Source organism: Mchenga conophoros, linkage group LG3, assembly GCF_057382185.1.
Source record: "Mchenga conophoros isolate Kocher_MC1m ecotype Shallow Benthic linkage group LG3, M_conophoros_male_GT1.1, whole genome shotgun sequence".
In the NCBI taxonomy this organism is placed as follows: Eukaryota; Metazoa; Chordata; class Actinopteri; order Cichliformes; family Cichlidae; genus Mchenga; species Mchenga conophoros.
In genome coordinates this window covers 37,669,776-38,738,283 of record NC_140528.1, presented here as the reverse complement: position 1 = coordinate 38,738,283, position 1,068,508 = coordinate 37,669,776, and the positions used below count along the sequence as shown (strand labels likewise).

Genomic DNA, 1,068,508 nt, shown 5'->3' with positions numbered 1-1,068,508 from the left:
TTTGCCACCTAATTCATTATTTCCAAAGATATGCACGTGGCACAGTAACAGTATCTTTAGCAGTAGCTTGGGACCTGACGGTAAATGTTTACTTTGTCTCTCTGAGATTTACTGATAGAAAACTTTGCAGAGAGAACAACACAGTATGAACAGTCTTCTCACAGGTACTGATAAAGAAACAAATATAGAGTTTCTCTTAATTTTGCTTCAGTTTGTTTTCTTTAATCTTGAGCTTCACATGTTAAGTTTACAGATGGTGAGCTTAAGTTGCCAGAATGTAATGTTCCTACAAAAATACAGGCTAAGTGTGTACCCGTGTTAGTGATTTAACTGAGGCAGCTCAACAAAGCCAGTTCTTCTTTGTATTAATTGACTTGACAAAACCAACAAACCCAGGTGAGAGATAAAGGGTATCACAACAGTGGTTTTCTCTTATTTTGATCTAATACAGGGGACATTAAAGTCACTTTAGCAAAATGTATTTTAATAGTTGAACGTTATTGGCAATAGCTGTTACGGCCCTGGCCGTCTAGAGTTTTTTTTCTGTGCTATGTCTTTAAGTATCTACAGGTCCTTCCTGATAGGAGAGCTGGCGGTGGGTTATTGGTCCCCTCATCATGTGGCTGTTTTTAAAACATCCCTCACCAGCAGTTGTTGGCGACAGCAGGTGACAGCAGCAGCAGACCCATCCTTGGCCTCCAAACTTTGTGACATTCGTGTGTGTGATCCTTAAGACCTACAGAGCTTTGGACATAGTATGTAGACACATTTTCACTTGTAAATAGTAAACTGTAAATAAGCACTGAAGCAGAAGAGGAGAGCTGCCTTAATATTCTCCTGTTTATTTCAGTTAGGGAGTTAAGTGTAGCATGTGTCCTTTGTTTGGTTTATGTTTCACATAGGGTTTAGACAGCACCTCCTTTCCTGACTTAGCTTGTTTTGTTGTTGCTTTTTTTGGGAGGGGGGGGGGGGGGGCGTGTTATTTCGGGCTTTGTTCATCCCAGAGTAAAGTTTTTCAGTGTAGACACAAATGAACCACCGCTCACTTCAAAGATTGGCTTCTGACTATGGTTTTTGGAACCAGGGTGGGGTCACTTCCTTTCCAACCCTTATGTTATGTTTCTGTACCCCTAGACTGGGGCGTAACAATAACCTACAAATATGACTGATTGGTTCTCTTATTTGAGCCCTGTGAGCTGAAAGTCACCATATTTTCATCAATCAACAAAATGCAGTGAATGAACAAAAGATAAATCAATAAGTGGTGTAAACACCTTTTGCCTTCAAAACAGCATCAATTCTTCTAGGTGCACTTGCACACAGTTTTTGAAGGTAGGTTGTTCCTACCAGCTTCCTCACATCCTTCTCTCTCTTCATGTAAACCCAGACACACTCGATGATGTTCAGGGTTCTGTGGTGGGCTGTACTATCACTTCCAGTACTTCTTGTTCTTCTCTACACTGAAGATAGTTCTTAATGACTGACTGTATGCTTGGGGTCATTCTCCTGCTGCAGGATAATTCAAATTCACTGAATCATCATTTGAATAGAGACAAATACATTCTTACTGCTCAGTTGCAGCTGCGGGTGACACGGGAAATTTTTACCTGCAGAAAAAATTGTTGCTGCAAGAAGAACAGAGTGTAATCAGTGTTTATTAGTGGTGTCCTTTGGTGTACTGCAGTGCTTAGGATGACGTTTTACTTCAGTGCAGTTCAGTGATGGATGGAGGGAATTTTATTGTAGTCACAGAGATCCATAACAGGGAGCAGGAAAAGAGTTCCACTGGATCACAATAATAAAGTCTAAGAGAACAAGATGTATTTAATTTTATCCAATCCAAACCATCTTTATTTATAAAGCACTTTAAAATACCCAGCACAGGACCAAAGTGCTATACAGTAAATCAGAATCAGAAAGGGTTTTATTGCCAAATGTTGAGCAGGTTTACAACATTAGGAAATTGCTGCGGTGCTTAGTGCAAACATACTGTCATAAATAACGCTTAAATAGACATGAGAAAAAAAACAAGAATAAGAATTAAAAGTGCTAAGTAGATAGATATATACACGAGTGCAGGTGGTGATCAGTGCCAAACATGGAATGATGCAGTGAACACAGCGTAGGGTCATGTGTTAGTGGCGGGGACAGTCATGTGGTTATTGTTCATGTGTCCAACAGCAGAGGGGAAGAAACTGTTCTTATGGCGAGAGGTTCTGGTGCGAATGGACCGGAGCCTCCTGCCTGAGGGGAGCAGGTCAAACAGACTGTGTCCAGGGTGAGAAGGGTCAGCTGTGATCCGAGCTGCACGCCGCAATGTCCTGGAGGTGTACAGGTCCTGCAGAGATGGGAGTCTGCAGCCAATTACCTTCTCAGCAGAGCGCACAACACGCTGCAGTCTCTGTTTGTCCCTGATAGTGGCTCCAGCGTACCACACGGTGATGGAGGAGGTGAGGATGGACTCGATGATTGCAGTGTAGAATTGCATCATCGTCCGTGTTGGCAGGTTGAATTTCTTCAGCTGCCTCAGGAAGTACATCCTCTGCTGGGCTTTCTTAATGACGGAGGTGATGGTGGGCTCCCACTTCAGGTCCTGGGTGATGGTGGTACCTAGGAAGCGGAATGAGTCCACAGAGGTGATGAGGGTGTCAGTCAGGATGATGGGGGGGAGTGGGGCTGTGTGCTCCACTGTCTTCTGGGCATTCAGCACCAGGTTGTTGTGGCTGCACCAGGACACCAGACGTTCAACCTCCATCCTGTAGGCAGACTCATCCCCGTCCGAGATGAGTCCAATAGCGGTGGTGTCATCTGCAAACTTGATTAGCTTGACAGACTGGTGGGTGGAGGTGCAGCAGTTGGTGTATAGGGAGAAGAGCAGAGGAGAAAGAACACAGCCCTGAGGGGAGCTGGTGCTGATGGTCCGGGAGTCCGAGACATTCTTTCCCAGCCTCACATGCTGCTTCCTGTCCGTCAGGAAGTCAGTGATCCACCGGCAGATGGGATCAGGCACATTCATCTGGGAAAGCTTGCCTTGGAGATGGTCTGGAAGGATGGTGTTGAAGGCAGAACTGAAGTCCACAAACAGGATCCTGGCGTAGGTTCCTGGGGAGTCCAGATGCTCCAGGATGAAGTGTAGGGCCATGTTGATGGCGTCATCTACAGACCTGTTGGCTCTGTATGCAAACTGCAGGGGGTCCAGGAGGGGGGCCGTGAGGGTCTTGAGATAGGAGAGAACCGGGCGCTCTAATGACTTCATGACCACAGATGTCAGAGCCACGGGTCTGTAGTCATTTAGTCCAGTGATCCTAGGTTTCTTGGGCACAGGGATTATGGTAGAGGACTGAAGCAGGCAGGCACATGACATGCCTGCAGTGAGGAGTTGAAAATGCCAGAAAACACTGGGGCCAGCTCGTTTACACAGTGTCTGAGGGTGGCAGGAGACACACCGTCTGGGCCGGGAGCTTTTCGAGCATTCAGACTCTTAAACTGCTTCCTCACATCTGCTTCATGAATATGAAGAGTTGTGGTGGGAGGAGGTGGTGTGAAATCCTCCTTTGTGTGGGGTGAGGAGGGGGGTGTTGTAGGTGAAGTGTTTGATGGTGGTGATGGGGGAGAGGTGGGGGAATGTGTCCAAAGTGTCTCTATTGTTGGGGCCGTTGGAGGCGTGAAAGCTGCCTGATGGCTCGTCAAAACGGCAGTAAAAGTCGTTAAGGGTGTTGGCAAATAGGTTAAGAACGATAGAATAAAACAAAACAGTAAAAAAATAAAACACATAATACATCAAAATTAAAACAGCATAGAATAAAAAAAACACAGAAGAGGTCTGTCTTATCTCAAAAGGCATGTTGTTCCACAGTTTTGGAGCTGCTACAGAAAAAGCGTTTACGCTCAGTCCCGGGTACATTCAGGAACAGCTGATCAGCTGACCTGAGAAAGGCGGGTATATACGGCTGTAGCAGCTCAGAGAAATAAGATTGGACTAGGCCATGGAGGGCTTTAAAAGCAAATAAAATAATTTAAAAGGAATCCTAAAAAGAAATGGGCAGCAGGTGAAGTGAAGCTAAAATAGGGGAAATGTGCTCAAACTTTCAAGCTGCAGGATATTGGACGCTCTGTAGATGTTTGAAGCACTGACCCCTATATAAAGTGCATTACAGTAATCCAACCGAGTGCTAACAAAGGCGTTGATTACTGTGTCAACGTGCCTTTGTGAAAGAATTGGCTTTATTTTAGCTCGCTGCCTGAGCTGAAAGAAGCTTGATTTTACCACTGCTTTGATCTAATTGTCAAGTTTCAGATCACAGGCCACTTTGACCAGCAGGTTTGTGACAGTTGGCTTAACATACTGGGCCAAGGTATCTAAATATACATTTGGTGTCTCAGTGGGGCTGCCAAAAACCATCACCTCAGTCTTTTTGTCACTGAATTTCAAAAGGTTAAGAGACATCAAAGCCTTAATGTCATCAAGACACTAAAGTAATGGCTATGAAATAATTGCCTTTTTTCTGTAGAGTGAAATGCAATGCTGTGTTTTTCTCAGTATAGATCCAAGAGAGAGCAGATACAAAGAAAAGAGGAGGGGGCCTAGAACTGAGCTCTTTGGGACACCACACAAGAGAGGAGTGGAGGACGAAACATGGTCAGAGGCTGTGTCCCAATTCAGGGTCTGCACGCTTGAAGTACGCGCACTACGCGCACTACGCGCACTACACGCTCTACGCGCACTACGTGTACTACGTACGACGCGTACTATAAGTACGAGAATATATATATATATATTGAATATTACTTAAACTCTCTTAAATTAACTTCCAATAAAAAAAGGTTTATCATTGATTGAAATTCATTCAGAAATGTTTAACGAATGAGCTGTCACAACTTTCAAGTACAAAGTTGTTATGAAGTCTGTCACATCCCCCCCCTTTTTTTTTCTTTTTTCTTTTTTTATCCTTTATTTATTTATCCTTCTTATTTCATTGTACTGTATATTGTTACTCTTATTTGCCTTGTATGTCTACTGTACAAACCAGAGGTGTGGACTCGAGTCACATGACTTGGACTCGAGTCAGACTCGAGTCATTAATTTTATGACTTTAGACTTGACTTGAAAAAATGTTGTAAGACTTGTGACTTGACTTGGACTTTTACACCAATGACTTGGGACTTGAATTGGACTTGAACCGGTTTACTTGAAAAGACTTGATATTTTACCCCAAATATAAAATTTAACATGCATATTATATAGAGATTGAAAATGTGACGTCATTCACTGGTAGAACCGCAAAGGATTCTGGGAACTCGTGGCAAGCGGTACTAGCGCACGCAGGCTTTCAATTAAAATCAGTCACACAGCGATAAAAAGAAACACAAAAATGTCAAGAAGCTGTTGTATTATTAACTGCAATAGCCGGTCGCATGACAGCCACGGGAAGCCGACGGGTAAAGAGATCGGTTGTTATCGGATTACGTCGTTGAAGAGAAATTGTTCGAGCCATGTTTCCGAAGTAACAAAGACGCGACGGATGGTCTGGATTGCAGCCATTCAAAGACCAAATATAACGTCCCAGAACTCTCCAGCTCACAGGTTAGTCTGCTCCAAGCATTTACACGAAGGTCAGTGTTTTTTAGTACTTAATACGTCATTTTCATAACATAATTAGTGATATAGGTTACAAGCAAGTCTGGCGCTGAACAGAAATTGTCGCGCTATGCTCCTTTGTTTATTGTGCATAAATAGTGAATTGTCCTGACACAATATTGCGTTTCGCTTCTGTTATTATGGTACATTGACAAAAACATATACTTTTATTCACAGGATAAAACAGGTTTTTTGTATCACTAATTGCCCAGTACGATTATGTATTTATGACGACGATTTGTGAGACTGGTAAACTTATGATACGTACGATGGTCTTTCGTTCTACACGGTGCATTTCAAGGTCCTGCACCCATCCGGCGGTAAACTGTACCTGGGCTTGTTGCAGTGACCGGAAGTTACTAAACTTCATGAGTGTATGCACTCACTCCAAGAACCGTATGATTATAAATATGCATATAAATATGCTAAGATGAGATAGCTGACTTCATCTAACTAGCAAATGTTGTCCAGGCTACGTTGGTGATGCAGTTTTTTTTAATGTGTATGATATTTTTGTCATGCGATTTTAAAGCTGGTCCTACAACCGCATCCAAGAATAACATGCAGCTTATCTCAGAACTGTCGGTGAAAATTATTCTTGGAGCTAGGTTTAATTGAGCTGCATTTTAAAGAGGTGCAATTTCACAATTTGTGTATATTTTCTAAGTTCACTATTTTGTCATGTGTTGAGAAAAACACAGATTTTAAAATTACATGGTCTAATATTTACATTTAGCATAACTGCAACATTATTTTTTCTTTTTTTTTTTTTAAAGACTCGAAAGGACTTGAAATTCAAAGTTTCAGACTTGTGACTTGACTCGGACTTTTACACCAGTGACTTGAGACTCGACTCTGACTTGCCTGACATTACTTGAGACTTGACTTGAGACTTGAGGATAAAGACTTGAGACTTACTTGAGACTTGCAAAACAATGACTTGGTCCCACCTCTGGTACAAACTGAACTGGAATGTCTGACTGTTCGCTTTATGATTTCCATAAAGTTTCGAAAAAAAACAAAAACCTCTTCGGCCGCTCCCTTCTGCCGTATTTTGCGGCAAAATTCTCCACACCCACCGCCGCGCTATGAATTGTGGGATATATGGGACCACGAAGCGTACAACGGACCACGCATGATATTTGGGGAAATCGATTGTGCATTTGTAGTATGCATTTGAAGTACACTTCGAATTGGGACAGCCGTCGTCGCATGGCGGTGAGGTAACCGCACTTAAAATGCGTACTTCAAGTGTGCAGCCCCTGAATTGGGACACAGCCCCTGAATTGGGACACAGCCACTCACCCCCTCCTTCCTGGCTCACAGCTTTTTCTTCTTCTTGGTTGGCAACCAATGTTAAGGCGCATTACCGCCCCCTGGCTCACAGCTCAGTGGACATTTAGATGAGAAAATATGTATTTGACACATTCAAGAAAAAAAAATAAAAATAAAAATAAACAAAATAAATGTTTATATTTTGGTAGGAACTTGCTTTATTTTAAAAATGTTTTTGCTCATTTTTGCTCTATAAAATAGTTTATTTCTTTTAGAATCACTCATCTTAGCAGTAGGATTTACATGAAAAGAGAAACAAATTAAATTTGAGTGAAAATATACATTTTTGCAATGTCTGGTCAACTGACTCAGTGAATCAAATTACTCAAATTCGATTCGCTTTGGTGAGTGACTCATTCAATCTCGATTCAGTAAAAAGAATCTAATTTACCATCACTGGAATGGAAAGGACTGGAAAGGCGCTACTTTTGAATAACTCTCTCACGTGGTTACGTTGTGCAGCTGAGTCACGTGACAGCACAGCAACAAATCACAGCAGAGCCGGGGAAAGGGGGCGGAGCAAAGTGTCTGTGCAGGAGAGGAGTCGAGCAGAGAGAGCTGCTTTTTCATGAAACGGGAGTAAAGTAGTGAACTTACAGTAACATATACCACTACCAAAGTTTGGATCGATATCTGCATCGATCTGCACACCCTTGTCTCCTGGATCGTAGCTGAGATCAGCGTGAACCACGTGGGTCTCTGCTCACTGATCTGTTTCCTGTTTCTCTCGGTTTGTGGGCTCATCTAAAGGTAAGCACCGAGCTAACTTTAATGTGGGTTCCGTTTATGTTGAGTTTAGCTCTGTTGAGGATAATAGATTGCTTGGTATACACTGGAGTTAGACAGACTGTAGAATTTGTGATTGCTTGCTACATTATGAAATGGTGGTTGCTAGGGGGTAAGAATATATATAGAAAATTAGTCTTGGTATATGAACAAAAGGATGGGCTGCAGGGCAGGAGAACAGTCTACCCCCACCCCTAGGACAGGAAGCCACAGGTACAAGCATGGGGGAGGGCAACCCCAGGGTGAATAATAGAGATTAACAGACCACGTGACGTTCGCGTAGAGCTGGGCGATATAAGATTTTTTCATATCATGACATGTTTTTTTCATTTCAGGCGAAAACGATATCTAAGATAAGATAAGATAGAACTTTATTAATCCCTCGGGTGGGTTCCTCTGGGAAATTCGATTTCCAAAAAAGCACAGCACCGACAGAAGTTACAGAGTTATACACACACACATATATATAAATACAGAGACAATATAAATAAAATATACGAAGGGGATAAATAGAATAAATAGGAATAAAAATAAAAATACAAGTGAATTGCACATTTCAAGTATTGAGTCTATTGCACCGTTGACTATTTACAAAAGTATTGCACAAAAGGTATTGCACAGTGAGGTGAAGAGGCACTACAGCTTAGTTGTTCCCTCCTTTGTCCTCCTGTTTCCCCTCCCTCTCCCCTCCAGAGAGGAGTTAAACAGTCTGATGGCGTGTGGGACAAAGGAGTTTTTAAGTCTGTTAGTTCTTGTCTTTGGGAGAAGCAACCTGTCACTGAACAGACTCTTCTGGTTGTTAATGGCCGTGTGCAGAGGATGCCTGGCATTGTCCATAATGTCCATCAGTTTCTTTAATGTCCTTTTCTCTGCCACTGTCACCAGAGTGTCCAGCTTCATGCCGACCACAGAGCTAGCCCTCCTGATCAGTTTCTCCAGCCTGGATGAGTCCTATCTATCACGATATAAGCCAAATAACTATATTTGTAAGATTTAAATGTGCCGTTGCTCACAAGTAAAATTTGAAATAATCAGCAGCTTGTTTTTATTTATATATTTATTTCCCATAAGTTCATCCATTAAACGGACGCGAATGGATGGATGAAGTTCAACAGGGTAGATGTACTTAAGGAACATGAGACTTTTTCAGATAAATAAAGGCAAATATTGCAAACTACACAAAAGGCAGCCGCTAAAGCGTTTAAGTTTCAAAATAGAACAAACGAAACAGACTACTAAATTGTCAATTCCACTTAGAAACAAAATATTAATTCTAAAAATAAGTCTTAGTTTGTTTTACAGAAGAACAGACAAAACTGACTAACTTTTGTCAATATCAAATAAACTGAGAACTAAAAGGAAATTCTCAATCTCTCCTTGTTGTATAGCTTAGCTTTTCAAACAGTTTTAACAGTTACTTTAGTCTGACAAAAGCTGAATGACGAATTAGCGCTTCCAGTCAGAGACTGAGGCTACGTCCACACGTACACGGGTATTTTTGAAAACGGAGATTTTTCCATTTTCGTTTTAAAAAATAATCCCGTCCACTCATAAAGGCAGAAATGAAGGAAAACGCTGCTATGAACATGCCAAAGCAGCAGGTGGAGCTAGATTCCTAACCGTGCAGAAATGTTGGCCAATCAGATATCTAGAAGCCTCGGTGGGAAAAAGTAAACAAAGCTGGGGCATAGAAGCAGAACCGAGTCGTATGTGTGGAGGGACAGTAACTGTGTGTATATGTAAGCATTTAAACACTGCAGAGAGTAGAATTAACAGTAACAGTATTGTAGAAATTCATTTCACTGAAACAATAACGTGGCGCACAGTGTGACGCATGCACCAGTTTATTGTATTTCCAGACTTGCTTCCGGCACAATTTACAGTGCACGCTACTCTGTTTTTTGTCAGACTTGAAATAGCCGAAATACCTTCACACTACGGAACTTCTATGGCTCTTCCGTTTGGCAATCTCTCCGGCATTGGAACCATCATCTGTTTTCTCTTCGGTAACCTTCGGTCACGCTCGGTTGATTTTTCTAGTTGGCACACTCATTTCCTCCATTACCCGGGCGTTAATGTTGCATGCTGCTTCCCAAACAAATACAAATGTACGGCTTGGCACTTGTGCTGTACGTAACAAGTCATGCGACGTGACGCTGCGGCTGTGATTGGTTCGGCTCAGCGCTACTTAATTTGGATTGGCTGACCTCTTTTTTTTTTTTTTTTTAAGAGGACAAGAGCGGCGAGGTCTATCGCGATAGTTTAATTTCTCTATCGAGTAAAAGTTATATCGCGATACATATCGTTATCGTTCTATCGCCCAGCTCTTCTTTCCCGCATTGCATGCCGGGAACTCATGGCAAAACATTCCAAGTACCGCATCAAATGCAAGCATTTGTAGCACCGCAAAACGTTCATTCTCCGGTTCCAATAAATTCTTTCTTTTTCTTTGCCCCCCAAAAAAGGTATGTACAAAACGAAGGAGAACAATGTGACCTGAAGTTAATAAACTTCATGAGTGCATACACTCATGAAGTTTAGTAACTTAAGGCCACTGCAACATGCCCAGGTACGGTTTACCGACGGATGGTTACAGGACCTTGAAATGCACCGGACTGAGGCAATTTTCCCTCAGGATGACCAGGCATCGCGTGCTGGTGATTTAGCAAAACTCACCTGAGGAATCCTGCTTGACAACGCCACATTCTTATAGAAAATTTCAAAATTAGCTGCAACACACCTTGTGAGCTGGATTTGAAGTGGGTTTAATAAACACTTTACAATTTGAATGGAAACATGCCAGCCAACACAAGGATCATCTCGGAAATTCGGCCACCACCCTTATATCTTATATACACCATCACAGACACTCTCAAACAAAGAACATTCCACAGCACATCATGCATACCTAAAGGTTCAGTCCAGCTCATCCATGACCTTCTCCCACACTAAGAAACGTTATGACCACCCGTCACCTCCCTTAGAGCAGGATGTCTGGAGCTCTTCCAGTCTACGATGGGTCCACTGTGAGGGTGCAATAACATGGGCCCACTGGTGATAACATTCTATATGCATGCATACAACTGGTGAACACTAAAGTGAGGAAATAATATTACTATTACTAATGTGATATGATTTATAGGAAAGGAAATGTGCCACTGCAACATGCATAACAGCGCTGGTAAATACACACAGAAATTAACAACTACAAGATTAAGTCTGCATGGCCCACAAGCTCATGCGACCCTAGGATGTTGCTGTCATCTTCCTGCTCCTGGAAAAACATACATACATCTACCCTTTCCTTGTCTGCTTGGAATAGGTGCAATCTGCATATCAGTGTCAAGTCAGTGAACCATTTGTCCCCATTATCAGTCCAGTCAGTCCCCATTGCGATGTGGAGAAGCTCACTTTACGATCATTTTTCCAGCAACACTATTGTATAGCACTTTTAGTTCCAATCATGCAGGCCTGCTTAACGGACAGCAGACTCTCAAACAAAACTCTCAGTGTACTCCTCAAACATGAAAAGAAAAAAAGTAAAGAAAATACTACAAAATATAAAAATATGAAAGTCTAGTTTTAGGACTTGCCAAAGCATACTCATCTCCTTAAACTGATAAATCAAACCAAAACGTCTTGACAGGTTCCACTTGGTAAAAGAAAAATGTAGCTGCCAAATAAATCCCCAAAACATTCATCCACCAGCCACACACATTTCACACAACCCTAATGTCCTATTAGATAATAAGTTTATTCCCATGCAACCAGGTGTATGTCATGGTAAAGCATCCCTCACACATTTGAATTTGAATGTATTTATTTAAAAGGGACAGTGCAGTTTGACATAGTCCAAGTACAAAACATGAAACTGATGTAACGGACATAAGTTTATAGCTATTGCAAATTTTCAACAATTGTCCCTTGTTGGGCTTACAATCAAAATAAATACATTTTACCATAAAACATACATTTTCATAAAGCCAAAATACATCGTAAATACAACTACAATTAATAGACAATAAATAAAAATAAAATCATTAGTAAAATGACTACATCTCTGATTTCCCTCTAACCAAACTTTAACCTTCAATAGAAAGGATCTGATGTCTGTAATCAATTTGATTTTGGTTGGAAGTGGGCTCCACAGATTGCAAGCCTCTATGGAAAATGCCGTCTGACCAAATTTAGATCTGCGATATGATATCTTACAGTTTCCGTTCAATTTAAGAAAACACTGTTTCATCTTGTTCTCTCTATAAACTTCACAAGATGCTTGGTTGAACTTTCCCTCCTCTGAGGTAAACTTTTATTAAACTCTTAATAAACAGTCATGAGTCTCTGCTTCTCACCTTCCGGTGTTACACTCTCAAGACTCCGGGCGGAACACACAGGTAAATGCAATTCCGCTTGCTACATCCCTTTTCTTTTACAAAGACAATGAACTATTCATAAGTCTCTCTTTTTGTTTTACTGCATGCAGTTCCTCTACAGCCTGTCCCGCTATTGTTTTGTTGTATTCTCTTGAAATCTCCATTGCTCTACAAATATCTAGACATCTGTCTAATGTGAGGTTCTCTTCTCTGAGCAACCTTTCCCTCCAACTGGAGCTGTTCGTGCCACAGACGATCCTGTCTCTGATCAGTGAGTCTTTTAATTGTCCAAAGTTGCAGGTGCAATCAATATTTTCTCCTGGAGCCTGATTGCATGCAAAAAATCTGTATCTCTCGACAGTCTCATTAACTTTGGGATTATAGTGTTCATCAATTTTTCTCATCAGCTCACTTACTGTTACCCTTGCCTCAGCTGCCACCATGTTTCATCTTGTTCTCTCTAAACTTGCTCGGTTGAACTTTCCCTCCTCCGAGGTAAACTTTTATTAAACTCTTAATAAACAGTCATGAGTCTCTGCTTCTCACCTTCGGGTGTTACACTCTCAAGACTCCGGGCGGAACACACAGGTAAATGCAATTCCCCTTGCTACAAACACAAATGATTAAAACTCCTAAAACTAAGTAGATTATGTTTCTCTAAAATGTGACAATGATGCCAGGGCTGCACCATTTTGCATAAAATGAGAATCACAATTTTTTTGCTTAGAATTGAGATCACGATTCTCTCACGATTTTCTTTTCCAATATAAATATTTATTGCACTTACTCCGTAATTTCTTTGTGCCTGGGGGAGTTTGACGGGTATGGGGAAGTGCTGTATAAGGTTCCCGTTATTGATGTTTGGGTGGTTGACGGGGACTGATTTTCTCCTGTCACTTTCTTGGCCTTTACAGCTTCGTCATATTGCACTTTATGGTGACGTTTAAGGTGGTTATACAAATTCGTAGTGTTAGCTTGCGGTGCTGCTACTATGGCAAAACACAGCTTGCAAATGATATCTTTTTGACTCTCATCTTCTTTGAAACCAAAAACCTTCCACATGGAGGAACGAGAACCTTTTCTTGGAATTAATGTTACAGTGGGGTTGTCATTCTCACCACCATCAGAGCTTTTCCTCTGCACTCATTGTGGTTTCTCCCCTCCGGCAGTTTCTCTCACGTGCTCTTCGTTGTTTTTTCCCTTTCCAGCTGGCTTCTGTATCACGTGGTATAAGGCTCTGCCCTTGTCATGAAGAGTGAGCGCTTGTTTTCATGCAGATTATGTCCCGGAGCAAAACGCGGTACAATCGTCATCTTTTTTTTTTCTTTTCTTACATCATTGTCATTTGGAAATGAGATGGCACATAAGTATGAATTGAGATCGCGATTTTCTAACATTTAATTGTGCAGCCCTAAATGATGCCATCGGACAGATTTGACATAGGACACAGACCTTCAAAATAAAACAGGAAACATGAGACACAGACATGACAATACAAACTTGATAACATAAGACACTCGGCATGAAACACAAAGGGTGAGGAAACTTAAATACAGGGGAAGAAAATAAAAGGTAAATCTAATAACCAAATGAACTTCGCTGACCTAAAGAACTTAAACATAGAACTCAAAACACTGGTTCAAAAGACTCAGGAACGTGACAAATGCATAAATAACTGAGCTGCTGAAGCAGGTATATAGTGCTGAATTAACTCAAAACAATTCAGATTAGCCTTGACCGTCTTAGCAATCTTCTTTAGATGCTTGTCCAATTTAAGACGTAAATCAAAAATTATTCCTAAAAACTTCTCATCTTACTAAGTGAGTTGAACAAGATGATAAAATCAGAAACACAGGCTTAAAATACCATCTGGTATTCATTGCATTGCATGTGTGTGTATGTGTTAGTAGGATTAAAACACTCTGTGCTTATTAGGGCTGCCACGATTACGTTGACTAGTCACGATTACGTCGACTATCAAAAGCGTCGACGACTGATTTAATAGTCGACGCATCGTTTGAAGCTTTGTAAGATCACAAAAGACGCAGGAATAAGTAGTAGGATTTAAGAGTGTAATAACGGACTGAAACAGAAGATGGCAGCACTGCATGCACAAGGATGCTAGCTGCCGTTAAACCCCGAAGAAGAAGTAGCTCTGTCCCAGAATTCATAGCGCAGCCCAGGTCAGTTTTCAACAATGGTGGCAGCTAGTTGTAATATTACTCTTATTATTCTTTCTGTGTCACAAAATAAACGTTTAACATATTTTCAGAATGTAACTGTATAAACCTCAAATATCTGCTCAGTTTATCAAGACACCACATATTTTCAAAAGTGCTCCGACGTTTTCGGAGACGTCTGTTGCCCACTAGCTCGATAGCTAGCCGGGGTTCAAGGCTCACTAGAGCCCATGAGAGCACCGGACTCCCGGCAAATCGTTGTCAAACCCACCGCTGTCTTTCACTACTCAGGGGCCCGTTCTTCGTACCTCGCTAAGTAGGTTAGCTGGATTTGATTGTTGACGATTTCGCGTGATCTTGGATCGTTCGGTTCCCCGAAGCTCATCCGGGACTTGCTGTCATAGCAACAGAGCCGTAAGCGTAAACCTGCTCGGGAGCAGGTTTACTTTATGTAAACAGGATTAGATCGCGGCCACGCAGGTATGTCCGCTTCATTTATACGAAAGCAACAGCGATATTCCACCACAGTTTCACCATAAATAAATAACATCAATGTAACTAAAGACAATGCAGCACCTGATCCATTTATTGATTTCACACAGATACATACAGGACATTTCCTAAAAAAGGGAAATGTACTATTAACATTCTATTACATGTATGTGATTATTACAGATGTAATTCATATTTCAGAGTAGCAATTGCAAATTACTTTGTGTAATCAAGATGAGAGACCACGGCTATAAAAGCGAAGGTGGATTTGGGAAGCCTGTCGCAGTCCTGTCCGTATACGCGAGCCACCCATTGCGGAAGGTGCAAGATTGATAAGGAGAGTTTTCAGAATTCAGCGTATATTGCGGGACAGACAGGATCCTTTAGCTCAGCGCGACAGTGTGCTCATAGAGAGATATCGATTTTCCCGTGAGGATATTATTTACTTAACCAACTTGTTGACGAGGGGGTGCAGGACCACCACCTGTCTTTTTTTTGCTCTGCCCTTTTCTTGGTTGCTGTTATAAACAAACAGATTATTCCAGGGTCTCTTTCCAAGAGACGAAAAGCAATATAAGTGATAAATATTACCATTCTGTAGAATATTCTTATATTTCACTTTTACTTGTTCCCATGTTCTAGTGGGTCCTGTTGTGGCTCTAATGTGAAAGGGGATATAATATAACATATTATAATATAATGTAATATAATATTGGATAATATAGTGTAATATAATAAATCTACCCTACCGCCTACTGGTGTTGGCCAGAGGGGCCGATGGCGCGATATGGCAGCCTGGCTTCTGTCAGTCTGCCCCAGGGCAGCTGTGGCTACAACTGTAGCTGCCTCCACCAGTGTGTGAATGTGAGAGTGACTGAATAGTGGCATTGTAAAGCGCTTTGGGTGCCTTGAAAAGCGCTATATCAATCCACTCCATTATTATTGTTATTATTAAATTACTTACGAGTTTAATTTGTCAGCAACTTTCTGCCAGCCCTCTCTCCTTGCTTTTGCAGCCTTTGCAGTGTTCCCTTGCGTTCTGATTAAACTCTGAAACTCCTGAAATCCCTCACTCAAGAGTTCTTGCTCTGCTGCTGAAAAATACCGAGCCGAGCGCGCTCCGTCGACATTTTCCCCGACCAATCAGAGGGTTGCCGATCAATGTTTCCACTATCGATGCGTAGCCCCTTTTACGACACCCAGTGATGTCACATTACTGCGTCCAGCTGTACTAATCGTCAACAGCAGGTGTGTTCGGGGAACCGGATTAGCGAGCTCACGGTTAGCGTGATGGTTTGGTCTTGGATGTGTCATTTGATCTTGGATGTAGTGAGCGACGTACGAAGAACGGGCCCCAGGTTAAACATATATAAGTCACTTAGATAACTTACAAATGTTATTGTTTGGCTTTTTTTTTAGTATTTTATTTGTTCCTGAGTAAATCGGTTTGGCTGAGATTAAAGTTATAGTTTTTACACAGCTGAATAAACGTCAAGCAGACAACTGATTATCAGAAGCATGAGATGCTCGAGAATATACTCTGGTGTCCCGTTATATTTTAGATAGCAAGGAGTTTATTAAACTTCACCGAAACAATCTGCAAATTTCATTAAAATGTAATAAACTATCATCTTGTCTTTATTTTTAGTTAGCACATACTTTAAACACTTAAAGCTGTAAGCTAATGATAGTTATATAAGAGCAGATGCATGCTGGTGCAATAAGCTGTATGTTTTACGTCCAATGGATGCATGATCTGATTAGTCGACTAATCGCAAAAATAATCGGTGACTAGTCGACTATCAAAATAATCATTTGTGGCAGCCCTAGTGCTTATGTATGTCGTTTTAATTACTGTCGCCTTTTTCTGAAACAAATCTGTTTACTACACCTTCTTGTTTCAGAAACACCTAAAGAGGAAAGTCTCTATTGTAGTCAGGCACAGCTAAATTCTGCTTGTGAGTTAACCTAGCAAACCACACCGTGTGTTGTTAACACCTTAAACATGTACCTCCTCATGCCACTTCCTCTATGATTTTTGACACCCCTATATGGTGTCACGGCGGGGTGCGCCGATGTGTGTGGAAACAGGACCCAAAAGCAGATGATGACGAGGAATTGTAATGATTAACAGAAAAGTGAACCTTTATTGCGATGACGGCAGGGAATGAACCAAGAGACCAAAACAAACAGGCAAAACACTAAGAAACAAAACACTATAAGGTACTAAGACCAAAAACTATAACTATAACTGAGGAGGAAATAAACAGGCTAAGACTATGACTAACGTGGAAATAACAGACGAAAACTAGACCTATGACTGAGGTGAGGTAAACAGACGAACCGACAATGGCATGAAGAAAACAAAAGGCTTAAATACAGACATGAGGTGATCAGGGGAAGTGGGGACACATGGGGGAACAGCTGACTGACATAAACCTAATGACAGGACCAGGAGAGGAAAGCTAAATACAATGAACAAAGAACACATGACACTGTCAGAATAAAACAGGAAACACTAAAACTAGACATGACAATACAAACTTAACAAACCTAATGCGTGATGAATAATACAAGAACCCAAAACATAGAAAATCAGAGGAACAATAAACAATAACAGCCCAAACTAAAGACAGATAGGAAAAGACACAAAACTAATCACATAACCAAATGAGACAAATACAAACATAAACTCAGAGCGCTGGGTCAGAGACCCAGCCTGTGACATATGGAGGACAACAAGAGCCACGCACATCAAAATAAAGAATTCTGTGCTTAAATAATGAATTGTAGAATAAATTCTCCATTTGTAAAATAATTCCACATTAACATAGTGAGTTTCGAAATGTTTTTTAAAGTCCTCATTACCATCCTAGGGGAGCTAGGATGGTAATGAGGTGCTTGAAATGTTGTAGGTGGCTGAGTTTATACTGCTACCATTAAGACTGATCAGGACTCCGTCTTGTGGATCTATGGAAGTCCATATATACAGGGTGTAGCATCCCCTGGGTAAAGGTGGTGATGTGCAGGGGGGGTCAGTGGTTTTTCCCTTTCAAGTTCTTGTAGGCAACTGATGACTTTCTTTTTGTAGTTGCTTCTGGGGTTTCACCTTGAAGCTTCATAGGTATTGTTGTCACTGAGGAGTTTAGTCATGTTTATTTGCTCTGCTTCTTTTTGTCAGGGATAAAATACAAATATATACTTTTTGTGTCCCAGCTGAGTAACAGGAGGAGAAGAGTCTGGTGGTGCAGCAGAGGAACAATTTCAGCCATTTGGACTCAGCTCAGCCACTACAGAGGAAACAATGACTTCAACACAAAAGGTAAGAAAAACATCACAGTTACACTGTTATTGAAACTGCGTGCACAGCTGGTTGGTTTTTAAAAACCTGTTAACAGCAGCTTTATCTTTTCCATCCTGGGCTCCTCCATATATACAGAATCTACATTCACAACCAAAAACCACAGAAGTTACAAGAAAATACAAAGATCATATTTTCTCTACACACATTGAAACAACAATATCATCAGTTGAACTCAAATTTTTTTCTGAAGTAAAAGAGTTTCTTTGATGATCAATATTTCTTCAATAATGTCATTTTCATTACAACTCTCATTGTAGCACATCATTGTAATGTGATACTATCACCAGAAGGTGGTGGTAACACACCTACAATGTGTTTTTTGACATGTCTGATTCCACCAATGGAGGGAGTTTCAGTTTGTTCCACGACTGCATTTCACTCACTGCCTCTGTTTGTATCTCTGTCACTGCAGGACCAACATGGAGCAAGAAGTCAGCGCTCTCAGGAGGCCGACAAACCTCACAGAAGAAAAGGAAAGAAAACCTACAGCTGTGATGAGTGTGGGAAGGATTTTACCCGGGCTGGACACTTAAAAAGACACCAACTCATCCACAGTGGAGTTAAACCTCACAGCTGTGACTTGTGTGGAAAGTCTTTTACCCTGGCTGGATATTTAAAAACACACCAACTCATCCACACTGGAGTTAAACCTTACAGCTGTGACTTGTGTGGAAAGTCTTTTACCTTGGCTGGACACTTAAAAAAACACCAACTCATCCACACTGGAGTTAAACCTTACAGCTGTGACTTGTGTGGAAAGTCTTTTACCTTGGCTGGACACTTAAAAAAACACCAACTCATCCACACTGGAGTTAAACCTTACAGCTGTGACTTGTGTGGGAAGGATTTTACCTGGGCTCTAAGCCTAAAAAAACACCAACTCATCCACAGTGGAGTTAAACCTTACAGCTGTGACTTGTGTGGAAAGTCTTTTACCCAGGCTGGAGACTTAAAAAGACACCAACTCATCCACACTGGAGTTAAACCTTACAGCTGTGAGTTGTGTGGGAAGGATTTTACCTGGGCTCAAAGCCTAAAAAAACACCAACTCAACCACAGTGGAGTTAAACCTCACAGCTGTGACTTGTGTGGAAAGTCTTTTACCCTGGCTGGATATTTAAAAACACACCAACTCATCCACACTGGAGTTAAACCTTACAGCTGTGACTTGTGTGGGAAGGATTTTACCTGGGCTCAAAGCCTAAAAAAACACCAACTCATCCACAGTGGAGTTAAACCTTACAGCTGTGACTTGTGTGGAGAGTCTTTTACCCACGCTGGAAGCTTAAAAACACACAAACTCATCCACAGTGGATTTAAACCTTACAGCTGTGAGTTGTGTGGAAAGTCTTTTACCCACGCTGGAAGCTTAAAAATCCACCAAATCATCCACAGTGGAGTTAAATCTTACAGCTGTGAGTTGTGTGGAAAGTCTTTTACCAAGGCTGGGGGCTTAAAAACTCACCAACTCATCCACAGTGGAGTTAAAGCGTACATCTGTGACTTGTGTGGAAAGTCTTTTACCCTGGCTCAAAACCTAAAAATACACCAAATCATCCACAGTGGAGTTAAAGCGTACAGCTGTGACTTGTGTGGAAAGTCTTTTACCCACGCTGGAAGCTTAAAAACACACAAAGTCATCCACAGTGGAGTTAAAGCGTACAACTGTGACCTGTGTGGAAAGTCTTTTACCCTGGCTCAAAACCTAAAAAGACACCAAATCATCCACAGTGGAGTTAAAGCGTACAACTGTGACCTGTGTGGAAAGTCTTTTACCCACGCTGGAAGCTTAAAAACACACAAACTCATCCACAGTGGATTTAAACCTTACAGCTGTGAGTTGTGTGGAAAGTCTTTTACCCAGGCTGGGGGCTTAAAAACTCACCAACTCATCCACAGTGGAGTTAAAGCATACATCTGTGACTTGTGTGGAAAGTCTTTTACCCTGGCTCAAAACCTAAAAACACACCAAATCATCCACAGTGGAGTTAAAGCGTACAGCTGTGACTTGTGTGGAAAGTCTTTTACCCTGGCTGATAACCTAAAAAAACACCAAGTCATCCACAGTGGAGTTAAACCTTACAGCTGTGACTTGTGTGGAAAGTCTTTTACCCACGCTGTAAACTTAAAAACACACCAACTCATCCACAGTGGAGTTAAACCTTACAGCTGTGAGTTGTGTGGAAAGCGTTTTACCCAGGCTGGGGGCTTAAAACGACACCACGTCATCCACAGTGGAGTTAAACCTTACAGCTGTGACTTGTGTGGAAAGTCTTTTACCCACGCTATAAACTTAAAAACACACCAACTCATCCACAGTGGAGTTAAACCTTACAGCTGTGAGTTGTGTGGAAAGTCTTTTACCCAGGCTGGGGGCTTAAAACGACACCACGTCATCCACAGTGGAGTTAAACCTTACAGCTGTGACTTGTGTGGAAAGTCTTTTACCCACGCTATAAACTTAAAAACACACCAACTCATCCACAGTGGAGTTAAACCTTACAGCTGTGACTTGTGTGGAAAGTCTTTTAAATCTCCACATCAGCTGAAAAAACACCAACAGATCCACACCAGAAAGTAACTCTACAAGTGCAGTTACTGTGAGGATGTCTTTAATTTTTTATCTTGTAATTTTAACCTGATTGTTTGGAACAAATATGATCAGTAAACTTATGGAGGAATTCCTCGACTTACAATGTCTTTGTTTAGAAGTGGAGCGAAGCACATGGATCCATTTCTCAACCCTGTCGTCACTGTGGTGGTGGGAAAGCATTTTTCTGTGATCTTTTTAGAAAGACTTCCAATCATCAACCACAACCACATAAAACCACATCAACATAGCCACACTGGAGACAAAATGAACTACTGCAAAGAATGCGGGAGAGGCTTCCACACACCAAGCACATTAAAAATACATGAACTCTTCCACAGTGGGGTCAAAAAGCACATCTGTGACCAGTGTGGGTCATCCTTCACCACTGAACATGAGCTCAATGAAAAAGCATAAGGGAATCCACACAGGAGAGACACCACACAAGTGCAGACACTGTGACAAAAGCTTCTCACAATCAGGTCATCGTAACAAACATGAACGTACACACATGGAAGTGAAATTCAGCTGTGACCAGTGTGACAAGAGCTTCAGGAATCTCAGTTCATACTCCGAACACAAACGATCCCACGCTGTAAATAAACTGTTTCACTGTTACCAATGTGCAAAAACCTTCACTTCATTATCTGCTCTGTGCAAACATCAGCCTGATCATGCAGGACTGAAATCACTGGATCACAATGAATCTGAAGAGAGAGAAAGATCCTCTTCTGGTTTCAGGCTCAGACTTAAAAACCTTGAGATCAGGCTCCACAGAGTTCAGATGGAATCTCCTGTAAAGAGTGTCAGCTGATGTCACACTTGGATCTGATGAGGTAGCTCTGATTTCTGGAGCTACAGTGAATAATCCTGAATGCTACATTTAGGAAGCTGCATGTATAGATATGCATATCAAGTTTATTATTTTTCCTTTGAGGGATTTTAATTCTCTAAAATGTTATCCCTGTTACATTTTATTCTTTGTTTATTAGGACACAGTAGTGTTTAGTAGTTGTATTCATTTTATGTGTTACCTAAGTTAAATTTCAATCCTTCCTTCATATTTAATCTTTTGCTGAGGTAAAATCTTCTCTTAAATCATTTTCTCCCAAAACTACAAATGTTTTCACAGCAGTTGCTCTTAAAACCTCCAAAATGAACTAAATCTGTCCACCAGCTTTGAAACAACCCCTGCTGTGACTTTATGTCCAGAAAAAAAGAAACTCAAGCTGAACTAGTTTTGGGCTGTACTTCCATGTAATGCCAGTTTGTACCAGAAGATGAAGCAGTGAGTCAGTGTAACCTTTATTCAATTAGGCAAAGACCACATTCATATTCACAGTGGCAGCAAAGAAATGTTGAAAGTTAAAAACAGCAGCACACATCAGGACCATTGTAAAGATCACAGGTGACTACTTTTACTTAATTCAAATTCCTTCAAATTTTGGCTCCTCCTTTCACTTTAGTGTATTTACTGTATCCTTGAAGTCCACATGTTGTTTTTTAATGACTTCATTTTGATCCACATGTTCTGCAGCTGTTTTCCTGTTGATTTGACGTTTGTATTATGAAATCTTGATAATGTTAAAGCATTAGTTATATTTGATGAACTCTGTGTAAAGTTTGTCTTATTAAACAGTTTGTTGTGAAAATGAAGAAATGGTCTCAGAACAAGTAGTTTGAGCCATGATTTCAGATTCAAACTAATTTAACTGTTTTCAGTGGTACATGTGGAGGTTTATCAGAGGAGGCGACTTGGCTGTTCTCCACTCACACAGAACAGGGTTCTTGCAGCTCATTAAAAACTAGAGATGGCACGATACCACTTTTTTATGTCCGATACCGATATCATAAATTTGGATATCTGCCGATACCGATATGAATCCGATATAGTGTTTTTTAATCAACAAAACTGTTTTTTAAAATATCTTGCTGCATTTTGCAAGTCTGCAAGTTCATACTCAAGTTTAAAACAACAACTACACTAAAGCTATTCTGTTATACCTGTATACAAAAAAAATATTTCTTAGTTCAGCAATACTGATCAATCTAATAAACTTAAACCTACACCATCCTCCCTACTCTGGTATTTTAAAGAGTACTTAGCGTAAATATTAAGCAACCTACAGTGGGGCAAAAAAGTATTTAGTCAGCCACCGATTGTGCAAGTTCCCCCACTTAAAATGATGACAGAGGTCAGTAATTTGCACCAGAGGTACACTTCAACTGTGAGAGACAGAATGTGAAAAAAAAATCCATGAATCCACATGGTAGGATTTGTAAAGAATTTATTCGTAAATTAGGGTGGAAAATAAGTATTTGGTCACCTCAAACAAGGAAAATCTCTGGCTCTCACAGACCTGTAACGTCTTCTGTAAGAAGCTTTTCTGTCCCCCACTCGTTACCTGTATGAATGGCACCTGTTTGAACTCATCATCTGTATAAAAGACACCTGTCCACAGCCTCAAACAGTCAGACTCCAAACTCCGCCATGGCCAAGACCAAAGAGCTTTCGAAGGACACCAGGAAAAGTATTGTAGACCTGCACCAGACTGGGAAGAGTGAATCTACAATAGGCAAGCAGCTTGGTGTGAAAAAATCAACTGTGGGAGCAATCATCAGAAAATGGAAGACATACAAGACCACTGATAATCTCCCTCGATCTGGGGCTCCACGCAAGATCTCATCCCGTGGGGTCAAAATGATCATGAGAACGGTGAGCAAAGATCCCAGAACCACACGGGGGGACCTGGTGAATGACCTGCAGAGAGCTGGGACCAAAGTAACAAAGGTCACCATCAGTAACACACTACAACGGCAGGGAATCAAATCCCGCAGTGCCAGACGTGTTCCGCTGCTGAAGCCAGTGCATGTCCAGGCCCGTCTGAAGTTTGCCAGAGAGCACATGGATGATACAGCAGAGGATTGGGAGAATGTCATGTGGTCAGATGAAACCAAAGTAGAACTTTTTGGTATAAACTCAACTCGTCGTGTTTGGAGGAAGAAGAATACTGAGTTGCATCCCAAGAACACCATACCTACTGTGAAGCATGGGGGTGGAAACATCATGCTATGGGGCTGTTTTTCTGCCAAGGGGACAGGACGACTGATCCGTGTTAAGGACAGAATGAATGGGGCCATGTATGGTGAGATTTTGAGCCAAAACCTCCTTCCATCAGTGAGAACTTTGAAGATGAAACGAGGCTGGGTCTTCCAACATGACAATGATCCAAAACACACCGCCCGGGCAACAAAGGAGTGGCTCCGTAAGAAGCATTTGAAAGTCCTGGAGTGGCCTAGCCAGTCTCCAGACCTCAACCCCATAGAAAATCTGTGGCGGGAGTTGAAAGTCCGTGTTGCTCGGCGACAGCCCCAAAACATCACTGCTCTCGAGAAGATCTGCATGGAGGAATGGGCCAAAATACCAGCTACTGTGTGTGCAAACCTGGTAAAGACCTATAGTAAACGTTTGACCTCTGTTATTGCCAACAAAGGTTATGTTACAAAGTATTGAGTTGTATTTTTGTTATTGACCAAATACTTATTTTCCACCCTGATTTACGAATAAATTCTTTACAAATCCTACCATGTGGATTCATGGATTTTTTTTTCACATTCTGTCTCTCACAGTTGAAGTGTACCTCTGGTGCAAATTACTGACCTCTGTCATCATTTTAGGTGGGGGAACTTGCACAATCGGTGGCTGACTAAATACTTTTTTGCCCCACTATAAGTAATAGGGTTCCAACTCCCAGCAACAACAAAAATAAATAAATAAAAAATAGGGAACCACCCCTCACGCGCCACCTCATGATGCTTAATCGACGTAATCAACCTTAATTTGATGCAGTGTGAAAAAAAATGCACAGAAATCAATTATTTTTCAAGAAATATTAAATAGATTCAACATCTTTCTTCAACAAAATTGCAGACTGCACAGATGGTACCTTCCCAAAGTAAAAAGTACTATAGCTTACTAGGGTATATATATTAGACTTAATAGTTACTATATACAGTAATTGACTTCTATTCATTTTACATCAAATTAAAACTTTGGGTGTAAGATTTGGATAATTATTTATTAAAAGCTCGACATTTTAAATGAGAATAAGAAAGAAAAGTCTGTCTTTGTGCCCCCTTTTCCCTGTTCATGCCCTATCGGCCCCCCTAGCTAAACTTTGCTAGATCCGCCCCTGCACAGTTACAGCCGTCAGCTACGTAGAAAAAGATCCTGGTGTAGAAAGTAATATTAAATAAATTCTAACAACAGCTTATCAAGCTTAAACGTGCTGCTGTTGTTCAGCCGCTGGTTTCCTCTTTCTGGTGCAAAGTGGGCCAAAAACAAACAAGAGAGACAGACTCGCGACAGAAAAGCCGATCAGCTGATCAGTTTCACGATTGAAGTAGCAGCCGGAGAGCAAGAGGCAGTCGCTTGTTAAGCTTAACGTGGGAATGCTTTACAAACATTCAGAGATGGACTTACACACTTGCTTTACTTCTCTCGGGATAACTTTGTCGGAGATGAAATGCCAGGTTGCTAGCGAAGCTCCACATGCTATCCAGACCACCGACAGGTCCCGCATGCCACAGCCGCTCTATCACGTGATGCATACTGCTCCGACGTGCTAACGTTCTGATGTGAGTTACGGCGTGTTGCAAGTTTTGTGAGGTGCTTTCGTGATATTTAATGGATCGGATTACATTTTTTAAAATTTTCTCCGATATCCGATCCAGTAATTTAGGTCAGTATCGGACCGATACCGATACGTAATATCGGATCGGTCCATCTCTATTAAAAACTCTAAAATGATCTTCAAGGACTAAAATATTTGATTTTTCTCAAAAACGTGCTGTGGGCATGACGCTTTTAGAGCGTGTGTTTAAGATGCATTGTGATTAACATCTCACACATTCCAATAAAGCAGATGTTCCTGCATTGCAACAGCGCTTTGCAGATGTGTTCCCCCCCTGCCCGTGTGCACGACTCTCATGGAGCACCACTTTGAAACACAGCTGATTGGCAGATTCCCTTGTCTGCAGAGTCCAAAGACAAAAACGGCCTCCTCCACTCTGTGTGGTTCGTACCAATTCGTCACACTTCCGTTTGGCTTGTTGGAAGCCCCGGCCAGTTTTCAGCACTTCCTGTAGCGATAGCTGCGTCTTCACACTGCATATGCTGTTTCTTACCTGGATGATGTCATCATTCATAGTGATACCTCAGTGGAGCATGTGCAGTGGTTGGTCACGGTCCTGGATTCCCTGAGGCAGGCAGTGCTGATGGCAAACCCGAACAAGTGTGTGGTTGGAGGGAGGTACAGAATTTTTTGGTACAATTTTGAGACCCCATTTGGAGGCTGATTACACCACAGCGACGTGATGAAGGCTGTCCCAATTCCAAATGCGGCCGGAAATGCGCACTTCATTTCCCCGGACTTGAAGGAGTCAGGTGTATCATTCGTGGACTACAGGAGGAATGCTGACCCACATCCACCCATCCACATTAAGGGGACGGCTGTGGAGCGTGTGAGCAGCTTCAAGTTCCTGGGAGTCCACATCTCCGAGGATCTCACCTGGACGACCAACTGCTCCAAGCTGGTCAAGAAGGCTCACAGGCGCCTCGTCTTCTTGAGGACTCTGAGGAAGAACCACCTGTCCTCAGACATCCTGGTGAACTTCTATCGCTGCACCATCGAGAGCATCCTGACCAACTGTATAACAGTCTGGTATGGGAACTGCTCTGCCTCAGACCGGAAGGCGTTGCAGAGGGTCGTGAAAACTGCCCAGCGCATCGCCGGAGCACCACTTCCTGCCATAAAAGACATCTACAGGAAGCGGTGTCTGAAAAGGGCTGGGAAAATCATCAAAGACCCCAGTCACCCATCACATGGACTCTTCACCCTCCTGCCCTCTGGGAGGCGCTACAGGAGCCTCCGGACTAAGACCACCAGGTACCGGAACAGCTTCTTCCCCACAGCTGTCAGACTCCTGAACTCTGCCTCCTGACATCTGACCCACGTTAACACATGGACTGAACATACACACACACAATGGACAACTGTACCCTCAAACACACAATAATAACATGGAGTGAACCACTACTCACAACCACTAGCACTTTATATAGCCTCTGTAGGAATTATATCTCACTTATCTTAACTGCACTACTGTATAGCTCTGTGTAAATAATCATTGTGTACATTCGATAATTTTTAACCCTACAACTGTTTGCAGCTTGCATAGTTCCCATTTCTGTATAGCTGTATATCTCAGATTTCTGTAAAGTTGTTTATTTCATATTCTGTATAGTTTTTCATATTTATATCCTGTTCATAGCCTGTACATAGCTTGTACTCACTACAGCCTGTACATACTTATAGTTATAGAATATTTACAACATACTTCATACCGTGTACATTATAACATACCATAATAGACCCATTTCTGTAATATACTCACATATCTATAAAGTTGAATTCTATTCTATTCATTCGTGGCGCAACATATCCCAGAATTCATAGCGCAGCCTTTACTGTGGCTAATAAAAAAAAGGCAGATGGCAGAAGCGTGGTGGCTGAAGAGTAAACTTTTGAGTATTGAATTTTTCAACCTCATCAGTTAACGCTGTCCATGCAGATATTATAGATTTGTAAATGATTAGCTAACAATCTTGTCAACACAAAGTTCTTTATTGACAGGCAGTGGGGAGAGGGGACACCTGGGCAGTGTATTTACTGCATATAATGTGTTATCAACCTTTTCATCTTTTCTCATTACCCACAGCTACCTCCACTTCTGTTGGGCTTAGGCTACTCACTAGGGCTGGGTATCATCACTGATTTCTATAATTGATTTGATTAAATTCAATTTTGACTCAGTAAGTGTTTCAAAGTAACTGAGGATAAAACACAAAACAACAGCAAGCTAATCATTTTTCAATTTGGCATAATTTAAAAAAAAAGTATTAAGCAGAAAAAATATAGCTTTCTTTAGGCCGGAGAGGAACAAAAGCTGCAGCTCAGAATCGGTGAGATGTTGACTTTCTGCTCCGACGGCGTGTCCACGTTCATGTCGTCGGGTGAGAAACACGACATGTCACTGATGCATCGGGTCCGTGCTTTGTGTTCATGTCTTTGTGTGGAATCTGTTCACCTGCTCTCATTTATTGTTTGTTTGGTGGTCATTGTAATAGTTTTGTGAGCGCCTGGCGTTTCTGGCAAAATACATAGAATAAATGACTGAATGAATAAATGGAGCTGCTGCAGAAAAAGCACGATCTCCTCTAAGTTTATGCTCAGTCCTGGGTACATTCAGGAACAGCTGATCAGCTGATCTGAGAGACGTGGGCGCTTCATAGATACAGAGAAAAACCCAACAATCATATGACCCCCTATGAGCAAGCACTTTGGCGACAGTGGGAAGGAAAAACTCCTTTTTGACAGGAAGAAACCTCCGGCAGAACCAGGCTCAGGGAGGGGCGGGGCCATCTGCTGCGACCGGTTGGGGTGAGAGAAGGAAGGCAGGATAAAAGACATGCTGTGGAAGAGAGACAGAGGTTAACAGATATGATTCAATGCAGAGAGGTCTATTAACACATAGTGAGTGAGAAAGGTGACTGGAAAGGAAAAACTCATCATCATGGGAATCCCCGGCAGCCTACATCTATTGAAGCATAACTAAGGGAGGATTCAGGGTCACCTGGTCCAGCCCTAACTATATGCTTTAGCAAAAAGGAAAGTTTTAAGCCTAATCTTAAAAGTAGAGATAGTGTCTGTCTCCCAAATCCAAACTGGAAGCTGGTTCCACAGAAGAGAGGCCTGAACACTGAAGGCTCTGCCTCCCACCAGTGTGTGAATGTGTGTGTGAATGGGTGGATGACTGGATATGTAAAGTGCTTTGGGGTCCTTAGGGACTAGTAAAGCGCTATATAAATACAGGCCATTTGCCATTTACCATTCTACTTTTAAATACTCTAGGAAAAACAAGTAGTTCTGCAGAGCGAGAGCGAAGTGCTCTAATAGGGTGATATGGTACTACAAGGTCATTAAGATAAGATGGGGCCTGATTATTTAAGACCTTGTATGTGAGGAGCAGGATTTTGAATTCAATTCTGGATTTAACAGGAAGGCAATGAAGGGAAGCCAAAACAGAAGAAATCTCTCTCTTTCTAGTCCCTGTCAGGACTCTTGCTGCAGCATTTTGGATTAGTTGAAGACTTTTCAGTGAGTTTTTTGGACATCCTTATAATAATGAATTCTAGTAGTCCAGCCTGGAAGTAATAAATGCATGAACTAGTTTTTCAGCATCACTCTGAGACAGGATATTTCTAATTTTAGAGATGTTGCGCAAATGGAAGAAAGCAGTCTTACATATTTGTTTAATATGTGCGTTGAAGGACATGTCCTGGTCAAAAGTTACTCCAAGGTTCATCACAATGTTACTGGAGGCCAAGGTAATGCCATCCAGCGTAAGAATCTGTGTTGTGGCCATTTTTGTTGAATGCTTTTGGAAAGTGATTGGTTTATTAGTTTATGGACCCTCCCATTAATTAAGAGATTAAGAGCACCCGGGATGGGTGTGGTAAAGAGGTTTTTGTTTTGTTTGCCAAATGTCAGATGGGAGGACGGGAGGGTTAAAAAATGATTTTTTGACCACTTTTGAATTGTTAAAGAAAGTTAAGTTAACTTTCGTTTAAGTTTTAAGAAGTTATTTGGCTGATTTCTGTTTGTATTTTTTTTTTCCTGAAATAAACGGCATATGATTTTTAAACAATGAGTCAGAAGTGTGTTCCAAAACAAACCTCCCGTTGCCACCCACGGCCTTTCCTTGGATTTTTTTTGTTTGGAAAGTAAAAGGCCGCGACATTTAAGTCAAAAAATCATTTTGACTCGCTTGGATGTCAACTTGGAAGATGGGAAAACTTGCATGAATTGGACTTGGAAGATTGGATCTTCGCAGAATGGACTGAAAAAATGACGCAAAGTTCGTGAGTAAATGCGAAACTTTGTTTGGATCAACCGAGATGCTGAGCTGCAACATGAAACATTTGTATTAAACAATTATCTTTTGGACCTTGTGAAACGAATTTTCTGGTTAAAATGGAGGAACAAGAAAGAGAGCTTTTTAATTTAATTAAAAAACGCAGAGCGAAGCTTGGCGTTCTGACAAGAAAACGAAATGACATTAATGCTCTCATTGATGCTGGAGAATCAAAAGCCTCCATAGATGAACACATGAGAACATTTAATGATTATTTGGGAGAGTTTATGGACTCACCGACTTCAGTTCAAAAATTGCTGAACGATGACGAAAAAGAAACAGATCACAGCGATTGGTATGAACCTAAGCTGATCAGTTTTAAAGACTTTCTGCATGAAATCGACACTTGGTTAACTGCAGACCCTGATCCACAAAAGGATGAAGTTGCAGCCTCTAATGTTGAATCAAAGGTAGCATCTCATGACAGTGACATTGCGCCGCATGATAGTGTCTCACAAGTAGCGCAAGAAGCGAGCGACATGATTTCTGAACGAGTTGCTAAACCTGGCAGCAAGGGCTCTAGTAAAGCGCCCAGTAATGTTACTGCAGCCTTAAGTTTAAGGAGTAAAAGCTCACGTGCGGCTTCAATTGCGCTGATGGAAGCTGAAGTGGAAAGAGCCGCTTTAAAAGCGGAGGTGGACGCACTGCAAGAAAAACATGCACTCGAACTGGAAGAAGTTCAATTAAAAGCAAGAAAAGAAGCATTGGCTCTAAGAACTAAGTTGATTAAGGCTGATGCAAAAAGGCAAATTCTCACCTCTGCTCAGGATCGGCAGAGCCTTGCATCCAGGGCTGAGGTTGAATCAGAAGGCGGGATTACAGCGCCTTCTGGAACATCTACAGAGTTCATACCTGCTGCTACAGCTCGAAAGGCTCCAAGACCAAAGAAAACCCCTTTAGTTCATTCTCCTTTGCCAATGCCCCTAGAGACACATGCGCCTGCTGGGGTCAAACCAGAAGGGGAGAGCCCAAAGCCAATCTCTTCACAGGTTGATGTTCACAGCAGTGCCCTAATAGAGATTATGACAAAGCAAAATGAAATTACTCAGATGCTTGTAAACCAACAGAGGTTGTCACTGCTTCCAGCTATAGACATTCCTGTTTTTGGTGGTGATCCTTTGCGTTTTAGATCCTTTCTTAAGGCTTTTGAACAAGGAATAGAGACTAAAACTGATAATATGCAGGATAGGCTTTATTATTTAGAACAGTTTACTACAGGACAGCCCAGAATTTTAGTGAGAAGTTGTATGCACATGAGTCCACAGACAGCTTATGTTGAGGCAAAAAGGCAGCTTGAGTGGAACTTTGGTAACAGAGCAAAGATAACGTCTGCATTTATAGACAAGGCTCTTAACTGGTCAGTTTTAAAGTCTGACGATGCTTCAGCATTACGTGCTTACACATTCTTTCTAAGAAGCTGCTTCAACACAATGGATGAAGCTGGGTTTCTTGATGAGCTGGAAAATTCAACCAATATGAGGATTCTTGTTTCAAAGTTGCCTTTTAGACTTCGTGATAAATGGCGACTAATAATCGTTGATATAACAGAAAAGTGCGATCGTGGAGCAGGGTTTAAAGATCTTCTTGATTTTCTTGAAAAGCAAACAAGAGCTGCATTAGATCCTGTTTTTGGAGAGAGTCAAAACACAAAAGAAAAGATAGCTTCAAAACCATCAAAGACACCGCTTAAAACTAAAAGCAGTAGCTTTGCTACTTCTGTAGCTGTAGTTTCAGAACAGATCAATGACAAACTCAAACCGGAACGGATTCAGATAAGCCATGAAGATAAAGGGTTAGATCAAACTCGGTGCTTGTTTTGTGACCAAACTCATTTTTTGGACGTATGTGACTTATTCAAACTAAAGGCCAACAAAGAAAAGGTGACATTCCTTAAGAGTAAAGGTTTATGCTTTGGTTGCTTACAGAGAGGCCACATGAGTAAAGCTTGTCCACATCGTTTGACGTGCCACACCTGTAACAAAAATCACCCTACTGTTCTCCACATAGACTCAAATGAACGGCAGTGGCAAGCAGCTAAAGCTGAATGTAAGGAATCATCAGTCTCAAATGCTCTTGTTTCTTTGAACTTTGGTAGCTATACTGGGGCCGGGGCTAATGAATGTGCCTTGTCAGTTGTTCCAGTAAAAGTGAAGTTGGAAAATGGGACGAAGGTTGTGGAGACGTACGCCTTTCTTGATCCCGGCAGCTCTGCAACGTTTTGCACTGAGGCGTTGATGATGCAGTTAAATGCATCTGGAAAAAAAGTGGAAATCATGTTAAAGACTATGGGTCAGGAAAGGCCAGTGAGTAGCTATAAACTTTTTGGTATGGAAGTAGCTGCTTTGAAACAGAATGAGTATTTGAGGTTGCCTGATGTGTACACTCAAAAGTTTATTCCTGTCACTAAAGAAAATATCCCTAAAGAAGAAAACTTAAGAAAATGGCCTTACTTAAAGGAGGTTGAGTTGACACCAATAAATGCTGGCATTGGGCTGCTTATTGGTGTGAATTCTCCCAAAGCGCTGGAACCTTGGAGAATCATTAACAGTGAGGGTAATGGACCCTATGCTGTGCTAACTCGTCTCGGTTGGGTTGTCAATGGGCCACTCAGTCAGGGTAGTGAAAGGGATGAGCATGATGCTAGTTTTGTCCAGGTAAACCGCATTTCTATAAGTAGTTTAGAGGAAATGCTGGTTAAGCAGTATAATCAAGATTTTGTGGAGAACCAGTGTAATGAGCGTGCAGAAATGTCTGTAGAAGATAAACAGTTCATGAACATAATGTCAGAGTCAGCTGTACTTAAGGATGGCCATTATTACTTGAAATTACCCTTTCGTAAACCTGAAGTAAGAATGCCAAACAACAAGCAGGTGGCTCAGCAGAGGGCGCAATATCTGCTAAAACGGTTTCAGAAGGATCAGTTATTCTTTGAAGAATACAAAGAATTCATGCACAATGTTAGTATGGAGGGACATTCAGAAATCATACCACAAGAACAGTTGAAGAATGAGGAAGGAAAGGTGTGGTATATACCTCATCATGGGGTCTACCACCCCCGCAAGAAAACACTGCGTGTTGTGTATGATTGTGCTTCAACATTTTCTGGAACATCACTGAACAAAGAGCTATTACAAGGCCCAGATCTGACTAGCACTTTATTAGGTGTGCTGATTCGCTTTCGGCAGGGTCCAATAGCACTTATGACAGACATTAAAGGGATGTTTCATCAGGTCAGAGTAGCTGAGGAACACGTAAACTTTTTACGTTTTCTCTGGTGGCCCGATGGTGACATCACAAAACAGCTGGTGGAACATAGAATGCTGGTCCACATTTTTGGTGCAGTATCCTCCCCCAGCTGTGCCACCTATGCACTACTAAAGACTGCTGATGACAACCAACATCTGTACCCAGAGGAGGTTATACATACAATCAGGCATAGTTTTTATGTAGATGACTGTCTTAAATCTGCTCAGTCTGTTGAGCAGGCCATCTCACTTTATCAGCAGCTTACTGAGGTGTGTGCCAAGGGGGGATTTAAGCTCAATAAGTGGGTATGTAGTGATCGCTCTGTCCTCTGTCAGATCCCGGAGGAAAATAGAGCCACAGGTGTAAAGATGCTGGACCTTAGTCGGGATCAGCTACCCACAGAAAGAGCTCTCGGTGTGCAATGGGATATTGAACGTGATGTTTTCACATTCAGTATTGTGAACAAGAACAAACCACTTACAAGACGTGGTATTCTGTCCAATGTCAGCTCCATTTATGACCCTTTGGGTTTCTTAGCTCCAGTCATTCTGCCTGCAAAACAAATTCTGCAACATCTATGTAAACTGAGGTTTGGCTGGGATGAGACAATACCAGCAGAAATGGCAAAAACCTGGCAAAAATGGGTTGAGGATTTAGTTCTTCTTAACAAGTTTAGTATTGGTAGATGTGTCACACCCAAAGGATTTGGGGAGATAGAAAGTGCACAGCTGCATCACTTTTGCGATGCCAGTGAAACTGGATATGGTGCCGTATCATATCTTAGGCTATCTAATGGCAAGCAGGAAGTGTGTGTTTCCTTTATTATTGGTAAAGCAAGGGTGGCGCCGTTAAAACAAGTCACCATCCCACGTCTTGAGCTGGCTGCTGCAGTTTTAGCTGTGCGCTTAGACAAAATGCTATCAGTTGAACTTAATCTTAATCTGAGTGAGTCAGTCTTTTGGTCTGACAGCACAACTGTGCTACAGTACATTGCAAACACAACCATACGGTTCAAAACGTATGTAGCTAATAGAGTTTCCACCATTCATGCTTTGACAAAAGTTGAGCAGTGGAGGTACATCAGTTCAAAGCTGAATCCAGCCGATGCAGCCACAAGAGGAATGACAGTTGGCTGTTTCCTGAAATCGTCCACCTGGATCAGTGGTCCAGAATTTCTCAGTAAACCTGTTGGTCACTGGCCTGTAGGCATGAATTGTGTATCTGTCCATTTGGAAGCTGACCCAGAAATAAAAGGGGAGGGCCTGATGTGTGCAGCTGTGCTGAAAGAAGATGTGTGTCCCACTACTAAGCTGCTGTTGTACTTCTCCAGCTGGACAAAATTAAAAAGGTGTGTGGCATGGATCCTGAAAGTAAAAGAAAAACTTAAACTGCAAACAAGGAAAAGACAGAAGTTGCTGGGCACGCACTGTGGAAGTCAAATATGTGTTAAGCAAGAGGATAAATGGAACACTCTGCTCAAAACTGAGGATTTGTCCAAGGCTGAGGAAGCTATAGTGAGCTTTGTGCAGAGAAAACATTTTGCTGATGAAATGACTGCCCTAAACTCTGGCACTGTAAGTAAGTCAAGTCATCTGTATAAGCTTGATCCTGTAGTTGCTAATGGTGTCTTGAGAGTGGGTGGAAGACTGAGCAAAGCGGATTTACCTGAGGAAACAAAACATCCTGCAATTTTGCCAAAAGAAAGCAATGTTTCAAAGCTTATTCTTCAGTATATCCACGAAAAGATTGGTCACAGAGGAAGAAATCACATGCTTTCAACCCTTCGCCGTCAATACTGGATCCCTCATGCTAATTCAGCAGCTAGAAAAATAATCAAAGATTGTATAGTGTGTCAAAGACGACGGCAAAAGCCAGGTGAGCAGAAAATGTCTGATCTTCCTATTAACAGAATCTCAGCTGATCTTCCACCATTTACTTATGTTGGTGTTGATTATTTTGGACCAATAGAAGTAAAGAGAGGCAGGAGTCTTGTTAAGAGCCAAATCAAAAATAAAACTATGAAGACACTCATAGTCTTCATAGACAACTCTGTCGTTCAGCCACTAATTGGTGCTGCTCGGGTCAAAGTTGGGGCTGTATCAAGACACGAGGACTAAACCCCAATTCAACCAGACCCAGAACTGGGGGCCTGTTCTTCGTACCGCGCTAAGCGAGTTAGCTGGATTAGATTGTTGACGATTTCGCGTGATCCTGGATCGTTCGGTTCCCTGAAGCCCATCCGGGACTTGCTGTCATAGCAACAGAGCCGTAAGCGTAAACCTGCTGGGGAGCAGGTTTACTTTATGTAAACAGGATTAGATCGCGGCCACGCAGGTATGCCCGCGTCATTTATACGAAAGCAACAGCGATATTCCACCACTGTTTCACCATAAATAAATAACATCACTGTAACTAAAGATAATGCAGCACCTGATCCATTTATTGATGTCACACAGATACATACAGGTCATTTCCTAAAAAAGGGAAATGTACTATTAACATTCTATTACATGTATGTGATTATTACAGATGTAATTCATATTTCAGAGTAGTAATTGCAAATTACTTCGTGTAATCAAGATGAGAGACCACGGCTATAAAAGCGAAGGTGGATTTGGGAAGCCTGTCGCAGCCATGTCCTGTCCGTATACGCGAGCCACCCATTGCGGAAGGTGCAAGATTGATAAGGAGAGTCCTCAGAATTCAGCGTATATTGCGGGATAGACAGGATCCTTTAGCTCAGCGCGACAGTGTGCTCATAGAGAGATATCGATATTCCCGTGAGGGTATTATTTACTTAACCAACTTGTTGACGAGGGGGTGCAGGACCACCACCTGTCTTTATTTGCTCTGCCCTTTTCTTGGTTGCTGTTATGAACAAACAAACAGATTATTTCAGGGTCTCTTTCCAAGAGACGAAAAGCAATATAAGTGATAAATATTACCATTCCGTAGGATATTCTTATATTTCACTTTTACTTGTTCCCATGTTCTAGTGGGTCCTGTCGTGGCTCTAATGTGAAAGGGGATATAATATAACATATTATAATATAATATAATGTAATATAATATTGGATAATATAGTGTGATATGATAAATCTACCCTACCGCCTACTGGTGTTGGCCAGAGGGGCCGATGGCGCGATATGGCAGCCTCGCTTCTGTCAGTCTGCCCCAGGGCAGCTGTGGCTACACCTGTAGCTGCTTCCACCAGTGTGTGAATGTGAGAGTGAATGAATAGTGGCATTGTCATGCGCTTTGGGTGCCTTGGAAAGCGCTATATAAACCCAATCCATTATTATTATTATTATCATTACATTACCTACGAGTTTGATTAGTCAGCAACTTTCTGCCAGCCCTCTCTCCTTGCTTTTGCAGCCTTTGCAGTGTTCTCTTGCGTTTTAATTAAACTCTGAAACTCCTGAAATCCCTCACTCAAGAGTTCTTGCTCTGCTGCCGGAAAATACCGAGCGCGCCCCTTCGACATTTTCGCCGACCAATCAGCGGGTTGCCGATCACTGTTTCTGCTATCGATGCGTAGCCCCTTTTACGGCACCCAGTGATCGCACATTACTTCATCCAGCTGTACTAATCGTCAACAGCAGGTGTGTTCGGGGAACCGGATTAGCGCGCTCACGGTTAGCGCGATGGTTTGGCCTTGGATGTTTCATTTGATCTTGGATGTAGTGAGCGACGTACGAAGCACAGGGCCCTGATCTGGAATTAAAACTGGACTGCAACAGTTTAAAATCAGGACTACTTAGGATTTAACCAAGACAGAACCAGAATCAGAACTAGATGATAGTAGCACTAAAAATCATCATAGACCTGCACTGCACCTTTTTTTTAATTCTACCAAAGTCCACTATTTAGATTGAGAAAAGTTTATATAATTATTTAGCCTTGTTGTGCAGAACGTAATAAATATAGAATTTGAAAAATAACAAACCTAAAAAGAAACACTAGGTATGAGATACATGAGTACCTATGATACGGTGATACTTTTGGTAAACAACCATGTGAGTACCATGTGTGTCTCACCTGCTCTTGTTCATCTCTCTCCCTCTCTGTTTCTCTCTCTCTCTCGCTGTTCCTCTCTCTCCCTCTTTGTTCTGACAATCAAGCCAAACACCAACATCATCAAATATACAGTTGAAACCAGATATTTACATACTCTTCAGATAGGAGAGGAGAGATGCATCAGTGCAAACTGTTTCATCCTTTAAACCTAAACTCTGTGAACAGTTGACTGTTCGATGTGCTAAAGAACAGAAAACATTATTTCCCATCAGACCATGAGCAACATTCAGGCATGTAACACAGTAACACTTTTATTTTTTACATATTCAGCAGAAAGAGTTAGCTGTGTGCACTATAAAAAATTAAGAAGTGTAATTAATTTCTGCTTGGTTTCACATAAACTGTATTATTAAGGAAAAATAAGTGGGGCTCACCTCAAAATAATCAGTATAAGATCTGACTGGAGAGTTTTAGGCCAGAGCCAAACTTTTGGAACTGAAATAACAACTTTGAGCGGATCGGAGACTTGTTTTGATAACATCTCCCCCTAAAACAATAAACTGTCCTCACTATCACAACCACAGCAGGAACAAGACAGGATTCTGTGGTAGATTTTTTGCAATTTGTAGTAAATTGTGCACCACAGACTTTGTAATTTACATTTGTGTCACTCATTTAAATCTTCTTCTCCTGAAAATGAAACTCTTACAAACACATATGTCATAACTTCAGTCACAAACTGACACTGAGTCTCTTCAGTAAATCCAGCAGCTTTTTAACATCAAAAGATGTCTTTGAGCTGCTGCAGATCAGAGGCGGAGCCAGACATTTGAAACACCCGGGGCTTAGCCCAAAAGGATAGTATGCATGTGGGATTTTTTTTTCCCTTGGGGGGGGGGGTAGAAATGACTGAAAGATTAATTGGCTCTGTTTTGAGTTTTGTTCAAAAAAGAATGACTTCATATAGGGAAAAATATATTTCACATGAGCAGAACACCTTAAACTAGTTTTTTAATTAAGCAGCAAGGCAGAACAAAATCAGGGCTGTATCAAGACACGAGGACTAAACCCCAATTCAACCAGACCAAGAACTGATCCAGAATTAAAACAGGACTACAACAGTTCAAAATCAGGACTACTTGGGACTTAACCAAGACAGAACCAGAATCAGAACTAGATGATAGTAGCACTAAAAATCATCATAGACCTGCACTACATTTATTTTTTAATTTTACCAAAGTACAATATTTAGATTGAGAAAAGTTTATATAATTATTTAGCCTTGTTGTGCAAACAAGCCTGCATAACTTAATAAATATAGAATTTGAAAAATAACAAACCTAAAAAGAAACACTAGGTATGAGATACATGAGTACCTATGATACGGTGATACTTTTGGTAAACAACCATTTGACTAACATGTGTGTCTCACCTGCTCTTGTTCATCTCTGTTCTGTCCTCATTCTCCATCTCCCTCTCTGTTCCTCTCTCTCTCTTTGTGCTGACAATCATCAAATATACAGATATTTACAAACTCTTCAGATAAAAACACAAACACTTTTTAATTGTAACATCAAATCAGACCAAATGTTTATTTTTTTTAGATTGATAAATATAAAAAACATATTTGTTAACTTTAAGAGTAAAGAGAGAAATCGTCTGTATTTCTTAATTGCAAATGGCACCAAATTGTATTCAAAATTGAGCCACACTTATGGAGCTCCATAGTTCTTTTCCTGGTGTTTTGGTTGACATCTCTTGATTTTCCCATGTCACAGAAACAGGCTCTGTGTTTTGCCTTATATGCATCCACAGCTGTGCCACCTGTTTACTCACATGGACTCTACTAACCTATCAGAAGCTTCTTCAGCTCAGAATGGAATCGTCTGGAGTTTTCTTATTAATTAACAATAAACTTAGTGTACATGTACTCCTAAATTTGATGAAAGTGATAAAAAACAGAAAGCTCTGTCTCTCTTTATTGTGACATTTAACTAATTCAAAAGATATTTCAATATTTATCTAAAACAAAAGTTTACTCTAAATTGATGTTGTGCAGTAAAAATGTTTTATGTTTTCTCCCTAAAGTGTAAATATCTGGTTACAAATGTGAATATCCTGCTGTGTACTGAAATTCCTCTTGTTTTGCATACAAATATACTGAACAACATACAAAGCATAATATATAAAATAACATTTACCTGAGTTTTTCTTTGAAAGAACCCTCTAATGTCCATTCTTATATTTCAGTACATAACTGAAACCGATTTAGTCGGGGAGGGTAAGAACTGAAAATATGAAATAAACACACGTAAGCTAAGAATCTCTAAAAAAAATAGCATTTGTTCGGCTTTTCATTTCGCCATTTGTTGATTCACTTGAAGAGCGAGTAACGTAATATTGGTCAAGTGATCAGTTTGATATCAATCTTTCGTGATGCACCGTCATATTTACATTATTTGTACGGTACGAATGATTTGCTTTGGTACCTGGTCAAACTTAAGCTCTCCTTAGTATGGCTGGCTCCGTCTCTCCAACAGCGCACTGACGGGCAGCAGCTGCCCCGCCCCCTCGCTCAGTCGCTTAGTGCCTGAGCTTGGATCATACCAATATCAGGGGGGGATTCACGCACAGTCGTAAATTCCCACAGTGTGCACTATGTGCTTCGAATATTGTGTGTACTTTTTGTTTTATACAGTTGTCAGCCAGGCATCTAACTATGAAAAAATTGCACTCCAAAATACCCCGGGCTTCTGACAAAACAACCCGGGCTTAAGCCCAGTAAGCCACCCCCACGCTCCGCCCCTGCTGCAGATGTTAGTAAATCTGACCCTAAAGGTTCATTCTTCTTTAAAATTCAAACTTTGTAATGAAAGGATATTTTTAACAGGCTGTTCTCGTTTATATGACCTCCATAAAACAACAGGGTTAGAACACATTGTGACGAAGTAAAAGTTTGTTTTGTAGTCCATCTTCTGCACAATGTAGTTTCAACAGGCGGACATCCGGTGTCACATTGTTACAGAGAGACGAGTGTAAGGCTGTTCCAATTCTCAGAACCGCTCCTCTCTTTCCCTGAGTACTTAGCAATTCTCCTTCCCAAGATGACGTTTTCTTCGAGGCCAAGGAAAAGAGTTTAGATATGCCCTAATTTTGAAATAACACCTCACGTGGTTACGTTGTTCAGCTGAGTCACGTGACCGCACAGCAACAAATCACAGCAGAGCCGGAAAAGGAGGCGGAGCAAAGTGTGTGTGCAGGAGAGGAGTCGAGCAGAGAGAGCTGCTTTTTCATGAAACGGGAGTAAAGTAGTAAACTTACAGGAACATATACCACTGCCAACGTTGGGATTAATTTCTGCATCGATCTGCACACCCTTGTCTCCTGGATCGTAGCTCAGATCAGCGTGAACCACGTGGGTCTCTGCTCCCTGATTTGTTTAGAAAGACTTCCAGCTTCATCACGGAGTTTCTCTCGGTTTGTGGGCTCATAAAAGGTAAACACCGAGCTAACTTTAATGTGGGTTCAGTTTATGCTGTTGATAATAATAGATTGCTTGGTATACATTGGAGTTAGGCAGACTGTAGAGTTTGTGATTGCTTGCAACATTATAATATGGCGGTTTTTAGGGGATAAGAATACATATAGAAAAATATTCTTTAAATGTGAACAAAAGGATGGGGTGCAGGGCAGGAGAACAACCAAACCCCAGGACATGAATCCACGGGTACAAGCGTGGGGGAGGGAAACCAGCCTTTAGAATAGGACTTCATAGGACCGTCTCTGTCTTGTTTCTTTATGTTGTTGTGGGTTCTTAAGAATGACACCATTACTTGAAGATAAGGTATTTTATCGAACTGTGGTTCACATGTAAACAAAGCTTCGCCATCACAGTCTACCCCGAGGTAACTCCCTCTGCTCTCTAGCTCCCCCTACAGTCTAGGAGTGTTAACAACATAGGCAAGGCAAGTTTATTTGTATAGCACAATTCAACAACAAGGTGATTCAAAGTGCTTTACAGAGACATTAGAAACAAGAACAAATAAAAAGCATGATTTAAAATTGATTAAAACAAGCAAATAAACTAACTAACTAATTAACAAACAAACAAACAACAGTATATAAAATCAAAACAGATAAAATCAGAACAGTAGATAAAATCAGTAGTTAAATGTAAGTTTTGAAATTTAAGCTTAAAGTGTGGATTTGGTGCTTTATTCAAATGCAGCTGAGAACAGGTGAGTCTTCAACCTGGATTTAAATAAACTGAGTGTTTCAGCTGATCTGAGGCTTTCTGGGAGTTTGTTCCAGATATAAGGAGCATAAAAGCTGAATGCAGCTTCTCCGTGTCTGGTTCTGACTCTGGGAACTGATAAAAGACCGGATCCAGATGACCTGAGGGATCTGGATGGTTCATACTGGGTCAGGAGGTCATTGATGTATTTTGGTCCTAAACCATTCAGAGCTTTATAGGCCAGCATCAGAACTTTAAAGTCTATCCTCTGACGGACAGGCAGCCAGTGTAAGGACCTCAGAGCTGGACTGATGTGGTCCACTTTTTTGGTCTTAGTGAGGACTCGAGCAGCAGAGTTCTGAATGAGCTGTAGTTGTCTGACTGATTTTTTAGGTAGACCTGTAAAGATGCTGTTACAGTAATCAAGCCTACTAAAGATGAATGCATGGACTAGTTTTTCCAGGTCCTGTTGAGACATCAGATCTTTTATCCTTGATATATTCTTGAGGTGATAGTAAGCTGACTTTGTTATTGTCTTAATGTGTTTTTCTAAGTTTAGGTCTGCATCCATCACTACACCCAAATTTCTCGCCTGGTTTGTGGTTTTTAGATGTATAGATTGAAGTTCTCTGGTGACCTGTAATCGTTTTTCTTTGGCGCCAAAGACTATTACCTCAGTTTTGTTTTTGTTTAGCTGGAGAAAATTGTGGCACAACCAGTCATTGATTTCCTCAATGCATTTACCAAGAGCCTGTACAGGGCCTCGGTCTCCTGGTGACATTGTGATATATATTTGTGTGTCATCTGCATAGCTGTGATAGTTTATTTTGTTGTTGTTTATAATCTGTGCCAGTGGGAGCATGTAGATGTTAAACAGAAGGGGTCCCAAGATGGAACCTTGGGGAACTCCACATGTGATACTTGTCTGCTCAGATGTGAAGTTACCTATTGATACAAAGTATTTCCTGTTTTCTACGTATGTTTTGATCCAGTTTAGTACAGTTCCTGAAAGACCTGTCCAGTTCTCCAGTCGTTTGAGTAATATGTTGTGGTCAACTGTATCAAATGCTGCACTGAGATCCAGTAAAACTAGGACTGACATTTTTCCACTGTCTGTATTCAGACATACAGTGGGGCAAAAAAGTATTTAGTCAGCCACCGATTGTGCAAGTTCCCCCACCTAAAATGATGACAGAGGTCAGTAATTTGCACCAGAGGTACACTTCAACTGTGAGAGACAGAATGTGAAAAAAAAATCCATGAATCCACATGGTAGGATTTGTAAAGAATTTATTCGTAAATCAGGGTGGAAAATAAGTATTTGGTCAATAACAAAAATACAACTCAATACTTTGTAACATAACCTTTGTTGGCAATAACAGAGGTCAAACGTTTACTATAGGTCTTTACCAGGTTTGCACACACAGTAGCTGGTATTTTGGCCCATTCCTCCATGCAGATCTTCTCGAGAGCAGTGATGTTTTGGGGCTGTCGCCGAGCAACACGGACTTTCAACTCCCGCCACAGATTTTCTATGGGGTTGAGGTCTGGAGACCGGCTAGGCCACTCCAGGACTTTCAAATGCTTCTTACGGAGCCACTCCTTTGTTGCCCGGGCGGTGTGTTTTGGATCATTGTCATGTTGGAAGACCCAGCCTCGTTTCATCTTCAAAGTTCTCACTGATGGAAGGAGGTTTTGGCTCAAAATCTCACGATACATGGCCCCATTCATTCTGTCCTTAACACGGATCAGTCGTCCTGTCCCCTTGGCAGAAAAACAGCCCCATAGCATGATGTTTCCACCCCCATGCTTCACAGTAGGTATGGTGTTCTTGGGATGCAACTCAGTATTCTTCTTCCTCCAAACACGACGAGCTGAGTTTATACCAAAAAGTTCTACTTTGGTTTCATCTGACCACATGACATTCTCCCAATCCTCTGCTGTATCATCCATGTGCTCTCTGGCAAACTTCAGACGGGCCTGGACATGCACTGGCTTCAGCAGCGGAACACGTCTGGCACTGCGGGATTTGATTCCCTGCCGTTGTAGTGTGTTACTGATGGTGACCTTTGTTACTTTGGTCCCAGCTCTCTGCAGGTCATTCACCAGGTCCCCCCGTGTGGTTCTGGGATCTTTGCTCACCGTTCTCATGATCATTTTGACCCCACGGGATGAGATCTTGCGTGGAGCCCCAGATCGAGGGAGATTATCAGTGGTCTTGTATAGGGTTGCAAAGGGGCGGAAAATTTCCGGTAAATTTCCGAAAAGTTTCCGGTAAATTTCCATGGTAAGTTAAGCTTGGGAATTTTGGAAATATTCCATATTGGAAACTGTCCATGGAAATAATGGGAATTATGGAAATTAATGGGAATTTAGGAGAACTAACTGGGAATATATTATTTCCAAGCATAAATATAAACAGAAATCATAAGAAAACCTCCATGCAAAATGTTTTCAACAGATATTTCAACAGATTTATTTGTAAGTACAGTAGAATAGAACACGTTTCAATAACTTGTTTCATGGATGAATAAAAACAGAAATGTTGAGTTCAATATTACCATCCCCTAACCCCGCTCATTCAAAAATGCCCCCTGTCCAAAAATCTCCACAAAGTCCCATTCAAAAGGTTAAATGAAAAATGCCACTTATCCTCCAAAACGTCCCATTAAACATGCAAATCTTCCTTCAAGCAATCCTCTTTTCTCATTTTTGCTCAGTCAATAGACTCTTCCTGGACCTCATCATCATCCAACAACATGTCCACTTCCTCAGCATCCAACTCTGAGTCTTCGTCTTCAGTGTCACTTTCCAGCCTTGTTGAGGATGGCTCTGTGTCAGGCTCAAAGAGCCGTAGGTTTGCCCGAATGCCGACCAGCTTTTCCACTCTCACATTTGTGAGCCTGTTGCGAACCTTTGTGTGGGTGTTCCCAAACAGTGACCAGTTGCGCTCGGAGGCGGCTGATGATGGTGGGATTTGGAGGAGGATGGAGGCTACAGGTGCAAGGGCCTCAGATTCACATAGTCCCTTCCACCAGGTGGCTGCAGATATGTGCTGGCATGACTGCCATATTCCATCCCCTTTCCAAAGGCCTTGCTTTGTTCGATACTTTGCCAAACTGCCTAGAACTTTGCCTTTATCGAGACCCAGGTGGTCAGACATGGCTGTAATGACCGCATAGGCACCGTTGATCTCTTCCCCAGAAAGTATGCCCTTGTCATATTTGGGGTCCAGCATGTATGCTGCTGCATGCACTGGCTTCATGCAGAACTCCCTCCGCTGTTCCAATGACTTGACCACAGCCGTTTCCTCTGCTTTCAGTAGTAGGGAAGTGGGCAGAATTGTCTGGATTTCTTCTTTGAGTTCTGCAAAAAGGCACTGGACATCTGACAAGATGGCACCATCCCCCTCTATCTTCGCTATTGCTGCTGCAATAGGTTTGAGGATTTTCTGACTGCTAGATACTCTTTCCCAGAACACATCATCCAAGATGACCTTCTTGATGTCACTGTCGATGTCTACAGACTGGGATATGGCCATCTCTTGCAGAGACTCCTTTCCCTCCAGAAGGCTGTCAAACATGATAACAACACCACCCCATCGCGTTATGCTGGGAAGCTTCAGTGTAGTACTCTTGTTCTTTTCCTTTTGCTTTGACAGAAATGTAGCGGAAGTTACTTGTTTGCCTTTAACATATTTCAGAACTTGCTTCACTCTCTTATTCAGAGTGTCCATTGTTTTTAGTGCCATTATGTCTTTTAGGAGAAGATTTAGTGTATGGGCTGCACAGCCAATAGTAGTTATATGAGGGTAGGTCTCCTCCACATGTGCCCAGGCAACCTTCATGTTGGCTGCATTGTCAGTGACCAGTGCAAAAACCTTATCTGGTCCAAGGTCATTGATGATCACTTTTAGCTCATCTGCAATGTATTGGCCTGTGTGTCTGTTTTCCTTTGTGTCTACACTCTTGTAGAACACAGGCTGAGGAGTGGTGATTATGTAGTTAATAATTCCTTGTCCCCTGATATTGGACCATCCATCAGAGATGACTGAAATACAGTCAGCTTGGTCAATGGTCTGTTTCACCTTTGCTTGAACTCGACTGAACTCTTCATCCAGTAGATGAGTAGACAATGCATGTCTGGTTGGGGGAATGTATGCTGGTCGGAGAACATTCAAAAATCTCTTCCAGTACACATTGGATGTCAGCATCAGGGGTGAGCCAGTTGCATAGATTGCACGAGCGAAACACTCATCTGTGTTTTTCTGGCTAGTGTCATCCATAAAATCAAAGAATCCTCTGATGCCAGAGGGACCAGGAGCTGATGAGTGGGTATCTGACTCTGATACAGCTGAAACAGATTCATTTTCCCCTTGAGTGGAACTCCTGGCTGCTGCATGTGTTGGGCCTTGAGGAATTTTTTTGCACTTTGCAATGTGCTGCTGCATTTTTGTGGCATTCTTCACGTACGTCTTATTACAATACTTACACATATATACAGATTTCCCTTGTACATTAGCTGGTGTAAAATGTCTCCACACATCAGATAGCGCACGTGGCATTTTTCTGTAAAATAAAACAAGAGCTTGTAAAAATGCTAATGCAATGCAAGAGATCGTAATAATACAATTGCAATATGATAATAAACAGATATAAATAGTAAGGCTAGCTAAACAACTGGAATGATCTTCAAAACAAAACAGCCAAATGAGGAAGCTAGCATCTTCTTTATGTTATACTAGCTATGGCTTATTTAGCATCTAACAGATGCTAGCATTTTATTTAGCATCTAACAGATGCTAGCATTTTATTTAGCATCTAACAGATGCTAGCATTTTATTTAGCATCTTACAGATGCTAGCATTTTATTTAGCATCTTATCAGATTGCTATCTACCAGATTAATACATTTTATGTGATATTCACAATTTAAACATTTAATGAATATATTTTCCCATAATATCATCAAAACTTACCTCACTTGTTAAGTCCACAGGCTCAAATGTGTGCCTTCAATACTCTTTGTCCTTCAGGCTCAAAAGTGTGGTCCATGTGTACATGTGATGGAGGCATGCACAGTGCCAGTAGGTGGTCTCAATAGCCATGCAGCAAGCTTGTGCTCTGTACATGTGATTAAGGAATGGCATGGATATTCAAGTGTATTTGAATTGCATTTGTTTGTTTTTGTCAATATTATGCTAAAATATACTTTGCTCAACTATATTTAAGTTCCCTAAAAAGAGCCAACCTTCAATTTTGAAAATTCCCACTTTATTCCCATAAATTCCCGTTTATTCCCATAAATTCCCGTTAATTCCCATTTATTCCCATGGAAAGATTCCATCTTTGAAAATTCCGGGAATTTTGCAACCCTAGTCTTGTATGTCTTCCATTTTCTGATGATTGCTCCCACAGTTGATTTTTTCACACCAAGCTGCTTGCCTATTGTAGATTCACTCTTCCCAGTCTGGTGCAGGTCTACAATATTTTTCCTGGTGTCCTTCGAAAGCTCTTTGGTCTTGGCCATGGCGGAGTTTGGAGTCTGACTGTTTGAGGCTGTGGACAGGTGTCTTTTATACAGATGATGAGTTCAAACAGGTGCCATTCATACAGGTAACGAGTGGGGGACAGAAAAGCTTCTTACAGAAGACGTTACAGGTCTGTGAGAGCCAGAGATTTTCCTTGTTTGAGGTGACCAAATACTTATTTTCCACCCTGATTTACGAATAAATTTTTTACAAATCCTACCATGTGGATTCATGGATTTTTTTTTCACATTCTGTCTCTCACAGTTGAAGTGTACCTCTGGTGCAAATTACTGACCTCTGTCATCATTTTAAGTGGGGGAACTTGCACAATCGGTGGCTGACTAAATACTTTTTTGCCCCACTGTATGTCATTAAACACTTTGGTCAGAGCGGTTTCAGTGCTGTGGTTCTGTCTAAAACCTGACTGGAAGGCATCGTAGCAATTATTCTGTTTTAAGAAGTAACTGAGCTGTTGAGAAACTGCTTTTTCAATGATCTTACTTAAAAACGGGAGATTTGAGATCGGCCTGTAGTTGTTCATTTGTGTCTTGTCAAGATTGTCCTTTTTCAGTATAGGTTTGATTACAGCAGTTTTTAGTGATTCTGGAAACACACCTGATAATAAAGAAAAGTTGACGATCTGTAACAGGTCTGACTCTAAAGTCTTTGAGACCTTTTTGAAAAAACTTGTTGGCAGGACATCTAAACAGCAGGAGGAGGAGTTCAGTTTACCTAAGATGTCCTCCAGGTCTTTGCTGTTAATAGGTTGAAACTGTTTCATGGTGTTTAAACAGTTTTTTGGTGGACACAGTACATATCCTGGATCTGCTGTTGATGTACCAATTGCTTGTCTAATTTTTTGGATTTTTTCAGTGAAGAATTTGGCAAAGTCATTGCAGGCCATGGTCGAATGAAGTTCAGCTGCCACTGACACAGGGGGGTTTGTTAGCCTGTCAACTGTAGAAAATAAGACCCGAGCATTATGGCTGTTTTTAGTGATGATGTCAGAGAAGTAGGACCTCCTTGCATTCCTCAGTTGTAAATTATAATTGTGAAGTTTCTCTTTATAAATGTCATAATGAACCTGGAGGTTTGTTTTTCTCCATCTGCGCTCAGCTTTCCTACACTCTCTTTTTTCTTTTTTCACCAGTGTGGAGTTTCTCCATGGAGACTTTTTCCTTCCAGAGATAACCTTCACCTTAATGGGAGCAATAGTGTCCATTACATTTAACATGTTAGCATTGAAGCTATTGACGAGCTCATTGACTGACCCTCTGGGCAGGTCAGGTGTTAATGGGAAGACCTGGTTAAAAATTGCACTACTGTGTTCAGTTATACACCGTTTTGTGATCACTGTTGTTGATATATTTGTGTGGGCTGAGATTTTACTTTCAAAGAAAACACAGTAATGATCAGACAGGCCCACATCAGACACAGTAACCTTTGAAATGCTCAGGCCTTTGGAGATCAGTAGGTCAAGAGTGTGTCCTCTATTATGTGTGGCCTCTGTTACATGCTGAGTCAGCCCAAAGTTGCCCAGAGTGTTACTCAGGTCTTTAGTCCCTTTGTCCTGAGGGTTGTCCACATGAATGTTAAAATCCCCAGCAATAATTACACAGTCAAAATCAACACAGATCACAGACAGCAGTTCACTGAGGTCATTAAAAAAGTCTGTGCAGTATTTGGAAGGCCTGTAAACATTAAGAAACACAACTTTGGATGGGGCCTTCAGCTGTAAAGCCACATATTCAAAAGACTGAAAACTTCCAGGAGATAGCTGCTTACATTGAAATGATTCATTAAATAAGACAGCAACCCCTCCTCCTCTCCTGCTCGCCCTGACCTCACTGATAAAACTGTAGTTAGGAGGGGTCGTCTCGATGAGAACAGCTCCACTGTTACTTTGGTCCAACCAAGTTTCAGTTAAAAACATAAAATCAAGGCTGTGCTCAGTGATTAAATCATTAATTAAAAATGTTTTCCCAGCTAGAGATCTAATGTTTAATAAAGCCAACTTAAGTGTTTTAGAGGTATTACTTGTCCCCTCGTGTTTGGGAGCAATCTGTGGCACACAAGGTATGTTTACTATGTTTAAAGATCTTTTAGAGTGCAGCTCTCTGTGTTTTGACCAGGCCACATGTCTCCTGTCACCTAAAAGTACAGAAATTTTAAAACCTTCTAGTAAACAGGGTCCCAGCTTCTCCTGGGAAAAGTCATCACTGCCATAATCCTCACAGCCCGGACCCTTCACACATCACGCATCAGACTGCGGAGACAGGGCTCTCGTTACACTGGGTGTACACAGATGCAGTGCTACAGGCATACTTTGCTATAAACAGACTGTAATCCTGTTCAACAACTTGTGGCACGATTGCTCTTGCAGTTGTGTTTGACCTGACATGTGGCTCTTTTTCCAGGGCTCAGTGTGGAGGGTTGTGTCCGTGCCACTGTGGCACTGGGGTGTGTCACAAGTGGGTATATATATGATACAATCGTGCCACTGTGCGATGTGTTCACTGCAACAGATATACATGTGGTAAATGCAGACTACAGACACCTTGGCAGTGCCAGGATTGCTGATTGAAGTGATTGCAGAGAAGCAGTCTCCTCATCTGCAGTGTGAACAAATTCAAATTGTGAGCAATGGGAAGGTCAAACAAAATCACAAATGCATGCATAGATACTAATTATAATTCCAGTATCTCCTCCTTTGAATGTTGAAATGTACTCACTCACTCACTTTTTATTATTATTTGTAAAAATGTGTACAAATGGTTGGTTTTTTGTTCTGTTTTTATCAATAAATCTCAGCAACAAAGGACATACACCCACGTGTGTTGATTTCTCCCTAAGACGGCAAACTGAAACACTCCAAGTTTGTGACTTTTGGAGATTTATTTCCCTGGATGATTGAGAATGCATCAAGATGAAACACAAAAGGGAAGTTCACAGCTTTTAGCAGCTCCCCCACCCCCTCAATCACTCACCCCCACTCCCCTCCCTCCAGAATTCCTAGGTAACAGCCTAATTAACATATGAATGACTAGCCAATTTAGCTTCCACTTCGCTGAAGCCAAAAGCCTACCAGTCATTTGACAACTCTCTGGGTCTTATAGGTAGAAAATGTCAAATGACAGGTCTCGGAGGTGCAAGTGATATGCATCCACAGCTGTGCCACCAATTTACTCACATGGACTCTACTAACCTATCAGAAGCTTCTTCAGCTCAGAATGGAATCGTCTGCAGTTTTCTTATTAATTAACAATAAACTTAGTGTATATGTACTCCTAAATATGATGAAAGTGATAAAAAATAGACAGCTCTGTCTCTCTTTATTCTGACATTTAATTAATTCAAAATATATTTCAATACTTATTTATCCAAAACAAAACAAGTTTACTCTAAATTGATGTTGTACAGTAAAAAAAATGTTCTTCTGTTTTCCACAAAGTGTATGTAAATATCTGGTTTAAACTGTGAATATACTGCTGTGTATTGAAGTTCCTCTTGTTTTGCATAGATATACTGAACAACATACAAAGCATAATATATAAAATAACATCTACCAGAGTTTTTTCTTTGAAAGAAGCCCCTTATATCCATTCTTATATTTCAGTACATAACTGAAACCGATTTATTTAGCCGTGGAGGGTAACAACTGAAAAAATGAAATAAACACACATGTAAGCTAAGACTCTCTAAAGAAACAGCATTGTTGTTGATCGGCTTTTCATTTCGCCATTTGTTGATTCACTTGAAGAGCAAGTAACGTAATATGGGTCAAGCGATCAGTTTGATATCAATCTTTTGTGATACACCGTCATATTTACATTATTTGTACAGTACGAATGATTTGCTTTGGTACCTGGTTGAACTTTAGTTCTCCTCTGTCTGGTTGGCTGCGTTTCTCCATCAGCTCACTCACATCACAGGCTGCAGCTCCCCCCATGCGTGTCAGTGTCTGAGCTCAGATCATACCAATATTAGGAGGATTTATGCACAGTCGTAAATTCCCACAGTGTGGGCTATGTGCTTCGAATATTGTGTGACATAAATAAATAATAAAGCTAAAGACATAAATAAAGCTAAAATACAAAGGTTTGGACACCGTTTTGCATGTTTCCCTACTGTAGGGGTCTCTGCAAGCATACAGGGCTCTGAGAGGGTACAAGATGACAACTTTGGAATTCTACTAGAAACAGTTGATCATATTTGTTTGTTAAAGCTGAATTCAGGGCAAACTACGCTAAATTAGCATTTTTAGCTAACAGCTACAATAAGCATAAAAGTTACTGTATGGCTATCATTTGTTAACATGACGCTTGTTCCTATACATGTAATTCATTTATTACTAACCTGAGAGTTTATCCGCTGGTCATTCGACATGACGAATGACTTCTGAAGTCTTAATTCAGCTCAAGACGCTGTAGATTCCCATCGGTAACACTTTCGGTCCGCTAGTAAAACGTAGTTCTATTAATCTGCACTTGACTACTCTTGAACCGGAACCGGATGTAAATCCCAAAAAACTGAATTTTGGAACTGAAATTGAATTGTAGAACTGAAACTGAATGGTGAGAAGTGAATCTGAAATTAATCGAGAGCTGAATTTTTAAAGGATAAAATGCGGTTTCAAAGCCAATTAATTCGTTTTCAAAATATAAAATTAAATTTCAATTTAGTGATGATCATTTTCAATCCAATAAATTGAATTTCAAATTAGGATAATTCATATTCAGTTTTTAAAAGCATTTATTCAAGTTACAATTCAGATTCAATCTGAGCAATTCAAATTCAAATTTAACTTATTCATATTCAGTTTCTGATGGCACAGATTTCTGCCCATAGAGGCTTCATTCAAGAAACACCAGGAAGACCGAAGCTCATGGCATTGATCAAGCGGAACTCATCATCTTCACCAGCAGCTCCCTCACTGGGAAATCTTCAGCACTCCTCATCTTCATGAACACTGTGATGGAGACTTTTGGTTTGTGTAACGTCATAAATACTCGGATACTCTCCAGAGTCTCCGGACATTTACATAAAGATATTATATTCAGTCCTGTAGAAAGTTGTATATTTAAAAATATGTTATCCTCTCTGGTTACTCTGGTATAAATAACTCTGAATCACTTTATGGTAAATAACACATTATCGGCAAAAAAAACGGAAAGAATTCCAGATGACAAGTTTATAGTGACGACCTTTGACCTCCATCAGGTTTTATTTAATTGTGTCAGAGAAACTCAAATGTGCTCTTCATGCAGCTGAGTACATCAAGTGTTTAAAATGGAAGCTGTGCAGGTCTGAGATCAGCAGCTCTCTGAAACACCAAACACGGCTATGTTAATGCGGATATATAGTGACACAGTTACATGGGTAGGGATGGGTATCGTTTAGGTTTTATCCGATACCGGTGCCAAATCGGTACTTTTGAAACGGTGCCGGTGATCGAACCGGTGCTTAAAGAATGGAGAACACAAACTTTGTCCAAAAACCCCTCATGTTCAGCTGTTTTTTGTAAAAAGATAACAATGTTAGCCTTTTCTGCAGCTATGGGGCATATATGGTATCACTCTTGGCTGGAAGCAGTGCTTAAACAATGGAAAACAAACACACAAACCTTGTCCAAAAACCTCTCATGTTTAACAGTTTCCCTCTTTTTCTTTGGTCATTTTAGCCTTTTTGTCCAGGGTGAAGGGAGTATCTGCCATCAAACAAGAAGACAGCCGCATGTAGCTATGATGATGTTTGCTAGTTCACCTTACATGCATTAATGTAATAACGTGGTTAGCCTACTCAACGTAAATTACACTCGAACAACATTAAGCGACTCACGCAGAGAAGAACGGCTTCTGCTGCCATCATCATCCTCATCATTTCTGCTACACTGGCAGGGCTAGGGGCCAGGACTCTATTTTTCGGGTTTTTGGGGGATGTTGCTCCGGGTCCGATAACTGGCAACCCACCCAACGTGCACGGTGTGAGGTCTCGCAGCAAGCTATCAAATACGGCGCATTTCTCGGCTTTTAAAAAAAACGCTATGCGTCGCCAGGTGCTTCATCGGATTCGAGGTGTTACCTCCTTTGACAGTATCACAGTATCAGCTTAAAGCACTTGTTGCTGCTGAGTTTGCATATTTTGCTGTGAAGTACAGCCAGACTTTTGACCGCTTCGCCTTGGACATTTTTAATCTGTAGCTCTGCTCTAACTGAACGTACGTACCTGGCCCCGCCTACTATCCTGGGAAACGTAAAATGATTGGCTAGAAGTGTATCACAGCTCAGGAAAAAAAAGCACCGAAATAAAGCACCGAAATGTGCGCTGCTTTTCGGTCTGGTTACTACCGTTTATGTCAGAACCGGTGCCATCATGGCACCGGACACCGGTACCCATCCCTATACATGGGTGATTAATCCTTTTGACTTTTTGTCTTTGACTTTATCAACAAAACAGCTGCAGCTTTCACTGACAGCACATGTGGTACTTTAACCTTTGTACTGTTTTCATCAGTTAATTTTGCAGTTAACATGTGAACATGTTGGATGATCTGTCTGCTGTCATTGACTGGTGCTGAGGTCTGAACCTGAGGGCAGCTCCTGTAATCACAAAGAGAACAGAACCATCACAAACTGAATTATAAAGTTTATCTCTTAAATCTGAAATAAAGCTGATCCTTCTCTCCTCACACGCTCAGGATCTGAAGTTCTTCTCTTACATTTTTTCAGTTCTACAGTTTAATCCATAGTTACAGATTAATGAGGAGTTACTGAGGTACAAGCTTAAAAAAATAAATAAATAAAATTGGTGTTACTGTCTTTACACATGTGGAGACTGAAAACATACTGTTGTTTGCACATATTTAATAATCAGCTCTGCGCAGGAGCTGAATCAGAGTGCAGCCTGTTGCTTTTACAGTATAACACTTGTAATGAAAGTACAGTAACGATAATTAGTGACAGAGCAGCCCGGGACGGCAAATTTGCTCAAACTATATAAAAGGTAGTCCCACTCCACCCGGTCGAATGGCCTTCTCAGCATCAAGTGACAGTAGGGCTTCAGGTGTAATCCTTTGAGGGAAGGTCATGAATTATGCTTAAGATGCGTCTAATGTTGAAGAAAGAGTGTCTGCCCTTGATAAAGCCGGTTTGGTCTGTGGAGATGATTGTTAGTAACACGACCTCTAAGCGCTGTGATAAAATCTTTGCAAGAATTTTTGCATTGGTGTTTAGCAGTGAAATCGGCCAGTATGAGCTACATTGGAGAGGGTCTTTGTTCTTTTTAAGAATGAGTGAAAAAAACCCAGGCAGCACGGTGGCACAGTGGTTAGCACTGTTGCCTCACAGCAAGAAGGTCCTGAGTTCAATTCCACCATCAGGCCGGGGTCTTTCTGTGTGGAGTTTGCATGTTCTCCCCGTGTTTGCGTGGGTTCTCTCCGGGTACTCCGGCTTCCTCCCACCGTCCAAAGACATGCAGCTTGTGGGGATAGGTTAATTGGATAATCCAAATTGCCACTAGGTGTGAATGTGAATGTGAGTGTGAATGGTTGTCTGTCCCTGTGTGTTAGCCCTGGCGACCTGTCCAGGGTGTACCCCGCCTTTCGCCCTATGACAGCTGGGATAGGCTCCAGCGCCCCCCGCGACCCTGAAAAGGATAAGCGGAAGCGAATGGATGGATGAAAAAAACCCTTCTCTCATAGTTGGAGGGAGAGTGCCAGATGAATAGGACTCCAAAAAGACTGACAGCAGAAGTGGTGCAAGTTCGTTAGAAAATGTCATCAAAAATCCATCTGGTCCAGGGGACTTGCCACTAGGGCTGCCACAAACGATTATTTTGATAGTCGACTAGTCACCGATTATTTATGCGATTAGTCGACTAATCAGATCATCATCCACTGGACGTAAAACTACAGCTTATTGCACCAGCAGCATCTGCTCTTATATAACTATCATTAGCTTACAGCTTTAAGCTTTTAAGGTGCTAACTAAAAATGAAGACAAGATGATAGTTTATTCAATTTTAATGAAATTTGCAGATTGTTTTGGTAAAGTTTAATAAAATCCTTGCTATCTAAAATATAACAGGACACCGGAGTATATTCTCCAGCATCTCACACTTCTGATAATCAGCTGTCTGCTTGACGTTTATTCAGCTGTGTAAAAACTATAACTTTAATCTCAGACAAACCGATTTACTCAGGAACAAATAAAATACTAAAAAAAAAAAAAAGCCAAACAACAACATTTTTAATTTATCTAAGTGACTCATATATATTTAACCTGAGTCGCGAAAGACGGCGGTGGGTTTGAAAACAATTTGCCGGGAGTCCGGTGTTCTCACGGCGCTAGTGACCTAGCCCCCGGCTAGCTATCGAGCTAGTGGGTAACAGACGTCTCCGAAAACGTCGGAGCGCTTTTGAAAATATGTGGTGTCCTGATAAACTGAGCAGATATTTGAGGTTTACACAGCTACATTCTCGCCTGAAAATATGTTAAACGTTTATTTTGTGACCCAGAAAGAATAATAAGAGTAATATTAAAACTAACTAGCTACCGCCATTGTTGGAAACTAAGCTGGGCCGCGCTATGAATTCTGGGACACAGCTGCTTCTTCTTCTTCGGGGTTTAACGGCAGCTGGCATCCTTGTACATGCAGTGCTGCCATCTTCTGTTTCAGTCCGTTATTACACTCTTAAATCCTGCTACTTATTCCTGCGTCTTTTGCGATCTTACAAAGCTTCAAACGACACGTCGACTATTAAGTCAGTCGTCGACGATTTTGATAGTCGACGTAATCGTGACTAGTCGACAAATCGTGGCAGCCCTACTTGCCACTTTGCATTCCACCAATCGCCATCATAACCTCCTGGATAGAGAGGTCCCTTTCGAGTTCAGTAACCAGTTTCGGGTCAACTGTGGTTATACTGAGGTAACTAAGGAAACTGTCCATAGCAGACTCATCTTGGCGTGATTCTGCGGTATATAAATAAGAGTAAAATTGATGGAAGCAGGAGTTGATTTCTGCGTGGTCTGTATGCTTTAGGCCCTGTTCATCAGCTATTTCAGAGATGAACTGTTTGGATGACTTTTGACGTATTTGATGTGCTAAGACACTGCCAATTCCCTCCTCATAGAAAGTACGTCTAGACTTTAGGATAGGTTGCTCCACTTGCTGTATTGAAATAAGATCAAATTTCATTTTGAGGGTCTGACGTTCTTTAAGGGTGCTTTCCGATGGTGAGTGACTGTAGTTTATATCTAACCACAAAATATCATATAATAGCTGTTTCAAGTGCTCAGTGTCAGCTTTTTTTCTTGCTACTGAAAATGAGATAATTTGACCCCGAAGATAGGCTTTCAGTGACTCCCATATGACTGAAATAGACATCCCAGGGGTCTGGTTTTGTTCAAGAAAGTCTCTAATCTCAGATTTTCTAAAATTCATGAATGCTTCATTAGAGAGTAAAAGAGGATTAAAACTCCAGGGGCAGTATATGCGATTGGCACCAGGGATGTGCATTCTCATCACTAGGGGAGCATGGTCTGAAATAACAATAGATTGATAATTGCAAGTTTCAACCAGTGGAAGAGCACGTTTATCAATAAAAGAAAAAAATCTATCCGAGAGAATGTTTTGTGGACAGGAGAGTAGTAGCAGTATGCCCTTGATGAAAGGTTATGAAAACGCCAAAAGGCAACAACGCCGTGGGATTGGAAAAAGCATGTAATAATTTCTGTGGGTTTTGATTTAGGAGTATCCTTATTAGACCATCGGTCTAGGCTAGAAAGCACAGCTAAGATGAGATTGTATGTTATCATATCTGCAATTTCTGAGAGTAAATTGACAAAGAAGTTTTCATCATCCCAGTTTGGAGCATAAATGCTGGCTAAAATTAGTCTGAGTCCATAAAGTTGGCCAGCAACAATAATATAACGGCCCACGGGATCAAATAAAATGCTTGATACAGCAAAAGGGATGCTTTTACCAATAAGGATATCCAATCCTCTTCAGAGTTAAAGTTGGAATGGAATGTGTGGCCAACCCAACCATTCTTCAGTCTATGTTGGTCTGCTCTCATGTTCCTTAAGTACATCTACCCTGTTGAACTTCATCCATCCATTCACGTCCGCTTAATGGATGAACTTATTATGGGAAATAAATATTTAAATAAAAACAAGCTGCTGATTATTTCACATTTTACTTGTGAGCAACGGCACATTTAAATCTTACAAATATAGTTATTTGGCTTATATCGTGATAGATATCGTTATCGCCTGGAATGAAAAAAAATATCGTGATATGAAAAAATCTTATATCGCCCAGCTCTACTGTGCACCAAACCCTGTGTCTTGCGAAGCCTCATCATCTGCGACTGGCTAGAAACAATTCAGTCAGGAGGGGAACTTCACCCGGCAGTTTCACTTGGTAAGATGCCGTTTTTCACGTACACCATTGCCTTCTCTGGATCCAGAAACTCCTTACTCTCGCCCCTAAAAGATATACACAGTCTCTCTGGAAACATTATTCCGTAGCGGACATCTTGACGCCCTCGAAGCAGATTCCTCACGTCCTTAAAAGCAGAGCAAGCTTTGGCAATGCTCGCGGTGTAATCAGGAAAGATGGCCACAGGGTTCCCCTTGTGTTGCACCGCTCCCGGGCCTGCCGTAGCACATTGACGCAGTCTTGGTAGTAATGGAGTTTGGCGATGATAACTCGAGGTTTCCCGTTAGATCTTCTGGGAGCAAGGTCTCTATGTGAGCGGTCCACCAGGATTTCTTCATCCAGTTACAGAACATCTTTCAATAGACTAGAAACTGAGCTGGTCGAGCTGGAACCAGCATCCTCCGCAACACCCACAATATGAATATTGCACCTCCGCATTCTTGACTCCATATCTCCATTCTTTTCTTTTAAGCAAACCAGCTCAGTCTGTAATCCTGCAGCCGTCTCTTGGAGGCTGACAACCTTCTCCGACCATAATGATAAACCCTCTTTCAGGTCGCTAGTAGCGGACTTGACGTTGTTAATTTCTGAGCGGACTGCTGCTGTGTTGTTAGCAATCTCCGTCTTAACTTCTCTTAATTTGTACTTGAGGTAGTCGAAATCCTCTGCAAGCGGACTTGTCAGTACTTACCTGATAATCGTGGAGATATCATCTTTAAGAGAGGACAGGATGTCCGATTTCAGACCTTCATACTCCATTGCGTTTCCTGACTGCGAGCTAGGCGACAAGCTAGGCGACGAGCTCCCACTTGCTTAAGTATAAGTATGCTGGCCCCTCGGGTTTAGATGCCCTTCCGGTTGTAACCACTGGTCCGTTTTTCCCCGTCGGTCACAGGTGTTAGGGGGAGTGATAGTTCGTTTAAATTATCCTTTAAAAGGGGCTTGGAATTGTTAAAATATAAGCTAGACAGGCGTGAGCCCAGTTCAACATGCCTAACTCCATTGTCGGCTCAGTAGTGCCCCCGAAGTCGGAGTACTTCAACACCTCCTGAATGAAGTCTTCGGCTGCTCTCCTCGGTGTCTGTTCACAGTTTATTGTGATCACGTTGAGAGAAGGTTGAGAGGGTGTTTGGAAAAAAACACCTACTAATCATTAGCTCGGCATGCTGGGAGAAGTTGATGGTTTGCTCGCTTGTTCAATTATTTCCATCTTACTTTGACTGCAGATGTAACCAGACATATTCCAGCAGGATTTGTAAAAAGCGTTTTAACAGACACACAAAGCTGGAAAAGTCTTCATAGTCTTTTTTCTTTAGGTCACGAGCAGTTGTCTAAGCATTTCACTGCATATCGTACTGTGTATGACTGTGTATGTGACAAATAAAATTTGAATTTGATTTGAATTTGGTGAACCTCTCGGCTTGTGATTGGGAGCGTATGCTTCCGTCTACGATGACATTTGTACGTGCTGCTGAACCCTTTAAGGTTTAAGATTTAGGGCAGTGCTGCTGTCTGTTCACCTTGTTGACTCTTGAAACCGACGCCTTTGCTCTCGAACTGCATTTGTCTTTTGGGAGACATTGATTGTCCTCGAAGCTTGTTCTTTAGTGTAAGATATACATGGGGATGAAGCTGAATAATATTCAACCAAAACACAGGCTCGGTGTGGTTCCAATTATGTTAATCTATCATTTTGCTCTGGCTGCTATGCCATGGTGGACATTGATCCAGTTCCGTAGTAACCTGTAATAACAGACTGAGACACTTATAATATCATTTTCATCACTGCTCAATAACACTTTCCCTCTCTTATTCTTCTATCCATATTTTAACACATCTCTTTCCATCACTTCTTACAGACACACACAAACACACTTCTCTTTACTGCATTCCTCAGTTTCTACACACTTCATACTCCATGTTTTCTGTTCCATATTTCTGAAAGAGGAAAAAAAAAATCATGCAATCAAAACCTGGATCCCGGCCGTACTGCTGAGCTCAGTGCTATAGTAAAGTGAGAAAGTGATATTTCTATAACTAATGTGATATGATTAAATATGTGATTAATACATGAGAAGAAAAATCTGCCTCCACAACACCTACAGGCCAGTAGACACTCTTTCATTGATGAGGATGTACACATCCTGGACAGGGAGGAACGCAAGTTTGAGCGTGGCGTCAAGGAGGCCATCTACATGAGAAGGGAAAGACCATCTCTGAATCGCGGAGGGGGACTAAGGGGACATCTTTTGCCATCTTACAATGCTGTGATTGCAGCCATTCCCCAACTCTCTGTGAATGGTACTCATGGCCATTGATCAGTGGTCTTTGATCCGTGGTCATGAGAATTTACATAATTATGATGAAGGAACTGACCTACCAGCCCATTGTTCCTTCAGTGGTTCTAGTTACTGTTTATAAGATTGGGGAAACCTGCAGTCAGCTGAGACTGAAGAAGTCACTTGGATGAGTGACGAAACGTTTCTCCCACTGAAAACGCTACGTCCAGATGAACAGAATCAACTTTTTGAGATTTACTTACCTGAATGATTGAGCATGCATCGAGAAGAATTTAGAATGGATTACCTTGCTGAATCCTTTTAGACAAGGGACTTAGGACTTACTATCTAATTGTGTCCCACATAGATGATGTTCTCCAGTGCCCACTGTAATGTGGAGAAGCTCACTTTACGATTTTTTGATCAGTAACAAGACAGAACCAGACGTGGAAGCTGCGGGATGCTGGACGGGCTCAGCTGAACCTCTAGCTGTCATGGCAGGATGCTGGATGGGCTCGGCTGAACATCCAGCTGGCGTGGCAGGGCGAGCAGGTGCGAAAACCTCTGGCTGAGGCATGGCAGGTGACGGCATGGCAACCACAGACGGCAGGGCGGGCTCTCCAGAGCACTCAGCAGGAACTGATGGCGGAGCGGGAGCTGTGAAGTGCTGGGGTGGTTCGCCTGAACCCCCAGCAGACACTAGAAGAGTCTACACAAACTGCTCAATGACCCCCATGGAAGCAGCAACAGGCTCTTCGGGAGGTCCAGAGCAAAGTTAGTCCTCCAAATCAGCCTCTGGATAACCTGGCCTGGGTCTCAGTCCCACAGGGGCTTTGCTGAGCCTCATGGCTAGCATCTCCAGTGAAAACAGTCTTGAAGCCTGACTTCTTAGAAGCATGGGTCGTGGCATGATCAATACACAGAGATGCTAGATAATTGTGCAAAGGGATAAGATGTTCTGTGGAAGACTTGGGCAGTAACTTGTCAGTCTTAGTCCTTTCATGAACATGAACAGTCTCTTCATAACCGGGCCAATGAACTGGCAAATCTGTATTGATTTTAGCTTCCTCCTTAGAAAAAACACGCGGCACACAGTCACCCACCTCATGCTGCTGTAAGCCGCGGTGATGACGTGGACACCGCCTCCTCCTGGAAGCCACGGTTGTGGAAGTTGGCGCTGTCATGGCTGAGGCGAATGTGGTGCTAGAAGCACTGAAAATATGTTAAAAGTTTATTTTGTGACCCAGAAAGATTAGTATGAGTAATTTTAAAACTGGAGTTTGGCTGGGCCGCGCTATGAATTCTGGGATATGGTAGTAATTTGGACAGCCTTCGGCACGTCGCTGTGACGTAATCGGTCTACAAATGCGGCCTCAGGAGGATGCAGCCCATGAATTTGGACATGTCCAGAGTATAATCGCAGCCTTTGCGGTTAGAAAATTGCACTTGATCATGTCGCGATATTATCGCAAATGCGATATATCGTTCAGCCCTACTAGACGGCCAACACGTTAACGAGCTAACTGCGCTAACACACCAGTTCCCACCCATGTAATTGAGCATTGCATGGCACATCCAACATACTGTTTTACTTTAGTCCATGACTCGCTTAGCTTCAGGGTCATACGTCACATGAAAACCAAAATAATTCCAAACGCCAGATCTGAATGAGGTTGGGGGAGGTGCCCTGCGCTCTTCCTTCTGTCTATGCTGTCTGTCTTGAGCGCTCAGTGGATCTGTGCTCGACAGTGCAGCCTAGGCGGAGTAGTCGAACGCAGATTCACTGAGCGCTCCACACAGACAGCATCGTCAGAAGGAAAGTTGATAAAATAAATTACAAATGTTGTATTGTTCGATACATATGCGTACCGAACCGAAAGCACTGTATGGAACGGTTCAATATCGATACGAATATCGTTGCACCCCTAATATATATACTTTTTGTGTCCCAGCTGAGTAACAGGAAGAGAAGAGTCTGGTGGTGCAGCAGAGGAACAATTTCAGCCATTTGGACTCAGCTCAGCCACTACAGAGGAAACAATGACTCCAACACAAATGGTGAGAAGAACATCACAGTTACACTGTTATTGAAACTGTGTGTACAGCTGGTCGGTTTTTAAAAGCCTGTTATCTTTATCTTTTCCATCCTGGGCTCCTCCATATGTACAGAATCTACATTCACAACCAAAAACCACAGAAGTTGCAAGAAAATACAAAGATCTTATTTTCTCTACACACATTGAAACAACAATATCATCAGTTGAACTAAAAAAAATTTTCTGAAGTAAAAGAGATTCTTTGATGATCAATATTTCTTCAATAGTGTCAGTTTGTACAACTCTCATTGTAGCACATCATTGTAATGTGATACTATCACCAGAAGGTGGTGGTAACACACCAACAATGTGGTTTTTTTTGACATGTCTGATTCCACCAATTTCAGTTTGTTCCATGATTGAATTTTACTCACTGCCTGTGTTTGTATCTCTGTCACTGCAGGACCAACATGGAGCAAGAAGTCAGCGCTCTCAGGAGGCCGACAAACCTCACAGAAGAAAGGGGGAGAAAACCTACAGCTGTGATGAGTGTGGGAAGGAGTTTACCCTGGCTGGACACTTAAAACGACACCAAATCATCCACAGTGGAGTTAAAGCGTACAGTTGTGACTTGTGTGGAAAGTCTTTTACCCTGGCTCAAACCTTAAAAACACACCAACTCACGCACAGTGGAGTTAAACCTTACAGCTGTGAGTTTTGTGGAAAGTCGTTTACCCTGGCTCAAACCTTAAAAACACACCAACTCACTCACAGTGGAGTTAAACCTTACAGCTGTGAGTTTTGTGGAAAGTCTTTTACCCTTGCTGGAAACTTAAAAACTCACCAACTCATCCACAGTGGATTTAAAGCGTACAACTGTGACTTGTGTGGAAAGTCTTTCACCAAGGCTGGAGACTTAAAAAGACATCAAACCATTCACACTGGAGTTAAACCTTACAGCTGTGGGTTGTGTGGAAAGTCTTTTACCCTGGCTAAAACCTTAAAAACACACCAACTCATCCACAATGGAGTTAAACCTTACAGCTGTGAGTTTTGTGGAAAGTCTTTTACCCTGGCTAAAACCTTAAAAACACACCAACTCATCCACAGTGGAGTTAAACCTTACAGCTGTGAGTTTTGTGGAAAGTCTTTTACCCGGGCTGATAGCCTAAAAACACACCAAGTCATCCACAGTGCAGTTAAAGCACACAGCTGTGAGTCATGTGGTAAGGCTTTTGCTCAAAATAGCAGTTTACAGAGGCATCTAGTTACCCACTCTGGAATTAAGGCGTACAATTGTGACTTGTGTGGAAAGTCTTTTACCCTGGCTGGAGACTTAAAAAAACACCAACTCATCCACAGTGGAGTTAAACCTTACAGCTGTTACTTGTGTGGAAAGTCTTTTACCCTGGCTGGACACTTAAAAACTCACCAACTCATCCACAGTGGAGTTAAAGCGTACAGTTGTGACTTGTGTGGAAAGTCTTTTACCCTGGCTCATAGCCTAAAAACACACCAAGTCATCCACAGTGGAGTTAAACCTTACAGCTGTGAGTTGTGTGGAAAGTCTTTTACCCAGGCTGGAGACTTAAAAAGACACCAAATCATCCACAGTGGATTTAAACCTTATAGCTGTGACTTGTGTGGAAAGTCTTTTACCCAGGCTGGAGACTTAAAAAGACACCAAATCATTCACAGTGGAGTTAAACCTTACAGCTGTGAGTTTTGTGGAAAGTCTTTTACCAAGGCTGGAAACTTAAAAAGACACCAAATCATTCACAGTGGAGTTAAACCTTACAGCTGTGAGTTGTGTGGAAAGTCTTTTACCCAGACTCAAAGCCTAAAAACACACCAACTCATCCACAGTGGAGTTAAACCTTACAGCTGCGAGTTATGTGGAAAGTCTTTTACCCAGGCTGGAGACTTAAAAAGACACCAAATCATCCACAGTGGAGTTAAACCTTACAGCTGTGACTTGTGTGGAAAGTCTTTCACCCAGGCAGGAGACTTAAAAAGACACCAAATCATTCACAGTGGAGTTAAACCTTACAGCTGTGAGTTGTGTGGAAAGTCTTTTACCAAGGCTGGAGACTTAAAAAGACACCACACCATTCACAGTGGAGTTAAAACTTACAGCTGTGACTTGTGTGGAAAGTCTTTTACCCAGGCTCAAACCTTAAAAACACACAAACTCATCCACAGTGGAGTTAAACCTTACAGCTGTGAGTTTTGTGGAAAGTCTTTTACCCTGGCTGGAGGCCTAAAAAAACACCAACTAATCCACAGTGGATTTAAAGCACACAGTTTTGAGTTGTGTGGTAAGGCTTTTGCTCAAAATGGCGACTTACAGAGGCATCTAGTTACCCACTCTGGAATTAAGGCGTACAGCTGCGACTTTTGTGGAAAAAGTTTCAGTGACAAACAGTACCGAAATAATCACCTACGGATTCACACTGGAAATGATGTTTCCTGCTGTGATCAGTGTGGGAAACTGTTTGCAACCGATGCACAATTACGACGACACATGTTTAGCCACACTGAGGAGAGACCTTATAAATGTGACCTGTGTGAGAAGACTTTTAAAGCTCCACATCAGCTGAAAAAACACCAACAGATCCACACAAGAAAGTAACTCTACAAGTGCAGTTACTGTGAGGTATGTATTTAGTTTTTTATTGTTAAGTCTAATTGTTGAATGTTGCCATTGTGTTTCTTAAATTTGTATAGTCTTAGTTTAAGCAGTAGGATCAAAGCCATTCCTTTGATCCTGACCACCTCTCCAGCCACTCTGTGCTGGGGGAGGTTTTATTGTAGATACATCCTAACTTGAAGATCTGTTTGATGTTTGGTAGAGCTTCCTACCCTTTGTATGGTTTCACTGTGTTATCTTTGGTAAACCATACATTGGGTGTGGGGGAAGACTACCCTCTTTATGACCAAGGATGTTGTTCCTGCTTTTAGGTTTTATGACCCTTTGATCAACACACACACACACACACACACACACACATTCTCACATAACACACACACACACACTCAGTGTATACATTTACATACAGTGCCTTGTCTTTGTAACCAAAGGGGGGTTGCAAGGGGAGGTGTTTTGTAAACTATTGTTTGAAGTTTGTCAATAAAAGGCAGCGAGAGGAGGCCACCATTTTGGGGTTCTTTGTCGTGCTGGACACAGACGAGGCCTCCCTTTTGCAAGTAATGGATCGATCGACTGTCTTGTTTTCTTCATGATGAATAAGTCTCTAGAATTAGCGGGGTTTGTGGAAACACAGACCCAACATTTATTTGGTCCTTCGGAGCCGGAGCCTAACACATTGCATCCACCGAGGAGAGGGAGAGGACGCCACCGCAACGTCTGGGATGATTGACGTAAAGCCCTGGTGTTTTTGGCTTGCCACCAGGCCGGGAAGTTTGCGCCTGACCTCCCCTCGGGATGGATGACGATTGACGGGATCCAGAGACTCTTCCCATGAACGTAAACAAACAGTGAGTACAGAAGGCCTTAGAGAGCGTCTCTATAACCGCGTGAATGAATGTGGGATCCTAGAAACGCGTCACCGTGATTCTGCGTGAAACGTTTGAGTCCCGGGGAGCGCTGGTCACGAGAGCGCACGTGGACCCAAAACAATAGAGAGCGGCTACGGGCTGTGCGTTAAACGTGAGTCCGGGAGCGCGCTAGCCGCGTGAGAGAGACGCAGGCTTCTCCGCCATTTGGGGCGTAGAGAGTTCTCCGCCATTGGGGGCGTGGAGAGAACCTAGGTTCAGAGTCCGGAATCTCCGCCATTTGGGGCGTTGGAGAGTGTCCGAAGGTTGAATTCTCCGCCATATGGGGCGTTTGAGAGTTTTCAACAGAGAGCGCTAGCTGTGCGTGCAGACGCAAGCGATAGGCCTATGTTGTGTGTGTGCGGGCCAGACGTGGTCTGCGTGAGTGTGGCTGATTGTTGTCTTGTAATGGAGAATAAAATGTGTAAGTCTGCCTTAGAAGGAGATGTAAAATTTATGCAGAAAGTTTTACCAGGCAGCACGCAGTATGTAGGTTGTTGGTATAAGAAATGTGGATTTGAAGGGACATTAGTGGAAGTTAAGTGTAAAATGCTGGTAGAAAGAATATCTGTAAGTGTAGCAGGTAAAACAGGTAAAGCGAAGCAGAGGAAGGAATTGCAGTTAGCAGTTGCTAAGTTGTGGCTGGAGCAGGCTCAGAAGAGGAGAGAAGCACAGAATGTTAAAAGAGCAATATTGCAAGAAGTAGTTGTGAAATCTGAGGATGAAACAGCTCAATCCACTGCAACTACTCTAGAACAACACCGTAGAAAAGCATTAGGAAGAGCAAGAATGTTAGCAGAAAGTAGAGTCAGAGAAGAGCGTGAGAGAGCAGAGGCAGAAGTGGAGGAGAGATTAAAGGCATATTAGGAGCAGCATTGAGTCCAAGACAGACTTGGCAGGGTAGGAAACAGAAAGTAAAGTTAATGAACACAAACGTTACAACTACATATCCATCCCTGACACAACACAAAAAAAAAACAAAACATATGGTGTTTCTGTAACAGAGTGTGAAGATGAAGAAAGTTTTTCTCCTGATCAATTCCGCGAGTGTGAGAGTGTCTGACGTCATGGTGTGTGTGAAAGGTATCCAGCTGGGGCAGACGTGATTCTGCAGGTCACCTGCCCAGTGGACAAAAAGAAATAAAATAGTTGTGTGGATGAATGATAGCATGATGAGTGTTTGGTGTTTCTCAGTCTGAAACAGCTGTAATGCTATTTTCTGTTTTGGAGAAAAGTACAGTTAAAGAAAAAAAAAACAGAGAGAGATGTGTGTTGTTTTAAGCAGTGATGAGAATAATGAAAGTGTGATGAGAGAAGAACACAAAAACATACTGAAAATGCATTAACTATACTAACCCTACATGCATTTACACATAAATGATACTCATGAAGACCAGACAGCATCTTAAGCATGAGATTCTGTTTGTCATCTTGTCCAAGTCACTAGTAAGATGAAAGTGATACATAGACTAGTGGACTGAATATTATAGGAGGACAGATGGTTGCATCATAGAGGAGGAAACAGAATGCTGATGAGAGGTCTTAAATGAGTGAGTTGAGTGAGCTGATTGTGAGTTTCTGGTGTGTGAAGAAGTTTTACCATGGCACACATTTAGTTACATGAGAACTAAAACTGATTATGTGCTAAGACAACAGGGTTATGCTGTATGTTGTGTGTATGGCTGATTGGATGAATGTTTGAGATTAAACTGGCTGTTTGATTTGTCTTTTATTACTAAAGTTGAACCTGCCAATTGGGTTGTTACGATTTATCCCCCTGGCATGAAGAACACGTGTCATGATTTAAACAAGGCCTTTCTTTCCATTATTTTCTTTGATTTCTTTTATTTTCTTTCTTTTATTTTGTTACTTTCATGGTGCACTGAAAGTTTTGTTAGATGATCTCTGAGCAGATCTGCACGATTAGAATCGAAGCGTCGTCGAGAAAACTGTTGCAAAGTGAGCTTCCCCAAAATTAAAATGGGCTCTTATTTGGGACAATCAGGAAACAAGTTCCTGTCCAAAAGGATTCAACGAGGAAATCCAGTCTAAATTATTTTTCTTTTTGAAATGACGTTGTTTTGCTGAGCGTGGAAACGGATGCGACGATAATTTCCACAATTAGCAAAAGAAGGAATCACTGAGTGAATGAGTAAGAATTTTAAAATAAATGGGGAACTGACTGACTGACTTAACACCATTGTGTGAAGTCAACCCCCACTTGACAAAGGTGTGGATGTATCTCTGTGTGTGTCTCTGTTACAGGAGCAGAAAGATGATAGCAACATCTGAGGTTGCGTGATGGTTTAACCTTTTAAATGCCATTTTTATGTTTGTGAATCTATCAGAGGTGTGTTATTCATGGGCTTGTGGTACTCACAGAAGTTACTGTGAGAAAGTGTGTACACACCTGCGCAGCGCTAACATTTGCATTTTTTCTTACAGCATTGCAGTTTTTCATGTGATTTGATGATGTGGTTTTTAGCAGAACAACTGGTGGATGTTTGTTTCTTTATTTCAGGTTTTGTTTTCTTTAAGAGGGCATGTAGCATTCAGCAGAAGTGGACAAGTGACATGAGTAAAACAAATAAGAGATTACGATATTTATGGAATAGTTTATTATGGGCTCATTTGCTGGCCACTTCTGGACCCATAATAATATATGAGTGGAGTGACTTTGCTTAAGGGAAGTCACCGATTACATTAATGTTAACTGAGCACATGGGATGATCCATGTTTGAGGCGAATTATGGTAACAATAGTGATTTAATGATTTGAGAAAACCTGCACATGACACTTGTCTTGCTGATGCTGAATGCTTGTTACCCTTGTGATATACTTGTTTATAAGTGTGAAGTTTGATTTTACTTCCAGATCTTGTTTTCCAGGCCATGATGGTGAGTATGCAGGCTCCTGGTGGAGCCAGTTTTTAAGACAGGGATCCAGGTTTGGTGAGTTGACGCATGAGAAGTGTCCATGCGTCAAGAGGTGGGGTCCAGAAGTAACATTAAACAATGTTTTCTATTATTGTTGCAGTGATTTGTGTGATTAGCTGTTTATTTACAAGTATTAAACCTATGCAAGTGGTGCATCCATGTTCAGATGAGGCTTTGATGGCCTATAAGTGAAGTTCACTGATTACAATGTGGAATAACATTGAGATGTTAAATAATTTGGAATAAATTATGGGAAAACGTAGGAGTTTAATGAGTTTAGAATAAACCTGCAATGATACTTGTCTCTGTGATGCTGAATACTTTATTACTCTTATGATCTACAGTTGGTTGCGAATGTGAAGTTGTTTTAAATTTAAGACTTTGTCTTCTGTGATACAGGAGCTGGGAGTTAAACAAGCTGAACATTTAAGTGCTGATTAATGTTCTTACACAGGGTTACAGCTTGGAGTGAAGCTGCTCCAAGGGACAAACCCTGGAGATTGTTTTAGGGAGACTGTGCAACACTCTTGTACATGTCTCATTGGGGAGTTGACACATGGCGAAAGCCGTGTGGCGAGAGGAGTGTCATTTTTTCAATTTGTAGATGTCGTGAGATGCCATGATGAGAAGGAGTGACTGAGAGGATCGCCCACAAAATGGAACCTGAGGGAGCGTGCCAAGCTCCAAAAAGTGACAGCGCAGAGGAGGTCCAGCGATGGACTTGCGGTTCTGTGAACAGCACAAATGCAAGGTGACTGTAAAATAACTAACAGCACTTTTTCCACAAGTGAAGCCAGTAACTTACTATCCTAAAAGATTAGCTCTAGTTGCTCGTGCTTTACCTCCATGCGTGAGATCAGTATGTGCAGCAGCTTAAGCTGTACAATGTTTCAATAGTTTATTTCACCTTTTGACACTGTTAGTTCCACACGAGGTAGATGTTTACTATTGCAGACTAAACTTACATTTCTGTCACCTACAAGACACTTGTCTTTAATGTTACTGTTACTCTCACAACCACACATATTACCATAAAGTGGTGCAGAATTCTGAATCTGTCCAACCCTTTTTGCCAACGGAGGAGGGCACTTCTCATGAGTGTAGAGAGCGCGAGGAGAAGGAGTGTAAGCCGAGGGATGACTTAACGGATGTGCCGCTAAGTGAGGGAAAGGTTTGGTTTGTTGATGATTTGAGTTTTACAACAGCAGAGGGACAGACTAGAACACGTTTTACTGTAGCAGACAGTGAGAGAGAGTTATCTATGTAGGACAACTAGCATGTTTCATATTTGCTTGAGCAGCAGAGATGCTAGCTTTAACGGAAGCGTGTAAAGCTGTAGAGAGACAATATACACTGATAGGCAGTATACATTTGCTACTGTACATTTCTTTGTAGTGCAGTGAGTGAGACAAGGTGTGACAACCTCTACAGGGAAACCTGCAGAACACACCAAACTCTTGCAAATTCTGCTGGATGCAGCGTTATTAACCAGTGGAATTGCCGTTTGTAAATGTGCAGCACACATGTGAGGGAAAGATCCGGTTGCATTAGGGAAAGTTTTTGCAGATAAGATCGCAAAAGAGGCAGCTTTAGTTAAACATGGTGTTAACCTTTTATCAGTACAGCATTAGCAGACGTGCAGGCCCACTCACCTACTGCAGGACAATAGTTGTGACTTACAGAGGGAGCAAGCTTGCAGGATGATTTTTTTATCTGTGGGATAAACCAGTACTGCCTAATAATTTGTATAAGACTGCTGCTATTTTGAGCCATTGGCTATACCATGTCTCAAACAGGAGGGAGATGAGCAGTCGTTATACTCACTCTAGGATTATTAAATACTTTTAAAAAAAAACTTTTTTGCAGAGAGAACTAATGGAACAGTAAAGTTAGGATTTAGGAAGACAGGCAGGACATGGTTAGACTGTATAGAATAAGTACACGAGGATTACTCCAACAGAGAATGGTCTGACTCTTTGAGATTACACATGTTAGAGGATTTAGAGTTAGAGTTAGAGTTCCAGTCTTCTGTAGTGATGATAGAAAAGCAGAAGAGAGAGCATATTAGCAGATTAGATGCTTGAAAATGTTTAAAAGTAAAGTAGTCATGAGAACAAATGATCTGCCAGATGATTCTGTTTCTCCGCAGGAGCAGAGCCTGAAGTCTGGAGATTGGATGATGATAAGGCCATGGAGAGGAAGTGCTGGTCCAGTCCATGGTGGGAAGGTCCATATCGGATGCTGCTGACGACGACCACAGCAGTGAAGATTGCCGGAAGGAACACTTGGATATATCAAGCGCACTGCAAGAAGGTGACACACATCCAGGCCAGCTCGGAGTAAGTGGCAGGAAGACCGGGAACAAAGGGGGGGGAAAGCCTCCAGGGCCCCTCGTCTCAATCCGGTGAAGAAACCAACTGAGCCACAGGTACTCATCAGAATGGCTGGGAATGTGCTGTGCATCTTCTTGTGCCTGTGGACCCTGAGTGGGATGACAGGGAACGCACTGGAACAGAGCAAACCACACCAAGTACCCGCATGGGTTTTCAACAACTACTGGTGGCAGTTTAAGAACACAACCGCTCACATAAACAACGAGACCAATGGTTATGCTTGTGATGCCACTGGCTACACATTCTTCTGGACTGTGGCCCTGTAGCATCACTGAGAGCGAGACAGTTTGTTTGGTTGCTTTAGCAACACATCCAGGAACACTGCCAACTTTTCAACTGCTCTGAACCTGAATGGAAGGTTGATTCACCAGTAGCTGGGAAGGTGAACTGCTCTGGTGAGACAGACCTGCTCGTCTGACTCAAAGAATATGACTTGTTGCAGGACATTATACAGTTAAACGAACTGGAAACAGGCCAATTGCCTATGTGTACGAAGGACAATGGATTAGCCCAAGTTGGAGATTAACCATGGAACATGGCAACATCACCTATTCTTTTGTCTTTTGCAAGAAGGATGTAAACAGAAGCCTTTTGTCTACATTTACATCATGAACACTTGAGGTTTTGAGCCAAGAAGATCAAAACACCTTGATCCAATTTCCTTTACAAAGCTTTTTCTGTGGTGACAACAGGACAGGAGAAGAGTTGTAAATGCAGATAATTCACAAGTTGACTCTAACCCCCACAGGATGCCTACAGTGAGAAGATTTGGGGGGTTGATAGGAGTCAATAAAGAAGGGTGTTGACTTGCTGCAGCTTTGAAGTTAGCTGAGAGCCACATGGACAAACATTAAAGTCAACTGATGCGTTTAAATACCTATGTCTATATACAGTTGGATTGTAGTGACATATGATTTTTGAGAATGATGATTCTTCTTGTTTGACCTTTGACATTCAGTTGTGTACTTGAAGAAATACATAATGAATTGCACGACAGGAGTAGATCCGCCACAAGACTGGATAGCTTGGTTACCGTCTGGTCCTTGGTGGCATCTTCTTTTGAAAATATTAATTCCTGTTTTTGAACTGTTGATACTGATTTGCTTATGTATAGGATGTAGTTTACTGTGCATGAATGAAATCTACACTGACACTGTCAAACAAAGGGTGCATAAGTTGAAATTTAAGTATACAATGACAAAAAGGAGGGAAATGTTAAGTCTAATTGTTGAATGTTGCCATTGTGTTTCTTAAATTTGTATAGTCTTAGTTTAAGCAGTAGGATCAAAGCCATTCCTTTGATCCTGACCACCTCTCCAGCCACTCTGTGCTGGGGGAGGTTTTATTGTAGATACATCCTAACTTGAAGATCTGTTTGATGTTTGGTAGAGCTTCCTACCCTTTGTATGGTTTCACTGTGTTATCTTTGGTAAACCATACATTGGGTGTGGGGGAAGACTACCCTCTTTATGACCAAGGATGTTGTTCCTGCTTTTAGGTTTTATGACCCTTTGATCAACACACACACACACACACACACACACACACACATTCTCACATAACACACACACACACACTCAGTGTATACATTTACATACAGTGCCTTGTCTTTGTAACCAAAGGGGGGTTGCAAGGGGAGGTGTTTTGTAAACTATTGTTTGAAGTTTGTCAATAAAAGGCAGCGAGAGGAGGCCACCATTTTGGGGTTCTTTGTCGTGCTGGACACAGACGAGGCCTCCCTTTTGCAAGTAATGGATCGATCGACTGTCTTGTTTTCTTCATGATGAATAAGTCTCTAGAATTAGCGGGGTTTGTGGAAACACAGACCCAACATTTATCTTGTAATTTTAACCTGATTGTTTGGAACAAGTCTGATCAGTAAACTTATGGAGTTATACTGAATGAACTGTTTTGAAAAATGAAGACTCATTTTCACTCAGTAAGCTGAGTGTTGTAATTAGAGCTGGGCGATAGAACGATAACGATATGTATCGCGATATAACTTTTACTCGATAGAGAAATTAAGCTATCGCGATAGACCTCGCCGCTCTCGTCCTCTTAAAAAAAAAAAAAAAAAAGGTCAGCCAATCTAAATTAAGTAGCGCAGAGCCAAACCAATCACAGCCGCAGCGTCACCTCGCGTGACTTGTTACGTACAGCACAAGTGCCAAGCCGCACGTGGGTTTGTTTGGGAAGCAGCCAGCGGAGGAAATGAGTGTGCCGACTAGAAAAATCAACCGAGCGTGACCGAAGAGAAAACAGATGATGGTTCCAATGCCGGAGAGATTGTCGAACGGAAGAGCCATAGAAGTTCCGTAGTGTGAAGGTATTTCGGCTATTTCAAGTCTGACAAAAAACAGAGTAGCATGCACTGTAAATTGTGCCGAAAGCAAGTCTGGAAATACAATAAACTGGTGCATGCGTCACACTGTGCGCCACGTTATTGTTTCGGTGAAATGAATTTCTACAAGACTGTTTCTGTTAATTGTACTCTCTGCAGTGTTTAAATGCTTACATATATACACACAGTTACTGTCAGTCCACACATACGACTCGGTTCTGCTTCTATGCCCCAGCTTTGTTTACTTTTTCCCACCGAGGCTTCTAGACTTCTGATTGGCCAACATTTCTGCACGGTTAGGAATCTAGCGCCACCTGCTGCTTTGGCATGTTCATAGCAGCGTTTTCCTTCATTTCTGCCTTTATGTGTGGACGGGATTATTTTTTAAAACGGAAACGGAAAATCTCCGTTTTCAAAAATACCCGTGTACGTGTGGACGTAGCCTCAGTCTCTGACTGGAAGCGCTAATTCGTCATTCGGCTTTTGTCAGACTAAAGTAACTGTTAAAACTGTTTGAAAAGCTCAGCTATACAACAAGGAGAGATTGAGAATTTCCTTTTAGTTCTCAGTTTATTTGATATTGACAAAAGTTAATTAGTTTTGTCTGTTCTTCTGTAAAACAAACTAAGATTTATTTTTAGAATTAATATTTTGTTTCTAAGTGGAATTGACAATTTAGTAGTCTGTTTCGTTTGTTCTGTTTTGAAACTTAAACGCTTTAGCGGCTGCCTTTTGTGTAGTTTGCAATATTTGCCTTTATTTATCTGAAAAAGTCTCATGTTCCTTAAGTACATCTACCCTGTTGAACTTATTATGGGAAATAAATATTTAAATAAAAACAAGCTGCTGATTATTTCACATTTTACTTGTGAGCAACAGCACATTTAAATCTTACAAATATAGTTATTTGGCTTATATCGTGATAGATATCGTTATCGCCTGAAATGAAAAAAACATATCGTGATATGAAAAAATCTCATATCGCCCAGCTCTAGTTGTAATGTAATATTAGATTATTCTGTTATTATATGTTACCTTATATATGTAATCAAAGTAGTTGAATTAGAATACTGCTGTAGATCACATTATACCCTTTAATATAGAGTGTGTGAGCTGTATGTAGTTTAGTTCTCATTATACTTTTGAGTTAACAGAACATATTCACATATTAGTTCATTAGATAAATGTGCATCACTCTGTATCCTTGATCTGCTGGGAATGTGTTACACTGTTTTCTTGACATGCTTAATTGTTGAATCATGAAGAGAAGGTTGTAAGCAGGAGACTCTGTGTCTAAAGACAGGGGAGATAGACAGACCACATTCCACACCCCCACCTTACAGAAAGCAGAGAAACAACTGCCGAGGTCATAACTTAGGCGCTGTAACAGAGAAAAAATGTGATGTTTTGGCTTTTACGACTAGCTGGGGGCCACTAGAGACTATAAAAAGCTGAGCAACCCGTCACCATTTTGAGACATGTGCCTGACCCTCTGGTAGCATCTCTCCCGTCCGGACGTTGTAATGCTCTGACTGTTGAATTGTATGGAAATAAATGATTGTTGATTGAGCATTTATACACCGAGTATTGTCCCTCCTTCAGCCCAAAGATTCAAAGAATTGGGAGAATTCAACAGTAAACATTAAAATATAATTGGACGTTGGCAGAGATGCTCTTTATTTCAGGCAACGTTCAGGATAAAATTGTTGAAGGAATTCCCCGACTTACAACGTCTTTGTTTAGAAGTGGAGCGACGCACATGGATCCATTTCTCAACCCTGTCGTCACTGTGGTGGTGGGAAAGAGTTTCTCTGTGATCTTTGTGGAAAAACTTCCAATCATCAACGGGACCTAAATCCACATCAACGTAGCCACACTGGAGACAAAGTGAACTACTGCAAAGAATGTGGGAGAGGCTTCCACACACCAAGTACATTAAAAATACATGAACTCTTCCACAGTGTGGTCAAAAAGCACATCTGTGACCAGTGTGGGTCATCCTTCACCACTGGAAATAAGTTCAATGAAAAAGCATAAGGGAATCCACACGGGAGAGACACCATACAAGTGCAGACACTGTGACAAAAGCTGGTCACAATCAGGTCATAGTAGAGCTGGGCGATAGAACGATAACAATATGTATCGCGATATAACTTTTACTCGATAGAGAAATTAAACTATCGCGATAGACCTCGCCGCTCTTGTCCTCTTAAAAAAAAAAAAAAAAAAGGTCAGCCAATCCAAATTAAGTAGCGCAGAGCCGAACCAATCACAGCCGCAGCGTCACGTCGCGTGACTTGTTACGTACAGCACAAGTGCCGAGCCAAGCGGGTAATGGAGGAAATGAGTGTGCCAACTAGAAAAATCAACCGAGCGTGACCGAAGGTTACCGAAGAGAAAACAGATGATGGTTCCAATGCCGGAGAGATTGTCGAACGGAAGAGCCATAGAAGTTCCGTAGTATGAAGGTATTTCGGCTATTTCAAGTCTGACAAAAAACAGAGTAGCGTGCACTGTAAATTGTGCCGAAAGCAAGTCTGGAAATACAATAAACTGGTGCATGCGTCACACTGTGCGCCACGTTATTGTTTCGGTGAAATGAATTTCTACCAAATTTGTGTAAAGTTGCAAATAGAAATTTCCAGTTAACTCTGTCAAATGCTTTTTCTGCGTCTAAAGAGAATATTGTAGTTTCTAGGTTTTTACTGTATGAGTAGTCTATCAAATTAAGTAATCTACGTGTATTTGTTGATGAGTGCCTACCTTTTATGAAACCAGTTTGGTCAGGATGAATTAAGAGGGGGGTTATTTTCTCCAGTCTCTTTGAGAGAGCTTTGCAGATTATTTTAAGGTCTACATTTATAAGGGATATTGGACGATAGCTTGAGGGATATACAGGGTCTTTGCCTGGTTTTAGCAGGAGATTAATGTTTGCAGAATTCATATTTGATGGAAGTCTGCCCTTTTCTTTAATTTCCAACAACGTTCTGTAGAAAACTGGTGCTAGAATCGACCAGAATTCTTTGTAGAATTCTGCAGGAAAGCCATCTGGACCTGGAGCCTTATTATTGTGCATACTTATCAGGGCTTCCTGGAGTTCACCTGGTGTCAGTGGTGAATCCAGTGCCATTGCTTGAGTGTCCAATAATTTTGGAAGAGTTATGTTGTCCAAAAACTGATCAATTTCTTTTTTAGATGGGTTTATTTGTGGTGAATACAACGTTTTATAGAAATCCCTGAAAATGTTGTTTTGGATCCTCTTTCATAAACTGGTTAAAAATATTATATAATTCCCCAACAGCTTGTGTTAGAACAAATGACCAGACATCCTCCAGCTTCTGTCTCTTGAGGGGCACCAGGCAGGGATGCCCACTCTCCCCTTCACTATTTGCAATTTTTATTGAACCACTAGCAGCAGCAATTAGACAGAATTCAGTAATTAAGGGCATAAAATGCAAGAACGTGGAACATAAAATCAGCCTTTATGCGGATGATGTGTTACTCTTTCTCCAAAATTCACAAACCAATATCTCTGGGGTGATTGAATTGATAAACTCTTTTGCAAGAATATCAGATTACTCAATTAACTGGTCAAAATCTACAGTCCTACCGATTAATTGCTCCTTCCATAATTCCTCTTCTACACCACTGCAATCGGGAAATATAAAATATTTAGGTATAAATGTTTCTCCCAAGCTTGCAGATCTAACTAAATTAAACCATATCCCACTTTTAAAGAAGGTAGAAGATGATCTGGCTAGATGGAAATGTCTACCCATATCACTCATGGGAAGGGTTGCCGCTATAAAAATGATGGTCTTACCAAAAATAAATTATTTATTCTCAATGATCCCAACTAAACCGCCACAAGATTGGTTCAGATCTCTAGATTCATGTATGTCCAAATTCCTTTGGAAAAATAAACCCCCACGTATAAGCTTAAAAACACTACAAAAGACCAAGGATAAAGGAGGACTAGAACTGCCTAACTTTCAGCACTACTTCTTAGCCAACAGTCTTCAGTTTATCTCAGGATGGCTAAAACACACCCTCTTAGATGAACCTTGGCTAGATGTAGAACAAGCACTCTGCAATAATCTAGAGATCTCAGACCTACCATTTATCAGCTCAAACATCCAACGACATGAATGCTTTAAAAGCATCAACATCAGCTCTTCTCTGACAGCATGGTGGGAGTTTCTAAAATTGACGGCGTCTTCATTAATCCCATGCAAACGTACACCTGTCTGGAACAACCCTGACATATTACAAAACAATAATATGATAAACTTTTCAGATTGGAGTGATAAAGGAATCAAATATTTAGAACATATACTAGAAGGAACAGAATTTATTTCATTTGACGGACTAGTTACACAATATGGGATCAACAAGAAAAGATTTTTAGAATATCAACAAATTAAATCCATAGTAAAAAAGAAATTTAAACCGGGTCAAGTTGAACTACAAACACCACCAAGTGTGGTTCAATTTCTTACTCTTAAACCCCCCAAATTACTATCCAAAATATACAGAATGCTTTCTAAAGCAGATGAATCAATATCACTTCCTATTGCAAAATGGGAAGCGGATTTATCAGTTAACTTAGACCTAAACTTCTGGTCTCAGATTTGCTTAAAAACCTTTCATCTAATTAGAAATCCCAGTCTTCAATTAATTCAATACAAAATATTACATAGAGTGCACTATACAGGTCATCGGATGTTCAAGATGGGCTTTACGTCTACCAACAACTGCTCACACTGCCAAACCAATTCACCGGACAATTATATCCACGCTCTTTGGTTCTGTCCACCAGTTCAGAAGTTTTGGCGCGAGATATGTGAAGACTTATCGAAGTGTCTGAAATGTAACATTCCAACTTCCCCCTTAGTGTGTTTGTTGGGCAGCTTAGATAATGTCACTTCAGAAAAGAATATCGCCCATATGGTTTTCACTGCCCTATGCATAGCCAAGAAAACAGTCCTCATGAACTGGAAAAATAAAAATAATCTTAATTCTAACCAATATAGAAATTATCTATTAGATTACATTAGTCTTGATACAGCCTCTGCCACCACATCAGATCAATTGCTCTGGGCTCCTTTGATCAGCTCCATCACCTAGTGGGGGTGGGGGGTCATAGTTTGGTCCCGCCTTCACTGTTGTGATTGGTGTGGGGGTAGGGACAGGCTTAGGGCGTTGGGGGGTTCCCCGGAGGCATCTTCCTTGGGGGGCTCAACCCGGGGTAGCAGTCATGTCCGGTTGGGGGCTCTGTTGGCTCTCCGGTGACTGTTTCCTCGCGGCTGCGTGCAGCGGGGCTAGGGGAGGGTCTGTGCTGACGGACGTGGGTTACTGACCTGGTAGCCTGGCTGCCCCTGGGTGGGTCCGGGATGGGCGTGAGGTTCTGGGGGCGCTCCGTCTCTGGGCTGGGACCCGGACCGGGCCTCGGGGGCTTGGGTCCTGGTTGGTGTGTTGCCGGGGTTGTGGGCGGGTGGGTGAATGGGGGCCCAGCCCTGGAGCAGGGTGCCGCCGGTGCGTCGAGCCACCTGGGGGGCTCTTCAACTGGTGGGGGAGATTGTCACATCTTGCAGGAGCTTTCCTCTCCTCAGGAGCTGCCTCTGCAGGAGGGGGAGATACAGGAGAGGTGGAGGAAGATCTCAGCCTGGGTGTTTATTGTCTTATGTAGTCTGGAAGATGAGTGGATGGTGGGGTGGGTGCAGTTTTCTCTGTGGTGGGGTTGGGTGGACTGTCCCGGGCTCTGTGGGGCCGGGCGGCGCTGCTGCACTGGGCCCGGTCTGGATGGGCCTGGGCCCCCTTTCCCTGGCGGGTCGCGGAGTATGGGGGTGCCTACTGGGGTCAGCGGGGGAGCTGGCCCCAGGGAGGGGTCACTTGCCCCTCCCTTCCTTCCCTCCCCATCTCCAGCTGCCTCCCTCTTCCCGCTCCACCACAACCACCCACACATGCAGGGCCTTGGAGTAGGGGTATGTCACCAGGGTGCAGAGGAGGCTACCCCCCCCTCTGTTCCCTTCTGGCTGCCTCTGCCTCAATTTTATCCCACAACTTAGACATTCACATTACTCACACTCTCATTACACATACATATAGGATCTTGGGGGTGGGCACGATACACGGAGTCCAAAGTACCATCAGGGTGTACACCCCACCCCTGGCATCGTTGCCCACCTCTCAATTTTAAATACACGTAGACATTGAGGGCTAGCAGGAGGGACCATGCGCTTACCTGCTGCTCTCTGGCAGGTAGCTCCAAGCCCTCCTGGGTTTTAAATGCACCTTAGAACACACATGCATCAACATTACAATGAGCGGGTGGAGGGAGGTTCGGAGTCTTCTCTCACCCCCGTTCTCTGCGACCTGCTGGAGCAGGGGGGCTAGGACTAGGAGGAGGAGTTGGCCGTCCGACTGCGGTCTGGAGTGTGGAGCCTTCCTGCTGCTGCGGAGTCGGGGCGGTCTGCCTCTCCCCACCGCAGGGAAAAGGGAAACACCACCTGGGTCTGGGTGCAGTTCCCCCCTCCAGGGGCGGGGGCACCTAGACCCGGTTTGTAGAGTACGCTTGGGGAGTGTGATCATGTGTACAACGTCTCTTTATGTCTGTCTCCACGTTGGTTGAGTGTGGAGTAAGTGCATATGAGAGCATGAGGGTGGGAATGGATGTTTGTATCTGTGTGTGCCTGTATGTCTGTGTCTATATGTCAGGTTGGGTGTCAGGCGCCACCTCTCTGGGGACATCTCAGGCCCTCCAAGGTTTGGAGGCCTATCTCCCCCTACCACCACTTCCCCTGCCAGTGGCGGACCCCCTCAGACATCGGTGCGTTGGTGGTTCTTTGTGTCCGGGGATGGGCGTCCGGGTACACACCGGCTCACTCCTTGGCGGCCGCTTATCGGGGCCTGGAGCCTGGGGCTCGCTCGGGCCACTTCGGAGGTGGGGTGCCCCCGGCCTCTCGGCCTGGGGCTCGGTCACTCAGGCGCAGCTGGCTGCCGGCGGAGCTCACGGGCGCGTCACTGCAACTCCCCCTGGCTTCTGCTCCGCGGCTGCTGAGTGAGCCCTCATCTGGGACTCTCCTCAGCTCTTTCCGGGACAGTGGCGCAGCTGCCCCTCTGTTGGTCTTCCTTGGTCTCTTGTGTTCTGGGGGCCTCTGGATGTCTGGAGTTTTGATCTCCTCCACACCTGCTTCACGCCCTGGAGAACGGGGCTGTGGCCCCCCCACACCCTCTAGCAGATTATTACATGAAGGAACCTTTTAAAAAACAAAAAACAAGTGCGTCCATGCTCACAGGTATACACACGGGTGATCACACCCACAAACTACACCCTTTTTGGCTCCTACCTCAAAGCACACTGTGTTCTGTTGATCTTATGTGCTGCACAATAATGTTTAACATTTAGTATTTACTGTCATATTCCCATATATCATTGTGATGTTGTTTATTCTATTACTCTTGTTCTCTTCTGCTTGCTTTCTTTTTTCTTTCTCAGCAGGTGATCCAGGTGATTGATATATGCATTTTTTTTTCTCTGCCCGTTCTGTTGGTTTTTGTCTTTTGCCCTTCTCCCCCGTCCCTCTTCTCAGCTGTTTCTCTTTCCCTCTTTCTTTCTCCCCTTCTTTCCCCCAGTCAAGTCTGTCCCGTATTCAGCAAGTGAAAATAAAATAAACAATAAAAGGTGAATCAAATGGACCATTACGGCAAGGCTGGGATGGTCAGTTTGGTAAAGTAAATCCGTTGGGCATCTTTCTTTGCCTTTAGACAACAATTCTGATGGCAAAAGAGCCAAACGGGACAGGCCAAAAAAAAAAAAAAGAAGAAAAAAAAGAAATGAATTTCTACAATACTGTTAATTCTACTCTCTGCAGTGTTTAATTGCTTGCACACAGTTACTGTCCGTCCACACATACGACTCGGTTCTGCTTCTATGCCCCAGCTTTGTTTACTTTTTCCCACCGAGGCTTCTAGACTTCTGATTGGCCAACATTTCTGCACGGTTAGGAATCTAGCTCCACCTGCTGCTTTGACATGTTCATAGCAGCGTTTTCCTTCATTTCTGCCTTTATGAGTGGATGGGATTATTCTTTAAACCGAAAACGGAAAATCTCAGTTTTCAAAAATACCCGTGTACGTGTGGACGTAGCCTCAGTCTCTGACTTGAAGCACTAATTCGTCATTCGGCTTTTGTCATACTAAAGTAACTGTTAAAACTGTTTGAAAAGCTAAGCTATACAACAAGGAGAGATTGAGAATTTCCTTTTAGTTCTCAGTTTATTTGATATTGACAAAAGTTAGTCAGCTTTGTCTGTTCTTCTGTAAAACAAACTATTTTTAGAATTAATATTTTGTTTCTAAGTGGAATTGACAGTTTAGTAGTCTGTTTTGTTTGTTCTATTTTGAAACTTAAACGCTTTAGCGGCTGCCTTTTGTGTAGTTTGCAATATTTGCCTTTATTTATCTGAAAAAGTCTCATGTTCCTTAAGTACATCTACCCTGTTGAACTTATTATGGGAAATAAATATTTAAATAAAAACAAGCTGCTGATTATTTCACATTTTACTTGTGAGCAACGGCACATTTAAATCTTACAAATATAGTTATTTGGCTTATATCGTGATAGATATCGTTATCGCCTGAAATGAAAAAAACATATCGTGATATGAAAAAATCTTATATCGCCCAGCTCTAGGTGATAGTAACAAACTTGAACGTACACACATGGAAGTGAACTTCAGCTGTGACCAGTGTGACAAGAGCTTCAGGAATCTCAGTTCATACTCCAAACACAAACGATCCCAAGCTGTAAATAAACTGTTTCACTGTTACCAATGTGCAAAGACATTCACTTCATTATCTGCTCTGTGCAAACATCAGTCTGATCATGCAGGACTGAAATCACTGGATGTTAATAGGAAAATTGTGCTTACTAGTCAGTATAATCTTTCAATGATATAAGTTTGCATATGGTAGAATGCTGCATGTAATCATTTTTGTGTAGAAGTATATAGTTGGTGGCATATTGAAAGAATGTCTCATCCTAGGAGGTCTGTAACATTCTAGGGTGTTCACCCCCACCTCCTAGGAGCACGAGAGAGGTCGTACCTTGTCTTATTGTTTTACGGTAGGATTAACGTTGCTATGTCAGTTTTAATTTAAGTGCTTTTTTACATATAGATGAACTGTTGGATTTTCCAGACCAGCAGGTTAAGGGAAGTAGTTTATGGGGCCACACTCTGACGACCACACACACACACACACACACACACACACACACACACACACACACACACACCTCCACATTCCAATGTAAGGAACAAACGCTCCCTGAAGTATAAATAAAGACCAGGGCAGTTTCTCAGTGCGAGCCTCAGTGCTGGAAGCTGCCCTTGCTAGCAAGAAGTTCTGTGTGTTTCTCTTCTCTGAGTCTTTACTGAAGAAGTGTTTTAGAGTATATTTCTTAACACTGGATCACAATGAATCTGAAGAGAGAGAAAGATCCTCTTCTGGTTTCAGGCTCAGACTTAAAAACCTTGAGATCAGGCTCCACAGAGTTCAGATGGAATCTCCTGTAAAGAGTGTCAGCTGATGTCACACTTGGATCTGATGAGGTACTCTGATTTCTGGACCTGCAGTGAATAATCCTGAATGTTACATTTAGGAAGCTGCATGTATCAAGTTTATATCAAGTTTATTATTTTTCCTTTTAGAGATTTTAATTCTCTAAAATGTTATCCCTGTTACATTATAGTCTTTGTTTCCTTAGGACACAGTAGTGTTTAGTAGTTGTATTCATTTTATGTGTTACCTAAGTTAAATTTCAATCCTTCATTCATATTTAATCTTTTGCTGAGGTAAAATCTTCTCTTAAATCATTTTCTCCCAAAGCTGCAAATATTTTCACAGCAGTTGCTCTTAAAACTTCCAAAATGAACTAAACCTGTCCACCAGCTTTGAAACAACACCTACTATGACTTTATGTCCAGAAAAAAGAAACTCAAGCTAACCTGGTTTTGGGCTGTACTTCCATGTAATGCCAGTTTGTACCAAAAGATGAAGCAGTGAGTCAGTGTAACATTTATTTAATTAGGCAAAGACCACATTCATATTCACAGTGGCAGCAAAGAATTGTTGAAAGTTAAAAACAGCAGCACACATCAGGGCCATTTTAAAGATCACAGGTGACTACTTTTACTGGCAGCCACTCTCAGAAAAATTTGGGTTCTTAAATGGTTCTTCTGATGTCTCTATGGTTCTTTAAAGAACCATCATACGTCAAAGAACCTTTTTATTTTGAAGATGGTTCTTTAGCTATTACAAATGGTTCTTTAAAGAACAAAAGGTTCTTCATCCTTAGCTATCTGAGTTTGTTGGTGTAAAATGGCATAAATAATATTCACTTTAATGAGGGAGTGAATTAAACTGTGTGTTTTGTTTGTGTGCAGGGGGGGGGGGGGGAGGGGCAGATGGTGGGATACTGAATATTCAAATTAAAGTTAGAAACACTTGCTTAAAAATATTCTGGTGGCAGGGGTGGGGGCCAAAGCCTAAAGACCCCCAACACCCACCCTGCAAACCCACTGATCACAAATAATGTGGTAACAGAATATAGAATTTATTATTAAGCCGTTTATGAATATGGTGAATTTATAAATTAGCAATTCATTCGGGGGATATTAGACAGATTCAGATACTGAATATATATATATATATACATATATATATATATATATATATATATATATATATATACATATATATATATATATATATATACACACATTCTGGGAAGAAAGGATTCTGGGAAGTAGCTAGCCGGTCGTCACGGCAAAGCTACGAGAGCGTCTCTCAGCATGGGCCCGAAAAAAGTTCTGTCAGCCAAGGAAGGAGACGATATTAAGAAGTCGCTGGAGTTTATGACAGAGGAGATTTCTACTGTCAAACTGCAGCAGAAAGCCATCCTGGACCTGGTCGAGGAAGTTAAGGCTCTCCGCATCCAGAACGCCGAGAAGGATCGGCGGCTGGCGTACCTGGAGAACAGAGTGGCGGATTTGGAGCAGTACACCCGGATGAACGATGTTATCATCACGGGGCTTCGCATCAAACCCCGGTCATACGCCCGGGCGGTCGCCACTGATAATGTAGGAGGGCCAGGAGAGGAAGATGCCAACTCCACGGAGCATCAAGTGGTTACCTTTCTACGGTCCAAAGGTGTGGAAGTGGATTATAACAACATTGAGGCTTGCCACCCTCTACCCCGAAAAAATGACAGTAACAAACCAGCCATCATTGTGAGATTTGCAAACAGAAAACAGAAAACAGCACTGTTAAAACAAGGAAGGAAACTGAAAGGATCCGATGTCTTCATGAACGAACATCTGATAAAAAGAAATGCGGACATTGCCAGGAAAGCACGTTACTTGAAGAAACAGGGAAAAATTCAAAATACATGGACCACCAACTGCAAAGTATTCATTAAACTCAATGGAACACCGGAACAAGCCAAAGTGTTGGTCATCAGAAATATGGAAGAGCTGGACAAATACTGAGGTCAACTTACTCTGGAGGTATGAATACACATGTGACGTGACACACAACACAACACATGGCACAGTCCAAAAGAGCTTCATCTGCATCCGGCAACAATATCAACATGACTCATTGGAATTCTCTTTATGATAATCTGGAACTGAGAACATTTCGATACACAGACCATAATGTTCTAGACTTAGAAAAGGATATAGACCCGGAAAATAATTTCTTCTACAACATCAGCTGTAACTGCTGCTACTTCACTGATGAACAGTTTAAGCACACCATCAACACGGAAAATAAATGATCAATAATCCATTTTAATAGCAGAAGTCTGTATGCCAACTTCAACAATATAAAGGAATATCTAAATGAGTTGACAAATCCATTTGGAATTATTGCCATTTCTGAAACATGGATCAATGCGGAGAAAGGAATGGACTTTGGACTGGAGGGATATGAAGTGAATTTTGTAAATAGAAGGAACAAGAGTGGAGGGGGAGTAGCTGTGTATGTGGATAAAAACCTAAACTACAAGGTGGTAGAAAGTATGACAACTGTAATTGATAATTTACTAGAATGTATAACAATTGAAATTTATAAGGAAAAAGAAAAAAATGTAATAATTAGCTGTATATATAGAACACCTGGCTCTAGTATTCAAGTATTTAATGACTTCATAGAGGAAATATTCTCTAAAACAAATCAAAAAGTTATGTTTATCTGTGGTGATTTTAATATTGACCTGTTGAATCCAAAAAAGCATAAAATGACCGACGAATTCCTAAACACTATGTACAGTTTGAGTTTACATCCTAAAATAACCAGGCCTAGCAGAATTACACCACATTGTGCCACCTTACTTGACAATATTTTCACTAACAATATGGAAAACAACATTGTGAGCGGAATATTAATTAATGACATCAGTGATCACCTACCAGTTTTTGCAGTTTATGACACTAATTATAAGAAAAATCAGCATGAAGAACAACTGAGATACAGACGGGACAAGGTGTACAAAGAAGCTGATATTGATATTGCATATGGAATATTTTTAAGAATATTCATGGAGTTGTACGATAAAAACTGTCCAACAATAAAATACAACAGAAAGCACAAATATTCAGATAGACCATGGCTCACTAAGGGTTTACAAAATGCATGTAAAAAGAAAAATACACTCTATAGGGAATACCTAAAACAAAGAACAAAAGAAGCTGAAAATAAATATAAAAAATACAAAAATAAGTTGACCAATATTATACGTGTATGTAGAAAGGAGTATTATCGTAAAATATTGAACAACAATAAACATAATATGAAAGGAATATGGGATGTTTTAAACGGTATCATTAAAAATAATTCTGGACAACAAAGTTATCCACAATACTTTATCGATAATGGCAATATTATGGAAAACACTGCTGATAAGGTCAACAGCTTTAATCATTATTTTGTAAATATTGGACCAAAACTGGCAGAACAAATTCCTGAGTCACTGCCATCAGTAGAATGTAGTGAAAACCTGATTGATAGGAACCCTAACTCAATGTTCCTCACATCAGTGGAGGAAAAAGAAATAATTGACATTGTACACATGTGTAAATATAAAACATCCACTGATTGTAATGATATTGACATGAAAATCGTCAAGAAGGTGATTGAAGGAATTGTAGGACCTCTAACATATATTTGCAACTTATCATTTCAGACGGGAAAAGTGCCAAACAAAATGAAAATAGCTAAAGTTGTGCCGCTGTATAAAACCGGGGATAGACGCCACTTCACAAATTACAGGCCTGTTTCTTTACTACCACAATTCTCCAAAATCCTAGAAAACCTGTTTAATAAACGATTAGACAAATTCTTAGATAAATATAAATTACTCTCTGACAGTCAATATGGATTCAGATCAAAAAGATCAACATCTCTGGCATTAATCGAATCAATTGAGGAGATTACAAATGCTATAGATCAGAAACAGTATGCAGCTGGAGTATTTCTGGATCTCAAGAAAGCATTCGACACAATCAATCATGACATATTAATTAATAAACTGGAACGGTATGGGATTAGGGGGGTTGTACTGCAATGGGTGAAAAATTATTTAAGTGACCGGAAACAATTTGTGAAGCTGGGTGTCCATTCCTCATCATGCTTGGACATTGCTTGTGGTGTTCCACAAGGCTCTGTACTGGGTCCAAAATTATTTATTATTTATATAAATGATATTTGTAAGGCATCTGATATATTAAAATTAGTATTATTTGCAGATGACACAAATATTTTCTGTTCTGGGGGGAATCTAAAGGAGCTGCTGGATACAATTACTTCAGAAATGTGCAAAATTAAAAAATGGTTTAACAGGAACAAACTATCGCTAAATCTAAGTAAAACTAAAATTATCTTATTTGGGAATTCCCTTAGAAATGCACAAGTGCAGATTCATGTAGATGGTGTGGAAATTGAAAGAGTACTTGAACATAAGTTTCTTGGTGTGATTATAGATGATAAATTAAACTGGAAGTCTCATATAAATCATATACATAACAAAATTTCAAGAAGTGTCTCAATCTTGAGTAAAGTAAAACACATTCTGGACCACAAATCACTCCACATTCTCTATTGTTCCCTGATTGCACCGTATTTGAATTACTGTGCAGAGGTTTGGGGCAATACTTACAAATGTTCGCTATCATCAATCTTTATATTACAAAAAAGGGCCATAAGGATAATCCATAAAACTGGTTACAGAGATCATACAAATCCACTATTCTTAAAATCAAAAATTCTAAAATTCACAGATCTGGTTCATTTTCTCACAGCACAAATTATATATAAAGCAATAAATAACCTGCTTCCTGACAATATTCTAAAAATGTTTTCTAAAAGGGAACGGGGATACAATTTGAGGGGGGAATTAAATTTAAAACATCCTCGTATCCGTACAACATTAAAAAGTTTTTGCATCTCTGTGTGTGGAGTGAAGCTGTGGAACAGACTAAGTAAAGATATGAAGCAATGTCCAAGCATGGCGCAGTTTAAAAAGCGGTTTAAGGATATGGTTTTTACAGGGTACAGGGAAAAGGTAGAGATTTGATAGGGTGTTCTTGTCTAATATTTTCATGGGTGTGCGCATGCACGGGTTTGTTGGTATGGGTATATATGTATGTGTATATGTGTATATATATGTGTATATATATATATATGTATATGTATATATATATATATATATATATATATGTATATATATATATATGTATATGTATATATATATGTATATGTATATATATATGTATATGTATATATATATGTATATGTATATATATGTATATATGTATATATGTGTATATATGTATATATGTATATATATATATATATATATATATATATATATATATATATTAAATATATATAAAATTGTAGGTTGTGTATCCTTCAGGTGTTAATGGGGTTATTGAAAATGTGTATATGTGCGTATGTGTGTATATACGTAGGTATGGATAGATAGAAACATATATGTGTATATATTTTAAAAAAAAATTACACATAACATATAATGTAATTACAAGGAGGTATTTCTGTAGTCTATTGATACTAGATAGTGGAAAAGGGGTGGGATTAAATAAGCTTATGCTTCTTCCTGCTCCTTTTTGAACATGGACGTTATTTGGAGTTGTGGTTGCTCGTTTTCCTTTTGTTTGCTTTGTTCATTTGTCTCTTTTAATTCTATTTTTTTTTTATACTTTTTCAACATGTTCAAAATAAAGATTCAATCAATCAATCAATCAATACTTTGGTGTCACGGTTCGATATTTTTTCGATACAAAAAAATGTTCATGCCTTTTTAATTTGTCATTTATTAAAAGTATAAATATATATTTTAACTCAAAAGTACAGTTTTTAAATTTAACCCTAACCCTTGTGCGCGTTTTTTATTTTGACAGCGAATGCGCACCTGCGGACCACTTATGTGCAGCCCTGGTTATTTAGCTCGTCATATTGCAGCCACAGAAATTATTTTGTCCATGAAACCATAAAGCTGCACTTTCTTTTTGCCTTATAGTCTGATTTGTCATAACTTCTCCGTTTTGTGGTAAGCTTTTCTTTGGCTGTCACTTCTTCACCCTGACCTGTCTTAATTGGCTCAGCAGAACTAAAATATATATCATGCTGCTTTTACACACGCACTCACATAAGCTCAGCGATTCTCTGCGCGATCAACCTCTCACATGTTTAAGCTTGCTGCGGGAGATTTCACTTGTCATGTTTCCATAGTAAGCTAACGATTAATAAGACGATGTCAGAGGAATTGGTGCACAAATTATCATCACTCACAGATCAGTGCTGTCGCTCTCTATACACAGTTGCACGATTATAAAGTGAAAGCAAAAAAACAAGCGCAAATTCAAACGCGATTTCAATATGTCACATATTGACAGTGGCTCACCGATGCCAATGACATAATTACCCAGCTACATTTCTGAAAGAATGCAAAAGCATTGACATATATTTTTCCTTCCTACAATAGCCCGACGGGCAGGGTAGCCCGTCTGAAAAAAATCGCTAGCCCCAGGACGTCGGGCTAGCGATATTGCGAGCCCTGTATCTGATTGAGGAATCACTCATCTTTGGGGAAGAGAGTTTATTACAGAGAAATGTCTCTTTCCAAAATAAAAGCTATACTATCCGCTTCTTCTGGGCTATATTCTCAGCAGCATAAGGAGAATCATGTGCTAACAGCTGTCTAAATGACTCGGCTAAAGTTAGTAGCATGCTTGTTGTTTTTGTCTTTGCACTAGGATGATGTCGGCGTAAATGTGCAGTCATATTCGTTGTGTTCCCACTAGTGCTTTCAGGTTAATCTCGTTGAAATGACCTTAATGCCACAACACGGCAAATCTCCATTAACGAGCTACCGCCGATCGCCCCGTGCATGGGGCTAGACGGCCAACACGTTAACGAGCTAACTGCGCTAACACACTAGTTCCCACCCATGTAATTGAGCATTGCATGGCACATCCAACATACTGTTTTACTTTAGTCCATGACTCGCTTACCTTCAGGGTCATACGTCACATGAAAACCAAAATAATTCCAAACACCACATCTGAATGAAGGTGGGGGAGGTCCATGTTACAAGGAGAGCTTAACTTCTGTCTCGCTAGCTTTCCCAGCGCTCTTCCTTCTGATGATGCTGTCTGTGTTGAGCGCTCAGTGGATCTGCGCTCGACAGTGCAGCCTAGGCGGAGTAGTCGAACGCCGATTCACTGAGCGCTCAACACAGACAGCATCGTCAGAAGGAAAGTTGATCAAATAAATTACAAATGTTGTATTGTTCGATACATATGCGTACCGAACCGAAAGCACTGTATCGAACGGTTCAATATCGATACGAATATCGTTGCACCCCTAATATAAATGTATATATATATACATATATATATATGACAAATTATGCTCCAGTCATTTGATGTTACCAAGATAATGTCCGTTTTTATTATAGTTAAAAAAAAATTATGTACATTTCATTTATTGAACATCATATATTAGGCAAAAAAAGAGGTCATTATACTAACAAGACCAGATAATCCAAAGCATAAAATATTCAATATTTATCTGAAGAAGGCTTAAAAGTTAGAATAAACGGTGGTACAGTGGTTAGCGCTGCTGCCTCACAGCTAGAAAGACTCTGTTCAATTCCCGGGGTCAACATGGTGCCTTTTTGTGTGGAGTTTGCATGTTCTCCCTGTTTCTTTGTGGGTTTCCACCCACAATCCAAACATACATATCTGAATGACGACCCTGCCATGGACTGGCAACCTGTCCAGGGTCTACCCCGCCTAAAAAAAACAGCTGGGATAGGCTCCAGCACTCCTCCGATCCTTATGATGATAAAGCGGCTTGGAAAATGAATGAACAAAAAATAAATAAATAAGTTTTTGATGTCACAGAATAAAACAATGTAATGGCATTTTGTTTTGTTTTAATAGATCATGGCTCAGCAGTGGACTGTTGGAGAAGTATCTCTTTGGCTTGGGGAAAATGAATTGGCAGATTATCAACAGGTCTTTGTAGGTGAGCATTTCTATGGATGTGCTATATCAGTGTCCACGGTGCTCCACAAGAAAACCAACATATGAAAAACTGCTGAAACATCAACAGATATACCATGAAAGTGAATGTGGATTCTTCATTGTCTGCGGACTAGAAGACTGTCCCAGAAAGTTTTTGTCTGTGAAATCTTTGAAAAATCACATAAGGAAGAAACATAAATATCAGAAACAAGGATTAGAGTCTGCCCCAGACTGTGACCCTGTCATCCAGGAAACTGTTGAATTTCCCCAATCATCTGAACGAACTCTGAGTGAACTTGTAGAGAACTTTACGGAGACTGTGAGAAAACAACTGGCATTGTTTTCCTTGAATCTCCAAGAGAAAAGTATTGTAAATAGAAAAGTTCAAACATTTGTTATTAGTGAAGTAGAGTCAATTTTCAAGTATTTTATTGAAAACTATAGGGAGATATTTTCTAAATGTTTGCAGACTCTTAATTTTGATATATCAAGTTTTCATTATATTGATGACAATAGTTTGGTAGAACATTGCTTCACTGCAGTCAGCAACACATATCAACTAGACAGATACTGTGTTGAGAAATTAAACTTGATTGAACCTGTTGAATGTATCCTGGGGATAGATCCTTTTACTGGGAAACAGGACACTTTTCAGTATATTCCACTTCTAAAAGTCTTAGAATTAATATGTAATGATCCTAACATTTTAAGAAAATTTTTTAGGCCAGAGTCCCGTGCTCCTGAAACCTTAACAGATTTTAGTGATGGGAAAATTTACAAAGAAAGTGATTTTTTTTAACACAGACAACCCACATTTGAGAATTCAGTTGTACAGTGATGAATTTGAAGTTGCTAATCCATTAGGATCAAAGAAACGTCTACATAAAGTGTCTGCATTTTATTTTACTTTGGGAAATATTCCACCAAACGACAGATCTGTTTTAAGACATATTCATCTGTTGATACTTGTCAAACATAGATTGGTGAAAACATATGGATTTGAGAAAATATTAGAACCATTAATTTGTGACCTACAGGTTTTGCAAGAACGTGGATTACGATTAAAATTTGAAGACAGACAGTACTGCATCAAAGGTGGTCTGGCCACAATATCTGCAGACAACCTAACCTCTCACACACTTGCAGGTTTTAGCTGCTCATTCAGTAATGGTAGAATATGCAGGTTTTGTATGTGTCATTACAAGGACCTGTCTAGGATCATTAGTGAGGGAGATTGTGTTCTTAGAACAAAGACTGTTCATGCATACCATCTGCAATGTGTTGAAGATGACCCCCACTGTAGGTCAGTGTATGGTGTAACTGGCCCATGTGCCTTCAACAAGCTGTCATATTTTGATACCACAAATGCATTCCCACCTGATGTAATGCATGATTTTCTTGAGGGGGTCATTCCTCTTGTTTTGAAGTCTGTTTTAAAAGCCTTGCACAAGGACAAAACCGTTACTATCCAAGAGGTGAATGACAGCATAAGGACTTTTAGTTTTGGACAGAATGACTGCACCTCCAAACCTGCTCTAATATCTGAGAAGGTAGCACTGGATGGAAATATCTCTGGAACTGCTGTTGAGAAATGGACATTATTTAGGACTCTGCCTTTCCTCATAGGCTCCAGGATTGAAAAGGGTAACAAGTTTTGGCAGCTTTATCTTTTGGTTCGAGAAATAGGAGAGATTATTCTTGGTCCAACCATCAGCACTGACTGGATTAGTAATCTACATGAACTGATCACTTACTTTTTGACAGATTTCAAGAATCTGTTTCCTGGTGTGTTTACACCCAAGCTGCATTTTCTGCTACATTATCCTCGGCTCATCCTTGATTATGGGTCACTCCGCTCTCATTGGTGCATGAGGTTTGAAGCCAGACATCAATATTTCAAGACAGTAGCAAGAATCACCAATAACTATATTAATATTTGTCAGACTTTGGCAAAGAGGAATCAGCTTCGTCAATGCTGGGAGTAGCAGCCTGAACGGATCATCAGGAGCGATCATACACAAGCAGCCGTTAATAACTTATCACTTCAAGAACTTCCAGTGAACTTGCAGATTTGTTTGCAAAACTTGGAGACAGCCGTTACTGTGGATGAGAAACTCTGGACAAGTAAATGCATCATTTTAAACTCTGTAAAATATGCAGTTGGAGATTTCTTCATTTTGGAACTTGTGCATGCAGAGCAAATTCCACTGTTTGTGAAAATAGTCCTGATTGTGTATATCAGGGCCAACTGGTTTCTTGTTGGAAGACTTTTCACAACACTGGAGTTTATAAGACACCTTCAATCATACCACATCAGAGAGACTGATGATCTGTTGATATTCAAGCCTGGGGATGAGGTAGACTTTCATGCTTTGGACGCATACAGATGTGATGGTCAAGACTTCATTACACTGATCCACCGACCTTTTAAGGCAGTCCATACCAAAGTCAGATAAGATACATCCTAAACCATGACTTTTTAGTTAGTTGTCAACCACTGTTAAAATGATTTTAACCACTTTTTGGCTATTCCACAGGTCTGTCATCATCTATAGTCACTAATGAACTCATAGCTGTTTTTTTAAGTAATGTTTTATTATATTTTTATTCTTTATCTTCGACATGCTCATTTCTGTTTTGATCGTGTCTTATTGTTTTTCTGTGCCACAGACAATGAAATCGATGGATCGACACTTCTGCAGATGACTGAAAGAATGAGTGAGCGTCTTTTTCCAAAAGTGAAAGACCAAGTGAAATTTTTGTCTGCTGTAGAGAAGCTGAAAGAGTGAGTCTTAAGTTGACTGGTTGATTCACTGAATTGTACATTCATACAATCCAGTGTTTCCCCTCCCCTAGGTTTATGGTGTTGGAGGGTGGGGGGCAAGGGGTTGACGCAAGCCCTGTTCTGTTTCTCCAGCGTTGATGTGCATCACACACCCATTTACTTTCAAATTGAAATGTCACAGCCACTCTTACTCTCTGTTATGATTCTGTTTCTGTAGTTCAGCAGCTGTTATTGTACGTTTTAAATATGCGGATATTCCTGATGCAGGACACAAGGACACGCATATTCATGTCTTGTAACAAACTCTAAACATACTTCTTACTTCTTCTTGCAGTGGAAGGCAACACAAAGAAAAGCATACTGTGTCAGCACTCCAACTTATGTTTAACTGCAAAGTGCAGTTTCCTCCAGCTGTGATCACTGTGTTGACCAATAAAGATGCAGCACTAAAGTCACCCACCAAGAACAGACTCAAAAACATGCTTATTCAAGCACTGTTTGACCACTTGAGTAATGAGACAATGTAAGTCTATATATAATTAAGATTTGATTCATTTAAAATACAGTATGTACATCAGAATTTAAGTTCATCATTCAAAATTTGCAGGTATCCCTCTCATGTGCAGTATGTAGAGCGTCTGAGGACTGTCCTTCTGAGTTTTCCATTATTGAAGGAGAGTTATGGCTCTGGATATGTAAGTATTCCTGAAAAGCAAACATTGATACAATTGTCCAACAAATTGTCTTTGAATTGCCCAATTATTGGCTAACGAGTGTAACATGCTAACATTTTCATTGTTACATATTCAGAGGTTATCTGTTCCCTTGTGGCCACTACAATACAAGTATTAGTATTGTGATTTTTGAGGCAGATCTCATGCAGTATGGTCAAACAATAAATAAAATATCAATTGCTCTTTTAAATTAATTGTTTCATTTCTCTGTGGATTCTCAAGTGAATGGTGTGAAATTCAGCATTATATTAGCTCTGTTTGCCTTTGTATCAGGATAGTGTAGTTTTTGTATTTAAAAAATTAAATTTGAAAATAGGGCAGGGATAGCTCAGTAGGTAGTGTGGTTATCCCATGATCGGAAGATCGGGGGTTTGAATCAACTGAACGGCTACCCTGAGGTACCCTTGAGCAAGGTACCGTCCCTACACACTGCTCCCCAGGCGCCTGATTAGTGGCTGCCCACTGCTTCACTGAGTGAATGGGTTAAATGCAAAGAGAGAAATTTCCCTGTGGGGATCAATAAAGTATACATTATTATTAAAAGGTAGAGGTATTAACATATAGACGGAAAGATCATGACGAGTATGCTTGTAGGACATAATGCCATTAATACTTTATCTACCTTTTATAGTGTATTTAGCCAATCTAAAGTGCTCCAAACCTTTATATCATGTGTTTGATCAACTCCTAAGAGTTAAAGAAGAGATCTGTAAATAGGACAATCGCTTGTCGATTGACTCCAGGATGTCTGCGATGTCTTTGCCGGCAGGCGATGTTGTACCGGGGGAGTCTGCCGGGCGACATCTCTTCGATGACGGCGTCTCAATTTTGGCCGGGGAGGATGCACTCTGGGCCTTATTCATTACTAAATCTTGAAAACAGCGGTCGATGTAATCTTGGAGAGCGTCTAAACTCTCCCCGTTGTCCTCCAGGGTGTTAGAGATGATAGAACAGATGTTGTTAGTTATATGACAATTGATTAGTATATTTGGTAATACTGAAGCTTGAAAAACCTTTGTTAAACTCTATGCTACCATTTGCTTTTTTTTTTTTCTATTCCGCCAAATCTCCGGCGTCTGACGTCACCTACAACATGGGTCGCTTACCTACTCGTCACTTCCGTCACTTACCGTCTCACCGTCTTCTCTAATGATAATTGATGCGTGAAATAATGATTGTTCTGGTTTGCTATATAATGGTATATATTATGGTACAAAGCTAATATGTATATGTTTATCCTTTATTTTAGCTTCTTGAAGAGGCTTCCATGTTACTTAAAACTGATGTGGACAAAAAAGTAATCCGAGGATTCAGTAAGTTGGCAGCGAAGCTTGTGTCAATAGCCCCAAACAGCAACCTTAAAAGCCTCTGCTTAAAATCTGTTGATGAGAGCCAGACAGACACTGAAAGAAAAGGTGAGGGCACTTGGCAATAATGAGCAAAAACATTTTTAACTCCTATCTCAGATACCACTTTTTAAGGTTTCACATACAGCACATTAGTAAACACAGTGTCCCTTACAACAGCGGTCCCCAACCACCGCGCCTCGGACTGGTACCGGTCCATGAGTCGTTTGGTACCGGGCCGCGAGAGTTGAGGCTCAGGTGTGAAATGTATCGTTTTTCAGGGTTTTTATCGGTTTTCAGCGTTATTTTGTTATCATTTTTATCGTTTACTCGGTTTTCCTGGGTCTTTTCACGTGTGTTATGAATGAATTTTCTCTTTTTCGGCACCGGTACTAGTTTTATTTTGTTGTATTTATCCGCGACACCTTAAAGGCCGGTCCATGAAAATATTGTCGGGCATAAACCAGTCTGTGGCGCAAAAAAGGTTGGGGACCGCTGCTTTACAATATCCACAGACTGACATTTCTCCTGTCTCGTCTCTGCAATGATGTACTTTAAGATTTAACTGATATACCCTCGATGCTATATGTATCTCTATGAAGATTTTCAGTCATTCACACAATGTTTATCTCAAAAAATGTTCAGTGGCAGCTAGACTTGCTCTGCAAGTTCTTTAGGACTCAAATTATTTAAAGCTAGCAACTTACAGAACTGAACAACATTTTGGGGGTTTTGTATAAATGCTTAACATTTACACTGAATTATACTGAAAAGTTAATTAGGTATACATTTACTGCACTAATGCTTATGTTCTGCAAGACATTCAACGCCTGATAAAGGCACTCATATGGCCTTTACTGCTTTGTATTAACAAAATTGGCCAGAAAATATTTACATATTTCTCTTTATTTTTCAGGTCAGATGGTAAACACAGCTGTTCTTCTCCTGCCATCTATTTTCAAAGAAAATGCCTCTCATCTCTTCGTCATAAATAAGGTAAATTTATATATTTTTTGGTATGGTGAGAGGAGGGGGGGGGGGGGGTCTTGAACAAATCCAGTATTTTACAGGAGTTTTATACTTTCATTGGGACAGCTGTTGTTTATACTTATTTAAACTATACTCCTCATTTCAAGAATTTAATTTCTGTTTCAGGATCCACACAGCCCGATACCTACAATCGTACTCAGCAGCAGTGACGGCAAGCCCTTGAGTGATTCAACTGAGGTCAATGTCCAGATGGATGGACAAAAAATGATTCTGGACAGTGGGGAAATGGACATTTCATTGGCGATGGGTATTGTCTTCTCCCTGTACCATGTTTACAATGTTGCCTATCCAAGTGAACTAAAAAAGACATTTTGCTTTTTGGAGGCATTTGTTCTCAACTTGGGAACTCTGACTACACCTGTACCAGTAGCTGTGCAAAGAGTGACAAATGCATTAAATATCTCCTAGATTGCCAGCATAGTGCAGGTGAGAGACTGAAATTGTCCCAGTGTGGACTAACAAAGGACCATGAGTCCCACGTTAAACTTAACTTACATAACTTAAGGCTGCAGTTCATTGATAATTTAAATATAAAGATTGTTCTTGAAATAGTTTTACTGAAAATGCAAACATGCTGATGAAAATGTGTTGTTTAATTGTCTGTTATGAAAGTATTGCTATTTCTAATGTAAAAATTGTTGTTTTATCTATAGTATAATATTTATATGTATTTATAGTAAAGATATTTAATTATTACTGTTTAAATGACTTATATGCTATTATTAGTAGTGGTGTTGTGCTTAGCATTAAAATGCCTTTTTGTCTTTTTCTGTAATACAAAGTGCCAATAAACCATTAATATATGTCTATGCTGTGCTCGTATTTATTTTACCCTACTCAAATTCAATTTATTATACATTTTATTTTGAAATATTTAAAATGGTTCTTTAAAGAACCACTCAAAAAAGGTTCTTAAAAATGGTTCTTTAAAGAACCTTTATTTTTCTGAGTGTAAAGGTTCCTTCTTCTTTAAAATTCAAACTTTGTAATGAAAGGATATTTTTAACAGGCTGTTCTCGTTTATATGACCTCCATAAAACAACAGGGTTAGAACACATTGTGACGAAGTAAGATGTTTGTTTTGTAGTACATCTTCTGCACAATGTAGTTTCAACGGGCGGACATCCGGTGTCACATCGCTCCTCTCTTTCCCTGAGTCCTTAGCAAATCTCCTTCCCACGATGACATTTTCATCGAGGCCAAGGAAAAGAGTTTAGGAAAAGGAGATAGGCGCTACTTTTGAAATAACACCCCACGTGGTTACTTTGAGACGCTGAGTCACGTGACCTCGCAGCAACAAATCACAGCCGAGCCGGAAAAGGGGGCGGAGCAAAGTGTCTGTGCAGGAGAGGAGTCGAGCAGAGAGAGCTGCTTTTTTATGAAACGGGAGTAAAGTAGTGAACTTACAGGAACATATACCACTACCAACCTTTGGATCGATATCTGCATCAATCTGCACACCCTTGTCTCCTGAATTGTAGCTGAGATCAGCGTGAACCACGTGGGTCTCTGCTCCCTCATCTGTTTCCTGTTTGGAAAGACTTCCAGCGGGGCGGCCTGCCTCTCCCCACTGCAGGGAAAAGGGTAACACCACCTGGGTCTGGGTGCAGTTCCCCCCTCCAGGGGCGGGGGTACCTAGACCCGGTTCGTAGAGTACGCTTGGGGAGTGTGATCGTGTGTACAGCGTCTCTTTATGTCTGTCTCCACTTCGGTTGAGTGTGGAGTAAGTGCATATGAGAGCATGAGGGTGGGAATGGATGTTTGTATCTGTGTGTGCCTGTATGTCTGTGTCTATATGTCAGGTTGGGTATCAGACGCCACCTCTCTGGGGACATCTCAGGCCGTCCAAGGTTTGGAGGCCTATCTCCCACCACCACCACTTCCCCTGCCAGTGGCGGACTCCCTCAGACATCGGTGCGGCTGCCCCTCTGTTGGTCTTCCTTGGTCTCTTGTGTTCTGGGGACCTCTGGATGTCTGGAGTTTTGATCTCCTCCATACCTGCTTCATGCCCTGGAGGACGGGGCTGTGGCCCCCCCACACCCTCTAGCAGATCATTACATGAAGGAACCTTTTAAAAAAAAACAAGCGCGTCCATGCTCACAGGTGTACACACGGGTGATCACACCCACAAACTACACCCTTTTTGGCTCCTACCTCAAAGCACACTGTGTTCTGTTGATCTTATGTGCTGCACAATAATGTTTAATATTTAGTATTTACTGTCATATTCCCATATATCATTGTGATGTTGTTTATTCTATTACTCTTGTTCTCTTCTGCTTGTTTTCTTTTTTCTTTCTCTACAGGTGATCCAGGTGATCAATATATGCATTTTTTTACTTTTTTTTAATTTATTTTTTTCTGCTCATTCTATTGGTTTTTGTTTTTTGCCCTTCTCCCCGTCCCTCTTCTCAGCTGTTTCTCTTTCCCTCTTTCTTTCTCCCCTTCTTTCCCGCAGTGAAGTCTATCCCGTATTCAGCAAGTGAAAATAAAATAAACAATAAAAGGTGAATCAAATGGACCATTACGGCAAGGCTGGGATGGTCAATTTGGTAAAGTAAAATTTTGGTAAAGTAAAATTTGGTAAAATTTTGGTAAAATCCGTTGGGCATCTTTCTTTGCCTTTAGACAATAATTCTGATGCAAAAGAGCCAAACGGGACAGGCAAAAAAAAAAAAAAAGGAAAGACTTCCAGCTTCATCACGGAGTTTCTCTCGGTTTGTGGGATCATCTAAAGGTAAGCACCGAGCTAACTTTAATGTGGGTTCCGTTTATGTTGAGTTTATCTCTGTTGAGGATAATAGATTGCTTGGGATACACTGGAGTTAGACAGACTGTAGAGTTTGTGACTGCTTGCAACAATATGAAATGGCGGTTGCTAGGGGGTAAGAATACATATAGAAAAATAGTCTTGGAATATGAACAAAAGGATGGAGTGCAGGCAGGGCTCTAGAGAACAGCCAACCCCCACCCCTAGGACAGGAAGCCACAGGTACAAGCCTGGGGGAGGGAAATCAGCCTTTAGAATAGGACTTCATAGGATAATCTCCAGATGCATCTGTATTTTATTTTCTTCCAGCGCAAATAAGGACGTCTGATTTTGGAAGTAAAAGTCTCTGCCTGATTGCTACCATCAAAAAGAATCCGTGAAGGTGCCATACTTCTTCTTCTTCTTCTTCTTTTAACACTGTTTAGTCTTAATGTTTATTACGTATTATATACAAATGCAATAAGCAGCAGGTGCTATAGGCATCTGGAAGCAACTGTATATACAATTCTAACATGTGATTAACTATTAGTTACTCAGTGTCACTCTTTCTATGCAAAACTAAGCAACTGAAAATAATCAATACTCCCTTAAAAGTGCACATGTGTAATTTATATAATTACATCACCACATCTGATTAGAGTAACATTAAGCAGTTTTATATTACACAGAACAACGAGAACAGAGCTCTACAATTAATAACATCTAATATCAGCTAGTCTGACAATGAGCTGAACATCACTAATCATTACCGGTGCCTTTTTTGAGTCTCTCTGCTTTCCTCTCAATTTCTGTACATTATTTAAAACTCTTAATAAAGTGACCTTTTCTCTATATTGGCAATGTACATCTCTGTTTAGAGCTGTTCGCACTAAAGTAAAAAGCACCATCACTTCATGCGAATCCGCATGAAGTGACATGGTGCAATGCACCGATGTCTGAGGGCGTCTGCCACTAGTAGGGGGAGTGGTTGGGGAGATAGGCCTCCATACCTTGGAGTCCGTGTAGCGTGCCCACCCCCAAGATCCTATATGTATGTGTTATGAGAGTGTGAGTAATGTGAATGTGTAAGTTGTGAGATAAAATTGAGGCACAGGAAGCCAGAAGGAGACAGATGGGGGGGATGCCTCCCCTGCACCCTGGGGACATATCTTTACCCCAAGGCCCTGCATGTGTGGGTGATTGTGGTGGAGCGGGAAGAGGGAGGCAGCTGGAGATGGGGAGGGAAGGAAGCTCCCCCACTGACCCCAGTAGGCACTCCATTCTCTGCAACCCACCAGGGAAAGGGGGCCCAGGCCCATCCGGACTAGGGCCCAGTACAGCAGCGCCGCCTGACCCCACAGAGCCCGGGACAGCCCACCCGACCTCACCACAGAGAAAACTCCACCCACCCCGTCCTCCTCTCATCTTCCAGACTACACGAGACAATAGCCCAGACTGAGATCTTCCTCCATCTCTCCTGTATCTCCCCCTCCTGCAGAGTGAGTTCCTGAAGAGAGGAGAGCTCCTGCAAGATGTAACCTCCCCCACCAGTCGAAGAGCCCCCCAGGTGGCTCGACGCACCGGCAGCACCCTGCGCCAGGGCTGGGCCCCCATACACCCATCCGCCCACAACCCGCAACACACCAACCAGGACCCAAGCCCCCGAGCCACAGCCAGGGCCACAGCCCGGCGACGGAGCACCCCCACAACCCCATGCCCATCCCGGACCCACCCCGGGGCAGCAAGGCTACCAGGTCAGTAACCCACGTCCGTCAGCACAGACCCTCCCCTAGCCCCGCTGCACGCAGCCACGAGGAAACCGTCACCGAAGAACCATGACCGCTACCCCGGGTTTAGCCCTCCAAGGAAGATGCTCCTGGTGAACCACCCGACGCCCTAAGCCTGTCCCTACCCCACACCAACCACAACAGCATAGGTGGGACCAAACTATGATCCCCCACCCCCGCTAGGTGATGGAGCTGATCAAAGGAGCCCAGAGCAATTGATGTGATGTGGTGGCAGAGGCTGTATCAAGACAAATGTAATCTAATAGATAATTTCTATATTGGTTAGAATTAAGATTATTTTTATTTTTCCAGTTCATGAGGACTGTTTTCTTGGCGATGCATAGGGCAGTGAAAACCATATGGGCTATATTCTTATCTGTAGTGACATTATCTAAGTCAAGTTGTCAAGCTCTAAAAAGTACTGAAATAGTTCAGCTGGTGCCATTTTGCAAAGGCAGAGAATTCAGAAACACATCATCTCTAAAAATGAGGTTCATACATTCTATATATTCAAGTTTCATTCTATATATTCAAAAGATCATTCTATATATTCAAGTTTCATTCTATAAATTCAAAAGATCATTCTATATATTCAAGTTTCATTCTATATATTCAAAAGATCATTCTATATATTCAAGTTTCATTCTATAAATTCAAAAGATCATTCTATATAGTCAGACTTTGGTTGGAATATATATATATAATATTTTCCTAAAGGGCATAATATAATATACCAATATAATATATCCATAATATACATATATATACATATATATACATATATACACACACACAGTGGCTTGCAAAAGTATTCGGCCCCCTTGAACTTTTCCACATTTTGTGTCATTACAGCCACAAACATGAATTAATTTTATTGGAATTCCACGAGAAAGACCAACACAAAGTGGTGCACACATGAGAAGTGGAACGGAAATCATACATGATTCCAAACATTTTTTACAAATAAATAACTTGTTCCTGTAGATCTTCACATACAGTGGGGCAAAAAAAGTATTTAGTCAGCCACCGATTGTGCAAGTTCCCCCACTTAAAATGATGACAGAGGTCAGTAATTTGCACCAGAGGTACACTTCAACTGTGAGAGACAGAATGTGAAAAAAAATCCATGAATTCACATGGTAGGATTTGTAAAGAATTTATTCATAAATTAGGGTGGAAAATAAGTATTTGGTCACCTCAAACAAGGAAAATCTCTGGCTCTCACAGACCTGTAACGTCTCCTGTAAGAAGCTTTTCTGTCCCCCACTCGTTACCTGTATGAATGGCACCTGTTTGAACTCATCATCTGTATAAAAGACACCTGTCCACAGCCTCAAACAGTCAGACTCCAAACTCCGCCATGGCCAAGACCACAGAGCTTTCAAAGGACACCAGGAAAAGTATTGTAGACCTGCACCAGACTGGGAAGAGTGAATCTACAATAGGCAAGCAGCTTGGTGTGAAAAAAATCAACTGTGGGAGCAATCATCAGAAAATGGAAGACATACAAGACCACTGATAATCTCCCTGGATCTGGGGCTCCACGCAAGATCTCATCCCGTGGGGTCAAAATGATCATGAGAACGGTGAGCAAAGATCCCAGAACCACACGGGGGGACCTGGTGAATGACCTGCAGAGAGCTGGGACCAAAGTAACAAAGGTCACCATCAGTAACACACTACAATGGCAGGGAATCAAATCCCGCAGTGCCAGACGTGTTCCGCTGCTGAAGCCAGTGCATGTCCAGGCCCGTCTGAAGTTTGCCAGAGAGCACATGGATGATACAGCAGAGGATTGGGAGAATGTCATGTGGTCAGATGAAACCAAAGTAGAACTTTTTGGTATAAACTCAACTCGTCGTGTTTGGAGGAAGAAGAATACTGAGTTGCATCCCAAGAACACCATACCTACAGTGAAGCATGGGGGTGGAAACATCATGCTATGGGGCTGTTTTTCTGCCAAGGGGACAGGACGACTGATCTGTGTTAAGGACAGAATGAATGGGGCCATGTATCGTGAGATTGTGAGCCAAAACCTCCTTCCATCAGTGAGAACTTTGAAGATGAAACGAGGCTGGGTCTTCCAACATGACAATGATCCAAAACACACCGCCCGGGCAACAAAGGAGTGGCTCCGTAAGAAGCATTTGAAAGTCCTGGAGTGGCCTAGCCAGTCTCCAGACCTCAACCCCATAGAAAATCTGTGGCGGGAGTTGAAAGTCCGTGTTGCTCGGCAACAGCCCCAAAACATCACTGCTCTCGAGAAGATCTGCATGGAGGAATGGGCCAAAATATCAGCTACTGTGTGTGCAAACCTGGAGACCTGCAGACCTATAGTAAACGTTTGACCTCTGTTATTGCCAACAAAGGTTATGTTACAAAGTATTGAGTTGTATTTTTGTTATTGACCAAATACTTATTTTCCACCCTGATTTACGAATAAATTCTTTACAAATCCTACCATGTGGATTCATGGATTTTTTTTTTTCACATTCTGTCTCTCACAGTTGAAGTGTACCTCTGGTGCAAATTACTGACCTCTGTCATCATTTTAGGTGGGGGAACTTGCACAATCGGTGGCTGACTAAATACTTTTTTGCCCCACTGTATATATTATGTGTCTGACAACTCTTTGAAAAAAAAAGCTGCCTGTCAGCACACCAGACTGGCCTAACTTTAAGCCATAGCAAAAGCTAATACAAGTGCAGATTTAATACAGGCTATCTGGGACTGTGTTTAACACTAGAATTACTGAGCATTTTTTCCTGGTGCAAGTCCCTACTACTAGATTTATTAGCCCTGCGCAAATTTGCGTAAATCCCCTGAACCTAAGACTTCCTAGAATTACTGACTTTTTTTTATTTTCTGGTGGAAGTCCCGAGGTGTTAATCACCCCTGCTGAAATTTTCACAGCTCATCAGCTCGATTCTCCTCCTGTTTTTGTTGTGCAAACCACCCATTATCTTTGAGGCCTGGAACATTTGCATTTGTTCACTCAGAGTAGTCAGCTCCAAGGCAAGAGAAAAATCTGTGTTACAACCCTACAATGGAGCTGAAGGCCTCTCAGCAGGGTGCTAGGAGGTGTTAGGTTCAGGGAATTTATGCAAATTTGCGCAGGGTTAGTAAATGTACTAGTAGGGACTTGCACCAGGAAAAAAAGGGGTCAGTAATTCTATTGTTAAATGCTATGAATCTGTATGTGCGTCACCTGTGTCTGAGAATTTCAGCCAGTTTAATTTAATGGAGGGAGAAATATATAGAGAGAGGTCTCACCACGGTTGAGTGTCGGGGTGCTGTTGATATCTCCTGCCACGAAAGAAGATTCTGTCTGCTTCCGAACCATGTCGTTCCACATCCTGCGGATCTGACTCTGGAAGAGGAAACATGGTGCAGTGAGTGGCAGTAAACACACGACAAGTTAAATATAGAAACCCGGCGGGTAGACTTTGTAACTCAGTGGGGCAGCTGTAATAAAAACTGTGGAGCTCGCTCTAATCTGCAAAGAATAGGCAAACACGCCAGACAAAGAGAATGAGGCATCAAGTAAAGAGAAACACAGCTTTGTCATGTTATCGTGACGGGGGCTTGAGATTTGTAAGACATGACTGTAGTAGCCGATGGAATTGTTGTTTGGAAGTGTTATTACATTTTGAAACAGCTTGTTTGCCGATTGTGAGCAATAATTGCCATTGTTTGAGTATGTGTCTGTGTAGCTGCGCATATGCCGGCATTTACAGTATTTTCCAATGACGGGTATGATGCCTGTGTCTATATATACACCATGTGGACTACAAATGATATCTTTATAACATAATCTTACATAAGAGACCTTTTAAAACGGGAGAAAATGTAGCTACAGAGGGAGAAACCATGCCTAATTTTGAAAAGATTTGCTTTGTTTTTACATCATTTTTTAGTTTAAAAAAAGACAGATAACATTTCTCATTTTGTTCCACTAAAACAGTCGTGTTGCTGCACAAGCTGTTTTTATTCATCATTTGTTCTTAGAAAAACACCATTTTAAAACTCAGTGGTGTTTTCCACTGATGATATGTTTGCGAGTGTTTATGTGTGGGTCTGTGCTGCCTGCACCTGTCTGTGGGCTGCTGCATGGCGAGCTTGGCTGCCAGTGTAGTAGTGGTTGTTGGCACGAAGGCCCGAGTTCTTCAACGAACCGTGGGAGCTGTTGGTAGAGGTGCGGCTGCAGCAATAGGAGTGACGCAGAAATTTACTGTACTCCTTATGGACCTGTAAAGAAAATAACACCACCGGCACAGTGGGCAGGTTTGAGAGTCACTTATAAACACAAACACTTTTGTTTCTATAGGCTAAACTGAATGTGGAGCAACAGAGCCTTTTATCGCACAGCCACAGCGAAATGAAACAAAATCCAATATTTCTGAGCACGTCTACTGAATTTCAATTAGACTGGCACATCCACCCATTTGTTCATCTACACAACATTTCAGCTGCTTAGTCGTAATTAATTCAATTTATATAAAGTGTGTTTAAGATGTAGTTTGGAATTGTTACCTTCTTCTGCAGGGCACAGTGGAAGATAAAGATGAACATGCCCTGGAAGGCGTTGAAGGTGCTGAAAAGGTAGGCCACGATGACTCTATTCTCGTTAATGAAGAGGAGGCCAAAGGCCCATGTCAAGCCAAGTAGGAAGAGCAGAGTGATGGGCCCTAGTGCCCAGGACCTGATCGAAGCGGAGAACGAGGCATTCACTAACACTGAGTTGATGCACAGATAAACTAAGACAATTTGAAATTTCTTTTTTCTTCAAAAATAAAAATGTGTGAGTCTCACTGAATAATTTAAACTCACTTAATATTGTCCGGTGGCTGGAGTCAGGTTTACTGTAAGTGCCAAAGAGTTGCGTATCATCTTGTGCAAAGTGATCATGAGGAAAATCAGGTTGAGCTAAGGAAAGACGATAGGAAGAAATAAAAAAATGCGCCGTGAGCACTCTAGTCCAAAATTACTGATTTCATATTGTTAATAACATCGCAAAATTGCATGCTGGTGAAATACTTCTGACTGCGGGATATCGAAATATGGAGGCTAATACCATAATAACAAATGAAACAGGTCCAATGAAGCTCCAGATGAAGTAGTTATCCACTCACAGCCAGCATCTTGAGTGACACAGAGGACACAAGTGAGTTATGCACAACTAAACCAACAAACAACTGTACACTCACACTGAGCTCATGCACATGAATACACACACTATTTCTCTGTCTCAGCGGATGATCTTATGAAGGCTAATCATCAGGCTTTGTTCAGAGAACCCAGTCTGTGGGGAGGCGCAAGAGCCCTTCACACGGCACTGCATATTACATTTCCATCTGGGGGAATAGCACAATCCTACTTCTCAATCTGCAGGTGCAAAAGGCCTGTACTCACACATACGCTTTCTTGGTCCTATAGCTCCTGTAGTCTATGGCTGCAGACATGCCCACCACCAGTGTGAGTACTCACTCTCAAAGACCTCCACCAGCATGAGATAGAGCTGCACACCCTCCAGACACATCCAGGAGAAGGCAGCCAAGAAGAAGAAATGCAGAAGGCCAGCAAAGATTGGACAGGCGATCTGAGGGTGGCAGCCATGTAGAGAGCAGAGAGAGGGAAAGGAGAAGGAGGAGGAGAGAGAAAATATGAAGTTAGAGGAGGAGATACAGTTAAGATTAAGGTATATAACTGAATGAACACCACAAGAGGATAGAACAAAGTTGCTATCTGGAAGTACTGCTGGACACTGACAAGGGAAAAATGAATAGCTGCCCCCTGGGTTACAGGCTCCGTGCATGTTATTGAGTGGTGATTCATTACTCAGTGCAGTAAATGTTTTATAGAGTAGCATAATGAAACAGGGCCTCAATTTCAGCTTCAAAGTCATTCAATAAAAAAGCTGAAAAAGTCGCCTGTGTTGTGCATAATGACATTTTCAAACCGGAATCTGTAAAAAGTAACTAGATCTTGTCATTCAGTATCATTACAGAAATGGACACAAACACTAAGCTTTGATGCCTCAGCTGGAAATCTACATGTTAAATCACACCATAACTTATAGTGTACCAGGAAACCCTTCTAAACTCTACACCATAACTTTAAAGGTCATCAGAGTCAATCAGAGAGGTTTCTTGTTACATCATAAATTATAATCACTATATTTCTTTAGTTACAACTTTAGCTTAGTGTACTGATAAGCGATTTGTATACTGACACAGAACAAGAGGAATCGAGATGATGATTTTCCTTTGCTATTGTTTTCATGCAGTTGGACTTCTTTGTTGGGGGCACGATGCAGTCTCATGACAGCAGAGGAATAACTGCCTCATGATAGTGCTTGTTAAACTCAGCTGCACAGTAAGGTGGTTACTGGTTTGAACACCTATTATGAGGAGATTGTTTGCTCTCTACCTACCTGCAGTCCTCCAAGTACTCCAGCTTTCCTCCACAATCCAAACACACGCTTGTTTGGTAAACTGGTGAGCCTAAATTGAACGTGCATGTGAGACAGATTTCCTTTAATCGCTCACTGGAACAATGAGGTAAAAGATAAACGAAGAATCACTCAAGTAAAATCATAAATGCTTTTAAAAAGTCAAATCTAAAAGCTTTACATTGCTGTAGCCTGTGGGAGGATCAGAGGCTCTGCAAAATGTGACATTTGACCCCTGTGTCTCATTCTGTCTTAAATGTTTCATTCATGGTCTTAAGTCCCAGGAAACAGAATAAAAAAATCACTCTAAAACGCTGCCGATCCTGCACAGTGTATGTTTGCAGAACAACTGGACATGTTTGTGGACACCGAACATTATTCAGTGTGATGGGCTGTTTCAGAGTCAGCGTTCCAGTGCAGCAGTGATGCAAGGTGTTGACTGATCGAGCACAACAGTTCAGTAACTTTTGTAATCAAAGCTTATCTCATCATGTGATTGTGTGACAGGATTTAGAGAGACGTGCTCACACGAAGAGCCGCACTGAATCTGTTCTTGTTCTTTACAGTTTGTCTCAGAGAGATTAAAAAGCTCATTTTACCTTCCAGGCCGTCACCCCCAAGTTTATGTCAGTCACATGATTTTTCACTGCTCACCTCACATTTAACAGATTTGACTTGTCCATGGTCATTTGTCAACATTTCCAATTGGTTCTACAGTTATATTCATATTAAATAAAATGATTTACTACCACACAGAGACAGTTTTGGTAGTTCGGGGCCTTTACCTTCTAAGACCTGAACTCTTCCACACCATGCATTTTTAATGTCTCTTTGATATTTGGGCATATTGGGGCCTGATGAATGCAAAAACAAAGAATTACCAGATTTTTTTTTTACCTTATTTTTGTTTTTTGTTTTTAAATAAGAGACACATATGAGGATATTCGTTTAAAACGTTGATAGAACAGTAGCAGTATAATGTCCTCGTAAGTGGATATCAGGCCCTTGTAGAGCAAAATCGAGTACTTTGGTCTAAATAACCCAAAATGTGATGTCCACATATGTGGACGCCAGGTCCTAGGAGGTTAAAAGTTCCACACAGTCACAACCACAGTGATACTTGTTACGCCCCCAGTCTAGGCGGGTAGGGACGCACATAAGGTTGGAGGAGAGAGAGACAAATCCCCGCCCTGGTTCCCAAGCCAAACATCCAAACCAGTTGTGAGTAAAAAGGTGTTTTTATTTAAGGAAAAGAAGCATAGCTCCAGGGTGAGCCCAGGCCAAAATAATAAACAAAACCAACTAAGTCCCACCAGAGAAAACTAACTAAACCCTAGGAAAGAAAAACAGAACAAACAAATGACAGAGCTATCCCTCGCTCCCTACCCGGAAAACAGGAGAAAACGATTCCAAAAGAAAAGGCAGCTCACCCCTTCCGCTTCAACCCAAGAGTGCCTAAGCGCTCAACTAATTCACTAGGAGCGGCTTTCACAATTTCACACTCTCACAAATACACAAGATAAGCACGGGCTGGGAACACCAGGGTCAGGGCCGCGACGGCTGTCCGGCTACTCACTCGTTCCACTCTCTCTCTCCCCCCTCGGAGCTGTCAGAGCGGCCTTTTGAAGGTAGTCAACCGCTCCATGGTCCAATCAGTCGCTCACGACTCCTCATTAGGGGAGGGACCTGGAAAAGTCTTAAGCACAGTACAGAAAACACAGACAGAAAACAGGCCACACATGGCCACAGCAATACTGCTTAAAATAATCCAATAATTAAAAACAAAGAAATGTCCATATCTTCACTCCTCAAAGGTTGTAAGATGATTCCACCTTTTTCTTCCTCTGCATGAACTGAAATCAGGTGATTGTAGCTCACGCTGCACAGGAGACAAAGGCATGTTTGGTGGTTTGTAATGGGAAACATTATTGCAGTGTGATCACTGAGTTTAGCGTTTTATTACTGCATTACAGACCAATACAAGTAAAAACAACACATCACATTCAACAACATCAGTAGCTGCTGTCTAGAATGTTAACTCCAGTTATTATCTATGCTTCCTGTATTCATTTAGCCTTGTTGCCTCTTTGCTCCTATTTGTCCTTTTTTCTTTCAGCTAAGACCTGATGTAAGAGGATCCATTGTGCCTGGTTCTGTTACACATCTCTAAAAACAAAACTCTGGGTGACACCAGGGCCCTATTTCAGGAAGCCGGTTTAGTGCAAACTCTGAGTAAGTATACCCTGAGTTAACGAAAACTCTGGGTTTTCGGTTTCACAAAGCGAGTTCAGCTGAAGCCTGAGTGAGTCACTATGACGACACACTCCGTGAAGCTAACCTGCCCCCTAGCAGGTTTACTTCAACTAACCCTGACTGTCCCCGCCCCTTTGTCGGAAACCTGACAGTAGGAAGTGTCAGACATGGCGTGTCCCTTCCTTGAAGAGCCATTAGATGTTGAAGCCCAAATTCTCTGCAGAGCTCACCGCCGGGAGAGAGTGATCAGAGCGCGTTTGGACATTTTATCATTTCCTGATGATTTTCTGTGCGAACGTTACCGTTTCTCAGCACAATCTATAAGTTATTTGGATAACATCCTCAGGCCATATATTACGCATGTGACACATCGCGGACATCCTCTCAGTTCATTACATATTATTTGTATTGCACTTCGGTTTTTTGCAAACGGGAGCTTTCTGTATAATATTGGTGACGCTGAGCACGTTTCCAAGGCTACCGTCTGTCGGGCAGTCAGGAATGTTACAGTTGCACTGAAACGTCTCCTGTACTCGTTTGTGGTGTTCCCCGGTCATAGACCCACAAGATTTATCAAAGAGGGATTCCACAAAATTGCAGGTATCAGGATGAACAAAACTTAATTTATGATGTGGTGATACTTGGACTACTACTTAAATTGTACATTTATTTTCAGGGTTCCCAGGCGTGATTGGCTGTATAGATGGCACTCACATTCCAATCATTGCTCCTTCAGTAAATGAAGGAGACTATGTGAACAGGAAGTCTTTCCACAGCATTAATGTACAGGTACATAGTTCCCTGTAGCATTTCAAACTAACAAATTATTTCATTATAGTAATGGATGCTAATTTGTGTTCTCTGCACTGTGAAGATCATATGTGATGCTGCCAACATTATCACAAATGTGGAAGCCAAGTGGCCAGGCTCTGTCCATGACTCACAAATATTCCGTGAATGTACACTGAGCACAAAATTTGGACATGGTGAGTTGAGAATACTTTAAAATATATAAAGACCAATTGCTTCAGGGACATTTGAACTGAAGTGTACCCTTCTGTCTTAGGAGAGTTCACTGGCTACTTGCTTGGTGATAGGGGGTATCCATGTTTACCCTATTTGCTTACCCCTTACCCTGACCCTGAACCGGGCCCACAGCAGCGATATAATCTGGCTAATTGCAGGACAAGAGCCAGAATTGAAATGACTATCGGAATGCTTAAGGCCCGGTTCCAGTGCCTGCAAAGACTCAGGGTCACCCCAGAAAGGGCATGTGACATTATTGTGGCATGTGTGATTCTTCACAACATTGCCACAATTAGAGGAGAACACTGTCCTTCTGAACCAAACAGCAGTGATCCAAACCATGAACATCCTGACCCTCCCACGGACATACAAGATGGAAGAGCAGTCAGAGACACCATATGTCACAATCATTTCTTTTGACCCATCACCTCAACATGTTGAAAGAAGAATAAACAGATTTTTTGTTCAACTGGCTTTATTGGTCGCCTGTGTTTCCTGTACACAAAGTATTAAAAGATGTAAACCTCATAAAGTGTCTCTGTTGCTTCCTCCTCTGTAACAGCTGTCAATGTTTCTTCATTATTTTCCTGTAGTAAAGAAATAAACAACATTGCTGTTCTACTGTAACCTCATATAATCTGTGGAGTATTACTCACAACTGCATGTTGGTCTGGCTCAACAGGAGGCTGCACCAGATGCTGTACACCACCACCATCAACTGATAGAATATGAGGTTTATACAGGTCACTTATAACTTACAAGGGACCAAATGGCAATTAACAAACATACCAGTCACCTTACACTTCATTGTCATTATGCTCTCAAAGACAACCAAGACTGAGGGAAGGCAAAATCAGTAGGAAAATAACTTCACTACAAAATAATCCATTATGGTAAAGAGTTTATCAAATGAATGAGTAGCACTGCGAAGGTGACTGTGAAGAAAGGATGTATGCACATCATGTATTATTTTGAATTTACCTCTTATGTAGGCACTTGTGTCTTGCGGGGTTATTGACTCAGAGGATGTCCCCGCAGAGATGCCTTCGGCCACAGGGCGCCCACTGTTTTGGCTGAGGGCCAACTGCTCAGCCTCTGTGAGTGGTGGTGGTGGAGGACCCCCACCTGTTTTTCGGGCCTCCGCTTTTTTTCTGTTGGCTATAACGGGCCACATTTGAGCATACAGAGTAAGCAAATATGTACTTGTAATGTGCTCAGATAATTTCAATAAGTGCTTACAGAAAGGAAATTAATGTAGCCTCTAACTGCAATTGATTTACATGGGACAAACAGACCAAGCACTATGGCTCATAATACAATTACACCTTACCTGTTTGGACTATATTTTTATATTTCATTTTTACTTGCTGCCAGGCACGTTTGGGGCCTGTTGGGTTGCACCTGCGCTCACATCACATCACAAAATAAAATGTATAAAATAACAAATAAAATAACATATGATAAAATAACGTGTTAAATGGGTGGAAATCCCTAGATCAATGTTTATATTAACACTCACGCATTGACTCTGTCGGCTATGTTTTGCCATGCATGCTCCCTGTCTTTTGCAGCTGTGGCTAACTTTACTTTTTTCCGCGGAATTTGCATGTTATCGGCATATGCTGCCATCAGAATTTCGGCCTCAAGCGCTGTAAAATACATTGACCGCGCCTTCTTTCCCTCCGTCTCCATGGTGACTCGCTTAATCTGTGCTCCGCTTATCAGGGCTTTATGTATCCTCGTCCGCGCGCTTCACTTGGGGTTAAAGCAACTCCGCGTTGACTGAACTAATTGTTATCAGCCTTTCTGAAACCGAATATTCCGAGTTGGACAGTTCGGGGTTACTCAACCCTGAGTATCGTTTTTCACTATGAGTTTTCTAAACCGGCTTCCTGAAACAGGGCCCAGATCTGCACACTGGAGCAGAGCTGGCCTGGGAGATAAATATGTGCTTTTGTACCAGGGTGGACAGTTTGTTCCAGATCACCAGCATCCATCTTTTAAGAACCGGGTGGATCTGCAGGACAGACAGATGAAGGATGGAGACGCGTCTTTGATTCTAAGAAATGTGTCGATTGCTGATATTGGAACATACGAGTGTCGTGTTTACGTGACAGAAAGACACTCATGGGAGATCATAAGTAACAACACCCTTACTGTTGTTGTTTCTCCAGGTGAGTGAGTAGAGTTGAGTGTGTGTGTGTGATCAGAGGTGAAGCTGCTTCCTGGTTGTCGATGTTTGTTTGTTGTATGGATGAGCTGGTGGATGTCAGAGGTAGACAGATGTTTCTCCAGCTGTTGTCTTTGTGGCTGGTAGTCTAGAGTTGTAGAGCAGCATTGTTTGGTTAGAGCAGAAACAAAGACATTTATGAATCCGTCTCTTCTTCCCTTGCTCTCTAACTCGTCTGTACACGTGTGGGGAAACTCAATGTTAAAGCCTACAGCTGGAGGGGGGGGGGAGGGGTGAAGCTGGTGGTTGTGAGTCTGTGAAAGTGAATCCTGCTGGTGCCCTGAGATCTGTGTTATGTCTCAGCACAGGGAAAAGAATCACAACTCACAATAATTTCTAATATGAGCTTCAGTGCATTTTCTTAGATTACTGCGTGAGCATCTGACCTGCTGCTCTTTGTTGAATTGGTCAACTGAATTTAAGTTGTTAGTTGTAGCCAGATGTGTAACTGCACAACTGTCAGAGGCAGATGAAACAATGGTCTCATTTGATGTTACATCTCTCTTCACTTGCATCCCAGTTACTGCATTCAAGGTAGTTCGTAAGAAATTACAGGATGACCCCAACCCTAGCAACAGGACCACTCTCAGCACCAACCAAATGTGTTTGCTTTTGGAACTGTGTCTTCATTCCACCTATTTTACAGTACTACAAGCAGAAACATTGGTGTTGTTACATCTGCGCTCACAGGCCTTGCTGGTTCGGAGACTTATCACCGTTAACAAAGAACGACAAAGAGAGATCAATTGGTTTTTCACTTGCAAGGGAAGACCGCTGGACCAGGGTCCTGGAGGCTCCTCACCTGAGAAGCAAATGGTAAATGGCCTGTATTTGTAAACCGCTTTACTTAGTCCTTAACGACCCAAAATTGGTTTACACTACATTAATTAACCCATTCACACAATGGTGATGGCAGCTACATTGTAGCCACAGCTGCCCTGGGGCACACTGACAGAGGCGAGGCTGTCGGACACTGGCGCCACCAGGCCCTGTGACCACCACCAGTAGGTAACGGGTGAAGTGTCTTGCCCAAGGAAACAACGACCGAAACTGTCCAACCGGGGCTTAAACCGGCAACCTTCCGATTATAGACGAACTGCCAACTCGTGAGCCACGATCACCCATTGCAAACTCCAACTTCAGCCCCTGCTTGCAGTCCTTTTATTGAAATGACACAACCTCCCATTGAAAAACCCCTATGGTGTCATAAAAGTTAAAAACAGTGTATGTGTGTGTGCATGCATGTGCGAGCACGTGTGTGTGTATGTGTGTGTTTGTGTGTATGTGTGTGTGTGGCTTCCTGGTGATCACAAAAGGGTCACCTCCCCTCACCCCTGTATATGGCTTCTTCTTTAACAGTCCACCATATAGAGATTGACAGACCACGTGACTTTCGTGCATTGCATTGTGGGTACAAGTGGCAACAAAATCAAAACACTGCATGAAGCACTAGCATTTCCAGCACTGCTAATCATTAATTCTGCGTTTTGAATCCCTACTTGCATTTTATTTGCCCAAAAAACAGTTATGTACAAAACGATGGAGAACTCGGCACGTCCGTACAAAGACAGAGTTAATGAAAAGGCAAAATAAAGTACGAGGAAAAAATCAAAGGACTTAAAGGGTTAGACCCATACGAACATACAGAGTAGGTCTGTGAAGGTTCTCAGTCATCCAGGTCATCGTAGTCTAAGGAGCTTGCAAAGAAAAGCGTCTGGACTTCTTTAACTTGCTTGAAGACGTTTCACCTCTCATCCGAGAAGCTTCTTCAGTTCTAAGGTCAAATGGTGGAGATTCCCACATTTAAGCCCTGTGGGAGTGTCCCCCTGAGAGGGACAAAAGTACCCCCTAATGAAACTCTACCTAATCACATGAGCCAAGGTGTGAAAACGGGTGTGGGTCACAATCAGCCAGGGTTTCGGGTGAACTCATTGTGAAACCTGGCCCCACCCTATCATGTGATTTCCTGAGGTCACATGGCCTAGGGTGTGAAAGGCAGCAACAAGTTTAATATTCAGAAACCTAAAGTATGTATCAGCAGCAGAACGGAGCTAAAAATAAATGTTTGTTTCAGTTCTATGAAGCTTTGAGTATTTTGGATCAGTAGCACCGCTGTGTTTGTTGCATCATATTGCTGTAATTGTTTATATGCTTTATATATTCTGAGGTAAGTTGATCTACAGTGTTACATCATATTCTATAAGGATGTTATGTGTTTGTATACTTTCTGCCCAGTTTGACCCATTTAGCAGAAGTCCGCCTGATTAAGGCTCTGATATCTATTCTGTATGACTTAAAGCAGTTATGACATGGTGTGATTTTCTCACCCAATAAAGGAATATTCAATATATCAGTCTACTCTTCATTTTATCAGAAACAGTTATCACAGCTCGTACATTTTGTTTTTACACGTATATCTAATCTTTGAGCCAAATGTAATGTTATGCCAACATACTGAAAGAACAATATTTGTCTCTTATATATAATACATCTATATATACACTGTCAAAGATACTTGTCTTTCAGTGAAGATTCAATGTGATAGGAAATATAAATGACTGCAACTTGAATCTTTGACACAGAGTTCAAGCTCACTGCTGTAATATATCATAATAATCTGACAATAACTATAATGTTGGCCATATTACATTTACATTACCAGAGTGAGATGATTTTATTCTCATGAACAACATTAGCTAATTGTTATTTACTAACTAATCTTGACATGACTGTTCAGTACAGAAAAGAAGCCCAAATACCATGTTTTACAGTCCCGTGGTCTCAGCCTCAGATACTCAACTAATCAAAGTGATGTCATAACAAAAATTAATGACCAAAAAACATTTTTTTCTCCTTCATTTCTGTCAAACAGTGTTGTATGAAACGTATCATGAGTGCTAGGCAACCTGAGCAGCGCGCCGAAGGCTAGACCGTCCCATTTCAAAACCCAACCCAGACAATTTTTTTAAAATTTGTTGAAATGTATTTGATGTTTATTGTATTTTATGTTTTTAGTAGTGATTTTAAAAGATTAGCCAAGACAAGCCAGGTGTGCAGCAAACACAGCTGTCTGCTGGAGGTATGTTAACTTAATATATTTGACATTTAAAAAAGCACTAAAAGAAAGACAGCCTGTACCTCGAACCTCTGATGTAGAGGTTTAAAACAACTGTTTGTGTAGCAGACAATTAAAACTTCTCAGGCTCTTCACCTACTCACACAAACATTGTTCACAGCCGCTCGTCAGTGGAAATAAAGAGCACCTGCTGCTACTTCCTCTTTTATACCCTCCATTGGGTCCCCTGGGTCCTAAAGCCTTCCCCATTACATTTCTTTGTAATTGTTTATGTTTAAGTTGTTTATTGCTGGTTTTTAGTTTGTTTTTTGTCTGTTAGGGAGCTGACACAATCTCAATGGAGATGGGTTTTTTTGGGGGATAGCAGAAGGAGAGAAGCTGCAGAGAGGCATGTAAGACTGCAACTCTGCTTCCTGGTCCCCACTCTGGATAGTCATATTTTGGGGGCTTTAATAAATTTGTCCATATTTCTAGAAATGAGAGCTGTTCCATCCAAAGTGGGATGGATGCCATCTCTCCTAACAAGACCAGGTTTCCTCCAGAAGGTTTGCCAATTATCTATGAAGCCCACATCGTTTCTGGGACACCACTCAGACAGCCAGCAATTTAAGGAGAACATGCGGCTAAACATGTCACTCCTGGTCTGATTGGGGAGGGGACCAGAGAAAACTACAGAGTCCGACATTGTTTTAGCAAAGTTGCACACCGATTCAATATTGATTTTAGTGACCTCCGATTGGCGTAACCGGGTGTCATTACTGCCAACGTGAATTATGATTTTACTGAATTTACGTTTACCCTTAGCCAGCAGTTTTAAATTTCCCTCAATGTTGGCTGCTCTGGCCCCTGGAAGACAATTGACTATGATTGCCCATTGTCTCTAGTTTCACATGTCTGAGAACAGAATCACCAATTACCAGAGTTTGACCGCCGGCGGGTGTGTCGCCGAGTGGGGAAAAACAGTTAGACACATGAACAGGTTGGTGGTGTACCTGGGGCTTCTGTTTAGGACTATGCTTCCTCCTCACCATCACCCAGCCGCCCTGTTTCCCCAGCTGCTTGGGGTCTGCCGGGGAAAAGCTAGCGGGGCCTATGCTATCTTTGGCTGCACCAGCTACAGGGGCCTGGCTAGCTACGGATGAATGAAGGGTCCGAAGCCGAGTCTCCAATTCAGTAATCCTGGCCTCCAGAGCTGCAAATATGCTACATTTGTTACGGATACCATTACTACTAAAGGAGGCCGAGGAGTAGCTAAACATCTGACACAATGAGCAGGAAAGTGCAGGAGGGACAGGTGAAGTAGCCATGGTGCTAACGAGTCGGCTACGAGCTAAGCTAAGCTAAGCTAGCGAGACAGTACAGAGACAGTGGGTGAATACTTTGGCTATAAATTAGTTAGTGAGTACACAGAAAGTGTGCTTCGGATGAAGCACGTGAAGATTATACTATGAAAAAATAAAAGTAAAAAAATAAAATAAATAAATAAATAAATAAAATTAAAAAAAGAAAAGTAAAAGTATCTGCTAAGCAGATAAGCTACTCAGAAACACCACTGTGTTTGAGCAGAAACAGGAAGTGATACTCTACCACAGAGCGAGTGAACACCAAGTGACAGCGCCACCAAGAGTCAGGAAGGAAGCAAGTCGATATAGATGTACAGATACCACTGTCAAAGGAAAAGTATAGTTTGGACAGAAAGTAAGAACTTCTGGTTATTATCAGTAGAATACGAACAGGCCACTGCTTTTTAAATGGTAGTCTTTATGGGTTGTGTGGTGGTGCAATGCTATGGAGACGGTTGAGCATGTGCTTCTTAGTTGTAGGAAGTATGCAAGGTTCTCTATAATAAAAACGATTATTAAAACGATTTTATTTACTAAACACCTCTGGCTGTTCTCCTTTCATTCTGTTCTGGACCCATTTGTTACCAGTCCCCACACACACCCCTAGATCTTCATCGTAGGGACATAACAACCACTATTATGTCTCTGTTCAGCACTTTCAACGACACTTGATGTCCTTTAAATGTGCTATATAAGTAAAGATGACTTGACTTTACTTGAAAACAATTTACGGATCACATTAACTTGGTGGGCCGACACATCAAATTCAGCTGGGAGGATATGAGAATAGTGGCAGGTTAGCCTTCTAAGACTGTGAGTAATGGAGGACATCTAAAAGCTCATGTGTACCATAAATCTACTGTAAGCGCAGAGTAAATGTTGTTATCCAAGCTCAACATTTGTCAAAACTGGGAAGGCACCTAAAGAAAGCTCCAGGAGAGAAGGACAACTGCTGACTAAAACCTGTAGCGAAAACCTGTAGTGATCCCAAACGTGTCAAGAGTATCAGAACAGTTGACACGCATTTTTTTCCAAACAACGGGTCTCTGTGGCTTTTAAACCCCAAATCACGCTACATAAAAAATTTGTCTTCTGACACAAACAGAGTAACATAGTGTACGTATGCTGTTAAGTGCCAGGATGATTGCCCGGATTTATACATCGGGGAAACCAAGCAACCTCTGGCAAAGCAGATGCCACAACACACAAGAGCTACCTCATCAGGCCAGGACTCTGCAGTCTATTTACACCTACAGGCCAGTGGACACTCTTTCAATGATGAGGATGTACACATCCTGGACAGGGAGGAACGCTGGTTTGAGCAGGAAGTCAAGGAGGCCATTTATGTGAAAAGGGAAAGACCATCTCTGAATCGAGGAGGGGGACTAAGGGTACATCTTTCACCATCTTACAATACTGTGATTGTAGCCATCCCCCAACTCTCTGTGAATGATACTCATGGTCATTTATCAGTGGTTTTTGTCTTGGCAATGTCCTTAATTAATGATCAAGGAATTGACCTCACAGCCTATTGTTCATTCAGTGGGCTAGATTCAGTTATTGTGTAAATGTTCTCTTTATAAGGTTGGGGAAACCTGCAGTCACTTGGTTGAGTGATGAAATGTTTCTCCTACTGAAAAATTTACATCCAGATGAACAGAATCAATCTTTTGGGACCTTACATGCATTGTTTATATTTGCAGTTTATCAGATTCCACTAAGGAGTCATTATCTTTAAATCTAAGCTCTATTTTTCCTTTCCTCTCCTTTCTTTCTTATCTTTCTCTATTGCTGAGAGAAGTTAGCTCTCTTTCTTTTTACTCCCTATGAAATACAGCAGCTGGGCCTTTAGCTAGCAACACACTGTGAGACAAACTGCACACAAACAGTGTTTGCTGATGTTTGTTGAGCTGATAGAAACTTTTCATTTTGAATTACCTGCTACTTAAAATAACCTCACTGCCTTCATGATTCCTTATTTTCTGTAGTGCTAGCAAGATGCTGAACATACAGAAAGTGGTGCATGGTTTCCGGCCCACATTAATCTCACAGTATGAACTATAGACAAAGACAAAGTAACCAGTCTGTCTGAAAATGTAAAGAAGTAGAAAGTACACATATTTGTTAAAAAATGTAGTGACTCAAAGTAAAACGTACTCAAAAATTTATTACCTCCTTGTTTTGACAGGTAACATGAAAGTTCAATAACAATGAAAATAGCATCTGAACCAATCACATGGCTGGAATAGAGTTAGAGTCACATCAGGTTGGACTGAAGCTGAGTGTAGGAGGAGCAGCCGAAAGCTGCACATGTGCAGATGCTGCTGCAGTCACACACACCAGTGTGACAGGAGCGTGAGAGATATTAAAGAGAAAGAGACAACAGAACATGTTCAATCACTTGAAAACATTTAAATAGATGCTGGATGTTCAGAGGTTCATTAAATCCAACATGACTAAATACTCAAATGTCAAAGGAAATAAACAAAAATATTTAAAGTCAGTCATTCTGATCATAATTGTACTTTGACCTTTAACCTCTCTGCTCTGTGTTGTTTCTCTTTCAGACAGGAAAATCATCCCAGCTGAGTCTGTACAGAAGAGCGTCACTCTGACATGTCGAGCTCCAAACAACAACATCACATCTGTACACTGGAGCAGAGCTGACCTGGGAGATAAATATGTTCTTGTGTACCACGATGGTCAGTTTGATCCAGAGTACCAGCATCCATCTTTTAAGAACCGGGTGGATCTGCAGGACAGACAGATGAAGGATGGAGACCTGTCTTTGATTCTGAAGGATGTGACGAATAATGACACTGGAACATACGAGTGTCGTGTCTTAATGGAAGAAACAGACTCGTGGAAGTCCATCAGCATCACCTACCTTCGTGTTGGTACTTCATGTGAGTGAGTAGAGCTGAGTGTGTGTGTGATCAGAGGTGAAGCTGCTTCCTGGTTGTTGTTGAGGTTTGTTTGTTGTATGACCAGTGTTTGGAAGGTTACTTTTAAAATGTATTTCACTACAGATTACAGAATACATGCTCCAAAATGTATTTTGTAATGTATTCCGTAACGTTACTCAGAGTAGCGTGTTCTGAATACTTTAGATTACTTAATATATCATTACGCTTTTTACAACTACACTTGATGTACTATTGCTGTGTGATTTATGACGTTCACAGAAGGTTACTCGCCATACCAATACCAACTAGATTTAAATCTTAATACAAAATATGTAACAGCTGGAGGGGGAGGGGTGAAGCTGGTGGTTGTGAGTCTGTGAAAGTGAATCCTGCCGGTGCCATAGCTGGTGAAAACGTACTGAGTGCAGACACAAAACGTCCATCAGCTTCAAAGTGTGTCAGAAAAATGTCCACATGAGAGAGAGAGGTCCCATTTTTGTTGTTGTGCACAAATCATTTTTGTAACTTTTTTGATGTTATACGGCATGAAGGGGTGAGAGTGTGGATCCAAATTCAGTATACAGAGACTGTAGAATAATAATAAAATCAAGCTTTTCATTTGGGATGCACAACAATACAAACAAAGCACCAACATGACATCTGACCCTGAATAACCTCTCACAGGCATGTTAAATTGTATTTTCTAGTTTTATGATTGTTTTTCTATTTTTTGTGTCAGCCATTTTCAATAACAAGATGTTGGCTGCTATTTTGGTCAGGTCACATGTTTCCTGTTCTTGAATGAAAAAGCACACAAAAATCCACCTATATGAACATTTTCTTACTTTATAAATAATAGAACGTATTTTTAATAACCTGATCTATTTAACTAAAAGAGGAAATGGATTCTGTTCTGTTCTTCACTCATCACTTACCTGACAGCTGATACCTGTTTCTCACCTGCAGGTCCATCAGGAGGACATCCTGCCTGGATAGTTCTGTTAGTTGTTTTGGTTATTATTCTTGTGCTTCTTATTGCTTGTTGTATATACATAAAAAACAACTAAAAAACAAAGAAGCTATTATCATTCCTGCTGCTGTTTGAATGAGTCATTGTTATCGATAAAGAAGACAGACGATCAAAGAGAGAAAGAAAGTGATGATGTTGAGCTTCATCTTCAATCTCCACAACTAAACTGTGAGTTAGATGATGTGAGGACATAGATGAACTCTCCTGAACATCCAGCAGACTGCTATAGAGGTCAAACGTCTCTGAGTATCATCATGTTCACCATTAAAGCTTCTGCTGTGACCGTGTTTAAAGTTGTTGTTCTTGTTACTGTGGCCTTTTGGAGTGAGGCCCCCACCTATATTAATGAAGTGCTCCACTCCTGATTTTGATTTTGTACCAAAGTAAGAGGGTTTCTGCCTTAAAAACCGAACTTTACCTCCAAAATTTTGGAAGACGTTGCTACTCAACTTTGGCGTTTTCACCCTGTTGCCTTCTTTAACCCTTAGATTACCCCACGGGTTGTTTTTCTTCAAAATCTTTAAAATGCAAAGTTGTAATATATTCATATTCCAGGTATTCCTCATAAAATATGTTTGTAACATGAGGCCATTTCTATTTTTATTTATTTTTTCATTAATTTAAAAAAAATACAGGTTTTGTATCACTGCCCCACTCTTCCACAAGTGGGGTCAGAAATGACCCCATGCAGTTCCTATTGAGTCTTCTATGAAACTTTCATTCTTAGCAACTCTGACTGACCCACTTACACTTCTGATAGATCAAGAATTAATTTTTCCACAGTAACGTACATGATTTATAGTCAGGGCTGCACATAAGTGGACTGCAGGTGCACATTCACTGTCAAAATAAAAGTATTCCCGGAAATTCAGAGAATACGCGCCTCTTTTTTGCAGTGGAGGAACACCAAAGTAATTGCTTACAGAGCTTGCTTCTTCGACATCTTTAAGAGTTCTGAACAAATGTCTGTCCTCCTCCAGAACGTCTAATGTACGCAAACGAGCGTTCCAACTTCTTATCTGGTACGCGTCTTTTATTTTTATTGTGCACCTGCAGACCATTTATGTGCAGCCCTGTTTATAGTTTCCTGTGCATTTCAAACATTGTCCTTTATGATATATATATTTTTTTACATTTAAAGTAACATGGCTGCTATGAGGCCAGCTAGGATCCCTGTGGACCTTGCCCTACAAATGATCCAGGATGGATGGGATGAAGAGCCCATCCGTCCTGGATCATTTGTAGGGCAATACAAATGATAGAATATAATTCTAATAAAACAGAAGAGGTGCTGACATGCACAAACATGGAGGCACAAAGAGTAGCCACAGCCAGGGGAAAAGAGTGGAAAAATATAATCAAACATAAGCTCCTGGCCTTCATTTGATTGACCATTCTTGCAGGAACTGAGAAGAACTGGGATGTACCAGTCGGTGTGTTTTTGGGGAGTCCTCTGCATAACGCATTGTTAAAGGCCACTATGTCAATTCAAAGATTTAAAGATATTGACCGTTTCTTGCACTTTGATGACAAGAGGACCAGAGCCTACCGACTGAAAACAAACCACATGGCAGCTTTCTGCTACATATGGGGCCTGTTCCTGGTCAACTACAGGCAGAAATTCATCCTCAGTGATTGTGTTACAGCGGATGAACAACTTGTGCCTTTCAGAAGGAAAACCCACCTTCTGCAGTATATACTGAGCAAGCATACAAAAGTGATACAAGTGATACAAAACTGCAATTTCTTAAAATTAATGAAAAAATAAATAAAAATGAAACGGGCCTCATGTCACAATCATGTTTTATGAGGAATACCTCAAATATGAAAATATTACAACTCTTCGTTTTAAAGATTTTGAAGAATAACAACCGAGTTTATAGCAAAATGCATTGTTTCTATTTGCGGTCATTTTTTACCCCACTCGTGGAAGAGTGTAGGTACTGGTAGGTTGTGCATCCAAGGGTTAAACACTGGGTTTGTTTTTGTTTTTTTTTGCTTGGTTCATGTGTCCACTGTGCCTTTATAAACACTTTAAAAAAGATTTTTTTATATATATAAATATTTTTAATAAAAAAATATTTTTTAAAGACAATTATATTATCATTATGTAAGTGTTAATAAAGAGTTACATATATACCTGTTGAATACTCTCTTTTACAGACAAAACTGTTTCTGAAATGCCTTTAAGCAACTTAATAGACGTCTTGATTGTTTTTGTTTTCAGCTGAAAGCTGTTTAGGAATCATTTCAGTAAAAATCTATTCTGTCTTTCAAGTTTTGTTATCTTTGACATTTTTTATAGGTTCAACCAAAGAATGGAGAATGTGTTTTTGTGACAGGGTGCTAGCATCAGAGTGTCTGAAGATGCTTCATCCTTTGAGTCAGAAATGATTTTTTGCTTGAAAGAGTCATTATTAGTCCTACATAAACAAAATAGTCTGTGAGCTACAAAGACTGAAAATGAGTGAAAAAGCAGCCAGTGTCCAAAGAGAAGCTTCAGAAAGCTGCTCCTGTTTCTTAAGATTTCATATGTGAAAAAAGTCTTTGTTTCCATTCTAAGGAGACAAAGAAGTTAGGGGTGGTTCAAGTCTTTTGCACAGTACTCTGTGGTCAAACTGTCTGCAAAACAAAAACTTCCAAATCATCACATCTGTCTATCAGTCACCACAACAGCTAGAAAAAGAAAATCCCCTAAATTTGCCTAAAGACCTTAATTAAGGTTCCAGCCATCCGCAGATAAACATCATATAAATAAAACATTCCAGCAGCATTTCCCTTCCTCAGAACTGATACTTACACTAAGTGTTCCAGGAAACTCCTGCCTTTGTAGATTGGATTATTTTTTGTTTTTTAATTCTTTATTCATATTTTGCTTTCTGTTATTTCTTAGTGTTTATGGGTCTTTATTTTCTTATTCCTGATGCACATTCCTGGTATTTTATGCCTTTAGTTGCTCCTAAGTTCTTTAAGTTTCTATGTTTCTTTGGGGTTCATGACTTAATTTAGATTTTTTTTTCTCCATCTCCTTTATATCGTGTCAGATAAAGTCTGTCAGCAGGAGTTCAACACTTTCTCTCTGATTCTTAACAGTCAGAACAGGAGGACTGTTTTTGTAAATGTGGCTGAAAGTAGCGAGAAGGAAATTCCAAACCACAAACTCACAGACATTGAGGATTGTTCACACATGGCTCTGAGGTCTGTGTGGAACACATTTTAAGGCTTTTATGAACACACACATGTTTATTCAGGTTTGCTTAATGAAGTTTAGACAATAATGATCACACTGATGATCTGACAGTTTCCTTCTGGTCCCTCCTCTGAGGTCAGAGCCTAAAGATGTTTAAATCAAGTCAAGTCAACTTTATTTGTCAATTCTGCCACATGTACAGGACATACAGAGAATAGAAATTTCGTTACTCTCAAACCCTAGTGATTAAAAAATGCAAATAAAATAATTAAAAAGTAAAAATTTAAATAAATACAATACAATTTTACGTATAACAAAAAAAAAAAAGCTATGCATTATACAACATTCAAGTAAGGAGGCATAGTAGTGCAAATAGGCAAATAGTGCAAATGGAGATTTAGTAGTATGCGGTAAGAGATAGTGTAACAACAAAGTCTTATGAGGTAATGGCAGTCCAATGCTCCACAAAGTGACTGGTAACTGGTGCAGGCCAGTGAGTGAGTCAGAGTGTGTGTGTGTGTGTGTGTGTGTGTGTGTGTGTGTGTGTGTGTGTGTGTGTGTGTGTGTGTGTGTGTGTGTGACAGAGTTCAGTGAGACTGTGGAGGAGAAGAGGGGAGAGGGGGCAGAATCGGGAGGGAGTTAAGCTTCCTGACAGCCTGATGGATGAAGCTGACACTCAGACACTCTGAAGGTCTTTGAGTGTGGAGAGAGTAAAACATGTGACATCAATGTCTCAAAGTCACAATAATAATAAGAATGTTTCATCTTTATCAAAGTCACATCACATGTTACAAAGTGCTGTCCCACTGCTGTGTGCACCATACGAACATGTGACACCATCTCAGTGTTTAAGTGTTAGAGTGAACTCCTCATCCTCTCCTTCAGTCTGGACCAGGAAGTGATGTCAGCACAGATCAGAGTTTTTCCTCTTTAACAGAATGTTGTAGGTGAAACATTTAGAGGACACCAGTCAGCTGCTCTGTGATTCTACAGCCTGTGATTCCAGTTTTTACAGATTCAAGAAGATCTGAGGCCGACTCAATGATCTGCTGTGAGAACACACTCACATGTGACAGAAACCCTCAGAGAAACAAAGTAACATTTTAGTGTTTTGTAATAAAGTAACACACTGATCACAGCTTCACTTCACAGTGAACGAGCAGGAGAGCAACCTCAGACAGCAGCACGTCTGTATACAGGAAGTGTGGAGTGGACCGTACCACCGTGGGGCCATAAATATTTAAATTACATACATAACATACATTTACATTTACATACATAACATACATACATCTTTATTTTGTGTAAATGAAGTCTCTTTCTGCTTCAATCCCGAGTCTGCGCGTGCGTCTGTTCTGTCAGCCTGGACAAAAAAGGAATTTCACAAAAAACAAAATAAACTCTTAATAAAAACCTAATTTTTGAATTCCAAATCTGTTATAAGGGACCTCTCCTGTGTGTGGCGACATGAGTGGAGTTTTGGAGCGAGTGCGGCTGAAGAGGAGTGAGTGTGCGTGGAGGAGCTGTGGCGGTGACTGAGCTGAAGTGGATTGTCTGTGTGGATTATCACTTCTCCCTGCAGCCCCTCCCAACTCACTGTACATATATAGCACTGAGGTGTTCCATATTGTAAATAAACTGTCTTCGTTTGTGTGCAAAGAACTCTATCTGCACTTGAGTCCATCCAGTAGCCATGACAAACAAAGTATTTGTACTTTGTTACCTCCTACCTTCCCAGTTTTGACAAAAAAAAGTCAGATCATCAGTTTTTCATTGTAACCCTCACAGCTCGTCTGACTGTGAGTCCCAGCAGCTCTCAGTTCCTTCAAGGAAACTTCGTGTCTCTGAGCTGTGAGGAGGACGACAGCTCTGCTGGATGGACTCTGAAGAGAAACGCAAGCAAACCAAACATCACCCAATGTGGAGATGGGTGGGGAAAACCAGCTGGTTCTTCCTGTAATATCAGCTACACCCACACATGGCACAGTGGAGTTTACTGGTGTGAGTCCAGAGAGAGTCCCATCAGTAACATGGTTAACCACAGTCACTGGTAAGCTGAGTGTGTGGACTGTTGTTGTGATTTGACGCTGTATAAACAAAATTGAATTGAATATTTTATTTACTGTTCCTCAGCCTGTGAAGCATTGATGGTGTCTCTCAGTATTTAAGGTGGAGTTGGGCTAAGAAAAAACCCCACAAAGCTGAAGGTTTTTATTGTCTGATAAACTACAAAGTCATGAACATGTGACTCAGACTGGATTAACTTCTGGATCACATCTTCTGAACCAGCTCAGAGCTCCTGAAAAAAACAAAAAGCTGAGGAGAGACCCGGATGGGATTCGCCCACAACAACATGCCCGCAGGCTCCTCTGGGCGATAGCTAAGCCAAAACAGACTGAGGCTACATCTACATCTTCCGGATAAATTTGAAAAGTGTTTTCGTCTGAAAACGCTCCACGTCCACACTATTGTTTTCAGTCATTCTGAGTTTTTCGTTCACATTGAAACGACTAATCACCCTGTGTCATTTCTGTCTGCCGTTTATTTATTTTTCGGCTCCTTAAAACATCACGGCAAAATGTTGAGGAAAAACAAGATTTTTAAATGAAACACTTTTATGAAAAATAAAAGGCGTTTCTGTTGAGCTAGCATTTCAGCAAAAAACGTTATAAAATTAAAAAAAAAAACAGAATAGCCGAAAGATTAACCGTAACAATAGTCACTTCTTAAATTCGTAGTATTCACAGACTGCAGTGTAATTGTTCCAAACTTAAACACTCACCTGATTGTTCGCGCCAGCAGTGTTGTTGGAAGACGACGCCATCGTTCACTGAGGGACAAGTTAACAGAGCCCCCACCCGATACAATGCGCGCTACTTTGAGAGCATGGGAAATGACCACTTCTCATGTAGTGGCTGGGAAAACGTCTCATAATTGATCAGTTACGGCATAATTTGTACACATTACTGCTTGAAAGCGCTTTAGTAACTGAGTTTTAGCAGTTATGCATGACATGTTTTCTAAACATTATCAAATAATACAGTGCAGGAGGTGTTTGATAAATTATGTTCATTCCCAGGTTTCCTGAAGGCAACATGAAAAATGGACCATCTTGAGCCTGCAGCGGTCTGCTGTCACTCATGATTCCCCGCCCCTCTCTGTGTAGCCACGCCCACCAGGCCAAAACAGGGCCAAAAGTCTGTAACTGAAAAATAGAGATCTGAAAGTGAAAAAAAAAAATTGAAGCTGAGAGAAAAATCCGAACCTGAAGAATTTTTTTTTGTACATTAATTTAAAAGATCTGAATCTGAAAAAATGTAATCTGAGACTGAATACATTTTTTTTTTAAAAATAATAATAATGAAAAAAAGATTACTGAAAATTTTTAAATAAAGTTTACTCACAGCGGCATGTCTAGAAAAGTTTTGTTGGGGGGGCCAGGTAGGGGCACAGATTTGGAGAAGGGTGGCAGATAAAACAATTCTACCAACCGTTAACCATAATTCAATAACCCTGTAAATCTAATAATGCGCTTTTAACTCTTATTAGAATGAGATTTTAACCACTACGGTGCAAAGTTTTTAGATACTGCGTTGATAAAGTACAAGAGATACAATCAGTCAGTGTTTATTCAGCATTCAAGGACATCAATATTTGCATAGTATTTTTACTGACATGTAGTGCACATATGTTTTGGGCAAAAACATTTTTGAATATTAAAATATGAACATTTTTAACATACAATTGGCAAATTAGCCAATGCCAATGCAAAACCAATGCCTGTTAAAAAAAAGAAGAAGATAATCTTCTCACAAACTGGTGTTTGATTTTGAAACAGGAAAAAAGTGGGGAAACAAATGAAAAGACTAACATTTGAATAAAACCTGAAAGCAAGTAAATAGTTTATATGCTGCCTTACTTTGGTAATATTGAGAACAACACTGGCTGATGATGAAATGCAGTCAGCTGGCATGGTGACACTGCCAGTATTAAGCTGCAGGGCTGGACTGGGACAAAAAATTGGGCATTTTCACTACAGATTGGCCCACCAGGTATTAAAGCCATAAAGCCTTTGAATGAAAACAAATGCTGTTGTGACAGTGATGTACAGTCTTTTTGGTATATGTATGATTTCTATACATTTTACGTCAGATAAAAACTTTCTTCGCAAGATTCAGATAATTATTTAATAAAAGCTAGACATTTTAAATGAGAATAAAAAAGAAAAGTATTTCTTTGTGCCCCCTCTCCCTGTTAATGCCCTACCTGGCCCCCTGGCAACACTTTGCTAGACCCGCCCCTGCACAGTTACCAGCTGTCAGCTACATAAAAAAAGGATCCTGGTGTTATTTATCTCTCAGAAACAGTTCATAACTTCCCTTCAACTCATTCCTGTCACCTAAAAGGTAAACCTGTTTCTCCATCACAGCTCTGATGATTCAGTAAGGACATCTCCTGGTTTCATCTTCATGTTTCCCTCTCATCAGATAACCAAACCGACATCATGACCAGCAGCTTTACAGCTGTGGCTCCAGCAAACATCAGCTGATACTAGAAATTAGTATTAAATAAATTCTAACAACAGCTGATCAAGCTTAAACGTGCTGCTGTTGTTTAGCGCGACATCTGCTGGTTTCCTGTTTCTGGTGCAAAGTGGGCGATAAACAAACAAGAGAGACGATCAGCTGATCATTGATCAGTTTCATGATTGAAGTAGCAACAGGAGAGGGAGGGGAGATAAAAGAAGAGGTAACTGTAAATACAGAATAACTCCAGCTTTCTGTCTTTTTCCATCCTAGCTGAAGTCCGGGACAAACTGCGTCTCTTCTCAGCTCAATACGAAACCTGTAATATTTTCTCTGAATGAGGGACCATTCCATTTTTTAAGGAGCTGTTGGCAACTCTACTAACTAACCTTATGAATAAAATAAAGTTCACTATCAGTAACATCATAGCAACCGAACAGCTGTATAAACTCGTCATGCTAGCTCACGCAGTATGAGTTATTGCAACTGACTGTAAAAAAGTCAGCACAACGAAAATAAACTCCACCTAAACTTGGTTTATATCTGACCCAGATAGACTGCAGGTCATAACTTCTTACCTGAAGTTCAGTTCACCTGACACTCGGACCAGCGGCCGCCTCGGGGCTCTCCTCCTGCCTCACCTTCCCTCATCCACCTGTTGCCTCTGTAGATACTTTATTGATCCCCATGGGGAAATTACTTGTTTTTCTCTGCATTTGACCCATTCACTCAGTGAAGCAGTGGGCAGCCACTAAGCAGGCGCCCGGGGAGCAGTGTGTAGGGACGGTACCTTGCTCAGGGGTACCTCAGGGTTGCCTCTGTGGAAGCCCCGCCATAGCCACCACCAAACAACTGAGTTATTTTTACACATCGGCCAGCATCTGGTCAATCCACCACCTCTCATTGTTCATGCAGTTACAAAAAATAAAAATAAAAAATAAGTCATCAGCCCACCGTGCAAATGTCCGATGGCTAGTCCAGCTATGTTAACTTGTTAATCTTTCACCGAAAAAATGTTTTCTGCGGTGCCGTCTTTTGTGCTTGGCTCTCCTACCTTTGCTAACATGCCGGTGCTGCATTCACTTACCCTCGGATGTCTGAGCTTCACTATGAAACCATAATCGTACATTTGATATTTCATTACATTTTATTGTTTTAGCTTCAGGGTGGCACCTGGGGTGGCCAGTCTGGTTGGGGGGGTGGCCTGTGCCCCCCCAGGCCACCCCGCTGGACACGCCATTGTATTATTCAGAGAAATTATAGATAAAAGAACCATTGGGTTTTCAGTTAATACAAATATTCAAAATGTTTGATTTTATTTTAAATCCAACTCTTTCTTTTTCAAAGTTCACTCTAAAAATGTGACTTTTGCTTTCAGTTTACATATTTTCCATTTCAATTTTTTCTTTTAACTACACAAACATTATGGCCCCGATTTAACTCCATAAGAACACCACTTGTCCATATTCTTAGTTAACATTCTTGTTTTGATTTAACCATGTTTCACATGTAATCTGCAATAGGCAAACATCTACTATCCCAGGTTTGTTTATGTTTTGCACTTTTACAGACTACATAATATAACATCTTGGTTTAAATCAATTCCTACAAGTGTTTTAAGCAGTGATGGCCCGCTTGTGTCGAGGCTTGCTTCGTTTGGCAAAAGTCACGTGACCAGTGACGTCCGAAGCTTCATTACGCACCTAACTGCTTCGGTACCTGATTCAAACGGATATAAGGAAGTGAATCATCCACGGGATTCGTGGAGTGTGTTGATGGTGACAGAGAGCGAAGAGGTGATCATTCCACTGACAGATATGGAGCCAGCGAGGAAAAGAGGACGTTCTGGCGTGTGGAAATATTTTGAGTTGATTTTGCTCAATTCATTTTATCTGCCGAAGTGAAAAACTTGAAATGTCCAAAATCATGTTTTCATAATGGAAATATCATTACAGCATATGACTTTAGGAACACTTCCATGTGAATTAAAGCTGATGAAGACTACAAAAATGTATTTGACACTATACGTACATTACATTGCTACAGTTTAGAAAATCATTTTGTTTATTGTTTTTAGGTGATAGTCTGCAGGACCCAGGAATACCTGCATATCTACCAACTTGCAGTGTAGTTCCTGCACTCCACAGCCTCTTCTGTTCCATGCAAGTGGATTTTCTCCAGGGCAGGAGAAACGATTTCTAAGAAAAGAAACAGACTCAGCCAGCACACAGTAACACTAATCCTCTTTTTAACTGTAAATAACAAAAGGGCTACCTGACATAGATCATGTTTTTACTTTGCAAGTTCTTGATTAGAGGTGGGTTTTGATTATCGCCTTTCTGATTACAATCCATGCTAAATTGAATAAAGTGATATTGATTCATTAAAATCCCGTGTCGATTTGTAAATTAACGTTATTATGCCTGAAACGCCAGCATATCAGGTTAAACCTCACAACATGTCGTCAAACACCAAACAGCTAAAACAGTAACTGGGAGCAGGTTTACGGATTCTGCATACAAACGTGAACACAGAGCGCGGACCCGACGCGTCAGAATCAGATTTTGGTGTGTCGTCGGGTCTGCGCTGTGTTTGCCTCTTTTTTTGTTGCTGGCTTCTGCAGCTGCAGGTTTCATAACTCTCTGTTTACATCTCTAATTAAGTCTCACATGTGTCAGCTTTCTTTTAATAGATACGAAATTATGGATATATACTGTTAAATGATCAGACTTGTAATATTTCTGACTGAGGCAAAACTTTCCAGATTCCAATCAAATTGAATCGGATCCTGTATCGAATCAAAATGATTCTACAAATCAGTGACGATGCAGCCGTACTCAGCTTCCTAAGCATTTTCCCTTTCCAGTTCACAATCAATCCCACTCCAAGGTCAAAAATATGTATAGGACAATTGGCCTCATCTAATATTTTGTATGAACCTGTCCAGCTGTCCAGTGATTAAATGACAAGTAGATGGAGGCAGGACTCCACAGCAGGGGCATACTCCATAATGTGCTGTGCGTTATCATATGTATAATGTATATATTGCTCACTTATTGTATTTACCAACATCAACGAGTTATGAGCAAAGAAAGGCCACACCATAGTGCATGTTTAAATAGGGATTGAAAGTTTATTGATCAAAATGTATTACGCAAATACGCATTACATTTTTTCAGCCCCCCAATCGAGTAAACAAAACCAATTACATGTTCAAAGCAACGGAACGGTGGCCCAATATCGGAGAGAACTCCACTCTTGAGTGAGCAGTGATGATTGAGCAGTCCGTTTTATTTTGCAGATTCAAGCTGCTCTTCAAAATATTCGCCACCAGATGTCACCGGAGAGGACTGTGTTGAAAAGCTTCGAGTAATGAACCATTTTTCAATACAAGCTTCAGTGCTTCGGAAAGCTTCATTTGGCCATCACTAGTTTTAAGTTACCTTTGTTCTTTATTTCAACTGTTAATTTGTATGGTTTAGAACTTAGCTTACCTACCTCTCTTCCAGAAACAAAAGGAGGAAATGCAGTTTTACTTCCTGCTTTATAGCTTCTGGGTTCATCTGAGTGCAGAAAGGGAAGAACTCTTGTAATTTAATAGTTTATTTTAGAGGGTTTATGAAGAAATAGATTTATTGTTGTAATATGTATTGATTACACCACAGAGATTATGTTGCCAGTAAAGAGTAGTAGTAGTAGTTGTATCTGACCTACCTACTGAATGGAATAGTCCAGAGGAGAAATTGTTTTCAAGGGCGTCGAACTCCAGGCCTCGAGGGCCGGTGTCCTGAGGGTTTTAGATGTGTCCTTGATCCATCACAGCTGATTCAAATGGCTAAATGACCTCCTCAACATGTCCTGTAGTTCTCCAGAGGCCTGGTAATGAACTAATCATTTGATTCAGGTGTGCTGACCCAGGGTGAGATCTAAAACCTGCAGGACACTGGCCCTCGAGGTCTGGAGTTCAACATCTGTGGGTTAAGTGGACTATTTAAGCAGAAGAACCCAGGTGTTTGAGAACAAAGGTTCAGGTCAGTGTAGCTGTGTGCAGTTTGACCTTAATTTCTGTTGATTTAAGTTCAGTTATGTTCATTTGAACTGAGTTAATTATAGAGTTGAGTTTTTTTATTTGTTTCTTTGTAAATATTGTTTGGGTCACAAAATGGTGAATAAATCACTTGCTACACTGGACACCATCAGTCTCCTGCACTTCTTTGACCGCTTAAGTCAAGTCTTTCCACAAGACATTCAGCAAGAAAATTACAAAGCAGAAAGCAAGCAAAGCAAAACCCCAGGGTGTACAGCCTTAAGCAAAGACAGCAGAACAACACAGAGAACAACAGCAGAGGGGAAAAAGTGCTGGGGTGTCCTCTGGTCCCCTAAAATACAGGGACCAGTATCCCCGCCCCCTGCTGCTGAGTAACTTTTCCACCCGTCCAAACACAGCTGCAGGGATCAGGTAGCGGCCAAGGTCTTGGCCAAAGGCCAGTCAGGACTCTGGCTACCCCTTGCTCTGCCTTATCACAATAGGTCATGACACGGTAAATGTGTCAGATTTATGACACAGTATCAGATTTATCTGTTCAGGAAAGCGGTGCAGGAGTCAGGTGAAACGTTGGACAACTATCACACCAGGCTTCTAGCCAAAAACTGTGAGTTTGCAGAAATCAAAACACAAATTATCCAAAGCTGTACATCATCACAGCTGCGTAGAAAAGCACTCAGAGAACCTGATTTAACGTTGGATGATCTATTAAATCATGGGCGTGCATGTGAGTTGTCTGAATTGCAAGCTATGGAAGCTGACAAGACAGCTGCAGTTAATAAAGTACAGCACAAAACAGGACGTGACACCATGGCTATAAACAAATGGACACCCTCATGGCAGCCGAATAACCGCTGTCGAAACTGTGGAGGCAGATATCTTCATGAGCAAGGCTGCCCAGCCAAAGACAAAATCTGCTTTGGATTTTGGAAAAACAAGACAAACCAGTTAGGTGTTCCTTCTTTGTCATTAAAGGAGGAGGTTTCAATATTTTGAGTTTTGAAACCTCAAAAGCCTTGGGACTCCTCCATATTGTCACTGCGGTCTCTTCTCAGTCTCAACGTTCTGTTGCAGACAAGCTAGTAGAACAACACCCAGAACTTTTCCAGGGAATTAGAAAACTCAAAGATTTACAAGTGAAACTGCACATAAACACAGATGTAAAATCAACCTGTCAATGACACAGACGTGTTCCTTTTCATTTACGTCAAAAAGTGGAGGACGAACTTCAGAAATTAGAAGCTGATTACATTATTGAAAAGGTTACGGGACCAACACCGTGGGTTTCACCCACTGCCAAAACCAAAGAATCCGGATGACGTACGGATATGTGTGGACATGAGACAAGCAAACACTGCAATCGAACAAGAACGACACGTCACGCCCACGATTGATGATGTAATCCATGAGCTGAATGGATCTACGGTGTTCTCAAAACTTGATCTCAGGGCAGGATACCACCAACTTGAATTACACCCTGACAGCCGCTACATTACGACGTTCACTACTCATCTGGGACTTCGGCGCTATAAAAGACTGAGCTTTGGAGTCTCTTCTGCAGCTGAAGTGTTCCAAAATGCTATTTATCACACGCTGCAAGGACTGAACGGAGTCAAAAATCTCAGTGATGACATTATAGTCTTTGGCAGGTACCAGGCTGATCATGACAGCAATCTTACAGCTCTCTTTAAGCAACTATCAGAGTCAGGTCTTACTCTGAATCGAGAGAAGTGTGAATTTAATAAAACGAAATTTGAGTTTTTTGGTTTCATCTTCTCTGCAGGTGGTGTTTCAGCAGATCCTAAAAAGGTTGCAGCAGTTCAACACGCTCCCAACCCCAAAACACCTGCTGACATCAGAAGTCTCCTTGGCATGGCCAATTACTGCTCAAGGTTCATCAGAGACTTCTCATCGATCTCTGAGCCACTGTGCAGGCTCACACACAAGGACACCCCTTGGACATGGGGTCAAGACCAAGAAACTGCGTTGCAGGCACTCAAGGTCAGTCTCACAAGCGACACGACGATGTACTTCTATCCCAGCAGACAGACTGAACTGATAGTTGATGTTAGTCCAGTAGGACTGGGCGCCATTCTCTGTCAAAAAGATGAAAAGGGGATGAAGCACATTATTGCATATGCAAGCAGAGCACTGAGTGATGTGGAAACGAGATACTCGCAGACTGAGAAAGAAGCACTCGCCATTGTGTGGAGTTGTGAACATTTCTATTTGTATGTTTATGGACATCCATTCACACTGGTGACCGATCACAAGGCACTCAAAATCATCTGGAATAACCCAAGACCAAAACCACCTGCCAGAATAGAAAGATGGGGACTGAGACTTCAGCCATATAATTTCAGAGTGGAATACAGAAAAGGTGCTGATAATCCAGCTGACTTTATGTCACGTCATCCAGTGCCAACACAGGAGAATGAAAGTGCTCGTCCATGTAAGGTTGCAGAAGAGTATGTCAATTTCTTCTCTTATCACTCCACCCCAAAAGCCATGACACTTCGCGAGATAAAAACAGAGACTCTGAAAGACCAGGTTCTGCAGAAAGTCATCGGTCACATCAGGAACAACACGTGGCATCTAACAGATAAATCCCAGCATGCTGACATTTTGAAATCATTCAAACATGTTCAAAGTGAACTAACAGTAGCCGACTCATCTGACTTCATACTCAGAGGCACGAGGATAGTCATTCCAACTGTCCTACAAGAAAGAGCAATACAACTGGCACACGAAGGGCACCAGGGTATCGTCAAGACCAAAGCGCTGCTACGTACCAAAGTATGGTTTCCAGAGATCGATCAGAAAGCAGAATCTGCAGTTCAAAACTGTCTGCCATGCCAAGCTAGCACACCTGTCACACACACTGACCCTCTGCAGATGTCACCATTACCCGAAACGCCCTGGCACAGTGTCAGTGCAGACTTTTATGTAGTGATGGGACGTTCTGTATCGAGGCTTCGGAGCGTGTGTCGAGTAATGGAGGGGGCGGAGGAGCTGAAAATGATGACGTCCGAAGCCTCGCTGCCCGGCTGTACCACGTGACTGGTTCATGAAGCGGTTCGAATTTTTTCCGCGAGCTATGACAGCGATATAAACCCCTCAGACTTCATTCAAAATGTGGGTGTTTGATGGAGAGTTGCGGTTAGTGAGAGTTTGGAGACAGTTTGGAGGTTTATGAGAGTGAAGAGAGAAAGTCAGGAGAGAATGGAGCCAGCTAAGAAGAGGAGGATGTCCTCCCCTGTGTGGGAACATTTTGAGCTTATATCTCCCAACAAGGTATGTGAATTTCCACAGAAGATGTATTTTCATAATACTGATGGTGCAATAAAACCTATGTTAGGCTGTCTGTACTTTTGTACAAGGTGAGGTGTTTGCTATGTGCCAGGGAGCTGGGATATAACAACAACACCTCATCCATGCTTAGGCACTACAGAGCTTTGCATGAGAATAAGGGGGACACCGATTGTGGAGCAAGACCAGGTGAGCCATCAAATGCAATGATAATATAGCATGCTGTAATGTTACTAAATGATATAACAATATTATACAGCTGTTATAATTTACGTGTGTGATATTTATATTTGTGCTTTGTTTTTATTGTCTTTCCATACTGCCAGCATAAATATACACAGTATACTGCCATCACTACAATATAGATATTTTACACACTCCTTTTGTTGTTGACATTTACAGGCTGTGTGCAAAATGCCACACTCTTCAAATTCATGCCAGCTATTATTTTTACGTCCAGTAGGTGTCCTGCTAGAGCAAATGAAGCTTCATGAAGCTTCATTTGCTCTAGCAAATGCTTCATTTGCACAACAAAAGGCCACCCTGGAATGTGCAGTTTTGTCTCACAGCAAAATGCCACAGATGCCACAAGCAATGAGGGAGCATGCAATTGGCATGCTGACAGCAGGAATGTCAACCAGATCTGTCGCCCGTGCAGGGCAGATGGCAGCTGAGAATGTCCCAGTTCTTGCATGGCCAGCATACTCACCGGACATGTCACCCATTGAGCATGTTCGGGATGTGCTTGACCGGCGTATACGACAGCGTGTACCAGTTCCCATGAATATCCAACAACCTCGCACAGCCATTGAAGTGGAGTGGACCAACATTCCACAGGCCACAATTGACAATCTGATGGACTCCATGCGACGATGTGTTGCACTGCATGAGGCAAATGGTGGTCACACCAGATACTGACCGGTTCTGGGTCCCCAGACCCCCAATAGCGCAAAAATCTGCACATTCCAGGGTGGCCTTTTGTTGTGGGCAGTCTGAGGTACACCTGTGCACTACTCATGATGTCAGATCAGCATCCTGATGTGGCACACCTGTGAGGTGGGATGGATTATCTCAATATAGCAGATGTGCCCACTACCACACATTTGGACTGATTTGTGACCACTGTTTGGGAGGGATGGTTATATTGTGTATCTGGAATGAATTTTAGGTCTCTACGTCCATCCCATGGGGAATGGGAGCAGTAACAAAGGTGTTGCGTTTATATTTTTGTTGAGTGTATGTGTGCACGCCATATAAACATTGGAAGGTGTGATGGAAAAATGAATACATTTAATAAAGAAACGATATTGAACAATAAATAGAATATTTTAAAGTAGTGACTGTAAATTAAACTAAAGTGAATCAACGGGTGGTGAGGTGTGGAGCTTACCATGTGTGGCATGCCATCACACCCAGTCATTGACAAAGTGTTCTCCATGTTTGGAATCCCAAGGACAGTAAAAACTGACAATGGTCCTCCTTTTAACAGTGAGGCTTCCTCACAGTTTGCAGACTACCTAGGATTTCATCATCACAAAATCACACCTTGTTGGCCTCAGGCGAATGCCATTGCTGAGAGATTTATGAGAACCCTAGGCAAAGCACTGAGAGATGCCTAGACGCAAGGCACACCATGGAAACAGCAACTAAACATCTTTGTTCTTGAGTACGGATCTACACCTCATAGCACAACAGCGAGCTCACCAGCTGAAATACTGTTTCAACACCAGCTATACACCAAGCTCCCTTTCGTTAACACCACTCCACGGAAGTGTTCAGATGCTGAAGTGAGAGCAAGGGATGATAGTGCAAAGATCAAGATGAAGGTGATCGCAGATGCAACTTGTCACACCAGACCACACTCACTAAGTCTGGGTGACACAGTGCTGCATCGCCAACCCAAGCACAACAAATTATCCACACCATACAATGCAAAACCCTACAAAGTGACTAAGGTTAAGGGTTCTGAAATTACAGCTACAAGGGATGGACACTCGATTGTCAGGAATGCCTCATTCTTCAAGAAAATCAGACATGGTCTTGAAGCTGCCCCACCTGGACGGCATGTCGACCCCGCCTTAACAGACAAGCCCAGATACCCCGTCAGATCAAACAGACGCGTACCTATGCATCTGTCTGATTACATCAGATCTAAGACTTGAATATCTGAGTGACCAGTTAAAGGTTATGCTGCGTGTAACATGTTTGTTGTTCCTGAATCTAACACTGTAACCAGTATTATAGTGTTGAATGTTGATAGTGTTTAGTCAGAGATCTGCGCAAATGCAGTGCTGTTTAAGTGATGTTTAGGTGTGGAGAAACTCAAGTAATAAGAATGTTCAGTAATTTTATTAGGTGTCGTTGTCATAGGTTCAGATTAATAATTCACCTCGCTGAATACCTCAGTTTGTTAAAAGAAAAAAAAAGGTGGTGATTGTGATGTTTACAGAACTTTTATTTTGAAAGGTCAAATGTAAGGCGGAAGGAGGATATAAAAAAAAGGAGACAACAGAAAACGGTAGATGAACAAGTTAGTGCTGCAGACTGTGTTGCCGCTGCAAGCCTGAGAATTAAAGAATGGAACTGAGAAATACGGAAGGTCATCATTAATGTTTGAGGCATGCAAACATTACAGTACTCAATTACTCTACGTTACCGTGTTTTACTTACACTTTTCAGTTGTAGCTGCTGACAATAAATAATATTGTTTGAATAATTAATGATTTTAGTACAAGATACTGGTCAGTATAGATACCTATTTCTCAAATATTTTAATTCAATTTTAAATAAAAATATTAAGTATATTTAAAGAAGGTATTCTGTGAACCACATATACTGAATTTTTTGTCTGAGATAAATGTAAATAAATACCTTAATATAACACAAAAACATACGTTAATATTTTAGATATTTATTTCAACTTATCAAATTCAATAATTACTAAAATGATATTCATAGTTTTTATCATGCTTATCTAACTTATATTTATAGTGATATCTACTAAGCCTCTGAATTACTTTTTAGAGTACCAGCAATAAAGCTGAGTTTTTTCTGTTCATTTTTGCCTCCACGAGTCTGCATTTGGGGTCCTTTCTACCAGCTGCATACAGCAAACATGACGAAAGAACATGACCATAACGTGACACAGACTCTCCCTCCTCGGAGTACAACGCTGTTGTTGCTGTTGTTTCTCTGCTGTGTCTTTCCCCCCTTCTTTTCTTCTGTCCTTCCATTTTTCAACTTTCTCCCCAACGTCTCTTTCTTTCTTCTTTTTCTGCTTCGTCCCCCCCGGTTATGCCCATTGTGATTGTATTGACTCAAAATAAAAAATCCTAACACACACACACATTACACTTCTTTGTCTCTGTCACAGCTGGATTAAAGTCCACACAGACTCATGCAGCCTGATGTCTCCTTTACACGCACACTGGACCAATATGAAAAGAGTTGTTTGGCTTTAAACATATAAACCAGCTGAATTTTATTCGCCTTTATCACAAAGACAAACTGTTTAAATCCAAGTTAAGCCTCACCTGCCGAAACAAACAGAGACACAGACAAGCATCAAAGTGCAGCAGGGTGACAGTTACAGCAGACATTTCCGTGTGCTGTAGTTCTGCTGATCTGGCTCTTAGTTTCTTCTAAATGCCTCAGTCTTGTTGGTTTTGTGAAGTGTGGTTCACAGCACAGCGATCACGTGATCATGGAGTGCCGACAGATGGCCCACCTGCTGCTTGTGCAGGCAGGTGAACCGCGAGGATTCCCACCTGAATTAATCTTTTACTATCAAGGCTCCTATGACTCATTGGTCAGAGGGAGAGAGATCGGCACGCTGCAGACTAAATTCATTCAAGTTCAAGTTTTCCCAACATAAAACGTCCATGTCCTTAAGCACGAAAACAAAAACAGGCTGAAGAAGTAATAACTCTGATCTCATTTTTTTTTATACTTTTGACATAAAATATTGTTAGTTGGTCTGTTTGACTCCATCCACACCCCTGACCCGCACGCAGGCAGAAGCTGAAGGCCGTGGACTCAGGCTGATGTCCTCCACAGCAGAACAGAGAGTTTCTTCATCCTCTGAACCATTGCATGTCTGCTCCTGGTTTATGATATAAATTGGGTTATTTCTGCTTCATAAAAAAACTAACTTACAGAAAGTGCAGTTAAATGTATATCATCAGTTTCTGTGTGAAAGCAGCACAGCCCTTAAGCCTCACAGGCTGAGTGTGAAGACTTCTCCCACCTTGGAACTGAGCCAGATGAGCTTTCTTATGAAAACCTGACAACTTTCCAGGTAACTTGTAAGGAATTTAGCATTCGGGAGTTATTAGTTGATTTGATCTGACAGGACTCTTTAAAGCATTCCTGACTCACGCTGTTGCACATCCAGTCGAAATGTCACAGTCGTCTTGAGTGGGTGTAATGTGCTCCGGGCTGTTCGAATACAATACAGACATACCCACAGATAGCCTTACATATAATTACATTTCAGATCCTGACTTGAGCTTTCTACATAAGCCAGAGACTTCCTTGGAAATCCTAAGTGTGACATTTACCATAAGAATGTTTCCATGATCGAGCCAATAACGTATTCTTGACAGAACATTGTATTCACGTATTTTATATTGTAGGATTTACATGTGAATTGAGGGTGAAATTGAATTAATTGAAAGTGGTGTCAGTGGAAAATTTTGATTTCATTTCTTTTTTCTTTTTGTAAAAACGACAACCATAAAGGGCAGCACGGTGGCACGGTGGTTAGCACTGTTGCCGCACAGCAAGAAGGTCCTGACTTCAATTCCACCATCAGGCCGGGGTCTTTCTGTGTGGAGTTTGCATGTTCTCCCCGTGTTTGTGTGGGTTCCCTCCGGGTACTCCGGCTTCCTCCCACCATCCAAAGACATGCAGCTTGTGGGGATAGGTTAATTGGATAATCCAAATTGCCACTAGGTGTGAATGAGTGTGAATGGTTGTCTGTCCTTGTGTGTTGGCCCTGCGACAGACTGGCGAACTGTCCAGGGTGTACCCTGCCTCTCGCCCTATGACAGCTGGGATAGGCTCCAGCGCCCCCCGCGACCCTGAAAAGGATAAGCAGAAGGGAATGGATGGATGGACAACCATAAAGAGGTTAAATCAGTGTACTTCTTTTATTTGTATAAAATGAACTTCTTGCTTTTAACTTGAAGTGTTTTGACCTCTTGTGAGAAAACCATGGCTGGCACACTTTGTGTAAAACAGCAAACCAGCATCAGAGCATAGACATGTATTCTGCGAATCAAGAGAAAACTTTCAAATGAAAATCTTTTCTTACTGAAGTATAAACTGACCTTGCCACTGAGTTCTCATTTTCCTGACATTTAAATTTTTTAATGTTTTGCTGTTTGTTATTAAAGTTGATGCCATGGCAGGCAAGGAGGACATATTTGTCTTTACAGTTACATGTAACTTTTTTTTCTTCCTTTCATTTCATAATGCATAAACAATTATCCGTTTTCCACCTCAGAGACAAAACTTACAGACATCTTCATGTTTTCCTAGCCATGAAGGTGAGGAAAGTGTTTTCTTGTTTACTTCATTTAGTCTTAAAGCTGGTCCCTCTTAAAGAAATCTGACTTTTTACCTGCAAAAAAGCAGCAGGGTGAGTACACACAGTGGTGAATAAAAACGTGTGTTTTGTAGTTTGTCTTCTGCACTCTAGTTCCAACATGGTGTCACACTGTTACGGTGGTGGTATTCTGAGAGCACCGCTCTTCTCTTTTCCTGAGTCCTTATGAATTCTACAAGCCACCTTTGACCTCAATTAAAATGTCACTGAGCTCAAGAAAAGGTTAGGAAAACTGAATTATTGAAGTTTATGGAAAAATTAATTTCGTAGGGCACTAAAAGAACACTAAAATGATCAATTTAATGTTTCTTGTCAAAATGTAAACATAAGTCTTTCTAAAATTCCTGAATAAACTAGATAGATTAAATAGAGATTAAAACATGTGCTGCATTCCTCTGACTTTTTGGCCCTTTGTTTACTGATTTTCCTAGAAGTGCTATGAATTTTGGGTAATTCTCTTGGACAACATCAACAGAAATGCACGCCAACAGAAAATGTGCATAAACAGCTCAATGAGTCTGTCATTGGGCAGTTAAGATGTGACAGCAGGACGACCCTGATCAGAGGCTGAGGGTGATCATGTCTCTCTAAGTCAGAGTTCAAACCTGTTTATTTCTGCTTCACATCTGCACTCCTCAAACTCCACCATCTTTCCTGCTAAAGGAGTGAAACTGCTGACCTGATCATCCAGTGTTTAGTTACATGGAGATTCCAACAGATTCCAAGAGAAAAGTGTTGGATTCTAAAGACTTAGTGTTGTTTACACCTGTTTTATAGCTGCAGGTGTTTACCTCACACTGCACACCTGTTCATTATAGATTGTTTGTGTAATGATCCCAGATCAGATACGAGTTGCATCAACTGTGTCTAAAAGGTCAACAGAGCACTTTGTCTTTATCTACACATGTATATACTTCATGTACCATGGTCTGCCTGAAGTATTTATGTCATGAATCACAGTCATTGTGTAAGATTCTGGATCAGAAATAAACTGATAGATGTGTTTCAAGTTGTGGCCTCACCAGAGCCATTACAAAACATATACCAAACAACATATTATATCCTCCCCGTTACCTGTATACAGGAGTGTCAGTCAAGGAAGCTGCACAGGACTGGAAACCTGAGACGAGGGAACACTAAGCAGACGTGTTCCGTTTGCTTTCATTCAATATATTGAATTAAATCTATCCCAAAAAAGTCAATGTGAATTGTTACCTCAGATTTATTGGGTAAATTCTATAGATTACTTCTCTACAGTGTACTTAGACCTTCAGTTATGTTTTCTTTTCTCATTATTCATCACAATTTAACATTTAAAAAGTTTTAACAGATCTAATTTCATTTTCTTCTTCTCTATTATAAAAAATGTGTACGTATTTAAGAATGTTACCTGTGTGAGAGGCAGTGTGAGTAAAGATCCAACAGGTGGCAGCAGAGAAGTTAACTCATCCTCCACCAAAACAATGTTTCCACATATTTTTTTATGTGTAATGTGTTTACCTATGTGGTATAAGTACTTATAGACTGTAGTATAGTACTGTAGAACTAATATTTTTATAAAAGACAAATATTACCAGTGTTCTAAGTATATTTATGACTTTGGTTGTACCTGCATTAACTCAGTCCTTTTTGGCCACTTAAAAATATCTTTATGGTTACATTTATGTCATTTCTATGCCGTTGGGCAGATCACTCTTTAAAAATGCAGTTTTGATGCCAATAAGACTTTTTTAAAAACTATATAAGTAAAGGAATCCGAGCTTTAGGCGGGGACGCTCTATACTGACTGCTCGACATCGGCGGACAGATGGACTGTAATTGAACAACAACAATTGAACCCGTGTGTATGTTCACATCTTCAGTTTGTTTATGTTACTTTACAGTAAACATATCAATTTAAAGTCTATTTAGTTTAGATTTCACGTATTTCCAAATATCAAGGAATGTATCGAATTTTTCCTTTGATGGTTTATGATATAAGTTCTCTTAGGCAACTTCAGCAGAAATGCAGACTCACAGAAAGCTCGCTTAAACGGTTCGACAACACCGGCCGAGTGTGAACACATCCCTCACCCTGGAACTGAGCCAGAAGAGCTTTCTCATGAAAAATGAACAACCTTCCAGGTAGATTTCTTTTGGTTATGGCATTTATGCAATAATTTAGCCCCACCCATCACATTAAAAGCGTGTTTCAGGAAGATGTTCCCAATCATGTCTTTTTCATTTAGTAATCATTTTATTGTTGAAGCAATTGTTTAACATTTAAAAAATTAAAACTTCACTCCATCTTCTTTTTCTTTTGTTTTTAGCTTGTTGTTTATGACGTTCTTTTGTTAATTTTCCCATATAAAATCAAGCAAAGTGTATCTGACATTACAGACATCTGTTTATCCTTTGTCTCTGCTTATTTCTGCCTCACCTTATCTCGCCATGGTGGGATTCACCTTTCTGCCTGCATCCAAGTGGTGCCATGTAAGAAAACTTCACCCACATGATGCAAACAATATTCAGCCATTACCAAATTTCCCCTTGTGGGACAATTAAATGATTATTCTATTCTTCTATTCTATTGTATTGTGTTCTATTCTATTCTAAGTAATAATAATGATAATCTGTGACAGCTCAGAGTCTTTGAAAGGTAATAAACAGATTCACTCAGATTCATTTTCAGCCATGAAACTAAGGAGAAGTGCTCTGCTTACATTATGAGATATGAAACCTGAGCGCCATCAGTAAGTCAGTTAGTGAGTAAAGTTTATTTATAAAGAGCTTTTCACAGACAAGTGGTTCAAAAGCGCTGTACAACAAATAAAAGGAAATAGGTAAAAAGCCATAAAAATAAAAAAGGCAAGTTCAGACACAATTAAACCTGTCAATATTTTTAAATGTTGTCAAACAAAAATGATTTTAGTCTTCTTTTTTGTGAAAAAGATAATTTATCTACACCAGTAAAACTATAATACTTTCGGCTTGGAGAGCCTGAAATAATGATTTTTAAAGCATTTGTTCTCTGCCATAATGTTTGTGAGACGGAGGAAAAAAAATGTGCTTAACGGAAAACTTTGACCAATCTCCATGTGCACTCTTAACTGAGCATCACAGCCTTTATATAAAGCGCTGATGACTCTTAAAAGTAATGAATGGTCTAACGAATGGTCTATTAACGCTAAAGCTTTTATCTATTGTATATTCGTTAATATCAGTATTGTCCAAAACCAAATGACTGTTATTAAATATCTTTCTGCAATAAATCCAGATTATTCCTCTTTAATATAACTGAGTCCTAATTTTAATGTTTTAGTAAAAACAGGTGCAAATATTTTGGCGTCATTATTTAAAGACGCTCCAGTTTTTTTTTAATTTATGCGTCTTTGGTTCACAGCTATTGGAGGACTCCGGTCCAGCCCACCAACCGTCTCTCTGATTCATAAGTGTGGATTTACAGACCTGTTCTCTCACTCAGGGACTTTCAGCTTCATCTGAACCTCAAAGTTCATCTCATTTAGTCTCGTCTGGAGCTCAGATTCTGAGTTTAATACAGAAACACAGAAATGTCTGCTGGAACTTCATCACTCTGCTCCACTTTGCTATTTTTCAGCATCTTCATGTTTGTCTCTGCAGGTGAGATTGAACTAAATTGATTTGCTCTCTGAGATGACAAGAAGTACAGGAGGATTATTTTCATCTGGATTCAGTTTGTCTGTGTGTGTGAAGGAGACACGAGGCTGGGTGGACACTTAACATCTGTAATCCAGCTGTGACAGACACAAAGAAGTGTAATGTGTGTGTCAGTGTGATGTGTTGTAGTGTCAGGAGTCAGGATGCAGCTACAAAGCTTCTTGTTCAGTGTATACAAACAGCTGTAGCTCCATAAAGGCAGCATGCAGAGACTCACAGTGTTAGGATGCCTGGGTCGTTGACCCAGGGTTTTTGAGTTTATTATATTATTTATACTTTCTAGTTTTTGGTTTCTTTGAGTTCTGTCTTATGGCTTATGTCTCTGTCTTCTTTAGTTGCTCTGTCTCCCCTATCACCTGCATCCCCTTGTCTAGTTCGCGTATATATGTATCTTAAGTTCCTATATCCCCGTGTCCAGTCAGTGTTTGTGTCTGCCCTGTTCCCACGTCTCTGTTCCCTTTGTAGTGCCTGCATGTGAGTCTGTGTCTTTGTTCAGTCTGTGTTATGTGTTTCCTGTTTTACTTTGAAGGTCTCTGTCTTATCTCAGTGTGTTCAGGTTACGCTTATTTGGTCTCGTCAGTTCTGATTTGTCCCAGCTGTGTTTCCCTCCTGTTACTCATTCCCTGATTGCTCCCTCTGTGTATTTAAGCCCTGTGTTTCTCTGTGTCCGTGTCGCGATCTACTGTTTATTTTGCTGTGTGTTTTGTCAATCCGCTGGTGTTAGTTTGTTTTTTTTGAGTTTTTCCAGTTATGTTATGTTTGCGTTCAGCATTAAAGCTGTTTTGGTTTAAGTTCTGTCTCCGGAGTCTGCACCTTGGGTCCTATTCCTGCCTGCACACAGCCACACCTAACACACAGTGTCTTATAATGAGAGGCTGCTTTCTCTCACATATTATGTTCACTTATTATCAGCACATGTTGTTGTTCTGTGGGAGCTAACATCTTGTAGTTTCTGACACTTTGCATGTTTAGCATGAGGCTAAAATTCCACCTCAGTGGGTCACTGGTGACCTGAGCTGTGTACTAGGAAGCCATGTCAACATCCAGTGTGTGTCTGAATTCATTTACACTGACAATCATGATAATCAGTCAGGATGTTGATAAAATTGTGATTGATCATCTATGAACAACATTAGAAATATAACAGTGAAATTAATATGAGGTCAGCAATTACAGTGAGTGTGTCCTCTTTAGGATCAGATATTAATACTTATAGATAAATCCACCTGTTGTAAATGTGTTTGCTGCTAACTGAAGATAAAAATAGAAAATCACAGATTAAAGGTGCATCTAAAATTCTATATTATTTACTATTTATCACTGATACTCGTTAGGGAAACAAATACATTAGATGCTGTTAACAACAAATAAAATTCATCACATACACAATCTTAAGGAGAACAACATGCAGTGAAATTCTTCCGTCCCAGACTTGGCCACGCCATCTCAGGGATTGATTTAGCATAGGGGGTCTAAACAGGACCCTTACTGGATATCGCCCCATGTGGGACTTGGACTTGTGACTTCTGCTCCAGAGGTGTACAGTCTTACAACTACACTTTCCAGCCATCGTGCAGTAAACCAGGACCTCCTACTGTTCACGTACAGACTTGTGATGCTATTTTCAGTCACATGTTTCATTCCTTATCATCTCCAGTCTGTAACTATGTTACCATAACAAGTTACCATGGCAAGTTGAGTGTGTGCGTGTGAAAGGGGTTGTGTTGGCAGCATAAGTTACCATGGCAATGCACTGCCATAAGTAGCGAACCACCTTCCTAGTTAAGAAAATCCTGTTAACCCTGAATTTACCTGAATAAACTCACACGATGCTTCATAGTACAGACCCCTGGAGTGTGTTAAGACGTTAATGTTAATTTCATCCAAAATGACTAAAATCTCAAATTTCATAGGAAATAAACACCATATTTAAAGTAAATAATTGTGATCATAATTGTACGTTGACCTTTAACCTCTCTGCTCTGTGTTGTTTCCTCTTTCAGGCCAGAAGAACATCACAGCTGAGTCTGGACAGGACGTCACTCTGACATGTCAAGCTCCAAACAACAACAACATAGTGGTAAAGTGGAGCAGAGCTGACTTGGAGCCAAAATATGTCCTTTCATACTGGAATGGTCACTTTGATCCAGCCAACCAGCATCCATCTTTTAAGAACCGGGTGGATCTGCGAGACAGACAGATGAAGGATGGAGACGTGTCTCTGATTCTGAAGAATGTGAACACTGCTGACACTGGAACATACGAGTGCCGTGTTAAAATAGCAGAAACGAATTCATGGAAATACATCACCATCAATCTGAGTGTTTCTCCAGGTGAGTGAGTAGAGTTGAGTGTGTGTATGAAAGGGGTTGTTCTGGCAACGCGTGACCAGTCACAAACGGGCAATTCATGATCAAAGGACTTTTCTTCCACAGGAAATGATCCCTATGAGTGACACCTACTCCAGAGATGTTACCACATGGTGGAGATGAGTGCACTTCATTTTTGACTCCTTTATTGAGAAACAGAGACTCTGTTCTGGGTATGTCTTGCAGTCTGGTTGATCTGTGGCACAACAACGGATTAGGGATGATCGACGACTGGGTCAAAAACACCCTGGACATATTTTATTGTTAGTTTGCCTTCCAAAGAAACAACATTAACTTATTTACAACATAACCATGTGATGCTGTTTTTGGTATAAAAAACAAACAAAAAACAAAACAAACAACAACAGGAAAAAAAACCTTTTAGTTATTTTACAACTTTTTTCTGCTGATGAAACATGCACTTCTTTTAGTGTCATTTTCACTGCTTTCATCAAATTTGGAGCATTAAAGTAGACTTCAACAGTTTTATAACCACTAGATAACTGTGAAATAATCACAGGTTCTCTTCAGTATTTTTAACAATTTTGTGCTTGACAACAATTGAACCTGTGCATATGTTCACAGCTTCACTTTTTTTATGTTACTTTACAGCAAACATATTAATTTGCAGTCTATTTTTTATATTTCATGTTTTTCCAAATATCAAGGAATGTATCTACTTTTTGCTGTGACGATATAAATTCTCTTAGGCAACTCAAGCACAAATGCAGACTCACAGAAAGTTTGCTTATTAAACAAAATTTCTGGTTCAACAACAGCTTTCTGGTGAAAAATGAAAAACTTTCCAGGTAGATCTGAAATTTCATCATCCCATTTATTAATTCTCTGCTCTGTGTTGTTTTCCTTTTTCAGTAATAAAAAGCATTCCAGTTAAGTCTGGACAGAACATCACTCTGCCGTGTCGAGCTCCAAACAACAACACAGGTGTAATGTGGAGCAGAGCTGACCTAAAGACAGAAAATGTCTTTTTGTACCAGGACGGTCACTTTGTTCCAGACAACCAGCATCCATCTTTTAAGAACCGGGTGGATCTGCAAGACAGACAGATGAAGGATGGAGACGTGTCTCTGATTCTGAAGAATGTGAACACTGCTGACACTGGAACATACAAGTGTCGTATCCTTATGGAAGAAACACGCTCATGGAAGTCCATCAGCAGCATCCACCTTCATGTTGATCCTCCAGGTGAGTGAGTAGAGTTGAGTGTGTGTGTGATCAGAGGTGAAGCTGCTTCATGGTTGTTAATGTTTGTTTGTTGTATGTATGAGCTGGTGGATGTCAGAGGTAGACAAATGTTTATTTACTGACTGTTATTTTAGTGCGTGTGTAAAGCTGTGTAAATTGCAACACTTTATTCACATTTTAAACGTATTTTAGCTTTTTGTTGTTGTTTTTTTTCCTTAATGTTCTGCACTGGTAGATAAATGGATTTTTCACTCGTCATCTCACACTTGTTTCTCACCTGCAGGTCAATCAGGAGGACAGGGTGGATCTATTGGACTGATAATTGGTTTGGTAGTTGCTGCTGTGGTTGTTTCTTGTTGTTGTTATTTATGTTGCTGCAGAAAAACAAGTTAGGACTCATAGCAGCTTCCCAGTCAAATCTGAAGATTATCTTCAGAACAGAGCACAACCGCGAGTCAGATGATCTAAACAGACAAAATCTAAGGTCATACTTTTGTTTTCTTTGCCTATGTGAAAGAGATTGAGATCATTTTATGGGTAATGTGATACAGTTTATTCAAACAGAGTAGAGTCTGATTCTCCTTCAACCTTGGTCAGATTAGTCTCAGTATGTGAGACTAGCTAAGATAAGATAAGATAAGATAAGATAAGATAAGATAAGATAAGATAAGATAAGATAAGATAAGATAAGATAACCTTTATTAGTCCCACACGTGGGAAATTTGTTGCTGGGGAGGAATGTAAGACAGATGAAGGTGTGAAAGCCTTTGGCAAATCTCCAGGCGTGATCTGACATAAGAGAAATGATTTACATATGCTTTGATTCATAAACACAGCATCATAACTTAGCGTTTTTATTTGGACTATAATTCACACTTAAATCTTTTAATCTGCTCATTCATTTTATGTATGAATTCTGCTTGTGCTTACTGACCTCGAACCAATTTAATGTGGTACACGGTGCTTTGGTAAGCTACAAAGCCGAATTCATTTCTGTGCGAAATCCCAGAAATAAATGTTGTAATAAATGATGTAAACCCAAGCCCATTATCTATTCATGTTTTGAATCCTGGGTTGTGTGAAATCCCAGAAATAAACAAAGTGAATCTGTGAACTAAGGTGTAGGTCTATTAGTTTATGTTGTGGTGATCCTCAGGTTGGGGGATGGGTGTTGATACTGGAGTGCAAAATTAAAACCAATGGAAGATGGACAAGAAAGGTTCAAAGTCATCAGGTGCTCAGTTCAGAAAAAAGAGAAAAGAAGAGGAGGAGAAACAAGCAAAAGATGCAGGTAAGCAGATGTGTGATTGGATAATGGCAGGTCATCCTGAAACAATCAGAATCAGAATACGTAATTAATCCCTAAGGAAATTATGTGCGTTACAGTTGCTCCAAAAATATGTTACAGATTTTAATTAGATTAATTAGATTTAGATTTTAATATTAATTAGACATTGTCAATTTGTGATTTGTCCTGTTCTCATTGTATGATGAATTATGATGGCTGTTTGGTAGCCGTTTGCATACAATACATACTCTCTCTTCATATATGTGTGTGTGTGTTTCATAAAACAACATTTTAATGTTAATGGCCAATCCTTAATATGTTTTATGTCTGTGTGTCTGTTTGACAAATATCATAGTGAATAAATTAAGTCACAGTTTTAACAGCAGTTAGTGGGAAGACTTATAAGTGTTAGCTGTATGTTGTTTGGTTTCAAATCTGGAGTCAGGCTTGCTGAGACCACAAGAACCGATCACACCGCTCGAGCACCAAACACGCTTGGACCGCCACTGCACATACTTATCTCACAGTTTTGTTTCGTTTGGTGCGCCTTATAATCCGCTCTGGATTATTGGCCTTGTAGTCCAAAAAATACAGTATATGTTATTTTGCTAATAGTTGAGAATGCTTAATTTGAATCAGCATACAATCAGGCATAAATCTCATCGGAATAATAAATGGGAGGTGATAGGTTTGTAGCATAAACCTATTCGCTGGAATGTTCAGGACAATTTACTACACAGCAAAAGCAAAACACAAGTAGGCAAAGTTCTTCGTGTTACTCATGTATGAGGGAGACCTGCCTGGAGCCAAGTGTCGTTCCACCACTTGACCTCCGTCAGACTCTCAGCCAGGTTCCCCATAGCACTCCTGTTATTGTGGTTACATGAATATGCATAGGTTCATCAAAGAATACATTGTCTGTGTGTGTGTGTGTGTGTGTGTGTGTGTGTGTGTGTGTGTGTGTGTGTGTGTGTGTGTGTGTTTTTGTGTGTGTGTGTGTGTGGGTCAGAGTGTGACCCCATAAAGACTTCCCTAAACCTGCTGGTCTGGAAGTCCAGCAGTTCATTTACAGTTTTTCTCGATTGGTTTGGCACATTTCCTGAAACCGAGATGACATTCTCAAAATAACATGGACAAATCTCCAAACCACCTTGCAATTGTTCACAACAGAATGTCATTTTTCATTGGTTTAATCAAATTGCAAATGCTTTAGTACATGTCTCAAGTGACTCTGTGCTTCTTTTCAAATGATTATGTACAAGTAGCTACAGTTAGCACAATGAGCCCACATTTAGCACATTTTCCAAATAAATAGATCTTGCCGATCTAAACTGATTAGTTGATTTTTCAGTGAAATGGTTACTCACTCCAAAACATATCAGCATGGTTTCATTGTGTAAGTCATCATATGCACAATTGTCTGTTCAACTGTCAAAATTAGTCAAAGATATAATACCATGAAAGAATATCTTGGAACATTTGATAAAGTTATGACAGTACTTGACAATCAATCAGGTGAAATTAGAACTAACGAAGGAGCAGTTTCCCACATCTCAGATGACCAATCAAACAGGTTGTTCAGATACCTGACAGGTGTTGTCTATGAATATGACTGCTGCCAAAAGTATATAGACAGAGCTTTGCAGTGTGAACATGGAAGCACCTCGCCAAGTACAACAGCAACTTCCTGCTCGAGGAAGAGGAGGAAGAAGAAGAGGAAGAGGAGGAGTGAGAATGCGTGGAGGAATAGGGGGAAGAGGCCGAGGAGCACGGAGGCACCATGATGTCCCAGATGAAATCCAGGCCACCCTTATTGACCACGTTATAAACCATCGCCTCACAATGGCAGAGGCAGGTCGCCGAGTGCAGCCTAATGTGCCTCGGTCTACAGTCTCCTCCATCATCCAAACCTTTCGCAGGGAAAACAGGTACAGAACTATGCTATTGAACTATTCAGTGTTGGTGTGTGTAGGCCTAGAATACTGTAATATCTTCATGTGATGTTATATGATACTATAAAAATGACAAAGACAAAAAAATGGAGAAAATACTGTGAATAGTATTCCAGTCACTGTGCAGTGCATCACACTTCCAGTACCATAAGACAGCAGTACAATTACATTGGTAACTCATTTTGTAACAAATTTACAGTGTTGACCTTTGACTTGTATGTCTAGGATTGGACGACAGCCTCAAGTGGGTGGCAGAAGAAAACTTCTAAATGAACAACAAGAACGAGAAATATGCAACATGGTCATTGCAAATAATGCCATCACACTGAGACAGATTCGTAATGCAATCCTGCTAGACAATGTAATGTTCCAAAATATAAACTCTATCAGCATCTCCACAATAGACCGGGTATTGAAGAAACATCAGATGACCATGAAGCAGATTTACAGGGTACCATTTGAGAGAAACTCTGACAGAGTGAAAGGGCTGCGGTACCAGTATGTGCATGTAAGTCAACTACTGGTTGTCTATCATTGTAACACTATTACAGTAAGACATGGTTACCACTGTTTTTTTGTTTTGCGTTATCCTTTTCACCTTCAGAATCCAGCTTTGTGTGACTAGAGCATTTTGCCTAGAAATTGTCTTCAGTTTTCCACTCCCTGTTTTTACAGTACTTTAGATCCTCCCTGCAGTATCTGTCTCTACTTGACTGATTAGATTTATTTCTATTCTATTGTAGAGAATAATGGCATTAGAAGGCAACGAAACCCCTCACATCCTATTGTTCGTTGATGAAGCTGGCTTCAACCTGGCCAAAGGTCGAAGGCGTGGCCGTAACATCATTGGCCACTGAGCCACTGTGGATGTCCCAGGCCAGCGAGGAGCAAATATAACAATGTGTGCCGCTATATCAGAAAGAGGTGTGGCCACACACATTCCCAGTTTAGGGCCCTACAATACACAAAAGCTCCTCAATTTTTTGGACCACCTTTATACTGATCTGATCCCAGAAAATGAGAGAGGTGAAGAAGGACCTCAGCCACCACATTATGTCATTGTGTGGGATAATGTGAACTTCCACCGCGGCCCACGCATCAGAACCTGGTTCACCACCCATCCCCGGATGCTAATGGAGTTTCTTCCACCTTACTCTCCTTTCCTAAATCCAATTGAGGAGTTTTTTTCAGCTTGGAGGTGAAGGGTGTATGAGCATCAGGCTCAAGACCAGAGGGCCCTGCTGCATGCAATGGATGCTGCATGTGAGGACATCACAGGGGATCAATGTAGGGGATGGTTGAGACATTCACGCCGTTTCTTCCCTCGCTGCATCGCAAGAGAAAATATCCGTTGCGATGTGGATGAGAATTTATGGCCTGACAGAGAGCAGCGCGTCGATGGCCAGGAGGATGAGGATGGTGGCCAGGAAAGAGAGGGTGACAATGGCGACCACTGAAAATATTACTGTACTATAGTTCTGAAAGTTTATTTACAGTATGGTAGGCTAGAGTTTTTTTTGTTTTTTGTTTGTGTTTATAACTGTTCACATTTACAGAATCCTGTATATGTTTTCTTTTCACAGTATGTTCTCTAATGTTAACATTTCTTTGTACGAATAAAAATGTTCACAGTTTCCTTGAGTATGAGTGGTTTATTGGAGGCTGATTTTACTGTCAAATCTTTTAGTTTTATTCATAGTGGTATTCTGTTGCTAGACCTGTGCCTCAGTGACAAAACGTCTAAGCATTTTGACTTGCAGTGCTTAAACAATGCCAAAGGTATAATGCATTTTGGGGGCATTGACTATTTATATGAGAAGGATATTTAATTTTGACACATGGATAAACTCTTTTGGGAGAGATATGAGCTTTTGCAGGGGATCCATGGTGTTGTGCTAAACCATCCAGGTTATTTTGACAAAAGCACTAAATGAATGCACATGTGCCAAGGCAATTGAGAAGGATCTGTGCTATTTTGACTGTACTGACCTTTTATATGGGAAAGGAATCTGATTTTGAAGCATGGACGAAGAGTTTGGGGAAAGATATTTGATTTTGCTAGTGAGCTATAATGTTGGGCAGAACTGTAAGATTGTTTGGCCAAATGACCTTGTGGTTTTGAGAATGTCATCTCGGTTTCAAGAAATGAGCCAAACCAATCGAGTAAAACTGTAATAAAATATCATTAAAATCAATGCAGCACGGTGGCACGGTGGTTAGCACTGTTGCCGCACAGCAAGAAGGTCCTGAGTTCAATTCCACCATCAGGCCGGGGTCTTTCTGTGTGGAGTTTGCATGTTCTCCCCATGTTTGCGTGGGTTCCCTCCGGGTACTCCGGCTTCCTCCCACCGTCCAAAGACATGCAGCTTGTGGGGATAGGTTGATTGGATAATCCAAATTGCCACTAGGTGTGAATGTGTGAATGAGTGCGAATGGTTGTCTGTCCCTCTGTGTTAGCCCTGCGACAGACTGGCGACCTGTCCAGGGTGTACCCCGCCTCTTGCCCTATGACAGCTGGGATAGGCTCCAGCCCCCCCGCGACCTGGAAAAGGATAAGCGGAAGCGAATGGATGGATGAATATCATTGATTATTTAATACTTTAATTTTAAATAAAAACACTGTCTTAAAATCTGTTTTTCAAAACAAGTTATTAATCTATTAATAAATACTTCAAATCGATAATGTCATGGTCCAGCTGATTCAGTAAGCTTTTGTTTTGATTTTGCTCCTGCTCTCTGTCCCCTCACTGCCCGGGCAGAGGTCATTGCATGCTCTCCGCCTTTGGCCCAAGCACCTGGCAGTAATCACACACCTGAGGCTCATTACCTGGCGGTCTACCACCCACTACTTAAGATGGTGGCTCAGTGTGTCTTGTTACACATTAGTGTAATCCAGATTTAGTAAATCGCTTCTGTTTCTAGTGACTTCCTAGTGATAATTCTCCCATTTGCCTGTATGTAGATTTCCCTGAACCTGTTCCTGAGTGTCCTGGATTACCGAGCGTCCCCATGTGTTTTGCAGTGTAACCAGTACAGAAGTGAAGCAAGTGAGCAAGGCAGCGCATCGAGGAGGAAGTGTGGAGTGTGTGTTATACCCCCTGGAATCCCGGCCCCCCCACACGTTGTATATAGTTCAGCTGGTGCGTTGTGTAAATGAAGTCTCTTTCTGCTTCAATCCCGAGTCTGCACGTGCGTCTGTTCAGTCAGCCCGGACAAAAAAGGAATTTCACAAAAAACAAAATAAACTCTTAATAAAAACCTAATTTTTGAATTCCAAATCTGTTATAAGGGACCTCTCCTGTGTGTGGCGACATGAGTGGAGTTTTGGAGCGAGTGCGGCTGAAGAGGAGTGAGTGTGCGTGGAGGAGCTGTGGCGGTGACTGAGCTGAAGTGGATTGTCTGTGTGGATTACCACTTCTCCCTGGAGCCCTGGAGCCCCTCCCAACTCACTGTACATATATAGCACTGAGGTGTTCCATATTGTAAATAAACAGTCTTTGTTTGTGTGCAAAGAACTCTATCTTGAGTCCATCCAGTCGCCATGACAAACAAAGTATTTGTACTTTGTTACCTCCTACCTTCCCAGTTTTGACAAAAAAAGTCAGTTTTTCATTTTAACCCTCACAGCTCGTCTGACTGTGAGTCCCAGCAGCTCTCAGTTCCTTCAAGGAAACTTCGTGTCTCTGAGCTGTGAGGAGGACGACAGCTCTGCTGGATGGACTCTGAAGAGAAACGCAAGCAAACCAAACATCACCCAGTGTGGAGATGGGTGGGGAAAACCAGCTGGTTCTTCCTGTAATATCAGCTACACCCACACATGGCATAGTGGAGTTTACTGGTGTGAGTCCAGAGAGAGTCCCATCAGTAACATGGTTAACCTGACAGTCACTGGTAAGCTGAGTGTGTGGACTGTTGTTGTGATTTGACGCTGTATAAACAAAATTGAATTGAATATTTTATTTACTGTTCCTCAGCCTGTGAAGCATTGATGGTGTCTCTCAGTATTTAAGGTGGAGTTGGGCTAAGAAAAAAAACCACAAAGCTGAAGGTTTTTATTGTCTGATAAACTACAAAGTCATGAACATGTGACTCAGACTGGATTAACTTCTGGATCACATCTTCTGAACCAGCTCAGAGCTCCTGAAAAAAACAAAAAGCTGAGGAGAGACCCGGATGGGATTCGCCCACAACAACATGCCCGCAGGCTCCTCTGGGCGATAGCTAAGCCAAAACAGACTGAGGCTACATCTACATCTTCCGGATAAATTTGAAAAGTGTTTTCGTCTGAAAACGCTCCACGTCCACACTATTGTTTTCAGTCATTCTGAGTTTTTCGTTCACATTGAAACAACTAATCACCCTGTGTCATTTCTGTCTGCCGTTTATTTATTTTTCGGCTCCTTAAAACGTCACGGCAAAATGTTGAGGAAAAACAAGATTTTTAAATGAATTGACAATGAGGTGGAGTTCTTGCTGCGATTAACACAAAAGTACAAAATTGCAAAAGTGAGTTAGAATTAAAGATTTTGAAGGAAAGCTATCTGGAGCGTGTACAAATTGATATTATCTTTGATAGGGCTGTCAAAATTGAGAGCAAACAAAATTGCTGTTTAATTCCCTCTGCCAACTTAGTTTAATTGTTCACATGACTGCATCATATGACTAACATGCGTCATAGTTTCCAAAAGTCTCCGCTTTCGCTGTCCACTTCAAATCGCTCAGTTTTCCTTGACCAAAAACGTCTTCTCGATGTGGACACATCTCCAAAACGGAGAGAAAAAGATGACTTTTACCTCTCTGCGTTGTATTGTATGTAATGCTATTATATCAGCCCTAATATTTACTATAGGGAGCTATGCTGCTGTGGTTTATGACCTGATCCACATCAAAGAGTTTATGTTGATCAGAACAGTTTCAAGAAAACTTTCCCCCACCATTTGTGTGCTCTTTTTCCTGGATTACTTATTACTATTTACGAAATGTGCAGGCTAAGAAGAGATCGAAAAGAGGCTTTAGGGCCAGCATCCAGGTACACATTAGATGAGCCTCTAGATTGGAGATTCCCCAACTGGTCTGGAGTTTTTGCTGCCAGTTAACCTTCTGGATTTGGTTGGAAATGCGTACTCACAGCCACTGAAGCCTGGATCCTTCTTGTCTGATTCTCTGGATTCTGTCAATTACCTCTCTACTGCTGTGCCCTTGCAGCTTGCATTGCAAAACCAGTGGCTGGTCCTGCTGGTGTTTGCTGTTAGTTCCACTTCCACAAGCTGATGTGGAACCTCTTGAACACCCACTCCATCGCCAACAAATCCTTCTCCCTGAATGAGATTTCCACAGGAAAAAAGTTGGATTTTCTGTTTCTCTCTGAAACGTGGCAGAGGGATGGTGAGGTTATTAACCTAAACGAACTGCGCCCTACTGGCTGCTCCTACTTGGGCGCCCCCTGTTTCAGTCACCGTGGTGGAGGACTTGCTGTCGTCTTTAAGGACAGTTACACATGCAAGTATAGGTATCCAAACAATCAAGGTTGGCTCTATGAACATGTTTTATTGTGTTTTCAATTATCACCCTCCTGCTCCTGCCACTGTGTTCTTAGAGGATTTTATGGACTTCATTTATCAAGCTGGAGAAAGTTTTGATTCTTGGGGATTTTAACATTCATATTGATGATGCCTCTAAACTAAACTCTGCAGCTGAACTTTTATCTATATCTGATTCTTTTAACTTTGTCCAACATTTCTCTGGTCCAATCCATCTAAAAGGCCATACCTTGGACCTTGCCTTTTCCTTGGACTTCAACATTGGCAACGTGTTTGTTGAGGACATACATTTGAGTGATCATAATTGTATCTTCTTTTTTTTTAACTCAATTTTAGCTCTAAACAAACATCTGTGAAGTTAAAAACTCATAGACACATAAAAACAGAGACTATGCTGAGACCATCTCCATCATGTTTGACAGTTCTCTACTTTCCACTGAAAATTATGTAAATACTTTTATCCATTCCTTTAATAGAGAATGCTCATCCATTTTGGATCAAGTGGCAAAACAAAACAAGCTCTACCTCACAAGAGAAGATTAATGGATACAGTGGAAAATATTAGATCACCATATTTTTTTCTAGACTCATATCATAAAACAAGAGAAATCCCAAGATTCTTTTTGAAAAAATCAGTTCTATTATGTCCCCCAGATGTGGTACATTTAAATGTGCACTCTAAAGTCTTTGTGTTCTTTTGCAGCATTTTTCTATTTCCCAGTGGTTTCTTTAGTTGCAGCACATTTGACCCCCAGGCGGTGAATACTTATTGTATAACTATTATACAGTAGTGTATAGCATGAGGTTTTGTCCATAAATGTGACTGTTGTAGATGTATGTCTGCAGAAGCTTTAAGTCGTCTGTCATGAAGGACACAGACCAGCAGCTTGTACTACGAATCGGGATTTCAGCTTATCCAGGTGACTTCAGGGTTAACTCCGGGCTTTCTGTACCACAAAGTTCATTTACATCTACTGGAGTAAATTAAATTCACACAACTGTACAGAGCTGTTTCTATCGCCTCGCTCTTTTATCAGCAGCAGCTGTGTTACCGTCATTCTGTGTTATGTGTGTAACCTCTTCAGGTTTTACTACATCGTGGTTTGTTCCTCCTTTGTAAAATTTGCCACTCTGCTGTGCAATGAGCAATGTGATTGGCCAAATCCTGCCAACAAAACCTCATCTATTATTTTTTCTACTTTGTTACATCCTGTGAGACTGGGAGTGTGTGGGCGTGGTGTCCCTCTCCTTTCTTGCCCCTCCCCCTTGTCTCGCTCTGCCCCTGGCTTCTGCCTTATGACACAGTTGCTGCTCATCTTACCCAAATCAGCTCTTTTCCACTCTAAAACTAGGATGGTGATGTTACTGTGTCGAACTGTCAGAGTGACGTCCTGTCCAGACTTAGCTGTAATGGTTTTCATGTCTGAAAGATGAAACAACACAGAGCAGAGAGGTTAAAGGTCAAAGTACAATTACACTTAAAAAGATGCTCTGGAAAAACATGGAAAAAAAGCAATGAAAAATTCTTGGAAAAGAGTTTAACACAGCTAATCATATGAACAGCAGGAAAAATACATACAGACATGTGACAAAGTGGGTGAGAACACCACTTGTCCATATTCATAGTTAACATTCTTGTTTTGGTTTAACCATGTTTCACATGTAATCTGCAATAGGCAAACATCTACAATCCCGGGCTTGTTTATGTTTTGCACTTTTAAAATTCAAATTCAAATTTTTATTTGTCACGTACACAGTCATACACAGTACGATATGCAGTGAAATGCTTAGACAACTGCTCGTGACCTAAAGAGGGGGGGAAAAAAAGGGGGCTATGAATAAGATAGGAAATAATAGTGATGTGACGTTCTGTATCGAGGCTTCGAAGCGTGTGTCGAGTAATGGAGGGGGCGTTTCCGCGATGCGCGTATCGAGGCTTGCTTCATTTATGGGAGGAGCTGAAAATGATGACGTCCGAAGCCTCGCTGCCCGGCTGTACCACGTGACTGGTTCAGGAAGCAGTTCGAACTTTGCCGCGAGCTATGACAACGATATAAACCCCTCAGACTTCATTCAAAAGGTGGGTGTTTGATGGAGAGTTGCGGTTAGTGAGAGTTAGAGACAGTTTGGAGGTTTAGGAGAGTGAGTAGAGAAAGTCAGGAGAGAATGGAGCCAGATAAGAAGAGGAGGATGTCCTCCCCTGTGTTGGAACATTTTGATCTTATTCCTCCCAACAAGGTATGTAAATTTCTACAGAAGATGTATTTTCATAATACTGATGGTGCAATAAAACCTATGTTAAGCTGTCTGTACTTTTGTACAAGGTGAAGTGTTTGCTATGTGCCAGGGAGCTGGGATATAACAACAACACCTCATCCATGCTTAGGCACTACAGAGCTATGCATGAGAATAAGGAGAACACCGATTGTGGAGCAAGACCAGGTGAGCCATCAAATGCCATGATAATATAGCATGCTGTAATGTTACTAAATGATATAACAATATTATACAGCTGTTATAAGTTACGTGTGTGATATTTATATTTGTGCTTTGTCTTTATTGTCTTTCCTCAGGAGAACAATCTCAAATAGATGAAGACCTGGTTAGCATGGTGATTGAGGACTCCCAGCCATTTAGCATTGTGGAGGACAAAGGATTCAAAAGATTTGTTAAATCATTAAATCCTAGCTACGTTCTCCCCACTAAAGGTCATAAAAGCAGTGAAAATTTAGTTTTTACTGAATAAAATGTGAACAGGCAGGACTGAGGCTCAAAGCCTCAGTGTGTAGCTGTCCATACCTCAACGTTACAAAAGCACAACTACTGTCCACACCCCAACCACACCTCACCTCACAGTAAATGATCGTTTCCATTTTAAGCATTTCCAAATAATCATTTTCCATACTGCCAGTATAAATATACACAGTATACTGCCATCACTACAATATACATGTTTTACACACTCCTTTTGTTGTTGACATTTACAGGCTGTGTGCAAAAGGCCACACTCTTCAAATTCATGCCAACTATTATTTTTACATCCAGTAGGTGTCCTACTAGAGCAAATGAAGCTTCAAGAAGCTTTGCACTGGAGTGAACCAATTGGATGAAAAGCTTCAGTGCTTCATGAAGCTTCATCTGCCCATCACTAGAAATGACACACAGGGGGACTTAAATACTGGTTTAGCTAAACCAAATGACACACACGGGGGGAAACAAGATGGCTGCCATATAACCAACTAATACAAAACATTTAAACAAACATGAAACACCCCCCAGGCAATGAAGCATGTGGTGCAATCCAATTAGGCTGTCAGTAGTACTTCAGGTCTCCCAGCCCTTTGCCACACCTTTTGCCAGACAGGAGGAGACACCAACCCCCAGGTAACTCAAACAAAGAAAGATGTATTAATATAACATAAAACAGAACTTTGACCTTGCAAGGTTAATATTAGTGATGGGCAGATGAAGCCTCATGAAGCACTGAAGCTTTTCATCCAATTGGTTCACCCCAACGCGAAGCTTCTTGAAGCTTCATTTGCTCTAGCAGGACACCTACTGGACGTAAAAATATTAGTTGGCATGAATTTGAAGAGTGTGGCATTTTGCACACAGCCTGTAAATGTCAACAACAAAAGGAGTGTGTAAAACATGTATATTGTAGTGATGGCAGTATACTGTGTATATTTATGCTGGCAGTATGGGAAATGATCATTTGGAAACGCCTAAAATGGAAATGATCATATACTGTCAGGTGAGGTGTGGACAGTGGTTGTGCTTTTGTAACATTGAGGCAAGGACAGTGATTAGTGTTTAGGGGACACATCATTGGTTTTTATTTAAAAACAACAGTTTCTCCACTGTGGCAGGTCGTAGACGATTTCTTTTTTTTCCAAACTGTCTCTAACTCTCACTAACTGCAACTCTCCATCAAACGCCCACATTTTGAATGGGGTCTGAGGGGTTTATATCGCTGTCATAGCTCGCGGCAAAGTTCGAACCGCTTCCTGAACCAGTCACGTGGTACAGCCGGGCAGCGAGGCTTTGGACGTCATCATTTTCAGCTCCTCCCATAAATGAAGCAAGCCTCGATACGCGCTTCGCGGAAACGCCCCCTCCATTACTCGACACAAGCTTCGAAGCCTCGATACAGAACGTCACATCACTAGTTAATATGTGTGCACACCATATAAACATTGGAAGGTGTGATGGAAAAATGAATACATTTAATAAAGAAACGATATTGAACAATAAATAGAATATTTTAAAGTAGTGACTGTAAATTAAACTAAAGTGAATCAACGGGTGGTGAGGTGTGGAGCTTACCATGTGTGGCATGCCATCACACCCAGTCATTGACAAAGTGTTCTCCATGTTTGGAATCCCAAGGACAGTAAAAACTGACAATGGTCCTCCTTTTAACAGTGAGGCTTTCTCACAGTTTGCAGACTACCTAGGATTTCATCATCGCAAAATCACACCTTGTTGGCCTCAATGCCATTGCTGAGAGATTTATGAGAACCCTAGGCAAAGCACTGAGAGATGCTGAGAAGCAAGGCACACCATGGAAACAGCAACTAAACATCTTTGTTCTTGAGTACGGATCTACACCTCATAGCACAACAGCGAGCTCACCAGCTGAAATACTGTTTCAACACCAGCTATACACCAAGCTCCCTTTCGTTAACACCACTCCACGGAAGTGTTCAGATGCTGAAGTGAGAGCAAGGGATGATAGTGCAAAGATCAAGATGAAGGTGATCGCAGATGCAACTTGTCACACCAGACCACACTCACTAAGTCTGGGTGACACAGTGCTGCATCGCCAACCCAAGCACAACAAATTATCCACACCATACAATGCAAAACCCTACAAAGTGACTAAGGTTAAGGGTTCTGAAATTACAGCTACAAGGGATGGACACTCGATTGTCAGGAATGCCTCATTCTTCAAGAAAATCAGACATGGTCTTGAAGCTGCCCCACCTGGACGGCATGTCGACCCCGCCTTAACAGACAAGCCCAGATACCCCGTCAGATCAAACAGACGCGTACCTATGCATCTGTCTGATTACATCAGATCTAAGACTTGAATATCTGAGTGACCAGTTAAAGGTTATGCTGCGTGTAACATGTTTGTTGTTCCTGAATCTAACACTGTAACCAGTATTATAGTGTTGAATGTTGATAGTGTTTAGTCAGAGATCTGCGCAAATGCAGTGCTGTTTAAGTGATGTTTAGGTGTGGAGAAACTCAAGTAATAAGAACGTTCAGTAATTTTATTTGGTGAAAAAAGGAGACAACAGAAAACGGTAGATGAACAAGTTAGTGCTGCAGACTGTGTTGCCGCTGCAAGCCTGAGAATTAAAGAATGGAACTGAGAAATAGGTGTCATCATTGATGTTTGAGGCATGCAAACATTACAGTACTCAATTACTCTATGTTACCGTGTTTTACTTACACTTTTCAGTTGTAGCTGCTGACAATAAATAATATTGTTTGAATAATTTATGATTTTAGTACAAGATACTGGTCAGTATAGATACATATTTCTCAAAAATATTAAAATATTAAGTATATTTAAAGAAGGTATTCTGTGAACCACATACTGAATTTTTTGTCTGAGATAAATGTAATTAAATACCTTAATATAACACAAAAACATACGTTAATATTTTAGATATTTATTTCAACTTATCAAATTCAATAATTACTAAAATGATATTCATAGTTTTTATCATGCTTATCTAACTTATATTTATAGTGATATCTACTAAGCCTCTGAATTACTTTTTAGAGTGTAGCTACCAGCAATAAAGCTGAGTTTTTTCTGTTCATTTTTGCCTCCACGAGTCTGCATTTGGGGTCCTTTCTACCAGCTGCATACAGCAAACATGACGAAAGAACATGACCATAACGTGACACAGACTCTCCCTCCTCGGAGTACAACGCCATTGTTGTTGTTGTTTCTCTGCTGTGTCTTTCCCCCCCTTCTTTTCTTCTGTCCTTCCATTTTTCAACTTAGGAAGTAATAACTCTGATCTCATTTTTTTTATACTTTTGACATAAAATATTGTTAGTTGGTCTGTTTGACTCCATCCACACTCTGACCCGCACGCAGGCAGAAGCTGAAGGCCGTGGACTCAGGCTGATGTCCTCCACAGCAGAACAGAGAGTTTCTTCATCCTCTGAACCATTGCATGTCTGCTCCTGGTTTATGATATAAATTGGGTTAATTCTGCTTCATAAAAAAACAAACTTACAGAAAGTGCAGTTAAATGTATATCATCAGTTTCTGTGTGAAAGCAGCACAGCCCTTAAGCCTCACAGGCTGAGTGTGAAGACTTCTCCCACCTTGGAACTGAGCCAGATGAGCTTTCTTATGAAAACCTGACAACTTTCCAGGTAACTTGTAAGGAATTTAGCATTCGGGAGTTATTAGTTCGCAGCCATTGGAGGACTCTGGTCAAGCCCACCAACCGTCTCTCTCTCTCTGACTGTTAAGTGTGGAGTTACAGACCTGCTCTCTCATTCGGGAACTTTCAGCTTCATCTGAAATTCAAAGCTCATCTCATATAGTCTCGTCTGAAGCTCCAATTTGATTTAATACAGAAGCACAGACATGTCTGCTGGACCTGGATCACTCTACTCCACCTTGCTGTTTTTCAGCATCCTTGTGTTTGTCTCTGCAGGTGAGATTTACTGTTAGAAACTGAAGATGAATGAAGAGTATCAGCCTGTTTACATGTTAATAATATTTCTATAAGAGTTATCTTCAGATTGATTCAGTTTGTCTGTGTGGACTGAACATCTGGGGCTGTGATCCAGATGTGACAGAGACAAAGGAGTATGTGTGTGTCCAGGGGTGCTGTCAGGGATTTCTTTCTATCACTCTGGGCCTCATCACTTTAATATTACATGGATCCAGGTTTATTCAGATGTGGATCAATGTTCTGCTTCAAGAAATAGATTTTTTTTTATTTCATGCAAGATTGCTACTGCTTCTACATATTTATTTAAAATATTAGTATTAGCAAGTTACAAAATCCTTTGGACATGCATTTTCAAACAGAGTATATTCTGTCTGTCCTGAGACTGAGTGGATCTCAAATTTCAATGTGCTTTAGCTCAATAAAAGCTCTCCTCATGTTTAGCATGAGGCTAAAATTCCCCCTCAGTGGGTCACTGGTGACCTGCTGGATGTTCAGAGGTTCATTAAATCCAACATGACTAAAAACTCAAATGTCAAAGGAAATAAACAAAATATTTAAAGTCAATCATTCTGATCATAATTGTACTTTGACCTTTAACCTCTCTGCTCTTTATGATTGCTTCTTTCAGATCAAAAGACTGTCTTAGCTGTGCCTGGACAGGACGTCCCTCTGACATGTCAAGCTCCAGATAACAAACCTGTTACAGGTGTAAAGTGGAGCAGAGAAGACATCAGAGATAAAAATGTCTTTTTGTACCACAAGGAGCGTTTTGATACCACCAATCAGCATCCATTTTTTAAGAACCGTGTGGATCTGAAGGACAGACAGATGAAGAATGGAGACGTGTCTTTGATTCTGAAGAATGTGATAGATGCTTGTAATGGAAAATACGAGTGTCACGTCTTCATCGAAAAAACACACTCATGGAAATCCATTAGAACCATCAGACTGGGTGTTGTTCCTCCAGGTGAGTGAGTTGAGTTGAGTGTGTGTGTGATCAGAGGTGAGGCTGCTTCCTGGTTGTTGATGTTTGTTTGTTGTATGGATGAGCTGGTGGATGTCAGAGGGAGACAGATGTTTCTCCAGCTGTTGTCTTTGTGGCTGGTAGTCTAGAGTTTTAATTCAATTGAATTGAATTCAATTTTCTTTATATAGCACCAAATCACAACAACAGTCGCCTCATGGCCCTTTATATTGTACAGTAGACCGTACAATAATAGATACAGAGAAAAACCCAACAATCATATGACCCCCTATGAGCAAGCACTTTGGCGACAGTGGGAAGGAAAAACTCCCTTTTAACAGGAAGAAACCTCCGGCAGAACCAGGCTCAGTGAGGAGCAGATAGCCGCCCCTCCCTGGGCTCTAACCTTACCTAGCAACATTGTTTAGGTAAGGTTAGAGTAGAAACTAATTATTACAAATGTCACTAATGTCAGAGATGAGTATAAAACATCTCTGCAGTTCCAGTCAGATCATGTTTCCTGCTTTTTAAGCGAACAAGAACAGAAAAATTCACCAGCATTCAAACTGCCACACGTTATTCCTACTTTTAACTTTTTCTGTTACACCTGTTTCTCTCCTGCAGGAAAACTGGGGAAAATTATCGGCGGGGTAGTTGGTTTGGTAGTTGCTATTGCGGTTGCTGGTTGTGGTTATCTGATGTGCAAAAAAGATAAAACACAAGAAACCCCGAATCCAGAGTAACCTCTTGCAGGCCAGCAGCAGACTGAAATGGCTCAGAGCTCCTGACAGCTCGACTCCAAGTCTCCTGCTGCTGCTCCATAATCCTGCGTTGATGCCAACCATGGAGAAAGACACGCTGATCATCATCTTTAGACTTCAGACCAACAGTGTGCGTCTGTGCTGTCTGTCAGTGACTCTGAGCCTGAGTCTGTCAATACACAAATCTTTACTTTAATTACCGTAATTAAACTGTAACAGCTGATCTCTACATGAGGACGTTTGTATGGTTCAAAAATTTAAAAAAAAACACACTCATAAGATCATGTTTATTTGTAACACAGTTTGACTTTATGTCAGATATCTCTCTGGTGTGAACCGTGAAGCATGTTTCTCATTTATCAGTTTCTGGCAGGTAATTCAAATAATGTAAAGTTCTTTATCATCGTCTCTGTTAATAAAGATCTCACGGAGGAGGGGTTTGTTTATATATCAACCAGGGCTGGTGTAATAATTTTACTGTGCGGGAGCGGTTGTGTCTTTCTGACATCGAGCTCCTTTCAGTATCTGTCAGGCCTTTTTACTTACCGAGGGAGTTCCCTCAAATCTTTGTCACTGTTGTTTACATTCATCCTAAGGCTGACGTTAAAGTTGCTGCCGATGCCATTTTTAAAGTGGTACACAATCTGCAGACTCTCTCACCGGATGCTCCTAATTTTATTCTCGGTGATTTTAACAATTGTAATCTTAAGAAATCACTGAACAATTTCTTTCAATATGTCACTTGTCCTACAAGGAATAACAAAACGCTGGATTTGTGTTATGGACCAATTAAGGGGGCATACAAGTCTGTGGCCAGACCTGCGCTAGGTTCTTCGGATCACAATGTTATTCACCTCCTCCCTGCTTACAGATCTGTGATTAGGAGGGAGAAGGCCTGTGTGAAGCGGACTAATGTCTGGACAAAAGACAGTTGTGTTGCCCTTCAGGGGTGTTTTGATTGCACTGACTGGTCCTTGTTTCAAGAGAGCACTTCTGATTTGGATGAACTCACCGATGTGGTGTGTAGCTACATCTCTTTTTGCAAAGACTCTGTGGTTCCAGTCAGAGAATTTAAGACTTTCCCTAATAACAAACCGTGGCTCTCTAAAGATATTAAGGATCAGATTCTTAAAAGGAAAATTGCTTTTAACGAGGGAGACGTTCCCACTGTGAGAATATTGAGGAAGGAGGTGAGGGCTGCAATAAAGATTGCCAAGATGAGGTATAGAAATAAGATTGAGGCAGAACTCAGTAGTAACAACCTCAAAAGAGCTTGGCTTGGTATGAAAACAATGGCAGGGTTACAGACGAAAGGTAAAAGCAGCATTACCCTAGAAGGGTTTACCTCTGACAAACATCTGGCAGACGATCTTAACAGTTTTTACCTTCGTTTTGAGAACTATGACTGCTCTAGGCAGACCAGCACACTGAGGGAAAGGACTATCACTCCCCCTTCTATGACTCTGTGGTGGCTTCTGCTATCTTTTATGGTGTGGTCTGCTGGGGCGGCAGCATCTCTGCTGGGGACAGGAAGAGACTGAACAGGGTGATCCGAAGGGCCAGCTCTGTTCTAGGATGCCCTCTGGACCCAGTGGAGGTGGTGAGTGACAGGAGAATGGCGGCTAAGCTGTCATCCCTGTTGGACAACGTCTCCCACCCCATGCAGCAGACTGTGACAGCACTGAGCAGCTCCTTCAGTGGGAGACTGCGGCACCCACGGTGTGGGATGGAGAGATTTCGCAGGTCTTTCCTCCCCACTGCTGTCAGACTCCATAATAAAGACTTTAACTGATCAAGCACACACATCCACACATGTGAAATAACACTAAGTGCAATAATCTTTTCTGGCATCGTTGTATTTTTACTCAGTTGTATATAGCATTCGTATTCTATTTTTATCTTATTGTATATTTTTATTCTATTTTATTCTACTGTATATAGTATATTATTTTATTCTATTCTGTACAGCTGTGTACTGTATTTATTCTTATTGTATTCTAATTTTTGCGTCATAACTTTTGCACTGTCCACTTCCTGCTGTGACAAAACAAATTTCCCACGTGTGGGACTAATAAAGGTTATCTTATCTTATCTTATCTATTTGTATTGATGAGACAGGGGTAGCTAATCTTTTCAGACACACCAAAAGCAAGAGTCCTGGACCTGATAACATCTGTGGACAGGTACTGAGAACTTGTGCTGATCAGCTGAGTGGGATTTTTCACTATATCTTCTCACTTTCTTTAGAGCTACAGACAGTACCTAAGATTTGGAAACATGCGATCATTGTTCCTGTTGCTAAGGGCAGTTCTCCTAAGGCACTGAATGATGTTAGGCCTGTGGCTCTGACTTCTTTAGTGATGAAGACATTTGAGAAGATAATTAAGAAGGAGATTTTAATGCAGGTTGAACACCATCTTGACCCCTTCCAGTTTGCTTATAGAGCAGGGAGAGGTGTGGAGGACGCTGCTGTCACACTCCTGCATGTCTTGTATAAGCATCTTGAGGCCCCCCACACCCATGCAAGATTATTATTTGCTGACTTTTCATCGGCATTTAATACAATTCAACCCCTCTTACTTGCTGACAGGCTTTACAATCATTTCAAGCTTGACACTAGTCTGGTCGGCTGGGTGACAGACTTTCTGACTAATAGGTCACAATGTGTGAGGGTGAATCATGTCTTTTCTGATGTGCTCTCCTCCTCTACTGGATCACCCCAGGGTTGCTGCCTCTCCCCCCTTCTGTTCATTCTGTACACAAATGAGTGTCGCAGCAATTTCACAAACAGACACATCCTGAAGTTTGCTGACAACACAGTGATCGTCAGTCTTCTAGTGGGGGACGAGTCAGGCCATGGACAGGTTGTAGATGATTTTGTGAATTGGTGTGATGAGTCCTTCCTCTCACTTAATGTGTCAAAAACTAAAGACATGATTATTGATTTTAGGAAGTCCTCTTATAGCTCATCACCCACTATCATTAAAACTGCCGATATTGGGATCGTTGAGAGTTATAAATATCTAGGTGTGGTACTTGACCATAAACTGTGTTTTGAATCTCATGCTGATGCCACTACTAAAGAAGTTCAACAAAGACTGTTCTTTTTAAGGAAAATGAGATCTTTTAATGTCTCATCTGAGATGTTGTCTTTGTTTTATAGAAGTTTTATCGAATCTGTGATGTCTTTTTGTATCGCTGCCTGGTTTGGTAACCTGACGGTGAAGAATAAGAATCGGTTGGGACTTCTGGTAAAAACCGCTAGCAAAATTTCAGGGCACTGGCAAGATGGACTTTTGGCCATTTACAATAGAAACGTGCTTAGAAAGGCTCATTCTATTATTAATTGTGTGAACCATCCACTTCACAGTGAGTTTGAGTTGTTGCCTTCCGGCCGCCGTTTTAGAGTACCTCCGAGGAGGACTAAAAGACTCCAGGTCTCTTTTATCCATACTGCGTCTTGTCTCCTTAATGGCAAATAATTGTCCTTGAATTTTCTATCATTATTATTGTTATTATTGTTTTATAGTATTGTCCTGTTGTTCTTATCCTCCTGCTGCTAAACTAATTTCCCCTTGTGGGACAATAAAGAAAAATTGAATTGAATTGAGTTCAATTCCACCATCAGGCCGGGGTCTTTCTGTATGGAGTTTGCATGTTCTCCCCGTGTTGGCGTGGGTTCTCTCCGGGTACTCCGGCTTCCTCCCACCGTCCAAAGACATGCAGCTTGTGGGGATAGGTTAATTGGATAATCCAAATTGCCACTAGGTGTGAATGTGTGAATGAGTGTGAATGGTTGTCTGTCCTTGTGTGTTAGCCCTGCGACAGACTGGCGAACTGTCCAGGGTGTACCCTGCCTCTCGCCCTATGACAGCTGGGATAGGCTCCAGCGCCCCCCGCGACCCTGAAAAGGATAAGCGGAAGCAAATGGATGGATGGAAAACCATAAAGAGGTTAAATCAGTGTTTGTGTTAAATCAGATTGTTTGTGTAATGATCCTAGATCAGATAAGAGTTGCATCAACTGTGTCTAAAAGGTCAAGAGAGCATTTTGTCTTTATCTACACATGTATATACTTGATCTACCATGGTGTGCCTGAAGTATTTATGTCATGAATCCCAGTCATTGTGTAAGATTCTGGATCAGAAATAAACTGATAGATGTGTTTCAAGTTGTGGCCTCACCAGAGCCATTACAAAACATATACCAAACAACATATTATATCCTCCCCGGAGGGGCATGAAGACCATCACTGGATTCAGGCCAACCAACAGCAGGGGAGCTGAGGGAGGTGAGAATAGAGCCAATGAGTTGAATCTGTTTTTCAATAGATTCGACACCACAGTGTCTGCTCCCACCCCCACAACCTCACCTGTAGTCAGCCTGGAATCCAGAGCCACACCACTGTGCCAGCCTCTCTCTTCACATGTTGCCTCCTGTGAGATTCCTGACACCCCTCCCCCACCCATCACCTTCACTCAATACCAGGTTGAGATGCAAATGAGGAGACTTCACTCAGGCAAGTCTGCTGGACCAGACGGAGTGAGTCCCCTTGTCCTCAAGACCTGTGCCCCCCAGCTGTGTGGAGTCTTTCATAAACTGTTTATGCTGAGTCTGAGTCTGCAGAGGGTTCCGGTGATGTGGAAGACATCATGCCTCGTCCCTGTACCAAAGACACCACGTCCCAGTGGCCCCCAGGATTACAGGCCCGTGGCACTGACCTCCCACATCATGAAGACCCTGGAAAGGCTCATCCTGGACCAGCTGCGACCCATTGTAAGACCACATCTGGATCCCCTTCAGTTCGCTTATCAGCCTCGTCTCGGAACTGAGGACGCCATCATCTACCTGCTCAATCGTGTCTACACCCATCTGGACCAGCCGGCGAGCACTGTGAGGGTCATGTTTTTTGACTTTTCCAGTGCTTTCAACACCATCAGGCCGACCCTCCTGGGTGATAAGTTAGCAGCGATGCAGGTGGATGCTTCTCTGGTGTCCTGGATTACCTGACAGGAAGACCACAATATGTACGTCTCCCACAGTGTGTGTCTGACAAGGTGATCAGCAACACAGGGGCACCACAGGGGACTGTCCTCTCCCCCTTCCTCTTCACCCTCTACACCACAGACTTCAGCCACTGCACAGAGACCTGCCATCTTCAGAAGTTTTCTGATGACTCTGCGGTGGTTGGATGCATCAGCAGGGATGATGAGACAGAGTACCGGGCTGTGGTCGACTCCTTTGTCACGTGGTGTGAGCAGAATCATCTGCAGCTCAACGTGGCAAAGACCAAGGAACTGATCGTGGACTTCAGGAAGACCAGGAAACACTTGACCCCTGTTTCAATCCAGGGGGTCAGTGTTGACACCCTCAAGGTGGTGTCGGAGAGGCGGATGCTGTCCAAGATAAAGACTATGTTGGATAACACCTCCCACCCACTCCATGACATGCTGGTCAGTCACAGGAGCACGTTCAGTGAGAGACTGAGATTACCGAAAAGCACCACTGAACGACACAGGAAATCATTCCTGCCTGTGGCCATCTCCCTGTACAACGCATCCACTTAACACACTGTTTGCTACAACTACACATGTTTCTTTTCTTTTCTTTTCCAACTATTTATTTATGAGTGACGTATGTATGTGTATATATGTATATATTGTACTATTCTTAGTTAGTGTATTGTCTGTCTTGTCTTAATGTTGGTTTAAAATGGAGCACTGTAACAAAAAATAATTTCCCCCAGGGATTAATAAAGTATTCTGATTCTGATTCTGATTACCTGTATACAGGAGTGTTAGTCAAGGAAGCTGCACAGGACTGGAAACCTGAGACGAGGGAACACTAAGCAGACGTGTTCCGTTTGCTTTCATTCAATATATTGAATTAAATCTATCCCAAAAAAGTCAATGTGAATTGTTACCTCAGATTTATTGGGTAAATTCTATAGATTAATTCTCTACAGTGTACTTAGACCTTCAGTTATGTTTTCTTTTCTCATTATTCATCACAATTTAACATTTAAAAAGTTTTAACAGATCTAATTTTATTTTCTTCTTCTCTATTATAAAAAATGTGTATGTATTTAAGAATGTTACCTGTGTGAGAGGCAGTGTGAGTAAAGATCCAACAGGTGGCAGCAGAGAAGTTAACTCATCCTCCACCAAAACAATGTTTCCACATGTTTTTTTATGTGTAATGTGTTTACCTATGTGGTATAAGTACTTACAGACTGTAGTATAGTACTGTAGAACTAATATTTTTATAAAAGACAAATATTACCAGTGTTCTAAGTATATTTATGACTTTAGTTGTACCTGCATTAACTCAGTCCTTTTTGGCCACTTAAAAATGTCTTTATGGTTACATTTATGTCATTTCTATGCCGTTGGGCAGATCACTCTTTAAAAATGCAGTTTTGATGCCAATAAGACTTTTTAAAAAAATATATAAGTAAAGGAATCCGAGCTTTAGGCGGGGACGCTCTATACTTGTAAATGCTGTTAAAATGTTCTGTGTGGATTTCATGATGTAGATGACTGATTTATAATAAGTTACATAATTTCATGAATATATATAGTTCGTGTTTAAATGTCTTTTTTGAAATGTACATGTGTAAGGTGTAAGAGTGTCTCGTGAGAATACCCTTAACGAGAGCACACGAGACTTTTCATGGACTGCGAGGGAGCAGATGTCTCTCATGAAGCGATTTTAAGCTAAAGGTTTACTAAAAGAAAGGGCAATACAAGGACTTAAGGACCTCTTTTCAGGACAAGCAGCCAACGAGGTATTTGTCATTTGAGAAATGTTTTATTTGTGTTTGGACTTAATATGTGTACTGTAAAGTTGCTAATTGGTTTGTACTGTTCGCTCGTGACCAGTTCTCACGGCGTAATGGCGTATCGGCGTACTGGTGATGGTGAAGCTGAGGAGAGAAGGCCCAAGTAATAAACACCCGTTTCAAAGAACCGACCTGTGTCTGTGTTGTTGTGAAGAGAGCTACAGTGAGAACTCGCCTGCTCAACACGGGTAGGAGAGGACAGGATCGCCGCGGATGACGAAACGACGCGGATCCGGTGCATCACGTCAGATAAGCAGAGTGCATAACGCATATCTGCACAGCATTAACAAGCAACGGTGGTTAGACTGAGTTAAAGCGCTAATTTTCACGTTTAAAATCAGGAGAAGCTCTACCACAAAGTGAAGTTAAGGTGGTGTGAGAAGTGGTTAAATGTGGAAATTGCAACTAAGGGACTCATCTGTTAATCTTGCTTGCTTAATGTAGAGATTAATCCAATATGTTTGCATTTATAGTTGTTGTACATCACAAGGTTTATAGAACAAACAAGTAAATATTTAACAAGCTCACAGGTTATGAGTAATTTTGAGTTATACAAAATTTGCTGAGTTTTAAAGGGCACCTTACAGTGGGGCAAAAAAGTATTTAGTCAGCCACCGATTGTGCAAGTTCCCCCACTTAAAATGATGACAGAGGTCAGTAATTTGCACCAGAGGTACACTTATTTCATTTTATTTCATTTTTAACCTTAATTTATATTTTATTCCTTCCTAGTTAAATTGACCCTTTTTAATTTTTCATATTTATTTCCTATCTTATTCATAGCCTTTTCCTTTTTTGTTTTCTTTAGGTCACGAGCAGTTGTCCAAGCATTTCACTACATATCGTACTGTGTATGACTGTGTATGTGACAAATAAAAATTTGAATTTGAATTTGAATTTCAACTGTGAGAGACAGAATGTGAAAAAAAAATCCATGAATTCACATGGTAGGATTTGTAAAGAATTTATTCGTAAATTAGGGTGGAAAATAAGTATTTGGTCACCTCAAACATGGAAAATCTCTGGCTTTCACAGACCTGTAACGTCTTCTGTAAGACGCTTTTCTGTCCCCCACTCGTTACCTGTATGAATGGCACCTGTTTGAACTCATCATCTGTATAAAAGACACCTGTCCACAGCCTCAAACAGTCAGACTCCAAACTCCGCCATGGCCAAGACCAAAGAGCTTTCGAAGGACACCAGGAAAAGTATTGTAGACCTGCACCAGACTGGGAAGAGTGAATCTACAATAGGCAAGCAGCTTGGTGTGAAAAAATCAACTGTGGGAGCAATCATCAGAAAATGGAAGACATACAAGACCACTGATAATCTCCCACGATCTGGGGCTCCACACAAGATCTCATCCCGTGGGGTCAAAATGATCATGAGAACGGTGAGCAAAGATCCCAGAACCACATGGGGGGACCTGGTGAATGACCTGCAGAGAGCTGGGACCAAAGTAACAAAGGTCACCATCAGTAACACACTACAACGGCAGGGAATCAAATCCCGCAGTGCCAGACGTGTTCCGCTGCTGAAGCCAGTGCATGTCCAGGCCCGTCTGAAGTTTGCCAGAGAGCACATGGATGATAAAGCAGAGGATTGGGAGAATGTCATGTGGTCAGATGAAACCAAAGTAGAACTTTTTGGTATAAACTCAACTCGTCGTGTTTGGAGGAAGAAGAATACTGAGTTGCATCCCAAGAACACCATACCTACTGTGAAGCATGGGGGTGGAAACATCATGCTATGGGGCTGTTTTTCTGCCAAGGGGACAGGACGACTGATCCGTGTTAAGTACAGAATGAATGGGGCCATGTATCGTGAGATTTTGAGCCAAAACCTCCTTCCATCAGTGAGAACTTTGAAGATGAAACGAGGCTGGGTCTTCCAACATGACAATGATCCAAAACACACCGCCGAGGCAACAAAGGAGTGGCTCCGTAAGAAGCATTTTTAAAGTCCTGGAGTGGCCTAGCCAGTCTCCAGACCTCAACCCCATAGAAAATCTGTGGCGGGAGTTGAAAGTCTGTGTTGCTCGGCGACAGCCCCAAAACATCACTGCTCTCGAGAAGATCTGCATGGAGGAATGGGCCAAATTACCAGCTACTGTGTGTGCAAACCTGGTAAAGACCTGTAGTAAACGTTTGACCTCTGTTATTGCCAACAAAGGTTATGTTACAAAGTATTGAGTTGTATTTTTGTTATTGACCAAATACTTATTTTCCACCCTGATTTACGAATAAATTCTTTACAAATCCTACCATGTGAATTCATGGATTTTTTTTTCACATTCTGTCTCTCACAGTTGAAGTGTACCTCTGGTGCAAATTACTGACCTCTGTCATCATTTTAGGTGGGGGAACTTGCACAATCGGTGGCTGACTAAATACTTTTTTGCCCCACTGTATGTGAATTTTAAAGGGGTACTATGCTGATGTGAAAACTTGAAAACCTTTAGTAATGTAAATGATAAGGATTTAAGGTATTTCTAAGTACATTTACACTGTTATTGTATATTTGTGATAGGGTAATTTTTGTTGTTCTTGTCTGTTTGAAACTTAAGTTCAGTATTGAAGTCAACAGTGTGTTGGAAGACTCATACATACATTTATCAACCTTACTGGCTATTCAAATTAAGTTTATTGCAACTTTCACTGACACATAGTCCAGAAGAAATCTAGTTGAAGTTTAATAGCTGCACAATCACACAGCTATAATCTCAACATGTCTAACATAAGCAGAGAGACCTGCCATAAAGATGCTGAACAATCCGCTCAAGCTAAAGCTACTGGCACTGAATCTGCAGCAGAACTAGAGGGGCTTCGAAGAAGTGAGAGGGCGCGTACCCTAACAGAAAGGGGAAGAGCATACCAAGATGAGAGACTGAAACACATTCAACGCAAATACAAAATCATCTATGAGAAGTGGAGGTGTCATGCACGAATAGGCAAAGAGTTATTAAGTGGTGATGCTTCTAAGGATGAGTTAACTGAGCTTATTGAGAACATCAAAAGCACCTGTTCTGATGTAAAGGTAGTTTATGAGGAGCTGCGTCAAGCGCAAACCCCTGAACCAGACCTGCGGCGCAGGGTTGATACATGCATGTCATTCTCAGAATTTATTATTCAAAGAGCAGAGAGACAGCTTAAAGGTCATGAAGCAGATAAAGATGAAGAGTCTTGGCCTGATGCTGGATCTGTTCTAGGCTCAACAGGTTCTGTTTCTAGACCACTGTCTCGTCAAGGATGTAGTTCTACCCACTCTAGCAGCCACTCTGTCAAAAGATGCCCCCGCATCCTCAGGACCTTCTATCACTGTGCCATTGAGAGCATCCTCACTGGATGCATCACCACCTGGTATGGCAACAGCACCGCCTACAACTGCAAAGCTCTCCAGCGAGTAGTGCGGTGCTCTGAACGGATAATTGGAGGTGAGCTTCCCTCCCTCCAAGACATCTACAGGAAGCGCTGCCTGAGGAAAGCGGGGAGGATCATCAAGGACTCCAGTCACCCCAGCCATAAACAGACTACTTCCATCAGGAAGGAGGTTCTGCAGCATCCGGTCCCGTACCAGCAGACTGAGAGACAGCTTTTTCCATCAGGCCATCAGACTGCTGAACACTTCATAGACACCTCAGCTTCACTACGGGAACTGCAACACTATGCACTCCACACTGTATATAAATGCCACTTGTTTTGCACATATTCAACTCTGTATATTTTTATATATTTATTTATTATTATTATTATTATTATTTTTTTACCATTTAATTTGTAAAAATGTGTATACACACACACACACACACACACACACACACACACGTAGGATAATATTTAGTATACACATCCAGAAATGCATACACTATTATATATTGTACATATATTTATTAGTTTCACAGCAAGCATCTTCACGATCCTACTGGTCCGGAACCCCTCACTCCCAACCACATTCTAACCATGAAATCATCTGTAATTCTGCCACCCCCTGGACAATTCTGCAAAGAAGACCTCTATCTGCACAAAAGGTGGAGAAGAGTGCAGGTTTTGGCCAATGAATTTTGGCAACGATGGAAACGAGAATACCTGCTAAACCTCCAACAACGACAGAAATGGCAGAAGCTGTCACGAAACTTGCAAGCAGATGACATTGTAATATTAAAGGATGACAGTGCACCAAGGGTTGTGGAAGCCCTGCCCAGCGCAGATGGCAAGGTACGAAAGCTAAAGCTTCTGCTCAGTGACACTACCTTTGATAAGGGAAAACCAATCACTAAATCAGTTTACCTTGAGAGGCCTGTTCACAAAGTAGTTACATTACTTGAGGCCACCTAAAACACACGTAAAGCTAAATGACCTAAACTTTAATGTACACTCACACATCACTTCCTTATAATTTTCATTGAGGAAAATCTCTCATTTTAAGTCAATGAGTGATTTTGGTGGGAGTGTAAATGCTGTTAAAATGTTCTGTGTGGATTTCATGATGTAGATGACTGATTTATAATAAGTTACATAATTTCATGAATATATATAGTTCGTGTTTAAATGTCTTTTTTGAAATGTACATGTGTAAGGTGTAAGAGCTAGTGTCTCGTGAGAATACCCTTAACGAGAGCACACGAGACTTTTCATGGACTGCGAGGGAGCAGATGTCTCTCATGAAGCGATTTTAAGCTAAAGGTTTACTAAAAGAAAGGGCAATACAAGGACTTAAGGACCTCTTTTCAGGACAAGCAGCCAACGAGGTATTTGTCATTTGAGAAATGTTTTATTTGTGTTTGGACTTAATATGTGTACTGTAAAGTTGCTAATTGGTTTGTACTGTTCGCTCGTGACCAGTTCTCACGGCGTATTGGCGTAATGGCGTATCGGCGTACTGGTGATGGTGAAGCTGAGGAGAGAAGGCCCAAGTAATAAACGCCCGTTTCAAAGAACCAACCTGTGTCTGTGTTGTCATGAAGAGAGCTAGAATACTGACTGCTCGACATCGGCGGACAGATGGACTGTAATTGAACAACAACAATTGAACCCGTGTGTATGTTCACATCTTCAGTTTGTTTATGTTACTTTACAGTAAACATATCAATTTACAGTCTATTTAGTTTAGATTTCACGTATTTCCAAATATCAATGAATATATCGAATTTTTCCTTTGATGGTTTATGATATAAGTTCTCTTAGGCAACTTCAGCAGAAAGGGTTAGGGTTTTTTAATTGATTTAAAGATTTAAATTGATGAAATCCCAGTCTGCAATTAATACAATACAAAATACTGCATAGAGTGCACTATACAGGTCATCGGATGTTCAAGATGGGCTTTACATCTTCCAACAACTGCTCACACTGTCAAGACAATACACCAGACAATTACATCCACGACCTTTGGTTCTGTCCACCAGTGCAGAAGTTTTGGAGCGGGATATGTGAAGACTTATCAAAGTGTCTGAAATGTAAAATTCCAACCTCCCCTTTAGTGTACTTGTTGGGCAAATTGGATGAGGTCACTACAGAAACTGATACAGTCCACATGGTTTTTACTATCCTTTGCATTGCCAATCTCCAACTGAGTAACGGAGGGCAAAACGGCTGGACACTGAGCCTGCTGAAGTGAAGTTGGGACACAAGTCCCAGGCAACACACCCTCTGCCAAGCTGGAGCTCATCTCATACTGTCGAGAGAGAGCATCAGCATTCCTATTACTGCGGCCTGAGCGATACTTGATCTCAAAATTGAATGCCGCCAGCTGGGAGGCCCACCTCTGCTCGGTGGCACCCAGCTTAGCTGAAGAGAGGTAACTAAGTGGATTGTTATCGGTGTAAACCACACACTTCTGCCCCAGCAGGTACTCCCGGAACTTCTCGGCCATGGCCCACTTGAGCGCAAGAAACTTCAGCTTCATGGAGCTGTAATTGTCCATATTGCGCTCATGTGGCCGAAGACCTCGACTAGCATAAGCCACTGGCCTAACAACACCTTCTACATCTTGGGAGAGAACTGCACCCAAACCACTGTGGCTGGCGTCAATCTCCAAGATAAATGGGCGGGTAAAGTCAGCATATGCTAGCACAGGTGCAGATACAAGCTTTGCTTTCAGGGCCTCAAAGCTCTCCTCACACCGAGGGGTCCAAATAGCACTCAAACTCTGTCCCGAGCCCTTCTTTGTATTTGTGCCAGCCGATTTAACCACCACTTGATGCAGGGGAGCCGCCAACGCAGCAAACCCCTCCACAAAGCGCCGGTAATAGCTGGCGAAACCCAAAAAGGATCGCAACTCTGACACGGAACGAGGACACTGCCATTTGGCTACTGACACCCTCACAGGAGATTACATGGCCCAAGTAGTTAACCTTCTGCTGGAAAAAGGCACACTTTTCTAACTTAGCCTTGAGCCCCTGTTGCTGCAGCCTTGCCATCACCATCTCTAGCCGTTGCAGGTGCTGAGAGACAGACAAGTAGAACACAATGATGTCGTCTAGGTACAGCAGTAATGACTGGCACTGCTGATCCCCGAACATCCTCTGCATTGGGCGCTGGAAGGTACCAGGAGCATTGTACAGCCCGAATGGCATACGATTCCACTCGAACAGGCCAAACGGCGTGCAAAAAGCGGTCTTGGGCTTATCCTGCTCAGAAACTGGCACCTGGTTGTACCCGCTGGCCAGGTCGATGGTAGAAAATCAGCATGCGCCAGCTAGGGCATCCAGACTTTCCTCGATGCGAGGTAAGGGGAAGGCGTCCTTCCTTGTTTTGCTATTCAGCAAACGATAGTCAACGCACAGACGGAGGCTTCCATCCTTCTTGTGGACCAACACGATGGGAGAGCCATAAGATGGTAAATGGTAAATGGCCTGGATTTATATAGCGCTTTACTAGTCCCTAAGGACCCCAAAGCGCTTTACATATCCAGTCATCCACCCATTCACACACACATTCACACACTGGTGATGGCAAGCTACATTATAGCCACAGCCACCCTGGGGCGCACTGACATAAGGACTGCTACTTTCCCTAATTACCTGGGCCTCCAGTAGCTGGTTGATATGGGCCCTGACAGCCTCATAATCATTAAGAGGAATTCGCCTGTACCTCTGCCGAACAGGTGCGTCATCGAGCAGCGGTATGTCGTGCGAAATGAGGTTTGTGCAGCCCAAGTCTCCCTCATAAGTGGAGAAAACAGAGCAGTACTTCTGCAAAAGTAACCGTACCTCATGTTGCTCTGCCTCAGCGAGAGCAGACAGGTCAATCGTATCCACCATCTCTTGAGCAGGACTGCTGGTTGTATGGGAGGAAACGGTAACGGGAAAAGAGTGTTCCTCGCTAACACCGGCAGGGAGGCTAACAACAGTAGCTTTGCTTATCACTCCCAAACGGGTCCACGGGTGGAGAACAGGGATGTAGGCAACGCCCTTATCCACCTGGACCAAACAAGGAGAGGCCAGCAACCCAACTGGCAACCCGGACTCAGAAGGCTCAAAAAGCACAGCCTGACCTGACAACTGCTGAAAACAGGTAGTGGCCACAAGTTGCATGACACCACCAGGTATCCGCGCGGCCCGCGGGCCCTGTACCTTAACGGTACCGACAGGGTCCTCTGGGGCTTGGGCTGCAGACTGGTGACACTGATGTAAGGCCTCCAAAACTGGTCTCGGTGCCTGTGACACAGAAGGAGAATTAAACAAGGAGCCACCGAAAGCCCCAAACAGTTCTTGATAACAGCGGCGGATTACGTTCATTCCTAAGATGCTAGGGACAGAGGGCGTAGCCCCAGGAGGGTCCTTCACTATAAGGATTCCACAAAAGGGAATTTCCTTGCCACACAGGAGTACGCTGAGCTCCAAATAGCCAATGTAAGGGATGGCCATTGGCAGCCCGAAGCTGTAGCCAATGGCATGACTGAAGGCGTTCTTGTCCCCAAGGGTCAAAATGTGCCAAAAAGAAACTTTCTGTGATGGTGGAAACCATGGACCCAGTATCCAACAAACAAGGGACAGTTACCCCACTAATCAGCACATCCATCTTTGGACACGATTAAATTAGCCTGCCAATCCTATCTTTCTGTGAGCCAGTGAACTCCCCACCTGAACTGTGACTCTGGAGCTCAGAGGACGCTAGTTTTCCGACTGGGTAGCGGGAAGATGATTGCCAACTGCGGCATAAGGAGGGCCTGAATCAGAACCTGCTCTAGGGCGGCGTGAAGCCCACTCCCCAGTGCACTCCCTAGCAAAGTGTCCTGGCTGCTGACACCGGCGTCAAATCACCGAGCCAGCCCGTGAAGGCCGAACACTTCTTCGGGGGTTCTGTAAAGAAACCACTGTCTCAGTGAGCTGATTTAACTGCTCTTTTTGGCGCTTTAGGAGTTCCTTTAGCTCACGCCACTCGGACTCGGGTGTACCAACAGGAGCGAACCTAGGGCTAGTGTGCACTCCACACTGGAAACCATATGCCGATGGTTGAGAATAGCCACGGTCGCAAACACCGCCTGAAAATCCTTCTCTTTCCCATCTAATTGCTTCCCCGCGCACCTCTAACAAGGTGGCAGTAGGCACACGGCGAACGTATTGTTTAAGCTCTCTGCAGAGAGCACTATCAACAACATGTTCTACAAATTGGTCTTGGAGCAACACCTCTGCGTTACGCATACCATCAGGTGCACTTTGTTTTACTTGCTCCATCAGAGCCATTAGCGCTAAGGAAAACTCCTGCAAAGTCTCTCCCTCCCGCTGTCTCCTCGAAAAGAAAGCCTGCTGCAGAGTGACATAGGACTGTGCATTGCCATACAGTTCCTTTAAAATGGTCAACACCCGAGCAGGATCCCCTCGCTCTAAATTAGGGCGAAATTTGATCTCCTCCCTTGCTTCTCCCTCTAAATGGTCAAAAATAAAGAAAGCTTGATCAGCAACAGACAGGTGCCGGGCACGCATGCATGCTTGAACCTCTTCGACCCATTCAGCTATATTGATGCCCGTTCTACCATTGAACATGGGACATTTACGGTCCCTAATCACCACCACCAGACGCTCTGTAACGGCGGCCTGGCTACCAACATTTGGTATGCAACCAGCTGGTACGAAAGAGGACGACGCGGCCCCACCACCAGACTCGAGCACAGCGCCCCCATCCTGGCGCAATTGCTCATTATCTGCCCTTAACTGCGCTACCAAGTCTCTAAGTTGATGCAATTCTTCCTCCATAATAAATTTTGACCCAAAAAAAAGAAAATTAAATCAGCAAGGTGCTAAAATCCTACTACACTTCCTTCTACCTGGATACTGCTGTCTTGTCTATAATCACACTCTAAAACAAATAGAGCCTTCAAACAGGTGAACTAGGATCTTTGCAAAAAAAAAAAATAAAACAATTTACAAGACCAAACATCTACCTCAAATGTGCACTCTGTCGACAACGCCAAGTATGTGACCAAGTGGTCGGCGGGGTTATGAACAAAATAATAAACTTGACAACGCCACCTAGGGGAATTGCACCTCAGGAAATATATTTAAGAAAAATAGATAAAAGGAATAAAAGGAGTCCGCACAGATTCAAGGATGCACACTGAGGCAGGTTGGCTTCTGATATTAAAAAAGTTTTATTTATAGAAAAATTAAATAAAATATTAAAAATCAAGATGTAGCGTGATTGTTGACAGTGTCCTACAGTAAAAATGAAACAATCGTGGAACTTGGACTTACCAGCAGCCGTGGAACCAAAAGAAAATCACACAAAAAGAATCACTGCAGCCCACCCAGTGCTGTACAAAAGAAAGTGTGAAAACGACCCACCACCTGAGGTCCCAGGGCCACTGGCTCGTCCTCCGTTCACTGAAATAAAACACAGAAAAATATGTTAAAAGAATAAAAGGACACTGAGCGTCAGGCTTGCTACAGATCATAAAAAAACTAAAACACACTTTAATAACTTTAATAAAAGAAATCACACACGCACACACAGGAAAGGCTTATACCCCACGGGTCAAACTACCACTTGTGCTGGTAATAATTATTCTCAGGCGTAGGCCGCTCTGGCTCCCCACCGGCTGAGACCGGCAACCCAGGTGATTTAGAGTCCCAGCACGACACTCGGGCAGAGAGTCACTTCAGCCCGATCACAGAAGCATGGGTACGAGCAACAGTCCAAAATAAAATAGAAGAACACCAGGCGAACCAAAAAAAAAAGGGTAAGCCTACTTAATAAAAACAAGATAAGACAAGACAGCAGCTAGGCAGGCGTCTCGACTCTTTGCTTAAAAATCAGGCAGTTGGTCCCTGAGAAGGTGCGGCAGCAATCAAACCCTACAAACAAAAAAGGCAAAGATAACCTTAATCGTCTCTAATTTACAAATACTAGCAGCTATAATATAAGCGGGCTTACCCCAAGACTGGAGGCGCTATACTGTACGGTGAACGCAACTCACACAACTCACGCGTCTCTCCACCACAGCTGGAGTAACGAAAGAGAAACAGCCGCGCTATAGCGGGCCGCAGAATTATGACTACCAGTTACTGACTTTTGAGAGAAAGAGGTTGAAAGGAGGCCTACCTGTAGCAGTCACATAATCCGATTGTATCGGTAAATTAACCAATAGGCCAGCATTTACTGCTGTATCGCACCAGAAGCTCGGGAGGAATGATCCAACAAAAAAACCGGCTTCCCTTTATACAGGTAAACACCACCCTGTAATCAATATGCAGGTGGGTTCCTAATTAACCCAATCACATGATACAAGGAGCGAGTGCAGCGGAAAGAGAGCGAGGGTGGTAGAGCGAGCGAGAGAGAGAGAAAAAGAAGGGCGAGTAGCCCATCCGGCTACATCATGAACTGGAAAAATAAAAATAATCTTAACTCTAGCCAATACAGAAACCATCTAATAGATCACATTAGTCTCGAGACAGCCTCTACCGCCACATTACATCAATCCCTCTGGGCTACTTTGATCGGCTCCATCACCTAGCGGGGGTGGGGGGTCGATGTTTGGTCCCGCCTTCGCCATTGTGGTTGATGTGGAGGTAGGGACAGGCTTAGGTCGTCTGGAGAATCCCTAGGGACGTAATCACTGGATGGCTTAACCCAGGGGTTGTGGTCATAACCTGGTTAGTGACTCTGGTTGCTCTTGCGGCTGTGTGCAGCAGGGCTGGGGGAGGGTCTGTGCTGGCGGACATAGGTTACTGGCCTTGTAGTCTGGCTTCCCCTGAGTGGATCCGGGGCAGGCGTGGGGGCTTGGGGTTCGGGGGTGCTTCGCCTCCGTGCTAGGGCTCTGGCTGGGCCTTGGGGGCTTAGGTCCTTGTTGGTGCATCGCTGAGGTTGTGGGCCGGTGGGTGCACAGGGGCACAGCAGGGGGCCTCCTGCGCATCGGCCTAACTAGGGGGCTCTTCAACTGACAGGGAGTTTGTTCCATCCTTGCAGGAGTCCACTCTGCAGTTGGGGGAGAGTCACAGGAGAGGTGGAGAATAAACTTAAGCTGGGTGTCTGCTGTCTTGTGCAGTCTGGGAGATGACTGAATGTTAGGGTGGGTACAGTTTCCTCTGCGGTGGGGTGGGGTGGGCTGCCCCGGGTCCTGTTGCCGTAGGATAAGCCTGGGCTCCCTTGCCTTGGTGTTGCCGAAGGAGGGGGGTTGCCTACTGGGGTCAGTGGGGGAGCTGGCCCCAGGGAGGGGTATCTTGCTCCTCCCATCTTTTCTTCCCCATCCCCGGCTGCCTCCCTCTTCCTGCACCATCACACCCACCCACACAAGTAGGACTTGGGGTGCGGGTGTGTCACCAGTAGGGATGGGTACCGGTATCCGGTGCCATGATGGCACCGGTTCTGACATAAACGGTAGTAACCAGACCGAAAAGCAGCGCACATTTCGGTGCTTTATTTTGGTGCTTTTTTTTCCTGAGCTGTGATACACTTCTAGCCAATCATTTTACGTTTCCGAGGATAGTAGGCAGGTCCAGGTACGTACGTTCTTTTAGAGCAGAGCTATAGATTAAAAATGACCAAGGCGAAGCTGTCGAAGTCTGGCTGTACTTCACAGCAAAATATGCAAACTCTGCAGCCTGCAACAAGTGCTTTAAGGTGATACTGTGATACTGTGCAAAGGAGCTAACACCTCAAATCTGATGAAACACCTGGCGACATATAGCGTTTTTTTTAAAAGCCGAAAAATCCGCAGCATTTGATAGCTTGCTGCGAGACCTCACACCGAGCACATCTACTGTGGGTGTGGTGCCTGTTATCGGACCCGGAGTTAGCAACATCCCCCAAAAACCCGAAGAGGAGAGTCCTGGCCCCTAGCCCTGCCAGTGTAGCAGAAATGATGAGAATGATGACGGCAGCAGCAGCCGTTCTTCTCTGCGTGAGTAGCTTCATGTTGTTCGTGTGTAATTTACGTTGAGTAGGCTAACCACGTTATTACATTAATGCACGTAAGGTGAACTAGCAAACATCATCATAGCTACATGCAGCTGTCTTCTTGTTTGATGGCAGATACTCCCTTCACCCTGGCCAAAAAGACTAAAATGACCAAAGAAAAAGTGGAAAACAGCTAAACATGAGAGGTTTTTGGACAAAGTTTGTGTTTTTTCCATTGATTAAGCACTGCTTCCAGCCAAGAGTGATACCATATATGCCCCATAGCTGCAGAAAAGGCTAACATTGTTATCTTTTTACAAAAAACCAGCTGAACATGAGAGGTTTTTGGACCAATTTTTTGTTCTCCATTCTTTAAGCACCGGTTCGATCACCGGCACCGTTTCAAAAGTACCGGTTTGGCACCGATATCGGATAAAACCTAAACGATACCCATCCCTAGTCACCAGGGTGCAGGGGAGGCACCTGAACTCCCAGGCCTTCCAAAGGCCTATCTCCCCTCACCACACTCCCTGCCGGTAACTGGTGCCCTCAGAGGTCGGTGCGTTGGTGGTTCTTGGTGTTCGGGGCTGGGCGCTCAGGTATGTACCAGCTCACTCCCGGTGACTACCTGGCGGGGCCTGGTGCCTGTTGCTCGGTCAGGCCTCTTCCGGGGCAAAGGGGGCCCTCAGGCCTCCGGCTCAGTTCACTCTGGCACAGCTGGCTGCCAGCAGAGCGGGCGGGCACACCACTGCAGCCCCCTCTGGCTTCTGTTCCGTGGCTACTGGGTGACCCCTCATATGGGGCTCTCCTCAGTTCATCCCAGGCGGGTGACACAGATGCCCCTCTGGTGGTCCTCCTTGGGCTCTCGCACTCTGGATGTCTGGAGCCTGGATCTCCTCCATGCCTGCTTCATGCCCTGGGGCACAGGGCTGTGGCTCTCTACATCCTCTAGCAGACCGTTACATGCGGAAATCTTTTGAATACAAGCGCGCTGATCCACACAGGTATGCACACGGATGTTCACTGTTCGTAGACATAAATTACACCTTTCTTGGCTGCTACTTCAAAGCACATTGTGCGCTGTCTGTCCTGCGTGTTGCACAAGAACACAAGAACATTGAATATTTAGTATTTACTGCTGTTTACACTTAGTTAGATTAGCAAGTGGTGGAGGCCAGCAGGTGGATGAAGGAAAAGGGACACAGAAGGAAAAGAGACCCAAGGCGGCCGCCGGTCCAAGTGTGAACTGAACTTCAGGTAAGAAGTTATGACCTACAGTCTCTCTGGGTCAGATATGCTGTCGGGGAGGAGACTGCGGAGTCTCCAGGCCAGGACCAGCAGGCTGAAGGACAGCTTCATCCATCAGGCTGTCAGGAAGCTTAACTCCCTCCCGATTCTGCCCCCTCTCCCCTCTCTCCTCCACGGTCTCACTGAACTCTGTCACACACACACACACACACACACACACACACACACACACACACACACACACACACACACACACACACACACACTCTCTGACTCACTCACTGGCCTGCACCAGTTACCAGTCATTTTGTGGAGCATTGGACTGCCATTACCTCATAAGACTTTGTTGTTACACTATCTCATACCGTACATTACTAAATCTCCATTTGCACTATTTGCCTATTTGCACTACTCTGCCTGGTTTGCACTCAATGTCATTTACCCTTATATTGTATATTGTATAGCTTTCTTGTTATATGTAAAATTGTATTATATTTATTTAATTTTTTTACTTTAAAATATTTTACTTGCATTTTTAATCACTCTTATATTTAAATGTTCATTTTCTATTTTATCTAGGGATTGAGAGTAACGAAGTTTCTATTCTCTGTATGTCCTGTACATGTGGCAGAATTGACAATAAAGTTGACTTTGACTTTGACTTTGAAATCAAGTTTAGGTGGAGTTTATTTTCGTTATTCTGACTTTTTCCGTACTGCGTGCTAGCTAGCATGACGGAGTTTCTATACAGCTGGGTGGGTGCTATGAAGTTAATGATGTTGAACTTTATTTTGTTCATAAGTTAGTAGAGTTGCCAACCGGGACGGTTGGCAACTCTACTAACTTACGTCTGGTATTCAGAGAAAATATTACGCGTTTCTTATTGAGGTGAAAAGGAACAGAGTTTGTCCCGTAATTCAGCTACAATGAAAAAGACACAAAGCTGAAGTTATTCTGTGTCTTTGCTGCACAGCTGCCTCTTCTTCTTTCATTCTCCCCCCCTCCCTCTCCCGTTTCTACTTCAATCATGAAAACTGATCAATAATCAGCTGATCGGCTTTTCTCTCTTGTTTGTTTATCGCTCACTTTGCGCCGAAAGAGGAAACCAGCGGATGTCGCGCTAAACAACAGCAGCACGTTTAAGCTTGATCAGCTGTTGTTAGAATTTATTTAATATTAATTTCTAGTATCAGCTGATGTTTGCTGGAGCCACAGCTGTAAAGCTGCTGGTCATGATATGGTTTGGTTATCTGGTGAGAGGGAAACATGAAGATGAAACCAGGAGATGTCCTTACTGAATCATCAGAGCTGAACAGGTGATGGCGAAACAGGTTTCCCTTTTAGGTGACATGAATGAGTTGAAGGGAAGTCATGAACTATTTCTGAGAGACAGATAACACCAGGATCCTTTTTTAGGTAGCTGACAGCTGGTAACGGTGCAGGGGCGGATCTAGCAAAGTGTTGCCAGGGGCCATGTAGGGCATTAAAAGGGAGAGGGGGGCACAAAGAAATACTTTTCTTTCTTATTCTCATTTAAAATGTCTAGCTTTTAAAAAATAATTATCTGAATCTTACAACAAACCATTGATAGATTGATGCATATATACCATCAAAACAGTGTACATCACTGTCACAACAGTGTTTATTTTCATTGAAAGGCTTTATGATTTTTCCTATAATGGTGGGCCGGTCTCTAGTCAAAATGCCCGGGCCAATTTTCTGTCCCAGTCCAGCCCTGTATGCAGCTCATCTGCAGTCTGGTGTTACCTACATCTTCCTATTCGAAAGGCAGAACTTCCAAGTTCTGAGTACAATAGAAAGCACCACGACTGCAGTTTTTGTGTTGGATGTAAAAGGCACACATGACGCTGTGACGTAGGCTAGAATCATGGCAGCAGTCAATGACGGTCCAGGCGTGGGATTTCTCTTGTGGAAATATGCATATTATCTTTTCCTGTCTATTGGTAGGTGGCACAGTGCACTTGTGGAAAGTAAGCAAGCTAGAAGACTGGCAAAGTTATGGAAGCAACACATTAACAAGAGAATTCTGAGTAAAACCAAAGTTACTTTCCCTAGTAGCTAGTTACTTTGAAAGTAACGAGTAACTTGAAGTAACTGAGTTACTTTTGAGAGAAGTAACTAGTAATGTAACTAAGTTACTATTTTAAAGTAACTTACCCAACACTGGCTGTACCAGGGTGGCTGTAGCTCAAGTGGCAGAGCAGGTCAGCCACTAATCAGTTGGTGGTTCGATCCCAGGCTGCATCCTGGCTGCATGCCAAATATCCTTGGGCAAGATACTAACCCCATGTTTGCCTACTGGTGGTGGTCAGAGGGCCCGGTGGCGCCTGTTTCCGGCAGCCTCGCCTCTGTCAGTGCGCCCCAGGGCAGCTGTGGCTACAATGTAGCTTGCTATCGCCAGTGTGTGAATGTGTGTGTGAATGGGTGAATGACTGAATGTAGTGTAAAGCGCTTTGGGGTCCTATGGACTAGAAAAGCGCTATACAAATGCAGGCCATTTACCAAATCAAATCAAATCACTTTTATTGTCACATCACATGTGCAGGTACACTGGTACAGCACATGTGAGTGAAATTCTTGTGTGCGAGCTTCACAAGCAACAGAGGTGTGCAAAATACAATAATGTAAACAGCAAAATACAAGAATGGCTACATCTGAAACTAATAAATATATGTACAATATATAATAGTATATGCATTTCTGGATGTGTATACTAAATATTTTCCTGTGTGTGTGTGTGTGTCTGTACACATATTTTACAAATTAAATAGAGTAAACAATAATAAATATATAAAATATACAGAGTTGAGACATGTGCAAAACAGTGGCATTACTGTACGGTATGTAGTGAATTGTTCACTTGAATTGTTCAAGTTCACTGCTGTAATAACTAATAATGATTAATATAATAACTATAATATTGGCCATATCATATTTACACTGACTTTAGTCTCATGAACAACATAATTTTTATTTACTAGCTAATCTTAAAATGACTGTTCAATACAGAAATGAAGCCCAACAATCATGTTTTACAGTCATGTGGTCTCAGCCTCAGATACTTATTAAATCACACAAAGCTCGTGTAGAAACAAACGAACATTTCTCTCAAACAAAGCTGTGTGAAACGTTTCCAGCGGTTATTATCATGGTTGCTAGGCAACCTGGGCAGCGCGACGGAGCTCGACCGGCATTTCACAAGCCTCGCACTTCCGGCCTTAGCGGTCTTTGAGTACACGGCCCTTGTGGACCGTTAAGCAGAGGCGGAGCCAGACATTTGAAACACCCGGGGCTTAGCCCAAAAGGGTATGTGGGATTTTTTTTTTCCCTTGGGGGGGGGGGGTAGAAATGACTGAAAGATTAATAGGCTCTGTTTTGAGTTTTGTTCAAAAAAGAATGACTTCATATAGCGAAAAATATATATCTCATATGCAGAACACCTTAAACTAGTTTTTTAATTGAGCAGCAAGGCAGAACAAAGTCGGAGTTGTATCAAGACACGAGGACTAAACCCCAATTCAACCAGACCCAGAACTGATCCGGAATTAAAACTGGACTACAACAGTTCAAAATCAGGACTACTTGGGACTTAACCAAGACAGAACCAGAATCAGAACTAGATGATAGTAGCACTAAAAATCATCATAGACTTGCACTACATTTATTTTCTAATTTTACCAAAGTACAATATTTAGATTGAGAAAAGTTTATATAATTATTTAGCCTTGTTGTGCAAACAAGCCTGCATAACTTAATAAATATAGAATTTGAAAAATAACAAACCTAAAAAGAAACACTAGGTACGAGATACATGAGGACCTGTGATACGGTGATACTTCTGATAAACAACCATTTGACTAACATGTGAGTCTCACCTGCTCTTGTTCATCTCTGTTCTGTCCTCATTCTCCTCTCTGTTCCTCTCTCTCGCTCTTTGTGCTGACAATCATCAAATATACAGACATTTACAAACTATTCAGATAAAAACACAAACACTTTTTTAATTGTAACATCAAATCAGACTAAATGTTTATTTTTTTTAGATTGATAAATATAAAAAACATGTTTGTTAACTTTAAGAGTAAAGAGAGAAACTATCTGTATTTCTTAATTGCAAATGGCACAAAATTGTATTCAAATCTGAGCCACCCTTATGGAGCTCCACAATTCTTTTTCTGGTGTTTTGGTTGACATCTCTTGATTTTCCCATGTCAAAGAAACAGGCTCTGTGTTTTGCCTTATATGCATCCACAGGTGTGCCACCAATTTACTCACATGGACTCTACTAACCTATCAGAAGCTTCTTCAGCTCAGAATGGAATCGTCTGGAGTTTTCTTATTAATTAACAATAAACTTAGTGTACATGTACTCCTAAATTTGATGAAAGTGATAAAAAACAGAAAGCTCTGTCTCTCTTTATTCTGACATTAACTAATTCAAAATATATTTCAATATTTATCTAAAACAAAAGTTTACTCTAAATTGATGTTGTGCAGTAAAAATGTTTTATGTTTTCTCCCTAAAGTGTAAATATCTGGTTACAAATGTGAATATCCTGCTGTGTACTGAAATCCCTCTTGTTTTGCATAGAAATATACTGAACAACATACAAAGCATAATATATAAAATAACATTTACCTGAGTTTTTTCTTTGAAAGAACCCTCGAATGTCCATTCTTATGTTTCAGTACATAACTGAAACCGATTTAGTCGGGGAGGGTAAGAACTGAAAATATGAAATAAACAGATGTAAGCTAAGACTCTCTAAAAAAATAGCATTTGTTCGGCTTTTCATTTCGCCATTTGTTGATTCACTTGAAGAGCAAGTAACGTAATATTGGTCAAGTGATCAGTTTGATATCAATCTTTCGTGATGCACCGTCATATTTACATTATTTGTACGGTACGAATGATTTGCTTTGGTACCTGGTCAAACTTAAGCTCTCCTTAGTATGGCTGGCTCCGTCTCTCCAACAGCGCACTGACGGGCAGCAGCTGCCCCGCCCCCTCGCTCAGTCGCTTAGTGCCTGAGCTTGGATCATACCAATATCAGGGGGGGATTCACGCACAGTCGTAAATTCCCACAGTGTGCACTATGTGCTTCGAATATTGTGTGTACTTTTTGTTTTATACAGTTGTCAGCCAGGCATCTAACTATGAAAAAATTACACTCCAAAAGACCCCGGGCTTCTGACAAAACAATCCGGGCTTAAGCTCAGTAAGCCACCCCCACGCTCCGCCCCTGGTTTGAAACTGAAAAATGGTTTGAAACCGAAAAAAAATGGATTGAAACCGAAAAAAAAAAATTGTAAGCGAAAACAAAAAAATTACAATTTCAATTAATTGTTTTTCACTATCAATTTTTTTTCGGTTTCAATACAAGATTTTTCAGTACATTTATTTCAGTTACAATATTTTTTTTCGGTTTCAATATTTTTTTTCGGTTCAAGGTGGCATCGTTCTGATTCCATATTGTCCTCCCCACGATGACGTTTTCATCGAGGCCAAGGAAAAGAGTTTAGGAAAAGGAGATTGGCGCTACTTTTGAAATAACACTCCACTGGGTTACGTTGTGCAGCTGAGTCACGTGACCGCACAGCAACAAATCACAGCGCAGTCAGATAAAGGGGGCGGAGCAAAGTGTGTGCAGGAGAGGAGTCGAGCAGAGAGAGCTGCTTTTCAATGAAACGGTTGTAAAGTAGTAAACTTACAGGAACATATGCCACTACCAACGTTTGGATCGATATCTGCATCGATCTGCACACCCTTGTCTCCTGGATCGTAGCTGAGATCAGCGTGAACCACGTGGGTCTCTGCTCCCTGATCTGTTTCCTGTGTTTGGAAAGAGTTCCAGCTTCATCACGGAGTTTCTCTCGGTTTGTGGGCTCGTCTAAAGGTAAGCATCGAGCTAACTTTAATGTGGGTTCAGTTTATGCTGAGTTTAGCTCTGTTGAGAATAATAGATTGCTTGGTAGACATTGGAGTTAGACTGTAGAGTTTGTGATTGCTTGCAACATCATAATATGGCGGTTGCTGGGGGAAAGAATACATAAAGAAAAATAGTCTTGGAATATGAACAAAAGGATGGGGTGCAGGGCAGGAGAACAACCAGCCCCCACCCCCAGGACATGAAGCCACAGGTACAAGCGTGGGGGAGCGCAACTCCAGGGTGAGAGTAGTGGAAGCTTGCTGAGAAGGAGGCCAAAGGGCTTTGGAGCGTGATGTCACAGGGGTGGGCGTGGAAAGGATTTTGGCCTGACGCGCCATTTTCTGGGGCAAAGCTCAAGTATGGGCTCAAAATGTGATCATAAATATTTTGTACTTGTAAATCAGGATTTGTATGTGTATGTGTTTACGACTGTGCGTAAATCCTAATATTGGTATGATCTGAGCTCAGGCACTAAGCAGGACGGGGCAGCTACTGCCTGCGAGTTAGTGAATGGTAAATGGCCTGTATTTAGAGAAACTGTTTTTGTTCATCTGTTTATTTTTTTATGAGCTTTGTTTGATTTGTTGAGTATCTGAGGCTGAGACCGTAAAAACATGATTGTTGGCCTGTATTTATATAGCGCTTTACTAGTCCCTAAGGACCCCAAAGCGCTTGTAGCCACAGCCACCCTGGGGCGCACTGACAGAGGCGAGGCTGCCGACATTGGCCCTCTGACCACCACCAGTAGGCAACGGGTGAAGTGTCTTGCCCAAGGACACAATGACCGAGACTTTCCAAGCCGGGGCTCGAACCGGCAACCTTCCGATTACAAGGCGAACTCCCAACTCTTGAGCCACGATCGCCCCGCAGTGACGATGTGATGGGATTTCCAGCTCTTTCAGCTCGGCTCACTAAAAAGAGCCGGCTCTTTCGGCTCCAAACCTGCTCTTCAGGTTGTTTTGTTGCTTTAATTAATTTATTATTAACAATAATATAAAATTATGCACAAAAGGAATTACTAATGTAAAAAAAGTGGTTTTATTTATATATGTTTATATATAAATATATGCGGTGGCCCCTAGAGACAAAACACGTACAAACTCCAAAACACATTTCTAGCGTTAACTGAACTTTCAAAACAGCTGCCTAGATCACTTAAATTACACAATTGAAAGCATGTGTGTATTGTTTGTGTATTTATACACAAGCACTCATATATATTCAAATAATTTAAAAAAAAGTTCATTTACCTGTTACTACCACACACCAAATCCGGTCGTTGGTACTTGCTGGCTTGTGTAGCCACTAGGTAACAAAAGCTCAACACTGCGCCCGAGCATCCTGGAGCACTTCTGTTGTGTTTTGTACGTGTTTTGGAGTTTTTACATGCTTTGTCTCTAGGGGCCACTGTAAATATACTTTTATTTATTCACTCCACACAAAATGTAATAAATAAATAATATAATACAAAAGCCAACTATTTACATTTCAACTTTTAACTATTTAAATTTTCAGCTTTTTTCCTTTTAAACAAATTTAAAGTGAAACAACACAAAACACTGCAAACCACAACACAATTAAATATAAATTAAAATATGAAAACAAAAAGAACATGCATACTCTCTGCCATTTGGGCCTGCATGAATAAACTTTCTGAATTCTTTATCATCCGCAACTGAATATAGTTTTGGATGATTACTATACCTTTCTAATGTGACGTTGATGTCCCTGGCTGTTTCCCTCCGGCTCTGTTCCTGTGTTACTGCCAGTGTAACTACTGCCCCTCCCCCCTCTTTCCAGCGCAAAGCACAAGGCTCGCGTGCGGAGTGACGCGGAAAAAAGTGCGAGAGAGAGAGAGAGAAAAAAACCGGCTCCCAGTAAGGAGCCGGCTCGCGTCATTCACTCCAAAGAGCCGGCTCTAAGAGCCGTTTCGTTCGCGACCGACACATCACTACTGCAAGTGCGCTGTTGGAGAAACAGAGCTAGGCAGACAGAGGAGAACTGAAGATTGACCAGGTACTAGAGCAGGGCGATATGGCCAAAAATATTTATCACGATATATATTTGAAAATTTGCGATAACAATATAACCCACGATATAATTGATGCGAGACAAAATACAACTCCACAACATTACTAGCGCAAAAAGACAACCTTTAAATATAATATATAAAAATATAATAATAACTTTTTAGGTATATGTACAAGTAGCGGTAATTACAGGTACGAAACATGTACTGTGCTTCATAAATGAGTAACAAATGTAGTACATAACGATAACCTACAGCACACCAGAAAAATAGATTCAGACTACCTTTTAGGCTCAGGTGCAGTGACACGGCTTTAACAAGAAGAAAAGTCAGTCATTCACCACCATCTTCCTGCGCACTAAAACCACCAAAGTCCTCTTCTCCAGTGTCGGATACGAACAGGCTCAGAATGGCTACGTCATCCACTCTCAGCTTCTTTCCTTCATTGTCACTTACAAAACCAAAGAAATCCTCGTTGTCAGTGTCGGAATCGAACACCCTCAGAAGGGTCGTGGCAGTGTCCTCCTCTCCATCATGCAGCAGTCCAGCCCTTCGACATCCGTTGGTGATCATGGATGTTTTCACACTTTTCCACACTGTCAGATTCCAACGGTGGAGTTGAGCATACAGTGGGGCAAAAAAGTATTTATTCAGCCACCGATTGTGCAAGTTCCCCAACCTAAAATGATGACAGAGGTCAGTAATTTGCACCAGAGGTACACTTCAACTGTGAGAGACAGAATGTGAAAAAAAAAAATCCATGAATTCACATGGTAGGATTTGTAAAGAATTTATTCGTAAATCAGGGTGGAAAATAAGTATTTGGTCAATAACAAAAATACAACTCAATACTTTGTAACATAACCTTTGTTGGCAATAACAGAGGTCAAACGTTTACTATAGGTCTTTAGTGGGCAGGGATAGCTCAGTAGGTAGAGTGGTGGCCCCATGATCGGAAGGTCGGGGGTTCGATTCCCGTGAACAGCTACCCTGAGGTACCCCTGAGCAAGGTACCGTTCCTACACACTGCTCCCCGGGTGCCCAGTGGCTGCCCACTGCTTCAGTGAGTGAATGGGTTAAATGCAGAGAGGGATTTTCCCCACGGGGACCAATAAAGTACACTTTCTTCTTCTTCTTCTACCAGGTTTGCACACACAGTAGCTGGTATTTTGGCCCATTCCTCCATGCAGATCTTCTCGAGAGCAGTGATGTTTTGGGGCTGTCGCCGAGCAACACGGACTTTCAACTCCCGCCACAGATTTTCTATGGGGTTTAGGTCTGGAGACTGGCTAGGCCACTCCAGGACTTTCAAATGCTTCTTACGGAGCCACTCCTTTGTTGCCCGGGCGGTGTGTTTTGGATCATTGTCATGTTGGAAGACTCAGCCTCGTTTCATCTTCAAAGTTCTCACTGATGGAAGGAGGTTTTGGCTCAAAATCTCACGATACATGGCCCCATTCATTCTGTCCTTAACACGGATCAGCCGTCCTGTCCCCTTGGCAGAAAAACAGCCCCATAGCATGATGTTTCCACCCCCATGCTTCACAGTAGGTATGGTGTTCTTGGGATGCAACTCAGTATTCTTCTTCCTCCAAACACGACGAGTTGAGTTTATACCAAAAAGTTCTACTTTGGTTTCATCTGACCACATGACATTCTCCCAATCCTCTGCTGTATCATCCATGTGCTCTCTGGCAAACTTCAGACAGGCCTGGACATGCACTGGCTTCAGCAGCGGAACACGTCTGGCACTGCGGGATTTGATTCCCTGCCGTTGTAGTGACCTTTGTTACTTTGGTCCCAGCTCTCTGCAGGTCATTCACCAGGTCCCCCCATGTGGTTCTGGGATCTTTGCTCACCGTTCTCATGATCATTTTGACCCCACGGGATGAGATCTTGTGTGGAGCCCCAGATCGTGGGAGATTATCAGTGGTCTTGTATGTCTTCCATTTTCTGATGATTGCTCCCACAGTTGATTTTTTCACACCAAGCTGCTTGCCTATTGTAGATTCACTCTTCCCAGTCTGGTGCAGGTCTACAATACTTTTCCTGGTGTCCTTCGAAAGCTCTTTGGTCTTGGCCATGGCGGAGTTTGGAGTCTGACTGTTTGAGGCTGTGGACAGGTGTCTTTTATACAGATGATGAGTTCAAACAGGTGCCATTCATACAGGTAACGAGTGGGGGACAGAAAAGCGTCTTACAGAAGACGTTACAGGTCTGTGAAAGCCAGAGATTTTCCATGTTTGAGGTGACCAAATACTTATTTTCCACCCTAATTTACGAATAAATTCTTTACAAATCCTACCATGTGAATTCATGGATTTTTTTTTCACATTCTGTCTCTCACAGTTGAAATTCAAATTCAAATTCAAATTTTTATTTGTCACATACACAGTCATACACAGTACGATATGTAGTGAAATGCTTGGACAACTGCTCGTGACCTAAAGAAAACAAAAAAGGAAAAGGCTATGAATAAGATAGGAAATAAATATGAAAAATTAAAAAGGGTAAATTTAACTAGGAAGGAATAAAATATAAATTAAGGTTAAAAATGAAATAAAATGAAATAAGTGTACCTCTGGTGCAAATTACTGACCTCTGTCATCATTTTAAGTGGGGGAACTTGCACAATCGGTGGCTGACTAAATACTTTTTTGCCCCACTGTAAGGTGCCCTTTAAAACTCAGCAAATTTTGTATAACTCAAAATTACTCATAACCTGTGAGCTTGTTAAATATTTACTTGTTTGTTCTATAAACCTTGTGATGTACAACAACTATAAATGCAAACATATTGGATTAATCTCTACATTAAGCAAGCAAGATTAACAGATGAGTCCCTTAGTTGCAATTTCCACATTTAACCACTTCTCACACCACCTTAACTTCACTTTGTGGTAGAGCTTCTCCTGATTTTAAACGTGAAAATTAGCGCTTTAACTCAGTCTAACCACCGTTGCTTGTTAATGCTGTGCAGATATGCGTTATGCACTCTGCTTATCTGACGTGATGCACCGGATCCGCGTCGTTTCGTCATCCGCGGCGATCCTGTCCTCTCCTACCCGTGTTGAGCAGGCGAGTTCTCACTGTAGCTCTCTTCACAACAACACAGACACAGGTCGGTTCTTTGAAACGGGTGTTTATTACTTGGGCCTTCTCTCCTCAGCTTCACCATCACCAGTACGCCGATACGCCATTACGCCGTGAGAACTGGTCACGAGCGAACAGTACAAACCAATTAGCAACTTTACAGTACACATATTAAGTCCAAACACAAATAAAACATTTCTCAAATGACAAATACCTCGTTGGCTGCTTGTCCTGAAAAGAGGTCCTTAAGTCCTTGTATTGCCCTTTCTTTTAGTAAACCTTTAGCTTAAAATCGCTTCATGAGAGACATCTGCTCCCTCGCAGTCCATGAAAAGTCTCGTGTGCTCTCGTTAAGGGTATTCTCACGAGACACTCTTACACCTTACACATGTACATTTCAAAAAAGACATTTAAACACGAACTATATATATTCATGAAATTATGTAACTTATTATAAATCAGTCATCTACATCATGAAATCCACACAGAACATTTTAACAGCATTTACAAGTATAGAGCGTCCCCGCCTAAAGCTCGGATTCCTTTACTTATATATTTTTTTAAAAAGTCTTATTGGCATCAAAACTGCATTTTTAAAGAGTGATCTGCCCAACGGCATAGAAATGACATAAATGTAACCATAAAGACATTTTTAAGTGGCCAAAAAGGACTGAGTTAATGCAGGTACAACTAAAGTCATAAATATACTTAGAACACTGGTAATATTTGTCTTTTATAAAAATATTAGTTCTACAGTACTATACTACAGTCTGTAAGTACTTATACCACATAGGTAAACACATTACACATAAAAAAACATGTGGAAACATTGTTTTGGTGGAGGATGAGTTAACTTCTCTGCTGCCACCTGTTGGATCTTTACTCACACTGCCTCTCACACAGGTAACATTCTTAAATACATACACATTTTTTATAATAGAGAAGAAGAAAATAAAATTAGATCTGTTAAAACTTTTTAAATGTTAAATTGTGATGAATAATGAGAAAAGAAAACATAACTGAAGGTCTAAGTACACTGTAGAGAATTAATCTATAGAATTTACCCAATAAATCTGAGGTAACAATTCACATTGACTTTTTTGGGATAGATTTAATTCAATATATTGAATGAAAGCAAACGGAACACGTCTGCTTAGTGTTCCCTCGTCTCAGGTTTCCAGTCCTGTGCAGCTTCCTTGACTAACACTCCTGTATACAGGTAATCAGAATCAGAATCAGAATACTTTATTAATCCCTGGGGGAAATTATTTTTTGTTACAGTGCTCCATTTTAAACCAACATTAAGACAAGACAGACAATACACTAACTAAGAATAGTACAATATATACATATATACACATACATACGTCACTCATAAATAAATAGTTGGAAAAGAAAAGAAAAGAAACATGTGTAGTTGTAGCAAACAGTGTGTTAAGTGGATGCGTTGTACAGGGAGATGGCCACAGGCAGGAATGATTTCCTGTGTCGTTCAGTGGTGCTTTTCGGTAATCTCAGTCTCTCACTGAACGTGCTCCTGTGACTGACCAGCATGTCATGGAGTGGGTGGGAGGTGTTATCCAACATAGTCTTTATCTTGGACAGCATCCGCCTCTCCGACACCACCTTGAGGGTGTCAACACTGACCCCCTGGATTGAAACAGGGGTCAAGTGTTTCCTGGTCTTCCTGAAGTCCACGATCAGTTCCTTGGTCTTTGCCACGTTGAGCTGCAGATGATTCTGCTCACACCACGTGACAAAGGAGTCGACCACAGCCCGGTACTCTGTCTCATCATCCCTGCTGATGCATCCAACCACCGCAGAGTCATCAGAAAACTTCTGAAGATGGCAGGTCTCTGTGCAGTGGCTGAAGTCTGTGGTGTAGAGGGTGAAGAGGAAGGGGGAGAGGACAGTCCCCTGTGGTGCCCCTGTGTTGCTGATCACCTTGTCAGACACACACTGTGGGAGACGTACATATTGTGGTCTTCCTGTCAGGTAATCCAGGACACCAGAGAAGCTCTTTGGTCTTGGCCATGGCGGAGTTTGGAGTCTGACTGTTTGAGGCTGTGGACAGGTGTCTTTTATACAGATGATGAGTTCAAACAGGTGCCATTCATACAGGTAACGAGTGGGGGACAGAAAAGCGTCTTACAGAAGACGTTACAGGTCTGTGAGAGCCAGAGATTTTCCTTGTTTGAGGTGACCAAATACTTATTTTCCACCCTGATTTACGAATAAATTCTTTACAAATCCTACCATGTGAATTCATGGATTTATTTTTCACATTCTGTCTCACACAGTTGAAGTGTACCTCTGGTGCAAATTACTGACCTCTGCCATCATTTTAAATGGGGGAACTTGCACAATCGGTGGCTGACTACCGTATTTTCACGACCATAAGACGCACTGTGCTAAAAGGCGCAGTCTCAGTTATGTGTGCCATTACTGTATTTAACACACACATAAGGCGCACTGGATCATAGGGCGCATACAAGTACTGTATGCGTATTTAAAAATAAAGCGGGAGCAAACCTGAGTTCGGTACCTTACTCACATTTTTATTACCAGTAATCGTCATCATCAACAACACACAAGCATACAAGTGTGCGTATTTAAAAATAAAGCAGGAGCAAAACAAAGTTTGGTACTCACATTTTTATCATCAATCAAACCCATCGAAGTCCTCATCCTCTGTGTCTGAATTGAACAGCTGCGCTAAATCTCCATCAAACATGCCAGGTTTACTTTCCGTGCCGTGCGGCTCCTCGGAAATGATGCCGGCTTTTGCGAAAGCTCGAACAACAGTGCCAGCAGCCATCTTAGCCCAAGCATCTACAATCCATTGGCAAATTGTGGCGTAACTCGCCCGGCGCTGCCTTCCACTCTTGGTGAAACTGTGGTCTCCATCAGTCATCCATCGCTGGATGTGTTTGTCGCCGATGTGTTTGCTGCAGTAGGAGCGGACGATGGCCAGCTTTTCCTTATAATCCGGTGGAAGTTGCTGCGCTACCGTAGTCCTGGTCCAGATGGAAAAATGGCACCGTTTCATAAAAAGTGAAAGTGAAACTGCTTTTAGCCGAATGGTGACCGTCGAAAAGCTTCTCCCGCTCGTTCTTTGCTCGATGATCGCCTTATGTCCGCGGAAACTCAGCTGCGTATTCTTGACCTGTCGGAGCTTGTTTTCCAGCTTCCTCCACTTGCGACCCATCGATTCATTAATCTTAAATTCTCTCGCCGCTGCTCGATTTCCATGTTCCTCCGCGTAGCTGATGGCCTTCAGTTTAAACTGTGCTTCATAAGCGTGTCTCTTTGCCATTTTCAGGGTTGTTAAAACAACGGTGTCCTGCATAACGCACATGCCTGTTCTTTTATACAGGTATGTGCAATAAAGTCAACGCACACACTTCACCCTTTAGCGTTCTCATGGTGTTCTCTACTACGTCCTCCTTACAACACAAAGGGCGCACTGCGCTATAGGGCGCGCCGTACTTTTTGAAGAAAATCTAAGACTTTTAAGTGCGCCTTATGGTCGTGAAAATACGGTAAATACTTTTTTGCCCCACTGTATTTGTGTACATGACAGCATTGCTGTCCAGCATTGTGTTTATCAAAACTCTTTTTACAAATCCTGCTGTGTGTGTGTGTCCCCCAGGTGATTAACAGGAGGAGAAGAGTCTGGTGGTGCAACGGAGGAACAATTTCATCCATTTGGACTCAGCTCAGCCACTACAGAGGAAACAATCAATGACTTCAACACAAAAGGTGAGAAAAATATCACAGTTACAATTAGGGATGCACCGATACTGGTATTGGGTATCGGGGCCGATACTGTAAAATGTGTGTGTACTCATACTTGTAAAAGTTAAGCGATACCATGAACCGATAATAATATAGCCCGGATGGGAATTTGGGAGTAGATACTCATAATTCCCATGGACTTAAACGCCACGGTAACATAAGGTGTTCACAGTTGATGTTATGTGATGTAACTGTACCCAGAATGTAATTTGCCCTGTAATATGTCACAAGGTAAATACAGGTAATTAGAGCAATCAAACTGTTATGTTAATCATAAAGTATTATTTTATGGTATGTAACTCTGAATGGAGTTTAAATATTGTTCAGAGTTCTAATTTTCTGGAGGCCCGTGAAGGTAGCATAAAACGGGACCTGTGTATCTGTTGCAATGGAGGAGGAGAAGAGAACGGCATAGAGAGATGCACGAGGTTAGCTGAACCAAAGTGAGAGACTGGGCTAGTTTTACTGAGGTTAACTAGCACAAAAGAGTGTGTGACTAGAAAGCTAACCGTGTGAGAGCTTCGCAACAGAGTGTGGGTGAAGTGACTTTTTGTTTCAACGGTCGCACCACCGTGGAGTGGATTTAGTGTGGGACTGGTGAACGGTGACCTACCGAGCAACGGAACTGTAAGTCAGACTTTTGTGCTCTTACTGGGGAGAAGAGGATTTTTCTCCATCATCTGGCGTGAGCAGAAACAGGCCTGCAACAAGTGTGAATGTGAGTGTGTGTGAGGCCCATGTGTGAATATTGTGTGTTTAGTGGATTTATATAACGTGTTTTGGAGTGTATATTAGTGAGTCACTTACCAAAAGGTGATAACATAAGTTGGGTTGTGTAATATAATTTGAAAGGGAATTATTTCATTTATACAGTACAGTGTATTTCATTTGGTTAAGGAATTGGAATATTATTTGAGTTTAAAAAGGGATGCGTTGTGATGTGTTCAGTAAACGTTTCGTTTGTGTTAAAGAGTTGTCTGGGGTCGTTTCTTTACTACTGGTTAAGTTTAACTTGTGTGTGGTTGAAGTATCGGTTTTTGTACTCAATATCTGCAAGTACTCAGATCCAAGTATCGGTATCGTATCGGTTTGGAAAAATGGGTATCGTTGCATCCCTAGTTACAATATTGCTCCAACTGTGTGCACAGCTGGTGTGTTTTTAAAAACATGTTAACAGCAGCTTTATCTTTTGCATCCTGGGCTCCTCCATATATACAGAATCTACATTCACAACCGAAAACCACAGAAGTTACAAGAAAATACAAAGATCATATTTTATAAGCACACCTTGAAACAACAATATCATCAGTTGAACTTGAAATTTCTTATGCGTAAAGGATTTTCTCTGCTGATCAATATTTCTTCAATAATGTCATTTTCATTACAACTCTCATTGTAGCATATCATTGTAATGTGATACTGTCACCAGAAGGTGGTGGAAACACACCAACAATGTGTTTGTTGACATGTTTGATTCCACTAATGGAGGGAGTTTCAGTTTGTTCCACGACTGCATTTCACTCACTGCCTCTGTTTGTATCTCTGTCACTGCAGGACCAACATGGAGCGAGAAGTCAGCGCTCTCAGGAGGCCGACAAACCTCACAGAAGAAAAGGAGAGAAAACCTACAGCTGTGATGAGTGTGGGAAGTATTTTACCCAGGCTGGAGACTTAAAAAGACACCAACTCATCCACAGTGGAGTTAAACCTTACAGCTGTTACTTGTGTGGAAAGTCTTTTACCGGGGGTGGAAACTTAAAAAGACACCAACTCATCCACACTGGAGTTAAACCTTACAGCTGTGACTTCTGTGGAAAGTCTTTTACCCAGGCTGGAGACTTAAAAAGACACCAAGTCATCCACAGTGGAGTTAAACCTTACAGCTGTGACTCGTGTGGAAAGTCTTTTACCCTGGCTGGACACTTGAAAAAACACCAACTCATCCACAGTGGAGTTAAACCTTACAGCTGTGACTTCTGTGGAAAGTCTTTTACCCAGGCTGTAAGCTTAAAAAGACACCAACTCATCCACAGTGGAGTTAACCCGTACAGCTGTGACTTGTGTGGAAAGTCTTTTACCGGGGGTGGAAACTTAAAAAGACACCAACTCATCCACAGTGGATTTAAACCTTACAGCTGTGAGTTGTGTGGAAAGTCTTTTACCCAGGCTGTAAACTTAAAAACACACCAACTCATCCACAGTGGAGTTAAAGCGTACAGCTGTGACTTGTGTGGAAAGTCTTTTACCGACGGTGGAAACTTAAAAAGACACCAACTCATCCACAGTGGATTTAAACCTTACAACTGTGAGTTGTGTGGAAAGTCTTTTACCCAGGCTGGAAGCTTAAAAAAACACCAACTCATCCACAGTGGATTTAAAGGACACAACTGTGAGTTGTGTGGTAAGGCTTTTGCTCTAAATAGCGACTTACACAGGCATCTAGTTACCCACTCTGGAATTAAGGCGTAGAGCTGCGACTTTTGTGGAAAAAGTTTCAGTGACAAACAGTACCAGAATATTCACCTACGGATTCACACTGGAATTGATGTTTCCTGCTGTGATCAGTGTGGGAAACTGTTTGCAACAGATGCACAGTTACAACAACACACTGAGGAGAGACCTTATAAATGTGACCTGTGTGAGAAGACTTTTAAAGCTCCAAATCAGCTGAAAAGCCACCAACAGATCCACACCAGAAAGTAACTCTAGAAGTGCAGTTACTGTGAGGATGTATTGATTTTTTATCTTGTAATTTTAACCTGATTGTTTGGAACAAATATGATCAGTAAACTTATGGAGTTATACTGAATGAACTGTTTGGAAAAATGACGACTTATTTTCACTCAGTAAGCTGAGTGTTGTAATGTAAACAGTAAAATGTAATTGGACGTTGGCAGAGATGCTCTTTGTTTCAGGCGACGTTCAGGATAAAAACATTGAAGGTATTCCCTGATTTACAATGTCTTTGTTTAGGAGTGGAGCAAAGAACATGGGAAAGCGTTTCTCTTTGACCTTTGTGGAAAAACCTCCAATCACGAACGGGACCTAAAAGCACATCAACGTGTGCCAAAATGAACTACTGCAAAGAATGTGGGAGAGGCTTCCACACACCAAATACTATAAAAATACATGACCTCTTCCACAGTGTGGTCAAAAAGCACATCTGTGACCAGTGTGGGTCATCCTTCACCACTGCAGGAGGGACACCATACAAGTGCAGACACTGTGACAAAAGCTTCTCACAATCAGGTCATAGTAACAAACATGAACGTACACACATGGAAGTGAACTTCAGCTGTGACCAGTGTGACAAGAGCTTCAGGAATCTCAGTTCATACTCCGAACACAAACGATTTCACACTGTAAATAAACTGTTTCACTGTTACCAATGTGCAAAAACCTTCACTTCATTATCTGCTCTGTGCAAACACCAGCCTGATCATGCAGGACTGAAATCACTGGATCACAATGAATCTGAAGAGAGAGAAAGATCCTCTTCTGGTTTCAGGGTCAGACTTAAAAACCTTGAGATCAGGCTCCACAGAGTTCAGATGGAATCTCCTGTAAAGAGTGTCAGCTGATGCCACACTTGGATCTGATGAGGTAGCTCTGATTTCTGGAGCTGCAGTGAATAATTCTGAATGTTACATTTAGGAAGCTGCATGTATAGATATGCATATGCCATTTCAATCCTTCATTCATATTTAATCTTTTGCTGAGGTAAAATCTTCTCTTAAATCATTTTCTCCCAAACTACAAATATTTTCACAGCAGTTTCTCTTAAAACCTCACAAATGAACTAAATCTGTACACCAGCTTTGAAAAAACACCTGCCGTGACTTTATGTCCAGAAAAAAAAGAAACTCAAGCTGAACTGGTTTTGGGCTGTACTTCCATGTAATACCAGTTTGTACCAGAAGATGAACCAGTGAGGCTGTGTAACCTTTATTCAATTAAGCAAAGAACACAATCTTATTCACAGTGGCAGCAAAGAAATGTTGAAAGTTAAAAACAGCAGCACACATCAGAACCATTTTAAAGATCACAGGTGACTACTTTTACTTACCGTATTTCCTGGACTACAAAGCGCACCTGAATATTAGCTGCACAAGCTAAAATCAGGGGAAAATCCTGTTTTGTACATACATTAGCCGCACCTGACTAAAAGCCGCAGGTGTTTCAATGTTGACTTATCATATGTAAGAGAATATGCACAAAGGGAATTGTCAGGAACGGCTTTAACAAGAAGAAAAGTCAGTCATTCACCACCATCTTCCTGCGCACTAAAACCACCAAAGTCCTCTTCTCCAGTGTCGGAAACGAACAGGCTCAGGATGGCTTCATCATCCACTCTCAGCTCCTTTCCTTCGTTGTCACTTTCAAAACTAAACAAATCCTCGTTGTCAGTGTCGGTGTCGAACACCCTCAGAAGGGCCGTGGTGTCCTCCTCTCCATCATGCAGCAGTCCAGCCCTTCGAAATCCGTTGGTGATCATGGATGTTTTCACACTTTTCCACGCTGTCAGATTCCACCGGTGGAGTTGAGCATAACTTGCTTTTCGCAAGTTTATTGCCGCACATCACCCACGACTCCCGCTGAACGTGTAGCGCTACTTTGAAGTTTGTTTTTCACGCTACTTGTACGGCACTATGTTGCCTGGCGGATGGACATGTGACCAACATACCACTCTTGAACCTGATACTGTGTGTCTGATCACATGCCCTTCCGCCAGGCAACTTAGTGCCCGTACAACAGCGGAACAAACAAAACAAATCGTCTTACGATATGACAAAAATCATGGATAATCCATAGAAAAGCCGCACCTGACTAAAAGCCGCAGGGTTCAAAGCTTGTGCAAAAAGTAGCGGCTTATAGCCCGACAATAACAGTAATTCTAATTCTGTTAAACCTCTATTTTTTGCTCCTCCTTTCACTTTAGTGTATTTAGTCCTTGAAGTCCACATATTGTTTTTTTTAATGAATTTTGATCCACATGTTCTGCAGCTGTTTTCTTGTTGATTTGAAGTTTGTATTATGAAATCCTGATACTGTTAAAGTGTTAGTTATATTTGATTAAGTCTGTGTAGAGTTTATCTTATTAAACAGTTTGGTGTGGAAAAATAAAGAAATGGTCTCAGAACAAGTAGTTTGACCCATTATTTCCGATTCAAACTAATTTAACTGTTTTCAGTGGTACATGTGGAGGTTTATCACAGGAGGCGACTTGGCTGTTCTCAACTCACACTGAAGAAGGATCCTGCAGCTCATTAAAAACTCTAAAAATGATCTTGAAGGAAAATATGTTTGATTTTTCTTAAAAACATGCTGTTGGCATGAAGCTTTGAGACAGTGTTTTTAAGAGTCATTGTAGTTAACATCTCACACATTCCAATAAAGCAGATGTTCCTGCATTGCAACAGCGGTTTGCAGTTGCAATGCAGGATCGTGCTGCTGCTCGTCTACAGGACTCTCATGGAGCACCACTTTGAAACTTTGTAACTCTCTCTGCAAAATACAATATATAAAGACCAATGCTGGGCAATTAATTATATAGTTACTTCTTCAAAAAAGTTACTGAGTATTGCAAACAACAAAGATTTTTGCAGCTGTTTACCTAAAAATGCTGCTAAGGGATTTTTTTTAAACAAACATTTCAAACTATTTACAGAACAATCAGGTGTTCTGCATCAAATCTGATGCCACACAAATTATTTGTGCCTCTCCAAAAAATAATTTCTGTCCACTATGAGATAAAGGAGAACATCAAAAGCCTGATACCTGCAGGCCTGACAACAGGAGATGTATCACTCCTGTAACATTTAGCAGCCGCCTCATTGTTCTGACACACACAACAAAACTATTGACTACACTACACACTAACTATACAAGATTTGCGCTAAACGTTGCAAATCTCTCACATCTCAAAACACTGCCGTCACTCCTAAATTTTCCTCTTCTTAACAACTTCCGTTTCTTAACAACCAAATGCCATGTTTTGATTGGTCGGCATGGTACATTTTTTGACCAATGGGAAAGGGTGGGGTGTTTTGGTTTTGTCTTTGCTCACAGGCGGAGAGTGCTTTATAACGTTTTCTTTATAAAATGCAGTTTTTACCATTTCTTCCCCCAGTAAATATAAACAACAATATTCTGGAAGAAAACCAAACATTGGATTTTTTTTTAATCACAACTCTGTTTTTTATGTGGCCTATCAACACAATTTGAAAACTGGTATAAAGTCCACTCTTTTTACGTCACTTGTTCCATCTGTCCTGCTCACATCTCCAATGGTTGTACACGTTGTCATTAACGTGGCTTCATTCCACATTAGTCACACCACTTTGCTCGCTAAAACACCGGTTTCACTTAAAAAAAAAAAAAAAAAACACCGGTTTCGGCACATAAGGACGCTGTCATAGCCTGTCAACGACGTTGATTAGCTGCGCATATACGAATTTCAGTCACGTGATTGGCTGGACTATGGGATGAGGTGCCATTGTTCTAATCCCATACTGGAGCAGCCAGTCACTTACTGACTAACACTGCAAAACAGAATTGTTAACGTATTTACTCTAATTTTATTATTTACTAGAATTTTATTTTATGTGCAACACGGATTTTTTCTGCACAGAGACCGTGCCAGCAGTGCGCAATTGAGCACACGCGCAGTTTAGAGGGAACATTGGTGATGATTATCAGAAAGTGAACAAGGTCTCATGGTTTGATGCTTGTCCAATGCCTGAGTTGACCTGGACTGGTTAAGCACTGCTTGTCTTATTTTATGATGCTGGATTTAACCAACGCTTACTGGCAGATTCCCTTGTCTGCAGAGTCCAAAGACAAAAACGGCCTTCTCCACTCTGTATGGTTCGTACCAATTCGTCACACTTCCGTTTGGCTTATTTGAAGCCTCTGCCATTTTTTAGCACCTCATGGAGCGGTAGCTGCTTCCTCAAATTGCATATGCTGTTTTCTACCTGGATGATGTTGTTGTGGTACCCCTGTGAGGTACCACACAGTTAAACGGTTAAAGGAAACCTCAGAAGAATGGCAGCTAATTCCCTTTTTGCAGCATGCAGCCAACGAGGTATTTATTGATTTATCGTTGATGAGAGATTTTTTAGTTTTGTGATTATGCTTAGTTGTAGCTTCATTTAAAGGAAGAAGAGCTTGTGAATTGGAACCAACACAGGAAGAGAGATTGAAGCCATATGTGTAGAGGAATGCGGTGACATACGATACCATACCTCCTGTTTTAACAGACAAGCTGGCTCTCTCTCTCTCTCTCCCCCTCCTTTTATGGGAATGTCTGAATTTCTATACATACAAAGTTACCTCCTTTTTCAGCAGATAAGCGAAAGGTTTTCTCCTTCTAAGGAAAAATTATCAGTTCCATACATGCCACTCCTACTGCTGTGGAAACTTGCTTTAAGTGTAAATAAAGGATGTTCTGAATGCCCTGGGCGGTTTTTCTGTGTCACATCGGTTGAGCAGTGACCGCCCGTGCGCATGTAAAAAATAGATATCTGAGTTGTAAGTTTCTTTGCCTTCCAACAACTTTCTCCTCACAATCGTGTTTGTTGTACAGTGTTATTTTTAGTGCTGTGTCTTACGCCGAGTTTTATTTTGTTAATGCTGTATAGTTTTCACGGTAGCTTTGGAGAGAAGTCTTCAAATAAACCAGTGACAGAAAACCACTTGCGTCTGCCTGTGCTTCCAGGGAATTATACTCATGATGATGATGATGTTTGCTAGTTCACATTACATGCATTAATGTAATAACATGGATAGCGTACTCAACGTGAATTACACACGAACAACATTAAGCTACTCACGCAGAGAAGAACGGCTGCTGCTGCCATCTTCGTCCGTCATCATTTCTGCTACACTGGCAGGGCTAGGGGCCAGGACTCTACTCTTCGTGTTTTTGGGGGATGTTGCTAATTCCGGGTCCGATAACAGGCACCAAACCTGCAGTAGATGTACACGGTGTGAGGTCTCAGCAAGCTATCAAATACGGCGCATTTCTCGGCTTTTAAAAAAACGCTATGCGTCACCAGGCGTTTCATCAGATTTGAGGTGTTACCTCCTTTGACAGTATTGCAGTATCTGATTAAAGCACTTGTAGCAGGCTGCTGAGTTTGCATCTTTTGCTGTGAAGTACAGCCAGACTTTTGACCACTTCGCCTTGGGCATTTTTAATCTGTAGCTCTGATCTAAAAGAAGGTACGTACCTGGACCCGCCTACTATCCTCGGAAACATAAAATGATTGGCTAGAATCTAAAGTGTATCACAGGTCAGGAAAAAAAAGCACCGAAATAAAGCACCGAAATGTGCGCTGCTTTTCTGTCTGGTTACTACCGTTTATGTCAGAAACGGTGCCATGATGGCACCGGATACCGGTATCCATCCCTAGTCATATATTTACTGTTTTGCTGCTTTTAATGGAGACCAGGGGTTCCATTATCTGGTTGGTATTGTTAGTGATTAATTGTTGGATTGGGAATTTAAAATAGTGTAATAAAGAAAAAACACTTGAGTTCTTATGGAGTCTTTTATTGGGTTTATGTGACATACAACTAAAATGACAGCTTTAAAAGGTGAAGAGACAGTGGGACTGGCCATCCTACCTGTGTCAGAGAAGAGCCAAGGTTAAAGCTGTTTACAGTTAATCATTTGTGAGTAACCTAAATAAGGTACTCACCTGTCCTGGTTGCTTCTTGCAGGATGTGGAGCATAAGAGTGAAAGCAGCTTAATCACCTGTTTAAGGGCTCTTGGAGCAGACCAGTGTGCCAGGTTAGGGAGTATGGATAAAGAGGGTTTTAATTTATATAGTAATGGGTGAAGCTTATGTTATTGGTTTGTTTATAGTACGTGTTGGAAATATGAATATGTTTGTGATGTGCTTTAATGTTATTGCATGTTTGTGTGTGTGGAGGGTTATGTTTTCATTTTGATTAGTTAACCCCCATACTTGGGCTATTCCGGAAGAGTACAAAAGTGGTAAATGGCCTGCATTTATATAGCGCTTTTCTAGTCCATAGGACCCCAAAGCGCTTTACACTACATTCAGTCATTCACCCATTCACACACACAGGCGATGGCAAGCTACATTGTAGCCACAGCTGCCCTGGGGCGCACTGACAGAGGCGAGGCTGCCGGACACAGGCGCCACCAGGCCCTCTGACCACCACCAGTAGGCAAACATGGAGTTAGTATCTTGCCCAAGGATATTTGGCATGCAGCCAGGAGGCAGCCTGGGATCGAACCACCAACCTTCTGATTACTGGCTGACCTGCTCTGCCACCTGAGCTACAGCCACCCCAAAAGGAAGCCATTTTGTTTAGTTATAGTTAGTGTTCTTGTGCTCCTATCATGTTCCTTCATTAATAAAGTGCCAATCCATGGATGTCTTTTACTCCAGTCTTGCGTCATACTATTGGACAGAACCTATGACCGCCGGCCAAAACTGACACTGTTATTGAACTGTTTAGCCAGTAAGACCCTGTAGAAGACAATGTGATGTGTTTATTGATATGAGTAAGGAAAGTAACTGTTATGAAAGAAGATGTTAATTAGAGAAAATGAACCAGTAAAGAGAGTATATTTCACTGAGGATGTGAAATAAGTAAATGTAATTGATGTGAATGAGGAACCTGCTGAATTATATATTGAAAGCTCATGGTAGTGTTTATATAGCATTTGTTTGTGTAAAATATATCAGACTCAGACACAATCTGGAGGAATACAGAGACACATGGTGTCTTCCTTACTCCGCTCTTCACCTGCTTTTACAGGTAACATATTTGTCATCATGGTCTTCATCCTTGGGACCCGTAACAAATCTTGGGGGCTCGTCCAGGATTGTCGACACTTTGCAGTTGAGACTGATCCAAAAATGACATCTGGGACAGGACGGGAGCTGATGCGAGCTGAAAGTTGGAGCCGAGACTGATCCATGGTTGCTAAGACGGTGGGTCCAGCGGGCCTGGGTCAGCAAGAGGTCGACGCAGAGAAGGCTTCCCTGATGCAGAGATAGTTTGTGGAGTGCTCAGGATATTAAGGCCTGGAACTTTTAAAGATATGTTAATCAATAAAGACTATTTGACTGTACTTGAACTGAAGGGGTTTCTCCATGCCCACCTGAGAGAGAAAAATAGTACAGAACTCTTTCAAGAATTAATGTGTGCCAGAAAAGATGAAAGTGAGACACCACAGCAGTTTCTCTACCGGGTGACAGGGTTGAAGCAGTGGGTCCTCTTCATATGGGACCCAACCTAACCTTAACAGTAGCAAACCAAGTCTCCCCTTGCCAGTCACATCAGAAGTAGTTAACCAGCAGCAGGGTGAGGCACTCGCTACATCTGGTGTTATGGCACCCCACACTAAATGTGGGGCAGTTGCTAAGCTAATCAGTAAGAAAGCTCTCATACATTGCAATTTGAATGGCTTAGCAGTGAAAGCAGTACTTGACACATGTGCTCAAGTTTGCATCATAAGTAAACATTGGAAAGACTGATACTTGCCTGACTTAGTCATGCAACCTCTATCTGAAATCATCAAGGAAATTGATGAGTTGAAAGTTTGCGCAGTCAACGGGGAAACCATATCATTTGATTGCTGGGTACCCATCATGATCAACTTACCGGGGAGTGAAGACCCCAGCCTCTCCGTCAGTATTCCGGTCCTCGTCAGTACCTTGCCTGTGGACAAACCATTGATCGGTTTCAATGTCTTGGAACAGATCGTTGAGGAGCAACTAGAGCAGTTGATACCTACTCTTGTTACCTTGCTGTGTAATGCCATCTGTCTTCCCCCTGAGAATGGTGAGGTGGTCAGAAGCTTCATTCAGACAGTAGAGCCAAACATTACACAAGGGTACTTGAGAACAGTTGAAAGGGATGTGATTATCCCTCCTGAACAGGTCACCTGGTTAATGTGCCCCGTTCCATCAACCATGAATCCGCTTGATTGTTTAGTGCTGTTTGAGGATGATGAGGGCAACCAGGCCCTAAAGCGGTTCTATGTCTTGACGGGGTTAGTTGAAATACAGAATCCAGCTAACCCATACATCACCATTGCTCTAAGTAATGACACCAAACATGATATGACCTTGACAAGCAAGATGGCCCTGGGCACCTTACAGCCAGTTGAACGTATTGTGGAAGTTGAGGCCTCAAGCGAGTGCCCACCTGCAATAACAGTTCGCAAGATAATGGTGGAGTCAGCTGGACCTCTCCCAATGTCGTGGTATCCGCCAGTGAATCTTGATCATTTGGAAGAGGAACAAAAAGAGATTGTCCAGAGAATGTTGTTTGATGAGTGCAGGGTCTTTGAGTGGGATGGGAACAATATTGGTTGTAATTCTGATCTGAAAATGGTGATAAACCTAAAGGATGACATACCAGTGAAGAGAGCATATACCTCCTTTGCGTGGTCTTGTAGACGGGGATACAACGTCCTCCCACGGATTCCTATCCTATTCCTGTCTAAAAAGCCCATCTGTGTCTCCTAAAGGATGACATACCAGTGCAGAGAGCATATACCTCCTTTGTGCGGTCTTGTAGATGGGGATACAACTTCCTCCCATGGATTCCTATCCTATTCCTGTCTAAACGGCCCATCTGTGTCTCCTAAAGGATGACATACCAGTGCAGAGAGCATATACCTCCTTTGTGTGGTCTTGTAGATGGGGATACAACTTCCTCCCACGGATTCCTATCCTATTCCTGTCTAAACCGCCCATCTGTGTCTCTGTTCCTGTCCGTGATGTGGCCTCCCATGATTTACGCACCGTCTGTGTGGGCCTGGATCCTTGTGTCATCGATTCACAGAGAGTTGGGGAATGGCTTTCAACTCTCTGTGAATGGTACTCATGGCCATTGATCAGTGTGCTTTGGTCAGTGGGCTTTGGTCAGTGGTTGTTCTCAATGGTCATGAGAATTTGTATATTAATGATCAAGGAACTGACCTCCCAGATCATTGTTACTTCAGTGGGCTGGTTTCAGTCATTATGCAAATGTACTGTTTATAAGATTGGGGAATCCTGCAGTCAACTGAGACTGAAGAAGTCACATGGATGAGTGACAAAATGTTTCTCCCACTGAAAACGTTACATCCAGATGAACAGAATCAGCTTTTGGAGATTTACTTAACTGCTTGATTGAGCATGTATTAAGACACTTTAAAATTTAGTTTTTACTATTACTATTACTAGGATATTACCAGGAGAAGCTCACAAAGCTTTCTGCTATACTTCAGTTTCTCATTAAAATAAATAAATAAAACTTTCAGATCTTGGTACATCACAAAAACAGACATAAAAAAGGCCATTCATTTGGTTTACATGTAAATATTTATTTAGCCGCAGCTATTTTATTTATCTGGAGATGCCCGGGGAAGAGGTTCATCACGTTGTGGGAAAGTGGCTTTGTGGTTTCCCCTTGGGTATTACACATTTCTTAATTAACTCCACCTCCTCCCTCCAATCAAGGCTGCTCACCGGCCCGGACAGCTGGTAAATTCACAGCCTGGTACGCCGGTCCCGTCGTCTACACCACCATTACCATCTGTTCAATCGTCTGCAGCTGCAATGACGCCGGAGGGACCCGCTCTGCCCGAGCAGGAAGTCAGCACAACGGAGGGTCCTGCATGTCGATGTACGGCACAGCGTCCAGCATGCAGGGTACTGTCAGGGACCTGGGCTCAAGCAAACCTGGTTCCCTGTGCACTTATTGAATTGAATTGAATGAATGCTTTATTGGCCATATGCAGGTTTCCCCACAGAGGAATAGGACCCCCCCCCCCCTCCCCCCGACTTACACACACAACAAAGACATCACATGGGAATACAGTCGGAGATCGGCAGCGTTACAGAGAAAACACTGAAAAAATTACACAACAATGGGAAAAGTACAAGAGGAAAAAAAGAGACCTCTTCTCATGCTGGGCACCTATGGGAGGACAGCATGAGAACAGGAATAAAAAAAAAACCTCCTCTGCACAGAGATCACATTAATGTCCACATCACAACATTAGAGCACGTGACAAGCCACAGGGGTTGGATAGAGGGGTGGGGGGTAACACAGCAGTCGTCCTACACAGCGCTACCATTTCAGCACGGCACACAGACCCGCCGTCTTCCCCCACAGGAAACAAGCATCGAAGGCGTTTGGAAAGGGAGGGGGATGAGTGCGTGCTTATCAGTGTAAGTGTATGTGTGTGCGTGTCCAGAGTCCAGCTGAGACAGTGTCCTTCGCTCTATCAGGCTAAGTAAACAGTCTGCCAGCCAACCCAGGTGGCCTTGCATGGGATGGGAAGAATAGTCATCGCACAGTCGTTATCAGGGAGCTGTTAGGATGGGCTCCAGCCTTGGGCCTGAGCAGCTGGCGCCGTGGTGTTGTTACGGCTGTGGCCATAAGAACACTGTGTGGGCTGTTTGTTCTGTGTCTCTTTACTGTGTTTAAGACTCTTTACAGGTCCCTCCCCTAATGAAGAGTAGTGAGCAGCTGATTGGACCATGGAACAGGTGACCACATTCAAAAAGTCGCTCTGACAGCTCCAGGGGAAGAGAGAGAGAGAGTGTGGAACGAGCGAGTAGCCTGACAGCCGTCGCATTCCTGACCCTGGTTTTCCCAGCCTGTGCTTATCTTGTGTATTTGTGGGAGTGTGAATTGTGAAAGCCGCTCCTAGTGCATTAGTTGAGAGCTTAGGCACTCGTGGGCTGAAGCGGAAGGGGTGAGCTGCCTTTTCTTTTGGAATCGTTTTCTCCTGTTTTTCTTGGTCAGGGAGCGAGGGATAGCTCTGTCATTTGTTTGTTCTTTTTCTTTCCTAGGGTTTAGTTAGTCTTTTCTGGTGGGACTTAGTTGGTTTTGTTTATTATTTTGGCCTTGGCTCACCCTGGAGCTATGCTTCTTGTCCTTAAATAAAATCACCTTTCTTTACTCACAACTGGTTTGGATGTTTGGCTTGGGAAACAGGGCGGGGATTTGTCTCTCTCTCCTCCAACCTTATGTCTGTCCCTACACGCCTAGACTAGGGGCGTAACATAAATGGGGGCTTGTCCCTTTTCGTTCGTGTGATTGGTTCGTTTCCTTTTTGCGTTTGTGGTGGGGGGAAACGTTGTGCGCGAGTTTTGCGGCTCTGGAGTGCGCGGATGCGGTTGGGTGTCTGCGGAGTTGTGTTTTCCTTTTTTGCTTTGCTCGTGATGTCGTTTGACATGGATGATTTTGCACAACATCCCTCCATTGAAAAGTTGGAGCGGTGCACAAAAGCAGATTTGTTGGTAGTGGCTAATTTATTCAGGGTGGATGTTCCGTTGAATGCTAAGAAGGCGGATATTAAACAATGTTTGGTGGAGAGACTGGTGGACAGGGGAGTGTTTGGGGGGCAGAAAACCTCGCCAAGTGGGTCTGGGAGTTTGGAGACGGCAGTGGGGGCGGAAGCTGCTGGGGCCGTCCCGAAGCCTTCCAAGGGGCGGATGCCGTCGGGGGCGGAAGCTCCTGTCGCCGTTCAGTCTCCTGAATTTGACCCGGCTGGCCAGGTTGGGGCGGGTTTGGTGACGGAGGATCTCAGGCTTGCCCTTCGCTTGAAGGAGGTGGAGCTGGCGGCTAAGGCTAAGGAAGTCGAGCTCATGCATCTCCGCATTCGAGCTATGGAGCTTGATCGTTCTCGAGCGAGTGACGCTGCTCCCGTTCCTGTAAGTACACTCCCCGACACTCCAACCATAGACCAGTTTAACGCTAGCAAACAGATTGTTTTGGTACCTCCTTTTAGGGAAGGAGAGGTTGACTCATATTTCACTGCTTTTGAGCGCATCGCAACCACTTTAAAATGGCCAAAGGACGTCTGGAGTCTGTTGCTGCAATGCAAATTAATAGGAAGAGCGCAGGAGGTCATTGCGAGTCTTTCTATTGCTGACAGCTTGGATTATGAGGTTGTCAAATCCACTATTTTGCGGGCTTATGAACTAGTCCCGGAGGCCGTGCCTGTCGCAAGTTTGATAGTCAGACGTTTGTGGAATTTGCACGTGAGAAAACTGTCTTATTTGACAAGTGGTTGGCTGCCAGTCATGCGGAGGACTTTACTCAGCTAAAGGAGTTGATCCTGCTGGAAGAGTTCAAGACATGTCTCCCTGAAAACATTGTGGTGTATCTTAATGAGCAGAAGGTGGGGTTAACATCTAAAGCCGCGGTCCTTGCCGACGAGTTTGTGTTAACTCATCGTGCTGCACTTTCGACAGAGCGCCGTGAGTACACTTCCTCAACTCGTCCTGTCAGAAGTTATAGGGTTTCCCCTAAGCGCCAGACACGTTCTGCTGCTATTCCTATGTCAGATCGCAAATGTTTTTATTGTCATGAAATCGGGCACCTCGTTGCTGCTTGCCCATCACTACAGCGCAGGGAGCAGGCCAACACGGTGAGGAAGCCGAAAAGTGTGGGTTTCGTTCGTTCTATGTCAGCTTCCACTTCACCTAGCAATGGAGTGGGAAGTGAAGGCTTTGATGAGAGCTACCGCCCTTTTGTGTCGGAGGGGTTTGTTTCGTTGAATGAAAAAGAGTTGAATATTGTTGATTTCTCCTTTATGCGAGCAGCTCCGAATTTAGCACTCTGACACTGGTCTCTCGATCTCGCGTTGGAGAGCCGCGAGCCTCCCCATGATGGTATCAAACTTCTGTTCCGTGGTGTTGTCATTCTTTTGATTCTGAGACCCCACGACTGCAGCGATCCGTTCTGCGATGTGATCCAACTTTCGTTCAAGGGTGTCATTGTGAGCAGGCCCCTCTCTGATGTATCCCATCATACGCTCAATGGTGTTAGTTTGAGTCTTCACAGCAGCTGTAAGCATCTCCAAGGTGTTAACCATGCTGCGTTCGGTGTGAGAGGTCGCGCCTCGTCCCATCGCTTCAATTCCAGCGGTCAGCCTTGGTGGGGTTTGAACAGCTTTCACAGGGCGGAAACTGTAAAGAGAGTGACTGTGGTGGTACAGGCCAGGTACATGGAGCGACACAGAGACAAGGATCTGGAATTAATTGCAGGTACATTGGGAAAAGTGATAGAAAAGATCAAAAATGGATCAGGAAATTGAATTTCTAAAATGTTAATATTTGTCAGAGCAAAATCAAAAAATTCATCTAAGTGCTGCTCATATCTACCTGTAGCTGGAGGAGAGGTGACATTCACTGGCCCTGAAAGAGTGTCCTGTTTTGAGTCAGGTATCTCTGCTGCACCATCCACTGTGTTAAATAAACTATGGCCTGCTTCAAATCATATCAAAAGAACAACAATTATTACAAAACAAATGTCCCCTGACAAACAAAAAAGTGTTGATGAGGAGGATTTTTTTTGTCTAGGCTTTAAACCACATGTCTGTTCTTCTGAGCACTAATATACACACAAGAAATAGGCTTTTATCAAAACACTAAATCAAACACTGCTAACAGTGGGAATAAAGGAATTATTTTAGTACATTAACAATATGCCTATCGCTCTGTGCCCCGGGCAGCTTTGGGACATTCTGATCATTGCATGGTCCATCTTATTCCAGTTTATAGGCAAAAACTCAAACGTGCCAAGCCTGTAGTCAAAACTGTGAAGAAGTGGACTAACGCAGCAAAGCAGGAACACCACCACCCTCTCCAATCCAGACTCAACGACCTCCACCACACCTCTCACCCCCCTTTCCTCCTCCCTGAAACTCAGAATACACACTCAGGATGTGAGCCGACTATTCCAGAAACAGAAGCCCAGGAAAGCCCCCGGACCAGACGGCGTCTCACCCTCCTGCCTCAAAACCTGTGCTGAACAGCTGGCTCCCATCTTTACTCGCATCTTCAACAGATCCCTGGAGCTGTGTGAAGTTCCCTCCTGCTTCAAACGCTCCACCATCATCCCTGTTCCCAAGAAACCCACCATCACAGGACTGAATGACTACAGACCTGTCGTCTTGACGTCTGTGGTCATGAAATCCTTCGAACGACTGGTGTTAGCCCATCTGAAAGACATTACAGGCCACCAGCTGGACCCTCTGCAGTTTGCCTACCGGGCAAACAGGTCGGTGGATGATGCAGTGAACATGGGGCTGCATTACATCCTGCAACACCTTGACCGTCTGGGAACTTATGCCAGGGTCCTGTTTGTGGACTTTAGTTCGGCTTTTAACACCATTGTGCCTGAACTTCTTTCCTCCAAACTCTCCCAGCTCAGCGTGTCACCAGCTACCTGTCAGTGGATCACCAGCTTCCTGACAGACAGAAAGCAACAAGTGAGGCTGGGGGAGATCACCTCTGAAACCTGGTCCCTCAGTATTGGTGCCCCTCAAGGATGTGTGCTCTCAACACTACTGTTCTCCCTCTACACTAACGACTGCACCTCCAAGAACTCGGCTGTCAAACTCCTAAAGTTTGCAGATGACACCACTGTCATTGGCCTCATTCAAGATGGTGATGAGTCTGCAGTTGAGCGGCTGGTACTCTGGTGCAGTCAGCACAATCTGGAGCTGAACACTCTTAAGACTGTAGAGATGACAGTGGACTTCAGGAGACATCCCTCAACTCTGCTTCCCCTCACCATATCAGACAGCCCTGTGTCAACTGTGAAGACCTTCAAGTTCCTGGGTACAACCATCTCCCAGGACCTGAAGTGGGAGACCAACATCAACTCCATCCTCAAAAAGACCCAGCAGAGGATGTACTTCCTGAGACAACTGGGGAAGTACAGTCTTCCACAGGAGCTGCTGATCCAGTTCTACACTGTGGTCATTGAGTCTGTCCTGTACTCCTCCTTCACAGTCTGGTATGGAGCAGCCACTAAACAGGACAGGAGCAGACTGCAGCGGACTGTACGGGCAGCAGAAAGGATCATCAGCGCCCCCCTGCCCTCCATCCAGGATCTGTACCTCTCAAGAACCAGGAAACGGGCAGGGAAAATCATCACAGACTCCTCACACCCTGCACACAGACTTTTTGATCTGCTGCCCTCTGGCAGACAGTACAGAAGCCTGCAGACCAGGACCACCCGACACAGGAACAGTTTCTTTCCCCTCGCCATCTCCCTTCTTAACAGTTGACCTGTCACACTGCTCCCACTGCCAGACTGCAGCTGCACCTTATGTACATTTTGTAGTATTCATTCCACCTCATTCATTTCTGTATTTTATGTATATAAGTTTAGATTCGTTATTTATAGTTGGTTTACACAGCTTTGTGTATGTATGTGTAATGTGTATATATAGACGTGTGTGTGTGTGTGTGTGTGTGTGTGTGTGTGTGTGTGTGTGTGTGTGTGTGTGTGTGTGTGTGTGTGTGTGTGTGTGTGTGTGTGTGAGATTTACATTGCTGTGCTTGAGAGCCACCATCTACCGGAACCAAATTCACTGTATGTGTCTGCACATATACTTGGCCAATAAACACGATTATGATTCTGATATAACTTTATCATTAAATTGCATTAAACTGTTTATCACAGCTACTGGCATCAGATTAACATTTTTATTGCATGTGCAGCCATAATCATTGTATACACACATTTGCATATTGTGCTTAGTGATGGGGAGATGAAGCTTCATGAAGCACTGAAGCGTTTCATCCAATTGGTTCATCCCAGCGCAAAGCTTCTTAAAGCTTCATTTGCTCTAGTAGGACATCTACTGGACATAAAAATATTAGTTGGCATGAATTTGAAGAGTGTGGCCTTTTGCACACAGCCTGTAAATGTCAACAACAAAAGGAGTGTGTAAAACATGTATATTGTAGTGATGGCAGTACACTGTATATTTATACTGGCAGTATGGAAAATGATTATTTGGAAATGCTTAAAATGGAAATGAACATTTACTGTGAGGTGAGGTGTGGTTGGGGTGTGGACAGTAGTTGTGCTTTTGTAACGTTGAGGTATGGACAGCTACACACTGAGGCTTTGAGCCTCAGTCCTGCCTGTTCACATTTTATTCAGTAAAAACTAAATTTTCACTGCTTTTATAACCTTTATTGGGGAGAACGTAGCTAGGATTTAATGATTTAACAAATCTTTTGAATCCTTTGTCCTCCACAATGCTAAATGGCTGGGAGTCCTCAATCACCATGCTAACCAGGTCTTCATCTATTTGAGATTGTTCTCCTGAGGAAAGACAATAAAGATAAAGCACAAATATAAATATCACACACGTAACTTATAATAGCTGTATAATATTGTTATATCATTTAGTAACATTACTGCATGCTATATTATCATGGCATTTGATGGCTCACCTGGTCTTGCTCCACAATCGGTGTTTTCCTTATTCTCATGCAAAGCTCTGTAGTGCCTAAGCATGGATGAGGTGTTGTTGTTATATCCCAGCTCCCTGGCACATAGCAAACACTTCACCTTGTACAAAAGTACAGACAGCTTAACATAGGTTTTATTGCACCATCAGTATTATGAAAATACATCTTCTGTAGAAATTTACATACCTTGTTGGGAGGAATAAGATCAAAATGTTCCCACACAGGGGAGGACATCCTCCTCTTCTTAGCTGGCTCCATTCTCTCCAGACTTTCTCTCCTCACTCTCATGAACCTCCAAACTGTCTCCAAACTCTCACTAACCGCAACTCTCCATCAAACACCTACATTTTGAATGAAGTCTGAGGGGTTTATATCGCTGTCATATCTCGCGGCAAAGTTCGAACCACTTCATGAACCAGTCACGTGGTACAGCCGGGCAGCGAGGCTTTGGACGTCATCATTTTCAGCTCCTCCCATAAATGAAGCAAGCCTCGATACGCGCATCGCAGAAACGCCCCCTCCATTACTCGACACAAGCTTCGAAGCCTCGATACAGAACGTCACATCAGTAGTTGTGCTCATAAGAGTTGATTCTCAGTCTATTGAAGGTTTCAAGCTCTGTGAAGCGCGATGTCTTCACAATCTATTGTGTAAGGTGATTTGGAGCAATGGAAGGTTAAAACAGCATTCACGCTTACAATTGAGTTGAATTGAGTTGTTTGGAGAAGATCTATGCTGATGAGTTGAATTGTACATCTTCCCACACGTGTACTCAATAAATCATCATTTGACTGAACTCTTCTGGGCCAGTGTTGGTTTGTTCCTTGCCTCAATATTTCGAATCGGGACACTACCAATACAGATCATTCACAGCTAGGCTAAAATAGAAGGATCTCAGTGATTGTGAAAACAGAGCTATTTAGGAGCAATAAGGCAGCGCAGCTAAAAGAGCCGAAGATCTCAAACACACTGAACACTCCTCACTCACTTGGAGAACCAACTTTCAGATTGATGAGCTTCAAAGGTTTTCCAGCTCTCTTGATGACATGACACTCGTATGTTCCAGCATCATCTTGTCTCACATTCTTCACTTCAAAATCAAAGACACGTCTCCATCAGCTATCTGTCTGTCCTTCAGATCCACCTGGTTCTCAAAAGATGGATGCTGGTAATCTGGAACAAGTCATCCATGCTGATATAAAAGGACAAGTTCTTCATCTTCCAGGTCAGTTCTGCTCCACTCTACAACTATGACGATGTGAGCTTGAGCTTGACATGTCAGAGTGACGTCCTGTCCAGACTCAGCTGTGATGATTTTGTGATCTGAAAAAGAGGAAACAACACCGCGCAGCGAGGTTAAAGGTCAAAGTAACACTGTTCACTCCTACAGCAGTCAATCAGAGTGATGATCAGACAGCACTAAACTGTACTTACACACAGAGAATTTTCAATAAACTTATCACAAAATTAATGTGTGCAGGCTCATGTTGCCTGCACACACACAGACAAACGGAATGAATATGAAATAATCCTACTCAATTTCTTTGTCTTTATCTATCATTGAAATGGCATTTATCTCCTAACAGGTAAAACTCACCTGCAGAGGTAAACATGCAGAGGCTGAATAACAACAAAGCTGAGCAGAGTGATGCAGTCACAGCAGACATTTCCTCTACCACAGATGGTCTTAGTTTGTTCTAAATGTCTGTATTTTCAGTGAATAACAGAACGTGAGTTTAAACCTGATTGCATCAGATTAAATTTAACGTTTACATAAAATTCAGTTTCCATAGAAATGATTCCAGGTTCAGATACTAATGCTGGATAATAATCACTAAGGCTTTTGAAATCTGTGAGCGAACTGGGTCCTCAGCAGTTCTGTGTGATTAGTAAGTATGTGTCTCTCAGCTTTCTACTCCAACTGGTCCTGTAATGATTTTTGCTGCGTGCGCATGTGTGTGTGTGTTTGTCTGAAACCATTTTTTCCCCTCTCTCTGTTCTTGTTTTTGCATGATCTGTTTGGTTGATAAGTGATTTCAAAGTTTCATGTGAGAGATAAAATAGCTGCGGTTAAATTAAGCTGTCTAAAACTGTCAAGGTTCAGCCCAGAGAGAAGAGCAGTTTTATTTTAAACAAGTTCCTCACACCAAGGGGTTTCAGAGGGGAATATTTCTGAAGCTGACACTGGACTCAGCGCCCACAGAGAGAGGGGAGAAAATAATTAGGCTACATTCACACTGCAGGTCTTAATGCTTAATTCCGATTTTTTGATCAAATCTGATTTTTTTGTCTGCTTGTTCACACTATAAATAAAATGCGACAGCAAACGCGCTCTAGTGTGAACCCTCAAAGCGGCCCACATGCGCAAAAGAAGACGTCACACACAACACACTCTGTTTAGACCCAGAGCAAACAATATTTCGTCTTGATGCATTCTCAATCATCCAGCAAAGTAAATCTCCAAAAGTTGAATCTGTTCATCTGGACGTAGCGTTTTGTGGGAGAAACGTTTCGTCACTCATCCAAGTGACTTCTTCAGTCTCAGCTGACTGCAGGTTTCCCCAAATCTTATAAACAGTACATTTGCATAATGACTGAAACCAGCCCACTGAATCAACAATGGGCTGGGAAGTCAGTTCCTTGATCATAAATATGCAAAGCTCTCATGACCATTGATCAACAACCACTAACCAAAACCCACTGATCGAAGACCACCATCATTTCCATCAGTAATGGGGAACATCTAAAAGCTGACGTGGACCGTAAACCTACGCATACGGATCAGTATCTAAGGTTTGACTCTCATCATCCACTGGAGCACAAACTGGATGTCATCAGGATCAGGACGCTACAATACAGAGCGAAAACCATCCCCACTGACACAGCGGCCAGGGATGCAGAAGAACAGCACATCAAGAAGGCCCTGAGCCTTCTTGATGTGCTGTTGGCTATCCGATTGGCCTCCCTGCTGCTGCAGAGCCTGGGACGGTCTGCTTGCCTCCACCCCGGGGGGAAGGGTAACATCTCTTGGGTCTGGGTTCTGTTTCCCCCTCTGGGGGCGAGGGTACCTGGACCCGGGGTGTAGAGTATGTTTGGGGAGTGTGATTGTGTGTACATGTCCATTTATGTCAGTCCTTACGTTGGGTGAGTGCTGAGTGTTTGTATATGTGTGCATGAGGGTGGGAACGCATGTTTGTGTCTGTGTGTGCCTGTTTGTCTGTGTCTATATGTCAGGTCGGGTCTTAGACTCCACCTCTCTGGGAACTCCCAGGCCTATGGGCAGAAATCTGTGCCATCAGAAACTGAATTTGAATAAGTTAAATTTGAATTTGAATTGCTCAGATTGAATCTGAATTGTAACTTGAATAAATGCTTTTGAAAACTGAATTTGAATTAGTCTAATTTGAAATTGAATTTATGGTTTGAAAATGAATTGATTTGCTTTGAAACTGCATTTTATCCTTTAAAAATTCAGCTCTCGAATAATTTCAGATTCACTTCTCACCATTCAGTTTCAGTTCTACAATTCAATTTCAGTTCCAAAATTCAGTTTTTTGGAACTTACATCCGGTTCCGGTTCAAGCGCAGATTAATAGAACTACGTTTTACTGGCGGACCGAGAGTGTTACTGACGGGAATCTACAGCGTCTTGAGCTGAATTAAGACTTCAGAAGTCATTCGTCATGTCGAATGACCAGCGGATAAACTCTCAGGTTGGTAATAAATGTATTACATGTATAAGAACAAGCGTCATGTTAACAAATGATAGCCGTAAGGTAACTTTTATGCTTATTGTAGCTGTTAGCTAAAAACGCTAATTTAGCGTAGTTTGCCCTGAATTCAGCTTTGACAAACAAATATGATCAACTGTTTCTAGTAGAATTCCAAAGTTGTCATCTTGGACCCTCTCAGAGTACCCCCTCTGTATGCTTGCAGAGACCCCTACAGTAGGGAAACATGCAAAACGGTGTCCAAACCTTTGTATTTTAGCTTTACGTCTTACACAGCATCCCAACTCTTTAGCTGACTTAATAACTTTAGCTAAAGTGAATAGTTAGTCTAATTCATTAGTGCAGCATTACTGGATCGTCTCTGTTTGAAGTGATATAATATGATATACAACTATCACTGTGTTTAACTACCATAATAATTCTTAGGGTACTGAGTGCATGCTTAATTAGATTATATATATTTTTTAAACACACTGCTCCATTAATATGTTTGACAGGCTGAAGTTGTCGGGTCACCTCCTAAATCTACCATCTTTTACAGGTGTTTTGTACCAGAAATGGAGTGTCCACTGAAGACTGAAGATACTGAATCTCCACGCCTTGCCATCGATCCCTCTTGTGCCTTCATCTAGACAAGAGACATTAACTTAACCACTCTCATATGCTCTGTACCTACATTACCTTCCCTGACAGTCGTAGCTTGGCTCATCTGAGGGTGAAATTATAAGAATGTGTTATTTTGCAAAGTGCTCTCTAGGGTTCCTAAATAAAATATGGCATTGAGGTCATCTCTTTTGAATTAATCCCTTCTTCTGAAATATAAGAACCTCTCCTGGTTTTAATGGCACTTTCGATTTCCTTACTTTCTGTTCCACTTCCAAACCCAAATAGATGCTGACAAGCCGACACAGTAACATGGAAGAGGGAAAGACGCTGGAAAGGACTACTACAAATAAACCTAATGCCTAACAATGAAAAGTGTAAAATAAGAACAATAATGATAATAAAGATAAAAGATGAAGTAACAAGTTTTTAGTTTTTTTGTTTATTCCAAATGATCATCCAGATGTCTGTGACATGTGATGACAAACACCATAATGGAAGGCCTTAGTCATCACATGCTTAAACTCATCATATATTTTTTGCATATGCTGAACAGGCAGTCAGACATGCTGTAACTGTGGGGTAGAAAACTGCAGGAACACCATACGGCAGGGGTCTCAAACTCCAGTCCTCGAGGGCATGGAAAAGTTGCATGGCACTTTGACCCTTGAGGACTGGAGTTTGAGACCCCTGTCATATGGAATATGACAGGTGTGGTTGAACTGCATGAAGACTGAAGTTTCTCTTCTCTTCTGGCAGGACAGGAATGTGGCCTTGTCCTGTGAGCCACTGTAAGGATGTACTTAGAGTAGAACTGGACTGTCACCGGCCTCAGGCTCTTCACCCTTTTCAAAGACAAAGCAGTCATTTAGATAAAATATTAGATATTGTTTACCTGTAAATGCACAAAGTAAATTTAGAAATGTTATTATTGTCAAGAGTGAATAAGCACTGATAGTGTAATCTACAGCTGTGGCCAAACGTTTAGAGAATGAGAAGTGTTGTTTGCTTATTTACAAAGTTTGCTGTTTCAGTGATAGTTGTATATCATATTATATCACTTCAAACAGAGGTGATCCAGTAATGCTGCACTAATGAATTAGACTAACTATTCACTTTAGCTAAAGTTATTAAGTCAGCTAAAGAGTTGGGATGCTGTGTAAGACATAAATAAACCTTTTGCATGTTTCCCTACTGTAGGGGTCTCTGCAAGCATACAGAGGGGGTACTCTGAGAGGGTCCAAGATGACAACTTTGGAATTCTACTAGAAACAGTCGATCATATTTGTTTGTCAAAGCTGAATTCAGGGCAAACTACGCTAAATTAGCGTTTTTAGCTAACAGCTACAATAAGCATAAAAGTTACCTTACGGCTATTATTTCAATTCAATTCAATTCAATTTTATTTATATAGCGCCAAATCACAACAAAAGTCGCCTCAAGGCGCTTCATAGATACAGAGAAAAACCCAACAATCATATGACCCCCTATGAGCAAGCACTTTGGCGACAGTGGGAAGGAAAAACTCCCTTTTAACAGGAAGAAACCTCTGGCAGAACCAGGCTCAGGGAGGGGCGGCCATCTGCTGCGACCGGTTGGGGTGAGAGAAGGAAGACAGGATAAAGACATGCTGTGGAAGAGAGACAGAGGTTAATAACAGATATGATTCAATGCAGAGAGGTCTATTAATACATAGTGAGTGAGAAAGGTGACTGGAAAGGAAAAACTCAATGCATCATGGGAATCCCCCGGCAGCCTACATCTATTACAGCATAACTAAGGGAGGATTCAGGGTCACCTGGTCCAGCCCTAACTATATGCTTTAGAAAAAAGGAAAGTTTTAAGCCTAATCTTAAAAGTAGAGATAGTGTCTGTCTCCCGAATCCAAACTGGAAGCTGGTTCCACAGAAGAGGGGCCTGAAAACTGAAGGCTCTCCCTCCCATTCTACTTTTAAATACTCTAGGAACAACAAGTAGGCCTGCAGAGCGAGAGCGGAGCGCTCTAATAGGGTGATATGGTACTACAAGGTCATTAAGATAAGATGGGGCCTGATTATTTAAGACCTTGTATGTGAGGAGCAGGATTTTGAATTCAATTCTGGATTTAACAGGAAGCCAATGAAGGGAAGCCAAAACAGGAGAAATATGCTCTCTCTTTCTAGTCCCTGTCAGGACTCTTGCTGCAGCATTTTGGATTAGCTGAAGGCTTTTCAGTGAGTTTTTTGGACATCCTGATAATAATGAATTACAGTAGTCCAGCCTGGAAGTAATAAATGCATGAACTAGTTTTTCAGCGTCACTCTGAGACAGGATATTTCTAATTTTAGAGATGTTGCGCAAATGGAAGAAAGCAGTCTTACATATTTGTTTAATATGTGCGTTGAAGGACATGTCCTGGTCAAAAATGACTCCAAGGTTCCTCACCGCGTTACTGGAGGCCAAGGTAATGCCATCCAGAGTAAGAATCTGATTAGATACCATATTTCTAAGATTTTCAGGGCCGAGTACAATAACCTCAGTTTTACCTGAATTAAGAAGCAGAAAGTTAGCGGCCATCCAGGTCTTTATGTCTTTAAGACATTCCTGCAGTTTAACTAATTGGTGTGTGTTATCTGGCTTCATGGACAGATAGAGCTGGGTGTCATCTGCATAGCAGTGAAAATGTATGCTATGTCTTCTAATGATACTGCCTAAGGGAAGCATGTATAATGTAAACAGAATTGGTCCTAGCACTGAACCCTGTGGAACTCCATAATTAACCTCAGTGTGTGAAGAGGACTCTCCATTTACATGCACGAATTGGAGTCTATTAGATAGATATGATACAAACCACTGCAGCGCAGTACTTGTAATACCTACAGCATGTTCTAATCGCTCTAATAGGATATTATGATCAACAGTATCGAACGCTGCACTGAGGTCTAGCAGGACAAGCACAGAGATGAGTCCAATGTCAGAGGCCATAAGAAGATCATTTGTAACCTTCACTAAAGCTGTTTCTGTGCTGTGCTGAGCTCTGAAACCTGACTGAAACTCTTCAAATAAACCATTCCTCTGCAGATGATCTGTTAGCTGTTTGACAACTACTCTTTCAAGGATTTTTGATATGAAAGGAAGGTTGGAGATTGGCCTATAATTAGCTAAGACTGCTGGGTCTAGAGATGGCTTTTTGAGTAAAGGTTTAACTACAGCCAGCTTGAAGGCCTGTGGTACATAGCCGATTATTAGAGATAGGTTGATCATATTTAAGATCGAAGAATTAATTAATGGCAGGACTTCTTTGAGCAGTTTTGTAGGAATGGGGTCTAAAAGACACGTTGATGGTTTGGAGGAAGTAATTATTGAAGTTAACTCAGAAAGATCAATTGGAGAAAAAGAGTCTAACTTAATATCAATGGTACTAAGAGTAACTGTAGATAATATTACATCTGTGGGATGATTATTGGTAATTTTTTCTCTAATGATAAAAATTTTATTTGTGAAGAAGTTCATGAAGTCATTACTAGTTAACGTTAAAGGGATGGTTGGCTCAAAAGAGCTCTGACTTTTTGTCAGCCTGGCTACAGTGCTGAAGAGAAACCTAGGGTTGTTCTTATTTTCTTCAATCAGTGATGAATAGTAAGATGTTCTGGCTTTGCGGAGGGCTTTCTTATAAAGCAGCAAACTATTTCTCCAGGCTAAATGATGATCCTCTAGATTTGTGACACGCCATTTCCTCTCCAAATTACGAGTCATCTGCTTTAGGGTACGTGTTTCAGAATTATACCACGGAGTCAGGTACTTCTGATTTGAGGCCTTAGTTTTCACAGGCGCTACAGTATCCAGAGTCGTATGTAGTGAGGAGGTGAAATTATTAACAAGATAATCGACCTCTGTTGGGGTAGCGTTCAGATAGCTGCTTTGCTCTGTGTTGGTACAGGGCATTGGAGATGATAACAGTGGGTGGATTATATTCTTAAACTTAGTTACAGTGCTTTCAGAAAGACATCTACTTTGATAAAGTCTACTCTTCACCGCTGTGTAATCAATTATTGTAAAAGTAAATGTTATCAGGAAATGATCAGACAGGAGAGGGTTTTCAGGAAACACTGTTAAATGTTCAGGTTCGATGCCATATGTTAAAACAAGATCTAGAGTGTGATTAAAGTGGTGGGTGGGTTCTTTTACATTTTGAGAGAAACCAATTGAGTCTAATAACAGATTAAATGCCATGTTGAGGCTGTCATTTTTAGCATCTACATGGATGTTAAAATCACCCACAATAATTATTTTATCTGAGCTCAGAACTAAATTAGATATAAAGTCTGAGAAATCAGACAGAAACTCTGTGTAAGGCCCAGGTGGACAATAGATGATAACAAGTAAGACTGGTTTCTGAGTTTCACAGCTGGGGTGGACAATGTTAAGCATCAGGCTTTCAAATGAATTAAAAGTCTGTCTTGGTCTTTCATTAATTAATAGGCTGGTGTGAAAAATTGCTGCCACACCGCCCCCTCGGCCTGTGCTTCGAGATTTCTGGTAGTTAGAATGGCTCGGGGGTGTTGATTCATTTAAACTAACATAATCATCCTGCTGCAACCAGGTTTCTGTAAGGCAGAGTAAATCAATTTGTTGATCAATTATTAAGTCATGTACTAACAGAGACTTGGAGGAGAGAGACCTAATATTTAATAATCCACATTTCACTGTTTTACTCTTTGGTTCAGATGTGGATACTGTATTGTTCTTTCTTTGTAATTGTTTATGTTTAAGTTGTTTGTTGCTGGTTTTTAGTTTGTTTTTTGTCTTTTTGGAAGCTGACACAGTCTCTATGGAGATGGGTTTTTGGGGGGGTAGCAGGAGGAGAGAAGCTGAAGAGAAGCGTGTAAGACTGCAACTCTGCTTCCTGGTCCCAACTCTGGATAGTCATATTTTGGGGGGTTTAATAAATTTGTCCATATTTCTAGAAATGAGAGCTGCTCCATCCAAAGTGGGATGGATGCCGTCTCTCCTAACAAGACCAGGTTTCCTCCAGAAGGTTTGCCAATTATCTATGAAGCCCACATCGTTTCTGGGACACCACTCAGACAGCCAGCAATTTAAGGAGAACATGCGGCTAAACATGTCACTCCTGGTCTGATTGGGGAGGGGACCAGAGAAAACTACAGAGTCCGACATTGTTTTGGCAAAGTTGCACACCGATTCAATATTGATTTTAGTGACCTCCGATTGGCGTAACCGGGTGTCATTACTGCCGACGTGAATTATGATTTTACTGAATTTACGTTAACCCTTAGCCAGCAGTTTTAAATTTCCTTCAATGTCGCCTGCTCTGGCCCCTGGAAGACAATTGACTATGGTTGCCGGTGTCTCTAGCTTCACATGTCTGAGAACAGAATCGCCAATTACCAGAGTTTGACCCCCGGCGGGTGTGTCGCCGAGTGGGGAAAAACGGTTAGACACATGAACGGGTTGGTGGTGTACCTGGGGCTTCTGTTTAGGACTATGATTCCTCCTCACCGTGACCCAGCCTCCCTGATTCCCCAGCTGCTTGGGACCTGCCGGGGAACAGCTAGCGGGGCCTACGCTATTTTCGGCTGCACCAGCTACAGGGGCCTGGCTAGCTATGGGTGAATGAAGGGTGCGAAGCCGAGTCTCCAATTCAGTAATCCTGGCCCCAGCGCTGCAAATATGCTACATTTGTTACAGATATCATTACTGCTAAAGGAGGCCGAGGAGTAACTAAACATCTGACACAATGAGCAAGAAAGTGCAGGAGGGACAGGTGAAGTAGCCATGGTGCTAATGAGTCGGCTATGAGCTAAGCTAGGCTAGCGAGACAGTACAGAGACAGTGAGTGAATACTTTGGCTATAAATTAGGTAGTGAGTACACAGAAAGTGTGCTTCGGATGAAGCACGTGAAGATTATACTATGAAAGAAGAATGTATTTAAAAGTTGTTAATTAAATCGCTAAGCAAATAAGCTACTCAGAAACACCACTGTGTTTGAGCAGGAACAGGAGGTGATACTCTACCACAGAGCGAGCGAACACCAAGTGACAGCGCCACCAAGAGTGTTGTTAGTGTTGTTAACATGACGCTTGTTCTTATACATGTAATACATTTATTACCAACCTGAGAGTTTATCCGCTGGTCATTCGACATGACGAATGACTTCTGAAGTCTTAATTCAGCTCAAGACGCTGTAGATTCCCGTCAGTAACACTCTCGGTCCGCCAGTAAAACGTAGTTCTATTAATCTGCGCTTGAACCGGAACCGGATGTAAGTTCCAAAAAACTGAATTTTGGAACTGAAATTGAATTGTAGAACTGAAACTGAATGGTGAGAAGTGAATCTGAAATTATTCGAGAGCTGAATTTTTAAAGGATAAAATGCAGTTTCGAAGCAAGTCAATTCATTTTCAAACCATAAATTCAATTTCAAATTAGACTAATTCAAATTCAGTTTTCAAAAGCATTTATTCAAGTTACAATTCAGATTCAATCTGAGCAATTCAAATTCAAATTTAACTTATTCAAATTCAGTTTCTGATGGCACAGATTTCTGCCCATACAGGCCCTCCAAGGCCTATCTCCCCTCACCACACTCCCTGCCGGTGACTGATGCTCTCAGGGGTCGGTGCATTGCTGGCGCCTGTTGCTCGGTCAGGCCTCCTCTGGGGTGTGGGGGGCCCTCTGGGCCTCCGGCCTCTGGGCCTGCGGCTCAGTTCACTCTGGCACAGCTGGCTGCCGGCAGGGCCGGCGGGCACGCCGGTGCAGCCCCCTCTAGCTTCTGCTCAGTGGCTACTGGGTGACGCCTCGTCTGGGGATCCTACGCCCTTCCCATGAGGGTGGCACGGATGCTCCTCCGGTGGTCCTCCTTGGGCTCTCGTGCTCTGGGGCCTCTGGATGTCTGGGGCCTGGATCTCCTCCATGCCTGCTTCATGCCCTGGGGGACGGGGCTACATGCTCTTGCAGACGATTACATGTGGAAACCATTTGAATACAAGCGCGCTGATCCACACAGGTATGCACACGGATGTTCACTGCTCGTAGACTTAAATTACACCTTTCTTGGCTGCTACTTCAAAGCACATTGTGCGCTGTCTGTCCTGCGTGCTGCACAACAACACTGAATATTTAGTATTTACTGCTGTTTACACTTAGCTAGATTAATGCGATGGTGTTGTGTTTAGTATGTTTGCTTTGGGTTTTTTTTGCTTGTTTTCTATTCTTTCTCTCTCAACAGGTGATCCAGGAGATTTTATTTTATTTATTTATTTTTTTCCCCTTTCTCACTGTCCCTCTCCCCTTCTGTTTTTCTTTTCCTTCCTCTTTCTCTCTCCCTTTCCTATCCCTCACTCATGTCTGTCCCATCTGTAACAACTGAAAATAAAATAAAATAAATAATTAAAAACAAAGGTCGATCAAATGGACCAACACAGCAATGCCACAATGATCCATTTGGCAAAGTAAATCCATTGGGTATCCTTGTTGGTCTTCAGACAACAATTCTGATGGCTAAAGAACCAAATGGGACAGGCAAAAAAAAGAAAAAAAAAAAAAAAGAATTTTCCCTTTCCAGTTCACAATCAATCCCACCCCTAGGTCAAAAAATATGTATAGGACAATTGGCGTAATCTAATATTTTGTATGAACCTGTCCAGCTGTCCATTTAGTTGAATGTAGGATTAACTCATAAGTCTTGCTGAAGTACCTTGTATTCTGATTCATCGCAACAGCAGCAGTTTGGTTGGATGATGTTAGCAACTGTCAGCAACTGCTGACCGAATAATTTCATCCTGCATAATCTGAAACAAACACATAAAGACAGAAACAATTTATGAATTAACGTTCGATAAAATCTAAGAATGTATCATTTATTAGATAACAATATGAATATGTCTAACAAAAAACTTTGTGGAGCAAAGTTACATTCAATCAAGATGGTCTGGCATGCTACAACTTTATAGTTGTTAAATTCTGGGTATACATACCCAACTTGTACACGTTTATTATTATTATTATTATTATTATTATTATTATTATTATTATTATTATTATCCTACCCAATTACATGTTTCTTTTAATCAGAGTATGCTGTTTTAATGACTTTACAATATCATTTACATTGCGTTCCTTACATTTTCCCAAATTGTATGTTATATTAATCCTATATTTCCGTTTTAATATTTCTAATGTTTGCCTTGTTTTCTTCACTGTCTGGTCTGCCTCTGTCTCACCTGTATGGATGCATTTACACCGAAATGTCCCCAACAAAGGATGTTTTAATTCGCCACTATTCCAGTGAAACACGAGTCTCCCATCTTCCTGCTACCGGTCTGGAGTTTTTGTTCACCAAAGCACACACCAACTTCATACTGATGGACAGATCACCGCCCTTTTGCCGCCTTGTCTGACCGTGTTTTCTGGCTTTGGTTCACTTCACCTCACTCTTCCCCATTCTTGTCATTAAATCAGGCTGTTCTGCAACCATGGCAGCCAATTAACTCTATGGCTTTATTCATGGTGTATTTTACCCCTTCACCAAAGGCCGTTCTCGTTTCCAACATTATATTTGCAGTGTTCGTCTATCTATCAATATCTGCGGAGTATTTTTTTAACGAGTATCCTATTTTCTAAAGCACAGCATGTAAATGGTAGCTCGGTTAGCAGGATGCTAGCATGTAGCGCTTAGTGAGACACGCCTCAGACGAGTTGAGCAAAGACCCCGTCTGTGTACTTTATACGTGAGCAACGGATTTAAATAAAGTTAAGGTTTCAAAAGACAAACTTGAAGATGAAAAACAATATACTTACCGGAGAGCCGCCAGGGTTTGCCGCTGCCATCTTGGCGCTCCTAAATTCAAAACTGCCTCTGCAGTCAGGCATGGGAGGCGTGGAAATTGTCATTGAGTTAGTCAAACGTTTTCCTTAGTTCGAGTAGATGATAAAATAAAATAAAAATAACTGGGATTTTAAATAGGACTAGGCGTTCTGTAATGATCTCTATTTAGGAGAAAAACTTAATCACTCGCCTTTAAACAGCTCTCTTTTAGGAAACACACTGCTGGCTAACGGTGTCATGTGATCAAACAGCGTAATTTAATTGGCTGAGAGCCACTCGACTCGATCTGGTGCTGATTGCTCTGGCTTGGGTCATTAAAGTTCATCACTTTTGCAGTTGAATTTTTGCAGATGAATTTTTTTCAGGTGAATTTTTGCAGGTGAATTTTTTTCAGGTGAATTTTTTGCAGGTGAATATTTTTGCAGGGAAATTTGGAGGATAAAAATTCAGTGTCTGATTCTGATGATACTATATTTCTTCCATACATTTGCAGTTTGGACGCACAGGTGTGAACATCTCCCACAGCAGGGGGAGGACTATCCTCCGCCCGTAATGCTGCAAATAATGGTCGGCAAAGTCATGTGACATTAGTGATGTTTGTACTAACTTGATTTAAAAGTCTTTACTTTAAAATATATGCTGTTCAGTAGTCGACCTTAATCTTACAGAGAATGTGATCATTTTATTGATAATTAAAGTCAGTCATATATCCACAAACACAACAAGATGAAAGTCAGTGATGCTGCTCGGTTTTCAGTCCTGAATATCACGGCACAAGCAGGATTCACTGCACTGTTAATGTTAGCTGTGTTATATTGCTGTCTCTGTTCGGTGGTGTCGAGCCAAATGGACTTTAACGTGTGTTTGAACGAGCTGACGGTTCACTCGTTAAGCTGAAAGAAAGATGCTTTAATCACAGCAGTCACACATGTGTCCACTGTATCATCTGGAAACTCTTCTTGTTTTGTAATAACACAAACTAAATCCTCCTTCTTTTGTGCTGTTTTGCAGCAGTGTGTACACCTGAGACTGTCACCTGTCTGTCCTGCACTCTCTCTCTGTTTCTTTCTCTCTGATTGTGGAATAAAAGTATGAACATGTGTTTATAAGTTACACTTGTGTTTGAATCCTGCAGCTTATCACACATTTGATTTCCATGTGTGACGACTGCAAGTGTCCAGAGTGAGGACAGACTGATGGACCCACTGCTGCACATCATCTGTGAGGCTTTGCACCCCTGATGATCCACCAGGACAAACTCAACAGTGTGAGGAAGAGGAGGAAGAGCCAGCAGCAGCTGACAGATGGAGAGAATAGACAGACTGTTTCCTGTTTGTGAAGGACTGCTAGATAAGTTTAAAATAATTAATTGTCTGTCCTGAATCAGTCTTATTAGGTAATGTTCAAATAATTTGATCATTCCAGTGTTTTCAGTGTGGGAGAAAGTACTTAGGGCCTTCAGGTTACACACTATGAAAGGCAGCAACAAGTTTAATGTTCAGAAACCTAAAGTATATATCAGCAGCAGAATGGAGCTAAAAATAAATGTTTGTTTCAGTTATATGAAGCTTTGAGTATTTTGGATCAGTAGCACTGCTGTGTTTGTTGTATCATATTGCTGTGATTGTTTATATGCTTTAAATATTCTGAGGTAAGTTGATCTATAATGTTACATCATATTCTATAAGGATGTTATGTGTTTGTAGACTTTCTGCCCAGTTTGACCCATTTAGTAGAAGTCAGCCTGTTTAAGGCTCTGATATCTATTCTGTATGACTTGTAACTGTCCCTGAGACAGTTAAAATAAAGTTGGTTATTTCATGTTTCTGTGATAAATTCATGCTTAATTTAGTTCATTTATTTATAAGATAAGATGATAAAAGTTTAACATTAATTAAAAAACATGTCTAAAATATGTGATTACAAAATATGGGTTTGTTAAATATGTAAAGTGCTGTAAAGTTTGTTTGAGGTGAAGTTTGTAATTGTCACATGACCAGAGTTTGGTTGAGAGCACAACCATGGCATTGTGGAGCTAGCATGGATACATGGCCACTGATGCATCTACAGCCTCAGCGTTAATGTTATTCTGCATGTGGTCCAAGAGGCGCAAACGGTATGGTTTCATGTATATTGTTTGTATAATGTTGCATACGTGTTCTACAGTGGTAATGAGAGGACATTTTTGTGATATCCATTATTGTGCATTTTCTCTGTTCTGCTTGCACAAGACTGTTTATGGACACTGATATGAGAGACTGATAAGCTCAAAACATTTATGTTGTAAACTTTGTGTTTCTTCAGTTTTCACGGTGTCTGAAGACAATAAGAGTGAGAGAGAGAGAGAAATAAATTTCCGAAGACATCAGTATGATGCGTGGCCATTCTTTGTTGGACCCCTGTAGTTACATGACTTAAAGCAGTTATGACATGGTCTGATTTTCTCACCCAATAAAGGAATATTTAATATATCAGTCTACTCTTCATTCTATCAGAAACAGTTATCACAGCTCGTACATTTTCATTTTGCACATATATGTAAGCATTGAGCCAAATTTAGTAATGCCAACAAATTAAATGAACAATATTTGTCTCTTACATATGATACATCTATACGTATTTATACACTGTAAAAGATTCTTGTCTTTGAGTGAAGATTTATGGTGATGGGAAATATAAATAACTGAAACTTGAATCTTTACTGAAGCTCAGTGTTTGACACAGAGTTCACTCACATGTGCTGTACCAGTGTACCTGGGGTGGCTGTAGCTCAGGTGGCAGAGCAGGTCAGCCACTAATCAGAAGGTCGGTGGTTCGATCCCAGGCTGCACCCTGGCTGCATGCCAAATATCCTTGGGCAAGATACTAACCCCTACTGGTGGTGGTCAGAGGGCCCGGTGGCGCCTGTGTCCGGCAGCCTCGCCTCTGTCAGTGCGCCCCAGGGCAGCTGTGGCTACAATGTAGCTTGCTATCGCCAGTGTGTGAATGTGTGTGTGAATGGGTGAATGACTGAATGTAGTGTAAAGCGCTTTGGGGTCCTATGGACTAGAAAAGCGCTATACAAATGCAGGCCATTTACCTGCACATGTGACAATAAAAGTGAATTGTTCAAGTTCACTGCTGTAATAACTAATAATGATTAATATAATAACTATAATATTGGCCATATTATATTTACACTGACTTTAGTCTCATGAACAACATAATTGTTATTTACTAGCTAATCTTAAAATGACTGTTCAGTACAGAAATGAAGCCCAACAATCATGTTTTACAGTCATGTGGTCTCAGCCTCAGATACTTATTAAATCACACAAAGCTCGTGTAGAAACAAACGAACAAATGAACAAAATATGTTCTCCTTCATTTCTCTCAAACAAAACTGTATGAAACGTTTCCAGCGGTTAGTATCATGGTTGCTAGGCAACCTGGGCAGCGCGACGGAGATCGACCGGTATTTCACAAGCCTCGCACTTCCGGCCTTAGCGGTCTTTGAGTACGCGGCCCTTGTGGACCGTTAAGGCTGCGTACTTTAGGGCTGCCGAACCTGAATAGCTAGGTTTCATTTGACGTAGACGTGACGTCGACGTAAAGCGCGAAATTTGACTGGCGGTCGGAAGTGAAAAAGATAAGTGCAAAATCACAGACAGACAGTACGCAAAATGCCTATGTCCTGTTGTGTTTACGGATGCTCCAGTAGGTCGACCAGAGAAACTGATAAACGGTATTTTAGGGTACCAAAAATAGCCCAACGAAGAGGAGAAAAATGGAAAATTCTAACCGAAAAACGTAGGAAAAAATGGATTTTAAATTTACGCTTACAGTCGGGAGGAGCAGAGTCTGCCAATGCCCGTGTCTGCAGCGACCACTTCGTCAGAGGTAATGTTATGTTTGCAAACGAACTTATTAGCATTAGGTTGTCGTTAAATTCTCGTTTACTTAGTGCTTTTAAGTTAGTAGTCTAATATTGACTTGATTGGGACTATCCGGTTGTTCAGTCAGACGTCACGGATGACGTTGCAGGTATTTCCGGGTCTAAGTGCTCCTCAAGAAACAACGACGGCGGAGCCAGTGACTTTGTTCACGATTACCTCCTTCTTTAGCGAAGTACCAATTAGGGTTAAAAAGGGTCTTAATTCCTTCAACTCTAGTAAAGTGGTCAGTGTAACCGTTCTCCCAGGCGGAATTATAAAGGGAAGTGTCCAGGCATCCATGAAAAAGAAGATTTACAATGTTGAGGTGAGCTAGGAGTAAGCTAGCTAGCCGACGATTAAACATGAGATATTCTGTATTCTGATGTATTTCATAAAGCACACACACGTACAGCAATGCTATAACAGTGGAAGTAAACGAAGATGAAAATCTACATAACATGGAGGTTTTGGAGAGTTAGTAATGTTAGCCTAGTACCAGTTATATTAGCCTAGTTAACCTAGTACCAGTACACAGAGCAGCGCTGCAAGTGTTTGTTAGAATGTTTAGGGTAAGCATTAACTTTCTTTCAATGTAGGTGCATGTTGAGGGTCAGTCAGTCAGGTTCAGCTCCTGTGAGTGCCCGATTGGCAATGATAAGTGCCATCATATGGCGGCATTGTTGATTTGGGTGGAGAAGAATGTGTCTCGCACTGACGTGGAATGTGTGTGGAAGAGGGTAAAATCATGCAAAGCAGAAGAAATTACTGCCAAGAGAGTGTCTGTGATGACACCCTCAACAACACAAGGTCAGTTATTTATTTAAAATTTGTCCTTTGAATTAATTATAATAATTATTTTCTTAACTTTTTAAAAAGCATTATGTTTTATATGCTAAAATTATTATTTATACAGATTACTAAAAGTTTTTTTTTTTCAGCTGGAATCGAAAGACCTGTCTCCCAGGAGGACAAGGAATGGGCAGTGGCATCCCTATCGAAATTGCAACGTTTTACTGGGATGGGTTGGATTTTGAGTCCTGAATGCTCTCAGGTACTTTGATATTTACTTTAACATGTGGTATAAATTGTACATGTATGTAAACTCTTGTAAACTACATACAGCAGACTGTTTGCTTCCACTGTCCCCACTTTATTTTTTACATGTATTTTATATACTCTGTACCTGACTTTGTCTATTCTGTGGTCAAAATTTCTTGGTTCCATTAAAACCTTTAAAATCCTTTTGCTTTAAATCTAGGCTAAACCAGCCAAGACATTTGATGAAGTGCTGAGGAACCTGGGATTTCCCCAAGCAGAAGACAAGGCTCGTTATCTCTTGGCATCACTGGCTGTGTCTGACGAAGAGAAGAAACAGATTGAGGAAGCAACAGTTGGGCAAACGAAGAATGCATTGTGGTAAGAAAGTGCTTTGAAATTTATTCTGTTAAGTGTTAAGTAGGAAATTTTAGTTAACTGTGTCTCTTAATTTGTGTTTCTTTATAAAAGGTCAGCATATCGCAAGAAGAGAATCACAGCCAGCAACTTCGGTTTGGTCCTGAGTGCAGTCCAGCGGCGCTCATACCCCCCTTCCTTATTTAAGACTCTGCTTGGACAGTACAACCTGACAGAAGGATCTAAAGTAAGTTGTTAGTAAAACGGGTCTGTGCATCTAAGAATTCCTTTATGACTAAGTTGTATTTTCATCCCCAAAGGCATGTGATTGGGGGATCCTTCATGAGCCAAAGGCCAAGCAGTTGTACACTGACTGTACTGGTGCAGCTATCAAGGAGAGGGGACTGTTTTTATCTAACAGTGGCCTGCTTGGTGGTTCTCCAGATGGGACTGTCTCTAATGAGTGCATCATTGAGGTGAAATGCCCATGGTCAGCCAGAGCCAAAACTGTATTGGAGGCTGCAGAAAGTAAGGACTTTTTCCTACAGCTGGATGAGGCAAGTGGTTCCCTGGTATTAAAAAAGAATCACAACTACTGGCATCAGATCCAGGGCAACCTCTATCTCACAGGGGCGAAAAGCTGTCACTTTATTGTTTGGACTCCATGTGACTTTTTCATCTTGCATGTGGATAGAGAACAAACTTGGGCTGTTAACATTGAAGCGTTGGAAACGTTCTACCGGGAAGTTTTTTTACCCCATATTTTATCGCAGCTTTGAATTCATATCAGCATGAGTAATTTATCAGTCCAAATGTTTATAGTTAATTTTAAAACTATTTGGAAATTGTACATTTTTTGTCATTGTAACTTTGTAAATATATTCAGATAAATTCTTAAATTATATTAATTTTTGATTTGAAAAAATAAAATGTTTTGGACAAACTGTTCCTGAAAATAAAGAGTAACACATGTATCTGGTATTCTTCATTTTAATTGAAAATGCATAGCAAGAAAACTAGGCAGTAATCAGGAAGCTGGAATGGAATGAAAAATGTAACAAGCCATTGATAAAAACAGAGTAAAACATTATACGAATCACAAATGAGACCATTCTCAATTTGAAACTATGCAACTAAGTTGTTTTTATGTTGTAACATCCTGAGTATACACACAAAACAATCCAGAACACTTAGGAGTTATAAATAATAAAAGTAAACTTGTTCAACAGTTGTATTTTCTGGTCCACAAGTAGTTAGAAAATGACACAATGTACTTTTACCTCTTAACTCTCACAGGTATAATTTATTCAATTTCACGGAGAATAGGTGTTTGTAAATTTGTAAGACACACACATGCTTTCAAGATCTTATTAATATTTTTTTTTAACTGATGTGGGATGTGATGCAAAATTGAGAAAAGTTTCAGTCTTTGAATGGAACGCTCTACATGTATTCTTGCACAGGAAATCTTCCTGTTGTTGTTCACTTCCTCCTGTGTGAATTGTCCGTTGGTGAGGAAGGACGGAATGTTCAGTGAGACCCCTTCTGGTAGGATGTCCCGAATTGTGAAGCCCTTATCTGCAATGACCATGTCACCTGGTTGTAGATGTTGCAGTACTCCACAGTCAGCTGTTATGGCCTTATCTGAGGCACTTCCACCGTACAAGTTGCTTACAAAGGTTATTACACCATTAGGAGCCACACCAATTAGAGCCTTTAGTGTGGTCCGTCCTTTGTACTGGCTGTACAAATGACTTTGTGTGTCAAGTCTCTCTGTGTTACAAACAGAAACTTCCGTGCAGTCAAGCACAATCCTGCAGTTAGGAAATGGTTGGAAGCAATCTGGCAGCGATGTTTGATTCTTGGCTCTCGAGGGAATGTTGTTTTCCAGCATGCCAACATACAAAATGTCATACAGTGCACTAACAATTGTTGTAAAAATATTAGTTACTGTGCCTCTGCTGCAGTTAAACCTTATTGAAAGGTCTTCATGACCAAAATTAAGTTTGAGCTTGATCAGGGTTAGAAATAACTGGTCAAGTAGGGGCATCATTTGGACAGTCCAATCAGAATGATATTTAAGATCAAATCTGGAAAGAAGCGCTTCTAAAAACAGGACAGAAGCAGCATCGGGCAATCCAGTATAGTACTGGACCCTTTCAGGATTGTCAGATATTTGACTGAATGAGAAAGTCTGCTTCTGCTTCTCTACTTGTTTTTTAAGTTTTTCATTCTCTATTCTTAGCATGTCATTCTGAATCTCTAGCACCAGAAGACTTTGGGAAGAACTTGTGGAACTTGCAGTATCTGTCTGTGTAGCTGCATTGTTGGAATGATGTGGCTCATCTGATATTTCACTCTGATTTTCACCAATAGCTGGGACCTGCTCTTTTTTCTTCTTTTTTCTAACAGGGTTGTGGTCATCTGGGAACTGAAAAGACTTCCCGTCGTTCCATGCAAATCTTGTTGGCCCCGCAGCTTTTCCTTGAGGGAAGTGCCAACTGCAGACTCTTGAGTTGCAGTTTGGGGTGAAGTTTTCACGTCTGTGGAAGTGTTTAAAAAGACAGAGAGAAATTTCAGATCATACGCTAGCCCTCCATTAGTTATGATTAATACAAAAAAAAAAATAGAGATAAATAATAGAGAGAAGCTTCTTTCATCCAGATGAGAGAAGCTTCAAGAAACTTAAAACTTAAAGAAGTCCAGATGCTTTTCTTACACATCGTTGTACTAATTTGCTTTTAAGCTTACCAGAAAGATAAGTACTGGCAATAGAGCTGGGCGATATGGACCAAAATTCATATCTCGATATTTTTTAGCTGGATGGCGATATAAGATATATATCTCGATATTTTTTTAATCCCATAAAGTAAGAACAAAAAGAGAGTTCTTGGTCAAAGGTACTTGTCCCAGATGTCACACATGTAACTTTTATTAAGATACAACTGTAGATGTACACGAAAAAATTGTCAAAAATAAATTGTCATTGGCTGTGCTGTGCTGTGCTGGAAGAAGCTTGCCAGTGATCTCTTTTTTTTAGCTGTGTGTCCTACTGCTGCTTCTTCTTGGTCTGCAGACTCAGGCACGGCTGGATCAGTCAGCTCAGACAAACACGTACCCTGATAGCTGAGCAGAGACTCTGCCTCCAAGATGAGTTTATGTTTTAGTGCATTAATCTTCTCACTAGGGATGTATTTCGCCCTGAACCGTGGATCCACAAAAGAAGCCATGTCCAACAGGTCACTGGTGGATGGATCTGCATATTTATTGTTGAGGTAATCCACAATGCGGGTCTTGATGGATTTACACAGCTCACTATCCTCCTCTCCAGGTGCCAGGAGACTAGTGTTAAACAGGTGTAGCACAGGTCTGACATAGGACAGGGTCACATACTTCTCTCCTGAAAGTGCATCAGTGAAGTCCTGACAGGGTTTGAGAGCTTTCTGAACTGCTTCCAGGACCTCTATGTCCTGCCAAGTAGGGACTAGAGGTCTGGTTTTCATGTCGACAGAGAGGACTTTAGAAAGTGCTCTTTCCTGCTCCAGAACTCTCTCTATCATGAGAAGCCTTGATCCCCAGCGAGTTGTTGCCTCTGTGAGTAGCTGGTGACTTGGAAGACCCAGCTGTATTTGCACTTCAGCCAGCTCTCTTCTCTTCCTCCAGCTGTAGGAGAAGCTGCTGACGACTTTCTTACACAGAGAAGAAGCCCGGGTAATGCGGGCATCATCCATAGCATGTCCTGTGACACACAAAATACAAACTTTTAAAATCACTTTAATTGTTATGTTAAGATGCAAATCACTCAAAGGCAAATTAACATCCATCTCAGTTGTATAGAATGTGATGCATAAGACTTAACAATATTTGCAAAATGTGTCGTGTATTGTATAACCTAGAAATGGTTCTAGTTAAACTATCTTGGTAAAATCACCAGATCACCAAATGATTAGAACATGTTTTTTTTCGGTTTTTTTACACCTTTTAATCTCACTATGTATTTAAAAATGTATCCCTGTCTTGTCTCAGCTGTGGTCCTCATTTAGTGTCACAACTCAATCTAATACAAAGACAAATACACCCCAATACGTTTATTGGATTTAATAGGGATAGTTTATTTATTTGTTCAACTAACTTTCGATTTCTAAGTGATAGATGTATATGCTGGCTATGACTTATAAAAATATTTGTCTTGTGGTCCATAGGCATGTTTAGCTCTACAAGAGACTCTATACACTTTTCATTTATTAGCGTTTTTTTTTCCAAATCAAAAAATTCAGTATTGCACTTACCAATGGCCAGATGAAGCCTGTGACCAAAACACTGGATCCTCGACCACTTGTTCAGTTGAACCGCCTTGACAATATTAGCCCCGTTGTCAGTTGTTATAGCAACCAGTCCCGTCGGGTTGAGCTTCCAGGTTTTGAGCACATCCTGCAGGGCTTCAGCTATATGCTCTCCGGTGTGGTCTTGAGGAAAGTAGCTGGTCTGGAGACAGGCAGTTTTCAGTTCCCAGTCTTCCATGAAATGTATAGTCACACTCATATATGGCTCGCATGTCCTGCTGGACCACATGTCGGTTGTCAGTGCGAAGTGAGACACTTTGGTGAGCTGGGCAGCGAGACTCTGTCTAACATCAGTATACATTTTTGGCAGTGCTTCTCTGGTGAAGTATTTCCGGCTAGGTAACTGGTATCTTCGGTCAAGAGTTTTTAGCAGCTGTATAAAGCCCTCTTGTTCCACAGTTGAGATGGGGACCATGTCTTTAGCAATATGATAGGCCACTGCTTTAGTAATTTCCCCCCACTTCTCACTTTTTGTATCATATGGCACATGAGTGTTGTAAGGTGATCTGTTTCACGGCAGGAACCTCGGAAGACTTTGCGGTCTGGGCTACAGCACGCAATTTCACACACTCTTCATACTGCACTTTATGCCGCAGTTGTAAATGGTGGTAAAGATTAGTGGTGCTCGAACCTTTCGTTGCGACGCTTTTTCGACATTCTCTACAGAATACATTATTCTGCTGCTCATCTGACACTTTGAACCCGAACCATCTCCAAATAATTGAGCCATTGGTTTTCTTTTTTCCGACGAGCTCCTCTTCGCTAGCTCCTGTGTCCATCTTGTTGCCAACTGGAGGTTTAGCGATGGGGGAGGGGGTTTGTGTTCAGTGAGGGTGAGAGGCGGGGCAAACAAACCCAGACGAGAGAGAGGCAAAATAGCGGCTCCACAAGTGTAATTATAACGCAACATAGACTATATCGATATAAACGATATTGTCACAGCTTATGTCTTGTATAAAAATATATCGATATTTTTTAAAAAATCGATATATCGCCCAGCACTAACTGGCAACCTTTGCTAGCTATTTGTTGGTTAGGTCTTTATTTTGGTAATTAACTGGCACATAGGCTGGGGATTGTAATGTATTTTCTTACATAGACATCGCTTTTTGGACGTAATTTTTATTCCTCTGAGCGTCGAAAGCTAACTAAGTTTCATATATATAGCGAAGTGACCCTTAGCTCTCAATCTTTGCTTGGAGAAATAAAAATGACTTCAAAAATGCAACAACGTCTTTGTATTAAAAAAAACACAATAAAATCCATTGTCTATATAAGTACAATTACTGGTAAAAGCCAGTTTGTCTTTTAGTAGCGGGTTTTAATTGTTCATCACTAGCTATATTAGCTAACTAAAGTAAGAGCCCACTAGCTCTTATCTTACAAATTTATTCATTCACTTACGAGTTGTAACATACCTTATCAACTTCAGCCACTTCCTCTTCTCTCTCTTTTCACAAGGAAACCGGTAAAATGACAGATTAGACTGTTGTTTTGAGCCAGATTGGTTAAAACAACCAGGAACACAGCACTGTGTCATATTGAACACAGGAGCGTTTAGACCCGGAAGTAGGATTCGTCGGATTCGTCGCGTCATCACTGAACAACCGGATAGGCTGCCCAAGTGCTTTGGATGACGAAGAGTCGGAGGACTGGGCTCCGACGGTCAATCTCGGCTACGAACGAAAACCCAGATCGGAATCAGTTCTCAAACGAGAGAAAAGAATGAAGCTTAAGGCAGAACAGCATCGATGTGCAGAGGCGATTTTGGATATGCAACAGACGGCTGAGAGCCCGAGACACCCTTCAGAGGTGTCTCGTTAGACCGCTGAGAATGGTTTACCTTGAAACAAACAACTGTCACTCTAACGAAGTCCTAAGGATGTGGCATGTTTGTTGACGTTAAAGCCGCTACCGCTAACTGTTAGCGTGTTTAAGATAAAGCAATATAAGAACAAACACTCACCCTTGCAAACACCAAACTGTATCCATCACGGAGACGTTTTGTTCCAAGGTTGTGGACCCACCCGCTGACAAAAAAATTGTACGCCTCCAGACTCTTGAAAGCTTTCATTTGCTGCCTAGTGTAGTAAGAAGTCTGGAGGACCAAGTAGTTGGTGATATCCACAGCCTCGATAGTAGGCAAATCCTTTACTTCTGTGGTGTATTCGGACATTTTCAAAGAATACGGATCACGTCCGATATATTTTTTTAACTGTCTGTTTATATCTCTCCCGAGAAACAGGGTCTAAAGTTGCACAATAGCTGCTCTCCTGACTCTCCACAGTGTCCTCCATGTTTACTTCCGCCCTCCACTCAAAAATCGCGCTGCCTCCGCACGTCATCAGAACCACGTGACCGCAACCCAACTATTGGGATACAGCCTAAAGCTGTTCCAATTCTCAGCACCGGTCCTCTCTTTCCCTGAGTCCTTAGCAAATCTCCTTCCCACGATGACGTTTCCATCGAGGGCAAGAAAAAGAGTTAAGGAAAAGGAGATAGGCGCTACTTTTGAAATAACACCCCACATGGCTACGTTGGTCTGCTTAGCCACGTGACCGCACAGCAACAAATCACAGCAGAGCCGGAAAAGGAGGCGGAGCAAAGTGTGTGTGCAGTCGAGCAGAGAGAGCTGCTTTTTCATGAAACGGGAGTAAAGTAGTAAACTTACAGGAACATATACCACTGCCAACGTTGGGATTAATTTCTGCATCGATCTGCACACTAGTGATGGGCAGATGAAGCCCCATGAAGCACTGGAGCTTTTCATCCAATTGGTTCACCCCAACGCGAAGCTTCATGAAGCTTCATTTGCTCTAGCAGGACACCTACTGGACGTAAAAATAATAGCTGGCATGAATTTGAAGAGTGTGGCATTTTGCACACAGCCTGTAAATGTCAACAACAAAAGGAGTGTGTAAAACATGTATATTGTAGTGATGGCAGTATACTGTGTATATTTATGCTGGCAGTATGGAAAATGATTATTTGCGGCAAAGTTCGAACCGCTTCATGAACCAGTCACGTGGTACAGCCGGGCAGCGAGGCTTCGGACGTCATTATTTTCAGCTCCTCCCATAAATGAAGCAAGCCTCGATACGCGCTTCGCGGAAACGCCCCCTCCATTACTCGACACACGCTCCGAAGCCTCGATACAGAACGTCCCATCACTACTGCACACCCTTGTGTCCTGGATCGTAGCCGAGATCAGCGTGAACCACGTGGGTCTCTGCTCCCTGATCTGTTTCTTAAGACTTCCAGCTTCATCACGGAGTTTCTCTCGGTTTGTGGGCTCATATAAAGGTAAGCACCGAGCCAACTTTAATGTGGGTTCAGTTTATGTTGTTGCTGTTAAGAATAATAGATTGCTTGGTATACACTGGAGTTAGACAGTCTGTAGAGCAGAGGCGGAGCCAGACATTTGAAACACCCGGGGCTTAGCCCTAAAGGGTAGTATGCATGTGGGATTTTTTTATTTTATTTATTTATTTATTTATTTATTTATTTATTTATTTATTTATTTTTTTGGGGGGGGGGGGGGGTAGAAATGACTGAAAGATTAATAGGCTCTGTTTTGAGTTTTGTTCAGAAAAGAATGACTTCATATAGCGAAAAATATATATCTCATATGCAGAACACCTTAAACTAGTTTTTTAATTGAGCAGCAAGGCAGAACAAAGTCGGAGTTGTATCAAGACACGAGGACTAAACCCCAATTCAACCAGACCCAGAACTGATCCGGAATTAAAACTGGACTACAACAGTTCAAAATCAGGACTATATAGGATTTAACCAAGACAGAACAAGAATCAGAACTAGATGATAGTAGCACTAAAAAATCATCATAGACCTGCACTACACTTGTTTTTTTAATTCTACCAAAGTCCACTATTTAGATTGAGAAAAGTTTATATAATTATTTAGCCTTGTTGTGCAAACAAGCCTGCATAACTTAATAAATGTAGAATTTGAAAAATAGCAAACCTAAAAAGAAACACTAGGTACGAGATACATGAGTACCTATGATACGGTGATACTTTTGGTAAACAACCATTTGACTAACATGTGTGTCTCACCTGCTCTTGTTCATCTCTGTTCTGTCCTCATTCTCCTCTCTGTTCCTCTCTCTCTCTCTTTGTGCTGACAATCATCAAATATACAGTTGAAACCAGATATTTACAAACTCTTCAGATCAAAACAAACACTTTTTTAATTGTAACATCAAATCAGACTAAATGTTTATTTTTTTAGATTGATAAATAAAAAAACATATTTGTTAACTTTAAGAGGAAAGAGAGAAATTGTCTGTATTTCTTAATTGCAAATGGCACCAAATTGTATTCAAAATTGAGCCACACTTATGGAGCTCCACAGTTCTTTTTCTGGTTTGGTTGACATCTGTTGATTTTACCCATTTCCACCAATTTACTCACATGGACTCTACTAACCTATCAGAAGCTTCTTCAGCTCAGAATGGAATCGTCTGGAGTTTTCTTATTAATTAACAATAAACTTAGTGTATATGTACTCCTAAATTTGATCAAAGTGATAAAAAATAGACAGCTGTCTCTCTTTATTCTGACATTTAACTAATTCAAAATATATTTCAATATTTATCTAAAACAAAAGTTTAATCTAAATTGATGTTGTACAGTAAAAATGTTTTATGTTTTCTCCCTAAAGTGTATGTAAATATCTGGTTACAAATGTGAATATCCTGCTGTGTACTGAAATCCCTCTTGTTTTGCATAGAAATATACTGAACAACATACAAAACATAACATATAAAATAACAAATAACACAGAGGGAGCAATCAGGGAATGGGTAACAGGAGGGAAACACAGCTGGGACAAATCAGAACTGACGAGACCAAAGAAGCGTAAACTGAACACACTGAGAAAAGACAGAGACCTTCAAAGTAAAACAGGAAACACATAACACAGACACAGGCTCATAAGCAGGCACTACAAAGGGAACAGAGACGTGGGAACAGGGCACACACAAACACTGACTGAACACGGGGATATAGGAACTTAAGATACACATAGACACGAACTAGACAAGGGGATGCAGGTGATAGGGGAGACAGAGCAACTAAAGAAGACAGAGACATAAGCCATAAGACAGAACTCAAAGAAACCAAAAACTAGAAAGTATAAATAATATCATAAACTCCAAAAACCCTGGGTCGACGACCCAGGCATCCTAACAGTACCCACCCCCCCCCCCCCCCCCCCCCCTTAAGGGCTGGCTTCCAGACAGCCCAAACCAAAACATCAAAAACAAAAAAAAAACAACCCAACCAGGGTGGGCGGCGGGGGAAACAGGACGGAGGGCTCGAAACAAACCAAACAAGGAGCCAGAAACAACAAAACAAAACAAAAAAGTGCAAACAGAAGAAAACACAGAAACAAAGTCCAAAACAACAGTATAAATAATATCATAAACTCCAAAAACCCTGGGTCGACGACCCAGGCATCCTAACAAGTAAAGCTGTGGGTTGTGGGAATGAACCATAATGTTTTATCTAGGGGTCTAGATTTATGCCTGTAGTGCACTGCCATGTAAATAATTTGCATTTACTGAATATATACTGACTGAGTCCCACTGTTCAAAAGTTGAATAAAGAAACAAACTAATTTTTGCCTCTTTTTTTTAATTTTATTGAAACCACCTTATAGAACATCACATCAGTTACAATGTAGAATCCATGTCATTTATCAGAATCAGAATACTTTATTCATCCCGAGGGAAATTAGGGGTTACAGCAGGCAGCACGCTAATGGCGCATGCGCACTCACAAAGGAACCTTCTGACCAACTTTACACAAACATCACATTGGGCAGACATGTCAGAAGGTAGGCTGATAGGAAAAAACAACGAAAATACACTACATGAGGTAAGAGGAGGAGAAAAAAAACTCCACTCAGACTGAGCTCCTAGTGGGAGAACAGTTTGAGAACAGAAAAAACACCTCAGCACAAAAGCACATGACTATCAATACACCATAGAAACACGAGACAAGCAACAGGGGCGGGTAAAGGGTAAGAGAGAGCCGGTGTAGACAGCGCATCCGGTCCTGCAGCATCTGTGCTGGTCCAGTTGACTGCTATCTTCCCCGGTAGGGCACAAGCATCGAAGGCGTTGGAAAGGGAGGGGGGATGAGTGAGTGCTTATCAGTGTAAGTGTGTGTGTGTGCGTGTCCATAGTTTAGCTGAGACAGTGTCCTTCGGCCTATCAGGCTAAGTAAATAGTCTTCCAGCCAATCCAGGTGTCCTTGCATGGGATGGGAAGAATAGCCGTAACACAGTCGTTATCAGGGAGTGATTGTTCGGCTCCAGCCTCCGGCCTGCAGCTGGTGCCGTTATGGGGGTCCGCAATCTCAATGTTGATTTTGTAAATTTCAATGCGAGCAGCCCAGGAGAATTTTTGGCTGCCCTAACACTCCGACACTGGCCTCTCGATCTCCCGTTGGAGAGCCACGATCCTCCCCATGATGATATCAAACTTCTGTTCCATGGTGTTGCCATTCTTTTGATTCTGAGACCTCACAGCTGCAGTGATCTGTTCCGTGATGTCGTCCAACTGTCGCTCAAGGGTCTCATTTTGAGCAGGCCTCTCTCTGATGTTTCCCCCCATACGCTTGAGCCTTCACAGCAGCTGTAAGCATCTCCAAGGTGTTGACCATATTACGTTCGTTGTGAGAGGTCGCGCCTCATCTCATCTCTTCAATTCCAGCGGGCAGCCTTAGGGGGGTTTGAACAGCCGGTTCCGCTCTCTTATTTCTCCGATAAACCAGGGCCAAGCCAACTCCGATCAGCACGAACCCTGTTATCATGGTTCCGAATAGATAGATATCTTCAGCGTCCTCGATCGACAGTCCCGCCAGACACATGACTCTCCAGTTCTGCCACCCGTCCATCGTGTATCCGGCAGGGAAAGTCCCTCCAGGGCACTCGGGCTCTCCCGAGCCCAGACTTCTCGTTGAGAAAAGGGTGTCAATAGCATTCAGAGACCAGTTAATCAAATCCATAATTCTCTTTTAGGTTTTAGAGAATGACCGTGTGAGTCTATTCCAGGGAAAGTAATGCACACGAAACAGACAAGGACATAGAGGCTAAGCAGGGAAGATAAGGGTGAGGAGGAGAGGAGAAAAGTGCGACCGCCTTCGCTGAGAGCCAAAGAAGAAAAATGATTTTATAGTTTACAAATGACAAAATGTTTACACAAAATCACGAGTGTTTACATGATATCACTCACTACTAACATTACTTTATTTACTGTATCTTTTGAAAAAATACAGCAATTTTAACAGCACAAGACTTAAGAGTATTTAACAGGAGCAGGTTTCATTTTTCCCTGGTTTTATTATCACACTGTTCACCAAAACGCAGCAAACCTTCACCATCTTATCCAGAAGGGTCACCTCTTCACCCTCACAAGGAAGAAGTAATCTGATTGGCATGGTGGTATGTTTGAAGCAGGTCCCTTGTGTAGCACTGGAACCCAGTCACGATGTGATTCATCCATTTAATAGGCTGGTTTGCTGCAATAATGCCAAATAATTAGCAACTCTATAAATAGAAGGTAGTTCTGCAAAATCACTCAGTAGAATGTTTGTTGTCATTTGCTATGAGCTCAGAGCGCATAGAAAATAAAACTAATAGGCTATAAAGATTGATATGAACATATTTAGAACTTACCGGAATGAAAATGTCTGGAGCACCAACAGATATTTGGAGATGGAATAGAACTGCACGTCAGCTCGTCTCACAGCTGCTCTCCAGGCTAGACGCCTTTGTTTGGTAACATCGATACACGAGCTGCCTCGTGTTGCTTCCAGGTTGGGAAAGAATGAAAAGATAAACCATTTTCAAGCTTATTTTCTTGCTGGTCGTGCGATCGAACATTGCAGCCGACCACACAGCAAATACGAACCATGGCTGTTGTCTGTGCCTTCGCTCCCTTTTCACTTGCGCTAGACCCCCAAAATGGCGGATCGGGCCAAAATCCTTTCCACGCCCACCCCCGTGACATCACGCTCCAAAGCCCTATTCCATTACAGAATACAGAATACATGCCCCAAAATGTATTCTGTAACGTATTCCGTTACGTTACTCAATGACATTAACGTATTCTGAATACTTTGGATTACTTAATATATTATCATGCTTTTTACAACAACGTGAATGTACTATTGCTGGGTGATTCATTACTATTACTGAAGGTCCGCGACTCCGAACTGTAGTAAAGGGACCTCTGACTAATACGGCGGGGTCCCTGTCGGCTCGTAGCCGAAAAATAGCTTTACTTTGTTGTGTGGGTCAACTTTTCTTGCGAGAGACAGAGAGAGGCGTTGAAAGACTGCTCCAACAGAACTTATTGTTTTCGGAGGAAAACACGAACACGGTGTACAGTCGAGTCTTAATAGCTTACTTACAACTGGGCTCGTCAGGCACTCTTCTTGGCTGAAGTGGTTATTATTATATTTACATGCTTCCAGCTCCCATTTTTCCTCGATGACAGCTCGTACTTTTCCACTCCCCCTTTTCTCCCTCCTCGCGCTCACAGACCCATAATGTGTATGGCAGTCCATTCTCCCTGCAACACGGACTACACTGCCCATGATGCTACATTCTTTAGAGCTATGCTTGTAGCATTCTGCCTGTTAGCTTAGCACAACAACAACAACAACGAAAAGGCGCTCTCTCACCCAGGAAACACACAGTCGCAGAGAGCAAGAGAGCGTCGCCCTGTAACCATGGCAACCGTAACGCTGCCGCCTGGAACAACAGAACGTAGCTGTCAAACAAAACCCAAACAGTCCTGACCCGCGACAAAATGAAACAGGAAAGTACCGCAGTGTAATCCATTTATTTCAACAAAGTAACTGTATTCTGAATACCACCTTTATAAACGGTAACTGTAACGGAATACAGTTACTCATATTTTGTATTTTAAATACGTAACGGCGGTACATGTATTCCGTTACTCCCCAACACTAAAGGAAGAGGAGCTCGTGAACTGGAACCACCACAGCAAAAGAGAGTGACGCCATATGTGCAGAAGAATGCAGTGACATATGATGTTCCTTCTTCCTGATATTGCTGTCATTCGGAACCGCTACGTTGATCACTACGGCCGTCTTCTTCTGTTTGTCTACCACCACTATGTCCGGTTGGTTAGCCACCACCATTTTGTCCGTCTGTATCTGGAAGTCCCACAGGATCTTAGCTCGGTCATTCTCCACCACCCTTGGGGGTATCTCCCATTTTGACCTCGGGACTTCCAGGTTATACTCGGCACAGATGTTCCTGTACACTATGCCGGCCACCTGGTTATGGCGTTCCATGTATGCCTTGCCTGCTAGCATCTTGCACCCTGCTGTTATGTGCTGGATTGTCTCTGGGGCATCTTTACACAGCCTGCACCTGGGGTCTTGCCTGGTGTGATAGACCCCAGCCTCTATGGATCTGCACATATATATATATATATATATATATATATATATATATATATATATGCTCCCAGGCCTCTGGTAGAGGACCCAAGCTTGAAGGATAAACCGCCCGCAGGGGCGTGCTGGGTGTTATTATTTATATATGTATATATATATATAGACATATATATGTATATGTATATAGACATGTATATATGTATATGTACATGACAGCATTGCTGTCCAGCATTGTGTTTATCAAAACTCTTTTTACAAATCCTGCTGCGTGTGTGTCCCCCAGGTGATTAACAGGAGGAGAAGAGTCTGGTGGTGCAACGGAGGAACAATTTCATCCATTTGGACTCAGCTCAGCCACTACAGAGGAAACAATCAATGACTTCAACACAAAAGGTGAGAAAAATATCACAGTTACAATTAGGGATGCACCGATACCGTTGCTGGTATCGGGTATTGGGGCCGATACTGTAAAATGTGTGTGTACTCATATTCGTAAAAGTTAAGCGATACCATGAACCGATAATAATGTAGCCCGGATGGGAATTTGGGAGTAGATACTCATAATTCCTATGGACTTAAACGCCACGGTAACATAAGGTGTTCACAGTTGATGTTTTGTGATGTAACTGTACCCAGAATGTAATTTGCCCTGTAATATGTCACAAGGTAAATACAGGTAATTAGAGCAATCAAACTGTTATGTTAATCATAAAGTATTATTTTATGGTATGTAACTCTGAATGGAGTTTAAATATTGTTCAGAGTTCTAATTTCTTGTAACAGAAGTTACAAGAAAATACAAAGATCATATTTTATAAGCACACATTGAAACAACAATATCATCAGTTGAACTTGAAATTTCTTATGCGTAAAAGATTTTCTCTGCTGATCAATATTTCTTCAATAATGTCATTTTCATTACAACTCTCATTGTAGCACATCATTGTAATGTGATACTGCCACCAGAAGGTGGTGGAAACACACCAACAATGTGTTTGTTGACATGTTTGATTCCACCAATGAAGGGAGTTTCAGTTTGTTCCACGACTGCATTTCACTCACTGCCTCTGTTTGTATCTCTGTCACTGCAGGACCAACATGGAGCGAGAAGTCAGCGCTCTCAGGAGGCCGACAAACCTCACAGAAGAAAGGGAGAGAAAAGCTACAGCTGTGATGAGTGTGGAAAGTCTTTTACCCGGGCTGGACACTTAAAAACACACCAACTCATCCACAGTGGAGTTAAACCTCACAGCTGTGACTTGTGTGGAAAGTCTTTTACCCGGGCTGGACACTTAAAAAGACACCAACTCATCCACAGTGGAGTTAAACCTCACAGCTGTGACTTGTGTGGAAAGTCTTTTACCCAGGCTGGATATTTAAAAACACACCAACTCATCCACACTGGAGTTAAACCTTACAGCTGTGACTTGTGTGGAAAGTCTTTTACCCAGGCTGGACACTTAAAAAAACACCAACTCATCCACAGTGGAGTTAAACCTCACAGCTGTGACTTGTGTGGAAAGTCTTTTATCCTGGCTGGAAGCCTAAAAACACACCAACTCATCCACAGTGGAGTTAAACCTTACAGCTGTGACTTGTGTGGAAAGTCTTTTATCCTGGCTGGAAGCCTAAAAACACACCAACTCATCCACAGTGGAGTTAAACCTTACAGCTGTGACTTGTGTGGAAAGTCTTTTACCCTGGCTGGAAGCCTAAAAACACACCAACTCATCCACAGTGGAGTTAAACCTTACAGCTGTGAGTTGTGTGGAAAGTCTTTTACCCTGGCTGGACACCTAAAAACACACCAACTCATCCACAGTGGAGTTAAACCTTACAGCTGTGAGTTGTGTGGAAAGTCTTTTGCCTGGGCTGGAGACTTAAAAAGACATCAACTCATCCACAGTGGATTTAAACCTTACAGCTGTGACTTGTGTGGAAAGTCTTTTACCCTGGCTGGAAGCCTAAAAACACACCAACTCATCCACAGTGGAGTTAAACCTTACAGCTGCGACTTGTGTGGAAAGTCTTTTACCGAAGCTGGAAGCTTGAAAAAACACCAACTCATCCACAGTGGAGTTAAACCTTACAGCTGTGACTTGTGTGGAAAGTCTTTTACCGAGGCTGGAGACTTGAAAAAACACCAACTCATCCACAGTGGAGTTAAACCTTACAGCTGTGACTTCTGTGGAAAGTCTTTTACCCTGGCTGGGAACTTGAAAAAACACCAACTCATCCACAGTGGAGTTAAACCTTACAGCTGTGACTTGTGTGGAAAGTCTTTTACCCAGGCTGGACACTTGAAAAAACACCAACTCATCCACAGTGGAGTTAAACCTTACAGCTGTGACTTGTGTGGAAAGTCTTTTACCCTGGCTGGAAGCTTGAAAAAACACCAACTCATCCACAGTGGATTTAAACCTTACAGCTGTGACTTGTGTGGAAAGTCTTTTACCCAGGCTGGACACTTGAAAAAACACCAACTCATCCACAGTGGATTTAAACCTTACAGTTGTGACTTGTGTGGAAAGTCTTTTACCGAGGCTGGACACTTGAAAAAACACCAACTCATCCACAGTGGAGTTAAACCTTACAGCTGTGACTTGTGTGGAAAGTCTTTTACCCAGGCTGGACACTTGAAAAAACACCAACTCATCCACAGTGGAGTTAAACCTTACAGCTGTGACTTGTGTGGAAAGTCTTTTACCCAGGCTGGACACTTGAAAAAACACCAACTCATCCACAGTGGATTTAAACCTTACAGCTGTGACTTGTGTGGTAAGTCTTTTACCCAGGCTGGAACCTTAAAAAAACACCAACTCATCCACAGTGGACTTAAAGCACACAACTGTGAGTTGTGTGGTAAGGCTTTTGCTCTAAATAGCGACTTACACAGGCATCTAGTTACCCACTCTGGAATTAAGGCGTAGAGCTGCGACTTGTGTGGAAAAAGTTTCAGTGACAAACGGTACCGAAATATTCACCTACGGATTCAGACTGGAATTGATGTTTCCTGCTGTGATCAGTGTGGGAAACTGTTTACAACAGATGCACAGTTACAACAACACACTGAGGAGAGACCTTATAAATGTGACCTGTGTGAGAAGACTTTTAAAGCTCCAAATCAGCTGAAAAAACACCAACAGATCCACTCCAGAAAGTAACTCTAGAAGTGCAGTTACTGTGAGGATGTATTGATTTTTTATCTTGTAATTTTAACCTGATTGTTTGGAAAAAGTCTGATCAGTAAACTTATGGAGTTATACTGAATGAACTGTTTGGAAAAATGAAGAAGTAACCTGAGTTTTATAGTGTAAACAGTAAAATGTAATTGGACGTTGGCAGAGATGCTTTTTATTTCAGGCGACGTTCAGGATAAAAACGTTGAAGGAATTCTCTGATTTACAATGTCTTTGTTTAGGAGTGGAGCGAAGCACACTGATCCATTTCTCAACCCTGTCGTCACTGTGGTGGTGGGAAAGCGTTTCTCTTTAACCTTTGTGGAAAAACCTCCAATCACGAACGGGACCTAAAACCACATCAACGTAGACACACTGGAGACAAAATGAACTACTGCAAAGAATGTGGGAGAGGCTTCCACACACCAAGTACATTAAAAATATGTCTGTGAAGGTTCTCAGTCATCCAGGTCATCGTAGTCAAAGGAGCTTGCAAAGAAAAGCGCCTGGACTTCTTTAAGTTGCTTGAAGACGTTTCACCTCTTATCCGAGAAGCTTCTTCAGTTCTAAGGTCAAATGGTGGAGAGTCCCAGATAAAAACCTAGTGGGAGTAACCCCCCACAGAGGGACAAAAGGACCCCCTGATGATCCTCTAATCGCCTGAGCCAAGGTGTGAAATTGGGTGTGGGACCCAATCAGCCAGAGTTTCGGGTGTGTTCATTGTGAAACCTGGCCCCACCTTGTCATGCGAATTCCTGAGGTCAGATGGCCCAGGATGTGAGTGGGCGTTAAGGCGTCTGGGAAGGGATCTCAAAACTGGATTATAGATGGCAGAGAGTTGGTGTCGTAAACCCCCGACTCTATTCAAAGATGGTCGCTCACAGTGGACATAGATGGCTTCTTTCACTCCTCTTTCAAACCATCTGTCCTCTCTGTCCAAAATGTGAACATTGGCATCCTCGAAAGAGTGTCCTTTATCCTTAAGATGCAGATGGACTGCTGAGTCTTGTCCTGCTACACAGGACAAGACTAACAAGACCACAAGACTAACAATGAACACACCCGAAACTCTGGCTGATTGGGTCCCACACCCAATTTCACACCTTGGCTCAGGTGATTAGAGGATCATCAGGGGGTCCGTTTGTCCCTCTGTGGGGGTCACTCCCACTAGGTTTTTATCTGGGACTCTCCACCATTTGACCTTAGAACTGAAGAAGCTTCTCGGATGAGAGGTGAAACGTCTTCAAGCAACTTAAAGAAGTCCTGACGCTTTTCTTTGCAAGCTCCTTTGACTACATTAAAAATACATGACCTCTTCAAAAAGCACATCTGTGACCAGTGTGGGTCATCCTTCACCACTGCAGGAGGGACACCATACAAGTGCAGACACTGTGACAAAAGCTTCTCACAATCAGGTCATCGTAACAAACATGAACGTACACACATGGAAGTGAACTTCAGCTGTGACCAGTGTGACAAGAGCTTCAGGAATCTCAGTTCATACTCCGAACACAAACGATCCCACGCTGTAAATAAACTGTTTCACTGTTACCAATGTGCAAAAACCTTCACTTCATTATCTGCTCTGTGCAAACATCAGCCTGATCATGCAGGACTGAAATCACTGGATCACAATGAATCTGAAGAGAGAGAAAGATCCTCTTCTGGTTTCAGGGTCAGACTTAAAAACCTTGAGATCAGGCTCCACAGAGTTCAGATGGAATCTCCTGTAAAGAGTGTCAGCTGATGCCACACTTGGATCTGATGAGGTAGCTCTGATTTCTGGAGCTGCAGTGAATAATTCTGAATGTTACATTTAGGAAGCTGCATGTATAGATATGCATAGATATGCATATCAAGTTTTTTTTTCCTTTGGGGGATTTTAATTCTCTAAAATTATCTCTGTTACATTTTAATCTTTGTTCCCTTAGGACACAGTAGTGTTTAGTAGTTGTACTTGTTACTGTATTATTAAAGTTATAGGAATGTCTTTTTTACCAAACCAATAATGTATCAGAATTGCAGATATGGATATATATTTCAATTTCTTTTATTTGAACTTTCTTAGTGTTTCCAAAATTAACTTAATGTGGGGTAATGTATTCATTTAATGTGTTACCTCTGTTAAATTTCAATCCTTCATTCATATTTAACCTTTTGCTGTTGTAAAATCTTCTCTTAAATCCTTTTCTCCCAAAACTACAAATATTTTCACAGCAGTTGCTCTTAAAACCTCCAAAATGAACTAAATCTGTCCACCAGCTTTGAAACAACACCTGCTGTGACTTTATGTCCAGAAAAAAAGAAACTCAAGCTGAACTGGTTTTGGGCTGTACTTCCATGTAATGCCAGTTTGTACCAGAAGATGGAGCAGTGAGTCAGTGTAACCTTTATTCAATTAGGCAAAGAACACAATCTTATTCACAGTGGCAGCAAAGAAATGTTGAAAGTTAAAAACAGCAGCACACATCAGAACCATTTTAAAGATCACAGGTGACTACTTTTACGTAATTCAAATTCTGTTAAACCTCTATTTTTTTGCTCCTCCTTTCACTTTAGTGTATTTAGTCATTGAAGTCCACATGTTGTTTTTTAATGAATTTTGATCCACATGTTCTGCAGCTGTTTTCTTGTTGATTTGAAGTTTGTATTATGAAATCCTGATAATGTTAAAGTGTTAGTTATATTTGATGAAGTCTGTGTAGAGTTTATCTTATTATCTTATTAAACAGTTTGGTGTGAAAAATAAAGAAATGGTCTCAGAACAAGTAGTTTGACCCATTATTTCTGATTCAAACTAATTTAACTGTTTTCAGTGGTACATGTGGAGGTTTATCACAGGAGGCGACTTGGCTGTTCTCCACTCACACTGAAGAAGGATCCTGCAGCTCATTAAAAACTCTAAAATGATCTTGAAAGAACATATGTTTGATTTTTCTTAAAAACATGCTGTTGGCATGAAGCTTTGAGACAGTGTTTTTAAGAGTCATTGTGGTTAACATCTCACACATTCCAATAAAGCAGATGTTCCTGCATTGCAACAGCGGTTTGCAGTTGCAATGCAGGATTGTGCTGCTGCTCGTCTACAGGACTCTCATGGAGCACCACTTTGAAACTTTGTAACTCTCTCTGCAAAATACAATATATAAAGACCAATGCTGGGCAATTAATTATATAGTTACTTCTTCAAAAAAGTTACTGAGTATTGCAAACAACAAAGATTTTTGCAGCTGTTTACCTAAAAATGCTGCTAAGGGATTTTTTTTAAACAAACATTTCAAACTATTTACAGAACAATCAGGTGTTCTGCATCAAATCTGATGCCACACAAATTATTTGTGCCTCTCCAAAAAATAATTTCTGTCCACTATGAGATAAAGGAGAACATCAAAAGCCTGATACCTGCAGGCCTGACAACAGGAGATGTATCACTCCTGTAACATTTAGCAGCCGCCTCATTGTTCTGACACACACAACAAAACTATTGACTACACTACACACTAACTATACAAGATTTGCGCTAAACGTTGCAAATCTCTCACATCTCAAAACACTGCCGTCACTCCTAAATTTTCCTCTTCTTAACAACTTCCGTTTCTTAACAACCAAATGCCATGTTTTGATTGGTCGGCATGGTACATTTTTTGACCAATGGGAAAGGGTGGGGTGTTTTGGTTTTGTCTTTGCTCACAGGCGGAGAGTGCTTTATAACGTTTTCTTTATAAAATGACGTTTTTACCATTTCTTCCCCCAGTAAATGTAAACAACAATATTCTGGAAGAAAACCAAACACTGGATTTTTTTTTAATCACAACTCTGTTTTTTATGTGGCCTATCAACACAATTTGAAACCTGGTATAAAGTCCACTCTTTTTACGTCACTTGTTCCATCTGTCCTGCTCACATCTCCAATGGTTGTACACGTTGTCATTAACGTGGCTTCACTCCACATTAGCCACGCCACTTTGCTAGCTAAAACACCGGTTTCGGCACATAAGGACGCTGTCATAGCCTGTCAACGACGTTGATTAGCTGCGCATATACGAATTTGAATCACGTGATTGGCTGGACTATGGGATGAGGTGCCATTGTTCTAATCCCATACTGGAGCAGCCAGTCACTTACTGACTAACACTGCAAAACAGAATTGTTAACGTATTCACTTCAATTTCAATTCCGGTTAGAATTTTATTTTATGTGCAACACGGATTTTTTCTGCACAGAGACCGTGCCAGCAGTGCGCAATTGAGCACACGTGCAGTTTAGAGGGAACATTGGTGATGATTATCAGAAAGTGAACAAGGTCTCATGGTTTGATGCTTGTCCAATGCCTGAGTTGACCTGGACTGGTTAAGCACTGCTTGTCTTATTTTATGATGCTGGATTTAACCAACGCTTACTGGCAGATTCCCTTATCTGCAGAGTCCAAAGACAAAAACGGCCTTCTCCACTCTGTATGGTTCGTACCAATTCGTCACACTTCCGTTTGGCTTATTTGAAGCCTCGGCCATTTTTCAGCACCTCATGGAGCGGTACCTGCTTCCTCAAATTGCATATGCTGTTTTCTACCTGGATGATGTTGTTGTGGTACCCCTGTGAGGTACCACACAGTTAAACGGTTAAAGGAAACCTCAGAAGAACGGCAGCTAATTCCCTTTTTGCAGCATGCAGCCAACGAGGTACTGTATTTATTGATTTATCGTTGATGAGAGATTTTTTAGTTTTGTGATTATGCTTAGTTGTAGCTTCATTTAAAGGAAGAAGAGCTTGTGAATTGGAACCAACACAGGAAGAGAGATTGAAGCCATATGTGTAGAGGAATGCGGTGACATACGATACCATACCTCCTGTTTTAACAGACAAGCTGGCTCTCTCTCTCTCTCTCTCTCTCTCTCTCTCTCTCCTTTTATGGGAATGTCTGAATTTCTATACATACAAAGTTACCTCCTTTTTCAGCAGATAAGCGAAAGGTTTTCTCCTTCTAAGGAAAAATTATCAGTTCCATACATGCCACTCCTACTGCTGTGGAAACTTGCTTTAAGTATACATGTAAATAAAGGATGTTCTGAATGCCCTGGGCGGTTTTTCTGTGTCACATCGGTTGAGCAGTGACCGCCCATGCGCATGTAAAAAATAGATATCTGAGTTGTAGGTTTCTTTGCCTTCCAACAACTTTCTCCTCACAATCGTGTTTGTTGTACAGTGTTATCTTTAGTGCTGTGTCTTACGCCGAGTTTTATTTTGTTAATGCTGTATAGTTTTCACGGTAGCTTTGGAGAGCAGTCTTCAAATAAACCAGTGACAGAAAACCACTTGCGTCTGCCTGTGCTTCGAGGGAATTATACTCATGTAGCTATGATGATGTTTGCTAGTTCACCTTACATGCATTAATGTAATAACATGGATAGCGTACTCAACGTGAATTACACATGAACAACATTAAGCTACTCACGCAGAGAAGAACGGCTGCTGCTGCCATCTTCGTCCGTCATCATTTCTGCTACACTGGCAGGGCTAGGGGCCAGGACTCTACTCTTCGTGTTTTGGGGGGATGTTGCTAATTCCGGGTCCGATAACAGGCACCACACCTGCAGTAGATGTACACGGTGTGAGGTCTCAGCAAGCTATCAAATACGGCGCATTTCTCGGCTTTTAAAAAAACGCTATGCGTCACCAGGCGTTTCATCAGATTTGAGGTGTTACCTCCTTTGACAGTATTGCAGTATCTGATTAAAGCACTTGTAGCAGGCTGCTGAGTTTGCATCTTTTGCTGTGAAGTACAGCCAGACTTTTGACCGCTTCGCCTTGGGCATTTTTAATCTGTAGCTCTGATCTAAAAGAAGGTACGTACCTGGACCCGCCTACTATCCTCGGAAACGTAAAATGATTGGCTAGAATCTAAAGTGTATCACAGCTCAGGAAAAAAAAAGCACTGAAATAAAGCATCGAAATGTGCGCTGCTTTTCTGTCTGGTTACTACCGTTTATGTCAGAACCGGTGACGGTTTTGCTGTTTTTAATGGAGACCAGGGGTTCCATTATCTGGTTGGTATTGTTAGTGATTAATTGTTGGATTGGGAATTTAAAATAGTGTAATAAAGAAAAAACACTTTAGTTCTTATGGAGTCTTTTATTGGGTTTATGTGACATACAACTAAAATGACAGCTTGTAAAGGTGAAGAGACAGTGGGACTGGCCATCCTACCTGTGTCAGAGAAGAGCCAAGATTAAAGCTGTTTACAGTTAATCATTTGTGAGTAACCTAAATAAGGTACTCACCTGTCCTGGTTGCTTCTTGCAGGATGTGGAGCATAAGAGTGAAAGCAGCTTAATCACCTGTTTAAGGGCTCTTGGAGTAGACCAGTGTGCCAGGTTAGGGAGTATGGATAAAGAGGGTTTTAATTTATATAGTAATGGGTGAAGCTCATGTTATTGGTTTGTTTATAGTACGTGTTGGAAATATGTATATGTTTGTGATGTGCTTTAATGTAATTGCATGTTTGTGTGTGTGGAGGGTTATGTTTTCATTTTGATTAGTTAACCCCCATACTTGGGCTATTCCGGAAGAGTATAAAAAGTGGTAAATGGCCTGCATTTGTATAGCGCTTTTCTAGTCCATAGGACCCCAAAGCGCTTTACACTACATTCAGTCATTCACCCATTCACACACACATTCACACACTGGCGATGGCAAGCTACATTGTAGCCACAGCTGCCCTGGGGCGCACTGACAGAGGCGAGGCTGCCAGACACAGGTGCCACCGGGCCCTCTGACCACCACCAGTAGGCAAACATGGGGTTAGTATCTTGCCCAAGGATATTTGGCATGCAGCCTGGGATCGAACCACCAACCTTCTGATTACTGGCTGACCTGCTCTGCCACCTGAGCTACAGCCACCCCAAAAGGAAGCCATTTTGTTTAGTTATAGTTAGTGTTCTTGTGCTCCTATCATGTTCCTTCATTAATAAAGTGCCAATCCATGGATGTCTTTTACTCCAGTCTTGCGTCATATTATTGGACAGAACCTATGACCGCTGGCCAAAACTGACACTGTTATTGAACTGTTTAGCCAGTAAGACACTGTAGAAGACAATGTGATGTGTTTATTGATATGAGTAAGGAAAGTAACTGTTATGAAAGAAGATGTTAATTAGAGAAAATGAACCAGTAAAGAGAGTATATTTCACTGAGGATGTGAAATAAGTAAATGTAATTGATGTGAATGAGGAACCTGCTGAATTATATATTGAAAGCTCATGGTAGTGTTTATATAGCATTTGTTTGTGTGAAATAAATCAGACTCAGACACAATCTGGAGGAATACAGAGACACATGCTGTCTTCCTTACTCTGCTCTTCACCTGCTTTTACAGGTAACATATTTGTCATCATGGTCTTCATCCTTGGGACCCGTAACAAATCTTGGGGGCTCGTCCAGGATTGTTGACACCTTGCAGTTGAGACTGATCCAAAAATGACATCTGGGACCAGGACGGGAGCTGATGCGAGCTGAAAGTTGGAGCCGAGACTGATCCATGGTTGCTAAGACGGTGGGTCCAGCGGGCCTGGGTCAGCAAGAGGTCGACGCAGAGAAGGCTTCCCTGATGCAGAGATAGTTCGTGGAGTGCTCAGGATATTAAGGCCTGGAACTTTTAAAGATATGTTAATCAATAAAGACGATTTGACTGTACTTGAACTGAAGGGGTTTCTCCATGCCCACCTGAGAGAGAAAAATAGTACAGAACTCTTTCAAGAATTAATGTGTGCCAGAAAAGATGAAAGTGAGATACCACAGCAGTTTCTCTACCGGGTGACAGGGTTGAAGCAGTGGGTCCTCTTCATATGGGACCCAACCTAACCTTAACAGTAGCAAACCAAGTCTCCCCTCGCCAGTCACATCAGAAGTAGTTAACCAGCAGCAGGGTGAGGCACTCGCTACATCTGGTGTTATGGCACCCCACACTAAACGTGGGGCAGTTGCTAAGCTAATCAGTAAGAAAGCTCTCATACATTGCAATTTGAATGGCTTAGTAGTGAAAGCAGTACTTGACACATGAGCTCAAGTTTGCATCATAAGTAAACATTGGAAAGACTGATACTTGCCTGACTTAGTCATGCAACCTCTATCTGAAATCATCAAGGAAATTGATGAGTTGAAAGTTTGCGCAGTCAACGGGGAAACCATATCATTTGATGGCTGGGTACCCATCATGATCAACTTACCGGGGAGTGAAGACCCAAGCCTCTCCGTCAGTATTCCGGTCCTCGTCAGTACCTTGCCTGTGGACAAACCATTGATCGGTTTCAATGTCTTGGAACAGATCATTGAGGAGCAACTAGAGCAGTTGATACCTACTCTTGTTACCTTGCTGTGTAATGCCATCTGTCTTCCCCCTGAGAATGGTGAGGTGGTCTGAAGCTTCATTCAGACAGTAGAGCCAAACATTACACAAGGGTACTTGAGAACAGTTGAAAGGGATGTGATTATCCCTCCTGAACAGGTCACCTGGTTAAAGTGCCCCGTTCCATCAACCATGAATCCACTTGATTGTTTAGTGCTGTTTGAGGATGATTTGGGCAACCAGGCCCTAAAGCGGTTCTATGTCTTGACGGGGTTAGTTGAAATACAGAATCCAGCTAACCCATACATCACCATTGCTCTAAGTCAGGGTGCCCAATCCCGGTCCTCGAGAGCTACCGCCCTGCAGCTTTTAGATGCATCCTTGTTCCCACACACCTGAATCAAATGAATGGCTTGTTATCAGGCCTTTGCCAAACATGATGGCATGCTGAAGAGATCAAACCATTTGATTCAGGTGTGTGGGAACAAGGATGCATCTAAAAGCTGCAGGACGGTAGCTCTCGAGGACCGGGATTGGGCACCCCTGCTCTAAGTAATGACACCAAACATGATATGACCTTGACAAGCAAGATGGCCCTGGGCACCTTACAGCCAGTTGAACGTATTGTGGAGGTTGAGGCCTCAAACGAGTGCCCACCTGCAATAACAGTTCGCAAGATAATGGTGGAGTCAGCCGGACCTCTCCCAATGTCGTGGTATCCGCCAGTGAATCTTGATCATTTGGAAGAGGAACAAAAAGAGATTGTCCAGAGAATGTTGTTTGATGAGTGCAGGGTCTTTGAGTGGGATGGGACCAATATTGGTTGTAATCCTGATCTGAAAATGGTGATAAACCTAAAGGATGACATACCAGTGCAGAGAGCATATACCTCCTTTGTGCGATCTTGTAGATGTGGATACAACTTCCTCCCATGGATTCCTATCGTATTCCTGTCTAAACGGCCCATCTGTGTCTCCTAAAGGATGACATACCAGTGCAGAGAGCATATACCTCCTTTGCGTGGTCTTGTAGATGGGGATACTACTTCCTCCCACAGATTCCTATTCTATTCCTGTCTAAACGGTCCATCTGTGTCTCTGTTCCTGTCCGTGATGTGGCCTCCCATGATTTACGCACCGTCTGTGTGGGCCTGGATCCTTGTGTCATCGATTCACAGAGAGTTGGGGAATGTCTTTCAACTCTCTGTGAATGGTACTCATGGCCATTGATCAGTGTGCTTTGGTCAGTGGTTGTTCTAAATGGTCATGAGAATTTGTATATTAATGATCAAGGAACTGACCTCCCAGATCATTGTTACTTCAGTGGGCTGGTTTCAGTCATTATGCAAATGTACTGTTTAATAAATAAATACTGTTTAAATAAATAAACAAAACTTTCAGATCTTGGTACATCACAAAAACAGACATAAAAAAGGCCATTCATTTGGTTTACATGTAAATATTTATTTAGCCGCAGCTATTGTATTTATCTGGAGATGCCCGGGGAAGAGGTTCATCACGTTGTGGGAAAGTGGCTTTGTGGTTTCCCCTTGGGTATTACACATTTCTTAATTAATTCCACCTCCTCCCTCCAATCAAGGCTGCTCACCGGCCCAGACAGCCGGTAAATTCACAGCCTGGTACGCCGGTCCCGTTGTCTACACCACCATTACCATCTGTTCAATTGTCTGCAGCTGCAATGACGCCGGAGGGACCTGCTCTGCCCGAGCAGGAAGTCAGCAAAACGGAGGGTCCTGCATGTCGATGTACGGCACAGCGTCCAGCATGCAGGGTACTGTCAGGGACCTGGGCTCGAGCAAACCTGGTTCCCTGTGCACTTATTGAATTGAATGAATGCTTTATTGGCCATATGCAGGTTGCCCCGCAGAGGAATAGGACCCCCCCCCCCCCCCCCCCCGACTTACACACACAACAAAGACATCACATGGGAATACAGTCGGAGATCGGCAGCGTTACAGAGAAAACACTGAAAAAATTACACAACAATGGGAAAAGTACAAGAGTAAAAAAAGAGACCTCTTCTCACGCTGGGCACCTATGGGAGGACAGCATGAGAACAGGAATAAAAAACTCCTCTGCACAGAGAGCACATTAATGTCCACATCACAACATTAGAGCACGTGACAAGCCACAGGGGTTGGATAGAGGGGTGGGGGGTAATCCGAAGGAACACAGCAGTCGTCCTACACAGCGCTACCATTTCAGCGTGGCACGCAGACCCGCCGTCTTCCCCCACAGGAAACAAGCATCGAAGGCGTTTGGAAAGGGAGGGGGATGAGTGCGTGCTTATCAGTGTAAGTGTATGTGTGTGCGTGTCCAGAGTCCAGCTGAGACAGTGTCCTTCGCTCTATCAGGCTAAGTAAACAGTCTGCCAGCCAACCCAGGTGGCCTTGCATGGGATGGGAAGAATAGTCATCACACAGTCGTTATCAGGGAGCTGTTTTGGTGGGCTCCAGCCTTGGGCCTGAGCAGCTGGCGCCGTGGTGTCCATATGTTGAATATTGTTGATTTCTCCTTTATGCGAGCAGCTCCGAATTTAGCACTCTGACACTGGTCTCTCGATCTCCCGTTGGAGAGCCGCGAGCCTCCCCATGATGGTATCAAACTTCTGTTCCGTGGTGTTGTCATTCTTTTGATTCTGAGACCCCACGACTGCAGCGATCCATTCTGCGATGTGATCCAACTTTCACTCAAGGGTGTCATTGTGAGCAGGCCCCTCTCTGATGTATCCCATCATATGCTCAATGGTGTTAGTTTGAGTCTTCACAGCAGCTGTAAGCATCTCCAAGGTGTTGACCATGTTGCGTTCGGTGTGAGAGGTCGCGCCTTGTCCCATCGCTTCAATTCCAGCGGTCAGTCTTGGGGGGGTTTGAACAGCTGGTTCCGCTCTCTTATTTCTCCGATAAGTCAGGGCCAAGCAAGCTGTTATCATGGTTCCGAATAGGTAGATATCTTCAGCGTCCTCGTTCGACAGTCCCGCCAGGCACAAGATCCTCCAGGTCTGCCACCCATCCATCGTGTATTCGGCAGGGAAAGTCCCTCCAGGGCACTCGGGCTCTCCCGAGCCCAGACTTCTCGTTGAGAAAAGGGTGTCAATAGCATTCAGACACCAGTTGATCAAATCCATAATTCTCTTTTAGGTTTTAGAGAACGACAGTGAGAGACTGTTCGAGGGAAAAGTAATTCACACGAGACAAGACAAGGACACAAGAGGCTAAGCAGGGAAGATAAGGGGAAGGAGGAGAGGAGAAAAAGTGCGACCACCTTCACAGAGAGCCAAGAGAAGCTGTTATATTCACTTATATGTGTGAATTCGCAGCTGGAATAGGGGTTAAAGGTATCATCAGACTTGGGAAGTTGCTGCTTTCTACAAACAGGAAGTGAAATAGCACAACCAACAACTGTAATACTTGTATTAACAACAATAATAACAAAACAAACTACTACGACAATCAGTCAGACATATCCCTCCAACAGATCCATCCATTTGGTTCCTCCTGGCTGACCTGAAGGTAAGAAACATATGTAGGGTGTCAGCTGTCAAGTAGGTGATGAGTGAAGTAAATAAGTAACTAAAACTTATTAATATAGCACTTTTTTAGACAAGAATCTATTACAAAGTGCTTAACTTATTATTAAAAATACAGCACATAGAAACAACATAATACACAATAACATCATCAAAAATATTTTTATAGTTGATCAGAAATTTACTGTAACTGTTTTGTCTGGGAGTGTTATCTACTGAAACTGAATTGTAACTGAATCTTGGCTCCATCCAAACATCCCCAATGCCTAGGTGGATTTACCAAGCTGGACATTATACCATCAGGATCACACCAAATACTCCTGTAAGGAAAGGTGCGACCAGAGCAGAAAGCAACCAGGGTGTCCATATCATTGTTGGGGACTTTAATAAGGCATGTGTGAAAATTGTACTCCCCAAATTCCACCAATATGTTACATGTCCTACCAGAGGGGTAAGGACACTGAACCATGTGAAGATATCAAGCAGGCCTACAGACTGACACCCCTCCATGACCTAGGACAATCTGACAGAATCTCTCTGCTCCTTCCCTGCCTACATCTCCCTCAGGAAAAAAAAAGCCCCTCCAAGCACCCTGGTCATGGCTACAGACCTATAGCCGTCACAGGAAAAGATACGTGAGGATGGTCTTCGTGGACTACATCTCAGCGTTCAACACCATAATCCCAGACATTTTTACCACCAAACTGGACCACCTTAAACCTGATCCTGATTTAAATATTTCCTCATCAACTGGCCCCAAACAGTCCATGAGTCCAGCAGCCACATCTCTGTCAATCTCACCTGGGCCCACAACACCAACATGCTGGTAAAGAAGGCCCAGCAGCAACTGCATTTCCTCCTTGTCCTGAGAAAGAATAACCCAGACCGGAAGCTGCTGCGAGTCTTTTACTGTGCTTCAGTGGAGAGCGTACTCTCCTACTGCCTGGGTATTAGGTACGCAGGGGCCACAACTGAGAACAGAAAGGCTGCACAGAGGGTAATTAACCCCACAAAAGAAAAACATTGGCTGCCCTCTGCCACCCATGGAGGCCATTGCCATGTCCTCCATTCTCAGGAAAACCACTGTCATCATGGGTGACCCCTTGCACCCCACCCACCACCTGTGTGACCCGTGCCCTCTGGTCGGTACCTAAGGTCAGTCACTTTCCACACCTCCAGAGTCCGAAACATCTTCTTCTGATTCGGACTCTCAACAAGTACTGTCCCTGCTGGTGACTTCTTGTGACAATTGGATAAACCTAGAATCTCAGCTCACAATGACTTGATGTCATCTTCTGTAGGCCTTCATTTTAATGTAACTAATCACATGCAAAGATAGGGTCTAGGACTATGATCACAACATTGTGTGAAAGAAAGACGGAGGGCGGAAACTGTGAAGACAGCGACTGTGGTGGTACAGGCCAGGTACACGGAGCGACACAGAGACAAGGATCTGGAATTAATTGCAGGTACATTGGGAAAAGTGATAGAAAAGATCACAAATGGATCAGGAAATTGAATTTCTAAAATGTTAATATTTGTCAGAGCAAAATCAAAAAATTCATCTAAGTGCTGCTCATATCTACCTGTAGCTGGAGGAGAGGTGACATTCACTGGCCCTGAAAGAGTGTCCTGTTTTGAGTCAGGTATCTCTGCTGCACCATCCACTGTGTTAAATAAACTATGGCCTGCTGCAAATCATATCAAAAGAACAGCAATTATCCATCCATCCATCCATTCGCTTCCGCTTATCCTTTTCAGGGTCGCGGGGAGCGCTGGAGCCTATCCCAGCTGTCATAGGGCGAAAGGCGGGGTACAACCTGGACAGGTCGCCAGCCTGTCGCAGGGCTAACACACAGGGACAGACAACCATTCACGCTCACTGGCACATTCACACCTAGTGGTAATTTGAATTATCGAATTAACCTATCCCCACAATGTGGGGACAATGTGGGGATAGGTTAGCAATTGTGGTTGTGGGGATAGAACAGCAATTATTACAAAACAAATGTCCCCTGACAAACAAAAAAGTGTTGATGAGGGGGATTTTTTTTTGTCTAGGCTTTAAACCACATGTCTGTTCTTCTGAGCACTAATATACACACAAGAAATAGACTTTTATGAAAACACTAAATCAAACACTGCTAACAGTGGGAATAAAGGAATTATTTTAGTACATTAATAATATAACTTTGTCATTAAATTGCATTAAACTGTTTATCACAGCTACTGGCATCAGATTAACATTTTTATTGCATGTGCAGCCATAATCATTGTATACACACATTTGCATGTTGTGCCTAGTGATGGGCAGATGAAGCTTCATTTGCTCTAGTAGGACATCTACTGGACGTAAAAATATTAGTTGGCATGAATTTGAAGAGTGTGGCCTTTTGCACACAGCCTGTAAATGTCAACAACAAAAGGAGTGTGTAAAACATCTATATTGTAGTGATGGCAGTATACTGTGTATATTTATACTGGCAGTATGGAAAATGATTATTTGGAAATGCTTAAAATGGAAATGATCATTTACTGTGAGGTGAGGTGTGGTTGGGGTGTGGACAGTAGTTGTGCTTTTGTAACGTTGAGGTATGGACAGCTACACACTGAGGCTTTGAGCCTCAGTCCTGCCTGTTCACATTTTATTCTGTAAAAACTAAATTTTCACTGCTTTTATAACCTTTAGTGGGGAGAACGTAGCTAGGATTTAATGATTTAACAAATCTTTTGAATCCTTTGTCCTCCACAATGCTAAATGGCTGGGAGTCCTCAATCACCATGCTAACCAGGTCTTCATCTATTTGAGATTGTTCTCCTGAGGAAAGACAATAAAGATAAAGCACAAATATAAATATCAAACACGTAAATTATAACAGCTGTATAATATTGTTATATCATTTAGTAACATTGCTGCATGCTATATTATCATGGCATTTGATGGCTCACCTGGTCTTGCTCCACAATCGGTGTTCTCCTTATTCTCATGCAAAGCTCTGTAGTGCCTAAGCATGGATGAGGTGTTGTTGTTATATCCCAGCTCCCTGGCACATAGCAAACACTTCACCTTGTACAAAAGTACAGACAGCTTAACATAAATTGTATTGCACCATCAGTATTATGAAAATACATCTTCTGTAGAAATTTACATACCTTGTTGGGAGGAATAAGATCAAAATGTTCCCACACAGGGGAGGACATCCTCCTCTTCTTAGCTGGCTCCATTCTCTCCAGACTGTCTCTCCTCACTCTCATAAACCTCCAAACGGTCTCCAAACTCTCACTAACTGCAACTCTCCATCAAACACCTACATTTTGAATGAAGTCTGAGGGGTTTATATCGCTGTCATATCTCACGGCAAAGTTCGAACCACTTCATGAACCAGTCACGTGGTACAGCCGGGCAGCGAGGCTTTGGACGTCATCATTTTCAGCCCCTCCCATAAATGAAGCAAGCCTCGATACGCGCATCACGGAAACGCCCCCTCCATTACTCGACACAAGCTTCAAAGCCTCGATACAGAACGTCACATCAGTAGTTGTGCTCATAAGAGTTGATTCTCAGTCTATTGAAGGTTTCAAGCTTTGTGAAGCGCGATGTCTTCACAATCTATTGTGTAAGGTGATTTGGAGCAATGGAAGGTTAAAACAGCATTCACGCTTACAGACAAATATGATTTAAATGTAGACCTTTGTAAGCAAAGGCCTTGAATTCATTTAGCTTCTACCTGCAGTTGAGCTTGCCTAGTAAAAAGTGACAGAAGAAGAGTGAAGAAAGTGTAAAGTCCCCAGGGGCTATTCGGAGAATGAATTTAATTACCATGTATGGAAGAAAGTACTGGAAAGAGTAACATCTCTGTCTATTTTAGCTATTTTTAAGTGATGTGTGACACACGCTAGGCACAGATACACCCACACACAGGTCGTTATCATCAGATGCACGTTTATTGTGAGTGTCCACAGAATTACAGCAGAACACCGTTTGACAGCGGTCGGTTTCCCCAGCTTCCTTTCCCTCCGCTCCTCTCCGCCTCACTATATAAAGGGAAGGAAAACCACCATCAGTCCAAACCGCCATCAGCTGTTCTTACCAGCACCGCCCCGTTGAGCCCACTGCACAACTCCTCCCCTGCAGCCGCGCGCCGGACCACACCTCCGCCACATGATGATTTACTGTAACTTACCGTATTTTCACGACCATAAGACGCACTGTGCTAAAAGGCGCAGTCTCAGTTATGTGTGCCATTACTGTATTTAACACACACATAAGGCGCACTGGATCATAGGGCGCATACAAGTACCGTATGCGTATTTAAAAAATAAAGCGGGAGCAAACCTGAGTTCGGTACCTCACTCACATTTTTATTACCAGTAATCGTCATCATCAACAACACACAAGCATACAAGTGTGCGTATTTAAAAATAAAGCAGGAGCAAAACAAAGTTTGGTACTCACATTTTTATCATCAATCAAACCCATCGAAGTCCTCATCCTCTGTGTCTGAATTGAACAGCTGCGCTAAATCTCCATCAAACATGCCAGGTTCACTTTCTTCACTGTCAGAGTCACTTTCCGTGCCGTGCGGCTCCTCGGAAATGATGCCGGCTTTTGCGAAAGCTCGAACAACAGTGCCAGCAGCCATGTTAGCACAAACATCTACAATCCATTGGCAAATTGTGGCGTAACTCGCCCGGCGCTGCCTTCCACTCTTGGTGAAACTGTGGTCTCCATCGGTCATCCATCGCTGGATGTGTTTGTCGCCGATGTGTTTGCTGCAGTAGGAGCGGAAGATGGCCAGCTTTTCCTTATAATCCGGTGGAAGTTGCTGCGCTACCGTAGTCCTGGTCCGGATGGAAAAATGGCACCGTTTCATAAAAAGTGAAAGTGAAACTGCTTTTAGCCAAATGGTGACCGTCGAAACGCTTCTCCCGCTCGTTCTTTGCTCGATGATCGCCTTATGTCCGCGGAAACTCAGCTGCGTCTTCTTGACCTGTCGGAGCTTGTTTTCCAGCTTCCTCCACTTGCGAACCATCGATTCATTATTCTTAAATTCTCTCGCCGCTGCTCGATTTCCATGTTCCTCCGCGTAGCTGATGGCCTTCAGTTTAAACTGTGCTTCGTAAGCGTGTCTCTTTGCCATTTTCAGGGTTGTTAAAACAACGATGTCCTGCATAACGCACATACCTGTTCTTTTATACAGGTATGTGCAATAAAGTCAACGCACACACTTCACCCTTTAGCGTTCTCATGGTGTTCTCTACTACGTCCTCCTTACAACACACAGGGCGCACTGCGCTATAGGACGCGCCGTACTTTTTGAAGAAAATCTAAGACTTTTAAGTGCGCCTTATGGTTGTGAAAATACGGTAAGCATAATTATGTACATTGCAGATGCAGAAGGGGCTGAACCCTGAGATGAATAAAACTATTCTGAATTGAGTTGTTTGGAGAAGATCTATGCTGATGAGTTGCATTGTACATCTTCCCACACATGTACTCAATAAATCATCATTTGACTGAACTCTTCTGGGCCAGTGTTGGTTTGTTCCTTGCCTCAATATTTCGAATCGGGACACTACCAATACAGATCATTCACAGCTAGGCTAAAATAGAAGGATCTCAGTGATTGTGAAAACAGAGCTATTTAGGAGCAATAAGGCAGCGCAGCTAAAAGAGCCGAAGATCTCAAACACACTGAACACTCCTCACTCACTTAGAGAACCAACTTTCAGACTGATGACGCTGATGAGCTTCAAAGGTTTTCCAGCTCTCTTGATGACATGACACTCGTATGTTCCAGCATCATCTTGTCTCACATTCTTCAGAATCAAAGACACGTCTCCATCAGCTATCTGTCTGTCCTTCAGATCCACCTGGTTCTCAAAAGATGGATGCTGGTAATCTGGAACAAGTCATCCATGCTGATATAAAAGGACAAGTTCTTCATCTTCCAGGTCAGTTCTGCTCCACTCTACAACTATGACGATGTGAGCTTGAGCTTGACATGTCAGAGTGACGTCCTGTCCAGACTCAGCTGTGATGATTTTGTGATCTGAAAAAGAGGAAACAACACAGCGCAGCGAGGTTAAAGGTCAAAGTAACACTGTTCACTTCTACAGCAGTCAATCAGAGTGATAATCAGACAGCACTAAACTGTACTTACACACAGAGAATTTTCAATAATATCACTTATCACAAAATTAATGTGTGCAGGCTCATGTTGCCTGCACACACACAGACCAACAGAATGAATATGAAATAATCCTACTCAATTTCTTTGTCTTTATCTATCATTGAAATGGCATTTATCTCCTGACAGGTAAAACTCACCTGCAGAGGTAAACATGCAGAGGCTGAATAACAACAAAGCTGAGCAGAGTGATGCAGTCACAGCAGACATTTCCTCTACCACAGATGGTCTTAGTTTGTTCTAAATGTCTGTATTTTCAGTGAATAACAGAACGTGAGTTTAAACCTGATTGCATCAGATTAAATTTAACGTTTACATAAAATTCAGTTTCCATAGAAATGATTCCAGGTTCAGATACTAATGCTGGATAATAATCACTAAGGCTTTTGAAATCTGTGAGCGAACTGGGTCCTCAGCAGTTCTGTGTGATTAGTAAGTATGTGTCTCTCAGCTTTCTAGTCCAACTGGTCCTGTAATGATTTTTGCTGCGTGCGCATGTGTGTGTGTGTGTTTGTCTGAAACCATTTTTTTTCCCTCTCTCTGTTCTTGTTTTTGCATGATCTGTTTGGTTGATAAGTGATTTCAAAGTTTCATGTGAGAGATAAAATAGCTGCGGTTAAATTAAGCTGTCTAAAACTGTCAAGGTTCAGCCCAGAGAGAAGAGCAGTTTTATTTTAAACAAGTTCCTCACACCAAGGGGTTTCAGAGGGGAATATTTCTGAAGCTGACACTGGACTCAGCGCCCACAGAGAGAGGGGAGAAAATAATTAGGCTACGTTCACACTGCAGGTCTTAATGCTTAATTCCGATTTTTTGATCAAATCTGATTTTTTTGTCTGCTTGTTCACACTATAAATAAAATGCGACAGCAAACGCGCTCTAGTGTGAACCCTCAAAGCGGCCCGCATGCGCAAAAGAAGACGTCACACACAATCAAGGCTGGACTGGGACAAAAAATTGGCCCGGGCATTTTGACTAGAGACCGGCCCACCAGGATAAAGATTGAAAATTTGACGTCATTCAGGGTTAAACCGCAAAGGATTCTGGGAACTTGTGGCAAGAGGTACTAGCGCACGCAGGCTTTCAATTGAACTCAGTTACACAGCAATAAAAAGAAACACAAAAAATGGCAAGAAGCTGTTGTATTATTAACTTCAATAGTCGGTCGCATGACAGCCACGGGAAGCCGACGGGTAGAGAGATCGTTTTTTTTATCGGATTACATCGTTGAAGAGACATTTTTAAGCCATGTTTCCGAAGTAAGAGCCGACGGATGGTCTGGATATACCAAATATAACGTCCCAGAACACTCCAGCTCACATGTTAGTCTGCTCCAAGCATTCCCACAAAGGTCAGAGTTTTGTTGTAGTTAATGCGTCATTTTTCTTAACATAATTGGTGATATAGGTTACAAGCAAGTCTGGCGCTGAACAGAAATTGTGGCGCTATGCTCCTTTGTTTATTGTGCATAAATAGTGAATTTTCCTGACACAATATTACGTTTCGCTTCTGTTATTACCATGGTAAATTGACAAAAACATGTACTTTTATTCACAGGAGAAAACAGTTGTTTTGTATCACTAATTGTCCAGTGCGATTACAACATACAATATTATTGTCACTGCTACATTTCTGTAATGCTACCAGAAATTATTTCCACTACTAATTAATTACCGTTGAGCTCAAAGGTTATATTAATAAACGGTTAACGAATGTGTATTTATGACGACGATTTGTGAGACTGGTAAACTTACCTTTGTTCGTACGATGGTCTTTCGTTCTACACGGTGCATTTCAAGGTCCTGCACCCATCCGTCGGTAAACTGTACCTGGGCTTGTTGCAGTGACCTGACGTTACTAAACTTCATGAGTGTATGCACTCACTCCAAGAACCGTGTAATTATAAATCTGAGCGTGGTGAAAGTTGGGCAGCACGCTAATGTCTTTTGTCCCTCTGTGTGCTCGTAAGGGTCTGACACTTTCACTCCTTTGATTTTTTCCTCGTATCTTTTCTTTGTCTTTTCGTCGAGTCTGTCTTTGTACGGACCGGCATTGTTCTCCTTTTGTTTTGTACATTCCTTTTTTGTGCGGCAAAGAAAAAACAAGAAGGTATTGGAACCGGAGAATGAACATTTTGCGGCGCTGCAAACGCTTGCATTTGATGCGGTACTTGGATTGTTTTGCCACGAGTTCCTGGCATGCAATGCGCGAAAATCACGTGATTGCTAAACAAGGGGGAGGGTGCATCCGGCCTCCTCGGCTGTAATTGGTCCAGCCAAGAGTCGATCATGACCAATTGACCAATCCAACACCTTTCATTATCTATACCCTTCCTAAAAAAAAAAAAAAAAATCCATCGGCCCATAAAAACAAAATATCGCCAGCGGCCAGCAAATGCCCGGTATGCCCGATGGCCAATCCAGCTATGCACTCAATGCACTCTGTTTAGACCCAGACCAAACAATATTCCGTCTTGATGCATTCTCAATCATCCAGCAAAGTAAATCTCCAAAAGTTGAATCTGTTCATCTGGACGTAGCGTTTTGTGGGTTTTCTATAATGTTACATCATATTCTATAAGGATGTTATGTGTTTGTAGACTTTCTGCCCAGTTTGACCCATTTAGCAGAAGTCAGCATGTTTAAGGCTCTGATATCTATTCTGTATGACTTAAAGCAGTTATGACATGGTCTGATTTCCTCATCCAATAAAGGAATATTTAATATATCAGTCTACTCTTCATTCTATCAGAAACAGTTATCACAGCTCGTACATTTTCATTTTGCACATATATGTAAGCATTGAGCCAAATTTAGTAATGCCAACAAATTAAATGAACATTATTTGTCTCTTACATATAATACATCTATACGTATTTATACACTGTAAAAGATTCTTGTCTTTGAGTGAAGATTTATGGTGATGGGAAATATAAATAACTGAAACTTGAATCTTTACTGAAGCTCAGTGTTTGACACAGAGTTCACTCACATGTGCTGTACTATGGAAGAAATATAGTATCATCAGAATTCAAGTATTTTTAGACATTGAATTTATGACACTGAAATTTTATCCTCCAAATTTCCCTGCAAAAATATTCACCTGCAAAAATTCACCTGCAAAAAATTCACCTGCAAAAATTCACCTGCAAAAAATTCACCTGCAAAAATTCGCCTGCAAAAATTCAACTGCAAAAGTGATGAACTTTAATGACCCAAGCCAGAGCAATCAGCACCAGATCGAGTCGAGTGGCTCTCAGCCAATTAAATTACGCTGTTTGATCACATGACACCGTTAGCCAGCAGTGTGTCTCCTAAAAGAGAGCTGTTTAAAGGTGAGTGATTAAGTTTTTCTCCTAAATAGAGATCATTACAGAATGCCTAGTCCTACTTAAAATCCCATTTATTTATTTTTGTATTTTTTTATCATCTACTCGAACTAAGGAAAACGTTTGACTAACTCAAAGACAATTTCCACGCCTCCCCTGCCTGTCTGCAGAGGCAGTTTTGAATTTAGGAGCAGCAAGATGGCAGCGGCAAACCCTGGCGATTCTCCGGTAAGTATATTGTTATTTATCTTCAAGTTTGTCTTTTGAAACGTTAATGTTATTTAAATCCGTTGCTCACGTATAAAGTACACAGACGGGGTCTTTGCTCAACTCGTCTGAGGCGTGTCTCACTAAGCGCTACATGCTAGCATCCTGCTAACCGAGCTACCATTTACATGCTGTGCTTTAGAAAATAGGATACTCGTTAAAAAAATACTCCGCAGATATTGATAGATAGACGAACACTGCAAATATAATGTTGGAAACGAGAACGGCCTTTGGTGAAGGGGTAAAATACACCATGAATAAAGCCATATAGTGAATTGGCTGCCATGGTTGCAGAACAGCCTGATTTAATGACAAGAATGGGGAAGAGTGAGGTGAAGTGAACCAAAGCCACAAAACACAGTCAGAAGAGGCGGCAAAAGGGCAGTGATCTGTCCGTCAGTATGAAGTTGGTGTGTGCTTTGGTGAACAAAAACTCCAGACCGGTAGCAGGAAGATGGGAGACTCGTGTTTCACTGGAATAGTGGTGAATTAAAACATCCTTTGTTGGGGACATTTCGGTGTAAATGCATCCATACAGGTGAGACAGAGGCAGACCAGACAGTGAAGAAAACAAGGCAAACATTAGAAATATTAAAACGGAAATATAGGATTAATATAACATACAATTTGGGAAAATGTAAGGAACGCAATGTAAATGATATTGTAAAGTCATTAAAACAGCATACTCTGATTAAAAGAAACATGTAATTGGGTAGGATAATAATGTTAAAAAAAACATGTACAAGATGGGTATGTATACTTGTAGCCAGAATTTAACAACTATAAAGTTGTAGCATGTCAGTACCTTACCCCATCCATTATATCCACACTTTCAGAAAAGGATATGGTCAATATCTTTACAAATACTATCTAAACTTAAACGGGATATTCCCTCTGCTTCTTCTGCTTCTCGTATACACCCTCAGGGTTTGTGATCAGCCAGCGGCTGATATGATCATTAATCCTGTAAAATAATATTCTTTCGGTTTATGAATCTGTTTGCATGGATTTCTTAATCCGTTTCCACTGTTAGCAGAAGTTGTGCATGCAGTTTTGGTGTGCTGCTCTCCAAGACTACAAGCTGTGTTAAAGTTGGAAGTAACTGGCCGATGTTCCACTGTTGAAGATCAGCTGTGCCCATTTGTTGCACATTGTGGGTATGGAGAAGTTGAGGCCCTTGCAGGCTACCCACAATTTCCCCAAACTGAGCGATTATACATCTTGCTTCCATATTTGTATCTTGTGTCACTAAAAATACATTTTATTTTAGTTTTATACATTGATTAATGACCTGCAGAATCTCCTTATCATATAAGGTGATTCATAATTGTCACTTTATGCTTTCTCCATTTTGAAAGTGATTACATCCTTGCATTACATACTTTAGGTTCATTTTCTGCAGGCAGGTTTCTGACAGAACAGGCAGATTTACACTATAACCTGCAGCAATGGACACATAAAGAAATGAAAAATTACATGTATGTGCTAACTTTCTAAACACTGTTACATTTATGATTAAGTAGATAAAACATTTATGTCAGCCTTGGCTCATAGTTCATTTAAAGACAAGAACTTTGTGTGTGTTTCAGGTCCTGCACTCTCAAAGACTGAATGAACCTGCATTGCAGCCATGGGTCACTGTGAGCATCACAGGGAAGGTTGAAGCCGCCCGCTGCAGCTGTAAGGCCGGAGTCACGGAGACCTGCACCCACGTCACTGCTCTTCTGTTTAATGTAGAAGCAACAGTGTTGATCCGTGGCACAAGGACTGTTACAGATGAACCTGCATACTGGGTTTTGCTGGGTAATATGAACAAGATACAGCCAGAGGTTGGCCATAAGATGGACTTCTCCTCTTCAGCTGCCCAAAAAAAGGCTCTCAATCAAAACATAAACAGACCATCTGTAGTGACAGGTAAAAGGAGCCATCCTCAAAACAGAAAAATCCCACCTGCTACTGTGGAGGAGTTGTCACTGCTATAATGCCATCATGTTTTATCTAGGGGTCTAGATTTATGCCTATAGTGTACTGCCGTGTAAATAATTTGCATTTACTGAATGAGTATCGCTGTTCAAAAATTAAATAAAGAAACAAACTAATTTTTGCCTTTTTTTTTTTATTAAAACCACTTCATAGAACATCACATCAGTTACAGTGTAGAATCCATGTCACTGGAGCATTTTGATTCAATAAACAGTAAAAAGGTGAGCTGTGAAGACCAAGGACAAGTGCAGTTCACAGGTTTTCTATCCAAGGAATCCCAGAAGATTGCATGGTGTCATTGCCCAGCAGTTGTTCGCAGGACATATGGACTCAACCGCAACAATCCCTCACACTGAGCAGCATGAAGTGACAGTGCAGAGGAAAAACTCCAGCAGAACCAGAACCCGGTTCAGTACCAGCAGCCATCTGGGTTTGGAGGAGAGAGACAGAGACACAGAACTACCAAAAGTATAATTTTTTATGTGATTGACTGTTGTTGTAATTCAAGCCCTGAGTGTAGAGCAGGTAAGATATAAAGTTGCATCCTAAATTCCATGCTCATGCAGAGTGTTTAGTTTATGACTTTTTCACCTGATCATTTCTTGATGAACAGATGGTCTTTTAACAGTGGAACATCGGCCAGTTACTTCCAACTTTAACGCAGCTTGTAGTCTTGGAGAGCAGCACACCAAAACTGCATGCACAACTTCTGCTAACAGTGGAAACGGATTAAGAAATCCATGCAAACAGATTCATAAACCGAAAGAATATTATTTTACAGGATTAATGATCATATCAGCCGCTGGCTGATCACAAACCCTGAGGGTGTATACGAGAAGCAGAAGAAGCAGAGGGAATATCCCGTTTAAGTTTAGATAGTATTTGTAAAGATATTGACCATATCCTTTTCTGAAAGTGTGGATATAATGGATGGGGTAAGGTACTGACATGCTACAACTTTATAGTTGTTAAATTCTGGCTACAAGTATACATACCCATCTTGTACATGTTTTTTTTAACATTATTATCCTACCCAATTACATGTTTCTTTTAATCAGAGTATGCTGTTTTAATGACTTTACAATATCATTTACATTGCGTTCCTTACATTTTCCCAAATTGTATGTTATATTAATCCTATATTTCCGTTTTAATATTTCTAATGTTTGCCTTGTTTTCTTCACTGTCTGGTCTGCCTCTGTCTCACCTGTATGGATGCATTTACACCGAAATGTCCCCAACAAAGGATGTTTTAATTCACCACTATTCCAGTGAAACACGAGTCTCCCATCTTCCTGCTACCGGTCTGGAGTTTTTGTTCACCAAAGCACACACCAACTTCATACTGACGGACAGATCACTGCCCTTTTGCCGCCTCTTCTGACTGTGTTTTGTGGCTTTGGTTCACTTCACCTCACTCTTCCCCATTCTTGTCATTAAATCAGGCTGTTCTGCAACCATGGCAGCCAATTCACTATATGGCTTTATTCATGGTGTATTTTACCCCTTCACCAAAGGCCGTTCTCGTTTCCAACATTATATTTGCAGTGTTCGTCTATCTATCAATATCTGCGGAGTATTTTTTTAACGAGTATCCTATTTTCTAAAGCACAGCATGTAAATGGTAGCTCGGTTAGCAGGATGCTAGCATGTAGCGCTTAGTGAGACACGCCTCAGACGAGTTGAGCAAAGACCCCGTCTGTGTACTTTATACGTGAGCAACGGATTTAAATAACATTAACGTTTCAAAAGACAAACTTGAAGATAAATAACAATATACTTACCGGAGAATCGCCAGGGTTTGCCGCTGCCATCTTGCTGCTCCTAAATTCAAAACTGCCTCTGCAGACAGGCAGGGGAGGCGTGGAAATTGTCTTTGAGTTAGTCAAACGTTTTCCTTAGTTCGAGTAGATGATAAAAAAAATAATAAAAATAAATGGGATTTTAAATAGGACTAGGCGTTCTGTAATGATCTCTATTTAGGAGAAAAACTTAATCACTCACCTTTAAACAGCTCTCTTTTAGGAGACACACTGCTGGCTAACGGTGTCATGTGATCAAACAGCGTAATTTAATTGGCTGAGAGCCACTCGACTCGATCTGGTGCTGATTGCTCTGGCTTGGGTCATTAAAGTTCATCACTTTTGCAGTTGAATTTTTGCAGGCGAATTTTTGCAGGTGAATTTTTTTCAGGTGAATTTTTGCAGATGAATTTTTTGCAGGTGAATTTTTTTCAGGTGAATTTTTGCAGGTGAATTTTTGCAGGTGAATATTTTTGCAGGGAAATTTGGAGGATAAAAAATCAGTGTCATAAATTCAATGTCTAAAAATACTTGAATTCTGATGATACTATATTTCTTCCATACTGTACCAGTGTACCTGCACATGTGATGTGACAATAAAAGTGAATTGTTTACGTGAATTGTTCAAGTTCACTGCTGTAATAACTAATAATGATTAATATAATAACTATAATATTGGCCATATTATATTTACACTGACTTTAGTCTCATGAACAACATAATTGTTATTTACTAGCTGATCTTAAAATGACTGTTCAGTACAGAAATGAAGCCCAACAATCATGTTTTACAGTCATGTGGTCTCAGCCTCAGATACTTATTAAATCACACAAAGCTCGTGTAGAAACAAACGAACAAATGAACAAAATATGTTCTCCTTCATTTCTCTCAAACAAAGCTGTATGAAACGTTTCCAGCGGTTAGTATCATGGTTGCTAGGCAACCTGGGCAGCGCGACGGAGATCGACCGGTATTTCACAAGCCTCGCACTTCCGGCCTTAGCGGTCTTTGAGTACGCGGCCCTTGTGGACCGTTAAGGCTGCGTACTTTAGGGCTGCAGAACCTGAATTGGGATACAGCCTAAGGCTGTTCCAATTCTCAGCACCGGTCCTCTCTTTCCCTGAGTCCTTAGCAAATCTCCTTCCCACGATGACGTTTCCAACGAGGGCAAGAAAAAGAGTTTAGGAAAAGGAGATAGGCGCTACTTTTGAAATAACACCCCACATGGTTACGTTGGTCTGCTTAGTCACGTGACCGCACAGCAACAAATCACAGCAGAGCCGGAAAAGGAGGCGGAGCAAAGTGTGTGTGCAGGAGAGGAGTCGAGCAGAGAGCTGCTTTTTCATGAAACGGGAGTAAAGTAGTAAACTTACAGGAACATATACCACTGCCAACGTTGGGATTAATTTCTGCATCGATCTGCACACCCTTGTGTCCTGGATCGTAGCCGAGATCAGCGTGAACCACGTGGGTCTCTGCTCTCTGATCTGTTTCTTAAGACTTCCAGCTTCATCACGGAGTTTCTCTCGGTTTGTGGGCTCATCTAAAGGTAATCACCGAGCCAACTTTAATGTGGGTTCAGTTTATGTTGTTGCTGTTAAGAATAATAGATTGCTTGGTATACACTGGAGTTAGACAGACTGTAGAGTTTGTGATTGTCTGCAACATTATAATCTGGCGGTTGCTATGGGGTAAGAATACATACAGAAAAATAGTCTTTGAATATGAACAAAGGGTGCAGGGCAGGAGAAGAGCCAACCCCCAGGACAGGAAGCCACGGGTACAAGCGTGGGGGAGGGCTGTCACTACCGAGAAGGGTCTGGCTGCAGCCACTGTGGAGCTCCACAGTAACCGGAAACACGTGACCTCCACAATAACCGGAAACACGTAACTTCGGTTAAATCGACTTTGACATCGAAAACTAAATTGCGTTTTTGTCACTATTGATGCTGCTGAGAAATAAAAATGGTTTTAAGTGGGGGGTTTTAACACTCTGGGTTTGTTCAAAAAAATTCACCATCCCCTAAATTGTTCGTGGCCAAAAGTGACACTTGCTGTTTCGCTGATTTATTTATTTTTTTACAGTACATCGCGTTGTGCGTTCTGATTGCTGTAGACCATTGTCAATCAATCTAGTCCAGTGTCTCCTGTACAGGAGCGGTCCCTAATAGGCCCACGGACCGGTCCCGGTCCGTGAGTCTTTTGGTACCGTTCCGCGAGAGTTGATCCTCCGGTGTGAAATGTATGGTTGTAGTTGTGTGTCTTATTTTGAAAGAACTATTTACGCGTTACCATAGCGACCAGATAGCGTTAAGAAGCAGAGAGGAGGATGTCACTGTCATTGTTATTGGCGCACAGCTCAAGTCACGTTTATTATTACATTTACAAAATACCACAGTTTCTTTTTTTTATTCTTTTGTTGTATTTATCCGCGACACCTTAAAGGTCGTTCCCTGAAAATATTGTCTGACATTAAAGTGGTCTGTGGCGCAAAAAGGTTGGGGACTCCTGCTGTACAGTACAGAATGCGTTTAGCTTGTCGAATTTACATAAATCTTTGATGCTAGCAGTGTAACTCTGAAGTGCTGTACTGTATGTTTGGAAGTTTTCTCCCAAACAAACACAACAATGCCGACGAAACGTTTTGCACCCTCAAATGCACCTTTAGGTTTCATTCCATAATACTGGACTTATGTTTCTACGAAGGTTTGAACTCTAAGAGTGTTTAAACAAAAGAGAAAAGTGTGAAAATGTTCATGCCTGTCTGAGAAAAGTGTATAAAGCATGTAGTGAGGGGTTTTACAGTCTTAACATCTGTAATAATTGTAAAAAATAAAGTTGGCTACTTCATGGATTTCACCTACCGCGGGTTATTTTTAGAACGTAACACCAGCGATAAACGAGGGACTGCTGTATTATTAATAGTAGAGTCTGGGACATCTAATTGATTAACATCAACATTGATTATTATGCACTATTATTTTTGTTCAAGGAGAGCCAAAAATATAAAACTCTCTCAGCTTGTTTGTTGCCAAAAATGGCCACTTTTTGTGTATGTTCACAAAATGCTATAAAATGTTTCTTAAAACATTTATCTACTTTTACCGACGTGACTCTTTAAAATAGCACCAGTCCTTTTCATCAAAATCAAAATTGTATCTAAATTTTTTACTCTTTATAGCCAATTAGGTTATATATTACCATTAACTTTTCAGATAAAACGGTGATAAAGTCCTAATGTTTTCATGAAACTTCCTTTTATTCCCCATCTGAGCATCGGGGAAAAGGCTGTCTTGCAATTGTTGAGGTCACTAGTGTGTGCCCCATTTCTTCCAGGATCACTCTCTTTATAGGTTTTAGTGGACTCATAGTACTGCGAAGTGGTTTCATGGTACAAAGGGATTGTATTCCAAGATCTGGGAGACTGTAGAAATGAGCAGTGATGCCTTTCCTACCATCTTTCCAGAAAAATAAGTGATCTGTAAGCTGTTAGGCTTACTTACAGCAGCAGCACTTTCTGCACCTGCATAAACTCCAGGACACATTTACTAACGATGTTTGTTGCTGTATGTGCTGCAGCTTTGAATTTTTTAATAATATATATTTTGTTAATATTTTGGCTATGGTGTCTTGTTATGAAATGTAAAAGAGTAAAAGTGTTGTTAGCAGGTGCGTCAAAGCTAAGTTTGACTGGGAAACTTAAAGCTCAATAGGCTGCATCAACAGAAATTCACTGCAGCCTATGTAATATTTCATGCGTCATAATTTATTCTACTCTATCTTGCAAATACATATTTGTGTGGCAATGTCATGCACAACACACACAACTATTAGATCCTTAAGATCAAACCCGTGTCATTGTTTTGGTCCACTGCAGTGCAGGGCCCTGTTTCAGGAAGCCGGTTTAGTGGAAAAACTGAGTAAGTATACCCTGAGTTAACGAAAACTCTGGGTTTTCGGTTTCACAAAGCGAGTTCAGCTGAAGCCTGAATGAGTCACTATGACGACACACGCCGTGAAGCTAACCTGCCCCCTAGCAGGTTTACTTCAACTAACCCTGACTGTCTCCGCCCCTTTGTCGGAAACCTGACAGTAGGAAGTGTCAGACATGGCGTGTCCCTTCCTTGAAGAGCCAGTAGATCATGAAGCCCAAATCCTCCGCAGAGCTCTCCGCCGGGAGAGAGTGATTAGAGCGCGTTTGGACATTTTATCATTTCCTGATGATTTTCTGTGCGAACGTTACCGTTTCTCAGCACAATCTATAAGTTATTTGAATAACATCCTCAGGCCATATATTACGCATGTGACACATCGCGGACATTCTCTCAGTTCTGTACATATTATTTGTATTGCACTTCGGTTTTTTGCAAACGGGAGCTTTCTGTATAATATTGGTGACGCTGAGCACGTTTCCAAGGCTACCGTCTGTCGGGCAGTCAGGAATGTTAGAGTTGCACTGAAACGTCTCCTGCACTCATCTGTGGTGTTCCCCGGTCACAGACCCACAAGATTCATCAAAGAGGGATTCCACAAAATTGCAGGTATCAGGATGACCAAAACTTAATTTATGATGTGGTGATATTTGAACTACTACTTAAATTTTACATTTATTTTTACGGTTCCCAGGCGTGATTGGCTGTACAGATGGCACTCACATTCCAATCATTGCTCCTTTAGTAAATGAAGGAGACTATGTGAACAGGAAGTCTTTCCACAGCATTAATGTACAGGTACATAGTTCCCTGTAGCATTTCAAACTAACAAATTATTTCATCATGGTGATGGATGCTAATTTGTGTTCTCTGCACTGTGAAGATCATATGTGATGCTGCCAACATTATCACAAATGTGGAAGCCAAGTGGCCAGGCTCTGTTCATGACTCACAAATATTCCGTGAATGTACACTGAGCACAAAATTTGGACATGGTGAGTTGAGAATACTTTAAAATATATAAAGACCAATTGCTTCAGGGACATTTGAACTGAAGTGTACCCTTCTGTCTTAGGAGAGTTCACTGGCTACTTGCTTGGTGATAGGGGGTATCCATGTTTACCCTATTTGCTTACCCCTTACCCTGACCCTGAACCGGGCCCACAGCAGCGATATAATCTGGCTAATTGCAGGACAAGAGCCAGAATTGAAATGACTATCGGAATGCTTAAGGCCCGGTTCCAGTGCCTGCAAAGACTCAGGGTCACCCCAGAAAGGGCATGTGACATTATTGTTGCATGTGTGATTCTTCACAACATTGCCACAATTAGAGGAGAACACTGTCCTTCTGAACCAAACATCAGCAGTGATCCAAACCATGAACATCCTGACCCTCCCACGGACATACAAGATGGAAGCGCAGTCAGAGACACCATATGTCACAATCATTTCTTTTGACCCATCACCTCAACATGTTGAAAGACGGAAAAACAGATTTTTTGTTCAACTGGCTTTATTGGTCGCCTGTGTTTCCTGTACACAAAGTATTAAAAGATGTAAACCTCATAAAGTGTCTCTGTTGCTTCCTCCTCTGTAACAGCTGTCAATGTTTCTTCATTATTTTCCTGTAGTAAGGAAATTAACAACATTGCTGTTCTACTGTAAACTCATATAATCTGTGGAGTATTACTCACAACTGCATGTTGGTCTGGCTCAACAGGAGGCTGCACCAGATGCAGTACACCACCACCATCAACTGATAGAATATGAGGTTTATACAGGTCACTTATAACTTACAAGGGACCAAATGGCAATTAACAAACATACCAATCACCTTACACTTCATTGTCATTATGCTCTCAAAGACAACCAAGACTGAGGGAAGGCAAAATCAGTAGGAAAATAACTTCACTACAAAATAATTCATTATGGTAAAGAGTTTATCAAATGAATGAGCAGCACTGCAAAGGTGACTGTGAAGAAAGGATGTATGCACATCATGTATTATTTTGAATTTACCTCTTATGTAGGCACTTGTGTCTTGCGGGGTTATTGACTCAGAGGATGTCCCCGCAGAGATGCCTTCGGCCACAGGGCGCCCACTGTTTTGGCTGAGGGCCAACTGCTCAGCCTCTGTGAGTGGTGGTGGTGGAGGACCCCCACCTGTTTTTCGGGCCTCCGCTTTTTTTCTGTTGGCTATAACGGGCCACATTTGAGCATACAGAGTAAGCAAATGTGTACTTGTAATGTGCTCAGATAATTTCAAAAAGTGCTTACAGAAAGAAAATTAATGTAGCCTCTAACTGCAATTGATTTACGTGGGACAAACAGACCAAGCACTATGGCTCATAATACAATTACACCTTACCTGTTTGGACTATATTTTTATATTTCATTTTTACTTGCTGCCAGGCACGTTTGGGGCCTGTTGGGTTGCACCTGCGCTCACATCACGTCACAAAATAAAATGTATAAAATAACAAATAAAATAACATATGATAAAATAACGTGTTAAATGGGTGGAAATCCCTAGATCAATGTTTATATTAACACTCACGCATTGACTCTGTCGGCTATGTTTTGCCATGCATGCTCCCTTTCTTTTGCAGCTGTGGCTGTGTTACTTTTTTCCGCGGAATTTGCATGTTATCGGCATATGCTGCCATCAGAATTTCGGCCTCAAGCGCTGTGAAATACATTGACCGCGCCTTCTTTCCCTCCGTCTCCATGGTGACTCGCTTAATCTGTGCTCCGCTTATCAGGGCTTTATGTATCCTCGTCCGCGCGCTTCACTTGGGGTTAAAGCAACTCCGCGTTGATTGAACTACTTGTTATCAGCCTTTCTGAAACCGAATATTCCGAGTTGGACAGTTCGGGGTTACTCAACCCTGAGTATCGTTTTTCACTCTGAGTTTTCTAAACCGGCTTCCTGAAATAGGGCCCAGTAGTCAAAAAAAAGAATAAGTGAAGTGTCCACAATTGGCCAGGATAGAGCCCAGTGTTAATGTTTAAAATGTATAAAAATATTATTGATTACAATTCTTACTGTTAATATCAACAATAAGCTTTTTATTTTGAAATTACAACTTCAAAAAAAATGCTGTTACATTTAATGCTGTTACACTGTAATCCTTTATTATAAGTATGGACACAGAATAAAGTGAACAACATTTTGAAATAAGTTTAATTTGAATTTTGTACTACGTAAAAAACAAAACAAAAAAACAACAACATATTAAACAAACAAACAAACACAGCCAGTGCCTTCATTTGTCCATTACATGTCATAGCACTGACCCTTAGCCCCTGCTCATCAGCACATGCTTTCAAAAAGAGCTCCATGTCCTCTGCAAACTGAAAAACAACGAGGAACAAGTCCCTTGCTCCAGTGTCTTCTTCCTCTGACATGTCTCTTAAGACCCTCTGCTGGTCCCCTTGATTTAAGGACAGATATTTTGGCATTGTTACATGTCCACGGAAAAGTGCCTTATTTTGGACAACCCACTGCACAGCAGGACACAGATCTTCAACAACTGCTGGCTCCTGTGTCAGGCAAATGGGGATGAAAACAGTTATTTCTCTGTTGCAGAACAGTTTTTTAACAGTTGTAGGAGCCATAATTGAATGTATTGAATTTTGATGATCACTGGGTTTTTATTTGTTTGGTTGTTATGGGAGTCACGTGGGTGCTAGCGGTGACATAAATGGGCGTTGTCAGTCTGTCATTCATGGGTTTTGATTTTGACAGAGAGGAGGGCTCGGTAGCCGTAGTTTTTGTTGACCGCTGCACTACATGTTTCGCTTCGTTTATTAGAGCCTGTGATGTTGTAAGAGTCTGAATCAGGAGCTGATGATATTACTCTGTAAACTCTTAAAGCACTTTAATAAACAAGCAAACAATTCCATCTCTCGCATTATTGCGTAAAGTTGACAGCGCGTCAGGCAAATAGGCAGGCTCCAGCCCCGGCCTGTAGCGACTGTGGAAGTCGCTACAACAGTTATTCAAATGTCACTAACCATGTAATTACACTACTGTTTAAAGTGAATACTGACCTGACTGACTTCCTGGAACTTGCGCTTTTTCAGTCTGAAAATTGGCACGTGTTGTCCTTCAAGCACAGCTTTGGCTTCCTCTCTCCAGTGTGCAAATAGCTTGCCAGAGCTACGAAGAGTAAGGCCACAGTGAGGGCATGTCATTTTCATGGACTTTCCATCAGCTGCAGTTTTATTGAACACAGAGGGTGGAGCATATGAATGTTCTAACAAAGACTCAGAAAATGGTTCAGATACCGAAGACAAAACCTTGGGGGGGGGAGACGGGGCTCCTCGAAGAGTACTGCCGGAGGAATATGGGTCTCCTCGGAGAGTTCAGCGGGGAGCAGTCCTGATAATGGTGGCTGACTTGGCATTGAAGAATGCTGACAAGACAATATATGCCTTGCCATATCCCCACGCCGTATGATTGTAATCTTACAGACAGGGCGGTGAAAGTGTCCTGTTGTCCTGCAAGCCAGCCTGCACCGGCATATCATTTTATCTGTAAGAGAAAAAACAAACAAACAAACAAACAAACAGATGTAATTTAAATGTAGTTGTATAGAATGCAATCAATTTGTCTAACAATCAGATTGTACATGTTAACAAAAACATCCAAGCCAACCTCAATAATGAAAGCAAAATGGTATGGATCACAAAAGTTATGTCAAGAAAAGTGGTGAAAAGTAAATAAAAATATATTTTATAAAAACACTATTTTTGTTGCAGATGAATGCACTGAACTGTACAATATCAACAGCAACTTTTATGTCAACAAAGATACTGCAGAAGTGCTTAAAAAAAGTGCATATTTATAACTATAAAGTATATTTAATACAAACATACCTTTGAAAGGCAAAGCATTTTTTTATATGCACACTTAGATGCTCCTCAATCTTTGCCCTGACAGTAGGGCTGAAAGTGGGGCACAGAGGGCAGTGAAAGAGTCCTCTGCAACACGTGTTGCATTCCTGCAATTCTGGCTTTAAGCCCGAATTCCGGATTGATATGTGCATCTAAAACAGAGAGAGAAACAGATAAACACCATATATACATTTAAGTTAAGGTTTTAGCAGAAATAAGAATTTACAGTTGGCATGTAATAGATTTGGGAAGAAAATTCTTGAAAAAAACCCACAAATATTTTACAAGACACTTTAATTTGTGAGACATGTTTCTATTGACATATAACAGTCAATTGAACAGGGGCTAACTAAAATCTGGGCAATAAAAAAGCTGTACAGAAAAGAATGACGAATAGAAGTATTGATAAATATATAAATCTGTTTGTGATGAAATTTACAGTGTTGACGCTAACAGTTTAGATACCTCTGTTTAAAAAGCACTGACTCGACTTTTTAGTCAAGTCGAAGTAAGAAGTACAGGGTCTAAAGTATAATTTATGTACAAAATATTGAAGTAATCTTGCGTCCAAAGCACGCGTGCGGGGGGCTGATTTACAAATGTACGCATTACAAAGTACAGATACGCGTGCTAAAATGTGAGAAGTAGAAGTATAAAGAAGTATACAGTAGGCACAAAAAAGTACAGCAGTAAAGTAAAGATACCAGAAAATTCTACTTAAGTACAGTATTGAAGTATTCGTTATTTTGCATCTCTGACGCCAACAATAAATCATACTCTAATGCAAAATGTGTTTTTTGCTTCTTCTCGCCCACAGAAGCCGTTAATCCAGCTCTCTTACTTAAACCAGGCCCAGGAAAAAGCATATCTGTGTGTTTCTCTGCCATGGAGCACGATGAAAAAACATTAAAATAAGGAGGAATGTTTTTGTAACGCAAAAAAAGTGTTTCATAAAGACTTAACCAACCTTTGCGATCAACTTGCATGACTTCCACGGTATCCATGCGTGTTTACGGCTAGTGTGGAGGTCACGTGTTTCCGGTTAGTGTGGAGGTCACGTGTATCCGGTTACTGTGGAGCTCCACAGTGGCTGCAGCCAGGTGCTCTTGTCACTACCCGATCCGTACCGGAAACCCGATCGGTACCCCGCATGTGCGAAAGGTGTCTACTTCCGGTTGAAGCATTTTACGATAGTTACAGGTCAGAGTATCTGTTAAGATGTTAAAAATAACAAGTATCTCTTAACATGTTTCCGATAATGAAACATTTAATATAATGTAGACAAAAATAAAAAAATTAAAAGATAGTGACAGATCGGGACTCCCGATCCTTACTGCGCATGTGCAAAGTCAGACCGTACAAATCGGGTCTACCCGATCCGTACCGCGCATGTGCAGGGGTTTTCTTCTTCTTCTGTTCGTTTAATGGCAGTGTACTCCCCAGTGTACGAGGACACCGCCACCTGCTGACTGAGCGAATGAACCCTATTGTAAACTGAATTAGCGTCATTACAAACGTGTGTTAAATTTGATTTAGTGATAATCGAGTGTGTTTATGCTTGTCGGTGTGGAGAGGATTGTTGGAAAAGTGATGATAATGTCCGCTATCACTGTCAATTGCCAGTAAACACTTCATCTGGCTGCTGAATCTTCACGTGACATATTATAAAGTCTGTATTATTAACTCTGTCATTAGGCACCATTCTTCTTATTTTACGGCGCTGTTGTTCAATCGGGGAACGCTTTCTGTTGAGGAGAAAAGCAAAAATTTGTTGCGGATACGGATTATTCATTGTTTAAATGTCCTGGTAGTCGAAAAGGAGGCAGAGCTGCTGAGAAATGCTAGGAGCTAACTGGGCGCTAACCATATCATTCAAACATATTGAATGTCGCAATGTTGGCAAAGAGAGGAAGTGACGTAAGATTTGCGCATGCGGGGTACCGATCGGGTTTCCGGTACGGATCGGGTAGTGACAAGGGCAATCAGCCTGTAGAATAGGACTTCATAGGGCTTTGGAGTTGACGTCACGCCACAAAGCATTGTGGGAGCGCAGCGTCGTTTTCGGGGTCTACGAATCAAAACAAACACACTGTGTTGGAACGACGACTACAAGAAAGATGCTTAAAAGCAGCTCAAAAGAGAATGGACTGTATAGAGACCGATTGCGTCCAGAGGCGAAGTGGCGGTACTTGCAGAAAATAGCGTGCATTGGAAATGTGGACCCGTATGAAATACGGCCGTGGAGTAGAAACCCTGAAGACCAACCGCTACTGACGTAGCCTGACATATTTTCGGACCTTGTCTGTGGAATCAGCGCGTACAAGTCGTCATTCAAACAAAGGTAAGTCAGCTCGAGTACTGCGAGTGAAACGCGTTTGATTTCCCTGCAAACATTCACATTAGTGCAGCATAAATTCATTCATGAGGGGAAATTACAGTGAGAACATGTGGAGGCTGTTAGATGGATAACATAGTGAGTTCAGTGCATTGATGTGACATTGTCCTGAAGGATTGTTATTCTTTATGGTTAAAGAAATTGCACTATTCATATTTATTATAAATAATCCTAATTACACATCTTGCTTCCATGTTTGTATCCTGTGTCACTAAAAATACATTTTATTTTAGTTTTATACATTGATCAATGACCTGCAGAATCTCCTTATCATATTAAGTGATTCATAATTGTCACTTTATGCTTTCTCCATCTCTAAAGTGATGACATCCTTGCATTACATACTTTAGGTTCATTTTCTGCAGGCAGGTTTCTGACAGAGAACAGGCAGATTTACACTATAACATGCAGCGTTCTATAGATGGACACATAAAGAAATGAAAAATTACATGTATGTGCTAACTTTCTAAACACTTTGTTACATTTATGATAAAGTAGATAAAACACATTTGTGTCGGCCTTGGCTCATAGTTCTTGTCTTTAAATGAACTTTGTCTGTGTGTGTTTCAGGTCCTGCACTCTCAAAGACTGAATGAACCAGCATCGCAGCCATGGGTCACTGTGAGCATCACAGGGAAGGTTGAAGTCGCCCACTGCAGCTGTATGGCCGGAGTCGCAGAGACCTGCACCCATGTCGCTGCTCTTTTGTTTAATGTAGAAGCAACAATGTTGATCTGTGGCATAAGGACTGTTACAGATGAACCTGCATCTTCAGCTGCCCAAAAAAAGGCTCTTGTTCAAAACATAAACAGAACATCTGTATTGAAAGGTAAAAGGAGCCGTCCTCAAAAAAGAAAAATCCCACCTGCTACTTTGGAGGAGTTGTCACCGCTATTGGATACTGTGCTGGTACACAGTAAAGCTGTGGGTTGTGGGAATGACCCATAATGTTTTATCTAGGGGTCTAGATTTATGCCTGTAGTGCACTGCCGTGTAAATAATTTGCATTTACTGAATATATACTGACTGAGTCCCACTGTTCAAAAGTTGAATAAAGAAACAAACTAATTTTTGCCTCTTTTTTAAATTTTATTGAAACCACCTTATAGAACATCACATCAGTTACAGTGTAGAATCCATGGCATTTATCAGAATCAGAATACTTTATTCATCCTGAGGGAAATTAGGGGTTACAGCAGGCAGCACGCCAATGGCGCATGCGCACTCACAAAGGAACCTTCTGACCAACTTTACACAAGCATCACATTGGGCAGACATGTCAGAAGGTAGGCTGATAGGAAAAAACAACGAAAATACACTATATGAGGTAAGAGGAGGAGAAAAAAAACTCCACTCAGACTGAGCTCCTAGTGGGAGAACAGTTTGATAACAGAAAAAACACCTCAGCACAAAAGCACATGACTATCAATACACCATAGAAACACAAGACAAGCAACAGGGGCGGGTAAAGGGTAAGAGAGAGCCGGTGTAGACAGCGCATCCGGTCCTGCAGCATGTCTGTGCTGGTCCAGTTGACTGCTATCTTCCCCGGTAGGGCACAAGCATCGAAGGCGTTGGAAAGGGAGGGGGGATGAGTGAGTGCTTATCAGTGTAAGTGTGTGTGTGTGCGTGTCCATAGTTTAGCTGAGACAGTGTCCTTCGGCCTATCAGGCTAAGTAAACAGTCCTCCAGCCAATCCAGGTGTCCTTGCATGGGACGGGAAGAATAGCCGTAACACAGTCGTTATCAGGGAGTGATTGTTCGGCTCCAGCCTTGGGCCTGCAGCTGGCGCCGTTATGGGGGTCCGCAATCTCAATGTTGATTTTGTAAATTTCCATGCGAGCAGCCCAGGAGAATTTTTGGCTGCCCTAACACTCCGACACTGGCCTCTCGAGCTCCCGTTGGAGAGCCACGATCCTCCCCATGATGGTATCAAACTTCTTTTTTTTTTTTTTTTTTTTTTTTTTTTTTTGGTATCAAACTTCTGTTCCGTGGAGTTGTCATTCTTTTGATTCTGAGACCTCAAAGCTGCAGTGATCCATTCCGTGATGTCGTCCAGCTGTCGCTCAAGGGTCTCATTTTGAGCAGGCCTCTCTCTGATGTATTCCCCCATACGCTCAATGTTGTTGCTTTGAGCCTTCACAGCAGCTGTAAGCATCTCCAAGGTGTTGACCATATTACGTTCGTTGTGAGAGGTCGCGCCTCGTCTCATCTCTTCAATTCCAGCGGGCAGCCTTGGGGGGGTTTGAACAGCCGGTTCCGCTCTCTTATTTCTCCGATAAACCAGGGCCAAGCCAACTCCGATCAGCACGAACCCTGCTATCATGGTTCCGAATAGATAGATATCTTCAGCGTCCTCGATCGACAGTCCCGCCAGACACATGACTCTCCAGTTCTGCCACCCGTCCATCGTGTATCCGGCAGGGAAAGTCCCTCCAGGGCACTCGGGCTCTCCCGAGCCCAGACTTCTCGTTGAGAAAAGGGTGTCAATAGCATTCAGAGACCAGTTAATCAAATCCATAATTCTCTTTTAGGTTTTAGAGAACGACCGTGTGAGTCTATTCCAGGGAAAGTAATGCACACGAAACAGACAAGGACATAGAGGCTAAGCAGGGAAGATAAGGGTGAGGAGGAGAGGAGAAAAGTGCGACCGCCTTAGCTGAGAGCCAAAGAAGAAAAATGATTTTATAGTTTACAAATGACAAAATGTTTACACAAAATCATGAGTGTTTACATGATATCATTCACTACAAACATTACTTTATTTACTGTATCTTTTGAAAAAATACAGCAATTTTAACAGCACAAGACTTAAGAATATTTAACAGGAGCAGGTTTCATTTTTCCCTCGTTTTATTATCACACTGTTCACCAAACGCAGCAAACCTTCACCATCTTATCCTGAAGGGCCACCTCTTCACCCTCACATGGAAGAAGTAATCTGATTGGCATGGTGGTATGTTTGAAGCAGGTCCCTTGTGTAGCACTGGAACCCAGTCACGATGTGATTCATCCATTTAATAGGCTGGTTTGCTGCAATAATGCCAAATAATTAGCAACTCTATAAATAGAAGGTAGTTCTGCAAAATCACTCAGTAGGATGTTTGTTCTAATTTGCTATGAGCTCAGAGCGCATCGAAAATAAAACTAATAGGCTATAAAGATTGATATGAACATATTTAGAACTTACCGGAATGAAAATGTCTGGAGCACCAACAGATATTTGGAGATGGAATAGAACTGCACGTCAGCTCGTCTCACAGCTGCTCTCCAGGCTGGACGCCTTTGTTTGGTAACATCGATACACGAGCTGCCTCGTGTTGCTTCCAGGTTGGGAAAGAATGGCGCTGGCCAGTTGCCGTGTTTTATAACATGATTGACATGGCAGCACTGAATGCACATGTGCCGTATCAAGCATGCACCAGGATAAAGGAAAGACTAAATACTTTTTTGCCCCACTGTATTTGTGTACATGACAGCATTGCTGTCCAGCATTGTGTTTATCAAAACTCTTTTTACAAATCCTGCTGTGTGTGTGTCCCCCAGGTGATTAACAGGAGGAGAAGAGTCTGGTGGTGCAACGGAGGAACAATTTCATCCATTTGGACTCAGCTCAGCCACTACAGAGGAAACAATCAATGACTTCAACACAAAAGGTGAGAAAAATATCACAGTTACAATTAGGGATGCACCGATACCGATACTGGTATCGGGTATCGGGGCCGATACTGTGAAATGTGTGTGTACTCATACTTGTAAAAGTTAAGCGATACCATGAACCGATAATAATGTAGCCCGGATGGGAATTTGGGAGTAGACACTCATAATTCCCATGGACTTAAACGCCACGGTAACATAAGGTGTTCACAGTTGATGTTTTGTGATGTAACTGTACCCAGAATGTAATTTGCCCTGTAATATGTCACAAGGTAAATACAGGTAATTAGAGCAATCAAACTGTTATGTTAATCATAAAGTATTATTTTATGGTATGTAACTCTGAATGGAGTTTAAATATTGTTCAGAGTTCTAATTTCTTGTAACAGAAGTTACAAGAAAATACAAAGATCATATTTTATAAGCACACATTGAAACAACAATATCATCAGTTGAACTTGAAATTTCTTATGCGTAAAAGATTTTCTCTGCTGATCAATATTTCTTCAATAATGTCATTTTCATTACAACTCTCATTGTAGCACATCATTGTAATGTGATACTGCCACCAGAAGGTGGTGGAAACACACCAACAATGTGTTTGTTGACATGTTTGATTCAACCAATGGAGGGAGTTTCAGTTTGTTCCACGACTGCATTTCACTCACTGCCTCTGTTTGTATCTCTGTCACTGCAGGACCAACATGGAGCAAGAAGTCAGCGCTCTCAGGAGGCCGACAAACCTCACAGAAGAAAAGGAAAGAAAACCTACAGCTGTGATGAGGGTGGAAAGTCTTTTACCCAGGCTGGACACCTAAAAACACACCAAGTCATCCACAGTGGAGTTAAACCTTACAGCTGTGACTTGTGTGGAAAGTCTTTTACCCTGGCTGGAAGCCTAAAAACACACCAACTCATCCACAGTGGAGTTAAACCTTACAGCTGTGACTTGTGTGGAAAGTCTTTTACCCAGGCTGGAACCTTAAAAAAACACCAACTCATCCACAGTGGAGTTAAACCTTACAGCTGTGACTTGTGTGGAAAGTCTTTTACCCAGGCTGGACACTTGAAAAAACACCAACTCATCCACAGTGGATTTAAACCTTACAGCTGTGACTTGTGTGGAAAGTCTTTTACCCAGGCTGGACGCTTGAAAAAACACCAACTCATCCACAGTGGAGTTAAACCTTACAGCTGTGACTTGTGTGGAAAGTCTTTTACCCAGGCTGGACACCTAAAAACACACCAAGTCATCCACAGTGGAGTTAAACCTTACAGCTGTGACTTGTGTGGAAAGTCTTTTACCGTGGCTGGAAGCCTAAAAACACACCAACTCATCCACAGTGGAGTTAAACCTTACAGCTGTGACTTGTGTGGAAAGTCTTTTACCCTGGCTGGAGACTTGAAAAAACACCAACTCATCCACAGTGGAGTTAAACCTTACAGCTGTGACTTGTGTGGAAAGTCTTTTACCCTGGCTGGAGACTTGAAAAAACACCAACTCATCCACAGTGGAGTTAAACCTTACAGCTGTGACTTGTGTGGAAAGTCTTTTACCCAGGCTGGAGACTTGAAAAAACACCAACTCATCCACAGTGGATTTAAACCTTACAGCTGTGACTTGTGTGGAAAGTCTTTTACCCAGGCTGGAGACTTGAAAAAACACCAACTCATCCACAGTGGATTTAAACCTTACAGCTGTGACTTGTGTGGAAAGTCTTTTACCGTGGCTGGACACTTGAAAAAACACCAACTCATCCACAGTGGAGTTCAACCTTACAGCTGTAACTTGTGTGGAAAGTCTTTTACCCAGGCTGGAACCTTAAAAAAACACCAACTCATCCACAGTGGATTTAAACCTTACAGCTGTGACTTGTGTGGAAAGTCTTTTACCCAGTCTGGAACCTTAAAAAAACACCAACTCATCCACAGTGGAGTTAAACCTTACAGCTGTAACTTGTGTGGAAAGTCTTTTACCGTGGCTGGAGACTTGAAAAAACACCAACTCATCCACAGTGGAGTTCAACCTTACAGCTGTAACTTGTGTGGAAAGTCTTTTACCCAGGCTGGAACCTTAAAAAAACACCAACTCATCCACAGTGGATTTAAACCTTACAGCTGTGACTTGTGTGGAAAGTCTTTTACCCAGTCTGGAGACTTGAAAAAACACCAACTCATCCACAGTGGAGTTAAACCTTACAGCTGTGACTTGTGTGGAAAGTCTTTTACCCAGGCTGGACACTTGAAAAAACACCAACTCATCCACAGTGGAGTTAAACCTTACAGCTGTGACTTGTGTGGAAAGTCTTTTACCCTGGATGGACACTTGAAAAAACACCAACTCATCCACAGTGGAGTTAAACCTTACAGCTGTGACTTGTGTGGAAAGTCTTTTACCCAGGCTGGAGACTTGAAAAAACACCAACTCATCCACAGTGGATTTAAACCTTACAGCTGTGACTTGTGTGGAAAGTCTTTTACCCAGGCTGGACACTTGAAAAAACACCAACTCATCCACAGTGGATTTAAACCTTACAGCTGTGACTTGTGTGGAAAGTCTTTTACCCAGGCTGGACACTTGAAAAAACACCAACTCATCCACAGTGGAGTTAAACCTTACAGCTGTGACTTGTGTGGAAAGTCTTTTACCCAGGCTGGAACCTTAAAAAAACACCAACTCATCCACAGTGGACTTAAAGCACACAACTGTGAGTTGTGTGGTAAGGCTTTTGCTCTAAATAGCGACTTACACAGGCATCTAGTTACCCACTCTGGAATTAAGGCGTAGAGCTGCGACTTTTGTGGAAAAAGTTTCAGTGACAAACGGTACCGAAATATTCACCTACGGATTCACACTGGAAATGATGTTTCCTGCTGTGATCAGTGTGGGAAACTGTTTGCAACAGATGCACAGTTACAACAACACACTGAGGAGAGACCTTATAAATGTGACCTGTGTGAGAAGACTTTTAAAGCTCCAAATCAGCTGAAAAAACACCAACAGATCCACTCCAGAAAGTAACTCTACAAGTGCAGTTACTGTGAGGATGTATTGATTTTTTATCTTGTAATTTTAACCTGATTGTTTGGAAAAAGTCTGATCAGTAAACTTATGGAGTTATACTGAATGAACTGTTTGGAAAAATGAAGAAGTAACCTGAGTTTTATAGTGTAAACAGTAAAATGTAATTGGACGTTGGCAGAGATGCTTTTTATTTCAGGCGACGTTCAGGATAAAAACGTTGAAGGAATTCCCTGATTTACAATGTCTTTGTTTAGGAGTGGAGCAAAGAACATGGATCCATTTCTCAACCCTGTCGTCACTGTGGTGGTGGGCAAGCGTTTCTCTTTAACCTTTGTGGAAAAACCTCCAATCACGAACGGGACCTAAAACCACATCAACGTAGCCACACTGGAGACAAAATGAACTACTGCAAAGAATGTGGGAGAGGCTTCCACACACCAAGTACATTAAAAAACATGAACTCTTCCACAGTGTGGTCAAAAAGCACATCTGTGACCAGTGTGGGTCATCCTTCACCACTGCAGGAGGGACACCATACAAGTGCAGACACTGTGACAAAAGCTTCTCACAATCAGGTCATCGTAACAAACATGAACGTACACACATGGAAGTGAACTTCAGCTGTGACCAGTGTGACAAGAGCTTCAGGAATCTCAGTGCATACTCCGAACACAAACGATCCCACGCTGTAAATAAACTGTTTCACTGTTACCAATGTGCAAAAACCTTCACTTCATTATCTGCTCTGTGCAAACATCAGCCTGATCATGCAAGACTGAAATCACTGGATCACAATGAATCTGAAGAGAGAGAAAGATCCTCTTCTGGTTTCAGGGTCAGACTTAAAAACCTTGAGATCAGGCTCCACAGAGTTCAGATGGAATCTCCTGTAAAGAGTGTCAGCTGATGCCACACTTGGATCTGATGAGGTAGCTCTGATTTCTGGACCTGCAGTGAATAATCCTGAATGTTACATTTAGGAAGCTGCATGTCTAGATATGCATATCAAGTTAATTTTTTTCCTTTGAGGGATTTTAATTCTCTAAAATTATCCCTGTTACATTTTAATCTTTGTTCCCTTAGGACACAGTAGTGTTTAGTAGTTGTACTTGTTACTGTATTATTAAAGTTATAGGAATGTCTTTTTTACCAAACCAATAATGTATCAGAATTGCAGATATGGATATATATTTCAATTTCTTTCATTTGAACTTTCTTAGTGTTTCCAAAATTAACTTTTTTTTAATGTATTCATTTAATGTGTTACCTCTGTTAAATTTCAACCCTTCATTCATATTTAACCTTTTGCTGTTGTAAAATCTTCTCTTAAATCATTTTCTCCCAAAACTACAAATATTTTCACAGCAGTTGCTCTTAAAACCTCCAAAATGAACTAAATCTGTCCACCAGCTTTGAAAAAACACCTGCTGTGACTTTATGTCCAGAAAAAAAGAAACTCAAGCTGAACTGGTTTTGGGCTGTACTTCCATGTAATGCCAGTTTGTACCAGAAGATGGAGCAGTGAGTCAGTGTAACCTTTATTCAATTAGGCAAAGAACACAATCTTATTCACAGTGGCAGCAAAGAAATGTTGAAAGTTAAAGTGTTAGTTATATTTGAAACTCAAGCTGAACTGGTTTCCACATGTTCTGCAGCTGTTTTCTTGTTGATTTGAAGTTTGTATTATGAAATCCTGATAATGTTAAAGTGTTAGTTATATTTGATGAAGTCTGTGTAGAGTTTATCTTATTAAACAGTTTGGTGTGAAAAATAAAGAAATGGTCTCAGAACAAGTAGTTTGACCCATTATTTCCGATTCAAACTAATTTAACTGTTTTCAGTGGTACATGTGGAGGTTTATCACAGGAGGCGACTTGGCTGTTCTCCACTCACACTGAAGAAGGATCCTGCAGCTCATTAAAAACTCTAAAATGATCTTGAAAGAACATATGTTTGATTTTTCTTAAAAACATGCTGTTGGCATGAAGCTTTGAGACAGTGTTTTTAAGAGTCATTGTGGTTAACATCTCACACATTCCAATAAAGCAGATGTTCCTGCATTGCAACAGCGGTTTGCAGTTGCAATGCAGGATTGTGCTGCTGCTCGTCTACAGGACTCTCATGGAGCACCACTTTGAAACTTTGTAACTCTCTCTGCAAAATACAATATATAAAGACCAATGCTGGGCAATTAATTATATAGTTACTTCTTCAAAAAAGTTACTGAGTATTGCAAACAACAAAGATTTTTGCAGCTGTTTACCTAAAAATGCTGCTATGGGATTTTTTTTAAACAAACATTTCAAACTATTTACAGAACAATCAGGTGTTCTGCATCAAATCTGATGCCACACAAATTATTTGTGCCTCTCCAAAAAATAATTTCTGTCCACTATGAGATAAAGGAGAACATCAAAAGCCTGATACCTGCAGGCCTGACAACAGGAGATGTATCACTCCTGTAACATTTAGCAGCCGCCTCATTGTTCTGACACACACAACAAAACTATTGACTACACTACACACTAACTATACAAGATTTGCGCTAAACGTTGCAAATCTCTCACATCTCAAAACACTGCCGTCACTCCTAAATTTTCCTCTTCTTAACAACTTCCGTTTCTTAACAACCAAATGCCATGTTTTGATTGGTCGGCATGGTACATTTTTTGACCAATGGGAAAGGGTGGGGTGTTTTGGTTTTGTCTTTGCTCACAGGCGGAGAGTGCTTTATAACGTTTTCTTTATAAAATGACATTTTTACCATTTCTTCCCCCAGTAAATGTAAACAACAATATTCTGGAAGAAAACCAAACACTGGATTTTTTTTTAATCACAACTCTGTTTTTTATGTGGCCTATCAACACAATTTGAAACCTGGTATAAAGTCCACTCTTTTTACGTCACTTGTTCCATCTGTCCTGCTCACATCTCCAATGGTTGTACACGTTGTCATTAACGTGGCTTCACTCCACATTAGCCACGCCACTTTGCTAGCTAAAACACCGGTTTCGGCACATAAGGACGCTGTCATAGCCTGTCAACGACGTTGATTAGCTGCGCATATACGAATTTGAATCACGTGATTGGCTGGACTATGGGATGAGGTGCCATTGTTCTAATCCCATACTGGAGCAGCCAGTCACTTACTGACTAACACTGAAAAACAGAATTGTTAACGTATTCACTTTAATTTCAATTCCGGTTAGAATTTTATTTTATGTGCAACACGGATTTTTTCTGCACAGAGACCGTGCCAGCAGTGCGCAATTGAGCACACGCGCAGTTTAGAGGGAACATTGGTGATGATTATCAGAAAGTGAACAAGGTCTCATGGTTTGATGCTTGTCCAATGCCTGAGTTGACCTGGACTGGTTAAGCACTGCTTGTCTTATTTTATGATGCTGGATTTAACCAACGCTTACTGGCAGATTCCCTTATCTGCAGAGTCCAAAGACAAAAACGGCCTTCTCCACGCTGTATGGTTCGTACCAATTCGTCACACTTCCGTTTGGCTTATTTGAAGCCTCGGCCATTTTTCAGCACCTCATGGAGCGGTACCTGCTTCCTCAAATTGCATATGCTGTTTTCTACCTGGATGATGTTGTTGTGGTACCCCTGTGAGGTACCACACAGTTAAACGGTTAAAGGAAACCTCAGAAGAACGGCAGCTAATTCCCTTTTTGCAGCATGCAGCCAACGAGGTATTTATTGATTTATCGTTGATGAGAGATTTTTTAGTTTTGTGATGATGCTTAGTTGTAGCTTCATTTAAAGGAAGGAGAGCTTGTGAATTGGAACCAACACAGGAAGAGAGATTGAAGCCATATGTGTAGAGGAATGCGGTGACATACGATACCATACCTCCTGTTTTAACAGACAAGCTGGCTCTCTCTCTCTCTCTCTCTCTCTCTCCTTTTATGGGAAAGTCTGAATTTCTATACATACAAAGGTACCTCCTTTTTCAGCAGATAAGCGAAAGGTTTTCTCCTTCTAAGGAAAAATTATCAGTTCCATACATGCCACTCCTACTGCTGTGGAAACTTGCTTTAAGTATAAATAAAGGATGTTCTGAATGCCCTGGGCGGTTTTTCTGTGTCACATCGGTTGAGCAGTGACCGCCCATGCGCATGTAAAAAAATAGATATCTAAGTTGTAAGTTTCTTTGCCTTCTAACAATTTTCTCCTCACAATCGTGTTTGTTGTACAGTGTTATTTTTAGTGCTGTGTCTTACGCCGAGTTTTATTTTGTTAATGCTGTATAGTTTTCACGGTAGCTTTGGAGAGAAGTCTTCAAATAAACCAGTGACAGAAAACCACTTGCGTCTGCCTGTGCTTCCAGGGAATTATACTCATGTAGCTATGATGATGTTTGCTAGTTCACCTTACATGCATTAATGTAATAACATGGTTAGCGTACTCAACGTGAATTACACACGAACAACATTAAGCTACTCACGCAGAGAAGAACGGCTGCTGCCATCTTCGTCCGTCATCATTTCTGCTACACTGGCAGGGCTAGGGGCCAGGACTCTACTCTTCGTGTTTTTGGGGGATGTTGCTAATTCCAGGTCCGATAACAGGCACGGTTAAGATAATTTTTGATATATTTTTTGTCAATAAGATAATTTATTGACAAAAAATATATCAAGAGATAAAAGATAAAACAGTCCAGTGTCCCACTTAAGAATTGTATAAAAACACACAGTCCCAAGGCCAGAGCCAGCTATGCCACACAGCCAAGTTGCACCCCACATGTTGCCTTTAACAGGGTTAGAAGTTGTCCTTGGAGACCCACCACCCTGCAAGCATATAGTCAGTGGTCACTCAAGCCTCTGCAACCCTGCTGCCTTTAGGCTGTGGCATATAATAGGCCCTGGCCTGCACAGAGAGACAAAACGACACACCTAATATAAAATTCATAGGGCAAAACCCGTCCATCCCAAACATATCTGATTTCATCACATTACATACCTGCACAGAGAGACAAAACAACACAGCAGTGTTTGTAGTGTGGGCTATAAGAAGACCGGTGTATCAGTGCAATCAAGTACACCTGCCTCTAATTAGTCCAACCCCATTCCAGCCATTGGCTCACCAAAAATGTGACACACACAAAACCACTCCCAACCCAGTGCAACTTCACACAATAATATGGAGCTGAATTAACACAGGCACATTAGTCTACCATGTTACAAGCTGCATGCTATTAAAAGCCAACATATGCAGACTTCTGCCTTGTTCGGATGGCAGCATTTTTTTTCTTTTTCTTTTGTGTCCTGACACGTTTATGTTTTTTGCTTTTGTTTGATTATTTTGTTGGTTTTGGAAACGAATTTAAACGAACTTGTGACAATACTTGAGAATCACAGTGACACATAGTGATTAGGCATATGATTGAAAAATGCCTAGGTTTAGAGCTGTGAGCTATGAGCTGTGAGCAATGCAAAGTTAAATATATATATTTGTATAAATGGGAAACAACCCTAACTTGAAAGTTTGAAATGTGTGAGATCCATGCATTGTTTGAAGAACTAGAAATTATCTAAAACTGCCTTAAGTGAAATTGTAGAGTTGCATCTATTCTCCCAAACAAAAAAACAAAAAACAAAAAAAGGGAGAAGCATTCTGTAACTTAAAAATAAGGCTGACTGTTGACAACAGACTAAAACACTAATTCGCAGGTGGCTATCAGGAACAGAGAGGCGAGCAAAGTCACAAACACCAAGGCCGCAGACAGCCACGCAGAAACAGCAGATAACATAGAGACAACGCCTGCTAGAACCGTGGAGAGGAAGGTCACTTCACACGAGATTGTTGCGCATGTGAAATACACAAAGATAAACAAATAACCATTTATATAGACAGCCAGTATGTTTTCTCTGCTGTGCATCATTTTGCAAAAAATCTGGAAAACCAGAGGAATGATTACACCAACTGGCAAACCAGCATGCCAACCTCTTACAACGCCTACTGACTCTTTCATTACTACAGGCAACAATTTTGCTGACAGAGCAGCAAAATAGGCGGCACAACAGGCAAACATCACATTGATGGCAGTAAACACACATCAGATTCCACTGGATGTGTTGAAAAATGAACAAAAAGCAGCAAGCACAGCAGAGCAGGCAAAATGGCTAAAACACGGTGCAGTTCTGACAAACGACTTAATGATGTGTTGTGGCAAGCCAGTGTTGCCAAAAAATTCCTCCACAAAATGGCGGCATTAGTGACTCATGGCTGTACGCATTTGTCAACGGGGGGACTGACCAGTATTGGCAACTCTCATTTCTACACTGTAAATTTTGAAACTTCAGCAAAACAATTTGTCAGAACGTGCATGACGTGTCAAAAATATAATGCTCAAGGTAACCTGCGACCAAGGAGAGGCCGTTTTCCAACTCCGCCTCATCCTTTTCACACAATTCATATGGATTTTATTGAACTAAGCGAATGTCAAGGGTCAAAATACGCCCTAGTGGTTATAGACGTGTTCTCAAAGTGGCCGGAAATCTATCCAGTGAAAAAGGCAGATGCAATTTCAGTAGCAAAGTGCCTGTGCAATCACTTCATACCCACATATGGCATTCCAGCTTTGATACGATCAGACAACGGCACTCATTTTGTAAATGATGTCATCACTAAGGTCTCTGAAGCACTCGGTTTCAGCATAAAACACCACTGTGCTTATCACCCTCAGAGCGCAGGCCTTGTAGAGAGAACTAACGGCACTATAAAACAAAGGCTCAGGAAATGTATGGCAGAAACAGGAAGGCCGTGGCCTGAATGTTTGGGTTTAGTGAAGATGTGGATGCGCTTAACACAAGGCTCCCATAAACTAACTCCATTTGAAATCATTCATGGCAGGCCGTTTCCACTGCCTATTACCAGTCAACCAATAGACAAAGCAATCAGAGAAAACACATTAGCAGAATGGATGTCTAAGCTGTTAGAAAACAAAGAGATCATTGTACATAATCAACAACCTGATGATGTTTCTCCAGTGTCTTGCAGACTAAAGCCCGGTGACTGGGTTCTGATCAAGGTGCTCCAAAGGAAAAACTGGAGCACACCCAGGTGGGAGGGGCCATACCAAGTCCTCCTCACTACACCGACCGCTTGCAAAATTGCGGAACGACCATCCTGGGTCCATCAGAGTCACTGCAGGCGAGTCAGTGAAGCCATCTAAACACAGCTGACGGCAGGCTTGCCTACTTGTTGTGATCTCGCCCGGTGGAGGGGTCAGCTTTCCTGGCCGGGGGGTCTACTCGCGACAGGAGGGTGTGTTCCGTCGTCATGAGGTGGTGGCTCTTATCAACTGCAGCGGCCCTGACCATGGCCGGGCTCCTCACCTTTGCTTCCGTGAGGGACAACAAGTCACGTTATATGGAGAAAAGGCAGACACTGTATGACAAAGGAAAGTACACCAAGTTTCCCCATGGCTATGCCACTAATTTCTGGTGGCAGTTTATGAACACTACAGCTTACTTGAATAATAAAACTGACTGCTATGCAAATACATATACACTTTCTGCCCACCAAGGAACGAGAGGAAGTGTATGGACTGTTCACTCAACGAAACCTGTGCCAGTAACGCGACACTGATGAGCCTCAACTGTCGCTCCAACTACAGCTACCGAATGCCACTACAAACAAAGACTCAGTACCAGACAGGATGTGCACGGACGGCACCCAGCAGCAGAGGAACCAGAGTTTTGGCTGACTGGTACTTCCTATGTGGCAACAAGGCTTATCTGTCACTCCCTGAAGGTTGGGGAGGTCTGTGCGCCCTGGTGGAATTATCAGATCACGTTTTCTTCATGCAAAGTGTTGCACATCATCCAAGCAGCCGGCAGAGACGTGAAGTGGACATCGCCTCCCCCAATTCTTTCGGCATTACTGTGGACACTGGAGTGCCGGGAGAGTTTCGCATCTGGGGAGGTGGAGTGAAATTCTTACAGAGCTTGATCCCCGGCATTGGAGTTGCCGAGGTGCGGGATCATGTGGAAATCAACCGATATGCTCTGCTACGACACATCAACTTGACTAAGACCCTGGGAACCGCCTTAGCAGGAGAACAGCAGGCCATCAGAACGATGGTGCTGCAGAACAGACTGACACTAGACCTGCTAACAGCATCACAAGGAGGAGTTTGCAAGCTGATCGGGGAAACATGTTGCACTTTTATCCCTGATGGATACGAAACTGGAGGAGACATTTATGAAGCTTTGCAGAATTTGACCGCTCTGCAAAAATATGTCACTGACCACACACCTGGAGCAGCTACAGCACAAAGCTGGCTGGACTGGCTGTTCAGCGGTTCATGGCTGGCTGCTGTAGCAAAGCCATTTTTCCTTCTAGGTCTCATCATGATAGCACTGCTCATATTAGTGTTGTGTGTGTTGCCATGCCTAAGAGTAATGATTTCACAGATGATAACAACTACAATGACTGCTTATGTTGCCGTGCCTGAAGAAGAACAACATCCCGTTGCAATTCTGTTAGAGGAGAACTTGTACTAGCTGCTAATAAATGACGTGGTGATTAAAAATGACTTGTCAAGTGATCATGCACTGATTAAAACATTAGTAGGTTATGCAAGTTTTCATGCTTTTATTTTTTTTGAAGTCTTGAGTTTTAAACATAAAGTTTTTCATTTTAAATATAGTTTTCATCCTTTTATTTTTTGAAGTTCTCATCCTTTTATTTTTTGAAGTCTTCATTTTAAATATGAAGTTTTCATTATTTTACATATAAAGTTTTCAATTTAAGGTTTGCATCATTTTAAATATAAGGTTTTCATCCTTGTATTTTTTGAAGTTTTCATTTTACATATTAGGTTTTCATCATTTTTAAATATAAAGTTTTCATTTTACTTTTCATCCTTTTATTTTTTGTAAGTTTTCGTTTTAAAATATAAGGTTTTCATCCTTTTATTTTTTGTAGTTTTAGTTTTATTATTTTTTCTTGTTTATTCCACTTGTTATTTCATTTACTATGATTTTCATTTACTATGTTTTTCTTTTTATTATTTTCTTTTGTTTTATTCTTTAGACCAAATGACTGCCATTTCTGCTATGCTGACATTTTGAAAATTTTGAAAATTTAAAAATTGCCTAAGATACTTAATAAATAACCTTCATAGACAATTGTTGTATACATTTAAAATAAGTTAAAACAGGAGGGAATGTTACAGGAAAAATGATTCTATGTTTCTTTACCTTCTTTTAAATGTACAAAGATGCCTTTTGTCTGCCCTTTGCCTATGGTTAGATTAGTTTAGAATGATCTTTTTAGACTTTCCCAGCAAAGACATCTTGTTTCTGGGACATATTGTTTTAGATTGTTTTATCTCTCACAGCCTTCTCCCAGCTCTCTGCTGACGAGACTAGCGCCACATATGGAGTTGTTTATTTTATTTGTTTTGTATTTTCTTATCCTGTTCTCACTGTCTTTCCTATAAAAATTACCAAGCCACTGTGCATGGTGTGAGTTGTCCTTAGCAGCTCACCCGTGTACACGTTTGATAAAGAAAGTAACTTTGTCTCATTGTGTCTTTATTTCTCCTGGGTCTTTTACAGAGTTTTCCCCCAACAGGGACCCAACCTAACCTTAACAGTAGCAAACCAAGTCTCCCCTCGCCAGTCACATCAGAAGTAGTTAACCAGCAGCAGGGTGAGGCACTCGCTACGTCTGGTGTTATGGCACCCCACACTAAACGTGGGGCAGTTGCTAAGCTAATCAGTAATAAAGCTCTCATACATTGCAATTTGAATGGCTTAGCAGTGAAAGCAGTACTTGACACATGTGCTCAAGTTTGCATCATAAGTAAACATTGGAAAGACTGATACTTGCCTGACTTAGTCATGCAACCTCTGTCTGAAATCATCAAGGAAATTGATGAGTTGAAAGTTTGCGCAGTCAACGAGGAAACCATATCATTTGATGGCTGGGTACCCATCATGATCTACTTATCGGGGGGTGAAGACCCCAGCCTCTCCGTCAGTATTCCGGTCCTCGTCAGTACCTTGCCTGTGGACAAACCATTGATCGGTTTCAATGTCTTGGAACAGATCGTTGAGGAGCAACTAGAGCAGTTGATACCTGCTCTTGTTACCTTGCTGTGTAATGCCATCTGTCTTCCCCCTGAGAATGGTGAGGTGGTCTGAAGCTTCATTCAGACAGTAGAGCCAAACATTACACAAGGGTACTTGAGAACAGTTGAAAGGGATGTGATTATCCCTCCTGAACAGGTCACCTGGTTAATGTGCCCCGTTCCATCAACCATGAATCCACTTGATTGTTCAGTGCTGTTTGAGGATGATGAGGGCAACCAGGCCCTAAAGCGGTTCTATGTCTTGACGGGGTTAGTTGAAATACAGAATCCAGCTAACCCATACATCACCATTGCTCTAAGTAATGACACCAAACATGATATCACCTTGACAAGCAAGATGGCCCTGGGCACCTTACAGCCAGTTGAACGTATTGTGGAGGTTGAGGCCTCAAACGAGTGCCCACCTGCAATAACAGTTCGCAAGATAATGGTGGAGTCAGCTGGACCTCTCCCAATGTCGTGGTATCCGCCAGTGAATCTTGATCATTTGGAAGAGGAACAAAAAGAGATTGTCCAGAGAATGTTGTTTGATGAGTGCAGCGTCTTTGAGTGGGATGGGAACAATATTGATTGTAATCCTGATCTGAAAATGGTGATAAACCTAAAGGTTGACATACCAGTGCAGAGAGCATATACCTCCTTTGCGCTGTCTTGTAGACGGGGATACAACTTCCTCCCACGGATTCCTATCCTATTCCTGTCTAAACGGCCCATCTGTGTCTCCTAAAGGATGACATACCAGTGCAGAGAGCATATACCTCCTTTGCGTGGTCTTGTAGATGGGGATACAACTTCCTCCCACGGATTCCTATTCCTGTCTAAACGGCCCATCTGTGTCTCTGTTCCTGTCCGTGATGTGGCCTCCCATGATTTACGCACTGTCTGTGTGGGCCTTGTGTCATCAATTCACAGAGAGTTGGGGAATGTCTTTCAACTCTCTGTGAATGGTACTCATGGCCATTGATCAGTGTGCTTTGGTCAGTGGTTGTTCTCAATGGTCATGAGAATTTGTATATTAATGATCAATGAACTGACCTCCCAGATCATTGTTACTTCAGTGGGCTGGTTTCAGTCATTATGCAAATGTACTGTTTATAAGATTGGGGAAACCTGCAGTCAACTGAGACTGAAGAATTCACATGGATGAGTGACAAAACGTTTCTCCCACTGAAAACGTTACGTCCAGATGAACAGAATCAGCTTTTGGAGATTTACTTAACTGCTTGATTGAGCATGTATTAAGACACTTTAAAATTTAGTTTTTACTATTACTATTACTAGGATATTACCAGAAGAAGCTCACAAAGCTTTCTGCTATACTTCAGTTTCTGTTGATGAGGAGGATTTTTTTTTGTCTAGGCTTTAAACCACATGTCTGTTCTTCTGAGCACTAATATACACACAAGAAATAGGCTTTTATGAAAACACTAAATCAAACACTGCTAACAGTGGGAATAAAGGAATTATTTTACTGCATTTATAATATAACTTTATCAATAAATTGCATTAAACTGTTTATCACAGCTACTGGCATCAGATTAACATTTTTATTGCATGTGCAGCCATAATCATTGTATACACACATTTGCATGTTGTACTTAGTGATCGGCAGATGAAGCTTCATGAAGCACTGAAGCGTTTCATCCAATTGGTTCATCCCAGCGCAAAGCTTCTTAAAGCTTCATTTGCTCTAGTAAGACATCTACTGGACATAAAAATATTAGTTGGCATGAATTTGAAGAGTGTGGCCTTTTGCACACAGCCTGTAAATGTCAACAACAAAAGGAGTGTGTAAAACATGTATATTGTAGTGATGGCTGTATACTGTGTATATTTATGCTGGCAGTATGGAAAATGATTATTTGGAAATGCTTAAAATGGAAATGATCATTTACTGTGAGGTGAGGTGTGGTTGGGGTGTGGACAGCGGTTGTGCTTTTGTAACGTTGAGGTATGGACAGCTACACACTGAGGCTTTGAGCCTCAGTCCTACCTGTTCACATTTTATTCTGTAAAAACTAAATTTTCACTGCTTTTATAACCTTTAGTGGGGAGAACGTAGCTAGGATTTAATGATTTAACAAATCTTTTGAATCCTTTGTCCTCCACAATGCTAAATGGCTGGGAGTCCTCAATCACCATGCTAACCAGGTCTTCATCTATTTGAGATTGTTCTCCTGAGGAAAGACAATAAAGATAAAGCACAAATATAAATATCAAACACGTAAATTATAACAGCTGTATAATATTGTTATATCATTTAGTAACATTACTGCATGCTATATTATCATGGCATTTGATGGCTCACCTGGTCTTGCTCCACAATCGGTGTTCCCCTTATTCTCATGCAAAGCTCTGTAGTGCCTAAGCATGGATGAGGTGTTGTTGTTATATCCCAGCTCCCTGGCACATAGCAAACACTTCACTTTGTACAAAAGTAAAGCCGCTTAACATAAATTGTATTGCACCATCAGTATTATGAAAATACATCTTCTGTAGAAATTTACATACCTTGTTGGGAGGAATAAGATCAAAATGTTCCCACACAGGGGAGGACATCCTCCTCTTCTTAGCTGGCTCCATTCTCTCCAGACTTTCTCTCCTCACTCTCATAAACCTCCAAACTGTCTCCAAACTCTCACTAACTGCAACTCTCCATCAAACACCTACATTTTGAATGAAGTCTGAGGGGTTTATATCGCTGTCATATCTCACGGCAAAGTTCGAACCACTTCATGAACCAGTCACGTGGTACAGCCGGGCAGCGAGGCTTCGGACGTCATCATTTTCAGCTCCTCCCATAAATGAAGCAAGCCTCGATACGCGCATCGCGGAAACGCCCCCTCCATTACTCGACACAAGCTTCGAAGCCTCGATACAGAACGTCACATCAGTAGTTGTGCTCATAAGAGTTGATTCTCAGTCTATTGAAGGTTTCAAGCTTTGTGAAGCGCGATGTCTTCACAATCTATTGTGTAAGGTGATTTGGAGCAATGGAAGGTTAAAACAGCATTCACGCTTACAGACAAATATGATTTAAATGTAGACCTTTGTAAGCAAAGGCCTTGAATTCATTTAGCTTCTACCTGCAGTTGAGCTTGCCTAGTAAAAAGTGACAGAAGAAGAGTGAAGAAAGTGTAAAGTCCCCAGGGGCTATTCGGAGAATGAATTTAATTACCATGTATGGAAGAAAGTACTGGAAAGAGTAACATCTCTGTCTATTTTAGCTATTTTTAAGTGATGTGTGACACACGCTAGGCACAGATACACCCACACACAGGTCATTATCATCATGATCGTTGAGCCCACTGCACCACTCCTCCCCTGCAGCCACGCGCCGGACCACACCTCCGCCACATGATGATTTACTGTAACTTAAGCATAATTATGTACATTTGTGACGCAGAAGGGGCTGAACCCTGAGATGAATAAAACTATTCTGAATTGAGTTGTTTGGAGAAGATCTATGCTGATGAGTTGCAGTGTACATCTTCCCACACATGTACTCATTAAATCATCATTTGACTGAACTCTTCTGGGCCAGTGTTGGTTTGTTCTTTGCCTCAATATTTCGAATCGGGACACTACCAATACAGATCATTCACAGCTAGGCTAAAATAGAAGGATCTCAGTGATTGTGAAAACAGAGCTATTTAGGAGCAATAAGGCAGCGCAGCTAAAAGAGCCGAAGATCTCAAACACACTGAACACTCCTCACTCACTTGGAGAACCAACTTTCAGATTGATGACGCTGATGAGCTTCAAAGGTTTTCCAGCTCTCTTGATGACATGACACTCGTATGTTCCAGCATCATCTTGTCTCACATTCTTCACTTCAGAATCAAAGACACGTCTCCATCAGCTATCTGTCTGTCCTTCAGATCCACCTGGTTCTCAAAAGATGGATGCTGGTAATCTGGAACAAGTCATCCATGCTGATATAAAAGGACAAGTTCTTCATCTTCCAGGTCAGTTCTGCTCCACTCTACAACTATGACGATGTGAACTTGAGCTTGACATGTCAGAGTGACGTCCTGTCCAGACTCAGCTGTGATGATTTTGTGATCTGAAAAACAGGAAACAACACAGCGCAGCGAGATTAAAGATCAAAGTAACACTGTTCACTCCTACAGCAGTCAATCAGAGTGATGATCAGACAGCACTAAACTGTACTTACACACAGAGAATTTTCAATAAACTTATCACAAAATTAATGTGTGCAGGCTCATGTTGCCTGCACACACACAGACAAACAGAATGAATATGAAATAATCCTACTCAATTTCTTTGTCTTTATCTATCATTGAAATGGCATTTATCTCCAGGGCCCTGTTTCAGGAAGCCGGTTTAGTGGAAAAACTGAGTAAGTATACCCTGAGTTAACGAAAACTCTGGGTTGTCGGTTTCACAAAGCGAGTTCAGATGAAGCCTCAGTGAGTCACTATGATGACACACTCCGTGAAGCTAACCTGCCCCCTAGCAGGTTTACTACAACTAACCCTGACTTTCTCCGCCCCTTTGTCGGAAACCTGACAGTAGGAAGAGTCGGACATGGCGTGCCTCTTCCTTGAAGAGCCAGTAGATCGTGAAGCCCAAATTCTCCGCAGAGCTCTCCGCCGGGAGAGAGTGATCAGAGCGCGTTTGGACATTTTATCATTTCCTGATGATTTCCTGTGCGAACGTTACCGTTTCTCAGCACAATCTATAAGTTATTTGGATAACATCCTCAGGCCATATATTACGCATGTGACACATCGCGGACATTCTCTCAGTTCATTACATATTATATGTATTGCACTTCGGTTTTTTGCAAACGGGAGCTTTCTGTATAATATTGGTGACGCTGAGCACGTTTCCAAGGCTACCGTCTGTCGGGCAGTCAGGAATGTTACAGTTGCACTGAAACGTCTCCTGCACTCATCTGTGGTGTTCCCCGGTCATAGACCCACAAGATTCATCAAAGAGGGATTCCACAAAATTGCAGGTAGCAGGATGAACGAAACTTAATTTATGATGTGGTGATACTTGGACTACTACTCAAATTTTACATTTATTTTCAGGGTTCCCAGGCGTGATTGGCTGTACAGATGGCACTCACATCCCAATCATTGCTCCTTCAGTAAATGAAGGAGACTATGTGAACAGGAAGTCTTTCCACAGCATTAATGTACAGGTACATAGTTCCCTGTAGCATTTCAAACTAACAAATTATTTCATTATAGTAATGGATGCTAATTTGTGTTCTCTGCACTGTGAAGATCATATATGATGCTGCCAACATTATCACAAATGTGGAAGCCAAGTGGCCAGGCTCTGTCCATGACTCACAAATATTCCGTGAATGTACACTGAGCACAAAATTTGGACATGGTGAGTTGAGAATACTTTAAAATATATAAAGACCAATTGCTTCAGGGACATTTGAACTGAAGTGTATCCTTCTGTCTTAGGAGAGTTCACTGGCTACTTGCTTGGTGATAGGGGGTATCCATGTTTACCCTATTCGCTTACCCCTTACCCTGACCCTGAACCGGGCCCACAGCAGCGATATAATCTGGCTAATTGCAGGACAAGAGCCAGAATTGAAATGACTATCGGAATGCTTATATGGAACGCCAGGACTGCCATAATGAATTAATTAAATACACCATTAAATAATTAATTAAATGTGGCAATAATTAATTAAAATTGGAATTAATTAATTAAATAAATAGTTATGACACATGTAATTAATTAATTATTGACACATTTAATTAATTATTTATGTATTTCACATTTTAATTAATTATTGACACATTTAATTAATTAATTATTGACACATTTAATTAATTATTTATGTATTTCACATTTTAATTAATTATTGACACATTTCATTAATTATTGACACATTTCATTAATTATTTAATGATATATTTATTTATTTCATTTTGGCAGTCCTGACGCCTGGTTCTCATCATGAAATAATTTTATCTGTCAGCCTCACCCATCAAACTCAGGGGGTGGGGTTAACGCTGATCGAGTCAAAACCATTGCTTTGGCCTGGTGGCCATTGTTTCTAGCACACAACAACCGGCATGTGGAAGCTAACAGAACTGAGCTTTGAAAAACCCTGTTTGTGTGTTACCAAATACCGTTTTAATATTTTTTTAGCCGAGAATGTAGTGGTTTAATCTTCATGTGTCTGGTCGGTTTGTCAAGATACAGCCTCTTTGCAAAAGTGTTTCGATGATTTCGGAGATGTCTGCCCAGTCTCACGGCAAAGCGTGGGATAGACCCGCTCGCCTCGCAAGCAATCCCACCGACAAAGCGCAGGCCCCGGTACACAGCTGTAGTAACCCCCGCTGACTTCTTTTACTGAGGTTATATTTATCGATGTTTTATTTCCTGATGTTCTTATGTGTCCTACGTGTTTCAGTCGCCAATTCTGAATTATAACTAACATTAAAAACATGTTTAAGGAGGAGAGAGAGCAAATAAATCTGTTTAACATCTGATCTTTGGGTTTTTGTTCAGTAATCAGCGTGACCTGTGTATAAACACATAAAAGAGATAACGTTGGTGTTTCCGTCATGTAGTAACTGCTGGCTTTAACTGTACAAAGGTTGTTCGACACTATGAAACACATACAGACTTCATGATGTTCGGCTAATATTTTTATTGTGAATATTAATCATGCTGACCTCGCTCTGTACACCACGCAGCGAGGTCAGCATGTCCACGATATCCTCAGCTCCATGAGTTAACACAAAGTTTCCCAGCTGACTATCTAACTGCCAACTATTCCAGAGACGTGAAAATATACAGCATAAAGAAAAGTGTAAGAGACTCAGCAGCAGATTAGAATAACAGTTATACATTTAATAAATCACCAAATGAATCCAAGAAACGAGCAAACCTGTTCCGACAATTTGAATTTGTATTCCCTCAGCTGCAGACTCGCTGCTGTTTAAATGTTTGAAAAGGAAGATTAGATATAAAAAACGTCAAACATAGACTCAGTCTGCCTTCATATTTGATATGAGGCCAGCACGTATAGTGGCCTCAGCAGGCTATTACTGAAATACACGTGCTATATCATAAACTATGATATAAACAGGGAGGTCCTATTAACATGTTTAGTTTTAAAGGACACCTTCCTGCCTTTAGTCTCATTCATGAGCAGTATTAGTTTTCTTCTAACATCCAGAAGTCTGCACAATGTGTTTCATAGTTTGTAACAAGCCTTTGACAGGTAAACATAACATGACCGAAAAAGCAAAAAAAAAGCAAAAAAAAAGAGAGAGTGTGTTGACATAAGAAGAGAAAATTCTCTCAATTATGGAGACAGACAAATGGTTCATTTATGTTTGATGTGTGTTTATTCCTCCCTAAATATCGTCGGTGAAGTTCGCCATGCATGTCAGATTTTCCTGCGCATTTTTATACCTCTGCCAACAGAGAGAGAAAAAAAATCACATTCTAACAGACAGCTGGTGCTTAGAATACAGTTGAATAACTATTAAAAAACAGATGATATTTAGATGATAGTTCAGTCTAACACGTGCCAGTGAACCATTAAACGTCTGTGAAACTATGCAGTTATGAAACGTAACTTTAACCTCAGCCAAACCGATTTGCTCAGTTGTAAATAAAACAGCGAAGTAAACGTGACCCGACAGACAGAACCTGAGTGAATGAAGTCCAGCGTTTAACCACTGAGAGCTAAAACTCAGCTGAGGTTTGAAAGCTGTGTGCCGGTGATTGGACATCAGCCGCTGATAAAGCTGTTCGCCTATAAAGTGCTCTGTAAGGAAACGAGCTCCAGCAGCTCTGCGCTCGGGGAAAACACTATATTTACTTATCTTGTGCAGAAAAATGCGCTGACATTGCGTTATATCGAGCACCGGCTGCCGAGTTAAACTGTGACTATCACCAGGTAACTAGGCGTGTTTCTTGAATTAGCAGCAGGTGTTAAACAGCTGACAGATGAGGAGGAGGATGCATGCAGGTAAACTGAGGGTCTGTTGAGCTGATCGCTGGTTTCGTGAGAAAAATGTCAGCTCGTTCTTTATGTTACAGAAGCACAGAGACACAAGACCAGGCGGAAAGAGACGATCGTTCGGTGAAAATGAGAATCTGCAAATGCAACATGTGGAACACGGAGAGTGGAATATGTAAACAAACCGGTTAACGTAACCCCCTCGGTGCACTCTGCATGCTAACTGTTAGCAGAGCTAGTGAAATCTCTGAAAACATCTGAGCACTTTTGCAAACATGTTCTATGTTGACAACCTGACCAGACATACGTCGCGACATTCGCGGCTAAAACACTGTTAAAAGTGTAGCTGGTGACAGAAAAACGGGGTATTTTAAAACTACACCACCACCATTGCTGCTTGTGATTTGATCTGCATTCTGGGATAACTGGCTGCCCCAAGTCTACACAAGCAATCGATTTTCTAGGATCGACCTGTTTTGACTTACTTTGCACGGCAACCAATCAAATGTTAGAGAAGCTGCATGGGCAGCGTTAACCCCGCCCCCTGAGTTTGATGGGTGAGGCTGACAGATAAAATTATTTCATGACGAGAGCCAGGCGTCAGGACTGCCAAAATGAAATAAATAAATATATCATTAAATAATTAATTAAATGTGTCAATAATTAATGAAATGTGTCAATAATTAATTAAAATGTGAAATACATAAATAATTAATTAAATGTGTCAATAATTAATTAATTAAATGTGTCAATAATTAATTAAAATGTGAAATACATAAATAATTAATTAAATGTGTCAATAATTAATTAATTACATGTGTCATAACTATTTATTTAATTAATTAATTCCAATTTTAATTAATTATTGACACATTTAATTAATTATTTAATGGTGTATTTAATTAATTCATTATGGCAGTCCTGGCGTTCCATATGCTTAAGGCCGGGTTCCAGTGCCTGCAAAGACTCAGGGTCACCCCAGAAAGGGCATGTGACATTATTGTGGCATGTGTGATTCTTCACAACATTGCCACAATTAGAGGAGAACACTGTCCTTCTGAACCAAACATCAGCAGTGATCCAAACCATGAACATCCTGACCCTCCCACGGACATACAAGATGGAAGCGCAGTCAGAGACACCATATGTCACAATCATTTCTTTTGACCCATCACCTCAACATGTTGAAAGAAGAATAAACAGATTTTTTGTTCAACTGGCTTTATTGGTCGCCTGTATTTCCTGTACACAAAGTATTAAAAGATGTAAACCTCATAAAGTGTCTCTGTTGCTTCCTCCTCTGTAACAGCTGTCAATGTTTCTTCATTATTTTCCTGTAGTAAAGAAATAAACAACATTGCTGTTCTACTGTACACTCATATAATCTGTGGAGTATTACTCACAACTGCATGTTGGTCTGGCTCAACAGGAGGCTGCACCAGATGCAGTACACCACCACCATCAACTGATAGAATATGAGGTTTATACAGGTCACTTATAACTTACAAGGGACCAAATGGCAATTAACAAACATACCAATCACCTTACACTTCATTGTCATTATGCTCTCAAAGACAACCAAGACTGAGGGAAGGCAAAATCAGTAGGAAAATAACTTCACTACAAAATAATCCATTATGGTAAAGAGTTTATCAAATGAATGAGTAGCACTGCAAAGGTGACTGTGAAGAAAGGATGTATGCACATCATGTATTATTTTGAATTTACCTCTTATGTAGGCACTTGTGTCTTGCGGGGTTATTGACTCAGAGGATGTCCCCGCAGAGATGCCTTCGGCCACAGGGCGCCCACTGTTTTGGCTGAGGGCCAACTGCTCAGCCTCTGTGAGTGGTGGTGGTGGAGGACCCCCACCTTTTTTTCTGTTGGCTATAACGGGCCACATTTGAGCATACAGAGTAAGCAAATATGTACTTGTAATGTGCTCAGATAATTTCAATAAGTGCTTACAGAAAGAAAATTAATGTAGCCTCTAACTGCAATTGATTTACATGGGACAAACAGACCAAGCACTATGGCTCATAATACAATTACACCTTACCTGTTTGGACTATATTTTTATATTTCATTTTTACTTGCTGCCAGGCACGTTTGGGGCCTGTTGGGTTGCACCTGCGCTCACATCACATCACAAAATAAAATGTATAAAATAACAAATAAAATAACATATGATAAAATAACGTGTTAAATGGGTGGAAATCCCTAGATCAATGTTTATATTAACACTCACGCATTGACTCTGTCGGCTATGTTTTGCCATGCATGCTCCCTTTCTTTTGCAGCTGTGGCTGTGTTACTTTTTTCCGCGTAATTTGCATGTTATCGGCATATGCTGTCATCAGAATTTCGGCCTCAAGCGCTGTGAAATACATTGACCGCGCCTTCTTTCCCTCCGTCTCCATGGTGACTCGCTTAATCTGTGCTCCGCTTATCAGGGCTTTATGTATCCTGTCCGCGCGCTTCACTTGGGGTTAAAGCAACTCCGCGTTGACTGAACTAATTGCTATCAGCCTTTCTGAAACCGAATATTCCGGGTTGGACAGTTCGGGGTTACTCAACCCTGCGTATCGTTTTTCACTCTGAGTTTTCCAAACCGGCTTCCTGAAACAGGGCCCTGACAGGTAAAACTCACCTGCAGAGGTAAACATGCAGAGGCTGAATAACAACAAAGCTGAGCAGAGTGATGCAGTCACAGCAGACATTTCCTCTACCACAGATGGTCTTAGTTTGTTCTAAATGTCTGTATTTTCAGTGAATAACAGAACGTGAGTTTAAACCTGATTGCATCAGATTAAATTTAACGTTTACATAAAATTCAGTTTCCATAGAAATGATTCCAGGTTCAGATACTAATGCTGGATAATAATCACTAAGGCTTTTGAAATCTGTGAGCGAACTGGGTCCTCAGCAGTTCTGTGTGATTAGTAAGTATGTGTCTCTCAGCTTTCTAGTCCAACTGGTCCTGTAATGATTTTTGCTGCGTGCGCATGTGTGTGTGTGTTTGTCTGAAACCATTTTTTTTCCCTCTCTCTGTTCTTGTTTTTGCATGATCTGTTTGGTTGAGAAGTGATTTCAAAGTTTCATGTGAGAGATAAAATAGCTGCGGTTAAATTAAGCTGTCTAAAACTGTCAAGGTTCAGCCCAGAGAGAAGAGCAGTTTTATTTTAAACAAGTTCCTCACACCAAGGGGTTTCAGAGGGGAATATTTCTGAAGCTGACACTGGACTCAGCGCCCACAGAGAGAGGGGAGAAAATAATTAGGCTATGTTCACACTGCAGGTCTTAATGCTTAATTCCGATTTTTTGATCAAATCTGATTTTTTTGTCTGCTTGTTCACACTATAAATAAAATGCGACAGCAAACGCGCTCTAGTGTGAACCCTCAAAGCGGCCCGCATGCGCAAAAGAAGACGTCACACACAACACACTCTGTTTAGACCCAGAGCAAACAATATTTCGTCTTGATGCATTCTCAATCATCCAGCAAAGTAAATCTCCAAAAGTTGAATCTGTTCATCTGGACGTAGCGTTTTGTGGGAGAAACGTTTCGTCACTCATCCAGGTGACTTCTTCAGTCTCAGCTGACTGCAGGTTTCCCCAAATCTTATAAACAGTACATTTGCATAATGACTGAAACCAGCCCACTGAATCAACAATGGGCTGGGAAGTCAGTTCCTTGATCATAATTATGCAAAGCTCTCATGACCATTGATCAACAACCAGAATCAGAATCAGAATCAGAAACTTTATTGTCATTGTCATGAGAACAACCACTAACCAAAACCCACTGATTGAAGACCACCATCATTTCCATCAGTAATGGGGAACATCTAAAAGCTGGCGTGTACCGTAAACCTACGCATATGGATCAGTATCTAAGGTTTGACTCTCATCATCCACTGGAGCACAAACTGGATGTCATCAGGATCAGGACGCTACAATACAGAGCGAAAACCATCCCCACATCAAGAAGGCCCTGAGCCTTCTTGATGTGCTGTTGGCTATCCGATTGGCCTCCCTGCTGCTGCGGAGCCTGGGACGGTCTGCTTGCCTCCACCCCGGGGGGAAGGGTAACATCTCTTGGGTCTGGGTTCTGTTTCCCCCTCTGGGGGCGAGGGTACCTGGACCCGGGGTGTAGAGTATGTTTGGGGAGTGTGATTGTGTGTACATGTCCATTTATGTCAGTCCTTACGTTGGGTGAGTGCTGAGTGTTTGTATATGTGTGCATGAGGGTGGGAACGCATGTTTGTGTCTGTGTGTGCCTGTTTGTCTGTGTCTATATGTCAGGTCGGGTCTTAGACTCCACCTCTCTGGGAACTCCCAGGCCCTCCAAGGCCTGTTGCTCGGTCAGGCCTCCTCCGGGGTGTGGGGGGCCCTCTGGGCCTCCGGCCTCTGGGCCTGCGGCTCAGTTCACTCTGGCGCAGCTGGCTGCCGGCAGAGCCGGCGGGCACGCCGGTGCAGCCCCCTCTAGCTTCTGCTCGGTGGCTACTGGGTGACGCCTCGTCTGGGGATCCTACGCCCTTCCCATGAGGGTGGCACGGATGCTCCTCCGGTGGTCCTCCTTGGGCTCTCGTGCTCTGGGGCCTCTGGATGTCTGGGGCCTGGATCTCCTCCATGCCTGCTTCATGCCCTGGGGGACGGGGCTATGGCTCGCTACATGCTCTTGCAGACCATTACATGTGGAAACCATTTGAATACAAACGCGCTGATCCACACAGGTGTGCACACGGATGTTCACTGCTCGTAGACTTAAATTACACCTTTCTTGGCTGCTACTTCAAAGCACATTGTGCGCTGTCTGTCCTGCGTGCTGCACAACAACACTGAATATTTAGTATTTACTGCTGTTTACACTTAGCTAGATTAATGCGATGGTGTTGTGTTTAGTATGTTGCTTTGGTTTTTTTTGCTTGTTTTCTATTCTTTCTCTCTCAACAGGTGATCCAGGAGATTTTATTTTATTTATTTATTTTTCCCCTTTCTCACTGTCCCTCTCCCCTTCTGTTTTTCTTTTCCTTCCTCTTTCTTTCTCCCCTTTCCTATCCCTCACTCATGTCTGTCCCATCTGTAACAACTGAAAATAAAATAAAATAAATAATTAAAAACAAAGGTCGATCAAATGGACCAATATGGCAATGCCACGATGATCCATTTGGCAAAGTAAATCCATTGGGTATCCTTGTTGGTCTTCAGACAACAATTCTGATGGCTAAAGAACCAAATGGGACAGGCAAAAAAAAAAAGAAAAAAAAATCAATCCCACCCCTAGGTCAAAAAATATGTATAGGACAATTGGCCTAATCTAATATTTTGTATGAACCTGTCCAGCTGTCCATTAAATAAATAAAATTAAGGTTTCAAAAGACAAACTTGAAGATGAAAAACAATATACTCACCGGAGAGCCGCCAGGGTTTGCCGCTGCCATCTTGGCGCTCCTAAATTCAAAACTGCCTCTGCAGACAGGCATGGGAGGCGTGGAAATTGTCATTGAGTTAGTCAAACGTTTTCCTTAGTTCGAGTAGATGATAAAATAAAATAAAAATAACTGGGATTTTAAATAGGACTAGGCGTTCTGTAATGATCTCTATTTAGGAGAAAAACTTAATCACTCGCCTTTAAACAGCTCTTTTTAGGAAACACACTGCTGGCTAACGGTGTCATGTGATCAAACAGCGTAATTTAATTGGCTGAGAGCCACTCGACTCGATCTGGTGCTGATTGCTCTGGCTTGGGTCATTAAAGTTCATCACTTTTGCAGTTGAATTTTTGCAGGTGAATTTTTGCAGGTGAATATTTTTGCAGGGAAATTTGGAGGATAAAAAATCAGTGTCATAAATTCAATGTCTAAAAATACTTGAATTCTGATGATACTATATTTCTTCCATACATTTGCAGTTTGGACGCACAGGTGTGAACATCTCCCACAGCAGGGGGAGGACTATCCTCCGCCCGTAATGCTGTAAATAATGGTCGGCAAAGTTATGTGATATTAGTGATGTTTGTACTAACTTGGTTTAAAAGTCTTTACTTTAAAATATATGCTGTTCAGTAGTCGACCTTAATCTTACAGAGAATGTGATCATTTTATTGATAATTAAAGTCAGTCATATATCCACAAACACAACAAGATGAAAGTCAGTGATGCTGCTCGGTTTGCAGTCCTGAATATCACGGCACAAGCAGGATTCACTGCACTGTTAATGTTAGCTGTGTTATATTGCTGTCTCTGTTCGGTGGTGTCGAGCCAAACGGACTTTAACGTGTGTTTGAACGAGCTGACGGTTCACTCGTTAAGCTGAAAGAAAGATGCTTTAATCACAGCAGTCACACATGTGTCCACTGTATCATCTGGAAACTCTTCTTGTTTTGTAATAACACAAACTAAATCCTCCTTCTTTTGTGCTGTTTTGTAGCAGTGTGTACACCTGAGACTGCCACCCGTCTGTCTGTCCTGCACTCTCTCTCTGTTTCTTTCTCTCTGATTGTGGAATAAAAGTATGAACATGTGTTTATAAGTTACACTTGTGTTTGAATCCTGCAGCTTATCACACATTTGATTTCCATGTGTGATGACTGCAAGTGTCCAGAGTGAGGACAGACTGAGGGACCCACTGCTGCACATCATCTGTGAGGCTTTGCACCCCTGATGATCCACCAGGACAAACTCGACAGTGTGAGGAAGAGGAGGAAGAGCCAGGAGCAGCTGACAGATGGAGAGAATAGACAGACTGTTTCCTGTTTGTGAAGGACTGCTAGATAAGTTTAAAATAATTAATTTTCTGTCCTGAATCAGTCTTATTAGGTAATGTTCAAATAATTTGATCATTCCAGTGTTTTCAGTGTGGGAGAAAGTACTTAGGGCCTTCAGGTTACACACTATGAAAGGCAGCAACAAGTTTAATGTTCAGAAACCTAAAGTATATATCAGCAGCAGAATGGAGCTAAAAATAAATGTTTGTTTCAGTTATATGAAGCTTTGAGTATTTTGGATCAGTAGCACTGCTGTGTTTGTTGTATCATATTGCTGTGATTGTTTATATGCTTTAAATATTCTGAGGTAAGTTGATCTATAATGTTACATCATATTCTATAAGGATGTTATGTGTTTGTAGACTTTCTGCCCAGTTTGACCCATTTAGTAGAAGTCAGCCTGTTTAAGGCTCTGATATCTATTCTGTATGACTTGTAACTGTCCCTGAGACAGTTAAAATAAAGTTGGTTATTTCATGTTTCTGTGATAAATTCATGCTTAATTTAGTTCATTTATTTATAAGATAAGATGATAAAAGTTTAACATTAATTAAAAAACATGTCTAAAATATGTGATTACAAAATATGGGTTTGTTAAATATGTAAAGTGCTGTAAAGTTTGTTTGAGGTGAAGTTTGTAATTGTCACATGACCAGAGTTTGGTTGAGAGCACAACCATGGCATTGTGGAGCTAGCATGGATACATGGCCACTGATGCATCTACAGCCTCAGCGTTAATGTTATTCTGCATGTGGTCCAAGAGGCGCAAACGGTATGGTTTCATGTATATTGTTTGTATAATGTTGCATACGTGTTCTACAGTGGTAATGAGAGGACATTTTTGTGATATCCATTATTGTGCATTTTCTCTGTTCTGCTTGCACAAGACTGTTTATGGACACTGATATGAGAGACTGATAAGCTCAAAACATTTATGTTGTAAACTTTGTGTTTCTTCAGTTTTCACGGTGTCTGAAGACAATAAGAGTGAGAGAGAGAGAGAAATAAATTTCCGAAGACATCAGTATGATGCGTGGCCATTCTTTGTTGGACCCCTGTAGTTACATGACTTAAAGCAGTTATGACATGGTCTGATTTTCTCACCCAATAAAGGAATATTTCATATATCAGTCTACTCTTCATTTTATCAGAAACAGTTATCACAGCTCGTACATTTTCATTTTGCACATATATGTAAGCATTGAGCCAAATTTAGTAATGCCAACAAATTAAATGAACAATATTTGTCTCTTACATATGATACATCTATACGTATTTATACACTGTAAAAGATTCTTGTCTTTGAGTGAAGATTTATGGTGATGGGAAATATAAATAACTGAAACTTGAATCTTTACTGAAGCTCAGTGTTTGACACAGAGTTCACTCACATGTGCTGTACCAGTGTAGCTCAGGTGGCAGAGCAGGTCAGCCACTAATCAGAAGGTCGGTGGTTCGATCCCAGGCTGCACCCTGGCTGCATGCCAAATATCCTTGGGCAAGATACTAACCCCTACTGGTGGTGGTCAGAGGGCCCGGTGGCGCCTGTGTCCGGCAGCCTCGCCTCTGTCAGTGCGCCCCAGGGCAGCTGTGGCTACAATGTAGCTTGCTATCGCCAGTGTGTGAATGTGTGTGTGAATGGGTGAATGACTGAATGTAGTGTAAAGCGCTTTGGGGTCCTATGGACTAGAAAAGCGCTATACAAATGCAGGCCATTTACCTGCACATGTGACAATAAAAGTGAATTGTTCAAGTTCACTGCTGTAATAACTAATAATGATTAATATAATAACTATAATATTGGCCATATTATATTTACACTGACTTTAGTCTCATGAACAACATAATTGTTATTTACTAGCTAATCTTAAAATGACTGTTCAGTACAGAAATGAAGCCCAACAATCATGTTTTACAGTCATGTGGTCTCAGCCTCAGATACTTATTAAATTTAAAGCTCGTGTAGAAACAAACGAACAAATGAACAAAATATGTTCTCCTTCATTTCTCTCAAACAAAGCTGTATGAAACGTTTCCAGCGGTTAGTATCATGGTTGCTAGGCAACCTGGGCAGCGCGACGGAGATCGACCGGTATTTCACAAGCCTCGCACTTCCGGCCTTAGCGGTCTTTGAGTACGCGGCCCTTGTGGACCGTTAAGGCTGCGTACTTTAGGGCTGCCGAACCTGAATAGCTAGGTTTCATTTGACGTAGACGTGACGTCGACGTAAAGCGCGAAATTTGACTGGCGGTCGGAAGTGAAAAAGATAAGCGCAAAATCACAGACAGACAGTACGCAAAATGCCTATGTCCTGTTGTGTTTACGGATGCTCCAGTAGGTCGACCAGAGAAACTGATAAACGGTATTTTAGGGTACCAAAAATAGCCCAACGAAGAGGAGAAAAATGGAAAATTCTAACCGAAAAACGTAGGAAAAATGGATTTTAAATTTACGTTTACAGTCGGGAGGAGCAGAGTCTGCCAATGCCCGTGTCTGCAGCGACCACTTCGTCAGAGGTAATGTTATGTTTGCAAACGAACTTATTAGCATTAGGTTGTCGTTAAATTCTCGTTTACTTAGTGCTTTTAAGTTAGTAGTCTAATATTGACTTGATTGGGACTATAGGCTGCCCAAGTGCTTTGGATGACGAAGAGTCGGAGGACTGGGCTCCGACGGTCAATCTCGGCTACGAACGAAAACCCAGATCGGAATCAGTTCTCAAACGAGAGAAAAGAATGAAGCTTAAGGCAGAACAGCATCGATGTGCAGAGGCGATTTTGGATATGCAACAGACGGCTGAGAGCCCGAGACACCCTTCAGAGGTGTCTCGTTAGACCGCTGAGAATGGTTTACCTTGAAACAAACAACTGTCACTCTAACGAAGTCCTAAGGATGTGGCATGTTTGTTGACGTTAAAGCCGCTACCGCTAACTGTTAGCGTGTTTAAGATAAAGCAATATAAGAACAAACACTCACCCTTGCAAACACCAAACTGTATCCATCACGGAGACGTTTTGTTCCAAGGTTGTGGACCCACCCGCTGACAAAAAAATTGTACGCCTCCAGACTCTTGAAAGCTTTCATTTGCTGCCTAGTGTAGTAAGAAGTCTGGAGGACCAAGTAGTTGGTGATATCCACAGCCTCGATAGTAGGCAAATCCTTTACTTCTGTGGTGTATTCGGACATTTTCAAAGAATACGGATCACGTCCGATATATTTTTTTAACTATCTGTTTATATCTCTCCCGAGAAACGGGGTCTAAAGTTGCACAATAGCTGCTCTCCTGACTCTCCACAGTGTCCTCCATGTTTACTTCCGCCCTCCACTCAAAAATCGCGCTGCCTCCGCACGTCATCAGAACCACGTGACCGCAACCCAACAAGTGGGATACAGCCTAAAGCTGTTCCAATTCTCAGCACCGGTCCTCTCTTTCCCTGAGTCCTTAGCAAATCTCCTTCCCACGATGACGTTTCCATCGAGGGCAAGAAAAAGAGTTAAGGAAAAGGAGATAGGCGCTACTTTTGAAATAACACCCCACATGGCTACGTTGGTCTGCTTAGTCACGTGACCGCACAGCAACAAATCACAGCAGAGCCGGAAAAGGAGGCGGAGCAAAGTGTGTGTGCAGGAGAGGAGTCGAGCAGAGAGAGCTGCTTTTTCATGAAACGGGAGTAAAGTAGTAAACTTACAGGAACATATACCACTACCAACGTTGGGATTAATTTCTGCATCGATCTGCACACCCTTGTCTCCTGGATCGTAGCCGAGATCAGCGTGAACCACGTGGGTCTCTGCTCCCTGATCTGTTTCTTAAGACTTCCAGCTTCATCACGGAGTTTCTCTCGGTTTGTGGGCTCATATAAAGGTAAGCACCGAGCCAACTTTAATGTGGGTTCAGTTTATGTTGTTGCTGTTAAGAATAATAGATTGCTTGGTATACACTGGAGTTAGACAGTCTGTAGAGCAGAGGCGGAGCCAGACATTTGAAACACCCGGGGCTTAGCCCTAAAGGGTAGTATGCATGTGGGATTTTTTTTATTTATTTATTTATTTATTTTTTTTGGGGGGGGGGGGGGGGGGGGGGTAGAAATGACTGAAAGATTAATAGGCTCTGTTTTGAGTTTTGTTCAGAAAAGAATGACTTCATATAGCGAAAAATATATATCTCATATGCAGAACACCTTAAACTAGTTTTTTAATTGAGCAGCAAGGCAGAACAAAGTCGGAGTTGTATCAAGACACGAGGACTAAACCCCAATTCAACCAGACCCAGAACTGATCCGGAATTAAAACTGGACTACAACAGTTCAAAATCAGGACTATATAGGATTTAACCAAGACAGAACAAGAATCAGAACTAGATGATAGTAGCACTAAAAAATCATCATAGACCTGCACTACACTTGTTTTTTTAATTCTACCAAAGTCCACTATTTAGATTGAGAAAAGTTTATATAATTATTTAGCCTTATTGTGCAAACAAGCCTGCATAACTTAATAAATGTAGAATTTGAAAAATAGCAAACCTAAAAAGAAACACTAGGTACGAGATACATGAGTACCTATGATACGGTGATAGTTTTGGTAAACAACCATTTGACTAACATGTGTGTCTCACCTGCTCTTGTTCATCTCTGTTCTGTCCTCATTCTCCTCTCTGTTCCTCTCTCTCTCTCTTTGTGCTGACAATCATCAAATATACAGTTGAAACCAGATATTTACAAACTCTTCAGATCAAAACAAACACTTTTTTAATTGTAACATCAAATCAGACTAAATGTTTATTTTTTTAGACTGATAAATAAAAAAACATATTTGTTAACTTTAAGAGGAAAGAGAGAAATTGTCTGTATTTCTTAATTGCAAATGGCACCAAATTGTATTCAAAATTGAGCCACACTTATGGAGCTCCACAGTTCTTTTTCTGGTTTGGTTGACATCTGTTGATTTTACCCATTTCCACCAATTTACTCACATGGACTCTACTAACCTATCAGAAGCTTCTTCAGCTCAGAATGGAATCATCTGGAGTTTTCTTATTAATTAACAATAAACTTAGTGTATATGTACTCCTAAATTTGATCAAAGTGATAAAAAATAGACAGCTGTCTCTCTTTATTCTGACATTTAACTAATTCAAAATATATTTCAATATTTATCTAAAACAAAAGTTTAATCTAAATTGATGTTGTACAGTAAAAATGTTTTATGTTTTCTCCCTAAAGTGTATGTAAATATCTGGTTACAAATGTGAATATCCTGCTGTGTACTGAAATCCCTCTTGTTTTGCATAGAAATATACTGAACAACATACAAAACATAACATATAAAATAACATTTACCTGAGTTTTTTCTTTGAAAGATCCCTCTATTTTCCATTCTTATATTTCAGTACATAACTGAAACCGATTTAGTCGGGGAGGGTAAGAACTGAAAATATGAAATAAACACACATAAGCTAAGACTCTCTAAAAAAAATAGCATTTGTTCGACTTTTCATTTCGCCGTTTGTTGATTCACTTGAACAGCAAGTAACGTAATATTGGTCAAGTGATCAGTTTGATATCAATCTTTCGTGATGCACCGTCATATTTACATTATTTGGTCATATTTGGTTATCTTGGTTATCTTGGTCATATTACCCAGCAAAACCCAGTATGCAGGTTCATCTGTAACAGTCCTTGTGCCACAGATCAACACTGCTGCTTCTACATTAAACAGAAGAGCAGCGACATGGCTGCAGGTCTCTGCGACTCCGGCCATACAGGTGCAGTGGGCGACTTCAACCTTCCCTGTGATGCTCACAGTGACCCATGGCTGCGATGCTGGTTCATTCAGTCTTTGAGAGTGCAGTACCTGAAACACACACAGACAAAGTTCATTTAAAGACAAGAACTAATGAGCCAAGGCCGACGTAAATGTGTTTAATCTACTTTATCATAAATGTAACAAAGTGTTTAGAAAGTTAGCAAAAACATGTAATTTTTCATTTCTTTATGTGTCCATCTATAGAACGCTGCATGTTATAGTGTAAATCTGTTCTCTGTCAGAAACCTGCCTGCAGAAAATGAACCTAAAGTATGTAATGCAAGGATGTCATCACTTTAGAGATGGAGAAAGCATAAAGTGACAATTATGAATCACTTAATATGATAAGGAGATTCTGCAGGTCATTAATCAATGTATAAAACTAAAATAAAATGTATTTTTAGTGACACAGAATACAAACATGGAAGCAAGATGTGTAATTAGGATTATTTATAATAAATATGAATAGTGCAATTTCTTTAACCATAAAGAATAACAATCCTTCAGGACAATGTCACATCAATGCACTGAACTCGCTATGTTATCCATCTAACAGCCTCCACATGTTCTCACTGTAATTTCCTCTCATGAATGAATTTATGCTGCACTAATCTGAATGTTTGCAGGTAGGGCTGCTCAATTAATCGAATTTTAATCACGATTACGATCTGGGCTTTCAACGATCATTAAAAATGACTGAGCCGATTATTAGCCCCTCCCTCATTTATCCGCGACACCTTAAAGGCCGGTCCGTGAAAATATTGTCGGGCATAAACCGGTCCGTGGCGCAAAAAAGGTTGGAGACCGCTGATTAAGAGGTCCCGAGGGAAGCTCGGAAAGCTAAGCAGAAGTTATTTGGAGAGGAGAGTGACTGCCGTTGGTTGAAAAGAGAGGTAAAAAAAACTTCAGTGGTGTTGCACACTATTTTATATTATTTTTTAAAGTCATTATTCAATACATGGTTATTGTTAACCCTTTAAAGCCGGTCAGAGCAGCACACTCTGTTTTGTGTAACTATTTTTAAATCCCTGTAGAACCTGAACCGTGTAAGCTAGCGCAATAATTTGTTTTGCATATGAAACTTACATCTTATGCCATCAGCTTGTCCTCGGTCACGGTTTCCTTCCACATAAATTGCATAAAAAGCGCTTGCAGGAACAAAAACATAATATTCCAGAAACACGCTTTGCCGATCCGATCAGCTGTTCGTAACACTTGGCACATTGAAACAGACGTCACCGCTAACTATCACATGTCCGCCATTTCCTGCCCGAAACCGGAAGTGATGTCATTTTCGCGGAAAATGTAGTTTTTTTACTTGTAGGCCTTAAAAGCCTATACTGGTCATGTTTGACTTTTCTGAATAGTTTCTGGGATGCTTAGAACTCGAATTGCACTGCTGGAAATAGTTTATTTTGATGCACCTGCTGTTTTCTTTGCAAATTTGCATCATAGGATTGTTTTTGTTTTTCCTGCAGTATATAAAAATTGCTGTATCTCCAAAATAAAACTATGAAGACACATAGACGCGAACTAGACAAGGGGATGCAGGTGATAGGGGAGACAGAGCAACTAAAGAAGACAGAGACATAAGCCATAAGACAGAACTCAAAGAAACCAAAAACTAGAAAGTATAAATAATATCACAAACTCCAAAAACCCTGGGTCGACGACCCAGGCATCCTAACAGTACCCCCCCCCCCCCCCCCCTTAAGGGCTGGCTTCCAGACAGCCCTAACCAAAACATCAAAAAAAACAAAAAAACAAAAACAACCCAACCAGGGTGGGCGGCGGGGGAAACAGGACGGAGGGCTCGAAACAAACCAAACAAGGAGCCAGAAACAACAAAACAAAACAAAAAAGTGCAAACACTGGAGCCCGGAAAGCAACAGAACAAAACACAGAAACAAAGTCCAAAACAACAGCACCAAGGCCCAGGCAAAGTCCAAAAGCAAACAAACAAAAGAGCCCACGAAAGGCGCAGAGGCCCAGGCAATAGTCTCAAAAAAGTTCAGGGGGGCCGGCCCGGAGGCTGAGAGCACGATAGTCCAATCCCGGGCAGTTCAGGGGGGCGGCCCGGAGGCTGATGGTCCAAGAGCCCAGAAAACAGTTCAGGAGGCCGGCCAGGCAGAAGGCACCGATGGCGACGGAGCAGATCAGGAGGCCGGCCGGGCGGGAAGCAGCGACGGCGACCGAGCAGGTCAGGAGGCCGGCCGGGCGGGAGGCACTGGTGGCGGAGTAGTTCAGGGGGCCGTCCATGATGGCGGCGTAGTTCAGAGGGCTGTCCATGACGGCAACGACGTCCAGTCATCGGCCGGACAGAACGTGCAGGATGTGCAGGCCGGACAGGATGTGCAGGCCGGACAGGACGTGCAGGCCGGACAGGATGTGCAGGACGTGCAGGACGAGCAGGATGAGCAGGACGTGCAGGCCGTGCAGGATGAGCAGGCCGGACAGGATGTGCAGGCCGGGCAGGACGGGCAGGACGAGCAGGCCGGGCAGGACGAGCAGGCCGTGCGGGACGTGCAGGAACAGACAGATTGGAGACCTCAGGGGCAGACAAAGCTGAACCCTCGGAGACTGGACCAGGCGGAGCTGCAGAGGCCGAAGCCGGACCAGGCGAAGCACAGGCTGAGGCCGAAGCTGGACCAGGCGGAGGCGAAACAAGAACAGAGGCTGAGGCTGAAGCCGGACCAGGCGAAGCTGCAGAAGCTGGGGCCGGACCAGGCGGAGCTGCAGAGGCTGGGGCCGGACCAGGCAGAGCTGCAGAGGCTGGGGCCGGACCAGGCAGAGCTGCAGAGGCTGGGGCCGGACCAGGCGGAGCTGCAGAGGCTGGGGCCGAAGCTGGACCAGGCATAGCCGAGGCAGAGGCTAATGGCGGCTGGACGGGCTCCTCGGGCCCTCCAGCTGACGTGGCAGAAGGCTGAACGGGCTCCTCGGGCCCTCCAGCTGACGAGGCGTGAGGCTGAACGGACTCCTCGGGCCCTCCAGCAGGAAGAGACGGCTGAAGCGGCTCCTCGGGCCCTCCAGCAGGAAGAGACGGCTGAAGCGGCTCCTCGGGCCCTCCAGCAGGAAGAGACGGCTGAAGCGATTCCTCGGACCCTGCAGCGGAGACAGGTGGCTGAAGCGGTTCCTCGGACCCTCCAGCGGAGACAGGTGGCTGAAGGAGTTCCTCGGACCCTCCAGCGGAGACAGGTGGCTGAAGCGGTTCCTCAGACCCCCCAGCGGAGACAGGTGGCTGAAGCGGTTCCTCGGACCCTCCAGTAGAGACAGGTGGCTGAACGGACCCCTCGGACCCTCCAGCGGAGACAGGAAGCTGAACGGATGACCGAGGAGAGGAGCGACGGTGGCGTCGCTTCCTTTTAGACGAGGGAACAGGAACCGGTGGAGAAACGGAGACCTCCTCCTCATCCTCCGACCACACAGCCGCCAGGAAAAAGGCAGGCGAACGGACAGGCGAACAAGGTCCCAGCTGGCGTGAGGAAGGGGAGGAAACCTGCAGTGGCGATGAAGCAGAGTGTGCGTTGTCCTGCGGCAGCGGTGGGGAAGACGTAGTGAGGGAGAGAGCAAGCTCACTAGTCTGTGGTGGCCAGTGCGATCCTCTATGCTGTTGCATGCTGGGGGAGCAGGCTGAGGGTCGCAGATGCCAACAGACTTAATAAACTGATCCGTAAGGCCAGCAATGTTGTGGGGATGGAGTTGGACTCCCTCAAGGTGGTGTCAGAGAGGCGGATGCTGTCCAAGATAAAGACAATGTTGGATAACACCTCCCACCCACTCCATGACATGTTGGTCAGTCACAGGAGCTCGTTCAGTGAGAGACTGAGATTACCGAAAAGCACCACTGAACGACACAGGAAATCATTCCTGCCTGTGGCCATCTCCCTGTACAACGCATCCACTTAACACACTGTTTGCTGCTACAACTACACATGTTTCTTTTCCAAATATTTATTTATAAGTGACTTATGTATGTATGTATGTATATATATGTATATATTGTACTATTCTTAGTTAGCGTATTGTCTGTCTTGTCTTAATGTTGGTTTAAAATGGAGCACTGTAACAAAAAATAATTTCCCCCAGGGATCAATAAAGTATTCTGATTCTGATTCTGATAGCCCTGACCTGCTCTCTCCAGGCAGTTCTGGTGTTCCCCAACTCAGTGTCCTTAGCGAACTGGCTAAGCTGGGGATTATGCCGAATGATGGCCTCCACCGCGCTCAGCCCCACTGCCATGGTCCTTAAATCCGGGGACTGGGCGATGCGGTCGAGCAGCCTCACCATCCGCTCCATCTCACCGTAGAACTCAGAAGAAAAAGAGTCTGCAGGGTCCATGTTCTGGTCGCGATCTTCTGTTAGGTGAGGCTGTGTGCAGGCAGGAATAGGACCCAAGGTGCAGACTCCGGAGACAGAACTTAAACCAAAACAGCTTTAATGCTGAACACAAACATAACATAACTGGAAAAACTCAAAAATAAACTAACACCGGCAGATTGACAAAACACACAGCAAAGTAAACGGTAGATCGCGACACAGACACAGAGAAACACTTGGCTAAAATACACAGAGGGAGCAATCAGGGAATGGGTAACAGGAGGGAAACAGCTGGGACAAATCAGAACTGCCGAGACCAAAGAAGCGTAAACTGAACACACTGAGAAAAGACAGAGACCTTCAAAGTAAAACAGGAAACACATAACACAGACACAGGCTCATAAGCAGGCACTACAAAGGGAACAGAGACGTGGGAACAGGGCACACACAAACACTGACTGAACACGGGGATATAGGAACTTAAGATACACATAGACGCGAACTAGACAAGGGGATGCAGGTGATAGGGGAGACAGAGCAACTAAAGAAGACAGTCTCTGTCTTCTTTAGTTGCTCTAAGCCATAAGACAGAACTCAAAGAAACCAAAAACTAGAAAGTATAAATAATATCATAAACTCCAAAAACTCCAAAAACCCTGGGTCGACGACCCAGGCATCCTAACAGTACCCCCCCCCCCCCCCTTAAGGGCTGGCTTCCAGACAGCCCAAACCAAAACATCAAAAACAAAAAAACAACAAAAACAACCCAACCAGGGTGGGCGGCGGGGGAAACAGGACGGAGGGCTCGAAACAAACCAAACAAGGAGCCAGAAACAACAAAACAAAACAAAAAAGTGCAAACAGAACAAAACACAGAAACAAAGTCCAAAACAACAGTATAAATAATATCATAAACTCCAAAAACCCTGGGTCGACGACCCAGGCATCCTAACAAGTAAAGCTGTGGGTTGTGGGAATGAACCATAATGTTTTATCTAGGGGTCTAGATTTATGCCTGTAGTGCACTGCCATGTAAATAATTTGCATTTACTGAATATATACTGACTGAGTCCCACTGTTCAAAAGTTGAATAAAGAAACAAACTAATTTTTGCCTCTTTTTTTTAATTTTATTGAAACCACCTTATAGAACATCACATCAGTTACAATGTAGAATCCATGTCATTTATCAGAATCAGAATCAGAATACTTTATTCATCCCGAGGGAAATTAGGGGTTACAGCAGGCAGCACGCTAATGGCGCATGCGCACTCACAAAGGAACCTTCTGACCAACTTTACACAAACATCACATTGGGCAGACATGTCAGAAGGTAGGCTGATAGGAAAAAACAACGAAAATACACTACATGAGGTAAGAGGAGGAGAAAAAAAACTCCACTCAGACTGAGCTCCTAGTGGGAGAACAGTTTGAGAACAGAAAAAACACCTCAGCACAAAAGCACATGACTATCAATACACCATAGAAACACGAGACAAGCAACAGGGGCGGGTAAAGGGTAAGAGAGAGCCGGTGTAGACAGCGCATCCGGTCCTGCAGCATCTGTGCTGGTCCAGTTGACTGCTATCTTCCCCGGTAGGGCACAAGCATCGAAGGCGTTGGAAAGGGAGGGGGGATGAGTGAGTGCTTATCAGTGTAAGTGTGTGTGTGTGCGTGTCCATAGTTTAGCTGAGACAGTGTCCTTCGGCCTATCAGGCTAAGTAAATAGTCTTCCAGCCAATCCAGGTGTCCTTGCATGGGATGGGAAGAATAGCCGTAACACAGTCGTTATCAGGGAGTGATTGTTCGGCTCCAGCCTCTGGCCTGCAGCTGGTGCCGTTATGGGGGTCCGCAATCTCAATGTTGATTTTGTAAATTTCCATGCGAGCAGCCCAGGAGAATTTTTGGCTGCCCTAACACTCCGACACTGGCCTCTCGATCTCCCGTTGGAGAGCCACGATCCTCCCCATGATGATATCAAACTTCTGTTCCATGGTGTTGCCATTCTTTTGATTCTGAGACCTCAAAGCTGCAGTGATCTGTTCCGTGATGTCGTCCAACTGTCGCTCAAGGGTCTCATTTTGAGCAGGCCTCTCTCTGATGTTTCCCCCCATACGCTTGAGCCTTCACAGCAGCTGTAAGCATCTCCAAGGTGTTGACCATATTACGTTCGTTGTGAGAGGTCGCGCCTCATCTCATCTCTTCAATTCCAGCGGGCAGCCTTAGGGGGGTTTGAACAGCCGGTTCCGCTCTCTTATTTCTCCGATAAACCAGGGCCAAGCCAACTCCGATCAGCACGAACCCTGTTATCATGGTTCCGAATAGATAGATATCTTCAGCGTCCTCGATCGACAGTCCCGCCAGACACATGACTCTCCAGTTCTGCCACCCGTCCATCGTGTATCCGGCAGGGAAAGTCCCTCCAGGGCACTCGGGCTCTCCCGAGCCCAGACTTCTCGTTGAGAAAAGGGTGTCAATAGCATTCAGAGACCAGTTAATCAAATCCATAATTCTCTTTTAGGTTTTAGAGAATGACCGTGTGAGTCTATTCCAGGGAAAGTAATGTACACGAAACAGACAAGGACATAGAGGCTAAGCAGGGAAGATAAGGGTGAGGAGGAGAGGAGAAAAGTGCGACCGCCTTCGCTGTGAGCCAAAGAAGAAAAATGATTTTATAGTTTACAAATGACAAAATGTTTACACAAAATCACGAGTGTTTACATGATATCACTCACTACTAACATTACTTTATTTACTGTATCTTTTGAAAAAATACAGCAATTTTAACAGCACAAGACTTAAGAGTATTTAACAGGAGCAGGTTTCATTTTTCCCTGGTTTTATTATCACACTGTTCACCAAAACGCAGCAAACCTTCACCATCTTATCCAGAAGGGTCACCTCTTCACCCTCACAAGGAAGAAGTAATCTGATTGGCATGGTGGTATGTTTGAAGCAGGTCCCTTGTGTAGCACTGGAACCCAGTCACGATGTGATTCATCCATTTAATAGGCTGGTTTGCTGCAATAATGCCAAATAATTAGCAACTCTATAAATAGAAGGTAGTTCTGCAAAATCACTCAGTAGAATGTTTGTTGTCATTTGCTATGAGCTCAGAGCGCATAGAAAATAAAACTAATAGGCTATAAAGATTGATATGAACATATTTAGAACTTACCGGAATGAAAATGTCTGGAGCACCAACAGATATTTGGAGATGGAATAGAACTGCACGTCAGCTCGTCTCACAGCTGCTCTCCAGGCTAGACGCCTTTGTTTGGTAACATCGATACATGAGCTGCCTCGTGTTGCTTCCAGGTTGGGAAAGAATGAAAAGATAAACCATTTTCAAGCTTATTTTCTTGCTGGTCGTGCGATCGAACATTGCAGCCGACCACACAGCAAATACGAACCATGGCTGTTGTCTGTGCCTTCGCTCCCTTTTCACTTGCGCTAGACCCCCAAAATGGCGGATCGGGCCAAAATCCTTTCCACGCCCACCCCCGTGACATCACGCTCCAAAGCCCTATTCCATTACAGAATACATGCCCCAAAATGTATTCTGTAACGTATTCCGTTACGTTACTCAATGACATTAACGTATTCTGAATACTTTGGATTACTTAATATATTATCATGCTTTTTACAACAACGTGAATGTACTATTGCTGGGTGATTCATTACTATTACTGAAGGTCCGCGACTCCGAACTGTAGTAAAGGGACCTCTGACTAATACGGCGGGGTCCCTGTCGGCTCGTAGCCGAAAAATAGCTTTACTTTGTTGTGTGGGTCAACTTTTCTTGCGAGAGACAGAGAGAGGCGTTGAAAGACTGCTCCAACAGAACTTATTGTTTTCGGAGGAAAACACGAACACGGTGTACAGTCGAGTCTTAATAGCTTACTTACAACTGGGCTCGTCAGGCACTCTTCTTGGCTGAAGTGGTTATTATTGTATTTACATGCTTCCAGCTCCCATTTTTCCTCGATGACAGCTCGTACTTTTCCACTCCCCCTTTTCTCCCTCCTCGCGCTCACAGACCCATAATGTGTATGGCAGTCCATTCTCCCTGCAACACGGACTACACTGCCCATGATGCTACATTCTTTAGAGCTATGCTTGTAGCATTCTGCCTGTTAGCTTAGCACAACAACAACAACAACGAAAAGGCGCTCTCTCACCCAGGAAACACACAGTCGCAGAGAGCAAGAGAGCGTCGCCCTGTAACCATGGCAACCGTAATGCTGCCGCCTGGAACAACAGAACGTAGCTGTCAAACAAAACCCAAACAGTCCTGACCCGCGACAAAATGAAACAGGAAAGTACCGCAGTGTAATCCATTTATTTCAACAAAGTAACTGTATTCTGAATACCACCTTTATAAACGGTAACTGTAACGGAATACAGTTACTCATATTTTGTATTTTAAGTACGTAACGGCGGTACATGTATTCCGTTACTCCCCAACACTAAAGGAAGAGGAGCTCGTGAACTGGAACCACCACAGCAAAAGAGAGTGAAGCCATATGTGCAGAAGAATGCAGTGACATATGATGTTCCTTCTTCCTGATATTGCTGTCATTCGGAACCGCTACGTTGATCACTACGGCCGTCTTCTTCTGTTTGTCTACCACCACTATGTCCGGTTGGTTAGCCACCACCATTTTGTCCGTCTGTATCTGGAAGTCCCACAGGATCTTAGCTCGGTCATTCTCCACCACCCTTGGGGGCATCTCCCATTTTGACCTCGGGACTTCCAGGTTATACTCGGCACAGATGTTCCTGTACACTATGCCGGCCACCTGGTTATGGCGTTCCATGTATGCCTTGCCTGCTAGCATCTTGCACCCTGCTGTTATGTGCTGGATTGTCTCTGGGGCATCTTTACACAGCCTGCACCTGGGGTCTTGCCTGGTGTGATAGACCCCAGCCTCTATGGATCTGCACATATATATATATATATATATATATATATATATATATATATATATATATATATATATATATATATATATATATATATATGCTCCCAGGCCTCTGGTAGAGGACCCAAGCTTGAAGGATAAACCGCCCGCAGGGGCGTGCTGGGTGTTATTATTTATATATGTATATATATATATAGACATATATATGTATATAGACATGTATATATGTATATGTACATGACAGCATTGCTGTCCAGCATTGTGTTTATCAAAACTCTTTTTACAAATCCTGCTGCGTGTGTGTCCCCCAGGTGATTAACAGGAGGAGAAGAGTCTGGTGGTGCAACGGAGGGACAATTTCATCCATTTGGACTCAGCTCAGCCACTACAGAGGAAACAATCAATGACTTCAACACAAAAGGTGAGAAAAATATCACAGTTACAATTAGGGATGCACCGATACCGTTGCTGGTATCGGGTATTGGGGCCGATACTGTAAAATGTGTGTGTACTCATATTCGTAAAAGTTAAGCGATACCATGAACCGATAATAATGTAGCCCGGATGGGAATTTGGGAGTAGATACTCATAATTCCCATGGACTTAAACGCCACGGTAACATAAGGTGTTCACAGTTGATGTTTTGTGATGTAACTGTACCCAGAATGTACTTTGCCCTGTAATATGTCACAAGGTAAATACAGGTAATTAGAGCAATCAAACTGTTATGTTAATCATAAAGTATTATTTTATGGTATGTAACTCTGAATGGAGTTTAAATATTGTTCAGAGTTCTAATTTCTTGTAACAGAAGTTACAAGAAAATACAAAGATCATATTTTATAAGCACACATTGAAACAACAATATCATCAGTTGAACTTGAAATTTCTTATGCGTAAAAGATTTTCTCTGCTGATCAATATTTCTTCAATAATGTCATTTTCATTACAACTCTCATTGTAGCACATCATTGTAATGTGATACTGCCACCAGAAGGTGGTGGAAACACACCAACAATGTGTTTGTTGACATGTTTGATTCCACCAATGAAGGGAGTTTCAGTTTGTTCCACGACTGCATTTCACTCACTGCCTCTGTTTGTATCTCTGTCACTGCAGGACCAACATGGAGCGAGAAGTCAGCGCTCTCAGGAGGCCGAGAAACCTCACAGAAGAAAGGGAGAGAAAACCTACAGCTGTGATGAGTGTGGAAAGTCTTTTACCCTGGCTGGGAACTTGAAAAAACACCAACTCATCCACAGTGGAGTTAAACCTTACAGCTGTGACTTGTGTGGAAAGTCTTTTACCCAGGCTGGACACTTGAAAAAACACCAACTCATCCACAGTGGAGTTCAACCTTACAGCTGTGACTTGTGTGGAAAGTCTTTTACCGAGGCTGGAAGCTTGAAAAAACACCAACTCATCCACAGTGGATTTAAACCTTACAGCTGTGACTTGTGTGGAAAGTCTTTTACCCAGGCTGGACACTTGAAAAAACACCAACTCATCCACAGTGGATTTAAACCTTACAGTTGTGACTTGTGTGGAAAGTCTTTTACCGAGGCTGGACACTTGAAAAAACACCAACTCATCCACAGTGGAGTTAAACCTTACAGCTGTGACTTGTGTGGAAAGTCTTTTACCCAGGCTGGACACTTGAAAAAACACCAACTCATCCACAGTGGAGTTAAACTTTACAGCTGTGACTTGTGTGGAAAGTCTTTTACCCAGGCTGGAACCTTAAAAAAACACCAACTCATCCACAGTGGACTTAAAGCACACAACTGTGAGTTGTGTGGTAAGGCTTTTGCTCTAAATAGCGACTTACACAGGCATCTAGTTACCCACTCTGGAATTAAGGCGTAGAGCTGCGACTTTTGTGGAAAAAGTTTCAGTGACAAACGGTACCGAAATATTCACCTACGGATTCAGACTGGAATTGATGTTTCCTGCTGTGATCAGTGTGGGAAACTGTTTACAACAGATGCACAGTTACAACAACACACTGAGGAGAGACCTTATAAATGTTACCTGTGTGAGAAGACTTTTAAAGCTCCAAATCAGCTGAAAAAACACCAACAGATCCACTCCAGAAAGTAACTCTAGAAGTGCAGTTACTGTGAGGATGTATTGATTTTTTTATCTTGTAATTTTAACCTGATTGTTTGGAAAAAGTCTGATCAGTAAACTTATGGAGTTATACTGAATGAACTGTTTGGAAAAATGAAGAAGTAACCTGAGTTTTATAGTGTAAACAGTAAAATGTAATTGGACGTTGGCAGAGATGCTTTTTATTTCAGGCGACGTTCAGGATAAAAACGTTGAAGGAATTCCCTGACTTACAATGTCTTTGTTTAGGAGTGGAGCAAAGCACACTGATCCATTTCTCAACCCTGTCGTCACTGTGGTGGTGGGCAAGCGTTTCTCTTTAACCTTTGTGGAAAAACCTCCAATCACGAACGGGACCTAAAACCACATCAACGTAGCCACACTGGAGACAAAATGAACTACTGCAAAGAATGTGGGAGAGGCTTCCACACACCAAGTACATTAAAAAACATGAACTCTTCCACAGTGTGGTCAAAAAGCACATCTGTGACCAGTGTGGGTCATCCTTCACCACTGCAGGAGGGACACCATACAAGTGCAGACACTGTGACAAAAGCTTCTCACAATCAGGTCATCGTAACAAACATGAACGTACACACATGGAAGTGAACTTCAGCTGTGACCAGTGTGACAAGAGTTTCAGGAATCTCAGTTCATACTCCGAACACAAACGATCCCACGCTGTAAATAAACTGTTTCACTGTTACCAATGTGCAAAAACCTTCACTTCATTATCTGCTCTGTGCAAACATCAGCCTGATCATGCAGGACTGAAATCACTGGATCACAATGAATCTGAAGAGAGAGAAAGATCCTCTTCTGGTTTCAGGGTCAGACTTAAAAACCTTGAGATCAGGCTCCACAGAGTTCAGATGGAATCTCCTGTAAAGAGTGTCAGCTGATGCTACACTTGGATCTGATGAGGTAGCTCTGATTTCTGGAGCTGCAGTGAATAATTCTGAATGTTACATTTAGGAAGCTGCATGTATAGATATGCATAGATATGCATATCAAGTTTTTTTTTCCTTTGGGGGATTTTAATTCTCTAAAATTATCTCTGTTACATTTTAATCTTTGTTCCCTTAGGACACAGTAGTGTTTAGTAGTTGTACTTGTTACTGTATTATTAAAGTTTTAGGAATGTCTTTTTTACCAAACCAATAATGTATCAGAATTGCAGATATGGATATATATTTCAATTTCTTTTATTTGAACTTTCTTAGTGTTTCCAAAATTAACTTAATGTGGGGTAATGTATTCATTTAATGTGTTACCTCTGTTAAATTTCAATCCTTCATTCATATTTAACCTTTTGCTGTTGTAAAATCTTCTCTTAAATCCTTTTCTCCCAAAACTACAAATATTTTCACAGCAGTTGCTCTTAAAACCTCCAAAATGAACTAAATCTGTCCACCAGCTTTGAAACAACACCTGCTGTGACTTTATGTCCAGAAAAAACGAAACTCAAGCTGAACTGGTTTTGGGCTGTACTTCCATGTAATGCCAGTTAGTACCAGAAGATGGAGCAGTGAGTCAGTGTAACCTTTATTCAATTAGGCAAAGAGCACAATCTTATTCACAGTGGCAGCAAAGAAATGTTGAAAGTTAAAAACAGCAGCACACATCAGAACCATTTTAAAGATCACAGGTGACTACTTTTACGTAATTCAAATTCTGTTAAACCTCTATTTTTTTGCTCCTCCTTTCACTTTAGTGTATTTAGTCATTGAAGTCCACATGTTGTTTTTTTATGAATTTTGATCCACATGTTCTGCAGCTGTTTTCTTGTTGATTTGAAGTTTGTATTATGAAATCCTGATAATGTTAAAGTGTTAGTTATATTTGATGAAGTCTGTGTAGAGTTTATCTTATTATCTTATTAAACAGTTTGGTGTGAAAAATAAAGAAATGGTCTCAGAACAAGTAGTTTGACCCATTATTTCTGATTCAAACTAATTTAACTGTTTTCAGTGGTACATGTGGAGGTTTATCACAGGAGGCGACTTGGCTGTTCTCCACTCACACTGAAGAAGGATCCTGCAGCTCATTAAAAACTCTAAAATGATCTTGAAAGAACATATGTTTGATTTTTCTTAAAAACATGCTGTTGGCATGAAGCTTTGAGACAGTGTTTTTAAGAGTCATTGTGGTTAACATCTCACACATTCCAATAAAGCAGATGTTCCTGCATTGCAACAGCGGTTTGCAGTTGCAATGCAGGATTGTGCTGCTGCTCGTCTACAGGACTCTCATGGAGCACCACTTTGAAACTTTGTAACTCTCTCTGCAAAATACAATATATAAAGACCAATGCTGGGCAATTAATTATATAGTTACTTCTTCAAAAAAGTTACTGAGTATTGCAAACAACAAAGATTTTTGCAGCTGTTTACCTAAAAATGCTGCTAAGGGATTTTTTTTAAACATTTCAAACTATTTACAGAACAATCAGGTGTTCTGCATCAAATCTGATGCCACACAAATTATTTGTGCCTCTCCAAAAAATAATTTCTGTCCACTATGAGATAAAGGAGAACATCAAAAGCCTGATACCTGCAGGCCTGACAACAGGAGATGTATCACTCCTGTAACATTTAGCAGCCGCCTCATTGTTCTGACACACACAACAAAACTATTGACTACACTACACACTAACTATACAAGATTTGCGCTAAACGTTGCAAATCTCTCACATCTCAAAACACTGCCGTCACTCCTAAATTTTCCTCTTCTTAACAACTTCCGTTTCTTAACAACCAAATGCCATGTTTTGATTGGTCGGCATGGTACATTTTTTGACCAATGGGAAAGGGTGGGGTGTTTTGGTTTTGTCTTTGCTCACAGGCGGAGAGTGCTTTATAACGTTTTCTTTATAAAATGACGTTTTTACCATTTCTTCCCCCAGTAAATGTAAACAACAATATTCTGGAAGAAAACCAAACACTGGATTTTTTTTTAATCACAACTCTGTTTTTTATGTGGCCTATCAACACAATTTGAAACCTGGTATAATGTCCACTCTTTTTACGTCACTTGTTCCATCTGTCCTGCTCACATCTCCAATGGTTGTACACGTTGTCATTAACGTGGCTTCACTCCACATTAGCCACGCCACTTTGCTAGCTAAAACACCGGTTTCGGCACATAAGGACGCTGTCATAGCCTGTCAACGACGTTGATTAGCTGCGCATATACGAATTTGAATCACGTGATTGGCTGGACTATGGGATGAGGTGCCATTGTTCTAATCCCATACTGGAGCAGCCAGTCACTTACTGACTAACACTGCAAAACAGAATTGTTAACGTATTCACTTTAATTTCAATTCCGGTTAGAATTTTACTTTATGTGCAACACGGATTTTTTCTGCACAGAGACCGTGCCAGCAGTGCGCAATTGAGCACACGCGCAGTTTAGAGGGAACATTGGTGATGATTATCAGAAAGTGAACAAGGTCTCATGGTTTGATGCTTGTCCAATGCCTGAGTTGACCTGGACTGGTTAAGCACTGCTTGTCTTATTTTATGATGCTGGATTTAACCAACGCTTACTGGCAGATTCCCTTATCTGCAGAGTCCAAAGACAAAAACGGCCTTCTCCACTCTGTATGGTTCGTACCAATTCGTCACACTTCCGTTTGGCTTATTTGAAGCCATTTTTCAGCACCTCATGGAGCGGTACCTGCTTCCTCAAATTGCATATGCTGTTTTCTACCTGGATGATGTTGTTGTGGTACCCCTGTGAGGTACCACACAGTTAAACGGTTAAAGGAAACCTCAGAAGAACGGCAGCTAATTCCCTTTTTGCAGCATGCAGCCAACGAGGTATTTATTGATTTATCGTTGATGAGAGATTTTTTAGTTTTGTGATTATGCTTAGTTGTAGCTTCATTTAAAGGAAGAAGAGCTTGTGAATTGGAACCAACACAGGAAGAGAGATTGAAGCCATATGTGTAGAGGAATGCGGTGACATACGATACCATACCTCCTGTTTTAACAGACAAGCTGGCTCTCTCTCTCTCTCTCTCTCTCTCTCTCTCTCTCCTTTTATGGGAATGTCTGAATTTCTATACATACAAAGGTACCTCCTTTTTCAGCAGATAAGCGAAAGGTTTTCTCCTTCTAAGGAAAAATTATCAGTTCCATACATGCCACTCCTACTGCTGTGGAAACTTGATTTAAGTATACATGTAAATAAAGGATGTTCTGAATGCCCTGGGCGGTTTTTCTGTGTCACATCGGTTGAGCAGTGACCGCCCATGCGCATGTAAAAAATAGATATCTGAGTTGTAAGTTTCTTTGCCTTCCAACAACTTTCTCCTCACAATCGTGTTTGTTGTACAGTGTTATCTTTAGTGCTGTGTCTTACGCCGAGTTTTATTTTGTTAATGCTGTATAGTTTTCACGGTAGCTTTGGAGAGAAGTCTTCAAATAAACCAGTGACAGAAAACCACTTGCGTCTGCCTGTGCTTCCAGGGAATTATACTCATGTAGCTATGATGATGTTTGCTAGTTCACCTTACATGCATTAATGTAATAACATGGATAGCGTACTCAACGTGAATTACACATGAACAACATTAAGCTACTCACGCAGAGAAGAACGGCTGCTGCTGCCATCTTCGTCCGTCATCATTTCTGCTACACTGGCAGGGCTAGGGGCCAGGACTCTACTCTTCGTGTTTTGGGGGGATGTTGCTAATTCCGGGTCCGATAACAGGCACCACACCTGCAGTAGATGTACACGGTGTGAGGTCTCAGCAAGCTATCAAATACGGCGCATTTCTCGGCTTTAAAAAAAACGCTATGCGTCACCAGGCGTTTCATCAGATTTGAGGTGTTACCTCCTTTGACAGTATTGCAGTATCTGATTAAAGCACTTGTAGCAGGCTGCTGAGTTTGCATCTTTTGCTGTGAAGTACAGCCAGACTTTTGACCGCTTCGCCTTGGGCATTTTTAATCTGTAGCTCTGATCTAAAAGAAGGTACGTACCTGGACCCGCCTACTATCCTCGGAAACATAAAATGATTGGCTAGAATCTAAAGTGAATCACAGCTCAGGAAAAAAAAGCACTGAAATAAAGCACCGAAATGTGCGCTGCTTTTCTGTCTGGTTACTGTCAGAACCGGTGACGGTTTTGCTGTTTTTAATGGAGACCAGGGGTTCCATTATCTGGTTGGTATTGTTAGTGATTAATTGTTGGATTGGGAATTTAAAATAGTGTAATAAAGAAAAAACACTTTAGTTCTTATGGAGTCTTTTATTGGGTTTATGTGACATACAACTAAAATGACAGCTTGTAAAGGTGAAGAGACAGTGGGACTGGCCATCCTACCTGTGTCAGAGAAGAGCCAAGGTTAAAGCTGTTTACAGTTAATCATTTGTGAGTAACCTAAATAAGGTACTCACCTGTCCTGGTTGCTTCTTGCAGGATGTGGAGCATAAGAGTGAAAGCAGCTTAATCACCTGTTTAAGGGCTCTTGGAGTAGACCAGTGTGCCAGGTTAGGGAGTATGGATAAAGAGGGTTTTAATTTATATAGTAATGGGTGAAGCTCATGTTATTGGTTTGTTTATAGTACGTGTTGGAAATATGTATATGTTTGTGATGTGCTTTAATGTAATTGCATGTTTGTGTGTGTGGAGGGTTATGTTTTCATTTTGATTAGTTAACCCCCATACTTGGGCTATTCCGGAAGAGTATAAAAGTGGTAAATGGCCTGCATTTGTATAGCGCTTTTCTAGTCCATAGGACCCCAAAGCGCTTTACACTACATTCAGTCATTCACCCATTCACACACACATTCACACACTGGCGATGGCAAGCTACATTGTAGCCACAGCTGCCCTGGGGCGCACTGACAGAGGCGAGGCTGCCAGACACAGGCACCACCGGGCCCTCTGACCACCACCAGTAGGCAAACATGGGGTTAGTATCTTGCCCAAGGATATTTGGCATGCAGCCTGGGATCGAACCACCAACCTTCTGATTACTGGCTGACCTGCTCTGCCACCTGAGCTACAGCCACCCCAAAAGGAAGCCATTTTGTTTAGTTATAGTTAGTGTTCTTGTGCTCCTATTATGTTCCTTCATTAATAAAGTGCCAATCCATGGATGTCTTTTACTCCAGTCTTGCGTCATATTATTGGACAGAACCTATGACCGCTGGCCAAAACTGACACTGTTATTGAACTGTTTAGCCAGTAAGACACTGTAGAAGACAATGTGATGTGTTTATTGATATGAGTAAGGAAAGTAACTGTTATGAAAGAAGATGTTAATTAGAGAAAATGAACCAGTAAAGAGAGTATATTTCACTGAGGATGTGAAATAAGTAAATGTAATTGATGTGAATGAGGAACCTGCTGAATTATATATTGAAAGCTCATGGTAGTGTTTATATAGCATTTGTTTGTGTGAAATAAATCAGACTCAGACACAATCTGGAGGAATACAGAGACACATGCTGTCTTCCTTACTCTGCTCTTCACCTGCTTTTACAGGTAACATATTTGTCATCATGGTCTTCATCCTTGGGACCCGTAACAAATCTTGGGGGCTCGTCCAGGATTGTCGACACCTTGCAGTTGAGACTGATCCAAAAATGACATCTGGGACCAGGACGGGAGCTGATGCGAGCTGAAAGTTGGAGCCGAGACTGATCCATGGTTGCTAAGACGGTGGGTCCAGCGGGCCTGGGTCAGCAAGAGGTCGACGCAGAGAAGGCTTCCCTGATGCAGAGATAGTTCGTGGAGTGCTCAGGATATTAAGGCCTGGAACTTTTAAAGATATGTTAATCAATAAAGACGATTTGACTGTACTTGAACTGAAGGGGTTTCTCCATGCCCACCTGAGAGAGAAAAATAGTACAGAACTCTTTCAAGAATTAATGTGTGCCAGAAAAGATGAAAGTGAGACACCACAGCAGTTTCTCTACCGGGTGACAGGGTTGAAGCAGTGGGTCCTCTTCATATGGGACCCAACCTAACCTTAACAGTAGCAAACCAAGTCTCCCCTCGCCAGTCACATCAGAAGTAGTTAACCAGCAGCAGGGTGAGGCACTCGCTACATCTGGTGTTATGGCACCCCACACTAAACGTGGGGCAGTTGCTAAGCTAATCAGTAAGAAAGCTCTCATACATTGCAATTTGAATGGCTTAGTAGTGAAAGCAGTACTTGACACATGAGCTCAAGTTTGCATCATAAGTAAACATTGGAAAGACTGATACTTGCCTGACTTAGTCATGCAACCTCTATCTGAAATCATCAAGGAAATTGATGAGTTGAAAGTTTGCGCAGTCAACGGGGAAACCATATCATTTGATGGCTGGGTACCCATCATGATCAACTTACCGGGGAGTGAAGACCCCAGCCTCTCCGTCAGTATTCCGGTCCTCGTCAGTACCTTGCCTGTGGACAAACCATTGATCGGTTTCAATGTCTTGGAACAGATCATTGAGGAGCAACTAGAGCAGTTGATACCTACTCTTGTTACCTTGCTGTGTAATGCCATCTGTCTTCCCCCTGAGAATGGTGAGGTGGTCTGAAGCTTCATTCAGACAGTAGAGCCAAACATTACACAAGGGTACTTGAGAACAGTTGAAAGGGATGTGATTATCCCTCCTGAACAGGTCACCTGGTTAAAGTGCCCCGTTCCATCAACCATGAATCCACTTGATTGTTTAGTGCTGTTTGAGGATGATTTGGGCAACCAGGCCCTAAAGCGGTTCTATGTCTTGACGGGGTTAGTTGAAATACAGAATCCAGCTAACCCATACATCACCATTGCTCTAAGTCAGGGTGCCCAATCCCGGTCCTCGAGAGCTACCGCCCTGCAGCTTTTAGATGCATCCTTGTTCCCACACACCTGAATCAAATGAATGGCTTGTTATCAGGCCTTTGCCAAACATGATGGCATGCTGAAGAGATCAAACCATTTGATTCAGGTGTGTGGGAACAAGGATGCATCTAAAAGCTGCAGGACGGTAGCTCTCGAGGACCGGGATTGGGCACCCCTGCTCTAAGTAATGACACCAAACATGATATGACCTTGACAAGCAAGATGGCCCTGGGCACCTTACAGCCAGTTGAACGTATTGTGGAGGTTGAGGCCTCAAACGAGTGCCCACCTGCAATAACAGTTCGCAAGATAATGGTGGAGTCAGCCGGACCTCTCCCAATGTCGTGGTATCCGCCAGTGAATCTTGATCATTTGGAAGAGGAACAAAAAGAGATTGTCCAGAGAATGTTGTTTGATGAGTGCAGGGTCTTTGAGTGGGATGGGACCAATATTGGTTGTAATCCTGATCTGAAAATGGTGATAAACCTAAAGGATGACATACCAGTGCAGAGAGCATATACCTCCTTTGTGCGGTCTTGTAGATGTGGATACAACTTCCTCCCATGGATTCCTATCGTATTCCTGTCTAAACGGCCCATCTGTGTCTCCTAAAGGATGACATACCAGTGCAGAGAGCATATACCTCCTTTGCGTGGTCTTGTAGATGGGGATACTACTTCCTCCCACAGATTCCTATTCTATTCCTGTCTAAACGGTCCATCTGTGTCTCTGTTCCTGTCCGTGATGTGGCCTCCCATGATTTACGCACCGTCTGTGTGGGCCTGGATCCTTGTGTCATCGATTCACAGAGAGTTGGGGAATGTCTTTCAACTCTCTGTGAATTGTACTCATGGCCATTGATCAGTGTGCTTTGGTCAGTGGTTGTTCTAAATGGTCATGAGAATTTGTATATTAATGATCAAGGAACTGACCTCCCAGATCATTGTTACTTCAGTGGGCTGGTTTCAGTCATTATGCAAATGTACTGTTTAATAAATAAATACTGTTTAAATAAATAAATAAAACTTTCAGATCTTGGTACATCACAAAAACAGACATAAAAAAGGCCATTCATTTGGTTTACATGTAAATATTTATTTAGCCGCAGCTATTTTATTTATCTGGAGATGCCCGGGGAAGAGGTTCATCACGTTGTGGGAAAGTGGCTTTGTGGTTTCCCCTTGGGTATTACACATTTCTTAATTAATTCCACCTCCTCCCTCCAATCAAGGCTGCTCACCGGCCCAGACAGCCGGTAAATTCACAGCCTGGTACGCCGGTCCCGTTGTCTACACCACCATTACCATCTGTTCAATTGTCTGCAGCTGCAATGACGCCGGAGGGACCTGCTCTGCCCGAGCAGGAAGTCAGCACAACGGAGGGTCCTGCATGTCGATGTACGGCACAGCGTCCAGCATGCAGGGTACTGTCAGGGACCTGGGCTCGAGCAAACCTGGTTCCCTGTGCACTTATTGAATTGAATGAATGCTTTATTGGCCATATGCAGGTTGCCCCGCAGAGGAATAGGACCCCCCCCCCCCGACTTACACACACAACAAAGACATCACATGGGAATACAGTCGGAGATCGGCAGCGTTACAGAGAAAACACTGAAAAAATTACACAACAATGGGAAAAGTACAAGAGGAAAAAAAGAGACCTCTTCTCACGCTGGGCACCTATGGGAGGACAGCATGAGAACAGGAATAAAAAAACTCCTCTGCACAGAGAGCACATTAATGTCCACATCACAACATTAGAGCACGTGACAAGCCACAGGGGTTGGATAGAGGGGTGGGGGGTAATCCGAAGGAACACAGCAGTCGTCCTACACAGCGCTACCATTTCAGCGTGGCACGCAGACCCGCCGTCTTCCCCCACAGGAAACAAGCATCGAAGGCGTTTGGAAAGGGAGGGGGATGAGTGCGTGCTTATCAGTGTAAGTGTATGTGTGTGCGTGTCCAGAGTCCAGCTGAGACAGTGTCCTTCGCTCTATCAGGCTAAGTAAACAGTCTGCCAGCCAACCCAGGTGGCCTTGCATGGGATGGGAAGAATAGTCATCACACAGTCGTTATCAGGGAGCTGTTTTGGTGGGCTCCAGCCTTGGGCCTGAGCAGCTGGCGCCGTGGTGTCCATATGTTGAATATTGTTGATTTCTCCTTTATGCGAGCAGCTCCGAATTTAGCACTCTGACACTGGTCTCTCGATCTCCCGTTGGAGAGCCGCGAGCCTCCCCATGATGGTATCAAACTTCTGTTCCGTGGTGTTGTCATTCTTTTGATTCTGAGACCCCACGACTGCAGCGATCCATTCTGCGATGTGATCCAACTTTCACTCAAGGGTGTCATTGTGAGCAGGCCCCTCTCTGATGTATCCCATCATATGCTCAATGGTGTTAGTTTGAGTCTTCACAGCAGCTGTAAGCATCTCCAAGGTGTTGACCATGTTGCGTTCGGTGTGAGAGGTCGCGCCTTGTCCCATCGCTTCAATTCCAGCGGTCAGTCTTGGGGGGGTTTGAACAGCTGGTTCCGCTCTCTTATTTCTCCGATAAGTCAGGGCCAAGCAAGCTGTTATCATGGTTCCGAATAGGTAGATATCTTCAGCGTCCTCGTTCGACAGTCCCGCCAGGCACAAGATCCTCCAGGTCTGCCACCCATCCATCGTGTATTCGGCAGGGAAAGTCCCTCCAGGGCACTCGGGCTCTCCCGAGCCCAGACTTCTCGTTGAGAAAAGGGTGTCAATAGCATTCAGACACCAGTTGATCAAATCCATAATTCTCTTTTAGGTTTTAGAGAACGACAGTGAGAGACTGTTCGAGGGAAAAGTAATTCACACGAGACAAGACAAGGACACAAGAGGCTAAGCAGGGAAGATAAGGGGAAGGAGGAGAGGAGAAAAAGTGCGACCACCTTCACAGAGAGCCAAGAGAAGCTGTTATATTCACTTATATGTGTGAATTCGCAGCTGGAATAGGGGTTAAAGGTATCATCAGACTTGGGAAGTTGCTGCTTTCTACAAACAGGAAGTGAAATAGCACAACCAACAACTGTAATACTTGTATTAACAACAATAATAACAAAACAAACTACTACGACAATCAGTCAGACATATCCCTCCAACAGATCCATCCATTTGGTTCCTCCTGGCTGACCTGAAGGTAAGAAAGATATGTAGGGTGTCAGCTGTCAAGTAGGTGATGAGTGAAGTAAATAAGTAACTAAAACTTATTAATATAGCACTTTTTTTAGACAAGAATCTATTACAAAGTGCTTAACTTATTATTAAAAATACAGCACATAGAAACAACATAATACACAATAACATCATCAAAAATATTTTTATAGTTGATCAGAAATTTACTGTAACTGTTTTGTCTGGGAGTGTTATCTACTGAAACTGAATTGTAACTGAATCTTGGCTCCATCCAAACATCCCCAATGCCTAGGTGGATTTACCAAGCTGGACATTATACCATCAGGATCACACCAAATACTCCTGTAAGGAAAGGTGCGACCAGAGCAGAAAGCAACCAGGGTGTCCATATCATTGTTGGGGACTTTAATAAGGCATGTGTGAAAATTGTACTCCCCAAATTCCACCAATATGTTACATGTCCTACCAGAGGGGTAAGGACACTGAACCATGTGAAGATATCAAGCAGGCCTACAGACTGACACCCCTCCATGACCTAGGACAATCTGACAGAATCTCTCTGCTCCTTCCCTGCCTACATCTCCCTCAGGAAAAAAAAAGCCCCTCCAAGCACCCTGGTCATGGCTACAGACCTATAGCCGTCACAGGAAAAGATACGTGAGGATGGTCTTCGTGGACTACATCTCAGCGTTCAACACCATAATCCCAGACATTTTTACCACCAAACTGGACCACCTTAAACCTGATCCTGATTTAAATATTTCCTCATCAACTGGCCCCAAACAGTCCATGAGTCCAGCAGCCACATCTCTGTCAATCTCACCTGGGCCCACAACACCAACATGCTGGTAAAGAAGGCCCAGCAGCAACTGCATTTCCTCCTTGTCCTGAGAAAGAATAACCCAGACCGGAAGCTGCTGCGAGTCTTTTACTGTGCTTCAGTGGAGAGCGTACTCTCCTACTGCCTGGGTATTAGGTACGCAGGGGCCACAACTGAGAACAGAAAGGCTGCACAGAGGGTAATTAACCCCACAAAAGAAAAACATTGGCTGCCCTCTGCCACCCATGGAGGCCATTGCCATGTCCTCCATTCTCAGGAAAACCACTGTCATCATGGGTGACCCCTTGCACCCCACCCACCACCCGTGTGACCCGTGCCCTCTGGTCGGTACCTAAGGTCAGTCACTTTCCACACCTCCAGAGTCCGAAACATCTTCTTCGGATTCGGACTCTCAACAAGTACTGTCCCTGAGGTGACTTCTTGTGACAATTGGATAAACCTAGAATCTCAGCTCACAATGACTTTATGTCATATTCTGTAGGCCTTCATTTTAATGTAGCTAATCACATGCAAAGATAGGGTCTAGGACTATGATCACAACATTGTGTGAAAGAAAGACGGAGGGCGGAAACTGTGAAGACAGCGACTGTGGTGGTACAGGCCAGGTACACGGAGCGACACAGAGACAAGGATCTGGAATTAATTGCAGGTACATTGGGAAAAGTGATAGAAAAGATCACAAATGGATCAGGAAATTGAATTTCTAAAATGTTAATATTTGTCAGAGCAAAATCAAAAAATTCATCTAAGTGCTGCTCATATCTACCTGTAGCTGGAGGAGAGGTGACATTCACTGGCCCTGAAAGAGTGTCCTGTTTTGAGTCAGGTATCTCTGCTGCACCATCCACTGTGTTAAATAAACTATGGCCTGCTGCAAATCATATCAAAAGAACAGCAATTATCCATCCATCCATCCATTCGCTTCCGCTTATCCTTTTCAGGGTCGCGGGGGGCGCTGGAGCCTATCCCAGCTGTCATAGGGCGAAAGGCGGGGTACAACCTGGACAGGTCGCCAGCCTGTCACAGGGCTAACACACAGGGACAGACAACCATTCACGCTCACTGGCACATTCACACCTAGTGGTAATTTGAATTATCGAATTAACCTATCCCCACAATGTGGGGATAGGTTAATTCGGGGGATGTGGGGATAGGTTAATTAACCTATCCCCACATTGTGGGGATAGGTTAGCAATTGTGGTTGTGGGGATAGAACAGCAATTATTACAAAACAAATGTCCCCTGACAAACAAAAAAGTGTTGATGAGGGGGATTTTTTTTTGTCTAGGCTTTAAACCACATGTCTGTTCTTCTGAGCACTAATATACACACAAGAAATAGACTTTTATGAAAACACTAAATCAAACACTGCTAACAGTGGGAATAAAGGAATTATTTTAGTACATTAATAATATAACTTTGTCATTAAATTGCATTAAACTGTTTATCACAGCTACTGGCATCAGATTAACATTTTTATTGCATGTGCAGCCATAATCATTGTATACACACATTTGCATGTTGTGCCTAGTGATGGGCAGATGAAGCTTCATTTGCTCTAGTAGGACATCTACTGGACGTAAAAATATTAGTTGGCATGAATTTGAAGAGTGTGGCCTTTTGCACACAGCCTGTAAATGTCAACAACAAAAGGAGTGTGTAAAACATCTATATTGTAGTGATGGCAGTATACTGTGTATATTTATACTGGCAGTATGGAAAATGATTATTTGGAAATGCTTAAAATGGAAATGATCATTTACTGTGAGGTGAGGTGTGGTTGGGGTGTGGACAGTAGTTGTGCTTTTGTAACGTTGAGGTATGGACAGCTACACACTGAGGCTTTGAGCCTCAGTCCTGCCTGTTCACATTTTATTCTGTAAAAACTAAATTTTCACTGCTTTTATAACCTTTAGTGGGGAGAACGTAGCTAGGATTTAATGATTTAACAAATCTTTTGAATCCTTTGTCCTCCACAATGCTAAATGGCTGGGAGTCCTCAATCACCATGCTAACCAGGTCTTCATCTATTTGAGATTGTTCTCCTGAGGAAAGACAATAAAGATAAAGCACAAATATAAATATCAAACACGTAAATTATAACAGCTGTATAATATTGTTATATCATTTAGTAACATTACAGCATGCTATATTATCATGGCATTTGATGGCTCACCTGGTCTTGCTCCACAATCGGTGTTCCCCTTATTGTCATGCAAAGCTCTGTAGTGCCTAAGCATGGATGAGGTGTTGTTGTTATATCCCAGCTCCCTGGCACATAGCAAACACTTCACCTTGTACAAAAGTACAGACAGCTTAACATAAATTGTATTGCACCATCAGTATTATGAAAATACATCTTCTGTAGAAATTTACATACCTTGTTGGGAGGAATAAGATCAAAATGTTCCCACACAGGGGAGGACATCCTCCTCTTCTTAGCTGGCTCCATTCTCTCCAGACTGTCTCTCCTCACTCTCATAAACCTCCAAACGGTCTCCAAACTCTCACTAACTGCAACTCTCCATCAAACACCTACATTTTGAATGAAGTCTGAGGGGTTTATATCGCTGTCATATCTCACGGCAAAGTTCGAACCACTTCATGAACCAGTCACGTGGTACAGCCGGGCAGCGAGGCTTTGGACGTCATCATTTTCAGCTCCTCCCATAAATGAAGCAAGCCTCGATACGCGCATCACGGAAACGCCCCCTCCATTACTCGACACAAGCTTCAAAGCCTCGATACAGAACGTCACATCAGTAGTTGTGCTCATAAGAGTTGATTCTCAGTCTATTGAAGGTTTCAAGCTTTGTGAAGCGCGATGTCTTCACAATCTATTGTGTAAGGTGATTTGGAGCAATGGAAGGTTAAAACAGCATTCACGCTTACAGACAAATATGATTTAAATGTAGACCTTTGTAAGCAAAGGCCTTGAATTCATTTAGCTTCTACCTGCAGTTGAGCTTGCCTAGTAAAAAGTGACAGAAGAAGAGTGAAGAAAGTGTAAAGTCCCCAGGGGCTATTCGGAGAATGAATTTAATTACCATGTATGGAAGAAAGTACTGGAAAGAGTAACATCTCTGTCTATTTTAGCTATTTTTAAGTGATGTGTGACACACGCTAGGCACAGATACACCCACACACAGGTCGTTATCATCAGATGCACGTTTATTGTGAGTGTCCACAGAATTACAGCAGAACACCGTTTGACAGCGGTCGGTTTCCCCAGCTTCCTTTCCCTCCGCTCCTCTCCGCCTCACTATATAAAGGGAAGGAAAACCACCATCAGTCCAAACCGCCATCAGCTGTTCTTACCAGCACCGCCCCGTTGAGCCCACTGCACCACTCCTCCCCTGCAGCCGCGCGCCGGACCACACCTCCGCCACATGATGATTTACTGTAACTTACCGTATTTTCACGACCATAAGACGCACTGTGCTAAAAGGCGCAGTCTCAGTTATGTGTGCCATTACTGTATTTAACACACACATAAGGCGCACTGGATCATAGGGCGCATACAAGTACCGTATGCGTATTTAAAAAATAAAGCGGGAGCAAACCTGAGTTCGGTACCTCACTCACATTTTTATTACCAGTAATCGTCATCATCAACAACACACAAGCATACAAGTGTGCGTATTTAAAAATAAAGCAGGAGCAAAACAAAGTTTGGTACTCACATTTTTATCATCAATCAAACCCATCGAAGTCCTCATCCTCTGTGTCTGAATTGAACAGCTGCGCTAAATCTCCATCAAACATGCCAGGTTCACTTTCTTCACTGTCAGAGTCACTTTCCGTGCCGTGCGGCTCCTCGGAAATGATGCCGGCTTTTGCGAAAGCTCGAACAACAGTGCCAGCAGCCACGTTAGCACAAGCATCTACAATCCATTGGCAAATTGTGGCGTAACTCGCCCGGCGCTGCCTTCCACTCTTGGTGAAACTGTGGTCTCCATCGGTCATCCATCGCTGGATGTGTTTGTCGCCGATGTGTTTGCTGCAGTAGGAGCGGAAGATGGCCAGCTTTTCCTTATAATCCGGTGGAAGTTGCTGCGCTACCGTAGTCCTGGTCCGGATGGAAAAATGGCACCGTTTCATAAAAAGTGAAAGTGAAACTGCTTTTAGCCAAATGGTGACCGTCGAAACGCTTCTCCCGCTCGTTCTTTGCTCGATGATCGCCTTATGTCAGCTGCGTCTTCTTGACCTGTCGGAGCTTGTTTTCCAGCTTCCTCCACTTGCGAACCATCGATTCATTATTCTTAAATTCTCTCGCCGCTGCTCGATTTCCATGTTCCTCCGCGTAGCTGATGGCCTTCAGTTTAAACTGTGCTTCGTAAGCGTGTCTCTTTGCCATTTTCAGGGTTGTTAAAACAACGATGTCCTGCATAACGCACATACCTGTTCTTTTATACAGGTATGTGCAATAAAGTCAACGCACACACTTCACCCTTTAGCGTTCTCATGGTGTTCTCTACTACGTCCTCCTTACAACACACAGGGCGCACTGCGCTATAGGGCGCGCCGTACTTTTTGAAGAAAATCTAAGACTTTTAAGTGCGCCTTATGGTTGTGAAAATACGGTAAGCATAATTATGTACATTGCAGATGCAGAAGGGGCTGAACCCTGAGATGAATAAAACTATTCTGAATTGAGTTGTTTGGAGAAGATCTATGCTGATGAGTTGCAGTGTACATCTTCCCACACGTGTATTCAATAAATCATCATTTGACTGAACTCTTCTGGGCCAGTGTTGGTTTGTTCCTTGTGTGACCAAGTGGTCGGCGGGGTTATGAACAAAATAAATAAACTTGACAACGCCACCTAGGGGAATTACACCCCCAGGAAATATATTTAAGAAAAATAAATAAAAGGAATAAAAGAAGACCGCACAGATTCAAGGATGCACACTGAGGCAGGTTGGCTTCCAATATTAAAACAGTTTTATTTATAGAAATAAATAAAATATTATAAATAATATTTTATAAATAAAATATTAAAAGTCAAGATGTAGCGTCATTATTGACAGTGTCCTACAGTAAAAATAAACAATCGTGGAACTTGGACTTACCAGCAGCCGTGGAACCAAAAGAAAATCACACCAAAAGAATCACTGCAGACCACCCAGTGCTGTACAAAAGAAAGTGTGAAAACGACCCACCACCTGAGGTCCCAGGGCCACTGGCTCGTCCTCCTTCACTGAAATAAAACACAGAAAAGTATGTTAAAAGAATAAAAGGACACTGAGCGTCAGGCTCGCTACAAATCATAAAAAGACTAAAACACACTTTAATAACTTTAATAAAAGAAATCACACACACGCCCACACACACAGAGGAAAGGCTTATTCCCCACGGGTCAAACTACCACTCGTGCTGGTAATAATTATTCTCAGGCGTAGGCCGGTCTGGCTCCCCACCGGCTGAGACCGGCCACCCAGGCGATTTAGAGTCCCAGCACGACACTCGGGCAGAGAATCACTTCAGCCCGATCATAGAAGTGTGGGTACGAGCAACAGTCCAGGGTAAAATAGAACACCAGGCGAACCCAAAAAAAAGGTAAGCCTACTTAATAAAAACAAGATAAGACAAAACGAGACAAGACAGCAGACTCCACCAAGGAGGAGTTCACAACAGCAACTGAGAAGGCAGTCCACTCTTCCAATTTAGGTTGGACAATTTACCATGGAGAGGTGAGTACAGCAGTGAACCCTGAAACAGATAAATGTAACCTTAAACTCTTATAGCTATGAATGCTAATAAAAGTAGTTCTAACAGCTTACCCCAGGACCGGAGGCACTATACTCTCATTGGTGGAGATACCACGAACACCTCTCTCCGCAATGGCAGAATTAAACAGACTGCTGCGCTACAACAGGCCGGAAAAGGATATTAACACCAATTCCAGTATTCGGAGGGAATCCAAGGTTAAGCGAGAGCATACCTGTAGCTGTCGTATAATCGGCTCTTGCTGATCAGTCCGTCGCAGTACGCCAGCATTTACTGCTGTATCGTACCAGAAGCTCGGGAGGAATTAATCCAACAAGACATCGGCTTAGCTTTATACAGGCTAGCGCCACCCTGCAATCAATGTGCAGGTGGGTTCCCAATTAACCCGATCACCTGATACAAGGAGCGAGTGCAGTGGAAAGAGAGCGAGGGTGGTAGAGCGAGCGAGAGAGAGAGAGAATGAGAGAAGAAAAACAACGGAAGGCGAGTAGCCCATCTGGCTACACTTGCCTCAATATTTCGAATCGGGACACTACCAATACAGATCATTCACAGCTAGGCTAAAATAGAAGGATCTCAGTGATTGTGAAAACAGAGCTATTTAGGAGCAATAAGGCAGCGCAGCTAAAAGAGCCGAAGATCTCAAACACACTGAACACTCCTCACTCACTTAGAGAACCAACTTTCAGACTGATGACGCTGATGAGCTTCAAAGGTTTTCCAGCTCTCTTGATGACATGACACTCGTATGTTCCAGCATCATCTTGTCTCACATTCTTCAGAATCAAAGACACGTCTCCATCAGCTATCTGTCTGTCCTTCAGATCCACCTGGTTCTCAAAAGATGGATGCTGGTAATCTGGAACAAGTCATCCATGCTGATATAAAAGGACAAGTTCTTCATCTTCCAGTTCTGTTCTTCAGTTCTGCTCCACTCTACAACTATGACGATGTGAACTTGAGCTTGACATGTCAGAGTGACGTCCTGTCCAGACTCAGCTGTGATGATTTCGTGATCTGAAAGAGAGGAAACAACACAGCGCAGCGAGGTTAAAGGTCAAAGTAACACTGTTCACTTCTACAGCAGTCAATCAGAGTGATGATCAGACAGCACTAAACTGTACTTACACACAGAGAATTTTCAATAATATCACTTATCACAAAATTAATGTGTGCAGGCTCATGTTGCCTGCGCAAAAGAAGACGTCACACACAATCAAGGCTGGACTGGGACAAAAAATTGGCCCGGGCATTTTGACTAGAGACCGGCCCACCAGGATAAAGATTGAAAATTTGACGTCATTCAGTGTTAAACCGCAAAGGATTCTGGGAACTTGTGGCAAGAGGTACTAGCGCACGCAGGCTTTCAATTGAACTCAGTTACACAGCAATAAAAAGAAACACAAAAAATGGCAAGAAGCTGTTGTATTATTAACTTCAATAGTCGGTCGCATGACAGCCACGGCAAGCCGACGGGTAGAGAGATCGTTTTTTTTATCGGATTACATCGTTGAAGAGACATTTTTAAGCCATGTTTCCGAAGTAAGAGCCGACGGATGGTCTGGATATACCAAATATAACGTCCCAGAACACTCCAGCTCACATGTTAGTCTGCTCCAAGCATTCCCACAAAGGTCAGAGTTTTGTTGTAGTTAATGCATCATTTTTCTTAACATAATTGGTGATATAGGTTACAAGCAAGTCTGGCGCTGAACAGAAATTGTGGCGCTATGCTCCTTTGTTTATTGTGCATAAATAGTGAATTTTCCTGACACAATATTGCGTTTCGTTTCTGTTATTACCATGGTACATTGACAAAAACATATACTTTTATTCACAGGAGAAAACAGTTGTTTTGTATCACTAATTGTCCAGTGCGATTACAACATACAATATTATTGTCACTGCTACATTTCTGTAATGCTACCAGAAATTATTTCCACTACTAATTAATTACCGTTGAGCTCAAAGGTTATATTAATAAACGGTTAACGAATGTGTATTTATGACGACGATTTGTGAGACTGGTAAACTTACCTTTGTTCGTACGATGGTCTTTCGTTCTACACGGTGCATTTCAAGGTCCTGCACCCATCCGTCGGTAAACTGTACCTGGGCTTGTTGCAGTGACCTGAAGTTACTAAACTTCATGAGTGTATGCACTCACTCCAAGAACCGTGTAATTATAAATCTGAGCGTGGTGAAAGTTGGGCAGCACGCTAATGTCTTTTGTCCCTCTGTGTGCTCGTAAGGGTCTGACACTTTCACTCCTTTGATTTTTTCCTCGTATCTTTTCTTTGTCTTTTCGTCGAGTCTGTCTTTGTACGGACCGGCATTGTTCTCCTTTTGTTTTGTACATTCCTTTTTTGTGCGGCAAAGAAAAAACAAGAAGGTATTGGAACCGGAGAATGAACATTTTGCGGCGCTGCAAACGCTTGCATTTGATGCGGTACTTGGATTGTTTTGCCACGAGTTCCTGGCATGCAATGCGCGAAAATCACGTGATTGCTAAACAAGGGGGAGGGTGCATCCGGCCTCCTCGGCTGTAATTGGTCCAGCCAAGAGTCGATCATGACCAATTGACCAATCCAACACCTTTCATTATCTATACCCTTCCTAAAAAAAAAAAAAATCCATCGGCCCATAAAAACAAAATATCGCCAGCGGCCAGCAAATGCCCGGTATGCCCGATGGCCAATCCAGCTATGCACTCAATGCACTCTGTTTAGACCCAGACCAAACAATATTTCGTCTTGATGCATTCTCAATCATCCAGCAAAGTAAATCTCCGAAAGTTGAATCTGTTCATCTGGACGTAGCGTTTTGTGGGTTTTCTATAATGTTACATCATATTCTATAAGGATGTTATGTGTTTGTAGACTTTCTGCCCAGTTTGACCCATTTAGCAGAAGTCAGCATGTTTAAGGCTCTGATATCTATTCTGTATGACTTAAAGCAGTTATGACATGGTCTGATTTCCTCATCCAATAAAGGAATATTTAATATATCAGTCTACTCTTCATTCTATCAGAAACAGTTATCACAGCTCGTACATTTTCATTTTGCACATATATGTAAGCATTGAGCCAAATTTAGTAATGCCAACAAATTAAATGAACATTATTTGTCTCGTACATATAATACATCTATACATATTTATACACTGTAAAAGATTCTTGTCTTTGAGTGAAGATTTATGGTGATGGGAAATATAAATAACTGAAACTTGAATCTTTACTGAAGCTCAGTGTTTGACACAGAGTTCACTCACATGTGCTGTACTATGGAAGAAATATAGTATCATCAGAATTCAAGTATTTTTAGACATTGAATTTATGACACTGAATTTGTATCCTCCAAATTTCCCTGCAAAAATATTCACCTGCAAAAATTCACCTGCAAAAAATTCACCTGCAAAAATTCACCTGAAAAAAATTCACCTGCAAAAATTCGCCTGCAAAAATTCAACTGCAAAAGTGATGAACTTTAATGACCCAAGCCAGAGCAATCAGCACCAGATCGAGTCGAGTGGCTCTCAGCCAATTAAATTACGCTGTTTGATCACATGACACCGTTAGCCAGCAGTGTGTCTCCTAAAAGAGAGCTGTTTAAAGGTGAGTGATTAAGTTTTTCTCCTAAATAGAGATCATTACAGAATGCCTAGTCCTACTTAAAATCCCATTTATTTATTTTTTTATTTTTTTATCATCTACTCGAACTAAGGAAAACGTTTGACTAACTCAAAGACAATTTCCACGCCTCCCCTGCCTGTCTGCAGAGGCAGTTTTGAATTTAGGAGCAGCAAGATGGAAGCGGCAAACCCTGGCGATTCTCCGGTAAGTATATTGTTATTTATCTTCAAGTTTGTCTTTTGAAACGTTAATGTTATTTAAATCCGTTGCTCACGTATAAAGTACACAGACGGGGTCTTTGCTCAACTCGTCTGAGGCGTGTCTCACTAAGCGCTACATGCTGGCATCCTGCTAACCGAGCTACCATTTACATGCTGTGCTTTAGAAAATAGGATACTCGTTAAAAAAATACTCCGCAGATATTGATAGATAGACGAACACTGCAAATATAATGTTGGAAACGAGAACGGCCTTTGGTGAAGGGGTAAAATACACCATGAATAAAGCCATATAGTGAATTGGCTGTCATGGTTGCAGAACAGCCTGATTTAATGACAAGAATGGGGAAGAGTGAGGTGAAGTGAACCAAAGCCACAAAACACAGTCAGAAGAGGCGGCAAAAGGGCAGTGATCTGTCCGTCAGTATGAAGTTGGTGTGTGCTTTGGTGAACAAAAACTCCAGACCGGTAGCAGGAAGATGGGAGACTCGTGTTTCACTGGAATAGTGGTGAATTAAAACATCCTTTGTTGGGGACATTTCGGTGTAAATGCATCCATACAGGTGAGACAGAGGCAGACCAGACAGTGAAGAAAACAAGGCAAACATTAGAAATATTAAAACGGAAATATAGGATTAATATAACATACAATTTGGGAAAATGTAAGGAACGCAATGTAAATGATATTGTAAAGTCATTAAAACAGCATACTCTGATTAAAAGAAACATGTAATTGGGTAGGATAATAATGTTAAAAAAACATGTACAAGATGGGTATGTATACTTGTAGCCAGAATTTAACAACTATAAAGTTGTAGCATGTCAGTACCTTACCCCATCCATTATATCCACACTTTCAGAAAAGGATATGGTCAATATCTTTACAAATACTATCTAAACTTAAATGGGATATTCCCTCTGCTTCTTCTGCTTCTCGTATACACCCTCAGGGTTTGTGATCAGCCAGCGGCTGATATGATCATTAATCCTGTAAAATAATATTCTTTCGGTTTATGAATCTGTTTGCATGGATTTCTTAATCCGTTTCCACTGTTAGCAGAAGTTGTGCATGCAGTTTTGGTGTGCTGCTCTCCAAGACTACAAGCTGTGTTAAAGTTGGAAGTAACTGGCCGATGTTCCACTGTTGAAGATCAGCTGTGCCCATTTGTTGCACATTGTGGGTATGGAGAAGTTGAGGCCCTTGCAGGCTACCCACAATTTCCCCAAACTGAGCGATTATACATCTTGCTTCCATATTTGTATCTTGTGTCACTAAAAATACATTTTATTTTAGTTTTATACATTGATTAATGACCTGCAGAATCTCCTTATCATATAAGGTGATTCATAATTGTCACTTTATGCTTTCTCCATTTTGAAAGTGATTACATCCTTGCATTACATACTTTAGGTTCATTTTCTGCAGGCAGGTTTCTGACAGAACAGGCAGATTTACACTATAACCTGCAGCAATGGACACATAAAGAAATGAAAAATTACATGTATGTGCTAACTTTCTAAACACTGTTACATTTATGATTAAGTAGATAAAACATTTATGTCAGCCTTGGCTCATAGTTCATTTAAAGACAAGAACTTTGTGTGTGTTTCAGGTCCTGCACTCTCAAAGACTGAATGAACCTGCATTGCAGCCATGGGTCACTGTGAGCATCACAGGGAAGGTTGAAGCCGCCCGCTGCAGCTGTAAGGCCGGAGTCACGGAGACCTGCACCCACGTCACTGCTCTTCTGTTTAATGTAGAAGCAACAGTGTTGATCCGTGGCACAAGGACTGTTACAGATGAACCTGCATACTGGGTTTTGCTGGGTAATATGACCAAGATACAGCCAGAGGTTGGCCATAAGATGGACTTCTCCTCTTCAGCTGCCCAAAAAAAGGCTCTCAATCAAAACATAAACAGACCATCTGTAGTGACAGGTAAAAGGAGCCGTCCTCAAAACAGAAAAATCCCACCTGCTACTGTGGAGGAGTTGTCACTGCTATAATGCCATCATGTTTTATCTAGGGGTCTAGATTTATGCCTATAGTGTACTGCCGTGTAAATAATTTGCATTTACTGAATGAGTATCGCTGTTCAAAAATTAAATAAAGAAACAAACTAATTTTTGCCTTTTTTTTTTTATTAAAACCACTTCATAGAACATCACATCAGTTACAGTGTAGAATCCATGTCACTGGAGCATTTTGATTCAATAAACAGTAAAAAGGTGAGCTGTGAAGACCAAGGACAAGTGCAGTTCACAGGTTTTCTATCCAAGGAATCCCAGAAGATTGCATGGTGTCATTGCCCAGCAGTTGTTCGCAGGACATATGGACTCAACCGCAACAATCCCTCACACTGAGCAGCATGAAGTGACAGTGCAGAGGAAAAACTCCAGCAGAACCAGAACCCGGTTCAGTACCAGCAGCCATCTGGGTTTGGAGGAGAGAGACAGAGACACAGAACTACCAAAAGTATAATTTTTTATGTGATTGACTGCTGTTGTAATTCAAGCCCTGAGTGTAGAGCAGGTAAGATATAAAGTTGCATCCTAAATTCCATGCTCATGCAGAGTGTTTAGTTTATGACTTTTTCACCTGGTCATTTCTTGATGAACAGATGGTCTTTTAACAGTGGAACATCGGCCAGTTACTTCCAACTTTAACGCAGCTTGTAGTCTTGGAGAGCAGCACACCAAAACTGCATGCACAACTTCTGCTAACAGTGGAAACGGATTAAGAAATCCATGCAAACAGATTCATAAACCGAAAGAATATTTTACAGGATTAATGATCATATCAGCCGCTGGCTGATCACAAACCCTGAGGGTGTATACGAGAAGCAGAAGAAGCAGAGGGAATATCCAGTTTAAGTTTAGATAGTATTTGTAAAGATATTGACCATATCCTTTTCTGAAAGTGTGGATATAATGGATGGGGTAAGGTACTGACATGCTACAACTTTATAGTTGTTAAATTCTGGCTACAAGTATACATACCCATCTTGTACATGTTTTTTTTAACATTATTATCCTACCCAATTACATGTTTCTTTTAATCAGAGTATGCTGTTTTAATGACTTTACAATATCATTTACATTGCGTTCCTTACATTTTCCCAAATTGTATGTTATATTAATCCTATATTTCCGTTTTAATATTTCTAATGTTTGCCTTGTTTTCTTCACTGTCTGGTCTGCCTCTGTCTCACCTGTATGGATGCATTTACACCGAAATGTCCCCAACAAAGGATGTTTTAATTCACCACTATTCCAGTGAAACACGAGTCTCCCATCTTCCTGCTACCGGTCTGGAGTTTTTGTTCACCAAAGCACACACCAACTTCATACTGACGGACAGATCACTGCCCTTTTGCCGCCTCTTCTGACTGTGTTTTGTGGCTTTGGTTCACTTCACCTCACTCTTCCCCATTCTTGTCATTAAATCAGGCTGTTCTGCAACCATGGCAGCCAATTCACTATATGGCTTTATTCATGGTGTATTTTACCCCTTCACCAAAGGCCGTTCTCGTTTCCAACATTATATTTGCAGTGTTCGTCTATCTATCAATATCTGCGGAGTATTTTTTTTAACGAGTATCCTATTTTCTAAAGCACAGCATGTAAATGGTAGCTCGGTTAGCAGGATGCTAGCATGTAGCGCTTAGTGAGACACGCCTCAGACGAGTTGAGCAAAGACCCCGTCTGTGTACTTTATACGTGAGCAACGGATTTAAATAACATTAACGTTTCAAAAGACAAACTTGAAGATAAATAACAATATACTTACCGGAGAATCGCCAGGGTTTGCCGCTTCCATCTTGCTGCTCCTAAATTCAAAACTGCCTCTGCAGACAGGCAGGGGAGGCGTGGAAATTGTCTTTGAGTTAGTCAAACGTTTTCCTTAGTTCGAGTAGATGATAAAAAAAATAATAAAAATAAATGGGATTTTAAATAGGACTAGGCGTTCTGTAATGATCTCTATTTAGGAGAAAAACTTAATCACTCACCTTTAAACAGCTCTCTTTTAGGAGACACACTGCTGGCTAACGGTGTCATGTGATCAAACAGCGTAATTTAATTGGCTGAGAGCCACTCGACTCGATCTGGTGCTGATTGCTCTGGCTTGGGTCATTAAAGTTCATCACTTTTGCAGTTGAATTTTTGCAGGCGAATTTTTGCAGGTGAATTTTTTTCAGGTGAATTTTTGCAGATGAATTTTTTGCAGGTGAATTTTTTTCAGGTGAATTTTTGCAGGTGAATTTTTGCAGGTGAATATTTTTGCAGGGAAATTTGGAGGATAAAAAATCAGTGTCATAAATTCAATGTCTAAAAATACTTGAATTCTGATGATACTATATTTCTTCCATACTGTACCAGTGTACCTGCACATGTGATGTGACAATAAAAGTGAATTGTTTACGTGAATTGTTCAAGTTCACTGCTGTAATAACTAATAATGATTAATATAATAACTATAATATTGGCCATATTATATTTACACTGACTTTAGTCTCATGAACAACATAATTGTTATTTACTAGCTAATCTTAAAATGACTGTTCAGTACAGAAATGAAGCCCAACAATCATGTTTTACAGTCATGTGGTCTCAGCCTCAGATACTTATTAAATCACACAAAGCTCGTGTAGAAACAAACGAACAAATGAACAAAATATGTTCTCCTTCATTTCTCTCAAACAAAGCTGTATGAAACGTTTCCAGCGGTTAGTATCATGGTTGCTAGGCAACCTGGGCAGCGCGACGGAGATCGACCGGCATTTCACAAGCCTCGCACTTCCGGCCTTAGCGGTCTTTGAGTACGAGGCCCTTGTGGACCGTTAAGGCTGCGTACTTTAGGGCTGCAGAACCTGAATTGGGATACAGCCTAAGGCTGTTCCAATTCTCAGCACCGGTCCTCTCTTTCCCTGAGTCCTTAGCAAATCTCCTTCCCACGATGACGTTTCCAACGAGGGCAAGAAAAAGAGTTTAGGAAAAGGAGATAGGCGCTACATTTGAAATAACACCCCACATGGTTACGTTGGTCTGCTTAGTCACGTGACCGCACAGCAACAAATCACAGCAGAGCCGGAAAAGGAGGCGGAGCAAAGTGTGTGTGCAGGAGAGGAGTCGAGCAGAGAGAGCTGCTTTTTCATGAAACGGGAGTAAAGTAGTAAACTTACAGGAACATATACCACTGCCAACGTTGGGATTAATTTCTGCATCGATCTGCACACCCTTGTGTCCTGGATCGTAGCCGAGATCAGCGTGAACCACGTGGGTCTCTGCTCCCTGATCTGTTTCTTAAGACTTTCAGCTTCATCACGGAGTTTCTCTCGGTTTGTGGGCTCATATAAAGGTAATCACCGAGCCAACTTTAATGTGGGTTCAGTTTATGTTGTTGCTGTTAAGAATAATAGATTGCTTGGTATACACTGGAGTTAGACAGACTGTAGAGTTTGTGATTGTCTGCAACATTATAATCTGGCGGTTGCTATGGGGTAAGAATACATACAGAAAAATAGTCTTTGAATATGAACAAAGGGTGCAGGGCAGGAGAAGAGCCAACCCTCAGGACAGGAAGCCACAGGTACAAGCGTGGGGGAGGGCTGTCACTACCGAGAAGGGTCTGGCTGCAGCCACTGTGGAGCTCCACAGTAACCGGAAACACGTGACCTCCACAGTAACCGGAAACACGTGACCTCCACAATAACCGGAAACACGTAACTTCGGTTAAATCGACTTTGACATCGAAAACTAAATTGCGTTTTTGTCACTATTGATGCTGCCGAGAAATAAAAATGTTTTTAAGTGGGGGGTTTTAACACTCTGGGTTTGTTCAAAAAAATTCACCATCCCCTAAATTGTTCGTGGCCAAAAGTGACACTTGCTGTTTCGCTGATTTATTTATTTTTTTACAGTACATCGCGTTGTGCGTTCTGATTGCTGTAGATCATTGTCAATCAATCTAGTCCAGTGTCTCCTGTACAGGAGCGGTCCCTAATAGGCCCACGGACCGGTCCCGGTCCGTGAGTCTTTTGGTACCGTTCCGCGAGAGTTGATCCTCCGGTGTGAAATGTATGGTTGTAGTTGTGTGTCTTATTTTGAAAGAACTATTTACGCGTTACCATAGCGACCAGATAGCGTTAAGAAGCAGAGAGGAGGATGTCACTGTCATTGTTATTGGCGCACAGCTCAAGTCACGTTTATTATTACATTTACAAAATACCACAGTTTCTTTTTTTTATTCTTTTGTTGTATTTATCCGCGACACCTTAAAGGTCGTTCCCTGAAAATATTGTCTGACATTAAAGTGGTCTGTGGCGCAAAAAGGTTGGGGACTCCTGCTGTACAGTACAGAATGCGTTTAGCTTGTCGAATTTACATAAATCTTTGATGCTAGCAGTGTAACTCTGAAGTGCTGTACTGTATGTTTGGAAGTTTTCTCCCAAACAAACACAACAATGCCGACGAAACGTTTTGCACCCTCAAATGCACCTTTAGGTTTCATTCCATAATACTGGACTTATGTTTCTACGAAGGTTTGAACTCTAAGAGTGTTTAAACAAAAGAGAAAAGTGTGACAATGTTCATGCCTGTCTGAGAAAAGTGTATAAAGCATGTAGTGAGGGGTTTTACAGTCTTAACATCTGTAATAATTGTAAAAAATAAAGTTGGCTACTTCATGGATTTCACCTACCGCGGGTTATTTTTAGAACGTAACACCAGCGATAAACGAGGGACTGCTGTATTATTAATAGTAGAGTCTGGGACATCTAATTGATTAACATCAACATTGATTATTATGCACTATTATTTTTGTTCAAGGAGAGCCAAAAATATAAAACTCTCTCAGCTTGTTTGTTGCCAAAAATGGCCACTTTTTGTGTATGTTCACAAAATGCTATAAAATGTTTCTTAAAACATTTATCTACTTTTACCGACGTGACTCTTTAAAATAGCACCAGTCCTTTTCATCAAAATCAAAATTGTATCTAAATTTTTTACTCTTTATAGCCAATTAGGTTATATATTACCATTAACTTTTCAGATAAAACGGTGATAAAGTCCTAATGTTTTCATGAAACTTCCTTTTATTCCCCATCTGAGCATCGGGGAAAAGGCTGTCTTGCAATTGTTGAGGTCACTAGTGTGTGCCCCATTTCTTCCAGGATCACTCTCTTTATAGGTTTTAGTGGACTCATAGTACTGCGAAGTGGTTTCATGGTACAAAGGGATTGTATTCCAAGATCTGGGAGACTGTAGAAATGAGCAGTGATGCCTTTCCTACCATCTTTCCAGAAAAATAAGTGATCTGTAAGCTGTTAGGCTTACTTACAGCAGCAGCACTTTCTGCACCTGCATAAACTCCAGGACACATTTACTAACGATGTTTGTTGCTGTATGTGCTGCAGCTTTGAATTTTTTAATAATATATATTTTGTTAATATTTTGGCTATGGTGTCTTGTTATGAAATGTAAAAGAGTAAAAGTGTTGTTAGCAGGTGCGTCAAAGCTAAGTTTGACTGGGAAACTTAAAGCTCAATAGGCTGCATCAACAGAAATTCACTGCAGCCTATGTAATATTTCATGCGTCATAATTTATTCTACTCTATCTTGCAAATACATATTTGTGTGGCAATGTCATGCACAACACACACAACTATTAGATCCTTAAGATCAAACCCGTGTCATTGTTTTGGTCCACTGCAGTGCAGGGCCCTGTTTCAGGAAGCCGGTTTAGTGGAAAAACTGAGTAAGTATACCCTGAGTTAACGAAAACTCTGGGTTTTCGGTTTCACAAAGCGAGTTCAGCTGAAGCCTGAGTGAGTCACTATGACGACACACGCCGTGAAGCTAACCTGCCCCCTAGCAGGTTTACTTCAACTAACCCTGACTGTCTCCGCCCCTTTGTCGGAAACCTGACAGTAGGAAGTGTCGGACATGGCGTGTCCCTTCCTTGAAGAGCCAGTAGATCATGAAGCCCAAATCCTCCGCAGAGCTCTCCGCCGGGAGAGAGTGATTAGAGCGCGTTTGGACATTTTATCATTTCCTGATGATTTTCTGTGCGAACGTTACCGTTTCTCAGCACAATCTATAAGTTATTTGAATAACATCCTCAGGCCATATATTACGCATGTGACACATCGCGGACATCCTCTCAGTTCTGTACATATTATTTGTATTGCACTTCGGTTTTTTGCAAACGGGAGCTTTCTGTATAATATTGGTGACGCTGAGCACGTTTCCAAGGCTACCGTCTGTCGGGCAGTCAGGAATGTTACAGTTGCACTGAAACGTCTCCTGCACTCATCTGTGGTGTTACCCGGTCATAGACCCACAAGATTCATCAAAGAGGGATTCCACAAAATTGCAGGTATCAGGATGACCAAAACTTAATTTATGATGTGGTGATATTTGAACTACTACTTAAATTGTACATTTATTTTCACGGTTCCCAGGCGTGATTGGCTGTACAGATGGCACTCACATTCCAATCATTGCTCCTTTAGTAAATGAAGGAGACTATGTGAACAGGAAGTCTTTCCACAGCATTAATGTACAGGTACATAGTTCCCTGTAGCATTTCAAACTAACAAATTATTTCATCATGGTGATGGATGCTAATTTGTGTTCTCTGCACTGTGAAGATCATATGTGATGCTGCCAACATTATCACAAATGTGGAAGCCAAGTGGCCAGGCTCTGTTCATGACTCACAAATATTCCGTGAATGTACACTGAGCACAAAATTTGGACATGGTGAGTTGAGAATACTTTAAAATATATAAAGACCAATTGCTTCAGGGACATTTGAACTGAAGTGTATCCTTCTGTCTTAGGAGAGTTCACTGGCTACTTGCTTGGTGATAGGGGGTATCCATGTTTACCCTATTTGCTTACCCCTTACCCTGACCCTGAACCGGGCCCACAGCAGCGATATAATCTGGCTAATTGCAGGACAAGAGCCAGAATTGAAATGACTATCGGAATGCTTAAGGCCCGGTTCCAGTGCCTGCAAAGACTCAGGGTCACCCCAGAAAGGGCATGTGACATTATTGTTGCATGTGTGATTCTTCACAACATTGCCACAATTAGAGGAGAACACTGTCCTTCTGAACCAAACATCAGCAGTGATCCAAACCATGAACATCCTGACCCTCCCACGGACATACAAGATGGAAGCGCAGTCAGAGACACCATATGTCACAATCATTTCTTTTGACCCATCACCTCAACATGTTGAAAGACGGAAAAACAGATTTTTTGTTCAACTGGCTTTATTGGTCGCCTGTGTTTCCTGTACACAAAGTATTAAAAGATGTAAACCTCATAAAGTGTCTCTGTTGCTTCCTCCTCTGTAACAGCTGTCAATGTTTCTTCATTATTTTCCTGTAGTAAGGAAATTAACAACATTGCTGTTCTACTGTAAACTCATATAATCTGTGGAGTATTACTCACAACTGCATGTTGGTCTGGCTCAACAGGAGGCTGCACCAGATGCAGTACACCACCACCATCAACTGATAGAATATGAGGTTTATACAGGTCACTTATAACTTACAAGGGACCAAATGGCAATTAACAAACATACCAATCACCTTACACTTCATTGTCATTATGCTCTCAAAGACAACCAAGACTGAGGGAAGGCAAAATCAGTAGGAAAATAACTTCACTACAAAATAATTCATTATGGTAAAGAGTTTATCAAATGAATGAGCAGCACTGCAAAGGTGACTGTGAAGAAAGGATGTATGCACATCATGTATTATTTTGAATTTACCTCTTATGTAGGCACTTGTGTCTTGCGGGGTTATTGACTCAGAGGATGTCCCCGCAGAGATGCCTTCGGCCACAGGGCGCCCACTGTTTTGGCTGAGGGCCAACTGCTCAGCCTCTGTGAGTGGTGGTGGTGGAGGACCCCCACCTGTTTTTCGGGCCTCCGCTTTTTTTCTGTTGGCTATAACGGGCCACATTTGAGCATACAGAGTAAGCAAATGTGTACTTGTAATGTGCTCAGATAATTTCAAAAAGTGCTTACAGAAAGAAAATTAATGTAGCCTCTAACTGCAATTGATTTACAGACCAAGCACTATGGCTCATAATACAATTACACCTTACCTGTTTGGACTATATTTTTATATTTCATTTTTACTTGCTGCCAGGCACGTTTGGGGCCTGTTGGGTTGCACCTGCGCTCACATCACGTCACAAAATAAAATGTATAAAATAACAAATAAAATAACATATGATAAAATAACGTGTTAAATGGGTGGAAATCCCTAGATCAATGTTTATATTAACACTCACGCATTGACTCTGTCGGCTATGTTTTGCCATGCATGCTCCCTTTCTTTTGCAGCTGTGGCTGTGTTACTTTTTTCCGCGGAATTTGCATGTTATCGGCATATGCTGCCATCAGAATTTCGGCCTCAAGCGCTGTGAAATACATTGACCGCGCCTTCTTTCCCTCCGTCTCCATGGTGACTCGCTTAATCTGTGCTCCGCTTATCAGGGCTTTATGTATCCTCATCCGCGCGCTTCACTTGGGGTTAAAGCAACTCCGCGTTGATTGAACTACTTGTTATCAGCCTTTCTGAAACCGAATATTCCGAGTTGGACAGTTCGGGGTTACTCAACCCTGCGTATCTTTTTTCACTCTGAGTTTTCTAAACCGGCTTCCTGAAATAGGGCCCAGTAGTCAAAAAAAAGAATAAGTGAAGTGTCCACAATTGGCCAGGATAGAGCCCAGTGTTAATGTTTAAAATGTATAAAAATATTATTGATTACAATTCTTTACTGTTAATATCAACAATAAGCTTTTTATTTTGAAATTACAACTTCAAAAAAAATGCTGTTACATTTAATGCTGTTACACTGTAATCCTTTATTATAAGTATGGACACAGAATAAAGTGAACAACATTTTGAAATAAGTTTAATTTGAATTTTGTACTACGTAAAAAACAAAACAAAAAAGCAACAACATATTAAACAAACAAACAAACACAGCCAGTGCCTTCATTTGTCCATTACATGTCATAGCACTGACCCTTAGCCCCTGCTCATCAGCACATGCTTTCAAAAAGAGCTCCATGTCCTCTGCAAACTGAAAAACAACGAGGAACAAGTCCCTTGCTCCAGTGTCTTCTTCCTCTGACATGTCTCTTAAGACCCTCTGCTGGTCCCCTTGATTTAAGGACAGATATTTTGGCATTGTTACATGTCCACGGAAAAGTGCCTTATTTTGGACAACCCACTGCACAGCAGGACACAGATCTTCAACAACTGCTGGCTCCTGTGTCAGGCAAATGGGGATGAAAACAGTTATTTCTCTGTTGCAGAACAGTTTTTTAACAGTTGTAGGAGCCATAATTGAATGTATTGAATTTTGATGATCACTGGGTTTTTATTTGTTTGGTTGTTATGGGAGTCACGTGGGTGCTAGCGGTGACATAAATGGGCGTTGTCAGTCTGTCATTCATGGGTTTTGATTTTGACAGAGAGGAGGGCTTGGTAGCCGTAATTTTTGTTGACCGCTGCACTACATGTTTCGCTTCGTTTATTAGAGCCTGTGACGTTGTAAGAGTCTGAATCAGGAGCTGATGATATTACTCTGTAAACTCTCAAAGTACTTTAATAAACAAGCAAACAATTCCATCTCTCGCATTATTGCGTAAAGTTGACAGCGCGTCAGGCAAATAGGCAGGCTCCAGCCCCGGCCTGTAGCGACTGTGGAAGTCGCTACAACAGTTATTCAAATGTCACTAACCATGTAATTACACTACTGTTTAAAGTGAATACTGACCTGACTGACTTCCTGGAACTTGCGCTTTTTCAGTCTGAAAATTGGCACGTGTTGTCCTTCAAGCACAGCTTTGGCTTCCTCTCTCCAGTGTGCAAATAGCTTGCCAGAGCTACGAAGAGTAAGGCCACAGTGAGGGCATGTCATTTTCATGGACTTTCCATCAGCTGCAGTTTTATTGAACACAGAGGGTGGAGCATATGAATGTTCTAACAAAGACTCAGAAAATGGTTCAGATACCGAAGACAAAACCTTGGGGGGGGGGGGGGGAGACGGGGCTCCTCGAAGAGTACTGCCGGAGGAATATGGGTCTCCTCGGAGAGTTCAGCGGGGAGCAGTCCTGATAATGGTGGCTGACTTGGCACTGAAGAATGCTGACAAGACAATATATGCCTTGCCATATCCCCACGCCGTATGATTGTAATCTTACAGACAGGGCGGTGAAAGTGTCCTGTTGTCCTGCAAGCCAGCCTGCACCGGCATATCATTTTATCTGTAAGAGAAAAAACAAACAAACAAACAGATGTAATTTAAATGTAGTTGTATAGAATGCAATCAATTTGTCTAACAATCAGATTGTACATGTTAACAAAAACATCCAAGCCAACCTCAATAATGAAAGCAAAATGGTATGGATCACAAAAGTTATGTCAAGAAAAGTGGTGAAAAGTAAATAAAAATATATTTTATAAAAACACTATTTTGGTTGCAGATGAATGCACTGAACTGTACAATATCAACAGCAACTTTTATGTCAACAAAGATACTGCAGAAGTGCTTAAAAAAAGTGCATATTTATAACTATAAAGTATATTTAATACAAACATACCTTTGAAAGGCAAAGCATTTTTTTATATGCACACTTAGATGCTCCTCAATCTTTGCCCTGACAGTAGGGCTGAAAGTGGGGCACAGAGGGCAGTGAAAGAGTCCTCTGCAACACGTGTTGCATTCCTGCAATTCTGGCTTTAAGCCCGAATTCCGGATTGATATGTGCATCTAAAACAGAGAGAGAAACAGATAAACACCATATACACATTTAAGTTAAGGTTTTAGCAGAAATAACAATTTACAGTTGGCATGTAATAGATTTGGGAAGAAAATTCTTGAAAAAAACCCACAAATATTTTACAAGACACTTTAATTTGTGAGACATGTTTCTATTGACATATAACAGTCAATTGAACAGGGGCTAACTAAAATCTGGGCAATAAAAAAGCTGTACAGAAAAGAATGACGAATAGAAGTATTGATAAATATATAAATCTGTTTGTGATGAAATTTACAGTGTTGACGCTAACAGTTTAGATACCTCTGTTTAAAAAGCACTGACTCGACTTTTTAGTCAAGTCGAAGTAAGAAGTACAGGGTCTAAAATATAATTTATGTACAAAATATTGAAGTAATCTTGCGTCCAAAGCACGCGTGCGGGGGGCTGATTTACAAATGTACGCATTACAAAGTACAGATACGCGTGCTAAAATGTGAGAAGTAGAAGTATAAAGAAGTATACAGTAGGCACAAAAAAGTACAGCAGTAAAGTAAAGATACCAGAAAATTCTACTTAAGTACAGTATTGAAGTATTCGTTATTTTGCATCTCTGACGCCAACAATAAATCATACTCTAATGCAAAATGTGTTTTTTGCTTCTTCTCGCCCACAGAAGCCGTTAATCCAGCTCTCTTACTTAAACCAGGCCCAGGAAAAAGCATATCTGTGTGTTTCTCTGCCATGGAGCACGATGAAAAAACATTAAAATAAGGAGGAATGTTTTTGTAACGCAAAAAAAGTGTTTCATAAAGACTTAACCAACCTTTGCGATCAACTTGCATGACTTCCACGGTATCCATGCGTGTTTACGGCTAGTGTGGAGGTCACGTGTTTCCGGTTAGTGTGGAGGTCACGTGTATCCGGTTACTGTGGAGCTCCACAGTGGCTGCAGCCAGGTGCTCTTGTCACTACCCGATCCGTACCGGAAACCCGATCGGTACCCCGCATGTGCGAAAGGTGTCTACTTCCGGTTGAAGCATTTTACGATAGTTACAGGTCAGAGTATCTGTTAAGATGTTAAAAATAACAAGTATCTCTTAACATGTTTCCGATAATGAAACATTTAATATAATGTAGACAAAAATAAAAAAATTAAAAGATAGTGACAGATCGGGTCTACCCGATCCGTACCGCACATGTGCAGGGGTTTTCTTCTTCTTCTGTTCGTTTAATGGCAGTGTACTCCCCAGTGTACGAGGACACCGCCACCTGCTGACTGAGCGAATGAACCCTATTGTAAACTGAATTAGCGTCATTACAAACGTGTGTTAAATTTGATTTAGTGATAATCGAGTGTGTTTATGCTTGTCGGTGTGGAGAGGATTGTTGGAAAAGTGATGATAATGTCCGCTATCACTGTCAATTGCCAGTAAACACTTCATCTGGCTGCTGAATCTTCGCGTGACATATTATAAAGTCTGTATTATTAACTCTGTCATTAGGCACCATTCTTCTTATTTTACGGCGCTGTTGTTCAATCGGGGAACGCTTTCTGTTGAGGAGAAAAGCAAAAATTTGTTGCGGATACGGATTATTCATTGTTTAAATGTCCTGGTAGTCAAAAAGGAGGCAGAGCTGCTGAGAAATGCTAGGAGCTAACTGGGCGCTAACCATATCATTCAAACATATTGAATGTCGCAATGTTGGCAAAGAGAGGAAGTGACGTAAGATTTGCGCATGCGGGGTACCGATCGGGTTTCCGGTACGGATCGGGTAGTGACAAGGGCAATCAGCCTGTAGAATAGGACTTCATAGGGCTTTGGAGTTGACGTCACGCCACAAAGCATTGTGGGAGCGCAGCGTCGTTTTCGGGGTCTACGAATCAAAACAAACACACTGTGTTGGAACGACGACTACAAGAAAGATGCTTAAAAGCAGCTCAAAAGAGAATGGACTGTATAGAGACCGATTGCGTCCAGAGGCGAAGTGGCGGTACTTGCAGAAAATAGCGTGCATTGGAAATGTGGACCCGTATGAAATACGGCCGTGGAGTAGAAACCCTGAAGACCAACCGCTACTGACGTAGCCTGACATATTTTCGGACCTTGTCTGTGGAATCAGCGCGTACAAGTCGTCATTCAAACAAAGGTAAGTCAGCTCGAGTACTGCGAGTGAAACGCGTTTGATTTCCCTGCAAACATTCACATTAGTGCAGCATAAATTCATTCATGAGGGGAAATTACAGTGAGAACATGTGGAGGCTGTTAGATGGATAACATAGTGAGTTCAGTGCATTGATGTGACATTGTCCTGAAGGATTGTTATTCTTTATGGTTAAAGAAATTGCACTATTCATATTTATTATAAATAATCCTAATTACACATCTTGCTTCCATGTTTGTATCCTGTGTCACTAAAAATACATTTTATTTTAGTTTTATACTTTGATCAATGACCTGCAGAATCTCCTTATCATATTAAGTGATTCATAATTGTCACTTTATGCTTTCTCCATCTCTAAAGTGATGACATCCTTGCATTACATACTTTAGGTTCATTTTCTGCTGGCAGGTTTCTGACAGAGAACAGGCAGATTTACACTATAACATGCAGCGTTCTATAGATGGACACATAAAGAAATGAAAAATCACATGTTTGTGCTAACTTTCTAAACACTTTGTTACATTTATGATAAAGTAGATTAAACACATTTACGTCGGCCTTGGCTCATTAGTTCTTGTCTTTAAATGAACTTTGTCTGTGTGTGTTTCAGGTCCTGCACTCTCAAAGACTGAATGAACCAGCATCGCAGCCATGGGTCACTGTGAGCATCACAGGGAAGGTTGAAGTCGCCCACTGCACCTGTATGGCCGGAGTCGCAGAGACCTGCAGCGATGTCGCTGCTCTTCTGTTTAATGTAGAAGCAACAGTGTTGATCTACAGCACAATGACTGTTACAGATTAACCTGCATACTGGGTTTTGCTGGGTAATATGACCAAGATACAGCCAGAGGTTGGCCATAAGATAGACTTCTCCTCTTCAGCTGCCCAAAAAAAGGCTCTTGATCAAAACATAAACAGAACATCTGTAGTGACAGGTAAAAGGAGCCGTCCTCAAAACAGAAAAATCCCACCTGCTACTGTGGAGGAGTTGTCACTGCTATTGGATACTTTGCTGGAACACAGTAAAGCTGTGGGTTGTGGGAATGACCCATAATGTTTTATCTAGGGGTCTAGATTTATGCCTGTAGTGCACTGCCGTGTAAATAATTTGCATTTACTGAATATATACTGACTGAGTCCCACTGTTCAAAAGTTGAATAAAGAAACAAACTAATTTTTGCCTCTTTTTTTTATTTTATTGAAACCACCTTATAGAACATCACATCAGTTACAGTGTAGAATCCATGGCATTTATCAGAATCAGAATACTTTATTCATCCTGAGGGAAATTAGGGGTTACAGCAGGCAGCACGCTAATGGCGCATGCGCACTCACAAAGGAACCTTCTGACCAACTTTACACAAACATCACATTGGGCAGACATGTCAGAAAGGTAGGCTGATAGGAAAAAACAACGAAAATACACTACATGAGGTAAGAGGAGGAGAAAAAAAACTCCACTCAGACTGAGCTCCTAGTGGGAGAACAGTTTGAGAACAGAAAAAACACCTCAGCACAAAAGCACATGACTATCAATACACCATAGAAACACGAGACAAGCAACAGGGGCGGGTAAAGGGTAAGAGAGAGCCGGTGTAGACAGCGCATCCGGTCCTGCAGCATCTGTGCTGGTCCAGTTGACTGCTATCTTCCCCGGTAGGGCACAAGCATCGAAGGCGTTGGAAAGGGAGGGGGGATGAGTGAGTGCTTATCAGTGTAAGTGTGTGTGTGTGCGTGTCCATAGTTTAGCTGAGACAGTGTCCTTCGGCCTATCAGGCTAAGTAAATAGTCTTCCAGCCAATCCAGGTGTCCTTGCATGGGATGGGAAGAATAGCCGTAACACAGTCGTTATCAGGGAGTGATTGTTCGGCTCCAGCCTTGGGCCTGCAGGTGGCGCCGTTATGGGGGTCCGCAATCTCAATGTTGATTTTGTAAATTTCCATGCGAGCAGCCCAGGAGAATTTTTGGCTGCCCTAACACTCCGACACTGGCCTCTCGATCTCCCGTTGGAGAACCACGATCCTCCCCATGATGGTATCAAACTTCTGTTCCATGGTGTTGCCATTCTTTTGATTCTGAGACCTCAAAGCTGCAGTGATCCGTTCCGTGATGTCGTCCAACTGTCGCTCAAGGGTCTCATTTTGAGCAGGCCTCTCTCTGATGTATCCCCCCATACGCTCAATGTTGTTGCTTTGAGCCTTCACAGCAGCTGTAAGCATCTCCAAGGTGTTGACCATATTATGTTCGTTGTGAGAGGTTGCGCCTCATCTCATCTCTTCAATTCCAGCGGGCAGCCTTAGGGGGGTTTGAACAGCCGGTTCCGCTCTGTTATTTCTCCGATAAACCAGGGCCAAGCCAACTCCGATCAGCACGAACCCTGTTATCATGGTTCCGAATAGATAGATATCTTCAGCGTCCTCGATCGACAGTCCCGCCAGACACATGACTCTCCAGTTCTGCCACCCGTCCATCGTATATCCGGCAGGGAAAGTCCCTCCAGGGCACTCGGGCTCTCCCGAGCCCAGACTTCTCGTTGAGAAAAGGGTGTCAATAGCATTCAGAGACCAGTTAATCAAATCCATAATTCTCTTTTAGGTTTTAGAGAACGACCGTGTGAGTCTATTCCAGGGAAAGTAATGCACACGAAACAGACAAGGACATAGAGGCTAAGCAGGGAAGATAAGGGTGAGGAGGAGAGGAGAAAAGTGCGACCGCCTTCGCTGAGAGCCAAAGAAGAAAAATGATTTTATAGTTTACAAATGACAAAATGTTTACACAAAATCACGTGTTTACATGATATCACTCACTACTAACATTACTTTATTTACTGTATCTTTTGAAAAAATACAGCAATTTTAACAGCACAAGACTTAAGAGTATTTAACAGGAGCAGGTTTCATTTTTCCCTGGTTTTATTATCACACTGTTCACCAAAACGCAGCAAACCTTCACCATCTTATTCAGAAGGGTCACCTCTTCACCCTCACATGGAAGAAGTAATCTGATTGGCATGGTGGTATGTTTGAAGCAGGTCCCTTGTGTAGCACTGGAACCCAGTCACGATGTGATTCATCCATTTAATAGGCTGGTTTGCTGCAATAATGCCAAATAATTAGCAACTCTATAAATAGAAGGTAGTTCTGCAAAATCACTCAGTAGAATGTTTGTTGTAATTTGCTATGAGCTCAGAGCGCATAGAACAGGGGTGCTCAATACGTCGATCGCGATCGACCAGTCGATCGCAAAGGTAGTATTGGTAGATCGCATGGCATTAAAAAAATAGATGCCAGCCTATCATCCATCCTGTCACTTGATTGATACAGGGAAGCCAGTCAGATGACATCGGATTTTTTTCTGACGCTTAGGTCGCTGCGCATGTGCGCGAAGTGTAGTAAAACTGACAAGCTAGTCAGCGAGTTAACTCCAATTTTTAGCTCTCGGTTTTTTCTAAACCTAAGAAAGGGTTAAAAATGAGTGAGGGAGCTGGACCAAGTAAGAAGACAAAAACGTATCACTTTCATACGGAATGGGAGGAAGACTTTTTTTTCACGATGTCATTTTCGAAGTGCGTTTGCCTCATCTGCCAGGCTGCCATCGCAATGCCAAAGAAGGGAAATGTGGAGCGGCATTTTCGAACTGTTCACGGAAAATACGACACTACATTCCCGCCGAAAAGCGAGCTAAGAAAGAAAAAGGTGAAGGAACTAAAATCCCAGTTGTCCGGACAGCAGTCATTTTTCACACAACAAACTTCAAAAGCGAAAGCCGCCACCGAAGCATCGTTCCGGGTGAGTCACATCATCGTTAAAAACAAGAAGTCTTTTCAAGATGGAGAGATGGTAAAAGAGGCATTCGTTGAAGCAGCTGACTCATTGTTCCGAGACTTTAAAAATAAGGCAGAAATAACATCTTCGATCAAAGCTCTCCAGCTGTGAAGAAGTACAGTTACACGGCGCTGTGAAGCCATGGCGGAGGATTTAACCCAGCAACTTTGGAAGGACATCGGAGATTGCCAGTGTTTCTCACTGCAGTTGGACGAATCTACGGACGTGAGTGACACAGTTGCAACGAAGATCGCCTGTTCTATTCGCGCCAGATCTCTTCAAAGACGGTTATTTCGTGCACATCTGGAGAAGGCTGACTGCGACCACTCTGAGTTGTTGCTACACACTGACGTGAGGTGGCTTAGTCGAGGGAAATTCCTGCAAAGATTTCGAGAGCTCTGTCCGGAGATTAAGGAGTTTTTCCGTGTAGCTGGACAAGCAGAATACATGCAACTTAATGACGGTCAGTGGCTGTTAGACTTGGCATTTTTAACCGATCTGACAAACATGTTGAATGACCTTAATCTACAGCTGCAAGGAAAAGACAAAACAGTGATCAACATGATCAGCTCAGTTAATGCTTTCAAACGAAAGATGCAACATCTCTCTTTAAAGCTGCAGCGCCATGATTTGATAAACTTTCAAAACCTGGCGTCAGAGCTGGAGATGCAGGGGATGGCCTGTTTGCAACTTGACAGTGCACGCTACACAGAGCAGATTGACAATTGTCTGTCAGAGTTTGACAAACGCTTTCAAGACTTTTCTTTCAAGCCAGTCGCTACCTTCATGTGCTATCCTTTTCGGGAAGATGCTGATGTCGATTCACTCGCATCAAAAATTGCAAAACTATTTCACCTGAACTCTTCTGGAGTGGAAGATGAGATTTTGACACTACAAGCCGACATTGAGCTGAAGTCCAGAGATCATGGACAGTTCTGGAACTTACTCACAGAAGTAAAGTACCCCAACATGAGGAAATGTGCTGCCTCTTTGACTGCATTATTCAGCTCCACTTATTTATGTGAGTCATCATTTTCCCACATGAACATCATTAAGTCCAAGTACCGTTCCACCATGACTGATGAACATTTGGAAGTGTGTTTGAGGCTGGCCGTCAGCAGCTACTGTCCGGACTATGCATCCCTGGCTGATTCAATTCAGTGCAAGTCATCAGAGTAAACTCAGGTAATGACAAAAAATTTACATTGTTAATTGTGTTGTGAAATATTGGATATTGCGGTTATGCATGTATATACATTGTAGATATAAAGAATCCTCAATATATTTATAAATAAGTATATGTTTTGGATTTTTGTAGTGGGTAGATCATGTTGACTTGGTCATTTTATAAGTAGCTCACATGCGGAAAAAGTGTGAGCACCCCTGGCATAGAAAATAAAACTAATAGGCTATAAAGATTATATGAACATATTTAGAACTTACCGGAATGAAAATGTCTGGAGCACCAACAGATATTTGGAGATGGAATAGAACTGCACGTCAGCTCGTCTCACAGCTGCTCTCCAGGCTAGACACCTTCATTTGGTAACATCGATACACGAGCTGCCTCGTGTTGCTTCCAGGTTGGGAAAGAATGAAAAGATAAACCATTTTCAAGCTTATTCTCTTGCCGGTTGTGTGATCGAACATTGCAGCCGACCACACAGCAAATACGAACCATGGCTGTTGTGTGTGACTTCGCTCCCTTTTCACTTGCGCTAGACTCCAAAATGGCGGATCGGGCCAAAATCCTTTCCACGCCCACCCACATGACATCACGCTCCAAAGCCCTATAGGATGATCTCCAGATGCACCTGTATTTTATTTTCTTCCAGCGCAAATACAGACGTCCGATTCTTCACCTGGAAGTAAAAGTCTCCAAAAGGTCGCTACCATAAAAATCTGTGAAATCAGGGAAGTGTGTTCACAGTTTACAGAGTGAGAGACTGTTTGCAGAAAAACACCAACTAATCATTAGCTCAGCATGCTGAGAGAAGCTGAGCGCTCGCTTGCTTGTTCAATTATTTCCATCTCGCTTTGACTGCAGCTGTAACCTGACGTATTCCAGCAGGATTTGTAAAAAGAGTTTTGATATATATATTATTTATAGATATAGATCACAGCCAATCACAGCCGCAGCGTCACGTCCCGTGACTTGTTACGTACAGCACAAGTGCCAAGCCAACATGTGTATTTGTTTGGGAAGCAGCCAGCCACCGTACCGCTCGCTCGGGTAATGGAGAAAATGAGTGTGCCGACTAGAAAAATCAACCGAGCGTGACCGAAGAGAAAACAGATGATGGTTCCAATGCCGGAGAGATTGTCGAATGGAAGAGCCATAGAAGTTCTGTAGTGTGAAGGTATTTCGGCTATTTCAAGTCTGACAAAAACAGAGTAGCGTGCACTGTAAATTGTGCCGAAAGCAAGTCTGGAAATACAATAAACTGGTGCATGCTCAGGCTACGTCCACACGTACCCGGGTATTTTTGAAAACGCAGATTTTTCTATGCGTTTGCACCTTTCGTCCACACGTAAACGGCGTTTTTGGTCACTGAAAACAAAGATTTTTGAAAACTCCATTTTTGCATTTACGTGTGGACTAGAAAAACGGAGAAAACGCAGCGTCAAAGGTGTGCGCATTTTTTGACGTCACACTGTGCGCCACGTTATTGTTCTGGTGAAATGAATTTCTACAATACTGTTAATTGTACTCTCTGCAGTGTTTAAATGCTTACATATACACACAGTTACCGTCCCTCCACACATACGACTCGGTTCTGCTTCTATGCCCCAGCTTTGTTTACTTTTTCCCACCGAGGCTTCTAGACTTCTGATTGGCCAACATTTCTGCACGGTTAGGAATCTAGCTCCACCTGCTGCTTTGGCATGTTCATAGCAGCGTTTTCCTTCATTTCTGCCTTTATGTGTGGACGGGATTATTTTTTAAAACGAAAACGGAAAATCTCAGTTTTCTTTTTTTTTTTTTTTTTTTTTTTCTTAAGTGACATCAGAAACAGCAGCATGTGACATCACGTGATGGCGGAGCTTCAGTTCATCCTTTGTCATCTTTTTTTTATTTTTTATTTATTTTTTTATAGGACAGGGGGAAAGAATGAAAGAAAGAGGGGGAGAGAAAGAAAGAAAACCAAAGGGGAGAAGAGATGGTGAGAAGGGGGGGAAGAGAGAAAAAAAAACAAACAACAAAAAAAACTCCTGGGTCACCTGTATGGAGAAAAACAAACAAACAGAGGAGACAGCAAACAACAAAGAGCAACATAATAATAGAAAAAAAAGGCACCATCACAATAAACTAGCTAGTCATAGATATCAATAGTTACTAAATAATAGACGATATTGTTCAGCATGCAAGATAGACAGCGCACAGTGTGCTTTGAGGCAGCAGCCAAGAAAGCTTTAGTCCGCGTCTGTGAATACCCATGTGTACACCTGTGTGCATACCTGTGTGGATCAGCATGCTTGCATTCCAAAGGTTTCTCCATGTAATGATCTGCTAGGGAGTGTGGGGAGCCACAGCCCTGTCCTTTATGGGATCAAGCGGGTATGGAGGCGATCAAAACTCCAGACATCCAGAGGCCCCCAGAACACAAGAGACCAAGGAAGACCCACAGAGGGGCCGCTGCGCCACTGTCCCAGTAAGAGCTAAGGAGAGTCCCAGATGAGGGCTCATTCAGCAGCCGCGGAGCAGAAGCCAGGGGGAGTTGCAGTGATGCGCCCGTGGGCTCCGCCGGCAGCCAGCTGTGCCTGAGTGACCGAGCCCCAGGCCGAGAGGCCGGGGGCACCCCACCTCCGAAATGGCCCGAGCGAGCCCCAAGGAGTGAGCCGGTGTGTACCCGGACGCCCACCCCCAGATACAAAGAACCACCAACGCACCGACACCTGAGGGAGTCCGCCACCGGCAGGGGAAGTGGTGGTGGGTGGAGATAGGCCTCCAAACCTTGGAAGGCCCGAGATGTCCCCAGAGAGGTGGCGTCTGATACCCAACCTGACATATAAATACAAACATACAGGCACACACAGACACAAACATCCATTCCCACCCTCATGCTCTCATGTGCACTTCACACTCAACCGACGTGGAGACAAATATAAAGAGACACTGTATACGCGATCACACTCCCCAAGCGTACTCTACAAACCGGGTCTAGGTACCCCTGCCCCTGGAGGGGGGAACTGCACCCAGACCCAGGTGGTGTTACCCTTTTCCCTGCGATGTGAAAGGGGCAGACCGCCCCGACTCCGCAGCAGCAAGGAGGCCCCACACCCCAGACCGCAGCCGGACGGCCAACTCCTCCTAGCCCCCCCCGCTCCAGCAGGCCGCAGAGAACGGGGGTGAGAGAAGACTCCAAACCTCCCTCCACCCGCTCATAGTAGTGTTGACGCATGTGTGTTCTAAGGTGCAATTAAAACCCAGGAGGGCATAGAGCTACCTGCCAGAGAGCAGCAGGTAAGTGCATAGTCCCTCCTGTTAGCCCTCAATGTCTACATGTATTTAATTTAAAATTGAGAGGTGGGCAACGATGCCAGGGGTGAGGTGTACACCCTGATGGTAACTTGGACTCCGTGTATTGTGCCCACCCCCAAGATCCTATATGTATGTGTAATGAGGGTGTGAGTAATGTGAATGTCTAAGTTGTGGGATAAAATTGAGGCAGAGGCAGCCAGAAGGGGACAGGGGGGGGGGGGGGGGGTAGCCTCCTCTGCATCCTGGTGACATACCCCTACTCCAGGGCCCTGCATGTGTGGGTGGTTGTGGTGGAGCGGGAGGAGGGAGGCAGCTGGAGATGGGGAGGGAAGGAAGGGAGGGGCAGTGACCCCTCCCTGGGGCCAGCTCCCCCGCTGACCCCAGTAGGCACTCCCACACTCCGCGACCCGCCAGGGAAAAGGGGGCCCAGGCCCATCCAGACCGGGGCCCAGTGCAGCAGCGCCCCCCGGCCCCACAGAGCCCGGGACAGTCCACCCAACCCCACCACAGAGAAAACTGCACCCACCCCACCATCCACTCATCATCCAGACTACATGAGACAATAGACGCCCAGGCTGAGATCTTCCTCCACCTCTCCTGTATCTCCCCCTCCTGCAGAGAGTTCCTGAGGGGAGGAAAGCTCCTGCAAGGTGTAACAATCTCCCCCACCGGTTGAAGAGCCCCACAGGCGACTCGACACACCGGCGGCACCCTGCGCCAGGGATGGGCTCCCATGCACCCATCCGCCCACAACCCCGGCAACACACAAACCAGGACCCAAGGCCCCGAGGCCCAGCCAGGGCCCCGGCCCAGAGATGGAGCGCCCCCAGACCCTCACGCCCATCCCGGACCCACCCAGGGGCAGACAGGCTACCAGGTCAGTAACCCACGTCCATCATCACAGACCCTCCCCTAGCCCCGCTGCACGCAGCCACGAGGAAATGGTCAGAAAAGAGCCCCCAACCGGACATGACCGCTACCCCGGGTTGAGCCCCCCAAGGAAGATGCCTCCGGGGAACCCCCCGACGCCCTAAGTCTGTCCCTGCCCCCACACCAATCACAACATTGAAGGCGGGACCAAACTATGACCCCCCCACCCCCACTAGGTGATGGAGCCGATCAAAGGAGCCAGAGCAATTGATCTGATGTGGTGGCCGAGGCTGTATCAAAACTAATGTAATCTAATAGATAATTTCTATATTGGTTAGAATTAAGATTGTTTTTATTTTTCCAGTTCATGAGGACAGTTTTCTTGGCTATGCATAGGGCAGTGAAAACCATATGGGCTATATTGTTTTCTGAAGTGACATTATCTAAGCTGCCCAACAAACACACTAAGGGGGAAGTTGGAATGTTACATTTCAGACACTTTGATAAGTCTTCACATATCTCGTGCCAAAACTTCTGCACTGGTGGACAGAACCAAAGAGCGTGAATGTAATTGTCTGGTGTATTGTTTTGACAGTGTGAGCAGTTGTTGGAAGATGTAAAGCCCATCTTGAACATCCGATGACCTGTATAGTGTACTCTATGTAGTATTTTGTATTGTATTAATTGCAGACTGGGATTTTTAATCAATTTAAAAGTTTTTAAGCATACCTGAGACCAGAAGTTTTGGTCTAAACTGACTAATAAATCTGCTTCCCACTTTGCAATAGGAAGGGATATTGATTCATCTAATTTAGAAAGTGTTCTATATATTTTAGATAATAATTTGGGGGATTTAAGAGTAAGGAAATGTGCCACACTTGGTGGTGTTTGTAATTCAACTTCACTGAGGTTAAATTTCTTTTTTATAATGGATTTAATTTGTTGATATTCTAAAAAAATTTTCTTGTTGATCCCATATTGTGCAACTAGTCTGTCAAATGGGATCAATTCTGTTCCCTCCAATATATGTTCTAAGTATTTAATTCCTTTACAACTCCATTCTGGGAAGTTAATCATATTATTGTTTTGTAATATGTCAGGGTTATACCAGATAGGAGTACGTTTGCATGGGATTAGTGAAGACTCCGATATTTTTAGAAACTCCCACCATGCTGTCAGAGAGGAGCTGATGTTGATACTTTTAAAGCATTCATGTCTTTTGATGTTTGAGCTAATAAATGGTAGGTCTGAAATCTCTAGATCCTTGCATAGTGCCTGTTCAACATCTAGCCAGGGCTCATCTAGGAAGGTATGTTTTGACCATTCTGAGATGAACTGAAGCCTGTTGGCTAAGAAGTATTGGTGAAAATTAGGCAGATCTAATCCTCCTCTATCCTTGGTTCTTTGTAGCGTTTTTAAGCTGATACGCGGGGGTTTATCTTTCCAAAGGAATTTGGAAATATATGAATCCAGAGATCTGAACCAATCTTGTGATGGTTTGTTAGGGATCATCAAAAATAAGTAATTTATTTTTGGCAAGATCATCATTTTTATAGTGGCGACCCTTCCTATGAGTGATATGGGTAAAGATTTCCATCTAGTCAGATCGCCTTCTACTTTCTTTAGAAGTGGGATGTGATTTAATTTAGTTAAGTCTGAAAGCTTAGGAGAAACATTAATACCTAAATATTTAATATTTCCTGATTGCAGTGGGGCAGAGGAAGAATTATGGAAGGAGCAGTTAATGGGGAGAACTGTAGATTTTGGCCAGTTAATTGAATAATCTGAAACTCTTGAAAACCAGTTTATTAGAGTAATGACCTCAGAGAGGTTGGTTTGTGTGTTTTGCAGAAAAAGCAACACATCATCCGCATAGAGACTGATTTTATGTTCTATGTTCTTACATTTTATGCCCTTAATTGTTGTAGCCTGTCTAAATGCTGCTCCTAGAGGTTCGATAAAAATTGCAAAAAGTGAAGGGGAGAGTGGGCATCCCTGCCTGGTGCCCCTCAGGAGACAGAAGCTGGAGGATGTCTGGTCATTTGTTCTGATACGAGCTGTTGGGGAATTGTATAATATTCTTATCCAGTTTATAAAAGAGTTTCCGAAACCAAATTTGTGTAAAGTTGCGAATAAAAATTTCCAGTTAACTCTGTCAAATGCTTTTTCTGCATCTAGAGATAATATTATGGTTTCAATGTTTTTATTGTATGAGTAGTCTATTAAATTAAGTAATCTACGAGTGTTTGTTGAGGAGTGCCGACCTTTTATGAAACCAGTTTGGTCAGGGTGAATTAAGAGGGGGGTTATTTTCTCTAATCTCTTTGAGAGAGCTTTGCAGATTATTTTAAGGTCTACATTTAAAAGAGAAATTGGACGATAGCTTGAGGGAAATAAAGGGTCTTTGCCTGGTTTTAGCAGGAGACTAATGTTGGCAGAGTTCATATTTGGTGGTAGTCTGCCATTTTCCTCGATTTCCTGCAACATTCCGTGGAATACTGGTGCCAGAATTGTCCAGAATTCTTTGTAGAATTCTGCAGGGAAGCCGTCTGGACCTGGAGCCTTATTATTGGGCATACTTATCAGGGCTTCCTGGAATTCACTTGGTGTCAGTGGCGAATCCAGTTCCATTGCTTGACTGTCTAGTAATTTTGGGAGATTTACATTGTCAAGAAACCGATCAATTTCATTTTTAGATGGGTTTATTTGTGGTAAGTATAAAGTTTCATAGAAATCCCCAAAAATGTTGTTTATTCTTCCAGGGTCATATATTGTGTTCCCCGATAAATCTTTAGCAGCACATATAGTTGTTTTTTCTTTATTTATTTTTAACTGGTTAGCTAGAAATCGACCTGATTTGTTACTGTGTTCAAAATTCTGCAAGCGAAGTCTTTGTATAAGGAATTGTGTTTTTTTATTAATAGTTTCATTTAATTCTAGTTTTGTCTTCCATATTTTGTTCAATGTTTCCTGATCTTGGTTGCACGCGTAGGCTTCTTCTAGTGATTTGATGGTTTTTTCTAATTCCTGAATGTTTTTGTTTTCTTCTTTCTTTTTGTGTGATGAGAAAGAAATTATTTTACCTCTCATCACAGCTTTTCCTGCTTCCCATAGAACAGACGCAGATATTCCGGGGGTGTCATTAAAGTCTAAGTATGAAGTCCATTCCTTTTTAAAATATTTAATAAAGTCTTCATCTTTAAGCAGTGATGTATTAAATCTCCAGTTTAGAAATTATTTTACCTCTCATCACAGCTTTTCCTGCTTCCCATAGAACAGACGCAGATATTCCGGGGGTGTCATTAAAGTCTAAGTATGAAGTCCATTCCTTTTTAAAATATTTAATAAAGTCTTCATCTTTAAGCAGTGATGTATTAAATCTCCAGTTTTTACTTGGCGTAGTATTATTCTTGTGCATTAGTTTTAAAGATACAGGAGCATGATCACTGATAGCTATAGGATGAATCTCAGTGTCTGAAATGTCACTCAGCAGTGAGCTGCTGACCAAAAAATAATCCAGACGAGAGTAAGAGTGATGAACATGCGAGAAAAAAGTATATTCCTTACTGTTGGGGTGAAGGGAGCGCCATGCATCGCGAAGGCCAAAGTCGCTCATATACTGTTTGATTATATTTGTGGATTGCCAATTGCGCTGAGTTCCTGTTGTGTTGAGCCTATCCATTTCTTCATTTAGTCCAAGGTTGAGGTCACCGCCAAGAATGAGTGCGCAATCGAGGTGTTCATAGAGTGCACTAAAAAATCCGTGGAAGAATGAGGGTTCATCAACATTTGGACCATATATACTTACAATACATAGTTTTTTGTTCAATATTGATAGTTTAATAATTAGAAATCTACCCTCTGGATCTATAACTGTATCGAGTACTGTAAAATTAACATTTTTATGTATTAAAATTGCTACTCCCCGTTGTCTAGAATTATAACAGGCTGCAAACACGTTAGGAAACTCAGGTGTTTTAAGTTCGTTTAAACCTGTGACAGGTCTGTGAGTTTCTTGTAATAAAACAACATCTGCCTGTAGTTTTTTAAGCTGGTTAAATATCTTTAACCTCTTTCCTCTGGTGCCAGCTCCATTTACATTCCATGTGTTACGACTGTGACCGTAATTGTGTGTGGATTTGAGTGTCCAGGTGCTCCTCCAGGATTGGTGCATCCAGGGTGGATGGCTCACACTGATTGGCTGAGGACTGGGAGGCAGCGGATAAGAAGAGACCGCCAGGGACTGCCCAGTCATTCATCCTCGGCCCAACCCAGCCGGCAGACCGGTCACTGTGTCAAAGTCTTATGTAATGTAAGAGCATGTAAGGGTGGACCGCCTTTTTGGTTGATCAGTTTTCTCCTGTTTTTGTTAGGTAGGGAGGAAAGTGATTGTCGTTTTGTTTAGTTCCTTTGAGTAGGTAAGTTTCGTTTATTCCTGAGATAGGCTACTTTTGTTTGTTGTTTTGGCCTTGGGTTCACCCTGAAGTTATGATATGCTCCCTTCCTTTGTTTAACTGCACTTATTGTAAATAAATCACTGTCACTAAAAATTAAGTGTGTGACGTGCTGCTTGGGGTTGGACGGGGATGGATCACCCTTTATGTTGTGGTCTGGCCGCGCCTAGACGGGCCATAACATAATTGGGGGCTCGTCCGGGAATGCCTCAGAATGCCCATAATTGTGTGTGTATGTCTAATGATGTACGCTGGGTGTTTCGTTTAGATAGGTGGAGAGAGTGTGGAAACATCCCTTGTTTGCAAATAGAAAGAGAGGGAGAGGGAAAAAAAGTGTGGTGAGAGGCTCCATAAGTCTGACTATGTGTGAATATTCACTAATATGAACAAGCGTGGCTTGCTTATGTGTCCTGCAAGTCTGTGCGTGCTGTGAGGCTGTTGTGAATGTGCTGCCGTTGAGCGGATGTGTTTGCGTGATCGTGGTGTGAAAATATGGAGAAATAGAGGGTGTTTGTTTGTAGGTGAGTGGGGAAGTAGGTGATCACAGCAGTGAAAGACAAGAAAAAGAAAGAAACCACATGAACTGTGAGCAACAACAAAAAAAAAGAAACGAAACGGAAACATTCCAATTAAAGTAATGACGGAGGGTGACGGTGTTATATCTGCTATGATATCATATTGATATTACTAGGTTAAACAAATGTTAAAGGAAAAAGTGTGAGTGAATAAGAAAAGAGTGTAGCGGTTTCTTATCTGGAGTGCAGTCAGTATAACCACGGTGTGGTGCCGGGGTCGCGGTACAGCTGTCCGTCCACGTAGAGCCGGTCCACAGCGATGACAGCACGGGAGCCTTTCTGGATAAAGCTACGTCGAACTGGGAACAGGACCTTGCGTCGTTCCAGGATCTCTTTGGGGAACTGGTCGTTCACGCTGAAGTCCGTTCCTTTCAGCTCTCTGCCGCGACTCTTCACCTGTTCCTTTTGCTTGAATTGCCCGAATTTGGCCACGATAGGCCCGTGGTCTCCCAGTCCGCGACCGAACGCCCCCCAAGCAATGTACTCTATCGAAGTCGATGTTCTTTACGGTGTCCTCCGGCAGCTTCAGGTGGATTTTGATGAAGCTTTTCACCGTTGCCTCCGCGTCCTCTCCGGTAGATTCTGGAATACCAGAAAACACAAGATTATCTCTCATGCTACGGGCTTGTAGATCGATAACGGACTCTTTTATTTTTTTATTTTCAATGTTTAGCTGGGTCACGTTATCGGTGAGAGATTTGACTGACTCCCGTAGCGTGGCATTTTCAGCGGCAAGCGTTTCCACCTGCTGCTGGCTGAATTCCAGGGATTCTCTCAGAGATTTAAATTCCCGGTGTAAAATCTCCACCAGGGCCAGCCTCGCATCGAAACTGGACAATCGCTTGTCGATTGACTCCAGGATGTCTGCGATGTCTTTGCCGGCAGGCGATGTTGTACCGGGGGATTCTGCCGGGCGACATCTCTTCGATGACGGCGTCTCAATTTTGGTCGGGGAGAATGTACTCTGGGCCTTCCTCATTACTAAATCTTGAAAACAGCGGTCGATGTAATCTTGGAGAGCGTCTAAACTCTCCCCGTTGTCCTCCAGGGTGTTAGAGATGACAGAACAGATGTTGTTAGTTATATGACAATCGATTAGTATATTTGGTAATATTGAAGCTTGAAAAACCTTTGTTAAAGTCTAAGCTACCATTTGCTTTTGCTTTTTTTTAAATTCCGCCAACTCTCCGGCGTCTGACGTCACCTACAACATGGGTCGCTTACCTTACTCGTCACTTCCGTCACTTACCTCCTCTCCCTCGTTTTTTTTGAAAATCTCAGTTTTCAAAAACACCCGTGTACGTGTTGACGTAGCCTCAGTCTCTGACTGGAAGCGCTAATTCGTCATTCGGCTTTTGTCAGACTAAAGTAACTGTTAAAACTGTTTGAAAAGCTAAGCTATACAACAAGGAGAGATTGAGAATTTCCTTTTAGCTCTCAGTTTATTTGATATTGACAAAAGTTAGTCAATTTTGTCTGTTCTTCTGTAAAACAAACTAAGATTTATTTTTAGAATTAATATTTTGTTTCTAAGTGGAATTGACAGTTTAGTAGTCTGTTTCGTTTGTTCTATTTTGAAACTTAAACGCTTTAGCGGCTGCCTTTTGTGTAGTTTGCAATATTTGCCTTTATTTATCTGAGAAAGTCTCATGTTCCTTAAGTACATCTACCCTGTTGAACTTATTATGGGAAATAAATATTTAAATCAAAACAAGCTGCTGATTATTTCACATTTTACTTGTGAGCAAAGGCACATTTAAAACACTTAAACCCCCGGAGAGCAGCCATTTGGCTTTTCTACCTTTAAAACCCGGAGAGCAGCCAAATGGCTTTTAGCTAGGCTTTAGCTTCAGCCAAGTGGAAGCTAAATTGGCTAGTCATCCATATGTATATTAGGTTGTTACCTGGGAATTCTGGAGGGAGGGGAGTGGGGGTGTGTGAATGAGGGGGTGGGGGAGCTGCTAAAAGCTGTGAACTTCCTTTTGTGTTTCATCGTCCTTTGTTGCTGAGATTTATTGATAAAAACAGTACAAAAAACCAACCATTTGTACACATATTTACAAATAATAATAAAAAGTGAGTGAGTACATTTCAACATTTTCAGCAATCACTCACAATCTTGGCACTGCCATGGTATCTGTAGTCTGCATTTACCACATGTGTATCTGTTGCAGTGAACACATCGCACAGTGGCATGATTGTTCTTGCATTTGTGTTTGACCTGACATATGACTCTTTTTCCAGGGCTAGGTGTGGAGGGTTGTGTCCAAAGCAACTGTTCTTTTCTTGCCTTCTTCGCAGCTACATGAGAGTGAGCCAACTCTCTTGCAAGCTCCACCAGGAAGTCCACCCGTCTTTCCTTCATCCCGGTGCATGCTTGATACAGCACATGTGCATTCAGTGCTGCCATGTCAATCATGTTATAAAACACGGCAACTGGCAACAACCTAATATACATATGGATGACTAGCCAATTTAGCTTCCACTTGGCTGAAGCTAAAGCCTAGCTAAAAGCCATTTGGCTGCTCTCCGGGTTTTAAAGGTAGAAAGGTAGAAGCCTGGGACTCCAATTAAATCTTACAAATATAGTTATTTGGCTTATATCGTGATATATATCCATATTGCCTAAAATGAAAAAAACATATCGTGATATGAAAAAATCTCATATCGCCCAGCTCTAACTTCAACTGTGAGAGAAAGAATGTGAAAAAAAAAATCCATGAATTCACATGGTAGGATTTGTAAAGAATTTATTCGTAAATCAGGGTGGATAAGTATTTGGTCAATAACAAAACTACAACTCAATACTTTGTAACATAACCTTTGTTGGCAATAACAGAGGTCAAACGTTTACTATAGGTCTTTACCAGGTTTGCACACACAGTAGCTGGTATTTTGGCCCATTCCTCCATGCAGATCTTCTCGAGAGCAGTGATGTTTTGGGGCTGTCGCCGAGCAACACGGACTTTCAACTCCCGCCACAGATTTTCTATGGGGTTGAGGTCTGGAGACTGGCTAGGCCACTCCAGGACTTTCAAATGCTTCTGACGGAGCCACTCCTTTGTTGCCCGGGCGGTGTGTTTTGGATCATTGTCATGTTGGAAGACCCAGCCTTGTTTCATCTTCAAAGTTCTCACTGATGGAAGGAGGTTTTGGCTCAAAATCTCACTATACATGGCCCCATTCATTCTGTCCTTAACACGGATCAGTCGTCCTGTCCCCTTGGCAGAAAAACAGCCCCATAGCATGATGTTTCCACCCCCATGCTTCACAGTAGGTATGGTGTTCTTGGGATGCAACTCAGTATTCTTCGTCCTCCAAACACGACGAGTTGAGTTTATACCAAAAAGTTCTACTTTGGTTTCATCTGACCACATGACATTCTCCCAATCCTCTGCTGTATCATCCATGTGCTCTCTGGCAAACTTCAGACAGGCCTGGACATGCACTGGCTTCAGCAGCGGAACACGTCTGGCACTGCGGGATTTGATTCCCTGCCGTTGTAGTGTGTTACTGATGGTGACCTTTGTTACTTTGGTCCCAGCTCTCTGCAGGTCATTCACCAGGTCCCCCCATGTGGTTCTGGAATCTTTGCTCACCGTTCTCATGATCATTTTGACCCCACGGGATGAGATCTTGCGTCGAGCCCCAGATCGTGGGAGATTATCAGTGGTCTTGTATGTCTTCCATTTTCTGATGATTGCTCCCACAGTTGATTTTTTCACACCAAGCTGCTTGCCTATTGTAGATTCACTCTTCCCAGTCTGGTGCAGGTCTACAATACTTTTTCTGGTGTCCTTCGAAAGCTCTTTGGTCTTGGCCATGGCGGAGTTTGGAGTCTGACTGTTTGAGGCTGTGGACAGGTGTCTTTTATACAGATGATGAGTTCAAACAGGTGCCATTCATACAGGTAACGAGTGGGGGACAGAAAAGCGTCTTACAGAAGACGTTACAGGTCTGTGAGAGCCAGAGATTTTCCATGTTTGAGGTGACCAAATACTTATTTTCCACCCTGATTTACAAATAAATTCTTTACAAATCCTACCATGTGAATTCATGGATTTATTTTTCACATTCTGTCTCTCACAGTTGAAGTGTACCTCTGGTGAAAATTACTGACCTCTGCCATCATTTTAAGTGGGGGAACTTGCACAATCGGTGGCTGACTAAATACTTTTTTGCCCCACTGTATTTGTGTACATGACAGCATTGCTGTCCAGCATTGTGTTTATCAAAACTCTTTTTACAAATCCTGCTGTGTGTGTGTCCCCCAGGTGATTAACAGGAGGAGAAGAGTCTGGTGGTGCAACGGAGGAACAATTTCATCCATTTGGACTCAGCTCAGCCACTACAGAGGAAACAATCAATGACTTCAACACAAAAGGTGAGAAAAATATCACAGTTACAATTAGGGATGCACCGATACCGATACTGGTATCGGGTATCGGGCCGATACTGTAAAATGTGTGTGTACTCATACTCGTAAAAGTTAAGCGATACCATGAACCGATAATAATGTAGCCCGGATGGGAATTTGGGAGTAGATACTCATAATTCCCATGGACTTAAACGCCACGGTAACATAAGGTGTTCACAGTTGATGTTATGTGATGTAACTGTACCCAGAATGTAATTTGCCCTGTAATATGTCACAAGGTAAATACAGGTAATTAGAGCAATCAAACATTTATGTTAATCATAAAGTATTATTTTATGGTATGTAACTCAGAATGGAGTTTAAATATTGTTCAGAGTTCTAATTTCTTGTAACAGAAGTTACAAGAAAATACAAAGATCATATTTTATAAGCACACATTGAAACAACAATATCATCAGTTGAACTTGAAATTTCTTATGCGTAAAAGATTTTCTCTGCTGATCAATATTTCTTCAATAATGTCATTTTCATTACAACTCTCATTGTAGCACATCATTGTAATGTGATACTGCCACCAGAAGGTGGTGGAAACACACCAACAATGTGTTTGTTGACATGTTTGATTCAACCAATGGAGGGAGTTTCAGTTTGTTCCACGACTGCATTTCACTCATTGCCTCTGTTTGTATCTCTGTCACTGCAGGACCAACATGGAGCGAAAAGTCAGCGCTCTCAGGAGGCCGACAAACCTCACAGAAGAAAAGGAGAGAAAACCTACAGCTGTGATGAGTGTGGAAAGTCTTTTACCTGGGCTGGATACTTAAAAAGACACCAAGTCATCCACAGTGGAGTTAAACCTTACAGCTGTGACTTGTGTGGAAAGTCTTTTACCCAGGCTGGACACCTAAAAACACACCAAGTCATCCACAGTGGAGTTAAACCTTACAGCTGTGACTTGTGTGGAAAGTCTTTTACCCTGGGTGGAAGCCTAAAAACACACCAACTCATCCACAGTGGAGTTAAACCTTACAGCTGTGACTTGTGTGGAAAGTCTTTTACCCTGGCTGGAAGCCTAAAAACACACCAACTCATCCACAGTGGATTTAAACCTTACAGCTGTGACTTGTGTGGAAAGTCTTTTACCCTGGCTGGAAACCTAAAAACACACCAACTCATCCACAGTGGAGTTAAACCTTACAGCTGTGACTTGTGTGGAAAGTCTTTTACCGAGGCTGGAAGCTTGAAAAAACACCAACTCATCCACAGTGGAGTTAAACCTTACAGCTGTGACTTGTGTGGAAAGTCTTTTACCGAGGCTGGAGACTTGAAAAAACACCAAGTCATCCACAGTGGAGTTAAACCTTACAGCTGTGACTTGTGTGGAAAGTCTTTTACCCAGGCTGGAGACTTGAAAAAACACCAACTCATCCACAGTGGAGTTAAACCTTACAGCTGTGACTTGTGTGGAAAGTCTTTTACCCAGGCTGGACACTTGAAAAAACACCAACTCATCCACAGTGGAGTTAAACCTTACAGCTGTGACTTGTGTGGAAAGTCTTTTACCCAGGCTGGAACCTTAAAAAGACACCAACTCATCCACAGTGGATTTAAACCTTACAGCTGTGACTTGTGTGGAAAGTCTTTTACCCTGGCTGGACACTTGAAAAAACACCAACTCATCCACAGTGGATTTAAACCTTACAGCTGTGACTTGTGTGGAAAGTCTTTTACCCAGGCTGGACACTTGAAAAAACACCAACTCATCCACAGTGGAGTTAAACCTTACAGCTGTGAGTTGTGTGGAAAGTCTTTTACCCAGGCTGGACACTTGAAAAAACACCAACTCATCCACAGTGGAGTTAAACCTTACAGCTGTGAGTTGTGTGGAAAGTCTTTTACCCAGTCTGGAACCTTAAAAAAACACCAAGTCATCCACAGTGGAGTTAAACCTTACAGCTGTGACTTGTGTGGAAAGTCTTTTACCCAGGCTGGAACCTTAAAAAAACACCAACTCATCCACAGTGGACTTAAAGCACACAACTGTGAGTTGTGTGGTAAGGCTTTTGCTCTAAATAGCGACTTACACAGGCATCTAGTTTCCCACTCTGGAATTAAGGCGTAGAGCTGCGTTTTTTTTGGAAAAAGTTTCAGTGACAAACGGTATCGAAATATTCACCTACGGATTCACACTGGAATTGATGTTTCCTGCTGTGATCAGTGTGGGAAACTGTTTGCAACAGATGCACAGTTACAACAACACATTGAGGAGAGACCTTATAAATGTGACCTGTGTGAGAAGACTTTTAAAGCTCCAAATCAGCTGAAAAAACACCAACAGATCCACTCCAGAAAGTAACTCTAGAAGTGCAGTTACTGTGAGGATGTATTGATTTTTTTATCTTGTAATTTTAACCTGATTGTTTGGAAAAAGTCTGATCAGTAAACTTATGGAGTTATACTGAATGAACTGTTTGGAAAAATGAAGAAGTAACCTGAGTTTTATAGTGTAAACAGTAAAATGTAATTGGACGTTGGCAGAGATGCTTTTTATTTCAGGCGACGTTCAGCATAAAAACGTTGAAGGAATTCCCTGACATACAATGTCTTTGTTTAGGAGTGGAGCGAAGCACACTGATCCATTTCTCAACCCTGTCGTCACTGTGGTGGTGGGAAAGCGTTTCTCTTTAACCTTTGTGGAAAAACCTCCAATCACGAACGGGACCTAAAACCACATCAACGTAGCCACACTGGAGACAAAATGAACTACTGCAAAGAATGTGGGAGAGGCTTCCACACACCAAGTACATTAAAAATACATGACCTCTTCCACAGTGTGGTCAAAAAGCACATCTGTGACCAGTGTGGGTCATCCTTCACCACTGCAGGAGGGACACCATACAAGTGCAGACACTGTGACAACAGCTTCTCACAATCAGGTCATCGTAACAAACATGAACGTACACACATGGAAGTGAACTTCAGCTGTGACCAGTGTGACAAGAGCTTCAGGAATCTCAGTTCATACTCCGAACACAAACGATCCCACACTGTAAATAAACTGTTTCACTGTTACCAACATCAGCCTGATCATGCAGGACTGAAATCACTGGATCACAATGAATCTGAAGAGAGAGAAAGATCCTCTTCTGGTTTCAGGGTCAGACTTAAAAACCTTGAGATCAGGCTCCACAGAGTTCAGATGGAATCTCCTGTAAAGAGTGTCAGCTGATGCCACACTTGGATCTGATGAGGTAGCTCTGATTTCTGGAGCTGCAGTGAATAATCCTGAATGTTACATTTAGGAAGCTGCATATCTAGATATGCATATCAAGTTCCTTTTTTTTTCCTTTGAGGGATTTTAATTCTCTAAAATGTTATCTCTGTTACATTTTAATCTTTGTTCCCTTAGGACACAGTAGTGTTTAGTAGTTGTACTTGTTACTGTATTATTAAAGTTATAGGAATGTCTTTTTTACCAAACTAATAATGTATCAGAATTGCAGATATGGATATATATTTCAATTTCTTTCATTTGAACTTTCTTAGTGTTTCCAAAATTAACTTTTTTTTAATGTATTCATTTAATGTGTTACCTCTGTTAAATTTCAATTCTTCATTCATATTTAACCTTTTGCTGTTGTAAAATCTTCTCTTAAATCATTTTCTCCCAAAACTACAAATATTTTCACAGCAGTTGCTCTTAAAACCTCCAAAATGAACTAAATCTGTCCACCAGCTTTGAAACAACACCTGCTGTGACTTTATGTCCAGAAAAAAAGAAACTCAAGCTGAACTGGTTTCCACATGTTCTGCAGCTGTTTTCTTGTTGATTTGAAGTTTGTATTATGAAATCCTGTTAATGTTAAAGTGTTAGTTATATTTGATGAAGTCTGTGTAGAGTTTATCTTATTAAACAGTTTGGTGTGAAAAATAAAGAAATGGTCTCAGAACAAGTAGTTTGACCCATTATTTTCGATTCAAACTAATTTAACTGTTTTCAGTGGTACATGTGGAGGTTTATCACAGGAGGCGACTTGGCTGTTCTCCACTCACACTGAAGAAGGATCCTGCAGCTCATTAAAAACTCTAAAATTATCTTGAAAGAAAATATGTTTGATTTTTCTTAAAAACATGCTGTTGGCATGAAGCTTTGAGACAGTGTTTTTAAGAGTCATTGTGGTTAACATCTCACACATTCCAATAAAGCAGATGTTCCTGCATTGCAACAGCGGTTTGCAGTTGCAATGCAGGATCGTGCTGCTGCTCGTCTACAGGACTCTCATGGAGCACCACTTTGAAACTTTGTAACTCTCTCTGCAAAATACAATATATAAAGACCAATGCTGGGCAATTAATTATATAGTTACTTCTTCAAAAAAGTTACTGAGTATTGCAAACAACAAAGATTTTTGCAGCTGTTTACCTAAAAATGCTGCTAAGGGATTTTTTTTAAACAAACATTTCAAACTATTTACAGAACAATCAGGTGTTCTGCATCAAATCTGATGCCACACAAATTATTTGTGCCTCTCCAAAAAATAATTTCTGTCCACTATGAGATAAAGGAGAACATCAAAAGCCTGATACCTGCAGGCCTGACAACAGGAGATGTATCACTCCTGTAACATTTAGCAGCCGCCTCATTGTTCTGACACACACAACAAAACTATTGACTACACTACACACTAACTATACAAGATTTGCGCTAAACGTTGCAAATCTCTCACATCTCAAAACACTGCCGTCACTCCTAAATTTTCCTCTTCTTAACAACTTCCGTTTCTTAACAACCAAATGCCATGTTTTGATTGGTCGGCATGGTACATTTTTTGACCAATGGGAAAGGGTGGGGTGTTTTGGTTTTGTCTTTGCTCACAGGCGGAGAGTGCTTTATAACGTTTTCTTTATAAAATGACGTTTTTACCATTTCTTCCCCCTGTTCTGTAAAATCTCAGCCCACACAAATATATCAACAACAGTGATCACAAAACGGCGTATAACTGAACACAGTAGTGCAATTTTTAACCAGGTCTTCCCATTAACACCTGACCTGCCCAGAGGGTCAGTCAATGAGCTCGTCAATAGCTTCAATGCTAACATGTTAAATGTAATGGACACTATTGCTCCCATTAAGGTGAAGGTTATCTCTGGAAGGAAAAAGTTTCCATGGAGAAACTCCACACTGGTGAAAAAAGAAAAAAGAGAGTGTAGGAAAGCTGAGCGCAGATGGAGAAAAACAAACCTCCAGGTTCATTATGACATTTATAAAGAGAAACTTCACAATTATAATTTACAACTGAGGAATGCAAGGAGGTCCTACTTCTCTGACATCATCCCTAAAAACAGCCATAATGCTCGGGTCTTATTTTCTACAGTTGACAGGCTAACAAACCCTCCTGTGTCAGTGGCAGCTGAACTTCATTCGACCATGGCCTGCAATGACTTTGCCAAATTCTTCACTGAAAAAATCCAAAAAATTAGACAAGCAATTGGTACATCAACAGCAGATCCAGGATATGTACTGTGTCCACCAAAAAACTGTTTAAACACCATGAAACAGTTTCAACCTATTAACAGCAAAGACCTGGAGGACATCTTAGGTAAACTGAACTCCTCCTCCTGCTGTTTAGATGTCCTGCCAACAAGTTTTTTCAAAAAGGTCTCAAAGACTTTAGAGTCAGACCTGTTACAGATCGTCAACTTTTCTTTATTATCAGGTGTGTTTCCAGAATCACTAAAAACTGCTGTAATCAAACCTATACTGAAAAAGGACAATCTTGACAAGACACAAATGAACAACTACAGGCCGATCTCAAATCTCCCGTTTTTAAGTAAGATCATTGAAAAAGCAGTTTCTCAACAGCTCAGTTACTTCTTAAAACAGAATAATTGCTACGATGCCTTCCAGTCAGGTTTTAGACAGAACCACAGCACTGAAACCGCTCTGACCAAAGTGTTTAATGACATATGTCTGAATACAGACAGTGGAAAAATGTCAGTCCTAGTTTTACTGGATCTCAGTGCAGCATTTGATACAGTTGACCACAACATATTACTCAAACGACTGGAGAACTGGCCAGGTCTTTCAGGAACTGTACTAAACTGGTTCAAAACATACGTAGAAAACAGGAAATACTTTGTATCAATAGGTAACTTCACATCTGAGCAGACAAGTATCACATGTGGAGTTCCCCAAGGTTCCATCTTGGGACCCCTTCTGTTTAACATCTACATGCTCCCACTGGCACAGATTATAAACAACAACAAAATAAACTATCACAGCTATGCAGATGACACACAAATATATATCACAATGTCACCAGGAGACCGAGGCCCTGTACAGGCTCTTGGTAAATGCATTGAGGAAATCAATGACTGGTTGTGCCACAATTTTCTCCAGCTAAACAAAAACAAAACTGAGGTAATAGTCTTTGGCGCCAAAGAAAAACGATTACAGGTCACCAGAGAACTTCAATCTATACATCTAAAAACCACAAACCAGGCGAGAAATTTGGGTGTAGTGATGGATGCAGACCTAAACTTAGAAAAACACATTAAGACAATAACAAAGTCAGCTTACTATCACCTCAAGAATATATCAAGGATAAAAGATCTGATGTCTCAACAGGACCTGGAAAAACTAGTCCATGCATTCATCTTTAGTAGGCTTGATTACTGTAACAGCATCTTTACAGGTCTACCTAAATAATCAGTCAGACAACTACAGCTCATTCAGAACTCTGCTGCTCGAGTCCTCACTAAGACCAAAAAAGTGGACCACATCAGTCCAGCTCTGAGGTCCTTACACTGGCTGCCTGTCCGTCAGAGGATAGACTTTAAAGTTCTGATGCTGGCCTATAAAGCTCTGAATGGTTTAGGACCAAAATACATCAATGACCTCCTGACCCAGTATGAACCATCCAGATCCCTCAGGTCATCTGGATCCGGTCTTTTATCAGTTCCCAGAGTCAGAACCAGACACGGAGAAGCTGCATTCAGCTTTTATGCTCCTTATATCTGGAACAAACTCCCAGAAAGCCTCAGATCAGCTGAAACACTCACTTTATTTAAATCCAGGTTGAAGACTCACCTGTTCTCAGCTGCATTTGAATAAAGCACCAAATCCACACTTTAAGCTTAAATTTCAAAACTTACATTTAACTACTGATTTTATCTACTGTTCTGATTTTATCTGTTTTGATTTTATATACTGTTTTGTTTGTTTGTTTGTTTGTTTGTTTGTTTGTTTGTTTGTTAATTAGTTAGTTAGTTTATTTGCTTGTTTTAATCAATTTTAAATCATGCTTTTTATTTGTTCTTGTTTCTAATGTCTCTGTAAAGCACTTTGAATCACCTTGTTGTTGAATTGTGCTATACAAATAAACTTGCCTTGCCTTGCCTTGCCTTGCCCCAGTAAATATAAACAACAATATTCTGGAAGAAAACCAAACATTGGATTTTTTTTTAATCACAACTCTGTTTTTTATGTGGCCTATCAACACAATTTGAAAACTGGTATAAAGTCCACTCTTTTTACGTCACTTGTTCCATCTGTCCTGCTCACATCTCCAATGGTTGTACACGTTGTCATTAACGTGGCTTCACTCCACATTAGTCACACCACTTTGCTCGCTAAAACACCGGTTTCGGCACATAAGGACGCTGTCATAGCCTGTCAACGACGTTGATTAGCTGCGCATATACGAATTTGAATCACGTGATTGGCTGGCCTATGGGATGAGGTGCCATTGTTCTAATCCCATACTGGAGCAGCCAGTCACTTACTGACTAACACTGCAAAACAGAATTGTTAACGTATTTACTTTAATTTTATTATTTACTAGAATTTTATTTTATGTGCAACACGGATTTTTTCTGCACAGAGTGCCAGCAGTGCGCAATTGAGCACACACGCAGTTTAGAGGGAACATTGGTGATGATTATCAGAAAGTGAACAAGGTCTCATGGTTTGATGCTTGTCCAATGCCTGAGTTGACCTGGACTGGTTAAGCACTGCTTGTCTTATTTTATGATGCTGGATTTAACCAACGCTTACTGGCAGATTCCCTTGTCTGCAGAGTCCAAAGACAAAAATGGCCTTCTCCACTCTGTATGGTTCGTACCAATTCGTCACACTTCCATTTGGCTTATTTGAAGCCTCTGCCATTTTTTAGCACCTCATGGAGCGGTAGCTGCTTCCTCAAATTGCATATGCTGTTTTCTACCTGGATGATGTTGTTGTGGTACCCCTGTGAGGTACCACACAGTTAAACGGTTAAAGGAAACCTCAGAAGAATGGCAGCTAATTCCCTTTTTGCAGCATGCAGCCAACGAGGTATTTATTGATTTATCGTTGATGAGAGATTTTTTAGTTTTGTGATTATGCTTAGTTGTAGCTTCATTTAAAGGAAGAAGAGCTTGTGAATTGGAACCAACACAGGAAGAGAGATTGAAGCCATATGTGTAGAGGAATGCGGTGACATACGATACCATACCTCCTGTTTTAACAGACAAGCTGGCTCTCTCTCTCTCTCTCCCCCTCCTTTTATGGGAATGTCTGAATTTCTATACATACAAAGTTACCTCCTTTTTCAGCAGATAAGCGAAAGGTTTTCTCCTTCTAAGGAAAAATTATCAGTTCCATACATGCCACTCCTACTGCTGTGGAAACTTGCTTTAAGTATAAATAAAGGATGTTCTGAATGCCCTGGGCGGTTTTTCTGTGTCACATCGGTTGAACAGTGACCGCCCGTGCGCATGTAAAAAATAGATATCTGAGTTGTAAGTTTCTTTGCCTTCCAACAACTTTCTCCTCACAATCGTGTTTGTTGTACAGTGTTATCTTTAGTGCTGTGTCTTACGCCGAGTTTTATTTTGTTAATGCTGTATAGTTTTCACGGTAGCTTTGGAGAGAAGTCTTCAAATAAACCAGTGACAGAAAACCACTTGCATCTGCCTGTGCTTCGAGGGAATTATACTCATGATGATGATGATGTTTGCTAGTTCACCTTACATGCATTAATGTAATAACATGGATAGCGTACTCAACGTGAATTACACACGAACAACATTAAGCTACTCACGCAGAGAAGAACGGCTGCTGCTGCCATCTTCGTCCATCATCATTTCTGCTACACTGGCAGGGCTAGGGGCCAGGACTCTACTCTTCGTGTTTTTGGGGGATGTTGCTAATTCCGGGTCCGATAACAGGCACCAAACCTGCAGTAGATGTACACGGTGTGAGGTCTCAGCAAGCTATCAAATACGGCGCATTTCTCGGCTTTAAAAAAAACGCTATGCGTCACCAGGCGTTTCATCAGATTTGAGGTGTTACCTCCTTTGACAGTATTGCAGTATCTGATTAAAGCACTTGTAGCAGGCTGCTGAGTTTGCATCTTTTGCTGTGAAGTACAGCCAGACTTTTGACCACTTCGCCTTGGGCATTTTTAATCTGTAGCTCTGATCTAAAAGAACGTACGTACCTGGACCCGCCTACTATCCTCGGAAACATAAAATGATTGGTTAGAATCTAAAGTGTATCACAGGTCAGGAAAAAAAAGCACCGAAATAAAGCACCGAAATGTGCGCTGCTTTTCTGTCTGGTTACTACCGTTTATGTCAGAACCGGTGCCATCATGCCACCGGATACCGGTATCCATCCCTAGTCATATATTTACTGTTTTGCTGCTTTTAATGGAGACCAGGGGTTCTATTATCTGGTTGGTATTGTTAGTGATTAATTGTTGGATTGGGAATTTAAAATAGTGTAATAAAGAAAAAACACTTTAGTTCTTATGGAGTCTTTTATTGGGTTTATGTGACATACAACTAAAATGACAGCTTGTAAAGGTGAAGAGACAGTGGGACTGGCCATCCTACCTGTGTAAGAGAAGAGCCAAGGTTAAAGCTGTTTACAGTTAATCATTTGTGAGTAACCTAAATAAGGTACTCACCTGTCCTGGTTGCTTCTTGCAGGATGTGGAGCATAAGAGTGAAAGCAGCTTAATCACCTGTTTAAGGGCTCTTGGAGCAGACCAGTGTGCCAGGTTAGGGAGTATGGATAAAGAGGGTTTTAATTTATATAGTAATGGGTGAAGCTTATGTTATTGGTTTGTTTATAGTACGTGTTGGAAATATGAATATGTTTGTGATGTGCTTTAATGTTATTGCATGTTTGTGTGTGTGGAGGGTTATGTTTTCATTTTGATTAGTTAACCCCCATACTTGGGCTATTCCGGAAGAGTACAAAAGTGGTAAATGGCCTGCATTTGTATAGCGCTTTTCTAGTCCATAGGACCCCAAAGCGCTTTACACTACATTCAGTCATTCACCCATTCACACACACATTCACACACTGGCGATGGCAAGCTACATTGTAGCCACAGCTGCCCTGGGGCGCACTGACAGAGGCGAGGCTGCCGGACACAGGCGCCACCGGGCCCTCTGACCACCACCAGTAGGCAAACATGGAGTTAGTATCTTGCCCAAGGATATTTGGCTGATGCGAGCTGAAAGTTGGAGCCGAGACTGATCCATGGTTGCTAAGACGGTGGGTCCAGCGGGCCTGGGTCAGCAAGAGGTCGACGCAGAGAAGGCTTCCCTGATGCAGAGATAGTTCGTGGAGTGCTCAGGATATTAAGGCCTGGAACTTTTAAAGATATGTTAATCAATAAAGACGATTTGACTGTACTTGAACTGAAGGGGTTTCTCCATGCCCACCTGAGAGAGAAAAATAGTACAGAACTCTTTCAAGAATTAATGTGTGCCAGAAAAGATGAAAGTGAGACACCACAGCAGTTTCTCTACCGGGTGACAGGGTTGAAGCAGTGGGTCCTCTTCATATGGGACCCAACCTAACCTTAACAGTAGCAAACCAAGTCTCCCCTTGCCAGTCACATCAGAAGTAGTTAACCAGCAGCAGGGTGAGGCACTCGCTACGTCTGGTGTTATGGCACCCCACACTAAATGTGGGGCAGTTGCTAAGCTAATCAGTAAGAAAGCTCTCATACATTGCAATTTGAATGGCTTAGCAGTGAAAGCAGTACTTGACACATGTGCTCAAGTTTGCATCATAAGTAAACATTGGAAAGACTGATACTTGCCTGACTTAGTCATGCAACCTCTATCTGAAATCATCAAGGAAATTGATGAGTTGAAAGTTTGCGCAGTCAACGGGGAAACCATATCATTTGATGGCTGGGTACCCATCATGATCAACTTACCGGGGAGTGAAGACCCCAGCCTCTCCGTCAGTATTCCGGTCCTCGTCAGTACCTTGCCTGTGGACAAACCATTGATCGGTTTCAATGTCTTGGAACAGATCGTTGAGGAGCAACTAGAGCAGTTGATACCTACTCTTGTTACCTTGCTGTGTAATGCCATCTGTCTTCCCCCTGAGAATGGTGAGGTGGTCAGAAGCTTCATTCAGACAGTAGAGCCAAACATTACACAAGGGTACTTGAGAACAGTTGAAAGGGATGTGATTATCCCTCCTGAACAGGTCACCTGGTTAAAGTGCCCCGTTCCATCAACCATGAATCCGCTTGATTGTTTAGTGCTGTTTGAGGATGATGAGGGCAACCAGGCCCTAAAGCGGTTCTATGTCTTGACGGGGTTAGTTGAAATACAGAATCCAGCTAACCCATACATCACCATTGCTCTAAGTAATGACACCAAACATGATATGACCTTGACAAGCAAGATGGCCCTGGGCACCTTACAGCCAGTTGAACGTATTGTGGAAGTTGAGGCCTCAAGCGAGTGCCCACCTGCAATAACAGTTCGCAAGATAATGGTGGAGTCAGCTGGACCTGTCCCAATGTCGTGGTATCCGCCAGTGAATCTTGATCATTTGGAAGAGGAACAAAAAGAGATTGTCCAGAGAATGTTGTTTGATGAGTGCAGGGTCTTTGAGTGGGATGGGAACAATATTGGTTGTAATTCTGATCTGAAAATGGTGATAAACCTAAAGGATGACATACCAGTGCAGAGAGCATATACCTCCTTTGCGTGGTCTTGTAGACGGGGATACAACGTCCTCCCACGGATTCCTATCCTATTCCTGTCTAAAAAGCCCATCTGTGTCTCCTAAAGGATGACATACCAGTGCAGAGAGCATATACCTCCTTTGTGCGGTCTTGTAGATGGGGATACAACTTCCTCCCATGGATTCCTATCCTATTCCTGTCTAAACGGCCCATCTGTGTCTCCTAAAGGATGACATACCAGTGCAGAGAGCATATACCTCCTTTGTGTGGTCTTGTAGATGGGGATACAACTTCCTCCCACAGATTCCTATCCTATTCCTGTCTAAACCGCCCATCTGTGTCTCTGTTCCTGTCCGTGATGTGGCCTCCCATGATTTACGCACCGTCTGTGTGGGCCTGGATCCTTGTGTCATCGATTCACAGAGAGTTGGGGAATGGCTTTCAACTCTCTGTGAATGGTACTCATGGCCATTGATCAGTGTGCTTTGGTCAGTGGGCTTTGGTCAGTGGTTGTTCTCAATGGTCATGAGAATTTGTATATTAATGATCAAGGAACTGACCTCCCAGATCATTGTTACTTCAGTGGGCTGGTTTCAGTCATTATGCAAATGTACTGTTTATAAGATTGGGGAATCCTGCAGTCAACTGAGACTGAAGAAGTCACATGGATGAGTGACAAAATGTTTCTCCCACTGAAAACGTTACATCCAGATGAACAGAATCAGCTTTTGGAGATTTACTTAACTGCTTGATTGAGCATGTATTAAGACACTTTAAAATTTAGTTTTTACTATTACTATTACTAGGATATTACCAGGAGAAGCTCACAAATTTTTCTGCTATACTTCAGTTTCTCATTAAAATAAATAAATAAAACTTTCAGATCTTGGTACATCACAAAAACAGACATAAAAAAGGCCATTCATTTGGTTTACATGTAAATATTTATTTAGCCGCAGCTATTTTATTTATCTGGAGATGCCCGGGGAAGAGGTTCATCACGTTGTGGGACTTGGCCAATAAACACGATTCTGATATAACTTTATCATTAAATTGCATTAAACTGTTTATCACAGCTACTGGCATCAGATTAACATTTTTATTGCATGTGCAGCCATAATCATTGTATACACACATTTGCATATTGTGCTTAGTGATGGGCAGATGAAGCTTCATGAAGCACTGAAGCGTTTCATCCAATTGGTTCATCCCAGCGCAAAGCTTCTTAAAGCTTCATTTGCTCTAGTAGGACATCTACTGGACATAAAAATATTAGTTGGCATGAATTTGAAGAGTGTGGCCTTTTGCACACAGCCTGTAAATGTCAAGAACAAAAGGAGTGTGTAAAACATCTATATTGTAGTGATGGCAGTACACTGTGTATATTTATACTGGCAGTATGGAAAATGATTATTTGGAAATGCTTAAAATGGAAATGATCATTTACTGTGAGGTGAGGTGTGGTTGGGGTGTGGACAGTAGTTGTGCTTTTGTAACGTTGAGGTATGGACAGCTACACACTGAGGCTTTGAGCCTCAGTCCTGCCTGTTCACATTTTATTCTGTAAAAACTAAATTTTCGCTGCTTTTATGACCTTTTTAGTGGGGAGAACGTAGCTAGGATTTAATGATTTAACAAATCTTTTGAATCCTTTGTCCTCCACAATGCTAAATGGCTGGGAGTCCTCAATCACCATGCTAACCAGGTCTTCATCTATTTGAGATTGTTCTCCTGAGGAAAGACAATAAAGATAAAGCACAAATATAAATATCACACACGTAACTTATAACAGCTGTATAATATTGTTATATCATTTAGTAACATTACTGCATGCTATATTATCATGGCATTTGATGGCTCACCTGGTCTTGCTCCACAATCGGTGTTCTCCTTATTCTCATGCAAAGCTCTGTAGTGCCTAAGCATGGATGAGGTGTTGTTGTTATATCCCAGCTCCCTGGCACATAGCAAACACTTCACCTTGTACAAAAGTAAAGCCGCTTAACATAAATTGTATTGCACCATCAGTATTATGAAAATACATCTTCTGTAGAAATTTACATACCTTGTTGGGAGGAATAAGATCAAAATGTTCCCACACAGGGGAGGACATCCTCCTCTTCTTAGCTGGCTCCATTCTCTCCAGACTTTCTCTCCTCACTCTCATGAACCTCCAAACTGTCTCCAAACTCTCACTAACCGCAACTCTCCATCAAACACCCACATTTTGAATGAAGTCTGAGGGGTTTATATCGCTGTCATATCTCGCGGCAAAGTTCGAACCGCTTCATGAACCAGTCACGTGGTACAGCCGGGCAGCGAGGCTTCGGACGTCATCATTTTCAGCTCCTCCCATAAGTGAAGCAAGCCTCGATACGCGCATCGCGGAAACGCCCCCTCCATTACTCGACACAAGCTTCGAAGCCTCGATACAGAACGTCACATCAGTAGTTGTGCTCATAAGAGTTGATTCTCAGTCTATTGAAGGTTTCAAGCTTTGTGAAGCGCGATGTCTTCACAATCTATTGTGTAAGGTGATTTGGAGCAATGGAAGGTTAAAACAGCATTCACGCTTACAGACAAATATGATTTAAATGTAGACCTTTGTAAGCAAAGGCCTTGAATTCATTTAGCTTCTACCTGCAGTTGAGCTTGCCTAGTAAAAAGTGACAGAAGAAGAGTGAAGAAAGTGTAAAGTCCCCAGGGGCTATTCGGAGAATGAATTTAATTTCCATGTATGGAAGAAAGTACTGGAAAGAGTAACATCTCTGTCTATTTTAGCTATTTTTAAGTGATGTGTGACACACGCTAGGCACAGATACACCCACACACAGGTCGTTATCATCATGATCGTTGAGCCCACTGCACCACTCCTCCCCTGCAGCCACGCGCCGGACCACACCTCCGCCACATGATGATTTACTGTAACTTAAGCATAATTATGTACATTTGTGACGCAGGAGGGGCTGAACCCTGAGATGAATAAAACTATTCTGAATTGAGTTGTTTGGAGAAGATCTATGCTGATGAGTTGCAGTGTACATCTTCCCACACATGTACTCATTAAATCATCATTTGACTGAACTCTTCTGGGCCAGTGTTGGTTTGTTCTTTGCCTCAATATTTCGAATCGGGACACTACCAATACAGATCATTCACAGCTGGGCTAAAATAGAAGGATCTCAGTGATTGTGGAAACAGAGCTATTTAGGAGCAATAAGGCAGCGCAGCTAAAAGAGCCGAAGATCTCAAACACACTGAACACTCCTCACTCACTTGGAGAACCAACTTTCAGATTGATGAGCTTCAAAGGTTTTCCAGCTCTCTTGATGACATGACACTCGTATGTTCCAGCATCATCTTGTCTCACATTCTTCACTTCAGAATCAAAGACACATCTCCATCAGCTATCTGTCTGTCCTTCAGATCCACCTGGTTCTCAAAAGATGGATGCTGGTAATCTGGAACAAGTCATCCATGCTGATATAAAAGGACAAGTTCTTCATCTTCCAGGTCAGTTCTGCTCCACTCTACAACTATGACGATGTGGGCTTGAGCTTGACATGTCAGAGTGACGTCCTGTCCAGACTCAGCTGTGATGATTTTGTGATCTGAAAAAGAGGAAACAACACAGCGCAGCGAGGTTAAAGGTCAAAGTAACACTGTTCACTTCTACAGCAGTCAATCAGAGTGATGATCAGACAGCACTAAACTGTACTTACACACAGAGAATTTTCAATAAACTTATCACAAAATTAATGTGTGCAGGCTCATGTTGCCTGCACACACACAGACCAACAGAATGAATATGAAATAATCCTACTCAATTTCTTTGTCTTTATCTATCATTGAAATGGCATTTATCTCCTGACAGGTAAAACTCACCTGCAGAGGTAAACATGCAGAGGCTGAATAACAACAAAGCTGAGCAGAGTGATGCAGTCACAGCAGACATTTCCTCTAGCACAGATGGTCTTAGTTTGTTCTAAATGTCTGTATTTTCAGTGAATAACAGAACGTGAGTTTAAACCTGATTGCATCAGATTAAATTTAACGTTTACATAAAATTCAGTTTCCATAGAAATGATTCCAGGTTCAGATACTAATGCTGGATAATAATCACTAAGGCTTTTGAAATCTGTGAGTGAACTGGGTCCTCAGCAGTTCTGTGTGATTAGTAAGTATGTGTCTCTCAGCTTTCTAGTCCAACTGGTCCTGTAATGATTTTTGCTGCGTGCGCATGTGTGTGTGTGTGTTTGTCTGAAACCATTTTTTTTCCTCTCTCTGTTCTTGTTTTTGCATGATCTGTTTGGTTGATAAGTGATTTCAAAGTTTCATGTGAGAGATAAAATAGCTGCGGTTAAATTAAGCTGTCTAAAACTGTCAAGGTTCAGCCCAGAGAGAAGAGCAGTTTTATTTTAAACAAGTTCCTCACACCAAGGGGTTTCAGAGGGGAATATTTCTGAAGCTGACACTGGACTCAGCGCCCACAGAGAGAGGGGAGAAAATAATTAGGCTACGTTCACACTGCAGGTCTTAATGCTTAATTCCGGTTTTTTGATCAAATCTGATTTTTTTGTCTGCTTGTTCACACTATAAATAAAATGCAACAGCAAACGCGCTCTAGTGTGAACCCTCAAAGCGGCCCGCATGCGCAAAAGAAGACGTCACACACAATCAAGGCTGGACTGGGACAAAAAATTGGCCCGGGCATTTTGACTATAGACCGGCCTACCAGGATAAAGATTGAAAATTTGACGTCATTCAGGGTTAAACCGCAAATGATTCTGGGAACTTGTGGCAAGAGGTACTAGCACACGCAGGCTTTCAATTGAACTCAGTTACACAGCGATAAAAAGAAACACAAAAAATGGCAAGAAGCTGTTGTATTATTAACTTCAATAGTCGGTCGCATGACAGCCACGGGAAGCCGACGGGTAGAGAGATCGTTTTTTTTATCGGATTACATCGTTGAAGAGACATTTTTAAGCCATGTTTCCGAAGTAAGAGCCGACGGATGGTCTGGATATACCAAATATAACGTCCCCGAACACTCCAGCTCACATGTTAGTCTGCTCCAAGCATTCCCACAAAGGTCAGAGTTTTGTTGTAGTTAATGCGTCATTTTTCTTAACATAACTGGTGATATAGGTTACAAGCAAGTCTGGCGCTGAACAGAAATTGTGGCGCTATGCTCCTTTGTTTATTGTGCATAAATAGTGAATTTTCCTGACACAATATTACGTTTCGCTTCTGTTATTACCATGGTACATTGACAAAAACATATACTTTTATTCACAGGAGAAAACAGTTGTTTTGTATCACTAATTGTCCAGTGCGATTACAACATACCAACCCGTTCTCACTCCCGACGCGTAAAATAATGACGATTTGTCACGTCCCTTAACTTCTCATGCTGACGCCTAAGGTACCCTTCCACGTTTTTATGTGACGCTGTGGGTTGTCAATTCATTCCAATATGAACCCGCTCACGGCGATCAGAGACGCTTCGAGCAGAGGCGCCAGCCATCCATTTACTCCAATAATAACCCCGTCACGGCGAAACATGACGCTGTGAAGCACAATCTAACTGGAGAACCGGGGACCCTCTCCGCCAACGGGTTTTTCTCCCTTATTTAATGCTTTCTTGTAATGACATCGTTAACATTTCTCAACAAAAACACGTGAAAGTATCACTGATAATTCAACAATAAAATCGCTTCATGTTGTGGCCATCACACAGTGTTTTCCAAACTGATTCACGATCTGAAAGTGCGCAGATTTAACGTACATAATCCTTTGTTAGGTTTATTATTTTTATTTCACACGTAAAACACATTTATAGATTCATTCACCACTCCTGTTAGTTTTGGATGTCGCTCAGCTCCAACCAATCAGACCAATTTACGCAGACGCACTAATCCCGTAACTGCACACTACCCATAATCCTCAACCGCCGTCGCTATGGAAATGAAGATAACAACAGCTTGGTGCTACCCGTTATTCCTTTATTTACTCTAAAATAATAACCAGCGATAATACGAAATTAAACTGGCCCAGTGTTTAATTATGTAATTAAAAATTGCAAATTTTAATATTTTATTTTTTACAAATTGCAATATTTATCTACAGCGCGCCTTTAGCGACACGTCAACAGATCTTAAGCAAGGCGATTGGATGGTTTTTACTGCAATGCATCTTGGGAGTCGTAGTAAATGTATCTTTCAACTCACGGTCCTGCATCGAAGTTTTCGACTGGACACGAGGCAGATCCTAGCTAAGTAAGTTGTGATAAACTGTGGGTAATTTGCATGTTCACTGAAATATTAATTTCAGTGATACTTTTTTTTTTTTTTTTTTCCTTTTTAAGTCACTTAAAAATTTCAGTGATATTAAACTGATATTAAACTTGAAATGTTTTCACAGAGCAGTCTGTGTACCAAGAGAACTACTTCTGCAAAAGTTTATTTAATTTTTTTTGTGATCTATTCTCATGTGTAAGACACTTGCTTGGCCACCCAGCTAATGTTAGTACTGCTCTATTTTAGCAATGTATATTTTCTGTAATCAATTCAGGTTTTTTTTAACCCTATTCACGTAATTAACTCAATATTAACGACTTTAATCTCGTAATTGATTTTTTTTCTAAATATGGTGTAATACTGCCTCGTAATATAAGTTATTTCTTTGGTCATAAATTATTTTTGTAATCGTTTCACCAAAACAGACCTGAAATAATCCCTACATGTTCCATTTTCATTTGCAGAAATGACAAAGCCAAAAACCAAACCATGCCCTTCCTGTCAGGCCCCAAACACCTGCAACAGGAAGACATGCAGTGGATGCCTGGGCAGCCTGAACCTAAAGGAGGGATTGAAAAAAAAACAAGAACAGTTTAAAAACAGTAACTGGGCTGCCTCTGTTAAAAAAAACAGAAATGCGAGCAGGGTGGTTAATTCAGCCCAGTTGTCAGTAAGTTTAAAAGTTCTGATCTAATAAGTGGTTGGTCTGGTAGACAATTCTTTATTAATCACAGTTGTCAATGTTTTCTTGTATATCATGAAGTAAGAAACTAACAAGACATGTATATACACATAAAATATTAATTTATAAAAGAGCATAAATAAAAAAGTTATTCACATCAGAATAACATCATCACACTAAAGACATCCAACTAGAAAAAACTTGTTAAAACTATTTTTATTTAAGCTACTTCTGATTTTTAATTTAATCGGCTATTAACTGAGAGACAAAACATTTCAAGATGGATTTTATCATACATTTACAGGTTTGGTCACCATAAATACTTTTTAACTATCGACAACAATAAAACAACAAAGATGTGAAACTTAAAGGTTTGTTATACATCAATTTGCTTACATGAAAGACTGGCTGCATGTTTTTCTTTGTTGTTCTTGCAGGTTTCAAAGCTACATGCCCTGGGCTACCAACCAATTCTGTTTCTTGGACAGTTTGACCGTAAGGGCCGTATAGTAGGGGACGTGATCACTCAGATCGAACCAGCGGAAGGTGCTGCACGTGACATCCTCATGAAGATGAGGAAGCTTTATGAACACCTTCTGAGAAGTAAGATATGCTTTGTCCATTATCTGTAACCAGGTGTCCTTATCAGGTAGCCTATCCTAGCTGTCTTTGGGTGATACTCATGGTACACCCTAGATAAGAAGGCAGATCATCACGGGGTACATAGAGACAAACAAGATGGTGAGGATGAGGATAGTTAACAGTCACCAGCTATTCTATTCTACTCTACTCTATTCTGTTCTATTCTATTATTCAGCCAAGGTTCAGACCAGTAACCTTCTTGCTGTGAGGTGACAGCTGCCCTACATGTCCTGTTGCTAACATGAAAATAGTGTTATATCTGCCTTATTACCTCCCCATGTGTCGGTCACATCACCAAAGCTAGCCATACTGAACCTCTGGTGTTACCCACCTGAACAATTTTGTATGTGTGTGTGTGTATAGTATGGTCTTTCACACTCATGTATATACAAATGTAATTTTAAAAATCTTCACAAAAACCAGACCTGATAATTCTCTTCGAGACTTTCTAGTATAACAAATGTTATAATGTTACCAATATGAACACCAAGATTCTTAAATAACTTATATACTTCTTAAGAGGTTACCTGATTACCTCCCTGAGGTAGTTAGCATCACCATTGTACAAAACTCCTAAGTCACAGTACTAGCTTGAAGTGTCAAATGTTATTCACTACAAAGTCAGGAAAGTAGTGTCATCAGAGGAAAAAGTCATTAGCTCTCTGGATTTATAGTCACACTCATTAATTTATTAATGTACAATGTAGAAAAGCACTACAGATGTCACACTACCCTAGAGGGCACTTGTACTGAATGATTTGGGTCAGTGAGTGTGTGAGATGACTTATTTGATGCCAATATTTACCAGTTGTATCTTTAGTAAAAACTTAACTGAAAACATGCAAATCACTACTTATTATGTGTTTATGTGTACTGTACATTTTTTCAACCCATTTTAATGAATGTTTAATATTTAAAATTTTTCAGAATTACAAGCTTCACCTCCTGCTAAAAGTTCTACACCAGCAGCTGGACCATCCTCTGCTGACAGTGTCGATGCTAGACCAGTCCCAGACCCAGAGGCTCTAAACCAGGAATTTATTCTTCATTTAGAGCCTGTACCAACATCTTCCCTCTGTCAGCCTCCTGCATCCTCCTCTTCATCTCTGCTTCCTCCTGCATCCTCCTCTTCATCTCTGCTTCCTCCTGCATCCTCCTCTCCATCTCTGCTTCCTCCTGCATCCTCCTCTCCATCTCTGCTTCCTCCTGCATCCTCCTCTCCATCTCTGCTTCCTCCTGCATCCTCCTCTCCATCTCTGCTTCCTCCTGCATATTCCTCTCCGTCTCGGCTTCCTCCTGCATCCTCCTCTTCATCTCTGCTTCCTCCTGCATCCTCCTCTTCATCTCTGCTTCCTCCTGCATATTCCTCTCTGTCTCTGCTTCCTCCTGCATCCTCCTCTTCATCTCTGCTTCCTCCTGCATCCTCCTCTCCATCTCTGCTTCCTCCTGCATCCTCCTCTCCATCTCTGCTTCCTCCTGCATCCTCCTTTTCATCTCTGCTTCCTCCTGCACATTCCTCTCTGTCTCTGCTTCCTCCTGCATCCTCCTCTTCATCTCTGCTTCCTCCTGCATCCTCCTCTTCATCTCTGCTTTCTCCTGCATCCTCCTCTCCATCTCCACATCCTGCATCTCCCTCAATTTCTACGGTGTACACCTCGGATGTCCCAAACACAAAAATGACAAGGAAAGGTTAGACGTTATGGTATTGTAAATGTACGAAACACACGACAGGTTTGTTAAGTTTGTTAAGATTTCTTTTTCTTAATTTTTGCATTTTTTCCAGTTTTACAGAACTCATGTAAATATTTCATTTGTTATTTTTCAGAATGCCGAAAACACCGCACACAGAAGATTTTCAAATATGAAGAGATAGTAGACAGGAGAGTTGTAAATGTAAGTAATTTAGCCTGCTGTTGTGCAGATTTGTTTGCATCTTTGGACTTCCCGGATTTGAACTGTGCCTGACTGAATATCCATAAGCTTTTGTTTTTGATGAATCTACACTAATTCAGCCACTGAGTCAGGATTTCACTCCAAATAGGACATTAAATAAGAACAGACCACCTGATACGACCTGGTCGTGCTGCCTTCCTGATGTTTACGTTCTTTAAAGTCCTCCTGACATCATGCTCAGAAGGAGTGATTGATGTGGAGGTGCTCCTTCCCATTCAGTAACATCTGCTTCAGTTAGTTTTGCTTGTGAGCCACAATGTAAGCAGTGTTGCTTTGCTGACATGCACTCGATGCTGGCAGTACAAGCATTGTAGTGGTTCTTATGTTTTTGTAAACTAATTGTATAATATATTGAGCCATTCAATAGTACACAAATGTTTATAAGCTCCTTTTTGTATGCAACTTGCATGTCTTTCTTAATTAATTGTTTGTTTATATCATGTTTTTCAGGAAAAAGAAGAAGTTAAAGTCAAGTGGAAGCCTTGCTCAACATGGTATGTAGTAACAACTTTGTTGGACGGGAACAGACATTCATATTGTTGATAAATAGTTATCAACTCAATTTGAATTCATGTATTTGGACTAAAGTAAATTGTCTTCTTCTGTGAGGAGCTTGATAGCTGTCCACCTCCAAAGTCCATTATGAGTTTTGGAGGTGGACATGGTCAACACTTTTAAGAGTAGGCATAAGACTTTACTTATTTATAGAGCTTATAGTTAGGGCTGGTTCAGCTCAGCCCTTAGTTATGCTGTAATAGGACCAGACTGCTGGGGGTTAGTGTCCCCCCCCTCTTTCTCTGTCTCTTTCAGGGTTATGCAGGCTCAGTATTGGTTGAAGATGCAGTCACGTCTCCTTTTACTGAAAACTCTCCCCCTCTTCCTCATCACCATCTGTAAACATACATGTCTCAGTAATGCAGTTCATGCATGTTACTAACTAAACTTCTTCCCTGGAGTTTCTGTGCTCTCTCATCCAGCAGGTTCCAATGGATCGTGGCTGCTGCTGTGGTCCTGCTTGACATCTACTACATATATTAATACTCTCTGACTTGATTTGATTAATTTATATTACAATGAAGGCGTATAAAGCATGACATGAATATAGAAGATATTTCATCCTAAAAAATTGTCATATGTCACAACCTAAATTGTCCTATTTTGTGTGTGGTTGTCGTTGTTGTTTGTTATGTTTTTCTCCTGACAGTGGCAAAGTGTGGGATGACACATGGGAACCTGCGCAGTTTTACACACAGTAAACCAGGCACCACAGGTCGCAGAGATCACACAGTTCACAGCTTGTAGTTCAGCATAAAAGTTCAAAATAAAATATTTACTATACATTTCAACCAGTGTCAGTCTCTGTTTCACTCTCTAATTGTGGCTTAAGTACCTAACACATACATGAATCTGATCGATCAATAATATCTTCCCTGCACTCGACATCTCATAGTTTTACAGCAAATGCTGATTTTCAAAACATTCTAGAGGAAAACCGAGATAAAATAATCTGAACAGTAACAGTGATTGTGGATGATGATGGAGGCTTCAATGGATTATTCTGTTTCAATCAATAGGTTCCTATCTATGACAATAATTTGATAAGTTTAACAGGTTGGTTTAGGCCTGGCAAAAAAGCAAATATTCACAAACTTTTGTTTTTGAAGAATGTCTATCTTTTTTGGGATGAAGCTATCTGGCAAAACGAGACAACCCTTTTAACCTCATCTTTATGTCTATCATGTGGCTATGATACTGGATTTTGGTTTGATGCATATGCAGGTTACAGCTGGGGAATGGCAGTATGTTGTGGATTGATTTGGCATGTTCAACCACTGTTACACCAAACTCTCTCACTTATAACATGATAAAGGCCTCTTACTCAGTGTCATGGATTTTCTATACTTTTGGGGACACAGGGCCAAAGTCTGAGGCAATAAGTCAGATCAAAGAAGGCAATGATTCTAAAATGGGAGTTTACTTATGTCATTATATATATCCAGGAATATGTGCCTGAGGATAGTTGTCATGAAATCAATATTAAATCAAAGTATTCCTTAATTACCACAGCTGACACGAGTTCTCCATAGCTGCCTGCTGTCTCAGGATCTGTCTCCAAAAAGGACCAGGGAGCGCTAACATGTTATGTTCTAAACTGATGAAGAAAATGCACATTAAACATAGTATAAACTTACTGAGTGAAGTAATGTCAAGAGGATTCCTTTAGCTCCTATTGGGTTGGTTCCTTGATCAATGCAATACAGAATCATTAATCTGGTTTTATGTAATGTCCTCAAAACATGTCAAAATGAGGCTCACTAGTCTGTGTGGCCTCCACATGCCTGTATGACCTCCCTACAACACCTGGGCATGCTCCTGATGAAGTGGCAGATGCTCTCCTGATGGATCTCCTCCCAGACTCCAGGACTAAAGCATCTGCCCACTCCTGGACATTTTGTGGTGCAGTTGGTGGATGGAGCGAGACATGATGTCCCAGATGTCCTCAATTGGATTCAGGTCTGGGGAATGGGCGGGCCAGTCCACAGCATCAATGCCTTCGTCTTGCAGGAACTGCTGACACACTCCAGCGACATGAGGTCTAGGATTGTCTTGCATTAGGAGGAACCCGGGGCCAACCGCACCAGCATATGGTCTCACAAGGGGTCTGAGGATCTCATCTCAGTACCTAATGGCAGTCAGGCTACCTCTGCCGAACACATGGAGGGCTGTGCAGCTCCCCAAAGAAATGCCACCCCACACCAAAACTGACCCACTGCCAAACTCATGCTGGAGGATGTTGCAGGAAGCAGAAGGTTCTCCACGGCATCTCCAGACTGTCACAAGTGCTCAGTGTGAACCTGCTTTCATCTGTGAGGAGGACAGGGCTCCAGTGGCAAAGTTGCCAATCTTTGTGTTGTCTGGCAAATGCCAAACATCTGGCACGGTGTTGGGCTGTAAGCACAACCCCACCTGTGGACGTCGGGCCCTCATACCACCCTCATGGAGTCCATTTCTGACCGTTTGAGCAGACGTGCACATTTGTGGCCTGCTGGAGGTCATTTTGCACAGCTCTGGCCTTTCTTTCCTACCCCACAGTACCTTCCCTTACCATTTGTTTCCTACTCTTTTACTTCTTCTTTGATGACGGTTGTCTTTCTAGATAAGCAATTTCATTTGCTCTGGGGTGAGTCAATGGCTCGGGTGCATTCTGGGACTGTCAGTTCACCAGTGTGCTGGCATGCTTCTTAACAAACACATCACTACAGCAAACATCTCAATTGTACTTGTTGATTTCTTCGACAAAACACTGAACAAAAAATTTACTTGTGAGTGTGCTGCCTGGTGCTTTTAAATTTTGTGATAATTTGAGCAGTCCAGAAAGCATCCCATGAATTAAATTATGTTATAAGAATTATGTTATATCTGAACATGTACACTAGTCATTAAATTAGATGGGAAATAATGATTCAGGGTAAACAACTGCACCAAGGAAATTCCATTTTACTTCTCAAAATGTAAAATGTCTGTTGAAAAATCACATTGAACAGAGATGTGATTAACTTTTTATTTTACCAAACATAACATCAATGATGACACAATCAGTCTTCATCAGAAGTGCTCAAATCACTCTCAGTGGCATCGTCTGGAATGTCCTCCTCCGAGTCCATTTCCAGGAGTGGTTGGTGGCTGAGGATTCTCTTGTACACGTCCTTTACTTTGAGCATTTCAGCTTTCAGTTCACTTTGTTTTTTTAAAACCAGGCTACAGAGTCCCTTCTGTGCATCCTCCGACATGCCAACAAAGGAGGCTGTAAAAAGAACAAAACAAATAAATATGAGAAAAGTAAAAAAAAACAAAAACAAAAAAAAAACCTCACCTCATAAACACAAGGAATTAGGATGCTGTAATTAAACATTTTTTTAAAAGGGGGAAGGCAGTGTTAGCTAGCAATCTAGATATAGGTAAAAGATCCAGTAAGACTTTAGCATCTGCTCTTATTTTCAATCGATTCATCAAAAAATTAATAAATAAATAAAGTGCTTACAGTCTGAGGAGATTGTCCCCAACACCACAGAACGCATTCGCAACACTGTCCAGTGATGCCGCATCTCCCTGCAAAGGATCATCTCCTCCTCTCTCAGGCGCCTCACAGCCATCACCTTCTCAAAGACCTTTCTCTTTGTCCGGAGGTCAGCAGCAGCTACAGTTTAACAACATCAGATGGGAAAACATAGCAGCATATTATGATTCAAGAACAAAACATTCAACTACTGCTCAGATACTGGGAGTTTGTTTAAAAAGGATATTTATAAATCAAGAGCTTACGTTCACTTGTGCTCTGCCAGGGCCAAACGTCGGTCTGCACGAGGGCATCACTGGATACGATTTGCTTTGTTGGTTCAGCGAGCTTGTTGTAGTCGTCAACAGCAGCCGCCAAGCGTTTCTTCTCAACTAAGATGACCTTGCGAATTCTGTGTCGCCTCTTGTTGCTATCTGTAAATAATCATAAAAAATTCACACCTTCACATGATGTATATTATGTGAAGGAAGGAAGTACATCCTCAGCCCAGCAGAGGATGTACTTCCTGAGGCAGCTGAAGAAATTCAACCTGCCAACACGGACGATGATGCAGTTCTACACTGCAATCATCGAGCCATCCTCACCTCCTCCATCACCGTGTGGTACGCTGGAGCCACTATCAGGGACAAACAGAGACTGCAGCGTGTTGTGCGCTCTGCTGAGAAGGTGATTGGCTGCAGACTCCCATCTTTGCAGGACCTGTACACCTCCAGGACATTGCGGCGTGCAGCTCGGATCTCAGCTGACCCTTCTCACCCTGGACACAGTCTGTTTGACCTGCTCCCCTCAGGCAGGAGGCTCCGGTCCATTCGCACCAGAACCTCTCGCCATAAGAACAGTTTCTTCCCCTCTGCTGTCGGACTCATGAACAATAACCATATGACTGTTCCCACCACTAACACATGACCCTACGCTGTGTCACTGCATCATTCCATGTTTGGCACTGATCACCACCTGCACTCATGTATATATCTTTCTACGCAGCACTTTTAATTCTTATTCTCATGTATATATCTCATGTATATCTCATGCATATATCCTTCTACGGAGCACTCTTAATTCTTATCTCATGTATATATCTCATGTATATCTCATGCACATATCTTTCTACGTAGCACTTTTAATTCTTATTCCTACTTTTATTTTTTCATGTCCATTTAATTGCAATTTATGACAGTATGTTTGCACTGAAGCACCGCAGCAATTTCCTAATGTTGTAAACCTGCTCAACATTTGGCAATAAACCCCTTTCTGATTCTGATTCTGATATAGTTACATTTTAATCTACACTCATCAATTTGTTTGCTAGAACAAATCACATCCAGCTTAAACAAACCTGGATCTGATTTTATTCTGTTTACAAAGTAGCTGCACAAGCTGTACAAACTAAGTATCAAACGGTCCGTTTCAAAGAAACTGTGACACCATTTTGTCTGTAAAGACTGTGTTCGCACTCTGATGATGACGACAAGCTCCTCTATTCGTGCCTGCAACGCTCCAAGGCTGCCATCAGTTTGATCACTTTCTAAGTGAGAGGAATATTAATCAGAATACAGGATGAGTAACAGTCACCAAACTACAGTGGACTCTGTGATCACTGACTTGATGACATTCATTATAAGACATCTGGAGCCTTCATGTGCTGCTATCTCATGATAATCATGAGATAACAAGTATGTTGGTGTTCAGGTTTATAAAACCAACTAGTACGATATCATTTCAACCCAGGTTCTATCCAATTTGATGAAACGCAACAACTCTGCCATAAATTTGCTTTTACAAGGCTTATTTTTCATTGTTTGTTGACACTGTCAGAAAGATCTTAACTCTAAGTTCTTTAATGAGGCCATGGTGGGTCCTGTTGTTATATACGAGTGCATTATATTAAGACTCACCTTCAGCCCATTTCTGCACATCGGCCACCCATTGCTGCAGCGTGTCGTCATCCACACCCAGCTCATTTCTGGTCGCATTCAGGCTCTCCACTTGTTCTCTAAGGATCCTTATGATCTAAGAATGCATTCATAAATGTCATTCATGTTGACATTAAAAGAGTACTGGTGTTTCCCCCCCATTACCACACACATTAAAATGGGTGTTGAAAAAAATGACCTTTAGATATCGCTGGCTCAAAGTGCGGCCCAGATGTTCCACTTTCCTTTTGTTCCACCCCAAAGCCAGGAGGGTCAGCATGTCTGTTCGCCCTGCATTTCAGTTAGTATACAAATAAGAATTAATGAGCAGGAGACTGAGTGGAATCTCAGACATGGACACATACCTGCTTTAGACATGTACTTCGTTGTGATGGCCGCCCTAGACAGGAAACTGTTTACTTGTTCCACCTCTTCTCCAACTGTTGAACCGGCCCCATCCTGAAATGCACCTCCCCATTTGATCTATAGAAAGGAGGTCACAATACATGACTGCTGAATTCATTCAACCTTATAACAAAATGTCTCAAACTAATCCAAAACTACAAGCTGCAGTATACCTCGCATTTCCAAGTGTGAGCCTTTGCATGCATGACGGAGAGAAAAGGACGCATTGACAAGAGGTTCCTCAGCTCAGGGCACTGCTGAGCCACCTTGGTTAAATAGGGGAAATATTTACAGGCCACATCGGAGCAAAGGAACGTAATATGTCCTGGGACGCTAGCTGCCAACTTCCTCTGGAGAAAAAGGGGGTAAGCAAAGATCTCCCCTCGAAACATGTTCAATGCAGCTAAGAGGACTCCGTGGCGACAAACAGCTATTTCCATGCCCTCCTCATCCAACTTCCCAGTGGACTTTTTGGACGACTCCTTTGCTGCAGTCCAAGATGAAGATCCGCACAACCCTTTCCCCGGGACCTATACACTCAAAGATTTTAACATAAAAGACATGGCATGATTAAGCCCTATCACGGACAAACTTTTTAAAACAAATGCATAACAATTAGCTGAATTAGCCTTAAGTCACACGAGACCTCATATCTCCCCAGGACAGCACTGATAACACAAAATAAAAATCATGTTGTTTTTTTTAAATACACATGGTGACAAAATTAAGTAAACATTAAGATAAAGTAAAGTAAATAGTATTACGACAACACCAAGAGAAAAATAAAAAAAATATCGACCCATCCATATATGTCTACACACACACACACACACACACACACACACACACATGCACACACACGTATGTGTATATGGTTACGGCATTAACATCATTTTAACAAGATTAACGCATATGTGTATCTTACATGATTTGTGTGTCTCTGGATGTATTTCACAAACTCAGCAACTTCCTCATCTTTTTCAATGAAGACACCTTCAAAGTTCCCCTGCTCTGAAGTGCTGAACGAACACAGTGACAGTTGTTTGAAAAGAAACATTAAAATACATTTTTGTACAAATCCATATTTGATTTATGTCCACAATGCATAACGTACCTTGCATTTGATTGAAAGCGATAAAGCTTGCGGTTTCCATCAACTGAGACGGCGAGCATGTCTGGAGTGCAGGCAGGGCAGCTAAAGCATGGCTCCTTGCACATCCTGTCCACCTCAAACTTTACAGCACTCCACTCCAAGAAACTTTTACTGAAGGCATCAGCTGATATTCGACCATTCTTTTACATAGAGGACATACAACAGAATATTCAAGGACAGTCATCATAAACATTGATTTGCACAATTTCCTTAAACTTAGCAAATTTAGAAACCCACCCTTCCAAAATGGGCTGTTCGTTCATCCAGCATTTTGACAAATGCCTTAAGTGACATCCCTGGTGCAGCCTTCTTAATGTCATAGAAAGACTGAAAGACATCCATTGAAAACAGGGTGCAGAAATTTAAGGTGCCAGGCCAATATCCACTACCCAGGATGTCCTTAACTGAGGGGGACCACATTAGGCCACAGCTGGTGCAGCTCACCACTGGTAGTGTAAGGTTATAACGGCCTTTAGAAAGGATAAGGATAAATTCAGTCATGGCTCAAAGCATTCATTTTTTTCATGTTGTTTTCAAATCGGTCTGGTAAATCCAAATGACCTTTGACAGGTGCCCACATATACTGCGGGCCGAGGGTAATTCAAACCAAGATAGCAATGCACAATTTGCAATAAAACCTCCAAACACATCTATTGTGTATGTAGTGTGTGACAAAAGGGCAACTTACCATTTATGGTTACAAGAGCCACAATTGCACCGGGTGAAACCTCAACGTTACCTGCTGGGCAGTCACACACATGGTCTGGCCTTTGCACAGGCAACAGCCGAACTAACATTAAAACACACAATATATATAAAAAGAATTAGAAATTAACTGATACACAATAAATATACAATAACAGCACCCACTCATAGTACATAGCAAGAAATGCATAAGACTTAAAAACCGTACCTATTGGCTTGTGAAACTCTGATGAAGGCTGCAAAAACCCTCCTGTTACTGCCTCTCTGTTGTGCAGGACAAAGCGTGTGTGAACTGCAATATCACAGTCAGCACAAAGGAATGGAAGAGGCAGGCAGTCCAGACACCTCACAACTACTTGTTTGCCACACTGACACACACGGTGTGACTGTGGATCCAGAGTAGCTAACATATTGTCTATAAGACAAGGCCTGGCCTCTTTCCACTTTTGCAAGGACACCATATTTCTGATCGCCCAGTGAGTAGCAGCTGACTCACACGACGTCTCACAAGTCATGGCTGCGTCCTCTTCTCCATCCTCCAACAACTGAAGGAGCTCCTGACGAAGCACCTCAGTTCCATACACTATACAGAAAAAAATATAAAGAAAGGAAGAAACTCTTCCACAAAGTGAAAAACACTCTAGGCAGTATGTTTCTTAGGACTCCACAAAAGCCCTGCCTAACTCAACTATAACAACAAATATAAAAGTAAACAGAAATCACAATATATACAAGAAGGTAAAGTACCTTTTGTTGGGTTGACACTGGCAACATAACTAGGTTCTTCACGTGGACATTGATGCTGCTCTCTGGACACTGAGGGGGGGGGGGGGGGATGAAGAATATTTACTTACTGAAATTCTTTGGTGAAAACAAGTTGTGAGATAAAATCAATGGTTGCGTGAACACTGACCACGTGGCATGCAACTAGTACTTCGACTGGTTGATGGTCTTTGAGGAATAAAATCTCCCTGTCTGTCACGTTTTTTCCAGCGCACTGGTCTTGGCTGAGGTTCACTCCGTGCATCATTCTACGCAATTAACAAGGAAAAAAGGGAACACCTAAAATACAGTCTATGATTAAAGCAAAGATTATCAAACATCTTAAGTTAACCAACTTAATTTGACATAAACTTTAAAAATAAATTCAAATAACATAACGTTTACTCCGTACAAAATATTAGACAAGCGTGTTCCCTCTTTAACAACTGTTTCCACTAAAAATGTTACCTGCATATCTTGAAGGAGTTCGTCAGCAGCCTGAAGCTCTTCCTCCAGCTCGGGATCCTCTGAATCACTCATTTTCAAGCTAAAGAGGAAAGAGATTTTTGCAGAACTCAGTGACATAAACACATAACTAACGCAACTCAAATGATTTTCAGTCTTGGCGCTCCAGTTAACGTTAGCAATTAACGTTAGCATCATCAGTTTGTAAAGAGCTAGCAGAACTCTTAGCGCAAAAACTGCTTTACGCACCATGTGAGGGTATTTTGCAGCACACAAGTCCTTTAAAGGGACACCACACCATAACGGCTGTTACAGTACCCTTCCACGTTTTTATGTGATGCTGTGGGTTGTCAATTCATTCCAATATGAACCCGCTCACGGCGATCAGAGACGCTTCGAGCAGAGGCGCCAGCCATCCATTTACTCCAATAATAACCCCGTCACGGCGAAACATGACGCTGTGAAGCACAATCTAACTGGAGAACCGAGGACCCTCTCCGCCAACGGGTTTTTCTCCCTTATTTAATGCTTTCTTGTAATGACATCGTTAACATTTCTCAACAAAAACACGTGAAAGTATCACTGATAATTCAACAATAAAATCGCTTCATGTTGTGGCCATCACACAGTGTTTTCCAAACTGATTCACGATCTGAAAGTGCGCAGATTTAACGTACATAATCCTTTGTTAGGTTTATTATTTTCATTTCACACGTAAAACACATTTATAGATTCATTCACCACTCCTGTTAGTTTTGGATGTCGCTCAGCTCCAACCAATCAGACGCAACCTGTGTAAGCAAATGTTACAGGCATGGTCCTTTAAGGGTGAAGCCTGATGGGAAATGTATGCGGGTGTGTGTAGCGGAACTGCCTGTCGGGTGTGTGAGGGTGAGCGGAGAAGGAAAAGAAGAGTAACGGTTAACTACAGAAGAGACGAAGAGAAAGTTAATAAAAGGAATATAATAACTCCCTCGGCAGCCAAAGTTGTATCGGCGATGCCCGCTGTGAGTAAACTGTTTCAGCCCACTGTACGCGGTGTTCGTGCCTTGGAGGAGAAATAAAGGTTCAGTAAAGCAGTTTCCTACGCCTCCCTCGATCTTCTTGCTAGCGGAGTTGACCTGTATAGTAAGCTGTTGCCGGCTGCGAGTCAAGTAACTGCCAGAGGTTTCCTTACTACGGTTCGGGGCCGCGGATCTGGCGCGGTAACACTGGGGGCTCGTCCGGGATAAAACTCCGCAAAGCGCCGAGAGAGAGGGAGCGAACTTTCTTTTTCTCTTTTCCCTCGGACGACAGAGAAAATGGCGGCTCCGAGAGATGCTGAAGGGGATGGCATGGGAATGTACTTCAGTAAGAGCAGCAACCCATTTTTGCCAGAAACCCCAGAGAGTGGCACAGCTAATGTGGACCGTGCCACTTATGTAAACAATAGAATCCACAGCAGCAACCCCTTCATCACGGACATAGAGTTAACGCCAGCGGCGAGCATAGCAGCAGTCTATACGACGGAGTTTGAGGCTGCATGGCATCTCACCCCGCCACCTTCAGCTCACACCAACCCTTTCTTAACACCAATAGCGAAGCAGAATGCAGTGTGCAGTGAGTTTAAGCAGTTGCAGTGCTCAGACTGCGGAGGCCCTGGTAACACTGCATCTACACCGCTCACAGTGGGACAGCATGGCTCGCATGATCACCCACCTCGGATTGTTACATCTCGGCCATGCAGCCAGCCATTCACCGCCATGAACTGTACCTGCAGTGTCCCTAGAAAAACGCCGTTTACTGAGCCAGCGAAGCTACACATTATGCCGGGTATACCCCAACCTGCGCAGTACAGCTATGAAATGCCAGCTCAGGGCTATTTTTCCCCAACAACTCGCATGGCAATACCAGCACCAGATGGGGGGTGTGGGCTTTGCAAGCATGACCAGGGTCACAGTTCAAAACAAGCCATGCCAGGGCCACGCGGCTGTTTTCCTGGTGTAGTGCAAGACGGGGGTTTTGCAGATTGTAGTGCTGATGGACAGACGAGGGGCAAGGAGAAAATTCCCACATTACAACCAGACCATTTCGATGGGTCAGGGTCATGGAAAGACTTTCTCTATCAGTTCGAGACCTGTGCAAAGGCCAACTGCTGGACGGAGAACACCATGGCTGTCCAACTGAGATTCAGCCTGAGGGGCGCAGCTGGAGCCATAATCCACAAAAACCCCAAATCTGCTCGCTGGAGTTACCAGAGGATTGTGGAGGAGGTGGAGGCTGCCTATGGGCCATGTTCAGAGCATGCAGCAGCCATTGGCATTGAGCTACGGCAGAGAATCCGGAAACCAGGTGAGGCCCTGCACACCCTCAGAGATGATATATACGAGAAGGTTTCCATTGTGTATGCCAACCGCTCCGAGCTGCAGCAGGACTGCATTGCTGTAGAGATCTTCACTAATGCTTTGGCAGATGCTGAAATGGTCCAGAAATTGTTGGAAGAACAACCACGCACCCTGGCAAGAGCCTATGAAATCGCCCACAGGTTCGAGACAACGAAAAGGGCCGCCAGGGCAGTCACACAGCTTATGCAGCCAGGGCCACGAGTCTCTACAGCACAGGGGACCCGAACAGCTGCATTACGGGAGAGTGTTCATATGCTAAGTTATGAACCACCGGAGAGGGCCCAAAGACCTATCCAGCGTGGGCGCCAAAGCTGGAGCACATCTAACAGGTCAAGCAGGAAGGAGGCTGTTTGCCATAACTGCTCCGGCATAGGACATCTACAGAGGAACTGCCCCTCTCCTCGCTCACCTGCCCAAAAGCCTGTAAAAGCTGCTAGAGGCCCAGCCCCTGACCCAGGCACAGTGTTCCACAACGGAGGCCAAGATGTGATGTGTGTCCAGATAGCAATACAGGGACGGGAAATACGGGCCTTGCTGGATTCTGGTGCACGGCGGAATGTGCTGCCCCTCCACTATTTTAACACCATCCCCGCAGAGTCAAGACCTCAGGTGCAGGCATCCATTGCTCAGACTCTACAAGGCATTGGTCCAGAGGGATTGGCCGTTCTGGGCGAGGTCATCCTGCCTGTACAGGTGGGGAGCGGTGTTGAAAATGTAGACTTTCTTTTGGCCGACATGGCTGAAGGCACTGAAGTTATTCTGGGGCACCCTTTCCTGCAACAATCGTGCGCTTGCTTAGACTACGGCCGCCAAGAGATAACCCTGTTTAATGAAAAGATACCATGTTCTGGCGTGGGCCCTCGACCCCAGGTGCTTGTTGTTAGGGTGGCACGCACTACGGTTTTGGAACCAGGCTGCGAGTATGTGGTCCCCGGGTTTTCCAGCTCCCACTGTGCCGCCCATAGAGACATGATGCTAAGCCCTACAAAGGGCTTTGTGGAGAAGCACCAAGTACTGGTAGCTCACGCAGTTGTGCAACCTAGTAAACCCTCTAGCATCCCAATCAGAGTCTTTAACCCTGGGGCCGCAGCTGTCACCTTAAAGCGTGGTGCCGTGGCAGGGGTTCTTCAGCCCGTGCAGGTCCTGGAGGGATCGGGGGGTCGCCCACCAAGGGTCCTGGCAGCCCTCGAACTTAATGGTACTCCCCCTGCTTCTGTACCAAGCCATTTGCAGGCCCTTTACGCCGAGAGCAGCCCCGGTTTGACTCACGTTGCCCGCTACGATCTGGCAGGCCTGCTGAGGTCCTACAGTGATGTCTTCTCCACTGGCCCGAATGACCTTGGTCGCACTGGTGTTGTCCAGCATGACATCCTGACCACGCCAGGGCCACCAGTTAAGCACCCGCCGCGCAGGATGGCAGGGGACAAACAAATAGCGGCCGACCAGCAAGTACAGCAGAGCTTGGAGGCTGGGCTAGCTCAACCTAGCAATAGTGGCTGGGCTGCTCCAATTGTGATGGTGAAGAAGAAGGACCAGAGTCCCAGACTATGCGTGGACTATAGACCACTAAATGAGCGAACCCTTAAAGACGCTTATCCCCTGCCACGCATCCAGGACACCCTTGACACGCTTTCTACTGCCAAGTACTTCAGTACACTAGACCTGACTTCAGGGTACTGGCAGGTAGAGATGACCCCCAGAGCCCGAAAAGCAGCTGCATTTTGTACCCGTAAGGGATTGTTCGAGTGGAATGTGATGCCGTTTGGACTGTGCAACGCACCGGCCACATTCCAAAGGCTTATGGACAGAGTCCTGGCTGGGCTGCAGTGGGAGACATGCCTAGTGTACCTAGATGACATCATTGTCCTGGGCCAGGATAGCACCCAGATGCTGGAGCGGCTCGAGCAAGTGTTCATCAGATTGCGTGGAGCCAACCTAAAACTGAAGCCATCTAAATGCTGCCTGTTTCGGGAGCAGGTGGCCTATCTGGGCCATATCATCTCTGCTGGAGGTATTTCCACGGACCCCCAGAAAGTCCAGCAGGTGACGGACTGGCCTGCACCGCGGACCGTCACAGAAGTGCGTCAGTTTGTTGGCTTAGCCTCATACTACCGCCGGTTCGTGGAGGACTTTGCCACAGTGGCTAAACCCCTCCACGAACTCACTAAGAAGTATGCCCGTTTTAACTGGACTGCCGACTGCCAGGGAGCATTCCAGGAATTAAAAAGACGGCTTACGGCAGCCCCTGTCCTGGGTTACCCACTGGACCAGGGTGACTTCTTCCTCGACACTGATGCCAGCAATTGTGGGATTGGAGCGATTCTCTCCCAAGTGCAAGGGGGCGAAGAGCGGGTCTTGGCCTATGGGAGCAGGCGGCTGTCGGCTACCGAACAAAACTATTGTACGACCAGGCGAGAGCTTCTGGCGGTTGTGGCGTTCACTTCCCACTTCAGACAGTACCTGCTGGGTAGGCCGTTCACTGTCCGGACTGACCATAGCAGCCTCCGCTGGCTGACCAGGCTGAGGGAGCCCGAGGGCCAGCTGGCCCGCTGGTTGGAGAAGCTGGCAGAGTATAACTTCCAGGTGCTGCACCGACCTGGGAAAAACCACCAGAATGCGGATGCACTTTCCAGGAGACCCTGCCGCGCTTCATGCCCGTGCACACTCCCAGAGCCCACCATCAACAGCGACCGGTTCGAGCATAAAGGTGTGCAGTGTAACTTAGAGGACTGTGGTACCAGCATGACCCCCCCAGGGCAGCCCCCAGTGGGGGTAGTGGGGCCTGATGGTACCGATGGGAAAAGCCGGGTAGCAGAACCAGAGTGTGCACCCGTAGCAGCAGTGGACTGTTGTTCCAGTAGTAGCCACGACACCTGCCCAAATATCCACCGGGTGGATGAGTCCCATCACACTAGCTTGTTCAGTGGCTGGACCCCAGAACAGCTCTTGGCTAGCCAGAAGAACGATGTGGATATAGGCCCAGTTTGGGAATGGAAGGAAAAAGGGGAAGGTCGGCCCGTCTGGGCCGATGTAGCGGCATGCAGCCCCGCAACCAAAGCCTACTGGGCGCAGTGGAAGAGACTGTACCTAAAAGATGGAGTGCTGGTGAGGAAATTCCACTGTACAGAAAGTAATGTGTTTTTCCCCCAAATCCTTCTGCCTCACGCCTATCATCACTCCGTAATGCAGCAGATGCACGATGGCCCAGTGGGTGGCCACTTTGGGGCAGAAAGGACCCTGGCACGCTTGAAGAATAGGTACTACTGGTACAACATGAAAGATGATGTGACCCTGTGGTGCCGCACTTGCACCAGTTGTGCGGAAAGGGCGCGGCCCCCAAAAACCCCCCAGGCAGCGATGGGCACGGTACGTGTTGGCGCCCCCATGGAGAGGATTGCAGTCGATCTGATGGGACCGTTGAACGAAACAGAAAGGCATAACCGATTCATATTGGTGGTACAAGACTACTTCAGCAAGTGGGTGGAGGCTTATCCAGTCCCCGATGCACAAGCGCCCACGGTGGCAGGAAAGGTTGTTGCGGAGTGGGTATGTAGATATGGAGCCCCACAGTCTCTGCATAGCGACCAGGGCACCAACTTTGAGTCGGCTGTGTTCCAGGGGATGTGTGAACTGTTCGGAATCAAAAAGACACGCACCACGCCCTTTCATCCACAGTCCGATGGCCAGGTAGAGCGTTTTAATGCTACCCTGCAGAAGGCCTTAGCCACCACCGCGGAGCGCTGCCACTGGGACTGGGATATAATGATTCCCTATGCTGTCATGGCTTATCGGGCAACTAAGCACAGTTCCACAGGATTGACCCCAAACATGATGCTTCTGGGCCGAGAGATAACCGAGCCTATTGACCTGGTCGCGGGTCTGCCGGCCGACGACACCCCCAACTGCACTACACCACAGTATGTGGTGCAACTCAGGGAAAGGCTGGAGCTTTCCCACCAACTGGCACGGGAGGCTCTCGGGAAATCTGTTGAGCGCGCTAAGAAACAGTACGATAAGAATATCTGCCAAGTTCAGTATCCAGTCGGCGCTGCAGTGTGGCATCTGATCAAAGGGACCAAGAGAGTGCGGCACAAGGTTCGCAAGTTTCTGCCTTCCTATGAGGGCCCCTACTTCGTAGTGGGCCTGTTGGATGATTTAGTCTACTGCATTAAAAAGGGGCCCCGAGCAAAGGCTAAAGTGGTTCATCACGACAGACTCAAGCCTTATCACTCAAGAACGCCGCTGGACAACAGCTGGGTCTTCCAAGACTCCGACCAGGCAGCACCCACCGAGGTGCCTCCTCCAGCGCTCGACGAAAGCGATTCTGACATTGATTTCGGCCCCTTCGACTTGTGGGAGACCCCAGCTGGGGCAGATCAACCAGATACTGGTGCTTCCCTGAGAGCTGGCTCTCCGCCACCCACTCAAGGAGATGGTAGTGGGTTGCCAGCCAGCCCTGTTCAGCCTTACGTGGATGGGGCTGAAGGACCAGAACAGCACCCTTCCTTCAGGTCCACACCCCGTTCCAGACCACAGCGTGTGCGGCGGGCGCCGGACATGTTTGGTGACTGGGTCAGTCACTAGGCTAGTATGTCCTAACTGAGTCGGGGTGTAGGCGGATCGCTGCCCTGCTCAGTAGTTAAAAAAAAAAAAAAAAAAATTGTTCATGTTACATATGTTAAGTGATATGACTGTTGTAAATTGAGTTGTTACAGGGGGCTATTCTTACGTGTACTGTTGGGCTTGTTTGTCTTGCTGTTTCCTGGCAACATGGCTGTCGACGGGCTGCAAGTTATTGTTTGAACTGTTTATACTAATGAGGTAAAGCTGGATATAGGGGTAAACGTTCAGCTGTAGTGCCTTAATGTCTTTCTTTATGAATACTGTCTATGTGAAGGGCGGGATATGGACATTGACTTACACCCTCCTCAAAGTGAACCCTGTACATCCTATGTTTTCTTGTGCTTAAAATATGGACAGTTGTCTACTTCAAGATTGTTCCATCCTAAGGATCGCCATTTTTGGACTGGGGGCACGAATGCTGTATGTTTCCTTGTTAATGGGGGGTTCATGTGCTGGAATGATGTTAAGGGTTTAATTATCATCCAGAGTGGGGGTAGTGTTACAGGCATGGTCCTTTAAGGGTGAAGCCTGATGGGAAATGTATGCGGGTGTGTGTAGCGGAACTGCCTGTCGGGTGTGTGAGGGTGAGCGGAGAAGGAAAAGAAGAGTAACGGTTAACTACAGAAGAGACGAAGAGAAAGTAAATAAAAGGAATATAATAACTCCCTCGGCAGCCAAAGTTGTATCGGCGATGCCCGCTGTGAGTAAACTGTTTCAGCCCACTGTACGCGGTGTTCGTGCCTTGGAGGAGAAATAAAGGTTCAGTAAAGCAGTTTCCTACGCCTCCCTCGATCTTCTTGCTAGCGGAGTTGACCTGTATAGTAAGCTGTTGCCGGCTGCGAGTCAAGTAACTGCCAGAGGTTTCCTTACTACGGTTCGGGGCCGCGGATCTGGCGCGGTAACACAAAGGATGATGGGAGAACGGAGAGACCCATTTATAAGAATAAGAAAATGAGGCGGAACTGATTGATTCTAATGCAGGTATGTAAAAAATACATATATTTAAAGTAATACCTTGATGTGTGTTTCAAAGTTTGTTTTTTCATAAAAGCTTCAAACAAACAGAGGTGACTGAGCTCGGAAACGGTGTAATGTATTTAAAAATGGCCACAGCTACCGTCAGCATGCTTGCGACTTGTAACGACTTGTAACGACTACACGTGGCTACTGCAGCATTAGCCATTTAATCCAACGATGATGGATTAAATCTATTACAAACGTTAGTGTTAAGACACCCAAATCGAGGGTTGATGGTGTCATCAGTGTGTGCCACTGCTCTCACTCTCTCTCTCTCGCTCTGGGATTATGAGGACACGTGCCTTCACGCTCGTGCTTAACGAGGGACGGACTTATGTTTTCTTTTCCAGACCCTTTTTTTGTTTTGTTTGCAACGCTTGGGTTGTATGAACGCTGGGCATTTTGTTGTTGAGCCGCAGCCGTTCAGCCGGGCTTTTATATGGTTGCTGAAGAATGCGTATTAAAGAACCACCGTGGATTACTGATACCAGTGTGGGTGTGTATCCTTCCGCCTAGCCTGCTAGGTGTTTTGCCGCCTCTTCTCAACCACACAACACAACCCAACGTTACAGTACCTTAGGCGTCAGCATGAGAAGTTAAGGGACGTGACAAATCGTCATTATTTTACGCGTCGGGAGTGAGAACGGGTTGTATTGTCACTGCTACATTTCTGTAATGCTACCAGAGATTATTTCCACTAATTAATTACCGTTGAGCTCAAAGGTTATATTAATAAACGGTTAACGAATGTGTATTTATGACGACGATTTGTGAGACTGGTAAACTTACCTTTGTTCGTACGATGGTCTTTCGTTCTACACGGTGCATTTCAAGGTCCTGCACCCATCCGTCGGTAAACTGTACCTGGGCTTGTTACAGTGACCTGAAGTTACTAAACTTCATGAGTGTATGCACTCACTCCAAGAACCGTATAATTATAAATCTGAGCGTGGTGAAAGTTGGGCAGCACGCTAATGTCTTTTGTCCCTCTGTGTGCTCGTAAGGGTCTGACACTTTCACTCCTTTGATTTTTTTCCTCGTATCTTTTCTTTGTCTTTTCGTCGAGTCTGTCTTTGTACGGACCGGCATTGTTCTCCTTTTGTTTTGTACATTCCTTTTTTGTGCGGCAAAGAAAAAAAAAAGAAGGTATTGGAACCGGAGAATGAACATTTTGCGGCGCTGCAAACGCTTGCATTTGATGCGGTACTTGGATTGTTTTGCCACGAGTTCCCGGCATGCAATGCGCGAAAATCACGTGATTGCTAAACAAGGGGGAGGGTGCATCCGGCCTCCTCGGCTGTAATTGGTCCAGCCCAGAGTCGATCATGACCAATTGGCCAATCCAACACCTTTCATTATCTATACCCTTCCTAAAAATAAAAAAAATCCATCGGCCCATAAAGACAAAAAATCGCCAGCGGCCCACCGGGCAAATGCCCGGTATGTCCGATGGCCAATCCAGCTATGCACACAATGCACTCTGTTTAGACCCAGACCAAACAATATTTCGTCTTGATGCATTCTCAATCATCCAGCAAAGTAAATCTCCAAAAGTTGAATCTGTTCATCTGGACGTAGCGTTTTGTGGGTTTTCTATAATGTTACATCATATTCTATAAGGATGTTATGTGTTTGTAGACTTTCTGCCCAGTTTGACCCATTTAGCAGAAGTCAGCATGTTTAAGGCTCTGATATCTATTCTGTATGACTTAAAGCATTTATGACATGGTCTGATTTTCTCACCCAATAAAGGAATATTTCATATATCAGTCTACTCTTCATTTTATCAGAAACAGTTATCACAGCTCGTACATTTTCATTTTGCACATATATGTAAGCATTGAGCCAAATTTAGTAATGCCAACAAATTAAATGAACAATATTTGTCTCTTACATATGATACATCTATACGTATTTATACACTGTAAAAGATTCTTGTCTTTGAGTGAAGATTTATGGTGATGGGAAATATAAATAACTGAAACTTGAATCTTTACTGAAGCTCAGTGTTTGACACAGAGTTCACTCACATGTGCTGTACCAGTGTACCTGCACATGTGATGTGACAATAAAAGTGAATTGTTCACGTGAATTGTTCAAGTTCACTGCTGTAATAACTAATAATGATTAATATAATAACTATAATATTATATATATATGGCCATATCATATTTACACTGACTTTAGTCTCATAAACAACATTAGCTAATTGTTATTTACTAGCTAATCTTAAAATGACTGTTCAGTACAGAAATGAAGCCCAACAATCATGTTTTACAGTCATGTGGTCTCAGCCTCAGATACTTATTAAATCACACAAAGCTCGTGTAGAAACAAACGAACAAATGAACAAAATATGTTCTCCTTCATTTCTCTCAAACAAAGCTGTATGAAACGTTTACAGCGGTTAGTATCATGGTTGCTAGGCAACCTGGGCAGCGAGACGGAGCTCGACCGGCATTTCACAAGCCTCGCACTTCCGGCCTTAGCGGTCTTTGAGTACGCGGCCCTTTTGGACCGTTAAGGCTGCGTACTTTAGGGCTGCAGAACCTGAATTGGGATACAGCCTAAAGCTGTTCCAATTCTCAGCATCGCTCCTCTCTTTCCCTGAGTCCTTAGCAAATCTCCTTCCCACGATGACGTTTCCATCGAGGGCAAGAAAAATAGCTTAGGAAAAGGAGATAGGCGCTACTTTTGAAATAACACCCCACATGGTTACGTTGGTCTGCTTAGTCACGTGACCGCACAGCAACAAATCACAGCAGAGCCGGAAAAGGAGGCGGAGCAAAGTGTGTGTGCAGGAGAGGAGTCGAGCAGAGAGAGCTGCTTTTTCATGAAACGGGAGTAAAGTAGTGAACTTACAGGAACATATACCACTGCCAACGTTGGGATTAATTTCTGCATCGATCTGCACACCCTTGTGTCCTGGATCGTAGCCGAGATCAGCGTGAACCACGTGGGTCTCTGCTCCCTGATCTGTTTCTTAAGACTTTCAGCTTCATCACGGAGTTTCTCTCGGTTTGTGGGCTCATATAAAGGTAAGCACCGAGCTAACTTTAATGTGGGTTCAGTTTATGTTGTTGCTGTTAAGAATAATAGATTGCTTGGTATACACTGGAGTTAGACTGTAGAGTTTGTGATTGTCTGCAACATTATAATCTGGCGCTTGCTATGGGGTAAGAATACATACAGAAAAATAGTCTTTGAATATGAACAAAGGGCGCAGGGCAGGAGAAGAGCCATCCCTCAGGACAGGAAGCCACGGGTACAAGCGTGGGGGAGGGCAATCAGCCTTTAGGACTTCATAGGGCTTTGGAGTTGACGTCACGCCACAAAGCATTGTGGGAGCGCAGCGTCGTTTTCGGGGTCTACGAATCAAAACAAACACACTGTGTTGGAACGACGACTACAAGAAAGATGCTTAAAAGCAGCTTAAAAGAGAATGAACTGTATAGAGACCGATTGCGTCCAGAGGCGAAGCGGCGGTACTTGCAGAAAATAGCGTGCATTGGAAATGTGGACCCGTATGAAATACGGCCGTGGAGTAGAAACCCTGAAGACCAACCGCTACTGACGTAGCCTGACATATTTTCGGACCTTGTCTGTGGAGTCAGCGCGTACAAGTCGTCATTCAAACAAAGGTAAGTCAGCTCGAGTACTGCGAGTGAAATGCGTTTGATTTCCCTGCAAACATTCAGATTAGTGCAGCATAAATTCATTCATGAGGGGAAATTACAGTGAGAACATGTGGAGGCTGTTAGATGGATAACATAGTGAGTTCAGTGCATTGATGTGACATTGTCCTGAAGGATTGTTATTCTTTATGGTTAAAGAAATTGCACTATTCATATTTATTATAAATAATCCTAATTATACATCTTGCTTCCATGTTTGTATCCTGTGTCACTAAAAATACATTTTATTTTAGTTTTATACTTTGATCAATGACCTGCAGAATCTCCTTATCATATTAAGTGATTCATAATTGTCACTTTATGCTTTCTCCATCTCTAAAGTGATGACATCCTTGCATTACATACTTTAGGTTCATTTTCTGCAGGCAGGTTTCTGACAGAGAACAGGCAGATTTACACTATAACATGCAGCGTTCTATAGATGGACACATAAAGAAATGAAAAATCACATGTTTGTGCTAACTTTCTAAACACTTTGTTACATTTATGATAAAGTAGATTAAACACATTTACGTCGGCCTTGGCTCATTAGTTCTTGTCTTTAAATGAACTTTGTCTGTGTGTGTTTCAGGTCCTGCACTCTTAAAGACTGAATTGCAGCATCGCAGCCATGGGTCACTGTGAGCATCACAGGGAAGGTTGAAGCCGCCCACTGCAGCTGTATGGCCGGAGTCGCAGAGACCTGCAGCCATGTCGCTGCTCTTCTGTTTAATGTAGAAGCAGCAGTGTTGATCTGTGGCACAAGGACTGTTACAGATGAACCTGCATACTGGGTTTTGCTGGGTAATATGACCAAGATACAGCCAGAGGTTGGCCATAAGATGGACTTCTCCTCTTCAGCTGCCCAAAAAAAGGCTCTTGATCAAAACATAAACAGACCATCTGTAGTGACAGGTAAAAGGAGCCGTCCTCAAAGCAGAAAAATCCCACCTGCTACTGTGGAGGAGTTGTCACTGCTATTGGATACTTTGCTGGAACACAGTAAAGCTGTGGGTTGTGGGAATGACCCATCATGTTTTATCTAGGGGTCTAGATTTATGCCTGTAGTGCACTGCCGTGTAAATAATTTGCATTTACTGAATATATACTGACTGAGTCCCACTGTTCAAAAGTTGAATAAAGAAACAAACTAATTTTTGCCTCTTTTTTAATTTTATTAAAACCACTTTATAGAACATCACATCAGTTACAATGTAGAATCCATGTCCTTTATAGTTTACAAATGACAAAATGTTTACACAAAATCATGAGTGTTTACATGATATCATTCACTACTAACATTAGTTTATTTACTGTATCTTTTGAAAAAATACAGCAAATTTAACAGCACAAGACTTAAGAGTATTTAACAGGAGCGGGTTTTATTCTTCCCTGGTTTTATTATCACACTGTTCACCAAACGCAGCAAACCTTCACCATCTTATCCAGGAGGGTCACCTCTTCACCCTCACATGGAAGAAGTAATCTGATTGGCATGGTGGTATGTTGGAAGCAGGTCCCTTGAGTAGTGCTGGAACTCAGTCATGATGTTTCATCCATTTCATCGGCTGGTTTGCTGCAATAATGCCAAATAATTAGCAACTCTATAAATAGAAGGTAGTTCTGCAAAATCACTCAGTAGGATGTTTGTTCTAATTTGCTATGAGCTCAGAGCGCATAGAAAATAAAACTAATAGGCTATAAAGAGTGATATGAACATATTGCCTACTGGTGTTGGCCAGAGGGGCCGATGGCACGATATGGCAGCCTCGCTTCTGTCAGTCTGCCCCAGGGCAGCTGTGGCTACAACTGTAGCTGGCTACAACTGTAGCTGCCTCCACCAGTGTATGAATGTGAGAGTGAATGAATAGTGGTATTGTAAAGCGCTTTGGGTGCCTAGAAAAGCGCTATATAAATCCAATCCATTATTATTATTATTAGAACTTACCGGAATGAAAATGTCTGGAGCACCAACAGATATTTGGAGATGGAAGAGAACGTCAGCTCGTCTCACAGCTGCTCTCCAGGCTAGACGCCTGAGTTTTTTGCTAACATCGATACACGAGCTGCCTCGTGTTGCTTCCAGGTTGGGAAAGAATGAAAAGATAAACCATTTTCAAGCTTATTCTCTTGCCGGTTGTGTGATCGAACATTGCAGCTGACCACACAGCAAATACGAACCATGGCTGTTGTGTGTGACTTCGCTCCCTTTTCACTTGCGCTAGACTCCCAAAATGGCGGATCGGGCCAAAATCCTTTCCACGCCCACCCCCGTGACATCACGCTCCAAAGCCCAATAGAGATTGAAAATGTGACGTCACTCAGGGGTAAAACCGCAACGAATTCTGGGAACTCGTGGCAAGAGGTACTAGCGCATGCAGGCTTTCAATTGAAATCAGTTATACAGTGTTAGATTATAATATTATTTTATGCCATGTTATACCCCTAATTAAAGATTGTGAATTATTATGTAGTTTTAGTTTGCATCATTCTCCTGAATTAGAAGAAGCTGACAACTATTCCATTAGTTAAACTGATTTGCATTACATTAAACTGCTGACTTGTTGTGAATGAATGATATTGTTTTATGATGCAGTATACTGCTGAGTTATAAGAAATACTGTTTGCAGAAAGTCATTGCCTTATTATATATTAAATTATAAAAAGAAACAAAAAATGGCAAGAAGCTGTTGTACAGTATTTGTGTACATGACAGCATTGCTGTCCAGCATTGTGTTTATCAAAACTCTTTTTACAAATCCTGCTGTGCGTGTGTCCCCCAGGTGATTAACAGGAGGAGAAGAGTCTGGTGGTGCAACGGAGGAACAATTTCATCCATTTGGACTCAGCTCAGCCACTACAGAGGAAACAATCAATGACTTCAACACAAAAGGTGAGAAAAATATCACAGTTACAATTAGGGATGCACCGATACTGGTATCGGGGCCGATACTGTAAAATGTGTGTGTACTCATACTTGTAAAAGTTAAGCGATACCATGAACCGATAATAATGTAGCCCGGATGGGAATTTGGGAGTAGATACTCATAATTCCCATGGACTTAAACGCCACGGTAACATAAGGTGTTCACAGTTGATGTTATGTGATGTAACTGTACCCAGAATGTAATTTGCCCTGTAATATGTCACAAGGTAAATACAGGTAATTAGAGCAATCAAACTGTTATGTTAATCATAAAGTATTATTTTATGGTATGTAACTCTGAATGGAGTTTAAATATTGTTCAGAGTTCTAATTTTCTGGAGGCCCGTGAAGGTATCATAAAACGGGACCTGTGTATCTGTTGCAATGGAGGAGGAGAAGAGAACGGCATAGAGAGATGCATGAGGTTAGCTGAACCAAAGTGAGAGACTGGGCTAGTTTTACTGAGGTTAACTAGCACAAAAGAGTGTGTGACTAGAAAGCTAACCGTGTGAGAGCTTCGCAACAGAGTGTGGGTGAAGTGACTTTTTGTTTCAACGGTCGCACCACCGTGGAGTGGATTTAGTGTGGGACTGGTGAACGGTGACCTACCGAGCAACGGAACTGTAAGTCAGACTTTTGTGCTCTTACTGGGGAGAAGAGGATTTTTCTCCATCATCTGGCGTGAGCAGCAAACAGGCCTGCAACAAGTGTGAATGTGAGTGTGTGTGGGGCCCATGTGTGAATATTGTGTGTTTAGTGGATTTATATAACGTGTTTTGGAGTGTATATTAGTGAGTCACTTACCAAAAGGTGATAACATAAGTTGGGTTGTGTAATATAATTTGAAAGGGAATTATTTCATTTATACAGTACAGTGTATTTCATTTGGTTAAGGAATTGGAATATTATTTGAGTTTAAAAAAGGGAAGTGTTGTGATGTGTTCAGTAAACGTTTCGTTTGTGTTAAAGAGTTGTCTGGGGTCGTTTCTTTACTACTGGTTAAGTTTAACTTGTGTGTGGTAGAAGTATCGGTTTTTGTACTCAATATCTGCAAGTACTCAGATCCAAGTATCGGTATCGTATCGGTTTGGAAAAATGGGTGTCGTTGCATCCCTAGTTACAATATTACTGAAAGCTGGTGTGTTTTTAAAAACATGATAACAGCAGGTTTATCTTTTGCATCCTGGGCTCATCCATATATATGTCATCCAGGGAAGGACGGACGTTGTTTTGCTGTGCTGTATTTTAATGTGAAGTGTACATATTTATTTTTTATATTGCATGCATTGGTTATATTTTTGTGCAGTGTTTTATTTAGTTTGCATGTTTTAGTTGCCGGCAAATTGTCCTGGAGAGACTCCGCCTTTTCCCCCGTTTTTACTAATTGGACACACCTGAGAGAAAAGAAAAGGTAATTTACAGAGTGCTCAAGGACACATAAGAGGTTTGGAGCCGGTGTTCAACGAAAATGTAACACGGAGAATGCGAGACAGACAGAGGAAAGACACAGACGATCAGAGGGGAGAGCGAGAGACGATCAGAGAGTAGAGATGATCAGATGGAGCAGACGACCAGCGACTGGGAAGAGAGATTACCAGCGACTGGAAAGGGGAAACGATCAGAGGAAAAAAAGGCAGATGACCAGCGACTAGGGACGCGTAGCGGCAGTCTGGTGGCAATAACGACAAGAGCCAGCTCATGCACTGCGGGAGAACAGAAGCAGTGAGACCGCGGTGCCGATTGCAGTTTGAGGAAGCGGCGGGCGGAGTTGAGAGCTCTGCCCACCCGGGTAAGTCTTTGACTTATCCTTTTTATAAAGTAAACTGCCAAAGGAATAGTGACTGCCGCTCCCTCCCTTTCTTCAGTGCACCAGGACGTGGAATGCGGGGAGGAAGGCGAGGACTCTGCTGGGTTTCCCTCTTTTAATACTACGCTGGACCTCTTAGTTTTCTGTGACTTTTAGGCCGTGGTGGATTCCACTGGACTTTTAATGTTGTGTGTTATTGATTTTTATTGTGTCTTCCCTTGGCCAAGGTTGTTTTAATTCATTTTATATTTTTAACTATTTAAACATAATAAATTATATTTTTAATTCTACAGTTTTGTTTCGTGTGCTTTTCCCTCGGCGGCTCCATTGCTCTGCCTGTTTTGAGGAAGGTTTCCTTCCTTTAAAAAACACAAATCACCTGTGGAAAGAAGATAAGAGAAAGATAAAACTCAGCCTTTCCGCACCGGTGTCACATATACAGAATCTACATTCGAATCAGAAATCACAGAAGTCACAAGAAAATACAAAGATCATATTTTATAAGCACACATTGAAACAACAATATCATCAGTTGAACTTGAAATTTCTTATGCGTAAAAGATTTTCTCTGCTGATCAATATTTCTTCAATAATGTCATTTTCATTACAACTCTCATTGTAGCACATCATTGTAATGTCATACTGCCACCAGAAGGTGGTGGAAACACACCAACAATGTGTTTGTTGACATGTTTGATTCCACCAATGGAGGGAGTTTCAGTTTGTTCCACGACTGCATTTCACTCACTGCCGCTGTTTGTATCTCTGTCACTGCAGGACCAACATGGAGTGAGAAGTCAGCGCTCTCAGGAGGCCGACAAACCTCACAGAAGAAAAGGAGAGAAAACCTACAGCTGTGATGAGTGTGGGAAGTATTTTACCCGGGCTGGAGACTTAAAAACTCACCAACTCTTCCACAGTGGAGTTAAAGCGTACAGCTGTGACTTGTGTGGAAAGTATTTTACCCGGGCTGGATACTTAAAAACTCACCAACTCTTCCACAGTGGAGTTAAAGCGTACAGCTGTGACTTGTGTGGAAAGTCTTTTACCCGGGCTGGAGACTTAAAAAGACACCAAGTCATCCACAGTGGAGTTAAACCTTACAGCTGTGACTTGTGTGGAAAGTCTTTTACCCAGGCTGGAAACTTAAAAACACACCAACTCATCCACAGTGGAGTTAAAGCGTATAGCTGTGACTTGTGTGGAAAGTCTTTTACCGAGGCTGGAAGCTTGAAAACACACCAACTCATCCACAGTGGAGTTAAAGCGTACAGCTGTGACTTGTGTGGAAAGTCTTTTACCGGGGGTGGAAGCTTAAAAACACACCAACTCATCCACAGTGGATTTAAACCTTACAGCTGTGAGTTGTGTGGAAAGTTTTTTACCCAGGCTGGAAACTTAAAAAGACACCAACTCCTCCACAGTGGAGTTAAAGCGTACAGCTGTGACTTGTGTGGAAAGTCTTTTACCGAGGGTGGAAACTTAAAAATGCACCAACTCATCCACAGTGGATTTAAACCTTACAGCTGTGAGTTGTGTGGAAAGTCTTTTACCCAGTCTGGAACCTTAAAAAAACACCAACTGATCCACAGTTGATTTAAAGCACACAACTGTGAGTTGTGTGGTAAGGCTCTGGAATTAACGTGTACAGCTGCGACTTTTGTGGAAAAAGGTTCAGAGACAAACAGTACCGAAATATTCACTTACGGATTCACACTGGAATTGATGTTTCCTGCTGTGATCAGTGTGGGAAACTGTTTACAACAGATGCACAGTTACAACAACACATTGAGGAGAGACCTTATAAATGACCTGTGTGAGAAGACTTTTAAAGCTCCAAATCAGCTGAAAAAACACCAACAGATCCACTCCAGAAAGTAACTCTAGACGTGCAGTTACTGTGAGGATGTATTGATTTTTTATCTTGTAATTTTAACCTGATTGTTTGGAAAAATGAAGAAGTAACCCGAGTTTTATAGTTTAAACTGTAAAATTCAATTGGACGTTGGCAGAGATGCTTTTTATTTCAGGCGACGTTCAGGATAAAATTGTTGAAGGAATTCCCTGACATACAATGTCTTTGTTTAGGAGTGGAGCAAAGCACACTGATCCATTTCTCAACCCTGTCGTCACTGTGGTGGTGGGCAAGCGTTTCTCTTTAACCTTTGTGGAAAAACCTCCAATCACGAATGGGACCTAAAACCACATCAACGTAGCCACCCTGGAGACAAAATGAACTACTGCAAAGAATGTGGGAGGGGCTTCCACACACCAAGTACATTAAAACTACATGACCTCTTCCACAGTGGGGTCAAAAAGCACATCTGTGACCAGTGTGGGTCATCCTTCACCACTGCAGGAGCGACACCATACAAGTGCAGACACTGTGACAAAAGCTTCTCACAATCAGGTCATCGTAACAAACATGAACGTACACACATGGAAGTGAACTTCAGCTGTGACCAGTGTGACAAGAGTTTCAGGAATCTCAGTTCATACTCCGAACACAAACGATCCCACGCTGTAAATAAACTGTTTCACTGTTACCAATGTGCAAAAACCTTCACTTCATTATCTGCTCTGTGCAAACATCAGCCTGATCATGCAGGACTGAAATCACTGGATCACAATGAATCTGAAGAGAGAGAAAGATCCTCTTCTGGTTTCAGGGTCAGACTTAAAAACCTTGAGATCAGGCTCCACAGAGTTCAGATGGAATCTCCTGTAAAGAGTGTCAGCTGATGCCACACTAGGATCTGATGAGTAGTGATGGGCAGATGATGCCTCATGAAGCACTGAAGCTTTTCATCCAATTGGTTCACCCCAACGCGAAGCTTCTTGAAGCTTCATTTGCTCTAGCAGGACACCTACTGGACGTAAAAATATTAGTTGGCATGAATTTGAAGCGTGTGGCCTTTTGCACACAGCCTGTAACTGTCAACAACAAATGGAGTGTGTAAAACATCTATATTGTAGTGATGGCAGTATACTGTGTATAGTTATGCTGGCAGTATGGAAAATGATTATTTGCGGCAAAGTTCGAACCGCTTCCTGAACCAGTCATGTGGTACAGCCGGGCAGCGAGGCTTCGGACGTCATCATTTTCAGCTCCTCCCATAAATGAAGCAAGCCTCGATACGCGCTTCGCGGAAACGCCCCCTCCATTACTCGACACACGCTTCGAAACCTCGATACAGAACGTCACATCACTACTGATGAGGTAGCTCTGATTTCTGGACCTGCAGTGAATAATTCTGAATGTTACATTTAGGAAGCTGCATGTATAGATATGCATATCAAGTTTATTTTTTTTCCTTTTAGGGGTTTTAATTCTCTAAAATGTTATCCTTGTTACATTTTATTCTTTGTTTCCTTAGGATACAGTAGTGTTTAGTAGTTGTATTCATTTTATGTGTTAGCTAAGTTAAATTTCAATCCTTCATTCATATTTAATCTTTTGCTGTTGTAAAATCTTCTCTTAAATCATTTTCTCCCCAAACTGCAAATGTTTTCAAAGCAGTTGCTCTTAAAACCTCCAAAATGAACTAAATCTGTCCACCAGCTTTGAAACAACACCTGCTGTGACTTTATGTCCAGAAAAAAGAAACTCAAGCTAAACTGGTTTTGGGCTGTACTTCCATGTAATGCCAGTTTGTACCAGAAGATGGAGCAGTGAGTCAGTGTAACCTTTATTCAATTAGGCAAAGACCACATTCGTATTCACAGTGGCAGCAAAGAAATGTTGAAAGTTATAAACAGCAGCACACATCAGGACCATTTTAAAGATCACAGGTGACTACTTTTACTTAATTCAAATTCCTTCAAATTTTGGCTTCTCCTTTCACTTTAGTGTATTTACTGTATCTTTGAAGTCCACATGTTGTTTTTTTAATGAATTCATTTTGATCCACATGTTCTGCAGCTCTTTCCCTGTTGATTTGAAGTTTGTATTATGAAATCCTGATAATATTAAAGTGTTAGTTATATTTGATGAACTCTGTGTAAAATTTGTCTTATTAAACAGTTTGTTGTGAAAATGAAGAAATGGTCTCAGAACAAGTAGTTTGAGCCATGATTTCAGATTCAAACTAATTTAACTGTTTTCAGTGGTACATGTGGAGGTGTTACAGGAAAAATGATTCTATGTTTCTTTACCTTCTTTTAAATGTACAAAGATGCCTTTTGTCTGCCCTCTGCCTATGGTTAGATTAGTTTAGAATTATCTTTTTAGACTTTCCCAGCAAACACATCTTGTTTCTGGGACATATTGTTTTAGATTGTTTTATCTTCCCTAGCTCTCTGCTGACGAGACTAGCACCATATATGGAGTTGTTTTATTTTATCTGTTTATTATTTGTTATCCTGTTCTTACTGTCTCTGTGCTCTGTGCCTATAAAAATTACCAAGCCACTGTGCATGGTGTGAGTTGTTCTTAGCAGCTCACCCGTGTACACGTTTGATAAAGAAAGTAACTTTGTCTCATTGTGTCTTTATTTCTCCTGGGTTTTTTACAGAGTTTTCCCCCAACATTTCTTGGTCCTTCGGAGCCGGAGCGCCTCCATCGTGTCCCATCTCCGTGACCAGTCCACGTTGCTCGCCTGTCGACAGCTCACATACTAGGTGTGTGATAAAAGACCAAGAGCGTTAAATTCGAGTCTTGGCCAACGTTCTTAGAAAGCGACCTACGGTGGTGGGGCCCGATCGAGGTGGACCAGACCCGGCGACACTGACCAGGTAGATACAGACACACTGACACAATCTTGCGTAAAAGCGCATTTTGAATTCAGGGAATTTAAAATAGCGGAAGTAGCTTGTCGACTGGTAGCGTAGCTCGTCGACTGGAAGCTTTGGAAGCTCGTCGACTGGTAGCTTTGGAGCTCTGGGTAGCTCCCCCAGCTGGGTCTAGACTGGGTCTAGGGAGTAAGTAGCTCTGGGAGCTCCCCTTATTATAAGGGTTCCGGTCGCGCGCGTCGAAGCTGTGAATGTGTGTGTGTGTATTGTTTTAATTAATGGAGCAAGCTGAATTTTCACGGTCCAATAAGAGACTGAGCTGCTCCTACTGTGTTTTTCTTTTACTGCTATTCACTGACGTGCTGGTGAGTTGAGAGAACGGTCGAGTTCCGTCTCGTAAAGTTCACACCGCTTTTGGAAATAGTCCGAAAGTAGAAGGGCGTGTGAGCAACCACTCTCGTCTCTAATACCAGCGAAGGTGATAGCAGCTGTATCGTGTATATATTACTTAAACAAAAATAAGTAAATACATAAATAAGATGGGTAATCAAGCAAGTGAACTTAAAACTCATTCCTGCTGACGAGCAGTGGTGAGAAAAGAAAAGTCCAGACGCCGGACAAAAACAGTGTCTGTAAACTGAGAGATTTAAGAAAACAAAATATAAACAGTCAGAAGACCAGAACTCAACTGCCAGTTTAGTAAAACCAGAAGACGAGACACTGTGCAGTTCCCACAATCCTTTTAGTAAACCATCACTCATTCCTGCAGCCGCATCTGCAGCACCACCCATATCAGGAAGAACTTAATAATCCCTTATTAAGTGAAAACTAGAGATCACAGTAGTTTGAAGTAGTTTAAAAGGGTTGAAAACAGACCCCACTGAGTAGATATAAATATAAAAAGTACGAAATAAAGATGAACAAAGGGAAAGTTACAGTAGAAATTATCTTTAGAGTATTTGAAATTAATAATAGCAAGGATAACAACCTGTAAAGTGATATTAACAATGAAACACAGTTGGCATGATGACCATGCCCAGCATGTATAAAATGAATATAAAGCAAATAATTCACACGAAAATATTTTAATAAAATAAATAAAGTATATTAAGGCTGTGTCACTGTTCAGCCAAGGACAGTGTGTGAAAAGGTAACTGTCTCCACCTTGGGAAAAGGATGATTCTGCAGGTCATCTGAAGCCCTTGATGGATACAAAATAAAATATAAATAATATATTATAATAGAACTGCCTGGTCCGCCATGCAACAGAGAGAACAAATGTGACCGCAGATTGGATGAATTCTAAATTATCTGTTTGCTGAATAAGATGATCCTAACTAACAAATTGGCTCAGTAGTAGTATAGTGGTACACGCTGATAAAATATTATAATATGCTATTGCTGTCATATAAGACAAAGAGGATAATATTAACAATGACATAATATTAATATGAAGAGGCACCTTAATCGGTTATGATGTGAGGTGGATAATTGTTAAGCAGTAGTCTGCATCAAGCTTAAGGTTTGCTGAAACTCAGTGTAATGACATGTGAGATGAAGACAATATGGAGAATAACTAAACTAATGAAGTGCATAGAGGCACTTGACCAGCTTGAAACCTATCATCCTAGAATGACACATTGCTGAGATATAGAGCACACCTATAATAACAACCAATAAGCAAAACCCTGTAGACAACAGCTAAAACTACAGGATTGAGAAGCTGAATTAAATATGTAGACACTGCTAAGCTGATGAGCATGTTACACATTTTCTTTTCTTTTTTGTTTCTTTAAGAGCAGAAGCTGCTGTAACACACCCAAAGAAAGACTCTAGGTCTGACCAACCGTCTCAGTCGTGGGCAAAAAGATGTCAGTCAATAAAATTCTAAAAGATAATTTATTGATGAAAAATATACCAAGAGATAAAAGATAAAACAGTCCAGTGTCCCACTTAAGAATTGTATAAAAACACACAGTCCCAAGGCCAGAGCCAGCTATGCCACACGGCCAAGTTGCACCCCACATGTTGCCTTTAACAGGGTTAGAAGTTGTCCTTGGGGACCCACCACCCTGCAAGCATATAGTCAGTGGTCACTCAAGCCTCTGCAACCCTGCTGCCTTTAGGCTGTGGCATATAATAGGCCCTGGCCTGCACAGAGAGACAAAACGACACACCTAATATAAAATTCATAGGGCAAAACCCGTCCATCCCAAACATATCTGATTTCATCACATTACATACCTGCACAGAGAGACAAAACAACACAGCAGTGTTTGTAGTGTGGGCTATAAGTAGACCGGTGTATCAGTGCAATCAAGTACACCTGCCTCTAATTAGTCCAACCTCATTCCAGCCATTGGCTCACCAAAAATGTGACACACACAAAACCACTCCCAACCCAGTGCAACTTCACACAATAATATGGAGCTGAATTAACACAGGCACATTAGTCTACCATGTTACAAGCTGCATGCTATTACAAGCCAACATATGCAGACTTCTGCCTTGTTCGGGTGGCAGCATTTTTCTTTTTTTCTTTTGTGTCCTGACACGTTTTATGTTTTTTGTTTTTGTTTGATTATTTTGTTGGTTTTGGAAACGAATTTAAACGAACTTGTGACAATACTTGAGAATCACAGTGACACATAGTGATTAGGCATATGATTGAAAAATGCCTAGGTTTAGAGCTGTGAGCTATGCAAAGTTAAATATATATATATATATATATATATATATATATATATATATATATATATATGTATAAATGGGAAACAACCCTAACTTGAAAGTTTGAAATGTGTGAGATCCATGCATTGTTTGAAGAACTAGAAATTATCTAAAACTGCCTTAAGTGAAAATGTAGTGTTGCATCTTTTCTCCCAAACCAAGACGAACAAAAAAGAAGAAGCTTTCTGTAACTTCAAAATAAGGCTGACTGTTGACAATAGACTAAAACACTAATCCACAGGTGGCTATCAGGAACAGAGAGGCGAGCAAAGTCACAAACACCAAGGCTGCAGACAGCCACGCAGAAACAGCAGATAACATAGAGACAACGCCTGCTAGAACCGTGGAGAGGAAGGTCACTTCCCACGAGATTGTAGGAGTAGAGGACAAATTAGTTGTAAAGTCAGCTTCAGGCCACACAACTGTACAACAATTAACTGCCCTTTTAGAACTAGTACACACAGCAAGTGGCCGCAGGTGCTTTATTAAATGCATATATGACCCGTTGTGTCCAGTAAATTTGCTAGGTAGAGACGCTCTGACAAAACTTAAGATAGCAGTCATGCCATTCTTTTCTGGTATTACACCTGAGTGCCAGAAACCGACCGAGTATCACAACATTCTGAGATTTAAACAAACTCCAGGCCCAGATCCACCTTATGATCAGCAAGTGTGGAAGCTAGGAGAACAGCATTTGACCTTACAGCACAGGCCGAAATTGTGTAGGTTACGCAGTAACCACAGATAGTAAAATAATAGAAGCAAAACCACTTTCTTCTTCATGTCCTGCACAGAGCGCTGAGCTGATAGCTGTGATACGCGAAAGCTAAATACACAAAGACAAACTAATAAACATACATACAGACAGCCAGTATGTTTTCTCTGCTGTGCATCATTTTGCAAAAAATTTGGCATAACAGAGGAATGATTACACCAACTGACAAACCAGCATGCCAACCTCTTACAACGCCTACTGACTCTTTCATTACTACAGGCAACAATTTTGCTGACAGAGCAGCAAAATAGGCGGCACAACAGGCAAACATCACATTGATGGCAGTGAACACACATCAGATTCCACTGGATGTGTTGAAAAATGAACAAAAAGCAGCAAGCACAGCAGAGCAGGCAAAATGGCTAACACACGGTGCAGTTCTGACAAACGACTTAATGATGTGTTATGGCAAGCCAGTGCTGCCAAAATCGCTCCACAAAATGGCGGCATTAGTGACTCATGGCTGTACGCATTTGTCAACGGGGGGACTGACCAGTATTGTCAACTCTCTTTTCTACACTGTAAATTCTACACTGTAAATTTTGAAACCTCAGCAAAACAATTTGTCAGAACATGCATGACGTGTCAAAAATATAATGCTCAGGGAAACCTGAGACCACACAATCCATATGCATGTAAATGGAGAGTCCTCTTCACACACTGAGGTTAATTATGGAGTTCCACAGGGTTCAGTGCTAGGACCAATTCTGTTTACATTATACATGCTTCCCTTAGGCAGCATCATTAGAAGACATAGCATACATTTTCACTGCTATGCAGATGACACCCAGCTCTATCTGTCCATGAAGCCAGATAACACACACCAATTAGTTAAACTGCAGGAATGTCTTAAAGACATAAAGACCTGGATGGCCGCTAACTTTCTGCTTCTTAATTCAGATAAAACTGAGGTTATTGTACTCGGCCCTGAAAATCTTAGAAATATGGTATCTAATCAGATTCTTACTCTGGATAGCATTACCTTGGCCTCCAGTAACGCGGTGAGGAACCTTGGAGTCATTTTTGACCAGGATATGTCCTTCAACGCACATATTAAACAAATATGTAAGACTGCTTTCTTCCATTTGCGCAACATCTCTAAAATTAGAAATATCCTGTCTCAGAGTGACGCTGAAAAACTAGTTCATGCATTTATTACTTCCAGGCTGGACTACTGTAATTCATTATTATCAGGATGTCCAAAAAACTCACTGAAAAGCCTTCAGCTAATCCAAAATGCTGCAGCAAGAGTCCTGACAGGGACTAGAAAGAGAGAGCATATTTCTCCTGTTTTGGCTTCCCTTCATTGGCTTCCTGTTAAATCCAGAATTGAATTCAAAATCCTGCTCCTCACATACAAGGTCTTAAATAATCAGGCCCCATCTTATCTTAATGACCTTGTAGTACCATATCACCCTATTAGAGCGCTCCGCTCTCGCTCTGCAGGCCTACTTGTTGTTCCTAGAGTATTTAAAAGTAGAATGGGAGGGAGAGCCTTCAGTTTTCAGGCCCCTCTTCTGTGGAACCAGCTTCCAGTTTGGATTCGGGAGACAGACACTATCTCTACTTTTAAGATTAGGCTTAAAACTTTCCTTTTTTCTAAAGCATATAGTTAGGGCTGGACCAGGTGACCCTGAATCCTCCCTTTGTTATGCTGCAATAGATGTAGGCTGCCGGGGGATTCCCATGATGCATTGAGTTTTTCCTTTCCAGTCACCTTTCTCACTCACTATGTATTAATAGACCTCTCTGCATTGAATCATATCTGTTATTAACCTCTGTCTCTCTTCCACAGCATGTCTTTATCCTGTCTTCCTTCTCTCACCCCAACCGGTCGCAGCAGATGGCCGCCCCTCCCTGAGCCTGGTTCTGCCGGAGGTTTCTTCCTGTTAAAAGGGAGTTTTTCCTTCCCACTGTTGCCAAAGTGCTTGCTCATAGGGGGTCATATGATTGTTGGGTTTTTCTCTGTATCTATGAAGCGCCTTGAGGCGACTTTTGTTGTGATTTGGCGCTATATAAATAAAATTGAATTGAATTGAATTGAATTGAATATGGACTTTATTGAGCTAAATGAATGCCAAGGGTAAAAATACACCCTAGTGGTTATAGATGTATTCTCAAAGTGGCCAGAAATCTACCCAGTGAAAAAGGCAGATACAATTTCAGTAGCAAAATGTATGTCTAAGTTGTAGGAAAATAAAGAGATGATTGTAAATGACGAAGAATGTAATGATGTCTATCAAGTGTCTTGCAGATCACAGCCCGGTGACTGGGTTCTGATCAAGGTGCTCCAAAGGAAAAACTGGAGCACACCCAGGTGGGAGGGGCCATACCAAGTCCTCCTCACTACACCGACCGCTTGCAAAATTGCGGAACGACCATCCTGGATCCATCAGAGTCACTGCAGGCGAGTCAGTGAAGCCATCTAAACACAGCTGACGGCAGGCTTGCCCACTTGTTGTGATCTCGCCCGGTGGAGGGGTCAGCTTTCCTGGCCGGGGGGTCTACTCGCGACAGGAGGGTGTGTCCCGTCGTCATGAGGTGGTGGCTCTTAACAACTGCAGCGGCCCTGACCATGGCCGGGCTCCTCATCTTTGCTTCCGTGAGGGACAATAAGTCACGCTATATGAAGAAAAGGCAGACACTGTATGACAAAGGAAAGTACACCAAGTTTCCCCATGGCTATGCCACTAATTTCTGGTGGCAGTTTATGAACACTACAGCTTACTTGAATAATAAAACTGACTGCTATGCAAATACATATACACTTTCTGCCCACCAAGGAACGAGAGGAAGTGTATGGACTGTTCACTCAACGAAACCTGTGCCAGTAACGCGACACTGATGAGCCTCAACTGTCGCTCCAACTACAGCTACCGAATGATACTACAAACAAAGACTCATTACCAGACAGGATGTGCACGGACGGCACCAAGCAGTAAAGGAACCAGAGTTTCGCATCTGAGGAGGAGTGAAATTCTTACAGAGCTTGATCCCCGGCATTGGAGTTGCCGAGGTGCGGGATCACGTGGAAATCAACCGATATGCTCTGCTACGACACATCAACTTAACTAAGGCCCTGGGAACGGCCTTAGCAGGAGAACAGCAGGCCATCAGAACGATGGTGCTGCAGAACAGACTGACACTAGACCTGCTAACAGCATCACAAGGAGGAGTTTGCAAGCTGATCGGGGAAACATGTTGCACTTTTATCCCTGATGGATACGAAACTGGAGGAGACATTTATGAAGCTTTGCAGAATTTGACCGCTCTGCAAAAATATGTCACTGACCACACACCTGGAGCAGCTACAGCACAAGGCTGGCTAGACTGGCTGTTCAGCGGTTCATGGCTGGCTGCTGTAGCAAAGCCATTTTTCCTTCTAGGTCTCATCATGATAGCACTGCTCATATTAGTGTTGTGTGTGTTGCCATGTCTAAGAGTAATGATTTCACAGATGATAACAACTACAATGACTGCTTATGTTGCCGTGCCTCAAGAAGACCAGCATCCCGTTGCAATTCTGTTAGAGGAGAACTTGTAATAACTGCTAATGAATGACGTGGTGATTAAAAATGACTTGTCAAGTGATCACGCACTGATTAAAACATTAGTAGGTTATGCAGGTTTTCATCCTTTTATTTTTTGAAGTTTTCATTTTAAATATGAAGTTTTCATCATTTTTCATATAAAGTTTTCAATTTAAGGTTTGCATCATTTTAAATATAAGGTTTTCATCCTTGTATTTTTTGAAGTTCTCATTTTACATATTAGGTTTTCATCATTTTTAAATACAAAGTTTTCATTTTAGTTTTCATCCTTTTATTTTTTGTAGTTTTCGTTTTAAAATATAAGGTTTTTATCTTTTATTTTTTGTAGTTTTATTATTTTTTCTTGTTTATTCCACTTGTTATTTCATTTACTATGATTTTCATTTACTATGTTTTTCTTTTTATTATTTTCTTTTGTTTTATTCTTTAGACCAGATGACTTCCATTTCTGCTATGCTGACATTTTGAAAATTAAAAAATTGCTTAAGATACTTAATAAATAACCTTCACAGACAATTGTTGTATACATTTAAAATAAGTTAAAACAGGAGGGAATGTTACAGGAAAAATGATTCTATGTTTCTTTACCTTCTTTTAAATGTACAAAGATGCCTTTTGTCTGCCCTCTGCCTATGGTTAGATTAGTTTAGAATTATCTTTTTAGACTTTCCCAGCAAACACATCTTGTTTCTGGGACATATTGTTTTAGATTGTTTTATCTTCCCTAGCTCTCTGCTGACGAGACTAGCACCATATATGGAGTTGTTTTATTTTATCTGTTTATTATTTGTTATCCTGTTCTCACTGTCTCTGTGCTCTGTGCCTATAAAAATTACCAAGCCACTGTGCATGGTGTGAGTTGTTCTTAGCAGCTCACCCGTGTACACGTTTGATAAAGAAAGTAACTTTGTCTCATTGTGTCTTTATTTCTCCTGGGTTTTTTACAGAGTTTTCCCCCAACAGGAGGTTTATCAGAGGAGGCGACTTGGCTGTTCTCCACTCACACAGAACAGGGTTCCTGTAGTTCATTAAAAACTCTGAAATGATCTTCAAGGACCAAAATATTTGATTTTTCTCAAAAACCTGCTGTGGGCATGACGTTTTTAGAGAGTGTGCATTGTGATTAACATCTCACACATTCCAATAAAGCAGATGTTCCTGCATTGCAACAGCGCTTTGCAGATGTGTTCTCCCCCCTACCCGTGTGCACGACTCTCATGGAGCACCACTTTGAAACGCAGCTGATTGGCAGATTCCCTTGTCTGCAGAGTCCAAAGACAAAAACCGCCTCCTCCACTCTGTGTGGTTCGTACCAATTCGTCACACTTCCGTTTGGCTTGTTTGAAGCCCCGCCATTTTTCAGAACCTCCTGTAGTGATAGCTGAGTCCTCACACTGCATATGCTGTTTCCTACCTGGATGATGTTGTCATTCATAGTGATACCTCAGTGGAGCATGTGCAGTGGTTGGTCACAGTCCCGGATTCCCTGAGGCAGGCAGGGCTGATGGCAAAACCGAAGAAGTGTGTGGTTGGATGGAGGGAGGTACAGAGTTTTTGGTACAATTTTGAGACCCCATTTGGAGGCTGATTACACCACAGCGACGTGATGAAGGCTGTCCCAATTCCAAATGCGGCCGGAAATGCGCACTTCATTTCCCCGGACTTGAAGGATGAGTCAGGTGTATCATTTGTGGCACAACATATCCCAGAATTCATAGCGCAGCCTTTACTGTGGCTAATTTTTTTTTTTTTTAAAAATAAGAAAACGGCAGATGGCAGAAGAGTAAACTTTTAAATGTAAGTATTGAATTTTCAGACCTCATCAGTTAACGCTGTCCATGCAGATATTATAGATTTGTAAATGATTACCTAACAATCTTGTCAACACAAAGTTCTTTATTGACAGGCAGTGGGGAGAGGGGACACTTGGGCAGTGCATTTACTGCATATAATGTGTTATCAGCCTTTTCATCTTTTCTCATTACCCACAGCTGCATCCACTTCTGTTGGGCTTAGGCTACTCACTAGGGCTGGGTATCATCACTGATTTCTATAATTGATTTGATTAAATTCAATTTTGACTCAGTAACTGTTTCAAAGTAACTGAGGATAAAACACAGACAAACAGCAAGCTAAGCGCTTTTAAATTTGGCATAATTTAAAAAAAAATGTATTAAACAGCAAAAATGAAGCTTTCTTTTTGCCGGAGAGGAACAAAAGCTGCAGCTCAGAATCAGTGAGATGTTGACTTTCTGCCCCGACGGCGTGTCTGTCAAGTTTCAGTGCTTCGTTTAAACTGTATGATACTTATGTATTTAATTTTATATGTGATAGAAGTGACAGATTTATAAAGCGAGGCAAATTATTGTGATGTCACAATTGCAGGATGATCTACTAACAGTGTGTTTTATATCTCTCTAAGAAGAAGCCACTTCAGTTCAGTAAAAATCAGCTTTCTGCTGAGAGCAGCACCAATTAGTGGCTCAACAATACAGAGTAAGCTCGTGATTCATGCAAGTGTTTCTCACTATCACAACCACAGCAAGAACAAGACAGGATTCTGTGGTAGATTTTGTGCAATTTTGTACGTTACATTTGTGTCACTCGTTTAAATCTTCTTCTCCTGGAAGTAAAACTCTTACAAACACATATGTCATAACTTCAGTCACAAACTGACACTAAGTCTCTTCAGTAAATCCAGCAGCTTTTTAACATCAAAAGATGTCTTTGAGCTGCTGCAGATGTTAGTAAATCTGACCCTAAATGTTCCTTCTTCTTTAAAATTCAAACTTTGTAATGAAAGGATATTTTGAAAAGGCTGTTCTCGTTTATATGACCTCCATAAAACAACAGGGTTAGAACACATTGTGACGAAGTAAGATGTTTGTTTTGTAGTCCATCTTCTGCACAATGTAGTTTCAACAGGCGGACATCCGGTGTTCTGACAAACCATCCTACTTTGGCAAACCGTCCTACCAGTAGGATAATTTTACGCTGCCATATGACAAACTGCCCTACTTTGGCAAAATGTCCTACTGTATGTAATTTATGCACATTTCTGCTGCCAAACAATAATTCCAGCACAAATTTAAGTAGGTATGACGGTTTGCCACTTAACTTTGCCCATCAGAGTATGTTTGTAGCTGATATTCATAAAGCCAGTTCGGTTTGACACTTCTTTTTACCCATTAAAGTGTGCTTGTAGGTCACATTCACAAAGGTAGCATGTTTTGGCACGTAATTCTTCCCATCAGAATTATGCTTCTAGTTTATAATAACAACAGTAGCATGGTTTGGCACTTGTTTGTAGAAGCAGTCTGCATGCCAAGGTGCTTAAGTTATACAGCTGTCACCAATGAAGTGATTGGAACACCTGACTATATAAACTTTGACAATGAACTCACTCCATTATAGTTACAGTATATATTTACAGATACATATATTTCACATTTATAGATCCAACAGAACACAGGGAGAAAGAACTGAAAAAGAAACAGTGTACAAATTATGTACATTTGTTGCACAGGTACTTGACCAGGCTGCTCTCATATTGAACACATCCAAAATGTGACCATCTGGAACAAAACTCGCACTGCACCTGAAGAGGGAGAGGGGGGGGGGGGTGTAAGTGTGTTAACCAACATTATGAATTTGATGAGAAAATAATTACTACAGTGGCTTGCAAAAGTTTCGGCCCCCGTGAACTTTTCCACATTTTGTCAGATTGCATTCACAAACATGAATCAATTTTATTGGAATTCCACGTGAAAGACCAATGTCTCTACCAGTCTCTAGCTGGTAGAGACAGACCCTAAAAGACTGGCAGCTGTAATTGCAGATAAAGGTGGTTCTACAAAGTATTGACTCAGGGGGCTGAATAATTACGCACACCCCACTTTTCAGTTATTCATTTGTAAAAATTGTTTGGAATCATGTATGATTGTTGTTCCACTTCTCACGTGTACACCACTTTGTATTGGTCTTTCACGTGGAATTCCAATTAAAATTGATTTGTGTTTGTGGCTGTAATGTGACAAAATGTGGAAAAGTTCAAGGGGGCCGAATACTATTGCAAGCCACTGTATATTGCATTTGTGGTTTATTTGTTTTACCATTTAAATCATACTGGACTCAGGATCGGCTTCCAGCATGGAACAAACCACACAGTAGTCATCAGCATTACCTAGAAACACACTGACATTAAACCTAACAGTTTTAAACAAAACTGAAAGTGCTATTGCAATACAAAAGCACATGACTCAACTTACTTTGATGTTCTAGCAGTTCGCAAGCAATTTCAGTGCGGTGCAGCCCAATGGCTTCTGGAGTGGACAGCACCCTAGTAACCTCTCCACTCAGAAGGTAGTGTTTGGCAAACTGTAAAATATGTTACAGTAATTGCAATTGATTAACTTAATTCTAGTTAAATACGTTAAATACAATTGCTTATTAAATACCTTCAACACTAAAACTCCACAACTGCTGGAGTCCATCTGCTTGTTATGTGGCAGAGTCTCCATTTTCCAATCCACTCAGGACTCTTCCTTTCCTTTCATCTTCAGAAAATTCCTAATAAAAACAAAACAAGTTTTTAAAATGTAGCCAGCATTTTGCTCTAAATAAAAAGAAAAAAAAAACCCACAAACCAAACAACCTAAAACAGATAATTAATGAATGATGAATACCTCCAGTTACGCATAACTTTCCTTTCATAACAACCTTCATTTCCAAGAGGGTCTAACAGCAGTACAGATTGTGAGGAGATTTTGACTACCTAAAATAAAAATGAGCTACAAGCATAGTTTGATGGGTAAACGGGGCATAATATTTACCTGAATACACTGCAACGGTTGCACAGCAGTCAGTGGTTTCCCCAACTTTTTGACACTGGTCACATTCCTGAATCTTTAAGGTAAAAATATTTATGGAGTTCACGTAAATGTTCAACATTCTCATTTGTAAAAAACAAAAACACTTAATGACATATTCTCTAACGAACAAACTATTTAGCAACAATAGTTTGTGTGTGTGTCTTCAAATCTCTGCCAGGCCTACAGGTTATTACTGTAATATCACTAATTAACCATATTTATATATTTTGCAAGTGTACAGTTTCTCTTTTAACTGATATCAAAAAATTTGCTTATTTTAAACGCTATTTAACAACAGTACAAACAGTTAATACATAACCATGTTTTATGGTCAACTGTCATACCAAACCAGTAAAATCTGGAACACACTGCATTTAGCGTTTTGTGTGTGCCAGTGTGTCCTCCAATTGGAGATGAATGAAACTCATGAAATATCTTCCTGGCATCATCCATGGTTTTTACTACTCTTCTGGTTCCAACAAAGAGTTCTCCATCTGCAGTAAAACAATATATATTTAGAAATTAATTTAACCACATATGAGTTGTTAGTATTAACAATAAATTACTGACCCTTTTGTTTGAATTTTGAGGCATATCTTCTGAGGTTTTGCCTCTGAGCCTTGTCATATCCTGAAGGGTAGAAGCCCGCAGAAATGAACGCGTAAATCTCTTCCCACTTCTTCTCCATATCTACGAATGTCAGTAAACATTTTCTTATGAGCTTCAATATGTGCAGTTGACAATGCAAATAATTTAACTTATTAAACAACGAGATTACCGAAACAGCCTTAAAACACCGAAGCTGCGGACTCAAAAGTGTTGTGCAAATACCACGCGTCCAGTAACTTGACAGCGGACTTCACCGAATCTGCAAATTCGACAGTTTTGTGCAGAAAGCAGATAGCGACTTCACTTTAATATTGACAAACAATCACAAAGGCTTAAAAAATCAAGTATCAACGTCTATAAAAAGTACTAATACTTACTACTTACCTATTCTCCTGCAAATATGACAATTGAGTAGCGTGAAATCACAGCCGGATGCGCTTAGCTTCCCTTTTTGTGTTGTGCGCATGCGCGTACATGCTCAGGAACAACGGGTAGGACGGTTTACGGGGTAGGAGAAATTCCCAGAACACCGGTGTCACATTGTTACAGAGTGTAAGGCTGTTCCAATTCTCAGCATCGCTCCTCTCTTTCCCTGAGTCCTTATCAAATCTCCTTCCCACGATGACGTTTTCATCGAGGCCAAGGAAAAGTTTAGGAAAAGGAGATAGGCGCTACTTTTGAAATAACACCCCACGTGGTTACCTTGTGAAGCTCGGTCACGTGACCGCGCAGCAACAAATCACAGCAGAGCCGGAAAAGGAGGCGGAGCAAAGTGTCTGTGCAGGAGAGGAGAGTCGAACAGAGAGAGCTGCTTTTTCATGAAACGGGAGTAAAGTAGTGAACTTACAGGAACATATACCACTACCAACGTTTGGATCGATGTCTGCATCGATCTGCACACCCTTGTCTCCTGGATCGTAGCTGAGATCAGCGTGAACCACGTGGGTCTCTGCTCCCTGATCTGTTTCCTGTGTTTGGAAAGAATTCCAGCTTCATCACGGAGTTTCTCTCGGTTTGTGGGCTCATCTAAAGGTAAGCACCGAGCTAACTTTAATGTGGGTTCAGTTTATGTTGAGTTTAGCTCTGTTGAGAATAATAGATTGTTTGGTATACACTGGAGTTAAACAGACTGTAGAGTTTGTGATTGCTTGCAACATTATGAAATGGCGGTTGCTAGGGAGTAAGAATACATATAGAAAAATAGTCTTGGAGTATGAACAAAAGGATGGGCTGCAGGCAGGGCTCTAGAGTGCGACCAAATTGGTCGCTAATGCGACCAAATTTTTCAATGGTGCGACTAAAAAAAATCTTTGGTCGCACTACAACAACAAAAAAAAATCTCCGCAACTCTCCGTGTGGTCAACAACAGACACACGTTATGCCCCTATCGTGGACTAAACCAATCAGAGATAGTCAGGGGCGGGACCTCTCTGATTGGTCGTGGTCCAGTTGAAAGTGCAGGTGAAGAGAGGGAGGTGAGTAGTTTGAATAAAGCGATATCGAATCATTAAATCCTGAATTGACTTTTAAATATAACGTTGTTTTGCCAGAAACGCCAGATTCTCAGATTAAACTATTTCAACATCCACCAAACATTAAGTGAGAGCAGGTACACGGATTCCACACAAAGACGTAAACACACACCCGACGCATCATCAATCAGTTTTGTCTCTTCGATCAAAGGAGCTTGCAAAGAAAAGCGTCTGGACTCCTATAAGTTGCTTGAAGACGTCTCACCTCTCATCCGAGAAGCTTCTTCAGTTCTTTGTCTTTCTCGCCTTTCTCACCTGACACGGCAGACGGACTGTCGGAGCTCAGTGATTCTGCTGCGTCGGGTCAGCTCTGTGTTTACGTCTCCAACCAAAATTGACCGAGGCAGCAGCAAAAGAAGCAGCAAACTAACTTCACATTTGATAAATGTCATCATGAATTCCCTCTGACATTTGCTGTTTTGCTTCCACCACGATAAAAATCACACTTCATGCACAGCTCTCTCTCTCTCTCTCTCTGTCAAGGGCATAGATTTGGCATGGACGGAAGGGACATGTCCCCACCAATATCCAGCGATTATTGAATTGTCCCCACCAATAATTTGATCTCTTTGAGTAAAGAAAAACAAACCTGATAGGAAAAAAAAAAAAAAAAAGATCTGTCATTGTCTCATTCACCCAGCGGTGCAGAAAAAGTTAAATTATGCTCTCTACTGGAGTGTAACAGGTATTACAATTAAATAACATGAGATATGCATTAAATTATTGTCTTGACAACTTTGGACCAGTATCAGAAAGTTCCAGGTAAGACCAGAGATGGGCAGTAACGCGTTACAATTAGCGTCCATCGTGCATGGGAAGAAAACTTCTTTTTACAGTGAAAAAAACCCCTAAACTTCCAAGCAAGCACCGAGTGCGCAACGACGTAATGGGAAATTCACAGAGAAACTCGCGGATTCTTCAACTGACCGCAGCACACCTGCACCAGGGTAAACCGCCGCCTACCGCAGTCCTGCTTTACAGGTGAAAATAGAGTAACAGGACCGCTGAGTTTTTGACTTTATTTATTTTCTGCTGTGTTTTACGTGCATCTATTTGAAAGAGTGAGTGTAAACACAAAAAATATTTTATTTTATGTGCTGGAATGTGCAGAAAATAGGTTTAAATGTTAAACTAATTTATTCAAGTCAGAGAATGTTGCATATAATTAAATCTTTGCTTGATGCATGAAGTTAAAAGATTAAAACTGATAAAACAAGTTAAAAAAAAAGAGACTTTTCCATTTGATTACATTTTGTATGAAGGATTATGTAGAAAAAGTAGAATTGGGCTGAAAGATCTATCGCTTTATCACCTCTTCAGGTTGTAAATCGTGTTTTTAAAAAGTAACTAAGTAATTAATTACTTTTGAAAATAAGTAATCAGTAAAGTAACGGGATTACTTTTTGGGGGAAGTAATCAGTAATTAGTTACTGATTACTTTTTTCAAGTAACTTGACCAACACTGGGTAAAACTATGGAGCCTTGAAAGGATCAGCAGAGAAGGAACCACTCAATGATAGATAAGATGTGATTTGAATAGAAACTGTATTGAAAGTTGTAAAGTTTACAAACCCTGCCTGTCTAAAGCCGGCATCCTACAGTGCACAAACGCACATTAAAGGGCTTAAAAATAAAATCAAAACCAACATCCTCTTCAAGGAAATTCTCCAAAGAGTTTCAATTAAAGAGCTTCTGCTCCTGTTGCTCAGTGCACTTCTCTTTGGAAAGAGAAATTAGAGTTCCTTGTGTGTGTGTGTGTGTGTGTGTGTGTGTGTGTGTGTGTGTGTGTGTGTGTGTGTGTGTGTGTGTGTGTGTGTGTGTGTGTGTGTGTGTGTTTCTGTCCATTGGTTATAACGCTACCCGGGTAGATGTTTAAAGTGTTAGTCTTATCTGTGTCAAGAAATGTAGTAATAGTCCTGAGGTTCGCGGAAGATGGATCCCACGGCTGGCCACACCGCACCCGGGTCCGTCAACAGTCACTCTCTTGGGATTGGCTCGCCACTTAACCCACAGGGTTCAGATCTCGAATGATCCTGTCCTGGTCAAAAACCAATCTATGCACACAGTTCAGAGTGCATACATTACTATTTTATCTATGCTTCTTCCATCACTCATCTTTTAGCCAAGTATTGCTCAAGTATAACAAATTATTTTAGTTATACAGCGTCTCAACCATCATGAAATAACTTGAGTTACATCACACAAGGTCTTAGTGCAACAGAAAATATACCTTATATTTACCATTTTTAAGAATAAATAAACTTGTAAGACTCTCCCATATTTATCCTTTTAACAGCTCGCTTTTAACTGTTCTTCTTTTTAAGATATTTCAACTTGAATTATTTCTCAGAAAAATATATCAACTTCTTTAAACATTAATACGTTCAACAGAGTAATGAGATCCCTCACATTTTATAATCACATTTTATGAACTTTTTGCATCTTTATCAAATGAGTTAACTTTTAAGTCAACAAAACTAAAAGCTGTGCATTTAAGCACTACATGACGATATTACTGCTTCTCCAACATTTTGGAAAGCTAACTAAATCAACTGAATCACAGTAATGTTAGAACACACAGAAATACACAGAAATCACTAAGCAGTAGCTTAATACTAGCGGTTAGCTGGGCACATTTTAATATATTCTTTAGCACTTAAAATTAAACATCTGTACATCAGTGATGTTACAGTACTTTAAACATAAATATCACAACTCCGATTGGTTGTTTTTAAACAGGAAATATATTAACAGCAGTCAACTACATGTCTTCATGGCGCTTACATTCATGTAGCATCCCTATCTAGTGGTGAGATAGCTCGCCCGGCTGACGCAGCTTCCCACGACCGTATTTCACAGATTTCAGATCCTAATAAATAGCCATCTGTTAACAGCTAGTATGTGAAGATAAATTGCGAATTTAACTTTTATTTCAGCTTTTCTTACCAGGATCTTCCAGCTAATTTGGCAGTTGCCTCTTGAGTAATGGCTTCCACAATAGGAAATGTTGACTAACAGAAAGTCATCTCAAGGCATACTCGCCTCCTAGCGGCGGGGAGGGAAAATTACACCTCCAACCTTATGCAGCAGCACAATCCACAAATCTGATGTGGGTTACAGGAGTCCTACCTCATGTGACAAATATGGCCAATGCGATTGGCTGTGCCTTTCAGGGAGCTTTGTTTAGTTTTAGCAGCGGCAAGCCTGCGCTGCGAGGACCTGCAAAAAGGACAGGACGGCAGCAACAAGGAAGAACCTGGATATACACTCAACAAAAATATAAACGCAACACCTTTGTTACTGCTCCCATTCCCCATGGGATGGACGTAGAGACCTAAAATTCATTCCAGATACACAATATAACCATCCCTCCCAAACAGTGGTCACAAATCAGTCCAAATGTGTGGTAGTGGGCACATCTGCTATATTGAGATAATCCATCCCACCTCACAGGTGTGCCACATCAGGATGCTGATCTGACATCATGAGTAGTGCACACCTCAGACTGCCCACAACAAAAGGCCACCCTGGAATGTGCAGTTTTGTCTCACAGCAAAATGCCACAGATGCCACAAGCAATGAGGGAGCGTGCAATTGGCATGCTGACAGCAGGAATGTCAACCAGATCTGTCGCCCGTGCATTGAATGTTCATTTCTCAACCATAAGCCGTCTCCACAGGCGTTTCAGAGAATATGGCAGCACATCCAACCGGCCTCACAACCGCAGACCTCGTGTAACCACACCAGCCCAGGACCTCCACATCCAGCAGGTTCACCTCCAAGATCGTCTGAGACCAGCCACCCAGACAGCTGCTGGAACAATTGGTTTGCACAACCAAACAATTTCTGCACAAACTGTCAGAAACCGTCTCAGGGACGCTCAACTGCATGCCCGTCGTCCTCATCTGGGTCTTGACCTGACTCCAGCTCGTCGCCGTAATAGACTTGTGTGGGCAAATGCTCACATTCGATGGCGTCTGGCACGTTGGAGAGGTGTGCACTTCACGGATGAATCATGGTTCACATTGTTCAGGGCAGATGGCAGCTGAGAATGTCCCAGTTCTTGCATGGCCAGCATACTCACCGGACATGTCACCCATTGAGCATGTTCGGGATGTGCTTGACCGGCGTATACGACAGCGTGTACCAGTTCCCACGAATATCCAACAACCTCGCACAGCCATTGAAGTGGAGTGGACCAACATTCCACAGGCCACAATTGACAATCTGATAGACTCCATGCGATGATGTGTTGCACTGCATGAGGCAAATGGTGGTCACACCAGATACTGGCCGGTTCTGGGTCCCCAGACCCCCAATAGCTCAAAAAACTGCACATTCCAGGGTGGCCTTTTGTTGTGGGCAGTCTGAGGTACACCTGTGCACTACAATTGTTCCAGCAGCTGTCTGGGTGGCTGGTCTCAGACGATCTTGGAGGTGAACCTGCTGGATGTGGAGGTCCTGGGCTGGTGTGGTTACACGAGGTCTGCGGTTGTGAGGCCGGTTGGATGTGCTGCCATATTCTCTGAAACGCCTGTGGAGACGGCTTATGGTTGAGAAATGAACATTCAATGCACGGGCGACAGATCTGGTTGACATTCCTGCTGTCAGCATGCCAATTGCACGCTCCCTCATTGCTTGTGGCATCTGTGGCATTTTGCTGTGAGACAAAACTGCACATTCCAGGGTGGCCTTTTGTTGTGGGCAGTCTGAGGCACACCTGTGCACTACTCATGATGTCAGATCAGCATCCTGATGTGGCACACCTGTGAGGTGGGATGGATTATCTCAATATAGCAGATGTGCCCACTACCACACATTTGGACTGATTTGTGACCACTGTTTGGGAGTGATGGTTATATTGTGTATCTGGAATGAATTTTAGGTCTCTACGTCCATCCCATGGGGAATGGGAGCAGTAACAAAGGTGTTGCGTTTATATTTTTGTTGAGTGTAAGAAAGTATTTTTCAAAGAAACCTGTAAGTCACTTAAAGCCAAGTTCACTCATAAAATGTGTCTGTCATAATAACTTTACCGGCTATGCTAGGCTTTGGCCAGCATCAGTCTAAAATTGTATGTAACCACGAATAACGTGTTTTGGAAACTAACTGCACAACAGGCAGCACTATTAGTTCTCTCAGTCTCAGAGCAGCATTTCTAATTTTGATTGAAACTGTCAGAGAAAACGGCAGCTTCGAGCAAGCCAGGATATTAGTTTACTTAGGCTGTTAAAATTGTATGTCTAACGTTAAAATGTTGGTGACACAATAATTTCATCCTATGGCACTGACATATTCATACGGTTAATTTTTGAGACAAATATCTTGAGGTAGTCATGATTTTGCAACTATTCCACCTTGTAGTGCAGTTTGCACAAATTGTTTTAAAAATGCACTCACCCTGCAAACATTACTGATGAGTCACGATCTGCACAAATTGACAGAAACACTGAAGCAGCTACCCGTTTTATTCTTATTGTCATGTATGTCCTAATTGTCAGGTAACAGTGCAGCTCTGCCATGCTGTAGCTCGGACAGAGGTGAAGAGGCCAGGTCACGGGTGACTGAGTGATGATTTGGTGCTATAGATTAACTAGTATTTATCATCATAACAATTGTTAGGCTGCTGATGTAAATTGATTCATTAGTGTATATTTGACAAATAATCTGAATTGACAGGTCTCACTTTTTATATGGCACGAATCAATGTGTTATTTTATCAGGTGGCACGGCGGGGGAAAAGTCACTCGGGTCAGAACATGGGGTGCCACCATCATCCCCTGCCCCGGCGTCTGCCGGAGCGAGCGGTCGGTACGGTGAGAGCCCTTTCCCGGTGCAACACCACCATGCGCCCCGGGCCCGGCATGCGGATACGGTACACCACGTCTGTTAGCTGCTCCACGACCTCCGCCGGCCCTTGCCAGTGACTGCAGAGTTTGGGGGACACTCCTCTCTTGCGAACCAGGCAATACACCCAAACCTTGTCGCCAGGCATGAAAACCCCCCCTCGGCACTTGGTGTCGTAGGCTCTTTTCTGTCGTACTCCGGCGCTGGCCTGGGCCTGGCGGGTGTAGTCATGAACCATCTGCAGCCGCTCCCTCAGCCTCCTGTAGTAGTCCATCTCTGGCCCACCATCAATCTCCAGCTCGGGGGGGGGGGCGAACACCAGATCCACAGGCGTCCGGAGCTCCCGTCCAAACATCAGAGCGGCAGGTGTGCACTGGCTGGACTCCTGCACCGCAATCCGATACGACCAAAGGACCAGGGGCAGATGTCGGTTACAATCTCGCTGGTGAGAATGGCGAGCTGGGTGGCCAGCGTGCGGTTGAAGCGCTCAACCAAGCCATCGCTTTGTGGGTGGAGCGGTGTGGTTCTCGTCTTCTCCACCCCCAGTTGCCAGCAGATCTCCCCGAAGACCTTCAATTCGAAGTTACGCCCCTGGTCACTGTGGAGCTCAGCTGGGACCCCAAAACGGGTGAACATCTCCTCCACCATCTTCTCGGCCGTCGTCGTTGAGCTCTGGTCCAGCACCGCGTAGGCCTCTGGTCACTTCGTGAAATAGTCCATAGCTACCAACACATACCGGTTCCCTGACTCGGTGACGGGGAAAGGCCCTAGGACTTCCACTCCCACTCTTTCCATTGGGGCCCCCACCAGGTACTGCTGAAGGGGGCAGTGGAGCGTTGAGTTGGGCCCTTCTGTGCCGTGCAGGTGTCACAGCAGTGCACATGAAGTTCCACATCCCATTGACAGCCAGGCCAGTAGAACCGTCCCCTGAGGCTGCGGAGAGTTTTGGCGTTCCCATAGTGTCCTGCCCCCACCGAGCCGTGGACCAGCTCAAGCACCTGCGACCGCAGCGACCGAGGCACCAACAGCTGCAGGACATCTCTGCCCTGACCGGGGGCCCGCCATCTCCGGTACAGGACGCTGTCGTGCGTCTCCAGATTGTTGTGCTGGGAGTAGTAGGCCTTCACCTCGGGCTCCTGTCCCGACACCCCTGTCCAGGCGGGGCATTGCGCCGCCTCGAGCCAGGCCCCCACCTGAACCAACGTCGCGTCGGCCTCCTGCTCCCGCTTCAGCTGCTGCGTTGTCAATGGGAGCCACCCCCCTCCGCCGGCTGTGGCCTGAGCAGTAGCCACCCCCAGCACCTCCTGGGCCCGCTCCTCCTGTCGCAGGCAGTAGCGGCACTCCACGGCTACGCAGGGCCGTCTGGAGAGGGCATCAGTGTTGCCATGCTGTCGACCTGCCCGATGCTGGATCTCGAAGTCATAGCCCTGAAGGACCTCCAGCCAGCAGGCCACCTGCCCTTCTGGGTGTTTGAAGTTCAGGAGCCAAGTCAGAGATGCATGGTCAGTGCGCAGGAGGAACCGGCAGCCGTGCAGATATGGCTGGAAGTGCTGCACCGCTAGCACTACGGCCAGCAGCTCCCACCGGGTCACGCCGTAGTTCCTCTTGTCTCGCCCCAAGGCACGACTGAAGTACGCCACCACCCGTTCTCCAGCCTCGTCCTGCTGGGAAAGGACCACCCTGACTCCTACACTGCTAGCGTCAGTGTCCACAATGAAAGGTTGCCGGGTGTCGGGGTAGGCCAGGACTGGGGTTCTGGTGAGGGCCTCCTTCAGCTGTGCAAAAGCCGCAGCACAGGCCTCCTCCCAGCCAAACAGCTGTCCCTTGTCAGTCAGACGGTGGAGGGGGTTGGCCATCGTCGCGAACCCCTTGATGAACCGACGTTAGTAGGAGGATATGCCCAGGAAGCTCCGCAGTTCTTTGACGTTCGAGGGAGTCGGCCAGTCCCGGACCGCAGCCACTTTTGCGGGGCCAGTGGCAACACCTCGAGCGCTGATCACATGGCCCAAGAACGTGGTCTCTCTCGCCAACAGCCGGCATTTCGCGGGGTTGAGCTGCAGCCCAGCTCGTCGGATGGCACTCAAGACCTCGCTCAGGTGAGACAATCCAATGTCCAATGGTGAATGCAGTCTTAGGCCTTGCGTCGGGGGCTAGCTCCACCTGCCAGTAACCGCTGCGTAGGTCGAGGGAGCTGAACCAACTGGAGCCGGTAACATAATCTAGGGCCTCGTCGATCCGCAGCAGCGGGTACGAGTCCTTCTTGGTGACTGCATTGAGACGGCGAAAGTCCACGCAGAACCTCGGGCTGCCATCCTTCTTACCCACCAGAACCACGGGTGCCGCCCATGGGCTATTGGATGGCTTGATCACCCCAGCCGCAGCCATCTCACGGATCTTCTCTTCTGCTACCTGCCATTTTGAGAGGGGCAGCCGGTGTGGGCGCAGACGGATGGGCTGAGCAGAGCCGGTGTCGATGGTGTGCTGGACCAGACTCGTCTGCCTACAGACTTTGTCACTGGTGGCAAAGATGTCCACATTCTTGTCCAGGAGGCACCTCAACCGCTGGCGCTGGTCAACGTTGAGGCCTACGCTGCTGCGCTGCCAAAGGTCATCAACAGCCTCGATGGTCTCGGTCGAAGGAGGTTTGTCAGGCTGAGAGGCTGAGGCGAGTGGAGATGACCCACAGCCACCGGCATCCGAAATCTGCTGAGCGGCAGCTGCCCGATGCCTGTCTCGTCTGGTCCCCGCTCCCTGCTTTTGGCCGCGCTGGAGAGCAAAAGTCTCTGCGCCAAGAGTGATAGCCAGCTTCGCGGTGTCAACGCAGGCCCCCCAGCGGCTCAGCAGATCCAGGCCAATGATGCACTGGTCTTGAATGTTGGCGAGCCAGAAGTCGTGCACCAGCTCTAGATCCTTCACTCGGATCCGCAACGGTTTCTTCCCCCGCATAACAGTTTTCTCCCCCGTCACTGTCATCAGCTGGGTGTCTGTGGGCAACCAACCCTTCACCAGTGGCCCGGATGTTTCAGGGAGCACGCCAGGTCGTATCAGGGAAATGGTAGACCCCGTGTCCACCAGGGCCTGGCATAGCTGGTCCTCAACACAGCAGCTCAGGTAGAGTCCCTTGAGGTGCCACCACTGTGCATCGTCCTTGGAGGGGAACAGGAAGCTGGACCGGTGGTCCCCTCGCTACACCGCTCCCTCCTCATTTCCCTGAGGCTGCATAGTTCTGGTCTTCGGGGCTGGTGCTGGGCAGTCACGCGCCACGTGGCCAGACTCATTGCACCGGTAGCAGCGGTCGGTCGGTCGACGAGGACGCCTCCGGGGCACCGAGGGTTGCAGCTGGGACATCTCGGCGACACCCCCCCCCCCCCCTCCCCGTCGCAGTCTGCGGCTCTGATTTGGGGGTAGTTTGGTGGGGCGGCGCCTGCTGGTTAGGTCGCGAGGTGAGCTTCGGCTCGGCCCTTTCAGCCTCAAGGAGCGCCTCACGGAGGGTCTGAGGCATGGCCAGGCGGACGTGTTGGCGTAGTCGCTCTGGGAAAAGTCCTTGCAGAAAAGCATGCAGGCTAAGCTCCTCACAGGCTGCCGCTGGAAACTCCGGGTAGCCACGACGAGCATACAGCAACACGTCTGCTGCAAAGGTGCCCAGGCTCTCCCCCGATCGACGGCTCCGGTTGGTTAGCTGCTCTCTGCTCTGATCAGTGGAGTGCCGCTGCCCGAATCGCCTTTCGAGTGCACGTTGAGGGCCTGGAGCTCATGCTGCTCTGCCGGGGCTAGGTCAAGGAGTATCTGCAGTGCATCTCCCTCTAATGCTAGCACTAGGTGTGTAGCAGTCTCCTCTTCACTCCAGCCACTATGTCTGGCAGCCAGCCGCACTTGTGAGAGGTAGGGCTCTAGCGGGGTTAGCCCGTTGTATTTCGGTACCTTAACTGGTGTGGTAGGCATGACTGCTCGCGGTTGGGGGCTCGGCGTGTAGGTCGACAGGTCGCGGTGCGCTCGCGCCATCGGGACCCGTCGGGGGACTGACATGGCCATTATATTAATCCTCCCACTGAGGGAAAGGGATAATAAGTTCTAGCAGGTGATGTCCTTTTTCAGACTCTTCAACATTGGCAGGTAGTTTATTTTATAAAGATCTTTGTAACAGCCGGAGATCCAGATTTCGAGGAATTTAAACTTTTTATTATTTATTTTGAATGGTATTAGATTAAATGGGATATTTTTTGCAGCTGCATTGATTGGGATGAATTCACTTTTCTGACGATTTATTTTGTAGGCAGACATTGAACCGAATCTTTGTAGAGTGCTTAGTAGTTTCGAGGTGTTTAGGGTGGGGTCAGTTATAAAAAGCAATATATCGTCTGCGTAAAGAGAAACTTTGTATTCTTGGCCTCCTTTAACGACTCCTGTGATACTGGTTCTTGCCGTATGGCATTGTTAATGCTGTATGAAACAGAAATGAAGGAGAAAATGTTTTGTTCATCTGTTTTTATATAAGCTTTGTTTGATTTGTTGAGTATCTGAGGCTGAGACCACGGGACTGTAAAAACATGATTGCCAGGCTTCATTTCTGTACTGAACAGTCATTTTAAGATTAGCTAGTAAATAACCATTAGCTAATGTTTTTCATGAGACTAAAGTCATCTCACTTTGGTAATGTAAATATAATATGGGAAATATTAAAGTTATTTTTATATTAATCATTATTAGTTATTACAGCAGTGAACTTGAACTTTGTCAAATACTGAGCTTCAGTAAAGATTCAAGTTGCATTTATTTATATTTCCTATCACCTTAAATCGTCACTCAAAGACAATTATCTTTGACAGTGTATATATAGATGTATTATATATAAGATATAAATATTGTTATTTCATTTTGTTGGCATTACTAAATTAGTCTCAATTCTTATACATATGTGTAACAAGAAAATGTCAGAGCTGTGATAACTGTTTCTGATAGAATGAAGAGTAGACTGATATATTAAATATTCCTTTATTGGGTGAGAAAATCAGACCATGTCATAACTGCTTTAAGTCATACAGAATAGATATCAGAGCCTTAAACAGGCTGACTTCTGCTAAATGGGTCAAACTGGGCAAAAAGTATACAAACACATAACATCATTATAGAATATGATGTAACACTATAGATCAACTTACCTCAGAATATATAAAGCATATAAACAATTACAGCAATGCGATGCAACAAACGCAGCAGTACTACTAATCCACAATATTCAAAGCTTCATATAACTGAAACAAACATGGGCACTTATTTTCAGGTCAATTCTGCTGCTGATACATACTTTAGGTTTCTGAATATTCTAAACATCACACACACTCCTTTGTGCCTTTTGCTTTGCCCTGTCCAGATGTTTACCATAAAGGACAGTGACTATATTAGAACTTATAGGTAAATGAATACCACAAACATAAACTAACTTCAATGTTAGTGCTTTCAAAGTCTGGGGTAAAACCCAGATGTGGCCATGTAGAGCCAACATATATCAAACACTTCTGAGCTAAATTTTTACAACAGACTGATAGATCTTTCCTCTATATCTATGCAGTGTACTGTACTCTTTACTATTGTAGGGCAATAGACCCATTTAAACAGTGTAAACCCTCTCAAAGGAATTTACAATCATCTTTACTTTGCCCACATCAGTGATTGGGGAAACCAAAACAATCACATTAAACACTGGAAGAACTACCTCATTCTTTAGGTGCTTCAGGCATATTTGAGGCCAATCAAAAATCCCTCAATGAAATGTGACGAACCCAAAATCTTACCTATACCTCCTCCCTCACAGAGAGAATTATTATGACCTTGTTTTCTGCTTGATCGTCACCTAAGGATTTACATCCCTGATAAGGAGGAGTCCCACTGTGTGTTCAATGTCTCCCATTACAATGGCCTCACTGTGTTAACATTCCACATGCATGCAAACTGGTGACAGGAGTGCTCTTACTATAGTAAAGTGAGAAAGTGATATTACTTTAACTAATGTGATATGATTAAATATGTGATTAATACATGAGAAGAAAAATCTGCCTCCACAACACCTACAGGCCAGTGGACACTCTTTCACTGATGAGGATGTACACATCCTGGACAGGGAGGAACGCCGGTTTGCGTGTGGAGTCGAGGAGGCCATCTACATGAGAAGGGAAAGACCATCTCTGAATCGAGCAGGGGGCCTAAGGGGACATCTTTCGCCATCTTACAATGCTGTGATTGCAGCCATTCTCCAACTCTCTGTGAATGGTACTCATGGCCATTGATCAGTGGTCATGAGAATTTACATAATTATGATGAAGGAACTGACCTACCAGCCCATTGTTCCTTCAGTGGTTCTAGTTACTGTTTACAAGATTGGGGAAACCTGCAGTCAGCTGAGACTGAAGAAGTCACTTGGATGAGTGACGAAACGTTTCTCCCACTGAAAACACTACGTCCTGATGAACAGAATCAACTTTTCGAGATTTACTTACCTGGATGATTGAGCATGCATCAAGAAGAATTTCGAATGGATTACCTTGCTGAATCCTTTTAGATAAGGGACTTAGGACTTACTATCTAATCGTGTCCCACATAGGTGATGTTCTCCAGTGCCCATTGTAATGCGGAGAAGCTCACTTTACGATTGTTGTATAGTTAGTTCCAATCATGCAAAAATAAAAAATGTAATCCGATCCATTAAATATCACGAAATCACCTCACAAAACTTGCAACACGCCGTAACTCACCTCAGAACGTTAGCACGTCGAGCAGTATGCATCACGTGATAGAGCAGCTGTGGCATGCGGGACCTGTCCTGGTCTGGATAGCCTGTGGAGCTTCACTAGCAACCCGGCATTTCATCTCCGACAAAGTTATCCCAGAGAGAAGTAAAGCAAGTGTGTAAGTCCATCTCTGAATGTTTGTAAAGCATTCCCACGTTAAGCTTAACAAGCGACTGCCTCTCGCTCTCCGGCTGCTACTTCAATCGTGAAACTGATCAATGATCAGCTGATCGGCTTTTCTGTCGCGAGTCCGTCTCTCTTGTTTGTTTTTGGCCCACTTTGCACCAGAAAGAGGAAACCAGCGGCTGAACAACAGCAGCACGTTTAAGCTTGATAAGCTGTTGTTAGAATTTATTTAATATTACTTTCTACACCAGGATCTTTTTCTACGTAGCTGACGGCTGGTAACTGTGCAGGGGCGGATCTAGCAAAGTCTAGCCAGGGGGTCCGATAGGGCATGAACAGGGAAAAGGGGGCACAAAGACATACTTTTCTTTCTTATTCTCATTTAAAATGTCGAGCTTTTAATAAATAATTATCTGACACCCAAAGTTTTAATTTGATGTAAAAGGAATAGAAGTCAATTACTGTATATAGTGACTATTAAGTCTAATATGTATACCCTAGTAAGCTATAGTACTTTTTACTTTGGGAAGGTACCATCTGTGCAGTCTGCAATTTTGTTGAAGAAAGATGTTGAATCTATTTAATATTTCTTGAAAAATAATTGATTTCTGTGCATTTTTTTTCACACTGCATCAAATTAAGGTTGATTACGTCGATTAAGCATCATGAGGTGGCACGTGAGGGGTGGTTCCCTATTTTTTATTTATTTATTTTTGTTGTTGCTGGGAGTTGGAACCCTATTAGTTAGGTTGCTTAATATTTACGCTAAGTACTCTTTAAAATACCAGAATAGGGAGGATGGTGTAGGTTTAAGTTTATTAGATTGATCAGTATTGCTGAACTATGAAATTTTTTTTTGTATACAGGTATAACAGAATAGCTTTAGTGTAGTTGTTGTTTTAAACTTGAGTATGAACTTGCAGAGTTGCAAAATGCAGCAAGATATTTTAAAAAACAGTTTTGTTGATTAAAAAACACTATATCGGATTCATATCGGTATCGGCAGATATCCAAATTTATGGTATCGGTATCGGACATAAAAAAGTGGTATCGTGCCATCTCTAATAAGTTTATTCCCATGTAACCAGGTGTATGTCATGGTAAAGCATCCCTCACACATTTGAATTTGAATGTATTTATTTAAAAGGCACAGTGCAGTTTGACATAGTCCAAGTACAAAACATGAAACTGATGTAACGGACATAAGTTTATAGCTATTGCAAATTTTCAACAATTGTCACTTGTTGGGCTTACAATCAAAATAAATACATTTTACCATAAAACATACATTTTCATAAAGCCAAAATACATCGTAAATACAACTACAATTAATAGACAATAAATAAAAATAATAACATTAGTTAAAATGAAAACATCTCTGATTTCCCTTTAACCAAACTTTAACCTTCAATGGAAAGGATCTGATGTCTGTAATCAATTTGATTTTGGTTGGAAGTGGGTTACACAGATTACAAGCCTTTATGGAAAATGCCGACTGACCAAATTTAGATCTGCGATATGATATCTTGCAGTTTCCGTTCACCATGCTTCTAGTAATACAATTACTATCTTGTCTCTGGATGTATCTATTAAGACACTCTGGGGCCATCCTATATATACCTTTAAAGACTAATTTAAGAAAACACAAATGATTAAAACTCTTAAAACTAAGTAAATTATATTTCTCTAAAATGTGACAATGATGCCAGGGCTGCACGATTTTGCATAATATGAGAATCACGATTTTTTTTGCTTAGAATTGAGATCACGATTCTCTCATGATTTTCTTTTCCAATATAAATATTTATTGCACTTATTAACTGCACATCAACTTTGTAACAGTTGAGACTGAACATAAAAACAATGTCTCAATTGTCTACTCTTACTAACAAAACCTTAAAATACTTTTAAGAATAACATTTTGAACAGTATTCTTTCCGTGTGTAAGCTGATGAGAGAGGTACGTATTAGGTGTTTTCTTAAAATGTAAACCACAACTATTACCAAAATATAACACTTAGTTTGGCTGGACCATAAGTCTGTCATTGCCGTGAAATGTTGTACTGCTTGTAATTCGATCTCCACACTTGCCCGACACTGCGTGTATAGAGCAGGTAGTGCAACATTTGAAAAATAGTTGCAGGACGGAACTGTGTAGTGTTTGGGTGTTGATCATTTTCCTAAATCCCTCGTTTTGCACAGTGTTGATGGGAGCCATATCTTTAGCCAGGTGATAACTGATTCATTGCGGGTCATAGAGGAGATTTGTTTAAGAACCTGGCTTCTGAAGCTTGCTTCTGTATCACGTGGTATAAGGCTCTGCCCTTGTCATTTGTTTTTTTTTTGTTGGTTTTTTTTGCCTGTCCCATTTGGTTCTTTAGAATTGTTCTTGAGAATTTAGAATTGCCGTCAGAATTGTTGTCTGAAGACCAACAAGGATACCCAATGGATTTATTTTGCCAAATGGATCATCGTGGCATTGCCGTATTGGTCCATTTGATCGACCTTTGTTTTTATTATTTATTTTATTTTATTTTCAGTTGTTACAGACGGGACAGACATGAGTGAGGGATAGGAAAGGGAGAAAGAAAGAGGAAGGAAAAGAAAAACAGAAGGGGAGAGGGACAGTGAGAAAGGGGAAAAAATAATAATAAAATCTCCTGGATCACCTGTTGAGAGAGAAAGAATAGAAAACAAGCAAAAAAAAACCCCAAATCAACATACTAAACACAACACCATCGCATTAATCTAGCTAAGTGTAAACAGCAGTAAATACTAAATATTCAATGTTGTTGTGCAGCACGCAGGTCAGACAGCGCACAATGTGCTTTAAAGTAGCAGCCAAGAAAGGTGTAATTTAAGTCTACGAACAGTGAACACCCGTGTGCACACCTGTGTGGATCAGCGTGCTTGTATTCAAATGGTTTCCACATGTAATGGTCTGCAAGAGGATGTAGAGACCCATAGCCCTGTCCCCCAGGGCATGAAGCAGGCATGGAGGAGATCCAGGCCCCAGACATCCACAGGCCCCAGAGTGTGAGAGCCCAAGGAGGACCACCGGAGGGACATCCGTGCCACCCTCATGGGAAGGGCTGAGGATCCCCAGACGAGGCGTCACCCAGTAGCCACCGAGCAGAAGCTAGAGGGGGCAGCACCGGCGTGCCCGCCAGCTCTGCCGGCAGCCAGGTATGCCAGAGTGAACCAAGCTGCAGGCCCAGAGGCCGGAGGCCTGAGAGTCCCCTGCACCCCTGAGGAGGCCTGACCGAGCAACAGGCACCAGGCCCCGCCAAGTAGCCACCGGGAGTGAGCTGGTACATACCTGAGCGCCCAGCCCTGGACACCAAGAAGCACCAATGCACCGACCCCTGAGGGCATCGGTCACGGCAGGGAGTGTGGTGAGGGGAGATAGGCCTTGGAGGGCCTGGGAGTTCCCAGAGAGGTGGAGTCTAAGACCCGACCTGACATATTGACATATAGACACAGACAAACAGGCACACACAGACACAAACATGCATTCCCACCCTCATGCACACATATACAAACACTCAGCACTCACCCAATGTCAGGATTGACATAAATGGACATGTACACATAATCCCACTCCCCAAACATACTCTATACCCCGGGTCCAGGTACCCTCGCCCCCAGAGGGGGAAACAGAACCCAGACCCAAGAGATGTTACCCTTCCCCCGAGGGTGGAGGCAAGCAGACCGTCCCAGGCTCCGCAGCAGCAGGGAGGCCAATCGGACCTTCTATATCCCACGATTCATTGTGGGTCATAGAGGAGATTTGTTTGAGAACCTGGCTTCTGAAGCTTGCTTCTGTATCACGTGGTATAAGGCTCTTCCTTTGTCATTTGTTGAGCAGGAAGAGTGAGCGTTTGTTTTCATTCAGATTATGTCCCGGATCAAAATGCGGTACAATCGTCATCTTTTTTTTACCTTTTTTCTTTTTTTTCTTAAATCGTTGTCATTTGGATATGAGATCACACATAAGTATGAATTGAGATTGCGATTTTCTAGCATTTAATTGTGCAGCCCTAAATGATGCCATCGAACAGATTTGACATACCACACAGACGTTCAAAATGAAACAGGAGACATGAGACGCAGACATGACAATACAAACTTGATAACATAAGACACGCAGCATGAAACACAAAGGGTGAGGGAAACTTAAATACAGGGGAAGAAAATAAAAGAGAAATCTATACTCAACAAAAATATAAACGCAACACCTTTGTTACTGCTCCCATTCCCCATGGGATGGACGTAGAGACCTAAAATTCATTCCAGATACACAATATAACCATCCCTCCCAAACAGTGGTCACAAATCAGTCCAAATGTGTGGTAGTGGGCACATCTGCTATATTGAGATAATCCATCCCACCTCACAGGTGTGCCACATCAGGATGCTGATCTGACATCATGAGTAGTGCACAGGTGTACCTCAGACTGCCCACAACAAAAGGCCACCCTGGAATGTGCAGTTTTTTGCGCTATTGGGGGTCTGGGGACCCAGAACCGGTCAGTATCTGGTGTGACCACCATTTGCCTCATGCAGTGCAACACATCGTCTTCGCATGGAGTTTATCAGATTGTCAATTGTGGCCTGTGGAATGTTGGTCCACTCCACTTCAATGGTTGTGCGAGGTTGTTGGATATTCGTGGGAACTGGTACACGCTGTCGTATACGCCGGTCAAGCACATCCCGAACATGCTCAATGGGTGACATGTCCGGTGAGTATGCTGGCCATGCAAGAACTGGGACATTCTCAGCTGCCATCTGCCCTGAACAATGTGAACCATGATTCATCCGTGAAGCGCACACCTCTCCAACGTGCCAGACGCCATCGAATGTGAGCATTTGCCCACACAAGTCTGTTACGGCGACGAGCTGGAGTCAGGTCAAGACCCAGATGAGGACGACGGGCATGCAGTTGAGCGTCCCTGAGACGGTTTCTGACAGTTTGTGCAGAAATTGTTTGGTTGTGCAAACCAATTGTTCCAGCAGCTGTCTGGGTGGCTGGTCTCAGACGATCTTGGAGGTGAACCTGCTGGATGTGGAGGTCCTGGGCTGGTGTGGTTACACGAGGTCTGCGGTTGTGAGGCCGGTTGGATGTGCTGCCATATTCTCTGAAACGCCTGTGGAGACGGCTTATGGTTGAGAAATGAACATTCAATGCACGGGCGACAGATCTGGTTGACATTCCTGCTGTCAGCATGCCAATTGCACGCTCCCTCATTGCTTGTGGCATCTGTGGCATTTTGCTGTGAGACAAAACTGCACATTCCAGGGTGGCCTTTTGTTGTGGGCAGTCTGAGGCACACCTGTGCACTACTCATGATGTCAGATCAGCATCCTGATGTGGCACACCTGTGAGGTGGGATGGATTATCTCAATATAGCAGATGTGCCCACTACCACACATTTGGACTGATTTGTGACCACTGTTTGGGAGTGATGGTTATATTGTGTATCTGGAATGAATTTTAGGTCTCTACGTCCATCCCATGGGGAATGGGAGCAGTAACAAAGGTGTTGCGTTTATATTTTTGTTGAGTGTAATAACTAATTGAACTTCACTGACCTAAAGAACTTAAACATAAACCATTGTAATTTAGCGCCCAGCTATCTTTCTGAACTACTCCATTCATACAATCCCAACACAGCACTTAGATCATCAATCACAGGCTCCTAGCACAACCTAGGACTCGAATGAAGTCGAGAGGTGACCGGGCCTTTGCATCCGTGGCACCTAGACTCTGGAATAACCTCCCCGTTCATATTCATACTGCCGAGTCTATCCAGTCTTTTAAATCACGTCTTAAAACTTATTTTTTTACTTTGGCTTTTGATTCTGTTTAGTTGGCTGGTCTAGCTTGTTGTGTTGTTACCTATTGTTTGTTGTCCTCTTCTATTGTTTGTTTTAACTGTCTCGTGCTTTTACTGACTGTGAAGCACTATGGTCAACACTGTTGTTTTAATATGTGCTATATAAATAAATTTTGATTTGATTTGATAAACATCAAAAATGAACTAGAACTAAAAACAATGGCTCAAAAGACCCAGGAACGTGACAAATGCATAAATAACTGAGCTGCTAAAGTAGGTATATACAGGGAGTGCAGAATTATTAGGCAAATGAGTATTTTGTCCACATCATCCTCTTCATGCATGTTGTCTTACTCCAAGCTGTATAGGCTCGAAAGCCTACTACCAATTAAGCATATTAGGTGATGTGCATCTCTGTAATGAGAAGGGGTGTGGTCTAATGACATCAACACTCTATATCAGGTGTGCATAATTATTAGGCAACTACCTTTCCTTTGGCAAAATGGGTCAAAAGAAGGACTTGACAGGCTCAGAAAAGTCAAAAATAGTGAGATATCTTGCAGAGGGATTCAGCAGTCTCAAAATTGCAAAGCTTCTGAAGCGTGATCATCGAACAATCAAGCGTTTCATTCAAAATAGTCAACAGGGTCGCAAGAAGCGTGTGGAAAAACCAAGGCGCAAAATAACTGCCCATGAACTGAGAAAAGTCAAGCGTGCAGCTGCCAAGATGCCACTTGCCACCAGTTTGGCCATATTTCAGAGCTGCAACATCACTGGAGTGCCCAAAAGCACAAGGTGTGCAATACTCAGAGACATGGCCAAGGTAAGAAAGGCTGAAAGACGACCACCACTGAACAAGTAACACAAGCTAGGGCTGCTCAATTAATCGAATTTTAATCACGATTACGATCTGGAATTTCAACGATCATTAAAAATGACTGAGCCGATTATTAGCCCCTCCCTCATTTATCCGCGACACCTTAAAGGCCGGTCCGTGAAAATATTGTCGGGCATAAACCGTCCGTGGCGCAAAAAAGGTTGGAGACCGCTGATTAAGAGGACCCGAGGGAAGCTCGGAAAGCTAAGCAGAAGTTATTTGGAGAGGAGAGTGACTGCTGTTGGTTGAAAAGAGAGGTAAAAAAAACTTCAGTGGTGTTGCACACTATTTTATATTATTTTTTAAAGTCATTGTTAACCCTTTAAAGCCGGTCAGAGCAGCACGCTCCGTGTTGTGTAACTATTTTTAAATCCCTGTAGAACCGGAACCGTGTAAGCTAGCGCAATAATTTGTTTTGCATATGAAACCGGAGGAGTCTGATGCCATCAGCTTGTCCTCGGTCACGGTTTCCTTCCACATATAGCTTTGCAAAAACTGCATAAAAAGCGCTTGCAGGAACAAAAACATAATACTCCAGAAACAGGCTTTGCCGATCCATCAGCTGTTCGTAACACTTCCCACAGTGAAATGATGCACCTGCTGTTTTCTTTGCAAATTTGCATCATAGGATTGTTTTTTGTTTTTCCTGCAGTATATAAAAACTGTATCTCCAAAATAAAACTATGAAGACACTCAAAATAAATTTCCTCTTGTTGTAAACTATTTTTTGCAACTTTATTGTATTTAAAGTTTTGAGGGATAAACCTCTTAAATTTCTCCAAGTAGAAATATATGTAAACAAAACAAAAGCGATTTTCAATATTTTTTGTAGTTTATTGCACTTTTTTGCAATGTATGTAATTACTATGGACTTAATGCATACATATTATTAAAATATGGGCTATAACAGTTGTATTGATGTATAGCAACTTGAAATGCTCCCACAAATGGCACTACAGCATGTAAAAAAAATAATATAAGCTCTGGTGGACTTGGTTCTATAGTACCCGTTGCCTACTGGTGGTGGTCAGAGGGCCCGGTGGCGCCAGTGTCAGGCAGCCTCGCCTCTGTCAGTGCGCCCCAGGGTGGCTGTGGCTACAATGTAGCTTGCCATCACCAGTGTGTGAATGTGTGTGTGTGAATGGGTGGATGACTGGATATGTAAAGCGCTTTGGGGTCCTTAGGGACTAGTAAAGCGCTATATAAATACAGGCCATTTACCATTTACCATTTAGGTCTTAAAGGGTTAAATAAATATCGTCAAATAATCGTGATCTCAATTTCAGTGAAAATAATCGTGATTATCATTTTTGCCATAATCGAGCAGCCCTAACACAAGCTGAAACGTCAAGACTGGGCCAAGAAATATCTCAAGACTGATTTTTCTAAGGTTTTATGGACTGATGAAATGAGAGTGAGTCTTGATGGGCCAGATGGATGGGCCCGTGGCTGGATTGGTAAAGGGCAGAGAGATCCAGTCCGACTCAGACGCCAGCAAGGTGGAGGTGGAGTACTGGTTTGGGCTGGTATCATCAAAGATGAGCTTGTGGGGCCTTTTCGGGTTGAGAATGGTGTCAAGCTCAACTCCCAGTCCTACTGCCAGTTTCTGGAAGACACCTTCTTCAAGCAGTGGTACAGGAAGAAGTCTGCATCCTTCAAGAAAAAACATGATTTTCATGCAGGACAATGCTCCATCACACGCGTCCAAGTACTCCACAGCGTGGCTGGCAAGAAAGGGTATAAAAGAAGAAAAACTAATGACATGGCCTTCTTGTTCACCTGATCTGAACCCCATTGAGAACCTGTGGTCCATCATCAAATGTGAGATTTACAAGGAGGGAAAACAGTACACCTCTCTGAACAGTGTCTGGGAGGCTGTGGTTGCTGCTGCACGCAATGTTTTTTTTTTTTTTTTTTTTTTTAATAAATAGGACAGGGGGAATGAATGAGAGAAAGAGGGGGAGAGAAAGAAAGAAAACCAAAGGGGAGAAGAGACGGTGAGAAGGGGGGGGAAGAGAGAGAAAAAAAAAAAAAAGAACTCCTGGGTCACCTGTATGGAGAAAAAAACAAACAAACAAAAAAAAACAAACAGAGGAGACAGCAAACAACAAAGAGCAACATAATAATAGAGAAAACAAAGCACCATCACAATAAACTAGCTAGCCATAGATATCAATATTTACTAAATAATAAACGATATTGTGCAGCACGCAAGATAGACAGCGCACAGTGTGCTTTGAGGTAGCAGCCAAGAAAGCTTTAGTCCGCGTCTGTGAATACCCATGTGTGCATACCTGTGTGGATCAGCATGCTTGCATTCCAAAGGTTTCTCCATGTAATGATCTGCTAGGGAGTGTGGGGGGGCCACAGCCCCGTCCTCCAGGGTGTGAAGCGGGTATGGAGGAGATCAAAACTCCAGACATCCAGAGGCCCCCAGAACACAAGAGACCATGGAAGACCAACACGCAATGCACGCAATGTTGATGGTGAACAGATCAAAACACTGACAGAATCCATGGATGGCAGGCTTTTGAGTGTCCTTGCAAAGAAAGGTGGCTATATTGGTCGCTGATTTGTTTTTGTTTTGTTTTTGAATGTCAGAAATTTATATTTGTGAATGTGGAGATATTATATTGGTTTCACTGGTAAAAATAAATAATTGAAATGGGTATATATTTGTTTTTTGTTAAGTTGCCTAATAATTATGCACAGTAATAGTCACCTGCACACACACATATCCCCCTAAAATAGCTAAAACTGAAAACAAACTAAAAACTACTTCCAAAAACATTCAGCTTTGATATTAATGAGTTTTTTGGGTTCATTGAGAACATGGTTGTTGTTCAATAATAAAATTATTCCTCAAAAATACAACTTGCCTAATAATTCTGCACTCCCTGTAGTTCTGACTTAACACAAAACAATTCAGATTCGCCTTGACCGTCTTAGCAATCTTCTTTACATGCTTGTCCAATTTAAGACGTAAATCAAAAATTATTTCTAAAAACTCAAAATATTTGGCCTTCTTCGTTCCTTACCTGGATTTTAAACTCATCATTTATCTGATCATCAGGAACAAGAAACTAAGAATCTGTTAGTCTCACTCATTTAAACCCTCTGCTGCATTCTGTTCACCCCTGCTATCATTCAATCATCTTTCCTAATATAATATTAGTCCACTAGTTCATATATCATGGTGGCACGGTGGTTAGCACTGTTGCCGCACAGCAAGAAGGTCCTGAGTTCAATTCCAACATCAGGCCGGGGTCTTTCTGTGTGGAGTTTGCATGTTCTCCCCGTGTTTGCGTGGGTTCCCTCCGGGTACTCCGGCTTCCTCCCACCGTCCAAAGACATGCAGTTTGTGGGGATAGGTTAATTGGAAAATCCAAATTGTCACTAGGTGTGAATGTGCGAATGAATGTGAGTGCGAATGGTTGTCTGTCCCTTTGTGTTGGCCCTGCGACAGACTGGCGACCTGTCCAGGGTGTACCCCGCCTCTCGCCCTATGACAGCTGGGATAGGCTCCAGTGCCCCCCGCGACCCTGAAAAGGATAAGCGGCAGCAAATGGATGGATGGATGGATGGATGGATAGTTCATATATCGCTTCTCATCTTAGTAAGTGAACCGAACAAGATGATAAAATCAGAAACACAGGTTTAAAATACCATCTGGTATTCATGAGCTTCATTGCATGTGTGTGTATGTGTTAGTGGGATTAAAATATTCTGTGCTTATGTATGTCGTTTTAATTACTTTCCCCTTTTTCTGAAACAAATCTGTTTACTACACCTTCTTGTTTCAGAAACATCTAAAGAAGAAAGTCTCTATTGTAGTCAGGCACAGCTAAATTCTGCTTGTGAGTTAACCTAGCCAACCACACTGTGTGTGATTGTAAATGTACCCCCTCGTGATGTGTGCCACTTCATCTATGTCCTCTATTTGTACCACCATATGGAGAACCACAATAGCCACACACACATCGAAATACAGAATTCTTAGATGCTTAGATGATAAATTGTAGAATAAATTCTCCATTTGTAAAATAAATTTAGAATTCCACATTAACAAAGTGAGTTTCAAAATGTTTTGAAATTACCATCCTAGGGGAGCTAGGATGGTAATGAGGTGCTTGAAATGTTGTAGGTGGCTGAGTTTATACTGCTACCAATGAGACTGATCGGGACTCCGTCTTTGTGGATCTATGGAAGTCCATATATACAGGGTGTAGCATCCCCTGGGTAAAGGTGGTGATATGCAGGGGGTCAGGGGTTTTTCCCTTTCAAGTTCTTGTAGGCAACTGATGACTTTCTTTTTGTAGTTGCTTCTGGGGTTTCACCTTGAAGCTTAATAGGTATTGTTGTCACTGAGGAGTTTAGTCATGTTTATTTGCTCTGCTTCTTTTTGTCAGGGATAAAATACAAATATATACTTTTTGTGTCCCAGCTGAGTAACAGGAGGAGAAGAGTCTGGTGGTGCAGCAGAGGAACAATTTCAGCCATTTGGACTCAGCTCAGCCACTACAGAGGAAACAATGACTTCAACACAAAAGGTGAGAAAAACATCACAATTACACTGTTATTGAAACTGTGTGCACAGCTGGTCTGTTTTTAAAAACCTGTTAACAACAGATTTATCTTTTCCATCCTGGGCTCCTCCATATATACAGGGAGTGCAGAATTATTAGGCAAATGAGTATTTTGTCCACATCAACCTCTTCATGCATGTTGTCTTACTCCAAGCTGTACAGGCTCGAAAGCCTACTACCAATTAAGCATATCAGGTGATGTGCATCACTGTAATGAGAAGGGGTGTGGTCTAATGACATCAACACCCTATATCAGGTGTGCATAGTTATTAGGCAACGTCCTTTCCTTTGGCAAAATGGGTCAAAAGGAGGACTTGACAGGCTCAGAAAAGTCAAAAATAGTGAGATATCTTGCAGAGGGATGCAGCAGTCTCAAAATTGCAAAGCTTCTGAAGCGTGATCATCGAACAATCAAGCGTTTCATTCAAAATAGTCAACAGGGTCGCAAGAAGCGTGTGGAAAAACCAAGGCGCAAAATAACTGCCCATGAACTGAGAAAAGTCAAGCGTGCAGCTGCCAAGATGCCACTTGCCACCAGTTTGGCCATATTTCAGAGCTGCAACATCACTGGAGTGCCCAAAAGCACAAGGTGTGCAATACTCAGAGACATGGCCAAGGTAAGAAAGGCTGAAAGACGACCACCACTGAACAAGTCACAATACAAAAATACAACTTGCCTAATAATTCTGCACTCCCTGTACAGAATCTACTGCTGTTAACAGCAGCTTTATCTTTTCCATCCTGGACTCCTCAATATATACAGAATCTACATTCACAACCAAAAACCACAGAAGTTACAAGAAAATACAAAGATCATATTTTCTCTACACACATTGAAACAATAATATCATCACTTTAATTTTTTCTGAAGTAAAAGAGTTTCTCTGCTGATTGATATTTTTTCAATAATGTCATTTTCATTACAACTCTCATTGTAGCACATCATTGTAATGTGATACTATTACCAGAAGGCGGTGGAAACACACCAACAATGTGTTTGTTGACATGTTTGATTCCACCAATGGAGGGAGTTACAGTTTGTTCCACGACTGCATTTCACTCACTGCCTGTGTTTGTATCTGTCACTGCAGGACCAACATGGAGCGAGAAGTCAGCGCTCTCAGGAGGCCGACAAACCTCACAGAAGAAAAGGAGAGAAAACCTACAGCTGTGATGAGTGTGGGAAGGATTTTACCCTGGCTGGAAGCCTAAAAACACACCAAGTCATCCACAGTGGAGTTAAAGCATACAGCTGTGAGTTGTGTGGAAAGTCTTTTACCCAGGCTGGAGTCTTAAAAAGACACCAAATCATCCACAGTGGAGTTAAAATTTACACCTGTGACTTGTGTGGAAAGTCTTTTACCCATGCTCAAAGCCTAAAAACACACCAACTCATTCACAGTGGAGTTAAACCTTACAGCTGTGATGAGTGTGGAAAGTCTTTTACCCAGGCTGGAGTCTTAAAAAGACACCAACTCATCCACAGTGGAGTTAAACCTTACAGCTGTGATGAGTGTGGAAAGTCTTTTACCCAGGCTGGAAACTTAAAAACTCACCAACTCATCCACAGTGGAGTTAAAGCGTACAGATGTAACTTGTGTGGAAAGTCTTTTACCCTGGCTGGGGACTTAAAAACACACAAACTCTTTCACAGTGGAGTTAAACCTTACAGCTGTGAGTTGTGTGGAAAGTCTTTTACCCAGGCTGGAACCTTAAAAACACACAAACTCATCCACAGTGGAGTTAAATCTTACAGCTGTGAGTTGTGTGGAAAATCTTTTACCCAGGCTGGAAGCTTAAAAACACACCAAGTCATCCACGGTGGAGTTAAAGCGTACAACTGTCACTTGTGTGGAAAGTCTTTTAAATATCCTCATCAGCTGAAAAAACACCAACAGATCCACACCAGAAAGTAACTCTACAAGTGCAGTTACTGTGAGGATGTATTTACCTTTTTATCCTGTATTTTTAACCTGATTGTTTGGAATAAATATGATCAGTAAACTTATGGAGTTATACTGAATGAACTGTTTGGAAAAATGAAGACTCATCACTGTGGTGGTGGGAAAGAGTTTCTCTGTGATCTTTGTGGAGACAAAATGAACTACTGCAAAGAATGTGGGAGAGGCTTCCACACACCAAGTACATTAAAAATACATGAACTGTTCCACAGTGGGGTCAAAAAGCACATCTGTGACCAGTGTGGGTCATCCTTCACCACTGGACATGAGCTCAATGACAAAGCATAAGGGAATCCACACAGGAGAGACACCATACAAGTGCAGACACTGTGACAAAAGCTTCTCACAATCAGGTCATCGTAACAAACATGAACGTACACACATGGAAGTGAACTTCAGCTGTGACCAGTGTGACAAGAGCTTCAGGAATCTCAGTTCATACTCCGAACACAAACGATCCCACGCTGTAAATAAACTGTTTCACTGTTACCTGTTAAGTCTAATTGTTGAATGTTGCCATTGTGTTTCTTAAATTTGTACAGTCTTAGTTTAAGCAGTAGGATCAAAGCCATCTCTTTGATCCTGACCACCTCTCCAGCCACTCTGTGCCGGGGAGGTTTTATTGTAGATACATCCTATCTGAAAGATCTGTTTCTTTTGATGAAAGCTTCCTGGGGTTTATGACCCTTTGGTCAGCAGGAGGACACACACACACACACACACACACACTCACATTCTCACATAACACACACACACACACACACACACACACACACACACACACACACACACACACACACACACACACACATTCTCACATAACACACACACACACACACACTCAGTGTATACATTTACATACAGTGCCTTGTCTTTGTAACCAAAGGGGGGTTGCAAGGGGAGGTGTTTTGTAAACTATTGTTTGAAGTTTGTCAATAAAAGGCAGCGAGAGGAGGCCACCATTTGGGGTTCATTGTCATGCTGGACACAGATGAGGGCTTCCCTTGCGCAAGAAATCAATCGAACATTGTTGCCTTGCTTTTCTTTCATGGGAATAAGTTCTGGATACAGCGGGGTCTGAGTTTAGACCCAACATTACCAATGTGGAAAAACCTTCACTTCATTATCTGCTCCGTGCAAACATCAGCCTGATCATGCAGGACTGAAATCACTGGATCACAATGAATCTGAAGAGAGAGAAAGATCCTCTTCTGGTTTCAGGCTCAGACTTACAAACCTTGAGATCAGGCTCCACAGAGTTCAGATGGAATCTCCTGTAAAGAGTGTCAGCTGATGCCAAACTTGGATCTGATGAGGTAGCTCTGATTTCTGGACCTGCAGTGAATAATCCTGAATGTTACATTTAGGAAGCTGCATGTATAGATATGCATATCAAGTTTATTATTTTTCCTTTGAGGGATTTAATTCTCTAAAATGTTATCCCTGTTACATTTTAGTCCTTGTTTCCTTAGGACACAGTAGTGTTTAGTAGTTGTATTCATTTTATGTGTTACCTAAGTTAAATTTCAATCCTTCCTTCATATTTAATCTTTTGCTGTTGTAAAATCTTCTCTTAAATCATTTTCTCCCCAAACTGCAAATGTTTTCAAAGCAGTTGCTCTTAAAACCTCCAAAAATGAACTAAATCTGTCCACCAGCTTTGAAACAACACCTGCTGTGACTTTATGTCCAGAAAAAAAGAAACTCAAGCTGAACTGGTTTTGGGCTGTACTTCCATGTAATGCCAGTTTGTACCAGAAGATGGAGCAGTGAGTCAGTGTAACCTTTATTCAATTAGGCAAAGAACACAATCTTATTCACAGTGGCAGCAAAGAAATGTTGAAAGTTAAAAACAGCAGCACACATCAGGACCAATTTAAAGATCACAGGTGACTACTTTTACTTAATTCAAATTCCTTCAAATTTTGGCTCCTCCTTTCACTTTAGTGTATTTACTGTATCCTTGAAGTCCACATGTTGTTTTTTAATGAATTCATTTTGATCCACATGTTCTGCAGCTGTTTCCCTGTTGATTTGATGTTTGTATTATGAAATCTTGATAATATTAAAGTGTTAGTTATATTTGATGAACTCTGTGTAAAGTTTGTCTTATTAAACAGTTTGTTGTGAAAATGAAGAAATGGTCTCAGAACAACTAGTTTGAGCCATGATTTCAGATTCAAACTAATTTAACTGTTTTCAGTGGTACATGTGGAGGTTTATCAGAGGAGGCGACTTGGCTGTTCTCCACTCACACAGAACAGGGTTCCTGCAGCTCATTAAAAACTCTAAAATGATCTTCAAGGACTAAAATATTTGATTTTTCTCAAAAACCTGCTGTGGGCATGACGCTTTTAGAGTGTGTGTTTAAGATGCATTGTGATTAACATCTCACACATTCCAATAAAGCAGATGTTCCTGCATTGCAACAGCGCTTTGCAGATGTGTTCTCCCCCTTGCCCGTGTGCACGACTCTCATGGAGCACCACTTTGAAACGCAGCTGATTGGCAGATTCCCTTGTCTGCAGAGTCCAAAGACAAAAACGGCCTCCTCCACTCTGTGTGGTTCGTACCAATTCGTCACACTTCCGTTTGGCTTGTTGGAAGCCCCGGCCAGTTTTCAGCACTTCCTGTAGCGATAGCTGCGTCCTCACACTGCATATGCTGTTTCTTACCTGGATGATGTCATCATTCATAGTGATACCTCAGTGGAGCATGTGCAGTGGTTGGTCACGGTCCTGGATTCCCTGAGGCAGGCAGTGCTGATGGCAAACCCGAAGAAGTGTGTGGTTAGAGGGAGGTACAGAGTTTTTTGGTACAATTTTGAGACCCCATTTGTAGGCTGATTACACCACAGCGATGTGATGAAGGCTGTCCCAATTCCAAATGCGGCCGGAAATGCGCACTTCATTTCCCCGGACTTGAAGGAGTCAGGTGTATCATTCGTGGACTACAGGAGGAATGCTGACCCACATCCACCCATCCACATTAAGGGGATGGCTGTGGAGCGTGTGAGCAGCTTCAAGTTCCTGGGAGTCCACATCTCCGAGGATCTCACCTGGACGACCAACTGCTCCAAGCTGGTCAAGAAGGCTCACCAGCGCCTCTTCTTCTTGAGGACTCTGAGGAAGAACCACCTGTCCTCAGACATCCTGGTGAACTTCTATCGCTGCACCATCGAGAGCATCCTGACCAACTGTATAACAGTCTGGTATGGGAACTGCTCTGCCTCAGACCGGAAGGCGTTGCAGAGGGTCGTGAAAACTGCCCAGCGCATCGCCGGAGCACCACTTCCTGCCATAAAAGACATCTACAGGAAGCGGTGTCTGAAAAGGGCTGGGAAAATCATCAAAGACCCCAGTCACCCATCACATGGACTCTTCACCCTCCTGCCCTCTGGGAGGCGCTACAGGAGCCTCCGGACTAAGACCACCAGGTACCGGAACAGCTTCTTCCCCACAGCTGTCAGACTCCTGAACTCTGCCTCCTGACATCTGACCCACGTTAACACATGGACTGAACATACACACACACAATGGACAACTGTACCCTCAAACACACAATAATAACATGGAGTGAACCACTACTCACAACCACTAGCACTTTATATAGCCTCTGTAGAAATTATATCTCACTTATCTTAACTGCACTACTGTATAGCTCTGTGTAAATAATCATTCTGTACATTCGATAATTTTTAACCCTACAACTGTTTGCAGCTTGCATAGTTCCCATTTCTGTATAGCTGTATATCTCAGATTTCTGTAAAGTTGTTTATTTCATATTCTGTATAGTTTTTCATATTTATATCCTGTTCATAGCCTGTACATAGCTTGTACTCACTACAGCCTGTACATACTTAGTTATAGAATATTCACAACATACTTCATACCGTGTACATTATAACATACCATAATAGACCCATTTCTGTAATATACTCACATATCTATAAAGTTGAATTCTATTCATTCGTGGCGCAACATATCCCAGAATTCATAGCGCAGCCTTTACTGTGGCTAATAAAAAAAAGGCAGATGGCAGAAGCGTGGTGGCTGAAGAGTAAACTTTCGAGTATTGAATTTTTCAACCTCATCAGTTAATGCTGTCCATGCAGATATTATAGATTTGTAAATGATTAGCTAACAATCTTGTCAACACAAAGTTCTTTATTGACAGGCAGTGGGGAGAGGGGACACCTGGGCAGTGTATTTACTGCATATAATGTGTTATCAACCTTTTCATCTTTTCTCATTACCCACAGCTGCCTCCACTTCTGTTGGGCTTAGGCTACTCACTAGGGCTGGGTATCATCACTGATTTCTATAATTGATTTGATTAAATTCAATTTTGACTCAGTAAGTGTTTCAAAGTAACTGAGGATAAAACACAAAACAACAGCAAGCTAATCATTTTTCAATTTGGCATAATTTTAAAAAAAAAAGTATTAAGCAGAAAAAATATAGCTTTCTTTAGGCCGGAGAGGAACAAAAGCTGCAGCTCAGAATCAGTTAGATGTTGACTTTCTGCCCCGACGGCGTGTCCGTGTTCATGTCGCCGGGTGAGAAACACGACATGTCACTGATGCATTGGGTCCGCGCTTTGTGTTCATGTCTTTGTGTGGAATCTGTTCACTTGCTCTCATTTATTGTTTGTTTGGTGGTCATTGTAATAGTTTTGTGAGTGCCTGGCGTTTCTGGCAAAATACATAGAATAAATGACTGAATGAATAAATGGAGCTGCTGCAGAAAAAGCACGATCTCCTCTAAGTTTATGCTCAGTCCTGGGTACATTCAGGAACAGCTGATCAGCTGATCTGAGAGACGTGGGCGCTTCATAGATACAGAGAAAAACCCAACAATCATATGACCCCCTATGAGCAAGCACTTTGGCGACAGTGGGAAGGAAAAACTCCTTTTCGACAGGAAGAAACCTCCGGCAGAACCAGGCTCAGGGAGGGGCGGGGCCATCTGCTGCGACCGGTTGGGGTGAGAGAAGGAAGGCAGGATAAAAGACATGCTGTGGAAGAGAGACAGAGGTTAACAGATATGATTCAATGCAGAGAGGTCTATTAACAAATAGTGAGTGAGAAAGGTGACTGGAAAGGAAAAACTCATCATCATGGGAATCCCCGGCAGCGTACATCTATTGAAGCATAACTAAGGGAGGATTCAGGGTCACCTGGTCCAGCCCTAACTATATGCTTTAGCAAAAAGGAAAGTTTTAAGCCTAATCTTAAAAGTAGAGATAGTGTCTGTCTCCCAAATCCAAACTGGAAGCTGGTTCCACAGAAGAGAGGCCTGAACACTGAAGGCTCTGCCTCCCACCAGTGTGTGAATGTGTGTGTGAATGGGTGGATGACTGGATATGTAAAGTGCTTTGGGGTCCTTAGGGACTAGTAAAGCGCTATATAAATACAGGCCATTTACCATTTACCATTCTACTTTTAAATACTCTAGGAAAAACAAGTAGTTCTGCAGAGCGAGAGCGAAGTGCTCTAATAGGGTGATATGGTACTACAAGGTCATTAAGATAAGATGGGGCCTGATTATTTAAGACCTTGTATGTGAGGAGCAGGATTTTGAATTCAATTCTGGATTTAACAGGAAGGCAATGAAGGGAAGCCAAAACAGAAGAAATCTCTCTCTTTCTAGTCCCTGTCAGGACTCTTGCTGCAGCATTTTGGATTAGTTGAAGGCTTTTCAGTGAGTTTTTTGGACATCCTTATAATAATGAATTCTAGTAGTCCAGCCTGGAAGTAATAAATGCATGAACTAGTTTTTCAGCATCACTCTGAGACAGGATATTTCTAATTTTAGAGATGTTGCGCAAATGGAAGAAAGCAGTCTTACATATTTGTTTAATATGTGCGTTGAAGGACATGTCCTGGTCAAAAGTGACTCCAAGGTTCATCACAATGTTACTGGAGGCCAAGGTAATGCCATCCAGCGTAAGAATCTGTGTTGTGGCCATTTTTGTTGAATGCTTTTGGAAAGTGATTGGTTTATTAGTTTATGGACCCTCCCATTAATTAAGAGATTAAGAGCACCCGGGATGGGTGTGGTAAAGAGGTTTTTGTTTTGTTTGCCAAATGTCAGATGGGAGGACGGGAGAGTTAAAAAATGATTTTTTGACCACTTTTGAATTGTTAAAGAAAATTAAGTTAACTTTCGTTTAAGTTTTAAGAAGTTATTTGGCTGATTTCTGTTTGTATTTTTTTTTCCTGAAATAAACGGCATATGATTTTTAAACAATGAGTCAGAAGTGCGTTCCAAAACAAACCTCCCGTTGCTGAGCTGCAACATGAAACATTTGTATTAAACAATTATCTTTTGGACCTTGTGAAACGAATTTTCTGGTTAAAATGGAGGAACAAGAAAGAGAGCTTTTTAATTTAATTAAAAAACGCAGAGCGAAGCTTGGCGTTCTGACAAGAAAACGAAATGACATTAATGCTCTCATTGATGCTGGAGAATCAAAAGCCTCCATAGATGAACACATGAGAACATTTAATGATTATTTGGGAGAGTTTATGGACTCACAGACTTCAGTTCAAAAATTGCTGAATGATGATGAAAAAGAAACAGATCACAGCGATTGGTATGAACCTAAGCTGATCAGTTTTAAAGACTTTCTGCATGAAATCGACACTTGGTGAACTGCAGACCCTGATCCACAAAAGGATGAAGTTGCAGCCTCTAATGTTGAATCAAAGGTAGCATCTCATGACAGTGACATTGCGCCGCATGATAGTGTCTCACAAGTAGCGCAAGAAGCGAGCGACATGATTTCTGAACGAGTTGCTAAACCTGGCAGCAAGGGCTCTAGTAAAGCGCCCAGTAATGTTACTGCAGCCTTAAGTTTAAGGAGTAAAAGCTCGCGTGCGGCTTCAATTGCGCTGATGGAAGCTGAAGTGGAAAGAGCTGCTTTAAAAGCGGAGGTGGACGCACTGCAAGAAAAACATGCACTCGAACTGGAAGAAGTTCAATTAAAAGCAAGAAAAGAAGCATTGGCTCTAAGAACTAAGTTGATTAAGGCTGATGCAAAAAGGCAAATTCTCACCTCTGCTCAGGATCGGCAGAGCCTTGCATCCAGGGCTGAGGTTGAATCAGAAGGCGGGATTACAGCGCCTTCTGGAACATCTACAGAGTTCATACCTGCTGCTACAGCTCGAAAGGCTCCAAGACCAAAGAAAACCCCTTTAGTTCATTCTCCTTTGCCAATGCCCCTAGAGACACATGTGCCTGCTGGGGTCAAACCAGAAGGGGAGAGCCCAAGGCCAATCTCTTCACAGGTTGATGTTCACAGCAGTGCCCTAATAGAGATTATGACAAAGCAAAATGAAATTACTCAGATGCTTGTAAACCAACAGAGGTTGTCACTGCTTCCAGCTATAGACATTCCTGTTTTTGGTGGTGATCCTTTGCGTTTTAGATCCTTTCTTAAGGCTTTTGAACAAGAAATAGAGACTAAAACTGATAATATGCAGGATAGGCTTTATTATTTAGAACAGTTTACTACAGGACAGCCCAGAATTTTAGTGAGAAGTTGTATGCACATGAGTCCACAGACAGCTTATGTTGAGGCAAAAAGGCAGCTTGAGTGGAACTTTGGTAACAGAGCAAAGATAACGTCTGCATTTATAGACAAGGCTCTTAACTGGTCAGTTTTAAAGTCTGATGATGCTTCAGCATTACGTGCTTACACATTCTTTCTAAGAAGCTGCTTCAACACAATGGATGAAGCTGGGTTTCTTGATGAGCTGGAAAATTCAACCAATATGAGGATTCTTGTTTCAAAGTTGCCTTTTAGACTTCGTGATAAATGGCGACTAATAATCGTTGATATAACAGAAAAGTGCGATCGCAGAGCAGGGTTTAAAGATCTTCTTGATTTTCTTGAAAAGCAAACAAGAGCTGCATTAGATCCTGTTTTTGGAGAGAGTCAAAACACAAAAGAAAAGATAGCTTCAAAACCATCAAAGACACCGCTTAAAACTAAAAGCAGTAGCTTTGCTACTTCTGTAGCTGTAGTTTCAGAACAGATCAATGACAAACTCAAACCGGAACGGATTCAGATAAGCCATGAAGATAAAGGGTTAGATCAAACTCGGTGCTTGTTTTGTGACCAAACTCATTTTTTGGACGTATGTGACTTATTCAAACTAAAGGCCAACAAAGAAAAGGTGACATTCCTTAAGAGTAAAGGTTTATGCTTTGGTTGCTTACAGAGAGGCCACATGAGTAAAGCTTGTCCACATCGTTTGACGTGCCACACCTGTAACAAAAATCACCCTACTGTTCTCCACATAGACTCAAATGAACGGCAGTGGCAAGCAGCTAAAGCTGAATTTAAGGAATCATCAGTCTCAAATGCTCTTGTTTCTTTGAACTTTGGTAGCTATACTGGGGCCGGGGCTAATGAATGTGCCTTGTCAGTTGTTCCAGTAAAAGTGAAGTTGGAAAATGGGACGAAGGTTGCGGAGACGTACGCCTTTCTTGATCCCGGCAGCTCTGCAACGTTTTGCACTGAGGCGTTGATGATGCAGTTAAATGCATCTGGAAAAAAAGTGGAAATCATGTTAAAGACTATGGGTCAGGAAAGGCCAGTGAGTAGCTATAAACTTTTTGGTATGGAAGTAGCTGCTTTGAAACAGAATGAGTATTTGAGGTTGCCTGATGTGTACACTCAAAAGTTTATTCCTGTCACTAAAGAAAATATCCCTAAAGAAGAAAACTTAAGAAAATGGCCTTACTTAAAGGAGGTTGAGTTGACACCGATAAATGCTGGCATTGGGCTGCTTATTGGTGTGAATTCTCCCAAAGCGCTGGAACCTTGGAGAATCATTAACAGTGAGGGTAATGGACCCTATGCTGTGCTAACTCGTCTCGGTTGGGTTGTCAATGGGCCACTCAGTCAGGGTAGTGAACGGGATGAGCATGATGCTAGTTTTGTCCAGGTAAACCGCATTTCTATAAGTAGTTTAGAGGAAATGCTGGTTAAGCAGTATAATCAAGATTTTGTGGAGAACCAGTGTAATGAGCGTGCAGAAATGTCTGTAGAAGATAAACAGTTCATGAACATAATGTCAGAGTCAGCTGTACTTAAGGATGGCCATTATTACTTGAAATTACCCTTTCGTAAACCTGAAGTAAGAATGCCAAACAACAAGCAGGTGGCTCAGCAGAGGGCGCAATATCTGCTAAAACGGTTTCAGAAGGATCAGTTATTCTTTGAAGAATACAAAGAATTCATGCACAATGTTAGTATGGAGGGACATTCAGAAATCATACCACAAGAACAGTTGAAGAATGAGGAAGGAAAGGTGTGGTATATACCTCATCATGGGGTCTACCACCCCCGCAAGAAAACACTGCGTGTTGTGTATGATTGTGCTTCAACATTTTCTGGAACATCACTGAACAAAGAGCTATTACAAGGCCCAGATCTGACTAGCACTTTATTAGGTGTGCTGATTCGCTTTCGGCAGGGTCCAATAGCACTTATGACAGACATTAAAGGGATGTTTCATCAGGTCAGAGTAGCTGAGGAACACGTAAACTTTTTACGTTTTCTCTGGTGGCCCGATGGTGACATCACAAAACAGCTGGTGGAACATAGAATGCTGGTCCACATTTTTGGTGCAGTATCCTCCCCCAGCTGTGCCACCTATGCACTACTAAAGACTGCTGATGACAACCAACATCTGTACCCAGAGGAGGTTATACATACAATCAGGCATAGTTTTTATGTAGATGACTGTCTTAAATCTGCTCAGTCTGTTGAGCAGGCCATCTCACTTTATCAGCAGCTTACTGAGGTGTGTGCCAAGGGGGGATTTAAGCTCAATAAGTGGGTATGTAGTGATCGCTCTGTCCTCTGTCAGATCCCGGAGGAAAATAGAGCCACAGGTGTAAAGATGCTGGACCTTAGTCGGGATCAGCTACCCACAGAAAGAGCTCTCGGTGTGCAATGGGATATTGAACGTGATGTTTTCACATTCAGTATTGTGAACAAGAACAAACCACTTACAAGACGTGGTATTCTGTCCAATGTCAGCTCCATTTATGACCCTTTGGGTTTCTTAGCTCCAGTCATTCTGCCTGCAAAACAAATTCTGCAACATCTATGTAAACTGAGGTTTGGCTGGGATGAGACAATACCAGCAGAAATGGCACAAACCTGGCAAAAATGGGTTGAGGATTTAGTTCTTCTTAACAAGTTTAGTATTGGTAGATGTGTCACACCCAAAGGATTTGGGGAGATAGAAAGTGCACAGCTGCATCACTTTTGCGATGCCAGTGAAACTGGATATGGTGCCGTATCATATCTTAGGCTATCTAATGGCAAGCAGGAAGTGTGTGTTTCCTTTATTATTGGTAAAGCAAGGGTGGCGCCGTTAAAACAAGTCACCATCCCACGTCTTGAGCTGGCTGCTGCAGTTTTAGCTGTGCGCTTAGACAAAATGCTATCAGTTGAACTTAATCTTAATCTGAGTGAGTCAGTCTTTTGGTCTGACAGCACAACTGTGCTACAGTACATTGCAAACACAACCATACGGTTCAAAACGTATGTAGCTAATAGAGTTTCCACCATTCATGCTTTGACAAAAGTTGAGCAGTGGAGGTACATCAGTTCAAAGCTGAATCCAGCCGATGCAGCCACAAGAGGAATGACAGTTGGCTGTTTCCTGAAATCGTCCACCTGGATCAGTGGTCCAGAATTTCTCAGTAAACCTGTTGGTCACTGGCCTGTAGGCATGAATTGTGTATCTGTCCATTTGGAAGCTGACCCAGAAATAAAAGGGGAGGGCCTGATGTGTGCAGCTGTGCTGAAAGAAGATGTGTGTCCCACTACTAAGCTGCTGTTGTACTTCTCCAGCTGGACAAAATTAAAAAGGTGTGTGGCATGGATCCTGAAAGTAAAAGAAAGACTTAAACTGCAAACAAGGAAAAGACAGAAGTTGCTGGGCACGCACTGTGGAAGTCAAATATGTGTTAAGCAAGAGGATAAATGGAACACTCTGCTCAAAACTGAGGATTTGTCCAAGGCTGAGGAAGCTATAGTGAGCTTTGTGCAGAGAAAACATTTTGCTGATGAAATGACTGCCCTAAACTCTGGCACTGTAAGTAAGTCAAGTCATCTGTATAAGCTTGATCCTGTAGTTGCTAATGGTGTCTTGAGAGTGGGTGGAAGACTGAGCAAAGCGGATTTACCTGAGGAAACAAGACATCCTGCAATTTTGCCAAAAGAAAACAATGTTTCAAAGCTTATTCTTCAGCATATTCACGAAAAGATTGGTCACAGAGGAAGAAATCACATGCTTTCAACCCTTCGCCGTCAATACTGGATCCCTCATGCTAATTCAGCAGCTAGAAAAATAATCAGAGATTGCATAGTGTGTCAAAGACGACGGCAAAAGCCAGGTGAGCAGAAAATGTCTGATCTTCCTATTGACAGAATCTCAGCTGATCTTCCACCATTTACTTATGTTGGTGTTGATTATTTTGGACCAATAGAAGTAAAGAGAGGCAGGAGTCTTGTTAAGAGATATGGAGTTCTCTTCACATGCCTAACCTGTCGTGCAGTCCACCTTGAGGTGGCACATTCTCTTGATACAGGCTCCTGCATTAATGCCATCAGGAGATTCATCTGCCGCAGAGGACAGGTCAAAGAAATCCGGTCAGACAATGGAACCAACTTTGTCAGCTCAAATCGTGAGTTAAAACAAGCTATGTTAGAGCTAAACCAAAGTAAAATCCAAAAAGGTTTAGCACAGGATGGCATAAAGTGGACCTTTAACCCGCCCTATGGGGCCCATCATGGTGGCGTATGGGAGCGCTTGGTGCAAGAAATAAAGAGAATATTATACTCTATCACAAACCAGCAAGTACTAGATGATGAAACCTTGCATACAGTTTTTTGTGAAGTGGAGGCTATACTGAATGACCGCCCAATCACACCTTCTTCTGACGATCCCAATGATGTAGAAGCTCTTACTCCAAATCACTTGCTCCAGTTAAAAGGCAAACCTGTGCTGCCACCAGGTTTATTTAAAAAAGAGGATCTGTATCTGCGAAGACGATGGAAACAAGCCCAGTATATTGCGGATCTATTCTGGAAAAGGTGGGTGAAAGAATACCTTCCTATGTTGCAGGAACGACAGAAATGGAACAAGATTCATAGGAACTTTTGCATTGGTGATGTTGTGCTTGTTGTTGATGGAGCTGCACCAAGAAATTCTTGGCCCATTGGCCGCATCACTGAAACCATGGCCGATGCACACGGAGTAGTTCGCCGTGTTAGAGTTAAGACACGAACAAATGAGCTGGAGAGGCCAATCAACAAAATATGTCTCCTGGTGGAGGCCATCTAGAGGAAACAATGAATGTTTGCCTCCAACTGAGCCAAGTTCTGGAACCTCTGGCTCTACATTTACACTGACACTCACTTTGCCCTACACTCCATTATACAACATACACCTTTTTTGAATACACACAAAGCAAACACATGAACATCAGAGACTTGAAATCATAGAACATTGACCTTTCCTTTTGTTTGTTTTTTAAGAAGACCTATACGGATGGACTGCTGAAGAAAATTGTTGGTATTGCATTTGGTGATGGCCACTTAGAAAGAATTAATTCATGTTACACAGGAATTAGGGGCCGGAATGTTGTGGCCATTTTTGTTGAATGCTTTTGGAAAGTGATTGGTTTATTAGTTTATGGACCCTCCCATTAATTAAGAGATTAAGAGCACCCGGGATGGGTGTGGTAAAGAGGTTTTTGTTTTGTTTGCCAAATGTCAGATGGGAGGACGGGAGGGTTAAAAAATGATTTTTTGACCACTTTTGAATTGTTAAAGAAAATTAAGTTAACCTTCGTTTAAGTTTTAAGAAGTTATTTGGCTGATTTCTGTTTGTATTTTTTTTTTCCTGAAATAAACGGCATATGATTTTTAAACAATGAGTCAGAAGTGCGTTCCAAAACAAACCTCCCGTTGCCACCCACGGCCTTTCCTTGGATTTTTTTTGTTTGGAAAGTAAAAGGCCGCGACAATCTGGTTAGATACCATATTTCTAAGATTTTCAGGGCTGAGTACAATAACCTCAGTTTTATCTGAATTAAGAAGCAGAAAATTAGCGGCCATCCAGGTCTTTATGTCTTTAAGACATTCCTGCAGTTTAACTAATTGGTATGTGTTATCTGGCTTCATAGATAGACAGAGCTGGGTGTCATCTGCATACCAGTGAAAATGTATAGAATAGAATAATCCTTTAATTGTCCCACAAGGGGAAATTTGATATGCTATGTCTTCTAATGAAACTGCCTAAGGGAAGCATGTATAATGTAAACAGAATTGGTCCTAGCACTGAACTCTGTGGAACACCATAATTAACCTCAGTGTGTGAAGAGGACTCTCCATTTACATGTACAAATTGGAGTCTATTAGATAGATATGATACAAACCACTGCAGCGCAGTACCTGTAATACCTACAGCATGTTCTAATCGCTCTGATAGGATATTATGGTCAACAGTATCGAACGCTGCACTGAGGTCTAGCAGGACAAGCACAGAGATGAGTCCACTGTCAGAGGCTATAAGAAGATCATTTGTAACCTTCACTAAAGCTGTTTCTGTGCTGTGATGAGCTCTGAAACCTGACTGAAACTCTTCAAATAAACCATTCCTCACCAGATGATCTGTTAGCTGTTTGACAACTACTCTTTCAAGGATTTTTGATATGAAAGGAAGGTTGGAGATTGGCCTATAATTAGCTAAGATTGCTGGGTCTAGAGATGGCTTTTTGAGTAAAGGTTTAACTACAGCCAGCTTGAAGGCCTGTGGTACATAGCTGATTATTAGAGATAGGTTGATCATATTTAAGATCGAATAATTAATTTACCAGCTGGAGAACCAAAGGTCCAACTGTAGGTAACACCTCCTATAAGAGTCGAGGAGGGACAGCATCATTTGGAGACCCTGCAGGCTTAAAACGATCAACAGTTTCCTTTAACCGTTTAAAGCCGGTCGGAGCGGGCACGCTCCGTTTTGCATAACTATTTTTAAATCTCGGTAGCACTGGAACCATGAAAGCTAGCGCAATAATTTTTTTTTGCATATGAAACCGGAGGAGTTGTACTTACATCTTATGCCATCAGCTTGTCCTCGGTCACAGTTTCCTTCCACATAAAGCTTTGCAAAAATTGCATAAAAAGCACTTGCAGCAACAAAAACATAATATTCCAGAAACAGGCTTTGCCGATCCGATCAGCTTTTCGTAACACTTCCTACGTCCATCAGCGCGAACTATCACATATGCGCCATGACCTGCCCAAAACCGGAAGTGACGTCATTTTCACAGAAATTTAGTTCTTTACCATCAGGGCCTTGTAAGCCTATACTGGTGTTTTTAAAAGTTATGTTTGACTTTATGACTTTCTGTGTCGTTTCTGGGATGCTTAGGATACATATTGCACTGCTGGAAATAGTTTATTTTGATGCATATGCTATTTATTTTTGCAAATTTGCATTATAATACTTATTTTCGGTTTTTTGGGGTTTTTTTTTGCAGTATATAAAAATTGGTGAATATCAAAAATAAAACTATGAAGACACTCATAGTCTTCATAGACAACTCTGTCATTCAGCCACTAATTGGTGCTGCTCGGGTCAAAGTTGGGGCTGTATCAAGACACGAGGACTAAACCCCAATTCAACCAGACCCAGAACTGATCTGGAATTAAAACTGGACTGCAACAGTTTAAAATCAGGACTACTTAGGATTTAACCAAGACAGAACCAGAATCAGAACTAGATGATAGTAGCACTAAAAATCATCATAGACCTGCACTGCACCTTTTTTTTAATTCTACCAAAGTCCACTATTTAGATTGAGAAAAGTTTATATAATTATTTAGCCTTGTTGTGCAAACAAGCCTGCAGAACGTAATAAATATAGAATTTGAAAAATAACAAACCTAAAAAGAAACACTAGGTATGAGATACATGAGTACCTATGATACGGTGATACTTTTGGTAAACAACCATGTGATTACCATGTGTGTCTCACCTGCTCTTGTTCATCTCTCTCCCTCTCTGTTCCTCTCTCTCCCTCTTTGTTCTGACAATCAAGCCAAACACCAACATCATCAAATATACAGTTGAAACCAGATATTTACATACTCTTCAGATAGGAGAGGAGAGATGCATCAGTACAAACTGTTTCATCCTTTAAACCTAAACTCTGTGAACAGTTGACTGTTCGATGTGCTAAAGAACAGAAAACATTATTTCCCATCAGACCATGAGCAACATTCAGGCATGTAACACAGTAACACTTTTATTTTTTACATATTCAGTAGAAAGAGTTAGCTGTGTGCACTATAAAAAATTAAGAAGCGTAATTCATTTCTGCTTGGTTTCACATAAACTGTATTATTAAGGAACAATAAGTGGGGCTCACCTCAAAACAATCAGTATAAGATCTGACTGGAGAGTTTTAGGCCAGAGCCAAACTGTTGGAACTGAAATAACAACTTTGAGCGGATCAGAGACTTGTTTTGATAACATCTCCCCCTAAAACAATAAACTGTCCTCACTATCACAACCACAGCAGGAACAAGACAGGATTCTGTGGTAGATTTTGTGCAATTTGTAGTAAATTGTGCACCACAGACTTTGTAATTTACATTTGTGTCACTCATTTAAATCTTCTTCTCCTGAAAGTGAAACTCTTACAAACACATTTGTCATAACTTCAGTCACAAACTGACACTGAGTCTCTTCAGTAAATCCAGCAGCTTTTTAACATCAAAAGATGTCTTTGAGCTGCTGCAGATGTTAGTAAATCTGACCCTAAAGGTTCCTTCTTCTTTAAAATTCAAACTTTGTAATGAAAGGATATTTTTAACAGGCTGTTCTCGTTTATATGACCTCCATAAAACAACAGGGTTAAAACACATTGTGACGAAGTAAGAGTTTGTTTTGTAGTCCATCTTCTGCACAATGTAGTTTCAACGGGCGGACATCCGGTGTCACATCGCTCCTCTCTTTCCCTGAGTCCTTAGCAAATCTCCTTCCCACGATTTTCATCGAGGCCAAGGAAAAGAATTTAGGAAAAGGAGATAGGCGCTACTTTTGAAATAACACCCCACGTGGTTACCTTGTGACGCTGAGTCACGTGACCTCGCAGCAACAAATCACAGCAGAGCCGGAAAAGGGGGCGGAGCAAAGTGTCTGTGCAGGAGAGGAGTCGAGCAGAGAGAGCTGCTTTTTTATGAAACGGGAGTAAAGTAGTGAACTTACAGAAACATATACCACTACCAATGTTTGGATCGATGTCTGCATCGATCTGCACACCCTTGTGTCCTGGATTGTAGCTGTAATCAACGGGAACCACGTGGGTCTCTGCTCCCTGATCTGTTTCCTGTGTTTGGAAAGAGTTCCAGCTTCATCACGGAGTTTCTCTCGGTTTGTGGGCTCATCTAAAGGTAAGCACCGAGCTAACTTTAATGCGGGTTCAGTTTATGTTGAGTTTAGCTCTTTTCAGAATAATAGATTGCTTGGGATACACTGGAGTTAGACACACTGTAGAGTTTGTGATTGCTTGCAACATTATGAAATGGCGGTTGCTAGGGGGTAAGAATACATATAGAAAAATAGTCTTGGAGTATGAACAAAAGGATGGAGTGCAGGGCAGGAGAACAGCCAACCCCAGGACAGGAAGCCACAGTTACAAGCCTGGGGGAGGGAAATCAGCCGTTAGAATAGGATTTCATAGGATAATCTCCAGATGCATCTGTATTTTATTGTCTTCCAGCGCAAATAAAGACGTCTGATAAAATAAAGACACTGTTTAGTCTTAATGTTTATTACGTATTATACACAAATGCAATAAGCAGCAGGTGCTATAGGCATCTGGAAGCACCTGTATATACAATTCTAACATGTGATTACTAGGACTCCCAGGCTTCTACCGTTCTACCTTTAAAAGCTAAGCTTTAGCTTCAGCCAAGTGGAAGCTAAATTGGCTAGTCATTCATATCGTTAGCTTCATAGCATAATTGCCTAAGTCATTTGACTAAGTCAATGACTTAGGCACTTATGCTATGAAGCTAACGATATGTAAATTAGGTTGTTACCTAGGAATTCTGGAGGGAGGGGAGTGGGTGTGTGTGAATGAGGGGGTGGGGGAGCTGCTAAAAGCTGTGAACTTCCTTTTGTGTTTCATCTTGAAGCATTCTCAATCATCAAGAATGGACTATTCAACATGCACAACAAACGGAGCATGTTCATTGGTTCATGGACCTCCCTGAACTAATGGCATTTATTGCAATTGTCATCTTGCGGGGGGTTTACAGGGTTCCATCTGTAAATGACTGCTGGTCAGCAAACCTGGGAAACACACAGATAATTGGAACTATGGCACGAAGCCGCTTCCAAGATATGATGCAACACCTACGCTTTGATGACAAGGGGATGACCACCCGCTGTGATCGAGCAAAGACTGATAAGTTCAGTCTGATAAGAACCAGATATTTATGTATTCTTCAGATAAAAACAGATACACTTTTTAATTGTAACATCAAATCAGACTAAATTTCTTTAGATTGATGAATATAAAAAAACACATTTGTTAACTTTAAGAGTAAAGACAGAAACTATCTGTATTTCTTAATTGCAAATGGCACCAAATTGTATTCAAAATTGAGCCACACTTATGGAGCTCCACAATCCTTTTCCTGGTGTTTTGGTTGACATCTCTTGATTTTCCCATGTCAAAGAAACAGGCTCTGTGTTTTGCCTTATATGCATCCACAGCTGTGCCACCAATTTACTCACATGGACTCTACTAACCTATCAGAAGCTTCTTCAGCTCAGAATGGAATCGTCTGCAGTTTTCTTATTAATTAACAATAAACTTAGTGTATATGTACTCCTAAATTTGATGAAAGTGATAAAAATAGAAGCTCTGTCTCTCTTTATTCTGACATTTAATTAATTCAAAATATATTTCAATATTTATTTATCCAAAACAAAACAAGTTTACTCTAAATTGATGTTGTACAGTAAAAAAATGTTCTTCTGTTTTCCACAAAGTGTATGTAAATATCTGGTTTAAACTGTGAATATACTGCTGTGTATTGAAGTTCCTCTTGTTTTGCATAGATATACTGAACAACATACAAAGCATAATATATAAAATAACATCTACCAGAGTTTTTTCTTTGAAAGAAGCCCCTTATATCCATTCTTATATTTCAGTACATAACTGAAACCGATTTATTTAGCCGTGGAGGGTAACAACTGAAAAAATGAAATAAACACACATGTAAGCTAAGACTCTCTAAAGAAACAGCATTGTTGTTGATCGTCTTTTCATTTCGCCATTTGTTGATTCACTTGAAGAGCAAGTAACGTAATATGGGTCAAGCGATCAGTTTGATATCAATCTTTCGTGATACACCGTCATATTTACATTATTTGTACAGTACGAATGATTTGCTTTGGTACCTGGTTGAACTTTAGTTCTCCTCTGTCTGGTTGGCTGCGTTTCTCCATCAGCTCACTCACATCACAGGCTGCAGCTCCCCCCGCCCCCTCGCTTAGTCGCTTAGTGTCTGAGCTCAGATCGTACCAATATTAGGAGGATTTATGCACAGTCGTAAATTCCCACAGTGTGGGCTATGTGCTTCGAATATTGTGTGACATAAATAAATAATAAAGCTAAAGACATAAATAAAGCTAAAATACAAAGGTTTGGACACCGGTTTGTAGGGATGGGTATCGAAAACCAGTTCTTGTTGAGAACCGGGTTCCCACTGTTTCAATTCCTTGGAATTGTTTGCCATTTTTGCAAACGATTCCCTTATCGATTCCAGTCGCCCCGAATGACGTCACCACGTTGCGGAGCGTCATTTACCTGGCAGGAAACACGGCGCGTAAGCGGCTCAAACGCTCAAAAGTTTGGTTATACTTTATGAGAACAGATGACAACAGGGAAACTTGCAGTACTTGAAAAGTAGATATTTCATTTAAGGGAGGAAACACTGCAAATATGCAAAAGCATTTGCTCACAAAACACGCGATGACCTTAAATGAATGTCGTGTTTTTAATTCCGCTCCGGACTCGTGAATCTCAACCCAGCAGCAGCAGTAACGTTTGCACATCCTCTTCCGTTAATGCGGCAGGTAAATAATCAACTAACAGTGCATATTACACTCAACAAAAATATAAACGCAACACCTTTGTTACTGCTCCCATTCCCCATGGGATGGACATAGAGACCTAAAATTCATTCCAGATACACAATATAACCATCCCTCCCAAACAGTGGTCACAAATCAGTCCAAATGTGTGGTAGTGGGCACATCTGCTATATTGAGATAATCCATCCCACCTCACAGGTGTGCCACATCAGGATGCTGATCTGACATCATGAGTAGTGCACAGGTGTACCTCAGACTGCCCACAACAAAAGGCCACCCTGGAATGTGCAGTTTTGTCTCACAGCAAAATGCCACAGATGCCACAAGCAATGAGGGAGCGTGCAATTGGCATGCTGACAGCAGGAATGTCAACCAGATCTGTCGCCCGTGCATTGAATGTTCATTTCTCAACCATAAGCAGTCTCCACAGGCGTTTCAGAGAATATGGCAGCACATCTAACCGGCCTCACAACCGCAGACCTCGTGTAACCACACCAGCCCAGGACCTCCACATTCAGCAGGTTCACCTCCAAGATCGTCTGCGACCAGCCACCCAGACAGCTGCTGGAACAATTGGTTTGCACAACCAAACAATTTCTGCACAAACTGTCAGAAACCGTCTCAGGGACGCTCAACTGCATGCCCGTTGTCCTCATCGGGGTCTTGACCTGACTCCAGCTCGTCACCGTAACAGACTTGTGTGGGCAAATGCTCACATTCGATGGCGTCTGGCACGTTGGAGAGGTGTGCGCTTCACGGATGAATCATGGTTCACATTGTTCAGGGCAGATAGCAGCTGAGAATGTCCCAGTTCTTGCATGGCCAGCATACTCACCGGACATGTCACCCATTGAGCATGTTCGGGATGTGCTTGACCGGCGTATACGACAGCGTGTACCAGTTCCCACGAATATCCAACAACCTCGCACAGCCATTGAAGTGGAGTGGACCAACATTCCACAATTGACAATCTGATAGACTCCATGCGACGATGTGTTGCACTGCATGAGGCAAATGGTGGTCACACCAGATACTGACCGGTTCTGGGTCCCCAGACCCCCAATAGCGCAAAAAACTGCACATTCCAGGGTGGCCTTTTGTTGTGGGCAGTCTGAGGTACACCTGTGCACTACTCATGATGTCAGATCAGCATCCTGATGTGGCACACCTGTGAGGTGGGATGGATTATCTCAATATAGCAGATGTGCCCACTACCACACATTTGGATTGATTTGTGACCACTGTTTGGGGGGGATGGTTATATTGTGTATCTGGAATGAATTTTAGGTCTCTACGTCCATCCCATGGGGAATGGGAGCAGTAACAAAGGTGTTGCGTTTATATATTTGTTGAGTGTATGTTAGCGCGATCTGTCTTATTACAAAACCTGACATTACTGTGCATTTAGGTGATCATGATGAGAGAGACAGAGTCTGTCTGGCTCAGATGCTGGCAGTTCTTGCTGCAGTCTACCGGTAGCGTCTCCTTTCAGGCCAGGATAGACTAATGTCCCTACCGGTTTGCATGTTTCCCTACTGTAGGGGTCTCTGCAAGCATACTCTGAGAGGGTACAAGATGACAACTTTGGAATTCTACTAGAAACAGTCGATCATATTTGTTTGTCAAAGCTGAATTCAGGGCAAACTACGCTAAATTAGCATTTTTAGCTAACACCTACAATAAGATTAAAGGTACTGTATGGCTATCATTTGTTAACATGACGCTTGTTCCTATACATGTAATACATTTATTAGTAACCTGAGAGTTTATCCGCTGGTCATTCGACATGACAAATGACTTCTGAAGTCTTAATTCAGCTCAAGATGCTGTAGGTCTGCTAGCAAAACGTAGTTCTATTAATCTGCACTCGACTACTCTTGAACCGGAACCGGATTTAAGTCCCAAAAAACTGAATTTTGGAACTGAAATTGAATTGTAGAACTGAAACTGAATGGTGAGAAGTGAATCTGAAATTATTCGAAAGCTGAATTTTTAAAGGATAAAATGCGGTTTCAAAGAAAATTAATTCGTTTTCAAAATATAAAATTAAATTTCAATTTAGTGATGATCATTTTCAAACCAATAAATTGAATTTCAAATTAGGATAATTCATGTTCAGTATTTTAAAGCATTTATTCAAGTTACAATTCAGATTCAATCTGAGCAATTCAAATTCAAATTTAACTTATTCATATTCAGGTTCTGATGGCACAGATTTCTGCCCATAGAGGCTTCATTCAAGAAACACCAGGAAGACTGAAGCTCATGGCATTGATCAAGCGGAACTCATCATCTTCACCAGCAGCTCCCTCACTGGGAAATCTTCAGTACTCCTCATCTTCATGAACACTGTGATGGAGACTTTTGGTTTGTGTAACGTGTAACGTCATAAATACTCGGATACTCTCCAGAGTCTCCGGACATTTACAGATCAGCAGCTCTTTGAAACACCAAACAGGGCTATGTTAATGCTGATATATAGTGACACAGTTACATGGGTGATTAATCCTTTTGACTTTTTGTCTTTGACTTCATCAATAAAACAGCTGCAGCTTTCACTGACAGCACATGTGGTACTTTAACCTTTGTACTGTTTTCATCAGTTAATTTTGCAGTTAACATGTGAACATGTTGGATGATCTGTCTGCTGTCATTGACTGGTGCTGAGGTCTGAACCTGAGGGCAGCTCCTGTAATCGCAAAGAGAACAGAACCAACGCAAACTGAATTATAAAGTCTATCTCTTAAATCTGAAATAAAGCTGATCCTTCTCTCCTCACACGCTCAGGATCTGAAGTTCTTCTCTTACATTTTTTCAGTTCTACAGTTTAATCCATAGTTACAGATTAATGAGGAGTTACTGAGGTACAAGCTTAAAAAAATAAAATAAAGTTGGTGTTACTGTCTTTACACATGTGGAGACTGAATGCACATATTTAATAATCAGCTCTGCGCAGGAGCTGAATCAGAGTGCAGCCTGTTGCTTTTACAGTATAACACTTGTAATGAAAGTACAGTAACGATAATTAGTGACAGAGCAGCCCGGGACGGCAAATTTGCTCAAACTATATAAAAGGTAGTCCCACTCCACCCGGTGGAATGGCCTTCTCAGCATCAAGTGACAGTAGGGCTTCAGGTGTAATCCTTTGAGGGAAGGTCATGAATTATGCTTAAGATGCGTCTAATGTTGAAGAAAGAGTGTCTGCCCTTGATAAAGCCGGTTTGGTCTGTGGAGATGATTGTTAGTAACACGACCTCTAAGCGCTGTGAAAAAATCTTTGCAAGAATTTTTGCATTGGTGTTTAGCAGTGAAATCGTCCAGTATGAGCTACATTGGAGAGGGTCTTTGTTCTTTTTAAGAATGAGTGGAAAAAAACCCTTCTCTCATAGTTGGAGGGAGAGTGCCAGATGAATAGGACTCCAAAAAGACTGACAGCAGAAGTGGTGCAAGTTCGTTAGAAAATGTCTTTAAAAATCCATCTGGTCCAGGGGACTTGCCACTTTGCATTCCACCAATCGCCATCATGACCTCCTGGATAGAGAGGTCCCTTTCGAGTTCAGTAACCAGTTTTGGGTCAACTGTGGTTATACTGAGGTAACTAAGGAAACTGTCCATAGCAGACTCATCTTGGCGTGATTCTGCGGTATATAAATAAGAGTAAAATTGTTGGAAGCAGGAGTTGATTTCTGCGTGGTCTGTATGCTTTAGGCCCTGTTCATCAGCTATTTCAGAGATGAACTGTTTGGATGACTTTTGACGTATTTGATGTGCTAAGACACTGCCAATTCCCTCCTCATAGAAAGTACGTCTAGACTTTAGGATAGGTTGCTCCACTTGCTTTGTTGAAAAAAGATCAAATTTCATTTTGAGGGTCTGACGTTCTTTAAGGGTGCTTTCCGATGGTGAGTGACTGTAGTTTATATCTAACCGCAAAATATCATATAATAGCTGTTTCAAGTGCTCAGTGTCAGCTTCTTTTCTTGCTGCTGAAAATGAGATAATTTGACCCCGAAGATAGGCTTTCAGTGACTCCCATATGACTGAAAAAGACATCCCAGGGGTCTGGTTTGGTTCAAGAAAGTCTCTAATCTCAGATTTTCTAAAATTCATGAATGCTTCATTAGAGAGTAAAAGAGGATTAAAACTCCAGGGGCAGTATATGCGATTGGCACCAGGGATGTGCATTCTCATCACTAGGGGAGCATGGTCTGAAATAACAATAGATTGATAATTGCAAGTTTCAACCAGTGGAAGAGCACGTTTATCAATAAAAGAAAAAAATCTATCCGAGAGAATGTTTTGTGGACAGGAGAGTAGTAGCAGTATGCCCTTGATGAAAGGTTATGAAAACGCCAAAAGGCAACAACGCCGTGGGATTGGAAAAAGCATGTAATAATTTCTGTGGGTTTTGATTTAGGAGTATCCTTATTAGATCATTGGTCTAGGCTAGAAAGCACAGCTAAGATGAGATTGTATGTTATCATACAGTGGGGCAAAAAAGTATTTAGTCAGCCACCGATTGTGGATTGTGCAAGTTCCCCCACCTAAAATGATGACAGAGGTCAGTAATTTGCACCAGAGGTACACTTCAACTGTGAGAGACAGAATGTGAAAAAAAATCCATGAATTCACATGGTAGGATTTGTAAAGAATTTATTCCTAAATCAGGGTGGAAAATAAGTATTTGGTCACCTCAAACATGGAAAATCTCTGGCTCTCACAGACCTGTAACGTCTTCTGTAAGACGCTTTTCTGTCCCCCACTCGTTACCTGTATGAATGGCACCTGTTTGAACTCATCATCTGTATAAAAGACACCTGTCCACAGCCTCAAACAGTCAGACTCCAAACTCCGCCATGGCCAAGACCAAAGAGCTTTCGAAGGACACCAGGAAAAGTATTGTAGACCTGCACCAGACTGGGAAGAGTGAATCTACAATAGGCAAGCAGCTTGGTGTGAAAAAATCAACTGTGGGAGCAATCATCAGAAAATGGAAGGCATACAAGACCACTGATAATGTCCCACGATCTGGGGCTCCACGCAAGATCTCATCCCGTGGGGTCAAAATGATCATGAGAACGGTGAGCAAAGATCACAGAATCACACGGGGGGACCTGGTGAATGACCTGCAGAGAGCTGGGACCAAAGTAACAAAGGTCACCATCAGTAACACACTACAACGGCAGGGAATCAAATCCCGCAGTGCCAGACGTGTTCCGCTGCTGAAGCCAGTGCATGTCCAGGCCCGTCTGAAGTTTGCCAGAGAGCACATGGATGATACAGCAGAGGATTGGGAGAATGTCATGTGGTCAGATGAAACCAAAGTAGAACTTTTTGGTATAAACTCAACTCGTCGTGTTTGGAGGACGAAGAATACTGAGTTGCATCCCAAGAACACCATACCTACTGTGAAGCATGGGGGTGGAAACATCATGCTATGGGGCTGTTTTTCTGCCAAGGGGACAGGATGACTGATCCGTGTTAAGGACAGAATGAATGGGGCCATGTATCGTGAGATTTTGAGCCAAAACCTCCATCCATCAGTGAGAACTTTGAAGATGAAACGAGGCTGGGTCTTCCAACATGACAATGATCCAAAACACACCGCCCGGGCAACAAAGGAGTGGCTCCGTAAGAAGCATTTGAAAGCCCTGGAGTGGCCTAGCCAGTCTCCAGACCTCAACCCCATAGAAAATCTGTGGCGGGAGTTGAAAGTCCGTGTTGCTCGGCGACAGCCCCAAAACATCACTGCTCTCGAGAAGATCTGCATGGAGGAATAGGCCAAAATACCAGCTACTGTGTGTGCAAACCTGGTAAAGACCTATAGTAAACGTTTGACCTCTGTTATTGCCAACAAAGGTTATGTTACAAAGTATTGAGTTGTATTTTTGTTATTGACCAAATACTTATTTTCCACCCTGATTTACAAATAAATTCTTTACAAATCCTACCATGTGAATTCATGGATTTTTTTTTTTTTTCACATTCTGTCTCTCACAGTTGAAGTGTACCTCTGGTGCAAATTACTGACCTCTGTCATCATTTTAGGTGGGGGAACTTGCACAATTGGTGGCTGACTAAATACTTTTTTGCCCCACTGTATCTGTAATTTTTGAGAGTAAATTGACAAAGAAGTTTTCATCATCCCAGTTCGGAGCATAAATGCTGGCTAAAATTAGTCTGAGTCCATAAAGTTGGCCAGCAACAATAATATAACGGCCCATGGGATCAAATAAAATGCTTGATACAGCAAAAGGGATGCTTTTACCAATAAGGATATCCAATCCTCTTCAGAGTTAAAGTTGGAATGGAATGTTTGGCCAACCCAACTATTCTTCAGTCTATGTTGGTCTGCTATACAAAGGTGATTCTCCTGCAGAAAAGATATGTCAGCGTTGAGATTTTTGAGGTGTATAAGCACCTTTTTGCGCTTAACAGGGTGATTCATAGACTTAACATCCCAGCTTACAAAGTTGGCTGAATAACCAGTACGCTTCGCGTGTTTGTTGACAGCAGCCATAGAGTTATCTAATCAGAGAACAACATTATGCATGAATATGCACCCCCAGACTCCGAAAGGAGAAAAAAAGAAGAAAGAAAGAAAATAGAAAAAATTCTGGCAGTATCCCAAACCCTGTCACCATGTAGAACCCGGTGACCCTGAATCCCCATCTGAACAAGACCACACATTGGAATGCTGGCATTGGGGAAACACTAGGACCAAGAAAAAAACAAAAGACAAGAAACAAAACTGGCAGCCGCCTGGCTATCACTCCGAATGAAATAACATAGCACCTTAATAAACACCTTAAGTAGTGCAAACGTCATTTATCCAGCCTTAACATGATGTGGTATTAACGAAGTAATTACGCTGTCCACTAGAGCTGGGTGATAGAACGATAACGATATCTATCGCGATATAACTTTTACTCGATAGAGAAAAAAAAAAAAAAAAAAAAAAAAGGTCAGCCAATCCAAATTAAGTAGCGCAGAGCCGAACCAATCACAGCCACAGCGTCACGTCGTGTGACTTGTTACCTACAGCACAAGTGCCAAGCCGCACATTGTGTATTTGTTTGGGAAGCAGCCAGCGACCGTAATGGAGGAAATGAGTGTGCCGACTAGAAAAATCAACCGAGCGTGTCCGAAGGTTACCGAAGAGAAAACAGATGATGGTTCCAATGCCGGAGAGATTGTCGAACGGAAGAGCCATAGAAGTTCCGTAGTGTGAAGGTATTTCGGCTATTTCAAGTCTGACAAAAAACAGAGTAGCGTGCACTGTAAATTGTGCCGAAAGCAAGTCTGGAAATACAATAAACTGGTGCATGCGTCACACTGTGCGCCACGTTATTGTTTCGGTGAAATAAATTTCTACAATACTGTTACTGTTAATTCTACTCGCTGCAGTGTTTAAATGCTTACATATACACACAGTTACTGTCCCTCCACACATACGACTCAGTTCTGCTTCTATGCCCCAGCTTTGTTTACTTTTTCCCACCGAGGCTTCTAGACTTCTGATTGGCCAACATTTCTGCACGATTAGGAATCTAGCTCCACCTGCTGCTTTGGCATGTTCATAGCAGCGTTTTCCTTCATTTCTGCCTTTATGTGTGGACGGGATTATTTTTTAAAACGGAAAATTTCCGTTTTCAAAAATACCCGTGTACGTGTGGACATAGCCTCAGTCTCTGACTGGAAGCGCTAATTCGTCATTCAGCTTTTGTCAGACTAAAGTAACTGTTAAAACTGTTTGAAAAGCTCAGCTATACAACAAGGAGAGATTGATAATTTCCTTTTAGTTCTCAGTTTATTTGATATTGACAAAAGTTAGTCAGTTTTGTCTGTTCTTCTGTAAAACAAACTAAGACTTTAGAATTAATATTTTGTTTCTAAGTGGAATTGACAATTTAGTAGTCTGTTTCGTTTGTTCTATTTTGAAACTTAAACGCTTTAGCGGCTGCCTTTTGTGTAGTTTGCAATATTTGCCTTTATTTATCTGAAAAAGTCTCATGTTCCTTAAGTACATCTACCCTGTTGAACTTCATCCATCCATTCTCATCCGCTTAATGGATGAACTTATTATGGGAAATAAATATTTAAATAAAAACAAGCTGCTGATTATTTCACATTTTACTTGTGAGCAACGGCACATTTAAATCTTACAAATATAGTTATTTGGCTTATATCGTGATATATATCGTTATCGCCTGGAATGAAAAAAACATATCGTGATATGAAAAAAATCTTATATCGCCCAGCTCTACTGTCCACCAAACCATGTGTCTTGCGAAGCCCATCATCTGCGACTGGCTAGAAACAAGTCAGTCAGGAGGGGAACTTCACCCGGCAGTTTCACTTGGTAAGATGACGTTTTTCACGTACACCATTGCCTTCTCTGGATCCAGAAACTCCTTACTCTCGCCCCTAAAAGATATACGCAGTCTCTCTGGAAACATTCCGTAGCGGACATCTTGACGCCCTCGAAGCAGGTTCCTCACGTCCTTAAAAGCAGAGCAAGCTATGGCAATGCTCGCGGTGTAATCAGGAAAGATGGCCACAGGGTTCCCCTTGTGTTGCAACTGACCCCGCTCCCGGGCCTGCCGTAGCACATTGACGCAGTCTTGGTAATGGAGTTTGGCGATGATAACTTGAGGTTTCCCGTTAGATCTTCTGGGAGCAAGGTCTCTATGTGAGCAGTCCACCAGGATTTCTTCATCCAGTTGCAGAACATCTTTCAATAGAGTAGAAACTGAGCTGGTCGAGCTGGAACTGGCATCCTCCGCAACACCCACAATATGAATATTGCACCTCCGCATTCTTGACTCCATATCTCCATTCTTTTCTTTTAAGCAAGCAAGCTCAGTCTGTAATCCTGCAGCCGTCTCTTGGAGGCTGACAACCTTGTCCGACCATAATGATAAACCCTCTTTCAGGTGGCTAGTAGCGGACTTGACATTGTTAATTTCTGAGCGGACTGCTGCTGTGTTGTTAGCAATCTCCGTCTTAACTTCTCTTAGTTTGTACTTGAGGTAGTTGAAATCCTCTGCAAGCGGACTTGTCAGTACTCACCTGATAATCGTGGAGATATCATCTTTCAGAGAGGAGAGGATGTCCGATTTCAGACCTTCATACTCCATTGCGTTTCCTGACTGCGAGCTAGGCGACAAGCTAGGCGACGAGCTCCCACTTGCTTAAGTATAAGTATGCCGGCCCCTCGGGTTTAGATGCCCTTCCGGTTGTAACCACTGGTCCGTTTTTCCCCGTCGGTCACAGGTGTTAGGGGGAGTGATAGTTCGTTTAAATTATCCTTTAAAAGGGGCTTGGAATTGTTAAAATATAAGCTAGACAGGCGTGAGCCCAGTTCAACATGCCTAACTCCATTGTCGGCTAGGTAGCGCCCCCGAAGTCGGCGTACTTCAACAGCTCCTGAATGAAGTCTTCGGCTGCTCTCCTCGGTGTCTGTTCACAGTTTATTGTGATCACGTTGAGAGAAGGTTGAGAGGGTGTTTGGAAAAAAACACCAACTAATCATTAGCTCAGCATGCTGGGAGAAGTTGATGGTTTGCTCGCTTGTTCAATTATTTCCATCTTACTTTGACTGCAGATGTAACCAGACATATTCCAGCAGGATTTGTAAAAAGCATTTTAACAGACACACAAAGCTGGAAAAGTCTTCATAGTCTTTTTTTCTTTAGGTTACGAGCAGTTGTCTAAGCATTTCACTGCATATCGTACCGTGTATGACTGTGTATGTGACAAATAAAATTTGAATTTGATTTGAATTTGGTGAACCTCTCGGCTTGTGATTGGGAGCGTACGCTCCCGTCTACGATGACATTTGTACGTGCTGCTGAACACTTTAAGGTTTAAGATTTAGGGCAGTGCTGCTGTCTGTTCACCTTGTTGACTCTTGAAACCGACACCTTTGCTCTCGAACTGCATTTGTCTTCTGGGATACATTGATTGTCCTCGAAGCTTGTTCTTTAGTGTAAGATATACATGGGGATGAAGCTGAATAATATTCAACCAAAACACAGGCTCGGTGTGGTTCCAATTATGTTGGAGACACCGCTTCCTGTAGATGTCTTTTATGGCAGGAAGTGGTGCTCCGGCGGTGCGCTGGGCAGTTTTCACGACCCTCTGCAACGCCTTCCGGTCCGAGGCAGAGCAGTTCCCGTACCAGACTGTTATACAGTTGGTCAGGATGCTCTCGATGGTGCAACGATAGAAGTTCACCAGGATGTCTGAGGACTAGGGATGGGTATTGATAAGATTTTAACGATTCCGATTCCATTTTCGATTCTGTTTAACGATTCGATTCTTTATCGATTCTCTTATCGATTCTTTTTTTTTTTTTTTTTTAAAGGAGAACACTTAGAACTTTTTGTTTTATATCTTCTCTTTGAACAAGATAGAAATTTAGGAGTAACATGGCCTTACAAACCCAACAGTGAGATCTTAAGAGATCCAGCCTACGGCTCTTCAATGGGGTGTCACAGGGTCCCCAGGAAAAAAAATTGTAAATGTAAAATAATAAAATAAATATTCTTCTGTAGCAATAACAAAGTATAACATAAATTGTTCTGTGGCAATTACACAAGAATATCCAGTAATGTCCCTGCCCACAATTAAACACATTCACTTACCTAAAATCGGGGCATCTGCTGTGGCAAATGGGTTCAAGCCTTTGACCACAAACTTAGTCACTGCTCGGTGACATTCGTCTATCCTGGCCTGAAAGGAGACGCTACCGGTAGACTGCAGCGAGAACTGCCAGCGAGCGCCAGCCAGACTCTGTCTGTCTCTCTCATCATGGTCACCTACATGTACAGTAATGGCAGGTCTTGTAATAAGGCAGATTGCGCTAACATAATATGCACTGTTCGTTGATTATTTACCTGCCGCATTAACGGGAGAGGACGTGCAAACGTTAGCGCTGCTGCTGGGTTGAGAGTCACGAGTCCGGAGCGGAATTAAAAACGCGTGTCATCGCGTGTTTTGTGAGCAAATGCTTTTGCATATTCGTAGTGTTTCCTCCCTTAAATGAAATATCTACTTTGCAAGTTGCCCTGTTGTCATCGGTTCTCATAAAGTATAATCAAACTTTTGAGCATTTGAGCCGCTTAGGCGCCGTGTTTCCTGCCAGGTAAATGACGCTCCGCAACGTGGTGACGTCATTCGGGGCGACTGGAATCGATAAGGGAATCGTTTGCAAAAATGGCAAACGATTCCAAGGAATTGAAACAGTGGGAACCGGTTCTCAACAAGAACCGGTTTTCGATACCCATCCCTACTGAGGACAGGTGGTTCTTCCTCAGAGTCCTCAAGAAGAAGAGGCGCTGGTGAGCCTTCTTGACCAGCTTGGAGCAGTTGGTCGTCCAGGTGAGAAAGGGCTCATCACACAGCCTTGTGGTCATTGTGATGGTAGATGAGCAGTGGTTATCCAGCCGGACATGTTGGGGGCGGTTGGTCAGGAAGTCCAGTAACCATTTGCAGATGAGGGAACTGATGCCCAGATCTGTCAGTTTCCTGATGAGTTGTGAGGGGTGGATTGTATTGAATGCTGAACTGAAGTCTATAAACAGCATTCTGGCGTAGGTGTTGTTGTTGTCCAGGTGTGAGAGGACAGAGTGCAGTGCGATGGAGACTGCATCCTCTGTGCTCCTGTTCTGGCGGTATGCAAATTGGTGGTGGTCCAGGGTGTGGGGGAGACAGAATTTGAAGTGTGCTAGGACCAGCTGCTCTAAGCACTTAGTGATGATGGGGGTGAGTGCTACTAGTCATTGAGGCAAGATGGGTTGGAGTTTTTGGGTATCGGGACGATGGAGGTGGATTTGAAGCAGCGTCCTTGGACAGATTGAATATGTCTGTGAGCACTCCTGCAAGCTCCCCAGAACACGCTCTGAGAACACGCCCGGGGATGTCATCAGGACCTGCAGCCTTGTGGACATTGATCCTGCTCAGCACCGCTCCTACATCGGTGGGGGAGAGAGTCAGAGGTTGGTGGTCTGGCGTCATGTCTGCTTTGGTTGTGGTTGTGGGGTTCCCTCGCTCAAAACGAGCATAAAAGTTGTTGAATTCGTTGAGAAAGGAGACATCAGAGGATGCGGGGGAGGGTTTGGTGGTCCTGTAGTCTGTAATGGTCTGGAGTCCTTGCCACATGCATCGGGGGTTGGAGTTGGAGAAGTGTTCTTCTACCTTCTTTTTGTAATGGTGTTTGGCTTTTTTGATGCCCTTCTTTAGATTAGCCCTGGCTGTGCTGTAGGCGTGTGCATCTGCTGACCTAAAGGCGGGGTTGCGGGCCTTCAGGAGGAGACGAACATCCCGGTTCATCCAAGGCTTCTGGTTGGGGTACATGGTGATCCGTTTCTGGGTGGTGACACTGTCTGTGGTTTCGGAGATGTAATCCAGTACAGATGAGGCGTACTGGTCCAGGTCTGTGTGGGTGAACATATTCCAGTCTGTGTTTTTAAATCTGTCCTGGAGCACTGCCTCTGTCCCCTCTGGCCACACTTTAATTGTCCTCACAGCAGGTTTCACACGTTGGATGAGTGGTGAATACCTAGGTGTGAGGAACAAGGAGAGATGGTCCGATTGTCCAATGTGGGGGAGGGGTGTGGCTTTGTAGGCTCCAGCCAGGTTGGAATACACATGGTCTAAAGTCTTGTCTCCTCTGGTGTGGCAGGAGACATGTTGGTGGAATCTGGGGAGGACTGTCTTTAAGTTGGTGTGGTTGAAGTCGCCAGCAACAATAAAAGCAGCCTTGGGGTGTTTATTCTGGTGTTTGTTAATGGCTGCAGAAAGTTCTTTCATGGCCAACCTAGCATTAGCGTCGGGGGGTATATACACGGCAGTGAGTATGATCGAAGTGAGTTCTCTGGGGAGATAATAAGGTCTGCATTTGACCATTAAAAACTCTGCATTAGGTGAGCAGTGACTCTCAGTAGTAGTGGAGTTCATGCACCAAGCATTGTTAATATATATTTTGTTCTGGCTGCTGTGCCGTGGTGGACATTGATCCAGTTCCGTAGTCACCTGTAATAACAGACTGAGACACTTATAATATCATTTTCATCACTGCTCAATAACACTTTCCCTCTCTTATTCTTCTATCCACATTTTAACACATCTCTTTCCATCACTTCTTACAGACACACACAAACACACTTCTCTTTACTGCATTCCTCAGTTTCTACACACTTCATACTCCATGTTTTCTGTTCCATATTTCTGAAAGAGGAAAAAAAAATCATGCAATCAAAACCTGGATCCCGGCTGTACTGCTGAGCTCAGTGCTCTTACTATAGTAAAGTGAGAGTGATATTTCTATAACTAATGTGATATGATTAAATATGTGATTAATACATGAGAAGAAAAATCTGCCTCCACAACACCTACAGGCCAGTGGACACTCTTTCACTGATGAGGATGTACACATCCTGGACAGGGAGGAACGCCAGTTTGAGCGTGGCGTCAATGAGGCCATCTACATGAGAAGGGAAAGACCATCCCTGAATCGCGGAGGGGGACTAAGGGGACATCTTTTGCCATCTTACAATGCTGTGATTACAGCCATTCTCCAACTCTCTGTGAATGGTACTCATGGCCATTGATCAGTGGTCATGAGAATTTACATAATTATGATGAAGGAACTGACCTACCAGCCCATTGTTCCTTCAGTGGTTCTAGTTACTGTTTATAAGATTGGGGAAACCTGCAGTCAGCTGAGACTGAAGAAGTCACTTGGATGAGTGACGAAACGTTTCTCCCACTGAAAACGCTACGTCCAGATGAACAGAATCAACTTTTCGAGATTTACTTACCTGAATGATTGAGCATGCATCAAGAAGAATTTAGAATGGATTACCTTGCTGAATCCTTTTAGACAAGGGACTTAGGACTTACTATCTAATCGTGTCCCACATAGATGATGTTCTCCAGTGCCCACTGTAATGTGGAGAAGCTCACTTTACGATTTTTTGATCAGTAACAAGACAGAACCAGACGTGGAAGCTGCGGGATGCTGGACGGGCTCAGCTGAACCTCTAGCTGTCATGGTGTAGCTGAGATATAATGTACGAATTGTGAACATTCTCAAAACTGTATTGTACATAGGTTATACTTTTTTATTGTGTGAACTTTATTTTTGTGGAACTAAGGTTCCGTGTGTTATTGTTGAAGTGGGACATTAATCAGTGTAACGCCACCTGCGGCCACATTGCGGGTGTGGGGTTTCCTAGCCAGAGCTGTACGGACTCCACACTGGTGAGGCACGCTTTCTGTAGCTCTTCTCCCTGTACTAAATTATCCATAAAAATTCGGTGTATTTGTCTTTGTTAAGTATTGGCTCCTAGGGTTAAAAGCTCTCAAAGTGTTTTCAATCGCTTTGAGTGAGAAAAATGATATTTGGAACTGCGCTTTATCTGTTGTATCATCCGTTTGTGTGGAACTGACTTGTGTTAAACAGGGTGAGGAGAAGCCTGCTGCCGCTGTGTGACACTGATTTTGCTGCTGCACTCTGTTTTATAGGTATGTGTAAATGTGTAGTTTTTGTTTTATGTGTATAATGAGCTCATGTCCCGAGGCTGTGCTCTGAGCAGTATCTTCAGCCATGTTGGGAAGAGTTAAAAAGTTGTTTGAATATGTATTATGCAATTGACCTATTTTAATGGGAATTTGAATGTTATACGTTATTGTTAGTGATTCCATAATTGTCTCTGTTTTACCCCACTGTAATATTTGATTTTGAAGTGGCGGTTGTGAAAATTATTATTTTGATAAGTTGTATTTTCTTTTATATGATGCAAGCAGAGCTGTACGGACTCCACACTGGGTGAGGAGAAGCCTGCTGCCGCTGTGTGACACTGATTTTGCTGCTGCACTCTGTTTTATAGGAATAAACCCTGTTTCCAGCCAGTTCGTGTCTGTTGTCACAACGCAGTCGACCATTTCACATCTGCTACAATGGCAGGATGCTGGATGGGCTCGGCTGAACATCCAGCTGGCGTGGCAGGGCGAGCAGGTGCGAAAACCTCTGGCTGAGGCATGGCAGGTGACGGCATGGCAACCACAGACGGCAGGGCGGGCTCTCCAGAGCACTCAGCAGGAACTGATGGCGGAGCGGGAGCTGTGGAGTGCTGGGGTGGTTCGCCTGAACCCCCAGCAGACACTAGAAGAGTCTACACAAACTGCTCAGTGACCCCCATGGAAGCAGAAACAGGCTCTTCGGGAGGTCCGGAGCAAAGTTAGTCCTCCAAATCAGCCTCTGGATCCAACCTGGCCTGGGTCTCAGTCCCACAGGGGCTTTGCTGAGCCTCACGGCTAGCATCTCCAGTGAAAACAGTCTCGAAGCCTGACTTCTTAGAAGCATGGGTCGTGGCATGATCAATACACAGAGATGCTAGATAATTGTGCAAAGGGATAAGATGTTCTGTGGAAGACTTGGGCAGTAACTTGTCAGTCTTAGTCCTTTCATGAACATGAACAGTCTCTTCATAACCGGGCCAATGAACTAGCAAATCTGTGTTGATTTTAGCTTCCTCCTTAGAAAAAACACGCAGAACACAGTCACCCACCTCATGCTGCTGTAAGCCGGGGTGATGACGTGGACACCGCCTCCTCCTGGAAGCCACGGTTGTGGAAGCTGGCGCTGCCATGGCTGAGGTGAATGTGGTGCTAGAAGCAGCCACTGGTTGTGTCCAGGAAAATGCAGCACTTGTCTGCTGTTGCATCGACATGGACCTGGAGACAGGCGGGAGGCTCAACACGCCAACTTTAATTCCTGTATCTGGTGTAGGGAGAGCTGCGTCACACAGGGGCTGGAGTGATTCGGTCTGCATGCTGAGGGACTTGCTGCTTTGGCAGTGAATGGGAAACTCCTCCAGTTGTAGCCAAAAAAAGTCTTTGTGCTGCTCCGATAAGCGCTCCACAAAAAACAGGTTGGCAGCAATAATCCGACATAGCAGGACCCGAATAGATTCTTTCTCCACCTCCTCCCCTTGAGCAGAGAAGATAATCCAAAATCCATGGAGCTGTGTGACGTGGACACTGTTAAGCGTTCAAATATTGAGGAGGAATACAGGAGGGATTCAAAATCACAACACTTGTCCAGGAGGGTTGGGACAAACGATGATTTTAATAAACACACGTGTGGGGGGATGAACACTGTCACACACTCAGCGTCAATCTCCGCCCAATAATACACAAGCAGTTGTTTTTATAGCATCACGGTATTATTTATGATGCCCCCTCATGCGTCAAGCAGATACAACCCATATGGAAAAGAAATAGTAAAAACTTATATGATTTACTCATGAAAGTGGCCACTTTCATGAGTAAATCAAAATAATAATTTTGATAAATTTTGATAAATAAATAAATTCTCCATTTGTAAAATAATTTTAGAATTCCACATTAACAAAGTGAGTTTCGAAATGTTTTTTAAAAACCTCATTACATTTCAACCATTACCATCCTAGGGGCGCTAGGATGGTAATGAGGTGCTTGAAATGTTGTAGGTGGCTGAGTTTATACTGCTACCATTGAGACTGATCGGGACTCTGTCTTTGTGGATCTATGGAAGTCCATATATACAGGGTGTAGCATCCCCTGGGTAAAGGTGGTGATCTGCAGGGGGGTCAGGGGTTTTTCCCTTTCAAGTTCTTGTAGGCAACTGATGACTTTCTTTTTGTAGTTGCTTCTGGGGTTTCACCTTGAAGCTTCAAAGGTATTGTTGTCACTGAGGAGTTTAGTCATGTTTATTTGATCTGCTTCTTTTTGTCAGGGATAAAATACACATATATATACTTTTTGTGTCCCAGCTGAGTAACAGGAGGAGAAGAGTCTGGTGGTGCAGCAGAGGAACAATTTCAGCCATTTGGACTCAGCTCAGCCACTACAGAGGAAACAATGTCTTCAACACAAAAGGTGAGAAGAACATCATAGTTACACTGTTATTGAAACTGTGTGTACAGCTGGTTGGTTTTTAAAAACCTGTTAACAGCAGCTTTATCTTTTCCATCCTGGGCTCCTCCATATATACAGAATCTACATTCACAACCAAAAACCACAGAAGTTGCAAGAAAATACAAAGATCTTATTTTCTCTACACACATTGAAACCACAATATCATCAGTTGAACTGAAAAAATTTTCTGAAGTTATATAGATTCTTTGATGATCAATATTTCTTCAATATTGTCATTTTGTACAACTCTCATTGTAGGACATCATTGTAATGTGATACTATCACCAGAAGGTGGTGGTAACACACCAACAATGTGTTTTTTTGACATGTTTGATTCCACCAATTTCAGTTTGTTCCACGACTGCATTTCACTCACTGCCTGTGTTTGTATCTCTGTCACTGCAGGACCAACATGGAGCGAGAAGTCAGCGCTCTCAGGAGGCTGACAAACCTCACAGAAGAAAGGGAGAGAAAACCTACAGCTGTGATGAGTGTGGGAAGGAATTTACCCTGGCTGGACACTTAAAACAACACCAAATCATCCACAGTGGAGTTAAAGCGTACAGTTGTGACTTGTGTGGAAAGTCTTTTACACTGGCTCAAACCTTAAAAACACACCAACTCACTCACAGTGGAGTTAAACCTTACAGCTGTGAGTTTTGTGGAAAGTCTTTTACCTTGGCTGGACACTTAAAAACACACCAACTCATCCACAGTGGATTTAAACCTTACAGCTGTGAGTTTTGTGGAAAGTCTTTTACCCAGGCTGGGGGCTTAAAAACTCACCAACTCATCCACAGTGGAGTTAAACCTTACAGCTGTGAGTTGTGTGGAAAGTCTTTTACCCAGGCTGGGGGCTTAAAAACTCACCAACTCATCCACAGTGGAGTTAAAGCGTACAGTTGTGACTTGTGTGGAAAGTCTTTTACACAGGCTGGAGACTTAAAAAGACACCAAATCATCCACAGTGGAGTTAAACCTTACAGCTGTGAGTTGTGTGGAAAGTCTTTTACCTTGGCTGGACACTTAGAAACACACCAACTCATCCACAGTGGATTTAAACCTTACAGCTGTGAGTTTTGTGGAAAGTCTTTTACCCAGGCTGGGGGCTTAAAAACTCACCAAGTCATCCACAGTGGAGTTAAACCTTACAGCTGTGAGTTGTGTGGAAAGTCTTTTACCCAGGCTGGGGGCTTAAAAACTCACCAACTCATCCACAGTGGAGTTAAAGCGTACAGTTGTGACTTGTGTGGAAAGTCTTTTACCCAGGCTGGAGACTTAAAAAGACACCAAATCATCCACAGTGGATTTAAACCTTATAGCTGTGACTTGTGTGGAAAGTCTTTTACCCAGGCTGGAGACTTAAAAAGACACCAAATCATCCACAGTGGATTTAAACCTTATAGCTGTGACTTGTGTGGAAAGTCTTTTACCCTGGCACAAACCTTAAGAACACACCAAGTCATCCACATTGGAGTTAAACCTTACAGCTGTGAGTTGTGTGGAAAGGCTTTTACCAAGGCTGGAAACTTAAAAAGACACCAAATCATTCACAGTGGATTTAACACTTAAACCCCCCCAGAGAGCAGTCATAAGGGAATCCACACAGGAGAGACACCATACAAGTGCAGACACTGTGACAAAAGCTGGTCACAATCAGGTCATAGTAACAAAGATGAAGATGGTAATATTGTGTATCTGAGTGACTTTTAGGTCTTTATGTCCATCCCATGTCAAATCGGAGCAGAAACAAAGGTGTTGCATTTATATTTTTGTTGAGTGTAGTTTTTTATCTTGTAATTTTAACCTGATTGTTTGGAACAAGTCTGATCAGTAAATTTATGGAGTTATACTGAATGAACTCTTTGGAAAAATGAAGACTCATTTTCTTTCAGTAAGCTGAGTGTTGTAATGTAAACAGTAAAATGTAATTGGACATTGGCAGAGATGCTTTTTATTTCAGGCGACGTTCAGAATAAAAACGTTGAAGGAATTCCCTGACTTACAATGTCTTTGTTTAGAAGTGGAGCGACGCACATGGATCCATTTCTCAACCCTGTCGTCACTGTGGTGGTGGGAAAGAGTTTCTCTGTGATCTTTGTGGAAAAACTTCTAATCATCAACGGGACCAAAAACCACATCAACGTAGCCACACTGGAGACAAAATGAACTACTGCAAAGAATGTGGGAGAGGCTTCCACACACCAAGTACATTAAAATACATGACCTCTTCCACAGTGGGGTCAAAAAGCACATCTGTGACCAGTGTGGGTCATCCTTCACCACTGGACGTGAGCTCAATGAAAAAGCATAAGGGAATCCACACAGGAGAGACACCATACAAGTGCAGACACTGTGACAAAAGCTTGTCACAATCAGGTAACAAAGATGAACGTACACACATGGAAGTGAACTTCAGCTGTGACCAGTGTGACAAGAGTTTCAGGAATGTCAGTTCATACTCCGAACACAAACGATCCCACGCTGTAAATAAACTGTTTCACTGTTACCAATGTGCAAAAACATTCACTTCATTATCTGCTCTGTGCAAACATCAGCCTGATCATGCAGGACTGAAATCACTGGATGTTAATAGGAAAATTGTGCTTGGTAGTCAGTATAGTCTTTCAATGATATAAGTTTGCATATGGTAGAATGCTGCATGTAATCATTTGTGTGTAGAAGTATATAGTTGGTGGCATATTGAAAGAATGTCTCATCCTAGGAGTTCTGTAACATTCTAGGGTGTTCACCCCCACATCCTAGGAGCATGGGAGAGGTCATACCTTGTCTTATTGTTTTACGGTAGGATTAACGTAGCTATGTCAGTTTAAATGCTTTTTTACATATAGATGAACTGTTGGATTTTCCAGACCAGCAGGTTAAGGGAAGTCGTTTATGGGGCCACACTCTGAACACCCCCCCCCCCCCCCCCCCCCACACACACACACACACACACCTCCACATTCCAATGTAAGGAACAAACGCTCCCTGAAGTATAAATAAAGACCAGGGCAGTTTCTCAGTGCGAGTCTCAGTTCTGGAGACTGCCCTTGCTAGCAAGAAGTTCTGTGTGTTTCTCTTCTCTGAGTCTTTACTGAAGAAGTGTTTTAGAGTATATTTCTTAACACTGGATCACAATGAATCTGAAGAGAGAGAAAGATCCTCTTCTGGTTTCAGGCTCAGACTTAAAAACCTTGAGATCAGGCTCCACAGAGTTCAGATGGAATCTCCTGTAAAGAGTGTCAGCTGATGCCAAACTTGGATCTGATGAGGGAGCTCTGATTTCTGGACCTGCAGTGAATAATCCTGAATGTTACATTTAGGAAGCTGCATGTATAGATATGCATATCAAGTTTATTATTTTTCCTTTGAGGGATTTTAATTCTCTAAAATGTTATCCCTGTTACATTTTAGTCTTTGTTTCCTTAGGACACAGTAGTGTTTAGTAGTTGTATTCATTTTATGTGTTACCTAGAGCTGGGCGATATGAGATTTTTTCATATCACGATATGTTTTTTTCATTTCAGGCGATAACGATATCTATCACGATATAAGCCAAATAACTATATTTGTAAGATTTAAATGTGCCGTTGCTCACAAGTAAAATGTGAAATAATCAGCAGCTTGTTTTTATTTAAATATTTATTTCCCATAATAAGTTCAACAGGGTAGATGTACTTAAGGAACATGAGACCTTTTCAGATAAATAAAGGCAAATATTGCAAACTACACAAAAGGCAGCCACTAAAGCGTTTAAGTTTCAAAATAGAACAAACGAAACAGACTAAATTGTCAATTCCACTTAGAAACAAAATATTAATTCTAAAAATAAATCTTAGTTTGTTTTACAGAAGAACAGACAAAACTGACTAACTTTTGTCAATATCAAATAAACTGAGAACTAAAAGGAAATTCTCAATGTCTCCTTGTTGTATAGCTGAGCTTTTCAAACAGTTTTAACAGTTACTTTAGTCTGACAAAAGCCGAATGACGAATTAGCGCTTCCAGTCAGAGACTGAGGCTACGTCCACACGTACACGGGTATTTTTGAAAACGGAGATTTTCCGTTTTCGTTTTAAAAAATAATCCCGTCCACACATAAAGGCAGAAATGAAGGAAAACGCTGCTATGAACATGCCAAAGCAGCAGGTGGCGCTAGATTCCTAACCGTGCAGAAATATTGGCCAATCAGAAGTCTAGAAGCCTCGGTGGGAAAAAGTAAACAAAGCTGGGGCATAGAAGCAGAACCGAGTCGTATGTGTGGAGGGACAGTAACTGTGTGTATATGTAAGCATTTAAACACTGCAGAGAGTAGAATTAACAATAACAGTATTGTAGAAATCCATTTCACCGAAACAATAACGTGGCGCACAGTGTGACGCATGCACCGGTTTATTGTATTTCCAGACTTGCTTTCGGCACATTTACAGTGCACGCTACTCTGTTTTTTGTCAGACTTGAAATAGCCGTAATACCTTCACACTACGGAACTTCTATGGCTCTTCCGTTTGACAATCTCTCCGGCATTGGAATCATCATCTGTTTTCTCTTCGGTCACGCTCGGTTGATTTTTCTAGTCGGCACACTCATTTCCTCCATTACCCGCTGGCTGCTTCCCAAACAAACACACGTGCGGCTTGGCACTTGTGCTGTACGTAACAAGTCACGCGACGTGACGCTGCGGCTGTGATTGGTTCGGCTCTGCGCTACTTAATTTGGATTGGCTGACCTTTTTTTTTTTTTTTTTTTTTTTTTTTTTTTTGAGGACAAGAGCGGCGAGGTCTATCGCGATAGCTTAATTTCTCTATCGAGTAAAAGTTATATCGCGATACATATCGTTATCGTTCTATCGCCCAGCTCTAGTGTTACCTAAGTTAAATTTCAATCCTTCATTCATCATAAATCATTTTCTTCCAAAACTACAAATATTTTCACAGCAGTTGCTCTTAAAACCTCCAAAATGAACTAAATCTGTCCACCAGCTTTGAAACAACACCTGCTGTGACTTTATGTCCAGAAAAAAGAAACTCAAGCTAAACTGGTTTTGGGCTGTACTTTCATATAATGCCAGTTTGTACCAGAACATGAAGCAGTGAGTCAGTGTAACATTTATTTAATTAGGCAAAGACCACATTCATATTCACAGTGGCAGCAAAGAAATGTTGAAAGTTATAAACAGCAGCACACATCAGGACCATTTTAAAGATCACAGGTGACTACTTTTACTTAATTCAAATTCTGTTAAACCTCTAATTTTTGCTCCTCCTTTCACTTTAGTGTATTTAGTCCTTGAAGTCCACATGTTGTTTTTTTAATGAATTCATTTTGATCCACATGTTCTGCAGCTGTTTCCCTGTTGGAGTTTGTATTATGAAATCCTGATCATGTTAAAGCGTTAGTTATATTTGATGAACTCTGTAACGTTTGTCTTATTAAACAGTGTAACTGCTCCTGAAGGTTTTTCATGTTCGAAGTAGAATGAAGGGCCATGCTCCAACTGATGTTCAGCCAGTATTTTAATCTTCTTTTCACCAGCAAACACCGTGAAAAACTATGGTGAAATGATCAATGAAAAACACGGATATTACATCAGGAGAACAAAAATTACAACTCAAATAAAACATGCACACAAAGTAAACGCACCAACACACTGTTTGCGCCTTTCTACTGAACATCCATGAGCAATTGTAGTCCATATCTTCAATATTTCCACCTTTTACACAAGCCAGCATTCTCTTTCTGGCTCGAGCCTTCAGTCTCTGGTGACATGTGCGTTTAATTGAGCATCACCCCAAAGCACGCGCACCACAAAGCGTCACACTCAGGCCCACCAGTAGGTGGCGACAACACAACATGAATCCAGATTAAACACCAAATGTTGAACATTGCAATTACATAATAATTACATTTCAATGCGACAGCTACAAACAGTTTGGTGTGAAAAATGAAGAAATGGTCTCAGAGCAAGTAGTTTGAGCCCTGATTTCTGATTCAAACTAATTTAACTGTTTTCAGTGGTACATGTGGAGGTTTATCACAGGAGGAGACACACCGACACATATTTCCTTTCAATTTGGTTTTCTACTTGTTTTCTATCTTTTTAGTTAATTAACTGATTTTAATTCTCAGATTTTGCCACCTAATTCATTATTTCCAAAGATATGCACGTGGCACAGTAACAGTATCTTTAGCAGTAGCTTGGGACCTGACGGTAAATGTTTACTTTGTCTCTCTGAGATTTACTGATAGAAAACTTTGCAGAGAGAACAACACAGTATGAACAGTCTTCTCACAGGTACTGATAAAGAAACAAATATAGAGTTTCTCTTAATTTTGCTTCAGTTTGTTTTCTGTAATCTTGAGCTTCACATGTTAAGTTTACAGATGGTGAGCTTAAGTTGCCAGAATGTAATGTTCCTACAAAAATACAGGCTAAGTGTGTACCTGTGTTAGTGATTTAACTGAGGCAGCTCAACAAAGCCAGTCCTTCTTTGTATTAATTGACTTGACAAAACCAACAAACCCAGGTGAGAGATAAAGGGTATCACAACAGTGGTTTTCTCTTATTTTGATCTAATACAGGGGACATTAAAGTCACTTTAGCAAAATGTATTTTAATAGTTGAAGGTTATTGGCAATAGCTGTTACGGCCCTGGCCGTCTAGAGTTTGTTTCTGTGCTATGTCTTTAAGTATCTACAGGTCCTTCCTGATAGGAGAGCTGGCGGTGGGTTATTGGTCCCCTCATCATGTGGCTGTTTTTAAAACATCCCTCACCAGCAGTTGTTGGCGGCAGCAGGTGACAGCAGCAGCAGACCCATCCTTGGCCTCCAAACTTTGTGACATTCGTGTGTGTGATCCTTAAGACCTACAGAGCTTTGGACATAGTATGTAGACACATTTTCACTTGTAAAGAGTAAACTGTAAATAAGCACTGAAGCAGAAGAGGAGAGCTGCCTTAATATTCTCCTGTTTATTTCAGTTAGGGAGTTAGGTGTAGCATGTGTCCTTTGTTTGGTTTATGTTTCACATAGGGTTTAGACAGCACCTCCTTTCCTGACTTAGCTTGTTTTGTTGTTGCTTTTTTTTGGGGGGGGGGGGGGGGGGGGGGGCTTGTTATTTCGGGCTTTGTTCATCCCAGAGTAAAGTTTTTCAGTGTAGATACAAATGAACCACCGCTCACTTCAAAGATTGGCTTCTGACTATGGTTTTTGGAACCAGGGTGGGGTCACTTCCTTTCCAACCCTTATGTTATGTTTCTGTACCCCTAGACTGGGGCGTAACAATAACCTACAAATATGACTGATTGGTTCTCTTATTTGAGCCCTGTGAGCTGAAAGTCACCATATTTTCATCAATCAACAAAATGCAGTGAATGAACAAAAGATAAATCAATAAGTGGTGTAAACACCTTTTGCCTTCAAAACAGCATCAATTCTTCTAGGTGCACTTGCACACAGTTTTTGAAGGTAGGTTGTTCCTACCAGCTTCCTCACATCCTTCTCTCTCTTCATGTAAACCCAGACACACTCGATGATGTTCAGGGTTCTGTGGTGGGCTGTACTATCACTTCCAGTACTTCTTGTTCTTCTCTACACTGAAGATAGTTCTTAATGACTTTGACTGTATGCTTGGGGTCATTCTCCTGCTGCAGGATAATTCAAATTCACTGAATCATCATTTGAATAGAGACAAATACATTCTTACTGCTGAGTTACAGCTGTGGGTGACATGGGAAATTGTTACCTGCAGAAAAAATTGTTGCTGCAAGAAGAACAGAGTGTAATCAGTGTTTATTAGTGGTGTCCTTTGGTGTACTGCAGTGTTTAGGATGACGTTTTACTTCAGTGCAGTTCAGTGATGGATGGAGGGAATTTTATTGTAGTCACAGAGATCCATAACAGGGAGCAGGAAAAGAGTTCCACTGGATCACAATAATAAAGTCTAAGAGAACAAGATGTATTTAATTTTATCCAATCCAAACCATCTTTATTTATAAAGCACTTTAAAATACCCAGCACAGGACCAAAGTGCTATACAGTAAATCGGAATCAGAAAGGGTTTTATTGCCAAATGTTGAGCAGGTTTACAACATTAGGAAATTGCTGCCTCTGCACTCAGTATAACAGAGTCTAAACTTATTGGTGCTTGGAGTGAATGGGTCATTTGAGTGTGCAGACAAGCAACAACATGCCCCAAGTAAAACTGTGTTGCAATGTGTATGAAACTTATTGATACTTTTGGAAGCATCATTGGAAAGAATAAACTGTGTGTTATGCTGTGTGTGTGACACCTTGTTTTGGAAGGGGAGAGGTTTCCTGTTCTTTGTGCGTTCTGATAAAGGCTCTGTGGTGATGTGAATATGTTTACAAAATGCTGACCACTGTGAGTATCTTTGACCTCTGACCTTGTGACCAGTCAAAGTAGCAAATACACAGTTCCTATTTCCTTCTTTAAATTACATGTGGAGTCAGATCATGACTCCCGGACCTGGAGTGGCGCTCAACCTAAAGCTGACTGCCAGTCAAAACTGCCATTCATCTTCCACAGTTTAGGTCTGTGCCCATTGTATTTCCATATGTTCTATTGTTGTTGTTTTTTGTTTTTTTTACTGAAAAGGGTGCTCTTTGTCATATAAATTGTGTAGCATGTTCGATTGAAAATGTGATATTATACAGAATCTATATTTTTATTTTTATTTTTTTGAACACATCTCAGGAATAACTTCTTAAAAAGGTGGAAAAACAGAAGTTTATATTTTTGTTGATATTGTGGTAGCACTCTTTCTACACTAGTTGGTGTCTTTAGTTCATAGTAGTTTTCTATCACTTTGACTTTCCAAGTATTACTGCTATTTATTGTGGCGTTGTTGTTGTTGTTGTTGTTATTACTATTTGCATAACTTTTTCCTTTTTGGCACTTGCAGTTAAATTACCTCTCTAACTGACGTGCTCTTGGTCATCATGAAAAATTTCTGTTAAAGCTAACATTTCAGCAAAATATTAATTGTACCTGAACAAAAAAGTCTGTATTTTATTTTCAAAACTGAAGCTGTGCACTTTTGAAATGGAGCAATAACAGTTTTTCAGAAGCTCATAAGAATGGTTTTATGAATGTTTTTTTTGCATCAAACAAATATAGTTGAAATGTAAGGGTATAAATATGAAGGCTTTGCAGTTTTACACTTTATGTACTCAGTTAACTTGTTACATTTGTAAATAACTGTTCCTTGTTTTTTGTACTTCATCTTCGGTGTCCATACACATTTCTTTTTGTGCATTTGCTGATTTGTCATTTTTGTTAGAACATGGCAATAGGTATTTTGCCAAAAATAATAAGAAGGAATCAGGGAATTTGTTTAGAGTGAGTGAATTGCAGAAAAATAAATATTCACAATATCAAAGTGACCACTCAGGATTACAAAGGTCACAGTGACTACAGCCTCTTGTGTATTCTCACCGTTCATTGTTTTCATTGTAGCGGAGACTAAAATGTGATCATGACTGTCATCAGTTCACGTTTTAAAATATGCCTTGGATTTTTGATTGTGGAGAAGTCTCATTTTGAGGTTCATTGGTGTAAAGGGGGGAAAAGGAGAAGATTTGCAAAATAAAAATGTTGAATTCAAAAAAAAAAAAAAGGAAATTGCTGCGGTGCTTAGTGCAAACATACTGTCATAAATAACGCTTAAATAGACATGAGAAAAAAAACAAGAATAAGAATTAAAAGTGCTAAGTAGATAGATATATACATGACTGCAGGTGGTGATCAGTGCCAAACATGGAATGATGCAGTGAACACAGCGTAGGGTCATGTGTTAGTGGTGGGAACAGTCATACGGTTATTGTTCATGTGTCCAACAGCAGAGGGGAAGAAACTGTTCTTATGGCGAGAGGTTCTGGTGCGAATGGACCGGAGCCTCCTGCCTGAGGGGAGCAGATCAAACATACTGTGTCCAGGGTGAGAAGGGTCAGCTGAGATCCGAGCTGCACGCCGCAGTGTCCTGGAGGTGTACAGGTCCTGCAGAGATGGGAGTCTGCAGCCAATCACCTTCTCAGCAGAGCGCACAACACGCACCTCATCTTGATTGGTGGGTAAAGGAGTAGGCGATGTCTCTGGTTGCAGTCCTTATATAATGAGTGACAGGTGAGTGCGATTAAGGCGAAGCACCACACCCAATCAAAGGTGAGGAAAAGAAACAAGGTGCATCTGGTGAAGTGAATGTGCTAGAAGGTGAGCCTTTACAACAGCCGCCCCCATATTTCTACTGAGAAATATGTTCACAAAGCGGGGGCAGAGGAATCAGACATGCTACAGGTCTAATATAGGTTCAGGGGGTCGACCTAGAGGTCGACAATGCAGGCCAGAAGGCCAGACAGTTCAGGGGGCCGACCATGTAGCCAGCGGTGGCGGCAAAGCAGGTCCAAATGCCAACCGCGTGGGATGCAGCGGCAGGCCCAGACCTGCAGACCGTTGGGCAGTTTTGCAGGTGCTGGGGGCAATGTACGGGGCTTGGCAGAGGCAGGACCAGGTGATGCAGGAGCAGGCAGCGCCCTGACCACTGGCGGAATGGCAGCCACAGGCGGTGGAACTGGTGATAGTGGCACTGCCGGTGACGACATAGGTAATGCTGATGGTAGAGTATGAGGTGGCTGAATGAATTCAGAGCCGAGCCATCAGCGGACACAAGGATGTGCTGGAGCGGTTCTCCTGAACCTGAACTGGAAGATGTGAACAAACATTGGGCATGTGTGGAACTGCTCTGGGGTTGGAAGTCTGTGATTGGACCTTGGAGTGTCCATCCTAAGCGGGTTTTGACTGCTGCAGGAGATCCAAATGGTCCATGTCTAACTGGTGCAATAGGCGTAATAAGGTGGGTATGATCAGAGCCTATGAGCAGTAGTGGAGCTGCTTTGTTAATGAAGGTTAATGGGATACCTTGAAGATGCTTGTATCTCCGTTGAAGAGAGGATACGGGGTAGGTGTGGTCTGAAAGTGCTAAGTGACTTGTAGCGAAGGCATTATTATTATTGTGTAAGTTTTCTCTGGATGTGCGATGGGAGAAATCTGGAAACTTACACAAGACCCTTGAATAGTTTCAACTTCTTGATGGACAGTTCTGAGTGATAATTTTTCAGCTTTCCCAGTTAGGTGGAGATGCTTAGCTGCAGATGTCAGAAGCATGGTACGTTGGGAGCCATCATCAAGTATTGCATATGTTTCCAGGGTTCTTTTGCCATTACGCAGGAGCACTTTCACAAGCTTTAATAGTACACTGGGACAATCGCTAGGTCTATCAAAGTACAGTGTCCTCACTACAGGATTAGTTTCAGTTCTAGGTCTCTGATTCACCTCACATAGGATCTGTAGATGTAGTCCCATACAGGTGGCACATGCTTTCCTCAGGTCACACTTTGCGGCCTGATGAGTCCTAGCACAACGCCAACACCGTTTGTTTCTCTTTATCCAGTTTATTTTCTCATCCTTTGTCTTGTTAATGAACTCAGGGCACTTGCTAATGTGGTGTTCAGGTGAGCAGCAATATGCACATCTTGCCTTAGTCATTATGATGGGTTGTGCTGCCTGTACAGGATCGGATGCATTTGTCCCATGTAATATTGTTGTGAGTGGAGAGGTGTACTTATGGGCAGGTCGTGGCTGGTTAAAGGATGAAACAGGACTGTCCTTTCTTGGTTGACACTTGCATTCCATTTGCAACCAGGATGAGAACAAAGGTAAGTCATACATCATATCTCCTTGTTCCCTGTAAATGTGCCGTTTGAAGCGACTGGAATGCTCTGCGGGCAACTTTTCAAGTAGGCGATCGACATGGGAGCCACAATTTACTTCTGTCCGTCCTTGATCACCCATAGTGCTAAGCAAACCAACCAAAGCTTGCACACGAAGAGCAAAGTAATCCAGAGTCCGACCATCACCTGCTCTGATAGGAGGAAGCTCAAGTATATTCCGTAGCTCTTTCAATGCTAGCTCTCTTGGTTGCCCATAATGCTCATCAAGAGCTTTGATGGCTTGAGTGTATGGGTCAGGAGCATAGGAAAAGGAAATAGCTAACCGTTTAGCTTTGTCTACTTTCAGGTGATCAAGAAGGACATGATATTTGAAATGCTCTGTCTCATGAGGGTCAAGCAGGTTAGTAAGGGCCAATCGTAACAGCCTATACTGGATTTCATCTTCTCTGGTAAGGTCTGGGAAAGAAGGACCCTCAAGTTTATACACATGTGTTCTAGTGCTAACAGGGTGACTAGAACTAGCAGTAATGGGTACCGAAGGTTTTTGTGCATGCAAACCATCAAATGTAGCTGGTTGCTGCTTTAAAGGAGGGTGCTGCCTTGGTTCTGGAATGCAAACGAGAGGTTGAGTGGGGTCTTCATCTAGAGGAACAGCAGGTTGAACACATGAAATCTGGTGGGGACCTTGCAGTGGCGTGGCCAGGAAATTAAAAGGAGTCTCATCTGGTGTAGGAAAAACTGGTCTAGGCAAACCACTTGAAGGAACTGCAGCATCTAATATTGTTGAATTAGGGAAAGGAGGGCTAGCAGCCAGAACTGCACCAGAGTGACGGCTAACCTGGGGGGGGCTGAGAGGGTGATTGACATGTTGCTGGATCAATCACTGGGAACTGCTCATGTTGCTGATGTGTTTGGGGAATGGCTTGTAAACTGCAAACAGAGGATTTGCTTTCATCAGAGACAATGTGAATTGAAGATCTGGAGGAACTGCGAGAATGGGGAGGAGATAACTGAATCATGAGTTGCCTAATCTCCCTCATTGTCATCAGGAGTTCCCTCATCACCTCATCTTGATTGGTGGGTAAAGGAGTAGGCGATGTCTCTGGTTGTCTTCCTGACTCCCCATCAGGATCCTGCAGCCCATGTGTGTCTGTGTCACTATGCTGGCATTCTGTTTGACTCTCTGTATCACATCGAGCACTTCTACTTCCAGGATACTGAACGTCATACTGCTGCAGGTGGGCAGGAGGTCGACTATCATGACCGGAACGTCTCAAATCTTCAGTCAATGGCTGCTGTGAATCCATGACGCTAACGCTACTCCGGCTCGGAGGACCATGTTTTGGAGGAAGGAAGGTTCAGGGTTTCAGTAGTCATCAGAATCAGAATCAGAATCAGAATCAGAATACTTTATTGATCCCTGGGGGAAATTATTTTTTGTTACAGTGCTCCATTTTAAACCAACATTAAGACAAGACAGACAATACGCTAACTAAGAATAGTACAATATATACATATATATACATACATACATACATAAGTCACTTATAAATAAATATTTGGAAAAGAAACATGTGTAGTTGTAGCAGCAAACAGTGTGTTAAGTGGATGCGTTGTACAGGGAGATGGCCACAGGCAGGAATGATTTCCTGTGTCGTTCAGTGGTGCTTTTCGGTAATCTCAGTCTCTCACTGAACGAGCTCCTGTGACTGACCAGCATGTCATGGAGTGGGTGGGAGGTGTTATCCAACATTGTCTTTATCTTGGACAGCATCCGCCTCTCCGACACCACCTTGAGGGAGTCCAGCTCCATCCCCACAACATTGCTGGCCTTACGGATCAGTTTATTAAGTCTGTTGGCATCTGCGACCCTCAGCCTGCTCCCCCAGCATGCAACAGCATAGAGGATCGCACTGGCCACCACAGACTCATAGAAAATCCTCAGCATTTTCTGGCAGATGTTGAAGGACCTCAGTCGCCTCAAAAAATAGAGACGACTCTGGCCCTTCCTGTAAAGTGCTGTGGTGTTTTTAGCCCAGTCCAGTTTATTGTCAATGTGTACTCCAAGGTATTTATAGTCCTCCACAATGTCAACACTGACCCCCTGGATTGAAACAGGGGTCAAGTGTTTCCTGGTCTTCCTGAAGTCCACGATCAGTTCCTTGGTCTTTGCCACGTTGAGCTGCAGATGATTCTGCTCACACCACGTGACAAAGGAGTCGACCACAGCCCGGTACTCTGTCTCATCATCCCTGCTGATGCATCCAACCACCGCAGAGTCATCAGAAAACTTCTGAAGATGGCAGGTCTCTGTGCAGTGGCTGAAGTCTGTGGTGTAGAGGGTGAAGAGGAAGGGGGAGAGGACAGTCCCCTGTGGTGCCCCTGTGTTGCTAATCACCTTGTCAGACACACACTGTGGGAGACGTACATATTGTGGTCTTCCTGTCAGGTAATCAACAATCCAGGACACCAGAGAAGCATCCACCTGCATCGCTGCTAACTTATCACCCAGGAGGGTCGGCCTGATGGTGTTGAAAGCACTGGAAAAGTCAAAAAACATGACCCTCACAGTGCTCGCCGGCTGGTCCAGATGGGTGTAGACACGATTGAGCAGGTAGATGATGGCGTCCTCTGTTCCGAGACGAGGCTGATAAGCGAACTGAAGGGGATCCAGATGTGGTCTTACTATGGGTCGCAGCTGGTCCAGGATGAGCCTTTCCAGGGTCTTCATGATGTGGGAGGTCAGTGCCACGGGCCTGTAATCCTGGGGGCCACTGGGACGAGGCGTCTTTGGTACAGGGACGAGGCATGATGTCTTCCACATCACCGGGACCCTCTGCAGACTCAGACTCAGCATAAACAGTTTATGAAAGACTCCACACAGCTGGGGGGCACAGGCCTTGAGGACAAGGGGACTCACTCCGTCTGGTCCAGCAGCCTTGCCTGAGTGAAGTCTCCTCATTTGCATCTCAACCTGGTATTGAGTGAAGGTGATGGGTGGGGGAGGGGTGTCAGGAATCTCACAGGAGGCAACATGTGAAGAGAGAGGCTGGCACAGTGGTGTGGCTCTGGATTCCAGGCTGACTGCAGGTGAGGTTGTGGGGGTGGGAGCAGACACTGTGGTGTCGAATCTATTGAAAAACAGATTCAACTCGTCGGCTCTATTCTCACCTCCCTCAGCTCCCCTGCTGTTGGTTGGCCTGAATCCAGTGATGGTCTTCATGCCCCTCCACACCTCTCTCATGCTGTTCTGCTGGAGTTTCCACTCCAGCTTCCTCCTGTAATTGTCCTTAGCCTCTCTGATCTTGTCCTTTAGTAACACCTGGACCTTCCTCACCTCCTCTTTGTTGCCCCCTCTGAAAGCCCTCTTCTTGTTGTTGAGGAGGGCTTTGATGTCCTTAGTCACCCACGGCTTGTTATTTGGGTAACAATGAACAGTCTGAGCTGGAACAATGGAGTCGGTGCAGAAAGTTATGTAGTCTGTGATACACTCAGTAAGCCCATTGATGTCCTCGGCGTGAGGCTCACAGAGTGTTTCCCAGTCGGTCACCTCGAAACAGCCCTGTAGTTCCGCTATTGCCTCCTCTGACCACCTCCTAACAGCCCTGGTGGTCACAGGTTCCCTCCTCACAATTGGCACATAGCGGGGGGTGAGGTGAATCAGGTTATGATCTGACCTACCAAGTGGGGGGAGGGAGGAGGAGCTGTATGCATCCTTGACGTTAGCATACAGTAAGTCTAAAGTTTTCTCTCCCCTGGTGGGACAGTCCACATATTGTTTGAATGTTGGTAGTGTATTGTCCAGTGATACATGGTTGAAGTCACCCGAGATCACAATAAAGGCACTCGGGTGCTGAGTCTGTAGCCGAGCTATGGCAGAGTGGATAGTGTCACATGCAGCTGTGGGGTTAGCAGAGGGGGGAACATAAACAGCCACCAAGATGACGTGAGAGAATTCCCTGGGTAAATAATACGGCCTGAGTCCAACAGCACACAGTTCAGTGTCCGGGCAACAAATCCTTTCTTTGATTGTTATGTTGGCAGGGTTACACCACCGGTTGTTAACTAAAACAGCAAGCCCACCTCCTTTACGCTTACCGCTAGCGATGCTGTCCCTGTCCGCCCGAACAGTGTGGAAGCCTTCCACGGAAGCATTCTCATCGGGAATGACCTGGTGCAGCCATGATTCGGTGAAACACATCAGGCTACACTCTCGGTATTCCCTCTGACTCCGTACCAGTGCTGAGAGCTCGTCGATTTTACTTGCCAACGATCGCACATTTCCCATCACGATAGACAGCAGACACGGTTTAAACCTCCTCCTCGCTTCGAGCCTCCGCTGTCTCACCGTCACCTTTTTTCTTCTCTTCTGTCCTTGACCTCTGCATCCCCGATGTGTTTTCCTCCAAATTTCAGCTGGTACTTCTGCGGGCCTGGCCAGCGAGCCGGCCGGCATCAGGGCGATCAGCTGATCTCTGGAGTAAACAGTCCGTGCGTGTAGGAGATGTGCCGCGGTCCCGTTCCATGATAAAAGTAACAGTTCCACGGCCACCAGAAGAACAAAAACTCTCTCAATCCACATGATTGAGTAAGAGATAGAAAACGGAGGAAAATACAAGTCAGAAAAAAAAAAGAATACGTAAGAAAAAAGAGCTAAACTAAGATAAAAGCAGGAGCGACTGTAACAGGCTGCACGCTGGTTGGCGCATGCGCACTTAACCTGATCCACCGGCAGATGGGATCAGGCACATTCATCTGGGAAAGCTTGCCTCGGAGATGGTCTGGAAGGATGGTGTTGAAGGCAGAGCTGAAGTTCACAAACAGGATCCTGGCGTAGGTTCCTGGGGAGTCCAGATGCTGCAGGATGAAGTGTAGGGCCATGTTGATGGCGTCATCTACAGACCTGTTGGCTCTGTATGCAAACTGCAGGGGGTCCAGGAGGGGGGCCGTGAGGGTCTTGAGATAGGAGAGAACCGGGCGCTCAAATGACTTCATGACCACAGATGTCAGAGCCACGGGTCTGTAGTCATTTAGTCCAGTGATCCTAGGTTTCTTGGGCACAGGGATTATGGTAGAGGACTGAAGCAATTCAATTCAATTCAATTCAATTCAATTCAATTCAATTTTATTTATATAGCGCCAAATCACAACAAAAGTCGCCTCAAGGCGCTTCATAGATACAGAGAAAAACCCAACAATCATATGACCCCCTATGAGCAAGCACTTTGGCAACAGTGGGAAGGAAAAACTCCCTTTTAACAGGAAGAAACCTCCGGCAGAACCAGGCTCAGGGAAGGGCGGCCATCTGCTGCGACCGGTTGGGGTGAGAGAAGGAAGACAGGATAAAGACATGCTGTGGAAGAGAGACAGAGGTTAATAACAGATATGATTCAATGCAGAGAGGTCTATTAATACATAGTGAGTGAGAAAGGTGACTGGAAAGGAAAAACTCAATGCATCATGGGAATCCCCCGGCAGCCTACATCTATTGCAGCATAACTAAGGGAGGATCCAGGGTCACCTGGTCCAGCCCTAACTATATGCTTTAGCAAAAAGGAAAGTTTTAAGCCTAATCTTAAAAGTAGAGATAGTGTCTGTCTCCTGAATCCAAACTGGAAGCTGGTTCCACAGAAGAGGGGCCGGAAAACTGAAGGCTCTCCCTCCCATTCTACTTTTAAATACTCTAGGAACAACAAGTAGGCCTGCAGAGCGAGAGCGGAGCGCTCTAATAGGGTGATATGGTATGTTGAGACTAGTAGTTAAACATATGCCATTTTATGACCAGTAGTCAATGTAGTGAATTAGGTTAACAGCTGTAGGCCATATATTATCCTCTAGTTCTGATGGTGTGCTATGTATGTAGTTTAGTCTTTATTATACTCTTGAATAAAAGAAACATAATCATTTCTTAGTTCATTAGATAAAGTGTGCATCACTCTGTATCCTTGATCGGCTGTGAATGTCTTACACTGTTTTCTTGAAATGTTTTATTGCTGAATCATATGAAGAAGGTTGTAAGCAGGAGACTTGGTGTCTGGGGAGAGGAGATTAAAACCACATTCCTTACCCCCCTTCCTACTTTCACACAGAAAGACAGGGAGGCAAGGTCAGGAGCCAGTCTCGCTAAGAATTAGAAAAACCTGTGAAGATGCAGCTTTTATGACAAGGAGGGGGGCTGTTACTAGCTATAAAAGTCTGTGAAAGTTTCTACCATTTTGAGACATGCTCCTGACCCTCTGCAAGGCATCTCTCCCGTCCGGACGTTTCAAATGCTCTGTATTGTTGAAAGTACAAATGATTGTTGATTGAGCATTTATACACCGAGTACTGTCCTTCCTTCAGCCCAAAGATTCAAAGAATTGGGAGATTTCAACAGGTACTACAAGGTCATTAAGATAAGATGGGGCCTGATTATTTAAGACCTTGTATGTGAGGAGCAGGATTTTGAATTCAATTCTGGATTTAACAGGAAGCCAATGAAGGGAAGCCAAAACAGGAGAAATATGCTCTCTCTTTCTAGTCCCTGTCAGGACTCTTGCTGCAGCATTTTGGATTAGCTGAAGGCTTTTCAGGGAGTTTTTTGGACATCCTGATAATAATGAATTACAGTAGTCCAGCCTGGAAGTAATAAATGCATGAACTAGTTTTTCAGCGTCACTCTGAGACAGGATATTTCTAATTTAAGAGATGTTGCACAAATGGAAGAACGCAGTCTTACATATTTGTTTAATATGTGCGTTGAAGGACATGTCCTGGTCAAAAATGACTCCAAGGTTCCTCCAAGGTAATGCCATCCAGACTAAGAATCTGGTTAGATACCATATTTCTAAGATTTTCAGGGCCGAGTACAATAACCTCAGTTTTATCTGAATTAAGAAGCAGAAAGTTAGCGGCCATCCAGGTCTTTATGTCTTTAAGACATTCCTGCAGTTTAACTAATTGGTGTGTGTCATCTGGCTTCATGGACAGATAGAGCTGGGTGTCATCTGCATAGCAGTGAAAATGTATGCTATGTCTTCTAATGATACTGCCTAAGGGAAGCATGTATAATGTAAACAGAATTGGTCCTAGCACTGAACCCTGTGGAACTCCATAATTAACCTCAGTGTGTGAAGAGGACTCTCCATTTACATGCACGAATTGGAGTCTATTAGATAGATATGATACAAACCACTGCAGCGCAGTACTTGTAATACCTACAGCATGTTCTAATCGCTCTAATAAGATATTATAGTCAACAGTATCGAACGCTGCACTGAGGTCTAGCAGGACAAGCACAGAGATGAGTCCACTGTCAGAGGCAATAAGAAGATCATTTGTAACCTTCACTAAAGCTGTTTGTGTGCTGTGCTGAGCTCTGAAACCTGACTGAAACTCTTCAAATAAACCATTCCTCACCAGATGATCTGTTAGCTGTTTGACAACTACTCTTTCAAGGATTTTTGATATGAAAGGAAGGTTGGAGATTGACCTATAATTAGCTAAGATTGCTGGGTCTAGAGATGGCTTTTTGAGTAAAGGTTTAACTACAGCCAGCTTGAAGGCCTGTGGTACATAGCCGATTATTAGAGATAGGTTGATCATATTTAAGATCGAAGAATTAATTAATGGCAGGACTTCTTTGAGCAGTTTTGTAGGAATGGGGTCTAAAAGACACGTTGATGGTTTGGAGGAAGTAATTATTGAAGTTAACTCAGAAAGATCAATTGGAGAAAGAGTCAAACTTAACATCAATGGTACTAAGAGTAACTGTAGATAATATTACATCTGTGGGATGATTATTGGTAATTTTTTCTCTAATGAAAAAAATTTTATTTGTGAAGAAGTTCATGAAGTCATTACTAGTTAACGTTAAAGGGATGGTTGGCTCAAAAGAGCTCTGACTTTTTGTCAGCCTGGCTACAGTGCTGAAGAGAAACCTGGGGTTGTTCTTATTTTCTTCAATCAGTGATGAATAGTAAGATGTTCTGGCTCTGCGGACAGCTTTCTTATAAAGCAGCAAACTATTTCTCCAGGCTAAATGATGATCCTCTAGATTTGTGACACGCCATTTCCTCTCCAGATTATGAGTCATCTGCTTTAGGGTACGTGTTTGAGAATTATACCACGGAGTCAGGTACTTCTGATTTGAGGCCTTAGTTTTCACAGGAGCTACAGTATCCAGAGTCGTACGTAGTGAGGAGGTGAAATTATTAACAAGATAATCGACCTCTGTTGGGCTAGCGTTCAGATAGCTGCTCTGCTCTGTGTTGGTACAGGGCATTGGAGATGATAACAGTGGGTGGATTATATTCTTAAACTTAGTTACAGTGCTTTCAGAAAGACATCTACTTTGATAAAGTCTACTCTCCTCTGCTGTGTAATCAATTATTGTAAATGTAAATGTTATCAGGAAATGATCAGACAGGAGAGGGTTTTCAGGAAACACTGTTAAATGTTCAGGTTCGATGCCATATGTTAAAACAAGATCTAGAGTGTGATTAAAGTGGTGGGTGGGTTCTTTTACATTTTGAGAGAAACCAATTGAGTCTAATAACAGACTAAATGCCATGTTGAGGCTGTCATTTTTAGCATCTACATGGATGTTAAAATCACCCACAATAATTATTTTATCTGAGCTCAGAACTAAACCAGATATAAAGTCTGAGAAATCAGACAGAAACTCTGTGTAAGGCCCAGGTGGACGATAGATGATAACAAGTAAGACTGGTTTCTGAGTTTCACAGCTGGGGTGGACAATGTTAAGCATCAGGCTTTCGAATGAATTAAAAGTCTGTCTTGGTCTTTCATTAATTAATAGGCTGGTGTGAAAAATTGCTGCCACACCGCCCCCTCGGCCTGTGCTTCGAGATTTCTGGTAGTTAGAATGACTCGGGGGTGTTGATTCATTTAAACTAACATAATCATCCTGCTGCAACCAGGTTTCTGTAAGGCAGAGTAAATCAATTTGTTGATCAATTATTAAGTCATGTACTAACGCGCCCGGGACCACACCTCCGCCACAGTCATCTACTAACAGAGACTTGGAGGAGAGAGACCTAATATTTAATAATCCACATTTCACTGTTTTACTCTTTGGTTCAGATGTGGATACTGTATTGTTCTTTCTTTGTAATTGTTTATGTTTAAGTTGTTTGTTGCTGGTTTTTAGTTTGTTTTTTGTCTTTTTGGAAGCTGACACAGTCTCTATGGAGATGGGTTTTTGGGTGGGTAGCAGGAGGAGAGAAGCTGCAGAGAGGCGTGTAAGACTGCAACTCTGCTTCCTGGTCCCAACTCTGGGTAGTCATATTTTGGGGGTTTAATAAATTTGTCCATATTTCTAGAAATGAGAGCTGCTCCATCTAAAGTGGGACGGATGCCATCTCTCCTAACAAGACCAGGTTTCCTCCAGAAGGTTTGCCAATTATCTATGAAGCCCACATCGTTTCTGGGACAACACTCAGACAGCCAGCAATTTAAGGATAACGTGCGGCTAAACATGTCACTCCTGGTCTGATTGGGGAGGGGACCAGAGAAAACTACAGAGTCCGACATTGTTTTGGCAAAGTTGCACACCGATTCAATATTGATTGAATCAATATTGAAGGCACATGACATGCCTGCAGTGAGGAGTTGAAAATGCCAGAAAACACTGGGGCCAGCTCGTTTACACAGTGTCTGAGGGTGGCAGGAGACACACCGTCTGGGCCGGGAGCTTTTCGAGCATTCAGACTCTTAAACTGCTTCCTCACATCTGCTTCATGAATATGAAGAGTTTGGTGGGAGGAGGTGGTGTGAAATCCTCCTTTGTGTGGGGTGAGGAGGAGGGTGTTGCAGGTGAAGTGTTTGATGGTCGTGATGGGGGAGAGGTGGGGGAATGTCTCCAAAGTGTCTCTATTGTTGGGGCCGTTGGAGGCGTGAAAGCTGCCTGATGGCTCGTCAAAACGGCAGTAAAAGTCATTAAGGGTGTTGGCAAATAGGTTAAGAACGATAGAATAAAACAAAACAGTAAAAAAATAAAACACATAATACATCAAAATTAAAACAGCATAGAATAAATAAAAAAAACACAGAAGAGGTCGGTCTTATCTCAAAAGGCATGTTGTTCCACAGTTTTGGAGCTGCTACAGAAAAAGCGTTTACGCTCAGTCCTGGGTACATTCAGGAACAGCTGATCAGCTGACTTGAGAAAGGCGGGTATATACGGCTGTAGCAGCTCAGAGAAATAAGATTGGACTAGGCCATGGAGGGCTTTAAAAGCAAATAAAATAATTTAAAAGGAATCCTAAAAAGAAATGGGCAGCAGGTGAAGTGAAGCTAAAATAGGGGAAATGTGCTCAAACTTTCAAGCTGCAGGATATTGGACGCTCTGTAGATGTTTGAAGCACTGACCCCTATATAAAGTGCATTACAGTAATCCAACCGAGTGCTAACAAAGGCATTGATTACTGTGTCAACGTGCCTTTGTGAAAGAATTGGCTTTATTTTAGCTCGCTGCCTGAGCTGAAAGAAGCTTTTACCACTGCTTTGATCTAATTGTCAAGTTTCAGATCACAGTCCACTTTGACCAGCAGGTTTGTGACAGTTGGCTTAACATACTGGGCCAAGGTATAGGGCTTTGGAGCGTGATGTCACGGGTGTGGGCGTGGAAAGGATTTTGGCCCGATCCGCCATTTTGGGGGTCTAGCGCAAGTGAAAAGGGAGCGAAGGCACACACAACAGCCATGGTTCGTAAATATGATAAGGAGATTCTGCAGGTCATTGATCAAAGTATAAAACTAAAATAAAATGTATTAGTGACACAGGATACAAACATGGAAGCAAGATGTGTAATTAGGATTATTTATAATAAATATGTATAAATTAGTGCAATTTCTTTAATCATAAAGAATAACTAAATCCTTCAGGACAATGTCACATCAATGCACTGAACTCACTATACTATAAAGACACATCTCCTGGATGCACTGGTACGCATCTTCAGTGATGTATCCTAGGGTCATCAGGTGTTTTGGGTCTCACAACATCATACACCCTCGCCCAGGCGACCCAGCCGGGGGTGATCAGGCCCCAACTTGCGTACCAGTAGCTACCCACGGATCAGCCCTCTTAATCCACAGCCACCTTGTGGCTTTCTCTGCCGCTTCACTCACAGCCTGGATGGCCCTCTTCTTGGCTGCCCCAGCCACGCCCAGCCGGCCTAGGACTTTGCAGAGTGATCGTCCTGCAAAGCCCCTACAACCCACTTCTATGGGCTCATAGAAAGTCTTCCAGCCCCTTTCCCTGCACTCTTGCACTAGTTCCTGGTATTTTCCTCGTTTCCTTTCATTAGCCTCCTCAATCCGCTCTTCCCAGGGCACTGTGAGTTCCAGCATGATCAGCTGTTTTGAGGCCTCAGAAATAATTATCAAGTCTGACCGGAGTGATGTTTTTGCAATGTTCTGAGGGAACTTTAGTTGTTTACCCAGGTCAGCCTGTAGCTGCCAATCAGAGGCTGTGTTGAGAAGGCCAGTTGTCAAATGTGGGCGCACCTGGGGTTTCTCTCCAGCCTTAATAAAAGAGATTGCCTTCCTCGGAGCATGATGATGCTTGCTGGTGCTGATTGCTGAGGCAATCTTTTCAGCAACTACTCTGAGCACCTGGTCGTGCCGCCAACGATACCGACCATCGGCCAGGGCCCTTGGGCAGCTGCTAAGGAGGTGTTCTAGGGTCCCTCTTCCAGAGCACAGGGGACAGGCAGGTGTCTCGGTCTTTCCCCACAGATGGAGGTTTGCTGGGCTTGGCAGAGTGTCGTATACTGCCTGCACTAGGAATCGGATCCGGTGGAAGTCTGCCTGCATGATGTTTGCCCAGGTGACCTTGCGCTGCAAGGTGCTCTCCCACCTTGTCCATGCTCCCTGCCGCTTAAGGCCTACAGCTCTGCTTACTCGCTCCTCCTCCACACCTGCTCGGACCTCTTCCTGGAGTAGCTGGTGTCTCTCCTTTCCCTGTGCCCTGCTGACCTGGGCCTTTGGGACGTACCCCAAGCCTGCTCCCCCTGTTGCTAAGACCCCCATTAGTGTTTTCTGCCTTAGGCGTGACTCCGCCACCTCAACTGCCTTCTCAGCCTTCCACTTTCTTCCTGTCCTTACCTCAATGCCTGCTGATGCCACCTTGCAGTCGTTAGAATCTCTGTACTGTAGGGCTTCTCGTGTGCGAGCCACCTTGAACTCTTCTGTGAGACCACTGAAGGGTAACTGCACGCTGTTGCTTGTCCCATACAAGGCAGCGCTGGTGAGACTGCGGGGAAGTCCCAGCCACTTACGAAGAAAGCCACTGATCTTTCTTTCAAGGGATTCCACAGTAGTTATTGGAACTGTATAGACAAGCAAGGGCCACAGGATTCGGGGCAGGATGGAATGCTGGTAGATCCAGGCTTTAAATCTTCCAGGCAAGCCGGACTTATCCACCTTAAGCCACGCTCCCAGCTCCTCATTTGCCTTCTGGATAGCAGTAGAGTCTTTCAGGCTGGAGTCAAAGAGTTTCCCCAAGCTCTTAACTGGTTGTTCCGTTATGGATGGAATAATGGTTCCTGAAATTGAGAACCGGAACTTGTCCGTCACCTTGCCCTTCTTCAGTACCATCGATCTTGACTTGGAAGGTTTAAAACTCATCCTTGCCCATGAGATGAGTCTCTCAAGACCTTGCAAGATCCACCTACACCCGGGAACTGATGATGTTGTAATGGTGAGGTCATCCATATAGGCTCTGATAGGGGGCTGACGAACACCTGACCTTGACCATAAAGAATAACTAAATCCTTCAGGACAATGTCACATCAATGCACTGAACTCACCATGTTATCCACCTAACAGCCTCCACATGTTCTCACTGTAATTTCCCCTCATGAATGAATTTATGCTGCACTAATCTGAATGTTTGCAGGGATATATATATATATATATATATATATATATATATATATATATATATATATTGAATATTACTTAAACTCTCTTAAATTAACTTCCAATAAAAGAGGTTTATCATTGATTGAAATTCATTCAGAAATGTTTAACGAATGAGCTGTCACAACTTTCAAGTACAAAGTTGTTATGAAGTCTGTCACATCCCCCCACCTTTTTTTCTTTTTTCTTTTTTTATCCTTTATTTATTTATCCTTCTTATTTCATTGTACTGTATATTGTTACTCTTATTTGCCTTGTATGTCTACTGTACAAACTGAACTGGAATGTCTGACTCTTCGCTTTATGATTTCCATAACGTTTCGAAAAAAAACAAAAACCTCTTCGGCCGCTCCCTTCTGCCGTATTTTGCGGCAAAATTCTCCACACCCACTGCCGCGCTATGAATTGTGGGATATATGGGACCACGAAACGTACAACAGACCACGCATGATATTTGGGGAAATCAACGGTGCATTTGTAGTATGCATTTGAAGTACACTTCGAATTGGGACAGCCGTGGTCGCATGGCGGTGACGTAACCGCACTTAAAATGCGTACTTCAAGCGTGCAGCCCCTGAATTGGGACACAGCCCCTGAATTGGGACACAGCCTGTTGAAATAAGAAGAGAAAATGCTCTCAATTATGGAGACAGTCAAATAGTCTATTTATGTTTGATGTGTGCTTTGCATTTGTGTGGCTGTTAATAAAGTTAGCGTGCTCTAGGGGGCGTATGCGTTCATCAAAATGGCCGATGGCTGATGTGTATTTTTTCCTCCCTAGAATATCGTCGGCGAAGTTTGCCATGTGCGTTAGATTTCACTGCGCATTTTCATACCTCTGCCAACAGGTTATGGGCCCAGGAAGCTAAGAAGTTTTCCTAAAGCGTCCATCTGTTTTTTGCCACCGAGAGAAACGCCGCGACGTACTGTGCACTCGGTGAGGATTAGCATACCATGCTAGCGCCATGAGCCGACGAGCCGCTGAGTCAAATAGCCGTTGGGCTCGGCTAGTTTTTGATGGAGACGAAAAGAATTACGAACTATGGGAGACGAAATTTTTGGGCCACCTTCGTTTGCAGGGTTTAAGAGACATTATTTTGAGGCAGCCTACCGACGTGGAGGGAGAAGAAGACGGAGCAAAGAATGCAGAGGCCTACGCGGAGCTGATCCAGTTTCTGGATGACAAAAGTTTGTCTCTTGTTATGCGAGAAGCAGCGGACGATGGACGGAAGGCGCTGGGGATTCTAAGAAACTATTATGCAGGTAAAGGAAAACCTCGTATAATTAGCCTGTATACAGAACTCACTTCGCTCCAAAAGCCCAGCAGTGAGAGTGTGACTGAGTATGTGATACGAGCAGAGACAATAATCACAGCCCTGAGGAATGCTGGTGAAACATTGAGTGATGGGCTATTGGTATGGTTTTGAAGGGACTGCCAGAATCGTTCAAACCGTTTGCTATCCATGTCACACAAAGTGAAGTTGAAGTGACTTTTGCTGAATTTAAAACTAAACTGCGAAGCTTTGAAGACACAGAGAAAATGCGCGCCGCAGCGTCAGATGACAACATCATGAAAGCACGTGCAAGACCGAGCGACAATTCCACGTTTGAAAAATCGAATGACCGTGGGGCCGGCAACGCAGACATAGTGTGTTTCAGATGCGGACTAAAAGGACACAAAGCCAGGACGTGTCAGCGCAAGCAGTGGTGCAGCGAGTGTAAAAGCACCACCCATCGGGACTCAACATGCAGACGGAAACGGCGGCAAGACAACGCACGGAAAGTTTCTGAGGAGTCGGGTAGCAAAGACTACGCATTCCGGGTAAGCAGCGAGGATGCAGCGTTCCAGTCAGAGCATGGCATCAACAAAAAGGGTCTGATGGTGGACACAGGGGCAACTTCGCATATTGTCACAGATATAACGAAGTTCAGGAGATTTGACGACAGTTTCCAGCCCAAGTCACACTACGTAGAGTTGGCTGACGGCACCAAGTGCACTGGAGTTGCAGAGCAAAGAGGGGAGGCAGAGTTTTGCTTGATGGACAGCAGGGGGCAGTGCCACAAATGGGGCAACTATGATCTTCAAGCAAGGAAAAGACACCCTGCGACACAAAGACGGTACAAGGTTCCCAATACATGAGTACAACAGACTGTACTACCTACAAACAGTAAACACTGAAGGTAAAGACCAGTGTAAGGGTTGCTATGACATGCAAACATGGCATGAAATTCTCGGTCACTGTAATTATGATGACATTCAGAAATTACAGGGGGTTGTTGATGGTATGGCAATCAAAGGAAAAACAGACAAATCTGTCTTGCATTGTGAAGTGTGCACACAGGGAAAGTTTGTTCAAACTAGAAACAGGGACCCTGATGCACGAGCCAAAACCGCCTTAGAGCTGGTACACACAGACCTAGCTGGTCCAGTAGACCCAGAGTCCAGAGATGGATATAGATTTGCACTATCATTCACTGATGACTATTCCAGTGCAGTGTTTGTGTATTTTCTGAAAAACAAGAGTGACACAGCAAAAGCGACACAGAAGTTTTTGGCTGATACAGCCCCGTATGGGCAAGTTAAATGTATCAGGTCTGACAATGGAACAGAGTTTATGGGAAATGAGTATCAGGCACTCCTTAGCAAAAATGGAATCAGGCATGAGACCTCAGCACCATACTCACCACACCAAAATGGTACTGCAGAACGCAATTGGCGCACTCTTTTTGATATGGCCAGGTGTATGTTAATAGAGAAGCAGTTACCTAAAGAGTTGTGGACTTACGCAGTGCAAGCAGCAGCTGTAGTGAGGAATAGATGTTTTAACAGACGCACAGAATAGACACCATATTTGATGCTGACAGGAAGAAGGCCAAACCTTTCCAGGATGCAGACATTTGGGTCAGTGTGTTATGCCTACAGGCAGAACAAGAGAAAACTAGACTCAAGGTGTGAGAAAGGAATTTTTGTTGGCTATGACAAGAACAGTCCAGCTTATATGGTCTACTACCCAGACAGTGGGAAAGTACAGAAGCATAGACTGGTGAAGTTTGAGACTAAAACAAGAGTAGAGAGACAAACACAGACTGACAAGGTGCCAGATGATGAGGGTGACTTTGAGACACCAAACAGGTTCACCAAGACCAGAGAACAGACTGATGTGAGTACAGAACACACAGATACTCAGGAACAGATCCCAGTAAGCATGTCTGAGATGAGCAGCCAGTCACAGGAGAATGAACTCGACTGCGAGGCTGCAAGGTATCCTTCCAGAGTGAGAAAAAGGCCTGGGTATTTAAGTGAATATGTTACTGATAAGGAGGATTGTGATCAAGTACTTACAAACATGGATTATTGTTACAGAGCAATGTGTAACATTCCCCAAACATTCAAGGAAGCAATAACTTCATCTAACTCAGAGAAATGGGTCAGTGCAATGGATGAAGAGATGCAATAACTAAGTAAAAATGACACATTTACCTTAACCACTTTGCCTGAGGGTAAGAAGACAGTGGGGGGTAGATGGGTGTACGCAGTCAAAAACAATGTTGATGGATCTGAGAAGTACAAGGCACGTTATGTTGCTAAAGGATATAGTCAGAGGATAGGTGTGGATTATGAAGAAACATTTTCCCCTACTGCTAACCTGACTAGTATCAGAGTGTTGATGCAAAAGGCAGCACAAGAAAACATGCTTTTACATCAGATGGATGTTAAAGCTGCCTATCTTCACGCACCAATAGATTGTGAGGTATTCATGGAACAACCTGAGGGTTATGAGGTAAAATCCGACACAAATGAAAAACTGGTATGCAAGTTGAAAAAGTCGCTATATGGGCTAAAACAATCAGGCCGAAATTGGAACAAGTTGTTGCATGAATATCTGAGTGAGAACAACTTTGTGCAGAACCCCGCTGACCATTGTGTTTACACAAAAATGACAGAAAATAAGAAGGTGATTCTGATAGTATGGGTGGATGACCTGATCATTGCTGCTAGTGATGAAAGTGAACTAACTGTTGTGAAGAAAATGCTTGCAGCAAAATTCAAAATGAAGGATTTGGGTAAACTGAGACATTTCATTGGTATAGATTTTGACCAGAGTGATAACTGTGTAAAAATGTCACAAAAACAATATGTGGAAAAAATACTTGAAAGATTCAACATGCAGGATTGTAAAGAAAGACAGACACCTTGTGAGCAAAAACTGAACTATGCTGATGATGCAGAAATGATGAGTGATGTCAAAAGGTACAGAGAGGCAGTTGGTAGTCTGATCTATTTGGCTACATGCACAAGACCAGACTTGAGTTTTATAGTCAGTAAACTTTCACAGTACTTTACTGAGCCAACTGAAGACCAATGGACTACAGTAAAACATGTACTGAGGTATCTGAAAGGGACAACCGAGAAAGAACTGTGTTACAGGAAATGTGACAACAAAGAACTGAGGTTGTGGGCATACAGCGATGCTGATTGGGCAGCTGATGTAACAGACAGACGGAGTACAACTGGTTATTGCATAAGCTTGTCTGTAGATGGTCCTTTAATCTCATGGAAAACCAAAAGACAACCTACTGTTGCATTATCTACCTGTGAAGCGGAGTACATGGCTTTAGCTACAACCCTACAAGAAGTTTTGTACCTAATGCAACTGTTACAAGGTATTGATGGACAAAAATATGCACCGCCAAAAGTTCATGAAGATAATCAGGGTGCAATTGCGTTGGCGAAGAATCCTGTGACGAGACAGAGATGTAAACATGTTGACATAAAGTACCACTTTGTGAGGTCAACTGTGAGTGCAGGAAAAATAACTCTGGATTATTGTTCAACAGAAGAGATGGTTGCAGATGTAATGACAAAGCCTGCAACAAAAGTTAAGTTGTTCAAGTTTGAGAAGTTTATGTTCGGGCATTAACATGGTATACGGACATGTATACAGTACTGAGGAAGAAACCTTTTGTTTGTTGTTTTTTGTTTGCTTAAGAGCATCATAATATGAGAGCAAGTGGGGGTGTTGAAATAAGAAGAGAAAATGCTCTCAATTATGGAGACAGTCAAATAGTCTATTTATGTTTGATGTGTGCTTTGCATTTGTGTGGCTGTTAATAAAGTTAGCGTGCTCTAGGGGGCGTATGCGTTCATCAAAATGGCCGATGGCTGATGTGTATTTTTTCCTCCCTAGAATATCGTCGGCGAAGTTTGCCATGTGCGTTAGATTTCACTGCGCATTTTCATACCTCTGCCAACACAGCCACTCACCCCCTCCTTCCTGGCTCACAGCTTTTTCTTCTTCTTGGTTGGCAACCAATGTTAAGGCGCATTACCACCCCCTGGCTCACAGCTCAGTGGACATTTAGATGAGAAAATATATATTTGACACATTTAAGAAAATAAATAAATAAATAAAAATAAACAAAATAAATGTTTATTAAGACATTTTGGTAGGAACTTGCTTTATTTTAAAAATGTTTTTGCTCATTCTTGCTCTATAAAAGAGTTTATTTCTTTTAGAATCACTCATCTTAGCAGTAGGATTTACATGAAAAGAGAAACAAATTAAATTTGAGTGAAAATATACATTTTGCAATCTCTGGTCAACTGACTCAGTGAATCAAATTACTCAAATTCGATTCGCTTTGGTGAGTGACTCATTCAATCTCGATTCAGTAAAAAGAATCTAATTTACCATCACTGGAAAGGAAAGGACTGGAAAGGCGCTACTTTTGAAATAACTCTCTCACGTGGTTACGTTGTGCAGCTGAGTCACGTGACCGCACAGCAACAAATCACAGCAGAGCCGGGAAAAGGGGGCGGAGCAAAGTGTCTGTGCAGGAGAGGAGTCGAGCAGAGAGAGCTGCTTTTTCATGAAACGGGAGTAAAGTAGTGAACTTACTGGAACATATACCACTACCAAAGTTTGGATCGATATCTGCATCGATCTGCACACCCTTGTCTCCTGGATTGTAGCTGAGATCAGCGTGAACCACGTGGGTCTCTGCTCACTGATCTGTTTCCTGTTTCTCTCGGTTTGTGGGCTCATCTAAAGGTAAGCACCGAGCTAACTTTAATGTGGGTTCCGTTTATGTTGAGTTTAGCTCTGTTGAGGATAATAGATTGCTTGGTATACACTGGAGTTAGACAGACTGTAGAGTTTGTGATTGCTTGCAACATTATGAAATGGTGGTTGCTAGGGGGTAAGAATATATATAGAAAATTAGCCTTGGTATATGAACAAAAGGATGGGCTGCAGGGCAGGAGAACAGTCTACCCCCACCCCTAGGACAGGAAGCCACAGGTACAAGCCTGGGGGAGGGCAACCCCAGGGTGAATAATAAAGATTAACAGACCACGTGACTTTCGCGTAGAGCTGGGCGATATAAGATTTTTTCATATCATGACATGTTTTTTTCATTTCAGGCGATAACGATATCCATCACGATATAAGCCAAATAACTATATTTGTAAGATTTAAATGTGCCATTGCTCACAAGTAAAATGTGAAATAATCAGCAGCTTGTTTTTATTTATATATTTATTTCCCATAAGTTCATCCATTAAGCGGACGCGAATGGATGGATGAAGTTCAACAGGGTAGATGTACTTAAGGAACATGAGACTTTTTCAGATAAATAAAGGCAAATATTGCAAACTACACAAAAGGCAGCCGCTAAAGCGTTTAAGTTTCAAAATAGAACAAACGAAACAGACTACTAAATTGTCAATTCCACTTAGAAACAAAATATTAATTCTAAAAATAAATCTTAGTTTGTTTTACAGAAGAACAGACAAAACTGACTAACTTTTGTCAATATCAAATAAACTGAGAACTAAAAGGAAATTCTCAATCTCTCCTTGTTGTATAGCTGAGCTTTTCAAAAAGTTTTAACAGTTACTTTAGTCTGACAAAAGCCGAATGACGAATTAGCGCTTCCAGTCAGAGACTGAGGTTACGTCCACACGTACACGGGTATTTTTGAAAACGGAGATTTTCCGTTTTCGTTTTAAAAAATAATCCCGTCCACACATAAAGGTAGAAATGAAGGAAAACGCTGCTATGAACTTGCCAAAGCAGCAGGTGGAGCTAGATTCCTAATCGTGCAGAAATGTTGGCCAATCAGAAGTCTAGAAGCCTCGGTGGGAAAAAGTAAACAAAGCTGGGGCATAGAAGCAGAACCGAGTCGTATGTGTGGAGGGACAGTAACTGTGTGTATATATAAGCATTTAAACACTGCAGCGAGTAGAATTAACAGTAACAGTATTGTAGAAATTCATTGCACCGAAACAATAACGTGGCACAGTGTGACGCATGCACCAGTTTATTGTATTTCCAGACTTGCTTCCGGCACAATTTACAGTGCACGCTACTCTGTTTTTTGTCAGACTTGAAATAGCCGAAATACCTTCACACTACGGAACTTCTATGGCTCTTCCGTTCGACAATCTCTCCGGCATTGGAACCATCATCTGTTTTCTCTTCGGTAACCTTCGGTCACGCTCGGTTGATTTTTCTAGTTGGCACACTCATTTCCTCCATTACCCGGGCGTTACGGTCGCTGGCTGCTTCCCAAACAAATACAAATGTACGGCTTGGCACTTGTGCTGTATGTAACAAGTCACGCGACGTGACGCTGCGGCTGTGATTGGTTCGGCTCTGCGCTACTTAATTTGGATTGGCTGACCTCTTTTTTTTTTTTTTTTTTTTTTTTTAAAGAGGACAAGAGCGGCGAGGTCTATCGCGATAGTTTAATTTCTCTATCGAGTAAAAGTTATATCGCGATAGATATCGTTATCGTTCTATCGCCCAGCTCTTCTTTTGCGCATTGCATGCCGGGAACTCATGGCAAAACATTCCAAGTACCGCATCAAATGCAAGCATTTGTAGCACCGCAAAACGTTCATTCTCCGGTTCCAATAAATTCTTTCTTTTTCTTTGCCCCCCAAAAAAGGTATGTACAAAACAAAGGAGAACAATGTGACCTGAAGTTAATAAACTTCATGAGTGCATACACTCATGAAGTTTAGTAACTTCAGGCCACTGCAACAAGCCCAGGTACGGTTTACCGACGGATGGTTACAGGACCTTGAAATGCACCGGACTGAGGCAATTTTCCCTTAGGATGACCAGGCATCGCGTGCTGGTGATTTAGCAAAACTCACCTGAGGAATCCTGCTTGACAACGCCACATTCTTATAGAACATTTCAAAATTAGCTGCAACACACCTTGTGAGCTGGATTTGAAGTGGGTTTAATAAACACTTTACAATTTGAATGGAAACATGCCAGCCAACACAAGGATCATCTCGGAAATTCGGCCACCACCCTTATATCTTATATACACCATCACAGACACTCTCAAACAAAGAACATTCCACAGCACATCATGCATACCTAAAGGTTCAGTCCAGCTCATCCATGACCTTCTCCCACACTAAGAAACGTTATGACCACCCGTCACCTCCCTTAGAGCAGGATGTCTGGAGCTCTTCCAGTCTACGATGGGTCCACTGTGAGGGTGCAATAACATGGGGCCCACTGGTGATAACATTCTACATGCATGCATACAACTGGTGAACACTAAAGTGAGGAAATAATATTACTATTACTAATGTGATATGATTTATAGGAAAGGAAATGTGCCACTGCAACATGCATAACAGCGCTGGTAAATACACACAGAAATTAACAACTACAAGATTAAGTCTGCATGGCCCACAAGCTCATGCGACCCTAGGATGTTGCTGTCATCTTCCTGCTCCTGGAAAAACATACATACATCTACCCTTTCCTTGTCTGCTTGGAGTAGGTGCAATCTGCGTATCAGTGTCAAGTCAGTGAACCATTTGTCCCCATTATCAGTCCAGTAAGTCCCCATTGCGATGTGGAGAAGCTCACTTTACGATCATTTTCCAGCAACACTATTGTATAGCACTTTTAGTTCCAATCATGCAGGCCTGCTTAACGGACAGCAGACTCTCAAACAAAACTCTCAGTGCACTCCTCAAACATGAAAAGGAAAAAAAAAGAAAATACTACAAAATATAAAAATATGAAAGTCTTAGTTTTAGGACTTGCCAAAGCATACTCATCTCCTTAAACTGATAAATCAAACCAAAACGTCTTGACAGGTTCCACTTGGTAAAAGAAAAATGTAGCCGCCAAATAAATCCCCAAAACATTCATCCACCAGTCACACACATTTCACACAACCCTAATGTCCTATTAGATAATAAGTTTATTCCCATGTAACCAGGTGTATGTCATGGTAAAGCATCCCTCACACATTTGAATTTGAATGTATTTATTTAAAAGGGACAGTGCAGTTTGACATAGTCCAAGTACAAAACATGAAACTGATGTAACGGACATAAGTTTATAGCTATTGCAAATTTTCAACAATTGTCCCTTGTTGGGCTTACAATCAAAATAAATACATTTTACCATAAAACATACATTTTCATAAAGCCAAAATACATCGTAAATACAACTACAATTAATAGACAATAAATAAAAATAAAATCATTAATAAAATGACTACATCTCTGATTTTCCTTTAACCAAACTTTAACCTTCAATAGAAAGGATCTGATGTCTGTAATCAATTTGATTTTGGTTGGAAGTGGGTTCCACAGATTGCAAGCCTCTATGGAAAATGCGTTCAATTTAAGAAAACACTGTTTCATCTTGTTCTCTCTATAAACTTCACAAGATGCTTGGTTGAACTTTCCCTCCTCTGAGGTAAACTTTTATTAAACTCTTAATAAACAGTCATGAGTCTCTGCTTCTCACCTTCCGGTGTTACACTCTCAAGACTCCGGGCGGAACACACAGCAATTCCGCTTGCTACATCCCTTTTCTTTTACAAAGACAATGAACTATTCATAAGTTGAGAACTCAGTTTGCAACTGGAACAAAACTTAGACATGACATTTGTTTGTTGGACACCATTTTCTTCAAAAATGAAAATTCTGCCTTCCACTTACTTTTTTTTAGTGTTACTTTTATTCATTTTTTCCATTTTTTTCTCTTTTCCTTATTATTTTTTTCTTTCCTTCCAAACAAGTAAACAGATCACAAAGCCATAACTCAAAATATTATCGCAGATGTTTTGCTCTGTTCTCTAACCAGTAAACAAATCACAACATATAACTCAAAATGTCCTCACAGATGGGTTTTTTTTTCTTTTGTCTTTCCTCTGACCAGTAAACAAATCACAACATATAACTCACACACTGCATACATAGTCCTTCAGATATCCAGGTTGTTGTACTACCCGTCCTGACCTGGTAGTGCTGTTTTGTGTGTTCTCTTTGCTCTGTGTCGGCACAGTAATGTTCTGTCCCTCAGGCTGGAGATGTGCTGACATGTCTTTTTTGACCTCCACAGCTCGCCTCAGATGGCGACGATTTCTTCTGAGGACTCTGCCGTTGTCCAACTCCACATCATAGGATCTGTTTCCCAGAGTGTTACACACTCTAGCTTTGGTCCATAAGTTGTGTGGTTCAAAAGGTTGGACTCGCACCAAGTCTCCTGGGTTTAATGTGTCCATGTCCTTCGCTGTTTTGTTGTAGTACTTTGTTTGTCTCTCTCTGTTTTTCATCAGTGCTAACTTGTTGTCAGTCACTTTGGGTTGCAACAATCTGTCTCCTATTGGGAGGAGTGTCCTCGTCCTCCTGCTTAACAGTCTCTGTGCAGGGCTGGTAGTTAAACCTTGTGTTGGGGTGTTTCTGTGGTCCAATAAGGCCAAATATGGATCCTGTCCAGCCAATTTTGCCTTTTTCATGAGTCGTTTGGCAGTTTTAACGGCAGACTCAGCTTTGCCGTTGCTCTGCGGATAGCCAGGTGATGAGGTATGGTGTCGAAATTCCCATTTCCAGCTGAAGTTGGCAAACTCTGTTGAGCTGTACTGGGGCCCGTTGTCAGAAAAAACAATATTTGGGATTCCCTGACGTGCGAAATGAGCCTTTAGTTTCCTAATCACAGTACTCGACTTGGTATCAGGTAGATAATCTATCTCCCAAAAGTTGGAGTAATAATCAACAGTTATTAGGTAGTCCCTACCCTCAAAGTTGAATAAATCTGTCCCAACTTTGGTCCATGGTCTAGTGGTCGGCTCGTGTGGTTTTAGTGTCTCTTTCTGTTGTTTTACATCCACAGACCGACATATGTCACGTGTAGCGATGTACTTTTTGATGTGGTCGTTCATACCGTGCCAGTAGACACAGTCTCTAGCTCTCCTGAGGCACCCTTCTGTGCCGATGTGTGTTGAGTGAATTCCCTGTGTTATATCTGCCTGCAGTGCTTCTGGAATCACCATTCTCTCTCCCTTGAAGACCAATCCATCCTTTGAGCTCAGTTCATCCTGCAAAGATTGGAACTGGGTTATTTCAACAGGTACATCTTTCTTACGGGCCGGCCACCCCTTTTGTATTGTTTTTATCAGTGTTTGTAGTGTGTGGTCGGTTCTTGTCCCTGCCCGTATTCTGTCCATGCTTTCTGTTGAAACAGGTACATAGTCCACCATGTTGACACATTCTGTCTCCAACTCCGTCTGGCTTTTGATGCTATCCTGCAGGTAGGCCCTACTCAGCGTATCAGGAAGTAGCATGTCGCGGCCTGGAACATATGTTATGGTTATATCATATTTTTGCAGCCTTAATAACATCCTTTGCAGTCTCTTAGGTGCATGTAACAGTGGCTTTTTAATAATGTTCTCGAGTGGCTTGTGGTCTGATTGCACTCTCACAAGACGACCATATGTATATTGGTGGAATTTCTCCATCCCAAACACAATAGCTAAGCATTCCTTTTCAATTTGTGCATAACCTCGTTCAGTGAGCGTCAATGCACAACTTGCAAATGCCACTGGTTTTCCATGTTGAGTCAGAGCTGCTCCCAGTCCTGTCTCGCCGGCATCACACTGCAGCGTCAGCTCTTCTTCAGGGCTGTAATATTTCAAAACTGGGACTTGTGTTAGTCTTTCTTTCAGTCTTTTAAATGCATCTTCCTGCACGTCTGTCCACTCCCATAGGCTGTCTCTGTGCGTCAGTTGTCTGAGAGGCTCACAGTTGTCTGACAGATGCTTGTAAAACTTTGATAAATAGTTGACCATTCCAACTAGTCTCTGCACCCCTTTTATATCAGTTGGTGCTGGCATCTCTGTGATGGCCCGTACCTTCTCTGGGTCAGCTCTCAGCCCTTCTGCTGTGAGTAGATGTCCGATGTATGGTACTTCCTGTCTTCTAAGCTTGAGTTTTTCCACATTTAATTTGATGTTTCTCTCTCTGCAGCGTTCCAGGAAAAGTCTCAGGTTTCTGTCATGATCCATTTCTGCCAACTCAGTCGTCTCTCCTTTTCCAGTGATCAGGATGTCATCAGCAATGATGTATGTGCCTGGCAGGTTCTCTAACGCTTGCATCAGTTTGCGCTGAAAGACCTCTGGTGCTGGGCTGATCCGCATCGGCATTCTCAGCCAACGAAAGCGACCAAATGGTGTTGCGAATGTCGTGAGATGGCTTGACTCTTCTGTAAGCTTCACATGCCAAAAGCCATGTTTCACATCACAAACTGTGAAAAATTTCGCTTTTGACACATCTGGCAAGATGTCATCTATTGTTGGTAACGGGAAGTGACTACGCTTCAAAGCTTTGTTGAGTGGTCTTGGGTCAATACATATCCTGGGTTTGCCATTTGGCTTCTGCACTGTCACCATCCCACTGATCCAATCAGTCCTACAATCCACCGGTGCTATTATTTGTCTGTCTGCAAGGCTCATCAGTTCCTCTTTCAGTGGTTTCATCATCGACACTGGGACTGTGCGTTTTGGCAGTTTGACGGGCTGCGCTGTTGTGTCGATTTCCAGCTCATATTCACTTTGCAAACATCCATCTCCTGTAAACACATCCTGAAACTCAGGCTTTATCTCTTCCAACAACCATGCGTTTTTCTCTGATGGAGCTGTTGTCACTGAGCTGTCCAAAGCACAGATGTTATCATATTTAACTTGTATTAGCTTCATCGCTTCACTAGCTGTTCTCCCAAGTAGAGGTGTTTTACAATCCTCCTCTACCACTTGGAACTCGACTCTGTACTATTTGTTTTTTCTTGGGTTTGTCAGCTTGACCTTACACTTTCCTAATGGACACAGCCTTGACTTATTGTACATCACAAGAACCTTGTCTGTGTGCTCCATTTTGATGTTCGGGTTCAACAAGTTGATGGGAATAACGTTGCAGGTTGCACTGCAGTCAACTTGAAACTTGACCAGGCTGTTGCCAATCATCATGCCTGCAAACAGCTGCTCTCGTTTTTTCATGTCTGATTCTCTGATCTGGTTCACTTCTACTGCAGTCTGTGTCATAGCTGTGACAGTCATTATGTCCTCACAGGAATCAGAGTCCTGCTCCGTCACTGTGTGGACCTTTTTTCCATTTTCACTCTGTCTGCTTTTACTCCTGCATGCAAAATGATTTTCTTTGCCACATTTTTTGCATTTTTTTCCATATGCTGGGCATTTTGATTTGAGTCTTTCATGTGCTCTTCCACAAAATCTGCATGATATCTCTTTATCCAGTCTTTCTCTCTCTTTTTGTTTTACTGCATGCAGTTCCTCTACAGCCTGTCCCGCTATTGTTTTGTTGTATTCTCTTGAAATCTCCATTGCTCTACAAATATCTAGACATCTGTCTAATGTGAGGTTCTCTTCTCTGAGCAACCTTTCCCTCCAACTGGAGCTGTTCGTGCCACAGACGATCCTGTCTCTGATCAGTGAGTCTTTTAATTGTCCAAAGTTGCAGGTGCTCGCCAGCATTCTCAGGTCCGTAACATATTTATCAATATTTTCTCCTGGAGCCTGATTGCATGCAAAAAATCTGTATCTCTCGACAGTCTCATTAACTTTGGGATTACAGTGTTCATCGATTTTTCTCATCAGCTCACTTACTGTTACCCTTGCCTCAGCTGCCACCATGTTTCATCTTGTTCTCTCTAAACTTCACAAGATGCTCGGTTGAACTTTCCCTCCTCCAAGGTAAACTTTTATTAAACTCTTAATAAACAGTCATGAGTCTCTGCTTCTCACCTTCGGGTGTTACACTCTCAAGACTCCGGGCGGAACACACAGGTAAATGCAATTCCCCTTGCTACAAACACAAATGATTAAAACTCCTAAAACTAAGTAGATTATGTTTCTCTAAAATGTGACAATGATGCCAGGGCTGCACCATTTTGCATAAAATGAGAATCACAATTTTTTTGCTTAGAATTGAGATCACGATTCTCTCACGATTTTCTTTTCCAATATAAATATTTATTGCACTTACTCCGTAATTTCTTTGTGCCTGGGGGAGTTTGACGGGTATGGGGAAGTGCTGTATAAGGTTCCCGTTATTGATGTTTGGGTGGTTGACGGGGACTGATTTTCTCCTGTCACTTTCTTGGCCTTTACAGCTTCGTCATATTGCACTTTATGGTGACGTTTAAGGTGGTTATACAAATTCGTAGTGTTAGCTTGCGGTGCTGCTACTATGGCAAAACACAGCTTGCAAATGATATCTTTTTGACTCTCATCTTCTTTGAAACCAAAAACCTTCCACATGGAGGAACGAGAACCTTTTCTTGGAATTAATGTTACAGTGGGGTTGTCATTCTCACCACCATCAGAGCTTTTCCTCTGCACTCATTGTGGTTTCTCCCCTCCGGCAGTTTCTCTCACGTGCTCTTCGTTGTTTTTTCCCCTTCCAGCTGGCTTCTGTATCACGTGGTATAAGGCTCTGCCCTTGTCATTTGTTGAGCATGAAGAGTGAGCGCTTGTTTTCATGCAGATTATGTCCCGGAGCAAAACGCGGTACAATCGTCATCTTTTTTTTTCTTTTCTTACATCATTGTCATTTGGAAATGAGATTGCACATAAGTATGAATTGAGATCGCGATTTTCTAACATTTAATTGTGCAGCCCTAAATGATGCCATCGGACAGATTTGACATAGGAGACAGACCTTCAAAATAAAACAGGAAACATGAGACACAGACATGACAATACAAACTTGATAACATAAGACACTCGGCATGAAACACAAAGGGTGAGGAAACTTAAATACAGGGGAAGAAAATAAAAGAGAAATCTAATAACCAAATGAACTTCGCTGACCTAAAGAACTTAAACATAGAACTCAAAACACTGGTTCAAAAGACCCAGGAACGTGACAAATGCATAAATAACTGAGCTGCTGAAGCAGGTATATAGTGCTGAATTAACTCAAAACAATTCAGATTAGCCTTGACCGTCTTAGCAATCTTCTTTACATACTTGTCCAATTTAAGACGTAAATCAAAAATTATTCCTAAAAACTTCTCATCTTACTAAGTGAGCTGAACAAGATGATAAAATCAGAAACACAGGCTTAAAATACCATCTGGTATTCATTGCATTGCATGTGTGTGTATGTGTTAGTAGGATTAAAACATTCTGTGCTTATTAGGGCTGCCACGATTACGTCGACTATCAAAAGCGTCGACGACTGATTTAATAGTCGACGCATCGTTTGAAGCTTTGTAAGATCACAAAAGACGCAGGAATAAGTAGTAGGATTTAAGAGTGTAATAATGGACTGAAACAGAAGATGGCAGCACTGCATGCACAAGGATGCTAGCTGCCGTTAAACCCCGAAGAAGAAGTAGCTCTGTCCCAGAATTCATAGCGCAGCCCAGCTCAGTTTTCAACAATGGTGGCAGCTAGTTGTAATATTACTCTTATTATTCTTTCTGTGTCACAAAATAAACGTTTAACATATTTTCAGAATGTAACTGAATGTATCTGCTCAGTTTACCAAGACACCACATATTTTCAAAAGCGCTCCGACATTTTCGGAGACGTCTGTTGCCCACTAGCTCGATAGCTAGCCGGGGTTCAAGGCTCACTAGAGCCCATGAGAGCACCGGACTCCCGGCAAATCGTTGTCAAACCCACCGCTGTCTTTCACTACTCAGGTTAAACATATATAAGTCACTTAGATAACTTACAAATGTTATTGTTTGGCTTTTTTTTAGTATTTTATTTGTTCCTGAGTAAATCGGTTTGGCTGAGATTAAAGTTATAGTTTTTACACAGCTGAATAAACGTCAAGCAGACAGCTGATTATCAGAAGCATGAGATGCTCGAGAATATACTCCGGTGTCCCGTTATATTTTAGATAGCAAGGAGTTTATTAAACTTCACCGAAACAATCTGCAAATTTCATTAAAATGTAATAAACTATCATCTTGTCTTTATTTTTACTTAGCACATACTTTAAACACTTAAAGCTGTAAGCTAATGATAGTTATATAAGAGCAGATGCATGCTGGTGCAATAAGCTGTATGTTTTACGTCCAATGGATGCATGATCTGATTAGTCGACTAATCGCAAAAAATATTGGTGACTAGTCGACTATCAAAATAATCATTTGTGGCAGCCCTAGTGCTTATGTATGTCATTTTAATTACTGTCGCCTTTTTCTGAAACAAATCTGTTTACTACACCTTCTTGTTTCAGAAACACCTAAAGAGGAAAGTCTCTATTGTAGTCAAGCACAGCTAAATTCTGCTTGTGAGTTAACCTAGCAAACCACACCGTGTGTTGTTAACACCTTAAACATGTACCTCCTCATGCCACTTCCTCTATGATTTTTGACACCCCTATATGGAGGACAACAAGAGCCACGCACATCAAAATAAAGAATTCTGTGCTTAAATAATGAATTGTAGAATAAATTATCCATTTGTAAAATAATTCCACATTAACATAGTGAGTTTCGAAATGTTTTTTAAAGTCCTCATTACCATCCTAGGGGAGCTAGGATGGTAATGAGGTGCTTGAAATGTTGTAGGTGGCTGAGTTTATACTGCTACCATTGAGACTGATCGGGACTCCATCTTTGTGGATCTATGGAAGTCCATATAGACAGGGTGTAGCATCCCCTGGGTAAAGGTGGTGATGTGCAGGGGGGGTCAGTGGTTTTTCCCTTTCAAGTTCTTGTAGGCAACTGATGACTTTCTTTTTGTAGTTGCTTCTGGGGTTTCACCTTGAAGCTTCATAGGTATTGTTGTCACTGAGGAGTTTAGTCATGTTTATTTGCTCTGCTTCTTTTTGTCAGGGATAAAATACACATATATATACTTTTTGTGTCCCAGCTGAGTAACAGGAGGACAAGAGTCTGGTGGTGCAGCAGAGGAACAATTTCAGCCATTTGGACTCAGCTCAGCCACTACAGAGGAAACAATGTCTTCAACACAAAAGGTAAGAAAAACATCACAGTTACACTGTTATTGAAACTGCGTGCACAGCTGGTTGGTTTTTAAAAACCTGTTAACAGCAGCTTTATCTTTTCCATCCTGGGCTCCTCCATATATACAGAATCTACATTCACAACCAAAAACCACAGAAGTTGCAAGAAAATACAAAGATCTTATTTTCTCTACACACATTGAAACCACAATATCATCAGTCGAACTCAGAATTTTTTTTGAAGTAAAAGAGTTTCTTTGATGATCAATATTTCTTCAATAATGTCATTTTCATTACAACTCTCTTTGTAGCACATCATTGTAATGTGATAGTATTACCAGAAGGTGGTGGTAACACACCAACAATGTGTTTTTTTGACATGTCTGATTCCACCAATGGAGGGAGTTTCAGTTTGTTCCACGACTGCATTTCACACACTGCCTGTGTTTGTATCTCTGTCACTGCAGGACCAACATGGAGCGAGAAGTCAGCGCTCTCAGGAGGCCGACAAACCTCACAGAAGAAAGGGAGAGAAAACCTACAGCTGTGATGAGTGCGGGAAGGATTTTACCCGGGCTGGAGACTTAAAAAGACACCAAGTCATCCACAGTGGAGTTAAACCTTACAGCTGTGACTTGTGTGGAAAGTCTTTTACCCACGCTGGAAACTTAAAAAAACACCAACTCATCCACAGTGGATTTAAACCTTACAGCTGCGACTTGTGTGGAAAGTCTTTTACCCAGACTGGACACTTAAAAAGACACCAAGTCATCCACAGTGGAGTTAAACCTTACAGCTGTGACTTGTGTGGAAAGTCTTTTACCCACGCTGGAAACTTAAAAAAACACCAACTCATCCACAGTGGATTTAAACCTTACAGCTGCGACTTGTGTGGAAAGTCTTTTACCCAGGCTGGACACTTAAAAAAACACCAACTCATCCACAGTGAAGTTAAACCTCACAGCTGTGACTTGTGTGGAAAGTCTTTTACCCAGGCTGGACACTTAAAAAAACACCAACTCATCCACACTGGAGTTAAACCTTACAACTGTGACTTGTGTGGAAAGTCTTTTACCCAGGCTGGACACTTAAAAACACACCAACTCATCCACACTGGAGTTAAACCTTACAACTGTGACTTGTGTGGGAAGGATTTTACCTGGGCTCTAACCCTAAAAAAACACCAACTCATCCACAGTGGAGTTAAACCATACAGCTGTGACTTGTGTGGAAAGTCTTTTACCCAGGCTGGAAACTTAAAAGCACACCAACTCATCCACACTGGAGTTAAACCTTACAGCTGTGACTTGTGTGGGAAGGATTTTACCTGGGCTCTAAGCCTAAAAAAACACCAAGTCATCCACAGTGGAGTTAAACCTTACATCTGTGACTTGTGTGGAAAGTCTTTTACCCAGGCTGGAAACTTAAAAACACACAAACTCATCCACAGTGGAGTTAAAGCGTACAACTGTGACCTGTGTGGAAAGTCTTTTACCCATGCTGGAAGCTTAAAAACACACCAACTCATCCACAGTGGATTTAAACCTTACAACTGTGACTTGTGTGGAAAGTCTTTTACCCAGGCTGGAAACTTAAAAACACACAAACTCATCCACAGTGGAGTTAAAGCGTACAACTGTGACCTGTGTGGAAAGTCTTTTACCCATGCTGGACACTTAAAAAACCACCAAATCATCCACAGTGAAGTTAAAGCCTACAGCTGTGACTTGTGTGGAAAGTCTTTTAAATTTCCACATCAGCTGAATAAACACCAACGGATCCACACAAGGAAGTAACTCTACAAGTGCAGTTACTGTGAGGTATGTATTTAGTTTTATCTTGTAATTGTAACCTGATTGCTTGGAACAAGTCTGATCAGTAAACTTATGGAGTTATACTGAATGAACTGTTTTGAAAAATGAAGACTCATTTTCACTCAGTAAGCTGAGTGTTATAATGTAAACAGTAAAATGTAATTGGACGTTGGCAGAGATGCTCTTTGTTTCAGGCGACGTTCAGGATAAAAACGTTGAAGGAATTCCCTGACTTACAATGTCTTTGTTTAGAAGTGGAGCGACGCACATGGATCCATTTCTCAACCCTGTCGTCACTGTGGTGGTGGGAAAGAGTTTCTCTGTGATCTTTGTGGAAAAACTTCCAATCATCAACGGGACCAAAAACCACATCAACGTAGCCACACTGGAGACAAAATGAACTACTGCAAAGAATGTGGGAGAGGCTTCCACACACCAAATACATTAAAATACATGAACTCTTCCACAGTGGGGTCAAAAAGCACATCTGTGACCAGTGTGGGTCATCCTTCACCACTGGAAATAAGCTCAATGAAAAAGCATAAGGGAATCCACACAGGAGAGACACCATACAAGTGCAGACACTGTGACAAAAGCTGGTCACAATCAGGTCATCGTAACAAACATGAACGTACACACATGGAGGTGAACTTCAGCTGTGACCAGTGTGACAAGAGCTTCAGGAATCTCAGTTCATACTCCGAACACAAACGATCCCACGCTGTAAATAAACTGTTTCACTGTTACCAATGTGCAAAAACCTTCACTTCATTATCTGCTCTGTGCAAACATCAGCCTGATTATGCAGGACTGAAATCACTGGATCACAATGAATCTGAAGAGAGAGAAAGATCCTCTTCTGGTTTCAGGCTCAGACTTAAAAACCTTGAGATCAGGCTCCACAGAGTTCAGATGGAATCTCCTGTAAAGAGTGTCAGCTGATGTCACACTTGGATCTGATGAGGTAGCTCTGATTTCTGGACCTGCAGTGAATAATCCTGAATGTTACATTTAGGAAGCTGCATGTATAGATATGCATATCAATTTTATTTTTTTTTCCTTTGAGGGATTTTAATTCTCTAAAATGTTATCGCTGTTACATTTTATTCTTTGTTTATTAGGACACAGTAGTGTTTAGTAGTTGTATTCATTTTATGTGTTACCTAAGTTAAATTTCAATCCTTCCTTCATATTTAATCTTTTGCTGTGGTAAAATCTTCTCTTAAGTAATTTTCTCCCAAAACTACAAATGTTTTCACAGCAGTTGCTCTTAAAACCTCCAAAATGAACTAAATCTGTCCACCAGCTTTGAAACAACACCTGCTGTGACTTTATGTCCAGAAAAAAGAAACTCAAGCTAAACTGGTTTTGGGCTGTATTTCCATATAATACCAGTTTGTACCTGAAGATGAAGCAGTGAGTCAGTGTAACCTTTATTTAATTAGGCAAAGACCACATTCATATTCACAGTGGCAGCAAAGAAATGTTGAAAGTTATAAACAGCAGCACACATCAGGACCAATTTAAAGATCACAGGTGACTACTTTTACTTAATTCAAATTCCTTCAAATTTTGGCTTCTCCTTTCACTTTAGTGTATTTACTGTATCCTTGAAGTCCACATGTTGTTTTTTAATGACTTCATTTTGATCCACATGTTCTGCAGCTGTTTCCCTGTTGATTTGACGTTTGTATTATGAAATCCTGATAATATTAAAGTGTTAGTTATATTTGATGAACTCTGTGTAAAGTTTGTGTTATTAAACAGTTTGGTGTGAAAATGAAGAAATTGTCTCAGAACAAGTAGTTTGAGCCATGATTTCAGATTCAAACTAATTTAACTGTTTTCAGTGGTACATGTGGAGGTTTATCAGAGGAGGCGACTTGGCTGTTCTCCACTCACACAGAACAGGGTTCCTGCAGCTAATTAAACACTCTGAAATGATCTTCAAGGACCAAAATATTTGATTTTTCTCAAAAACGTGCTGTGGGCATGACGCTTTTAGAGCGTGTGTTTAAGATGCATTGTGATTAACATCTCACACATTCCAATAAAGCAGATGTTCCTGCATTGCAACAGCGCTTTGCAGATGTGTTCTCCCCCTTGCCCATGTGCACGACTCTCATGGAGCACCACTTTGAAACACAGCTGATTGGCAGATTCCCTTGTCTGCAGAGTCCAAAGATAAAAACGGCCTCCTCCACTCTGTGTGGTTCGTACCAATTCGTCACACTTCCGTTTGGCTTGTTTGAAGCCCCGGCCAGTTTTCAGCACTTCCTGTAGCGATAGCTGTGTCCTCACACTGCATATGCTGTTTCTTACCTGGATGATGTCATCATTCATAGTGATACCTCAGTGGAGCATGTGCAGTGGTTGGTCACAGTCCTGGATTCCCTGAGGCAGGCAGTGCTGATGGCAAACCCGAAGAAGTGTGTGGTTGGAGGGAGGTACAGAGTTTTTTGGTACAATTTTGAGACCCCATTTGGAGGCTGATTACACCACAGCGACGTGATGAAGGCTGTCCCAATTCCAAATGCGGCCGGAAATGCGCACTTCATTTCCCCGGACTTGAAGGAGTCAGGTGTATCATTCGTGGACTACAGGAGGAATGCTGACCCACATCCACCCATCCACATTAAGGGGATGGCTGTGGAGCGTGTGAGCAGCTTCAAGTTCCTGGGAGTCCACATCTCCGAGGATCTCACCTGGACGACCAACTGCTCCAAGCTGGTCAAGAAGGCTCACCAACGCCTCATCTTCTTGAGGACTCTGAGGAAGAACCACCTGTCCTCAGACATCCTGGTGAACTTCTATCGCTGCACCATCGAGAGCATCCTGACCAACTGTATAACAGTCTGGTACGGGAACTGCTCTGCCTCGGACCGGAAGGCGTTGCAGAGGGTCGTGAAAACTGCCCAGCGCATCGCCGGAGCACCACTTCCTGCCATAAAAGACATCTACAGGAAGCGGTGTCTGAAAAGGGCTGGGAAAATCATCAAAGACCCCAGTCACCCATCACATGGACTCTTCACCCTCCTGCCCTCTGGGAGGCGCCACAGGAGCCTCCGGACTAAGACCACCAGGTACCGGAACAGCTTCTTCCCCACAGCTGTCAGACTCCTGAACTCTGCCTCCTGACATCTGACCCACGTTAAACTCATGGACTGAACATACACACACCCACAATGGACAACTGTACCCTCAAACACAATAATAACATGGACTGAACCACCACTCACAACCACTAGCACTTTATATAGCCTCTGTAGAATTATCCACATATCTCACTTATCTTAACTGCACTACTGTATAGCTCTGTGTAAATAATCATTCTGTACATTCGATAATTTTTAACCCTGCAACTGTTTGCAGCTTGCATAGTTCCCATTTCTGTATAGCTGTATATCTCAGATTTCTGTAAAGTTGTTTATTTCATATTCTGTATAGTTTTTCATATTTTTATCCTGTTCATAGCCTGTACATAGCTTGTACTCACTACAGCCTGTACATACTTATAGTTATAGAATATTCACAACATACTTCATACCATGTACATTATAACATAATAGACCCATTTCTGTAATATACTCACATACCTATATTATTGCTAATATATATTGTAATATATCTATATCACTAAAGCACTTCTGGATGGATGCAAACTGCATTTCGTTGCCCTGTACCTGTGCATGTGCAATGACAATAAAGTTGAATTCTATTCTATTCATTCGTGGCGCAACATATCCCAGAATTCATAGCGCAGCCTTTACTGTGGCTAATAAAAAAAAGGCAGATGGCAGAAGCATGGTGGCTGAAGAGTAAACTTTTGAGTATTGAATTTTTCAACCTCATCAGTTAACGCTGTCCATGCAGATATTATAGATTTGTAAATGATTAGCTAACAATCTTGTCAACACAAAGTTCTTTATTGACAGGCAGTGGGGAGAGGGGACACCTGGGCAGTGTATTTACTGCATATAATGTGTTATCAACCTTTTCATCTTTTCTCATTACCCACAGCTGCCTCCACTTCTGTTGGGCTTAGGCTACTCACTAGGGCTGGGTATCATCACTGATTTCTATAATTGATTTGATTAAATTCAATTTTGACTCAGTAAGTGTTTCAAAGTAACTGAGGATAAAACACAAAACAACAGCAAGCTAAGCATTTTTCAATTTGGCATAATTTAAAGAAAAAATGTATTAAGCAGAAAAAATTTAGCTTTCTTTTGGCCAGAGAGGAACAAAAGCTGCAGCTCAGAATCAGTTAGATGTTGACTTTCTGCCCCGACGGCGTGTCCGTGTTCATGTCGCCGGGTGAGAAACACGACATGTCACTGATGCATCGGGTCCGCGCTTTGTGTTCATGTCTTTGTGTGGAATCTGTTCACTTGCTCTCATTTATTGTTTGTTTGGTGGTCATTGTAATAGTTTTGTGAGCGCCTGGCGTTTCTGGCAAAATACATAGAATAAATGACTGAATGAATAAATGGAGCTGCTGCAGAAAAAGCACGATCTCCTCTAAGTTTATGCTCAGTCCTGGGTACATTCAGGAACAGCTGATCAGCTGATCTGAGAGACGTGGGCGCTTCATAGATACAGAGAAAAACCCAACAATCATATGACCCCCTATGAGCAAGCACTTTGGCGACAGTGGGAAGGAAAAACTCCTTTTCGACAGGGTGATATGGTACTACAAGGTCATTAAGATAAGATGGGGCCTGATTATTTAAGACCTTGTATGTGAGGAGCAGGATTTTGAATTCAATTCTGGATTTAACAGGAAGGCAATGAAGGGAAGCCAAAACAGAAGAAATCTCTCTCTTTCTAGTCCCTGTCAGGACTCTTGCTGCAGCATTTTGGATTAGTTGAAGGCTTTTCAGCAAGTTTTTTGGACATCCTGATAATAATGAATTATAGTAGTCCAGCCTGGAAGTAATAAATGCATGAACTAGCTTTTCAGCATCACTCTGAGACAGGATATTTCTAATTTTAGAGATGTTGCGCAAATGGAAGAACGCAGTCTTACATATTTATTTAATATGTGCGTTGAAGGACATGTCCTGGTCAAAAGTGACTCCAAGGTTCATCACAATGTTACTGGAGGCCAAGGTAATGCCATCCAGCGTAAGAATCTGGTTAGATACCATAGTTCTAAGATTTTCAGGGCTGAGTACAATAACCTCAGTTTTATCTGAATTAAGAAGCAGAAAGTTAGCAGCTGTTAGTGGAAAATGATTCTATGTTTCTTTACCTTCTTTTAAATGTACAAAGATGCCCTTTGTCTGCCCTTTGCCTATGGTTAGATTAGTTTAGAATTATCCTTTTAGACTTTCTCAACAAAGACATATTGTTTTGGGACATATTGTTTTAGATTGTTTTATCTCTCACAGCTTTCTCCCAGCTCTCTGCTGACGAGACTAGCGCCACATATGGAGTTGTTTATTTTATCGGTTTATTATTTTCTTATCCTGTTCTCACTGTCTCTGTGATTTGTGCCTATAAAAATGCCAAGCCTCTGTTCATGGGTGTGAGTTGTTTTAACAGCTTACCCGTGCGCACGTTAAAGCATCAAAAGTAATCTTGTCTCATTGTGTCTTTATTTCTCCTGGGTCTTTTGCAGAGTTTTCCCCCAACAGCGGCCATCCAGGTCTTTATGTCTTTAAGACATTCCTGCAGTTTAAGTAATTGGTATGTGTTATCTAGCTCCATAGATAGACAGAGCTGGGTGTCATCTGCATACCAGTGAAAATATATAGAATAGAATAATCCTCAAGGGGAAATTTGGTATGCTATGTCTTCTAATGAAACTGCCTAAGGGAAGCATGTATAATGTAAACAGAATTGGTCCTAGCACTGAACCCTGTGGAACACCATAATTAACCTCAGTGTGTGAAGAGGACTCTCCATTTACATGTACAAATTGGAGTCTATTAGATAGATATGATACAAACCACTGCAGCGCAGTACTTGTAATACCTACAGCATGTTCTAATCGTTCTGATAGGATATTATGGTCAACAGCATCGAACGCTGCGCTAAGGTCTAGCAGGACAAGCACAGAGAAGAGTCCACTGTCAGAGGCTATAAGAAAATCATTTGTAACCTTCACTAAAGCTGTTTCTGTGCTGTGCTGAGCTCTGAAACCTGACTGAAACTCTTCAAATAAACCATTCCTCTGCAGATGATCTGTTAGCTGTTTGACAACTACTCTTTCAAGGATTTTTGATATGAAAGGAAGGTTGGAGATTGGCCTATAATTAGCTAAGATTGCTGGGTCTAGAGATGCTTTTTAAGTAAAGGTTTAACTACAACCAGCTTGAAGGCCTGTGGTACATAGCTGATTATTAGAGATAGGTTGATCATATTTAAGATCGAAGAATTAATTAATGGCAGGACTTCTTTGAGCAGTTTTGTAGGAATGGGGTCTAAAAGACACATTGATGGTTTGGAGGAAGTAATTATTGAAGTTAACTCAGAAAGATCAATTGGAGAAAAACAGTCAAACTTAATATCAATGGTATTAAGAGTAGCTGTAGATAATATTACATCTGTGGGATGGTTATTGGTCATTTTTTCTCTAATGATAAAAATTTTATTTGTGAAGTTCATGAAGTCATTACTAGTTAACGTTAAAGGGATGGTTGGCTCAACAGAGCTCTGACTTTTTGTAAGCCTGGCTACAGTGCTGAAGAGAAACCTGGGGTTGTTTTTATTTTCTTCAATCAGTGATGAATAGTAAGATGTTCTGGCTTTGCGGAGGGCTTTCTTATAAAGCAGCAAACTATTTCTCCAGGCTAAATGATGATCCTCTAAATTTGTGACACGCCATTTCCTCTCCAGATTACGAGTCATCTGCTTTAGGGTACGTGTTTGAGAATTATACCACAGAGTCAGGTACTTCTGATTAGAAACCTTAGTTTTCACCGGAGCTACAGTATCCAGAGTTGTACGTAGTGAGGAGGTGAAATTATTAACAAGATAATCGACCTCTGTTGGAGTCGTATTCAGATAGCTGCTCTGCTCTATGTTGGTACAGGGCATTGGAGATGATAACAGTGGGTGGATTATATTCTTAAACTTTCAGAAAGACATCTACTGTGATAAAATCTACTCTCCTCTGCTGTGTAATCAATTATTGTAAATGTTATCAGGAAATGATCAGACAGGAGAGGGTTTTCAGGAAACACTGTTAAATGTTCAGTTTCTATGCTATATGTTAAAACAAGATCTAGAGTGTGATTAAAGTGGTGGGTGGGTTCTTTTACATTTTGAGAGAAGCAAATTGAGTCTAATAACAGATTAAATGCCATGTTGAGGCTGTCATTTTTAGCATCTACATGGATGTTAAAATCACCCACAATAATTATTTTATCTGAGCTCAGAACTAAATTAGATATAAAGTCTGAGAAATCAGACAGAAACTCTGTGTAAGGCCCAGGTGGACGATTGATGATAACAAGCAAGACTGGTTTCTGAGTTTCACAGCTGGGGTGGACAATGTTAAGCATCAGGCTTTCAAATGAATTAAAAGTCTGTCTTGGTCTTTCATTAATTAATAGGCTGGTGTGAAAAATTGCTGCCACACCGCCCCCTCGGCCTGTGCTTCGAGATTTCTGGTAGTTAGAATGACTCGGGGGTGTTGATTCATTTAAACTAGCATAATCATCCTGCTGCAACCAGGTTTCTGTAAGGCAGAGTAAATCAATTTGTTGATCAATTATTAAGTCATTGTGAAATGCACTATACACAGGTACTCACACACACAGGTCTTTATCACCAGGTTCCACATTTATTTACAGTTTTCCGAGGTTATGACTGAACACAGTCTGACAGCTGTCGGTCCCAGCTGATTTCCCTCTCCCTCCGCTCCTCTCCGTCTCACTATAAAAAGGGAAGGAAACCATTATCAGTCCAAATCGCCGTCAGCTGTTCTCACCGGCATCTCCAGCACCGCCCCGTTGAGCCCACTGCACCACTCCTCCCCTGCAGCCGCGCCCGGGACCACACCTCCGCCACAGTCATCTACTAACAGAGACTTGGAGGAGAGAGACCTAATATTTAATAATCCACATTTCACTGTTTTACTGTTTGGTTCAGATGGATACTGTATTGTTCTTTCTTTGTGATTGTTTATGTTTAAGTTGTTTGTTGCTGGTTTTAGTTTGTTTTTTGTCTTTTTGGGAGCTGACACAGTCTCTATGGAGACGGGGGGGGGGGGGGGGGGGGTTGGGGGGGGTAGCAGGAACAGAGAAGCTGCAGAGGCGTGTAAGACTGCAACTCTGCTTCCTGGTCCCAACTCTGGATAGTCATATTTTGGGGGATTTAATAAATTTGTCCATATTTCTAGAAATGAGAGCTGCTCCATCCAAAGTGGGACGGATGCCGTCTCTCCTAACAAGACCAGGTTTCCTCCAGAAGGTTTGCCAATTATCTATGAAGACCACATCGTTTCTGGGACACCACTCAGACAGCCAGCAATTTAAGGAGAACATGCGGCTAAACATGTCATTCCTGGTCTGACTGGGGAGGGGACCAGAGAAAACTACAGAGTCCAACATTGTTTTGGCAAAGTTACATACCGATTCAATATTGATTTTAGTGACCTCCGATTGGCGTAACCAGGTGTCATTACTGCAATATGTCAGTAAACACTTTTAAAAGGGCTGATTCAGTGCTATGAAAGGGTTTAAAAATAGATTGGAAAACCTGTAAAACATTTTGCTTTTCCAGGAAGGTCATTCATTGACTGTGAACTCTCTTTTCAAGAATTTTGGAAAGAAAAGGTAGTTAGAAGATAGGCCTGTAATTTGCAAGATTCGTAGGATCAAGAACAGGTTTTTAATCAGGAGTTTGACTACAGCATGTTTACAATCTTTAGGGACTACACCTGACATCAAACTATGGTTTACCAGCTTGAGAACCAAAGGTCCAACTGTAGGTAACACCTCTTATAAGAGTCGAGGAGGGACAGCATCATTTGGAGACCCTGAAGGCTTAAAACGATCAACAGTCTCCCTTAACCCTTTAAAGCCGGTCGGAGCGGGCACGCTCCCTTTTGCATAACTATTTTTAAATCCCAGTAGCACTGGAACCATGAAAGTTAGCGCAATAATTTTTTTTGCATATGAAACCGGAGGAGTTGTACTTACATCTTATGCCATCAGCTTGTCCTCGGTCACAGTTTCCTTCCACATAAAGCTTTGCAAAAATTGCATAAAAAGCACTTGCAGCAACAAAAACATAATATTCCAGAAACAGGCTTTGCCGATCCAATCAGCTTTTCGTAACACTTCCTACGTCCATCAGCGCGAACTATCACATATGCGCCATGACCTGCCCAAAACCGGAAGTGACGTCATTTTCACAGAAATTTAGTTCTTTACCATCAGGGCCTTGTAAGCCTATACTGGTGTTTTTAAAAGTTATGTTTGACTTTATGACTTTCTGTGTCGTTTCTGGGATGCTTAGGATACATATTGCACTGCTGGAAATAGTTTATTTTGATGCATATGCTGTTTATTTTTGCAAATTTGCATTATAATACTTATTTTCGTTGTTTTTTTTTTTTGCAGTATATAAAAATTGGTGAATATCAAAAATAAAACTATGAAGACACTCATAGTCTTCATAGACAACTCTGTCGTTCAGCTACTAATTGGTGCTGCTCGGGTCAAAGTCGGGGCTGTATCAAGACACGAGGACTAAACCCCAATTCAACCAGACCCAGAACTGATCTGGAATTAAAACAGGACTACAACAGTTTAAAATCAGGACTACTTAGGATTTAACCAAGACAGAACCAGAATCAGAACTAGATGATAGTAGCACTAAAAATCATCATAGACCTGCACTGCACCTTTTTTTTAATTCTACCAAAGTACACTCTCCCTCTCTGTTTCTCTCTCTCTCTCGCTGTTCCTCTTTCTCCCTCTTTGTTCTGACAATCAAGCCAAACACCAACATCATCAAATATACAGTTGAAACCAGATATTTACATACTCTTCAGATAGGAGAGGAGAGATGCATCAGTGCAAACTGTTTCATCCTTTAAACCTAAACTCTGTGAACAGTTGACTGTTCGATGTGCTAAAGAACAGAAAACATTATTTCCCATCAGACCATGAGCAACATTCAGGCATGTAACACAGTAACACTTTTATTTTTTACATATTCAGCAGAAAGAGTTAGCTGTGTGCACTATAAAAAATTAAGAAGCGTAATTCATTTCTGCTTGGTTTCACATAAACTGTATTATTAAGGAACAATAAGTGGGGCTCACCTCAAAACTATCAGTATAAGATCTGACTGGAGAGTTTTAGGACAGAGCCAAACTTTTGGAACTGAAATAACAACTTTGAGCGGATCAGAGACTTGTTTTGATAACATCTCCCCCTAAAACAATAAACTGTCCTCACTATCACAACCACAGCAGGAACAAGACAGGATTCTGTGGTAGATTTTGTGCAATTTGTAGTAAATTGTGCGCCACAGACTTTGTAATTTACATTTGTGTCACTCATTTAAATCTTCTTCTCTTGGAAGTGAAACTCTTACAAACACATTTGTCATAACTTTGAGTCACAAACTGACACTGAGTCTCTTCAGTAAATCCAGCAGCTTTTTAACATCAAAAGATGTCTTTGAGCTGCTGCAGATGTTAGTAAATCTGACCCTAAAGGTTCCTTCTTCTTTAAAATTTTCTTCAAAACTTTGTAATGAAAGGATATTTTTAACAGGCTGTTCTCGTTTATATGACCTCCATAAAACAACAGGGTTAGAACACATTGTGACGAAGTAAGATGTTTGTTTTGTAGTCCATCTTCTGCACAATGTAGTTTCAACAGGCGGACATCCGGTGTCACATCGCTCCTCTCTTTCCCTGAGTCCTTAACAAATATCCTTCCCACGATGAAGTTTTCATCGAGGCCAAGGAAAAGAGTTTAGGAAAAGGAGATAGGCGCTACTTTTGAAATAACACCCCACGTGGTTACCTTGTGACGCTGAGTCACGTGACCTCGCAGCAACAAATCACAGCAGAGCCGGAAAAGGAGGCGGCGCAAAGTGTCTGTGCAGGAGAGGAGAGTTGAGCAGAGAGAGCTGCTTTTTCATGAAACGGGAGTAAAGTAGTGAACTTACAGGAACATATACCACTACCAACGTTTGGATCGATGTCTGCATCGATCTGCACACCCTCTCCTGGATTGTAGCTGAGATCAGCGTGAACCACGTGGGTCTCTGCTCCCTGATCTGTTTCCTGTGTTTGGAAAGACTTCCAGCGGGGCAGTCTGCCTCTCCCCACCGCAGGGAAAAGGGTAACACCACCTGGGTCTGGGTGCAGTTCCCCCCTCCAGGGGCAAGGGTGCCTAGACCCGGTTCGTAGAGTACGCTTGGGGAGTGTGATCGTGTATACAGCGTCTCTTTATGTCTGTCTCCACGTTGGTTGAGTGTGGAGTAAGTGCATATGAGAGCATGAGGGGGGGAATGGATGTTTGTATCTGTGTGTGCCTGTATGTCTGTGTCCATATGTCAGGTTGGGTATCAGACGCCACCTCTCTGGGGACATCTCAGGCCCTCCAAGGTTTGGAGGCCTATCTCCCCCCACCACCACTTCCCCTGCCAGTGGCGGACTCCCTCAGACATCGGTGCGTTGGTGGTTCTTTGTGTCTGGGGATGGGCGTCCAGGTACACGCCGGCTCACTCCTTGGCGGCCGCTTATCGGGGCCTGGAGCCTGGGGCTCGCTCGGGCCACTTCGGAGGTGGGGTGCCCCCGGCCTCTCGGCATACATGAATGCATATATGCATCCACACAAAGTCCACCTTTAGTGCTTTGTTTGACGCCCCCCCCCCCCCCCCCCGTGCATTACCATGGCAACACTCCATCATCCTACCACAGATGCTCTGTTCAGTGGCCTGTAGAGATTGAAAATGTGACGTCATTCAGGGGTAAAACTACAAAGAATTGTAGGTACAAGTGGCAAGCGGTACTAGAGCACGCAGGCTTTCACGTGAAAACAGTCACACAGCGATAAAAAGAAACACAAAAAATGGCAAGAAGCTGTTGTATTATTAACTGCAATAGTCACATGACAGCCATGGGAAGCCGACGGGTAAAGAGATTGTTATCGGATTCCGTCGTGGAAGAGAAATTGTTTAAGCCATAGGTGTCAAACTCTGGCCCGCGGGCCAAATTTGGCCCGCAGCCTAATTACATTTGGCCCGCGAAGCCATACCAAATTATTATTAGAGCTGGCCTACTGGTATTATACGGCTAATATATATATTGTTTAGTATTAAGCTTTGCTTGTTCCATATCCAGTTTTTCAGCAAAACGTGTTTGAGTCCATAAGAAAAGATTCATTCTTATATCTGGAGGAATAAATATATTTCAATAAATATTAACGTTAGCCCGCGACTTTGTTCCAGTTTTGAATTTTGGCCCACTGTGTATTTGAGTTTGACACCCCTGGTTTAAGCCATGTTTCCAAAATAACAAATAGCCTCAATGGCCTCAATTGCAGCCATTCAAAGACCAAATATAACGTCTCAGAACACTCCAGCTCACATGTTAGTCTGCTCCAAGCATTTCCACAAAGGTAAGTCTTCTGTTGTAGTTATTACGTAATTTATCATAACATAATTGTTGATGTAGGTTATAAATAAGTCTTAATTTGAATTGAATTCATTGCGCTGTGCTGCTTTGTTCACTGTGGCTTTGCGGGCTAAAGTTTGTTGAGTTTTGTAGGAAAACCAGCCTACAAAATGCTGGAATGCGATCCAGACTGGGCCCCCTCTATCAACCTGGGTCATACCGAGTTTAAAGCTGCTACAACAGCGAGATTTGATCGGTTAAGAGAGAGAGCGATATCAAAACAGCCACGAAAAGTCCCACATATATGTGCCCAAGTGTTGTACTGAAGCAATCAAGTGATGAATAACTGTTTTCCAGTATGTTGTTTTGCAATGTTTTTTTTTTTGTTGCATTGTTGATTTGTCTTTCACCAAAGCAGCTGATAAAGCATAATCAAATACAATTTTGCCTCTTTCTTGTAAGACTCTATAATAGAATGAAACAATAATGCCAGTTATAAATAAAGACAATACATTGAATGAATTACAAAACACTCATTCTATTTCTATTAGAGCTGAAAATGTTGTGTAATACTACAACCTGAAACGACAAATAGATGCGTTTGCCTGTACAGGAGATAAAAGAAAAAAGGAACAACAGCTGTGAAGTGGAATAGTCCAAATCACCAAAGTAAACTGGACCTGGGCTTGTTGCAGGGATGTGAAGTTACTAAACATTTTGTGAGTGTATGCACTCACACTTAGGACCATATAATAATAAATATGTGCGTTATGAAAGTTGGGCAGCACGCTAACGTCCTTACTCCACTCTGTATGTTCGTATGGGTCTGACCCTTTCAATCCTTTGATTTTTTTCCTCGTCCTTTTTTTTGCCTTTTCATCAAGTCTGTCTTTGTACGGACCTGCCGTGTTCTCCGTCGTTTTGTACATCACTGTTTTTGGGGCAAATAAAATGTAAGTAGGGATTAAAACCGCAGAATTAATGATTACCGGTGTTGGAAATGCTAGCGGTTGATGCAGTGTTTTGATTTTGTTGCCACGGGTACCCACAAAGCAATGCGCGAAAGTCACGTGGTCTGTCAATCTCTATACACATGATAAATTAACATTTTATCATAAGACAGGAATAAGACTGTGCAGAGGAGTAATTTCTATGCACGGTTGACGGAGTAAACTGTGGACATTTGTCACGGGGTGGAAAAGGACAAGTTATTTAAGTTTTGCATGTTTTGTTGTTTTACCTTTTTAATATTTTAATAGGAAGTGTATTTACTTGGTTTTTATATTGCATGTATTGGTCATGTTTTGTGCAGTGGTTATGTTGTTGCATGTTTTCGTTATACTGTCAAATTGTCCTGGAAAGACTCCGCCCCTACCTGATAATAAACTGATCACACCTGCGAGAGATCCCAGAGTGGCCAATAAGAGGGCCTGGCAGACCAAAGGAAGGGGTTCGACCGAGAGGCTTGAGAGACGGTCAGGAGTAAGTGGTGCCAGGCGGCAGCGCCTGCAAGCCGAAGGGGCTGGTGGAGCTGGGCGTTAGGACAGGACGGACAGCACCAGCGCACAGGGCACCAGCGCACAGGGCACCAGTGCAGAGAGTGACAGTACCAGCGGGGAGAGCGGAGACAGCACCAGCGGAAGGCTCGGGACGGCTGTGTGGCTTTGCAGTTTTAAAGAAGCGGCGGGCGGAGTTGAGAGCTCTGCCCACCCGGGGTAAGTCTTCGACTTATCCCCTTTTATTGAATAAAAACTGCCGGAAGAATAGTGACTGCCGCTCCTCCCTTTCTCTAGCATATCAAGACGCGAATGCGGAAAGGAAGGAGAGGACTCCGCTGGGTTTCCCTTTTACTTCGCTGGATTTCTTAACTCCCTGGGACTTTTATGCTGTGGTGGATCCCACTGGACTTTTAATGTTGTGTTTTATTGATTTTTATTGTGTTATCCCTTGGCCAAGGTTGTTTTAATTCATTTTGCATTTTTAACTATTTAAATATAATAAATTATATTTTAATTATACAGTTTTTAATCGTGTGCTTTCCCTTGGCGGCTCCACTGCTCTGTCCGTTTGGAGGAAGGTTTCCTTCCTTTTAAAAAACACAAATCACCTGTGGAAAGAAGATAAGAGAAAGATAAAACTCAGCCTTTCCGCTCCGTTACACATTCACATGTGACCTTTGGACAAGTTGGGACATTTGATCAGTTGATCTTTCCCGTATGTATAAACACAGCAAGAAACAGTCCCTCACATGTGTTCAGACTACTGGAAATACATCACACAAACACACACACTTGTTCACCACACTGCTATCTGCTAATTCAGTAGCATAGATACTGTACTATGGGGATGGCAGGTTAAAGTTGGATTATATTTTCATATGAACCTCTATGAGATGTAGAAGGGTTTAGGGCTACAGTGCAAATGTAAGATTGTTTGTTTCTGGGCAGGATTAAAGACAGAGAACAGAATCAGCATTGAAAACAGCTGCAAAATGTCAGAGTGGTGGGTTATTTGTGGGTGTTTTGTTTTCAAATTCAAAATTCAAATTTTATTTTAAGTTAAGTTTTACTTAACTTTGCTTTTTTTTTTCTTGAAAAACAAAATCTGTGAGCAAATTAATACTTTTAGTTATTGGACTTGGACATGAGGTCAAGTTCTTTCTCTACTGGTGACCTGCTTTATTGTAGAGCTGTTTGCAGTGAAAGGTGATAACAGATAACAGAGACAAAAAGGATACAGCAAATAGAGGATAGTGGAAGATGGATTGAAGATTTTCAAAAACAAAGTCCACAATTTCAGTGTGTGTAAAGAAAAACAAAACATAAGAATGTAGAACAATGAGAGCGACGCGTTTAACACTAGAATTACTGACCCCTTTTTTTTTCCTGGTGCAAGTCCCTACTACTACATTTACTAGCCCTGCTCAAATTTGCGCAAATTCCCCTGAACCTAACACTTCCTAGCACCCCGCTGAGAGGCCTTAAGCTCCATTGTTCTCCTGCTTTTGCTGTGCAAACATACCCTCCCCCAAACCCCCAACCAGGAGAGATTCAGGAGACAGGAGAGAACCAGGAGAAGGTCTTTCCTTCCAATCGTTGTCAGACTCAACAACAAAGTACCTGCAGCCTACAATACACCATATTAGTAGTAGTTTTTATGTGCAGTATTATGCAGTATTAGTTCTTGTCAATCCTTGTCACTACACTACCTGTCCATAAACATATATACAAAGCGCTATATAAATACAGGCCATTTGCCATTCAGTTTAGCCTATAGAAACGAAAGTGTTTGTGTTTATGAGTGACTCTCAAACCTGCCCACTGTGCCGGTGGTGTTATTTTCTTTACAGGTCCATAAGGAGTACAGTAAATGTCTGAGTCACTCCTATTGCTGCAGCCGCACCTATATATATATATATATATACACTCAACAAAAATATAAACGCAACACCTTTGTTACTGCTCCCATTCCCCATGGGATGGACGTAGAGACCTAAAATTCATTCCAGATACACAATATAACCATCCCTCCCAAACAGTGGTCACAAATCAGTCCAAATGTGTGGTAGTGGGCACATCTGCTATATTGAGATAATCCATCCCACCTCACAGGTGTGCCACATCAGGATGCTGATCTGACATCATGAGTAGTGCACAGGTGTACCTCAGACTGCCCACAACAAAAGGCCACCCTGGAATGTGCAGTTTTGTCTCACAGCAAAATGCCACAGATGCCACAAGCAATGAGGGAGCGTGCAATTGGCATGCTGACAGCAGGAATGTCAACCAGATCTGTCGCCCGTGCATTGAATGTTCATTTCTCAACCATAAGCCGTCTCCACAGGCGTTTCAGAGAATATGGCAGCACATCCAACCGGCCTCACAACCGCAGACCTCGTGTAACCACACCAGCCCAGGACCTCCACATCCAGCAGGTTCACCTCCAAGATCGTCTGAGACCAGCCACCCAGACAGCTGCTGGAACAATTGGTTTGCACAACCAAACAATTTCTGCACAAACTGTCAGAAACCGTCTCAGGGACGCTCAACTGCATGCCCGTCGTCCTCATCGGGGTCTTGACCTGACTCCAGCTCGTCGCCGTAACAGACTTGTGTGGGCAAATGCTCACATTCGATGGCGTCTGGCACGTTGGAGAGGTGTGCGCTTCACGGATGAATCATGGTTCACATTGTTCAGGGCAGATGGCAGCTGAGAATGTCCCAGTTCTTGCATGGCCAGCATACTCACCGGACATGTCACCCATTGAGCATGTTCGGGATGTGCTTGACCGGCGTATACGACAGCGTGTACCAGTTCCCACGAATATCCAACAACCTCGCACAGCCATTGAAGTGGAGTGGACCAACATTCCACAGGCCACAATTGACAATCTGATAGACTCCATGCGACGATGTGTTGCACTGCATGAGGCAAATGGTGGTCACACCAGATACTGACCGGTTCTATTGGGGGCCTGGGGACCCAGAACTGGTCATATATATATATATATATATATATATATATATATATATATATATATATATATATATATATATATATATATATATATATACATATATACATATATATATATATATAAACTGAATGTGGAGCAACAGAGCCTTTTATCGCACAGCCACAGCGAAATGAAACAAAATCCAATATTTCTGAGCACGTCTACTGAATTTCAGTTAGACTGGCACATCCATCCATTTGTTCATCTACACAACATTTCAGATGCTTAGTCGTAATTAATTCAATTTATATAAAGTTTGTTTAAGATGTAGTTTGGAATTGTTACCTTCTTCTGCAGGGCACAGTGGAAGATAAAGATGAACATGCCCTGGAAGGCGTTGAAGGTGCTGAAAAGGTAGGCCACGATGACTGTATTCTCGTTAATGAAGAGGAGGCCAAAGGCCCATGTCAAGCCAAGTAGGAAGAGCAGAGTGATGGGCCCTAGTGCCCAGGACCTGATCGAAGCGGAGAACGAGGCATTCACTAACACTGAGTTAATGCACAGATATACTAAGACAATTTGAAATTTCTTTTTTCTTCAAAAAGGAAAATGTGTGAGTCTCACTGAATAATTTAAACTCACTTAATATTATCGGGTGGCTGGAGTCAGGTTTAAGTGCCAAAGAGTTGCGTATCATCTTGTACAAAGTGATCATGAGGAAAATGAGGTTGAGCTAAGGAAAGACGATAGGAAGAAATAAAAAAAATGCGCAGTGAGCACTCTAGTCCAAAATTACTGATTTCATATTGTTAATAACATTGGAAAATTGCATGCTGGTGAAATACTTCTGACTGCGGGATATCGAAATATGGAGGCTAATAATACAGCTTGACAGTAAAGCTAATACCATAATAACAAATGAAACAGGTCCAATGAAGCTCCAGATGAAGTAGTTATCCACTCACAGCCAGCATCTTGAGTGGCACAGAGGAGACGAGTGAGTTATGCACAACTAAACCAACAAACAACTGTACACTCACACTGAGCTCATGCACATGAATACACACACTATTTCTCTGTCTCAGCGGATGATCTTATGAAGGCTAATCATCAGGCTTTGTTCAGAGAACCCAGTCTGTGGGGAGGCGCAAGAGCCCTTCACATGGCACTGCATATTAATAATAATAATAATAATACATTTTATTTAAATAGCGCCTTTCAAAGCACCCAAGGACACTGTACAACAGATAAAAACTGGAAATATACACAATGATAAGAATAGAAGATAAAAGTTAAAACATACAGAAATTTAAGAATAGGCAATTTTAAACAAATGAGTTTTAAGGGTGGACTTAAAAAGAGAGAATGAGCTAATATTTCTGAGGTCCGGGGGTAGGGGATTCCAAAGTCGAGGGGCAGAGCAACTAAAGGCCCTCCCTCCCATTGTGATCAGACGAGCAGAGGGAACAGAGAGAGAAAGAGAAGATGAAGATCTGAGGCAGCGGGATGGGAGCTTCATCTGTAATAAGTCAGAGAGGTACGGTGGAGAGAGAGAGTGAATAGCCTTGAATGTATACAGAATTATTTTAAAATGGATGCGAAATTTGACCGGGAGCCAGTGAAGTTGCTTCAGGATTGGGGAGATGTGGTGGGTAGAAGAAGTCCTAGTAATAATACGGGCAGCAGAGTTCTGGACACGTTGGAGCTTGTTGATAGATTTTTGTGTGAGGCCAAATAATAATGAGTTGCAGTAGTCAATTCTAGAGATAACAAGATTATGGATGAGAATGGCAGTGGCGTAAGGTGTGAGGAAGGGGCGGAGGCGATTAATGTTACGGAGTTGGAAATATGCTGCACGTGTAATATTATTGATATGCGAGTTAAAGGATAATGTGCTATCGAGAATGACACCCAAGCTTTTCACAGAAGGAGAGATAGGGACCAGCGAGTTATTGATGGTGAGAGAGAAATTGTTAATTCTGGATAGCAGTCGTTTGGTGCCAACCAGAAGAAGTTCCGATTTATTGCTGTTGAGTTTAAGAAAGTTGGAGGAGAACCAAGAATTGAGTTCAGCTAGACAGAGGATAAGGGAGGGTGGAGGAAGAGTAGAGTCAGGTTTGGTAGAGAGATAGAGCTGGGTGTCATCGGCGTAGCAGTGGAACTGAATATTATATTTACGAAAAATATATCCGAGTGGAAGAAGGTAGATGATGAAGAGAAGGGGCCCGAGGACAGATCCCTGGGGCACGCCAGTGGATAAAGGAGAAAGTTGAGAAGTGAAGGATTTTAATTGAATGAACTGAGTGCGATCAGATAGATATGATTTAAACCAGGCTAGTGGAGTGTGAGAGAGACCAATAGAAGCTAATCTGCTAAGGAGAATGGGATGAGAGATGGTGTCAAAAGCTGCACTCAGATCAAGAAGAATAAGGATAGAGAGGAGACCAGAATCAGCTGCTATAAGAAGGTCGTTTGTTATTTTTATAAGAGCAGTTTCAGTGCTATGTAAAGGACGAAAGCCGGACTGGAACTGTTCGTAGAGGTTATTATCAGTTAGGTGAAGATGGACTTGTGAAGCAACTATTTTTTCAAGGATTTTTGAGAGAAATGGTAGATTGGAGATAGGACGAAAGTTATTAAAGTTGTTGGGATCTAGACCAGTTTTTTTCAGGATTGGGGTAATAGCAGCAACTTTGAAGGAAGCAGGAACAGTTCCAGTGGTGAGTGAAGAGTGAATAATAGCAGATATGAGGGGAAGGAGAGGGAGTAAGCAGGCTTTGACGAGGACAGTGGGGATAGGATCGAGCTGGCAGGTAGAAGGCTTTGATTTATGGATGAGATCAGCAATATCAGCTAAGGATGGAAGTTGAAAAACAGAGAGGAAGTGAGAAGGGGGAGAAGTTAGGACAGAGAAGCTACATTGAGCATTAGGGTCCAGGTCTAAGTGTATTTTATGAATTTTATCAATAAAGAATAGCATTAGAGCATCACAGAAGTTAGATGAATAGAGATGAGCAGGGAGAGAATCAGGTGGCCTGTTAAAAGAATTGAATAGTGAGAAAAGGGTCTTGGTAGAGTTCTCACTTGAGCAGACAATAGCAGAGTAGTAAGCAGATTTGGTTTGACTAATACATTCCTGGTAAAACAGAACGTGGTTATTAAACATATCCTTATGAATAGTAAGGCCAGTTTTCTTATAGAGACGTTCAAGCTGTCGGCCTTTAGCTTTCAGTAGCCGGAGTTCAGGGGTGTACCAGGGTGCAGAGCGAGAAAAAAGTACAGTTCTGGTTTTTTGTGGAGCCAGGGAATTTAAAATACTACTAAGGCTATGATTATAAAAAAGTACCAGGTCCTCTTGAATAGCTAAATTGTTAGAAGACAAGCAGCTAGAAAAAGCAGAGGAAAGGATATCAAGATTTATATTCTTGATATTCCGGAAAGAGATAATACGGGGGTTGTTAATTACAGAGAGGGTCATGTGAACATTAAAGGAGAGAAGCAGATGGTCCGAAATTGGCAGTTCGTCAGCTGTACAGATGGAGGGGGTAAGTCCAGAGCAGCAGACTAAGTCCAAAGTGTGGCCCTTAATGTGGGTAGGGAAGTTTATGTATTGTTTAAGGCTGAAGCTGTCAAGGCAGGATAGAAGGTCCTTGGTAAGAGGATGGTCGCAATTATCCACGTGAACGTTAAAGTCACCCAGCAATATTATATTAGGGGAGACAGTAGCTAGATTGGTCAGCAGATCGGCAAAGTCACTGATAAAAACAGAATTAAATTTTGGGGGGCGGTAGATGACAGCTATTACAGTTGGGGTAGGTCCTGAAAGTTGACAAACAACAGATTCAAAGGAGCTGTACGTAGGGGCGGACAGCGGCGAGACTTTCCAGTTCTCGCGATAGATTATCGCGAGGCCACCACCACGGCCGGACCCCGGGGGGGTGGAGTCGTTGAGTTGCGAAAAGTCATTGGGCTGTTGCCATGTCTCAGTCAAGCAGAAAAAGTCAAACTTACGGTCTGTTAGGAGATCCTGGATGAGATGTCCTTTGTTCGTAAGCGAACGGATATTAAGCAGGCCGAAGTTGACAGGAATACTGTCGGACTGGATGAGAGTGTTAGCCGACCTAGGCAGACCAGTCAGAACATTGTGGTCAATAGACCTGCAGGGGTTCCGTTGAGAGCGACCAGAGGTGGACCAGAAGGACTGAATTGGTTTGGAATTATCCTGATGGAAATACCAGAGGTGGGACCAAGTCATTGTTTTGCAAGTCTCAAGTAAGTCTCAAGTCTTTATCCTCAAGTCTCAAGTCAAGTCTCAAGTAATGTCAGGCAAGTCAGAGTCGAGTCTCAAGTCACTGGTGTAAAAGTCCGAGTCAAGTCTCAAGTCTGAAACTTTGAATTTCAAGTCCTTTCGAGTCTTTAAAAAAAAAAAAAAAAAAAAAAGCATGTTGCAGTTATGCTAAATGTAAATATTAGACCATGTAATTTTAAAATCTGTGTTTTTCTCAACACATGACAAAATAGTGAACTTAGAAAATATACACAAATTGTAAAATTGCACCTCTTTAAAATGCAGCTCAATTAAACCTAGCTCCAAGAATAATTTTCACCGACGGTTCTGAGATAAGCTGCATGTTATTCTTGGATGCGGTTGTAGGACCAGCTTTAAAATCGCATGACAAAAATATCATACATATTAAAAAAAACTGCATCACCAACGTAGCCTGGACAACATTTGCTAGTTAGATGAAGTCAGCTATCTCATTGTAGCATATTTATATGCATATTTATAATCATACGGTTCTTGGAGTGAGTGCATACACTCATGAAGTTTAGTAACTTCAGGTCACTGCAACAAGCCCAGGTACAGTTTACCGCCGGTGTTCCAGATCTACTGGCGTTTAGATCAACTGGCGTTGGTCGAACAGATGTGTGGCAGTCTTGCGTTTCAGGAGCTCCTACCGACAAACCAGCAAAAAAAAGCCAAATGTGTCATCTGTGACACTTGTGAGGTTGTCTCAAACACACTCCGTCAGTCTTGATGCTGTTGAACAACAAAATGTTTAAAAATGTGGCGAGTTTACTTGGTGATATCCTCATGCGCGACGCGATCGCGAAAACAGCAAACAAGTAACACCACGCCGATGTTGTTCACGGGACAGCAAGAGTAAACGATCGGGAGACTCTTGTCGTCGTTATCGTTCCCCTCGCACGGTTTATTTCTCCGAATTCAGCGTTTTTGCTTCACAACTACAGCGTGCTGTTTACTTTGTGCACTAACATGGAGTCGAGTCAACCAGCGCCACCTCTGGCCAAGTGCCACAGCCTACAGCCAGATCAACCTGTGACACATCTGCACCACGTTTGAATTCGTGTCATGCACATTTGTACCTTTCAATTGTGTCTGTCTGTGCGTCATGCAAATAAACCATTGAAATGAATGAAATGATATCATATATTCCTTATTGGCCTACATTTGTACAAAATGCCAAATGACATACACATAAGAATCACCATCCTGATATCAATACTTTTGCCCATACGAAAAATGTCGTGAACACACTAATATTTCACCAGTGTTGTAACATCACATGTCGTTAGCATAGTCTGTCTGTGTCTTCCCTCTGCAAACAAACATGTTAGAGTTGGTTGTGAAATACAGTCTGCATAAGTGTGGTCAATCTAATAAACATTTATAAGGAGATGGCAGTTACTGTGAATGTACAGCAGGTGATTAGTAATAAACAGTCAGACAATGACCCTGACAATCTCATTCAATCTTGCAGATTGCACCTTCTGTGGAAAGTGGTACCACACGGTGTGTGTGGACTTCCCCTGTGCAGAAGGCGACTACAAATGTTGTGGGTGCTAAATAAACAGAAAAAATTGATCCCTGTTGTCTTTGCTTACCGATTGTTTTTAGTGTTGACAATCCACATTGCTGGCATTGCATCTTTCAACATGTTTGTGGGTAGATTTGGATGTACTCAATGTGATCATAGCAGCAGGTGCAGATGTGTCACAAGTTAATCTAGTAGTGGGCCATGGTCATGTGTTAGTGGTGGGAACAGTCATATCCACTCACTCTCACTGGCTGTTTATTACTAATCACTGTGTAACTGCTGTGAATTCACAGTAACTGCCGTCTCCTTACAAATCTTCATTAGATTAACCACACGTATACAGACTGTATATAACTCCAGCCATGTTGATGGATTGCCTATATTGGCTGGAAATATTCATTTTCAGGGAAAAGACACAGACAGACGATGCTTACAGGACGTGATGTGACAACACTAATGAAATATTGATGTGTCATATTTGGCCAAGGCGTATTTCATTGTTATGGAAAAAGAGAATATTAAAATCATGATGACCAATTGGAGTGGTGATGTCTATGACTTTGTGTATATAATTTGGAATTTTGTACAAATGTAGGCCAATAAGGAATATATGATATCATTTCATTCTTTCCAAAGGTTTATTTGCATGACGCACAAACAGACACAATTGAAAGGTACAAATGTGCATGACACGAATTCAAACGTGGTGCAGATGTGTGTCACAGGTTGATCTGGCTGTAGGCTGTGGCACTTGGCCAGAGGTGGCGCTGGTTGACTCGACTCCATGTTAGTGCACAAAGTAAACAGCACGCTGTAGTTGTGAAGCAAAAACGCTGAATTCGGAGAAATAAACCGTGCGAGGGGAACGATAACGACGACAAGAGTCTCCCGATCGTTTACTCTTGCTGTCCCGTGAACAACATCGGCGTGGTGTTACTTGTTTGCTGTTTTCGCGATCGCGTCGCGCATGAGGATATCACCAAGTAAACTCGCCACATTTTAAACATTTTGTTGTTCAACAGCATCAAGACTGACGGAGTGTGTTTGAGACAACCTCACAAGTGTCACAGATGACACATTTGGCTTTTTTTTTTGCTGGTTTGTCGGTAGCAGCTCCTGAAACGCAAGACTGCCACACATCTGTTCGACCAACGCCAGTTGATCTAAACGCCAGTAGATCTGGAACACCGGATGGGTGCAGGACCTTGAAATGCACCGTGTAGAACGAAAGACCATCGTACATATCATAAGTTTACCAGTCTCACAAATTGTCGTCATAAATACACATTCCTTAACCGTTTATTAATAGGACCTTTGAGCTCAACGGTAATTAATTAGTAGTGGAAATAATTTCTGGTAGCATCACAGAAATGTAGCAGTGACAATAATACTGTATGCTGTAATCGTACTGGGCAATTAGTGATACAAAAAACCTGTTTTATCCTGTGAATAAAAGTATATGTTTTTGTCAATGTACCATAATAACAGAAGCGAAACGCAATATTGTGTCAGGACAATTCACTATTTATGCACAATAAATAAAGGAGCATAGCGCGACAATTTCTGTTCAGCGCCAGACTTGCTTGTAACCTATATCACCAATTATGTTAAGAAAAATGACGTATTAACTACAACAGCAGACTGACCTTTGTGTAAATGCTTGGAGCAGACTAACCTGTGAGCTGGAGTGTTCTGGGACGTTATATTTGGTCTTAGAATGGCTGCAATCCAGGCCACCCGTCGCCTCTTTGTTACTTCGGAAACATGGCTCGAACAATTTCTCTTCAACGACGTAATCCGATAACAACCGATCTCTTTACCCGTCGGCTTCCCGTGGCTGTCATGCGACCGGCTATTGCAGTTAATAATACAACAGCTTCTTGACATTTTTGTGTTTCTTTTTATCGCTGTATAACTGATTTTAATTGAAAGCCTAGTACCGCTTGCCACGAGTTCCCAGAATCCTTTGCGGTTCTACCCGTGAATGACGTCACATTTTCAATCTCTATATAATATGCATGTAAAATTTTATATTTGGGGTAAAATATCAAGTCTTTTCAAGTAAACCGGTTCAAGTCCAATTCAAGTCCCAAGTCATTGGTGTAAAAGTCCAAGTCAAGTCACAAGTCTTAGAACATTTTTTCAAGTCAAGTCTAAAGTCATAAAATTAATGACTCGAGTCTGACTCGAGTCCAAGTCATGTGACTCGAGTCCACACCTCTGGGAAATACCGACGGGAGCCTCGATGTACGTACTTTCGGCGAGGGAGGAAGGCAATGTCCGTGTGGAAATGAAGAGCAGCCAACGGCGGAGCAGCTAAAGAGAAGCGGAGCCGGAGGAGCTCATCAGTTGTATATTGATGAAGTCCAGTGCCGAGTCGGTAGGTCGATGACATAAGGATCCAGACCCACACTGAGAGTACATAGATCCTGAAAGGCCACATCATGGACAGGAACAGCCAGGCAGGGACACCGGTGGGCCTTAGAAACAGGAGTAGGACAGAAGTCCAAAAGTCCAGAGTCCAGTAGCGTTAACGTTAGCGATAGTGGTGAGTGGCGGCCGGTGAGTAGCGGCCGCCAGTCGCGCCAGCGTTCACTCAACCGGAAAGAGGTTGACATTACATTTCCATCTGGGGGAATAGCACAATCCTACTTCTCAATCTGCAGGTGCAAAAGGCCTGTACTCACACGTACGCTTTCTTGGTCCTATAGCTCCTGTAGTCTATGGCTGCAGACATGCCCACCACCAGTGTGAGTACTCACTCTCAAAGACCTCCACCAGCATGAGATAGAGCTGCACACCCTCCAGACACATCCAGGAGAAGGCAGCCAAGAAGAAGAAATGCAGAAGGCCAGCAAAGATGGGACAGGCGATCTGAGGGTGGCAGCCATGGAGAGAGCAGAGAGAGGGAAAGGAGAAGGAGGAGGAGAGAGAAAATATGAAGTTAGAGGAGGAGATACAGTTAAGATTAAGGTATATAACTGAATGAACACCACAAGAGGATAGAACGGAGTTGCTATCTGGAAGTACTGCTGGACACTGACAAGGGAAAAATGAAAAGCTGCCCCCTGGGTTACTGGGTTGCAGTAAATGTTTTATAGAGTAGCATAATGACACAGGGCCTCAATTTCAGCTTCAAAGTCATTCAATAAAAAAGCTGAAAAAGTCGCCTGTGTTGTGCATAATGACATTTTCAAACCGGAATCTGTACAAAGTAACTAGATCTTGTCATTCAGTATCATTACAGAAATGGACACAAACACTAAGCTTTGATGCCTCAGCTGGAAATCTACATGTTAAATCACACCATAACTTATAGTGTACCAGGAAACCCTTCTAAACTCTACACCATAACTTTAAAAGTCATCAGAGTCAATCAGAGAGGTTTCTTGTTACATCATAAATTATAATCACTATATTTCTTTAGTTACAACGTTAGCTTAGTGTACTGATAAGCGATTTGTATACTGACACAGAACAAGAGGAATCGAGATGATGATTTTCCTTTGCTATTGTTTTCATGCAGTTTCTTTGTTGGGGGCACGATGCAGTCTCATGACAGCAGAGGAATAACTGCCTCATGATAGTGCTGTTAAACTCAGCTGCACAGTAAGGTGGTTACTGGTTTGAACACCTATTATGAGGAGATTGTTTGCTCTCTACCTACCTGCAGTCCTCCAAGTACTCCAGCTTTCCTCCACAATCCAAACACACGCTCGTTTGGTAAACTGGTGAGCCTAAATTGAACGTGCATGTGATACAGATTTCCTTTAATCGCTCACTGGAACAATGAGGTAAAAGATAAACCAGGAATCACTCAAGTAAAATCATAAATGCTTTTAAAAAGTCAAATTTAAAACCTTTACATTGCTGTAGCCTGTGGGAGGATCAGAGGCTCTGCAAAATGTGACATTTGACCCCTGTGTCTCATTCTGTCTTAAATGTTTCATTCATGGTCTTAAGTCCCAGGAAACAGAATAAAAAAATCACTCTAAAACGCTGCCGATCCTGTACAGTGTATGTTTGCAGAACAACTGGACATGTTTGTGGACACCGAACATTATTCAGTGTGATGGGCTGTTTCAGAGTCAGCGTTCCAGTGCAGCAGTGATGCAAGGTGTTGACTGATCGAGCACAACAGTTCAGTAACTTTTGTAATCAAAGCTTATCTCATCGTCTGATTGTGTGACAGGATTTAGAGAGACGTGCTCACACGAAGAGCCGCACTGAATCTGTTCTTGTTCTTTACAGTTTGTCTCAGAGAGATTAAAAAGCTCATTTTACCTTCCAGGCCGTCACCCCCAAGTTTATGTCAGTCACATGATTTTTCACTGCTCACCTCACATTTAACAGATTTGACTTGTCCATGGTCATTTGTCAACATTTCCAATTGGTTCTACAGTTATATTCATATTAAATAAAATGATTTACTACCACACAGAGACAGTTTTGGTAGTTTGGGGCCTTTACCTCCTAAGACCTGAACTCTTCCACACCATGCATTTTTAATGTCTCTTTGATATTTGGGCATATTGGGGCCTGATGAATGCAAAAACAAAGAATTACCAGATTTTTTTTTACCTTATTTTTGTTTTTTTTTTAAAATAAGAGACACATATGAGAATATTCGTTTAAAACGTTGATAGAACAGTAGCAGTATAATGTCCTCGTAAGTGGATATCAGGCCCTTGTAGAGCAAAATCGAGTACTTTGGTCTAAATAACCCAAAATGTGATGTCCACATATGTGGACGCCAGGTCCTAGGAGGTTAAAAGTTCCACACAGTCACAACCACAGTGATACTGCTCAAAATAATCCAATAATTAAAAACAAAGAAATGTCCATATCTTCACTCCTCAAAGGTTGTAAGATGATTCCACCTTTTTCTTCCTCTGCATGAACTGAAATCAGGTGATTGTAGCTCACGCTGCACAGGAGACAAAGGCATGTTTGGTGGTTTGTAATGGGAAACATTATTGCAGTGTGATCACTGAGTTTAGCGTTTTATTACTGCATTACAGACCAATACAAGTAAAAACAACACATCACATTCAACAACATCAGTAGCTGCTGTCTAGAATGTTAACTCCAGTTATTATCTATGCTTCCTGTATTCATTTAGCCTTGTTGCCTCTTTGCTCCTATTTGTCCTTTTTTCTTTCAGCTAAGACCTGATGTAAGAGGATCCATTGTGCCTGGTTCTGTTACACATCTCTAAAAACAAAACTCTGGGTGACACCAGCTCTAGATCACGAGTCGGTGTTGCTGATAGTTTCAATCGTCCATTTGTGTGGGTTTCATTGCTGCCCTGCTTTGGTTGAGCTGTCATGTTGTTACAGTCCATCACTGCAACACACCACATACACAATGATGAGGATGAATGAAAGGACTTTTCCACAAAATAAACAAAGCCTTTACCCACTGCTGTCATGAGATGATGTTGTTTACTTTGATAACATTCCTCCACAGATAACGTGCAAACAGCTCAGTTTCTCAAACTAATCGATTCAATCAAAAACACACTGTTTTGACCTGTTGGAGCTTTTGATAAGACAAGCTTCTTATTAGTGATGGCCAGCTTGAAGCTGACGCTCCGACGTGTGTGTCAAAAAACATCACATGATCAGTGACGACTGAAGCTTCCTTTAGAACGTAACTGCTTCAGTATCTGAGTCAGTGGATTATAGGGAAGTAAATCACTCTGTAGAGTGGGTAGTCATGATGAAGCAGTACACGTTAATTTGTAGACTCAAGCTGCTCTTCATATTTTTGGCCACCAGGTGTCACAAGACAGGACTGTGTTGAAGAGCTTGAAGTAATGAACCGTTTTTCAGCACAAGCTTCAGAAAGCTTCATTTGGCCATCACTTCTTATCAAAGAGTAAAACGATTAACTTTTGCGAAAAAAGCTCCAAAGGTTTTTATTTTTTATTTGTACCTAATTAAACGTCTTCTCTTGATGTTTGAGCGTCTTCTCCTCACGTGGAAATCAATGCCCGGCTGTGATTGGCTGGTTAGATGAGCTGAGGACCGCGATTGGCTCCCGGCACAGGTAAGACACGCCCATTTCCCCTCCTCGGCTGCCTGCACACCTTCTGCGAGATGATACCCGTTGAGTGGGTGTGTCGCAGGGTGGCGACTGGATCTTTCCTCAAGAGGAATCCAGGAGTCAAAGAGGGCTACCGCTTTTCTCCTCTAAAGATGGAGATGTTCTTTAAAGTGAGTCTTGCTGCGTGCGGCGATTCTCTCCGTGTGTTTTCAGTCTGAATGTTGTCGCAAACTCATCACTGATTGTGTTTTTAGGATGATGCCAACAATGATCCTCAGTGGTCAGAGGAGCAGCTGCTGGAGGCCAAACTGTGTCTGGCTGGGCTCACTATTGGTCAGTGTGAGGTGGACATAATGAGCCGCAGCACTCTGGCCATTTTTGAGATGGTGGAGAAGGCCTGGGCCACTCAGAACTGCTCCCTGGTGGACATGAAGGTAGGCTGTGCAGCAGCGCCCCCTGCTGGTTAAAGTCACATCTTGGTGCGATCACTTCTCTCCTGTAGCTGCAGCAGAACTACAACTAAGGACTTTTTCTTTGCTTATAGATTGAATTTGGTGTCAGTGTGAAAAGTCGAGAGATTGTGCTCGCTGACGTGATTGACAACGATTCGTGGAGGCTTTGGCCAGCTGGAGATCGGAGCCAGCAAACAGACAAACAGGTGATGGACTGACTTTGATTTATTTTCATGCTGATATGAAAAAGAAACAAGCCTCAAACTTTTCTTTTCCCCTTTGTAGGTGTACAGAGAGCTGAAGGAAGTGACCCCAGAGGCAATGCAGATGGTGAAGGGGAGTTTTGAGTGGGTCTCTGAAAGGGTCAAGGTACAGCAAACACATGCCTCTAATCTATTCTTGATCTTGTAGGAGTGTTTAGCTCTTTCTTTGCTTTGAACATCCAAACCAACAAACACTGTTTAACATCACAGAAGCCTGCAGCTGCTTTTGATGTAATTCAGGAAAAAACCAGCACAGCTGTACGATTTTTCTTTTGAGCAGGTAAAACTGACATAAAGTGATGATTCAATGGTTTCTGTGTGTCTACAGTTGCTGCTGGAGCCCCAGGCAAGCAGCAGGGTGGTGCTTTTAATGGGCTCCACCTCAGACGTGGCCCATTGTGAAAAGGTAAGAAAGGCGTGCGCCTCCTACGGGATCCCCTGTGTCCTCAGAGTCACCTCGGCACACAAGGGTCCAGATGAGACGCTCCGCATTAAAGCTGAATATGAAGGTGAGCTTTAATGTTGACGTAACTGCGTCTTTGTACTGATGTGGGACTCTTTCTAATCGGATCGTTTCTTTATGCTGTGCTGCAGGTGATGGCATACCCACTGTGTTCGTGGCTGTGGCTGGGAGGAGTAACGGCCTCGGCCCAGTGATGTCTGGTAACACGGCTTACCCTGTGATCAGCTGCCCTCCTCTCACTCCAGACTGGGGACCACAAGATGTCTGGTCATCCCTCCGCATGCCAAGTGGTGAGCAGAGCTCTTTACTGTAGCGTGCTGTTTTTGGATTTATTTATTTTTGTCCTGCAGGTCTTGGCTGCTCCACCGTGTTGTCTCCTGAAGCTTGTGCTCAGTTTGCAGCGCAGATCTTGGGGTTGAGGGACCACCTGGTGTGGTGCAAACTGAGGGCATCCATGCTCAACACCTGGGTGTCTCTCAAGCTGGCTGACAAGAAGTTACAGGCCTGCAGCCTCTGAAGAGCCCAGCGTGCATCACACTCAACAAAAGAGCTTTGGTCCATTTAGCACCCTTGAAGCGAACTGCAGGACTGAAAACGACACAATTCATTTATTGAGACCAAGTTTATAACATGGAACAGTTTCTAACAGATTTGTTATAGTTTCTCATTTTAATGGAATTTTATAGAACTTTTTAATTTGTTTATTTATTTTTGCATGCATGTTGTTGCTGCCTGTGTTTAATGGTGTCATTTTTGTAAAAATGTAAATAATCAGTGTTCCTTAAATAAAGCCAGTACGGCTGCAGGTCAGATGGATAAATACCTGCTAAAAGATCTCATAGTGCTTTATTGTCACAACACAGTACTTCCAGTTCCGTCTTCTGTGGAACCAGCTGGGATTCAGGAGACAGACACTGTCTCTACCTTTAAGATTAGACCTAAAACTTTTAATGAAACCTTCATTTGTCACATGCAAGTTTGCAAACCCCGACCACACATACACAGCACAGACACCACATGGGAGACAGGTAGTAACTGGAAGATATGCACAGCTCAATGGGCAACTGGAGGAGGGGGAAAGAGGCCCCCTGCTCATACTGGGCTGCTTGTGGGAGGTCAGCATGAGAACAGAAAACAAAAGACTCGTCTGCACAGCTTCACATCACAACACCATGAAGCACATGACAAACAGGGTGAGAAGTGAGCCGATGTAGACGCAGCCATCTTGCCAAGCAGCTTTTAATCCAGCCTTGGATTTCTGCCCACTATAGTTTAAGATGCATTATTTATTTGGTGTAATAACATTTCTGGGACTTTGTAGCTCAAAAAATGAATTTTCATTCCCAAGTAAAGCAAAAAAGTAAATTAGCTTTTGTCAAAGTATCAATCATAGTAGTTAGAACGACTTTGTCAAAGACGCGTTATTTTATTCTTAGAGCAGCATAAACAAATTAAGCAACAAACAATTTTTCACAGAGCTATTGTCTCCTCACCACACAAAGCCTCTCGGCCACCCGGTCTGTCATATAATCACTTAAAGATAAAGATGCTGTGTATGTGGCAAACACAGCATGACTCGCACACAAACACCCAGATGGAGCACAGTGGGGGACAATCAGGGAGTTTGTTTGAAGTAGTAACGTTTCTGTAATTAGCTCTGTGGTGCTGAATTAGTTTAGATACACAGTGTTAAACACATATTTATAATATTTATCAGACATAAAAGACTGATTTGATTTTAAAGACACATCATCACTGATATTGTAACGGTGTCTGGCAGAGTCGTTAGTCATGTGATTCATCATGGAGTCCACTTCATGAGCCAGGTCAGCTTCGTCAGTCCTGCCCTTTTGAGGGGACCTGTAGAGAAACTTCAGGTTCTTGTACTCAGTGTGACTGTTTCCAGGCAGATCAGGGGAGCATCAAAAGATTTAAAAAAAAAAAAAAAAAAAAAAAAAAAAAAGAACAGTGTATAAACGTGAGCGATATTAAACTGATTTTATTCATAATTTAAGAAATCTATGTTCCCATCTCTCTTTCCCTCACATCTCTCAGCAACCTCTCTTCCAGTCTGAGACTAATATTTACAGGATGTTTTGACTGTATTCATGAGTACGTGCACTGAGTGAGATTCAAGAAATCACGGAAACCCCCAAATTATCACGAGATTCATGAATACGAGTATTTAAATGTTTTATTGCATCGAGTCAGAAAAGAAAGCTCCATGACACAACTTCCTGTCCACGTGTCTGTGCTGTGAGCCACCGTGAACAAACTGTTTACATGTTTCGATTCCACTTTTTCTGCTGTGATCCAAAAGCTGTGTCTTAAGAAGCATACAAATACATACAGGCTTCAATCATATGTGTGACAAACACCTACAGTTAATGGGTTTTCATAGTAAACAATGTTTGTAATTGAACTTTTTTTTCAGCCAGGTAGATCCCACTGAAACAAAAACCTTTTTTTAGGGAGACCTGACGATAGGCAGCAGCTAGTTACAAAAATGATACAATGAAACACAGGCAGCAACAACATGCATGCAAAAATAAATAAACAAATTAAAAAGTTCTATAAAATTCCATTAAAATGAGAAACTATAACAAATCTGTTAGAAACTGTTCCATGTTATAAACTTGGTCTCAATAAATGAATTGTGTCGTTTTCAGTCCTGCAGTTCGCTTCAAGGGTGCTAAATGGTCCAAAGCTCTTTTGTTGAGTGTGATGCACGCTGGACTCTTCAGAGGCTGCAGGCCTGTAACTTCTTGTCAGCCAGCTTGAGAGACACCCAGGTGTTGAGCATGGATGCCCTCAGTTTGCACCACACCAGGTGGTCCCTCAACCCCAAGATCTGCGCTGCAAACTGAGCACAAGCTTCAGGAGACAACACGGTGGAGCAGCCAAGACCTGCAGGACAAAAATAAATAAATCCAAAAACAGCACGAACGATTAACGCTGCACGCTACAGTAAAGAGCTCTGCTCACCACTTGGCATGCGGAGGGATGACCAGACATCTTGTGGTCCCCAGTCTGGAGTGAGAGGAGGGCAGCTGATCACAGGGTAAGCCGTGTTACCAGACATCACTGGGCCGAGGCCGTTACTCCTCCCAGCCACAGCCACGAACACAGTGGGTATGCCATCACCTGCAGCACAGCATAAAGAAATGATCCGATTAGAAAGAATCCCACATCAGTATAAAGACGCAGTTACGTCAACATTAAAGCTCACCTTCATATTCAGCTTTAATGCGGAGCGTCTCATCTGGACCCTTGTGTGCCGAGGTGACTCTGAGGACACAGGGGATCCCGTAGGAGGCGCACGCCTTTCTTACCTTTTCACAATGGGCCACGTCTGAGGTGGAGCCCATTAAAAGCACCACCCTGCTGCTTGCCTGGGGCTCCAGCAGCAACTGTAGACACACAGAAACCATTGAATCATCACTTTATGTCAGTTTTACCTGCTCAAAAGAAAAATCGTGCAGCTGTGCTGGTTTTTTCCTGAATTACATCAAAAGCAGCTGCAGGCTTCTGTGATGTTAAACAGTGTTTGTTGGTTTGGATGTTCAAAGCAAAGAAAGAGCTAAACACTCCTACAAGATCAAGAATAGATTAGAGGCATCTGTTTGCTGTACCTTGACCCTTTCAGAGACCCACTCAAAACTCCTCTTCACCATCTGCATTGCCTCTGGGGTCACTTCCTTCAGCTCTCTGTACACCTACAAAGGGGAAAAGAAAAGTTTGAGGCTTGTTTCTTTTTCATATCAGCATGAAAATAAATCAAAGTCAGTCCATCACCTGTTTGTCTGTTTGCTGGGTCCGATCTCCAGCTGGCCAAAGCCTCCACGAATCGTTGTCAATCACGTCAGCGAGCACAATCTCTCGACTTTTCACACTGACGCCAAATTCAATCTATAAGCAAAGAAAAAGTCCTTAGTTGTAGTTCTGCTGCAGCTACAGGAGAGAAGTGATCGCACCAAGATGTGACTTCAACCAGCAGGGGGCGCTGCTGCACAGCCTACCTTCATGTCCACCAGGGAGCAGTTCTGAGTGGCCCAGGCCTTCTCCACCATCTCAAAAATGGCCAGAGTGCTGCGGCTCATTATGTCCACCTCACACTGACCAATAGTGAGCCCAGCCAGACACAGTTTGGCCTCCAGCAGCTGCTCCTCTGACCACTGAGGATCATTGTTGGCATCATCCTAAAAACACAATCAGTGATGAGTTTGCGACAACACTCAGACTGAAAACACACGGAGAGAATCGCCGCACGCAGCAAGACTCACTTTAAAGAACATCTCCATCTTTAGAGGAGAAAAGCGGTAGCCCTCTTTGACTCCTGGATTCCTCTTGAGGAAAGATCCAGTCGCCACCCTGCGACACACCCACTCAACGGGTATCATCTCGCAGCGCGCAGCGATGAACGCCGTGTCGGAGTGCTGCTTAACAAAGGCCGTCTTAATGCCTGAGGAGAGAAGGGTGGATATCAGAGCAACCTCAAACTCACGGACAAATGACAACATCTGAGATTAAAAACGATATTTTATTGAATTTGTATACATGAAGTATTATTATTTTAGGCTGTTTGTTTCCTGTCACTGAATCAACCTTTGATGAAATCTGTTGTTCCCAAAACCTTGTGCAGAAATAAAAACCTCACCAGACTCCTGCAGCAGCTGGAACACGCAGCTCGTGGTTTTGTTGGCAACGGCAGCTTTGCCCTCCATCTGATCTTTGCTCACGGCGTTCCCAGCAGTGATCTGGTCTTTAGACTGGACTAGAACCAGTCCCGGCTGGTCCACGAGCTCGAAAATCTGTTTAGTCTTGCCCTCATTGAGCTTCTGGCCGATTTTCAACTCTGAAAACAAGGAAAGAATTAAAACATGCACATCTAACTGAAGCGCTAAAGTGCGGATTAAGGCTCGTGCAGTACCTGGGGCGGGGGCCATGGCGCTCGTGGATCCTGAGCAGGCCTGAAAGACAAATCACACAACACGCCAGTGAACTTACAGAAGAATTGCTTCATTTTAGTCTACGCCCATAAAAGCCGGATTTGATTTCCTAGCAGGCAGCACTTGTTTCTTTTTTAAAGAAGAAAATAGTGGAAACACAAATCGCCTTTTCAAGTGTCACTGTTGTTAGCGACATGTTATCATGCAGCTTGTCTGTAAGGATGTCACATGATTGCCACGTTCTTATTTCTGATGAAACATAAGATACAGGTGTTGAGACCAGGCTAGTTTGAAGTTATTAAATTGACGGCAGCTAGACTTTGTTTTTGGTTCATGAAGCTGTCCCACATAGGAATCACACCACAGGTCATGTGACCCACAAAACCCATGCATTGAGTCACACGTCAGCTCAACTGATGGGACCCTTAACAACCTGCATAGAAACCGGGCAGGTCAACGATCCATCATGCATGAGAGGTGAAATGTCTTCATGAACCAAAACCCTGGTTTCCTTCAACTAGCTTGCAGTTTAATGTATTTTTCTTTATTTTCCAATTACATTGAATTCAGAAAGTCAACCAGACAACCACAGGTTAGCAGATTGCACAGCGCAGAAGAGCTAGCTCATCAGGCTGAGACGCGGTGGTCTGTTTACACCTACAGACCAGTGGCAACTCTCACAGTGACGGTGTGCACATCATGGTTTGAGTGGGGAGCCGTTACGTGAAAAGGCGATGACACCTCTGAACGATTGCTCATCATCTCACAGTGATGCGATTGGTACTCGTGGTACCAGTTTGCATACTGACGATCCTGAAACTGAATCGGTGGCTCATTGTTAGTCAGTGGTGCTGGTTTCAGTTGTTATGCAGCTGTTCTGCTTAAGTACTGCACTGTTAAGGTTGTGGTCAGCTGATACTGAAGGAGTCACCTGGATAAGCAGTGAAATATTTCTCCCATTTAAAATCCTGTGACCAGGTGAACAAAACCAACTCTGGAACTTTCTAACATGGATTAGTGAATAACACTGAAGACATAACTTTTCCTCAGGTTTGATTAACAAACGTCAGCCTAACATACATCATAGAGCTGCAGCTTTAGGCTTTACAATATTTGCATGAATCAATTCATCTTTGTTTTTGCAATCTGAAACAATCTGAAACCTAAACATGTTAAAGTTTACAAATGTAATTTTAATGTGGGACATTTTTATTTGAAAAATAATTATATAATAATCTGTCACTCGATTAATCAAGTAGTTGGGGTAGTTTTAAAAGAACCCACACCAGCGTTCATTATGTCGGAGAATACGTCAGTTTTGTAATGGTCACGTGAGATCAGTGTACGTTACCTGTGGCGATGGAGCAGGGGAGGCCACTGAACAGACTGAGTTGATCTTTAATATGGGGATGTGGTCCTGCTCTTCTTTACACTGGGTGTGCAGTCTGTCAGCAGCAACAGGGCCGAGAGGGTTCAGCCTTTTCAGTGATGTGTGCAGTCCAGGGTCTGGAAATAAGAAGGACAAAGGTTAACGTACGACTAGTGTAACATGTCAGCTCCTAACAGGGTTTCATGAGTTGTGCATTGTTTTAGCTCACAGCCGTGTTCTTATCCATATTTAATTATTTCAGAAGGAGACACATTTCAGACCTTCATCCACAGCTTTCCTCTTCAGTCTTCTGTTTGATGCAGTAGTATTCTCTTTATCGACCTCACTCTCAGAAGCACCTGCAAAAATATATTTAAGGCAGTTAAAACACAGATATAGAGATGCTTCTTTGCTGCAAAAGAAAAGCATTGTCTTGGTATTAAACAAAGTAAGACTGGCTTACGACCACCACGAGACTCATTTTAAATAAAACACATCTCAAAACCACTTCCTGGGTGGCTGCAGCTCAAGTTGGACCAAGTTGTTTACTAACCGGAAAGTTTGTAGTTTGAAAATAATATTTATTTCCCTCTACCTTCAAGTCTATTCAGTGTTAAAGGGTCAGTTTACTGAATCACAATTTCTCTGCAGATTTTATGGTTTTAGTTGAAATACTAACTAATATGTTGTGTTGATATAAGATTTTGAGAAATATTTTAAGGACAAAAACAGCCAAAACCTTTGTTTTTGGCTGTCCGTGCTGTTCCTGCTTGATTATCTTACTCATGGTAACTGACCACTGAATGCATTGTGTAACCTTTTCATCTAATTCATACTGATGATAATGATGATTAAATGATCAGCTCACTCATCAACATGTGTTCTTGATCCAAACGATGCTCCTTGATTTTATGCCGCTCTGACTCATACGTGTTTGATGCCTCGATGGTTAAGTCAGAATCAGAGGTGCAGGTTTTGTCCTCCACAGCTCTCCTCGTGTTTGCCAAATTGCCGTCCACGTTATTTTTCTCATCACAGTTGTCAGATATTGTAAGTCTGTCTGAATCTTCTTCTGTGTAGTCGTTAGTCACGCGATTCATAATGGAGTCCACTTCTTCGTAGAACCTCATGAGGCATCTCGGGTCAGCTTCATCAGTCTTGCCCCTTTGAAGGGACCTGTAGAGATACTTGAGGTTCCTGTACTTAGTGTGGCACTGTTTCCAGTCACGATCGATGCCTTGCTGCAGTAACCTCCTCGAGATCTGGACAAAGATGTCCCTCTTTCTGGTTGAGCTCTCCAGCTTCCTGCATATGCGCTCATCGGCCCAGACTTGGATCAGGGCTCGCACCTCTTGGTCGCTCCAGTTGCGACCAGCGTCCGACACCATGACCACTTGGTCAGAGCAGAAGTCTGTGTGTGCTCGATGGGCATCTGGAATAAAAGAACAGATATGGAAGGAAAAGCTTACATATGCAGCTAAACTCCACAGGTGGCAGATTTTCTTTTCTTTGTTGGCATACCTGTACTTCTCTCTCTCTTTATTTCCATTTCTCCGTCCATGTTGCAATCATCACTGTTGTCATCTTAAATAAGGAAAAATAAGAAAATTCTTTTCATGGAGTCTTGAATCTAAAACAACTGCTTGCAAACGTGATGCTTACCATCATCCATGTCGATGACCACCTCACTCTCAGAGCCTGTTATCTGCCCTGTGTGGCCTGCTGGCGTTTGTAGCCTCCCTGCTTTCAGTTCACCATCATACAGTCTCTTCTGCATCTCCATGCTCCCATTTTCCAGTCCTTTGTCCAGTAAAATAGCTTCCACTTCATCAAAAAACTTCATGTACTTCCCCAGGCTTCCTGCACTGCTGCCTCCTGCAGCGTGTGCACTTTTAGCAATCTTATAGTCATATTTCAAATTCTTGTATTTTGTACGGCATTGTCTCCAGTCGCGTATCACCCCATATTTTCTTTGCATCTGCCGAGCCATCTCTTGGAATATGGATTTGTTGCGCAGCGTGCTTTTCAAACGTTCCTGAATGTTGCGGTCGGCCCAGACGCACAGCAGCGCTTTTACTTCATCATCTGTCCAGTTGCGGATTCCCTCTTCAGCCACATTCGTAGAGTCAGAAACAGCTGAATGAAATTGAATCTTTATTCCTGTGCAAACATGAAGACATTGTCATTTTTGGCTAAATGGTGATTTTTTTTTTAAATAAAAGAAACTTTAACCTCCTAGGATCCACATATAGAGACATCACATTTAGACCAAAACTCAATTTTGCTCTACAAGGGCCTGATATCCACCTCCGAGGACATTATACTGCTACTCTTCTCCCCATATGTGGATCTCGTTTTTCTTAGAAACAAAAATCAGGTGAAAAAATAATTCTGATAATTCTTTGTTTTTACATTCAACAGGTCCCAATCAGCCCAAACATCAAAGAGAAATTAAAAATGCATGCCATGGAAGAGTTCAGGTCTTAGGAGGTTAATGTAATTGTCTGAGTTTGTAGCACAAGCAAGCTTTATCCTTTGATGCTAGTTTTTGTTTTTTCCCCAAGTGAACAAAGTCATGTTGTTATCGTCGTTAGTACAGTTGGTGTTGAACACAGTTACCTTGCTGGACTGGGTAGATTCTTCTTTGATTATCCACACCTTCCTCCCGTGGCCTTTCTTCCACTCCTGGGCTGTAGTTCACTGACGTGCCTGCATCAGGCCTCTTGCTCTGAAGTCTCATGCTTCTGAATTAGCTGAGACTCCTTCCAGCTGCGCACAACACTGAGCCTCCTCAGACGCTCTGAAATCCCCTCAAATGTGCTTCTGTTCTCTACCACGTGCTGATGTCCACCCTGGTCCCACACTGAGAGTAGAGCCAGCACCTCAGCCTCCCCCCACTGCCTCTCCACGGAGCCTTCTCCCTCCCCCACCTCACTATCACCTCCTCTTTGTCTCTCTGCTCCTCTCTCCAAGTTTGACCGACCCGGAAACGCTTTTCCGCCCAGCCTGTCTGCTGCACGGTTCCCTAGGAAACCAGGCAGTTAAGCCTGAAAGCAACGCCTTCATGCTGAAAAGCTGCCTCACCAGTGGCTTAAGCTGTGTGCTGAGGGGGCGGGACTAAGTGTAATCTGAGAAGCAGCTTGGTAATGGCTGAAACTGCAGCAAGAAGACTCTCCATATATGGCAGCCTCACAGCAGGGAAGCAAATCTGCTTTTTTGTTTTCGGGTGAATTTTGTTTCTGCTCCATTTGGCCCTCGTTAAACCAGTTTTGATTTGCCTCAAGGCGACCGTTACTGTTTCATGCAGAGAAGAAAAGAAAATCATTCATGCAAAAACACATTTCCCACTAATACATGACAATTTACACTGTTATTTTTTAAAAGAGTTGTCAGACACATAATATCCTGTTGAGGCCAAAATTATTAGCCCCCCAGGAAACATGGAACAATTTCCTAAACTTCTTCCCAATTTTATGCAGTATTGATGAAACTTGATATAATCAGAGTCACTGGTGCTATTTAGTAGCTTCTGGTACATTTTGTAATATAAAATACATTTGTAGGCTTGCTTTGTACCAAATGTAGTAAAAAGCCCCATGTGAATGTTTGCTTTCAAAACACACCTACAGTAATGAATCACCTTTAAAAACACACCTCAATTTAAGTCAGTTGGCTTCCTAACAACATCGAATTAGCATAAAAAAGACTCCAAGGAACAGGGCACTCGAACACATGACAGGGACGACTGTTACTCGCCAAAGACAAAGGAAATCAGAAAGAAGATCGTAGAGGCTCATAATAAGTGGAAAGGCTACACTGCCATTTCCAAGCAATTCACAGTTTGCTGTGGAAAATACTTTACTGAAGACGTATGAAGTGCAATAATTACACCCTGGAAAAGCAAAAGTTCAAAGAAATCATGAAAACCCCCAAATTATCACGAGATTCATGAATACAAGTATTTAAATGTTTTATTGCATCGAGTCAGAAAAGAAAGCTGACTCGATGACACGACTTCATGTCCACGTGTCTGTGCTGTGAGCCACTGTGAACAAACTGTTTACATGTTTTGATTCCACTTTTTCTGCTACGATCCAAAAGCTCTGTATGCCTTAAAGAAACGCACAGAAATACTTACAGGCTTCAATCATCTGTCTCTTTATTATTTATTAAATCTATATTTAACCAGGAAGATCCCACTGATATTAAAAACATTTTTCAAGGGAGACCTGCAGCAAGTATCTCACAGTTAGAAAAAATGACACATATAGACACAGTCAGCAACAACACACGCAGAAATCAATATAAATTCAGTAAAAAGTGTAAACCTCTCCTTAAAAGTAGTGAAAGAGCTGCATCTTGCATCTTAAACATGTCGCTCTCATTGTTCTACATTCTCATGTTTTGTTTTTCTTTACACACAATGAAATTGTGGGTTGTTTTTTTTTGATTTGGTTAAATGCAGCTTTTGCAGAGAAATGATGAAAACGTTTTTGACTGTTGTGAAAACTGAAGTGGCTCTAAATCAGTTTTAGTAACTCTGGGATTCTCAAATGTGTCCTCACAGAGAAAAAACAATCTGCATCCATCTTCCACTATCACCCATTTGCTGTATCCTTTTTGTCTCTGTTATCCAAGGGATTAACAAAATAACTAGCTGCCGCTCACCTTTTACTGCAAACAGCTCTACAATAAAGCAGGTCACCAGTAGAGAAAGAACTTCAAGGTTCAAGGTTCTTTATTTGTCACATGCATAGTTATACAAGTATAACACACAGTGAAATGTAACCTGACACGCTCCTCGACATGTGCTAAAATGGGAGGGGGTGTGGGGGGGTTGGAGGAAGAACATTATATATATATATATATATATAGTATATACATTGGGTGAATGTGCAGCAGTAGCAGCAAGCAGGTGAATTCTGTACATTAATAAGACATCTGACTATTTTACAGGATAGACAATATAAACATATTTAAAATGAAAGGAATTTGAAATGTACATTGTGCCTGGGTTTAGAGTGTCCTTGACCTCATGTCCAAGTCCCATAATTAGATTATTAATTAGCAAAGTTAAGTAAAACAAAACACCCACACAAAACCCACCAATATGACATTTTGCAGCTATTTTCAATGCTGATTCTGTTCTCTGTCTTTAATCCCGCCCAGAAACAAACAATCTTACATTTGCACTGTAGCCCTAAACCCTTCTACATCTGACCTCATAGAGGTTCATGTGAAAATACAATCCGGTGCAGGAAAGTAATTTCTATGCACGATTGACAGTTTTATTGTTTTTTATTGTGTTATTTTGTTGTAAATTAAATCTCAAAAGTACTCAAGAGTCATTAAAGGGTTATGGGGAAATGATGATGAGGAAAATCTGTTGGTTCAAGTATTTCCTGCTGAACAAAGGCGTAGATTTGGCATGGACGGAAGGGACATGTCCCCACCAATAATTTGATGTCTTCGAGTAAAGAAAAACTAACCCGATAGAAAGAAAAAAACCCGATCTGTCAGCGTCTCATTCACCCAGCGGTGCAGAAAGAGTTAAATTACGTCCTCTACTGGAGTCCTACGTCATGTGACAAATATGGCAAATGTGATTGGCTGTGCCTTTCAGGGAGCTCTGTTTAGTTTTAGCAGCGGCAAGCCTGCGCTGCGAGGAGGAGACGAGGATGGCAGCAAAAAGGAAGAACCTGGATATGAGAAAGTAGTTTTCAAAGAAACCTGTAAGTCACTTAAAGTCAAGTTCACTCATAAAATGTGTCCGTCAAAATAACGTTACAGGCTATGCTAGGCCATACATGCCAACACTCCCGATTTTTCTGTGGGAATCCCGAATTTCAGTGCCTCTCCAGGAGCCACCATTCTCCCCATATCTCCCGATTTCCCACCTGGACAACAAAATTGAAAAACCATATCCCAGATTGGCCCAGCCAATTCCAGTTTCCAACAATGGCTACTATTACTACAGCTACTTAGTTTTAATATTACTCTTATTTCTCTTTCTGGGTCGCAAAATAAACTTTTAGCGTCTTTTCAGGCGAGAATGTAGCTGTGTAAACTTCAAATATCTGAGCTCCGGCGAGAGCAGCAAACCCTCGCGGTCTTTCGCTAAAGTTACTTAAATAACTTAAACATGTTATTGTTTGGCCTTTTTCAGTGTTTTATTTGTTCGTGAGTAAATCGGTTTGGCTGAGATTAAAGTTATTAGATTAAATAAAACTTTATTAATCCCTCGGGAGGTTCCTCCGGGGTTTTCACACAGCTGAATAAACGTCAAACAGAAAACTGATTAAACATAAATATAACCGGACACTGGCGTAAATTCTCGAAGAACGAGACGGTCGAGAATTTACGCCAGTGTCCGGTTATATTTTAGATAAAAAGGAGCAGACGGCAGTGTCACTCCACCGAGAGAGCTCGTGACGTAATTCTGAAGGCTGGATCGTCACAGTCGCTCACTTCCGGCCAAACCGGCTTTCGTATGACCCGCCCACTCAGACCGCGAAGGGCGGGTCCTCAGGTGGGCGCAGCTTCCACCTGAGGTCTCAATGTTGGCAAGTATGTGCTGGGCTTGGCCCACATCAGTCTAAAATTGTTTGTAACCATGAATAACGTGATGTCATGTCCACCAGGAGAGACTGGACTGTATAGATGTTGTCGTGTGGGGCTCCAGTAGTCCATGTGTGTTGCTTTAACAGTAGTTCATGTTTAGAATAAACAATCCCAGCTCACTGAGTTGATAGAGGCAATAGTGTGCCTAAAATGTTGCATAATTCTGCTGAGAGATCTTTTACTCTGAAGAAATATTATAAGGAGTATAAGAAGAAATATTGGGGCTTTGTTAAATATGGAAGCTGCATTCTACAACTAGACATAACTGTGGTACAGCTGTCAGTGTTTACTTGCATTACTTGTATTGTGTACTGTTTACACAGTTACACAGACTTCTACTTGTGGACTGTAAATCGTGTTAGGACCTTGGTTAGAAACCTTAGGTTATGTTTAACCCACAACAAAATAAAAGTAATTTAGTGCGTTCCACGAAGTGAGTGCACCGTTACTTAAAGAGTTATATTTTAGTCTGAAAGCTGTAAATGATAAAGGTGAAGATTTATTATTTTGTGTAACGCCTTCTTATTGATGCACACACAGCTTTCTGTGTTTGTATCTTGTGAAATCTGGTGATTGTAGACAGAAACACTTCAGGCTCAGCAGTGTTTCTATCTGAAATGCCGTCTCAAGAGTCGCATGTCTCTGTTAACTGCAGGTATTTTCAACACCTGGCTGTTGGCCTGAGGCAGAGGAGACACTGTGAGAGAGAAAATAGAGACAATAAGGTCCAAAAAACAAAGAAGGAGGCCCTCTGCTGTTGACGCTCCTTGAAAAGATGCATACATGCATTCACACAAAGACTCAGCCGCTCATGGCAAAAACGCAGACAATGAATCTCCTCCTGTTGTTTACAACAACAACATGGAAAATCAGTGAGTTATATCGTTGTTCCACATTGAATAGTATAAGGATGTACCTCAGCATAAATCAGTTCTTATCAAGAAAAATAAAAGTGTAACCAGTAGAATACAGTAGAACAGACGTAAAAACATCTGAACATGGATTAGTTGCAATCTGAATAAAATGCTGCATAATGCAAGTTTGTCTTTGTATGACTTTATTCAGTCAGAAAGACTTACAGCAGGGCTTCACTGTGTTTACTTATTGGGACAGACTGAGAACGTGGGTTTTAGTTTGAGATCTGTTGGTCTTGTTTTGTAACTTGTAACTCACGTCTGAACCGAGTTTAGCTTTTGTTTTGCAAATCAGCGACACTAAAATGTAACTGTATTCTGACTTTGGAGACACAGAATACAAATATGAAGTAAATATGAATAAAAGTGTCAGGTTAAACTTGGAGGCCATTATTAAGCAGTCTAGCCTGTAACCTCACAGTACGATGAACAACAATTTCATGCTGAAGACTTTAAAAATGTCCAGAATAGCTTCAGAAAACAAAAACGTATTCTCTTTTTGCAGAACATGAGCTTCTGATGGTTTCATCCACTGATCTCTGTCTCACATTCATTGCCAACACCCCTCAGCACTTCTTTATGTTGAGGTGCTAATGAAACATGTCTGCCATCAGGTTATTTTAACTTTCACAAACAACGACTCTTTCTACCAGGCTTCATCACACATGCTCACTGACCTACGCGACGTTTTATCTGTAAACATTAAATGCTCTCAAAACATACATTGACGCTTTTATTCTGAAACATTTGGCGCAAGGCTTCCAGGTAGCGCTTCCACTGACAGTTTAATCCTGAAGCTCCACGACGTGAACGGAGTGAAGTTCGGAGAATACAAGCTGAAGAGCGGCCTGCTGGCACCCATTTATATCCACCTGAGGGTGCTCGTGTCCCACCCCGCGCTCACGCACCAGGTAACCACGTGCTGCCTTCATGACTGCACAGCATACTGACTTCAGAACAGCTGAAAGCGATACCGGACACAGGAAACGTCTGCTGGATGCACTTTCTGAAGGCAAATGTGTCTGTGTAGGCACTCGTCAGCTCCTGTGTAACATTAATACTCGCGGTTTGTTTTACAGTAATTTAGCAGACTTAATGGTTGAGTTTCAGGGAACTCCTCCTTTCACACAGCGTAAGGCAGTTCAAACAGATCAGACTGGACCTGTCAGCAGCTAATCACTCACTCAAGCCTCAATGATGTTTATATGAATCAGCAGCTTTCTGCAGCTCCTCTTCAGGTCACTCAGGATAAGATAAGGCTCATGTGTTTATTTGTGTTGCTTCACAATCCAGGAACAAAAAATCAGTACAGTAACTCTGTCACCTTCACTCTCTCTCAGCCCCAAGAATGGCAGCGACTCTCCTGCCAGTAAGAAGCTGGAGCTTAGTTATTCAGAAAGAGCCGAGTTAGGAAGTATGTAGTTTTAAAACTTTAATTATTTAAAGTCTGTGAAGGTTCTCAGTCATCCAGGTCATCGTAGCCAAAGGAGCTTGCAAAGAAAAGCGTCTGGACTTCTTTAAGTTGCTTGAAGACGTTTCACCTCTCATCCGAGAAGCTTCTTCAGTTCTAAGGTCAAATGGTGGAGAGTCCCAGATATAAACCTAGTGGGAGTGACCCCCCACAGAGGGACAAAAGGACCCCCTGATGATCCTCTAATTGCCTGAGCCAAGGTGTGAAACTGGGTGTGGGTCCCAATCAGCCAGAGTTTTGGGTGAGTTCATTGTGAAACCTGGCCCCACCTTATCATGCGAATTCCTGAGATCAGATGGCCCAGGATGTGAGTGGGCGTTAAGGCGTCTGGGAAGGGATCTCAAAACTGGATTACAGATGGCAGAGAGTTGGTGTCGTAAACCCCCGCCTCTGTTCAAAGATGGTCGCTCACAGTGGACATAGATGGCTTCTTTCACTCCTCTTTCAAACCATCTGTCCTAATTTAATTATTTAAAGTTCAAACAGAGACTGGTGGTGTTTTCTTTGGTTTCTCATTTTCTGTTCCTTCATTTGTTCCTTCTTTTATCTGCAGACATTTACCTTCTAGCATCAAAGCTGCTGAAGATTATGGAGGAGAAGCAGTCCAACCTTTGTGTGTCTGCTGATGTAACCAACAACGAGGAGCTGCTGCAGCTGGCCGAGTCGCTCGGTCCAAAGATCTGCATGCTGAAGACCCATGCAGACATCCTGGAGGTACAGCAGGATCAGAATCAGAATACTTTATTGATCCCTGGGGGAAATTATTTTTTGTTACAGTGCTCCATTTTAAACCAACATTAAGACAAGACAGACAATACGCTAACTAAGAATAGTACAATATATACATATATATACATACATACATACATAAGTCACTCATAAATAAATAGTTGGAAAAGAAACATGTGTAGTTGTAGCAGCAAACAGTGTGTTAAGTGGATGCGTTGTACAGGGAGATGGCCACAGGCAGGAATGATTTCCTGTGTCGTTCAGTGGTGCTTTTCGGTAATCTCAGTCTCTCACTGAACGTGCTCCTGTGACTGACCAACATGTCATGGAGTGGGTGGGAGGTGTTATCCAACATTGTCTTTATCTTGGACAGCATCCGCCTCTCCGACACCACCTTGAGGGAGTCCAGCTCCATCCCCACAACATTGCTGGCCTTACGGATCAGTTTATTGAGTCTGTTGGCATCTGCGACCCTCAGCCTGCTCCCCCAGCATGCAACAGCATAGAGGATTGCACTGGCCACAACAGACTCATAGAAAATCCTCAGCATTTTCTGGCAGATGTTGAAGGACCTCAGTCGCCTCAAAAAATAGAGACGACTCTGGCCCTTCCTGTAAAGTGCTGTGGTGTTTTTAGCCCAGTCCAGTTTATTGTCAATGTGTACTCCAAGGTATTTATAGTCCTCCACAATGTCAACACTGACCCCCTGGATTGAAACAGGGGTCAAGTGTTTCCTGGTCTTCCTGAAGTCCACGATCAGTTCCTTGGTCTTTGCCACGTTGAGCTGCAGATGATTCTGCTCACACCACGTGACAAAGGAGTCGACCACAGCCCGGTACTCTGTCTCATCATCCCTGCTGATGCATCCAACCACCGCAGAGTCATCAGAAAACTTCTGAAGATGGCAGGTCAACTCAAACCTTGAGTCTGTACATGTAACAAACAAGCTGATGGTTTTTTCCATATGTGTTACAGGACTACACATCAGCCTTCATTCAGAACATGCAAGCCTTAGCAGAGAAACACAACTTCCTCATCTTTGAAGATCACAAGTTTGCTGACATCGGGAACACAGTCAAGCGTCAGTATGATGGTGAGACGATTTCACACTTTCTTTTTGTCGTGTAAATTCAGGATAACTTAAAAATCATTTTGTTTATATCCAAAGTATTTGAACGCTGTGATCTTCTGTCTTTTCTCCAGGTGGTTTGTACCAGATTTCCTCCTGGTCCCACATAGTGAATGCCCACGCAGTGCCGGGGCGGGGAGTGGTGAAAGGTCTGAGCGCTGTAGGAAAGCCTCTGGGCCGAGGCTGTTTGCTCATAGCTCAGATGAGCTGCCAGGGAACCCTGGCTGCTGGTGAATACACAAAGGCTGCGGTGAGCACAACTGTGTGGGACTTGTTCTCAGTTTGTTTACATGTGCTTTGTGTTCTTTTCAGCTTACAGCTGTTTTGTGTTTCACAGGTGCAAATGGCAGAGGAGCACTCGGACTCTGTGATGGGGTTTATCTGTGGCTCCAAGCTCACAGAGAGGCCAGAGTTCATCCACATGACCCCCGGGGTGCAGATGCAGGCTGGAGGTAAATCTGACTGCGTTTGTTGAACTTTTTCCACTTTTATTCATAAATTCACACTAGAAGAACTACAAAGTGAGGTGTGCACACAGTGTTGATATGAAATCCACCCTACTGAAGATACATGGATACACAGTGCATGCTTTTAGTGGTACATCCTTTGTTGTTGTAACTCGTGGAGCCCCGTCCTACACAGACTGTACACCTGAAGGTGAAGCCTGCACCGTGTCTGATCAGGAGATTCAGAGATTTGTGTGAAGTCGTTCTCTGTTTGTAAAGTTCAGGTCAAACTGCACCTCAGACAACCTTGAAGTCTGCTTTTTGCCATGACTCATTTCTAACACATGGTGGTGCTGTAGTACATCAAACAAGCTACAGCTATTGCTGCTCTTCCAAAGTCTGCAGCAGTCTCCCCCTTTAACCCCATTTCCCTCGCATAATCTCCTCAGGGATTAATAAAGTATTCTGATTGTGAAATAATTCTGACTTGAGATTCAAAGTGCAGCTGTAACAGGAGCTGTGCAGGTAAACTGAGTGTTTGTAGGCAGCGTGTAATGATGTACACGGTAATGTTTGCGTCTGATATCACTGCCACATTAAGGTTTGCACTTGCAGCCTGTTCTTGGCAGGTGTGTATTTTACCGTTGATCTGCTGCTTTAAACGTTTCTGATTCTCTTTAATTTGTCCTCAGCTTTGTGAACAGTCTGCCGAGCACTGTTGTGTTTCACCGCTGAGCTGTAATCTACAAACAGCAGTCTCACTGTTTGGGTGAATATAGTGAAGTTTGATGCTTAATTTTGCAGTGAAACATGTTTCTTGGATGGAAAAGAGACTATATAGAGACTTCCACCATGAACACAAGCTGTTCGTGGTGGAAGGATAAGTTTTATATGTCAGATTACACTGTAAGAGAACTACAAGCTTTATACTGGTGTCAGTTTTTAAAGTGTTTTTCACTTTTTTTAACTTCTTTCTGAGAAACAGGAAAAATCGTAAACTAAGGTGGAAACTGTGCTGGGATCTCACCTGCTGGTTTTTAACACTTTTTCTCTGCTCTGTTCAGGAAAATCCTCCCACACACCCACTCACTGTTAAACTGGGTTATGTAAAGCTACTGGTTTAACAAAATGATTTCCCACTCTGGAGAACCGATGTGACTGTTCTCCTCAGTGGTAAAGCAGCTGTCTCTACTCCTGTGTCTCTGTCTCAGGTGGTCCCCGTCCCGTCCAGGTGATCATCACAGAATCAGGAAGCCAACCAGACTCCCTATTCAGTGGATCATCACCCAGTACATCCTTAAATGGAGAGCTGATAGGGTTTGTTTTTTTAGATTTGTTTCCTCTTCCTCCATGATTTGGGCTAAACTTAATGTCTTTTTTTCATTTGTAATAATCTCAGCCTGTAAACTGTCTCTCAGCCAATTATCTCACAGCCTGAGGAGAGAGGTGGCAGTTCCTGGCCATCTAAACTCCTACACCATCTCTGGTATGAATTTTGACTTCACCACCACTTATGGATCGTGTAAGTTAAGAGAAGCTGGGTGAGTCACCTCAGTGAATGCATGTATGAGACTGTCCTGAGTAACTAATCTCTGACTTTCTCTGTTTGTCCTGTAGTCTGTGACCGATATGACCTGCAGCAGCCTTGGACACAGTTTCAGGTTTCAGAGTGGAGTACGGGCTCATTGAGCACCTGTTGTTCTTGGCAGGGGCAGATTCAGACATTTACAAGTTCAGTTCAAAAGTGTTGTGTGTTGAAATCTTGCCTGATTACAACTTCTCCTGCTCATCACAGATTTGTTTCTGTCAGATGTGTCCTGCACAGCTACCTCTGGTACACTGTTAATGTCTGCGAGGTTACTGAGGGAGGCGAGGACAACCTCATTCTTACTACTTGACAAACAACAGGTGCGAACACTCGTACTTTATGTTCTGACTCCATTTCTGGTTTTATTCCTCGTCATCTTAATTTTAAAAATAAGTGCAGCCAGACTGAAATACAGTTTGTGTCATGCATCAACGTTTGTTTCATAGAAGCTGATGATCCCAAAGAGCATGAAGTGGAGGAAGTGGGAGATGCATCCATCATGATCAGCTGGGAAAAACCACTGGCTCCTGTCACTGGTAAGCTACGCTAACATCTTCAGTCGCTGGCTACTGAACTCATCGGCCTGCACATGGGCGACTGTGTGGTCGTCCTCTGTGAAGGTGATGTGGTCTACACTCCATCAGTAGAAGGTGAAATCACAGAGCTGAATCTCAAAGGTTTCCTTGGTCAAAGGTCTGAGTGACCTTTGACCAAGGAAACCTGTAAACCATCAACACGAATGAACCTGCTTCAGCTGCTGCTCCACCACAGCCTCCACTGATGGATGTGTCAGTTCACCTGTACTGTAGCCGTGGGGAGAGCGATGGAGAGATGAAGCTGAGAACCAGATCATAAAGTCCTCTGTGTGCACAGCCCACCCGCCTGACTTCATCAGCTGCTACATGTTGCTTCCATCTCTCCCTGGATGTGTCTTCTCTCTTTCATTCTTTTCCTGTGGGATCGTTGCCCACTCTCTCTCTGACTTTCAGGCTGACTTTTCCACATGTTCAGTGTTTCACAATAAAAGCCTGGTTAAAGCCTTGATTCTACTTTGCTGTGGACACGGCTGAGGAGTCCTTCCTGTTAGGAGAAGCAGCATGTTTGTGATAGATGGACACATGAAGCTAACACGGCACATCTGTGTGAGTCTGCAGCATGTTGACACACATGTCAGTGTTGTACAGATCTGAGAGCAGCACAAACAAACTCCATCAAAGTGATTTGTGCTGTTGCAGAGCTGTGTGACTGCATTTGTCTTCATCATGGACACATTTCTACAAATGGGACTAAACATGTGACCCTCTGCACATCCATGGGCTCAGGGGCAACAGTGCACCCATTGGCTGGATGCAGCTTGTATTGTGGCTCCTCCCCCTTGACCTCCGTGTTAGCTTCAGGTCAGTTTAGCTGTGTTTCATCCAAATCCCAGAATTCCTGAGGAGCAGGAATATGTGGGGCTGGGCTCTAAACACTCAGGGTGAGGACTGAGTGAAGAGCTACAGGACAAAGTTTCAGCGCTGCGCTCACAGCTTTGAGACGTCCAATCAGCAACTGGTCCTGATAACATCTCCCCTCTCATTCCACATACATGAAGACTGCTAGAAGCAGCTATCAGCCACATCAGGCTCACATCATGCTTGCTATTAAACATGCTGCAGTCTGCAGTAAACTCCCTGCCACAAAGCTTTGAATCTCCTCCAAATGCACCTGTAACAAGGTCACCTGCAGAAATAACTGTGTCCACGGGCAGAGTCACCAACACTCTGCACCAGAGCTAAACCTGCTTTGGAGCTAAAAAGCTGCTGTCAGGGTTTCCTGCAGAGCTTCAAATGTGGAGACTGAAAGCTGTGGACAGTTTCTTCTCCTCCATCAACAGCATTTAAGAGTGTAAGAATGGTTATCTGTGTGAGAGGTACTGTGAATGTTTTCTGTGAATGAAGATCAGTGTAGTCCATCCATCCACTTAAAGGCTGAGATCCAAAGTGTAATGGCATCAATATATTCTAATGGTTTCTGTCATTACTCAGACTGCTGGGTGAGCTCCATTGACTCAGAGCAGAAAGACAGAGAGAGAGTGCAACAACAGACAGCATCCGTGGCTTTGAGCATGAAAACAAAGCAGGTAGAAAATATTCAGCTGTAACTCTGATCTCTAGTTTTTCTGCTTTCAACACAAAATGTTATTTGTTGGCTTGCTTGACTCCATCTGACCTGCACACTGCACAGGCAGGAAGTGAGGCTGTAAAAAGAAAGAAAGAAAAACATCCAACTCTTTTCTTAACAATCCTCACTACAAATAGATTTATTTCCCTGCTTTTGTTCCCACCGAGCTTCTGGTGTAAGTATGTCATGAACACAGAGAAAGAGGAGCAGCAGAGTGTAGAGCAGAACAAAGGTCTGAATGAAGATAAAGAGAGTTTCTTCAATATCTGAACTACCACGTGTCTCCTCATGGTTTATGATCTAAGTTTGGTAATTCTCATTAGACAAATTCATCATAAATGCAGACTTAAAGGCCTCAGCATGTCTGTATGTGACAGCCCTGATCCCTCACAGGCTGAGTGTGAACACTCTCACACTGGAACTGAGCCAGAAGAGCTTTCTCATGAAAACTGGGCGACTTTCATTTCCTCGTCACATTTATGCAATAATGTTGCTCAACTGATCAGATTAAAGGTGGCTGTTTTTTAAAAGTAACATTATTTAACACTAAGAAACGTAAAGCTTTTAGTCCACCATCATTTTTCTTTTGTGCATTACAAGATTTAAAAAATATATTTTGTTAATTTTTCCAAATCAAACTTTATCTGCCAATAAGGAAACACAAACAGGCCTAAAGTAAACATCTCTCATTAACTACACAACACATTTTTTCAGGGACAACATTTTAAAAGGTGTCTAGTTTATTTTTTTTTTATTTAATTTTTGCATACATTTACTCCCAAATATAAGTTTCTCTGTAACAAATATGCCAATAATTTAGAGTCTTTAAAAGGGGGAAAACTGATTTAGTCAGATTCGTTACAAACAGCTGCTCAAACCATCACAACCTGAGGACGTAAATTACTACGTAACGTTTGTTTGTCCAGAGATTTTCAGACCATTGGTGGGCTCGGGTCCAGCCAGCCTGACGTCACATCAGTCTCACTTCTCACTCTCTGACTCTGAAGTTTGGAGTTAAGAAATGTCTGCTGTCAGTGTCTCGCTCGGCTCAACTTTGCTGTTTTTCAGCATCTTCGTGGTCGTCTCTGCAGGTGAGATTTACTGTTAGATGATGCCCTTCTGAGAAAACGATAAGTAGACGAAGACGAAACGAGGCTGAGTGGAGTTAACATCTGTAATCCAGCTGTGACAGAAACTAAGAAGTGTAATGTGTGTGTCAGTGTGATGTGTTGTAGTGTCAGGAGTCAGGATGCAGCTACAAAGCTTTTTGTTCAGTGTATACAAACAGCTGTAGCTCCATAAAGGCAGCATGCAGAGACTCACAGTGTCTTATAATGAGAGGCTGCTTTCTCTCACACATGTTCACGTTTCACGAGCACGTGTTGTTGTTCTGTGGAAGCAGAAGTTGGCTAGGTTCACAGTTCACAATGTTATGCCCTTCCCTTGAGGGAAATGTATTCCGGGCTGTGGGGAGGATGTGCGGGACGGCCCCTCGCTGTGTGTGTGTGTGTGTGTGTGTGTGAGAGAGAGAGAGAGGAAGGGAGTGGGGGAAAGGGATTACGAGTAGCTACCGAAGAAAAACGGCATAACAGGAAACACAAACACCGCAGTTTTACATGTGCACTTCTTTGGGGGGGAATTTGATGTCCATACAGACAGTGTTGACTTGTTAATGGCTCTGTGTCAGAGCACTGGTTATGAATTTTAGACGGACCAGGCCTTAACCAAAAAGTTATCAATAGTTCTTTTCATCTTTTCTTATTACCCACAGCTACATCCACTTCTGTCAGGCCTAGGCTACTCACTTGGACTGGGTATCATCACTGATTTCTATAATCCATTAGATTCTGATTCACATGGTTTTGATTCGATTCATTTTTGCCTCAGACAGTCAGAAATATTATAATTCTGATCATTTATCAGTACTGATACATGTGAGACTTCATCAGAGGTGGGAACATCACAGCAGATGCCTTTGTGTCAAAGTAACTGAGAATAAAACACAGAAAAACATGAATGAGGTTTTCCTGGCCTGGCTTTTTATAGCAGATAGCCTTAAAAATAAAAGACAGCGGCCAAGAGCGGTGTACACAACAGTAGACTGGTGGGTAATAAGCCAATGAATAATGCAGAAAATCAGAGATTTGAGACGGGAAACTGTCCTTGAAGTGCGTCACTTGACAGCGCGCTCCTTACTATGGATCGGGGCCGTGGATCTGGTGAGGTAACAATAAGCTAGCTAGTTAAAAGTTAGCGTAAGTTACCATGGTGATACACTCATATTAGATGCGAACCACTTTCTTAGCACTGAAAACCCAATGTTAACAATGAACCCAAATGCTGCTTTATAGTACAGGACACTGATGGATGTTGAGATGTTAAAATTACTTAAAGTAAACAACATATTTAAAGTAATGCTGCTCATAATTGTATGTTGACCTTTAACCTCTCTGCTCTGTGTTGTTTTTTCTTTCAGTCCAGATAAACATCACAACCGAGTCTGGACAGGACGTCACTCTGCCATGTCGAGTTACAAATAACATCACAGCTGTAGAGTGGAGCAGAGCTGGCCTGGGACAGAAAAACGTCTTTTTGTACCAAGATGGGCGTTTTGTTCCAAACAACCAGCATCCATCATATAAGACCAGAGTGGCTCTCAGAGGGATGAAGGATGGAGACGCGTCTTTGATCCTGAAGAAAGCGACCACTGCTGACTCTGGAACATACAAGTGTCGTGTCTTTTTGAGAGAAACAGGCTCATGGAAGTTCACCATCATCAACCTGAGAGTTGATCCTCCAGGTGAGTGAGTAGAGTCGAGTGTGTGTGTGATCAGAGGTGAAGCTGCTTCCTGGTTGTTGATGTTTGTTTGCTGTATGGATGAGCTGGTGGATGTCAGAGGTTGACAGCACATGATTTTGTTCTATTGAAGCTAACAGGTTGTAGTTTCTGACTCTTTGCGAATATAGCATGAGGCAGAAATTTACCCAGAGATGGTCTTTAGTGACCTGGGCCCTGTTCTAGGAAGTGATATCAACATCCAGGGTATGCTGAGTTTGGACGTGAGGATAATCAGTCAGGGGATAAAAAGACATTGATTAAATACTGACTCTGTGCTGTTTAAGATTAAATACAAAACCTGAATTCAAACTTTGTCTTTGTCAAAATTTTATATGAGCTCGACAAGAAAAGTGCAGGTACTTTGTTTTCGATCAGATATTAACACTTTTAGAACCACTACAGCTGTTTTAAAATGTCTTTGCTTCTAACAGAATAGAAAAATAGAAAATCACAGGATAAAGTTGAATCTAAAATTTGACATTATTTATTATTTATTACTGATGCTCATCAGGGAAACAAAGACATTAGACCCAATTACAAACAAACAAAACAAAATTAGACCCTCCCATTCTTTGCACGGAGAGGACTGAGGGATCATCCAGGAGTAGTTATGCTATTTATTTTCTGGAGAACTGAATGGTCCATAGATGTTTCAAACCTGATGCTCTCTAATCTGGATCTTAATCTGATCCAAAGCAGGTTATGTTCACAGCATAAGTGAAGTTAGCTAGTTAAACGTTAGCACTAGTTACCATGGCAGTGCACTGTTAAAAGAGGCAAACCACCTTCTGTCATGGTCCCGAGTCTGAGGACTCTTTATATTATTCTATGTTCTTGTTTATTCTGTTATGTCTTGTGTGTAGGTGTGCTGTGTGTTAGAGTTTTGTTTTATACCTGCCTGTGTTCCCTCTGTCTGTCCATGGTGTCACTGCGTCTGCTTGTGAGTCTGTCTGTTCAGTTCAGTGTTTTGTCTGGTCCTCTGTCTGTTAGTTTCCTGTTTTATTCTGAAAGTCCTTGTTTTATGCGAGTGTGTTCAGATTACGCTCCCCTGCCTCGTCAGCTGTGATTTCTCCCAGCTGTGTCCCCTCCTGTCTCCCATCCCTTTATCACTGCTGTGTGTATTTACAGTGTGTGTCTGCCTGTGCTCGTCACCACGTCGTCTGTGTTACTGCGTGTTAATCAGTGTTTCTCCGCGTCTCTGTGCCCAGGCTTCTTCATCTGCCATCTCTGTGTATGTCCCATTGTACTTATGTTTTCACTTTGTTAGTTTTTTCCCAGTTTAGGTTTATGTTCAGTTCTGCCCTCACCTTGGTTATTGTTCACTGTAAATAAAACTCACTCGCACCTCCGCCACTGTCTGCTATTTGTATCCTCCTTCTCACTTCTGACAAACATTGGACCCAACCCCTACGTTGCCTCCTGAGGATGCACCCATGTCCCATTTTCAGGCTGTGTCCAGCCGGTACCGCATGGCGTAGGGCTCGACCACCAGACATTCACCCCCGGGCCTGGCTCTGGTGCAGAGCGCTATCCCAAGCAGGGGAACCCTTGGGGGGAACCTTCTAAAAGGTGTCCTATAAATGTCTCTTATTCTGGTTCCTCACTGAGGACCAATTTCCCATAGGAGACCCCATCATGGAGCGAAATGTCCAAGACAACATAGCCCCTGGGATCCCAGGGACACACACAGTCTCCTTTACCACCATAAGGTGGCAATTCACAGGGGAGAAATAAACAACAATTAAACAAAAGGTCAATAATTCTGCTCATAATTGTACGATGACCGTTAACCTCCCCACCCTGTGTTGTTTCCTCTTCTAGTCCAGATAAACATCATAGCTGTGTCTGGACAGGATGTCACTCTGCCCTGTCGAGTTACAAATAACATCACGCTTCATCTCTTTGCTCTTTAAATGCTTTGCTTCTTTTATTGATTTTTATTGATTTTTATGCTGATTTTTTCCCTTTTTTCCTTATGAGCTTACCTGCGATAGCTTCTGGACACTTATAGATCATTAGGACTAAAGTGTTCTTAACAGAAGCAGCAACATTTTTATAGTTACCTTATCCTCAGCGCTCCGTGTGTCTGTGGCCTAGACACAGCTGAAGCCTGATTACAGCGTCTGGGCACCGAACAGCCTCAATAGCCTGGAAAGGGGCTAACCGCTAGGCTAACTAGCAACAAGATGCCTTCCCTCTCCACAGATGACTACCACAGCCTCCTGCAGAAGATTGCAGTACTGGAGACAAAAATTCATCGCTTAGAAGTAAACGTGGAGGTAAATGGACTGTGAATAAGGACTCAAAGTGTCTGCAGAGAGCCGTCGTGCACTTGATAACATGACAACAGGACGGCCCTGAGCCCTCAGAGACCAACACAAAGCTGTGACTGTTTATCTGCACGTCTCAAACACACCTCCATTTGTCTGCAGGCTGAGTGATCTGACTGAGCTCAGCCTCCATTTTCTACAGGGAGACGCTCAGAGAGGCTTTCACTTTCATTTCACAGGAACAGCTTTGCTTCTGTTTTACATGCAGGTGCTGCACAGAACACACCCTGTTCAACCTGTTTGTGTAACTGACTCCAGCTCAGACTAAAGGCTGGGTCAGCTGGTTTAACAGGTCAGAAGTTTGTATCATTTTCATCTGTGCAAACACCAAACAGCCCTGTACACAGTGTGTTTAGTACTCTGAGTGTGTTGACTGTTAGTAATCGTGTTTAACATTCTGTTCATCTGGATGTAGCGTTTTCAGTGGGAGAAACGTTTCATCACTCATCCAAGTGACTTCTTCAGTCACAGCCGACTGCAGGTTTCCCCAATCTTATGAACAGTACATTTGTACAATGACTGAAACTAAGAGCAATGATGAAGAATGGGCTGTGAGGTCAGTTCCTTGATCAAAAATGATCAATGGCCATGATCAGTTCCTTGATCATGGCCATTGATCAGTGGTTGCTGATCAATGGCCATGAGTACCATTCTCAAAGATTTGGGGAATGGCTGCAATCACAGTGTTGTAAGATAGTGAAAGATGTAGCCTTAGGCCCCTCTAGTCAAGAAGGCCATTTACGTGAAAGAGATTGGATGTTTTGTAGAAATTTCAATAAGCGTCTTTTTGTAGAACCAAGACAATTACAACCAGATATCAACTCCCTTACACACGGCACTTGGATGTCTCTAACCCACATACAAAGGCCCCACTGTGAAGGTGTGACAAGCAAAAGCCCCACCTGTGATGCTATCCTATATGTATATAACTAAGTGACCAAGTGATGGTATTATTACTAAAGTGACACTAAAGTGATATTGCTAAAACGTGGTCAATACATAGAATAAAGAAATTTCCCATCACAGCAGGTAGGAGATGGAAGCTAAATGCAGGATTCAAGGGACAACATAAACTCGAGATGCTGAACTCTCAAAGTATAAAACCTCTGTAGGTCAGGAACAAAGAATGCACAGTGGACACTAAGAAAAACACTACAAACACAAAAACAAGCTGTTTAAAAGAAAAATCACAGAGAGAAGAGTGTAAAAGTTTTGGACTTGGAGCTAAAGTTTTAAGATAAGACTTTATTAATCCCACGGTGGGGAAATTTGTGCATTACCTCTGCTGAGGTACAGACAGGAGAAGAAAAATCCAAAAATACAAAGGAAATACAAACAAATACAAAATACGTAAGTTTAGTTTGGAAGGCACAATCCCTCTTACTTTTTGTACAAAATCCCAGGAGTGGAGTAGTTCAGTGATGTAGGTGGAGGCGTCACACCATCAGGTCATAAAAATATGAATATTTGAATCATTATTTGAACTGAACCTGAAACAGTCGGTGCTCCATGTATTATTTTACTAATTCACTGGGCAGCAGGAGGAATGTGCCCTATAATTTCCTTCGGGATTAATAAAGTATTCTGACTCTGATTCTGATTGACACCGCTGCCTCAATAAAAACATGCACAAACATTATGTGTACATTTTCAGTGTCAAATGTCCCTAAAATCAAAATGTTCCTTAATTTGAGCCAAACGGTGGGTCTGAAAATCCATTTGAACAAATACAAGTCAAATATGCCCAAAACAGCACCAATGTAGAAAAGTTTGTATCATCTGTATAATAGTACAAAATATTTATATAAAATATTATAATTTATTATCATTTTTGAATATTATAGGTCAGTTGAGGAAAATTCATCTAGTTTCAGCCCGACAAAAGTAGATCAGAGCTCAGATATTCATGTATGTTTGTAACACAGTTTGACTTTGTGTCAGTAAATCTCATGAACAGCCTGAAGATGAATAAACTGTAGTTCAGAGTCACGATCATCAGAGACGTTTGTTATAGCAGGTTGTCGACTGGATTGTCAGAATAGTTCATTTCTGTCATCAGATCTCAATAACTGCCTCACAGTTCAGCTGTGGAGACTGAAGATTAGCATAATCAGTATTTTTCTGACTTTGATCCTCTGTCTTTCTTCGTGCTGGATAGCTGTGACTTCTTGGAGCAGCAGCAAGAGGATCAGAGTTTAGCTGTGAATATTTATATTTATACCTTTGTTTGTATTTTTTTTTTCTTTGTTCTTGTATTTTTGTGTAGATCAGAAAACCAACAAGAAGTATGCCAGGAAGTACCACACAAACTATCAGAGCAACCTTCCATACAGGATATCGTCCTAGTGTACCTGCAGGTGAGAAACAGGTGTGAGGTGTCAGCTGTCAGGTAGATGATGAGTGCAGAACAGAACAGAATCTATTTCCTCTTTCCATTTCCAGACAGTCAAAAAATAATTTACAACATGTAGAAATTGAGAAAATGTTCATACTAGTGGATTTTTCTGTTTTTTAAATTTAAAACACAGGATCTGACCAAAACTGCAGCCTCCATCTTGTTTTCGCCATAAAAAATAAAAACTATATAAAAATAAGAAAATACCACTTAACAGGTCTAACAGCTCCTTCGGGGTCAGAGGTCATGTTGGTTTCATTTGTCTGTTCTATATAATTTGACCTGTTTGGCTGTAGACTGTGAGAGCTCGTTAAAACATGTCTGAGACTTTGAGTCCCTTTGTTTATTATGAGGCTGAAACATCTGAACCTGTGATTCAGTGACAACAGCTCTGTCACACCAACCGAACTACACTGTGTACACACACAGTATGCATACACACATACACTGTGCAAAGTGGCAAACTGCTTTATGAATTTCAGAATTGCAGCTAAAATATGATTTTGTAACAACAGCTTCCATATGTTTGTGTGATCAATACTTTACTGAATGAAGTTCTGTAAATATTCATAATATTTAATATAGCTGTTACACAGACAAACTGTGGACTACGGCTTTTATGGGATTAAGTGAGAATAAGTTTATAGTACAAAGATCAGCTTCTATGTTCTCAACCATGAAAAAATTATTATTATTTTTTAATCAGAAGAGATGACTTATGATTTATTACTGCTGATCCACAAGTCTGAGAGGTGATGATTTCAGGATGAGTGGTTCAAAGCCAGAATATGATCACTCTCCTACAGTCCAGCTGTGCTTCAGTTACATATACAGTTACAGTTTTGGTCACATCAAGCATTTTCTTTTTTTTTAAATGAGAGAAACAGAAAATCCACCAGTACATACTTACCATATAATATAATAACAGCAATGTATCAGGGTAAACACCAGTCAAGCATCCATAAAACAGACTAATTAAGTTTCTACAATCTTAACTAAAAATATAAAAATATATAAAATATCACAAACATTTTGACAGTTTAAAAATTGTCAAGTTAAAATGTGGAACATTTGATGGTTTTCTGGTGTACAGTTAAAGGATTTTTCCCCCTAAAAATATGTCTGCAAAAATGCTGGATTTGTAATGTTTAAATGTACTTTCTTTCAACACTGTTGTAGCCGTCGCATTGAAATGTAATTATTATGTGATTGCAATGTTCAAATTTGGTGTTTAATCTGGATTCATGTTGTGTTGTCGTCACCTACTGGTGGGCCTGAGCGCTTTGTGGTGCGCATGCTTTGGGGTGATGCTCAATTAAGCGCACGTGTCACCAGAGACTGAAGGCTCGAGCCAGAAAGAGAATGCTGGCTTGTGTAAAAGGTGGAAATATAGAAGATATGGACTACAATTGCTCATGAATGTTCAGTAGAAAGGCGCACACGGTATGTTGGTGCATTTACTTTGTGTGTATGTTTTATTTGAGTTGTAATTTTTGTTCTGCTGATGTAATATCCGTGTTTTTCATTGATCATTTCACCATAGTTTTTCACGGTGTTTGCTGGTGAAAAGAAGATTAAAATACTGGCTGAACATCAATTGGAGCATGGCCCTTCATTCTACTTCGAACATGAAAAACCTTCAGGAGCAGTTACGACTGTCATTGCTCTTTACCTTTTCATTTTCTTAAATGAACAATCAAATGAGGAACCTCATTAGTGGACTGTACCAAGTGTGCAGTATAACGGGGAAATTATGATCAGAGTTCCATCCATCCATCCATCTTCATCCGCTTTATCCGAGGCCGGGTCGCGGGGGCAGCAGCCTAAGCAAAGAGGCCCAGACCTCCCTCTCCCCAGCCACCTCCTCCAGCTTATCCGGGGGAATACCAAGGCGTTCCCAGGCCAGCCGAGAGATATAATCTCTCCAGCGTGTCCTGGGTCTGCTCCGGGGCCTCCTCCCGGTGGGACATGCCTGGAACACCTCACCCAGGAGGCGCCCAGGGGGCATCCTTGTCAGATGCCCGAACCACCTCAGCTGTGGAGCAGCAGCTGCTCTACTCTGAGCCCCTCCCGGATGGCCGAACTTCTCACCCTATCTCTAAGGGAGAGGCCAGCCACCCTTCGGAGGAAGCTCATTTCTGCCGCTTGTATCCGCGATCTCGTTCTGATCAGAGTTGTTGACATTTATTTTATTTTATACTTTGAGTTTGATTTAGTTATTCTGGATTTAATTGGTTAACCTGCTAACATCCACCAGACCAACTGTGAATCACATAAAGTCTTAACAACATTCTAAACAAAAATTTGAACTTTCAAATGAAATCACCTGAGCCAAGGTGTGAATCTCAAAACTGGATTATAGATCCATCTATAATCCCAGATGCCTTAACGCCCACTCACATCCTGGGTCACCTGATCTCAGGAATTTGCATAAGGTGGGGCCAGGTTTCACAATGAACTCACCCGAAACTCTGGCTGATTGGGACCCACACCCAGTTTCACACCTTGGCTCAGGCGATTAGAGGATCATCAGGGGGTCCTTTTGTCCCTCTGTGGGGGGTCACTCCCACTAGGTTTATATCTGGGACTCTCCACCATTTGACCTTAGAACTGAAGAAGCTTCTCGGATGAGAGGTGAAACGTCTTCAAGTAACTTAAAAAAGTCCAGACGCTTTTCTTTGCAAGCTCCTTTGACTTCACCTCTCAAGCAGAGTGGCACAGCTGCAGAACGCTGTGTTACTATTACTGAGTGCTCTACAACTCTAGACTACCAGCCACAAAGACAACAGCTGGAGAAACATCTGTCTACCTCTGACATCCACCAGCTCATCCATACAACAAACACACATCAACAACCAGGAAGCAGCTTCACCTCTGATCACACACACACTCAACTCTACTCACTCACCTGGAGGATCAACAATCAGGTAGATGCTGATGAGCTTCCATGAGTGTGTTCCTTCCATGTTGACATGACACTGGTATATTCCATCATCACCAGTCATCACATCCTTCAGAATCAAAGACACGTCTCCATCCTTCATCCGTCTGTCCTGCAGATCCACCCGGTTCTTAAAAGATGGATGCTGGTTGGCTGGAGCAAAGTGACCATCCCGGTACAAAATCACATATTCATCCCCCAGGTCAGCTCTGCTCCACTTTACAACTATGATCTTGTTGTTTGGAGCTCGACATGGCAGAGTGACGTCCTGTCCAGACTCAGCTGTGATGAGTTTCGGGTCTGAAGAGGAAACAACACAGAGCAGAGAGGTTAAAGGTCAAAGTACAATTATGATCAGAATGATTGACTTTAAATATTTTGTTTATTTCCTTTGACATTTGAGTTTTTAGTCATGTTGGATTTAATGAACCTCTGAACATCCAGCAGGTCACCAGTGACCCACTGAGGGGGAATTTTAGCCTCATGCTAAACATGCAAAGTGTCAGAAACTACAAGATGTTAGCTTCCACAGAACAACAACATGTGCTGATAATAAGTGAACATAATGTGTGAGAGAAAGCAGCCTCTCATTATAAGACACGGTGAGTCTCTGCATGCTGCCTTTATGGAGCTACAGCTGTTTGTATACACTGAACAAGAAGCTTTGTAGCTGCATCCTGACTCCTGACACTACAACACATCACACTGACACACACATTACACTTCTTTTTGTCTCTGTCACAGCTGGATTACAGATGTTAAGTGTCCACCCAGCCTCGTGTCTCCTTTATACACAAGCCTGTTTGGCGCCCTGGGCGGACACTCCCTCTGCCCCCCCCCCCCCCCCCCCCCCACACACACACACAGACAAAACATATTAAGGATTGTACATTAACATAAAACTGTTGTACACACACACATATGAAGAGAGAGAGTTTGCATTGTATGCAAACGGCTACCAAACAGCCATCATAATTCGTCATACAATGAGAACAGGACAAATCAACAACTGACAATGACTAATTAATATTAAAATCTGTAACATAATGTATTGTTTGGAGTTTAGTCTGTTACTGTTGCTATTTTTACCATTTCTTCTTGGAGCAACTGTAACCCACATAATTTCCTTAGGGATTAATAAAGTATTCTGATTCTGATTGTTTCAGGATGACCTGCCATTATCCAATCACACATCTGCTTACCTGTATCTTTTGCTCGTTTCGCTTCCTCTTCTTTTCTCTTTTTTCTAAACTGGGGACCTGATGGCTTTGAACTTTTCTTGTCCATCTTCCATTGGTTTTAATTTTGCACTCCAGTATGAACACCCATCCCTCAACCCAAGGATCACCACAACATGATCTAACACACCTACACCTTAGTTCACAGATTCACTTTGTCTATGGTTTATTTCTGGGATTTCACACAACCCAGGATTCAAATCATGAATACATAATGGGCTTGGATTTACAACATTATGAATGAAATGTGCTCTATTTGGAAGCAGCTGGGCCCCCTCCCCTTTCGACGGGTTTTGTGTGAGACTTTAAATCATCAAACTGTAAATTTTAAATTGTTATTGATCCCTTCACCCCGAGTCCTAAAGTGTATATTTATTTATATTTATTGTTTGTTTACTTGCACTGCTGTAGCTGGAGCCTCGTCGTCTCGTCTCTCTATATACTGAACTGTAGCGGAGATGACAATAAAGTTTTACTTTGACTTCAGCAGCGAGCAGGCGCACCGAGGGCTCTCGCGCTCACTTTTCGTGTATAGAATTTCGAAAAAACATCGGTGCAGATTATAAGTCTGTCTAATAATGTCTGGTGTTTACGTGTTTGTTGTTTTGTTTTTATTTTGTTTTATTTTGCGAGTTGGTTATTAGATGCTGCTCCAGCCGGTCAGAGAATCCCCCGAGCAGCAGGCGCACCTCGCAAACGGAGGGCGTCCTTACTCCCAGGAACTGGGCGATAGAAAACCGATCGGTGCCTATGCCATTCCCAATATGCGCTGGCATGATGTCGGGGCAGCATGAGTACGAGCATTTTTTTTTTTTTTTTTTTTTTTTTTTTTTGCCGATGCCCGTGATGCCGCCCCCCACCGCGATGCCGCCCTGGGCAACCGCCCGTGTCGCCCGTATCTAAAACCGCTACTGTTTACACACACACAAAGTGAATCAATATGAAAACAATCCTTAGAGAAATATTATTAATAAGTTAAACAGAGTGAAACTAAGTTTAGTTTCTAACAGTTAAATCTCACCTGCAGAGACGAACGCGACAAACATCAAAGTGGAGCAGAGTGACGCAGTTACAGCAGACATGTCCGTGTTCTCTGTTTCTGCTGATCTGACTCTTAGTTTGTTCTAAATGTCTGAGTCTGTTGGTATTTTCACTCAATAACTGAACCTGAGTTTAAACCTGAACACATCAGATTAAATTTATGGTTTAAACAAAGCTGAAATTCCCAGACTGACTGGATCCAACGGCTATGTCCCAATCCAGAGACCGCACGCTTCGTGGTGCGAGAAGTGCGGAAGTGAGAGGCTTGTGAAATGGGACGGTCTAGCCTTCGTCGCGCAGCTCAGGTTGCCTAGCAACCATGATACTAACCGCGAGAAAGTTACATACAGCTTTGTGTGACAGAAATGAAGGAGAAAAATGTTTTGTTGGTCATTCATTTTTTTAATGACATCACTTTTATTAGTTGAGTATCTGAGGCTGAGACCACAGGACTGTAAAACATGATTGTTAGTAATTAATTGTTAGTAAATAAAAATTAGCTGATGATATAAATATTCCTTTATTGGGTGAGAAAATCAGACCATGTCATAACTGCTTTAAGTCACACAGAATAGATATCAGAGCCTTAAACAGGCTGACTTCTGCTAAATGGGTCAAACTGGGCAGAAAGTATACAAACACATAACATCCTTATAAAATATTGTGGCATGCAGAGGAATCTTTTCAAAGAAGCTCACAGAGAGAGATTGAGCTTGTTATTCAACCCCAAGCTGGTAGGGGGAGCTCTTTATTACAACACTTCTGATGCTACACTGTGCTTCGAGGGTCATTAACAGCATAACAGAACTCACTTATGGTTGCATTCATTCTATAAAACAATAACTGTAAGTGCCTTTGAACCGCAGTACAAACACAACATTCAAGATAACAGTTAAAAGTAGTGTAACCATAAACAATAAAACAAGAACATCTAAATAGCAGCATATGTCCCAAGGCACGATGGGAGAGAACTAGCTGTTCCCCCAACACGCCACAATATGATGTAACACTATAGATCAACTTACCTCAGAATATATAAAGCATATAAACAATTACAGCAATATGATGCAACAAACACAGCAGTGCTACTAATCCAAAATACTCAAAGCTTCATAGAACTGGAACAAACATTTATTTTTAGCTCCATTCTGCTGCTGATACATACTTTAGGTTTCTGGACATTAAACTTGTTGCTGCCTTTCATAGTGTGTAACCTGAAGGCCCTGAGTACTTTCTCCCACACTGAAAACACTGGGATGATAACATTATTTGAACATTACCTAATAAGACTGATTCAGGACAGACAGTTATGTTAAACTTTTCTAGCAGTCCTTCACAAACAGGGAACAGTCTGTCTATTCTCTCCATCTGTCAGCTGCTGCTGGCTCTTCCTCCTCCTCTTCCTCACACACTGCTGAGTTTGTCCTGGTGGATCATCAGGGGTGCAAAGCCTCACAGATGATGTGCAGCAGTGGGTCCCTCAGTCTGTCCTCACTCTGGACACTTGCAGTTGTCACACATGGAAATCAAATGTGTGATAAGCTGCAGGATTCAAACACAAGTGTAACTTATAAACACATGTTCATACTTTTATTCCACAATCAGAGAGAAAGAAACAGAGAGAGAGTGCAGGACAGACAGACAGGTGACAGTCTCAGGTGTACACACTGCTACAAAACAGTACAAGAGAAGGAGGATTTAGTGTTTGTGTTATTACGAGTGCTGAACAAAAAGAGTTCCAGATGGTACAGTGGACACATGTGTGACTGCTGTGATTAAAGCATCTTTCTTTCAGCTTAACGAGTGAACCGTCAGCTCGTTCAAACACACGTTAAAGTCCGTTTGGCTCGACACCACCGAACAGAGGCAGCAATATAACACAGCTAACATTAACAGTGCAGTTGTCACGTTTAGCTAACGGACTCAGGCGCAGACCAGGAATCCTTGCAAAGACAGTTAGTTTATTGATGTAGACAACACCAGGTGATGCTATATACAACGTGCTGGGGGGGGGGGGGGGGGGGGGTTTACAGGGCTCCGGGGTATGTGAGGGAAAGGAAGGAGATCAGACGCTCTCCAAAGAATCACTCTCCTCTCTCGACTGGGTTACACAAATCCACACAAACTCGTCCACGAGATGAGAGGCAGGCAGGGAAAGGTCCGGGAAAGATCTGTAATAGCACAATGACCCAGCGACGAGTAGCACAGTGCTGCCATCTTAAGTAGGACTTAAGTAGGCAATTACGCAGATAGGCAGCAGGTGTGGAGATGGCAGGTGCATGGGCACCGCCCCTGTCACAGCCGGGGCGGTGACGTGTTTCCCAGACACTGTGTCATGGACTGGTGATATTATATGTATTTTTGGTGTTGCTGCTGCTCTTCTCCATGCTTGTAGATGTGAGTGTGTGTATGGGTGCAGGTGTGTATGGACACAGGCGCCTTCAGGCCTGGTGGGTGTGGCCCGGCTAGGGGACTGGCCACACCCGAAGCTACACACCTGCCGCTGATCAGGAGAGTCTTGGAACTCCCACCGACGTGGGATCATTCCATGAGACTCCACGTTAGTCTTCTGTTTAGTTAAGTCTGTGACTGTATGCCTACTGGAATTAAGTGTCATGACGGCTGCCTCTGTCATTTTCCCCTCAGGAAGAGCGTGGAACATCGGAGGGCAGCAGGCACGGGATGTGTGTGGACACACAAGAGTGAAGAACACGGAGCACAGACTTTTTGGGAAGACACGACACGGGAGTCACGGGAGAGCGCGGGGATTTACTGTTATTGTTTCCATCACTGTAAATAAACGCACTGTTTATACACAGAGCACCGCGCCTGGGTCCTCATTCCCCATATCCCCACGGTCTGCCATGCCAAACTGTGACACCGGCAGGAGAGAGAGAGAGAGCGCAAAAACAGAATATATGAAGTCCACTCTTTTTTAAAATATTTAATAAAGTCTTCATCTTTAAGTAGTGATATATTAAATCTCCAGTTTTTTCTTGGCGTAGTATTATTCTTGTGCATTAGTGGTAAAGATACAGGACCATGATCGCTGACAGCTATAGGATGAATCTCAGTGTCTGAAATGTCATTCAGCAGTGAGCTGCTGACCAAAAAATAATCCAGACGAGAGTAAGAGTGATGGACATGTGAGAAAAAAGTATATTCCTTACTGGTGGGGTGAAGGGAGCGCCATGCATCGCAAAGACCAAAGTCGCTCATATACTGTTTGATTATATTTGTGGACTGCCAATTACGCTGAGTTCCCGCTGTATTGAGCCTATCCATGTCTTCATTTAGTCCAAGGTTGAGGTCGCCTCCAAGAACAAGTGTGCCATCTAAGTGTTCAGAGAGTGCACTGAAAAAACCGTGAAAGAATGAGGGATCATCAACATTTGGACCATATACACTTGCAATACATAGCTTTTTATCAAGTATAGATAGTTTAATGATTAAGAATCTGCCCTCTGGATCTATAACTGTATCGAGTACTGTGAAATTAATATTTTTATGTATTAAAATTGCTACTCCCCTTTGTCTAGAATTATAACAAGCTGAGAACACATTGGGAAACTCAGGTGTTTTAAGTTCATTCGAACCTCTAAGAGGTCTGTGGGTCTCTTGTAAAAGGACAACATCTGCCTGTAGTTTTTTGAGTTGGTTAAATATTTTTAACCTCTTTTCTCTGGAGCCAGCTCCATTTATATTCCATGTAATGAACCTCAGTGTACCCATAGATGTTTGTGTATAACTAGGGATGTATGCTGTGTGCGTCGCTTAGACAGGTGGAGAGAATACATCACTTGTTCATAAATAAAGAGAAGGGGAGAGAGAGAAAAAATGTGTGGCGAGATGCTCCCTGAGTCTGACTATGTGTATGCATATTTACTAATATGAGTAGGCTTGGCTTAAGTGTGTGTATCCTAAACGACTGTGTGCGCTGTCTGACTTAAGTAAATGTGCTGCCGTTGAGCGCATGGTGCGTATGTGTCGAAATAAAGGATGTTGTTTGTGGATGAGTGTCGAAGCAGGTGATCGAGGCAGTGAAAGGAATAAAGAAAGAAACCAAGGACAGGGGTGAGCAGCATAAAAACAAGAGGGGGAAAAGAGAGGGGAAAAAAAAAAAAAAAACCAGAGAAGAAAAAAAACAAAAACAAAACGTAAACATTCCAATTAAATCACTGACGGAGAGTGACGGTGTTAATTCAGCTATGAAATCACACTTTAAGATGCGATTTGATACCGGTAAGTTAAACAGATGTTAATGCAAGTTAGTGTGAGTGGATAGGGAAAGGGTGCAGCTGATTCTTATCTGGTGTGAGGTTAATACAGCCACGGAGTGATGTTGGGGTCGCGGTGGAGCTGTCCGTCCACGTACAGCCGGTCCACAGCGATGACAGCGCGGGAGCCCTTCTGGATGAAGCCGCGTCAGATTGGGAAGAGGACCCTGCGTCGTTCCAAGATCTCTTTGGGGAACTGGTCGTTCACGCTGAAGTCCGTTCCTTTTAATTCCCTGCCGCGGCTTTTCACATGTTACTTTTGTTTGAAGTGGCCGAATTTGGCCACGATAGGACGTGGTCTCCCGGCCGTAGCCCGAATGGGGCCGAGGCGATGTACCCGATCGAAGACGATGTTCTTCACAGTGTCCTCCGGCAGCTTCAGGTGGGTTTTGATGAAGCTTTTTACTCTTGTCTCCGCGTCCTCTCCAGCGGCTTCTGGAATACCAGAAAATACCAGATTATCACGCATGCTACGAGCTTGTAGATCGATAACTGTTTCTTTTATTTTTTTATTTTCTCTATTGAGCTGGGTAACATTTTCTGTGAGACATTTTGTTGGGTTTAGAGTTTATTATTGTCATTTGTATTAGGAAACATTTAATCATATATGCTTAGAGGTGTATAATCAATTGTGTAGTGATAAGTTGTGTGATCTTTAACAGGCTACAGAGGCTTGGTGTGTATTCCACACTGGAATGCACACCTGCATCTTGGGGGCATGGGAAGAGGTCGCATCTTGTTTTATTGTTTTATGGTAGGATTAACGTAGCTACATTTGTTTTAGTCTAAGTGCTTTTCTGTTTAGATGAACTGCTGGACTTCCTTACCGGGGGGGGTCTAGTCTACCCTCTTCCTGACCAAGGATGATTGCCTTCGTGCTTTCATGTTGTTATATGACCTTTGACACACACACACACACACACACACACACACACACACACACACACACACACACACACACACACACACACACACAGTATTCTTTGTTCACATGTATACCTATGTAAGATGTTATATGTTAATGACCCTATGCATATTCATGTAACCACAATAAAAGGAGTGCTGTGGGGAAACCTGGCTGAGAGTCTGACAGTGGTCAAGTGGTGGAACGACGCTTGGCTCCAGCCAGGTCTCCCTCATGCATGAGTAACCAGAGAACTTTGGTGCCTTGAGTCTTGCTTTTTGCTGCGTAGCAGATTGTCCTTAACGTTCCAGCGAATAGGTTTATGTTACAAACCTATCACATTTCACCGACTCTCTTAGCGTGGCATTTTCAGCAGCAAGCGTTTCCACCTGCTGCTGGCTGAACTCCAGGGATTCTCGCAAGCATTTAAATTCTCGGTGAAGAATCTCCACCAAGGACAGCCTTGCGTCGAAACTGGACAATCGCTTGTCGATTGACTCCAGTATGTCGGCAATATCTTTGCCGGCTGGCGATGTTGAGCCGGGGGAATCTGCCGGGCGTTGTCTTTTCGACGACGGCGTCTCAGGTTTGGCCGGGGAAGCTGCACACTGGGCCTTCTTCATCACGAGATCCTGAAAACACTGATCAATATAATCTTGGAGAGTCTCTAAACTCTCCCCGTTGTTCTCCAGGGTGTTGGAGATTATTTAGACAAATATTGTCAGTTATAAGAAAATTGATAAGTGTATTTGGTAATACTGAAGCTTAAATGAATTTGTTCAAATCTAAACTACCATTTGCTTTAATTTTCCGCCAAAATCTCCAGCATCTGACGTCAGTTACAACATGAGTCGCTTACCTTGTTAGACTTACCTTACTAGACTTCCGTCACTTACCCCCCCCCCCCCCCCTTGACGGGAGCCTCCTGGCGACCCACCAGGCTTACCCGAATGCAGGCGATGGAATTCCCACAGCATGCGCTGGTCCAGAACAGCCGCCCGAGGGACCCAGGACCGTTCCTCCAAGCCGTATTCTTCCCAATCCACCAGGTACTGGTAGCCACGCCCCCAGTGCAGAGAATCCATGATACGGGTGATAGAGTAGGCCGGCAGACCATCCACGAGCCGGGGGAGGAGGGGGCCTGGAAGGAGGGCACAGAGGGCTGGAATGGACAGGTTTAACCTGAGACACATGGAAAACATTGTGTATTTTTATGTTGCAAGGTAGTTTGAGCCTTACTGAAACAGGGTTAACCAATGCTGAGATCTCGAACGGACTGGTAAAGTTGGGAGTGAGCTTCTTGGATTCCGCCCTGATGGGAAAGAAGCGCGTGGAAAGACATACCTTTTGTCCAAAAACGTAGGCGGGCGTAGAGGTCCGATGGCGGTCAGCAATGCCTTTGTTACGATCCTTGGTGCGCAATAACGCAGCCCGGGTGGCCTTCCATACCCAACGACACCTACGCAGATGCGCCTGGACTGACGGCACAGAGTGTTTGCCTTTGATGGAGGGGAAAAGAGGTGGCTGGAATCCAGTGTTGGGGAGTAACGGAATACATGTACCGCCGTTACGTATTTAAAATACAAAATATGAGTAACTGTATTCCGTTACAGTTACCGTTTATAAAGGTGGTATTTAGAATACAGTTACTTTGTTGAAATAAATGGATTACACGGCGGTACTTCCCTGTTTCATATTGTGGCGGGTCAGGACTGTTTGGGCTTTGTTTGACAGCTACGTTCTGTTGTTCCAGGTGGCAGCGCCATGGTTACAGGGTGACGCTCTCTCTCTGCGTGTTTCCTGGGTGAGAGAGGCTTTTTTGTTGTTGTTGTGCTAAGCTAATAGGCAGAATGCTACCGGTATAGCTCTAAAGAATGTAGCATCATAGGCAGTGTAGTCCGTGCTGCAGGGAGAATGGACTGCCATACCTGTTATGTGTCTGTCAGCGAGGGAGGGAGAAAAAGGACGTACGAGTTGTCATCGAGCAAAAACGGGAGCTGGAAGCATGTAAATATAATAAAAACCACTTCAGCAAAGAAGAGTGCCTGACGAGCCCAGTTGTAAGTAAGCTATTAAGACTCGACTGTACGCTTTGTTCGTGTTTTCCTCCGAAACAATAAGTTCCGTTGGAGCAGCCTTTCAACGCCTCTCTCTGTCTCTCGCTAGCAAAGTTGACCCACACAACAAAGTAAAACTAGTTTTCGGCTACGAGCCCGACGTATTAGTCAGAGGTCCCTTTACTACGGTTTGGAGCCGCGGACCTTCAGTAATAGTAATAAATCACACAGCAATAGTACATTCACGTAGTTGTAAACAGCATGATTATATATTAAGTAATCCAAAGTATTCAGAATACGTTACTCTCATTGAGTAACGTAACGGAATACGTTACAGAATACATTTTGGGGCATGTATTCTGTGTTCTGTAATGGAATACATTTTAAAAGTAACCTTCCCAACACTGCTGGAATCCAAGGGAAGCTTCAAAAGGCGACTGGCCTGTGGCGGAGGAGGTCATGCTGTTGTGGGTGTATTCGATCCACGGTAGCTCCTCACTCCAGATGGCCTGGTTGGAAGAGGTAACACAGCGCAGGGCCGCCTCTAACTCCTCTTTCGCTCGTTCAGATTGGCCATTGCTCTGAGGATGATGTCCAGAGGACAGACTGACCTTAGGGCACAAAGAGGCGCAGAATTCTTTCCACACCCGGGATGTGAATTGGGGACCCTGGTCGGACACGACGTCATCAGGGATGCCATGCAGGCGAAAGCCGTGGTTGGTGAGTAGTTGTGCAGTCTCTAACGCTGTGGGTATCTTGGGCAGAGCAACAAAGTGAGCCGCCTTAGAGAAGCGGTCAACAATTGTAAGTAATTGTAAAGTCAATCATTCTGATCATAATTGTACTTTGACCTTTAACCTCTCTGCTCTGTGTTGTTTCCTCTTTCAGACCAGAAACTTATCATAGCTGAGTTTGGACAGGACGCCACTCTGACATGTCGAGCTCCAATCTACAACATCTTAGTTTTAAACTGGACAAGATCTGACCTGATGACAGGTTATGTCCTTTTGTACCGGGATGGTCACTCAGATCCAACACACCAGCATCGATCTTTTAAGAACCGGGTGGATCTGCAGGACAGATGGATGAAGGATGGAGACGTGTCTTTGACTCTGAAGAATGTGACGATTGTTGATTCTGGAACATGCGCCATGGTGTGGTTTTTCTTTGCTTCTGACTTCTTGATGTTTGTAAATACAATAAATGAAAAATACATTAATATACATATAATTACGTACAACACATTATGGAGTATGCATCTGCTGTGAGGTCCTGACTCCATGTACTTATGCAATTAATCACTGGACAGTTGGACAGGTATGTTCATAAATAATATGATATTAGGCCAATTTTCTTATACATATTTTTGACCTGGGGGTAGAATTGATTATGAACTGGAAAAGGAAAAACATGAAGCATTTAAAGTTATCCTGTTTGGTTTTTATTTAAGAAGAGAGTTTATTCCACTGTGTGATGGCCGAGTCTGTTTCTTTTGTTGAAGATAATTTCTCCTGACTTAGAGAAAATCCTCTCACATGGAACAGAAGAGGCTGGAGTGCACAAAAACTGGTAGAGATGCAGGTATATGGTCATTCTGGGTCCCACAAACTATCAGCTAAAAAGAATGAACAACTTAAATTACTGCACATTTTGTAGAATAACATTTTAAGATTATTTTAAAAATAGATATATTTTTATTATATTAAATTTAAAGAGTCAAGTGGAAGTGTTTCGAAAGTTATTTAATGATATTTATGTTATGAAAAGCAGATTTTTGTTTTGTTCAGACATTTTAAGTCTTTCACGTTTTTAGATAAAATATGAATACACAAAACAAATGCAAACAACAAGAACACAAAGCTGGCAAACCCACCTATTTGATCAAAATCAAATCAAAATATTCCCACACGACAGAACCTCCTCTCTTGCTCTCTGGCTTCATATCGCTCAATAGAATGATCAGTGATTTGATATCTCTCACCATCAAAACACTCCACAAACCCTGCGAATGATTCGTTTTATTATAAACCATTGAATCAGATACGTTCTAAATAAGGCTTTGGACGTCACTGATCACGTGACTCTGGCCAAACGAATCAAGCCTCGACAAAGTGCTTCTGAAGCAGTGTGTTGCGTGTGTTTTGTTTTTTCTGATATACACACCAGAGCCTCGGCCTACTGCGGAGTTCCACAGCCAGACCTTTCTCACTTTCTTGAGAGATGCGGAAGTGTTAAGTTTGAACGAGCGGCGGAAAGACAAATCTATCAGATTTGTTTAAACCTTAACGTTAATCTCATTTTAGTTATTTAGTAAACTCGAGTTCAGTTATTGAGTGAAAATACCAACAGACTCAGACATTTAGAACAAACTAAGAGTCAGATCAGCAGAAACAGAGAACACGGACATGTCTGCTGTAACTGCGTCGCTCTGCTCCACTTTGATCTTTGTCGGCGTCTTCGTGTTTGTCTCTGCAGGTGAGATTTAACTTTTATAAGGTAAACGGATCTAGGAATGATTTTGTGCGTGAGAGCAACACAAGGCTTGGTGGAAACCGTGGGACTGATGTGACAGAGACAAAGTGTAATGTTTGTGTCAGTGTGATGTGTTGATGTAATGAACGTGCCCCCACAAACCTACCTCAGTGCTCCCAAACTATGCAGCTGTTAGATTTAGGAACACAGTAGCTTATTTTTATGAGTTACCATGACAGAAATCGGCCAAATCTGCCTGAAAATTTGCATGTTACAGCTCTCTACATTCATGTGATTTACAGTTAGTGCTGCAGCAGGTGAATGCTCTCTGTCCCTGCGGGCTATTTGCGGCCTCTCGTCTGTTATCTATAAGTTGTTTTTTTTTTCTGCTTATTTATCCATCACTGTTGGGGATGGGAATCGAGTAGTTCAGTGTTTTTTAATTGTTAGTGTGCTCGCCTATTCATGCAATTTATCAGTTTAACTGGTCTACAGTCAGCTGATTTCAGGTAGTGTGTCTACGGTGTTGGTCAAACATATATAGTAGATTTGCTTTTCATGAGCCGTTAGCTACAAACCAGGAAATGAATGCAATCAATATTAAGTCTTTAAATATGCATGTCTGCGCTTGTTTTTAAACACAACACATCAGTCTGATACTGTTTTAGACAAAGAAAAGAGCACGTGACTTTACCTGGTGAAGTTATGACACTGAAGAATGACCAATCCGTGTTTCTTACTTTGACCAAGTTAAACTGTTCGGTGAATGTTCTTGCTGCCCTCATTATTCTTCATACACACTTTTCTGTATAGTAAGCAGTGTTGGGTGTAACGTGTTACTGTAATTGAATTACTTTTCCACTGAAAAAGTAGAGTAACTAATTACTGTTCATTTTTAAGTATTTTAATTACAGTTAATGTACTTGCGTTACATTGTAAAATAATTAAACTCCCTGAATATCATTATTTAATTTCAATAATTTGTCTTCTAAACGTAGAAGTAAACTCTGCCGCTTTAACATCGTTGTAGTGCAGCTGCGCGTCATTTTGCGCCAGTTTGCTGCATAGTCGTATTCTAAAGCGGAAGATGTCGGACTCGGCTAAAGCGAGTGGCTGTTTTATGAAATGGACATATTCCCGTCTCTTCACTTTTCTGAAACAAGCAGACAAGAACATTACAGTAATATGTAAAAACCATCGGCTGCTGTTAATAGCAGGAGTAATCTACTGAAGCGCCTGACACGAGAGCATAGACGAACACTTCTGATCCTTGTTCATCATCCATGGATAACACCGCGGCAACTCCTGCTAAGCAGCAAAACCTGATTTTACTTCAGCAGCACAGAAAGCATCTGAAGGTGAGCTTAAAAAATGGCTGCAGGCTACATACAGTGGGGCAAAAAAGTATTTAGTCAGCCACCGATTGTGCAAGTTCCCCCACTTAAAATGATGACAGAGGTCAGTAATTTGCACCAGAGGTACACTTCAACTGTGAGAGACAGAATGTGAAAAAAAAAATCCATGAATTCACATGGTAGGATTTGTAAAGAATTTATTCGTAAATCAGGGTGGCAAATAAGTATTTGGTCACCTCAAACATGGAAAATCTCTGGCTCTCACAGACCTGTAACGTCTTCTGTAAGACGCTTTTCTGTCCCCCACTCGTTACCTGTATGAATGGCACCTGTTTGAACTCATCATCTGTATAAAAGACACCTGTCCACAGCCTCAAACAGTCAGACTCCAAACTCCGCCATGGCCAAGACCAAAGAGCTTTCGAAGGACACCAGGAAAAGTATTGTAGACATGCACCAGACTGGGAAGAGTGAATCTACAATAGGCAAGCAGCTTGGTGTGAAAAAATCAACTGTGGGAGCAATCATCAGAAAATGGAAGACATACAAGACCACTGATAATCTCCCACGATCTGGGGCTCCACGCAAGATCTCATCCCGTGGGGTCAAAATGATCATGAGAACGGTGAGCAAAGATCCCAGAACCACACGGGGGGACCTGGTGAATGACCTGCAGAGAGCTGGGACCAAAGTAACAAAGGTCACCATCAGTAACACACTACAACGGCAGGGAATCAAATCCCGCAGTGCCAGACGTGTTCCGCTGCTGAAGCCAGTGCATGTCCAGGCCCGTCTGAAGTTTGCCAGAGAGCACATGGATGATACAGCAGAGGATTGGGAGAATGTCATGTGGTCAGATGAAACCAAAGTAGAACTTTTTGGTGTAAACTCAACTCGTCGTGTTTGGAGGAAGAAGAATACTGAGTTGCATCCCAAGAACACCATACCTACTGTGAAGCATGGGGGTGGAAACATCATGCTATGGGGCTGTTTTTCTGCCAAGGGGACAGGACGACTGATCCGTGTTAAGGACAGAATGAATGGGGCCATGTATCGTGAGATTTTGAGCCAAAACCTCCTTCCATCAGTGAGAACTTTGAAGATGAAACGAGGCTGGGTCTTCCAACATGACAATGATCCAAAACACACCGCCCGGGCAACAAAGGAGTGGCTCCGTGAGAAGCATTTGAAAGTCCTGGAGTGGCCTAGCCAGTCTCCAGACCTCAACCCCATAGAAAATCTGTGGCGGGAGTTGAAAGTCCGTGTTGCTTGGCACAGCCCCAAAACATCACTGCTCTCGAGAAGATCTGCATGGAGGAATGGGCCAAAATACCAGCTACTGTGTGTGCAAACCTGGCAAAGACCTATAGTAAATGTTTGACCTCTGTTATTGCCAACAAAGGTTATGTTACAAAGTATTGAGTTGTATTTTTGTTATTGACCAAATACTTATTTTCCACCCTAATTTACAAATAAATTCTTTACAAATCCTACCATGTGAATTCATGGATTTTTTTTTCACATTCTGTCTCTCACAGTTGAAGTGTACCTCTGGTGCAAATTACTGACCTCTGTCATCATTTTAGGTGGGGGAACTTGCACAATCGGTGGCTGACTAAATACTTTTTTGCCCCACTGGCCATCGGGCATACCGGGCATTTGCCGGTGATTTTTCGTTTTTATGGGCCGATGGGGGTTTTTTTTCTTCTTTTTTTCCGTAACAGTATAAACACTGAAAGGTGGTGGATTGGCCAGATGAGGGAATGTGTAAAAATAACTCAGTTGTTTGGTGGTGGCTATTGCTGAGCTTCTACAGATTCAGTAACATTAGCAAGTGGTGGAGGCCAGCAGATGCAACACGCTGGCAGCTGGATGATAAAAAGGCAGGAGGAGCAGAGACCCGAGGCGGTGAACTGAAGTTCGGGTAAGAAGTTATGACCTGCAGTCTATCTGGGTCAGATATAAACCGAGTTTAGGTGGAGTTTATTTTCGTTGTGCTGACTTTTTACAGTCAGTTACAATAACTCGTTTCTATACTGCTGTGCGGGTGCTATGATATTATTGATGTTGAACTTGTTTTATCTTATTTATAAGGTTAGTTATTAGAGTTTCCAACCGTCCCGTAAAAAACGGAATCGTCTCGTATACAGAGAAAATATTATGCGTTTTGTAAAGGAACACCGTTTGTCCCAGACTTCAAGACACAAAGCTGGAGTTATTCTGTGTATTCTGCACAGCTGCCTCTTCTTCTCTCATTCTCTCTTGTTTCTACTTCTAATCCATTATTGTACATAGTAATTTTTTTTAGGGTCTCATCATAATTTCTTCAGAAGTAGCTAAGTACTGTTTATGATGCCAGTATTTTCCCACATTTTCTAGAGACTGTACCAGTACTGTGTGTAAAATGCCATCAAAAAGTCAATTAAGTTTTATTCTTTCTCACCTGTCTTTCTGTCTCCTTTCACTTTTTAAAGGTTACCATGTTAGAAAAAATATTTTGCCCTGGCAAGCTGTTTATTGATGTGGCAAATGAATGGTTTATGAAAATACAGGGAGTGCAGAATTATTAGGCAAGTTGTATTTTTGAGGAATAATTTTATTATTGAACAACAACCATGTTCTCAATGAACCCAAAAAACTCATTAATATCAAAGCTGAATGTTTTTGGAAGTAGTTTTTAGTTTGATTTTAGTTTTAGCTATTTTAGGGGGATATCTGTGTGTGCAGGTGACTATTACTGTGCATAATTATTAGGCAACTTAACAAAAAACAAATATATACCCATTTCAATTATTTATTTTTACCAGTGAAACCAATATAACATCTCCACATTCACAAATATACATTTCTGACATTCAAAAACAAAACAAAAACAAATCAGCGACCAATATAGCCACCTTTCTTTGCAAGGACACTCAAAAGCCTGCCATCCATGGATTCTGTCAGTGTTTTGATCAGGGGTCCGTTCTTCGTACCTCGCTAAGTAAGTTAGCTGGATTTGATTGTTGACGATTTCGCGTGATCTTGGATCGTTCGGTTCCCCGAAGCTCATCCGGGACTTGCTGTCATAGCAACAGATCCGTAAGCGTAAACCTGCTCGGGAGCAGGCTTACTTTATGTAAACAGGATTAGATCGCGGCCACTCGGGTATGTCCGCTTCATTTATACGAAAGCAACAGCGATATTTTACCACTGTTTTTTCATAAATAAATATTATCAATGTAACTAAAGATAATGCAGTATTTGATTCTTTTATTGATTTCATACAGATACATACAGGTCATTTCCTAAAAAAAGGGAAGTGTACTATTAACATTCTATTACATGTATGTGATTATTACAGATGTAATTCATATGTTAGAGTAGTAATAGTAAATTACTTCGTGTAATCAAGATGAGAGGCCACGGCTATAAAAGTGAAGGTGGATTTGGGAAGCCTGTCGCAGCCATGTCCTGTCCGTATACGCGAGCCACCCATTGCGGAAGGTGCAAGATTGATAAGGAGAGTTTTCAGAATTCAGCGTATATTGCGGGATAGACAGGATCCTTTAGCTCAGCGCGACAGTGTGCTCATTGAGAGATATCGATATTCCCGTGAGGGTATCATTTACTTAACCAACTTGTTGACGAGGGGGTGCAGGACCACCACCTGTCTTTTTTTGCTCTGCCCTTTTCTTGGTTGCTGTTATAAACAAACAAACAGATTATTTCAGGGTCTCTTTGCAAGAGACTAAAAGCAATATAAGTGATAAATATTACCATTCTGTAGAATATTCTTATATTTCACTTTTACTTGTTCCCATAGTGGGTCCTGTTGTGGCTCTGATGTGAAAGAGGATATAATGTAATATAATATAATAGTTTTACCCTACTGCCTACTGGTGTTGGCCAGAGGGGCCGATGGCGCGATATGGCAGCCATGCTTCTGTCAGTCTGCCCCAGGGCAGCTGTGGCTACACCTGTAGCTGCCTCCACCAGTGTGTGAATGTGAGAGTGAATGAATAGTGGCATTGTAAAGCGCTTTGGGTGCCTTGAAAAGCGCTATATCAATCCAATCCATTATTATTATTATTATTATTATTATTATTATTATTAAATTACTTACGAGTTTGATTTGTCAGCAACTTTCTGCCAGCCCTCTCCCCTTGCTTTTGCAGCCTTTGCAGTGTTCCCTTGCGTTTTAATTAAACTCTGAAACTCCTGAAATCCCTCAATCAAGAGTTCTTGCTCTGCTGCCGGAAAATACTGAGCGCGCTCCTTCGACATTTTCGCCGACCAATCAAAGGGTTGCCGATCAATGTTTCTACTATCGATGCGTAGCCCCTGTTAAGCCACCCAGTGATCTCACATTACTTCATCCAGCTATACTAATCGTCAACAACAGGTGTGTTCGGAGAACCGGAATAGCGAGCTCAAAGTTGGCGCGATGATTTGATCTTGGATGTGTCATTTGATCTTGGATGTAGTAAGCGAGGTACGAAGAACGGACCCCTGTTCACCATCAACATTGCGTGCAGCAGCAACCACAGCCTCCCAGACACTGTTCAGAGAGGTGTACTGTTTTCCCTCCTTGTAAATCTCACATTTGATGATGGACCACAGGTTCTCAATGGGGTTCAGATCAGTTGAACAAGGAGGCCATGTCATTAGTTTTTCTTCTTTTATACCCTTTCTTGCCAGCCACGCTGTGGAGTACTTGGACGCGTGTGATGGAGCATTGTCCTGCATGAAAATCATGTTTTTCTTGAAGGATGCAGACTTCTTCCTGTACCACTGCTTGAAGAAGGTGTCTTCCAGAAACTGGCAGTAGGACTGGGAGTTGAGCTTGACTCCATCCTCAACCCGAAAAGGCCCCACAAGCTCATCTTTGATGATACCAGCCCAAACCAGTACTCCACCTCCACCTTGCTGGCGTCTGAGTCGGACTGGAGCTCTCTGCCCTTTACCAATCCAGCCACTGGCCCATCCATCTGGCCCATCAAGACTCACTCTCATTTCATCAGTCCATAAAACCTTAGAAAAACCAGTCTTGAGATATTTCTTGGCCCAGTCTTGACGTTTCAGCTTGTGTGTCTTGTTCAGTGGTGGTCGTCTTTCAGCCTTTCTTACCTTGGCCATGTCTCTGAGTATTGCACACCTTGTGCTTTTGGGCACTCCAGTGATGTTGCAGCTCTGAAATATGGCCAAACTGGTGGCAAGTGGCATCTTGGCGGCTGCACGCTTGACTTTTCTCAGTTCATGGGCAGTTATTTGGCGCCTTGGTTTTTCCACACGCTTCTTGCGACCCTGTTGACTATTTTGAATGAAACGCGTGATTGTTCGATGATATATATATATATATATATGCTCAGAATAACACCTTTGAGAGTATGTATGTTGGATTACATCAGGAAAGAATCAACTCAGACCAACATCTCTGGGCGGAGCTGGATTACACCTCGGATCAGTTGGCTGCGGTCGTGAGGTCTCAGAATCTGCTATGTGAGCAAAAAGAGTGACAAGACCACAGAATCGACGGCTAATAACATCACGGAGAAGCTTGCAGCTATTAACGGGGGACTGAGAGACCAGTGTCGGAGTGTTAAAAAACAGTTTGAAATTCTCAATTACCATCATAACCCGGCTACCCCTTCGGCGCCAGCTCAAGGCTGGAGCCGAACAACAACTCCCTGATAACGACTGTGTTGAGTCTGTTCTGTCCCATTCCCTACAAGGCCACCTGGGTTGGCTGGAAGACTGTTTACTTAGCCTGGCAGGGCGAAGGACACTGTCTCAGCTGAACTATGGACACGCACACACATACATATACTGATACTGATAAGCACTCACTGACGCATCACCCTCCCTACCCCGGATCCAACGCCACCTCCAACGCTTACCTCCCCCGTGATGTGGACATCGAGTCAGCTGGAGGTGCAGTCGAAAGATTGTAGCGGTCCCAGATCAGATGTACACACTGGAACTCTTTCCCGTGTTGCTTGTCTGTGTTTATTGTGTTATGGTGTGTTGATACCTGTGCATTCCTGTATTATCCTTTTGTGTTGCACATTTCAATGTTTTTTTTTTTTTTTCCTCGCTACCTGGCCTGACTTGTCTCCCCAATGTGATGTTTGTATTGTATGTACGGTCGGCAAGGTCTGTCATCTCGGTTGTGGGCAAAAGACCTGCAACTGACAAATAAAGGCTATCTCATCTCATCTCATCATGCTTCAGAAGCTTTGCAATTTTGAGACTGCTGCATCCCTCTGCAAGATATCTCACTATTTTTGACTTTTCTGAGCCTGTCAAGTCCTTCTTTTGACCCATTTTGCCAAAGGAAAGGACGTTGCCTAATAATTATGCACACCTGATATAGGGTGTTGATGTCATTAGACCACACCCCTTCTCATTACAGAGATGCACATCACCTAATATGCTTAATTGGTAGTAGGCTTTCGAGTAGGGCTGGGCGATATGGCCTAAAATCAATATCACGATAAATTGAGCAGTTAACCTCGATAACGATAAATGGACGATAACCACCCCAAGTGCCAAAAAAACAAACGTTTTTCTTTTCATTTGATGGGGCTGTGGCAGGCAGCATAGTTCCTCCAGTTATTTTGATAATATTATTCCCCCTAGACCTATTCATTGCAATTATATTATTACCACTTTAAAGGACTGTAAAATGTCACTGAAAATAAATGAAGACAATAGTAGTAAGTACTTTTAGTGGTTAAGATTTATTAACTGAACAAAATAAAAAGTGTAGGATACAATATGTAACCATGCTCTCTAAAAAATGTGTATCCCTTGTAAACAAAATAGTTTAATAATAAATGTTTCACATTGGCTATTCACAAAGTAAACAATGATTGTGCAAATGTAATGCCATCATGGACAAAGGCCTATCTCTGCTAAGGCCTTGAGGTACTATAACTTGTAAACAAATAATGTCACAAACACAAATGTCAATTGAACACAGAAAAAACTATAAATACTAAGCACTGCCATGTGACTAGTGAAAACTATAAACTCTTAAACAAAAAATTAAATAGTGCTGTTTGCAAAAAACTTCAATAGAACACTGATAGTTAAAATTAGGCAGGGCTTGAACAGGGCACTTCAAAAAGGGGCAGCAGCAGACTTGGTATCCTGAGCAGTTCAATCAAACTACTGTTGTAGATCTTTACCTGAGTAGTGTTTACTCTTGCTAAGAAACACAAGCATATTGACCATGTCAGGTTTCAGGCAGGATCTGAGGCATGTCACAATGTTTCCTCCAGAACTGAAAACCCGCTCGGATGGGGAGCTGGTGGCTGGGATGCAAAGATACTTTTTTGCAACTTTACTTAGGGTGGGAAAGTTTACTTGATGCTTTCTCCACCAATCTAGTGGATTTTCCTCACTTTCCTGGACAGGAAACACTGAATAGCTGCTCAGCTCAGCTTCTATTGCTTGCTCAGGTGACACAGTGGGTGCAGTTGAAGAAAGAGTCTCACTTTCTTTGAAAAACCTTCCCAGTGATCTCTTTCGCTTTTTTTCTTCGGATGATGTAGAAGGCCGAGGCTCTGTGCTCTCTGCTGTACTTTCTGGGTGGACTGCAGCTGCTGACTTCATCTCCATTTTCACTTTCTCTTGAATGGTAGTAACACGGTCGGCAGAAGTATATGCAGCTTTGAATCTGAGGTCAACAAAGCTGGCTGTGTCCAAAAGCTCTACAGTGGGAGGATCTGAAAACTTGTCGTCAAGGTATCCAAGGATTTCAGATTTTATGGTTTTGGTCAGCGTCACATCGTCTTCTTCCTCAGCCAGCACTCGTGAATGGAGGATGTGTAGGACAGGCTTCACAGATGAGATGGTGACATACTCTTCCCCTGACAGGGCGTCCGTAAACTCTACCAATGGAGCAAGAGCTTTGTTGACTGCCTCCAAGACATCCACGTCTGACCACGTCGGAACAAGATGTCTTGATGCTCTGTCATCAGTGAGGACCTGTAATAATAATTATTTATTATTTTAATTTAATTATATTATTTATTTCATCTTAAATGGTAGATCAGAGCAATCACAATAAAGGCTAAATGCATTACCTGAATGCACACAATAAAATAGATAATGAAGGATCATTTAACCTACCCGGGTGATGGCATTTTTCTGCTCAAGGATCCGTGCTGTCATCATCTGCATGGATCCCCATCTGGTTGGACATGCCGTTTTGAGCTTGTGCATTGGTAGGTTCATCTCTTGTTGTGCCTTCCGTAATGCCTTCTTCTTTTTCCAGCTGTAGGAAAAGGTACTAACAATCTTTTTGCAGGTCTTCGTTGCCCGTTCCACAGGGGGGTGATTTTTCAGGGTGTTTTCTGAAACAAACAAGCAAAAACACACACATGCAAATATTAAGAATAGGAAAAATTGTTGTAGTCATTTAACTGCCATGTAAACCTCCACTGACCACAAAACTTTTTCAGGGGAAAAACTGAACTAAACTAGAAAAAATAAAATGAAGTATTCCTCATCAGATTTTAGCTACTAAAAATATTACATTTACCTTTATTGGATGTACTTGAATGCAACAATAACACTTCTCACTTCTACCAAAATTTGAAAAATTACAAAGGGACTGCCAAGTTATAAAAAAAAGTCTTGAAAATAAAAACTGAAAAAAGGCATAAATTTTAAATATCTATCCAAATCTTCACACCCAACATCACCCCAATTCATGGTCTAATTCTCAAATAAAGCAAGCAAAATAAAGTAAGAATTAAATAAGACCTCTCAGACCATATTTACAAAATTAAAAAGGGTTGGCACAGTAATAAAACATTTTAAAAATCATGTATTTTGCTACATTTCACAGCACAACATGGCTCACAATAAGTCTTCTGTAAAAACTTTCTGGATACACTGCTGCTCAGCAGTCTTAAGTATTTTTATGCCTATATAAACATTATTCAAACATTAATACTTTCAATTTTGAATATGACGCACAGAATTAAAGTCACTTTAAAACACACCAGATGTCACCACCCAAATATATTAAGATGTACACACTCACCGATTGCCAGGTGCAGCCTGTGCCCAAAACATTGCACCCGTGTCCATTTATTGAGCTTGACAGCTTTCACAATATTTGGGCCGTTGTCAGTTGTTATAGCAACAAGGTCCTCTTCACTGATGTCCCATGCAGACAGCATCGCTCTCAACCCCTGTCCAACCATCTCCCCCGTGTGATCAGATGGAAAATAGGCCGTCTCGAGCACTCTGGTACGCAGCTCCCATTTGTTGTCGATGTAATGAACTGTGAGACTAATATGCGGCTGGACCAGAGATCGGATGTGGCTGCAACGTGCTTAACGTATCTCAATTCAGCAGCAACCTTTTCCCTCTCTGTGCTGTACATGCTGGGAATGATAGTTTTTGAAAAATATTTTCGTGATGGGAGTTCGTATCTCTTGTCAATTATTTTCATGAAGTGTCTGAACGCGTTGCGTTCCACTGTAGCAATAGGAGCCATGTCTTTTGCTATGTGGTAGCCTATAGCATTTGTGATTTCTTGCCATCTTTTTTAAGTTCGCTCATATAGTTGAGTACTAGCAAATGCTTCGGTTATTGACCGCTGCCTGGTGGAGGAAGACGTTTTTGCTGGTCCTCCTAATCTCTTCTTGCTTTGAGCTTTTTTTTTATGTCTTTGAATTGAATCACATGGTTGTGCTGCAGGTGGTGGAAGAGGTTGGTTGTGTTACCTTGACTTGACGCAACAGTCTTTTTGCAGAGTTTACATTTAACAATTTTTTGATCAATATCATCCTTGTTGAATCCAAAATGTTGCCAAACGATTGATGATGCATTTTTTTTGTTAACAAGCGCCTCCTCTTCCTCCTCCACCAGCTCTACCTCCGTCGCTGCTGCTTCAACATTTAAATCGTCCTCCATTTGTTCACCCGTGTCTCGTCTTGTTACAGGTAGTAGAGTCATGTGACTCCACCCCGTCAAGTCTGTAACGTAGCACAGCGTCTTAAAGGGACATGAACATCGCCAACCTACACATGCCTTTCCTTTTTTTTTTAAATACCGAATTTACCGACATGGGCAAAATGACGTCGATGAGAGTCATAAATTTCGGTAACGATAAATTTTTGATATATCGCCCAGCCCTACTTTCGAGCCTATACAGCTTGGAGTAAGACAACATGCATGAAGAGGATGATGTGGACAAAATACTCATTTGCCTAATAATTCTGCACTCCCTGTATATCTAAATCTGTAATCAGTAATGATCATGTCTCACCTCTAGTCTCCTCTGTCTTAATTTCAGGTTTTCACCATGTGTTGTAGATAGTTCAGGAGGTTAACTCGACCAATAGTCTACTTTCAAGCAGTCTTTGGGTTTCTGTACTGTTTAGAATACCAGAATAGGGTGGATTGTGTAGGTTTAAGTTTATTAGACTGATACATATACCACCAAGACTGTACATCACTGTGACAACAGCATTTGTTTTCATTCAAAGGCTTTATGGTTTTTCCTATAATACCTGGTGGGCCGGTCTCTAGTCAAAATGCCCGGGCTGATTTTTTTTGTGTCAGTCCAGCCCTGGTCTTCATAGACTTATCTCCTTTTCTGGTTTGAAATGTATGTTTACGCTCTTAAACTGAGGAAATAAACATGTGAAACTCTTCTGACTGATAATTACAGACGTTCAGAAGTATGGAAGCAGAATTTAGATATACATAAAATAAAAATAAATGGCATTAAGGATGAAAAAACAAACTGATAAAGGAAACATTGGCAATGAGAAAAACCCCCTTTTTTTTTTTTTTACATCTTCTGCTTTTCAGTTTAAATTCTGCTCTTTTGGTGTGGGAGGGGCTGAGAGGCCGGTTCATCTGTGAGACTTGCATGTAATTTGCATCCTACAGACACTCCCAGCTGCCCATGTTAGCAGAATAACTTTGTACTGTGTGCATTTTGATCATGTTTGGTTCAGTTTAAGCACACACACTAGACGAGGGTGTTACTTTGTATGTATTTTGCTGTATTTTTGTCATTAATGATGTATGTTGCAGTTATGATAATGAACTATTGTAAAGGAGAGATAAGAAAAGTAAATAATTAAGAAGTAAGTATTTTAAATACAATATTTACTAAGTAATTAGTAATTAATTACTTTTTTAAAATAACTTACCCAACACTGATAGTGAGAATGGTCAGTTACAACTACAGCACACATTTTGTTATCTAAACTCAATATTCCATTTGGATGACTATTTTTAAATCCCAGTAGAATTGCAACCATATAGGCTAGGCAATAATTTATTTGGCATATGAAATTGGAAGAATTGTACTTGCATATCATGCATCTAACTTCTCCCAGGTCATGGTTTCCTTTGACTGATGGCATTGGAAAAAACATAATCTAGAAACTGGCTTTGACGATCTGATAAGCTTTTCCTTTTTTATGTAAGTTTTATAAACTTTATTTGAAAAAAGATTTCATAACAGATATACTGTACAAAATCATGTCAGAACTTGAAAACAGAAGAAAAAATATAGATGTGCCGGGAAGACCATATGAAATTCCATATGAAAATTAGGAAATCAGGTTTTCTTTTAATTACATTTGTGAATATGAAAATTGGCCAGAAAAGAATTAAATTAATTAAAAATACAGAAGAGTTACTATTGTCAATATATAGTCCAAACAAGAAGAAAGTAAATGAAAAGAACTTTTTATAGAATCTCTGAAACAGATATTTTGCCAAAAAATGTCAGGAGTGTGAGAACAGCCAGAATAAATGAACAATAGATTCATGTGTTAGATCACAAAAGAGCAGTTTGTATCGATGTCTGCTTTGAGTCTTTTAAGGAGACCTTTGGTACGATAACACCTGTGGAGAAGTTTAAAGAACACTTCTTCACCTCGTTACATAGAAGAAGAAAAAAATGGATTTCACAAGGAGGACGTCGCACAAGGTGCAGTAATATGCTGTAAAACTAGTGCCCTAAAAGGTAGCAGTACCAAAAATTTATTCCACCAGCTGAAAAGATATGGAATGGCATGTGGCCTCCTTCAATTCCTAATATCTAAAAATTCTAGATGAAGTGGCTCCTCTTAAAATCAGTAAATGCAGCTCTTCTGGTTCACAGAAGCTATCTGCAGCTTTAGGCGAATTTGCTGTAAAACTGAGTGCCTGTGGAAAGCCACAAAACTTAAGGTTCATAAGCTCCACTTAAGAGAACTATTATCTACCTTCAATGACATGGTGAAATACACAAGAGACATTTATTTCTCTAAACAACTTGCAGTAGAAAAAAGAAATCCTAAGGTTCTCTTCAATACAGTGAATAACATTGTCTCCCAATGCAATGACTTTTTAAGAATTTTTTTTTTTCAAGATAAGATCAATGGCCTAAGAGGAAACATTGCTCCCCTAGATAGCCCCTTCAACCATGATCTTCCACACCCCATAATTATGGAATCCTTTGACCCAGTTTGTTTAAAATATCTATTGGAAATACTGACACAAATGAAACCCTCAAAAAGTCCTACCTACTGTCCTACCTACTTCTCTATTTTGTAAAGGTTTTGACGCAACATGGCCCTCTGTGGTCAAGTTAATAAACTGTTCCCTGCTATCTGGCTCTGTCTTCAGGTGCTTTAAACAGGGAGTTATTCATCGTCAGCTCAAAAAGCTTAACCTGGATCAGACACTTCAGTCAAGCTAAAGACCCATCTCAAAACTTACTTTCATTTCTTTCATTTCATTTCATTTTCATTGCACTGGAGAAGTATAATCTTGATAACTTTCAGTCGTTTTTAGAAAGTGACACTCTACAGAAACATCTGTCCTCAACGTCACAAATGACCTTTTGATGGCAGAGGACAGGGGTGATTGCTTAGTCCTTGTTCAATTGGACCTAAGCTCAGCCTTTAATACCGCTGATCATCTCTTAATCCACCGCTTAAATCACATAGTAGGGATATCTGGATCTGTCCTACAGTGGTTCACCTCATTTCTGGCAGAACACTTTTAGTTTCAGTGGGAAACTTTCGGTCAGATGTAGCTAAATTCTAATGTGGAGGCCCACATGGATCGGTTTTAAGCCCCACTCACAATGTCTTATAATGAGAGGCTGCTTTCTCTCACACATTATGTTCACTTATTATCAGCACATGTTGTTGTTCTGTGGAAGCTAACATCTTGTAGTTTCTGACACTTTGCATGTTTAGCATGAGGCTAAAATTCCCCCTCAGTGGGTCACTGGTGACCTGCTGGATGTTCAGAGGTTCATTAAATCCAACATGACTAAAAACTCAAATGTCAAAGGAAATAAACAAAATATTTAAAGCCAATCATTCTGATCATAATTGTACTTTGACCTTTAACCTCTCTGCTCTGTGTTGTTTCCTCTTTCAGAGCAGAAAAACATCACAGCTGAGTCTGGACAGAACGTCACTCTGACATGTCGAGCTCCAAACAACAACATCATAGTTGTAAAGTGGAGCAGAGCTGACCTGGAAGATGAATATGTATTTTTGTACCAGGATCATCCTGATCCAGCCAACCAGCATCCATCTTTTAAGAACCGGGTGGATCTGCAGGACAGACAGATGAAGGATGGAGACGTGTCTTTGATTATGAAGGATGTGACGATTGATGATGCTGGAACATACGAGTGTCGTGTCTTCACGGGAAAAAGACGCTTATGGGAGCCCATCAGCATCATCGACCTTCGTGTAGTTGTTCCTCCAGGTGAGTGAGTAGAGTTGAGTGTGTGTGATCAGAGGTGGAGCTGCTTCCTGGTTGTTGATGTTTGTTTATTGTATGGATGAGCTGGTGGATGTCAGAGGTAGACAGATGTTTCTCCAGCTGTTGTCTTTGTGGCTGGTAGTCTAGAGTTGTAGAGCAGCATTGTTTGGGTAAGGTTAGAGCAGAAACAAAGACATTTATGAATCCGTCTCTTCTTCTCTTGCTCTGTAACTCGTCTGTAAACATGTGTGGGGAAACTCAATGTTAAAGCCTACAGCTGGAGGGGGAGGGGAGGGGTGAAGCTGGTGGTTGTGAGTCTGTGAAAGTGAATCCTGCCGGTGCCATAGCTGGTGAAAACGTACTTAGTGCAGACACAAAACGTCCATCAGCTTCAAAGTGTGTCAGAAAAATGTCCACATGGTGACTGATAGGGGTGGGGGAAAAATCGATACTGTGTAGTATCGTGATATTTTGTTTGCTAATAATGTATCGATACAGGGACAGCAGAAATCGATATTTTGTTACAAACAATTTTTTCGTGGACTGGAACATGCTCTGACTTCAGAGCATGTTGATCAGCTCCTTTTTCTGAGCAAGAATCCTGACATTCCTTCATTCTCCAAATGTGTTTAACTTTTTTTTTTGGCAGCAATAAACATGACAGTTTACTTATTTTAATTTAAGACGTGTTTTATTTTAATTAAGTTTAAAACTTTTTTATTTAATGTAAAATTATATTTTGTTTTAATTTGTTTTCAAATTCTTCAGTTGCTGAATGGGCTGCATAGTTTTCATAAATTGCATAGTTCAGAATAGCTATAATTGTACCAGATGGTTGCATTCAGTTAAGTTGGACTAGACTGTGATACAAACCGTTCAGTTTGTCAACAATAAAACTGACTGAAATGAGAGACTGAGTGTGAGACTTTGATATTAGATAAAATTAATATTGATAAAGTTTACCTTTATGTACAGAATTTGAATATCGCAAAATATTTTTAGAAATTGCAATAATATCGTATCGTGAGATGTATGGTGATTTCCACCTCTAGTGACTGATGGATGAGAGAGGTCCCATTTTTGTTGTTGTGCACAAATCATTGAACAACACAAACACTTAGAGCTGCTTTCAGTGCTGCCTGTTTTGTTACTGCACACATTTCTGATGGTCCTACAGTCCAACGTAGCAAACGTCTCCCTGAAGCCTCTTCTTAGAGACCAAAGGTTGGATCAGAGCGAGCAGCTGAAAGGACACATCTATGAATGCAGTCAGAGACTTTCTCACAACCTCACACTTCATCTGATCACATTTACACTCAGGTTTTAATTTGTACCTTTGTTCTTGACAACATCCTTGTGTTTGTCAGGTTTAGCAAGTCAGATATAGCTATTATAAATCAAACGGTTTCTACTGAGTAAATGAAGAATAAAGAGTATAATCTTGATTTATTTCTCAGAATAATTTTCATGTGGATTCAGTTTGTCTCTGTGTATAAAGGAGACACGAGGCTGGGTGGACACTTAACATCTGTAATCCAGCTGTGACAGAGACAAAGTGTAATGTGTGTGTCAGTGTGATGTGTTGTAGTGTCAGGATGCAGCTACAAAGCTTTTTGTTCAGTGTATACAAACAGCTGTAGCTCCATAAAGGCAGCATGCAGAGACTCACAATGTCTTATAATGAGAGGCTGCTTTCTCTCACACATTATGTTCACTTATTATCAGCACATGTTGTTGTTCTGTGGAAGCTAACATCTTGTAGTTTCTGACACTTTGCATGTTTAGCATGAGGCTAAAATTCCCCCTCAGTGGGTCACTGGTGACCTGCTGGATGTTCAGAGGTTCATTAAATCCAACATGACTAAAAACTCAAATGTCAAAGGAAATAAACAAAATATTTAAAGTCAGTCATTCTGATCATAATTGTACTTTGACCTTTAACCTCTCTGCTCTGTGTTGTTTCCTCTTTCAGAGCAGAAAAACATCCCAGCTGAGTCTGGACAGGACGTCACTCTGACATGTCGAGCTCCAAACTACAACCTCTTAGTTGTAAAGTGGAGCAGAGATGACCTGATGACAGGTTATGTCCTTTTGTACCAGGATGATCACTTTGTTCCAGACAGCCAGCATCCATCTTTTAAGAACCGGGTGGATCTGCAGGACAGACGGATGAAGGATGGAGACGTGTCTTTGATTCTGAAGGATGTGACGATTGTTGATTCTGGAACTTACATGTGTCTTGTCAACATGGCAGAAACACGCTCATTGGATCTCATCAGCATCATCAACCTAATTGTTGATCCTCCAGGTGAGTGAGTAGAGCTGAGTGTGTGTGATCAGAGGTGAAGCTGCTTCCTGGTTGTTGATGTGTGTTTGTTGTATGGATGAGCTGGTGGATGTCAGAGTAGGGCTGGGCGATATATCGAGTTTTTTTTTTTAAAAATATCGATATATTTTTATACGAGATATAAGATGTGACAATATCCTTTATATCGATATATACGTTATAATTATACTTGTGGAGCCATAAGTTTGCCTCTCTTTCGTCCACTTTTGTCTCTACGCAACGTTACTCCGCCTCGCCTCTCCTTCACTGAACACAACTCCCCCTCCTCCCCAATAGCTTCACCTGCAGGGAGCGACAAGATGAACACGGCAAATCTCCGTTAACGAGTTACTTCGCATCGCTCCGTGCGTGGGGCTGGACGGCGTCAACGTGCTAACGAGCTAACCACGCTAACCACGCTAATGCCATGAAGCCCACAGGGGCTGCACAGCCTAAAATCCTTTCATTTTCTCAAAAGTTGACAGCACGCCTTATGTATGACTTCTGGTTGTGCTTGATGACCGCGAACCGATTTTATGTGGAACACGGCGCTCAGCAATCTGTCAAAAAATGTTTTAGTACAACTTTGGTAAGCTACGGAGCTGCACCGCTTGATGGACCGTCGGAGCATTACGGCTACCGACGAGCCTCGCGGAGTGATACGTACTGTGCTTCAACGTAATATTACCGTATTGTGTGTGTATAAGGACCATAAATGGCACCTGAAGCAGATTTCAAACTCCAGGCTGTCAGTCACGCAGTAGAAGTTGGGAACAGAGCAGCTCTGAAATCTTTGTTATTATGCTCAGCGTCTGTTAGTTTACATTTTGACTGCACAATTGTGAGCTTTTTGTTATTGAAAAAACAACAACATAGTTTTCTTTTATTTATGGAGCATTATTATTTAATAAATGCTCATAATTTATTTTTGAGTAGTTTTTTTCATGTACATCTATGCTGTATGTTAATAAAAGTGCCTGTGTGACATCTGGGACACAGCTTTGACTAAGAACTCTCTTTTTGTTCTTACTTTATGGCTTTAAAAAAATATCGAGATATATATCTTATATCGCCATCCAGCTAAAAAATATCGAGATATGAATTTTGGGTCATATCGCCCAGCCCTATGTCAGAGGTAGACAGATGTTTCTCCAGCTGTTCAAGGTTCAAGGTTCTTTATTTGTCACATGCATAGTTATACAAGTATAACACACAGTGAAATGTGGCCTGACACGCTCCTCGACATGTGCAAAAATTTGGGGGGGTGTAGAGGAAGAACATTATAAATATATATATATATAGTATATACACTGGGTGAATGTGCAGTAGTAGCAGCAAGCAGGTGAATTCTGTACATTGTATCTGCGCTGCTCTAGTCCGGCATCTCCTGGTGTAGGTGTCCTGAAGCGGGGGGAGAGCAATCCTGCAGCAGCGTTCTGCTGTACGGATCACTCTCTGGAGAGCTTTTTGGTCCTTCACACAGCTGTTCCCAAACCACGATGTCATGTTCTGTGTGAGGATGCTCTCCACAGCGCCTGTATAGAAAATCCTGAGGATCTTTGGAGAGACCCTGAACTTCCTCAGTTGTCGAAGGTGATACAGGCGCTGCCTAGCCTTTTTGGTCTGGACCTGAATGTGGGCAGCCCATGTCAGGTCTGAGGAGATGTGGACACCAAGATACTTGAAGGACTGCACCCTCTCCACTGGAGCTCCATTGATGATAATGGGCTTGTAGTCTCTGTGCTGACCCCTTCTGAAGTCCACCACCAGCTCCTTGGTCTTGCTGACGTTCAGCTGGAGGTGGTTGTCCTGGCACCACGATGCCAGATTCTTCACTTCATCCATGTAGGCCGCCTCATCGTTGTTGGAGATGGCACCCAACACCACTGTGTCGTCAGCAAACTTCACAATGGTGTTGGAGCCATGGGTGGCCACACAGTCTGAAGTGTAGAGGGAGTAGAGCAGTGGCGAGAGGACACATCCCTGAGGTGCTCCTGTGTTGATGGTGATGCTGTTGGAGAAGCACCTGCCCACCCTCACCACCTGAGTTCTGCCAGTGAGGAAGTCCAACACCCATGCACACAGACGGCTGTTAAGTCCCAGATCCCTCAGCTTTGTGAACAGTCTGCAGGGCACTATTGTGTTAAACGCTGAACTGTAATCAACAAACAGCATTCGCACATAGTTACCCTGTTTCTTGTCCACGTGGCTGAGAGTGGTGTGCAGGACGTGGGCGATGGCATCTTCTGTGGATGTGTTGGATCTGTAGGCGAACTGCAGCGGATCTATGGTGTCTGGGATGGAGGAGGAGATGATGTTCTTCAGCAGCCTCTCAAACACCTTCATTACTACCGAGGTCAGTGCAACTGGCCGGTAATCGTTCAGGGATGAGGGTTTGCTGTTCTTGGGCACAGGGATGATGGTGGATCTTTTGAAGCATGTGGGGACCACAGACTTCGCCAGGGACTCGTTGAAGATGTAAGTGAACACACCTGCTAGCTGGTCAGCACAGCAGCGCAGCAGACGGCCGGTGATGCCATCTGGCCCCGCCGCTTTCCTTGTGTTCACTCTCCTCAGTGCCGCTCGGACGTCATGCTCCGCGATGCTGGTCACTGGTCTCTCGCTGATGACGTCACTGTCCTCGGTAGCCAGGCGGTAGATAGCATTAGCCGCCTGGTTAGCCTCGAAACGGGCGTAGAACCGATTCAGCTCGTTGGTGAATGCAGAGTCGGCGTTGATCGGCGCAGTGTCCCTGGCTTTGTAGTCCGTAATGGTGCGTAGTCCGTGCCACATACTCCGTGTGTCGCCCTGGTGGAAGCGGGACTCCACACGTTCCCGGTACCGGCGTTTGGCATCTCTCACCGCGCGCCGCACGCCGTATGAGGCCGCTTTGTAGGCGCTCATATCGCCAGTGGCGAGACCCGCGTTGTAGGAGGCGGTCCTGGCGTTTACTGCAGTGCGGATCGATCTGTCCATCCACGGTTTCTGGTTTGGGAATGTGGTGACTCTCGCAGTGGGGATAATCTCCTCCGCTAGCATATTGACGAAGCATACTGCTACTTCCGTAAACTCGTTGATGTCGACTGCGCATGCTCTGAACATGTCCCAGTCGACGTCGTTGAGTGCGTCCTGTAGCGTAGCTTCTGTTGTCTTTGTGGCTGGTAGTCTAGAGTTGTAGAGCAGCATTGTTTGGTTAGAGCAGAAACAAAGACATTTATGAATCCGTCTCTTCTTCTCTTGCTCTCTAACTCGTCTGTAAACATGTGTGGGGAAACTCAATGTTAAATACGTCTGCTTGAAAGGTGAAATCTAGCTGACATAAACTAAATGGTGTTTATATTTGAGATAAATTGTTTCAGCCTGGTCTTCACTTTAATAATATAGTAACTTGAATTAACAAAGAAGACAAAGAAGTGTAATGTGTGTGTCAGTGTGATGTGTTGTAGTGTCAGGAGTCAGGATGCAGCTACAAAGCTTCTTGTTCAGTGTATACAAACAGCTGTAGCTCCATAAAGGCAGCATGCAGAGACTCACAGTGTCTTATAATGAGAGGCTGCTTTCTCTCACACATTATGTTCACTTATTATCAGCACATGTTGTTGTTCTGTGGAAGCTAACATCTTGTAGTTTCTGACACTTTGCATGTTTAGCATGAGGCTAAAATTCCCCCTCAGTGGGTCACTGGTGACCTGCTGGATGTTCAGAGGTTCATCAAATCCAACATGACTAAAAACTCAAATGTCAAAGGAAATAAACAAAATATTTAAAGTCAATCATTCTGATCATAATTGTACTTTGACCTTTAACCTCTCTGCTCTGTGTTGTTTCCTCTTTCAGAGCAGAAAAACATCACAGCTGAGTCTGGACAGGACGTCACTCTGACATGTCGAGCTCCAAACAACAACATCACAGCTGTGAAAAAACCCCCCATCATAGGTGTAAAATGGAGCAGAGCTGACCTGGATTCAGATTATGTCCTTTTGTACCTTGATCAGCAATTTGCTCCAGATGATCAGGATCCATCTTTTAAGAACCGGGTGGATCTGCAGGACAGACAGATGAAGGATGGAGACGTGTCTTTGATTCTGAACAATGTGACGATTAATGACGCTGGAACATACGAGTGTCGTGTCCTCATGGAAGGAACAGACTCATGGAAGTTCATCAGCAGCATCGACCTAAGACTTGATCCTCCAGGTAAGTGAGTAGAGAAAGCACTTTACTGTTTGTAAAGATGTTGTTGATGAGACTTTGTAGAAAGCAGCTGGTCTGAGTGATGTGATCAGAGTGCAGTAGATAATGTCTGACAGCAGTTTGAAGAGGAAATGGATTCTGTTCTGTTCTTCACTCATCACCTACCTGACACCTCACACCTGTTTCTCACCTGCAGGTCAGACAGGAGGATCTGTTGGTCTGATAGTTCTTGCTGTGCTACTTGTTGCTGTGCTACTTGTTGCTGCTGTTGTTGTTGGGTTTTTGGGAGTTTATGCCATTGGCAAGAAGACTGACATCGATGAAGAGAGTAGACAGCGACTTTACCGGATGACATAGATGATCTGAAGATGAATTAGAAATTAACTACCATGAACATCCGGCAGACTTTCAGTTATATTTAACTTGTAAATAATATAATTGCATGTAAATTTTAATCATGCAGAGGTTTTTTTTGTGTTGGTTTAAAATATCAACCTCGTGTGGCCTTTGTGTTTTGTATTTTGTTTGTATAACAAGCCAAGCCTTGTTTTGGGTGGTATTATTTACTTTTATATATTCTGTTTTTGTTGTTGTTGCTTTTAATTAAATCCAGCTTATCAACTTTACTGCTCACATAAAGAAAAAATAATGTAGCTAAACTGTAGATATTTCTCTCTCTGATCCTGAACTGTGAAGCTTGCTAGCTTCTTTTCTTCAACTCATGCTGCAGGAAGTGAATAATGTAAAGTTCTTCATCTACACCCTGTCTGATCTTCATGTATATGTCTCATCTTTACATTTATACCTATATAATGTTTTTTTTATTATCAGTGTTTTTGTAACGTACAGAGGTGAAAGGTTTTAAGTTCTTTCATTTTTGAAAATTATCTTCATCTGCTTTGTAATAGTCTTCTTTGCGGATGTGAATCTAGCGAACAACATTTTGCATTGCATTTGTTTTAAGGAGATTTCAGAGGTATCATTAAGGAGACAAAGACCAGGATTGGGAACATAAAAAACTTCCAGTACCTCAGATAACACAGAGTTCACAAAGACCCCAAAATTCTGGAACCTCCTATAGGCAGAATTTTTAATTCTGATTGTGCTGCTGCGACTACAGGGCTCGCAAATTTCAAAATCTCCGGTAGCCCTTCGGGCACTCACTCTTCAGTTTTTGGTAGCCCAAAATAAATTTAAGTAGCCTGAATTTAAAAAAAAAAAAAAGAACAATTTTTTGATTGATGTTTTGTTTCCTTTACAATATTATACATTAAAGTATAATATTGTAAAGGAAACAAAAACAAAAATTAATCAAAAAATTGTTAAAATACAATTCAGAACAACTGTATAAAAATTACAATCATCAACTCAAATACTTGATTCTAATTGAACAGAAATTTCTATGAACTTGTAAGAACTGTGTAGGACATGAATCAGTCTGTGTCAGATCCTAAATTTGAAATTTCCACTGAAGTCACGGGTAAGAGGCAAGTGGAACCAAGATCTAGGACAGGGGTCTGCAACCTTTAACACCCACTCAAAAGAAAACACTGGGAGCCACAAATACTTTTTGAAATCTAAAATGAAGATAACACTGTATATATTGTTGTTGTTTTTTTTACCTTTATGCTTTGTGTGAACAACTAAAGTAAGTAAGTAAAGTTTATTTATTAAGCACTTTTCACAGACAGGCAGTCACAAAGTGCTGTACACAAATATTAAAATAAACAATACAATCAATAGACATTATACACAATGTAAAAGATCAAATGTAAATATTGTAAAGAATATAAAATACGTAGATCAACAAAAGGCTTGTTTGAACAGAAAAGTTTTTAACTGCTTTTTAAAAGAATCCACAGAGCAACTAAGGTGTGTTGCTTATGAAATCCATGAAGTGCTACAGAGAAAATTACATTTTATTTATGTAATTAACACATTTTGAACTCTTAAAGAAATATAACAAAAGGAAAGACACCCAGCTGAACTAAAATGATCCAGCAAACAAAAACTGTTGGGAGCCGCCACCCTTATATCGCCTTTGGGCTTTTGGAGCCTTGACCTGACTTTTAAAAAACAACTGGAAAAAAGCACTATGCTGCTAAAAAAAAAAAAATAGATATTTGCAAAATTCTGCCTAAATATGTATTTTACCTGGTTAATGTGTGTGGCGGGGCGTGGTCTGCAGCGGGGCGTGGTCTGCAGCGCCGCTGCAGGGGAGTCGGACGCACCTGAGCGGCACCCGCACGTCTGTGCTCTCTATGCTGTTGTGTTGGTGTGTGTCGGGCTGTGAGCTGAAAAGCTACAGCCGGCTGTATGCGTACAGCAACCGTGTGTGAAAAGTGGTCAATAAAGAGATGCTGAAAAGCATGTTCATGCAAACATCGTCGGGTCTGCTGTGATATGTTTACAATGGGACTTCTGCTCCTGAACCTCTGCGCACAGCATCTGCAAATCGGGGCTGTACGAAGTCACTTTCATCTTTACGCAGGACTGTAAGCTGTCATCTGTGAGGCGTGAGCGGTGTTTGTTTTTAACATAGTTCACGGTGGAGAACAGCTGCTGACATAATGTGGATCCGAAGATCCATAACTGCCCTACCTGGGGATGAAAGTCTCGATAAATGCACGGCGTTTCGGCGGGTAGACCGGCTTCCGCGAGTGTGACGCTTATTTTGAGCGATGAAAAAATAATAAGATATAATTTTATTTTTCTATTTCAATATCACAATAAAATTCCAATTTAGAACTACAAGTTAAAAAAAGAACTAAACACAAATAAAATACACTTCAGCTAAATACTTCTAATTAGGGCCGTGCAGAGAGGTTTAAAGGGGCGGGTGCTCAAAGTTAAAAAGGGGCACATTGAACCAGGCTGAATAACAACAACACACATTCATCAAGAATCTAATATGGGCAACAAGGCAAAGCAAACGTAGCCGATGCTTTACCTGATGGGTACAATGTTGTTGTTGAGGGGTTGCTGTGGATAGTGCTGGAGGGCAGGGCTGTGTTGATCTGAGACTGTAGACAAAGTCCATAGGAGAGATGGTAGCTGATTAAACAAGTGTCATGAGATAATAACAAAATGCAAAGATTGGTGACAGCGCTTGGAACCATAAGGCAACGAAAAACTGTGAGAAATAATTTAGACTCTGCCTGTGAATCACTCTTTGCTTCTCTTCTTCCTTCCATGCCATCATTTCATATATCACTCTCCACTTGCTGTCTATCTGAGAACAAGGCACAACTTGCTATTGCAATAAACTATAATCTAATTATCCACACCTAACAACTCTTGCACTTAATCTATAATAAAATGATGACAGAAAAATGTTATAGCCCTGCCTTTAGTAGCCTCACACAGCTCTGTTTCCTCCTCATGTCCTTACCAGCCATGTCTGCACAATGTTATATCACGAGTAATATTTTTTTAAATCCAGCTAAATAAAACACACAGTGCATAGATAGAGCGCTTTAGGTTGAAGTTGTAAAATGTTGCTTTTTTTTGTTTCTTTCACGCACACACAGTGACATTTTAGACCTTCTTCAGAATACTGTATATACTATGGGCATCATGGTGCTGATCCAGAATCCTTACATTATTATTTATTACTAGAGCTACAATAATAAAGCAATGAGGAGGGGGAAGTAATAAATATGAAATAATGTATTTATGATGATTCCATTTGTTTCAGAAAAACCATCCATCTTCCACTATCATCCATTTGCTGTATCCTTTTTGTCTCTGTTATCCAAGGGATTAACAAAATAACTAGCTGCCGCTCACCTTTTACTGCAAACAGCTCTACAATAAAGCAGGTCACCAGTAGAGAAAGAACTTCAAGGTTCTTTATTTGTCACATGCATAGTTATACAAGTATAACACACAGTGAAATGTAACCTGACACGCTCCTCGACATGTGCAAAAATGGGAGGGGGTGTGGGGGGGTTGGAGGAAGAACATTATATATATATATATATATATATATATATATATATATATATATATATATATATATACACACATTGGGTGAATGTGCAGCAGTAGCAGCAAGCAGGTGAATTCTGTACATTAATAAGACATCTGACTATTTTACAGGATAGACAATATAAACATATTTAAAATGAAAGGAATTTGAAATGTACATTGTGCCTGGGTTTAGAGTGTCCTTGACCTCATGTCCAAGTCCCATAATTAGATTATTAATGTGCAAAGTTAAGTAAAACAAAACACCCACACAAAACCCACCAATATGACATTTTGCAGCTATTTTCAATGCTGATTCTGTTCTCTGTCTTTAATCCCGCCCAGAAACAAACAATCTTACATTTGCACTGTAGCCCTAAACCCTTCTACATCTGACCTCATAGAGGTTCATGTGAAAATACAATCCGGTGCAGGAAAGTAATTTCTATGCACGATTGACAGTTTTATTGTTTTTTATTGTGTTATTTTGTTGTAAATTAAATCTCAAAAGTACTCAAGAGTCATTAAAGGGTTATGGGGAAATGATGATGAGGAAAATCTGTTGGTTGAAGTATTTCCTGCTGAACAAAGGCGTAGATTTGGCATGAACGGAAGGGACATGTCCCCACCAATAATTTGATGTCTTCGAGTAAAGAAAAACAACCCGATATAAAGAAAAAAACCCGATCTGTCAGCGTCTCATTTACCCAGCGGTGCAGAAAGAGTTAAATTACGTCCTCTACTGGAGTCCTACGTCATGTGACAAATATGGCAAATGTGATTGGCTGTGCCTTTCAGGGAGCTCTGTTTAGTTTTAGCAGCGGCAAGTAGTGATGGCCAAATGAAGCTTTCCGAAGCACTGAAGCTTGTATTGAAAAACGGTTCATTACTCGAAGCTTTTCAACACAGTCCTCTCCGGTGACATCTGGTGGTGAAAATTTTGAAGAGCAGCTTGAATCTGCAAAATAAAACGGACTGCTCAATTATCACTGCTCACTCAAGAGTGGAGTTCTCTCTGATATTGGGCCACCGTTCCGTTGCTTTGAACATGTAATTGGTTTTGTTTTCTCGATTGGGGGGCTGAAAAAAATGTAATGCGTATTTGCGTAATACATTTTGATCAATAAACTTTCCCTATTTAAACATGCACTATGGTGTGGCCTTTCTTTGCTCATAACTCCTTGATGTTGGTAAATACAATAAGTGAGCAATATATATAATATACATATGATAATGCACAGCACATTATGGAGTATGCCCCTGCTGTGAAGTCCTGCCTCCATCTACTTGTCGTTTAATCACTGGACAGCTGGACAGGTTCATACAAAATATTAGATGAGGCCAATTGTCCTATACATATTTTTGACCTAGGGGTGGGATTGATTGTGAACTGGAAAGGGAAAATGCTTAGGAAGCTGAGTACGGCTGCATCGTCACTGATTTGTAGAATCATTTTGATTCGATACAGGATCCGATTCAATTTGATTGGAATCTGGAAAGTTTTGCCTCAGTCAGAAATATTACAATTCTGATCATTTAACAGTATATATCCATAATTTCGTATCTATTAAAAGAAAGCTGACACATGTGAGACTTAATTAGAGATGTAAACAGAGAGTTATGAAACCTGCAGCTGCAGAAGCCAGCGGGAAAAAAGAGGCAAACACAGCGCGGACCCGCTGACGCACCAAAATCTGACTCTGATGCGTCGGGTCCGCGCTCTGTGTTCACGCTTGTATGCAGAATCCGTAAACCTGCTCCCAGTTACTGTTTTAGCTGTATGGTGTTTGACGACATGTTGTGAGGTTTAACCTGATATGCTGGCGTTTCAGGCATAATAACGTTAATTTACAAATCGACACGGGATTTTAATGAATCAATATCACTTTATTCAATTTAGCATGGATTGTAATCAGAAAGGCGATAATCAAAACCCACCTCTAATCAAGAACTTGCAAAGTAAAAACATGATCTATGTCAGGTAGCCCTTTTGTTATTTACATTTAAAAAGAGGATTAGTGTTACTGTGCGCTGGCTGAGTCTGTTTCTTTTCTTAGAAATAGTTTCTCCTGCCCTGGAGAAAATCCACTTGCATGGAACAGAAGAGGCTGTGGAGTGCAGGAACTGCACTGCAAGCTGGTAGATATGCAGGTATTCCTGGGTCCTGCAGACTATCACCTAAAAACAATAAACAAAATGATTTTCTAAACTGTAGCAATGTAATGTACGTATAGTGTCAAATACATTTTTGTAGTCTTCATCAGCTTTAATTCACATGGAAGTGTTCCTAAAGTCATATGCTGTAATGATATTTACATTATGAAAACATGATTTTGGACATTTCAAGTTTTTCACTTCGGCAGATAAAATGAATTGAGCAAAATCAACTCAAAATATTCCCACACACCAGAACGTCCTCTCTTCCTCGCTGGCTCCATATCTGTCAGTGGAATGGTCACCTCTTCGCTCTCTGTCACCATCAACACACTCCACGAATCCCGTGGATGATTCACTTCCTTATATCCGTTTGAATCAGGTACCGAAGCAGTTACGTGCGTAATGAAGCTTCGGACGTCACTGGTCACGTGACTTTTGCCAAACGAAGCAAGCCTCGACACAGTGCTTCTGAACCAGTGTGTTGTTTTTTTCGACACACGCTCCGGAGCGTCAGCTTCAAGCGGGCCATCACTAGCGGCAAGCCTGCGCTGCGAGGAGGACGGCAGCAAAGAGGAAGAACCTGGATATAAGAAAGTGTTTTTCAAAGAAACCTGTAAGTCACTTAAAGTCAAGTTCACTCATAAAATGTGTCCGTCATAATAACGTTACAGGCTATGCTAGGCCATACATGCCAACACTCCCGATTTTTGGAACTGTTTGTGTGTCTGTTGTCACAGCAGCAGCCATCAGTGACACCAGCACACAAAAGCAACACAACAGCAGGTTCAGATACTCAGAGGAACCATTTATTTCTAATGTCTGACCAGTTTGTAGTTTGTGTTTGAGTTCAGTTTAAAAACTTTAAAATACTGATCACGAGTTTCAAACAAACAACATATAAAAACATAAGATGGAAACAAACACAGAGTGAAACAGAGTTTGTTTCCTTCCTGGTTTCCTGGTTTTTGTATGTTTGTCACACTTAAATGTTTCAGATCAAACACATTTAAATATTAGACAACCCCCCCCCCCCCACCAAATCCAATTTCTAAATGGAGGTGTTTATCATTAAGGGAAAAATCCAAACCTTCATGGTCCTGATCTGAAACATTTAAGTGTGCAAAACATACAAAAACTGTGACTCTCCAGCTGCCCTGGAGCAGACTATAATCGTTTCACTAGACTTTCATCAGCATGTTTCAGACACACTTTCATGCTCAGTGCAGCCTTTACTTTACTTGTGTGTGCTCTAAAAGTCTCTTGTCCCCTTTCCTAACCTCCTTTCTCTGACCTCAGTGAAAGCACCACTGAGATCAAGGAAAGGAGAACTGATAAGGATTTAGGAAAATAACAGAGCCATGTGCTTGTCTCTCATTTACAGGAGGAGATTTAGGGTCAGATTTACTAACATCTGTATCTGTAAGAGTTTCACTGTCAGGAGAAGAAAATCTAAACGAGTCAGATGTGAATTACAAAGACTGTTTCACTATAACGGCAGGAAGCTGAACCGTGAAACATTCCTGACTCGTGGCCGTTGTGCCTGTGGCAGTTGCTGCTGGGAGGTTATTACTGGGAGGGAGATGTTATCAGAGTCATCAGAGCTTCATCGGCTCAGAGTCGTTACCACAGCACCAAAACTTTGTCTCTGTCAGTGAATGATCTTCTCTGCTGGATCTGAAACAAAGGCAGCTGTTACTGTGTTAGATTCACGTCTGCATGTTGAAACATCTTATTAAAAGTAAAGATGTGCACATACAGGCACGTGTCACAGTTTATTTATTTCTATATTTGTGCTTAATGCTGTGAACATCACAGCACTGTGAACTGTGGGTAATCCCTCAGGTAAAGTCCACAGAGATGAGGACTTATAGAAAATGGGAATAAGGAGTCAGAGTGTGTCTGCAGAGAGCCGTCGTGCACTTGATACCATGACAACAGGACGGCCCTGAGCCCCCAGAGGCCGACACAAAGCTGACTGTTTATCTGCACGTCTCAAACACGCCTCCATTTTGTCTGCAGGCTGAGTGATCTGACTGAGCTCAGCCTCCATTTTCTACAGGGAGACGCTCAGAGAGGCTTTCAGTTTCATTTCACAGGAACAGCTTTGCTTCTGTTTTACATGCAGGTGCTGCACAGAGCACATCCTGTTCAACCTGTTTGTGTGACTGAGTCCAGCTCAGACTCCAGCTGGTTTGACAGGTCAGCAGTTTGCATCATTTTGTGTGTGCCGGGAGTTTGCTGTTCTCCTCGGCTCAGATATTTGAAGTTTACACAGCTACATTCTTGCCTGAAAATATGTTTAAAGTTTAAATTTGCCACCCAGAAAGAGAAATAAAAGTAATATTTAAACTAAGTAGCTGCAGTAGTAGCCATTGTTGGAAACTGGAATTGGCTGGGCCAGTCTGGGATATGTTTTTTTTCAATTTTTCGGGTTTGAAAATCGCGAGAAATTTTCGGGAGGGGAACTGAAATTCAGGATTCTCCCCCCAAAAAAAAAAAAAAATTATAAAAATAAAAAAGGGAGGGTTGGCATGTATGAGTGTAACCATCAGAGGATTCAGGAGGCCAACCACGGGGCCAGCAGTGGTGATGGAGCAGGTCTGGTCGACAGCAGCACAAGTGACAAAGTAAATCCGTAGGCTGACCGTGCATCCAGCACAGACAATGAAACTGATCCTGAGGCTGACCAAATGTGCAGTAGCACCAGCAAAGGTAAAGTTCCTCAGTCCTTGGCAGGACCAGCTGGCACAAGGACATCTCGGGAGCAAGTGACTGGGAAGGCTCTCCTGAGCCTTCAAGTAGTGACGTGGAAGCTGCCGGTGGTGGCCACAGCCAGTCCCTGGCCGGACAACAGCTGACCCCACCCGAGGAACAGATACAGGAGCAGGGACGAATTGGGCCCTGGCTGCCCTTACCCTGGGAACCAGTGTAGGGACATATGGGTTCAGGAGTTAGCAGGGTCTCTGCTTCCCTCACCCAGGGAGCCAGCATGGGTGCATGAACGGGCTGGACACCATCCAATCCCACCCGAGGAAATTTTATGGTTGCAGAGGTCAACAGGGTCTCAGCTGCCCTCACCCAGGAAACCAGTGATGGCTGGATTCCAGCTGTGCCTACCCAAGGAACTGGTATGGGTGCAGGGAGCAGCAGAGCCCTAGCGGCACCGGAAACTGGAACAGCGAATAGCTTGACCTCAACCACCCACACCTGGGGAACAGGTATGGGTCCAGGGGTAGGCTGGCCCTGAGCCACCCTAGGAGCAGAAACAGTTTAAGTTTTCAAAAAACTTCAAGCTGGAAAACATCAATTTTGGTTTGATGAGCTACAGCCACCCACTGGCAAAGATGAGTAAACCCTCACTAGGTTTTGGATAAAGTTTACACTCACAATCCTGTCAAACCTGCATTTGAAACATTGGCTACCATAGCAGTAAAGTATTACAGTTTGTCTCGATTGCTAAAACACATTTCTTGAAACTATGCCTCATATCCTCACAACAGTAAACACAAATCCATAACATCTCACTCAATTTCCCAAACATCCTATTTCCAGGTCAAAATGAAGCTCTACACCCAAAACTATTCACTCCTGCTGAAAACCCAAACTTTGCCCTCAGACATCAAACAGAAGCCCTCAAAAACACACACACTACAACAGAGTTTTGCACACTGGTACAATTAATTCAAAACAATAGTTCCAAAACAATTAGGTTGCTTATGATTCTCCCCTTCAAAACCCTTGCCACATGATAAACACAAAAGACGCAACCAATGTATGTACAGTGGCACATTGTCATTCATGTACTATACAGTACAACACACACCAGAAACATTATCCCACCTCAGCATCTTGTCTTTGGTCTGGGTCAGGCCAGAGAATCTCATCCACATCACAGGCTATATTGGCCCCAGCCAGGCAGCGGGGGTAAAATCCTCTTGCATGCCTGATCCACCCCTGGCATGCATCTACTGATATGTCTAGGCAGGCTTCTTCCATGGCCTGAAGGAGGTGAACACGGACATAAGGTTCTCGGTCATACACTTTCCACCGCCATGCCGAAAATAACTCCTCTATCGGGTTTAGAAAGGGAGAGTATGCAGGCAGAAAGATATTAGAAAACCTTGGGTTATTGGTAAACCAGTCACGAACCAGAGCAGCGCGATGGAAGCTGACGTTATCCCACACAACAACGTAGTGAGGCTGCTCTGGCTGTGCTGGTTCCCTGTAGTCCAGCTGGAACATATGTTGTCTTAAACCATCAAGAAAAGCAAGGAGAAGCATAGTGTTATAGGGTCCTAGTACGGCATGGCGGTGGAGTACCCCTCGTTGGCTGATGGCTGCGCACATAGTGACATTCCCCCCACGCTGACCAGGGACATTTACAATAGCCCGATGGCCAATTATGTTCCTCCCCCTTTTCCTTCTTTTGGTCAGGTTAAAACCTGCCTCATCCACAAAGATTATTTCATGGGGAACAGGCCGTCCTTCAATCTCAAAGATTCTCTGCAAAACACATAACACAGTAGAGTCAATCGGTACCCTGAACCACAGTTCAAGAGTGCTGAAATGGCAGCATAAACTGCCATGCTGTGATGGTACACAATACTTTATACAGTATCAAAACTCATACCTGAACATGTTCCACACGTTGGTTTTTCACTCTGTCAGAGTTTCGTTCGAAAGGGACTCGGTATGCCTGTTTCATCCGGAATTGATTCTTTCGGAGGATGCAGTCAATTGTGGAGAGGCTGATGGCATTTATGCCTCGAAAAAGATGATCATCCTCAATCACTCTCCTTTGAATCTCTTGCAGGCGGATTACATTATTTGCAATTACCATGTTTACAAGTTCCCTCTCTTGCTCCTCCGACAAAAGCCTTAACCTGCCTCCACCAGGTGGTCGTCTCTGTGTCCTACAAAAATAGAAGCACTCATTACTGTAACTGTCACACATTCATTTTACAGGAAAATAATGGAAACATACTGAAACTCAAGACACATAAGTTCAGTAACTTAAACGTTACTGTACAAAGCAGTCTTACTGCAAGTACACCTACCTGTTTTCCTCCCTGAAGGTTCTGATGATGGAGGCAACAGTGAAGCGACTCAAATTTGGTTGTACTCGTTGCCCAGCCTCCCTCATAGTCATCCCATGGACAAGGACATGGTCAACTAAAGTGGCTCGAATTTCATCCGAGACTAACTGTCTTCGTGCCCTTGCTCTTCCCCTTACTTGTCGCCGTCGTTCTCCACCTCCACCTCCTTCACCACGTCCTCCTCCTCCTCCACCTCTCCCTCCTCCTCCACCACCTTCCTGTTGTCCTAGACCACCTCCTCCTCCTCTTCCACCACATCCTCCTCTTTCACCACGTCCTCCTCTTTCACCATGTCCTCTTCCTCCACCACGTCCTCCTCCTTCACCACGTCCTCCTCTTTCACCATGTCCTCTTCCTCCACCACGTCCTCCTCCTTCACCATGTCCTCTTCCTCCACCACGTCCTCCTCCTTCACCACGTCCTCTTTCTCCACCACGTCCTCTTCCTTTGCATCTCTTTGGATCCATTGTTTCAAACCTGAATGAGCTGACTTTGGCCCTTTTATCTATCCATCGCAGGTTCTGATTGGTGTGTGCTAAATTTTGACTCCTAGTGTTTCCACCTGGTTAATTGTGTGCTAATTGAGCTCAAGCTATGCTGACTTAAGTTAACATTATTGCATGCTAGTGCTTTCTAAATGACTACATGGTGTAAGCACTGTAAAATGTAGGGATTTGTGTGTAGAGTTTTGCAGTGACAGTTCACCAAATTTGAGTCATGTGTCAAAGCAGGGAATAGTGTTTATAGTTCAGGGAAATGGGTGAGCTTTTTGACCAATAGGGTTACGGTTTTGAAATTTTAGTTTAGAGGCCTGGTTATAGTGTTTAAGCAATCGAGAAAAACTGTAAAGAAACGTCTCCACACTGAAATGCAAGAAGTCTATCAGACAGGACAGTCCACTCCCACTCTAACTGTAAGCTCAACGCCTACTGTTAGCTCTGCCTCAGGGCCTTCTACTTCAGGGTCTATCCCGAGTCCTCCACCCGCAGGTCCAGCTGCAACAAAAGGAGGGATATGGACAGATTTTGACATGCAGGTTGTGTCAAGCCAACATCACCGGTCAGCTTCCAGTGATGTACTCATTGAAATACGGCGGTACTCAGAGGAAAAACTGATTCCCCGAGATAAGGATCCATTGGTTTGGTGGCAAGAACATGAACAAACCTTCCCATCCCTAAGCAGACTTGTAGTGAGATACGAGAGAATCTTTTCAAAAGCAGGACAGGTTGTGAGCAAAAAACGGAGCAGACTTAGAGGGAAAACTGTAAATATGCTGTTGTTCCTAAACAAAAACCTGTGAATAAGGGAAAGTGTTACTGTCAAATGTTTTTGTTGACATGTCCAGACAAGATAGACGTTAAATGACATGTTAAATTATGTTGAATATTTTTGACGACATGTCCAGACAAGATAAACGTTAAATGACATGTTAAATTATGTTGAATATTTTTGACGACATGTCCAGACAAGATAAACGTTAAATGACATGTTAAATTACGTGTTCAAATAGCACACAACTTCAGTTTTTTTTTTATATGTATATAATAATTCTGCATTATTAAACAGTAAAAAAAAAAGTAGTCTAATGTTCTGTAATCAATCTGTAGCTAAAATTTGAAATACAATGTAGAAAAACTTAATGTTAAAAAGTATCGGTATCGCCGATACCACCCTGAATTTTACTTGGTATCGGATCGGAAATCACTGGTATCGCACATCACTACTGGGCGCTCACTCCCGGTGGCTTGCTCGGGCCCCTTCGGGGGGTGGGGTGCCCTCGGCCTCTGGGTGTCAAGTGTTCTGTCTCTGAGGTGCCCACACTTGAAAAAGACCAGACTTTGAATTTCACTCAATTTATTTTGACCAGCTAGTTAGATAGCTGATAGGTAGGTGGATGGATAGGTGAAAAACCTTTCAACACAAAATATAAAAAAAAAAAAAAAAAAAAAAAAATGTAACAAAAAATAATTTCCTGCAGGGATCAATAAAGTATTCTGATTCTGATTCTGATATAAAGAACATTTCATTAATCATTCAGATAAATTAAATGCATTATACAGAATACAAATGAAATAAAAATATATACACACTTCAGTAAAGCCATTTAACATAGCCAAAGCTAAATCGTCAGGCACTCTTCTTGGCTGCAGTGGTTATTATTATATTTACATGCTTCCAGCTCCCGTTTTTCCTCGACGACAACTCGTACCTTTCCACTCGCCTTTTTCTCCCTCCTCGCGCTCACAGACCCATAATGTGTATGGCAGTCCATTCTCCCTGCAACACGGACTACACTGCCCATGATGCTACATTCTTTAGAGCTATGCTTGTAGCATTCTGCCTGTTAGCTTAGCACAACAACAACAACAACAACAACGAAAAGGCGCTCTCTCACCCAGGAAACACACAGTCGCAGAGAGAGAGAGAGCGTAGCCCTGTAACCATGGCAACCGTAACGCTGCCGCCTAGAACAACAGAACGTAGCTGTCAAACAAAACCCAAACAGTCCTGACCCGCGACAAAATGAAACAGGAAAGTACCGCAGTGTAATCCATTTATTTCAACAAAGTAACTGTATTCTGAATACCACCTTTATAAACGGTAACTGTAACGGAATACAGTTACTCATATTTTGTAATTTAAATACGTAACGGCGGTACATGTATTCCGTTACTCCCCAACACTGCTGCTCAGTGTGACCAACATAGTCTGAGCTCTGTCCTAAACCGGAACAGCAGTTCACCAGAATCCCACTGATTATTGAATACTGCTCAAAGCTGGTTTGACCTGAAAACTGGGAGATGGATTCAAAGTTTCTGAGAATTTCAGAGATCAACAGGAAGTGGTTACTTGTTACAGATGAAGGTCATGCTGAGTTAGTGGAAAGCATTTGATTTACTGTTGGCTAGTTTCATCTGTGAAAACACATCATATGAAATGAATTCAAGAAAAGCTGTCATACTTTATCTGACACAGTATAAAGAAGAAGATCACCTCCATCACAAAGAGGAAGTGGGAAGTGTGAAGCTCCTGAAAACCTAATGTGTTCTCGCAGTCAGTGACTCTTGACTTTACTTTAAAACTGTATTTCTCACTAATCCAGTTTTTCTCAAAGATTGACAAAAGTTGGCGAGTAGGAGGTGGAGCCTAAATACAGGATTCAGGACACAAAGCTTAAACTCAAGATCAGCGTAAATGCTGAACTCTCAAAGAACCTCTGCAGGTCAGGAACAAAGAATCTAAAACAACAAGAAACTCTTCCTGACTACAGGCGGGTCATGAGGTCAAAGTGTGGAGAGTGCTGATCACTGCACTGATGAGGTAACAGGTTCATCATCACTGGAAACAATCTGAATACTGAGAGATATTGTGATGAGAAACTGCAACCAGTGGCAGTCACACATCTCCTCAGTCTAGGATTAAACTCTATCCTCTGAGATAACAATGACAACAAGCAACAAATAGTCTGCAGGGGGAGAGAGCATGCAGCTTCTGCAGCACTTCCTGGAAATCACATGACTGTAGAGAGAACTGTAGAATATAAGACATTTTCTTCAGTCAGCCGTTTAAGCCACACTTAAAAGACATCTTAGCATAAAACCAAGTTTAAATTGTATCTTTAGACACTTTGGTGCTTGCAGCCTGACACTAACACACATAGTTCTTCTTTCTTTGGTTGAGTCTGTAATACAGTTTTTTCTGAATGCTTAAACCCTAACTGTGATTCCTGTAGCACAATTCCTAAAACTATTCAGACTTATAGCAAAATCACTCACTGAGTTTGCAAAACTAAAAGCACAAAAACTGCTTTGCACTCAGTTTGCAATTTTGTAACACACACTTTGCAAAACTGTAGGCACAATTCACTGCACAACACTCAATTTCCAAATTTCCAACACACTCCTAGCAAAAGTATACACATGTATGGCTATCATTAACACTAATTTGCCAACTGTCTGGCACACTTTCACATGTGAAAACTTTCTTAGATAATTCGTTCACTTTGCAATCAGCCTAAGCACTATAATACAGGTAAGCTGTGTGTGCGGAGTACAATGGAGGGAGCAGGAAGAGTGAGAAGTAGAGGAGGCCGAGGAAGAGGATGTGGAGGTGAAGAAGTAGGTTGAAGAGGACGACAAGGACAAGGAGGAGCAAGAGGAAGACGAGGAGGGGGCAGAGGAAGCATGTTCACTGCAGACCAAGTAACCCATATAGTCAAAGTGCCCAAATTTATACACCTGCCTGATTTTGGTTAAACAATTTTTGCATACTTTCTGTAAATCCAATAAACTTCATTTCACTTCTCAAAAATCACTGTGTGTGTTTCCTATATGATATATTTAACTATATATATTTATACAGGAAAAATAATGACTATTAACAAGATTTCCCAAACTTTGGCATCCCACTGTAATTCGGGGTCATTTTGCAGTTGGATTAAGAGTGCTTTTCTGAGACACCGACCGAGGCTTCCCTTGCACAAGTAAAATTGATCGATCGCTGTTTGTCTTGCTTCCTTGTCATTAACGGGAATAAGTCTCTGAACCAGCGAGCCTGTGGAAGTGCAGACCCAGCACTCATGACTAATTAATTATTACAACTATAAACGATCTCCGGGGATCAGTCAAGTCACACAGGTTCATAATTTCATAATCAGTGTTGATGGAACAGCCCCAGATTAATTCACTGTTTTATACATAAGAGCGATTTTCACAGCATTCAATTACAGAAGAAGATGTCTATGAAGTTGCTTAAAGGCACTTCAGAAACAGAGTTTTGTCTGTTGTTGCCAGGACAGACTCAGAAAGAGCATTAACAGGTATGCATGTAAATGTTTATTAACACTTACATAGTGTTCATATTTCATTCATTCACAGAAGAATTTCACTCATTATCATTGTCGTTGTGTTTAATTTTTTTACAGAGATATAAAAAACCAAGCAAAACAAAACAGTGTTGATAAATGCACAATGGACACACAGGAACCAAGCAAAACACCAAGAGGCTGTTTAAAGAGACTCTCACTGAGAGAAGAGTACAGATGCTCAGCAAGGTGGAGCAGTGGAATATTGTAGGTGGAGGCTTCACATTGTCAGGTATCAAAAATAAGAACCATGATTTGAACTGAACCTGAGAACAGTCAGTGCAGAAGCTCTCACAGTGGAGTGATGTTTGGGGACCAGAAAACAGTGCATTAGTTCATCACACTGCCCTCACTGCTGTAATGATTAATGCCACACTGTAGGTAGTTGTGCTTTCATGTACTCATGTTTTTATACTTTTGTTACTGAGCATAAAGTGCTGTATGAACCACAGTGTCAGGTTTCCCTAAAATCACAATGTTGCTTAATTTGAGCCAAACTGGTGGATCTAAACATTCCCAGTCAAACTTGTACCAAAACAGTATCAGTGTACAAACATCTGTATCATCTGTACAACTGTGTAAACATTTTTGTTTATTATTGTTTTTGTATACAAAATTAGTTTAAGATGTTTTTGCTGGTGTCAAAGGTCAAAGCAGGTCAAATCTGACCTGAACAGCGTGTCAGGTAAAAGATAAGTTGAAGAGGTTGTCAAACTTCTCAGTGCAGGATCAGAGTGAGAGAAATATGTGAGTCTATAACAGTTTGTTCAATCTGTTAAATCTGATGAGCTGGATTTACACACTAAAAAAATGTCAGACAAAGAGAAGATTTTTATACAAACTGTTTTCCAGTGGGCTGTAGGCTACTTAAGGAGGAAAAAGTCACATAAAGTAAATAAATAAATTCATTTCAACATAAAAGAGTTCTATTTAATTAGCTGAACTTGAAGCTCCAACACAAAAACACTCACTGACTCTGAGATCAGAGCTCAGAAATTCATGTATGTTTGTAACACAGTTTGACTTTGTGTCAGTAAATCTCATGAACAGCCTGAAGATGAATAAACTGTAGTTCAGAGTCACTGACAGACAGCACAGACACACACTGTTGGTCTGAGTCTGAACATGATGATCATCGGAGTCGTCCGCTGGATGTTCAGGAGAGTTGGTTTCTGTCCTCAGATCGTCTGACTCACAGTTCATCTATGGAGACTGAAGATGAAGATGATCATCATCATCACTTTCTTTCAGTCCTTGATTATCTGTCTTTCTTCGGTAGCAATTTTTAGCGGGCGGAGACTTAGAGTTGAGCTTTGAAAACCCTGCAGAACTTCGAACCTGCTTGCAATGTTTTATTCTCTGTTTTTGTATTCTTTTGTAGATCACTCTGGAGATCAAAAAACCAACAGCAGCAACAAGTAGCACAGCAAAAACTGACACACCAACGATCAGTCCAACAGATCCTCCTGTCTGACCTGCAGGTGAGAAACAGGTGTGAGGTGTCAGCTGTCAGCTGTCAGTGAAGAACAGAACTGAATCCATTTCCATTTTATTTTAGTTCAGGAGATTAGGTTAAAAAATAATTCACAATATGTATAAATTGAGAAAATGTTCATACTGATTGATTTTTCTGTGCTTTTTCATGTAAAAACAGGAAATACGTGATCTGACCAAGATGGCAGCTGCCATCTTGTTTTCACCATTAAAAAAATAGATGAAAATAAAAATGTACTAATTAACAGGTCTAACAGCTCATTGAAAGTCAGAGTAAATTGACTGATTTATATATAGCACTTTTCTACTCTCCCAGAGCACTCAAAGCGCTGTATACAACATGCCTCATTCACCCCATTCACACAAGCTCTTCTAAACGCAAGTGCAAACTAACCAACATTCATACTCATCAGAGGGCAACTTGGGGTTAGTATCTTGCCCAAGGATATTTGGCATGCAGACTGGAGAAGCCAAGGATCGAACCACCAACCTTCCAATCAGTAGCTGATCTGCTCTACCACCTAAGCCACAGCCACCGTAAAAAAGAAATTGAGGTCCCCTTTTTTTAAGCGCAGCCCAGGACCTCACTAGCTGGGGAGCCCCAGGGTCGATTTGAACCAGCGCCATCTGCATTTAGGTCAAGTTGGTTTCATCCAGCTATTCTATATAATTTGACCTGTTTGGCTGCAGATCTGTGAGAGCTCATTAAACCATGTCTGAGACTTTTGGAAGGTCAAATCCTCGAGTCTCTGAAAATGTGTTTGTTTATTATGAGGCTGTCACACCAACCAAACTACACTGTGTACACAATTTACAATTTACATATATGAAGCACTTCAAACAGTGCAAACTGACAGACTGCTTTCAAAATTACAGCTGAAAGACGAGTTTTTCAATATCTCAGTGAGCTTAGTGTGATCATTAACTCAGATAAGTATTGAATTAATTTCTGTAAAATTTGCAATATTCAATGCAGTTGTTACACATACAAACTGTGGATTGTGGCTTTTATGGAATTTACAAGTTTATCAGCTCATATGTCCTCAACCATGAATTAATTAATTTAAAAACAAAAATCAGAGGAGATGATGGAGTAAGAGAATAACAGTTTATCAAAGCTGATCCAGATGTCACAGGGATACTGATGATTTCAGCATGAGAGGTTCAAAGCCACACTGCAATCAGTCTCCTCTAGACTGTTCAGAACTGAAATTTGGAAACTTACAGATCAGTAACCCTACTCAGCTGGATGGTCAGGGATCAAAGTACCAGTCTCAAGAACATTAAAAAAAGAGGCAGCTACAGTAAAGATATATACTTTACAATAAGCACTGCCTGTGTTCAGATAAACTGCCAGCTTAGTTTGATTTGATCTAAACCTGACAGAGTGAGAGCAGCCGTCCTCTCTCTGTAACAGCAACAACATGCAGGGAGCACCGAGTCTGCTCAGCTACACACGGTTGAAATTCTAAGGTTAAACTATCAGGACAGAATATAAGTAAGTTAATTCATGAATGAAAAACTAGCTCAGCTGGAGTCTCACATTGTCACAGATGAGGATGATAACACTGACTCCAGAGTGAGCAGGACACATCTGTGCTAAAGAAAACTGATGGAGGCCATCTGAGTGTGGGTGGATGCTGGACTCCAGCAGTCAATCAGACAGTTAATCCTTCAACACTCCATTTACACTGCTTGATGCACTTTGATGCAAGTTGTGTATTGTGTATATATAAAGTGTAACTTGATTAGGTGGGACAGAGAGCTGTGATCACAGATCACAGGTACAGCTGAGTTTTAGCCTGATGCTAAAGAAGCACATTTTCAAACACATGATGATTTCACTTTTCAAAAGTCTCAAAAATATATTTTAATGAGCTCTCACAGATCTTTAGCCTTTCTTTCTGCCAGTTGAGCCAAACGTGACCCCTGACCTTACATAGGTTGTTAAAGATGTCCTGGGAATTAACTAGTAATTTTTATATAAAGTATCACAAACATTTTAACAGGTTAAAATCTGTAAAATCACATATGTAGAACACTTGATGGTTTCCTGGTGTAGAGTCACAGGATTTGGACATTTTCCTGTTAATATGTTGGATTTTTTTTTTTTGTTCAAATGTAGTTACTTTTATTATTCAGTACTGTTAATGTGCATAATCCACTGTTGTACTCACTGTTTTGTTTTTCCTGTGTTTAATGCTCAGAGTCTCTACAAGTCATCAATGTCAATGACCAAGAAAATGAGGAGCCTCAGAAATCTGAGAAATTGCTGAGTGGACTGTACCAAGAGTACTGTATCCTGGGGGAATTATGATGTTGTTTATGTTTAATATTTATATTGTTTATTTTACATTTGAGTTTGGTTGAGTTGTTCTAGATTTTATTAGTTAACCTGTTATCATACACCAGGTCACCAGGTGTATGATAACAGTGATAGCATCAATTAAAGGTTTAGCCACATGCTAAATAAACCCTATGTTCAGGAACTAAAGGATGAATAGTTGCCTTTGTCTTTTATCAGATGCAAAAACTTTCCTGAAAGGATAGAGATCAAAACATATTACTCGCTCATGTCACCTTAAGACACACGCACTCACACACGAAAAGTAAGAAAACAATTATTTATGTAATATTAATATATAAACCCACTTCACAAATCGCTACCTTATCGTGGTGGAGGGGTTTGTGTGTCCCAGGGATCCCATGAGCTGTTGTCTGGGGGCTTCTGCCCCATGGTAAGGTCTTCTTTGGCAAATTGGTCCAGGGTGAGGGTACAGATAAAGAGCGATTCAGAGAACCGTTATGAGCAGAACACCAAGAGAACAATTCACCCTTCTTGGATTGCTGGAGGGTGCTCCGCCTAGGGACTCTATTGTTCTACTGGGAGACTTCAATCCTCATGTGGACAATGACAGTGAGACCTGGAGGGGAGTGATTGGGAGGATCTGAACCCAAGTGCTGTTTCGTTGTTGGACATCTGGGCAAACCACAGTTTGGCCATTACGAACACCATGTTCGAATATAAGATTGTCCATAAGTACACGTTGCATGAGGATGGCCACAGGTCAATCGATTTTGTAATCGTATTAGCAGACCTGCGGCCATATGTTCTGGACACTCGGGTGAGCTGTGACCACCTGGTGGTGAGTTGGTTCAAGTGGTGGGGGAGGACACTGGACAGACCTAGCGCGTCTAAAGGTATGGTGAGGGTGTGCTGGGAACACCTAGCAGAGGCCCCAGTCTGTGAGATCTTCCAAGCACACCTTCAGCAGAGCTTCAACAGCATTCTGAGGGAGACTGGGGACATTGAGTCCGAATGGACCATGTTCAGCATCTCCATTGCCGAAGCCGCTGCACTGAGCTGCGGCTGCAAGGTGGTTGGTGCCTGTTGTGGTGGTAACGCCTGAACCAAATGGTGGACACCAGAGGTGTCAGACAACTCAAGAGGGGAAAGCGGCACTCTACCTGCACTGTGTATAGTGCGAGTGGAGTGCCTGCTGACTTTGACTGAGAAAATTGTTGGGCGGTGGAAGAAATACTTTGACAACCTCCTGAACCCCACTCGCACGTCTTCCGTGGAGGAAGCAGAGTCTGGGGATGCCCCACCAATCTCCGGGGATGAGGTCACTGAGGCAGTTAAACAACTCCTTGGTGGCAGAGCTCTTGAGTTGGGTGAGGTCCGCCCTCAGTTTCTGAAGGCTCTGGATGTTGTAGGGGTTTCCTGGTTGACATGCCTCTACAGCAGGGGTGTCAAACTCAAATACACAGTGGGCCAAAATTCAAAATGGAACAAAGTCGCGGGCTAACGTTAATATTTATTGAAAAAAAAAATCTTCCTCCAGATATAAGAATGAATCTTTTCTTATGGACTCAAACAAGTTTAGCTGAAAAACTGAATATGGAACAGCAAAGCTTAATACTAAACAATATATATATTAGCTGTATAATACCAGCAGGCCAGCTCTAATAGTAATTTGGTATGGCTTTGCGGGCCAAATGTAATTAGGCTGCGGGCCAAATTTGGCCCGCGGGCCAGAGTTTGACACCTATGCTCTACAGTGTTGTGTTGAGATCAGGGGCAGCGCCCCTGGATTTGCAGACTGGGGCGGTGTTTCCCATCTTTAAGAAAGTGTTCCAACTATAGGGTAATCACACTCCTCAGCCTCCCTGGGAAACTCTATGCCAGGGTGCTGGAAAGGAGAGTCCATTCGAACCTCAGATACATACATTGATAAGTACACAGACTCAGTCTGCGGATTTATCAAGAAATGCGTGGAAGATGTCGTCCCATCCAGAACAGTTATGGTCTACCTAAATCAAAAACCATGGATTAACAATGATGTTCGCACGGCACTGGCGGCACAGAACACTGCTTTTGCTTCCATGAACACATCGGACTACAAACACGCACATTACCAACTCTGGAAGACAATTAAAGCAGCCAAACCTAAGAAAAGGGTTAGAGTGGAACAACAATTTGAGAACTCTCAGAAAATGTGGCAGGGACTAAACACAGTCACAGACTTTAAAGGAAGAATCAGCACACCACAGACCACGGCGCCTCTGTGTGAGGATCTAAACGTGTTCTACGCTAGATTCGACACAGTGAACACCACGAGACTGGACAGTTTATGCATTGGGAATGAAGTCAGCATACACACTGTGTCTGAGGAGGATGTGCGCAGGTGCTTCAGACAGGTGAATACACGCAAAGCTAGCATTCTGGACGGGATTCCTGGTTGTGTCCTCAAGTCATGCGCGGCTCAGCTGGCTGGAGTGTTCACACATATCTTCAACCTTTCCCTCTCTCTGTCTGTAGTCCCAGCCTCCTTCAAAACAGCTACCATTGTCCCTGTACCCAAATCCTCCACCATCTCATCACTGAACGTCTGGCGACCAGTAGCCCTCCCCCCCATTGTGAGAAAATGCTTTGAGAGGCTGGTCAGGGACTTCATCTGCTCTGCACTACCCAACTCACTGGACCCTCTACAATTTGCATACCGCCACAACAGGTCCACTGATGATGCCATAGCCCTGACACTACATACTGCCCTCTCACACCTGGATAAGAGAGACATGTATGTGAGAATGCTGTTGGTAGATTACAGCTCAGCATTCAATACCATCATTCCATCGAAGCTGGACAGGAAACTGCAGGATCTAGGACTGAGCATATCTCTTTGCAGCTGGATCTTTAACTTCCTGTCAGACAGATGCCAAGTGGTCAGATTGGGCAGCATCACCTCATCACCTGTCATAATGAACACTGGTGCTCCACAGGGGTGTGTACTGAGCTCTCTCCTGTATTCACTCTACACCCATGACTGCACAGCCAATAGCAACTGGAACATCATCGTGAAGTTTGCCGATGACACAAAAGTGGTGGGTCTTATCACCAAAGGTGCTGAGGCGGCTTACAGGGAGGAGGTCAGCACACTGACCCACTGGTGTCAAGAGAACCATCTCACCCTCAACATCACGAATACAAAGGAGTTGATAGTTGACTTCCGGAGGGGTAAAGAAGCACATACCCCCATCACCATCAACGGTGCTGCTGTGCAGAGAGTGAGCACCTTCTGTTTCCTAGGTGTACATCTGGTAGAGGATCTTTCGTGGTCAGTACACATAAACAAAAACATGTGAAGAAGGCGCAGCAGCGCCTCTTCTTCCTCGGGAGACAGAAGGAGATTTGGCAGGAGCCCCCGCATCCTCAGGACCTTCTACCGCTGTGCCATTGAGAGCATCCTCACTGGATGCAACACCACCTGGTATGGCAACAGCACCGCTTACAACCGCAAAGCTCTCCAGAGAGTGGTACGGTGTTCTGAACAGACAATTGGAGGTGAGCTTCCCTCCCTCCAAGACATCTACAAGAAGCAGTGCCTGAGGAAAGCGGGGAGGATCATCAAAGACTCCAGTCACCCTAGCCATAAACTGTTCAGACCACCATGTTTTTTTATGATACATACATACATTTTGTGTGCATACATTCTTAAAATTGTACATATATTTTTTCTCATAATTCTCAAATTCCTGCTCTTATAATTGGCTTGTTTCTTACACTTCTTGTATTTTGCACACCACTGCTGCTTGTGAAGCTTGTACAAACAAATCTCACTCACATGTGCTGTACCAGTGTACCAATAATGTGACGTGACAATAAAAGTGATTTGATTTGATTTTTTGATTTGATACAGAAGGAACAATCCGGTTTTGTTCCCAGTGGGTGATGAGCTCCACCAGGGCTGCCCTTTGTCACCGATTCTGTTCATACTTTATATGGTCAGAATTTCTAGGTGTAGCCACGTGGCGGAAGGTTTTCACTTGGGTGGTCTCAAAATCTCATATCTGGTTTTCGTGGATGATGTGGCCTCCAGCTTTGTGTGAAGCTGTGGGAATGAAAATCAGCACCTCCAAATCTGAGGCCACGGTCCTCAGCCAGAAAATGGTGGAGTGCCCACTCCGGGTCAGGGACAAGTTCCTGCCCCAAGTGGAGGAGTTCAAGTATCTCAGGGTCTTGTTCACGAGTGACGGGAGCGGGAGATTGATAGGCGGATTGGTGCTGCGGCTGCAGTGATGTGGACGCTATAATGATCCATCATGGCAAAGAGGGAGCTGAGTGTAAAATCGAAGCTCTCAATTTGCCCATCGATCTATGTCCCCACCCTCACCTATGGCCACGAGCTGTGGGTAGAGACAGAAAGAACAAGATCACGGATACAAGTGATGGAAATGAGCTTCCTAGGAAAGGGTGACTGGTCTCTCCCTTAGAGATAGGGTGAGAAGTTCAGCCATCTGAGAGGGGCTCAGAGGAGAACAGGCCACTTGAGGTGGTTCAGGCATCTGACAACATGCGTCCTGGGCGAGGTGTTCTGGGCATGTCCTAATGAGAGGAGGCCCCGGGGCAGACACAACAATATGCTGGAGAGATTATTCCTCTCAGATGACCAGATGTTCCCAGGACAAACTGTTCCCAGGACAAGGTAGCTGGGGAGAGGGAGGTCTGGGCTTCTCTCCTTGGGCTGTGACCCGGCACCGATAAGTGGAAGAAGATGGATGGATGACATATGGATTCTGTGTGTTTAGCTGATCCAACATTCATTGTTATAAATGTGTGTCTGTAATTTAGTGACTAAAAGACATACCATAGCACAAACAAACATCAACAACCAGGAAGCAGCTTCACCTCTGATCACACACACACTCAAATCTACTCACTCACCTGGAGGATCAAAAACAATCAAGTAAACAGTGTTGACGGGCTGCAATGAGTGTTTTTCTGCCACGCTGACATGACACACATATGCTCCAGTGTCTTTGATCGTCACATCCTTCAGAATCAAAGACACATCTCCATCCTTCATCTGTCTGTCCTGCAGATCCACCCGGTTCTTAAAAGATGGATGCTGGAAAATTGGAAAAAATTGACCATTCCAGTATGAAAGGACATGTTCTGACTTCAGGTCAGCTCTGCTCCACTTTACAACTCTGATATTGTTGGTTGGAGCTTGACATGTCAGAGTGACATTCTGTCCAGAGTCAGCTTTGAGAATTTTGGGGTCTGAAAGAGGAAACAACACAGAGCAGAGAGGTTAAAGGTCAAAGTACAATTATGATCAGAATGATTGACTTGAAATATTTTGTTTATTTCCTTTGACATTTGACTTTTTAGTCATGTTAAATAAATAATCCTGTGAATATCTGGTCTGAGTCTTTCTGCGTATGTCGTTGTGGCTTCTGTCCACAGTCCAGAGATGTGCAGTTAGTGCAGTGAGGTTAACTGGCTGTAGAACAGGGATCTTAAACTCAAATGAGGGAATGGGAAGCAGCCCTCTCATTATAAGACTGTGAGTCTCTGCATGCTGCCTTTTCTGTAGCTACAGCTGTTTGTATACACTGAACAAAAAGCTTGGTAGCTGTATACTGACTCCTGAAACTACAACACATCACACTGACCCACATAACAAAATTGATATGGCCCAGATCTGGCCCACACAATGTGCTTACACATCGCCCACATACTGCAAAGAATGAAGGCCCTTTGGTGGCCCAGATCTGGTTTGCCAGAGGTGGCCCACACATGGGCCAGCACAAGGCCAGTTGCAGACACACTGTTGGCTCTGTGCTGGCCCAGAACAGTTTCAGCTCTGGTCCCAGACGTCAGCCTAATGTGTACCTTAATCAATCCATGTAATAACAACATATGCATAATAGTGCAAAAGTAACATGACAAAACTATGTTCAGACAGTGAATGGACTGATTCTTATATAGCACTTTTCTACTCTCCCAATTACTCAAAGTGCTCTATGCAACAATCACAAACTGAGCGCTTCCTAACTACATTCATACTCTTGAGATACAGACTGGAGGAACCACTAACTTTCCAATCAGTAGGTGACCTGCTCTACCTACTGAGTTAAAGCCACCCAGGGGGTAAACATGACTAAAACCCCACTAGGTTTTGGATAAAGTGTACACTCACAAACCTGTCAAACCTGCATTTGAAACGTTGGCTACCATAGCAGTAAAGTATTAAAACATGGCATTTGGGTCTTCTAACTAAATTAGGAAAGTAGGAACATAAATAGCGCCTCATTGCCAGACCTGGCCTGCATCCGGTTGACATACACTCTGCCATGACACCAGTCAGTCAGAAGTGCCAGCTTGATGCCAGATCCAAGCCAGATCTGTTTTCTATGAGCCTGGGCCACAAAAACCAAACCACAATCGGGCCAGATGTGGCATGCTATCACATAAACAGTGCCATCTACACCAGGCCTGGCCCATATCTGGATGATATACCACTTACCATGCCAGATGTCAGCCAGCAGTGCCGGCTTGACACCAGATCTGGGCCAGACCTGTCTGCTATGTGGGGTAGTTTGATTGTCAATGAACAACTCAATCAGAGTTTAAAGTGGAGTGTAAAGCTGATCAGATAGAGTGTGAGGTTGTGAGAAAGTGTCTGACTGCATTCATAGATGTGTCCTTTCAGCTGCTCGCTCTGATCCAACCTTTGGTCTCTAAGAAGAGGCTTCAGGGAGAAGTTTGCTACGTTGGACTGTAGGACCATCAGAAATGTGTGCAGTAACAAAACAGGCAGCATTGAAAGGAGCTCTAAGTGTTTGTGTTGTTCAATGATTTGTGCAGAACAACAAAAATGGGACCTCTCTCATCCATCAGTCATCATGTGGACATTTTTCTGACACACTTTGAAGCTGATGGACGTTTTGTGTCTGCACTAAGTACGTTTTCAGCAGCTATGGCACCGGCAGGATTCACTTTCACAGACTCACAACCACCAGCTTCACCCCTCCCCTCCCCCTCCAGCTGTAGGCTTTAACATTGAGTTTCCCCACACATGTTTACAGACCAGTTAGAGAGCAAGAGAAGAAGAGACGGATTCATAAATGTCTTTGTTTCTGCTCTAACCAAACAATGCTGCTCTACAACTCTAGACTATCAGCCACAAAGACAACAGCTGGAGAAACAGCTGTCTACCTCTGACATCCACCAGCTCATCCATACAACAAACAAACATCAACAACCAGGAAGCAGCTTCACCTCTGATCACACACACACTCAACTCTACTCACTCACCTGGAGGAACAACATGAAGATAGATGAAGCTGAGCTTCAGTGAGTCTGTTTCTTTCATGTAAACACGACACTCGTATGTTCCAGCGTCATTAATTGTCACATCCTTCAGAATCAAAGACACGTCTCCATCCTTCATCTGTCTGTCCTGCAGATCCACCCGGTTCTTAAAAGATGGATGCTTGCTGGCTGGAACAAACCGACCATCCTTGTACAAAAGTACATGCTTATCTTCCAGGTCAGCTCTGCTCCACTTTAAAATTGTGATGTTGTTGTTTGGAGCTTGACATGTCAGAGTGACGTCCTGTCCAGACTTAACTTTGAGGATTTTCAGATCTGAAAGAGGAAACAACACAGAGCAGAGAGGTTAAAGGTCAAAGTACAATTATGATCAGAATGATTGACTTTAAATATTTTGTTTATTTCCTTTGACATTTGAGTTTTTAGTCATGTTGGATTTAATGAACCTCTGAACATCCAGCAGGTCACCAGTGACCCACTGAGGGGGAATTTTAGCCTCATGCTAAACATGCAAAGTGTCAGAAACTACAAGATGTTAGCTTCCACAGAACAACAACATGTGCTGATAATAAGTTAACATAATGTGTGAGAGAAAGCAGCCTCTCATTATAAGACACTGTGAGTCTCTGCATGCTGCCTTTATGGAACTACAGCTGTTTGTATACACTGAACAAAAAGCTTTGTAGCTGCATCCTGACTCCTGACACTACAACACATCACACTGACACACACATTACACTTTGTCTCTGTCACAGCTGGATTACAGATGTTAACTTCATACAAAGACGTTGGAGCTTAGAAAAGCATCTTGCAGGAAGACCTTACACCTGAAGACAGTCAGGAAAAATGGGTGAAAAACTTTTCAGCCAGGAATTTCACTGAACCGCCATACAGATTAATTAATTAACACAAACAGAAGCTGAGTAAATCAGGATGAGAGTTTCACCGACCCTCTCCAGTGCTAAAGTCCCTCCATCTAACCTCACAATACAAGAAAAGAAGGCCATCGCTTTCCTGAGCAAAGATCACAACATCACCACATTACCAGCCGACAAAGGAAGGTGCACCATGGTTTTAAACACTACGGATTACCACACAAAGATCACTACACTCCTCAGTGACAGCAATACCTATGAAGCCTTAAAGCGAGACCCCACAAACAGCTACAAAAAGAACGTTATAGCTTGCCTTCAAGACCTTGAAAAGGTAATTTCCTTGACCGCCCTGCATATCATCGCCTATACCAGGGGATGCCATACCCTGTATTTACGACCTTCCTAAGATCCAAAAAGAAGGGGTCCCACTCAGACCCATTGTTAGCAGCATAAACTCAGCCAGCTACAACATTTCCACCTTTCTACCATCCTAGCACCTCTTGTGGGAAACACCCCACATCACATCAAAAACGTCACTGACAAGGTCCAGAAACTTACCCTGGCTCCAGATGAAACCATGATGTCCTTTGATGTAGTCTCTCTCTTCACTTGCATACCCACCACGGAGGCCGTGGAGACAGTCAGAAAACAACTACAAGAAGACAGCTCTTTGGAAAACAGAACCAACTTCAACCCTGATCAGATTTTCACATTGTTAGACCTCTGCCTTACCACCACATATTTCAAATAAAATGAGGGTTTCTACAGAGAAAAACATGGATGTACCATGGGCTCCCCAGTGTCACCTATTGTTGCCAACCTTTACATGGAGGAAGTGGAAAGAAAGGATCTTGGCTGTTTTAAAGGAGTACGTAGCCACTGGTACAGATATGTAGACGACACCTGGGTCAAAATCGAAACTCAAGAACTGTAATCCTTCACTGCTCACATTGACGGCGTGGATAAAAACATAAAGTTCACCAGGGAAGACAAAAAGGATAGCTGTTTGCCTTTCCTGGAGTGTGCCGTGTACATTGAAGTGAATGGAAACCTCAACATTGAAGTTTACCGGAAGCCCACACATACGGACCAGTTGTTAGGTTTTGTATTGTTGATTGTCATTTATGCTTAGAAATATTTACTTATATATGCTTAGAGTTTTATAACTAGTTGTAGATTGGTAGAGGTTTGATCCTTGATAGTCTGCAAACTTTGTGTGCATGAGAGAGCACTCTGGGAGCACGAGAGAGGTCGTACCTTGTCTTATTGTTTTATGGTTTTATGGTAGGATTAACGTAGCTGTATCTGTCTTAGTCTAAGTGCCTTTTGGTTTGATGAACTGCTGGACTTTGAGACCAGCAGGTTTAGGGAAGTTTTTATGGGGTCACACTCTGACCCCCCCCCCCCCCCCCCCCCACACACACACACACACACACACACACACACAGTATTCTTTGTTCACATGTATACCTATGTAAGATGTTATATGTTAATGAACCTATGCATATTCATGTAACCACAATAAAAGGAGTGCTATGGGGAACCTGGCTGAGAGTCTGACGGAGGTCAAGTGGTGGAACGACACTTGGCTCCAGGCAGGTCTCCCTCATGCATGAGTAACATGAAGAACTTTGCCTACTTCGTGTCTTGCTTGCTGTGTAATTATATTGTCTTCAATGTTCCAGCGAATAGGTTCAAGCTACAAACCTATCACCAGTACCGCCTCTTTTACTCCCGAACTTAACAATGTGGTGTATGCTGTACAGTGCAGCGAGGAATGCACAGACCTCTGCATTGGAGAGACCAAACGGCGACTTCACAAGCGCATGGCACAACATAGAAGAGCCACCTCCACAGGACAAGACTCAACAGTCCATCTGCATACAAAGGTCAAAGGTCACTCTTTTGAGAACACCAATGTTCACATTTTGGACAGAGAGGACAGATGGTTTGAAAGAGGAGTGAAAGAAGCCATTTACGTCCACTGTGAGCGACTATCTTTGAACAGAGGCGGGGGCTTATGGTAAATGGCCTGTATTTGTATAGCGCTTTACTTGGTCCCTAAGGACCCCAAAGCGCTTTAATGTCATCCACCAATTCACGCACTGGTGATGGCAAGCTGCATTGTAGCCACAGCTGCCCTGGGGCGCACTGACAGAGGCGACACCAACTGTCTGCATCTATAATCCAGTTTTGAGATCTCTTCCCAGACGCCTTAATGCCCACTCACACCCTGGGCCATCTGACCTCAGGAAATCACATGATAGGGTGGGGCCAGGTTTCACAATGAGCTCACCAGAAACTCTGGCTGATTGTGACCCACACCCGCTTTCACACCTTGACTCATGTGATAAGGTAGAGGATCATCAGGGGGTCCATTGCCCTTTTGGGGGACACTCCCAACTGGGTTTAAATCTGGGACTCTCCACCATTTGACCCTAGAACTGAAGATGCTTCTCAGATGAAACATCTTCAAGTAACTTAAAGAAGCCCAGACGCTTTTCTTTCCAAGCTCCTTAGATGACGATGACCCGGATGATAGAAAACCTTCACAGACATATTCATACAAAGACACTGAAAAAACATGAAAATAATTCTACTGTACTCCTTTGTGCTCATTTGGCTTCTAACAGTTAAATTTCACTTGCAGACCTAAATACAAATATGCCGGAAAACACGAATGTCAAGCATACATTAACTTGTTATTATTCTTAAATTATTATAAATGTGTGAGTCTGTAATCTCGGTGACTAACAGAGAACCTGAGATTAAAGCTGAGTCTAACTGTGATCAGATGAAGTGTGAGGTTGTGAGAAAGTCTCTGACTGCATTCATAGATGTGTCCTTTCAGCTGCTCGCTCTGATCCAACCTTTGGTCTCTAAGAAGAGGCTTCAGGGAGACGTTTGCTACGTTGGACTGTAGGACCATCAGAAATGTGTGCAGTAACAAAACAGGCAGCACTGAAAGCAGCTCTAAGTGTTTGCGTTGTTCAATGATTTGTGCACAACAACAACAATGGGACCTCTCTCATCCATCAGTCACCATGTGGACATTTTTCTGACACACTTTGAAGCTGATGGACGTTTTGTGTCTGCACTAAGTACGTTTTCAGCAGCTATGGCACCGGCAGGATTCACTTTCACAGACTCACAACCACCAGCTCCACCCCTCCCCTCCCCCTCCAGCTGTAGGCTTTAACATTGAGTTTCCCCACACATCTTTACAGACGAGTAAAGCTGGGCATACACTGTGGTAGTTTTGGCCTTTTTTTTAGCAGATTTTTAATTTGTGCGACCTTTTTGGTGATCGGCCAAGTTTCACCTTAATTGTGTGTCGTGCATTGTGTAGTATACATGGGGTAACGAGAAGCGATTAACACCTCACAACGAGCTCCCGATCACAAATCGCATGGTCATAAGAAAATCAAACCTGTTTGAAGAACCTGTTGCCCGTTGTGAGGGTGTCAACGCAACCTCTCACACTGCGCACGCACAAACACAGAAATAAAAGTACAAAGTAGGAGTAGCACAGCAGTGCAGAGTGTGATCAGGACACATCGGTGGAGGCAGAACCTGTGATCACACACACACTCAACTCTATTCACTCACCTGGTGAAATACTCAGGTAAAAAATGCTGTTGCGCTTCCATGGGAGTCTTCCTCCCACGCTGACACGACACTCGTATGTTCCAGTGTCATTAATCGTCACATCCTTCAGAATCAAAGACACGTCTCCATCCTTCATCTCTTTGTCCTGCAGATCCACCCGGTTCTTAAAAGATGGATGCTGGTTGTTTGAATCAAACTGACCATCCTGGTACAAAAGTACATGCTTATCTTCCAGATCAGCTCTGCTCCAGTTTAAATGTTTGATGTTGCTGTTTGGAGCTCGACATGTCAGAGTGACGTCCTGTCCAGACTCAGCTGTGAGGATTTTCACGTCTGAAAGAGGAAACAACACAGAGCAGAGAGGTTAAAGGTCAAAGTACAATCATGATCAGAATGATTGACTTTAAATATTTTGTTTATTTCCTTTGACATTTGACTTTTTAGTCATGTTGGATTTAATGAACCTCTGAACATCCAGCAGGTCACCAGTGACCCACTGAGGGGGAATTTTAGCCTCATGCTAAACATGCAAACTGTCAGAAACTACAAGATGTTAGCTTCCACAGAACAACATGTGCTGATAATAAGTGAACATAATGTATGAGAGAAAGCAGCCTCTCATTATAAGACACTGTGAGTCTCTGCATGCTGCCTTTATGGAGCTACAGCTGTTTGTATACACTGAACAAAAAGCTTTGTAGCTGCATCCTGACTCCTGACACTACAACACATCACACTGACACACACATTACACTTCTTTGTCTCTGTCACAGCTGGATTAAAGATGTTTCCACCCAGCCTCGTGTTTCATTCACACACAGATAAACTGAATCCATATGAAAATAATCCTCCCGTACTTCTTGTTATGTCAGAGAGAAACTCACTTTAGTTCAATGTGTGAAAGTAAGGATAACAAGACTAAAAAATAATTTCTATTCACAAGGCATCAGGCTACTGAATCACTGACTAATTGTCGAATCATAACTATCTTTGACCTGTAAATTTGCAATTTTGTACATTCTTACATAACGTAATACAACTTCATACAATATAAACATTTTTTATTGCATTTTCTATATATATTATCACTCTGACAGTGTTGCAACTGCTAGCACCTTAAATTCTGACTACACCCACACATAAACTACATGTGTAACATAAGCACTTGTTTTAATTTATTTATTATTTTCTATGCTCAGATGCAGGTTTATTCTTTATTTTAGTTAGCTTTTTATTTAGTTGTGTGAAGGCAAACTGCAAAGAAAGAATTTCATTGCTCTGTATAACCATGTGTGTTTTGCCGTGTATATGACAATAAACTTCTCAAATCTCAATTGCAGATACAAACAATCACGAAGACATTTCTAGGTTCTCCAGGCTTCTGATGTGATGCTCAGATTATTATAAATGTGTGAGTCTGTAGTTTCAGAGATTAACAGAGAACCAGAGTTTAAAGTTAAGCCTAAACCTGCCTTTAATGTTGGGTTTAAATCTGAGTTTAAGGTTGAGTTTAAAGCTATGTCTAGACCAACTGAATCCATATGAAAATAATTATTAGAAAAACATTATTGACATGTAAAGAGGCTGATATTGTTTATTTCTGATATAAACACAATTGACAGCTGAATTTCACCTGTCAAGCAGAATGACATAGTTGCAGCAGACAACTCTGTGTTACTATTACTGCTGATCCTACGCTTAGTTTTTATTGTGAACCTGAGTTTACATCTGATCACATGAAGTGTGAGGTTGCGAGAAAGTCTCTGACAGCATTCATTTTTTGTTGTTGTGCACAAATCATTGAACAACTGATGGACGTTTTGTGTCTGCACTAAGTACGTTTTCAGCAGCTATGGCACCGGCAGGATTCACTTTCACAGACTCACAACCACCAGCTTCACCCCTCCCCTCCCCCTCCAGCTGTAGGCTTTAACATTGAGTTTCCCCACACATGTTTACAGACGAGTTAGAGAGCAAGTGTCATGGTCTGGGTGGTTTTCCACAGCATCGGCTCCTCCCCACTGGATGGAGTCTTTGTTGTTCCTCACCTGATGGCAATCATACCAGCAGTATTTATTTTTTATTTATATTTATTTATTATTCACTCAACTGGTCTTCGCCAGATTATCTGCCAACTTTAGTCAGTTCTTGGCCTCACGTCTGTTCCTTGGTGACTCATCGTGTATATTAACCTTATTTCCTCTGTTTTCTCGTCAGCCTCTGAAACCCACCTACCAAGCTCTCCTGGATACCAGTTTGCAGCCGCCGGTAATCTCTCCCCTTTTTGGAACTGCCAGTTTCTCCTGCCTGCCTCCCTGCATTGCATGCAGTACCCACCTGGACCTCTCCTGCCTTGTCCCTCCACGCAACCCCCACCTGCAAGCTTGTAAGACAGCTCAGTGTATTATCCTCAGATTCACTCGCAGCTCTCTGTGGGATTCCCCTGACTGCTCTCTCCTCTGTTTCAGTGCCCTGGCCAGCCACAGTTTCCCCTGCCCAGTCCCTGCACCCAGTTATCCCTGCCATCTAGTCATAGTCACAGTATTTTTCTCTCGCCTCAGACATCTAGTTTATGTTCCTTAATTCTAGTCTGCAATTTCTGTTAGCCTCTGAGCATTGTAAATAAAGTCTCTTTTCGTTACACCGCATCTCTGGCCTCCGGGTTTGAAACTGCACTTGAGTCAATCCCATTTCCACGGGCCACTGAGCCATGACAGCAAGAGAAGAAGAGACTGATTCATAAATGTCTTTGTTTCTGCTCTAACCTTACCCAAACAATGCTGCTCTACAACTCTCAGTGTTGGGGAGTAACGGAATACATGTACCGCCGTTACGTATTTAAAATACAAAATATGAGTAACTGTATTCCGTTACAGGTACTGTTTAAAAAGGTGGTATTTAGAATACAGTTACTGTCATGGTCCGCGGCCCGGCGTCCGGGGTGCTGTTGGGATGCCCACGCCCACACGTTGTTTTTCCGGCTACCCTCACGGGACACCTTTAGTTATAATAAAATTTACTTTCTTTATTCTCTCCTACCCTGGTGTGTGTGTTCTGCTTCTGGGTCCAGCCTGCGCTCGGAACTTCGGTTCATGACAGTACGAACTGGCCAGTATGGACCCAGCAGATCCACTCCGCTCCGCTATTAATAAACAGGGCGCTATCCTCGGTCGCCACGATCAGCAGCTCCAGTCTCTCCAAGACCGTTGCCAAGAGCTCAGTGACACTCAGAATAAACTACAAACTAGGCCGCCCGACCCCGTGCACCGCGGCGTTTCACCTCCGCCGCTGGAACCCTTCCACGGGGAGTTGGACCTGTGTGGGGGGTTCCTTTTCCAGTGCTCCTTGTTTTTCAGCCGCACGCCTCACGCGTTTCCCACGGATGCTGCTAAGATCTCCCACTTCGTGGGATTGTTACGGGGGCGTGCTCTAGCATGGGCTGAAGCTTACTTAAACTCTCACCCCATTCGTGATTGCGATTACGATGAATTCCTGGAGGAGTTCCAGGCTACGTTCTCCCCTCCGGTTTCGGAGGACGATGCCGCACAGAAGTTGCTGGGGCTCCGTCAGGGGCGGCGCAGTATTGCGGAGTACCTAGTTGAATTCCGTACCCGAGCGGTCGCCGTGGGTTGGCCTGATTCGGCCCTCCGTGGGTTTTTTTTACGGTCATTAAACGACCAGATGAAGGACCAACTAGCGTTTCACGAGGAAACCAGATCCTTTGAAGAATTAGCCTCCCTCGCCCGTAGGTTCGATAGACGCCTGCGGGAGAGGGATGCCGAGCGGCGGCTTAAGCCTATGGGCTCCGTATTGCGCCCCGGGATCCGCGTTTCTCCGCCCCCGCCCCCAGCTGCGTGTGCGCGCTCTCCGTCGCCTCCCCCACCCGAACCCATGCAGATCGGACGCTCTCGGCTTTCTCCGGAGGAGACGGAACGCCGATTTCGGGCTGGAGAATGCCTGTACTGTGGGAGGCCCGGTCACCGCATCGCTGTTTGCCCGGTCCGCCCAAACGACCCGGCCCACCGGTAAGTCCGGGGATACGGGTGGGCAGCGCTCTAAGTACTACTAGACCCCGATTGTTACTGTCTGTTACTATCGTGACTCCTAATCAGACTTTTACATGCCCCGCGTTGGTGGACTCCGGGGCGGAACAGAACCTTATGGATGAGAAGCTGGCTAAGAGGTTAGCTGTGTCTCTTACCCCACTCGAACCGCCCATCCCTGCATCTACATTGAACAACCAAGTGTTTGCATACATAACTCACCAAACCGCGCCTGTACGGTTAATCACATCAGGTAACCACCAAGAGCAGCTGTCTTTTTGCACTTTTCCTGCTCCTGACACCCCGCTTATCCTAGGCTACCCCTGGTTACAGAGACATAACCCACACATAGATTGGGCCAGAAAGAGTATCACGAGCTGGAGTGTGTTTTGTCTGGCGAACTGCCTGAGGCCCGCCCCGCCACCCGCGCCGGATCTCTCTTCCGTGCCCCCCGATTATCACGATCTTCGGCAGGTGTTCAGTAAAGACGAGGCGCTCTCACTCCCGCCTCACCGTCCATATGACTGTGCTATTGATCTGCTCCCGGGTGCATTGCTGCCCTCTAGCAGATTATACAACCTGTCTCGCCCCGAAAGAGAAACCATGGAGAATTACATCCAGGAGTCGCTAACTGCAGGACATATTAGGCCGTCATCCTCCCCCGTGGCTGCGGGTTTTTTCTTCGTGGGAAAGAAAGACGGGACGCTCCGCCCGTGCATTGATTACAGGGGGCTGAACAACGTCACCGTCAAAAACAAATATCCCCTCCCACTCATTAGTTCTGTTTTTAACTCACTCCAGGGAGCCACAGTCTTCACCAAACTGGATCTGCGGAACGCCTACCACCTGGTACGGATACGTGAGGGCGACGAGTGGAAGACCGCCTTCAATACCCCTTTAGGGCATTTCGAATATCTGGTGATGCCGTTCGGGTTAACGAACGCCCCGGCGGTTTTTCAAGCCCTAGTCAACGACGTGTTACGGGATTTCCTGAACGTGTTTGTTTTTGTTTACCTGGATGATATTCTGATTTTTTCCAAGACGCTCGAGGACCATCGCATCCATGTGAGGAGCGTGCTACAACGGCTGCTCGAAAACAGACTGTACGTCAAAGCGGAAAAATGTGAGTTCCACGTCTCATCTATTTCCTTCTTGGGCTACATCCTCGCAGGTGGGCAGGTGAAGACCGACCCAGTGAAGGTCAAAGCGATATTGGAATGGCCGGTTCCGGAGTCACGGAAGAAGCTTCAGAGCTTCCTGGGGTTTGCGAACTTTTATCGCCGTTTCATTCGAAACTACAGCCAGGTAGCCGCGCCTCTCACCCAACTCACCTCACCCAAGGTGTCTTTCACATGGTCCCCTGAGGCCCACGCAGCCTTCGCTAAGTTGAAGCGATTGTTCACGTCCACACCCATTCTAACCCATCCTGACTCTTCTAAACAGTTTGTTGTTGAGGTTGACGCGTCTGATGTGGGAGTTGGGGCGGTTCTCTCCCAGCGGTCTGGGCCCCTGAATAAACTCCGGCCGTGCGCCTTTTTCTCACGCCGACTCACCCCCGCGGAGAGGAATTACGACATCGGCGACAGGGAACTCCTAGCGGTAAAACTCGCATTGGAGGAATGGCGTCACTGGCTGGAAGGGGCCGAACAGCCCTTCCTTATATGGACAGATCATAAAAACCTGCTGTACCTTAGAACTGCCAAGAGGTTGAATCCACGTCAAGCTCGCTGGTCCCTATTCTTCGCCCGCTTCAACTTCACGCTCTCCTATCGTCCCGGGTCACGGAACATCAAACCCGATGCGCTCTCCCGTCTGTATTCCCCCGACAGTGAGGCGCCCTCCCCCGCCACCATCCTACCAGCCACCTGCGTGGTGGGTGCTCTCACCTGGGAAATTGAGGAGACCATTCGCCGAGCGCTCCCGGGGGACCCTGACCCAGGGACTGGACCGCCAGGACGGCGCTTCGTTCCCGCCGCCGCCCGGGGAGCAGTCATCCACTGGATCCACACAGCACGATTCACGTGCCACCCGGGCGTGAGCAGAACGGCACGCCTCCTCAGCAGACACTTCTGGTGGAAATCGCTACTACGGGACATGAGGGACTACGTGTCTGCCTGTGCCGTCTGCGCCCGTAATAAGTCATCCACGAAGCATCCCGTAGGTCAGCTCCAACCACTCACTACTCCCCACCGGCCCTGGTCTCACATCTCCCTCGACTTTGTTACCGGTCTCCCTACCTCTTCTGGAAAATGTGTCATCCTCACCGTTGTGGATCGGTTTTCTAAGGCCGCTCACTTCATCCCGCTAGCCAAGCTGCCCTCGGCTGCTGAGACTGCCCAAGCATTGATCACAGATGTTTTCAGGCTCCACGGAATTCCCCTGGACATTGTCTCCGATCGAGGTCCCCAGTTCACCTCACAAGTGTGGAGGACCTTCTGCTCCATTCTCGGCGCCAAGGTCAGTTTGAGTTCTGGTTTCCAACCGCAATCCAATGGGCAAACTGAACGTCTTAATCAGGAGCTGGAGACTATGCTGAGGTGCGTAGTTAGTCAAAACCCCTCCTCCTGGGTTACTTACCTGCCCTGGGTGGAGTACGCCCACAATACTCTCACCTCGTCCTCCACCGGCTTGTCTCCTTTCGAAGCGTCCCTCGGGTATCAGCCTCCGCTCTTCCCAGAAGAAGACCTGTCCCTCTCCGTCCCGTCGGCCTCTCATCACCTCCGGCGCTGCCAACGTGTGTGGCGCTGCGCTCGCCGCGCCCTCCTGCGCGCGAAGGAACGACAGGCGCACTACGCCGATCGTCGCCGCGCCCCAGCCCCTGACTACCAGCCGGGACAGAAGGTTTGGTTGGCTGCGGGGAATATCCCGCTCCGGGGCACGTCCCGCAAACTGGCTCCCCGTTTCATCGGGCCGTACGAAGTGGACCGGGTCATCAACCCGGTGGCGGTCAGGCTCCGGCTTCCGGCTTCCGGCCTCTCGGCGTGTACATCCCACGTTCCATGTATCTCAACTTAAGCCGGTCCGCCTCAGCCCCCTGTGCCCTCCTTCCGAGCCCCCTCCTCCCGCCCGGCTCATCGGCGGCCATCCGGCCTATGCGGTCCGGCGGATCCAGGATGCGCGCCGGCGCAGGCGCGGCTGGCAGTATCTCGTGGATTGGGAGGGGTACGGCCCCGAGGACCGCCTCTGGGTCCCGCGCTCCTTCATTCTGGACCCTCGTCTCATCTCTGCTTTCCGTGCTTCTCTCCGCAGGCGGGGTCCCGGCCAGTCGCCTGGGGGCGACCCTTGAGGGGGGGGGTACTGTCATGGTCCGCGGCCCGGCGTCCGGGGTGCTGTTGGGATGCCCACGCCCACGGGCGTGGCTGCTAACCCCACACCTGCATCCCATCCCAGACGATCACCAGGTGGACTATTTAATCCTGCCCTACCTGCTGCTCCACGCCAGTCCGTAGTCGCCTCTCAGCGGTAACGTACACCTGCGGGAAAAACCTTATGACAAATTATCCACCCACATGGTGAGGACATAGAGGGGGCGACACACTGTCTTACAGACTACCTCAACTTTTGTGTGGACACAGTCGCCCCTGCTAAGACGGTACGGTGTTATCCTAATAACAAACCGTGGGTAACACAGGAAGTCAAAGCTGTCCTCAACATGAAGGAGAAGGCTTTCAGGAGCAAAGTGAAGGAGGAGATGAAGGCAGCACAGCGGGAGGTGAAACGCTGCCTGAGGGAAGCAAAGGACACCTACAGGAGGAAGGTGGAGCAGAAGTTGGAGAGGAACAATATGAGGGAGGTCTGGAATGGTGTGAAAACCATCACAGGCCACAACACCAAGAAAAGCACAGTGGGGGGGACTGTGGAGAAGGCAAACGAACTCAACAACTTCTTCAACAGGTTTGACCAGCCCACAACCCCCCCACCCTCACCCTCACCTTCACTACAGAGTCCTCTCCCCACTCTCCTGACTCCCTCGCTTCCCCCCCTTCCTGACACCATGACACCCCCCTCCTCCAATCCCTCTCTCAGCAGCAAGACATCTCCCCCCCTCCCCTCCTCCCAAACATCTCCCAGTGTCACAGTGGATCAGGTCAGGAGGCAACTGAGGAAGCTTCGCCCCAGAAAGGCAGCAGGCCCAGACAAGGTGTGTCCTAGGATGCTTAAGGCGTGTGCTGCTGAACTTGGGGAGCCGCTACAACGAGTCTTCAACCTCAGTCTGCGACTGGGGAGAGTGCCCGCCCTATGGAAGACATCCTGCATCGTCCCGGTCCCCAAAAAGAACCGGCCCAATGAGCTGAATGACTTCCGACCGGTGGCACTGACGTCACATCTTATGAAGACTCTAGAGCGGCTCTTCCTCAACCTCCTCCGACCACAGGTACAACATGCCCAGGACCCACTACAGTTTGCATACAAGGTGGGTGTCGGAGTGGAGGATGCCATCCTGTACCTCCTACACAGAGCCCACTCACACCTGGATGGGGGAAAAGGCACGGTCAGGATCCTGTTTCTTGACTTTTCCAGTGCCTTTAATACCATCCGGCCCTGTATGCTTCAGGAAAAACTGAACAGGATGGAGGTGGACCCCTGCCTGGTGGCTTGGATCTCCGACTACCTCACCGACAGACCACAGTACGTCAGGCTGAAGGACATCACGTCTGACACAGTGGTCAGCAGCACAGGAGCACCACAGGGAACTGTGCTGTCCCCTCTTCTCTTCACCCTGTACACCTCTGACTTCTGCTACAACTCTGAATTATGCCATATTCAGAAGTTTGCAGATGACACGGCCATCATGGGGTGTATCTGGGATGATCAGGAAGAGGAGTACAGAAGTCTGGTGAGGAACTTTGTCGCATGGAGTCACACAAACCACCTGAAACTCAACACCTCAAAGACTAAGGAACTGGTTGTGGACTTCGGGAGGTCCAGAGAAGGTCCACTGCCAGTTCAGATAGAGGGGGAGGAGGTGGAGGTGGTCAACAAGTACAAGTACCTCGGGCTGTGGGTGGACAATAAACTGGACTGGTCATGCAACACAGAGCACCTGTATAAAAAAGCCCAAAGCCGACTGTACTTCCTCAGGAGGCTGAGGTCTTTTAACATCTGCAGGAAGCTCCTGAGGATGTTTTACCAGTCAGTGGTTGCTGGAGTACTTTTCTATGCTGTGGTGTGCTGGGGGAGCAGCACAGCAAAGAGGGACTCATCCAGGCTGGAGAAACTGATCAGGAGGGCTAGCTCTGTGGTCGGCATGAAGCTGGACACTCTGGTGACAGTGGCAGAGAAAAGGACATTAAAGAAACTGATGGACATTATGGACAATGCTGGGCATCCTCTGCACACGGCCATAAACAACCAGAAGAGTCTGTTCAGTGACAGGTTGCTTCTCCCAAGACAAGAACTAACAGACTTAAAAACTCCTTTGTCCCACACGCCATCAGACTGTTTAACTCCTCTCTGGAGGGGAGAGGGAGGGGAAACAGGAGGACAAAGGAGGGGGGAACAACTAAGCTGTAGTGCCTCTGCACCTCACTGTACAATACCTTGTGCAATACTTTTTGTAAATAGTCAACAGTGCAATAGACTCAATACTTGAAATGTGCAATTCACTTGTATTTTTATTTTTTATTCCTATTTATTCTATTTATCCCCTTTGTATATTTTATTTATATTTGTCTCTGTATTTATATATGTGTGTGTGTGTGTGTGTGTGTGTGTGTGTGTGTGTGTGTGTGTATATATATATATAACAGTTCTGTAACTGTAACTTTGGTCGTTGCTGTGCTTTTTTTGGAAGTCGAATTTCCCAGAGGAACCCACCCGAGGGATTAATAAAGTTCTATCTTATCTTGTCTTATCTTATCCATCGGAACTAACACTGTTTTGCCCTGTGTACTCAGATCACAACTCGGCGTTTTTTTTACGAGCCACCTGCCTGTCCACCTGTCTGCCTGAGATTCGGATCACCATCAGCCTCGCCGTCTCGACCCCTTTGGAGCTCCCCCCCCCTCTGGTTCACTCAGCCCGGCTATCACCGTGAGACGCATACTCCACCTTTCCTCGTATGCTGCCTTTTTTCCGCACCCCAGTAATCTGTTTCTCTTTTTGTTTTACAGCCTCTCACAGCCCCGCTCTTGGCGTTCCCTGCGCGGTTCACCTCCCCAGTCCCTCGGTTTCTTCTGGGTCCACACGTTGTTTTTCCGGCTACCCTCACGGGACACCTTTAGTTATAATAAAATTTACTTTCTTTATTCTCTCCTACCCTGGTGTGTGTGTTCTGCTTCTGGGTCCAGCCTGCGCTCGGAACTTCGGTTCATGACAGTTACTTTGTTGAAATAAATGGATTACACAGCGGTACTTTCCTGTTTCATATTGTGGCGGGTCAGGACTGTTTGGGTTTTGTTTGACAGCTATGTTCTGTTGTTCCAGGCGGCAGCGTTGCGGTTGCCATGGTTACAGGGTGACGCTCTCGCTCTGCGTGTTTCCTCGGTGAGAGAGCGCCTTTTTGTTGTTGTTGTGCTAAGCTAATAGGCAGAATGCAGAATGTAGCCTCATGGGCAGTGTAGTCCGTGCTGCAGGGAGAATGGACTGCCATACTCGTTATGTGTCTGTGAGCGCGAGGAGGGAGAAAAAGGAGAGTCGAAAAGTACGAGTTGTCATCGAGCAGAAACGGGAGCTGGAAGCATGTAAATATAATAATAACCACTGCAGCCAAGAAGAGTGGCTGATGAATCCAGCTGTAAGTAAGCTGTTAAGACTCGACTGTTCACCGTGTTTTCCTCTGAAACAATAAGCTCCGTTGGAGCAGTCTTTCAACGCCCCTCTCTGTCTCTTGCTAGCAAAGTTGACCCACACAACAAAGTAAAGCTAGTTTTCGGCTATGAGCCCGACACCGAACGGTATTAGTCAGAGGTCCTTTTACTACGGTTCGGAGCCGCGGACCTTCAGTAATAGTAATAAATCTGTTACGTTCCCCCCGAAAGGGTCTAGGCATGCGAGTGAGGGGACCAGTAACAAATTAGTCCAGAACAGAATGAAAGGAAAACAGACCAGTGTTTTTAGTAAATAAAATAGTCTTTATTATAAATCATCTTAACATAAAGAGCCGACAACACCGTTTTACCAATAACACTCGGAAAAAGAGAACAAAGGTTGCAACAACAAAGAACACAACACAACAACCAAACAAAAACTCCACACCACGAGGAGGCACTTCCAGGGGCCCACAAGCTCACCCTGTCACTAACAGCAGCTGGCTTACTGCTGCCAAGGCCTACAAGCCCACACTACTCACGTAAAGCAGCTATACGGTTTCCACAACTCCACACTTCGAGCAGGCTAACCACACACAACGCAGAGACACCAGAGAACACCCCACACCCTGTTCACAGCTCATCCCCAGCTTATATGACCTCAGAGAGGTGATTGCTGACTGGGCCCAGGTGGCAAACGAGGCTAATCAGAAGCAGCTGTGTCCTGGGGAGAGAGGAGAGTGAGAGCGAGAGAGGGGGTAGGAGTAAGAAAGTAGGAGGCGGAGAAAAGCACCACACCCACACAAGGGCTGTATCAAGAGGCCCAGCTAGGGCCGTAACAAAATCACACAGCAATAGTACATTCACGTAGTTGTAAAATGCATGATAATATATTAAGTAATCCAAAGTATTCAGAATACGTTACTGTCATTGAGTAACGTAACAGAATACGTTACAGAATACATTTTAGGGCATGTATTCTGTATTCTGTAATGGAATACATTTTAAAAGTAACCTTCCCAACACTGACAACTCTAGACTACCAGCCACAAAGACAACAGCTGGAGAAACATCTGTCTACCTCTGACATCCACCAGCTCACCCATACAACAAACAAACATCAACAACCAGGAAGCAGCTTCACCTCTGATCACACACACACTCAACTCTACTCACTCACCTGGAGGATCAAAAACAATCAGGTTAATGATGCTGATGAGCTCCCATGAGTGAGTTTCTTCCATGTAGACATGACACACGTATGTTCCAGCATCATTAATTGTCACATCCTTCAGAATCAAAGACACGTCTCCATCCTTCATCTGTCTGTCCTGCAGATCCACCCGGTTCTTAAAAGATGGATGCTGGCTGTCTGGATCAAACTTCCCATCTCGGTACAAAAGCACATGTTTATCTCCCAGGTCAGCTCTGCCCCACACCACACCTGTGATGTTGTTGTTTGGAGCTTGACACGTCAGAGTGACGTCCTGTCCAGACTTAACCTGTATTAATTCATCTGAAAGAAGAAACAACACAGAGCAGAGAGGTTAAAGGTCAAAGTACAATTATGATCAGAATGATTGACTTTAAATATTTTGTGTATTTCCTTTGCACAAGTATGTTTCATGAGATATGGCACTGGCAGGATTCACTTGTACACACTCACAACCACCAGCTTCACCCCTCCCCCTCCAGCTGTAGACTCCCACCATGTTGTCAGAGAAGACCTGATGTTGACGCATTTAAAGCATTCATGTCGTTTGATGTTTGAGCTGATAAATGGTAAGTCTGAATGTATAGGTCCAGTTTTGTTTATTGAACTAAGCCTGAGCAGCTACGCATAGTGTCCAGTAGAGGGCTCTGTCGCTTAGTTAGCGGCAAGCTGCACTTCTAGCTCAGACCGGTTGTTGTGGTGCACATGTGCCAGTAGGCTGGTGATGGTAAATTTGATTCCTTTTACTGAATCGAGTTTTAATGAGTCACTCACCAAAGTGAATCGGATTTTTGAGTCATTTGAGTCACTGAGTCAGTTGACCAGAGAGTACAAAAAATGTACATTTTCACTCAAACTTAATTTATTCCTCTTTTCATGTAAATCCTACTGCTAAGATGAGTGATTCTAAAAGAAAACAACTATTTTATAGAGCAAAAAAGAGCAAAAAAAAATTCTAAAGGGAACATTTATTTGGTTACTTTTATTTTGTTAGTATTTTCCTTAAATGTGTCAAATATATGTTTTCTCATCTAAATGTCCACTGAGCTGTGAGCCATTGGTTAAGGCACATCATCAGCACACGATGGAGGGGGTTAGTGAGTCCTGAGTGATTCGCTTACCCTACGATTCAGCACAGGAGGGAGGGGGTGAGTAGCTCAAATGTGTTGTTTGCATGTTAGCAGAGCGATGCTATAACGAGTAGTTTCTTTTGGGTCGAAAATTGGTCGACGCATCGGGCAGTGGACGACCCGAGGGCTTTTCTCCACTGCCGTCATTAAGGGTTGCCGATCATCTTCGCCCTGATTCAGTTGATACTGAGATTCACTTGCTGTTTCCATAGCAGTTGGAGTTTTTACAGGGTGGGGTTGCTAGCCCCACGCCCAACCCTCCTCCTTTCTCATCCGGGCTTGGGACCGGCAATGGCAGAGTTCATGGCCGGTCATGCGTCGAGCAAATCTTCACCCTCCGCATGATCATTGAACAAACATTGGAATACCAAAGGAAGATTTCTATTAATTTCATTGACTTCGAGAAGGCTTTTGACAGCGTCCACCGGCCGACTCTATGGGCTATCCTGCGCCACTATGGAGTCCCTCAGCAGTTTGTAGATGTCTTTCGTTGTCTCTACTCCAACTCCCGTTGCTGCATCCGGACGGATTTCTTCAAGATCAATACTGGCGTCCGACAAGGATGCGTGCTATCCCCTTTCCTCTTCCTGTTGGTAATTGACTTCATCATGCGACGATCAGTTGACCAAGCTGGCATCGGTGTGCTCTGGCACAAAGCGCGTAATCTCACTGACTTGGACTTTGCAGATGACATCGCCCTGCTGGGCTCGACTCAGGAAGACCTCCAAAAGTTGACCGCGGCCCTGCAGAGGGAGGCGGCGAAAGTTGGATTAAGAATCAGCGCCAAAAAAACCAAGGTACTCCGAGTTGGCTATGCACGTGCCCGCATTCCTGTCATGATCAACCAACAACGTGCTGAAGAATTTTACATATCTTGGCAGCATCATCTCAAATGACGGGGTCTCTGATCGGGATGTTGACGCCAAAGTAGGGAAGGCAGTTGGTGTCCTGCGACGTCTCCAACCTATTTGGAACTCGACCTCCCTGAATGTAAGGGTCAAGATCAGACTACTGAACTCTATCGTCTTCCCTACTGCACTTTACGCTAGTGAAACCTGGCGCTTAACAAGTGCAATTATTCAACACCTGAACGTGCTTCAACAACGTGGCCTGCAGCGAATCCTGAGAATTTCCTACCGGGACCGAATAACAAATGAGGAGGTCCTATGAAGAGCAGGCACCCGCCCATTAGCCGATGTTGTTGCAGAAAGGCGCTTCCGCTTTGCGGGCCATACAGTATTTTACGCCTGCCCCCTCATCGCCCAGCTAAGATTGACATGACATGGCGTCCACGCACTGGCAAGCGAAAGCAAGGCCGACCAAAGACCACATGGCGTCGAACATTCATGGACGATCTGAGAACTGTCAACATTGCCTGGGACGAAGCTGAAGCAGTCGCTGCTGACCGACATCGATGGAGATCACTAGCTGCCCGATGCGCCGCCCGGCATAGGAGGAACTAAGTCTAAGTAAGAGCGATGCTACTGTGAACCGAGGAGCTATTGTCTTGATGTGAGCTCCTACTCATGGTTTTTTCTTCCAGTTCGTCCTCCTTTATCCTTGGTGATTTGTGGCATTTATAAGCTGATACACGGGGATTTATCTATTCAAAGGAATTTAGAAATATACGAATCCTGAGATCTGAACCAATCTTGTGATGATTTGTTCAGGATCACTGAAAATAAATAATTTATTTTTGGCAAGATCATAATTTTTATAGCGACGACCCTTCCCATGAGTGATATGGGTAGACATTTCCATCTAGCCAGATTGCCTTCTACTTTCTTTAGAAGTGGGATGTGGTTTAATTTAGTTAAATCTGCAAGCTTAGGAAAGACATTAATACCCAAATATTTGATATTTCCCGATTGCAGTGGGGTAGAAGCAGAATTATGGAGGGAGCAATTAATTGGAAGAATTGTAGATGTTGACCAGTTAATGGAATAATCTGAAACTCTTCGAAACAAGTTTATTAGTGTAATTACCTCAGAAAGGTTGGTTTGAAGGTTTTAGAGAAAAAGCAAAACATCATCCACATAGAGACTGTAGTTCTACTTTCTTGCATTTTATGCCCTTAATTACTGTATTCTGCCTATTTGCTGCTGCTAGTGGTTCAATATAAATTGCAAACAGTGAAGGGGAGAGTGGGCATCCCTGCCTGGTGCCCCTCAAGAGACAGACGTGTTTGTGTTGTTCAATGATTTGTGCACAACAACAAAAATGTGAGGATTTAGAAATAGAGTGTGAGGTTGTGAGAAAGTCTCTGACTGCATTCATAGATGTGTCCTTTCAGCTGCTCGCTCTGATCCAACCTTTGGTCTCTAAGAAGAGGCTTCAGGGAGATGTTTGCTACGTTGGACTGTAGGACCATCAGAAATGTGTTCAGTAACAAAACAGGCAGCAGTGAAAGGAGCTCTAAGTGTTTGTGTTGTTCAATGATTTGTGCACAACAACAAAAATGGGACCTCTCTCATCCATCAGTCATCATGTGGACATTTTTCTGACACACTTTGAAGCTGATGGACCTTTGTGTCTGCACTAAGTATGTTTTCACCAGCTATGGCACCGGCAGGATTCACTTTCACAGACTCACAACCACCAGCTTCACCCCTCCCCTCCCCCTCCAGCTGTAGGCTCTAACAGAGTTTCCCCACACATGTTTACAGACGAGTTAGAGAGCAAGAGAAAAAGAGACTGATTCATAAATGTCTTTGTTTCTGCTCTAACCTTACCCAAACAATGCTGCTCTACAACTCTAGACTACCAGCCACAAAGACAACAGCTGGAGAAACAGCTGTCTACCTCTGACATCCACCAGCTCATCCATACAACAAACAAACATCAACAACCAGGAAGCAGCTTCACCTCTGATCACACACACACTCAACTCTACTCACTCACCTGGAGGTAGAACAGTCAGTTTGATGAAGTTGAGCTTCAATGAAAAGCTTCCTCTCATGAAGACAGTACACACGTATGTTCCAGCATCATTAATCGTCACATCCTTCAGAATCAAAGACACGTCTCCATCCTTCATCTGTCTGTCCTGCAGAACCACCCGGTTCTTAAAAGATGGATGCTGGTTGTCTGGAACAAAGTGACCATCCTCGTACAAAAACACATTTTCTGACTTTAGGCCACCTCTGCCCCACAATACAGCTTTGATCTTGTTGTTTGGAGCTTGACATGTTAGAGTGACGTTCTCTCCAGACTTAGCTGTGATGTTTTTCAGGTCTGAAAGAAGAAACAAAACAGGGCAGAGAGGTTAAAGGTCAAAGTACAATTATGATCAGTATGATTTACTTTAAATATTTTGTTTATTTCCTTTGACATTTTATCCCTTTAATCCCACTGACACGTCTTCCGTGGAGGAAGGAGAGTCTGTGGACGAAGGGGATGACCCGCCAATCTCCAGGGACGAGATCACTGAGGCGGTTAAACAACTCCTTGGTGGCAGAGCTGCTGGGGTGGATAAGGTCCACTCTTTAAGATCCTGAAGGCTCTGGATGTTGTAGGGCTGTTCTGATTGACACTCTACAATGTTGTGTGGAAATCACGCACAGTACCCCTGGATTCGCACACCCTCCAGTCCCTTTTGTGTTCTAACTATAGGGGGATCACATTCTTCAGCCTCCCTGGGAGAGTCTATGTCAGGGTGCTGGAGAGGAGAGTCCTTCCGTTAGTCGAACCTCGGATACAGGAGGAACAATGCGGTTTTCGTCCTGCCCGTGGAAAACTGGACGAGCTCTTTATCCTCTCAAGGATACTTGAGGGCGCAAGGGAGTTTGCCCAACCACTCACCAACCACCCAGCAGTCTTAGCTAATTATAGGCCAATCTCCAACGTTCCTTTCATATCAAAAATCCTTGAAAGAGTAGTTGTCAAACAGCTAACAGATCATCTGCAGAGGAATGGCTTATTTGAAGAGTTTCAGTCAGGTTTCAGAGCTCAGCACAGCACAGAAACAGCTTTAGTGAAGGTTACAAATGATCTTCTTATGGCCTCTGACAGTGGACTCATCTCTGTGCTTGTCCTGCTAGACCAGGGGTGCTCACACTTTTTCCGCATGTGAGCTACTTATAAAATGACCAAGTCAAAATGATCTACCCACTACAAAAATCCAAAACATATACTTATTTATAAATATATTGAGGATTCTTTATATCTACAATGTATATACATGCATAACCGCAATATCCAATATTTCACAACACAATTAACTATGTAAATTTTTTGTCATTACCTGAGTTTACTCTGATGACTTGCACTGAATTGAATCAGCCAGGGATGCATAGTCCGGACAGTAGCTGCTGACGGCCAGGTTTAAGAGAAAAAACCGAGAGCTAAAAATTGGAGTTAACTCGCTGACTAGCTTGTCAGTTTTACTACACTTCGCGCCGCTGTTTGCGCATGCGCAGCGACCTAAGCGTCAGAAAAAATCTGCTGTCATCTGACTGGCTTCCCTGTATCAATCAAGTGACGGGATGGATGATAGGCTGGCATCTATTTTTTTAATGCCATGCGATCTACCAATACTACCTTTGCGATCGACTGGTCGATCGCGATCGACGTATTGAGCACCCCTGTGCTAGACCTTAGTGCAGCATTCGATACTGTCGACCATAATATCCCATTAGAGCGATTAGAACATGCTGTAGGTATTACAAGTACTGCACTGCAGTGGTTTGTATCATATCTATCTAATAGACTCCAGTTTGTGCATGTAAATGGAGAGTCCTCTTCACACACTGAGGTTAATTATGGAGTTCCACAGGGTTCAGTGCTAGGACCAATTCTGTTCACATTATACATGCTTCCCTTAGGCAGCATCATTAGAAGACATAGCATACATTTTCACTGCTATGCTGACGACACCCAGCTCTATCTGTCCATGAAGCCAGATAACACACACCAATTAGTTAAACTGCAGGAATGTCTTAAAGACATAAAGACCTGGATGGCCGCTAACTTTCTGCTTCTTAATTCAGATAAAACTGAGGTTATTGTACTCGGCCCTGAAAATCTTAGAAATATGGTATCTAACCAGATTCTTACTCTGGATGGCATTACCTTGGCCTCCAGTAACGCTGTGAGGAACCTTGGAGTCATTTTTGACCAGGACATATCCTTCAATGCACATATTAAACAAATATGTAAGACTGCGTTTTTCCATTTGCGCAACATCTCTAAAGTTAGAAATATCCTGTCTCAGAGTGACGCTGAAAAACTAGTTCATGCATTTATTACTTCCAGGCTGGACGACTGCAATTCATTATTATCAGGATGTCCAAAAAACTCACTGAAAAGCCTTCAGCTAATCCAAAATGCTGCAGCAAGAGTCCTGACAGGGACTAGAAAGAGAGAGCATATTTCTCCTGTTTTGGCTTCCCTTCATTGGCTTTCTGTTAAATCCAGAATTGAATTCAAAATCCTGCTCCTCACATACAAGGTCTTAAATAATCAGGCCCCATCATATCTTAATGACCTTGTAGTACCATATCACCCTATTAGAGCACTTCGCTCTCGCTCTGCAGGCCTACTTGTTGTTCCTAGAGTATTTAAAAGTAGAATGGGAGGGAGAGCCTTCAGTTTTCAGGCCCCTCTTCTGTGGAACCAGCTTCCAGTTTGGATTTGGGAGACAGACACTATCTCTACTTTTAAGATTAGGCTTAAAACTTTCCTTTTTGCTAAAGCATATAGTTAGGGCTGGACCAGGTGACCTTGAATCCTCCCTTAGTTATGCTGCAATAGACATAGGCTGCCGGGGGATTCCCATGATGCATTGAGTTTTTCCTTTCCAGTCACCTTTCTCACTCACTATGTATTAACAGACCTCTCTGCATCGAATCATATCTGTTATTAACCTCTGTCTCTCTTCCACAGCATGTCTTTTATCCTGTCTTCCTTCTCTCACCCCAACCGGTCGCAGCAGATGGCTGCCCCTCCCTGAGCCTGGTTCTGCCGGAGGTTTCTTCCTGTTAAAAGGGAGTTTTTCCTTCCCACTGTTGCCAAAGTGCTTGCTCATAGGGGGTCATATGATTGTTGGGTTTTTCTCTGTATCTATGAAGCGCCTTGAGGCGACTTATGTTGTGATTTGGCGCTATATAAATAAAATTGAATTGAATTGAATTGAATGTATTTTATGGACTTGGAGAAGGCATTCGACCCTGTCCCTTGGAGTGTCCTCTGAGTGGTGCTCCAGGAGTATGGGGTGTCTGGCCCATTGCTACAGGCCATTTTATCCTTATATAGCTGTTGCAAGAGCTTGATCCGCATAGCCAGCAATAAGTTCCCAGTGGGTGATGGGCTCCACCAGGGCTGCCCTTTGTCACCAATTCTGTTGATACTTTATATGGACAGAATTTCTATGTGTAGCCACATGTTGGAAGGTTTTCAGTTGAATGACCTCAAAATCTCATCTCTGCTTTTCGCAGATGATGTGGTTCTGTTGACTTCATCGGGTGAAGGCCTTCAGCTCACACTGGAATGTTTGCAGCCGAGTGTGAAGCTGTGGGAATGAAAATCAGCACCTCCAAATCTGAGGCCACGGTCCTCAGCCAGAAAATGGTGGAGTGCCCACTCCGAGTCAGGTACAAGTTCCTGCCCCAAGTGGAGGAGTTCAAGTATCTCAGGGTCTTGTTCACGAGTGACGGGAGCGGGAGATTGATAGGCGGATTGGTGCTGCGGCTGCAGTGATGTGGACGCTATAATGATCCATCATGGCAAAGAGGGAGCTGAGTGTAAAATCAAACCTCTCAATTTACCTATCGATCTACGCCCCCACCCTCACCTATGGTCACGAGCTGTGGGTAGAGACCGAAAGAACTAGATCGCAGATACAAGTGATCGAAATGAGCTTCCAAGGAAAGGGTGGTTGGCCTCTCCCTTAGAGATAGGGTGAGAAGTTCAGCCATCCAGGAGGGGCTCATAGTAGATCCGCTACTCCTTCACATTAAAAGGAGCCAGTTGAGGTGGTTCAGGCATCTGACAACATGCCCCCTGGGCGCCTCCTGGGCGATGTTTTCCGGGAGGGTCCCACCGCGAGGAGGCCCCGGGGCAGACCCAGGCCACACTGGAGATATTATATCTCTCGGCTGACCAGGGAATGCCTTGGTGTTTCCCCTGGACAAGCAGGAGTAGGTAGCTAGTGAGAAAGAGAGGTCTGGGATTCTCTGCTTAGGCTGTTGCCCCCGTGACCTGGCCCCCTATAAGTGGAAGAAGATGGATGGACATTTGAATTTTTAGTCATGTTGGATTTAATGAACCTCTGAAAATCCTCCAGGTCACCAGTGACCCACTGAGTGGGAATTTTAGCCTCATGCTAAACATGCAAAGTGTCAAAAACTACAAGATAATGATAATAATGGATTGGATTTATATAGCGCTTCTCAAGGCACCCAAAGCGCTTTACAATACCACTATTCATTCACATACACATTCACACACTGGTGGAGGCAGCTACAGTTGTAGCCACAGCTGCCCTGGGGCAGACTGACAGAAGCGAGGCTGCCATATCGCGCCATCGGCCCCTCTGGCCAACACCAGTAGGCAAGTAGGGTAAAGTGTCTTGCTCAAGGACACAACGGCCAGGACAGAGAGCCCAGGGATCGAACCGGCGACCTTCCGGTTACAGATGCGATTCCCAACCCCCTGAGGCACGGTCGCCCGTAGATGTTAGCTTCCACAGAACAACAGCATGTGCTGATAATAAGTGAACTGTCTTGCTGCCGCCACTGGAAGTGGCCGGACGTCCGAGCAGCAATGCCACCGCAGGAGCCACGGCAGACCTCTGGAATGGTTGCGCCATGGTTGTGTAACATGGTAGACTAATGTGCCTGTATTAATTCAGCTCCATATTATTGTGTGAAGTTGCAGTAGGTTGGGAGTGGTTTTGTGTGTGTCACATTTTTGGTGAGCCAATGGCTGGAATGGGCTTGGACTAATTAGAGGCAGGTGTACTTGATTGCTCTGATACAGTGGTCTACTTATAGCCCACACTACAAACACTGCTGTGTCATTTTGTCTCTCTGTGCAGGTATGTAATGTGATGAAATCAGATATGTTTGGGATGGATGGGTTTCGTGCTATGAATTCTATAGTGAAGGTGTCATTTTGTCTCTCTGTGCAGGCCAGGGCCTATTATATGCCACAGCCTAAAGGCAGCAGAGTTGCAGAAGCTGGAGTGACCACTGGCTATATGCTCGCAGGGTGGTGGGTCTCCAAGGACAACTTCTAACCCTGTTAAAGGCAACACGTGGAGTGCAACTGGCCGTGTGGCATAGCTGGCTCTGGCCTTGGGACTGTGTGTTTTTTATACAATTCATAAATGGGACACTGGACTGTTTTATCTTTTATCTCTTGATATATTTTTCGTCAATAAATTATCTTTTAGAATTTTATTGACTGTCATCTTTTTGCCCACGACTGAGACGGTTGGTCAGACCTAGAGTCTTTCTTTGGGTGTGTTACAACTGGCGTTGTCGACAGGATCTGGCTACCATAATCCGTCTCACTGCTGCTGCTGAACCCATGGCAGGCTGCCTGACGGATCTCACCAGTACTGCAGCTCTCTCTCAACTCTACCCACTCACCTGGATCAACAATCAGGTGAGTGATGTTGATGGTCTCCAATGAGTCTGTTTCTTTCATGAAGACAGCGCATGCATATGCTCCAGTGTCTTTAATTGTCACATCCTTCAGAATCAAAGACACGTCTCCATCCTTCATCTGTCTGTCCTGCAGATCCACCCGGTTCTTAAAAGATGGATGCTGGTAAAGTGAATCAAAGTGACCATACCAGTACAAAAGCACATATCCTGGCTTCAGGTCACCTCTGATCCACACGACACCTGTGATGTTGTTTTTTGGAGCTAAACATGTCAGAGTGACGTCCTGTCCAGACTCAGCTAAGATGAATTCATCTAAAAGAGGAAACAACACAGAGCAGAGAGGTTAAAGGTCAAAGTACAATTATGATCAGAATGATTGACTTTAAATATTTTGTTTATTTTCTTTGACATTTGAGTTTTTAGTCATGTTGGATTCAATGAACGTCTGAACATCAACTGGGTCACCAGTGACCCACTGAGGGGGAATTTTAGCCTCATGCTAAACATGCAAAATGTCAGAAACTACTATAAATTTCTTTGTTTCTGCTCTAACCTTACCCAAACAATGCTGCTCTACAACTCTAGACTACCAGCCACGAAGACAACAGCTGGAGAAACATCTGTCTACCTCGCAAAGAAAAGCGTCTGGACTTCTTTAAGTTACTTGAAGACGTTTCACCTCTCATCCGAGAAGCTTCTTCAGTTCTAAGGTCAAATGGTGGAGAGTCCCAGATATAAACCTAGTGGGTTTATATCTGGGACCTAGTGAGCCTTACATATCACCGCCTTTACCCAGGGGATGCCATACCCTGCATCTACGGACTTCCTAAAATCCACAAGGAAGCTGTCCCACTCAGACCCATAGTCAGCAGCATAAACTCAGCCACTTATAACATTGCTAAACACCTTGCTACCATCCTTGCTCCTCTCGTGGGGAACACCCCACACCACATCAAGAACTCCACCGACTTCACCGACAAGGTCCAGAAACTTACCCTGGATCCAGATGAAACCATGGTGTCCTTTGATGTAGTCTCTCTCTTCACGTGCATACCCACCACGGAGGCCGTGGAGACTGTCAGAAAACGACTACAAGAAGACAGCTCTTTGGAGGACAGGACCAACTTCACACCCGATCAGATTTGCACCCTGTTAGACCTCTGCCTCACCACTACATATTTCAAATACAACGAAGGCTTTTACAGACAAAAACATGGCTGTGCCATGGGCTCCCCCGTGTCACCTATTGTAGCCAACCTTTACATGGAGGAAGTGGAAAGAAAGGCTCTTGGCTCTTTCAAAGGAAGAGTACCCAGCCACTGGTACAGATATGTGGATGACACCTGGGTCAAAATCAAGACACGAGAAGTGGAATCCTTCACTGCGCACATTAACGCTGTGGATAAAAATATCAAGTTCACCAGGGAAGACACAAAGGACAACTGTTTGCCTTTCCTGGACTGCGCTGTACACATTGAAGAGAACGGCAACCTCAACATCGAAGTTTACCGGAAGCCCACACATACGGACCAGTACCTCCTCTTTGACATTTTAAACGAGAATAAGAAAGAAAAGTATGTCTTTGTGCCCCCTTTTCCCAGTTAATGCCCTATCGGCCCCCCTGGTTAAACTTTGCTAGATCCGCCCCTGCACAGTTACCAGCCGTCAGCTACGTAGAAAAACATCCTGGTGTAGAAAGTAATATTAAATAAATTCTAACAACAGCTTATCAAGCTTAAACGTGCTGCTGTTGTTCAGCCGCTGGTTTCCTCTTTCTGGTGCAAAGTGGGCCAAAAACAAACAAGAGAAACGGACTCGCGACAGAAGAGCCGATCAGCTGATCATTTAAGCAGTTTCACGATTGAAGTAGCAGCCGCTCGTTAAGCTTAACGTGGGAATGCTTTACAAACATTCAGAGATGGACTTACACACTTGCTTTACTTCTCTCGGGGATAACTTTGTCGGAGATGAAATGCCAGGTTGCTAGCGAAGCTCCACATGCTATCCAGACCACTGACAGGTCCCGCATGCCACAGCCGCTCTATCACGTGATGCATACTGCTCCGCGTTCTGAGGTGAGTTACGGCGTGTTGCAAGTTTTGTGAGGTGCTTTCGTGATATTTAATGGATCGGATTACATTTTTTATTTTTCTCCGATATCCGATCCAGTAATTTAGGTCAGTATCGGACCGATACCGATACGTAATATCGGATCGGTCCATCTCTAATTAGGACCCTACACCACCGGGCAGAACATGTTCCCTCTAAGCCTGAAGGAAAAAAGAAGGAACACACACATGTAAAGGAAGCACTCAAAACGTGCGGCTATCCTAAATGGGCGTTCTTAAAGTCAGCAAAGAGGCACAGAAAAGAAGACCAGACACCAGCGAGGGAGGATAAGAAGGACAGACGCAACAACATTGTCATCCCCTATGTAGCCGGTGTATCAGAAAAACTGAGGAGAGTTTTCTCCAAGCACGACATCCCGGTGCATTTCAGACCCAGCAACACGCTCAGACAAAAACTGGTTCACCCGAAAGATAAAACGCCAAAACACAGACTTAACAATGTGGTGTATGCTGTACAGTGCAGCGAGGAATGCCCAGACCTCTACATTGGAGAGACCAAACAGCCACTTCACAAGCGCATGGCACAACACAGAAGAGCCACCTCCACAGGACAAGACTCAGCAATCCATCTGCATCTTAAGGATAAAGGACACTCTTTCGAGGATGCCAATGTTCACATTTTGGACAGAGAGGACAGATGGTTTGAAAGAGGAGTGAAAGAAGCCATCTATGTCCACTGTGAGCGACCATCTTTGAACAGAGGCGGGGGTTTACGACACCAACTCTCTGCCATCTATAATCCAGTTTTGAGATCCCTTCCCAGACGCCTTAACGTCCACTCACATCCTGGGCCATCTGATCTCAGGAATTCGCATGATAAGGTGGGGCCAGGTTTCACAATGAACCCACCCGAAACTCTGGCTGATTGGGGCCCACACCCAGTTTCACACCTTGGCTCAGGCGATTAGAGGATCATCAGGGGGTCCTTTTGTCCCTCTGTGGGGGGTCACTCCCACTAGGTTTATATCTGGGACTCTCCACCATTTGACCTTAGAACTGAAGAAGCTTCTTGGATGAGAGATGAAACGTCTTCAAGTAACTTAAAGAAGTCCAGACGCTTTTCTTTGCAAGCTCCTTTGACTACGATGAGCTGGATGACTGAGAACCTTCACAGACATCTGTCTACCTCTGACATCCACCAGCTCATCCATATGTAGCTGGTTGGGCCACTCGTCTTTCTTTTTCGCTCTCTCCCTCGCTCTCTCCCTATGCAGCTAGGTTAATTGCGAACCCACCTGCATATTGATTGCAGGGTGGTGCAGTCCGTATAAAGTTAAGCCGGTGTTCTCCTGGTTTATTACTCCCGTGCGTTTGCAAAAAGCAGCAGTCAATGCTGGCACATCGAGACGGATTGATCAGGAACCGAATAGACAGCTAAAGATAGGCTCTCGCTTGACCTCCGATTCCTTCCGAGTACCAGAATTTGTAATAATATAGTTTTGCGGCCTGTTGTAGCGCGGCAGTTTCTGTTTAACTCCAGCGTTGCGGAGAGAGGTGCTCGAGTTATCTCCACCAGTGCAGTATAGCACCTCCGGTCCTGGGGTAAGTTGTTAAAACTATTTTTATTAGCATTCACAATTACCGGAGGCTAAGGTTACATTTATCCTTTGTTTTAGGGTTTGATTGCTGCCTTCACCTCTCCGTGGCAAATCGTATAAACCTTAATTGGAGAATCGAGACGTCTGCCTAGTCGCTGTTTGAGGGCTCCTCCTCGGTGGATCTGCTGTCTTGTCTTGTCTTGTCTTTTGGTGTCATCTTTTATTTTTGTGGAACTGTTTTTATTTAGTGGGCTTACTTTTTTCTGGTTCGCCTGGTTCTATTCTATTTTATTCTGGATTGTTGCTTGTACCCATAGCTGGACTGGCCGCTGGCGATTTTTTGTTTTTATGGGCCGATGGATTTTTTTTTTTTTGAGGAAGGGTATATATAATGAAAGGTGTTGGATTGGCCAATTGGTCATGATCGACTCTGGGCTGGACCAATTACAGCCGAGGAGCCCGGATGCACCCTCCCCCTTGTTTAGCAATCACGTGATTTTCGCGCATTGCATGCCAGGAACTCATGGCAAAACAATCCAAGTAGCATCAAATGCAAGCATTTGTAGCACCGCAAAACGTTCATTCTCCGGTTCCAATAGCTTCTTGCTTTTTCTTTGCCGCACAAAAAAGGAATGTACAAAACAAAAGGAAAACAATGCCGGTCCGCACAAAGACAGAGTTGATGAAAAGTCAAAGAAAAGATACGAGGAAAAAAAGGAGTGAAAGGGTCAGACCCTTACAAGCACACAGAGTAGACAAAGTTAGCGTGCTGCCCAACTTTCACCACGCTCATATTTATAATTATATGGTTCTTGGAGTGAGTGCATACACTCATGAAGTTTAGTAACTTCAGGTCACTGCAACAAGCCCAGGTACAGTTTACCGACGGATGGGTGCAGGACCTTGAAATGCACCGTGTAGAAAGAAAGACCATCGTACGAACAAACGTAAGTTTACCAGTCTCACAAATCGTCGTCATAAATACACACTCGTTAACCGTTTAGTATCCTCTGGGTGGTCTTGGGTCGATTTGCGCCATTTTTCATTGTTCGTTTACACGCCATTTGCACTGTGTTGAATGGAATATAGCGAAAGTCTGCAAAAAAAAGTTCGGTCACATTTACTGTTAAAATTTCAGTATGACTTCCGGAAATTAGCTTCAGTGGCTAAGCTAGCGAAAAACTCACACTATTGGGCTTAGTGGTCGATGTGCACCCCATTGAAACCCATTATAAACGCTTTTTTTTATTGCAGAATTTTTAAAATTGACGTCCGGGTGATGGCTTAACTTTCGGTTTCATTTTGCACTAGAGGCCTTAGAATTGCAATTTTTTTATTTGGCCACCGGGTGGCGCCATTGCTCCACCTTTGGCGCCTACTCGAACATCCACCTTTTCCAGCGGTCTGCTCGAGACAGACACCCGGAAGAGGCACACTGATTCCCCGCATGCAGCAGCAGCTTGGGCCGCTCCTCGTTTGGGACCATTTCTGACCCCAGATCGGTTAGACGGTGCATTTTTTTTTTTAATCAACAGGAAATGACGTATTTGTTGTCACGTGGTATCGGACGTGTGTGCTGGAAATACGGAGACCGAACAATATGCCCCGCGGCTGCGCGAGGCACACCCGCGATTGAGGCACTCCTCCTGGGAAGGAGCAGACGCTTCGCCCCCTGGAGACCATTTTCTGGTCCTAAAAAAAAAATTAAAAGTCGATCGAAATAACTGTTGGTGCCAATCTTTGATCCATCTAAAGGCCTAATTATAATAACAATCAAATATTATTTCAAATGGTTTTTTTTTTTTAATATTTAGTTTTTTGTTTTTTGGGGCAAAAAAACAGGGCACTCATGTAATACAACTGGGATTTAAAGGGTTAAAACAACGAAAATGTAATTAAAACTTTATATGAATATTTCAGGGAGAAGTAGTTTTAAAAGACTGACCAATTTAAAGTGGAAAAAAAATGAATATAAATTTTTTTACAGTGCACTTTTTGGGGAATTGTCCTTTGGATGCATTTTTTTTAATGTGCTCCTGCAAGAAAAATAATGGCAGGTCAAAATGATTGTTGGTGCCAATCTTTGATCCATCTAAAGGCCTAATTATAATAACAATTGAATATTACCTCAAATGTTTTTTTTGGAAAATATTCAAGTTTTTTGTTTTTTCGGGCAAAAAAAGCAGTGCGCTCATGTGACGAAACCGGGATATAAAGGGTTAAAATCAGCGAAATGTAATTAAAACTTGATATGAATATTTCAAGGAGAAGTAGGTCTAAAAGACTGGCTAATTTAAAGTGGAAAAAAATATTAATATATAAAATTTTTACAGCGCTTTTTAGAGCGTGGTCGTTTTGTGCCTCTAAGCCCGATAGTGTATGCATTTTTCTAGGACTACCCCTTTGAGCTCAACGGTAATTAATTAGTAGTGGAAATAATTTCTGGTAGCATTACAGAAATGTAGCAGTGACAATAATATTGTATGCTGTAATCGTACTGGACAATTAGTGATACAAAACAACTGTTTTCTCCTGTGAATAAAAGTATATGTTTTTGTCAGTGTACCATGGTAATAACAGAAGCGAAACGCAATATTGTGTCAGGACAATTCACTATTTATGCATAATAAACAAAGGAGCATAGCGCCACAATTTCTGTTCAGCGCCAGACTTGCTTGTAACCTATATCACCAATTATGTTAAGAAAAATGAGGCATTAACTACAACAAAACTCTGACCTTTGTGGGAATGCTTGGAGCAGACTAACATGTGAGCTGGAGAGTTCTGAGACGTTATATTAGGTATATCCAGACCATCCGTCGGCTCTTACTTCGGAAACATGGCTTAAAAAATTTCTCTTAAACGACGTAATCCGATTAAAAAAAACGATCTCTTTACCCGTCGGCTTCCCGTGGCTGTCATGCGACCGGCTGTTGCAGTTAATAATACAACAGCTTCTTGCCATTTTTTGTGTTTCTTTTTATCGCTGTGTAACTGAGTTCAATTGAAAGCCTGCGTGCGCTAGTACCTCTTGCCACAAGTTCCCAGAATCCTTTGCGGTTTTACCCCTGAATGATGTCACATTTTCACATTATCCTGGTGGGCCGATCTCTAGTCAAAATGCCCGGGCCGATTTTTTGTCCCAGTCCAGTAGTGCTTGTACCCACGCCTCTGTGATCGGGCTGGAGCGATCCTCTGCCCGTGTGTCGTGGTGGGAACTTTAAACTGCCTCAGTTGCTGATCTCAGGCTGTGGGGAGCCAGACTGGCTTGTGACGGAGGCCTGAACAATTACTACCAGCACGAGTTGTAATTTGTAATTTTGATGATAAGAGAACTCAAAGACTTAGAGCAATATAAATAATCAAGAATCTGCTATGGAATCTATTGGAAAAGTGACGATTGGATAATGAACAATGGGTATGGAAAGTGTTTCTGGCCTTATGGCTCAAAAACAATGGAAACAACAACAACAAAAACACATAAATGACAAGTTTGGACACAGATTATAGGTTTCCATTCGGAGATATTGAAGAGGAAGACTTTGATTATGAAAAGGACTGTCAAGGTGGTTATTTTGCCACACACGCTGAGAAAACAAACTTCAAAACGTTTAACTATGCAGAGCACAACATGAATGACCCTGAAAGTAACATTGACCCAGATACCCACTTCTACAATAACACCAATAATACTTGTGAGTACGATACAGATGACCAATTCAATGTGAATATTAAAATGGCAAATGCATTGTCGGTCATACATTTCAATAGTAGAAGCCTGTATAAAAAAATTTCTAAAATTACAGAATGTTTAAGTAAGTTAAAAAAGTTTAATATAATTGCAATATCAGAAACATGGCTCGATAATGAGAAAGTTAGTGAAATGGACTGGAAGGATACGAATTATTTACAATGAACAGGGTGAATAAAAAAGGAGGCGGTGTTGCTTTATATGTAGATAAAGTTTTGAAATGTAGTCTGATTGAATGCATGTCAAGCACCATAGATAACTTATTGGAATGTGTCACTATTGAAATCCATGTTGAAAAAGCTAACAATATAATTATAAGTTGCATCTATAGGACACCAGGTTCATGCCTTGAGATATTCAATGAAAAACTTGCTGCTATGTTTAGCAACCTAAATGATAAAAAAGTGCAAATAATTTGTGGTGATTTTAATATAGATTTGCTAAACCCAAATGGACATCAGAAAACAACAGATTTCATAAATACAATGTATAGTAACTCCCTTGTCCCTGTAATTATAAAACCAAGTAGAATAACAATTGATACAGCTACATTGATAGATAATATATTCACAAATAAAATTGACCATGAAATAGTAGGTGGACTTCTTATAACTGATATAAGCGATCATCTTCCTGTTTTTGCAATTTTTCAAAATTATTTTGGGATTAAAACTAAACAAAAGAATCAAATATTTGATATGATACGACATAGAACAACAAGAGCCATTGCTGCCCTCCAGGTGGACTTAAAGGAACACGATTGGAATGAGGTTTTTGCAAATGAAGATTCAAATAGTGCATATGATGCATTCTTATCAACTGTAATTTCACTATATTAAAAACATTGTCCTTTAATGAAAATCACTAGAAAGCATCACAGATCAAATAAGCCATGGATCACAAAGGGGATAGAAGATGCATGTAAAAAGAAAAATAATCTATATAAGAGATTCATAAAACAGAGGACAAAAGATGCTGAAATAAAGTACAAGTTATATAAAAATAGATTAGTAAATATTATAAGAACAAGTAAGAAAGAATATTACCACAAATTATTGGAGCAAAGTAGAAGTAACACACAAGAAACATGGAGGATATTAAACAGTATAATCAAAAAGGGCTCAAAAAATAAGAATTATCCAGATTATTTTAAAAAAGATAAAGATATTGTGCTTGATAAAACTAAAGACATTGCAAATGAATTTAATGATTTCTTTGTAAATGTTGGCTTTAATTTAGCAAAAGAAATTCCAGAGTCAAGAAATAATAACGACCTAAATAAACATATTACTCAGAATGTGTCCTCCATGTTTATTGGTGCTGTAACTCATAGAGAAATAATTAACATTGTGAAGACATTTAAAAATAAAAAGTCCACTGACTGTTTTGGTATTGACATGATATTAGTTAAAAGTATTATAGAATATATAGTGCAACCTTTCGCATACATTTGTAATCTGTCCTTTCAAACTGGTGTGTTTCCCTCACAAATGAAAATAGCAAAAGTTATTCCAATCCATAAAAACGGACAGAGATGTCAGTTTACCAATTACAGGCCAATATCACTACTCCCACAGTTCTCAAAAATTTTAGAAAAGTTATTTGTTAATAGACTTGATAAATATATTGAGAAGCATAATCTCCTAAGTGATAACCAATATGGCTTTAGAGTGAAAAGGTCCACTTCAATGGCAGTGATGGAACTTGTTGAAGGGATATCTAATGCAATAGATAATAAGGAATATACTGTTGGTGTTTTTATAGACTTAAAAAAGGCGTTTGATACAATTGATCATTCTATATTAATGAATAAACTAGAGAGATATGGCATAAGAGGGATAGCATACAAGTGGATGAAAAGTTACCTGGATGAAAGATATCAATATGTCGAATTCAATAATGTAAAATCTAAGCAGTTGAAGGTAACTTGTGGTGTTCCTCAGGGCTCTGTGCTGGGCCCTAAATTATTTATATTATATATAAATGACATATGTAGTGTTTCCAAACTGTTAAAATGTGTATTGTTTGCTGATGATACCACTCTGTACTGCTCAGGTAAAAACTTAGAACAGCTTCTGACTACAGCGGAAAAGGAGTTAAATATATTAAAAAACTGGTTTGATGTAAATAAGTTATCATTAAATATAAAGAAAACAAAATTGATTATTTTTGGCACTAGACAAATGAAAAATGTATCTAAAATAAGGGTTAATGGAATTGAAATTGAAAGAGTGTACGAAAATAAATTTCTTGGAGTCATAATTGATGATAAGCTGAGTTGGAAGTCTCATATAAACCATGTGAAAACAAAAATATTCTCTATAAAACAAAGCATGTCCTGAACAAAAAATCATTATACACACTTTATTGTACTCTGTTGCTTCCATATATGACTTACTGTCTGGAGATAATGCATATAAAACGAACACTCTTCATATTTTCAAGTTACAAAAAAAAGCTATAAGAATTATAAACCAATCAAACTATATAGAACCAACTAACATTTTGTTTATTAATCTGAATACCCTGAAATTTTATGATTTAGTTGAATATAAAATGGCACAGATAATGTATAAAGCACAAAATAACTTGCTTTGCCCCAGTACTCAGAAGCTGTTCAAAGTCAGAGAGAGTCAATATGACTTAAGGGGAACAGATTTCTTTAAAAAAAACAAGATAAGGACAAATATAAAGCAGAGATGTGTTTCTGTTAGAGGAGTTAACCTGTGGAATAGTTATGACAGTGATTTAAAAAGGTGTAGTTCATTTTCCTTGTTTAAAAACATGTTTAAAAATAGAGTAATAGAAAAATATATAAATCAAGAATGAAAAGAGCAAAAAGGAGAAAAAAAAACAACCTCTTGATTCTTTTGCTTTGATGTAGTTACTTATCTAAGGTGGAAAGTTTTTTGTTTTTTTCTTTGTTTTTTTTTTGTTTGTTTGTTTGTTTGGTTTTTGCTTTGTTTTATTATTTTCTTCAAGCCCTGTGTACAGGAGCTGCATACAAAAAGATATTTTGTGAAAAGGATTGGCGTAATAAGCAAATGCTTCAGCCAATACCTTTTGATTAGCCTTGTCTCATGCTTTCTTTCTTTATGGTAGATTTTTGTTCTGTTTTCACTGTTTGTTTGTTTTGTTTTTTTCACTGTTTTCACTGAGATTTGAATTTGAATGCTAATCAATAAAATCAAAATCAAATCAAAAACTTGTGGGGTGTAAGCCTTCCAGTTTGGTGTGTGTGTGCGTGCAAGTGTGATTTCTTTTATTAGAGATTGAATTTTTAGTTTTTATGATGTGTAGTGAGCCTGACGCTCAGTGTCCTTTTATTCTTTTAACGTATTTTTCTGTGTTTTATTTCAGTGAACAGAGGATGTGCAAGTGGCCTTGGGACCTCAGCTGGTGGATCGTTTTTGCTTTCCTTTGTACAGCACTGAGTGGGCAGTAGTGATTTTCTTTTTGTGTGTTTTTCTTTTGGGTCCATGGCTGCTGCTAAGTCCAAGTTCCATGATTGTTTTATTTTAACTTTAGGACACTGTCAACAACGACGGTACATTTTGCTTTCTAATATTTTATTTATTTTAACCGTAAATAAAACTGTATTAATATTGGAGCCAACCTGCCTCAGTGTGCATCCTTGAATCTGTGTGGCCTCTTTTATTCCGTTTATCTATTTTTCTTAAATATATATTTCCTGGGGGTGAAATTCCCCTAGGTGGCGTTGTCATTTTATTAGTATTTCTTTTATAACCCCGCCGACCACTTGGTCACACATACAACAAACAAACATCAACAACCAGGAAGCAGCTTCACCTCTCATAACACACACACACTCAACTCTATTCACTCACCTGGAGGAAGAACTCTCAGGTAAATAAGCCCCTGTGACAGTTTTCCTCTCATGAAGACCCGACACACATATGTTCCAGTGTCATTAACCGTCACATCCCTCAGACTCAAAGACACGTCTCCATCCTTCATCTGTCTGTCCTGCAGATCCACCCGGTTCTTAAACGATGGATGCTGGTTGTTTGAATCAAACTGACCATCCTGGTACAAAAGTACATGCTTATCTTCCAGGTCAGCTCTGCTCCACTTTACAGCTATGATGTTGTTGTTTGGAGCTAAACATGTCAGAGTGACGCCCTGTCCAGACTTAACTGTGATGGTTTTCTGACCTGAAAGAGGAAACAACACAGAGCAGAGAGGTTAAAGGTCAAAGTACAACTGTGATCAGAATGATTGACTTTAAATATTTTGTTTATTTCTTTTGACATTTGAGTTTTTAGTCATGTTGGACTTAATGAACCTCTGAACATCCAGCAGGTCACCAGTGACCCACTGAGGGGGAATTTTAGCCTCATGCTAAACATGCAAAGTGTCAGAAACTACAAGATGTTAGCTTCCACAGAACAACAACATGTGCTGATAATAAGTGAACAGAATGTGTGAGAGAAAGCAGCCTCTCATTATAAGACACTGTGAGTCTCTGCATGCTGCCTTTATGGAGCTACAGCTGTTTGTATACACTGAACAAAAAGCTTTGTAGCTGCATCCTGACTCCTGACACTACAACACATCACACTGACACACACATTACACTTCTTTGTCTCTGTCACAGCTGGATTACAGATGTTAAGTGTCCACCCAGCCTCTTGTCTCATTCACACACAGACAAACTGAATCCAGATGAAAATAGCTCTTAATATAATAATAATAATAAATTAAATTATTAAATTAAAATAACCTTAATAATAAAAAAATAGCTCATAAGTAATAAATATTATTCAAAAATAAACCAGACTGATGTTCTCTATTCCTTGTTACCTAAGAGACAAACAGGTAAATCTCACCTGCAGAGACGAACAGGACAAACATCAAAGTGGAGCAGAGTGACGCAGTTACAGCAGACATGTCCGTGTTCTCTGTTTCTGCCGATCTGACTCTTAGTTTGTTCTAAATGTTTGAGTCTGAAATAGATTCTGTTACTCAGAAGTCAAAATGTGTGTTTATACCTGAGATTAAATTAAAGGTTTAAATAAAAATGACGCTTACTAACTACTATAACAAATCTGTCTTTCAGCCGCTCGCTCAAACTCTACACTTTTGTTCTAGCGTCTCTTCTGGAAGTCGCGTCACTGTATCGTTTAGTAGGTTGTTCTGTGGGACGAGCATAAAGTGCGTCATAACTAAAGCGGTGAAATCTAAAGTGTTTAACAGGTTCAGATCTTGAATGATCTCCACAAAACAACACAAACATAACCATCTTATCATCAATCATCAGCTACACACTAAAGACCATCGTCGGCCAAAGGACTTTAAAATGAAGTCACTGTATAAAAATGTATACAACACTATGAAGGAGGCAGCATTTAATATTTCATTCTATCGAATGGCTGTTATATTTCGGTAATCAGCACCACATATATGTGTCTGAAGGGGCTCTCTGGTAGCTGATTATAAAATTCGTTAATAATTGTTGATTACCGCAGCCTACTGATTTGGGCAAACACACACAGAGGAAGAGAGTGATCCCGGAATAGATCCGATGTTTCAGATCAACTGGTGAGGGTGATACAGAAGGGTATTAGGACCTGATTTTCTTTTGTTAAAACAGGAAACAAACTTTGTGAAAATTTTCTCCCCAGAATCATTTGCCCCCCTGCTAACTCCCCTTTTATCATGACACAGCTGTGTGCTGTTGCAGTTTATTTTTTTATTATATCTATATATCTATAAATAACTCTCTCTCTCTCCCCATATTTATTTATTTATATATATATATATATATATATATATATATATATATATATATATATATATATATATATATATATATATATATAGGATCATGGCCAAGCTTGAAACCTGGATCCCCCGTAGCCGGTTACCAAGATTACGTGAAGTACCCTCAGAAGGTCTGCTAGATGATGTTAATGCAGCACTACGGGCAATACCTACAACCACGATTACCGACACTAACAAGCTGATCTACAATACGGCAGCAGTGATCAGTGAGATGCTTGGCTACAAGTTGAACAGCCACAAGGGGCAGTACCCTCCATGGAGAAGGAGGCTAGAGGGCAAGATCAAAGTAGCACGGAGGGAGGTTAGCCAACTAACGGAGTTGCAGAAAGGTGTGACAAAGAAGGTGCCTAAGAAATACAGCAAGCTGTCCATACCTGAGGCCTTGGAAACTGCCAAGCAAAGACTCACAGCCTTGGCCAGCCGCTTGAGGAGGTACACCAGAGAGATAGAAGGCAGGAGAATAAACCAGCTGTTCTCCACAGAACCAGCAAAGGTGTACTCTCAGTGGCAAGGGAACAATAAGAGAACAGCACCACCAAGGCTGGAGACAGAGCAATACTGGAAGAGCATATGGGAGAAGGATGCAACCCATAACGGCAATGCTCAGTGGCTAGAGGATCTGAGGGCAGACCACAGCGACCTCCCTGAACAGGGTCCAGTAACCATCACAGTGGCAGATATCCAAGAAAGGGTCTCCAGTATGAAGAGTTGGACAGCACCAGGGCCCGACATGGTTCACGCCTACTGGCTGAAGAAGCTGACTGCACTCCACGAGCGTCTGGCAGCACAAATGAACCAGCTGCTAGTTAACGAGAGACACCCGGAATGGCTAACTGAAGGCCGGACGGTCCTGATCCCCAAGGACCCCAAGAAGGGACCGGTCCCCTCCAACTACCGACCAATAACCTGCCTCAGTACTACATGGAAGCTCCTGTCAGGCATCATATCGGCTAAGATGAACAGGCACATGGGTCAATACATGAGCGGGACACAGAAAGGAATTGGCAAGAATACCAGAGGTGCAAAACACCAGCTACTGGTAGACAGAACAATCAGCCGAGACTGCAAGACCAGACTGACCAACCTGTGCACTGCCTGGATTGATTACAAGAAGGCCTATGACTCAATGCCCCACAGCTGGATACTGGAATGCCTAGAATTGTACAAGATCAATGGGACCCTAAGAGCCTTCATCAGGAACTCAATGGGGATGTGGCGTACAACACTAGAGGCCAACTCCAAGCCCATAGCACAAGTTACCATCAAGTGCGGGATCTACCAAGGAGATGCTCTGTCCCCACTGCTGTTCTGCATAGGCCTGAACCCCCTCAGTGAGATCATTAACAAGACTGGCTACGGATACCGACTACGGAACGGAGCAGTTGTCAGCCACCTCCTGTACATGGATGACATCAAGCTGTATGCCAAGAGTGAACGAGACATCGATTCACTGATCCACACTACCAGGCTATACAGCAATGACATTGGAATGTCGTTCGGACTGGAGAAGTGTAGTCGGATGGTAACAAAGAGAGGGAAGGTAGTCAGAACTGAGGGGATTGAACTACCAGAAGGCAACATTGCAGACATAGAGGACAGTTACAAGTACCTGGGGATCCCGCAGGCGAATGGGAACCATGAAGAGGCCGCTAGAAAGGCTGCAACCACCAAGTACCTGCAGAGGGTCAGGCAAGTCCTGAGGAGTCAGCTGAATGGTAAGAACAAGATCCGGGCCATCAACACATACGCCCTGCCCGTGATCAGGTACCCTGCTGGGGTAATAGGCTGGCCAAAGGAGGAGATAGAAGCCACTGACATAAAGACAAGAAAGCTCCTGACCATGCATGGAGGGTTTCACCCCAAGTCCAGCACCCTGAGGCTGTACGCTAAGCGGAAGGAAGGGGGCCGGGGACTGGTGAGTGTCAGCACCACAGTCCAGGATGAGACAAGGAACATCCAAGAATACATTGGGAAGATGGCCCCAACTGACCGAGTGCTCAGTGAATACCTCAGGCAGCAGAAACCCAAGAAAGAGGAGGGAGACGAGGAACCATCATGGAAGGACAGGCCCCTGCACGGTATGTACCACCGGCAGATAGAGGAGGTGGCTGATATCCAGAAATCCTACCAGTGGCTGGACAAAGCTGGACTGAAAGACAGCACAGAGGCACTAATCATGGCAGCACAAGAACAAGCTCTGAGTACAAGATCCATAGAGGCTGGGGTCTATCACACCAGGCAAGACCCCAGGTGCAGGCTGTGTAAAGATGCCCCAGAGACTATCCAGCACATAACAGCAGGGTGCAAGATGCTAGCAGGCAAGGCATACATGGAACGCCATAACCAAGTGGCCGGCATAGTGTACAGGAACATCTGTGCCGAGTATAACCTAGAAGTCCCGAGGTCAAAATGGGAGATGCCCCCAAGGGTGGTGGAGAATGACCGAGCTAAGATCCTGTGGGACTTCCAGATACAGACGGACAAAATGGTGGTGGCTAACCAACCGGACATAGTGGTGGTAGACAAACAGAAGAAGACGGCCGTAGTGATCGATGTAGCGGTTCCGAATGACAGCAATATCAGGAAGAAGGAACACGAGAAGCTGGAGAAATACCAAGGGCTCAGAGAAGAGCTCGAGAGGATGTGGAGGGTGAAGGTAACGGTGGTCCCCGTGGTAATCGGAGCACTAGGTGCGGTGACTCCCAAGCTAGGCGAGTGGCTCCAGCAGATCCCGGGAAAAACATCGGAGATCTCTGTCCAGAAGAGCGCAGTCCTGGGAACAGCTAAGATACTGCGCAGGACCCTCAAGCTCCCAGGCCTCTGGTAGAGGACCCGAGCTTGAAGGATAAACCGCCCGCAGGGGCGTGCTGGGTGTTTTTTTTATATATATATATATATATATATATATATATATATATATATACGTGTTTTTCTACCGGTGTGCCAGCTGAGCAACTGTGAAGCAAATTAACACGTCACACTGGCAGCATGGGTGTGGTAGTTGGAGTGTGGCTACCAAGCAAAGCCCTGCAATGCATATGGTGTTTTACATTTTCTGACCGACAGTGAGTAGTTCCCTGTATTTAAGGCTCTCTAGTGTTTAGTGATGTTCCACTAAGTGCCCATATGCCCGCATAGATATCTCTGTTACTCTAACTGTGCTATGCTGACTGAGCACACAGAAGGTCTAACACGCTGTCAAACAGCATGACACGCTAACTTAGACGACCGATCGGTGAAAACGAGAATCTGCGGATCTGGAATATGGAAAGTTTAATATGTAAACAAATCTAATCAGTTAAAGTAAAAACCAGTTAACCTGTAACACCGTTACAGAAGGAGCCTTGAATGCACTTCATACTTTTCTCCAGTCTAGTTGCTGCGGTCTGCACCGGTTTTTTTTTTCAAAAAAACTTTTCTCACATTATTTATGATCAATATTCAACAATTCAACCTGTTAACGTGCTTATTTTTAAACTCTTATAACGTGTTTCTTGTCGTCATACAGTCCAGCCTACCAAACGTCACTATACCGTGACTTCCTTAACAGACTCATCGGAAGTTTGAAGTTTGAGTGAGAGACTGAGAGACATATTATCACATTCAGTGGTTTTCACCTGTAGCCTATTTAAACCTTTAATCTAATCTCATGAGGTCAAGTTTGAAACTCGGGTTCTGTTATTCACTGAAAATAACAGATTCGATAATTTATAACTATGTAAATGTTGGATCGCCTGTAAAGGCAGCACGGACATGTCTGCTGGAACCGCTTCGCTCTGCTTGACTATGCTGTTTGTCGTGTTTGTCTCTGCAGGTGAGATTTAACTGTTGAACCAAACGGACTTTATTTCATTCGATTTGTTGTCATTTGTGAAGGAAGCACGAGGCTGGGTGGAGTTAACATCTGTAAGAAGTGTAATGTGTGTGTCAGTGTGATGTGTTGTAGTGTCAGGAGTCAGTATACAGCTACAAAGCTTTTTGTTCAGTGTATACAAACAGCTGTAGCTCCATAAAGGCAGCATGCAGAGACTCACAGTGTCTTATAATGAGAGGCTGCTTTCTCTCACACATTATGTTCACTTATTATCAGCACATGTTGTTGTTCTGTGGAAGCTAACATCTTGTAGTTTCTTTGCATGTTTAGCATGAGGCTAAAATTCCCCCTCAGTGGGTCACTGGTGACCTGCTGGATGTTCAGAGGTTCATTAAATCCAACATGACTAAAAACTCAAATGTCAAAGGAAATAAACAAAATATTTAAAGTCAATTATTCTGATCATAGTTGTACTTTGACCTTTAACCTCTCTGCTCTGTGTTGTTTCCTCTTTCAGACCCAAAGATCATCACAGCTGAGTCTGGACAGGACGTCACTCTGACATGTCGAGCTCCAAACAACATCATAGTTGTAAAGTGGAGCAGAGCTGACCTGGGAGATAAATATGTGCTTATGAACCGTGATGGTCACTTTTTTCCAGACAGCCAGCATCCATCTTTTAAGGACCGGGTGGATCTGCAGGACAGACAGATGAAGGATGGAGACGTGTCTTTGATTCTGAAGGATGTGAAGATTAATGACGCTGGAACATATGAGTGTCGTGTCTTCACGAGAGAAAGACGCTCATGGGAGTTCATCAGCAACACCGACCTTCATGTTGTTCCTCCAGGTGAGTGAGTAGAGTTGAGTGTGTGTGTGATCAGAGGTGAAGCTGCTTCCTGGTTGCTGATGTTTGTTTGTTGTATGGATGAGCTGGTGGATGTCAGAGGTAGACAGATGTTTCTCCAGCTGTTGTCTTTGTGGCTGGTAGTCTAGAGTTGTAGAGCAGCATTGTTTGGTTGGAGCAGAAACAAAGACATTTATGAATCCGTCTCTTCTTCTCTTGCTCTCTAACTCGTCTGTAAACATGTGTGGGGAAACTCAATGTTAAAGCCTACAGCTGGAGGGGGAGGGGAGGGGTGAAGCTGGTGGTTGTGAGTCTGTGAAAGTGAATCCTGCCGGTGCCATAGCTGCTGAAAACGTACTTAGTGCAGACACAAAACGTCCATCAGCTTCAAAGTGTGTCAGAAAAATGTCCACATGGTGACTGATGGATGAGAGAGGTCCCATTTTTGTTGTTGTGCACAAATCATTGAACAACACAAACACTTAGAGCTGCTTTCAGTGCTGCCTGTTTTGTTACTGCACACATTTCTGATGGTCCTACAGTCCAACGTAGCAAACATCTCCCTGAAGCCTCTTCTTAGAGACCAAAGGTTGGATCAGAGCGAGCAGCTGAAAGGACACATCTATGAATGCAGTCAGAGACTTTCTCACAACCTCACACTTCATCTCATCACAGTTAGATTCAGGTTTGAACTCAACTTTAAAATAAGATTTTAATTTTCAGCTTTGTTTTTGACGCCATTGTCGCGTTTGTCACATTAAGCAGGTCAGGTATACCTGTTAGAAACCAAACACAGTTTCCACTGTGTGTGTGAAGGAGACACGAGGCTGGGTGGACACTTAACATCTGTAATCCAGCTGTGACAGAGACAAAGAAGTGTAATGTGTGTGTCAGTGTGATGTGCTGTAGTGTCAGGAGTCAGGATGCAGCTACAAAGCTTTTTGTTCAGTGTATACAAACAGCTGTAGCTCCATAAAGGCAGCATGCAGAGACTCACAGTGTCTTATAATGAGAGGCTGCTTTCTCTCACACATTCTGTTCACTTATTATCAGCACATGTTGTTGTTCTGTGGAAGCTAACATCTTGTAGTTTCTTTGCATGTTTAGCATGAGGCTAAAATTCCCCCTCAGTGGGTCACTGGTGACCTGCTGGATGTTCAGAGGTTCATTAAATCCAACATGACTAAAAACTCAAATGTCAAAGGAAATAAACAAAATATTTAAAGTCAATCATTCTGATCATAATTGTACTTTGACCTTTAACCTCTCTGCTCTGTGTTGTTTCCTCTTTCAGACCCAAAGATCATCAGAGCTGAGTCTGGACAGGACGTCACTCTGACATGTCGAGCTCCAAACAACAACATCATAGTTGTAAAGTGGAGCAGAGCTGACCTGGAAGATGAATATGTATTTTTGTACCAGGATCATCCTGATCCAGCCAAACAGCATACATCTTTTAAGAACAGGGTGGAACTGCAGGACAGACAGATGAAGGATGGAGACGTGTCTTTGATTCTGAAGAATGTGACAATTAATGATGCTGGAACATACGTGTGTAGTGTCTTCATGGGAGAAGCACAGATATGGAAGGCCAGCTTCCTCCAGCTGATTTTTGATCCGCCAGGTGAGTGAGTAGAGTTGAGTGTGTGTGTGATCAGAGGTGAAGCTGCTTCCTGGTTGTTGATGTGTGTTTGTTGTATGGATGAGCTGGTGGATGTCAGAGGTAGACAGATGTTTCTCCAGCTGTTGTCTTTGTGGCTGGTAGTCTAGAGTTGTAGAGCAGCATTGTTTGGTTAGAGCAGAAACAAAGACATTTATGAATCCGTCTCTTCTTCTCTTGCTCTCTAACTCGTCTGTAAACATGTGTGGGGAAACTCAATGTTAAAGCCTACAGCTGGAGGGGGAGGGGAGGGGTGGAGCTGGTGGTTGTGAGTCTGTGAAAGTGAATCCTGCCGGTGCCATAGCTGCTGAAAACGTACTTAGTGCAGACACAAAACGTCCATCAGCTTCAAAGTGTGTCAGAAAAATGTCCACATGGTGACTGATGGATGAGAGAGGTCCCATTGTTGTTGTTGTGCACAAATCACTGAACAACACAAACACTTAGAGCTGCTTTCAGTGCTGCCTGTTTTGTTACTGCACACATTTCTGATGGTCCTACAGTCCAACGTAGTAAACGTCTCCCTGAAGCCTCTTCTTAGAGACCAAAGGTTGGATCAGAGCGAGCAGCTGAAAGGACACATCTATGAATGCAGTTAGAGACTTTCTCACAACCTCACACTTCATCTGATCACATTTACACTCAGGTTTAGACTCAGGCTGTCTGTTAGTCAGTGAAACTAGAAACAGAGTCACCCATTTATAACAATCTGAGCGTTAAATCATCAATCTGAAGAGCATTGAAATTCCTGCTCAACTGTTCGTCTTTGCAGGTGAGATTGAACTAGAGTTTCTCTCTGAGATAACAAGAAGCACAGGAGGATTATTTTCATCTGGATTCAGTTTGTTTCATCTGGATGTTAAGTGTCCACCCAGTCTCATGGGTGGACACTTAACATCTGTAATCCAGCTGTGACAGAGACAAAGACGTTTAATTTGTGTGTCAGTGTGATGTGTTGTAGTTTCAGCAGTCATCATACATGTCACGGTCCTGGGTCGTGTGACCGTTTTGAGTTTCCTTGCATTTTTGATATTCATTGTTTATGTTTTAGTTCTTTTAGTCTTCCTTAGCTCCTAGGTTTCCGTAATAATTCTTGTGTTAAGCCTTCCTTACTGCGCATTGTGTCTTACCTTTTAAGTTTTATGTCTGTGTGGTTCATGTTGTCAAGCTCGTGTTGTCATGTCTGTCTCATCATGTTTCCTGTTTTATTTTGAGAGGTGTTTTTTGTTCATTGTATTTAGTTTCACCTCCCCTGTCCACTCATTAGGTTCATGTGTGTCAGCTGTGTCCTCGTGTGTCTCCACCTCCCCATATCACCTCATATGTGTATTTAAGTCCCCCGTTTCCCTTGTTCATTGTCAGGTCATCTGTCCTACCTACCCCACTTCACATCATAGCTTTCATAGTTTTTATCTTTTTGAATCATAGCGAGAGTCATAAGTAAGGTGTCGGTCATAGTTTCCCAGTTTAAGTCTAGGGTTTCCCTCATCTTGCTGTGTTTTAAGTTCGTGAGTTTTCAGCTCCAAAATAAAGGCTTGCTTTTGTTCAAGTTTAATTGTGGCTTCTCGTCGGTGTCTGCTCCTGGGTCCTCAACACACTCTCCACACGGTCTGCAGACCGCGACAATACAGCCAGAGGTGGGTCAAGTATCCAAAAATTGTACTAAAGTAAGAGTATCATTACTTTAAAATATTATTACTCAAGTAAAAGGGAAAAGTAGTCGTCAAAAAAGTTACTCGAGTAAGAGTAAAAAAGTACTTGGTGAAAAGGCTACTCAAGTACTGAGTAAGTAGCGAGTAACTGTTTGAAATGTCCGATTTATGTTATAAATAAATGCTATCAGACAAACAAAAATAAATAAATATCAGAATCAGAATCAGAATACTTTATTAATCCCTGGGGGAAATTATTTTTTGTTACAGTGCTCCATTTTAAACCAACATTAAGACAAGACAGACAATACGCTAACTAAGAATAGTACAATATATACATATATATACATACATACGTCACTCATAAATAAATAGTTGGAAAAGAAACATGTGTAGTTGTAGCAAACAGTGTGTTAAGTGGATGCGTTGTACAGGGAGATGGCCACAGGCAGGAATGATTTCCTGTGTCGTTCAGTGGTGCTTTTCGGTAATCTCAGTCTCTCACTGAACGAGCTCCTGTGACTGACCAGCATGTCATGGAGTGGATGGGAGGTGTTATCCAACATTGTCTTTATCTTGGACAGCATCCGCCTCCCCAACACCACCTTGAGGGAGTCCAGCTCCATCCCCACAACATTGCTGGCCTTACGGATCAGTTTATTAAGTCTGTTGGCATCTGCGACCCTCAGCCTGCTCCCCCAGCATGCAACAGCATAGAGGATCGCACTGGCCACAACAGACTCATAGAAAATCCTCAGCATTTTCTGGCAGATGTTGAAGGACCTCAGTCGCCTCAAAAAATAGAGACGACTCTGGCCCTTCCTGTAAAGTGCTGTGGTGTTTTTAGCCCAGTCCAGTTTATTGTCAATGTGTACTCCAAGGTATTTATAGTCCTCCACAATGTCAACACTGACCCCCTGGATTGAAACAGGGGTCAAGTGTTTCCTGGTCTTCCTGAAGTCCACGATCAGTTCCTTGGTCTTTGCCACGTTGAGCTGCAGATGATTCTGCTCACACCACGTGACAAAGGAGTCGACCACAGCCCGGTACTCTGTCTCATCATCCCTGCTGATGCATCCAACCACCGCAGAGTCATCAGAAAACTTCTGAAGATGGCAGGTCTCTGTGCAGTGGCTGAAGTCTGTGGTGTAGAGGGTGAAGAGGAAGGGGGAGAGGACAGTCCCCTGTGGTGCCCCTGTGTTGCTGATCACCTTGTCAGACACACACTGTGGGAGACGTACATATTGTGGTCTTCCTGTCAGGTAATCAACAATCCAGGACACCAGAGAAGCATCCACCTGCATCGCTGCTAACTTATCACCCAGGAGGGTCGGCCTGATGGTGTTGAAAGCACTGGAAAAGTCAAAAAACATGACCCTCACAGTGCTCGCCGGCTGGTCCAGATGGGTGTAGACACGATTGAGCAGGTAGATGATGGCGTCCTCAGTTCCGAGACGAGGCTGATAAGCGAACTGAAGGGGATCCAGGTGTGGTCTTACTATGGGTCGCAGCTGGTCCAGGATGAGCCTTTCCAGGGTCTTCATGATGTGGGAGGTCAGTGCCACGGGCCTGTAATCCTGGGGGCCACTGGGACGTGGCGTCTTTGGTACAGGGACGAGGCATGATGTCTTCCACATCACCGGGACCCTCTGCAGACTCAGACTCAGCATAAACAGTTTATGAAAGACTCCACACAGCTGGGGGGCACAGGTCTTGAGGACAAGGGGACTCACTCCGTCTGGTCCAGCAGCCTTGCCTGAGTGAAGTCTCCTCATTTGCATCTCAACCTGGTATTGAGTGAAGGTGATGGGTGGGGGAGGGGTGTCAGGAATCTCACAGGAGGCAACATGTGAAGAGAGAGGCTGGCACAGTGGTGTGGCTCTGGATTCCAGGCTGACTGCAGGTGAGGTTGTGGGGGTAGGAGCAGACACTGTGGTGTCGAATCTATTGAAAAACAGATTCAACTCGTCGGCTCTATTCTCACCTCCCTCAGCTCCCCTGCTGTTGGTTGGCCTGAATCCAGTGATGGTCTTCATGCCCCTCCACACCTCTCTCATGCTGTTCTGCTGGAGTTTCCACTCCAGCTTCCTCCTGTAATTGTCCTTAGCCTCTGCACTGCAGAGGAACTGGAGAGGTACCTTTCATGTCCATTCACTGGAGGTGTGGATCTATTGCATGGCTTTCCTCAGATCAAGAAGCTGTCTTTCATAAATATATAAATTTTAGTATTTTCAAAAGGAATATATGTAAAAAGATCCACAAAATAAGGCACAACAATTCTAATTTCAAGATTTCAGTTTTTCACAACATAAAGCTTTTTCAAGCAAAACCCACAGTAAATATATTCGCATTTACAGCAGCCTCAGAGAAAACATTAGAATGAGGCAACTTCAACATAACAGACAACAGCTGATGCGCCAGAATGTCATACTAGGGGTGGTTCTTTGAAATACAAGGAGGGATTAAGTAAATCAGAAACAAATGACACAGAGATGTAACAGGTATAATCAGGAAAAGTTTATTCCCAAGGCGGACAGCAGGAATTAAAAAAAACAAACCACACACACAACACAACTGTGCTAAAATTTCACAGGAATAGACATTCTAACAAAACTATAAAATGTTCTTTGTATACTAAAATACCCTGAAGTATAGACAGTGGATTAACACAATGTAATATGTAAAAATGTAAAAACTACACTCACAAATAAGCACTGAAATCAGAGTAAAACTAATTATAAAAGACAAATACAAATTTCCACTATGTGGATGTACATATGTGTATGGCTCACTTTACCATAAATTGTTTCTTCAGTCAGTGAAATGGTGGTTCAGCTTCAGCAGCAGTTTGCTCTCAAGGTTCTTGCTGTGAAGCTGTGACCATTTAGCAGTGAACAGGAGTCCTGCATGACTAAAAAGTCTCTCACAGGCTGCAGATGCAGGAAGAGCTGTATTGACTTTGATCGACAGCTTCTTGATCTGAGGAAAGCCATGCAATAGATCCACACCTCCAGTGAATGGACATGAAAGGTACCTCTCCAGTTCCTCTGCAGTGCAGCGTGTGATCTGGACACAAGAGATGGAGGCACAACTTGTAGGATGAGGAAAGTTCATCCGAGTACGTAAGCGTAGAGCTGCCACCCAGGCAAAAGAAAAATAGAGCTATATCACGTTAGAGCGTGAAATGTTTGTTCTAACAATATACTTTTAATGTTTGTACAATATTATATCACGTTCATACAATATAATATTTATATTGTGCGAACGTGATATTATATTGTACTAACATTAAAAGTATATTGTTAGAACAATAAACCTTTCATGTTATAACGTGATATAGCTCTGTTTTTCTTTTGCCTGGGTGGCAGCTCTACGCTTAGGTATCCGAGGCTTTTCAATGTGGCCTCACAAAATTATCACGACTACAACAACCATGAAAACAGTTGGATGGACATTGCTGCTCAATCACAGCTGCCTGGTCAATGTTTTTCATTAGTAATTTAGCAAAGTTGATGGTGTGTGTGTCTGTGTAAGTAAAAGACAGAGAGGGAGAGCGAGAGACAGATTTTGTATGATAAGCTTCATGTTATGGACGCACAGTTTGAGCACTCAGGTCGCATCAGAGCATCAGACCGTATAAGTGTGAGACCCTGCATCATGACCTATGAACTTCTAACCTCTGCGATTTAATTGTACAGTTTGAGCAGGAGCGGAATAACACGACTGAAAAAAAACAATGTTTGCCCAGCTTAATGCAGACTGTTTAAACTAAACAAGCTGCTGTTTCACATAATAAACCCTGTCAAACGCAGTATTGCCTTCTGTTTTAACAGTTGAAGCAGTAGAGACGAGCTGTTTGCATGTGCGTTGAACTCCAGCGTCATTAAACTAATTTTTTTTTTAAAAAAGTAACGAGTCGAATTTTGCAAATGTAGCGGAGTAAAAGTACCGTTTCTTCTTCATAAATGTACTCAAGTAAAAGTAAAAAGTATCGTGCAAAAAAGGTACTTAAAAAGTACATTTTTTAAAAAAAAACTTAAGTAAATGTAACGGAGTAAATGTAGCTCGTTACTACCCACCTCTGAATACAGCAACAAAGCTTTTTGTTCAGTGTACACAAACAGCTGTAGCTACAGAAAAGGCAGGATGCACTGTAACAGTCACAATAGTGTGGTGTCTCTTTAAGACAACCCAAGTCGAGGGTTAATGTTGTCATCCGTATGCGCCACTGACTATCTCTGTGATTGTGTGGACATGTGCTTGTACGCTAGTGCATGAGGAGGGACGGATTTTATGTTTTACCTCTCCAGACACCTTTGTTTGCAACGTTATGGGTTGTACGAACACTCTGCGCTATGTTTGTTAAGCTGCAGCCGTTCAACCGGGCTTATATGGTTGATGAAGAGAAGGTATATTAAAGAACACGCTGTGGACTTCCCAATGCCAGTGTGAGTGTGTATTCTTTTGGCTACCCTGCTAAGTGTTTTGCCACCTCCTCTCAACCACTAAACGCAACCCGATGTTACAGCACCCTGTGCCCAAGAACAGCAAACCCTCATCCCTGAACAATTACCGGCCAGTTGCACTGGCTTTGGTAGTAATGAAGGTGTTCGAGAGGCTGCTGAAGAACATCATCTCCTCCTACATCCCAGACACCACAAATCCGCTCCAGTTCACCTGCCAACCCAACAGATCCATCGAGGACACCATCGCCCACGTCCTGCACACCAACCTCAGCCACGTGGACAAGAAACAGGGTAACTATGTGAGAATGCTGTTTGTTGATTACAGTTCAGCATTTAACACAATAGTGCCCAGCAGACTGTTCACAAAGCTGAGGGATCTAGGACTCAACAGCCGTCTGTGTGCATGGGTGATGGACTTCCTCACTGGCAGAACTCAGGTGGTGAGGGTGGGTAGATACCTCTCTAACAGCACCCACATAGCAACCAGGTCTGGCCCGGATCTGGTATCAAGCCGGCACTGCTGGCTGACTTCTGGCATGATATGACGTATGTCATCCAGATATCCAGGCCTGGCATAGATGGCACTGTCTATGTGATGGCCTGCCACATCTGGCCCAATTATGGTTTGGTTTATGTGGCCCAGGCTCATAGAACACTGTCTTGGCCGGGATCCGGCATCAAGCTGGTACTTCTGACTGACTGGTGTCATGGCAGAGTTTATGTCAACCGGATGCAGGCCAGGTCTGGTAATGAGGCGCTATTTATGTTCCTATTGTCCTATTTTAGTTAGAAGAACCAAATGCCATGTTGTCTGTGAAGGTTCTCAGTCATCCAGGTCATCGTAGTCAAAGGAAGCTTGCAAAGAAAAGCGTCTGGACTTCTTTAAGTTACTTGAAGACGTTTCACCTCTCATCCGAGAAGCTTCTTCAGTTCTAAGGTCAAATGGTGGAGAGTCCCAGATATAAACCTAGTGGGAGTAACCCCCCACAGAGGGACAAAAGGACTCCCTGTTGATCCTCTAATCGCCTGAGCCAAGGTGTGAAACTGGGTGTGGGTCCCGATCAACCAGAGTTTCGGGTGACGCTTTTCTTTGCAAGCTTCCTTTGGCCAAATGCCATGTTGCAATAATATACTGCTATGGTAGCCAAAGTTTCAAATGCAGGTTTGACAGGTTTGTGAATGTAAACTTTGTCCAAAACCTAGTGAAAGTTTACTCATCCTTGCCAGTGGGTGGCTGTAGCTCAGGCGGCAGAGCAGGTCATCTGTTGATTGGAACGTTAGTTGTTCGATCCCTGGCTTCTCCAGTCTGCATGTTGTGAGTATGAATGTAGTTAGGAAGCACCCAGTTAAGAGAAAGTGTGTGGTTGGGTGAATGTGGCATGTTGTATAGAGCACTTTGAGTAATCTGGGAGAGTTGAAAAATATTATATAAGAATCAGTCCATTCACTGTCTGAACAGAGTTTTGTCATGTTACTTTTGCACTGTAATGCACATGTTGTTACATGGCTTAATTAAGGTACACATTAGGCTGACATCTGGGGCCAAAGCTGAAACTGTTCTGGGCCAGCACAGGGCCAGCAGTGTGTCTGCAACTGGCCCGTGGCTGCACACAACTTACACATGGCCCACATACCGCAAAGAATGACGGCCCTTTGGTGGCCCAGACCAGGTTTGTCAGAGGTAATTCACATGTGAGCCAGCAAAGGACCACCAGTGTGTCTGCAACTGGCCTTGTGCTGGCCTATGTGTGGGCAACCTTTGGCAAACTAGATCTGAGCCACCAAAGGGGTGTCATTCTTTGCGGTATGTGGGCCATGTGTAAGCACATTGTGTGGGCCAGATCCGGACCATACCAATTTTGCTATGTGGGCATCACCATCAACACAGGAGCATCACAGCGATGTGTCCTCTCGCCACTGCTCTACTCCCGCTACACTTCAGACTGTGTGGCCGCCCACGGCTCCAACACCATTGCGGATTTTGCTGATGACACAGTGGCGCCATCTCCAACAGCGATGAGGCGGCCTACATGGATGAAGTGAAAAGTCTGGCATCATGGTGCCAGGACAACCATCTCCAGCTGAACATTGGCAAGATCAAGGAGTCAGCACAGAGACTACATGCCCATTATCATCAATGGAGATCCAGTGGAGAGGGTGCAGTCCTTTTCAGTATCTCGGTGTCCACATCTCCTCAGACCTGACATGGTCTGCCCACACCCAGGTCCAGACCAAAAATCAGAATCAGAATCAGAATACTTTATTGATCCCTGGGGGAAATTATTTTTTGTTACAGTGCTCCATTTTAAACCAACATTAAGACAAGACAGACAATACGCTAACTAAGAATAGTACAATATATACATATATATACATACATACATACATAAGTCACTCATAAATAAATAGTTGGAAAAGAAACATGTGTAGTTGTAGTTGCAAACAGTGTGTTAAGTGGATGCGTTGTACAGGCAGGAAAGATTTCCTGTGTGGTTCAGTGGTACTTTTCGGTAATCTCAGTCTCTCACTGAATGAGCTCCTGTGACTGACCAGCATGTCATGGAGTGGGTGGGAGGTGTTATCCAACATTGTCTTTATCTTGGACAGCATCCGCCTCTCCGACAAAAAGGCTTGGGAGCTTGAGGCTCCTCTTGAGTCCGGGCCCTAAACTATGACATCTTATTTAATTCACTTAATGTACAGAATTCACCTGCTTGCGGCATACAATTCTACTACTGCACATTCACATAATGTTCAGTTCAGTTCAGTTCTTTTTTTATTTCAAACATATACATTCACCAACGTTTCATAAAATCATTCCATACAGTTGTTTGAAAAGGAGTAGGCAGAAGTATATACTTATTTAGCCCTACCCCCTCAGGTTTACATCCTCATCATCTAAATTTGAACAACAAAAATTTATACAATGCCTTCAACTTAGAACATAACATCTCAAAAAAATATTTTCACATGTTCAACTAAAACTTTATTTAGATTTGCTAATTGTATAATATATAATGCATCTAAAGGACAAAGGTCACTCTTTCAAGGATGCCAATGTTCACATTTTGGACAGAGAGGACAGGTGGTTTAAAAGAGGAGTGAAAGAAGCCATTTATGTCCGCTGTGAGCGACCATCTTTGGCGGGGGTTTACGACACCAACTGTCTGCCATCTATAATCCAGTTTTGAGATCCCTCCCCAGATGCCTTAACGCCCACTCACATCCTGGGCCATCTGACCTCAAGAATTCGCATGATAGGGTGGGGCTAGGTTTCACAATGAGCTCACCCGAAACCCTGGCTGATTGTGACCCATTTTCACACCTTGGCTCGTGTGATTAGGTAGAGGATCATCAGGGGTCCATTGCCCTTTTGGGGGACACTCCCAACTGGGTTTAAATCTGGGACTCTCCACCATTTGACCCTAGAACTGAAGATGCTTCTCGAATGAGTTGAAACATCTTCAAGGAAACTTAAAGAAGTTGAGACGCCTTTCGTTCCAAGCTCCTTAGACTACAGGATCTAAACAAAACTGTAGTTACAATCTTAAAGAAAATACAAAAAAGAAAATACATCAATAAAAAGTGCAAAAAAAATTACAAGTTAACTTCCAACTGTGTACAGCTGGACAGCTTCTTTATTCACACTTTTTTTTCTTCTTTAACCTAATCTACCAGACAAGGAAATTGATTCTGTGTCTCTTCACTCATCACTTACCTGACAGCTGACACTTCACACCTGTTTCTCACCTGCAGGTCTACCTACTGGACGACTCATCTGGGTTTCTGCTGCTGCTGCTGCTGTTGCTGCTGTTGCTGCTGTTGCTGCTGTTTTTTTTCTACAAAATAAAACATTCAAAATGCGATTCTACAACTGTTAAGGATCCAGAGGCTGGACAGCCTCTTTCCACAACACCGCCAAACAGTGACTTAGATGTTTTGAAGATGAATTAGAACTTTCCTGAACATCCATCCTTCAGACGACTGTAGATGTCGAACATCTCTGATGATCATCATGTTCAGACTCAGACCAACAGTGTGTGTCTGTGCTGTCTGTCAGTGACTCTGAACTACAGTTTATTCAGCTGCAGGCTGTTCATGAGATTTACTGACACAAAGTCAAACCGTGTTAGATCTCAGAGTCAGTGAGTGTTTATGTGTTGGAGCTTCAGGTTCAGCTGTTTGTAAGAACTTACTTGGCCTTGTGACTTTTGAACCTCAAAAACTGATCCTTATGCCGAGATGAGCTTTTTTTAATAGACAATGGCCAAAATGAAAATAAAAACAGGATCCACTGATCATTTGCTGTTGAATGACATCTGTAGAAATTGTATTGCATTGTATTTAACTTAATTTAAGTGACATACATGTAAGTTAACTTTAATTTCAGCAGAGCTCTTTTGTGTTGGTGTAAATATAAACTTAATGTTATCTTTTTGCCTCTTTCCCACATAGCAAAATTGGTATGGTCCGGATCTGGCCCACACAATGTGCTTACACAAGATCCGTGCCATACCAATTATGCTATGTGGGTCATCTTGTTCTTTTTTCCTGAGGTAGTTCTGGCATAGCTTGGACTTATGTTTTGAGTCACGATCTTGCTTTAGGATGAACCCCTGACCAGCTCTGCACATACCAGAGACTGATGATGCTGCAGAATGCTGTAGTAGCCATTTTGGTTCAGGGTGCCTCTCACTCTGTACAAGTCACCGATGCTGGAGCCAGCAAAACAGCTCCAGACCATCACACTTCCTCCTCCATGTTTGACAGTTGATGCCACACACTGTGGAACCATCCTTTACCTACTTGAAGGCGTACAAAGATCCTGCGTGATGAACTGAAGATTTTCAATTTTGATTCATCAGTTCATTTTCCAGGCTTCAGCAGTCCACTGGCAGTGTTTCATGGCCCAGTCAAGCCTCTTTGTCTTATTCTGATGTCTTAGCAATGGCTTTCTTGCTGCAACTCGTCCTCTCAAACCTACAGCTCAAAGTCTTCCCTTTCATGCAGACAGAGGGGGTAAGTTATCTAGAAAAGTTGGAACACGTATAGGAATTAGTAGCACCAGCTTTCAAGGCTTGATCAGCCTCCATTGCTCCATAGCAGCTTTAAATTGCTAACATATTTTGTGTCCTTTATAAAAAACCTTTTTGTATAATTCTGAAATGTACATTATTTTTTAGTTTTGGGTAACCTTACCTTTTTTTGAACCTCTGGCAGTTTACCACTTAGTTTTGTACCATTTCAAACTATTCATTGGAGTTATTACATGACTTAAATTACAATAAATAACTGGAAAGAATGGGGTGTTCTAAAACTTTTGACCAGTAGTGTATCTGATCTGTAGATATTTCTCTCTCTATGATCCTTAACTGTGACGCTTCTTTTATTCAACTCATGATGCAAGGAATGAATAATGTAAAGCTCTTTATCTACACCCTGTCTTATCTTCAACTTCATGTTGTTAATAAATATTTACAAATAGTTAATACTGGATTGTGTTACTGCAATTATCCTCAGTCAAAAGGTACAGCTAGCATCCAGAGATTTATGTGCAAGAGAAAATTTATTTTATGTACTATGTGATGGTGCATGGAGTAGACATGATGTGGTTTCTGAAAAAGAATCAGTGCAAGATAAAATACAGTCAACATAACTTGTTTCAAATGCCCCCATGAAAATCTTTTTATGGAGTATAAATGCAATAATGAAATAAATGCATGGTGCATTTAAGGATTAACCTCCTAGGACCTGGCGTCCACATATGCGGACATCACATTTAGGGTTATTTAGAAAAAAATACTTAATTTTGTTATACAAGGGCCTGATATCCACTTACGAGGACATTATACTGCTACTGTTCTATTGAAATTTAAACAAATATCCTCATATGTGGATATGAGGATAATTCTCATATTTTATTAGAAACAAAAATTAGGTAAAAAAAAATCTAGTAATTCTTTGTTTTACATTCATCTGGTCCCAATTAGCCCAAATAACAAAGAGAAATTAAGAATGCATGCCGTGGAAGAGTTTGGGTTCTACGAAATTAAAAACTATTCTTAAATCCAACACAAGATGGCAGTCCAACACAAAGAATAACAGTATCTCCCATTCAGGCTGTGAGACCTCTCTACACCAGAAACAGAGTTCTATAACACCTCTGCTGCACTGCTTCCGGAGTTTGGCCGGATTTGATCCATTTTTAATTGGCCCGCAAGTAATTTCATAAATAGAATAGAATATGTGCCGCACTTCAACTTTTGCTTGAGTGTATTGCACTTCTTAGTTTTAACACCAGGGGGAGCTGCTGCTGATCAAGGCAGTTGCTCCACCAAAAAGGACAATCACAGAAGAAATTTACCTCAAGTTACTAAACATGGCAGAACCAAAGAAGCGAAAGGTAGAAAGTGAGTGCAGAAAATTTCAGACATGGTGGGAGAGTGAATATTTCTTCAAAGAATTCAAGGGGAAGTGTGTCTGTTTGATCTGCATTGAAACTGTGGCTGTTATGAAAGAGTATAATGTACGATGTCATTATGAAACCAAACATCAGGCTTATGCATCCTACACTGGTGCTGAGCGAGAGCAGAAATTAAAGCAAAGGGTAGCTCTCCTGCAGGGTGAGCAACAGTATTTTTTTCGTGCTCAAATTGTCCAGGAAAAGGCTCCAATAGCCAGCTATGAGGTCGCCCAACTCATCGCAAGACATGGCAAGCCTTTTTCAGATGGAGACCTCATAAAACACGGCCTCGTTAAATTCACCGAAATAATGTGCCCGGAAAAAGTGCAGGACTTCAACAACGTCAGCGTGTCCAGAAATTCAGTTGTGCGACGAATTGAAGACTCGTCAGCCAACATTAAACTGCTACTGTCTGATAAATAGTGATGGGCAGATGAAGCCCCATGAAGCACTGAAGCTTTTCATCCAATTGGTTCACCCCAACGCGAAGCTTCATGAAGCTTCATTTGCTCTAGCAGGACACCTACTGGACGTAAAAATAATAGCTGGCATGAATTTGAAGAGTGTGGCATTTTGCACACAGCCTGTAAATGTCAACAACAAAAGGAGTGTGTAAAACATGTATATTGTAGTGATGGCAGTATACTGTGTATATTTATAGTGGCAGTATGGGAAATGATTATTTGGAAATGCTTGAAATGGAAATGATCATTTACTGTGAGGTGAGGTGTGGTTGGGGTGTGGACAGTGGTTGTGCTTTTGTAACGTTGAGGTATGGACAGCTACACACTGAGGCTTTGAGCCTCAGTCCTGCCTGTTCACATTTTATTCTGTAAAAACTAAATTTTCACTGCTTTTATGACCTTTTTAGTGGGGAGAACATAGCTAGGATTTAATGATTTAACAAATCTTTTGAATCCTTTGTCCTCCACAATGCTAAATGGCTGGGAGTCCTCAATCACCATGCTGACCAGGTCTTCATCTATTTGAGATTGTTCTCCTGAGGAAAGACAATAAAGATAAAGCACAAATATAAATATCACACACGTAACTTATAACAGTTGTATAATATTGTTATATCATTTAGTAACATTACTGCATCCTATATTATCATTGCATTTGATGGCTCACCTGGTCTTGCTCCACAATCGGTGTTCCCCTTATTCTCATGCAAAGCTCTGTAGTGCCTAAGCATGGATGAGGTGTTGCTGTTATATCCCAGCTCCCTGGCACATAGCAAACACTTCACCTTGTACAAAAGTCAAGACAGCTCAACATAAATTGTATTGCACCATCAGTATCATGAAAATACATCTTCTGTAGAAATTTACATACCTTGTTGGGAGGAATAAGATCAAAATGTTCCCACACAGGGGAGGACATCCTCCTCTTCTTAGCTGGCTCCATTCTCTCCTGACTTTCCTCACTCTCATAAACCTCCAAACGGTCTCCAAACTCTCACTAACCGCAACTCTCCATCAAACAACCACATTTTTGAATGAAGTCTGAGGGGTTTATATCGCTGTCATATCTCGCGGCAAAGTTCGAACCACTTCATGAACCAGTCACGTGGTACAGCCGGGCAGCGAGGCTTCGGACGTCATCATTTTCAGCTCCTCCCATAAATGAAGCAAGCCTCGATACGCGCTTCGCGGAAACGCCCCCTCCATTACTCGACACACGCTCCGAAGCCTCGATACAGAACGTCCCATCACTACTGATAAAGCTGTGCTTTTGATTTTTACTCCATCGCATGCGATGAGAGCACCGATGCCACAGACACCACACAGCTGCTAATTTTTGCGGGGAGTGGACGAGAGCACGAGCGCTTTAGGTGAGTAAAAATATATATTCCACAGTACCGTGTGTTAATGTGCAGGTACACATGCTTCAAATATCAATAATACGCATCAATTCTGTCACTACCCTGCTTTTAAGCACCACCTACTTATATACGTTTTTCTTGTTAACACAGAGTACACACCGCTGTGCACAGCACACTCACACGCAAAGTCAGCTGATCTCATCTGATGCAGATTTGCTCCTTGATCAAGTGACATTTGTCCGGATTTTTGGCACGAGTGGCGATCAGCACCGCAGCTGGGTGGCCCGATTTACATACCCAGCGCAGCTGATACTCACCAGAATAATTTACTAAAATTATGCACTCCTGTTATTAAGTCCAGTTCAGTCTGTTAATGTTGATAACGGTTTCAAACAAACGTTAATAGGTGTGTTGCTAAGCCTAATAACTTAAATAACAAACTTGAAATTTACTAGTCCCATTTTCCCCTTTATTGTTTTTTTCTCCATACTGTAAATCTTCTTTCTAAGAAGAAATATGAGGCTGCTGAGAGATCTGAGAATGAGCTACCAAAGGTTTTTCTGAATAAATCAATAAAGATCCATTTATGGAAAGCTGTGATGAAGGCAGTTTTGTCTTTAATTATATTCAACAATATAACATATTTGATCACTTTTAAGTGATTTTTCTAACTTTAATACACTAAAGTTAAGGTTATATACCTAATTTCTAGTAAGTGGCCCAGCCCCTCCTATATTTTTATGTATGTGGCCCTCAGTGAAAAAAGTTTGGACACCCCTGACATAAGGCCTTAATTTATCACCAGTTCATGTGCAGAATAGTATTCGGCTCTTTCAATCTGTACTGTCAATGCCTGACACACTGTGCTGTTTGAATTTACCTTTTTGTTTTATCCTAACAACATGGATAAGCCTTATAGAAAGACTTTGTTTTTAGACAGTTGACCTGAAATGGCAAATTGAGTGTTTTACAAGCAGAATCTCTTGGGTTAATTGAGCTGAATTTGTGGCTTCCTAAAACATGTCCCCAGGTCTGTGCTGCAATGCCTTTTATGTACATTGTCACATTGTCTTAACAACAGTGCTTTGTTGCCAATTTCAGACTTTATGACGCTGTATATATCGAGAAATGGGTACTGGTGCTAGTACCTAACCTAAGGTACTAGCACCAGGTAAGGAACTCATGTTGTAACTGACATCAGATGCCGAAGATTTTGGCGGAAAATTAAAGCGAATGGTAGCTTAGAATTGAACAAATTCCTTTAAGCTTCAATTTTAGCAAATACACTTATCAATTGTCTTATAACTAACAACATTTGTCTAAATCCTCTCGAACACCCTGGAGAACAACGGGGAGAGTTTAGAGACTCTCCAAGATTACATCTATCAGTGCTTCCAGGATCTCGTAATGAAGAAGGCTCAGAGTGCATCTTCCCCGGCCAAATCTGAGAGGCCGGCATCGAAAATATGTCGCCCGGCAGATTCCCCCGGCACAACATTGCCAGCTGGCAAAGATATTGCAGACATCCTTGAGTCAATCGACAAATGATTGTCCAGTTTCGATGCGAGGCTGTCCTTGGTGGAGATTCCACACCGGGAATTTAAGTCCTTGCGAGAATCCCTGGAGTTCAGCCAGCAGCAGGTGGAAACACTGGCTGCTGAAAATGCCACGCTAAGAGAGTCGGTGAAATGTCTCACTGAAAATGTTACCCACCTAAATGGAGAAAATAAAAAAAATAAATAAAAGAGACAGTCATTGATCTACAAGCTCGTGGCATGCGTGATAATCTTGTATTTTCTGGTATTCCAGAAGCTGCTGGAGAAGACGCAGAGACTACGGTGAAAAGCTTCATCAAAACCCACCTGAAGCTGCCGGAGGACACTGTGAAGAACATCGCCTTTGATAGAGTGCATCGCATCGGCCCCATACGCACAGCAGCCAGGAGACCACGTTCTATTGTGGCCAAATTCGGCCACTTCAAACAAAAGGAACAGGTGAAAAGTCGCGGCAGGGAAAGGAACGGACTTCAGCGTAAACGACCAGTTCCCAAAAGAGATCCTGGAACGACGCAGGGTCCTCTTCCCAATCTAACGCGCTTCATCCAGAATGGCTCCCACGCTGTCATCGCCGTTGACCGGGTCTACGTGGATGCTTGGACAGCTTTACCGCGACCCTGGCATCACTCCGTGGCTGTATTAACTTCACACCAGATAAGAATCCGCTACACCCTTTCCCTATCCACTCCACTAACTAAGAAAAAAACAACTATATGTGCTGTTCAAGATTTATCTGGGAACACAATATATGACCACAAAAAAATAAACAGCATTTTCAGGGATTTCTATAAAATGTTGTATTCACCACAAATAAACCCATCTAAAAAGGAAATTAATCAGTTTTTGGACAACATAACTCTTCCAAAATTATTAGACACTCAAGCAATGGCACTGGATTCACCACTGACACCAGGTGAACTCCAGGAAGCCCTGATAAGTATGCCCAATAATAAGGCTCCAGGTCCAGACGGCTTTCCTGCAGAATTCTACAAAGAATTCTGGTCGATTCTAGCACCAGTTTTCTACAGAACGTTGTTGGAAATCAAAGAAAAGGGCAGACTTCCATCAAATATGAATTCTGCAAACATTAATCTCCTGCTAAAACCAGGCAAAGACCCTGTATATCCCTCAAGCTATCGTCCAATATCCCTTATAAATGTAGACCTTAAAATAATCTGCAAAGCTCTCTCAAAGAGACTGGAGAAAATAACCCCCCTCTTAATTCATCCTGACTGTGAGGAGAAATTGTAGAAGGCAAAGGAACTCAGACTCAAGATATCTTTTTCATGTGCACACATGGACGATCCCCCCTCATCGCCCGATCCATCCTGCAGCAACATGTGCAGGACAAATGTGACAGAGAGGAAAGACCGCCCAGGGCTTTCAAAACTTTCTTTATTTATACTTCAACCGAGCTTTCAGGGAAGTAGGAGTGGCAAAAACATTTCCATAAAAGGAGAAACTGTTCGCTTGTCAGCTGAAACAGGAGATAACTTGGTATGTATAGAAATTCAGACATTCCCATATAAGGGGAGAGAGAGAGAGAGTCAGTTTGTCTGTTAAAACAGGAAATAGTGTCGTATGTCACAGCATTCCTCTGCACATACATCTCCACTCCCCCTCTCTATAGTGGTTCCAATTCACAAGCTCTTCTTCCTTTAAATGAAGCTACACTAAACATAATCACAAAACTCAAAAATCTTATATCACTGACCAAACTGGTTTCATAAAAGGTAGGCACTCATCAACAAATACATGTAGATTACTTAATTTAATAGACTACTCATGCAGTAAAAACATTGAAACTACAATATTTTCTTTAGATGCAGAAAAAGTATTTGACAGAGTTAACTGGAAATTTCTATTTGCAACTTTACACAAATTTGATTTTGGATCCTCTTTCATTAACTGGTTAAAAATATTAAATAATTCCCCAACAGCTTGTGTCAAAACAAATGACCAAACATCCTCCAGCTTTAGACAGAATTCAGTAATTATGGTAAATGGGGCGATCGTGGCTCAAGAGTTAGGCGTTCGTCTTGTAATCGGAAGGTTGCCGGTTCGAGCCCCGGCTCCGACAGTCTCGGTCGTTGTGTCCTTGGTCTTGCCCAAGGACTTCACCCGTCCTTGGGCAAGACACTTCACCCGTTGCCTACTGGTGGTGATCAGAGGGCCCGGTGGCCCTGCCTCTGTCAGTGCGCCCCAGGGCGGCTGTGGCTACGCTGTAGCTGCCATCACCAGTGTGTGAATGGGTGGATGATTGTGTATAGTGTAAAGCGCTTTGGGGTCCTTAGGAACAAGTAAATAAGTGTATATATATATATATATATATATAACACCTATGCCCTGCCCGTGATCAGGTACCCTGCTGGGGTAATAGGCTGGCCAAAGGAGGAGATAGAAGCCTCCTTATATGTCCTGCTGCTTTTACACACGCACTCACATAAGCTCAGTGATTCTCTGCGCGATCAACCTCTCACATGTTTAAGCTGCGGGAGATTTCACTTGTCATGTTTGCATAGTAAGCTAACGATTGATAAGACGATGTCAGAGGAATTGGTGCACAAATTATCATCACTCACCAATCAGTGCTGTCGCTCTCTATACACAGTTCGTGCGATTGCAAAGTGAAAGCAAAAAACAAGTGCAAATTCAAACGCGATTTCAATATGTCACATATTGACAGTGGCTCACCGATGCCAATGACATAATTACCCAGCTACATTTCCGAAAGAATGCAAAAGCATTGACATATATTTTTCCTTCCTACGATAGCCCGACGGGCAGGGCAGAGATAGATTTTGGTAGCCCGACTGGAAAAATCGCTTTTTTTTGCCTTTTATTGTTCTTTTATAGTAATTACCTATTATGCTTTGCAGGAAGTGTGGGCCTTAGTTTTACGCAATGCTACGCTAACTGAAGTGCTGCTGCTTTGCTTTTACCGTCTGTTCCCGTTGCGAGGTTTCTTTTCCTGCTGCTGCCAGCTTTTTAAAGTGGACGTCGGCGTGGACAGCGGCCATATGCATGCCGGTTATGGGAGTCAGCTGGCGTACATATTGATTGACCGGATGATTAACTTATAGTCTGGCAGGCGGCAAGTTTGAGCGATACGGCGATTCCGGTTGCTCCAGATTTTAAAGTTTTATCCAGATTGTATGTTGTTTTTCTGTTGTTTTGATTTGTAGTTTGGATTTTTGTTACGCCACTGGTGGGAGGACCTTTTTCTAGCTGCAGATCACCAGTGTGGTCCTGCAGTTGGGTCATCCCCAGAGCTACATATTAGTTTTGTTGTAATATATTAAAATTTTCTTTGTTTCTTTTATTCAGATGCGGAGTGCCGATGTGGAGGAGACTAGGGTGCCTTGGTGGTGGGATCCTTTGAATGTACACACCTGCCTTGTTTAGTTTATTAGTGTGATTAGTGTGAGTGTGTGATTTTGTGTTGCACTTGTGTCTTGGTGTGTTTTCTTTTTTTTTTTTTTTTGAGTTTGTGCGTGGCGTCCCTGCCCCTCCACTGGTAAGCCTCAACTCTGAATACCTTTTTAAGCATATTTGTACATGGATATTTATGATTGTGCTTTTATATGTCATCCAGGGAAGGACGGATGTGGTTTTGCTTTGCTGTGTTCTAATGTGAAGTGTGTTTATTTATTTTTGATACTGCATGTTTTGGTTGCATCTGTCAATTTGTCCTGGAGAGACTCCGCCCTTTTCCCATTTTATTAATTTGACACACCTGAGAGGAAAGGAGGGAGTGGTAATTTACAGAGCGTGCTCAGTGACACATAAGACTGGTGGAGCTTGGCGTTAAAGAGGGAGGAAGACGCAGCGCCAGCGACGCGGAGCGAGCAGTTCGACTGCTGCAGCAACAGGAGGCCAGATTACGCGTCTGCGGGAAATTAGAGGCGGCGGACGGGCCGGTGCCGATTGGCGGTTACAAAGAAACGGCAGGCAGAGTTGAGAGCTCTGCCCACCCGGGGTAAGTCTTTTGACTTACTTTTGACTTCCCCTTTAATGAATGGTAGCTCCCTAAAAGAGTAGTGACTGCCACTGCCTTTCTTTCCTTAGCGCACTGGGGCGCAGAACGCGGAGAGGAAGGCGAGGATGCCGCTGAGTCTCCCTTCTGATTTTTAATTCTTAGTGACTTTTATACCGTGGCGGACGCCACTGGACTTTTAATGTTGTGGTTTATTGATTTTTATTGTGTTGTCCCCTGGCCAGGGTTGTTTTAATTCATTTTATATTTTTAATTGTTTAAATATAATAAATTATATGTTAGCCTTACTGTTTTTAATTCATGTGCTTTCCCTTGGCGGCTCCACTGCTCTGTCAGTTTGGAGGAAGGTTTCCCTCCTTTAAAAACACTGTGGAAAAAAATCACCTTCGCTCTGTTACATATACAGTGTTTTAAATAATTATTAATAAATTGTCAACTTGTTTTATCATTGAACCTCGTCTCTGTATTGAGTATAACAAACCTAACTGCCTTCTTGGTGATTAGTGTTACTTCCAGTATTCTCTGGGTGAAATTCCGAGAGTGGCGTTGTCTTTTAAACTGTGAAGAGTATTTTTACTTAGTACTTTAGTACTAATAAGTACTTTATTCTCACCTCGTGCTGCCACATGAGCACCTGATGGCTTTGAATGTTTCTTGTCCATCTTCCATTGGTTTTAATTTTGCACTCCAGTATGAACACAAATAATCGAGGACTCGAGGATCACCACAACATAACCTAACACACCTACACCTTAGTTCACTGATTCACTTTGTCAGGGGTTTATTTCTGGGATTTCACACAACCCAAGGTTCAAATCATGAATACATAATGGGCTTGGATTTACAACATTACAAATGAAATGTGCTCTATTTGGAAGCAGCAGGCTGTCCTCTCCTTTCGACGGGTTGTGTGTGAGACTTTAAATCATCAAATAAATATAAATTTTAAATTGATATTGATCCCTTTACCCCGAGTCCTAAAGTGTATATTTATTTTCTTACTCTTCTTATATATATTGTTTGTTTACTTGCACTGCTGTAACTGGAGCCTCGTCGTCTCGACTCTCTATATACTGGACTGTAGCGGAGTTGACAATAAAGTTTACTTTGACTTCAGCAGCAAGCAGGCGCACCGAGGGCTCTCGCGCTCACTTTTCGTGTATAGAATTTCGAAAAAACATTGGTGCAAATTATAAGTCTGTATCATGATGTCTGGTGTTTTTGTGTTTGTTGGTTTGTTTTTATTTTGCAAATTGGTTATTAGATGCTGCTCCAGCCGGTCAGAGAATCCCCCGAGCAGCAGGCGCACCTCGCAAACGGAGGGCGCCCTTACTCCCAGGAAATGGGAGATAGAAAACCGATCGGTGCCTGTGCCTTTCCCAATATGTGCTGGGTGATGTCGGGGCAGCATAAGTACGAGCAATTTTTATTTTTATTTTTTTTGCCGATGCCCGTGATGCTGCCCACCACCACGATGCCGCCCCATGCAACCGCCCGTGTCGCCCGTATCAAAAACTGGTATCTGAGTCACATGTTTATGAGTTAATCAGGAACTATAACATGTCAGATATCATCAGGAACTACTGAGTGAGAACAGACAGCATACCTTATGAAAGTCAAGGTTTATTTCCTTTATAATTTTCACATGTGAAAGTGTAACCATAAAATGTAACAAAGCATTCCCCTGATTATTCCCTAAAGCACATTTTAACTTTTTCTAACTTGGTTGAATTCACAAATTAAAAACCTTTTGGTCACACAAACATCCTGTACTGAAGCTTTTCTGTAGAGTTTACAGACACTGAATGACGCCACTGCTGTTTTTAGTCTGTGGTTGAGGTTTAATGTTCAGTGTTTTCTGCACTGCATTGAGATATGTTTCCATTAGCCACAACCAAACTAGAATGACTGGAAATTCTGACTAGAAATAGTCAAAACTTACAACTAACACCTTTGTGAAACCCACAAGGAAAACGGATGACACTGAGGACATAAAGCAACTGCAATAAATTACTAAACTAACGTGCAGGCATAAGAGGTCATCAGAGTCTAATTCAATTATAAAAATACATAAAACATATAATAATCTGTAACATGTGGATGTCCTCTGGTCCGAGGTGCTGGGGGGACCAGTTAGAGACCAGCAGCTGGACGTCAGTGGTTGGACTGGTGGACTACTTCAGTGAAGAGTAGACGACGTCTGGCTCTGGTTTAAAGTCTGAACACAAACACACGCAGTTCAAACAACAGGAAATATGATTACAAGCTTTGTAGTTCAATCCAGACCTCCAATCTCCACCTCTCTGCATCACACACAGTCCCAGTTCAGTCTTTACTGGGAACCAGCTCAGATACAAATCAGAGCTTCCATTCTGCTCACACTTTAACTGCTTCTATAAACCTGGAGCCCACAGATCTGTGCTGATCTTTAACTTTGATCAGATGATTTCTTCTAGTGTGGGTTTAGTGTTTCTTTCTCTCAGCTTCAGTTCTTACTTTGAGTTTGTCATTAGTTCTCTCTGTGTTCCCTGTCTGTCCTCCCTCTGTCTCATCTCTGTTCCGTGTTTTACTTCATTTATGTGTCGCTGTTCCTGGTTTCAGTTTGGGTTGTTCTTCGTTTGGATGAATCGCTTTAGATTACTTTTGGATTTTGGATTACTTGCAGATAAAATTATAATGCATTGATAATACAACTATAAAATTATTAGAAAACTCTGGCCATGTTTACTATGAACATCCACCACTGGAATATAAAATATGTAACAGGAAATAAGGAAAAGTAGAACAGGTCCACTTTACCAATAGCAACCAACATTTGTAGATTTTGTAGGATTTTCTTTGCATATATTTGACTAAAACCAGGCGGCTGAATATTTCTTAATTTTTGTCATTTATTCTGACAAAAACTTATATTTATTAGAAAAAGACTCCTAAAATTGCTGGCACAAAAAAATATAAACATATGAACATAAAAATAATAAATAATAAAACACAATTAATAAACATAAAATGTAATATATCTTAGCCATAGAAAAAATAATATCAGAGTTGTATTCTTACAATTTGTGTGTATATTCCTAATCAACCTTGTATTTGTTTTAAATGTTATATACCTATGTGGTATGTGACTTTTGTTGCTATGATGCCAGGTCTCTCTTGGAAATGAGATTTTTAATCTCAATGAGATTTTTTTACCTGGATAAATAAAGGATTATATATTCTGCTTTATGTATCTCTTTAAAATAAATTAGAGACAGAGGGTTAGGGTTCATGTAATTCACAAGTCTTAGCACTGAGTATGACTCATGATGTGGATTGGTTTGGTTAGCTTAGCTTAGCATGATGGCTGTAAACAGTGTGAGCAGCTAGCTTGTCTCTGTCCACAGTCAAAGATAAAGAGCAGCTGTACCTGGGCCTCCTTGTTCTGATGGTTGTTTGTCCATAACTGACGTCTTCAGTTCTCTCTGCTGAGTAGATCACAGCTGAATCAGTCTCTACAGAATAAAACAGATGCAGGTACAACAACAACATCACGGTTATTATACATACAGCTATGGCCAAAGTTTTTTTTGTTATTTTTCAATATTGCATCATGATGAGATTAAGCAATGCATTTTTTAAACTGTAGCAGTTTTTAGTTTTATTAATATTATTATCACAAGCTGAGCACATGAAACTGGGGTGGGGGCGTTTCTGAGAAATGGGGTGGAAGACCACAAAGCTGCCATTTTCATTTAATGCAGACTGACACATTTAACCACAGGACACAAAGCAAACATGTTCTCACAACAGGACCACTGTTATTAACCATAACAGGAAGCACATTTTCATGAACAGGTTGAATATATGTGGTGTATATGTCAGGACATTAAACTACCATATTATTAACTTTGCAAAAGTCAGATTCAAAATCTGAGAAAAATATCGAGATAGAATTTAAATGTTGAAGTCGCATAAAAAATATAAAGGGTAAATTTAAAGGAAAAAAGTGAGAACACTGATCTTCACACACTCTGTGCTTGCTCGGAAGTTTAGAGGTTTTTTTGCTGTAAAAAGAAGTTTTCTTCCCACGCACAACGGACGGTAATGTTTTTGTCACTTTTTATGGAATCAAACTCAAAGTAAGGTCAGTACTTCCACGCTTTAAACGCTGCACGCTCATACTCTCTCCTGCACTCGATATATTATCCATTGTTGATCTGCACACAGCTGTTGTCACTAACGGCGCACTCGCTTACGTCACTGTCATGAGACAATCTCGCAAAAAAATTATGGTTTTAGTAACGCAGCGTGCTTACGGGAAAGTAACAGTGATCTAATTACCTTTATTGCAATAGTAATCCCTTACTTTACTCGTTACTTGAAAAAAGTAATCGGATTACAGTTACTTCTAACGCATTACTGCCCATCTCTGGTGGCCACCTCGAGAGGAAGTGGAAGAGTGTCAGTCTTCAGATGTGGATGCGAAGAAAAGGCCTTCCGGAGACTAGAACAGTGACTAATGTTTTGGGACCTTTGTGAACTGTTGTTTAAATTCACTGTGAATAAATTCACTGCTGATCATTGGAAGCCTGTGTTTGAGTGCACCTTTTTAGGCCACCCTGACTGTAAATAGCCTTAAATGCTTTTATTTACTTCCTTATACCTTATTTTGGCACTTATCACTGTTTTCTATTACCAACTTCCTGTTTCAGTTTAGATGCTTTTATTTCGATGGGGCAATTTCCTGTAAAACTGTTGTTGGCGCAGTTTTTAGTGGCAGTCACGGGAGTTTGAAGTGTGATGGTTTAACTGAGACCATGGAGATTTCTTTTGTCATTAGCAGCGCCCTCGATAGAGGCACAAGGTATGTTCATGACATAAATAAGGAGATGTTTAGATGTTTTGTGTGACAGAGGCTAAATTTGTAACATTTTATGTTGAAGCTTACTTTATGTTGTAAGGTTTACGATTGTAAGAGTGTGGATTTTTTGCTTACACGCTGCTTCTGTGTATACATCCCCACGGTGAGATTGATGGTTTACTACCATTAAATCTTCAAAACGTCATCAGTAAAGTGTCATCCTTCATTCGGGGGGGGGGGGGGGGGGTTCACTACACTGATGCTGAATTGGATGACAATGAATAGACAGAAACTACTACCTCTGTTGACTCTGATTGGGTGTTGATCTGATCTTTTGGCATAACTGTACATGACATGAGTGATGATGTCATTGTCTTCAACTTGATCTGCAAAAAATGTAAAAAATAACATTAATTAAATATCTAAACAGAGATAACATTTAAGAAAGTTATTACTGTGATCATCATGAAGGTGAACTTTATTCTACTAAATAAACTCAAACATGAAAGATCAGGAAGTCTGAGTCTCACCATCAGGTTTCCTGTGAACACATCGTCTCACCAGCAGAACCAGTAACACCAGTAGAACCACAACACAGACTGATCCAACAAATGACAACACAGAGAGAACAGGAGGAAGGATGTTGGAGGTGGAACCAGGAAGAGAACTGGATATAGGTGGAGGTGTGGATGTAGGGGGAGGTGTGGATGTAGGTGGAGGTGTGGTGGTGTGTTCGTCTAAAATAAAGCAAACACAGTCATTAAGTTGTCGTCACATTGTGAATGTTGAAAGCTGCAGAAACACAGACAGGTGAGTGTGTCACCTGTGACAGTGATCCAGCTGGATGGAGACTCTCCATGACCGCTGATGTCACACTTGTAGAGGCCTTCATCAGACCTGGAAACATGCTGGATGGTCATGTGACCTGTAGGCTGCTTCCTGATGAGGGAGCCATCTTTATAGAAAGCAGCTGGGAGGTTGGAGGGAGTGGTCTTTGTTTTACAGAGCAGAGTGACGTCATCTCCCTCCATCACAGGGAGGACAGGACCCTGCAGGATCACTGATCCACCTCAACACAGAGACAAACTACAGCATTTCATCCATTTACACACAGCTTCATCAACACTAACTCCACACACTCAGCTTACCAGTGACTGTCAGGTTAACCATGTTACTGATGGGACCCTCTCTGGACTCACACCAGTAAACTCCACTGTGCCATGGGTACATGTATCTGATGTTACATGAAGGACCGGCACCTTTGCCCCACTCAACTCCGCACTGACTCCTCTGTTCTTTGCTTGTGTTTCTCCACAGAGTCCATCCAGCAGAGCTGTCGTCCTCCTCACAGCTCAGAGTCACAAAGTCTCCTTCGAAGAACTGAGAGCTGCTGGGACTCACAGTCAGACGAGCTGTGAGGGTTACAATGAAAAACTGATGATCTGTTGGACTTTACATTGTGAAACATGAACCCCATCAGGTCATATCAGTGAACATTTCTCAGGTTTAAACTGTGACAGAAGAAGGTTACTGACCTTGGTTTGTTGTGCAGCTCAGCAGTGAGATCAGAACTAAAGAGAAATGACACTCAGGTTGATTTGAGGTGAACATAAAGAACACAAACAGCTGACAAACACACAAACATCTCTCTGTTATATCTGCTCATTTTCTATTTGATGACAGCAACATGTCTCAGTAAAGTTTGTACATAAAAAGAATAAACACAAAAACATCAACATCCAGCTGCTTAACCAATCATCAAACTTTGGCTCAACGTAGAGGGGAAGTGGGCACAGTATGAATGTCACAGGTCGTCAGTAAATGCAGAGTTAACACAGACAAATAAAAAATTACTTTGACTCAATTTAAAATCCCAAAACCTTGAATGTGTCCTGAACACAAGTTTTAAGCACATTTTACACGACACTTAATGATTCCCAGCACTTAAAGGGACCATTGTTATTAGGTGCACTAACTGGGGACATACAGAAAAATATCCACTACATTTAAATAACCCAGTAAAGTCATGTGTCCACTGTGCAGCTGTGTTGATATAATGAGTGAATGATTTGATCTTTTCACTGCCTGCTGTGTTTCCTCGACTCCTGAGCAAAGATAAAGAGTCAGTTCAGACCTGCAGTTGGTCCTCGTGGTGTTTTGAACTTGAATTGAGCCTGATTTGTTTCTCATGTCTTCTCCTCCATCATCAGTTATCAGGAGAGCAGACAGTCAAAGTACAAGAATTCAAACAAACACAGAGATTCTACTTACAGAGCAGACACAGCACAGATGTTTCCTTCATCGTCCTTCTCACTCATTTGAGCTTTTTTTCTCTCACTGACACCAAGTAAAGCCCGCCCTCTTCCTCTCAGTCTGTGGTTTTTATGCTCTTGGGTGGAAGTTGGGTTGTTTTTTTCAAATTAAACCTTTAAAATCCTGCAAGGCCTCTTGACCTCAAAATAATTTGAATCAAAACCCTGTTGCTGCTTTAACATCATTTCTGGAAAAATCAGAGATATCAAATGTCCTCATTGAGCTGCAGTTTGGCTCATGAACTAATTTATTTCCATTTAGTGGACATGACTCCTGTTCATTTAGAATAGAATAGAATAGAATAGAATAGAATAGAATAATCATTTAATTGTCCCACAAGGGGAAATTTGGTTGTAACAGCAGCCAGAAAGACACATATACAAACAAACAGTACACAGGACACAGAGCAGAAACATACACAATTTTTTCTAACATATTTACATCAAGGACAATGGTTACTATACTGTACAGTTATTAAATAAAATAAAATAAACTACAGATAAGAGGCAAACCCAGGTTGTAGTGCAAATCGGTTGATTAAATTATTGCACTTACAGCCCAGATGTAAACATTATGATTGTTGGGAGTAGTTTTGATTGTACTGTCTGACAGCTGCAGGGAGGACGGACCTGCGGAAACGCTCCTTCATGCATCTAGGATTTGAGGAGGTGGATGATGTTTGCTCCATTCTGTATCTGGTATCCGTAGTCAGTCTTCTTAATAATCTCACTTAGGGGGTTCAGGCTTATGCAGAACAACAGGGGGGACAGAGATGGTAAATCCCACACTTGATGGTGACTTGTACTACTGGCTGTTTCATTGTCCTTGTACAGTTTTAGGCATTCAAGGATCCAGGTGTGGAGCATCGAGTCATAAGCGTTTTTGTAATCAAGCCACGTGTCACAGGGGGTTGCTCAGTCTGGTCTTGTAGTTTCGAGTGACTGTTCTGTTCACCAGTAGCTGCTCCATTGCTCCTCTGGTGTCTCTGCCAAATCCTTCCTGGGCCCTGCTCATGAATTGAATCATGTGCCTGTTCATCTCACCCCTGCCTGACAGTAGTTTCCATGTTGTGTTGAGGCAGGTTTTGGTTGGTAGCTGGATGGGACTGGTCTCTGACAGCACACTGATGGCACTCCATGAGTGTCTAGCAGCACAAATAACCCTGCTGCTAATTGTCCAGACATTCCTGATGCCTAAGGATGTCCAGAATCAGGAATGTCTTGCAATACTCGCCAGCCACTGAGTATTATAGGGTGCATCCTCCTCTATTCTCTTCCAGTATGGCTCCATCGCCTAGCTTGGTGGGGCTGTTCCCATGTTGTTCCCCTGCCACTGAGAGTACAGTGTGGATGTGGAGAACAGCTGGTTTATTCTCCTGGTTTCTGTCTCTGTGGTATACCTCTTGGCGACTGGCCAAGGCTGTGAGTAGCAGTTTCCAAGGCCTCGGAAATGGGCTACTTGCTGTACTTCTTCACACCTTTCTGCAGCTCTGATAGTTGTCTAACTTCCGTCTGTGCTACCTTGATCTTGGCCTCTAGTCTCCTTCTCCATGGAGGGCACTGCTCCTTGTGGCTGCTCATCTTGTAGCCAAGTATCTCACTGATCACTGCTGCCATAATGTAGATCAGCTGATTGGTTTCAGTGATGGTCACAGCATGTATTGTCAGTGATGCTTCATTCACATCATCTAGTTGAGAGGGTACTTCATGTAGTCTGGGTAGTTTTATACAGAGGGTCCAGGTTTCCAGCTCAGCCATCATCTTCTCTTTTAGGTCAGCTGCTCTCATCTTCCACGCCTTCAACGCATCAGGTGTTCTTGGGGTTTGGTACCCAATCTTGGAAGGTGGGATTGATGATATCTGAAAGAAAAGTGTAAAATCCTTCAAAGTAAAAGTATTTCTCTACTGCTGTGTTGGATTATGCGATATGACCAGTTTATGTTCCAGCTTGCTGTGTGGCCTCCTGCACTTTTGGGCCTCATGTGGAGCCACTGTGAGTAGATGCAGACTGACACAGCCCACAGTGGGCCCAGTACTGATGTGAAAAGCAGGACACATATGTTACTCATACTGTGGGCTCCAGATGTGCCCCAGTGAGGAGCCCCTATTGTGGGCTGTGTGCCGCCCACACTAAGCAAACAGGTTTGCATTGAGGCCGTACCCACAGTATACAAATCCAGAGAGCAGCTGTCTGTCATTGAAGTTGAACTCTGTTCTCTGTTTGAACCACTTGATGTTTTACACTGAAATAACTCCACCACATTACCTGGAAGGCGGAGTGAAGATGCTGAGCTCCTCCACACTTCACTTCAATGATACCTTTGTTTTATAATTAAATGATTTATTCATTCATGTATAAATTCAAATTCAAATTTTCAAATTCAAATTCAAATTTTATTTGTCACACACACACAACCATACACAGTATGACATGGGGGTGAAATGCTTGTAGCTGTACAATGCCCGACCATTAAATGACAGAAGAAAAGTTTTACAATATTTACAATTTACAGTTTACTACAAAATTTACAAATTAACTTACGAATTTACAGTAAAGAATGTGCAAATAGCAGAAGAGATTATAAAGATTATAAATTATAGGATTATAGGAAATGTGTGGTGGTGCGTTTGGTGACGTGTGTGAGAGTCCAGTCTTATAGTGACGTGTTTGGGAGAGTCCAGTCCTACACCTGGTTCAGGGCCCGAATAGCCTGGGGGAAGAAGTTCCTCCTCATCTCTCTGTTTTGGCCTTAAGGGAGCGGAAGCGCTTCCCAGACCTCAACAGTGAGAAGAGTCCATTGTTGGGATGGGAGAGGTCCATCATAATCTTCCTAGCTTTGGACTTGCACCGCTTGGTGTAGATGGACAGCAGGTCAGGGAGCTCTGATTGAATGATGCGTTCGGCTGAGCGCACCACTCTTTGCAGATCTCGTCTGTCCTGCTTGGTGCTGTTCCCAAACCAGGTGCAGATGTTTGCCGTCAGGACGCTCTCGATGGTGCAGGAGTAGAAGTTCTTGAGCACCTTCAGTGGCAGATGGAAGTCTCTAAGTCTTCTGAGGAAGAAGAGACGCTGACAGGCTTTCTTAACCAGGGAATTGATGTGACAGGACCATGACAGGTCCTGAGTGATGTGGACACCCAGGTATCGGAAACTGTCCACTCTCTCCACTGGCGTGCCACTGATGATGAGGGGTTTGTAATTCCTCGCCTGCTTTGTAGTGAAGTCCACGATCAGCTCCTTAGTCTTGCTGATGTTTAGGAGGAGGTTAGTCTCCTGGCACCAGGTCTCCAGGTTCCTAATCTCCTCCAGGTAGGCCGTCTCGATGTTGTCGGAGATCAGGCCCACAACAGCAGTGTCATCAGCAAACTTAACAATGGAGGTGGTGTCTGATGTGGCTACACAGTCATAAGTGTACAGTGAGTACAGCAGGGGGCTTAAAACACAGCCCTGAGGCACTCCAGTGCTGAGTGAGATGGAGGGGGAGACTTGTTTTCTCACCCTCACTGATTGGGGTCTGTCTGTGAGGAAGTTGAGGATCCACTGACACAGTGATGAGCTGAGTCCTAGATCCGTCAACTTGGTGAAAAGCTTAGAGGGAATTATTGTGTTGAATGCTGAACTGTAGTCCACGAACAGCATCCTAACATAATTCCCTCTGCCAGTGTCCAGGTGACTCAGGGATGTGTGGAGCAGGTGAGATATGGCATCATCTGTGGAACGATTAGTCCGGTAAGCAAACTGAGGTGGGTCGATGGTGGCAGGAACTGAAGAAGTGATGTGATCTCTCATCAGTCTTTCAAAACACTTCATCACAATTGAAGTCAGTGCTACTGGACAGTAGTCATTGTGGCAAGCGGGCTGTTGTTTCTTTGGAACAGGAACAATAATGGACTGTTTGAAGCACGTGGGAACCACAGCTTGGGCCAGGGAGAGGTTGAAGATCTCCGCGAACACCGGTGCTAGCTGGTCAGCGCAGGCTCTCAGGACCCGGCCAGGGATTGCATCTGGTCTTGCTGCCTTCCTGGTGTTCACCCTCCTGAAGGTGTTCCTCACGGCATGCTCTGTGATGACGAATGCATTTTCTTCACTGGTGCACTCCGAGCGCGCGCAGCCGTTTGTTGTTTTAATTGCTGCGGCATCGAAGCGAGCATAAAACGTTCAGCTCATCAGCCAGTGAAGCATCTGCATTCATCATTGAAGAAGCTGGTCGTTTATAGTCCGCAGTCCTTTCCACAGGCTCCTAGAGTCACACTGTCGTAGCTGTGACTCTAGTTTTTCCCCGTAGCTCCGCTTTGCCTTTCGGACCGCGCTGCACACGTTATAGGACGCAGCCTTGTATAGGTCCATATTACCGGAGACGAGCCCTTCATTGTAGGCAGCGGTGCATGATCTCAGAGCGTCGCGGATGTTTTCATCCACCCACGGCTTCTGGTTGGGAAACGTTTGGATGATAGTTCTTTCTGCTGTGTCGTCAGCTAGTTTCCCGATAAATCCCACAACCGCTTCCGTAAACATGTTGATGTCATCAGAGCTGCGCCGAAACATGTCCCAGTCTGTGTCATCCAGTGCGTCCTGCAGCGCGGCCACTGATTGGTCCGTCCAGCGAGCGACCTCCCTCCTGATTGGTGGTTGCTGCTTTAGCCTTTGTTTGTAAGCAGGCATGAGGAAGATGGCGGCATGGTCCGATTTTCCAAATGCCGGCAGGGGCTGAGCCTTGTAACAGTTCTTGAACAGGGTGTAGCAGTGGTCTAATGTCCTCGTGCCCCGGGTGGGGCAGTTGATGTGCTGGTGAAGGTTGTGAAATGTCCGTTTGAGATTCACTCTGTTAAAATCTCCCATAACAATGAGTGCGGCATCTTGGTGAAGTGTTTGTTGATGTGTGAGAGCCTCATGTAGCTCACATAAGGCAGTGTCCGAGTCCGCGTGAGGCGGAATGTAAAAAGTGCAGGCAATGACCGCAGTGAATTCCCGAGGGAGATAGAAAGGGCGACATTTAACGATCAAAAACTCCAGATTGGGCGAGCAAGAGCATGTGAGTGGGGAGATGTTTGTGCTGTCGCACCATCTGTTGTTCACCATCAAACACACTCCACCACCTCTTTTCTTCCCCGACTCCCTTGTCCTGTCCATGCGGTAAACCGAAAAGAACCCCGTCGGCTGCACGGCGTGGTCTGGTGTCGCTGGGTTCAGCCAAGTCTCGGTGAAGCAGAGGAAGTTGCAGTCCCGAATGTCTCTCTGGAACTTGATTCTGGCTCTGAGGTCATCAAGCTTGTTCTCGATGGATTGAACATTGGCAAACAGGATACTGGGCATGGGTGTGCGGTGTGCGCGAGCCCGTAGCCTGTTCCTGATGCCGGCTCTTTTACCTCGAGGCCGTCGCTTAGGGTCGCGTCCTTTGTTCTCTCTCAGGATCTCCTTTGGCCAGGTTGGGTCCGGAGTTAAACATGGTGAAATGGTTTTGGTTTGTAGCATAATGAGAACACAGGTGTTCACACTTGTTCTACATACAGCTGTGACGGTTCTGGGTTCTTATGACCAGTGTTTTGAGTTTTCTTGTGTTTTGGTGTGTAATTTATTATTATTATTATTATTATTATTGTTGTTCTTGTAGTTTACTGTTTAATTCTGAGTTCATTGTTATTACCTCTCTGAGTTTACTTGTGATCAGTTTAGCTCCTTGGTAGGTTCCCCTTGTGTCTTTGTCCTCTGTGTCGATCTGTGTGTCTGTTTATGTGTGTTTGCGTCTTGTTTCCCTCCTTGAGTTTCATTCTGTTTTCCACACCTATCATGTTTATCTACGTTCCCCCAGCAAGTCTCTCTCCCTCTCGCCCTCCTTTGTCCTCATAGAGGTCTCTGTGTTCTGTCCCCCTTGCCTGTTCCTGTGTCCCTCTTCTCATGTTCCAACCAGTCTCCCCAGTTGATCGTATGTTTCATGTCTGCATGTTCCATGTCTGGTTGTCACAGTCTACATCTCACAATGTTTCCTGTTTTAGTGACAGTCTGTGTCCTGGGTTGGTGTTTTCAGTTTGCTTTCCTCCATTTCTCATCAGGTCCCATTAGTCCCAGCTCCTGTTTCCTCGTCCTTCCTAATGTATTTAAACCCTCTGTTTTCCTCTGCCCAGCGTTGTGTCCTCCCTCATGCAGTGAGTTCCTCCTTGTGTTTAGTTTTGTGTTTCTCAGAGATTTCCTTACTGTCATTTCCTTAATCTTAAATGTTTGGTGATTCAGTAATAAAGCTGCATTTAACTTCAGTTTCATCTGCCAGTCTACAGTCTTTGGGTCCAATCCTGCCTGCTGCACACAGCTAGTTTATGACACTAACAGGCACACACCTCCCTCTAGTGGTCACATTAAGTTCAAACATAGAAAAAGTGTTGGACACCTATAACATAGTCGCTGGGGAGACTATGTTATAGGGGAGCTCTGGCCCAGATGCCTCATCATCAAAGGCATCATTATGTGCAGCATCTTTATGGATTTATTTCCTTGTCTGGTTTAAATGATTGTTTATGCTCTTGAACTGTGGACACAGAGTCAGAATCCAGTGAGATAACTGTGCCGTCATCACAATACTTCTACAAGGATTATTGATATATTAAACTTTTATTTAAACAGGAAGTTAAACACTCTTTCTTGCGTGTGTCCTCGGCCAACTGAGTCAGCTTTAATCTGCTATCTTTTCAACAGCAGATTCCCACGGTGCCCAGTACACAGCAAATCCAGCATGTCCAAATTAACACTGTCGGATTTGATTTTAACACTATTAAAGTGTCTATATGGGTCCACACATGAGAGTGTTAATTTAACTCTTTTTGGAGAGTTGGTACGTTAACTCTGATTTAGTGTTAAACACCAAATCTGTCTGGAGTTGATAATTTAACACTTGGTGTTAAGAGTTTATATATTAACTCTCAAAGAGTATTTTAGTTTAACTACATAAGAGTTAACTTCTAATTCATTCTAAAAAGCGGGAATTTTACTTTTTCTTTTGGAAATAAACATTTACTAAAAAGACGCAATGGTTTTTGAAAAACATTTATTCTGAACTGTGCACCACAATTTCAAAACATTTTCTGAAAGATGTAACAGTGTACATGTTCTCACTTTCATTAGAATTGTGTTTATCAAAAGGTCTGACATAGGTGAGCTGGTAAATGCAAATAACAGCATCTCATCACTTATTTCTTCAATACAATATGCATGTCCTTCATTCATCCCTTTGTGGAACTGCAACGCACTTCTGCTCTCCCCCATATTCCATCTTCACAAGCATATCCTGTGCGGAGATTGAATAAAAATTAGTGGACACTAATTAATGGCACAAATAATCCAGTAAACAATTGCAGCACAGTAAAAAAAAAACAACCGAATCCGCTTTGAGCCATTACTTGTGTAAAGTATTTTCCTAAAAGACAAGGACACAGGCAACGGGTAATACTGAACTAAATGTAAAACCTCAACCTTTTTAATTTTTACCTAAACCGTGTGCACAAAACTCTGGAGGGATCTAAATGCTAACGTAGAATCCAGTCAGGACGCCTGCTACTGCTGTTTGCTCGGTTTGTTTTATGGACGATCGTTTTCAGGCTTCAAGTAGCACCATTATACCAACATTTCACATTCTACACATTGTTTTAGGTGTATTTGACCAAAAGTTTGACTGAAAATTCACATGCAAGCTTTTTTTCAAGGCTGTGGTATTTGCCCGCAAACAATACCTTTCAGCTAGCTAAAACAGAATGTTATGCTATCAGCGAGCAACATGGCTAATGCCTTTCACACAGCTTTGTCTCAACTCCAAAGAGCCACAGAAGTAAAAGCTAATAGAAATAATTGAAACAATCTTTGAAAAAATGACTTACCAAGCATGGCAAACAACTCAAATATGTAGAGCAAAATGTTCTGAAACGGCTTCACTTTAGTGATGTGCGGATCGATCCTGAAATATCGATTCCTCTGATACCAGTCATTTATGTTCTAGAATCGATTCTCACATTAAAATATCGATATTTTAGTAATTTAGAGTAAATTTGTAGTTTATCATTAACAGGAACACAGTGGAAAGAAACTATAACATTCGGATTGTCTACATTCAAAGGAACTACTTCCTCTTCCGCCTTTCATAGTCACGTGCGAAATACGGCTGTATAAATGTCTCGCAGCCCCTTGGCGCGCGCACTCATAACAATGGCTGAGCGTAACTGTGCGGACGTATTTTACCTCCACAAACAGCTGAGACGTGGTTTGGATACATGTGGCAAAAAAAAGTGAGGTGTTGTGGCCATACTTGCCAACCTTGAGACCTCAGAATTAGGGAGACATTCAAAAGGGCTGTTTTGGGGTGATAAATACATTTTACAGTGTTTCTTTATCGGATAAAATACGTTAAATGTCACCGTTATTATTGGCCGGCCCAGAAACAGCGGGGTGTCCAAATTCAGAGGCTGCTTCCACCTGAGGACCCGCCCTTCGCGGTCTAAAGAAAGCCGGGTAGTACATCACGAGCTCCCTCGGTGGAGTGAAACTCTGCCGTCTGCTCCTTGCTATCTAAAATATAACAGGACACTGACGTAAACTCTTCTGTTTAATCAGTTTTCTGTTTGACGTTTATTCAGCTGTGTGAAAACCCCGGAGGAACCCACCCGAGGAATTAATAAAGTTTAATTTAATCTAATCTAATAACTTTAATCTCAGCCAAACCGATTTACTCACGAACAAATAAAACACTGAAAAAGCCAAACAAGAACATTTTATTGTTATCAAAGTGACTCATATATCATGTTTAACCCGAGTAGTGAAAGACCGCGGGGGTTTGAAGACGATGTGTCGGCTCAGATATTTGAAGTTTACACAGCTACATTCTCACCTGAAAATATGTTAAAGGTTTTTTTGCGACCCAGAAAGAGAAATAAGAGTAATATTAAAACTAAGCAGCTGCCGTCATTGTTGGAAACTGGAATTGGCTGGGCCGCGCTATGAATTCTGCGATATGGTTTTTCAATTTTGTTGTCCGGGAGGAAATCCAGGAGAATGGTGGCTTCGGGATTCTCCCGGAAAAATCAGGAGGGTTGGCATGTATGGTTGTGGCAACGTCACTAACCTTGTCAAACACCTCAGAGTAAATCATATCACAGAATATGACGAGCGTATGTTGAGACGAACTGAAGAGGAGGACAGGGACAGGTGCTGCTAGGGTGATAGTCTCTCATGGAGTCCTTTAGTGCTGCAGGCAGGCAAGGTGTTCAAATAGCGGACAACTTTAGTTTTTTTATTTCTATATGATGAACTCTGCATTATTAAGTGATAAGGACACGTAATCTGATGTCCTGTAATCATTATGACGCTATAATTTGAAATACAATAAATAAAATAAGTTTTTGTACAAAGTATCGGTATCGGATCAGTATCGTCGATACCACCCTGAATATTACTTGGTATCGGATCGGAAAGGAAATCAGTGGTATCGCACATCACTACTTCACTTCAGCTTCGATTGGAGCCGTGCTGGGGGCGGAGTCTGTGAATTTACTCTGTTGGTGTCATAGCCCCTGTAGGAGTTCAGAGTTAAGAGGTCAAGAGTTAATGTTTCCATTGTAACACCTCCAGATTTGACAGAGAAACACTCATTTTTAACACTCGATTTTAACTACTATCATTTTACACCTCAGAGTTACATTAAAAGAATGTGACTCTACTTAGAGTAAAATAAACTCTACTTTTGCAAGAAGACTATTAACACCAAAACATTTAACACTTTTGAATTTGCTGTGTAGCACTGACTCCAATGGTGATGAAGTGTTTAGAGAGACTGGTAAGAGATCACGTCACTCCTTCACTTCCTGTCACCATTGACTCACTTCAGTTTGCATACCAGACTAATCGTTCCACAGACGACGCCATGTCTCACCTGCTCCACACATTGAGTGGCTCACCCCGAGCCACCGAGCCACCGGCAGAGGGGATCAAGAGTGACATACCTCTGCTGACTACAGGTATTTTCAACACCTCTCTGTGGTGGAACACATGGAGAAAGAGGAGCAGCAGATTCAGTGTAAAACCTCGACGTGATGACCGACGTTGCTGGATGATCTCCTCCACAGCAGAACAAAGGTCCAAATAAAGATAATGAGAGTTTCTCCTCACGTGTCTCCTCATGGTTTATGATATAAATCTGCTAATCTCATTAGACATATTAATCAGAAAAGCAAACTTAACGGCCTCAGCATGTCTGTCATCAGTCTCTGTGTGACAGCAGGCCTGATCCCTCACAGTGAAATCATCTCTCACCCTGGAGTTAAAGGAGCTTTCTCATGAATACTGGGCGACTTTCCAGCCAGCTCTTTAATTTCATCATCACATTTATGCCATAATTTAGCTCAACCGATCAGATTAAAAGCGAGTTGTTTTTTTAAATAACAGTAATTTTGTAATACTGAAAGACGTAAACTTTTAGTCCACCATCATGTTTTGACTTACACGAGTTTTAAATCATTTCTTTTGTTAATTTTCTATATCATATAAAATCAAAGTATATCAAACTTTAACAAACTTTAACAGAACAAACAGATCAGCCTCACCAAAGTCCATTTAAGGACAGATCTCTCTCCACACTTACCTTTTTTTTTTATTTCAGGGACAAAATTTTAAAATGTTGGCAGATTTTTTTTATTTTATTTTATTTTCTCAAACATTTACTCTCAAATATCGATGTTTCTTTCTAACAGGGATGCCAGGAGTTTGTGAGTCTTTGAGAGGGAAAAACAGGATTTATTCAGATTCATTTTCAGCCCTTAAACTAAGTCCTGCATACAAACTATCACATACAAAACCCAAGTAAGTAAAATAGTATTAGTTTATATGCTACGAGCCTTTCAGACCAGCGGTGCGCAGCCTAACGTCTCTCTCTCTCTGACTCTGAAGGGTGGAGTTAAGAAATGTCTGCTGTCAGTGTCTCGCTCGGCTCAACTTTGCTGTTTTTCAGCGTCTTCCTGTTCGTCTCTGCAGGTGAGATTTACTGTTAGAAACTAACATAATGCCCTTCTGAGAAAAGGAGTAAAGTAGACTGTCTGTGTGTGGAGGAGACACAAGGCTGGGTGCAGTTTGTGTGGAGTTAACATCTGTAATCCAGCTGTGACAGAGACAAAGAAGTGTAACGTGTGTCAGGAGTCAGGATGCAGCTACAAAGCTTTTTGTTCAGTGTATACAAACAGCTGTAGCTCCATAAAGGCAGCATGCAGAGACTCAGTGTCTTATAATGAGAGGCTGCTTTCTCTCACACATTATGTTCACTTATTATCAGCACATGTTGTTGTTCTGTGGAAGCTAACATCTTGTAGTTTCTGACACTTTGCATGTTTAGCATGAGGCTAAAATGACCTTCGCCTGGTTCTGTGAAGTGATAACAACAACATGTCTTCCCCATTTATTTACTCTGATAATGGAAATCAGGATAATCAGTCAGGTAATGAAAAAATGTTGATTGAATGCAGATTCTGTGCTGTTTAAGACTAAATACAAAACAGGATTTAAACTTAGTTTATGTACAAATTTAACATGAGCTCCACAAGTGAAGTGCAGGCATCTTGTTTTCAACCAGATATTAACTCTTATAAAACATTATTGGCTCATAGATTTTTTTTTATGCATCATGATCTCTAATCTGGATTTAATTTGATCTGAAGCAGGTTCACAGCATAAATTACATTAGCATAAATTACCATGGCAATGCACTGTTATAAGACGTGAACCACCTTCCTAGCACAGAAAACCCTGAACCCAAAGCTGCTTTATAGTACAGGCCTCTGCTGGGCTTTAAGACAATAACATTCATTAAATCCATCCAAATGTTAAAAGACATAAACAAATATTTAAAGTAAATAATTCTGCTTATAATTGCATGTTGACCTTTAACCTCTCTGCTCTGTGTTGTTTCCTCTTTCAGTCCAGATAAACATCACAGCCGAGTCTGGACAGGACGTCGCGCTTCCATGTCGAGTTACCAATAAGATCACAGCTGTAGAGTGGAGCAGAGCTGGCCTGGGACAAAAAAATGTCTTTTTGTTCCAGGATGGGCGTTTTGTTCCAAACAACCAGCATCCATCATATAAGAACCGAGTGGCTCTCAGAGGGATGAAGGATGGAGACGCGTCTTTGATTCTGAAGAAAGCGACCACTGCTGACTCTGGAACATACAAGTGTCTTTTTAAAATAGCAGAAACACGTTCATGGAAAAACATCACCATCAATCTGAGAATTCCTCCAGGTGAGTGATTAACTCTGATTTTTCTGTAAATCATTTAGAAAACTTCATTCAGTGGTTTTTAGTACAGCTTCCTCTATCCCCCAGCAGAGAATCTATATCTCACTGAAAACATGCTGGAAAGTGAAAATGTTACACTTCATTTAAACTTTCCTATTTTGGTCACCTAACAGTGGTCGGGGGACACACAAACATTGTAAGTGCTTCACAGTGGGAAAGATGTAATAATGGTAATCACTGTATAGTGGCCGGGAATAACACTCACTGATTCGTCTGTGAAGGTTCTCAGTCATCCAGGTCATCGTAGTCTAAGGAGCTTAAACAACTTAAACAAGTCCCGACGCTTTTCTTTCCAAGCTCCTTTGACCACTCACTAATTCCTAGTTTTCAGGAGGAAAGAAATACAAACCAACGATTGAATGTAAGCACTGCCCCTTTTTCCCTAAAACATTAGAACAAGTGTTCAACACTGAGTAGTTGTGCCTGCTGGTCCACATGGTGTAGCTTGCCCACTGCAGCCAAAGCTCTCAGGGTCTAGATGCAAAGGGGATCATAGGACAAGCACAACTGGAACAGGATCAGGTGCAACTGGGACAGATGGTTGAGAAAAACTGGGGTCATCACCAATTGCAGTGGAGAACAGGCTGTGCAGACCCAGATTGCGGTCAGCCGAATCTTCCTCAAAGGCTTATGGGGGGACCTCTGTTGATCTCCAGTGTTGAGCTTGGTCCAGGACCAACATGTTGTTCGGCCCTGGTGTGTTTTAGTATGAATTACATACAGTATCTCTGTATTTTTGGCCCAGGCATGACACCTCACACCTGTTTCTCACCTGCAGATCGATCAGGACCGGGTGGAACTGGATCTATTGGAGTGATAGTTGGCCTGATAGTTGCAGGTGTGGCTGCTGCTGCTGGTTTATCGTTCTGCAGAAAACAAAAGCCACAGAGTCCGGATTCCTTCCAGCCTCCCGATGATCAGGACTAGACTGTCTGCTAAACTCTAAACGGAGTCTTCAGCCGGTGCTCTAAACTCTCAGTGCTGACACCAAACATGATAATCAATGTCATCATCATCACACTTGACAGCAGAACAGCGACTCAGATGATATAAATAGACAAAGTTTAAAGTTATACTTTTGTTTCCTTTGATAATAATTAATCATGCTTAATTCTTATCATGTTATCAAGATTAAATCTGATCAACATGATGAATGAGAAAACATCCTAACATCACCAGTCATCCTGTTGAACCTCAGCTCTGTATTTTAATATTATATTAAACAACACTTCCTGACTTTTCTACTCTGTGTGTCCTGTTGAATGTTTTTGGGCTAACTGTGGCTCAGAGGTTGAGCTGGTTGAAAGGTTGGTGGTTTCACCCCTGAGTGTTCCAGTCTGCACTCCGAGAAGTCTTTGGGAAAGATACAAACATCAAGCTGCTCCACACAGAAAACACGTGGGTGTGGAAATGGGTGAATGAGTCTCACTATATAAGAACCAGCGAAATTAGATCTTTCATAATCATACAGTTTTATATGTCACACAGTGGAAATTTGTGTTTTTATGTTTTGTCAATCTGTGTATTGGTACATAGTGTTGATTTTATTTGCATGATTTTATTGTGATATTTATATTGCATGTTTGTTTATTTATATTTATACTGCATGGTTTTATCCTCATATTTATATTTGTGTTAATGTTGTACCATGTTCCTTTAATCCACTGTGGACTAAACAGACAATTGTAGGCACCTGTGAGGTGGGGGCGTTCCCTAAGGTGGTCTATCAGCCGCCAGGTTGACCTGTTACAGGGGATAGCGAGCGCAGAGACAGAGAGAGGAGTGACGCACGAAAGGTGAGCAGGAGAAAAAGGAACGCGTGCAACCCCGCACGTGTGTGGAACGAACTGCTGCCTGACTGTGGGGTGCCGCGAGTCGTTCGGCGATCCAGTCCCAACGCAGGAACAGCAACAGTGGGTGGCGATGGCTGCAATGCACAACAGGGCAGGGATGCCCTTCTGCCTGCATCTGACGGTGAGACGAGGGATGATGTGTTCAGGTGTGGAGTGGGGCGGGACTGTGCGGCGACGCGCTGTCAGGAGGAGACAGGTCTGTGATAGGAGCCTCCTCCCTGGTCTGCTGCTGGTGAGTTTTACCATACCGGAAGAGAAGTTCCTCTCCTGTCTCTTGCATATAAGGACCATTCGCCCATGTGTGGCTGGACTGTGGGATTATGGGACTATGGGAGGGTAATTTTAGTATATGGAAAACATGTTTTAGCCTTGTTTTAATAGTGTATAGTTATTTCTGCCGGCAGGGTTTTTAGCGGGTTGCAACACTATTTTTATTGTATACGGGGAATTTTATCTTGTATTTGTGATTCTGGCTGTGTTTTCTTATGAAAATAAAGGGTGTTTGAAGCCAGCTTAGTTTCTGTGCCCTGAGCGCTGACCTGCTCGCTCCCCTTTCTGCTTGTATGTATACAGACGTGGTGGTGAAGATTTAGGTCCACCAGTCTTAGCGGCTACATATACTTTTCTAAATCAAAACAGACGATTTAGGATCTCCCAGACAGAAAATACTGAATGTATTAATTGTTTTTTGTAGACAGTTACCTGCAGTGGGTTTCAATGGTAATGAATGGAGGTCAGCCGATTCAACAATGAGACACCCCTGATGTGTTTTAGTATGAATCACATACAGTGTCTGTGTTTTTTGGCCCACACAGGGCTCATCTGTGTTTCCTTCGTGTGGAGTGACTTCAGCGCCACGTCTGTGCCACAGAACATTTGGCCGTGCTGTAACTGAGCTGTAAAGATCCAAACCAGCCCTGCAACACATTTTTTTCAGTAAATGCGACTTGTAGTAAATTGCGAGCTGCCAATTATAGCAAATTGTTTTTGTACAATTAAAAAATGTCAAAGTAATGTAATTTATTACTGTTGTTTTGAGAAAAATAGGAGATGTGGACAAAGATTCTAGCTATGTCCCAAAACCCAGAGGACGCAGCCTTCTCAGTCTACATCGTCCATGTCCTCTGAAGACCGAGAAGGAATTTCTGTGTATTAATTTAGTGATCTATAAAATGTAAAAATATTTTGTTAACTAATTGTTGAATACACACACACACACACACACACACACACACACACACACACACACACACACACACACACACACACTATATATATAGATAGAAATGACACACACACACATCCATTACAAAATTCCTTAAAGCTCAGGTCCTCGGAGCTTGAGGATCCTGCGCAGTATCTTTGCTGTTCCTAGGATTGTGAGATATCAATGTCGATGTTGTTCCTGGGATCTGCTGGAGCCACTCGCCTAGCTTGGGAGTCACCGCACCTAGTGCTCTGATTATCACTGATACCACTGTTACCTTCACCGTCTACACCTTCTCGAGCTCTTCTCTGAGCCCCTGGCATTCCTCAAGCTTCTCATATTCCTTCTTCCTGATGTTGCTGTCATTCAGGATCGCTACATCGATCACCACGGCCATTTTCTGTTGCTTATCTACCATCATTATGTCCGGCTGGTTAGTCACCACCAGCTTGTCCATCTGTATCTGGAAGTCCCACAGGATCTTAGTTCGGTCATTCTCCGCCACCCAAGGGGGTGTCTCTCATTTTGACCTTGGGACCTCCAGCCATACTTGGCAAAGATTTTTCTGTATACTGCACTAGCCAATTGGTTATGGCTTTACATAGCAGTGTCCCAATTTTCTAGGCCGCACCCTTCAGATTTGTGTCACCAGCTGTCTCGATGGACTTTAATAAACTCCGCCGTCTGCTCCTCGCTTGCTAAAATATAACAGGACACTGGAGTATGTTCTCTACCATCTTACACTTCTGTTTAATCGGTTTTCTGTAGCTGATCAGACTTCATGGAGGATGCTGATTGTCTAATTTAGATCGACAATGTTTTTTTTTTTTTTTTTTTTTTACAGTTGCCATTCACTTGGCTCCTAGTACTTGCCATGTCCTTGGATGTTCCCCACTAGACTGTTTATACATTCATAAACGAATCTAATAAAACATATATGTGACAAACAAAGAGACGGAGCTGGAGAAGCAGCGTATCTGGTGTTTTATGTGAAAACTGACCGAAATCCTTTAACCCATTCCTGTGCCTTATGTCTGAAACACTCTGTCGCACGTCTGGTGGAAATGCAGTGGCTTTCTTGAGTGGGTGTAATGTGGTCCAGGCATCTGGAATGCAACACAGCCACATGCAGCGGCTTTTATGGAAATATGTATAAGTCAGTGATTTGCACTTCAGTGGCTTACAAAGATTGGACACATTTTTAGAAAGCATATAAACATGTACTTAAAAGAGATGCTGTAAAAAAACAAACATGTTTCATAAAAATGGCATCAAGCTGTTTTGTATTTTATTAAATAGTCAACATCCCAGGGCGACATTTTTCCACCCGGAGAGTTGACACTGCAGTCTGGCTTTGGTGGCTTTTTGGCAGCAACTCTAACATTCAGCAGTCGCCTCATTGTTCTGATACACACAACAAAACTACCGACTACCCTACAGGGAACACAGAGGGAACTAATGACAAACTCAAAGTAGGAACTGAAGCTGAGAGAAAGAAACACTAAACCCACACTAGAAGAAATCATCTGATCAAAGTTAAAGACCAGCACAGATCTGTGGGCTCCAGTCAAATTGTGAGCAGTATGGAAGATGCATGATTTGTATCTGAGCTGGTTCCCAGTGAAGTCTGAACTGGGATTGTGTGTGATGCAGAGAGGTGGAGATTGGAGGTCTTTGTTGGTTGTGGCTAAATGACACACACCCCTCTTCACTGAAAAAAACAAAACAAAAACAAAGAATACACACAAACACACACACATATACAGTGGGATGCAAAAGTTTGGGCTTTTCATTCACTTTTACTGCTTTGTTGATCTCTCATAAGTTCATAAAGTACAGAGACAAAGAAAAAACACTTTAAACGATTAAAAAAAAAGAGATTATGATACATAAAAAATAACAAAAACAAATAACAGTAAAAATTATCATAAAAGGAGGACTTTAGAAACACGGGAGTTTCTAAATTCTCCACTGAATCAGGGTCAGATGTGTGTGGAAGTTTAAGAAGGTTGCTGGATGAGAATTATCATGTGCAATGCTCCAGTTTGACCTCATGGGGGCAGTGCTGCTTTACACTCAGACTGTAGGAAACAATAACAGTGTTGGAGTGTTAAAGTAAATCAGCTTTAAACCATAAACAGTCTTTTTTTCTGAGTGATTTCTGATGACATCATGGTAAATGGTAAATGGCCTGTATTTGTGTAGCACTTTACTAGTTCCTAAGGACCCCAAAGCGCTTTACACATCCAGTCATCCACCCATTCACACACTGGTGATGGCAGCTACATTGTAGCCACAGCCACCCTGGGGCGCACTGACAGAGGCGAGGCTGCCGGACACTGGCGCCTGGTCAGAGACTTCATCATTTCTTCACTACCAGACACACTGGACCCACTACAGTTCGCTTACCGTCCAAATCGTTCCACAGACGATGCCATCTCTCATCTCCTCCACACATCACTCACTCACTTGGACACTAGAAGGGGGAATTATGTTAAAATGCTCTTCATAGACTACAGCTCTGCATTTAACACCATAATTCCCTCCACACTCACCACCAAGCTGGAGCATCTGGGACTCAGCTCATCTATGTGTCAATGGATCTCCAACTTCCTAACTGGCAGACCACAGGCAGTAAGGATGGGCGGACATGTCTCAGCCTCCACCACTCTCAGCACTGGAGCCCCCCAGGGGTGTGTTCTGAGCCCCCTGCTGTACTCTTTGTACACATATGACTGTGTGGCCACTACCAGCTCCACCACCATCATCAAGTTTGCTGACGACACCGTCGTGGTGGGCCTGATCTCTGATAACAACGAGACGGCCTACCTGAAGGAGATTAGGAATCTGGAGAACTGGTGCCAGAGGAACAACCTCCTTCTAAACGTCAGTAAGACAAAGGAGCTGATAGTGGACTTCAGCACTAAGCAGGAGAGGAACTACCAGACCCCCGTCATCAACGAGTGCCCAGTGGAGAGAGTGGACAGCTTCAAATACCTCGGAGTTCACATCACGCAGGACCTGTCATGGTCCTGTCACATCAACACCGTGGTGAAAAAGGCCCGACAGCGTCTCTACCACCTCAGACGCTTGAGAGACTTCCAACTGCCCTCCAAGGTGCTCAGGAACTTTTACTCGTGCACCATAGAGAGCATCCTGGCGGGAAACATCTTAACCTGGTTCGGGAACAGCACCATGCAGGACAGACGAGCTCTACAGAGGGTTGTGCGGTCAGCTGAGCGCACCATCCGCTCCGAGCTCCCTGACCTGCACTCAATCTACAGCAGGCGGTGCTGGACCAAGGCCAGGAAGATCGTGAAGGACCTCAGCCATCCCAACAACAGACTGTTCTCTCTGTTGAGGTCAGGAAAGCGATTCCGCTCCCTGAAGACCAACACAGAGAGACTGAGGAGGAGCTTCTTCCCGCAGGCGATACGGTCTCTCAATCACATCACCACACAGTACTGACCCACACATATGGTTCTTACACACACACTGGACTTTCTGGACATTGTTTTTGCACAACATTGGTCACTATATTCTTCATTTCCGGTTAATACTTGTACAGCTGCTGTTATTGTGTATATATTTATTTATATTTAGATTTCTTCATACATTCTTATATAGTTCTATATTGTGTATTGTGTATTTTGTTGTACAGTTATATTTTCAACTTTAATTTATATATTTATCTTTATCTTATTCTTCCCAGTTAAATTTACCCTTCATTCTAATTTGTGTTGTACAGTTATTTCATTTTTAACCTTAATTTATATTTTATTCCTTCCTAGTTAAATTTACCCTTTTTAATTTTTCATATTTATTTCCTTTCTTATTCATAGCCTTTTCCTTTTTTGTTTTCTTTAGGTCACGAGCAGTTGTCCAAGCATTTCACTACATATCGTACTGTGTATGACTGTGTACGTGACAAATAAAATTTGAATTTGAATTTGAAATTTGAGTTTGTTTCCTTCCTGGTTTCCCGGTTTTCATATGTTTGTCACACTTAAATGCTTCAGATCAAACACATTAAAATATTAAACAAAGAAAATACAAAATGAAGATTGTAAATGGAGGCGTTTGTTATTAAGGGAACAAATCCAAAGCTACATCATCCTGATCTGAAACATTTAAATGTGACAAACATACAAAAACATGTGAATCTCCAGCTGCCCCGGAGCAGATTGTAATCATAGTGTGTCTGACCCTGCTGTTTCAAAAACATGTGTTCACAACAAAGGTTGAAATTTTAAAGAAGATTTAGAGTCAGATTTACTAACATGTGCAGCAGCATCACATGTGTATCTGTAAGAGTTTCACTGTCAGGAGAAGAAAATTTCAACGAGTCACACAGATGTGAATTACAAAGACTGTTTCACTGTAACTACAGGAAGTCTAACAGTGAAACATTCCTGCTTTATGCTCGTTGTGCCTGTGGCAGTTGAGCCGTCGTGTCTGTCATAGTTGCTGCTGGGAGGGAGATGTTATCAGAGTCATCGGCTCAGAGTCGTTATCGCAGCACCAAAACTTTGTCAGTGAACTGGAATGAGCTGGATCTGAAACAAAGGCAGCTGTTACTGTGTTAGATTAACGTCTGCATGTTGAAACGTCTTATTAAAAGTAAAGATGTGCACATACAGGCACGTGTCACAGTGACGCTGAGGATCCTCAGAGTCCTCTGCACAGTGCTCAGGGATTTCCTCATCTTTCATGTTGTCTGCCTTTGTGTCGGCCTCTGAGCCCTCAGAGATCGACACAAAGCTGTGACTGTTTATCTGCACGTCTCAAACACGCCTCCATTTGTCTGCAGGCTGAGTGATCTGACTGAGCTCAGTCTCCATTTTCTACAGGGAGACGCTCAGAGAGGCTTTCACTTTCATTTCACAGGAACAGCTTTGCTTCTGTTTTACATGCAGGTGCTGCACAGAACACACCCTGTTCAGTCTGTTTGTGTGGCTGACTCCATCTTAGACTAAAGGCTGGATCAGCTGATTCAACAGATCAGCAGTTTGCATGATTTTCATCTATGAAAAAACCAAACAGTCCTGTCCACAGTGTGTTTGGTACACTGGGTGTTTTATCTGTTACTAATTGTGTTTAACATTGCAAAAGGGTCACAAAAGGTTTATAGCGTCAGACAACATGACAGTGGTTGTGTGTTTGTTGTCACGGCAGCAGCAGCCATCAGTGACACCAGCACACAAAAGCAACACAACAGCAGGTTCAAACACTCAAAGAGCTGCGTTACATTTGAATGTGTGACTGGTTGCTGAGCTGTTTGATGTTATGTGTCAGAGTTCAGCTTCACATGTTTGAAATAATAACACATTTCTGGGAGCAATAATGACAGAATAAGGAGCAGGACAGACGATGACGACGTTCTTCTGTTGGACATGTGCACATCAGTTATATGCATTGATCCAGTGCTGCTTCACAAGTACACACACACAACAGGAAGCGGTTGCTGCTTACAGATGATTATTATGTGGAGTTAACATCTGATTTACTGTTGACTGGCTTCATCGGGTGAGGGCCTCCAGCTTGCACTGGAACGGTTCACAGCCGAGTGTGAAGCAGCGGGAATGAGGATCAGCACCTCCAAATCTGAGGCCATGGTTCTCAGCCGGAAAAGGGTGGAGTGCCCACTCCGGGTCGGGGATGAGTTCCTGCCCCAAATGGAGGAGTTCAAGTATCTCGGGGTCTTGTTCGCGAGTGATGGGAGAAGGGAGCCGGAGATCGACAGACGGATTGGGGCTGCAGCTGCAGTAATGCGGACGCTGCACCGGTCCGTCGTGGTGAAGAGGGAGCTGAGTGTAAAAGCGAAGCTCTCAATTTACCGGTCGATCCAAGTCCCTACCCTCACCTATGGCCACGAGCTGTGGGTAGTGACCGAAAGAACGAGATCGCGGATACAAGCGGCAGAAATGAGCTTCCTCCAAAGGGTGGCCGGCCTCTCCCTTAGAGATAGGGTGAGAAGTTCGGCCATCCGGGAGGGGCTCAGAGTAGAGCAGCTGCTGCTCCACATCGAAAGGAGCCAGCTGAGGTGGTTCGGGCATCTGACAAGGATGCCTCCTGGGCGCCTCCTGGGTGAGGTGTTCCAGGCATGTCCCACCGGGAGGAGGCCCCGGGGCAGACCCAGGACACGCTGGAGAGATTATATCTCTCGGCTGGCCTGGGAACGCCTTGGTATTCCCCCGGATAAGCTGGAGGAGGTGGCTGGGGAGAGGGAGGTCTGGGCCTCTTTGCTTAGGCTGCTGCCCCCGTGACCCGGCCTCTGATAAAGCGGATTAAGATGGATGGATGGATGGTTTCATCTGTGAAAACACATCAAATGAAATGAATTGAAGAAAAGCTGTCAGACTTTATCTGACACAATATAAAGAAAAAAATCACCTCCATCACAAAGAGGAAATTCAATTTTATTTATATAGCGCCAAATCACAACATAAGTCGCCTCAAGGTGCTTCATACATACAGAGAAAAACCCAACAATCATATGACCCCCTATGAGCAAGCACTTTGGCGACAGTGGGAAGGAAAAACTCCCTTTTAACAGGAAGAAACCTCTGGCAAAACCAGGCTCAGGGAGGGGTGGGGCTATCTGCTGCGACCGGTTGGGGTGAGAGAAGGAAGACAGGATAAAGACATGCTGTGGAAGAGAGACAGAGGTTAATAACAGATATGATTCAATGCAGAGAGGTCTGTTAACACATAGTGAGTGAGAAAGGTGACTGGAAAGGAAAAACTCAATGCATCATGGGAATCCCCGGCAGCCTATGTCTATTGCAGCATAACTAAGGGAGGATTCAGGGGAAGTGTACTCAGTTACTGCCCTGTACTCTCATTACAGTCATGCGATTTCCAGGAAGTGCTGCAGCGCTGCATGCGCTCTCTCCATGTAGACTATTTTCTGCTGCTCGTCTTTCATCAGTTTTCTATCAGCTTTCTTCTGCTGCTTCTCTGTCACTGAAACTTTGGACAAAGTTCTCCAGAACAGCTGTGGTTTTATGGAGGCTACAGCTAAATGCTGCCTCCTCCATAGTACAACATACATGTTTATACAGTGACGGGTGATGATGGTCTTTAATGTTGCAGAGAACATTAAAGATCAGAGACATGTGGAGCATAAAAACTAGAACAAACAACTCCCACTCCTGCAATTACATCAATTTTCTTCAGGTAAATCTAAGTTAATTTCACATAGTCCGGCTGTATGCCCTTTAAAATAGCACGCATGAACACCACATGAGTGGGCGGAGTGAGGAATCGGGTCTTGACACCTCCCTGTTCTCTGTTTACCTGGAGGTTGGTTGGGCTCACCTCTTGTTGCTGCCTGGTTAGTACTTATTATTATTTACTCTTATTTATGCATATGTTGGTCATCGCTGTTTCCCTACTATGTTATTCTTTTTCTCTCTGTTAACTTCCCCCAACTTCTCTCACTTTGTGTTTTTTTCCCACCCCCTGGTCTTGTCCATTGTGATTCAAGAGGAAAATTATGTACTAATGATACACTTGGAGAACTACATTTTGTGGCCCTCAACAATTTGGATTTTTACACTGCTGGACAGGGAAAAAAGCAGATTTATAGAATGTGTCCATAAAAGGCTGAAAATGTCACTCAGACATCAAAGACATGAACTCACGCTGCTTTAAGTCACATCTACCAAAGCGTTCCTCCTGTTCTGATTTTTCTGATAATAATCAGAAAGTGCTGAACTCCTCTGAGCTGTTACAGGAACAGATGTTGGCAGATGTGTCAGTGACAGAGTTGCAGTTAGAGAGGTCAGTGAGCAGGATTTCTATCAGGATTCATGTCAGAGTTATTATAATGATGTCTGTTGGTTCACACTCACGGCTGCTTTGGACTGATTCCAGCTCAAAGAGCATCAACATGTTTTCATTTTTCCATCATGATGAGGAGCAGAAACTCTGAGGATTCTCCTGAACTCCTGACTACAGTAAGTCATCCACAGCTTCTGCTTTATATTCTACATATTATTCAGTAAATTATAGATTATTACTGATACTCAAGCTGTACAAATACTCTGGTAAAAGCTGAAGTACTCATTAAACTTCTTTGCTGAAGTAAAAGTGAAAAAGTACAGGCTCTGAAAAGTAGTTGAGTAAAAAGTAATCGGGGTTAAGTGGACGTGGCAGGTGGAGAAACTCTAAGACTGAGTGTGGAGGTGCAGTGTGGGATAAAGAAATAAGTCAGAATCATTTGTTTTTTGAGCTCCAGCTTTTTCCAGGCTATGAAACCAGTTCAGTCTTTATCCAGGTTGTCTGCAATGATCTTTTAAACCCAACAGATGGCGCTCTTCACAGTGTCAACACAGCAAAGTGAGTGTGCCACACTCCATTAGGAGCCATCTACTCATCACTATCTTAAACTATAACCTTCATGGGACTGTGAGGGAGAAGAACAAAGAGCAAGAAAAGACTGAGACAACATGTACACACAGGATAACATGTGGGAGCACAGCTGGGCCAATCACAGAGGACGAGACAGAGGAAGCAGAACTAGACATGAACAAAAACTTAAAATCACAAAGGAACAAATGATCTGATCACTGAAGACTATAATGTTTCATCTACATGTTCAGTTCCTTGTACTTTCAAATCTGTCACATTGGATAATTGGTGTGTCACAATGTATGGATGTAAAAATTGGATTTAAAAGGGGAAATATCATAACGTTTGTTCCAAGGGCGTAGATTTGGTTTTGGCATTGGTGGGGACGGATGATTCAACCACTGAACTCTGCCCTGTTTCTTTCTTTTTCCTTTTTGTTTTTGCTTCTTGATAAAAGGAGAAATATACTTGCCTACATATGCTATTCTACATGCTTTTAAACCATTTAAAATCACAATTCATATTTTTACATTTGAATTATATAATGTTAAATTACTATTAAAAAAATGACTGACTAAGTATTTTAGGCTTTAGTTTACTTCAGCCATATTCCATATAACTCAGGTATCATACAAACATAAAAATAGCTTCAAATACAGTCATGACAATAAAAGAATATGATTTTAAGGACTTAACAACATCACTTCAGTTACACCAACATCTCTGACACATTAGCACTAAGGGAACACTGAATGACCTGCTGGGTTTTGTCCATAAAACTACTCGTCTAAGATTACCACAAAGTAAAAGATCTCTCAGCAACATTATGCAACATTTTAGGCACTATTGCCCCGATCAAGTCAGTGAGCTGGGATTTTATATTCTATACATGAACTACTGTTACAGCAACAGACATGGACCACTGGTGTCCCACACAACAACTCAATGTCCACTATGTGAAGCAGCCAAACACATGCCTGCTCCTCTCGTTAACTGAGATAAACTGCTGGCACATTGGTTTTACATCTATACTGTCCAGTCTCTCCTGGTGGACACACAGCAGCATTGTTTAATCTCATTTGAGTCATTGTTGACCTTAGCCATCTTTTTAGTCTTCTGAGGGCACTGAAGCTTTTTTCAGCCTCAGTACATGAGTTTTATCCTCAGATTAAAAGTATTATTATTCTGTGCTTGATGTGCCTCACCTTTGGCCCTGGCTCCTCCCCTCTGACTGCACTAGGACCTATTGCCACCTGATAAAATAACACATTGATTTGTGCCATATAAAAAGTGAGACATGTCAATTCAGATTCAATTTACATCAGCAGCCTAACAATTGTCATGATGATAAATACTAGTTAATCTATAGCATCAAATCATCAGTCAGTCACCTGTGACCTCGCCTCTCCACCTCTGTCTGAGCTACAACATGGCAGAGCTGCCTCTGTCACCTGATGAATAACAGTGAGACATTCCACATACATGCAGTCACACATGTGCTTCAAATACAGTCATGAACCAACAAGTCATCATCCAATTCCACCTGTGATCTTGTGTCACCATTACTCTCTGAGCTTTGTGTTGGTTCTTCTGTCACCTGACAAATAGGACATACATGACAATAAGAATAAAATGTGGAGCTGCTTCAGTGTTTCTGTCACTTTGTGCAGATCTTGACTCATCAGTAATGTTTGTAGGCTGAGTGCATTTTTAAACAATTTGTGCAAACTGCACTACAAGGTGGAATATTTGCAACATCATGACTACCTCATGACATTTTGTCTCAAAAATTAACCCTATGAATACGTCAGTACCATTAGGATGAAATTATTGTGTCACCAACATTTTAATGTTAGACATATAATTCTAACAGCCTCTGTAAACTAATATCCTGGCTTGCTCAAAGCTGCAGTTTTCTCTGACAGTTTCAATCAAAATTAGAAATGCTGCTCTGAGACTGAGAGAACTAATAGTGCTGCCTGTTGTGCAGTTAGTTTGCAAATGGTTACATACAATTTTAGACTGATGTGGGACAAAGCCTAGCATAGCCTGTAACATTATTGTGACGGACACATTTTATTAGTGAACTTGGCTTTAAGTGACTTACAGGTTTCTTTGAAAAATACTTTCTTATATCCAAGTTCTTCCTTTTTGCTGCCGTCCTCCTCGCAGCGCAGGCTTGCAGCTGCTAAAACTAAACAGAGCTCGCTGAAAGGCACAGCCAATCACATTGGCCATATTTGTCACGTGAGGTAGGACTCCAGTAGAGGACGTAATTTAACTTTTTCTGCACCGCTGGGTGAATGAGACGCTGATAGATCGTTTTTTTTTCTTTCTATGGGTTTGTTTTTCTTTACTCGAAGACATCAAATTATTGGTGGGGACATGTCCCTTCCGTCCATGCCAAATCTACGCCCTTGGTTTGTTCAGTTCACCCAAAGATGAACTTGTTCCATTATTTCTTTGAATGTTTGAATTGTTTACTTTCTTTAAAAAAAATGCTTGTGCTGAACAGACCTTAAGTAGTTTCCTTTGGACCTTTGTTAAAGCAGTTTGTAAGAAGTGTAAGAAGTAAGTAAGTGTAAGTGTGTAAGTGTAAGAAGTAAGTAAGTGTAAGTGTGTAAGTGTAAGAAGTAAGTAAGTGTAAGTGTTCCTTTGGACCTATAGAAAAAGCAGATGGATTAAACCAATCTCACACTTTTTATCTTTACATGGATTTTTGTTCCATCCTGATGATCAGAAGAGTGTTTTGGGATTTAACAGATCTCTTAAGAACAACGGTAAGTGTTTGCTGTCTTTTTCTAAAACCACTTTCAGTCTTTTATATAAAAAGTTTCAGTTGTCATGGTTACAGTTCACTTTACCCTGTCATGCACGAATTTTGACAACGTGAATTAGATTTTTTTCCTTAAGTATTTTTTATTCATCTTTATCTTTATTTATATTAAAGATAAATAAAAATACTTAACAAAAAATCCCGATTGAGGTTGTCACAATTCATGCATAACAGGGTTAAATAACAATAGTTACAATAAAACACGCCATACATCTATGGTAACATTAAACCACCAGTGAGGGTATGGAGTAACACAGTGTCCAATGTAGTGGTTTATGTACAAGTATACCATCAAAACTGACACAAATGCAAGAAAACAGCCTTTGAATAGCTGTCCACAGCTGTACTGCAGTGACCACTGTGCGTGAAAGAGTCAGCATCCACCCACAAAAATGTTTAAACAGAAAAACTGTTTCAAAAACGAGTGAGACTTCATTTAAAATGTAATTTCCTTTCTAGTGGATGTTAACCCTGTAAAGTCAGAAGTATGATATCATTGCTAGAAAATCCAACACATCAAACGTCACCCCGACGCAACTTCGATACGAGACGTTAAATCGAAAGTGTTTTGAGTTTGAACGGGCAGCTGAACGACAGATCCGTCCTAACCCTCAGGGACTTTCAGCTTTATTTAAACCTTAAATGTAATCTCATGTGTTCAGGTTTAAACTCAGGTTCAGTTATTGAGTGAAAATACCAACAGACTCAGACATTTAGAACAAACTAAGAGTCCGATCGGCAGAAACAGAGAACACGGACATGTCTGCTGTAACTGCAACGCTCTGCTCCACTTTGATCTTTGTCCTGTTCGTCTCTGCAGGTGAGATTTAACTGATAGAAACTAAACTGAGTTTAATTCTGATTTAAAGAATCTCAGTCTGGTTTATTTCTCTAAGAATGAATTTCTTATACATTCAGTATCTGGAGCGAAACAAGGCTGGGTGGAGTCTGTTCCAATTTAGCGATCGCACGCTTGAAGTACGCGCATTACGTACCGGGGAGACCGGGGATAGTTGTAACATTTTTCACATTTCTCTCTGTAAATTGGAGATCTTTTAAGGTAGTGGATTCAAAATGTAATGCAAAGTATTTACATGTCTCAGCTATTAAATAGTGCAGCTATTTTCTCTGCAGCACAATTACCCATTGCATGGTATGGTCTCAAACACAAAGAGTGAAATGTTACAATTAACCCCATAGTCTGGGTTAGTTGTAACATATCCTGGGGTAAAATGTAACACAATGAAATAAGGGTACTAACAAAACATTAACATGTAATCTTTGTTTATTCAACACATGAATGCACTTAGAGCCATTTATGTAACTATGTGTGTGTGTGTGACAGAATGCAGAAATCTAGCTTTTGAACATATTCCAACCCCCCAAAAAAGACAAATTATGGAATTTTCTGCAACTGAATATTTCATTAATTTTGGTTGGTCTTCCTTGAGTTTGGCCTCATTGGCTCAGTGGGCATTATAACCTACAACTCTTGCACCAATTTTGAACATAACAATGAAGCTGAAAAAATGTAGTTGTTCAACAGCATCGCAATTGAATTACTTTTTATCATGGCTTACCTTGGTGTGGTTTGCAAAGTGCTTCAGAAAGATGAGGAAATCTGTTTCTTGCACCCATCCTGATTTATTTCCACTATCAATACTTCCTACTGGTCCATCTCTGACACAGTGGTCTGCATAATGTATGTGTGGGAACACAAACAGTGGAGGAATTGTGTTGCCAATGGCATTAACCGCATATACAAAAGCGACCAGTGAACCTCTCTCTGCTGATGTCGTTCACAAACTTGTTTAATATAAGTTAAAGTAATAGTGTGGTAAGTTGTAACATCTGCGTTATTGTTACAACTAACCCAGACTGTTGCTGTTACAACTGACCCAGACTCCTATAGCCATGAACTAGCTAACATTACAGCCAACGGCTAAAACATTAGCACTAAAGACGTACACAGAATATATCCCCATAGACATACAAATAACATAATTTAGGTTTGATGAGTTTAACTGAAAAGCAGATAATGCTATTACAAATTGAAATAAAGTAGAAAAACTTACTTTTTGGCATACAAATTACATTTTTTCGTGTTAAATTGTCTGTGTTTGACAAAATGTGCTGATTTTTCACATGTGATAGCAGAACTGAATTGGGCATGTGCAGGATGAGTCACATCATTTGAAACTTAGCCCTGATTGGAGAAATTGGAAGTGTTACAACTGACCCACGTTACAACTATCCCCGGTCTCCCCTGCTATAAGTACTAGTGATGTGCGGATCATCCTGAAATATCGATTCCTCCGATACCAGTCATTTATGTTCTAGAATCGATTCTCACATTAAAATATCGATATTTTAGTAATTTAGAGTAAATTTGTAGTTTATCATTAACAGGAACACAGTGGAAAGAAACTATAACATTCGGATTGTCTGCATTCAAAGGAACTACTTCCTCTTCCGCCTTTCATAGTCATGTGCAAAATACGGCTGTATAAATGCCTCGCAGCCCCTTGGCGCGCGCACTCACAACAATGGTTGAGCGTAATTGTGGAGACGTATTTTACCTCCACAAATAGCCGAGACGTGGCAAAAAAGTGCTCCAAGAGTGAGGTGTTGTGGCCATACTTTCCAACCTTGAGACCTCAGAATTAGGGAGACAATTCATAAGGGCTGTTGGGGTGTGGGGGGTGATAAATACATTTTACAGTGTTTCTTTATCGGAATTATATACATTAAATGTCACCGTTATTATTGGCCGGCCCGGAAACAGCGGGGGTGTCCAAATTCAGAGGCTGCTTCCACCTGAGACTCTGCTCCTTGCTATCGAAAATATAACCGGGTGCTGAGAGAGGCGGCGGGCTGGGGTGGGTATTCTAATATCCCCTCGGCTTGCTGCCGGTACGTTGGGGTTTTTCCCGGTGGACGAGAGGATTTGTTCCCTGCGCCTTAGGGTCGGGGAATGGGTCCTGACTGTCATCTCCGCTTATGCGCCGCGTGGCAGCTCGGAGTACCCAGCCCTCTTAGAGACCCGGGGGGGTGCTGGAAGGTACTCCACATGGAGACTCTGTTGTCCTGCTGGGAGACTTCAATGCTCACGTGGGTAACGACAGCGAGACCTGGAGGGGCGTGACTGGGAGGAGCGGCCTCCCTGATCTGAACCCGAGCGGTGCTTTGTTATTGGACTTCTGTGCTAATCACAGTTTGGCCATAACGAACACCCTGTTCGAACATAAGAGTGTCCATAAGTGCACGTGGCACCAGGATGCTCTAGGCCGTAGGTCGATGATCGATTTTGTAATCGTATCACCAGACCTGCGACCATATGTTCTGGACACTCGGGTAAGAGAGGGGCTGAGCTGTCAACTGATCACCACCTGGTGGTGAGTTGGATCAGGTGGCGGGGGAGGACGCTGGACAGACCTGGTGCACCTAAACGCGTAGTGAGGGTGTGCTGGGAACGTCTAGCAGAGGCCCCAGTCCGCGAGATCTTCAACGCACACCTCCGGCAGAGCTTAAACAGCATTCCAAGGGAGACTGGGGACATTGAGTCCGAATGGACCATGTTCAGCGTCTCCATTGCCGAAGCTGCTGCATTGAGCTGCGGCCGCAAGGTGGTTGGTGCCTGCCGTGGTGGTAATCCACGAACCAAATGGTGGACACCAGAGGTGAAGGGAGCCACCAGGCTGAAGAAGGAGACCTATCGGGCTTGGTTAGCCTGTGGGACTCCGGAGGCAGCCGACAGGTATCGACAGGCCAAGCGGAATGCAGCTCGGGCAGTGGCTGAAGCAAAAACTCGGGTGTGGGAGGAGTTCGGAGAGGCCATGGAAAAAGACTTTCGGACTGCCTCGAAGAGATTCTGGCAAACCGTCAGGCGTCTCGGGAGGGGAAAGCTGGTAGACCGGGGTGGTGGTCCCCATCTTTAAGAAGGGGGACCGGAGGGTGTGTTCCAACTACAGGGGATCACACTCCTCAGCCTCCCTGGGAAAGTCTATGCCAGGGTGCTGGAAAGGAGAGTTCGTCCGTTAGTCGAACCTCGGATACAGGAGGAACAATGCGGTTTTCGTCCTGGTCGCGGAACACTGGACCAGCTCTTTATCCTCTCGAGGATACTTGAGGGTGCATGGGAGTTTGCCCAACCAGTCTACATGTGTTTTGTGGACTTGGAGAAGGCATTCGATCGTGTCCCTCGGGGTGTCCTGTGGGAGGTGTTGCGGGAGTATGGGGTGTCAGGCCCATTGCTACGGGCCATTCGATCCCTATAAAACCGTTGCTAGAGCTTGGTTCGCATTGCCGGCAATAAGTCGGACTCGTTCCCGGTGGGTGATGGGCTCCGCCAGGGCTGCCCTTTGTCTCCGGTTCTGTTCATAATTTTTATGGACAGGATTTCTAGGCGCAGCCAAGTGGCGGAGGGCTTTCACTTTGGTGGCCTCAGAATCTCATCTCTGATTTTTGCGGATGATGTGGTTCTGTTGGCTTCATCGGGTGAGGGCCTCCAGCTCGCACTGGAACGGTTCACAGCCGAGTGTGAAGCAGCAGGATTGAGGATCAGCACCTCCAAATCTGAGGCCATGGTTCTCAGCCGGAAAAGGGTGGAGTGCCCACTCCGGGTCGGGGATGAGTTCCTGCCCCAAGTGGAGGAGTTCAAGTATCTCGGGGTCTTGTTCGCGAGTGATGGGAGAAGGGAGCCGGAGATCGACAGACGGATTGGGGCTGCAGCTGCAGTAATGCGGACGCTGCACTGGTCCGTCGTGGTGAAGAGGGAGCTGAGTGTAAAAGCGAAGCTCTCAACCGGTCGATCTACGTCCCAACCCTCACCTATGGCCACGAGCTGTGGGTAGTGACCGAAAGAACGAGATCGCGGATAGAAGCGGCAGAAATGAGCTTCCTCCGAAGGGTGGCTGGCCTCTCCCTTAGAGATAGGGTGAGAAGTTCGGCCATCCGGGAGGGGCTCAGAGTAGAGCCGCTGCTGCTCCACATCGAAAGGAGCCAGCTGAGGTGGTTCGGGCATCTGACAAGGATGCCCCCTGGGCACCTCCTGGGTGAGGTGTTCCAGGCATGTCCCACCGGGAGGAGGCCCCGGGGCAGACCCAGGACACGCTGGAGAGATTATATCTCTCGGCTGGCCTGGGAACGCCTTGGTATTCCCCCGGATAAGCTGGAGGAGGTGGCTGGGGAGAGGGAGGTCTGGGCCTCTTTGCTTAGGCTGCTGCCCCCGCGACCCGGTCTCGGATAAAGCGGATGAAGATGGATGGATGGATGGCATATTTTATTTGTTACTCCCACCTGTCTGAAGCACTCATTGAGTATCACTCCACAGTTTCATTGGAAAGCAGAGAGCTGAAGTGTTTTGGTATGTTATACACTATAATCTTACGGGACTTGGCTCACTTTACCTCATGCCTCCTGAAACAGCACAGATGTCCTCCTATTACGCCTCTCTGTAAAGTTTGAAATGGCCACAAAATAGATTGAAAGTCTGCTGCCACCTCCTGGTAAAACTGGGTGTTACAACATCATAGTGGCCTTGTTCTGCATTCCCTTATCACATACCTCATAATGCCAATATACACAACCTCTGGCACCCTTCATCAAAGTGAACAAAAATGATCTGACTGGGCTTTTGCTTTCCTTTTCTTATTTTATACATCCGAGTAAACGTCACTATTTTTCCTCAATACAAATTCATGGTAAGCTTCATATAAGCTTCTATATCCTTCCTTATTTTTATGCACGTTAAAATGCTCTTAGTATCTATTTTCCCTTTAATAATTACAATATGTGCACATTTTTTTATTTTCCAACTTGCTCCAGTCTCTTAGCTCTCTTGCTCTGAAATTCAAGAGCTCATTAACATCTCTACGCAATGATGCATGATTAATTTCCCCAATTTTAGTCTTTCAGTCAGTTTAATTGTGTTTATGGATTTTGCATTTTTTATTTTATCTTAGAAGAATGTCTCAGCCTCTTTTCTTGCACTTAAGTTAGTCATTTCCCAGTTATTTAGCCCACTTCCAATATTGTCAGAGCTGCTGTCCAAGTTCTTCCTTTTACATTTACCTGAGTGTTCCTCTCCGTGTTTATCATTGCAGTCTTTGCACTCTTTTGCCCACCCATCCTGCTGTTGTGAAAATGTGATTGTCCATCCAGTCATTTCTGATGGCTTTTTTGGTCGTTGTTTATTTTTCAATGTGTGATATATCTCTGCTTGTATTGGTAAATAGACTGTAGTCAATAGGAGATAGGAAGAGGAAATAAATAAAAATAACATAATGTGAGTTGCTTTAAAAAAAATCCCAGGGATGAACAACAAGAAAATAACAACTGTTTCAAAAACAACTTTATGGTTCTATATGTAACTACATTATGTGTGATCATTAAAATCATCGTTTGACTCGACCCGACCGGACCAGTGTTGTTATTGTGGTTTTTCTCTTGTCTCCATCCCCAATATTTTGAACCATAACAAGGCCAAAGACTCCTTTACTGCTGTTTAAACACAACTACTTCCAGCTGATACACAGTGGTTACTTCCTTGTCAGAACTTTCCAGAAATGAGGCATGGACATCTGTCCAGACCTAGACAGGCAGTCAGTCAGTTCCAGTAATACCAGTCATATCATCAAATAACTCAAATTAACCCACCGCTCAGTTTACCGTCATCCTCTGTCCAACTCAGAAATCACTTTCTGTTTCACCTGGTTAATTATTAAACACTTTATGATTCTACAGTCCAAAAGTCACTCTAACACAAAGTCTTTAAGAGACTTTGTATGTACATGAGTAGTTTGTTCTCACAGTCAGTGGCCTTTGGCTTTATTTAAACCATAAATTTAAGTTTTTGAACTCAGGTTCTCTGTTGTTTGCTGATGCAAGGCTATCTATAACAAACAGAGTTTGATCGTTGGAACTCAAGAACACGGACATGTCTGCTGTAACTGTGTCGATATTCTTAACTTTGCTGTTTGTCGGAGTCTTCGTGTTTGTCTCTGCAGGTGAGGTTTACCTGTTATATCAGTATAATATCAGTTGGTGTTTCTCTCTAAGATAAAGAGTAAGAACTACAGTAGAATTAATTTCATTTTAGTGCCAAGATCATGTCTGTAGGAATCATGTATGAATTTAAGAAGGTAACAGTGCTGACCACCTCAATGAAGCCCTAATACTGTTAGTTTGTGTAAATTATTGTTTTATAAATACTTTCTTTTGTAATGTGTGACAACAAGGCTGAGGGCAGAAACAACATTTTATACTATACATGTATTAAAGACTTAAAATTGTTAGTGTTAAATAAGCCGACTCCAACTGAAACATGTGGGTTTGTGATTTTTTTTAATGTTTTTTTATTTTATTTAAAAGCTAATCTATTTTTAAAAGTGAACAGTTGTACTTGACCTTTAACCTCTCTGCTCTGTGCTGTTTCTTCTTTCAGACCAGAAAACCATCACAGTTGCATCTGGACAGGACGTTATTCTGCCATGTCGAGTTCCAAATAAAAATACAAACAAATTTGTACAGTGGAGCAGAGCTGACCTGGAGCCGGAATATTTCCTTGTTTATCGGGATGGGCAGTTTCCAGATAACCAGCATCCATCTTTTAAGAACCGGGTGGATCTGCAGGACAGACAGATGAAGGATGGAGACGTGTCTTTGATTTTGAAGCATGTGAGCAGCGCTGATACTGGATCATATGTGTGTCGTGCTTTCATGGAAGAAACACGTTCATGGAAACCAATCAGCATCATCAACCTGAATGTTCCTCCAGGTGAGTGAGTGAGCTCAGACACTGCTTGATTTTCTTTCTCTCTCCATTATAATGTTACTACCATAAAAACAGAGACTGCTCATTTTTTAAGAAGGCAAACACAGGAATTCAGCTGAGGATGAAATAATTATTTCCCAGTCTGTAGCTGTAGATGGAGCAGGTGATCCTGAACTATGCCTTAGTTGTGATGTAATAGACTTAGGCTGCTTGGTCCCTTTATTATTAGCAGTTATTAAAATAGATCTCTCCTACAGTTTGCCTTTTGTACTGTTTCTCTGTACTCTCTTTTTTTTCTCACACCAACAACCAGTCCCAGCAGACGACTGTCCCTGGTGTAATTAAAGTGACTTCCTGTATTCCTGATAACCTAACCCTTTCCCACTGCGCAAACAATGTAAATATGTATATAAGACAGCTGAAAATATTTGTCATACTTTAAGTTGCACATCTGGTTCTTATGCAAGCCTCACTCCCCACATCATCGAGCCATTACTGCACTTCTTTTGGCTTTTTTAAAAATGTATTAATTGATTGATTAGTTTACAACATATATGGAGCTGGGTAAATATGTCAGTCTTCTTTATGTTCTCCTTTTTTTTAAAAATGTTTTTTGAATTTGTGTTGAGGATACTTGTGGGAATGTTTTCATTTTATTTTGGATAAATATCTAATTTACTTATTTGGAACTGAATTTATTTTCCATTTTGAGTGTGTTCTTCTGTAACACTTGAAGATTTAGACAGTTTGTTTTATTTTATACATCTATATTGGTATACTGTTAGGATGCCTGGGTCGTTGACCCAGGGTTTTGAGTTTATTACAATATTTATCATTTCTAGTCTTTGGTTTCTTTGTTAGAGTTCTGTCTTATGTTTTATGTCTCTGTGTTCTCTAGTTGCTGTCTCCCCTGTCAGCTGTATCCCCTTGTCAAGTTCATGTCTCTGTGTTATGTTTCCTGTTTTACTTTGAAAGTCTGTGTCTCATATAAACGAGAGTCTCAGTTTTGTTACTTTTTGTAGTTCAGCATTAAAGCTGTATTGTGTCTTATAAGAAAAGAGGCTGCTTTCTCTCACACATTATGTTCACTTATTATCAGCACATGTTGTTGTTCTGTGGAAGCTAACATCTTGCAGTTTCTGACACTTTGCATGTTTAGCATGAGGCTAAAATTCCCCCTCAGTGGGTCACTGGTGACCTGCTGGATGTTCAGAGATTCATTAAATCCAACATGACTAAAAACTCAAATGTCAAAGGAAATAAACAAAATATTTAAAGTCAATCATTCTGATCATAATTGTACTTTGACCTTTTAACCTCTCTGCTCTGTGTTGTTTCCCCTTTCAGACATGAAAACCATCACAGCTGTGCCTGGACAGGACGTCACACTGACATGTCAAACTCCAAATAACAACAACATCAAATATGTACATTGGAGCAGAGCTGACCTGGAGCCAGAATATCTTCTTGTTTACAGGAATGGGCAGTTTTTTCCAGCCAACCAGCATCCATCTTTTAAGAACCGGGTGGATCTGCAGGACAGACAGATGAAGAATGGAGACGCGTCTTTGATTCTGAAGGATGTGAACAGTGCTGATAATGGAACATATGTGTGTCGTATTTTCATGGAAGAAACACGCTCATGGAAGCTCAGCATCATCAACCTGAGTGTTCCTTCAGGTGAGTGAGTGGAGTTTAGACACTACTTTCTGATCTGTGATTTATTTATTTTATTTTTCTTTTTAATGGTTGACCTGGTAATCAGAGGTAGACAGATGTTCATCCAGCTATCCCGTTTTTATTCAGTCTGTGAAAGTGAATCCTGCCGGTGCCATAGCTGGTGAAAACGTACTTGGTGCAGACACAAAACGTCCATCAGCTTCAAAGTGTGTCAGAAAAATGTCCACATGGTGAGTGATGGATGAGAGAGGTCCCATTGTTGTTGTTGTGCACAAATCATTGAACAACACAAACACTTAGAGCTGCTTTCAGTGCTGCCTGTTTTGTTACTGCACACATTTCTGATGGTCCTACAGTCCAACGTAGCAAACATCACTGTACTGGCCTCGTAGAACCACTTTCTACTATCCAGGAGTTAAACACCTCCACACAAAAGCCACTGACGCCCGAGTGGGTTTAGACTTTGCTTTATATGGCAGGTGTGAAACTGTAACAACAAAATACAGTGTATATGATTGACAAATTAAAATAATTACTTGAGGAGCTGCGTGACCAAGTGCTAATGCTAACATCAAACAACTGTCTACGAACCATAAATTAGCACGCGTAATACATCATCTAATTAACTGCTATTAATCAACATAAAGTGCCAAACAATAATGCATACTCAGAGGGAATGCCTTTTTATCAGCCTTTCACAGCATAAAACACAGCATAGATCACATTCAGTCGATTGTCTGATTCTTTCTTACACTTCCCCTGTCCGCACACGGACCATGCCTTTCTCTTAAAGGGCCAGTGCACTAACCAAACAAAACAAATATGTAACAATAATGTAACAATCTCCCTGAAGCTTCTTTCTGAACTTTGGGAAGCAGTGGTGCTGCAGTAATCTCTGTTGCACTCCCTTTTATATACAAAAAAAGATAGCTTTAGATGTTTAAAATGTTTTAAACACTACTTCCATACTTTCTGTAAAAAGGTGTGATAAACAAGTAAAAATACCATAATGAGATGCTTCATACCCCTGGAAATTGTGAGAATTGTCCTCATACTGGCCTCCTTATCATCATCCAACTTCTGATTAAAATCACCTTCATGGTTCACCACGGTATGGAAGGGACTCGCACATCTGTCTCTGATGAATGTCCTCACAGACATTTGAACAGTTTGAACACCAGTGGGGGGAACCTTCTGAGCGCCAAGTGATATTTTGGTGTACTATGACCTGGTTTAACATGATGACTGATCAGTAATTGCACACTCTTGCAAAAGGGCACTTGACCATGTTGTATGCTTTGTAAATTTAGCTTTTGGGCCAAGAAAAAGATTATCTATACCTGGACAGGTTCTGGTCAGCTGTGCACGAATAGCTTTATTGTGTTTTTACTACTGTGTCTTATGAAATCTTGCATTCGCAAGACTGTCATACTTCTTAATAGTTTCATACGACGTGTAAGTGTGTGTGTGTGTGTGTGTGTGTACCCTTGGTATATTGTTCTCAGTTGTGCCGACAACTTCACTTCACTTTGGGCTGCTTATTCCAGTCTGCTGTGTGCAGTACAGTGTAGTATTTCTGAGACTGAAACACAAATTTTAAATGGTCATGTACACTTTTGTGGCTCAAGAGTTGGGAGTTCGCCTTGTAATCGGAAGGTTGCCGGTTTGAGCCCCGGCTTGGACAGTCTCGGTCGTTGTGTCCTTGGGCAAGACACTTCACCCGTTGCCTACTGGTGTTGGTCAGAGGGCCCGTTGTGGCGCCAGTGTCCGGCAGTCAGTGCGCCCCAGGGTGGCTGAGGCTACAGTGTAGCTGCCATCACCAGTGTGTGAATGGGTGGATGACTGGTTGTGTAAAGTTCTTTGGGGTCCTTAGGGACTAGTAAAGTGCTATACAAATACAGGCCATTTACCATTTAAATCCCTCGGTTTTAATTTGATTTTACAAACTTATAAATTTTACAAACTGAGTGTTACAAAGTTAAAATACATGATTGCACAGGAGTGGTTTGTGCCATGGCTCAATAAAATGGTCCATTTTTAAGGGGCTTTTAGTATTAACCATGGCACTATTTTCTGAAATAATTCTGTTATTGCATGCAAATAGATATAAGTCATGCTTTTTAAAAGGAAACTATTATGTTTAAAAATGTTAAGTTTTAAACCTAATGTTTAAACAAGTTTCCCTTACTCTGTTATAGAAGCACTTGGAAAATGTTTTACAAAACTTTTACATTTCAGAACAGTGCAAAAAGGAAAAAAAATTGCATCTGTGAAGTCAATAGAATTCATTCCATTCATGTTTTGGGAGATAACACAAATGTTAGGCTGTAAATGAAATTCAAAATGATGAAAAAAAAAAACTAAAACAAAAATTTCCAAGAATATAAACAATATATTTAAAGATAATAATTGTAGTGATAATTGAACTTGGATCCCTGTAACCTGTCTGCTTTGTGTTATTTCCTCTTTCAGATGAGCAACACTTCATCACAGCTAAATCTGGACAGATCGTCATCCTGCCATGTCTAACTCCAAAGAAAATCATCAAATTTGTTCACTGGAGCAGAGTTGACCTGGAGCCAGAATATCTTGTTTTGTACAAGGATGGGAAGTTTCTTCCAGATAACCAGCATCCATCTTTTAAGAACCGGGTGGATCTGCAGGAGAGACAGATGAAGGATGGAGACGTGTCTTTAATTCTGAACAATGTGAACACTGCTGACAAGGGAACGTACCAATGTCGTGTTTTCACAGAAGGAGCACGGACATGGAAAACCATCAGCATCATTAACCTGAGTGTTCCTCCAGGTGAGTCAGCACAGTTCAAACACTGCTTCACTGCTGTCTGATGACAGCATCGCAAATATAACAGACTGAAAAACTGCAGTACTTGTATAGATTTTCCTGAATCTCGATTTTAATGTATATCCTCCATACAAAATTAGTTAAAAAGGTTGAAATAAACACTGAGACCAGTAATAAATGAACTAAAACTAAACAACTAAATAAGGCTATGTCCACACGTACCCGGGTATTTTTAAAAACGCAGATTTTTCTATTCGTTTGCACCTTTCGTCCACACGTAAACGGCGTTTTCGGTCACTGAAAATCGAGATTTCTAAAAACTCCGGCCAGGGTGGATATTTTTTAAAACTCCATTTTTGCATTTACGTGTGGACGAGAAAAACGGAGAAAACGCAGCGTCAAAGGTGTGCGCCTTTTTTGACGTCACACTGTGCGCCACGTTATTGTTTCGGTGAAATGAATTTCTACAATACTGTTACTGTTAATTGTACTCTCTGCAGTGTTTAAATGCTTACATATAGAGATTGACAGACCACGTGACTTTCACGCATTGCATGCCGGGAACTCGTGGCAAAACAATCCAAGTACCGCATCAAATGCAAGCATTTGCAGCACCGCAAAACGTTCATTCTTCGGTTCCAATACCTTCTTGCTTTTTCTTTGCCCCCCAAAAAGGAATGTACAAAACAAAAGGAGAACAATGCCGGTCCGTACAAAGACAGACTTGATGAAAAGTCAAAGAAAAGATACGAGGAAAAAAATCAAACCAGTGAAAGTGTTAGATCCTTACGAGCACACAAAGGGACAAAAGACATTAGCGTGCTGCCCAACTTTCACCACGCTCATATTTATAATTATATGGTTCTTGGAGTGAGCGCATACACTCATGAAGTTTAGTAACTTCAGGTCACTGCAACAAGCCCAGGTACAGTTTACCGATGGATGGGTACAGGACCTTGAAATGCACCGTGTAGAACGAAAGACCATCGTACATATCATAAGTTTACCAGTCTCACAAATCGTCTTCATAAATACACATTCGTTAACCGTTTATTAATAGGACCTTTGAGCTCAATGGTAATTAATTAGTAGTGGAAATAATTTCTGGTACGCATCACAGAAATGTAGCAGTGACAATAATATTGTATGCTGTAATCGTACTGGGCAATTAGTGATACAAAACAACTGTTTTATCCTGTGAACAAAAGTATGTGTTTCTGTCAATGTACCATGGTAATAACAGAAGCGAAACACAATATTGTGTCAGGACAATTCACTATTTATGCACAATAAATAAAGGAGCATAGCGCGGCAATTTCTGTTCAGCGCCAGACTTGCTTGTAACCTATATCACCAATTATGTTAAGAAAAATGACGCATTAACTACAACAGCAGACTGACCTTTGTGTAAATGCTTGGAGCAGACTAACCTGTGAGCTGGAGTGTTCTGGGACGTTATATTTGGTCTTTGAATGGCTGCAATCCAGTCGCCTCTTTCTCTTCAACGACGTAATCCGATAACAACCGATCTCTTTACCCGTCAGCTTTCCATGGCTGTCATGCGACCGGCTATTGCAGTTAATAATACACCAGCTTCTTGCCATTTTTTGTGTTTCTTTTTATCGCTGTATAACTGATTTCAATTGAAAGCCTGCCACGCTTGCCACGAGTTCCCAGAATTCTTTGCGGTTTTACCCCTGAGTGACGTCACATTTTCAATCTCTATATACACACAGTTACTGTCCCTCCACACATACGACTCAGTTCTGCTTCTATGCCCCATCTTTGTTTACTATTTCCCACTGAGGCTTCTAGACTTCTGATATGCCAACATTTCTACAGGTTAGGAATATAGCGCCACCTGCTGCTTTGGCATGTTCCTAGCAGCATTTTCCTTCATTTCTGCCTTTACGTGTGGATGGGATTATTTTTTAAAACGAAAACGGAAAATCTCCTCCATTTTCAAAAATACCCGTGTACGTGTGGACATAGCCTAATACTAAACTGAAATAAGAAAACTTTAAATTAAATTTAAAAAAAAAAGAGATTAGAAAATGCACCGCTCTGGAAATGGCCACGTATCTTGGTGGAGTGATTTGTGTGTCCCCGTGATCCCAGGGGCTTTGTTTTTTAAGGGTTTTGTTGCCCCCTGAGAGCATCTCCCCATGCAATTTGAAAAAAGCGTTTCAGTGTGCCCCTATAGAAAGAATAAAATCAAGGGACCTGTGTATTCTTCATAGTATGAAGAATACACAGTATGTGTCACAGTGAGTTTTATATATTTACTAGGTATGTGTGTTTTTAAAGGGATGTCAAATGCTGTCATTTTTCTGTAAAGCAAATTTACCTTGCCTTTAGGTATAAATAAAGTTACCTTACCTTACCTTACCTTATAGGGTCATAGGGTTACTGGGGCTACACCCAGGAGCTACACCTGCTTGGATCCAGTCTCCTAGAGAGTGGCTGGACTCTATTCAAGTTGAGAGCAGTCCTCATTGAGAAGCAGAGGCAGCAACAGCAGTGGATATTATCATGTCAGTAGTATGTTGGAGTTCTCACCAGTGGACAAGAGAGTTGCTTCCCTGTGCCTTTAGGTCTGCAACCTGATCCTAACTATTGTTTATGCTTAAAAATTAAGAACACCCAGGCTTCCTAGGGTCACTTAGGGTGTTCTGTCTGGTAACTCTGTCGTCCTACTGGAAGACTTCAGTGCTCATGTAGGGCTTCCCTGATCTGAACCTGAGTGGTGTTTTGTTATTGGACTCCTGAGCACAGTTTGTCCATAGGAAACACCAAGTTCAAACCAAAGGATGTCCACCCATGTGCACATTGCACCAGGGCATCCTAGGTCGCAAGTCAATAACTGATTTTGTAATCATATCATTGCATCTGCATCTGTATGTCCTGGAAAATTGGGTTAAGAGAGGACCCGAGCTGTCAACTGATCACCACCTGGTTGTGAGATGGATCTTGGTGTGGGAGCATGCTGGACAGACCTGATACATCTACCATCTAAGTATAGCGAGGGTCTAGTCCGGGAGATCAACTCTCACCACCAGCAGGACTTTGACAGTGTTCTGAGGAAGGCGTGGGTCTGAGTGCAAATGGACTCATTTCTGCACTTCTATTGCTCAGGCTGCTGCAAGGAGCTGTGGCCAAAAGGTGGTTAGCACCTGTTGTGGTGGTAATCCATGAACCAGATGGTTGACACTGGAGGTGAAGAGAGCTATCAAGCTGAAGGAGGAATCCTATCAGTCTTGGTTAGTTTTTGGGACTTCAAAGACAGACGATAAGGTACTGACAGGCCAAGCAGAACATGGCTTGGGTAGTAACTAATGCAAAAACTCATTTGTAGGATGAGTTCACTGGGTGTATGGAACAAGATTTTTAGAGTGCCTCGAAGCAATTCTGACCAATCGTCAGGTGAAATTGTGCTCCACTGACACAATATAAAGTGGAGGTGGGGTGCTGCTGAATTGAACAAGCAGAAAGGTTAGTGAGAGATGAAAAGACAGATTGGCACGGCATATGCAGTTATAAGAACTTTCGATTTACTGGCCAATCTATGATCCCTACCTTCACCTAAGGTATGAACTCTGGGTAGTGACCAAAAGAGCAAGATTGCGGTACAAGCAGCATGAACGAGATTTCTCCAAAAGGTGATTGGCCTCTCCCTTAGAAGTAGGGTGAAGAGGAGGAGTTGGCCGTCCGACTGCGGTCTGGGGTGTGGGGCCTCCCTGCTGCTACGGAGTCGGGGCGGTCTGCCTCTCCCCACCGCAGGGAAAAGGGTAACACCACCTGGGTCTGGGTGCAGTTCCCCCCTCCAGGGGCAAGGGTACCTAGACCCGGTTCGTAGAGTACGCTTGGGGAGTGTGATCGTGTGTACAGCGTCTCTTTATGTCTGTCTCCACGTTGGTTGAGTGTGGAGTAAGTACATATGAGAGCATGAGGGTGGGAATGGATGTTTGTGTCTGTGTGTGCCTGTATGTCTGTGTCTATATGTCAGGTTGGGTATCAGACGCCACCTCTCTGGGGACATCTCAGGCCCTCCAAGGTTTGGAGGCCTATCTCCCCCCACCACCACTTCCCCTGCCGGTGGCGGACTCCCTCAGGTATCGGTGCATTGGTGGTTCTTTGTGTCTGGGGGTGGGCATCCGGGTACACACCGGCTCACTCCTTGGCGGCCGCTTATTGGGGCCTGGAGCCTGGGGCTCGCTCGGGCCACTTCGGAGGTGGGGTGCCCCCGGCCTCTCGGCCTGGGGCTCGGTCACTCAGGCACAGCTGGCTGCCGGCGGAGCTCACGGGCGCGTCACTGCAACTCCCCCTGGCTTCTGCTCCGCGGCTGCTGAGTGAGCCCTCATCTGGGACTCTCCTCAGCTCTTACTTGGACAGTGGCGCGGCTGCCCCTCTGTTGGTCTTCCATGGTCTCTTGTGTTCAGGGGGCCTCTGGATGTCTGGAGTTTTGATCTCCTCCATACCTGCTTCATACCCTGGAGGACAGGGCTGTGGCTCTCCACACTCCCTAGCAGATCATTACATGGAGAAACCTTTGGAATGCAAGCATGCTGATCCACACAGGTATGCACACAGGTGTACACATGGGTATTCACAGACGCGGACTACAGCTTTCTTGGCTGCTGCCTCAAAGCACATTGTGCCCTGTCTATCTTGCGTGCTGCACAATATCGTTTATTATTTAGTAACTATTGATATCTACTGCTAGCTAGTTTATAGTGATGGTGCTTTTTTTTTCTTATTATGTTGCTCTTTGTTGTTTGCTTTCTCTTCTGTTTTTTTTCTCCATACAGGTGACCCAGGTGTTTTGTTTTTTTTGTTTGTTTGTTTGTTTTTTTCTTTCTTCCCCCCCTTCTCACCGTCTCTTCTCCCCTTTGGTTTTCTTTCTCTCCCTCCCTCTCTTTCTTTCATTCTTTCTCCCTGTCCTATCCCACAGTCATGTCTGTCCCGTTTGTAGCAACTGAAAATAAAATAAATTCATAATTATATTAAAGGTCAATCAAATGGACCAATATGGCAAGGCCATGATGATCCACTTGGTAAAATAAATCCGCTTGGCATCTTTCTTGGCCTTAAGACAACAATTCTGATGGCTATAGATCCAAACGGGACACAAAAAAAAAAGAAAAAAAAAAAGAAGTAGGGTGAAGAGTTCAGTCTTTCAAAAGGGGCTCAGAGTACAGTCACTACTGTGCTTCAAAATGAACCAGTAGAGGTACTTCTGGTATTTGGTTAGGTAAAGATGAAAATTCTAGTTATAATTGTACTTTGTCCTTTAATGTCTCTGCTATGTGTTATTTCCACTTTCAGACCAGAAAGTCATTGCAACTAAGTCTGGCCAGAATGTCATTCTGCCATGTCAAAACCCAACCAACAAGATCAAAGCTGTACGTTGGAGCAGAGTTGACCTGGAGCCAGAATATCTAATTTTTTACCGTGCTGAGCAGTTTCTTCCAAATAACCAGAATGAGTTTTCTAAGTATCTGGTGGCTCTTCATGAAAGGCAGATTAAAGATGGAGATGTGTCTTTGATTCTGAACAATGTGAACACTGCTGATAATGGAACATACGTGTGTCGTGTCTTCACGGAAGAAACACGCTCATGGAAATCCATCAGCGTTATCGACCTGAATGTTCCCCCAGGTGAGTTACAGGAGTGCAGACACTGCTTTCATGTTATTTATGGATGACCTGGTGGTTGTCAGAGGTAGACAGATGTTTCTCCAGCTGTTGTCTTTGTGGCTGGTAGTCTAGAGTTATAGAGCAGCATTGTAGGTATACAAAGGGTATACAAAAGTGATTTGATTCATATATTAATAGTTTAAACACTAACATAACATTAACAATAGTGATATGTTATTAAAAAATAACGATATTGCCCAGCTCTACAGTGATCCAGAAATGGCAAAGACAAAGAAGTGTAATGTGTGTGTCAGTGTGATGTGTTGTAGTGTCAGGAGTCAAGATGCAGCTACAAAGCTTTTTGTTCAGTGTACACAAACAGCTGTAGCTCCATAAAGGCAGCATGCAGAGACTCACAGTGTCTTATAATGAGAGGCTGCTTTCTCTCACACATTATGTTCACTTATTATCAGCACATATTCTGCTGAAGCTAACATCTTGCAGTTTCTGAAACTTTGGATGTTTAATGCAAAGTAAACAATTCTAGTCATAATTGTGCTTTGATTCCTTTGGCCTGTCTTGTTGACCATGACCTGCTCAGTCTTGTGTTATCTTTCAGATCAGAAAAACATCACAGCTGAGTCTAGAAAGAGTGTTATTCTGCCATGTGGAGCTCCAAACAACAAAAAGATCAAATTCATACATTGGAGCAGAGCTGACCTGGAGCCGGAATATCTACTTGTTTACCGTAATGGGCAGTATCTTCTAGATAACCAACATCCGTCTTTTAAGAACCGGGTGGATCTGCAAGATATACAGATGAAGGATGGAGATGTGTCTTTGATTCTGAAAAACGTGAATACTGCTGATGATGGAACCTACCAATGCCGTGTCTTCATGGAAGAAACACACTCATGGAAGCTCAGCATCATCAACCTGAATATTTCTCTAAGTGAGTTATTGTCTCTAAATCATCTGTAAACATGTGTGGGTGATAGTATTTCTATACCAGCCACTTCTTCTGTCTGTTGGTGGACTACCATACAGTCCTTCCATGATTGTTCCTCTTCTTTCTTGGGCTTCTGCTGCCTGAGGTATTCACAAAGCATGTGATCAGTTGTGGCCATCTTTCTGGGGTACTCATGGACCTCAGCATACAGTCTGGGGGGCTGGATTTGAGTTGAAACCTTCCATCTATGGCAATGAGCTTTTTTGTCTTGATATCAGTGGCTTTTATCTCCTCCTTTGGCCAGCCAATCCCAGTAGAATAACGGACAACAGGTGTTAATTGGCTGGATCTTGTTCTTTCCATTCACCTGACTCCTGCGGGTATTTATTGGTTGTGGCCTCTTTATGGTTATCATTGTAGCTGTCCCCACTACAATGTTGCCTTCTAGTCGTGCCATCCCGTGTGTTCTGGCTACCTTCCCTCTCTTTTTTTGCCATCCGACTTCACTTCTGCAGTCTTAATGACTGAATGACATTTTGATTTCTTTACTGTAGATCATATTGGTGTGGATCAGTGAATCAGTGTCTAGTTGGCTGATGGTATCCATAGTCAGTATTCATAGCGACTGTTGTTAATGATCTGGCTGAGGAGGTTCATGCCTTTGCAAACAGCAGCGGCAACAGAGCATATCCTTGGTAAACAGGTTAACAGACCCTCGGTAACAGTAAGACAAAATTTAATCAATACAAGAAATGACTAAATAAACAATGCTGAATATACAAATGTGATTAGTAGAGCTGCTGTTTTCGTTATATGAATCCTGTAACTCTACACCAGGAAAACCATCAAATATGATGCGGGTCTGATTTTAGAGATTTGAAGCTGTCCAAAAAATTATGATACACTTTATTCTAAGTTTGGTGTGGAATTACATTAGTGTGAGCAGCCCACCAACTAGTTGTTTCTTATAACAGAAACATTGTTTTTAAAGTATAGTATACAGTAGGTATGAGTAGGTATGATGTGTGTAATATACCATGAATTTCGAAATACAGCTCAGAGGAATTTCTTCATTAGAAGTGAACAGTAGTATTTTGGCCTCTCTCCTCTGTGTTGTTTCCTCTTTCAGATGAGAAAAATGTCACAGCTGAGTCTGGACAGAACATCACTCTGACATGTCGAGCTCCAAATAACAACATTGGTGTTTTGGAGTGGAGCAGAGCTGACCTGGACACAGAATATGTCCTTTTGTACCGTGATGAGCAGTTTGATCCAGACAACCAGCATCCATCTTTTAAGAACCGGGTGGATCTGCAGGACAGACAGATGAAGAATGGAGACGTGTCTTTGATCCTGAAGGATGTGACGATTAATGATGCTGGAACATATGACTGTCATGTCTTCATGAGAGGAACAAACCACAAGAACAGTAAACCCATCAGCAGCATCTACCTCAGGGTTGTCCCTCCAGGTTAGTGAGTAGTGTTTTTTTCTAAAGATGTTCTTTGTAGAAAGCAGCTGGTCTGAGTGATGTGATCAGAGTGTAGTAGATAATGTCTGACAGCAGTTTAAATAGGGCAGCCGATACATGTAGTCTCACAGAAGGCTTTTCAAACTTGTGATATAAACTATCAGCCAATATCAGATAATATATCAGATGGCATGTACTGGACATGGAAATTACACAAATTTATCAATGATTGTGATAGACAAGGAATGGCTTGGCATAGGAAGACCTTGGATGGCAAGTGGTTGTTTTCCTGACTTGTTGCATGCACGGACAAGGCAAGCCAGCACATAGTCCCAGATGTCCTTTTCTATAGTCAGTGACCAAAATCAGCACATTGGGAGAGAGATGTCCAGTCTTTTTCAAGGTATTGGAGCTTGTGTTGTGTTGGACCAAAAGTGCAGCACTCTGAAATGAAGGGTGAACTAAAATGCAGCTTTATTTCTGAGCAGTGACAAAATAAAAAGTCAGAAGCAAATAATCTGAAATAATAGCTCTTCTTAGAAACCATATAACAAAGAGGGACACAGTGAAGAGAGAGAATCTGACAAAAGGGAAAGAAAAAAAAATATATACACAGACACAGAATCACGTGTGAACAGGAAACAGGCAGGAGAACAGCTAATTATAAACTAATTATAAAGTGATGAAAGTAGAACTAAATTCAAAGCACACAAGATAATCGGTCACCAAAATAAAACAGGAAGAAACAGAGGACAGGAAACAAATGCAGACTTGACACAAAGACAAGAAGGTTAAAAATAACATGAAGACAAGACTGACTTCACAAGAAGGCATTATGATAGGGTGGCTTGTCTTAGAACATAGAGTAGGTCATTTACTGATTGGAAGGTTGGTGGTTCAAGTAAGATACTAACCCCAAACTGTTCCATTATACATCCATTGGAGTGTACATGTTAGATAGAAAAAAAATGCTTAGCTAATAGGGTGTGAATGAGTGAAAATGTTTTATAAAGCACTTTAAGTTCAATTCAATTCAATTCAATTCAATTTTATTTATATAGCGCCAAATCACAACAAAAGTCGCCTCAAGGCGCTTCATAGATACAGAGAAAAACCCAACAATCATATGACCCCCTATGAGCAAGCACTTTGGCAACAGTGGGAATGAAAAACTCCCTTTTAACCGGAAGAAACCTCCAGCAGAACCAGGCTCAGGGAGGGGCGGCCATCTGCTGCGACCGGTTGGGGTGAGAGAAGGAAGAGTAAAAAACCATTATATAAGAATCAGTACATTTACCATAATAGAAACAAGATAGAATACAAAAAAAAAATAGCCTAAAACAATTAGACTGTTGTAATAAAACAAAAAAGAACTAAGCATATAAAGACTAAACATAGAGAAAACCAACCAGGACTGCAGCAAGGACTAAACGCAGAAGGATTACAGCTATAATGAGAACCAAAGTCCCCAACTACTCTCAGATGGAGAGACACAAGTCCATGATCTACAGCTCAGGTGGAGGAATCTGTCCATAGGACAACTATTAGTCGTGCACTGCACAAAGTTGGCCTTTATGGAAGAGTGGCAAGAAGAAAGCCATTGTTAACAGAAAACCATAAGAAGTCCCGTTTGCAGTTTGCCACAAGCCATGTGGGGGACACAGCAAACATGTGGGGGACACAGCAAACATGTGGGGGACACAGCAAACATGTAGAAGAAGGTGCTCTGGTCAGATGAGACCAAAATGGAACTTTTTGGCCAAAATGCAAAACGCTATGTGTGGCAGGAAACTAACACTGCACCTCACTCTGAACACACCATCCCCACTGTCAGATATGGTGGTGGCAGCATCATGCTCTGGGGGTGCTTCTCTTCAGCAGGTACAGGAAGCTGGTCAGAGTTGATGGGAAGATGGATGGAGCCAAATACAGGGCAATCTTGGAAGAAAACCTCTTGGAGTCTGCAAAAGACTTGAGACTGGGGCGGAGGTTCACCTTCCAGCAGGACAACGACCCTAAACATAAAGCCAGGGCAACAATGGAAGGGTTTAAAACAAAACATATCCATGTGTTAGAATGGCCCAGTCAAAGTCCAGATCTAAATCCAATCGAGAATCTGTGGCAAGATCTGAAAACTGCTGATCACAAACGCTGTCCATCTAATCTGACTGAGCTGGAGCTGTTTTGCAAAGAAGAATGGGCAAAGATTTCAGTCTCTAGATGTGCAAAGCTGGTAGAGACAGACCCTAAAAGACTGGCAGCTGTAATTGCAGCAAAAGGTGGTTCTACAAAGTATTGACTCAGGGGGCTGAATAATTATGCACACCCCACTTTGCAGTTATTTATTTGTAAAAAATGTTTGGAATCATGTATGATTTTCGTTCCACTTCTCACGTGTACACCACTTTGTGTTGGTCTTTCACGTGGAATTCCAATAAAAATGATTCATATTTGTGGCTGTAATGTGACACAATGTGGAAAAGCTCAAGGGGGCCGAATACTTTTGCAAGCCACTGTATATACACACACACACATATCCGCGACCTCCTGAGCACACTGTCGGTTTGGGTCATCTTCTTGATGTACTGACATTCACTAGTCCCCAGCCTCCTTGCTTCCATTTAGTATACAGTCTCAGAGTGCTGGAATTCAGGTGAAACCCTCCATGCATGGTCCAGAGCTTCCTTGTCCTACTGTCAGTTGCTTCTATCTCCTTCTTTGGCCAGCAGGGTACCTGATCATGGGCAGGGCGTAGGTGTTGATAGGCCAGATCTCGTTCTTAATATCTGTCTATGTTTAACATGAGGCTAAAATTCCCTCTCAGTGGGTCACTGGTGACCTTTAACCTCTCTGCTCTGTGTTGCTTCCTCTTTCAGACCAGAAAACCATCACAGCTCAGTCTGGAGAGGACGTCACTCTAACATGTCGAGCTCCAAATAAAAATATCAAATTTGTACATTGGAGGAGAGCTGACCTGGTGTCAGAATATGTCCTTGTGTACCGAGATGAGCGAGTTTTTACAGATTACCAGCATCCATCTTTTAAGAACCGGGTTGATCTGAAGGACAGACAGATGAAGGATGGAGACGTGTCTTTGATTCTAAAACTTGTGACAAGTGTTGATGATGGAACATACAAGTGTCGAGTGTTCATGGAAGAAACTCGCTCATGGAAACACAGCATCATCCACCTTCGTGTTGCTCCTCCAGGTGAGTGAGTAGAGTTGAGTGTGTGATCAGAGGTGAAGCTGCTTCCTGGTTGTTGATGTGTGTTTGTTGTATGGATGAGCTGGTGGATGTCAGAGGTAGACAGATGTTTCTCCAGCTGTTGTCTTTGTGGCTGGTAGTCTAGAGTTGTAGAGCAGCATTGTTTGGTTAGAGCAGAAACAAAGACATTTATGAATCCGTCTCTTCTTCTCTTGCTCTCTAACTCGTCTGTAAACATGTGTGGGGAAACTCAATGATAAAGCCTACAGCTGGAGGGGGAGGGGAGGGGTGAAGCTGGTGGTTGTGAGTCTGTGAAAGTGAATCCTGCCGGTGCCGTAGATGGTGAAAACGTACTTAGTGCTCTGTAGTTCCTTACCGAAACGTCTTCTATAGACGAACATCTATAGTCTCCGAACTTTAACCTCTCTGCTCTGTGTTGTTTCCTCTTTCAGACCAGAAAACCATCACAGCTGAGTCTGGACAGGACGTCACTCTGACATGTCGAGCTCCAAACAACAAGAAAGTTGTAAAGTGGAGCAGAGCTGACCTGAAGACAGAATATGTACTTTTGTACCAAGATGATCACTTTGTTACAGACAACCAGCATCCATCTTTTAAGAACCGGGTGGGTCTGCAGGACAGACAGATGAAGGATGGAGACGTGTCTTTGATTCTGAAGGATGTGACGATTAATGATGCTGGAACATACGAGTGTGGTGTCTTCATGAGAGGAACAAACCACAAGGACAGTAAAACCATCAGTAGAGTCACACTGAGTGTTGCTCCTCCAGGTGAGTGTTTGTAAAGATGTTGTTGATGAGACTTTGTAGAAAGCAGCTGGTCTGAGTGATGTGATCAGAGTGCAGCAGATTCATGTTTAACCTATAATTTAAAAATAAGATACAAATGATCTGACCAAAACTGTTTACGCCATAAAGCTGCCATTTGAAAAAAAAATAATACAAAATAAGCACCAAACCAGTAAAAAAAATTATATTTTTGGATGAAAACAGTACTTGTGTTATTTTATTTTCATTAAATTTTTTATTTAATTTTTTTTTTGCTTTGTGAAACTCCATCTTCGGTCTTTTTCCCTTCTGGTTAAGTCAAATGAGTAAAATTCATAAATACATAAACCCTCAAACAAATGGAATTTTAAGTTATCATTTTTGTTACTTTGAAAAAACAAATGTGATTCTTAATAATTAGCATGGTTGCGTAGTATTTAGCATTTGCCTCACAGCAAGAAGGTCCTGGGTTCAATTCCACCATCAGGCTCTTTCTGTGTGTAGTTGCATGTCCTCCCCATGTTTGTGTGGGTTCTCTCCTCACTTCCTCCCACAGTCCAAAGACATTTAGTTAATGGGGTTAGGTTAACTGGTCGTTCTAAATTGCCTGTGAGTGTGAGGGTGTACCCTTCCTCTCACCCTGCAGTAGCTGAACAAGGCTTCAGCCGTCCTTTGACCCTGTATAACCTGGCTAGGTTTTCTTTTATTGCAGCAATTTTTAGCAGTTTTGTTCAGATCATATGCATCTTTTTTTAAAGAAGCTCAGAGCTCAGAAATCCCCATATTGATAATAATAATAATAATAATAATAATAATAATAATAATAATAATAATAATATTAATAATAATAATAATAATAATAATAATAATAATGGATTGGATTTATATAGCGCTTTTCAAGGCACCCAAAGCACTTTACAATTCCACTATTCATTCACTCTCACATTCACACACTGGTGGAGGCAGCTACGGTTGTAGCCACAGCTGCCCTGAGGCAGACTGACTGACTATGTAAGATTTTACACAATATTCACATTTTGACCAACTTACATTTTACTTAATCATTAGATCAGACATAAGCATTCGATGAGGAAATGGATTCTGTTCTGTTCTTCACTCATCACCTACCTGACAGCTGACACTTCACACCTGTTTCTCACCTGCAGGTCAGCCAGGAGGAGACAAACAGGATGGACCTGTTGGACTGATTGTCGGTCTGTCAGTTTCTGCTGTTATTCTTGTTGCTGTTGTTGGTTTTCTGATCTACAGAAGACATACACGACAGAACCGAGATTTTAACTAGCATCCTGATGAGCAGCAGCAGGTTTGAAATGTCTCAGAGCTTCTGTCATGTTGATGCATAAACATGAAGAAAGAGGTATTAAAAGAGGTTTAAAAGAGAGGTCTTAAAGGTAGGAAACATTAAGGCAGAAAAGCAGCAAAACCACACTGAAGAAACTTAAACACTAGAGATCTACAGAAAATATAAACGGTCTCCAGGTTCAAATGAGCGTCGTGCTGATCAAGAGATTACACAACCTCTTCGGACATAAGATCATCTTATCCTGAACATCCAGAGTCTGATGTTATTTCTCTGGTGACCATCATGTTCAGACTCAGACCAACTGTGTCTGTGCTGTCTGTCAGTGATTCTGAACTACAATTTATTCATCTTCAGGCTGTTCATTAGATAAAACTGTGTTACAAACATGAATGAATTTATGTGCTATAATCTCAGAATCAACTATAGTTTTTTCGTATTTTAGCTTCAGGATCAGCACTTTACAGTTTAATTACAGACACTGACATAAAGTGTGTGATGGTGTATAGATAAGGTCTGGTGGATTATAGATGATCAATAACTAATCTGATAGTTTTGAGGAATTGATCAGCTAAAACAGAACTGTTGCCTGAATTGTGGGTGTTTAAACCCGTATGGGAAAGAAATAGAAAAAAAACTTATAAAAGACTTGCATAAGATTGTCATGGTCCTGGGTCGAGCGACCCAGTGTTTGAGTTTTATGTATCTTTTGTATTCATTTGTGCCTAGCGTAGTTCACCTAGTTAATTTCTAGATTGCCGTTTAGTCTTGTTCCTTAGTTGTTTATGTCATCTCCCCCTGTACTAAGTCTCCCTGGTTCATGTGTCATGTCTGTGTGGTTATGTTTAGTTCATGTCTAATCTCCATGTTTCCTGTTTTACTTTGGAAGTCTGCATTCAATGTCAGTGTATTTAGTTTCGCCTCTCCTGTCCTGTCGTTAGATTTATGTGTGTCAGCTGTGCTCCCATGTGTGGCCACTTCCCCTGATCATCCCTCATGTGTATTTAGTCTCTGTGTTTCATACAGTCTGTGTCGCGTCGTCTGTGTTCCCACCCTCCATGTTGTCACAGCCAGTCCTTTGTAGTCACAGTTATGGTTTCCTGTGTCTTTTTAGTTTATCCTGGTATCACTTTCCCAGTTTAGTTATAGTTTAGTTTTGCCTTGTTTGCACTCCTTGTCTTCAGCCACAATAAAGGCTCGCTTTTCGTTCGAACTCAGTTTCGTGTCCTCGCCTGTGTCTGCACCTGAGTCCTCCACACGGTCTGCCACAGCGGACCGTGACAAAGATGTGGCCTACTTCATATAGTGAATCATATAAGGCTTACATGATTTACTCATGAAAGTGGCCACTTTCTCATTACTTTCATATATTGTTTTAGTAAGTATCCAAAACATACAAGTTTCATTTATATGATTTTTCAAGGGATCTTATATCTGTTTTCACTCTTGTATGCTTTTCATACAAGTTTCACACAAGACAGATACAAACTTTATAAGATTTATATATATCTTTTCCGTATGGGTAGGTTCACGCATATACACAGGTATTTTTGAAACTGGAGATTTTCTGTTTTTGTTTTTTTGGGTTTTTTTTTTTAATCCCGTCTACACGTACAGTTTTGGAAAAATATCTATGTCCACATGTAAACACTAAAAACTGAGTTTTTTGAAAATCTCCAACCTGGCAGGAGATCTTAAAAATCTCCGCTTTCACTGATCCTTTCAATTGTGTAATTTATTACACAATTGATCTAGGTAGCTCTTTTTTGGAAGTTCAGTTAACGCTAGAAATGTGTTTTTGTCATGCGACGGCTGTGTGAAGGCAAGAAAGGACCCAAATGCACGGCTCTAGACACACGGGGATGAACTCAAAGGCAGGTCTTTATTAACAGGAACATAAATCAAATCAAATCAAATCACTTTTATTGTCACATCACATGTGCAGGCACACTGGCACAGCACATGCGAGTGAAATTCTTGTGTGCGAGCCCCACAAGCAACAGAGATGTGCAAAACACAACAACACAAACGAGCAAAATACAAGAATGGCCAACCTGAAACTAATAAATATATGTACAATATATAATAGTGTATGCATTTCTGGATGTGTATACTAAATGTTTTTCTACGTGTGTGTGTGTGTGTGTGTGTGTGTGTGTACACATTTTTACAAATTAAATAGTAAAAAATAATAAAATAAAATATATAAAAATATATAAAAATATAAAAAAAAGAAGAAGTCATACAAAAACTATACTGGGAGCAACTAAAACTGAGGCGCTGGGAAGACACGCTAAATGCACACAACCTAGAGGGACGACGCAACACAGAACAAAGGGACACTCTGACATAAATACACAGAAGGTAATGAGGGAAGTGGGAACACACGGGGAACACAGCTGAAGACAATTACTCATGACCGAGCAGGGAGGACACGAAACTGAAAATACTGACACCAAGATGTGGACCTCAAACACAACACAGTACACAGAGATGAGCACAGAGAGAGAGAGGCAGAGAACAAGGATGAATACGAGGGGATGAGGAGAACACAGAACACAAAGGACGGGAACACGGTACCAGAGCAAACACCACAATAAAAGCATGGACACAGGGGGAATAATAATACCAAACCAAACAATCCAATGGACATAAGGAACAAAATACAAAACTACAGGAAAACTAAGAACACTGGGTCAAAATGACCCAGGACCATGACAGTTTTGGAGTTTTTACATGCTTTGGAGTTTGTATGCGCTTTGTCTCTAGGGGGCACAGTATATTTTTATATATAAACATATATAAATAAAACTAATTTGTTTTACATTAGTAATTCCTTTTGTGCATAATTTTATATTGTTGTTAATAATAAATTAATTAAAGCAACAAAACAACCTGAAGAGCCGGTTGGGAGCTGAAAGAGCCGGCTCTTTTTAGTGAGCTAAGCCAAAAGAGCCGGAAATTCCATCACTAGCCGGGAGTTAGCTGTTCTCACCGGCTCGAGTGACCCTTGAACCCCGGTTAGCTATCGAGTTGGTGGGTAACAGACAGCCGATGGCCCCGCCCCTCCCTGAGCCTGGTTCTGCTGGATGTTTCTTTCTGTTAATTTTCCTTCCCACTGTCACCAAAGTACTTGCTCATAGGGGGTCATATGATTGTTGGGTTTTTGTCTGTATCTATTAAAGTACGATCTACTGTACAACATAAAGCGCCTTGAGGCAACTGTTGTTGTGATTTGGTGCTGTATAAATAAAATTGAATTGAACTGAATTGAATTGAACTGAATAGAAACCAGACTGTTCTGTTCTATTAAGGCAGAGGGCTGTACCACTTGGCTTCCTACAGATCATCATGAGGAGATTGTGAACAACAGTGAAATGTGGAAAAGCTGGAAAGTGATCCTGCAGTAACATTGAGGAAGGCTACAGGGGTGTACGAGGTGCTCAACAGATTTGGCTCAATACAGGAGCAAGCTTGCAAAATAATGTACATAATCTGGCAGATAAAGGTTAAGAGAGACAAACCGCCAAGGGGAGACCTGTGTGCTCTTGTGGAATTATCAGATAGTGTCTTTTGTACAGTTGACATTGTTTTGTCTGTCTGAAGAATGCATTTCACCATGTATAAGATAAATGATGAGTACAATGATTGCTAATACATTCACTAACTATATTCTGTTGCAGCAAAGTGATGTGGGTGACATGGCCAAAAACTGTCACGTGGTTAACTGAATTGTGTGTAACCTCTTTTATCAATTAAAGAGTGAGGCGGACATGCAGGAATTGGAGTTGCTTGGACAGGCGAGTGGCAACACTGCCCTCCTTGATGCTCCCCTTGCAAGTGAAACATACACTGGTGTCTGTGTGGTTGCTTTCAGTAACAGTTTCTGTTTACCAGTAGGGTTGACTTAAACCCAACAGAAAGCAGTCTCACGTATTTGTTTAATATGTGCATTGAAGGACATATCCTGGTCAAAAATGACTCCAAGGTTCCTCCAGTGTTACTTTCTAGTCCCTGTCAGTACTCTTGCTGCACCCTTTTGGTCAGATAGAAGAAGTGGTATCCAGAAGTTCTACCAGTGGCTGGACGAAGCTGGACTGAAAGGGAGGTACTAATCATGGCAGGGCAGGAAAAAGCTCTGAGCACAAGATCCACAGAAGCTGGGGTCTATTTCCCTTTTCTCACCTCTGCGGAGGGTCTTTCCTTCAAGCTTGGGTCCTCTACCAGAGGCCTGAGAGCTTGAGGGTCATGTGAAGTATCTTAGCTCTTATAGAAATTTCCGATGTTGTTCCTGGGAACCCCCTAGCTTGGGAGTCACCACACCTATTGCTCCAATGATCTTGAGTGATTTCCAGTGCACATGCACGAGAAAGGAGGGACCACAAATTACAGAAATGACAATGACAGTTACTTGTATCCATGATGTATTACTGTACGGTCTTTACTGGGTCTTTACCTTACAATATAAAGCGCCTTGAGGTGATTCTTGTTGTGATTTGGCGCTGTATAAATAAAATAATTAAATTGCATTGTCAGTAATGTTGCACATTTGGATTAAAAGGAATTGAAACCTGTGTGGCTTTGTGAGTTTGTCTTTAATGTGTCTGCAAATCTATAGACATAGTACATCGTTACACATTTATACAGTCTCACACAGCTCTTGTCAGGCACAATGCATTATAGTTAGTTTTTTTAAACTTAAACGGTAATACTCCTTACACTAACATAAGTAAAATAAACATAAACAAAAGATAGTGTGATACCCAGTCTTCATCCACTGAGATTACAGCCGATACAGGTATAGATCAAACGACAATGCCACGAGTTTTCAACTCATACTGGCGAATTAGCTCTAGCTGCTAATTGTTAGCTTCATGGTTATTGCTACCAATGAATATACAGTGGGGCAAAAAAGTATTTAGTCAGCCACCGATTGTGCAAGTTCCCCCACGGGCGACCGTGGCTCAGGGGGTTGGGAATCGCATCTGTAACCGGAAGGTCGCCGGTTCGATCCCTGGGCTCTCTGTCCTGGTCGTTGTGTCCCTGGGCAAGACACTTTACCCTACCGCCTACTGGTGTTGGCCAGAGGGGCCGATAGCGCGATATGGCAGCCTCGCTTCTGTCAGTCTGCCCCAGGGCAGCTGTGGCTACAACTGTAGTTTGCCTCCACCAGTGTATGAATGAATAGTGGCATTGTAAAGCGCTTTGGGTGCCTTGAAAAGTGCTATATCAATCCATTATTATTATTAAAATGATGACAGAGGTCAGTAATTTGCACCAGAGGTACACTTCAACTGTGAGAGACAGAATGTGAAAAAAAAATCCATGAATCCACATGGTAGGATTTGTAAAGAATTTATTCGTAAATCAGGGTGGAAAATAAGTATTTGGTCACCTCAAACAAGGAAAATCTCTGGCTCTCACAGACCTGTAACGTCTTCTGTAAGACGCTTTTCTGTCCCCCACTCGTTACCTGTATGAATGGCACCTGTTTGAACTCATCATCTGTATAAAAGACACCTGTCCACAGCCTCAAACAGTCAGACTCCAAACTCCGCCATGGCCAAGACCAAAGAGCTTTCGAAGGACACCAGGAAAAGTATTGTAGACCTGCACCAGACTGGGAAGAGTGAATCTACAATAGGCAAGCAGCTTGGTGTGAAAAAATCAACTGTGGGAGCAATCATCAGAAAATGGAAGACATACAAGACCACTGATAATCTCCCACGATCTGGGGCTCCACGCAAGATCTCATCCCGTGGGGTCAAAATGATCATGAGAACGGTGAGCAAAGATCCCAGAATCACACGGGGGGACCTGGTGAATGACCTGCAGAGAGCTGGGACCAAAGTAACAAAGGTCACCATCAGTAACACACTACAACGGCAGGGAATCAAATCCCGCAGTGCCAGACGTGTTCCGCTGCTGAAGCCAGTGCATGTCCAGGCCCGTCTGAAGTTTGCCAGAGAGCACATGGATGATACAGCAGAGGATTGGGAGAATGTCATGTGGTCAGATGAAACCAAAGTAAAACTTTTTGGTATAAACTCAACTCGTCGTGTTTGGAGGAAGAAGAATACTGAGTTGCATCCCAAGAACACCATACCTACTGTGAAGCATGGGGGTGGAAACATCATGCTATGGGGCTGTTTTTCTGCCAAGGGGACAGGACGACTGATCCGTGTTAAGGACAGAATGAATGGGGCCATGTATCGTGAGATTTTGAGCCAAAACCTCCTTCCATCAGTGAGAACTTTGAAGATGAAACGAGGCTGGGTCTTCCAACATGACAATGATCCAAAACACACCGCCCGGGCAACAAAGGAGTGGCTCCGTAAGAAGCATTTGAAAGTCCTGGAGTGGCCTAGCCAGTCTCCAGACCTCAACCCCATAGAAAATCTGTGGCGGGAGTTGAAAGTCCGTGTTGCTCGGCGACAGCCCCAAAACATCACTGCTCTCGAGAAGATCTGCATGGAGGAATGGGCCAAAATACCAGCTACTGTGTGTGCAAACCTGGTAAAGACCTATAGTAAACGTTTGACCTCTGTTATTGCCAACAAAGGTTATGTTACAAAGTATTGAGTAGTATTTTTGTTATTGACCAAATACTTATTTTCCACCCTGATTTACGAATAAATTCTTTACAAATCCTACCATGTGAATTCATGGATATTTTTTTTTCACATTCTGTCTCTCACAGTTGAAGTGTACCTCTGGTGCAAATTACTGACCTCTGTCATCATTTTAAGTGGGGGAACTTGCACAATCGGTGGCTGACTAAATACTTTTTTGCCCCACTGTATACTAATGACACATAAAGGGGGTTAACGGACAACGTTCCTACATTCTCTGTAACCCCGTTGACTTATCTTTAAACACAGCTCAAGTTATTTACTCTCTTGTATCTGCTTACCTGCAAATGTATAGACATAGAACATTGTTACACCTTTATACATAGTCTCACACAGCTCTTGTTAGGCACTGCATTATGGTTAGTGGCCGGGCTTGTTTACTACTGTGAGAGCTGCTCATTTCAGGAGATATTCCCTTTTATGTGGTAACGGAGGAATAACTACCCTTCCAGTACTGTCTTATTGGAGACTGGGGCACACATTATTTTACAACAATAAAAAAATAACCTATTTGAACAATCAGAACATTTTAAATAAATATTATATTGTAAATAAAATGGGGGATGTGTTGTTTTTGTCCATAATGCCTCTCTTGTCCTACAGTATTTATAGTGAAACATCTCCCTCTAGTGGCCACATATAAACCATGTGTGAGGATGGTGTTAATGTAAAATGTGAATCATAGTGTTCCAGTCAGTCATCAGCGTGTCTCTGCACAGCTGTAATTAAAATGTGTTCAGAGGGCCTCAGTGTCTGAATGGTTCCAGTTCAGCTCCATAACAGCAGCGTCCCTGGTTTGATTCCTGTGTTTCAGCTCATATCTGCCTCTCTCACTGAGGGGGGCGTACATATACACACACACATACACACACTAACCACTAACTCTATTTGAACCAACAGAAAAGCTGGTGCTCAGAGGAAGAGGGCGGGCTTTACTTGGTGTCAGTGACAGAAATGAAAAAAAGCTCAAATGAGTGAGAAGGACGATGAAGGAAACATCTGTGCTGTGTCTGCTCTGTAAGTAGAATCTCTGTGTTTGTTTGAATTCTTGTACTTTGACTGTCTGCTCTCCTGATAACTGATGATGGAGGAGAAGACATGAAAAACAAATCAGGCTGAATTCAAGTTCAAACACCACGAGGACCAACTGCAGGTCTGAACTGACTCTTTATCTTTGCTCAGGAGTCGAGGAAACACAGCAGGCAGTGAAAAGATCAAATCATTCACTCATTATATCAACACAGCTGCACAGTGGACACATGACTTTACTGTGGTTTCTTTTAGGAGTAGAAGACATTTTGTATTATATGAACAGTGTAGTCAGTGCACATATTTATGATCACAACAATTACATTCAGTGCTGTTTCTGAGATTAAAAAAAATAATAATTAAATTTGAATAGAGGAGCTTGAACAGCATAAACCATAGGAATATACATATGGGATGTTCTGTTTTACTATTACACACTTCCCCATCTTTTGTTGTCCAAATGTTTTTGAAACATATTCCTGTCATCAAATAGAAAATGAGCAGATATACCAGAGAGAGTTTGTGTGTTTGTCAGCTGTTTGTGTGCAGTTGTTCTATATGTTCACCTCAAATCAACCTGAGTGTCATTTCTCTTTAGTTCTGATCTCACTGCTGAGCTGCTCAACAAACCAAGGTCAGTAACCTTCTTCTGTCACAATTTAAACCTGAGAAATGTGGTAACACTTTATTACACGACCTGCAAATAAGGCACAAGTACCCTATACTTGCATGCAATTTGTGGACAACAAGGCGCAACTACGCTGCAACAAGAAAAGTGATTATGATAGTTTTAATTTTATAGGTAATATATAAGACAGACTGAATAGTGAAACTTCCATTATGCAGAAAATTACTTAAGCAGAACCAGTAATTACTCGGGTTGCTGCGATACTTAAAATTATTTACAGAACAATCTGTATCTCTTTCCCTTTAAAATACATGGAAGTTAGAAAATAGATGAAATTAAGTGACTCCATAACACGGCCCACAACCCAGTAAGTACTTACAGTACTTGTTTCATTGTTTCTTTCTTTCTTTTTTTTGTTTTTTTTGTTTCATTGTTTCTTGCAAAAACCTGATTTGTTTCCCGCAAAATGCACATAACTACAGTGCACTTGTGCAGTATTCGTGGGCAATGGAATACATGTATCGGCGCTACATATTTAAAATGCAAAATATGAGTAACTGTATTCCATTCCACGGTTCTTGTTTAAAAAGGTGGTAATCAGAATACAGTTACTTATTTTATGCAATAAGAGACTCTAATGCAGATCTTGTGACTGTACACTGTGTTCATGTCATTCAACGCCTCTCTCTGTCTCTCGCTAGCAAAGTTGACCCAGACAACAAAGTAAAGCTACTTTTCGGCTACGAGCCAGAGCATTCAGAATACGTTATACTCATTGAGTAATATAACAGAACACATTATAAATACATTTTGAGGCACATATTCTGTAATCTGTTGTGGAATACATTTTAAAAGTAACCTTGCCAACAGTGGGTCATTTTATAAAATGTAGCTAGAAATGCCTGCCAGTCCTGATATTGTTAATCAAAAAATGTATGCATTACACATTACAGATAGTAGTCTGTTGTAATACTCTATACATTACCATGTTACCCTGTAAAACAGGGGTGTCAAACTCAAATACACAGTGGGCCAAAATTCAAAACTGGAACAAAGTCGCGGGCTAATGTTAATATTTATTGAAAGAAAAATCTTCCTCCAGATATAAGAATGAATCTTTTCTTATGGACTCAAATAAGTTTTGCTGGAAAACTGAATATGGAACAAGCAAAGCTTAATACTAAACAATATATATATTAGCTGTATAATACCAGTAGGCCAGCTCTAATAGTAATTTGGTATGGCTTCGCGGGCTAAATGTAATTAGGCTGCGGGCCAAATTTGGCCCGCGGGCCAGAGTTTGACACCTATGCTGTAAAATGACCTGAAATACACAGCCTCATAATTACCATTTAACAAAGATAAAAGCTAAGGCTACAGCCACACACACCAATACATTTAATGAGGACACATTAAGTGATTTGTATTGGTGATATTTCACTTAGCATTTATGTACAAATACAACACAAAATAAAGATGGAAACCGGTGCAAAGACACTTTAAAGTGATTACCACAGTGATTCTGTAGAAACATGAACAGGTAGAAATGGAGGCTGCAGCCTGACTGCAGATCAGTTTGTTACCTGTTGAAGTTCAGCATCTGGCTGCTGAGCTGGGGTCAGCATTCACTCAGCTTTAACATTACTCTGGATTCCTGGCTATATATCTCCACAGTTTACAAAAACTACAACTACTCTCTTCCTCCTGCCTATGGACTGAAATTAGTTGACTGTAGCACAAATGTGCCGAAAAAATTGAATTCTTTAAAAATAAAGAAAATTTAAAAGAAAAAAAACATTCTTTGAATGTTTTTTTTCTTTTTCAATTCAATTTTATATTAATCCCATAGTCAAAACACAAAGCACATTATACTGTAAGATAAAGACTCTACAATAATACAAAGAAAATCCTTACAATCAACCCGTTTGAGAACTCCACCCTTCTAACAGTATTAAATGGATGAAATCTACAGAGAACAATTTTTGCATCAGACTATAAACACATAAAGTTTGACATTTTAACGTAGGAGTGAATTCAATTCAGCACAATACAACACTCACTGTTAAGTCAGATTGTTGAATGTTGCCATTGTGCTTCTTAAATTTGTAAAGTTTTAGTTCAAACTACAGGATCAAGACATTCCTTTGTCCCCCTCCCTCTTAAGGTTCTGGGAGGAGGCTGTAGTGTTTTATCACAAGCACATCCCTTGTGAAGATTCTGTTTGATTTTGCTTCCTGCTTTTATTATCCTTTTGGTGAGCAGGAGGTCTCAGACACACACACACACACACACACACGCACAAGTTCTTGCACATGCATACACGTGCACACACATAAACACACATAGGGCCTTGTCTTCGTTTTACGGAGGGAGGTGCTGTGATGTGTATTGCAACAGTTTGTCAATAAAAAGGTTGCGAGGACAGCTGCTCTTCGAAGTATTTGGGCTACAGAGAGGTGAGGAGCATAGCTCCACTGCCTGGTTCTGACCAAAGCCTTTCCTCGTTAGCGAGTTAAAGACCAGTTAAAGATGTTCTGTCTTGATTTCGCTCATCATGAGGAATAAGTCTCTAAACTAGCGGCCTGTGGAAACACAGACTCAACACTCACCTCAAGGTGCTCAATATGCTTCATAATGAGAGAGAGAACTCTACAAAGATGAAAAGAAAACCACAACAATCAGACAACCCCCTTTGAGCAACCACTTTGGCGACAGTGGAAGGGAAAACCTCCCTTAAAGTGGGAAGAAACCTTCAGCAAAACCAAACTCGGAGAAAGGCAGCCATCTGCCACAACTGGTTAGGGTGAGCTAGGGGAGATAAAACAAAAGAAATGCTGTGGAAGACGGACAGAGATTAATAAATCTAAATATTTAATATCTAAATATTAAATGCATTGGCTAAGGAACAAAGACAGAGGACATGACAGACTTAGACAGGAAATGGGGAATGACAAAGCAACAAGAAAATATAGATCAGGAATAACTCAACTTTGAAGCAAAACCAGCTCAATACATTACAACTAAAAGAAATCACCATAACACACAACAAAACATTGCTGGGTCTAATGACCCAGAACCATGACAATTTGTGCCCTACCTGATTTCCCTGTTTTTGTATGTTTGTCACACTTAATCATTTTTTCCACACAGGGCCATCTGAGCATGGATTTTTTCCATGGTGGTGTTGGTGTAATTTAATTTATAAACTACATTTGTGTTTTCTTTGTCTAATATTTAAATGTGTTTGATCATCTGAAACATTTACAGTGAGTGTGACAAACATACAAAAACAGGAAATTAGAAAGAGCACGAATGCTTTTTCACACCACTGTAAATTCAGTTGTGGATTTAACAGGGAGCCAGTGTAGAGAAGCTAACATAGGAGAAATATGCTCTCTCTTTGTAATTCCTGTCAGTGCTCTTGCTGCAGCATACAGCTACATTTTAGTTTAATATATTCACTGAAGGACATATCCTGTAAAAAAAAACAACACCTTCCTCACAGTGTTACTGGACATCAGAATAATGCCATCCACAGTAAGTATCTGCTTAGATACCACATTTCTAAGATTTTTAGGGCCAATTATTCTAGCTTTCGTTAATTTCATTAAGAAGTGATCAAACAAAGGAGTTTTCAGGCAACACTGTTAATGTTCAGTTTCTACGCCATTTTTCTTTTTTCCTGGTGTGCAGAAAACTGAAGAACGTTTGTAATGCAAGCAACACCATAACTGTAACTGTAATGTTACTGTTAATGTTAATGTTGTAATGTAACTGTAATGTTACGGAATTTAGTACAGTTCCAATATAATTTATTGTGTTAATGGAAAATGTAATGTAATATGATCTGTTTGGTTTGATGTTTTTAGAATGAAAATTATAAAATAATAAAAGCAATAAACCATTTGGACCTTTTTATCAAATATAACACATAATCAATTTTTCATTTTAACCCTCACAGCTCGTCTGACTGTGAGTCCCAGCAGCTCCCAGTTCTTTCAATATGACTTTGTGTCTCTGAGCTGTGAGGAGGACGACAGCTCTGCTGGATGGACTCTGAGGAGAAACACAAGCAAACAGCAGAGGGCTCAGTGTGGAGATGGGTGGGGAAAACCAGCTGGTTCTTCCTGTAACATCAGATATACTTACCCATCTGACAGTGGAGTTTACTGGTGTGAGTCCAGAGAAGGCACCGTCAGTAACATGGTTCACCTCACAGTCACTGGTAAGTAGATCAAAAATCGCAAAGTGCTTTACAATAAAAAAAAACTGAGAACAAAAATATAAAACAGCATACATATAACATCATACAGCCTAAAACTAGTTAAAAGCTAATATGAATAAATGAGAATTTAGTTGAGTCATAAAATGAGTTACAGGGACCATTAATAGCCTTCGACTACAAGAATAGGTGTTGCATTCTAGAAGGTCAGAAATATAAGCTGGGGCTTGACCACACAGGGCTTTAAAAGTAAGGACAAAGATTTTTATATTAATTTTGTGCAGTCTCTAGCAGAAGCAACATTCTGTGCTGACTGAAGATGGTCATGTCACAGTTCGCTTGAGGACTCACACGCAGGACTCAGAGGCACAGTCAGTATTTATTACAGTCCCACCAGGTGTATATACAAACAGTGCAGGGGATAGTGCTATATACAACGCGGTGACAGGGAAAGGGCTCTGGGGAAATCCAGGCAGGAAAAAGACACTCACTCCTCTTCTGGCTCTCTCTCCAAACACTCACACAAAAGGGAATCCGCTCGGGGGATGCAGGGTCAGGTCCAGGGGATGCGAGTCACACACAACGATCCAGCGATGAGTAGAAGCCACTCCCTGGCTTAAATGCTGGCTGCGCTGACGAGGCCCAGGTGTTTCCTCTTCAGAGGGGGCGTGGGCCAAGGGCGTGAACCCACCATGAGTTCCGCCCTGGCGAGAGAGCGAGAGAGAGAGAGGGGGGGGGGGAGGGAGAGAGAGGGGGGGGGGAACACTACTAGTCAGCGGCCTGCTGATCCCCTGGCCGTGACAGGTCAAGATCTTATTCAAACACATAAACAGCTCTTACAATAATCAAGCTGTGATAAAATAAAAGCATAAAATTCACCTCTAATTCAGCTTGCGAGACAACCGTTTGACACTTAGACATATTTATTAGTTGAAAAAAAACAAACAAACACTGTTTCTGATTCATTCACAAGAATGGCTCCTGAGTTCAATTCAATCTATATACCACTAAATCACAACAACAGTTGCTTCAAGGTGCTTTATATTGTAAGTAGACCGTACAATAATACATACAGATAAAAACCCAACAATCAAACGACCTCCTATGATCAAGCACTTTGGTGACAGTGGGAAGGAAAAACTTCCTTTTAACAGGAAGGAACCTCCAGTAGAACCAGGCTCAGGGAGGGGCGGGGCCATCTGCTGCGACCGGTTGGGGTGAGAGAAGGAAGACATGATGAATGACGTACTGTGGAAGAGAGACAGAGATTAATAACAAGTGTAATTCAATGCAGAAAGGTCTATTAACACATGTTGAATGAGAAAGGTGCCTGAAAACTCAATGCATCATGGGAATCTCCCAGCAGCTTATGTCTGTTGCAGCATAACTAAGGGAGGTTCCACAGAAGAGGGGCCTGAAAACTGAAGGCTCTGCCTCCCATTCTACTTTTAAATACTCTAAGAACAACAAGTAGCCCTGCAGTGCAAGAGAGAAGTGCTCTAATAGGGTGATATGGTACTACAAGGTCATTAAGATAAGATGGGGCCTGATTATTTAAGACCTTGTATGTGAGGAGCAGGATTTTGAATTCAATTCTGGATTTAACAGGAAGCCAATGAAGGGAAGCCAAAACAGGAGAAATATGCTCTCTCTTTCTAGTCCCTGTCAGGACTCTTGCTGCAGCATTTTGGATTAGCTGAAGGCTTTTCAGGGAGTTTATGGACATCCTGACATTAATGAATTAGAGTAATCCAGGCTGGAAGTAATAAATGCGTGAACTACTTTTTCAGTGCCAGTCTGAGACAGGATATTTCTAATTTTAGAGATGTTGCGCAAATGTAAGAAAGCAGTCTTACATATTTGTTTAATATGTGCGTTGAAGGACATATCCTGGTCAAAAATGACTCCAAGGTTCCTCACAGCGTTACTAGAGGCCAAGGTAATGCCATCCAGAGTAAGAATCTGGTTAGACACCATATTTCTAGGATTTTCAGGGCCGAGTACAATAACCACAGTTTTATCTGAATTAAGAAGCAGAAAGTTAGCGGCCATCCAGGTCTTTATGTCTTCAAGACATTCCTGCAGTTTAACTAATTGGTGTGTTATCTGGCTTCATAAATAGATAGAGCTGAGTGTCATCTGAATAGCAATGAAATTTATACTTTGTCTTCTGATGATACTGCCTAAGGGAAGCATGTATAATGTAAACAGAATTGGTCCTAGCACTGAACCCTGTGGAACTCCATAATTAACATCAGCGTGTGAAGAGGACTCTCCATTTACATGTACAAATTGGAGTCTATTAGTTGCTGTAATGGGTTCTGAAACTCTTCAAATAAGCCATTCCTCTGCAGATGATCAGTTAGCTGTTTGACAACTATTACTGACATATGGCAACAATTATTGTATCTAAGCTGAGCACCAAATCAGATAAAGTCTGAAAAACAAGACTTACAGAGTATTTCTGTAAGTATCTCTACAGGTGTTGTCATGAATCCAGCTGTGTGCATGTAAGATATGACCCCAAAGCAGAATCCAATAAACCAAAACTAAACTGAAAAACCCAGGCCCTTACCAAATAACTCTTAAAATAACAAAGTAGCAAACCAAACCTCAGATGTCACCAGTCTATTATTCAAACACAGACAAAGACAGACTTCAAATCCATTTGAAAGCCTGAAGCTCAGCCTTGTCCATCCTAGCTGGAAAACTGAAAAACCAGTGTTATTTGTAATCTATCGTCCACCTGTCATGGTCCTGGGTCATTTTATCTAAGCGGTTTGAGTTTTATGTGTTTTTGTCATTTTTGTATTATAAACATATATAATAAACACATAAAACTCAAACCGCTTAGATAAAATGACCCAGGACCATGACAGGTGGACGATAGATTACAAATAACACTGGTTTTTCAGTTTTCCAGCTAGGATGGACAAGGCTGAGCTTCAGGCTTTCAAATGGATTTGAAGTCTGTCTTTGTCTGTGTTTGAATAATAGACTGGTGACATCTGAGGTTTGGTTTGCCAGACGAACCTGTACACCAAGGTATTGCTTGATTTCAATTATTCAATTTTCAAGGGCAATAATTCGTTTTTCCTCCTTGAATCGCTACCTTATCGTGGTGGAGGGGTTTGTGTGTCCCAGGGATCCCAGGGGCTATGTTGTCTGGGGGCTTTTGCCCCCTGGTAGGGTCTCCCATGGCAAATTGGTCCTGGGTGAGGGACCAGACAAAGAGCGATTCAGAAGACCCTTATGAAAAGGATATTGAGGGAACAGTTTACCCTGCCCGGGATAGGGTTACTGGGGCTAGGTGCACACACACACACATATATATATTTTAGGGGTACAACGATACACAAAATTCACGGTTGAAGGAATACTTTGAGGACCTCCTTAATCCCACTGACACATCTTCCGAGGAGGAAGCAGAGTCTGGGGATGAGGGGAATGACCCGCCAATTTCCGGGGGCGAGATCACTGAGGCAGTTAAACAACTCCTTGGTGGCAGAGCCCCTGGTGTTGATGAGGTCCGCCCCGAGTTCCTGAAGGCTCTGGACGTTGTAGGGCTGTCCTGGTTGACACGCCTCTGCAATGTTGCGTGGAGATCAGGGGCAGTACCTTTGGACTGGCAGACCAGGGTGGTGGTCCCTGTCTTTAAGAAGGGGGACCGGAGGGTGTGTTCCAACTACAGGGGGATCACACACCTCAGCCTCCCTGGGAAAGTCTATGCCAGGGTGCTGGAGAGGAGGGTTCGTCCGCTAGTCGAACCTCGGATACAGGAGGAACAATGCGGTTTTCGTCCTGGTCGCGGAACACTGGACCAGCTCTTTATCCTCTCGAGGATACTTGAGGGTGCATGGGAGTTTGCCCAACCAGTCTACATGTGTTTTGTGGACTTGGAGAAGGCATTCGACCGTGTCCCTCGGGGTGTCCTGTGGGAGGTGTTGCGGAAGTATGGGGTGTCTGGCTCATTGCTACGGGCCATTCGATCCCTATACAACCGTTGCAAGAGCTTGGTTCGCATTGCCGGCAATAAGTCGGACTCGTTCCCGGTGGGTGATGGGCTCCGCCAGGGCTGCCCTTTGTCTCCGGTTCTGTTCATAATTTTTATGGACAGGATTTCTAGGCGCAGCCAAGTGGCGGAGGGCTTTCGCTTTGGTGGCCTCAGAATCTCATCTCTGATTTTTGCAGATGATGTGGTTCTGTTGGCTTCATCGGGTGAGGGCCTCCAGCTCACACTGGAACGGTTCGCAGCCGAGTGTGAAGCAGCGGGAATGAGGATCAGCACCTCCAAATCTGAGGCCATGGTTCTCAGCCGGAAAAGGGTGGAGTGCCCACTCCGGGTCGGGGATGAGTTCCTGCCCCAAGTGGAGGAGTTCAAGTATCTCGGGGTCTTGTTCGCGAGTGATGGGAGAAGGGAGCTGGAGATCGACAGACGGATTGGGGCTGCAGCTGCAGTAATGCGGACGCTGCACTGGTCCGTCGTGGTGAAGAGGGAGCTGAGTGTAAAAGCAAAGCTCTCAATTTACCGGTCGATCTACGTCCCTACCCTCACCTATGGCCACGAGCTGTGGGTAGTGACCGAAAGAACGAGATCGCGGATACAAGCGGCAGAAATGAGCTTCCTCCGAAGGGTGGCTGGCCTCTCCCTTAGAGATAGGGTGAGAAGTTCGGCCATCCGGGAGGGGCTCAGAGTATAGCAGCTGCTGCTCCACATCGAAAGGAGCCAGCTGAGGTGGTTCGGGCATCTGACAAGGATGCCCCCTGGGCGCCTCCTGGGTGAGGTGTTCCCGGCATGTCCCACCGGGAGGAGGCCCCGGGGCAGACCCAGGACACGCTGGAGAGATTATATCTCTCGGCTGGCCTGGGAACGTCTTGGTATTCCCCCGGATAAGCTGGAGGAGGTGGCTGGGGAGAGGGAGGTCTGGGCCTCTTTGCTTAGGCTGCTGCCCCCGCAACCCGGCCTCGGATAAAGCGGATGAAGATGGATGGATGGAGGGATGGATGGATGGAATAATTAGTTTTTCTATTTTTATCAGAGTTCACCTGCAAGCAGTTGTGAGAGACACACTGCTAATACTAAAACAGTTTATCAAGCAGGACAACTTTAAATATTAATTTGGCTTAAAAGAACAGTAAAGCTGAATATCATCAGCATAGAAATGATAGGACGCATGAGAAAATGGCCTAATTATTTGCCTAGGGTGAAGAGCCTGTTAATCAAAATACTATCATCAACAGTGCCAAAGGCAGAAATAAGCTCCAGGATAACCATTACAGTGGATGCAGCAGAGTCAGCTGACTTCAAAATATCACTAGAAATCACTAGAAACTTTGAGTAAAAGACTTTTTGTGGAGTGAAGCACACATAAACCCAGAATGAAATTTGTCAAAGATGTCATGCTTTTCCATAAAAGAAATGACTTGTTTGGCCACGTTTTTAAGAAGCTTTGACAAGAAAGGGATCTTAGAGATATGCCTGTAATTTTTGAACTGTGTATTTCTGCAATACAAGGCCATTAGCAAGAAAACTGATTTTAAATAACGCTGTATGGAAAAAGTCATTTGGGCAGGTAGATAATTCCATTTTATCAAGTAAAGATGAAATGTCATAGTGTCATTGGATGAAACACATTCAGAGACTAAGAGAGTGGAGAGCCAGGAACAAAGGTATGACACTGGTAAGCTGAGTGTGTGGAGTTAGTGTTGATGAAGCTGTGTGTAAATGGATGAAATGCTGTAGTTTGTCTCTGTGTTGAGGTGGATCAGTGATCCTGCAGAGTCCTGTCCTCCCTGTGATGGAGGGAGATGACGTCACTCTGCTCTGTAAAACAAAGACCACTCCCTCCAACCTCCCAGCTGCTTTCTATAAAGATGGCTCCCTCATCAGGAAGCAGCCTACAGATCACATGACCATCCAGCATGTTTCCAGGTCTGATGAAGGCCTCTACAAGTGTGACATCAGCGGTCATGGAGCGTCTCCATCCAGCTGGATCACTGTCACAGGTGACACACTCACCTGTCTGTGTTTCTGCAGCTTTCAACATTCACAATGTGACGACAACTTAATGACTCTGTTTGCTTTATTTTAGACAAACACACCACCACACCTCCACCTACATCCACCACTACATCTACACCCACCACCACAACTGTCAGATCTTCACCCACCTCTATACATACATCCAGCACCACAACTCCACCCACCATCACACCCTCACTCACTGCCATCAAATCTCCATCAATAACTGCTCAAGGCATTACATCCACACCTCCACCTACATTCACCTCTCCTCCTGGTTCCACCTCCAACACTCTTCCTCCATCACGCTCTCATCCTCTTCTCTCTATGATGTTGGTCTCCTCTGTTGGATCATCCTGTGTTGTGGTTCTACTGGTGTTACTGGTTCCGCTGGTGAGACGATGTGTTCACAGGAAACCTGAAGGTGAGACTCAGACTTCCTGATTGTTCGTGTTTGAGATTCTTCAGTAGAATAAAGGTCACATACATTATTATTATAGTTACAACTTTCCTAAATGCAACCTGTTTTTAGATATTTAATTTATATTATTTTTAATTTTGCATCATTTCAGCAGATCAAGAAGAAGCTGGAGAAGATGACATCATCACTTATGTCATGTACAGTTACATTCAATTATCAGATCCTCAACAACAGCCAATCAGAAAAAGCAAAGGTAGTACTGTGTTTCCATCAAAAGGGTTGAGCTTGACATTTAAAATTTTAAATATAATTGCAAAACTATGTGACGTGTTTCAAATGGCTGCTGAGTTGTTAGATTTGTTTCTAAAACAACTTTTTTGCAACTTTACAATTAAGGAACACTGCAAAGTAGGGGTGAGGATGTTTCAGAAATAGGGCATTAGTAAGGAACTTTCTCTTTGATTTCTTTGTTGTAACACTAATTTATTGCTTCTTCGCAATAAATCTTATACTGTTGGAAAGTCTGTTTCTTCTCTTAAATGGCACAAGATTTGTAAGGAAAATTTGTGAGTTGAGCAGCAGAGTCAAGTATGTAGATTGTATGTGTTTGTGTTGTTCATGATGGCATGACTAGCACTCACAAGCTGATTCCACAAGTGTTCAGTGAGGTTGAGGTCAGGACTGCAGGAAGATCATTCCATCTTCTCAGAAAGTTGTCCCTGTGAAAGTTCTTGAGAAGATAATTTTTTTTGGCTTAGTGTGAAGCCAATTAAGTCACAGATTGAACAGACCGTAGACCTTTAGCTGTGTTTTCAGCCTCTCAGACATTTGAACCATTTTTAAACTTGCATGTAAAACCACAGCAGCTACTTCCTGTTGATGACCCCAGCTAGTGTGAACCAGGTTAAGGTTTAGACGTCTCACCACAAGATCTAATGCTAGCGTTCAATTCATGAGAACCCTGTTGCTTTGTGCTTTGTGGTATAGTGTGTGCATTTGTATTATTAGAATATAGCAGCCTTGTGGTCATCCACACTTGTTTTTCACAGAATGAGCCGTCAGTTATTTCTGGTCATTATGAGTTTCACAGCAGAGGTGTTAACATAGGAAAGCTGAAAAATGCTGCCGATTATAAAAATCGCTTAATCACCTAATCTTGTCAATTACTTTGCAGCTGTTGAGTAATAATATAACAGTGGTAGCTTCAGTAATTTTATATGCTTAATATTACAGAGACTGATACAACTGTGGTCTACCCAGCAGTGGACTCTGACGATGTCAGTAATGGACAAACAACCATCAGGACAAGAAAGCTCAGGTACAGCTGGGCTGTTCACCCTGTTTACCGTCATTATGCTAGGCTAAGCTAAGAAAAGTTTAAATAAAGTAATCCATGAGAACCAAAAGTGCAGGCTGCAGATTGCTCTAAACATATAATGATTTTTCTACTCTTGGGTTTGTATGATATCATCGATACCTAATATGGTCTCAATGACATATGCTCCAGCCACCTGTTATTTCAACCTTTTATTAGTGATTGGCAGCAAGGTAGAAAGCATGGTAGAAAGTTGCCTTAAAGGGAGAGGAGCTAATACAGATTGTTTTAGACAGGATGAACTAAGGGGCTCCAACAAAGCTCAGTGTAAGCTAATGAAATATTACCCTGAACTGTGAAACATGCAGAGGTACTCTAGTCAAGTCCAAGAATAAAAATAAAGAGCTGGAAATGAACACAGAACACAAATCTTCACAATCTGATTCAACAAAAATAAACTTGTACCATGAAAACACAAGTTATAGTGCATGAACTTCAACAGCGTAGTGTTACTTCAAATACAGGAAATGGTGCAACATATAATTGTGACTTTCCTTATAACCCTGCAGGTACCTCAGGCAGGCAGCTGAAGTTGACGTGCAATAGAATAACACCGACAATAGTGCAGGGTCTATTTTTGATTGAACCTGCAAGAAACAGTAGATTTTTTTTTGTTTCTCTAAAACTGCACAAAACAGTTCACCTACAAAGTAAAACCTCTGAGCTTGAGAGAAAAAAACAGAGCACTGTTTCTGTACCCAGAGAGCAAAATGTTACTAGTCTTCAGTAGGATACGGTCCATAAATGTTTCACTAGGACTTTGAGATAAATTGAAACATATTAGCAAGATGTCTGACAGTCCAGTTGACTACAAGTGAATAACTATAGAACATACATCTCTCATTACCGCTGGTTATCAGTAGACCATCCAGGTATATATTGTGCTAGATGTATCTATACTTACTCTTGCTATAGTGAGAACACACGTATGCACTCAGTATTACATCAAAAACAAACCACATCTCCCTCTGCATGAGTCTGTGAGGGTGCTGAGCAGCTCTTTCAGTCAAAGACTGAACCTCACTGACAAAGTAAAACAGGAATGAAGATCGACACAAACAGCCATCAGAAACAGCAGCATAAATGAAGTAAGACATGAAACACTGAGAAGCAAGGCTGAGAAACTACAGACGGAACACAGAGGGGACTAATGACAAACAAAAAGTAAGAACTGAAGCTGAGAGAAAGGAACACTAAACCACACTAGAAGAAATCATCTGATCAATGTGTGAGCAGTATGGACGCTCTGATTTGTATTTAAACTGGTTCCCAGTAAAGTCTGAACTGGGACTGTGTGTGATGCAGAGAGGTGGAAATTGGAGGTCTTGATTGAACTCCAAAGCTTGTAATCATGTTTCCTGTTGTTTGAACTGTGTGTGTTTGTGTTCAGACTTTAAACCAGAGCCAGACGTCGTCTACTCTTCACTGAAGTAGTCCACCAGTCCAACCACTGACATCCAGCTGCTGCTTTCTAACTGGTCCCCCCAGCACCTCAGACCAGAGGACATCCAGATGTTACAGATTTTATGTCTTTTTATCACTGAATTAGACTCTGATGATGCAGAACTACTTAATGGAAATCAGTTACTTAATTTATTGGCATGCAGATGTTTTATGTCTTCAGTAACTTACAACAAGTATCCTGTTGTTGTTCCTTCCCCTTGGAAACATTTATATTGTCTCACTCAGTAATATAAGATTAAAACACAGACTTGAGTGTTGTAGTGTCTGATAAACTACAAATTCATGAACTCAGACTGGACTTCCTTCTGAATCACATTTCCTTTTTTTTTTTTTTTTTTTTTTTGCCTGTCCCATTTGGTTCTTTAGCCATCAGAATTGTTGTCGGAAGACCAACAAGGATACCCAATGGATTTACTTTGCCAAATGGATCATCGTGGCATTGCCGTATTGGTCCATTTGGTCGATCTTTGTTTTTATTATTTATTATATTTTATTTTCAGATGTTACAGACGGGACAGACATGAGTGAGGGATAGGAAAGGGAGAAAGAAAGAGGAAGGAAAGGAGAAACAGAAGGGGAGAGGGACAGTGAGAAAGGGGGGGAGAAAAAAAAATCTCCTGGATCACCTGTTGAGAGAAGAATAGAAAACAAGCAAAAAAACAAAAAAAAACAAAGCAACATACTAAACACAACACCATCGCATTAATCTAGCTAAGTGTAAACAGCAGTAAATACTAAATATTCAATGTTGTTGTGCAGCACGCAGGACAGATGTGCATCGAAGTAGTAGCCAAGAAAGGTGTAATTTAAGTCTACGAGCAGTGAACACCCGTGTGCATACCTGTGTGGATCAGCGTGCTTGTATTCCAAAGGTTTCTCCATGTAACGATCTGCTAGGGAGTGTGGGGGGGCCACAGCCCCGTCCTCCAGGGTATGAAGCAGGTATGGAGGAGATCAAAACTCCAGACATCCAGAGGCCCCCAGAACACAAGAGACCATGGAAGACCAACAGAGGGGCAGCCGCGCCACTGTCCCAGTAAGAGCTGAGGAGAGTCCCAGATGAGGGCTCACCCAGCAGCCGCGGAGCAGAAGCCAGGGGGAGTTGCAGTGACGCGCCCGTGAGCTCCGCCGGCAGCCAGCTGTGCCTGAGTGACCGAGCCCCAGGCCGAGAGGCCGGGGGCAGCCCACCTCCGAAGTGGACCGAGCGAGCCCCAGGTTCCAGGCCCCGATAAGCGGCCGCCAAGGAGTGAGCCGGTGTGTACCTGGACGCCCACCCCCAGACACAAAGAACCACCAACGCACCGATACCTGAGGGAGTCCGCCACCGGCAGGGGAAGTGGTGGTGGGTGGAGATAGGCCTCCAAACCTTGGAGGGCCTGAGGTGTTCCCAGAGAGGTGGTGTCTGATACCCAACCTGACATATAGACACAGACATACAGGCACACACAGACACAAACATCCATTCCCCCCCTCATGCTCTCATATGCACTCACTCCACACTCAACCAACGTGGAGACAGACATAAAGAGACGCTGTACACACGATCACACTCCCCAAGCGTACTCTACAAACCGGGTCTAGGTACCCCTGCCCCTGGAGGGGGGAACTGCACCCAGACCCAGGTGGTGTTACCCTTTTCCCTGCGGTGGGGAGAGGCAGACCACCCCGACTCCGTAGCAGCAGGGAGGCCCCACACTCCAGACCGCAGTCGGACGGCCAACTCCTCCTAGCCCTCCCGCTCCAGCAGGCCGCAGAGAATGGGGGTGGGAGAAGACTCCAAACCTCCCTCCACCCGCTCATTGTAGTGTTGATGCATGTGTGTTCTAAGGTGCAATTAAAACCCAGGAGGGCATGGAGCTACCTGCCAAGGAGCAGCAGGTAAGCGCATAGTCCCTCCTGATAGCCCTCAATGTCTAAGTGTATTTAACATTGAGAGGTGGGCAACGACGCCAGGGGTGAGGTGTACACCCTGATGGTAATATGGACTCCGTGATTGTGCCCACCCCCAAGATCCTATTTGTATGTGTAATGAGAGTGTGAATAATGTGAATGTCTAAGTTGTGGGATAAAATTGAGGCAGAGGCAGCCGGAAGGGGACAGAGGGGGGGGGGGGGGGGGGTAGCCTCCTCTGCACCCTGGTGACATAACCCTACTCCAAGGCCCTGCATGTGTGGGTGGTTGTGGTGGAGCGGGAAGAGGGAGGCAGCTGGAGATGGGGAGGAAAGGAAGGGAGGGGCAGGTAACCCTTCCCTGGGGCCAGCTCCCCCGCTGACCCCAGTAGGCACTCCCACACTCCGCGACCCGCCAGGGAAAGGGGGCCCAGGCCCATCCAGACCGGGGCCCAGTGCAGCAGCGCCTCCCAGCCCCACAGAGCCCGGGACAGTTCACCCAACCCCACCACAGAGAAAACTGCACCCACCCCACCATCCACTCATCTTCCAGACTACATAAGACAGTAAACGCCCAGGCTGAGATCTTCCTCCACCTCTCCTGTATCTCCCCCTCCTGCAGAGAGAGTCCCTGAAGAGAGGAAAGCTCCTGCAGATGTGACCATCTCCCCCACCAGTTGAAGAGCCCCCCAGGTGGCTCGACGCACCGGCGGCACCCTGCTCCAGGGCTGCACCCACCCACCCACAACCCCGGCAACACACCAACCAGGACCCAAGCCCCCGAGACCCGGCCCGGGCCCCAGCTCAGAGACGGAGCGCCCCCAGAACCTCACGCCCATCTCGGACCCACCCAGGGGCAGCCAGGCTACCAGGTCAGTAACCCACGTCCGTCAGCACAGACCCTCCCCTAGCCCCGCTGCACGCAGCCGCGAGGAAACAGTCACCTGAGAGCCAACAGAGCCCCCAACCGGACATGACCGCTACCCCGGGTTGAGCCCCCCAAGGAAGATGCCTCCGGGGAACCCCCCGACACCCTAAGCCTGTCCCTACCCCCACACCAATCACAACAGTGAAGGCGGGACCAAACTATGACCCCCCCACCCCCACTAGGTGATGGAGCTGATAAAAGGAGCCCAGAGCAATTGATCTGATGTGGTGGCAGAGGCTGTATCAAGACTAATGTAATCTAATAGATAATTTCTATATTGGTTAGAATTAAGATTATTTTTATTTTTCCAGTTCATGAGGACTGTTTTCTTGGCTATGCATAGGGCAGTGAAAATCATATGGGCTATATTCTTTTCTGAAGTGACATTATCTAAGCTGCCCAACAAACACACTAAGGGGGAAGTTGGAATGTTACATTTCAGATACTTTGATAAATCTTCACATATCTCGCGCCAAAACGTCTGCACTGGTGGACAGAACCAAAGAGCGTGGATGTAATTGTCTGGTGTATTGCCTTGACAGTGTGAGCAGTTGTTGGAAGATGTAAAGCCCATCTTGAACATCCGATGACCTGTATAGTGCACTCTATGTAGTATTTTGTATTGTATTAATTGCAGACTGGGATTTTTAATTAATTTAAAGGTTTTTAAGCAAATCTGAGACCAGAAGTTTTGGTCTAAGCTGACTGATAAATCTGCTTCCCACTTTGCAATAGGAAGGGATATTGATTCATCTAATTTAGAAAGTGTTCTGTATATTTTAGATAATAATTTGGGGGATTTAAGAGTAAGAAAATGTGCCACACTTAGTGGTGTTTGTAATTCAACTTGACTGAGGTAAAATTTCTTTTTTACTATGGATTTAATTTGTTGATATTCTAAAAATCTTGTCTTGTTGATCCCATATTGTGCAACTAGTCTGTCAAATGGAATAAATTCTGTTCCCTCTAATATATGTTCTAAGTATTTAATTCCTTTACAACTCCATTCTGGGAAATTAATCATATTATTGTTTTGTAATATGTCAGGGTTATTCCAGATAGGTGTACGTTTGCAAGGGATTAATGAAGACTCCGTTATTTTTAGAAACTCCCACCATGCTGTCAGAGAAAAGCTGATGTTGATACGTTTAAAGCATTCATGTCTTTTGATGTTTGAGCTAATAAATGGTAGGTCTGAAATCTCTAGATCCTTGCATAGTGCCTGTTCAACATCTAGCCAGGGCTCAACTAAGAAGGTATGTTTTGACCATTCTGAGATGAACTGAAGCCTGTTGGCTAAGAAGTATTGGTAAAAATTAGGCAGATCTAATCCTCCTCTATCCTTGGTTCTTTGTAGCGTTTTTAAGCTGATACGCGGGGGTTTATCTTTCCAAAGGAATTTGGAAATATATGAATCCAGAGATCTGAACCAATCTTGTGATGGTTTGTTAGGGATCATCAAAAATAAGTAATTTATTTTTGGCAAGATCATCATTTTTATAGTGGCGACCCTTCCCATGAGTGATATGGGTAAAGATTTCCATCTAGTCAGATCGCCTTCTACTTTCTTTAGAAGTGGGATGTGGTTTAATTTAGTTAAGTCTGAAAGCTTAGGAGAGACATTAATACCTAAATATTTAATATTTGAATGAATCACATTTCCTGAATGAGCACAGAGCTCAGTCCTGTTAAACTTTCAATGAAGCTTAAAGCCTCTCTGAGGTCAAAGTCATCATAGGTCAAAGGTCAAAGTCATCATCCAGTTCTCTAATTTGGAGAAGCAGAACTGTTTTGGGTAAAACAGTTCCACAGCTCATGGTCACAGGTTGGGTTGGGCAACCAGTTTTGCTTTGCCTCTTTTGTTCTAATGCAACATAAAATGATACAGACAGAGTATAACTGAGGTTTATGTCTGTGAAGGTTCTCAGTCATCCAGGTCATCGTAGTCAAAGGAGCTTGCAAAGAAAAGCGTCTGGACTTCTTTAAGTTACTTGAAGACGTTTCACCTCTCATCCGAGAAGCTTCTTCAGTTCTAAGGTCAAATGGTGGAGAGTCCCAGATATAAACCTAGTGGGAGTAACCACCCACAGAGGGACAAAAGGACCCCCTGATGATCCTCTAATCGCCTGAGCCAAGGTGTGAAACTGGGTGTGGGCCCCAATCAGCCAGAGTTTCGGGTGAGTTCATTGTGAAACCTGGCCCCACCTTATCATGCGAATTCCTGAGGTCAGATGGCCCAGGATGTGAGTGGGCATTAAGGCGTCTGGGAAGGGATCTCAAAACTGGATTATAGATGGCAGAGAGTTGGTGTCGTAAACCCCCGGCTCTGTTCAAAGATGGTTGCTCACAGTGGACATAGATGGCTTCTTTCACCCCTCTTTCAAACCATCTGTCCTCTCTGTGCAAAATGTGAACATTGGCATCCTCGAAAGAGTGACCTTTATCCTTAAGATGCAGATGGACTGCTGAGTCTTGTCCTGTGGAGGTGGCTCTTCTGTGTTGTGCCATGCGCTTGTGAAGTGGCTGTTTGGTCTCTCCGATGTAGAGGTATGGGCATTCCTCGCTGCACTGTACAGCATACACCACATTGTTAAGTCTGTGTTTTGGCGTTTTGTCTTTCGGGTGAACCAGTTTTTGTCTGAGCGTGTTACTGGGTCTGAAAATTGGAGAAAACCCTCCTGAGTTTTTCTGATACACCGGCTACATAGGGGATGACAATGTTGTTGCGTCTGTCCTTCTTATCCTCCCTCGCTGGTGTCTGGTCTTCTTTTCTGTGCCTCTTTGCTGACTTTAAGAACGCCCATTTAGGATAGCCGCACATTTTGAGTGCTTCCTTTACATGTGTGTGTTCCTTCTTTTTTCCTTCAGGCTTAGAGGGAACATGTTCTGCCCGGTGGTGTAGGGTCCTAATTACTCCAAGTTTGTGCTCCAGAGGGTGATGGGAGTCAAAGAGGAGGTACTGGTCCGTGTGTTGTGGGCTTCCGGTAAACTGGGTCCACATATCTGTACCAGTGGCTGGGTACAGATATGTGGACGACACCTGGGTCAAAATCAAGACACAAGAAGTGGAATCCTTCAGTGCGCACATTAACGCTGTGGATAAAAACATCAAGTTCACCAGGGAAGACACAAAGGACAACTGTTTGCCTTTCCTGGACTGCGCTGTGCACATTGAAGAGAACAGCAACCTCAACATTGAAGTTTACCGGAAGCCCACACACACGGACCAGTACCTCCTCCTTCTAAACAGAAACAAACACTTCCTCTCTGCTGAACTGCAGACACTGTATTTATTGAAGAGGCACAGCATCACTTTAGTGAGTCCTGCTCACCTTATGACCAAAGAATCAATCCAGATGATCACAAAAATGGAATCAAATATCTATGATGATGTATTATTGGAGGCTGAGATGAGTTATCAGACATTATTGATCTTTTGGAAAAAAATCACAAAAATCTTCAAATACGTTCTCCTCCTCCAAAAGCAGTTTTTATTTTATTTTTCTTCTCTCTAAAAAAAACTGTGTGTGTAAGAAAGGTTTCCTGTGTGAGGTAAACTATGTAAAAATCCAACAGGTGGCAGCAGAGGAGCTTCAGTTTGACCAAGGTAGGATGTCATTAAAGAAGATGCTGGGGGAAAAAAGTGGTGGGGTTAATGTACCAGTGTGAGGGGGAAGGTTGCTTTCAACTCAGAGGTGTGAAACTGAGATTTTTTCTAAGCCCATTTAAAAAGGAAAACAAAAAAAAGCTATTACAATCATCTAAGATGGATGACACAAACACACGTGTCAGTTGTGACAATTTAAATGATTTACCTAAAGCAGTGATGCCCTGTAATTACTCTTTTTTTATTAATATTCATTGCCATAATTTGTGACACACAGGGGAAAAAAAAGGCTTGAACAAAAGCTTTGTCTAATCTCCATGTGCCAGCTTCAATTATCTTCTTAGCTTTATATATAATATATACAGGGAGTGCAGAATTATTAGGCAAATGAGTATTTTGTCCACATCATCCTCTTCGTGCATGTTGTCTTACTCCAAGCTGTATAGGCTCCAAAGCCTACTACCAATTAAGCATATTAGGTGATGTGCATCTCTGTAATGAGAAGGGGTGTGGTCTAATGACATCAACACCCTATATCAGGTGTGCATAATTATTAGGCAACGTCCTTTCCTTTGGCAAAATGGGTCAAAAGAAGGACTTGACAGGCTCAGAAAAGTCAAAAATAGTGAGATATCTTGCAGAGGGATGCAGCAGTCTCAAAATTGCAAAGCTTCTGCAGCGTGATCATCGAACAATCAAGTGTTTCATTCAAAATAGTCAACAGGGTCGCAAGAAGCGTGTGGAAAAACCAAGGCGCAAAATAACTGCCCATGAACCGAGTAAAGTCAAGCGTGCAGCTGCCAAGATGCCACTTGCCACCAGTTTGGCCATATTGCAGAGCTGCAACATCACTGGAGTGCCCAAAAGCACAAGGTGTGCAATACTCAGAGACATGGCCAAGGTAAGAAAGGCTGAAAGATGACCACCACTGAACAAGACACGCAAGCTGAAACGTCAAGACTGGGCCAAGAAATATCTCAAGACTGGTTTTTCTAAGGTTTTATGGACTGATGAAATGAGAGTGAGTCTTGATGGGCCAGATGGATGGGCCCGTGGCTGGATTGGTAAAGGGCAGAGAGCTCCAGTCCGACTCAGACGCCAGAAAGGTGGAGGTGGATTACTGGTTTGGGCTGGTATCATCAGAGATGAGCTTGTGGGGCCTTTTCGGGTTGAGGATGGAGTCAAGCTCAACTCCCAGTCCTACTGCCAGTTTCTGGAAGACACCTTCTTCAAGCAGTGGCACAGGAAGAAGTCTGCATCCTTCAAGAAAAACATGATTTTCATGCAGGACAATGCTCCATCACACGCGTCCAAGTACTCCACAGCGTGGCTGGCAAGAAAGGGTATAAAAGAAGAAAAACTAATGACATGGCCTCCTTGTTCACCTGATCTGAACCCCATTGAGAACCTGTGGTCCATCATCAAATGTGAGATTTACAAGGAGGGAAAACAGTACACCTCTCTGAACAGTGTCTGGGAGGTTGTGGTTGCTGCTGCACGCAATGTTGATGGTGAACAGATCAAAACACTGACAGAATCCATGGATGGCAGGCTTTTGAGTGTCCTTGCAAAGAAAGGTGGCTATATTGGTCGCTGATTTGTTTTTGTTTTGTTTTTGAATGTCAGATATGTATATTTGTGAATGTGGAGATGTTATATTGGTGTCACTGGTAAAAAAAAATAATTGAAATGGGTATATATTTGTTTTTTGTTAAGTTGCCTAATAATTGTGCACAGTAATAGTCACCTGCACACACAGATATCCCCCTAAAATAGCTAAAACTAAAAACAAACTAAAAACTACTTCCAAAAACATTCAGCTTTGATATTAATGAGTTTTTTGGGTTCATTGAGAACATGGTTGTTGTTCAATAATAAAATTATTCCTCAAAAATACAACTTGCCTAATAATTCTGCACTGATGACTTAAAAATAATATAAAATAATTTCCAAATCCAAATTGGTGAACAATAAATGAATGACAATAAAGCTTTTATCCAGTGTATTAATCAGTCATATCCAACCAAATGACTGTTATTAAATATGTTTCTGCCATAAATCCAGATTGTTCCTCATTAATTTAATCTAATTTAATATATAATTTAATATACGTCAGTCCTAATGTTAACCTAATGCAGAACCATTTCTGCGTTTCCATAGGAGGACTCCGGTCCAGCCCACCATCTCTATCTCTCTCTCTAACTCATAAATGTGGCGTCACAGACCTGCTCTCTCACTCAGGGACTTTCAGCTTTATCTGAACCTCAGAGTTCATCTCATATAGTCTCTTCTGAATCTCAGATTCTGATTTTAAAACAGAAACAGAAATGTCTGTTGGAACTTCGTCACGCTGCTACAATTTCCTGTTTTTCAGCGTCTTTGTGGTGGTCTCTGCAGGTGAGATTTACTGTGAGAAAGTGAAGGTTATATATTAATAATAATGTGTGTGAAAGTGACACAAGGTTAGATAGAGTCTGTGTGGATTTAACATCTGTAATCCAGCTGTGACAAAGAAGTGTAATGTGTGGATGGGCTCAAACTGTGCTCATGAACATTTTGTACTTGTAAAGTTGTGAACTGAGTTTTTTAACCTTGTAAACCAAAATATCTGAAAATGTTATGCTTGTGCATCTGTAGACTAGAATTTGCGTGTTTGTAAAAAAAACAAACAATTATTTACACAAGTTACAAATATTTTTTTGTTAAGGTCTGGTTAGACATACAAAGCAAAAATCTACACTGTGTTCCAAATTATTATGCAAATTATATTTTTCTGTGATTTTCCTAAAAAGTCGATTCAGTCAGCATAATTTTTGAGTCATCAACCATTCGAGTATAATTTAAATGTTACTGAACAAACCACACAATAAAAACAGTGTTTTTCAAAAATAAAAAACCTTAGTATGCACTGCTCCAAATTAATAAGCACAGAGTTTCAAAACATTTTATAGGTTGTAGAGAATTGAAAATGGTCATTTGTTTAATTTGCAGTATTAATAGATCAATTTTTGCTGAAATCAAAAGCTATTTCCATCAAAAAACACCTTAACAGGTCAAGTTACATATTAACATAGCACCCCTTATTTGATAGCAGTTTCACATTTCTTGGATGTTCCATGGATGCAACATTCAAGTTTCAACTTGAATGTTTAATTATGTGGGGTGCAGAAAAAAAAATAAATTATAGACTATATTTTGTCAGGTTCCTGTTTCTGTTGACCCAGCGTTTTAAGTTTTAGTTTATTTGGATGTTGTTTATGTTTAAGTTCGTTAGATTAGCAAAGTTCACTTGGTTATTAGACTCCTTGTGTTTTCTGCCCCTGTATTCCCTCACCCTTTGTGTTTCATGCTGCATGTCTTATGTTATCAAGTTTGTATTGTCATGTCTGTGTCTCGTGTTTCCTGTTTTATTTTGAAGGAGTTGGGTGTTTTTTGTTCATTGTATTTAGGCTACGTCCACACGTACCCGGGTATTTTTGAAAACGCAGATTTTTCTATGCGTTTGCACCTTTCGTCCACACGTAAACGGCGTTTTTGGTCACTGAAAACGAAGATTTTTAAAAACTCCGGCCAGGGTGGATATTTTTGAAAACTCAGTTTTTGCATTTATGTGTGGACTAGAAAGACGGAGAAAACGCAGCGTCAAAGGTGTGCGCATTTTTTGATGTCACACTGTGCGCCACGTTATTAGTTTCCATCCATCCATCCATCTTCATCCGCTTATCCGAGGTCGGGTCGCGGGGGTAGCAGCCTAAGCAAAGAGGTCCAGACCTCCCTCTCCCCAGCCACCTCCTCCAGCTTGTCCGGGGGAATACCAAGGCGTTCCCAGGCCAGCCGAGAGATATAATCTCTCCAGCGTGTCCTGGGTCTGCCCCGGGGCCTCCTCCCGGTGGGACATGCCTGGAACACCTCGCCCGGGAGGCGCCCAGGGGGCATCCTTGCCAGATGCCCGAACCACCTCAGCTGGCTCCTTTCGATGTGGAGCAGCAGCTGCTCTACTCTAAGCCCCTCCCGGATGGCCGAACTTCTCACCCTATCTCTAAGGGAGAGGCCAGCCACCCTTCGGAGGAAGCTCATTTCCGCCGCTTGTATCCGCGATCTCGTTCTTTCGGTCACTACCCACAGCTCGTGGCCATAGGTGAGGGTAGGGACGTAGATCGACCGGTAAATTGAGAGCTTCGCTTTTACACTCAGCTCCCTCTTCACCACGACTGACCGGTGCAGCGTCCGCATTACTGCAGCCGCAGCCCCAATCCGTCTGTCGATCTCCAGCTCCCTTCTCCCATCACTCGCGAACAAGACCCCGAGATACTTGAACTCCTCCACTTGGGGCAGGAACTCATCCCCGACCCGGAGTGGGCACTCCACCCTTTTCCGGCTGAGAACCATGGCCTCAGATTTGGAGGTGCTGATCCTCATTCCCGCTGCGTTACACTCGGCTGCGAACCGCTCCAGTGCGAGCTGGAGGCCCTCACCCGATGAAGCCAACAGAACCACATCATCCGCAAAAATCAGAGATGAGATTCTGAGGCCACCAAAGCGAAAGCCCTCCGCCACTTGGCTGCGCCTAGAAATCCTGTCCATAAAAATTATGAACAGAACCGGAGACAAAGGGCAGCCCTGGCGGAGCCCATCACCCACCGGGAACGAGTCCGACTTATTGCCGGCAATGCGAACCAAGCTCTTGCAACGGTTGTATAGGGATTGAATGGCCCGTAGCAATGGGCCAGACACCCCATACTCGCGCAACACCTCCCACAGGACGCCCCGAGGGACACGGTCGAATGCCTTCTCCAGGTCCACAAAACACATGTAGACTGGTTGGGCAAACTCCCATGCACCCTCAAGTATCCTCGAGAGGACAAAGAGCTGGTCCAGTGTTCCGCGACCAGGACGAAAACCGCATTGTTCCTCCTGTATCCGAGGTTCGACTAGCGGACGAACCCTCCTCTCCAGCACCCTGGCATAGACTTTCCCGGGGAGGCTGAGGAGTGTGATCCCCCTGTAGTTGGAACACACCCTCCGGTCCCCCTTCTTGAAGATGGGGACCACCACCCCGGTCTGCCAGTCCACAGGTACTGCCCCTGATCTCCACGCAACATTGCAGAGACGTGTCAACCAAGACAGCCCTACAACGTCCAGAGCCTTCAGGAACTCGGGGCGGACCTCATCGACACCAGGGGCTCTGCCACCAAGGAGTTGTTATTAGTTTGGTGAAATGAATTTCTACAATACTGTTACTGTTAATTCTACTCTCTGCAGTGTTTCAATGCTTACAAATACACACAGTTACTGTCCTTCCACACATACGACTCAGCTCTGCTTCTATGCCCCAGCTTTGTTTACTCTTTCCCACCGAGGCTTCTAGACTTCTGATTGGCCAACATTTCTGCACAGTTAGGAATATATCGCCACCTGTTGCTTTGGCATGTTCATAGCAGCGTTTTCCTTCATTTCTGCCTTTATGTGTGGACGGGATTATTTTTTAAAACGAAAACGGAAAATCTCCGTTTTCAAAAATACCCGTGTACGTGTGGACGTAGCCTTAGTTTAACTTCCCCTGTCCTGTCATTAGCCTCATGTCAGTCAGCTGTTCCCCCATGTGTTCCCACTTCCCCTAATCACCTCCTGTGTATTTAAGTCCTTTGTTTTCAGTGTGTCATTGTCAGATCATCTGCTTTGTTTCTAGGCCAAGAGTTCATGTCAAGTTTTCTTATGTCTGGTCCCTGTTCGTGTTGTAGGTTTTTATTTAATTTAGCTCAAGCAGTTTAGTGTATTGTTAGTTTTGCCTTTTGTTTGCAGTTAATTTGCCAGCCACAATAAATGGCTTGTGTTTGGTTATTCAAGTCACGTTTCATGTTTTGTTTCGTCTGCATTTGGGTCCACCTTTACTCTACACACAGTCAGCCCCGCTGATTGCGACATATTTATACAAAACATGTGTATACTTACTACATTTGAGTCACATGTGTTCTTGAAGAAAATGTATCTAAATCTGCCACTAAGAGACTCACAGTATCTTATAATGAGAGGCTGCTTTCTCTCACACATTATGTTCACTTATTATCAGCACATGTTGTTGTTCTGTGGAAGCTAACATCTTGTAGTTTCTGACACTTTGCATGTTTAGCATGAGGCTAAAATTCCCCCTCAGTGGGTCACTGGTGACCTGCTGGATGTTCAGAGGTTCATTAAATCCAACATGACTAAAAACTCAAATGTCAAAGGAAATAAACAAAATATTTAAAGTCAATCATTCTGAACATAATTGTACTTTGACCTTTAACCTCTCTGCTCTGTGTTGTTTCCTCTTTCAGAGCAGAAAATCATCACAGCTGAGTCTGGACAGAACGTCACTCTGACATGTCAAACTCCAAACTACAAGATCTTAGTCGTAAAGTGGAGCAGAGCTGACCTGGAAGATGAATATGTGCTTTTGTACCAGGATAGTCGCTTCTATCCAGACAACCAGCATCCATCTTTTAAGAAGCGGGTGGATCTGCAAGACAGACAGATGAAGGATGGAGACGTGTCTTTGATTCTGAAGGATGTGAACACTGCTGATAGTGGAACATACGAGTGCCGTGTTTTCATTGAAGAAACACGCTCATGGAAGAAAAGCATCATCCTCCACCTGATTGTTGATCCTCCAGGTGAGTGAGTAGAGTTGAGTGTGTGTGTGATCAGAGGTGAAGCTGCTTCCTGGTTGTTGATGTTTGTTTGTTGTATGGATGAGCTGGTGGATGTCAGAGGTAGACAGATGTTTCTCCAGCTGTAGTCTAGAGTTGTAGAGCAGCGTTGTTTGGTTAGAGCAGAAACAAAGACATTTATGAATCCGTCTCTTCTTCTCTTGCTCTCTAACTCGTCTGTAAACATGTGTGGGGAAACTCAATGTTAAAGCCTACAGCTGGAGGGGGAGGGGAGGGGTGGAGCTGGTGGTTGTGAGTCTGTGAAAGTGAATCCTGCCGGTGTCATAGCTGGTGAAAACGTACTTAGTGCAGACACAAAACGTCCATCAGCTTCAAAGTGTGTCAGAAAAATGTCCACATGGTGACTGATGGATGAGAGAGGTCCCATTGTTGTTGTTGTGCACAAATCATTGAACAACACAATTGTGACTATTAAATTTTGTTATCTTTGACATTTTTCATAGATTCAACCAAAAAAAGAAGAACTGTGTTTTAGTGACAGGCTACTAGCATTAAAGTGTCTAAAGATGCTTGATCTTTTGAGTTTGGAGTATTTTTATATTTGAAACAAATTCCTCTGTCAGCTACAAGGACTGAAACTGAGTGAAAAAGCAGCCAGTATCCAAAGAGAAGCTTCAGAAAGCTTCTGCTGTTTCTTAAGATTTTAATTTGAAAAGAAAAAAGTGTTGTGATTTGATTCCAAGGAGACAAAGAAGTTAGGGGTGGCTCAAGACTTTTGCACAGTACTGTGTAATTTTTCATAAAAACAGGCATCACATGCGGTCAAAATGTCTGCAAAGCAAAAACTCCCCTGAGTACTTCCAAACCATCCCAACAGTTTATCAGTTACCACGACAACAGGAAGAAGAAAATTACTTAATTAAGGTTCCACACATCCGGAAAGACAAACATCATATAAACAAAAAATTCCTCAGATCTTTTTTTTTTTTTTTTTTTTTTTTGCCTGTCCCGTTTGGCTCTTTTGCCATCAGAATTATTGTCTAAAGGCAAAGAAAGATGCCCAACGGATTTACTTTACCAAATTGACCATCCCAGCCTTGCCGTAATGGTCCATTTGATTCACCTTTTATTGTTTATTTTATTTTCATTTGCTGAATACGCGACAGACTTGACTGGAGGAAAGAAGGGGAGAAAGAAAGAGAAACAGCTGAGAAGAGGGACGAGGGAAGAGGGAGGAGGGCAAAAAACAAAAACCAACAGAATGGGCAGAAAAAAAAAGAAAAAAAATGCATCTATCGATCACCTGGATCACCTGTTGAGAAAGAAAAAAGAAACAAGCAGAAGAAAATGAGAGCAACATAATAAACAACATCACAATGATATATGGGAATATGACAGTAAATACTAAATATTAAACATTATTGTGCAGCACGTAAGATCAACAGAACACAGTGTGCTTTGAGGTAGGAGCCAAAAAGGGTGTAGTTTGTGTGTGTGAGCACCCGTGTGTACACCTGTGAGCATGGACACACTTGTTTTTTTAAAAGGTTCCTTCATGTAATGATCTGCTAGAGGGTGTGGGGGGGCCACAGCCCCGTCCTCCAGGGCATGAAGCAGGTATGGAGGAGATCAAGACTCCAGACATCCAGAGGCCCCCAGAACACAAGAGACCAAGGAAGACTAACAGAGGGGCAGCCGCGCCACTGTCCAGGAAAGAGCTGAGGAGAGTCCCAGATGAGGGCTCACTCAGCAGCCGCGGAGCAGAAGCCAGGGGGGGTTGCAGTGACGCGCCCGTGAGCTCTGCCGGCAGCCAGCTGTGCCTGAGTGACCGACCCCCAGGCCGAGAGGCCGGGGGCACCCCACCTCCGAAGTGGCCCGAGCGAGCCCCAGGCTCCAGGCCCCGATAAGCGGCCGCCAAGGAGTGAGCCGGTGTGTACCTGGACGCCCATCCCCGAACACAAAGAACCACCAACGCACCGATGTCTGAGGGAGTCCGCCACTGGCAGGGGAAGTGGTGGTGGGTGGAGATAGGCCTCCAAACCTTGGAGGGCCTGAGATGTCCCCAGAGAAAATTCCTCAGATCTGATACATTAAGTGTTCCAGGAAACTCCAGTTTTTGTAGCTTGGATCATGTTTCTTTTTTTGTTTGTTAATTCTTTCTTGACATTTTGCTTTCAGTTATTTCTTAGTGTTTATATGTCTTTATTTTCTTATTCCTGATGTGAGTTCCTGTCATGGTATTTTATGCTCTTAGTTGTCCGCTTCCATTCAAGAGTTCTTTAGGTTTATGTGTGTTTTTTGGGTTCATGACTTAAATTTCATTTTGAGATGTTTGATTTTCTGTTTGAGCTGCATTGCCTTCTGCTTATCTGGTTTCCTGGAAGAGTTTCCTGTTGTTTAAGATTCTTTGATCTGCAGTAGTTTTGTACTTTGAGATTTCAGCTTTAAAGCTGCTCTTTTGGGTTTATGTTTTTTCTACTGAATCTTGCATTTAGGCTCCATCTCCTACCTACCAAACAATCTTTGATGAAAACTTGACTGAATTAGTGAGACTTGAAATAAAACTGGAAATCGCTGACCAGAAGAAGATTTTCTTCCTTGTCCCTCCTCTGAGGTCAGAGCCTGGAAGATGTTTAAAACCCTCTGGTCTTCTGCATCCCCCACCCCCTTACTTTAGTGTTCCCGGTCGAACTTGACTGGTCCTTGTTAACTGCTCTTAAGTTATCACAAAGAACATTTCTTACCATTTTTATTCAACTTTCTTTAGCTGTGTCTCAAAGCAGTGTTTAACACGAATAAATAGACATTAAATAACTGCAGTGAAAATACAAACAGGCACTGAAAATGAATTACAAAATGAACATATAATGTAAAAAATAAATTGAAAACTTAAGACAAACTCAACATGAAGCCTTGTGTGTATGTGTGAGTGTGCTTGTGTGTGTTTGTCTGTGTGTGGGCATGTGTATGTTTGTGTGTGCATGTGTATTCATGCACATGACTGGTATGTGATACTCAGGTGAGGTGGGCCTTGCAAGCATATTTGCAGCATCTTAGGCTTGTTTTGTTGTCTCTAGGGGCACAGAACTCACAGCGCTTCCCTTTCAGCCAATTTAATTTGTGCTTGATGCATAAAGTTAAAAGATTAAAACTAATGAAACAAAGTTTAAAAAGAGACTTTAAAAAAAATGTAATTACATTTTATATAATGGATTATGCATAAAAATAGAATTGGACTAAAGGTCTATTGCTTTATTATCTATTCAGATTGTGTATCATGTTTTTTAAAAGTAGCTAAGTTACTAATTATTTTTGAAAATAAGTCGTCAGTAAAGTTACGTGATTACTTTTTGGAGAAGTAATCAGTAATTAATTACTAATTACTAATTACAAGTAACTAGACCAGGGGTCGGCAACCCGCGGCTCCGGAGCCACATGCGACTCTTTAATATTTATTTTGCGGCTCCGGGTGGTTTGGGAAAATAAATTAGAAGTATTTAGCTGAAGTGTATTTTATTTGTGTTTAGTTCTTTTTTTAACTTGTAGTTCTAAATTGGAAGATTATTGTAATTTTGAAATATAAAAATAAAATTATATCTTATTATTTTTTCATCGCTCAAAATAAGCGTCACACTCGCGGAAGCTGGTATACCCGCCGAAATGCCATGCATTTATCGAGACTTTCGACCCCAGGTGCCTTCGGATCCACATTATGTAAGCAGCTATTCTCCACCATGAAATATGTTAAAAACAAACACTGCTCACGCCTCACAGATGACAGCCAGTCCTGCGTAAAGATGAAAGCCCAGATTTGCAGATGCTGTGCGCAGAGGTTCGGGACCATAAGTCTTATTGTAAACATATCACGACAGACCCGACGATGTTTGCATGAACATTCTTTTCAGCATCTCTTTATTGACCACTTTTCACACACGGTTGCTGTACGCATACAGCCGGCTGTAGCTTTGCAGCCTATAGCCCGACACATACCAACACAACAGCAGAGAGAGCACAGACTTTAAGGCGGCGAGGCGTGATTGCGGGTGCCGCTCAGGTGCGTCCGACTCCCATACAGCGGCACTGCAGACCACGCCCCACCACACACATTAACCAGGTAAAATGCATATTTAGGCAGAATTTTGCAAGTACTATTTTTTTTTAGCAGCATTGTGCTTTTTTTTCAATTATTTTTTAAAAGTCAGGTCAAGGCTCCAAAAGCCCAAAGGCGATATAAGGGTGGCGGCTCACAACAGTTTTTGTTTGCTACATGGATCATTTTAGTTCAGCTGGGTGTCTTTCCTTTTGTTATATTTCTTTAAGAGTTCAAAATGTGTTAATTACATTAATAAAATGTAATTTTCTCTGTAGCACTTCATGGATTTCATAAGCAACACACTGTAGTTGCTCTGTGGATTCCTTTAAAAAGCAGTTAAAAACTTTTCTGTTCAAACAAGCCTTTTGTTAATCTACGTATTTTATATTCTTTACATTATTTACATTTGATCTTTTACATTGTGTATAATGTCTATTGATTGTATTGTTTATTTTAACATTTGTGTACAGCGCTTTGTGACTGCCTGTCTGTGAAAAGCGCTTAATAAATAAACTTTACTTACTTACTTTAGTTGTTCACACAAAGCATAAAGGTAAAAAATAAACATATGCAGTGTTATCTTCATTTTAGATTTCAAAAAGTATTTGTGCCTCCCAGTGTTTTCTTTAATGGAAACCGGGTCCAAGTGGCTCTTTGGGTGTTAAAGGTTGCAGACCCCTGAACTAGACCAACACTGCTGAGCAGTGACTGTTTGCTGATCTGGGCTGTTGTACATGGAGTGGTTACGGAAAGTCTGATAGCATCAGCATCACTGTGTCATATATCCTGTACCTTCCTACAACCTTGTGTGTCATCATTAGTAATGCATTAGTAATCCCGTTTTGAGATCCCTTCCCAGACGCCTTAACGCCCACTCACATCCTGGGCCATCTGACCTCAGGAAAGCGCATGATAGGATAGGGCCAGGTTTCACAATGAGCTCACCCGAAACCCTGGCTGATTGTGACCCACACCCGTTTTCACACCTCGGCTCATGGGATTAGGTAGAGGATCATCAGGGGGTCCTTTTGTCACTCTTTGGGGGGAAACTCCCACTGGGTTTAAATCTGGGACTCCGCCTTTTGACCTTAGAACTGAAGAAGCTTCTCGGATGAGAGGTGAAACGTGGGTGGCTCTGTGGTTCCCGACAAAATGGCAGCCTGAAAAGAGTTGCTCCGCAACTTGCACACTGAAAATAGTTATAGCAATAGCATGCACCGTCTTTTTTGGAACACTGTGTACTGGCACATGTATGTGAAATGCCTTTAAATAACTAGCCCTCGTGAACTAATGCGGAAACGGCAAACTAGAAGGGCGCAGCGTGCTAAAAACCTCCGCCTGAATAAAAAGCTAAAACTACTAAGAAAATGGATGCCTACGTCAGCAGGCCTCAGGAAGACCCAGCCGTTGCGAAGGTGTAGTCTTGAGAGGAGAATTAACATTAAACGAGTTGGTTGCTGAGTTAAGAATCATTCGGACATCGACAAATAATATTGAAAAATACACGAAACAGATAAAAACGACTGTTCAGGAGATCGAAGGTAAAATTAATGCGTTGAGTGCCCACATGGAAGAAGTGGAAAGTCGGGTTGCAACTCTTGAGGAGGCAACCCGTGCGTCAGAGCAACAATTACTCACTATTCAAGAAGAAATTGAGAACTTACGGAACCATATTGAAGATCTGGACAACAGAGGACGGTGCTGTAATATCAGGATAATTGGTATACCCGAGTTAATAGAAGGAGAGGATATGATCAAGTTCTTACAGCAGGAGATCCCCATAATGTTGGATTTAACTTTGGAGCCCCGTACGCTAGAAATATAGCGAGCGCATCGTGTTCCTATGGGTCCGCCAAAACAGAGTAGGAGAGAGGGAGAACGACTGCGGCCTGTTATGGTTAACTTACTCCGTTACCGGGATAAGGGGGACATCCTTCGGGCGGCCAGAGAGAAAGGCCAGATTCTATGGTGTGGGGTGAAGATAATGTTTTTTCCGGATTACTCCCGACGAACCATGGACCGGCGCATGTCTTTTAAACAAATCAAGTTGGAGTTGAAAGAAAAAGGAGTGGAATACTCGCTGCTCTTCCCCGCCACTCTAGAAATAAAACGCAATGGAGCAGGGCACAGATTTTCTTCACCGGAGGAGGCTGCAAAATTTATTAAGAATATGTTCCCTTAAGATAAGTGACACTTTCTGCCTTTTTTTGTTTTGTTTTGTGATCGGGGATGGTGAAGTACTTTACCATATGTAAGTGTGTTTAACGTATTGTTAGATGGGTTTGGTGCAGGGATTTTCTTTTTTTTTCTTTTTACTCGACTAATTTAAATATCCCTATAAACTACTAGTTATATGCTGGGTTGCTAGCCAGGCACCGGTGACCACCAACCCTGGGTTTTCCAGAGTTAGCAAGCATTAGTCTTGCTTTTTGTTTTTTCCTTTTTTCTGGCTGGAGTTTTGCTGGAGCTCTTTTCAGTTTGTTTCTATTTATTTTGAATGCTTGTATTTAAAAATTGGTTTATCTTCACATAAAACCACCCTCTACAATGGATATATTTATGAATCGAAGTATTATATGGAATTCCACATTGTAACATGGATAGACAGACAGATTTCAAAATACCCAGCTGGAATGTTAAGGGGTTGAATAACGGGATTAAGAGGAAGAAAATATTAACATATTTAAAGTTATCAAAGGTTGATATAGCCTTTATTCAAGAACCGCACATGTGTAAGTCAGAAGCCTTAAAACCTAAATGTTCCTGGGTAGGTAAAGTCTTTTCCAGTTCTGGAACTGGTAAAAGTAGGGGAGTGTCGGTTCTGATTCATAAAGCAGTTAGCTTTACTGAAACAAAAGTAATAACAGATAAGGAAGGTAGATTTATATTGGTTTATGGAGAACTACTGGACACACCAATAATTTTATGTAATATCTATGCACCTAATGCGGACATACCCGCCTTTTTTCATAGCCTGTCACAGTATCTTTTGGAATTAGAAGGTGCACAAATAGTGGTAGGAGGAGATTTTAATCAAATACTGGATCAAGACCTAGATAGATCACTTCCTAGGAGAGGCACAGTGAGTAAATCTGTAGTTGCCATAAGGCAGATGACCTCAGATTTAGGTCTGAATGATATTTGGCGGAAAATGCATCCAGAAGGCAGAGAATATTCCTTTTACTCCCCGCCTCATAATGTTTATACTAGAATCAACTACTTTCTTATTTCTGAAGTCTTAGTGAATAACTCTATAGATTCAAGTATTGGTAATATAGTATTCTCAGACCATGCGCCAATTTTTCTATGTCTTGGAAATATTTTACAGATTCCTCAAAGCCGCAGATGGTGTTAAATATAAGTTGAATGTACTGTACAACAGAAAGGCAGAAAATGCTTTATTTCGCATTAGTCAAGCATATTGGGAAATGGGAGAAAAGCCGAGTCGTTTATTAGCATACCGTCTTAAACAGAAAGACAGTATGAATCATATCCCAGGCATACGACAATCAGATGGGGTTATTTAAACTTCTATTAGACATATAAATGATGGATACAGGGCCTTTTACAATAATCTTTATTCTACACAAGGTAGTTTAGATGAACAGAAATTCGAAGCATTCTTTACTGATTTAAACCTGTCACAGCTTTCTACTACTGACCAGCAGATTATAGATGCTCCAATTACAGTGGAGGAGATTACCCGTGCAATTAACAGTGTGCCACTTAATAAAGCTCCAGGATTAGATGGGTTACCATTGGATTTCTATAGAGCATTTGAGGATATGTTAAGTCCCCTGTTGCTCAATGTTTATAATGAGGTGTTCAAAGTACCTCAGTCAATGCACTCTGGACTTATAACATTTATTCTTAAAACTGGGAAAGACCCTTTAGACCCAAGTGGTTACCGCCCTATATCTTTGCTGAATTCTGACCGAAAAATCTTGGCAAAGGTCTTAGCAGGTCGATTTAAAGTAGTAATGTCGGAAAAAAATTCATGCAGACCAATCTGGTTTTGTTCCAAACTGCTATGGTTCAGATAATATTAGGCGGTTGGTTAATTTGCAAAATTATGTACTGTATATGATTCAGTATATCCAACAGTGGCCCTAATGCTGGATGCTGCAAAAGCTTTTGATTGTGTTGAGAGGGATTATCTGTTTAAGACATTAGAAAAGTTTGGTTTTGGTGATATTTTATCAGGTGGATAAAGATATTATATGATTCGCCTTCAGCGCAAGTATTGACGAATGGACTCATATCAGATCTTTTCCTTTTACAGAGATCCACAAGACAGGGTTGTCCCCTTAGCTCGGTCTTTTTGTAATTGCTATAGAGCCTCTGGCACAAAAACTGAGAAATAATGTAAATATATTTGGAATTTCGATGGGTAATAGTCAACATAAGCTTCTATTATATGCAGATATGATATGATATGTTGTTACTTATGACACAGCCTGGGAAGTCAATTCCAGCCCTATTAGAATGTATAGAAAGCTTTACGCTGCTTTCAGGGTATCGCGTCAACTGGGATAAATCAGAGGCAATGCCTATGTCAGGACACTGCCCCCATACTTTATTTAAACAGTGGGAGTTTCGGTGGTCCGTGAATGGTTTGAGGTATTTGGGGATACAAATTACCTCGGATTACACTAAGATGGTTCGAGCAAATATGGAGCCAATGTTTGAAAGAATAAAAATGGAATTTGGTAGCTGGTCCAGAGTGCGTCTCACAATATCGGGTAAAATTAGTTGTGTTAAGATGATGACTGCACCCATGATCTTTTATATTTTATCTAATATTGGATTACACATTCTAGATAAGTATTTCAAAGATTTAGACTTTTTGATCCGGCAGTTTCTTTGGGGTAGCTCACCGCATCATTTAAGTATTAAGAAACTTCAAGCGAGTGCAAAACAAGGAGGTTTTTCATTGCCTAATTTCCAATGGTATTATTGGGTGATGAACGTGAAACAACTTAGAGCTTGGTTACCTACTGCACCAGTTAAACCCATCTGGTCACATATAGAGATGGAAGTTAATGGCGGTATTTCTCCTTGGAGGGAGCTGTTTGATACCAGTCATAAAACTACCCATCCTATAATTGCAAATGCGAAGACATTGTGGTGTAAATTACATAGCGCAGGTCACTGGGACTTTATTAAATCACCTTCGACAACCTTATGGGGGAATAAAATAATTTTAATTGGAGGGACATCGGTTGACTGGTTACAGTGGTGTAAAGCAGGCATCCTTAATGTAACAGATTTATTTGACTGTGGGACTAAATGTTTTTTAAGCTTTGATAAAATTCTGGAGTTATATAAGTTGAAGCGTAATCAATTCTGGAGATATGTCCAAATACATAGTTCATTATCGAAGTGGCTGGGAAGCCCCTTGAGTTGTCCTGTGGGCAGCCCTGTGGAAGTCCTGCTCTCAAGATCACCCTTGGGTAAAGGCATTACCTCTAAGATTTATCACTTATTGCAAGAACGGTCAGCTGACCCTCTCCTTAAAGTTAAGGGCTACTGGGCCCAGGACATGGCATTGGACATATCTTCAGTTGAATGGGATTCATGTTTTCAAAATGTTAATACTATGTATAAAGAAACAGGTAGTAGATTTATTCAACTTAAGATAATCCATAGGTGGCATCGAACACCGCAACAATTGTATAAATGGAACCTGGCCTCTACGGACAAATGTTGGAAATGTGATGGTCAAAATGTTTCGATTTTACATATCCTATGGAGCTGTTCGGCACTTCGGAATTGGTGGGAAAATATAATGGAGGTAATTTTCAGTGTTTTAAAAAGGAGATTTGGTATCTCACCAAAACTGTCCATACTTGGTATAACCACAGAACTTTCTGCTGGAGATTTTTCCAGTTATACAAAAAGATGGATTATTTTGGCTCTTACTATGGCCAAACGGGTCCTGTTAAGACATTGGTGGAAAAAGAACCCCCCTCCCTATGAAGAGAATCAGAATCAGAATCAGAATCAGAATACTTTATTGATCCCTGGGGGAAATTATTTTTTGTTACAGTGCTCCATTTTAAACCAACATTAAGACAAGACAGACAATACGCTAACTAAGAATAGTACAATATATACATATATATACATACATACATACATAAGTCACTTATAAATAAATATTTGGAAAAGAAACATGTGTAGCTGTAGCAGCAAACAGTGTGTTAAGTGGATGCGTTGTACAGGGAGATGGCCACAGGCAGGAATGATTTCCTGTGTCGTTCAGTGGTGCTTTTCGGTAATCTCAGTCTCTCACTGAACGAGCTCCTGTGACTGACCAACATGTCATGGAGTGGGTGGGAGGTGTTATCCAACATTGTCTTTATCTTGGACAGCATCCGCCTCTCCGACACCACCTTGAGGGAGTCCAGCTCCATCCCCACAACATTGCTGGCCTTACGGATCAGTTTATTAAGTCTGTTGGCATCTGCGACCCTCAGCCTGCTCCCCCAGCATGCAACAGCATAGAGGATCGCACTGGCCACCACAGACTCATAGAAAATCCTCAGCATTTTCTGGCAGATGTTGAAGGACCTCAGTCGCCTCAAAAAATAGAGACGACTCTGGCCCTTCCTGTAAAGTGCTGTGGTGTTTTTAGCCCAGTCCAGTTTATTGTCAATGTGTACTCCAAGGTATTTATAGTCCTCCACAATGTCAACACTGACCCCCTGGATTGAAACAGGGGTCAAGTGTTTCCTGGTCTTCCTGAAGTCCACGATCAGTTCCTTGGTCTTTGCCACGTTGAGCTGCAGATGATTCTGCTCACACCACGTGACAAAGGAGTCGACCACAGCCCGGTACTCTGTCTCATCATCCCTGCTGATGCATCCAACCACCGCAGAGTCATCAGAAAACTTCTGAAGATGGCAGGTCTCTGTGCAGTGGCTGAAGTCTGTGGTGTAGAGGGTGAAGAGGAAGGGGGAGAGGACAGTCCCCTGTGGTGCCCCTGTGTTGCTAATCACCTTGTCAGACACACACTGTGGGAGACGTACATATTGTGGTCTTCCTGTCAGGTAATCAACAATCCAGGACACCAGAGAAGCATCCACCTGCATCGCTGCTAACTTATCACCCAGGAGGGTCGGCCTGATGGTGTTGAAAGCACTGGAAAAGTCAAAAAACATGACCCTCACAGTGCTCGCCGGCTGGTCCAGATGGGTGTAGACACGATTGAGCAGGTAGATGATGGCGTCCTCTGTTCCGAGACGAGGCTGATAAGCGAACTGAAGGGGATCCAGATGTGGTCTTACTATGGGTCGCAGCTGGTCCAGGATGAGCCTTTCCAGGGTCTTCATGATGTGGGAGGTCAGTGCCACGGGCCTGTAATCCTGGGGGCCACTGGGACGAGGCGTCTTTGGTACAGGGACGAGGCATGATGTCTTCCACATCACCGGGACCCTCTGCAGACTCAGACTCAGCATAAACAGTTTATGAAAGACTCCACACAGCTGGAGTGGCTAGATAATAGCTAAGTTGGCGTCTTACAAAAAGTGACTTATGGTTTAATAGATAAATTGCATCAATAAGATTGTATTTGGTCCCCCTTTACAAGCTGGCTTTCTGTAACTTGAAGAACAGAGGAGTAATGACAGAGTGGTGGTGTGGGGATTGGTGTGCAAAGAAAGAATAGGATAACTTCCCTTTGTTTTGGTTTTTGTCTTCGTTTATGTTGTTGTTGTCTTTTGTTTTTTTGTTGTTTTTTGTTTTTTTTCTTTTTGTTTTTTGTTTTTTAAACTATTTATTTATGTAGTTATCCTTAAGTTCTGTTAAGATAAGATAAGATAACTCTTTATTGTCATTGCACAGTCATACATAGTACAGTAGTACAATGAAATTGGAAAAACTGTCCTATTGAAGTTTAAAATGAAATAAATAAAAATTGTTGATGACAAAAAAAAAGAACAGAAGAAGCTTCTCGGATGAGAGGTGAAACGTCTTCAAGCAACTTAAACGAGTCCAGACGCTTTTCTTTCCAAGCTCCTTAGACTACAAATAGCATCCTAACATATGTATTGGGATGCTCTAGATGAGTAAGGCTGGTGTGAAGTGTGATTGAGACTGCATCGTCTTTTAATCTGTTCCTGCAGTAAGCAAACTGTAGGCTGTCCAGGTCAGCAGGGATGTTGGCCTTGTTGTGTGAAAGAACGAGTCTCTCAAAACACTTCATGATAATTGGTGTCAGAGCGACCGGGCGATAGCCATTCAGACATTTTACTGACTGTCTTTTAGGCACAGGAATGATGGTAGTTGATTTGAGGTATGTTGGGACTGCAGCCTGCTGCAGAGACAGATTGAAGGTGTTGGTAAACACCCCCGCCAGTTCGATCAATCAATCAATCAATCAATCAATCAATCAAAGCTTTATTCGCCACATGCAGGTTGCCCTGCAGTGAAATGCCCCCCCCCCCGACCTTACACACACAACACAGACATTAAATGGGGATACAAGTCGGAGATCGGTAGCGTTACAGAAAAACACCGAAATGTGCACTACAATGGGAAAGTACAAGAGGAAAAACAGGAGACCTCTATTCATGCTGTGCTTCCATGGCAGGACAGCATGAGAACAGGAAACAAAAAAACTCCTCTGCACAAAAAGCACATAAAGGTCCACAGCACAACATTGTGAAAGACATGACAAGCCACAGGATTGGGTGGGGGGTGAGGAGTAATCCGAAGCGAACACAGCAGCCGCCCTGCACAGCGCTACCATTCGAGCGTGGCACACAGACCCGCCGTGTTCCCCCGCAGGAAACAAACATCAAAGGCGTTTGGAAAGGGAGGGGGATGAGTGTGTGCTTATCAGTGTAAGTGTATGTGTGTGCGTGTCCATAGTTCAGCTGAAACAGTGTCCTTCGCCCTGCCAGGCTAAGTAAACAGTCTACCAGCCAACCCAGGTGGCCTTGCATGGAATGGGAAGGAACAGACTAAACACAGTCGTTATCAGGGTGTTGTTGTTCAGCTCCAGCCTTGAGACCACCGCAGCTGGCGCCAAAGGGGTATCCGCATAAGTGATGGTGGTTTTTACTTTAGTGCAAACAGCTCATGTGAATTCCAATGCAGTTCTACAGTCCAACACTGGTCTCTCAATCTCCCGTTGGAGAGCTGCGAGCTTCGCCATACTTGCGTTCTGTGATGTTGTCATTTCTTGTGCTCAAGGAACCGATTTCTGAGAACTCATGGCAGTGTGCCTCCCCAAGATGTCATCCAATTTGCGCCCAGAGATGTTATTCCGAGCTAGCCCTTCCGAGATGTATCCAGTCTGCAGTCAGAGATCTTATTCTGAGCATTCACAGCAGCCGTAGCCTCTCCAAGATCTTATCCGTGCTGCACTCAATGAGCCCATTTTGAGAAACTCACGCCTCTCCCATCGTTCCAATCCCAGCGGGCAGCTTTGTGGGGGTTTGAACAGCCGGTTCCGCTTCCTTAATTCTTCGATAAGTCAGGGCCAAGCCAGCTCCGATCAGCCAGAACCCTGTTACCATGGTTCCGAATAGGTAGATATCTTCAGCACTCAGGCTCACCCAAGCCCAAACTTCTCGTTGAGAAAGGGGTGTCAATTGTATTTAGGGACCAGTTGATCCAATCCATAATTCCTCTTTTAGGTTTTAGAGAACAGACTGTGAGAGAATGTTCCAGGGAAAAGTAAAAAAACACGAGATAAGACAAGGACATGAGGAGCTAAGCAGGGAAGATAAGGGAGAGGAGAGGAGAAAAGTGCGACCGCCTTTGCTGAGAGCCAAAGAGAAAGTCATGTGTAACCGACCCAGAGTTTGGGCCGGTAAAACAGATTAAATGTTCCTGCAAAACAGGGAAATGATGAGACAGAGACGACTGGTGAAGTTTCTCTTTGCCTCGCTTCTGCCATATTGGAGAGGAGGACCTATGACCTCGCTATTCTGTCTCACTGAACAATGCGCCACCCGGAGGCTGGGGGGTGCAACTACCTCATTACACATGGTTCACTTCGGTGACAAGTCTCTCTTTCTTTTAACAAGTACTACTCCTGATGTGACCACACATTAGTGTGTCACATGCTCCCTGACAAATGGAAATGGCTCCTGACATTCAAAAATACAACCATTTTCAAAAGTAATACAGTCAAATACTCAACATGGCATATGTGCAGGGTAAGTATATGGCCCAGCTGGATAAGGCACACAAGATGCAAACCCTGGGCTAAATGGTACACAAGGTGTTAGTGTCCATGGCTGGTATGGAAAGAATGGCGCAGCTAGTGCAGATACTATGGCCTGTGGCTGTAGAGCCGGTTCTCCCAGTGACTCATAAGTAAACACTTGTCTAGGTCTCCTTTCTCGGGCTGACCTTCTTATCTCAGTCTGTGGGTCACCTGCTGGTATCTGTGGTAGCGCTTGCCCAGGTAAAGTGGACCTTTCACCTTCTTCTTCCAGACAATTCGGCTGTGCCTGTACCTCAGGGACAGGGGGCATCTGACTGTCTATTCCTGTCTGTTCATGTTCGCTGGAGGTTCTTTCTCTTTCACTGTCTCTAGTTAGTAACTGGAAGCGGTTCCTTTGGTCCTCAGGGCTTTGGCTTGTTGGGGGTACGCCAGATTGACTATAATGGATGTCTCTTTCAACATGTCTAGCCTCTCTGGGGAACCTAAACCAGTACCCTCCTGCATCCTCATCAGATTCTGAGTCACTAGAATCGCTTTTCTGTCTGTTTTGTTCACTTAACTCCGCTTCTCTCTGTCTAATCGGTTTCTTAGGTGCCTGCTCAGATCTCGGAGGCGGAGCCTCAACTGGGAGGTCGTTAACCAGGTTACGGTGTAGGACCCTGGTTTTACTTCCATCACTGCCCTCCGAATAGACTGCATAAACTGGATTATCACCTATTTGCCCTTTAACCAAATAAATGGTTTTCTCCCAGTAAGATCGCAGCTTCCCTGGTCCCCCACGTTCACTGCAGTTCCTTACGAGGACCCTATCACCAGGCTGTAACACTACACCCCTCAGCTTTTTATCATAGAAAGACTTGTTTTTGATACTAGACAACCTACTTTTTTCACTGGCTATCCTGTACGCTTCTGTCATTCTTTTCGCCCACCTGTCTGTGTAGCTTTTGTGTGACATTATCTGCTTCTCCCCAACTAGACCAAATAAAATGTCTACAGGAAGGCGCGGGTGATGCCCAAACAGTAGAAAATGGGGGGAAAAACCTGTGGATTCATGGCGCGTACAGTTGTAAGCGTGAACTATGTGTGGCAAATGATCCTTCCAATTCCCCTTTTCTTTTTCACCTAGCGTTCTTAACATTTGTAAAAGTGTCCTGTTAAACCTCTCGGCAGGATTACCTTGAGGATGATATGGGGATGTTCTCGAGTGTCCAGTACCTGATTTCTCCCTCAGTGTCTTGAAAAGTTCATTTTCAAACTTGCGCCCTTGGTCGTGGTGAAGTCGTGCTGGGTACCCAAAGCGCGGAATGAACTCTCCAAAGATTCGCTCAGCTGCTGTCTTCCCAGACTTGTTTTTGGTGGGGTACGCCTGGGCAAACCTGGTGAAGTGGTCCACGACGACAAGAATGTATTCATATCCCCCCCGGCTGGGCTCCAGGTGGAGATAGTCGATGCAGACCAGGTCCAAAGGCGAGGTGGATGTGATGGTGCCCATTGGAGCACGTACTTGGGTTGTTGGCTTCTTGCTAATGATACATCGGCACTTCCTGGTAACATAGCTTTCTATGTCCCGTTTCATGTACGGCCAGTAGAACCTCCCTCTCACCAGTGCCAGTACTCTCTCTGTGCCGATATGTCCCATGTTATCATGCAGGTGCTTTAACACCGTCTCTTTGTACTTTGCAGGGAGGATTAGTTGTTGCCTTTCACCTGTCTGTCTATACATCAGTCCGTTTTTGAAATGTAATTTGTCCCACTCCTGCAACATTTTCCTCGTTGTTTTAGTCACTGTGTTTCTGATGTCATTTGTTAAGACTGTCATTTTCTCCTTTAGCCTCATTATTTCTCCAACCGTTTTGTCTTCTCTTTGTGCTTGAGCTAGCTCATCTTGGTCGATTGCAGGGAAAACTGGATGTGGCTCCCGGGCTGCATTTTCAGCGATAGTTAGGGCAGCAATCCATGCAACATCACTTTCTCGAGCTGCTCTAGCTCCACCCCAGGCTGCTTGGACCACCTCAGGTGATAACTCTTCAGTGCACTCACCCACATACATGTCAATGTTAAGAGGGAGACGGGACAATGTGTCAGCATCAACATTGGCCCGGCCAGGCCTGTATTTGATCTCAAAGTGAAAGTCTGACAGTTCCCCGACCCAGCGATGGCCCACGGCATTAAGCTTGGCAGTACTCATAACGTAGGTCAATGGATTATTATCTGTATAGACGGTAAAGTGTGGAGCATAGTACAGATAGTCTCTAAAACGCTCACACACTGCCCATTTAAGTGCCAGAAATTCTAGCTTGCCGCTACGGAGATAATAATTATTTTCTGCTGGTGACAATGTCCTGGACCCATACGCTATTACCCGTAATTTTCCATCCTGGCGCTGGTAAAGAACAGCACCGAGGCCCTGTTCTGAGGCATCTGTGTGGAGGCAGAACGGTGAGTTAAAATTTGGGTAGGCCAAAACTGGGGGACTCGTAAGCATGGTAATTAGCTGTTCAAGTACATGCTGGTGTTCACTAGTCCATTCAACGGGGGCCTTGGATGACAACTGGGGACCTTTAGTCTTCAGTTGGCGCGATGGGAAGGTTGGCATGTCCGGTTTTACTTTTAACAGTTCATAGATAGGTTTTGCAATCCTCGAAAAGTCTTGGACGTAGCTTCTGTAGTAGCTCAAGAAGCCAAGTAGACGCCTTATATCACCAACTGTTTGAGGTGTCTTAGTTTTTAGGGATTCTACGGCCTCTAAGTCTTTTGGATCAATCCTTACCCCTTCTGCAGATACAAGGCGGCCAACATACCTTACTTCTTTGCGAAACAGTTCGCATTTTTCGGGTCTTAGTTTTACTCCGTGCCTCTGGAGTGCTCTTAAAACTTGTCTCACACCCTCAACATGCTCTTCAAATGTTGGTGCATGGCATAAGATGTCGTCCAGGTATGGGATACAACAATTGTCCCTGAGTGAATCTAACATCTCCTCCATGCTTCTTTGAAAAGCCGCAGGTGCATTGGAGAGGCCGAAGGGTATTCGTACCCACTCATAAAGGCCCCAGGGGGTGACGAAGGCTGTGAGGTGACGTGAGCCCTCCGCCATGAAGCCCTGGTGGTACGCCTTTCCCTGATCAAGGATACTGAACCATGAATGCCCCCCCAGAGTGTCGGTCAGGTCTTGGATCCGAGGAAGAGGGTGTTTATCTGGAATGGTCTTCTGATTCAGCAGACGGTAGTCTATACAAAGGCGTAACGAGCCGTCTTTTTTTCGGACACAGACGACTGGGGCAGCATACGGTGACCTGGATTTAACAATCCACCCCTTGGCCAGGAGGTCCTGAATGTACTCCTTCACTTCGGAGAACAAAGGCTTTGGGACAGAGGAGTAGGCCCTCTGCACTGGGATGTCATCTTTGAGGTTGAGTGACATGTGCAAACTAGGAATACAACCAATGTCATGAGCATCTTTAGCGAAAGCGCCTGACTCCTCCCATAACATCTTTTCCACAATGTCTTGCTGCTGTTTCTCAAGATGGCCTAGATCTACTGGTGGCTGCCACAAAGTTCTAGGGGAACCTGTCTCTGCCTGACAAACAGTAGTTGCCTCTACTTTAGCGTCGTTTTCAATGGGTGAATCTGTCTCTATCACCTTCTTAATTGCCTGGACGCTACCAATAGCAGTCTTTCTTGTTAGAACAATGTCATGTCTAGCGTGGTTTTCTACAGGCACAGCTACATAAGGTAGTTTGCCGGGCTGGATCTCTAAGAGTCCCTCTCCTAATCCTAACTGCTGCAACTGGACAGAACTCTCTTCAGGCTCAAACAAGACTAAACGTTCACTTGGGTCAAGCTGTGGTGGGACTTTACACTTTACCCAGGTTGTGCTGCCAGCAGGAATTACTGTGTCTCTGTAACCCACCCTCAAGCGCCCCTGAGCTGTGTTCTCCTGATGTGTCTGGATGAAATGTACCATTCCCTGTGCTTCATCGACTGGAATAGACAGTGCACCCCCAAGTAGCTTAGCTAAGTTAGAAGCAGCCTGTGCTGGGCTTCCCTGGATTAACACTTCCACCACATTGAACCCTATGAGTGGTGTGTCTAAGGGCACTGAGCTAATTAGAAACGGCACGTTCATGGAAAGCTCTGGGTCTTCATTGCCTGGCAAATTTACAGTTAATATTACCCACCCATCAAATGGAAGAGATTCCCCATTAACTGCATAAATCTTTGGCACTTTCCCATAGTCAGTTAACTCTATGAGCTCTGCTATCGGACGAACATTGACATCTGGAATGTATTTATTTTTCCAAGCTCGGTCTATCAAGCTAACCTGAGCCCCTGTATCTACAAGAGCGGTCACAGTTAACCCATTAAGAAGGCATTTTGTTGTTGCTTTTTTTCCTATTAGTCTTACTATTGGCTCTCTGTTGCTTACAGCGGTTTTTAGTGGCTCATTTATGCTCTTCTTGGATTTCTGTCTCTTGAGTTTAGCTTGGTGCACTTTGGTGTTGTCACATGATTCAGTCTCTGTGTCAAGGTGGGACTCCGATGTTGTCCCGGTCACAGCTGGTCCCTCCGCAGCAACCGGCCCTCGTTTCCCGGCTGCTTTGGACGTTTGAGGCAGCCAATTGCTCTATGGCCCTCTTCGCCGCATGAGAAGCAGTGGTTACAATTTTTAGAGCCCACCTGTGAACATGTAGAACATGCATAAAGTCTCTCAGTCTTTGTTGCAGCTGGTCTAGCTGTACTGCTAGAAGACTCTTTCTTCATTTTTTCTGCGAGTGAATCTACTACTCTAGTGAGTGCATCAATCTTCTCTTCCAGTTGCTTTACTGTGTCGGCTGTTGACTTTTGGTCTGCAACCTCTCTCTTTGTTAGTTTGACTTTCCCCTCATCCACATGGGCAACATGAGCACTGAACTGTTTTGCTCGGGGTGTGGAACCTAATCTCCGGTGACGCTCAGATTCTTCACTGGTCACTTTCATTCCATGTTTCAGAATCATCTCATCTGTCACTGACTGGTTCGCCAGCAAGGGCTTCAGCTCTCTTCTAATATCATTGTCCTTATGTCCGATCCCCTGATAAACTGTGTGCAAGAAGACACCTTGAACTGTTTCTGGGGTATATTTAATCTCAGAATCAGTCTTTTTGGACTCAAAAAGAACTCTTTGTTTTAGGCCAATTATGCGGTAGAGAAATTGTTGTGTTGTTTCATTTTCTCTCTGTTTGGCACAAATCAGTTCCTGGAACAGCTCTGTACTACTCCTTTCTCCAAGATGGGACTGCAGGAATCCTTTTAACCCGGCAACTGTCATGTCATCTTTATTAACTAACATGTCCTTGAAACTGCCTGGTTTAATTATTTTTAACACCCCTCTAACAATCTCAGATTCTGTAAAATTCTCTTTTAGACCCTCCTCTATCTGCCTACACACACTGTTGTAGCTGATGTCTGACATGTGATCTCCTACTTGGCCTCCCTGAACCTTGAACTCACGTCTCGGAAGATAAGGTAGGTCTTTGAGGGAAACTACAGGGCCTGGGGGAGGTCTAACATTACTTCGTGAGGTGAGTTGTTCTTGAGCTTGCTGTAGTGCAGGAGTTTTTACTAAACCTTGCAATGTCCTACCAACCTTCTCATAGTCCGAAATCATTTTAAGGAGTTCTTCTTGTGGGATGTTAAGGCTAGAGTTAGACTGATCCATGTTTACTTGAGCTGCATTGAACTGGCTGGGCTCTGAGGTAGGGTGGGGTGCACGCTCTGGCGTCCGTGTTTCCACATCTGTCTCCACGGCACTGGTCTGGTTGTCGGTAGGATTCAGAAGTTCATCTACCATGTCCTTTAGCGCTAACAATTCCCCCATCCCACTGTCCTCAGCTTCTAACATTGCCTCGCTGTAGATGAAGGAGTTGATGTACTCGAAGCTTCCTTCTGCATCATCACTTGACAGCTCTGACAGATCCTTGCCTGGTACTGGACCCACCTTTGCAGCAATCTCAAAAAGCTGATCCGGCATCAGCGCGAAAAGGCCCTTCCTGATGTCCTACACCAGGCTCTTCCTTACGCCGTCAGCCATGATGTCCTCCTCGTTGCTCTGCGATGGGTAATTCTAAACTGGATCTTCCCTCTGTAGTGGATAGCAGCTCCTCCGCTTTACACCAACTCTCCTTGGACCATTAGCTCCGCAGCAGGTCTTATGGATGTGTGAGGATCAGCTCCATTGATGATGTGGAACCAATCCCCGTACGGGCCACCAAGAATCTGTAACCGACCCAGAGTTTGGGCCGGTAAAACAGATTAAATGTTCCTGCAAAACAGGGAAATGATGAGACAGAGACGACTGGTGAAGTTTCTCTTTGCCTCGCTTCTGCCATATTGGAGAGGAGGACCTATGACCTCGCTATTCTGTCTCACTGAACAATGCGCCACCCGGAGGCTGGGGGGTGCAACTACCTCATTACACATGGTTCACTTCGGTGACAAGTCTCTCTTTCTTTTAACAAGTACTACTCCTGATGTGACCACACATTAGTGTGTCACACATGCGCCGAAGTCATGGTCGGCGCATGACTTCAGCATTCGTCCTGGAACCCTGTCTGGTTCTGGTTTGTTGACATCGATCCTCCTCAGCGTGGATCTCACCTGATGGCATTCAAAGACAGGTACCGGCTCCTCTATGGGTAATGGTGCTGTCTGGGTTCCCATGCTGTTGGAGCGACCATCAAAGCGGGCAAAGAACTGGTTCAGGGTGTCAGGAAGCGTGTTATCATTGCTGGATAACGAGGGACTGGTCTTATAGTCCGTTAGGGATTTGATGCCTTTCCACATGCTACAGGGGTTGTTAACCTCAAAACGTATCTCAATGCATCGCTGGTATCTGCGTTTTGCTGCTTTAATGCCCTCTTTGAGATATTTCCAAGCATTTCTATAAGCCAGCCTGTCCCCTGACCTGTAGGCAGCGTTCCTCACATAATGATGTGGTCACAGTTTTTCCAACTTAGAACAGTTGTTGAGTAAATGAAATTATCGAATGTTACAAAATATAACAACACATCTCTACATATACAAATATGCATCATGTGCTGTGTGAAATGGACAGGATAGAAAACCCAAAATGGTGACTCACTGACAAAACTAAACTTAAGGCACAGCTTTATTGCTGGAATTAATACAAAAACAAAACTGGAACTAAAGACGCATGCTTTTATACCTTTTTTTTTCTTATACTATTTTTACTGTTTCATTTGATATGCTTTTATTCCCATGTGAAGCACTTTGAAATAACTTCCTCTTTTAAAAAGCGCTATATGAATAAATTTTACTTACTAACACACAGCTGTTAAACAAGGCAGATTGCGATGACAGAGGGAGACACAGACACTAAATTTTGTAGAATAACATTTTAAGTTTATTTTACATATATGTTTTTTTATTATATTAAATTTAAAGCATGAATGGAAGTCTTTCTAATTTTAAGTAATGATATTTAAATTATAAAAGGTAGATTTTTGTTTTGTTAAAACATTTTTCAGTTTTTCATATTTTCAGATAAAATAAACACACAAAATCTTTGTTTAATCTCCATGCACCAATTTAAATTATAATCTCAGTTTTATATTGTCACGGCCGGAGTCGCACAGGGGAGACAGACTCAGAGGAGCACCCAAAGGAGGTGTGTGAAGGAGGCACGAGGCTGGGTGGACACTTAACATCCGTAATCCAGCTGTGACAGAGTCAACGAAGTGTGATACAGTGGGGCAAAAAAGTATTTAGTCAGCCACCGATTGTGCAGGTTCCCCCACTTAAAATGATGACAGAGGTCAGTAATATGCACCAGAGGTACACTTCAACTGTGAGAGACAGAATGTGAAAAAAAAAATCCATGAATTCACATGGTAGGATTTGTAAAGAATTTATTCGTAAATCAGGGTGGAAAATAAGTATTTGGTCACCTCAAACATGGAAAATCTCTGGCTCTCACAGACCTGTAACGTCTTCTGTAAGACGCTTTTCTGTCCCCCACTCGTTACCTGTATGAATGGCACCTGTTTGAACTCATCATCTGTATAAAAGACACCTGTCCACAGCCTCAAACAGTCAGACTCCAAAGTCCGCCATGGCCAAGACCAAAGAGCTTTCGAAGGACACCAGGAAGACCTGCACCAGACTGGGAAGAGTGAATCTACAATAGGCAAGCAGCTTGGTGTGAAAAAATCAACTGTGGGAGCAATCATCAGAAAATGGAAGACATACAAGACCACTGATAATCTCCCACGATCTGGGGCTCCACGCAAGATCTCATCCCGTGGGGTCAAAATGATCATGAGAACGGTGAGCAAAGATCCCAGAACCACACGGGGGGACCTGGTGAATGACCTGCAGAGAGCTGGGACCAAAGTAACAAAGGTCACCATCAGTAACACACTACAACGGCAGGGAATCAAATCCCGCAGTGCCAGACGTGTTCCGCTGCTGAAGCCAGTGCATGTCCAGGCCCGTCTGAAGTTTGCCAGAGAGCACATGGATGATACAGCAGAGGATTGGGAGAACGTCATGTGGTCAGATGAAACCAAAGTAGAACTTTTTGGTATAAACTCAACTCGTCGTGTTTGGAGGACGAAGAATACTGAGTTGCATCCCAAGAACACCATACCTACTGTGAAGCATGGGGGTGGAAACATCATGCTATGGGGCTGTTTTTCTGCCAAGGGGACAGGACGACTGATCCGTGTTAAGGACAGAATGAATGGGGCCATGTATCGTGAGATTTTGAGCCAAAACCTCCTTCCATCAGTGAGAACTTTGAAGATGAAACGAGGCTGGGTCTTCCAACATGACAATGATCCAAAACGCACCGCCCGGGCAACAAAGGAGTGGCTCCGTAAGAAGCATTTGAAAGTCCTGGAGTGGCCTAGCCAGTCTCCAGACCTCAACCCCATAGAAAATCTGTGGCGGGAGTTGAAAGTCCGTGTTGCTCGGCGACAGCCCCAAAACATCACTGCTCTCGAGAAGATCTGCATGGAGGAATGGGCCAAAATACCAGCTACTGTGTGTGCAAACCTGGTAAAGACCTATAGTAAACGTTTGACCTCTGTTATTGCCAACAAAGGTTATGTTACAAAGTATTGAGTTGTATTTTTGTTATTCTTTACAAATCCTACCATGTGAATTCATGGATTTTTTTTTCACATTCTGTCTCTCACAGTTGAAGAGTACCTCTGGTGCAAATTACTGACCTCTGTCATCATTTTAGGTGGGGGAACTTGCACAATCGGTGGCTGACTAAATACTTTTTTGCCCCGCTGTATGTGTGTGTCAGTGTGATGTGTTGTAGTTTCAGGAGTCAGTATACAGCTAAAAAGCTTTTTGTTCAGTGTATACAAACAGCTGTAGCTACAGAAAACACATAGACACAGACAACCATTCACACTCACAATCACTCCTACATTCACGCCGGTCGGTGTCATAGCTGCTGAAAACGTACTTAGTGCAGACACAAAACGTCCATCAGCTTCAAAGTGTGTCAGAAAAATGTTCACAAAATGACTGATGGATGAGAGAGGTCCCACTTTTGTTGTTGTGCACAAATCATTGAACAACACAAACACTTAGAGCTGCTTTCAGTGCTGCCTGTTTTGTTACTGCACACATTTCTGATGGTCCTACAGTCCAACGTAGCAAACGTCTCCCTGAAGCCTCTTCTTAGAGACTAAAGGTTGGATCAGAGCGAGCAGCTGAAAGGACACATCTATGAATGCAGTCAGAGACTTTCTCACAACCTCACACTTCATCTGATCAGGTTTAGACTCAGGTTCTCTGTTAGTCACTGAGATTACAGACTCACACATTTATAATAATGTAAGATCAGCAGTAATAATAAAACACACACGTCTGCAGTAACTGTGTCAGTCTGCTCCACTTTCCAGGTCAGATTAAGCTGTTAGAAACCAGAAGTTCAGAAGAATAATTTTCATATTGATTCAGTTTGTCTGTGTGTGTGAAGGCATCATCAGGGTAGATGGAGTCTGTGTGAGCTCAATGTCTCTCACTGTAATCTAGAGCTGGGCGATGAAATGATAAAGATCATTATTGCAAAATAACTTTTTCTCAGTAGAAACATGAAACATACTCAATAGAAAGTCAATAGAATTTATTCCCTCTTTGTTTTGACAGGTAACATGAAAGTTCAATAACAATGAAAATAGCATCACTCTGAACCAATCACATGGCAGGAATAGAGTTAGAGTCACATTAGGTTAGACTGAAGCTGAGTGTATGAGGAGCAGCCGACAGCTGCACATGTGCAGATGCTGCTGCAGTCACACACACCAGTGTGACAGGAGTGTGAGAGAGATTAAAGAAAAAGAGACAACAGAACATGTTCAACTATAAAAACTCGACTTTAAAACATTTAAATAGCTGCTGGATGTTCAGAAGTTCATTAAATCCAACATGACTAAAAATTCAAATGTCAAAGGAAATAAACAAAATATTTAAAGTCAGTCATTCTGATCATAATTGTACTTTGACCTTTAACCTCTCTGCTCTGTGTTGTTTCCTCTTTCAGAGCAGAAAAACATCACAGCTCAGTCTGGACAGGACGTCACTCTGACATGTCGAGCTCCAAACAACAACATCAAATCTGTACATTGGAGCAGATCTGACCTGACAGATGAATATGTGCTTTTGTATCAGGATGATCAGTTTGATCCAGAAAATCAGCATCCATCTTTTAAGAACCGTGTGGATCTGCAGGACAGACAGATGAAGGATGGAGACGTGTCTTTGATTCTGAAGGATGTGAACACTGCTGATAGTGGAACATACGAGTGCCGTGTTTTCATTAAAGAAACACGCTCATGGAAGAAAAGCATCATCCTCCACCTGATTGTTCCTCCAGGTGAGTGAATAGAGTTGAGTGTGTGTGTGATCAGAGGTGAAGCTGCTTTCTGGTTGTTGATGTTTGTTTGTTGTATGGATGAGCTGGTGGATGTCAGAGGTAGACAGATGTTTCTCCAGCTGTTGTCTTTGTGGCGGGTAGTCTAGAGTTGTAGAGCAGCATTGTTTGGGTAAGGTTAGAGCAGAAACAAAGACATTTATGAATCAGTCTCTTTCTCATGATCTGTAGTTTGTCTTTAAACATGTGTGGGAAAACTCAATGCACCCGCAGGAGGAAGCTTTAGAGTTGGGTGCAATATATGCAATGCGGCAGCTATGAGTGGACGCCCCTTACAGACCAATCCCTGGCCAATTAGACCAGCAATTGGGACATGGAATTTCACCTCTCTGTTAGGGAAGGAGCCTTTATTAGTGCATGAGGTCGAGATGTACTGGCTAGACTTAGTCGGGCTCACCTCAACATACGGCTTGCGCTCAACTGGAGAGGCGCTGGACTCTGTCTCAGTCTGAAGCTGCCCTTGGTGAGTGGTGGCAGGCTGGGGTGCGTACCCTAGTATCCCCTCAGCATGCTTCCTATATGTTGAGGCTTCTACCACTGGATGAGATATTTTTGGTCCCTGTGCCTTCCGGCTGGGGAATCAGTCCATTGCGTTTTTCCTTTTCAGTCACCTCCCTTCATTGAATCATATCTGTTATTAACCTCTGTCTCTCTTCCACAGCATGTCTTTATCCTGTCTTCCTTCTCTCACCCCAACCGGTCGCAGCAGTTTGCCCCGCCCCTCCCTGAGCCTGGTTCTGCCGGAGGTTTCTTCCTGTTAAAAGGGAGTTTTTCATTCCCACTGTCGCCAAAGTCCTTGCTCATAGGGGGGTCATATGATTGTTGGGTTTTTCTCTGTATCTCTTATTTTAAGGTCTACCTTACGATATAAAGCACCTTGAGGCGACTGTTGTTGTGATTTGGCGCTTTATAAATAAAATTGAATTGAATTGAATTGAACTGAATTGAAGATGCTGCTGCCTGCATTATGTTTCAGGCCTGAAATGCTGACTTACAGAAAGTGTCCTTAAAAACTTCAAAACATCTGTCTTGACTTTCTATGTGACAGCAGTACAGCACTGATCCCTCAGGGTTCAATCACTGGACTGTATTCACAGTCTGATCACAGTTTTCTGTTCCAATCAGAGGTGAGAAACAGAGATTTTATCTAAGAGAGTTTAAACAAAGAAAAACAACTTCAACAGTAAAATCATCTAACATTGATGATAAAAAACACATGTCAGTTGTCATCATTTAATTGATTTAACTTATGCTGGGATGACCTGAAATTGTCCTTTATTAAAAATATTTGTTGCTATAATTTGTGACACAAACGAAAGAATATTCCTCTTTAAATATTAAATATAATTAAGTAATAATTTCAACATTATGCACTCCACACTGTATATAAATGCCACTTGTTTTTCACATATTCAACTCTGTATATTTTATATATTTTATTATTATTTAATTTGTAAAAATGTGTATACACACACACACACACGCACACGTAGGAAAATATTTAGTATACACATCCAGAAATGCATACACTATTATATATTGTACATATATTTATTAGTTTCAGATTAGCCATTCTTGTATTTTGCTCGTTTGTGTTGTGTTTGCACATCTCTGTTGCTTGTGGGGCTCGCACACAAGAATTTCACTCGCATGTGCTGTGCCATTGTGCCTGCACATGTGATGTGACAATAAAAGAAATTTGATTTGATTTGATTTAGCCTGCTTTTATTTCCTGTTTTTAAGCATCTTTGTGTTTGTCTCTCCTGGTGAGATTTACTGTTAGAAACTGACGATGAGTGAAGAGTATCAGCCTGTTAACATGTCAATAATAATCTGTGTGAAAGTGATACAAGGCTAAATGGAGACTGTGTGGATTAAACATCTGCAATCCAGCTGTGAAAGAGACAAAGAGGTCTATGTGTGTGTCAGTGTGATGTGTACAGTGTCAGGTTTTAGTTAACGGACTCAGGCGCAGATCGGGACTCAGTGGCGTGTCTAGAAAATTTTTGTTAGGGGGGCAGGTATGGGCACAGATTTGGAGAAGGGTGGCAGATGTAATTGGCAGATAATGTTTAAAAAAAAAATTCTACCAACCCTTAAGTTGTCTTCTATTATCCACCAGCTTCTGATGTTTTAAAATGTGCATTAATTCAATAGGTGGCAATCTAGTTATCTTAAATATCTAAAACCTCATAAATCATTTCTACTTCTAAAAGCAGTTAATAATATTTTTATGTAACGATTTGCAAATCTGTTAGTAAAATAATGATAAATTTGATTTAAAAAAATCAAAGTGACTGTCTGATTATTTATTTGCTGTGTGTGTGTTGGAGAGCTGTATTAAAGACTAACACATAACATGTGTAGTTATTATTTTATTGTATTTGCATCAATTGTCAACATCAGGATATTAAAACCTATGAAAGTTGGTTACACACATGTTCCATATCTTAACTGTGTGTAGCAACAACAGATAACACACATGTGTGGGCCTCATCTGAGCTCTGACACATGTAGCTCAGTGACAGCACTGTCTCTCTCTGCCTCTCTGTCTACATGGCTGTGAACAAAAATATAAACACTGAGGCTTCAAAATGCAGCATCTACAACACTGTCACTCTGCCTCCACCAGAATATTTTAATGTAAGAAAACTCCAGACAGCTCTGGAGAAAGTTTCAGAGTAAAAGCCCTGGAGTGTTTTACATGTTATTCTGTTGGATTAAATCTGACGGAGCTGATTCATAAACACTTCACTGCCAGGTATCAGGTGACCTGCAGAGACTGATCCTACAAACACTCAGAAACAGAGTAAACCAAACTGCACCACAGTGATCAGACGAAACCTTCCTGACATGAACACAGCTCCTCAGTAAAAACTGTGAACCAGCAGAGAGACTACACCCAGCACCATACACCACCTCTCTGACACAGTACACCCTCGGGCAGGTGGTGTCCCCATAAACAGTGTGAGAAGCTCTGATTATTTACTATGTTCAAACAAACTGAGTGTCCACAAACGTCTGAGCTCACAGTGAGAGCTGCTGGCACAGTTTGGAGGTGTTCTGCCCCCTGCTGGACACACAGAGCTACAACATGAGGATCAGAGGAGGCTGGTGCTGCTTCACCTTTAGACACAAGAAGGAGGTCAAAAAATGTAAAAACAGAGATTGTTTTTAAACCTGTAAAGGAGGAAATCCTGACGAACCAATCCACAGCCAGAAAAGAAGTCTAACTCTGTGCTGCTCCAATCAGGAATCAGCTCTGTTACTGTGTGAGTGTGTAAAGTCACAGAGTAGCTGGTTTCAAATGTATCTATAAAGTTTATTCACATTTTATTTAGGCTTCAAAAAACAGTCCAAGTTTATTTCTTTGGACTTTGTTCACTTAGCGCCACCTGGAGGACAGTCAGCTCCCTGCAGCAGCTCTGGAGGACTGTTAACTGATGAAGAGCTCGGACTGCACAGCCTGCTTCATCACCGACTTCTTTAAATAAACATGACCACGATCAGTCGCAGCACCTCAGACAAACGTTTGTTACACAGCAGCCGCCTTCACACCGACTGAGCTCCATCACAGCTTCAGAGCTCAGCTTACTAAAGTCAAAGTTTATTTCCTCTCAGGTTTCTTACTTTCAGTAAAGTTTCACTGTTAGAGCCCTGACCAGCATCCTGCAGCATCTGGAGCAGCTGTGTGGTGCTGTCATGGCAATAAGGATCCAAATCTGTGGGGATGTTTCCAGCAGGGGTTATAACCTGCAGCCAGCAAGGTGTGCCTAATAAAGTGGCCGTGTTTATGTCCCAGTGCAGCAGCATCAGAAAACGGTGGTTTACATCTCTGTTACAGGAAACCTGAAGAGTTAAAACACCAGAGAAGAAAATCTAAACGTTACACAAAGAACATAAAAGAAGTAAACTTCATAAAAACTTCACAAATGATGCTTTAAATGAAAAATAAATCCCTGTAAATAATTCAACAGGTCACATGTTAGAACCACCTTAACTAAACTCTGTAGCCGCTCACTGTGGTTTGTCCCAGCAGCTCTTAGGAAACAAACTGCTAACTTCAGTGTCAGCACACACTGTTAGTAAACTATGCAACACTGAATTCAGCTTTCAGTTGTGTTAAGTTGTGAAGTTGTGATGAAAGTCTTCTTACTGACACAGGTAGGATGGTCAGGCGTCCTCTGTTCCTTCACCGTTCATGAACTGTCACTTATAAAATGCTGCCAAACATCAACTACACTCAATAACTAAACGTGTGCAGGTTAAAGTGATGGACGCCCAGATCTGCACTCCAAATACAAACAGACTAAAGGTGTTTCCTCCAGAAACAAAGACAATATTTACAAAGGTCTCACAGGTAAATTGTGAGCGATCACAGCAGCATCTCATCCTGACTAACAGCTTTTAGATGCAGGGAGAGCGTCGTGGTTCAGAGGTGGTTCAGCAGATGATGAAGGCCTTTCTGTTGCATTGTGTAGTGCTGTGGAGGCCATGATGGTCGACTGGGTCTGCTTCTACTGAACTCACAAACACTTCTGAGGTATTTACACCTGAAGCCTCATTGAATGTGAGTCAGAAACAAACGGCTCAGCTGTGATTAATGGATGTTTCCCTGCATTTCTATTTTCACACACTTTATTTCTTACAGCAGGAAAACTGAACAGAATGTATGTAAGAGGTCAGAGTGAGGATGACGTCACTTAATACAGGAAATACATGTTTGTCTGTTTTGATGATGAAGGACTTCTTCAGCTCTGTAAACAGCTACACTTGAGAGGACAGAGGTGATTTCATGGATCAATAACAATGTGTTTATCAGCTTTCATCATCGCAGTGCAGACATGACGTCAGATCTATCAGAGTGAAGGCCGTCTCTCTGATGACGTCACAGAGCAGAGTCCTTCTGTCCAATAAAGGATCTCAGATCAGCTGCTGCCATCTTGTGGCCACAGTTGGTTACTGTCTCTGAAAGTTGTCTCATGTTTCCTGTTGTCCTGCTAACAAAGGCTGGAGCTCATCATGCTGAGAGGGCAGCAGCATTTTGTGGCTCTTCACACATGTTCATTATATTCTGATGATCCTGGATGGAGACAAACTACAGATAAGTGTGTTCAGCCCAACTAGTTTATCTCATTACAGCAGTTTGATGTTTCCCTTTGAATCCCCCTGAAGATCCTGACAGTGAAGCACGTACATAATACTCCAGCCTTTCAACTCTGAGCTTATTTAGTTCTATTAATACACTGAAATCTCATTTGTGTCATGAAGAAAGTCTTTAATCAAACAGAATTCAAAGATCAGAAACATTTCATATATGGAGTTAAACATGAATCATTGTTTCAACAACATATTTATTGTTGTCATAAACAGACAAGAAGACAACAACAAACTGCTCCTCCCATTCAACACATGTCAGTCCATATCCCAGCAAACTAAATCATCTCCATTTACACATCAAATAGAAACATGAATCACTTGTAATGATTAGAAACTTGATAGAATTTCAAATCTAGTTTGGGGAGTCATTCAGTGAGAAACAGTGAAATGATTTTCCATGTGAAAAGGTGGACAGCAGAAACAGAAAGAAAGAGTGAAACTAAAAGAGAAACAAAGAGCTTTGGAACAACGAGGCAGCAGGAGGACAGCTGCAGTTTAACAGCTTCAACTCACTGACAGGAAACAACATTAGAAACATCATCATCCTCAACTCATCTGCTGCACTGACACTGACACCTTCAACGGACACACCTTCACTTCATCATCGTCTGTCCAAATGTATGGAAACATCCTGTGAGTGAAAGTGTGTGTGAAGGTGTGTATGTGTGTGTTAGTATCAGGATCAGAGAACGACAGCTTTCCTCTGTTCCAGTCCAGATTCACTCTGATCCTCTGGAGCTTCTTCTGGACTGAGAGAACAGTGAGAGGAGCTGGTGGTGAACATGCTGAGTATTTACCTTTATAGAACAATATTATCCATAATCCAGACAGTATGTGTCCCTTCCTCTGCACAGACTCTGCTAACACACCCACTTGCCACCATGTACTGTCTCCAACTTCAACATCCCAGCTGTGAGTCCCTGAGTTAAAGCCCTCAGAGCCCAGGACAGAGATGTAATAATCAAACCTCTCTGGATTATCAGGAAGCTGCTGCTTCTCTCCTCCTCGTCTCACACTGGTCAGATCTTCAGACAGGATGAGTTTTGGATTTGCAGTGTTTGGGTCCAGAATGAGAGGAGTGTAGGAGACCATGTCCTTCATGTTGTTCCAGATGTTGAAGGTCAGGTTGCCCAGGTGTTTGGCCTGGTCTATCAGAGCTCCTGAGGGCAGCTGTGGATCATCCAGCAGGGGGCAGCGCTGGACTCTTTCCACTGCAGCCTTGTAGTTGTGCAGGAATGAGACGTCTTCAGCTCTCAGCTCCTCCTCTGTGGCTCTGACTGTGTCTGAAAGAGCTGCTATCTCTCTGCTCAGAGCCTCCATCTTCTCCTTCATCATCCCACTCTTCTGCTCCTCTTCCTCCCTCAGTGCAGCCAGCCTGGCCTCCTCTTCCTCTGCTAGAAACTGCTGAAGCTTCTTAAACTGCTCCTTAATCTGCCTCTCTGTGTGTCGGGCCTGGACCTTAATGTGTTCTGCTGTTTGATCAAACTTCACTTGAACTTCTTCACAAACCTTTAACTTCTTCTTTAAGGGCTCCAGAGTTTCCTGAAGTTCCTTCTTGTGTTGTTGTGCAGCTTCATCGATGGGTCTGAATCTGTGATTGGTGTGTTTTTCTGAGTCTCTGCAGACGACACACACTGGCTGCTGATGGTCCAGACAGAAGAGTTTGAGTTTCTCAGAGTGCAGACTGCAGAGAGCCTCTGAAGCTCTCTGATCTCTCTCCTGTAAGAACGACTCACACAGGTTCTTTAAAGCTCGGTTTAAAGGTGGATGCTTCTTTGAAGATATTTCCTTACAAACTGGACACTCACGTTCCCCTTTCTCTCTCCACCATCTCTTCAGACAGTCTTTACAGAAGCTGTGGCTACATGACAGAAGAACAGGATCTCTGAAGACCTCCCGACAGACCGGACAGCAGAGAGCCTCCTCTGAGCTGGAAGCCATTGAGTCTGTGAGTGAAGCTGAAAACAGCAGACAGGAAGTACAGTCAGTCCTGGCTCCCCTCCCTCCTCTACCACCTTCACTGAAACTTCCTTTGAGTCGTGTTTCTGCTCAAACTCACATTCAGTGTGTGGAGCGTCAGCAGCTTGAAGCAGCAGTGTTGGAGTTTTCCACTTTTCTCTCCTGTAGCTGGACTCACTCAGAGGAAGCTGCTAGTTTGGTCTGAGCTCAGTCTGATCGTCTGTGCGTCTCTCTTTACTGAGGACGAAGAACTTCCTGTTTCCTGGTTTGTCACATTTGAGTGACGTGAGGGGAGGAGACAATGTTGCTGTTTGACTTTTAACTAAGGTGTGTTTCAATCCTGCCTGCAGCTCAAAAGCTGTAAAACAGGTTTTGTGTCTTTTCACCTCCACAGGTCACAACATGAAACCTGTTGTGAAGTTTATAAAATAAAGTGTCACTCGGTGGTGCAGCTGTTTGTCAGCTTCTATTTTAGACTTTGTTCTGGTTCTTGTTCAGGTTCCCAGCAGTGGGAGTGTAATGCAGTCACACACACACAGGTGGTGTTAAGGTGGATTCACTTAGTTACAGACAGTGGTGTTATTTCCTGTAACTAAGGGTGTGTTTCACTCCAAAGTTCAGACATTAACCTGCCAGAAGTTGTAAAAGTTACTAATAAAGAGCTTTTCTCTCATTTCACATGTTGTCCACAATCTCCTCGTGATTACCTCTGGAAAGCCCCGTGGCACAGCTCTCCATCCAGTGCAGCTTTATGGTCATTGCTGTGGTTCCAGAATCTTCTCATGATGACCAGTAGGTCCCCAAACAGCATGACCTTTGACCTCAACCCCTGCCTGGGCTGTCAGCTATGGTCCCTACTTCTCGCTGGGTCTCTGAAGGTTTCTCAGGAGATTCCACCCTTGGGATCATTTCTTCCAGCAATGCTCTGCTGCACCTGCATCTCCTCACTAGAGGAAAAACTTCTATTTGGAAAACATGTCAACCATCATCAAACCAAAATTTCCTTTCAGTTCAGTGAACTTCACTTATCAAAAAATATAATTATTTATTATTTATTAATTATATTATTGGTTTATCACGTTTTCACTTTCACTTATAGGCCATCAAAGTGTTTATTATCTTTACCCAAATAATTGGAGCAGAACTTGTTCCATATTCAGTTTTTCAGCAAAACGTGTTTGAGAAAAGATTCATTCTTATATCTGGAGGAATAAATATATTTCAATAAATATTAACGTTAGCCTGCGACTTTGTTCCAGTTTTGAATTTTGGCCCACTGTGTATTTGAGTTTGACACCCCTGATCCATAGCTGGCGATTTTTTGTTTTTATGGGCCGATGGATTTTTTTTGTTTTTTTAGGAAGGGTATATATAATGAAAGGTGTTGGATTGGCCAATTGGTCATGATCGACTCTGGGCTGGACCAATTACAGCCGAGGAGGCCGGATGCACCCTCCCCCTTGTTTAGCAATCACGTGATTTTCGCGCATTGCATGCCGGGAACTCGTGGCAAAACAATCCAAGTACCGCATCAAATGCAAGCATTTGCAGCACCGCAAAACGTTCATTCTCCGGTTCCCATACCTTCTTGTTTTTTCTTTGCCGCACAAAAAAGTCTCGACGAAAAGACAAAGAAAAGATACGAGGAAAAAATCAAAGGAGTGAAAGGGTCAGACCCTTACGAGCACACAGAGGGACCAAAGACGTCAGCGTGCTGCCCAACTTTCACCACGCTCATATTTATAATCATACGGTTCTTGGAGTGAGTGCATACACTCGTGAAGTTTAGTAACTTCAGGTCACTGCAACAAGCCCAGGTACAGTTTACCGACGGATGGGTGCAGGACCTTGAAATGCACCGTGTAGAAAGTAAAGACCATCGTACGAACAAAGGTAAGTTTACCAGTCTCACAAATCGTCGTCATAAATACACATTCGTTAACAGTTTATTAATATAACCTTTGAGCTCAACGGTAATTAATTAGTAGTGGAAATAATTTCTGGTTCATCACAGAAATGTAGCAGTGACAATAATATTGTATGCTGTAATCGCACTGGACAATTAGTGATACAAAACACCTGTTTTACCCTGTGAATAAAAGTATATGTTTCTGTCAATGTACCATAATAACAGAAGCGAAACACAATATTGTGTCAGGACAATTTACTATTTATGCACAATAAACAAAGGAGCAATTTCTGTTCAGCGCCAGACTTGCTTGTAACCTATATCACCAATTATGTTAAGAAAAATGACGCATTAACTACAACAAAACTCTGACCTTTGTGGGAATGCTTGGAGCAGACTAACCTGTGAGCTGGAGAGTTCTGGGACGTTATATTTGGTATATCCAGACCATCCGTCGGCTCTTACTTCGGAAACATGGCTTAAAAAATTTCTCTTCAACGACGTAATCCGATAAAAAAACGATCTCTTTACCCGTCGGCTTCCCGTGGCTGTCATGCGACCGGCTGTTGCAGTTAATAATACAACAGCTTCTTGCCATTTTTTGTGTTTCTTTTTATCGCTGTGTAACTGAGTTCAATTGAAAGCCTGCGTGCGCTAGTACCTCTTGCCACAAGTTCCCAGAATCCTTTGCGGTTTTACCCCTGAATGACGTCACATTTTCAATCTTCATCCCGACTTTTTGTCCCAGTCCAGCCTTGCCCTGATCTAACCTCTCCTCTTCCTCACAGCTCTGATTTCTCTGAGGGAGATGTTGTGACTGTAATCTGTGAGGAGGACCAAAGCGTTTCTGATTGGACTGTGAGGAGAAACACCAGCAAACTGCAGAGGGCTGAGTGTGGAGATGGGCGGGGACAACAGCAACGTGATCAATCATGTTCAATCAGTACGCTGGTGCCTCACGACACCGGAGTTTACTGGTGTGAGTCCAGTAATGGTGCCATCAGTAACCTGGTTAATATCACAGTCACTGGTAAGCTGATCACTCTCACTTTACTTCTTATTGCATCCACAAATTGAGCTGAACATGCAGGTACATAGATTCTGTGCTGTTCTTCACTGATCACCTACCTGACTGACAGAGTAATGAAGGACTTCCCTCCCTCGGTGCTTCTTAATGTGTGAGGATATTCTCCATTACTGAGTTAAGACTTCCTTATTTAGATCTAAGCTCTGGATTATCTTGCACGTCTCGTGGCTCCCAAATGTCTCTTAAGTTATTATCCTCTGTAGCCTCATACTTTAGCTTTACTTGGCAAATGTGAATGCTTTGTGTGCTGACAAACCCTTTTGCATGTAGTGTTTTTATGAAAAGCCTTATAATTGCCTAATTTTGTGTTTTTGTTCTGTTACAAAAGCAGGAATTCTTACTGTTGTTTAATATTTTAATCAAACCTTTAAGTTTAATTCAACACAAAAAGCCCCACTGTAAACAAATCCACAGAACAGAACCAAACTCAGCAGCCAAACAGTTTGTCCTCAGTGCAGGTCGACATTCAGAAAAACCAGCTGCCTCAGCTTGGATGGGCTGATGTGGTTTCTCCTTAGTATCTGCCCAGTTTTTGAGAAGACCCTCCAAAGGAACAGATGTTGCCACAATGCACAGTCTCCCCTCCATCACCTTCAACAGGTAGGGAAAGACTGTGGCCTTGGCCTCCCACCAGCTCTGTGGGCCTTCTCCTTGTTGGATGAGGGGCTCCTCAAGATAACATTTCATCTCCATCATAACATCGGCTGTAGTATTTCTCTTTGCAGCATCTCCTGTAGCTCTTTCATCAAAGAGGCTCCACACAGCAGACGTCTGTGGCTCCTCCTTCACTTGGCCCTGTAATGGTGGAGCTGGGTGGGAGTGCACTTTGCTGCTGCAGTTATTCTCTGAAGTGCCTCATCAACAGCTCTGTTGTCACTGAATGCAAGCTTTTTAAATCTACCATCCAGTGATGCAGCTTCTGAGTGGACGGTGTTGAACTCCACACACAGAAATTTTTCACACTCACTGCTAATTTTGTTTTACAGTGAAGCCACTCTGCTCTGCTAGTCCCAATATCTTTCACCTGCAGCAGATGCTGCTTCGTTTGCAGCTGTCAGTCATATTTCTGTGTTTTTGTGTCGCACTCTCCTCCACACTGCTGTCTGTCATCTCACAGGTATGATGTGCGGAGCGATGCTGAACTTCCAATCCCAGCGTTTCATGTTGCAGGATCAATTCCCATATGAAAATATCAATATCTAATTTGATTACATTTGTTTTTCATCATAAATATGACAGACAAAAGTAAATTCGGCAATTAGCGGGATGGTCTGCAATACCCTGTTAACAGGAACTACACTCACCATCTCTCATTCATGTGCGTGTTACGGCTCTGCAAGAGTGTGAGCCAATGAGAAACCAGAGGCACAAAACTTTAGACCACAAAACACACAATCTGATGTTGGTTTGTAAAGATGTTGCTGATGAGACTTTGTAGAAAGCAGCTGGTCTGAGTGATGTGATCAGAGTGCAGCAGATAATGTCTGACAGCAGTTTGAAGAGCAAATGGATTCTGTTCTGTTCTTCATCATCACCTACCTGACACCTCACACCTGTTTCTCACCTGCAGGTCACACAGGAGGATCTGTTGGACTGAAGGTCAGCCTGTCAGTTCCTGCTGTGCTTCTTGTTGCTGCTGTTTTCTTCATGTAGAGAAAACAAAAACAACGAAAGAATCAGGATCCAGCCTCATGTTGAGCTGCAGCAAAATAAAATGTCTGAATCTTTTTAAATCAGCACTCTTAGTCTCCCGCTGGTGGTTTCAGCGTTGTCAGTGAACCTGGGGAACATGAGATGATGCTGGTAACAGAAATCAAAGGGAGTGAACAGCAGACAGGGATCAGCTGCAGGTTTAATACACGTCCTGAATTTGGTTTAGTTTGAAGTTTCTGTAAAATAAAACCAAACGTTGTGATTTGTCTCTTTATGAATAAAGTTGAATTGAATTTCTCTCTGAGCTCCTGTTTCTGTTGTCTGTCAGTGATTTTATCAGTTGGACATCAAGTAAAACTTTGGATAAAATGAAAACTGTTCACACAGTGTCTGTAAATCCACAGGTGAAAATAACACATGTAACATTCACACAAGTCCACGAGTGATTGAATGAAATGTGATCATGGAAAAATAAATTCAAAACTATTCAAGACTTTTACCATTAACTGTCGTTCTATTATGAAGTAACAGGAAGGTAATAACACTATAATATAATAATAATAAAGAAAATTAAAAAATATGGTATAACAGAGCTCACTGCCTCACACTGTCGATAGCAGCATTTCTTTTTAACCTTATTTCATTTAAGGCTCAGACGATCATCTGTTTCCACTTAAAGTAGTCTAGCTCTGATATCACTTTAGCCTCTGGATGGAGGATTTGCTATGTTAACTTATAGATAATAAACTCAACGTATTACAGACCAAAACCAAACACGTCCGTAGTATAAGACTGGATTTAACTCCCTTCACACCTGTCTCGACACAACAGTCAGGTCAGTCCCTTCCCTTTTAAGAAATCCACCTTAAATGTGTTTTAAATGTAAGTGATGCAAAATGAATTTAATATTTTATCTTTAGTTTGTCAGGTAGCATCAGGTCAGATGGATGATGTTGGGTGAGATGGAGCAGACAGAGATGTCATCACAGCTGAGAGGAAGCAAAAGCCTCAACATCCAGGCTTAAAAGTGATGTAGGGAGCTAAAGCTAAAGCTCTGCTTTCTTTGTGTGCTTGTGCTAACAGCAACTAATGAGAAATGTGATGACAATTGTCCAGCTTTGTCCTTTTATATTCTACCAAATGTGAAGTGAACCTGTGGTTATACAGTAACGATAAGAGCATCTTTATTAGTCCCACATGTGGGAAATTTGTTTTGTTACAGCAGGAAGTGGACAGTGCAGTTACATAGCAAACATGAGAGAACCCTGGAATAGAATAAGAAACTGTACACAACTGTACCCAATAGAATAGAATAGAATGATAGGATAAAAATAGAATACACATGCTATATACAACTGAGTACAAATACAACGTTGTCAGAAAAAGAGTGTTACACTTAGTCCTATTGCACATGTGTGTGTTTGATCAGCTGCAAAGTCTTTGTGGTGGAGTCTGACAGCAGAGGGGAGGAAATCTCTCCGTCCCACATCGTGGGTGCTGCAGCCACTGAAGGAGCTGCTCTGAAGCGCTATAAAGGTTTGTGATGATCAATACAGGTTTACAGCTCAGATCATACTGAGTTCATTATGACTGATATAAATATGTGATAGAATAATAATAAATCGAGTAAATTGTGATTGACAAACAGTTTTAAAGAGAAAGTTTGTTAGTTTAAATTGTGTGAAAGGTCAGAGATGGAGAGAACACCAGGCTGGGGCTGAATATCAGTGTATTACATGCAAATCTGATTGGATGACAGGACAGAGCATAAACTGAAGCTGGCATGGATGTTCTGGGTCTCCTGCCTCTGTGAGATCAGCAGGTCAAAGATTCAATAGCAAAACTTGGTTGTTCCAGCAGCGACGCCGAGGGCAGTGAGCTCTAAAAGCCTCCCAGATGAAAACGTGCCCGATCGAGAGGTGATCTGCTGCTGATGGGTGACGAACCTACTCAGGTCTCCAGCTCTTATCAGAGGAGGCAGTGAAGACACCTGAGCTTCAAGGCAGTCAGGCTGGGCGAGTCTGTGATTACATACTTTTATCTAAGTACAATCTGAGTATTTTACCTGTAAGTAATCTTACAGTATTATGTTATATTGTGAGTCCTTCTTACAGATCTTCCTAGGTTGAAAATTAAACAGTACTAAATGTAACAAGTAGACAGCAGCACTAAAGTCATCAGTTTAATGGACACAGAGGAAGCTTTTCAAAGGCTTAAGAAGAATAACATGATGCTAGAACATCACATTTTATAATATGACAGTAAAAATAACTCACAGAGATCATCTTCTATGTTTTCCTCCATAAGGGCGGCGAGCCTGGGTCCAGCTATTTGAGTGGTGCCTTGTTTTGGTGAAGCTTTTGAATTGCTTGGCCTTTGAGGCCTGCATGGAGCTCAGGCTGACACTAAGCACAGAAAAGGCCCACAGTGGGTGCACACACAGGATACAGATCCTAGAAACACTGAAATTTCTAAAGTCTCCACTAAATCAGGGTCAGATGTGTGTGAAGGTCCAAGACGTTTGCTGGATGTGAATTATCATGTGCAATGCTCCAGTTTGACCTCACGGGGGCAGTGTTGTTTTACACTCAGACTGCAGGACATAATAACAGTGTTGGAGTGTGAAAGTAAAGCAGCTTTTCTCTCAGTGTATGCAGAGGGATTTCTGATGACATCAAACTGTTTGTGTGTCTGTTGTCACAGCAGCAGCCATCAGTGACAGCAGCACACAAAAGCAACACAACAGCAGGTTCAAATACTCAGAGGAACCATTTATTTCTAATGTCTGACCAGTTTGTAGTTTGTGTTTGAGTTCAGTTTAAAAACTTTAAAATACTGACCACAAGTTTCAAACAAACAACATATAAGAAGATAAGATGGAAACAAACAGAGTGAAACAGAGTTTGTTTCCTTCCTGGTTTCCTGGTTTTCGTATGTTTGTCACACTTAAATGTTTCAGATCAAACACATTAAAATATTAAACAAAGAAAACACAAACTGAAGTTTGTAAATGAAGATGTTTGTTATTAAGGGAACAAATCCAAAGCTACATCATCCTGATCTGAAACATTTAATAAGTGTGACAAACATACAAAGAACAGGAAACCAGTTTGAGCAGCTGTAATCAAACTGTCAACCTTCACACTTTTTACTAAAACCTTTAATTCTCCACTAACATCACTTTGTATCCACGGTCACTCTAATGGACCCTAGAAAATAAGATAAAACACATTCAAAGACTATTTTGTGTTGAGAAGAAGTTTCTGGCTCTTATTCTATTTTCTAAAGGAGGCAAACAGCAAACAGGACTCTCCAGCTGCCCCGGAGCAGATTGTAATCATTGCTCTAGACGAGCTTCATCATGTTGCAGACACACCTTCATGCTCAGGGCAGCCGTTACCTGTGTGCTCTAAGAGAAGCAGGAAGATTTAGGGTCAGATTTACTAACATGTGGAGCAGCAGCAGCCGCATCACAAAGTTTAGTATGTTATGTATTTGTAATTTTGAGTTTTATATCTCTTGGAGAGAGATATCTTTTGCATACTTATAAATGCACCATGTGGTAAGCTGTATACTGTGTCTACTGCTGTACTGACAATAAAGCTCTTGAGTCTTGAATGTGTATCTGTAAGAGTGTCACTGTCAGGAGACGTGTCTGTCATAGTTGCTGCTGGGAGGTTATTACTGGGAGGGAGATGTTATCAGAGTCATCAGAGCTTCATCGGCTCAGAGTCGTTATCGCAGCACCAAAACTTTGTCAGTGAACTGGAATGAGCTGGATCTGAAACAAAGGCAGCTGTTACTGTGTTAGATTCACGTCTGCATGTTGAAACGTCTTATTAAAAGTAAAGATGTGCACATACAGGCACGTGTCACAGTGACGCTGAGGATCCTCAGAGAGAGATTTCACTCATTTTCTTTACAAACCAAACTTTTATTTCCAGAGATATAAAAAAAACAAAGTTAAACACAACAGTGTTAAAAAGGGCACAGCCGAGCAAAACACCACAAACACAAAAACAAGCTGTTTAAAGAAGGTCACAGACTCAAGAGTGCAGAAGTGGAGCAAGGTGGAGCAGTTCGGTGATGTAGGTGGAGGCTTCACACTGTCAGGCCATAAAAAACTGATCCTCTAACAGTGGAGAGATGTTTGGAGTTAAAGCTTTGTCAGGCCAGAGAACAGAGCATCAGTTCGTCACACTGACCTCACTGCTGTAGTGATTAAGGACGTCAGAAATCCAGAATCCACTTCAGGACATGTATGACATCATGTCACCCATAAAGGCTTCAGCCATGAACTGGGTCTCGTGTGAGCCATATGAGACCCAGTTCTGTCTCATTACAGATACACAAACATGCGTGTGTACATCATGTTTGTGAGTTTGTATGAAAATGTTTTCACAGTGTCAACTTTCCCTAAAATCACAATGTTCCTTAATTTTAGCCAAACTGGTGGATCTGAAAATCCATCTGAACAGACACGAGTCAAACTTGTCCCGAAACACTGTCAGTGTACGAACGTCTGCATCATCTGTACAACAGCAGAAAATATTTCAATCCATTCATTGTCGTGTATTTTGGGTCATTTTAGGAAAAGTCACCAAGTTTCAGCCCAAACTGAGTCTATAACAGTTTGTAAACTCTGTCAAATTTGATACGATGGATTTACAAACCACGGAGAACAAAGTACAAGCTGTCTCCCAGTGGGCTGGGCTTAAGGAGGAAAAGTCACATGAGGCAGGAAAAGTCACACGAGGCAGGAAAAGTCACATGAGGCAGGAAAAGTCACACGAGGCAGGAAAAGTCACACGAGGCAGGAAAAGTCACATGAGGCAGGAAAAGTCACACGAGGCAGGAAAAGTCACATGAGGCGGGAAGAGTCACACGAGGCAGGAAAAGTCACATGAGGCAGGAAAAGTCACATGAGGCATCATCAGTTTCTTTCTGTCCTTGATCATCTGTTTTTCATCATGCTGGGTAACAGTGACTTCATGCAACATCAGGCTCAGCTTTATTCAGCTTTGAATACTTTGCAGCCCTTTCAATTGTTTTTTTTACGTTTTTTTCTCTGGTTTTGTTTTGTTGTGCTAAAACCCCTCTCATATTTTCTGCAGATCAGATTAATAAGAAGAGCAACAACAACAAGAAGCACAGCAGAAACTGACAGACCAACTATCACTCGAGCAGATCCATCCTCCTTCCCTCCGTCCTCCTTCTCTCCAGCCTCCTTCTCTCCAGCCTCCTTCCCTCCAGCCTCCTTCCCTCCAGCCTCCTTCCCTCCATCCTCTGTGTCTCCTCCTGGCTGACCTGCAGGTGAGAAACAGGTGTGAGGTGTCAGCTGTCAGGTAGGTGATGAGTGAAGAACAGAACAGAATCCGTTTCCTCTTCTAGTTCAGGACAACAGATTAATACAAACTATTCACAATATGTATAAAGTGAGAAAATACTGGTGGATTTTTCGAGCTTCTTAAAAGGAAACAGATGTTCTGACTAAACATGACTAAAACTGATCCAGCTGTTCTTTATTATTTGACTGGATTAAACGTTTTAAACAAACTTGAAGAAGTCCAGCTCCTTACAATAGTTTTTTACAGTTGTTACACAGACAAACTGTATTATTGTCAGGGTCCTATGTCTGAGCGACCCAGGATCCCTGAGCAGTTATGGACCTGTTATATTACATGTATTTTTGGTGTTGCTGCCCCTCTTCTCCATGTTTGTAGATATGAGTGTGTGTGTGTGTGTGTGTGTGTGTGTGTGTGTGTGTCTGAACTCTTGTTTACAGGCACCTTCAGGCCTGGTGGGTGTGGCCCTGCTAGGGGACTGGCCACACCCGAAGCCACACACCTGCTGCTGATCAGGGCTCGCCGGGGGAGCTACTTAGGAGAGTCTTGGAGCTCCCACAGATGTGGGATTACTGCGTGAGACTCCCAAGTCAGAGTGAGTGAGTGAGTGAGTGAGTGAGTGTCCCCGCGGGGTCAGTGTTTAACGGCTGCCTCTATTGTTTTCCTACAGGAGGAACGTGGAGAGGAAGAACAGCACGCACAGGGTGTGCAGAGTCACGACAGCGGGGAGCACGAACACGGACGCCAATGGACACACACGGTAGCCTTGGGGAGCACGGGGATTAATTGTGCATCGATATTTACCACACTGTAAATAAACGCACTGTCTACACACAGAGCGCCGCGCCTGGGTCCTCCTTTCCCCACGGTCTGCCAGCCGGACCGTGACAAATATGGCTGTTATGTATTTGCTCTGGCAAAGATTAATTCATTAATTTATCAGCAGTTTATCACAGCTGGTCACAGAGATACTGATGATTTCAGCATGAGAGGTTCAAAGCCACACTGTGATCAGTCTCAGGAGTTTGGAAACTGCTTCCAGATCAGTAACTCTGCTCAGCTGGTCTCATTACAGCGAGAGGGCAGCCATGTTTTTAACACAGCTGCAGTAAAGATACTTTACAATAAGCACTGCCTGTATTCAGATAAACTGCCAGCTTAGTTTGATTTGATCTAAACCTGCAGAGTGACAGCAGCCGTCCTCTCTCTGTAACAGCAACAACATGCAGGGAGTCTGCTCAGCTACACATGGATTAAACTCTGAGGTTAAACTATCAGGACATAATAGAAGTCAGTGAATTAATAAATAACAAACTAGCTCAGCTGGAGTCTCACATTGTCACAGATGAGGATGATAACACTGACTCCAGAGTGAGCAGGACACATCTGTGCTAAAGAAAACTGATGGAGGCCAACTGAGTGTGGGTGGATGCTGGACTCCAGCCACAAAGACAACAGCTGGAGAAACATCTGTCTACCTCTGACATCCACCAGCTCATCCATACAACAAACAAACATCAACAACCAGGAAGCAGCTTCACCTCTGATCACACACACTCAGCTCTACTCACTCACCTGGAGGAACAACCAGGTATACGAAGCTGATGTTCATCCATGACCTTGTTTCATTCATGAACACATGACACATGTATGTTCCAGTGTCATTAATCGTCACGTTCTTCAGAATCAAAGACATGTCTCCATCCTTCATCTGTCTGTCCTGCAGATCCACACGGTTCTTAAAAGATGGATGCTGGTGTGTTGAATCAGAGGAACCATGCTGGTACAAAAGCACATATTCTGGCTTCAGGTCAGATCTTGTCCAGTTTAAAACTGTAACTGTGTTGTTTGGAGCTCGACATGTCAGAGTGACGTCCTGTCCAGACTCAGCTCTGATGATCTTTGGGTCTGAAAGAGGAAACAACACAGAGCAGAGAGGTTAAAGGTCAAAGTACAATTACGATCAGAATGATTGACTTTAAATATTTTGTTTATTTCCTTTGACATTTGAGTTTTTAGTCATGTTGGATTTAATGAACCTCTGAACATCCAGGAGGTCACCAGTGACCCACTGAGGGGGAATTTTAGCCTCATGCTAAACATGCAAAGTGTCAGAAACTACAGGGTGGCCTTTTGTTGTGGGCAGTCTGAGGTACACCTGTGCACTACTCATGATGTCAGATCAGTATCCTGATGTGGCACACCTGTGAGGTGGGATGGATTATCTCAATATGGCAGATGTGCCCACTACCACACATTTGGACTGATTTGTGACCACTGTTTGGGAGGGATGGTTATATTGTGTATCTGGAATGAATTTTAGGTCTCTACGTCCATCCCATGGGGAATGGGAGCAGTAACAAAGGTGTTGCGTTTATATTTTTGTTGAGTGTATATAGACATAGTATATTGTTACACACTTGTAAATGTCTCATTGGAGACTGGCACACACATTATTTTGCAACAACTAAATAATATAAAATATTTGAACCATCAGAACATTTTAACCAAATACAATATTGTAAATAAAAGATTACAGGGGCAGGGTGCCTTGTTTTTGTCGATAAAGCTTTTCATGTCCTTAAAAGTGCTATTTTTTCTCCTGCTTAAAAATTTGGTTAGTGACAGTCCCTGGATAAGCAGAGGAAGATGGATGGACTAAATTTGCTTAGTCCATCCATCTTCTATAGAGCTGAGGTGTCAGATTCTGTGTAATATTATGCCACAATCCTGTCAGGAATCAGGATGATTTTGTTGTGTTTTACGCTTTGGAGGGACAAAATAACGTCAGGTCTGCTGGATTAAAAAATTATTTTGTGAGATCATGCTTATGTGAAACTAGTGGAGACGTTTCTACATAATACACACAGTTTGGACACAGCTTTTCATTTTTACTTCTTTTTACTTTATTTTTACTTCTTTATTTTGTAGATTGTTACTGAAGGCACCAAAACTCTAAATGAACACATGTGTAATTTTGTAGTAAAGAAAAAAGAATGAAATAACTATAAATAAATATGTTTGGTTATGTTTATGTTATATTTTTTTAAATAGTCAACCTTTGCTTTGATCACTGCTTTGCACACTCTTGGCACTCTGTTGAGGAACTTCATGAGGTATTCAGCTGTGTTAAGGAAGAAACGCTTTTATAAGGTTTATGTTCAGCAGTCATTGATCAATGATTCCTCTTCCTGATTTGTTTGCTTGGTTTACATACCAAGCAAACATACTTTATATACATTAAAGTATATGTTCATATTTTACTCTTAATAGGAAAAGAACAAAATGTACTACTCGCTCTGTCTCTAGAAACAGGAAGTTCACCCTGTGACATTTACCGCGAGAGATTAACACACACACGCACACACACACACACGCACACACACACACACACACACACACACACACACGTATGCAAAATTAAAGGAAACTGCTATGCTTGTTTCACCCTGCTTACTATAAATAAAGACGAACTGCAGCTCGGTGTGAGTGAGTCTCTCTCTGAGCTCTCACCCGTGCAGCACGTTAACTGTCTCCAAGTGTCTCAGTGTTGTTTATTCACCTAACTGTTTGATAACTGTAAATCTCTAACAACCTGAAATATTATTGTTATTATTATCTTAAAGTAATATTATTATTGCTTCTAGGCTGGACTAATGTAGTTCATTATTATCAGGATGTCCTAAAAACTAACTCCAAAGGCTGAGTGAGTTCTGAACAACCAAAAAGCTCAATCAGACCAATGTTTTGCCACTAAGCAACATCCTCCAGCAGAACTCTATGTATCAGGTTGGTCCTGATGCACAAACATGTTTTAGATGGACTCAGCGGTTTAACATTAAGATGTTATTATGAAAGAAAAAAAGTTTTGCTCTGACAGCTTTTCTGAGAGATCTAATAAGATCCCAAACACATTGACCTCTTTGTAGAACATTGTTAAATAAGCATATTATTTAACCTTTTAAACATTTTAAACACTGGGTTGTGAATAGAAGATGGAAAAACAAAACAACTAAAACAAAGAGAAAAAAGCTACGCAGCACACAAACTCTGGAAAGGGGACCTTTATGTCACTGAGCACATTATTATGTATGCATTAATAAATAACTACTTAATAAAGATATTACACTCTTAATTTGTCGTTCTGTCACGGCTGGGGCGGCAGTCGTGTGGAGGGTGAGAAAGGAGGATCCAATAGCAGACAATGGCGGAGGTGCAAGTGGGTTTTATTTACAGTGCACAAAACCAAGGTGTGGGCAGAACCGAACATAAACCTAAACTGGGAAACCTAATGCAAAAATGGAGGACATGAAGCGAGGAGCAGAGAGACACGAAGAAACATGGAACAGTGCAGACTACACGGGAGGTTCACAGAGAAATACAGACGACGCCACGAGAAGCAGACACCAACTATAAATACACACACCAGGTAATCAGGAAATGGCACACAGGAGGGGACACAGCTGGAACTAATGGGCATAACGAGACAGGGGAGAGGTAAAACTGAACACACTGACATGTGATATGAACTTTCAGAATAAAACAGGAAACAGACACAGAACCAGACAGGACACTGAACTTGACAGGCAGACTCATGAGCAGACACAATAACACCATGGACAGACAGAGGGAACACAGAGAAGTGGAAGCAGGCAGGCAAAGAACAGAAACCTAACAAATGGCAAAATCACAACAGAATACACACTCTGAATGAACAAAAGCATAAGGAAACACAAAACACTGAGTCCTCAGACTCAGGACCATGACAACTCTAAAGCAATAGGTAACCCAAGTTGTTTCAGTACCTTGCCATTCCGGGTTTCTAAACAGTTCCAATATCTTGGAATAAATGTCACTCAGGATTATTGTGGTTTATTTAAACACAATCTCTCTAAACTATATGATGAAACCAAAAATAACAGACAAATGGATTAATCTACCAATTTCACCAGCAGGGAGGATAAACATTGTTAGAATGAATATTCTTCCCAAATTCTTATTTTTATTTCAGTGTATCCCTATTGTGATTAATAAAGCCTTTTTTAATAAATTAGACTCCTTAATATCCTATTTCATATGGAACAGAAAGAATCCAAGAATCAAGAAAAGCTACCTGCAGAGACTGACATGTCAGGGAGGGATGGGGTTACCATGCTTCCGTCTGTATTATTGGTCATGTAATGTTCGTTCCATGTCGTTTTGGTTGCGGACTAAGGGGGCCGACTGGACAACGATGGAGAATGAAAGCTGCTACCCCTCCTCATTAGAAGCTGTGATCTATTCAGCTCTCCCTATCCCTAAACATGACTTTAAAAATCCTGTAGTCTCTCATACAATTAAAATCTGGACACAGATAAGGAAACATTTCGGGTGGAAGGAAGCTTCCATACTAACTCCACTCATGAATAACGCATCATTCGCACCATCACTCTCAAACATTTAATTCTCCAATGGAACCACAAGGGGCTGCACTCAATAAAGGATTTATTCATCAACAAGGTTTTTCCCACATTCCGGCAACTGCAAGAAAATTTGACTTGCACAGTAATGACTTTTTCAAATACTTACAGATCAGAAGCTTTGTAGGGAAGCTTTTTCCATCTTTTCCAGGTCGGCCCCCAGACTCTGCCTTAGATAACTTATTTCAGTTTGATCCACTCAAGAAAGGACTAATAACAAAAATTCACAACGCTTTGTCACAACTGGATGGAACTGTCACACTTGACTATCTGAAAGAGGCCTGGCAGCGTGACCTTGGTACGAGAATTACAGACAATCAATGGAAAAAAGCCCAGGAAAATGTACACTCTTCCTCTGTTTGCATTCGTCATGGACTCTTACAGTTTAAAGTGCTACATAGACTCCATTTATCAAAGTTGAAACTGTCAAAAATGTTCCCCAACGTAAACTCGTCCTGCAAAAGATGTAAACAGCAACCTGCTTCACTGGCACATATGTTTTGGACTTGTCCCTGTATAACAACATATTGGAATAATGTCTTTCATATCTTGTCTAAAATTCTAAAAAAAACACTTAAGCCAGACCCAATCTGTGCTTTATTTGGAGTGAAGCCGGTTGTTGTAGACCTATCAGCCACCCAAAATAATGTGATACGTTTTGTGACGCTGCTGGCACGCCGTTTGATTCTATTAAACTGGAAACAAAAGGTGCCTCCTACCACATCAGCGTTAATACAAGATGTATTGAGACACTTGCAGCTGGAAAGAATTAAACTCCTACTAAAGGGGAGGTTGGAGGAATTCCATTCAACCTGGCAACCTTTTATAGATTTCTTCAATACTGTACAGATATAAATGGTCACTGAGCCTTATTGGTAGTTCGATAAATAGCATCCTCTGTCCAACGTTGTTTGTTGTTGCCTTTTTTTGTTGTTGTTGTTGTTGTTTTGTTTTTACTTTGTTTTTTCCTATTGTATATATGCAATCATTTATATTTGAATCTTAGTAGCCTTTATGATAAAGAACACTGGAAAACCAAATAAAGAGATTTGAGAAAAAAATAAATAAATAATGTTTTTATCTGAAGAGTACATAAATATCTGGTTTCAACTGTTTATTTGATGATTGTCAGGACAAAGAGGGAGAGAGAGGAACAGAGAGGGAGAGAGAGGAACAGAGAGAGAGAGAGAGGAACAGAGAGAGAGATGCAGAATGAGGACAGAACAGCGATGGAACAAGAGCAGGTGAGACACACATGTTAGTCAAATGGTTGTTTACCAAAAGTATCACTGTATCACAGGTACTCGTGTTTCTTTTTAGGTTTGCTTTTTTTCAAATTCTGTATTTATTAAGTTATGCAGGCTTGTTTGCACAACAAGGCTAAATAATTATATAAAATTTTCCATCCATCCATCTTCATCCGTTTTATCCGAGGCCGGGTCGCGGGGGCAGCAGCCTAAGCAAAGAGGCCCAGACCTCCCTCTCCCCAGCCACCTCCTCCAGCTTATCCGGGGGAATACCAAGGCGTTCCCAGGCCAGCCGAGAGATATAATCTCTCCAGCGTGTCCTGGGTCTGCCCCGGGGCCTCCTCCCGGTGGGACATGCCTGGAACACCTCACCCAGGAGGCGCCCAGGGGGCATCCTTGTCAGATGCCCGAACCACCTCAGCTGGCTCCTTTCGATGTGGAGCAGCAGCTGCTCTACTCTGAGCCCCTCCCGGATGGCCGAACTTCTCACCCTATCTCTAAGGGAGAGGCCAGCCACCCTTCGGAGGAAGCTCATTTCTGCCGCTTGTATCCGCGATCTCGTTCTTTCGGTCACTACCCACAGCTCGTGGCCATAGGTGAGGGTAGGGACGTAGATCGACCGGTAAATTGAGAGCTTCGCTTTTACACTCAGCTCCCTCTTCACCACGACGGACCGGTGCAGCGTCCGGATTACTGCAGCTGCAGCCCCAATCTGTCTGTCGATCTCCGGCTCCCTTCTCCCATCACTCGCGAACAAGACCCCGAGATACTTGAACTCCTCCACTTGGGGCAGGAACTCATCCCCGACCCGGAGTGGGCACTCCACCCTTTTCCAGCTGAGAACCATGGCCTCAGGTTTGGAATTGCTGATCCTCATTCCCGCTGCTTCACACTCGGCTGCGAACCGTTCCAGTGCGAGCTGGAGGCCCTCACCCGATGAAGCCAACAGAACCACATCATCCGCAAAAATCAGAGATGAGATTCTGAGGCCACCAAAGCGAAAGCCCTCCGCCACTTGGCTGCGCCTAGAAATCCTGTCCATAAAAATTATGAACAGAACCGGAGACAAAGGGCAGCTAGTCGAACCTCGGATATAAAATTTTCTGAATCTAAATATTGTACTTTGGTAGAATTAAAAAATAAGTGTAGTGCAGGTCTATGATGATTTTTAGTTCTACTATCATCTAGTTCTGATTGTGGTTCTGTCTTGGTTAAGTCCTCAGTAGTCCTGGTTTTGAACTGTTGTAGTCCTGTTTTAATTCTGGATCAGTTCTGGGTCTGGTTGAATTGAGGTTTAGTCCTCGTGTCTTGATGCAGCCCCGACCTTGTTCTGCCTTGCTGCTTAATTAAAAAACTAGTTTAAGGTGTCCTGCACATGTGATATATATTTTTCCCGATATGAAGTCATTCTTTTTTGAACAAAACTCAAAACAGAGCCAATTAATCATTCAGTCATTTCTAACCCCCCCCCCCCCAAAAAAAAACAAAAACAAACAAAAAACAAACAAAAAAAACAAAACCCACATGCATACTACCCTTTAGGGCTAAGCCCCGGGTGTTTCAAATGTCTGGCTCCGCCTCTTGTCTATGCTAAACCAGAATTTTAAACTGCTTTTCCAATTCGCCTCTCAAAATTTCTGATTCACAGTTAAGAGTGTGGCATGTGCACATGACATGTTTTCACCATTTGTAAGCCAGAAGAGTGACTGCTCTTGAAGCCTGGTTGTTGCACAATACTAATACTCTTACTGCCACTACTTTTTGTTCTACTAGTACAGCTACTGCTACTGCACAAGCACCTCAGAGGGACATATGCAACAAGGCTTGGAGGTCAGACACGTAGGGCCTGCAGGGTGGGGATCCAGGTGCCACATGGTGTTGCAGCTGATAAAGCCATAAACTATGCTCATTTTGTTGAAGTGATCACCAGTTTGCTGGGTTTTTTAGAGACACAGAGTGAGAGCGATCATGTTCTATATTACTGTTTTTAATGGATTTTCAGAGCTGTTGATTTATGAAGCAGTCTTCATGGAAACATGTCAAGTCTGTTTTTGGGATTGAGTGTTAAATTGTCACAGTTTTAATAAAACCTGCATTTTCCTGCAATGATACTGGAGAGCAAAGAAAAGTTAGACGATGTTTATCCAGCTATTCCAAAATGTACCTCACAAACATCTGCTGGATCCTGAATTCAACATTCTAGGGCCTATGAACAGGTTAACACTGAATGTTCTACGAATACTGGCCCAAAGGTAAAAGGTGAGAATTCCTCCGGTAAAATCTTTTCTTTTTCTTTTTAAATTGTAAGATCCTTCAGGCACTATGGCAACAGGAATGCAAATATTAAAATGTGACGAAGAAAAGCTTGAAAATAACATTTTCACCCACAAGCACAAAACCAAGAGCCCTAACATGTGATTAGTTTTGACTTGCTGCTATAACTAAAACATGGTGCAGCTGTTGTGTTGTTTAAGAATGGAGAACGCATTTTTTCAGCGTGGGAGCGTCAGGCCTCACATTTCGGAACAGCTTCTAATGGAGCCTCACTGCGTCTAGAGACTGGAGATCAGGTGTTTTTATGTCTCTGGGTTAGTTTTAAAATGTATGACAATCATTTTCACCATTCCACCTTCAGTGGTCATCTTCTTTTTACCATGTAAAAAGGGAAACACTTGTCTCTGTCCACAGTCAAAGATAAAGAGCAGCTGTACCTGGGCCTCCTTGTTCTGATGGTTGTAACACCTCTGCTGCAAAACAGTGAGCACAAAGGAATGAGGATGTTTCTGAGAAAAAGAAGAAGGGCGGCCACAGAGCTGCAGACTGATGCACTTTTACCACAGAGCATGAAGGAAACATGCATGACCAGTGTTATCAGCCAAACCCAAACACACTGCAGCAAGAAGCTCCATCAGTGTCACACTAACTCGAGTCAAAAAGAAGCAGCACAAGTTTAAAAGAATAAAAAGTCACTGATGGATATAAAGGACATTTTATCTGTTCAGTCTCTTCATATGTCTCATGTTCACATGTTCCATATCTTAACTGTGTGTAGCAACAACAGATAACACACATGTGTGGGCCTCATCTGAGCTCTGACACATGTAGCTCAGTGACAGCACTGTCTCTCTCTGCCTCTCTGTCTACATGGCTGTGAACAAAAATATAAACACTGAGGCTTCAAAATGCAGCATCTACAACACTGTCACTCTGCCTCCACCATGGAGACAGTCTCCATGGTGATGAGTACAATTGGCAGCTGAAACTGTTGTGAACTTCTCCATGAGTCATATTTCCTGTTTCAGAGCTGCTGATTGGCTCTTTGGGCCCTTTACCTTCAGGAGGTCATGGACGAAGCACTGAAGTCGTTTATCACGTAAAAAATATTTTTAGTTTATAATAATTTGATAAATAATAAAATATTAATAAAAACTGGAAGATTTTTTAGAACTTAGATTTTAAGCTATTTATGCCTTTTTTGCTGCTCTTTTTTAAACTTATTCCCTTTAAACTGTATTTATTCTTTTTAAAATATATTGGTTATTGCACTGTAGAGGCTGCTGAGGAACAGTATTTCGTTTCAGGCTGTGTAACACGAAATGACAATAACCAATAAAGTCTTGAGAGCTGCCATCATTGTTCCAGCAGGAGGCAGTAAAACACCAAACTGCACCTGTTGTGCTGAAAAGGTGTGAGCATGTGCAGTAACCCAGTAAGTTACCTGAATATCTCTCTCTCACACACACACACACACACACACACACACACACACACACACACACACACAGTACTGATACTAATGACTCGCTCTCACATCTATTTGGGTTTAATGTCAGGGTATATTTGTGGATGAAAGTTTTGGTAGGACACATGATGTGGACAGTCTGGTAATCCCAGAATATTTTAATGTAAGAAAACTCCAGACAGCTCTGGAGAAAGTTTCAGAGTAAAAGCCCTGGAGTGTTTTACATGTTATTCTGTTGGATTCAATCTGACGGAGCTGATTCATAAACACTTCACTGCCAGGTATCAGGTGACCTGCAGAGACTGATCCTACAAACACTCAGAAACAGAGTAAACCAAACTGCACCACAGTGATCAGACGAAACCTTCCTGACATGAACACAGCTCCTCAGTAAAAACTGTGAACCAGCAGAGAGACTACACCCAGCACCATACACCACCTCTCTGACACAGTACACCCTCGGGCAGGTGGTGTCCCCATAAACAGTGTGAGAAGCTCTGATTATTTACTATGTTCAAACAAACTGAGTGTCCACAAACGTCTGAGCTCACAGTGAGAGCTGCTGGCACAGTTTGGAGGTGTTCTGCCCCCTGCTGGACACACAGAGCTACAACATGAGGATCAGAGGAGGCTGGTGCTGCTTCACCTTTAGACACAAGAAGGAGGTCAAAAAATGTAAAAACAGAGATTGTTTTTAAACCTGTAAAGGAGGAAATCCTGAAGAACCAATCCACAGCCAGAAAAGAAGTCTAACTCTGTGCTGCTCCAATCAGGAATCAGCTCTGTTACTGTGTGAGTGTGTAAAGTCACAGAGTAGCTGGTTTCAAATGTATCTATAAAGTTTATTCACATTTTATTTAGGCTTCAAAAAACAGTCCAAGTTTATTTCTTTGGACTTTGTTCACTTAGCGCCACCTGGAGGACAGTCAGCTCCCTGCAGCAGCTCTGGAGGACTGTTAACTGATGAAGAGCTCGGACTGCACAGCCTGCTTCATCACCGACTTCTTTAAATAAACATGACCACGATCAGTCGCAGCACCTCAGACAAACGTTTGTTACACAGCAGCCGCCTTCACACCGACTGAGCTCCATCACAGCTTCAGAGCTCAGCTTACTAAAGTCAAAGTTTATTTCCTCTCAGGTTTCTTACTTTCAGTAAAGTTTCACTGTTAGAGCCCTGACCAGCATCCTGCAGCATCTGGAGCAGCTGTGTGGTGCTGTCATGGCAATAAGGATCCAAATCTGTGGGGATGTTTCCAGCAGGGGTTATAACCTGCAGCCAGCAAGGTGTGCCTAATAAAGTGGCCGTGTTTATGTCCCAGTGCAGCAGCATCAGAAAACGGTGGTTTACATCTCTGTTACAGGAAACCTGAAGAGTTAAAACACAAGACAAGAAAATCTAAACGTTACACAAAGAACATAAAAGAAGTAAACTTCATAAAAACTTCACAAATGATGCTTTAAATGAAAAATAAATCCCTGTAAATAATTCAACAGGTCACATGTTAGAACCACCTTAACTAAACTCTGTAGCCGGTCACTGTGGTTTGTCCCAGCAGCTCTTAGGAAACAAACTGCTAACTTCAGTGTCAGCACACACTGTTAGTAAACTATGCAACACTGAATTCAGGTTTCAGTTGTGTTAAGTTGTGAAGTTGTGATGAAAGTCTTCTTACTGACACAGGTAGGATGGTCAGGCGTCCTCTGTTCCTTCACCGTTCATGAACTGTCACTTATAAAATGCTGCCAAACATCAACTACACTCAATAACTAAACGTGTGCAGGTTAAAGTGATGGACGCCCAGATCTGCACTCCAAATACAAACAGACTAAAGGTGTTTCCTCCAGAAACAAAGACAATATTTACAAAGGTCTCACAGGTAAATTGTGAGCGATCACAGCAGCATCTCATCCTGACTAACAGCTTTTAGATGCAGGGAGAGCGTCGTGGTTCAGAGGTGGTTCAGCAGATGATGAAGGCCTTTCTGTTGCATTGTGTAGTGCTGTGGAGGCCATGATGGTCGACTGGGTCTGCTTCTACTGAACTCACAAACACTTCTGAGGTATTTACACCTGAAGCCTCATTGAATGTGAGTCAGAAACAAACGGCTCAGCTGTGATTAATGGATGTTTCCCTGCATTTCTATTTTCACACACTTTATTTCTTACAGCAGGAAAACTGAACAGAATGTATGTAAGAGGTCAGAGTGAGGATGACGTCACTTAATACAGGAAATACATGTTTGTCTGTTTTGATGATGAAGGACTTCTTCAGCTCTGTAAACAGCTACACTTGAGAGGACAGAGGTGATTTCATGGATCAATAACAATGTGTTTATCAGCTTTCATCATCGCAGTGCAGACATGACGTCAGATCTATCAGAGTGAAGGCCGTCTCTCTGATGACGTCACAGAGCAGAGTCCTTCTGTCCAATAAAGGATCTCAGATCAGCTGCTGCCATCTTGTGGCCACAGTTGGTTACTGTCTCTGAAAGTTGTCTCATGTTTCCTGTTGTCCTGCTAACAAAGGCTGGAGCTCATCATGCTGAGAGGGCAGCAGCATTTTGTGGCTCTTCACACATGTTCATTATATTCTGATGATCCTGGATGGAGACAAACTACAGATAAGTGTGTTCAGCCCAACTAGTTTATCTCATTACAGCAGTTTGATGTTTCCCTTTGAATCCCCCTGAAGATCCTGACAGTGAAGCACGTACATAATACTCCAGCCTTTCAACTCTGAGCTTATTTAGTTCTATTAATACACTGAAATCTCATTTGTGTCATGAAGAAAGTCTTTAATCCAACAGAATTCAAAGAGCAGAAACATTTCATATATGGAGTTAAACATGAATCATTGTTTCAACAACATATTTATTGTTGTCATAAACAGACAAGAAGACAACAACAAACTGCTCCTCCCATTCAACACATGTCAGTCCATATCCCAGCAAACTAAATCATCTCCATTTACACATCAAATAGAAACATGAATCACTTGGAATGATTAGAAACTTGATAGAATTTCAAATCTAGTTTGGGGAGTCATTCAGTGAGAAACAGTGAAATGATTTTCCATGTGAAAAGGTGGACAGCAGAAACAGAAAGAAAGAGTGAAACTAAAAGAGAAACAAAGAGCTTTGGAACAACGAGGCAGCAGGAGGACAGCTGCAGTTTAACAGCTTCAACTCACTGACAGGAAACAACATTAGAAACATCATCATCCTCAACTCATCTGCTGCACTGACACTGACACCTTCAACGGACACACCTTCAGTTTACCATCAGTGTGAATGTATGGAAACATCCTGTGAGTGAAAGTGTGTGTGAAGGTGTGTATGTGTGTGTTAGTATCAGGATCAGAGAACGACAGCTTTCCTCTGTTCCAGTCCAGATTCACTCTGATCCTCTGGAGCTTCTTCTGGACTGAGAGAAAAGATTCTGCTGATGGTGAGTGTGTGTAGTACATACCTAAACAGAACCCTATTCTCCATAATCCAGACTGTATGACTCCCTTCCTCTGCACAGACTCCAACACACCCAGTTCCCACCCTGTACTGTCTCCAACTTCAACATCCCATCTGTGAGTCCCTGAGTTAAAGCCCTCAGAGCCCAGGACAGAGAAGTGATAATCAAACCTCTCTGGATTATCAGGAAGCTGCTGCTTCTCTCCTCCTCGTCTCACACTGGTCAGATCTTCAGACAGGATGAGTTGTGGATGAGCAGTGTTTGGGTCCAGAATGAGAGGAGTGTAGGAGACCATGTCCTTCATGTTGTTCCAGATGTTGAAGGTCAGGTTGCCCAGGTGTTTGGCCTGGTCTATCAGAGCTCCTGAGGGCAGCTGTGGATCATCCAGCAGGGGGCAGCGCTGGACTCTTTCCACTGCAGCCTTGTAGTTGTGCAGGAATGAGACGTCTTCAGCTCTCAGCTCCTCCTCTGTGGCTCTGACTGTGTCTGAAAGAGCTGCTATCTCTCTGCTCAGAGCCTCCATCTTCTCCTTCATCATCCCACTCTTCTGCTCCTCTTCCTCCCTCAGTGCAGCCAGCCTGGCCTCCTCTTCCTCTGCTAGAAACTGCTGAAGCTTCTTAAACTGCTCCTTAATCTGCCTCTCTGTGTGTCGGGCCTGGACCTTAATGTGTTCTGCTGTTTGATCAAACTTCACTTGAACTTCTTCACAAACCTTTAACTTCTTCTTTAAGGGCTCCAGAGTTTCCTGAAGTTCCTTCTTGTGTTGTTGTGCAGCTTCATCGATGGGTCTGAATCTGTGATTGGTGTGTTTTTCTGAGGCACAGCAGATGACACACACTGGCTGCTGATGGTCCAGACAGAAGAGTTTGAGTTTCTCAGAGTGCAGACTGCAGAGAGCCTCTGAAGCTCTCTGATCTCTCTCCTGTAAGAACGACTCACACAGGTTCTTTAAAGCTCGGTTTGAAGGTGGATCATAAACTGATATTTCCTTACAAACTGGACACTCGTGTGTTGGTCTCTCTCTCCACCATCTCTTCAGACAGTCTTTACAGAAGCTGTGGCTACATGACAGAATAACAGGATCTCTGAAGACCTCCTGACAGACCGGACAGCAGAGATCCTCCTCTGATCTGGAAGCCATTGAGTCTGTGAGTGAAGCTGAAAACAGCAGACAGGAAGTACAGTCAGTCCTGGCTCCCCTCCCTCCTCTACCACCTTCACTGAAACTTCCTTTGAGTCGTGTTTTTGCTCAAACTCACATTCAGTGTGTGGAGCGTCAGCAGCTTGAAGCAGCAGTGTTGGAGTTTTCCACTTTTCTCTCCTGTAGCTGGACTCACTCAGAGGAAGCTGCTAGTTTGGTCTGAGCTCAGTCTGATCGTCTGTGCGTCTCTCTTTACTGAGGACGAAGAACTTCCTGTTTCCTGGTTTGTCACATTTGAGTGACGTGAGGGGAGGAGACAAATGTTGCTGTTTGACTTTTAACTAAGGTGTGTTTCAATCCTGCCTGCAGCTCAAAAGCTGTAAAACAGGTTTTGTGTCTTTTCACCTCCACAGGTCACAACATGAAACCTGTTGTGAAGTTTATAAAATAAAGTGTCACTCGGTGGTGCAGCTGTTTGTCAGCTTCTATTTTAGACTTTGTTCTGGTTCTTGTTCAGGTTCCCAGCAGTGGGAGTGTAATGCAGTCACACACACACACAGGTGGTGTTAAGGTGGATTCACTTAGTTACAGACAGTGGTGTTATTTCCTGTAACTAAGGTGTGTTTCACTCCAAAGTTCAGACATTAACCTGCCAGAAGTTGTAAAAGTTACTGATAAAGAGCTTTTATCTCAGAAAGCAGAAAGAAAAGAAATAAGTGTGAAGAGTGCAGCAAAATGTTTTAGTGTGAGCTGGTTCATCTGATCTGGTTGTGTAAAAGTCACTGCATGACACTGAGTTTTACTTCTGTCACGATTAGTGGAGCGGACTCAGGCGCAGACCACAAGTTTCTTCAAATCAAAAGTGAATTTATTTACAGTGTTCTCCACGGTGACACACACACACACACACACACACACACACACAACGGTGTCTGGGGAAAAGGGGTTCCAGGGTCCGGGAGTGAAAGGGGCAGGAGTCCAGGGAGGGGAGATTTCCATACAGCCCTCGCAACCACACACAGCTCCTCTTCTTTCCTCCATCACTCTTGCTCACGCTCAGTCACCGTGCACAGGGAAAACAGGTCCAGGGGAAATCTATACACAGACAGAGAGACAGTTAGTCTCCTGGTTCAGACGTGCTCACGAACAAACTTTGCAGAGTGCAGGACGACTGACGCTGATGGCTCAACAATCCAGCGACGAGTAGAGCAGACTCGCCATCTTAAGTAGGACTCCAATTCTCATAATCAGCGGCAGGTGTGCTGATCATCTCCAGGTGCGTGGGCCAGGAGCAGGAGCCCATACTGAGCTCCGCCCCGGCAGGAGAAAGAGAGAGTGGGAGAGGACGAGAGAGAAAGGGAGAGCAGAGGCGAGAGAGGAGAATAAACAAAACAAAGCGCCTGACTGCTGTCAGCTGGCGAGGTGCGGGGACCAGGGGCCCGTTCTTCGTACGTCGCTTACTACATCCAAGATCAAATGACACATCCAAGATCAAATCATCGCGCTAACCGTGAGCTCGCTAATCCGGTTCCCCGAACACACCTGCTGTTGACGATTACTACAGCTGGACGCAGGAATGTGACATCACTGGGTGTCGTAAAAGGGGCTACGCATCGATAGTAGAAACATTGATCGGCAACCCGCTGATTGGTCGGCGAAAATGTCCAAGGGGCGTGCTCGGTATTTTCCGGCAGCAGAGCAAGAACTCATGAGTGAGGGATTTCAGGAGTTTCAGAGTTTAATTAAAACGCAAGAGAACACTGCAAAGGCTGCAAAAGCAAGGAGAGAGGGCTGGCAGAAAGTTGCTGACAAATCAAACTCGTAGGTAATTTAATAATAATAATAATAATGGATTGGGTTTATATAGCGCTTTCCAAGGCACCCAAAGCGCTTTACGATACCACTATTCATTCACTCCCACATTCACACACTGGTGGAGGCAGCTACGGTTGTAGCCAGGCTGCCATATCGCGCCATCGGCCCCTCTGGCCAACACCAGTAGGCGGTAGGGTAGATCTATCATATGACACTATATTGTCCAATATCATATGGCATTATATTATATTATAATATGTTACATTATATCCCCTTTCACATTAGAGCCACAACAGGACCCACAAGAACATGGGAACAAGTAAAAGTGGAATACAGGAGTATTCTACAGAATGGTAATATTTATCTCTTAGATTGCTTTGCGTCTCTTGGCAAGGTAATACTGGCCTGTAATACTCTGTTAGTTTGTTCATAACAGCAACCAAGAAAAGGGCAGAGGAAAAAAAGACAGGTGGTGGTCCTGCACCCCCTCGTCAACAAGTTGGTTAAGTAAATAATACCCTCACGGGAATATCGATATCTCTCTATGAGCACACTGTCGCGCTGAGCTAAAGGATCCTGTCTGTCCCGCAATATACGCTGAATTCTGAAAACTCTCCTTATCAATCTTGCACCTTCCGCAATGGGTTGGTCGCGTATACGGACAGGACATGGCTGCGACAGGCTTCCCAAATCCACCTTCGCTTTTATAGCCGTGGTCTCTCATCTTGATTACACGAAGTAATTTACAATTACTACTCTGAAATATGAATTACATCTGTAATAATCACATACATGTAATAGAATGTTAATAGTACATTTCCCTTTTTTAGGAAATGACCTGTATGTATCTGTGTGACATCAATAAAAGGATCAAGTGCTGCATTATCTTTAGTTACATTGATGTTATTTATTTATGGTACAACAGTGGTAAAATATCGCTGTTGCTTTCGTATAAATGAAGCGGACATACCTGCGTGGCCGCGATCTAATCCTGTTTACATAAAGTAAACCTGCTCCCGAGCAGGTTTACGCTTACGGCTCTGTTGCTATGACAGCAAGTCCCGGATGAGCTTCGGGGAACCGACTGATCCAGGATCACGCGAAATCGTCAACAATCTAATCCGGCTAACCTACTTAGCGAGGTACGAAGAACGGGCCCCATGACAACTGTTAGGTATTTTGATACCATAGTAGCATTTACAGGATATTGTTTTATACAGGAAAACTGTTACTCAATAAGGCCGATCTACTAGTTGTTTTTCTCTTTCTCTGTGACCCAAGAATTAATGTGTAGGACTCACAAGCTGGTACCCCAAGGTCGAAAACACCACAGAGATGAGACCACTTCCTTACTCCCATACTCCCTTTTCTTTATCTCCTGGAAAAGGCTCGTTAAAGGCTAGGTGGTTTGTTTCAGAATTCACTAATGAAAGAACTCTGTATTTTATGTCTAGGAGTGTATTTTGCTGGGATGATCATAAATTATAGCTGAACTGATAAACTGCACAAGGGATACTTTGCTCACAAGGCAGGAAGACGTTTCCTTATTTGGTCTGTACCGGTTTGAACTGGGAAAGCTGACACACGAACCTTTTTTTTCTTTTATATAAACTGCTGTGTATCAAATAAACCTTTGAGTTGATTCTGGGAAAGCAATCTGAACAGTTTCTGTATCACTTTGTTCTCCTAGCTGCTCCCGATATCGTAACTAACCCCGCTGAACGGCATACCTGAGTGTTACTTTGAATAATTAGGAGTCTTATAAGGAAAGGACAAACTCTGCTTATCGCTCACGCCACGGAGGAAACCCGGGAAGGCAATTTCCTTCAATTTTGGTGTCAGAAGTGGGATTCCTGACAGAAGGTAAATATGCGTCTTTCATATTTATATAAAGACCTATTATACCTCTCTCAGTGATTAATCCATAAAGAAACGGGATATGCTGACGAAGTTTCACTTAGTGATCCAGAGAGATACACTGACGACTTCCTCAGTCCCCGAATAAAGTAAATTAACCCTTGTGTGGTGTTGGTGGACACAGGAAGTTGCCTGTTGTCTTGAATATTTTAATTTTGTTTAAAAAATAATAATAATTAATTGTTTAATTAAACGTACGTTAAAAAGTGAGAAGTTGCTCACTTAGAAAAGTGACACAGAAAGTTGCCTGTTGTCTTAAATACTTCTCGTTAAGTGAGAAGTTGCTCACCAAAGAGTGACACAGGGAGTTGCCTGTTATCTTGAAACGTACGTTAAAAAGTGAGAAGTTGCTCACTCACAGAAAGCTAGTAAATAATTAAATTTAATTTTGTTAAAAAAAAAAAAAAAAAAAAACGAAAGAAAACTGAAAACGGGTCTCACAGACCCGATTACCATACAAGGGTTAAAAGCAGTAAATTAAAAGCAGAAAGACACAGGAAGTTGCCTGTTGTTTTACGAGAAGTTGCTCGCTAAGTGAGAGTTGCTCACACAAACAAAAAATTGCTAGCAATAAATTTAAAGTAACCTCAGCTGTGCCGCAGCGAAAATACTAACATAAATCCTTCAAGCGTGTAAACCCCTCTGGAAATCACTGAACATGGGTCAGAATAATTCAAAAACCACAGACAAGTCCGATAAAAAATCAAAATTACCTGTAAAACCAACAAAAATTAAATTTAAAGCCTCAAACAACAGCTCAGTACGACTCCCATTTCCGGTTACGTGTAACCCACGTCCACGAATCGGCGAAGACTTCCATGATTACGTATCCAGAACATGCGGGAGTGCTTATGTGACTGACTTTGTTTACAACTTACGGACTATAAGTTCAATGCATTCTAATTTCTTTTCGGAGCCTTATCCCGAACGATTATCGCCAGAAAACAGGTCAGTAGAAATGTTGAATATCATTTGTGATAAGAAAAGTAGTCTGCTTAAAAAGTCCTGTAGAAAATATATGATAGAATGCCGCGACGTGATGCATCAAATGTTACCACTATGGAAAAAGGGACCGGAACCAGGTGTAGATACTTTTACATCAAATAAAACTAGTGCAGGCTCCAGCATAGAAAATAAATCTACCGCGGGAAAAGCTAGTCTTGCATGCTCAGCCATTCAGCCCACAGCCCCACCGCCTTACGAAGATGAGACCGAATTAATAGTTGCTGCAGCAGCCGCATGCAAACAACGTCAGCGCTTTGATCCAACCAGCTTAAAAGACAGTGACACAAAACCTGAATCACATGCAACGGGTCTCAGCCACCTAATTGAACAAGATCAGGAAAAACAATATATACGCCGCGAGGAAGAATTAGCAGAACATAGAAAGAGAGAAAAACTTTTGAAAGAAGAATGTGAGGAGCTTATGAAAAACAATTTAGACGTCTATGAAGAAAAACTTTTGCATCAGGCAGTGTCCACAATAGACACCCACATGAAACGCCATGATTTCGTAGCTAGAGGTTTAGAGGTAGCTAAAGAAATACCTGTTACCCGAACTTTAATAAAGACTTATCTAAAAGAAAAAAAGGAAAAACAAAGCCGGAATGACAAAGGTCCTCACGCCAACACTCGCGGTAGTAAACAAACAGACCCAAAATCTAGTGACGTCAATGACGCCTACCCCTTTATGATAATAGGAGATCAGTGTTGTATTCAGCCCCCTAAAATCTCAGAATTAGTGACAACTATTAAAGAGCTTCCCAATCCTCTTAAAAATCCTACAGCCTTTGTCTCTGCACTACAGAGAAGTACCAGATATCACCATTTGGGTGGTCCGGATTACAGGTACATATTGTGTCAATGCATTCCTGGAGTAACCGAGTCACAACTCATAGAAGAGATAAGTGAATTAGACCCAAAGCATGATAAAGCATCCACAACTGCAGAGTTTTTGTGGGTAAATAATGACAAAGTCGCCGATTTCTTTAAGAATCTAAAGAAATTCCTGCTCACAATGTCCAGAGACAAAATTGACTTAAATGCAGTAACTATGTGTAAACAGAAGCCTGATGAATCTATCCTAGTATTCATAAAACGCTTTATGCACTGTTGGACTGATGAGGCATGCATGCCAGAGTATGGTAATGATCAGATTTTCATCACCACCTTTTTGAACAATATCCACCCCGAATGCTCTCAGTTGCTAAAAGTGACAGCTACTAATAATCTCTACGAATTGAGTAAAGATGCTTTCTTAAAGCTTGTACAACTGAAGGCCAGTGCAGACCTTTTTCCTACTATCACAAAAGCTAACAGTGTTAAGATGATGTTGAATTTTGATGTTCAAGGCTCAGAGGAAAGTGAGAAATTAATGTATGCAGGACCACCCGCTCCAGCACAGCAAGGAAGTTTCAGAGGACGGAATGGTAAGAATAGAGATGTTTGTTTTTATTGTGGAAGGGTAGGACACTGGTCCAGAGAATGTCGCTTTGCAGCCACCAACAGGGCACACACGCCTCAACCACAGAACGCAGTACAAGTTCCCGCCACTAGGCGTCAGCAGAGCTCTTCCAGTCAAGGTAACTGGCAACCACAAGAAGCATGCAATAATGGCCCCACATCTAGGCCGCAGCCTTACAACCCACATTATAACCCACAAGGCAGACAAGCTAGAGGTGCAAATTTAGCTCAGTTTTCCAGTAACCGCAGACACCCAGAGCATGAATCAGAATGGGAAAGGGTGCGTTACAATTCTCACCATGATCTTTTCCCATCACCTGATAATCCCCGGCTGGGTCGCTACTAGGGAGGCCCAGGTGAGGATGAGGGACAGCAGTGTGAAGCACTACACACGATGCTGCATCTGCAGCTGTCCCCTAACACAGAACATTTGCCCATGCTACAAGTAGAAATAGATGGTAAGAAATACCCATTTTTAGTGGATAGTGGAGCCACTAAAAGTTCACTGTCTGGGAAATTCTATAATGGGCCTGTGTCCTCTGTGTGCATCAACACTATGGGAATTAATGGAACTGTAGTGCAATGCCCTAAAACTCATTCTCTAAAGACACGTTGGGGCTCTAAACCAGATGAAATCACATATCATCCATTTGTAATTATTCCAAACTCGCCTGTGAATTTATTAGGCAGAGATTTAATGGCAAAAATGAATTTGTGTATTTCATTTAACACAAAAGGTGAAATGTTTGCTGATACTGATAACAGCTATGTTTTCTCTGCCTTATGTACCATGGAGAAGGAACAGCCTCTGTGTCAGCTGGACGGCTCAGCAGAGAATGAACTCAACACCTTTTTGTCTGGTATTCCACGACACACACTGTGCCAAAGACGTGTTCAAAAACCACTGCCAGGTAATCCCATATCTGGGAGCCACACTTTTGTTTCTCTCACACTGTTCAACAACATGATAACTGCTCACACAAGTGAAGGCCAAACAGTGGTCTTGTCACATAACTCAGACATAGGTTATGACATAACTACACCATGTCGTCACATAGATCTAACCTATCCTATCCACTGTACTATTTCTGCACTTACGTTGCCAGCTGAATACCAGAATATGACATTGTGGTCTAAAGGTGAGAATGATGTAGGATTTATTGACTGTATACCTTATCACGCACAGCTAAAAAACAACACGCCAGTATATGTCAAGCAGTATCCCATTTCTGTCGAAAAAGCCTCAGCCCTAGATGTCATCATAGGAGATTTATTGACTACAGGAGTGATAAAGCCTACAGTATCTCCATATAATACTCCTGTCAATCCTGTGCCAAAGCCTAACAAACCTGGCGTATGGCGTTTTACACAAGACTTAAGACAAATTAATGCAGTCATTATCCCTTTGCCACCTCTGGTTCCGGATGTCCCCAGCATATTGACATGTATTCCATCCACAGCCACACATTTTACCGTGGTGGATTTATGCTCTGCCTTTTTCTCAGTGCCTGTGCATGTAGATACACAGCCGTTATTTGCATTTACACATAGAAATAAGCAGTACACTTGGACTCGTCTGCCTCAAGGCATGATAGACAGCCCTGCTGCTTTCTCAATGGTGATCCGTGCTACCCTGGACAGCTTCGCTCCTCCTGAGGGCTGTACTCTGATCCAGTATGTGGACGATCTCCTCCTCTGTGCTCCGAGTGAGGAATTGTGTCAAACTGCTACACACATGCTTCTCCAGCACCTCCAAAAGACTGGCCACAAAGCATCTGCAAAGAAAATGCAGTACTGTCAGACTTCTGTTCAATATTTGGGATTTACACTGTCTCACGGAAAACGTTCCATGACTGCAGACAGGGTCAAAGCTGTGACCTCCGTCCCTCGGCCTACTACACAGAAGGACATGTTGTCCTTCTTAGGCATGGTGAACTATTGCAGACAGTGGATACCAGACTGTTCTTTTCATGACCACATTCTGCGTGAATGCTGCAAAAAAGACAAGCTTCCTCGAATACTGTGGTCCACAGAAATGACTGCCTCTTTCAATGCATTGAAGGGAGCGCTGACCTCCGCCCCTTGTTTGGGTCTGCCTGACTACCACTTACCTTTCCATCTGTACGTTACAGAGAACGGCACGACCTGCACAGGTGTACTGGCCCAAGAGCATGGCAGTGGCTACCGTCCAGTAGCCTTCTATTCAAAGGTATTGCCAGCAGTAGTTCAGGGGATGCCGGCCTGCCTGAGAGCAGTAGCAGCTTGCTCTATCATGATAAGGGACTGCGAGAAGCTTACACTCTCACATGACACTATTCTACACACCAATCACCAGGTCACGACCATTCTAGCAAACATAACTACACAACACATGACCGCACAACGTCGCTCAGGTTATGAAGCTACACTGACCTCCACAGCAAACCTCACCATAAAAGCGAGCAGCACACCCAATTCGCCAGCACATTTATTGATCCATATGCTGTGTTCTTCTGACCGACAGGATGGCTCAGACAGGCTTGATGTTCATGACTGCATGACACGAATACAGGAATCCACAGCACCACGTCCAGATTTAGAGCAAACACCTATCCCAGACTCAGCCACGGTTTATGTGGACGGGTCCTGTTCAAGGCCGAATGACAACTCATTTCTTTGTGGCTATTCAGTGGTGACATTGCCTGACATCATACTAGAGGCTCACTCATTACCATTTCACTCAGCACAAAAAGCAGAGCTCATGGCTTTAATACGCGCCTGTGAGCTCCACTTGGATAAGCGTGTAACAATTTACACAGACAGCCGCTATGCGTTTGGCGTCGTACATGACTTTGGCACATTGTGGAGACAAAGAGGATTTAGATCTGCTGATGGAAAACCGATTGCTAATTCTGATCTTGTGCAGAGACTTTTGCAGGCTATACAGCTGCCATCGGCCGTTGCAGTTGTAAAAACGAAAGGACACAGTACAGCTGACACAGACGAAGCAACAGGTAATGCCTTAGCAGACGTGACAGCCAAAGCTGCAGCTGCATCACAGCTCCCACCTCCACAGGAAGTATTATCTGTGCCCCTACAGCTGCCACTTGTTACACTCCCAGACTATTTCGAAACAAATGTTGATTTAAAATTCATACAAGCGCAAGCATCTGCCTGTGATTACACCTATTGGGAGAATAATGGCTGTGCCTTAGATGACAGAGATGGCCTATATAAAAACCTTGAGGGTTTGATTGCCCTCCCATCTTCCCTGCTGCCAGTCCTTGTCCGACATTTTCACGGTGTGAGTCATGTCGGACAAAGAGGGGTAATAAGGGCAATAAAATCAAGATTTGTAATTGAGAAAACATTGCATGCAGTAAAAAGCATATTAGCAACCTGTCTAACATGTGCACGAACTAATGTAGGAAAACCAAAAGCAGAACATCAGCATTTACCACAACCAGATTTTCCATTTCATACATTACAAATTGATTTCACACACATGCCAGCACAAGGAAGCATCAAGTACTTACTGGTAATAGTGGATCAATTTAGTAAATGGGTAGAAGCTTATCCAACCTCAAAAGAAACTGCAAAAGTAGTCTGTCAAAAGTTGTGCAATGAAATAATACCCAGATTTGGAATACCTCACCAAATTAACAGTGATAGAGGACCTTCATTTACATCAGAAGTAATTCAAAAGTGTACTAAAACTCTAGGAATAGACTGGAAATATCATGTGCCATACCATCCTCAGAGTTCAGGAGTTGTAGAAAGAATGAATAGGACCATAAAAAATCGCCTGACTAAAGCAATGATAGAAACAGGAATGACCTGGATCAAACTACTTCCTCAAATCCTCTGCGAGATTAGAATGACTCCATCTGCAGCAACCAAATTATCTCCATTTGAAATAATCATGGGAAGACCATTTCCAACACCATGGTCAGCTTCCAGAGGGGCACCGCTATTGGAAGGGGACATAGACACTGCATTGTCCGACTATGTCCACAATCTGGTAGAAACACTGAATAATAACTATCAGAAAGTTTGTCTCTCCCAGCCTCTCCCCTCCACAGATCCAACCCACAAGTGGAGACCAGGGGACGCGGTGTTAGTGAAGTCACTAAAACCAAGAACACTCGGGGAGGCCGCGTTTTCCAGCCCCCAGACTGTACTGGCAGTGACGAGAACCAGCATCCTTACGGACGGACAACCTCAGTGGATTCATGCCAGCAGGGTTAAGACCAGCCCAATCGGACCATCTCAGGCGTCGGATCAAGCAGACGACATCTCCGGCGAGCCAGCGCCCGGAACTAGAGCACATAAACACACACGGGTAGATGACATCTCAGGCGAGCCAGCGCCCGGATCCAGTGCACACACGCAATCACTGATTAACACACAACGTCTGAAAGAGCCACAGCAAGGTACTCGAACATCCAGCAGGAATAGAAAGCCAAAAGTACCACATGATGTCTAACCTGATAAAGCTAGACTCACTCCATCCTGATAATGAAGAAAATGAAATGCCCATTGTCATCATACGGCGCTTATTCGATGTCTCTCGAACCTGGGACCAGGCCAGAAGACGACTGAAGAACTGTTTTTCTTATATATTTAGGTTATTCATCATACTTATCGCATTAACCTTAGGATTTTTCTTTGCTATTTTGTATTGTAAACTGCAACCATGTTCACATTTCTGCAGGTCATATTTTGCTGACGATACTTCATGCTCTATTTTGCGAGACACCTACTTAATGCACTCTTCACGTTCCCTAAAATCAGTAAATGACAACATAGACGCCACTAATAAACCATTTTATGCACCCTCTAGAGTAGGAGTCAACTCCTGGTATGAAAATGCTAGAACAGCTGCTCGTGATTTAGGAAACAGCAATTGTTATGTCTGTTCAAAGGGTAATCCAGAACAGGTTATAGTGGGATACCCAATCTCAGGTTTTCCCCTGACAAAGATGCTATTCAAAAATGATGAAAAGGGGCCCTTAACAGTAACCCTGATTGAAGCGGTGCGAGTAGAACTAAGTCCTTTAGATTGTTTACTCATATACACAGGACAAGTCTCTAGTAAGGATGTCAGCATGATTAACGACTCTACCCACCCCTGTAACCCAATGAAGCGCCCCGAAGACCGCACTGAACCTCTCTCGCCCCCAAAACAGGTGCGCCATCACCCAAATATCTTGATGACATGCATACACCGACCAAAACTTGAAAACATAAATTATGACGCGCAAAACTATACATTTTTTTCTGACTCTCCAGGAGCACGTTGTAATGAAACATGGCTAGCAGCGAGTGTTGACAGGACACAACATAAACATATGTTTTTTTATCTATATGCATATATAAGTACGCATTCAGATAACTCCACAATCCTGCATTCGCCCAACACACTAAACGACTCGTACTGGGGAGGCATATTAAAAGGCTTTACAGCTTCGCGCCTGACCAGACCAATCCCACATGCTTATTGGATGTGCAATAATACCCTTAGAGTGGCTTTACCTGTTAATTGGACCGGTACCTGCGGTCTAGTAACTTTAGCTCAAGAACTACTAATACAACAAACCTCAGATCTGCCTGTATCCAGCAAACGTACAAGACGCTCCACTTACTCACATAACGTTTACATAGATGCCATAGGGGTTCCACGCGGGATACCAAGGGAATTGAAGGCACAAGGGGAAATATCCGCAGGGTTTGTCTCACTAATACCGCATATACAGGTAAACAAAAATGTAGCCTGGATCAATTATGTTTATTACAATGAGCAAAGACTTACTAATTTGACCAATACGGCCCTTAAGGCCCTAGGAGAACAGATGTCGGCTACCTCTTTAATGACCATGCAAAATAGGATGGCCTTAGACATGCTGTTAGCTGAGAAAGGAGGTGTTTGCGCGATGTTCGGAGATGTTTGTTGTACTTTCATTCCCAATAATACAGCCCCTAACGGTTCATTCACACAAGCTATGAATAAACTTGAAGCATTGCAGATAGAACTAAGAGCCAATGCAGGTCACGGTCAGTGGATAGACAAGTGGCTGCAGGACACGTTTGGAAAATGGAAGGAACTAATTGTAGCTTTTGTAACCATTGTAGCATGTATTATTTTGTTTTTGATGATTATTGCCTGTTGTGTGGTACCCTGTGTACGTTCAATGATAACCCGTATAGCTACTACTACAGCTACTTCAATGTATTTGCAATTGGCACAAATTGACCCAGATTATGTGTCAGATGTCATCAATGATGATCCTGATGTATGTATTGAGCATTAGATTGTGAATTACTCAATCGTCAAAGAAGAGACTGACGTTTTCTTCTTTTTCTTTTCTTCTTTTTAAGATTTTGATATTAAGCTCACTCGAAGGCACATTTATAATTTGTTTCACATTTATGATTTATCTTTATATTATGTTATTACATTTGTGATTTTTCCTTTCTATTTGAGTTATTATTTTTAAAAATAATAAAAGAGGGGAACTGTTAGGTATTTTGATACCATAGTAGCATTTACAGGATATTGTTTTATACAGGAAAACTGTTACTCAATAAGGCCGATCTACTAGTTGTTTTTCTCTTTCTCTGTGACCCAAGAATTAATGTGTAGGACTCACAAGCTGGTACCCCAAGGTCGAAAACACCACAGAGATGAGACCACTTCCTTACTCCCATACTCCCTTTTCTTTATCTCCTGGAAAAGGCTCGTTAAAGGCTAGGTGGTTTGTTTCAGAATTCACTAATGAAAGAACTCTGTATTTTATGTCTAGGAGTGTATTTTGCTGGGATGATCATAAATTATAGCTGAACTGATAAACTGCACAAGGGATACTTTGCTCACAAGGCAGGAAGACGTTTCCTTATTTGGTCTGTACCGGTTTGAACTGGGAAAGCTGACACACGAACCTTTTTTTTCTTTTATATAAACTGCTGTGTATCAAATAAACCTTTGAGTTGATTCTGGGAAAGCAATCTGAACAGTTTCTGTATCACTTTGTTCTCCTAGCTGCTCCCGATATCGTAACTAACCCCGCTGAACGGCATACCTGAGTGTTACTTTGAATAATTAGGAGTCTTATAAGGAAAGGACAAACTCTGCTTATCGCTCACGCCACGGAGGAAACCCGGGAAGGCAATTTCCTTCAACAACTTCTGTGTTACTGACACTCATCTCTGACTCAGAGAAACGATTTCTCCCCTGTGATCTTCACACAGTGGTGAGTTACATGTGTGTGGAATTTTTCACATTTTATAGAATTAAATTTCCTCTTACTTTCTTTTTTGTTAACCTGAGTCACTGATCATTTGCAGTATTACAGAGTCTGGCAGTCTTTGCATGATGTCCACGTCACTGTGAGTTTCTAGCTGACTCTCAGGTGTGACAGGTGTGCCAGCAGGAAAGAGTAATAATAACCTGCATCCTGAGGTTTGTCATGCAGGATTAAAGGAGCCAGGCTTTGTTCACACAGCTAGGATTGTATTTTACACTGACCCTGGGTCAGTATAAGTATCATACAGTTTAAACGAAGCACTGAAACTTGCACATATTTATTACAGATGCACTAAAGAAAAACGGGATATTTAGAGTCAATCTGTGGCTGCGATTAAACACTTTACTGGAAACTTTATTAACCAGTAACTTCATCAGTCATGACAGAAGCTAATATTTCTGTGCTAACATCGTTTAAACCAGTGGTTCCCAAACTTTGTTTCACAAGAAAAATTCCCCCCCCCCCCCCTTTGTGCGCATGAACACATCCTCCAACCACACACACCCATATTTTGCTCCATTGCATGTGGCTATTTTCACGCCACGCTGTGCGCCACGTTATTGTTGAGATGAATAGCAGAATGGCAGATAGAGACAAAATACTGTTAATCTTACCATCTTCAGGTTTTATACGCTTACATACACACACAGTTACTGTCCCTCCATTTAGAAAGGCAGAGGCGTCACGATGTGATTATTTTACTGTAGTTATTTTTTTTGATGTGTAATAATATTCAACATTACTATCAATGCATTTTCCAAAAAATGCCTCTCTGTGCAAAATGGGTTTAAAAACATAAACAACTGTAGGATCCTGTTTGTCCGTGATTTAAACAGCCCAGCGCTGCTCCTGATGAAGGGAAAACCAATCCTGCAGGGAGACCTACCTCGGCACTTGTGCAGGTGATTTTTCTCTTACTTTCTTTTTTCTGTTATTTAGTAAAAAATCTGTCAAAGAAATAATGAATTCTCCACACGTGTTTGAAGGTTGCTGACACGTTCATCTAGCACAGACCTATTGCTGGAACGCCAAGACAATTCTACTACAATGGCAAAAACAAGACGCAAGTCACCAGAGCTCTTTGTGTTGCTCGTGCATGAGGGAGAGAACTGTGACGAGCATCGTTCTCTCTGTTAAGGAATATATTCTAAAATACTTCTTCAGCAAAGACTCAGAGAAGAGAAACACACAGAATTTCTTGCAAGCAAGGGCAGTCTCCGGACTGAGAGACTCGCGCCTGAGAAACTGCCCCGGTCTTTATTTTATACTTCATTGGGTGTGTGTGTGTGTGTGTGTGTGTGTGTGTGGGGGGGGGGGGGGGGGGTCAGAGTGTGGCCCCATAAGATCTTCCCTAAACCTGCTGGTCTCAAAGTCCAGCAGTTCATCAAACCAAAAGGCACTTAGACTAAAGCAGACATAGCTACGTTAATCCTACCATAAAACAATAAGACGAGGTACGACCTCTCTCATGCTCCTAGGATGTGGGGTGTACACCCTAGAATGTTACATGCAGCATTCTACCATATGCAAACTTATATCACTAAAAGATTATACTGACTACTAAATACAATTTTCCATTGACACCCTCCAAGTAAGCAAATGAATGTTAACAGTCAAACATAGAAATTAACATTTGCAAAATAATTCCAGCTTTGTGGTGCATCTCCTCCAGGTGTGTAAATCACACATGCAGAGTGGTTTGAGTTCCTCAGAGCTTCATAAATGTCTCTTCCAGTTGTTTCTATCACTGTCCATATGACCAGAGTCCAAATGCAGACATGGGTATAACAAACACACCAGTTAGTTTTGCTGTTTGTCAATGTGGCTTTCAGTTATCTTCAAGGCTGCAGGCCTTTGTCAGCACTCCTGTTTTATGGCCTCTATCAACCCTCATCACCTCATTTCATGCATTCTTCCTGTGGGGGGATACTTATGACTCCTCTATTGTCCTTTCGTCTCTGCAGAAAACCTTTTTTGGAAAGGGTATTGGATTCAATGATTTTACTGCTGTTGTAACCCCACCTGTTGAGTCACTTCAGCAGTCTTGTTCATGATGCAAATGACAACAACAATGACACAAAGGAAGACCCTCTTCAGAGTGTCAAAGCATGCATAGCACAGTGACACAGCATTAGGTGATGTTCATAGGAAACTGCTGTCAGTCATTCCCCGTCACCACCATAGCTTCTGCTTTCTGTTCACAGAATCATGATGCCATCCTTGAACTTCCTCTCTGCACTGTCGATTGGAGCTTGGAACGCTCCCCTCATCCTTCAGATCTCCATCTGTTGTCCACAATCTCCTCGTGATTACCTCTGGAAAGCCCCGTGGCACAGCTCTCCTTCCAATGCAGCTTTATGGTCATTGCTGTGGTTCCAGAATCTTCTCATGATGACCAGTAGGTCCCCAAACAGCATGACCTTTGACCTCAACCCCTGCCTGGGCTGTCAGCTATGGTCCCTACTTCTCGCTGGGTCTCTGAAGATTTCTCAGGAGATTCCACCCTTGGGATCATTTCTTCCAGCAATGCTCTGCTGCACCTGCATCTCCTCACTAGAGGAAAAACTTCTGTTTGGAAAACATGTCAACCATCATCAAACCAAATTTTCCTTTCAGTTCAGTGAACTTCACTTATCAAAAAATATAATTATTTATTATTTATTAATTATATTATTGGTTTATCACGTTTTCACTTTCACTTATTGGCCATCAAAGTGTTTATTATCTTTACCCAAATAATTGGAGCAGAACTTAAAATCTATAAGCTGTAAAAACTTTATATTTGAAGACTGAAAGAGACCCAGGAAGTGGTCACAGGACGAGGGTGACAGACTGTCTGAAGCAGTTAGAACAAGACAAGGCTGTTGGACCAGGTGTGCTTGCTTTTGAAACTGTGTCTTAATTCCACCTGTTTCACATACAAGGGTCAGTTCTACAGGCAGGAACGTGGGTGTGCCGTGGGCTCCCCAGTTTCACCCACTGTGGGCAACTTGTATATGGAAGACGTGGGAAAGAGGGCTTTGCTATCCTACCCTGAAACACCACCAAGTCATTGGTTCAGGTATGTGGATGACACCTGGGTGAACACACAAACCTCCATCTCTGGTTTCTTTGACTGGAGGTTGTTGAGGATTTGATGATTTCACAACACTGTATGTGATGTCACTGGTGATGTCATCTTCTCCATCTGCTGAAATGAGTTAAAGTAAACACTTTTATGATTTAAGAATCTAAATGGACCAAATTATGATGACAGAATGGAAACAAAATACCACAATGAATAAGAATGAATATGTACAAACCTTCAAGTTTCCTGTGAACACATCGTCTCACCAGCAGAACCAGTAACACCAGTAGAATCACAACATAGACTACATATAAGTAAATCTTATAAGGCTTACATGATTTACTCATGAAAGTGGCCACTTTCTCATTACTTTCATATATTGTTTTAGTAAGTATCCAAAACATTCAAGTTTCATTGTATAATTTTTCAAGATTATATCTGTTTTCACTCTCGTATGCTTTTCATACAAGTTTCACTCAAGACAGATACAAACTTTATCAGATTTATATATATCTTTTCCATATGGGTAGAACTTGACTGCATGCAGAGGTGGAAACCCTACTCAAGTAAATTTGAATAAATGGAAGTCAATGGAAGTGTTTGGAAAAATGTGCTTCTAAAGATACTTTTATTTCACCATGTTCATTCACTCATGAGCTGCTGTAACATGAATCAAAAGGGTGATTTGACACCTCAGCATGCAGTCACGTTCTATAGAGTTTTGCTAATGACCTAATAATTTTATTCAGGTGTGTTGCAGCAGGGACGCATTCAAAAGTTTCAGGACACCGGCCCTTGAGGACTGCAGTCGGAGACCCATGCTCTTAGTGCTTCTTAGTCCTCCGGATGTTGATCCCGCTCAGTCTAAAGGTGTGTTTGCCAGGGTGGTCCTCTGGTCAAGCCCTCCCCTCAGTCACACCTGTTATTAGCAGTTCACCTCCAAATCTGTACAATTTGTAACTAACTAGGTTAAATTTAGTGCCCTGGAAAAATCGGCCCCAAGGATAATTTAAAGGATAGAGTAAGAACACTTTGAGTGATGCAATAGCAATACACAAGTTTTTACTATTACTGTTTCACAAAAGGTTAAAAAGTCCACAATTTTTGAAATCAGGATATTTTTTTAAAGCCATTTAGCAGAAGCAAAACAAAAGCCAAATCAAATAATACTAATAATTATGATCACATAATCAAATCACTTGAGTTATACCTATCTAATTAACCTACTCTGAACTAATGCTTCTAATATGTCTGTGAAGGTTCTCAGTCATCCAGGTCATCGTAGTCAAAGGAGTTTGCAAAGAAAAGCGTCTGGAGCGTCCAGACGCTTTTCTTTGCAAACTAATGCTTCTAATGTTGATCTTGAGAGGAGAGAGGTTGAGGAGGGAATGGACACGAATGGACCAGTAACACCCAAGAGGCATCAGATGCTAATATGTAGAGTGCAGAGACCTGATGAAGAAACTCTGGAGGAGCAATGAAATTCCTCCAGAGTCTGGGGTTATGCATTTAATTACTGAGCTACTGAGCTCTGTTTTTACCAGCTGAAAGTCAGTGAAGTTTTTGGGCTGTTAACAACAAGGATCACATTGACTGCATCTGATTGGGCAGTTCTGAGTCTAATCGTCACCTGCAAGCTGCACAGAAGCCTGCAAGAGACACGTCAGCATGGAGACACCAGGATGAGAAATCCACTTACACAGACTCACTATCCCTCTGTGAAAGAGGAAGATCAACATCAGCCTCTAAATCTAATTAAAAGAGTTATAACCTATGGCCCTGGGAAATAGTGCAAATGGGACTGCAGAGTCTCCATCAGATTACAGAGGACAGCGCTAATGCAGGCGAGTTCATCAGCAGCCCTGTTTCATACGGTGCTCTGAATCCCTACTCAGGATTGGTTAAAAATGATGAGCGAAAAAGCCGCAAAATTCAAAGAACTGTTTAGACGGAGCCAAAATTCAGTAGAGATAGTTGTGATTGGGAAAGCTCTCAGCACCCCCATGCCCCCCTCCCAACTCCACACTTCATTTTAAAAGCAGGTTACGCGTCAACCTCGTGCACTACCTCAGGCTCCTTCCCCACCAGAGATGTGACACGCCTCGTCCCTTCGCTAGAATCTGTGGCGAGGGATTGGTCCACCAGAGACCTCGCTCCTGGCTGCCGCCCAGCACACATTGCACCCAACTGCTACGGCACCTACTGTGGGTGGAGGGCTCATGTAACTTTTTCAGGTTGTGCCCAGCCGTGGACTAAGGGCCGACCACCACCTACTTCATCGCTGACAAGAGAAATATTTCACTTTATATTTTTCAGAAAACATCAATTTCTCCTCCTCCTTAATGTAAAGCATTAAAGTCTTCCTCGTTTAAGACATCTGACGTACACCCTGAAGATTCTTGTTTGTTTGCAAAGAAAATTAATATCACTGTCTGTCAAAATCGCAGGGAGTTCAAATACTTATGTTCCTCACTAGTCTCACTTTTATTGTGATTATTTTTTTCCTGTTAAACAAACACAGATGAAATGAATTAAAGCCTTCCAACGGGGCATGCAGCCTCCAGCTCCAGTTCCTCACAGCGTTACTGGAGGCCAAGTTAATGCCATCCAGAGTAAGAATCTGCTTAGATACCATATTACTAAGATTTTCAGGGCCGAGTACAATAACCTCAGTTTGATCTGAATTAAGTTAGCGGCCATCCAGGTCTTTATGTCTTTAAGACATGTGTGTTATCTAGCTAACATGAACTCACATGTAGTGAGTCGTTTAATCTTTAAATGACATTTGTAGAATTTGCCCACTTCCTCTCACCCACCAGTGAAAGGAGAGGAAAGGGAGAGAATCCTGTGCATACACAGAAATGAAGAGCTGGCAGAAAGTGGACCCTCGAACAAATGCTCATCCTCTGAAAACTATGAGGTCTGCAAATGTTTTCACTGTCAGTAGCAGTAATTTCCACTGAACCAAATAATCCTAAAACTGTTTCCTAAAACCTTAAACCTATGAAGGCTGCAGGCCACAACGTGCTGATCAAGCAACAAAGTTGTTCTTCATACTTCTAAAATGTTTGCTCTTCTCTGTGCTACTTGTAAATAGCCGAGGGGAAATGCCCGAAACCTCAGTCCTGATTCCACAGCTTTATTACATCAGCCTGGTAGAAAATTATTTTTCACTATCAAATCAGGCCACCAGGGGGCGGAGCGGTCCCAGAAGTTCAGTCGTGAGTGATATCTAACCTCTCTTCTTCCTCACAGCTCGTCTGATCGTGAGTCCCAACAGCTCTGATGTCTCTGAGGGAGATGTTGTGACTGTAATCTGTGAGGAGGACCAAAGCGTTTCTGATTGGACTGTGAGGAGAAACACAAGCAAACTGCAGAGGGCTGAGTGTGGAGATGGGCGGGGACAACAGCAACGTGATCAATCATGTTCAATCAGTACGCTGGTGCCTCACGACACCGGAGTTTACTGGTGTGAGTCCAGTAATGGTGCCATCAGTAACCTGGTTAATATCACAGTCACTGGTAAGCTGATCACTCTCACTTTACTTCTTATTGCATCCACAAATTGAGCTGAACATGCAGGTACATAGATTCTGTGCTGTTCTTCACTGATCACCTACCTGACTGACAGAGTGATGAAGGACTTCCCTCCCTCGGTGCTTCTTAATGTGTGAGGATATTCTCCATTACTGAGTTAAGACTTCCTTATTTAGATCTAAGCTCTGGATTATCTTGCACGTCTCGTGGCTCCCAAATGTCTCTTAAGTTATTATCCTCTGTAGCCTCATACTTTAGCTTTACTTGGCAAATGTGAATGCTTTGTGTGCTGACAAACCCTTTTGCATGTAGTGTTTTTATGAAAAGCCTTATAATTGCCTAATTCTGTGTTTTTGTTCTGTTACAAAAGCAGGCATTCTTACTGTTGTTTAATATTTTAATCAAACCTTTAAGTTTAATTCAGCACAAAAAGCCCCACTGTAAACAAATCCACAGTACAGAACCAAACTCAGCAGCCAAACAGTTTGTCCTCAGTGCAGGTCGACATTCAGAAAAACCAGCTGCCTCAGCTTGGATGGGCTGATGTGGTTTCTCCTTAGTATCTGCCCAGTTTTTGAGAAGACCCTCCAAAGGAACAGATGTTGCCACAATGCACAGTCTCCCCTCCATCACCTTCAACAGGTAGGGAAAGACTGTGGCCTTGGCCTCCCACCAGCTCTGTGGGCCTTCTCCTTGTTGGATGAGGGGCTCCTCAAGATAACATTTCATCTCCATCATAACATCAGCTGTAGTATTTCTCTTTGCAGCATCTCCTGTAGCTCTTTCATCAAAGAGGCTCCACACAGCAGACGTCTGTGGCTCCTCCTTCACTTGGCCCTGTAATGGTGGAGCTGGGTGGGAGTGCACTTTGCTGCTGCAGTTATTCTCTGAAGTGCCTCATCAACAGCTCTGTTGTCACTGAATGCAAGCTTTTTAAATCTACCATCCAGTGATGCAGCTTCTGAGTGGACGGTGTTGAACTCCACACACAGAAATTTTTCACACTCACTGCTAATTTTGTTTTACAGTGAAGCCACTCTGCTCTGCTAGTCCCAATATCTTTCACCTGCAGCAGATGCTGCTTCGTTTGCAGCTGTCAGTCATATTTCTGTGTTTTTGTGTCGCACTCTCCTCCACACTGCTGTCTGTCATCTCACAGGTATGATGTGCGGAGCGATGCTGAACTTCCAATCCCAGCGTTTCATGTTGCAGGATCAATTCCCATATGAAAATATCAATATCTAATTTGATTACATTTGTTTTTCATCATAAATATGACAGACTAAAGTAAATTCAGCAATTAGCGGGATGGTCTGCAATACCCTGTTAACAGGAACTACACTCACCACCTCTCATTCATGTGCGTGTTACGGCTCTGCAAGAGTGTGAGCCAATGAGAAACCAGAGGCACAAAACTTTAGACCACAAAACACACAATCTGATGTTGGTTTGTAAAGATGTTGCTGATGAGACTTTGTAGAAAGCAGCTGGTCTGAGTGATGTGATCAGAGTGCAGCAGATAATGTCTGACAGCAGTTTGAAGAGCAAATGGATTCTGTTCTGTTCTTCATCATCACCTACCTGACACCTCACAGCTGTTTCTCACCTGCAGGTCACACAGGAGGATCTGTTGGACTGAAGGTCAGCCTGTCAGTTCCTGCTGTGCTTCTTGTTGCTGCTGTTTTCTTGATGTAGAGAAAACAAAAACAACAAAGGAATCAGGATCCAGCCTCATGTTGAGCTGCAGCAAAATAAAATGTCTGAATCTTTTTAAAGCAGCACTCTTAGTCTCCCGCTGGTGGTTTCAGCGTTGTCAGTGAACCTGGGGAACATGAGATGATGCTGGTAACAGAAATCAAAGGTAGTGAACAGCAGACAGGGATCAGCTGCAGGTTTAATACACGTCCTGAATTTGGTTTAGTTTTAAGTTTCTGTAAAATAAAACCAAACGTTGTGATTTGTCTCTTTATGAATAAAGTTGAATTGAATTTCTCTCTGAGCTCCTGTTTCTGTTGTCTGTCAGTGATTTTATCAGTTGGACATCAAGTAAAACTTTGGATAAAATGAAAACTGTTCACACAGTGTCTGTAAATCCACGGGTGAAAATAATACATGTAACATTCACACAAGTCCACGAGTGATTGAATGAAATGTGATCATGGAAAAATAAATTCAAAACTATTCAAGACTTTTACCATTAACTGTCATTCTATTATGAAGTAACAGGAAGGTAATAACACTATAATATAATAATAATAAAGAAAATTAAAAAATATGGTATAACAGAGCTCACTGCCTCACACTGTCGATAGCAGCATTTCTTTTTAACCTTATTTCATTTAAGGCTCAGACGATCATCTGTTTTCACTTAAAGTAGTCTAGCTCTGATATCACTTTAGCCTCTGGATGGAGGATTTGCTATGTTAACTTATAGATAATAAACTCAACGTATTACAGACCAAAACCAAACACGTCCGTAGTATAAGACTGGATTTAACTCCCTTCACACCTGTCTCGACACAACAGTCAGGTCAGTCCCTTCCCTTTTAAGAAATCCACCTTAAATGTGTTTTAAATGTAAGTGATGCAAAATGAATTTAATATTTTATCTTTAGTTTGTCAGGTAGCATCAGGTCAGATGGATGATGTTGGGTGAGATGGAGCAGACAGAGATGTCATCACAGCTGAGAGGAAGCAAAAGCCTCAACATCCAGGCTTAAAAGTGATGTAGGGAGCTAAAGCTAAAGCTCTGCTTTCTTTGTGTGCTTGTGCTAACAGCAACTAATGAGAAATGTGATGACAATTGTCCAGCTTTGTCCTTTTATATTCTACCAAATGTGAAGTGAACCTGTGGTTATACAGTAACGATAAGAGCATCTTTATTAGTCCCACATGTGGGAAATTTGTTTTGTTACAGCAGGAAGTGGACAGTGCAGTTACATAGCAAACATGAGAGAACCCTGGAATAGAATAAGAAACTGTACACAACTGTACCCAATAGAATAGAATAGAGTGATAGGATAAAAATAGAATACACATGCTACATACAACTGAGTACAAATACAACGTTGTCAGAAAAAGAGTGTTACACTTAGTCCTATTGCACATGTGTGTGTTTGATCAGCTGCAAAGTCTTTGTGGTGGAGTCTGACAGCAGAGGGGAGGAAATCTCTCCGTCCCACATCGTGGGTGCTGCAGCCACTGAAGGAGCTGCTCTGAAGCGCTATAAAGGTTTGTGATGATCAATACAGGTTTACAGCTCAGATCATACTGAGTTCATTATGACTGATATAAATATGTGATAGAATAATAATAAATCGAGTAAATTGTGATTGACAAACAGTTTTAAAGAGAAAGTTTGTTAGTTTAAATTGTGTGAAAGGTCAGAGATGGAGAGAACACCAGGCTGGGGCTGAATATCAGTGTATTACATGCAAATCTGATTGGATGACAGGACAGAGCATGAACTGAAGCTGGCATGGATGTTCTGGGTCTCCTGCCTCTGTGAGATCAGCAGGTCAAAGATTCAATAGCAAAACTTGGTTGTTCCAGCAGCGACGCCGAGGGCAGTGAGCTCTAAAAGCCTCCCAGATGAAAACGTGCCCGATCGAGAGGTGATCTGCTGCTGATGGGTGACGAACCTACTCAGGTCTCCAGCTCTTATCAGAGGAGGCAGTGAAGACACCTGAGCTTCAAGGCAGTCGGGCTGGGCGAGTCTGTGATTACATACTTTTATCTAAGTACAATCTGAGTATTTTACCTGTAAGTAATCTTACAGTATTATGTTATATTGTGAGTCCTTCTTACAGATCTTCCTAGGTTGAAAATTAAACAGTACTAAATGTAACAAGTAGACAGCAGCACTAAAGTCATCAGTTTAATGGACACAGAGGAAGCTTTTCAAAGGCTTAAGAAGAATAACATGATGCTAGAACATCACATTTTATAATATGACAGTAAAAATAACTCACAGAGATCATCTTCTATGTTTTCCTCCATAAGGGCGGCGAGCCTGGGTCCAGCTATTTGAGTGGTGCCTTGTTTTGGTGAAGCTTTTGAATTGCTTGGCCTTTGAGGCCTGCATGGAGCTCAGGCTGACACTAAGCACAGGAAAGGCCCACAGTGGGTGCACACACAGGATACAGATCTGTCAGGTCATGATCAACAACCACTGACCAAAGCCCACTGATCTCTGACCTCCCAGCCCATTCTTCCTTCAGTGGGCTGCTTTCAGTCATTATGCAAATGTTCTGTTTATAAGATTGAGGAAACCTGCAGTCAGCTGAGACTGAAGAAGTCACCTGGATGAGTGACGAAACGTTTCTCCCACAAAACGCTGCGTCCAGATGAACAGAATCAACTTTTGGAGATTTACTTACCTGGATGATTGAGCATGCATCAAGACGTTTGGCAGCTGTAGCAGTCGTGGAAAATTCCCTCTGTGGCAGAAAATCTCACAGATGCAGTCTTGATACCAATAGATGGATAAAAACTGGAGGAAATCCTCAGAGGCCATGAAAACTCCTAAATGGAAGTAGCTTCTTCTGCTGGGTCTATTCTGTTGGTCTGAGACTGGCTTCCCTTCATTGGCTTCCTGTTAAATCCAGAACTGAATTCAAAATCCTGCTCCTCACATACAAGGTCTTAAATAATCAGGCCCCATCTTATCTTAATGACCTTGTAGTACCATATCACCCTATTAGAGCACTTCGCTCTCGCTCTGCAGGCCTACTTGTTGTTCCTAGAGTATTTAAAAGTAGAATGGGAGGCAGAGCCTTCAGTTTTCAGGCCCCTCTTCTGTGGAACCAGCTTCCAGTTTGGATTCAGGAGAAAGACACTATCTCTACTTTCAAGATTAGGCTTAAAAGGGAGACAGAAACCCTTTTTCCTTGTTGATAAAGCATATAGTTAGCACTGGATCATCTCATCCAATGATGAAATTAGTTCTTTTTATTTTTGCCTGTCCTGATTGGTTCTTTAGCCTTTACCAAGTGGATCATCCATTTGATTGACCTTTGTTTGTTTGCAGAACCAGGAAAAGGGAGGAGACAAGACAAGATGTGGAAGAGAGCCAGAGATTAATAATAACTAATGATTAAATACAGAGGTGACCACCTCTGTATTTATTTCACTCACCACGTGATCCCATCTGCCTGGACTGTCTCTCTGATCTGTTTAAAGCTTTAAACAGTGAAATCAATAACCAACGTGTCCCAGCTGTGTCCCAATTCATTAAAAACTATCACAAAAAAGGAGGTAGACTTTAGAAACACTGAAATTTCTAAAGTCTCCACTAAATCAGGGTCAGATGTGTGTGAAGGTCCAAGACGTTTGCTGGATGTGAATTATCATGTGCAATGCTCCAGTTTGACCTCACGGGGGCAGTGTTGTTTTACACTCAGCCTGCAGGACATAATAACAGTGTTGGAGTGTGAAAGTAAAGCAGCTTTTCTCTCAGTGTATGCAGAGGGATTTCTGATGACATCAAACTGTTTGTGTGTCTGTTGTCACAGCAGCAGCCATCAGTGACAGCAGCACACAAAAGCAACACAACAGCAGGTTCAGATACTCAGAGGAACAATTCATTTCAATGTCTGACCAGTTTGTAGTTTGTGTCTGAGTTCAGTTTAAAAAGTTTAAAATACTGATCACAAGTTTCAAACAAACAACATATAAGAACATAAGATGGAAACAAACAGAGTGAAACAGAGTTTGTTTCCTTCCTGGTTTCCTGGTTTTCGTATGTTTGTCACACTTAAATGTTTCAGATCAAACACATTAAAATATTAAACAAAGAAAACACAAACTGAAGTTTGTAAATGAAGATGTTTGTTATTAAGGGAACAAATCCAAAGCTACATCATCCTGATCTGAAACATTTAATAAGTGTGACAAACATACAAAGAACAGGAAACCAGTTTGAGCAGCTGTAATCAAACTGTCAACCTTCACACGTTTTACTAAAACCTTTAATTCTCCACTAACATCACTTTGTATCCACGGTCACTCTAATGGACCCTAGAAAATAAGATAAAACACATTCAAAGACTATTTTGTGTTGAGAAGAAGTTTCTGGCTCTTATTCTATTTTCTAAAGGAGGCAAACAGCAAACAGGACTCTCCAGCTGCCCCGGAGCAGATTGTAATCATTGCTCTAGATGAGCTTCATCATGTTGCAGACACACCTTCATGCTCAGGGCAGCCGTTACCTGTGTGCTCTAAGAGAAGCAGGAAGATTTAGGGTCAGATTTACTAACATGTGGAGCAGCAGCAGCCGCATCACAAAGTTTAGTATGTTATGTATTTGTAATTTTGAGTTTTATATCTCTTGGAGAGAGATATCTTTTGCATACTTATAAATGCACCATGTGGTAAGCTGTATACTGTGTATACTGCTGTATTGACAATAAAGCTCTTGAATCTTGAATGTGTATCTGTAAGAGTGTCACTGTCAGGAGACGTGTCTGTCATAGTTGCTGCTGGGAGGTTATTACTGGGAGGGAGATGTTATCAGAGTCATCAGAGCTTCATCGGCTCAGAGTCGTTATCGCAGCACCAAAACTTTGTCAGTGAACTGGAATGAGCTGGATCTGAAACAAAGGCAGCTGTTACTGTGTTAGATTCACGTCTGCATGTTGAAACATCTTATTAAAAGTAAAGATGTGCACATACAGGCACGTGTCACAGTGACGCTGAGGATCCTCAGAGAGAGATTTCACTCATTTTCTTTGTCTTTACAAACCAAACTTTTATTTCCAGAGATATAAAAAAAACAAAGTTAAACACAACAGTGTTAAAAAGGGCACAGCCGAGCAAAACACCACAAACACAAAAACAAGCTGTTTAAAGAAGGTCACAGACTCAAGAGTGCAGAAGTGGAGCAAGGTGGAGCAGTTCGGTGATGTAGGTGGAGGCTTCACACTGTCAGGCCATAAAAAACTGATCCTCTAACAGTGGAGAGATGTTTGGAGTTAAAGCTTTGTCAGGCCAGAGAACAGAGCATCAGTTCGTCACACTGACCTCACTGCTGTAGTGATTAAGGACGTCAGAAATCCAGAATCCACTTCAGGACATGTATGACATCATGTCACCCATAAAGGCTTCAGCCATGAACTGGGTCTCGTGTGAGCCATATGAGACCCAGTTCTGTCTCATTACAGATACACAAACATGCGTGTGTACATCATGTTTGTGAGTTTGTATGAAAATGTTTTCACAGTGTCAACTTTCCCTAAAATCACAATGTTCCTTAATTTTAGCCAAACTGGTGGATCTGAAAATCCATCTGAACAGACACGAGTCAAACTTGTCCCGAAACACTGTCAGTGTACGAACGTCTGCATCATCTGTACAACAGCAGAAAATATTTCAATCCATTCATTGTCGTGTATTTTGGGTCATTTTAGGAAAAGTCACCAAGTTTCAGCCCAAACTGAGTCTATAACAGTTTGTAAACTCTGTCAAATTTGATACGATGGATTTACAAACCACGGAGAACAAAGTACAAGCTGTCTCCCAGTGGGCTGGACTTAAGGAGGAAAGTCACATGAGGCAGGAAAAGTCACATGAGGCAGGAAAAGTCACATGAGGCAGGAAAAGTCACACAAGGCAGGAAAAGTCACATGAGGCATCATCAGTTTCTTTCTGTCCTTGATCATCTGTTTTTCGTCATGCTGGGTAACAGTGACCTCATGCAACATCAGGCTCAGCTTTATTCAGCTTTGAATACTTTGCAGCCCTTTCAATTATTTTTTTACGTTTTTTTCTCTGGTTTTGTTTTGTTGTGCTAAAACCCCTCTCATATTTTCTGCAGATCAGATTAATAAGAAGAGCAACAACAACAAGAAGCACAGCAGAAACTGACAGACCAACTATCACTCGAGCAGATCCATCCTCCTTCCCTCCAGCCTCCTTCCCTCCATCCTCTGTGTCTCCTCCTGTCTGACCTGCAGGTGAGAAACAGGTGTGAGGTGTCAGCTGTCAGGTAGGTGATGAGTGAAGAACAGAACAGAATCCGTTTCCTCTTCTAGTTCAGGACAACAGATTAATACAAACTATTCACAATATGTATAAAGAGAGAAAATACTGGTGGATTTTTCGAGCTTCTTAAAAGGAAACAGATGTTCTGACTAAACATGACTAAAACTGATCCAGCTGTTCTTTATTATTTGACTGGATTAAACGTTTTAAACAAACTTGAAGAAGTCCAGCTCCTTACAATAGTTTTTTACAGTTGTTACACAGACAAACTGTATTATTGTCAGGGTCCTATGTCTGAGCGACCCAGGATCCCTGAGCAGTTATGGACCTGTTATATTACATGTATTTTTGGTGTTGCTGCCCCTCTTCTCCATGTTTGTAGATATGAGTGTGTGTGTGTGTGTGTGTGTGTGTGTGTGTGTGTGTCTGAACTCTTGTTTACAGGCACCTTCAGGCCTGGTGGGTGTGGCCCTGCTAGGGGACTGGCCACACCCGAAGCCACACACCTGCTGCTGATCAGGGCTCGCCGGGGGAGCTACTTAGGAGAGTCTTGGAGCTCCCACAGATGTGGGATTACTGCGTGAGACTCCCAAGTCAGAGTGAGTGAGTGAGTGAGTGAGTGAGTGAGTGAGTGAGTGAGTGAGTGAGTGAGTGAGTGAGTGAGTGTCCCCGCGGGGTCAGTGTTTAACGGCTGCCTCTATTGTTTTCCTACAGGAGGAACATGGAGAGGAAGAACAGCACGCACAGGGTGTGCAGAGTCACGACAGCGGGGAGCACGAACACGGACGCCAATGGACACACACGGGAGCCTTGGGGAGCACGGGGATTAATTGTGCATCGATATTTACCACACTGTAAATAAACGCACTGTCTACACACAGAGCGCCGCGCCTGGGTCCTCCTTTCCCCACGGTCTGCCAGCCGGACCGTGACAAATATGGCTGTTATGTATTTGCTCTGGCAAAGATTAATTCATTAATTTATCAGCAGTTTATCACAGCTGGTCACAGAGATACTGATGATTTCAGCATGAGAGGTTCAAAGCCACACTGGGATCAGTCTCAGGAGTTTGGAAACTGCTTCCAGATCAGTAACTCAGCTCAGCTGGTCTCATTACAGCGAGAGGGCAGCCATGTTTTTAACACAGCTGCAGTAAAGATACTTTACAATAAGCACTGCCTGTGTTCAGATAAACTGCCAGCTTAGTTTGATTTGATCTAAACCTGACAGAGTGACAGCAGCCGTCCTCTCTCTGTAACAGCAACAACATGCAGCGAGTCTGCTCAGCTACACATGGATTAAACTCTGAGGTTAAACTATCAGGACATAATAGAAGTCAGTGAATTAATAAATAACAAACTAGCTCAGCTGGAGTCTCACATTGTCACAGATGAGGATGATAACACTGACTCCAGAGTGAGCAGGACACATCTGTGCTAAAGAAAACTGATGGAGGCCAACTGAGTGTGGGTGGATGCTGGACTACCAGCCACAAAGACAACAGCTGGAAACATCTGTCTACCTCTGACATCCACCAGCTCATCCATACAACAAACAAACATCAACAACCAGGAAGCAGCTTCACCTCTGATCACACACACTCAGCTCTACTCACTCACCTGGAGGAACAACCAGGTATACGAAGCTGATGTTCATCCATGACCTTGTTTCATTCATGAACACATGACACTCGTATGTTCCAGTGTCATTAATCGTCACATCCTTCAGAATCAAAGACACGTCTCCACCCTTCATCTGTCTGTCCTGCAGATCCACACGGTTCTTAAAAGATGGATGCTGGTGTGTTGAATCAGAGGGACCATGCTGGTACAAAAGCACATATTCTGGCTTCAGGTCAGATCTTGTCCAGTTTAAAACTGTAACTGTGTTGTTTGGAGCTCGACATGTCAGAGTGACGTTCTGTCCAGACTCAGCTGTGATGATCTTTGGGTCTGAAAGAGGAAACAACACAGAGCAGAGAGGTTAAAGGTCAAAGTACAATTATGATCAGAATGATTGACTTTAAATATTTTGTTTATTTCCTTTGACATTTGTGTTTTTAGTCATGTTGGATTTAATGAACCTCTGAACATCCAGCAGGTCACCAGTGACCCACTGAGGGGGAATTTTAGCCTCGTGCTAAACATGCAAAGTGTCAGAAACTACAGGGTGGCCTTTTGTTGTGGGCAGTCTGAGGTACACCTGTGCACTACTCATGATGTCAGATCAGCATCCTGATGTGGCACACCTGTGAGGTGGGACGAATTATCTCAATATGGCAGATGTGCCCACTACCACACATTTGGACTGATTTGTGACCACTGTTTGGGAGGGATGGTTATATTGTGTATCTGGAATGAATTTTAGGTCTCTACGTCCATCCCATGGGGAATGGGAGCAGTAACAAAGGTGTTGCGTTTATATTTTTGTTGAGTGTATATAGACATAGTATATTGTTACACACTTGTAAATGTCTCATTGGAGACTGGCACACACATTATTTTGCAACAACTAAATAATATAAAATATTTGAACCATCAGAACATTTTAACCAAATACAATATTGTAAATAAAAGATTACAGGGGCAGGGTGCCTTGTTTTTGTCGATAAAGCTTTTCATGTCCTTAAAAGTGCTATTTTTTCTCCTGCTTAAAAATTTGGTTAGTGACAGTCCCTGGATAAGCAGAGGAAGATGGATGGACTAAATTTGCTTAGTCCATCCATCTTCTATAGAGCTGAGGTGTCAGATTCTGTGTAATATTATGCCACAATCCTGTCAGGAATCAGGATAATTTTGTTGTGTTTTACGCTTTGGAGGGACAAAATAACGTTAGGTCTGCTGGATTAAAAATTATTTTGTGAGATCATGCTTATGTGAAACTAGTGGAGACGTTTCTACATAATACACACAGTTTGGACGCAGCTTTTCATTTTTACTTCTTTTTACTTTATTTTTACTTCTTTATTTTGTAGATTGTTACTGAAGGCACCAAAACTCTAAATGAACACATGTGTAATTTTGTAGTAAAGAAAAAAGAATGAAATAACTATAAATAAATATGTTTGGTTATGTTTATGTTATATTTTTTTAAATAGTCAACCTTTGCTTTGATCACTGCTTTGCACACTCTTGGCACTCTGTTGAGGAACTTCATGAGGTATTCAGCTGTGTTAAGGAAGAAACGCTTTTATAAGGTTTATGTTCAGCAGTCATTGATCAATGATTCCTCTTCCTGATTTGTTTGCTTGGTTTACATACCAAGCAAACATACTTTATATACATTAAAGTATATGTTCATATTTTACTCTTAATAGGAAAAGAACAAAATGTACTACTCGCTCTGTCTCTAGAAACAGGAAGTTCACCCTGTGACATTTACCGCGAGAGATTAACACACACACACACACACACACACACACACACACACACACACACGTATGCAAAATTAAAGGAAACTGCTATGCTTGTTTCACCCTGCTTACTATAAATAAAGACGAACTGCAGCTCGGTGTGAGTGAGTCTCTCTCTGAGCTCTCACCCGTGCAGCACGTTAACTGTCTCCAAGTGTCTCAGTGTTGTTTATTCACCTAACTGTTTGATAACTGTAAATCTCTAACAACCTGAAATATTATTGTTATTATTATCTTAAAGTAATATTATTATTGCTTCTAGGCTGGACTAATGTAGTTCATTATTATCAGGATGTCCTAAAAACTAACTCCAAAGGCTGAGTGAGTTCTGAACAACCAAAAAGCTCAATCAGACCAATGTTTTGCCACTAAGCAACATCCTCCAGCAGAACTCTATGTATCAGGTTGGTCCTGATGCACAAACATGTTTTAGATGGACTCAGCGGTTTAACATTAAGCTGTTATTATGAAAGAAAAAAAGTTTTGCTCTGACAGCTTTTCTGAGAGATCTAATAAGATCCCAAACACATTGACCTCTTTGTAGAACATTATTAAATAAGCATATTATTTAACCTTTTAAACATTTTAAACACTGGGTTGTGAATAGAAGATGGAAAAACAAAACAACTAAAACAAAGAGAAAAACTACGCAGCACACAAACTCTGGAAAGGGGACCTTTATGTCACCGAGCACATTATTATGTATGCATTAATAAATAACAGCTTAATAAAGATATTACACTCTTAATTTGTCGTTCTGTCACGGCTGGGGCGGCAGTCGTGTGGAGGGTGAGAAAGGAGGATCCAATAGCAGACAATGGCGGAGGTGCAAGTGGGTTTTATTTACAGTGCACAAAACCAAGGTGTGGGCAGAACCGAACATAAACCTAAACTGGGAAACCTAATGCAAAAATGGAGGACATGAAGCGAGGAGCAGAGAGACACGCAAAAACATGGAACAGTGCAGACTACACGGGAGGTTCACAGAGAAATACAGACGACGCCACGAGAAGCAGACACCAACTATAAATACACACACCAGGTAATCAGGAAATGGCACACAGGAGGGGACACAGCTGGAACTAATGGGCATAACGAGACAGGGGAGAGGTAAAACTGAACACACTGACATGAGACATGAACTTTCAGAATAAAACAGGAAACAGACACAGAACCAGACAGGACACTGAACTTGACAGGCAGACTCATGAGCAGACACAATAACACCATGGACAGACAGAGGGAACACAGAGAAGTGGGAGCAGGCAGGCAGAGAACAGAAACCTAACAAATGGCAAAATCACAACAGAATACACACTCGGAATGAACAAAAGCATAAGGAAACAAAACACTGAGTCCTCAGACTCAGGACCATGACAACTCTAAAGCAATAGGTAACCCAAGTTGTTTCAGTACCTTGCCATTCCGGGTTTCTAAACAGTTCCAATATCTTGGAATAAATGTCACTCAGGATTATTGTGGTTTATTTAAACACAATCTCTCTAAACTATATGATGAAACCAAAAATAACATAGACAAATGGATTAATCTACCAATTTCACCAGCAGGGAGGATAAACATTGTTAGAATGAATATTCTTCCCAAATTCTTATTTTTATTTCAGTGTATCCCTATTGTGATTAATAAAGCCTTTTTTAATAAATTAGACTCCTTAATATCCTATTTCATATGGAACAGAAAGAATCCAAGAATCAAGAAAAGCTACCTGCAGAGACCGACATGTCAGGGAGGGATGGGGTTACCATGCTTCCGTCTGTATTATTGGTCATGTAATGTTCGTTCCATGTCGTTTTGGTTGCGGACTAAGGGGGCCGACTGGACAACGATGGAGAATGAAAGCTGCTACCCCTCCTCATTAGAAGCTTTGATCTATTCAGCTCTCCCTATCCCTAAACATGACTTTAAAAATCCTGTAGTCTCTCATACAATTAAAATCTGGACACAGATAAGGAAACATTTCGGGTGGAAGGAAGCTTCCATACTAACTCCACTCATGAATAACGCATCATTCGCACCATCACTCTCAAACATTTAATTCTCCAATGGAACCACAAGGGGCTGCACTCAATAAAGGATTTATTCATCAACAAGGTTTTTCCCACATTCCGGCAACTGCAAGAAAAATTTGACTTGCACAGTAATGACTTTTTCAAATACTTACAGATCAGAAGCTTTGTAGGGAAGCTTTTTCCATCTTTTCCAGGTCGGCCCCCAGACTCTGCCTTAGATAACTTATTTCAGTTTGATCCACTCAAGAAAGGACTAATAACAAAAATTCACAACGCTTTGTCACAACTGGATGGAACTGTCACACTTGACTATCTGAAAGAGGCCTGGCAGCGTGACCTTGGTACGAGAATTACAGACAATCAATGGAAAAAAGCCCAGGAAAATGTACACTCTTCCTCTGTTTGCATTCGTCATGGACTCTTACAGTTTAAAGTGCTACATAGACTCCATTTATCAAAGTTGAAACTGTCAAAAATGTTCCCCAACGTAAACTCGTCCTGCAAAAGATGTAAACAGCAACCTGCTTCACTGGCGCATATGTTTTGGACTTGTCCCTGTATAACAACATATTGGAATAATGTCTTTCATATCTTGTCTAAAATTCTAAAAAAAACACTTAAGCCAGACCCAATCTGTGCTTTATTTGGAGTGAAGCCGGTTGTTGTAGACCTATCAGCCACCCAAAATAATGTGATACGTTTTGTGACGCTGCTGGCACGCCGTTTGATTCTATTAAACTGGAAACAAAAGGTGCTTCCTACCACATCAGCGTTAATACAAGATGTATTGAGACACTTGCAGCTGGAAAGAATTAAACTCCTACTAAAGGGGAGGTTGGAGGAATTCCATTCAACCTGGCAACCTTTTATAGATTTCTTCAATACTGTACAGATATAAATGGTCACTGAGCCTTATTGGTAGTTCGATAAATAGCATCCTCTGTCCAACGTTGTTTGTTGTTGCCTTTTTTGTTGTTGTTGTTTTGTTTTTACTTTGTTTTTTCCTATTGTATATATGCAATCATTTATATTTGAATCTTAGTAGCCTTTATGATAAAGAACACTGGAAAACCAAATAAAGAGATTTGAGAAAAAATAAATAAATAAATAAATAAATAAATAAATATTGAAATATCTTTTGAATTAGTTAAATGTCAGAATAAAGAGAGACAGAGCTATTTTTATCACTTTCATCATATTTAGGAGTACATATACACTAAGTTTGTTAATTAATAAGAAAACTCCAGACGATTCCATTCTGAGCTGAAGAAGCTTCTGATAGTTTAGTAGAGTCCATGTGAGTAAACTGGTGGCACAGCTGTGGATGCATATAAGGCAAAACACAGAGCCTGTTTCTGTGACATGGGAACATCAAGAGATGTCAACCAAAACACCAGGAAAAGAACTGTGGAGCTCCATAAGTGTGGCTCAAGTTTGAATACAATTTGGTGTCATTTACAATTAAGAAATACAGATAGTTTCTCTCTTTACTCTTAAAGTTAACAAATATTGTTATTGATAAATAATATATTTATCAATCTAAAAAAATAAACATTTAGTCTGATTTGATGTTACAATTAAAAAGTGTTTGTTTTTATCTGAAGAGTTTGTAAATATCTGGTTTCAACTGTATATTTGATGATTGTCAGCACAAAGAGGGAGAGAGAGGAACAGAACAGAGATGAACAAGAGCAGGTGAGACACACATGTTAGTCAAATGGTTGTTTACCAAAAGTATCACCGTATCACAGGTACTCATGTTTCTTTTTAGGTTTGCTATTTTTCAAATTCTGTATTTATTAAGTTATGCAGGCTTGTTTGCACAACAAGGCTAAATAATTATATAAAATTTTCCATCCATCTTCATCCACTTTATCCGAGGCCGGGTCGCGGGGGCAGCAGCCTAAGCAAAGAGGCCCAGACCTCCCTCTCCCCAGCCACCTCCTCCAGCTTATCCGGGGGAACACCAAGGCGTTCCCAGGCCAGCCGAGAGATATAATCTCTCCAGCGTGTCCTGGGTCTGCCCCGGGGCCTCCTCCCGGTGGGACATGCCTGGAACACCTCACCCAGGAGGCGCCCAGGGGGCATCCTTGTCAGATGCCCGAACCACCTCAGCTGGCTCCTTTCGATGTGGAGCAGCAGCTGCTCTACTCTGAGCCCCTCCCGGATGGCCGAACTTCTCACCCTATCTCTAAGGGAGAGGCCAGCCACCCTTCGGAGGAAGCTCATTTCTGCCGCTTGTATCCGCGATCTCGTTCTTTCGGTCACTACCCACAGCTCGTGGCCATAGGTGAGGGTAGGGACGTAGATCGACCGGTAAATTGAGAGCTTCGCTTTTACACTCAGCTCCCTCTTCACCACGACGGACCGGTGCAGCGTCCGCATTACTGCAGCTGCAGCCCCAATCCGTCTGTCGATCTCCGGCTCCCTTCTCCCATCACTCGCGAACAAGACCCCGAGATACTTGAACTCCTCCACTTGGGGCAGGAACTCATCCCTGACCCGGAGTGGGCACTCCACCCTTTTCCAGCTGAGAACCATGGCCACAGATTTGGAGGTGCTGATCCTCATTCCCGCTGCTTCACACTCAGCTGCGAACCGTTCCAGTGCGAGCTGGAGGCCCTCACCCGATGAAGCCAACAGAACCACATCATCCGCAAAACTCAGAGATGAGATTCTGAGGCCACCAAAGTGAAAGCCCTCCGCCACTTGGCTGCGCCTAGAAATCCTGTCCATAAAAATTATGAACAGAACCGGAGAAAAAGGGCAGCTAGTCGAACCTCGGATAAAAAATTTTCTGAATCTAAATATTGTACTTTGGTAGAATTAAAAAATAAGTGTAGTGCAGGTCTATGATGATTTTTAGTGCTACTATCATCTAGTTCTGATTGTGGTTCTGTCTTGGTTAAGTCCTCAGTAGTCCTGGTTTTGAACTGTTGTAGTCCTGTTTTAATTCTGGATCAGTTCTGGGTCTGGTTGAATTGAGGTTTAGTCCTCGTGTCTTGATGCAGCCCCGACCTTGTTCTGCCTTGCTGCTTAATTAAAAAACTAGTTTAAGGTGTCCTGCACATGTGATATATATTTTTCCCGATATGAAGTCATTCTTTTTTGAACAAAACTCAAAACAGAGCCAATTAATCATTCAGTCATTTCTAACCCCCCCCCCCCCCAAAAAAAAACAAAAACAAACAAAAAACAAACAAAAAAAACAAAACCCACATGCATACTACCCTTTAGGGCTAAGCCCCGGGTGTTTCAAATGTCTGGCTCCGCCTCTTGTCTATGCTAAACCAGAATTTTAAACTGCTTTTCCAATTCGCCTCTCAAAATTTCTGATTCACAGTTAAGAGTGTGGCATGTGCACATGACATGTTTTCACCATTTGTAAGCCAGAAGAGTGACTGCTCGTGAAGCCTGGTTGTTGCACAATACTAATACTCTTACTGCCACTACTTTTTGTTCTACTAGTACAGCTACTGCTACTGCACAAGCACCTCAGAGGGACATATGCAACAAGGCTTGGAGGTCAGACACCTATAGGGCCTGCAGGGTGGGGATCCAGGTGCCACATGGTGTTGCAGCTGATAAAGCCATAAACTATGCCCATTTTGTTGAAGTGATCACCAGTTTGCTGGGTTTTTTAGAGACACAGAGTGAGAGCGATCATGTTCTACATTACTGTTTTTTAATGGATTTTCAGAGCTGTTGATTTATGAAGCAGTCTTCATGGAAACATGTCAAGTCTGTTTTTGGGATTGAGTGTTAAATTGTATCAGTTTTAATAAAGCCTGCATTTTCCTGCAATGATACTGGAGAGCAAAGAAAAGTTAGACGATGTTTATCCAGCTCTTCCAAAATGTACCTCACAAACATCTGCTGGATCCTGAATTCAACATTCTAGGGCCTATGAACAGGTTAACACTGAATGTTCTACGAATACTGGCCCAAAGGTAAAAGGTGAGAATTCCTCCGGTAAAATCTTTTCTTTTTCTTTTTAAATTGTAAGAGCCTTCAGGCACTATGGCAACAGGAATGCAAATATTAAAATGTGACAAAGAAAAGCTTGAAAATAACATTTTCACCCACAAGCACAAAACCAAGAGCCCTAACATGTGATTAGTTTTGACTTGCTGCTATAACTAAAACATGGTGCAGCTGTTGTGTTGTTTAAGAATGGAGAACGCATTTTTTCAGCGTGGGAGGGTCAGGCCTCACATTTCAGAACAGCTTCTAATGGAGCCTCACTGCGTCTAGAGACTGGAGATCAGGTGTTTTTATGTCTCTGGGTTAGTTTTAAAATATATGACAATCATTTTCACCATTCCACCTTCAGTGGTCATCTTCTTTTTACCATGTAAAAAGGGAAACGCTTGTCTCTGTCCACAGTCAAAGATAAAGAGCAGCTGTACCTGGGCCTCCTTGTTCTGATGGTTGTTTGTCCATAACGGACGTCTTCAGTTCTCACTGCTGAGTAGATCACAGCTGAATCAGTCTCTGTACAATAAACACATTAAAATTACTGCAACAGTGCTGTGATATTATTACACTACAGCGATGGAGACATTTCATTCTGTTCTTTTAAGCTTATTAAAAGCATTAAATGGTGTCTTTATATAAATAGCAGCAACTTTTCACAGTTTTTATTTTTTAATCTTAACACCTCTGCAAAACAGTGAGAACAAAGAAATCAGGATGTTTCTGAGAAAAAGAAGAAGGGCGGCCACAGAGCTGCAGACTGATGCACTTTTACCACAGAGCATGAAGGAAACATGCATGACCAGTGTTATCAGCCAAACCCAAACACACTGCAGCAAGAAGCTCCATCAGTGTCACACTAACTCGAGTCAAAAAGAAGCAGCACAAGTTTAAAAGAATAAAAAGTCACTGATGGATATAAAGGACATTTTATCTGTTCAGTCTCTTCATATGTCTCATGTTCACATGTTCCATATCTTAACTGTGTGTAGCAACAACAGATAACACACATGTGTGGGCCTCATCTGAGCTCTGACACATGTAGCTCAGTGACAGCACTGTCTCTCTCTGCCTCTCTGTCTACATGGCTGTGAACAAAAATATAAATGTGGTGGATCATAAATTTGATTAGTTTTGAAGTTGTACATCTCTGTTCCTTACATTTCATGTCATGCCCTTATTAATGTTTTATTTGTTGCTTTGACTGTTTTCGAATAGAATATGCAGTGGGAATATAGAGGGAGATAAGTAGTGAAAGTTTTGCCTGGGTTGATTGTGCGTCGATCCATTGTTAATGCCTCAGGGCTCCAGTAGGTGGGTTCGCGCGCTTCCTCCTTCACTCAATAGGGCTTTGGAGCGTGATGTCACGGGGGTGGGCGTGGAAAGGATTTTGGCCCGATCCGCCATTTTGGGGGTCTAAGTAAGGAGCCAAAGCATAGCCATGGTTCGTACTTGCTGTGTTGTCGGCTGCAATGTTCGATCTTACGACCGGCACGGGAATAAGTTTGGATTGTCTTTTTATGCTTTCCCAACCTGGAAGCAACATGAAGGAGCTCATGTATCGGATATTACCAAACGAAGGCGTCTAGCCTGGATAGCAGCCGTGAGACGAGCTGATATCAAGTTCTGTTACGTCTCCAGATATCAGCTGGTGTGCTCAAGACATTTTCATTCCGGTAAGTTCTAAATATGTTCACATCACACTTTATAGCTGAATAATATCATCGTTGGTGGTCTCAGAAGTTATAGAAATTGCGATCAAACATAGAATGGAGTGACTTGATTGGTTGATGTAAAGACAATAAATGAAATGAGACAGGAAGGACACAAATTGGCGTTAATAATTTACCCGATTATCAATGTGTTAACTTGCATGTACTTTACAATTACGGGCATATAATATGATAACGATATTTTAGCAGTTCAATGATAGAGGTATAACATTAATTATGGTGGGGGGTGGAAAATGGCTATTTCACTCGATGCACTCCAGCTGACTTACTTTGACGACGTACTCAGAGTTTGGCGGCTTGAAAATAGCCAAATCTTGCACCCAGCCATTTGTAAATTGGATGTGCGCCTCCAGTGACTTGTAATTACGAAACTGGTTCGCTGTCTAAGCGCTTACTCCACAAACAAGATACGTGAAGATATCGGGGTAGGACAGTGGCGGTAAGTCGTCTGGGTCTTTACTCCACTGCCGTATTTCAAATGGGTCCAGATTTGCGATGCACTCTATTTTTTTTCAAGTACCGCTGCTTCGCCTCTGGACGCAATCGGTCTCTATACCGTCCGTTTTCTTTTGAGCTGCTTTTAAGCATGTTTCTTGTCGTCGTTGTTCCAACACAGTGTGTTTGTTTTGATTCGTAGACCCCGAAAATGGAGCTGCGCTCCCACAATGCATTGCGGCGTGACGTCAACTCCAAAGCCCTATACAGACGAGTGAGCGTGAGAGCTGCGAGTCTGTGGTGGCCAGTGCGATCCTCTATGCTGTTGCATGCTGGGGGAGCAGGCTGAGGGTCGCAGATGCCAACAGACTTAATAAACTGATCCGTAAGGCCAGCAATGTTGTGGGGATGGAGCTGGACTCCCTCAAGGTGGTGTCGGAGAGGCGGATGCTGTCCAAGATAAAGACAATGTTGGATAACACCTCCCACCCACTCCATGACATGTTGGTCAGTCACAGGAGCTCGTTCAGTGAGAGACTGAGATTACCGAAAAGCACCACTGAACGACACAGGAAATCATTCCTGCCTGTGGCCATCTCCCTGTACAACGCATCCACTTAACACACTGTTTACTGCTACAACTACACATGTTTCTTTTCCAAATATTTATTTATAAGTGACTTATGTATGTATGTATATATATGTATATATTGTACTATTCTTAGTTAGCGTATTGTCTGTCTTGTCTTAATGTTGGTTTAAAATGGAGCACTGTAACAAAAAATAATTTCCCCCAGGGATCAATAAAGTATTCTGATTCTGATTCTGTGCCGCTCTTTCACCTCTCCTCACTATTTCCCCTGTTTAAGGGCACAACATAAACACTGAGGCTTCAAAATGCAGCATCTACAACACTGTCACTCTGCCTCCACCATGGAGACCGTCTCCATGGTGATGAGTACAACTGGCAGCTGAAACTGTTGTGAACTTCTCCATGAGTCATATTTCCTGTTTCAGAGCTGCTGATTGGCTCTTTGGGCCCTTTACCTTCAGGAGTTCATGGACGAAGCACTGAAGCCGTTTATCACGTAAAAAATATTTTTAGTTTATAATAATTTGATAAATAATAAAATATTAATAAAAACTGGAGGTTTTTTTAGAACTTAGATTTTAAGCTATTTATGCCTTTTTTGCTGCTCTTTTTTAAACTTATTCCCTTTAAACTGTATTTATTCTTTTTAAAATATATTGGTTATTGCACTGTAGAGGCTGCTGAGGAACAGTATTTCGTTTCAGGCTGTGTAACACGAAATGACAATAACCAATAAAGTCTTGAGAGCTGCTGGCACAGTTTGGAGGTGTTCTGCCCCCTGCTGGACACACAGAGCTACAACATGAGGATCAGAGGAGGCTGGTGCTGCTTCACCTTTAGACACAAGAAGGAGGTCAAAAAATGTAGAGACAGAGATTGTTTTTAAACCTGTAAAGGGGGAAATCCTGACGAACCAATCCACAGCCAGAAAAGAAGTCTAACTCTGTGCTGCTCCAATCAGGAATCAGCTCTGTTACTGTGTGAGTGTGTAAAGTCACAGAGTAGCTGGTTTCAAATGTATCTATAAAGTTTATTGACATTTTATTTAGGCTTCAAAAAACAGTCCAAGTTTATTTCTTTGGACTTTGTTCACTTAGCGCCACCTGGAGGACAGTCAGCTCCCTGCAGCAGCTCTGGAGGACTGTTAACTGATGAAGAGCTCGGACTGCACAGCCTGCTTCATCACCGACTTCTTTAAATAAACATGACCACGATCAGTCGCAGCACCTCAGACAAACACTTGTTACACAGCAGCCACCTTCACACCGACTGAGCTCCATCACAGCTTCAGAGCTCAGCTTACTAAAGTCAAAGTTTATTTCCTCTCAGGTTTCTTACTTTCAGTAAAGTTTCACTGTTAGAGCCCTGACCAGCATCCTGCAGCATCTGGAGCAGCTGTGTGGTGCTGTCATGGCAATAAGGATCCAAATCTGTGGGATGTTTCCAGCAGGGGTTATAACCTGCAGCCAGCAAGGTGTGCCTAATAAAGTGGCCGTGTTTATGTCCCAGTGCAGCAGCATCAGAAAACGGTGGTTTACATCTCTGTTACAGGAAACCTGAAGAGTTAAAACACCAGAGAAGAAAATCTAAACGTTACACAAAGAACATAAAAGAAGTAAACTTCATAAAAACGTCACAAATGATGCTTTAAATGAAAAATAAATCCCTGTAAATAATTCAACAGCTCACATGTTAGAACCACCTTAACTAAACTCTGTAGCCGCTCACTGTGGTTTGTCCCAGCAGCTCTTAGGAAACAAACTGCTAACTTCAGTGTCAGCACACACTGTTAGTAAACTATGCAACACTGAATTCAGGTTTCAGTTGTGTTAAGTTGTGAAGTTGTGATGAAAGTCTTCTTACTGACACAGGTAGGATGGTCAGGCGTCCTCTGTTCCTTCACCGTTCATGAACTGTCACTTATAAAATGCTGCCAAACATCAACTACACTCAATAACTAAACGTGTGCAGGTTAAAGTGATGGACGCCCAGATCTGCACTCCAAATACAAACAGACTAAAGGTGTTTCCTCCAGAAACAAAGACAATATTTACAAAGGTCTCACAGGTAAATTGTGAGCGATCACAGCAGCATCTCATCCTGACTAACAGCTTTTAGATGCAGGGAGAGCGTCGTGGTTCAGAGGTGGTTCAGCAGATGATGAAGGCCTTTCTGTTGCAGTGTGTAGTGCTGTGGAGGCCATGATGGTCGACTGGGTCTGCTTCTACTGAACTCACAAACACTTCTGAGGTATTTACACCTGAAGCCTCATTGAATGTGAGTCAGAAACAAACGGCTCAGCTGTGATTAATGGATGTTTCCCTGCATTTCTATTTTCACACAGTTTATTTCTTACAGCAGGAAAACTGAACAGAATGTATGTAAGAGGTCAGAGTGAGGATGACGTCACTTAATACAGGAAATACATGTTTGTCTGTTTTGATGATGAAGGACTTCTTCAGCTCTGTAAACAGCTACACTTGAGAGGACAGAGGTGATTTCATGGATCAATAACAATGTGTTTATCAGCTTTCATCATCGCAGTGCAGACATGACGTCAGATCTATCAGAGTGAAGGCCGTCTCTCTGATGACGTCACAGAGCAGAGTCCTTCTGTCCAATAAAGGATCTCAGATCAGCTGCTGCCATCTTGTGGCCACAGTTGGTTACTGTCTCTGAAAGTTGTCTCATGTTTCCTGTTGTCCTGTTAACAAAGGCTGGAGCTCATCATGCTGAGAGGGCAGCAGCATTTTGTGGCTCTTCACACATGTTCATTATATTCTGATGATCCTGGATGGAGACAAACTACAGATAAGTGTGTTCAGCCCAACTAGTTTATCTCATTACAGCAGTTTGATGTTTCCCTTTGAATCCCCCTGAAGATCCTGACAGTGAAGCACGTACATAATACTCCAGCCTTTCAACTCTGAGCTTATTTAGTTCTATTAATACACTGAAATCTCATTTGTGTCATGAAGAAAGTCTTTAATCAAACAGAATTCAAAGATCAGAAACATTTCATATATGGAGTTAAACATGAATCATTGTTTCAACAACATATTTATTGTTGTCATAAACAGACAAGAAGACAACAACAAACTGCTCCTCCCATTCAACACATGTCAGTCCATATCCCAGCAAACTAAATCATCTCCATTTACACATCAAATAGAAACATGAATCACTTGTAATGATTAGGAACTTGATAGAATTTCAAATCTAGTTTGGGGAGTCATTCAGTGAGAAACAGTGAAATGATTTTCCATGTGAAAAGGTGGACAGCAGAAACAGAAAGAAAGAGTGAAACTAAAAGAGAAACAAAGAGCTTTGGAACAACGAGGCAGCAGGAGGACAGCTGCAGTTTAACAGCTTCAACTCACTGACAGGAAACAACATTAGAAACATCATCATCCTCAACTCATCTGCTGCACTGACACTGACACCTGCAACGGACACACCTTCAGTTTATCATTAGTGTTAATGTATGGAAACATCCTGTGAGTGAAAGTGTGTGTGAAGGTGTGTATGTGTGTGTTAGTATCAGGATCAGAGAACGACAGCTTTCCTCTGTTCCAGTCCAGATTCACTCTGATCCTCTGGAGCTTCTTCTGTACTGAGAGATCAGTGAGAGGAGCTGATGGTGAGAGTGCTGAGTATTTACCTTCATAGAAAAATATTCTCCATAATCCAGACAGGTTGTTTCCCTTCCTCTGCACAGACTCTGCTAACACACCCAGTCTCCACCGTGTACTGTCTCCAACATCAACATCCCAGCTGTGAGTCCCTGAGTTAAAGCCCTCAGAGCCCAGGACAGAGAAGTAAAAATCAATCCTCTCTGGATTATCAGGAAGCTGCTTCTCTCCTCCTCGTCTCACACTGGTCAGATCTTCAGACAGGATGAGGTTTGGATGAGCAGTGTTTGGGTCCAGAATGAGAGGAGTGTAGGAGACCATGTCCTTCATGTTGTTCCAGATGTTGAAGGTTAGGTTGCCCAGGTGTTTGGCCTGGTCTATCAGAGCTCCTGAGGGCAGCTGTGGATCATCCAGCAGGGGGCAGCGCTGGACTCTTTCCACTGCAGCCTTGTAGTTGTGCAGGAATGAGACGTCTTCAGCTCTCAGCTCCTCCTCTGTGGCTCTGACTGTGTCTGAAAGAGCTGCTATCTCTCTGCTCAGAGCCTCCATCTTCTCCTTCATCATCCCACTCTTCTGCTCCTCTTCCTCCCTCAGTGCAGCCAGCCTGGCCTCCTCTTCCTCTGCTAGAAACTGCTGAAGCTTCTTAAACTGCTCCTTAATCTGCCTCTCTGTGTGTCGGGCCTGGACCTTAATGTGTTCTGCTGTTTGATCAAACTTCACTTGAACTTCTTCACAAACCTTTAACTTCTTCTTTAAGGGCTCCAGAGTTTCCTGAAGTTCCTTCTTGTGTTGTTGTGCAGCTTCATCGATGGGTCTGAATCTGTGATTGGTGTGTTTTTCTGAGTCTCTGCAGACGACACACACTGGCTGCTGATGGTCCAGACAGAAGAGTTTGAGTTTCTCAGAGTGCAGACTGCAGAGAGCCTCTGAAGCTCTCTGATCTCTCTCCTGTAAGAACGACTCACACAGGTTATTTAAAGCTCGGTTTAAAGGTGGTTCATTCACTGATATTTCCTTACAAACTGGACACTCGTGTGTTGGTCTCTCTCTCCACCATCTCTTCAGACAGTCTTTACAGAAGCTGTGGCTACATGACAGAATAACAGGATCTCTGAAGACCTCCTGACAGACCGGACAGCAGAGATCCTCCTCTGATCTAGAAGCCATTGAGTCTGTGAGTGAAGCTGAAAACAGCAGACAGGAAGTACAGTCAGTCCTGGCTCCCCTCCCTCCTCTACCACCTTCACTGAAACTTCCTTTGAGTCGTGTTTTTGCTCAAACTCACATTCAGTGTGTGGAGCGTCAGCAGCTTGAAGCAGCAGTGTTGGAGTTTTCCACTTTTCTCTCCTGTAGCTGGACTCACTCAGAGGAAGCTGCTAGTTTGGTCTGAGCTCAGTCTGATCGTCTGTGCGTCTCTCTTTACTGAGGACGAAGAACTTCCTGTTTCCTGGTTTGTCACATTTGAGTGACGTGAGGGGAGGAGAAAATGTTGCTGTTTGACTTTTAACTAAGGTGTGTTTCAATCCTGCCTGCAGCTCAAAAGCTGTAAAACAGGTTTTGTGTCTTTTCACCTCCACAGGTCACAACATGAAACCTGTTGTGAAGTTTATAAAATAAAGTGTCACTCGGTGGTGCAGCTGTTTGTCAGCTTCTATTTTAGACTTTGTTCTGGTTCTTGTTCAGGTTCCCAGCAGTGGGAGTGTAATGCAGTCACACACACACAGGTGGTGTTAAGGTGGATTCACTTAGTTACAGACAGTGGTGTTATTTCCTGTAACTAAGGGTGTGTTTCACTCCAAAGTTCAGACATTAACCTGCCAGAAGTTGTAAAAGTTACTAATAAAGAGCTTTTCTCTCATTTCACATGTTGTCCACAATCTCCTCGTGATTACCTCTGGAAAGCCCCGTGGCACAGCTCTCCATCCAGTGCAGCTTTATGGTCATTGCTGTGGTTCCAGAATCTTCTCATGATGACCAGTAGGTCCCCAAACAGCATGACCTTTGACCTCAACCCCTGCCTGGGTTGTCAGCTATGGTCCCTACTTCTCGCTGGGTCTCTGAAGGTTTCTCAGGAGATTCCACCCTTGGGATCATTTCTTCCAGCAATGCTCTGCTGCACCTGCATCTCCTCACTAGAGGAAAAACTTCTATTTGGAAAACATGTCAACCATCATCAAACCAAAATTTCCTTTCAGTTCAGTGAACTTCACTTATCAAAAAATATAATTATTTATTATTTATTAATTATATTATTGGTTTATCACGTTTTCACTTTCACTTATAGGCCATCAAAGTGTTTATTATCTTTACCCAAATAATTGGAGCAGAACTTGTTCCATATTCAGTTTTTCAGCAAAACGTGTTTGAGAAAAGATTCATTCTTATATCTGGAGGAATAAATATATTTCAATAAATATTAACGTTAGCCTGCGACTTTGTTCCAGTTTTGAATTTTGGCCCACTGTGTATTTGAGTTTGACACCCCTGATCCATAGCTGGCGATTTTTTGTTTTTATGGGCCGATGGATTTTTTTTGTTTTTTTAGGAAGGGTATATATAATGAAAGGTGTTGGATTGGCCAATTGGTCATGATCGACTCTGGGCTGGACCAATTACAGCCGAGGAGGCCGGATGCACCCTCCCCCTTGTTTAGCAATCACGTGATTTTCGCGCATTGCATGCCGGGAACTCGTGGCAAAACAATCCAAGTACCGCATCAAATGCAAGCATTTGCAGCACCGCAAAACGTTCATTCTCCGGTTCCAATACCTTCTTGTTTTTTCTTTGCCGCACAAAAAAGTCTCGACGAAAAGACAAAGAAAAGATACGAGGAAAAAATCAAAGGAGTGAAAGGGTCAGACCCTTACGAGCACACAGAGGGACCAAAGACGTCAGCGTGCTGCCCAACTTTCACCACGCTCATATTTATAATTATACGGTTCTTGGAGTGAGTGCATACACTCATGAAGTTTAGTAACTTCAGGTCACTGCAACAAGCCCAGGTACAGTTTACCGACGGATGGGTACAGGACCTTGAAATGCACCGTGTAGAACGAAAGACCATCGTACGAACAAAGGTAAGTTTACCAGTCTCACAAATCGTCGTCATAAATACACATTTGTTAACCGTTTATTAAAAAACAGTCAAATGAAGTGGGGACACTTTTGACCCCTGATGGCTCACATTGTATGCAAATCGGGAGGACATCACAAGGGTTAAGTTATTATCCTCTGTAGCCTCATACTTTAGCTTTACTTGGCAAGTGTGAATGCTTTGTGTGCTGACAAACCCTTTTGCATGTAGTGTTTTTATGAAAAGCCTTATAATTGCCTAATTTTGTGTTTTTGTTCTGTTACAAAAGCAGGCATTCTTACTGTTGTTTAATATTTTAATCAAACCTTTAAGTTTAATTCAGCACAAAAAGCCCCACTGTAAACAAATCCACAGAACAGAACCAAACTCAGCAGCCAAACAGTTTGTCCTCAGTGCAGGTTGACATTCAGAAAAACCAGCTGCCTCAGCTTGGATGGGCTGATGTGGTTTCTCCTTAGTATCTGCCCAGTTTTTGAGAAGACCCTCCAAAGGAACAGATGTTGCCACAATGCACAGTCTCCCCTCCATCACCTTCAACAGGTAGGGAAAGACTGTGGCCTTGGCCTCCCACCAGCTCTGTGGGCCTTCTCCTTGTTGGATGAGGGGCTCCTCAAGATAACATTTCATGTCCATCATAACATCAGCTGTAGTATTTCTCTTTGCAGCATCTCCTGTAGCTCTTTCATCAAAGAGGCTCCACACAGCAGACGTCTGTGGCTCCTCCTTCACTTGGCCCTGTAATGGTGGAGCTGGGTGGGAGTGCACTTTGCTGCTGCAGTTATTCTCTGAAGTGCCTCATCAACAGCTCTGTTGTCACTGAATGCAAGCTTTTTAAATCTACCATCCAGTGATGCAGCTTCTGAGTGGACGGTGTTGAACTCCACACACAGAAACTTTTCACACTCACTGCTAATTTTGTTTTACAGTGAAGCCACTCTGCTCTGCTAGTCCCAATATCTTTCACCTGCAGCAGATGCTGCTTCGTTTGCAGCTGTCAGTCATATTTCTGTGTTTTTGTGTCGCACTCTCCTCCACACTGCTGTCTGTCATCTCACAGGTATGATGTGCACAGCGATGCTGAACTTCCAATCCCAGCGTTTCATGTTGCAGGATCAATTCCCATATGAAAATATCAATATCTAATTTGATTACATTTGTTTTTCATTATAAATATGACAGACAAAAGTAAATTCAGCAATTAGCGGGATGGTCTGCAATACCCTGTTAACAGGAACTACACTCACCACCTCTCATTCATGTGCGTGTTACGGCTCTGCAAGAGTGTGAGCCAATGAGAAACCAGAGGCACAAAACTTTAGACCACAAAACACACAATCTGATGTTGGTTTGTAAAGATGTTGCTGATGAGACTTTGTAGAAAGCAGCTGGTCTGAGTGATGTGATCAGAGTGCAGCAGATAATGTCTGACAGCAGTTTGAAGAGCAAATGGATTCTGTTCTGTTCTTCATCATCACCTACCTGACACCTCACACCTGTTTCTCACCTGCAGGTCACACAGGAGGATCTGTTGGACTGAAGGTCAGCCTGTCAGTTCCTGCTGTGCTTCTTGTTGCTGCTGTTTTCTTCATGTAGAGAAAACAAAAACAACAAAGAATCAGGATCCAGCCTCATGTTGAGCTGCAGCAAAATAAAATGTCTGAATCTTTTTAAATCAGCACTCTTAGTCTCCCGCTGGTGGTTTCAGCGTTGTCAGTGAACCTGGGGAACATGAGATGATGCTGGTAACAGAAATCAAAGGGAGTGAACAGCAGACAGGGATCAGCTGCAGGTTTAATACACGTCCTGAATTTGGTTTAGTTTGAAGTTTCTGTAAAATAAAACCAAACGTTGTGATTTGTCTCTTTATGAATAAAGTTGAATTGAATTTCTCTCTGAGCTCCTGCTTCTGTTGTCTGTCAGTGATTTTATCAGTTGGACATCAAGTAAAACTTTGGATAAAATGAAAACTGTGTTCACACAGTGTCTGTAAATCCACGGGTGAAAATAATACATGTAACATTCACACAAGTCCACGAGTGATTGAATGAAATGTGATCATGGAAAAATAAATTCAAAACTATTCAAGACTTTTACCATTAACTGTCATTCTATTATGAAGTAACAGGAAGGTAATAACACTATAATATAATAATAATAAAGAAAATTAAAAAATATGGTATAACAGAGCTCACTGCCTCACACTGTCGATAGCAGCATTTCTTTTTAACCTTATTTCATTTAAGGCTCAGACGATCATCTGTTTTCACTTAAAGTAGTCTAGCTCTGATATCACTTTAGCCTCTGGATGGAGGATTTGCTATGTTAACTTATAGATAATAAACTCAACGTATTACAGACCAAAACCAAACACGTCCGTAGTATAAGACTGGATTTAACTCCCTTCACACCTGTCTCGACACAACAGTCAGGTCAGTCCCTTCCCTTTTAAGAAATCCACCTTAAATGTATTTTAAATGTAAGTGATGCAAAATGAATTTAATATTTTATCTTTAGTTTGTCAGGTAGCATCAGGTCAGATGGATGATGTTGGGTGAGATGGAGCAGACAGAGATGTCATCACAGCTGAGAGGAAGCAAAAGCCTCAACATCCAGGCTTAAAAGTGATGTAGGGAGCTAAAGCTAAAGCTCTGCTTTCTTTGTGTGCTTGTGCTAACAGCAACTAATGAGAAATGTGATGACAATTGTCCAGCTTTGTCCTTTTATATTCTACCAAATGTGAAGTGAACCTGTGGTTATACAGTAACGATAAGAGCATCTTTATTAGTCCCACATGTGGGAAATTTGTTTTGTTACAGCAGGAAGTGGACAGTGCAGTTACATAGCAAACATGAGAGAACACTGGAATAGAATAAGAAACTGTACACAACTGTACCCAATAGAATAGAATAGAATGATAGGATAAAAATAGAATACACATGCTACATACAACTGAGTACAAATACAACGTTGTCAGAAAAAGAGTGTTACACTTAGTCCTATTGCACATGTGTGTGTTTGATCAGCTGCAAAGTCTTTGTGGTGGAGTCTGACAGCAGAGGGGAGGAAATCTCTCCGTCCCACATCGTGGGTGCCGCAGCCACTGAAGGAGCTGCTCTGAAGCGCTATAAAGGTTTGTGATGATCAATACAGGTTTACAGCTCAGATCATACTGAGTTCATTATGACTGATATAAATATGTGATAGAATAATAATAAATTGAGTAAATTGTGATTGACAAACAGTTTTAAAGAGAAAGTTTGTTAGTTTAAATTGTGTGAAAGGTCAGAGATGGAGAGAACACCAGGCTGGGGCTGAATATCAGTGTATTACATGCAAATCTGATTGGATGACAGGACAGAGCATAAACTGAAGCTGGCATGGATGTTCTGGGTCTCCTGCCTCTGTGAGATCAGCAGGTCAAAGATTCAATAGCAAAACTTGGTTGTTCCAGCAGCGACGCCGAGGGCAGTGAGCTCTAAAAGCCTCCCAGATGAAAACGTGCCCGATCGAGAGGTGATCTGCTGCTGATGGGTGACGAACCTACTCAGGTCTCCAGCTCTTATCAGAGGAGGCAGTGAAGACACCTGAGCTTCAAGGCAGTCGGGCTGGGCGAGTCTGTGATTACATACTTTTATCTAAGTACAATCTGAGTATTTTACCTGTAAGTAATCTTACAGTATTATGTTATATTGTGAGTCCTTCTTACAGATCTTCCTAGGTTGAAAATTAAACAGTACTAAATGTAACAAGTAGACAGCAGCACTAAAGTCATCAGTTTAATGGACACAGAGGAAGCTTTTCAAAGGCTTAAGAAGAATAACATGATGCTAGAACATCACATTTTATAATATGACAGTAAAAATAACTCACAGAGATCATCTTCTATGTTTTCCTCCATAAGGGCGGCGAGCCTGGGTCCAGCTATTTGAGTGGTGCCTTGTTTTGGTGAAGCTTTTGAATTGCTTGGCCTTTGAGGCCTGCATGGAGCTCAGGCTGACACTAAGCACAGAAAAGGCCCACAGTGGGTGCACACACAGGATACAGATCTGTCAGTTCATGATCAACAACCACTGACCAAAGCCCACTGATCTCTGACCTCCCAGCCCATTCTTCCTTCAGTGGGCTGCTTTCAGTCATTATGCAAATGTTCTGTTTATAAGATTGAGGAAACCTGCAGTCAGCTGAGACTGAAGAAGTCACCTGGATGAGTGACGAAACGTTTCTCCCACAAAACGCTGCGTCCAGATGAACAGAATCAACTTTTGGAGATTTACTTACCTGGATGATTGAGCATGCATCAAGACGTTTGGCAGCTGTAGCAGTCGTGTAAAATTCCCTCTGTGGCAGAAAATCTCACAGATGCAGTCTTGATACCAATAGATGGATAAAAACTGGAGGAAATCCTCAGAGGCCTTGAAAACTCCTAAATGGAAGTAGCTTCTTCTGCTGGGTCTATTCTGTTGGTCTGAGACTGGCTTCCCTTCATTTGCTTCCTGTTAAATCCAGAATTGAATTCAAAATCCTGCTCCTCACATACAAGGTCTTAAATAATCAGGCCCCATCTTATCTTAATGACCTTGTAGTACCATATCACCCTATTAGAGCACTTCGCTCTCGCTCTGCAGGCCTACTTGTTGTTCCTAGAGTATTTAAAAGTAGAATGGGAGGCAGAGCCTTCAGTTTTCAGGCCCCTCTTCTGTGGAACCAGCTTCCAGTTTGGATTCGGGAGACAGACACTATCTCTACTTTCAAGATTAGGCTTCAAACTTTCCTTTTTGCTAAAGCATATAGTTAGGGCTGGACCAGGTGACCCTGAATCCTCCCTTAGTTATGCTGCAGTAGACGTAGGCTGCCGGGGATTCCCATGAAGCATTGAGTTTTTCCTTTCCTTACCTTTATGGTTATGTAAGTTCCAGATGGAAGGTGATCATCGGTTGGAGATTGAATGGGGACGACTACAAGACTGGTTGTCCCTACCTATGCCCCATTTCCAATCAGGCTGTGCTTACTTGTGTGATGAAGTTTCTGCATCTAGAAGAGCTAAATTCGTTTTTTGTAGAAATTATTATTATTGTAATTAATTATACATTTTTGTAGCTGTAGGAGTGGGAAGCCTTTTACGTCATTTTTGTTTCCTTTCTACAAGGCTTTGTTTGTTGTGTTAGATGTGTCCCTCTGATGTTCCTCTAAAGACAAATAAAACATTTTGTTTTGGTGAAACTGTAAAACTTGCTGTGGCATTGGTGCTTGAATGGGGAAGTCATTTTTTGTGTTGCATACATCTCTGGGCAGATATTTGGGCAGTAATTTTGAACACCATGTAAAAATGTCAGTGGACATAATGCAAAACCCAATGCTTCAAATCACAGCATCTAAAACCAAAATTGTGCCAAAGATGCCTCATTTCTGTTTAATAGGATAAAACAATGCTAGCTATGTTATAGACACAGTAACCCAAGGAAAGCAGTAAGTACACTGACTGACATTGTTACTATGACAACAACAAGCTGACATTTGGACAAAAAAAACTACTAAAAAACTAAAAATACTTATTTTCCACCCTGATTTACGAATAAATTCTTTACAAATCCTACCATGTGGATTCATGGATATTTTTTTTCACATTCTGTCTCTCACAGTTGAAGTGTACCTCTGGTGCAAATTACTGACCTCTGTCATCATTTCAAGTGGGGGAACTTGCACAATCGGTGGCTGACTAAATACTTTTTTGCCCCACTGTATGCCTCGCCATCACCAGTGTGTGACTGGGTGGATGACTGAATATAGTGTAAAGCGCTTTGGGGTCCATAGGGACTAGTAAAGCGCTATAGAAATTCAGACCATTTACCGTTTATGTAAACACCAAACAAAGTCCTGCACACAGTGAGTTTAGTACACTGGGTGTGTTATCTGTTAGTAATCGTGTTGAACATTATAAAAGTGTCACAAAAGGTTGATTCTGTTTATCTGGACGCATTCAATTGGAGAAATGCTTTGTCACTCTTCCAAGTGATTTCTTCAGTTCCATTCGATTCCTTCTTGTGGGACATGCATGGAACAATTCACCCAGGAGGCATCCTCATCAGATGCCCAAACCACCTCAACTGGTTTCTTTCGATGTGAAGGAGCAGCAGCTCTACCCTGAGCCCCTCCAATAGCCAAACTGCTCACCCTATCTCTAAGGCAGAGGCCAACCACTCTTTGGAGGAAGCCCATTTCTGCCACTTCTATCCACAATCTCAATCGCTATCCGAAAGAATAATGATCATTGATCAATGACCATTTAATCAGTGTCCATGTGCACCATTAACAGAGAGAGTTGTGGAATAGCTGCAATCACAGCATTGTAAAATCTGACTGAGTGATCTGAGTGAGCTCAGCCTTCACTTTCTACAGGGAGATGTTGTTTTCAGGCACAGAAGTAAAGACATGTTTACCCACAGCATTCAGTTACAGAGGAAGACGTTGCTCTAAGGCACTTCAGAAACAGAGGTTTGTCTGTTATTGGAGGGACAAAAACAATGAAAAGAGAATTCAACAGGTACATGTAAATCTTTATTAACACTTACACACTTACATAGTGCTCATATTTCATTCAATCACAGAAGGAATTCACTGATTGTCATTGTCTTTAAAAAACAAACTCTTATAAGGCACACATGAACTGAGAAAAACCCCACAAACACCAAGAGGATGTTTCAAGAAGGCCACAGAGAGAAGAGTACAGAAGTGGAGCAGTTCAGTGATGTAGGTGGAGGCGTCACACCATCAGGCCATGAAAGTATGAACCATGATTTGAACCTGAAACAGTGCAGAAGCTCTAACAGTGGAGAGATGTTTGGAGTTAAAGCTTTGGTCAGACCAGAGATCAGAGCATCAGTTCATCACACTGTCCTCACTGCTGTAATATTAATGCCACACTGTTGTTCTTTCATGTGCTGATGTGATGTACTCATGTTTACATGTTAGTGTTACTGACCATTAAGTTCTGTAGGAACCACACATTCACACACAGCATACACGGATAAATAAAAAACACCCGTTGATGTCTTTGGACTGTGGGAGGAAGTCAGAGACCCAGAATCCACTTCAGGAGATACATGTATGACCTTTGTTCCTCATGCGCTCCATGTGTTACTTTACTAATTCACAGGAGGAGTCTGTTTCTGTGGGCAACAGGATGACTTCACTGCTTCACTGCTGTCTCATTACAAATCCACACAAACATGATGTGTATATTTATACATTATGAGTGGCAATTTTCCCTAAAATCACAATGTTTCTAACTTGAGCCAAACTGGTGGATCTGAAAATCCATCTAAACAAATGAGTCAAACTTCACCCAAAAGAGCATCAGTGTACAAAAGTTTGCATCATCTATACAACAGTATAAATGTGAAAATATGTTTCATATTTTTGAGTCTTATGGGTCTGTTTATGAAAAGTAATCAGGTCTCAACCCAGCAAAGTTGTTCAGGATGTTTTGCTGGTGTCAAAGGTCAAAGCAGTTTAAATCTGACCTGAACAGTGTGTCATCTTAAAGAAAAGTTGAAGAGGTTGTCAAACTTCTCAGTGCAGGATCAGAGAGAGACGTTTACAGTTTGTACAATCTGTTAAACTGGGTAAGATTGGTTTACAAACTAAAAACAATGTCAGCCAAAGAGATGATTTTTATACAAAGTGTTTTCCAGTGGACTGTACTTAAAGAAGAAAAAGTCACATGAAGCTAATAAACAATCACACCAACATAAAATAGTTAATTTGTCTAACCTGAAGCTCCAACACTCACTGACTCTGAGATCAGAAATTCATGTGTGTTTGTAACACAGTTTGACTTTGTGTCAGTAAATCTCATGAACAAGATGAATAAACTGTAGTTCAGAGTCACTGACAGCACAGACACACACTGTTGGTCCGAGTCTGAACATGATGATCATCAGAGTCGACTGCTGGATGTTCAGGAGAGTTTCTGTCTGTCCTCAGATCGTCCGACTCACAGTTCATCTCTGTCTCCTCCTGGCTGACCTGCAGGTGAGAAACAGCTGTGAGGTGTCCTCTTCTAGTTCAGGAGATTAGATGAAAAAATCATTCATAATATTTATAAAGTGAGAAAATGTTAATGTTGATTTTTCTGCTTTTTATTTAAAAACATGATCTGACCAAAACTGCAGTCTGGAATCTTGCTTTCACCATAAAAAAAATCATATTTTTTTTAAATACACAGGTCTAACAGCTGCTTCGGGGTCAGAGGTCATGTTGGGTTGATCCAGCTGTTCTTTATAATTTGACCTGTTTGGCTGCAGACTGTGAGAGCTCATTAAAACATGTCTGAGACTTTTGGAAGGTCAAATCCTCGAGTCTCTGAAAACGTGTTTGTTTATTATGAGGCTGAAACATCTGAACCTGTGATTCAGTGACAACAGCTCTGTCACACCAAACACTGTGTACACAGTTTACTACTTTTATATACGAAGCACTTCAAACAGTGCAATATATCAATACCATGCAATATATAATACTATATACCAAACATCATACTTACAGTTTGATATAATTGTTCAAAACAACCAAACATCTAAAAAAAACTGACTTTTTAGGTTTCTACACTGAATAAATATCCAAAAACATTTTGACTGGTTAAAATCACGTTTGCAGAAGATTTGGTGGTTTCCTGGTGTAGAGTTACTAGAGTTAGAATAGAGTTAATATTCCTTCTTTAATAATCCTTTGTTGTGCTCACTGCTTGTTTTATTCCTGTGTTTGATGATCAGAGTCTCTGTAAGTCATGAGTGTCAATGAACGATCAAATGAGAAACTCCAGGAAGTGCTGAGTGGACTGTGCCATGGGGGAAATATGATGTTGTTTATGTTTAATATTTATGCTGTTTAGCTTACATTTGAGTTATTCTGGATTTGATTAATTGACCTGTTAACATACACCAGGTCACCAGTGCATTACTTAAAGCTTTAGCAACATGCTAATTAAACATATGTTCAAGAAATAAAAAATATTAACTTCATCTGATCCAACATTCAGATTATTTTAAATGTGCGAGTCTGTAATCTCAGTGACTAACAGAGAACCTGAGTGTAAATGTGACCAGATGAAGTGTGAGGTTGTGAGAAAGTCTCTGACTGCATTCATAGATGTGTCCTTTCAGCTGCTCGCTCTGATCCAACCTTTGGTCTCTAAGAAGAGGCTTCAGGGAGACGTTTGCTACGTTGGACTGTAGGACCATCAGAAATGTGTGCAGTAACAAAACAGGCAGCACTGAAAGCAGCTCTAAGTGTTTGTGTTGTTCAATGATTTGTGCACAACAACAACAATGGGACCTCTCTCATCCATCAGTCACCATGTGGACATTTTTCTGACACACTTTGAAGCTGATGGACGTTTTGTGTCTGCACTAAGTACGTTTTCAGCAGCTATGGCACCGGCAGGATTCACTTTCACAGACTCACAACCACCAGCTCCACCCCTCCCCTCCCCCTCCAGCTGTAGGCTTTAACATTGAGTTTCCCCACACATGTTTACAGACGAGTTAGAGAGCAAGAGAAGAAGAGACATAAATGTCTTTGTTTCTGCTCTAACCAAACAATGCTGCTCTACAACTCTAGACTACCAGCCACAAAGACAACAGCTGGAGAAACATCTGTCTACCTCTGACATCCACCAGCTCATCCATACAACAAACACACATCAACAACCAGGAAGCAGCTTCACCTCTGATCACACACACTCAACTCTACTCACTCACCTGGAGGATCAACATGAAGATAGATGATGCTGATGGACATCCATCGCCATGTATCTTCCATGAACACACGACACTCGTATGTTCCAGTGTCATTAATCGTCACATCCTTCAGAATCAAAGACACGTCTCCATCCTTCATCTGTCTGTCCTGCAGATCCACACGGTTCTTAAAAGATGGATGCTGGTAAAATGGATCAAAGTGACCATCCCAGTGCAAAATGACAACTTCTGACTGCAGGTAAACTTTTGTCCACTTTAAAAATATGATGTTGTTGTTTGGAGCTCGACATGTCAGAGTGACGTCCTGTCCAGACTCAGCTGTGATGTTTTTCTGGTCTGAAAGAGGAAACAACACAGAGCAGAGAGGTTAAAGGTCAAAGTACAATTATGATCAGAATGATTGACTTTAAATATTTTGTTTATTTCCTTTGACATTTGAGTTTTTAGTCATGTTGGATTTAATGAACCTCTGAATATACATACACTTATTCTTCTTTTTTATACTAAGTTAATATACTGTGTTGTGTTGTTTGTTACGTTGTGATGTGTCATATCGTGTTGTGTTGTGTTATATGTAGTGCCGACGTAGGACAGTTTTTCCAATTTCATTGTACTACTGTACTATGTATGACTGTGCAATGACAATAAAGAGTTATCTTATCTTATCTTATCTTATCTTAACATCCAGCAGGTCACCAGTGACCCACTGAGGGGGAATTTTAGCCTCATGCTAAACATGCAAAGTGTCAGAAACTACAAGATGTTAGCTTCCACAGAACAACAACATGTGCTGATAATAAGTGAACATAATGTGTGAGAGAAAGCAGCCTCTCATTATAAGACACTGTGAGTCTCTGCATGCTGCCTTTATGGAGCTACAGCTGTTTGTATACACTGAACAAGAAGCTTTGTAGCTGCATCCTGACTCCTGACACTACAACACATCACACTGACACACACATTACACTTCTTTGTCTCTGTCACAGCTGGATTACAGATGTTAAGTGTCCACCCAGCCTGGTGTCTCCTTCACACACAGACAAACTGAATCCAGATGAAAATAATCCTCCTGTACTTCTTGTTATCTCAGAGAGAACCTCAGTTTAGTTCAATCTCACCTGCAGAGACGAAGACAAGGACAAACAGCAAAGTGCAGCAGAGCAGCGCAGTGCCAGCAGGCATCTCTGTGTCAGTATTTGTGCTGATCCGACTCTTAGTTTGTAATAAAGCTGAAAGTCTGCTTTGAAGAACAGATCTGACTTTCAGCAGCTCACTCTTACCCTGTAGTTTGTGGTTCATTTAAGAACCTTGGAAACCTTGGCTGTTTAGTTGAATAAACAGGTATTATCAGGCTGACGTCAGCATGATGTCATAAACACACGATAAAACATCAGAGTTTTAGTACAGCCTCTTGTTCTCTCCTGTAGTCTGAGTGTAGCCATTATAACAGTGAGACGGCACTGCCACCATGAGGTCAAACTGGAGCATTGCAGGTAATAATTCTCATCCTGAACACTGTTGGAACATCAGACCTCCTCACGCTTTGAACTCATTGTGATTCTAAATATTTCTAGTTTCACTTTGACCCCAACCCTAACCCTGAAATGGGCTGTACAGCTTTTATACTTTGACAATGACAAAATATTATTATCTTCTCCCAAATCCAACGTGGCAGTCTGCTGCGAATCCTCCCCGTCCACATCCGACCTCCCCTGGTATCTGCTCCTCCTGGAATCAGAAACACATGGACACAAAAACACATCCTGCCTTGATTATCTAATGTTATCCTTCAGCTTATTCTAAGGCCCAGTTCAGGACGTCATGTTTGGACTTCCTGACCCAGAGACTTATAGAAAACAATTATCAGTGTATGTGTAAAAATCCTCTGCACTCTGCGTGTACCTGCAATATTTCAGATCCAGACAATATCGCTGAATGAATCTGTTAACTCTGAAAACACAGAGTCAACTCATTTATGAGCACATTTGCATTATGTATATATTCATTTAATAAAACAGCTTTATTTAATTTTTTTTAGAAACAATTTATAATTTTGCCTTTCACACCTATTTTCCGTGTGAACAAAAGAACGTTCAGCTGTTATCAGGTTCCTCTCCTGTCTCGGTTGTGGAGTGTATGTAGACGACCCACGAACAGACATAGGCAGAGAGATGGAACTTGAAACCAAAAGCGAGCCTTTATTTGGCTGGTGACAGGAGAACTAAGAAACCTATGAACAACTATGACATACTGTGATAATATGAGGGCACTATGACACACACTATGACTCTGTGACTATGAGGACATGGTGGTGGGAACACAGACGAAGCAACAATGAACAAAGGGAGACAGAAGACTTACATACACATATGAGGTGATGGGGAAGTGGAGGCACCTGGGAAAAAAGCTGACACAAATGGACATAATGACATCACATGGGGAAGAGTAAAACTAAACACATTGGCTGTGTCCAAATCAATGACTGTAGAAAACATGGACGACGCGACAGCGCCTCCTCCCATTGTGCAAAAATGAAGCCAAACAACCTGCCTGCTGCACAGCTGGCTTATGGCACTAACAGGCACATACCTCCCTCTAGTGGTCACATTAAGTTCAAACATGGAAAAAGTGTTGGCTACCTATAACATAGTCCTGGGATCACTTCCGGGCCATTCACCCCCCCCCCCCCCCCCCCCCCCTCACACATTGACCCATGTGACCTCAGTAACTCAGTTGACAGCAGGGTGGGTCATCCACTCTCAGGACCTCCGCCAGCATCACAACCTCACTGGGAGTTAAACACCCGAGACTCTCCATCAGCTTTCAGAACTGAAGAGGTGAAGCGCAGTTTGCTTGTTAACGTGTTGACGCCGTCCAGCCCCACGCACGGGGCGATCCGCTGTAGCTCGTTAACGGAGATTTGCCGTGTTGTGGCGTTAACGTCATTTCAACGAGATTAACGCTGACAGCACTAGTGAGAACACAACGAATATGACTGCACATTGACGCCGACATCATCCTAGTGCAAAGACAAGTGGAAGCAGACAAAAACAACAAGCACGCATGCTACAAACTTTACCCGAGTCATTTAGACAGCCGTTAGCACATGATTCTCCTTATGGGGACCTGATATGTTTAATATGCTGCTGAGAATATAGCCCAGAAGAAGCGGATAGTATAGCTTTTATTTTGGAAAGAGCCATTTCTCTGTAATAAACTCTCTTTTCCAAAGATGAGTGATTCCTCAATCAGATACAGGGCTTGCAATATCGCTAGCCCGACGTCCCGGAGCTAGCGATTTTTTCAGTCGGGCTACCAAAATCTATCTCTTCCCTGCCCGTCGGGCTATTGTAGGAAAAATATATGTCAATGCTTTTGCATTCTTTCGGAAATGTAGCTGGGTAATTATGTCATTGGCATCGGTGAGCCACTGTCAATATGTGACATATTGAAGTCGCGTTTGAATTTGCGCTTGTTTTTTTGCTTTCACTTTGCAATCGTGCGAACTGTGTATAGAGAGCGACAGCACTGATCTGTGAGTGATGATAATTTGTGCACCAATTCCTCTGACATCGTCTTATTAATCGTTAGCTTTCTATGCAAACATGACAAGTGAAATCTCCCGCAGCTTAAACATGTGAGAGGTTGATCGCGCAGAGAATCGCTGAGCTTATGTGAGTGCGTGTGTAAAAGCAGCAGGATTTATATTTCAGTTCTGCTGAGCCAAATAAGACAGGTCAGGGTGAAGAAGTGACAGCCAAAGAAAAGCTTACCACAAAACGGAGAAGTTATGACAAATCAGACTATAAGGCAAAAAGAAAGTGCAGCTTTATGGTTTCATGGACAAAATAATTTCTGTGGCTGCAATATGACGAGCTAAATAACCAGGGCTGCACATAAGTGGTCCGCAGGTGCGCATTCGCTGTCAAAATAAAAAACACGCACAAGGGTTAGGGTTAAATTTAAAAACTGTACTTTTGAGTTAAAATATATATTTATAATTTTAATAAATGACCAATTAAAAATGCATGAACATTTTTTTGTATCGAAAAAATATCGAACCGTGACACCAAAGTATCGAACCGAACCGTGAATTTTGTGTATCGTTGCACCCCTAATATATATATATATATTAGGGGTGCAACGATATTCGTATCGATATTGAACCGTTCGATACAGTGCTTTCGGTTCGGTACGCATATGTATCGAACAATACAACATTTGTAATTTATTTTATCAATTTTCCTTCTGACGATGCTGTCTGTGTTGAGCGCTCAGTGAATCTGTGTTCGACTACTCCGCCTAGGCTGCACTGTCGAGCGCAGATCCACTGAGCGCTCAACACAGACAGCATCGTCAGAAGGAAGAGCGCAGGGCAAGCTAGCGAGACAGAAGTTAAGCTCTACTTGCAACAGGCAAATTGAACCTCATTCAGATCTGGCGTTTGGAATTATTTTGGTTTTAATGTGACGTATGACCCTGAAGCGAGTCATGGACTAAAGTAAAACAGTATGTTGGATGTGCCATGCAATGCTCAATTACATGGGTGGGAACTAGTGTGTTAGCGCAGTTAGCTCGTTAACGTGTTGGCCGTCTAGCCCCATGCACGGGGCGATCGGCGGTAGCTCGTTAACGGAGATTTGCCGTGTTGTGGCGTTAAGGTCATTTCAACGAGATTAACCTGAAAGCACTAGTGGGAACACAACGAATATGACTGCACATTTACGCCGACATCATCCTAGTGCAAAGACAAGTGGAAGCAGACAAAAAAAAGCAAGCATGCTACTAACTTTAGCCGAGTCATTTAGACAGCTGTTAGCACATGATTCTCCTTATGCTGCTGAGAATATAGCCCAGAAGAAGCGGATAGTATAGCTTTTATTTTGGAAAGAGCCATTTCTCTGTAATAAACTCTCTTTTCCAAAGATGAGTGATTCCTCAATCAGATACAGGGCTTGCAATATCGCTAGCCCGACGTCCCGGAGCTAGCGATTTTTTCAGTCGGGCTACCAAAATCTATCTCTTCCCTGCCCGTCGGGCTATTGTAGGAAAAATCTATGTCAATGCTTTTGCATTCTTTCAGAAATGTAGCTGGGTAATTATGTCATTGGCATCGGTGAGCCACTGTCAATATGTGACATATTGAAGTCGCGTTTGAATTTGCGCTTGTTTTTTTGCTTTCACTTTGCAATCGTGCGAACTGTGTATAGAGAGCGACAGCACTGATCTGTGAGTGATGATAATTTGTGCACCAATTCCTCTGACATCGTCTTATTAATCGTTAGCTTACTATGCAAACATGACAAGTGAAATCTCCCGCAGCAAGCTTAAACATGTGAGAGGTTGATCGCGCAGAGAATCGCTGAGCTTATGTGAGTGCGTGTGTAAAAGCAGCAGGATTTATATTTCAGTTCTGCTGAGCCAAATAAGACAGGTCAGGGTGAAGAAGTGACAGCCAAAGAAAAGCTTACCACAAAACGGAGAAGTTATGACAAATCAGACTATAAGGCAAAAAGAAAGTGCAGCTTTATGGTTTCATGGACAAAATAATTTCTGTGGCTGCAATATGACGAGCTAAATAACCAGGGCTGCACATAAGTGGTCCGCAGGTGCGCATTCGCTGTCAAAATAAAAAACACGCACAAGGGTTAGGGTTAAATTTAAAAACTGTACTTTTGAGTTAAAATATATATTTATAATTTTAATAAATGACCAATTAAAAATGCATGAACATTTTTTTGTATCGAAAAAATATCGAACCGTGACACCAAAGTATCGAACCGAACCGAACCGTGAATCTTGTGTATCGTTGCACCCCTAAAAAATTATATATATATATATATATATATATATATATATATATATATATATATAATTTTTTTGGGGTGGTTTTGGTTGCATTTTTCAGGATTTATGTTCTAAAACATCTGCAGCTCCATGACACTGAAACAAACCAATTACCATGCAGTACAGCAATTTTACATTTTTTCACATTTAATAATCACTTTTTAGTTTAGAGTCCAGTGCGTATGATTAAAAAAAACTGCTGTTGTTTCAACTGGTCAGTTTCAGTCTTCTGACTCTCCACCTTTGCTTCATGCTCTAATGCAAGTGCAAAATGAACTGTGCAAGATCTTCTTCCTTCCGCCATCAATTTCTCTGGAAATTACAGCAATATTGTCATGTCACAAATTACCATTAAGCATAGTCTCACTACCCGACCCAACACTTTACCTTGGATCTAGCTTTTTATACCATGACAGAAAGAGGGGTGAATGAGTACTTACTTACTTAAGTACTTACTTAAGTACGGAGGCATAAAGGGGATGATATGATAGTTCTATAAATCTTCTAACATGGTGGAATCAACATGTTGTTTAGTTTATGTTCAAGGGCAGTGTGAGTACCAGTCAAATGCAGTGTGGACGGGGTTGTTGGAGTGCAGTCTGCTCGTGGTCTGATCTGTGGAAAAAGAACAAAGAAAACTGCAATGATCTCCATTCAGTCACTGAAAACATAACAGCATCTGTGTCATCTGCAAACGTCAATGATTTTTCTACCTGCAGACAGAAAAATAAATCACTGAGCCGACACAAAGTATAAATAAATGTAACTCTAGAAACATGGATGAAAACAAGAGAGGACAAAGCAGAAAGAAGAACAGAACACTGAATGTTGTTTAAGGTCAGACTCTGAGGTGAGGTTAAGGTTCTTCTCACCATTTTGGACTAAGTTTAAAGAAGTGACTATTTTACTGTGGACAGGCTCAATTCTCTAACAATATACTACACTCTGCTTTTTAACATGACCACAGAAAGAAAAGGCAAATAAAGGAAACATGTTATAAAGCACACAATCTGATCTATTAACTAAAAAGAGAGAAATTATGTTCATGATAATTGGACTCAAATGCAGGACACATTGGTTTACAGTATTTTTTTTATCAAGTTTAGCCAGAATGTGTAATGGGGAGGGCAAGGAGGTCTCTGAGTTTACAGAGGAGAGGACAGTCCAACAGGCACATGGGTGAAGATCCAAGCAGAGGGGAAGAAGCAAAGGTAAGACCAGAGGTAAGCATGAGGAGCATCAGCAGCAGGTAAATACAAAAAAACAGAGATTCAGAGGCCCGAGCAACTGCACCACTGAAACATTCAGTGAGGAAGTGATTGTCAGTGAATCACACCTGCAGTAATGTCACTGCGGCACATGTGTAAAGCTTAACTCATTTTAAATACTTTATATTGTGTTCAGTTTACAGTAATGCATCATTTTCTGTGAAAGAACCACGGATCTCTAAACAGCTTTCAATTAGCTCAGAAAAAAGGCGGATTTAAAAAGGAAAAATGCCACAGCTCAATTTACCCGTGGCATATTAAAGTGTTTGTGCTACTTTATGTAATTTTTATGTCATTCTTAGTAGGCAAGTTTTAATTATGCCAAATATTACTCTTTTTTTGCGCTTTGGTTATTATTATTTTTTGTAAAGATACAAATATTTGGGGGACCCATGAGACTCCACTCAAAAGCATCTTATTTTTCCTGCCCAGTTTAAAATCATTTGCTTGTCCTAGTGCCAAGTTTATATCCCATTATTTACATTTTTTGGTACTTCTCCCAATATAAAACGCACCTTTGGTTTCATAGACTGATCATCTCTGCAGTTTTATTCCAAGACTGCAGCACCCCTGTTAGCTTGTTGTTTAGTTTGTATTGGCTGTTGTTTGTGATATTTAATCAGTAGGAGTAATAAACTTTGTCTCTTCCTGATGTGTGTCTTTTATCCTGTCGCCATCTGCCCTCGTCTCTTTTCCGTCACCCCCAACCAGTCACAGCAGATGGCTGCCAAAACACCTATTGGATCAGTGCCTGTATAACCTACGATGGTGTACCAGCAGGCACGTGCAGAGGGGGGGGCTGGAGGGGCTTGAGCACCCGCCCCTTTCCTGATGGGTGCCCAGAGTGCCCTTTTGTTGAGGCAACTTTTAAAAATTTTTTGCGGAGTCCTGTCTGTGCTCCTCAACAATAATATTTAACTATTAATCACAGTTTTGCTAAATGAAAGGATCTGGCTTGCATCAGTCACATGATCACATTTAACCAATGATCGCCCTTGACGGCAGAACGCGCTGGTTACGAGCCGGGAACGAGCTCACAAAGAGCACGCGCATTTTTAGCGGTCCGGAGCTGTAGGAGAAACACAAGTTAACTCAGAGACACAGACTGATGCGACACAACCAGTAAGTAGGTGTACAGCGTACACTGTAGTGTGTAGCACCCAGGAGTATCAGCTTATTACGTACACGTTGGTAAGCTGTCTTGTTGCAGCTGAAGAACTGAAACAAACGAGCGTGCTGTGTGTGCAACAGGGCGACAAACATTACCTGTCCTTTTATTAACTGCACAAGACAAAATTTGGATTTTACAGCAGTAAAATTATTGTATCTCTACAGTTTAAAAATGTAATAAGCTTTGCCCTGCACAGAGTGGATAGTGAAACAAATGGAATCATCATAAATACATTATTTCATATTTATTACTTCCCCCTCCTCTTTGCTTTATTATTGTAGCTCTAGTAATAAATAATAATGTAAGGATTCTGGATCAGCACCAAGATGCCCAAAGTATATACAGTATTCTGAAGGTCTAAAATGTCACTGTGTGTGTGTGCATGTGTTTGTTTTATGTATATGGATTATTTTTAATTATTACTCATGATATGACATTGTCCAGACAGAATTTTATTGGAATTCCACGTGAAAGACCAACACAAAGTGGTGCACACGTGAGAAGTGAAACGAAAATCATACATGATTCCAAACATTTTTTACAAATAAATAACTGCAAAGTGGGGTGTGCATAATTATTCAGCCCCCTGAGTCAATACTTTGTAGAACCACCTTTTGCTGCAATTACCGCTGCCAGTCTTTTAGGGTCTGTCTCTACCAGCTTTGCACATCTAGAGACTGAGATCCTTGCCCATTCTTCTTTGCAAAACAGCTCCAGCTCAGTCAGATTAGATGGACAGCGTTTGTGATCAGCAGTTTTCAGATCTTGCCACAGATTCTCGATTGGATTTAGATCTGGACTTTGACTGGGCCATTCTAACACATGGATATGTTTTGTTTTAAACCCTTCCATTGTTGCCCTGGCTTTATGTTTAGGGTCGTTGTCCTGCTGGAAGGTGAACCTCCGCCCTAGTCTCAAGTCTTTTGCAGACTCCAAGAGGTTTTCTTCCAAGATCGCCCTGTATTTGGCTCCATCCATCTTCCCATCAACTCTGACCAGCTTCCTGTCCCTGCTGAAGAGAAGCACCCCCAGAGCATGATGCTGCCACCACCATATCTGACAGTGGGGATGGTGTGTTCAGAGTGAGGTGCAGTGTTAGTTTTCCGCCACACATAGCGTTTTGCATTTTGGCCAAAAAGTTACATTTTGGTCTCATCTGACCAGAGCACCTTCTTCCACATGTTTGCTGTGTCCCCTACATGTTTGCTGTGTCCCCTACATGTTTGCTGTGTCCCCCACATGTTTGCTGTGTCCCCCACATGTTTGCTGTGTCCCCCACATGGCTTGTAGCAAACTGCAAACGGGACTTCTTATGGTTTGCTGTTAACAATGGCTTTCTTCTTGCCACTCTTCCATAAAGGCCAACTTTGTGCAGTGCACGACTAATAGTTGTCCTATGGACAGATTCCCCCACCTGAGCTGTAGATCTCTGCAGCTCGTCCAGAGTCACCATGGGCCTCTTGGCTGCATTTCTGATCAGCGCTCTCCTTGTTCGGCCTGTGAGTTTAGGTGGACGTCCTTGTCTTGGTAGGTTTACAGTTGTGCCTTTCTCCTTCCATTTCTGAATGATGGCTTGAACAGTGCTCCGTGGGATGTTCAAGGCTTGGGAAATCTTTTTGTAGCCTAAGCCTGCTTTAAATTTCTCAATAACTTTATCCCTGACCTGTCTGGTGTGTTCTTTGGACTTCATGGTGTTGTTGCTCCCAATATTCTCTTAGACAACCTCTGAGGCCGTCACAGAGCAGCTGTATTTGTACTGACATTAGATTACACACAGGTGCACTCTATTTAGTCATTAGCACTCATCAGGCAACGTCTATGGGCAACTGACTGCACTCAGACCAAAGGGGGCTGAATAATTACGCACACCCCACTTTGCAGTTATTTGTAAAAAATGTTTGGAATCATGTATGATTTCCGTTCCACTTCTCACGTGGTCACCACTTTGTGTTGGTCTTTCACGTGGAATTCCAATAAAATTGATTCATGTTTGTGGCTGTAATGTGACAAAATGTGGAAAAATTCAAGGGCTGTGAACAAAAATATAAACACTGAGGCTTCAAAATGCAGCATCTACAACACTGTCACTCTGCCTCCACCATGGAGACAGTCTCCATGGTGATGAGTACAATTGGCAGCTGAAACTGTTGTGAACTTCTCCATGAGTCATATTTCCTGTTTCAGAGCTGCTGATTGGCTCTTTGGGCCCTTTACCTTCAGGAGGTCATGGACGAAGCACTGAAGTCGTTTATCACGTAAAAAAATATTTTTAGTTTATAATAATTTGATAAATAATAAAATATTAATAAAAACTGGAGGTTTTTTTAGAACTTAGATTTTAAGCTATTTATGCCTTTTTTGCTGCTCTTTTTTAAACTTATTCCCTTTAAACTGTATTTATTCTTTTTAAAATATATTGGTTATTGCACTGTAGAGGCTGCTGAGGAACAGTATTTCGTTTCAGGCTGTGTAACACGAAATGACAATAACCAATAAAGTCTTGAGAGCTGCCATCATTGTTCCAGCAGGAGGCAGTAAAACACCAAACTGCACCTGTTGTGCTGAAAAGGTGTGAGCATGTGCAGTAACCCAGTAAGTTACCTGAATATCTCTCTCTCTCACACACACACACACACACACACACACACACACACACACAGTACTGATACTAATGACTCGCTCTCACATCTATTTGGGTTTAATGTCAGGGTATATTTGTGGATGAAAGTTTTGGTAGGACACATGATGTGGACAGTCTGGTAATCCCAGAATATTTTAATGTAAGAAAACTCCAGACAGCTCTGGAGAAAGTTTCAGAGTAAAGGCCCTGGAGTGTTTTACATGTTATTCTGTTGGATTAAATCTGACGGAGCTGATTCATAAACACTTCACTGCCAGGTATCAGGTGACCTGCAGAGACTGATCCTACAAACACTCAGAAACAGAGTAAACCAAACTGCACCACAGTGATCAGACGAAACCTTCCTGACATGAACACAGCTCCTCAGTAAAAACTGTGAACCAGCAGAGAGACTACACCCAGCACCATACACCACCTCTCTGACACAGTACACCCTCGGGCAGGTGGTGTCCCCATAAACAGTGTGAGAAGCTCTGATTATTTACTATGTTCAAACAAACTGAGTGTCCACAAACGTCTGAGCTCACAGTGAGAGCTGCTGGCACAGTTTGGAGGTGTTCTGCCCCCTGCTGGACACACAGAGCTACAACATGAGGATCAGAGGAGGCTGGTGCTGCTTCACCTTTAGACACAAGAAGGAGGTCAAAAAATGTAGAAACAGAGATTGTTTTTAAACCTGTAAAGGGGGAAATCCTGACGAACCAATCCACAGCCAGAAAAGAAGTCTAACTCTGTGCTGCTCCAATCAGGAATCAGCTCTGTTACTGTGTGAGTGTGTAAAGTCACAGAGTAGCTGGTTTCAAATGTATCTATAAAGTTTATTCACATTTTATTTAGGCTTCAAAAAACAGTCCAAGTTTATTTCTTTGGACTTTGTTCACTTAGCGCCACCTGGAGGACAGTCAGCTCCCTGCAGCAGCTCTGGAGGACTGTTAACTGATGAAGAGCTCGGACTGCACAGCCTGCTTCATCACCGACTTCTTTAAATAAACATGACCACGATCAGTCGCAGCACCTCAGACAAACACTTGTTACACAGCAGCCGCCTTCACACCGACTGAGCTCCATCACAGCTTCAGAGCTCAGCTTACTAAAGTCAAAGTTTATTTCCTCTCAGGTTTCTTACTTTCAGTAAAGTTTCACTGTTAGAGCCCTGACCAGCATCCTGCAGCATCTGGAGCAGCTGTGTGGTGCTGTCATGGCAATAAGGATCCAAATCTGTGGGGATGTTTCCAGCAGGGGTTATAACCTGCAGCCAGCAAGGTGTGCCTAATAAAGTGGCCGTGTTTATGTCACAGAGCAGCAGCATCAGAAAACGGTGGTTTACATCTCTGTTACAGGAAACCTGAAGAGTTAAAACACCAGAGAAGAAAATCTAAACGTTACACAAAGAACATAAAAGAAGTAAACTTCATAAAAACTTCACAAATGATGCTTTAAATGAAAAATAAATCCCTGTAAATAATTCAACAGGTCACATGTTAGAACCACCTTAACTAAACTCTGTAGCCGCTCACTGTGGTTTGTCCCAGCAGCTCTTAGGAAACAAACTGCTAACTTCAGTGTCAGCACACACTGTTAGTAAACTATGCAACACTGAATTCAGCTTTCAGTTGTGTTAAGTTGTGAAGTTGTGATGAAAGTCTTCTTACTGACACAGGTAGGATGGTCAGGCGTCCTCTGTTCCTTCACCGTTCATGAACTGTCACTTATAAAATGCTGCCAAACATCAACTACACTCAATAACTAAACGTGTGCAGGTTAAAGTGATGGACGCCCAGATCTGCACTCCAAATACAAACAGACTAAAGGTGTTTCCTCCAGAAACAAAGACAATATTTACAAAGGTCTCACAGGTAAATTGTGAGCGATCACAGCAGCATCTCATCCTGACTAACAGCTTTTAGATGCAGGGAGAGCGTCGTGGTTCAGAGGTGGTTCAGCAGATGATGAAGGCCTTTCTGTTGCATTGTGTAGTGCTGTGGAGGCCATGATGGTCGACTGGGTCTGCTTCTACTGAACTCACAAACACTTCTGAGGTATTTACACCTGAAGCCTCATTGAATGTGAGTCAGAAACAAACGGCTCAGCTGTGATTAATGGATGTTTCCCTGCATTTCTATTTTCACACAGTTTATTTCTTACAGCAGGAAAACTGAACAGAATGTATGTAAGAGGTCAGAGTGAGGATGACGTCACTTAATACAGGAAATACATGTTTGTCTGTTTTGATGATGAAGGACTTCTTCAGCTCTGTAAACAGCTACACTTGAGAGGACAGAGGTGATTTCATGGATCAATAACAATGTGTTTATCAGCTTTCATCATCGCAGTGCAGACATGACGTCAGATCTATCAGAGTGAAGGCCGTCTCTCTGATGACGTCACAGAGCAGAGTCCTTCTGTCCAATAAAGGATCTCAGATCAGCTGCTGCCATCTTGTGGCCACAGTTGGTTACTGTCTCTGAAAGTTGTCTCATGTTTCCTGTTGTCCTGCTAACAAAGGCTGGAGCTCATCATGCTGAGAGGGCAGCAGCATTTTGTGGCTCTTCACACATGTTCATTATATTCTGATGATCCTGGATGGAGACAAACTACAGATAAGTGTGTTCAGCCCAACTAGTTTATCTCATTACAGCAGTTTGATGTTTCCCTTTGAATCCCCCTGAAGATCCTGACAGTGAAGCACGTACATAATACTCCAGCCTTTCAACTCTGAGCTTGTTTAGTTCTATTAATACACTGAAATCTCATTTGTGTCATGAAGAAAGTCTTTAATCAAACAGAATTCAAAGATCAGAAACATTTCATATATGGAGTTAAACATGAATCATTGTTTCAACAACATATTTATTGTTGTCATAAACAGACAAGAAGACAACAACAAACTGCTCCTCCCATTCAACACATGTCAGTCCATATCCCAGCAAACTAAATCATCTCCATTTACACATCAAATAGAAACATGAATCACTTGTAATGATTAGAAACTTGATAGAATTTCAAATCTAGTTTGGGGAGTCATTCAGTGAGAAACAGTGAAATGATTTTCCATGTGAAAAGGTGGACAGCAGAAACAGAAAGAAAGAGTGAAACTAAAAGAGAAACAAAGAGCTTTGGAACAACGAGGCAGCAGGAGGACAGCTGCAGTTTAACAGCTTCAACTCACTGACAGGAAACAACATTAGAAACATCATCATCCTCAACTCATCTGCTGCACTGACACTGACACCTTCAACGGACACACCTTCACTTTACCATCAGTGTTAATGTATGGAAACATCCTGTGAGTGAAAGTGTGTGTGAAGGTGTGTATGTGTGTGTTAGTATCAGGATCAGAGAACGACAGCTTTCCTCTGTTCCAGTCCAGATTCACTCTGATCCTCTGGAGCTTCTTCTGGACTGAGAGATCAGTGACAGGAGCTGATGGTGAGCCTGTGTAGTATTTACCTAAACAGAACCCTATTCTCCATAATCCAGACTGTATGCGTCCCTTCCTCTGCACAGACTCTGCTAACACACCCAGTAACCACCCTGTACTGTCTCCAACTTCAACATCCCAGCTGTGAGTCCCTGAGTTAAAGCCCTCAGAGCCCAGGACAGAGCAGGACCAATCAAACCTCTCTGGATTATCTGGAAGCTGCTGCTTCTCTCCTTCTCGTCTCACACATGTCAGATCTTCAGACAGGATGAGTTTTGGATAAGCAGTGTTTGGGTCCAGAACGAGAGGAGTGTAGGAGACCATGTCCTTCATGTTGTTCCAGATGTTGAAGGTCAGGTTGCCCAGGTGTTTGGCCTGGTCTATCAGAGCTCCTGAGGGCAGCTGTGGATCATCCAGCAGGGGGCAGCGCTGGACTCTTTCCACTGCAGCCTTGTAGTTGTGCAGGAATGAGACGTCTTCAGCTCTCAGCTCCTCCTCTGTGGCTCTGACTGTGTCTGAAAGAGCTGCTATCTCTCTGCTCAGAGCCTCCATCTTCTCCTTCATCATCCCACTCTTCTGCTCCTCTTCCTCCCTCAGTGCAGCCAGCCTGGCCTCCTCTTCCTCTGCTAGAAACTGCTGAAGCTTCTTAAACTGCTCCTTAATCTGCCTCTCTGTGTGTCGGGCCTGGAGCTTAATGTGTTCTGCTGTTTGATCAAACTTCACTTGAACTTCTTCACAAACCTTTAACTTCTTCTTTAAGGGCTCCAGAGTTTCCTGAAGTTCCTTCTTGTGTTGTTGTGCAGCTTCATCGATGGGTCTGAATCTGTGATTGGTGTGTTTTTCTGAGGCACAGCAGACGACACACACTGGCTGCTGATGGTCCAGACAGAAGAGTTTGAGTTTCTCAGAGTGCCGACTGCAGAGAGCCTCTGAAGCTCTCTGATCTCTCTCCTGTAAGAACGACTCACACAGGTTCTTTAAAGCTCGGTTTAAAGGTGGATCATAAACTGATAATTCCTTACAAACTGGACACTCGTGTATTATTCTCTCTCTCCACCATCTCTTCAGACAGTCTTTACAGAAGCTGTGGCTACATGACAGAATAACAGGATCTCTGAAGACCTCCTGACAGACCGGACAGCAGAGATCCTCCTCTGATCTGGAAGCCATTGAGTCTGTGAGTGAAGCTGAAAACAGCAGACAGGAAGTACAGTCAGTCCTGGTTCCCCTCCCTCCTCTACGACCTTCACTGAAACTTGCTTTGAGTCGTGTTTTTGCTCAAACTCACATTCAGTGTGTGGAGCGTCAGCAGCTTGAAGCAGCAGTGTTGGAGTTTTCCACTTTTCTCTCCTGTAGCTGGACTCACTCAGAGGAAGCTGCTAGTTTGGTCTGAGCTCAGTCTGATCGTCTGTGCGTCTCTCTTTACTGAGGACGAAGAACTTCCTGTTTCCTGGTTTGTCACATTTGAGTGACGTGAGGGGAGGAGAAAATGTTGCTGTTTGACTTTTAACTAAGGTGTGTTTCAATCCTGCCTGCAGCTCAAAAGCTGTAAAACAGTGTGGGGATGAACAGAAAAGTATTTGACCAGCATAATATAATCTGCAGTATGATCATTGCTTTAACAATGTAACAGATAGCTTTAAGATGGCCTTAAGATGTTTATGATGATGTTAACTTTGTATTTCAGGTGCAGTTATAACTATTTTATACATATTGCATATCTGTGCTTATTTGAGTTGATGTTCAGGTTCTTTAAAGGTCGTAAGCCTCACTGACGTGACTGTTCAGGTGATACATGCTGAGGGAAAACTAGAACATAGAAGGAATTGCAATACATGCTTACAAAACACTTATATCAGGTCATTTTATATTAAGGTTTTAGTACAGGTTCTTGGTTAAAACATTTATTTAGTAGAAGACATACACATAGTCTCAGTGAGCTTCTGGTCTAGTGAGAGGTCAGAGGTGCAACAGGTGAATTGAGAAAGAGCATTTGAGGACGAGACACAGACAGTAGGAGGTGAAGAGGTGACACAAAGAGCATGTGAGGTCAACACGTACACACACATTAGTTAAGATTTATTTAGAGGGGAGATCAGTTATGTCTAGACAAGAAAGAGGAACAATTCATTTTAAGATAAGAACGGAAAGTACCAAGCCATGAAAATAGAAGATGATTTTCTGGGTGAAAAGTCATGATTATGTTGATCTGATCTATGTATAAAATGTACCGGTGACGCATGAAGGGGCGTCAGTAAACAAACCCTGATGTTATAAAATAATTATTAATAATATTACATATTATTAAACAAATATGTAAGACTGCTTTCTTCCATTTGCGCAACATCTCTAAAATTAGAAATATCCTGTCTCAGAGTGACGCGGAAAAACTAGTTCATGCATTTATTACTTCCAGGCTGGACTACTGTAATTCATTATTATCAGGATGTCCAAAAAACTCACTGAAAAGCCTTCAGCTAATCCAAAATGCTGCAGCAAGAGTCCTGACAGGGACTAGAAAGAGAGAGCATATTTCTCCTGTTTTGGCTTCCCTTCATTGGCTTCCTGTTAAATCCAGAATTGAATTCAAAATCCTGCTCCTCACATACAAGGTCTTAAATAATCAGGCCCCATCTTATCTTAATGACCTTGTAGTACCATATCACCCTATTAGAGCGCTCCGCTCTCGCTCTGCAGGCCTACTTGTTGTTCCTAGAGTATTTAAAAGTAGAATGGGAGGGAGAGCCTTCAGTTTTCAGGCCCCTCTTCTGTGGAACCAGCTTCCAGTTTGGATTCGGGAGACAGACACTATCTCTACTTTTAAGATTAGGCTTAAAACTTTCCTTTTTTCTAAAGCATATAGTTAGGGCTGGACCAGGTGACCCTGAATCCTCCCTTTGTTATGCTGCAATAGATGTAGGCTGCCGGGGGATTCCCATGATGCATTGAGTTTTTCCTTTCCAGTCACCTTTCTCACTCACTATGTATTAATAGACCTCTCTGCATTGAATCATATCTGTTATTAACCTCTGTCTCTCTTCCACAGCATGTCTTTATCCTGTCTTCCTTCTCTCACCCCAACCGGTCGCAGCAGATGGCCGCCCCTCCCTGAGCCTGGTTCTGCCGGAGGTTTCTTCCTGTTAAAAGGGAGTTTTTCCTTCCCACTGTCGCCAAAGTGCTTGCTCATAGGGGGTCATATGATTGTTGGGTTTTTCTCTGTATCTATGAAGCGCCTTGAGGCGACTTTTGTTGTGATTTGGCGCTATATAAATAAAATTGAATTGAATTGAATTGAATAAAATAATTGTTTGTGCCTTAGTAAGTCGAAGATCAATTGCTGTTTTCAGTGATCTTCCCACGTGTGAATTAAAATCTTCGTTTGACTTCACCCGGCCGGACCAGTGTGGTTATTTTTCGATCACCTCTTGTACCCTTCCTCAATTCATGAATCTTAACATTTGGGGGCTTCGTCCGGTGGTTGAGTAAGGGAGAAAAGTGGAGGTGTGAGCGGTGGTCCGAGGTGGTCAGACGGGCAGACATGAATTCCAGTGGTTGAAGTGAGTGGGCATAAGCCGGCTTATCCAAAAGGTAAGGCACTACCTGTTGAATTATTTCCAAAGTGTGCCAAATTGGACATGATAAAATTTAAGTCCACTCACTGAAGTTACTGGTGGGTGTCTGTTTTGATTTTGATGAAAATCTCATGAGTTGATGCAGTTAGAGTTCTGCTAAGAAGAAATGAAAGTAGTTAAGAGTCTGATAAGAAAAGTTTAAATACTGGGTTGAAGTCCCAAAGAAATTGAGTTAGAGTCTCAAGTAGTTTGGTAGGGAATTGGTTATTTTGTTGGTTAGAGTCCAAATTTGGTCATAAGAGTGGACCTGAGCGGTCAAATTGACCACTAGGTTGCACCTGCCTCAGTTATACACTTGTTTCGGGTGTTGATTGTTGTTTCAAAGTATTATAAATTATTCTAGAACGGCAGTTCGAGTCTGCTAGGAAGCGCAGAGCCCGGAGGTTACGCTCCCTCCTTGTCGTGGACGCGCGACATTGACCTCTCGGCGAAGAGGGATAGTTCAGTGTGGCTTAGCTGTGGGGTACAGGGCATCCTGGAATTAAGCTAGGAGTTAGAGTCTCCTTACCGTTTGGAACGGTACCTGCGCTTTTTTGGTCAGAAGAAGTTGGACTTCGGGCGTGTAACTTTAACCTAAAACTTCAAAGTTTGGGTTGGTTGACGCTTTTAAATTGAGTTAGGGATTTTAGAAATGAGGCCAGAAACAGTTAAAGTCTTGATACTGGTTAATTGATCGCAAAAAACTCAGGGAGTTTATCGGTTAGACTGTTATGTTAAATTTGTCGAAATTCGATAGGTGTTAAAAGGTTTAAAATCTGTGCAGTTGTAAATATAAGACGTCTCTGTAATAAAAAAAAAAAGATCTCTGTGGGTCGAGTCAGCAATGCACTGACTGCCTGCAGCTATTCTTAGATGAAGAGTGTGTGTGCATGCAAATGAGGCAGCTGATGCAGAGCGCATGAGAGGACTATGCTTTCGGTTTTGTGTGTCATTCAGCTCTATAACTATTGTTTGCAAATGTGGATAAATGTCTGCAATTAAAATGCTGGCTTAGTAAATAATAACATTGTAAATAGAATATAAGAATTGTTTGTGTTTAAAACCAACGTTTAGGTAAGAAGATTTAAGGTGGATTTGAAGGCATAAACAAAAAATAAAAGGGTTACAGTCTGCAAGTGTTGTTAATTCATGAGCTGACTGGATGCAGAGTAAGTGGAGTGGTCATCCTGAGAGGATTGAATGATGCTCTAACTCTGTGGTCAAGTCAGACATAGGCTTTAAGCAACCATGAGCCACTAATAAGCGTGACAGATTAATGAGTATGTGTAAATTGAACTTGTTAAATAGCCTTAATAGAAGTAACTCAATGAGCACGCAATAAAGTGGACCTGTTAGAACCCCTTTGACATTTGTCCCTTCAACAATAAATGATTATATTGTGTCCCATGCACTAAACAGTCCCATTTAATACTGTTAAATCGTTGTTTAAATAGAATAAGCAAACATGCCTGTGCTTTATTTTGCAACCTGTAACATACAAATTGCAGAGGAAGAGGGTCGACTGGAGGTGACCTGTAAATGTCACATAGTGACTGAGGAAGGTGTTTCACCTTATGAGATGACAGTGTGGTCCGAGATTGAGCTGCATGAGCTAAATGCCTATATACAACGTTGTCTATTTCTATTTCAAGGCTTAAAGGAGATGACTGAGCATGAAAATGATCCAAATTGGGAGCCCACAGAGGCCGCCCACTTTGCTCAGGCTATGGTAGAGTCGGTACTAGACGGTTTTGATTTTGATATGCTTGCTTGGGAAATAATGTAATTATCTGTGGAGATGTCTCCAAGCGATTAGTAGATTTAAAGGAGACAAATGTGTGCTTGAGAGTGCGTGGTTGAAATTGTGTGTGTGCGTGTGCGTTTGATATGTGGGAGCCTTCTCGGGCAGCGATTTTTTTTGTTAAACCTGTGGCAGGCTGTGCAAAATGGAGAAAACTTTGACATAATGACATAAAGGTGATTTCTTGGTTTTAGATTTATTAGTACGGGACAAGTTGAGGGACCCTTGAGGGTGTGTTGCTGTAAAGTATATAAGGGACGCGCAGCGCCGTTAATGGGTTTAAAATAAATGAAAAAACACTAATCCGAGGAACTATTGGAGAGGTAAGTATACGGAGGTGAGCGCGTTGCGCATAAGGGTTGCTGGTGTCATATATTAACACTTTGAGGGCGAATAATTTTGATTGAGTGTCAACGCTTGAGAACGCGAGGACAGCGTCTAAAGTGCTGGGTTAAACTTTGTGTGTCACCGAGCAGGGGAAGAGGAGCCAGTGGTTGCGAGAACAGCGAGACGAAGACTGAAACCGAAAGTTAAGCGTGTCTGGGTGACCTAGACCTAGAAGGTGGAGTCGACCAACGCCGTTGGAAGAGGTAAGTCTGTGTTTCAGAGAATGGCTGACAGCTCGGGTGCGACACCTAGTGGGAAAAGGGGATGCAAACCTCTGAAGGATCAGCTTGAACAGCTTAAGAAAGCTATTCGTTTGGCTTCCCCTGGAGTATTAAAATCAGCAGAGAAAGAGTGCCAAGCGATGGAGGTTGAGGTAAGCAAACTTATTACATCCCAACAGAAAGGGCTGGGTGATAAAATACCTCTGAGCTTGGTGTTAAAAACTGAAGGAGAAGTGTATGGACAAATGCATGAGGCCCTACGTGCGTCCATAGAGGCATTAACGGCATTGGAGGTTATAAAGCAGAGAGTAATGCAGGGAGGGCCAGAAGAGGAGAATGAAGACCGTGCGACGTCATCAGAAGAAGAAGACGATGAGGAGGACGAAGATGGAGGAGCTGAACCCCAACCAAGTACAAGCCTAATTTTGAGGAAAAGAAGTGTGAAGAGAGACCAAGCACAGAGACGGCCCATATTTAAGAGCTCAAAGGGAAAAGGAAAGTTGAGGAAGAGTAGAAAAGTGAGTTTTGAACAAGGAGCTCCTGACCCTGGTTTAAATCTGCCTCTAATAGCAGGTCCAAAGAACGAACCAGTTTATCGCGCCTATAAGGTGAGAGATTTGGAAGCATTGGTTAAACAACTTCCACCAATAACCAAGGGAGAACATTGGGAAGGAGAAGAATTAGCGCTGGGTGATTTTCGCGCTTTGGCCGGACGTTGTATGCTGGGTGGTGGGTTAGCAGATGTAGAGCAGATAGCTCAAACAACCAGATATGCAAATGACCTGCAATATCATGAGGTGCAGAATGACTTAGCAGATGCAGTCCGGGAGAAGTACCCAACTCCTAACTCTGGAGCCATTCCAAAAATTATTTGGGATCCCAAAAACACACCCAGAGAGTGTTTAGCTAAAGCAAAGGAACAATGGTTGTTAGGAACAGGAATACATCCGGGGAAGGAGGGTGAAAGTAGAGCGTGGTTTCGTTCGGCAGTGCTGGCAGGGCTGCCCAACCAGGTTGCAGTTGACTTGGAAAAGAACCCAGATTTTGCCGTTGCAGACTCGGTGCAGTGGGATAGACATGTGACCCACAGACTTCAGCAGGAACAGGATTTGGCAAACAAACAAAAGAAAGAGTTGGAGGAAGTCCAGGCGTGGCTGGTTAAGTTGCAGCTGGCAGAAGCAAAAAACAAAGCAGGAGACAGAAAGAAAGAGGATAAAGAGAGCGCAAGGAAAATAATGGTGGCAAGGCCTCAGCCCGATCCTGTGCCTGACTTGCCAGATCAGGATCCGGGTCTCTACCCTGATGACCGTTGGCCCGCCAATGCACCAAGGCAGCGTCAACCAGTAGGGAATTGGGGGACCGGTGGACCGCAGAGAGGGCGTGGTGGATCCGTGAGGGGAGGACAAAGGGCTCGGAATCCAGGGAATCCTAACAATGTGTCTTGGACTGCCTGTTACAGCTGTGGAGCAGAAGGACACTGGTCCCGAGAATGCCCTGAATCGCAGCGAAATTATCAGAGGCGAGGCTATCAATCCCAGGCACGAGGAGGCCCAAGACAAAGAGCTGCTTACAGGGGAGCATATCAAGCTCCAAACCCGAATGCAGCACCAGCCGCCCAGTACCCAGTAGCTGACTGGGGCTGGGAGAGGGAGCAATACTGACGGAGCCCGGAGAAACTGAACAGCGTGGGGGCGGCAGAACCCATGCTGTCAATGACCGTGGAAGGCACTGAATTGCCCTTCCTGGTGGATACTGGAGCAACATACTCAACACTGAAAGACACACCAGACAGTGCGACACTCTCCTGTCACACAGTTAATGTGGTAGGCTTTTCCGGGATTCCAATGACACTGCCATTGACAGATCCAGCATTGACACAGCTGGGAAAACAGACTTTGAAACACCAATATGTGGTGTCCTCACAGGTGCCTGCAAATCTCATGGGCAGGGACCTGCTTGTGAAACTGGGAGCCACAATCATGTGCTCACCAGATGGACTGATTGTTACTCTGCCTGGAGGAAAAGAATTCCCGTGCCTGGGATCACCTTCAAAGACTCAATATCTAGTCCAGAACTCTGAACAACCCACTGCCGAAATCTACTGGGGGAGGCTGGTGGAAGAAGGCATTCTGAGACATTATCAGCTGTGGAGACCCTGGATGATGAGCCTGGCCGTCTACTCCCCTCCGCGAGATCCTTTCCACGTTACACTCTTTTATGATAGGGAAGATAACGATACCTATCGGGAACAGTTCCAGTCTGATCTTGAGGGACAGACGTGGAATGTGCGAACACATAACATTTATGTTGGACCAGAAGGTGTGGCCGCGGCTGTGAAATTTACGGATGAACAACTGCCTTGGTACAATGTGGGAGAGGATTCAGCCCCTCACATTACATTGGCGGTCCACGAGGGTCATGGGCCAAGAGATCTGGGACCAATGGTCAAGCGGGCGCTGGACAACGCATGCTGGCAAAGCACCCAAATTCCAAATGTCTGGTATGCACCAAAATGTAAAATATATCGCATAACTTGTTTGTCCAACGATGCACTGATCTTAGAACATAAAGAAATCTCCAGAATACATGGCAGGGAAAGAATGGATCATCCTGATGCAGTAGCTGAGCTCTCAAAATTGCCTGATACTTTGTGGTCCGCAGGGCCCACAGATGTAGGTTTGGCTAACTGTTCGCCTGTCCTGTTCCAGCTGAAGTCTGACATAACAATTAACAGACCACAATATAAGCACAAAACTGAAGCAGAAGAAGGTATAGCTGAAACCATTGAAGGGCTGTGGAAAGCAGGAGTGCTTGAGCCCTCATGGTCATTTTGGAACACACCTATTTTGCCAGTGGAAAAACATGGGACAGGGAAGTACCGTATGGCACATGATTTGAGAGCAATAAATGCCATACTGAGGACTGACACTGTGCCTGTACCAAATCCCTACACAGCTCTGACCGAAATTACTGGGGACCAAAAGTGGTTCACATGTATTGACCTAGCGAATGCATTCTTTTGTCTCCCACTGCACGAGTCACTCAGAGACATTTTCTCTTTCACATACAGAGGCCGGAAATTTAGGTACACACGCCTACCACAAGGCTTTGCACTCTCACCAGGTATTTTCAATCAGGTGTTGAAAGAGGCATTGTCCCCATGTCAACTGCCAGAGGGCTGTACATTAATACAGTATGTTGATGATCTTCTTATTGCAGCCCCGTCAGCAGCGGCCTGTACGGCAGCATCGCTCGTGGTGTTGAACAGATTGGCGGAGTGTGGCTTCAAAGTGAGCAAAGAAAAACTGCAGTTGGTCCGGCCAGAGGTAACATTCCTGGGCCGGGTGATCGCACACAGATCAGTGGGGTTAATGAACACACACAGGGACCAAATTCTGACACATCCAAAACCAAGAACTGTGAAGGAGTTGCTTTCCTTTCTTGGCTTGACAGGTTACAGCAGGCAGTTCATTCCAAACTATGCGGGTAAAACTGCCCCTTTAAGGGACCTGATCAAGAAAGTTGGTGTTCGAAATCTGAAGTCTGAATTGCCTTGGACGCCGGACACAGAGACAGCGTTCATTTCGCTAAAACAGGATTTGTCAAGAGCCACAGATCTGGCCACTCCTAACTATGATGAGGCATTTTATCTTGATGTTTCAGAAACAAAGGGAGTTGTGAATGGTGTGTTGTTTCAGAAAAAAGGGGGAGGTAGGGATGTACTTATGTATGTCAGCATAAGATTAAATTCAACAGAAGCAAGGCATCCCACATGCACACAACACGCAGCAGGAGTAGCAAAGATAATTCAGAAAACAGCACACATAGTGAGGGAACACCCACTGAAAGTGCTTACCACACACAGTGTAGTGGCCTATGTGAACTCACAGGTATTCACAATGACTCCACTGACGCAACAAAGGTTGAGCAAAATTTTAGAGGCGCCAAATTTGATATTCACACATGAAGGAATAAATATGGCAGACCTAATGGGGTCAGGAGAACCACATGACTGTATTAAGAAAGCCCAGGTTGAAGGAAAAATCAGGGAAGACCTAAAGGCAGAGCCCATACTTGGAGCTGAGGATTGGTTCACAGATGGATGCTGCCACAGAGATGAAGAAGGATTGAAAGCGGGCTATGCAGTAGTCTGTAGAGTAGGAACTGAGTTTCAGGTGAAAGAAGCAGGAAAAATTGAGGGACAACAGTCGGCCCAGAGAGCTGAAGTGATAGCCCTAACTCGAGCCCTGAGGTTGGCTAAAAACATGAGAGTGAACATCTACACTGACTCAGCATATGCGTTTGGAGCAGCTCATGTGGAACTGGCTCAGTGGAAGAGAGCCGGGTTCAGAACGGCCACTAATGCACCCATCTGTCACAAAAAGGAAATGGAGGAACTGGAAAAGGCCCTGGAGGACCCAGACGAGGTAAGTATTATAAAATGCAAAGGCCACTCACAAGCAGACAGTATGGTGGCAAGAGGAAATCAGAAAGCTGATGAAGCCGCAAAGGAAGCAGCGGGCTACAAAGGACAGAGACAACTGGTGCAGGTAACCCCAGAAGAGGAGGTTAGCACTAACAGCATGGAAGAAGTTAGACAGGCTCAGGAGGAGACATCCCCAGAGGAAAAGGGGGTGTGGGAAAACAAAGGAGCCTGGCAAGATGGCGGTTTGTGGAGGGGGCCAGATAGGCGTCCCGCTTTAACGGCCAAAATGGCGGAACAGAAGGTGAATGAGGCTCACGGGCTTGGTCACGTGGGAGTGAAACAGATGGAGAGAAATTTGTGCCGATGGTGGCATCCTGATTTGAGAAGGATGATACTGGAAAAGGCCAGAACGTGCCTAATTTGTGGGGCACACAACCCAAAGCCAGCAGTAAAACCTGAAGCTGGTAAGTTTCTCATGCCAGAAAGGCCAGGAGAAGAGGTCGTGATTGATTATACCGACATGATTGATACAGGCCCAGGTGGGGTGAGGTATTTGTAGGTGTGTGTGGATGTTCTGACTGGATGGCCCGAAGCATGGGCGACCAAACGTGAAGACGCGAAAAGTGTGATTAAGTGCTTAATCAATCATTACATTCCAAGGCATGGGTTTCCCAAGAGAATTAGATCAGACAATGGTACTCACTTCAAGAATAAAGATTTGCAAGAGGTAGAGAGGATGTTGGGAGTGCAACATAAGTTCGGGACGGTCTATCATCCTCAATCTCAAGGAAAGGTAGAGAGGATGAACCTAAATTTGAAAAACAAGTTGGCTAAAATCTGTGCGCAGACAGGGCTAAATTGGGTCGCAGCCCTGCCCATTGCTTTGATGACCATAAGATGTTCTGTTAACCAATCCACAGGTTTCACCCCTTATGAGCTGCTGACTGGGAGACAGTTTCCAGCACCCTGGACAGTGGTCCCGGTGGAGCAGCCCAGGACAAGCAACAGGTCTCATGCAGAATATTTTAATGAGTTGAAGGCTCTTGTGTCCAGCTTTACAAAACAGGTCACTTGTGAGAGATCCACGGGGAACGGAGAGGTCCCGGACGCAAAGGCAGTGTGGCTGAAGGTCATTAAGCGAAAGTGGAAGGAGCCCCGCTGGACTGGTCCGTATGAGGTGACCGCCCGGACGGCTACAGCAGTCCAGCTGAAAGGGAAAGGCGACACCTGGTACCACTGGTCGCAGTGTGCACCCGCACACGAGAGCTTGGTGGAGGAAAATTCGTCTTCAAAGAACGCAGGTGTCAAGGAACAGAGGCAGAATAAACCTCTTCACCTGTGCAACGGGCCGACCAGTAGTCCACCTGGAAGGCCGAAGAAAGAAGAGCAGCCTAGGAGGAGATCGCCGCGCCTACAGAAAGGAGTGGTAACAAATTGAGAGTTTGAAAAGGGGTGGTTTAAATAAAAAGAGTAAAAAAGGGAAAGTGGAAGGGGCTTGCTCTGTCAATTATGTTGTCTCTATCTGTATTGGTGGGTATTTTGATGACCTGTGGTTGTTGTCTCATTCCTTGTGCCCGAAGGTTGGTAGAGAAAGTGATTGTAAAGGCAGTGGACCCTGGGGCGGTGGCCCCTATGTCCATGATGCCGATGATGGATCTGGAAGTAGTCGAGTGGACTGAGGAGTGAACAACAACCTGTGTATCGACCTCTGGTGTGCCAGAGGTCGAAAGGGGGATTGTGGGGATGAACAGAAAAGTATTTGACCAGCATAATATAATCTGCAGTATGATCATTGCTTTAACAATGTAACAGATAGCTTTAAGATGGCCTTAAGATGTTTATGATGATGTTAACTTTGTATTTCAGGTGCAGTTATAACTATTTTATACATATTGCATATCTGTGCTTATTTGAGTTGATGTTCAGGTTCTTTAAAGGTCGTAAGCCTCACTGACGTGACTGTTCAGGTGATACATGCTGAGGGAAAACTAGAACATAGAAGGAATTGCAATACATGCTTACAAAACACTTATATCAGGTCATTTTATATTAAGGTTTTAGTACAGGTTCTTGGTTAAAACATTTATTTAGTAGAAGACATACACATAGTCTCAGTGAGCTTCTGGTCTAGTGAGAGGTCAGAGGTGCAACAGGTGAATTGAGAAAGAGCATTTGAGGACGAGACACAGACAGTAGGAGGTGAAGAGGTGACACAAAGAGCATGTGAGGTCAACACGTACACACACATTAGTTAAGATTTATTTAGAGGGGAGATCAGTTATGTCTAGACAAGAAAGAGGAACAATTCATTTTAAGATAAGAACGGAAAGTACCAAGCCATGAAAATAGAAGATGATTTTCTGGGTGAAAAGTCATGATGATGTTGATCTGATCTATGTATAAAATGTACCGGTGACGCATGAAGGGGCATCAGTAAACAAACCCTGATGTTATAAAATAATTGTTTGTGCCTTAGTAAGTCGAAGATCAATTGCTGTTTTCAGTGATCTTCCCACGTGTGAATTAAAATCTTCGTTTGACTTCACCCGGCCGGACCAGTGTGGTTATTTTTCGATCACCTCTTGTACCCTTCCTCAATTCATGAATCTTAACAACAGGTTTTGTGTCTTTTCACCTCCACAGGTCACAACATGAAACCTGTTGTGAAGTTTATAAAATAAAGTGTCACTCGGTGGTGCAGCTGTTTGTCAGCTTCTATTTTAGACTTTGTTCTGGTTCTTGTTCAGGTTCCCAGCAGTGGGAGTGTAATGCAGTCACACACACACAGGTGGTGTTAAGGTGGATTCACTTAGTTACAGACAGTGGTGTTATTTCCTGTAACTAAGGGTGTGTTTCACTCCAAAGTTCAGACATTAACCTGCCAGAAGTTGTAAAAGTTACTAATAAAGAGCTTTTCTCTCATTTCACATGTTGTCCACAATCTCCTCGTGATTACCTCTGGAAAGCCCCGTGGCACAGCTCTCCATCCAGTGCAGCTTTATGGTCATTGCTGTGGTTCCAGAATCTTCTCATGATGACCAGTAGGTCCCCAAACAGCATGACCTTTGACCTCAACCCCTGCCTGGGCTGTCAGCTATGGTCCCTACTTCTCGCTGGGTCTCTGAAGATTTCTCAGGAGATTCCACCCTTGGGATCATTTCTTCCAGCAATGCTCTGCTGCACCTGCATCTCCTCACTAGAGGAAAAACTTCTATTTGGAAAACATGTCAACCATCATCAAACCAAAATTTCCTTTCAGTTCAGTGAACTTCACTTATCAAAAAATATAATTATTTATTATTTATTAATTATATTATTGGTTTATCACGTTTTCACTTTCACTTATAGGCCATCAAAGTGTTTATTATCTTTACCCAAATAATTGGAGCAGAACTTGTTCCATATTCAGTTTTTCAGCAAAACGTGTTTGAGAAAAGATTCATTCTTATATCTGGAGGAATAAATATATTTCAATAAATATTAACGTTAGCCTGCGACTTTGTTCCAGTTTTGAATTTTGGCCCACTGTGTATTTGAGTTTGACACCCCTGATCCATAGCTGGCGATTTTTTGTTTTTATGGGCCGATGGATTTTTTTTTTTTTAGGAAGGGTATATATAATGAAAGGTGTTGGATTGGCCAATTGGTCATGATCGACTCTGGGCTGGACCAATTACAGCCGAGGAGGCCGGATGCACCCTCCCCCTTGTTTAGCAATCACGTGATTTTCGCGCATTGCATGCCGGGAACTCGTGGCAAAACAATCCAAGTACCGCATCAAATGCAAGCATTTGCAGCACCGCAAAACGTTCATTCTCCGGTTCCCATACCTTCTTGTTTTTTCTTTGCCGCACAAAAAAGTCTCGACGAAAAGACAAAGAAAAGATACGAGGAAAAAATCAAAGGAGTGAAAGGGTCGTGCTGCCCAACTTTCACCACGCTCAGATTTATAATCATACGGTTCTTGGAGTGAGTGCATACACTCATGAAGTTTAGTAACTTCAGGTCACTGCAACAAGCCCAGGTACAGTTTACCGACGGATGGGTGCAGGACCTTGAAATGCACCGTGTAGAAAGTAAAGACCATCGTACGAACAAAGGTAAGTTTACCAGTCTCACAAATCGTCGTCATAAATACACATTCGTTAACCGTTTATTAATGTAACCTTTGAGCTCAACGGTAATTAATTAGTAGTGGAAATAATTTCTGGTACGCATCACAGAAATGTAGCAGTGACAATAATATTGTATGTTGTAATCGTACTGGACAATTAGTGATACAAAAAACCTGTTTTACCCTGTGAATAAAAGTATATGTTTCTGTCAATGTACCATAATAACAGAAGCGAAACGCAATATTGTGTCAGGACAATTCACTATTTATGCACAATAAACAAAGGAGCATAGCGCGACAATTTCTGTTCAGCGCCAGACTTGCTTGTAACCTATATCACCAATTATGTTAAGAAAAATGACACATTAACTACAACAAAACTCTGACCTTTGTGGGAATGCTTGGAGCAGACTAACATGTGAGCTGGAGTGTTCAGAGACGTTATATTTGGTATATCCAGACCATCCGTCAGCTCTTACTTCGGAAACATGGCTTAAAAAATTTCTCTTCAACGACGTAATCCGATAAAAAAACCATCTCTTTACCCGTCGGCTTCCCGTGGCTGTCATGCGACCGGCTGTTGCAGTCAATAATACAACAGCTTCTTGCCATTTTTGTGTTTCTTTTTCTCGCTGTGTAACTGAGTTCAATTGAAAGCCTGCGTGCGCTAGTACCTCTTGCCACAAGTTCCCAGAATCCTTTGCGGTTTTACCCCTGAATGACGTCACATTTTCAATCTTCATCCCGACTTTTTGTCCCAGTCCAGCCTTGCCCTGATCTAACCTCTCCTCTTCCTCACAGCTCTGATGTCTCTGAGGGAGATGTTGTGACTGTAATCTGTGAGGAGGACCAAAGCTTTTCTGATTGGACTGTGAGGAGAAACACAAGCAAACTGCAGAGGGCTGAGTGTGGAGATGGGCGGGGACAACAGCAACGTGATCAATCATGTTCCATCAGTACGCTGGTGCCTCACGACACTGGAGTTTACTGGTGTGAGTCCAGTAATGGTGCCATCAGTAACCTGGTTAATATCACAGTCACTGGTAAGCTGATCACTCTCACTTTACTTCTTATTGCATCCACAAATTGAGCTGAACATGCAGGTACATAGATTCTGTGCTGTTCTTCACTGATCACCTGCCTGACTGACAGAGTAATGAAGGACTTCCCTCCCTCGGTGCTTCTTAATGTGTGAGGATATTCTCCATTACTGAGTTAAGACTTCCTTATTTAGATCTAAGCTCTGGATTATCTTGCACGTCTCGTGGCTCCCAAATGTCTCCTAAGTTATTATCCTCTGTAGCCTCATACTTTAGCTTTACTTGGCAAATGTGAATGCTTTGTGTGCTGACAAACCCTTTTGCATGTAGTGTTTTTATGAAAAGCCTTATAATTGCCTAATTCTGTGTTTTTGTTCTGTTACAAAAGCAGGCATTCTTACTGTTGTTTAATATTTTAATCAAACCTTTAAGTTTAATTCAGCACAAAAAGCCCCACTGTAAACAAATCCACAGAACAGAACCAAACTCAGCAGCCAAACAGTTTGTCCTCAGTGCAGGTCGACATTCAGAAAAACCAGCTGCCTCAGCTTGGATGGGCTGATGTGGTTTCTCCTTAGTATCTGCCCAGTTTTTGAGAAGACCCTCCAAAGGAACAGATGTTGCCACAATGCACAGTCTCCCCTCCATCACCTTCAACAGGTAGGGAAAGACTGTGGCCTTGGCCTCCCACCAGCTCTGTGGGCCTTCTCCTTGTTGGATGAGGGGCTCCTCAAGATAACATTTCATCTCCATCATAACATCGGCTGTAGTATTTCTCTTTGCAGCATCTCCTGCAGCTCTTTCATCAAAGAGGCTCCACACAGCAGACGTCTGTGGCTCCTCCTTCACTTGGCCCTGTAATGGTGGAGCTGGGTGGGAGTGCACTTTGCTGCTGCAGTTATTCTCTGAAGTGCCTCATCAACAGCTCTGTTGTATGGGCTCAAAATGTGGTCATAAATATTTTGTACTTGTAAAAAAGATTTGTATGTGTAAAAAGATTTTGTGTGTGCGTAAAAAAGATTTGTATGTGTAAAAAAGATTTGTATGTGTAAAAAGATTTGTGTGTGGACTTAGAAAAAAAACCCCTGCAAGTTACAAGTACGGATTTTTGACCCTATTTTTCTTCCCTTCATCTGATTGGTCAATGTCATGTCAATCACAAATGTAACAATCCAATCAGAGAACAGATAGGTTTGGCTGTCGGGGGAGCTTTTTTTGAACTGCAGGTCTTTGAAGGGAATAAATGCCCTTTTACATGCCAACCCAGCGTTTTCCTTCATCACCACGAAGGAAAACAGTCTGTGGTCGTCCGAGTTTGGTGATTTTTGTGTCACAGGTCTACGTGTTTAATACAGGGACTTCCACAGCCTTTTCAACAGCGCTGCGGACCGCGGGGTGGGGGTGGGCAGTGTTTTGGAAATGACAGTCTTCATTACAAAGCTTTCTTCGTTATGAATTAGCATACATGTTTTTATTGAACATTTGAAGAACTAGCAAAAAAAACAAACTCTTCTAGAGGACATAAAGTCAGAGATAGAAAAGACAAGGAGCAGGTGCATCTAGTACAGGTAGAGCTGCTGCAAAAACCCACAGAGCCCAGCAGCCAGCAACAAATTCTGGATCCTTTGCTTTTAGTTAGCAGTTAGCATTAGCAGCGTATCCTGCATCCGATGTGAAAGGACTTTTATGCTGCGCACTGTGACTCACAGCAATGGTCCTGGGTCAGCCCTGACTTTGTGTTAAACTAATCCTAAAGTAATAATGGTATTTCTAATCACTGATATACCACAACTTTATCCTTTCAACAGCTACTGAAAGTTAGGGGACCTAGCTGCTATCGGATATTTATATAGAGATCCTCCAGCTTCAAACGGTATCACCCTTCAAGGACCTGCAGTTCAAAACAGCGCCCCTCCGACAGCCAAACCCATCTGTTCTCTGATTGGATTGTTACATTTGTGATTGACATGACATTGACCAATCAGATGAAGGGAAGAAAAATAGGGTCAAAAATCCGTACTTGTAACTTGCAGGGTTTTTTTTCTAAGTCCACACACAAATCTTTTTTACACACACAAATCTTTTTTACACATACAAATCTTTTTTACAAGTACAAAATATTTATGACCACATTTTGAGCCCATACTGTTGTCACTGAATGCAAGCTTTTTAAATCTACCATCCAGTGATGCAGCTTCTGAGTGGACGGTGTTGAACTCCACACACAGAAATTTTTCACACTCACTGCTAATTTTGTTTTACAGTGAAGCCACTCTGCTCTGCTAGTCCCAATATCTTTCACCTGCAGCAGATGCTGCTTCGTTTGCAGCTGTCAGTCATATTTCTGTGTTTTTGTGTCGCACTCTCCTCCACACTGCTGTCTGTCATCTCACAGGTATGATGTGCGGAGCGATGCTGAACTTCCAATCCCAGCGTTTCATGTTGCAGGATCAATTCCCATATGAAAATATCAATATCTAATTTGATTACATTTGTTTTTCATCATAAATATGACAGACAAAAGTAAATTCGGCAATTAGCGGGATGGTCTGCAATACCCTGTTAACAGGAACTACACTCACCACCTCTCATTCATGTGCGTGTTACGGCTCTGCAAGAGTGTGAGCCAATGAGAAACCAGAGGCACAAAACTTTAGACCACAAAACACACAATCTGATGTTGGTTTGTAAAGATGTTGCTGATGAGACTTTGTAGAAAGCAGCTGGTCTGAGTGATGTGATCAGAGTGCAGCAGATAATGTCTGACAGCAGTTTGAAGAGCAAATGGATTCTGTTCTGTTCTTCATCATCACCTACCTGACACCTCACACCTGTTTCTCACCTGCAGGTCACACAGGAGGATCTGTTGGACTGAAGGTCAGCCTGTCAGTTCCTGCTGTGCTTCTTGTTGCTGCTGTTTTCTTGATGTAGAGAAAACAAAAACAACAAAGAATCAGGATCCAGCCTCATGTTGAGCTGCAGCAAAATAAAATGTCTGAATCTTTTTAAATCAGCACTCTTAGTCTCCCGCTGGTGGTTTCAGCGTTGTCAGTGAACCTGGGGAACATGAGATGATGCTGGTAACAGAAATCAAAGGTAGTGAACAGCAGACAGGGATCAGCTGCAGGTTTAATACACGTCCTGAATTTGGTTTAGTTTGAAGTTTCTGTAAAATAAAACCAAACGTTGTGATTTGTCGCTTTATGAATAAAGTTGAATTGAATTTCTCTCTGAGCTCCTGCTTCTGTTTTCTGTCAGTGATTTTATCAGTTGGACATCAAGTAAAACTTTGGATAAAATGAAAACTGTTCACACAGTGTCTGTAAATCCACGGGTGAAAATAACACATGTAACATTCACACAAGTCCACGAGTGATTGAATGAAATGTGATCATGGGAAAATAAATTCAAAACTATTCAAGACTTTTACCATTAACTGTCATTCTATTATGAAGTAACAGGAAGGTAATAACACTATAATATAATAATAATAAAGAAAATTAAAAAATATGGTATAACAGAGCTCACTGCCTCACACTGTCGATAGCAGCATTTCTTTTTAACCTTATTTCATTTAAGGCTCAGACGATCATCTGTTTTCACTTAAAGTAGTCTAGCTCTGATATCACTTTAGCCTCTGGATGGAGGATTTGCTATGTTAACTTATAGATAATAAACTCAACGTATTACAGACCAAAACCAAACACGTCCGTAGTATAAGACTGGATTTAACTCCCTTCACACCTGTCTCGACACAACAGTCAGGTCAGTCCCTTCCCTTTTAAGAAATCCACCTTAAATGTATTTTAAATGTAAGTGATGCAAAATGAATTTAATATTTTATCTTTAGTTTGTCAGGTAGCATCAGGTCAGATGGATGATGTTGGGTGAGATGGAGCAGACAGAGATGTCATCACAGCTGAGAGGAAGCAAAAGCCTCAACATCCAGGCTTAAAAGTGATGTAGGGAGCTAAAGCTAAAGCTCTGCTTTCTTTGTGTGCCTGTGCTAACAGCAACTAATGAGAAATGTGATGACAATTGTCCAGCTTTGTCCTTTTATATTCTACCAAATGTGAAGTGAACCTGTGGTTATACAGTAACGATAAGAGCATCTTTATTAGTCCCACATGTGGGAAATTTGTTTTGTTACAGCAGGAAGTGGACAGTGCAGTTACATAGCAAACATGAGAGAACCCTGGAATAGAATAAGAAACTGTACACAACTGTACCCAATAGAATAGAATAGAATGATAGGATAAAAATAGAATACACATGCTATATACAACTGAGTACAAATACAACGTTGTCAGAAAAAGAGTGTTACACTTAGTCCTATTGCACATGTGTGTGTTTGATCAGCTGCAAAGTCTTTGTGGTGGAGTCTGACAGCAGAGGGGAGGAAATCTCTCCGTCCCACATCGTGGGTGCTGCAGCCACTGAAGGAGCTGCTCTGAAGCGCTATAAAGGTTTGTGATGATCAATACAGGTTTACAGCTCAGATCATACTGAGTTCATTATGACTGATATAAATATGTGATAGAAGAATAATAAATCGAGTAAATTGTGATTGACAAACAGTTTTAAAGAGAAAGTTTGTTAGTTTAAATTGTGTGAAAGGTCAGAGATGGAGAGAACACCAGGCTGGGGCTGAATATCAGTGTATTACATGCAAATCTGATTGGATGACAGGACAGAGCATAAACTGAAGCTGGCATGGATGTTCTGGGTCTCCTGCCTCTGTGAGATCAGCAGGTCAAAGATTCAATAGCAAAACTTGGTTGTTCCAGCAGCGACGCCGAGGGCAGTGAGCTCTGAAAGCCTCCCAGATGAAAACGTGCCTGATCGAGAGGTGATCTGCTGCTGATGGGTGACGAACCTACTCAGGTCTCCAGCTCTTATCAGAGGAGGCAGTGAAGACACCTGAGCTTCAAGGCAGTCGGGCTGGGCGAGTCTGTGATTACATACTTTTATCTAAGTACAATCTGAGTATTTTACCTGTAAGTAATCTTACAGTATTATGTTATATTGTGAGTCCTTCTTACAGATCTTCCTAGGTTGAAAATTAAACAGTACTAAATGTAACAAGTAGACAGCAGCACTAAAGTCATCAGTTTAATGGACACAGAGGAAGCTTTTCAAAGGCTTAAGAAGAATAACATGATGCTAGAACATCACATTTTATAATATGACAGTAAAAATAACTCACAGAGATCATCTTCTATGTTTTCCTCCATAAGGGCGGCGAGCCTGGGTCCAGCTATTTGAGTGGTGCCTTGTTTTGGTGAAGCTTTTGAATTGCTTGGCCTTTGAGGCCTGCATGGAGCTCAGGCTGACACTAAGCACAGGAAAGGCCCACAGTGGGTGCACACACAGGATACAGATCTGTCAGGTCATGATCAACAACCACTGACCAAAGCCCACTGATCTCTGACCTCCCAGCCCATTCTTCCTTCAGTGGGCTGCTTTCAGTCATTATGCAAATGTTCTGTTTATAAGATTGAGGAAACCTGCAGTCAAACAACATATAAAAACATAAGATGGAAACAAACAGAGTGAAACAGAGTTTGTTTCCTTCCTGGTTTCCTGGTTTTCGTATGTTTGTCACACTTAAATGTTTCAGATCAAACACATTAAAATATTAAACAAAGAAAACACAAACTGAAGTTTGTAAATGAAGATGTTTGTTATTAAGGGAACAAATCCAAAGCTACATCATCCTGATCTGAAACATTTAATAAGTGTGACAAACATACAAAGAACAGGAAACCAGTTTGAGCAGCTGTAATCAAACTGTCAACCTTCACACTTTTTACTAAAACCTTTAATTCTCCACTAACATCACTTTGTATCCACGGTCACTCTAATGGACCCTAGAAAATAAGATAAAACACATTCAAAGACTATTTTGTGTTGAGAAGAAGTTTCTGGCTCTTATTCTATTTTCTAAAGGAGGCAAACAGCAAACAGGACTCTCCAGCTGCCCCGGAGCAGATTGTAATCATTGCTCTAGACGAGCTTCATCATGTTGCAGACACACCTTCATGCTCAGGGCAGCCGTTACCTGTGTGCTCTAAGAGAAGCAGGAAGATTTAGGGTCAGATTTACTAACATGTGGAGCAGCAGCAGCCGCATCACAAAGTTTAGTATGTTATGTATTTGTAATTTGAGTTTTACATCTCTTGGAGAGAGATATCTTTTGCATACTTATAAATGCACCATGTGGTAAGCTGTATACTGTGTCTACTGCTGTATTGACAATAAAGCTCTTGAATCTTGAATGTGTATCTGTAAGAGTGTCACTGTCAGGAGACGTGTCTGTCATAGTTGCTGCTGGGAGGTTATTACTGGGAGGGAGATGTTATCAGAGTCATCAGAGCTTCATCGGCTCAGAGTCGTTATCGCAGCACCAAAACTTTGTCAGTGAACTGGAATGAGCTGGATCTGAAACAAAGGCAGCTGTTACTGTGTTAGATTCACATCTGCATGTTGAAACATCTTATTAAAAGTAAAGATGTGCACATACAGGCACGTGTCACAGTGACGCTGAGGATCCTCAGAGAGAGATTTCACTCATTTTCTTTGTCTTTAAAAACCAAACTTTTATTTCCAGAGATATAAAAAAAACAAAGTTAAACACAACAGTGTTAAAAAGGGCACAGCCGAGCAAAACACCACAAACACAAAAACAAGCTGTTTAAAGAAGGTCACAGACTCAAGAGTGCAGAAGTGGAGCAAGGCGGAGCAGTTCGGTGATGTAGGTGGAGGCTTCACACTGTCAGGCCATAAAAAACTGATCCTCTAACAGTGGAGAGATGTTTGGAGTTAAAGCTTTGTCAGGCCAGAGAACAGAGCATCAGTTCGTCACACTGACCTCACTGCTGTAGTGATTAAGGACGTCAGAAATCCAGAATCCACTTCAGGACATGTATGACATCATGTCACCCATAAAGGCTTCAGCCATGAACTGGGTCTCGTGTGAGCCATATGAGACCCAGTTCTGTCTCATTACAGATACACAAACATGCGTGTGTACATCATGTTTGTGAGTTTGTATGAAAATGTTTTCACAGTGTCAACTTTCCCTAAAATCACAATGTTCCTTAATTTTAGCCAAACTGGTGGATCTGAAAATCCATCTGAACAGACACGAGTCAAACTTGTCCCGAAACACTGTCAGTGTACGAACGTCTGCATCATCTGTACAACAGTAGAAAATATTTCAATCCATTCATTGTTGTGTATTTTGGGTCATTTTAGGAAAAGTCACCAAGTTTCAGCCCAAACTGAGTCTATAACAGTTTGTAAACTCTGTCAAATTTGATATGATGGATTTACAAACCACGGAGAACAAAGTACAAGCTGTCTCCCCGTGGGCTGGGCTTAAGGAGGAAAAGTCACACGAGGCAGGAAAAGTCACATGAGGCATCATCAGTTTCTTTCTGTCCTTGATCATCTGTTTTTCATCATGCTGGGTAACAGTGACTTTATGCAACATCAGGCTCAGAGTTCAGCTTTGAATAATTTTCTGACCTTTCAATTATTTTTTTACGTTTTTTTCTCAGGTTTTGTTTTGTTGTGCTAAAACCCCTCTCATATTTTCTGCAGATCAGATTAATAAGAAGAGCAACAACAACAAGAAGCACAGCAGAAACTGACAGACCAACTATCAGTCGAGCAGATCCATCCTCCTTCCCTCCATCCTCCTTCTCTCCAGCCTCCTTCCCTCCGTCCTCCTTCCCTCCATCCTCTGTGTCTCCTCCTGTGTGACCTGCAGGTGAGAAACAGGTGTGAGGTGTCAGCTGTCAGGTAGGTGATGAGTGAAGAACAGAACAGAATCCGTTTCCTCTTCTAGTTCAGGACAACAGATTAATACAAACTATTCACAATATGTATAAAGTGAGAAAATACTGGTGGATTTTTCGAGCTTCTTAAAAGGAAACAGATGTTCTGACTAAACATGACTAAAACTGATCCAGCTGTTCTTTATTATTTGACTGGATTAAACGTTTTAAACAAACTTGAAGAAGTCCAGCTCCTTACAATAGTTTTTTACAGTTGTTACACAGACAAACTGTATTATTGTCAGGGTCCTATGTCTGAGCGACCCAGGATCCCTGAGCAGTTATGGACCTGTTATATTACATGTATTTTTGGTGTTGCTGCCCCTCTTCTCCATGTTTGTAGATATGAGTGTGTGTGTGTGTGTGTGTGTGTGTGTGTGTGTGTGTGTGTGTGTGTGTGTGTGTCTGAACTCTTGTTTACAGGCACCTTCAGGCCTGGTGGGTGTGGCCCTGCTAGGGGACTGGCCACACCCGAAGCCACACACCTACTGCTGATCAGGGCTCGCCGGGGGAGCTACTTAGGAGAGTCTTGGAGCTCCCACAGATGTGGGATTACTGCGTGAGACTCCCAAGTCAGAGTGAGTGAGTGAGTGAGTGAGTGAGTGAGTGAGTGAGTGAGTGAGTGAGTGTCCCCGCGGGGTCAGTGTTTAACGGCTGCCTCTATTGTTTTCCTACAGGAGGAACATGGAGAGGAAGAACAGCACGCACAGGGTGTGCAGAGTCACGACAGCGGGGAGCACGAACACGGACGCCAATGGACACACACGGGAGCCTTGGGGAGCACGGGGATTAATTGTGCATTGATATTTACCACACTGTAAATAAACGCTTCCAGATCAGTAACTCTGCTCAGCTGGTCTCATTACAGCGAGAGGGCAGCCATGTTTTTAACACAGCTGCAGTAAAGATACTTTACAATAAGCACTGCCTGTGTTCAGATAAACTGCCAGCTTAGTTTGATTTGATCTAAACCTGACAGAGTGACAGCAGCCGTCCTCTCTCTGTAACAGCAACAACATGCAGGGAGTCTGCTCAGCTACACATGGATTAAACTCTGAGGTTAAACTATCAGGACATAATAGAAGTCAGTGAATTAATAAATAACAAACTAGCTCAGCTGGAGTCTCACATTGTCACAGATGAGGATGATAACACTGACTCCAGAGTGAGCAGGACACATCTGTGCTAAAGAAAACTGATGGAGGCCAACTGAGTGTGGGTGGATGCTGGACTACCAGCCACAAAGACAACAGCTGGAAACATCTGTCTACCTCTGACATCCACCAGCTCATCCATACAACAAACAAACATCAACAACCAGGAAGCAGCTTCACCTCTGATCACACACACTCAGCTCTACTCACTCACCTGGAGGAACAACCAGGTATACGAAGCTGATGTTCATCCATGACCTTGTTTCATTCATGAACACACGACACTCGTATGTTCCAGTGTCATTAACCGTCACATCCTTCAGAATCAAAGACACGTCTCCATCCTTCATCTGTCTGTCCTGCAGATCCACCCGGTTCTTAAAAGATGGATGCTGGTGTGTTGAATCAGAGAGACCATCCTGGTACAAAAGCACATATTCTGGCACCAGGTCAGATCTTTTCCAGGTTAAAACTGTAACTGTGTTGTTTGGAGCTCGACATGTCAGAGTGACGTTCTGTCCAGACTCAGCTGTGATGATCTTTGGGTCTGAAAGAGGAAACAACACAGAGCAGAGAGGTTAAAGGTCAAAGTACAATTACGATCAGAATGATTGACTTTAAATATTTTGTTTATTTCCTTTGACATTTGAGTTTTTAGTCATGTTGGATTTAATGAACCTCTGAACATCCAGCAGGTCACCAGTGACCCACTGAGGGGGAATTTTAGCCTCATGCTAAACATGCAAAGTGTCAGAAACTACAAGATGTTAGCTTCCACAGAACAACAACATGTGCTGATAATAAGTGAACATAATGTGTGAGAGAAAGCAGCCTCTCATTATAAGACACTGTGAGTCTCTGCATGCTGCCTTTATGGAGCTACAGCTGTTTGTATACACTGAACAAGAAGCTTTGTAGCTGCATCCTGACTCCTGACACTACAACACATCACACTGACACACACATTACACTTTGTCTCTGTCACAGCTGCATTACAGATGTTTCCACGTGTCCACACAGACAAACTAAATCCATATTATTATCATTGTTATTATTATTCTTAACAACATGTAAACTAGTCGATGCTGGTCTATTGTTGTCAGATAAACTCAGTTTAGTTTCTAACTGTAAACCTCACCTGCAGAGACGAACACGACGACGACGACAGCAAACAGCAAAGCGGAGCAGCGAGATGCAGTTACAGCAGACATTTCCGTGTCATTATTACTGATCATCCAGCGCTTCTTTGATTTGTTCTGAAGTCTAAATCTGTCGCTAATTTCAGAGAATAACTGAACCTGAGTTTAAAACCTGATGAGATTTAATTAAATTTAAGGTTTATAAAAGCTGAAAGATTTAAGCAACTGACTCCACACTTCTGATTTAACTACTACTCAGTGTTGCCGACTCCTCGGTAAAGGAACTCGCTATTGGCTGTTGTTAAATGACGTCATCACATCAGCAAATGTATGTAACTGTAACGGACGCTGTAGGAGAGAGAAATGACATCGTGGAAGAGACATAAAGTCTTTTAAAAAAGACACCCTAAAAGAACTTACTACATATTTAAATTACATTTCTTTTAGCAATTATTGTTTGTTTTTATGTCACAATTCCAACCCTCATTCTTTATGATTGGAATGATGCATTTTAGAGCATCGATTTGGTTTAGACACAAACCAATCTACCGCTGCTGCAGGCCTGCAGCAGCGGTCAATGCGGAAGCAGCGGCTTCGTGTGCGATTCGTTTGTAGTTTGGACTCGTGAACATCTTCTGCGCTGACAGCAGCTGGGGGCGACTGCTGTGTGCGACCGCCTGTGAGCGCTTTGGCAGACGTGCAGACGGCAGCACCCGCTGCTTGTAAGAGCGAAACAGTGGTCATACGTCTCCAATAACACCAGAAAAGTTGCCCGATTTGTCGCTAGGGGGGAAAAAACCACTAAGGGTGTCTGAAAACTCGCTACATATTGCAACAAAGTCTCTAAATTGGCAACACTCTGTCAAATTTGATACGATGGATTTACAAACCACGGAGAACAAAGTACAAGCTGTCTCCCAGTGGGCTGGGCTTAAGGAGGAAAAGTCACATGAGGCATCATCAGTTTCTTTCTGTCCTTGATCATCACACTGGGTAACAGTGACTTCATGGAACACCAGGCTCAGAGTTCAGCTTTGAATAATTTTCTGACCTTTCAATTGTTTTTTTACGTTTTTTTCTCAGGTTTTGTTTTGTTGTGCTAAAACCCCTCTCATATTTTCTGCAGATCAGATTAATAAGAAGAGCAACAACAACAAGAAGCACAGCAGAAACTGACAGACCAACTATCAGTCGAGCAGATCCATCCTCCTTCCCTCCATCCTCCTTCCCTCCATCCTCCTTCCCTCCAGTCTCCTTCCCTCCATCCTCCTTCCCTCCAGCCTCCTTCCCTCCATCCTCCTTCCCTCCAGCCTCCTTCCCTCCATCCTCCTTCCCTCCAGCCTCCTTCCCTCCAGCCTCCTTCCCTCCAGTCTCCTTCCCTCCATCCTCCTTCCCTCCAGTCTCCTTCCCTCCATCCTCCTTCCCTCCAGCCTCCTTCCCTCCATCCTCCTTCCCTCCAGCCTCCTTCCCTCCAGCCTCCTTCCCTCCAGTCTCCTTCCCTCCAGCCTCCTTCCCTCCAGCCTCCTTCCCTCCAGTCTCCTTCCCTCCATCCTCCTTCCCTCCAGTCTCCTTCCCTCCATCCTCCTTCCCTCCAGCCTCCTTCCCTCCATCCTCCTTCCCTCCAGTCTCCTTCCCTCCAGCCTCCTTCCCTCCAGCCTCCTTCCCTCCAGTCTCCTTCCCTCCAGCCTCCTTCCCTCCAGCCTCCTTCCCTCCAGCCCCCTCCTTCCCTCCAGTCTCCTTCCCTCCATCCTCCTTCCCTCCAGCCTCCTTCCCTCCAGTCTCCTTCCCTCCATCCTCCTTCCCTCCAGTCTCCTTCCCTCCATCCTCCTTCCCTCCAGCCTCCTTCCCTCCATCCTCCTTCCCTCCAGCCTCCTTCCCTCCATCCTCCTTCCCTCCAGTCTCCTTCCCTCCAGCCTCCTTCCCTCCAGCCTCCTTCCCTCCAGTCTCCTTCCCTCCATCCTCCTTCCCTCCAGTCTCCTTCCCTCCATCCTCCTTCCCTCCATCCTCCTTCCCTCCAGTCTCCTTCCCTCCAGCCTCCTTCCCTCCAGCCTCCTTCCCTCCAGCCTCCTTCCCTCCAGCCTCCTTCCCTCCATCCTCCTTCCCTCCGTCCTTCTTCCCTCCAGCCTCTGTGTCTCCTCCTGTCTGACCTGCAGGTGAGAAACAGGTGTGAGGTGTCAGCTGTCAGGTAGGTGATGAGTGAAGAACAGAACAGAATCCGTTTCCTCTTCTAGTTCAGGACAACAGATTAATACAAACTATTCACAATATGTATAAAGTGAGAAAATACTGGTGGATTTTTCTTAATTTAACAAAGGAAACAGATGATCTGACTAAATATGACTAAAACTGATCCAGCTGTTCTTTATAATTTGCAGACTGAGAGTTCGTTAAAACATGTCTGAGACTTTTGGAAGGTCAAATCCTCGACTCTCTGAACCTGTGTTTGTTTATTATGAGGCTGAAACATCGGAACCTGTGATTCAGATTCAAGCTCTGTGGGAGTTTCCCCCCCAAGAGGGACAAAAGGACCCCCCTGATGATCCTCTACCTAATCACATGAGCCAAGGTGTGAAAACAGGTGTGGGTCATGTGAGGAGAAATTGTGGAAGGCAAAGGAACTCAGACTCAAGATATCTTTTACATGTGCACACATGGACGATCCCCCCTCATCACTCGATCCATCCTGCAGCAACGTGTGCAGGACAGAAATGAGACAGAGAGGAAAGACCGCCCAGGGCATCCAAAATGTCCTTTCTTTATACTTAAAGCAAGTTTCCACAGCAGTAGGAGTGGCATGTATGGAACTGATAATTTTCCTTAAAAGGAGAAACTGTTCGCTTGTCAGCTGAAACAGGAGATAACTTGGTATGTATAGAAATGCAGACATTCCATAAAAAGAGAGAAAGAGAGGGGGAGCGCCAGCCTGTCTGTTTAAAACCGGATGTCACCATGTCAACCACCTTTACACATATGGCTTCAATCTCTCTTCCTGTGTTGGCTCCAATTCACAACCTCTTCTTCCTTTAAATGAAGCTACAACTAAGCAAAATTAAAAATCTTTCATCAGGTCACAATCAGCCAGGGTTTCTGGTGAGCTCATTGTGAAACCTGGCCCACCCTATCATGTGATTTCCTGAGGTCAGGTGGCCCAGGATGTGAGTGGGTGTTAAGGCGTCTGGGAAGTGTTACGGAATAAACATATATTCTTAGTGCTTATTTTATGTATTTTAATAATAAAAGCCTCTATAAAGCAAGGCCAGATGTGAGCGAGAACTAGGTCAGAGCGTGACAGGCCTTAGCAACAGAGGCTTAAGTTAGTGGAAGTTTAAAAATACAGGAAGTGCAGAGCTGCAGAGGCAATATAATAAGAACAGGAAACCAGACAGAAAAAGTGGAACTAAGTAACACACACACACTAGTCAGCCCAGAAGGAGTTGTTTTTATCAAAACTACATACATGTTTTGGCTTGTAAAGCTTCAGATTTGCGGAGGCTTTAGCCCTGAGCATATCTCCATTTCCAGAAATGAATAAAAGAATGATTTAAGAGTTTTGACCAACTGAGTCGTGTTGTCTCTGTTCAGTAAAGGGAATAAAAGGATCGGGTGCAATAGAAGGGATCTAAAAACTGGATTATAGATGGCAGAGAGTTGGTGTCGTAAACCCCCGCCTCTGTTCAAAGATGGTCGCTCACAGTGGACATAGATGCTTCTTTCACTCCTCTTTCAAACCATCTGTCCTCTCTGTCCAAAATGTGAACGTTGGCATCCTCGAAAGAGTGACCTTTGACCTTTAGATGCAGATGGACTGCTGAGTCCTGTCCTGTGGAGGTGGCTCTTCTATGTCCATCAGAATGGTGGGATCAACAGGTGCTCCATGACCCTCCTGGGGGACACTCCCATAGGGCTTAAAAATCTGGGAGATCCACCAGTTGCTCTTAGAACTGAAGAAGCTTCTCGGATTAAACGTTTTAAACAAACTTGAAGAAGTCCAGCTCCTTACAATAGTTTTTTACAGTTGTTACACAGACAAACTGTGTATTATGGCTGTTATGTATTTGCTCTGGCAGGTAAGTTTATAGCACAAAGATTAATGTGTTAATTTATCAGCAGTTTATCACAGCTGGTCACAGAGATACTGATGATTTACTTTTCAAAAGTCTCAAGCCAAACATGACCCCTGACCCCACATGGTTGTTAAAGATGTGGTGGGAGCTAAAGAAAGATTGGAAATTATATCCATGAATTGTCACATCAGCCAGTGTGTGCTCCAGCCGTGCTGGAATAGTGCAAACGTGCTTTTGTTTTGTTCTGGTTGTTTCAAAGCAGGACGGCGACTGTTCTTTGGGTGAGATCACGTGTTTCCTGTGTAATCTAAGTTTCATGTTTACAGACGAGTTAGAGAGCAAGAGAAGAAGAGACGGATTCATAAATGTCTTTGTTTCTGCTCTAACCAAACAATGCTGCTCTACAACTCTAGACTACCAGCCACAAAGACAACAGCTGGAGAAACATCTGTCTACCTCTGACATCCACCAGCTCATCCATACAACAAACACACATCAACAACCAGGAAGCAGCTTCACCTCTGATCACACACACTCAGCTCTACTCACTCACCTGGAGGAACAACCAGGTATACGAAGCTGATGTTCATCCATGACCTTGTTTCATTCATGAACACATGACACTCGTATGTTCCAGTGTCATTAATCGTCACGTCCCTCAGAATCAAAGACACGTCTCCATCCTTCATCTGTCTGTCCTTCAGAACCACCCAGTTCTTAAAAGATGGATGCTGGTGTGTTGAATCAGAGAGACCATCCTGGTACAAAAGCACATAATCTGGCTTCAGGTCAGATCTTGTCCAGTTTAAAACTGTAACTGTGTTGTTTGGAGCTCGACATGTCAGAGTGACGTCCTGTCCAGACTCAGCTCTGATGATCTTTGGGTCTGAAAGAGGAAACAACACAGAGCAGAGAGGTTAAAGGTCAAAGTACAATTATGATCAGAATGATTGACTTTAAATATTTTGTTTATTTCCTTTGACATTTGAGTTTTTAGTCATGTTGGATTTAATGAACCTCTGAACATCCAGCAGGTCACCAGTGACCCACTGAGGCAGGGGTGCTCAATACGTCGATCGCGATCGACCAGTCGATCGCAAAGGTAGTATTGGTAGATCGCATGGCATTAAAAAAGATAGATGCCAGCCTATCATCCATCCCGTCACTTGATTGATACAGGGAAGCCAGTCAGATGACAGCAGATTTTTTCTGACGCTTAGGTCGCTGCGCATGCGCAAACAGCGGCGCGAAGTGTAGTAAAACTGACAAGCTAGTCAGCGAGTTAACTCCAATTTTTAGCTCTCGGTTTTTTCTCTTAAACCTGGCCGTCAGCAGCTACTGTCCGGACTATGCATCCCTGGCTGATTCAATTCAGTGCAAGTCATCAGAGTAAACTCAGGTAATGACAAAAAATTTACATAGTTAATTGTGTTGTGAAATATTGGATATTGCGGTTATGCATGTATATACATTGTAGATATAAAGAATTCTCAATATATTTATAAATAAGTATATGTTTTGGATTTTTGTAGTGGGTAGATCATTTTGACTTGGTCATTTTATAAGTAGCTCACATGCGGAAAAAGTGTGAGCACCCCTGCACTGAGGGGTAATTGTAGCCTCATGCTAAACATGCAAAGTGTCAGAAACTACAAGATGTTAGCTTCCACAGAACAACAACATGTGCTGATAATAAGTGAACATAATGTGTGAGAGAAAGCAGCCTCTCATTATAAGACACTGTGAGTCTCTGCATGCTGCCTTTATGGAGCTACAGCTGTTTGTGTACACTGAACAAAAAGCTTTGTAGCTGCATCCTGACTCCTGACACTACAACACATCACACTGACACACACATTACACTTCTTTGTCTCTGTCACAGCTGGATTACAGATGTTAAGTGTCCACCCAGCCTCGTGTCTCCTTCACGCATGATAACAAACCAAATTAAATAACTCACCTGCACAGACAAACACAACAAACAGGAAAGTGAAGCAGAGTGAACCGGTTCCAGCAGACATGTCTGTGTTGACTTTACAGGCGATCCAACACTTTCATGGTTATAAATGTCTGATTCTATTATTTTCAGTGACTAACAGAATCTGAATTTCAAACTTCACCTCATTAGATTAGCTGGTGATACAGATTAATTGTTTTTTTATCTTAACTGGTCAGATTTATTTACATATTCCACTCTCCGTGTTCCAGATGATGGATCCCCAGACTCTCACTTTCACTGACCGGTCGTCTCTTTAAGTTACCGTGTAATGTTGTTTGACAGCACTTAAGATCTCCTGTGTGCTCAGTCAGAGTAACTGTGATATCTATATATGGGCACTTAGTGGAACATCACTAAACACTCGAGAGGCTTAATTTACTTCCTAGTCCATTAGCTGGCACAACGGTATAGGAACATGTAGGGCATCTAATAAAGTCCCAAACACAACTTAAAAGCGACATGTAATCCATTACATATTTGTAGTTTATATAATGCACTCCTTTCTTCAACTGAAACAGCACACTGCCATGTCATGATCAAAAAGGAAAACAAAGAAAATTATTCGGAAGAGAAAATTTTCACAAAGGTTTTGTTTCCTTTCTTAACAAAGCAAAATCAGCTCCTAATACTCATCTGTTTCATCCTCACCAGTTACTCTGAAACACCGGATCTAATCCTGTATAACTGTCTTTCTCTGTGTATGTTTACCCAAGTCAATAATTATTAACAAACTTATTATTAAGTTTGTTTATTATTAACTGTCTACGCTAGAGCCCCTTCAGACCTGGTGCGATTACCAAAATATATATAATAGCTATTCCGTAGACTTTAAAGTGCATCCTGCCATACGATTGCATTTGTCCCCAACCATCGGGAATACTCATGTTAACTCTTGTGGAGTGGAAAATAGATAGCGTTCATCCTCCAGCTTCACTATGTTTATATTATGCTAACATAGCTGTGTGGCTGTCACACATAGAGCATCATTATATACCAGTTAGTCCAACTTCAGTATAACTACAAAAGTCACTCCTGTTTAGTTTTCTCTCTTCATTTATGTTGGAAGTGGTAGCAGAGCTGTACGTTTTAATTAGTTTAAAAAAATCTCTCAGTCAGAACATGGTATGTCATGTTTTGGTGGAAACTAGCGAGCTAACTTCCTGCTAACGCCGTTAAATATAGTAAATTCGTTTTCATTGATCCCTGGATGTTAAACTTAATTGTTACACCTGGTATAGTAGCCACAGCGATCATTTTAGTAGAGATGAAAGAATTTAGACAGTTTGTAACTCTCAGTAATGCTGAAGTCTTGATTTTGTGACCTGAAGCAGAGTTTGGGCCAAGACACGGCTAATGAAGTCTGACTTATCTGTTTCGTTTTCACCAGATACACCGTGAAAACGAAACAGAAAACAGAAAATACATATCCTAGATGCGTCTTATTAATATAAACTTAAACATAAATCCAAAAACTAGAGAATACAATGAAATATCATCTAAATAATCAAGTCACACTTAAAACATGTACCTCGCTACGCCTTCCAAATACTGCAATATGTTAACTTCGTCAGAGTCCGGTGTTTTGCTTTAACCTTCACTGAGAACATTCTGGCACATGTGAGCCACAACATCCGGCAGAGCCTTCTACTGGAAACTACCCGTAGATATACAGGCTTATGTCAATAAAAGAAACCCGCACATGTAAACCTGTTAAACACTCAGACCTGCTTTACATTCCATTGCATTCGTTATGACGCACTTATTTATGATCGTCCCATAGCCCAACCTACCAAAGACACTATATATTGAATTCCTTACGATATGTTGACTGACAAGTGTAGACGGGCTGAAATACATTTGTTACAATAGTTGATGAATTAAATTTTTGTTTGAACCTTTAATGTAATCTCAGATTTTAAAATCACATTTTAAGTGAGCAACAGAATCAATATCAGACTTGGTCACTTAAACAAACTAAAAGTCAGATCAGCAGATCTTGAAAACACGGACATGTCTGCTTTAACTGCATCACTCTGCTGGACTTTGCTGGTTGTCGTGGTTGCCTCTGCAGGTGAGATTTAACTATTTGTTTCTGGGATAATGAGGAATAAAGTATCAGTCTGGTTTATATTTGAAGAATATTTATTACTTATGAGTTATTATCATATAGATTTAGTTTGTCTGTGATGTGTTGTAGTGTCAGGAGTCAGTATGCAGCTACAAAGCTTCTTGTTCAGTGTATACAAACAGCTGTAGCTCCATAAAGGCAGCATGCAGAGACTCACAGTGTCTTATAATGAGAGGCTGCTTTCTCTCACACATTATGTTCACTTATTATCAGCACATGTTGTTGTTCTGTGGAAGCTAACATCTTGTAGTTTCTGACTGGGGGTGGGTTTGATTATCGATTTATCGATTAAAATCGATTCTAGCTTGGATAACATAAAATTGATTCATTAAAATCCTGAATCGACTTTTAGATATAATTTTATTATTATTACAACACAGTCCACAGGACGCACTCAGAAGCTACCCTGCAGCTTCACAAGTACTCTGTACAATCTGCACTGGTCACTTCACTTTATTAGTATTTATATTAAGGGAAAAAATTTGCAATACTGTAGTAACTGCAAACATTTTTTTGTACTACTCAGTCTGCTCATTCCTTTTTGCGATAGATTCTGAAGCTGCAGGTTTTATTTCTCTCCAAACAATATTGACTGAACCAGCAGCAAAAGAAGATCCAAACTACGCTTCACATAAACATCGTCATAAATTGGTTTTGCTTTTTTGCTTTCACCGTGATAAAAATCACACTTCATGCAGAGCTCTCTCTCTCTGTCTCTCTCTTTCTCTCTCTCTCTCTCTCTTCAAGAACAGTTTCCCATCTAAAAATCTGTTTTCTGCATTATTCGCTTGTTTATTACGCACAAGTCTACCGTTGTTTACAGCGCTGTCGGCCGCTGTGTTTTTTTCCCTTTTGCTTACTTCCAAAATGAAAACCTAATTTCTGCCGTTCAATAGGCTAAATGTAAACAAATGTAAATGGACAAATGTAAACTTAAAGTTATGCAAAAATTGCAAAACGCTTAGATGTGCCTCTAATAAAACCTCTGTAACTTTGCTCTGCCTTACTTCAACAGCATCAGGTAATGTTCATATGTTAATGGTTTTCTTTCATTTTTGATCTACTGCAGAATATTTTTTAAGGTTATCTGATATAAAATCCCAGACAAGAAAAGTTGCCTTTGTGTTTTTCTGTGTTTGATCCTCAGTTACTTTGACACAAAGGCATCTGCTGTGATGCTTACACTTTTGATAAAGTTGATAGGTTTGTAGCTTGAACCTATTCGCTGGAACGTTAAGACAATATAATTACACTGCAAGCAAGACGCAAGTAGGCAAGTTCTTCATGTTACTCGTGCACGGGAGAGACTGGACAGAGCGCCGTCCCTTCGCTTGACCCCAGTAGCTCTCGTCCGTTCTCCCGTATCACTGTCCTTTTATTGAGGTTACATGAATATGCATAGGTTCATTAACATATGACGTCTACATACACACAAAGAGTACCTTGTGTGTGTGTGTGTGTGTGTGTGTGTGGGGGGGGGGGGGGTACTGCTGATCAAAGGGTCATAAAATCACACAAGCAAACATCCTTGGTTAGGAAGAGGGTAGACTAGACCCCCCCCCGGTGAGGAAGTCCAGCAGTTCATCTAAACAGAAAAGCACTTAGACTAGAACAAACGTAGCTACGGTAATCCTACCATAAAACAATAAGGCAGGATGCGAACTTTTCCCATGCCCCCAAAATGCAGGTGTGCATTCCAGTGTGGAATACACACCAAGCCTCTGTAGCCTGTTAACGATCACACAACTTATCACTACACAACTTATCACTACACAATTGATTATACACTTCTAAGCATCTATGGTTAAATATTTCTAAGCATAAATGAGTAAATGTTTCTAAGCATAAATGACAATCAACAATACAACTCTATCAAAAGTCTCACAAGTGTCAGATTTCTTTTTATATATATAAAAATATGGAAATGTACTGATACATAATCAGAATTATAATATTTCTGACTGAGGCAAAATTTCCCTGAATCGAATTGAAACGTAGATCGAATCAATTTGGGACCTTGTGAATCGGAATTGAATCGATTCTAGAAATCAGCGACGATACCCAGCCATATTTCTGACACTTTGCGTGTTTAGCATGAAGCTAAAATTCCCCCTCAGTGGGTCACTGGTGACCTGCTGGATGTTCAGAGGTTCATTAAATCCAACATGACTAAAAACTCAAATGTCAAAGGAAATAGTTGTACTTTGACCTTTAACCTCTCTGCTCTGTGTTGTTTCCTCTTTCAGACCAGAAAAAACATCACAGCTGAGTCTGGACAGGACGTCACTCTGACATGTCGAGCTCCAAACATCAGACGTGTGTATTGGAGCAGAGATGACCTGTTGCCAGAAAATGTGTTTTTGTACCAGCATGGTCGTTTCGATCCAGACAACCAGCATCCATCTTTTAAGAACCGGGTGGATCTGCAGGACAGACAGATGAAGGATGGAGACGTGTCTTTGATTCTGAAGGATGTGACGATTAATGATGCTGAAACATACATGTGTTATGGCTTCATGGAAGAAAAACACTCATGGGAGCTCATCAGCATCATCCACCTCAGGGTTTCTCCAGGTGAGTGAGTAGAGTTGAGTGTGTGTGTGATCAGAGGTGAAGCTGCTTCCTGGTTGTTGATGTTTGTTTGTTGTATGGATGAGAGAGGTCCCATTGTTGTTGTTGTGCACAAATCATTGAACAACACAAACACTTAGAGCTGCTTTCAGTGCTGCCTGTTTTGTTACTGCACACATTTCTGATGGTCCTACAGTCCAACGTAGCAAACGTCTCCCTGAAGCCTCTTCTTAGAGACCAAAGGTTGGATCAGAGCGAGCAGCTGAAAGGACACATCTATGAATGCAGTCAGAGACTTTCTCACAACCTCACACTTCATCTCATCACAGTTGAGTGGTGTCCAAATTCATGGGCTGCATCCTCCTGAGGCCGCATTTGTAGGCCGAATACGTCACAGTGACGCGACGAAGGTTGTCCCAATTCGTAGAGTCCTGCAAATGCAGCCGACAAATGCGCACTCCTTTTCCCTGAATTTAATGGATGGGTCCTTTGTGTCCTTCATGGCCCTGCCTATACCAGAATTCATAGCGCGGATCAGCCAATTCCAGTTTCCAACAATGGTGGCTGCTACTAAATTTTTAACATTATTCTTAATACTTTTTCTGGGTCACAAAATAAGTTTTTAAGACATTTTCAGGCGAGAAAGTAGCTGTGTAAACTTCAAATACACTCAACAAAAATATAAACGCAACACCTCTGTTACTGCTCCCATTCCCCATGGGATGGACGTAGAGACCTAAAATTCATTCCAGATACACAATATAACCATCCCTCCCAAACAGTGGTCACAAATCAGTCCAAATGTGTGGTAGTGGGCACATCTGCTATATTGAGATAATCCATCCCACCTCACAGGTGTGCCACATCAGGATGCTGATCTGACATCATGAGTAGTGCACAGGTGTACCTCAGACTGCCCACAACAAAAGGCCACCCTGGAATGTGCAGTTTTTTGCGCTATTGGGGGTCTGGGGACCCAGAACCGGTCAGTATCTGGTGTGACCACCATTTGCCTCATGCAGTGCAACACATCGTCGCATGGAGTCTATCAGATTGTCAATTGTGGCCTGTGGAATGTTGGTCCACTCCACTTCAATGGCTGTGCGAGGTTGTTGGATATTCGTGGGAACTGGTACACGCTGTCGTATACGCCGGTCAAGAACATCCCGAACATGCTCAATGGGTGACATGTCCGGTGAGTATGCTGGCCATGCAAGAACTGGGACATTCTCAGCTGCCATCTGCCCTGAACAATGTGAACCATGATTCATCCGTGAAGCGCACACCTCTCCAACGTGCCAGATGCCATCGAATGTGAGCATTTGCCCACACAAGTCTGTTACGGCGACGAGCTGGAGTCAGGTCAAGACCCCGATGAGGACGACGGGCATGCAGTTGAGCGTCCCTGAGACGGTTTCTGACAGTCTGTGCAGAAATTGTTTGGTTGTGCAAACCAATTGTTCCAGCAGCTGTCTGGGTGGCTGGTCTCAGACGATCTTGGAGGTGAACCTGCTGGATGTGGAGGTCCTGGGCTGGTGTGGTTACACGAGGTCTGCGGTTGTGAGGCCGGTTGGATGTGCTGCCATATTCTCTGAAACGCCTGTGGAGACGGCTTATGGTTGAGAAATGAACATTCAATGCACGGGCGACAGATCTGGTTGACATTCCTGCTGTCAGCATGCCAATTGCAAGCTCCCTCATTGCTTGTGGCATCTGTGGCATTTTGCTGTGAGACAAAACTGCACATTCCAGGGTGGCCTTTTGTTGTGGGCAGTCTGAGGTACACCTGTGCACTACTCATGATGTCAGATCAGCATCCTGATGTGGCACACCTGTGAGGTGGGATGGATTATCTCAATATAGCAGATGTGCCCACTACCACACATTTGGACTGATTTGTGACCACTGTTTGGGAGGGATGGTTATATTGTGTATCTGGAATGAATTTTAGGTCTCTACGTCCATCCCATGGGGAATGGGAGCAGTAACAAAGGTGTTGCGTTTATATTTTTGTTCAGTGTATCTGCATATTTTATCAAGATATCACATATTTTCAAAAGTGCGCCGTCGTTTTCAGAGACGTCTGTTACCCACCCGCTCGATAGCAAGCCGGGTGGTTCAATGATCACTCAAGCCGGCGAGTGCAGCGGACTCCTGGCTTCATTGTTTTCAGACCCCTGCTCTTTTGCCACTCGGGTCAAACATGATATATAAGTCACTCGGATAACTTAAAATTGTTATTGTTTCGCTTTTTTCGGTGTTAATTTGTTCCGGAGTAAATTGGTTTGGCTGAGGGTGAAACATGAGTGAAAAAAGTGAAAAAAAAAACTGAGAAAAACGACCATGACTAGCACAAAATGGTAACATGATTGCGGAATCTAATTGCTAATACTTTAGTTAGAAAACATTGCGAGAAAATAAAGAGGAGAAAGAAACTGAGAATGACCAGAGCTGCTGTAACAGGCTGTCACATGCAAGGGGCACCGCAAGTGTAAACACGATGTATAAGTCACTTAGATAACTTAAAAATGTTTTTGTTTGACTTTTTTCAGTATTTTATTTGTTCCTCAGTAAATTGGTTTGGCTGAGATTAAAGTTCTAAAGTTTTCACACAGCTGAATAAACGTCCAACAGAAAACTGATTAAACAGAAGTGTGAGATGATCGAGAATTTATGCCGGTATCCTGTTATATCTTAAATAGCATGGAGCACACGGCTGGGTTTATTAAACTCCACTGAGACATCTGGTGACACAAAACTAGAAGGCAAGAACGTCCAATTTCACAGACGCTCCCTTCGGTGTACCAGGCCTCCTGAGGACCTAGCCCACGTAGACCAGGAAGGCCGGGTCCTCATGAAGATGCAGCCCATGGATTTGGACACCCAATTAAATCTGACTTTAAAAGTCTGATTAAAATTTTCAACTTTGTTTTTGACGCCATTGTTGTGTTTGTCACATTAAGCAGGTCAGGTATACCAGTTAGAAACCAAACACAGTTTCCACTGTGTGTGTGAAGGAGACACGAGGCTGGGTGGACACTTAACATCTGTAATCCAGCTGTGAGAGAGACAAAGAAGTGTAATGTGTGTGTCAGTGTGATGTGTTGTAGTGTCAGGAGTCAGGATGCAGCTACAAAGCTTTTTGTTCAGTGTATACAAACAGCTGTAGCTCCATAAAGGCAGCATGCAGAGACTCAGTGTCTTATAATGAGAGGCTGCTTTCTCTCACACATTATGTTCACTTATTATCAGCACATGTTGTTGTTCTGTGGAAGCTAACATCTTGTAGTTTCTGACACTTTGCATGTTTAGCATGAGGCTAAAATTCCCCCTCAGTGGGTCAATGGTGACCTGCTGGATGTTCAGAGGTTCATTAAATCCAACATGACTAAAAACTCAAATGTCAAAGGAAATAAACAAAATATTTAAAGTCAATCATTCTGATCATAATTGTACTTTGACCTTTAACCTCTCTGCTTTGTATTGTTTCCTCTTTCAGACCAGAAAAACATCACAGCTGAGTCTGGACAGGACGTCACTCTGACATGTCGAGCTCCAAACAACAACATCTTAGCTGTGCAGTGGAAGAGAGCTGACCTGAAGAAAGAATATTTGCTTTTGTACCGAGATCATCACTTTGTTCCAGACAGCCAGCATCCATCTTTTAAGAACCGGGTGCATCTGCAGGACAGACAGATGAAGGATGGAGACGTGTCTTTGATTCTGAAGGATGTGACGACTAATGACACTGAAACATACGAGTGTTATGGCTTCATGGCAGAAAGAAACTCATGGGAGCTCATCAGCATCATCTACCTGACTGTTGTTGATCCTCCAGGTGAGTGAGTAGAGTTGAGTGTGTGTGTGTGTGATCAGAGGTGAAGCTGCTTCCTGGTTGTTGATGTGTGTTTGTTGTATGGATGAGCTGGTGGGTGTCAGAGGTAGACAGATGTTTCTCCAGCTGTTGTCTTTGTGGCTGGTAGTCTAGAGTTGTAGAGCAGCATTGTTTGGTTAGAGCAGAAACAAAGACCTACAGTCCAACGTAGCAAACGTCTCCCTGAAGCCTCTTCTTAGAGACCAAAGGTTGGATCAGAGCGAGCAGCTGAAAGGACACATCTATGAATGCAGTCAGAGACTTTCTCACAACCTCACACTTCATCTGGTCACAGTTAGATTCAGGTTTGAACTCAACTTTAAAATAAGAATTTAATTTTCAGCTGTGTTTTTGATGCCATTGTCGCGTTTGTCCCATTAAGCAGGTCAGATATACCTGTTAGAAACCAAACACAGTTTCCACTGTGTGTGTGAAGGAGACACGAGGCTGGGTGGACACTTAACATCTGTAATCCAGCTGTGACAGAGACAAAGAAGTGTAATGTGTGTGTCAGTGTGATGTGTTGTAGTGTCAGGAGTCAGGATGCAGCTACAAAGCTTTTTGTTCAGTGTATACAAACAGCTGTAGCTCCATAAAGGCAGCATGCAGAGACTCAGTGTCTTATAATGAGAGGCTGCTTTCTCTCACACATTATGTTCACTTATTATCAGCACATGTTGTTGTTCTGTGGAAGCTAACATCTTGTAGTTTCTGACACTTTGCATGTTTAGCATGAGGCTAAAATTCCCCCTCAGTGGGTCACTGGTGACCTGCTGGATGTTCAGAGGTTCATTAAATCCAAGGAAATAAACAAAATATTTAAAGTCAATCATTCTGGTCATAATTGTACTTTGACCTTTAACCTGTCTGCTCTGTGTTGTTTCTTCTTTCAGAGCGGAAACTCATCAGAGCTGAGTCTGGACAGGACGTCACTCTGACATGTCGAGCTCCAAACAACAACATCAGACGTGTGTATTGGAGCAGAGATGACCTGTTGCCAGAAACTGTGTTTTTGTACCAGCATGGTCGTTTCGATCCAGACAACCAGCATCCATCTTTTAAGAACCGGGTGGATCTGCAGGACAGACAGATGAAGGATGGAGACGTGTCTTTGATTCTGAAGGATGTGATGATTAATGATGCTGGAACATACGTGTGTCGTGTCTTCATGGAAGAAACTCACTTATGGGAGCTCATCAGCATCATCTACCTCAGGGTTTCTCCAGGTGAGTGAGTAGAGTTGAGTGTGTGTGTGATCAGAGGTGAAGCTGCTTCCTGGTTGTTGATGTTTGTTTGTTGTATGGATGAGCTGGTGGATGTCAGAGGTAGACAGATGTTTCCAGCTGTTGTCTTTGTGGCTGGTAGTCTAGAGTTGTAGAGCAGCATTATTTGGTTAGAGCAGATCACATTAAGCAGGTCAGGTATACCTGTTAGAAACCAAACACAGTTTTCACTGTGTGTGTGAAGGAGACACGAGGCTGGGTGGACACTTAACATCTGTAATCCAGCTGTGACAGAGACAAAGAAGTGTAATGTGTGTGTCAGTGTGATGTGTTGTAGTGTCAGGAGTCAGGATGCAGCTACAAAGCTTTTTGTTCAGTGTATACAAACAGCTGTAGCTCCATAAAGGCAGCATGCAGAGACTCACAGTGTCTTATAATGAGAGGCTGCTTTCTCTCACACATTATGTTCACTTATTATCAGCACATGTTGTTGTTCTGTGGAAGCTAACATCTTGTAGTTTCTGACACTTTGCATGTTTAGCATGAGGCTAAAATTCCCCCTCAGTGGGTCACTGGTGACCTGCTGGATGTTCAGAGGTTCATTAAGTCCAACATGACTAAAAACTCAAATGTCAAAGGAAATAAACAAAATATTTAAAGTCAATCATTCTGATCATAGCTGTACTTTGACCTTTAACCTCTCTGCTCTGTGTTGTTTCCTCTTTCAGTCCAGAAAACCATCACAGCTGAGTCTGGACAGGACGTCACTCTGACATGTCGAGCTCCAAACAACAAGATCAGAGCTGTAGAGTGGAGAAGAGCTGACCTGGAAGATGAAAATGTGCTTTTGTCCCAGGATGGTCACTTTGATCCAGACAGCCAGCATCCATCTTTTAAGAACCGGGTGGATCTGCAGGACAGACAGATGAAGGATGGAAACGTGTCTTTGATTCTGAAGGATGTGACGGTTAATGATGCTGAAACATACGAGTGTTATGGCTTCATGGCAGAAACAAACTCATGGAAACTCATCACCATCATCTCCCTGACTGTTGTTGATCCTCCAGGTGAGTGAGTAGAGTTGAGTGTGTGTGTGATCAGAGGTGAAGCTGCTTCCTGGTTGTTGATGTGTGTTTGTTGTATGGATGAGCTGGTGGATGTCAGAGGTAGACAGATGTTTCTCCAGCTGTTGTCTTTGTGGCTGGTAGTCTAGAGTTGTAGAGCAGCATTGTTTGGTTAGAGCAGAAACAAAGACATTTATGAATCCGTCTCTTCTTCTCTTGCTCTCTAACTCGTCTGTAAACATGTGTGGGGAAACTCAATGTTAAAGCCTACAGCTGGAGGGGGAGGGGAGGGGTGAAACTGGTGCTTGTGAGTCTGTGAAAGTGAATCCTGCCGGTGCCATAGCTGCTGAAAACGTACTTAGTGCAGACACAAAACGTCCATCAGCTTCAAAGTGTGTCAGAAAAATGTCCACATGGTGACTGATGGATGAGAGAGGTCCCATTGTTGTTGTTGTGCACAAATCATTGAACAACACAAACACTTAGAGCTGCTTTCAGTGCTGCCTGTTTTGTTACTGCACACATTTCTGATGGTCCTACAGTCCAACGTAGCAAACGTCTCCCTGAAGCCTCTTCTTAGAGACCAAAGGTTGGATCAGAGCGAGCAGCTGAACAGACACTGTTACTCAGTGATGAAACAGACTTTAAGCTAGTTTCACTTCATTTTATTAGACTCTATTGCTGCACACACATAAACATCTGCTCGTGCATTTCCTTTTGCTTCTTCCTCATTACAGTAAGAGTCCAAGTGCAACAAAGCTTACAAGTCAAAAGAATTGACTCTCTTAAAAGAAAATTTAAAGCTTATAAGTGAAGCTTTGTTTTTCTCCACTCCCCGTCCTTTTCCTTTTGACATGAATACACTGTAACAGTGGCAACATAAATTGTGGCATGAAAAATAGTAATACCATTACAACAATACAGTGTCAGGATCCTGGGTCATCGGATCCAGCGTTCTTAGTTTTCCTGTGTTCCTGTCTTGTTAAGTTCATTTGTTATTCTATGGGTCCTTAGTTGTTCAGGTTAATTTACTGGATTTCCCCTCATGTCTTTATCCCCCTTGTCTCCCTCTGTGTGACCGTGTATATAGTGGTGTGAGTTATTGTGCTTTGTTCATACTCCTTGTGTTCTTTGTTTTCCTCTTTCCGTCATGTTCTCTCTCTCCCTCTCTCTGTGTTATGTTTAAAGTCTGCGTCCTGGTGTCAGCATTTTCATTTTCGTGTCCTCCCTGCGATGTCATGTGTAATTGTCCCCAGCTGTGTTCCCCATGTGCTTCCACTTCCTTCATTACCTTCTGTGTATTTATGTCAGAGTCTCCCTTTGTTCTATATCGCGTTGTCCCACATGCAGTGTGTTCCCTTGTGTGCCTCACTGTGAAGTTTTGTTTGTGTTTTCCCAGTATCGTTTAGTTTTGTATCTTTTCCTTGAGTCTGCAATAAAGCAGTGCTTTTGAGTTTATATCCTGTTTCCCGTGAGTTTGCGTTTGGGTCCTCTCCTGCCTGCACAGAGCCGAAATATGAGATACAGATATTTTAAACTGTTTGTCTTAATCAAATTTCCCTTGTCCTTCTTTAAGTGCCGTATGTAACCTGAAAGCAGCAACTCCTTGTTTGTAAGGCATTCTGCTAGGTACTCTTTTGTGTTGCATCAAAGGACTCGCTCCACCTTTTGAGTCTGGATAAGTTCTTTCATGCTGCTTATCTCAAAACGCACTATTTTTTCAGTGACTGATTTTGTAGACTTGAGTGCATCAACAAGTGAGTGATTATCAGTGACACAGGTTATAAGTGTTGGATGTTTTACATTAACAGTGGTGAGTTCAGAGTGTAGCGTTGATAGGAAAATGGCATTTTCAATACCATGTGACATGGCAAGTGTTTCACCGGTCAGTATATTGTGTACAACCCTCTTGACTCTCTTTGACTGCCATGCCAGCAGTGAGAATTTTCCACTGTTCCCCACTGAGATGATGTGATCTCTTCCCTGTGTGCCTCCATCTGACAGATTTCTGAATGAGGAATCACTGAACACAATCAGCTTCAAAGCAGTGTCACTTCCTAGATACTGAAAATTCAAAGCAACCTTTGTTCATTTCAGTTTTCACACTATAAAGTTTGCTTCATGCAAAGTCTGCACAGTTGCAGTTTTTATAGTTGATGCCAAGCTGCTGGCATTAAACATTCCATCTGGTCTGTCCTGTCGTGCCACCCAAAGAATTTGACCAATCTTAGACCTGAGCAGATCCCTTTCCTTATCATCAGGGGGTGAATCTTTTTCCATAGCTCTTGAAGGCTTTACATTTATAGGCTGCATATGCTGATTGTAGCGATCCTGATGTACTTGCACTTTCTTGTCAGTGATAAAAAAAAGGTTGTTTCAACATACCATTAGTTTTCATGTTCCTTACATCCCACCTAGAATCCATCTCGTATTTGCACATACCACTGTATCATTGTTCAAAGTCTATGTTATAGTTTGTCATGTTTACAGTGGGGTGTCTCGTTATCTGGTTGAATAAAGAATAGGAGTATTGTGTTAATACCAGTGTCCTTGTTCAAATCATCCAACGGTAATTCCGTCGCTCTTGTCCTCCCAGAGAGCGCCAAACAACAGCGAGTGCTTGCTTATCTTTTTTGAGCTCTGTGACTCGTGCCTAGATCATAACTTCATTCTTCGAGCTTTCATATGGCTTTAAGCAAGTTTAGCTTCACTTTATTAGACTTCATTGCTGAACACACATATCTGCTCATACCCTACCTTTCGCTTCTTCCCCTTCACAGTGGGAGTCCAAGAGGAACAAAGCTTGTAAGTCAACAGACACATCTCTCAATGCAGTCAGAGACATCCTCACAGCCTCACACTTCATCTGATCAAATTTAGACTCAACTTTAAAATAAGATTTTAATTTTCAGCTTTGTTTTTGATGCCATTGTCGCATTTGTCCCATTAAGCAGGTCAGATATACCTGTTAGAAACCAAACACAGTTTTCACTGTGTGTGTGAAGGAGACACGAGGCTGGGTGGACACTTAACATCTGTAACCCAGCTGTGACAGAGACAAAGAAGTGTAATGTGTGTGTCAGTGTGATGTGTTGTAGTGTCAGGAGTCAGGATGCAGCTACAAAGCTTTTTGTTCAGTGTATACAAACAGCTGTAGCTCCATAAAGGCAGCATGCAGAGACTCACAGTGTCTTATAATGAGAGGCTGCTTTCTCTCACACATTATGTTCACTTATTATCAGCACATGTTGTTGTTCTGTGGAAGCTAACATCTTGTAGTTTCTGACACTTTGCATGTTTAGCATGAGGCTAAAATTCCCCCTCAGTGGGTCACTGGTGACCTGCTGGATGTTCAGAGGTTCATTAAATCCAACATGACTAAAAACTCAAATGTCAAAGGAAATAAACAAAATATTTAAAGTCAATCATTCTGATCATAATTGTACTTTGACCTTTAACCTCTCTGCTCTGTGTTGTTTCTTCTTTCAGTCCAGAAAACCATCACAGCTGAGTCTGGACAGGACGTCACTCTGACATGTCGAGCTCCAAACAACAGCATCATAACTGTACACTGGAGCAGAGCTGACCTGAAGAAAGAATATCTGCTTTTGTACCAGGATGGTCACTTTGTTCCAGACAGCCAGCATCCATCTTTTAAGAACCGGGTGGATCTGAAGGACAGACAGATGAAGGATGGAGACGCGTCTTTGATTCTGAAGGATGTGACGGTTAATGATGCTGAAACATACAAGTGTTATGGCTTCATGGCAGAAACAAACTCATGGGAGCTCATCAGCATCATCTACCTGACTGTTGTTGATCCTCCAGGTGAGTGAGTAGAGTTGAGTGTGTGTGTGATCAGAGGTGAAGCTGCTTCCTGGTTGTTGATGTTTGTTTGTTGTATGGATGAGCTGGTGGATGTCAGAGGTAGACAGATGTTTCTCCAGCTGTTGTCTTTGTGGCTGGTAGTCTAGAGTTGTAGAGCAGCATTGTTTGGTTAGAGCAGAAACAAAGACATTTATGAATCCGTCTCTTCTTCTCTTGCTCTCTAACTCGTCTGTAAACATGTGTGGGGAAACTCAATGTTAAAGACCCTAACCCAGCTGAAAGGACACATCTATGAATGCAGTCAGAAACTTTCTCACAACCTCACACTTCATCTGATCACATTTAAATTCAACTTTTTTGCACCTGATGAAAGTCAAAGGCAACCACAAAACCATTCAGAGATAATTAATTATGGATTTGACTTTGTTTTAAAGTTAATATTTTCTTGTTCCTGAAAATATTAGCATGTAGCTGAACATTTAAGTGATGCACTGGTGACCTGGTGTGTGGCAACCGGTTAACTAATCGAATCCAGAACAACTCAAAACTAAGATAAACAATCTAAAAATAAAACATAGAAAACAGAATTCCCTCATGATAAGGTACACGTGGTACCATCCTCTCAGCACTTCCTGGGGTTTCTTTCCTCATTTATCGACACTGATGAGTTACAGAGACTCTGAGCATCAAACACAGGATAAAGAAAAAGAAAACGATTAAGCACAATAACTGCACTGAATATTAAAAGTAACTCTACACCAGGAAACCATCAAATGTTCTACAAATGTAATTTTACTGAATTTTAACCAGTGAAAATGTCTGAGATATTTATACAGTGTAAAAACTTAAATAATCAATTTTATAGATGCTTGATTTTTGTCACCCCTGAAACATTGTTTTCAGTGTATCAGACTTTATGATGTTTGGTATATAGTGTACTGTACTGGTGGATTTTTCTGTTTTCATTTAAAAACAGGAAACGCAATCAACCAAAACTGCAGCCTCCATATTGTTTTGAAACATGGCCGCCAAACCAAAAGAAACCCAACAAACCTGCGTTTCCACTATTTCAACAGCGATGGAGGACAAACTGTCTGATGTGATGATTTATATTTAGGGACAGAATTTTAAATCTTTTTTTTTAACATACTAAAATTACCAGTTAACTCGCAGGGTTTTTTAACAACCCATGTGAAGTCAGCCGTCATCTTTGGCTCAATCAGCAGAAAAACGAAGACTGAAGATCTGCGAGAGCTCATTAAAATACGTTATTTTTGAAAAGTAAAATCATCACTAGTTTGAAAATGTTTTTCTTTAGCATGAGGCTAAAACACGGCTGTACCTGTGATCTGGTAAATGATCACAGCTCTGTCCCGCCTATCCTAATAACTCTTTATATGTACACAATACACAACTTTATACAAAGTGCATCAATCAGTATAAATGCAGACAAGTGTTGAAGGATTAACTGTCTGACTGACTGTTACGTCCCAACGATGAAGGTCAAGGGGGTGTGTGCGGACTGGTAACAAATGGGTCCAGAACAGAATGAAAGGAGAACAGACAGAGGTGTTTAGTAAATAAAGTAGATTTTATTATAGATAAACTTAACATAAAGAGTCGGCAACGCCGTTTTACCAATAACACTAGGAAAAAGGTCGCAACAACAAAAAACTCCACACCACGAGGAGATACTTCCAGGGGCCCCACAAGCTCACCCTGTCACTAGCAGCAGCTAGCTTTACTGCTTCCACAACTCAGGCAGAACAATCACACACCTAGAACACAAAGTGGCGACACCAGAGAAAACCACCCTCTCTCATCCAGTTCATCCCCAGCTTATATGACCTCAGAGAGGTGATTGCTGACTGGGCCCAGGTGGTAAATGAGGCCAATGAGCAGCAGCTGTGTCCTGGGGAGAGAGAAGAGCGAGAGAGAGACAGAGGGGCGGAGCAAGAGAGTAGGCGGCAAAGAGAGAACACCACACCCACACAATAGTAGTTTCAGGAGGTCCTGCTAGGGCCGTATCACTGACTGCTTGAAGTCAAGCATCCAGCCACTTAGATGGCCTCCATCAGTTTTCTTTAGCACAGTCTTACTCGCTCTGGAATCGGTGTTAACCATCCTCATCTGTGAGAGTGTGAGGCTCCACACTGAGCTCATTTTTTATTAATTAATTTACTTACATTATGTCCTGGTAGCTTTAACCTTAGAATTTAAACCATGTGTAGTTGAGCAGACTCAGTCCTCCCTGCATGTTTCAGGTGTTGCTGTTACAGAGAGAGAACGGCTACTGTCAGTCTGCCATGTTTAAATCAAGGCAAAATACTGTAGCTGTGTTTCTGCTAGAGCTGGGTGATAGAACGATAACGATATGTATTGCGAAATAACGTTTTCTCGATAGAAAAGTTAAACTATTGCGATAGGCCTCATCTCTCTTGTCCTCTTAAAAAAAAGAAAGAAAGAAGAACAGCCAATCTAAATTAAGTAGCGCAGAGCCGAACCAATCACAGCCGCAGCATCACATCACGTGACTTGTTACGTACAGCCCAAGTGCCAAGCCGCACATGTGTATTTGTTTGGGAAGCAGCCAGCGGCCGTGCCGCCCGGGTAATGGAGGAAATGAGTGTGCTGACTAGAGAAAAATCAACCGAGAGCGTGACCGAAGGTTACCGAAGAGAAAACAGATGATGGTTCCAATGCTGGAGAGATTGTCGAACGGAAGAGCCATAGAAGTTCTGTAGTGTGAAGGTATTTCGGCTTTTTCAAGTCTGACAAAAAACAGAGCAGCGCTCACTGTAAATTGTGCCGAAAGCAAGTCTGGAAATACAATAAAGCAGTGCATGCTCATCTCTGACTGGAAGCGCTAATTCGTCATTCGGCTTTTGTCAGACTAAAGTAACTGTTAAAACTGTTTGAAAAGCTCAGCTATACAACAAGGAGAGATTGAGAATTTCCTTTTAGTTCTCAGTTTATTTGATATTGACAAAACTTAGTCAATTTTGTCTGTTCTTCTGTAAAACAAACTAAGATTTATTTTTAGAATTAATATTTTGTTTCTAAGTGGTATTGACAATTTAGTCTGTTTTGTTTGTTTTATTTTGAAACTTAAACGCTTTAGCGGCTGCCTTTTGTGTAGTTTGCAATATTTGCCTTTATTTATCTGAAGTAGTACATCTACCCTGTTAAACTTATTATGAGAAATAAATATTTAAATCCAAACAAGCTGCTGATTATTTCACATTTTACTTGTGAGCAACGGCACATTTAAATCTTACAAATATAGTTATTTGGCTTGTATCGTGATATATATCGTTATCGCCTGAAATGAAAAAAACATATCGTGATATGAAAAAATTTATATCGCCCAGCTCTAGTTTCTGCCCTCTTGCTGTAATGTTCCTGAGACCAGCTGAGCAGAGTTACTAATCTGTAAGCAGTTTCCAAATTCCAGAATCACCGCCTGGATCGTTCTACAAACTTTGGAGGAGACTGATCACATTGTAAATTTGAAGTGCTTCATATATAAACATTGTAAATTATGTAAACAGTGTAGTTTGTTTGGTGTGACAGAGCTGTTATCACTGAATCAAAGGTTCAGATGTTCCAGCCTCATAATAAACAAACACATTTTCAGAAATTCGAGGATTTGACCTTCCAAAAGTCTCAGGCATGTTTTAATGATAGTGATGTGTCGGTTGTGAACGAAACGGCTCTTAGAGCCAGGTCTTTGAAGTGAACGACGCGAGCCGGCTCCTTATTGGGAGCCATGGTTTTTTATTTCTTCTTTCTCTCACCCTCTCTCTCGCACTTTTTTTCCACTTCACTCCACATGCGAGCCTTGTGCTTTGCGCTGGGCAGAGGGGGGAGGGGCAGTAGTTACACTCTCAGTTGGAGAGAAAGAGAGCCAGGGACTACAACGTCACATTAGAAAGGTATAGTAATCATCCACAACTATTTTTGGTTGCAGATGATAAAGGATTCAGAAAGTTTATTCATGCAGGTCCATATGACAGAGAATGTGCATCTTTTTGTTTTCATATTTTAATTTATATTTAATTGTGTTGTGGTTTGCAGTGTTTTGTGTTGTTTCACTTTAAATTTGTTTAAAAGGAAAAAGCTGAAAATTTAAAGTTAAAAGTTTATATATTACATTTTATGTGGAGTGAATAAATAAAAGTATATTTACGGTGGTCCCCAGAGACAAAGCACGTACAAACTGCAAAACACGTCAAAACACGTACAAACTCCAAAACACGTACAAAACACAAACAGAAGTTCTCCAGGATGCTAGGCGCAGTGTTGAGCTTTTGTTACCCAGTGGCTACACAAGCCAGGATGTACCAACGACCGGATTTGGTGTGTGGTAGTAACAGGTAAATTAACAATATTTTATATTATTTGAATATATATGAGTGCTTGTGTATAAATACACAAACAATACACACATGCTTTCAATTGTGTAATTTAAGTGATCTAGGTAGCTCTGTTTTGGAAGTTCAGTTAACGCTAGAAATGTGTTTTGGAGTTTGTACGTGCTTTGCCAGCTTGATGCTGGATCCCAGCCAGGCCTGTTTTCTATGGGCCTGGGCCACATACACAAAACTATGATCGGGCCAGATATGGCATGCCATCACATAAATAGTGCCTCATTGCCAGACCTGGCGCACATACACTCTGCCATGACACCAGTCAGTCAGAAGTGCCAGCTTGATACCGCATCAGGGCCAGACCTGCTTGCTATGGGTAGGTGGGGTTTTTTTTATATATTTTTTTTATCTTTTTATGGTGAAAACAAGATTGCAGACTGCAGTTTGGGTCAGACAGCAGAAAAATCCACCAGCATGAACATTTTCTCACTTCATACATGTTGTCAATTATTTTTTTTTAACCTAATCTCCTGAACTAGAAAAGGGGATGGATTCTGTTCTGTTCTTCACTGACAGCTGACACCTCACACCTGTTTCTCACCTGCAGGTCAGACAGGAGGAGACAGAAATGAACTGTGAGTCAGACGATCTAAGGACAGACACCAATGAACTTTCCTGAACATCCAGCAGACATCTCTGATGATCATCATGCTCACACTCAGACCAACAGTGTGTGTCTGTGCTGTCAGTGACTCTGAACTACAGTTTATTCATCTTCAGGCTGTTCATGAGATTTACTGACACAAAGTCAAACTGTGTTACAAACATACATGAATTTTTGTGAGCTCTAATGTCAGGATCAGTGAGTGTTTTTGTGTTGGTTTAGGTTAGGCAAATTAATTCTTTTATGTTGGTGTGATTGTTTATTAGCTTCATGTGACTTTTTCCTCCTTAAGTACTTTGTATAAAAACATCTTCTCTTTGCCTGACATTTTTTTAGTTTGTAAATCCATCTCATCAGACTTAAGAGGTTTTACAAACTGTTATAGGGGGTGTCCAAATTCATGGGCTGCATCCTCTTGAGGCTGCATTTGTAGGCCGATTATGTCACAGCGACGTGACGAAGGCTTTCCAAATTCGTAGACTTCTCCGAATGCAGCTGACAAATCTCTTCTCCTTTTCCCCGAATTTGAAGGATGGGTCGGGTGTGTCCTTCGTGGCCCACCGTATCCCAGAATTCATAGCACGGCCCAGCCAATTCCAGTTTTCAACAATGTCGGCAGCTACTAAGTTTTTAATATTACTCTTATTACTCTTTCTGGGTCACAAAATAAACTTTTAACATATTTTCAGGCGAGAATGTAGCTGTGGAAAGTTCAAATATCTGCTCGGTTTATCAAGATATCACATATTTGCAAATGTTTGAATGTGTGGTTCATACAGAACTTGGTCAGTGACACTCACATAAACACATGAGTACATTACATTAACACATGAAAGAACAACAGTGTGGCATTAATCATTACAGCAGTAAGGACCATTTTTAATCAGCAGCCAGTTTGATGAACTGATGCTCTGTTGTCTGGTCTGACCAAAGCTCTAACTCCAAACATCACTCCACTGTTAAAGCTTCTGCACTGACTGTTTCAGGTTCAGTTCAAATCATGGTTCTTATTTTTATGGCCTGACGGTGTGAAGCCTCCACCTACATGACTGAAGTGCTCCACCCTGCTCGACTTTTTTTACTCCTCTCTCTGTGGCCTTCTTTAAACAGCCTCTTGGTGTTTTCTGTGTTGTTTGGTTCATGTGTCCACTGTGCCTTTATGAACACTGTTATATCTCTGCAAAGCAAAGGGCATTTTTTTAAGACAATGATAATGAGGGAATTTGTCAGGTTTATATAGTGGATTGTCATTTATGCTTAGAAATATCTACTCATATATGCTTAGAGTTTTATAATCAATGGTAGAGGTTTGATCCTTAATAGTCTGCAAAAACTTTGTGTGCATTCCAGAGTGTTCTGGCATTCACACCCACATCCTGGGAGCATGGGAGAGGTCGTACCTTCTCTTATTGTTTTATGGTAGGATAAACGTATCTATGTGTGTTTTAGGCTAAGTGCTTTTTGTTTAGATGAACTGCTGGACTTCCAGACCAGCAGGTTTAGGGAAGTTGTTTATGGGGTCACACACTGAAACCCCCCCCCCCCCCCCCCCACACACACACACACACACACAGGTAAGGTACTCTTTGTGTGTATGTATACGTCATATGTTAATGAACCTTCAACGCTCCAGCGAATAGGTTTAAGCTACAAACCTATCAGAATTCTTTATGTGAATGAATGAAATATGAGCAGAATGTAAGGGCTAATAAAGCCCTTGAGGTGACTTTTGTTGTGATTTGGTGATATATGAATAAAATTGAATTGAATTGAAATGAATAAAGATTTACACATATACCTGTTGAATGCGTTTTTTTCATTGTTTTTGTCCCTGCAATCACAGACAAACCTCTATTTTTGAAGTGCCTTTGAGCAACTAATATACATCTTCCTCTGTAATTGAATGCTGTGGGTAAACATGGCTGCTCTGGATTTACATCTGTGGATGGATGTGTTGATAAAATTATGAACCTGTATCTACTGTGCGGACAGACCGATCACTGGAGTATTAAAGCTGCTCTTGAGTTTAAGTTTTATCCCCAGAATACTGAGTTTAGCCTCCATCTCCTAATCTTCGACAAAAACTTGACTGGATTAGTGAGAATGACAGTTTTAGAACAAAGCCAAGAGTCACTGACTGCATGAACACATCAGGTATTCAGCAACTTCCTGTAAATTACAAGAAATCAGAGTAGAGGAGAGTAACTGAATACACTTCCTCTTTGTGAGGATAAAGATAAAGCCTGACAGCTTCTCTTGAATTCATTTCATATGCTGTTTTTTCACAGATGAAACCAGCCAACAGTAAACCAGATGCTTTACACCTACCTTCACATGACCTTCATCTGTAAGTGTTTGGCCTGTGTTTCCACAAGCCCTGCTGGTTTAGAAGCGTATTCTTGTTAACGACAAAAACAAGATGAACATCTTTTACTTGCTAGCACAATACACACAATACACATCACAGCACCTCCCACGTAAAACCCCCCAAATGGTTCTAAGACAAGGCACTATGTGTGTGTGTGTGTAAACATCTGTATGCATGTGAGAATGTGTGTGTGTGTGTGTGTGTGTGTGTGTGTGTGTGTGTGTGTGTGTGTGTGTGTGTGTTTGACCTCCTGCTGACCAAAAGGGTCATATAAGCAGGCAGCAACATCACAAGAAACAGATTTTCCAGATAGGATGTATCTGCAATAAAAGCCTCTCCCAGCACAGTGGTCAGAGACAAGGGAATGTCTTGATCCTATAGATTGAACTCAGACCTTACAAATTTAAGAAGCATAATGATAACATTCAACAATTAGACTTAACACAAAGGATCTCTGAAATTCTCAGAAACTCATAATCCATCTCCCAGTGGGTGCAGCAACCATGTGTCAAAAGTGGTCAATTGAGAAATGCTAAAAAGCGTGTTCATGTAAACATCGTCGGGTCTGCCCTGGTACAATGGGACTTCTGCTCCTGAACCTCTGCGCACAGCGTCTGCAAATCGGGGCTGTACGAAGTCACTTCATCTTTACGCAAGACTGCAGTATATTTTGGTGATCATAACGGTTATACCGTTTGAGATATTAAGCTGTTTTTGCAATTTTTTGGCCCATTGAAATTAATGGACCACATGACAAGTGTGATCACTGATTTTTCTTGCATGGTGAGCTGTGTCTTAGTTCAGTGAGATGAGCAGCCATTCTCAGAGTGGGGGGCCTGGGTTTTAAGTCCCGCTGATGGCAACATTTCTTTTTCAGTTTGCAGTTAAACTTTTTTAAAAGTCTTTTCAACACAAATTTCAGCTTCTTCACCCCTTTTCAGCAAAATTCCAGATTCTTCAGCTGTTGTCAGCAGAAACTTCAGCTTTGTGACCTCTTTTCTGCGCAAGGTTCTGCTTATTTACAACTTTTCAGTAGCATTGTTCTGCTTCTTCACCCATTTTCAACAGAATTTTCATCTTCTTGGCCTGGTTTCAGCTGAATTTTTAGTTTCAGCTGACCATGTCATTCTCATCTATTGTACATCCTAAATGTGTATAAATGGGATTGGATGATGTCCAATAAAAGTAATAAACAATAAATGTAAATCTCTTTTTTTAACTTTGCAGACTCATTTTACCCACTCCAGTGAAAGCGATAAGAAAAGGATCATGGCTTTAAATACACTATGAACAAAATGAAATACATTTTGTTTATGCAACATAAAAAACTTCTACCTTTTCCAACTCAGATTTTCTGCAGGACCAACACGGACATCAGTTCAGACTGAAATCCAGTTCAGATGGCACACGCAACACTAACTGTGTTCAACCTTGCACGGAGGCCTTTCAATAAATATAAGAAGATGGTTAAGGTGAGAGATTACTATTCTGTCTTTTACATCGGTACAAAGGGGGGACTAAATGCCAAAAAAGAGAGAATTTTTTTTTTTAAATGACGCTTTAAAGCAGTTCAAGTATCTTTGTGGGAGAAGGGACTAACTGCGGCCGAGGTTCTGAAAGAGACGGTCGCTTCACCGATGACCCTGGGCTACTTTGAGCTGGTTAACATTAATGACGAACGTAAGACTGAGTGCACAGACATAATTGATCATCTGGACAATAAGAAAATCCAAAATATGTTTTCCACAAGGAGCAGATACAGAAATAAAAGATGTAGCCATCCCATGGTAGCAGAAACCTCCACATGCATCAAATAATGCAAAGCGCAGAGGTGCAATGACGGTCTTAGATGTAGTAGGGCAGAACGGATTGTGTTTAAAAACCCTAATCAAAGAAACGGCAGCAACATTGACCGTAAGGAGGTTTACGATCTACTTTGTCAGCAGTGTCCGCGTCTGAAACAATGGATGGAGAGTAGATTCCCCAGAAATTCTTTCCAGGAATGGAGAACTTTGGAAAGAGCCGACAGTCTTTTACTGAAATTCGCAGTGTTATGTTGCTGCTCGAACTGAGCGAGTCAGTTTGTCTCATAACTGGTTCCTTCATAAAGCAAGGCACAGAGTTTGTGCTATTTGACAACTTTGTCTTGACCAACGCCCACTTATTCAACTACTGGGTTAAATCAAACACACCTAACTGGCGTGAATTTGTAAACATTACCGTGGTCTTAAACTTTGAAGACCAAGAATTGGACAAGAACAACCTTAACGCTAAGGTGTACTTTATTAAAGAAGGCACATGTTAACAGCACAAACACCAACTGACTAAAAACAAAATGGCTTTCTTTTATACTCTACCTATTCAGGTGAGCATCCGGACTAGCCCAAGTATGGGGGTTAACTAATCAAAATGAAAACACAACCCTCCACACAAACAAACATACAATAACATTAGAGCACATAAAAAACATATACATATTTCCAAAACGTACTATAAACGAGTCAGTAACACAAGCTTTAACCATTACTATCTAAATTAAAACCCTATCTAAATCAAATCACAACAACAGTTGCCTCAAGGGGCTTTATATTATGAAGTAGATCATACAATAATAGATACAGAGGGAAACCCAACAATCATATGACCCCCTATGAGCAAGCACTTTGGCAACAGTGGGAAGGAAAAACTCCCTTTTAACAGGAAGAAACCTCCGGCAGAACCAGGCTCAGGGAGGGGCGGGGCCATCTGCTGTGACTGGTTGGGGTGAGAGAAGGAAGACAGGATAAAGACATGCTGTGGAAGAGAGACAGAGGTTAATAACAGATATGATTCAATGCAGAGAGGTCTGTTAACCCGTTAAAGCCGGTCGGAGTGGGCATGCTCCATTTTTTTTTTTTTTTTTTTTTTGCCTGTCCCATTTGGTTCTTTAGCCATCAGAATTGTTGTCTGAAGACCAACAAGGAAGACCTGTTAATCTTCACCAGGTAGTGACAAAGAATTAACATCCACCTTTTTCTTTTGTGGCCTATTTCTGGCTTTCTCAAGTGGAAAACCTCATGAGAGCAGGACCTAGATGCACACATTGATAGATATAAAAAAATATAGCAAGTGGATGAAACTAACCCTGGCCATAAATGGGTCCCCGAAGACCAGGTGAACATTAAGAGTTTAAACATTTTTGGGTGGGATTGATGATCTGAAGTAGATCAACAACAGTCTCACAGAGAAAGAGTGAAGAGAAAAGAGCGGGTTGTAGTGTTGCAGAAGTTCTCAACTTCTGCTTTTTCCAAGTGTGAAAAATCTAAATAACGTGACTGTTACCTCCTTTCAGTTCCCACTTTATTGCTGAGCTGCACAGGATACGGAGGTCAGTAACTTTCTTCTGTCAAACTTTGAAACTTATGAAATTTCAAGGCAACAGAAGGACTGTATGAATATAATTACGATTTAACAGTTCAGTGCTGGTCCAGCCTTGATGCAGCTCAAAGATGTCACTCCTCTCGTTTAATCAGAAATGCAGGATAACGGCCCCATAGCTTTCAGGAGAAATTCCCCACAATCACACAATCATCTTTAAGTAAACACTGGTGACAGTGGGTAAAGGAAACTCTTTTATAACATTAAGAAACCTGCAACAGAACCAGGTTAAGGGAGGGACGGCCATCTGCAGTGACCAGCTGGGAGCTGCATGCCAATTGGAAGGCTTTAAGTCATTTTATTTGCGTTTGTTTAACCTGAAAATAAAAATAATCACAATAAAAGTGAAACTTCAGCTCCACATGAGGCAGACGTACTGGAGCCATACTTTCCGAGAGAATCAGGTGCTTCTCCACACAGCACCCAGTCTGGACTGAGAAGCCTTTAGACTGACAGTTCAAATTCCCAGCATTGGGATCCTCACTGACCCGTTAATAAACCAGGAAACTGGAGACTGCATCTGATTGGGCAGTTCTGAGTCTAATCGTCACCTCCAAGCTGCACAGAAGCCTGCAAGAGACACGTCAGACATCAGGATGAGAAATCCACTTACACAGACTCACTATCCCTCTGTGAAAGAGGAAGATCAACATCAGCCTTTAAATCTAATTAAAAGAGTTATAACCTATGGCCCTGGGAAATAGAAGTGCTGCCTTGTGCAAATGGGACTGCAGAGTCTCCATCAGATTACAGAGGACAGCGCTAATGCAGACGAGTTCATCAGCAGCCCTGTTTCATACGGTAATCCTTAAGAATGGAGAACGCATTTTTCAGCGTGGGAGCGTCAGGCCTCACATTTCGGAACAGCTTCTAATGGAGCCTCACTGCGTCTAGAGACTGGAGATCAGGTGTTTTTATGTCTCTGGGTTAGTTTTAAAATATATGACCATCATTTTCACCATTCCACCTTCAGTGGTCATCTTCTTTTTACCATGTAAAAAGGGAAACGCTTGTCTCTGTCCACAGTCAAAGATAAAGAGCAGCTGTACCTGGGCCTCCTTGTTCTGATGGTTGTTTGTCCATAACGGACGTCTTCAGTTCTCACTGCTGAGTAGATCACAGCTGAATCAGTCTCTGTACAATAAACACATTAAAATTACTGCAACAGTGCTGTGATATTATTACACTACAGCGATGGAGACATTTCATTCTGTTCTTTTAAGCTTATTAAAAGCATTAAATGGTGTCTTTTTATAAATAGCAGCAACTTTTCAGTTTTTATTTTATTTTAACACCTCTGCTGCAAAACAGTGAGAACAAAGGAATGAGGAAGTTTCTGAGAAAAAGAAGAAGGGCGGCCACAGAGCTGCAGACTGATGCACTTTTACCACAGAGCATGAAGGAAACATGCATGACCAGTGTTATCAGCCAAACCCAAACACACTGCAGCAAGAAGCTCCATCAGTGTCACACTAACTCGAGTCAAAAAGAAGCAGCACAAGTTTAAAAGAATAAAAAGTCACTGATGGATATTGTTTTGGAGGAAGGAAGGTTCAGGGCTGAAGCAATCAGCTTCATGGGCTCATCCGGTTAGAATAAGAAAAGCAGCCATCTAATGCAGAATTATTTTCAGGGTACTCCTTTTATTCTCAAATAAATAAGGCAAAAAAGGAAGGAAACAAAGACACACATGGACTGCCAATGCTGAAAGAAAACAGAGATTTAAGTTACTCAGTACCTTAAACAATACATAAATTAAAAACCCAAACAGAACCTCACCTCAGCTGCCGCCCCGTGTGGAAGTGCGGAAAGAGTGAGCCAAAAGTGAATGCAGTCCTTATATACTGTGTGACATATAATGTGTGACAGGTGAGTGCAATCAAGGACAAGCACCACACCCAATCAAAGGTGAGAGAACTAAACAAGGTGCATCTGGTGAAGTGAGTGGGTGTGCTGGGATGTGCTAAAAGGTGGGTCTCTACAACAGCCGCCCCCATATTTCTAGTGAGAAATATGTTGATATGATCAGGATCAGTCTTCGTCAGGAAGCGAGGGCAGGGGGATCAGACAGGAGACAGGGCGGATATAGGTTTTATCCTGTACTAAGACCTCCACAGTTATGATGTGGTCATCTGGGCTTTTCAGCAAGCGCGTCACTCTTCCTATAGGCCAAAGGGCTCGTGGAAGGTGTGAATCCATAATCATGACGACAGAGTTCAATGTGAGATCTGGTTTTTCTTTCTGCCATTTGGGTCTTCTTTGGAGGGATGGTAGATAGTCTCTTATGAAGTGTCGCCAGAAGTGATCTGCCAATATTTGTGCATGTCGCCATCGTCGTCGGCCTAGGAGGTCAGAATCAGAATAGGATACCAGGGGGAGTGATGAATCATGTCGGCCCATAAGGAGAAGGTTTGGGGTTACGGGGTCAATGTCCGCAATGTCTGAGGATACATAGCCTAGGGGTTTTGAGTTAAGAATGCCTTCAATCTCAATTAGGACTGTTCTTAAGACCTCTTCAGTGACCATCTGTGCACCAATGGTTCTCTTCAGAGCATTCTTCACAGAACGTATCTCCCTCTCCCAGGCTCCACCGAAATGGGGTGCATGCGGGGGATTGAATTTGAAATGGATTCTTTTAGTCATCAGGACCGGCTGTAGAGTCGGAGCAAGGTTGTTAAAAGCTGCCCGTAGTTCCTCATCTCCTCCTTTGAAGTTAGTTCCTTGATCACATATAATTTCCAGGGGTGTTCCTCGTCGAGAAATGAATCGTTGGAGGGCCATGAGGAAGGAGTCTGTATCCATACTGTTTAGGAGGTCAAGATGTATACACCGAGTGGTGAGACATTTGAATATTATTCCCCACCTTTTCTCCGATCTGCGGCCTGTCTTGACCTTGTATGGTCCAAAGCAGTCTATTCCTGTGGAGTAGAAAGGTGGTTTGAATAACCTAAGACGAGCAGCAGGCAAGTCTGACATTTTTGGAATGATGGGCTGTGCTCTCCATTTCTGACATGCGACGCAGCTATACCGATGCCTGCGTACGGCTTCCCTTCCTCTGAGGATCCAGAATTTCCGACGTAGTTCAGCAAAAAGTCTTTCTGAACCAGCATGATGCAGTTTGTCATCATAATTTTGTATGATCAGTTTGGTCACTGGATGAGCAGGATCAAGTACTATTGGGTGAATGACATTCAATTCCAAGTCTGGGCTTTGCCGTAGTCGGCCTCCAACATGGATAAGTCCAGAATTCCTGCACAACACTGGTGACAAACACAATAGACGGCTGTCGGATGAGAGGGGTTTGTCTGACTGTAAACGGGCTAAGTCTTCACCGAAACTGTCCAGTTGTGCCTGACGAAGGATTTCTTGTTCTGCTGTTTGATAATCAGCTGCAGAAGGAATGTTACCCTTTTGGTTGGAGAGTGGAGAGTGAATGAGCCGTGAAATCCAATAGCTCTTGATACGTTCTGAAGCTGGGTGTGTATGTATGGGAGGGTATACTGACAATACCAAAGAAGTAGGATTTCTTTAACTCAGTCTGATCATCATCAGGATGGAGATCTGTAACTGTGGGCCAGTTATTTGGAGGTTCATGCAGAAACGAGGGACCCTCAGTCCACCTGTTTGGGCTAAGGAACTCTTTCAGGGATTTACCTCTCGTAACATCATCAGCAGGATTTGTGGCTGAATTGATGTATCTCCAGTCTTGACTGTTTGTGAGGTTTTGAATTTCTGAGACTCTGGCTCCTACGAATACCTTGAAACAGCAGGAATCTGACTGAAGCCAGTGAAGTACAGTTGTCGAGTCAGACCAAAGGGTGGTAGTCCTGACTGGTAAGGTGAGTTCTGTTTGTATGAGCTCACAGAGGCGTGCGCAAGGTAGGGCTGCGCATAGCTCCAGTCTGGGTATTGTTAAATGCCGTTTAGGAGCAACACGTGAGCGAGCTAACAAGAAACTCAGTTCTACATGGCCTTCAAGATCATCTGATCTCAAATATGCGACAGCACCATATGCTCGCTCTGAAGCGTCACAGAAGATATGAATGTCTCGAACTGTGGTAGAAACATCCATTTCCTTAGAAGTATAGCAACGTGGGATGGCAATTTGTGGGAGATAACAAAGTTCTTCTTCCCAGGACTTCCATGCCTCTAAGAGGTCGTGTGGAAGGGAGGGGTCGTCCCAATCTCTCTCTTTTCTCCATAGCTCTTGCACCAAGGTTTTGGCGCGTGTTGTGAATGGGAGTAAGTAGCCTAATGGGTCATACAGACGAGCAAGTACTGCATAGATACGACGCATTGTGGTGGGGTGTGAGGCTAGAGTTCTGTATTTATAGGCAAACAAATCAGTCTCACAATTCCACAATAATCCTAATGTGCGTTCATGTGGGCCAGATGGCTTGTCTTCAGTCAGGCAAAGTTCATTACTTGCCGTTCTTACCTCAGATGGTAGATGGCTAATCACAACAGGATTATTGCTGGCCCACTGGCGAAGGTCGAAGCCTCCTTCTGATAGATGGTTTCTTAATTTGTCTAGGAGTGTTCGAGCTAACTCTGCTGATAGAAAACTCTGCAAGCAGTTATCAACATAGAAACACTGCATTACTGAAGACTGCACATCTTTGTCAGATTGATATTCCTTCACATGTTTCTGCAGTGCATAGATTGCACAACAAGGGCTGCAGGTCGTACCAAAGGGGAGTACCTGCCACTCATACACTGAAGGGGGAGCTGCTTTGTTCATGTCAGGCCACAGGAATCGGAGGAGTGGTTTATCAGGAGGCAGAAGACTGACTTGGTGAAACATGCCTTTGATGTCGCCACTTATTGCTACTGAATGTTGCCTAAAACGCAACAAAACACCAAGAAGTGTTGGGCCTAGGATTGGTCCTGGCAATAGGTACTTATTGAGACACTGACCTTGAAATGTGAAAGAGCAGTCAAAGACTATGCGATCTTTATTGTTGTGACTTGTCATATGATGAGGAATATACCAGGTTTCTTTGCTATTGTGCATCTCCTCTGGGCTAAGTTTGACTATATAGCCTGCTTGCTCCAATTTCAAAATCTGATCCTTGTAAGACATGGCTTTGCCAGGATCTTTAGCTAACCGAGCCTCAGTGTTGCGGAGTCTAGACATGACTACATTTGGAGGGACATTCAAAGGAGGAAAGTTTGCCATCCGAAGAAGAGGAGTGGCGTAGCGATTAACACCATTGATCTCAACCCTTTTTGTGGCCTGTTCAAGGAGTTCCAGTGCCAGTTGATCTTGCTTTGATCGGATCACAGATTTCTCACTGTATTCAGGTAAAGTGTCTAGTTGCCATAGCTTCTCAACATGATAACGCAGTACATCTGCAGATGAACTGAGAGATGTGAACAAACACTGCACGTGCTCTGTACTGCTCTGGGGATGAAAATCTGTGATCGGGCCTTGAAGTGTCCATCCTAATTGGGTTTTAACTCCTGCAGGAGACCCATATGGTCCCTGTCTCAATGGAGCAGTAGGCGTGATGAGGTGAGTATGATCTGAGCCTATGAGCAGGAGTGGCGCTGCTTTATTAATAATGGGTAATGGGATACCTTGAAGATGCTTGTATCTCCGTTGGAGAGATGATACAGGGTAGGTGTGGTCTGAAAGTGCTAGGTGATTTGCAGTGAAGGCATTAGTAATTGTGTAGGTTTTCTCTGGGTGTGCGATGGGTGAGATTTTGAAACTTACGGAAGAACCATGAATAGTTTCAACTTCTTGACGGACCGTTCTAAGTGATAATCTCTCTGCTTCCCCAGTTAGGTTGAGATGCTGTGCAGCTGATGTCAGAAGAATGGTACGCTGGGAGCCATCGTCAAGTACTGCATATGTTTCAAGGGTTCTTTTGCCATTTCGCAGGAGCACTTTCACAACCTTTAAAAGGACACTAGGACAATCACTAGGTCTATCAAAGTATAGCGTCCTCACTACAGGATGAGTGTCAGTTTTAGATCTCTTATTTACATCGCATAGGATCTGGAGATGTAGTCCCATACAGGTGGCACATGCTTTCTTCAGGTCACACTTTGCGGCCTGATGATTCCTAGCACAACGCCAACACCGTTTGTTTACTTTTATCCAGTTTGTTTTCTCATCCTTTGTCTTCTAAATAAACCCAGGACACTTACTAATGTGATGTTCTGGTGAGCAGCAATATGCACATGTAGCCTTAGTTGTCATGATCGGCTGTGTTGCATGTACAGAATCATCAGATGTATTTGCTTCATGTAATATTGTTGTAAGTGGAGAAGCGTACTTACGGGCAGGTCATGTCTGGTTGAAGGATGGAACAGGACTGGCCTTCTTTGGTTGACACCTGCATTCCATTTGCAACCAGGATGAGAACAAAGGCAAGGTATACGTCATTTCTCCCTGTTCCCTGTAAACATGCCGTTTGAAGCGACTGAAATGCTCTGCAGGCAACTTCACTAACAAGCGATCGACATGGGAGCCACAGTCTAGTTCTGCACGTCCTTATTCTCCCATAGTGCTAAGCAACCCAACTAAAGCCTGTACTCGAAGAGCAAAATTATCAAGGCTCTGACCATCACCTGCTCTGATAGGAGGCAGTTCCAGTATATTCTTTAGCTCTTTCAATGCCAGCTGTCTTGGTTGCCCATAACGCTCATCAAGGGCTTTGATGGCTTGAGTGTATGGGTCAGGAGCGTAGGAAAAGGCAAGAGCTAATCGTTTAGCTTGGTCTACTTTGAGGTGATCAAGAAGGACATGATATTTGAAGTGCTCTGTCTCATGAGGATCAAGAAGGTTTGTAAGGGCCATCCGTAACATCCTGTATTGCATTTCGTCTTCTCTACTAAGGTCTGGAAATGAAGGACCTTCAAGCTTATATACATGTGTTCTCGTGCTAGAGGAGTGACCCGAGCTAGCAGTACCAGATATCAAAGGTTTCTGTTCATATGAGGTATTGGATGTAGCTGGTTGCTGCTCTAGAGGAGGGCAATGCTTGTGGTCAGATATGCGAATGAGAGGTTGAACAGGGTCTTCAGCTAAAGGAACAGCAGGTTGAACACATGAGATCTGGTCGGGATCCTGCCTTGATAAGGCCAGGAAATCAAAGGGAGTCTCATCTTCTGTAGCAAGGACTGGTCTAGGCAAACCAGTTGAAGGGATAGCAGCATCTAGTATTGTTGCATTAGGTACGGGAGGGCTGGCAGCTGCAACTAGGCCAGGCTGACGGCTAATCTGCGGGGGCTGGATTGGTGATTGACAGGTTGCTGTATCAGTTACTGGGAGCTGCTCATGTTGTTGATGTGTTTGAGGACTGGCTCGTAAACTGCATACAGAAGCTTTGATTCCATCTGATGAGACTGTGCGAATGGAAGATCTGGAGCTACAAGAATGGGAAGGAGATGATTGAACCATAAATTGCTTAATCTCCCTCATGGTCGTTAGGAGTTCCCTCATGACCTCATCTTGGGTGGTGGGTAAAGGAACAAGGGATGTCTCTGGTGGTCTTTCTGACTCTCCGACAGGATCCTGCAGCCCATGTGTGTCTTTATCACTGTGCTGGCATTCAGTTTGGCTCTCTGTCTCACATGTAGCTCTTCTAGCTCCAGGGTACTGAACTTCATACTGTTGCAGGTAGGCAGGAGGTCTACTATCACGACTGGATCTTCTAGATGGCTGCTGTGTATCCATGATGCTAATACCTCTCCGGCTCAGAGGACCATGTTTTGGAGGAAGGAAGGTTCAGGGCTGAAGCAATCAGCTTCATGGGCTCATCCGGTTAGAATAAGAAAAGCAGCCATCTAATGCAGAATTATTTTCAGGGTACTCCTTTTATTCTCAAATAAATAAGGCAAAAAAGGAAGGAAACAAAGACACACATGGACTGCCAATGCTGAAAGAAAACAGAGATTTAAGTTACTCAGTACCTTAAACAATACATAAATTAAAAACCCAAACAGAACCTCACCTCAGCTGCCGCCCCGTGTGGAAGTGCGGAAAGAGTGAGCCAAAAGTGAATGCAGTCCTTATATACTGTGTGACATATAATGTGTGACAGGTGAGTGCAATCAAGGACAAGCACCACACCCAATCAAAGGTGAGAGAACTAAACAAGGTGCATCTGGTGAAGTGAGTGGGTGTGCTGGGATGTGCTAAAAGGTGGGTCTCTACAACAGATATAAAGGACATTTTATCTGTTCAGTCTCTTCATATGTCTCATGTTCACATGTTCCATATCTTAACTGTGTGTAGCAACAACAGATAACACACATGTGTGGGCCTCATCTGAGCTCTGACACATGTAGCTCAGTGACAGCACTGTCTCTCTCTGCCTCTCTGTCTACATGGCTGTGAACAAAAATATAAACACTGAGGCTTCAAAATGCAGCATCTACAACACTGTCACTCTGCCTCCACCATGGAGACAGTCTCCATGGTGATGAGTACAATTGGCAGCTGAAACTGTTGTGAACTTCTCCATGAGTCATATTTCCTGTTTCAGAGCTGCTGATTGGCTCTTTGGGCCCTTTACCTTCAGGAGGTCATGGACGAAGCACTGAAGTCGTTTATCACGTAAAAAATATTTTTAGTTTATAATAATTTGATAAATAATAAAATATTAATAAAAACTGGAGGTTTTTTTAGAACTTAGATTTTAAGCTATTTATGCCTTTTTTGCTGCTCTTTTTTAAACTTATTCCCTTTAAACTGTATTTATTCTTTTTAAAATATATTGGTTATTGCACTGTAGAGGCTGCTGAGGAACAGTATTTCGTTTCAGGCTGTGTAACACGAAATGACAATAACCAATAAAGTCTTGAGAGCTGCCATCATTGTTCCAGCAGGAGGCAGTAAAACACCAAACTGCACCTGTTGTGCTGAAAAGGTGTGAGCATGTGCAGTAACCCAGTAAGTTACCTGAATATATCTCACACACACACACACACACACACACACACACACACACACACACACACACACACACACACACAGTACTGATACTAATGACTCGCTCTCAGATCTATTTGGGTTTAATGTCAGGGTATATTTGTGGATGAAAGTTTTGGTAGGACACATGATGTGGACAGTCTGGTAATCCCAGAATATTTTAATGTAAGAAAACTCCAGACAGCTCTGGAGAAAGTTTCAGAGTAAAAGCCCTGGAGTGTTTTACATGTTATTCTGTTGGATTAAATCTGACGGAGCTGATTCATAAACACTTCACTGCCAGGTATCAGGTGACCTGCAGAGACTGATCCTACAAACACTCAGAAACAGAGTAAACCAAACTGCACCACAGTGATCAGACGAAACCTTCCTGACATGAACACAGCTCCTCAGTAAAAACTGTGAACCAGCAGAGAGACTACACCCAGCACCATACACCACCTCTCTGACACAGTACACCCTCGGGCAGGTGGTGTCCCCATAAACAGTGTGAGAAGCTCTGATTATTTACTATGTTCAAACAAACTGAGTGTCCACAAACGTCTGAGCTCACAGTGAGAGCTGCTGGCACAGTTTGGAGGTGTTCTGCCCCCTGCTGGACACACAGAGCTACAACATGAGGATCAGAGGAGGCTGGTGCTGCTTCACCTTTAGACACAAGAAGGAGGTCAAAAAATGTAGAAACAGAGATTGTTTTTAAACCTGTAAAGGGGGAAATCCTGACGAACCAATCCACAGCCAGAAAAGAAGTCTAACTCTGTGCTGCTCCAATCAGGAATCAGCTCTGTTACTGTGTGAGTGTGTAAAGTCACAGAGTAGCTGGTTTCAAATGTATCTATAAAGTTTATTCACATTTTATTTAGGCTTCAAAAAACAGTCCAAGTTTATTTCTTTGGACTTTGTTCACTTAGCGCCACCTGGAGGACAGTCAGCTCCCTGCAGCAGCTCTGGAGGACTGTTAACTGATGAAGAGCTCGGACTGCACAGCCTGCTTCATCACCGACTTCTTTAAATAAACATGACCACGATTAGTCGCAGCACCTCAGACAAACACTTGTTACACAGCAGCCGCCTTCACACCGACTGAGCTCCATCACAGCTTCAGAGCTCAGCTTACTAAAGTCAAAGTTTATTTCCTCTCAGGTTTCTTACTTTCAGTAAAGTTTCACTGTTAGAGCCCTGACCAGCATCCTGCAGCATCTGGAGCAGCTGTGTGGTGCTGTCATGGCAATAAGGATCCAAATCTGTGGGATGTTTCCAGCAGGGGTTATAACCTGCAGCCAGCAAGGTGTGCCTAATAAAGTGACCGTGTTTATGTCCCAGTGCAGCAGCATCAGAAAACGGTGGTTTACATCTCTGTTACAGGAAACCTGAAGAGTTAAAACACCAGAGAAGAAAATCTAAACGTTACACAAAGAACATAAAAGAAGTAAACTTCATAAAAACTTCACAAATGATGCTTTAAATGAAAAATAAATCCCTGTAAATAATTCAACAGGTCACATGTTAGAACCACCTTAACTAAACTCTGTAGCCGGTCACTGTGGTTTGTCCCAGCAGCTCTTAGGAAACAAACTGCTAACTTCAGTGTCAGCACACACTGTTAGTAAACTATGCAACACTGAATTCAGGTTTCAGTTGTGTTAAGTTGTGAAGTTGTGATGAAAGTCTTCTTACTGACACAGGTAGGATGGTCAGGCGTCCTCTGTTCCTTCACCGTTCATGAACTGTCACTTATAAAATGCTGCCAAACATCAACTACACTCAATAACTAAACGTGTGCAGGTTAAAGTGATGGACGCCCAGATCTGCACTCCAAATACAAACAGACTAAAGGTGTTTCCTCCAGAAACAAAGACAATATTTACAAAGGTCTCACAGGTAAATTGTGAGCGATCACAGCAGCATCTCATCCTGACTAACAGCTTTTAGATGCAGGGAGAGCGTCGTGGTTCAGAGGTGGTTCAGCAGATGATGAAGGCCTTTCTGTTGCATTGTGTAGTGCTGTGGAGGCCATGATGGTCGACTGGGTCTGCTTCTACTGAACTCACAAACACTTCTGAGGTATTTACACCTGAAGCCTCATTGAATGTGAGTCAGAAACAAACGGCTCAGCTGTGATTAATGGATGTTTCCCTGCATTTCTATTTTCACACAGTTTATTTCTTACAGCAGGAAAACTGAACAGAATGTATGTAAGAGGTCAGAGTGAGGATGACGTCACTTAATACAGGAAATACATGTTTGTCTGTTTTGATGATGAAGGACTTCTTCAGCTCTGTAAACAGCTACACTTGAGAGGACAGAGGTGATTTCATGGATCAATAACAATGTGTTTATCAGCTTTCATCATCGCAGTGCAGACATGACGTCAGATCTATCAGAGTGAAGGCCGTCTCTCTGATGACGTCACAGAGCAGAGTCCTTCTGTCCAATAAAGGATCTCAGATCAGCTGCTGCCATCTTGTGGCCACAGTTGGTTACTGTCTCTGAAAGTTGTCTCATGTTTCCTGTTGTCCTGCTAACAAAGGCTGGAGCTCATCATGCTGAGAGGGCAGCAGCATTTTGTGGCTCTTCACACATGTTCATTATATTCTGATGATCCTGGATGGAGACAAACTACAGATAAGTGTGTTCAGCCCAACTAGTTTATCTCATTACAGCAGTTTGATGTTTCCCTTTGAATCCCCCTGAAGATCCTGACAGTGAAGCACGTACATAATACTCCAGCCTTTCAACTCTGAGCTTATTTAGTTCTATTAATACACTGAAATCTCATTTGTGTCATGAAGAAAGTCTTTAATCAAACAGAATTCAAAGATCAGAAACATTTCATATATGGAGTTAAACATGAATCATTGTTTCAACAACATATTTATTGTTGTCATAAACAGACAAGAAGACAACAACAAACTGCTCCTCCCATTCAACACATGTCAGTCCATATCCCAGCAAACTAAATCATCTCCATTTACACATCAAATAGAAACATGAATCACTTGTAATGATTAGAAACTTGATAGAATTTCAAATCTAGTTTGGGGAGTCATTCAGTGAGAAACAGTGAAATGATTTTCCATGTGAAAAGGTGGACAGCAGAAACAGAAAGAAAGAGTGAAACTAAAAGAGAAACAAAGAGCTTTGGAACAACGAGGCAGCAGGAGGACAGCTGCAGTTTAACAGCTTCAACTCACTGACAGGAAACAACATTAGAAACATCATCATCCTCAACTCATCTGCTGCACTGACACTGACACCTTCAACGGACACACCTTCACTTCATCATCATCAACAGTCCATATGTATGGAAACATCCTGTGAGTGAAAGTGTGTGTGAAGGTGTGTATGTGTGTGTTAGTATCAGGATCAGAGAACAACAGCTTTCCTCTGTTCCAGTCCAGATTCACTCTGATCCTCTGGAGCTTCTTCTCTACTGAGAGATCAGTGACAGCTGATGGTGAGAGTGCTGAGTATTTACCTTCATAGAAAAATATTCTCCATAATCCAGACTCTATGTCTCCCTTCCTCTGCACAGACTCTGCTAACACACCCAGTGCCCACACTGTACTGTCTCCAACTTCAACATCCCAGCTGTGAGTCCCTGAGTTAAAGCCCTCAGAGCCCAGGACAGAGCTGTAATAATCAATCCTCTCTGGATTATCAGGAAGCTGCTGCCTCTCTCCTCCTCGTCTCACACTGGTCAGATCTTCAGACAGGATGAGTTTTGGATGAACAGTGTTTGGGTCCAGAATGAGAGGAGTGTAGGAGACCATGTCCTTCATGTTGTTCCAGATGTTGAAGGTCAGGTTGCCCAGGTGTTTGGCCTGGTCTATCAGAGCTCCTGAGGGCAGCTGTGGATCATCCAGCAGGGGGCAGCGCTGGACTCTTTCCACTGCAGCCTTGTAGTTGTGCAGGAATGAGACGTCTTCAGCTCTCAGCTCCTCCTCTGTGGCTCTGACTGTGTCTGAAAGAGCTGCTATCTCTCTGCTCAGAGCCTCCATCTTCTCCTTCATCATCCCACTCTTCTGCTCCTCTTCCTCCCTCAGTGCAGCCAGCCTGGCCTCCTCTTCCTCTGCTAGAAACTGCTGAAGCTTCTTAAACTGCTCCTTAATCTGCCTCTCTGTGTGTCGGGCCTGGACCTTAATGTGTTCTGCTGTTTGATCAAACTTCACTTGAACTTCTTCACAAACCTTTAACTTCTTCTTTAAGGGCTCCAGAGTTTCCTGAAGTTCCTTCTTGTGTTGTTGTGCAGCTTCATCGATGGGTCTGAATCTGTGATTGGTGTGTTTTTCTGAGGCACAGCAGACGACACACACTGGCTGCTGATGGTCCAGACAGAAGAGTTTGAGTTTCTCAGAGTGCCGACTGCAGAGAGCCTCTGAAGCTCTCTGATCTCTCTCCTGTAAGAACGACTCACACAGGTTCTTTAAAGCCAGATTTAAAGGTGGTTCTTCCCTTGAAGATCTTCTTTTACAAACTGGACACTCGTGTGTTGGTCTCTCTCTCCACCATCTATTCAGACAGTCTTTACAGAAGCTGTGGCTACATGACAGAAGAACAGGATCTCTGAAGACCTCCTGACAGACCGGACAGCAGAGATCCTCCTCTGATCTGGAAGCCATTGAGTCTGTGAGTGAAGCTGAAAACAGCAGACAGGAAGTACAGTCAGTCCTGGCTCCCCTCCCTCCTCTACCACCTTCACTGAAACTTCCTTTGAGTCGTGTTTCTGCTCAAACTCACATTCAGTGTGTGGAGCGTCAGCAGCTTGAAGCAGCAGTGTTGGAGTTTTACACTTTTCTCTCCTGTAGCTGGACTCACTCAGAGGAAGCTGCTAGTTTGGTCTGAGCTCAGTCTGATCGTCTGTGCGTCTCTCTTTACTGAGGACGAAGAACTTCCTGTTTCCTGGTTTGTCACATTTGAGTGACGTGAGGGGAGGAGAAAATGTTGCTGTTTGACTTTTAACTAAGGTGTGTTTCAATCCTGCCTGCAGCTCAAAAGCTGTAAAACAGGTTTTGTGTCTTTTCACCTCCACAGGTCACAACATGAAACCTGTTGTGAAGTTTATAAAATAAAGTGTCACTCGGTGGTGCAGCTGTTTGTCAGCTTCTATTTTAGACTTTGTTCTGGTTCTTGTTCAGGTTCCCAGCAGTGGGAGTGTAATGCAGTCACACACACACAGGTGGTGTTAAGGTGGATTCACTTAGTTACAGACAGTGGTGTTATTTCCTGTAACTAAGGGTGTGTTTCACTCCAAAGTTCAGACATTAACCTGCCAGAAGTTGTAAAAGTTACTAATAAAGAGCTTTTATCTCAGAAAGCAGAAAGAAAAGAAATAAGTGTGAAGAGTGCAGCAAAATGTTTTAGTGTGAGCTGGTTCATCTGATCTGGTTGTGTAAAAGTCACTGCATGACACTGAGTTTTACTTCTGTCACGATTAGTGGAGCGGACTCAGGCGCAGACCACAAGTTTCTTCAAATCAAAAGTGAATTTATTTACAGTGTTCTCCACGGTGACACACACACACACACACACACACACACACACACACACACAGAGGTGTCTGGGAAAAAGGGGTTCCAGGGTCCGGGAGTGAAAGGGGCAGGAGTCCAGGGAGGGGAGATTTCCATACAGCCCTCGCAACCACACACAGCTCCTCTTCTTTCCTCCATCACTCTTGCTCACGCTCAGTCACCGTGCACAGGGAAAACAGGTCCAGGGGAAATCTATACACAGACAGAGAAACAGTTAGTCTCCTGGTTCAGACGTACTCACGAACAAACTTTGCAGAGTGCAGGACGACTGACGCTGATGGCTCAACGATCCAGCGACGAGTAGAGCAGACTCGCCATCTTAAGTAGGACTCCAATTCTCATAATCAGCGGCAGGTGTGCTGATCATCTCCAGGTGCGTGGGCCAGGAGCAGGAGCCCATACTGAGCTCCGCCCCAGCAGGAGAAAGAGAGAGTGGGAGAGGACGAGAGAGAAAGGGAGAGCAGAGGCGAGAGAGGAGAATAAACAAAACAAAGCGCCTGACTGCTGTCAGCTGGAGAGGTGCGGGGACCATGACAACTTCTGTGTTACTGACACTCATCTCTGACTCAGAGAAACGATTTCTCCCCTGTGATGTTCACACAGTGGTGAGTTACATGTGTGTGGAATTTTTCACGTTTTATAGAATTAAATTTCCTCTTACTTTCTTTTTTGTTAACCTGAGTCACTGATCATTTGCAGTATTACAGAGTCTGGCAGTCTTTGCATGATGTCCACGTCACTGTAAGTTTCTAGCTGACTCTCAGGTGTGACAGGTGTGCCAGCAGGAAAGAGTATTAATAACCTGCATCCTGAGGTTTGTCATGCAGGATTAAAGGAGCCAGGCTTTGTTCACACAGCTAGGATTGTATTTTACACTGACCCTGGGTCAGTATAAGTATCATACAGTTTAAACGAAGCACTGAAACTTGCACATATTTATTACAGATGCACTAAAGAAAAACTGGATATTTAGAGTCAATCTGTGGCTGCGATTAAACACTTTACTGGAAACTTTATTAACCAGTAACTTCATCAGTCATGACAGAAGCTAATATTTCTGTGCTAACATCGTTTAAACCAGTGGTTCCCAAACTTTGTTTGCTGGGCCCCCCTTTGTTTCACAAGAAAAATTTCCAACCCCCCCCCCCCCCCCCCCCCCCCCCCCCCTTGTGCGCATGAACACATCCTCCAACCACACACACCCATATTTTGCTCCATTGCATGTGGCTATTTTCACGCCACGCTGTGCGCCACGTTATTGTTGAGATGAATAGCAGAATGGTAGATAGAGACAAAATACTGTTAATCTTACCATCTTCAGGTTTTACACGCTTACATACACACACAGTTACTGTCCCTCCATTTAGAAAGGCAGAGGCGTCACGATGTGATTATTTTACTGTAGTTATTTTTTTTGATGTGTAATAATATTCAACATTACTATCAATGCATTTTCCAAAAAATGCCTCTCTGTGCAAAATGGGTTTAAAAACATAAACAACTGTAGGATCCTGTTTGTCCGTGATTTAAACAGCCCAGCGCTGCTCCTGATGAAGGGAAAACCAATCCTGCAGGGAGACCTACCTCGGCACTTGTGCAGGTGATTTTTCTCTTACTTTCTTTTTTCTGTTATTTACTAAAGAATCTGTCAAAGAAATAATGAATTCTCCACACGTGTTTGAAGGTTGCTGATACGTTCATCTAGCACAGACCTATTGCTGGAACGCCAAGACAATTCTACTACAATGGCAAAAACAAGACGCAAGTCACCAGAGCTCTTTGTGTTGCTCGTGCATGAGGGAGAGAACTGTGACGAGCATCGTTCTCTCTGTTAAGGAATATATTCTAAAATACTTCTTCAGCAAAGACTCAGAGAAGAGAAACACACAGAATTTCTTGCAAGCAAGGGCAGTCTCCGGACTGAGAGACTCGCGCCTGAGAAACTGCCCCGGTCTTTATTTTATACTTCATTGGGTGGGTGGGTGTGTGTGTGTGTGTGTGTGTGTGTGTGTGGGGGGGGGGGGGGGGGGGGGTCAGAGTGTGGCCCCATAAGATCTTCCCTAAACCTGCTGGTCTCAAAGTCCAGCAGTTCATCAAACCAAAAGGCACTTAGACTAAAACAGACATAGCTACGTTAATCCTACCATAAAACAATAAGACAAGGTACGACCTCTCTCATGCTCCTAGGATGTGGGGTGAACACCCTAGAATGTTACAGACCTCCTAGGATGAGACATTCTTTCAATATGCCACCAACTATATACTTCTACACACAAATGATTACATGCAGCATTCTACCATATGCAAACTTATATCACTAAAAGATTATACTGACCACTAAATACAATTTTCCATTGACACCCTCCAAGTAAGCAAATGAATGTTAACAGTCAAACATAGAAATTAACATTTGCAAAATCATTCCAGCTTTGTGGTGCATCTCCTCCAGGTGTGTAAATCACACATGCAGAGTGGTTTGAGTTCCTCAGAGCTTCATAAATGTCTCTTCCAGTTGTTTCTATCACTGTCCATATGACCAGAGTCCAAATGCAGACATGGGTATAACAAACACACCAGTTAGTTTTGCTGTTTGTCAATGTGGCTTTCAGTTGTCTTCAAGGCTGCAGGCCTTTGTCAGCACTCCTGTTTTATGGCCTCTATCAACCCTCATCACCTCATTTCATGCATTCTTCCTGTGGGGGGATACTTATGACTCCTCTATTGTCCTTTCGTCTCTGCAGAAAACCTTTTTTGGAAAGGGTATTGGATTCAATGATTTTACTGCTGTTGTAACCCCACCTGTTGAGTCACTTCAGCAGTCTTGTTCATGATGCAAATGACAACAACAATGACACAAAGGAAGACCCTCTTCAGAGTGTCAAAGCATGCATAGCACAGTGACACAGCATTAGGTGATGTTCATAGGAAACTGCTGTCAGTCATTCCCCGTCACCACCATAGCTTCTGCTTTCTGTTCACAGAATCATGATGCCATCCTTGACCTTCCTCTCTGCACTGTCGATTGGAGCTTGGAACGCTCCCCTCATCCTTCAGATCTCCATCTGTTGTCCACAATCTCCTCGTGATTACCTCTGGAAAGCCCCGTGGCACAGCTCTCCATCCAGTGCAGCTTTATGGTCATTGCTGTGGTTCCAGAATCTTCTCATGATGACCAGTAGGTCCCCAAACAGCATGACCTTTGACCTCAACCCCTGCCTGGGCTGTCAGCTATGGTCCCTACTTCTCGCTGGGTCTCTGAAGGTTTCTCAGGAGATTCCACCCTTGGGATCATTTCTTCCAGCAATGCTCTGCTGCACCTGCATCTCCTCACTAGAGGAAAAACTTCTATTTGGAAAACATGTCAACCATCATCAAACCAAAATTTCCTTTCAGTTCAGTGAACTTCACTTATCAAAAAATATAATTATTTATTATTTATTAATTATATTATTCGTTTATCACATTTTCACTTTCACTTATTGGCCATCAAAGTGTTTATTATCTTTACCCAAATAATTGGAGCAGAACTTAAAATCTATAAGCTGTAAAAACTTTATATTTGAAGACTGAAAGAGACCCAGGAAGTGGTCACAGGACGAGGGTGACAGACTGTCTGAAGCAGTTAGAACAAGACAAGGCTGTTGGACCAGGTGTGCTTGCTTTTGAAACTGTGTCTTAATTCCACCTGTTTCACATACAAGGGTCAGTTCTACAGGCAGGAACGTGGGTGTGCCGTGGGCTCCCCAGTTTCACCCATTGTGGGCAACTTGTATATGGAAGACGTGGGAAAGAGGGCTTTGCTATCCTACCCTGAAACACCACCAAGTCATTGGTTCAGGTATGTGGATGACACCTGGGTGAACACACAAACCTCCATCTCTGGTTTCTTTGACTGGAGGGTGTTGAGGATTTGATGATTTCACAACACTGTATGTGATGTCACTGGTGATGTCATCTTCTCCATCTGCTGAAATGAGTTAAAGTAAACACTTTTATGATTTAAGAATCTAAATGGACCAAATTATGATGACAGAATGGAAACAAAATACCACGATGAATAAGAATGAATATGTACAAACCTTCAAGTTTCCTGTGAACACATCGTCTCACCAGCAGAACCAGTAACACCAGTAGAATCACAACATAGACTACATATAAGTAAATCTTATAAGGCTTACATGATTTACTCATGAAAGTGGCCACTTTCTCATTACTGTCATATATTGTTTTAGTAAGTAATTCAAAGAACTGTTTAGACGGAGCCAAAGTTCAGTAGAGATAGTTGTGATTGGGAAAGCTCAGAGATATTAAAAGAAGCACTGAGGCTCCATCCCCACCAGAGATGTGACACGCCTCATCCCTTCGCTAGAATCTGTAGTGAGGGATTGGTTCACCAGAGACCTCGCTCCTGGCTGCTGCCCAGCACACATTGCACCCTGAAGATTCTTGTTTGTTTGCAAAGAAAATTAATATCACTCTCTCTGTCCAAATGCTGTACGTCCACGATTTTAGCTACTTTGTTAGGCTACTTTACTTTTCTAAGGCTTAAGTAAATTCAGGAGTGATCCCCAACAATGTCAGAGTAAGAATCTGCTTAGATACCATATTACTAAGATTTTCAGGGCCGAGTACAATAACCTCAGTTTTATCTGAATTAAGAAGCAGAAAGTTAGCGGCCATCCAGGTCTTTATGTCTTTAAGACATGTGTGTTATCTAGCTAACATGTAGTGAGTCGTTTAATCTTTAAATGACATTTGTAGAATTTGCCCACTTCCTCTCACCCACCAGTGAAAGGAGATGAAAGGGAGAGAATCCTGTGCATACACAGAAATGAACAGCTGGCAGAATTCAATTCAATTCAATTTTATTTATATAGCGCCAAATCATAACAAAAGTTGCCTCAAGGTGCTTCATAGATACAGAGAAAAACCCAACAATCATATGACCCCCTATGAGCAAGCACTTTGGCGACAGTGGGAAGGAAAAACTCCCTTTTAACAGGAAGAAACCTCCGGCAGAACCAGGCTCAGGGCAGAAAGTGGACCCTCGAACAAATGCTCATCCTCTGAAAAGGTCTGCAAATGTTTTCACTGTCAGTAGCAGTAGTTTCCACTGAACCAAATAATCCTAAAAATGTTTTTAAACCTTAAACCTATGAAGGCTGCAGGCCACAACGTGCTGGTCAGGCAACAAAGTTGTTCTTCATATTACTAAAATGTTGGAGCTTGTGCCTCTTCAGATGTTTGCTCTTCTTACTTGCAAATAGCCGAGGGGAAATGCCCGAAACCTCAGTCCTGATTCCACAGCTTTATTACATCAGCCTGGTAGAAAATAATTTTTCACTATCAAATCAGGCCACCAGGGGGCGGAGCGGTCCCAGAAGTTCAGTCGTGAGTGATATCTAACCTCTCTTCTTCCTCACAGCTCTGATTTCTCTGAGGGAGATGTTGTGACTGTAATCTGTGAGGAGGACCAAAGCTTTTCTGATTGGACTGTGAGGAGAAACACAAGCAAACTGCAGAGGGCTGAGTGTGGAGATGGGCGGGGACAACAGCAACGTGATCAATCATGTTCAATCAGTACGCTGGTGCCTCACGACACCGGAGTTTACTGGTGTGAGTCCAGTAATGGTGCCATCAGTAACCTGGTTAATATCACAGTCACTGGTAAGCTGATCACTCTCACTTTACTTCTTATTGCATCCACAAATTGAGCTGAACATGCAGGTACATAGATTCTGTGCTGTTCTTCACTGATCACCTACCTGACTGACAGAGTAATGAAGGACTTCCCTCCCTCGGTGCTTCTTAATGTGTGAGGATATTCTCCATTACTGAGTTAAGACTTCCTTATTTAGATCTAAGCTCTGGATTATCTTGCACGTCTTGTGGCTCCCAAATGTCTCTTAAGTTATTATCCTCTGTAGCCTCATACTTTAGCTTTACTTGGCAAATGTGAATGCTTTGTGTGCTGACAAACCCTTTTGCATGTAGTGTTTTTATGAAAAGCCTTATAATTGCCTAATTTTGTGTTTTTGTTCTGTTACAAAAGCAGGCATTCTTACTGTTGTTTAATATTTTAATCAAACCTTTAAGTTTAATTCAGCACAAAAAGCCCCACTGTAAACAAATCCACAGAACAGAACCAAACTCAGCAGCCAAACAGTTTGTCCTCAGTGCAGGTTGACATTCAGAAAAATCAGCTGCCTCAGCTTGGATGGGCTGATGTGGTTTCTCCTTAGTATCTGCCCAGTTTTTGAGAAGACCCTCCAAAGGAACAGATGTTGCCACAATGCACAGTCTCCCCTCCATCACCTTCAACAGGTAGGGAAAGACTGTGGCCTTGGCCTCCCACCAGCTCTGTGGGCCTTCTCCTTGTTGGATGAGGGGCTCCTCAAGATAACATTTCATCTCCATCATAACATCAGCTGTAGTATTTCTCTTTGCAGCATCTCCTGCAGCTCTTTCATCAAAGAGGCTCCACACAGCAGACGTCTGTGGCTCCTCCTTCACTTGGCCCTGTAATGGTGGAGCTGGGTGGGAGTGCACTTTGCTGCTGCAGTTATTCTCTGAAGTGCCTCATCAACAGCTCTGTTGTCACTGAATGCAAGCTTTTTAAATCTACCATCCAGTGATGCAGCTTCTGAGTGGACGGTGTTGAACTCCACACACAGAAACTTTTCACACTCACTGCTAATTTTGTTTTACAGTGAAGCCACTCTGCTCTGCTAGTCCCAATATCTTTCACCTGCACCAGATGCTGCTTCGTTTGCAGCTGTCAGTCATATTTCTGTGTTTTTGTGTCGCACTCTCCTCCACACTGCTGTCTGTCATCTCACAGGTATGATGTGCGGAGCGATGCTGAACTTCCAATCCCAGCGTTTCATGTTGCAGGATCAATTCCCATATGAAAATATCAATATCTAATTTGATTACATTTGTTTTTCATCATAAATATGACAGACAAAAGTAAATTCAGCAGTTAGCAGGATGGTCTGCAATACCCTGTTAACAGGAACTACACTCACCACCTCTCATTCATGTGCGTGTTACGGCTCTGCAAGAGTGTGAGCCAATGAGAAACCAGAGGCACAAAACTTTAGACCACAAAACACACAATCTGATGTTGGTTTGTAAAGATGTTGCTGATGAGACTTTGTAGAAAGCAGCTGGTCTGAGTGATGTGATCAGAGTGCAGCAGATAATGTCTGACAGCAGTTTGAAGAGCAAATGGATTCTGTTCTGTTCTTCATCATCACCTACCTGACACCTCACACCTGTTTCTCACCTGCAGGTCACACAGGAGGATCTGTTGGACTGAAGGTCAGCCTGTCAGTTCCTGCTGTGCTTCTTGTTGCTGCTGTTTTCTTGATGTAGAGAAAACAAAAACAACAAAGAATCAGGATCCAGCCTCATGTTGAGCTGCAGCAAAATAAAATGTCTGAATCTTTTTAAATCAGCACTCTTAGTCTCCCGCTGGTGGTTTCAGCGTTGTCAGTGAACCTGGGGAACATGAGATGATGCTGGTAACAGAAATCAAAGGTAGTGAACAGCAGACAGGGATCAGCTGCAGGTTTAATACACGTCCTGAATTTGGTTTAGTTTGAAGTTTCTGTAAAATAAAACCAAACGTTGTGATTTGTCTCTTTATGAATAAAGTTGAATTGAATTTCTCTCTGAGCTCCTGTTTCTGTTGTCTGTCAGTGATTTTATCAGTTGGACATCAAGTAAAACTTTGGATAAAATGAAAACTGTGTTCACACAGTGTCTGTAAATCCACGGGTGAAAATAATACATGTAACATTCACACAAGTCCACGAGTGATTGAATGAAATGTGATCATGGAAAAATAAATTCAAAACTATTCAAGACTTTTACCATTAACTGTCGTTCTATTATGAAGTAACAGGAAGGTAATAACACTATAATATAATAATAATAAAGAAAATTAAAAAATATGGTATAACAGAGCTCACTGCCTCACACTGTCGATAGCAGCATTTCTTTTTAACCTTATTTCATTTAAGGCTCAGACGATCATCTGTTTTCACTTAAAGTAGTCTAGCTCTGATATCACTTTAGCCTCTGGATGGAGGATTTGCTATGTTAACTTATAGATAATAAACTCAACGTATTACAGACCAAAACCAAACACGTCCGTAGTATAAGACTGGATTTAACTCCCTTCACACCTGTCTCGACACAACAGTCAGGTCAGTCCCTTCCCTTTTAAGAAATCCACCTTAAATGTATTTTAAATGTAAGTGATGCAAAATGAATTTAATATTTTATCTTTAGTTTGTCAGGTAGCATCAGGTCAGATGGATGATGTTGGGTGAGATGGAGCAGACAGAGATGTCATCACAGCTGAGAGGAAGCAAAAGCCTCAACATCCAGGCTTAAAAGTGATGTAGGGAGCTAAAGCTAAAGCTCTGCTTTCTTTGTGTGCTTGTGCTAACAGCAACTAATGAGAAATGTGATGACAATTGTCCAGCTTTGTCCTTTTATATTCTACCAAATGTGAAGTGAACCTGTGGTTATACAGTAACGATAAGAGCATCTTTATTAGTCCCACATGTGGGAAATTTGTTTTGTTACAGCAGGAAGTGGACAGTGCAGTTACACAGCAAACATGAGAGAACACTGGAATAGAATAAGAAACTGTACACAACTGTACCCAATAGAATAGAATAGAATGATAGGATAAAAATAGAATACACATGCTATATACAACTGAGTACAAATACAACGTTGTCAGAAAAAGAGTGTTACACTTAGTCCTATTGCACATGTGTGTGTTTGATCAGCTGCAAAGTCTTTGTGGTGGAGTCTGACAGCAGAGGGGAGGAAATCTCTCCGCCCACATCGTGGGTGCTGCAGCCACTGAAGGAGCTGCTCTGAAGCGCTATAAAGGTTTGTGATGATCAATACAGGTTTACAGCTCAGATCATACTGAGTTCATTATGACTGATATAAATATGTGATAGAATAATAATAAATCGAGTAAATTGTGATTGACAAACAGTTTTAAAGAGAAAGTTTGTTAGTTTAAATTGTGTGAAAGGTCAGAGATGGAGAGAACACCAGGCTGGGGCTGAATATCAGTGTATTACATGCAAATCTGATTGGATGACAGGACAGAGCATAAACTGAAGCTGGCATGGATGTTCTGGGTCTCCTGCCTCTGTGAGATCAGCAGGTCAAAGATTCAATAGCAAAACTTGGTTGTTCCAGCAGCGACGCCGAGGGCAGTGAGCTCTAAAAGCCTCCCAGATGAAAACGTGCCCGATCGAGAGGTGATCTGCTGCTGATGGGTGATGAACCTACTCAGGTCTCCAGCTCTTATCAGAGGAGGCAGTGAAGACACCTGAGCTTCAAGGCAGTCAGGCTGGGCGAGTCTGTGATGACTTTTATCTAAGTACAATCTGAGTATTTTACCTGTAAGTAATCTTACAGTATTATGTTATATTGTGAGTCCTTCTTACAGATCTTCCTAGGTTGAAAATTAAACAGTACTAAATGTAACAAGTAGACAGCAGCACTAAAGTCATCAGTTTAATGGACACAGAGGAAGCTTTTCAAAGGCTTAAGAAGAATAACATGATGCTAGAACATCACATTTTATAATATGACAGTAAAAATAACTCACAGAGATCATCTTCTATGTTTTCCTCCATAAGGGCGGCGAGCCTGGGTCCAGCTATTTGAGTGGTGCCTTGTTTTGGTGAAGCTTTTGAATTGCTTGGCCTTTGAGGCCTGCATGGAGCTCAGGCTGACACTAAGCACAGGAAAGGCCCACAGTGGGTGCACACACAGGATACAGATCTGTCAGGTCATGATCAACAACCACTGACCAAAGCCCACTGATCTCTGACCTCCCAGCCCATTCTTCCTTCAGTGGGCTGCTTTCAGTCATTATGCAAATGTTCTGTTTATAAGATTGAGGAAACCTGCAGTCAGCTGAGACTGAAGAAGTCACCTGGATGAGTGATGAAACGTTTCTCCCACAAAACGCTGCGTCCAGATGAACAGAATCAACTTTTGGAGATTTACTTACCTGGATGATTGAGCATGCATCAAGACGTTTGGCAGCTGTAGCAGTCGTGGAAAATTCCCTCTGTGGCAGAAAATCTCACAGATGCAGTCTTGATACCAATAGATGGATAAAAACTGGAGGAAATCCTCAGAGGCCTTGAAAACTCCTAAATGGAAGTAGCTTCTTCTGCTGGGTCTATTCTGTTGGTCTGAGACTGGCTTCCCTTCATTGGCTTCCTGTTAAATCCAGAATTGAATTCAAAATCCTGCTCCTCACATACAAGGTCTTAAATAATCAGGCCCCATCTTATCTTAATGACCTTGTAGTACCATATCACCCTATTAGAGCACTTCGCTCTCGCTCTGCAGGCCTACTTGTTGTTCCTAGAGTATTTAAAAGTAGAATGGGAGGGAGAGCCTTCAGTTTTCAGGCCCCTCTTCTGTGGAAACAGCTTCCAGTTTGGATTCGGGAGACAGACACTATCTCTACTTTCAAGATTAGGCTTCAAACTTTCCTTTTTGCTAAAGTATATAGTTAGACCCTGAATCCTCCCTTAGTTATGCTGCAGTAGACGTAGGCTGCCGGGGGATTCCCATGAAGCATTGAGTTTTTCCTTTCCTTACCTTTATGGTTATGTAAGTTCCAGCTGGAAGGTGATCATCGGTTGGAGATTGAATGGGGACGACTACAAGACTGGTTGTCCCTACCTATGCCCCATTTCCAATCAGGCTGTGCTTACTTGTGTGATGAAGTTTCTGCATCTAGAAGAGCTAAATTAGTTTTTTGTAGAAATTATTATTATTGTAATTAATTATACATTTTTGTAGCTGTAGGAGTGGGAAGCCTTTTACGTCATTTTTGTTTCCTTTCTACAAGGCTTGGTTTGTTGTGTTAGATGTGTCCCTCTGATGTTCCTCTAAAGACAAATAAAACATTTTGTTTTGGTGAAACTGTAAAACTTGCTGTGGCATTGGTGCTTGAATGGGGAAGTCATTTTTTGTGTTGCATACATCTCTGGGCAGATATTTGGGCAGTAATTTTGAACACCGTGTAAAAATGTCAGTGGACATAATGCAAAACCCAATGCTTCAAATCACAGCATCTAAAACCAAAATTGTGCCAAAGATGCCTCATTTCTGTTTAATAGGATAAAACAATGCTAGCTATGTTATAGACACAGTAACCCAAGGAAAGCAGTAAGTACACTGACTGACATTGTTACTATGACAACAACAAGCTGACATTTGGACAAAAAAAACCCTTGGAGTAATTATTGAGAAAAACATTAAATTTAAATAAAGTTTTAAAAAACACATGACCAAAAATGTAACTAAAACACATCCTCTGGATGTTTCCAGAATATTTTAAATAAATAAATAATTTAAGGAACAACAACAAAAGAAGATCTATAATCAGCATTTATCTCTTCTGTTTTATTTGATGGTGGGGAAATCATAATCATAAAGAGGCTTCTGATTAGAATTTATTTGTTATAAATGTGATTTATATAAACTTTCATTTAGTACGGTGTGTTGATTATATGTAATATATTTTACTTATTATTTATTTATATTCAGTTTTTATTCCTGAGAATTTTGGGTTTTTTTTATAAAAACTAAAATCAGGACAGAATAATTATTTTGCTGTCTTATTTTATGAATCATTTCGATGTAAGCAGCTATCTTTTGAATATGTGGCTTTACAGCTGAAGGCCCCATCCAAAGTTGTGTTTCTTAATGTTTACAGGCCTCCCAAATACTGCACAGACTTTTTTAATGACCTCAGTGAACTGCTGTCTGTGATCTGTGTTGATTTTGACTGTGTAATTATTGTTGGGGATTTTAACATCCATGTGGACAACCCTCAGGACAAAGGGACTAAAGACCTGAGTAACACTCTGGGCAACTTTGGGCTGACTCAGCATGTAACAGAGGCCACACATAATAGAGGACACACTCTTGACCTACTGATCTCCAAGGGCCTGAGCATTTCAAAGGTTACTGTGTCTGATGTGGGCGTGTCTGATCATTACTGTGTTTTCTTTGAAAGTAAAATCTCAGCCCACACAAATATATCAACAGCTGTGATCACAAAACGGTGTATAACTGAACACAGTAGTGAGATCTTTAACCAGGTCTTCCCATTAACACCTGACCTGTCCAAAGGTTCAGTCAATGAGCTCGTCAATAGCTTCAATGCTAACATGTTAAATGTAATGGACACTATTGCTCCCATTAAGGTGAAGGTTATCTCTGGAAGGAAAAAGTCTCCATGGAGAAACTCCACACTGGTGAAAAATGAAAAAAGAGAGTGTAGGAAAGCTGAGCTTGAACTTCATTCAACCATGGCCTGCAATGACTTTGCCAAATTCTTCACAGAAAAAATCCAAAAGATTAGACAAGCAGTTGGTACATCAACAGCAGATCCAGGATATGTACTGTGTCCACCGAAAAACTGTTTAAACACCATGAAACAGTTTCAACCTATTAACAGCAAAGACCTGGAGGACATCTTAGGTAAACTGAACTCCTCCTCCTGCTGTTTAGATGTCCTGCCAACAAGTTTTTTCAAAAAGGTCTCAAAGACTTTGGAGTCAGACCTGTTACAGATCGTCAACTTTTCTTTAATGTCAGGTGTGTTTCCGGAACCACTAAAAACTGCTGTAATCAAACCTATACTGAAAAAGGACAATCTTGACAAGACACAAATGAACAACTACAGGCCGATCTCAAATCTCCCATTTTTAAGTGAGATCATTGAAAAAGCAGTTTCTCAACAGCTCAGTTACTTCTTAAAACAGAATAACTGCTACGATGCCTTCCAGTCAGGTTTTAGACAGAACCACAGCACTGAAACCGCTCTGACCAAAGTGTTTAATGATGTTTAAGATGATTTTCTTCTTTTTCAGGTTTGATTATTTATTGCTTGAAGAGTTTTAATAGTTTTATTCTTTTTTCATTCTTACTGTTTGGAGGTTTGTGTCAGAGGCCAGATTCAGGAGCATCAGTACAGCTGTTACAATAAAAAGCAGTGACTCAGTCTGACAGACATCCAGAGTCTCAATGAACTCGTCCATCAACAACATTTTATCAAACTAACAGATTCTAAAAACAAAGATTTGTTTTTCAGATGATGTTTTTCATCCGTCTCAGTCTTTGCTCATGAACTTTGTCTCCAAACGTCTCATCCTGAGCTTCCCTCTGATGAACTCGTTCATAATCTCGTCCATTCTGCTCTCAATGAAAATCTGAACATGTTCAGCTCGGCCTCCTGTCTTTGTGTCAGAGTCTCCAAAGCAAACATGACAGCAGCTCACTGCCATCTTCAAACCTTCCCTTTCACTCTTGCTGCTGTCCTTCTGTCACAAATCAGCCCTGATGAAGATGCTCGGGATCAGGTGAGGAGGAGGAGAAGACTCGCTGTGGTGACGCTTGAAGGGACACAAGAAGAAACACAATCAAAGATCATCATCTAATAACAGAAGACAATCTTTTATTGTGTGTTTCTGATTGGCTGCTGTAGAAGTGAACAATTGTACTTTGACCTTTAACCTCTCTGCTCTGTGTTGTTTCCTCTTTCAGACCAGAAAACCATCACAGCTGAGTCTGGACAGAACGTCACTCTGACATGTCGAGCTCCAAACAACAACATCATTATTTTAGAGTGGAGCAGAGCTGACCTGGAAGATGAATATGTGCTTGTTTACCGGGACGGTCACTTTGTTCCAGATGACCAGCATCCATCTTTTAAGAACCGGGTGGATCTGCAGGACAGACAGATGAAGGATGGAGACGTGTCTTTGATTCTGAAGGATGTGACGATTAATGACACTGGAACATACGAGTGTTGTGTTGTCCAGCGAGTGAGAGGACCTATGACTCTAATCATCAGCACCAACCTGACAGTTTTTGTTCCTCCAGGTGAGTGAGTAGAGTTGAAATGTTGTTGATGAGACTTTGTAGAAAGCAGCTGGTCTGAGTGATGTGATCAGAGTGCAGTAGATAATGTCTGACAGCAGTTTGAAGAGCAAATGGATTCTGTTCTGTTCTTCACTCATCACCTACCTGACACCTCACACCTGTTTCTCACCTGCAGGTCAGACAGGAGGACAAGAGAAGGATGAAGACAAAGAGAAGGAGGATGGATCTGTTGCACTGATTGTTGGTCTGTCAGTTTCTGCTCTGCTTCTTGTTGTTGTTGCTGGTTTTTTGATCTACAGAAAACATAAACAACAGCAGAGAGTGGAAACAAACCAGCCTCCTGTTTAAGTGCAGCAGGTTTAAAATGTCTCAGAGGTTTTTCCAGCTTTGAGTCTGCCGCTGCTGTTCAGAGTTCTGGGTGTTGTCAGTGTTTAAACTCCTGCAGAAACAGGTGAACTGAGCACAGACAGCAGGCCCACAGCACTGTAGGTTTATTTCAGTTTTATCTTTAATGGCTGCTTCTGTTTTTGCTGACAGCTCATCTCAGTGGACGAGTTTCATCTTTAAAAACAGTCTTTACATTTCATAGTAACTGGAACATCCAGAGGGCTGTGACTACAAATCAACTTCAACACAGTCAGGCTTTCTTTGTGTTAGCTGGCTCAACTAAACCTGAAACTGCAGTCAGAGACAGCAGGTATCACCGTGGTGATTATCACCTTTCTCTGCTTCAGGCTCTGAGCACGCTCAGATGAAAAGGAGCGTTTCATGTATCATGTGACTTTTCTTCTACACAAAATGGTCCCTGTGAGCGCCACCCAGTCCAATCAGAGACGTTACTCACTGATAACTTCACTAATGTCTCCACTACATGAATACAGGTACATTGTAACAGTGTGATGTGCAGTTTAGCTTCACTCAGTGGCTTCAGCAAGTTACAGTTTAACAAGCTGCACATATGAAACATTTCCTCCAGCAGAGAATCGACATCACAGTGAAAACGTGGCTCTAACAGCTGATTTAAAAACAAAACTCTGAACATGAAATGCTCCTGACCAGGTGATCTTTCACCATCAGTTACCATGGTGATTTAGCCTCTTTCTGACACAGAAAGCTCTGACTTTGAGTGTGACACAGCTCACTGAGACATTTTGTTGTGCACGCCTACTTTTAACTCTTCAAACAAATGAAATCAACACTTTTTTCACTTTGATGGTTTTGTTTCCACTGACTGTAGTTACATCATTTTGAGCTCAGATTACATATTTATGACGTTTTTCACACCTGAATCTTTCAATCATCAAGATCTGGTTTCAGTTTTCTCTTTATCTTTGTGAGCTGTGTGTGTTGTTTACCCTCAGTATCCATGAACAGTGTTACAGACCTGGGATCAGTGTTTTTGTTTATAAGATCAAATATGACCTCATTATGTGAGTGTGAGCTGTGGACCACAAAACCTCAACAACACTAATCCTCGATCAGCTGTTTCACTAAAATTACATCCAAGTATGAACTCATCCCATCGTTCATGCATCAATTTGTAGCTGACAGATGGTTATGCACATCCCTGGTTGCCTAGGTAACCCTCTAACCTTAGATAACGCTATTGTTGTCACTCAGCAGTATGATTTAATGTAGTTGTTTCAATAGATCTCAAAGATAAGAAAAGTTCACCTCGGTACTCGCTGACTTCACATCAGTGATCAGTTATTGCGTTTAAAAAGTGTAGCTACTCGTCTTTGACCTTGTATGTATGTGTGTTTATGCTCTGATTGTATTTTCCTGCTGCTCACACAGCATTAGAAAAGCCTGAAAACTCAGTGTTCACAGAGTCTGTAAGCACCAAATGTTTGTATGAAGGACAGAGAACAAACAACAAAGGTCAGTGTGAGAGTGTCTCTGTATTTGAACAATAAACTCTTACTTTGGTTTAAATTATTTATTCTTTCATTTGTGTTGTTGGCAGAGAAGCTACATCATGTGAACTTCATCATATTGTCACATGTCATCACAGATTCAAAAGATGTAATATTTGTGTGTTTGTTATTAACAATCGTGCCCCCAGACGCCAAAACAGTACCAGCAAACTGAAACTGAAAAAACTAACTTTAGAGATGTTGCGTAAATGGAAGAAAGCAGTCTTACATATTTGTTTAATATGTGCATTGAAGGACATGTCCTGGTCAAAATGACTCCAAGGTTCCTCACAGTGTTACTGGAGGCCAAGGTAATGCCATCCAGAGTAAGAATCTGGTTAGATACCATATTTCTAAGATTTTCAGGGCCGATTACAATAACCTCAGTTTGATCTGAATTAAGAAGCAGAAAGTTATCATCCAGGTCTTTATGTCTTTAAGACATTCCTGCAGTTTAACTAAATGGTGTGTGTTATCTGGCTTCATGGACAGATAGAGCTGGGTGTCCAGTTGTAGACGATGATGCTTGAATTCAAACAGGCACACAATATGAAAGATGAGGAAAATCCCTGAGCACTGTGCAGAGGACTCTGAGGACTGAGACGCATGTTGTCATGCATGTGATAATATGACAACAGGACGGCCCTGAGCCCTCAGAGGACGACACAAAGCTGAGTGTTTATCTGCACGTCTCAAACACGCCTCCATTTGTCTGCA

At 42.4% G+C, this 1,068,508-nt stretch overlaps 32 protein-coding genes, 6 long non-coding RNA genes and 1 pseudogene across 54 annotated transcripts; 22 read left to right on the top strand and 17 right to left on the bottom strand.

Annotated features, from left to right (window-relative positions):
• Positions 1-18,001: 18,001 nt before the first annotated feature.
• On the top strand, positions 18,002-22,418 carry LOC146578546 (uncharacterized). The gene is made up of 2 exons (XM_085268662.1): positions 18,002-18,126; positions 18,581-22,418. The coding sequence occupies exons 1-2, from the start codon at positions 18,109-18,111 to the stop codon at positions 20,747-20,749; spliced, it is 2,187 nt and encodes a 728-aa protein (XP_085124788.1). The 5' UTR covers positions 18,002-18,108; the 3' UTR covers positions 20,750-22,418.
• A 15,889-nt stretch (positions 22,419-38,307) lies between these two features.
• On the bottom strand, positions 38,308-39,785 carry LOC146578545 (uncharacterized). Its single transcript, XR_014891493.1, has 3 exons — positions 39,550-39,785; positions 39,262-39,348; positions 38,308-38,561 (listed from the first exon to the last, which is right to left on the bottom strand). It is a non-coding gene; the product is annotated as an uncharacterized LOC146578545 (long non-coding RNA).
• A 512-nt stretch (positions 39,786-40,297) lies between these two features.
• Positions 40,298-77,625, top strand: LOC146578543 (uncharacterized). 5 transcript variants are annotated; one of them, XR_014891471.1, is made up of 5 exons: positions 40,298-40,556; positions 61,498-61,603; positions 62,045-64,237; positions 64,995-65,079; positions 68,677-74,382. XR_014891471.1 is itself a non-coding variant. In XM_085268661.1 (4 exons), the coding sequence occupies exons 2-3, from the start codon at positions 61,586-61,588 to the stop codon at positions 64,211-64,213; spliced, it is 2,187 nt and encodes a 728-aa protein (XP_085124787.1). In that variant the 5' UTR covers positions 40,298-40,556; positions 61,498-61,585; the 3' UTR covers positions 64,214-64,237; positions 74,550-77,625. The 5 variants fall into 5 exon arrangements, 4 of the variants coding, with proteins under 4 accessions (XP_085124787.1, XP_085124784.1, XP_085124786.1 ...); XM_085268661.1 differs by lacking the exons at positions 64,995-65,079; positions 68,677-74,382 and adding an exon at positions 74,550-77,625; XM_085268658.1 differs by lacking the exon at positions 64,995-65,079.
• On the bottom strand, positions 44,011-46,500 carry LOC146578544 (uncharacterized). Its single transcript, XM_085267820.1, has 2 exons — positions 46,272-46,500; positions 44,011-45,862 (listed from the first exon to the last, which is right to left on the bottom strand). Exon 2 carries the CDS (start codon positions 45,856-45,858, stop codon positions 44,011-44,013), a length of 1,848 nt encoding a protein of 615 aa, XP_085123946.1. The 5' UTR covers positions 45,859-45,862; positions 46,272-46,500.
• LOC146578542 (uncharacterized) lies at positions 75,135-97,145 on the top strand. 2 transcript variants are annotated; one of them, XM_085268726.1, is made up of 8 exons: positions 75,135-75,274; positions 90,338-90,422; positions 93,092-93,206; positions 93,541-93,729; positions 93,814-93,901; positions 95,190-95,355; positions 96,203-96,282; positions 96,442-97,145. In XM_085268726.1, exons 1-8 carry the CDS (start codon positions 75,269-75,271, stop codon positions 96,742-96,744), a joined length of 1,032 nt encoding a protein of 343 aa, XP_085124852.1. In that variant the 5' UTR covers positions 75,135-75,268; the 3' UTR covers positions 96,745-97,145. The 2 variants fall into 2 exon arrangements, with proteins under 2 accessions (XP_085124852.1, XP_085124853.1); XM_085268727.1 differs by lacking the exon at positions 75,135-75,274 and adding an exon at positions 83,976-84,376.
• A 48,271-nt stretch (positions 97,146-145,416) lies between these two features.
• LOC146578510 (hemicentin-2-like) lies at positions 145,417-1,016,647 on the top strand. The gene is made up of 21 exons (XM_085268642.1): positions 145,417-145,486; positions 147,547-147,876; positions 148,786-149,118; positions 165,240-165,578; positions 622,896-623,219; positions 657,667-658,002; positions 659,972-660,307; positions 664,163-664,522; positions 735,504-735,836; positions 737,128-737,457; positions 798,623-798,955; positions 800,300-800,632; positions 803,105-803,440; positions 808,763-809,095; positions 809,694-810,026; positions 811,153-811,494; positions 814,371-814,703; positions 815,153-815,491; positions 851,344-851,679; positions 876,510-876,846; positions 1,016,317-1,016,647. The coding sequence occupies exons 1-21, from the start codon at positions 145,417-145,419 to the stop codon at positions 1,016,645-1,016,647; spliced, it is 6,777 nt and encodes a 2,258-aa protein (XP_085124768.1).
• Positions 192,559-256,141, top strand: LOC146578539 (uncharacterized). Its single transcript, XM_085268650.1, has 5 exons — positions 192,559-192,675; positions 201,482-201,591; positions 203,182-203,840; positions 254,325-255,873; positions 255,958-256,141. The coding sequence occupies exons 2-5, from the start codon at positions 201,574-201,576 to the stop codon at positions 256,090-256,092; spliced, it is 2,361 nt and encodes a 786-aa protein (XP_085124776.1). The 5' UTR covers positions 192,559-192,675; positions 201,482-201,573; the 3' UTR covers positions 256,093-256,141.
• Positions 238,249-240,140, top strand: LOC146578541 (uncharacterized). The gene is made up of 5 exons (XM_085268753.1): positions 238,249-238,776; positions 238,908-239,020; positions 239,228-239,385; positions 239,476-239,608; positions 239,682-240,140. Exons 1-5 carry the CDS (start codon positions 238,638-238,640, stop codon positions 240,138-240,140), a joined length of 1,002 nt encoding a protein of 333 aa, XP_085124879.1. The 5' UTR covers positions 238,249-238,637.
• LOC146578540 (uncharacterized) lies at positions 240,338-245,317 on the bottom strand. Its single transcript, XM_085268680.1, has 2 exons — positions 245,123-245,317; positions 240,338-241,904 (listed from the first exon to the last, which is right to left on the bottom strand). Exons 1-2 carry the CDS (start codon positions 245,299-245,301, stop codon positions 240,665-240,667), a joined length of 1,419 nt encoding a protein of 472 aa, XP_085124806.1. The 5' UTR covers positions 245,302-245,317; the 3' UTR covers positions 240,338-240,664.
• Positions 282,896-301,503, top strand: LOC146578538 (uncharacterized). The gene is made up of 3 exons (XM_085268663.1): positions 282,896-283,351; positions 296,575-296,684; positions 297,383-301,503. The coding sequence occupies exons 2-3, from the start codon at positions 296,667-296,669 to the stop codon at positions 299,471-299,473; spliced, it is 2,109 nt and encodes a 702-aa protein (XP_085124789.1). The 5' UTR covers positions 282,896-283,351; positions 296,575-296,666; the 3' UTR covers positions 299,474-301,503.
• Positions 339,961-399,352, top strand: LOC146578535 (uncharacterized; annotated as a pseudogene). The gene is made up of 3 exons (XR_014891469.1): positions 339,961-340,044; positions 340,743-341,426; positions 397,489-399,352. The product of XR_014891469.1 is annotated as an uncharacterized LOC146578535 (transcript).
• LOC146578536 (uncharacterized) lies at positions 368,243-379,279 on the top strand. Its single transcript, XR_014891500.1, has 2 exons — positions 368,243-368,502; positions 378,716-379,279. It is a non-coding gene; the product is annotated as an uncharacterized LOC146578536 (long non-coding RNA).
• LOC146578537 (uncharacterized) lies at positions 371,644-372,383 on the top strand. Its single transcript, XR_014891497.1, has 3 exons — positions 371,644-371,709; positions 371,795-371,906; positions 371,987-372,383. It is a non-coding gene; the product is annotated as an uncharacterized LOC146578537 (long non-coding RNA).
• Positions 414,863-418,862, top strand: LOC146578534 (uncharacterized). Its single transcript, XM_085268803.1, has 4 exons — positions 414,863-415,648; positions 416,098-416,263; positions 417,230-418,195; positions 418,706-418,862. Exons 1-3 carry the CDS (start codon positions 415,445-415,447, stop codon positions 417,994-417,996), a joined length of 1,137 nt encoding a protein of 378 aa, XP_085124929.1. The 5' UTR covers positions 414,863-415,444; the 3' UTR covers positions 417,997-418,195; positions 418,706-418,862.
• LOC146578533 (uncharacterized) lies at positions 421,804-425,898 on the bottom strand. The gene is made up of 10 exons (XM_085250180.1): positions 425,766-425,898; positions 425,577-425,670; positions 424,825-425,181; positions 424,612-424,729; positions 424,446-424,537; positions 424,229-424,343; positions 423,733-423,858; positions 422,579-422,746; positions 422,298-422,453; positions 421,804-422,060 (listed from the first exon to the last, which is right to left on the bottom strand). The coding sequence occupies exons 1-10, from the start codon at positions 425,867-425,869 to the stop codon at positions 421,852-421,854; spliced, it is 1,539 nt and encodes a 512-aa protein (XP_085106306.1). The 5' UTR covers positions 425,870-425,898; the 3' UTR covers positions 421,804-421,851.
• Positions 426,522-427,852, bottom strand: LOC146578532 (uncharacterized). Its single transcript, XR_014891498.1, has 4 exons — positions 427,740-427,852; positions 427,257-427,325; positions 426,718-427,092; positions 426,522-426,594 (listed from the first exon to the last, which is right to left on the bottom strand). It is a non-coding gene; the product is annotated as an uncharacterized LOC146578532 (long non-coding RNA).
• Positions 438,330-446,418, top strand: LOC146578531 (uncharacterized). 4 transcript variants are annotated; one of them, XM_085268763.1, is made up of 5 exons: positions 438,816-439,401; positions 440,027-440,349; positions 441,660-441,799; positions 442,218-442,327; positions 444,945-446,418. In XM_085268763.1, exons 4-5 carry the CDS (start codon positions 442,310-442,312, stop codon positions 445,761-445,763), a joined length of 837 nt encoding a protein of 278 aa, XP_085124889.1. In that variant the 5' UTR covers positions 438,816-439,401; positions 440,027-440,349; positions 441,660-441,799; positions 442,218-442,309; the 3' UTR covers positions 445,764-446,418. The 4 variants fall into 4 exon arrangements, with proteins under 4 accessions (XP_085124893.1, XP_085124892.1, XP_085124889.1 ...); XM_085268767.1 differs by lacking the exons at positions 438,816-439,401; positions 440,027-440,349 and adding an exon at positions 438,330-438,798; XM_085268765.1 differs by lacking the exon at positions 441,660-441,799.
• LOC146578530 (uncharacterized) lies at positions 446,280-448,688 on the top strand (the record flags this gene model as incomplete). Its single annotated transcript, XM_085268801.1, has 1 exon — positions 446,280-448,688. A coding segment is annotated over one exon (630 nt), but the record flags the coding sequence as incomplete, so codon positions are not given.
• LOC146578529 (uncharacterized) lies at positions 459,363-462,199 on the bottom strand. 2 transcript variants are annotated; one of them, XR_014891480.1, is made up of 9 exons: positions 461,819-462,192; positions 461,604-461,693; positions 461,396-461,515; positions 461,170-461,319; positions 460,787-460,859; positions 460,412-460,523; positions 460,223-460,331; positions 460,067-460,137; positions 459,363-459,552 (listed from the first exon to the last, which is right to left on the bottom strand). It is a non-coding gene; the product is annotated as an uncharacterized LOC146578529 (long non-coding RNA). The 2 variants fall into 2 exon arrangements; XR_014891479.1 differs by having other exon boundaries at positions 460,787-461,319; positions 461,819-462,199.
• On the top strand, positions 462,197-491,126 carry LOC146578528 (uncharacterized). Of its 3 annotated transcripts, none has more exons than XM_085268761.1 (3): positions 462,197-462,466; positions 486,883-486,988; positions 488,116-491,126. In XM_085268761.1, the coding sequence occupies exons 2-3, from the start codon at positions 486,971-486,973 to the stop codon at positions 488,938-488,940; spliced, it is 843 nt and encodes a 280-aa protein (XP_085124887.1). In that variant the 5' UTR covers positions 462,197-462,466; positions 486,883-486,970; the 3' UTR covers positions 488,941-491,126. The 3 variants fall into 3 exon arrangements, with proteins under 3 accessions (XP_085124887.1, XP_085124888.1, XP_085124886.1); XM_085268762.1 differs by having other exon boundaries at positions 486,848-486,988; XM_085268760.1 differs by lacking the exon at positions 462,197-462,466 and having other exon boundaries at positions 484,453-486,988.
• Positions 505,214-512,418, top strand: LOC146578527 (uncharacterized). Its single transcript, XR_014891494.1, has 2 exons — positions 505,214-505,479; positions 510,398-512,418. It is a non-coding gene; the product is annotated as an uncharacterized LOC146578527 (long non-coding RNA).
• On the top strand, positions 522,475-528,232 carry LOC146578526 (uncharacterized). The gene is made up of 3 exons (XM_085268720.1): positions 522,475-522,730; positions 523,013-525,127; positions 525,572-528,232. Exons 2-3 carry the CDS (start codon positions 525,110-525,112, stop codon positions 526,736-526,738), a joined length of 1,185 nt encoding a protein of 394 aa, XP_085124846.1. The 5' UTR covers positions 522,475-522,730; positions 523,013-525,109; the 3' UTR covers positions 526,739-528,232.
• Positions 564,119-570,643, top strand: LOC146578525 (uncharacterized). 3 transcript variants are annotated; one of them, XM_085268711.1, is made up of 3 exons: positions 564,119-567,124; positions 567,580-568,932; positions 569,182-570,643. In XM_085268711.1, exons 1-2 carry the CDS (start codon positions 567,107-567,109, stop codon positions 568,906-568,908), a joined length of 1,347 nt encoding a protein of 448 aa, XP_085124837.1. In that variant the 5' UTR covers positions 564,119-567,106; the 3' UTR covers positions 568,909-568,932; positions 569,182-570,643. The 3 variants fall into 3 exon arrangements, with proteins under 3 accessions (XP_085124837.1, XP_085124836.1, XP_085124834.1); XM_085268710.1 differs by having other exon boundaries at positions 569,179-570,643; XM_085268708.1 differs by having other exon boundaries at positions 567,580-570,643.
• On the top strand, positions 597,904-599,908 carry LOC146578524 (bifunctional phosphoribosylaminoimidazole carboxylase/phosphoribosylaminoimidazole succinocarboxamide synthetase-like). Its single transcript, XM_085268800.1, has 7 exons — positions 597,904-598,032; positions 598,117-598,296; positions 598,407-598,520; positions 598,600-598,683; positions 598,906-599,086; positions 599,172-599,330; positions 599,391-599,908. The coding sequence occupies exons 1-7, from the start codon at positions 597,916-597,918 to the stop codon at positions 599,555-599,557; spliced, it is 1,002 nt and encodes a 333-aa protein (XP_085124926.1). The 5' UTR covers positions 597,904-597,915; the 3' UTR covers positions 599,558-599,908.
• Positions 600,812-608,343, bottom strand: LOC146578523 (uncharacterized). The gene is made up of 15 exons (XM_085268649.1): positions 607,978-608,343; positions 607,021-607,518; positions 606,880-606,942; positions 606,227-606,790; positions 605,640-605,717; positions 605,341-605,495; positions 603,971-604,010; positions 603,698-603,895; positions 603,324-603,502; positions 603,060-603,239; positions 602,836-602,949; positions 602,673-602,756; positions 602,270-602,450; positions 602,026-602,184; positions 600,812-601,947 (listed from the first exon to the last, which is right to left on the bottom strand). The coding sequence occupies exons 1-15, from the start codon at positions 608,096-608,098 to the stop codon at positions 601,781-601,783; spliced, it is 2,781 nt and encodes a 926-aa protein (XP_085124775.1). The 5' UTR covers positions 608,099-608,343; the 3' UTR covers positions 600,812-601,780.
• Positions 613,724-621,703, top strand: LOC146578522 (uncharacterized). Its single transcript, XM_085268731.1, has 12 exons — positions 613,724-613,804; positions 614,918-615,078; positions 616,069-616,186; positions 616,297-616,472; positions 616,560-616,674; positions 617,880-617,985; positions 618,087-618,190; positions 618,286-618,399; positions 618,479-618,576; positions 618,703-618,792; positions 620,284-620,378; positions 621,346-621,703. Exons 2-10 carry the CDS (start codon positions 614,953-614,955, stop codon positions 618,757-618,759), a joined length of 1,014 nt encoding a protein of 337 aa, XP_085124857.1. The 5' UTR covers positions 613,724-613,804; positions 614,918-614,952; the 3' UTR covers positions 618,760-618,792; positions 620,284-620,378; positions 621,346-621,703.
• LOC146578521 (uncharacterized) lies at positions 623,389-633,446 on the bottom strand. Of its 2 annotated transcripts, none has more exons than XM_085268789.1 (3): positions 632,127-633,177; positions 630,892-631,224; positions 623,389-627,939 (listed from the first exon to the last, which is right to left on the bottom strand). In XM_085268789.1, the coding sequence occupies exons 1-3, from the start codon at positions 632,209-632,211 to the stop codon at positions 627,644-627,646; spliced, it is 714 nt and encodes a 237-aa protein (XP_085124915.1). In that variant the 5' UTR covers positions 632,212-633,177; the 3' UTR covers positions 623,389-627,643. The 2 variants fall into 2 exon arrangements, with proteins under 2 accessions (XP_085124915.1, XP_085124916.1); XM_085268790.1 differs by lacking the exon at positions 632,127-633,177 and adding an exon at positions 633,184-633,446 and having other exon boundaries at positions 626,697-627,939.
• On the bottom strand, positions 676,707-708,520 carry LOC146578520 (junctional adhesion molecule-like; the record flags this gene model as incomplete). The annotated part of the gene is made up of 6 exons (XM_085250168.1): positions 676,707-676,736; positions 682,013-682,080; positions 689,325-689,663; positions 691,704-692,036; positions 696,206-696,538; positions 708,178-708,520. Coding segments are annotated over 6 exons (1,446 nt in total), but the record flags the coding sequence as incomplete, so codon positions are not given.
• LOC146578519 (Fc receptor-like protein 5) lies at positions 762,806-764,627 on the bottom strand. Its single transcript, XM_085268786.1, has 5 exons — positions 764,567-764,627; positions 763,831-763,866; positions 763,444-763,707; positions 763,119-763,364; positions 762,806-763,032 (listed from the first exon to the last, which is right to left on the bottom strand). Exons 1-5 carry the CDS (start codon positions 764,595-764,597, stop codon positions 762,806-762,808), a joined length of 804 nt encoding a protein of 267 aa, XP_085124912.1. The 5' UTR covers positions 764,598-764,627.
• Positions 775,244-778,156, top strand: LOC146578518 (butyrophilin-like protein 10). Its single transcript, XM_085268799.1, has 3 exons — positions 775,244-775,612; positions 776,550-776,870; positions 777,706-778,156. Exons 1-3 carry the CDS (start codon positions 775,543-775,545, stop codon positions 777,852-777,854), a joined length of 540 nt encoding a protein of 179 aa, XP_085124925.1. The 5' UTR covers positions 775,244-775,542; the 3' UTR covers positions 777,855-778,156.
• LOC146578517 (uncharacterized) lies at positions 835,099-837,684 on the top strand. The gene is made up of 5 exons (XM_085250152.1): positions 835,099-835,326; positions 835,413-835,766; positions 835,915-836,016; positions 836,997-837,081; positions 837,648-837,684. The coding sequence occupies exons 1-5, from the start codon at positions 835,119-835,121 to the stop codon at positions 837,682-837,684; spliced, it is 786 nt and encodes a 261-aa protein (XP_085106278.1). The 5' UTR covers positions 835,099-835,118.
• LOC146578516 (nuclear factor 7, ovary-like) lies at positions 882,476-884,218 on the bottom strand. The gene is made up of 2 exons (XM_085268681.1): positions 884,119-884,218; positions 882,476-884,017 (listed from the first exon to the last, which is right to left on the bottom strand). Exon 2 carries the CDS (start codon positions 883,998-884,000, stop codon positions 882,606-882,608), a length of 1,395 nt encoding a protein of 464 aa, XP_085124807.1. The 5' UTR covers positions 884,001-884,017; positions 884,119-884,218; the 3' UTR covers positions 882,476-882,605.
• LOC146578513 (limbic system-associated membrane protein-like) lies at positions 891,845-967,091 on the bottom strand. Its single transcript, XM_085250140.1, has 6 exons — positions 966,911-967,091; positions 965,793-966,128; positions 938,751-939,083; positions 895,588-895,920; positions 893,837-893,974; positions 891,845-891,876 (listed from the first exon to the last, which is right to left on the bottom strand). The coding sequence occupies exons 1-6, from the start codon at positions 967,089-967,091 to the stop codon at positions 891,845-891,847; spliced, it is 1,353 nt and encodes a 450-aa protein (XP_085106266.1).
• Positions 905,327-909,069, bottom strand: LOC146578515 (E3 ubiquitin-protein ligase TRIM35-like). Of its 2 annotated transcripts, XM_085268693.1 has the most exons (2): positions 907,932-909,069; positions 905,327-905,829 (listed from the first exon to the last, which is right to left on the bottom strand). In XM_085268693.1, the coding sequence occupies exons 1-2, from the start codon at positions 909,067-909,069 to the stop codon at positions 905,819-905,821; spliced, it is 1,149 nt and encodes a 382-aa protein (XP_085124819.1). In that variant the 3' UTR covers positions 905,327-905,818. The 2 variants fall into 2 exon arrangements, with proteins under 2 accessions (XP_085124819.1, XP_085124818.1); XM_085268692.1 differs by lacking the exon at positions 905,327-905,829 and having other exon boundaries at positions 907,557-909,069.
• On the bottom strand, positions 952,592-954,110 carry LOC146578514 (nuclear factor 7, brain-like). The gene has a single exon (XM_085268782.1). The coding sequence runs from the start codon at positions 954,105-954,107 to the stop codon at positions 952,722-952,724; it is 1,386 nt and encodes a 461-aa protein (XP_085124908.1). The 5' UTR covers positions 954,108-954,110; the 3' UTR covers positions 952,592-952,721.
• Positions 979,792-981,310, bottom strand: LOC146578512 (nuclear factor 7, brain-like). The gene has a single exon (XM_085268686.1). The coding sequence runs from the start codon at positions 981,308-981,310 to the stop codon at positions 979,922-979,924; it is 1,389 nt and encodes a 462-aa protein (XP_085124812.1). The 3' UTR covers positions 979,792-979,921.
• LOC146578511 (uncharacterized) lies at positions 1,006,420-1,011,959 on the bottom strand. The gene is made up of 4 exons (XM_085250119.1): positions 1,011,899-1,011,959; positions 1,010,492-1,010,824; positions 1,007,909-1,008,021; positions 1,006,420-1,006,593 (listed from the first exon to the last, which is right to left on the bottom strand). The coding sequence occupies exons 1-4, from the start codon at positions 1,011,957-1,011,959 to the stop codon at positions 1,006,420-1,006,422; spliced, it is 681 nt and encodes a 226-aa protein (XP_085106245.1).
• A 4,874-nt stretch (positions 1,016,648-1,021,521) lies between the features above and the next one.
• LOC146578508 (neural cell adhesion molecule 2-like) lies at positions 1,021,522-1,066,223 on the top strand. Its single transcript, XM_085268641.1, has 5 exons — positions 1,021,522-1,021,736; positions 1,022,462-1,022,800; positions 1,026,287-1,026,625; positions 1,065,537-1,065,875; positions 1,066,051-1,066,223. Exons 1-5 carry the CDS (start codon positions 1,021,601-1,021,603, stop codon positions 1,066,221-1,066,223), a joined length of 1,326 nt encoding a protein of 441 aa, XP_085124767.1. The 5' UTR covers positions 1,021,522-1,021,600.
• LOC146578509 (nuclear factor 7, ovary-like) lies at positions 1,049,175-1,051,022 on the bottom strand. Its single transcript, XM_085268770.1, has one exon. The coding sequence runs from the start codon at positions 1,051,008-1,051,010 to the stop codon at positions 1,049,616-1,049,618; it is 1,395 nt and encodes a 464-aa protein (XP_085124896.1). The 5' UTR covers positions 1,051,011-1,051,022; the 3' UTR covers positions 1,049,175-1,049,615.
• Positions 1,066,224-1,068,508: the final 2,285 nt, after the last annotated feature.

Bases quoted from the DNA above. Each gene is read 5' to 3' on its own strand.
- LOC146578514 (XM_085268782.1), bottom strand. From the start codon at position 954,107: ATGGCTTCTAGATCAGAGGAGGATCTCTGCTGTCCGGTCTGTCAGGAG.
- LOC146578533 (XM_085250180.1), bottom strand. From the start codon at position 425,869: ATGTGCAAGGAGCCATGCTTTAGCTGCCCTGCCTGCACTCCAGACATG. The intron at 424,538-424,611 runs GTATGTGTCCAT...ACTGAAATGCAG, and splicing joins GAAGTACATGTCTAAAGCAG to GGCGAACAGACATGCTGACC. The intron at 422,061-422,297 runs GTAAGCACTTTA...TTCTTTTTACAG, and splicing joins GGGGACAATCTCCTCAGACT to CCTCCTTTGTTGGCATGTCG.
- LOC146578541 (XM_085268753.1), top strand. From the start codon at position 238,638: ATGGCGGCATTGTTGATTTGGGTGGAGAAGAATGTGTCTCGCACTGAC. The intron at 239,386-239,475 runs GTAAGAAAGTGC...TCTTTATAAAAG, and splicing joins CAAACGAAGAATGCATTGTG to GTCAGCATATCGCAAGAAGA. The intron at 239,609-239,681 runs GTAAGTTGTTAG...TCATCCCCAAAG, and splicing joins ACCTGACAGAAGGATCTAAA to GCATGTGATTGGGGGATCCT.
- LOC146578509 (XM_085268770.1), bottom strand. From the start codon at position 1,051,010: ATGGCTTCCAGATCAGAGGAGGATCTCTGCTGTCCGGTCTGTCAGGAG.
- LOC146578515 (XM_085268692.1), bottom strand. From the start codon at position 909,069: ATGGCTTCCAGATCAGAGGAGGATCTCTGCTGTCCGGTCTGTCAGGAG.
- LOC146578517 (XM_085250152.1), top strand. From the start codon at position 835,119: ATGGAGGGAGATGACGTCACTCTGCTCTGTAAAACAAAGACCACTCCC. The intron at 835,327-835,412 runs GTGACACACTCA...GCTTTATTTTAG, and splicing joins CAGCTGGATCACTGTCACAG to ACAAACACACCACCACACCT. The intron at 836,017-836,996 runs GTAGTACTGTGT...TTAATATTACAG, and splicing joins GCCAATCAGAAAAAGCAAAG to AGACTGATACAACTGTGGTC.
- LOC146578534 (XM_085268803.1), top strand. From the start codon at position 415,445: ATGACAAAGCCAAAAACCAAACCATGCCCTTCCTGTCAGGCCCCAAAC. The intron at 415,649-416,097 runs GTAAGTTTAAAA...TTGTTCTTGCAG, and splicing joins TTAATTCAGCCCAGTTGTCA to GTTTCAAAGCTACATGCCCT. The intron at 416,264-417,229 runs GTAAGATATGCT...AAAATTTTTCAG, and splicing joins TTATGAACACCTTCTGAGAA to AATTACAAGCTTCACCTCCT.
- LOC146578510 (XM_085268642.1), top strand. From the start codon at position 145,417: ATGTCTGCTGGAACTTCATCACTCTGCTCCACTTTGCTATTTTTCAGC. The intron at 660,308-664,162 runs GTGAGTGAGTAG...TTCCTCTTTCAG, and splicing joins CCTAATTGTTGATCCTCCAG to AGCAGAAAAACATCACAGCT. The intron at 798,956-800,299 runs GTGAGTGAGTGA...TTCCCCTTTCAG, and splicing joins CAACCTGAATGTTCCTCCAG to ACATGAAAACCATCACAGCT.
- LOC146578508 (XM_085268641.1), top strand. From the start codon at position 1,021,601: ATGAAGGATGGAGACGTGTCTTTGATTCTGAAGGATGTGATGATTAAT. The intron at 1,022,801-1,026,286 runs GTGAGTGAGTAG...TTCTTCTTTCAG, and splicing joins GACTGTTGTTGATCCTCCAG to TCCAGAAAACCATCACAGCT. The intron at 1,026,626-1,065,536 runs GTGAGTGAGTAG...TTCCTCTTTCAG, and splicing joins GACTGTTGTTGATCCTCCAG to ACCAGAAAACCATCACAGCT.
- LOC146578519 (XM_085268786.1), bottom strand. From the start codon at position 764,597: ATGAAGGAAACATCTGTGCTGTGTCTGCTCT. The intron at 763,365-763,443 runs GTAAGCTGAGTG...CTCTGTGTTGAG, and splicing joins GGTTAACCTGACAGTCACTG to GTGGATCAGTGATCCTGCAG. The intron at 763,033-763,118 runs GTGACACACTCA...GCTTTATTTTAG, and splicing joins CAGCTGGATCACTGTCACAG to ACGAACACACCACCACACCT.
- LOC146578511 (XM_085250119.1), bottom strand. From the start codon at position 1,011,959: ATGTCTGCTGGAACCGGTTCACTCTGCTTCACTTTCCTGTTTGTTGTG. The intron at 1,008,022-1,010,491 runs GTGAGTGAGTAG...TCTCACCTGCAG, and splicing joins ATACCTGGTTGTTCCTCCAG to GTCAGACAGGAGGAGACACA. The intron at 1,006,594-1,007,908 runs GCTGGAGGGAAG...CGCTCTTACAAG, and splicing joins AGGAGGCTGGAGGGAAGGAG to CAGCGGGTGCTGCCGTCTGC.
- LOC146578544 (XM_085267820.1), bottom strand. From the start codon at position 45,858: ATGCCACGTGCGCTATCTGATGTGTGGAGACATTTTACACCAGCTAAT.
- LOC146578518 (XM_085268799.1), top strand. From the start codon at position 775,543: ATGTCTGCTGTCAGTGTCTCGCTCGGCTCAACTTTGCTGTTTTTCAGC. The intron at 775,613-776,549 runs GTGAGATTTACT...TTCCTCTTTCAG, and splicing joins CTTCCTGTTCGTCTCTGCAG to TCCAGATAAACATCACAGCC. The intron at 776,871-777,705 runs GTGAGTGATTAA...TCTCACCTGCAG, and splicing joins CAATCTGAGAATTCCTCCAG to ATCGATCAGGACCGGGTGGA.
- LOC146578513 (XM_085250140.1), bottom strand. From the start codon at position 967,091: ATGAACCACAAACTACAGGGTAAGAGTGAGCTGCTGAAAGTCAGATCT. The intron at 966,129-966,910 runs GTGAGATTGAAC...TTCCTCTTTCAG, and splicing joins CCTTGTCTTCGTCTCTGCAG to ACCAGAAAAACATCACAGCT. The intron at 893,975-895,587 runs GTGAGTGAGTAG...TCTCACCTGCAG, and splicing joins ATACCTGGTTGTTCCTCCAG to GTCAGCCAGGAGGAGACACA.
- LOC146578522 (XM_085268731.1), top strand. From the start codon at position 614,953: ATGGAGGAGAAGCAGTCCAACCTTTGTGTGTCTGCTGATGTAACCAAC. The intron at 616,473-616,559 runs GTGAGCACAACT...TGTGTTTCACAG, and splicing joins GTGAATACACAAAGGCTGCG to GTGCAAATGGCAGAGGAGCA. The intron at 617,986-618,086 runs GTTTGTTTTTTT...ACTGTCTCTCAG, and splicing joins TTAAATGGAGAGCTGATAGG to CCAATTATCTCACAGCCTGA.
- LOC146578523 (XM_085268649.1), bottom strand. From the start codon at position 608,098: ATGAGACTTCAGAGCAAGAGGCCTGATGCAGGCACGTCAGTGAACTAC. The intron at 602,451-602,672 runs GTACAGCAAACA...GTGTGTCTACAG, and splicing joins GGGTCTCTGAAAGGGTCAAG to TTGCTGCTGGAGCCCCAGGC. The intron at 602,185-602,269 runs GTGAGCTTTAAT...GCTGTGCTGCAG, and splicing joins CATTAAAGCTGAATATGAAG to GTGATGGCATACCCACTGTG.
- LOC146578521 (XM_085268789.1), bottom strand. From the start codon at position 632,211: ATGGACAAGAAAAGTTCAAAGCCATCAGGTCCCCAGTTTAGAAAAAAG. The intron at 631,225-632,126 runs GTAAGCAGATGT...TTTCCTCTTCAG, and splicing joins GAAACGAGCAAAAGATACAG to ACCCGAAACTCATCACAGCT. The intron at 627,940-630,891 runs GTGAGTGAGTAG...TCTCACCTGCAG, and splicing joins CCTGATTGTTGATCCTCCAG to GTACACTAGGACGATATCCT.
- LOC146578539 (XM_085268650.1), top strand. The intron at 203,841-254,324 runs GTACAGCTGTGA...GGGAGAGAAAAG, and splicing joins ATCCACAGTGGAGTTAAAGC to CTACAGCTGTGATGAGTGTG. The intron at 255,874-255,957 runs GCTGGACACTTG...TCTTTTACCCAG, and splicing joins GTGGAAAGTCTTTTACCCAG to GCTGGAACCTTAAAAAAACA.
- LOC146578512 (XM_085268686.1), bottom strand. From the start codon at position 981,310: ATGGCTTCCAGATCAGAGGAGGATCTCTGCTGTCCGGTCTGTCAGGAG.
- LOC146578524 (XM_085268800.1), top strand. From the start codon at position 597,916: ATGATACCCGTTGAGTGGGTGTGTCGCAGGGTGGCGACTGGATCTTTC. The intron at 598,521-598,599 runs GTGATGGACTGA...TCCCCTTTGTAG, and splicing joins GCCAGCAAACAGACAAACAG to GTGTACAGAGAGCTGAAGGA. The intron at 599,087-599,171 runs GTGAGCTTTAAT...GCTGTGCTGCAG, and splicing joins CATTAAAGCTGAATATGAAG to GTGATGGCATACCCACTGTG.
- LOC146578516 (XM_085268681.1), bottom strand. From the start codon at position 884,000: ATGGCTTCCAGCTCAGAGGAGGCTCTCTGCTGTCCGGTCTGTCGGGAG.
- LOC146578540 (XM_085268680.1), bottom strand. From the start codon at position 245,301: ATGACGCGACGAATCCGACGAATCCTACTTCCGGGTCTAAACGCTCCT. The intron at 241,905-245,122 runs GTATGTTACAAC...ACACTTCCACAG, and splicing joins AAGTGGCTGAAGTTGATAAG to ACGTGAAAACTTCACCCCAA.
- LOC146578542 (XM_085268726.1), top strand. The intron at 90,423-93,091 runs GTGAGCATTTCT...TCTGTGCCACAG, and splicing joins TTATCAACAGGTCTTTGTAG to ACAATGAAATCGATGGATCG. The intron at 96,283-96,441 runs GTAAATTTATAT...TTTCTGTTTCAG, and splicing joins ATCTCTTCGTCATAAATAAG to GATCCACACAGCCCGATACC.